Below are 1,048,495 nucleotides of genomic sequence, written 5' to 3'. Positions count from 1 at the left end.
CCTAATTAGAGACTTCTAGCACGTCAGCATAATTCTCTACACGTGATCAAAAAAGTCAAAAACAGGGTTTTTTGAGACTTTGAGTCCATTTTGCTCAAAATCTCGATGTGATGGACACTTTTGGAGGTCATATTCGTGTTCAGCGATGAAAATCCTATAAGAATATCATTGTCTGATCTTTGTATCAGAGAAAAAGTTACTTTTTGTCGACCTGTGTAATTTACACATCCAATTTGTTGAGGGATTAAGAGTTCTCTCTCTCTGGATTTGTCAATAACTGTGCAAACTTTAAATGTTTACAAATATCATAAACTTTTATCGCAAATATATAAATAATAATAGTTTACACATCCAATTTGTTGAGGGATTAAGAGTTCTCTCTCTCTCTCTCTCTCTCTGGATTTGTCAATAACTGTGCAAACTTTAAATGTTTACAAATATCATTAACTTTTATCGTAAATATATTGACTTAGCCCTTTTTGTTTATTCACTCAGTACTGTAAGTGCCAAATTATTTTTTATTTATATAAATAATACACTATAAAGGCTATATAAGATGCTTTTAAGCTCTATAATTCATATTTCACTGTGTTTTCGATATTTTCAAAAGATTGTTCTCGCTGTAGAACTGGGTTGTGACCACAGTAGTTCAAATTACTATCATATATGTTAGTCTTAAAACAGGGAACATTATTGTTATTTTAAGCCTGTTATATTTCATGATTTTAATTTGTTTTCTAAGTATAATGAATCAAACAAGCACAACACTGGGTACTTAAATTTATGGCACTTTAACTACCAGGCACTACGAAATTTGTTCGCATTCAAGTAATAAAATGTACATAATTGTGGGCACAGGCTTTTTGTAAGTTTTATGTAAGCGTGTATAAAAGTAAGTGACTACTAAAAATAAAAAAATACGAAATATATAAGGAAAAAACGAGCCGAAACCTAAATGAAAAAAAAAACGGTTAGAGTAAAATTCTCGTTGCGGATTCCGGCACTCGATGAAGCCGCATATGCGCGCAGCTCAAGTACCCCTTAAGCAGGGCGCTCAAGAAGTTTACGCTTTAGTGAGAGCTTTTGCGACGTTTATATGTACGAGTATGTATTTTAAAGAACACAAGTGGCCATTAAAATAGTTATGAGGAAAACTCGATATATTTTGAAAGTTTTATTTGTCGTTTAATATGCGAAGCGCTTGGTTCGAGCTATTCTAATTTTGTTTTCGCTTAGTTATGCACAAAAATATTTTTATATTACAAACAACCAAATGTTTTTATTTACTTAGTCGTATATTGACTGTATACAGTATATTTATGTTATACAGTTATTCTTAATAATGATATTATGGTATAATCTACCCAGAGTTTAGAGTCCAATTACAATGTCTGGTATATGTTTTCTAATTCAACTCATAGAAGGAATAAAAGTTTTAAGATTATCTCCATTTACTTTATTATTTAATAATCGAACATGTATTTAATCATAATTAAATATCAATGTACCTATTTCACAGCCCTCATGTGTATGTACGCAATTATGAGTATCTCAAGGATATCCGCTACGACATGAATGCAACCGTTCAAGTGGTCACTTGGTAAGTTTTATTTTACAATATATGCATACGCCGGTATATGTAATTATGTTTGTGCAAATTATATATTAAGCACTAGTAAAGCAATATAAATAAAATCAGAACGCAGAAAAAAGTTCTGAAAAACACACATATGAAGATACGTAGATTCAAAGACACGATGTAAATAAAGCAAATTGCATAGTTTCTAAAATTTAAAAAATATATAACAAGATACAAATCAAACACAATTGGCATTAAAACCGAATTTTACTTAATCGTACATTTTTATTTATTTACATATATTATTTAATCAATAGCATAGTCATTTAATGTTGAAAAGTTCCACTGACCCATTAGCAAATTCGTAAGATCTCAATTTCAACTTGTTCAGCTCAAAACAATGCTTCATTAAAGTAAAAACTTAATGACAACTTGAATAGCGGTTGTCTATGCATCGCTTGTTTGATTATAGGGTAAGAAGGTATTAAATCATACCAATATACTATGTATTAGCTAAACCAAGAAGCAAACTCTGTGAGAACACACAAATACCCACCCAGACACAAACACTTGTGACATAGACCAACCTTTCGATTTCTCATTGTTTTGTGTCCAACAAAGTTTCTGTGCCAAAGTCGCTCTTCGTTACTGTTTTCGTTTTCGTTTTCATTGACTTCTTCTTCTTCTTATTATTGTCATTATACATGCATTTATATAGTTTTCCTATGCGTTTATCTCATGAACTTCTTTGCATACATCTATACATTATATATATTTGTGGCTGTACTCTATTTGGGTGATTCTTATATTAAATACCTTGAGTGTCATTCGAAAAGTTTATGGAACATTAGTGAAAAAAGTTTGTATACAAAGTTTTTACCTTAAATGCCTTTCCGCTCTAGATTATAAAAAAATTGACACGAATAAATGAGAAGAATAGAGAAAGAATATTTGTAAGTACAAACTTTTGTGCTATTAAATAGCGATTTTTCTTAAATCACCGAAGACTTCCGGTAAACAAATTGCTGTTCTCTATAACTGAAGCATCTTACCGAGGTTCCCTACATTTATTTCTACGAAATGTCTTTGTAAAAGCTAAACAATAAAGTCACGATTCATTGCTTTGCATACAATACTATATTTCAACATTTCAACATGAAGTTAAGTGGAACTTCCTGACCATTACATTGCATCCCAAATTAGGTGCCTCAGTCATATTTAACAAAGTAAACGCTGTAATAATTTTTGTTCTGATACTTGTCTTGTCAACTCAAGGCATTTGGCATCTTTTATTTTCTAACCTACATATTGAAAAGAGACATTTTTTATCAAGAACTTTTCAGAACATCAAACCTTTTGTGGCATTGGAGAAAAACACAACAATCAGATACTTAATCTACTATACTTACTGATTTGTAAAGTTAAATTCAAGTTCAACAAATGCTTATAAATGCATATAAGTAAATTTTCTTGCTTTGTAATAAGCTCATTACAGACCATGAGCCACAAATTAAATTTAATTACCCAATTTATTGTTGTTGTATTGTTCTTATCTTTAATGCAACAGCCAACAATAATTCAATCAAACAGCATTCAAGCTACAATAGAGTTCAATAGTGCCGCAATTGTGTGCGTTTTCTGAATAATAATTATCTACAAGTAATCGCTATGATAATGAGAGTTTTGTAAGAACCTTTCCACGTTGTTTAATATGTAAACCAATTGTTCAACTCCCCATTAAACCTTCTTCCTTCCAAATATCTGTTAGAATTCGATGACAGGTTTTTGTTATATTATATACTAAAAGATTCTATCTAAATTCTGAATTCTAAATCTCGTTAGATAAATAGATAATAAAAATAACCTTTTAGCATTCATCTATCTATTTATCTATGAGTTGTACTTTTACCTCTATGAAATGTCTTTAATGGAATTTTTTATTATCTACTAATATTAATTTTATACTTTAATACACTTAAATAAGTAATATATCATTAAATATTAAAATTAAATACATATGTTAAGTGAAAAAATAGGAAGTGCTATAACTAAGCCACAAATTCGGTACAGAGGATCACTTTAAGGAGGGACATCTATAAATAAAACGTTTTGAAGAAATATGATGTGTTCTCGTCCCCTAATAGACTTACTTAAATCGTCGTTCTCTGTAGACAATATCCACACGTGCACAGCTCATCCATCTCCGACACAGCGAAGTATTGTTAAGAAAGCTGCTTTAGCTTTTTGTTCAAGCTTTAGAACATTCATCATGCTCCTATTATGTCTGTATGCTTATTGGTATCATTAGCAGTGTTCATCTGACAAACAATTGCGACAGATTGCCATTGTACGAAATTACTTTTTTCCTTTCCGCTCAGACTCATTCTCATTATCATGCTGTTCGCGTTCGGTTCCTTACAACTGCACAAGGTAATCGTTAAGAATGTTCAACAACAGATTTAAATTAGTAAACTAATGTTTAAATGGCTTAAAATTTATACAGACATAATAAAAGAGAATTAAATGCAAGAAGGAATGCATAGAAACACCTTCAATTCAGTGCAAAGACCAGTGCTTAATGCAAAAAAAAAAATGAACCACGTTAACTAATGTAGAATATAGCGTAAAAATCGGATAAAATGTGATTCTAATAGATTTTGTGCAAACAATTTAGAAATGGATGATTTGAGAGTATAAGCTCAGATCAAACACAAAATATTACACAAACTACTCATTTTCAGCCATACAACTTTACAATAAGTAAAGACGGAAATCAGTTCACTGTATTTTTCCGTTGTTCTCCATTACTATATCTAAATTATCTTCATATACTATTCAAGTTTTATTTTAATCCTTTTTAATGGCTTCACTTATCATAAGAAAAAGACAAGTGAGAATGGACAGGGTAAATGTATATGACACCAAAAAGTGTTTACAAAATGAAATCACCAATATCCAGCACACAAATGGGAGTGCTGAGTTTTGTAAAGTAAAGGAAAAATACAAATTGAATTCACATCAAACCGGACCGCAAATATACTTTTTTTTTACATAAAATAACATTGACCTTGCTAAAGTGTATAAGATGCGTAAATATTTGACAATCTTATGTGGCTGTGGGAGCCGCCGCAACATTTCAAGTGATTTAATAATCTCAGTAAGCAAGGTAGTCCTGCCTGAAAACGCATTGATACATTGAAATGAGGAGTTTAACAAAAAAAGTACAGTGGGCAGTTGTACAGATATATGGCAACGATTCAAGTTTTTGAGTCATAAGCAAGTGGATTTAAAAAATATGCATGCTGAATTGCCAAAATTCACTCAAGGCCTGGGACGCTGATATTTTATTTAATGCAATAAGGCATCGAAACCTTAGTATATTTACTTCAAATTTCAATTAGAGTTCTAAAATAATATTTTCGAAATAATTTTTTTTCAAATTCGTTTTTTTATAAAATTTAATAATTTTTAATTAATGGCATTCATAGTTCAGACAAACTCAGTCAAAGTTGAACATTTCTTTCATTTTATTTTGGCAAATTTAAATACAGTCGAACTTCCATAACTCGAACTGCTCTAACTCGAAGTCCTCCATACTTCGAACTATTGAATTGGCATAGAAGTCAAAATTCATACAAATTGCATTCTGTAACTCGAAAGTCTCTCTAATTCGAAGTTTTTCTGTGGACTATGGTGATTCGAGTTAGAGAAGTTCCACTGTACATTTAAAATGAAACATCATCATTCAATTTATTTAAACCACCACTGTAAAATCAGCCATGCAGCCTGAAAGTATGCAATATATTGTAAAGCACACACGCTACAGTGGTGACCATTTAATTAGGCGGGAAACTACATATGTATGTAGGCATGAAATTAATATGCAATACAAGCGACAACATAACTTTGGAATTTTTGCACAATTACCTTTTGTATTAGCTTATTCCACAGATAATTGGTGATGTCTCATTCAAAATGTCATAATCAAGAGTGCAGTGACATGGGACAAAGCCAAACTGATTTTGGAAGTGACAAATAAATTATTGGCACGTAATTTTTTTATGACAAATGCAACTGTAGACAACAATAATATCAAGTTCATTGTAACGAAAGTTCCATATTTGCAAATACCAAAACAGAAAAGAAAGAATTTACGCCATAAATTTGCATATTTATAAACAATTTAAAGGATTTTTCAATCCAACACCACTTTTTCTTTAATGTTTATTTAAGTAGAGCTTATCTTGCGTGTCTTCTTCATGTGAAAATAATCGCATGTGTGTCACATGTAACTGATTTGTATAAAGGTCATTTGGCTTGGGCCCACCGCTTGAGCATTTATGAGTAGATATGCATGTACTCGGTTAGGGTTATTACTATTTCTGTGCATGCACAGGTAATTATGACAGCATTGCGGGCTGTGGCAGCGCGATGGAAGAAAGCGGCAAAAGGTAAGTGCCCTGCAACAACGAGTGACATTGAATTGCATGTGCACAACATTCCTCATAAAGACCGTCATTAACATTACTGTAGGACATAAATAAAAACACTAACTTATACCGTGAAGCGTGGTGCAATGAATTTCAGGGAAGTTATATTAAAATTCCAATTTTTTTCACAGATCTCATTACTCATTGAGTAATTTCAGTGCACTTATTTTCAATTGTACTGAAACTATTGCAAAATTATGTATACTATTCCTAAAAAAACGAAATATATTTGTATCCAGGTTAGGTTAGGTCAAGGTGTAGATCTCCGCAACTGTGGCACCCAAATACTCCTAACGGATCGCCAACAGCCTCATGATTCGACAAAACGCTTTGACTCTATTATGATACAAAGTACTTAAGTCGGCTAATATGGATTGCAGTCACTTCGCTGGTTCGCCGAAGCTATGCCTACCGAGGTGTTTTAACCTTTGGCTTGGGTGTGCTGGACATTGAAGAAGAAAGTGCTTAGATGATTTCTCTTCGCCTTCTTCCAAGCAGCTTTGGCAACAAGCGTGTGGCGTCACTACGACGCCAATGTTGATAGAGTACCCTCTCTTGCAAAATGGTCCGCTCTGCAGTTTCCAGCGATTCTGCTGTAACTGGGTACATATACAAGTCGGATAGTTCGAAGCTGCTAAGCGTGTGTTGTCATTGAATCCAAGGCGAGTGGTGCCACTTCGAACTGGGGATGAATACACACCTCTCTGAAGTAGGCCACACTTCGAAGCAGTATGTCTACTGATACCTTGTTGATAACCACAAATTCGGTAACTCTTAGCAGATTGTTTTTTAATTTTTTTAAGAAATGCTATCAAAGTACCACCACTAACGGTATAACGAATTTCGTACTTATAGTTATTATTTTAGTGTTTTGTTGACACCACTTCTTACAAACAGATATGTAGTTTTTGCTGCATACCATACACGCTTAATTATTATGGCATGAATTCTGAGAGGGAACTCCCATTCCACGGCTCTTTGTCTCGAATCAAGTTATTATGTATAATCTACTGTGCTGGTGTGAGTTCTTTTCATACATACACTTTGGAGGCAGAGACGATGTATTGAAGGTAGATTTGCGCGTATAAGTTAAGAATTACATCTGTTATTATTGTTGTTGTTGTGCTGCTGTAGACTATTATTATGAAAGCAGCTGTTGTTGTTCCTATTATGAGTAAAGATGTGCACAGTTATGCTATGCTATGTGCTGGGTGAAGGCTTTATTATCATTATATTTTTGCTTGCATTGGTATAAAAGTGGTTAGACAGCTATACTTAATGTCTAAATATATGTACATCGAGGTCCATAGGTTGTTACAACCATTCTTTGCTTGCTTTCAACATTTCTGTGCTCTACGCTTTCGGCTCTTCTGGCTTAATTCTAACTTGTTGGTAAACTCTGATGACAATACCAACACAAGCACATACATTTGTATGTATGTATGAGTATGTGTAAATTCTTGCTTGTTTGTGTTACCACACTGCAGCATACAAATTTGCTTTCTCTGCTCGCGCACTTTATTGCTTTTTCATTTTGGCTTTCTTCATTTCTTTCTTCTTCTGCTGCTGTCGTTCGCACACATAAGACATGGACACTTTTGCCTCAGCACTTCTGGCAACACAGCCTGGTTAAAACACCTTGGCCGACAGAGTTTGAGCTCATTTGTGGCCGAAACCGCGTGAAAGTTGTACGCTACCGCGAAGCTCCAACGACGCAGAAAAGCAAAAAGAACACAATAAAAATTAATAAAGTAAAAGAGTTCACGGTACAAAAAGTCAAATTAGAAGCGCCACTCCCGTGTCTGTGTGTGTTTCTTCACATAAATTTTAGCGTTCGATTAACTTAAAGAGCGCGCTTAAAGCATACTTATATATTCTTGGCTGTGCGTTACGGGTGAATTTTCAAGTCTTGACCTAATTTTCGTGCTGTTGGCATTCCAGTGATATTTTTTGTTGCTGTCGCTGTCTGTTGTCTGTTGGCCTTCGAAGTTCGAAGAAACGGCGCGTTTTCGTTGCTCAAAGTGAAATTGTTTGTTACTTAAATTCTGTTGGACGCACGTCAGTTACGTTTTATTGCACTTTCGCTGGCAGCGATCGCCACAGAGACCACAGTCACTCATACTAACTGTAAAGACGGTGTTAATTAGGATCAGTCTTTAGCAGGTGTTAACTATTTTGTGCGTGTGTGTTTCGTTTCTTTTCATAAAAGATCTAACACTTTTACTTTCCGCGCGTTGAAAATAAAATCAATAAATATGTTTAAACTCGGTTTGGTTGCGATTTTAACATTAATCAGTTGGATTTCCACAAACGCGCAGGACGATGTGCAACGTAAGTGTTAAACAAACGATTTCTAATCTATTTTCATGAAACTGAATAGTTTAAAGGATGAAATTTATTATTTTTATTTGCAGTATATTATAAAAATTAAAAATTAAATTTTTTTCGACACCTAAAAATTTCAGTACAGTGGAACTTACATAACTCGAAGTTCTCCATAACTTGAACTTTTGAGTAGGCAATAGCGCTTAGAAACCAATTTTCGCACAAATTTCCTTCCGTAACTCGAATTTCTTTAACCGAAGTTCCCCATAACTAGAACTCTTGAAGTGGCAATGTATGTGATTGGCGTTGCAACCGTTTAGCCGGTTATAGCCGAATCGACGATAGTGCGCCACCTTTCTCTCTCCTTCGCAGTTCGGCGCCAGTTGGTGATCCCAAGTGTAACCAGGTCGCTCTCCACCTGGTCCCTCCAACGGAGTGGAGGGCTTCCCCTTCCTCGGCTTCCTCCGGCGGGTACTGCATCGAACACTTTCAGGGCTGGAGCGTTTTCGTCCATTCGGACAACATGACCTAGCCAGCGTAGCCGCTGTCTTTTTATTCGCTGAACTATGTCAATGTCGTCGTATAACTCGTACAGCTCATCGTTCCATTGTCTGCGGTATTCGCCGTTGACAATGTTCTGAGGACCATAAATCTTGCGCAAAATTTTCCTCTCGAAAACTCCTAGTGTCGTCTCATCTGATGTTGACATTGTCCAAGCTTCTGCACCGTAAAGCAGGACGGGAATGATAAGCGACTTGTAGAGCTTGATTTTGGTTCGTGGCTGAAGTGGCAATAGAAGGCAAATTCCATACAAATTTCCTTCCATAAATCGAACTTTTCGACCAGAGCATGATACAAAATTTAAAATCTTTTTATCAACGTAGAATTTTAAAAGAGTTTCTATATGTCGTATGGAGACGAACAAAAAATATAATATTACACTTATGGATTGCATAAATCATGTAAAACAGGCATGGATACAGACGTCCGAAGCCAAATAATAGCAAACTGCAACCAACAAAATTACAGAATACGTGTTTTAACGTATGCACATAAAACTCTTTGCGATCTAAATAAATAAAACTGTGTATAAATCTATATTTTACAGCTTTTTGAAAAATTTATGTTTTAATGAAAATTCTGTAAATATTTTTTTTTTTTTTAGTTTTAATATAACAAATTTAATAAAATATATTGATGCACATAATACAAATTTTGAGTTTCGTAAGGTATTATGGTATAAAAACACTTGCTTGAAAAATTCAAATAATATAATCACGGTTAATATACGGTTATTTTTCACAATTATCGTTGCAATCACAACAAACGGATCAGTAAGAGAAAGTGAGGCACCACACTTCTGCACTGCAACACCTAATTACAGTTCATTTGCCTAGCACACCTATAACCTTCATGCACTTGTCAGTCATTATGTCTAATTGTAGAACTAAGAATATAGTTGTGTGGAAGGGCACGTGTTTTATTTCGAATACTTGTGTGACAAACACGTACAATAAATCTATAGCGAGACTGCACTCAAAGATTCAAGTTGTAGAAAAGGGCCTATACTTAAGAGCATTGTTTAAACCCAAATCCTCCTAATAATAACATAATATATGGTCCAAATAATAAATGGTTGTACCAATGGTCGCTGACCCTGTTTCATCAGTTAATTTCATTTTATGGCATAGACTAACTATGAAAAAAGAACTAAGCAATAACTCGTTAGAGCTTCTTTTGCAAGCAATTCTTTTTGTCACTTTACTTCATGTTATTTATACAAACACTTCAAGCATTTTGGAATTAGAACGCTCGATGAAGATAAGAACACTCTTAATACCTAAAACATCAATCGAAATGTATTAGATACATACATATATACATAAGAGGTGTGTAGATCTGCTCTCTAAATAGTTTAATATTTGTCAAGAAAGTAAATCTTCCAGAACACTTTTACAATATTTTCAAAGAACCCTTAATCGTAAAAACACAAAATTTTTAGTGAAATATTTCTATATAGACAATATATATTTATGATAATTCGCTTAACCCTTTCGATCCGAAAAGCCGTTGAAGTAAATAAAACTTATTTCGCATAATTAATCGAGCTGACAGGTATAGGAAAAACATATTTTCTGTTATATTTCAATGATTCAAAGGCGGATGGAGGGGTTGGGACAAATATGTCCCGTCAGTATTTTTTGATGGGACATATTTATTCCGATCAGTACTTAATGCTGAAATACGCGTCCAACCATTCGTTCTATTTTGGCAACGATAAAAATACCATGAATGTAAACGAATACCGTTAAGAATAGTATAAGCTACGAAAAGGTAATAATTCAAACTTTTTTAACCACTTATTTTCTACGCTAGGCATCTTTGAAAATACACCGGGACACATAGGACCCGTTCGGATTGAAAGGGTTAAATCTATATGTACTACTATTATAAAGAGGAAATATTTGTATGTATGTTTGTTATGAATAAACTCAAAAACTACTGCGCCGATTTCAAAAATTCATTCACTATTGGAAAGATACATTCACCCCGAGTAACATACGCTATATTTATTATTATAGAATATCAACTTTCTGGAAATAGTGCCCAGGTGAGGGTATCAAAATGACTCCGTGTTGGAGAATCTTAATCTGAAACTGAAAATCGTATTGCACGTCATTCCCTTCGCGTGCCAGGGAGTCAAGTAACAAGCGCTCGCATCTGCTTGTTGAACAAAATTTCAAAAGCGCTCAAGTAAGCGCTTGAGTATGGAGCGTATGCAGTGGCTTGAATAACAAAATATTAGATATATACAAGCTCGCACTAGGGAGTCGTACTCTGAGCGTTCCCAACGCCTTCATAAGACAAGGGATAAAGACAATGGATATCAAAGACTAGAGGTAGTAATCAGGTTTTAAATCATTACAAATAAAATATAATTTCACTAGCTTTTTACCCGCGGCTTCGCCCGCAGTGGAGGTATTAAATAAGTATGAGAGATAAAGGGTAAGGGTATAATAATAGAAATGAGTCAATATGATAACTAAATTTGATTGTTTGGCTGAGATCAACAATTTTTAAAAATTACTACAGACAGAAGTTTCAACACTTTAATATATGCTTAGTTTCAATTTAAGTTTATGTGACGGTACACCCGATAGTTCAAGTGAATTTAAAAACTCCACAGGATATGAACTACTTAGTTCCGTATCCATAATTGTATCCATTGACAAATATTCCTTCATTTCTCCCTGAACCTCCTTTAAAATGTCAGTGTTGATCCTATTAACGATTTCATTTCTTGGTGCTAATATTGCTCTTGCACACAACCACTGATCACTATACAAATGTTGTTGCTAAAAGCTTGCATTCTCGCAGCACTCTACCTCGTGAACTATTTTTACTAAAATTACAAATGGGCGAATCTTCCTATGCCAAATTCAATGGTAATTTTAAAACGGAATGTGCCGAACGACCGCCGTTTAATAGCATCACGGCAATACCTGACGAAGCTACGGCAACTGCTACTTTTTGGTCTTTTCTGACGGACATTAATAATAAGTTAAGTAAAAACGTTTTTCCAGTTACTCCTGGTGCATCGAGAAAGAAGAGTCCACCACTACCGATTGTTCTGGTGTTTCTATCGCTCTTCTAGTTGTCTGCAGTGCAGCTTGTCTTTCTAAACGAACTCGTGCCTGAAGAGGCGTTTCAGCTGACCTCAAAACTCTTTGTCGCTCTGCTTGTTGTTGTCTTCTCAGCTCTGCGTGAGCCGAAGTTTCTTGATTTGAATGAATTTTTGGATAGACCAGATTTCCGCTTTCGAGGCATTTAAAAAAAGCAGAGTAAAAATTAACATCAGCGAGTAAGATCTAAAATAATAAAGTAACAGCTAACCACAAAAATTACGGATAACCTCAAAAATTGGAATAGTTTTATACTACATGTAACGACAGAAGAAAGTCACAATAAATATAGAAATATTATAAACAGTTGAAACTATATTCAATTAAATTAGATATTTTCGTTACCGCCATACAATGGGACGGTATTACAGTATTCAGGGTTGAAACTTCATGACTGTAAAACTTCATTACTGAAGTAGCTACATTTGACCAAAGTGTATTCAACAAAGTGAACTAAGTATTTAACATACCCGCTTTTGACAATAAAATAGTAAACAATACATGTATTTGTTTACATTAACCCGCCTTTTTTAACTTTAACAATATAATATATATTGATAAAATTGTTTTCAATTTGTCAGTTGGAGCACAAAACCTTAGTAAATTGCTTCCATGAGTTGTTTTGCCTAAGCAGAAAGTATTCGGCATTTTCTTTTATTCATTTAAAAATATTTTTTTTTGGTTTGAAATTTGTTTACTTTTGAATTTCGAAATTTGAATTTTTGAATAAATGTATGGGTTAAATCAATGGCAACAAACATGTCACATTCGGGTAAAAAATTGTGATATGTCATATACCTGGTGCACTTTGTTGAATACACTTTGCATTTGACGATTTTTTGAGAAACAATTGTTTTACTTTTCGTAAATTTTTTTTTTAATATAAAGTACCCTATGTTGCTTCTAGTACCTTCAAGAGTATATGTACAAAGTTTCATGATGATCGGTTTAGTAGTTTTTGCGTGAAAGCGTAACTGAATAATAGGGTGCATAGCCTCTCACTAGTTTTGGACGCACTCTGTTAATATCCATATATGTACATATGTCCGAAAAACAATGAAAGACGTATATTGTGCTAATACAATTTATAATATTTGTCTTTATTCGATTTTATATGGTTTAGCTAATTTTATATTTTAAATGTTAGTTTTATACAAAGGTTGTCGATTTAATCAACTGCTTGCTGCGGATGGATGGTGAAAAACGAATGAAGATACGTGAATCGGAACGCAGGTCGAAAAAGAAGAAATCGCGGGTATCATTGACGATCCTTTCTATTCCCTTTTGTGTGGTGTACGGTGTTGTTATGTGTGTGGGTGTGTTGATGTGACAGTTTTCTTCTGTTCTGTGGTGAGTGTGGTGAATGTTATGTATCAGTGGTGTGGATTTGGATAAATGTTGTGTGCCAGTGTGGTATGTTGATGCTTAGTGAGTGTGGATGAATGTTACAGTTGGGGGTTGAGCCAGACTCATTTAAACATCCCGGCCCCCCTAGGCGAATGTTTTAGCCTAGCAGTCGCTGTAGTTGTTATAGCGTACCTACAAGGCTACTAAGGCTTGTGTTGCGCCAAGACTGTGATCCGAATTGGTCGTCAAGTTGATCGACAATATATGGTAATTTTTGTGTTAGTTTGAATGGATTATTCGTTACGGACTTATTCGACTGTCCTTGTGTATGCACTAATGTATGTTGTTGCGCGTATGAGAGCTCGTGATAGAGATCAATGGCTTTTTTACATTGCATTATTACTTTTGGATTACTTATTATGGACTTATTCGACTGTCCTTGTGTATGCACTAATGTATGTTGTTGCGCGTATGAGAGCTCGTGATAGAGATCAATGGCTTTTTTACATATGTGTGCATGTATGTGCATATATTTAAGAAAATATAATATGGTTTGTGCAATCCGGCTTGTTTTTCATTAAACATGTTTAAAAATGTTTGTAGGGTGTTGAGGAATAGACAGATTATATGTAGTATAAATGTTAGTATGTTTGCGCGATAAGAAGAGCGTGAAAACGGATTAGGTAATATGCGGTTATTTTATCCACTGCACCTTTTCATTACTTATTGGTTACTATGCAGCTTACTGCTTTCAGAAGCTGAAGGCGTATCGCCGGAACATATTGCAAGTGTCCATGTGCATATTTATATACTTGAATATGTTTTTTATATGTGTTATGTATATTTATATACAAATGTAAGCGCATTGGCAATTTGTGGTGTATATATGTATGTAAGTTTGTATATATTTTGTAAGTCGTGTATCTCTTTTTTATATCGGTATTTTGATTTTTACCGTCAATTATAATCATAAATTATAGCCGTTTAAATGGTTTTTGGTTACAGATGTTATTTTATCTAAGCCGAATTTTTGCATATAAATAAATAAAATCTGGAATCGATACAACTCAATTTATACCGCTTAAAGAGGTATGGGAATGTGTATAGATTGTGAGTTTATATTGCGTTTTCCGATCCAATTTATTTGCTCCTATTCTACAGGCTGCCAGCTGTTCTGTTGCTCGCTGTGCTTTGTTTCTGTTATAATGCAGCTGGAGGTGTGTATATTGTTGTTGTTATTTTCGAGCCCGTTTTTGTTACATTCACATTATGTTGATTATGTTATGTTAATGTTTAGTGCTTAGTTTACCGCCCGTTTGTTTTTGTATTTATGTTTGTTTTTTATTTATTTTTCTTCTGGACGAGTGATACTTATATTGCATACTTGTTTTGCACTGTTTCTTTCTTTTTGTTATAAGTTTGTATACTTATATGATTGTGTATATTTATACTCTCGCAACAAAAGTTGTTGTTTTATTTAAATATTTTGCGCAGTTGTATATTTTATTATTGTGTTAGTCACTGCACATTTATTTTATAAGAATATATATTCCGTTCACTGCAATTATTTTTTACTTTTCTTTTTGTATTTCCGAATTTTTGTCACCGCATTTTATGATTTTAATGTGTATGTATTTTATTTGATTTTTTGGTAGTATCACCAATAGTGCCTTTCAGTAAGGCTCGAAGGACCATGAATAATAGGGTGCATAGCCTCTCACTAGTTTTGGACGCACTCTGTTAATATCCATATATGTACATATGTCCGAAAAACAATGAAAGACGTATATTGTGCTAATACAATTTATAATATTTGTCTTTATTCGATTTTATATGGTTTAGCTAATTTTATATTTTAAATGTTAGTTTTATACAAAGGTTGTCGATTTAATCAACTGCTTGCTGCGGATGGATGGTGAAAAACGAATGAAGATACGTGAATCGGAACGCAGGTCGAAAAAGAAGAAATCGCGGGTATCATTGACGATCCTTTCTATTCCCTTTTGTGTGGTGTACGGTGTTGTTATGTGTGTGGGTGTGTTGATGTGACAGTTTTCTTCTGTTCTGTGGTGAGTGTGGTGAATGTTATGTATCAGTGGTGTGGATTTGGATAAATGTTGTGTGCCAGTGTGGTATGTTGATGCTTAGTGAGTGTGGATGAATGTTACAGTTGGGGGTTGAGCCAGACTCATTTAAACAGTAACAAACAAACTTACATTCGCATTTATAATATTAGTAGGGATGTTCGAATTTTCCTCATTTTACTTTTTTTATATGAACCCACGCAAGAAACGGGAAAGTACATACATATGTTTGAGAGAGTGTGTATAAGAGTATAAAAACGTATAGCTTTTGAAATGTTTGTTTAAACATGCGAAGCCGGAACGGTCTGCTACTTTCCAATAACTGCCAAAGCAGTTTGATATATTTTCAATGAAATTTTAGACAATTTTAGACAGCATTAAAAACTATATGTAAATGGTTTTTAAAAGTATTAATAGAACTGCGAGTCGTCAGTTGTTTAGTTGCAGGAAAACGTTGTGTCATTATTCGGAATAAAAAATACTATTACATACGAATGAAGTAATAAAACTGGTAACTCTCAACTATGTAATAAACCTGCAGAAAATTGCCAGAATAAAACTGAAAAGCTCATTCACTGCACACAAATTGCTTAATTGAAAGAAAACGCTTACTTGCTTAAAAAACAACGTAAAAAGCGAATCATGTTATGAGGTGCTTAACATTTGTAGGCACTTCGTATTTATTGCTTTTGATTTTAATCGTTTTTCAATTAAGTGCATATATGATTTTCTATTGCTACTAATATGGTATAGCACATCTTTTTGTTGTTGTTATCGCATGTATTTGTATATTTCTGCGAATGCAAATGTATTTCGTGTTTGCATTTTAGTGCACATAACAGTTATTTTGCATCGTCAAAACATCAATTAAACGGTGCTGCACTTTGCTATATTATTTCATCAATTGGTTTTTATTAGAACTTTGTTTTTTGTTTTTCTCCGCTTTCAGCCTATTTCCTACAACAATGCCCGCGCGATGAGGAATACGTTAATGAATGCTTGCGCGACAGTGGCAATAAATTGGTGCACTACTTGCGGCAGGGCGTACCAGAGCTGGATATCTATGATGTGAGTAACGGGATGTTATAGGCACGAAAGCATTGTTGTTTTATGTATGTCCTTATGTACTCCTAGATCGAACCAGTTGTCATTGATGAGATTGGTATTGTGCTTGGCAGCGGACCGGATGGTTATCGTGCGCTATTCCGTAATATACAAGCATATGGTGTTAGTAATATAACGGTAACCAATGTGCGGTGAGTAAAAAAGAAACACTGAAACCAAATTTAGAAAATATAAGTATCTTTAATTGTATTTCTCATTTCTAACTTGAAATTTTAAATTTTTATTCCGTTCATTGACTAACTCGGTTCCCTTTAACCATGAAGGAATAACACCGGTCAACACGATTTTCGGATCTGACATCTACATATTAAATTTTAGTTTCTCCTATGACGAAAATAAGGAAATTTTTTTTTTCCGGTTAAAGTTTGCTTTCGTAGAAATTAAAGCGATTTTTAATCAAAAATTACTGATTTTTATATTTTTTCTACAATTTCACTATAGATTATTTTGATTACTGACTTTTAGGTTAAAATAGGCTTCATAGACTTCGCAAAGTTTCAAATTTGTTGATAAAGCAATTTTTATACTCTCGCAACAAAGTTGCTACGAGAGTATTATAGTTTTGTCCACATAACGGTTGGTTGTAAGTCCTAAAACTAGACGAGTTAGATGTAGGGTTATATATATCAAAATAATCAGGGTGACGAGAAAAGTTCAAATCCGGATGTCCGTCCGTCCGTGCAAGCTGTAACTTGAGTAAAAATTGAGATATCTTAATGAAACTTGGAACACGTGTTCCTTGGCACCATAAGAAGGTTAAGTTCGAAAATCAGCAAAATCGGACCACTGCCACGCCCACAAAATGGCGAAAACCGAAAACACATAAAGTGCCATAACTAAGCCATAAATAAAGCTATGGAAATAAAATTTGGTATGAAGGATCTCACTATGAAGAGGCATATTTGGATATAATTTTTTTGGGGAAGTGGGCGTGGCCCCGCCCCCTACTAAGTTTTTGGTATATATCTCGCAAACCAATAGAGCTATATAAACCAGACTTTCTACAGTCTTTTTTCAGCCATTTCCTTATACAGTCCAGAAATGACAGAAATCGGATAATAACCACGCCCCCCTCCCATACAAAGGTTAGGCTGAAAATTACTAAAAGTGGGTTAGTTCACTAACCAAAAACGTCAGAAACACTAAATTACACATAGGAAATGGCAGATAGAAGCCACACTCAGATTTTTTTACAAAATGGAAAGTGGGCGTGGCGTCGCCCACTTATGGGTCAAAAACCATATCTCAGGAACTACTCGACCGATTTCAATGAAACTTGGTTTGTAATAGTTTCCTTACATCCCAATGATATGTTGTGAAAATAGGCCAAATCGCTTCACAATCACGCCTACTTCCTATATACCAGAACTTTGAAGACGATCTGAATCGTTAACTTTACAATGTATAAAGTAAGCACTAGTGAAAATATTGGTGCAGAACTTTGCTGAAATACTACGTTTATAGTGTGGCAGCCCCATTCTAAAAATCACCGAAATCGGACCATAGGTTGTCAAGGCCCCATATAGCGAACATGGGGACCTCGGTACTTCTAACCTAATATTAGGGTTTCTAACTTTCAATGGACTCTATACAATATATATGACGAATATGTGGGTCAAATTGTGTATTATATAATATAAATAAAGTTAAATAAATAAATTGCGAGAGTATAAAATGTTCGGTTACACCCGAACTTAGCCCTTCCTTACTTGTTTTACTTCTAATTTTAATAAATTCACCGCAAATAAAACAGAATGAATCAACATCATTTTTACACTGAGTTGATGCCATTTTTTAACTGTGTAATACACTAATATTGTTGTTACAGCTATAATAAACAGGTTAACATTCACTACTGTGCCTCTTACAAATAATAATACTGTTTACTTTCGGGTTAATCAAAGTGCTGCCATCTTTGATTTATGAACTAAATTAAAATATACTTATCGAAGTATATCAGCCCAAAGCAAACTTAAAGAACTAAAGATTAATATTTAAGTGTTTTTCAATGTCTAGAATCAGAATCCAAGCATGAGAACAGAAACCAAAAAAAATATTTTTTTTTTTGTTGACCGGTGTAATTGATATTATTTCTTTACATATTAGGTGTGTCGCATATTGGTTTCTTTTTAAAAAATACCCAAACGACCTAACTTGTTTTCTGTCAAATTTTGCATCACTAAGGCTGTCACCGTCGAAATAAAAAAATAAAAAAAATCCGATTTGAACAACCCTAACTTTTAGCCCTACCGAAAGGCATTTAGTATAATGTTTTGTTACTACTCACAGTCTAAACGTAATGTTGTTTCCACTCACTTTATTTTTAATTCATTTTTTTATTTGTAAGTGCAATTTAATTTTCGCTTAACTTGTCACCAACAATTAGTAATTACGTGTTTCACTTGCATTAATTAACATTTAATTTCTGACCAGGCATAATATTTATTTGGTTCTGCATTTTGTGCTAAAGGCGATTAGCCAGTGTTTCGAATGTTTTACAAAATTCATTTTGATTTTGCGTGTTCTCAAGCGGTAAACATATAATTTTCAAAAGATTATATAGGGAAAATCAACTAGCATTGCATAAAGAGGAAGTTGCGTAATCGATTTCAAATTGTAGGGAAACCGGGGTTACAAATATACATGCATATTAAAGTTTTTTATTTAATTTATTATTAAGTGGACATCGGGAATTTAATTAAATATCTAATAAATTAAATATGCAATAAACTTTAAGCAACAGAGAATTCAACAAAGCACTTGAAACTATTAGTCACAAGATTTTTTTTTTAGTACTGCTATCAACTATAAATAATACTGTTTTAATAATACAAATTGAGATAACGCTAATGTAAATATTACGTAATGAAATTAAAGGGCTTAATTTGGTGGCAAAAAATATTCATTAACAACCTACTTGCTAATCATAGAATTATTTGATTACACACATCACAATTCTATTACGGCCAAAATCTATCTATTATTGAACAAATTATGCGCGCTATCGCTGGAAGTTGAAACTATAAATGTCGTTAGATTACCGTGACAACTTAAGTAGAACGCAAAATTTCGGAGAAATTATAAATCGTGTTTATTTTAGTGTCATACAACATTTGTGCACTTTAATTTGTTTAGGTTATTAAATTTATAATTAAATGAGCACATAAGCTATCAGTCATAAACCCAGTGGCAAATCAATTATAACGACTTTAAGTTGCCATAAGTTTTGTGTCAAATGTGTAGCTACGAGTAGATATACATACATAGCCCTTATCGGTATGGTATCATATCATTTTACGATTATTGTATTTAATTGAGTATTTTAATTACATATACAGAGTACTTATGGCAACCAATAATTGTTAGATAAATTCGAAATTTAAGCTTTTTAGTTTGTTAAGCTACATATATGTAAGTGTTTGTTCAGGAATGAGAACTCAACCTTAGCTTTTTATATCACTCAACTACGCTCGGTTCGATAAATGTCTACAGTACATATGGGGGCCATCCGTTCATATAATCAAAACAACAACGGTTTCATAACTTGGAAAATGAAACTCTGAGCCAGAGTCTCGAATTTTGAGAGTCACTTTTATGCATAACTACATTTTGACACAATATAACTTTAAACTATGTTTCCCTCTAACCTCTCTATAATAAGCTTAAAGCTTAACCGCATACTGGGTCACTGTTCTGACTACACCAATAAACTATGCGTTTTCCTTATTGCCAGTTTACATAGCAATCATACTGCATATATACATATACATACTATATAGATATGCTTAAATATTGGTAAACATTTACATACAATACTCATAAGTATATACATAATGTTTATCATACGCCATCGCTAACCGTAGTTCGGTGGCCAGATTTTATATGCTGCGCCTGCTGCCATTAACGACCGTCGCGTGTAGTAAATTAGACATTAAAATGATTTGTGAGCACAAACCAGTACACACATTTGCACACGTTCGCATGCGTGCTATAAAACTGGCAACACATACATACACATATACTCATCTGTGTGTGTGAGCTGCTAAAGACGTTGCTTGCAAATTACATAAATGCTGCTTGCCAATTCGTGTGGACTTTGTGTAAAAACACAGAAATTAAATCGCAAAATAAAAACAAAAAAAAAACAAGTAAGGAAGGGTTAAGTTCGGGTGTAACCGAACATTTTATACTCTCGCAATTTATTTATTTAACTTTATTTATATAATATAATACACAATTTGACCCACATATTCGTCATATATATTGTATAAAGTCCATTGAAAGTTGGAAACCCTAATATTAGGTTAGAAGCACCGAGGTCCTCATGTTCGATATATGGGGCCTTGAAAACCTATGGTCCGATTTCGGCGACTTTTAGAAATGGGCTGTCACACTATAAATACAGTATTTGTGCAAAGTTTTGCAACGATATCTTCACTAGTGCTTACTTTATATATTGTAAAGTAAACGATTTAGATCGTCTCCAAAGTTCTGGTATATAGGAAGTAGGTGTGGTTGTGAAGCGATTTGGGCTATTTTCACAACATATTACAAACCAAGTTTCATTGAAATCGGTCGAGTAGTTCCTGAGATATGGTTTTTGACCCATAAGTGGCCGACGCCACTCCCATTTTCCATTTTGTAAAAAAATCTGAGTGCAGCTTCCATCTGCCACTTCTTATGTGAAATTTAGTGTTTCTGACGTTTCTTTAGTGAGTTAACCCACTTTTAGTAATTTTCAACCTAACCTTTGTATGGGAGGTGGGCGTGGATATTATCCGATTTCTTTCATTTTTGGACTGTATTAAGAAGTGGATAAAAAAACGACTGCAGAAAGTTTGGTTTATATAGCTTCATTGGTTTGCGAGATATATACAAATAACCGCTTTTTTGGGGGCGGGACCACGCCCACTTCCCCAAAAAAATTACATCCAAATATGCCCCTTCCTGGTGCGATCCTTTATTCCAAATTTTACTATTATAACTTTATTTATGGCTTAGTTATGACACTTTATGTGTTTTTGGTTTTCGCCATTTTGTGGGCGTGGCAGTGGACCGATTTTGCCCACCCTCTCACGGTCCTAAGGAACATGTGTTCCAAGTTTCATTAAGATATCTAAATTTTTGCTCAAGTTACAGCTTGCACGGACGGATAGACGGACAGACGGACGGACAGGCATCCGGATTTCAACTCCACTCGTCATCGTGATCATTTATATATATATAACCCCATATCTAACTCTTTTATTTCTTGGTGACACAAACAACCGTTATGTGAACAAAACTATAATACTCTGTGCAACAGGTTGCGAGAGTATAAAAAAACATGTGAATAGGAACACCAAAAACACAACAACAAGCAGCTGAAAAACCAACCAACAAATAGCAGCAACAAAAACACTTGCAACGCCGGTGTTTCTGCTGCCGCCGTCAAGGTTAGAACCGTCAAGTGTTTAGTTTAACTCGTTTGCGCCTTTAGTTTCAACGTCGACGGCAGCCAATTGAGAAATTTGCTAAATTGTCATTTGCTTAGCACTTTTTGGTGCGACTTGCGAGGTTGCATGCAACCGTTTCGACCGCCATGTGTTGTGAGTTGGTATGGCAAATGTTTACATAGCGCTTATGTGAAGAAACGGCTATTTTGCCAATTTGTATCAAGGTGAAGAGTACAGTGCCGACAATTTTGGACACCTCTCGGTCTCTTCTTTTGCTTGCGTACGTGTATATATGTTCGGTTGCATAAACATTGAATTGAGTATGCTGTGGTGTGCGGCTGCCGCTATTCACTAGGCCAAGTCAATGTGACTTAGGTCATGGTATAATGTGAAGCTCAAGTCATTCCAACTGCACTTGAATATAGTGCTAATAGCTTGGATTTTATTTTTCTAGCCCTGACCTGATCTTTTGTCAAGAGATTAATGATGCTATTGGTTTATTATTGGCAATTTTTAGGCACTCAAGTCACTAAATCGATACAGCAAAAAGATAAGTAAAGTTATATAAAGAGGAATTAGTTTCAAAAGGTATTTCAACACCGATCTAGCCTATGTTCCATCTTGGAGCTATAGGAAAATATATATACATTTTTTCAAAAACAACGCTAGAGCTAGAGAGCTAGTCTTATAAGTATCGCCAGATTTGGGGCGGCTGATCACTGCTTAATTATTAAGGGGTTATATACAGTTAGGAGGTCGAAAAAAAGGCATTTTTCAAGAATTTTTTCTAAGTAAACTATTTGGTTTATTGATTTGAAACTTGGCAGGTATATTATGACAACATTAAACTATATTCACATATTTTTTATTGCCAAAAATAATTATCGGGAACGTTGATATTGCCAATTTTGCAGAGGTCCGCAAAAAAAGGTCGCTTGCGGTGAGCACGATATCTCTGGACTGGATCATCTAAAACGCAAAAACCAAATAAATTTCATTAATATAATAAATAATCTAGTGATTGATCGAAGGAAGGAAGGAAAAATTGTTTTTTTGACAAAATGGCGGCTACTAAAAGCAAAAGGTTCGATTTTCGACCAAAATTCGGGTCTTTAATTGTTTAAAAAAATAAGATCAGATGGGGAAATCCTTCGATTAATTACTAAAAAATATAGTTAAGAAGCTTGTGTAAAAATTTCAGACCGATCGGTTCAGCCGTTTCTGAGAAATCTTGCTCACCGACTTTGAAAACACCGTTTCGAGAAAAACGAGTTTAAAGTTTTGAAAGCTTTCAGTCGCCAGCAGTCGGCGCGCCTTCACTAAAGTGTCTATAACTTCGAAAATATTCGTCGGATCAACTTGAAATTTTTTTGAAAATCCCAACTGTATATAACCCTATAAAAAAGACGGGTTCGAAATTATCTCTTATAACGGGTGATTTTTTTGAGGTTAGGATTTTCATGCATTAGTATTTGACAGATCACGTGGGATTTCAGACATGGTGTCAAAGAGAAAGATGCTCAGTATGCTTTGACATTTCATCATGAATAGACTTACTAACGAGCAACGCTTGCAAATCATTGAATTTTATTACCAAAATCAGTGTTCGGTTCGAAATGTGAAATCCGCTTTTTTATCGACAAATTTTGTTCAGCGATGAGGCTCATTTCTGGTTGAATGGCTACGTAAATAAGCAAAATTGCCGCATTTGGGGTGAAGAGCAACCAGAAGCCGTTCAAGAACTGCCCATGCATCCCGAAAAATGCACTGTTTGGTGTGGTTTGTACGCTGGTGGAATCATTGGACCGTATTTTTTCAAAGATGCTGTTGGACGCAACGTTACGGTGAATGGCGATCGCTATCGTTCGATGCTAACAAACTTTTTGTTGCCAAAAATGGAAGAACTGAACTTGGTTGACATGTGGTTTCAACAAGATGGCGCTACATGCCACACAGCTCGCGATTCTATGGCCATTTTGAGGGAAAACTTCGGAGAACAATTCATCTCAAGAAATGGACCCGTAAGTTGGCCACCAAGATCATGCGATTTAACGCCTTTAGACTATTTTTTGTGGGGCTACGTCAAGTCTAAAGTCTACAGAAATAAGCCAGCAACTATTCCAGCTTTGGAAGACAACATTTCCGAAGAAATTCGGGCTATTCCGGCCGAAATGCTCGAAAAAGTTGCCCAAAATTGGACTTTCCGAATGGACCACATAAGACGCAGCCGCGGTCAACATTTAAATGAAATTATCTTCAAAAAGTAAATGTCATGAACCAATCTAACGTTTCAAATAAAGAACCGATGAGATTTTGCAAATTTTATGCGTTTTTTTTTTTAAAAAAGTTATCAAGCTCTTAAAAAATCACCCTGTAGATCGAAATGGTACATTATGAATAATATCTTAGTTATTAAGAAAAATAACTGTATTTTTTTGTAAAAAGGACGTCTAACAGAATTCTACAAAAGGATATCTGTCTATTACACGAAAACATAACCATAGTTCAGTCAATGTTCATTTGAAATTCTGTGACTATTCCCGAAACTAAAATAGCCGACAGAGGGAATCCAATATGAGTCGACTGGGCTCATAAAAAATCACTAAAGAAATGAAAAAACTGGATTAGAGTATGTAACTTTAACATTAGCAATTAGATGCAAATATAATACTATTTTCAATCAGTTTTATAATTATTTCTAAATATTACGCCATTCTCTCTTCCACTTTTACAGTTCCGATTTGGAGACACTACAATTCCAGTTGACTTGCGAAATTCCACACATTAAAGTACGTTCGCAATACCGCTCGACCGGCGTCTTGATTTTGGTGAAAGCCTCAGGTGCCGGTGATTATTGGGGCGAATATGGTGAGTGTCACGTTTTATACAAATATACTTTATAATTATAGTATATCGACTATTTCATAAATATTTAAAAATATATCTATTAATTTACGATATTGAATTTCACCATAGATGGCGTCAAAGCAAAAATTTACTTCAAAGCCATTCCGAATTTGGCTGACGATGGACGCACATACCTAACAGCCGATCAGGTTAAAATGGATTTCAATGTAAAAGAAATAAAAATGGGTGTGGATAATATTGCTAATGGCAACACAGTGATACGTGAGTATACTCCAAGTCTAGATGTGAGGTTGGGTGTATGAAATTTTTGTAAACACAAAATAAAATTTAAAAAATTTATTTTTTTTTTTCTATCTAACATAAGTATTTGATTACAGTAACAAAAAAACTGATTACCTAATTTCTCTTTACAGAGGCTGCATTGAATCTCTTCATCAATTCCAATGCACAAGAGCTGTTGAAGGAAATGAAGCCCGCGCTACGTACCAAACTCACGCTGGTTATACGCAACTTCATGGATCGGTTATTTGCGAAAATACCGCTCGACCAATGGGTCAATCTTAATTAGTAGTGGCCCACAACAGGCCAAGTTCTCTTTAATTAAAAGTAAACATACAACACTTACTGGTTAATTAGCTTAGCTGTAATTTAATGTATGCTTAAATTAGCAATTAGTCATAATTATTTATTTAAATAAAGTATTTGAGATATTGAAAGGTAATCATTTAGTTCGAAAATTATTAATGTGCGACAAATTTAAATAATCGATTTACAATTTCACAAATAAATGTAATTTATTACTTATGAATTAAATACACGTGCTGGAGCTAAGTAATTTATTTAGAAAAAAAAAACGGTAAGCGCGTTCAATTGCACGAGAATAGAATTTTTCAAGAATTCATGAATATGTGGTAAGGAAAATTAAATAGATTTCACAATTTCTTTGCAGCAAGTTATATAAGTTTAGCTATAGCAGTTGAATGCAGATATAATATATTCAAATTAATAGCCCCATAACGAATTAGATTTATCATTACTGAGAAGTGGCTACTTACATATATTATAAAGGTGAAACAAAGAATAAAAAAAAATTATATAGAGACCTTTGGACATGAACTGATCCACTCAAATATAATGTAGACTTATGCCATTTTACATATACATATGTGATCTGAACAGAAATTAGCATAATTTGTTGTCAACTGACTACGCGTAGACAATAAAATTCGTGTAAACATTAAATTTTGCAAATAAAAATGAACATTGCAATGGCATGAAGGCATTACGGAATATAACGAAGAACGTTCTTCGATTGCGGCGCGAACAACCACACACACAGTACGCACGTTAAAAGATCTGTGGAAAAATCATTAAGTCGTTATGTTAGACTTTTTATATTCTCGCAACAAAGTATTAAAGAGATTATTATAGTTTTGTTCACATAACGGTTGTTTGTGTCACCAAGAAATAAAAATTGAAATCCAGATGTCTGTCCGTCCGTCTGTCCGTGCAAGCGATAACTTGAGTAAAAATTGAGTTATCTTAATGAAACATGTTCCTTGGGACCGTGAGGAGGTTTGTTTTCGAAAATGGGCAAAATCGGATCATTGCAACGTCCACAAAATGGCGAAAACCAAAAACACATAACAGTAAAAAAGGATCGCACTAGGAAGGGGCATATTTGGATTTATTTTTCAAACTTTCACCCACCACACACCAAGAAAATAGTTGAAATTGCCCACCTCCCATACAAAGGTTAAGTTGAAAATTACTAAAAGTGAGTTAACTCACCAACGAAAAACGTCAGAAACACTAAATTTTACAGAAGAAGTGCACTCAGATTTTTTTTTACAAAATGGAAAATGGTCGTGGCATCGCCAACTTATGGGTCAAAAACCATATATCAGGAACTACTGGACAGATTTCAATGAAATTCGGTATATAATATTTTCTTGACACCCAGATAACACGGACAAAAAATGGGCGAAATCGGTTCACAACAACGACTACTTTCTTTATAACTCAATTTTGAATTCCATCTGATTCCTTCACTTTATAATATATACAATGAAGATAGCTGAATAAAACTTTACACAAATATATAAATATATCAACTTTGGCTTCACTTGGGAAAAATTTGTCGAAAACGGACTATAACTTTTCAAGGCCCCAGATATCGAAAATATGGGTAAATCTCTTAGATAATTTAATGTAATTCAGAGAAAATTGTTTTCTTCAAATAGTGTTCTGTTCCAAAAATGATTAAAATCGGGTCACAACATCTCCTAGCACCCATATACCTAATTATAGGTTTTTCAAAAATACGGTGGGCTTTATTCCGCATATATGTATTTGTTAATATGTGAGATATCTTAGCAAAATTAAGTGAGGGTATAGTCTTGGGTATAGTGCACCTTGCTGGTGAAAATTAATGAAATCGGTTCAGGAATTACCTCAGCCCTCATATACTATATATGACGACTTTCGTTATTCTATTAAACTTTATGCCGAATTTATGGGTAAATTTGTATATTATGTAAATAAAATTTCTTCAATAAATTGCGAGAGTATAAAATGTTCAGATACAGCCGAACTTAGCACTTCCTTACTTGTTTATTTTATTCTTAATGGTCCATTAAGATTTTTTATTTTCTCACTCACTATTCTATAAGAAATTAGTGGTGTAAAGAGCTCGTTATCGAGCAATGAGTTTCTTCAACTTTTACTTACTTTTCCATTAACATCGTTTCTTGAGATTGATTCTTACAAAAGTAGATTACTATTTTTTTTAATAATTGTCTTATATTACTGATTTAGTTTTACCTAAAAAAGATATTCGCTGTTATTTTCGGTACTATCGGCTACTTCAAACGAAACGATTTAAGATCTGTTATAAGTTCACGTATTTCATAATTGCTACATCGAATGGCGAATATTTTATGGTGCAGAAGAGTGGACGGTGTCAACATCCGATGAGACGGCACTAGGAGTTTTCGAGAGAAAGGGTTTGCGGAAGATTTATGATCCCTTAAACATTGGCAACGGCGAATACCGCAGAAGATGGAATGATGAGCTGTATGTGTTGTTCGACGACATAGACATAGTCCAGCGAATAAAAAGACAGCGGCTACGCTGGCTAGGTCATGTTGTCCGAATGGACGAAAACACTCCAGCCCTGAAAGTGTTCGATGCAGTACCCGCTGGTGGAAGCCGAGGAAGAGGGAAACCTCCACTCCGATGGAAGGACCAGGTGGAAAAAGACCTGTCTTTCTTCACTTTGTATTACCAATTACCAATATCAAAGTTAGATAACTTATTTATTGTAAGACATCAAGTGTTTCGATTTACATATTTTTATTGCAGCTATTTATATAATAACTAGCTGATATTTGAAGTTATTCAATTTAATATTTGATTGCGCTTAAAAGCGATATATTTTTGTTGTTTTGTTGTATTATGCAACAACATTTAATATCGTACTTAATTATTCGTAGAAGTTCTGAAATAGCAGTATTTAATATGAGTGTTGACAAGCAAATAATAGCGGTAATCGTGCGCGGCACTAAATACCTTTTCATCAATTCCAGCATAGCTATGGCAAATGAAACACGCAATTCACATAATTGCATGAAAACCTAGTTTCAGGAAATGAAGGTATGAAAATAGAATTTCATTTCACACTAAAAATGCATGCTGAGCTTGCGTTCAATTGGATTATGTTGAGTTGAGTTTTTGTACCGTACTGTTATAAAGAAAATCATAACATTACCACGAACGAAATATTCGCAGAATTCAGAATTATTTTCAGTCCGAATTCAATTTAAATGCAAGCAAATGAATGTTACTCATACGCCCTAAACACCCACAATTGCAGGCATTATATACCTAAAATGTGTGTCTGAAGTAGGGCTCTTAAAATTTTTCGATTAACCTGAAAACCAGATTATTCGAATATTCGGTTTCTAACCGCTCGTACGAATATTAACCGGTTAGCACTATTCGATTAGTCGCAATGTTACGACTATTCGAATAGTCGTTCTACTGTGGTTATTCGAATAGTTATACTGTCACTATTCGAATAAATGAAAATTGTTTGAAATCCAAGCAGCTTTTGATTTTTGTTTGTTTTTACTTGTGAAAATGTCAATTGTGCGCATTTTTCCTGTGTTTCACATTTTTCAATAAAAGTAGAAATTTAATGAACTTACACTATTCGAATATTCGACAACGAACGGTTAACCGAATAGTCCGACGTGAGCGGTTAATCGAATAGTCGATGACTGACGACTATCCGAATAGTGCAAACCGAATATTATTATTTGAATAATGCCCTATTCGGTTAATTCGGTTAATCGATTAGTCGAATATCAAGAGCTCTAGTCTGAAGTAATAAACATAACATTTACATTTCACATATCAACAATAACCGTTAAGAAATAGTAAAAAAAAAATTTAATAAAATCTATTCTGAAAATCAAAAACTCCAGCTATCTTGACTTGATAAAACATGAATGAAATGCTTTAGAGCTTGATTATAGACTCCAAAGCAATGATTTATCTGTGTTGATATTTTCGTTTTCAATACTTCAAATATCAAACATGAATAAAAATTGCGAGTTTAGCAGTTGAAACTGCTAGCATACGGGTAATTATTTGCACACAAGTGCATTTTGCATGCACATGCACCTGATTACATATGTATGTATGTATGTATGTATGTATGTGCACGCTGTGGGTGGGGTCTGACCGACTCGCAAAACTTCCGTTCCAAACTAAGTATCAAAACGGCGAAAATTAGCTAACGCAAATCAATTTGTCAACTGTGTTGACAGTTCTAGGCACATGCATAAGCTGATGAGCGCAGTGGAGCGTCGAATGCGTTGGCTTTTTCTGTTATATAATATAGGAGGCTGCAAATATTTTGTAGTTATTTCGCTACATACATACATACTTGATAAATAATTACAATTTACTTTAGTTTAGTTGTGCACTACATACATATGTATACAAACATTGGTGTTAGGTACTTTAATTTTGGCTACCGTTGCGGTTGTTAGATATTTGCACTGCCTCCTCCATTGTCTGTCATCGCCCGCAATCGTAACAACTTGTTCTCTACTGCTGTTACGTACTATGTACGTCCGTAATACAGTTTGTTTGTAGGTATATATGTATTGCATCTAAACACAATTATATATATATATGTGTGTGTAGTGTTTTCGTCTCCAGCCGCCGTGTCATATACAGTACTACACGTTAGCTGATAGTGTGGCCGACGTGCGCGCCAGCCCACTATGACGCGCAGCGCTTAGAACTTCTATAAAAATGCAAAATCACAGAGTTGTTTCGTTTCAGTTCGTTGCTGCGTTCTTTAAGGCGCGTTCTCCTCGAGTAAAGCTCGCGCTCAATGCGGCTTATATACTACTACATTTAGTTCTTTCGCGGTTTCGAGTTTTTCGTACAAACTTTTAAATTATATTTACAGTAATTTAGCTGAAAGCAAATACAGTCACTATCCAAAAAAGGTCGCAAAGTAATTTCGCATTTAACATACTAATTTAAACAAAAAATTCAAAAAGTGAGTGATAAACAAAGATATAGAAAAGTACCTGAAATGTGATAAATGCATTTTTAGAATGAAGGATTTATAATTACGTTTGGATAGTGTTTTCGCGTCCTATTGGAAGTAAAATTTTAAATTATGGCCGATTTTTTAAAAAAACAATAAACTATTTTTTTTTTATTATTAAATTATTATTCAATATTTCGAAACGATGTGTGAGCACACATACTTTAATGTACGCAATATTATTTTATCGCATATATATTATATTAGACACTAAATAACTCAGAAGAAATCTCATAACTAGTGTCGCTTGATTGTGTGGTGTAAAAACAATGTAGTGAAGCAGACAATATTTAAAATAGTAATGTAATAACAATAGAAACTATGAAAACTAACCTTAATAGAAGAACAGCTTCTCGTAAAATCTACATTAGTCAATCGAAGATCAGACTTTTCTTAATTATTATCCATCTCAAAGTTATGTTAGATATAATATTATTTTTTTTGTTAGGTTATAAAAAATAAAAATCGGAAATTTATTTACTTTTTTAATATTTTACATGTACAAAAAAAAAACACTTTTTATGAATAATTTGTCTTATATCAGTTACCACTAATTGGAACACAAAATCCCAAGTGGTATAAAATTGAAAAAATACAAATAAATTTTAGAAATCTATAAATAAACATAGGGTAAATTTTTTGTTTCGATTTCAAACTTATAACCGAAAACCGTCAGTCTCTATAATATAGATGTAAACAAGTAATTTTGTTTTGCACCAATTGCAATAATCTCAAAATGGACACGATGACTAAAGTATTCAGAAATAATGTCTCGATCTAACGGTTTCATGTTCCATGTCTACAATATCAGTTAAGGCAAAGAAATTTTAAAACACTTATTGTTAATATACAGCATGCATACAAGCAGTCTCGAAGAGGAATACAACAACAAGAGGAACACAAAAACAATTTACAACTTCTAATGGGTTTCGTCCATTTTTTAGCGGATCAGACAGTCGTTTTCCTGCATGATATTTCAAACTATTAGAATATTAAACAAAGTATGAAAAGAAACACACATAATAAAATAATTGGAAATAATATACTTATAATTAGATTACAGACTTGATACACCGACAGTAGCGATATTCGGCTCAAAAAATGACATTTTCAGTTGAGAATAAGTTTGTGATGCAAACAGATCTCTACACATACATATTTTGCTGGGTTAATGTTGGCACAAATGCTCAAGATCGATATAAAATGATTTAATCGGTTTAATCGACCAGTGCTTGACCCTAGCGACATTCCGGCAAATTTCGAAAATTCGGCTCAAAAATGACATTTTCAGTTTAGAATAAGTTTGTGATGCAAACAGATCTCTACACACATTTTGTTGGGTTAATGTTGCCACAAATGACCAAGATCGATATAAAAAAAATTCGATTTAATCGACCAGTGCTTGACCCTAGAGACATCTATTCGAAAACCGCGGAAGAAAATTGGACCGAATGGTGACTACAAACTATTCCCGATTACAGCTGAAGACACATAAAAAATTTCACTCAAATCGGTCCAGCCGTTTAGGAGGAGTTCAGTGAGATACATTGTCTGAAAGATATACAGTATACTCTCGAAAAGTAAATTCTCAGAAACTAAATAATCGCGGAAAAGTTAATCACCTTTAAGATTACACATGCACCTCGAAAAAGTAAATTTTTTAATTTTTTAATTTACTTTTCAGAGAGTGTGATAAAAAATTCGAAACGAAGCAAGCAGCGTTTTTTACGATGTTGCAAAAACACTTACTCTCTTGTTTATCGCGTCTTTTTAGTAAATAAACTCTCCTATTTGATCCACTGGTTTAAAAATGAAATGAAAGGTGTCAGACTTTTTGAATTGTCGTACAAAAATGGCCAGAAAATATATTTAAAAAGAAAAAACAAAAGAGTATTCAAGATGTTTTCTCTTCATAGTTAATACATATGTATGTATGTAAATGTAAATATGTTTTTCATGTAAATCCATATGTTTTATTGAAGCAAATAAATGAATTAATTTTTTAAGTTTAATATTATAAAAACAGATAATTTATGTATATATTTGGAAAAGCAAATTATTCGAAAAAGTAAATTACGCAAAATACCAATCGATTTACTTTTCGAGAGTATACTGTACTATTCATTCAATGAGGCATTACTGAAATTGTTTAAGAGAAATATTAAAATCGTCTAACTAAAAACTGGAACGCCTAACTTGTTCATATTTATCTCCAAACTTTCTCGGAAGTTTCAACGCAATATTATAGAGATTTTGTACAATTTGAAAAGATAATAGTATAAATCGATTTTTTTTAAAACATGAAACTCATTAAAATTAACATTTCAGAACAGAAACTACAACAATGGAACCAAAAAACTCACTATTGACTATTGCGCTTATTGTCGCGTTTGCTTGCACCACGTTTGCAGCAAAAATGCGTAAGTGTGTTTTTCGTGTATAATCCTTAGAACTTGAAAACAAATACCTTTCATTCCACAGCTGATTACATACAGATATGCCACCGTAATGATCCAAAGATAGCTGAATGTGTTAAGAATTCAGTACACTCTATACGACCACATTTGGCAGATGGTATTAAGGAGTTGAATGTGCCCGCCATGGAACCACTTGATATTGGCGATCTAAATATATTGGAAGGTGGCGCCAATGGAATTAACGTTAAAGTGAAGAAGCTCAATGTTTGGGGTTCATCGAATTTCGAAATCAAAAAAATTAGGTAAACATAATTTTTATTTTTTTATATACATATGTATGTATAAAAATTTTTCGTGTATTACTTTAGAGCCTCAGACGATGCAAAACGTTTTGATTTTGAACTGATATTGCCATATTTACATGGTGAAGGCAATTATAATATCAATGGACAGATTTTGGGTTTAACATTACGCGGTAGCGGACCTTTCACTGGAAATTTCAGTAAGTTGCAGAAACAATACTCATACAAATATCATTTTTTAACGTTTTCGCTATGCTAATTATGTTCACATTTTTCCAGCTAACTTTTATGCTTTCGTAAAGGTTGTTTTCGATGTAAAACCCATTAACGATGTTGAAATGATTAGCCTTAAAGAGTTGGTTGTGAAAATTCGCACTGGCAGCGGAAGTGTGCACTTGCAGAATCTATTCGGAAATGATAAAACGCTTGGTGATATTATAAATGAAACGATTAATCAAAACTTCGAACTTTTCACCAATGAAGTGATTCAACCCATCGAACGCGCTTTGGAGAAGAGATTCAGCAGTGTGGCAAGTCAAATCCTCGATAGTTTCACCTATAATGAGCTATTTCCACTTTAAATGAACGAGCTCTATATATTAAGTATGAATAGAATGTTTGTCCAGTTTGTAAAATACATCATATACATACATATATATCGCTAGTTTAATTAATATATTTGAATTTTTTAAATGGTCAAAGTGTGAACTTACAATAAGTAACTGAAATTATTAGTGACACACATATGTTATAAATGTACATACATTAGAAAAATTATGAATATTATGTGATATTTAATAATCTGTTTATATCAATTTATAATAAGAAATAAAAACCATCATTGTATTAGCAAACTCACAATGTACATTATTATTCCAATACGGTTCAAATGCGATAATCACAAAACACTAGCTCCCCGCATCAATGCAAAAATTCTCAGAAATAACTTTAGTAAGTTTCAGCGTAATATATTAAGCTTCTGTAATATTCGACTATTCAGTTTGAGCGCTCTAGGAAGTCCTCAATAACGTTAACTACCGGATTCACCAAAATCTCATAATTTATTTTTGAAGTTTGGATTGTTTTCTTCTTTTCCTTTTCTACATGTTTTCTCATCCCAAATGTCTCAAGTGTAGCAAAAAATCCACCAAATACATTGAGAATTACCACAAATCACTGTTTTTTTCAAAAAATAAAAATATAACATTTCTATCATTCTTTTATTAATATAATAAATAAAATTAAAAATAAAAAAGTTTAAATTTATTTTTTAGCAAAATTTTTGTTCGCATATTGTATTTATGAAAATGCAACGTATAGAAATTATAATTTATCTACGAACTGGCATGCTGGTAACTCTGTTCCTTATCGTATGCTTATTCTGTTTTGATTTCAATTTCTTTTTTGACATTTGTTCGTTTCTTTTCGATTCTCGGCATTTCATTTAAAAGCAAGTATTTGTTATTTTTCTACAAATTCGTTTTAGATGTGGAGTGATACGGAAGTGAAATTGTTGGGCTCTTTATTTACCGTCATACGTGCTGGGTGCTCAGTGAACGTTTTTTAAAACATAAACAAAGTGTCTTGAGTGTGAAGAATTATTGCAAAAAGAATATAATGAATAATTATTCTTTGGGTTCTTTTGGGAAATGGCAGCATAAACGTCAGCTGGGTGTCGGTGGCTTCGGGAATGTGGATCATTGGCGGAATGTTGAAACCGGTCAAGAGATTGGTACGTACATTGCGTCGTATTAATTATATATATATATATACTATATCTACATATGTATGTAATATGTATGTAATAATGTATCTATTTTTATTAAATATCCCAACTTATTAAGTTTTAAATTAAGAAAAAGTTATTTGAATGAGTTCTCTTTTCCTAAATGTTTAAAATGTGTATGTGTATACATTTATATATAGAAAAAACAAAAGCAACAAAACGCGTGCATTAGTCAGCGTATCAATTCTGAGAATTCAGTGTTGTACTATTGGTGTTTACGGCGGGGGATCGGTGTGGTGTTTTGTGTTTTGTGTTATAAACTTTTGACGTATGTATATTTGTAAAGCATTTGTAAAACATACCGTCGTGTGTGTTTGTGCTTCAATTTTAAGCCACTTGGAACGTGATATGCTTTATATTTATTATTTTAAAAATTATTGATTGCACTTTAAGAAGTATTCATAAAAAGTGGGTATTTTAAGTTTGTGGTAATGCGACACATTCTCTATTCGATCAGTGCATTATGCTATTGTTGCTAACTTTGTTAAATGAAAAATTATGTTTTGGCAATTTGCCAATTGGACTAAAATACATAGTTCTTATACTTAACAAGCAGAATATACAATATTAAGAGCAAACATTCCCATAGGCTGGGTTAATATCGCCGCCGCTTACTTTTTGGTTAGCATCCGCGCGTTAAGTACATTTATATAAATCAGGTGCAAACGCAGGGCGGGGGAGGAGGGGTTTTGGGGTGTTAAAAAAAAAGTAATTGAATTTTTAAATAATAGAATAGAAGCAATCTTTCTGCCGACGATGCATGAATATGTAAAATAAATGAATACATTAGACACTAACAGCGTTGCCGTTTTGATACATTTGTATCTTTTTTGATACTTTTTTTGTTCACAAACGGCCTATTTTGATACTTTTCTGCTGATAGAATTTAATTGTTTGAAACTATGAAAATGTTAAACTAAAAACAATCCTATTGTGTCTGGATAGTATTAAAAAGTTGTGGGAATGTAGGCCAATTTGTTTAATTTTCTTCAAAGTAATGAGTTTGCCTTATAACTCTGTGGCTGCTGAACTGGATTTTTTTAGATTTAAGGGGAATTGTGAGTCGAAAATGGACTTCTTTTGAAAATTAGTTCTGAACTGAGAAGTCACCAATAAGGTTTCTATTATTTTTTTTAGAGTTTAATGTTAATCATAATACAGGAAAACTAAAAACTCATTCATTATGACTTTCAGTTTTCGTTCCATGAGCAAACTGTTGTGAAATAAATTTAAATTAAAAAAAAATTATGCTATTTGCAAAAACATACTTGAGTGCCTTAACTAAAATGTCTATATTTTTAATAAAAACAACCAGAAAAAACTGGTCTGAATTAGATACACAACTTTACTTATTATTTGTTTTTCAAATGAAAATTTTCAAAACAGTGCATCGTTTTTTAAAGATTGGAGCAACAATCCTTATATCTGTCGCTTCAAGTGAACGCTCGTTTTCCTCACTTAGCAGTCTTAAAACATATTTAAGAAATAAAACTGGAGAAACACGCCTGAACGGAATGGCTCTCTTGAATATCCATAGAGATATAGCCGTGACGGAGGAAGAGATTTTAAATGTTATGGCCCAAATTCAATTTGTGAATAAAATAATGAAACATTGTCTTTTTACCTAAACCCCCCTCCCCCCCCCCCAAAATTTTTTCCTGCGTTCGCCACTGATATAAATAAATTTATAGATACACATGCATTTGAATGCATTCTTTCTTTCTTTCATATGTTTGTTTGTATCAACAAATTTACTTAACAAATTTTAGAGGTAGTATTCAGTAAAGGTTATTTCAGGTAGTAAAGCTTATGATGATAAGAAAGTATACTCGTATTATAAATATAACTTTTCCGGGAAAAATGTTCACATGCAATTGTAGATTAAAGTTGTTGTGATAACATTCATTGCCCGGCCTTTACAAGTCCAAGAATTTGCTTTCAAGTTGCAATACACTCAAACTTTTTTACTACCACTCTCACTTTTCGAATTTGACGGCTGTATTGCTTTAAAAATTTTCAGACAAGAAACTTTTCAAGTTGATGATCAAGAAATGATCAGCTGAGTATAGAGTTCTCCAAATATCGAATAAGAATTTGCAAAATTTTAAAATTAACGATGAACAAAGTTGAAAAAAGTGATAATTCCCTTTTATAGAATTGTACGAACATGAATATTCTGACATATCTAAAGTATGATTTTAGAATTAGGACGATAGATGTAAGTTGTTTTCTTGACGATGTATAATTTTTTTTTTTATTAATAAAATTTGTCGTCAAACAATAAGTAAATTGAATTGACTATTGTAATTATATTGGTGCCTTAAGTGCAATTTGGCCTTAAATTATGGTGTTAATATATCTAAGTTTAGTATTATAATTATTTCATTAAATACTATGTTTAGAAAATTCTTACGATCTAAACGGCAGGTCTAGAGAATGAAATCTTTGCAGTCTTCTTGTGTCTTCGCTATTGTCTAATAAGTTTACAGCGTGTGTATTGGGATGATAATTTAATCTTGATATGTACCTTGAGCTATATATTTTTATTTCATCAGTCACCATAGGTATTCTAAGATCCTTGTGGAGATATATATTTTTTATAAACCACTTTGCATTAGCAATTAGTCTAAGTGTTTTTGACTGATATCTTTGAATCACATCTACGTTGGATTTACTTGCTGTACCCCAGATTTGAATGCCATAAGACCATACTGGTTTCAATATAGGTGTTGCAAGCTAAGTTTCGACTTTGGACCAAGCAGCCAATACATTTTTCTAGTTTTAATTTTTAGTTGCGTTCTCTTGGCTCTGATATGTTCAAAACGTAATCCGAGGTATTTTACGCTATCGGATTTTGGAATTATGACTCTATTAAGACTAACACTGGGGAACTCTTCTTTTCTTAGTGTATGTATAATTGAATATCAATTTTCGTCATAACTTTAAATTTTTGTAAATTTCAACAATTAGTGTATTTAACAAAATGAACATATGACATTTAATTTTTCTTTACGTTTATTTCATATGTATGCTGTAAATAAAAAAAAATTTAAATTCAAAAATAAACAAATTTCAAACAAAACAAAATTATTTTTAAATAAATAAAAGAAAATGCCGAATACTTTCTGCTTATGCAAAAGAACTCTTGGAAACTACTTACCACTGTTTTCTGCTCCAACTCAGAAATCACAATAAATATATGTATATACGTATTCAAGTGGCTCCATATTGTTCTAGAAAAAAACAAGACGGGCTAATGTAAACAAATCCATGAATTGTTTACAATTTTATTGTCAAATAAGCGTAAGTCAAATACTTAGTTCACTTTGTTGAATACATTTATTGCTCGTGTAACGCTAACGTTATATTAATTTGTTCAATAACAAAAAATTACATATGTATGTATGTTTACGGTTGTATATAAACATTTCGTTTTAAGTGATTGGTGGACATTTCGCTTTGGTGCATATAGTGATGTGTTTAATTAATAATAATGAGAAAAATAACCTCTTAAACAAGCACAACCATGATAGACAATTATGTTAATACTTGACAATGGTCGAAAAATATATTATCAAACTACCATCACACATAGTAATAGCACTATGGTGCAATTCAGGTAGCAGTTGTGGATGGTTTGTTCATGCGGCCAATCAATCAGTGCTTAGAGTTTTCAGTGGCAGATTGCGCTAAACCATATAATAATAATTTGGTTAACTATGTGTAGAGCAAAAGTTATGCGGTGCTGAGTTACGAACAAATACACTTTTTTTACACCTTGTGAATGAAATTGCTTATTATTTTATTATACTCTCGCAACAAAGTTGCTAGAGAGTATTATAGTTTTGTTCATATAACGGTTGTTTGTAACACCCAAAACTAAACGAGTTAGATATAGGGTTATATATACATAAATGATCAGGATGACGAGTGGATTTGAAATCGGAATGTCTGTGGGTCCGTCCGTCCGTCCGTCTGTGCAAGCTGTAACTTGAGTAAAAATTAAGATATCTTAATCAAACTTGGCAAACTTGGCACTATAGGAAGGTTGTTTTCGAAAATGAGCAAAATCGGACCACTGCCAAGCCTACAAAATGGCGAAAACCGAAAACACATAAAGTGCCATAACTCATACTGGACCGTTTTCAATGAAACTTTGTTTGTATTAGATTCCTTACATCCCAATGATATGTTGTGAAAATAGGCCAAATCGCTTCACAACCACGCCTACTTCCTACATACCAGAACTTTGAAGACGATCTGAATCGTTTACTTTACAATATATAAAGTAAGCACTAGTGAAGATATCGGTGCAGAACTTTGCACAAATACTATGTTTATAGTGTGGCAGCCCCATTCTAAAAATCGCCGAAATCGGACCATAGGTTTTTAAGGCCCCATATATCGAACACGAGGACCTCGGTGCTTCTAACCTAATATTATGGTTTCCAACTTTCAATGGACTTTATACAATATGTGGGTTAAATTGTGTATTATATAATATAAAATGTTCGGTTACACCCGAACTTAGCCCTTCCTTACTTGTTTTTAATATTATTAAATGTTTAGAAAATAGGCGCGATTATTGGCTAATAGTGACGCTTGCTCTTTTTATTAAAATTTGTGTATGTCCATGTTATCAATGTTATCACTCATTTCTAACATTTATCGGCAGACATATTATTCTTGGAATAATTCAAGTATGTACATACATATGTACTAGGGATCTTAAAATTATTCGATTAACCTGAAAACCGATTATTCGAATATCCGGTTTGTAACCGTTGGTAGGAATATTAACCGGTTAGTACTATTCGATTAGTTGCGTCGCAATGTTACGACTATTCGAATAGTCGTTCTACTATGATTATTCGTATAGTTGTTCTGCTGCCCCTATTCGAATAGTTGCTCCGCTGCGAGCATTTGAATAAATGAAAATTGTTTGAAATCCTTTGATTTTTGTTTGTTTTTATTTGTGAAAATTATCAATTGTGGGCATTTTTCATGAGTCTCACATTTTACAATTAACATAGAAATTTAATGAACTTTCACTATTCGAATAGTCGACAACGAATAGTCAGAAAAGAGCGGTTAATCGAATAGTCGGCAACTTACGCCTATCCGAATAGTGCAAACCAAATATTATTATTCGAATAATGCCCTATTCGGTTAATTCGGTTAGTCGATTAGTCGAATACATTTAAGCATAAATACATACATACATACTTATCTCAAATTTAAGTCAAAAGTTGTGATATAGTAAACATCAATATACGCTTTGGTGTTAAATTAACGCACAGCAGTTGACTTTATCGAGAAAACTGCAAAACTCTGTATCGGCAAAAATTTAAAAATTCTCACAAGTCTGACTTTATGCTCAATTAATCTTCTACGTAAAAACCCATAAAACTAATAATAATAATAATATCATATAAACAAAGCTCTCTTAACAAAGACCTCTTTAGAATTTTTGAAGCTGAGTGTAGCAGATATTTTTTATATCGGCACGCAGCAATAAAAGTGAATCATATATTTCATATGTATGCCTATGAAATGCTATAATTTATGCAAACACAAAGTGTGCCTGCACGAAAAGTCAATAGCGAAATTAAAATGCACAATGCACAATTTATGAATGTATCTATGTATGTATGTACCCTATGGGATTATATTGAGCTACTACAACCAGAAACTCAGTAAAACTTTTTAATAATAGCAATCAATAACACTTAAGGAAAAGTAGAAAGTCCTTGACAATAGCTGTCATCGATTGGCTAACTGCTATAGACAACCCAATCGAACAAACTTTCCAAATTTCCATACAAACTGGCAGCACTGAAATCGAATTGACTATACTTGGTCGCACTCAACTCTTCTACCACCGTCAATGTCTTACGTTTTCTGCAACAAATTTAATTTTTATTAAAGTTTTTCTTTCAATAAATTCAATACAAAAATACCTACGATTTATCTTCGCCTGCCATTTTAAATTTCAAATTTGTGTATAACAATTTTTATTATTTTGACAGTAATTTGTCCTTTGAGCCGTTCACAATAGGAAAATGGTTCTAAAATGTGTAAAACAAAACTTGGTAGCACTCAGCAAGCGGCGATAGAATTTTTAATGAGGTATTCGCATACTCTCCTGCACGAATTCAACTAGATAACTTTGTTGTTGCTTTCACATGTAAAATTTTTGACAGGCGAGCAGCGACCAAAGATAGCGAGCAGAGAAGTGACCAATCGATGGCAGCTAATGTAACATAAAATACTCGCAAAATAGTCGGACGATATACTGACTTGTAGACATGTCTTCTCCCATTTCCATCAGGGACATAACATACAGTGGGTATGTATGTATGTATGTACATACGAATATTTACCCCTGGGAAATAAATGTTTAGATAAGTTTGTCAGATCAACAAACAGCTACTCAGCTGTCTCAGTGCTGCGTTCCACTGATCCTAAATTTTCACAGCTCAAATGAGTTTGCGACCATCACTGGTTTGCTTTGTTATGAAAATGACGCACAAAAAACTTTCGATAACTTCAGCTCAAGTTAGCAACAATAAGAAGTAAAAAGTTTTCATTTTTTTTGTAATGAATTAGCATTGGGAGAGAATTGATTTCAATATAACTCTTAATATTAAATGTTAATATAAAATGATATTTAATTATAATAAAAAAAGTATGATTTTGTCTGAGCCGGTAACATTGCTAATTATTATAAATTTACTCATTTTGAGCCGCTTTCACACTGGAATAACTTTATTATTTCCGGTAATAATGATTGCAAGTACGTGTGAAACACACACATACTCAGACTGCGCTCAGACTGTGCTAGGCAGGCAATGGGTTGCTTAAAAAGATATAAAAATAGAAAAAATGTTTTCTGATAAACGAAAATATGCAAAACATATTTTTGTGCGCTTTAAAATATGATTAAATGTAATTACAAGCATATGTACATGTATATATATGAAAATGAATGGATTAATGTACATACATATGAGGCATTCTCTGGGAAAAAAGCCACTTGAAAAAAAAGTTCTTTATTTTCTCTGGCAATGATATATCTTATGTATGTATGTATGTGATTGGCGTTGCAACCGTTTAGCCGGTTATAGCCGAATCGACGATAGTGCGCCACCTGTCTCTCTCCTTCGCAGTTCGGCGCCAGTTGGAGATCCCAAGTGTAACCAGGTCGCTCTCCACCTGGTCCCTCCAACGGAGTGGAGGCCTTCCCCTTCCTCGGCTTCCTCCGGCGGGTACTGCATCGAATACTTTCAGGGCTGGAGTGTTTTCGTCCATTCGGACAACATGACCTAGCCAGCGTAGCCGCTGTCTTTTTATTCGCTGAACTATGTCAATGTCGTCGTATAACTCGTACAGCTCATCGTTCCATCGTCTGCGGTATTCGCCGTTGCCAATGTTCTGAGGACCATAAATCTTGCGCAAAATTTTCCTCTCGAAACTCCTAGTGTCGTCTCATCTGATGTTGACATCGTCCAAGCTTCTGCACCGTAAAGCAGGACGGGAATGATAAGCGACTTGTAGAGCTTGATTTTGGTTCGTCGAGAGAGGACTTTACTGTTCAATTGCCTACTCAGTCCAAAGTAGCACCTGTTGGCAAGAGTTATTCTGCGCTGGATTTCGAGGCTGACATTGTTCGTGTTGTTGATGCTGGTTCCCAGGTATACGAAATTATCTACGACCTCGAAGTTATGACTGTCAACAGTGACGTGGGAGCCAAGACGCGAATGCGCCGACTGTTTGTTTGATGACAGGATTTAATTTTTTGCTATGAAATATTAATTTTAAAATTTTTTACGATACACAGTTTTAAAGTTTGAGAAATTCTGTACAAAAAAGTCACATGGTGTTTTAAAATCTGTTCATTAGTTTTAAAGTTATGGCGGTTCGAAAATTTTTTTACAAAAAACTTTGGCCCCTTACAGTATGGCAACCCCGCGTTACACAGACCTAACACCATATGTTTTATTTTAGGTTTTATATATACTAATTTATAATATATATCATTATTATTTATAAGATATATCATTGCCAAAGAAAATAAAGAACTTTTTTTTTCAAGTGGCTTTTTTTCCAGAGAATGCCTCAAATGTAAATATATAGATGGATCTACCGCTTTATAGAAAAGAAAGGTACAGTTGATCTCCTTTTTGCACGGTTAACTGGGACAGTAAATTACTCGTGTAAAATAAAACCGTGCAAAAAAATCAAATTTTTATATAAAACTCACTATTGGGACCAATTTAAGAAAAAATCGTGCAAAAAATAGCAAACGTGTAAAAAAGATCTAATTTTACATGAAATTTTATCTATTCGTACAATGACAATTTTCACTGTTGTTGTTGTTATAGACTTTTCTGGTATTATATGTATGTCCATATTACTGTTAGAAGGAACAAACAACAACTATTCTGGGAATGGTAAAAAAATAATAATTTTCAAAGTTCCGTCATTAATCGCTGTGTCTTCTTTTTTCTTACTCTTCATACAGCTTCATTTATTTGTTTACGTATTGAAATTGTTGCAACCTTTTCACTGGCTTTCGAATCTAAGATTTGTATTTTTTAGTTTAATTTTAAATTAATTTTAATTTAGAATTTATTAAATTCTATTAACAGCAATGGATTTGTGACGTATTGACGGATGGATTTTTGATTTTATTGCAAAAAAGTATACAATTAAAATAAAAAATCCGTGTAAAAAAAATAAAACCGTGTAAAAATGGTAACTGGGAAGTGTTCAAAAACACCGTGTAAAAAGGAGATCAACTGTACTTAGTTAGCAACTCTTAATATACATGTTAATTATATTATAGCCCAGTTAATGATTTCACCGCTTATTCAAATCACATGAATAATTAGTTCAGTCGAACCCATCATCGGAGAGGATATATATCATTTATTAATTGTTATGATTAATTTATAACTAAATCCTAGAATACAGAACTTTGTTGTCTGTTTAATTATGTTTGTATAAATATACGTAAGCAGTGAATAATTTGTGTATATTTAATATATATTGTGCGATTTTAATATACATAGTACTAAGCTTTAAAACAGAACCATGAACTATTTCTTATCAATGTCGAGGTTGAGTAATCGCAATACGTATGTACATTGTATACTTTAAAAATTTGTATATTTTTATTCGTTCTTATATAGCAACAAAAAGCTTAAAGGAGAATCATAATCTCAGCGGAGATGAAATCGCCAAACTGAAACAACGTTGGCGACAAGAGAGCGAATGGATGAATCAACTGCAGACACCTTACATAGTGCAAGGTCTAAATGAAAAAATCGACAGGCCATTTTTGGAATATCTAATACAGAAACACGCATGGCTATCGCTACAGCCCATCGTTATGGAGTATTGCAATGAGGGTGATTTGCGTTCGCAGTTATTACTAGCGGAAAACACAAACGGCTTAATAGAATACGAGGTACGCGAAATCTTACTAGCGCTTCGTCATGCAATTGAGTTTTTACACACGCAATGTCGCATCGAACACCGAGATTTGAAACCGGACAATATAGTCATACATCGCACTGGCGGTAGGCGGTTGTATAAGGTATTTACTAAATATCTACATAACAAAAAATTCCCGAAACAAGACTAATTAATATGTATGTATGTCTTCCCTCACAGCTTACGGATTTCGGTTTTGCTCGTAGTACTAGTGAGAACACGATGTTAAAAAGTATTGTCGGTACGAGAAACTATGTCGCACCGGAAGTTTTAGATACGGCTGAATATAAAAATACCGTTGACTACTGGTCAATGGGTATAATTGCATTCGAATTGATCTGTGGCAATCTACCTTTCATTCCACATCAGCAATTATACAATATAATAATCAATATACGAAAGAAAAATGAGAAATGTATTGCTATCACAGAGGATTTCAATGAGAATAAATTTGAATTCTGTGAGAATATACCATTTGAAAATCGTATGAGTTCTGTATTCTTAAAATACATACAAGAATGGTTAACAACAGCATTGGATAAAAACTACAGTACGCGTGGCACACGCATATCTCCCGTGACTAAGGAACGCGTTGTAACATTTTATACCGAGCTGGACTCGATTTTGTCACAAAAAGTGTTGAAAGTATTTTATTTGCCAACATTAACATTTTACTCATACGTAGTCACACCTGAGATGACTCTGCGAGACTTTAGAGATGTTATTAAGAGAGACATTGGTACAGATCAATTTTTTTGCATCTTTCCAACCGGTCATCCACGGAATCAGCTTTCACCTACCTACAAGGCAATTGATTTCTTTGTGGAGGATTGGCAAGATACGGGCGATGACAATAATCCTCCGGCAATGCTGTATATTGCGCAGCTCGAATCGGAATACAGTGTACCCACACCTCATATACCTGCATATTTAAAAAAATATATGAATTCGAAATCTGAATTGCCTGATAGTTTGTTGAAGATAATCGAACAAAGCACACACTATTTGCTCCATAATGAACAACTTCATTTAGAGGCTTTTGTCTGTGGCTTAAAAGAACAAGCACTTACGGCTGAACACGAACTATTCCAGTACAATACAGACGCAAACAAATTAGAGCACTACTTTCATGCGCTTACAGAAATGCACGGTCGTGTAGAACAGTTTGGCATGGGCATTGAAGCGGCGAGACAAACGTGTACCGTACAGGTAATTGCACTGTGAACACCGTTAAAGTATTTTTATTATACTCTCGCAACAAAGTTGCTAGAGATTATTATAGTTTTATTCACATAACGGTTGTTTGTAACACTCAAAACTAAACGAGTTAGATATAGGGTTATATATACCAAAGTGATCAGGGTGAAGAGTGGAGTTCAAATCCGAATGTCTGTCTGTCCGTCCGTCCGTCCGTCTGTGCAAGCTGTAACTTGAGTAAAAATTAAGTTATCTTAATGAAACTTGGCACACTTATTCCTTGGCACCATAGGAAGGTTGCTTTCGAAATGAGCAAAATCGGACCACTGCCACGCCCAAAAAATGGCGAAAACCGAAAACACATAAAGTGCCATAACTAAGCCATAAATAAAGCTATGGAAATAAAAGTTGGTATGAAGGATTGCACTATGAAGGGGCATATTTGGATGTAATTTTTTTGGGGAGGTGGGCGTGGCCCCGCCCCCAAATAGGGTTTTTGTACATATCTCGGAAACCAATAGAGCTATATAAACTAAACTTTCTGCAATCGTTTTTTTAGCCATTTCTTAATACAGTCCAAAAATGAAAGAAATCGAATAATAATCACGCCCACCTCCCATATAATGGTTAGGTTGAAAATTACTAAAAGTGGGTTAACTCACTAACGAAAAACGTCAGAAACACTAAATTTCGCTTAAGAAATGGCAGATGGAAGCTGCACTCAGATTTTTTTACAAAATGGAAAATGGGCGTGTCGTCGCCCACTTATGGGTCAAAAACCATATCTCAGGAACTACTCAACCGATTTCAATGAAACTTGGTTTGTATTAGTTTCCTTACATCCCAATGATATGTTGTGAAAATAGGCCAAATCGCTTCAAAACCACGCCTACTTCCTACATACCAGAACTTTGAAGGCGATCTGAATCGTTTACTTTACAATATATAATGTAAGCACTAGTGAAGATATCGATGCAGAATTTTGCACAAATACTATGTTTATAGTGTGGCAGCCCCATTCTAAAAATCGCCGAAATCGGACCATAGATTTTTAAGGCCCCATATATCGAACACGATTACCTCGGTGCTTCTAACCTAATATTATGGTTTCCAACTTTCAATGGACTTTATACATTATATATGACGAATATGTGGGTCAAATTGTGTATTATATAATATTAATAAAGTTAAATAAATAAATTTCGAGAGTATAAAATGTTCGGTTACACCCGAACTTAGCCCTTCCTTACTTTTTTAATTATTGTTTTAGGGCAAACGACGCGACATATTCTTTAACGAGTGGTTTGCTAAGGCGAATAAGTTTAAAGCAGTTATGGTTGAATTAGAGGGACTAAAAGTCAAAGTTAGCAAATATTATAGATCCGAGTTGCGGCGCGCCAAAGAAATGGCGGTCAATAAAATTTTCGATGAGCTTAAGCAAAAGGATGTCTACAAACTGTAAGTTCTCAAGCTTGGTTTTGTATTTCAATATTTAATTTGCCTTATTCGTTGCATAGCTTGGAGTTTAGGAGGCATCTTGATACTGTATCGAATGAACGCTTGGAAGTTTGCAGAACTGCCGTGTACAATTGTCTAGGGCAGAGGGAGAAAGTATTCTTGAACGAGCATTTGAAATATGCATATTCCACCATAAATTCGATGCAAATTGAATTTAAGAAATTACAGAGTATCGTCGATAACAATTTAAATCAGTTGCATCAAATGCAAAATGCTGTATCACAAAGCACAATCGAATTTCATAAAGCTTTAATTGAAATATATGTAAATGGTAATGGGCACAGTACCTACCTGTCGCAAGATGGAGATTCGTCAATAATTGTTAATGGCACTTCTGACTTAGCAAGCAGCATTAACGAACTCTTCCAGTACCCAGTGCAATCGCTGATCGACGAAGCTACAGAGCGGATGTTGCAGTAAGTTTTTGTACAAAAAAATAATGCATACTCATTGTTTCGATTTCCAATTTGCTATTTGTTATTAATTTGTTTATTATTATTGTCATTTTCAGAATGGATATTGATGACGACATAAATAAGCATAATGATCTCCCAGCTACCATAGCAGATTAATTGTTAACTGTAAAATGTTAACATTCGCTATTAATATCTTCGGGTTTTTTCAAAACGATTGTTCAGAAAATATTAATAGCGTTAGTTTGTAATTGTAGTTTTTAATATGACTGATTGTGATAACAAACTTATTTGTGCCACATACCGACAAGTTTTTGTAAAAAACTTTGAAGTATATAAATTGTGTGTAAGAACACAGCTGCCATGCAGTTAAAACCAAATTACAAAGTTTATTTAAGTTTGCAATTTTAGTTTGTCACAAAATGATTAGCGTATAAGCACTCACGCAAAGCATTCTTTGCAAATATTAAGATTTTATAATATCTCTATATATAAGATACACACCATCATGCATGTATGTATGTCGATATGTAACATAACTTAAAAACTCGATCGCCTTTTTATATCAGTGATACTTTTACATAAGTGAATGTCTTTTATTTTTTTTTTTTTTTTTTGTATTTTTGAATACTATATAAAAATGTGACAACTGTCGAGCAAATCAAGCGCTATAGCGTTAATTTCGGCAACAATGTTTGCCTTGAACACATCACTTTTCCGAGCATCGCTTTCCAAATAACATCACAAGAAAAAGTAAAATCTGTAGCTCTGAGTGGCTAATCAATGTCATGCATCTCGAATTGAGTTTCTCCTCCCCAAATATGTTAATTTTGCATAAAACGTCGCTAGTGAAATCGATTTGAGGTTATATACGGGTATACTGAACGGCTATTTCTACTGTAAATGCGACTATTACCGGCTGTGAGAGGCGATTTATAGTTTTAATAGTGCTGTATCAATGTTTACATAACGACAACTACATATATGCACATACATTTTTATGCTTTAAATTTAAGACATTTGTCATAGTGAGCAATTTACATGTACATTGTATTATTATATTATGTAAATATGTCTAATCATTTAAATTCGTTACATATTGTTCATATATATATATATATATATAAGTATCATGTTAAATATAAAGCGCATTTATGTTTTTATGAAAAAGTGTAAATAAAGTCTGAAATTTCAGAAAGACAAGACAAATTGATTTCCGCAACTCTTTATGTACGCCTGAGCAAGCGATATTTTGAATCACAATTGAGATATGTATGTATATAATTTCCTCTTCCTTTAAGGGGTTACATGGGTTTTGTCGCGTCAAAAATGGCCTATTTTCAATATTTGATTTTTCATGTAAAAAACGATTTATTTTATTCAAACTTTTTTTTGATATTTGAAGAATAATTTCTGAAATTAAAAAAAAAGTAAAACTCCTCCATTGCGACGTCATTTCCGGTGACCTCTCGGAAAAAGGGTGCGTCCACGTTGTCAGCATAACTCCTGACAGGATTATAGGATTATCCAAAATGAAAAAACAAAAATATGTGTTTTAGGTAAGACCATAATCTCGTGCTTGAACGAAGGAAAGACAAAAAAGTTAAAATTGGAATTTTGGCAGACATTTTTCCAAAACAATAAAAATTGTTTGACATTTTTTTTTTTTTTTTTTTTTATAGTTGTAATTGAAAAAAAAACATTTTGTTTTTTTGTAAATAGTTGTAATTGAAAAAAATAAAACCTTCGTTCAAGCACGAGTAAATGGTATCTCGAACACCTTTTCAAAATTTCATCAAGTCCGTTGAGTGGTTATCGAGAAAATTTGACAACCGACTTTGAAAACACGGTTCCGAGAAAAACTCGTTTAAAGTTTTGAGTAACAATAGTACTTGACTTGGCGCACACTTTCCAAAGGCTGTAACTCCGAAACTATTATTCGGATCGAAATTTAGGACAATATTCTTGAGATGTTGTAGAAATTAATAAGTTAAAAAACAAAAAATCGATTTTTTGAATCCACGAAACCCATTTAAAACTCTTAAGCACTGAGGAAGTTAATGCACAGCATCACAGCATGTATACAATATAAATGGAATCGGCACATACGAAACGGACAACAAGTAATACATATTATTTTGTCTTTAAATAATTTTTGAACGCATTTCATAGTACCCCTTTTCATGTCATATACTTGGAAACTCCGTTTTATCTTCTAGAGGGCAGTTATTTTAGTGTAATGTATTATATTCATTCAGTTAAGACGATCTCAATATTTATGATCATAAAATATGAATGCAGGGCATACATCTACATATGCATTTGCAATGAGCGTGTAAATTTTCAAGCTTCACTTCTCTTCACCAACTGTAAATAAACAATTGTAAAGTGCATATTCAGCAATGTCAACGGTTGACCTGTGCGAAATTCGTCTTTTACCTTGAGACATGCAGATCAGCAATTTCAGCCAATTATATAAAGAGATATTTATATGCTATAAATAGTTCACAAATTTCTGAATGGTGTAGGCGTAAAGTACTATACGAAAAATCACAATTAACATAAAATGTATATTTGCACAATTTTAACGTTGTTAACCGCTTTTAGTGGTGTCGTATTGACTGGATCCATCGTAGAGCAGGAGCGCACTCAATTACGTATGTTAATGGTATTATATAATATTTATTGACATTTATTGACTTATATAATATTTATTGACATTTCATTAACCACATCGTATGGCACTGCATATAGCTTCTTTTGTGAAAATCTGTCGACGCAGTGACCCAAATTTAGATATGTGTGCGCGTAATTCCTTGCTCGCTATGAAGGATCTACTACATTATGGCATACCGGAGCTGTTTATACCACCCATCACGCCATTGGTGGTGCCCGAAATTAAAATGGATCAAGATTCGGGCGCCATTTATCTGCATTCCACTTTCAAGAATATAACCGTAAACGGTTTGGGCGACTTCACACTGAACGAGCTGCACATAAATCCACAGAAAATGCGTTTGACACTGATGATGAGTGTGCCGAATGTAACAATGCATGCAAAGTATGTGATGAAGGGCAAAATTATGATGATGCCACTAATGGGGGAGGGCGATTTCAAGGCGAATTTCTGTAAGTTGTCTACCTACCGCAAATGTATAGTTTTATATAGTTTTTTTTCAATTTTTTTTAGCCAATGTAGAGTTGAACACGGTGATTACGGCCGAGCAATACAACAAAAATGGCAGTACTTACGCCAAAGTAAAGGATGTCAAGGTGAAGTATACACTTGGTAAAGCCGAGTTGCATTTAAGCAATCTGTTTAATGGTGATCAAGCATTGGGCGATCGTATGAATACATTCGTGAATGAAAATTGGGACTCACTGTCGAATGAGCTGCGCCCTTTGATGGAGACTTCAATATCGGATATAGTGCGCGCCTCGACGGAGAAGATATTCGATACTTATAGCTTTGATGACTTGCTGCCCGAGTAGATGTGATGAAGCATGAATGCTTTGCAAACTAATATTTGCACTGTAATAAGCTTTGCGATGATAGATAGTGTTAGTTACTACAAAACGAACCGTTTAAGAATGACTCTTTAATTTATATCTAAATAAATACAACTTTAACAAAACTTATAAAAGCAATAAAGAACATTTCAAATAATAAGAAAATCACAGCAACCACAATTTGAGTGGCATTTTCGAGAACACATTATTCCATAAACCATGGAAAATATCCGCTAAACCCAACTCCAGATCAGGGCGCAATTCAGCAATCACCTCTTTTGCATTTTCGTTGAGGAAATTGTTGATGGATGCGGCCAATATCTCATTGCCATTGAACAGGTCACTTAGATGTATACGCATTGCGCCCACATGGAATGTAACCTTCATTTCATCAATGCGTATGACTTCCTGTAGATTATGTAAAGTTTATTTTTATATTATTTGTGTATAAAAAGCTGTACATACCTCCGGTTCATTGCTTAAATGTATTTTGGTGTATACGGCGGTTTTTACATCCTTCAAAGCCATGCGCACATCACCGTTACCAACCAGCGGTAACAGTAATATATTGCCCTTCAAGTTGTATTTGGCGCGTATACGCAGTAACGGTATGTCCAGCTCAAAATTTAATAACTTCTTGTCGAGATCCAGACTAATTGGTTGATTAAAGAAAATTATTAAATATGATATTATATATTTGATGTAACAACACTCACTTGGCGCGACGCACGGTTGCATTTGAGGGTCCACGTATGATTAGATTTTGAAAACCACCCGAAAGTACTAAGTTCCCGCTACCCTTTGATACCGAAACCTGGTCTATGTGTAGTGGTTCGAAACTTTTTATACCGATCTCCGGTATTCCGGCCGCAAAAGCGGGGAAACAACCCTCAAATAAGCGTCGAAAACACTTGTCTTCGTTGGGATTAGCACGTTTGCAGGTCTGCAGCCAATTTGCTGTTTTTTGGGGGGGAGGAGAGAGAAAAGTTTATACTATATTTGAGGATTTAGTTAAGATCATTAATGAAGGAACAACACTTCAACACCAGCCTACGAATTAATAAGTTCTAAGTTCCAAGAAGTAGTACGCGATGTAATGAGATAAGAAACATGATTGACATTGATTTTCATTTTAAGAACATTGTTTGTTTTGTTTCAAAATTGAGGTCCTTGATGAGTACACAACTTAATGTTTATGAGTTGAAAAATTAAATTGTATTGCAAGTTATTTCAAAAAACAAAAGGAAAATGGTTTATGACATAGTCAAATTATTGACGCTCAATTTTGTAACATTAACAACAAGATTCGTGCATCAGCTTCTTTGCGAAATATGGTCGGAAGAAAACATGCCCGACGATTGGAATTGTGCTCTGCCCAATCCACAAAAAGGGAGACCACACAATCTGCGCCAACTATCGTGGGATAAGCCTCCTAAATATCGCCTATACGGTTCTATCGAGCGTACTGTGTGAAAGACTAAAGCCCACCGTCAACAAACTGATTGGACCTTATCAGTGTGGCTTTAGACCTGGAAAATCAACAACTGACCAGATATTCACCATGCGCCAAATCTTGGAGAAGACCCGTGAAAAGAGGATCGACACACACCATCTATTTGTCGACTTTAAAGCTGCTTTCGACAGCACGAAAAGGAGCTGCCTTTATGCCGCGATGTCTGAATTTGGTATCCCCGCAAAACTAATACGCCTGTGTAAGTTGACGTTGAGCAACACCAAAAGCTCCGTCAGGATCGGGAAGGACCTCTCCGAGCCGTTCGATACCAAACGAGGTTTCAGACAAGGTGACTCGCTATCGTGTGACTTCTTTAACCTGATGCTGGAAAAAATAGTTCGAGCCGCAGAGCTAAACAGAGAAGGTACAATTTTTTATAAAAGTGTACAGCTACGGGCGTACGCCGATGATATCGATATCGATATAATTAGAAACAACACCCACGCCGTTAGTTCTGCTTTTTCCCGCCTGGATAAGGAAGCGAAGCGAATGGGTCTGGTGTTGAATATCTCCTGTCATCAAACAAACAGTCAGCGCATTCGCGTCTTGGCTCCTACGTCACTGGTGACAGTCATAACTTTGAAGTTGTAGATAGTTTCGTATACCTAAGAACCAGCATTAACACCGAAAATAATGTCAGCCTTGAAATCCAACGCAGAATCACTCTTGCCAACAGGTGCTACTATGGACGGTGTCAACATCCGATGAGACGGCACTAGGAGTTTTCGAGAGAAGGGTTTTGCGGAAGATTTATGGTCCCTTAAACATTGGCAACTGCGAATACCGCAGAAGATGGAATGATGAGCTGTATGTGTTGTTCGACGACATAGACATAGTCCAGCGAATAAAAAGACAGCGGCTACGCTGGCTAGGTCATGTTATTCGAATGGACGAAAGTGCCCCAGCTCTGAAAGTTTTCGATGCAGTACCTGCTGGTGGAAGCCGAGGAAGAGGAAGACCTCCACTCCGATGGAAGGACAAGGTGGAGAAGGACCTGTCTTCACTTGGTATTACCAATTGACGCCAAACTGCCAAAAGTAGAGATGCGTGGCGCGCTGTTGTGGACTCGACTATAACCGCGTAAGCGGTATCTACGCCAGTCAAGAAGAAGAAGAACAACAACATCACATGAAGATGTGATTATTTTATTGAAATGAATGCTTCGGGGTTGGAGTGAAGAACTGATTTTTTTTAAATGTAATAGAAAGTTTTATCCATGTGTCACTGGACATATCTTGGACCAACATTTGTCCTTAAATTTTTGTTTACGCACGTATTTTATTCTGTGTAACTGTAATTTTCACAGTAGTTTTTAGCCACGCATTTCACTGTATTTTACACAATTCACCACAAATTTGAAAATTTCAACAAAATATAATTATGCTTACGTCGTTCTTGTAACTGTGGCGCATTATTGATGATTTCGCGTGTGTAGACGGCAGCTGCCTGCGCCAGGCAGATGGCACTGAAAATGTATAAACTGTATTGCATTTTCCAACTAACGGTTTGTCGTGACATTTTGTCTTAACGGTTTTGTAATCTATACAGTTAGCACTTGAAATTAATTTTTATACTGCTGTTGTGCACCGTTATATTTAAAACACTTTGTATTTAATAGGATATCGTCCTTTTTTTGGCCACCACTGTCGAGGTATGTGAATATTTGAACGCCTTAAAGTGGAGTTTATCGCATCTGCTTGTCTATTTGAAACCGCACATAACCGTTAAGCCCGACGACTCGCATTGAATTGCGACGCTGCAATATTGAACCACTCACTACAAGTCTGCGTCGCAGCCAGCAAAAACGACTTGTCGAAGAAGTTGATAAATATTCGATTTTTGTGTTTATTTTTTACCACGGCCTAGACTGTGACTGCAGCTAAATAGCAGTTTATAATATCACGGCTGCAAGTGATCCATGCAATTTCTGCCACTCATTCATTTCCACGCCGCACTGATCGCATCGCGTCGGACAAAAACAAGTCTTTGAGTATCCGGTATTATGTATGTATGTATGTGGTGCTGTTTAACCACTTTCGGCCTTTACAAATGTTGCAGTTATTCGGTCTTTAAGTTGAGGATTTTGTTTCTTGTTTGCACTTGCACAAACATTTCCTTGGATTGCCTATATACATACATACTTTACTGGGATATTTCTGGTTATACAAATTGTTGGGAAAGTTAAAATTGTGTAATGTGAATGTAACTGGAATGTCATACTGCCCCAAAACTGCTTTGCCATATATATATAGGCATGCAGTAATTTTACAATAAAACCTAAATGTCAGTTTTAATCATGGAACGGACATTAGAGAACATTCTTGATATGAATGAATTTAATTTTGTTTTTTTTTGCTCGAAAATTAAATGTTTTCGCTATCTGCATTTCTTCACCCTTGATTATCAGAAAAACCATAATTAGTTGAGAGTGACGTCATTGGTCTGTTTTATTTGGAAATATTGCTGGAAGCGCCATTGAGGTCAATGGTGAATATTGTACTATAGAGGTGTAATAATTCAGTTTTTCAAGTCGTTTCCATTATCAGCCGTGTTATTGGAGCACTTTATAGATGCGATTGGCACCCATATACAATTTTAGTGAAATATATATTGTATTGACTCCGTACTGGCCTCAAGCTTATTATTGGCCTGGAAAATATAGAAAAATTTATTTAATTTCTCAAAACTGGTTTTCAAAAAAATCAGTTCTCAAGAGTTTTCGAGAACTAAAGGCTTCGAGTTACAATTTCCATGGATATTACGGCAATTAAAAACATGCCTCTGAAAAATTTATTTTCGTAAAAACCTCTGTCAAAATCCGATTATCATTTTTCTCTCCGTCCTAAGTTCCTTTAATAAAATCTTTGCGTATTTCTATACTATTATACGTATTATAGTTTTGTTCTCATAACGGTTGTTTGTAAGTCATAAAACTATATATATAGGGTTATACATATATATCAAAAGGTCCGTCAGTCCGTCCGTGCAACGGATGACTTGAGTAAAAACTGAGATATCTTGATGAAACTTGGCACACATGTTCATTGGGACCGTGAGAGGGTTGCTCGAAAATGGGCTAAATCGGACCACTGCCAAGCGCACAAAATGGCGAAAACCGAAAACACATAAAGTGTCATAACTAAGCCATAAATAAATTTATAAAAGTAAAATTTGGAATAAAGGATCACACTAGTAAGGGGTATATTTGAATGTAATTTTTTTGGGTAAGTGGGCGTGGCCCCGCCTTAAATCGGTTATTTGTATATATCTAGCAAACCAATAAAGCTATATAAATCAAACTTTCTGCAGTCGTCTCTTTTAGCCACTTCTTAATACAGTCCAAAAATGAAAGAAATCGGATAATAACCACGCCCACCTCCCATACAAAGGTTAGGTTGAAAATTACTAAAAGTGCGTTAACTCACCAACGAAAAACGTCAGAAAACTAAATTTTACAGAAGAAATAGCAGAAAGAAGCTGCACTCAGATTTTTTTACAAAATGGAAAATGGGTGTGGCATTACCATTACCGATTATTCCCGTGGACTCGCCGTGGAAATACCGTCACCATCTCAGTTTTTAATATTTTTCTTGAAAAATATTCCCTCGTTAAATTTGTATCTTTAAGATAATAAAAAGTTTGAAATAAATACTTAAGTTTTTATTAAAAAAAGAAAAAATCGAAAATCGGCCTTTTTCCCGGGCTTTAAACAACATAGCTGGGTTGTTTCTGTAGTTGTAATGTTGTAACCGATTTAACATACGAGTTTACAAAATAAGCTGATTGATCTCTTGGCTCACACACGCATTCAAATTATGCAATGCGAAACCACAAATCTTTGTTATTTAGTGTTTTGTATTTCAGAGACTAAGCGCATAATTTTACATATTTTGAAGAAACCTGTTACGCCGCCTTTGCACAAACTACTTTAAATTTTTATTAACTAATTAATAGTTAGTCATATTTCATATGCCTGGCAAAGTATGGGATATCTCTATTAATATTTAAGTTCATTAAACAAAAAAAAAAAAAACACCAACAACAACAATCGGTTTAATTGATGGGACAAACCACTACTGAATGCAAATAGTTTACACGCAATGAAATTGCTAACCACAATAACAACTACAATGCGACAGTTAGATGCGCAACTACAACTACAAATAACTAGTACATATGTTTAGTGTTTTTGTATATTCGCATGTAAATGTCTCACCGGTATAAGGCCAGTGTAAATCGCTCGTGTGTTATGCATAATAAAACCGGCAGGTTTTCCGCTATCTTTGTTGTTGCTGCTGCTGCAGTCGGCAAGATATTATGCAATTTTCTTCTTGTTTTTGCTGGCAAAACTAATGCAGCTGTTTTTGAGGCGAACATATCCGACCGGTTTGAATTTATGTTCAACTTGCCATTTCTTTTGCTTCTTTCGATCTTTGTTTCGAATTCCAAGTCATGTTTAACGCCTCTATTTACAGTCGTCTAATACCATGGTCTATTACCCACAACACAAGTGTATAGCTCATGCTTTTGTTGTATTTACATGCGTGCACTTATTCAAGTAGAGATTCCAATAATGTTGTTTTTATACTCTCGCAACATGTTGCACAGAGTATTATAGTTTTGTTCACATAACGGTTGTTTGTGCCACCAAGAAAGAAAAGAGTTAGATATGAGGTTATATATATATAAATGATCAGGATGACGAGTGGAGTTGAAATCCGGATGACTGTCCGTCCATCTGTCCGTCCGTCCGTCTGTCCGTCCGTGCAAGCTGTAACTTAAGTAAAAAATGAGATATATTAATGAAACTTGGAACATATGTTCCTTGGGATCGTGAGAGGGTTGCTTTCGAAAATGAGCAAAATCGGTCAACTGCCACGCCCACAAAATGGCGAAAATCAAAAATACATAAAGTGTCATAACTAAGCCAAAAATAAAGATATAATAGTAAAATTTGGAATAAAGGATCGCACTAGGAAGGGTCATATTTGGATGTAATTTTTTTGGGGAAGTAGGCGTGGCCCCGCCCCCAAATCGGTTATTTGTATATATCTCGCAAACCAATGATGGTATATAAACCAAACTTCCTGCAGTCGATTCTCTTACGTACCTCACCACACACCATGAAAATAGTTAAAATCGGATAATAACCACGCCCACCTCCCATACAAAGGTTAGGTTGAAAATTACTAAAAGTGGGTTAACTCACTAACGAAAAACGTCAGAAACACTAAATTTCACATAAGAAATGGCAGATGGAAGCTGCACTCAGATTTTTTTACAAAATGGAAAATGGGCGTGGCGTCGCCCACTTATGGGTCAAAAACCATATCACAGGAACTACTCGACCGATTTCAATGAAACTTGGTTTGTAATAGTTTCCTTACATCTCAATGATATGTTGTGAAAATAGCCCAAATCGCCTCACAACCACGCCTACTTCCTATATACCAGAACTTTGAAGACGATCTGATTCATTTACTTTACAATATATAAAGTAAGCACTAGTGAAGATATCGGTGTAGAACTTTGCACAAATACTACGTTTACATTGTGGCAGTCCCATTCTAAAAATCGCCAAAATCGGAAAATAGGTTTTCAAGGCCCCATATATCGAACGTGAGGACCTCGGTGCTTCTAACCTAATATTAGGGTTTCCAACTTTCAATGGACTTTATACAATATATATGACGAATATGAGGGTCAAATTGTGTATTATATAATATAAATAAAGTTAAATAAATAAATTGCGAGAGTATAAAATGTTCGGTTACACCCGAACTTAGCCCTTCCTTACTTGTTTATAATTTTTTTTGGATTATTTTTTTTAAGAGTTGCATTATTTTGCTAATTGCGCAAGCGCCTTGACATCTGCGCGATATCAACGGTGTTTTGTATTGCTTGGAATGTCGTACGCCAACGAAATATTTGCTTGCAGTTTAAAAAATTAATAAATGTACAGCGTTAAGATTTTCTAGGTTGCATGCAACAACAATGCAACAAACATATATCGAAACAGGCATTAATGACAGTAACAGTTTGTTGGTGATTAGCGCGTGTATTGCAATTCATGCTGCGGAAGTGGCAAATTTTCCACGGAAATCGTTTAAGCACAGCGTAAATGTGGAAAAATATCTGCATATGTGAATGTATTTATATATTTATATATGTATTTGTGTACCTCCGACATGCTTATAAACAAATACAACAAATTCGAATATTATATTCGAGATTTCCTTAGTGTAGACCGTAGAAATACCCTTGCTGGCTAACGCATGATGAAACGATTTTTACAACAAGTGTAGGGATGGCAAAAAAATTTTTTTAATCGATTAAATAATCAAATGATTAATTGCAAGATATAAAAAAATAATTGCAATTAATGTAAAAAAATCGATTAATCGATTAATTCCAATGTTTGCAACTTTGCGTAAAAATAAAACCAATAAAATATAGGAGACTATATTCTTATTTCAGACATTCAAATTGTGTTCGTATATACACAAAAACAAAAACGGAAATAAAATTAAAATATCGTATTAAAAATTCATTTGTCTTAGCATAAAGGAAAATATATTCATTGAAGTCAAGCAATTTAGAAGTCTGTTCAACCAAGTTTGAAGAAAAAGCAATTTCGATAAACGTTTTGTTGTCAAACGATTGCGTTTTTCGGTCGCAGTTGTACCCGCTTTTGAGAAAAGCCGCTCAGCTGGTACTGAGGTACCAAGTAGATGACAATACTTTTTTGAAAGTCCGTACAGTTTGGGTAAACGGTTTTCATTTCTTCCCAAGCCTAAATAGTGTTTCGACTTAGTTCTAATACCTGACAATTCAAATAAAAGCTCAATTCATCTTGTGAATTTGTAAAATCGTTGTCCTTCCTCCTTCTTTTGTGCACAAAATGGTGTCAGTGTCATCATCACTTAGGGAAACATTGTATTTACTCCTAGATTGCAGAGTCTAATTTGTACACATATATTTATATATTTATAACTAGAAGAAATTTAAAATGTAATACCGATTGCACCAACTTACCACCAATTTGCAGGCTACAGTTGCATGCTTTAATTTTAAATGCTGCAACATATTTGATGTGTTATTAGAAAATTTTAAATTTGACATTTAACGTAGTTATTGCTTATTTTATTAAAAAAATGTCCACACTTCGCTTTTAACTGGCGCCATTGCTCTTCAAACAACTGAACGTAAAATGCGTTTGACTTAACTGTAAATGCAGTGTTACCAGACATTCATTTGTTGATATTCAACTACGTTGACATATTAGAATTTAACTATGTTTACACCGTTTGCAATTTCGACCCTTGTAGCTAACTTAGATGAACATAAAATGTATTAAATTTCAAAATGCTGTTTGCGATTATTTTGCAATTACTCGAGTAATAGTCGAGTAATTAGAAAAGGTGTTTCGATGCAATTAAATCGTAAATTGAATGAAAATAATCGATTAATTTAATCAAATGATTAATCGTTGCCATCCCTAAACAAGTGGAGACCGCCTATTAGGTTTGAGAGTAGATGTTTTAACTTTTAAATATTTTAATTGAAAATTACTTTTTGTATTTCAATAACAATTTTTCGTTTTTGCTGGTTTGCTTTTCAATAGAATAATTCTTTCAGGCGATATGTGGTACTAGTCAATGTTTACATATCATATATATGTTCGTATGTATATTAATTAATTTGCCGCCGACCAACTACTTAAATTTCAACTAACGGTATTTGAAAACTGTCTTGAATATGTAATGTCTTGAGTTTCGTTTGATTAATTTAATGTATTTTCACGTACTACTGCGTTCCATAGCATTGACCCTTTAAACTAAATTTGTAAAATAACAAGTAAGGAAGGGCTAAGTTCGGGTGTAACCGAACATTTTATACTCTGGCAATTTATTTATTCTAGTGGTTTTCCTTACTGAATTAAAACATTTTTAGTAGTTTTCAAACGGACAAACAGACATCCGGATTTGAACTTTACTCGTCACTCTGATCACGTTGGTATATATAGTATAACCTTATGTCTAACTCGATTACCTTTTGGCCTTACAAACAACCGTTATGTGAACAAAACTATTATACCCTCTTTGTTGCGAGACAATAAAAAAGGATTTTGCCTGGACCTTCTTCGACGAATATTATCTAACTTGTAACAGGGAGTGCAAAAAGAAGATTATCAAAAGGACCATTCGTTTCCAAATTTGTGAGGTTATAATTCGATAAAGCGGTCAGTTCGAATTGAAAACAATCTACAATACAAACAAGCCATTTTGAAGAGAATAATGTTAACACAACAATCCAACAAATGCTTAAATATTGAAGAGCTCAATGACATAATAGCGGAGAGGAAGATTAAATTAGATGATGGGTGCAGAGCACGCGTCAATGCAACCTGTTTTGTTTACAGTTAAATGAAATGAAATCACTATCAATGCTGTCAAAGAATTGATTAAAATTTATTGCAGTAATAATTTAACTGTAAACAAAACAATAAATTTTGGGGTATATGTTCCATAAATATGCCGCGAATACAGAAACCGTGAATATGGGATGGTAATTTATATGGGATTATTGGGGATATGTTCCTAGGTGAAAAAAAAAACAAATCTATAATATAAAAATGAATTGCAAAATGTGTTGCTAAGCGCATAACTCGAGAACCGCTGAACCGATTTCGCAAGTTCTTTGTTTAGAATGTTTTTAGAGGTACCGGGATGGTTTTTACGGAGAGAAAAATTAGAAAAATTGCCTGAAAAAGTCTTAAATCCACAATTTTCTAATACCCCATACAAACAATTTGTGTCGTTAGTCTCGAAAAAATTCGAGAAGGGCCAAACCGATCTGGCTAATTTTAGTTTTGACATATTTATGGAAGGCAAGGGAAGGATTAGAAAGTAAGTATATATCGAAAAATTGTGAGGAAGATAACAAGAAGATGATTTTATTTGAATTGACAAGAAAATTTGAAAAAAAAATACAAAACAAAAAAATAATAATATTTTGAAAGTTGTCATTGTTGCTCTGTTAAAATATTTTTATCATTGTTCAATTGTATAAGGCTGTGTCGATAGCCCAAAACAATTTGAAACAAGTAGGGAAAGGCAACAGAACATTTTATACCCTCGCAATTCATTGATGTAATTTTATTACACACAATTTGAAATAAAGTCCAATAGAATGACGAAAATCAGCATATATAGTACATGAGGGTTGAGGTAATTCCTGAACCGATTTCACTCATTTTCAACGCCCAGTTATAATGGGAATAGGGGCAACTTGGCACCTGTTAGTAGGCAGACAAACGGCAATTCGGCCTTGAAATTACTCCTAAATTGCAAATCAACGAAACACAAGTCTGCAAAATCGCCAAAAAAAAGAGCATAAAGAAGATTTTCCAGATATTCAAGTCGCTGGAGGTACTGCACAGGACTTTAAAAGATTTACGCGACAACGAAAATATTTTTGGTGAAGTCATGATTCTGTTGGCAGGTGATTTTCGCCAGACTATTCCTGGATCAACTGTTGCTGACGAACTAATCACATTCCTAAAATCATCTAATTTGTGGCGACACATAAAGAATCGCCAATTAACAAATAAAATACGAGTGTTTTTCCAAAAATATCATACTGCGATTGTAGAAATAGTTGAAAATGGTAGCGACGCAGTTGACACCTCGATGGATTAATAACATTTTTAACGGGTTTCTGTCACTTCATTGCCTCGAAAGTGGAGCTTATTCATCGTGTTTTTCCTGACATGAAACGATAATATATAAGCATAAATGGCTGATTGAATTACCTATATTGGTGGTAAAAAAAACAAGGATCTCTTTGATCTTAATGCGACCATTTAGAATTTCGTTAAAGGAGAGTTGACACAGCTACAAACCAGGATGACGTATTCAATTAGCCCACAGACTAATTTAATTTAACTATGAAATTTGGTAATTTGTTACATTCTCCAATATACGATTAAAAAAATCAAAGTTTTACAAATTATGATGATTTACGCTTAACACAGATCAACAATAATGTCTATCAATCATTTTAAAATTGATCGGCTTTAACGTTTTCGTCTTTATGCGTAAGAATTTTTTCTCTGCATTGAAATTTTCGGTGAAAAGTTACCATAAGGCAATGAGTTCTTCACATTCGATATCCGGGGCTTTGGAAAGTTATAGTCCGATTTCGATAAATTTTTCACAAGTGATGCCACAGATCATATACAGTATTTGTGTAAAGTTTTATTTTGCTATCTTCGTATGTTCCTTATGTATATATTATAAAGTGAAGGAATAAGATGGAATTCAAAAATGAGTTATATGGGAAGTTGTCGTGGTTGTGAACCGATTTCGTCCATTTTCCACACGTGTCATTGGGGTGCCAAGAAAATATTATACACCGAATTTCAATGAAATCTGTCGAATACTTCCTGAGATATGCTTTTTGACCCATAAGTGGGCTATGCCACGCCCATTTTCCATTTTCTAAAAAAATTGCAGTGCAGTTAGTGAGTTAACCCGCTTTTAGTAATTTTCAACCTAACCATTGTATGGGAGGTGGGCGTGGTTATTATCCGATTTCAACCATTTTCATGGTGTGTGGTGGGGTACGTAGGAGAACCGACTGCAGAAAGTTTGGTTTATATAGCTTTATTGGTTTGCGAGATACATACAAATAACCGATTAGGGGGCGGGGCCACGCCCACTTCCCCAAAAAAATTACTTCCTAGTGCGATCCTCTATTCCAAATTTTACTTTTATAACTTTATTTATGGCTTAGTTATGCCACTTTATAGGTTTTTGGTTTTCGCCATTTTGTGGGCGTGGCAATGGGCCGATTTTGCCTATTTTCGAAAGCAACCTCCTCAGGGTGCTATGGAATACGTGTTCCAAGTTTCGTTAAGATATCTCAATTTTTACTCAAGTTATCCGTTGCACCGACAGACGGACGGACGGACGGACAGACAAACATTCGGATTTTGACTCGTCTCGTCACCCTGATCATTTTGATATATATAACCTTATATCTAACTCGTTTAGTTTTATGACTTACAAACAACCGTTATGTGAACAAAACTATAATACTCTCTTAGCGATTTTTGTTGCGAGAGTATAAAAATACAAAAAAACTTCGAGGTAGAGAGACTTCGAGTTATAGAATTTTATTATTAACCCAAACGATTACCCTCCTCCCGCCCAACCGACGCGTGGGGCGCAGTCCGCATACGAGCGGAATTTGCCGAGTCTAGAAAGGCAAGAGATTTTTAAGCGTCCGGTTCTCAAACTGCTCAGCTACAGAAAGAAACATTTCAACAGCTGAGATTTAAAAATATATAAAAACAATAAGTTAAAAATTTCTGAATATAATTTATTAAGAGAAGACAAAATAGTTTTTTTGATGCTAAATATTGAGTCAGATGGATCAAATGTGCTGGAATGCGAATTAAAATCATGACATATTCGGCAGAATGGTTCATTTAACTCAAAATTTGTTCTAGAAGATTTTAGAAATAATGGTCTAAACTGCCTGGATGAACGCAATGGGACATTAAACTTAATATCAGACAAAAGGAATGAACTACAAACTAAACCATTCAGAAGTTTTACTAGAAAAATTATACCTAGCATTTCTCTGCGACTAGTGAGTGTGGGAAGATTTATAAGATTTAAACGACTAGTATACGGGGGAAGATTCAATCTTGAATCCCAATGTAAGTGGCCTAAAGCAAAAAGTAAAAATTGTTTTTGAACGGACTCAAGCTTATCAGAATGGGATTGATAGCTAGGATTCCATACCACAGAACCATACTCCAATATAGGCCTTACCAATGTTGTAAAAAGAATTTTAGTAATATACGGATCACTAAATTCTTTAGACCAACGTTTAACAAAGCTAAGAGCACCTTTAGCTTTTAAGACAATTGAATTTACATGAGAATTAAAATTTAGTTTAGGGTCCATATTAACTCCTAAATCAACAAAGCTAAAAACTTGCTCTAAACTGAAGTTATTTATTACATAGGGGGAAAGATCAACAGTTCTACGGGAAAAGCACATCGTTTTACATTTTTTAAGATTCAGTGGCATATCATTTTTGTGACACCACGCAACTAAATTATTTAAATCCGATTGCAACTCAGTCCTTTCGTTATGAGAAGTATATGATTTAAAAAGTTTTACATCATCCGCATATAATAAAATTTCTGAAAACTTAATTACTGAAGGTATATCATTGATGAACAACAAGAACAGAATCGGGCCGAGATGACTACCCTGTGGAACCCCTGAAGTGACACTAATTGAATCGGATAATGTATTATTAAATAAAACTTGTTGTTTTCTGTTAGTAAGATATGAGGATACCCATTCAAGAAGTCCTGGTTGAAAACCAAGAAGATTCAGTTTTTGCAAAAGAATTGAGTGGTTTACTCTATCGAATGCTTTACTAAAGTCTGTATATATAACATCAGTATTCTTATTATCCCTAAAACCCATTGACACATGGTTTACAAATTCAAGCAAGTTAGTTACTGTAGATTTCCCTTTACAAAATCCATGCTGAGAGAATGAAATTAAAGGAGAGATTAAGAAAGTTATTTCATTAAAACATATTTTTTTCAAATAGCTGTAAAATATAGATTTATACACTGTTTTATTTATATACTTCCCAAAAGTTTTTATGGGCATACGTTAAAAGATTGTTTTCTGTAACTTTGTTTGTTACATTTTGCTCTTGATGTCTATATCCCATGCCTTTCTTACATGATTTACGCAATCCATAAGTGTAATATCAAATTTTTTGTTCGCCTCCATATGGCATAGAGGGACTCTTTTAAAATTATGTCTCGATAGTAAAATTTTAAATTTTGTATTATGCCTGACTAAAAAGTTCGATTTATGGAAGGAAATTTGTATGAAATTTGCATTCTTCAAGAGTTCGAGTTATGGAGAACTTCGAGTTATGGAAATTCGAGTTAGGGAAGGAAATTTGTATGAAATTTGGCTTCTAAACGCTATTGCCAATTTAAGTGCTCGAGTTATGGAGATCTTCGAGTTATAGAAGTTCGAGTTATGTATACCGAATATAAGGTGGAATATGTGAACAAAGTGTTTTGGATACCAGCTATCGTCTACATCATCGGTTAATTAATAGTGAGCGCTACCAGATATTTCTGTTAAAAAAGGAAGAATCCAATTTCAGCTTTTCTGAGTCTTTTAATATACTTTACAATTTTTTAATGCCCTCACTAAAAGCAACCGGTAAAAATTTGGTAAGTGGCGTATCTGACTTCGATTCAGCTCTTATAGGAAGCGTAAAAGAATGAAAGTAATTTTTACCTTGATATCACTATTACTCATTTATTTGATTACGGAACTACAAATGCTTAATTAAACAATATTCTTACTGCAGTATATACACAGAGTAAACCAACTAATATATAGTTGAAGATACAGGGACGGAGAGAAAGTGCTCCGCTCGCCCTAGGAATTCTACGACTTTCTATGACGCTCGTATAAAATGCTGCTGATTTCTTGGGAATGCGCTCTTTGTTAACACTTGTCATATTTGTATAATAGAGACCAAACTTCTCACTGCAACGAAATTTAATTAATTGTTTTTAGAGTGTCTATCATCGTTTCAGTTGTAACACTTACGTGTATCCCTTACTCCATTCGAAATTATCCATTGCACTCCAATGAGTAAAGTGTGTGATATTACATCCATCATTTATTGCGTTGAGAACGGCTTGCAAATGAGACTGTGAAGTTCATAAGGACCATAATTAATAATTAGTTAATATGGATAAGGTTAGGAATTATATTTGCATTACCCTAAGATAGTCGATACGTTCAAGGTCGTCTAATTGTCCATCGTCGCTCCAACCGGTCTCTGTTAATAATACTTCAATGTTGTTGTATTTATCACGAATCCACCTTAGTTCAAAGAGAGAGAGATAATAAAGGTTTCTTCACTGAATTAAAACCGAATACACACTTCAATAGATCTTCAAGTCCCTGCGGTACGCAGGTTAGCCATTCAGATTTGGCACGCCTCCATTTATCATCATCTGAAATCTTTATTTTTGAATCGTACTCTCTAGATGGTATCTCACCTTCGGGAGGCGTGGCTATTTCAACATAATGAGAAGCGTAATAATTAAATGCTAGAAAATCACCAGATCCTTTGATAATTTTGGACCAGGTACTGTTTATGACAGGCAGACGTGACTCTGCTAACCCCTCTATTTTACTATTTTCTTCGATGTCTTGTATCATGACAGCTGGATAATTTCCAGTGTTATAAATTGGATCACCCAACCAACCAAGCTATTAACAATGAACACATTTAGTGGTAAACGAATAACAATCCGAGATTTTTATATGAAATATTTACCTCATACTGCATTGCACGGTCCACGGCCTCTTCAGAAGATTGGCCTTCTTTTCTATAGAAAAATCGTACATGAATGGTAATACCAACTTTGCCCTTTTGAGAACTGTAATATTTCTCTTTATAGGTACGATAAGCCCGTGCATGTGATCGCAGTATATTATCCATGCAAATATAGTCCCCAACACCCGGATTGTGCTCCATAGGAGGATACACGCCAGACCCATATCCTCTTCCACAAAATACATAGGGTTCGTTAAAGGTAACCCACAATTTGACACGATCACCAAAAGTTTCAAACAGGAAAGAAGCGTATGCCTCGAAATAATCAATAACTGAGCTATTTGTAAAGCCGCCGAACTTATTAATAGATTCCGGCATATCGTTATGGAACATTGTCACCATTGGCTGGATATTGTTCTGCAGGAGCTTATCGATGACCATGTTATAGTAATCGATTCCTTTTTGATTTTTCACTGAGGTATCTCCGTTGGGCAGCATCCTGGACCATGTAATAGAAAAGCGATAGAAGTTCACCTTAAGCTCCTTCAATAATGCCAAATCTTGATCGAAACGATGGTAAGATTCTGTAGTATTATCTGCTGTAGAATGATCTCGAATTCTTTCGGGGTGTTCATGAGTATATGTATCCCAGATGGTAGGTGTTTTGCCATCCTCATTCCATGCACCTTCGATTTGATAAGCCGCGGTTGACACGCCGAACGAAAAATCCTTCGGAAACTCAATATTTTCACCTTTATGAGCCAATTCACATGGCTTTGCGCTATTCTCGCTGTCGAAATCTGCAAATGTTCCACAGAGGAAACATGTCCTGAAACAGTTATAAGATGTATTGAGTTAGTTGATAGATCGATGATACGAATATTGTGTCCTTATTTTAGCCGCTACACTTACCAGAGGAGAACAAAGGTTTGAGCTTTCATTGTGTGAACTCTTTATCTGCCCCAACTAGAAAGGCAATAACTGCGGTATTGCAGCAATCTGGTTTAGCCGAATCTGGTTATGCCGTAGAGAGGCCAGTGCTAGTCTTTATATATCATTTTGTACCGTTATTTTCTTAGTAATTATAAGATAATTATTTAATTATCACTTCAGAATTAAGTATTAATTATCGGAAGGTACATCCACTTAGTTAAAGCACTTTCTTGTTTCCATGCAGTTCGTAACGGCTGCAATTGTAGATAAGGTTTATTTGTAAACTTTACATAAACAGGTATCCGATTACAAGTATTTATGTGTCTTATCGTCGACAAATACGAATATATTCTTAGTTATTTAATTAGAAGATGATGCTTGTCTTTTTTTCCGCAAAATATCAATATCTGTCAACACTTGTTCATTTCGGTCATATTGAACATCTATTGTAATATTAATATCATATATTTAAGCAATGTCGATATTTACAGCAAATTAGAAATAATATATGTATATGTATGTACGTGAATAATTAGTATAAATAAATTAGCTTTGGTCAACTAGACTAATAGGATTTCAACCATCTAGGTATGGTGAGCCTCCGTTTTTAACACGCGAGGGAATCGTTCATATTATTAGAAGAAAACGATTCTCACTGAATTTCTATAGAATATATGAATAATTGCCGATATTTCTGTTAAAAAAATAGCCACATTCACTGAGGTCCTTATTTCGGTATATGAGACCTTGAAAAGTTATAGTCCAATTTCGACAATTGTTATAAGAGCGGTCCACACATCTTCAATCTAGCATTTGTGCAAAGTTTTATGCCGATATATATACATATAATATATATATACATATATATTGCAAAACGATATAACGAATCAGAATTATTTTTATGTTTATTATGTTACACAATTTTACAAAAAATAGCTTAGAATATTGGTATATCCTGCTAAATAAACAAACAAACAGCAATGGTTGGTATAAAAGACCATGATGGATAAGTTATAAAGGCAGGCCTTTATTAGATAGGGGGTCCTAAGATCACCTCATAACCAAATAACTCTATAATAAATTAAAACTCCCCTCGGAGATAGAGTCTATGACATTTGCAGGAGTTGGACAAAACGGGACCAATATATGAAATGAAAGGATAAATCTTTATTGAAAGCAATAATACTTTCGCAACGTATTTAGATACAGTAGTGGTACAATAGATCACATGATAATATTAATTTATGTACTGGTGCGATGGTGATATGAACCTTTGCGAGCTACACTCTCAAAACAGTTACGTACATCACATCAGCTGCACCCTGTTGAGCAGTTAAATATTTCTGGAAAATTGCAGCAAAGAAACAAATGATTATCTAATGACAAGAGGGGAAAATTTAGATGATGTAAAGTTAATCCGGGACAATGTCAAATTAATTTAAAAATATATAAGGATTCAGACTTAGAAAGTGGTGTTCTAATTACATCGAACTTAAAGATAGGAAATTAAACTATATTAGAACAAGTAAGAAAGGAGTAAGTTCGGGTATAACCTAACATTTTATACTCTCGCAATTTATTTATTTAATTTAATTAATATAACACACAATTTGACTCACATATTCGGCATATATATGGTATAAAGCCCATTGTAGGAGTGGTTGTGAGTCTATTTTCATATCATATCATTGGGAAGCCAAGAAAATATTATGAACCGAATTTCATTGAAATTGGTCGAGTAGTTTCGGAGATATGGTTTTTGACCAATAAGTGGGCGGAACCACGCCCATTTAAAATTTTGTATACTATTTTGAGTGCAGTTCTTCTGTACCATCCATAAGGTTTCTAGTGGTTTTCCTTACTGAATTAAAACATTTTTTGTAGTTTTCAACCTTTGTATGGGAGGTGGGCGTGGTTATAATCCCATTTCCTCCATTTTTGGTCTATATGAGGAAATGCCTGAAGAAAATGATTCCTGAGAGTTTGGTTGATATAGCTTTAATAGTTTACGAGATATGTACAAAAAACTTAGTAGGGGCCGGGGCCACACCCACTTTACGAAAAAATTACATAAAATATGCCCCTTCCTAGTGTGATCCTTCGTACCAAATTTCACTTTCATAGCTTAATATATGGCTTAATTATAGTTAATAATATCTTTTTTCATTTATTTCATAAATATAGTGCAAGAATGATGGTTGCATATAAATGTGTTGTTTATAAGTGACGACATTTATAAACAAAAAATTAACATTAACTTTCATAAAAATGTAGACTTCTTTAAAAATCCATATAAGCAGATAATACATAATCAACAATCACTTACAGCGCCATCTACTTGTGATATTTCTTCATCAAGCATTGGTTGATGCCTTGCCTATGCATCAATGGGTGTACGTCGGTTAATGAGAAATTATTATGTACACTGTAAAAATTTAAACAACAAACTCGTTTAATCGGCATTTTAATTAATTAAATGTTAATTATTAAACGCACATTTATTATTGTATTTTCCAAATAACTTTTTGCCATGACATTTTGTCTTAATGGGGTGACCAGGGTGACATTTCCAAAAAATAGATATTTTTATTTTCTGTTTATTCGATAGCTTATATGTACTTTCAAAAATATTCTGTGAAAGCGGTAGGGTCGTTTCATGAATAGTTTTTGAATAGCAGTGTTCTGAAGAGCGACCGCTCGCAGGTATAAGCCGCTATAGTCGAAACTTTATACGCGTTTTTCTCGAAACGGCATTTCTCAAAATTGCTGATATTGCATCGCAACTCAACGAGAAATTGACTTACCGACTTCAAATTTAAACTGAGTATTCTTGAATATATTAATGTATGTATACATAATAACCTATATTTTTGATTTGTTGAAAATTGTCAATTTGGCATTAAAAATTTAGCATTTTTTTACCAAAAAAAAAAAAACATAATTTTCATTTTTTTTCAAACTACGCCATTTTGTTAATTTTTGATATTTTTCCAAAATCGTGGGTCATATAGGAAATACCTAAAACTTAAATAACCTTTTGGATTTTTTTATATATGATTATTATTATAGTTTAGTTTAGTATTATAGTTTTGTCCACATAACGGTTGGTTGTAAGTCCTAAAACTAAACGAGTTAGATATAGGGTTATATATATCAAAATGATCAGGGTGACGAGAAAAGTTCAAATCCGGATGTCTGTCAGTCCGTCCGTCCGTGCAAGCTGTAACTTGTGAAAAATTTAGATATCTTGATGAAACTTGGAACCATAAGAAGGTTAAGTTCGAAAATGGGCGTAATCGGACCACTGCCACGCCCACAAAATGGCGAAAACCGAAAACACTTAAAGTGCCATAACTAAGCTATAAATAAAGCTATGGAAGTAAAATTTGGTATGAGGGATCGCACTATGAAGGGGCATATGTGGATGTAATTTTTTTGGGGAAGTGGGCGTGGCCCCGCCCCTACTAAGTTTTTTGTACATATCTCGCAAACTACTAAAGGTATATTAAGGAAACTTTCTAGACTTGTTTCTTTTAGGTACTACCTTATACAGTTTAAAAATGGAGGAAATCGGATTCTAACCACGCCCACCTCCCATACAAAGGTTATGTATGTTATGTCAATAACGAAAAACGCCAGAAACACTAAATTTCACATAAGGAATGGCATATTGAAGCTGCACTCAGATGTTTTTACAAAATGGAAAATGGACGTGGCATCGCCCACTTATGGGTCAAAAACCATATCTCAGGAACTACTCGACCGATTTCAATGAAACTTGGTTTGTAATATGTTGTGAAAATAGGCCAAATCGCTTCACAACCACACCTACTTCCTATATACCAGAACTTTGGAGGCGATCTAAATCGTTTACTTTACAATATATAAAGTAAGCACTAGTAAAGATATCGATGGAGAACTTTGCACAAATACTACGTTTATAGTGTGGCAGCGCCATTCTAAAAATCACCGAAATTGGACCATAGGTTGTCAAGGCCCTTCTAACCTAACATTAGGGTTTCCAACTTTCAATGGACTTTATACAATATATATGACGAATATGTGGGTCAAATTGTGTATTGTATAATATTAATAAAGTTAAATAAATAAATTGCGAGAGTAAAAAATGTTCGGTTACACCCGAACTTAGCCCTTCCTTACTTGTTTTTCATTATTTTTGTAAAAACGTCTAAGAATATAGATAAAAGTAACCGTTATCAAAAAAACTTTTCGTTAAAAAAAAATCACGAAAATCGCCTAATTTTTCATGGGTTACACAGGAATAGCCCCTTAACGGTTTTTTTGTATACTACACAACACTTGCACTTAAATTTTATACTACTGTTGTACAACGTTATGTTACTTGTACTCTGTATTTAATTGGATATCGTCCTTTTCGTCTCCACTATCTAGTTTTGTGAATGGTACTATCGACTTTAAGAAGAGTTTATCGATTTATCTATCTTATCTATTTCAATAAAATTTGATAGAGAAATGAATACCGTTATGTATTGATACAAACTTTTAACTCTTTTTTTTGCAATACTTTTTACAAGAAATAAAACCTAAAGTTACAGTTAATTATATACACATATATATTGTGTTTTTATATTTTTTTATTATAGTTCTTTTCTTTATATTGCACTTATGCTATTTATAATACAATTCGATATTATTCAGTGAACATATTGGCATTTAATATAAATTTCATTTAATACTACTTACAAACACATTTATCTGTATGTAAAGTCTATAAGACTGCTAATTGTAATGCATATAATTTGATTACAGATCTAATTCACATTCACATTACTAAACTACACATTAGAGAAACGATCAACAGATTGCAACATTCTGTTAAGCGCTAAACTTAACTATTACAGGGAAATTTTGATTATGGGAATTCTAACAAATTAAATATATATAATTTTTAATAATATTTGTACAATATAATTGAGATAACACTAAAATCGCAGTTGCATACAATACAATTTGATGAAAGTTCATAGATATTTTACTGAAAGCACTTAAAGTCTCTGTCTCTCTCTTGAGAAACCATTCACACTAACATATGTATGTACTTTTACGATGTGGCCATCAACTTGGCCGCCTGTATGACATTGTGCTGATGATGATGGTAGCTGGCTAGTTCGCCCGTTGAGCCGTGCATGCCATGCATACCAACACCCATACCCACGCCCATACCCATGCCCATGCTCATGCCGCCACCGGCAGCAGACGCCGCTGTGGAGGCGCTCAGTGGCGGAAACGAACCTCCAAAGTAGCAATTACTCACATAATCGTAGTTGGTGGCATTGGCCTCCGATTTGACGCTATAACCGCCAACACCCGCATTGCCATCACCCGAACTGAGGTGCGAGCTGCCGCTATGCTGACCCAACGCGGCTGCCGAGTGATGTGTACCAGCATGATGCGACGCTGCATGATGCGCGGCCGTCGCGGTTGGATGATGATGATGATGGTGATGATGCAGATGTGCCGCCGCCGCAGCTGAATGATGGTAATTCGGGCTGGGCGTGCTGGTGGCGATACCGTTGGAGAGCGAGACAGCGCTAGTGGATGAGTTGTTGAGATTGCCAATGTTGCTGCTGACACCACCGCCACCACCACCGCTGCCGCTGGTGGAAAGCAGGTGCTCGTACTTGGAGATGACATGTGAACCGAAACTCGAGGTGGACAGTTGAGCACCGCTCGCGTTGCTTTGAGGCGAATACATGTTGGAGCTTAGTGATGAGGCTGTGCTGGCTGAGTGCACGGTGGGTGTATTGCTGGTGGAGGCCAACGAGTGTGAATGTGTGTGCGAAATTGTCGAGTGGCGGGATTGTTGTGCGGCTGCGGAGGGTAAATGCATATGATGGCTCAGCGGATTGTGTAATGAACCGCTGGAGGAAGGCGAAGTATTCATAGCATTCAGACCGATGTTATGCAACGAATTGCTACTGTTCATGCTACTAAGTGTGTTGTTGAGACTGCTGTTTCCTTTGAGTGCCATATCCGACTGCAGTTTGGCAGAGAGTGCGATAGATGAAGGCAGACTGTGGCGCTCTAAAGCAAGCGATGTTTTCAAATCTGTAAATAATGAGAGCTTATGAAATTGCCAGTTCACTTGTATTACAGTGTCGATGTTACCCACCATCATCTTTGCCATCTTTCGAGGCATCCGTCGAGCCGTTTGACTTTTTCGGTTTGCGCTTGCGTGTCTGTATACCATCCTTTCGCATGGCTAGCGGTCGATTGACGCCATGCAGCTTGAAATAAAGCCCACACGCATTACACACGGGCTCGCCTTCATTGTTGCGACGCCAAAGCGTTGTGGTGCGTGTGCCACAATTGGTGCAGCACAAGCCCAGCCTTCGTGTTGCCGTCTGCAAGGATAAAATCTAGTTTAAAAAAATACGCATGCAACGGCAAAAGTAAAAGAGAAGAAACAAAATAGAAAGTAAGTTTTAGAAAATTATAAGCAAACACTCACTGCACTCACCAGTCGCTTGCTCGGCTTGATGAGCGGCCTATTCATGCCGTTCATTTTGTGGTAGAGACCGCAAGCGTTGCACAGATAATGACCGGTACCGTCGCGTCGCCATAACGGAGTGCTTATCGCACCGCAATTCACACATTCGCGACCTTCACCAAACTGGAAATCAATCGCATTCTCATAGGGCGACGAGCGCTGAAAGCCGGTAGGATCATAGGCGGCACGCCAAGAGCCCATCGTATAGAATTGTGCTGGCAGTTGTGCATGCGCCGTGCCAAAACTGTCTGTCGTCCAGGCGTTTTGTGCAGCGGCAGTGCCGAAATGTGTAGCCACGTGATTGTACTGACTCTGGGTGAGTGCGCGATTCGAGGGTACATAGACGGGCGCATTCATAGCCGTTTGGTGGTGGTAGCCGCCATTGCCGGCCGCACCACCCGTCAGATCCGGGTATCCCGCACTGGAGTGATACATTTTTGTGGGGAGTTGTTGTGGTTGCGACGCAGTTGACTGACCAAACGGCAGGTGACTGCTGTAAGCTTGTCGTGACAATTGACTATGAAATTGCGTTTGCAGGGAATGATGCTCACTGGGCGACGTTTGAGGCGTTGTAGGAGAGGTCTGCAAAAAAAAAAAAAAATAGAATCAAGTTAAAATAAGCAATAATAATATATATATTAATAATACAATATATTTTAAAATAAGTGTTTAAAACTAAACAACATAAAATATAACAAAAACTAATCATTAAGTTAAAAGTTTATATTTTTATTGTTTTTTTTTAAGTATTTTACTTAATTATTAAAGAACTTTAGTTAAATAGTCTTGTCAGTGCATTGCTGTCTGCAGTTTTCAAGTGAAAACAAATGGAACCGAAATGCTTGGCTCTGATTGGCTGTAGCGCCGCAAAGCCACAGGAACCACCCCATCAAACAAATCAATACAAGACATCGCCACCATTTTTATAGTTTTTCCTTTCTCTTGTGCACGTTAATCTCAATTCCATTTTATAGGAGATTGAGAGCGCTTTTGTGTGAGAGTGCGTATGAGAGTGAGTGTGTGTATATTAGTTGCTTACGCATTCTTTCACTTATTCTTCGTATGCATTCATATATATAGACGCTGCACCAGAATATATATAAGAATACATAAGACAAAAGAAATATGTGGTGCCGCAATGGCACTTGACTTCTACACTTAATGCCCTAAATTGGTGTGTGTTAACTCTGCGGCAAAGCGGAGGTTGAAAAGTTACACTTAGCACTTAGTTCAGAACTCGTTAGATAATTTGTACAGTATGTATTGAATTACATAAGGTATATGCTATGTAATATTAATTAAATTATTGAATAATAATTCTTCTGTTTCCAGTATTTATTTACTTAAACTAAACAAATTAAAAAAATGTGGAGTCCAACGTTTTAAAATATATTAACTAAAAATTAGCAACTAAATATTGTCGAATTGTAATGCAAAGTTTTAAGTGTATGAATTTACAACCATTCATATTTTACAATTGTACAATACTACTCTTGTATACATATATAATCAAATCGCTCAGCGATCTCAAGTATCAAGATGTGTTCATATAAATGTTCTTACGTATGTAAAAATATATATACATATGTATGTATAGAGACATATACAATTGTCGACATTACTTGGCAACTCAATAAATTGTAAATCGAAAATCGACAAAAAGGCAAAATGCTTTTATCTTATCCAAAATAAATAACGATGATGTATGAAAACTGAAGAACGAACAGTTGAAATGTATTTAAATAAGAGCCAAGGCAGAAAACAGATGCCCCGCTGACCAGGCGAAGTGTGCAAATGGGTTTGAAACATTTTTATTTTTCAAGTTTAAGAGTCGGGCTACTTTTACTTTGAAATTATGTCGAAAATGGTTTTCAAAAGAAAAGACTTATGCGTTTTGACTAAAATCTACACATGTGCATATATTCACCGATTAAATACAATATAAATTCAATTTTTTTATAAAAATTTATTTAATATTTTGAATATTCTAAAATGTATGTATTTGCAGACGTTCAATATATAATGTTTTTAATAAAACGTAAGAAAAGACTTGTTTAATCATGAATTACATATACATATATATAGATTAATTTGTATTCAAGCAATAATTTTAAAAGTTGATTAGGTTGGTATATTAATCAAGGATCCACCAAGTACTAAATTGCATTTGATTATGTTAGCCACCGATGACCGAATACAGTTAACACAACACACTTATCGACTTTAGAACTGCAGAGCATAGAATGCGTTTTCAAAAATATTAAAAAATTTTGGAACTCACATATGTAAGTGTCAATAGTATTTTCAACAGAATTACAAAATTACTTAAAATCACAAAATTGTAAATTATACAACAATATTTTATACGCGCTTACAGAAAACGCATTAAAAAGTGTAAAACTTAGTTATTCAGCGGTATTTTGATATTACCTACATACATACAAACATATTTGGGAAAATTAAATAATTTCTGTCATGAAAACTGCCGTCCTGTTGCTATTTTTAATAATTACAACAACAGCGTTTGGCAAAAAAGAAACTCCACGTATTGGCGTTGCTAAAGGACCAACAAATCTGAAATGCAATGACTACGCCGATTTGCTATCACCCACACGTTTGATTTTATTGGGCTTGGCCATGATATTGTTGGGCTTAAAGCAATCACCATTGATGCGTATGGGTTCAAAAGATGCTGGTAGGTGTAACTCATATTCTTGAAAACTCAATGAGAACAGTTATACTATATTTCTATTTCTATTAATTTAGCAAACAAATGGAGATGGATGAGTCATCGACAAATTGAAGTGAAATCTTGAAGATATTACAAAATTGAAAATATATACGAGAATATTAAAATAATAACGCATAATTATGCTTGCAAATATATTTTTTAATAATTTTTTTTTAATTGTGCTCAATCTAACTAAATTTTAGGTACTACTAATATATTGGTTCTAAAAATTTTCAAAAAAAAATCAGATATGTACAATGAGAAAATTGTTCATGGAACATTATTCAAAAAATATTAATTTTTTTTTGTTAATATATATTTTGAGGTCACCTCTAAAAAGACTCCTTCAAGAAAAAAATATTTCCAACTTCTGATAAGTAAATTTGTAATGTTCTTAAATGGTTTCCGTGTGCAAAGAGTTTCTGTAATCAAATTGTGGCACTGACATTCCGACGGCAAAATGATTTTTCAGTAACCAGTTTTAACTACAAGAGTATACTAGTATGTATGTACTACGTGTTGCGGTAATTAGAAGAGGGATCGACACATTCAACACCTTTCCCAGCTGATATTAATCATGATTTTATTAAAAACGGCGGCGAGAACGTTTGATCCATCATTATGTGGGAAAAACGGTAACAAGTATAAAAGCGAAGTAGAGGCAAAGTAGAAATCATAAATGCATATTGACAGCATATCACCGTTTATATCATTTCACACATAATTATGAAAATAATCAAATATTTAGTATTTAACAGTAAGTAATTTAATTTGTGTTTTTTAAAATTAAGACGGCTCTATTAGGCAATATGTCAACCCACCAACAAAAACAAATATAAAGACACATAGTGACCACGCGTGGATAATGACGCCAGCCACCAGGCACCGGCCGCCAGCGCGATCAGTTGATCAAAGCGAGCGCTCAACCTGCCTACAAGGCGCAAGATCAGTGGCGGCCACTTCAAAACCCAAAAGTGCCGGATGGCGCAGCGCGTACACGAAAGTAAATGGAATGTGGAGCGAGGAGCAGGGAATCAGTGGAGACGAACTTACGAATTGTCAACAAGCAAAGGTGAAAGAAGAGGAGCGAAAAAAATAATGTTTCACTAAAAACGGACCAACAACAAAACCACACAGCACACACAAATTAATATAATGAAGAAGGAAAATGAAATAAAACAAATGAGAGGAATTAAAAATGAAAAGGAACAATGTAGATTGAATGTATTAAGCCAACAGCAATAAAATTTCCATAAAAAAGGGACTAAAGTGGTGCCGGAGCCGGTGCCAGTGGTGATCGTTAATAATTTGTCACTCAAGTGATGCAAATAAAAACAAACAAAGGAACATCACTTGGAACTGGAGTGAAGTGGCTGGCTTTCAGGCAGGACCCAGTAAGTGATCTTCAGTGCGATCGCAGTGCGGGTGCATAAGCGGTGCGAAGTGTGTGTTTTCGTGCACGATAATGATGAGGAAGCTGATGAGGGTGCCATTGCAGACGGGCGGTTGAAAAATCACAGCGCCGGAATACCCGAACTCTAATAATGACGAAAACAAATGTTAAGTGTTGCATGTTTCAAAAGGTAGAAAGAAGCATTCGGACGTTTAAAGCAATGCTGATATGAGGTGCGTGAGTGTGGCGAGGTGCGCAGATCGTTATCTAGCAGAACTTAATTGTGATAATGAAGTTTGTGAACATTAAGCGTACTTATACAGATAGATCAGAGATTTACATAAGTGTTAGAGAGAAATTATTATTAGTGTGTTATTGTAAATAATAGTTTCGAGATACTAACTAAGTTGTTTACAATAATGTATGTATGAATTTAAAATTTATATACATATATGAATGTATGTATGTATATATAAACTATCTAGATTATTATGAAGATCATTACGATATATATTTTTTTGTACTACAACCACAACGACAACACCTTTCAGCTTTTCTTGCGAACAAAGAAGCCGCCGTCCATTACATGGCACTCTGAGCCGATGGAGCCGCCGCGGTTGCTGTCGACAAGAAGTGCTACAACTTAGTCCCTCTGCTGTGCTGCACTAGCGCTTGGCGCTTGCTGCGCTAACTCGCGTCTCTCTTACTTAGCGCAGCAAATCGGGCGAGTGGCAAAGGGTGCGGAACTTGTTGGCGGAATTTCGCTTTGAAAGCGCTCTTAATGCATTTTCGAGTGGATCAATTTGTCTGATGGCGGGTCGTTTGCGTTTGCATTTGCATTTGCATTGCGATGGAATTTTATTTATTGCCATCACCGCAGATGAGGTGGTGCTGCTAATACTTTTTGCCAAGGATCGGGCTCTGGGCAAGAGTATGTACATATGTATGTATGTACATGCGAGATGTTGAGTTGGCTTGTGTGCGTGAGAGTCAGCTACTCAGCAAAACAGAATTGAAAGCCTGCGAAGGAAGTGCAGCTAGTTGGGTGATCTTGTTAAAGGATGTGTTCAATGTTTGTTATTGCTGTTGTTGTTGTTCCACTGTGCATGCAACCGGATGACTAATAAGCATGTGCTTCGCTGAATTTTAAGTAGATTTAGCTTACACGCTTGCTTGGTTGCGATTATAAAATGTTTAGTGGCAGACAATGAAGCGATTCGCTTATACATATGTATATATATAAACATGATATCGGAAAAAATAATTAATAATACGAGAAAATATTTTTTAAATCAATTTCAATTTATGATACTTTCTTGACGATTTTTCGTTTCGGAAAAATTGAACTGCATTTTTTTATTGTTATAAGCTTAAATCATTGAATATGTTTCTAAGACTAAATAAAAGTTATAACGTTCCTCTTATTTCTGCGAAACATTCTCACGAATCTAATGTATATTGAATATTTCTAATATTTACTAATAAGCTAAATAAAATAAATCCACAATGTTACGATGGCTCCTGTGGTAATGATGTATAGTAAGCAATGTTGAACCAAAGTAGACTGAAAACTAAATTACTTCTCGGTAATTTCCTCGGTCAAAATTCATATTTTATAACAATATTTTTCCTAATAACACACAACGCTTAAGCTGTAAGTGTAGGGTGTGGTTTACAACTACTTCGTTCACATCCGCTTAGGTCGAGTTATTAATGATATTTGCGAAATTACGTTTTTAAGTACTACTTAAATTTTTTTAACATTTTTTTCACAATAACATAGTCATGTTGTATCTCTTAAATATGTTACTATTTAGAAGTACAAACCCAACTACATTATTTCAATTGAATTAGGCAAATAAATTGTTATATTATTAAACTTGACTGTAGAAATAAAAATCTGTCTTTGCTTTATGATTTCTATAAACTGAGTTTAGCTGTAACGCTACAGGCTTGGGAAGTAGCATTATTTTATTAGATCAACAACTTTGCTTCCGCCGTTTTCCAATAGATGTCTCTAGGGTCAAGCACTGGTCGATTAAATCTATTAAATCGTTTTATATCGATCTTGGATATTTGTGACAACATTAACCCAACAAAATATTTCTGGAGATCTGTTTGCATCCCAAACTTATTCTCAACTGAAAATGTCACTTTTTGAGCCGAATTCTCGACATTTGCGGGAAATTTTGCTTTTCTTTTTTAATTCCAAGAAAAGTGCGGCTAAGGCTCATCGACATTTGTAACCGTTTTTATAAAAAAAAACTTAAATTTACAAAAAAAAAACGGCGGAAGCCGGTAGGAATTATTCGAGTTAGGAAAGTTCAACTGTATTATTTTTGCCTCGGAATTATATTATAATATAGCATGGTAATAGTTAACTTAATTTTTTAGCTGTAGTAAGTGCCCCCACACTATGCACGATTTAGATGTCATATTTTCTACCCTTTTATAAATATTACATATTATACGAATTTGCTTCAATTTATTTGTTTCACTTACATTGTTGTCATTTGCAATCATTAATATGCCCATTGTCGAATGCGTTTAATTTTTAAATGGTTTGCGGTATTTACTATGTATATATTTTCAGCTTTTTTACCACTTCTTTTATGCCACAAATTGTACGTAATTTTTTAGTAATTATTCACTTTTATCAAATGCGGTTGCACTATACACATGTTTATTTATAAATATTCACCGATGAGTGGTGTTAAAAAGACGATAATATTTTTTATAGAAATGACTTTATAACCACAATAAAACCCCAAATTATTTATTTTACACTCATATGTACATTATCTACATATATGTATGTATGTGTTTGACTTCGAATGTGCACAGTAGAAGTTCGAAAATCACTGCAGCCGCTGAAACTGCATAATTACAAATTGAGGCAATTAAAATCAAATCGCTACATTAAAACCGTTTTTCGAAACAAAGACTCAGCAGTTAATTGCAGGCGCACCAATCGAATTAAATAAGAAACTGCGAACTGGACGAAAAGCGAACTGATTGCCTTGAGGTGTGCAAACAAACTAAAAAACCCCTTAAAGTAAACAAAAACTTAATCCGAAAATCCAGTCCGGAAGAGACTAGCAGCCACAGCGACTCACACACAAATGGACAACGGACAGACAGACGAACACAGGGACGAACGAACTGACAAACGTAGTCTTTTGCTCTTTTGCTAGCGTAAAAGTCAATATAAAAAGTCAATTTCATCAATGGTCCCAGTGAATGTGCAGCAGAGCGTAAGCAGTCGCAGCTCTGACGTCAACCGCGGAGCTCAAGTATTGGAGACAACGTACAACCTGCTCTATCTTACGCACCAACGAAATGCCGCGCAACGCACTTGGGAGCAAATGAGACACAAATATACTGTGCCTGTGTACTTTCTTTTAGTGTCCAACTATCGAATCGAACAGGTAAATGCACACACACACAAATTTATGCAGTTGACGGCGCAGTGTTATAGGTGCGCTACAACGCCGGGAAACAGTCAGAAAAGGATCGGATTGAGTGTCGCCTGCGGTGCTGCCTTCGTACGGCGTATGACAATAACAGCGCACGGCGCTTACACAAAATTGGGCAATCACACTTAGGACACTACGGAATGTCAGACAGCGGACGGACACTCAGACAATCATACACACACTTGAATATGAGTAAGTGCTGCGGCTTCGAAGTATATGTATGTATGTATGTATGTACAAGCGTATGACTGGAACTAATGCTATTTGAAATCGGAACAGGTTCTTTTCTTCGTCGTCTTTGTTTGGTCACATTTATGAACGAGGCGAAATTCAATGGAAGTCACAAGTTGTAACAAAGACCAAAAAGATTTCAAGTCGAAAGTGGCGTCAAGGTTCAACCACTTCCCAGTGCGTACATATAAATAGCTATGTATACATATACAATTAGGATATGAGAACATTACACACAGGCACTTAAGGACACTTATATAAGGAGTGCATATTTGGAATGAACAAGCCTTCAACGGTAGCTAAGCGGAGTGTTTTCGTAAGAGGATAAAATCTGAAGTCAAAAGGTATGAAAGTAGGCTGGTACTTACAAATAATTAAGGAATCGCCCCTTTTTAATGCATTGTCTAATATTATTTGTAACTAGAAATTATTACTCATCCGTCCCCGAAGCGCAGAATATGGGAAATTGATATTTGAACTGATAAGTTGATGTTGTTAGTGTAGTGCGCAATTCATAATTGTAATTGTTGGGTAATATGCACACATATTATGTATTAATTTTTAATTTTAATATTAATTAAAAAAACAAATCGTTGAAATTAGATTTTTATATTTTCAATTAAGGTTTGAGACCTGTGGCAAGTTCATCTGCTTCACAGTTACCTAGAATATCACTGTGTCCTGGCACCCATTGCAGATTTATCGTAAAATATGTAGGAAGTTAGTTCTACTAACAGCTCAAGGCAATCCTTCACTAAATTTGAAGAAAACTTTAGAGACTTTAGTGTTTTTAAAGCTGCTTGACTGCCTGTGAACATACAGTGGAACTTTCATAACTCGAAGATCTCTTTAACTCGAACTTTTGAATTGGCAATAGAAGTCAAATTTCATAAAAATTTTCTTCCATAAATCGAAATTTTCGACCAGGGCATAATACAAAATTAAAAAATTTATTATCGAGTCAAAATTTTAAAACAGTCTCTCTATATCGTATGGAGGCGAACAAAGCATATGATATTACACTTATGGATTACATAAATCATGTAACAAAGGCATGTGATACAGATGTTAAGAGCAAAAACTTTTTGCCAAGTAAATAAATAAAATTGGGTATAAATCTATGTTTTACAGCTTTTTGAAAAATTGTATGTTTTAATGAAAATTCTATAACTCGAAGTCTCTCTAACTCGAAGTTTTTTTGTGGATTATATTGATTACAGTTAGAGAAGTTCCACTATATTAACGTAAATATATTCCTGGTTGTAAGAACCTTCTTTGTCCGAACAAGAGGATCTTCTTTAACCTTCGCTGGAAAACTTTTGAGTGATCTGGTAGTCGTCGGAAGGTGATTCTGGTATCTAGCTTTGCTGGAAAACACCTTCTCCCACTCGTTTATCCAGTTTGGATCCGTCCGTATAGATGCTTACCACTGTGTCTTTATCTACCTCGCACCTATCCCACTCCTCTCTGGAGTGGAGGGCCATATTGAGACTGAATTAAAATTTAATTCCACTGGATTACGAAAATTCGTATTATTAGTTATGAACGGTAATGCTAGAATATCGCTTATAACAGGTAAGTGTTAGGGAAGACTCCTTCACTCTAAGTGCCGAGCAGAAGGCAGTGAGTAAAGAAAAATTTGATAACCAAAATGTTTCAGAAATTTGAAGCAGACACGGCGGGATAAAACTATGACGTAATTTTTGGAGATTCTATAGCATAATCTGTTTATTGATGACAATTATAAAGCCTTGTCCAAATTATTGGCAAAATAATAACAATTCCTTCAGTTTGTACAACGATTTTAAGTCATTATCATGGAGTAATAAAAAATTTAAATTAATTTTGAAAAAAAGGTTTGCTATAATTTTTAATATATGTACATATTGCCAAAAATAAATCGTTTGTTTAAGATTCATGTAATAAAGGAGTTTTGGAAGCCTCGAAAGCTCTTAAATAGTATATGTGAGCATTAGTGATTCTTCATTACGAATATACAAGTATATACTTTCCGAAATAAAAAAAATAATATTTTTATTGCCAGTTCACACTGTTGAATTGTCAGTGTGCAAGTCGAAAACTTAATATAATCTCAATAAAATTGCAATAAAAACCCAATAAAATGCTCTCATGCACTTTACGCCCTCAATCAATAAAATACAAACACACACATATATACAAATGTGAATCAATGCGTTTTAAGGCAATTTAAGTGTATCATGATTGGGTCACAGAATCCACTTAAAATCATCACAAAAATCAAATCAATTTTGTTTTTGTAGTTGCCGACAAACCGTTCGCAGCATCGCCGCACATTTCCACTATGCAACCATTGGAGATTAACTAATTCGTGGATACAAATCAAGATCGGCAGCCGGTAGTATAGAATGCAGCGGGCAGACAAGAGCGCAGATTAAGAGGTGCCAATGTGATTGCAGTCTGGCGTTGAGACTGAGCCGAATTTCTCGTACTGCTGTTTACAATTTCTTTGGCCTTTACTTGCAGTTCTCGTTTCACCATTTGCCGCTTGACGTAATGAACCGATCGCATTATCCACCTACTTAGTTGGCGCAGAGCGGTAATGAAGTGCATTATGTATGCGTGCATACTTAAACACAAATAAGCAGCTACATTTTTGGTGGAGGAAAGCCGAAAGGCGCCGCAAAGGTAATGTTCGATGCTGCACGTGAATGAAAAATTAAGAGCAATTGCAGGCTTGAGTGAGTTTTAAGGGGAGCATAATACGGGTATACATACTTTCATATGAGGCGCTACGGCGGGCAGTATGTCACTTGTGGAACTGAGTACACAAAAAACAACAACACATATGTAGTATGTATATCGCGCTATAGCATCCCAATTATGGCTCTTAAAATTATTCGATTAAACTGAAAACCGATTATTCGAATATCCGGTTTGTAACCGTTCGTACGAATATTAACCGGTTAGCACTATTCGGTTAGTCAAATAGTTATACTGTCACTATTCGAATAAATGAAAATTGTTTGCAGTCTAAAAGCCTTTGATTTTCCAGATATATGTCCGTATTTTCCAGATATATTCAATGTGCGGTATAAATCGGTTGAGAAGTGTTCGGGCAGAAGGGCACGAGCAAAACCGACTACTGACCAACCCAAAAAAACCGGTTCTTCACAGAAAACCGACTACCCACTCGTCGAAGTTTTTTGTTAGTTTTAATGTTTCACTTTTTTTCAATAAAAATAAGAAAATTAATGAACTTGCACTATTCGAATAGTCGACAACGAACGGTTAACCGAATAGTCGAAAATGAGCGGTTAATCGAATAGTCGATGACTGACGACTAATGCCCTATTCAGTTAATTCGGTTAGTCGAATACCAAGAGCTCTAATCCCAATCCACTTGTCAACGAAATAGATTGGAAATTATAAGCGCCATCACTAAACCAACAACAACGCTTGAGACAATCGCGTAACCACAAACCTTTTGAAAGCCGACGGCCAGCCGCAAGACACACTTCAACAAACCCACAAAGTCAACTAGCTAAAAGACACTGCACAAACGTACACACACATATATATGAATGTGCTGTTGTGTGTCTGTGCAGTTGTTTATGTAAGTATTGAATGATCATGAGTGGAGTGGCACTCCGATTGTGTTCTTATTGTAACGACAAACCCTCCTCTTAACGCGCTCTCGCTTTAGGATTAATTGAAATTAGTTGTGGCATGACGTTTGTTTGTTTTTTAACTAATTGTTTGTGCCGCCCTTTGTTACTTTTGTCGTCGTCGTCGTCGTTGTCGTTCACTCCATTGTCTATAACTAATTTTCTCTAGCTCCATTCAATGGTTGTGTGGAAGGGAAATTAATAGAAAAAAATATTGGAGCCAAAGCAATTATCGATTGTCTGACAGTGAATTGTGTGCGGTGCGCGTAGATGCTGCGACCGATATGCGGCACATGGCATGGGAGTGGGTACATGTCTCCAGCCCAGCGCTTGCTAGATATGTATGTCTTCCAGCTTGCTGTATATTTGGTGAGAACAGTTGATCGATAATACTACAAAGTCTATTGACAATTTATTGAAATTATGATTTTTGTGATTGTGAAAGTATTCAAACTCACCAGTGGCTACTATGTATGAAATATGAAATATTATGTATGACACAAAAAATATGATTTTATTAAGAATTTTTATAATCTTATATACGAGCAGATGGAGCAAATGTTGACAACTAATTTATATGATAATTAAATTTAAATCAATTAACCACATTTATATGCAAAAATAAAATCAAAATAATTGATTAAATGCTTAAAAATAACTACGATGAATAAAATATTATTTTTAAATAAGCATAATCTTTAATAAACAGTGTGAGGTTTTAAAAACTCGAGGAAGAGAAAAAATAAGTTAAAAAAAACACATTGTGGTTATTACAAAAGCGTTCGCTTTAAAGTTATTACATCGCTTGTATGAATTGAATAAAATAACTATATCTATTTAAATATAGTATAAATATTTTTTTTTAATAAATAAAAATAAAGACATACATATAAGAAAAATAACAACATTTCGATATTAATATTCTAATTGCAATACTAAATTATAATAAATTAATTGCAGCTCTCAATTAGCATTCAACACTTTATTATGAGTAATATTAATTAATACTCGCATCCCGCCCGCTGTGCTAATAGGTGTTAATATCATTTTTAATGCATCTAGAAATTGATGGAATAAAATATATTCGATTGTGTGTGTGTGTGTGGGTATGTTGTGAAATGTGATCCGCCACTTAAAGCATCGATCGGCGTGTGCGCGCGCACAGCGATAAACAGTCGCCACAGGTGAGCAATCAAACTCAAAATCATGCACACATACACGAAGTGTTTATTTATACGATACGTGGCAGTGAAAACGCCTGCGGCACGCGTCTTCTAGGAAGGCGTGGACAAGAAGATTTTATCAAATCTTATGTGTACAGTAGCTGTATTGTATTGTGAAACAAATTAATAGATTTATGAATTTTATTCGTTACGTGCTTTGTACGAAAGGGATAAGTAAATGGGTTTACTACGGCATTATATATATATTATACTTTCTCCATTTTAGATTTTATAAAGTATGTGCAGGTCCAATCAGCATTCACCATTAGAATTCTTTATTGTAGCAGTTATTCCAACGCCGATAACATTACACAAAGGAGTGAATTTTCAGGCAAATAGAGATCGTATTTCAGTGGCATATATTACGGGACTATAGCCCAATCAATAATAGCGCACCATTCGTATATCCATTTTTGACTCCAATTGGGAATACAAACCGAGACCAGGTCCCTCTCCACCTAATCTTTGCAACCGAGAGGAGGTCTTTATCCCCCTCAGCTTCCACCGGCGGAGACTGTCGTACCAGACTGGACTATGTCAATGTCGTTCACCGTTGCCAATGTTCAAAGGGCCATAAATCTTCTCTTCGAAAACTCTTAGTGCCGTCGCATTGGATATCGACATCGCCCACGCTGCTGCACCATAAATCAGGTCGGGAGTAAGGAACGTCTTGTAAAGTTTGGTTTTAGTTCTTCAAGTGAATGGCATGTATATCAAGATAATAAAAAAACATATTGGCTATTGAACTCACCAAACCCGTAAAATTTTAAATTTTACAATTCCCGTTATTTTTTGAACACACCTGGTACACGCCCAATCCAGACGTGTATATAACAGATTGGCTGATCTATATATCCGTCCAGTAGTTTACCGCACACGGCACTAAAAAGAAGTGTCAGGACTGAAACGATAAATCGCTGGCCAAAACGCTGGGAATACAACGGAAACCGGCGTTGGACATTTCATTTGATCCCCAACATTGAACCATGGTTAAATAGAACGCATGGTGAAGTGGATTTCTACCCAACACAAATCCTCACAGGACATGGCTGCTTCAAAGCATACGAAATATAACCATGAGAGGCAACATCTCAAAAATTCGCTTGATATAGACCCTACTCCTGATAACCTTGTAAACCAAATGGTCGAATCAGTAGAGAATTGGAAAGCAGTTTGCGAAGCTGCTGCCAGAATTATGAAATCACAACGAGACAGCGAACAGCGGCGGAGAATGAGCTGTTAAATACAACGAACAACTACGACTTGAACACACAAACTTTGGCGTGACGGGAAGGGTTGGCGACGAACAATGAACCAGGCGGGGTAATAGACCAACAGAGGTGGGGCAATAGACCAACAGAGGTGGGGCCAAGTAAATGCAACTTTTGACTGAATGCATTTTGACCACCACGTATGCATGAGTGTAACTCAACCATCCTCCCGACGTAATACTTGACGATGGTACCGGGGGGAACGGTACAGGACGGTAGGAGGTTTAGTTTGAATTCGGATTCCACACTGACCTCCTCGTAAAAACAAAAAAAAATGTAATAGGGATGTTCATGTTTCACAATGTGCGCGATCTTGTTTGCGAGAGTCTAGTATTACAACAAGAACTATATTTCAAGAGGCATGAAATAATCCAACGCATAATTATATGTTTGAATATACATAAAATGCAACGAAATTTGCATTTGTAATAATTACTCGATATACTCGCAATTATTGTGGCGAATAGTAACCTGCATTCCCGTATGTTTGTACAACTTGAAATTAAATTTGCAGTATTTATATACACAGTACCTATATATGAGATACATTTGTATATATAGTGGGAACCAAGCGATATCGCAATAGTAAAACTTGCACAACCAAGTGATAAGAACATACATATGCAATTGTAAGTATATTGTAATCGCTTGAAAAGCACACAAGTGGAGTACATAGTAATAATATTATATTTCGTGGTGATATGGATTGATGGATATGAACTACTGGTTGTCGTTGCTGATAATATGACGCGTAACTCGTAAAAATGTAAATAAACTTGTGAAGTGAGAAAATGTAAAAACAACTTAAAACTACAAGTGAAATGATACGTGGCAGTGCACATAGAGGCATGTACACATGTAAAACGAAATAGAGCACACTTACTAGATTATATAGTTGTTGAAGTCGCGCTGTTGACTGATTGCTGACAAGTCGTACGTTGACTCACTAATTCATTATCATAAAAGCGGTTATCGACCAGCACTGAAGTCGACAAGAAGTATAGAAAGAAAAAATAACACAGAAATTTAAATAAACGACGGGTGGTCGCTATGGTGGCAGCTTAATACGCAAGTCAAGTGTGTTATAAACAAATATGCGACAGTTTAGCTGATAAGTTTATTTTCAGTTGATTTGAATAGAAAAAAGAACGAGTTACCTATGAATTTTTAGAATTTGGCTAGGCATAAATTGCCTATATACATATGCACATATGTATATCGAATGTGTAAGAGAAATACTCCAAGCACAATATAACACACACACAATAATACATATGTATACTTATATATCTCATGTGTGCGTGTAATTTTTCGTTTTTCTTGATGATGGCGGAAATTGTACGTTATGCGCATGCGCCGGTATGCTTTGTCTCATTACCATTGCCATTATGAGTGACATTAAAAATTTTATTATCTACACAATTTCGTTTTGGTAGTTAATTAATTTGCCGTAATCGGCCGGTGCAAGTTGGTGATTAATATAAATATACATAAACTTTTTCAATATAAATGCATGCGTATGTGTGTACTTTTTTGCTGTCTTATTTCGATTTTACAAAATTCAAGTATTGACAATTATCATTGAAAAATTGTACGGGTTAAACACTCCGATAACACAAGCGCTATCTTTGTATTGTACATAGACAAAAGACTCTAGCGACGAACTCGATTTATCAGCTCAACTATAATAGACATTGATATGCTATTGGCCGCACTTACTGGATATAAATTATGTGACGATATTCAAAGAATAAATTGATTTACCAATATTCTCTACAATTCAGAAATTCTAATAGCCGCTACAATTTGTCAAAGTTCAAAGCTTTTCTTTCTAAATTAACATTTTCCTTGCCGCTAATACAATTTGTCACCCAAAATCGAAAATCAAATATATGTATATACATATGTAGTTGTAAGCACTTATTTACTTGCCGCGCTTGCCACAAAAACTGACTGGCGTCTGTTGTGGCGCTTTGATCTTGACCGCGAGCACCTTTGTTTTTTTGTTTTTAATTTTTTTTCTGCTTTTACTTTACTTTTTATTTGTATTAAAAGCGTGGGGAAAATTACCAAAAAAAAAAAAGAACAAAAACAGATAGCAGAATGTGACTATACAGAAAAAATGCAACAATAAAAATGTGATCACACTGTTGTGACAACATTTCGGCACGCGGGTATACAAATTTCATCGCCTTGCCCCACACACACACACAGCGCGTCCCGTGCCGCGACAGTGGTCACACGGGACGCATGGCAGTATTTATAGGCGCTGTCTCAGCACAGTCGCTGTCACTAATGTAGTTGCACTGCATATACATTTGTCCGGTGCCGCGCTAATTCCTACAAGCGCCGAGTTTCGACAGCCAGCACGAAATGGGCATAGCAAAGCTTTTAAAAGTTTTTTTCGCCGCCCTACTTATGCCTCGCACTTTTCTCATTTAACTGTCCATAATATGCGGTTTTTTGCCTGACATTCGCTTGTACAGTTGTACATTAGTGCCATTAATGGGGGTAAAAATTATGTTAAATTCTACATATGGAATTCACTCATTCTGAATAAAAACTTTTATGTATATACATATATGTATATATATATATATCATGAGTTTAGCAATATACTAGCTGACGTGGTTAGTCGTAGTTTCATACCTTGTATGGGTGCATTTACTTAGCTACTCGATTGCAAGCCCAATAAAGGTGTTGTTGGCATGTAAGTATACATTATAGTATTATTTATAGCTTACGCTTAATTTTCGCTACTGGAATTAGAAAGAAAGTTAGCCGTTTAATTATATACTTAATTAATAAGCAATTTCTTCATTTAATTATGATTTTACACTCATCAGCAATTAAGTGTAGCAATTTTTACAATTTACTGGCTTCCAACAGACACGATTCCGCATTGAAACATTTAGAATTTTATTCATTGAGCGCATGTTTGTAGTAAAGTGAAGTCTCCATAAATTATTTCATATATTGTATTTATACATACATATATATATTATAATATATATATATGCATATATGTAAGAATTTATCATGCGCGCGATTACATGCTTTTAGTACGCACTTTCAATTGTAGCCAACCATACTATGTAAGCGATGACAAATTACGAAAAAATATTTCTTCGAAAATGGATAAGAGATTATTATATGTATCATGTATTTTCCCGAGAAATCAAGTGTTTATGAACATTAAAAATTAAATTGTGAGTAAGTACTGTATAACTTTGCATAAAATATGTGTATGTTAAGCGATAAATAAGAAAATCAAAGTGAGTAATGCTTATTTTTGCATAACTTTGTTATAATCGTCAATTGATTATTTAAAAAAAAAATTTCAAAAATTTAATATTTTCCATATTTTTTCATTTTTAATTTCACTGATCAGTTATAATACCAATAACGTTGGTACGTTGCTGGTACTTGACATTGAGGGTATTAGTACTTGGAAAGCATACAAACGCTGTTAATAGTTTTACAAAACAAGGACAATTTAAGCCTTGCTAAATAACAACAAGACAACACAGTGATTAAGAGAAAGTGAAACTGAAATTGAAGTTGCAAAGTGCAGGCAGGTCAGAACGGAGTTTTGTACTTGAAATTAACTACTGAGCTACACACGCATGCTGGGCACGGTAGGTGTCCTTCAATATAAGAAACAACAATTTGTCTGCACTTAAGCAGCTCAATTCTTATTGGTTCTTTGGGCAACTAGTTATACGCCGTGTTCAAGCGCCTTTGATTTATAGCAATTTTATGCCACACTAAAAGTCAACCGAAATGGTAAAATTCACAACAAAATTTTAGACCAAATAAAATATAGCAATTATATTGTAATTTCTAGAGTAAACGGAAATAACTGCGGTTTATGTTGCGCAATTACGCTGATAATGCTTAGTGTACAGTAAAAATATAAATCTTTAAATTACATACATTTTAATAGCAAAAAAATTACTGTTTAGGAATGGGACTTATAGTTTTCATAAATGAGTGTAATTAATTTTTAAATCAACATGTTTCCAGTTTCTATGATAACGAATATTTCCTTACGCTCTTACGTTTTTTCTACAAAGGTAAAATACAAAAGTACATTTTGATCTACTTTCCTTAGAATTGGCCAAAATAAAACATGAATTAAACTAAATTGGAATCAGATATGTTTTCTTCTGGATACCGGCGGCATATATTTGCAACCTGCATCTAAGAGTATCAACCGAACTGATTGCTGTTCTAAATTCCATAAAAAGCATTTGTAGGCCCTATTTTTATACTCTCGCAACAAAAGTTGCTAAGAGAGTATTATAGTTTTGTTCACATAACGGTTGTTTGTAACACCTAAAACTAAAAGAGTGAGATATAGAGTCATATATACCAAAGTGATCAGGGTGACGAGTAGATTTGAAATCCGGAAGTCTGCCCGTCCGTCCGTCTGTCGTCTGTCCGTCGGTCCGTCTGTGCAAGCTGTAACTTGAGTAAACATTAAGATATCTTGACGAAACTTGGCACAAGTAGTCCTTGGGACTGTGAGAGGGTTGCTTTCGAAAATGGCCGGAATCGCACCATTGCCACGCCCACAAAATGGCGAAAACCAAAAACACATAAAGTGTCATAACTAAGCACTAAAGTTATAAAAGTAAAATTTGGAATAAAGGATTTGGAATAAAGGATCGTAGCCCCGCCCACAAATCTGTTATTTGTATTTAACTCGCAAACCAATAAAGCTATATAAACCCAACTTTCTGCAGTCGGTTCATTTACGTACACCACCACACACTATAAAAATTACCACGCCCACCTCCCATACAAAGGTTAGGTTGAAAATGACTAAAAGTGGGTTAACTCACAAACGAAAAACGTCAGAAACATTAAATTTTACAAAAGAAATAGCAGAAGGAAACTGCATTCAAAATTTGTTTACAAAATTTAAAATGGGCGTGGCATCGCCAACTTATGGGTCAAAAACCATATCTCAGGAACTACTCGACAGATTTCAATGAAATTCGGTATATAATATTTTCTTGACATCCTTGTTCACAACCACGACTACATTCCTTATAACTCAATTTTAAATTCCGTCTTATTCCTTCACTTCATAATATAAACATAAGGAACCAATGAAGAAAGCGGAATAAAACTTTACACAAATAGTGCATATCATCTCTGGCTTCACTTGTGAAAAAAGTGTCGAAAACGGTCAATAACTTTTCAACATGTTGAACTCAGCACCTAAGGATAAATTTTTACCGAAAATATGGGTAAATCTCCCAGATAATTTAATGTAATTCAGAGGAAAATGTTTTCTTCTAAAAGTGTGTCTCTGTTCCAAAAATTATTTAAATCGGGTCATAACATATCCTAGCTCCCATATATCTAATTATAGGTTTTTCAAAAATGTCTTCTCCTAGCTCCCATATACCTAATTATAGGTTTTTCAAAAATACGGTGGGTTTTATTCCGAATATACATATGTATTGGTTAATATGTGAAATATTTTAGCCAAATTAATTGAGCGTATAGGATATAGTGTTGGTGAAAATGAATGAAATCGGTTCAGGAATTACCTCATATATGACGATTTTCGTTATTCTATTCAACTTTATGCCGAATTTATTGGTTAATTTGTATGTTATCTTAATAAAATTTCTTCAATGAATTGCGAGAGTATAAAATGTTCGGTTGCACCTTTCTGAAATAAATTACTTAATATTTCCTTCAACATGTTCGATGGAATTCAGGTCGGAGTATTGAGCTGGTCACTATCTTTCGAAGGAATTCTATACACATACTTCTTATAATCTTTTAGTCATTCCCCTTTTTGAAAGGCCCATTTTTGGAAGTTGGTCCTTAATATCTGGAATAATATACATATATCCGCAATGTCAAATATATTTCTGGATACAAAGAGAAGCTCGATGTCTGGGTGTCTCACAAGTTACCGCTTCTTCGAATCGCTGCTGAAACGCAACAAACTCGATCCATTTCTGAAGCGGATGGTTTGGTATTACAAGGTAAACGGTCGTGGTCGAATAGCGGTGAGTCGTATCAAACGGTGACCAAGTCAGGATTGACTGATGATTTTGCTATATGTGTTGGAATTGGCAGAAGCGGTCAACTTTGACTAATGGGAGGAGAATTGTGTTCAGGACAATGCCAGGCTGAACACACGGATAGTGATTCGATAGAAGTTTTGAAAGTTTGGAGGTTCTTATGCATCCACCTTTTAGATCGGACTGGGCACAAAGTGATTACTACCTGTTCCAATCTATGTAAATCGATTTTGTGAAAAATTCGCCTCAAGATTAGCTTGTGAAAATCAAATGATCCAGTTTTTTGCCAATATGGACGAGAGTACTCATGAGAGTGGCATTTTGAAATTACCTCGTTAAAAACAACTACTTTTCATTTACACTCATCAATAAAAATTCCCGCTTCTCACCAGCAAATGAGAAGAGTATTTAGTGTGATTTTCTTCTCAACGCGAAATTGCTGCTACACTTGTCATAAATAATTGTGCACGCATGCATAGCACAAGCAGAACTGAGGTCAAAAATATGTATGTATGTATATGCATTAATTCCAATTGTCACGTGGCGAATTATGAGTGCCGGCGCTGCGTGTAGCAATAACTTCGTAAGCCATATGCCCAGTCGTAACCTCTGACCGCCACCAATGCTTGACCGCATTGACCTCATGTCGTGTGCGACAAGGCAATTGCATGTTCAGGTGACGAAGAAGTAGCCAAAACTGTATGCACATAAATATGTATGTGTGCGTTTTAAGCCTAGTTGCTAGCGACTTTAATATTTTATGCCACTTTGACCTACCTAATGGACGTATAGAACACATATAGTATACTCATAATATATTAGTATGAAGTAAGCAAACTATGGCAGCTGAGTGCACACGACAGGTCGCAATTTGAGCTGGAAAATTGTTCTAATGCACTGCACCGCCATAGAACTACCATTCGTCAGACCGTCTCATGCGTGCTTGGCGACACTGTTCCGGTCACTTGCTGAGTTCTTACTATGCATTCCACGCATTCCACGCGGTAATGCGTATTTTCACAAAAAGGTGCAAAAGCAATTTCATTTTTTTCTACTTATTTTTTATTGCTTTTAAGTAAAATTTAAACTGGCTTGCAAAATAACTTCTGCATATAGTTTTGAAAATGTTGCGCAGCACGCTAGTTAGATTTTAGAAATTTAAAATGTTTTAGTTGTTTTTATGAGATTTTAGCGGATGTTGTTTTTCAGCGTTAAATAACAAACATAATTTCACCAGTTCTTCCTACTTGACTCATATCGTACAATTATGGTATTTTATCGCGGTTTTTTATATCAATCATATATTTATCGCTTAAAGCGGATGTCAAGCCAGAGAAATCTTTTCAATTACAGAAAACCCTTTGTAGGGGGACTTAAGTGTATCGGAATGTGTGTTGATGTTGATGTTAGCAAAATATGGTAATCGAAAAATCTATATTGAATATAATGTAGCGTGGTAGCAAAAATAGTTGAAATTGGTCTAAGAATTACACCAGCTGCCATATACTACATATAATGATTTTAGTTATTCCAGTGGACTTTATGCCGACCAGTGTATTTTCTCAATAAAATTACATAAATAAATTTCGATAGTATAAAATGTTCGGTTGCACCCGAATATAGCCCTTCCTTTCTTGTTTTGTTTCAATCTTTATACTGAGACATTGTTAATATTCACTTTAATATTACGGAATTTCTAATAATAATGGCTTACGTCCTGTCATTCAGCACAGCTCGTGACAAGAAATAAGAATATTTCTTAGAGCTAATAGGTACCCTAAATGCCAATCAAAGTCACGCTACAACTGCTGCATGACCCAAGCAAGGCGCAGGCACTAGCCTCCCTTATAAACAATTATCGTATAGCAGTACCACTGCGAATACAACGGTTGTCATAAATACATTAACACTTCAATTAGTCAGCGATGATAGACTGCTACGCCGTGGCAGTATAAATGTTGAATATAAATAGCTGCAACTTAGTCTCAGAGCAAGTATGTATGTCTGGAGCTGTGAAAGCGGTCAAATATTAATGCGAATTATGAACTCGCCACTTGCAGCGAGTGCTAATTCAAACTGGGAGGGAAAGTGACAGCCAGAGTTTCGCATGAGGTGTATGTACACAGATGCATAAATATGTAAATGCATATGTAAAGTAGCAGTTGTATATGCATAAATATGTTTGAATTAAAAATTGCATTTACCGGATTACGCAGTGAATTTATTAAATTATGACGACTCACCGCTAGATGCAACAATCATAAATTTTCCAGCTGCACGCGTTCTTATTATGCCGGTTGTCATTTTGTGCCGGTTTTCAAACTTGATTCTTGTTTTTTCACAGTTTTTTGCTCTGCTTATATTTGCTATATATGTATGTATGTGTATTTCTAAACAAATTGTGCAGAAACAAGTTTGCGGTCTATGTCTTTGGATTAACAACAATGAATATGTACATATGTACATATCTTGTTGTTAAATATGTACGAGTATGCAAGCGTTTTCATGTTAACGCTGCAAAGAAAAGCTTACTACGCCAACAGCTGGCCTTTCGAAGCAGACAAAGGAAAATGTATACTCTTGAGGCATTATATGTATGTGTGTACGATAGCATGATGATTATATGAATAATGTTTTTACTTGTAAAACGCAAAATTTATGAGCGAAAAGTGAAAATTATTATTATTTATTGTCCAGCATATGCACACGCGTTTACACATTGTCTTGTTCTTACCTTCGCACGAATATGCTGATTACCGTTCAGTTCACTTGCAGACTTATACGCACCGACTACGATTAAATAGATTATAAGACGCACGAAAACAAGTGAGAACGATTAAAATTCATGAGCTGAAAGCATTCTCGCATTGTTTGTTTAAAAATCATTACGCAATAAATAAGATGTACATATAAAGGTAAAAAAAAAAATTACAAAAAATCTAAATAAAATATACATTAAGTAACATCTGGCCACTGTTGGCTGGTATTGCACGCTTTGGCATTTTCGCAGTTCGCATGCTCGCCATTTCGCTTGTCAATGCAAAACATATGCAAATTAGTTGTTATTATTATTGTTTCCTACTCGCCACTTTTTTCAGTTCCTACTAATTCGTTTATATTTCTTTTTCTTTTGCAGTGATAAAATATGTAATTAAAATGACATTGCACCAATAAAACCGATTAGACAGTGATTTGTCGTGTTTACGCTTGTTTATTATCTATATTGCCGATTAGATGCATAACCGCACTATAAACGCTGTGGTGAGATTTATTATGATTTGTAAGCAAGCTAATATTGGCAAAATGTTTAAAATTTCTATATTTTCAATATTTTAGTGAGATAAAAAAATGAATGTGCTTGTATTTATTTATTAAATGCAGAGATAGTAAATATATCTATATCTATTTCTATATCATATTATCTGTTCTTCCAGTAAAAGTATATACCATTTTACCAGTTTTTATAGTTATAGATTAAAAAAAAAAAAACAAAAATATCTACAATATTATTTGATTAATTCACATTAATTGCAAACTCAAATCAAGAAATATCAAATTGGTGGTTGGGGAGCGAAATGATTTAAAATACCAATCACTCTACTTTTATTATTCATATATTAGTTACAGACCGAGATAAGCGATAAAAAATTATGAGCTCCGGCAAACATGACTTGAATTTCGCAGCGTATAGTAATTCTAAAAATAAAAATGTTAATTTTCCAAAATTCGCATGTTCATATTTTTTAAAGAAGTATTTTTTAATTTCTTGTATTTTCGAATAATTTTGGTATTTTTGATTTTCAATTCAAGCGAGTAGTTTTGTGAATATTAACAAAAATAACTATAATTATTTTTAACAAAATTTTAGTAATTGTGTAGATTAATTGTAAATCTAATGAAATTAATAATTATGGCCGCAGTTCCGAACTGCCCGAGTAAGATGATTCACAAGTCTTTAGAATAAGTATTTAAAATAAATAAATAATTTTATTTTTTCTCTAAATTCAACTCGAAAACACCCTATTTCCTATTTCTGAAGGTAAATACAATATTAAAGACCGTCGTTTTACAAGCATACGAGAAATCGCTGAAAGAACCAAAGACTATCTCAAAAATCGAGTTTGAGAAGTGTTTCGACGCTTGGAAGAAGCGCTGGCATACTATAAGTGCACATTATCGAATGGGTATGATATTAATGGGAGGTTGGAGTCACGTAAGTGAGGAAAGTTCCTGACCGCCATTCACTTGGGAGTGGCCAGGAACGATGCTTTTGCACGTGGCTCAAGCAGCTCACCACTTCCGGCCTTAAACCAAGTATCCTCTGGTGTAGCCAACAGACAACCGTTTGAAGGCGAGCTAAAGTGAAAAGGCGAATTCCGCTTCTACGCTTCTTCCACCACATAAAAAAACCTCTCCAATGAACTGCAAACAACAGCCTCGGATGAGAGACTCCAATTTTGATGACAATCACCGGAAACGTATTAAATACAACGATTTAAGAGTATGCACCTGGAATGCCCGGTCTCTTAATTTGGAAGCTGCCTCTGCCCAGCTGTTTGATGTCCTCGTAAGAGTAAAGGCTGACATCACCGCCATCCAAGAAATGCGATGGCCGGGACGAGGACGGAAGAAGGTGGGTTCTTGTGACATCTACTACATTCGGGATTCGTGGTGGGAGAGAGACTCCTGAATGAAAAAATATTTTTTTTTTCAAAAAACTGGAATTCCCATTATGTTTTGAACATACCTCGTATACTCAGTATTGAGTTGTTTACTTAACACCTTTGTGTCATCTATTTATCACGAAAGCAGTTTTATGTATACATATTTTTATGCAGTTATGAAAATAATTTTTCTTGCCTATATAAGACATGTATTATTTAAAAAGGATTAATTTGTATTTTAGTTCGATCTTATTAACACTAACGATGAATAAACCGTCGGTAAAACTACACACACACACCACCTTTTTGTCGATTTTAAAGCTGCTTTCGACAGCACGAAAAGGATCTGCCTTTATGCCGCGATGTCTGAATTTGGTATCCCCGCAAAACTGATACGGCTCTGTAAGTTGACGTTGAGCAACACCAAAAGCTCCGTCATGATTGGGAAGGACCTCTCCGAGCCGTTCGATACCAGACGAGGTTTCAGACAAGGTGACTCACTCTCGTGTGATTTATTTAACCTGATGCTGGAGAAAATAATACGAGCTGCAGAGCTAAATAGAGAGGGTACAATCTTCTACAAGAGTGTACAGCTCCTGGCGTATGCCGATGATATTGATATCATCGGAAGCAACAACCGCGCCGTTTGTTCTGCGTTTTCCAGACTGGATAAGGAAGCGAAGCGTATGGGTCTGGTGGTGAATGAGGACAAGACGAAATATCTCCTGTCATCAAACAAACAGTCAGTCAGGAACCAGCATTAACAACACCAACAATGTCAGCCTTGAAATCCAACGCAGAATCACTCTAGCCAACAGGTGCTACTTTGAACTGAGTAGGCAATTGAAAAGTAAAGTCCTCTCTCGACGAACCAAAATCAAACTCTATAAGTCGTTCATTATTCCCGTCCTGATGTATGGCGCTGAAGCGTGTTGTCGATGACAACATCCGATGAAACGACTCTTGGGGTTTTCGAGAGAAAGGTTTTGCGCAAAATTTATGGTCCTCTAAACATTGGCAACGGCGAATACCGCAGACGATGGAACGATGAGCTGTACGATTTATACGACGACATTGACATAGTTCATCGAATAAAAAGACAGCGGCTACGCTGGCTAGGTCATGTTGTACGGATGGAAGAAAACACTCCAGCTCTGAAAGTATTCGATGCAGTACCCGCTGGAGAAAGCCGAGGAAGAGGGAGACCTCCACTCCGATGGAAGGACCAAGTGCAAAGGGACCTGGCTTCACCTGGTGTTTCCAGTTGGCGCCAAAAAGCAAAAAAGGAGGAATGAGTGGCGCGCTCTGGTGGATTCGGCTATAATCGCTTAAAGCGGTTCCTACGCAAAATATGTTTTTATGTGCCACCATAGGCGGAAATGTTTAAGTTTATTTAATTAAATTATTAAGAACTTTTTGTATATTCGATACAATGCTGAGAAATTGGTTAGTGGTTCAGTAAACCAAAATTTTCCCTATAATTTCTTGTAAATTAATGTATGAATGAATTCCGCAGTACTAGCATATTTCCTAATAAATGACAAAAATTAAAAGCGAAAGTCTACTTATTTATAGTATATGTATGTAAATGGTTTTACATTGTGTTATGAAACTTACCGATACTGATTCCCGTCACAATGTATATATATATGTATATTTATTTTTCAAACAAATATTTCGCACGCACAAAAAGTTTTTTTTTTACATACTGCTTATTACGCACTTTTTAAAAATTCAGTTTACTTTACGTACAACAACTAATTAATTTCACTGTAATATTTCATGAATTATTCAATAAATGCAAGTGTATTTTTACATTTTTTTATATAAAAAGGTTTTTTGACCTTGTTTGCGTTTGAATTACACACATTTATTTTTAAATAAACACCATTGTTCGAATTCACTTTGATTTATGTTATTAACGAAACTGAAACATGACTTTGCATTATTATTTTAATGAAATTAAAACGCTTAAATGAGAAATTGATTAAGTTATTATAATTAAATGTTAATAAATATTTAAAGTAGAAACTTTGCACTACTGTAATTACTACTGCAAAACTGTATTTATTTTGTGTGTAAAATTGCACTTGCTTACAGCGCTACAGGCAAGGCATTTAAATTAAAAATTATACTCTGCATACATGGATGTATGTATTTATATATATACACATAGTATAACCGATTATCAACTAACGCCAATGGGCTAACAGGCAGAGTTCACTAACATTGTTCACCAGTAAGTGCAATTAATCAATTTCACGAGAGATCTAAACAGCAGCAATCAATAAATTTAAAAATAACTAAACAAATTACGATGAACTGTGGTATTGAACAACAACTACAATTACAATGCGTATAGGAAAGAAGATAGGCGCGAGCTACTAGAGTATGTATGTATGTATGTATGCATGTAGGAGTATGAATATTGCTTTGCTTTGCTTTGTGCGTAATTGCAAAGGAATTGTTGTTGGATGCAGATTGTGATGGCGGACAGCTCACTGCTGTGACTGCGTAAGTCAGCTAATGTTGTAACGTTAAGTTTGACGTTGATGATGATTAATTGCACACAGACGCTGACAGTGTGAAGAACTTATACACAAACACACACACGCACACATGGTTATGCATTTACATACATGCATTGTATATTGTGATATATTAACGCGGGTGGAAAATCATTTAAGATAAGGCAGTTGCGATGTGATTTTTTCTCGGTGATATTTAATACAATGTACTGTGGTTGATAAGTTTACATTGTGTGTGCTTGAACGTGTTTTGGCGTTGGTGTGGCGACATTTAAATCGCAACCGACAATCAGTTGTGGTTATTACTTCGGTTTTAGCACTTTTGTATGATATGCTTTAAAAATATATAATTACGTATATTTAAATACATGCAGTGTTGGTGGTTTTAAACGAAACCGTATATACATATTAAAAAAAATAAGTGTGCATAGAAACTGGCGAAATATTTAAGGAAGTAAATTTGACATACATACATGTACATATAAAAAAACCAAATCAGCTTTATAATTAAAAACGTTAAAATTGTTTCCTAAAAATTGAAAATATATTTAAATTTGTTAAATTTTGTTGTATAACCATTATTTAAAATAATATTGCCTAGCATTTTTGTTAAACTTTCAACTAAATTACAGCATATTTGCATAGATTGGTGCTCTCACAACTGTTACGTCCAATAAATTCATCATTCTTTCGTGGATTTTTATCGCTACAGTTGCCTGTAGTTTCAATGTGATTGAGAGCAAGATATTGCACACACTATACCAAAGCATAAATAATTCATTCCAATAGTTTTGTATTTACTAAACTTAAAGTGTGTAGAATATTTGCATACATAATTAACTGACAAGTGCTTTTATATTGAAATTTGTATATTATTCCATATATTAATACAGTTGCGCCTACACCACGCCAGGAGAATATACCCCTGACCATGAAAGATGCCCTCACATAAGTCTAATTTTGTATCAGTTTGGAAAAAAATTAAGTAAGACATGTAACTACAAGAAACTATACATTATATGTAAAACATATATACATTATAAAGCGTATTTTTTCTGCTGGTTCCACACATAGCCATGTTGCAGTGGTCTTTCGTAGTCTGGGGTTTTAAAATGTTTTCTGCAATTATGTTTGTGTCACTTTCTTGATAACAACAAGATATTTTTAAAGAACTTAGTAATAAACTATGAGTTTCTAAACATATGGTGCGAATATCTGCAAAATCTTTGTTCAAGTAAACACAGTATATTTACATTTTTTGACTAGAAAGCACTCTGCTTCATAAATAATGGTCCCGATTATATACAAGTTTTATATTACACATATGTTTGATTTTATTATTTTATATATTTTTTTTTTGGAAAACATTTACAAAAACTTTATCGGTTGTGATGAAGAGATGTTTAAATTGTTGATAACTTTTGTGGAAGAGTAGTTTACCTTTTTTTGTAACTATAATAAAATTTATTATTATATTATATATGTGTTATTTTTAGAGGCAGTTTTATGTTTATTTGCACATATTTTTTATTTCATAGCTTCAATAGATATTTGTATATTTTTTGTTTATTGAATTCACTTCAAACCAGTATACTATTCATAATTTTTATTTCGACACACAGTGTTGCACGTATTTATTTTAGTTAACTCCCGCACTAGTTTAAAATATTCGTTAAAAAATTCAATTTCAAAATTTTATAATTGAAAAAATAAAATAAGATTATTATTATATGTTTGTATTTATTATCTTTGTATGTATGCATATGCTTGACGTGCTATTAAAACTTAAACACTGTTTAAAATCATACCAATTAATAAAAAATATTTTTATTGTTTTACACATACACATATACTATGCTTTTAAATTCGCGTCGGCTAATTGTTTATTTAATCAAGCGCGCGGCTCCTCCGCATTCTGTTATCGACAAACTCGAACTCGGACTGTTTTCACTGCTACCGGTAGCTTGATGTTGGTTGGCGCACCAGTTGGCGGCGTGCATTAAGCAGAAAACGCACAACTATACGAAAAAACATGCACACAAACACATACGAACATTCACTCGAGCATACATACACACAAACATGAATAGAGAGTAACGTGCTGAAGATATGTGTAACACACGATTTCATACTTTATGCTAAAAGCACACACACCGAAAGCCATACACACCAATTCTGCAAAACTACAATAAAAGAGGTAACGAAAGCAAAACGTTTAAAAACCCAACCCACATGCAATTTGGGGAACGAGTTTCCAGCGAAACTCCAACGCAATCCCAACAAACAACTTCTGTTTTCGCTATCCAAGATGGAGATTGTTCAGAGTACAAGAAATATACATATATACGAACAGTATAAAAAGTTGTTGTGAAATAATTAAACCAAAAACAAATATAACAACAACTATTTCATACAACCTGAGTCGGTCGCTCTTATTAGAATACTGAAAGCTTGCGGCCCTTTTGGTTGGTCCAATATCATATCCGATAACCCCTGCGTTAGTGTTGGTGGCAAACTCGTTCGCGCTCATGAAATTCACAACAAATACAAATGAGAAAATGAAAGACATGAATGAACACAAGCGCACATAAAACATGTACAATCGGCTATACACATATGCATGTGTGTAGGCAGCAAGCTGAAGTGGGCGTTCTCCAACGTTTTGATTGGTTCTCATTTAATGTGTGTGTGCATACGAAGTTTATTCTTCTCTTCGATTAATTTAGTGAGACACATTCAACGCGACTTTCGTTTTGATATGATTAACCATTGAGTAACATTTGTATAAGTTTGTGTATGCCGAGTGAGCAGACTCTCAGAGAGTGTTAATTCATGTAAGCTATTGAGTATAATTCATAGGGCAAAGGTATAAAAAGTGGTTATAAGTTCATTATATTATTATACTTAAAGTTAATACTTTATGTGATATATACTTATGTGAAGGCATAGCGATCTAACCGATTACCATAATTCTTGTGCTGTTCATGGCGTGATCTTACAAAGAATAGAGGTAACTGACTGGTAAGTTTTGTGTTCTCGGACCAGAGCGACCCACAGTTGTAGTGCCAATAAGAATAAGAGGAAGATGTACTAAATTTTATTTAAAACTTATTTACTTCAGATCTCTGGATAAGTTGTACCCTCTAACAATGAATCTTCATTACAAGCCATTGCGGAATATTATGTTATTTAAAATCTGAGGACTCTCAGAAGAAATGTTTATTTTTCGAGAACACATGTTTTAAATATTTAATAACAACATCGATATTAAAGTTCAAGGTCAATGATTGCGCTGATAGCGTGGTTCTGATAAACTCGTCTGTGGGTAGAAAATCAAATGATATCAAGAGCGACGTCTTAAATGAGTGAAGCAACTTGACCAATTAGGAACATAATCACACACTTAGAATACTGTTGAACTTCCATAACTCGGAGTTCTCCATAACTCGAACTCTTTAATTGACAATAGAAGTCAAATTTCATTCAAATTACCTTATATAACTCGAAGTTTTTTTGTGGATTATGGTGATCGAAGTTCAACTGTATTTCCAAAATCAAGTATTGACTTTTAATGCTGTCAATATGAAATGAGGTAAATGATTAAACAATTTTGAAGATCAAAATTACTCTTAATTATAATAAAACATATTTTTTAAAAATTCGCAAGACGGCATTTCCATATTACTATTTATGAAATATGCTTTAATATGTTTAGAGGGTAATTTTATCAATATTTAGAGCAATGGTTTTGACTTTTAATTACCAGATTTATGTACGTGTATAAATGTACATATCTGTGAGCTACATTTAATTAAACGCATTTCAATTTATCCTAACAATAAAATCTGACAAAATGAAAAACAAAATTAAGAAATTAAATGCGTAATACGCATAGGTCTCTGTAACACCAAAGTCACCATTTGAACATGACACGCAATAAAATTTATGTGCCGCTGCTCGAACGTGGCAGTTGGCTTATGGTGGCAGCCATCGCCCAACTTCATTAAAAAGCCCTTAAAAGGCTGCAACAAAAAGGAATTCATGAACTAAACAAACCATAAAAACGGAAAATAAAATTTATGTCGTAGAAATCTTTAAAACTACCAAGTCCGCCAATCAGCGTTCGTTATTGTTAACTCCACCTTTTAAATGCCACAGAAATCAATATAACAACGTGGATTGCCATGCAACATGAAACGAGTTTTGTGGCAACATGTCGCGTTCAACATGCACCACACACCACACACTACACTACCACTAACAACCACCAGTAAATGCTTTTCGCTTTTTGGTTAGCGAGAAATGCATTCATTACCCACTGCATGCCGGTGGAACGTACGAATTAGCTATCATGATAGACCCATACGGACAGATGCCATGCGATTGCAGGATCGATAAATAAATATTTATACGAATGTAAATTATTGTAGATGTATATGTATATATATTTAATTATATACTCAATATATGATATAGTAGCTCTCATGTGAAATTGGCTTATGTGTTTGCTTTTTTAAGGTTCTCGAGTGACATTTGTTGGCATAAATTGTCACAATCGAGATGACAGTTAAATTTCTGTTTCCATTTCTCGTTTTTTAGTGATTTATTTTGAAAGTGTTGCATTGAGCTGCAAATTAGAAAAATCCCTAAATTTTTTCTATTTATACTACATTGATGCACACGCATTGGGCGATATTTGTATGTATGTATGTATGTTATTGGCGTTCAACCGTTTAGCCGGTTATAGCCAAAGCGATGAGAGCGCGCCACTCTTCTCTTTCCTTCGCAGTTCGGCGCCAGTTGGAGATTCCAAGTGTAACCAGGTCGCTCTCCACCTGATCTCTCCAACGGAGTGGAGTCCTTCCCCTTCCTCGGCTTCCTCCGGCGGGTACTGCATCGAACACTTTCAGAGCTGGAGTGTTTTCGTCCATTCGGACAACATGACCTAGCCAGCGTAGCCGCTGTCTTTTTATTCACTGAACTATGTATGTCAATGTCGTCGTATAACTCGTACAGCTCATCGTTCCATCGTCTGCGGTATTCGCCGTTGCCAATGTTTAGAGGACCATAAATTTTGCTCAAAATTTTCCTCTCGAAAACTCCTAGTGTCGTCTCACCTGATGTTGACATCGTCCAAGCTTCTGCACCATAAAGCAGGACGGGAATGATAAGCGACTTGTAGAGTTTGATTTTGGTTCGTCGAGAGAGGACTTTACTGTTCACTTGCATATTCAGTCCAAAGTAGCACCTGTTGGCAAGAGTGATTCTGCGCTGGATTTCGAGGCTGACATTGTTGGTGTTGTTGATACTGGTTCCCAGGTATACGAAATTATCTACGACTTCGAAGTTATGACTGTCAACAGTGACGTGGGAGCCAAGACGCGAGTGCGCTGACTGTTTGCTTGATGACAGGAGATATTTCGTCTTGTCCTCATTCACCTCCAGACCCATTCGCTTCGCCTCCTTATCCATGCGGGAAAAAGCAGAACAAACAGCGCGGTTGTTGCTTCCGATGATATCAATATCATCGGCGTACCCCAGCAGCTGTACACTCTTGTAGAAGATTGTACCTTGTCTATTTAGTTCTGCAGATCGTATTATTTTTTCCAACATCAAGTTAAAGAAGTCGCACGATAGTGAGTCACCTTGTGCTGTCAAAGCAGCTTTAAAATCGACAAAAAGGTGGTGTGTGTCGATCCTATTTTCACGGGTCTTTTCCAAGATTTGGCGCATGGTGAATATCTGGTCGGTTGTTGATTTTCCAGGTCTAAAGCCACACTGATAAGGTCCAATCAGTTTGTTGACGGTGGGCTTAAGTCTTTCACACAGTACGCTCGATAGAACCTTATAGGCGATATTTAGGAGACTTATCCCACGGTACAATCTGGCAATATTTAAATTTAAAAAATCTTAATTAATTTTTTTTTTCGCATGACTTTAATTCCGACGGCGGCTGATTGTGCCGAACGAATGTTCATAAATTTAAACCACTGCAATCTGACATTTCTAAAATGAATATCCATCAAAAACTAAAAAAATCTCATGCACGAAGTCTCACACACCACAGGGCGGACACTTGATCTATGTAAACATATGTGTACTTGCATACTTACTTATCCACTTACTTACGTATGCGCTTGAAACGGCAGAAGAAAAGCGTAAAAAAATCCTGTAACCAAAAATGGCATAATCAAAGCTGCTGCTGCAGTTCATTAGCCATATCGCTGGTATAAATTTTACCCAAACAACAGTCAAGAAAACCGTGCAACATTGCAAATCCAGTGGAACTCCAGCAGCCGGCGCATTTGCAATTGGGCACATAAACTGCAGAAAGGCTACACAAATACAATGCAGCGACATTAACATGTTCGCTTACGCTCGAGTTAGTGCCCATGCATCTTTGGGGCATATGCATACATGCATACATATGCGCACATGCTGCGAGCACCAGTAAGTAAGTAATTTGCGCAACGACCATCTCCCAATCGTTGCCTCTAATTAATAGCTTTTACATTCTTAATAGATTCCAGCAACATTTATGTACGTAGCGCTAGTGTTACTGCTAAAACATGCATTTGTATATGCTATATGCATTTGTATTGCTTCATGTGTCCATTCGAAAATTTCGATAGATAAATGACATTATCGCCATTTTGTATGGCAGTTAAGGTTTACAAAATCCAATGGGCCCATAAAATTAGTTAAAATTGAGAAATTGCAATGTTAATAGGAAGGAAAAAGTTCGATTTTACGTTGAAATGTATAAAAAAATGTGTACTCTATACAAGCTGTAGTGAAAGCACTTAGAACTAAATAATTGATAGTTAAAAAATATTAATGAAAATTCAATATTTATAAATAAATTTTTTGTCAAAAAGTATATGTGTATACTTCCTTTCCTTTAACTTCTGTTAGAGTGTGATCCAAAACAAAGGTATTCTGATTATTTCACAAAGATTTTACATTATTCAAGTTGGTTGTTGTTGTTCTCCCTCTGGCGGCTCGGCTTCTCAACAGGAACTACTTGAAGAGCATTTCATTCTGCTTCTCAAAAGGAAACAGTCGAACCTCGTTGTGTAAGTGACAGCCGGCTCTGCGATTTTAGAATTGACTCGGCCAAGGGCTGCCATTTCGGCGATCTGAGCCTGTTTGGATCTGTAAGTTATAAGTTATTCCAGTTAGTGTTGTCATACGTCGCTAGGTGATTTTCGCAGGTTTTCGACCCTTGCGAGTACTTCTTCAAATTCCGTTAACATCCCTTCGTAGGATAGTGATCAATCCAGACAATACGCCTTCCCTCGATCGTTTATCAACTTAAGCTGGTCTTGCCCTGTAATGATGAGGCGCCACCAAATTTTCATAATTCTGCGGAGGCATGAGTTGACACAAGTTTGAAGTTTCCGAGTAAGCGCTAATGTTAGTGATCAAGATTTACAGCCATATAAGGAGTTTGGTTTTGTTTGACAACAATTTGACATCCATATGTCGTACAATTAGGCGTTCAAATTATTTATACGAGTTGCAATATCTTCGGATGCAATATCTTGTTGTAATTACGACTAGAATTACGTTTTTAGTTTAATAAATTTCCCATAGATAATGAAATAAGGGGAGTCACCATCCGCACTGCTTTATATAAATTCAGCGACATTTGGTCCAAATTGGACTGCAAGTCCGATCTCTTGATACATAACAGAGCGATATTATTCGCGTAAACTATTTTGTAGAGATTCCTTAAGACAGCCCAGCTTTACACCAGTTTTCGGGTAACTGTTTGTTGGGCAGGACTTTGCATTCAAAACATTTGTAGCGTTCTTTGATGATGTCAATAAGGATTTCTGATTTTCTCCTCATCTATTATATGACGAAAACTTCGGAGCAAATTATTAGAGCATCATATTTTACGGGATTCAGACTTTCCAGTTCTACCAATATTCGACGAGAAAGTGAGATCTTCTCTAAGAAATATAGGCTCAGTGGAGGGGAGATTCGAAACAAAGATCCATATCCTGCTTTTGTAAGTTCGGTCTATATCGGCAAGGCTGTTATAGAAGAAGAATACTCCGCGTTTGCCGTGGGTAATGTCCGAAAGGATGTACATTATATATATATTATGTATAATGTGGTAAGGCATTTTGTAGAGAACTTTTGTGGGCAACAATGTTGAAAGCATGGAAATACTCAAGATGAACTTTCAATATTTCAAATAAGTTAGAATTATCATTACAATAACCTTTGTATGAGTCTCTACCAGTATATAGAGTAATAGTAGCATAAATAATTTAGTGAATTATTGCGATACTTTCGATAAGTAGAAGGGTATGAAATCATTAAGCAAGAAAGAAATACTGCAAATCCGGCGTCTGATTAAAGAATAAACTTATGTATGTACATATGTATATAAAAAGAATTCCATATATACATGTGCACAACATACATGACTTTATGCTGAGTGCCTTTTCTTGCCAATGGGACGCAGCATTTTTCCCATCGTCTCATTAGCATGGACAAGGCGTGAGGCGCCGTCTAAATTACCGTCATCATCACCATCGCCAGATTATTGGTCTGATGTGTTGTCGTTTCTGCGGCAATTACCAACAACCATATCTTCCCCGCCTCTTCCATTTCATTCTGCTTGTCCTAGTTATTAATACTACTCCACACACACAATTCCTTTTACTCCCCCTGCCCCGGTGTTGTTGCATTTTGCTACCACCTTGATAGTGGCGCCACAAATCTTACCTTTCAGCTGCACCAGCTCTCTGAAGTATATAAGCACAGGCACACAAACAGATGTATATATTTTTATATGCATGTGTGTATGTATATGTGTACATTCCTCAAGCTAAACTGATAGTGCGTCAGATGGCAATTCCTTTCCACGTCTGCGGCTGAAGCCATCCATTTTGTTGCCCGACTCAATTGAAAATGTGCTTGCCGCCTAAAGCAAATGGAAGAATAAAGCAGAGAATAACAATAAATACAATAGAAAAAATTAAAACTTCTACGATAAGCGGCGCTGAAAAGGCAACAACAACTCTCCATACGCCATCGAGTTCAGCTGTGACAGCGTCGCGCTTGAACTCTTTCACCGTTCCGTTTCTTTGGCATCGAATCTTTTCTTTTATTTACGCCGAAGATAAGCGCCGCATCTTCAATCTTCGCTGATGCCTCTGCTGCATATAGGAGGCTTGTGTACGGGTTGCATAGTTGTTTGGTGGCTCATGAATTTATCCATTATTCGCTTATGCAACAGTATACGAAGTAGCGACAACAACAACGACAACGAAAGAACGCAACTATCACTGGAGCAAGCGAATCGCCGAAACTGAGGCCGAAGCAACGGACTGATAATGGAAATTGGTGGAGACACAGAAATAACATCGTGCCGGCCATTGATAACGAAGCGTCTCTTGGCTAGGGAATACCCAATAATGCACACGTTCACATGTACATGAGTGAGCATAAGACGGTTGTTACCTGGCATAGCAGAGCATTTCGTTTAATTCTTGGAATTTTAGTGATTTTTCCTAGAATTTCGTTGAAATTTCTCGGAATTAAAAGGGCAGATAATTTACGCGGTTGACAGTAAGTGAGCGTTGAAACTGAATTTGTAGTTGACTGTGACGCTGACGCCAATATCGACGCAGTTGACTGTCGTCGATAATGATAATGAAGTTGATGATAATTATAATTATTTTTGTATGTATGTAGGTATACAGGAGAGCTAGTAGTACTGGTGTTACGTGGTTTTATTGAACTATCAATTGGATTGATAGATAGAATTAAAACTCATACATACTTTCTACAAATATTATTAGAAAAATAATGTTAAGTCAAGCTAACATAAATTATATAATTTATATATATATATAGGATACTTTTTCAAAAAATAATGGGAATTGTTTAAAATCCCGATTGTAAACTTTTTTTATTTGTAAATTTTCAGCTGAATTCCTTGCTTTGTCTATTGCCGCTAAGTTTACACGTGTTTTAACTTAACTGAACTTAACGATTTTCGTTTGCTAAACGCTCACACATCGTTGCTTTTTCGATAATTCTACGCCAAAAGCAGTACTGTAACGAAGCCGCAGCAGCAAAGAACCTTAACAGGCCGTCGTTTGGACATACCTCGTGTATATGATTAATGTCCATTTCCTAATATTTATCCTATTTACTTTTTAACTAAAATGTTCAAACTTTTGGAAGCATTTAATTATTATTTTCCCTCTCTCATGCAGTGGTGCTACACAGCAATAGTGAGACCAATTCTGCTGTATGGTGCTATTTTGTGGTCGACAGGCATAAAGAAATCAACTCACCGAAAGCCAATGGAAATGGTTCAGGGACTCGCAGCACTATGTATAACGGGAGTTCTAAGAACCACCCCTACGGCAAAACCTATGCGGCAAAATCGGCGGGGCGACTACTAGCGGGAGGAACATTTACGTAAATAACTTTTGGGCATATCTCGGTGGGTAGGGGCGGTTTGGCAAGTACCGACTACTTGACCCCACTTATGAACTGGGAAAGAATATTCCGAGTGAACCTGGAAAAACACGGCTGGCGTAAGGGAATGATAACCTCACGCAGCACATTGAATATCTACACGGATGGTTCGAAAATGGAAGACGGGTTACATGTGGGAATATACTGTCCGGAGTTAGGTGTAAGGCAACCTTTTAAATTTCTGAACCACTGCAGTATTTTTCAAGCGGAGGTGTTTGCTATTGGGAAAGCCGCAGAGCTAGCCCTTAATACAGCAGTCGGCTACTCCAAAATCAATATCTACGTAGGCAGTCAAGCAGCAATCAAGGCAACTACCTCGGTTTGCATTTCGGCCAAAAGTGTTTTCGATACCAGGATGGCGGTGGAGAGAGTTGTTAGGAACACGTGCCTTCACTTCTAATGGGTGCCAGGACATAAAGGCATTGAAGGCAACGAGATTGTTGACGAAATTGCCAAGAACGGTGAAAAACTGTCATCCGGAAACGCGACCGACATTGGCAAACCCATGCACTGTCTATACGATGATCTGGATAGGGGCATGACAAGAAAACTCCTAACACGTTGGACAAATATACCGGGGTGTAAATCCGCTAAAGCCATGTGTAAAGCGGTAGACCAGAAGTACGGTGGGTACACTCACTGTTAACTGTCTGGTGGCGGCACATGCCTACAAAATGGGACTTACGGATCGAGATGTCTGCAGGAAATGTGAGGAGCAAGGTGCAATAGAAACAATGAAGCATCTCCTGTGCACTTGGCCTGCATTGTCAAGGCAACAACTTCGCTACTTGGAGGCCTCACAATATGAGAATCTGAAAGCGGTATCGAAAGTGAAGCCACAAAAACTTTTAAAATTCGCGTCAAGCGCAGGCATCCTAAAGGATGACTACTCCTCGTGGACAACGTGACGGCACTCCATCTGGTATCGCAAAGGACCAAAACTGGTCTATGTGTGGCGTATTGGCCAGTATAACCTAACTTAACCAAATTATTATTATTTTTTTTTTTAAGCATCCAATTATTTTTTTGTTAATCAAGTAATATGCAGTGAGTCTCGTGCTAACAATGCCATTGCCGTCGATCATTTTAATTAATATGCCTAAATAAGTATCACTTCAAAATTATCAATTCTTTCCTTCATGCAAACTTGAAAATATTCTAACTTTGCCAGCATTTACCGAACCTCATCCACTCTTTAATCTTATCCCTGCAATGAATACAATTAGTTTTGAATACTAGAATTGAGGTAACAGCCATTTTAAAGACATTTCCTTTGAGTATGCACTAGAGAGTCTTCGCATATGCGGCTAGTGCATATTTTGTTTAGAAATATATGTAAGCGTCTATGCATTGGAATCGCAATGGTTTACTTGCCACTTATTATAATTGCTATTTTCCAAAGGCCAATCGTCATAAAAAGTTGCAACTTTATCACAAATTATGACAAGTTGCTTTGGGTTAACACGCTACGTCACGCCATGCTATGACAGGCCACGCCGCGTTTGGCCAAGACGGTAGTGCGATGTTAGCAAACAGTCGTGCGAATTTCGGACTGCCACGAGTGTATTTGCACGCTTTTACTCACTCAACAGCGCGGCCTAATCAGTTCAATTGACGCACTTCATACTCTCGCTCATTGCCTACTGTGCACGGCAACGTGTGGCGCTACACCGTAACGGTTGAATTGAATTGTCGCCACAGCGACTTTTAACTTAATTGCATTTGAGTCTAGATGTGCGCACTGACCGCGAGACGCTTGTCACAAGTAGTTGTAGTCGCTACGGATGCCTTAACTTCGCTCGGCGGGCACTTTGCCACAACAGCAATTAATTGCCGTGGAGGAGTGTGACCGATTAAATGCTTTGTGCGGTGCCTCCACACTTAACCGCAGTATTAATTTGCATGCTGAGGCATACATACATAGTGTATATATGTATATGCATATAAATAGTGAAGCGCTAAAGTGCATTATAACTATTAAAAAGCGTTGTAAAGAGTATGAACTGTCAGCGATGTTGCATTTCATTAAACTTTTAAGTGACCACCACGAAGCTACATAATACACATACAAGCACACATATATATATTAGGTCAAGTTGTTGTGTGTTCACTCTCTTACTTTTGTTTTGGGTTTACTTTCTTTACCCTTTCCGCAGTCAGCAAGACAATTCACTGCTCTTTTACTGGCTCCTTCGTCGGGTTTTAGCGTCGACAGACGCACACTTAAAAGCTGAGTCCCAATTCGCCGCCTGACACACTGACGCAACGACCTCAACCGCACTTAGGCGCCACTTAAGCAACTTAAGAGATTAAACGACAAAGTCTGTAGTTGTTAGCACAAGTTTCGTTGGCATTGATTCCATCAAGAATTTACTTACAGACAAACGACAAGAAAATGTGCTTTAAATCCTTCACACAGCTTAGATAAAACTTTAAAAGATCAACTAACCGAATCAATCAGATATGCTTCGGTGCATCGAAATGAGCATACACGATCGGTAGCATATTACTATTATTAACAAAAATATTTATCGCGCAACTTCTTTAAACTGTATCTCCAAAACTATTGCTCGGATCGACTTGAAACCTAAGGACTCTATTCTAGAGATGTTGAGATGACTTGATTAAGAATGTTGTTGCAATAAAAAAATAGATTTTTTGAAGTCGTGTAACCCATGTAAGCCCTAAAAGTTAAGTGGGGCAAACCCTAGAGAGTGGCAAGCCAATTAAAAACAAGTAAGGAAAGGCTAAGTTCGGGTGCAACCGAACATTTTATACTCTCGCAATGTATTTAGAGATTTACCTATATTTTCGGTGAAAAATTACCCTTAGGCACTGAGTTTTTCATGTTTGATATCAGGGGCCTTGAAAAGTCATGGTCCGATTTTGACAATTTTTCCACAAGTGATGTCACAGCTCAAATACAGTATTTGTGTAAAGTTTTATTTCGCTATCTTCATTGGTTCCTTATGTATATCTTATAAAGTGAAGGAATCAGATGAAATTCAAAATTGAGTTATATGGGAAGTAGGCGTAGTTGTGAACTGATTTCGCCCATATTCCACCAGTGTCATCAGGGTGTCAAGAAAGTGTTATATACCGAATTTCATTGAAATCTGTCGAGTAGTTCTTAAGATATGGTTTTTGACCCATAAGTGGGCGACGCCACGTCCATTTTCAATTTTGTAAAAAATCTCAGTGCAGCTTCCTTCTGCCATTTCTTATGTAACACTTGGTGTTTCTGACGTTTCTCGTTAGTGAGTTAACGCACTTTTAGTCATTTTCAACCTAACCTTTGAATGGGAGGTGGGCGTGGTTATTATCCGATTTCTTTCATTTTTGCACTGTATAAGGAAATGGCTAAAAGAAACGAATTCAGAAAGTTTGGTTTATATAGGTTTATATATATACAAAAAAACCTATTTAGGGGCGGGGTCACGCCCACTTTTCCAAAAAAATTACATCCAAATGTGCCCCTTCCTAATGCGATCCTATGTTCCAAATTTTATTATCATTACTTTATTTATGGCTTAGTTATAGCTCTTTATGTGTTTTTGGTTATCGCCATTTTGTGGGCGTGGCAGTGGTCCGATTCCGCCCATTTTCGAACTTAACCTTCTTATGGTGCCAAGGAATACGTGTTCCAAGTTTCATTAAGATATCTCAATTTTTACTCAAGTTGCACGGACGGGCAGACGGACGGACAGACATCCGGATTTGAACTTTACTCGTCACCCTGATGACTTTGGTATATATAACCCTATATCTAACTCGTTTAGTTTTAGGACTTACAAACAACCGTTATGTGGACAAAACTATAATACTCTCTTTAGCAACTTTTGTTGCGAGAGTATAAATATGCCAAATACAATGGTATAGATGAGTATATAGGTAGAGTTGAATGATAATAACTACTTACCACTTTGATGAGGCACCCACATACCCATATATATTCAATTGGGTAGCTAAGTTTTTGCCTTCTCAAGTACATTACGGCAGATAGTAGAACAAGCAAAGCGAGCGTAAATGATGAATGGAAGACAACAGCACCAACATTAATATCAATACAACTAATTAAATAAATCCAAGTCGAACATCCAGTTAAGCTCTTTCATATATGCAAGTATGAGCGAATTAACAAAAAAATGTTTATTTAAATATACATTATACATTTCTCGTAGCTCATAGCCCACATTCCATTCCACACCGTCAGCAAACAGAACGCGTTTGTGATTGTTAACGCGGTAAATGGAGCGTCGTGAGCGACCGCTACGCTGTCAGACCGAGCGATCGTTAAAATGATCGTAAAACAAGTTTACCTAATTGATCGCGCGTACGCCACCGCACCATGGCGTTAAGCATACTTTCCGCATTTTTGTTTTGCAATCGTCCTGCAATTCACACCCTTCGCATACCTTAGCTTAAGCAGAGAGCTCGTTTCACCCCCCCTACACCACCATTTCCTTTTCCTCACCATGCCGTGGTCATTGTGCCAATAATTGCGGCATCAAAGTCGGCAAAATGTCAACGGCAATGTTGGTGGTGTCCACAGTTGATTTCATGTCATTGGCGTTGGTGGCGTTATGACGAACACATACATACATATGTATGTATATACAATATATGTGAGCAAACGAATTCTCCAAATGAAGAAGAGTGGAAAGGTATGATTTGTTTGTCTGAGCGGTCGTCCTCTTGCCGTTATGTCGCTTTTACATCACGACCAGTCAGGCTTTTAAGCGTCTACACCGAATCGCTATTTAGGATTTCTGTTTTTTATTACCCACAGCTCGTTCACTTGGACTTCACTAAAGCGCACTATATTGTTGTTGTAATTGCTCTTTGTCTCGACCTTCTTGAATGTTTGATTCTTATGTTTTTTAGGTATATGGATATTTGTATGTGTGTGTATCTCTGCTGACCCTTTTTGTTGTGGTCATTAAAATTAATGTGGTTCAATTTGGTTGCTGCCAAATTGTTGACAATGAAATACGAGTATACATATACATATGTAGGTATATCCGTAGAGGACTCAAGTTTGGTGGCTGCTGACAGTCGAGCGCCGCATACTGCGCCTGGGAATTAATAAATTATGTCATTAACGATAATTTGGCTTATAACTCATTTATTTTTATATGCCAAATAAGGTGTCTACAGAATATTTTACTGCCAAGTGGATTCGCACATCACAAAGAAAGGATAACTTGTGATCTTAAGAGAATGCGACGTAAGAAAAACAAATAGAGGTGGCAGATAATTCAAATATCACAGATGGATACAATAAATATAATTTTTAAAATTTTCTCAAAATTTGTTATCATCGCAACTTGATTTCTTTATTCAACAAATGTCTTATAACCATAAATGTTGATTTTCTATTTCATAAACAAATCCCTAAAATACATAGGCTAGCTGAGATAAGCTTTTGTTCCCCAATTAAAACAAGATATGGACTTGAGCTGTTAGGATTCAAATTCAAATAATGTAATAGTGAAAACACCTCACTTTGTCTTAACTAGATTTTTGTTGTGGTTCAAAAGCGTGAGGAAATTAAGTCAAGAAAAAAACAAAGATTTGCGTACTAGTTTCAAAAAGTGATCCTGGTAACACCGTTCAGTTGATCTATGTATTTTTTCGATAAATGATTTGAAGATGAATATTACAAACTTTTAGATTTGTCAAATCGAATGAAAACTAGTTCGAACATTATGATGAAACACAACATTAAAAATTGTATTGTTTTTATTATTATTGGCTTATAATTTATTATTAATTATCTTTTACGATCAGGTAAAGAATATTTCAAAATGCAAATTTAAAGCAAATATTTTAGCATTTATTATTAATATTTGAGTTCTTAATGATTTATTGTGAAAATTTACAGTTTCTGTTACTTTTTTCTCGCTAGAGCTCTGTATGTTACTTTGTTTCCACTTCATTATTTTTTAAAATATTAAAAAAAAATATCTAAAATAATAATAGAAAAATGCACTTCTTTCAAATGAATTAATTTACAAAATTTATTTAATTAATTAATTAATTATGCATAAGTACTTACGCACAAAGGGAATTTAATTTTTTATTCTATATATATTTTTTATATTACTGGGAATATATAAATCCTCTTTTATTTGTAATCAATTAGAAATTTTTGGCACTTAAATATATTTACATGTTTGAGCTAATAGTAGTTAAAAACTAAAGGGGTTAATTTCCACGAAAGTGAACATATTTTTTTTTGAGCAACACAAATAATAGTATTAAAATTAAAATGTTTCATATTTTATAAAAACAAACTATTCAGACATCAGTTAGATACACACACGTACTTAAGTACAATAGAAGCTTTGGTCTAATTATTATTGGCAAATTCAGGAATTTCGAATGCGTGAATGCGCAATGATCAATTATTCGAGGAACGTTCGGGTAGTCCAGTGCGCGTTATGACGCCCGTCGGTATTTCACCATTCGTTGGACGTGTAGCTTCGATAGGTTGCACACTAAATGAAGTAAGCAAAAAAAAAATTTATAAAAAAAATATAAAATAGCATGTCACTTGTCTGCCACCCACCTTTGTGCTATTGGCTGTCGATTGAGCGGCGATGGATTGGATAAGTGCGGCGATTGACTTTGTGATGGTGGATTGCTGTATGGTGAGTGACTGTCGCCAGTTACATGTTGTACAATCGATACGTTACGTGGTCCGGTGCCGGTTACCGAGCTACCCGCGCCACTCGCCACCACAACGGTGGCACCAGCACCACCAACTGACATTGAGCCAGCGCCTGCACTGCTGCCATTGCCACCATTTACGGACATATCGCGTATTTCACTCGCCAACGATTGCGGGCCACCACCAATGATACCTGGACCAACACCACCACCATTCATTGGTAAACTTAAAGCAGATACTTGTGAAGGGTATATCGTACCGTTAGGTGTCATCAGCGTCACATTCTGTGGCATTCCCGGTAGCGCTGTGTGTGAATAATCATTTACTTTGAGTGGGTGAGCGAGTCAGTTATGCAGAGATGGATTTTCAACAAATATAGCGTTACTTACATGGTAGAGGTTTCATCGTTGTCATGCCACCGTTATTCTTTGGCTTACGCTTACGTTTCTGTATGCCATCCTTCTTCATGGATTGCGGCCGATTGGTGTTGTGCAGTTTGAAGTACAGACCGCAAGCGTTGCACACAGGATTGCCTTCGTTGTTGCGACGCCAAAGCGTTGTCGTCGTGGTGTTGCAATTGGCGCACGTGACGCCAGTGCGTCGGTTGTTGGCATTGGCGGGCATTTTCGGTTTCGCTTGACGAGCTGGTATGCGCACATGTGTCGGTCGCAGTTGATTACAGCCGGTGGGACAATAGAAATCGTTGCCTTTCCGTATGTAGAGGGCGCCACAGTTCTCACACTTGGGAGACTCGTAGACAGTCGGCACGAGCGATGACTCATAAGCAGTGATTGGACCCGCGCCTGACCAATGCGCGGTGGTCATATTGCCGGAACCGTAGTCATCCACTACCTGATGATGATATGTATTCTATAAATTTTCCGTATGTGTGGGAGCAAAAGAAGATGAAGAATTTTGGTTTTAGATGAATAACAGTGCCACATGAATCGTGCCAATATTGTATGTGCGTGCCTTTGTCCAAAGAAATAAGGACACAGATACTTTTATACATATACAAGTAGTACTACTTACATATCCAGAGAATTCCACTGCTGATGGTGCCCACATCGACTGCTCTTGTACGCCGGATTCCATTAAAGACTGAAATTGTCCCGGCTGTCGCATGGCACCTAAGTTCGGATCCGATTTGCAAATCAACTGCGTCGAACCCGAAACACTATAGAGCCCATTATTGGGCGGTGGCAGTGCGTATGTGGGGGGGCTCGAATAGTATTCTGTATTACCAAGATCTGTAAACGTTTTTGCTTCACTGGGGTGTGCGGTTGAATCGACCACTGAGGGATTATAGTAAATAGTTTGTACATTGCCATTGTCCTGTAGCACATTGCTGTAACGTTCATCGGGATCGAATCGTAGTTGTGCACCCGGATGTCCGCCATGTGTGGATGCGTTGATGACGCCGTGTGGATTTTGATGTTGATGCAATGCTGAGGCGGAGACAACAATTGTATCACCGTATCCACTGCTCGGTGGTGTACAAAGTTGTTGCTGTTGTTGTTGCAGCTGTTGCTGATGATGTTGTTGTGCGTCCGCACCAGCCTGTTGATCCTTTTCGATATCTTCGAGTTTGATGGCTGCACCAGTTTCGGTGCAAATAATTTGTTGACCATTCTCCGTAGTTGTGTACGTGTAGACGGCGGTGCCGGGCGGTGGATGCTCATCATTGCGCGGTGCCATTACCACATAATCGGCGGGGGACTGATGATGATGATACTCAGACTGTGAGTCGGGCTGTTCCGTGTCACGATTATCGTTCTCCTCACTACAGACGAGTTGAGATAGAAAGAAATTGGAGGTTATAAATAATGACATAGAAAATTAATATTAATTTTAATTCTTTTTTAACATTTAAAGTGCACAAACTAATCGGTTTCACTCACAAGGTGCCCGCGGTGGTCAGTATTCGTCGCTGTTGAGTGTTGCGTGCCAGTGGAATGCTGTATTCCGCATTCGATTGTGGTTGAGCGCCGGTAATCGAAGCAACCGATGTTGCCACGCTTGTAGGTGGTTGTTGTAACTGTGGTTTTTGCTCTTGTGGTTGATTAGGCGTGTGCGGTTTTGATTGACTAGATAACTGTTGTTGCTGTTGCTGTACGGATTGTGTTTGTTTCAAGTCCTGTCCGACTTGCTGCTGTTCTTCTGCGGCAGCATTTACGGTTTTTTGTGCCTGCAGTGTTGTTGTTGTGCCAGCGGTCAATTGAGAATCGCCACTATTTACTTCCGTTTTGATGTTCGACAATAAATGTTGCTGTTGCTGCGCCTGCTGCTGCTGTTTGGCAAGTACCTGTTGCTGTTGCTGCAATTGTTGCTGTGCCTGTGCTTCCATCTGCAACAAAGTTCAAAATCGAAATGAAACTATGCTCAATCTTTGTCAAAAGTGTGATTTTCGATTTTCGTATTGTACTTGTAACAAGTGGTGGGTGAGGCAACGTTGCCGTCATTGTCACTACCTTTCATTCGTCATCTCTGTGTTGTGTCAGTGTCATTGTTTGCATAGCATTGGTGTTTTGTTACTGTCATCGTCGGCCAAGTTTGTTTTCGCTTATTCGAAAGCGTGACCCAAGTTCCGGTCATAAAGCAGTCAGTCAGCTTGTAACTCAAACAAACGGAAAGTAAGCAAAAGTATGTAAGAAAACAAATTGGCAAGTGCTAAACCTCACGATTGCCTGAAATCCCGAATGCCGATTCAGAGCGACTCAAATGCGGAGAATCCAATTATTGACACTTTACTTCCGTTAAACGAAACGCCCATAAACGTGCGTCAATGTCAGCTGTATACCTTCGACAACAGTATTATTTTTTTTAACGATACTAAAACATAAATCGGGAATGAAATGTACAAAGTTTTTCAAGTTTGTACTTTTATGTATATTTATACATATACATACATACGTATGTACATATACATGTATGAAGTATGTTCTCCAAAACTTGCGGTAAACTACAAAAAAATGTCTATGAGTTGGCGGCAAATGAATGTTATTTGTCACCTGCAATAAAATTTATGTCATTATTGCCGCATGGGCCTCCTCTAAATAGGTGTATGTGGAAACATAGTTTTGTGGTTATGCTCATACGTTACTATTAATTTGTATCAACAACATTTTTCACTTTTCATTTTCTGGAGCAAGCAAAGGAAAGGAAATCGTTGTTAAGAATTTCAAGCCCGAATTTCAAACACACATAACCATACATATGTAGGTATCTATAAAGCTACATACCTCTAGGCATGCTTATGAAGTAATTTGTACGAAGCGCGCTCAATTCTTGCTTTTACCAAGTACTGATGCCGACATTGAATGCGTTGATGAGTCGTTGACATAACAAAAACCAACAACAACAATATAACATGAACAACGGAAAAGTGACTGAGTTATTGGTAATATTTGTGTTGAGTATTGGTAACAACATTCGCACCTACCGACATGCGGAACATTTTCATTTAAGTACAAAAGACTGACTATATCGTAAGTGCGTTGTTTATTCAAGTCATCGGATGTCGATCGGAAATCAAAGTTAACAAATGTACCGTTATGAAACAAAAGGTGACGAAGAATAACAAATTTCTACAAAGAAAAGAAATATTGAGAACGGAAAGGCAGAAAAATTTGGAATTGACAAAAGAAAGTGAAAGCGAAAAAATTGCCACAAAAAGTTCGTCGATATTTCGAAAAAGTTACAACTTGAAATAACTGTATCAAAATTAATACAAATTTATAATTATTAGAAAAAAGCTGAAGAATTCAAGAGAGTTGCAACAAAATACAAAACTATTAAATATAAATATCTAATAAACTTTTTAAGCATAAACCTAAAAGTATTTGAACTGTCTTAAATTAAATAAATTGACACTCTATAATGAATCACATCCTATATACCTTAACCCAAACCAATGGTATTCCCCTCAAAGTATCATAAAAACACTGCAACCCGTCATCGAATATTTTCATTAAATCAATATTTATTTACTAATGACTTCATTTGGTACGTAATTAAAGTAAGTACATATACATATTTAGTAATTGAACGTACACAACAAGTTCGAAAATGATTGAAAGTATTTGGCAAACAGCGACAACACCCTAATTTGTCATGGAAATTTAAATACAAAAAATATTAAAATTAACCTAATACTTTGAGATTCCACGCAAAAATTTACTTACGTATTTTATTTAATTTACTTTGCTATTTACCGTAAATTTATCTAACACTTGGATAACTAAGATATCTTATGGGTTATATTCGGGGTCAAAGCGCTTGAATGTCAATATGCCATATCTGTGTTTGTTTTAAAATATTACATCTACTTTATATGTATGTATGTATATCTTTTACATTTAGCGCTCACAACCCATTCCGGCGTTTATCACAGCCAAGTCAAGGTCGTTGCTATCAGCTGCTGATTTAAATAACAGATATGCTACTGATATCTTTAATGTTTGTAGACAAGAAGTTATTTAATAACTTACTTTATCATCTGAATGAGCGATATTAACTGATATTAATTAATTCATCCAAAGATGCGCCGTGTTGCTGAAGACGCCATAAACACTTTGTAAGTAAAAAATACTAAGTCATTAGTCATAAGCGTATGCCAAATTTTCAATTCTTTCAAACAAGAAAATTAAATTCTACTTCTTACATATCTATGATGTTAATCTATACTAATATTATAAAGCTGAAGAGTTTGTTTGTTTGTTTGAACGCGCTAATCTCCGAAACTAATGGTTCGAATCGAATAATTCTTTTTGTGTTGAATAGTTCATTTATCGAGGAAGGCTATAGGCTATATAGCGTCATGAGCGAAGAAACAGTGGTAAATGTATAAAAAACGGGGGAAATTATTTATCTTTGAGGGCTTCCGTTCCTTGCGCTGCGAAAGCGGTTCAAGATTAGATACGCTAAGAATCGAGAACGGTTGGACCATTCTTGATGAAATGTTCAGAGGTTGTTCGTTGTGGATCTTGGAAGGTTTGGTCGGAAAATTGTAAAATTCCAAAAAGTGACTTTTTTCCATACATTTCGGAAAAGTCGGAAATTGGCAAGTGGCAACAGAGAATTCAGAATTGCAAATGAACGGTGACATCTACAATGAAGCATTGGAATTCATATGCCATCACCAAAACGTCAAATTAGAGATGTTCTGAATCGTACATACGACAGAATAACCTTTAACAACAAGTATAAAGAAATGTTCCATTATTTAATTAGCAGCAAAAGATAACCTATGATGAATTGATTAAGGCTGTCCATGATGGAAATGGTGGACTTTTATTTCTTGATACGCACGGTGGAACTGGGAATCCTGATTGATTCTGATATCATTGATTTTGGCAATAATACGTTCTCAAAATGGCATTACGTTGGCTCTCGCATCTACTGGAATTGCAGCAACGCTACTTGAAGTTGGAAGAACGGCACATTCGACATTGTAGCTTCAGTTAAACATGCAAATCTATGAAACATCTATGAGAAGAGCGCAATTTTCGAGAAGCACTTGACAGAACAATGAAAGATCTGTGGAATAATAATCGTCGCTTTGGTGGCGTAATGATACTGTTATTGACAAACACATTCTGTTATTTCGAAATCAACAGCGGCGGAGGAATTGAACACATGTCTCAAGTCATCGTACTTGTGGCGGCACGCGAAAACCATATGATTGACCATGAATATGCGGGTGTTCCTGCAACAGGAAAGCACCGCAGAAAATTTGCAAAGAACTGGGCAAATTCTGGTTAATACTTCTAATGGTTTGATATCAATCCGAACAGTAGCCAAATTTATCGTAACTACGATTGTTTGAGTGCACGCAGATTTTTAACTGCCAGAAATACCGAAATTATGTTGAAAATGAAGACGAAGCTGTGAATTATCCAGTGAAATTTCTAAATTCTTTGTCATTATAATGCTTTGTCATTTATTATGCTTCGCAACCTTCAAGCAGCTATCGAATAATGTAATAGTTGCAAGATTTTTTTAAAGGGACTTACAAAGGGGCAGAATGCTTGATTCCGCGAATTTCTTTGAGTTCCAACGATTTGCCATTTCAGTTCAAACGTATTCAGTTTCCAATGAAACTTGCATTTGGGATGACAATCAACAGGTCTCAAAGACAGTCGCTGGAGGTGTGTGGCATAAATTTTATTTACGAGTTGAAAAACCATCTTCTCTCTACATTTACGCACCGGAACAGAAAACAAAAAATATTGTTTATTAAGCTGAGTTACATTGAAAAAAAATTTAGAAAAATCGCAAATAAATGTTTTCCAAAACTATACAAATTCAACTTTGTTTTCAAAACAAATAATTTCACGCAGTGCAACGACTGCGGAGTCAGCTAGTAATCTGTAAAGTCTGCTTCTGAATTAAGATCAGCATGCGTGCAATATAATTTTTATAGAATTATTAAAGCATTCGGTGTTCGGAATTGAAAAAAATAACAGTTTCCATCCATATATCTGACACTCAAACATGTTCAAATATGTTAAATTCTTAATTAAGATATGCCTATAGCCTTTGCTATGTCTCTCACGGTTCTCACGAGCCTCAGGGAATAATTTATTTAACTCAAATCATTGCGTACGTGTTGAAGGATACTGCCTAAACACTTTTGTCACAAGTCGTTTCTAATTCGATTACTTTCATCAGTTAGTCAATATCAAGACAAGGCCAACTTGTTTAGTTGGAAGCAAATGGCTTTTAATTACACACTTTTTGCCATTCCTCTCTGATACTTTCACACGAATGTGAAAAGCGGCTGTACTATCTACTATGTTCCGATGAAGAAGCAAATTATATTGATTTAAAAATTGTAAAAATCGTTAACTATTTGTTATTTAACTGAAAAACTCAAATATAACTGAAAATTGAATATGATTTTTTAATTTAAATAAAGAGAGCGAACGAGTTTAGAGAGTTATAAGCCAAAAATTCGAGAACAATTATTTTATGCATAAATCCATTTTATCGCAAAGATTACACATTTTTTACAATTTTTAATTTTTTTTTACATTTTAGTCGCGTGCTGTAATAACGTTTACACCTGTTGTTAGAAAACAGTTACTCAAATATGTATATGTTTATATTTATATTTACATGCTTGCATAGATATGGCTGGAAATAAACTTAAGTGGCATACGTTAATTTTGTAGCTTTGGCATATATCGATTTCATTATTTAAATACTGATAAGATATCAAAAAAGCAACGAAACGTACTAATCAGCTACCCACAAAATGCGTATCTACAAATACATCCATGTACATATAAATACTTATTTATAAGTTAACTTCTTTATCAAATCAAATTATCGCAAGATATGCGTTAGTATGAATATAAATATCTATGTATGTATTAGTAAATCATTCAAATATATTGAGTGTTGTACAAATACGCGTGTGTGCGCACTCAAGTTGGTCAAATGCTTATCATTCAGTCAGAAACGACACTTCACTCCTCACACAGCAGTTTAATGATTAACATCATCATCAGCAGCAGCAGCAGCAGCAGCAGTAATGCCATCGTTGTTTCTAGCACATCAACAAACATTAGCAACAACAACACAACAACCTCAACCTGACATACCGTTTGCTACACCACGCACCAACGTGAACGCTAAAACTTATCTGCATAATAACAACAGTAACCGTTGTTGTTAACAATTTTGATTGGACGCTGATAGTGGTTGGTGGTTAGACATTTGAACGTGTGAAATAAACTTTTAATTTTATACACATACATACATACATACATACATACAAATATACTTAATAATACATACATATGTAGATACGTTGACACATACAGACATATGTATATATGTAAATATGTATGTTGAAACTGTTTTACGAGCATTACTCGCTTGAATTATGGCTTCATAAAAGTTGCTCAAAGTATTTAGGAAGCCATAAAACATTGAGCGCTTCATCTAAATGCGGGCTGGCAAAACTATTTTATATTCAACAATAAATTGTGCGGACTAACGAGTTTTATTGAAAACCTCTATTGCATAAATATGGTGCAGACTAAAGCCAAGATATGGCTTAGGACTTAAAAAACGTGTTTAAGTATTAGTATTTAAGATAATATTATTTGTATTTAAGAATCGCGCTGACAAATCCCCTTAGTAGCCAAATAACAGAGAGCTAGGAGATCTATGAGATCTGTGAATGTATATTTACTCAGCTCATTTTCTCTAAAATTTCTAAATAATTTTTGGCATTTCTTAACTTATTGTACTCGGATAATAAGCTGTATTACTTTCTACCTCAAAGAATGAATCTTTCAACTTCATATTTCACAGTATTAAATATTATAAGAGTTGTTTGCGTTTGGCCATTTCTCTGCTCATTATCATTGGGCGCGCTTGCTTGTCAAAAATTATACATATAAATCCAGATTTAATGATAATTTATCCAGAATTCGTACAAAAGAGTATGAGAATACCTCATGAAACATTCTATCGCCGCTTGTGTCAGTGGTGCCAAGTTTTGTTTTACACATTTAGACCTTTAAGAAAAGTAAAACTTACTAAAAAACAAGTAAGGAAGGGCTAAGTTCGGGTGTAATCGAACATTTTATACTCTCGCAATTTATTTATTTAACTTTATTTATGTTATATAATACACAATTTGACCCACATATTCGTTATATATATTGTATAAAGTCCATTGAAAGTTGGAAACCATAATATTAGGTTAGAAGCACCGAAGTCCTCATGTTCGATATAAGGGGCATTAAAAACCTATGGTCCGATTTCGGCGATTTTTAGAATGGGGCTGCCACACTATTAACATAGAATTTGTGCAAAGTTCTGCACCGATATCTTCACTAGTACTAACTTTATATATTGTAAAGTAAACGATTCAGATTGTCTTCAAAGTTCTGGTATATAGGAAGTAGGCGTGGTTGTGAAGCGATTTGGCCTATTTTCACAACATATCATTTGGATGTAAGGAAACTATTACAAACCAAGTTTCATTGAAATCGGTCGAGTAGTTCCTGAGATATGGTTTTTGACCCATAAGTGGGCGACGCCACGCCCATTTTCTATTTTGTAAAAAAATCTGAGTGCAGCTTTCATCTGACATTTCTTATGTGAAATTTAGTGTTTCTGACGTTTTCCGTTAATGAGTTAACCCACTTTTAGTAATTTTCAACCTAACTTTTGTATGGGAGGTGGGCGTGGTTATGATCCGATTTCTTTCATTTGTGGACTGTATTAGGAAGTGGCTAAAAAAACGACTGCAGAAAGTTTGGTTTATATAGCTCTATTGGTTTGCGAGATATGTACAAAAAACTTAGTAGGGGGCGGGACCACGCCCACTTCCCCAAAAAAATTCCATCCAAATATGCCCCTTCATAGTACGATCCTTCATACCAAATTTTATTTCCATAGCTTTATTTAAGGCTTAGTTATGGCACTTTATGTGTTTTCGGTTTTCGCCATTTTGTGGGCGTGGCGGTAGTCCGATTTTGCTCATTTTCGAAAGCAACCTTCCTATGGTGCCAAGAAATAAGTGTGCCAAGTTTCATCAAGATATCTTAATTTTTACTCAAGTTACAGCTTGCACAGACGGACGGACGGACGGACGGACAGACAGACATTCGGATTTGAACTCCACTCTTCACCCTGATCACTTTGGTATATATAACCCTATATCTAACTCGTTTAGTTTTGGGTGTTACAAACAACCGTTATGTGAACAAAACTATAATACTCTCTTTAGCAACATTTGTTGCGAGAGTATAAAAACAAATTATTATAAAAAGAACAATACCAATAGGTTTTGGTTTGTAAGGCACAGCCGCAGCTCAAAACTTTGAGGATAAAAATGTTTCATTGCAGAGCTTAAGGGGACCCCCCATTCTCGATTTAAAATTTTGACGATTTTCAATCGGCTGGTAAATGAACATAAAATATTTTTTAGGGTTGTAACTTTGCTTACATTTATTTGAAGAAACGAAGAAAAAAAGAAACATAATTTTTTATTGTTGTTGTGTTTTGTGATCACACAAAAGCCCTTCTTTTCAGTGGCGCATGTGATTTCCGCTCACTGGAACTTGTTTAAAGTTTAGACTATATCGGCTTATACCTGCGATGGGTCGCTGCCATTCAAAAGCTATTCAAGATATGACCTTTCACAGGATATTTTTGAAAGTATTGACTATCGAATAAATAAAAAAAATCGATTTTTTGAAAATGTCACACTGGTATAGCCTCTTAAAGTATTCCTCCTACAAAGAAAATAGAGCACCACAAGTGCTGCCCATTTATTTCTAAATTTTTTTCAATATCTGGTTCTGGAAATTCTTCGATTGGCTTCTCTCCAGAGCTTGGCGAAACGAAGATAGTTAATATAATATTTATAGCAATAATAATGTTGTAGTAGCAATTAAGAAGCTTTCAAATGAAAAATAAATTTTGTAAGTAAAGATGCAATTTAATATTTATTAATACTATTAATGACATTATTAAGATAATTAACTTTCTTCTCCAATTTTACATTAAAAGTATTTAATGTATATATTTGTGGTACGAAACATTTGGCGTCTGTTAACCGACAAAAAAAGAGTAATTTCCTGTAATGCTCTATATTAGTCATCAATGGGCAGGCGCCAAACATTTAAGCAACTACAATGAGACTCACTGAAGCGGCTAATAAATGAAACACAAAAAAAAAACTCAGAAAAAATTTACTTCGTGTGACACTTTTCCCTTCGGTTGCTCAGTTTCACAGCATTATATCCGCTGCCCATTAAAACTGGAAAGATCCATTATCTTTATGAGCAATTAAATTTGTGCCGCTGGCGTCAAAATTCCCTTTTCTTCATGTGCTCCAAAAATGCAGCAACCAAAAAAATACGTGCCTGCTAGAAAAAACAGTCGCACTGAGTGCTGAAAAGACACACCAAGAATGTACGAAAACTCAAACTAATAAAACTTCCAATAAAAACAATTCAATATATTGTCGCAACAAATTTTATTTCATTATTGTACCGACTCAATTGCAGGTAAACATTTGATTTCACTGTGCGCCGACGCAATTCATTCATAAATTGAACGGCGCAAAGCGGTCAAGCAAAACACATATTGCCGAAGAGCAAAGACACATTGAATAAGGATACACGGCAATAGAAATTGTGTAATGGGAATATTATGTCAACGCTATCACCTCAAAGCGGTTAAAAGGGGAAAAGGATAGCAATCGAACGTATCAAAGGTTGATAGGCGAATCTAACACGTAAACGAGATGTGTGCATTAAGGATACAAAAAGTGTACATGTACAAATGTGTGCGTTTGATTGAGTTATTTAATGAATGAACTGATGCTCTCGGCTAGTGTCGTGTGTGACATTTGTTGGCAGGAAGTGCATCAGCCGCACACTTGGCCAATCGCAATCGAGCAATTTAACAGTTGGCCAGAGGACTTGGTTTCCCATCTACTGATATTCTTTATAGATAAATACATTAGACACGCGCGACGCAATTTGACTACGATACGCACTGCTGCCAAAGGATATGCGAGTATGTATGTAAGTGTGTTTTGTGTATATCCATATCCATCTGCTATGAAGTTATTAAGGATATAATTTTGATAAGCCAATGACAGTGGCGCCCGCGACATTAGCGCGGCTGTAATGCTTTAAGTAGGCACTTAGCTCAGTTATATTATGTACATATACATATATACTGGCCACACTTAAGTACAGACTGTAGATGGGTGCTTATAGTGAAATTTGGACTATAGCCAGAAGTTAAAGCTGTTTCGAGTCATAAAAATTGCATTCAATTACTGTGAGTACAGTATGTTTTAAACACATATAAATGCTGTTGCATTTATTACAACTGACAGCACAAATGAGTATTACCTACTATTTAACTGGTTATTTATGGCCTTATAACATGAGAATTTTCTATAATAAAATTACTTTTAATTACTGAGTCACTTGATTAGTTTGAAATTAAATGTCTCTGTTATTTTTAAAAACGAGGCTGATGATAAGACGTAAAGAACATTTGACATTTGTGCCGTAAAGAGGTTACAGTAAACGTACTCTTCGAAAGTACATAAGCGATGTAACAAGCTTCCTGTGATCTCAGCTGCAGTTACTTAATCGTTTCGAGGATATTCAGATATTGTGATTGGTAAAATATCTATGAAATTGAAATATTCATAAAGTTGTATGGTTAGATTTCAGTGTGTATTTTTCTTCCAAACGTTTCGGTTCGAAAATAGCAGAATGTGTAAAAAATACGACAAAAAAATTAATTATAATTAATTAATTTCACCACCTTTCAAATCTTTATTATTCTATGTTGGGGATTACTGATAGCCAAAATGGCCACCGAAAATGTCGACAAACGAAAAAATAATTATTTTTATTATCTATTTAAAATTTCACTAACAGGATTTTTATCTATACTACTATTATAAAGAGATAAGATTTGTATGTATGTTTGTATTGAATAAACTCGAAAACTACTGTGCCGATTTCAAAAACACTTTCACCATTGGAAAGCTACATTACCCCGAGTAACATAGGCTATATTTATTGCTAGCATCTCAACTTTCTGGAAATAGTTCCCAGGTGAGGATATCAAAAAGATTCCGTGATGGAGAATCTTAATCTGAAACTGAAAATCGCTAAATCAAGCTTTTCACATCGCAATCGCGTGCCAGAGAGTCGAGTAACAAGCGCTCGCAGCTGCTTGCTGAACAAAATTTCAAAACCTCCCAAGTATGCGCTTGAGGGTCGAGTTTGGGGCGTGTGCAGCGGCTTGAAGAACATAATACTTGAAATATACAAGCTCGCTCTTGGGAATCGAACTCTGAACGTTCCCAACGTTTTCATAATCATAGAGAAAGACAACGAACATCAAAGACTAGAGGTATTTCATGTTCGAATTTTCCTCATTTTACTTTTTTTATATGAACCCACGCAAGAAACGGGAAAGTACATACATATGTATGGGAGAGTGTATCATTGTGTAAAAACTTATAACTTTTAAAATGTTTGTTTAAACCCGTGCGAAGCCGGAGCAGCCTGCTAGTGTTTATATAAATTAATTCTCATCGAACTAATTAAAAATCTTAAATTTAAGAGTTCACATCTCCCTCAATTCAATACCTAACCTGAAATTATTTGAAATTCACTAAAACCTAATAATATAATTTTAATGTAAGTTATGGCAATATTGACTATAAACGGGAATTCTCTACTTTATTCAAAATCAGTGCATTTTATATAGAAGTTGCGAATGGATTATTCGCCGAAATAAAACTAAAATAAACTAGTAATAGTTAGGACCCTAAGTGCCGCTAAAGTCCTCTATAACTATATAGCAGTTGATGAGGCTGCAGAATTTACTTTTAAATAAAATTAGTAAATTTCCTAAATTATTTAATATCAGTAGGCATAACCCGTCGGTATTTTAGAGAAATACGAATAATAGTTCATCACGTTATTCAAAACAATCTTTCCCGTGCTATGCTGCACTTACAATGAGTTCAAATATTATCCGTGAATTTATTTTTTATGTTTCATTCAAATCAGTATAAGAAACAGTTAATTAATTTTTCAAAACTTACTCACTTTTTATACTATATTCACAGAGTAAAATAGTTCATTTCAAAATTTCTAATAAACAAAAGCACAGATTATTTTTGTTTGAAAACTCTTTTGATTTGATGTTCATGCACTGCTATCAGGTCCACAATTAGATAACTTTTCCCGCCTAATTCACATTTTGGCCAGATAAAAAAGTGGCGTTTCACCAAAGATAGTGGCGATAAAGGTGTAAGTATATAAATAAGTGTAAAAAAAACTTTGTGCTGATATGACTCCATGCTCATACATACCTTGAGTTGCATTTTGGTTGCTACGGTTTTCACCTGTTTTCATAACACACTAAACACTAAGAAGATACAAGAAAAATATCTTCACAAATGAAAATTCGTAATGCAATTTTTGATTTCCACCGGCACTAAATCAATTGCAAAATGAGTTATGGTAGTATTTAGCACAAATTTGCACTGTCACCTTCTCTGATAATCACTTATTTTTCTGTCACTTATTGATTTTTCATTAGAGGAGCTATAGACAACCCGCCAACTTTCTTCTTCGCTTTAATAACGGTAATGTGAAGTTTGGTTGATGGAACACACTTCCTCGGGCGGACACATCTATGTTAATGACAACCCGACGCAGTGCGCGTTTAACACCTTTTCGTTCCAATTAATTTCGTCGAGCGGTACCCAAACCTACAAAACCTCCTCTATGACACAGCTTACAAATACATACACACACATATATATATTTGTATATAGTCGCATGTTCACACAAATACTAGTGCAATTTTGATATTTGCCTGAATATTTACCTCTTAGAACCTCCGGACACGTTGCAAAGGCGCTGGTGCCATATTGCGGTCGAGTAGCGGGAAGCCGCATATTTCTGTGTTTCTCTGTTAAACCACATATTTATTCACGTATGTATGTGTGTACGCTGCCAGTGTGTTGGTGAATGTACGCTGTGCATGTGTGAATTATGATTTATTTGCGAGCACTCCACTCAACTCCAGGTGAGCTGGCGTGTATGTGTGAGTTCTCCTTATCTTATCGCTTGATAGACGTCGTCGCCGCCACCGTCGCTGATATCGCAGTTGGTTGTTGGTAAACTTTGTTGTCGCATCGGTGCGATAAGCGTTGGTGTAACGCGTCTACACATGTTTGCGCGTGCGTGTGTGTGCGCGGGTGTACAAGTGTCGGTGCATATGTAGATGTATGCATTGCGCATGCGCGTTCAGTTTGTTGGTTTTTACTCATACGTCAATTGTTTTTGTTTATTTACACGTATGTACTGGTATATATTTTTTTCACAAGCGCATACATTGTTTTTGTGAACCTCATTATTCCTTCTGCACAAGAAGAAACTGTTCGACCTGTTCAAGTCTAAATGCTTCATAACTACAGAAATGTGGAGCTGAAAGCAGAAAAGAAATGCCACAATGACAAGCAATGTTTTTTATTCAACTTATAGATATACATGTATGTACATACATATGTATGCAACTTAGAAAAATTAGTTTCTAATATTGAAATAATTGTAGTTTATTTAATTTATTTCCTATCATACAAAAGCTTGCACGATTTTATAACACTTCATAAAATATACTAAATATGTGTGTGTAAAAGCGCGAATTAACTCGTAAGCTGGTCCTCAAACAGTTTTGTAAAATAAAATTGTTACTTTTTAAGCGCTTACATATATACCGATCGATCAACAGAATGTACTACTGATCACTTGTAAAATGTTGCACAGAGTATAATAGGGTTTTGTTGCGAACTACTAAAGCTATACAAACTAGAATTATTAGATGCATTTTCCTTCAGAACCCCATCACGAACAATCAAAATGGGTGATATTTGATGATAACCATGCTCTAGGGGATGGGTTATGTTGAAACCCGCTAAAATTGCATTAACCCACTAAGGAAAAACATCTAAACATTGAATTATTTAGAAAAGAAGATACTCAGACTGGTATATAAAATTAAAATGGGCTTGGCGTCCCCCATTTTTGGTTCAAAAACTATATCTGAAGAACTACTCGATCAATTTCAAATTTGGTAGATACCCTTTTTTGATACCCTGATGTTACGGTTGGAAAATGGGTGTAATCGGTTAACAACCACGTCTACTTCCCATATAACACAATTTTAAATATCTTCTTATTGGTTCACTTTACAATTAATAAATACAAATATAAAAAGTGAAGAAATGCCAAGTTCAGGACAACCGAACATTTTATACTCTCGCAATTTATTGAAGAAACTTACAAACATACAAAATTTACCCATAAATTCGGCATAAAGTTTAATAGAATAACGAAAATCTTAATATATACTATATGAGGGCTGAGATAATTCTTTCATTTTCACAAGCAGGGTACACTATATCCAAGACTATACGCTCACTTAATTTTGCTAAGATATCTCACATATTAACCAATACATATATGCGGAATAAAGCCCACCGTATTTTTGAAAAACCTATAATTAGGTATATGGGAGCTAGGAGATGTTATGACCCAATTTTAATAATTTTTTTAACAGAACACTATTAGAAGAAAACAATTTCCTCTGAATTACATTAAATTATCTGAGAGATTTACCCAAATTTTCGGTTAAAATTTACCCCTAGGCGCTGAGTTCAACATTTTCGATATCTGGGGCCTTGAAAATTTATAGTTCGTTTTCGACAATTTTTTCGCAAGTGAAGTCAGAGATGATATGTACTATTTGTGTAAAGTTTTATACCACTATCTTCATTGGTTCCTTATGTATACATGATAAAGTGAAGGAATCAGATGGAATTCAAATTTGAGTTATAAGGAAAGTAGTCGTGGTTGTGAACCGATTTCGCCCATTTTTTATCCGTGTTATCAAGGTGTAAAGAAAATATTATATACCAAATTTCATTGAAATCTGTCGAGTAGTTCCTGAGTTATGGTTTTTGACCCATAAGTGGGCGATGCCACGCTCATTTTTTATTTTGTGAAAAAATCTGAATGCAGCTTCCTTCTACAATTATTTCTGTGAAATTTAGTGTTTCTATCGTTTTTCGTTAGTGAGTTAACCCACTTTTAGTAACCTGATCACTTTGGTATATATGACTCTATATCTAACTCGTCTAGTTTTAGGTGTTACAAACAACCGTTATGCGAACAAAACTATTATACTCTCGTAGCAACTTTGTTGCGAGAGTATAAAAAAATATATATATAATTCAAGAACCAATGACGAGATCGGAATAAAACTTTGCTCAAATACTGCATTAGCGGTGTGTCATCGCTCATACAATAATTATCGAAATCGGACTATAACTTTTCAAGGCCCCAGTGCCAATGAATAGTTTTTTTTACCGTTATTTTATAGAAATTCAGAGGGAATATTTTTCTTTTGTGTCTCTGTGCCAATAAGTACAATCGAGTCAAAGCTTCCATCTGCTTCCAAACTTCAAAACTTCCGGTGGACATTTCGGAATATTTCATACATGATACAAATCAAAAATGATCTCAAAATTCAATTCACTTAATTTTAAAATAGTGTATTTGTAATACCGTTTAGTTGATGGGTTTATCCACATATATTTGGCATAAGCCAAACTATATATTCTACCATGTTGTAAGCGTTTTAAATCTCTGACAGAATTCAAAGTAGTAATGTTGAAGTCATGTTACGCCATTTGTAAAATGTCAAAATCGCAATCTGACGCACGCAAAGCACGTAGCATGAAGAACAAAGCGAAGGGATGGCATGCTTTATACATATTTACCGGTTATTTTAAGAAGGCAAAGTCAACAAGGCCATGACGTTTTGCGATAATTGATGAGCGCAGCCATTGCAAGAGACACATATGACTGATGATGGGTCGCGCCAAATGCCTGGACTTGCAAACATGCAACAACCTACGAACATACAGGTGGCAAAGGATGGACGAACAGACATACATCTGTATGTATTGCTGGTGGAGCGAGCAATGAATTCCTATTTATGTTAAAATTATTTTTTACTTAATATTCCTTTTGTTTATTTAATCGATGAGCAAGTAAGGCGCACCAACCACGTTCCTCCGGTAAATATCTCAAATGCCACAAATGTGCTTAGATAGATTGGTTGCCACCACCATGACTATAAGCGGCTCACGGCATGGATATAACAAAGCGATTGTCTAATAGCGCATTTCGATTGCTGCGCTTTGATGCACGGCGCACCAAATGGAGCTCTCTAGCGAAATCACTAACCGAAGTAAAGTCCGCCCAAAAGCTGCGCTGCTGCAAATATGTTTGCCGCCAACAAAATAAATGCGCTTAGACAGCGATAATTTACTAGCGCACGTTTGTTTATTCTCGTAAGTACATACATGTTTGTACTTAGATGTGTGCTTGAGTATTTATTCTTCACTGAGTGCTTTTACTTCACCCATTCAAAATGCAACGAGTCATTCGTTTTGTCATTTCCGCAATCTCAGTAATAAAATTTAATTTGGTAATGCAGTTGCAGTTGTCTTTGGCGGTCTTTGCTATTATTGTTGTCTCTTTTGTTGTAAGTTAAACTGTGTTGGTAACTAATAGTGGTGCTGGCGTTTGACGAAGCATTGTTATTGTTATCCAGCCACAATGATTTATGCTCGCCATAATGGGCAATTTACATTATCGCAAAATAAACGCTTCCTCAGCGAAAGCTAGTCAGTTGGTGGCATGGTTGCGTGAATATGCTCATCTTTAGAATAGTTTATTTTAATAAATTTATGCAGTAGCTCGTATTATATTTGTGGGAAGGAGTATGTATTTGCTTCTCGTGGGCAATGAATATTCATTGAAATGATAATACTACTTGAAACGGTAGCAAAATCATATTAACACTTCTCCCAATCGAAAGACCTTAGCAAGTTCTCACTCATGTACTACGTCTAAAAAACATTATTTACACTATTATAAAGAGGAAAGATTTGTATGTATATTTGTATTGAATAAACTCGAAAAGTACTGTGCCGATTTCAAAAATTCTTTCACCATTGGAAAGCTACATTCACCCCGAGTAACATAGGCTGTATTTATTGCTAGGATCTCAACTTTCTGGAAATAGTTCCCAGGTTAGGGTATCAAGAAGACTCTGTGATGGAAAATCTTAATCAGAATTCTCTTCGCATCGCAATCGCGTGCCAGAGAGTCGAGTAACGTGCGCTCGCAGCTGCTTGCTGAAGAAAATTTCAATACTTCCCAAGTAAGCGCTTGAGAATCGAGTACGGAGCGTGTGCAGCGGCTTGAAGAACAAAATATTAGAAATATACAAGCTCGCACTAGGGAGTCGAACTCTGAGCGTCCACAACGCCTTTATAATCAGATAGAAAGACAACGGACACAAAAGACTAGAGGTCGTAATAAAGTTTTAGTTTGCAAATAAAATATAATTTAATGTTCGAATTTTCCTAATTTTATAATACTTTTTTTAATTGAACCCACAATATGTATGGGAGAGTGTGTAAAAAACTTATAACTTTTGAAATGTTAGTTTAAACCCGTGCGAAGCCGAAGTGTTCTGCTAGTCGTCTTATAAATCGTGGCAGATATAACTCTTAGGATTCGTCATTATACACTAATGAAAATGAAAAAAAAATACTATGGTTGTGAGCACACAACAATTTTTTTAACAAGTGTAAAAGTTCAAAACTTTATGAATCTGCGACACTTTACGACAACTTTTGAGTACCCTATATGTATTTAAATGCAATATATTCATAATTCCATAATTGTATTATAGTTTAGAATATCTCTGAAGCATTGACGGAATTTAAAAAAATAGTTTTATGTCAGAGGCACACTCAGAGATTCTAATTTGTTCACAGAGTGGCAACTACTATTAAAATAATGTTAGTCTTTAATTTTAAGAAGCGTTGCATACATATATATATACCGCATATATCATAACTTATTTTTTTTGTTAGCCTTATGTCCTTCCTTTGGATCTATAATATCGTTCGTCTGAAAAAACATGCAAAAATTATTAAAATTAATTTTCTTGTCCTCCCTAAAGAATCTTTAGCATTTAGAATCTGTCTTATTGTTCAGTGAATGTCATCGATGAAGAAAAACTAACCAGCCATACGTACTAAGGAATCAGCAGTACAACAACAATCAACATTTTAGAAAATTTCAATTCATATTTTGATAGGGATCTACATTAGTTTGTTGAGGACATCAATATAAAGAAATCAAATGCTATAGATATCGGTTAGTACCCAAAAAAGCGATTGCTAAGTACACTTCATAGAGTACTTGATGGAAAAATTTAGACTTTAGCACATAAACAATATGTTACTATTTATAATATAAAAAATTATCTCATTCCTATTTTAAATCAAAATAATATATTTATTAAGAAACATCTTATGAGAATTGATAGCACAAATGCTGATATCGATCATATTATGTTGTTCGCATATATTCATATTTTTTTTTTTTTATAAACATAGTATGGATATATGTATGTATGTGTACGTATATTTTCGATCGCAAATAGCGCCACTGTCAACCATTGATTTGAATAGCGAGTGCACGAACAAGTACCTTTGTACATAATTAACTTCATATAAATACTTACGTACAAACATATTTACCCTTTTTGTTGTGAAACTTTTGTTTTCATTAAAGCGCGTTCAAAACAAAAAGTGAACAAAATTCCCCGGCCAAACCTTATCGGGTACTTCATACGCCCCGTGTTATCGAGTGCCTACGTTGAAGTTGAGTAATAAATTCATCAATATTAAATTTTGTGGCTGGTTAGATATTTACCATATAGATTCATTTTGTGATTACCTTTTTTACTGTTATTCTCTTAGAAAATAAATTCGATTCTTTTTGTTCGATGTGTGCCTCATACTGATAAACCTAACTTTTGCCGCCTATTTTTATATTTTTGGTTCGGTTTTATGAAAAAGGAAAGTAAATACGGAATAGAAAGGTATACAAAGGTACATAATATAGTATGTATTAAATAAGAGTAATTCCATTAGCCCAAGCGCATTGTAAAAAATAAGAAACATTGTTATATATGAACATATGAACTTAATTATGGTTCAATGCAATATTGAAAACTGTGAATTTCATTAGTTTTTTTTTTTACTTTTCCTTTCATAATAATACAACAAAACATAAAACGTACAAACACGAATACGCCATAAACAAACAAACAACTATGGCCCAAACCATGAACACACCCATAATATTGCACCCTTCCCCTTCCATATATATTTATTTTGTTTGTATGCATTAATATACTTTTTATGAAGTTCCTCGCTTGCAAACGAATTAAGGGTGATTTCTAACATTTAACAAAAGCAAAAAGCATTACCTGAAAACAGGCATCATCAGTGAAATTCGGCCATTATTGTGGCTGTCGATACTACATACAATTAAAAAGCAAATGATATAATAGAAAACTATACAAAAGCAATTACGTTTTGTGCAAGCAAATGGAGTTCAACTGTAATTATTAACCTTATTGATTTGAACATACAAGCATGCATACATTTATATGTGAGTGTGCACGAAGCTCTGCGATCGATTTGGAGTTCATAATAATTTGTTTAGAAAGAGGAGTGGAGACATGAAAGCTGGTAATTCACAGGGATCGAGGTTAATTGAGGCATGTACAGTGGTGTTGTGGCAAATGAAAGTAGGGCTTCCATTTACTTAAGTATACATATAAGGTTGGCAAATGTCTGCCTTCCGCCTTTTTGTCTTTTGAATTTCGCGGCTATTTATAAAGCGCCACAGAGCTCGTATCTGGCAATATTATACATCTTTGAAAGGTCTTGGCATTGCGTTCAAGAGCTATAGACGTGTAAACATTGAGTTCACTAACTCCGATATTCGCGCTATTTTCAAGTTTTCCTTCGTTAAAGGCAAATCCAAAAAACTTCTGGACCGAATCAATGCCTGCGATATGCTGCTGAAACGGAACGAACTCGACCCATTTTTGAAGCGGATGGTGACTGGTGACGAAAAATGGATCACATACGACAATATCATGCGTAAACGGTTGTGGTCGAAGGCCAGTCCCAAACAGTGACCAAGCTGGGATTGACGGCCAGGAAGATTTTGCTATGCGTTTGGTGGGACTGGAAGGGAATCATTAACTATGAGCTGCTTCCATATGGCCAGGCGCTTAATTCTACCATCTACTGCGAACAACTGAACCGCTTGAAGCAGGCTATCGACTAGAAGCGTCCATATAGCCCGGGTATAGTGCCAAGTGATTACCACCTGTTCCTGTCCATGGCGAACGCCCTTGGTGGTGTAAACTTGAACTCAAAAGAGGCTTGTGAAAAGTGGCTGTCCGAGTTCTTCGCAAATAAGGAGGGGAACTTCTACGAAGGGATATTATGAAGTTGCCGTCTAGATGGAAACATATTATCGAACGAAATGGCGCATATTTGAACTAAATCCGATCACTATAACACTTTTGATAAAGCATTGAATAAAGAGCAAAAAAGCGGAAGGGAGATATTTACATAATATAAATTCATATGCCCAATTATATGCGCTCTGACGTCGGTTCGGCGAATAGCAGCGATGATAGAATATGATCCTATGATTTATACTTCATTAAGTAGAAAACAAATCAGTAGAGTCGTCGATGTGGGCCACTGAGTGCTATCAGACGACCAGAAAAAAATTAAAATTATATACCTACATATTTCAAGCTATCTTTGACTTCAGAAAATTCCTATATATTATTAATCCAAATATCAGGAAAAGCAGGTTAAACCTAATACGCTCACTGTAAAAGCCGAGGTACCACCATATGCATATGCATATGTATGTATTCAAAAATCATATATAGCAAATATCAAATCAACGGTCTTTTGCTCTGAATTTACTGTAATGAATCATTTCTTATGTCTCACATTGCAAATGATAGATGAAACCGACATTATTGTTGGCGCCATATCATCATTGCTACCAATAAATGACTAATCGGTCTGTGGCAACGAATGCCTATCAATGTCAAAGCGATCAAACGCTTGGAGAAAAGTTCTCAGCAGAAAAAGTCCAATGAAAAATGTATATTTAAATTATTAAATTTGATAAATAAGGTTAATCGTAAATGTTTATTAAACTAAATAATTAATGCATTTAAGAGGCATTTTTTAAATTAATAAGTAGTTTAGTAAATATTTTTATGTAACCGATTTTCAAAAAATATTTTCTAAGAAAAAAATTAGAACTTACATTTTAAGCTGCCTCCCACAGCATTATTAATTTTTGAGAGCACAACTATCAGAATGAAGCTCATCTGATATAATATATATGTCACATATTTAATGTTAATATATTTATTGTATTTTTTTTTCTCTTTAACCAACTGATAACAAAGTGAATGTGAAATAATTAAATAAATAATATATAATATATACAGCACTCGACATGTGATCAACGGTGATTGAAAGCACAATGATTAGATATTTCAATGTTGTCATTAATTTAACACTTTACTTCAAATATTCGATCTTCACAAAAAAAATTTACGGAATTATGATTAGAGCCAACGTCATTCAGTGTAAAGTAAATTAAAAAGATCAATTGTTTCACATACATGTATATTTATTTTTATTTACGCCAAGCAGAGGCAGCCATTTCAATACAATTTGACACTAAACACTTCAGTATGGAATATCATGTGATTACGATCGCATAGCACGATCGATATTGAGCTGAGAGCATACTCGTACATATTTATATACCTTAAGCAATGAATATTAAAAACACTGAAACTACGAATCACTGCTGAGCTTCACTTCCATTCGTTAAAATTTCGAACTTTCTTAAGAATCACCACTTCCTTGTTATATATTTCTCAATTACTTTTGGTAATTATATGCCAGATATATGGTTTACATTAAATTTCGGGCTACCGCGTATCAAATAATGTTTAAATGAAATTTTCCACATTTTCAAATGCAACATTTTGAAACGAGTACTATGAACAGTCGAGTAGAAATTGTACTAAGCTTTATATCACATTTCAAGCTGATATATTTCCTATCAACAAATGATTTTTTCCTATCGTATTTTCAGAATATCTCAAAATAGATAGTGGCATTAGATAAGTTAACGTATCATTTTAGAGATTTTGACTCCAAGCAAAACCCGTCAGCACTCCTATGAAATTCCGCTAACAATCAGCTGAGCAAGCAATTAGGCTATAAGCGGGCTATAGTGTACTCTAACATATTAAGTCAGCGCATATATGTATTTTTAAGGGAGAAACAAGGAGAATTATTAGTTCAATAGTTTTCTCAGCAAAGTTTTTACTTTACTTTCATATCTCTTCTTTATCATTATCTCTTTTAGTTTTGATAAAATTATTGCTTTTTTTTCTTATCGAGCTGATATTATTGAAGTTGCAGTATTGAAGGTTAAATTTGATCTGAACTCCCTTAATTTGAACTGCATCTTACTTTTACTCAGCAGTTAAGCATCCCATTTCCAAATGTTTTATGATACTTTTCGATTTTGTTTTACGATTTTTTAGAAAATACACAAATCGAGCTTAGATCTCTAATACAGTATATAGTCCTTGAATCCTGGAAACAATTTGAAAGTAATATTTCTGGCACTAAAAACATTATTTTTTAAATATATAAATCAAATACATTAAATTTTTACTTAATTTCTACACCTTGCTTTGCTTTCTCCTTTCTCCATTCTCCATATTTATTGCTTATAGTAATTGTAAAAAAATAATTCTCTGCGTTGTAAATAGTTGTATTTTTTTATCAAATATGTCATAATTTTAGAGTACTGAAGAGCCTAAACGCCACTTATTTTGATATGCCCATATCAACGGAACGGTCTCAGATAATACGATTTGTTTATCGATAGCTTCCTGATTAAACGAAAGTAATCTCTGTCGTATGTTTGCCTTCTTATCCCTATCTATCGACTTGATGACGTTTTAAGTTTAAATAAGTTATTTCGGGAGGGGCTGAGACTACAAAGCGTTGTACTTCTTTAGCGTGCCTCCTCGTCTTATATAATCAGTGAACCAACACAAGTGCAACGGACTTTTGTAATCATATATGTACTTACACAGATATAGAAGATATAGATATAGTCCGGCGATAGATATGTATGCATGTATGTGTGTATGTGTTTAACGTACGGATTCGGTAGACTGTATGCCCAACTGACCCAGCTAGATAAAAGTATCTAATCTTCGTTTTTTAGCAATATTTATAAGATAATGAAGATTTGCTATCAATTCCGTTTCCATTCATTCAGTTCAGTTGGTTGGATAGGATATCAGTGGGTATCTGTAACATAACTGTATTCCAGTATCAGTAAGTATGGTATGTTTGAACTGATAATGTACCGAGATAATAAGCGATAATAATTTGAATTTGAATTTTTCATTTGCTCCTTTAACTTTGGGCCCATTTCGCTGGTGAATCTAATCACAGTTTGTGAGTGTAATTGGTGTTTTTAACACACAAAAAACAGGAAGCAACAGATATTCGTTTTACGACGCGTCGTCGATGGAATAGAAAGTACCGAAGTACGGATTGTGGGAATTTTCATAAAAATTAATATTTTTCGCAAACGATTTGTTTTATAAAATTATGGAAGATAAAAAATATTATTAAGCAATTAATTAAAGTACGATTATAATGAATTATAACGATTATAATGAATTATAATCGTGTGAAAATGAAGAGACACAACCCATATTGTTGCCATAAGTAATACAAAAATATAATAAATAATTCAGTGGTGTTACATAAAATAACGGAACAAATGTCAAAATATAAAACTGAGAAAAAACTAACTTAAATTCTACTCTGGGAAACTTTATTTAACAAAACAAAATCATAAATTCTGCAGTACTTAGATACGCCGTTACAAGTCTCTACGAAAGTTAAATGTTTAAGTTGAGTGTAATTTACAATTGAATATGTCTTTGCAGCCATAAATATTTGAAAATGTTTTTGTATATACATATATTATGTGTTAGTCATAATACTTCTCGCAACTTCAAAAAAAGTTACGCAAATCGACGTACCTATACGTTTATGGGTGAAAATGTATCATTCGAAAATTCTACAAATAGACACATGATATATAACCTCAAGCGCACCTCATAATTCGCAAGAGACTCCAACGGAAATTTCCAATAATGTCAAATTTGCATGTTTGTTTTTGTTATAAGTAATTTTTAGATTGTTTTATTCGAAAATTTCAAAAAAATTCTAAGAAAATTTAATGCCGTTAAGTGGTGGAACGATATAAAATCAGCAATGAATTCCATCGGTCTACGGAGCGTCGCATACATAATGCTAGTTGTTTGAAAATTTACTGCCTTAGCTGAAAGTCAATGAAAAAAGAAATAAGTCAAGAAATACAAGGTATTTTAGATAAGAGTGTAATAAAGAAATAAAGTGAACAACTGTTTTTTTTTTTTTGAGAAATACACATGGGTACTCAAAGAGAGAGGGGGGGAGGCTTGAATTTCATACTACTCTATTACAAGTGAAGTGCAAGTACTTAGTTCAACGCTAGAAGGCAGCTGCTTTAAGGGTTAAGTGCCGAATTGATCAAGGATTCAGTTAAATTAATGAAATGAGCATGAAATGAAATGCTGAAATGTAACCGCATATACATACATACATATATAAATATAAGAAAATCACCTTAAGGGAGGGGCATACTCACATGTTACTAAATGGCAGTATTACGAAATGATATGCGTATGTAAGGAGAAAACATGTAAATATAGACATACGACACAGCTTCACAACTTAACAACCAGATAATTGATAACCTTTCACAACGCCCTGCCAAAATTAGGGATGAAATTTAATTTTATTCTCCCTTATTTCTTATTCAAAAAGGTGTCTTAGAACTCACAAATAGCCAGCTTGGCATGTTGCACTTGCATTTTTGCGTCATTATCTGCTTGCTTGTCTTACATGTAGATACGATTACGATTGTGTACATATGTACATACCAATATGTGGTATGTGGGTGTATGCGTAGTTACGTTTTGTGAGAAAAGTCGACCAGAAATACGGTAAATAACTTTATCAAACATATTATCTTATTTATAAGCATTATCGTGCCGTGTGTTCTTTTACTTGATTATTTTATTTTTAAAGGTTTCCCTCTCCCTATCTATGAAAATTTTACTTAACACACGACAGCAACATCAGAAACACAGAAAAATTTCCATTAAAATTTAAGATATCATGCAGTTGTGGTTTTAGTAGAGAAAGTGTAGGAATTGCACAAGGTGCTGAGGAAGGAAGGTGCTTAAAGTGGCTCAACTCAACAATTTTTTGCGCATACAATAAAAAGGTGAAACCAAATTTAAATCAAATGTCGCTTGACAGACATAATATTAAGCAAACATTTCAAACAACTAAATAAAGAGTGAAATTACACACGGACATAGGTGAATGTGTATATGTGAATAAATATGTTTGGCAACTTCAGAGTTGCTTGCAAATCTCATACTAAGAAGACAAATTTCAAAAAATTGTGCGGTGTTTTGAAAAAATTTACAGTTTCATGCTGAAAAGTTCTGAAAATAATTTAAAACTATTTTTATTAAAAAAAACAATCGTGATATAAAATTATGTGAATATGTGCATAATATATGTGAAGAAAAACAATTTAAGGCTTTGTAGTAAAAAAAAATAATATATAACAACACTATTTTTATAAAATAACAACCAAAAATATTTCTTTTTAAATAAATTTAAAAAAAGTGCTGAAAATCTGCTGAAATATCATTAAAATCTACCAGCTACTTCAATGCTAGCTGACGTTCGCGCTATCGCAAGGCATTCGACGTTCGACTCCATTTTGAAAAATAAAACAAAGATGGTTGCGATAAGGTAGAATAAATAATAATGACAAATAAAAATCAAAAAACTAAACCTAAGTAATATAAAACCAATAAAATACACGGGCATAGCATACGAGTATGAGTATAATAACAACGGCTGAAGCAAACGATGAAAGCCACGAAACGAAAAATTGTATATGAAATCAAATAAAAAATGAAATATTGTGACTACTGTTGGCGCAATCGCTTTCGTACTTGACGGCCACCTTTGCTTTGCGCCATAGCAGTTCAAGTGACAGCTCGTTAACGATGACAACAACACGAGAATAACGTCCTACCGCGCCTAACCAACGCCCTACATACAGCCGACTATCGACACAAACACACACACTCTCTCTCCCATTGAGCTGCGTATTTTTATATGCACAGCAAGCAGCACTTCAAACGGCAACCAACCCCAAATGCGTGGCTGCCAATGTAAGCTCTGCAAATACCTGCTTGGTAGATGGCATGGTCGTATGGTTGTGCCGTTGGTAGGCGTTTACGTACGAATATATTGTCGACTGTTCCCCTCATCCTTCGCGCCACTTTGCTTGAGTGCGGCAATAATTGAAAGAGTTTATGGCTGTCACAAAGCACTAACGGACTTATTACATTATGGCATTATGACATTTCTGTTATAAATAGTTAAAAAAAAGACTTCACCAAATGGAATTTCCTTAATAATTATTGCGGAAATTATATGAAGTACCTTGGCGTTGGGGTGCGATTACCTAAATTCTAGTGAAGGTAAGTGAAACTATTATAAATTAAAGAATATTTGTATGTATGTACATGTATATACATAAATAATGACGAAAAATTGGAAAAATGTTGATAAGTACAGTTACCACCCCCGCATTTAGAATCTATTATTGAACACTGCAAACAGGCCCAGTGATAATAATACCAACCGAACAAAATGCTTTATGTTCTCTGTTTAGGACTCTATTCTCTATTTAGGAATTTATATTTTGATCTTTAGGACGAAAGAAGCCGGTATAGATAATCACAATATAGACTAACTGGATTAGTTGGTTGTTAAGAATTACTCATAGTAGCCGGCACCAGAAGACCTCCTGTGCAACATTCCCTGTCATATTATCAATTTATATCAAGCCTGCGATTATTTCTGTCTGCTAAAGGTCACATCGTTTTAGTTATCTCATATATTAATTTATCTTTGGTACAAGATAGCTTATTGGTGGAAATTCGCTCCGATATCTCAGCATTTACCACTATTGAACTTATGATCAGATCACGTTTTTGTGGCTAAGGTATACATTAAATTAGTAAATCTTTCAATGAAGAGAAAAAATTCTACGCATAAAGACGAAAACGTTATAGCCGATAAATTTTAAAATGATTGATAGACATTATTGTAGATCTGTATTAAGCGTAAATTATCATAATTTGTAAAACTTTGATTTTTTCTTTATGTTTAGAAAGTAACAAATGACCAAATTTCATAGTTGGCTTTATCTTGGCTTTGGTGACGACATTGATTACCTTCTTCACAGCCAGTCTTGTTCTTTTGCAAAGTTTGATATTGATTTATGTTACGCAGCATGATGACAACTCACACTACTTTTAATTGCAAGTGAGTGGGGATAGCCCAGCAATTTAAAATAGTCTGTGGGATAATTGAATACGTCATCCTGGTTTGTAGCTGAGTCAACTCTCCTTTAACGAAATTCTAAATTGTCGCATTAAGATCAAAGAGATCCTTGTTTTTTTACCATCAATATAGGTCATTCAATCAGCCATTTATGTTTATGACAGAAACCCGTTAAAAATGTTATTAATCCATCGAGATGTCAACTGCGACCCTACCATTTCCAACTGCTTCTACAATCGCAGTATGATATTGTTGGAAAAACACTCGTATGTTATTTGTTAATTGGCGATTCTTTATGTGTCGCCACAAATTAGATGATTTTAGGAATGTGATTAATTCGTCAGCAACAGTTGATCCAGGAATAGTCTGGCGAAAATCACCTGCCAACAGAATCATGGCTTCACCAAAAATATTTTCGTTGTCGCGTAAGTCTTTTAAAGTCCTCCAGCGACTTGAATATCTGGAAAATCTTCTTTATAGCTCTTTTTTTTTGGCGATTTTGCAGACTGGTGTTTCGTTGATTTGCAATTTAGGAGTAATTTCAAGGCCGAATTGCCGTTTGTCTGCCCACTAACAGGTGCCAAGTTGCCCCTGTTCCCATTATAACTGGGCGTTGAAAATGAGTGAAATCGGTTCAGGAATTACCTCAACCCTCATGTACAATATATGCTGATTTTCGTTATTCTATTGGACTTTATTTCAAATTGTGTGTAACAAAATGACATCAATAAATTGCGAGGGTATAAAATGTTCTGTTGCCTTTCCCTACTTGTTACAAATTGTTTTGGGCTATCGACACAGCCTTATACAATTGAACAATGATAAAAATATTTTAACAAAACAACAATGACAACTTTCAAAATATTATTATTTTTTTTATAATTTTGTTGTCAATTCAAATAAAATCATCTTCTTGTTATCTTCCTTACAATTTTTCGATATATACTTACTTTCTAATCCTTCCATAAATATTTCAAAACTAAAATTAGCCAGATCGGTTTGGCCCTTCTCGACTTTTTTCGAAACTAACGACACAAATTGTTTGTATGGGTGATTAGAAAATTGTGGATTTAAGACTTTTTCAGGCAATTTTTCTAATTTTCTCTCCGTAAGAACCATCCATGTAACTCTAAAAACATTCTAAACAAAGAATTTGCGAAATCGGTTCAGCGGTTCTCGAGTTATGCGCTTAGCAACACATTTTGCGATTCATTTTTATATTATAGAGATGAAATCTGCTGGATCTTTTGTCGATGATTCTATTAAGCATTTTCAATGCATGGTTACTGCAAAAGTATCTATTATATTTGTACATTAAGATCTGGTAATTAATATTTTTACTTACTCTCAACCTTCATTAGAGTCTTAACTTTTTTTGCTAAATAAAGAATGTAGGGGAAAATTTTATTATATATAAAAAATAATCTTTATGAACGGCTCCGTTTCAGTAAAATAATTATTAATCCAACAAACATGTTTCTACATGTTACATATGACGCTTTTTGGATTTTCATACTTCAATTTCTTTCTTGTTGCGCAATGTTTCATTTAAATTTGATTGGTAATACATATAAGAATTAATCTTTGTCAGAATTTCTGTATAATTTCCGGTCAAAATTTGTGAATTCAACATTTCTGCAAAAACGGCACTTATCAGTTTTAGTGAGAAATAAGTAACGAATATTATAAGTTGAATTCAACAAATTTCTAATTTGTAAAAAATTTAAATTTATCAAGAATTTCGTATTCTGTGTCCAAAATAAAAAGCTTTTTTCTTGATAAGTTGTTAAGAAGTAAAATGTTCTTGACAAATAAAATATCTCGTTGTGGATAGTTGTGAAAATTAATTTGTTGTAAAGGAGATATTTTACTTTTGTCATTATTTTTATACAAAGAGGAAAAATATGAACATGTTGATGGCTCGCGTTATTGAGCCGTTTTTATATTGAGAAGTTTATTTTTCCATTTTTCGAATAAAAAAATGAAGATAATGAGGCTAACTTTGACGAAATTGTTTTCTATATGTACATACCATTGCTGTGGATAATGTATATTTGATAAATTGAAATTATTTAACTACTTTCCATTTTCTCAATCAGCTTTAGTGGTTTACGATAATTATACCAAAACTCTCTCTTGGGTTTTTTCGTACCTATTTCGTGTGTTCCGAATTTTATAATTCAAATTGTAGCTTTGTTATATTCCTTTTTGTTTAACTATAATTCTTTAGTCGTTGCAGAAGTCCGATTTTGGCCATCAAGAATTCCAACCTTCTCATAGTAACACAATGCTTAAGTTTGAGCTAAGTTATATTCGGATATCCAGATCAAATTATTGCTTGACCAAATGACCGACCGGATAGACGGATGTTGAGTTGTGACTACGTCCCTTTTTCGTAAAAATGTGTAAATCCTATTGTCCTTCGGTCTTGTGAATATCTGTTGCAAAAGTCTTAATTTATTTTTTTTTTTTTTTTTTGCATTTGTCCGATTTTGCCTATCTACAATACAATCTCATATTGCTAACTGTAACGTATACGAAAGATTTCATTTCAATTCAAATTAGGTACTAGTTTAGGCGCCAATCCCGGACAAACAACGCGACATGAAATTTTTATATACATATGGATATAGATATTGCTCCGCGGATGAGCAAAAGACTCCGGGGGATGTGGGATCGAAAAGTGAAGTGCCCCTGCTATCCGATTATCAACCTCATCTACGCGGCACCCTCTGTATGGTTAGCAAACGAGGTTCTGGCGACCGAGTAAAGGCCGTATAACCTTCTCATCGGTATAAAAACCGGATAGATAAACTGATAACAGGTCAATCAAAATAAATAAAAAATTAAAAATTAATCCAGATTCAGAGTATTTAATATTTGCGCATTCTCAGAATCTTCACATCTAGCCAAAGAGCAAAGGGCTTACTGTGAAATTAATGTTAAATTATTAACTATTTTATAACAAATATTGGAATGCATTTGAAAACCAACGTAATAAAATAATTCAATTCAATTCGAATATAATTGGACAGAAATCAGCTGTTTCTGTTTACATTATTTTTTCCCCACATGTCTTTATCTTTCTTTTTTCTTTTATCTGAGTTTTCCATGTGCTAATCGTTAAATGCTCATGATGATCAAAATATGCAAATACCTAACCTTAATTCTAATTAACTTAACCAATTAAATTAATTAATTATATATATATATATATATATATATATATGATATATATATATATTTATATATATGATATATATATATATATATATATATATATGTACAAATAAAATTCATAAAAAATCACTGGTTTGAAGTTGTCCTACAACCCATTACATTGGATAATCTTAAACTTTAAAGTACTTTACTTTATCTTAAACTGTAAAGTAAAAAAAATAAAAAGTCCTACTTCGTTTCGAAATTGTCTACGAAAATCAAGAAATCAAGTGGTTTTCAAATTGAGTCGAGTAATAATTAAGTATCAACAACACCAACAATGTCAGCCTCGAAATCCAGCGACAGATCACTCTTGCCAACAGGTCCTACTTTGGACTGAGCAGGCAATTGAAAAGTAAAGACCTCTCTCTCGACGAACCAAACGCAAACTGTACAAGTAGCTTATTATTCCCGTCCGACTTTATGGTGCAGAAACGTGTACGATGTCAACATCCGATGAGACGACACAGGGAGTTTTCGAGAGAAACATTTTGCACAAGATTTATGGTTCTCAGAACATTGGCAACGGCGAATACTGCAGACGGTGGAACGATGAGCTGTACGAGTTATACGACGACATTGACGTAGTTCAGCGAATAAAAAGATAGTGTCAACGCTGGATAGGTCATGTTGTCTGAAGGAACGAAAACACTCCAGCTTGGAAAGTGTTTAATGCAGTACCGTCCAATGGTAGCAGAGGAAGAGGAAGGCCTCCACTCCGTTGGAAAGACCAGGTGGAGAGCGACCTGGTTACACTTGAGATTTCCAACTTGCGCAGAATTTTGAGGGAAAGAGTAGAATCTCGCGCAATTAGCGATTCGACTATAACTGGATAATACAGTTCTGTGCCAATTACATACATACATACATGCAATATTTAAATAATCTGTCGATTGTTTTCGAAATTATTGCACACTTTCTTATTTAAGGGGAGAGAACACAAAAGAAACCTTTCCAAAAATCGATTGCCGTGTTTGCTCTATTTTGTTAATAATTTTCTTTTTTGCAACAGAATATGTTAATTACCAATGACCTCTCTTCTATTTGATGTCTTTCACAATTTCTGTAGAACTGTCATGGTTTTTATCACTGAACTGCTTTGATGGAAAAGAGCATATTGTACATGCAAAGATACATATGTATGTAAGTATATATAAAAGTCTTTACATATTGTACATTGTAAAGTGTTCTAATATTTTTTATGATATGAGAATAAAACTTGCCTGTTACTTACTTGACGTACTTATAGTTTTATGGCCACAAAGTAAATACCAACGAATGCTCATGTTTAGGCCGAATAAAACGCAACACACACAAGCCATGGATACGTGATTGTACAAATTAATACACGCAGTGTTTGTTGATATACACACGCAATTACATGCATACAGCAATTCATATGGAGTTTTTATACATTTTCGCCCGACAAAATGCACCTTAATAAACTATTGTGCCATTGGAAAAATAAACAAACAGCAAACACATACGACTCAATAAAGCAGTGTTTCTTATCTTATCAAAGAAACCGTTTGTTGATTGCGTAAATATTATACAGTAAATAGAACCCTAAAATATACGCTGAGAACACAAATGCATGCTTGCCAACATACATATGCATGTACATATATAGAAATATATGTCTGAATTTGTGTAAAAAGCATATGCCGGTGCATATGGGTGTGTGTGTCCAAATGTCCCATTTGCATTGGAAGGAGCGCTCTACTTTTGTACGAAATTAATTCATTCTCTAAACGTTCATAATAAGCGGTGCTCGTGTTGTACATCTGTATGTGTGACATGTGCATGAGATTGCTAAACAAAAAGTGAAATAATCCAAAAAAGTTATAAAATTTTTATGGTTAGCAAAAATACAGTTTTCACACTCCCCACATCATGTTAATTCAATAAAAGTTGGCTATCGGAGTTTAAAGATAATTTCACGCATGTCATGTTGAGGAAACACTAGTAACCGTTGCGGAAGCCAACCAAACTTTTAAAATAATCATTAAATCAATATCATTTTTAAAACGATTTCTAAAATTAAACGAAAACCTTTTTTCACTCTTTTGCACTTAAAAATGTCAGAATATTTGATATTGATTTTGCCATATTAAAATTCTTACAATTTTCACAATTAATTTTTTAAACGTATTCAACAGCATTTTATTGTTTTACCAATGTCATGCATTAACTGCTCACTTCCTTTCTCACAGCGTGAGTCATATAATTAAAAACTAAAATACTGGCAAAAAGTGCATTGGCTTAGTTCATGCAGAAACCTTTGCACATTTGTAAATTGCATACTGGGAACAAGTTTATTACAACCGGGTGTTAAAGGAACGAAATTATATTTTTCATGGTTCCTGACTTGGCTAATTTATATATCTTTATATCGTAGATCGCTAAAATACAAAACGTACGTTATTTATTGCAAGTAGAGAACGTAAAAAACGTTCATGTCTGATTGCAAATATATTTTAGCTGCGACATAAACCGCAGAAATTTCTCCAAAAATTACATTTGAGCAAAGCACGTATAAAGTGTATTTACGTTCTCAGATTAGGTGTAATTGGTGGAGAGTGTGTAGAAACCAACTTTGTCAGTTTCAAAGGATTTTCGTTTATATTTTCAGTATGAATTAATAGAGAAAGTATTGAAAGTGCATTTATATACAGTAAAAGCTCTTTATTCGCGGGGTATATGTTCCATAAATATGCCGCGAATACAGAAACCGTGAATACGGGATGGTAATTTATATGTCATTATAGGGGATATGTTCCTAGGTGACAAAAAAAAAACAAATATATATATATATATATTTGGCGTAGGAACCGCTTTAAGCGATTATAGCCGAATCCACCAGAGCGCGCCACTCATTCCTCCTTTTTGCTTTTTGGCGCCAACTGGAAACACCAAGTGAAGCCAGGTCACTTTGCACTTGGTCTTTCCACCGGAGTGGAGGTCGTCCTCTTCCGCGGCTTCCTCCAGCGGGTACTGCATCGAATACTTTCAGAACTAGAGTGTTTTCTTCCATCCGTACAACATGACCTAGCCAGCGTAGCCGCTGTCTTTTTATTCGCTGAACCATGTCAATGTCGTCGTATAAATCGTACAGCTCATCGTTCCATCGTCTGCAGTATTCGCCGTTGCCAATGTTTAGAGGACCATAAATCTTGCGCAAAACCTTTCTCTCGAAAACCCCAAGAGTCGTCTCATCGGATGTTGTCATCGTCCACGCTTCAGCGCCATACATCAGGACGGGAATAATGAGCGACTTACAGAGTTTGATTTTGGTTCGTCGAGAGAGGACTTTACTTTTCAATTGCCTACTCAGTCCATAGTAGCACCTGTTGGCAAGAGTGATTCTGCGTTGGATTTCAAGGCTGACATTGTTGGTGTTGTTAATGCTGGTTCCCAGATAATCAAAATTATCTACAACTTCAAAGTTATGACTGTCAACAGTGACGTGGGAGCCAAGACACGAGTGCGCTGACTGTTTGTTTGATGACAGGAGATATTTCATCTTTCGTCTTGTCCTCATTCACCACCAGACCCATACGCTTCGCTTCTTTATCTAGTCTGGAAAACGCAGAACAAACGGCGCGGTTGTTGCTTCCGATGATATCAATATCATCGGCATACGCCAGGAGCTGTACACTCTTGTAGAAGATTGTACCCTCTCTATTTAGTTCTGCAGCTCGTATTATTTTTTCCAGCAATAGATTGAAGAAGTCGCACGATAGTGAGTCACCCTGTCTGAAGCCTCGTTTGGTATCGAACGGCTCGGAGAGGTCCTTCCCGATCCTGACGGAGCTTTTGGTGTTGCTCAACGTCAGCTTACATAGCCGTATTAGTTTTGCAGGGATACCAAATTCAGACATCGCGGCATAAAGGCAGCTCCTTTTCGTGCTATCGAAGGCAGCTTTAAAATCGATAAAAAGATGGTGAGTATCGATTCTTCTCTCTCGGGTCTTTTCCAAGATTTGGCGCATTGTAAATATCTGGTCCATTGTAGATTTTCCAGGTCTAAAGCCACACTGATAAGGTCCAATCAGTTCGTTAACGGTGGGCTTTAGTCTTTCACACAATACGCTCGACAAAACCTTATATGCGATATGCAGATAGTGGGGTCTCCCTTCTTGTGGATTGGGCAAAGCACACTAAGATTCCAATCTTCAGGCATGCTTTCTTCCGACCATATTCTACAAAGAAGCTGATGCATGCACCTTATCAGTTCTTCGCCGCCGTATTTGAATAGCTCGGCCGGTAATCCATCGGCCCCCGCCACTTTGTTGTTCTTCAAGCGGGTAATTGCTATTCGAATTTCTTCATGGTCGGGTAATGGAACATCTATTCCATCGTCATCGATTGGGGAATCGGGTTCGCCATCTCCTGGTGTTGTATTTTCACTGCCATTGAGCAGGTCGGAGAAGTGTTCCCTCCATAATCCCAATGTGCTCTGGACATCCGTTACCAGATTACCTCCTCGGTCCCTACATGATAATGCTCCGGTCTTGAAACCTTCTGTAAATCGCCTCATCTTTTCATAAATTTTTCGAGCATTACCCATGTCGGCCAGCTTTTCAAGCTTTTCATACTCACGCATTTCGGCTTCTTTCTTTTTACGTCTGCAAATGCGAATACAAATAGGTAAATAGGTATATAAAAAAATGACTTAATTGAAGTTTTAGAACATTTTAATTAATTATCTTAAGGCTTAGGCAATGGTTTGAAGAATTTTGTAATTTTTTTAGCAGTAAAAAAAAAAATTGGGTCTAATTTTTTTAATCCGCGAATAGTGAAAACGCGAATAAAGGAAGCGCGAATAAAGAGCGTTTACTGTTTTAAGTATATGATTTTAATTTTGAACGAATAAAAATATTTCTTAAGAATTTTTTTATTTAACTACTCTTATTTATACCAGCCCATTTTGACTGGAATGCGTTGCTCAACAAAAATTAATCTGGGTTGTACGAATTGAAATATGATTTTATTAAGCATAACAATTTTGTGCGAGATGAATTTTGGTTATGTTTATTTTTGGGATAAAGCAGGTTATTATAAGGACAACGGTTCCTCTGAATATCTTTATAACATCTAATGGGGTTAACCATATTTTCGGTAAAAAATAAGTCACAAGTCCAGAGGTCCTCATTTTCGATATCTGGGGCTTTGAAAAATTATAGTCCGATTTCTAAAATTTTTAGATGAGTGATGTCGAAACTTTTATTCCGATATCTTCATTGATTTATATATTGCAAAATGAATGAATCAGACTACGGCGTGGTTGTTAACCCGTTTCGTCAATTTTCTGTCCGTAACATCAGAATTTCAAAAATATAAAATCAACCAACTGTTGATATCGGACGAGGAGTTCCGGAGAAATGGTTTTTGACCCATAAGTGACGCTCGTCCTCTAATTAAGTAAGTCTGCTTTAGAAGCCGAAAAAAGCGTTTTTTTAGCAATTTTTTTTAAAGGGAAGGAAATGGAAAACGGAATTTTAAGACGATAGTATACTATATTTAAGGCTTAAAAAACAATATTTTCTGTCCGTAACATCAGAATTTCAAAAATATATAATCAACCAACTGTTGATATCGGACGAGGAGTTCCGGAGAAATGGTTTTTGACCCATAAGTGACGCTCGTCCTCTAATTAAGTAAGTCTGCTTTAGAAGCCGAAAAAAGCGTTTTTTTAGCAATTTTTTTTAAAGGGAAGGAAATGGAAAACGGAATTTTAAGACGATAGTATACTATATTTAAGGCTTAAAAACAATATTTAATATTAAAAAATATTGGAATTTTTTCAAAGTTGTAAGTATTTTTCTGGAGCGCCTGGAGTCTGCACTTGTAAATCGATGCCGGTGATGGAGGTCGTGCGATGCATCTGAAACAGTCGAACCAGTTTTTTTTTTTTTAATTTTTTCTTTTCTTTATGAACTAAAAAAATACCGAAGAAGTTATAAAATTCCAAATTTTTTCGAAGTTTGAAAATTCACTCTTTTAAGAAAAAAAAATGTACTTTAAGTTGCAAAACAAGTAGTTTTTTACTTTTTACTTTTGTCCAACTTTTTTAGTTCAAATAGAAGATAATTTAATACTGAATCTAGATCACTTTGGTTTTTTTCGATCGGACATATATTCTTTTTCTATCGCCGGCACCGTTTTCTAACACTTGTGAAAATGAAAACTCGAGAAAACGCGCTTTAAAGTCTGCCTGAGCATTCGCACCTGCTCGACGCTCGGCCACTAAAACTGCTCTAGCTTTGAAAATATGTCTAATTGGCCTCTGGAATTTTAAAGACATATTCTTGGATAGTTTTGGAAGAGATTTAAAACAAAACAAAAAAATCGATTTTTTGAAGCCTGTAAAACAATGCCTTAATGCCTTATTTGAGTACAGTCTTTTTGAAGCATTTTGGGTTAGTCAATTGACACACTTTAAGTTTTTTTCTTATCAGGTTTTGGTCTGGGTATTATGAGGACCACTCCCTTACATTATTCCACTGGATATATAATTTTAGGACCTTTTCCGTTTGCTTCCGGTCGTTGTCTTGTTGCAAGACCCACTTAAGTAATATTTCTCATTCAGCATGCGGCAACATAACGGATTAAATAATGTCTCTGTAAACGTACTGATTTGCCGAACGGGAAACAGAAAAGCAACCCCAGACCATGGAATAGACACTGTGTTTGACTGTTTTAAGACAATGTACATGTTTATGGCGTTTGTTTCGTGGTATTTTTACTGTATGTACTTTCTTAAAAGGTATTCAATGCATTTTTACTGCAGAATTATCATTTCTATTGAGCTCTTGTCTGAATTTCACAATCCGATTTTTAAATTAAATCAAAACAAGCATTTAACAAAATAATTAAAAAATATTTATTTGTATACATTTGTTTTAAAATATAAGTATTGATTCTAAGGGTAAATGAGATTTCTTTGCAAAAATTAGAAAATAATGAAAATTGATTTTACAAAATTACGAATCGAATATACATACATACATATAGGTTACTTATTCTTAACTAAAATATAGATTATTAATATTAATATTTTTTTACAAATAGAATGTCAAGAGTGTATACAAATATTTTTTTGTCTTTTTAAATAAATCTCAAAGCGATTTTGCGAAAGGAGCTTACAACTAGAAATTCGTATAATTATGTTTTGGTATGCTAGAAAGATTTGTATTTTTGTTATTATTATTATTTTTTTTAATATACATATTTTTCTTAAATACAACTTACATTTAATATCGATTTAAAATTTTTTTGGAATATTTAATATGCTTTTCGTCAGACTTTAGATGAAATCCAATTTGTGTTAGCTTACGTATCTATATCTCTTAATGTTTATAAATATTTGTTTTTATTTTATTTTTTTTTTTTCAAATTATTTCTATTTTCCATAAATTGCCACAAACTTTAGTTTTTGTTTTAATAAATATATGCAATGAAATGCATTGAAAAATTATGAATATTGTACCGTTTTAGTTATAGATTTGCTTTGGAGAATTGTGCTTCATGAGGACTTATTTAAAACATTTGCACTTGCTTTACACATAATTTACTTATTACATATGTACATACATACAATTAGCTGGTAAGCCTTATTGCACACAGACACATCCACACATATACACGCCTATACATATATAAATGAAGCACACACATTTGTTAAAATTCCACTCTTTGGTTTCTCTTTGATGCTCATTCTCTATTTACAGCTCGTTCACTCCGTCTTCACCACAGCTTCGCGTTCGTATTTTCGTTCGTATTCATGCAAATCGAAGAGGTTTTGCTGATGCTGCAGATGCAAGGCCATCGATTGTGCGTTGGCATGTTGCTGGTGATGATGGTGCAGCTCAATCATCAATTCGTCATCTTCCATTGATGGACTGCGACTGAGCGCCACATCTTGTGCCAGCAAATGGGAGTTGTGCGAGTGTTGGTGGTGGTGTTGTTGTTGTTGTTGAATACGAATATCCTCATCGTGGAGCGGCACCAATTCACCGAAAGTCGAATGCGCCGGCGACACTGAACCAGCTGGACTATGCGGTTCAATTGATTGTTGTTGATGTTGTTGATGTTGTTGCTGCTGCTGCTGAAGGTAATGTTGATGATATTGTAGCGGACTGCACATATTGTTCAAATGCTGTTGTTGGTCATATTGCAGCTGATGTTTGTGCATCAATTGTTGAAATATTTGTTGTCTTTGCTGTTGCTCCTGCAGTGGTGATAATTGCTGATGTAATGGCAGCTGTTGTTGTTGCTGATGATGCGTTGGCGTCGTCGGTGTGGTCGGCGTAGTCGGCGTTGGTGGCATCGATACCGTTGTGGAGGGAGACGAATGTGGTGGCATCAGATGCATAAGTTGTTGTGTCATTAATTGTTGCTGTTGCTGTTGCTGTTGCTGCTGTTGTTGATGGCGCGGAGAATGTGCTGTATGATGTTGTTGCTGCTGTTGGATGTTCTGTAATTGTTGTGATTGGTGAGTCTGCAGTTGTTTCTGCATAAGATTTAACGTATTGTTGTTATTATTGTTATTGTTGTTGTTATATGAAGTGCTATTGTTATTCAAATGCCCGTTATGTGGCGGCGATGTATATGAAAACATTATCGGTGAGTTGGCATGTGTCATTGGTGACATTTTCTGATTGTATGATTGTTGTAGCTGTTGTTGCTCTTGTTTGAGTTGTTGTTCTTGCATTGGACTAACATTCTCCATTTTTGTTAGCGGTGATGCTGGTGGCAATAGTGCCATAAGTGGTGATTTGGTGTCTGTCGGTGAGACACTGCCATCATTTGTTGTTGGCGACATCAGTGCCGTATGCGTTAAGACAGTGTTGTTGCTTTGTGACTCTTGCTTCAATTGCATTTGTTGGATGAGTTGCGGCTGCTGCGATTGCTGTTGCTGTTTTTGTTGTTGTTGCAAGTTAGTTGTTAATTGTTTTAGTTCTGATTATTGAGTTAATTTAGTTGATGAATACAGTTCATTTGATGAGTACAACCACCGTTAGCGAATGCAACACACACATAGATACATGGAAAGAGAGCGTTAGGAACGATGATCGATGGGCGATGGACGATGGACGATGTACAAACGATGAGGCGCACATGTGAAAGAGAGGAAGAAGCAAAGGAGACAAAACAAAACAATTAATTTCGCATGCTTCAGCCAAATAAACCAATTCTATACAAATAAATTAAATTATTTCGGAACACTTACCGTTATTGGTATCAGCGGATTGGTTGGCATTCGGATTTGCTTTACTGTTTTTGCTGGCCTTGTCACTCTTGGTACCCTTTGCCTTGCGCTTGCGTGTCTGAAATGGAATTTTGAAAGAAATATTAGAATTTTTTTGCAATGAAACTTCTAAACTAGTTTTTTAAATTTCATTATATTTTAAAATTCAACTTTTATTATTGGTTTTCTTGCAGAATACCATGACGAAGGCGAGTTGTAATCATTACCTGTATTGTGTCCTTCTTCATGTTCAAGGGACGTTTCACGCTGTGCAATTTGAAGTAGAGTCCGCAGGCATTGCAAACGGGCTCACCGCTGGGATTGCGACGCCAGAGAGAGGTGTGTGTGGTGAGGCAATTCGAGCAGGAAAGACCGACACGACGGGATGCACTCTAAATATGATAAACACAATTAGTATATTAAATTTGAAGAGTTAAGCGTATAAGAGTTACTTCCAACATTGCAGATATTAAACATTTGCAAATTTATTAAAAAATACATTATATACGAAATTGATTGACTTTAATTTTCAAAAAAAAAAAATATTTATTTTAAAAATTGCAATTTGTTTTAATTTTTTTATTTACGAATTTTCTTTTTTGTGTAATAATGTAATTTGTATGTATGTAAGTATGTTAGTTTGTGTCACCTACCATCCGGCGCGAACTTGAACGACTGTTCGAATGTTCCTCGGCAGACGCTGTTGCCGTCCGACTCGGCACATTATACGGAAAGCCCTTATAGAAATCCGCGCTTGACTCTGCGGCCACTGCAATAATTATGAATTTATTATGAGAAGTCAAAAAATTAGTTTTGCATATTTTTTTCTTTCTTTCTTTCTTTCTTTTTCTTTATTATTATTCATACGCAAACTACAGTAACGCAATCAAATTGTACGAATGCAGCGAAACAAGTCAAACCTAAATCGCTTATGCATTCCTATGTAAAGCGTGCATTACTTCTATATTTACATTTCGCTTTTCGCATTTACAATACTTTCTATATACTAAATTGCACGAATGCGTGGCATAAAATATTTGTATTTAGCTTGCTTTTTTCGAAACGGATTTCATCAACAAAGGAAGCGAGAACGTTTACATAACAACAACGAGGATGTATGTTTGTAAGTACTATGTACAACGGCAATGATGGTGATGGTGAATGGCTTTAAAGGCAAAGGCGTAGGCGGATTTCTATAAGGTTCACTTGAATTTTTTTCTTTTATTTTTACTTTTTAAATAAAATAATATTTAAAGCACATCCGTTACACAGATGTAAGGATATTTTCATAAATTCTGTGTGGCACAACAAACACTCTGTGTAGGTATTGTTTAAGTGGTGGAGATATATATATTTTTTAACTTGTGACAATATTGTTTGCTTTGTTTAATATGTGTAATGACTGAGTAAAGTGTAAAAAGTATAACTGTGTACACTTGTTACACCTTAATTTCTGTGTTTTTTTTATTCATTTTACCAATCGTCTAGGCTGTTTTATTAAGGGGCGATTCATGCCGTTCGTTTTATTATAAAGACCGCACGCATTGCACAGATAATGTCCGGTATTATCACGGCGCCACAATGGAGTTGAAACCGCACCACAATTGACACATTCTCGCCCGTCGGTGATAAAATCGGCATCGTAAAATGCTTTAATAAATTCATATGTTAATTTAAAATTTATTATATATAAATTAATTTAATGCATTTAAAACAATTTTGTAGCGTTTGCATGAAGTATGAAGTATGAGCGTAGTTATATATAATAATTAAGACTATCACCATTGGGTATAAGCTAAAATAACGAAATCATATTTTTCAGTGTACTTAATAGTTTAGTGATAAAAAATTTCAATACGATTACTTATATGTTAGAGGTACTTAGCATAAAATAAAATAAATGCAATATAAATATAATAAAGTCAGTTTTAACTAAAATTTTAGAAACAATAAAAAAATTCAAAATATATTTATATGTACATATATGTATATGCATATGCAAGCATCTGCTTCATTTCTGCCAAATTTATGGTGGAAATCACACTACTGCTGGAATTTCAAGCAGCTTCCGCAAATATATATTTAATTGTATTTACATACATGCGTGTATACGTATGGAATGCTGTGCAAAATGGCCACAATCACATAACACATTAAGCAGTACATGAAAACATACACACTCGGGTAAATATCGCAAGTACATATGAATATGTACATATTTATGTTAACATGAATGTCTGAAGGTACATAGTATGCGAGCAGCTATCAAAATACAAGCATACAGCGTTCTAACCAAACTACAGCGAGCTAATAAGTGCCAAACTAAATTGTTATAATAATATATATATATACGTATATACTACATATATACTTTTTAGGAGTTTTTGAAATTATAAAAAAAAATCAAATTATCTTAAAATAAATTCTAGTGAGTATTTGCATATTTAGAAATAAACACCATCAACTACCTTTAAACTTTAGTATTAATTATCGAAAGTAATATACTAATGTACAAATACAATAGTTCTAATAATTGAATGTGTTAGTAAGCAATACTTTACACTTACATACTTATATATTGTTAGCCCGTTAACTTTCAACGGAGCTATCGACTACTAATTTTTTATTTTTCCGTTTTTTTTCACTACTTACTGGCTGTCAACGAGGCGGATGCAGTCAAATGTGCCGCAGCAGCCGCCAAATTGGCTGATGTGGAGCCGTCCACACCAACGCCAACCACCCCAACGCCGGGGCCCGTGCGTCCATTGCAGCTGCGTATGACATTCGTATTGCCAACTAGGCCGGCTGCGCTCGTTACGACCGAAGTGGGCGCGTAACCAATTGCCTCATAATGACCTGGCCATGTGTCGTTCTACAACAAAAAGAAAACAGAAAAAAAAACAAAACGAAATTTAGAATTTGTTATATTAGTGCATATTTATATACAAACATATATGTATGTAGGTGTATGTGAAGAATAGTTGCAAAGATGAGAGCTTTACTAGTCACAATACACAAACAAATACATTTGTTTAGTGCATCGCATATGCATTTACAAACGAATATTTTTGTGCATATGTAAGTAAGCACACTGTATTTACACTTGTAAACTCGCCTCAATTTATGTTTGAATGTACTCATATGTATATAGGTCGTACTTACTGTGCGATAATTTGTCAACGATGTGTAACGATCGGCGCCGCCACCACCGACGCTGACATTCGCCACAGCAGCACCGACTCCGACAGCTGCACCGCCCGCACCACCAACACCACCACCATAACTGGAGATGCGTTGAAATGCAGGCAAACGTCCACTGCCACCAGCAATGGTATTGTTGTTGGTCGCGCCACAACCAGCAGCACCATTACTACTAGTGTTGCTTTTCGGCGAGCCGTAGTCATCGTTGGTGATGGAGTTTGAACCCGAACCCGTGTTGCCCGCTACTACGACGGAGTTGGTTGTGTGTGCGCCCGGCGTGGAAGCGGCCGAATGTGCTGGCTGATGGGTAGGCGAGGCGGATGAAACGGCGGTGACTGCACCATACTGTGGCATGCCATTGGTGGCCGATGTCAACAGTGATCCGGGATAACTGCATCCAAGTCAATATGTCGTTGCATTAATTTGGATTTTGGCATGTAAAAGACGACGATTGATCATCAATAGGGCGTACAAAATGCATATGCATAACGAGCGAACAAATAAGTTGTGGAAGAAACAAAGAAAATACTTGATTAGTTAATGATATCAAAAGGCGAAATATGTATATGTGCTTATGGATTAAGTAAATTATAGCAACTTATATATATGTAAGTGTGCACAATGAATACAACAGTGTCCTATTAACTATTTATCACCGCAAAGAATTTAAGCAATCAATATTTTTTATATCACGACTTACGTATGTATGGTATATATGTATATAGTAGTTCAATCTTTGGAATTATATTAATACTTAAACTATTTCAACTGATCTTAAATAATTTAAAATTATTTAATAGAGGATTATATTATTAAGTTGGATGTTATTTGTACATGTGTTTGTTGCGTCTTTATATATATATATATATATAAATATATATGCATATAATATATATACATATATTTATGTATCCGTAAGTCTTTTAATAATATTTACCTATAACAATAGCTCTTGAAATACATATTGTTGTAGTTCGGGAAAAACATTTTCGCTAATTATTTTTGCAGCACTCAAGTTTTGTAATAAATTAATTCATTTATAATATCAGTTCATTTCTGCGCACTTTTATATTTTTTTTCTATACTCTAATATTTAATGATGTATTTCTAATGCTGTATTATTAGTTGAATTATACAAATACATTACTCGCATGTCAAATATATTTTTTATTTTTTTATTATTATTGTGTATTTGCAAATATTTACCACAATATTATTTTATTAATCATTATTTATTTGAATTATTAATTATTTTCAACATACATTTCATCATATAAAATATCTGTTCCATAGAAATCAAGTCCAGTATACGTGCTAATGTACATATATTCCATTAAAAATATGCCTAATGTATGTATGTATATTTGGTGCATATAATATTCTTGTGAATACCTCAAAATTCAATGGAACTTTGCAGATTTTCATAAAACCTTCCAACTCCTGACCTATTTCAATTATTATACATACATATACATATGGTACGAATGCACTCGTCAGTGTGCTCATAAAACCAAAACTCAGGGATATTGTTTATATGAGTTGTGTTTTCATAACTCCAGCATCTGAATATGACACTAACTTGTGGATCAGACCACCCACATACAAATACAAAGTCAAGTAAACACCAACAACAACTCTAGAGTTGCAAAACAACGTCACGCGACTAAGAACGGTGTGTGGAGACACATTTGTTATACAAAGAGGAGGAGAGAAAATAATCTGTTTCAAAATCATATATTAATTAAAATAAATGTTAAAAAATTAATAGAATTGTGTTTAATATTCAAATATTTGCAAATCTTTATTTGTTGCTGGCCAAAACATTTGCTATAAAAATTACATATGCACATACATAACATAGTTGCAATATGCCTGAAATGTTTAAGCGCACTGTCGAACCCTGAAAATATAATAACCGACAGTCATTCAAACAATTTTGCTTACGTCTGTTCGTCGATCATTGATCGACCGTTATACATATATGTAAATCAGTAGCTCAATGGATATTTGTTGTTTTGTTTATACAAGCATTTATGAGCGTCATCTCGAATTGAATGAAAAGACTGGTAGTCAAATCCTATATTTTTCTATGGACAAACAACTCAAAAAACAACAGACACTGCGACGTTGAAAATCAATACTCTGGCATTGGAGTAAATATGTACATATGTATATTTAAAAGTCCATTACTGCTCACTCATGAAATGAACTGTTCCAATGGCACTCTGTGCAAATACAGAAAGTTTCTTTGAGAGTCTGCTGGAAGTCACTGAAATACTTTGCGGTGTTGTTGTTTCTTGTGGCTTTTCTTGCGGGCTCGTTGAGGTTATGCAAGTCCATACGTATGTAGATATATTATATATGTATGCATCTATATGTTAAATAATTTATAATTATTATTCGGAAATATTTCTTCCTAGATTTTTAATCGTCAAAAGTTATTTTTAATGTACTTTGAATTTCTCCAATTTTTTTTTATTTAAATAAAAGACTTATTTATAACAACCGATGACGTTTTTTTTTATAATTTTGTGGTTTATAATTATTAAATATTTTGTTTTTATAATGCTCATACTGTCCGGTATATGTTTGTAATTATTGAAATTAAAAAAAAAATTATCAAATATTTTTAAATTATTTTTGTATTATTTTAAAGTATTTAAAAAAATTATTTAAACATATAAAAAAATTATTTTGTTTTTTTACTTTTCGGTTCATTAATTTTTTTTATTAATTTCATATGTTTTTCAACTTTTTCCCCACTATTCGCTTTCTTCTATAAAATTATATTTAAATGAAATTAACTTCATAAGCACTTCATGTTCATGTAACTGTTGCTGTTCAATTGAGTAAACACTATGGCGAATGCTCGCGGCGCGCCACAAATTTAGCGCAAACACGTTTCACTTCAATGGGAAAATTAACACTACTGTTAACTAAACACCGTCGTTTAGTTTCAACTTTAAAGTATTAACAATGACAAGCATAAAATGACTTAGTAGAGCACTAACAAACAATAAAAGAATAACCAAAACAACAACAATGAAAAAGTCAAAGCGGAACGTCTGATGCGCGGCACGCGTCTTTGCATAATGAAGCTGCAAATGCGGAAAAGCAAAAATCTTATACCATACTAACCACAAGCAAAACAAAGCTGTGCAAAAGTATTCAATAGCCAAAACAACAACAATAAATACAACTGGGCAGTCAAAACTGAAATGCGTGGCAAACGACATAAGAACGGCGAAAATAGTGTCTTTGACACTCGAGCGTGGAGCTACTCGAACGCGCCAATATGCAGAATTTCTGCGCCATGCCAAACCACAGTTAGATACTATCGAATATCCAAATCTAAGTGGTCGACAAAGTGTCACATCGGGTGCATGCCAGTGCAGCGTCTTCGCTTGATAAGCAGGTGGGGCTGGCGCTATTCTTATGGTCAGTAGCTAGTGTCGCCGCTGCTGCAATGCTGCAATTGTTGGACACTTGAACGTGCGCTGGCAATTATCTCAACTTTGGCGCAGTGTGAGCGTGTGTGCCTTCTGCACTTTGCTGCACGAAAATTGCAGGTTTTTTCTCGAGTTTAAACAATTTACGTATCTCAAGAAATAGTATTGCAGTATAGATATATACATGTCTATATATAATATATATGTGTTTGGTTCTTTATGTACTATACCCGTACGCGCTGCTTTTTACCCTGCAGTATATAGGAAGTTATGAAGAGGTAGTAATATAGATATATTGTTGTTGTTGTTTCAGTGTTTTATTTTTATCATATTTATAATACGTATATTATTGTTTTGCGAATTCGCGCAAGTGCAGCACAGAAAAGAAATACATACTATAAAGTTGTGAAAATAAATGCGAATATTTGATTAAATACTAAAATTTAAAATTAAATTATCTGTAACATTGTCTTGTTAAAAATATGACTTTCAAGAAATTATTTTAGACTGTATGAGCACACATTTAAAATCAACAGCTCATTACCTCACCCTTTAACGAAAAAATAATTGCCTCGAAAAACAAAACCGCACACAGTATGTATTTGCCTCTGAAATTCGACGACGAAAACTATAAACGATTATTCACTATGCAAAACACGTTTCTAATTAAAATTACTCGTACCGGGTAAATGTAAAAGCCCCAACAAAACCGTAAATATTTAGAACACAGCGAACAAAACTATAAGTACATATGTATGTATGAATTTAAGTGAGCATTGCAGGGAAAATAGTTAAAAGTACAAATGCAAAGTAGACACACACATGCAACACAAGCATGTGTATACGCATAGTCGTTGGAACGTAAAATAAAAATGAAAATGTCTCAAGTTTGCACAAATTGTGTGAACTACTGTTTGGCAGTGACAAATTTTCGTCATAAAGCTGCGGGCTCACTCATTACACCAAACCGTAAAAAACACGGTTTCACCCACATTAATACACACAAAGGTACTTTAGCGCACATACTCATATACATATGTATACGTAGTTATATGCATACGAATAGGAAGGTAATTTAGACATATTAGATGCCTGTATGTAAGCCTATAGTAAGTATACTAGATGTGTGTGAATGTATGTCGCCGCGTTTACAGCTGCGCTCGCGAAAATCGCAAGCATTTAGAGTCTTACTTACAGTTTTGAGCCTAGCTGCACATATACTACTTTTACTAGTGCATAAGTTATTACTAGAGTAACGATCCTTAGTTCTACACAATAGATATATCCAAGGTGTTCTATTCCTTCAAGTGTTTTCGAACAAAAAAAAAGGTATGGAAACTACCATTCTACATTTTTAATGTCCTAACAAACTCATTTACCACTTTTCAGCTTCATCAGCCGGAAGTTGGTCACACTTCAGCGCCGTGGCACGTGCAACACGTGTGCACCATGTCCCGCTCTTACTATCTGATCTTATATCTATACGAGGAATAATTTGTTAATTGGCTGCTAGCCCGCAGTAACCAATAGACCAGTTAATTTCTTAAGAAAATGCAGTTCGTTTTTTTTTTCAAATTTTGTTGCACATCTGTGGCAAACAGTTTTAAGAAGGGAGATCACAATAAAACTGTTGGAGCTGAATTAATTTGAAACGATCTAAATTTCATTGTTGTTTTAAAAAATTGCAGTTTTGTATTTAAATGCAGAATCAGACTAGATAACTTATATTATTATTGTTTGCATCGTCTACCCAGTCTTACTTAGCCGTGTGTTTATTGTTTGGATTGAGAATTTGAGTAAATTGTTTTGTTTTAAATATTAATATATTTATAGTCTGTCTAATTATAAAAAAATACTGAATTTCATGAAAATACAGTGAGGGAAATTTGAAAAAATAATAACTTTTTCCTTCTTTGTCTTTCAGCTAACGGTAAAACAAATAATATTTTCATTCAACATTTGTAGTTTTTAATGACTACCCAAAGTGTTCTAAAAAAATTATCCATTCACACTCAACTAATATATATACAGTTGAATTTCTATAATTCGAACTTTTATTACTCGAAGTTCTCCATAAATTGGCAATAGAAGTCAAATTTCATACAAATTATATTTCATACAAATAACTCGAAGTCTTTCTAACTCGAAGTTTGTTTGTGGATTATGGTGATTCGAGTTAGGAAAGTTTAACTCTAGATTAAAAAGTATAGATAAAACATAAAACCGTACAGAAAATTCAGTCTTGAACCAATTTTTACTCAACAACAATATCCATGTATAGTATCCGCGAAATTAACAAAAATCACATTTTTTCTATATAATTTTCATAAAAACCGAGATAAAATAGACGAAAATTCTAAAAAATTTGCCGCTGCCTGGAGACAGCATTGCTATGAGTCGCATTCGCAACGTTAAGCCGCCAAAGCCACGTAAAGGCGAAGCCAGCAAAGACAGCAGCAGGTGTTTATTGCAAGGCTGGGAGGTGGCAAGTGTATGCGGTGGCACAGAAAACACATGAGTTGGCATGTTTGCATAGAAAATGATGCATGTTTTGTGCCACTCGGCTTTTTTATTTTCCTACGTAGTCGTCATACCTTGTCCATACCATGCACATGCACCCACACATCTATCTACACATGAGTGAAGTTGTATAGCTGTACATATGTATATGTATGCGGCTGTATACTACTGTATTTTTACACCTCACTTTTCAGCTAACTGGCTTATTGTTGTTATGACATTATTATATTATTTAATGGTAACACGATACGCACGCGGTAATAATGAAAATGTTTATATGAAGACGGCAAACAACCACATATACATAGTTATTTATATATGTAAGCTGGCTTGTCTGTTGAATGAAGGCAAAGCGACAACAAAACAGGAGCATTGAATTGTGTACACCGTTGGTGTAAGGGAAGGCAACACTGCAAAAAGTCTACGTATTCATAAGTACTGCACTAAATATTTATATTCATAATATATATGTATGTATGTACTTAGAAGTGTATGTATCTACATGTATAAAAGAGCTTCTTTTATATTATTTTATGTTATTGTGTTGTTTTTTTGTATAAAACTTAAAAATTACAAATCAATCGGCGATCATAATAGCATTAGTCATCATCATCACGCGTCCATATGTATGTATGTAGGAGTAATTTGCGAGCACACAGGTGAATGTGAGTCGTGAAACATTTACGCTGGCACTGACTTGTCACTTGTCTTGCAAGCGAAAACAATCAAATTACTGGCCGTTGGGTGAAATAAGCAAAAAAGCACGTGCGTGCGTTTTGCGGGCAAATCGAAGAAAGAAGAAAAAAGCAGCCACACTAGCTTTACATGTCATTTATGTGCATATGTTTGTATTTATATACAATTCAATTACTTGCACTATTTTAAAGTTTATTTTTTCGCTTTCGTTTCCTTTCATCACCTGTACATTTCAAAGTGCAAAGATTTAATGATTTCATCAATCACTCGTGTAAGGCTCATACACAAGCTTACGTACAAGCGTGATTTCAGTGAGCTCTCAGGAAATTCGAAATTGTCATTTTTTCACTAAAATTAGTGTATGAAAATCTGTTTTGCACTTTATTTTCATATGTGGGTATGTATATGTAAAGGTTTCTAACTAAATTTAACAATGGCGCGAGTCAGTCACCGAAAACCGATTTGCTTGACTGTAGCCTCTTTATATCGCACTAAATTTTTCTGAATAATTAGTAACGAAGTCAGCAACAGTCATGTAACAGTAAATAATATAAAAAATAGTATATACGAATGTCTAAGGCAAGCCGAAATTGGCTTTCATATCTAGGATGGATTCACATTTTACTGGCTTTATTGTTGCTTTTGATCAATGATATTCTTTCAAATACAACAAAAGCAATAAGCCAATAATAGTCAAAGATCTATTTTAAAAAATTGAATTGATAAATGCACACTACTCCACTTAAAATATCGAAAAAAACAAATCTATTGACTCACCTCGTTAGAACTGGACTCAGCGAGGACGGAAAGAGTGGTATAACAGTGGGATCGGTGGCAAAACTGCCATACAGGTCCCGGTAGGTGGTCGCGTTGGTAAGTTGCGTAAAGTTGGACACTTCGCCTGCAGCACCACCGTGCGAGAGTGCAGTGGGCGAGGGTGAGCCACCACCCGAACTCACCGAATTGTTGTGTTGTTGTGTGTTCACATGCAGCTGATGCAGCTGAGTGGGTGTCAGCACTTGTTGCTCCGCTGGACTCAGCATGTGCGAATGTGCATGATATGGGTCCTTGAGATCTGCCACGGTGGTTAATGCGCAGTAGGTGACACCCGCTTGATGCTCCTCGAGGCACTCATCCTTTAGTGTGTCTTGTATGACCTCGTCGATGTTGCTGGGTGCAGCGCCGGTGCTTGAGTGATGGTGCAGATGTTCGTGGGGGTTGCCACCATAGGTGTATAGACTGAAATTGTTACGCATATTGTCGTCTATGAATTGTGGGTGATGTGCGTGATGCGGGTGTAAATGCGGCGGTGGTGAGTGTACGTAGGGGGACGACGCCGTTGTCAGATGTTGAGTAAATAGTAAATGTGAGGGATGTAAGGCAATTAAATCGGATTTATCGAGCACCTCTTTGGAAAACTGTTGCTGGTGTAATTGTTGTTGTTGATCAAGTTGCAATAACTGTTGCTGATGATGTCGCGACAAATCGTATGCACAGTTGTTGTAAGGGGTGAAGAAATGTTGGTGATGCTGTTGCTGCTGCAATTCAGTGGCGACGGCCAAATTTAAATTGGGATCAGCACCGTTGAGTATATTAGATGTGAGTTGCAGCAATTGCTGTTGTTGTTGCTGGTGATGTTGTTGCACTTCACTTGTGCTATCCTGCGACAATTGTTGAGCGTACCGCAAATATGGCGACTCAACGGCCAATTGTTGCTCACCTGCTAATAGTTGCTGATCATGCAGTGTCGTCGCTGATGCCGTTGCCTGTTGCTCCTCTTGTATGTAGTGCGACGTGTTGTTGTTGTTGTTACTGCTATTACTATTAACGTTAGCTATAATAACAGAATTATTTACACCGCGATAGTTTAATGGCAATAAATCGTTTTGTTGTTGCTCTACAGATATTTGCTCTTGTTGTTGTTTATCACTTTGTTTCGAATTTTTTGTTTCACTTGAATTTGTATTGTTTACACTAACACTTAGTTTACTACTATTATTATTGTTATTACTGTTGATAACTGATATTTGTGCGACATTTGTGGTTACAACCGGCGGCACGGCAGCGGTCGGTATTACTGTTTTTGTTTTTGTTAACGCCGTAGACGTTGTTATCGCACTTCTAAACTTATCAACGTTTTTGGCATTTTTATCTCGCGACGCTAACTGTTGTTGTTGTATTTGTGGGTGATCCGTGTTGACGGCACTATCTCTATCAACAACGTCACTACTTTGTTGTTGTTGCTGTTGCGGATTCTCCGTTTCGTCGATTTGGTTATTCTCTAATTTCACTTCAAAATAAGCATCCGTCGCTGCAAGTGTTGTGGGTGTTTTTGTTTTTGTATCAATAGTTTGCTCTAAAGCGTTCACTGTGGCAGATTTTGGTGTTGATGTTGTTCGGGCTTCACCGATCGTACGTAACACCGTTTGGTTTGATGTTTCGTTGACAACTGATATGAGTTTTGGTGTTGCGGACCTTATTGGCGACGCGGACACGATCGCTGCCGCTACAGAAGACGATGACGGCAGCGAAGCAGCAGGCAGTGCAAGCAACGAAGCCAAATGAGAAGACGAAGACGAAGGCATAGCGGTCGAAGACGACGATGACAGTGACGCAGGAGATTTCTGTTGTTGTTGTTCAGCTTGTAAATGTGTTGGTTTTGTGTGCGCTTGTGGTGGTGGTGACAGTGGTGTTACCGATCCATTGTGTGAGTGTGAGTTTATAAAAGTAAGCGGTGTTGTTGTATGTACGCTCGTGTTTCTCGCCTGTGCACAATTCTCTTCTGTCTCTGCCCTTTGTTGTTGTTGCTGTGACGACTGTATTGAATATTCTGCTGCGTCAACTTTGGGCGCAGTCAATTCCTTTGTTGTAGGTTTTCCTACGATCCTTGCATGCTCGTTCAGCATTGGCTGCGGTGAAGTGCTTTGCTCTTCCTTTAATATACCTCCGTTCCCTGTCACTCTTGTGTCGTTCGGCATCGCATTGAAGTGTTCGCGCTGTTCAGCTGCTTTTTCTGTTGTTTTTGCCACATAAGCTTGCATATCTTCTACCAATAGCCGATCCTGCTGCCCCAAATATTGTAATTGTTGTTGTATGTGTTGAAACTTCATTTCTCTTGTATTCAAATCACCACACTCACTACTAGCGCTCTGTGTTGATGGAAAGAGTTTATTCAATGTTTCTAATCCTTTCGCTTCTTGAGAAACTTGAAAGCTTGATAAATGTGGCATTCTGTTATTCTCATTCATTAGTTCACACATATTGTTATTAAAAGTATTTGCAGTTGTACTCGACATGGTCACCGTGGCTAAGCTTTTATTGGCATTCGTGGAGTTGGGCAATTTGGCGGCATTACATTTTGTAATTTTCATTTTCACTGCATTGGCTAACAGACTGGGCATGCGTCGATCCTTTCCAGTGTCCTTACTTGTATCCTTATGCACATTAGCGTATTTTGATGCGCGCATGCCACTACTACCGCCAGCGTTATGCGCTGTAGCTATTATTGGAGAGCTTTTGCTATTATTACGTGAAGGGAATTTCATTATTTTCCACTGTAAGTTTTCATTTGAACACGTCTTTATTAAAGCCGATCGCAATTTAACCGATTTTATAAAAAAAAATTATGAGCACTTGTGTACGATTAATTCTTAAAGGCGTCCTTTAATTGTAATTCACCAACATTGAAACAATTATGTATATTTGTATATTTATATGTACATATGTATGCATCTAATGTAATGAAAAAAAGTTTGATTTGATTTTCTATTAGAACACTTTGCTGCGCACTTTCCGTCAATTCACGCGTCTCGTCTAGCGTTATGTACGAGTTTTTTATTTAAACTGTTGCTAATGAAAATCTGTCGCACATTCAAATGAAAAATCTCAAATCAATGTGTTTTACCAAAAGAAATAAATAAAATACGAATATAAAACCGAAAGCAGCGCAAAGCGAAAGAGCGTTGAAAATCTCAAAAACAAGAACATAAAATTTATAGAGCACATGCAGCTTCCAGCACAATACACCACACCAACGTACAATAAGGAGAGCGCATACAGACAAACGAGCTATACAAATATAATACAAATATATATCTCCTACACGCTGAGGAGTCAGCTTTAGCAAACCACAGATCTACAAAATGCAAACATTCACACAATCACAAACATTCGTTCTATGCACTCAAATTCAGCAAACCGCTAGAGCGAAGCTTGGTCATATACTCACACAAACTTTTATTTTATTAACCATGCTCTCTCTCACTCTCTCTTAGTATCTACGCTCAACGCCTGAGTACCCTTGTTGATTATACGGAATTGAAATATTGCTTGTTGTTGTTAAGGCGGCACTTGTTAATCCACCTCAGCCATTTCTACAACCGCAATATTGTTTGTGTGAAACTCACCACCACTCAGATTTATTGATGGCTACTGTTTCCGTTATTCGCATTGAAAGCGCTATCTCGCTTCTACAAATGACAATGGCTGGCACGAATTTTACGCTACGCCCCCTTAATTGTCGCTATTTAAAACGATTGACTTAAATTAAATCAAGAAAGTCTAAAAAAATAGTACAACTGTGAATATTATGTATGTGTGTATAGGCATATAAAGATTCAATGAATAATATAAATAAAAAAATATTTAAAAAAGTTTAGAATATATATTATATTTTTGTTCCTGAATCACAGTCGTTATTTCATTAATTTATATTCTTTTTAATTGTTTGCCCAATATTTGATTACATCGATATCGATTTATGTTAAAATTATGTTTAATATACATACGACCATCAATACCATCATAAATACAAAAAAAAATGTTTACTGTCAGCGTAAGAATTACAGTTACATTCGCCTAATCTATAAGATACGGAAGCAATAGTCCAAGAAATTGCTTTTTGATACAGAAATTTAAGCAAGGAGCGTATTAGATCCACCTCATATGCTTGATTGATATCATAGCAAGGGGTTGCGAGATCATAAAGCATTTTGCTTATAAATTCTATAAATTCATAACATTTTGCTTATAGCTCTCTAGGGAAATATCGTAATCTAACGCGGATGATAGCATTTGACATCATAATATTTCTTATATTTTTCATATATTTTTATTTTATTAATTAATATTCTTCATGAGTCTAAAGTAATCTGAAGACACATGACATTATTATGAATCGTGAAATAGTGTAGCATTCTTCCTTATTTTCCTTCGCTATTCGTACATACATACATATACATATGTAGGTGAATGTAAATACCTTAACCCGTATGTCTGCCATTTGTTGTTTGTTCCTTACAATATGTCGAGAACGACAAACAAACATTAAGCAAATATAAAAGGATCGAAACGAAAAATATTTTGGCAACACTTCAAAAGCCGCAAATGCATAGGTAACTGTGTACGTATAATAAGAATACTGCATATTACATACGAGTGTATTTCTACCTTTCTTTGTACTTTACGCGGCTAAGCAAACAGCGCTGTACACACATACATATGTACATATTTTCATGAAACATCCTGCAAGGCACGTGTTGACGGGATCATCATCGGTACGTACGAAAATATTTGTTGTTTACCACGACGTACTCGTTTGTTTACTTCGTTAAATGTTGAAAAAATAAATAACAATGCAGTAAATGCATATTACGTAAATTTAGTATGGTTTTTGTTTTTCTAAGTCATATGGAAACAAAATTAATTAGTATGCAAATACACAATGTTATTGCAATAATTTTCAAGTAAAATTGCTAGGTTTTGCGGTTTTTACATGCATATGTAGTACGAAGAAAAAATCGGCAAACACGGTTTGGTGTTGATCTTATAAGCACACTTAGGTTATTATTATTGGGAAGTTGGAATCGATTTTTAGTCTGCTCATTTAAGCATTTTCGCTAGAGAGTGTTCGGATGTTCATTAATTTAATACAAAAAGATAAAAGATTTATACAGAAAGATTCTATAACTATATCAATTGAGAGCTTTTCATTCAAGACCGATTTCGCCCAATTTCGATCTCAATCTGCATTATATCCAAGATTATACAATCGTTTAATTTTGCTAGTATAACCCACATATAAACCGATTAATAGATATAAAGCGCACTGGAAGTTTAAAGTATTCCTTATACTAGGAATATGACAGTCGACTTACCCATTTTTGGCACAGCGGCGCAATATTGAAAGCAAAATATTACCTCTGAATTTCTGTAAAGTGTCTGTGAGAGTTAGATTTTTGATTTAGAGATTTTAGATATTTTCGGTAAAAAAATATAGAAAGGCGTTTGTTTATGTGGTCTAGATAGGTTGTAGTCCATCCAGTCAAACCATACCTCATAGCAGTATTTGTACAACAATTTTTCCCGATAATTTCTTAGATGGAATTGAAAATTGTGAGCAGTAGGCTTGGTTGTAAAACATTTTCACCCATTATCGAACTGTAATATCTGAATATCACCAAATCTGAATGTTATTGGTTGATTAATTCCTGATATATAGATTTTGTCCCAAAAGTAGGCGGTGTCACACCCATTGTCTCATTGGATTCCCGTTGATTTAGTCTTTTTTGTAATTCTTCTGTAGATCATAGTATCAACACCCATTTTTAAAATCTCAGCTATTTATGAACTGTACTGCAGACAATCATTATTTTATTAAAATGGATCAATACAGATATTTTTCTGGCTATCAGTTTATATTTTTGTGAATTACAAATTCAAAATACATGAGGATTATTCAGTAACTAAAGTTAGATTAAATTAAATGAAATGTCAAAAATAATACATGAAGCCTTATGACGTCTGTTTTCATAACTGTATTTTTAGGCTCAAAAATATAATTTCGAATCTTTCAATTAACATATACATAATATGTATATAGAAATTCATATTATATATTAACACATTTCACATAAATTAAATGAGTGTCAATGGCGTCAGCTTGCGGACATGTTAAAGAATTAAATATAAACAAACAATGTTTTAAAATGAAATAAATTACGGGTTTGTATAAGTAAGAACCAATTGAAGCATCATATGATCTGACAATCCGTATTTGCCGCTTTAAAAAGATCAGCGCTAGCGTTATTGCGTACACTAATTGAGCTTGGCAAAGCGAAAGCTAGAGCAGCTTATCAATAAAATTTTGAACTAAATTTGTAGAGTACTGACAAAGGTCAAGTCATTCAAAAGCTAAATGTACATACACGTGCGATTGAGTTTAAGAATTGTGGTTTATATTTTTGTCATTATTTTGAAAAATGTCTGCCTTCGAAAATTCAGCAGAGCCTTTATTAGCTGGTAAGCAAATAGTATATGCGGTATAAAGTCTAAGCACTGATTTCGAACCACGCCTCTTGCTTAAGCTACTCTCTAATAAGCTACAATATTTACGTTCAGGCAGAGAATTCATTTCATGTCTCCGAAAAAGACACTTTCGCATAGACATATAGAGCATTAAAATGCTATAAAAACTCCGTCTGTGCAATCTAATACTGGATTTTGTTTTATGCCAACAACTACAGATACATATTGACATGCTAGCTGCCGTTTGTATATATGTAGTAAATATATATAATTTATAACTTTCGATTTTACGACTTTTCTGCATGTTTATATGAAAATATGGTTTTACGTAACTTGACCACTTGAGCTGTTTTCATGGCCTAGTGACGCCACCAATGGGCATGTCAGACAGAGAGTTAAAACTTTTTACGACTTTTCACCAAGAAAGTGGTGCGCTCACATACACCTCTCAGCAATTGACTGGCAAGTGCACCCACATGATTTCAATACATTAATATATGAGTAGAAGCGCAGATTAAGGTACCCACTTATACAATATGTAAAGCCTACCATATCCAAGCGCACAATTTTCGCCTATTAACTATAGAAATTTCTTTCTCACACTTTTTATGGATTTTTGGTGACTTTTCGTCGAGCGCCTTGATTTCGCTAGCCTTTCTCTGGTTTAAACTCGCGCTACGCTTGAAAATCCTTGACGTAGCGGTCGCGCTGCCTGCCCACTGTTGGCGACTTAGAAACCCTGTAATTCAATGCCTCATAATATTTTATGAGTTTTTGATGAGCGTAAGAATTTTACGAAGCGAAAGTGAGCGTTCATATGCAAAGGAATGCAAGTATAACGTGAGCACAAGGGTTTTCAATTTTTTTGTGTATTTATGTATTTGTGTTTTTCAATTTTCATACTTAATTTTGTGCTACTTATTGCGTGTTTTAAAAATGTCGATTTCCACCGTTTGCATTACTTATATGGAGGCGTGTAATAGTGCATAATGGCTGTAGCAAATTTTAAACAAATTGCAGTAGTTTTGCTTCAAAGTTAATTAATTGGTTTGTTTCACATAACCATACACAATTTTTTATTTAAATTTGAATAAAAATTCACGAATTACTTGAATTATTCAAAATATATGTAAATTAATGAACAACATTATTTATTTCTATTATTTCTGTAGTCAACATTACTTGCTCTGGACCACAATTAATAAAATAATCATTGAACAAGTTAGGAAATGCTAAGTTCGGGTGTAACAAGAGTATATTTTATACTCTTGCAATTTGTTTGTTGCACCCACATTATTATTAGGAAAATATTATATCGGAACATCTATAGAATAGAAAAGAGAGAGAGAGATCGCTGTATTTGTTAAAGCTTTATTCCAATATATGCACGGGTTCTTAATTTATGCATATGTATGTGTATGTATTGAAACGTGGACGAATCTGATGGAATTCAAAATTGTGTTATATGCAAAATAGGTGTGTTTGTGAACCGATTTCGTCTATTTTCAATCTGAAATATCATAATTTTAAGGTAGTTAGGTGTAGTGGATTTGGATTTGGACATCTGGACTGGATTCCCTCACACTACCACGGCCTCTCTAAACCACTCTTGTTAAAATTAATCATATCACAAAGTTTTATCTGTACAACTTCCGAGACATCGTCTATAGTTTCCATGTTTTCCTACAAACGCATCAGCAAAGAAGATTCTTCTTTTACTTTTTGCCTAATCTGGCAAGTTCATCTGCTTCACAGTGATGTCAATGTAATAACATATATAAATTTGTTTGAAATTAGTCGAATAGTTCCTTAGATATCGTTTTTGATCCAAAAGTTAAAGCCAATCTGCAATACCATGAGTGCCATGGAACATGTGTACCAAATTTCATCAAGATATCTGGATTTTTACTTAAATTATCACTTACACGGATGGACGGACAGACAGACAACGGATTTTAATTTGTCTCATCATCCTGATTAATTTGATATAAATAACTCTATATCTAGCATGTTTATTATGTTACAAACAATCTTTAGGTGAACAAAACTGTTATACTACGTTATACTCCAACATGTTGCTAGCTTAGGACACAAATTTCAGCAAACTAAGATGAACAAGAAAGGAAGGGCTAAGTTCGGGTGTAACCGAACATTTTATACTCTCGCAATTTATTGATGTAATTTTATAAAGATAACATAATTCGACCCATATATTCGGTATAAAGTTCAATAGAATAACGAAAATCATCATAAATAGTATATGGGGACTGAGTTAATTCTTAAGGAAGTTATGACCAGATTTTTACCATTTCAGGTACAGAGAGAAACTGTTATAAGAAAAAAATTCAGAGGGAATGAATTACATAAAAATATCTGAGGGATTTACCTATATTTTCGGTGATAAATTAACCTTAAGCACTGAGTTCTTCATGTTCGATATCAGGGGCCTTGAAAAGTCATGGTTCGATTTTGAAAATTTTTCCACAAGTGATGTCCCAGCTCAAATACAGTATTTGTGTAATGTTTTATTCCGCTATCTTCATTTGGTCCTAATGTATATATGTATTATAAAGTGAACGAATCAAAAGAATTCAAAATTGAGTTATATGGGAAGTAGACGTAGCTGTAAACCGATTTCGCCCATATTCCACCCGTGTTATCAGGGTGTCAAGAAAGTGTTATATACCGAATTTCATTGAAATCTGTCGAGTAGTTCTTGAGATATGGTTTTTGACCCATAAGTGGGCGACGCCACGCCCATTTTCCATTTTGTAAAAAAATCTCAGTGCAGCTTCCTTCTGCCATTTCTTACGTAAAATTTGGTGTTTCTGACGTTTTTCGTTAGTGAGTTAACGCACTTTTAGTAATTTTCAACCTAACCTTTGTATGGGAGGTGGGCGTGGTTATTATCCGATTTCTTTCATTTTTGGACTGTATAAGGAAATGGCTAAAATAAACGACTGCAGAAAGTTTGCTTTATATAGCTTTATTGGCTTGCGAATTATATACAAAAAACCTATTTGGGGGCGGGGTCACGCCCCCTTAAAAAAAATTACATCCAAATGTGCCCCTCCCTAATGCGATCCTATGTTTTCATAACTTTATTTATGGCTTAGTTATGACACTGTATAGATTTTCGGTTTTCGCCATTTTGTGGGCTTGGCAGTGGACCGATTTTGTCCATTTTTGAAAGCAACCTCCTCAGGGTGCCAAGGAATGTGTGTTCCAAGTTTCATTAAGATATCTTCATTTTTACTCAAGTTATCGCTTGCACGGACAGACGGACAGACGGACGGGCAGACGGACAGACGGACGGACAGACATCCGGATTTCAAATCCACTCGTCAACCTGATCATTTATATATATATAAGCCGATATCTAACAAACAACCGTTATGTGAACAAAACTATAATACTCTGTGCAACAGGTTGCGAGAGTATAAAAATAACCGTAAAAGTATATAGGAAGTTTGTTTCATGTATACAAAAGAAATATCTCTTTAGAAGCACTTTATATATCATATACTTGGAGGAAATCCACTTGTCCTGTCAAAACAATAATTGTTTGCACTTCAGATGAATGAATGCGAGAGAAAATTGTTTTATCAAAAATCTGTAAGCAGTAGAGAAGTAATTGGTTAATTTACTACTTGATAACGATGCTGATAATAGTATTTATGACTATTTACATTAAATCAACTCGGCTATTAGTAAGGCGACGAACCGCAGACCCTTGAGCTGAGAGTTGCACTTAAATGCATATGGATTAACTACATAGTTGCAGCATATCAATGTTGAATGAAAGGGATTTGCTGGAGTACTTTAAGTGTTGCTAAGTATACTTGAACGTGAATTGATAAGGAAATGTTAAGGCTCGTGTATACAGGCACTCACTTACAGATATGCAAATCTATAATTATAAATTGAATCGGTCATATACTATATAATATGTGCCGCCAGGCATAATCGGTTATGAACATAAATAAATTCATACAATATGTGATTCATTTGCTAAACATGTATATACTTTCATATATGTATGTATGTATTTGATAAATTTCGGTTATACAATTTCTAAAGTCAAAATTTCATGTTAGCAGATATTCAGATACTGTTGCCTGCCAAGGCGATTCAGCATAATTTCTGCTGTTTCAAGGCGGAACGCAATGAAGCTCGTATGCGACTTAATGCAAAGCTCATACCATTTTTCTCTAATACACAATTCCTAAGTACCGTTTCGAAAGTAATATTTATTAAATTCCATAAAAAGTCACACAAAAAAATGTAACCGCATTTTTGAGTATGAACTTAACATATACACTTGTACACTAAGTCGTTTGGAAACCACAGGTTTTCAGTTCTTTATCAATTCTCGCTTCTTTCAACCATAATTTAAGTTTCGTTTGAAAAACCTCAATATAAAATTTTTAGCTCATCATAAACTAAGTAAGTACAAGTATTTATTTGAGGCTCCATTTTTATTTTACTGGCGTTTACAATTGCAATATAAAACCAAAATTCGAAAATCTACTAAATACAATCACTGGAAAACGCATAAATACGTCAGCGTGACATGAGATATGAGCAAACGTTTAAAAGTATCCACCAACGACATTTTACAACTCGTCCTCATAATCCAAAGGAGCTGACGCTGCCCGCAAGTGCTTAAGTACTTTAGTGCACACAAGTGCATTTATATTATGCAATCATGTAAACGTGGAGACTTCAGGGTGATGCGAAAGTTATTTGGTTTACAAATGCTAGGAAGAGTAGTTCCAACAAGAGTGGAGTGTCGTGGACACAAACTCTATTCGAAAAGAGAGTTTTCGAAAAACCACTTCAGCAGTTTTATATGAAAGAAAAAAATATATTCTGAGATGATCTGTATATTCTCTGGCTGCACAAAAAGGCAGACCCTAATGTGCGGACAAATGAATATCGAAATAAAGTTCTTAAGCACTTATAAATATATGTGTGTACATATATGTATGTAATTGTTGGTATATATGTTCTTGCGCTCATCAAGTGTCTTTCCACGAGGCGTTAACGCCTGGGTTCAGTCATAAATATGTCAAAACATATATCCTCTTACTGAATTTCAGTACGTTTTTTCTGTAAGCATGAGTTAAAAAATCACAATTCATATGTGAATACATATAACACGTATGCATGTCTTATAAATGTGGCACACTCTGGGGACATATAAAGATTTGAAGTTGTTGTAAAAAGGATTCATAAAAACAAAACGATTTGTATTACATAATTAAAGCAGAATCGTTAAAAAATTAGTGAAAAAAATCAATTCTCATTTGAAACAATTCCAAACAGATACTAACATGCAAATTACCTATTGCGGCTACACACATCTGTATTTGCATATAGTACTTCGTGGTCTATATTTTCCCCAAATTCCCAGTTCATATGTGTATATTTCTCATAGGACACACATGTCTGTTGTATGTATGTATGTACATCGAATATATGTATATATATAAATATAAATATTCCAACGTGTGACCACTTCCATGCTTCAACGCTAATCTCAGCTCAAGTGTGAATTTCGACAATTAACATAACCAAACAAACAACTAATCCAACGACAACAAATACACAACAAACAACCAGCAGCAGCATATTATCCTTTCGTATAATAAATCAAACGATTGACTTAAGAACATGCACGAATGCAACGCACCTCTCGAGAGAGTAATCATCTATACTCGGCGCAGACGCATTTGCTGCATATGATACATATACATTTACATGCACACATAGAACTGTTTTTGGGTATTCGAATCAAGTATCATCCCGTTGCCAGTTGACACTTTAACATGCGTCATTGATGATTTATTGATCACGCTACAAAACATATTATTTTTACTATACACACTTGTTCTACAAAATAAGCGACTAGTAATTAAAAAACTATAAAAATGTTTTTCATAAGTTTTTTATTTTAATTTTTTCAAAATATTTAGAAGTGCATACCACTTTTGGTACGATAAACTTTCACAAAGTACAACCACAATAAAGCCACACGAAATACACATGACCACATGCATACAAGTGACTTTTTTTCAATAAAAACAAATTAGCGAATACGGTAAAGGTCATTTACCGTTTTGACTACGTTCTCATTACATAAATAAACATGTGTACTATATACTAACTCCATGCAAGCTGATAAAGTTCTATACGCATTCAAAGCGCACAAATAAACACATAAATACATATACAAATACATATGTATGTAACCTGTCAGCTTTCACATTACGCATGCACGCTTATCTGCCTAGAAGTAGGCAAGCATGAAGAGCTTGAAGCAACGCATTCACTGTAAACATTTAAAAAGGCGCGTCCCAATGCCTTAAAAATACTCGGTAAGTCGATTACTTCCGACAGGTATTGTCTCAGTCAAGCATTGCGGGAACTTTACATGCATTTGAGTAATTGAAGTCATGGCTGTTGAACAAAACGGCTCACCGTTGGGTGGCACCACATAATGGTGAGAAAACTATATAATATACAGACTGCGTACTTATATAGTAATAACAACTTAATTATGCTGGTCTGAATGTATATGCATGTCTGGCTGGGGGTCAGCTAAAATTAGTGTATGTGCTTAGTTAACTTAATTACAAGCTTGTAAATTTAAAATTTTTCTATCTATTAGAACATACTGTTGATATATGTACATATGTATGTATATTGATCAGAATGCTCACTTTAAACTTCTCAGGTCTTTGTGTTTTGCGGTAAAGTACTAAAATTATTTTTCATTATAATTTATTTGCCACAAACCACAAAACGCTTCATGTGAGACCACATAGTATTAAATAAATTTATTTTAAAATCCCAATAAAAAATTTTATTTATAATGTTCGGTCAGTGATGGTATGGAAAACTTCTAAAATAATAACTTCATCACAATTCATTAACCACACACAGGACATACGATTATAGTACTCGCTTTTATATACATGCAATATGTTTGTTATACTCCCGCAACAAGTTCCGCAGAGTATAATAGTTTTGTTCACATAACGGTTGTTTGTAAGGCCTAAAATTAAACGGTTTAAATATAGGGTGTTGTATGTATGTCAACTTGATATCTTGATGAAACTTAGTACACATATTCCTTGACCCCATGCGATTAATGGTGGCAGATGGGCGAAATCGGAACATAGCCACGCCTACAAATTTTGTGCAGGGAGTTACATTAGGGAGACCATATTTGGATGTAATATTACTTTTCAAAGCCCCAAATATCGAATATGAAGACCTCAGTGCCTATGGATAATTTTCTACCGAAAATAACGGTAAATATCACAGATATTTTTAAGAAATTCAGTAGGAATATATTTATACTCTCGCAACAAAAGTTGCTAAGAGAGTATTATAGTTTTGTTCACATAACGGTTGTTTGTGTCACCAAGAAATAAAAGAGTTAGATATGGGGTTATATACATATATATAAATGATCAGGATGACGTGTGGAGTTAAAATCCGGATAACTTGAGTAAACATTGAGATATCTTAATGAAACTTGGAACACATGTTCCTTGGGACCGTGAGAGGTTGCTTTCGAAAATGGGCACAATCGGACCATTGCCACGCCCACAAAATGGCGAAAACCAAAATCATATAAAGTGTCATAACTAAGCCATAAATAAAGTTATAACAGTACAATTTTGAATAAAGGATCGCACTAGGAAGGGGCATATTTGGAAGTAACTTTTTTGGGGAAGTGGGCGTGGCCCCGCCCCCAAATCTGTTATTTGTATATATCTCGCAAACCAATGAAGCTATATAAACCCAACTTTCTGCACTCCATTTTCTTACGTTCCCCACCACATACCATGAAAATAGTTGAAATCGGATAATAACCAGGCCAACCTCCCAAACAAAGGTTAGGTTGAAAATTACTAAAAGTGAGTTAACTCACTAACGAAAAACGTCAGAAACACTAAATTTTACAGAAGAAATAGAAGGAGGAAGCTGCACTCAGATCTTTTTACAAAATGGAAAATGGGCGTGGCATCGCCCACTTATGGTTCAAAAACCATATCTCAGGAACTACTCGACAGATTTCAATGAAATTCGGTATATAATATTTTCTTGACACCCTGATAATACGGACAAATGGGCGAAATCGGTTCACAACCACGACTACTTTCTTTATAACTCAATTTTGAATTCCGTCTTATTCCTTCACTTTATAATATATACATAATAAACCAATGATGATAGCGGAATAAAACTTTACACAAATAATGTATATCATCACTGGCTTCATTTGTGAAAAAATTGTCGAAAACCGACTATAACTCTTCAAGGCCCCACATATCGAACATGTTGAACTCAGTGCCTAAGGGTAAATTTTAACCGAAAATATGGGTAAATCTCTCAGATAATTTGATGTAATTCAGCGGAAATTGTTTTCTTCTAATAGTGTGCCTCTGTTCCAAAAATTATGAAAATCGGGTCATAACATCTCCCATATACCTAATTATAGGTTTTTCAAAAATAAGGTGGGCTTTATTCCGCATATATGTATTGGTTAATATGTGAGATATCTTAGCAAAATTAAGTGAGCGTATAGTCTTGGATATCGTGCACCTTGCTGGTGAAAATGAATGAAATCGGTTCAGGAATTACCTCAGCCCTCATATACTATATATGACGATTTTCGTTATTCTAATAAACTTTATGCCAAAGTTATGGGTAAATTTGTGTGTTATGTACTACAAATAAAATTTCTTCAATAAATTACGAGAGTATAAAATGTTCGGTTACATCCGAACTTAGCCCTTTCTTGTTTTTTTCTAATAATGTAGCTTCTAATTTATTCCGCATATATCGGCTAATATGTGAGATATCTTAGCAAAATTTAGTCAGTGTATAGTCTTGGATATAATACAGCTTGATGGTGAAAATGGTTGAACTCGGTTCAGAAATTACCGGTTACAACCGAACTTGCTTTTACATAAGCTTGTTCAATCCTTTCAAATGTCAGTAGATAGCAACGAGTCAAACGAATGTCCCATCAGATGATAGTGCTATATATGATATAGAAATCTGTAATGCAATGATTGAAAATTCCACCACTGAATCGTTTTTGAGCTCTCTATAGATCATACAGAGCATTTTAGTTCTAAGCTTATGAATTTATATACATAATACATATTGGATATGTTCTTTTTAACCAGATTGCTAATTAAAAAATAAAAAATTAAGCTAATTTAATAAAAATAATCCGAAGAAATTTTATTTCAAAATATTTTTTACAAATACAAATTCGACAAATTGATATACATAAATGAAACAAACAAAATGTATAACATTTGGACCTTTCGGCTGCGTCACTGCCACCGATGGAGTCGCCCATTTACTTATGTATATAACAACACTACATATGTACATATGTATGAAAACATATGTATGTACGTATGTAGATAATTTCAATATGTATGAGCATTGCTGGTCGCAAGTTTCAGCTTATCACCGCAATGTGTATAAATACAATATTTTTAAAGAATCAAAGCAGCACAGGCTTCAGTGAAGCTCGAGTGATTCGCCTTTGGTTTGGTTTGAGCTCGGAAAACAAAAGAAATTGTAACATCGTACTTGTTACTATTGCAGTAAATATTGTACCCACATATAACACATACATACTTATATACATACATATATACGTAATGTACTTGCTTTTGTATTTGACTTATTTGTCCGACGATTTCCTGTCAAAGTTCAACAAAAACAATTGCATTTAAATACACATACAAGCAAAATTACATGAAAAATATATTAATTTATAATAAATATAAATATGTGTTTTATATTTATTTCATTTTAATACTCCCATTTAGTTGCTTTCAGCGTCGCTTGAAATGAACTGTAAGCGTTTTAATAAGCTGAGCTGGGCAGAGACAGGCTGTTGCAAAACAAAGTGATTTATAATATAGCATTTTTCAGCGCAAATAAGTATTCCTTTCAATTACTGACTTGAAATGTTTTTCAATAACGAATGTGTGTATATACATATGTATGTGCATATATCATATATAATGTTTTTTAATTGGAATGTGGATTAAAATGGCGACGCTATAATACATACAAAATGGAGTGGAATTCTGAATAACTTGTATATGTGTTTATATATGTACATATGTGTTTATATACTGAAACGAAAATTATATTTTTCAACAATAACCAGCAAAAAATGTAGATTTTTAATTATTTATTTCGAAAATATGCAAATATATAAAAAAAACATTAAATGAAAACTACGACTACGGATTATCTTAAAGTAATATATTGAAAAAGTAAAAATAAATTTCGTTTATCTTCTTGTATGCATCCATTTCTAAATATTTGTATTTAGTACCTTTTTCAAGCTTGGAAACAAAAGCAAGTCGCATGGGTTCTAATGTGGAAACACAGAACTCTCCGGACGAAGTCTACTGTTTCTTTGATGTACTCTTTCGGATTGCGATTAAACATCGTCAAATATGGTGATCTCTCAAAGAGTCAACCAGATCGGCAAACACAGCATCGAGAGCTTTCTTGTGCAAAATATTTAATGCAGAACTCACGTGATCTTCGGGCATGCCTACTATCTCAGCTATCTTGCACACCTTCGATCGGCGGTCTGCCTATATGAGACCGTAGACTTTTGTCACATTATCCGCCAGATATCCATTTTCGGGTCACCTAGACGCTGCCTATTAAACCAATGGTCACCATTGATATAGAAGAGAATACAGAATTTAGGCGCTTTCTGATTGCACTATGCGACTTTCCAAAAACCAAGAACATGTCTGCTCCAGGCACCAGGCCAAGACATAACCACGACACTGAATCACATGAAATTTAGATAATAGCCGTCTATGAGAATGCATCCTTCTATAGTAAATTTCTAAATGTGAGAGTGGCGATATGGGGCGGTGAGACGTAGTACTAATTGGACTGTCTTCGGTTTTCTTTGTATCAACACAACTTTATTTTATTGAATTCCTTTATCCAATATCGTCATAGATGGAATATCGCGGTTGCAAAGTCAAACAAATGTAAATTGTATATAAGAATATATAAAAAGCTCTACAATTTCTTAAACGCGTTCGTTTTTCATGAAACCAAACATACATACATATGTATATACAAATGCATGTTCCTACATATACCAATTTACAAATTGTTAGGTATTACTCTTGGAAATCGGAACTCACAAATTTGGGGCAATAATTGCCATTAGCATAAGTAAATACGATTTTTCAAGTCACAGACTGCTTCCGGTTCCAAAAAGCAATGACTTCTGTGGCAAATCCTTTATAATTAACAGCAATTTGGTGTTCTAATAGCTACTGACTTTTGAACGAGATAAAATAGCAGGTAGGTCGTAGAATTCCGCCAAGCCATCACCACTTAATTTTTGCAGTTTATTATACACTTCCCTCATGCGTACAGGTCTTTGACACACAAACTAAAAAGGACAATATTATTGTTGTTTTATTTGAGTAATAACAACAAACAGTCACATTGCAAGACAGTGTCTGAAAGACACAAGCCTAAATTAACTATGACGGGGCGAGCGTTTAGTCAACAAACCGAGTGCCGGACAGACAAATAGATAGGCACAAGTGAAGGAGGACAAACGAAATGGAAAGCGAACCTGACACATCCTGCCAAATAAACGATAAATATGGTTAATGAGCACAGGTAGAGGCGACACGTGCAGGGCGTCATACTCATGGACATACTGAGCACCAATGCGCAGGCGTACGTGAGCACTTTATGTGTTAATTATTGTGGTCGTTGGTGTAGACATAAGTATACTTATGGTTAGATGAGTAGTGGGAGCGGCAGGTTAGTTTAGTAAAATTAAAAATTTAAAATTCTTCATTAAAATGTCTATAAATACTCTGTTGAACATATGACACGGGATGAGGACATGAGATATGACATGAGCAGTGTGTGCGCTCAGAGAAGGAATATATACGAAACTAGTAAGCATACACAATCATACATATATGCACATACATACATTCATGCATGCACATAACATGCGCCTGAGCATGTTCCTTCTTTTGTTGCACTTCGCTTACAATTAATTCGCTTATTTGTTTTGGTTTACTCTTGTTTGGTCTGGTGTTGTTATATTTGTTGCATTTTACTTTTTCTTGGACGTGTGTGTGTGTGTTTATGTCTCATGTTGTGATTCACTAATTTACTTTTACTCCGATGTTTGTATGCTGTTTTTCGGCTTTATTTTCAGTTTTATTCAAACATTCTTGTATTTGTGGTTTACGTTTTGGTTTTTGTTGTATTGTTGTATATGTACATATATGGTATGTACAATATTTTCACATATTTTATTTTCATTTGCGGCCGAGAACGCTTTTGTTTTATGTTTTCGTTCAGTCACTATTGTCCTTCAAATTTGTTGTTTTATTTTCATGCCAGCTTGTTTGTTGCGGTGTCGTTTTTGTTCTTTCCATTATATTACACTATACGTAAATAAAATGCTTTTCTGTAAAACTACATATATAATTCCGCTGTTGGGTAAAGTCGCTCTAAAAAGAGTCCTACATACATATGTATGTACATACAACAAAAGTCATTCTATTTCAATTGGTTCTGACAATGCAGGAAGACAACTTAAAACCCAAAACCCTATATTTGTTGAATAATACTTCGTAAACAAGTAAAGAAGCTTAGAAAGACATGCAGTCCGTAATTCTTGAAATTACTGGAAATCATCTTGCCGTCGATTTTAGAGTAACTTTTTCAAGTATTCCTAACAATGGTAACTATTTGAAAAAAAATCAAGGCTTTTGTGAGAAACTCCCCTCTGGCCTATCATTTAATACCCACTTTCATCGGTCTTATTCATTTTCATTCATTTCATCAATATAAATTTAATCAATATAAATTGTAAGCTTTGTCCTGTTATGAAATGGAAAATTCAAACGTAGGTTTCTTGCTTAAACTTAAAAAATATCAAAACCACATCGCAAACTCGCATTAAATTTACAAGTTTAAATACGCTTGAAATAATATTTACACCCACCAATATGCATAAATTCTTACATTCATATGTATATGTTTGAATGTGTATATGTCTACACAAAATCAAAACATTTATACAGAATTCGCCGTTTTTCATAATAATTGGGGGCGTCTGTGGGTCATTTTGCGGCTTGAACGTCGCCACATGTGAACACATTAATACCGAAGTAATTGCATTTTAGTGGGCATCTGGATACACAGCTCAGAAAACCGAAAGAATATGGTATAAACTAACGCAGAAACCAAAATAGCCACATACATTTCGAACGCTTCTAAATATCCATATATACCCACATATACTCGTATTTTCATTTTTATGTACTCGCATTTAGAAGGCGTACACAGTGTTTATTGGCAATAATTGTCAACTGACTTCTCCACGCTTCGTCAAATTATGCAGCTCGTCAGTCGTGTTGGCATTTCCCTACAGCTGTGTTGGTACAACCTAGCTGCGTGAACGTGTGCCTCAGGAAGGGTTAGTACACTAAGTGAGAGTCCTCATAGAATTCCTATACACCGTTCTACCTGCGTCTCACAACGAAATATAACTTCGCACAGATACAACTTTATACGATTGCTCTCATGCCCATACACATAGGTACGAATGTAAGCGCTCGCACCATGCTATGTGTATGGATATCGGCAAGCAGAAATATATTCGCATTGATATGCAAACGTGAGCACAAAGGCGTTTTCCATGTTACACCCACAAATTAGGTTCGGTTTTACAGCATCACGCCCAATCAGCAACATCCACACCCCGGTGTGCTCGATAATCATGCGGCTAACCGGGATTAAATACACACGGAATTCCACTCGAAACCCGAAACACATATGCCGACCGCACGAGGATGTGTGAATAAGGAAGTAAAATACACAAAACCAAAAAACATTGTTATATTATATAAAAATGTATGATCACACACGCGATTCTGCTCGACACACGAGTATAACATACGAGTACATTCGTATAGGAGTCGATGTAAAATTATTGGTAGTACGGCGCGACGGTACCCACTTTGTTAACTGTGCGCCAACGACTAACAGCCAACGCTTATGACCGCCTACCACCCGGGAAAAGAATCTATAAAAAAAAACAAAGCCCGTTTTCATTTTTATCATCCACACAACTAAATAAATTACGACAGAGCGCACACAACACAATTCCAACGAATTGAAATGAAATAACTAATACAAATTCAAAAGCTAAAACCGCAATATTCAATTTCTGATTAAAACTTATCACAAAAGTTCATATCACCTTTAAAATGTATATAAGCAAGTATTTCAACAAAAATACATGCATACATATATACATGGTACAACAATAACAATCTAACATTGGCTGATATTCCATAGTCATACCATCCGTTCGACCGATAGTCGTTAGCCTATTGACCAATCGGCCGCTGGAAGATATCAGTTGCCGGAAGCCCTATGTCGGCTCATCGTCATCGTCATGATATGTGTGCGTGCCCAGACAAGTCGTCTAGGCAAAGCGCAGCGATAAAGCCTTTAGATGACTCTGGGAATGCACTAATTCCAACCGACAACCGACATATCAACACAAAAACACTAAACCATATGTTTTGTAGGCGACTTTGTTCGTCGTTATTTTCCGATGTCGTATCAATTGACTTCGCGACTATCCCTATCTTCACGGTATCCTTATCAGAGCAATGGCGCTCACATTGGCTACACTCACACACACACACACACTATGCGCTTGCAATCAAATTGTGACTCAAGTTGGAGGTATGGTACGTAATAATTGGCGCCAAACCTGATTGCCACTATCAGAACTTGTTTACGTCGACACTATGTGCTGGACTCAGTCTTAATTAATAGCCTAACTTTTAGTATTGAGTATAATCATTAATGTGAACATTACTACAAAACGATTTCGGTGGTAATTATAGGAAAAGTTTGCCGAATTTAGCTTTAAACGTAAAAGGCTTACGTGTTGCCTAGCCGTTGCTTAAATGACCTTTTACTACTTACTAGATATAATAGGATACAATTACATTTCATGTTTTCAAAACGAAAAATTATATTTATTGCTTCTTATCGATGATATGACGAAAGCCATAATATTTTTTTTTTTTTCAAAAATTTTTAAATTATTTTTGAGTAGCCTAGTTTTGTAAAATTTCACGGAAGGGAGGAACGAAACATTTTTGAGTTTTGAATGAAATTTAATATTTATTTAAAGACTAATATTGGGGTTCAACAGTGCTGAGCCTTTTCTCTCATGATCCATAAATGGAACAAATTATTATTCAGAGAAAGGTCAATGATATAATTTTCTATCAATTCTATTTCATTCATAGAAAATATTTAATTTAATTTAATTCCATGAAAATAGAAATTGTAACATGTTTAAATTTTCATAATTATTTCATCATCGTATTAAAACATAGACCCGAAAACATAACTAAAACCTAATTGAAGAAGGAACATCTAAAAAAATTAGTTATATTAATTATAAACATTATACACATATATATGGCGGATATGTATACTGGCGTATATATTCATCATAATATTTTTATGGCTTCACATGAACGAAATTTTTTATACCATAAAATAGCGGCTGTTTTTATACATAAAAACAATAAATTTATATATTTTTATATTTTTTTTTTTTGCTTTTGCTGTTTTTATTTGGGGCGTTGGTGTCAAGCTTCAAATAACAACGCAGAAATATGAGCACAGTTTCTGAATTTAGAATAAAAAACGCACAAAGAGAATACAGCCAGCACAAACAAAGCCAACAAAAATGATTCAAAGAATATTAAATATTAACATAGTTTGCCAGATCCGGATTTTTATTAAACTGTTATATAATTTCTTTATTTAGAAACAAGTAAGGAAGGGATAAGTTCGGGTGTAACCGAACATTTTATACTCTCGCAATTTATTTATTTAACTTTATTAATATTATAAAATACACAATTTGACCCACATATTCGTGATATATATTGTATAAAGTCCATTGAAAGTTGGAAACCATAATATTAGGTTAGAAGCAACGAGGTCCTCATGTTCGATATATGGGGCCTTGAAAACCTATGGTCCGATTTCAGCGATTTTTAGAAATGGGCTGCCACACTATAAACGTAGTATTTGTGCAAAGTTCTGCATCGATATCTTCACTAGTGCTTACTTTATATATTGTTATGTAAACGATTCAGATCGTCTTCAAAGTTCTGGTATATAGGAAGTAGGCGTGGTTGTGAAGCGATTTCGCCAATTTTCACAACATATCATTGGGATGTAAGGAAACTATTAAAAACCAAGTTTCATTGAAATCGGTCGAGTAGTTCCTGAGATATGGTTTTTGACCCATAAGTGGGCGACGCCACGCCCATTTTCCATTTTGTAAAAAAATCTGAGTGTAGCTTCTATCTGCCATTTTCTATGTGAAATTTAGTGTTTCTGACGTTTTTGGTTAGTGAGCTACCCACTTTTAGTAATTTTCAACCTAACCTTTGTATGGGAGGGGGGCGTGGTTATTATCCGATTTCTGTAATTTTTGGACTGTATAAGGAAGTGGCTAAAAAAACGACTGCAGAAAGTTTGGTTTATATAGCTCTATTGGTTTGCGAGATATATACAAAAAACTTAATAGGGGGCGGGGCCACGCCCACTTCCCCAAAAAAATTACATCCAAATATGCCCCCTCCTAGTGCGATCCTTTATTCCAAATTCTAATTTTATATCTTCATTTATGGCTTAGTTATGACACTTTATGTGTTTTTGGTTTTCGCCATTTTGTGGGCGTGGCAATGGTCCGATTTTGCTGATTTTCGAACTTAACCTTCTTATGGTGCCAAGGAACACGTGTTCCAAGTTTCATTAAGATATCTCAATTTTTACTCAAGTTACAGCTTGCACGGACGGACGGACAGACGGACGGACAGACAGACATCCGGATTTGAACTTTTCTCGTCATCCTGATCATTTTGATATATATAACCCTATATCTAACTCGTTTAGTTTTAGGACTTACAACCAACCGTTATGTGGACAAAACTATAATACTCTCGTAGCAACTTTGTTGCGAGAGTAAAAAAAAAAAGAGTGTCTGCTTAGTAAAAAATTTAAGCATATTTATTTTTCTTAAATTGAATGGTTCCAAATCAATGCACGTAGACTTTACTTAAAAAAAACATCATACCATTCCATTTATAAAAAAAGGTGTGAGTTTGATTTAAAATTTGCTAAGTTTTACCATCTAGTCAGTAGGAGATCCACGCTTTCAATCGAAGTTGTTTATATGTAATCAAGTACTAAAGCCAATTTGAGCCTATGGTGCTCAACTATGGGGTTGCTCAAGTCAAAACTGCATTCAGCGCTCCCAAAATAAGGTTCTAAGAAGTATAGTTAATGCTCCTTGGTATGTTAGATCTGCTGACCTTCACCGTGAACTTGGTGTGAATTCAGTAGTAAATGAAATAACCAAACTTGCAAAGACTCACGAAATGAGGCTTATACAGCATGTATGTAAATGAAGAGGCATCCTGACTAATCGGTACTGCTGAACGAGAAAACCGACTAAAACGTAAGAGGCCTTCAGACTTAGTAAGGCAACTGTAGCAGCAAATGAATTTCTCTAATATTTAGCTTTTTATTATTATTTTTAACTTATTGGAATTGAATTGTTGTTAGTATTGCATTGCATTCTAGGTACAATTGTAATATATAAAAACAAAAACAAAAATATTTTCTCACGCTATATGCGCTAAGACCGTTCATACGATTTTGATAAAATTTTCCAACTTGCAAATCGCACTCAGCTGAACCGAATATAGAAATAATTAGGAACTTTAGGAAAATTAGGACGGTTGTTTGCCGTTCATAACGGTGCGTTAATCAAATTTTAAAACATAAATTTTATTCCCATAATACAGAGGTAGTCAAAATTATTTATACATAGTAAGTTTTTTTACAAGTTGCACACGAAAATCTTTCGTTTTTTGTTGTTGTTGTCGCAGAGTAACAAAATGCTATGTTGTTGTAAACCTTGATCTAGTCCTGAGCGAATGAAGTCAGTTTGGCTAGAATTACTAGAACTATGGCGGAGAAAAAAGCAAATGAACTGAAGACTCGGAGTAGTCAAAAGAATTTGCACACCGCGATTTAGCCTTTAGCCTTGGACTTGGTTTAAGCAAGAGTATTGATTGGCTTTTGCATTCATAACTAACTAACAAATACTTAAAATATAAAATTTGGTAAATAAAATGCCGAGGCCAGTGGAATTAAGGACTATAACTAGATTGGAGACTGTTACTAAGTTTAAGTCTCGGGTTTCGGCTTCGGAGTTAGTTAAAATTTATAGAATTTGATGGAATACTGTTTATAATGTTATTAAAAAGAAGGACACGAACAATTGTAAGGATACTTTAAAGAGCACTGGGCGGAAACCTGTGATAACTCAAAGAGAATGCAGAAGGATAGTAGGAACTGTCATACAAATGAACAGTCAATGATGCTACACTGTTAAGGACATTTAAAAATAGTAACATAAATACTTACGCATAAAGTTGACCACTTCCGAAACCAAAAAAGCGATATGCCTCTCATTTGCCTTAAAATGCATCCTAAAACCTGTCGTGGGCAGATAAGGCTGAATTTTAGTTTCAGGGCTTCTTTAGTAAACGCTTTATGCAATTACCACGTGAGAAGGAGACGCAGTTTAGACGCTAAATAGAGTCGGGAGTGACATTTTTTGATTCTTTGATTATTTGGGGAAATTTTCCTTACTTCTGTTTTGGAAATTTGGTACTAATTTAGGGACCCTAAATTATTCGGATATATCAGAATTCACATGACCATGCCATTGTAGTGGTCCCGCGGCCTTTTCCAACTATTGACTACATTTTACAACAGGATAATGCTCCATTTCATAAAGGATCTTAACCTACAAAAGTTTTAAATGAAGCAAATCAAGTTGACCTCCGCACAATCATGACCAAAACGTTAGTCAAAATGTTTGGTCTTTCGTTAAAAATCAGACGACAATTGATATAATAACCTAAAACGCCGAAATTACCGACATTTAGTCTAAATTAACTGTTAACTTAGCGCACAATTGGGTTGAATTAATTCGGACCATAAAGCAGGCTCTTATTGATGCCAATGGTAATGCAACCAATTATTAATTTATCGCCTTAGAATAGGAATTTATACTGAACATTAAAATTTTATAGTTATCATTAAATAAGAACAGGATAATAGAGTTCAAGTTGTGTATAAATACTTTTGACTACTGCGAGTCTTCAGTTCATTTGCTTATTTCTCCGCCATAGTTCTAGTAATTCTAGCCGAACTGACTTCATTCGCTCAGGAATAGATCAAGGTTTACAACAACATAGCATTTTGTTACTCTGCGACAACAACAACAACAAACGAAAGATTTTCGTGTGAAACTTGTAAAAAAACGTCCGATGTGTAAATAATTTTGACTACCTCTGTACATTGATTATGACCTGTTTGTGCGAAAACAAAGTCATTAATTTTTTCGGTGTTTTGTTCTAAATAAAAGCTTTGTATCCCTATATAAAAAATACCATAGACAATAAGATATTAGTAATTCTAAACATGATACCTATTTGCATTTCCGACACCAACATATATAAGTATGTATGTGTGTACATCGACTGGCTTTTAGATAACAGCAGCAGCACACAACAAAACCAAACAGACACAACACCAACAATTCTCCAAAACATAAGCAATCACCGGTAGGAATCCCCCGTCGTCATCACAAACAAAAGCCGTTACTGATCAGATATCAGTGACGACCTTCAGTCACTGATAAAAAGTATCAGAGTCACATACTAGTACATATTTACAACAAACGTTCATTCACTCATACATACATATGGTTTCTCTCGTTTTTTTTTTCAAACCTTTTTCATTCACAAAAAGTGCCAATATGTCTGTTATGGAGTGCAAATGTGCCTGCAAAAAATTTACAAAAACAAAAATAAATATTGTACTTCATGGAATAACAACTGTAACACACTAAAACAATAATAAAAAAGTGAAACAAAAATATAAAAAATAAAGAAAATACAAGCCGGTATGATAACCATAATAATAAAAGGCGATAAACTTGTCTAATCTACATGCGATGTGTTGTGTTGTTGTTGGGGCGACAAGCCTTATTGTTCCTTCATTTATCGCTTCAGTTTACTTAATGAAATTCCGTCTACTATCAACGGTTGTCACACTTTTGCTGCACACATACATACATACATATACATAGATGTCAGTGTGTGCATGAATGAGCGATTATTTGTGACGTCATGCGGCGAGATAAAGTGCAATCGTTTGATAAAAATATTAAAAAAACAACTAGAATGAAATTGTTGCGGTTGTAATGAAAGCTTAGGTACCCTACAGCGAGAACGTTCAGTGGATGTGGTAGTGATGAAGGTGGTTAATGCAGAAGTACATATGTGTTAATGCAGCATCCCTTAAAAATAATGAAGGGTTAACGCCTAATTAAACCAATTCTCAATGAGCCAATCCCAGTATACAAATATACATATCTGTAAGTCTATATGTATTTATCTCTTGAAAAATGAAAATATCTTCAATCTACTTAAGACAATATGACAATTGTGGTTATGAGGGCCAACTTATTCGAGACTCGATATTTGGGAATATACTATAGTTATTCATAAAGCGTTCAATTAAGTTGTCTCACCGAAAAAAGTTACCAGCTACCGAAAAGAATAAAAGCAAGTGTTGATCGAACTTCCGTTGGAGGCAGAAATATACTTAATGGATTTAAAAAATAATTATTTTCTATAATCTAACATTTTACACATTTCACAGGCATGTAGTCAATGTCCTGATAATATTCGTGCCCGGTTTCTGCGGCCGATTTCATTATGCATTATGGGTAGAGTTTAACATTCTTAAAGCAAGATACATGCGCGAGCATTCATCTGCTCAGACTCTACAATTGACTGAACAGTGCTAGACGGCAAAAAAATATTCAATTAACAACAAAGGATTAAGGACCATACTTATCTATAGAAAGTTTGTGCTATCAGTGCACACGCCTTCAGCTAGAAAAAAAGAGTGGCCTCAGCAGCATAACAAACAGAAGTCAAAAGCAATCAACCGATGTGACATTGCACATTGAATTATATGTATCTATGTAAGTAAGTATGCATTGCATTCGAGTCAGTCCAAACAGTCAGCGATAACACATTTCCATATGCATAAATATGATATTGTATACCCATATCTACGTATATGCAAGAGCTCTCCACAACAACCATAAATAAAAGGGTCGAAATTAAAAAAAGAAATCTTTAAGATAAACTACATCCATTTTCCGGTGAGTACCGACTGCAGAAAGAAACTGCGTTGGTCCAGAAGGAGGAGTAGGAGTAGGCGCTTGTAAGAAAGCATACAGCAACAGGCGATTGATAGTGGAATGGCTTTATGAGGGAATTACTGCCATTGTTGCAGTCGTTGTACCGTTACTTGAACTGTACATACAAGCCACCAAGTATAGTCATCGTCGTCGTCCATTATATGTTGCCGTTATCAGTGAAACTTTTTTTGTTTGCATGTGCGGCGGGTGACTGGTGGCCTGTGGCTTGCATTCGTTGGACTGGCGCGACATACAAATAAGTAACACTCTGACCAGGCGTTCAAGTGATAACATTAAATAATATAAATAGGCGTTTAATGTGTGCACATGCAGTACAAAAAAAAAGTATATTGAAAAATAAAATAAGTATAAAATTATGAAAAAATATGTTTATAATTATGAATCCAGCGCACAACGAACTAAAATAAAATAAAAGCAGAAAAAATTATGGAGCGGAGAACAGTACATACATACATGCATATGAAATATTAAAAGTAATAATAAGCACAGAAATTGATAAGCGAATATCGAAAGTCACACTGCAACCACTGACTGCTGCATGCTTAACGGCATATATGGAAAGACCGCTCGCATCAAGTGCAACAACATACTGATGTACATATATAAATAAATTTGTAAGAGTACGTTACATGCAATTATTTTAATAAGGTTTAATAACACGGTTTTATGGCACAAAATAGCAAAAAGTAAATAGAATATACGAATACAATATTGCATCCATTTTGTTTCATAAATAAAAATTTTGAAATAAAAAAAATATTTTTTCAATTTTTATTAAAAATTAATTAATTAAAATTAATAAAAATTAAAATAAATTAATAAAAATTAAAATAATAAAAATTTTTATTAAAAATTGAAACAAATAATAAAAATTAATTATTAAAAGTTTATTTATTATTTTATTAAAAATTACAAAAAAAAAAAAAATATTTTTTTACAAAAAAAATATTTTATATATTTTTTTACAAAAAAAAATATTTTTTTACAAAAAAAATATTTTATATATTTTTTTACAAAAAAAAATATTTTTTTACAGATTTACACTATTTACTTCTTATTAAAATAAATATTAAAAAAATAATAATATTTTTTTACAGATTTACATCATTAAATTCTTATTATACACAATTTTAAAATCCAACAACTTATTTGACTTAAGATTTGAATGAAGTTTGAATAAGAAATAAATAAATTCATATATGATCCAAAGTATAACCGATATTATGTCACATAACTGAGGATCGACAAAAAAACAACCACAACAACGATTTGTTGGACGAGTTAGACAACAAAATTTTGCTGCAATTTCTGATCCTTCAGCAATATCACACATATTTGCTTATAATATGTGTATATGTATAATGTATGTATGTATGTATGGAGTCAACAGTCAGCACGTCAACAACGGAGCAGTGAATTATAGAGATAAGGCAAGAACATTTTAACGGCATTAAATGGAAAATTATGTTATTTCTCAGCTATTTTAAATGCTTTGTACAAGTCATTGGCACATGCATCTACACATAAATATAAATATGTATGTAAATCAATATATATATATATGTATATATGTGTTTGTATGTCGTGTTTAATGCTCTTATTATTGACAGTGAGACATAAATGTTCTGTCATAAAAAAAAACCAAAACAAAAAAAATGAAATAACTTGGCACGCTGGTGAAAAGGTCACTTATGTTTACCGACAGTCAACCAACGAGTACGCGGTTGATGTGATAAGCAACAGAATGTACTCAATGTCTACATAAAATATCATATATGTATACATACACTCTAACTTATATTTTTATTTGGTTATTTAGTTATAACGCAACCCTATTACACCTCTGCTTACGTCTTTGGTGGTAGCGATAAGAAAATGAGCATACATACATACATACATATAAATATTTAATTCACTTCGCTTCAGTTAGAGATTTAATTTTCATTCCACCAAATTTGATTTATGCTGCCATAATGACTTAGTTAAAATAACAAATCTATAATGAAAACTATCCACACACATAACGGTACATTTTATGTATGAGTACACATTTAGATGAGCTGATACTGCAATTTAATGAATAACACAGTTTTTAATAACACACATGTTTTTTGAAAATTATTTAACTCCAACTAAAAACTCATATTTTTGAGTTAGCCACTTTTGTGTTTTGATTCCTAAAATTGCAAAAAAAAATATAGCCTTAAACTTGGCAACTCTGGATGATAATATGTCAATCTAAATAAATAATTCTGATAAGAGTACCTTTAGAAAATCTCGACGTGATCAATTAGCAAAATTAAGCGATATTTTTAAAGCCAAACTAATAACATCATTATTTAATAAGAAAAAGCGATGGCAACTAAGCCAATATTCACATTTAGACGTGCGGAAATTAATGATATCCCCGCTGTACGTGAAATGATACAGGTGAGTGTTGAAAGAATAATTCGTTGAAAGATAATCTAATTGAATATGATGCGTCTCTGTTGCCATTAGGAATTGGCTGATTTCGAAAATATGAGCGATGGTCCGAAGCTGACAGAGAAAGGTAAACAAAGCTACAAATATACAATTATATGTATACATTTAAGCAAATGTATATTTCCCTTGGATTAACTATATATTCTCTAGATTTAATACGCGATGCTGGACTTGACGGTGGCCAAGAGCTTTGTCATATATTTGTGCTTGAACTCCAAAGTGAAGAACAGCCCACGGCGTAAGTAATACACAGAGAAGTCTTATTTTACAGTGCCTTAACGGAAATACATATGTATATGAATTTGTCATCAAGTCCTACATTAATTATTCATATATAGCTGTTATATTCATATAATTGAAATGTCTATAAGCGAACAGGTATTGGAGTTCGAGACCCCTGTGTTCTCACTTCAAATAACGCAAAATATATGTAGAGACATGCATACATATATATACATGCTTACAATGTTTACACATGAGAATCCATCAAAAAGGTTGACATAGACAAATACACGTTGACATAGTCCACCTTAAATATTTGCCATTACACACCGATAAGCGCAGACAAAATGTATCAATTGTAAAAAGTAAATCGCCCACACATGAATATAAATATATTTGTGCATTTGTGCATAATTTTCTACATTTACCTCAGTTGACCGTATGATAAGCACTGCATACATTGCAACGATTCTCAACAATTCTCAAAACATAACATTAACGTACAACAATACCCATTACAATTGGAAATACTCTCTCATCATACCTTTAAAAACAAATTATTTAACTTTTCATTCTTATGCTTCATAAACAGCGTCACTATAGGCTATAGTGTTTGCTTCTACTCCTACTCAACATGGCAAGGGAAATCATATTTTCTCGAAGATATTTATGTACGGCCCGCATATCGTAGGTTGGGCGCGGGCACCTATTTGTTCCGTTCTGTTGCGGCAAAAGCGAAGGAATACGGTTGTCTACGTTTGGATTTCCATGTGCTTGGCTGGAATCCAGCGCGTAAATTCTATAACCGAATGGGTGCAGTGGATATGACGGAGAGTGAGGAGTGGCTTTACTATCGATTGAATGCTGAACAAATTGAGAAATTGGCAAATGAATTATAGTGATTTTACAATTAATGCGAGTTTTTATAGAAAAAGTAAATAATAAGTTTTGTACAGACCACTTAATGAAATACATTAAAAATTACGCAAAATCACATTTTGTTGGGAAATGTATGTATGTATGTTTTATTATTAATAATATTATATTAAATTGTATAAGCTCTCAACTCTACACTCTACACTGAAATATAGAAAGTTCCCAAATAAAAGTCCACTATGAAATCAATGTAGCTACTATTACATAAGTTGTGAACTCAATTCAGACATTTAAACAGAAACATGTTTTAGAAACATATAAAAAATGTATACAAGTGTCTTGGTGAACTTTCTACATTACAGTAGTAATATGCAATTTCAGTACATCAGTAAGTTTAGCGAAAAATACAACAATGCATGAGTAGTTAGCATTTTCTTACAAGTATATTCTACTAAACAAACTCTTTTTTGTATGAACACGAACACTATTTTTTCCAAAATATTGCAACAATAATACTTTCACAGATTGCCTTTGAATAAAATAACTATAGTTATTAGTAAATATTGATTATTTTTTCATTTAAATCTATTGTTCACCATTGCTGCTGGCTATAACGTGTATCTGCATACTCTTGGTGCTGTTGTAGACTTGTCCTTGCGGAAATGGGGTCACCTTGGAATGTGTGTCAGTTTTGGTTTTGCCACCAGCGGTATAACGTGACAAACGTATATTTGGCATGGGTAGGAAACCTGTGCTCAATGGCATCACATCCAAGGAAATCGAATGACTATTCACATCTTTCATCGAAACGACTCCTGTAACGGTCAAAATATATAACATATGTATGTAACAATGAATGAGACTGAATGATGACTGAAAATTATATTTTTTTGGTGTTTTCTATATAAAACTAAAAGCTTACTTACCGCATACTATTCGTAAAAGTTAAATTAAAATAAAGAAAAGTGGTTACTAGACATTAAGAATATAAAGAACTTAATGTATACACATACATATATAAAATGAAAAAGTAAAGGATTTGCTGACTTATGCTACGCATCCACGTTAATCGCTCAATCGGATTTATGCGAAACGAAATATTTATCACAAAAATTAGCTTACTTGTCTCAATCACTTTTTTTTTAAATATGCAAATTAATTTTATGTCAAACCTAATTCCTTTACTTTTACCATTTAAACTGAATACTAACCTGCGGAACGTCCACAAACAGCCCATAAATTCTGATCACTCAGCACTTCATACATGAGATCCAAATAGGGATTTTCATGGACTTTGGTAATTTTTAAATTCAAATTACACACTGAACGTAAACGACACAGTTCGTTCGGCTCAAGTTGTGTCTGCACTTTGAAAAGTGTTGTATAATCGACCAAATCGAAAGCGCAGCCGTAGTTGCGTAATAATTGAGGATTTTCTACAGTTGAGTATTTCGTTATAAAATGCACTTTGATGACCGCAGGTAGCTCGATCTCCGCTTTTAACGGCTCCACTTGTATTTCATACAGATAAGAAACAGTCAGACCTTTATAGATTTGCTACAAAAAGAAAAAAGTATTAATTTCATGTAATACACTATCCAAATGGAACATAAGTAAGCTACATACAACACGTGACTGCGACGGTGGATTCAAATCAATTAGACGTACGCCCGCCACATCACACTTAACCTTTGCTTCTGTTAGATACAAATTTGCCTCTAGGCCCTTCATAACGACATGTAAAAACTTTTGAGTTCCACAAGTGTGCAGTCGACATTGAGCCTCCAGCGCAGGTTGAAAATCAATCGCAATCTGCAGTTCATTTCGCGACCAAGGACATGTCAGTGTAACGTAATGCTCCAAATGTTTAGATATTTTGCGGCCGGGCAGATCGGTTAGCACTTCTAAGGGTATTTCGCGTTCCTCAAAGGACTTGAAATTGGGTAATGGCACTTGCAGCACACTGTCAAATGTAGAATCATCTTGCACAGTAGGATTAATTATTGAGTCCGTGTTGTTTTCCTGGAGAGCATCGTCTTTGCTAGTAATTAGCTGGCTCTTTTCCTTTGTATGCGCCATGCGTATGCGCAGATTTTTTGAGCATTTTAATGTTATTTTAGCGTCAGTTGGAAAAATGAAGCTGCCGCCAGAAACGGTCAAGTGAACCGGTTGCTCAATGCCTGCTATTAAGTTCTTGAAGTTGAGCACCGCAGCAGCCGGCTTAGTAGTGATCACAAACGGTGGTGCTCTGAAAGGAAGGTGATCGGAGAAGAATTCCAATTGTGATATAGAGATGCGCATCTAAAACAAACACAAACAATTTATTTCCTCGACACACTTCAATAACACTTAGTAATTTGCAAACCTGCTTGAAATCCCAAGTGCCCACCCGAGTTGCTTTCGATTTCAGTTCAATTAGATTAGAGCCAGGTTGTAGAGCGATGTTTTCCGTTGCTACGAAATTTGTAAAATCTGACTGGACACTGGGAGAAAGCTTGCGTTTGGTGCTACTCGTACGACGCACCGGTTGTTTGACTTTGGGCAAGTCACATGCTACCGACGCACAATCCAGCGTGTTATCTTGTTTGTAGTCTAAACGTAGTGACATTTTCAGACGCGGTTCTTTGTGTGGTGATGATGTTGGGGTTTTGTTGAGTTTTCCGTCTTTGGTGCCACTAACCACCAGCAACGAAGGTGGTGGCGTGACCTCACCAGTAAGTGGTGCGACATGCATTTCAAAGGATAATTGTATGCTTTCAGCCACTACCTCGCGAGGATACAAGCTTTCCAGCTTTAATTGCACCAACACTATGTCATCCTGTATGATGGGTTCAGCATTCAGTACATTTATATCGCAAATTCGAAAATGATCTTCCAGCACACAGAAATTGGCATTCTCCATTGAAGGTTGTGCAGATAAAGTGGTGGTCATTGTCTTCACCGATTTGAGAAACTCATCGAAATAAAATGAACGCACTAGCATTTCCAACTCTTGGCAGCAAGAAATAGAACTGCATGTTTTCGTATAAGCCAACGAGTCACCCATTTTGCGATAGCAGTTAGCTAGTTCCAACAATGTTTGAGAGCTTAAGGCGTGCCAATTTTCAGCCTTTAATTCGCGCAGTAAATCGGTAAAGAAACCAACCGCTTTATGCGGCTCATTGAGTGCACAATAGAAGTTGCCCAGGTCTAAGCCCACCAGTCGCGCCGAACGAGTTCGTGCGACGTGTTTGTAAGTGCTAATAGCTAATTCCGCCAGTTCTAAATAAAGTTTTTGAAATGCTTGATTGGACCCCAAAGCTTCCTTTAATTGATCTGTCGCTGATTTCTTCGGCCGACGATTAGGGGAGCGGTCTCGCTTCTGCTCGGGAATCTGTGGTGTGGGATTCAAGAAGTGCGACTGCTCCAGCGGCGAATCGCCAATACCCGCTGATAACTGCACGACAATATGCAACTGTTCGGAAGTAGGCGTAAAGCCTGGTAGCAGACCACACAATTTTCCCAATTCATACAATTTATCTTTCGCTAGATTCCAAATAGGCGCGCAATGTTGAAAGCAAACAACCTCATTCGGTTCCATGGCCTGCTCACATGTTTGCAGAACTTCCAAAGCACAAACGAACTCCCAGCATGATAGAGCACCTTCGGGAGTATCTAATTTGACAAGTTCTATTTCACGTAAAGTAGAAAATAAGAAATTTAACAGTCTTCTAGCGATTTCAGGTGTTTCATTATTTTGCTGCAAAAGATGCGCTTGTCTTTCGAAAAGGTAATTGCGAAACTCCAATATAGATACGGGGCTATCTTTAATTTTCTTGCGAATTTCAAATTTATCTCGTCGATTGAAGCAAATACCGTGAAAAGAACTGAGTGGTTGCTTAAAGTATTCCAACCATTTTTGTTTTTCCCCAAAACCAGAGTTAGTTATAAACTGTGAAAACATTGCGTCCAACTCGTCATATTGTATGAGTGCTTCAGTGTGTAATTCAAGTTTTTCAAATATAAGTGCTAAATCTTCTTGCATAAAGAAATACTGCCGAAAGTCCCAGCCATCATGATTTCGTTTTTCTCGCCTACTTCGTATGAGTTCCTCATATTTAGCAATATTACGGTTGTAACTAGCGAGCATTAAGAATCTGTAGATAAAAAAATGATAAAGCCAATTTAAAATGTATAAACAATTTCATTTACCTGATGCGCTGTACTAAACAACGGAAGGATTCAGCAGATTTTTGTTCAAATTTTGCAGGATTTAGCACTGAGATACATCGATCATCATTTTTCGTAGCAAAATCTTGTCTTATTTTATCCAAAACTGTGGTACGAGGTAACAAGTTTTTTGCTTTACGAACATCCAAAGTCTCCACTAATAATATCATCCAATCAGAAATACCAAATGCTGTCAACTGCTTTAACCAGTTTTTAATTTCTTCATGCGCGTTTGACTTATAGGTGTCCAAATCCTGTAAAATTACAGAAATTTCTTATAAGGAAGGATCTAAAACTGATTGTTTTCTATATACATTGCACTCTGTGACGAATATATGTAAAATTGGGTGCTCGAGTATACTCCATTCTCCCTTTTTATATTTTTCCAAAACGTTTACGTTGAAAGGCTGTGCTTGTGCTTCTAAACGCACTTGCTTGGTGGGACGATGAAATGTACGCCTCCATTCGCAAGTATCTAATGGTATAGCATTAAGAATTTGTGCTTCCAATGAACGAAATAATGGCCCAGCTCCCGAATCTTTAATAAGCAACAATTTTAGCAGTCATATTAAAAGTTAGTATATTTGCCAACTTACATGTAATTATTGGTTTGACATTCATTTCTATGCACACTTTTATTTTATAATCCAATATAAAATGTATTAATTATAAAAAGTTGTCTACCCATTCAATTTATTTGTAAACGCAGACAAAAATTTCTCTTTTCGCCATCAGCTGTGTTTGACAACAGATAAATAAATAAACAGAGAGCGCGACTCGTATATTTATAGACAATTTTGAAATCACTGGAGTGTTTCATGCTCTGTTGGAAATTTATTTTATTTTACATTCTCTGGTTGGAGTGTGATAATTTTATTTTAAAAGACAAATAAAAGTGTTCAAATATAAAATATTTGGAAATTTTACATTCTCTGGCTAATATGAAGGATTAGTATGTGTATGAACGAGAAAGTTTCAAGGTTCCCAAAAAATTATTGACAATTCTCTCAAGTAAAAACTTAATATTTAAAAGATTATTTTCCAACACTGTTTACCAATTAAACTCATATCAACAAAAGCACCCACAAGTGTCAAAAAATAAGTCCAGCTAATTATAGAGAAAAGTGAAATCATTATATTTGCAAAATATTCATCAAAAATTGGTAAAATTAAAAGAATAATCAATTATTTAGTTTAATAGCGCCAAAGCGAGGCTTAAATAAAAACCTATGGACAGTTTTTTCGGTCGAGGCCACGATGGTTATGTTGGACGCGATGAACATATTGTAAGTAATTTTCAGCACTCTCGCTCACATACATATACAATGTTGTTTATCATATCTCTATGTTTTATCTAAAATATAAAATGAAACGTCTGCAGAAAAAGTTGCAGGCAAACAGTTCGGAAGACGACAACCTGGATGAACTGCCACCGATGATGGAAGAGCTTTGTGTGGTAGATGGCTTGCGACCAAGTCCTGGTGGTCCTTTCTCTGCCCTGACACCATCAATGTGGCCACAAGAGATTTTAGCGAAGCTGGGTCAACCAGAGGCTGAGCCTACTGGTCCAAACGATCAACCAGATTATCGTTTTGACGAATTTGGTTTCCGAGTGGAAGAGGAAGATGGTCCAGAACAAAGTTCTAACAAACTGCTCTCACAGCCATTCGTGGAAGATGCCCAGCATCGGCTACAATGGATCGCACACCTAGAGTTTTCACACAACAAAGAGGCCACTGAATTAACTTGGGAAAATGTGGATGTTATGCTACCACGTACTGAAAAACTGCGAAGTATGGTACGTGAAGGTATACCACACTCATTGCGTGCACAAATGTGGATGCGATTATCTGGTGCATTGGTCAAGAAGAAGAAAAGCGAAACAAGTTATCACGATATTGTTAAAGGTGCCAAATCGCATAAATGAAAGAAAACTTTTGTGATTATTTGGTTAACGATTTTTTTATATTTTAATTAGCCTCAGGGAATGATCAACTTATGACCTCAAAACAAATAGAAAAAGATCTGTTGCGTATATTACCAACAAATGCATGCTTCAGCAACCAGCATGGCACAGGAATACCACGTCTGCGCCGCATACTTCGTGGCATTGCTTGGCTTTTTCCAGATATTGGTTATTGTCAAGGTACCGGTGTAATAGCTGCTTGCTTGCTGCTTTTCATGGAGGAAGAAAATGCTTTCTGGACAATGGCGACTATTGTGGAAGATTTGTTACCCGCTTCGTACTATTCCTCAACTTTATTGGGCATACAAGCCGATCAACGTGTGATGCAAACATTGATCGCTAATTATCTAACATCGGTAGACGAATCACTGAAGAAACATGACATCGAATTATCACTTATAACCTTACATTGGTTCTTGACACTATTCGCCAATGTGGTGCACATGAAAATATTGGTGCGCATTTGGGATTGGTTTTTTTATGACGGTAGTATTGTTCTCTTTCAACTCACATTGGGTATGCTAAAGTTGAAAGAAAAAGATTTGCAAAATCTTGAGAACTCGGCTCAAATATTCAATTCATTATCTGACATACCTGGCGAAGTGGATGACGTTCAGGTTAGTTTGCCAATTCGTAAATTAATTTTACAATGTTTAAATTTGAACATAATTACAGATACTGTTTCAACAAGCCCTTGAGGTAGGTGGCTCTTTAAGTCAAACTGTCATTGATACACATCGCCGGCGACACCTGGCCTACCTTATGGCAGACCAAGGAGGACTTGTTGGTAATCCCGAGGCGGCCTCAAATCTACCCAAGCAACAATTAGCTCGCCGGCAAGTGCGAAAAAGCAAATCTATATTAGAAACTCTTCTCTTTCGTGGCGACCCAGACACTGTAGAGCTGAAAAATAAGAATATAAGACAGACAGAGATTCTGGTTGATTTGCGAGAAGCAATATTAAAGGTAGCGCGCCACTTTATTACCATTGAGCCGAAATTGGCTGCACACATACAATTGACAGCGAATTATAGTACGGATTCGCATGCGAAGGATCATGAAAATTTCATTAATGTGGCGCGTCGACGGAAAAGAAGGGCCAAGGCGTTACACGACTTCGAACGACACGATGATGATGAGTTGGGCTTCCGTAAAAACGACATCATCACTATAATTAGTCAAAAAGATGAACACTGTTGGGTGGGTGAACTAAATGGCCTCCGCGGTTGGTTCCCAGCCAAATTTGTGGAGTTGCTAGACGAACGCAGTAAGCTCTACACTTCTGCTGGCGACGACGCAATTTCCGAAACCGTAACAGATTTAGTGCGTGGAACTTTAGCGCCATCGATCAAAGCTTTTCTTGAACATGGCATGAAGCGACCCTCGTTTCTAGGCGGTTCAATACATCCATGGCTTTTCATTGAAGAGGCCGCGACACGTGAAGTTGAGAAAGATTTCGAATCGGTTTACAGTCGCTTGGTGCTATGTAAGACGTATCGCTTGGATGAAGATGGCAAAGTATTGACGCCAGAAGAGCTTTTGTTTCGCTGCGTGCAGGCAGTAAATCAGTCACACGATGAGGTGCATGCGCAAATGGATGTCAAATTACGCTCACTTATATGCCTTGGATTGAACGAACAGGTGCTGCATTTGTGGCTGGAAGTGTTGTGTTCGTGTCAGGAAGTAGTACAAAAGTGGTATTACCCGTGGAGTTACATGGATTCGCCTGGCTGGGTGCAAGTAAAATGTGAGCTTCGGATACTTTCCCAATTCGCTTTCAATTTGAATCCAGACTGGGAAATACCACCGAAAAGAGGCAAGGAGTCGCAACCGCTTAAAGATGGAGTCCGTGACATGCTAGTAAAGCATCATTTATTCTCGTGGGATTTGTGAGTCGTATAGGCAGCAACGATCGAATGGCATCTAACGCATTTGTTTATGATTTTAATTTAATTTAGTAAAATGTAATATTACATAATTTAATATTAAGCGTAATAGTTAGTTTCTTGTTAAGTTTTAAAGTTTTTTTTTTTTTCAAGTATTGTTCAAATGTTGGTGGAAAAGTATGAATGATTTTGCATTTAAATTTAGATATAAAATTAACTATTTGTTTTTGCATTAAGAGTTTCATAGCCGCTGTACCCGAACAGATTTATCGCTTGCGTAGGTTTAATTGAACCTTTTAAATAACTATGTACTTAAAATAGCGTAATTCATAAACAAATAATTTGTTTGCTTTCAATGAAGTAACTCGAAAATTGTAATAAATGTTTCTTAGCCAAATGTAAACATTCGAAGTTTATACTTTATACACCTTTATATGTATATATATAAAAATCGTATATTATTCCTTTCACATTACGCTATTAAGCTTCAGATTTATGCCAACTCTTTTGATTTGCAGACACATTAAAATTTTTGGAAATTCATATTTAACTTATATGTATGTGATGTATATTAAAAAACGAATTGCAATATTAAAATATAAATATGTATTTAAACAGCATATTTTGTTTAAATTCAATTAAAGTTACATTTTGTCCATACAAATGCATATTTGCTTACTAATTATTGACAAGTTAAACAGATTCGTAAAATACGTATGACTTGATTCTTACACGCAACAAATTAACTGCACACTAAACCTAAATAATCGTCCATAAGTGTACCGATTGCGAACTGTAAATAAAACAATTACAAAATAATTGATGATAAAAATTATTCATTTGCTACTTACAATGCCAGTAGCATCCACACGTGTACCAACAATCTTTAAACGTATTTTATCTTCACCGGAAATAACCACATCTTCGTCTTTCGATTTGTAGCACGGCGGATTGCCATTCGGACAAAATTGCATATCAGCTGGAATGGACTGCAATAGAGATACTAATACATTTCCGCCATTCAATGAATAGTTATTTAGCACTTACATGGTGTGAAATGAAACAAGAGAGTGGTCCAATTTCCGCGAACATGCCAACCTACATAAAAGCGGAATAATTCATAATTATTATCATTGCCCACGATTACCAATTAAATAAAATTACTTTGTTTATTTGTTTTACAACTGCATCCAGTACTTCTCCTTTGAACGGCCGAAAGACTATTGCCTTATATTTGACAGGATAAACGACAAAACCCTGACCGGGCTGTATAACACCGGAACCAATTTGATCGATTGTGGTAACAGCTATCACAAAACCATACTTTCCCGTACAGGTACCTTCAACTTCTGTGTACAGTTTTTGCTTTACAGTCTCCAACAATTGAGGGCCAAAATAGCGCGGATGCAAAAGAATTTCATGCTCAAGTGAGATCTTGCAAATAAACAAAACTCATTTAATCAATAATATTTTCACAATAATGCAGTTTACTTACATGGTAAAACATTTTGTTATTTGTGATATTACTTTTATGTTTATGAATAGTCAAAATTTTATTCAATCAACTTTAGCAAATGATAATATGCCGGAAAATTGTTTATTACAGCAAACAATTGTAAACAGCGTTGACTTCAGTGAAATGTCAAAAGTGACAGTTGCAGTACGAGGGCTAACAGAGTTGCATTCTCGAGTGAGCGGAAATGAATTTATAAAAAAAAAATTTTAAATAATTTGGCTTAAGTATATTTATTTATTTATTATTAATGTGGCCGCATGTAAGTAAAGTGAAACTTGTTTCGCATAATTCCTTACCGTGCACTGAAGATATATATAATTTGAAGTCCCCAATCACATTTTTGCTGTTTTGTTCTTATACCAATAAAAATGCTACTATTGAATATTTGGGTTAACGAAATGTAACAAAAATTTTGATGGCTATGTATATGCATTTATATACCTATATATACTCGTATGTCTAAACCGGCTGGAACATTTATTATTATGAGTTTAATTTATGACTTTATAAAAATAAAAAGAGATGGCCTTTAAATATTTTCAAATTCTACGTTAAGTGTACATTAAAATTCAGAAACAGTTTTTTTCACTGGCAGAGCGGAGAGAAAAAAGAAAGACCAGTTGAGAATTAAAAAAAACTGACGTTGAAAAAAAGCTCATAAATATTGTGCACTTCTCAGATAAAAAGTAAAGCAGTAGCTTCTATTCTAACTAACTTACTTAACAGCTCATACATTGATGGTTTTTCAATGCAAATAAGATTGCTTTGGACCAATGTTTGTTTACATGTCTGTGTGTCTACATATTTATAAGGTAGAAACTTGAACCAGTAAAACAAAACACGAAAACAAAAAACGATATTTTGAAATTAAATCAAGAAAGTGGTTGTCGGAGCCTTAGCTGGAGTTGACAGATTAAGAGCCAAACCGGCAAGAACTGAGAATGTATGCATAATTACACTGTACAATAATTTAAAAACCACTACAAGCTCAATTGGAAATAACGGCGAATGGTATTCAAATACAATATTATTGGCATATAATATGAAACCACTGATTTTTAATCTCTTTTTTTCATTATAAACATATTTTGAATCTTTGTGATAGAACTGATATGCCTTCAATATATAGACTCCTCTGCATTGCTTACGTGAAGCAAGTCAACTATCAATTTAATCATACTTTATTAACCATAGAGCCGTACTAGAGATTCTCATAGGCTAAAAGGTTCTATAAGTGTCTTAAGTTAAGTGAGTTGACAAAACTATCTGAAATAATCTCTCGTTCATCACTTTCTTACTCGAAGGTTTAAAGGGTTGAAATGTATGGATGTATTAGTTTCTATACAATTTTTAACAATACAAAGTATTCATAACACCAAACATTTCAAAACACAATATACAATCCTGTATTTTCTCAATAGTAGCACAGTGTGAGAATACTGGGTGATCGCTAAATATTGTGGTATATTCGGTGTAAAACTTTAAACTTTCCCGCCAATAAGTGAATAAATACGCATTCTCATCAATTTATCACCCTATTGAATGTACAATGTATATAGATTCAAGTTCAAGAAACACGTTTTAAACGATCTACTCATTAGAGCGAATTGAGGAAGATAATACGAATCGCAAGTAGCCTGCGACTGAGATTATTGTAAACATGTTTGCATGTACATATATAGACAGATAGCTGATGAGAGGTGTTGATTTTTAAACTTCCGAAATGTACGCAAAGAATTGAAATCAGTTTGATTTTAGCCGCGGAGTCGTTGAGTGCGCCTAGGGACTGTTAATAATAAAAGGAGCATTACTGATATATATACTAAGCGTATACTAATACAGGTATGATAAAATTTGCATAACAACTAATATAACTTAATATCTGGTATTATAGAGTTACTTATCAGAATGTGCGTCAATTCGGTAATACGCCGCTACTGTTAAATAAAATTCACAAAATTTTTCAAAAATAAAAAAAACTTAAAATTTGTTAATCGAACGACCAAAAGAGTTAACAAAGCATTACTTCGTCTAAAGTTAAAATATGTTGAGTTTTTTTAACAATATCGTGACTACTATAAATTAAGTAATTATTCGGAGCTCTTTCAAATCGGTGCAAATAAACTATTAACAGTTATATTGGAAAAACCCCCCAACTCCGATGACGTCGTGTGGCGCATCACTTGTTCACCCGCATACAATGAAGAGACCTTCATACCTATACATTTCGGCATTAGTACTGGCTTGAGATGCGTTTGTGTGAGACTGAGTTTATTGTAGATACTTTCGTATAGCTACAATTGCGCTCATCGCGGTTTTCAAGTTTTTGAAACCAATATCTATGGATGTGTGTTACATATTAACTTGTATACATGCAAATACTTGTACTATAAGCGCTATAAAGGCATGATTAAGATCATAATCAGATTCACAAATGCGTCAGCCAAATTGTGCCTTTTCAGTGGGTTTTTCGATTTTAATTGCATTATTTTGATTGCTAAATAATTATTTTGGCATAACGAGTAATCTCCCAGCCTGTTTAATCTTCACGCAGCCAAGGTTTCAACACTTGACACTGTCATTGATGAAATATTTGTGTTTTTGAAGACAATTTACTCAGTTTTGACTATTTAATTACATACATACATATAAACATAACATAAAATTAGGTCAATAGCTATTTGTTTTAGTGATAACCCCTAAAGAGGTTGAAATTATTTTCGAAGTTCCCGTGATATGGAACGCACTATTAGTGTATAATATGGAACACAAGATTGAATGGGTTTGACATTTAAGAATCAAAAGTAAGATTACATACAAGATTCTTACACATGTAACATCTATTTCTTAATGACGCAATTCAAATATTCATAGCTACTAATTTTTGCCTTGATCCCTAACCATACTTCGAAATTTTCATTATTTACTTCGCAGATATGTTTCGCTGGCCATTTGTGTTGAGCATAGTTGCGACGGTGTTGTTGCATACACACGCCAAGCCACAACAACCAAATCCTGACTTGGATAAAACCATTAAGGATATTTTTGCACAAAATCCCTCTGCGCCCGTACAAGGCACCGGCACCGGATTTGGCAAAATTGTGACCCCCGAACCAGGTATGCAACCGCAAATGGAATTCAGCTCGACAAGTGGCAAGGCACCATGTAACTGCGTACCTTATCATATGTGTGATCCAACAACGGGCTCGGAAACTACACCAGTGGAGGATGGTGAATTTGACGGTTTCGGTTTGATTGACTTGCGCTTCAACGACGACGATCCCGTCTGTGAACACTTCCTCGACGTATGTTGTGGTACTCAAAACCAGCATCGCGGCAGTCTCACACCCAAGCCGCAAGAAGAACGTCCTAATCGTCCTAAAGGATGCGGCATACGCAACGTTGGTGGCATTGATTTCAACATTACCGGAGCTGTCGATAATGAAGCCGGTTTTGGCGAATTCCCTTGGACTGTTGCCTTGCTACATGCCAGCAATTACAGTTACTTCTGCGGTGGTTCCCTCATTCATCCTCAAGTTGTACTAACGGCAGTGCATTGTGTAGTTGGTCGCGCCGAATCAAGCTTCCTCGTACGTGCTGGTGAGTGGGACTCGCAAACCATGAAAGAACGTCTGCCATATCAGGAACGTAACGTGCAACGTATTGTTACACATCCCAAATTTAATTCTCGCAATGTTGCCAATAATTTCGCGTTGGTTGTGCTTACTCAAGCCTTTGTATTGGCCGATCACATTAATGTCGTTTGCTTACCACAACAAAACGCAGCGCCACTGGCCAAGGCACAATGCTTCGCCAATGGTTGGGGTAAGGATGTCTTCGGTGAGGCTGGTCGTTTTAGTGCCATCATGAAACGTGTACCACTGCCTATCGTAGATTTCGGCAGCTGTCAAACACGTCTCCGTAGTACTCGTTTGGGACCGAAATTCGTCTTGGATCGCTCGTTCCTTTGTGCTGGTGGTGTGCGTGGTGTAGACACATGTCAAGGTGATGGTGGTGCCCCACTTGTGTGTCCAATTGGTTTGCCAGCGGAGAATCGTTACGAACAGGATGGTATTGTGTCTTGGGGTATTGGCTGTAATGATGATGTACCCGCAGCGTACGCGAGTGTGGCGACAGCGCGTGACTGGATTGATCAGCAAATGCTCTCATTAGGTTTCGGCACTACATCGTATTCTGTGGCTTAAACAGTACTTTAAAATAAAACTAAAATTCCTGAGATTAAAAAACTTTCTAAAATATTTGCAAAAAACTACTTGTTTCGTAATTATGTTGGATGCTTATTTTTTAAGAAGTAAAAACAGCTAACTATGTGATGTTTTGGTAGAAAAGTTTCAAAAATGTCTTATTTATGGTAAAGTACTAAGGTAATGAAATGAATATGAAAATTAAATGTTTATTACACACTCCAATTTTCATTTAGTATTAAATTTAATCCGCTTTCAGATGAAACTCGAACTCCTTGTCTCCGCCATCCTTTGTAAAGATACGAACGTAAGAGTTTTTGAAACCATGTTTCCAGATCGCAATGTACGGCAAATAATAAAATATGAGTTCGTTCAACCAGACACGAATGTTCAGATACCAACGAACAATGCTATATTTGTGTAAGTAAGTCACTATAAAGAGGCCATATGTGACGAGGAAACGATCATACCAGCCCAAATCGTAGTAATAAAGCTTCTGTTTCGGATCTATGATCTCATTAGGAAGATGGTCAAAGCTATAGTATTCATATCCTTTTATATAAGTCAGTCGCTTGGTGAAAAATAATACTGATCCCGTGGTCAATGTTGTATTTAATGGCCACAATCCTTCAACCAAAGCTTTTGTCATTTTCTCAAAGTCCTCGTTTGTATTCTCCAAAGCCGGCTTATATACACGTCGCATCACAATATCGAGACGGAGCTTGGTCTCAGCCCAATTGCGACCACAAATGTTATATTCATCCTTGATGCCAAGCAGATAACCGAGTACGCGCCACATATGCGTTGTACTTTCCAAATACTCCTCGTCGTATAGTTGTACGCGGTGTGCGCCTAAAGTGGCATAACCGATAAAACCGAACTGTGTCAATGCCAGATCCTTTTGGGTGATTTGTCCAGCGCCCAGTTTACTGCATGCACGACTTGATTTCGAGTGTGCTTTGCGTACAGCGCGTAAACTGGTCCAAAATTTTGAATTCGCTGACACTGGATGATCGTACCATGCGTTCGTGTGCAAAATAGTACGTATATAGCGGCGAAAGGCGGTTACACAAGTGGACGATTGACGGGTGCACATGAGCACACGCAGTATAGACGGAATCGCAAGAACGGACACCAGACCGTAAAGCATGCCAGCGGTGATGAGGAAACGGTACTTATTCATGAACAATTGACCCCTGTAAAAGAAAGAAACTTGTTGTAGAAAGAGTTGAATGTGTTTTTTAGTTAAAATATTCTTATTCCTTTAGAATAATAATGTGGAAAGACCAAAGAATCATTTAGTGTAACTAAAAAGAGCTGATTTGAAATCGTTTTACTTTTCAGAAGCAGAATAGGATATACTCTATTGTATAAAAGCTTTTCTTGAGATATTTCAAATTAAGCTAAGTAAGACTAAATACGTTAGAATGATACCAGAATCGTTAAGATACATAATGTTGTTCAAAAGATTTTTTCTCTAAATTTGTATAAAAAACGTACAACTTGAAACAAACAAACATATTTGTATGAATGTAAAGGGTGATCTATTTTGAGGTTCCCTACTTTTGAAAAGAACAAAAACACAGAAAATTAATATTTAATGGGGAATGTTTATCATCAGATGAAAGAACATCTTATGGCATTTATTTTTAAAATATTATCTCTTTCAAATGTTGGCTGCTTCAGATAGTCCTTGCGTTGAGTCCAAATTTCGAAGAATCGTTCGAGCATCTCGGCTGGTAACTGGGGAATGACGCCTTGCTTCAAGGCCCGAACCGAAGCGGGATAGACTACAAACCTCAGATATTCTCTCTAACGGTGTTATATCACACGATCTTGGTGGTCAATCGACCGGCCAAAAACTTGAAATTCCGAAGTGTTCTCTCAATAATTCCATTGATTGAACCAAATGTCGCCAAGATCATGAGGATCAGGAATCAAATAGTCGGTTTTCATGGCGCGACTATTCGCAACATCATCATCCATCTTGAAACCCAGCATTCATTAGAGACCATAAGTTGAGTGAAGCGCATTAGAACGTGAAATTTCGTAATAAAGTCGAAAGATTTGTAAACCTTGTTCAGGCGTAAGTCTTTCCATGAAGAAATGCCAAACAATACTGAACAAAAATAACATGACAGCTTGGTACGCCTTACACGTGATCTGTCAAAAAACGGCTATTGAAAAAAGTACCTATACTTGTATCACCAGTTTTACAAATTGTAGAGTTTAGGAAATTTAGTTTAAAATCCCAGTTATGATCCCGTAACGGCGCGACAGAATTTCGGCATCTGCATCACTAGCTGTGCTAATGCAATGCAATGTTAAATTACACGCAAATTGCTTTATCACGCTGGATCACAATTGAATAACTACTCGGTGTCGTTTTCAATTAGTAGTATGAATGATTCGCTCACCTACACATAAAAAGTAATAGAAATATGTAATTACAGTTCAAAAGGTTACCCAACTATTCGAATCTCGAGATAATCATGAGCCCATAATATAAGCATTTTGAGATCGCGGTTGTCTTTCAAGCCAAATAAAATTTTAATATGAAACAAGTAATGAAAGGCTAAGTTCAGGTGCAACCGAACATTTTCTTAAGATAACACAATTTGACCCATACATATATTCGGCATTAAGTCCAATAGAATAACGAAATCATCATAAATAGTATATGAGGGATTCCTGAACCGATTTCACTTATTTTCACCACCAAGATCAACTATATCCAAGACTATATGCTCACTTAATTTTGTTAAGATATATCACATATTAACCGGTATATACGGAATAAAGCCCACCGCATTTTTGAAACACCTATTATGTGAGCTAGGGGAAGTCATGACCCAATTTTAACCATTTTTTAGTACAGAGACACACTATTAGAAGAAAACAATTCCCTCTGACTTACATTAGAATATCTGAAAGATTTACCGATATTTTCGGTGAAATGAAATGAAATTACCTTTAGGCACTGAATTCTTCATGTTCGATATCAGGGACGTTGAAAAGTTATAGTCCGAGTATTTGTGTAAAGTTTTATTCCGGCATTTTCATTGGTTCCTAATGTATATATTATAAAGTAAAGAAATAAGATGGAGTGCAAAATTGAGTTACATGGGAAGTTGTCGTGGTTGTGAACCGATTTTATCCATTTTAAACACGTGTCATCAGGGTGTCAAGAAAATATTATATACCGAATTTTATTGGAATCCGTCGAGTAGTTCCTGAGATATAGTTTTTGACTCATAAGTGGGCGTGTCACGCCCATTTTCAATTTCTGAGTGTAGTTTCCTTCTGTCATTTTTTCTGTAAAATTTGGTGTTTCTGGTGTTTTCTGTCAGTAAGTTAACGAAATTTTAGTAATTTTCAACATAACCTTTGCTTGGGAGGTAGTTTGGTTTATATAGCTTTATTGATATAACGGGTGATTTTTTTGAGGTTAGGATTTTCATGCATTAGTATTTGACAGATCACGTGGGATTTCAGACATGGTGTCAAAGAGAAAGATGCTCAGTATGCTTTGACATTTCATCATGAATGATGAAACGATCTGCCACAACGTCGAATTTTCAGTGAATGGGCCCTAGAAAAGTTGGCAGAAAATCCGCTTTTTTATCGACAAATTTTGTTCAGCGATGAGGCTCATTTCTGGTTGAATGGCTACGTAAATAAGCAAAATTGCCGCATTTGGGGTGAAGAGCAACCAGAAGCCGTTCAAGAACTGCCCATGCATCCCGAAAAATGCACTGTTTGGTGTGGTTTGTACGCTGGTGGAATCATTGGACCGTATTTTTTCAAAGATGCTGTTGGACGCAACGTTACGGTGAATGGCGATCGCTATCGTTCGATGCTAACAAACTTTTTGTTGCCAAAAATGGAAGAACTGAACTTGGTTGACATGTGGTTTCAACAAGATGGCGCTACATGCCACACAGCTCGCGATTCTATGGCCATTTTGAGGGAAAACTTCGGAGAACAATTCATCTCAAGAAATGGACCCGTAAGTTGGCCACCAAGATCATGCGATTTAACGCCTTTAGACTATTTTTTGTGGGGCTACGTCAAGTCTAAAGTCTACAGAAATAAGCCAGCAACTATTCCAGCTTTGGAAGACAACATTTCCGAAGAAATTCGGGCTATTCCGGCCGAAATGCTCGAAAAAGTTGCCCAAAATTGGACTTTCCGAATGGACCACCTAAGAAGCAGCCGCGGTCAACATTTAAATGAAATTATCTTCAAAAAGTAAATGTCATGAACCAATCTAACGTTTCAAATAAATAATTTTTTAAAAAAGTTATCAAGCTCTTAAAAAATCACCCTTTATATATACAAAACTCCTATTTTCGGTTTTCGCCATTTTGTGGCCGTGGCAGTGGTCCGATTGCCCATCTGCAATACCAACCGTCTCATGGTGCCAAGGAATATATGTACCAAGTTTCATTAAGATATCTCCATTTTTACTCAAGTTATCGCTTGCAAAAGCAGACGAACAGACAGACGGATTTCAAATCTATTCATCAACCTTATCTCTTTAGTATATATTTATGTGAACCAAACTATTATACACTCTTAGCAACTTTGTTGCGAAGGCATAAAAAGTGCGCACAAAAGAACCCTCGTAATCTTTCTGATCGTTCGAACATCGAACAAAAAGTGCAAACTATTATGGCATAAATAGTACATAAGTATGTATGTATGTAGGCAGAAATATTTGCGAAGTTGCATATGTACAATTTACTTACGAAAAGGCGTTAACAATTTTTTTTTATATAAAAATGTGATGTGTCATGGTCCGATTAGCAAAGTTTGATTTTGCACGTACAATATCTATTCTCAATACGCTTTAAAGTACTCATGTTGGTTACAATAAACAATAAAAGCACGAATCCAAACTGCAATTATTTTAAAGCTTTCAAAAATCAGCAATATCATATTATTCAAAAACTATCAGCCGAATCTGCTTATTTAAAAATGAAGTCAAGCGCGAAAATGTTTACGGTGAAATCATCAATCTGCGCGCACAGTTATTTAGACATACACATAAATTCAAACACAAATCACGTATCACTTGTTGGCTTTAAACTACAACTACGACAATAAGAAGCAGGAACATTTTATGTTTTCTTCAATTTCGATGCATTCATTAATTTACTGATTATTCAATCATTTAATTACATAAAAATGCAATTTCAAGCACAAAATATGTTAATTTTAGTTTAATTGCCGCAGCAAAATTTACACTTTTGAGTTATGAAGTTTTCGTGTCACCAAAAAATCGAAACTCGCACAAATAATATATAAATCTGTTTTTATATAGTCTTAACTACTTACTTTCTGAATAGAGCCTCATCATACCACGATGGCATTTCCATTGGCGCGCCACTATCTCCTTCGAGCGCACCATCTTGCAGCAAATGATCTAGATATGCTTGAGCTTCAGGATCCTCCGTTTCACTACTTGCAGCTTTATCAGCACTACTAACAGATTCACTAAATTTATCGACGCTAGCACGAATCATTGCTTCCACTTTGCCTATTAAAATCAAAATGAAATATTTGAAATGTTCACATCAAAACTCATTCGTAGTCACACGATAAGCATGCATTCATGTGTTGAGTGTGGAATTATGCCGTTCGCCAAGCGAACATGTTAATTGCAATAAAAAACAACAACAAGAACGTGTAAAAATTTTGACTGTAAACAAAAGTACTCTTGCCGGCAAATGTGTGACCATGAAGTGACAAAGCACTAGTCTTAAGTATGTATGTACATATTTAAGTATAAAATATTGATAAAAGCGCAAATTCACATATTTCCTCAAATCAGCTGCACGAATTCTCTTGGAGAAAGTGTTACGGCACTCAGCTGTTGGCAAACAAATATACATACACACATACTCACATCAGCCCGCCCGGTCTTCGGCAAATCGATGGTACTTTTTTTTTGTATATTCACAGTCGCAACAATTTTCTTGAATTTTCAGGAAACTTGTTTGGTTAAAACACTTTTTAAGGTCATAAAACTAGTTCAATGAACTCTTAGCTTTGCACTTTGTTAATAGAAAAATTTTGTTTTAGTCATGTAATGAGCTTTGCACATTTGTCAAAAAAAAACAACTTAAATAGTAAATTATACAATTATATTAAAGCAACATGTTCGCTGTCAGAGCATTGACTATATTTACTGATTGAAGGCGCTTCATACATCTTGAGTTCTTTGCTCACACGCTCACATTGTTGTGGCAGTGAAACTACTCGAATTTATCTCGAAAACTAAATATACCCATTACATACATATAAATGTTTGTGCCAATATGCAGAGTACACATGTAGATACTAGCATAAATACTTTCTCCAACGCTCACTGACCATGCGTTTGAGCTTTTGTCAGAGAAAAATCAGATTTGCCTCTCGCTTTTGCCACTATTTACAAAATACGACTCATTGTTACACGCTCTCTGTTTTCAATAAACACCTGATATGCATTCTTCTGTTTGAGTGACAGAAAAACACTACAGTGCCGTTGAAAATGTAAGCAATCGTATTTTACTCTATTGTGGAGGTTGACTTTTATATAGTTACTGGTCTGCTTGAATTGGCTATTGTAACAAGATTTTGTTTTTGACCGCAGTATACTACAAAATGCAGGTAAGAACTCTTGCGCTAGCAGCGTTACCTAATAATGGTGTTGGATTCGTATTTTTGAATAACTGATAACCGCATTACTATAATAAAATGAAATATCTCTTGTCATTATGAGTGCTAATAATAGGGAATTAGCATAAAAGTGAATAAGTATCTGATAAGATATATATAAGATAATATATGCCTGCGCTTGACGCGAATTTTAAAAGAATAGTACTAGGAAAAGAAGGACAAGAAAAACAAGGTAATCAACAACAAAGAACAAATTGACATTCGGTTTGTTCAGTGTGTAATCTTTTCTTCTTACGTTGAGCTAGTTGACATACTAGCTTGACCTATACATACTACTACTGAAATATGAATAATTTAAATCACTTGAAATATTCATTAAAGCCAACTTCTGCATAAAAAATACAAAATTATAAAATTTCTACGAAAGTTAAACGAATTCTATAAAACAATACATTATCGGGTAAGATCACTTACGTTGAAAATTTGAATTACAATTTATTCGAATTTACCCGGAAATGAACCATATAATAAACAATTGTGATAACAACAATTACACATGAGTTGTTTGTTTACTAGAAGTGTCTTAATTCGAAAAATTAAACGCTGCACTAACACATCTTCCTCTTTTGTACTGCTTTGTACTGCTTGCAAGTCTCTTACAATATACAAATGAAGAAATGAAAATCAGCGTAGACTAAGCACAAAACGTATTGGATGAAATTATTTGTTAGTTTTATTTAACTTTTATTAATTTCATATTGTGTGTCACACATATTTATTATTTGATTTATTTACTATAAATATTTTGCTACATTTAATAGTACATATATATTATAAGCTCTTATTTAAATAATTTATCAATGCTGTACTGTATGGCAGACTATTTATATGGATACAATTCCGATTACATTAATTTTGGATTTTTTTTGCATTATACTTATGTGGCTAAAAGCAAAATATAAAATACTAGAAAAATACGCAGTAATATAAATTTAAAATTGTTTTTATTTTTTTTTTTAATTAAATGCTAACTATTTTAAATAATTACAAATAAAAAAACGTCAACGCAATCGCAGTAATAAAATAAATTAAAATATCATAATTTCAGTAGAGTTTTCGATTGTACGGAGTTTCAAATATAATTATAGAATTTTATAAACATTTATTGATTAAATATACATTTATTTTAAAATAACAATTATGGCTGGCATACTAATTTTTTATTCTTTCCTATTTCAATTATATATATATTTTATGACAGCATGATATTGCAATGATTAAAGAAGTTCATATCGTTTATGATTTTTATTATGTAAATATTGGATAAGTTTTCAATTCAAGTTTTTTATACTTTCCAATTTAAAATTGGAAAAATAATTTCAAATTTTCAATATTTTGCATAAACATTTTATATTATTGAATATTAATAATTGTTGACATTAAAAAAAATAATAATATATTTTGAGGAAACGTCAACAAATATTTTTCCAGCAAGTGAAGCAATTTATTCTGAAGAGCGTTAGGAAAAAAATAACTCTCTTATTACTATTTTAGCTTACAAAAATTAATAATAGGTAAATGCAAATCAGAAATATTTATATATAAATATGTATATAAGTATGTACAATATATAGCTGTTAGCTAACAATTTCTTGAATGCATTTGTTTGTAATGCTGTAACTTTCAAAATCGTTATAATGATTTAATAAGTTACGTGCTCAAATCGGATTACCTTCTTTGAGTATTTGCAGCAAATGCTGAAGCTATGTGTCGAATGAGCGGCTTAATGCGCATAAGCTTATGCTTTTGAACATACTCGTTAGCTTTTAGTTTACATTTTTTGGTAAATTGGTTGCGCCTTCTTATTTATTTTTAATTTGAAATAATTATATATTTACTCTTTTTAACAATATCAATACCTTTAGTCAATGCCTACAGCCAGCCAGTCATATACGTACATATGTATTTATGCAATTAATATACAATTAGTTTAGTTTGTGGCAATATCTGTTGCTTAATTATAATGTTAATCTACTAAAACAGTCTTATTAAAAACAAAACTAAAATTTATACACTTGCAGATATATAGATATATAATATATATATATTAGTATTTATTTGTATGCTTGCTTGAACTTTTTCATATTTACTTAACATCACTTGCATTTTATTTTTTGTTTTTTTGCATTGCTATTCGAAAATAAATATTTCGAAAGCCTTTTTAAAAGCCCGATATGAGTTTCATATTGTTATTATTTAAATATTTTTATATCTACATACATCTATGAATTTACATAGTTTTTGTTATTCAATTGTTTAAATATAAATTAAACACTGGGTACAAAAAAAAACAGCGAATGTTGTAATTAGCTTAATGATATATGCATAATACACATTTTCAGCATCCATGGCGTATTTGAATCTCTCTAATTTTGACTGCGTCTGCAAATACAAGTCATCACATCCTTATATGAATATGTATGTATGTGTGGCAACACGATTTCAGTAATAAGTACTGTACAGAAGTTCAGTTCATAGCCGTGAGCATTGTTTGGTTAAGATAGAGCAGACAAGATAGGACGTTAGAAAAATTGCGAACATAACATAAGTGAACAGTTTCATTTACTTTCGAGCGTATAAATTAAATATGCCAATAAAATAATAAACATTCGTGTATGTTATTTAAGGATATGCGAAAGATATGCTTCCATGCTATATAAGTATTTGCTTCCATAATTTATATTGCTGCTGTGAGTATGGATGCTGCTGTTGCTGTTGTCGCTGCCGTTGTTGTTGTTGTTGTTGTTGTTGATGACACTTTAGTATCATTTGCATCTACAACTTTCGTAAAAGTTTGCTCTTCCCCCAACTCTGTGCTGGCCAATGTTGTTGCTTTTTGGTTTGTAATCAATTTTCGCTCCAAGTCATCACTTTTGTTGATATTACTTGGTAAACTCTTTTCATCTTGTTCTTGTTGCTGTTGTCGTTGTTGTTGCATAGATGTGCTATTTGGTTCTTGATGAAAACGATTATGTCGCAAAGTTTTCGCTTGCTCCATTGCATGAAGATCCGTGCTCCTGCCACCAGCTACTTGTACTTCACCTGCAGCATTACTGCTATATTGTCGCAGATGTTGTTGTCGATAGTAGAGCTCATGTTGCTGTGGCTGATGATAATGATGTTGTTGTTTCCATGGTTTACGTTTCAAGTTTGTATGCGAAGACCACCTGTTTCCGAAGTAAATATTATTTCATTCCATTCCATTTCTTTTCATTTGCATTAATATGTAATTGCGCTACTCACTTTGATAGTTTTCTTCGTTTGGCCAGTGGCTCATCATAGTCTAGGCGACTGGAAATAAACGAACCGACACCTGAGGTGCTTTGCGCAAGACCTGCAATAGAAATGTATATGAGTAGAGCTAGACTATACTTTCAATTTACGAGACAAATTAAAAAAATGGAAAATGATATCGGTCGGATGGGATTATTGAATTAATTAAAGCTATAAACATGGTTTCACCTTGTTTTCGTTTGGTGCCTCTTTGCATCGAGCGTACCGCACTTTCGTTTTGTTGTTGATGATGCTGAGTCTGATGCCGTTTGATTGTACAGCTTCGTCCTCGGCAGCCCTTCAGCTTTTCCAAAACATCGTGCATGTACGATTTCTCTTCGCTTGTTAGGATGGAGGCTCGATTTTGTGTTTCAAAGGGATCTAAAATGTAGAGAAATGAAAACAAACATTTCGTTAGATTCAATAATGGATCTAGAGAGTTCCATAAACATGTTTATTATTAAGTAGATCTTCCGACAAAATTAAAGTTAGGTGACACCTCAAGTTCTATTTCATTACATAAATGGTATAACATTTAGAACTCACCAATTTTCAAATTGTAAAATGTTATCAGGCCAGTCGTGAATTCACAGTATAAATAATTATGTGTGGCATTTATAGTGCGCACACATGAATACGTATTGTTGTTGGCATTCATACAAAAACAGAATGGACTATCATTCCAAAGTGGCGCAGTACGCCAATGCATATTATCATGTGAGAAACAGTTCATTTTCTCAGAAAGACATTCCTTCTCCAGACGTGCCTTCTTAATACGCTTTCGTTCTTTTTTGCGCTGACGCTCTTCCTTCAGTTTGCGACGTGCCTCACGTGCAATTTCCTTTGAATCCGCATAACTGAAATGTGAATTTGATTTATTATAAAGAGAAGATTTTTATGTAAATACACTAATAACAGGAGTAAACGTACCTTTCTGTATCCGGCTCACAATAGCATTCAGCTGGTTGTCCCTTTTGTTGCTGAAATGGGTCGGCATTGTGTGCGCTGCCCAAACCCGTGAAGATTTCCTTTTGGCCAACATTGCTGAGTGCCTCTTCGTCTCCGTGTGGATCGCTTGTGGTAGCTACAAAAGTAAATTAGCAATCATCAGAAGACTAGTCAAAGGAATCAAGGCAAATGAAATGAATTACCATCACTGCTACTGGAAGTGACATTGACATTTGATGGTGAACTTGTTGTGGACCATTGCAAGCGTGTCATTGTTGTGGCTGCTGTTGTCGCTGCGTCATTTATGGTTGCTTTGGAATTAGTTGTTGCAGTGTTCATAATTGAATCTTTGTTTGTCGACATCCGAGTGGTGGTTGTTGTCGTACGCATGCCATTCACAGTCCTCATTGTTGTTGGTCGTGTTGTCGACGATGATGTTGAAAATGCTGGCGTCATCATCGTGTGTACCGTGACGTTTGGCGTTTGTGGACGACGTCGTCGCTGTGTTTGAGTCTGCCCACCGTTTTGACTGCCGTTGCGGCCCTGAAAGCGATTTTTGCCAAACGTATTCTTACCACCATAACCATTTGTGCCGGCACCACTTCCATTATCATTGTTAATATCATTACTGTAAGTGTTGGTCACACCAATGTGTTCTTGTGTAAAATAATTCATATCGAATTCACGTCCCTCCAACGGTTTATCAAAGCGTCGTCGACCACTGCCTACAGGCAAATGTTGCCGTTGGTATGAACGGTGATTGTAGTTGTGGTGATTGAAGCCACCACGTTGGTAGAAATTGTTATTGTGAACACCACCACCACCACCACCAACACCGCTACCATTGCGGCGGCGTGGTTTCTGCCTTCGACCCAAGTAATCCGAAATATTGTAAGGCAGCTCCTCGTCATTCTCATGGTCTTCTGCTCTATGTCTGCTCACACTACCAGCACTACTTGTGCGTGGCACATAGTCTCTATCCCAATACCTTCCTGAATTGTAATGCAATTGTTGCTGTTGGCTCTGTTGTTGTTGCTGTTTGTTCTCGCGCATCTGCTTCTTAATATCCTTGAGATGCGTTATTTTATCCTTGAGCACTTTGATTAGCATATCAATTTGATTGCGTGACTTACGCCACGTCTTTTCATCGTCATAAATAACGTCGGAGCAGTTCACCTTTCCCGTTTGCGACTCAATGTAACAGCGTGTACCAACACGACCGCCCACCTTGGGAAACTTACCACTGCGCACGAAGCCAGATGCCGACATGGTGGTCGTCGAATTGGGCTGATGTGAGTCATTCGGCGTGATAAATTTCAATTCGAGCGTTTCAAGAGTATTTTGTATTTCCTGTATAACTTTGGAGATTGCGTCGTTCGATGAATTCTGACCTACTTTACCGCTTTCTGCTGCATTCGCTGTGCCCGATGTTGAAGAGCCTGTTTCAAAGAAGCTAGACATTAACTCCCGTTTAATACGATTCGGCTTCGTCAAATGTTCCTCCACAGTCGAAAGTGTATCTTGTAAATCGAGTAATTCTTCCATCTCATATGGCAGCTCTGTGTGGAATACTTCATTCAAATCGGTGTGTTCATCTAATGAGCGTTTATTACGGCGCGAAAACCGCGATTGATTTTGAGTTCTGTGTACAGATAAGAAATAAAATAATATCATTCAAAATTTCAACTGGGAAATATAATTTCGTTAATAAACAAGCTAGTCCAAATTCAGTCCCATTCAGTTCATTTTTGAAAGAAAACGATACTAATTCAGTTAGTTTATATCAGGAATGGATCTGACTTTTGATGTACCAAAGGATAATTACCTTTTTCGAATACGATCGCCTTCGAAATGATTACGATTCGTTTTGATTTTCGTATAAACAACGCCCTCTGGAGTAAAGCAAGCACAATTTCGTTTAGTGTCCTTCTTTGAAAATTTAGATACCTCTTCGAGATGATGTTGAAGCTGCAACTAAATTATGAAAAATCAGTTCATAATAATAAAATATTTCAAATAAATTATAAAATTGTTAGATAACCAAATTAACAAAAAATTATGTGGGCAGTTTTTCCATAAAGTAAAATCGAAGGCAACTCACATGAAATTTACACTTGTGTTTACGCCACCGACCATCCTCATTCACACATTTCCACTTTTGTCCTGGACGACAATTTTCCAACAATGCCGGGTCAGAGCATTCGGAATTCAAACGCATCATTTTCGTCATATACGGTGCCATTGGTAGATTATTATCGAATTGATCTTGCTGTTCCTGCTCCAAGCCTTCCTCCTGCGCTATTTCCTCATCTACATCATCTTCGATATCTTCATCTACAACACCCGAAGAAACATCATCGTCAGTATTCGTGTCCAGATCATCCTCAGCATCATCTTCTACTTCAGTTCCCATTCTGCCTTCTGTGCAATAAACGAAAATTTACAAAAAATCTAAAATATGGTATTTCTAATTACCTTTTTCGGCTTCCGAATCCAAGTCTTCATCGATTTCGGTCTCTTCACGGGATTCCAAGTTGATGAGGTCTAGTAACGAACTAGCTGTTGTACTTTCATTGAATGGTGACTCGTTTATAAATGTGCTATTGGCGAGTCTCATATTCTGTCGATCGGCTTGCAGCCGTAAACGAGCTTCTGCGATTTGCTCGGGTGTCTCGCGTCGCCCAGAACTCTCAATTAAAAACGTATCTGGCCACTGCTCACGTACACTACGTTGTCGACTGAATAGCAATGGTAAAATGCTGCGTCCATCCATGTGCTGTGGCGTTGAAACGCCAGCAATATCTAAGAAAGTGGGCGCTAAATCGACATTTAACACAATTTCGTCCACACTACGAGTACACATTTGATTAGTATATGACTAAACGCAAGTTTATTATTTAGTACTTACACTCTGGCTGGCTGTATACCTGGTCCACGTATGAGGAAGGGAACACGCACATCAAACTCAAATGGAAAACTTTTACCCTTTATCAATCCGAACTGGCCCAAATGATAGCCATGGTCGGATGTGTAGATAATGTATGTATTATCAAGTTCGCCTAAAGCTTTAAGCTCATTGCAGACACGTTCAACAGCAACATCCACACTTTGTAAGGTTTGCAGTCGCTTTGTCATCAATAGATTCGTGAAACGTTTATGCACTGGTTCCATCGGTTGAGTAACGCGCAGGATCCACTGTTTGTCTGGATTGGGCGCGTGGTCATAGGATGGTGTGCTATTTATATAAAGAGAATGAATTACTTTCAAAAATAAAAACATTTAACGAAGATAAGTGAACTCACTGGTGCGTCGTTACATTGAAGAAGAGATGGCTATATTGTGGCGCTGAATCTTCGGGTCCATGCGGTGCCGGAAAACTCATTGTCAACATCACAGGTTTTCTTTGGTTTTGTTGTTTTGATGAGCGCAAAAATGCGATTGAGTCATTCGCTATCAAATCTGGATAATAGTCCTGTGAGGATCGATAAAGAATAAAATCATATAAAATTTTCGAAGTCGACAGAAATTCGATAGCCTACTAAGTAAAGTCTCAGTCGAAGTTAAAAGTAATTGATTAGTTATATAATAATGCAACCATACCTTTGCGTACTCGAATCCGTGCTTGATCTTCTGGCCGTTCATATTGATGCTGTAATTGTAATATTTTGAGTTCATAATGAGACCACCCCATTCTCGCCAACCAGGCGGTATGTACGATCCGTTGTACTTGTTCAGGTACTTGCCAAAATAGCCCGTGCGATAGCCGGCATTCGAAAGATATGTGGCGAAGGAGCGAGTTTCGTGCGTGGCCTGCCATTGTGGACTCGAGCAATTGTCATTATTGGTGAAGACCATGTGATTGTGCACGTACATGCCAGTCAGCAGCGATGAGCGCGCCGGACAACACATTGGGGTGGTGGTGTAGGCGTGACGGAATTCAGTGCCGCCATCTCGTAACCAACGCAGAGTGCGTGGCATGAAATTCAATGAACCCAACTCGACATCCTGGTCATCGGTGAGTATTAAAATAATGTTTGGCTTGCGTTCACGTGCCGGAAATGCCGACGAGTCACGTGAGTAGCGTTTATAGTATGCAGACGATGATGCAGGATAACTACCGCTGCCGCTGAGATAACTTGCAGCGTATCCACCAACAGCGGGATTCTGTGTGTGACCGCGATGCTGACGAGATTGACGCGAGTGCTGCTGTCGTTGATGATGATGTTGCGCATGCTGTTGGTGCTGATGTTGATGTGTGCGATGTTGATGCGCTCTGTCTGGTCCATCATACATCTGATCTACCTGTCGCCCTTCACGCTTTTCGCGTTCGTGCAGCTCATGTCGACGATGATGTTGCTGCTGTTGATGGTGCTGATGTTTCCTATTTTGCTGGCTATGTTGTTCTTGTGTTTTATATTCATCTTGCAAATCCTCATTTGCGTATAAACTCGTGGTTGGTATATTCTCTTTGGCCGCTGCTGTCGTCAGCAACAAATTGAGCATAAATATCAGGGATATGGAGGCAATAACTGCAATTTGTTGTTTACGTCCCGACTGCATTTTGTTGCTGTTGTTAGTTGCAATTACAGTCTCAAGTCTATTTTATTACCACTATCACAGTCTCATTCGGGCAATTTTCTATTGCGGATATTTGGAGTCGATCCAAATTGACTTAATTTTACGGTTATTTATCGGGCACTCAGTGCTACGTCATGCTGACAGCTTTATTGAAATTTCATTAGCTTGAGCCAGTAATAACGGTGTAACGAATGTGAGTAGTACACCTAGTAGAATTTGTATGGGTTGCTCTCATAGTATTGTTCAAACTGCAAAGATATATTGGAAAATATATCAATTCAATTAATGGATTGTGTAAATTTTCTTAAATCAGGGTGTAATGGAATTATTGAAAAAAAAAAATAAATAAAAAGGTAAATAATATCGTTTTGCGTCCCAAAATATGTATGTTCAGTAATGACCGGGAATAATGAAAATTAACTTGAAAAGAGTGGCAATAAACGCTCAAAAAGCATCGTCAGGCATTATGCACTTGTATTTAGAACTAAAAAACCAATCACACCTAGTGACCGTAAAGCATGTACGAACTATCAATTACTCCATTCACCATAAAGGCATAAAACCAAACGATGATGAAGGGGCTATAGGCAATTCAAGCCTTTTAGTAGCTTTTCGCATACAAACAACACAATAAATAAAACTTTATTGCAATAGCCCATTTTATGTACGTCGTTGAGTCCTTTCAAATCACTAAATCAATTTCAAAAAAATTGCAAATCTCCGTCAATTGACATTGACACTTACGTCGGGCTAATAACACCCGAAATGGCGTCATTGAAAATACTTTTGCGTATGCTTTTTATTCGCCTCTCACGTTCTACATTTCACTTTCAATTTCATGAATTCTGTGCCAAATTGTGTTCACTCCTTTATCATGAATATTAAGTGTCGGCATGTGACCTTGATACCATCTACATACACATACAAATGTACATAAGGCCGTGGAGGAATGTTGCTGTTCATTAAATATTTTCACATTGGCAAGCGTACGAGCGCTTAAGCCAAAAGCTCCAGCGGCATTGTACTTGCACAATAGAATAAACGTTCAAATGTAACCCGACGCCGCATGGCACTTCATTCAAGTATGAAATTACGTTAACGTAAGTGTGCAAGTGTTTATATAAGAGCACCTACAGTTGCTGAGGAATGACATATGTATAAACAGTAAGGTTCTACGAATATCTAAACGCCTCAACACTTGCCATGCTTTTGCTTCAACCAATCCTTTATAGAACTGAAACTTGTCCTTTCAAAAATTATACACCCTCATTCACTTCGCTCGAAGTAGTAGTATTATCCTGCTCCCAATATAGTCGGGTCTACGCAATCAGAACCGATCAGTATATATGTAAACAACCAATATCTATCACGACGAAAGTAAAACTAATTTTAACATTGAGAGTAATAACCAACTAAGCACATCGTTCCCATTTCAATGAACACCAACTGTATATAGCACTCTTCGCATATTATAAATTTCATTTCATTTTGGTCCAGCACGAACTTTTACTTTTATTATTACATAACATTGCTTTTGTGGGCCAATCTGAAGTGTGGAAATGCTTTCCAAGAGTGTCCTCCCTCATTGTCGTTTCCTGCTGTCAAGCCTTTACTTGCGGTTGTTACTGTCGACTTATATACTACAATACTGGCGACAGTGCTGCAGATATTGTTGTTGTTGCTACTGCTGCTACTTACTATAGAGTCATTCTACTGCACGGTGACATGCGTTATGGCGGAGGCGTTGCAGTGTCAAGCAATTCACATTCATTTCCCGCCTTTTACACTAACAAAAACACGCATGCGACATTAAACAGGAAATATTACAAATGTGCGCTCATATAATGCAGTATGCACTTTCATAAAACCGTCGTACCCAGTAATACAATTTGGTTTCTTTGAGCACGTGAAGGATGCAAAAGTGCTTGCTTAACGGTATTGAAAAGCATGTAGGATCTTTACAACCAGAAACAAATTATTACGCATTTCCAACTTTTATTTAAAGTACTCGAAAGGTCTGATATGCAACTAGTTTTCTTAAGAGGACCTGCTTATTACCACTATAGGTTATGTGCCAAGCGTAGTATTACATTGAATATAAAAAATTGCCAAGTTTGTGCGAGTTCTTAAATCATAAAACCTGCACTTTTCTATACAAATAACTGTGTATTCCAGCAAATTTGTTTGTTGGAAAGGAGCGTCTTTTGTTATGATTTATTGAGTGCGACAAGCTAGCAATTTGTCTAGAGAATTATTGTCATTTTATTGTAGTAATGAAAATATAAAAGATTCAGTCGTTCTTTTTTGTACAGGAGTGAATGTTTCTTGAAGTCTTCTTTACGTGGTATAATAAAATACACTACATTGCTTTAAAATTTTTGATAAAAAATCACGGCAGAATCGATTTCAATAATTGAACCACCAATTGGAAAAAGGGAATTATTACAAAAAGTTCGAACTGAGATAATTCGAAAACGCTGATTTACTCACAACGTATAGATCAAATACCCATGATATCTTAAAATGAAATGTAGTAAACATTGTTGCCGATAATATGCTGTAAAAAAAATATTTTATGTAAGGAAAATCAAAAGTTAGGGTAGTTTGAAATTCTTGGAATTATTCCCTTTCCAATAAGACACAAATATTAAAGAATATTAGCATTTATTATATTAATAACATAGAAAAGATATTGTATTAATCCTCATCTATATCAGCACCATCCAATGTGGTTGTAGGCCAAGTCAAAATCAAATCATAAAACGTCTTATACTCTTCAGGAATATATGGTATGATTTTTCGCACATCATTCATATTTTTTTCGTTTATGGGTAGTTTTGACCGGTATGCTTTTTCGTCAGGAATTTTAGGAATAGTCTTGATTTTCGGAGCAAAAAAGATGTCTTTACAAATCCGTCAATGAATTTGGAACAGGTTAAGTAACCTTTATTACCACTATTGTACTCAAAATGTTTATATTTTAATATTTTAAAAGTTGTACTTTTATCTATTGACTTGCAGGTTTTCTTGTAGAACGGCTGCCATGTTGTTTTAAAATTCAATATGTTCTCTTTACTAATGGCTTCAACCAAAAATCCCTTACTTTTAGCTTCTGAAATCAAGTTGTTGTACTGAGCTTGTGCTTGTATACGATTGACCCAATTGACGGTGTGTTTTTTGTATTTTCCTTTTATAAAGGTGAAAATTACGTACCCGTCTTTTCTTCTTTATTGGAATGTTAATCTCATCATCTCATCAGCATGTAAGCTGACGTTGAGCAACACCAAAAGCTCCGTCAGGATCGGGAAGGACCTCTCCGAGCCGTTCGATACCAAACGAGGCTTCAGACAGGGTGATCGTGCCGTATGGGTCTGGTGGTGAATGAGGACAAGACGAAATATCTCCTGTCATCAAACAAACAGTCAGCGCACTCGCGTCTTGGCTCCCACGCCACTGTTGACAGTCATAACTTTGAAGTTGTAGATAATTTCGTTTATCTGGGAACCAGCATCAACAACACGAACAATGTCAGCCTTGAAATCCAACGCAGAATCACTCTTGCCAACAGGTGCTACTTTGGACTGAGTAGGCAATTGAAAAGTAAAGTCCTCTCTCGACGAACCAAAATCAAACTCTATAAGTCGCTCATTATTCCCGTCCTGATGTATGGCGCTGAAGCGTGGACGATGACAACATCCGATGAGGCGACTCTTGGGGTTTTCGAGAGAAAGGTTTAGCGCAAGATTTATGGTCCTCTAAACATTGACAACGGCGAATACCGCAGACGATGGAACGATGAGCTGTACGATTTATACGACGACATTGACATAGTTCAGCGAATAAAAAGACAGCGGCTACGCTGGCTAGGTCATGTTGTACGGATGGAAGAAAACACTCCAGCTCTGAAAGTATTCGATGCAGTACCCGCTGGAGGAAGCCGCGGAAGAGGACGACCTCCACTCCGGTGGAAAGACCAATTGCAAAGTGACCTGGCTTCACTTGGTGTTTCCAGTTGGCGCCAAAAAGCAAAAAGGAGGAATGAGTGGCGCGCTCTGGTGGATTCGGCTATAATCGCTTAAAGCGGTTCCTACGCCAAATATATATATATATATAATCTCATCATCAGATGATTGGTTCTCAGTTTTAAATAATCACAACAACGCGCACCACAAACGTTTGTATTCAAGGTCAAGTGTCAACTAAATAACTGGTAAACAAAACAAAAACGCGATGATCTAAGCAGCCGGCTAACCAGCCAATCAAATTCAGTTATTACTAACGGTTTAAGTGAATAAAAATGTCAAATTAAAATGACCTTTAATTGTATGACAAAAGGTTTTTAGTTGGAAGAAAGAAATAAATCCAAGATTTATTCCCTTCTTCCAACTTACATTTTTTTGGCCGCTAATATTACAATGGCGTTTTACCTTTTTATTTCTTTTTTCAACCTGACTTTTATTCCCTTCTTCCAATTGATGGTTCAATTGTCTAGAACTCAGAGTCAACATGAAACTTTCAATGAATTCGAACTACATTTATTAAGTCAATTAGTAATTAAATAAGGCATAGGCTCCAAGTAGATCGGAAAAAAAGTTAAAAAGAACTTGAAAAAAACGGAAGAACTTCATAAAAGAAATTGGTAGATATGTAGAATGACAAAAAAGCTGATGGATTTAATATGCAAATGCGCTCAATGTGTTCTGCATATCCTTAATATGCTTGACGCAAGAAGCGAATTTCAATTGAGCACTTGCAAAAAAACAAACTAAATACAACCAGACACACTCGAGTCAAAAACGAGTTTTCAGTTCTTTATAGTTCCGCAAGGACTTTTCGTACAAATGTGCACCGAGAGCGTGGAAAACAAGTTTGAAGCAACTCTAAGAGCAGAAAATAAAATTGTGCTCAGTAAAATGTTTTTATTCCATTTTTCCTTACATGTTCGGAAGTAGTTTAGTAAAAAAGTAAAATGAAAGGAATTGTAGAAGAAAAAATTGGCTACAAAAAAAAAAATAAAAATAAAAATCCAAATCCAGACTGGAGCCTGTATAAAGCAGTGCTGGCAAGAGGCATAGGTGCGCATGCGAACGAAAGGCAGCCGATAATATATTATATACTTATGTATGTTTGTATATATGTACTGAAACCTGAATGTAGTATAGAAAACAGCATCAACAAATAACGAGCGAAACCAGATTTGGCGAACTAACCGCAAATTCGAGTTTGCAAAGGCTGGAAGATCTGAACGACAGAATGGTGAACAGACATGTCTAGCATACATATGTATGTGCCTTCATTGTATGTTTGTATATTGATAGTGTAGACGCGTCGCGTCACCGCCGCCTATACTCCGACCACTTCTTTCTGACCACGAAGGCAAGTTGTCATTTCTGGAGATGGTCGGCAATGGCTTTACCAAAAAAAAACGTCTAAATCTTCGAATATTTCCTGATTTCATTCATAAGTTTTTTCTATACAGTTTTTTTTTCATGAGCCAAAACTACATATCCTTTTTGCTTGCATCAGTATATGCCTGTCTACTTCGCTGATTGTAGCCACAGCTTTCGACGGTGAGTACTTATGTATGTATAAATATGAAGAGGCACGCACCTTAGTAGTTCGCTTACGAATGCGTTGTTAGATTTGCAGGAATTCTATAAAAATTTATCGATGTTCGTGATTTGTGGCGACTGTCATTTTCAGTTGTTTGCTCTGTGTGTTTGTATTTGCTCTTTGTGATCCGAAGTTCTCACTATTTTATATTTTCTTTATGGCCAGACAACTGCTCAAGTTTTAGAAGGCGTCGTTCGATTGTTACTAAGGGCACTCTAATTTTTTTCTCACTTTGGTGTCATTTGGTGTAGCACAAGACATTAAATCTAATAATGACCATTGAAAATAAATGAAGAAGAAAAAGACATTAGAAAACTCACTCGAAAAATAGTTCAATTATCATGGAGCTGTCAAAGCTTCATCTGTAATCTGGGAAAAGTTTAAAGTAGAGCATTACAACTTCAGTCCTCATATAATTAAAAACATTAATTTTCTATTTAATTACAGAGTGAAAACCATTTTTTTTCTGCTATTTTCCAGTTTAAGGTCATCTAAATATTTATATAAACATAGTATGTGTGCGGATAATCGATGCACGCGGCAGCAACTATTTCCTAATAGTCTGCGAATACAAAAACAAAAAACAGGAAAACCAACACACCGCCAAAGGTCACAGAAGTTCATGGTTTTGCGTGCGTCAAACTTGAACTAAATTGTTGTTAATCAATAGTTTGGGCACCCACGACTATTTACAGGCATAAAGCAGTGCTAGCAATAGCGAGAGCGCGAATTAAATAAATGTGTGTAAGTAGCGTCGTCCTTGCAATACTTGTGAAGAAATTTTCACAACGCTTTTTTTCGTCAAGGTTAAAATAAATATAGATATGGACTTTATATAGTACAAAAAATAAATAATTAACGCATATTTTTCGTTTGTAGTCTAATTTGTTGTTGTGTGACGTATAAGTTGAAGTTGACAAAGTTCACAGCGTAGATGGAATACTGCTGTTATATAATTGTTTATATTGTGGTGGCATAAAACGTGCTCAAACAAATAAGGAAGGGCTAAGTTCGGGTGTAACCGAACATTTTATACTCTCGCAATTTATTTATTTAACTTTATTTATTTTATATCATACACAATTTGACCCACATATTCGTCATATATATTGTATAAAGTCCATTGAAAGTTGGACACCCTAATATTAGGTTAGAAGCACCCTAATATTAGGTTAAAAACCTATGGTCCGATTACGACGATTTTTAGAATGGGGCTGCCACACTATTAACATCGTATTTGTGCAAAGTTCTGCACCGATATCTTCACTAGTGCTTACTTTATATATTGTAAAGTAAACGATTCAGATCGTCTACAAAGTTGTGGTATATAGGAAGTAGGCGTGGTTGTGAAGCGATTTGGCCTATTTTCACAACATATCATTGGGATGTAAGGAAACTATTACAAACCAAGTTTCATTGAAATCGGTCGAGTAGTTCCTGAGATATGGTTTTTGACCCATAAGTGGGCGACGCTACGCCCATTTTCCATTTTGTAAAAAAATCTGAGTGCAGCTTCCATTTGCCATTTCTTATGTGAAATTTAGTGTTTTTGACGTTTTTCGTTAGTGAGTTAACCCTTTTAGTAATTTTCAACCTAACCTTTGTATGGGAGGTGAGCGTGGTTATGAAAAACTAAAAAAAACGTGGCTAAAAAAACGACTGCAGAAAGTTTGGTTTATATCTCGCTCTATTGGTTTGCGAGATATGTACAAAAAACTTAGTAGGGAGCGGGGCCACGCCCACTTCCCCAAAAAATTACATCCAAATATGGCCCTTCGTAGTGTGATCCTTCATATCAAATTTTATTTCCATAGCTTTATTTATGGCTTAGTTATGGCACTTTATGTATTTTCGGTTTTCGCCATTTTGTGGGCGTGGCAGTGGTCCGATTTTGCTCATTTTCGAAAGCAATCTATGGTGCCAAATTTCATCAAGATATCTTAATTTTTACTCAAGTTACAGCTTGCACAGACGGACGGACAGATAGACATTCGGATTTGAACTCCACTCTTCACCCTGATCACTTTGGTATATATAACCCTATATCTAACTCGTTTAGTTTTGGGTGTTACCGTTATGTGAACAAAACTATAATACTCTCTTTAGCAACATTTGTTGCGAGAGTATAAAAATGTTTGTATTCTCCTCAACTCAAAAAACACTTAGCCGAATTAACAAAATAAAAATATTTTATTTTGAAATAATCCTTTTCTCTTTCTTTTCATTGTGCTCATCTGCCCAATTTGGTGCCAAGTTATTGGAGTTTTTGACCATTTTGTAGACATATTACCCCAAAGACCCCACATACTAGTGATTGTCCAAACTTCCTTATTTCTTTTTTCGAGCTCTTAAATTGAGCTTTGCTAAAAGATGAGAGATTTTGAAGCAACTGAGCTGAGAATATGTTAATAACTCTCCATAAACTACATTACATACACCAAAATACGAATGTTCAAATGCCACGAAGCAAGAAAACAAATTTAACATTTTGTGCCGAATCGAAATAAGTTCATGCTAAATTCAAGACGTTGTAAAACTGTTCACGTACGCCGTTGGCGCAAACAGTGAAGCATATTTATTTTCAGTGACAGCAAATAGAATGACAGCTTCGCTTTAAATTAGATTGCCGATAACACCTGTAATTGTCAATTAGAGCAAAGCAAAAAAGTGACCACTTTTAATTATTGCCGAGGTGTCAAAACAGGCAGCTAATAAATACGCTTTGCAAACGCCAACTGCATACAAAGTATTTCCACAGATTACAATCGACATAAGAGATTAACAAACTACTTTTAATCACTTGCCAACGACAGCCTCGGCCTGACGTCGAACTTAACTTTTGAACGACCGCTGTTGGAAAGCTTGCGCTAGTGAACAATACCATTACACGTTTTATTCCTTCGAAGATTACTCGACAATTTACCGCTTTTAACTTTTTATCTCATTTTTCTTTTCTTCTTATATTTGCATTCAGTTTATTCTTTGCATTTCACAATTTCAATTCAATTACGTTTAGTGTGTAGGTTGCAAAGGTGATAATGCCTTAAGAAGCAACTTTTGAACACAGTCAACAAAAAAATTGCATTCATAGCTACCTCAAAATTCAAACGAGAGACTATACTGAAGACACTTGACTGACACATAGTCAGTTTAGAGCACTAGCTGATTGCCAAGGATTATTATTAGAATTCCCTTCTTTTAATAAATATATAAAATGATATTTGTATAGTATTATAACTGCAGATTAGATCCAAATAAACTTTTGAAGTAAGCACGAACCAGCTGTCCATTCAAATATAAATACGCTCTTGAACCACACTGTATTATAATTTTAAGTTGACTGGGCAGTAGTTGTCCTTCTTTAGACATTATTAGCATTAAGCAGAAAATGGTCATTCGTGTCATTTGCAACATTTCCCAGCAACCAATGCTTATCTCAATCGTCGGCGGGGTCTCCTTTCTGGCTCTGGCTCATTGATAACATCGGCACAGACGCAAACAAATATTCAAGTAAGTTGGTATATTTTATAACTCAAATAAAGAAGCTTACTGCATTTGAATGTGGTGTGCGTGGCACAGGAAGCCGTGGGATGTGTCTGCGTTTGTCCTGACTCGTTTAGCGTAGAGCGAGAAGAAGGGATATTAACGTTCACAGCATACATTTCATTAACTTTCTCAATTGCGCAATGACTTTGCAAGCGGTCACAGTGGGCCGTTGGAAATCATTATAGAATTTGTAAAAACACGCATTTGTATTTGTAAGCGTTCTTTTGTTTGTAGAGATGCTGTGTGCTGTGCTGTGTGCCACGCGCTTAGGAAGCATATTTGAACTAGATACACTGAGCATCTTACTGCAATTAAACGTTTATCTCAACGATTCACGCCTCAACATCTTAGATTACAATTTCAATAAGCAATTAAAATCAAATGTTGCAGTATACCCCAACACACTTCCAAACACATTACACCAGCTTTTAAAGCCGTAAATTATTTCTAAACCAACCTACAACAAAAGAAATCACAATTTGCCACTGAAATTCTATCACACATATCTTTACTGCTCTGTGGTATGTTGTTAATCAAGTGAGAATTTTTAATTTATGCCACTTTAAGTGCTTTTGGAATTCTCTACAACTTTTAACACTTCAACTCATCCTTTCACTTCTAATTTACATACATACATATATGTAAGTTCATGCATTAACCGGAGTGTCCATATTAATTATGCAAATAGTTGGCAATGCATTGCACTCAGTTGCAAGCAGTGCATGGGCGAGTATGTGGGTAGTGTTGCAAGTTATTATACTGTCATCAGCAATTTAGATTGTCTCGAATATTTGTAACAACAAATGCAAAAAGAAAATAATGTTGTTGTGCTGTATGCACAGTGGGTATGATTGCGGAAAAAGCATTAAAGGATTTCGAAGTCGTAATAGAAAAGGAAAATAATATAATTATTTTTATTGAAATATCTTAAATCTTGCCAATTGACATGATATTTAAGTGATACATAAAATTACTTTCTTAACGATTTATGAAGAAAATTCAAATGCAAATATTTCGATTTTTGAGGCTAATTTCGAAAATCGGAGAATACACGTTTTTTAGTTGCGACTCAACCTCCCGGAAAAAATAAGTTTGGTTCAATACCCAGCCGAGTGTTGTACAGTGTCATAATTCACCGCGATTTGAGTTCAATATTTTCTGAATATTTCATTCAAAAATTATACTTAAGAATCGATGAAGCACAAAATTCTAAATGATCTCTCACTCTTACATTTTTGTTGCCTTTACCACAAAGTACTTTTCATATTTAATATGCAATATTTGACAATTTTAGTTAGACTGAATTAAGTGTAATATTTTTGGTTTTGTTTTCTTTGAAATATGTTTACATAAAAAACTACTTACGATTTTTTAGAACATCTGCTTTCCTCACGCCCATATGTATGTATGTCTTAAATTCAACAACAAATATTCGTGCTTTCAAAATGTTTCTTTCAAAGACCACTCGAAATACAATTCCAAACTGTAAATAAAATCAAATAAAGTCAATCAGTGTCATTTGGTTAATTATTCTTAATGAACAAAATATATCAAAATATGCAAAAGAATACATATAAAATATCAAATACCCAATAGGAAAATATTTAGTTGGTCAAAGGACCAAATACCACAATCTACCACTCGTATGACTTTAATACTCGAAGTTCTTCTGTCCTTAGGTTTTTGAATTTCCCCACAGGTTGCCTCAGCAATTAGCATTTTAATTGATTTAAGAATCATGCCAATCCAAAATACGCAAGTTGGGGGTCCACACGATTTACCTTTGTTTTTATACTCTCGCAACATGTTGCATAGAGTATTATAGTTCACATAACGGTTGTTTGTGTCACCAAGAAATAAAAGAGTTAGATATGGGGTTATATATATAAATAAATGATCAGGATGACGAGTGGAGTTGAAATCCGGATGTCTGTCCGTCCGTGCAAGCGATATGTATGTATGTCATTGGCGTTCAACCGTTTAGCCAGTTATAGCCGAATCGATGAGAGCGCGTCACTCCTCTCTTTTATTATTATTATTATTAACCCAAACGATTACCCTCCTCCCGCCCAACCGACGCGTGGGGCGCAGTCCGCATACGAGCGGAATTTGCCGAGTCTAGAAAGGCAAGAGATTTTTAAGCGTCCGGTTCTCATACTGCTCAGCTACAGAAAGAAACATTTCAACAGCTGAGATTTAAAAATTTATAAAAACAAAAAGTTAAAAATTTCTGAATATTATTTATTAAGAGAAGACAAAATAGTTTTTTTGATGCTAAATATTGAGTCAGATGGATCAAATGTGCTGGAATGCGAATTAAAATCATGACATATTCGGCAGAATGGTTCATTTAACTCAAAATTTGTTCTAGAAGATTTTAGAAATAATGGTCTAAACTGCCTGGATGAACGCAATGGGACATTAAACTTAATATCAGACAAAAGGAATGAACTACAAACTAAACCATTCAGAAGTTTTACTAGAAAAATTATACCTAGCATTTCTCTGCGACTAGTGAGTGTGGGAAGATTTATAAGATTTAAACGACTAGTATACGGGGGAAGATTCAATCTTGAATCCCAATGTAAGTGGCCTAAAGCAAAAAGTAAAAATTGTTTTTGAACGGACTCAAGCTTATCAGAATGGGATTGATAGCTAGGATTCCATACCACAGAACCATACTCCAATATAGGCCTTACCAATGTTGTAAAAAGAATTTTAGTAATATACGGATCACTAAATTCTTTAGACCAACGTTTAACAAAGCTAAGAGCACCTTTAGCTTTTAAGACAATTGAATTTACATGAGAATTAAAATTTAGTTTAGGGTCCATATTAACTCCTAAATCAACAAAGCTAAAAACTTGCTCTAAACTGAAGTTATTTATTACATAGGGGGAAAGATCAACAGTTCTACGGGAAAAGCACATCGTTTTACATTTTTTAAGATTCAGTGGCATATCATTTTTGTGACACCACGCAACTAAATTATTTAAATCCGATTGCAACTCAGTCCTTTCGTTATGAGAAGTATATGATTTAAAAAGTTTTACATCATCCGCATATAATAAAATTTCTGAAAACTTAATTACTGAAGGTATATCATTGATGAACAACAAGAACAGAATCGGGCCGAGATGACTACCCTGTGGAACCCCTGAAGTGACACTAATTGAATCGGATAAAATATTATTAAATAAAACTTGTTGTTTTCTGTTAGTAAGATATGAGGATACCCATTCAAGAAGTCTTGGTTGAAAACCAAGAAGATTCAGTTTTTGCAAAAGAATTGAGTGGTTTACTCTATCGAATGCTTTACTAAAGTCTGTATATATAACATCAGTATTCTTATTATCCCTAAAACCCATTGACACATGGTTTACAAATTCAAGCAAGTTAGTTACTGTAGATTTCCCTTTACAAAATCCATGCTGAGAGAATGAAATTAAAGGAGAGATTAAGAAAGTTATTTGGTCAGTGACAATAGCTTCAAAAAGTTTGGGTATAGCTGACATTTTAGCTATCCCCCTATAGTTCTCAACAGATGATCTAACTCCACTTTTATGCAAAGGTAATATAAAAGAGTTTTTCCACATTGACGGAAAAATACCTTGTTTAAGAGATAGGTTAAAAAGCTTAGTTAAGGGCAGATAGATATATTTTGCGCAATTTTTAAGAAAGCTTGAGGGAATCATATCAGGGCCATATTTAAACGAATCTTTTAACGTAACTAAATAATTTAAGACATCTGTTTCAGAAATAATTGGTGTATTAATTACAGTACTCGGACATAACACTTGATGATATGGCACATTCATAGGGTAGTTTGAACAATAATTGGATTTGAAGAATTCTGCAAACATATTAGAAATAATATAATTGTCACATGACATTGTTGATTTATATTTCATCGCGGACGGAAAATTTGAAATCCTGCGTTTGGAGTTAACGAAACCATAAAACAATTTCGGATTACGAATAATATTATTTTTTACTTTGATTATGTAGTTTTTATAACATTTTTTGTTAAGTTCCTCAAACTGACGACGCAATTTAGAATATTTTAAATAGTCAACAAGAGCTCCAGTTCTTTTATAAAGTTTAAAAGCACGAGCTTTTTTATTTTTTAATTTACATAGCTCATTCGAATACCACAAATTTGAACTTTTTCTTTTGATAATAAAACATTTCGGAACAAATCTTTCAAAAATATTAAAAATTGTTTCATTAAAATGTGATACATTTAATTCAATATTACCACTATAATCAGGCCAAGTCAATTTAGAAAGTTCACAATTAATCTTTTTGAAGTTAGCTTTCGCAAAGTTGAACCGAGAACAAAGGTCCTGTTTGTTGCATACAAGTAATTCGTCTATGATTTCGATATTAATTTCCAAGGCAGGGTGATAAGAGTCCTCTGGCAAAACTAAAGGATCAGATCGGACCACAGAAACTGTTGAAGTATTATCAACATAGACCAAATCTAAGAATTTACCAAACTTGTTCGGTATTAAGTTAATTTGGTTAAGACCCATCCCAGACATTTCTTCCAAAAACTCATTAAAGCTTAAACGAGTGCAAAAAGGGGTAATGCAATCGTCAACAGATTTCCAAGATACACACGGTAAATTGAAATCGCCTAGAACAATTATGTAATCAGTATTCTTAGCAATTGAAAAAACATTATTTATTAAAGAAACATGCTGCGTATATACAGATACGTCCGATTGAGGCGGAATATAAGATAAAGTTAGATAAATAGAACATTTATTAATACAAATTCGTATGCACTTAAATTCAATAAAGTCCGCATGAGGAACTTCTACTTCTTCAGATGGAATTGAAGAATGCACAGCAAATAATACACCCCCCCCGACTCTGTTCAGTCGATCGCATCTAAAGATTTGAAATTCACTATTTAATATTTCGTTATCAAAGATATGAGGTTTAAGTCAAGTTTCAGTAAAAGCGATGACTTTAAAATTACAATTAGTGCTGTTCAAATACAATTCTTTTAATTTTGTATTTAAACCCCTTACATTTTGATAGTGAATTTGTAATGAATTTTTTATAATTAGTTTTTTGAATCCGCGGCATTTTTTGGAATATGAGCAATTACAGTTTGTTTTTGTTGCTTTTGCTCGAATTCGCGCACGAAAGCACCAGGTGGCCAAAATGATTCATCAAGTAGCAATTGAAAATTAACAGCTGAAACGCCAATCTTGAAAGAAGATATGTTTCTTTCGTATTTAAAGTTAAATTTTCTCACATCAATATCAATATCGTTAATTTTTAATTTCGACGAGATGTAAAACTTTATATCTTCGATTGTGGTATCCGAAGCGAATCTCGAAACGAAAATAGATTTTCGTTGAGGTATTACTACCAAATTTTTTGCCACAAACTCAGAGTTAATAGGAGGCGGATCCTGAATAGTTTTCCGCTTAAGGTTATCGTTAATTGTTTTCGGAGGATTAAGCACTTTTGAAGAGGAAGGCTTCTCTCCTTGAGGGCAAGGAGATGAGAGATTAATAAGGTCTAATTTCACCGGTGACATACTTTTCACGGACAAAGTGGCAGGTTCCTCATTAGACGGACGTTTACGTTTTGATGAAGGCTTAGCATTATCATCTTGATCATTTAGGCATTTAAATGATTGAAACAACACTTCATAATGCTTAAATTTTTCTGTAAGGTTTTGAAGTTCTCGACCGATTTCTTTAAAATTATTGCGCGCCTGTTTAAAAACTTTAAATAATTCAATATCTGTCGGTCTACACTTTAAGCACGACCAGCGCAGACCCTTTCCATCGAGAATAGAATCTAAGATTCTACCTGTCAATCCAGCACATTTAAGATGGGCAAGCCCGTCACAAAGCCAACAAGAAACAAAACGATCAGAATCGCCTTTAATAGTACAATTCGGAAAATTGCAAGTCATTATGAAAAAAAAAAAAATTAAATTGAAGGAAAAAACAGAATAGTAAATAATAATAAAAATTAAAATATGATATAATAGTAAATAGAAAAACAATAATAGTTATACTGAATTAGCCGAGATCACAACCAATATAATAGTGAGCAGTTTGAGAAGCACTGAGCCACTTAAAAATAACACGCAAACAGCTGTGAGCAAAAATGAAAGAAAAAAAGACGAATCAAAAGAAAAAGAGCAAATTAAAACAAAAACAATATGCAATCGCACAAACAATTGCAAAGTAGGAAATAAAATTGATAATTGATAACAACAACAAATGATTTAAAAGACTCGGCACCAGAATTTAAGAAAATAGTTAAAATACAATTAAAATTTAAATATAACACAAAAGCAAATTAGCACAAATACTTAGCTTTAGATTACACTTATTAAAAGTAAACTTTCTTTAATTATATTAATAAATTTAAGCACAAATTCAAGAACCGAGAAAAAATTAAACTTCACAGTTTGACGTGTTGCCAGATCCTTCCTTCACAGTTTGGCGCCAGTTGGTAGTGTAACCAGGTCGCCCTCCACCTGGTCTCTCCAAAGGAGTGGAGGCCTTCCCCTTCCTCGGCTTCCTCCGGCGGGTCCTGCATCGAACACTTTCAGAGCTGGAGTGTTTTCGTCCATTCAGACAACATGACCTAGCCAGCGTAGCCGCTGTCTTTTTATTCGCTGAACCATGTCAATGTCGTCGTATAACTCGTATAGCTCATCGTTCCATCGTCTGCAGTATTCGCCGTTGCCAATATTCTGAGGACCATAAATCTTGCGCAAAATTTTCCTCTCGAAAACTCCTAGTGTCGTCTCACCTGATGTTGACATCGTCCAAGCTTCTGCACCATAAAGCAGGACGGGAATGATAAGCGACTTGTAGAGTTTGATTTTGGTTCGTCGAGAGAGGACTTTACTGTTCAATTGCCTACTCAGTCCAAAGTAGCACCTGTTGGCAAGAGTGATTCTGCGCTGGATTTCGAGGCTGACATTGTTGGTGTTGTTGATACTGGTTTCCAGGTATACGAAATTATCTACAACTTCGAAGTTATGACTGTCAACAGTGACGTGGGAGCTAAGACGCGAGTGCGCCGACAGATTGCTTGATGACAGGAGATATTTCGTATTGACCTCATTCACCTCCAGACCCATTCGCTTCGCCTCCTTATCCATGCGGGAAAAAGCAGAACAAACGGGGCGGTTGTTGCTTCCGATGATATCAATATCATCGGCGTACGCCAGCAGCTGTACACTCTTGTAGAAGATTGTACCTTCTCCATTTAGCTCTGCAGCTCGTATTATTTTTTCCAACATCAAGTTAAAGAAGTCGCACGATAGTCAGTCACCTTGCCTGAAACCTCGTTTGGTATCGAACGGCTCGGAGAGGTCCTTCCCAATCATGACGGTGCTTTTGGTGTTGGTCAACGTCAACTTACACAGCCGTATTAGTTTTGCGGGGATACCAAATTCAGACATCGCGGCATAAAGGCAGCTCCTCTTCGTGCTGTCGAAAACAGCTTTAAAATCGACAAAAAGGTGGTGTGTGTCGATCCTCTTTTCACGGGTCTTCTCCAAGATTTGGCGCATGGTGAATATCTGGTCAGTTGTCGATTTTCCAGGTCTAAAGCCACACTGATAAGGTCCAATCAGTTTGTTGACGGTGGACTTAATTGCAAGCGATAACTTGAGTAAAAATTGAGATATCTTAATGAAAATTGGAACACATGTTCCTTGGGACCATGAGAGGGTTGCTTTCGAAAATGGGCAAAATCTGTCCACTGCAAACAAACATAAAGTGTCATAACTAAGCCATAAATAAAGTTATAATAGTAAAATTTGGAATAAAGGATCGCACTAGGAAGGGGCATATTTAGATGTAATTTTTTTGAGGAAGTGGGCGTGGCCCCGCCCCCAAATCGGTTATTTGTAACGGGTGATTTTTTTGAGGTTAGGATTTTCATGCATTAGTATTTGACAGATCACGTGGGATTTCAGACATGGTGTCAAAGAGAAAGATGCTCAGTATGCTTTGACATTTCATCATGAATAGACTTACTAACGAGCAACGCTTGCAAATCATTGAATTTTATTACCAAAATCAGTGTTCGGTTCGACAAATCGAAAAATCGACAAATCGACAAATTTTGTTCAGCGATGAGGCTCATTTCTGGTTGAATGGCTACGTAAATAAGCAAAATTGCCGCATTTGGGGTGAAGAGCAACCAGAAGCCGTTCAAGAACTGCCCATGCATCCCGAAAAATGCACTGTTTGGTGTGGTTTGTACGCTGGTGGAATCATTGGACCGTATTTTTTCAAAGATGCTGTTGGACGCAACGTTACGGTGAATGGCGATCGCTATCGTTCGATGCTAACAAACTTTTTGTTGCCAAAAATGGAAGAACTGAACTTGGTTGACATGTGGTTTCAACAAGATGGCGCTACATGCCACATAGCTCGCGATTCTATGGCCATTTTGAGGGAAAACTTCGGAGAACAATTCATCTCAAGAAATGGACCCGTAAGTTGGCCACCAAGATCATGCGATTTAACGCCTTTAGACTATTTTTTGTGGGGCTACGTCAAGTCTAAAGTCTACAGAAATAAGCCAGCAACTATTCCAGCTTTGGAAGACAACATTTCCGAAGAAATTCGGGCTATTCCGGCCGAAATGCTCGAAAAAGTTGCCCAAAATTGGACTTTCCGAATGGACCACCTAAGACGCAGCCGCGGTCAACATTTAAATGAAATTATCTTCAAAAAGTAAATGTCATGAACCAATCTAACGTTTCAAATAAAGAACCGATGAGATTTATGCGTTTTTTTTTTAAAAAAAGTTATCAAGCTCTTAAAAAATCACCCTTTATATATCTCGCAAACCAATGAAGCTATATAAACCAAACTTTCTACAGTCGATTCTCTTACGTACCCCACCACACACCATGAAAATAGTTGAAATCGGATAATAACCACGCCCACCTCCCATACAAAGTTTAGGTTGAAAATTACTACGGTAACTAGTGGGTTAACTCACTAGCAAAAAACGTCAGAAACACTAAATTTCACATAAGAAATGGCAGATGGACTCAGATTTTTTTACAAAATTGAAAATGAGCGTGGCTTCGCCTACTTATGGGTCAAAAACCATATCTCAGGAACTACTCGACCGATTTCAATGAAACTTGGTTTGTAATAGTTTCTTTACATCCCAATGATATATTGTGAAAATAGGCCAAATCACTTCACAACCACGCCTACTTCCTATATACCAGAACTTTGAAGATGATCTGTATCGTTTACTTTACAATATATAAAGTAAGCACTGGTGAATATATCGGTGCAGAACTTTGCACAAATACTATGTTAATAGTGTGGCATCCCCATTCTAAAAATCGCCGAAATCGGACCATAGGTTTTCAAGGCCCCTTATATCGAACACAAGGACCTCGGTGCTTCTAACCTAATATTATGGTTTCCAACTTTCAATGGACTTTATACAATATATATGACAAATATGTGGGTCAAATTGTGTATTATATAATATTAATTAAGTTAAATAAATAAATTGCGAGAGTATAAAATGTTCGGTTACACCCGAACTTAGCCCTTCCTTACTTGTTTTTATTTTTGCTTTTTTTTTAATTTTCTTGTATGCCTCACTAATGCCAATTTATTTGACTGAAACATTAAATCTTTTATGCGCACTAAATTTAAAATAGCATAAAACGACCGCACCCAAAGGAAACACACAAGAATCTTTAACTAGACGGCGAGACAAATAAAATAAAAAAAAAATATGTGAAAACTACACACCGTCCGCTTTGTTGCCGCAAAATGTGTCAAAATAAACTCAAAAGCAATTAAGGCACAAATCATTATTAATCCGTCAAATTACGACACATTCACATTCAACTGGTGTCTTGATTGTCGCGTCTCAAGTAGTACACAAGTCCACACGAAGTGAGTGAATTTGTGCATACAAAGTGGCAACCACAAAACACCGCAAATTTGGCCACAATAGAAAAGCGCTGCCGACATGCCGGTGAATGGTGCCGTTACCGTGCGACAGCGTAGCGTAGGCAACTTTATTAGAATTAATCATGACATGAAACTTAAATGATTTTCCAACAATTCAAATATGAAGGGGAAGTGAGGCATGCAGACGGTGCGGATATTTGGCGATTCCGAGCAGGGAAAATAAATCAGAGCGCCCCAAAAGACAGCGACAACAGCAGCCACTGGCGCTGACTTTGAATTATGTGCGACAAGTTACAACAACAAAACACAGGCAAAATCTTAGAACAACAACAAAGCAAAGGTTTGTTTGCCGTTGCGTACATGTTTACTTATATACACACATACATCCATACGCACATGAATACAAATGTCGAATTTTAACAAATTTTCGTGCTAAAATAATTGAGTGGCCACCGCAAGCGAAAACGGCAGCGCTATTGGCAGCAGCAATAACAAACATTCACAGCAACAACACAAGTGTGTGTGTGTACAAATAACTAAAACGTGAAGAATAAGAAATAAACAAAAACAAAATGAATTGCCTAAATAAAGTAAACGGCTACAAAGTGATTCCAATATGCATGCCATAAATCTCCATGCGGCAAGTGGAGCGTGTGAAGGCGCAGGCGGTACGACGTGGTGCGCGCGAGTGTTTTCGCGTGTTCTTTGCGAATATCCAAATGAGTCGGCTGCTTGCTATGTTTTATTACCGCCAAATGGCGCGTGGTGTGGCCCGCAGAATTGGCCGAAAACTACTCACAACAATGAGGTGCAGGCTTTAAACGGTTGTACATTTGTATGGAAATTAAAGAGGAAGTTAGGTTACGCGGGTGAACGAGCAGCGGCGCAGTCAGTTGATACTCGCACAAGCCTGAACAGTAAGTAAGCGATTAGGCGCACCTGAAGTTAAATCAGCTAAATGCCAAGCTGTCGCCGTATGGTGCTGAGCGTGTGAAGTGTGGCGTGGCATCGCATGTGGGTAGCGATGGCGTACGCGTGCTGCGCTGTGCACAGACAGACGAATAACAACGCCAACACTCAAATCATAAAAATACAAAATAAACATTTATTTGCGTACTTCAGTAATTTTGGGTGAAAAATTAAGTTTTTCGCACTTCACGCGAATTTACTTCCGAATAAAATGAATTGAAAAAAAAAACAAATAAAAATATGAAGGTGCCAATTAAAACAACGGTCTTCTCATTCACACTAATGATCTCTCAATAATCCACCTGGATTCCAAGTACTTATTTTTTTATTATTTATTTTATGAAATGAAATACACAAATGTATCAAATTCATATTTAGATTTTTAAAACATTTCTTTAAGGGGTTATATACAGTTAGACGGCCGAAAAAAAGTGAATTTTCCAGATTTTTTTCTGAGAAAACTTTTGAATTTATTGATCCAAAAATTTATACACATATTATGGTATCTTTTAACTGTATTTTAAGACTTAGTACTAGTAAAAATATTTATTTGAAAAAGAGCTACAGCTGATCTCCAGGAGCTCCTCTCAAAAAAGACGTTTTGCGGTGACCACTATATCTCGGAACTGGATCATCCGAAATTAAAAAACCAAACAGATTTCGTTAAAATAATGGTAAATCTAGTAATTAATCGAAGGAATAAGCAAAATAAAATTTTTTGACAAAATGGCGGTTTCTCAAAAAAAAAATCGATTCTTCACCGAAAATTCGGCCTTAAATTGTTTATAAAAAAAAAATATTTATCGGAGAGAAAAAATCTACGATTAATTACTAAAAAATATATTTAAGAAGGTCGTGTTAAAATTTAAGACTAATCGGTCTAGCCGTTTTCGAGTAATGTTGGTCACCGACTTTGAAAACACCATTTTGAGAAAAACGCGTTTAAAGTTTGGACCTTGTACTTAAAAGCACTCTGAAACGCTTTTTCAAATTTTTCATTTGCTTGTAACTTTGAAAATATTCACCGGAACGATATGAAATTTTCTGTGTGTATTCTTAAATATATGTACATTAAGAAAATGAAATAAAAAAATCGATTTTTTTGAAAATTCTAACTGTATATAACCCCTTAAACTTTCATAAAATTAATACAGCAAAATGTAAAATATAATATTTTAATTACACTTTAATTTCACTATTTTGGAAGTAATGGATTTCTCTGCACGATTTTTACGCACTTTAAGTACTGTGACACTGACAGCTAAACCTTGACATGTGTCACTCATCCACTCATTTGATAAGAATCATTTTATTCATATGACCTTGGTTTTCGAGTGGTGTTGAATAATTTACTTTATTACTCCTATTGTGAGATGCATTTAGATTTATGTGGTAAATTTTGCAAATTAAAAGCGGGATTATCAGTAAATTTAATATGCTTTTGACAGTCGTTTGAGTTTAATTTTCACCGCATAAAGTTTCTGACAATGTTGTGTACAAAATTATCTTAAATTCTCATGTTTAGTTTCATTAAACAAAATTATACACACGTCTATTATGTTTCACAAATATATGTATGTTCATTATACATACACTTGGAATTATCGAACTATCCAAGTAAATGGAAAGGTATCCCCATTATCTGGGTACCCGGTCATATAGGTATTGAAGGAAATGAAAAGGCAGATGAGTTGGCTCGCTCAGGTGCAGCTGGGAATACAGTTCCCTTAAACTGCCCCAGACCTTTCAGTTCTCTAAAGCGCTGCCTAAAGCAATGGATGCTAGGGGAACAGCTCAGGTCCTGGAACATGTGCAACACAAGTCGCACCACAAAGCTACTATGGGGCAGTGTTGACACTGGACAGACCAAAAAACTTCTTACTTTAAGTAAAAGAGAACTAAGCTGTATCACAGGGGTCATCACGGGGCACCTGCTTCTAAGAGGCCACCTGCAGAGACTTGGCATAGTAGAATCGGCGGAATGCAGGGCGTGCGAGGAAGATGATGAGACACTAGAGCATTATCTCTGCGAATGCCCGGCCTTCTGTCGTTTAAGAAGAGATACCTTCTATGGCTCCCATTACTCTAATCTAAGAGAAATTGGGCAGCAGGGATGAAATTAAATCAGAAACTTCGTTAAATTGACCGAATTGTTCAGGTGACGCTTATCAGGGTACCTTCGGGGAGCACAATGGGCCTAATAATGGCCTAAGTGCGGCCGCTTGCGGTCAGGCTCTCTTCGCCTCCCTTTTCAACCAACCAACCAACCATCCCCATTAAAAAATCACTCATACGCACTGTCGACCATTCTCTTTATTTGCAGTCCAGTTACAAGATCTATTCAAATTATTCTGGACACATTACATTTGCATATTGTTTAATTGAGTTTATTCAAAATTTCGCTAAGAACACTCTGAGATTTATTTGGTTTTAAATACAGTATGAGAAAAATCGAAATGTAAAGATATACTAATCCCAAGATCCTTCAAAAATAAAATTTCTCTGAAATTGCAAAAGCAAAAAACATTGTATAGGGAACGTTAGCACAAGATCTAGACCTTTTTGAACTATTTTTCAAAGTAAGCAAATATGGGGTAAGTCATTAACCGACCTACCTCATGTCTTAACTTGAACTCGACCAAAATGTAAGCAAACCCCTGTCAAAGGTCATTGAACTCGCTATAGGTTTGTTTACATTTTGGTAGAAGTCAATGACCTTTAGCCGGGGTTTGTTTACAGTTTGGCCAAGGTCATTAACCTCTGACAGGATTTTGTTTACATTTTCGGCCGAGGTCAAAGGCCTTTGGCGGGGGGTGGTTTACATTTTGTCCAAGGTCATTAACTTTTGACAGGAGTTTGTTTACATTTTGGCCGAGATTTGTTTGACTTTCGTGCAGCGTTTCTTTACTTTGTGAGGAGTCACGTAAAGATAAGTTCATTGAATTTTGAGGGGTCTTGAGATGTCAGGTTTATTTAGATTCTGAGGGGTTTAGATTTGTTGACTTTTGGAAGGATCATATGGATTCAATTGTATGAACTCACTTGATTTCAAAATGGTTTAAATATCCTGGATAATTTAAGAGGTCACGTAAGGTCCGATTTGTTTATGATTTGAGAGGTCAGGTGGAGAAAGTTTTTCTTAAATTTATGATGTTCACGTACAGTCAGGTTTGTTAATATAATGAAGGATCAAGTGAGGTCAGGTTTGTTTACATAGTGAGGGTTCACACAATGCCAGGTTCGCTTATCTTTTGAAGAAAGGAAAAATAAAATGTTGCTTTAATTGCGACTTTTGAAATTCTAAAACACAGGCAGGTTATTTGCATTTTAAACAATTCTACGAAATTTTCTATACACCGCTTTTCTTATATGTATACATATGAGTTTGTGTGTATATGAGTACCTACCTGTCAGTAAATTTTTTACATTTTTATACAAGACACCCATGCAAATGCACGCTGAAACATGACTATCAGAAGCTGACCAACCAAGCAACAAGGTGATAAATGCAAACAATTTTGCGGTGTTTCTGAGCAAAACACGGCAGGAATGTGAGAACGGTGTTACAGCCACCGCAACAAATAGTGACATTGAACCAAAAAGCATAAATATGTGTGCGTTTATGAAGGTATGACAGCAACATAAGCCACTCTGAGCTCAATCTAAAACCACAATCCTTTTAGATATTGTAAGAAATCGAGGTAATCGTGGACACAAATACCTAAATATCAGATAAATGTCAACTGATATTTTATCGTGTAACTAATCTGGCTTCCGTTTTACGCAACACAAATTCCTTTTTTTATAAAGCAGTTGGAAGCGCAGCCAAAACCGGCTAGCTGGAGCGAGAGAAAATGCGAAACTACAACTCGTATACCCTTCATGGAATAAAATGTTATTACTTATAATTATAATTGAACGAAAACATGCTTTAAAATAAAAATCTACTTCAATTATCAGGGATTTCAATTAATATGTATAACAAATTTAAAACATATGTTTTATATCCGCCGAATACAATATTATATAGAAATCTTCTCAGTTTTTGAATTACTGCTAAATCTATTAAAAGTGAACTTAAGCCTTGCCAAACTGCTGAATGAATTTGTGTATGTCTCATATAAGACCCACACAACTCACATATAAATGTGAAAGAATAAAGCGTCAGCAGCATTTATTCCCGTCCGGTAATTTGAAGCGGTCCAAATAAGCAAATATTTTTTGTCCGTTTTTTGTATTTTCTTTTTTCGAAGTATCACATGCATACTCGTATCACTGGCTTACCGTTTTTATACAAGTTTAAGCTTCACCTTTAGCTCTTCGCATTAATCCGATTTCAGCTGCCCAAAGTGCAGATTCACCAAGAGTTTGATGAATCGGCGATTTATCTACAGGTACCGCAAAATTTTACAAAAACAGGGTCCGCAAAGGTGTTACCATATAATAACAGTACTTATAAGTATAAGTTATGAATAAATTCTAAAAAGGGAGTTTTATAACTGTAACTAATAGTTTCCAATGATATTGATATTCGAAATTTTTCGGAAAGGATAAAACATTTCCGTTAAATATTAACAGATTTTTCGAATCAGTGTCTTCCATCACTTCGAGTGTTCAAGTAATATTTGCACATATTGAAAGACCCTATATTTTAAAAATCATATTATTCTTCTTGTCGCTGTTGTTGTGGAAGCTTCTTTTATTACTCAAAATTCTGCCGAATTTAAAGCTCACATTTATCTCTCTATCCGTCTGTCTGCAGCTGTTTTTTTTATGAGCACTCCTCCCATTTAAATTGTTTCTTTTCTTCTTGTTGCGGAATTATTTGTATTTATTTCACAAATCTTTGCCATTTCTTCAGCACTTTGCCGCCATTTAAGCGCACGCTCATCTTTTGTTTACTTATCATTTAATGGAACAGTGAACATGTGCCACATTTTTAAGTGCAAAGAGAGAATAAAAACGTAGAATGTAAGAATTAACGAAAACTGAAAAAAATTAATTAAAAGTGTTGATGAAAAGCACAACATCAGCAGTCTCTCGCAATCTCATATAATAATTCCATGCATTCAACGCTACCATTTACACCCAGGTGGTTCTGTAGCACTCGCTAGCTACCCTGCAGGAAAATACTGTGATGAAAATGAAAAATGCAAATGCTTTCGCAGCCTTTCTGTGAATAGTTTTTTTTTTATTGTGTCCCTATGTTGTAGTTGCAACGGAACAAATTGCTTGTAAAATATTTTCATAAAACATGCTTTCCTACAGGGTACGTGTGCCATGTACTTATGCATGCGCAAAAAGTTAAAATTTAGTCCAAGGTGAGCGACTTTTGTTGCGGCCGGTCATGTAGCTGAGGACGGACGCGCGGTTCGCATCAACCAAGCATCAGTTCAATGCAACAACGATCAGAAACGCATACTAGAAGAAGATTGCAAGGCATACCCGTACGTAAGCACGACGATAAGCAGCAGCACCGCATTGTGGAAACACTTGCGGCACGCATGCGGCTACGTGGTGAACATTTCGAAAAGTGCAAGCTGAAGATGCCACACCAAGGCGCGAAGAACCAACGATAAAAATAAGCAAAAAATACGCAGAATATAATAAAACGAGTGTGTGTTCTCCTTGTGTTTGTAGTTCTTAACCCGTGATAATTCTCCTTTAAGTGATAAACGTTTTTAAGGCAATCTAAATTAAATTTCAGCGATGAAGCTCAGGAAAACCAGTTTTTAAGGCCTTAGAGTTCAATGTTTAAGTTTTTTGAAGCGAATGTGGAAATTATAGCAATATTTGAGTTATCACCACTGAAGGCCTCTCGCACTCAAAATTGTTTAGAATTGCAATTCTCCAGAAGCTAAATAATATATACGATAGAAGACGGTTGAGAAATATTAACAAATCAGTAGCTATTCGCAATGTTACTCCACTACCTCAAAGGGTTAACATTTAGAATCAATAGCCGAATCGACCCGAACAAAAAGCGTTTAGCCTCACAAGCATCCACTTTAATAATACCAGCCAGCTGCTTTTATGTTGGCAACGTTTTCTGCTCTTAAATCTCACTTTTCGTATAGTTTTTTATAGGCAACCACTGACACTTGGCTTATTTATTTCGAGCTGGGTTGCTAAGGCTTCCAATTTTGTTGAGGATTTGGAGAAATTCAACGAACTTGACCTTTTATTGCAGCTGCCTGCCAGCCAACGGATTGCAGCCGGCAATTTTTTCGGCAACTGAGTGAATTGTGAAAAAAGTGCAAAAAGTTTTATGGAGACTTTCATGAGGCTCCCATATGAATTTGCTTCAATTAAAAGTGTAATCAATAGCCGATGGATGTATTTTTTTTAACAATAACTCTGGAACAAATGGCGAAAATAAAGATTTCAGCGAACTCTGGCGCAGTGCCAAAAATTGCACACATCTCTTGTGCAGTTTTTGTATGTTTCTATTTTAAATATTTGTATTGCATTTTCGGTTGCTACTTTACACGCTTCCATAGACTTATGTCTATATTTATTTTTTGTTGAGAGGCGCGTAGTTGCGGTCCGATGATTATTGAGTAGTCGAAACTATTTTCGTTTATTTTTTTTCCATTGATCACCGGAAACAGAAACAGAAACAAACAAAACGCAAAAAAAAGCAAGTAATTCAATTAAAAACTGCTAAAACTTGCAAAGCGGAAAATTGAAATAGTGCAATGCGAAGAATTCCCGTATTTTCGACAAAAAAAATAGAGTAACTATAAAAAATCACATTGATTGAGCTAAGCGCTTTAAAACAGAGTTTCACATGCGTATGTAGAAATATTTTTGAGGAAGGGATTTTATAACTGTAATCAGTTAAAAAATAGAATAAAGTCTGTTTTGATGTTTCTGATTTTTTATAGGAAGGAAGTTCCATGTGTGCAAATAATTCTGTTATTAAAATAGTAAAATTTTACGGATGTCACTGTTTTGAAACAGTCAAATCGTATAACTGTCGGACGAATATTTTTCTAGGAACTTTTGAGTTTTCTCGCTGAAATATTGAATTGGTGACACATGTGCACATTCAAATTTAATCATAATGCGCTTTTGCTTTTTACACGCTAGCCGGAGCTTGTCGATCCCACCCGCAGCGTGCAGTGTATGCCAAGTTGGATGAGATGCCAGATTCACTTAGCACGAAAACAGCAGCGGCAACAGCTGCAGCTGCTGGTTTTATTGCATTTGACTGTGATTGCGGTTGCGGAGAACTGTGTACATGAATATACATACACACTTGGTATATTTTTTGTTGTTTTACCAAAAATTGCAACACACAATCAAATTTTAGAAAAAATAACAATAAAGAAGCACAAAGCAACAGAGACAAAAATGTGTACGATTTCTAATATTCGTGCAAATATGTTTCAGTTCGTTTTTTGCTGCTGTTCTTGCAACATGCAACTGCTACATACTCTTATACCGTAACATGGTGTGTTGGACACACCTTTGACGTTCCCTAACAAATCTCTAGCCGCATATGGCTAAGTACCCTATTTCCCGCTTACAAATTGCCCTCAATTAGTTGGGGTGTGCGCGAAGAGCACGTGACTCACGGTGCCTGAGCGCAGTCTGAAAGCAGACCATGACTCTTTAATAGGCTTGTGTTAAACTAGAGAAAGGAAAGTTGGTTCGGTTGGGGTGGTAGGACTATTGCATGAGCAAAATGTAAATATTTCAATATTTCCTTTTGTAGGTTAATTGTTAATTGCGCCATTGTGTATTTATGTACGTACCTAAGTATACTTATGTGTAGTATGTATGTATGTTTGTGGTGGTACTGCAGAGCAATATTTCGCCGCTTTTACCAAAGGTAAGCAGAAGTTCAACGTTCTTTAGTATCACCTTTGCATAAATATAAAAGCGAGTACAAACATAGAGAGCATGTAAACATGGAATGAAAGAGGAAAACGCGAATAATTTAGTGGCGCTTTTAGAGTGGCACAAATTTTGTGTCGCCAAATGACATAGAAATTATGTCAACAGTAAAAGTCAACAAAACGGCTTAAATTTATCGCATTTTAAAATTTAATGTGTGGCATTTACAAATGTCCTTAATTAGACGCTCTATTTGCATTTACCTATTTGCACGAACTTTCAACTTTAGTTGGTTATACTAACTGTATTTACTAGGCAGGCACAAGTTGATTCGACTTAGACTCGGGTGTGTAGGAGATAGAAAAAAACATCCACAGTCATTATACCTCGATTAGCGGCCTGCTTTCTTAGACCCAAATTCTTTACCCTCGAAACGTGTATATAAAATAGATCTGCTTGAGAGACTCTAGAATAATCGGAATCGGTGTTGGAATTCAACCTACTGTTTATTTGTCAAAGGATGATTGGATCTTTCTCCAATAACATAATTTCATTTTTATTAAACTAAAACTAAAGTTGCCACGAAGATCCCTTTTTGGAGTTTCTCAGAACTCATGTTAAATTTGTGTATATGTAGAGACTTTGTTGGAGTATTTTAAAGCGAAATCATTCCATCGGTTTTGATCTTCTCATTTGTGGCAAATTGCATCTGCTGAGTGAAATTTCTATTTTGACTAAGTACAATACAGTTGATCTCCTTTTTGCACGGTTAACTGCGACAATAAATTACTCGTGTAAAAAAAACCGTGCAAAAAAAATCAAATTTTTATATAAAACTCAATATTGGGACCAATTTAAGAAAAAAATCGTGTAAAAAGGAGATCAACTGTACTGTCTATGTAAGATATCTTGATTAAAAATTCAGATTTCAAGCAACAATTTTTCGTTATTGCCATGCTATGCAAATTAAAGTCCAACTTTGTTCCAGGACATGCATTCATCCTCCGATGGAATTCTTATTCACAATTCCAACAACCATCAATCGTTTTGAAATTCTAAACTACTAACACCTACACCTACATACATACATTTTTGCACACATGGCAGCCCGACGAGTGACAAATGAGAACGAGAAAAGTTAACTGGTTTAACTGGTAGTAGAATGTCTCTTTGTTGTGGTAGTTAGAGGAGTTCTGTCATTGTATACTTGTGTGTGAAACTTTTTGCTGCTGTCAAGCGTTGACCCAGAAACAGGAGCAAACACGGCACTGCTGTTTCAACTGACACTGTCATACTTTTTCCGACACTCAATGTCTCATATGTACATTTTACAAATCGCATTTTGATGGAGGACATTGCTGTTCTGCTATTTGGCATTGGGACATGCAACAAATATCCTGAAAGCAACTACAAATTTAGCACACTCACTGTATCCTTCCGCTGCCATGTGCATTACTTAAAAATTCTATTGTCGATATGGCTAGCGGAGTAAGGTGGGTTCCATACCTATGCTCGTATATTGTCAACGCGCTGTGGTGCTGCGTACGTCATGTCTAGTGGGACTAAGTGCCAAAAATCAACAATACAACATAAAGGCACATTGCATAAGTCAGTGGTAGAAACTGGAGGTGATGACAAGTTGAAAATGAAATTAGCATAGTACACGCATTCGGATGTCCGTATGCAATTGTGCTGGTTGAAAAGTGACTTTTATTGTCTCGTAACGAAATTCTTACTACGTACGGTATAACACATATACTTTGCATATGACAAAGTATTTGTGGAATATTTAGAGGTGTGTGTAATGTGGTAATTGCATTTACGAAGACCTAATATTGAAGTAAATATTGGAATTTTTACATCAATAATTTACAATTTTTTCATCCTATTCTTATAATGTCAACCAGTTTATAGAAAAGCTTTTTGCATTACATAGTATCTACTCAATTTAGCGCATTACAACTTAATCCACTTAAAGGTGAATAAAGTGAGGTTAAACGTTCATTAAGTGTTTGAAATGCCAATGAAATCACATTTAATAATGTGTTGGGGTGTCGAAACGAATCAATAATTTGGAAATAGAACAGTAAAAGTAATGGTAATATTAAAATTTTAAACTTAACTGCAAATATTGAAAAAAGTACTTCACGACAAGACAAGAACGTCAGAGTAAGAGATGGTTTTATTGTAAACTAACTATGTAAACGCAACACAATCAAGTACTATTTGATTCTTGGATACGAGTAAACTGCCCATTAGAGGATTACACTTACACAAGAATCCCTCGAGCATTTGGTTGTAATTATCATAACTTTAAAGACCAATTAAGAAAGTTAATTAAGCCCGCGTTGAAAAACGCACAGTGTACATAAATAACAGTACATCTGTGTATACACATTATACATATTGTGAGAATTGTTCGATCTGGCAGCACAGTAAAAGAAAAAGACGACGTTGAGTAGTACCAGTTGAAGACGACGAGCGTGAGTAAGACGTATACGACGTGCAGCAGCCGGTTTTCTTAATCAATAATTCGTTTTAAATCGTATTCAAATCATTTAAAGTATTTTAATACATTAACATTCAAATATAAATCATTTGTATTTATCATCATTTAAACCATTATAATCAATTTCAATAATTAAAATAAAGTGAAATACATCATTCCACAATATTAATATGTATACCGATTTTTATACTGTCGCAACAAAAGTTGCTAAGAGAGTATTATAGTTTTGTTCACATAACGGTTGTTTGTAAGTCATAAAACTAAACGAGTTAGATGTAGGGTTATGTACATATATCAAAAGGGTGACGAGACGAGTCAAAATCCGAATGTCTGTGTGTCCGTCCGTCCGTGCAACGGATAACTTTAATAAAAATTGAGATATCTTGACGAAACACATGTTCCTTGCGAAGGTGAGAGGGTTGCTTTCGAAGATGGGCAAAATCGGACCACACCCACGCCCACAAAATGGCGAAAACCGATAACTAAGCCATAAATAAAGTTATAAAAGTAAAATGTGGTACAAAGGATCGCCCTAGTAAGGGGTTATTAGGATGCAATTTTTTTGGGGAAGTGGGCCTCTGTACCAAAAATGATTCAAATCGGTTAACTTCCCCCAGTTCCCATATACCGAATTATCAGTTTTTCAAAACTACGATGGGCTTAATACCTTATAAATCGGTTAACATGTGTAATATCTTAGCCAAATTAAGTGAGCAAATAAACTTAGATATAATCTATGTTGGTGGTGAAAATGAGTGAAATCGGTTCAGGAATTACCTCAGCCTATGTAATATATAGGAGAATTTTCGTTATTATATTGGATTTTGTGCCGAATATATAGGTCAAATTGTGTGTTATCTTAAGTTGTTAGCCTTACTTGTTCCTTACTTGTTTTAATTGCAAATAAATTTTATAATTAGGTGCAAACTGCTAGAAAAAGTACATACAGATGTACATATACATTAGGGTGGGTCAATTTTTTTCTTGACAAAGCTGTTATCAAAATCGTAAACTACGATGAATTCTAAGAAAATTTGCCCAAGAAACCATGGGTCTAAAATAAAAATCGAGCTTCCGGTTTTTAACGAGAAACTTTCGTATTTTGTATTTTGTAAAAAAAAATCCAATTCCTATTCCACTGTCGATTGTTTGCTTGTTTTGTAGATATCGAAGCTAATTTGCTCAAATTTGGTATGTGATGTTGTATTTAAGCAGAACCCCACTTATGAGTTCATATGTATATCTCTGGAACCATCTCACCGATTTTTTTCAAATACTGTATCTGTATTACATTATGCCCATGTAAGCGATATTTGGAAAATTATCAAAAGCGGACAAAAACCACGCCCACCTGCCATATAACGGTAATTTTTGAAAACACTAAAGATCAGAACTTTTAAAAACTGTTGAAGGGAAACATCTTGAGTTTGGTATTCGATGTTGCATTGCAGCCAGAAATCCGACTATATGAAAATTTTTACATGTCACCGCCCACTTTTGAGTGCATATGTAAAATATGTAAATCTCTGGAACTAATTTATCGATTTCGTGTAAAATTGGTACACACGGTTTGGTTTTTTTTTTTTTGCACATTCTGAAAATGTTCTACTAACAATGCTTTTTGATGCCAGAAAGGAAGTGCGCCAGAGGGCTACAAAAAAAATTTGTACTATCGTGAAAAACTTTACGACCCAACAAAATTAAGAGCTTACAAAAAACCAACTATAAATTTTGACTGCACCGATTATGTTGAGATTATAAACTTAGATAACAATAGCATTTTGTCGGAGCCGCCTTTCACTGCAAACATACCCTATGACCATTTGCTCGAATACATAGAATTTGACAATCCTCCACTTCCGGATCCACAAATTCCTCCACATATTCAAGGAACCGAGCGGTTTGTGCAACTGCTGACTAGCGTTTCACGTCGAAATACAGAAAAAAATCGTGATGGTGTTATGGCAGTCATGGTTGCAAGTCGAAACGTAACATCTAGGGTGGACAGCAAACAAGACCTTAAAACTAATTAATTGTGAACTTTAGAAGTATATATTTGTATTTTGTTTGGCCCTTAACAGTTAAGTTTTTGCTTTATATATAGATATAAAATGAAATTGTTAACTGCAATACGATTTCGCGGAAGATTAAAGCTATTAAAGTTTGAAATTTTATTTATTATTATTTTAATTTTTATGGGTGGATAGGTAACTTATAAAAAAAAAATGAAAAGTTTCTCGTTAAAAACCGGAAGCTCCATTTCGATTTTAGACCCTTGGTTTCTTGGGAAAATTTTCTTAGAATTCATCGTAGTTTACGATTGATAACCGCTTGGTGCATTTTTTTTGCTCCATACAAACTGACCCACCCTAATATATATACATATATGTTTAGCTGCTGACGCCAACACACCTTAAATCCAACGTAATTCGTATATTCTGTACTCATTTAAAAGCACTTTATCCATTTAACGAGTTTCTTGAACTGTGTATATAATTGAATTATTCAAAATGCAAATTATACAAATGAACTAAGAAAAGATGAAAGCAAAGCGCAGTTGTGGGTGGTGAAGCGCAATTGAATTAGAAAAAAATTTGCTAAACAAGCAATTACGTTGGACAAAATGCTTTTATATGCGACGATTTGCGAGCTTAACAATATTAATTTAATTTTTGTGAAATGCTAGTGATTAAATAATAAGGGGCGAAAACACATTTGGCGCTTAAAGCTTTTTTGCTTTTGATTTTTTTGTTGTTGGATTGAGGGAGGGGTTCAGAACTTTTTATATTAGGATATTTGTCATACCCCCGCAAATTGTAAGATTTCAAGAGAACTGTGTAGTACTTAAAGATTTTTGCAAGAATTCATAAATGAGCGAACGTTTTCAGTAAAACTTGTAAACTGATTATGTTGGTTTATGCAAACAAGAATAACGGGTGATTTTTTTGAGGTTAGGATTTTCATGCATTAGTATTTGACAGATCACGTGGGATTTCAGACATGGTGTCAAAGAGAAAGATGCTCAGTATGCTTTGACATTTCATCATGAATAGACTTACTAACGAGCAACGCTTGCAAATCATTGAATTTTATTACCAAAATCAGTGTTCGGTTCGAAATGTGAAATCCGCTTTTTTATCGACAAATTTTGTTCAGCGATGAGGCTCATTTCTGGTTGAATGGCTACGTAAATAAGCAAAATTGCCGCATTTGGGGTGAAGAGCAACCAGAAGCCGTTCAAGAACTGCCCATGCATCCCGAAAAATGCACTGTTTGGTGTGGTTTGTACGCTGGTGGAATCATTGGACCGTATTTTTTCAAAGATGCTGTTGGACGCAACGTTACGGTGAATGGCGATCGCTATCGTTCGATGCTAACAAACTTTTTGTTGCCAAAAATGGAAGAACTGAACTTGGTTGACATGTGGTTTCAACAAGATGGCGCTACACGCCACACAGCTCGCGATTCTATGGCCATTTTGAGGGAAAACTTCGGAGAACAATTCATCTCAAGAAATGGACCCGTAAGTTGGCCACCAAGATCATGCGATTTAACGCCTTTAGACTATTTTTTGTGGGGCTAGGTCAAGTCTAAAGTCTACAGAAATAAGCCAGCAACTATTCCAGCTTTGGAAGACAACATTTCCGAAGAAATTCGGGCTATTCCGGCCGAAATGCTCGAAAAAGTTGCCCAAAATTGGACTTTCCGAATGGACCACCTAAGACGCAGCCGCGGTCAACATTTAAATGAAATTATCTTCAAAAAGTAAATGTCATGAACCAATCTAACGTTTCAAATAAAGAACCGATGAGATTTTATTTATTTTATGCGTTTTTTTTTTTTTTAAAGTTATCAAGCTCTTAAAAAATCACCCTTTAGAATAGAACCGGGCTAAGTTAAGTTAATGGCAAATTCCGTAAATTTTTGATACCAAATATGGCAAATATAACATAATCAGTCAACTGATGGTGGAACTCACATAAACGGTGAAAAGTGTGATGTGGAATCCATAACAAAAAAATCCAAAAAATTCAGCTATTTATAAGTTTTTTCTAAACATATACTAATTCCCACAGACATGTTTAATATGGAATAAAATACACAACAAAATTGTGTGTACAAGCAATGAAAATATTTTATAGTAGAACTACTTTCGGGGGATTAGTTAAAAAGCATTTTTAAATATTTCTCATCTGAAGCTGAAAATCTTCAATAAAAAGCTAAACATTGGAGGGGGGAATGTAGTTTATATGTTTATGCAGACTTAATGCAGACAATTAAGGCGATTTATAGTATAAGTTAATTCTTGTTGATTGTCTGGGTACGGCGGTTTTCTAAAGAAAAGCTAAATATATACATATATTTGTATATTCCGAACGTCACGCGCAGACTGCAATGAAATCAGACATCGGCGCGCAATTTGTGCGACAGCCGAAAGCGACGCAGTTGCATTTTTTGAATATTTTTTTTTTTTTTGGTATTTTGTGTGAAACGGGTGGGCTCGGAAGACCACAAAGAAAATAAAGGCCATAAACGCGCCACCATATGCGCCATTTATTTATGTATATGGATTTTATTTTTGATTTTCATAAACCAGAAAAATGAAAACAATTAAGTGCATCGGCATTCAGTCAGAAAGCAACAATTCTAAAATTAATGAACTACAAACTACTACAAAGCGGCGAAAGCGCACAAAGCACATTTGCTGCGGCAGGCAAAAGGAGGAAAATATTTAAGAATTAAAATTTCGACAAAACTAAATACATTTGTGTGCATATAGACACACACAAGCTTTCACACTTTTACACCCAAACTCACTAAGCATGGGCTGCATATAAATTTACTTATAATTACATGCCTCAATTATGGTTAAAGGCGACTGTTGGCTGGCTGGCAGGCGTTAGCAGACAGTTGTTGTGCGGTTTGTGTTGTCTTTTGGTGACGCGTGTGTTATACATGCATGTGTGAAAGCCACCATTCGGAGGCGCTGCATTTGTGAAAAATAGGAAATTTAAGTATGGAGAAAATATATAATTTGGGAATTACGCTTCGAAAAATATAGGCGAACAACAAGTGAAAGCTCACTTGCATTTGTACTTGTGTATGTACATATGTATGTCCGTAGAAGTCGAGACTATGTGTGAACATTTGAAATAAATTGCATGGCATTTAGCGTGTGCAGCAGCTTTCGTGATGACCAACTGGTGATGTAGAACAGCGCCATTAATTTGACTGAGTTATAGTAGATATGCTGAATTGTAAATACACATTTTTTTTTGGGTGTCATAGCAACAAATATCAATCTATGTTAGGCAAAGTGGTAATTGGACCTACAGAATGGTCTCCAGAAAACGCAGTTCAGTTGGTGAAATGCACGAAATTCAGTTCGAACAACTAAAGATACTGCTAATAAAGACTGAATATCTGTAATATAAAGATATATTTCATTTTAATAAAATATCGTTAAAATCCCTCTTTATGAGGCTACGTTTCATATCCACGAAACTGACTATCTTTTTCTAAACCAAGTCTCATTTAGCTTGACATTTACACTCCCCCCGACATCATAAAACCGTATAAAAAATAGGAATAATATGTATGTACACTTGCATGAAATTAAATTGGTGCCACTTCACACCAGCTAAATGCATTCAAGGTTATCGAAGTCAAGAAGTGATCTTATCTAATGGATAATCTTTTGACATAAAGTCTACAAATTATAAGAACAGTTTTAAGTGAGTATACAACTATTTTGTGTCAAAAATAGATTATTTTTTTTACTCTAAGCATTCTACTTATACATTATACGAATGGGGCTTAAGGTAGCATAATCTGTGCTACAACATCTAACTGTTGCGTTCGCAATTGTTTGTCGCTTGCGACTTCACTCTATGTGGTGCAGAGATAGATATATAATTAGTATGTGACATAAATCTTTTTAACCCGGCAGCGAGACTGTCACATCATAAACTGAATGTTGCTATTATTGTTGTTGTCACTTTGTCTGCTTGCACAAGAAGAACTCCACCAAGTGTTGTTAATGAGTTCTTGTGTCAAATGGCGTAAAAATAATGTCAACTTGAGTAATGGCAGCAGGCAGGCAGGCAGGCAGCAGCGCGCACTTGACGCCATAAAATATACGGAGCGAGAAAGTCAAATGGCGGAACCCGAGAGATCACAGCGCAATAGCAGCAACTTCATTATCAGAAGACATTTTTATCATTGGCGAGTGTGTGAGCTCGTAATTATCATTAACACTAAAAATACGCGACGTCTGCCAGATACACTGGTGTGTGTCGAAATCATTCATTGGCAGAACTTCTCTAGATTCTTAGATTATAAGTATAAAAATATTTGCCTCGTACGTACGAGGGATATTCTCCTATTTCTGACATTTTCCTCAATTCGTTTCTTTTGTATTCTTCTTTGATTATTATTTTTAACAATAAATGTAAGCTCGCCCGTCTGCGTACATGCCACACAGTGCACGTTGCTGTGTCAGACTGTTGCCACATCATTCTATCGCTTCTCTTTCATATTTTTAGTCACTTGACAGCCGGAATGAAGTTTAATTTGCGAAATTAGGCAGCGACTCGTATTTTAATAAAAATAATGCCTTATTTCAATTTAAAAATAAATGTTTGCAGTTGTTGCTGGCTCGTCAACGCTTTCAATTTGCAATGGTTGCTCTTCAAGCAGCCAAGAAAATCAGGAAGTCAACTTTAATGACAGTGTAAATGAAAATAAACTGCAGCTGTTATTATGCGACAGAGTAATATGAAATAAAAAAAATATTTTTAAGTTTTTTTCTTTACAAATAAAAAGTTCGCGAGGCAGGAAATAGCCCATCCCAATTAAGTATCCAGTAATGCAACTTCAAAAGACAATCAAAATTGGCTATCACTTCACATCAATATAAAGAGCATTGGATCTAACATTCATTTATAATTAGTCAAATATTTATGTAACAGAGTCAATGCGTTTTTTTAGAATCCACATCTTAGGTTAAAGGCCTGAGCCCTGTGCAACAGGTGATCCCACTTGAACAACTAGAGCCAGTCCTTTGCGATGCCGCAAATTCCTGAAATGGATGCCCAAGACACTGATGTGGCGACAAAGCGCTTTGATTTTTTGGGATTACTATATATTATAAATAATTTTTTTGAATTGGACCGGCTTTTGCCTTTCCAAAATTCATAAATTTTTGGATCGACTTGTATTGGATTCTATCAAGCATATACAACTATGAAGAATGATATGTACTTACCAAATTTCGATTCTGATTAATTAGGTATTATACAGATAATCTGCAAATAAAAACAAAAACAAAGTTAAAGAAGTTGTTAACGTCAAATAAAATAAAATAATTTAAGACCGAGCAAGAAATAAATTTGAATCAGCACGACGTTGTGGGAATTCTTGAACTTTTCTTAATAGCCAAAATGAATAACCGAGCACCCTTTTCCTCAATTTCATCATCTGGAAAATTACAAACTTCATCTTTACAGTTTCATTCGTTCAATACAAGACTCTACAAAACTAAATACATATTTATGGATATTATGAACCATAAATGCCTGTAAGTGTGAGCTATTAGAGATGAAAATTCATCCATCTGATACTCTGCATGCTTACCTCTCTCCAGGAGATAGCAATAGCACTTGAATCGAAGAATCCCCAAGAGACTTACATTAGCAAACGTATGTATTTACATACAACTAAGCAAGATGGAACTTAAATTATAAAAATTCTGTTGCCTAGACAACATTTTCAATGTCAAAGTACTGCGTCACTACGAAATATTATGGCAATGTCTTTAAAAGGATATTAACATAAAATGAACAGAAACCCATTAGCATTAGTTTACTTATATAGGTATGATGAAACTGTCTATATATAATATATTATATTGTAAAAACATAAATCGGCATTATGTATAAATATATGTATACCTAACATCGTGACAAAATGCATATTACTCACTAAATGCAATTGCTTGCAATGTAGGATAACATCGGAAATAATATACATAAACCCATTTAGAAGTAATTGCAATTCTAATTACTTTCAACTTTTCCAGCATCTCACAATCCAATAAGGCAAATGCGCTGCGGGACATACCATGTACAAGACGATTCGCAACTGCGACAGCAAGCCACCAAGCCACGAACCCAACGGTGCCGCCAGACATAAACAAACCGTAAATAGCGTGAGAAGTCAAACAAAACGAAAGCCAATCACAACAATTACTATATACAGAACTTGATCAAAGACAGTGCAACACAATTTACTAACAATCGTCTATGAAATGCAGCAGCAGAGTGCAGTGGCAACAAAAACTAAGATCAGAGTTATTTTGAATTTCAATTAAAATTGCAGAAAACTGCACAACTACCGAGCGCAGTTCGAATGAAATAATAATAAATAGCAGCCAACGACATCAAGTACAAGCACTTGAAAAGAAGGCAATCGCGGGCCACACAATGTGCGTGGAAAAGACGCCAAATGAAAGGCTGCAAAAACGCAACTACAACAACGATTGCAATGACAAACAGCAATGGCAACAACAACAGACACCTTCACAGCAACTCGATGGATAGGACCGCCAATTTGTTGCTGGCATTAAAACCAAATCTTCTGACAATCGAATAATCACACTGATAGCAGCAGCAGACTCAGCCACTTCCAACTAACCGAACGATACGCTGACTGCAAGGAAAGTAAAATGCATTATACAAGCAACGTTGGAGCGACAGATCTTGTAAATAATGGACGAAGCAATCCGTTTCGAGAGACGTCTCACAGCAGCTTACCAATTGCAACAGACTCACGTACAAACAAACAAACATACAAATCAAAAGTGGAAGTTGGAAAGAAATAGACAAGCTTTTTCATACTGCACTTCAGTGCATTTGGCGCCCTTTGGCACAGTTCGCCAAAGTGTAGACTACTTTCTGAATATTTCGCGTTTTCTTCTTCTAAAGCAATGCCGGAAGAATGGCTGTGTGCAAGACGGAAAAATGGTCCATTCGCCGTTTGGCGTGACGTCGGTCTGCTCAGCTATCCGCCTAGCTGACCGAATGAGATGGATGTGAAAATTTGCACGCGCCTCAAGCAACCCATTAAAATTCTGCTTAAGATTCCGCATTGTGCGGAATGCTCGAGTATTGCAAAATTACAGCATCCTTTGGTGAAAATTTACGATGCATCGACCGACACAAACATAAATAGTTGCACATTCTATAGGGTGTAAATGTGTACTAAGTTCATATTGTACATATGTATATACAAGCACACATCTTCTTTAATCTATGTATGTACAATCGCTCAAACGTGTTGCTGAAGTTTCTTTGTGAATTGTAAAAATATCTCTCGATTTTCAAGACAATTAAATTAACAAGTTCAGAGGTTAGTATTAACTTGGAATCCAATGAGAATTATCATGCAATTTATGTGAAGGAAAAATAGTATCAATTTGAATCAGTATTGGGAATGTAATCCGGTTTAGTCAACTGTTCACCTATTTTGAAACGAAGACTCCCACGATATGGATGACAGACTCAAGCAATTTATTTTAAAAACAAATTAGGGATGTAACCTTTTTGGGTTTAAATGTATGTCGGTGTCATGAAGCATCCAGTGAGAGTCGTGAGATCATACAAAACTTGCCGGTGTTATGTGAATCTGTACTCTCTATCCTCATATAATATATTTTTCAGTTCCGAACCGGCAGGAAGTCGGTATAATTTTCATAGTTTTGAAGTATTTAGAAATATGTTTTACTAGTTCATGCTGCCATCAGGATTATATTTGTACATATGTATGTACTTCTATTTTTCCATGCTTACATAATTAGCCTTATATGAATGTTACTGCATATATTATGTATAAACAAAGTTGCTGAAGCTTGTAATTACTTATACATAAGTATATAAGCTATGAATAGCAAATCAACTATTTCCAAAAAATACAGAGCTATTTTCACCATTTCTGCTTCCTGCTTCTCGTTCATGCTGGTAGCTGGTACATAGCACAATTGTGTAGAGCATGTAGTATGTAAAAAAGAATAATTTGTGTTTGTGGGTTTTTAGTTCAAACCAACTATGAAAAGAGTGCAATGAAAACTAGGCGAAGCACCCAAATCAAATAAAGTTTTTTCAGTGCATTAATAAATATTTAAATTTTCTCTTTTTTAGTTGCGATGCTTTAAACTTTATAAAACCAAGGGAGCGCGAAAATTCAGGCAACATACTTATTACGCAAATTTTAAGGCAGTAGTCTGCTTTACAGGCTTCAAAAAATCGATTTTTTTGTTTTGTTTTAAATCTCTTCCAAAACTATCCAAGAACATGTCTTTAAAATTCCAGAGGCCAATTCGACATATTTTCGAAGCTGGAGCAGTTTTAGTGGCCGATCGTCGAGCAGTTGTGAATGCTCAGGCAGACTTTAAAGCGCGTTTTCTCGAGTTTTCAATTTCACAAGTGTTAGAAAACGGTGCCGGCGATAGAAAAAGAATATATGTCCGATCGAAAAAAACCAAAGTGATCTAGCTTCAGTATTAAATTATCTTCTATTTGAACTAAAAAAGTTGGACAAAAGTAAAAATTAAAAACTACTTGTTTTGCAACTAAAGTATTTTTTTTCCTTAAAAAATTGATTTTTTTTTCAAACTTCGAAACAATTTGGAATTTTATAACTTCTTTGGTATTTTTTTAGTTCATAAAGAAAAGAAGCTTATAAAAATTAAAAAAAAAAATTGGTTTGACTGTTTCAGATGCATCGCACGACCTCCATCACCGGCACCGATTTACAAGTGCAGACTCAAGGCGCTCCAGAAAAATAAATACTTACAACTTTGAAAAAATTTCAAAATTTTTTAATAATAAATATTGTGTTTTAAGCCTTAAATATAGTACACTATCGTCTTAAAATTCGCTTTACTGCAATCATTTCCTTCCCTTTCAAAAAAAAAATAGCTAAAAAAGCGCTTTTTTTCGGCTTCTAAAGCAGACTACTGCATTAAAGCAATATTTTGTAAGGATTACAAGTTTTAAGCTCTAATTCACATATTTTAATATTTTATAAACCTTAGTATATGATAATAATTGCTTGCGTTGGTTCAAATTTAAGTTTCGATGGCAATTTTATTGCTTCAAACAAATTCAAATCAATATTTTCTACACTATTTCAAACAAATTGAGTGTAAAACCCGCTTTGACTGCTTGTTAGATCGAAAAATATTTGTTACAGCCTTGCTGCATGCTTCCACACATGCACACACGACACTTCGAGTTGCATAAGTTGCATGCAACGAGTACTTTTAGCTGTGCAACAATCTTTGTGCGAATAGTTTATGATTTGCTCAAGTCTGCTGTTAACTGCACTTCATCCAGAACAAGTTCCCAAACCCCAAAAGACGCGCCTCCGTTGTTTGAGCAAACTTTTCAAGCTCTGCGTTGCACATTTCAATGGATGTTGGATGTTGAAGTGCAGAGCACTTTTGTGCAGCATAGCGCACTTTTCGGAAAAAGAGTAGAAAACGAATGGAACGGCTTGTAGAAGTGGCTGTGCAACTGCAATTTGCACTTGAAAAAGTTTCGCATTCTACCCAAACGCCACTCGCCTTCGCATTAGGCATTGCAATCTGGCAGCATCACTGCGCATAACGATGTGAATTGGCGACTTGTTATGCGCGCGATGGGAAGTTTGGGCAATTAAAGGTACGTGCCAACATTCATCTGTGTTATAGCCAAATGGCATTCGGAATTCATTACTTTCACCCGCAATGCGTCACACACACGCCTTACCACCTACAATACTCAATAAAGTGTGTTTGTATGTATTTTTTGCGCAATTGAACTTCCTTCGTTTCGTTCTATTTTACTTCATCACTGTTAAGGTTGCACTTGAATGGCTTAAAGTTTGTTTCGAACTCACAGGAAAAATGTTCTAAATTCTTACTTTGTTATTTTGTCTTTATATATTTTTTAATTGTTAATGTTTCGAGTATGCTTACTGAACTTTTAAATCCGCTTTGTAAGTAGCTACTCAAGCAGGGCGAGCAATGTTGACGTCTGGCTGTGCTCTTTTCAATTCAAATTTGTGATTTTCGCTTAACATAAGCTTAAGAGCATTCCCCCATCATTGTAAATGTTTAAGGAATGCTATAAAAGCAAGTAGAGAGGAAAGTATAAATATTTATGATCGTTGACTGGTAAATGGAATCGTTGGTGAGCCAAAATTTCAGTTCACCTCACCACTTGCATTATCCTTGCGTGGGAGAGAAAGAGACAGTTAATACCACGTCATATCTATTTTCAATACTTCGAAGTTTATACATATATCTAGAACGTAAACATAAGGATCACAAATTCCTACAGAATGTAATGGACTTGGACAGCATGGTACTGTACCCTACAGAAAAATATTTTATTTTTTAAGGCATCTGAGGAATACTATAAAAATCGGTGGAAAGTGAAAGAAAAACTGTTAGTTGAACATTCAAAAATGTTTCCATCGATATTTTCGCATTTGGGCTATGACACCCTTGCTGCAAACGTACTATATGACCTCTCTTCCAAGTGTAATGTATTTAGGCCATTACAGACCTCTAAACTATTTAGCACGACATTACAACGCTCGCTCATAAAATTTAATGTCGCTTTGAGTGTATGAGTATCATCACCGTTCGGCGACGCATTGCAGTCAAATGCTATTACACAACCGGTGGGTGCATTTCTAATGCCCATAACCATAATAGTGGCAATAATGCATAATAATGGGTGTAGTAGCACACAACTACCAACGTGGTGGCGAGTAAACAACAACAACGCCGAACAAACCGAATTGTTTGTTCAATAAAAGCAAAAACGAAACCTCTAGTCTTGTAAAACAAAACCTAAAATAGCAACAAGAATGCACAAACAATTAATTAAGCACAAAGGTAACACAAAAGCAAAATAAAGACAAACATTAACAATTGCACTAAAACAGAAGAAGAAACAACAAAAACAGCACGCGTGGCAAATAAACAAAAGCACAAACTTACAAATGCACATAGATATGCCTGTAAAAATCCGCATTAAATAGTGAATACACGATGTTGCCACAATTTTATGGCGCACCGCAGCCAACTTAAACACACCCGTTTTGAACAGGCTGGCACAGTGGGTGTTTTGGGTAGCAAGGCAATGAACAAAATAAATCAAAATATTTTTAAATATTTAAAAAAAAAATCTCAAGTAATCAATGAGCTTATGGTATATTTTTTGGTTTCAGTAATCTTATAAAAATCTGCACTCAATCTAACATACTCTTAACAGTGGTGGCGAGCAGTAAACGATTTCGATTTAAAAATAAATTGTAAAAAAACGATATTTTTTGCATGGTGATTGAAGAAAAAACGGCCCACTGTGCGCACCCGCTGCTAACAGCTAACAAAATGAACCAAAACAAAAGCAACAATCATCAAAAAAAGCAGAAAACCAATTACAGAAAGGTGAGGTAGCTTTTGTAAACGATGTTGTTGTTTACGTATTTTACATTGTTTTTGTTATTGTTTACAGGTTAACGCTTTGTAATCACCCAACTGGATTTTAGCAACGAACTTTTCAACACAAATACAAGTCCCCGCGGTGTTACAGTGTGGTTGTCATATAAATATGTATGTGGTATGTATGTCTAATAGATGTTGTTGCGACAGAGTCATCAACGTTTAACTACTAGTGGCACAAAGCGGTAATTCGACCGACACAACGCACCTGCCACCATTTGTTGCATAGCCGGTGTAGCAAACCAGAAAACGAAAGCGCGCACAGCCGCTCCCGCACTCATATCGTCTATATATATATGTACATACATTTGTATGTATGTATGTTGGAAACAAACAATGCTTCAAACGTCCGAGTGACATTAACGGAATGTCGCAAAATGGCAGCAACGGTAAATCACATTTCCTTCATTTCCGCTGACGGACGGTAGAGCTCACGCTAACGGCGCTATTAAGGTGCCACAGTGGCATAACCCTAAAACAAAACAAAGTTAAATTTATCATTTTATAAAATGGATTGCGCGCCTTTTTGCCTCGCACCACTACACACCACACTTGTATTTGCCAGTTTTTGGCTAAAAGCACATTCCTCCGTGGTCTTTGTATGTTGAACGCAAAACGAGTCTGTCAAGCAGATCGTCAGTCACTCGCCACCATTTGTGTAACACCAACCGTCATACCGGCGCACCGTTCACACGCCCATACCACTGGCACTTGGCTGCGCTTCAGTCACTTTAACGAGCTGTCAACCAGCATAGCACATTAAAAATCTATAAAATGCCAAAGGCTACAAGTACTCGTACATACATACAGACACACAAACCACGCTCGTCTAACGATAGCTTGCGGGTCGGTTAGCCGTTTGCTAAATACTCTAGATGTGCATGTATGTATCTATGTGCGAAACAATTCACTGGAAAAATCAGTCACTCAGTCAGCTAGTCACGATGACTTTTTGGAGATGTGGCACTCGACTTTTTGATGCTAGATTTCTAGTGACTTTTTATTTGGGTTTATACATGTATTTGTTGTGGTTATTGCATAGCTATACCCTTTCACTTTTCTGGCAAAACACTTAACTTTAGTATTTTTAGTATTCATGTTAACCTCATAGTATATGCACATATTAACTTCGTTAGTGTTCGTTTAGCATTTTAAATTGTCAATCAGGTATATATGTACATTAAATGGCACTTTTTGCTTGATAATATTAAATAATTTATTTAACGGTCACCTCATGACGTGTATGCTTCATTTTGCAGTTTCATTCAATCGTTCAATCTACGCTAATTAATAACTCTTGACAAGTAAAGTTTGAGAATGATTAGTAACATTTTTATTTCATTGAGATGAGTATTTATGTAATGAAAGTAATATATAAAATGGGTAATTCAATGCATAATTTACAAGGGTCTTAAATAAAAAATATAAATGAATAAAAATTAATGATTTTGCATTTCAAATATATACTTTTAGATCCAATATTGGCTAGTGGAATACATAAGAAATAAACAACAATAAATTAAAAGATTTTTTTTAAATCAAATATATAATATTCATGGCATCAATTAAATAAATAAATTAAAAAATTGGGCTTAACTCTTTGACTGACTAATTGAGCAACCAAAATAAATGTCTTCTTAAATAAAAATAATGTTTTTAGCATTAAATGGATTTATCTGTATAATTTTTTAATGCTAAAAATCTCTGATTTTATACAGAAAATAAACAAAGCGATTCGGAAGCTAACATTAATAATTGCCACAGTTTGGTTGAACACCTAGAGACGAAATTTATTGAGGCCAAAAAACGTGGGAGCAACTGTTGTTATTGCAGCGTTGGTACAGCACAATCTACATACACATATATATGCATACATATGCGTGTATGATTGTAAAAACACACTCGTGAATAATTCACAGCAACAAGAAATGTTCTTAATTAAATAAAATCGTATGTAAACCATATTTCAGCTTATGGGCATAAATTCTTGTGATTTTGTGAGCATTTCAAAGTCAAGCAATTAATTGCACAAATATTATTGCTGCATATTTATTTTAGCATTTATGATTTTACATAGAAATTTAAACAATGACTGCATGCCAATTTACAAAACGAATTTTTAAAAGTTTTTAGTAAACAAAGAGCAAATATTTTTAGTTAGAATTACATTCTACTGAAAACAGGTTTATAAATCTATTAGTAATTCAATGCCGTGAAATATTTTTATTTTCACATATTTATTATTACTTTTTCATTTATAAAACATATTTTATTATAAATATTTTTTTATTTTATTACTGTTTTTTTATTGATAACTATTTTTTTTTTATTTCGAAGTACTTTACTTCTGTCGGTCGTAAAATGAAATCTACAGTTTTCGATAAAAATTTACATAATCAAACAAATTTCCGCAAACTAATTGCGTGAAATATAAATAACTTCTTTAACCATTTTTCATTTCAAAATTAATAATAATAATTTCTCTAACCATTTTTCATTTCAATCACATTTCAAACATTTGTACATATGTATGTATGTAGTATTATAATTTTCCCACGTCAATCGCAGCCAGCACGGCATAAAACCACACGTGCGCAGCTGCTTTCTAATCACACAATTGTAATCATTTGAACAGTCAGCACACTTAAAACCACAACACCGAGAATACCCGCACGCATTAAAATAAACATACACACCACGAACAAGCCGCAATGACAAAAGCTTCTAGACATACATACATAATTGTATACATATTTTTATGTATATATGTATGTATATATATGCCTCGTGTGGATGTAGATAGATGGCTTTTGACACCGTCAGCACATGCTTAAACGTCTGTAACTGCGCAATCATCAGCAGTCTCAATGGCATTGTTTATGCTGCTGATCCACACACAAACACACACAAATGCAAATACAAACACATGCGTGCAGTTAAGCTTTACACTTCATTTAACTAATATTGAGACCCTTCTGCCTCACACTGAGTGCTGTTGCGCTTTGAGGTGGATTAGTGAACGCGTGCCAAGGCTTCATAAATAAATAAACATCAATAAAAATTAATCTTAATCTCGCCCTCTCGTCACTAATGTTGTTAAACTGTGAAACTCAATTGGGTGGAAAGTCTCAGACGAGATGACAGAGAAAGTAAGTTTTACTAAATGTTAGCATTAGTGAGGATTATAAATGCTCTCTCTTAGGTGTTCAAAGTTGCTAATTTAAATACAATAAAGGCTTTTTTAAACAATTTAGATAGGAAACATAAACATTTAGATAATTTGTGGGTCGAAGAAGGTATAGAATCCTCTAGAATAGCGAAAATCATTATTTATAGTATACGGAAGCTGGCATAATACCTGGACCGATTTCAACTAAGTTTGCCACCAAGTTGTATTTAAGAGTTTACGTTTACTTAATTTTGCTAATATATCTCATCTAAGTCCACAGGAAGTTTGAAAATCCGAATATGAGGTATATGGGGGCTAGAGGAAATATTGGCCTGATTTTGTCCATTTTTGGCACAGACGCATACATAAAATTGGCACCAAAAATAGCTGAAAATATGTGTGCCATTTGCGCCAAAAACGTTTTTGATCAAGACACAGCCAACTGGCTTAAATGGGAAAAATGAGACAGCAATGTACTCAGGTATTATGGTCCGCACAGTTATTTTTAGCTTTTTCACAGCAATTAAAAACTTATTGAAAACTGAGCAACTTTTTTAATTCAATAAGATCAGCAGGGACCGGACCAATGTATGGACGATTTGGCCTAACAATAATGCATTACTAGTTTTTAAACAAAACCTCTAGAGAGTTTATACGAAATAAGCGCTGCAATTGCTAATAATGAATAACCCACATTGCACAATCATTGCAACAGAACTAATTCTTTGTTTTTCTTCATAAAAAAATTTATACCAACATGCAACGCGCTTTTCAGAGAGCATTATTGATGAAGTAAAATGGATTCCAAACATATACACAACGGTTCTACGCTTGATCGCTTCCATTCGCACTGCACCCCAGTGGACTGTACTCGGTTCCACAGTTTGAATTACCATTCAAAGTTACGCTTCAATGAATCGCACTTATTTGGGCCTACAAAGCGTGCATGAAGTGGAAAAAATGCCGACTGAGAGCGGAGCAAATAAGTTTACGTGGATCGTCGTGTGGCGCGTTGCAAATACGTAGTAATAAGTAAAGTAAATATACACAAGTCTTCGCGCTGTTTATTGTTTGTCAATTGAGTTGGACAGTGGCTCATCATTACTCAAATGAAGAGTCCATCGGCGCAATGAGTTTGCACCGCACCGAGGCAAGGCGTAAAGACAAGTCAGCTGATTGACAGACAGACAAATAAACAACAAATGGCAAATGAATGCCTGCCACTTGATTTGCGGAATTACATCGGTTTTTTATTTCATTCGACGTATTTTGCATTGCGTTACTTATCAATTGATTCATTGTATTTGAATGGCGTTGAGGCACACATAGTTTGGTATTAATACAAGTTGTAATAGATCTGTATAGACACTTGTTGAAAGTCTTGCTATCATATATATACACAAATATAAATATGTGAGGAATTTATTATTATACATTCCGAAGAGCTATAAATTAAGAAAAAATTTCGTTCATACTGAACAGATCAACTCCAATATCTCATAGTATGGCCCGTATCTCTTTCTTTTCAATACAAATTTCCATATTCGAAAAATAAAACATATTCGAATGGATAACTGAAATGTTACACATACCTTATAACCGAAATACTGGATAGGAGATTATGTATCGAATTTGAGTTCGCACATCTTTAGTTCCCAAAGTGTTGTCTTGGTACTTTTATCAGAGAGAATGAACTCCAGTGGAAGTGAAGTGATGTGTTTTGTTTACTAATGTTCTTTCTAATTATTACTTCACTAAAGGATGGGATCATGTGTAGAAGTTCACGCAAGTGAGGAAAGTTTTTGATTGTCACTCACTTGGGAGTGGCCAGAAACGATTCTTCTCCACATGGTTCAAGCAGCTCACGACTTCCGGTTTTAGACCAAGTATCCTCTGGGTAGCCAACAGACATCCGTTTGAAGGCGAGCTAAAGTGAGAAGGCGAAGCCCGCTTATGCGGTTGTGCGTAGGGTTTGGGACCCACCACATAAAAACACCCCCCAATGAAAAATCTACGAAAGCCTCGGATGAGACACCCCCCTTTTGATGACGACCCCTGCAAACGTTTTAAGGATAATGATATAAGGGCATGCACCTGGAATGTCCGGACCCTTAATTGGGAAGGTGCCTCTGCCCAGCTGGTTGATGTCCTCATACGACTTAAGGCTGACATCACCGCCATCCAAGAAGTGCGATGGACGGGACAAGGACGGAAGAAGGTGGGTCCTTGTGACATCTACTACAGCGGCCATATAAAGGAGCGCAAATTTGGTGTTGGATTTGTGGTGGGAGAGAGACTCCGTCGCAGAGTCCTGGCATTCACCCCGGTGGATGAACGTCTAGCCACAATCCGCATCAAAGCGAGGTTCTTCAACATATCGCTGATTTGCGCCCACGCCCCAACGGAAGAGAAGGACGATGTGACCAAAGATGCTTTCTATGAGCGCCTAGAACGCACCTATGAGCGCTGCCCCCGCCACGATGTAAAAGTCGTGCTTGGTGATTTTAACGCCAGGGTGGGTAAAGAAGGTGTCTTTGGCACAACAGTCGGAAAATTCAGCCTCCATAACGAAACATCGCCAAACGGCCTGAGGCTGATCGACTTCGCTGGGGCCCGAAATATGGTCGTCTGTAGTACCAGATTCCAGCATAAGAAAATACATCAAGCTACTTGGCTGTCTCCTGATCGAAACACGCGGAACCAAATCGATCACGTTGTGATAGACGGAAGACATGTCTCCTGTGTTTTAGACGTGCGTACGCTCCGAGGACCAAATATAGACTCGGACCATTATCTGGTCGCAGCGAAGATACGCACCCGCCTCTGTGCAGCAAAGAATGCCCGTCAACAAACACAAGGAAGGTTCGACGTCGAAAAGCTGCAATCGCAACAGACAGCCACGAAATACTCTACTCGACTTGCACTCCTGCTCTCTGAGAGCACTCATCAGCATCTCGGTATAAGGGAACTGTGGAACGGCATCTCAAACTCACTGCGTACTGCTGCAGCCGAAACAATTGGTTTTCGGCAACGACAAAAAACAAGCTGGTACGATGAGGAGTGCCGTCTCGCAGCGGAGAGAAAACAGACTGCCTACCTCGCAACATTGCAAACGACCACAACACGTGCGGGATGGGATAGATACCGAGAGCTGAAGAGGGAAGCGAGACGCATTTGCAGACAAAAAAAGAAAGAGGCCGAAATGCGTGAGTACGAAGAGCTTGAGAAGCTGGCAGACAGAGGGAATGCTCGAAAATTTTATGAAAAAATGAAGCGACTTAACGAAGGTTTCAAGACCGGAGCATCCTCATGTAGAGACCAAGATGGTAATCTGGTAACCGATGTCCAGGGCATACTGGGATTATGGAGGGAACACTTCTCCGACCTGCTGAATGGCAGTGAGAGTACAACAACAGGAGATGGCGAATCCGATCCCCCAATCGATGACGATGGAACAGATGTTCCATTACCCGACCATGAAGAAATTCGAATAGCAATTACCCGCTTAAAGAACAACAAAGCAGCGGGGGCCGATAGATTACCGGCAGAACTATTCAAATACGGCGGCGAAGAACTGATAAGGTGCATGCATCAGCTTCTTTGCAGAATATGGTCGGAAGAAAGCATGCCTGACGATTGGAATCTCAGTGTGCTCTGCCCAATCCATAAAAAGGGAGATCCCACAATCTGCGTTAATTACCGTGGGATCAGCCTCCTAAATATCGCATACAAGGTTCTATCGAGCGTATTATGTGAAAGACTAAAGCCCACCGTCAACAAACTGATTGGACCTTATCAGTGTGGCTTTAGACCTGGAAAATCGACAACTGACCAGATATTCACCATGCGCCAAATCTTGGAAAAGACCCGAGAAAAGAGGATCGACACACACCACCTTTTTGTCGATTTTAAAGCTGCTTTCGACAGCACGAAAAGGAGTTGCCTTTACGCCGCGATGTCTGAATTTGGTATCCCCGCAAAACTAATACGGCTGTGTAAATTGACGTTGAGCAACACCAAAAGCTCCGTCATGATTGGGAAGGACCTCTCCGAGCCGTTCGATACCAAACGAGGTTTCAGACAAGGTGACTCACTATCGTGCGACTTCTTTAACCTGATGCTGGAAAAAATTATAAGAGCTGCAGAGCTAAACCGAGAAGGTACAATCTTCTACAAGAGTGTACAGCTCCTGGCGTACGCCGATGATATTGATATCATCGGAAGCAACAACCGCGCCGTTTGTTCTGCTTTTTCCCGCATGGAAAAGGAGGCGAAGCGAATGGGTCTGGAGGTGAATGAGGACAAGACGAAATATCTCCTGTCATCAAACAAACAGTCGGCGCATTCGCGTCTTGGCTCCCACGTCACTGTTGACAGTCATAACTTCGAGGTCGTAGATAATTTCGTATACCTGGGAACCAGCATCAACAACACGAACAATGTCAGCCTCGAAATCCAGCGCAGAATAACTCTTGCCAACAGGTGCTACTTTGGACTGAGTAGGCAATTGAACAGTAAAGTCCTCTCTCGACGAACCAAAATCAAGCTCTACAAGTCGCTTATCATTCCCGTCCTGCTTTACGGTGCAGAAGCTTGGACGATGTCAACATCAGATGAGACGACACTAAGAGTTTTCGAGAGGAAAATTTTGCGCAAGATTTATGGTCCTCAGAACATTGGCAACGGCGAATACCGCAGCCGATGGAACGATGAGCTGTACGAGTTGTACGACGACATTGACATAGTTCAGCGAATAAAAAGACAGCGGCTACGCTGGCTAGGTCATGTTGTCCGAATGGACGAAAACACTCCAGCCCTGAAAGTGTTCGATGCAGTACCCGCCGGAGGAAGCCGAGGAAGGGGAAGGCCTCCACTCCGTTGGAGGGACCAGGTGGAGAGCGACCTGGTTACACTTGGGATCTCCAACTGGCGCCGAACTGCGAAGGAGAGAGACAGGTGGCGCACTATCGTCGATTCGGCTATAACCGGCTAAACGGTTGCAACGCCAATCACAAATACACTTTAATTAAGCACTCTTCCAAATCAAAGTAAAGAAGATCTCTGTTTAATTCAAAGCATATTATAAAAATTAAAAAAAAAATGTTATCTGAAACAAGTAAGGAAGGGCTAAGTTCGGGTGTAACCGAACATTTTATACTCTCGCAATTTATTGATGTAATTTTATAAAGACAACACAATTCGACCCATATATTCGGCATAAAGTTCAATAGAATAACGAAAATCATCATAAATAGTATATAGGGACTGAGGTAATTCCTAAACCGATTTCACTCGTTTTCACCACCAAGATACAACGTATCGAAGACTATACGCTCACTTAATTTAATATTACTTATAATTAGGTATATGGGATCTGGGGGAAGTTATGACCCAATTTTTACCATTTCAGGTACAGAGAGAAACTGTTATAAAAAAAAAATTCAGAGGGAATGAATTACATTAAAATATCTGAGGGATTTACCTATATTTTCGGTGAAAAATTAACCTTAGGCACTGAGTTCTTCATGTTTGATATCAGGGGCCTTGAAAAGTCATGGTTCGATTTTGACAATTTTTCCACAAGTGATGTCACAGCTCAAATACAGTATTTGTGTAAAGTTTTATTCCGCTAGCTTCATTGGTTCCTTATGAATACATTATAAAGTGAACGAATCAGATGGAATTCAAAATTGGGTTATATGGGAAGTAGACGTAGTTGTGAACCGATTTCGCCCATATTCCACCCGTGTCATCAGGGTGTCAAGAAAGTGTTATGTACCGAATTTCATTGAAATCGGTCGAATAGTTCTTGAGATATGGTTTTTGACCCATAAGTGGGCGACGCCACGCCCATTTTCCATTTTGTAAAAAAATCTCAGTGCAGCTTTCTTCTGCCTTTTCTTATGTAAAATTTGGTGTTTCTGACGTTTTTCGTTAGGGAGTTAACCCACTTTTAGTAATTTTCAACCTAACCTTTGTATGGGAGGTGGGCGTGGTTATTATCCGATTTCTTTCATTTTTAGACTGTATAAGGAAATGGCTAAAAGAAACGACTGCAGAAAGTTTGGCTTATATAGCTTTATTGGTTTGCGAGTTATATACAAAAAACCTATTTGGGGGCGGGGTCACGCCCACTTTTCCAAAAAAATTACATCCAAATGTGCCCCTCCCTAATGGGATCCTATGTTCCAAATTTCATTTTCATAACTTAATTTATGGCTTAGTTATGACACTGTATAGGTTTTCGGTTTCCTCCATTTTGTGGGCGTGGCAGTGGACCGATTTTGCCCATTTTCGAAAGCAACCTCCTCAGGGTGCCAAGGAACATGTGTTCCAAGTTTCATTAAGATATCTTAATTTTTACTCAAGTTATCGCTTGCACGGGCAGACGGACAGACGGACAGACGGACGGACAGACATCCGGATTTCAATTCTACTCGTCATCCTGATCATTTATGTATATATAACTCCATATCTAACTCTTATATTTCTTGGTGACACAAACAACCGTTATGTGAACAAAACTATGATACTCTGTGCAACAGGTTGCGAGAGTATAAAAACGAAACACGCTATAAGCCAATTAAATACTACCAAACAAACAGGTTGGACAACAGCTTATTGATAATGAAAAACGGAAATGTAACGGAAAATCATGAAACATCAAGAAACTATGTACGTCAAGTAATAAAACACTCCGCTAACACCCGTAGTGGTAAAAGATAAGTCAAAAGTGAACCTGCAAAGTAGTAAAAATGAAAATAAGCTGAATACATAGAAACGGCGGGTTTACTTTACTAAGCCACTGATCACTAAATAGCAATAGTATTTATACTGTTTCAATAATCACACACAAATAACATATGTACTTATAATATAATATATAAATTACGAACATAAGCAAACAGTGATAAAGGCGCCTCATCAACGATCATGGGATCCATAGAGATATGCTAATATTTGTACGAGTATGCAAATTGCATAGTTGCGTGCATTAAATAGGCATATGGTGCTTGGGAAAATAAGAACCTTATTTCTTCCTTGAATTTCATTTTATATTAAAGAATTTGTAGTGTAATATGAAAGATTTCAGACATCCATTACTTTTAATACTGTTTAATCATTTCAACTTGTAAAAAATTATTTAAATATTCAGCGTGCTTTAAAAGTTTTCTATAGTATCATTTGAGAGATGAATTGATATAGGTACATAATACCTGTGTTGGTGAACGAATTCTTAAATCTGTAATTATAATCTATATTAGTACTATAGTTTGTTCTTTGAGACATTTTTACCATTGTGAATTTTCTAAAAAGTGTAGCAATGACTGTAGGCGGTAAATCAATTTAATGAGGTAACCGCATACTCTTTTGTATGAATTCAACGGGATACCTTTGTTGTTGCTTTAACGAAAACTTAACGGTTTTTTTTTGCACGATGAAAATGCAGCTCTATATTCTATATATGCTCTATATTTCAACGTTATACCCATGCAGCATTACCTCTTTGAAAATTTTCCATTTTTTTTTACATGATAAAAGAACAAAAAAGGTCTCCCTATTATGCTGGTCAACTTTCACTCACAATTTGAAAACCCGAGTACAGGGCAGAATAAATGAAACATTTGTTGAGAAAAGAAAACGCCATTAATTTATTATCATAGATTCAAATTCGTTTCAAATGTCGATTTTGTTTCAGATGTCGATATCACTGCATTTTTTCAGCGCGCCACTGTTTATACTGTATTCACACCAGAGGCGCTACTTTACAGTTAACATTTGCATGTAACCACTCAATAATAATAATATACATATATATGCATATATTGCGTTATGGATAATAGAAATTAATTGTCAAGTTGACAGCTTGATTGCCAATCAAAATGCGGCGAAACAAGTGTAAGCCGCAAACAAATGGGAGCCCACATATGTATGTATATTATATAGTCATGTACACATGTACATATTCATTATTCGACTTGGACAATGAAAAATTGTCATTTGATTGTCAGTGAATGCGTCCTAAATTTATGTTGTCATTAAGTCATACTTCAGAGATACTCTTCTATGTAATAAGAGTAAGAGCACAGCAATTTCATTAACACTTGTAAACATGTGAAGATGATCTGTTGACGCCTAACAATTGATACAAGCTAGCTGCTAGACTGCGGTAAAGTGCAGATTACTTAACATTTGGCACTTGAGATTTTTAAGCATAATAGTATGTGCATATGTATATGACTGTGACTACAAATGAAGCACAAAGTGCGCGCGCATCCATAAAAATATTTATATTTGCTCGTAATTTATGTCCACAACCACTTATAATTTTATAATTTACAATTAGTTGATTTTCCGCCGCTTCATGTTCGTTAAGCTGAGCTCGCTGCTGGCCGACACTAGCGCCAAATGACGTCCTAAGCGGGTCATACATAAATATAAAAGAATTCATGTTAATGTCTATACAACTACTTTATGCGTTTTTCTGCCATAATTGTAATTTATGTGCTAATAGTAGACACATTTTACTACGAAATCCGTTACATATCTATAGTATGTACATATGTACTTGTATGGGTGTCTGCACATGGCTCAACTCACATACCAACAAGTGCCGCCCGCACCAATTATTGTCTAACGTTCGTTGGCGGTTCTACTGCGCTTTTATTGTAACACAATTATTATACGTTGTTGTTTCTGCATTTTTGCTATTTTTCAATGTTTTCTTTCAATTGTTATTACTACTGCTGGTGGAATATTATGGTAATTTGCTTTGAATAGCTTCGGGCGCTAAACTTTTGATTTATGTGGCATGTACACATGTGTAGAAATGTCTGTACGATAATGTGTGTGTGTGAGCGCAAATTTATGCAGGCGTTGAAGTCATTTACGAGAATAACCAACAAGATGTGAAAATAACGCCATTGGAGTATCATATTATAGGCGAACTATATGAGGAAATGCATAGCAATTAATTGTTTTATGATTATTGGGTTTCGCCTTGTACTCGTACATTGTGTTGCCGAACAAGTTGAAAATTGCATAAATCAAAGTATAATAATTCATTGACTTTTTAAGTCAAGGCATTTGTATAGCGAAGACAGTTGGAATTTCATAATTTATGAAGATATTCAGTTTACAACAAAGTTTTATTGCTTGATTAGCTCCGTGAATATGGTAGTCAGAGAAAAGTACTATTTTTAATTTTTCAAACAATGAAGTGTTAAATTACACAGCCCGACAAAATTAAAAAAAAATTGCTTCTTTGAATTTATCAAATTCAAATTGAGTGTTGGCCTGTGTTATCTATTATCAGCCAGTTAAAGCAAGCGAACGAGTCTCAATAAAATTAAGTTCATAAAATTCGAAATAAATATAGACCATCATTTTCATTTCTAGAGAGGTAAAAGAGAGAAAGTAAGAAATCACATTTGGTAATTTCAAAGTTTAAATTGTATGTCATCTCCTATTGAAAGACTATTGACATTGCCCGATAAATCTTACGAGAGACCACTAAGACTATAGTAGAGAACCTATTGGAGTTATAGGTTCGTGATTTTTTATACTCTCGCAACAAATGTTGCTAAAGAGAGTATTATAGTTTTGTTCACATAACGGTTGTTTGTAACACCCAAAACTAAACGAGTTAGATATAGGGTTATATATACCAAAGTAATCAGGGTGAAGAGTGGAGTTCAAATCCGTATGTCTGTCTGTCCGTCCGTCTGTGCAAGCTGTAACTTGAGTAAAAATTAAAATTTAAAATTTAAAAAAGATATCTTGATGAAACTTGGCACACTTATTTCTTGGCACCATAGGAAGGTTGCTTTCGAAAATGAGCAAAATCGGACCACTGCCACGCCCACAAAATGGCGAAAACCGAAAACACATAAAGTGCCATAACTAAGCCATAAATAAAGCTATGGAAATAAAATTTGGTATGAAGGATCGTACTATTAAGAGGCATATCTGGATGTAATTTTTTTGGAGAAGTGGGCGTGGCCCCGCCCCCTGCTAAGTTTTTTGTACGTATCTCGCAAACCAATAGAGCTATATAAACCAAACTTTCTGTAGTCGTTTTTTTTAGCCACTTCCTAATACAGTCCAAAAATGAAAGAAATTGGATCATAACCACGCCCACCTCCCATACAAAAGTTAGGTTGAAAATTACTAAAAGTGGGTTAATTCACTAACGAAAAACGTCAGAAACACTAAATTTCACATAAGAAATGGCAAATGGAAGCTGCACTCAGATTTTTTACAAAATGGAAAATGGGCGTGGCGTCGCCCACTTATGGGTCAAAAACCATATCTCAGGAACTACTCGACAGATTTCAATGAAACTTGGTTTGTAATAGTTTCCTTACATCCCAATAATATGTTGTGAAAATAGGCCAAATCGCTTCACAACCACGCCTACTTCCTATATACCAGAACTTTGAAGACAATCTGAATCGTTTACTTTACAATATATAAAGTAAGTACTAGTGAAGATATCGGTGCAGAATATAGTGTGGCAGCCTCATTCTAAAAATCGCCGAAATCGGACCATAGGTTTTTAAGGCCCCATATATCGAACACGAGGACCTCGGTGCTTCTAACCTAATATTATGGTTTCCAACTTTCAATGGACTTTATACAATATATATGACGAATATGTGGGTCAAATTGTGTATTAAAGGGTGATTTTTTAAGAGCTTGATAACTTTTTTTAAAAAAAAACGCATAAAATTCTCATCGGTTCTTTATTTGAAACGTTAGATTGGTTCATGACATTTACTTTTTGAAGATAATTTCATTTAAATGTTGACCGCGGCTGCGTCTTAGGTGGTCCATTCGGAAAGTCCAATTTTGGGCAACTTTTTCGAGCATTTCGGCCGGAATAGCCCGAATTTCTTCGGAAATGTTGTCTTCCAAAGCTGGAATAGTTGCTGGCTTATTTCTGTAGACTTTAGACTTGACGTAGCCCCACAAAAAATAGTCTAAAGGCGTTAAATCGCATGATCTTGGTGGCCAACTTACGGGTCCATTTCTTGAGATGAATTGTTCTCCGAAGTTTTCCCTCAAAATGGCCATAGAATCGCGAGCTGTGTGGCATGTAGCGCCATCTTGTTGAAACCACATGTCAACCAAGTTCAGTTCTTCCATTTTTGGCAACAAAAAGTTTGTTAGCATCGAACGATAGCGATCGCCATTCACCGTAACGTTGCGTCCAACAGCATCTTTGAAAAAATACGGTCCAATGATTCCACCAGCGTACAAACCACACCAAACAGTGCATTTTTCGGGATGCATGGGCAGTTCTTGAACGGCTTCTGGTTGCTCTTCACCCCAAATGCGGCAATTTTGCTTATTTACGTAGCCATTCAACCAGAAATGAGCCTCATCGCTGAACAAAATTTGTCGATAAAAAAGCGGATTTTCTGCCAACTTTTCTAGGGCCCATTCACTGAAAATTCGACGTTGAGGCAGATCGTTCGGCTTCAGTTCTTGAAATGTCAAAGCATACTGAGCATCTTTCTCTTTGACACCATGTCTGAAATCCCACGTGATCTGTCAAATACTAATGCATGAAAATCCTAACCTCAAAAAAATCACCCGTTATATAATATAAATAAAGTTAAATAAATAAATTGCGAGAGTATAAAATGTTCGGTTACACCCGAACTTAGCCCTTCCTTACTTGTTTTATTTTTTAACTGTTCAGTACGTTGCAATGCTCAACGCATCGATATAAAAGGGTACTGACTCAAAAATTATTTAAATATTATTTCGTGCATTGTGCAAATATTTGAAGTATTTTGTTTAAAATCGTTAAAAAAATAAGGCTTAGCCCATAAATCTTAAGATTTAACAACTTACTTTATGCGAGATAGCGTGCTTCAAGTCGGAAAGATTACCTGCAAAATAAAAAAGAAGAATACATACAACCTTTATAAATAATTTTCTACAAAAATAGTTTTGAAATAAACAAGTCAATAAATATATTTCGAGAATTTCATTAAAGGGGTATTTAAGACATATTTTAAAGCGAAAACTATATGTACAAGTATTATAGTACAAATCAGAAATTTTAACTTTATGACACTCTTTAAATCTACCTAAATATCTTTCCTCAAATTAAAATGCAAACAGAGCAACTAAGAAAATCACACTTCTTTCTATTATTTATTCACTGTCCTCATTCGGTTTCATCTTGACAGCCGCTCAAACCAACGCACAATTTAGCAAATTGGTCAATGTACACAAACAAGAACACACACACACCTGCACACATTTAGAAGGAAATATCCTTTTCCAATCTGCTTTTCGCACATGAACTACAAATATTGTTCTTGGCACACTGACACACAATGCCATTTCTATGAACCCAAGGCCGATGGAAAAGTGCAAAGTGAAATAGAACGAACAAAAGCAATAAAAGTGTGCAATCACACAGATTTGACGCACAAAGGACTTCCTTGTGTATGTGAAGTGTAGGATGGAGATCGTTAAAAATATAATTGAAACTTGGATTGCTTGAAATGAGGAAGTGGTAGATACAAATTTAAGGCAGCAGCAGGTGAAAATGTTTATAAATGCACAAAGTTGCCATCCCTAAGCTAGATGCTGTGCAAACAGTCCATTCAGACAAACCATTCGTGTGATAGTGTCACCGAGGACTAGGAAACCTGAATTGACAGTATGCGGGCAGTCTCAGGGTGCCACAAGAATGAAATCGATTTCACTAAAATTAACATTGTTTGCTTTTATAAACGAAAAACTCAGTTCTTTTGAATTTTAAGGAGGCTGAGAGTAGTTGATGAACCACCACTTTTGGTTGAATCGTCATCAATGAAAATTTAGAATAGTACATTGTTGTTACTCGCCCAAAAGGTCCGAAACCAATTTTGGAAAATCTTGTCATTCATTCTTAAATAAAATTAAGAAAAAATGTACCGCAACCTGAATAAATACTGTAGCGGATTCAGTTCAGCTTACAATACAAGAATTACAAACTGCATAAAAAAGAAACAAAAGTATAGAATCTTTTGTTCGTGTGTTGCCTCGAATTCGACACTACAAGCAGGTAAATCAGTATTTAGTTTCACGCATCTGTCTATGCTTATATGTATTTGTATATAATGTACAAACGCGCATCATGGACCAAGGTAAATGCAAGTACACACATATTTGTGGTTTTGGCACTGCGCAACAATGGAAAATCAAACACCGCTATAATACTCATTTCAAGCCGCACAAAAGACGAAGATGCTGCACGAAACAAGAGGCCTTTCATCGACTTATTGTGGGCATGTTTGTAAAGGGTATGTGTGATGCTTTCACTGGTAATGATGCCTATTTGTATACGCCAGACTATCATTTGTGCATATAACAGCTAAAATTTCCAGATTGGAAATGAACTAATCCATAAAATACTAGCTCTGGTCTAAACTGAGAACAATTTACTGACGTTGTGGTACTTCCAGTTGATAGTAGCACTAAGCAACAAAATGTTTACATTTTCAAGTTAAATAGTTTTCTTCAATATTCCTTGTCATTGCCGTTATTAATGCATACTTTCATTGATGCTTTCAAACCAATTTTCAATTTAACGGAATTTTAATTAATACTTTAATGAACAGTGACCAGCGCGTTTATTATAACAGATTTCTCTACAAGATATTTATTTATACTATATATCTATATATTTTACATTTACCTAAAGGTAGTCATCTGCCTTTGACAGATTTACATGAGATTCAAATAAGTTGATTTCGCAATAATCAAAGGAAACAGATGCAATGTACATATACATACATACAAATAGTTTATATGTAACTTTACATTTATATAACTTTTTATTTTTATAGACATACAAAAGCAAAACACATTGGCAGAATTCCAATTACTCAGCGATATGTATACTCATACTTAAATTGGAGAATTCAATTGCGATATGCAAATAGCATACATACATACATATGTATGTAAGATATTGCATGCGCGTGAAATTCAAATTCCTCCGGAATGATATGCGAATAATTGAGGTTGCATTCAAAGATTTGCTAAGCACATCAATACGACTCTATGTGCAAGGTATAAAATTCCACTTATTAATAGAGTAAGGGAAATATTAAAATATAATTGATTTCAGACAGTAATTATAAAATATAAAAAAATGAGTGTGTAAATTCAACAAAAACCACATCGAAACTTACACAGCTAATCTTTCCTCTACCTTTTTTCGACTATTTATGTCTATGCAAAACAAAGATAAAACAAGTAAGGAAGGGCTAAGTTCGGGTGTAACCGAACATTTTATACTCTCGCAATTTATTTATTTAACTTTATTAATATTATATAATACACAATTTGACCCACATATTCGTCATATATTGTATAAAGTCCATTGAAAGTTGGAAACCCTAATATTAGGTTAGAAGCACCGAGGTCCTCATGTTCGACGTATGGGGCCTTGGAAATCCTATGGTCCGATTTTGGCGATTTTTAGAATGGGGCTGCCACAATGTAAACGTAGTATTTGTGCAAAGTTCTGCACCGATATTTTCACTAGTGCTTACTTTATACATATATTGTAAAGTAAACGAATCAGATCGTCTTCAAAGTTCTGATATATAGGAAGTAGGCGTGGTTGTGAAGCGATTTGGCCTATTTTCACAACATATCATTGAGATGTAAGGAAACTATTACAAACCAAGTTTCACTGAAAGCGGTCGAGTAGTTCCTGAGATATGGTTTTTGACCCATAAGTGGGCGACGCTACGCCTATTCTCTTTTTTGTAAGAAAACCTGAATGCAGCTTCCATCTGCCATTTCTTATGTGAAATTTAGTGTTTCTGACGTTTTTTGTTAGTGAGTTAACTCACTTTTAGTAATTTTCAACCTAATGTTAATGGTTATTATCCGATTTTAACTATTTTCATGGTGTGTGGTGGGGTACGTAAAAGAATCGACTGCAGGAAGTTTGGTTTATATAGCTCTATTGGTTTGCGAGATATATACAAATAACCGATTTGGGGGCGGGGCCACGCCCACATCCCCAAAAAAATTACATCCAAATATGACCCTTCCTAGTGCGATCCTTTATTCCAAATTTTACTATTATATCTTTATTTATGGCTTAGTTATGACAGTTTATGTGTTTTTGGTTTTCACCATTTTGTGGGCGTGGCAGTGGACCGATTTTGCTCATTTTCGAAAGCAACCCTCTCACGGTCCCAAGGAACATGTGTTCCAAGTTTCATTAAGATATCTCAAGTTACAGCTTGCACGGACGGACGGACAGATTGCGAGAGTATAAATATTTTGTTACTTTCATCATCCGTTTTTTCCAATTTCTCTCTACTTGCCAGCAGGCTTAAATGTAAGCATTCACAAACCCCTGAAGCGTTGTGTAAATGTGTTATAAGCACTATTTTAATACCTCAAGAATGATAGCAAAAGACATACTCACAGGATTATAGGACCGTGAGCCGTGATTTAGAGCAGCATGGCATTCGTTGGAAAAGGATTAATGTGAGCAAAAAATGGCAACCAAGCGTTGGTGGCAATGCGACTAAGAGAAAGTGTGCTATACTGCGCCCTGTGGCGCACTTTTGGGACGTACTACGGTTGGGCAATCAGTAGGCAGCAAAGCCGAAAACCCAAACGACAAAAAAGAAGGAAAAAACAACGTGTGAAAATCCCAAATAACGAAAACGATATTGTATGCTATCTACAAACACAACAACTGCATCGTCGCTTTTCTTTTCTTTTTTGTGTGTGTTTGCTTCTCAATCTCTCCCCCATAAAGCGACTACACCTTTAGCGCGCACAAATTGGCCTTGAACCGCAAACCTAACCCCTTCCACAATTGCTGTGTTATGCGTTTTTCCGCATATAAAAAAATGGAAATTTGACGCAAAATATAACCAGGAAAGGGGTTGATGTAGTTTGTACTTGCTGCAACTTTCACTAAATTCCGGTTAGGCCGCCGGAAGAGGGTTATGAAAGCATTGTTAGCAAGCTTAGACACAGCGTGCAATATATACGAGTTCATAGTTGTAAGAATCCGCAGAGAGTTATGAGTCGAACAGCTGTGAATAAATAATTCAATTGTTTTTTTTTTTTTTTTCATTTTGCTAGAGAGTGTACTATATCTTTATCGCTTCTTTTATAGGCATACATAAAGTACTCAGCCTTCGGCTTGCATTTTGTGTATTACATTAACATTTTATGAGTGTCTTCAGGAAGATAACAGAAAGAAAATGAAAGAGAAAACCAAAAGGAATCCACTACCCTTTATAATACCCTATTAATTGGAGGACATTTCTCTTAAAACTGTGCTGTTAGATTATTAAGTCCGGTTTAACAAAAATCAGTGCAGTTGGCAGCCTTAATATGCACATATAAAGTGACATTTTAACAATTCCTTTTTTTCATTTACAAAATTTACAAATCCGTTGGTGATTTATTTCGCTTGACGCTGCGCTTGGCACAGTTGTCGTGGAAAAAGGTTTATGGCTTCCGGCGTGCTCACACCGTGAGTAATTTGCAATGAAAACCGCATGCAATCGGAAAACGTCAACGAGATGTCAAAATATTATTTGGTTGAATTTACCAACGCGAAATAAACTTAAGGGGTTATATACAGTTAGACGGCCGAAAAAAAGTGAATTTTCCAGAATTTTTTCTGAGAAAACTTTTTAATTTATTGATCCAAAAATGGTATCTTTTAACTGTATTTTAAGACTTAGTACTAGTAAAAATATTTATTTGAAAAAGAGCTACAGCTGATCTCCAGGAGCTCCTCTCAAAAAAGACGCTTTGCGGTGACCACTATATCTCGGAACTGGATCATCCGAAATTAAAAAACCAAACAGATTTCGTTAAAATAATGTTAAATCTAGTAATTAATCGAAGGAATAAGAAAAATAAAATTTTTTGACAAAATGGCGGTTTCTCAAACAAAAAAATCGATTTTTCACCGAAATTTCGGCCTTAAATTGTTTATAAAAAAAAATATTTATCGGAGAGAAAAAATCTACGATTAATTACTAAAAAATATATTTAAGAAGGTCGTGTTAAAATTTGAGACTAATCGGTCTAGCCGTTTTCGAGTAATGTTGGTCACCGACTTTGAAAACACCATTTTGAGAAAAACGCGTTTAAAGTTTGGACCTTGTACTTCCAAGCACTCTGAAACGCCTTTTCAAATTTTTCATTTGCTTGTAAATATTCACCGGAACGATATAAAATTTTCTGTGTGTATTCTTAAATATATGTACATGAAGAAAATGAAATAAAAAAAATCGATTTTTTGAAAATTCTAACTGTATATAACCCCTTAATTTGAGAGTTGAGGTTGGGATGTCGGTATCTTTAATATACAAGAATGATGTCTAAAAAGGGTACCAATGGAAATTATACTATTTACTTAAAACTTAAAAAATAATAATTTATATTCTAGAGATAAAGCGCTTGAGTTTGCGTACACATCATTCTGCCTTGCGAGGACTCGTTTTACTCGCATCTACCCATAAACTTTCCAATGGTAATGTTTTACGAAATTGTCGCGCGCAGAAAATGGCTCAGACTATTCGTTTATTTTAAACTAATTTTCTTTTTATATTCACTTTTTGTTGCTGCGTGCAACTTCTTCTCCAAACGGTTTCTCTTTCATCCATTATATATGCGCAGCGCAAGTGCAAAATATTGCAATCAATATAAACTTTCGATGCATTTTTATGCGTGTTCCCCGACCACCCATCCTCTCTCGTGCGCGTGAAATTGATAATGTTAGCAACGAAGGATGTGGATTATTATATTATCGCGCTGCGTGGCGGTTGAGCCAAGAGTTGTGGCAAAGTGAAACGACGTTTTGAGACGAAGCGCAGCAAAAAGCAGACACTAAACACACGAGCGCTTCAAATGCTGCTGGCTTGTGGCGCATTTGTTGGTGGTGGTGATGGTGGTGGTGGCTGTTCCACCAGCTCAATACAAATTTGTGCGCTCGACTATGTGGCGATTACCTTACTGCCAGTTTTGTGCTCGCATGCGTTTTGGTTACCCAAACTTTATTCTATTTTTTGGAGTTTTTTTTGTAATGCCATAGCAGAAAGGCAGCATAATTTCATTATTTATTTTCTTCCGTTCGCCGTTGTCCAAATGTTGTCAGACAGGATTTTCTGCTTTTCTGCCACCACCCATATCCCACCACCAGCACACGCCATTCATGCAGCCCGCCACACATAGCGTCGCGTATTCAGCTGCAGCCGCATAGCCTTCATTGTGTGGCGCAGTTGAGTCACGAATACTTTTTTGAATGCAGTCAAAAGCGTCTCCGCTGCAAAGACATCCACACATTGGCCGCCCCCGACCCCTCTCACTTAACCGATTGACCAGTTTTCTGGCTGCCTTGTTCGTTGGGTAGAGTGGCCACATATAATGCACTTTTATTGTATTGCAGCCTGCTTGACCGCGGTGTGGCTTGGCAGTCACTTGATGCAGCTGCACATGGATGACAGCTTTCACAAGATGTTTATTTCATAATTAGCCGCACAAAGCCAAAATGATCCGATCCGCTGTGCCATGGTCTGTCTGTCTGTCTGACTACATGCTGTTGTTGCTGTTTTTGTCTGCTTTTCATTTTTATCGTTGTTGGTTGTTTACGCTTTTCGCCCGCAAATCGGTATTATGCCTCATGATAGACACGGCGCTTGCGCTTTAACTGCTTTGTTATCAAATTGAGTGCGACAATGGAAATGGAAATGCAATTCTCTTGTAAATTGCCTGTTAGCCGTTGTCCAGTGGTGAGCCATTCAAAATTGCGATTACTATTATTCGTGTGACGTGGTAATTCATGTGCGCATCCTTCGGATAACGTTAGGATTACACTCCAACAAAGTAATTTGAAACGTAACTTTGTGATATTTATATTTTCGAGGAAATAATCCGAAGCAACGGAATAAATGTGATTTATTGTAACTTCCGTGTAGCGGTTGTTTCGTTATTATTCTGATTGAATTTGAAACTCGGTAATTACAGGAGACAAGAGAAGAGACAAGCTTTCTTGGATCCCATTAACTCTCATCATCTACAGAATTTTTCACACTAAACAATGTCACTTTGGATCTTTGAACTTCCTATAGAGTTATTGAGAACTGCAGCGATTCGGTAAATTTAGGTCCCCAAACAAGGCAAATGATTTTTCGGTACGCACGATTGATTAATATGTATTGTAATGTGGACTTATAACCATTATTTTATCCATCGTACTCAATTTCCATTTCATTTATATAATATAAATTAATAATAAATTATTCTTTGACACTAATTATTTTTCCGCTATTTTAATACCATTTAATTGCTGCACTACACAATTTTAAATCCCATTAATTAAGACTTGCGTATGTCAACTCAAGCGCGGCACTTTGTAGCTGCATTTCACTTCGCGGTATAAAAAGTTGGTATGCAGAGTTCTCGGTTTTCACTTCAGGTGTGTTTCATTTGTGAAACACACGAATGCACTTACTCATTATCACTTCAGCCATTTCAAGGTTGACAGATTAATTAAAACTTTTACTTTCGGATTTGCGCAAACAGATATGCGAGACTTCATTCAAATTATGAAATTATGAAACAAATATGGGTGTGGCTGATATGGATGGGTGTGTTAAAAAATCGCATATGCGCAAAATCAAAATGTTTTCATGATTAATTGTTTTAAAGGAGTTGATGCAAAGATTGGAAATACGAGGTGTGTTCAAAAAATAAAGAGAATTTTTACTTTTTTTAATAGTTTTTGATTCGTTTGTATACTCTCGCAACAAAGTTTCTAGAGAGTATTATAGTTTTGTTCACATAACGGTTGTTTGTAACACCCAAAACTATACGAGTTAGATATAGGGTTATATATACCAAAGTGATCAGGGTGAAGAGTGGAGTTCAAATCCGAATGTCTGTCTGTCCGTCAGTCCGTCTGTGCAAGCTGTAACTTGAGTAAAAATTGAGATATCTTAATGAAACTTGGCACCCTTATTTCTTGGCACCAAAAAATCGGACCACTGTTACGTCCACAAAATGGCGAAAACCGAAAACACATACAGCGCCATAACTAAGCCATAAAAAAAGCTATGGAAATAAAATTTGGTATGAAGGATCGCATGAAGGGGCATATTTGGATGTAATTTTTTTGGGGAGGTGGGCGTGGCCCGCCCCCAAATAGGTTTTTTGTACATAGAGCTATATAAACCAAACTTTCTGCAGTCGTTTTTTTAGCCACTTCTTAATACAGTCCAAAAATGAAAGAAATCGGATAATAACCACGTCCACCTCCCATACAAAGGTTAGGTTGCAAATTACTAAAAGTCAGTTAGATCACTAACGAAAAACGTCAGAAACACTAAATTTCACGTAAGAAATGGCAGATGGAAGCTGCACTCAGATTTTTTTACAAAATGGAAAATGGGCATGGCGTCGTCCACTTAGGGGTCAAAAACCATATCTCAGTAATTCGACCGATATCAATGAAACTTGGTTTGTAATAGTTTCCTTACATCCCAATGAAATGTTGTGAAAATAGGCCAAATCGCTTCACAACCACGCCTACTTCCTATATACCAAAACTTTGATGACGATCTGACAATATATAAAGTAAGCACTAGTGAAGATATCGATGCAGAACTTTGCACAAATACTATGTTTATAGTGTGGCAGCCCCATTCTAAAAATCGCCGAAATCGGACCATAGGTTTTCAAGGCCCCATATATCGAACATGAGGACCTCGGTGCTTCTAACCTAATATTAGGGTTTCCAACTTTCAATGGACTTTATACAATATATATGACGAATATGTGGGTCAAATTGTGTATTATATAATATTAATAAAGTTAAATAAATAAATTGCGAGAGTATAAAATGTTCGGTTACACCCGAACCTTACCCTTCCTTACTTGTTTTTATTGTTTTTTGACTATTGGACATTTTAAAATTGCCGTTATTTTTTGAACACATCTCGTATCTGTTAAAATAAATATGTGAGAGCAAAATTAATGTTCCACCATTCTGCTAATATATGGTTGAATTTAGCAAATAACTGTCTGGAATGCTTTTAAATGTTTTTGTGGTCATTTTTATTTAATATAATTTTCAATTATATGAATACCATTTGAACGTATTTAATTGCCTTTCAGTTTTTTTTATAACTAGAATTTATCACTTTTTAATTGAGCCATTTTTATTTAGTTATATAACTGTCTACATTCAAGCACAAGATTCACCCGGTATCGAGATTTTTACTGGTTTTATAATAATGGCACAAATGAATTTTGCTCTTTTTTACAGCTGAAGCAATTAGTATTTTACGATAGGCGCCAGCTAAGCGCCAAAATCAATTTGCAAGCGATAGTTTTATAATTTTAAAATGCTACCATTACCGGTTTTACAACATAATTTAATTGCGCATAAAATCAAAACAGAAGCGGCGGGATCGTCTTTGAATTTTTGCTTTGTGATAGCAATTGTGATACAGAGATATGGATGGTCTGGTATGTGCATTTGAATGGTGATAGCATCTTATAAAAATATAATTGTTTTTTTTTTCTAACTGCTATCTCTAGCATTAATCGAAGCATCACAAATGGCGTAGTAAAATGTGACACCTTCTGTGACATAAACAGCAGCGAGAACAGCTGCGGCTTGCTGCTAACAGTATTAGTTTTTTGACTTCACTCTCAACAATTAGCATATTCTTAATTAATTTATGTATAGTTTATATGTTTGTATTGATTATTCGATATTGAGAGTTAAAACAAGGCGTTTAATCTCAACTTGTAATTAGCTGTGACCATCAGCACTGCTACCTTTGAATGTTGTTATAAATAACTCTTTGTGTGTAGCATGTGATTTGCATAGAAATTTACTCACTAATATATGTATGTATGTTTCATTTTTTTGTTTATTAATTTTAAATTAGTTTATATAGGATTTATTAACTTAATTAGCCGCATATTGATGGTTGAATTTTTAATTGGAATCAAATAACAGAGAAGCGAAATATTAGCGCATGTTTCACATTTGAGGGCGAATAAAACTGGCTTGTCATCTGATAATTCATTATTCACAATTTATCGAATATTAATGTGCCCAAAAATAACTGGTGAATCATATTTGGAATATCTTTGTTAAGTATTCCAATAATCATATTATTAATGACAGTAATTTATGGATTAGGATATCAGTAACTGAGATTTTTATTTTGATAAATTCTTAAAACAACTCATTGCTTTGGAAAATTTTCAGCAAATAATTATGATAGCGCAAATAAAACACTCACGGCATATTTATATGGCAGAACATCGATTGTTCGTCGGGGCGTATGAGTGACATTTTTTGTGAAGAATTTGTAATAGCCAAATAAGTATTATATTTTGACACATATGAACTCTCTGGTTATTTTAATTGACGCCCTATGTTCCATCTAGAAACTATGGGAAATATATATTTTTATATTTTAATTTCAAAATAAAATAATTTTTATTTTATTCTTTTATTTTGTTTGTGCAATACAAACTGTCCTGGCCAATGCCAAGAGAACGCTCACACTTCATTTTAGGAATTTTGAATAATTTTCTCATTTATCTTAAAGCAACACTAGGCAAAATAACATATAAGCGTCCGAAATATTGTCATTGTCAGTTTATATGACCACTACTAATTGCTTATTTTTCCATGTAGTAAGAGAAAAAAATAATTAAAAATATGAAATAGTGGTTGTGTATGCAAAATTGTTGCATTATTTATGTTGCCACGCGCCTGTGTACATATACGTACATATGCACACAATTTACGATATTTTGAAAATTCAGTTTTAGAAACTTGTGGGATTTAGAAGCAATTTATGTCTACATAAATGCATATATCGAGGCAAATATTATTTACATAATTATCAAGAGTATAGTTTTTGTGTCATGTAGAGTAATGAGTCAATGCTTATCAAACATATTTAATATATACCACATATATTATTTGTAGTTAATAATATTTTTCAATTTATTAAGATTACTTTGATTAGAAAGGCGCGCTATTATTTTGTAGTATCTATGTACATTCGATTCTGGTTCCGCCAACAAAAAAACAGTTGTTCCAATTCCAATCGCCACTTTACGTACAACAACAAACTTCCGATTATTTTTTCTCCCATGGAAATATTTCTCTCAGTAAATGCCGTTTTATAAATTTCAGTTTTTAGCTTCCAGTTTTTTCTAACTAGGTTCTGATTAAACAATATTTAGGATACCTTAATCGGCATATAAATCTGTCTTTGTAAATACAGTGGAACTTCCATAACTCGAACTTCTATAAGAAGAAGATCTCCATAACTCGAACTTTTGAATTGGCAATTGCGTTTAGAAATCAAATTTCCTTCCATAACTCGAAGTTCTCCATAACTCGAACTCTTTAGGCAGTAGTCTGCTTTACAGGCTTCAAAAAATCGATTTTTTTGTTTTAAATCTCTTCCAAAACTATCCAAGAATATGTCTTTAAAATTCCAAAGGCCAATTCGACATATTTTCAAAGCTAGAGCTGTTTTAATGGCCAAGCGTCGAGCAGGTGCGAATGCTCAGGCAGACTTTAAAGCGCGTTTTCTCGAGTTTTCAATTTCACAAGTGTTAGAAAACGGTTCCGGCGATAGCAAAATGAATATATGTATGTTCGATCGAAAAAAACCAACGTGATCCAGCTTCTGTATTTAATTATCTTCTATTTGAACTAAAAAAGTTGGACAAAAGTATTATTTAAACTACTTGTTTTGCAACTTAAAGTAAACTTCGAATAAATTAGGAATTTTATAAATTCTTCTTTTATAACTTCTTCGGTATTTTTTTAGTTCATAAAGAAATAAGTTTCTTTTTTCTAAATTCTAAAAATTAAAAAAAAAAAATTGGTTTGACTGTTTCAGATGCATCGCACGACCTCCATCACCGGCACCGATTTACAAGTGGAGACTCCAGGCGCTTCAGAAAAATACTTACAACTTTGAAAAAATTTCAATATCTTTTAATAATAAATATTGTTTTTTAAGCCTTAAATATAGTACACTAACGTCTTAAAATTCCATTTACCGCAATCATTTCCTTCCCTTTCAAAAAAATTGCTAAAAAACGCTTTTTTTCGGCTTCTAAAGCAGACTACCGCCTTAAATTGGCAATAGAAGTCAAATTTCCTTTCATAAATCGAACTTTTATACCAGGGAGTAATATAACATTTAAAATTTTACTATCGAGACAGAATTTTAAAGGAGTCCATATATTCGAAAAAGAAAAAAATCAATTAATGCATGCAAGAACATCTCAAAATGCATACAGTGGAACTTCTCTAACTCGAATCACCATAATGCGCAAAAAAACTTCGAGTTAGAGAGATTCGAGTTATAGAAATTTTCATTAAAACACCAATTTTTCAAAAAGCTGTGAAATATAGATTTACCCACAGTTTTAGTTATTTACTTCGCAAAAAGTTTTATTTAAATACATTAAAACATGTGTTCTGTAATTTTGTTTGTTGCAGTTTGCTATTGTTTGGCTCTTGACGTCTGTATGCAATGATTACAAGAACTAAAACATTCAACTTTTCGAAGTCATTACTTTTCAAATGTGACAATCAATTTTTCATCATCTCAAGGTCATATCTAATCTACACCCGCGATATTACTATAACTTCGTAGGATATTACTATGACATGTAGGACATATATACATAGGTATATTTGCCGGCAGAAAGCCGCTGCCAAAACTAAAATCGATTTTATTAGCACCTATACATATACACGCTTATGTAACAAATGACAAAACTGAACAGCTATTTTTAGTTGCCGGAACGCACAAAACTACCACATAAAATAAACTAATAATATAAATAAAATAATAGCAAACCAAATTTATTACAAAAGTAACTTTGTTATGAGACAGCCCTTTTGGAGCAACAGCAAAGGTTGTACTACACACTCCAATCTCTAGTCTAGTATCACTCCATCAATGTCAATCACATTGCAACCTTACAACGGAATGCCAAATTGTATGTACATAAATAGCACAAGTCTAGCACTGTGTGTGTGTGTATGTATGTATGCTTGTAAGCGAAGGTATGCCTCAATAAATTGCCATTCTGACAGCGGCACAGCGACACGCAATTGACAATGACAGTAACAAACAAACAAACGAGCAAATAACACACTCAATAGCAACAAATAAAATAAAGCACTGACAACAAACAGAGAATAATGGGAGCAAGCGAGTAGTAGCATCGAGTATTAAGGAATGAATTACAAATGCAAGCGGGCTACGTACGCTGTTTGATATCTGTCGCTCAACGCTACGAGTATAATAAAGAAATGGCTATAACACATATGTCAGGTAAAAACACAGGGTTAGACACATACATGTGTATAACCAAAGCAAAAGTCCATGTGCGTGTGTGTGTTATTGGTAATCCAGCTTTGTGGAGTATTTATGCAGATACCCGTTAATAGTGAAGACCAGTAAGCATTTAAGGGTTTTAGTGAAAGCTTAATAGCGATTTAGTTTCGATTACAGCTTGTAAAGCTGTATTTAAATGTAATTATATGCAATTTTAGCTTTCACTATCGCAATGTGCAGCCAACTCAAAATCGGAAGGAAGTCTTAATGTATCTATTTTTATTTAGTGGCGGTGCTTGTTGAGAAATTGGCATCTGTTAATATTTTAGTAGTTTTTAGTAATTAAAAATTTCAATTAGCAGCTGCCAGACTTGTTTGATATATATTGATTAATGTACTTGTATAAGCACTTCAATTTATCATTTCATCCAAGAAGCACTCATTTCGTTGAAGCACCTAATCTGTTAAATACAGTTGTTTTACTACATAGTTTTGAGGTAAATGGCTGTGATAACCTCAAGTCTTAAGGGACTATACCAGTGTAACCCATGAAAAATTAGTCGTTTTTCGTGAATTTTTATAAGGTACATTTTCAGCTATATTTTAAGATTTTTGCAAAATAAATGAAAAATAACGGAGTTATGTGCTGTCTTGGGAGGTACCAAAAAAAAAAAGTTCCCCAACTACTGACATGATTCCGGCCGAATGAGTAGCTGAAACAAAAAAAATCAAAGAGGGTATTAAAGTTGAAGATATTTCCTATACAATGACCTAAGATTTAAAAAAAATATCAAAAATTAGAAAAAAGGCATAGTTTTGAAAAGAAATTTCGTTTTTTAGGTAAAAAAATGGTAGTTGTATTAAAGACAAATTGACAATTTTCAACCAATCAAAAAAATCGTAGGTCATTGTATAGTAAATATACTCAAGAAGACTCAGTTTAAATTTGAAGCCGATCGGTTAATTTCTCGTTGAGTTATGATGTCAGCAGTTTTGAGAAATGCCGTTCCGAAAAAACGCGTTTAAAGTTTGGACAATGGCGGCTTATGCCTGCGAGCGGTCACTCTTTAGAACACTGCCATCCAAAAACTATTCAAGATACGACTTTCCCGCTTTCACAGGATATTTTTAAAGTATTAACTATCGAATAAGCAAAAAATAAAACAAATCCAGTTTTTGAAAATGTCACACTTGTATAGCCCCTTAAGTATCCGTTTCCACGGCAGTCAGATCTATAAGAGAAAAACAAAAACCTAAATTCATAACCGCCTTAAGAGTGCATCTCGTCAGCTTTCATAAAATTATTTTCCGCAACAACAACAACAACCACAAGACAGTTGTTAAGTTATGTGAAATTATGGAAGCCTTGATTTTTTTCGTCAAATAGTGGTCGGTCCTCACTATGCAATGTCATTCAACTTACAAAATCTACAAAAGGAAATACTATTTAAATTTTATACAGTTCATTAAAATAGCTACTCATTTTACGGTCAATTATAATAAAATTGGTTAACGTAGCATTTTCCTTACATACACGTGGCCTCATGTCATTCCAACTGTTGTTTACTAAAAATAGTAAATTTTCCGCTCAGTTATAAAATAAAAATTTAATTCAAGAATTTTTATGCACACACGCGTACAACTCAAACTCACAGGATTCAGCGCTGACCTCCCTTCTATCAATTTATTTATTGCACCGACATGTGTTATTATTTGAACCGAAAATTCAAGCTAACTGACATGTGCACCTTTTCGAATCCGAATTCCGTTATATGTTTTTTCGGTGCCATTAACATTTTTTTATACATACATACATAGTATATAAACATAGAATGTGTAGGATGGATAATGCTATCACTATTACATAATTTATTAGTATGACATATTTGTAAGACATGTGGGTCTTTCACGCATACCAGGCTATACTTAAGTGCAATTAAATTGAATAATTATGTTTATGAAGGTAGAATTTAGTAATGCCGGTAACTACGAGCTGTTTACAACTGAAATATGACCGACAATAAAGCGAAAAAAGAATTTTGCTAGAAACTAGAAATTATTGACTTAAAAAAAACAACAAATCCCACACTGAATTTGGTCAACACTTTAATACCAACTCATAATTCCATATTTTCCCATAATAAAACCCCTAACAAAAGCATGCCTTTGATTTCAATATTTGAAACAATAAGAAGCATATTTCTATTAACTAAATGGATATGGCACAATTGCACCATTTCAACTGAGCTCAACACAATACAATTGTTATTATTATTATGATCTTCTTGCAAAATTATGCCACTTGTCAGTTGTTACCGACACTTGTGTGTCCTTATTGCAGAATCAAGCATTTAAATGTGGACGCCAAAAACGTTCATACTAATGGACGCATTTACCAATTAGTCGCTATTTCACACTTTCTTACAAGACTTTAGAGCTTCTTCTCTTTTTTTATACCCTGAACAGACAGAGTATGTTAAGTTTGTCACGATGTTTGTAACACCCAGAAGGAAGCGTCGGAGACCCTATAAAGTATATATATAAATGATCAGTATGTTGAGCTGAGTCGATTTAGCCATGTCCGTCTGTCTGTCCGTCTGTATATATACGAATTAGTCCTTCAGTTTTTAAGATATCGTTTTGAAATTTTGCAGATGTTATTTTCTCTTCAAGAAGCTGCTCATTTGCCGGAACAGATAGCGGACCACTATATCATCTAGCTGCCATACAAACTTAACGATCGAAATCAAGAAAAAACTTCCGCATTTTACTAGATATCTTCACGAAAGTTGGTGTGTGTTATTGTTCATAGAAATAATTTAATCTCCGAAAAAATTGTTCAGATCGGTTCACTATAGCATATAGCTGCCATACAAACCGAACGATCGGAATCAATGGCTTGTATGGAAAACTTCCGCATTTTACTACATATCTTCACGAAATTTGGTGTGAGTTATTTTTCATAGAAATGATTTAATCTCCGAAGAAATTGTCCAGATCGGTTAACTATATAACCTTAATGTTTCTAGCAAACAACCTGGCTAAAAAGTATTAGTAAAATGTTTTCTTATTTTTACTTACTTTTTCTTACGTCTTTAGATTTGTTTAAACACATAGTTACTAAAAGAAATGTACCTGTGAAGGGTATATTAGCTTCGGTACAGCCGAAGTTAACGTTTTTTCTTGTTTCTTTTTCTTTTTTTTCAATAATTTTTGAATTAATTTCTAAAAAGCTTTTATACTAAACATAATATCAAATGCTATAAAAATTAGCTTATGACTTACTCATATAAGGGTGGTGAACAAACCCATACCGAACATGGAGGTCTCTGAGCCTTTTGAAATGTATCATTTATGTAATATAATAATTTTTCCGCAGCGTGTGTTAATTGCGGCTTATGTTACATGTGTAACAGTTATTTCTTGTATTTTGTATATGTATGTACATATATGCTTCCACAGTGATGACACTGTTACGTATGCAAGGCGTCACCAGTCACTTCGGCGAGTCCTTGTGACTCTTGTGTCGCAGTAAGTCAAACAGCAAAATGGCACACTGAGCACGAAGGTCTCACTACGCCACAGCTGTTACATGTATCAGTAGGAGTAATCGGTGTACTGGTACAAGGTTGCCACTAGGCTGCTGCTACGCAAACGCACATGTTGTCAAGTGGCAGGCAGACAGGTGAAGAGTCGAAAGGCACGCAAGTCAAGACAAAGGCAGCAGTGTCCCAAACCAGCTGCCTACTGTGTGGTGTGTAGATGTACATAAATTGGCTTGTAAATGCAATAGTTACTAAGCCAACAACAACAACCACCACAAGCCGATTGACACATTGTAACATTATACGCATAAGCCAAAGCAGCACGACAAACAAACACAACAACACGTCTGCCAGACACCAACACGGCAAAAGGCAAGCCACCACAGAGTTGCGAAATGAAAAAAAAGAGATACCACACACACACACCAACCAGTCAGCGACACACGACAACAATACAAAACACAAAGACCTACAGCAAAAGTAAAACATCGTTTCGCTTGCCTCACATTGTCGCGTTTTGATGAGCCACTTTTGGCTTGTTGCCGCATGCCACACACTTCAGGTACACAAGTGGCATTTAAGAGTGCATAAATAAGTGAATAAGTAGTACAGAAGTATGCCGCAGCGCCGTTGCAGTCAGCGGCAGGGGATATCGCCGTCACTGCTTGGGAGGCTGCAATCATCGCTGTCAGGGATGCACGTCTTCTTTTATGCTGGCAAATTTTTCGTTCCTCTTTTTTCATTGGTCTCACATTACCGTTTGTAACTGAGCCTTCGAGGCGACACGTTCACTGCATCGCTCTGCACACTTTGCTGCAGCCAACGGCCGCCAACTGGTGTGCTGCCACCACTGGCGGTGATGCAGATCTCAGCTTAACCCACTAAAACGCAGTCGCAAACACATATCCAACATGTTGTGTGTAAAATTTTAAACGCTGATTCTGAAGGCTTTTTTAACTTTGTAGTTTGCACACAGACACACCTATGTTGTACATGCAAAGCTTTAAGGGCCAAGGTTCTCTTTAAGCGTCGGGTTCAAGAATGGTCTCATTTCGTTCAAGCGTTACAAATAGAATGCATATTAGTATCAATTCCAGCAAAGTTTGAGCCATTTGACAAATGACCGTAGGAAGTAGAAGAAAAGTTAAACTGTCGACATCAAAAAAACAGCAGACGATCAACGACCTAGGGAAAACGCAAATCTATGTCCCTCTATATTAAGGTCTTAGAGCCCAAATCCCATCAGAATACTAACATTTCAGCTGTGTGAGACCCGCTTGCATTGACAAAGCGTTGCGCAGACAGCAGACGTTCCCTCGCCGCGTGCGACAAGCGGAGATTGAAAGCGTTATGCCGCTGTGAAAAAGTGATGGCATGCATTTAAATTAATTGGTAATGTCAGGCGTAAAATACTGGAAGTAAGCACCGTATTACGCCTTTGCCGCATAACGTAAACGTAATTATAAGCGTTAAACCACATACCGTACATACGCGCATTAATTGCTTGAGAATGTTGCTGGAAACAAGGGTGGTAACTGTCTGCCTTTTACTGGGAGATGCCTTTTACTGTGACATTGTGAGCAAACGATCATGCTGGGAATTCCGACAAAAATATTTTTGTATGTGACCACATAATCCTTTATGTAAGAAGGTTTCGACAAATGCTTTACTCCGCGAAAACACAATTGCGGTCAGAAAAATTTATAGAGTTCTCGTATTCGACCCGGTGTTGCGATTTCTGTTAAGTTTTTGCATGGCTGAAATCTACTCATCAGTTATCTACTTAGGAAAATAGAATAGAAAATAGATACTATTTTATACTCTCAAATCAATTTTATCCCTCAAATCAAAAACCAACGATTTCCGTAGCTGTGATTGATGTTATAAGTCAGCAATAACGCTAACGCTGAAAACTAAAAAATAATTAAATTCTAGTTGTAAGAGATGTTCGCACTACAAAAACACCTGATAAGCCAGTGTCAAGTTGAACGGCTTTGGTCATACTCGCTAAAAATAATCGAGTGATTTAACCACATTTCTATTTAATACTGTGTACTCATTCAACTGAGAACTAATTAACACAACAGTTACACGAGCTGTTAACAACAAATATGCTTGGGAAAAACAGATGTAATTGTTGATTTATGTGTGCAGTAGGGTGTATCTTAAAAAAGAATTGAACAAATTATTAATCTCAATCCCTAATGTGAATACGGAACGATGACAAGGCTACGATTTTCGATTTCTCCAAGGAGATTATTACAACAATCTATAATCTACTCCCATAAGAATACCGTTTTTAGGCATGAGATGAATCTTAAATTGTTGAGTGATATCTCGAGATGTGTTTTTAACATTTAAGGACCACCCTTATTAGATATAAATTTATTATTTGTATATGGTGTATTTTTAAAGGTGACTACAACTTGAAAATACAAACTAATTTTCAACAAATATATGTAAATATTTATAATATAAAATAACTATCTGTATATGTATATGTATATATGTATGTGCAGTATGTGGTATATATATGTATATGTATGTTTGTGGGTGCACATTAATCACATCAACACTCACCGCAAGATTGATGACTGATGTTATTGTTGAGATTAGTTTAGTATAGTAGAAGGTCAGCAATGCCAATATTTATTCACTTCATTAGTTGAGTCGATCGTATTTGCATATTATATATATTTTAATTAAATGTTTTATTAATATTTTTCAAGTAATTCTCGTATGTAAACTTTTTAATTGTGTCATTAATTTTTACATATTTGTAAGTATGTATGTTTGACACATATTTTAAATATTAAACACTGACATAAATCACCTCTTGCTCTCTATTGAACAAGACAATCCCACACAGATTAATTTAAAATTTTTTTTTGGATTTTTATTTGTAGAACACACTCACATACACTCATTAGTTGATGCTAATGATTTTACAAAAAGTTTGTATTTATTCTAACAGTATGGCAACACCTGTTGATCATTGAGTTTTTAAGTTTTTAATTATGTGCCTGGAAGTATTAAACAATTATTTTTTATCATATCATTTTATAGTTAAAACACATTTTAATTTACTGACTTCTTTCAAGATTTATGTGAATGAAAATTTGTATTTCGAAAACCTGTTTTTTAACAATTTAATATGTTGATGAAATGCTTGGTGCAACTTTTTTATAGTTTTACAGAATATTTCCATTATGTCCGAAAAAATATTTTGCGATTTGAGAATGTAAAAACGTCATAAATTTGGCCTAGTTTTATTGCTGAAGAAGGTTAGCCTTTTAGATGAAGGTAGACCTCCGGGAAAAGTAATGCAACTCTGTGGATCCGGCCTTATTCGCCTAGCGTTCAACATTAAAAAGAAGTTTGGGGCGTCTGTATATTTAAAATTTTGAAATACGTTCAGTGAATAAAGTAGAAGCAATTCATGTCAAAACTATGCTTGTGGACTGAAGCCATAAAAACGCGAAAAATTTACTACATACATACATACAAACTAATGCACATTGCAAACACAATAATGGCAATTTCATATTCGCATTCTCTATTTTATGTGGACTTTCAACAAAATTGAAATCATTGCGAATAATGCAATAACAATTAAAGCTAAATGATACGTGAATTTTATGATTCAAGAATCGAAGCATAAAGCTGCCGAGTGAAATGCGTCGCGAATTGGGAGTTTTAAGTGCTTGGTCTACCGAGTTGATGGCACTGAGCACCAGTACTAAAGGCACTTACTAAATGCAATAAGACACGTGCGCATGCGTTTTGTAAGATTTATATCTTTACGCACATTAAAATATTTCAGTTAATGACATTAAATCCACACAAGATGAAAGGTGGTGGTTTATGTTGCACGTCCTATGCACGAGTATGTCGCCAGCGATGTGCAACACCTTTGAAATTGTTGTTGTGGAAACTTTACAATGTCATTTGCGCTGATAATGAAATGATAATTTTCAAATCAATCAACGATATAAATATAGCGCATGACTATATCGTCCATAGCCGCTATCACAGTGATATTAGCTGACTCAGGCGGTAATGACTTTGAAATCGTGCCGAATATACACATACATAACACATACATATGTATAAGTATGTCTGTTGTATCTGTATGTGTGTTCATCGACATAAAACTGAATTTATTTATCCAACCGGATTTTTTTTTCTACTCATAATGGTGCCTAATGTTATCCTGCCCATCGGCGTGTTGGCGTGCGGTATATCAAAAACGCGCAATAAACGTTAAGAAACACACTAGAAGAGTAACGAAAAAATGAATTATTATGCGAACAAAATAGAAAAGCAAGCCGGCTACAATCACAACAAATGTATACGCACACTGCAGCGCGTCAGTGTGGCAGCCAACGCTTTCGACGCAGCACCAACATTCTTATCAGGTTTGCCTTTTTATATGTATAAAAAAAAAGTTTCATTATTTACGCACATTTGCTTCATCTGTATGTTTTTTTCTTTTATTTTTTTTAATGCCGCGCTCACACAACAATTAACGCGTTGCTGCTTTCAAACAGTCAGCGGCAAACGGCCGGCGCAATCGAATTTCCACCCGCCAAACACAACAACGAAATTGGAACAATTGAACGCGCATCTAATTTGCCGGCAGCAGAAGCAACACAACACCAAACAATCAAATTAACAATGCGTTACCGTAGCACAAGCGTTACGTTAAAGCGGCAATGTAATGTAAATTTAATTATGATTACTCTTACAGCTCTTACGCTACACAATTCAAAGTCACTTTACACGCGCTCTATTTAACACCTTACTGAAATATCGGAGCGTCGGACACAACCGATGAAATTCAACAGCGAAAGACGACTGAACATTGAGTTGCTGCAGGCTGTAGCAGAAAGTGAACTACAGAGGCCGCCAACCGTTGAAATGAAGTTGAGAATATACATATATGTGCTGTCACCAACACATAAATGTACACGGAGACCAGCTGGTCGCTCTTAAAACCCTATACATTTGCAGACTCGTATCTGTGTAATACAACATTCTTGTTTCGCAAAGAGCGGCCGGAATGACGAGCATACATACATATACGGAGCTTCTCATGGATACAACATAACCCAGCAGATGCTATGAGAGTTACTAAATATTGGTATTAAGCAGTACAAGTTGGTCTGTCGATTCAACGCAATATTTATGCATAATTATAAGGATATTAATAGTTATAGTTCCACAATGGTTTTTACTATTAACTTGAAAGAATATTAGGACGGAAGATAAACCCCGAAATCGTTTTTAAATAGCATTAAATATAACTAAATAACATTTTAAACAAAAACAAGCAGGTTGGAACTCTATCCTTAAATTTCACTTAATATTTTGATAAGAAAAGTGTCAATACCTTTTAAAAATTTTGACTCTCATCAACTTTAACAACACCTCAAACACAAGGACACAAATACATACATAATATGAAATTTTTATCATTAGAACAGTTCTTAGGGCATTCGAATGGACCGAAAACATCGCCTCAAGTCGCTAGCCGGTAGCACTTGGGGAAAAGACAAAGAAACGTTGCTGGCCACTTACAAGGCTATCGACCGGCCGGTCGTAAATTACGCAGCACCGGTATGGTCGCCTGGATGCAGTGACACGCAGCAGAGGAAGCTACAGACGTGCCAGAACACTGCACTCCGAACAGCAACAGGATATCTCTTGATGTCACCAATGACACACCTTCATAGTAAGGCCATTATGCTGCTAATTAAGGAGCATAATGAACTGCTTACCAAACAGTTTCTACTTATGTGTTTTCGTAGAAATCACCCATGTAGTCACTTGCTGGAAGCAGAATCGCCCCTTAGGTGCATCAAGAGATCAATCCTACCACACGTCGACGAACTAAACCCTTATACCGACCAAACTGCGGACGCAAACAGTTTTAGACACGCTCTAAACGCCATTCACAGTGGAGCTATCAACATCTTCATTGACTCCCTTCCAGTGAATGGCGTCCTTGGAACCAAACCACCACCTATAGCAGACGAAGAGCTCGAGTTGCCACGTGAAACCAGAGTGACCCTTGCGCAACTTCGATCTGGATATTGTAGCAGGTTAAACTCCTACTTATCCAGACTGAACCCCGACATACAAAATACATCTCCCGCATGCAACGAGTCCCCGCATGCAACAAGTCCCCGCATGACTCTAACCACCTCTTTGTATGCCCTATGAACCCTACTCATCTAACACCCCTTTCCCTTTGGTCCAACCCTGTCGAAACAGCACGTTTCCTGGGCCTCCCGTTAGATGATTTCGACGACAACTAGACTTATGCTCTTCCTTTCAGGCAGGGATAGATAACCGCTACAACAACAACAACCGAAAATATCGCAATCATATGTAATTCCTTTCACATAAATTAGTACCAGTTCAGTTCAAAAATCAAATCAGTACACAAATTGGTTGAAATGTTAGAAATTTCTCACCTGGGTTGTCTAATTTCGTACTCTCACTTACTTGCTGGATACTCTTACGCATACATGCACACCAAAGCATCACTAATACAATGTGGCAATACGCCGGCAAACGGATTTGATTTTTGTTGTTATTGTTGTAAAAGTAAAGTGTTCATATCCTTCCGTTTTACTGCAAATTCGATTTCTACTTTAATAAATTATACAGTTTAATCAAACGCAAATAATTACAAAAAAGTTGATTGCCAGACAAAGTCTTAGAATTTCAATTCCGTTAGTAAATTCCATATTTCAAAATTGGTTCGCAGCAAACGTCTATAATAATGTTGAACTTTGGCTTAAGAACCCCTTGGCTATTGATGTTTACGAATAAAATAGCCAAAACAAAACAATTTAAAATTATATCAAAAAACAGTGGTTTCGTAAATTTTATGTAATTAAGCATATTTAATCACTTTACATAGACTTAGTAATGTCATATTACATTTGTTTAAACAATGCATATTTGTATGCATCTGTAACTTCCATGCGTTGCCAACTTCTTGCGAGAACTGAACTGAACTACCGCAGAGGGTTGCCAAATGCGTTTTTTGCAAAGCAAAATATAATAAAATGTGTATAATGTAAAACTTTAGGTAAGTTTGAGTTTTTAATCAATACAAATTGAATAAAAGATTGCTGGAAAACTGTGTTTCAACTTTCAAACTTCATTCAAACAGCCCAGAAAAACGCTACTACCCAAAAACCCAATATACACATTTTAATAATTTTCAAGTGAGTTGTTTTTCCAAACGTAACCTCAAGAAACTAATAAAAACATTAAAAGAAATCGCTATTAGTTATTTTCTGATAATTAACGTATGCCTACTTGACTCTTTGCTTATGATTTGTGGCAATATTATGAACCCTTAGGGTCTTAAACTTTAGAAAATTCTGATATGAAAACAGAAATTGAAACATGTCGATTATACGCTTTGCAACAAAAACTTATTAAATATTCATCAAGTATTCTGAATTTTGAACATTATAAATTGCAGTCAAATGGTTTTCCTAACTAAAAAAGTTTTAAAAATTGGAGAAATATATTTGGTCTATATCTATATCTATCCAAAATATTTAGAACAGCATGGAATGACTATAGACAACATACTTGAGACACGTTATCTTATTTCCAGTACAATATTTGTGTAATTGAAAATCGCTTAAAGAATACGCAAGAGAAATTTGAAACCCTATCGGACGAGTTTTAAGAATAAAATTTATATATACATAGGTGACCAACTCGTTAAACAAAGTTATGGCAGTCATTCATAAGAAATAACAACTAAAAAATTAGTCCATTGTGGAAACATAAATTTTATCAAATTTTCCAAAGAAAAGTATTTTTTATTAATTATATTATACTTAAACTTATCGCCATTTATCTAAAATACATATGTATATCAAAGTTATGAATTAAATTGGTATTTACCGTTGTATTCCAGATGAAATGTCTTGATGAATTTCTTACTAAATAATCTCAATCAAGAATAGATGTAGATATATTAAAGTCCAGAAAACTTGGAGGTGTCCTTAAAATTGAATATGGTTGGTACTCCGGAAGAGTTGAAATACTGTGTGTGTCAAAATAATCTAAACATCCTCCTGGACTTTCTGCACATTTTTTAAACGACCAAATGTTTCCTCCAAATATCAAATTAAAAATGCGAGGCATTTCAAATTCAAATATGCTTGAATAATGAAGTTATAGTAAATTCCCTGTCCGGCTAAATTTTTTTATTTGTATGTCTCGCGTATATTGTCCTATTTCCCCACTTAATTTGCTTTCGTCCGTATTGCCATTTATATTTATATATCCTTTCCTATATATCTCAATCGTAATCCTTTTAAAATGGCCATTTATAATCCAAAAATCCATGAAATCCTGATTTCATCCAAATTAATATCCATTAATAATCCCATAACTCCATTCCATTCCATCCATTCCAATTAACGTGAATAGAGGGGAGAAAATTATATTATTTGATTAGTACAGATACAATTTTTTTTTATTAAGTTTACTTCAGTTTAATGTATGGAAAATTACAGTAAGTTGCATCTTCTTTAGTCTCAAAATTACTTTTAATCAAAGCAGATGCAAATTAAATTCAATAAATTTTACTGAATTTAGTTTAGAAAATTTAAAAGTAGTATTCTAAATGTTTAAATTAGTTAAAATAGAATGTCTTTTATCAAGTCATGCTTGCCTCAAAATATGTAAAAATCCATAGTAGGTAAGCTTATGTATGCGGCAATATATATTTCTCTGAGTATACTTAGGACAAACCATATATTCGATGAATGGTATCGTAATCCGATTTGTTCACTCTTTGTAATTTTCGAATGCAGTTTATAAGTTCGAACGGGAACGAGATCTTGATCTTGAATATGAACGCCGGACGGGAGAATAAGTTGGAGAACCACGGCGACGACCACGTGGTGAAAAAGAGCGGGAACTACATGTAAGTAAAGAGTAAAACTTTTTTTATCCATAAATATTTCTAAATAAAAGGTTTCAAATACATACCGGTCTCCTCGCTGCCCTCGACCGCCACGATCTCCTTCACCGGAATCTTCACGCACTCGTATGTATGAGACCTCTCCCTTTAAAAAAGAGTAATTCATTTATCAAAGGATAGCAGAGCTTAAAATGACCTATCGCTTACTATTCGACTATTTACACTATTAATAAATTTGGAAAAATATGTATATATAAAAAATATAAAATATATATATAAGATATATCTATCTTTTACTTTCGACTGATGTTTTACTTTACACAATATTTGGTATGTGGGATTTTTTGCTTAGTTACCTCGTGAGATCTAAAGCGAGAGTCGTCCAGTTTTTTTATAGCATATTTCATATCTTCATGCCGCAAGAACTCTACGACACCAGTTCCATCTTTATATGCGTCAGCAAAACACACATCACCTGCTTCTCGCATATGATCTTTTAAATCTTGCCATGAGCCAGAAGATGGTAGGCCTGTTACCATGACTCGATATTGTGAACGCTTAGTTGGCGGCCCTCGTCCACCACCGCCACCACCTCCACCTCGGCCTCCATCATTTCGGCTCCGGTCATTGCGATTTCCACGGAAACTACCTGGTCCCCCTCCTCGAGGAAATTCGACACGCAATCTGTAACCGTCATAGTCATAACCATCTCGAGCTTTTACAGCATCCTCCGCATCCCGAGCATCCTCAAACTCCACAAAAGCAAATGGCGGACCACGCCTGTTTTTTAAGTCGACAAATGTTACTTTTCCAAATTTATGAAACAAATCCTGGATATCCTTTGTACGGATATCTGGAGGCAAGTTCCCAATGTAAATACGACTTTCAGTACGAGACATTTTTATATTTTCAAGTAAGTTTTCTTCTCCTTAGTTTTCTAAAGTACAAATATTTACTTGTATTTTCCTAGACAAGAGATAACACCACACTTTATTCAAGTCGTTTCCAAAGAATGGCGCACTTCAGCAAATATATACACAACACGCAAAGTTCAGTATCACGCATAAAATGGTACAACACAAGGCGACGTGAAGAAAGATTTTATTTCGATAATTTTCACAAATTAATTTCCTATGTGGAACATATTTTTGTTTAAACACACACCGATTTATAACCGATATATGTATTGATATTTTCCAACATGGTCATTATAGATATGCGTTATTAAGTTTTATAATCGATTTTCCTTCGTTTATAATAGTTGTTTTCAAATGTCAATCTATATAACCACATATATAATGATTTATAAAACATTTATGTGTTCATGTGAAATTAAGCGTGATTACTGGAACATAGATCGACGTAGAATTATAAGAGTATTCGATATGATAATATCAATTCCAAGAAAATATTTATATGTATAAATATTATTAGCTAAATAATTATCTGATCATTTTTGAATTCAATAATGTGTGCCTGTACCGTTTCATAGTGGTTTCATTTCCCTTCGTTCCTGCCTTTTCGAAAAAATTAAATGTATAATGAAATGTCCGCCATTATTGCAAAGTTGATTGTGGTAATTGAGTGATTTAAAGAACTTCGCGGAGATTTAGTCGTGATAAAATATAAATAATCTGTTGAGTTAATATCAACTTAATTTTATTTGTTCAAATTAAAAACTTTTAAAGCATGTCTCGCAGTGAAAGTCGCATTTATGTTGGGAATTTACCACCAGATATCCGAACAAAGGATATACAAGATCTTTTCCACAAATTTGGTAAAGTATCATTCGTAGATTTGAAAAATAGGCGTGGTCCGCCATTTGCTTTCGTGGAGTTTGATGATGCACGCGATGCAGAAGACGCAGTAAAAGCTCGTGATGGCTACGATTACGATGGGTACAGATTGCGAGTGGAATTTCCTCGTGGTGGTGGACCAGGTAGTTTCCGTGGAAATCGCAATGACCGGAGCCGAAATGATGGTGGCCGAGGTGGAGGTGGTGGCGGTGGTGGACGCGGGCCGCCAACTAAGCGTTCACAATATCGAGTCATGGTAACAGGCTTACCATCTTCTGGCTCATGGCAAGATTTAAAAGACCATATGCGAGAAGCAGGTGATGTGTGCTTTGCTGATGCTTACAAAGATGGTACAGGTGTTGTGGAATTTTTACGACATGAAGATATGAGATACGCCATCAAAAAATTAGATGATTCACGCTTTAGGTCGCATGAGGTTAGTAGTTTTTAAATTCCGTATACTTTTATTGATAAGTGTATGGATGCAAAAATTTGTAAACAAATATAATTCAGAATTAAGTATAAATAATATATATTTTATTATCGAACAACTCATTATTTTCCATAGGGTGAGGTATCATATATACGTGTTCGAGAAGATACCGCTGAAGGCGATCGTGGTGGGCGTGATAATCGCGATAGGTAAGTGTAACTAATAATCAAAATGCATTTATATTATAAATTACTTAATTCCATAGGTCCAGATCATACTCTCCACGTGCACGCCGCCGAGGTACTCCTACTTATTCTCCTCTACGCCGTTCATATTCCAGGTCAAGATCTCGTTCACGTTCAAATTTTTAATTTAATATTACAAGTTTTTAAAAATCATTCAAACAAACACGGCCAAATATAATACTTTGAAGAGTGACAGCTGAAAATTGATGATTGATGTACCAATGGTTATATACAATTATCCTTTATATCCCTCAAACATTTTCAATCCAAACTGAATATTAAGTTGAACCGAATTTTTAAAGAATTTATTAGGTGTTCAGAACCTTACATTCGATCTTAACATAGATACACTTAATAAATTTGCTTTTTTTGAGAACAAATTTCAATACTTAATATGAATTAATTTTTCTATAAAACTAATAAGAATTTATGAGGTATTTAAAAAAAAATTAAAATTACACATCATTACACATTATGAAAAAATACTAATAATTATATCTTTATGATTTTGTTAGATTTTTTTAAGTAATAAAATACAGCATTTGAATTATGTTATAATATTAATATATTTTTCTTCTTTCCGCTCTATTCACGAAATATGTAATGGATGGAATGGAAATATGGATTATTGGGAGTAACTATAATGAAAATATGGATAACAGGATTGTGAGGATTTGGATTTTTATATAAGGAAATGAATATATCACTGCTGAGCATCTACCATAAGTGGTATTTTCGCGCGAGATTTCGTTTCTTCTTTCAATTCAACGTACCGGATTGCTGCTATATTTCTTTCTGCTGTAAGAGAATACTCTCGTGAATGTAGCAGCTTCCTGCGTTACATTCATTTGTCTATCCCACTATTTTCGCTTCGATTTTGTTTAATATAATTCGAAGGAGAAGGAACATAAAATTGGTACTACATGTTGTATAGGACAATTTATAGGACTGCGAGGGAGGATTATTCATTCAACCTTAAAAATTAGGTTTCAACCAAACAGTAAAGTTTACCATAATGTTTTGAAACGCTTGAGGGAAAATTCGGATTAAACCCGAGGAAATTTAATATGTGCTCATGCGTATTGCGATTGGAATTCATTAGTATTATAACCCATATTACTAGGAAGGAGTAAATTCAAAGTTAAAGAGCCCGAAATTTGAATGAACAGTACCTTGGAATTGGTATGGGCTTTTTTGTTTCGACAATTCATTACATTGGACATCGTTAGGAAACACATCTAGCTATAAAGGATTCAAATATAACTTGAAAAGTCCCTATCTAGCTTAACATCAATCCACTACGTCATTTGGATTTCACCATTAACTCCGACGTTAAATGAATTTTTGAAGGAAAGGAAAGATCAAGGTATTTTATTTTTGTGTCATCATACACACGCTAGGTTTAAAATTCTTTGAACATAAAATTTCTTAGGACTTTGGAAGTGTGTGACCGGTAAATATGTTGTCCAACTATTTAACCCATACTTTTTTGATTTTTGTTCGTATCCATTATATTAATGCTGATTTTTATAAGCAAAAAAATTAGTAATTTCTACACCCCACACATTAACCTGAAGCATATATGCGAATAATACCTAATAATCTCTATTGTGATACTGCGTCCTATTACATTCTTTTTAAAAATTCGCAACCTCATGTGTCGAGAAAACCCCTATTCGTCTCCTACATAAATTTGACATTCTATGAGTTTTTATTATAGATTTTATTTCGTTGAGAACAGCTTGGCGCAAACCTTTAATGCAAATGCAAAAAGTACAATAATTTTCAATTACGTACCACGCAAAATAATATTTATCTCATACAATTGCCAAATATCATAGTTTAAATATATTTTTAAATCATTTCATAAATAAAACACTTAACCACAGCAACAAATTACGCCTTTTACTGTTTCATAGATGATACTTGGTACTAAATAGCAATAAACGAATGTGTAAATTAGCAGAACAGCAAAAAACTTAACGACTCGTCTAACTGAAAAATATTCATCTATTGGAAGAAAATATGAAAATTATATTTATATTTTCAGTAAGTGGTTTCACCTTTATCTCTTGCCATTTTATCCATTGGCCGAAGTAAGAAACATAAGTAGAAACATCTGTAAATTAAATCTGTATACTTTGTTGTACAAGTATAAATAGGCAAATCACAAAAATATTTTACGCGAAAGTTGTTCTAATTCTATTAGGCAATTTAGGAATTATCATTAATGACAGAATTGATGGAACCATAAATAATTCACATATGTCAAGTAAATTCGCGCAATCCAACTTACAAACACTTAGAAAGTGTCCACTGTTCGTAATTTGATTGCAAAATTGATTTATACACATTGGGCCTAATCATTGAATCCGTTTCGATCGAAAAATGGTTCGATACCCACATAAAACATAAATTAGTCCGTAATGAGTAATTGTTTACATAAAACTTCCAAATGGTTTATTTCTTTTACATCTCCGCAACTCATTCACCAACGGATAGATTTCGACCAAAATTTTCGATTTTGCGGATTCAATGATTTCGTAATTAGCGACATCTATTAGTCGCGGAATGTATTTTTACGAGTCGGTAAGTGAGTTCAATGTGATCGTAAATTTTATTTTCGATACGGATTCAATGATTCCGACGTAAAATTTTTCGATCGAATCGAACCATTTTTCGATCGAAACGGATTCAATGATTAGGCCCAATGATTGCATGAACATTTTCGATCGAAAATCTTTATCGTATCGAAATCGAATTCGCTGCGGATTCAATGATTAGGCCCATTAATAACTTGGTGAAATCTACACAGTGGGAATTTTGAAATTTTTCGCAGTCACGACACATACATAAAATTCGGGGTTCTATAACCACATGCTGAGGTAATAAAGGGAGACATCTAAAGCCTCGATCAATTATCATCTTAAAAATTGCGTCAAAGGAAAAACCGTAGTAATAGCAGCAGAAGAAACTCGAGGCCTTGAAAACTATGTTATCGCGCTCTAGATAGAGCAGATTGCTAAATGTTCACTTATTTAAATATAACGTATCTGCTGCTTGCAACGGACCCTTCACGATCCTAACCAACTCTGATTCAGTTCAAGATGCAAAGGCCACACATACACATCCTAAATAATAATCATTTAAGTATATTGAAAAATATTTTTATTGTGATACGTATTTCAACCAAACATGGCTGTATGCTTGGTCTTGGATTTTTACAGAAAATATATCGCAAGAGAAATAATGTACAAAATAATATGTATGAATTAAGGAAATAATATGCTGGCTCTCGAAGTATAATCGTATACATTACAAGTGTTTTCAACGCATTCTTATGTTTTCTTTTCTCAAAATATCGACTAATTATATTAACTATTCCATAATGGTTTTTTAGCATAAGGTTTTTACTTCTTTTTCGAATAAATTATTTACATAAGCATGTATGTATATATATATATATATTACTAGATGTTGCTTTGCCATTTCTATAAAAATCCTTATTTTCGCAATACGAATAATCTAGTGTATAAACATCTACAAAATGGTTGCGTTAAGGAAATATGGTATACAAAAAATAATATTTTTTCTTACAAATATCTACAATTACATATCTACAACTTAATTAATCTTTTTTTGCTTACTACGTACTAATCATAATTTTGTAAATTTGCCAATCTTAATGGTATATTAATGTACTATTTCGACTTAGTGCTAGCGTAGTTATTATTATACAAGTAGTTGATTAGATTTGGTTCGATTTCTAACTTTTGCTTTAGTATCGAACTCATCACAAACTCTGTCGAAACAATTGGACACTTCGGTATGCCCTGACGCGTCAAGTCCACACATAAATGCATATCATTGGGGCACGTTACAATTATATACGACTCTGGCGATTGAGCATGCGTATCAGCGATTGCCTGCGATGTGCGTCGTTTTGCCTCCACTTTGCCACCGGATGACTCAATCATGCGGACGATTTCAGTGCGTGAGGGGAAAACATCGGGTGTTACAAAGAAGTGTTTACCAGCAAATAGCGTATTTCGCACATTTGATTGAAGCACGGTATCGAGATGGAATTTCAAATTCTCATCGACCGGTATGTATTGTATCTTATATGGATCAGGTGAAAGAAAGCGGCCCGCTTTCGCGCTATCCACCAACCAATTTGATTTTAATACATAATCCACATGGCAAACGGCTTGGATTAGTTTACAGGTGCGGCTTTCGCGTGTCATAACCAAGAAAGTGGCGTCTTCTGGATTGTCCACAACAATACCGCCAAGCGAACTGCAATTTTTTAAATCAATTTGTAATTAATTTCATACTAATCGATTACTAAATTTTATACAACTTACAGCACAGCTTTTTTCAGCGATTCTGGGTCGACAACCTGCGAAAATATCACCTTCGGTGGCTTGTCATTTTGTGGATATTCAATGCAAACTATGTTTTCGGGTATTTCTTCCTGATATGGTGAGATCTTTTGACGTTTTGCCTTTTGCTCGAAAAATGGATCGGCCAATGAACGTTTCACACGTTCATGCGCGTCCTGTGTCAGATTTATAGGTGCCTTCCAAGCAGCTAATAATTAAATAATTAAAAAACACAAATAAAATAATGTAAATTGTAAGCACGTGTAAACAACAACCGACTGATATAATGACATATTTGCATATATTCAGTGTGATTCTTACTCACCCATTAATTGTGGTACCAGCGGATAGTCGATTCTGAAGGGCGCCACCAGCGAATATTGCTGATACTTTTGATTTTCGTACTGAGACATTCCACTTAGATTACCAATGCAAATATCTGCTAGCCAAATAGAGTTTACAATAGGTATATTCCATTCCTTAGCAGCGATGTATTTGTCGCCTTCTGGTTTCTTACAAATCAACACGGTGTTGTGTTTCGACAAATATGACGTGTATATGGCACCACACTCCTCCACCATTTGCTTAATGCGGAAACTCTCCTCCCCTTCGAAACCGTACGTCGAAATAATATGCCTTTCCAGCGGCTTTTGATAACCGAATTGGCTGGGGAAAGGTAGATGCAGTGCCTGCCATGGCGGTAGCAACTGCTTCTTAAAGCAGATATCGCTTAGCCAGTAAGCGGTTATGCAGCGCTTGGCGTCACGCAAGGCTTGCATAACAACGCCATGACGTTGCGTGCGACAGAGTACGTGTGTGACGCGTTGGCAGTAGACGCGCTCAATGTCGCCGCCGAACTGACGTATGGTCTCCATCCAGATGGGTAGTTCATCGGCATCGGTTTCGTCATATTCTACAATATAAAATGTGCAACCGACAAGGAAGAGGTCAGGCGGCAACTTCAGATTTGGATTATGTCCGTAAAATTGCGGTCGTGCTGGCGGCGGCATATTAGGGCGGCCCTGTATAAATCCAGCTGGTGTCATCACGCCTTGAGGTGTCTGTACCGGCTGAGTTTGTGGAATTTGTGCTACCGCAATTTGTTGCTGTACCCCGCCGGCAATACCCAACTGCTGTGGATGTTGTTGAGGGCCTGCCACAACAATTTGTTGTTGGGCGACACCGGGAGTCACATGACCACTCGCCGAAAGCTGAGTCTGCAAAACCGCACCGGAGCGACGTAATTGCAATTGCTGTTGCTGTTGTTGCTGCAGCATCATTAACTCTTGCTGTGTGCGTGGCTGGGCTGCACCAACCACACCCTGCAATAGTTGCGTACCTGGAGGTACGCCTGGTTGTTGCAATGCTGCATTATGTTGCTGTGTCATCAGTCGCAACCGGCCCGCAGCAGTGTCCTGCTGTTCCAATACAACACCGCCTGGTCCAATTTGCTGTTGCGGTGAGTGCTGAGGTTGTTGCTGTTGCAACATGACGCCTGTTTGCGACGCGTTGCCAGCGACTACCACCTGATGCTGTATTATTTGTTGAGGGTGTTGTTGGAGCGATTGATCTGTAACGGGGGCACCACTCGCCGCAACAACCATTGTTTGTTGTTGAATAGCGCCACCGTTGATATTGCTCAGGCGACTATTCAACATGTTCGCTAAAGCAGTCTTTGTTTTCATATTCATTTGTTGTTGTTGCGTCTGTTGCATAACCTGCTGCTGCTGTTGCTGTGGATTTCCCCCCACCTGTTGCTGTGTTTCGGCGGTGCCCATAACCATTGGCCTCGAAGTAAGCGTGTTCATGATATTGCTGCCAGGCGTTGTTGGTGTATTAGGTGCAGTCGGCTGTTGATCGACCATTGTAGACTGTGTTCCGGCGACCACTTGAATACCGGGTTGCTGTTGTGGTGGTTGTTTTTGTGGTGTCAATTGTTGGTGCTGTTGTTGTAATTGTACTTGTTGCACTCGTAGTTGACGCTGAAGCAACATTTGCTGATTGGGATCGTTGGTATTGAATTGGGTGGTATTCACCGTCTGAGCCTGCTGCTGTGTCTGCTGACCACCAACGACAATTTGTTGCTGTTGCTGCGATATTGGACTTAAACCGGGTGCTGCACCAGGACGTACAACAACTTGCCGCGCGCCTTGCTGTTGCAGCCATTGCACTTGTTGCTGCTGCGTGAGACCTGCAGGCATTTGACTTTGCACAATTATATGAGTACCGGGTGTGGGGGCACCCGGTGGTCGTTGCAATGCGGTGCCCAGTGTAGTGGACACAACATTTGGCGCACCTGGACGCACTTGATATGGCACTTGCGGGCGAAACAACAGACGCTTTTGATTTTGCTGCTGCAACTTGGCGATATATTCCATTTTCTTTACAGGGTCCAGGGTCATAAGATGTGCATGCGTCTTGTCATCAACTTGTATGACTTGCCGCTGAGGTTGACCCTGCAATGTGGGAGTGCCAGGAGGTATGCCCGGTTGTTGCCATTGCCCGGGGCGTACGGCACGAATGAATTGTTGAGAGCCTTGTAAGTTTCCCAGGGAGGAGTTCGTCGCAATCACTTGTGGGCCACTAACCACTACTGGAGACTGTGTTGGTTGTTGTTGCATTCCAGCGGGACTCGGCTGTGGTTGCTGCTGTGGCGACCAATGCGGTTGTTGCTGCTGTGGTGAATTCTGCTGGATAATCAATTGTTGATGTTGTTGTTGCGTTTGTTGTTGGTGTTGTGGCGATTGACCAGCAGCAATTAATTGTTGCTGTGATAACTGTTGCTGCTGAATAACAACCGTCTGCTGTATCGGCGGCTGTTGTAGTATAATTTGTTGTTGCTGCTGTTGTTGTTGTTGGGGCGGTGTTGCCTCCACTGAATGTTGTTGTTGTAATGTTGGCTTTTGATGCTGCAATATTATTTGATTTTGTATATTACCGTTAGGTGGTATTGCCATCATTTGTTGCTGTGGTGACTGTTGAGGGTGTTGTTGTTGTAGCTGTGAAACTTGCGTTGGTATAGTTTGTTGCTGTATGATAATCTGTTGTTGAGCTGATGGTTGCTGCAATTGTTGTTGTCCGACAATTATTGCATTTTGTTGTTGTTTACGTTGTTGTAGGTGTATTTGTTGTTGATGTTGTTGTATGTACTGCAAACGTTGAGGATTATTAATCACTTGTTGATTTATTACAATTTGTTGTGGTTGCTGAGGCATATTGCCCTGTTGCTGTTGTTGTTGTTGTAGTTGAATACGCTGCTGTTGTGGATTAAGTAAGACTTGGGTTTGAGTTATCATTTGGGGCGATTGTTGTGCATGTTGGATCTGTTGTTGTTGTTGTTGTTGCTGCATACTATTAGAGCCATCTGTCGCTTCCACGGATTGTTGACGATGCGTATAGATTGGAGGAGGCTGTTGCGGATTTTTCAGAACTTGAGTTGGACTTTGTGGGATTTGTTGCAATTGCTGCTGCTGATGTTGATGCTGAGGGGACTGTTGCATCTGGATTGTTTGTTGCTGTTGTTGTGGCGATTGCTGCAAAGGATGCTGTATGATTTGTTGAACAATTTGCGGTTGCCCTTGCGTTTGTTGCTGTTGTTGTTGTTGTTGTTGCTGAGCTGTCAAATTTGTCTGATTCACTATGACGACGTTCTGATTCTGTTGATTTTGTTGCAATATCTGTTGTTGCTGTTGCGGACTAAGCTTTTCAAACTGTTGTTGACTTATTATAATCTTTGACTTGTTTGAAACCGTTATTTGCGTAGGGTTGCCGCCAATACCAATTTGTTGCTGTTGCTGATGTTGTGGGGCTTGTGGTGGAATTTGAATTTGTTGACTCATTACTTGATGCTGCTGATGTTGTTGCTGCTGTTGTGTGTTAGATTGCTGTATGTTCGGACTCATAATTTGTTGTTGATAATTTGTTGAAATGCCAGTTGCCTGCTGTTGTTGAATTATTTGCTGTTGCTGTTGTTGTTGTGGTGGCAAAGTTTGTTGTATGATACACACTTGACCCCCTGACATGGTCATTTGTTGTGGTTGACTAAATTGCATTGATCCCGACTGTTGCTGTTGTGGTTGAGGCTGTTGCAATTGCTGCGACTGTTGTTGTTGTTGCTGAACAATTAACTGTTGTTGTTGCTGCTGCTGTATATTTATCAAGTGTTGTTGTTTATTTTGTGTTTGTTGCTGTTGTTGTTGCTGCTGCTGATGTTGTATACTCATCATATGACTTTGTATTAGCTGTTGACCCTGCACTGTAGATGTGTTGATGACTTGTCGTTGAGCAATAATTTGATGCTGCTGATTGTTGGGATTGACGACAATCTGTTGTTGTACCTGAGGTTGCTGCAAAGGCGATTGTCTAGCAGATTGTGTCTGTTGTTGCTGAATTTGCATATTTTGCTGTTGCTGCTGCTGCTGTTGTTGCAATACTTGCTGTTGCTGTTGTAATGCCTGCTGTTGCTGTAATGCTTGCTGTTTCAAATTCTGTTGTCGCATTATTAACGATTCGTGATTTGGGCTTGATCGACTAAGCACTTGCGCAACTTGAACGGGATCGGTTGGATCGATTGGTTTCATTTGTTGTATCATCTGCTGTTTTGTTTGTTGCGTTGCTGGTGCTGTCTGCTGGTTTTGTGGCGACTGCGGAGCAGAAATATGTTGTGGACTTTGTTGTAGCTGTGCTAGAGATATACGCTGGGGTTGTTGAAAAGGTTGTAGAGTTTGTTGTTGTTGTTGCTGTTGTGGCGACATCAATGACTGATGTTGGGGTGAACCCATCGCCCCACCTAAACATTGTTGTTGACGCTGCTGGTGTTGTTGCTGTTGTCGGTTTTGCATTTGCTGCCGCATTTGTTGTTGTTGCTGCGGTTGAGGTGAGTGTGGTGGGGGCGTCATTTGAAGAGCTGGAGATTGTCGTGGCGATTGTGGTGGCATCATACTACCACCGCCAGGGCCATGATGTTGTTGTTGTTGTAACGAAGGTGATTGCGATTGAGGATTTTGGTTTAATCGGGGAGATTGTTGCATTTGTTGTTGTTGTTGTTGTTGCTGATGCTGTTGAAATTTCTGTTGTTGTTGTGTTAATTGTTGTTGTTGATGTTGTATTTGACGCTGTAAAGCCTGTTGCTGGGGTGTCAAACTCTGACCATTTTGTATATGCTGCTGAAGCTGTTGCTGTTGTTGCTGAAGTATATGTTGCTGGTTTACTATGTGTTGGTGTAACATTTGCGGCGACATTTGCACTGTTTGTTGTTGCTGAGGTTGCTGTGATTGTGGCGACATCGGTATAGTGACAGCATGTTGGGGAGACTGATTGGGTGGTTGAGGAGTCGTGCAGGGTGTTCTAGATGCCGGAGTTTGTCTACCACTCGGAGTTTGGGGTGTCCGCGGTTGTGATGTGTTCACACCAAGACCAGTTGGTGTCGGAGTTGGAGTACGTGGATCTGGCAGTGGTGGTGGACCACTTGAAGTGGGTGTCGAAGGAGCTGTACGTGGTTGAGGCGGAAGATTAGGATGACTTGGTGGTTGCGGTTGGGGAGTACGTGGGGTTTGTGGCAGTTGCTGATGCTGTATTATTTGAATGTGATGTTGTGGACTCTTCAGATTTCTCTGTTGTTGCAAAACATTTCCTGAGCCTAATTTAGTTTGAACCTGCGGTTGCATTTGAATTTGCTGCTGAGCCACAACATTTGGTACTATTTTTTGTTGAACAATTATTTGTTGAGGTTGTAATGCTGGCTGTTGTGGTCCACCTAAAATCAATTGTTGTTGTTGTTGTTGAATATTACGAGGACGCACAAACACAATTTGCTGTTGTGGATGTGATTGGCTTTGTAATTGAGTATGTTGTTGAGATTGATGCAGCACTTGTTGTTGTTGTATTGGGGGAGCAACAGGAACACTGTTTAATAAAACTTCGGGCAATTGATTTGTCTCATTACATGTCATATTGGCCGTTAATTGGGTTGTTGGAGGTTTGCATGAATTGTTCCCTGTATTTGTACTTGGAGATGGGATCGGTGGAGCAGGTGGTAAGGGTGGTAAAGAAGCCTGCAACTGCGATTTAATATTGGCAATACTTTCCGCAGCATCAGCATCATCTACACTACCACCGATTGTGTTGTCAATGCTGCTCACAATGCCACCCATATCATCATCATCAAAACCTAATATTGTCGATAGTGTCTGCTCAACAGAGTCAACCATATTGCAATCTGAGGTATTCGTAGTTGTAGTTGGCGCAACAGGAACTGAAGTTGGAATTTGTGGTATTGGTTTTGTTGTAGAAGCGTGATTATATGAAGCAGCGATGTTTGTCAGTTTATGTACAGTTTTGGGTTTGTCGACAACTTTCAGTAAACGAGGGTGGTATCCTTCGCAACCCAGAATTCTTCCTTGTTTTAAACAATCTAATACCCAGTCAGGACTAATAATATTTACAGATTTTTTTATTGCTCGATTGTAATTACATCCTCCTACACTACCGCATATTAAATGTGTTGTGTTCGCGTCGGGCACGGTAGTAACTTGAGCCCCATGAAATGTGAGAATGGCGTACAAATATTTGAAGTCTTCATTTGATAAATTTGTTATTGCGAATTTAAGAGATTTGAATAGCCGTTGTGTGCTTGGGTCAAATGCTTTTGTAGACGCTAGTCGCCCCAATTTTGCACTGTGTACAATCCATTGATCTGTAACTGGTATAACATTGTACAGATCCAAGTTCATTGCCAATTCTTCTTCAGTGTAGTTAGGCGCACACACCAGATGTGTAACCACATCCGATAAAAAGCGTTTCGATTGTGCCCCACCATTCTTAAGCAATTTTTCAACCTGTAATATTCATAATTAAATACGTTTTTATATTAGGCATACCGCTTACCGCATAATCATAACAAAATATTGGAAACACCCTGTAATTAGTTGGCGCTCCAAATGAAAAACTACATGTAACTCACTGACCAACAAAGAGCAAAGCTATTATATAGCACACATGCATTTACCTACCTCTTCATCTAAATTTCCATCAACGAAATATCGTATATTCGCAAATAAATTTTCACTTATTTTCAAATTTTCCATATTTTCAAATACATTTCACACGAGTTATGTCTTCGCTTTTCTTTTGTTTTCCTCTTAGCACGTCTTCGTGCGTGCAGTCGAATTTTAATAACGACCTGGTCATTCACAGTTTCACCAACTTGTAATTACTACCATTAAGCTCTTATTTCCACTTTGTGCACTGAAGGACCGAGTTCTAGTTCAGATAAATTTCTTAACTAAAATCAAAACATATAATGTAATATTTGAATATCAGTTTTAGTCCATAAAAACATAGTAATATGAAAAGAAAGAACGCCACTTGACCGATTGAAGAGAAAAACTACGATATTTCACAGGAAGTTAGCTGCGGTTAAATGAACCAATAGAGTTGCCGTACCTATTCAATATTTATCCCAATTAGGACTTATATATTATTTAGGGATATATTTTATATATATGTTTGTACAAAATTTAATGCTGGTATAACAGGCATTTATTTTTATTTAACTTAATATTTTCTTAAAAATCATCTCCTCAAAAGGTTGTTCAGAATACTTGCTATACTACAAGAAGATTTATAAACAATGTGGCATCGTTTATATTGATTTTCGAAATTCACTACTTTTAAAACGTCAAATAAATTCGTACGGCAACAACAAAGTATACAACAAAAGTTTCCAAAAATTTCAGCGTCTTCAATTCAAAGCTAAATATTTGTGTTTGCTGTCAAGTGCATATGTATTAACAAAACTTGTCTAAATTAATTTCATAAATCTGATTGATGAAGAAGTTAATTGTGATACGCATATTTAACACTAATTTTGACATATATATGTTTCAAAAATATCCTTTAAATGTTGTCGAACGCATGCAATCGTGAAAATATCTTACAATTATGCTTGGAATGACTTAAGTTGATATAATAATCAGTATCAGTCTGATTCGAAATACATATATAGGGTTTTTTAAAGGAACATTCGATATCAAGCTTAGTTTAAGACATACAAAATTGTTCAAAATGTCAACTTTCCGTGGTGTAAATTTTCATGACTTGTGTAGGGTCTGTACATCTCATTCAGAGCAACGTATCAGTATATTTTCGGCTGATGGAAAGAGCAAAAATCTTTGCGCTAAAATAGCTGACAGTCTGTCATTGATGGTAAGTTTTTACGAATTATATGAAAAGTGAAATATACAATTTACTTCAATATTATTTCAGGTTGACGAAAAAGATCGTCTCCCAAAGGTTGTATGTGTAACTTGTTTGGAACAGATAGAGGAATTTTATAGATTTCGAAATATTTGCAAAAATTCGCAAAATATGTTAAGCGTCTGTTTGAAGCAAGCTACACAACATAGTACCGGGAAAGACATAAAAGATGTTATAGCAGCGAATACTGGCAAAAGCCTTAGTGTTATGTGCAACAACGCTTCAAATATTCGGTTGAATGGTTGCGCTCAATCCTCAGTAGACGTAAACAACACCACACAATATCCTGCAATAACACCTCAGCAAAATTTTTCTAACTTAGGAACAATTTCGAATAACAGTAGTGACATCCTTAACTCGATTATGCAGTCGATTGGATTACCAGTAAGTTTTATTTGTTTTTCAGTAAATATCTAACTGTACTGTGGTAACTATTAAAAATTTATTTCCAATTTTAGCAAACTACGGTCGCTAATCCAGTGGATAAGCCTATCATACAAGAATACACATTTACAGTAGATAGTAAAGGAGCATTGAAGACTGAACCTTTTCAGTATAAATCAGATACTTCGTCTGTGGTTACTACATTGCAGAACCCACAACCTGTTCAACAACAAAAACCCAGTATCACTTTAGACTCTGATCACAAGTATATAAAAAATTAAAAATATTAACTGTAACTTATTAAAATTTTATTATTTTCAGAACATTAACTGAATTTCTTAAATTGAAACCAAACATAAAAGTAACTCCTTTAGGAAAAAATAACAGTAAAAAAATAGACGAGCAACAACAATCTGCACAATTGCAACTCCAGCCAACACAAATTATCCAGCAACAAGAGCAGAACAACAACAGTAACAACAGCCAGCATATGCATATTCAACAGCAGCAACCTTTATCGCAAACCACAACAGCTGCTGCTAGTCTGCAATTGCAACAACTTCAACAGCAATTGCAACAATTTCAATTACAACAACAGTTGCAGCAACAAATACAACAAATAACATCTCAACTGCAACCACAGTCTACAATCACTCTTGGTGCTCCATCTTCTACGGGCGAGGAGACAAGTCCAAGCAAAAGCAAAAAACCAAAACTAAATTTCGTATTAACTTCACCAACTTCACAGACAATTACGGCCTCGTTACCTCAACTAGCTATGAATGCTGGAACACAGCCTCCACAAATTCAATTACAATTTCAAGCTCCTCAGACACAGTCTCAGGCTACTGCGGCGACACTGCTGTCAAACTTGGCACCATTTTTGCAACAACAATCACCACAAACGCACAATTCAGCGAGCATACTACAAACTCCAACGTCATCAACAACACCAGCAACACTAATGACTTCACCGAATAAATGCTATCTTCCTATTACAATCAAGGATGAAAATTCGGATCAACAAATTGTGGCCCATATAGATGCGAAAAACTTTATGCTTCCTACAACATATCAATTACAAATGAAATTACAACCACAGATCGCTACAGTAGACGGACAGCCAATTGTACAATTGACACCTACATCTATACCTGCAACCCTGCAGCTGGCGTCGTCGGCTTTGAATAACCAATCTTTCCAAACGATAACAGGTAATATGATGCAAACAATTCCTTCGACTATACAATCGCCACCGCAACAACAGCCACCGGCACAGCAACTTTCAATGAAGCAGACATCACTGCTGAAACAAGCGGCGCAAGTAACCTCTCAACAAATAATACAGCCGGCAACACAATTCACCAATGACGTTGCTACTTCGACGAATGATCAAATAGACGACTTTGTGCCGAATAAAATTGACAACAAACAATTTCCAAAGGAGGTTGACAAAGTAATAAAACAACAAAAATACAGACTTTCACAGCAGGCTGGCGGTGGTGCAATTGAAATAACACCAGCAACACAACAAATTATGCAACAAGTGCAAAAACAGCAACAAACCCAGCAAAAACCATGCCAGCAGCAGCAAAAGCAGCATCAGTCGCAACAGCCGCTGAAAGAAGAACAACAACTACAAACACAAAAGCAAATACAGGATGTGGTAACGTCATTAAGGACACAGTCACACAACGGCGTAACGGTGCACCGCGTAACTAACAAATCAACAATCAAATCACAACAACAAAAACAAGTGTTGCAACAACCGCAATCGAACGCGCCAATGCAAACTAAAATCCCAATGCTGCAGAAAAAGGATGTGACAATCAGCCGAATAAGCAATACCGCACAAACTCAACAGCAACAACAACAGCAGCAACAAGCATTACTGAAGCTTTTGCCTACATCCAAAGTGGATGTAAGAACAAAAGGCACCAGCCCCACAGGTGCGCAAATACAGCAAAGACAACCTCAAATGCATTTGCAATCAAAACAGCAGGATACTCAATCGCAACAAATTCAAACGATGAACGGCCCATCCCTCCAAAAAAATGCGCGAAAGCCGGAAAAGACCTTATCAATGCAGCCTCAGGCGCAACCACAACAACTCTTGAATACAGTGGGTGATACAGCAATAACTGCAGAACTTTCTCATCAACAGCAATGTGCTGCGAATTCCAGCGAAGCTGACGATGCAGTGAAAGTGAAAACTGATGGTGTAGTTGCGCACGGTATTGGTCCAAATGGGCTGGAATGTAGCCAGTGTGGACGCGTTTTCAAGAAGAAAGAGCACCTAACACAACACGTTAAACTGCACGCTGGCTTACGGCCCTTCAAGTGCAAGGAGGAGCAATGCGGAAAGGCATTCAGTCGGAAGGAGCACCTCATGCGTCATGAAATCTCACATTCAGGTCGAAAACTATTCAGTTGCGATGTTTGCCATAAACCATTCTCACGCAAAGACAACCTCAACAAGCACAGAAGGTGGGTAAAATTGCATACGTTTAAATTTCATTTAGAAATAATTTAAATAATTTTATACAGAATTCACACTACTGGCACAAGTATTTACAATTGTGAAATATGCAACAAACAATTTGCTGTCAAAGCATACTACGAAGAGCATAAGCAGATGCATGAAAATGAGTCTGAGTCCGCGGTTGTGGAGAATACAAATCAAAAGGTGCATACATACATATATTGCAATTTTTTAGCAATTTAAATTAATTTTCATTTCTTTTTTTTCCAAAAGGATGAGAAAACAACAAATGGGCCAAACACCATCAATACAAATCTGACTGTGCAAAATTCACAAGATGCCAATAGACAGCAACAACAACCATCGCAAATGTTGCAATCAGCTCAGCAACAACAAACGCAATTGTTACAACCTACGCAGCAACAACAAACACAATTGTTCACACAGCAGTCACAACAACATCAACAACAAACGCATTTGCTGCAACATTCTCAACAACAACAACAACATGCTTTGACAGCTATACCGCCGTCCTTAATGTCTACAAATCAACCAACCCAAACACAACAAATACAAATAGTTCAACATCAAGCGGGCAACACACAATTTCAGCAGCAGCAACAACACATAATGCAACTACAATTGCCGGCAGTTGTAGGCACACAGGATTTGGCAGGCAACACTATTACCATAACGCAATCCCATGATCCAACACTGAAAGCCACAATCGGTAGTCATGATGCGACGGTGCTAAATCTGCCTTCATCACTGGCAAACCTTATGCATCTCAGCCATGCACAGTTTGTGAACCCAGCCACCGGGCAAATAATGGGTCATATAAAAATTGAGAAATGATTAAAATTACAAGAATTTTAAAAGTCATAGTTATAAAAATTATAAATTATTTTAATGAATTATTTGCTACTTACATCACATTGAAAATGTGCCTACATGAAATACTTAAAACCATATATATATTGTACAAACCGAAGCATATGTCCCTAGTGTTCAATTAGGAAAACACATTATTTTTTTGTTAATTAATTAGTTATAATTTATTCAATTGTTGAAAACATTTGTGAATTATCTGCGTTGTAATTTATTAAGACACATTTTTAATTCATACTTTTTCAAATGTTTAATTATTATTTTATTATCAATTGAATATATGTATGTATATTATTAATTGATTGTGAAATTGCTACCGCTCAAATATTATGTTAAATTTTTTCCATTTCGCTAGTCATATGAATATTATTTTATCGGCACAAATGCAATTTGAGTATTTATCTTCGCTAGTAAGGATTAAGCATTAATGAAACTCTTTTAAACAATATTTTTATATAAATGATACAGCAATGGAATGAACTGAATTTAATGAATACTATAAAATAACAGATACTCATAATTATATACATACAACAAATGTATAAATTTCATAAACACTTTTTTTACAATTGTATATGTAACTAAATACATCTATTCATGGTCATAGCTTATTTTATAGATACCTAGAAATGAAATGCCATAACATATTTTAGTATTTAAGATAACACATTTAAAATGATTAATTTTGTAAATCTCTATCATATTCTTACATATGTATGTATATAAATAAATTCATATACATATATATGTATGTGCAAATAAATAATTATTTGGAAAATACTTGGTAATCTCCATTTTTTATTATAGTTACAATGGGCCTCCAAAAGGCCTAGGTACGTCGTTTTGACCACCAACCTAACATAACCTACAGACAGCAAAATAATTAATATTTCTTCGTAGCTTAATTGTGATGAGCTCCATGCCAAATGTTTTTAAATATTTTATGCAAGAATATATTTTTTACTTTTTCGACAGTTTTGCCAAGTTGTTATGCCATTGTATTATATTATACCCATAGCTATAGTCTACTGTTTTTTCTGCTATTACCTACCGTGCACAGAGCTGTTGAGGTTTTATTGGTATACAATTCAGTTCAACTTTCAAAGCCGCTCAAAGTTTTAAGTGAAACCAGATCGTGAATTTTTCTTAGTATTTGCAACGATATGATTTATACAGTTCTGAGCAAAAGTACATCCTAAATTGAAAGAAGTTTCAAGTCTACAGTGTTGTTAATCGTTTGAGTCAATTGAGGCTTGATTTTGGGAATAGTCTGCACTTAAATATATATGTTATTGTTGTACGTAGTAAATGGAAATTATTGGCGCATTAATTATATTAGCTGCTATAACTAAGAGTAACAAAAATTATACCACCGAGCTGACAGTTCTTGGCCGGATAAAAATTCGTTTCCGTCCTGGTAACGTAATCGCGAGTGCTTTTTTGTTCAGATATCTTAGGCTAAAAGTCAGGAGCTTAGGGCCATATAAATATGTATGTGATTCGGCAGTTAAATTCGAAAACTTAGTTATAATTTATTTTTGTGTGCAATAAACAAAAGTTTACCTACATATGTATGTGTTAATTCTTACCTTCATCCATGTATGTTTATGTGTTTAGATGTACATTGTATGTACAAACATCTGTATGTTTATTACTCGGAATTTCTGCAACGTGGAATGCTAATATTTTAGGAAATGCTATAAACAAAACCTTGCAGACATGTGTATAGGTGCATTTGTGTGTATGTAGATTTGTATGCGGCAGCTTGACTAAGAATTTATTGATTCCATTTGGCGTTAAAAATGGAGTATAAACATCATTTACTCTGCTGTAAACAATTTAAGATTTAAAGCAGACAATTTCTTATAGATATATACGGATGTATGTATGTTTCTATTAAATGTTAAATTTTTGATCGTTTTAGGGTAATATAATGAAAATTCATTTAAAATGTATAATTCTATTGAGGAATTTGTAAGAAAGTTCAAAGAAAATTAAAAAATAAAAATAAACTATAATATAATCTATAATGTATTTCGCAGTTAGAACAATGCTTTTATTTAGCTAATTTTTTAATTTTGTGTTAGCGATAGGAAAATAAGTACGAATGATAGGAAGGGTGCAAATATTCGTAAATAACATTTGATTAAAAGTTATGTGTGGTGATACGCTACCTCCATGGATTATATTATGGACCCCAATAATATAATACAAACCGTTTTTGAAACATACATTTGCATGTATATGTATATTCACACAAAATAAAATCAAAACAAGCCAAATTTCATTTGCGAAATGGCGTTTCTAAGGCAAGTTTTATTTTCAACTTTTCAATTACATATTAATTATTTTGTTAACAATACATTTCATATAGTTTTGGACATATTACAATTTACGATTATATAAAAACATGTAGCTGGTTAAATAGTTATACAATTAATAAACAGCATGTAATGAAAGGCACTTGCTTAAATTAACGAATAGATAATATTATGTTATTATGTATATTATTATACAAAATTTATGAATTTAAAGTTTTATTTTCAACTTTTCAATTACATATTAATTATTTTGTTAACAATACATTTCATATAGTTTTGGACATATTACAATTTACGATTATATAAAAACATGTAGCTGGTTAAATAGTTATACAATTAATAAACAGCATGTAATGAAAGGCACTTGCTTAAATTAACGAATAGATAATATTATGTTATTATGTATATTATTATACAAAATTTATGAATTTAAATGCATGTCGACTTTAATGACCACTTTATATTATATTTTGTGTTTTAAATCATCAATGAGTGAGTTAAAAATGTTTGAGCGCAGTTACAGATATTATCAGTTTTCGTTTTTTAACATTTATACAAGTAAATATAATGTAAAATTTATAAATATAATATTTTTGCACTTTTTTATTTCTAAATCATATGAAATATTTTTTATGAATATAATAATTTCTATGCGTTTAATGGCTTCTTATGAATGCATGGTGGAAATGGCGAATTCGGATTATGCGACTATTTTCAAATTACAATTATACGACTATCTTTAAATCATTTTATAAAATTGTTTTCAAAACTATTATCGAATTTGGAAGAAAGTTATAGCAATAGCCGTATACAATAATTTAGATAAGTTTTGAGTGAAGATTTTATTGATCCTTCTTTGAAACACTAATTTTAATAATTTATTAACAACAAACAATTAAAGGAAAGCAAAGGGAGTTTATAAGTTTTAGTGACGTTCATCTTTTAATTAATGAAATACAGTAGTTGGTTTCGCTCAATTCAATATTTAAAAATGTTTTATACATATACATATAGATGAAGAGTTATATTTTAGATATTGCTTTAACTGTTTACTCTTTCACTTTTATTGTTTATAAACAATTACAAGGCATCAACGGCATTTTTATAAAATCGCAAAGTTTTACATTTCATAATTTTTTCATTTTTAAATATTTGTGTATATCAATACACTATCATAATTTTTTTCTTACATCTTATCTTTGGTAATTATGGTAAACACATTCAATTATAAAGTGTTAGCAAGGTTATAGGACAATTTAAATAAAATACTTGTGGTTCATGCTTAGCGCTAACTTAATCAATATTTAAGAACTTAGATTGCAGCGAGGGTTAATGCGAGCGATCATGCAAGAGTTATGGACGAGTATATCAACCTCTGCTGTATGTAAACGGGTATGAGGAGTGGAAGGCATGGACCCAATACATGTATACATGCATATACATACATACATAAATATGTAAGCGTGTATTTTGTGCATATTTTGGACTCAAACAAACTTCTTAATGCAGAGAGAGTGGTTGCGGGGGCGGTGTAACTTGACTTGCCACGAGAGATTTTGTAATGCCAGGAATTCGTGCCATAAAACAAGCTGCACGCTGCACCTAAGGTTAAGGTAAATAAGTACTCATGTTTAATACTTTTCGTTTCATTATTACTAGAAAAATCTCAGCAAATGAGCAACTAAAACTACTAAATTAGTTACCGTAAGGAGATTCGTTAATAAATAAATTTAAGTAAAATAATTGAAATTCAAAAGTGAAAGCGAACAAAATAATTCATAATACTTTTCGTTTCTACATGAGTTCAAGCATAAATAAGGAAATTAATAATACCAATTAAATGAAAACTACTCTTACTAGCATTTTCTCCGACCGAGAGTAGATCAAGAAGTGTTCCCTTGCAGTTGCCACATTGTTGGTGGTACAACCGCAACAACAACACGGACAAATGTATTTTTTTTTTGCAGATTTGCATTTGTGAATATGGTAATTGGTGTCTATTTGTAAGAGAATGATAACAGTGTGATTTTTTCCACATCGCCCCACACTTGTACCGATTCAATTAATTGAAAATCGCTCACAGGTTGAAAATGTGTGATAAGATTTCGGCCATCTTCGCGGGCCAAGTACACATAGATGCCATCATCTAGGAATGCGAATTCTAGGGCGAATTCCTGCCCTAAAAGAGAATACGAATGCGAAAATGTGTCAGTAGTGTCTACAATTGTGTTATTGTCGATAAAGCGATTGCTTATACTATTGTTAATAGCTTCATTCTTGAACCGACCATCAAATGCATCAAATGGCGTTTCTTTGCTGTTTATCCATTCGTTATCCTCCATATAGTCCTCAATAAGCATTTCATTAGCTATGTCCCATTTGAAGTGATAGGCGATCGATTGTGGATCCTCGTTGACCTCATTCGCAAAGTTTATGGAAAATCTAAAATATTAGAGACAATCGAGTATTAAAACATCAAAAAACAATACGTAGTTATTTTTAATTATTTTATAGGTGGTGCTTAGAGTGACTAAAAGCCATAGTATTTAAACAATTTAAAAAATATAAATAAATATAGAAGGTATAAAAGACGATTGACGTCGGGCAACAGCTGACTTGCGTTGACTGAATATGCGAAACATTAAAAAAATGTATAAATAGCTGAAATACTTAAATGCATAAATATATGTGTATCGACGAAAGAAAAATATTAGCATTGAATGTACATATATTAGTTTCAATTAAATTATGTTTCACAGCAAAGGAATTTCATAATGTCTTCAACGCTTTAACTTTTTATTATTCCATATATCAAAAATCACATATCTCCACGTAATAATCACATTAAGCTTACAGTGGACTCGAACATATTTAAGTTTATCGGAAATTTAAGCGTACATCACTAGAAAAACTCCCAAATTTCTGAATTTTTCGGCTGCGATTTTTACGATTGGGCCATTATCTTTATTATATATGTAAATATATTGCTATAAACACGACTACAATTGTATTACAAATACATACATGCATACATATGTACATGCACCCACAGACTGTAGAGTCGAGACAAGTTATTTAAGCGCGTTGTGGTTTTTAATGTTTTTGTGGACGCTTTACCGGCACGTGCTGGTCAACTATTTATACATTTGCATACACATACATATATTTATGTACATTCGTAAGATAAAATTTATTAAACCAATTATAGCGATTCCGTTTAATAATTTGACCGAGATTTGCTTAAATAAATTAAGAAATTATTACAGCCCATTCATAATTTTAAGTTAAATAGCTAAAATACGTGCCGAATATCTAAATGTTTAAAAAATCAGCCATTTAGACACTATAGTCTCAATTTTCAACGATTCTTGATTAATTTATTTTACTAACGAGAACTAATTTGTGGGCGCACGCACATTTTTTCGCAATAACTCAAATCATAAAAAAATAATGAAAGTGTCGAATATTTTTTACACATTCAGACGCCGTCAAAATAGTGGGAATTTACGTGCTTATTTTCTTATTATGAAACGATTAGTTATTCCGACGAAGTACTAAGAAGCGCAGCAATTTTTTTTTTTTACTTTCATTTCGTGAAAAAAATGGAACAAACTCAAAATGTACCTATTGACGTTTTATACCCATGACATCATTGCCGAAATAAACATATCAAACACTCACCAATGATGTGTTGATATTCTCAAGTTTTTAATTTTGATTTTTTTTTTTTGCCTATGGGTAATGAAATCACAGCTTAGATTCGATTAATTCGGCAGAGCAAAGACCATCTTAAAGACTTTGTTCATCAGCAGCTGTTGAATGCTTTGCTGAGAAAACGAAATCACGCATATTATATACAGACATACATACATATGTACATTTTTATATATGTAGCTTTGTATATATGTACGTATAACGACTTTAACAAATGGCCAAGTGTTTAACCAATGACCATTCATACCTTTCATTCATCAAGTCAATAGAAATTTTAATCTGTTACGTGTGTGCTTTCGTCATGCTTTGGAGTTATACATTTCGTTGAATTTTTAGAATTTCTGTATGTAGGTGTGGACTTCATTTAGAGACAACTTGGAATGACAATAAGAAGTCATATGTATATGTGGAAATAAAAATATTTTATAGTAATGTATCAGTGTCAATAGTTGAAAATGACTATCAAATCAGTGCGATAAGAGTGTCTTATCAGAATGAATAATATATACATACATGTGGATGTATGATTCACAAAATTTCTAATTAGTATTTCGTGTCTTCATTGCCCTACCTGCCGAATATTCAGATTGCATTACACATACAATTTATTTTGTTGCAATAAGAAACTCTGTCACAGTTTAATGCGCTCAAAATTTTGTATCATATTCATACATATGTATGTCTGCAGACAAAAGGGGTATAATTTCAACTTGAATTTTGCGTCGCATTCTTGAAGCTGGAATTTCGAAGAGCGAATTGAGCTACAATATTTGTTATTGTTTTTGTTGTAACGGCTATCTAAACCCTATTTGAAATGTGAAGGTAAGTTATTTGTCATCGAGATCTGTTTCGGCAGGGTTGGACCAAAGGGTGGAGCAAGTTAGATATGTGGATTTGTTAGGACTGGTCTGTATTGTCGATGCATATACAATATATAAGAGGTACATATGTATTTAGCTACAATATTTAGATAATCAAAAACACAAGAAACCGTCAGCAGCCAAATGATGAAAGGGCAGATCAGTTAAAGTGGAGGAAAAGCAATATGCTTTAGGCGTACATATAGATGATATATGTATGTATGTATGTATAAGGTTCTTATACGTATCGTAAGAGCAATACTTGGCATACACACCTGTACAAGCATGCATGCTAATTATCTAAAGATAGTCTATAATACATTCTGTCTGACACAATTCATTATTATTTTAGTGACATTTGTGCTTTCATACAGCCATTAACATTCATCATTTATTATTTTGATTTTTCAGTTAATTTTGTATCGGTGGATGTTTTTTAAGGGGGTATTCTGGTCTAGGATTTTTAAAAAATCGTTTTTTTGCATATTTTGAAAGTTTAGGCTTTCAAAAATATGACATTGGAAGGATTTTTCAAAATTCGACTTATTTTCTGAGATACAGCCGATTTTGTGACGTGGCGTCCGAGCGGCTAAACGCGTTTTACTCGAAACTACTTTATTTAAGGTGGTTGACATGATATCACAAGTTCTACTGAATCGATTCCTTTGAAATTTGATATATATCTTCTTTATAGAATGCTCTATCGTGTCTGCTTTGGATTTCCAAAAAATTTGATTTGAAGTATTTTTAAAAAAATCAAAAAGGGCGAAAAAATCGGATCAAAAAATTTTTTTTTCAAATCGACGTCATTTTGTTATTTTTTTTTTTTTTTGAAAATGGTCAACCCGATAACGAAATCCTTACTAATGAAGAATCTTCTTGCTTTTTGTGTTTTAGATCTCTACATCTCTTGAAATCACGTCAACCAGGACGCACCGTTTTTTTTTTTTTGAAGCCACCACTCCACCGGCCCGTTTCTCGACGAATTTTGTTTTTTTTTTTCTTGCAATTTTTTTTATATTATTAAAATGTCAATAAATAACATATAAAAAAATGGATAGTAAAAATGTTTTTAATTTTTTTATTATCTTAGTTTAAAAAATGCCTAAAATTCATGCGTCTACCCCGGAATACCCCCTTTTTTTCGAAATATAAAATTTAAATTCTCTAAACTAAAACATGCAATTGTTTCTTAATCTATAGAACGTAAATTAATGCATTTTCTAAGCAAACAAATCACTTTTTATTTAAAAAATTAAGATTTATTTATAAAAAATTTAAGGAATGTAAAAATATTAAAATTATTTTGTGGATTTGAAGATTTGAATCACTGATAATAAATATTAAAAAAACGGAAACAGTGCAAATAACTCCGTACATACATCCATTCATATATATTTATATATCCAGTATGTAAATATGCAAATAAACTGGAATCGATATCAAAACATACTGGAACAACAAAAGATAACTGCATTCTTCATTCAAATTTTAAAAGTTAGCACACAGTTTGTGTGACATATCTTTAAATATAAATTATTTTCTGTCGCATATTTTAATTTATTCTTAAAAAAACTTCTTAAAAAAAGTTTTTGTTTCCGGATATGAATTTATGAAATTTTATTAAATTTGTTTTAAATTACAACTTATGCTCTACTTACTCTTTGGCATTGTTAGAAATTTGTCCACGGATTTGAATTTTATCACCTGACTGTGTAGGTTGAGGCAGAATAGCAATGAACTTCGTTGTAGACATATCGATTTTGGTTTATTGCTCTTTCAAATACCGTACAGCTTGTAATCAATATTATTGCAATTTCCTTTAAACAATATTAATCAAAACGCGCTTTGGCTACTTTAAAATTATTAGAATATCACGTTTCGTCACCTCTTTCGTCGCGATTGTTAAATAAAGCGTAATTAATTAATAACAATTTGCTGTTTATTGGTCTTTGTTGTGGTCTGCTGCGTTGCTATGTTTAATCCGTACGACAATTAATGACGTTGATAATATGGCACACTTCGCGAAAATTACACTTTTATTACGCGCGGTAGCAGATAATTTGTCTACGTCGTGAACTTGGGCACTTGGGCGAGTAAATGTTGCGAGTGGAAACTGACCATTCACTTCGACTGGCAAACGAACACTGGAAAACTTCACTATGAAAACCGGCTTTTAAAACATTAAACAAATTTTGATTTCCTTAACAAACACTGAAATCTAGAATCATTACGTCACAGTGGAAGAATATAACGATTTGTTGAGTGATGTATCTACATGTACGTTTCGGTCTCGTTGTCTCGTGTACTCTGGTATCCGCCTTCGTTGTTTTTCCCACAACGCGTGCAAGATTTCCGCCTAGCAGTAGAATATCGCTTTTAACTTGACACGCTCGAATTTAGTTAAGTACTGAGAAACCAAATTTGGCTACCGAGTGCGGCATCCACCAGCAATGCTCGCAAATGTTGAGGTACAAATGTGCTCTTGACTCTCTTATCAAATAATCAAGTAGAGCAAAGTCGATTTATTCGAATCAGCTGAATTTTTGTGAACGCATAAATGTTTCATACGGAATTAAAGAAATATATATTACATCAATTGAGATTTACAATAATATGATTTCTATTACTGAGCTGCAAATCTAACAGATCCCATTCGATCCACTGGTACGAAATACAAAAGGTTGTGAATAGGTAAAGGTTCTCCTTAAAATTGCATATTAATAAATAAGAAAACATTCGCATACCACACAGCTTACTTGACTTATATACATATATATTCGTTATTCCGATGCGACAATTTTATTCAAGTGGTTTTCCAAGAATTATAGTCAAATATTTGGCTCTCTAAAATAAATAATTTTAATTCTTTCACAAGTTGAGAACTCATCATCCGGCATATTTGGTGGAGCAGAGCACAGAGAAATCAAAAGCAGAACGTTAAGGTGAATGTCATTCACTCTCCTTTTGACACTAATTAATTAACAATTTAAGAATGTTATTTTCAATATACATACACATGCTTATTGTGTGTATGTACATTCTCATGTAAACTCAACGACTGACCTATGTCAATAAGCCATATATTCTCATATACATAGACATTTGCACATATTATATTATGAATAAATATTTTAGTGATGACTTGCACCACAATCTTCAATATTTAAACATGTTTAATTTTAGAACAAAACTAAAAATAGTTTTCAAATACCAAGTGCGTCTAACAATAGTCGTCATGAATGGTTTGTCATAGTTAAAACAAATTTGAAAGGCGCAAACACAGTTTATGAATTTTTATACCTTTTAACCGTGCGGCAATTAATGAATATGAAAATAAATATTTTCTGTGACTAAGCGCAAAGTCTTTAGGAAATGCAATAACGGCACACACTGTGGAAATTAAAAGTTCGTTCCAATTTGATCCAGTCTCTCCCGTCTCCAGCTTCAAATAAGGGTTAATACATATTATCACGTTTTTCTGATAATTGCCCCTTGAGCTTTTTGAAGTTGTGGTATGTTCAATTATTTTACTCCTAAAAGTGATATTAAGCTTTCTTCATCGGAAAGGAATATTGATGTAGGCATCGAATTATATTTCCGGTTCTCTATTTTGTTTAATTTTTCATTTTTTACCACATTCACACAAAATACTTATGTAAAAATTAGATTTATTTTCAAATTGTTTTTTAATTCTATTTTAATAAACTCATTACTTAAAGATCTTTGAATATAGCCAAAATTCACATTCACCTTCAAATAAATACATAATATACAAGCAAATAGCAAATATATTAAAATAAACATTAGTAGTCTTTCATACTAAATTTTAAAATCTAAATAATTGTAGTAATTTATTTTTTAACTACATTCTACTGTGAATAAATAGGTTTACAGTGCCATCTAGCGGCATTTATTTTGAGCTTTTCTCCGAAACTACAATGGCCGCCAATTTGACATGTGTCAAACTTTTTGACGAATCTGGCAACACTGTCGCGCCTAACCTTCCTTTCTACATTAATTTCTTTGCGGTGTACACGTGTTTTCCAAGATGGCACCCGTCGAAAATGCAAAAAAATCCGCGAAAACGGGCAAAAAGAACCATAAACACCCGGTGAACAAATATCTGAGTGGAGGAATTCTTCGTTACTCCAAGAGCCAGGTAAAATTTGTGAAAATGTGTTTGAGAAAAGGAAATCAAAAGTTTTAGCTCCTCGCTTGTGGCAGGGGATGTCTGAATTGTGCATCTGTGCTATAGAACGCCATTGGTAGATTTCTAATTGGAATATTTGTTCTAGTGAACCTTCTTCCAGTCGTTGCATATTTTAAGACTTTTGGCATTTTAACTTTTATTTTTGAAAATTCTTGAAAGAAGTGCTCACGTTGTTAAATGGAGGAATATCTATTGTGAAAAATGTGTAGCTTGTTTGCCAACATGTGTACCAACATACCTTAGAAATATAAATAAACTTTTTATGGAGATACAAAGTATTTCAACATTATTTTTTAATTTTTACAGATGTACAAGCGTCGTGCTCTCTATCGTTTGAAGAATGTGAAGCAGCCAATTGTTCCCAAAACCAAACAGCCCATTACCAAGGTGAAGAAGATCAATGGTCCTAAAAACGGTGGTGAACGTACCGTATACCTGAAGAAACCCAAGGCTAACTACCCAACTAAACGTTTCGTGAAGAAGCGTTCTGCTAAGGCTTTGTTCAGCAACCACAAGCGCAACATTCGTCGCAACCTCACCCCCGGACGTGTGTTGATTTTGTTGGCTGGTCGTCACCAAGGCAAACGCGTTGTGTTGTTGAAGGTGTTGAGCTCTGGACTGTTGTTAGTAACTGGTCCATTTGCATTGAACTCCTGCCCACTGCGTCGCATTTCGCAGCGTTTTGTTATTGGCACTTCATCTAAGGTCAATTTGGGTGACTTGAAAGTACCAGAACACTTGGATGATGCCTATTTCCGTCGCTTGAAAATCAAGAAGGACAAGAAATCTGGTGAGGGAGATATCTTCGCTGTCAAGAAGGAACGTTTCGTTCCCAACGAACAACGCAAGAAGGATCAGAAGGAAGTTGATGCTGCCGTGTTGAAGGCCATCAAGGCACACCCAGAAGGCAAATTCTTCAAGAAATATCTGCAAAATATGTTCGCTTTGCACTCTTCGCAATACCCTCATCGCCTGCGATTCTAAAAAACGCATTAGGGTAAAGTGTATGAATGTGGAACAACATTCAGGTTTTCTTTAGGATTTCCGTTTTTTAATTTTTATGTCAACACAAACTAAAAGATAAAAAATACACAATTTTTAAAAATTGGAAAACAAGGTGTTATGAATTTTTTGGGAATAAATTATGTAGAGGTGAAGTCAGGAAATAATATTTTGTTTTCAACGATAATCTATTGGAAAGAATTTTAACTGTGAATCTATAAATTCAGCGCTCTACCCTAGAAAGTGTCTACAAATGCAGAGATTTCAAATTTTTATAAAGGAATCATATCTTGGGCCAAGGATATGCTCTCAGATTCAGATTAGTTCTTGGGTATATTTGCAAGCAGAATCATCATTCTTCTGTCGTGTTGTTGTAGCGGCAGAACACATTTCCTAAATAATTTTGAGGAATGTTGCCGAAGTTCTTAGCCAGATAAAAATTCGGGTCGCCTGTATTCTAATGGCGATGGTCTAATGACTAATATACGACAGTCAACACATAAATGAAACGTAAACAAATTAAATTCAATTAATTTATTGCACTTTACAATTCGTAACGGTTTGTACGCGCCGTACATACGCATTAATAAACATACAAATAATAAAAAGCTTCTAATATCATAAATGAGTAAATTATGTTTAGGTAAAAATAAAAAAAAGCATTATAACAGTCAAAAATATAAATAAACAAGCATTCTTAAATAAATATCGTGCTCAGCATCTTTATGGATATTCTATTGATTTGTTAAATAATTTATTCCAATCCTAGGGCATATTTAAACTTGCGTCGGCCCTGAATGTACCACATAGTTTCGTGATAGGATCGTGGTAGTATTTCATGTACAGAGTCGTTAGCTTTATAAGTACTATAGAATAAATTTGTAGTAACTTGACCGCCACTTGTGTCCAAGACATCAGCAATTGTCATTATTTGTACATAATTCATTTCGGTATATACAACGTAAGAGGTCAATTTTATAAATGATGTAACCGGTACTGGTTTCTCAAAGCTTATGTCGCAAATATGTGTTAGTTTGGGGCGTGAACCCGAGTAGAGGCAAGCAGCGGTCCAACTGTTTTCTAAAGCTAAACGCATTAGAAAACCACCAAACACCGTATTATGCGCATTACGGTTGTCTGGGAACGACGGTATTGTTGTAACTGTACTCCATTCAGACATCCATCGCGCATTAGATGGCAACCAACGTTTGTTCAACTCCATGGTGTTAGTGTGGGTTGTTCGCTTATAGATATCATACATTAAACTTTGTTCGAAGTCATTCGGTTCCACTTTAAAGATGGATTGTGCTTGTAACAATTGACGGCGTTTCTTGCGCGCCTCTCCACCAGAAAGTATTTGTTTTTCCTCCTCCGTAGCTGGAACAATGGGATTGACTGGTGCTGCTCCTGTATTAGTAGCATTGCGTGCAGCCATGAGAAAGAGGGCTCGTGTTATCTTTTTATATACGCCTTGGTACTTTTGTTCCAACCAAACAACAATTTCCATTGAACTTCGTCCTACCCAAGATACATGGCCGGAAATACGTATGTCTTCCTTGACATCCGTTGCCAAATTGCTGAATGTAATCTTGTCGACCAGAATGGTAACGAAAGTGTATGGTAGATTTACATTCTCGGGTAAGGTGGGCACTTTAACGTGCTGATGGCAGACCCAAACTGAAAATTATAATAATTAACCGTAAGTTCCTTCTTTATAATTAATTAATTATTTGTTAAAGAATAAATTTTAACATTTCGACAAAAATACACATTTGCAAAGTTGCATTTAAATACTATCATGTGAACTTTGTACCTGCAAAAGCGTCTAAATCTTCCATTAAACGGCCCATACGTACGTTACCCAAATGAGAGACATAATTATCCTGCAGTTGCAAATCAGTGCTTAGTGGTAGTACAGCTGAGGTGAATGAATCCTGCATTGAGCGCGCTGGCAAATCCTCTGGTTTTGGAGTATACTTTAGTAAATGTTCCCGACTCTTTGGTATTGGATGGTAGCCTCTTTCTAAACCCAAATGCTGTATAATCTCGCTCCTCACTGTAATTGTTATACATATAGGAATAATGTAAGCATAAATAGTTGAAGTATTATTGTGTTTTAACCTTGATCCATTGTATATTTGGGATCGGATGCATCTACCCCTTTTAATGCCGTTGCGAAATTTGCCGAACTAAACGCAAATATATTTTAAGGTCATATCAGTATTTTATGCACTTGTAAACATATTAAATAGTACTATTTTGTAACACTTACAGTAGAACAGGTCTTGGCATTGATTGCTGACGCATTAGGATACGCGAACCAAGTTGCAAAGTCCGAAACATTTTTTATTTAAAATATTACTAAGAAGTCTAATATAATGATCTTGACTTTGCCAAGTCTGATTGCTATTTGTTTACGAATTTTGTCTATCAGCAAAAAGCCAAACTCTCAGCAAATTTCGCACTAATCAATTGTGGTTGTGTAATACCCCAGTTAGTCTAACCAGCAACGTAATGCCGTAAATGCACAGCACGTCCGTAACACTATGATTTTTATTTGTACACTATATTTTATAATTTTTAGTGCACAATCCCGCAAATTCTTCAAGAATTTATAAAATCAGCAAATTACATTCAATTTGTTTATTGAACTTTTATTTTCGTACATTACAATGAATAAACATAAAATAATAAACAGCTTCTAATATGATAACGGTAAAAATATAACAAGTAAGGAAAGGCTAAGTTCGGTTGGAACCGAACATTTTATACTCTCGCAATTTATTGAAGAAATTTTATTAAGATAAAACACAAATTTACCCATAAATTCGGCATAAAGTCCAATAGAATTACGAAAATCATCATGTATAGTATATGAGGGCTGAGGTAATTCCTGAACCGATTTCACTCATTTTCACCACCAAGATACACTATATCCAAGACTATTTGCTCACTTAATTTTGCTAAGATATGATGCCCACGCGAAGTTTGATAATCCGAATATAAGGTATATGGGAACTAGGGGAAGTTATGACCCGATTTTAACAATTTTTGGTAGAGAGGCACACTATTAGATGAAAAAAAAGAGATAGAATTCAAAATATTGTTATATAATAGTATGAGAAGTAAGCGTAGTTGTGAACCGATTTCCAATTTTTCTTCCGTCAAGAAAATATTATATACCGAATTTCATTGAAATTGGTCGAGTAGTTCCTGAGATATGGTTTTTGATAAGTTGCCGACCCCACGTCCATTATCCATTTTTTTTTAATCCAGCTTCCCTCTGCCATTTCTTCTGTAAAATTTAGTGTTTCATTAGTGAGTTAACGCACTTTTAATAATTTTCAACATAAGCTTTGTATGGGAGGTGGGCGTGGTTATTATCTGATTTCAACTATTTTATGGTGTGTGATGGGGCACGTAATGAAACGACTGTCGAAAAGGGTGTGGCGGTGGTCCAATTCTCCCATTTTCAACCGCCTCATGGTGCCAAGGAATATGTGTACCAAGTTTCATTAAGATCGCTTGCAGAAACGGACGGACGGATATTACCCTATATCTAACTCCTGTAGTTTTAGGTGTTACAAACAACAGTTATGTGAACAAGCTAAACGCATTAGAAAACCACCAAACACCGTATTATGCGCATTACGGTTGTCTGGGAACGACGGTATTGTTGTAACTGTACTCCATTCAGACATCCATCGCGCATTAGATGGCAACCAACGTTTGTTCAACTCCATGGTGTTAGTGTGGGTTGTTCGCTTATAGATATCATACATTAAACTTTGTTCGAAGTCATTCGGTTCCACTTTAAAGATGGATTGTGCTTGTAACAATTGACGGCGTTTTTTACGCGCCTTCCCACCAGAAAGTATTTGTTTTTCCTCCTCCGTAGCTGGAACAATGGGATTGACTGGCGCTGCTCCTGTATTAGTAGCATTGCGTGCAGCCATGAGAAAGAGGGCCCGTGTTATCATTTTATATACGCCTTGGTACTTTTGTTCCAACCAAACAACAACTTCCATTGAACTTCGTCCTACCCAAGATACATGGCCGGAAATATGTATGTCTTCCTTGACATCTGTCGTCAAGTTGCATATTGTAATCTTGTCGACCAGTATGGTAGCGAAAGTGTAAGGTAGACTTACATCCTCCGGTAAGGTGGGCACTTTAACGTGCAGATGGCAGACCCAAACTGAAAACAAGTTAGAAAGTGCTAAGTTCGGGTGTAACCGAACATTATATACTCTTGCAATTTATTTATTTAATTTTATTAATATAACACACAATTTGACCCACAAATTCGGCATAAAGTCCATTAGGAAACAAAAACCAGTATATATAGTATAAGAGGGATTGATAATTCATGGACCGATTCCAACTATTTTTGCCACCTAGCTACATTCTATCCAAGGTTATATGCACACTAAATTTTGCTGATACATCTCAAATATTAACCGATATATATGGTAAAAAGTCCAGTGGAAGTTTGAATTAGATATATGGGAGCTAGGGGAAGTTATTTTGCACTCATTTTTGGCACGGATGAATATTATTAGAAAAAAATATTCCCTTTGAATTTTCTCAAAATATCTAAAGGACTTAAATTACGTCCAAGTGCGATCCTTTGTACCAAATTTTACTTTTATCACTTTATTTGTAGCTTAGTTAGTGTGGCACTCTATATGTTTTCGGTTTTCGTCATTTTGTGGGAGTGGCAATGGTCCGATTTCACTTAACCACCTCCTCTGGGTGCTAAGGAATATGTGTACCAAGTTTCATCAAGATAATCTCAAGTTATTTGCAAGCGCAGACGGACGGACGGATTTCAAATCTACTCGTTACCCTAATCATTTATATATATATAGCCCCATATCTAACTCTTTTATTTCTGGGTGACACAAACAACCGTTATGTGAACAAAACTATAATACCCTTTAGCAACTTTGTTTCGAGAGTATAATTATAATAATTTAAACACATTGCTTTTTAGTTGCAGAGTAATTCTTAAATTCAGTGAAAAAATGCACACTTGTAAAGTTACGGTTAAATACTATTATATGAACTTTGTACCTGCAAAAGCGTCTATATCTTCCATTAAACGGCTCATGCGTACGTTACCCAAATGAGAGACATAATTATCCTGCAGTTGCAAATCAGTGCTTAGTGGTAGTACTGCTGTTGAGAATGAATCCCGCATTGAACACGGTGGCAAATCCTCTGCTTTTGGAGTATACTTTAGTAAATGTTCCCGACTCTTTGGTATTGGATGGTAGCCTCTTTCTAAACCCAAATGCTGTATAATCTCGCTCCTCACTGTAATTGTTATACATATAGGAATAATGTAAGTATAAATAGTTGAAGTATTGGTTTTTAACCTTGATCCATTGTATATTTGGGATCGGATGCATCTACCCCTTTTAATGCCGTTGCGAAATTTGCCGAACTAAACGCAAATATATTTTAAGGTCATATCATACGTGAATAATAACGCGTCAAGATACGCGAACCAACTTGCAAAGTCCGAAACATTTTTTATTTAAAATATTACTAAGAAGTCTAATATAATGAACTTGACTTGGCCAAGTCCGATTGCTATTTGTTTATGAATTTGTGTGAATTCTTAAATATCCATTGGTTTTCATACGTTTATTGCTGCCGAACGAACGATAAAATCTTCGTTCGCACTGTCGGCATATCAACAAAGTGCACACTTGATTTTATCTGCTTGCAATTGGATGTATGTATATATATATATTATATATATATTTGCTTGGTAAATATAGATGTTTGTAAAGTATAAACTATAGTTTTATTATTTGTTAAATTAAGAATGTAGAATGAAGAATATGGTTTTATAACAATAGAAAAAGAACAAAGGACAGATAAGTAATTGGAAGGGACTTTGATTTTTACACATTTCAATGTTCAATTAGCAACTTTCGCTCGAAGAAAACTCGCCCAAAGAGCTTTAATTGTTGTATATGTTTTTTGAATACGAGAAAATGAAAATCTGATAGTTTTGTTAAAAAAATTTTAAGTTTGAGTCTCACGTAGAGTTTGAGTCTCAAGTTGAAATTAATTCATGTTTTCGACTTTGATAACGAGATTCATTTTTGGGTTTCGAAAGCGGTGCTAAGCAATCGAGATATAGAAATTTTGGGTACATAATAGTTCCCTTAACAAAACATATTTTTTGAAGTTATACTTCTTATACGACTTCGGAAAAGGTTGCGATAATTGTTTAACGTCCAATAGCGTTGAACAATTAACGCGAGAGAGGGAGAGAGACAGTGAATGAGAGTAAAGCAGATAACTTAAAGCACTGCCATGCTTATGCTATTTGAGCAATTCTTGTTTTTGTAGAACAATGTTTAAATTGTTGTTTGGTGACATATTCACATGTGTACGCACATGTATGATTGTATGCTTGCGCATTATTTTTCTTTCGTTTCTGTTTCATTTCTGCGAATTCTCAACTATTTTGTGCGACTTTTGGTTGAAATACTCTGCGTTAGCCGTTGAAAAGTTAAGACTTCACAGGATCATTTCTATAGACAGTGTTTATTTACTAATTAAATCGTGTTCTATATAATATATATTGACGTACTATTTGTAGTTCAGCGAATAAAAAGACAGCGGCTACGCTGGCTAGGTCATGTTCTCCGAATGGACGAAAACACTCCAGCCCTGAAAGTGTTCGATGCAGTACCCGCCGGAGGAAGCCGAGGAAGGGGAAGGCCTCCACTCCGTTGGAGGGACCAGGTGGAGAGCGACCTGGTTACACTTGGAATCTTCAACTGGCGCCGAACTGCGAAGGAAAGAGAGGAGTGGCGCGCTCTCATCGATTCGGCTATAACTGGCTAAACGGTTGAACGCCAATCACATACATAGATACTATTTGTAGTATTAGTACACAGTGAATAGTGATTCAAATAATTTAAACCGTTGTCAACTGCAGGTTTGTATAGCGAACAAACGGTACTTCTTGCGGGAGATTTCAATGTAAATTTCTCATTGCCAGATGCTGAACCATTACTGGCATTCCTCAGAGAAAAATTTTCAATAGCAATGATCAATGGAAGAAATGATCCTACGACAAACGGAGGTACGATTATTTATGCGGTATTCGCGAGAAATATAGATAACATAGATGTAAGACATTTCATATCGTATTTTAGTTATCATAATCCAATTGTAAATATTATAGATATCAATCCGTCAGAACCCAGAAATGATAATTGATTTGGACTTTTCTTTATAAAATGTGCATAATAAATTTATAAAATGTCAATTTAGGAAAGTGTTGGCCATTTCACCATATTTTTATCCTTTTCCTCTCGCTAGTTTTCTTTCATACAAAGTGATATGCATTTCTTGGAATATCACTAAGAAGTATAACTTCTTCCGCGCGTAGGCACTCCACGCACCTTTTTTTAAGAAAGACTTTTTACGATAATTGTGAATAATTTGCTCGAAATATTTTAAAACCCTGAAATAAAAAAAATGTCAATAATAATGTACGAAAATTGTCTTCAAGCGATTTACTTTTATTTGGCACTAAGTCAGAAATGTACACATACATATGTATTATATTTATTATTTATTATCACAATTAATATATACTTTTAAAATTCATTACAGTTTAATACAGTTTTTGATAACAACTTCTTTAAGCTGATAAAATGTATTATAAATGAATTATTACATTAGATATACATATGAAAATTATAAATGAATCCATGTGAGTGTTCTTACGTTTTCTGAATATTCTAAATAAACGGTGTCCAAGGCAAAGTGGTTGTAACAAATAAAATATATGAGAATTTCACATAGAGCTCTGTGCGCTCATTAACTTAATCCTCATCTATAGAAGTATTTATATTATATATAATACATATTACCTTTAACAAACATACATACATATTTATGTATAGAATACGTACACACAATAGATTTAATGAACTTGCTTTGGCAAATCGATTTGAATAAAATTCTCTACTTCCGTTCATAAACACTACAACAATATCTACATAATCTACATATTCTCATATTTTGTGTTTACAGTTATTCGTACATACATATATTTATTTATTAATTGTTATTACTTATTTATTCTAGAGATTTAAGTTAAAACAACAAATCATACATTGTCTGTATGTATGCATATGCGCCACAGCAGATGACAGCTTAGAGATATTCATAAAATATGATCCAATAAATGGAGTTGAGACCGGCGAAGAGTGCCGGGAAGAGTACCCTCGATGTGCGATCAATATAAATGGCTCTCTTCAGGCGCTCTTGCTGTGGCGTAAGCTTTGGCTTGGGCGGCTCGGGTTCTGGCGGTGGCGGCGGTGGTGCGGGTGCAATGGTTGGGGTCAGTATGATGCGCGACTCCTGACGCGGTATCCAAGGACCGTCGGCGTCGAGTGGCGGGCGGACAACACGACGTGTGTGCACAACCTGAAAGCAATTTATAAACGAAAAATTGTAATGAATTGAATATATATATGTATCAGTATTTTAATATAAATTAATAGATCTAGCCTAGACTATATGCTTATTTCCTCTGTTAAAATAAAACATAGACTTGGTATACTTTTGCACTCACCCGCTTATTTTTGGTCATCTCATCGAATATTTTCTCAATCTTCTCAATCTTTTCGTCCGGCACCACTTTGGCGGGTGTGATCGCCGGTGCGGGTGTTGGAGCTGTTGCTGGCGGTTTTTCTGGTTCCTTTTTCGCACCTTCCGGCACAGGCTTCGGCGGATAGGCCATTGGTTTCGGTATCGGCGTGTCGCTCAACACAATATTTATCAGGCAATATTCCATTAGCGCCATAAACACAAACACCGTACAAACGGACATGAACGCGTCGACCGCCTTTAAGTAGGAAACTGGCGGCAGAGATGATTGCGACTTCGCATGTTGCGTGGACAAGGTCAACAGCGAGGTGACGCCCAAGGTAACACGCGCTGGCGCTGCTTCGGGCTTGATCCAAAATGAGACCCAAGACATTATGACAATCATACAGGTCGGTATGTAAGTGTTGAAAACATAGTAGACCAGACGGCGTTTCAGCGTAAAAACGACCTCGAGGCAGGTGAAGTTGCCCGTCGAATATACTTGTGTGCAATCTGTGGGAATAATGGAGAAATTATACTAGAATTGTTATGCATTGTTTACGTTTGTGTGCTTGCCTGCTGTTTCATTTCGTATCAGCGCCACCTGTGGCAATTCAATATTTTCATCAACCACTAAAGGTGTTGTAGGATCCCACTGGAAGATCATGTCGTCTGTTGTGTGTGACACTATGTGAAAAATGGCAGCGTGAGTAATTATAAAAATTAATTAGAAATTCGCTTGCCTTAGTCATACTTACAACTTTCCATCTGCAGTTTGCATTCTTGCGTATCATGCGGATAAATGGCGAAATTCATGATGCATGACAGTTTCAATGTCAGCTTCACCATATAGAGTATGGTCTTATCCTTGTACAACCACATGTAATGATTAGGAATTGTCATCGTTTGAAAAGTTACTGATTTGGCATTTTTGAAGAAAGAGTCTGGTCGCCACATATTCTTCAACCAATCGACCTCCAGTAATCTGTACTCTTGTGTCATGTTCTCGGGCAGTCGTAAACGGTGATCTTTCCATGTTTGCGCGAAAAACACATCCGCGACATATGTCATCGAGTTCTCGTCAATCGAATCAAGACCCATTACGGTGACGTGAAAATAAACAATTGTTGGTTGCCCATCCTTTTTGGGTGGACGCATTTTGTCATATCGCTTTATGTCCTCGGGCAAAATATCTGTTATCGCCAAGCTTTGCCTTTCATGCGAATTGTGAGGAAGAGTGATGATGATTAGATCATGAAATTGAAAAGTATTAGTAACAGTGGCAACTTACTGGTATTCGCCCGTTGTGAATTTCTCTAAACATATTGAAAATATCACCAAGAGAAATATTTGATACTCCATTACTGCAAGAGAAGAAAATAATTCGTTAAAATATTACAAAAATTAAAAATTCAAGTTTTTTTATATTAATGTTTAATTGTATGGAAACAATTATATTCCACGCAAATTAGAATTTCTATCCCGTCATTTCGATACGTGCAATATTGTAATGAACTATTAAGCATAAGCCAAATACTAGGTCGAGATTCTTCAGAGTTGGTTGGGGTGAAAGAGTTGTTGAATCATCAAGCTGATTCTGAATAAGATTTGGTATCACATAGTGCAAGGACTGGCAACTGACGTATCTAAGAAATTTGAGAGCCCCTGATCTACATGTATTCGTCTAAAGGTTGTAAATTTGCATTTTGCATATATGTATGTATATTTAGATAACAGATTTTAAAATAAAGTGATGTCTTTCACATAGTACGCTCGATAGAACCTTATAAGCGATGTTAAGGAGGCTTATCCCACGATAGTTGGCGCAGATTGTGGGGTCTCCCTTTTTGTGGATTGGGCAGAGTACAGTGAGATTCCAATCGTCGGGCATGTTTTCTTCCGACCATATTTCGCATGGAAGCTGATGCATGCACCTTATCAGCTCTTCGCCGCCGTATTTGAATAGCTCGGCCGGTAATCCATCGGACCCCGCCGCCTTGTTGTTCTTCAAGCGGGTAATTGCTATTCTTCATGGTCGGGTAATGGAATATCTATTCCATCGTCATCGATTGGGGAATCGGGTTCGCCATCTCCTGGTGTTGGTGTTTCACTGCCATTCAGCAGGCTGGATAAGTGTTCCCTCCACAAACACAGTATATTCTGGTCATCAACAACTAGATCACCTCTGGGGGTCCTACAAGAGTGTGCTCCGGTCTTGAAACCTTCAGTTAGTCGCCGGATCTTTTCGTCAAATTTTCGAGCATTACCCCTGTAGGCCAGGTTGTCAAGCTCTTCATACTCACGCACTTCGGCCTCTTTCTTCTTTGTCTTTTGCGTCTCGCTTCCCTCTTTAGCTGTCGGTATCTTTCCCATCCCGCCCGTGTTGCGGTCGATCGCAACATTGCGAGGTAGGCAGTCTGTTTTCTCTCTACTGCGAGACGACAATCCTCATCATACCAGCTGTTTTTTTGACTTTTCCGAAATCCAATGGTTTTCTTATGCTGGAATCTAGTACTACAGACACAGACGACCATATTTCGGGCCCCGACAAAGTCGATCAGCCTTAGACCGTTTGGCGATTTTTCATCATGGAGGCTGAATTTTCCGACTGTTCTGCCAAAGACACCTTCTTTAACCACCCTTGCGTTGAAATCGCCAAGCACGATTTTGACATCGTGGCGAGGGCAGCGCTCATAGGTACGTTCTAGGCGCTCATAGAAGGTATCTTTGATCACTTCGTCCTTCTCTTCCGGCGGGACATGGGCGCAAATCAGCGATATGTTGAATAACCTCGCCTTGATGCGGATTGTGGCTAGATGTTCATCCAACGGAGTGAATGCCAGGACTCGACGACGCAGTCTCTCTCCCACCACGAATTTGCGCTCCTTTATATGACCGCTGTAGTAGATGTCACAAGGACGCACATTCTTCCGTCCTTGTCACGCGCAAAGTCTTGAAAAAAGATCAGAGAGAAAAGAATCGATACACATCACCTTTTCATCGATTTTAAAGCTTCCTTCGATAGCAGGCACAGGAGCTGGTTCTATGTCTGAATCTGGTAAGCCTGCAAAGCTTATACGGCTATGTAAACTGACGTTAGATTATACCAGAAGCGCAGTTAGAAGTCTCCAGGCTAGACAAAGCAGCGAAGCGAATAGGTCGAGTGGTGAATGGGCACATGACGGAAATATCGAGTCATCAAACAAACAGTCAGCGCTTCTAGAAGTTTTCGAGAGAAAGTGTTTGCGGAAGTTTGGGTACGGCGAATACTGCAGACGATGGAACAATGAGGTATGATGTATACGACGTCATTGCCATAGTTCAGCGAAAAAAGACAGCGGCTATGTTGGCTAGATCATGTTGTCCGTATGGACGAAAACACTCCAGTTATGAAAGTGTTTGATGAAGTACCCGCTGATGGAAGCAGAGGAAGACCTTCATTCCGTTCGAAATATCAGGTGGATAACGACCTAGTTTCGCTTGGTTACATACACACCACAAAGCATGCTCCCACTCCTCGTAAGTGCTAATTTATTTGAAATTCTAAGCACTCAGCTAAAATTTTACTATTAGCATTCACTATTCTCTCTTTAAAGACAATGTTTTGTAAAATTATTATCCTGAAAATCATGGCCTTTATTATTTCTATTTATTTCCTAGCCTTGCATTGGACACTGTCAAGGTAAAGTCGGGCAAAAAAAAAGAGAAATAAAAAAATTTAAATCGGTAACCTCAAAGTGTGATGTACCCTTGAAGCAATGCCTAAGACGGCGCCAATAATTCCGCAATCCTGTCAAACAATGTCATTGGCAATGACAATCGAATTGAAAGCGGAAATAACAAAATATTCATTAACAATGAGGAATTACCTTGGCGGTAGCGTAATTCCTTGGATCGTTCGACACACATCCAGAAATAGCATCAAAAGCATGCGAAGATTTTCAATCACACACGAGTACAACGATACGATACCTACATACAAGAATACATTATGACACACTCACACACACATATATATGCATAAGTGTAAAATATTGAGGAAAATATTCAAATAAGTACAATTGCAAAAAACAACAACAACAACAAATCATAATAAAAGTCAACTGCGCATATTTCCTCACCGCCAAAGGCTGGAAGACAGCAAGGTTTGCGGCTTGCACTAGACCTTCTTGTAGCTGTGCGGCGGTCACAATAGCGACTTAATTCACAATTAAAACCACTTGACTGAAGTGGCCGCCACAAGTAGATGTGTGCGCTTTTATGGCGCATTGTCATGGCATGAAATGGGGTGATGGTGATGCTCATATCGCCGTTGTCTCGGAGGTCGGCTTGTGTATGTGTTGGGGTCGTTGTCTAGCGTCAACGATGCCAGCAGCGCCGATGAGGTATTTGAGTGAAAAAAGTAGCAGAAAATCGACATTCAAAAACGTAAGCAAACCGCAAGGACACTTGGAATAAGAAATTATTGGCGAAAATATGAGCGCTGCATGAGCGTAGGCAAAAACGCCATATTTAAAGAAATTTGAATAATAAGTACACCGTGACGTATGCGTAACTTACATTCTACGGCGTATACGTTTTGAGACTCTCTGGAAAATTCAATGAGCAAGAGCTGAATATTAGACTTGCCATGTTATAGGAGTGCAAAGATAAACGGAGAAAAGTTCTTGCATTTTTAATGATAATATTTTCACCTTTACTTTTCTTGGACCTAGAAATATTCTTTGGGATGTACACATGTATGTTTGCTTCTGCTTTATAAATTAGAAGGATCACAGGTAAAAAAAGCTTTCCCGCTTATTTACATTATAGCGGTAAATTTGAGGTATTCATTATTGACTGACAGACAGTATTCCTGCGTTGCAGCATAGAGCTTCAAGTCTACAAATAACTGTTTAGTTATAGCTTAGTGAAGTTTTTATTTAAAAATTCCAAAAACTCAGTACCTCATCTCCCTTGACGTCTTCAAAAAAATGCCGTGGACAGCATAACTCATTATTGGTTCATCTAAAATCTAAAATCCAAATATATTTCGGTAGTACCTAGATAAATCTCGTTATAGAAGGCAAAAAAATAGATTAAATTTTGAATTTTTGACAGAATTTTAAAACTTAAAATTAACTTAACATAAAAAACTTACTTTTTTGGTGAAATTTTCGCCATATTGGCTCAAAAAAATTAGTTATAATAGAGAAAAATTCTTTGTCCAATTTGAATAAAATCGCTTCACAACTTTTCTTGATCGTGTACACCAAATTTTTTTTGAGTTTAAGTTTTGAGATAAACGCGTTTAGAGTTTTAAACTGAAACTAACGTGGACTGATGGAGAGAACATCAAAAATTCTATCTCTTAGATTTTTACTCGGATTCATTTTGAAAGTACAATATAAACATATTAACATACATTTTTTCAAATCTTAATATTTTCAAACCCATCTAACCCCTTATGGAGTTAGGGATATCTCGAGCTTCAAAAAAGGCATATTTTTGACAATTTATGTTGGTCCTTAGGAAATAGTAATACAATTTTTTTGACCTATTATATGTATATGTTGTTATGATTAAGAGAACCAAGGCGATGGCAATTTTAAGAACTCGTGCTATTGTTACAAAATAAACAAGTAAGGAAGGGCTAAGTTCGGGTGTCACGGAACAACCGCTTTAAGCGATAATAGCCGAATCCACCAGAACGCGCCATTCATTCCTCCTTTTTGCTTTTTGGCGCCAACTGGAAACACCAAGTGAAGCCAGGTCCCTTTGCACTTGGTCTTTCCACCGGAGTGGAGGTCGTCCTCTTCCGCGGCTTCCTCCAGCGGGTACTGCATCGAATACTTTCAGAGCTGGAGTGTTTTCTTCCATCCGTACAACATGACCTAGCCAGCGTAGCCGCTGTCTTTTTATTCGCTGAACTATGTCAATGTCGTCGTATAAATCGTACAGCTCATCGTTCCATCGTCTGCGGTATTCGCCGTTGCCAATGTTTAGAGGACCATAAATCTTGCGCAAAACCTTTCTCTCGAAAACCCCAACAGTCGTCTCATCGGATGTTGTCATCGTCCACGCTTCAGCGCCATACATCAGGACGGGAATAATGAGCGACTTATAGAGTTTGATTTTGGTTCGTCGAGAGAGGACTTTACTTTTCAATTGCCTACTCAGTCCAAAGTAGCACCTGTTGGCAAGAGTGATTCTGCGTTGGATTTCAAGGCTGACATTGTTGGTGTTGTTAATGCTGGTTCCCAGATAAACGAAATTATCTACAACTTCAAAGTTATGACTGTCAACAGTGGCGTGGGAGCCAAGACGCGAGTGCGCTGACTGTTTGTTTGATGACAGGAGATATTTCGTCTTGTCCTCATTCACCACCAGACCCATACGCTTCGCTTCTTTATCCAGTCTGGAAAACGCAGAACAAACGGCGCGGTTGTTGCTTCCGATGATATCAATATCATCGGCATACGCCAGGAGCTGTACACTCTTGTAGAAGATTGTACCCTCTCTATTTAGTTCTGCAGCTCGTATTATTTTTTCCAGCAATAGATTGAAGAAGTCGCACGATAGTGAGTCACCCTGTCTGAAGCCTCGTTTGGTATCGAACGGCTCGGAGAGGCCCTTCCCGATCCTGACGGAGCTTTTGGTGTTGCTCAACGTCAGCTTACATAGCCGTATTAGTTTTGCAGGGATACCAAATTCAGACATCGCGGCATAAAGGCAGCTCCTTTTCGTGCTATCGAAGGCAGCTTTAAAATCGATAAAAAGATGGTGAGTATCGATTCTTCTCTCTCGGGTCTTTTCCAAGATTTGGCGCATGGTGAATATCTGGTCCATTGTCGATTTTCCAGGTCTAAAGCCACACTGATAAGGTCCAATCAGTTCGCTGACGGTGAGCTTTAGTCTTTCACACAATACGCTCGACAAAACCTTATATGCGATATTGAGGAGACTTATACCACGGTAGTTGGCGCAGATTGTGGGGTCTCCCTTCTTATGGATTGGGCAGAGCACACTAAGATTCCAATCGTCAGGCATGCTTTCTTCCGACCATATTCTACAAAGAAGCTGATGCATGCACCTTATCAGTTCTTCGCCGCCGTGATATACTCCCGCAATTTATTATTTTAATTTTTTAATACAAAAAACAATTTGACCCACATATTCGGCATATATACGGTATAAAGTCCATTGAAAGTTGGAAACCCTAATTTTAGATACATGAGATCTAGGTGAAGTTATAACCCAATTTCGCCCATTTTTGGCAGGGAGACATATTATTAGAAGAAAAATATTCCCTCTGAATTTAAAAATATCTTCTCTAGTGCTTACTGTATATATTGTAAAGTAAAGGATTCAGAGGGACTTCAAAGCTCTGGTATATAGGTAGTAGGGGTGGTTGTGAACCGATTTGATCTATTTTCACAACATATCATTGGGATGCCAGGAAAATATTATAAACCGAATTTCATTTGAATTGGTCGAGCAGTTTCGTACCAATTTGAGTTTAGCTATTCTGTACCTTCTTTATAATGAAGTTAAACGTTTTTAGTGTTTTTCCATACTGAATTAAGGCATTTTTAGTAGTTTTCAGTAGTTATATAAGGAAGTTGATAAAAGAAACGACTCTAGAGAGTTTGGTTGATATATCTTTGGTAGTTTACAAGATATGTACAAAAAACTTAATCGTAGGCGGGGTCACGCTCACTTTAACGAAAAACTTACATCCAAATATGCCCTTTCCTAGTGCGATCCTTTGTAGTCCAATTTTCACTCAAGTTATCGCTTGCACAGACGGTCAGACGGACGGACAGACAAACATCCTGATTTTAAATCTACTTGTCACCCTGATGATTTTGGTATATACAACATACCATACCTAACTTGATTAGTTTTAGGTGTTACAAACAACCGTTAGGTGAACAAAACTATTATACTCTCTTAGCAACTTTGTTGCGCGAGTATAAAAACGATACATTTTTACAAAAAGTTAAAGGACTAAAATAACTGTAAATTGTTTATTTAAACAAGTAAAAACCAAAAATAATAGAATCGCAAAAGTAATCGATTTTTTCTAATCTAAAGCCAAGGGGTAATCTATTAAAATTTTTTTCTGTATTAGGCAGGGAGGTGAAAATTCTTGAAAACTATGTTTTGAGGGATTTCTTAATATATTACAAAATTCATAAAAAATAGCAAAAATATATTAAATTTTAAATTTTATAAAATACTTAAACGAAATTGTTCGAATTTTTGGCCAAATATGTAAAGTTACTCATACGCACCGTACCAACTTATTGGAGGTGACTTCGAATGCCATATTTTTTAGCCGGAATTAAACATTTTCAAACTCAAATTTCATACTCAAATTGCATTAACCTTTGCATATTCGCGAATTTTAAAAATCTTCAGGGGGAAAGAAAGAGGCAACAGATTTATTATTTTATATTGATGAACTTAAATTGTGTTATGAGCAGGGACCGGAAATAAGAGTTATTTTACAATTTTTAATAAAAAAAATCATACATAAAGGAACATCGTAGAAAAGTTTTGATTACACCATCATGATTTTTAGGTGAACTATATGCGAAATATTGTATGATTTTTAAATTTTGATTTTTATAAATTTATATCAAAAATAAAAGTTATTTTTGATTTTTATTTTTTTAGATCAAAAAATAAGAATTATTTTTGATTTTTATATTTTTAAATCCATAATAAAATAAATCCAATTCAAAATTGTTGACATATAAAAATTGGAATGATGCAGCATATTGTAATACAGACGGCATAAATAGATAAATAAAAATTTTGAATTGATTTTTATTATTGATTTAAAAATATAAAAATCAAAAATAATTCTTATTTTTTGATCTAAAAAAATAAAAATCAAAAATAATTCTTATTTTTTGATCTAAAAAAATAAAAATCAAAAATAACTTTTATTTTTGATCTAAATATATAAAAATCAAAAATAACTCTTATTTTTTGATTTTTTTGATAAAAGTCATAACAGTTACGGTCCCTGGTTATGAGATAGAAGATGAGTATGAGACAGAATGGCGTTACTGAAATGTTTTTTATTAAATTTGAAGTTTTTTATAAAAAAAAATTAAAATCTTTTGAAGGTTGACATTCTTAAAACTGATTCTACATCAGGTGTGTATTTAAAAATTTAGAATTAATGTAGATTGGATAAGAAATCGGTAATTTTTTTACCATACAAAAAAAATAACCTATATGCTTGGATTTTTCTTTAAGAATAATATTTTTTTAGAAATGCGGTTTTTATTTTTTTTTTAATTCTTATAGTTTTAGTAAACTTAGGTTTTCCGAATAAATAAATTAATATATCTGAAAAACCGCAAAAGTGATTTGATGGTTAAGGGGTTATATACAGTTAGGATTTTCAAAAAATTGATTTTTTTTTGCGTTTTCTTAATATATATATATGTATATATATATCTGAGTAAACACAAATAAAATTTTGAAGTCGATCCGACGAATATTTTCGAAGTTATAGACACATTAGTGAAGTCGCGCCGACTACATGTAAAATGCTTTCAAAACTTTAAACTAGGTTTTCTCGAAACGGGGTTTTAAAAGTCGGTGAGCAAGATTTCTTAGAAACGGCTGAACCGATCGGTCTGAAATTTTTACACAAGCTTCTTAACTATATTTTTTAGTGATTAATCGAAGGATTTTCCCATCCCATGAAAATTTCTTATTTTTATAAACAATTGAAGACCCGAATTTTGGTCGAAAATCGAACTTTTTGCTTTGAGTAGCCGCCATTTTGTCAAAAAATTTTTTTTTGCTAATTCCTTCGATCAATCACTAGATTTTTTATTATATCAATGAAATTTATTTGGTTTTTGCATTTTAGATGATCCAGTCCAGAGATATCGTGCTCACCGCAAGAGGTCTTTTTTTGCGGATCTCTGCAAAATTGGCAATATCAACGTTCGCGATAATTATTTTTGGCAATAAAAAATATGTGAATATAGTTTCAAGTTGTCATAATATACCTGCCAAGTTTCAAATCAATAAACCAAATAGTTTGCTTAGAAAAAATTCTTGAAAAATGCCTTTTTTCGACCTCATAACTGTATACAGCCCTTTAAAACATTTCCTAAAGCTAGGAACTGTATTTAAATTAATTTAAACTCAAATCTCTAAAAATTTTAAAAATAATTTTGCACGTAACTAGAAACTTTCAGGTTTTCTATATTTTTCCCCAGAAGAAATATAACTAATAATTCCAATTGGTAAAACTTGTAAAGCTGTTTCAAATATTAATATTATTTTGAAATCTCATAACCTCTTTTTTTAATTTTTTGTAATTTTGTTATTATTTGTCTTAAACTTTTCACATTACTTTTTTAACTTACCGAAGTGTATATTTTATATAATTATGAAGATTTTTTTGTGCGATTTTTTTTTGCCAATTTTCAAATTCACAAACACATCAATGGCTCTTATAATATTTTCATTATTCCTTCATAAGCAGAAGCTTCTGGAAAACACTTCAATTTTTTTCACTCAGAAACTTATGTAACACCGTTTAGGTTTTGATTGCTTTCACATAATATAAGCGCTTTTAGGCTTTAAAACGCGTATATATAGCAACCATTTTCGAAATCATTTAATTCCCATGAAACACAAATGCAATTTAAACAAAAATTAAAATTTCGCTATTTAAATAATATTCTAGAATATTTTTTATATCACTTTCTCTGATTGCCTTAATCGCTTTGAAGTTGCTTTCACTTTTCGCTTTGCACGTCTAATTGCGCTGAACATCCGCCGTTGACTGGCAGTTACAATGCTGAGATTTGAATTTAAACCCAGTAAATTCAGGAGCTGAGACAAAAGCGCCCGCAGCACATGCATCAGAGCTCAAGCAATGCAACGCCCGCTGCTAAGCAATAAGCAGCTAATACACAGACATCGCAGTGCTCATAGAATACTGCTGGAGCGCTGAAGCTTATTGGCAGCTGCGTGCGCTTCGGTGGTGGGCACTTGACGGATGCGGATGAGATAGTACGGCTGCAGTTGTTGTTGCCATTCCTCATTGCTGAGTTGGAAAATTCTTTTAATCTCAGAAATTTCCTTGCACTTTCCTTCCGTTCATATATGTGCGTTAGCGATGTGTGTGTGTGTATGCTTTTGTTGGTGTTGTTAATATGTGTAAGCTGCTGAAAGCGAAAGTCAAGCACTCAGCGAGGATGTCGAACGCTCGCCTGCATTGACGCAAACGGATTTTGCGCAATGGCGCAATCTCATTACCGTTTTCGATATTCAATTTATATATAAATAGCTGCATTATTTATCACACATACATATTCAAACACAATAAATAATATCAAATTCCTCCAAATGAGATGCACAAGGCATTAGGAACCTAATTTACCTGTGCTAAGTGCGATCGAAAATTCGTTTGTGTTCGATCAAAGTGCGTAGAAAAAATCTTCTTAGGAGTCTAATTATATCTCTCAACTATAATTACTGCATTCAAATGTGCTTATATACACTATCACATATATACAAGTATATATACATATGCATGTATTGTGGCATATGATTTCGCTGCTGCAGCGCAGGCACTTAACATAAATTCCACGAGTACTTTGACATTGCCTAATCCTGTCGTCATTATTCCTTGTAGTGGCACTTAAGCAGCCAGCTGCTGCTGCAGCAATGCTTAACGATAGTACATATTACTGTGGTTGTTGTACAAATGCGTTTGTTGTTGTTTTCGGTACTTGTTTGACGCTTTCAATGTTAAAATGATTCGCTTCGACATAAATTATCGATTGATTACTCAAGTGCTGCTTCAAGCTAAGTTTAATCGTTTTATTTTAAACCAACACACACAGAGTATTAAACCCTGTTCAGTATATGTATGGCGCCAAGTCATCACTGTTGTTGCTTTAATTATGGCAAACAAAAAACAGCTGTGCACGCCAAAGTAGCCGAGAGCGGATAAAGGCACATATATATATACAAACATCCCAAAGGCGTGTGTGTGTGTTTGCTGGGCCTTTAGTAAAGGTAAAGGGGCTTCTTTGGTGCATATGCACCTAGATTGGTGTCAATCCGTTAATGCTGATATCAGTTTGTTGAATTTGTAATTAGTGTTGTAATTGATACTTTGAATTTAAACACCATAGAGCTAAAAATAAGAACCAACATTCTACATATCCGACATTAAAACGCATGTACTTAACAAAATTTCCCCAGGACTTCTGACTTCTGTCTTAAATAGAAACTCTTTTAGAAAATTCGCATAAATATTTTATTATTATTCATACATTTATTATATGCTTCTGCTTAAATATCCTACCCTATATATTTGACAATGAGCATAAGAAAGTCTACAATCTAAATCCGAATAAAATATAATTAAAATAGTACTTTAACTAGTTTAAGAGACTTCCTTGTTTTATTCTCTTCCATTATCAAAAGTGTATCTTCTGAGGTTAGGTTAGGTTACTCTGGTAGGCTAAAACGCCACACATAGACCAGTTTTGGTCCTTTGCGATACCAGATGGAGTGCCGTCACTTAGTTAATGAGGAGTAATCATCTTTTTGGATGCGAGCGCTTGTTGCGAATTTCAAAAGGCTTTGTGGCTTCACCAACGAACTTCACTTAACGTAATGTGTAGCCCCCAAATGCTGAAGCCGTTGTCTTCATAATGCAGGACATTTACACAAGAAGTGCTCCATTGTTTATCTGGTGCCTTGCTTTTGACATTTCCTGCAGTCTTCACGATCTATCAGCCCCATCTTGTAGGCGTGCGCCGCCAGAAGACAGTGACCGGTGAGTATGCCGACCATATTCCTACATTTGTTTTTATCGAGCGCCAATAGAAATTTCGTGTACTTCTTATCTACCGCCTTGCACATAACTTTTGCGGTTTTGCATCCCGGTATATTCTTCCAGCGTGCTTTGAACTTTTTTACCAAGTTTTTGTCTAGATCATCATATAGACAGTGTATAGGTCTATCTACGTTCTTCATGTTTTCGGATGACAGTTTTACGCCTCGTTTGGCAATCTCGTCCACTATCTCGTTACCTTTTATGCCCTTGTGGCCTGGCACCCAGTAGAATTGAAGTCGCCTATTTCTATTTCATGTCCTACCACTTAAGACACTTTTGGCCGATATGCCGAAGGAGGATATTGCCTTGATTGCCGCCTGACTGTCTACGTATATGTTTACTTTAGAGTATCCTGTTGGTGCGCTTAAGGATAGCTCAGCGGCTTTTCCAATTGCAAACACCTACACTTGAAATATACTGCAGTGGTCCGGTAGTTTGAATGGTTGCATTATGCCTAACTTCGGGCAGTATATCCCCGCGCCTACTCCGTCCTCCATTTTTGAGTTATCCGTAAATATGTTTAAATTGCTGCGTGCAGGTGCTATGCCCTTACGCCATCCATCTCTTTCTAGGTTTACTTTGAACCTTCTTTCCCATTTGAAAGATGGGGTCAGTTAGTCGGTGTCCGCCAAACTGCCATTACCCACTGAGCTATGCCCAAAGGTTCTATACATAAATTCTCCAGCTGCCATAAGGCGCTCCGCCGATTTTGCCGCGCTGTTTTCAGCGAAGAAATCTATAGGCGGCAGGTTTAGTATTATTTCAAGAGCCGCCGTTGGGGTGGTTCTTAGTGCTCCCGTTATGCAAAAAGCCATTAGCCATTGGCTTTCTATACGTTGATTTCCGTGCGCCTGTCCACTACACTAAAGCACCGTAGAGCAGAATCGGTCTTACCACTGCTGCGTAATACCAAGCTGGCCTTTCTTACTCTCTCCTCTACATTGTACTTCCACAGCAGTTTGCTGTCCAAGACTACCCCCAGGTACTTGGTACGGTCCTTGAGAGGGAGTTCTGTCCCATTTAGCGAAGGGTGTCTACATGTGGGAATTTTGTACTTCCTCGTAAAAACAAGCAAGTCAGTTTTCTCCGCATTCAACTCCAAGCCTGCATGAGTTGCCCAGTTCAGTACAGTACTGAGATTGGTTGTCATAATGTTGCTAATAGTGTATAGACACCAGCACGTTATTAAGATGACAATGTCGTCCGCATATGCTACTATCTTAGGGGTTTTGCCGTCCAACTTCATTAATAGTTTATTCACCACTAATGTCCATAGGAGCGGAGATAACACCTCACCTTGTTGAGTATCTCTGCGGACCTCCTAGGTCATGCATATGCAACATTTTTTTTACTTATATTGACTTTGCCACTGATTGTTGAGAGAATTGTCAAATGACTGCCAATAAATTGGCTCATTAGAACTGAAATTGTACAAGCAATCGCTGAGTGCCTGCAGTGAAATGCTGCACAAACTTTTGTCTCAAGTGAATAAAGGAAATTTGCGACATTTCTCTAACGTTTGAAATTTTACAAGTAAGCAAAATGATGGGAGAGAGAGTGCGTGATTTTTATTGGGATGGAACGTTACTAGGGAGAAATGAAGATAAATATATGTATCTTTAAATAAAAACGGTGATAATTTTGTTGGTGAAAGTAGTGTTCAAAATACGTAAATTTAATATAATGGTTTTCGCACATCAAATTGATTCCTACCTCTTATCCAAAAACAAACTTGATCTCACGTGAGTCAAAATATCGACATTATTGCACTCGATAAATCCAATAAGGGTACGAGAGGTCAGATTTGTTTACATCTTAAAGGGCCACGTGAAGTCAGGTTTGATTAAATATTTTGGATTCAAATGAGAGCAAGATAGGCATAATTGGAGCATAAATAGGCCAAGTTGAAGGTAGGGTACTCGGTCCGTGAATTGTCCTAGGTTCATAGGCAATATAATTTGTGCTAGAAAATTTGTGAAGTAGGAAATGTGGTAAATGACGATAGAGAAATAAATACAGTGGAACTTCCATAACTCGAACTTCTATAACTCGAAGATCTCCATAACTCGAACTATTGTATTGGCAATAGCGTTTAGAAATCAAATTTTCTTCCATAACTCAAATTTCTCTAATTCGAACTCTTGAATTGGCAGTAGAAATAAAATTTCATATAAATCTCCTTCCATAAATCGAACTGTTCGACTAGGGCATAATACAAAATTTGAAATTTTACTACGAGGGCTGCTATATATATTTCTGGCCTAATAATGAAAATAGGAATATTTATCAATGAAAATGGTGTTATTGTTTTTCAAAATATTCTCCATCAAGATTTATACACTTCTGCATGCGCTCAAACCAATTTTCGAAGCACTTTTCTGAGCCTTTTTTGAGCGATTGTCAAATTGTGCAGGATCCAACGAGAATAAACCTTTTTTACTGCCAGGTGTTCATGCAATATCGAATGCCTCTATCTGAATGTATGTTACATGACGGTCTTGCATTATCAGTTCACGTACGGCATTGATGTTTTCTGGCACAACGTCTTTGAGCGAGCGTCGGCCACGATTGAATTCGTTGTACCAGTTTTTCACAGTGCTATAGGATGGTGCTTCATACCAATACAAAGATTTTAGTTCATCGATGCACTCTTGTCGCGATAATCCACTTCGAAAGTTGTGAAAAATGATCGCACGAAAATGTTCACGAGTTAATTCCATTTTTTGGCCGAGATGAATTTTTAATTCCCTGTAAATAAAACAATTCACGATTAAATGACAAAACGTTCTGAGTGATGCTATGCTAAAAAATGTCAAACTTTCCAATGGAAATGTCAGATTGCACCTGGCAACACTTAGTGTTGCCTAGGCCAGATATATATATAGCAGCCCTCGTATCGAGGCAGAATTTTAAAGGAGTACCTTTATATCGTATGGAGGAGAACAAAAAATATGATTACTCTTATGGATTTAATAAATCATGAAACAAAATCATGGGATACATTTTATTTTTGTATTTTTTTTTTGCTTTAAGGGGTTATATACAGTTAGAATTTTCAAAAAATCGATTTTTTTATTTCATTTCATTTTCTTAATGTACATATATTTAAGAATACACACAGAAGATTTCATATCGTTCCGGTGAATATTTTCAAAGTTACAAGCAAATGAAAAATTTGAAAAGGCGTTTCAGAGTGCTTTTAAGTACAAGGTCCAAACTGTTTTTCTCAAAATGGTGTTTTCAAAGTCGGTGACCAACATTACTCGAAAACGGCTAGACCGATTAGTCTCAAATTTTTACACGACCTTCTTAAATATATTTTTTAGTGATTAATCGAAGATTTTTTCTCTCCGATAAATATTTTTTTTTTTATAAACAATTTAAGGCCGAAATTTCGGTGAAAAATCGATTTTTTTGCCATTTTGTCAAAAAATTTTATTTTGCTTATTCCTTCGATTAATTACTAGATTTAACATTATTTTAACGAAATCTGTTTGGTTTTTTAATTTCGGATGGCCCAGTTCCGAGATATAGTGGTCACCGCAAAACCGTCTTTTTTGAGAGGAGCTCCTGGAGATCAGCTGTAGCTCTTTTTCAAATAAATATTTTTACTAGTACTAAGTTTTAAAATACAGTTAAAAGATACCATAATATGTGTATAAATTTTTGGATCAATAAATTAAAAAGTTTTCTCAGAAAAAATTCTGGAAAATTCACTTTTTTTCGGCCGTCTAACTGTATATAACCCCTTAATGAAAATTTCTATAACTCGAAGTCTCTCTAACTCGAAGTTTTTTTGTGGATTATGGTGATTCGAGTTAAAGAAGTTACTGTAATATTAGTTATTTGATACTAAGAAATATATTCAGTTAATGCTTTGCATATTGCATTCTTTTACTTACTGGTATGTAATAATATCTTATTATACAAAAAATATATAAATATGCACATTGCAGTGGATATACTTTTGAGCATAATAATTACTTCAAAAACTGTCAGCTACAGAGAGTATGTACTTTCTCTTCAAGTAATATTATTAGTTATGTTCAAATGTAGTTCTTAATCGTTTCAGTGTTATATAAATTACGTCTATATTTTTCAAGTCATTTATAATAGATATTATATATTTTTTAATATGATTGCACTTCTTTAGACCCAGTTGGTTGGGAATATTCATTTGTAAACATTAACCTTGCCAATGCCACGCACATACATACAGATATACTAATGTACTTATACACTTTATATTCCGCAAATATTTTTACTTTCAATTATAAAACATACATACAAACAAATGTATAAGTATTCTTATTTAAAATTAAAACTTCAAGGACACATGACACGACGCATTCAACCAAGTCTATTTGTTCTCAATAAATTTGCTTAAAATATCACTTTTCACTTACCTTGCTAAAACGGCCTTACAAAATTAAAATTTCCTTTATTTCTGTTTTTTTTTTTTATTTTTGTATGTGTGTAGTTTGCTGAAATGTAAAAAAATGTAGCCTACTTGCAGACGTTCTGGTACTTTCGCGAACGTTGCAGACGGTTACTTAGCAAGCAGCGTTTCAACGCTTACATATGTACATGTGTTTGTATGTGTAGCAACAGCAAGCATACAACATCATCACCATTATCGTTTTCATGATTGCCACTACAGTGGCTTTCTTGCAACACGAACGTAAGTCGCTCATGCAGCTGCCTCAGTCTGTGAACCCATTCGCTACTGTTCGACACATACAAACATACACTCGTATGAATTATAACACGGTGGCCTGCCGCACAGCGCATTTACGTCAAACACTTTTGTGGCAACTTTAAGACAACAAGTGCCGCACTTAACCTCATCTTATGAAATCAGCGCAATAAAAAAGATTGCAATAAAAATAAGTGATAATATGAAGAAAAAAGGGGAAAAATGTTGCCACAGCCTGACGCTGCTGTGAAGGGAAACATTTTGAAGATATTTTTGTATAGCCGCCAGCAGCACTCAAGCCAATGGCGACGCGCCCTGCCTCAAGTGAAAGTGTGTACTTTTCCTTCCGCGCCACCCGCGCCATTGGTATGCTGCCAGTGATTTCCTGCACAATTATTACTTTACATCACCTTCGTCTTTGCTGGCTTTAATTCTTTTTTATTTCATTTCATAAAAGAACTATTTGTATATTTCCTGTTTAATTTACTAACTTTCGTTCTCACTTAACTGACTCTGAATAGCCGCGTCGGTGGGGGACTGAGTGTGATGAGCGCGTTGTTTCATTTTCGAGATGCTTCCATTTTCACACTTTTCAATGCTTTAACAACAGCAACAACAACTAACAATAACGTAGCGGTAGTAGTATACAGTTCACACTGCCATCGTAGGGAAGGCGCATTGCATGTCGATTGAGCTTTCAAACAAGCTGCTGCTGGCCCCCTTGCCTTGATAGCTCATGTGTGAGATTATCGTAGCGCAACTTACAATGCAGATAATTTGATAATCGAGAAGAGGAAAAATAAAATTATATCGTGGCACGTTGTAAGTGGAATTGGTAAGTGTTGTCGTCATCGCTAAATTGAATAAGGACGGTGTGGTTGTGGTTGGTTGTTTTTTCTATTGACTTAAGGCGTCTGCATATATGTAAATACTAGTAATACTCCTGTGAATGTTAGTGCACTTATGGATCGAGAGTGGCTGTGGTTAATATATGTATATATGTTTAGTTTTTCACTTAAATATAATTTTACTATTTTATAATGAGCTTAGAAGAGCAAAATTCTAAAACTAATTATGCTCGTTTAATTATAGAAAACATGAGATGTAGTAATGTAAGCGATCGCAGTCATTTAACTATCTCCCTTACGCAATAGACAGAGCAAAGGAGAATAGGCTTTATTAGAACTTTAAAGACGATTGCTTTGAAATACCCAATGTTCATAATGGAAATACTAGGCTTTACTATCGTTAAGCAAATTTTTGTACTGTCGCAACATGTTACAAAGGGTGCACCTAACGCCTAACCACACCTAATCTCCACATTTAAACATGTTAGTTTTTCTATTGGATTTTATGCCTAATTTAGGGGTCTTAGTTATCTTATAAAAATTGGGTGTAGACCTTGGTCTAGACTTCTCCAATTACTGATTTTCACACATTTGAGTCAATCAAATGCCAAATGTATTAAAATTTGTTCATTTGGTTGGTATCCTCTCAAATGTTAAACCATCAATCTACAGAAACCAGATCTCAGGTGACCCCTTAAAATTTAAGCATATTAGAACTTATCTCACTCAGCAAATGCCAAAAAAAGCCTTTTAGGTGTCACGAGAGGTCAGGTTTGTTTACATTTTAAGGGGTCGTGAAGTGTGGTTTGATTAAATTTTTAGGGTTTAAGTGAGGGCAAGCAGGAGGTCAAGTTTGCTTACATTTTGTTGGCTCATGTGATGTCAAGCTACGGATCGTGCAAGATCAAGCTAAAGATCTTGAGAAATCAAGACAGGGGCATTGCGAGGATAAAGAGGCCAAGTATAGGTAGGGAAACTGGTCCGTGAATTGCCCAGAGTTCTTAAGCAAATTTTAATAATTAGTGCTAGCAATTTTTGAAAATCTCTAATTTCCATCTTCTAATGAATTTTGATTTTATATATAGAGAATTACACCGTTTCTTTATAGTTAGAGATTATTATGAAAAATTTCCTATTTTCATATATGACAGATACAGTGTTACGTAATATGTTTATTCATTCATATATTTATTTTCGATTATTTTATTAATATTATAATTCCGAAAACATTGGGAAGAAAGGGTTTCCATTTCTTTCCACATTTTTCATAGGCTACAAAATATTACTCGATTAGTTTCTTAATATCGAGGTATGCTTTACAAGACCAGCGTTCGATGCATGTTTCGACCAATATCACAAAGCCTTTGCCGTTAGGCGTGGGCTAAGAATAAAAGTGTACAGCTGCTGGCGTACGCCGATGATATTGATATCATCGGAAGCAACAACCACGCCGTTAGTTCTGCTTTTCCCGCCTGGATAAGAAAGCGAAGCGAATGGGTCTAGAGGTGAATCAGAATCACTTTTGCCAACAGGTGCTACTTTGGACTGAGTAGGCAATTGAGCAATTGAAAAGTAAAGTCCTCTCTCGACGAACCAAAATCAAACTCTTCAAGTCGCTTATCATTCCCGTCCTGCTTTATGGTGCAGAAGCTTGGACGATGTCAACATGACACTAGTTTTCGAGAGGAAAATTTTGCAAAAACCCGCAGACGTTGGAACGATGAGCTGTACGATTTATACGACGATATTGACATAGTTCAGCGAACAAAAAGACAGCGGCTACGCTGGCTAGGTCATGTTGTCCGAATGGACGAAAACACTCCAGCTGTGAAAGTGTTCGATGCAGTACCCACCGAAGGAAGCCGATGAAGGGGAAGCCCTCCACTCTGTTGGAGGGACCAAGTGGAGAGCGACCTGGTTACACTTGGGATATCCAACTGGCGCCGAACTGCGAAGGAGAGAGAAAAGTGGCGCACTATCGTCGATTCGGCTATAACCGGCTAAACAGTTGCAACGCCAATCACATATATACATACAATAAAAGAAAGCATAGCCAAAATGGAAGAAAAAGCTCAGATAGTCAAGTCTAAATTTCTCTGCTTGAGGAGCTTTAAATTGCAATTCTAACTCAATTATATAAAAAGTACTTATGTGCAAGTAGATATCATTAAGAATTTTACGCACACACACACACTGTCTATATTGTCCTTCACTGAACAAAAACATGCCTTACTGCTGCCGGCATGAATGCGCTTTTGTTTTGGAACAAAACATAACCCAGATTTACTTTGCGGAAGCTATGAATGAATAAACAAACCAAACTAAGAAGACTTCAATACGATTGCGAGAACGCTTTGCAAGATTCCCTCTCGTCTATATAGTGTGTGTGTGTGTGCGTGTGTGCGAAAGGGTATTCGAAATTAACAAAAAGCACATTACTAATAACATACGCGTATATATGTACAGATATATTTTATGTAACGATGGCAACAAAGCGTCAATTCATTCATAACCGAATGAGGACATTGAACTTCCGCATCAGAAGACTACTCATATACATATGTATGTATATGTGTACATAAGACACTATAAACTTGTTTATTACTGTGCAACCTGTACACATACAACAAAAACGTGCGTGTGTGTGTGCATGCCTTGGTATGAATGAAGAATTCGAATGCGTATTGGTCGTTAAGTGTGCAGAGCGCGGGTGATTTGCTACCACGGAGTATTCCCATATGGAGTAGAGTTTGTTGTAGTGTTCCTGTAAGTATTTGTTTTGCTCTATATACATATATTGTATGTATGTGTGTGTGTGTTTGTTGGAATGTATGCGTGTAAGTGAAAGGTATTTGAGCGCAACAGGCTGCTGTGTGGCGTGCCGGTGGAGATTTATGGCCAATAGTGAGTAAGACATACCACAGCCTGAAAGCGTTTAGCGGCTGTTGCTGCCACCCACGCGCCTTTGTTGACAAACAAAAGTGCAACACGTGCTGGCAACGACGGCAAATTGTTGCTGCAACTCGCTAACATTCAATGTATTTATTGTACATATACACAAAAGAACATTGGCTACGATGGAGGTGCAAGTGTGTGGGGCGCAGGCGTCAGATTCCTGTGAAGTCTGCGTTAACCAGCTGTCAAAAGTGACAGTGTCGCCGTTTGTATACTCACGTTTGTGTGTGTGTGTGCGTATTTTATAAGGGGAAAATATCGATTTTTACAAATCTCCATCACAGTTGGACACAAAATTGTTGAGAGCTTGAAGTGTAACAGGAAAAAATGGTAAAATATAGCGGTTTAACTATGTGTTAATGCATAAATAACAATTTTGCGTGCAAAACGTTAATTAAGAAACGTCAAAGGTGTACAAGTTGATATTCAATTCTGAGCCGTAGCAATAAATTGCATACTTCAGGGCGTGTGAGCAGCAAATGAACTCAGACTGAAGCACTTAAAATTAAACATTTTCAAAATTTGTTATTGTTTTACTAACAACAAACAAAGCAAACATTGCCGCTTTACGTGCGCTAATCAACGTCGCGCTGTTCAGTAATCAAGCGTCCAATTTAAAGATCCAACAATATGATTAAAATGCGACCATATGTGCCATCAAGCCGTATCGTCATACGTGACTCCATCGACGAGGAGATCAGTGACGATGTGGATGATGACGTCTTCATTAAGGATGCGCGCTCCGCCAAGGTAAGTATACACACCCCCTTTTTAAATAACTCCCACACACACACACTAACTATATATTCCCTTTTTTATCCACCAAACGACACAGTTGAGTGAGGAGAAGGGTCTGAAGCGCCCTCTAATGGCGCCGCGCCGTAAAAATGGTCGAATGCACAATTCGGTGCCGATTATGATGAAGCATCGTCGTTGTTGGCGTTGCTGTGAGCCTTTTTGCTATGGCCTTGCCGCACTGACTGTCCTTATTGCCTTGATAAGCCTCGCAGCGCTCATCCTTACTATGTTTCCCATACCATTGCAACGCTTTAAAGTGTGGCTAAAGCGCGAACCCACAGCGCCACCGGGCGCTGATTATGCCGGCGGTGGTCAAACGCTGGCATATGGCAGTAGTATGGGCACCGAGTTTGTGCCTTGCGCACAAGTCAGTGTGCAACGCTCGTGGTCGCGTATTTTTCCCCGCATGAACAGCGAGAGTCCAGTACGTAAGGCCGATTTAAATGGAGATGATATTGCAGATATAATTTTCGGATTCGGCGTTGGTGAGTTGCATGCATTGATAGCTAACCTGAATTGTATTCATCTTTTGCGGTTTCAGATGACAACATACAGTACGAGGGTTTTACGTTGCCCAAGTGTAAGTCCTCTCAAGGTGACGACGAAGTGCCTTGTGAAGGTGGCGTAATTGCCGTAAATGGTGCTACCGGCAGTTTACTTTGGCAGACATGGAGTGTGGCGAATGTTTTCTCGCTCCTATGTACATTGGATATTGATCTTGATGGCTATCCGGATTGTGTGGCCGCAGGCAGGCTGGGTGTAAGTTTGGTTTTGGCAGAAGTGTGAAATACTTCCATAATATCCATGGTATTAATTTGGTAATACTCTTCCACAGATGATATTCGCCATCAATGGCCGTAGCGGCAATAGCATTTGGGAGTTTCGTGAGGTGGAAGTGGAAACCAACTCGCCCATCGTAATGGATCTCTACACCATAAATGTCATACGTGATTTAGATGGCGACGAAATCGCTGATATACTTGCAGCGCATCTCGAGGAACGCGAAGAGTCCAAAGCGGGGCACATTAAGGTGATTTCTGGCAAGACGGGTAAAGTCATACGCACGATACCAACGCCGTTCAAAGAGGAAGTCTTTGTGCCTGTACAGGTGCTCACCAAAGAAGATGGCACCGAACTACTAATGATCATCACAGGCGGTCAAAATACACCGGGTGGTATCTATACAATACGCTTACTTTCCCTTATGCAATTTACAAGCGAAAAAGAGTTTACACCACTCTTTCAAAGCAAACACTCTGGCGTGATGGTGCCCGCTGTGATTACCGATATAACGGGAGATCACATAGCGGATATTGTTGCGGCATCATTCAATTCGTCAGTATTTGCCTTCGATGGGCGTAATTTCAGTATGTTGTGGAATTACACATTTCCGGCCAGTGAGAGCGTTAGCGCAATTGTACCAGGGCATTTCAATAATGATAATGTAACCGATTTCATGGTGAAATATAATACTGGACCGGGTTTCCCAGTATATTATTACTCGCAGACCACCATACTGGATGGCAAAACGGGCAAACCCCTGTTGGGTGCGATGATGACTGATTCCGGTGGTTCGAATAGCTTGTTGGGTGGTGTTTCGGTATCGCAGACTTTTGGTGGCGACTTCTTTTTGCACTGGCAAATGCAATGTAGGGATAAGTATAACGCGAAAGACGCTTATGAATTTATACCAGGTGAGAGCTTTGTAAAACCTGGATGGTGGGTACGCTTTTTTATTACATTTTGCAATCTCGTTTCAGACAGTGACATCATTTTACAATCACGTGCAGACACTTGCCGTTTACGTTACAACACTTCGACTGTGCTGAAACTTTACGCAATTGCGCGCCACATCGAACCACCAGGTGCTGTGATTTTTAGCACAGGTTAGTAAAGTGGAGTTTCATAAGAATATATTGTTTTGATATGTTTCCTTTTCATTCTTTATTAAGATGACATTGACGTACACCTCAATCGCACTCAACGCCCACAATATGCCAAACACAACTCGAAGTCTCCTTTAAAGCACCCTAAATTGCTGAAAAAACTGTTGGCCAATCGAGAGGAGCTGCTAAAGAAAATCGCTGCCAGCGCTGATTTAGAAAAGCTAGAGAAGGCGTCAAAGCATCAAAGTACGCCACACTACAAGGAGAATCCGCTGAGAAATCCGATATTAGATCAGGAGTTATTGCAAGAAATTCTACCAAATAACGAAATACCCGCCGATAACATGTACGACCCCGTTAAACAAAATAGCTATAGTAATTATTACGGAGCAGGTTATGCCGCCAATGGCAACGAACAATTACGTGAACCGGTAAATTTTTTTAAACATTTCCACTGCTTTCAATAAAAAAAACTTAATTTTTTTAGCAAAAAGACTACGAGTCCGCAGTTGGCTCGCATGTGCCCGAGGAATACGATACGCTCTACGCTGACAACGAAGTGCCGCAGCTGGTACCGCAGAATGAGCATCCTATACGGCTGCGCACGAAATATCCGGGAAATCGTGATGTGCGCAGTGACATTACATCCTTTGAGGATGAGCAGAATACTACACAAACCGTACCCACTGGTGGTGTGCCGCAAAATAACCTAGACAAACAGGAGCCACTTAGCTTATGGGATCTGGAAATGGAAAAGGAGGAGCGTGATGCTATTAAAGATTCACACAAATACGATTACTCGACAAACCAAGATGATACTAATAAAAAGAGTAAACGTAGTCGTCTAAGACGTGATGACATTACACAAACGAAAGTGACGGATGATACGGTCGCGACTTCTGCTAGTCCATCAACTAGCGATGAATCCGATGAATGGTTCCTATCCTCAATCTCATCGACGGGTGTGTTATTGAAGACGCTAAATGGTACACGTTCTTCGGTGGATTTTGCATTCGTGCTAAACATACGTGAGTCGGAAACGTATCCGCCACTCTTCTTGCCACAGGATCTGAATTGCGTTGAAGAGAAGATAAGCGCTTATAAAAGTATGGAACTAAACACGTTGGTTTCGATTAAATATCTAATATATTCATTTCCTTCTTAATTATCAAGGTTATACATTAGACAATATACGTATACTGCGAAAGCAATTCCTAAAGCAATGTCTAAGCGATCGTTTAGTGAACGTTTCACCGCATGTGCCGAAATATGAATCACAATTAATCGTCACACGAATCAGCATTTCGTGTACGTGTCATACGTTACAAAAGGGTCAGGTATGCTCTGAGCTGGATGACATACAGACGCAGCGTTGGACAGAGTACATGGGCAGTGATGGGCATGGTTATTATGCCAACTAAGTGTACGCGTAGATAAGTAATGAAAATTGGTGGGGGTGGAAGGAGAACGGTTTTATGCAAGCGCAAACTAACTCTAAATTTAATTAATTCTTTATTTTGGATTTTCAATTGCACAACAGTAATTTTAATATGTTATTTTAATTGATTTATACAAATATATACATACATATAATTTAAAGTTAAGGGGTGTTTACTATTCGTTGGAACGAAATATTAAGAAATTTGCAGATCGAAAGCGCGCTGGTGAAGATGAATTGCACCAAGCATTTGCCTTGTGCATGCTTTCTCTTTTAATTACTTTAATGCACTCTTTTAACTAAAATATTAGTATATAAAATAAAAATTAATTAAATCTGAAAGAATATTTAACTAAAATTTAAATAAAAAATATATATTTTTTTATGTCACCATAACAATAATTGTAGCCAAGAGAATATACTTTCAAATTGATTGAAATGAATTTAAGTTTTAATTTATATATACATATATGAAATTATTTTATGGTGAGAATTTAAATAATCTGATATTTATTGTGAATGTTTTTAAAGACCCATTCACAAATGTTTGACAGCTGTCGTAGCGCATATATGCTAGCCGACAGCAGCGACGTCGACTGAGGCAGTAGTAAGCGATTTATAAACCAGGCGACAGTGAAAAGTAAATTTCATTCAAAAAATAATAAATGTACTGCTAGTAATTACTATAATTGCAAATAAAATAGACGGCAGAGATGGGTATCTTGGATAAGATCTCAGAAATAGAGAAGGAAATTGCTCGTACTCAAAAAAACAAAGGTAAGCTGGTTAGCAGAATGTATGGTGTGGCCGCACTACACACTAGTCCGTGCTCCGCTGGCAAATTGTTGTTTTTATTGTCACAAACTCGCTTGTAGGTTAACTCTTGACGTAAAGTAAATAAAACCATTTTAAAAATTAAGTATGCTGATAATATTAATATCTTTAAATTATTTTTCATATACCAGCAACCGAATATCACTTGGGTCTTTTGAAAGCGAAGCTTGCCAAATATCGCTCTCAGTTATTGGAACCATCAAAAAAAGGTGAAAAGGGAGATGGTTTTGATGTTTTGAAAAGTGGTGATGCGCGAGTCGCGTTAATTGGTTTCCCTTCGGTTGGTAAGTCCACTTTGTTGTCTACGCTAACCAAGACTGAATCTGAAGCGGCCAACTATGAGTTCACCACGCTCACTTGTATCCCCGGTGTCATTGAGCACAAGGGTGCTAATATACAATTACTAGATTTGCCTGGAATTATAGAAGGTGCCGCTCAGGTAATTGTTTTTTTTTACAGAAATCACTTTTAACTAGTTTAATAACGAGTATTTTTTGATTTCCGCACAATTAAGGGTAAAGGTCGCGGTCGTCAGGTTATCGCCGTAGCGCGTACGGCCGATTTGGTCATCATGATGTTGGACGCTACCAAACCGAATGTACATCGTGATTTACTGGAACGTGAGTTGGAATCAGTGGGCATAAGACTCAACAAACGCAAACCAAACATTTACTTCAAGCAGAAGAAGGGTGGTGGCCTTAGCTTTAACTCCACATGTGCGCTGTCGCGTTGCAATGAGAAAATGGTACAAACTATTTTACACTCATTTAAAATTTTCAATGCGGAGGTACTGTTCCGCGAAGATTGTACTGAGGATGAATTTATCGATGTAGTGACGGCCAACCGTGTATATTTGCCCTGCTTGTACGTGTACAACAAAATCGATCAGATTTCAATTGAAGAGGTCGATCGTTTAGCGCGACAACCCAACTCGATAGTGGTCAGTTGCAACATGAAATTAAATTTGGACTACCTGTTAGAGGCCTTGTGGGATGCGTTGCAGCTAATAAGGGTTTATACAAAGAAACCAGGTGCACCACCAGATTTTGATGATGGTTTGATTTTGCGGAGGGTATGTTAAGTGAACACTTGTACTCGATAGAATTTTACATAAATGAAATTTCTGCATTTGTGTCTTTACAGGGTGTTACAGTTGAACATGTATGCCATGCTATACATCGTACACTAGCTGCTCAATTTAAATATGGACTTGTTTGGGGTACTTCCACAAAGTACTCGCCACAACGCGTTGGCATATCGCATATTATGGCCGATGAGGATGTCATACAAGTTGTTAAGAAATGATAAACACTGATGATATTTATTAAGAATATGCGTTGAGATTGTGTTGAACGTTGATTTTTCATTGGCGAATTATAGGCCTTCCAATAAACACTTTAATTACATTTATTATTACCTATTAAAAATATAAACATGTTCATAAAATCAGAGAGTAAAAAATAATTACTTTTGTATGTATTCCGGAAGAGTGTTGCGAAACATGCATAGAATAATGAACTATATCGCTTGCTAAATATAACAAATTGTTGCTGAGCAGTAGCTTAATACAAATTAATTTTATTACTATATACATATGAAGATGGGGAAGTTAATCAATCTTTTATTCGGGACAAATTGCAATATTTTAAGAAGCCAAATTTGTGTTTACTATTCAAAGAAATTATTTCAGAATTTTCAAAAAGTGCTTTCTTTTATTAAAAACGATTTGCAATAAAGTGTTAACGGTTATATCCAAACATTATCAGAGAAAACATTTCCTTAACAATATCATTCTCATTCACTCAATCATTTAGCACCAGCCGTCGCAGCGTTCCCAGTCCTTCCCGCCGCTGCTGCCGATGCGTTGTTAAAGCTCTTTCCAAATGCGCTCATTGCAGAAATATTGGAAAACGGTGTCGGTCCGCAGGTGATATTCGCTGTGTCGACCTTGCTTTCGGGATTGTCGATCTTGGCAAATACATTTGTAGTATCGCGCAGGCGATATTTTCGTAAGTTCAGGAATTGTTCTTTCTGCGTCTCCACTTTCTGGTGCAATTCGTGCAAACGTCCGGCGAGCGAAACGAAGCTCTCGTTTATTTGTCGGAAGCCACGTTTCAAATCGTCGGGGGATACTGTTTGCGGATTGGTTAGCGAGCGCATATGGTGCTCAGTTAACGCAATTTGCTGACGAAAGTTGATCAAATCCTGCTCATACTTGGCTACTAAACTGAGGAAGAATTGAAAGGGAGCTGTATTTTCAAATTGTAGCCCAGCTGGCGTATCCTGTGTACGCTGCGCCATTTCCACAGCCTGTATGGTTTTTGAGGTTTCCTTACGCAGCAGCTTTATTTGTTTGTAGTTGGTGTCCACCGAGTTGGAAATCTCCTGGAGTGCCCATTGGATATTGTTTATTTCGTTGGATACATTGGACAGTTTCGAAGTAGATGTGCGTCCAATATCTGAGGAAAGTGTTTTTTGTGCTTTTATGTGCGATTTAAGAGTGTCAACAGTTTTTGCGATCTCATCTGGCACAATAGTTTCTTTTATCTGCAAATAAAATCATTAAAAGACAATTCAATATGAAAAGCAACAAATTTACCTTGACGCTGTCTTGTTTTAGATCGCCCGCTTTTGGTTGCGTTGAACTTACATCAACACCACCCAGACCAACAAACGGTGTAGCAGTCGCCGTGGTTGAGGTGGCAGCTGGCTTCCACATTCCGCCTGTTGCAACTGAAGTTGTTGTTGTGCCGAAATTTAAACTAGCGGATGTCGTTGTGCCTGCGGGTTTACCAAACGACAAACCACCACCTAGACCACTGAAACCGAGCGTCGGTGCAGTTGATGTCGCCGTACTCGTAGCAGCCGTACCACCAAGTCCGCCAAAACCAAATGCTGGTGCTGCACTCGTTGGCGCATTCGCTGTTGTAGCTGTTCCCCCCAAACCACCAAAGTTAAAAGACGGTGCTGCGCTGCTGACGGCTGTTGCACCGAATGTGGGAGCCGCTGTACCAAAGGTGGGCGCTACAGCGGCAGTAGGTGGAGCCCCAAAAGCAGGTGCTGCAGTTGTAGCACTTGCACCAAATGGTGCTACGGTCGCTGTTGGATTTGCGGTTGCTCCAAATGCAGGCGCTTGTGCCGTCGTAGCTGCTCCAAATCCGGTTGCGCCAAAGCCGGTGGTGGCAGTTGCAGCATTCGCACCAAACGTAGGCGCTGCAGCAGCTCCAAATGCTGGCGTGCTAGCTGCGGCCGGTGCTGCAGAAGTGCCGAAACTAAAACCAGCCGCCTGTTGTTGTGACGGGTTTCCAAAAGAAAATCCAGACATGTTCACAGTTGCTTTGCTAATATCTCAACAATTAATTTATTTTCACGATTTTTTTTCTGAAAACACTTAATAATTTAATAAGTTTATGAAATACTCTTTAAATTTTTAGCGCGAGCATTTGAGCTAATTTGTTGCTGTTGACAGCTGCTTACAAAAGGATTGTCAGTAAACTATTGCGAGTGTAATCAATTCACAATAACTGGAAACCAGTAGTGGTATTTTTTAGACTAGTTTTTCAAATTTTATGAAACTATGAAGGAATATTTGAAATAAGATGAATAATGGCAAATATTTGAAAATAAGGAAGTAACAAAATATTAACAATTATTCATTAAAATTTTAAACATAATAAAAGTTATCTATTGAAAATGCAATAAGAGAAAAAATCTTTAAATAAATATTTAATAATTTATTATTATTGTAAATAGTGCAAGGAAATCTAAATGTGTTTTTATTAAATTTTTATTTATTGTCGTGCTTACTTATAATATATGAGTAAATATTATTATTATTTATATAATTTTGATTCCAAAGATGCTGCTTTGTAATTCTAATCAAATTTTTTACAATTCATTGGACTTGCTAAATTCCCTTGAAATCTACATATACACATATGTATGTATGTTTATACTTACATATGTATGTTATCAGTGTTTATTGGAGTTTTTTTTGCCTTCGAAGGAAATTAAATGCGTTCACAAGTATACTCATTGTATGTAGAGATGTTGATATAGGCATTAATATAATATATATCTAATAATTTTTCTTATCTATATATAATATATAAGGGAATACAGGCATAGGCTATACATATGCATAAATTCAAAATCAAGCTGAAGTCATGAGTAAAAGTGTTTGTGGCGGCGCGTCTACTTTCTTCCAAACAATTGTGCATCCGTAAGATGTCATGAAACGGAAGAGGAACTGCGTTTTTTACTTTCAGTAGCCTGACGCCATTATTTCAAAAGGCGATTGATAACACGAGCGGGGCAAATGTGTGCAACACAACCTTTCATCATGTTTGAGCAGCGTTTAACTCCTTCTGCTCAAAACTTCGCGTCAGTAAGCAAACGAAGTCCGCACCAGACACCGACAACGTAACCATACATGCTTGCCAACAAAAATAACGCGTCGCGTTTAAAACCCAGCCACAGCCAGCATTTTGACAAGGATATGAACGGTATTCTATTATGCGCGAGCATTTAAGCGCGAAAAACGCCCCATTAAGATATAACAAAGATTATTATATTGTAATACCATTTGTGAATTTCGCGCTTTGCTAAACGCCCAAAAGGCTGCAACAAAATTGAAAATTTTCATATGAAAATCTGCGAAGCTGGGGTTAAGCATGCCGAGATGGTTTCTTTCTTCCTGGAAGGGTAGAGACACATCATTAGAGCAGCTATTATCGTCAAATTAAGTGTTGAAGGGAGCGATAAACGTTGCTGGCTACGAAGTGGAGCGCAGAGAAGCGCACAACTTAAACAAATGCTTACTTTCGAAACGCGTATCTCCGCGCCGCGATAAGAGCTATGTGATGTGATGGGTGGGTGGGACTGTTATGCAGGTCGTTCTGCACTTTGAAAAAAATGTTACAAAGTTGACAGATGTACTTTTATAATAATCGAGTATTAAAATTCCTTACAATGTCGATTCTACTTTTTTTACCCACGCTCTTCGTCATTTTTTAGGATGGGTCCTAAAAGAGAACTTAACTTCTCTAGCGCCATCTGAGCGGAAAGTAATTCTCTCCGGTAAGAATTAGAAGATATGTCAACAGCAAATGGAAGTCATGGCTGAACTGTGCAGACTGCTTAATTGAAATTTGGAGATCATGTTATTCAACAACTAACCCATTAGGCTCGTTTCTTTTCCTATTCTAAAGATCAATGGATTGATTGATTGAATTGTTTACTTTAGTCTAAGTTTACGACTGAAGATGTTCACTACTTAAAAAATGTTGGACTTCATTCAGTGAATCGCCTGTTCTCTTCTTACGGAAATAAGCTTTGGTATTTATATCTTCGGTAAATTGTCAGACCCTTCATAGGAATTTACTAGCACTCTTTCTCCTTGCAAACATTTCAAGCTCTTCGCATATACGCATATTGGCCTCCATCTTTATTGCATGAAAATGCAGCTTCATTTCTTTGTAATTCTCGATAATCTCTTGGATTATTAAGCCGAAGATTAAATAACTTCCAGTTATAGCTGCATAAGCTGCTAGTTATTATGACTAAAAATGCTATTTGCTACAGTTCCCACACCTAAGTTGCCATATCCATTTGAAGCTTGACTATCTTAGCACAAATATGGTTATTGCTCATTAACCATGCGCCACCACCAACGGCAACGACAACGACAACGCATCGTTATCCGATCTTTTGTTTCATGCTCAGTCATCGGTTTTTAGTGGTTATTTTCGTTTAACGTTTCGTTGAACACAATAACCGTTAGGATTTTATTCGCGTTTCATTAACTGGTCATGGCTATTGGAACTATGGCCACCACGGAACATGCGTGTGTCCTTAAATAGATACGCCATAGGCGTATAGCGCGTAAACTGCCACGAAAATGACTGCCGTATGAAAGTTAATTAAATGCGAAATGGCAATCTGATAGCCAAATGAAGCCGGCGGTTCTTATCGCCGAGAAAATTGCCGCAAAAAATGCCGAACTACAAATGTTGCTTGTTTTGAATAGAAATGGAGCAGATGATATGAAAGATTTCCCAAATTTGTGGTCGAACGAATTACAGTTGCACATATGTTACCGTTTTTATTGAGCCACATTCCGGTTTTACTTTGCTCATTTATGCCATTATTTCATTATGCTTCTTGTATGTAAATTGATTCAAATTTCCAAATTTCGACGAAATGTACCATGAGACTATGTGAAGCCTTTACAATCGACGAAAAGAGAGAATCTACTACTTACACTTGAAATACATCCTTCGAGGTAAGCAGATTTTGAAGTACCTGTTGGGCAAGCTCCATTGATGACCCCTAATCTTCTTCTTCTTGACTGGTGTAGAAACCGCTTACGCGGTTATAGCCGAGTCCACAACAGCGCGCCACGCATCTTTTCTTTTGGCAGTTTGGCGCCAATTGGTAATATCAAGTGAAGACAGGTCCTTCTCCATCTGGTCCTTCCATCGGAGTGGAGGTCTCCCTCTTCCTCGGCTTCCACCAGCGGGTACTGCATCGAAAACTTTCTGAGCTGGGGCACTTTCGTCCATTCGAACAACATGACCCAGCCAGCGTAGCCGCTGTCTTTTTATTCGCTGGACTATGTCTATGTCGTCGAATAACACATACAGCTCATCATTCCATCTTCTGCGGTATTCGCCGTTGCCAATGTTTAAGGGACCATAAATCTTCCGCAAAACCTTTCTCTCGAAAACTCCTAGTGCCGTCTCATCGGATGTTGACACCGTCCACGCTTCTGCACCATAAATTAGGACGGGAATGATGAGGGACTTGTAGAGTTTAGTTTTTGTTCGCCGAGAGAGGACTTTACTTTTCAATTGCCTACTCAGTCCACAGTAGCACCTGTTGGCAAGAGTGATTATGCGTTGGATTTCAAGGCTGACATTATTATCGGTGTTAATGCTGGTTCCTAGGTATACGGAATTATCTACAACTTCAAAGTTATGACTGTCAACAGTGACGTGGGAGCCAAGACGCGAATGCGCTGACTGTTTGTTTGATGACAGGAGATATTTCGTCTTGTCCTCGTTCACCACCAGACCCATTCGCTTCGCTTCCTTATCCAGGCGGGAAAAAGCAGAACTAACGGCACGGGTGTTGTTTCCAATGACATCATCGGCGCACGCCAGTAGCTGTACACTTTTATAAAAAATTGTATCTTCTCTGTTTAGCTCTGCGGCTCGAACTATTTTTTCCAGCATCAAGTTAAAGAAGTCGCACGATAGTGAGTCACCTTGTCTGAAACCTCGTTTGGTATCGAAAGGCTCGGAGAGGTCCTTCCCGATCCTGACGGAGCTTTTGGTGTTGGTCAACGTCAGCTTACACAACCGTATTAATTTTGCGGGGATACCAAATTCAGACATCGCGGCATAAAGGATGGAGGATGGAGTCATATGTAGAAGTTCACGTAAGTGAGGAAAGTATCGGACTGTGATTCACTTGGGAGTGACCAGGAACAATTCTTTTGCATGTGGCTAAAGTAGCTCACGACTTCCGGTCTTAGACCAAGTATCCTCTGGGTAGCCAACAGATATCCGTCTGGAAGCGAGCTAAAGTGAGAAGGCGAATCCCGCTTATGCGGTTGTGCGTAGGGTTTGGGACCCAACACATAAAAACGAATAATCAATGAATAAGAAACAACACCCACGGATGACCCCTAATGGTCAAGAAATATTAAATGAAGCTCATGGGGACGTACAAAGAAGAAGGAAAACGGAATAGGTATAAGATACATTCTGCATTGAAAGGTTAATAAAATTGAAGGCGATCGCAATGATTTGTATTTAGAATATGAAACTTATTAGCAGTCTGATTAAGTGGCATAAGACTCACAGGATATGAACATAGCCGATCCTATGAGTTCATTACAGTGCCTTAAGTGAAGGGAAGCTTTTGAAAAATGAGAACGAAAAGACTACGATTAGACTGATGCCTAATAAATTCCAGCGACTGTGCAATCTAGTTTCTACTGCTCTAAAAATACGATCTCGACCAAAGGATTGATTCCTCTTGAGATTGGAAAATAAAAACTGAAAATTACTAAATAAATGACAATTTATCAAATGTGTATTTGTGCAACGTAATTGAGAGGTGAACAGCATACTGCGGCATGAAGAAGCACTAATGACCGACAGTTAACGCGTGAGTGAGTGGGCGGCGCAGTTCATTTGTGTTTCGTGTGGCACTGATTGACGCGATAAAACCGTTAATAGAACAGCAATTACAAGACAATTGTGCAAAAACTTTTCGAACAAGACAATCAGTGTACACTCAACACAAAATAAATAACAAATACAACACAGCGACAGAAGACACAAGACAGAAGTCATACAATTTTGTGAATTGTTGTGCGCCAATAATGAATGAAGCATAAATCTAAAATGAGCAACAATAATAAATCAAAGCCATAGAAGAAGCCACAAGCATATTGTGCGTCACTAATAAAAACTACAACAAAAATAATATAGAAACAAGGACTGGACAACACAATTTACATGCTGGGCAATGTTGATGAATTGAGTTGACAGACGGAGTGCGATGAAGGCAAAATGCCAACAGTGGAAGGCGCGCTGCGCAAAGCGTTAAAACAAAGTGTGTGTGTGTGTGGCTCTCTGCCGCGAAATTTACATAAGAAATTCATTAAATTAGCAGCGAAATGTCAAAAGCTTGACTAATTTAATTGTGAATTAAACGGTGATAAAGTGAACGGAAAGTGACTGGTGTAAACTTTAAGATTATCGCAATGTGGCAATTTGACAAATTTCATTTAAGGCAACGGGAAACGGAAGGCGACGACAAATCACCGACAGAAGTATAACATATCTACGTAACAGCAGTGTACAACAGTGAGTGTGGCTCTCAAACGGAAAGTGTAGTAATTGAACCGGCAAAGAAAAATTAACAAAAAATCGCTGAAAAAACGAAAATGATAAAGTGTGTGCAGAATTAATGACAGCAAGTGTCAGACGCAAACCTTTAAACATGCAATCAAAGTCAAAAACCGATACAGGCAGCTGATGGAGTGCGTCAAGTGCTGTGACAGTTGCAAGCGCCGTAGGGAAGTAAAAACTGAAGCGTAAAATATAAAGTGGAATCAGAAGAACATAAGTGCCAATGCGCTGTTGATTTAAGTGTTCTGTGTTTCGATTGTTGGATGATGGTGTGAGTTTAAGGACAATGACCAGATGCTGCAACGCGGTTAGTTGCGAACCAGAGCGCAGGGGTGTTTTGTTGTGTAAATAAAAAGTGATGGATACAAATAATGCAACTTCCGCTGGTGGAGCCAATGCCCGCAAGCGCTAACGATGTGTTGTATAAATAAGCAAATAATAATAATAACAAGCAAATATACTATGTCTTCAAGTAAAAATGGGAGCATAAACAATGTAATTGCCCCCAAAGCGTCGACGGTATCATCTTTGTGTGGCCACCCATCTTTTGAAACTGAGTCTGACTCTGACTCTGTAGGTGAGTGTCCTGGGGCTGTGTGGGTATACAGTGGGGATTTTTCGCCGTTTAACTGCTGATGCTATTAATCACACTCGAACAGTAGCTGTAGTGTCAATAAAACAACAACAACTAGCAACTTCATTGGTTGGTTGCAGTGCTTCCCCAACAACTGCATGACCATGAGTGATAAACTACAAGCGCTTTTGGCACTTACTGCTGCGAACTTTTTAGCCGCCGGTTAAATTGTCAAACAATGACAGATGTTGGTATTGGTCGCTGTCAAATGTGGAGTTCATCTAGCAACGGTCGGCGTTGGCTGTTCACGTTCTTGTATGCGCTCTGCCAAGGGCTCGTTTGCGCTCGTTCGTTTGGAAGTCTGCTGTACAAAGTGATGCTGCGCAAAGTTTTGTTTGTGATAACAGCGATGTGATTGTAACGTGGCACAGTGTTTTAAGCATGATGAAAACTCGAACATTTCTGCTCAAGTGAAGGCAAGTGAGTAAAAAATAAATGATAAATTATATTTTATCATAACTAAATTTTTATTTTATTGAAATCATATGTCTTTATTATTAATTTTTATTCTTATTTTTAATATTTAGTTAATATGAAAGTTTAATCTGCTTATTTCCGTTAAAATTTTAGTTGTCCTTCAGCTACATTAGCTTCCATTGATCACTGGAAATGTAAATTTATGTATACTTCCTTTAGGCAATGGCGAAAACAGTACCCCTATTTCTTTTTGCTAGCAGTAAAATTCCTCATGCTATGAATATATTGCTACTATTGTTATTATTGCCTAAGTTCATTATTATTGTTTGCATTCATCATTGCATTGCAATTTTCGCCATATATTCGAATCATCATCTGCTATTCAGCCATTTCATTCACTCCACCATATGTTGTGCATTAGCTGGCAGTTTACATCCCCTATCCCCTTCTTCAAACATATTCGTACATATCCACCCTAAACTCGTTCCGCTTTCAGCGATTTTGGCAATTGCTGGCATAAATCGAAGCCACCAATCGTTGGGCTGCTTAACTGTCAACGGCTTGAAATCATCCATACAAATATTGTCACAACCGCCATCGATAAAGTTGTTTTTGTTGTCGCTGTTATGGCTTGGAAGTGATAAAGTAGCTGTGAGTGAATAGTGTCGATTGATTTCATAAATTTTTGCCGGAAAACGAAACGGATGTGATACGTTTGCGGAAAGAACGAATGTGTGAGTGGTTCTTGACAATGAACCACGCGCAGTTTTTGAGGTGGTTTATGATGCTCTGATTATCATGTAAGATACATAAGATGGAATTCGGAATATAAGAATACACAGAACTGACTGATCTTTAAGTTTAAGATTTTTTGAAGATTTTTGTTGAGCCAGAAATGGGTCTCATCGCTGAACAGAATTTTGTTCGAAAAGGTAGGATGTTCTTGGAACTTTTTAAGAGCCCATAGAGCGAAGCGATGTCGTTTGGAGGTCTCTAGTCTTTTCATGATCAAATGCCAAACAATAGCATGACAACTTGACATGATTCACGCGTGATCTGACAAACAAAGGCTGTTGAAAAAGGATCTACTTGGAACACCCGATATTTTGAACTCCATCGAAAGGTTTCGTCAAAACTATGAAAAGTAGCCTTTGAAAGCCAGAAGTTTTGTCTATGATATTAAATTTTTATTTAAAAAAAAAAAACATCAATTTATGTTACAGATCCGGATGTTTAAAGTTTTGTAACTGTAGCAAAATGTGAAACTGTGTCCATTTCTATTTTATGTTAAGTGATGCGTTGATTTTATTTATATTTTTTGTCTTATTTTGAAGTAAGAGCTTCCTCAGTAATATGAAGGAATGTTGCAGCTGTTGTTTTACTAAACTTCCTTTGCAACTTTGGTAAACTCTATTAACACAACACCAGCATATTATGTGCCGAACCACTGAAAAGCAAACAAGTGATTAACTCAAAAGTAAAAGGCCACACAGAGTTCACTGGCAACCGGGCAGAATGGCAGCTCACTGAAAGTTCATCAACAAAAAAAGGTCCATTTTGGTTGCGGAAGTGACTCTTTTTTGCTTCAATCAACTCAGACTCAACTGCAGCATGGTTGCTTGGTGGACGGACATCAGTAGCTGCTCTTAGAAATGACAAATATTAAATACCAAATTAATGCTAAATATTTCAAGCTTTCCCTCATAAGACCCAACAGTCACTGCAAAATGGACAAAATTAAAAACACCAAACAAACTTCGTACAAATAAAGAGCGAGGTTGGTGTAGTGATAATAGCGCTAATATGCGCACATGCCAACCAAAGACCACAGTAGTGGCTGTGGAATGATGTGCAGAGTGAACGGACTATCACTGCTGGATGCCTATCTGTAGGAGCAGGCAGTTTACGGGGGAATTCGCGTTCGACGCGCGAAAATACAGTTACTCAAACTTCGATGAACGCAGTTATAGCCATGTTTTTGTTGTTGTTGCAGCAGCTTGAAATTCCGCGACTGCAAGTTTGTCGCAATGTTGTGGTGAAGCACTGCATGCTTGACTGGCTCCACCAAAATGCTGCCGCAGCCATGGTCATGTGTTTCGTGAATTCATAGTGCTGTGTAGCAGTTACTGGCCTTTGAGTTAGCAAATTTCTGGCCACACGATAATACAGAGTGCAACGATGATGATCCTTCCTACCACTTCCACTCGCCTCTTCAAATCGACCGCAAATTTGGCTGCTAACGGCGACTAGCTGTGCTAGTGATTTCTGCATGATTTCCTCGGCGCTAACATTGTTGTTGGTATTGTTGGCGCATGATATTATTGTTGTTGACATTTGTTAGTGCTGCTGGTGATGATGAAGTAGTTCCTTTTGTACACATGCATGCATGCCAACTCATTCGGGATTACATGCATACGAGCGCGAGTGTGAGTGTAGTTTGTTTGGCGACATTGCAACATGCCACCAAAGGCCACTGCATGCCATCATTATTTTGCACCGTCGTGATTGTTGCTGTCGTTGCATATGCACTGAGCCATATTTGTTTGTATTCACTTTGCGCGCCATCACTGCAGCAGCGCATCCTGCGAATGTCCTGCCTGATGTGGCAAGTGTTTGCCAACGGTTGGGATGAGCTCTCTTTGAGGGAGCACGTACTCATAAGGGCCGCTTGTGGTTGTAATCGTTACGTTAATGTTGTCCATGTTTGTCCACACTCTACTAGCATAGACATGCTCATGAACATATGCGCTTTATTGCGAAGTAAACTTGTCCATACATAGATGCATAGCTATGTGAGATTTGTGCTCTGTACATAATAACATCATGTATATCACATTAATTTAGCATGATTCGATGTTGGACTGTTTAGCAAAAAGAGTAGTTCTGAATTCCTTTGAATCCCAACTGCTTCATCACAATTATTATTAATTCTTGATGCAAGCGTCTCCAGGTTTCGGTTCCGGATTCCTCAAGGGAACCTTTAGCTATGGACAACTCGGCTGGTTGTCATTCATTGTATGCCCAAAGTTGGGAAGCCACATGAGGTATATACTTGGTTCTGTGTATCAACTCTGCTTATGTTTCCTAAGGATTTGAAATTTAAATTATTTTTTCACAACGACTCTGATTGTCAAGTACATTATGAAGAAAACCGCTTTAACCGATTTTAATAAAGATGTATCCCCAATTTAATTTACCGAAATATTATTAATTCCTAAATTAGATTAGGATAATCTCCAAAAGAGGGGGCATGCTTAGACTTTATGAGTCGGTCCTTTGTGAAATCAACTCTGCACCTATCGAAATCTCTATAGTTGTTACTTATATTTTCGCTAATTCCCTAGTGTGTTCAAAAATGTGGGATACAATATATTGTAGTATCGATCTCGCAAAGGCGGTCCAATCTTCTTTCAAGCAACTGCTACAACTGCCGGCGTCCATTACAATTTTTAATATAACTGTGTGAAACCCCCAATGGGACAAAGGTTAGTTTCAATCCCTATAGCTAGGGGAAGTAGTACTGTACCTAGGGCGAAGAGCTCCCTATAGCTCAGAGGGATACGAATAGGAAGTTGCTAGTGGCTGATCAGCGCTTGCTAAGCTCAGCTGAGGCTGAGTTCCAGTAGTAAAGCACACGAAGACAGCAGTGCTCCTACTTGTTCTATTCCACCGTAGGTGAGACAGACTTGCCTAGAGTTTAATCTTGAAGTTACTTGATTTCATTGTTAGTAAATTTAGACATTCGTTTACCAGTTTCGAGCGCATAGTCAGTATGCTAGTAGCGCCGCCCTTCTATCAGAGTGGACCGTCACTTCTCACAAGTATGTAGGGCTTCGGAGCAGTACTTGTACTGTTGCCATTATGACAAAAATTTTCACAGTAATATTCGGGAACCCGAAAACTAGTTCTTCTAAATATTTATCCTGAAATTGACTTAAATTATTTTTTATTATTTTATTTATATTTTTTACTTGTGTCCATAAACTTGATACGGAAATACAATTCTTGCATCTACATATATTGATTTATGTGTTAAAATTTCGCATACACTTTGCCGCTGAGTTCTCTCGTTTATAACTTGTATTTTCAATAAATTCGTTAACCAATTGAAAGCCACTAACACTAGCAGACTCACACACTGACATGGTTATGTTGGGTACCAGCAGCGGGTTTATCACATCAAATACCACGGAATATGTTGCAAGATACCAGCAAATTTGGGCACTGCTTAAACTAGTGGAGGCAACAATGGCCGCAGGAGTTGCACCAACAGACAAACGCGGCCGCAGGCTAAGCGAAAATTTGGTGGCATTTTTGGCGGTCGACCGATTGCCAATAGCACCAACAACAACAACGAAGATGTGATGTGATGAGACTGCCGTCGCGACTGCTACTCCTGCTCCTGTCACACACGGCCAATACGAACAGCAGCGACCAAATCCAAATATGCAGTGTAGCAGCTGTGCGCTGCTGAGGCTATTGTGGCTGCAAGCGGATTGCGGATTTGCGGATTGCGGGCTGCGGCAGTCCATGGTTCGTTGAATTCACTTAAGCGAATAACTATAGCATATGTGTGTATGTACTCATATGTATTGGCATGGCTGCTAGTAGACAAAGTTGGTAGTTGGGGCTGGCGTTCAGTGCTGCTCCAACCCAAACAGCTGCGACATTGTGGGCTAAATGGTAAATAGCTGGCAAGTTGGTGGCCAGAGTTTGTTGGCGGTCACAGTTTTGTTGTTGGTTGTGTGGCGATGGTATCTTTTGGCGCGCGCATATAGCGGTAGACATGTTGGGGTCGCCAGCACACAGACATATACATGCACACAGTTGTATGAACATATGTATGTATAGTATGTGAAAACGCGTGCATTTGCCGCTTTATGGGTATTCGTAATATTTACTTTATTGTTATTACACAGTTTCCTTACGCTTCTTCTTGTTTTGTTTTTGTTCTTTTGCCACAAAAATTTGCCATTATTTGCCAAGCGACAGCTATTAAAAATTGTCCTTATGCCGTGACAGCGAACCCGTCTTCGCCTTGGCGCTTGACAACGGTTGATGGCCCTTGATCGGTGCTAATGATGCCGACGTTTATGAAGGCGGCGCACGTTTGTGCGATGTGCGAGCGGGTGTTGATGAAGTCGTCCGTTGACTGGCACACAGCGCTGGCTTATTGCCTGCTAGTTTTGACGACCGTTTGCGCTGATTATGATGCTGCTAGTTGTAAAATTGCTTTTATTGTTATTGTTGCTTTTTTCGTTTGGCAGTGCATGCTACATGTCATAACTGTCAACGGCGCGGCGTTATGGTGTACGCAGACCACGCCGTCAACGCTGAGGGCAGCAAAGTGCGCGCGCTCTCTTCCTTTGTTTGCCTGCGCCGTGACATGTGAATGCTGCGCCGTCAATTTGGCACACGTCCTTTATTGTTGTTGCTGTTGCTGCGCTCCTTTTGGTTGTTGACGCTGCCTGATTATGCCAGCGTTTTTGCTGCTCCCGTGCCGCTGTTGATGACACCAATGACAATGCAGCAGTAGCGCAAAGATAAACAACAATAGCAATAACAACAACGTTATGGCTATTAGAAAGGACAATTCAATGCACACACACACGCACACACACATCGACTTACGCAATTTCGTGAAAGGGCTGCGTCAACATACAAAACGCTTCCAGAACGAAATGAGCACCGTTAGTAAGACAAGCAACACATAACAAAAACAACAACGTTTTTTTTCAGCATGCAGCACTACACCTTTTTAAAATCACATTTCAAACGAAAACAAGTAGAAACAAACAACAACAACAACAACAATGGACGTTTGTGTTGTGCCACAAAGAATTTGCTGCTGCTGAAAGTTACTGCCGCTGTCATCGGCTCTGTTCTCGACCAAATTTTCACTTCATTTTCCCCACTCGCTCTTTTTTGTCTTTATTTTCTTTTTTCTTCGATTTGGACATATTTCGTATGCTATTTCTTTGCTTATTTGCCTTTGCCTTTGTGATTTGTTCTTGTTACACTGGATTGTATTCGTGTTTGTGCTGCTGGCATGTATGTGTGTGTGTGTGTGTTCGGTGGGTTTTGTGTCTCTTTTACTTTTATAATCTCCGTGTTTGTAGTATTATTCAACATTTATATTGTTGCTGTTGTTGTTCTTGCGTCGCTTGATTGTGGCTTTGCTGGTGTTTCGGATTTCGTTTGTTGGTATTGTTCTTGTTTCATACTACTCCTTGGTACATACTATCATGCTGGTTGATTTTTCTATTTGCACAAAGGAAAATGAATGCTTCGTTGATCACAAATCGCATATGGTGGCGTGTAAGAAAAACACACGGACATCTACAGTGGGCTCAACACCATAGCGAACTGAAATAGTCAATGGACCAAGTTACAGATGATCTATTGTCTAGAGGATATACTGAGAACTTGGTCGCACTGTTGATCTTTGATGGTAGAAATAATCTCAGAGCCCTGAAGTTGTCTTTAGCCTAAAAGTAATCGGTGCGATTGGAATATTACGTTTCGGATCAGCTTGTACAACATGAATCTTCAAGTTTAAAAGAGCTTAAGTGAAAAATGAACTTTATATGGCAATCCAAATGCTATCTTAATTACATAGATAATCTCATATTCTCAATCTCATCATCTCATTCGGCTATAACCGCGTAAGCGGTTTCTACGCCAGTTAAGAAGAAGAATCTCATATAACCACGCTCATGATAGTTAATATTCTTCAGAACCTTTATATTGCAGACCTTAGATATATTTATAAAAATATCCAATCTGTATCGAATAAATTAAAAAAACCATTATAGATACTTCACTTATTTTATTCTAAATATGTAATTGACTAGCAGACCGCTCCGGCTTCGCACGGGTTTAAGCAAACATTCAAAATTTTTTACACACTCTCCCATTCATACATATGTACGTACTTTCCCGTTTTTTGCGTGGGTTCATATAAAAAAAGTAAAATGAGGACAATTCGAATCTAGTCTTTGATGTCCATTGTCTTTCTCTTTGACTATGAAGGTGTTGGGAACGCTCAGAGTTCGACTCCCTAGTAGAGAAGAATGACTTGCAAGACGATTATCAGTTTCAGATTAAGATTCTCCATCACCGAGTTTTTTGTTACCCTCACCTGAGAACTTTTTCCAGAAAGTTGAGATTCTTGCAAAAAATATAGCCTATGTTACTCGGGGAAAATCGGTTTTTGAGATTATTCATTACAAACATACATACAAATCTTTCCTCTTTATAATAGTAGGATAGATTTAAAGTTCAAAAAATATTTTTTATATCATGGATTTTGTAGAAAGATTATTTACGTCTGGTATGATAGAAGGATTTTTAAATCTATCAGAATAAAAAAGTTGTTTCTTCGCAATATTTTCCTCAAATTAATGCCACCGTCTAAACATGCACAGTGGAGCAATGCTGAATGAGCAAACAAAGCGATGATTGCGGCGATCTGATATGGGAGAGCGTGCGCGCCTTTTTGTAGATACGAATGCCGAAGACGGTGCGGGCAGCAAGCAGTAACACGGCAGACAAGTAGGCACACATGTGGACAGTCAAACCGCATGGAATAAGAAGTGTGCGATGTGATGCGATGAATGGTGGTGCGATGCCACCATCCAAGCTGCGGCGCCATTACACGGTTGTCGCAGTCGACACAGCGACCGTTGCACATAACTAGATGCGGCGGCAGCAGCAGCAGCGAAAGGAGCAGCAAGCGCTAAGCAGCGACGGATTGGTACTAATGCTGGCGACAGTGTAATCGGCTGCAGAATTAGCAGCATCGGTAGTGTTAGCATCCACCAAAATATTCAACGGGTATTTTTGGCATTTCATTTGCCATTTATATTTCGTTTGTGAATTAACGCGGTGCAGAGCAGTTGACATATTACAGTTATAACAAAAATAACGGCAGTTTAATGTAGTACCTGTAATGTATTAAGACTAGGCAGTAACGACGGTAAAGTAATCGAGGCTTCTTATTAAGTCACGCATAGCAGCAGCAAGAGGAATTCCATTCATGCTTTTACGCACCTTCAAGTGTCTGAGGAAAGTGAGAGTTGACAACGAGGCGGGTCAGAACAGTTAATGGAGTGACTCTTAAGTCTCCGTGAGCACTAGTGTGTTTAATGTACGGCAAGTGCATGAGTGCGTTTTAGAAAGAGTGCAATTGTGAGTGTTGTTGTTGTTGTTATATTAAGTACCAAACCTCATCACCTGCAATCGCGGAGCTACACGTTTTTCACTGATCGTTCGAAAAAAAAAAACAAAAAAAAAACAAGAAAGTCAAAAGTCAGCTGTAAAACAATGCAATGAACGATTGTGGAACGTAAAAGCGGCGGGAAAGCGAGAGAGAGAGCCAAGGCAGTAATAATGCAATATCATTAAATGAGGGGCTCGCCTAACAACCACAGCGATAGATATATTTGAAAAAAAAAAAAAAACATTTTTGTTAAACCAAGAACAAAGTAGTTCTATTGACGTGGTGACTTTGAAGTAGTTTCTTGTTCTTATTTTAAATTGGGTAATATGGGATCAATATGTAAACAGAAGAAGTTTTAACAAAATCTAGATGTTTCATGAAAAATTCGATAATGTCTTTTCAAATTTGGTTTAATTCTAACAAACAAGAAATATTTGGTCTGGATTTTATTGCTTATCGTCGCTAATGCCCAAAGATGTATATATGTTTTGCTGAGATCTCTCTTTGAAGATTCCGAGAACAATTGTTTTAAATCTAAATACATTGTATATAAAGTGAAATCTTCCTCATTGGCCTTGAGGCAAATTTTCTCATGCATAGGCTGACGTCAATTCGATGTCAGGAATTAAGGCTGGCTCCTTTTTCAAACTAACGTTTTTTTCTTTTGAAACCAGTGGTTACATGGTTTCCGTCCGGTAAAAAACAGCATATTTTCAGTAATTTATGTTCTAATATAAATAATTAAATATTCAGTCGTATCTTTATTGTCATAAAGATACATATTTAATGTGATTACTAAAATTGTCGAAGAAAAATATTAAAAACTCTGCCATTGTGGCGTAATTTCCCTCTACCTTTCGGGATATAACTCCTTCCAGGATCATCTGAAATTAAAATAAAAACACGTGTTTAGTTAAAGCTTTAAACTAGAACTTGGACGAAGGAAAAGAAAGGAAAATAATTGGATTTTAGCAGAGCTTTCTAAAGAGAAAGGCTAACATTTTACGTATTTTCTTTTTTTAAATAGTTATAAATAATAGAATATTTCCTTCATACAAGTCCTTGTGAATTGTATCTCGAAGGCCTTTCCAAAATTTGATCCAGATCGGTTGAATAGTTCACAAGAAGTTTTGAAACCGACTTTGAAGACACTGTTTCAAGATAAATGCGTTTAAAGTTTTGAGTGACAATAAACCATACTGGAACAACACAATTTCTACAGACTGCATTTTCAAGACTATCTATCAGATCTACTTGAAATTTGTAGAAACAATTTCTATACATTTTTTATAAGATTTTTATAAAATCGATTTTTTGAAGTCATGGAGCGCATATAACCACTTAGCGAAATATTTTTTAGTACAATCGGGGATTGGTTTTGGAAGAGCAAAAAATATTGAAATATTTTCTTACTCAGTGATTTTCATTTGTTATTATACTTATTATATGACCAACATGTGCGCTTCGCAGTGATCATTAGAGATCATTGCTCAATATTTTTCATTTTATTTTATTTAGCCTTCCTCTTTCTCTTCTCACAAAAATATTTTTTCGTTCTTTTGCATAGAATTTTTATTATTCTATATATTTTTAAATAGTAGACTTTACACTTTGGGATGCATATCAACTGTGGATGTTTTTATCTTTGGCTATTCAGTATTTACGGAACTGTTGACGCCTGTACACCAGTACAGAGAAATACGCGCAATTTGTTAAATATAAAATTAAAAATTAACCAAAAACAATTAAGGAAGGGCTAAGTTCGGGTGTAACCGAACATTTTATACTCTCGCAATTTATTTATTTAACTTTATTAATATTATATAATACACAATTTGACACGCATATTCGTCATATATATTGTATAAAGTCCATTGAAAGTTGGAAACCATAATATTAGGTTAGAAGCACCGAGGTCCTCATGTTCGATATATGGGACCTTGAAAACCTATGGTCCGATTTCGGCGATTTTTAGAATGGGGCTGCCACACTATAAACGTAGTATTTGTGCAAAGTTCTGCACCGATATTTTCACTAGTACTTACTTTATATATTGTAAAGTAAACGATTCAGATCGTCTTCAAAGTTCTGGTATATAGGAAGTAGGCGTGGTTGTGAAGCGATTTGGCCTATTTTCATAACATATCATTGGGATGTAAGGAAACTATTACAAACCAAGTTTCATTGAAATCGGTCGAGTAGTTCCTGTGATATGGTTTTTGACCCATAAGTGGGCGACGCCAGGCCCATTTTCCATTTTGTAAAAAATCTGAATGCAGCTTCCATCTGCCATTTCTTATGTGAAATTTAGTGTTTCTGACCGTTTTCGTTAGTGAGATAACCCACTTTTAGTAATTTTCAACCTAACCTTTGTATGGGAGGTGGGCGTGGTTATTATCCGATTTTAACTATTTTCATGCTGTATGGTCGGGTGCGTAGGAGAACCGACTGCAGAAAGTTTGGTTTATATAGCTTAATTGGTTTGCGAGATATATACAAAAAAAACTTATTTGGGGGCGGGGCCACGCCCACTTCCCCAAAAAAATTACATCCAAATATGCCCCCCCCATACTGCAATCCTTCATACCAAATTTTATTTCCATAGCTTTATTTATGGCTTAGTTATGGCACTTTATGTGTTTTCGGTTTTCGCCATTTTGTGGGCGTGGCAGTGGTCCGATTACGCCCATTTTCGAACTTAACATATGGTGCCCAGAAATACGTCTTCCAAGTTTCATTAAGATATCTTAATTTTTACTCAAGTTACAGCTTGCACGGACGGGCGGACAGACGGACGGAGAGATAGACATCCGGATTTGAACTTTTCTCGTCACCCTGATCATTTTGATATATATAACCCTATATCTAACTCGTTTAGTTTTGGGTGTTACAACCAACCGTTATGTGGACAAAACTATAATACTCTCGTAGCAACTTTGTTGCGAGAGTATAATAAATAAATCGCGGTCTTAATTTTATTATTTATTTACTTACAGTTATACATATTATTCGTACAGCCAAAAGAAAAAAGTATATAAAATAAGAAAATAAAAGTGAGAGAAATTTGTTTTGGTTTGCCAAATTATTTCTATGAGACATACATACAAACATACAATATTGTGGCTAGTATATGTATGTATGTATGTATGCAAAACGTTTTAAAAATATATTTGCCTAGTCTTATGTGTAGTGACTGACGCCCGCTTGTTTGGTTTTGCGTTGAACGCATCGTAAATTGAAAAGTGTCACTTGTGATTGTCAAGAGCAGTCGCATTGTTGTTGTAGTATGTAGTGCCACCCACCACAGTGGGTACTGTTGTTGCTATACAACGATATTCTTCTTTAAATTTGTGTATATGTTTCGGTTTTTGTTTCTGCTGCGCTTTCGGCATTTAATGCGTGTTTTTGAATTATTGATAATTAATGCACCGCGCAATTGCGTGAACGCTATAAATTAACCACACACACACACACATAACATAAGTAGTGTGTTAGAAATATTGTGTGTAGAAGAAACGTCCAAGTGCAGATGTTTGAGCAAATGCAACATTGCGAACCGTTAGACTGCGTGGCGTGTGTACGAGTGCAAATGATTGCTTCGCAGTTGATATGCATGCAATTGGAAGCACTATTTTGTGGGCGTTCATCGTTGTTTGCATAATTGACCGCTTACAGCCGTGACATTGCCGAACGCCGGAAGTGATGGAATGGTCTGTTGGTCAATTTTGAAGTGGAAGTGAAATAGTCTGACTTATATCGTAGTTTTCGAATTTTAGGAATCTTATTTCAAACAAAATTACAGCATTGGTATTTTTATAAACTTCAGTCCATCTCTTTAATATTTTTTTTAATCACCTATATTTTTGCTTTCTTCTTTACACTGTGGCAATAGCATTTAAAATGAAAGAGTTATGCAGAAAACTCGATTTTCGATACTTCTAGAGCGTTTAGTGATAATTGATGAAAGTTGTTAGCACCAAATCACCTGTGTTTTCACCCTTCAAGCTACATTTGGTTCATTATGCTGGCTTCTAGAGAGTGAATACTTAATCAATCAAATTAGTCGAACTAATCGAATCATTTGCAATACCCTTGCATATTAGTTCCTCACATACAGATCAGATATGCTGCATGAACCGTTATCAGTGTCACAGTCAGTCACAGTATGCACACTCTCTGTCAATTAGTCAATGCATACCATAGTTCATTATCGAGTGAAATGCGCACTACTTGTACTGGTCGCCGATGTTGTGCCGGTTGTAGTTGTGTAGTTGTTGTGATCATCAGCACTTTTACAATTGGCCTCGCACATTTGCCAATCGCCAACTCACACGCATTCCCACTTTTTGTTCGTATGCGTGTGTAAATACCAACGCAAATACGCGCATATTATTGACCGATGCTAGCGACTAATCGAATTTAATTGATCATAATTGTGAGTCAAGTACTGGACAACTGATTGTCATTTATCATTTACAGGGATTCATGGTGGCACCGTTGGTGGATGCGAGAGTTTATTGTTTGTAGTTGGTTTTGCTTTATGCCCACTTACATACATACATATATTGTCACATGGATTTCGTCGGTATGTGTTCGCCTCCACCTCAACAGTTCATTTGCATTTACCCACAAGCACCAATGGCGTCGTGTCAAATATCTCTTGGTTTGTTTGTGCTCTGATTGCGTCTTTTGCAGTCGGACCTTTGTGTTTCTCCGTTTTGGCATCACAATTTTGTCCAGTACGAAATATGAATTTACAAATACTATCTAGTTAAATAATAGGAGTTAAATACTAGAGTTCGACAGTTTCGGAATATGAAACGCAGCGGAAAAAATGTTAAAAGTTCTCACAGTATCACGGTAGGCGTGTAACTGCGTGCTCATTCTGGTTTAAGGTGGATCGCAAGAGATCTTAATACGGTCATATTGGTGGGAGTCCTTACGGGACACTGTCCGATTAGGCTACATGCCGTGAGGCTAAATATCCTGTTGGATGCAAAATTCCAAAGCTGCATGGAAGAAAGTGTAATTGAGCATTCGAGACATTTTCTCTTTCATTATATTGCTTTCGCTAGACTACGGCTCAAACATTTTAGCACAACCGACTTTGGAGAACCAATTTAGCTGTTCAGAATACAATTAGTTGTCTTATTCGTAAAAAACTCAAAGCGCTTCGTCGTCACTTCAGGATCTCGGGCATCAAATTTTAGGTAATTTTTGGCATCACAACGGACTGGCGACTGTTGATGACCAAGTGAGATCTCCTGTGACTCTGAAATCCATACTTTAACTTAACTAGATCTACTACCACTACTCTACTCTATTTGATCGATATCGAGTTTACCAACGATGTCAACAAATCATCTCACAGTTTGTTTTGTATATTTAAATCCTATACATATTTCCTGAATATACGTACAAGTACTATTAGTTTTCACTGTAAATTCACTCACCTGACACCTGATTTATCAAGGGGGATTTCCAAAAGACTTGTGCAAAAAAAATACAATTTCTTTGACAAAGTCTTATCTTCGTTTTAAAAATCGGTCCTCGTTTCATGAGAGTCTTTCGTAAACACTGCTTTTAATTCTTTATTAAAATAATATATTTCTTGCAAACTAGTAAAACATATTATAATGTGCCAACCCTAACTGTTTCCTGTTGCAATGAATTTTCCGCACACAAATGACCTTTTCCAATCCAAATCTTTATGCATTAGAACGTATAGTGGATGCAAAAAAACTACATACGACCGACAAAGTAATTAACGCGCGTCTATTGATTAATTATTTAATAAGAAACAAATTAATTTTATATTTCTTAAGGAAACGTAAAGTCCACTCTCACACGCAGCTATATGAAAGCTAGACTTTTTATCAGTTTACGATATTACTTAAGCATAAACTATATATTAAACGTTTACAAAGAGAAACGCGCTACTCTTAAATGAGAGCATAAAACGGAGCATTTGCCGTCGATGCAACAAGAGATATTCCATATAAAATAATTGTTGCAAACACTATTTATTATTGTTGTTAAATTTTACAACCACGTGTAACTTATACAAAAACAATATTGCGCTATCACTCTGCGATCGTGAGAGTCTAATACTGTGCTAGTGAGCAGAGAAAGAGTTGCAAGAGTGTAAAACACAAATGTGCATTAGATTTGAATGGCCTAACTTTTGACTTTAGTGAGTGCCGCTCATTTATATATGGATTCGTGTGATAAAGCATGTTTGCTTGTGGGCTTGTGTTGGCCAACAGGTGAGCGTAAAGATCTTGACGTGTATTTTCTGCGATCACATGAAAACGACTGCTATACTCAACGTAGAGAAACTTATGGCAGAGCTTGTTGGTTGATGGGTCTGCCCGTCGTCGTATTGCTCACCGGGCCTGTTGCTTAGCCAAGCGATATTTGAAATTAAAATTTTTAGTCGTTTGTTGTGCGTCCTCGTGTCGAAATCGTTCGTATAGTAACGTGTTCCACGACGGTTTCTTCGGTTCGAGTGCGTAACGTGTGTTTTTCGTATTGGAATTTACAGTTCGGTGCGCATGAGAGTATAAAATCACATATAAAGAAAAGTTGAAGAAGAATCAAATATAATTGAGAGTATGATAAATCACATAAGTGTGAAAATAAAAATTTTATAATAAATAAATTATAATGTTTTAGTAATGTTGTTATTCTACATATAAATGCGATAAAGGCATGAAAAGTTGGTTTTAAAGTGTAAAATTTATTGTGTAAAACGGTTATAGCTTCTTTTACGCGCAACTACTCTGAAAAGTTTATTGACACATGCCGACACGTTTCTGAAACTGCGAAAAATAGTGCGCGCTTTTGCTTTCTTTTTCGTTAGATTCGTAATGAACGTGTTGTTTCTTTTTTCAAAGTGCTCGCGGTGTAACTGTTTACGATAAATAAGTCTCGTATATGAGTAATTAAAGAGTAGCACGCTACAGATTCGCTAAAATTATGTTTGCTAAAATGGTGCCACCAGCATTTTCGCGTCTTCTCTGTTTAAGCCAGTTAAGGCAGCCATTCTTTAATTGAACTAGTCCAAAAAGTGTTTTTATTTACATTTAATTTAATTTTTATTTTTTCATTTTGGTATTTATCACCAATTTTATTCAGTTTTATCATACTGTGCCACTTTACCCACATTCGTTGTGCGTTTACGGTTTTCATTCTGCCTTTTTTCAAATACATTTTAAGCATTTAATTATCTGTGTCTTTCAATTGTCGCTGTCTTTACGCCGTGAGACTGTTTTGACTTTACATTGGCTGACCGAAAATTTCGCTGAACTTGCTGCTCTGGCGTGTTAACTCGTTTTCGCTCGTCATGCGTCATATCCCCAATATGAATTTACGTATTTTCGTATTTTGTTTATCGGGTTTCACTGTTGCATTTTATCTGGCATTATTTATATTTTTTCGCCATTCATTTTTGCAATGGAATTCCAAATTTGTTGAGGGGTTTATTTTTAAGTTCCAAATATATGTAAATATGTTATTTATTATATTTGACGTACTCACTTCTTCTCAGACAAGTGAAAATCACTATAATCTTCTCAGAAAAATTTGATAAAGGCTCTGCTGGAAATTTCGTTAGTTTTATTAATCAAGAATTTATTTTATTAAAAATAAAATATAAAATTTTATTCTTGGCAATGACGACGCAATTGTATTTGGTTTTCGGTGATTAAATGATAAAACAAATAATACAAAATCGGTCGCTTCGTTTGCATAAACACGATGTCATAAAAGCGAAATAGAAAAATAATTAAAAAAAATAAAATATTTGGTTTTCAATGAAATAGTGCAATCATATAGAATAACAAGTGGAATAACGTGTAAAAGAGCAAAATTCTAAAAAGAGCTTTAATAATAAAAAAAAACAGAAAAAAATATATACTAATAAAAAAATATTACTACTTTTAGCTAAATAAATATTACTCGTATAAAAATAAAATCAAAAATTATAAGAAAATAAAAAAGAAAATAAAAATTGAAAGTAAAATTTTTATTCCAGAGTCAAATAGTGCCAACCTCAATATAAAAACATATTGAGTTTATATATACATAAATATAGTATAGTATATGGTTAATCAATTAAAATTCTTCTCAACAAAAGAAAAATCACCAAAATTAAGTGAATTCAAGTGAAAATAATTATTTAAAGTACAGACTAAAAGACATTTTCTAATCCGCATCGTTCACATACAATGGCAACACTGTCTTCCACTACAGCCTCGAACGCTAGCGAACCGCCGAAAATTAACAAATTTTTCAGTAGCAGCTGCAACTATCAGAGTAAAATCCAACAAGTGATCAGCTTCAGTTTTACCTCGTCAAATTTCATCTTTATCACATGTATACTCAGCATCAGTAAGCTGTGCACGGTTACCGCTGGCCCGGTACAAACTACCGCCGCTGCGAGTACAACGGACCCCACCAGCACCACAGCCGGTCCACCATACAGTGCACTCAATAGTGCTACCACTTTATTGGAGAAATTACAATCGTTTGCAACAACACTCGGCCCGCCGGTGAACGCCACGTCGGGGAAGGCAACGAAAAATAGCGCAGCTGTTGCGAATAGTGTCGCCGACGGCAGTGGTTCAATGTCATATTTCGGCAAAAATTTATTAAACATCGATTTTAAATTTTTAAATGTCTCCGGCAAAATTGGCACACCATTCAGCATTGGTGAGTAAACAAATTTTAATGTGAATAATTAAGATTATGTTATTGACTAAAAGTTCTTATTTACCGCTGCTCCGAGAGAAACTCACTTTTCTTTTGACTTAGATCAATAGTAGAGTAGACAATATGGGATATAGTTAGGAGTTAGTTTTATATATATATATATTTGGCGTAGAAACCGCTTAAGCGATTATAGCCGAATCCACCAGAGCGCGCCACTCGTTCCCCCTTTTTGCTTTTTGGCGCCAAGTGAAGCCAGGTCACTTTGCACTTGGTCTTTCCACCGGAGTGGAGGTCGTCCTCTTCCGCGGCTTCGTCCAGCGGCTACTGCATCGAACACTTACAGGGCTGGAGTGTTTTCATTCATTCGTACAACATGATCTAGCCAGCGTAGCCGCTGTCTTTTTATTCGCTGAACTATGTCAATGTCGTCGTATAAATCGCACAGCTCATCGTTCCATCGTCTGCGGTATTCGCCGTTGCCAATGTTCAGAGGACCATAAATCTTACGCAAAACCTTTCTTTCGAAAATCCCAAAAGTCGTCTCATCGGATGTTGTCAACGTCCACGCTTCGGTGCCATACATTAGGAGGGGAATAATGAGCGACTTGTAGAGTTTGATTTTTGTTCGTCGAGAGAGGACTTTACTTTGCAATTGCCTACTCAGTCCAAAGTAACACCTGTTGGCAAGAGTCTGCGTTGGATTTCAAGGCTGACATTGTTGGTGTTGTTAATGCTGGTTCCCAAGTAGACGAAACTATCTACTACTTCAAAGGTATGACTGTCAACAGTGACGTGGAAGCCAAGACGTGAGTGTGGCGTAGGGTTTGGGACCCACCACATAAAAAAACCTCCCCAATGAAAAAACAATCAGAGCCTCGGAAGAGAAGCCCCCCTTTTGATGATGACCCCTGTAAACGTACTTGATCTTGCTTACCGACATATAAATTATGTTTATCAAAAATCGATATAGTTTTACCAAGATATCTAAAATATAGTTTCAAATGTCGCATATTATGAACTGAGCGCTGAGAATTAGCCTGTCGTTTTATGGTAAATAGGTGCTTTCATGAAAAGTTTTCGTTCATTTTTTGGCAACAATCATATTTACAGCTTTTTTTATTTACAGCTTTTTCCATCTTTGCAAGACTGAGATTGAAACATCTCGGTAGCCATACCTTTGGTCAACCAGACGAATTGGTTGGCATCGAATTTAGTTGCCTTAACAAAGTGGCTTCGTCGCTAGGAGCTTTTGACATCATAAAGTACTGGCGCTCTGAGACCAATTGGTTCTTTAATCACTCTTGTCGCGCGCATCTGTTAAATTAGACGGATTTCGAAATAAAATACATTATCTCCGATTTAAGTCTGAACATGACATAAGCTTTTCTTTGGAATTAGGAATTTAACTTGTTCCAAAGTTTGGACGTTTTTCTGAATCTGTCCAATTACTACCGTTATATTTTGTGTTATGCGGAGTAAACCAGTAAACTTCGAATTTTAGATCATACTACAATATTTTTTTTTTATATCTCCATTAAATTTCTCCATATCAAAAAATGTTCCAACATCCAACGTACTCTTTGATACCGGTCTAATTAAGCAGAAAGTTGGCTATGTTTTCACTGGTCACTCTTACAAATAATATTTATTGTATAATATTTTGTTTAATACCTTCTTGCACATCACTAACATTTTCCATATTTACCAAACTTGCGTCGCCCGGTTTTTCATGTGTTTGCGGGCACTTGGTCCATTACGTATAAACAAAATGTGTACGTCTGTATGTACGAATTTTAAAATCTATTTTTGTTAGACGTGCATAAAAATAGCCAACACGCAGCCATTGCACTCTCAACACACATATCTACTCACCGTTTGTTTACACACATACAAACATCTTCGTATGTACCCAGCCAACGCCGACATAGTGGCTGCGCCAAAACTGCCGCGACCACTGGCTGCACACGAGTTGCCAAAGCTGTTGCCACTAACGCGCTCCATGGCAGGTTTTTGTTATTGTTGTTTCTTATGATTTGCAGTCAATTCATTTTTTATTTGTCTTTTTTATTGCTTTTGCATTTGCTGCCACACAAGCAAGCGCGCTGCACCGCTGGCGCTTGGTAATTGCCAAGCGTCTGCATTCTTCAAAGTCAACTCGTGTCTACTGGTGTGTCTGCTGAGTTGTTTTGTGCATTTTTTCGCTGCTTATATGTATATATACCTACTTAGACTGCTTAATGCTTCCACGTTGCCGCTTTTGCTGCGCGCCGCCGTATTTGCCAACAAAACTACGTCATGCTTCCACTGTCTGTCGCTTGGCTGACTTCACTGAGTAAGCGAGACTTGCGCATTTCGCTTTTGAGTTTTCTACTATTTTAGCGAAGCTTTTTACTCCATTCACTTGTGCACTTATATACGTACATGTGTATGTATGTAAGTAATCGAAAATACCGGCCGGCATTGAAATAGCGTGCCATATTTGCTTTGTACGTGTGTGTGTTGCCTAGCGCCGAGTACACATTCAAAAGTCAATAACACTCTTCAACAAGCAACAGAGAGTCCAATGGTAGGCACACATTGCAATTGTCGAATAGTGAGTATGGACTGGAGCGTAAGTCAGCAGAGTTGGCGAGAGTGCGCCGCAGCTGTTGAATGTGCAGCGGAGCAACAAGTGGCAGCAGTTGCTCAAGCATTGAGTTGGTGCATAGTTGGAGTCGCATGCATAAGTTTATATTTGCGGCATACTACATGCTTATATAATTATTTATTATAAATATATATGAATATATGTATGTATGTATGTATATGGCGGCTTTTGTATAGCCTGTGGCGGCACTGTGTGATGAAGAGCAGAAATTAGTACTGAGTGAAATAACAATTAAGTTTATGAGGTTAAAAGTTCGAAGGTGTTAAATAGTTTTACTTAGCGCTAAAATATGAAAATGAATAAAAACTTCAAAGTTTTAATTTGAATTTCGTTGTTTCTAGTGTGGCGCTCATAAAATTTAAATATACAATTAAATTAGATTATTGTTGTTGTGTTGAATATTAGGCTTGAAAAAGCCTGGAGTTGTATTAATACTAAAATGAATATTTATTTATTCATTACTAGCAGATCGCTCCGGCTTCGCACGGGTTTAAACAAACATTTCAAAAATTATAATTTTTTACAACGGCGAGCTTGTATATTTCCAATATTTTGTTCTTCCAGCCACTGCACGACTCTCTGGCATGCGATTGCGATGCGAATAGAATGGCTTGCGAGACGATTTTCAGTTTCAAATTAAGATTCTCCATCGCGGAGTCTTTTTGATACCCTCACCTGCGAACTATTTCCAGAAAGTTGAGATTCTAGCAATAATTATAGCCTATGTGAATGTAGCTGTCCAATGGTGAAAGGGTTTTTGAAATCGGCACAGTAGTTTTTGAGTTTATTTATTACAAATATACATACAAATCTATCCTCTTTATAATAGTAGTATAGATATCGAATTTGTTCGTTTTCGAGTTTATAAGTTGTATTTTTTGTGTGTTTTCCTCTATGTATTCGTATCTTATATGAAAGCGATTTTAAGATTTCATAACGTAATTGCTGAAATCTCAATTTCCACGAATTTTGCGGCAGTTAGTCAAATTTACCACAAATACCATCAAATTCGACTTCAATTCGCCTATGTCACATGTCGAATTTTGGTTTGCAAGTGGTTAGTTATAGTCGGTTTTTCATTGATTTCACTCCCTACCGCCATTTTGAAACCTTTTTCAAGTGTAAGTCTTTGTATGTTAATTTGGCAATGCAAAAGGCAGGGAGGGAACACTTCTCCAGCCTGCTGAATGGCAGTGAAAGTACAACACCAGAAGATGGCGAACCCGATTCCCCAATCGACGACGATGGGGCAGATGTTCCATTGCCCGACCGTGAAGAAATTCGAATAGCAATTACCCGCTTGATGAACAATAAGGCGGCGGGGGCCGATGGATTACCGGCCGAGCTATTCAAATATGGCGGCGATGAGCTGATAAGGCGCATGCATCAGCTTCTTTGCAGAATATGGTCGGAAGAAAGCATGCCTGACGATTGGAATCTCAGTGTACTCTGCCCAATACACAAAAAGGGGGGCCCCACAATTTGCGCCAATTACCGTGGGATAAGCCTCCTCAACATCTCGTATAAGGTTCTGTCGAGCGTATTGTGTGAAAGACTAAAGCCCACCAACAAACTGATTGGACCTTATATGTGTGGCTTTAGACCTGGAAAATCAACAACAGACCAGATATTCACCATGCGCCAAATTTTGGAGAAGACCCGTGAAAATAGGATCGATACACACCATCTCTTTGTCGACTTTAAAGCTGCTTTCACCAGCACGAAAAAGAGCTGCCTTTATGCCGCAAAACTAATACGGCTGTGTAAGCTGACGTTGAGCAACACCAAAAGCTCCGTCAGGATCGGGAAGGACCTCTCCGAGCCGTTCGATACCAGACGAGGTTTCAGACAAGGTGACTCACTCTCGTGTGATTTCTTTAACCTGATGCTGGAGAAAATAATACGAGCTGCAGAGCTAAATAGAGAAGGTACAATCTTCTATAAGAGTGTACAGCTACTGGCGTACGCCGATGATATCGATATCATTGGAAACAACACCCGCGCCGTTAGTTCTGCTTTTTCCAGACTGGATAAGGAAGCGAAGCGTATGGGTCTGGTGGTGAACGAGGGCAAGACGAAATATCTCCTGTCATCAAACAAACAGTCAGCGCATTCGCGTCTTGGCTCCCACGTCACTGTTGACAGTCATAACTTTGAGGTTGTAGATAGTTTCAGACAGACACAGAGAGATGTGTTCAATTGACAGCTCTCACTCCAAGAACTTTTACCCAATAAAAACTCTAGATTTGTCTACACTTACGGTATTTTTAGTACTTCAAAAACTCAGAATTCCAAATTTCTTTTAGCTAGACGAACGCCCACTGACTAGTGAGGCAATATTGAGCATACAGTAATACAAATTAGATTCATGATCGCATAACCGATAAGAGAAATATAAAAATTTACAGTGTAGATAATAAATGTCTGGACAAACCCAAACATAAACTTAAAAATGTTACCACTTCAAGGCTTGTACTAAAATAAGAAACACGTGCGCGCCACTAAGTCATTTTGTTCTTTTTGCTTCTATCTTTCGATTGCAGCACTTGTCTTTAAATCCGCAACAGTTGAGAGCAATCAGCCGAAGGCAAAAAAAGCGCAAAGCAGCAGCACAACCGTAACTTTCTTACCTTCCTTTTTACCGCCTTTTTTGCACTGTTGAGTTGGTTGCACTTGGCAAGTGTGAAGAGCAGCTTACATTCTTTTTGAGTGCGAAATGCAGAAGCATAAAGGAGGCTAAATAAGAATAGTAAGGCAGTGTGTTTCTGCCATCTCACTTATGTTTGTTTGTTGACATGTGTTGAACTGGAAATAACAAGTATAGCCATTGCGAAATTTCATTTCCAAATTAGAAATTGCATAATTTATGTTTAATACAAGGCATTGATTACAGTGCAACGCGTATGCTCATACGAAATCAAGTAAGCTCTACTTGGCCAAGTCTGTTCGCCGGTGTACATATAAATATTTATTTAAACAGGATCACATAATACGCTTCCCAGCAAAGCAAACATACAAACAAACATATATATTTATATACTAAAAGCAGACATATACATACATATAGACAACTGCAACGCCTCCATGCACGTTGCGCCAATTATGGTGACGGAATGTCTGATGCAGCAGGTTGTTGCCTTGTTTGGTTAAAAATGCACAGCCAACGACTTGTGTGGTTGGTTGCATGATTGATTTAGCCTTGAACTGTTTGAAGTATGTGTGCGCATCCCTGTTTATGGTTGCAAGTATTTCAGTGGGTTAATAAAAAGCGAAAGTAAAATGCTCAATGGTATGTGAAATATTTTTTGCCACACAGCAGCCAGGAAAATTAATTAATGCAGAATGTTTTAAAGGATTTATTTAAGAATTATATATTTTCTTGGAATATATGGATATATAGTATTGATTTAAGATAATATGTGGATGTTACTACGCTTGAGTCGCTATACATCATCATCATACATCAGTCATTAGCGATACCACTGCCAAAACACGACTAATGTCATGGTCAGGCGTAGAAATAATAATTTTCTATTTTTATTTTCAAAGTCCACATACTAACTGCCTTCATAGTTGCAAACAAAAAAACTATTTACTCTCTGTAAATAAATAATTTAATTAAAGCTCTAACCAATAAAAATAAAAGAAGATTCTTGGAAAAAGAAAATCCTATAATACAAATATTATATATGGACGTAAGTACATAATACAAATGTGAATTAAAAGTTAGTTCTCTTAACAACACAGCTATGCAAATTTTTGTATACATATATGTATGTATATACATATATATTTTAAAAATATTTCATTCCACACATGCCATTTTACCGCTTTTACATTATACACTTTTAAATAATCCGCTTAAACTTGTACTTTTTATAGCTACTGTTGATGTTCAATTTTTTCACCATAATTCTAGTAAATGTAGTACAACATTTATAAACTTTTTTTCAATTTTTTTTTGTATTTTTTTTATATATATGTATGTATGTGCTACCATATGCAAGCAAACATTTATTCAGATGTCATATGTCAATATGACATGTCAAAGGTCAACATGAGCAGATGTCGCAGAGCAGCTGACTAAGCTTTTTTAAGCTAATGATACATGTTCGTTGTGTATAAAAATGTGCAATTAAGCTTTGGCGTATTTATACTTAATTGTTTAAGAGAGAATTTGATGAAAATGCAGATTTTTTATTAGGTCTACAACTTTGCTTCCGCCTTTTTTTTTGCAAATTTAAGTTTTTTTTGTATGAAAACGGTTACAAATGTCGATGTTACAAATATCGATGAGCCTCAGTCGCATTTTTCTTGGAATTAAAAAAGAAAAGCAAAATTTCTCGCAAATGTCGAGAATTCGGCTCAAAAAGTGACATTTTCAGATGAGAATAAGTTTGGGATGCAAACAGATCTCTACAAATGTTTTGTTGGGTTAATGTTGACACAAATGTCCAAGATCGATATAAAAACAAGTAAGGAAGGGCTAAATTCGTGTGTAACCGAACATTTTATACTCTCGCAATTTATTTATTTAACTTTATTTATATTATATAATACACAATTGACCCACATATTCGTCATATATATTGTATAAAGTCCATTGAAAGTTGGAAACCCTAATATTAGGTATATGGAAGTTAGGTGTAGTTATGACCCGTATTTTAGGCACGGAGACATATTATTAAAAGAAAGATATGCAATCCGAATTTCTTCAAAATATCCGAGAGACTTACCTATATTTCGGTAACAAAAAGAATTAGAAGCCCTGAGGTCCTCACGTTCGATACATGGGGCCTAGAAAATTTATGGTCCGATTTCGACGATTTTTCGAAGGGCGATGACACATTATAAATGTAGTATTTGTGCAAAGTTCTGTTCCTATATTTTCACTAGTGCTTACTTTATATATTGTAAAGTAAACGGTTCAGATCGACTTCAAAGTTCTGGTATATGGGAAGTAGGCGTGGTTGTAAATCGATTTGGCCTATTTTCACAAATTATAATTGAGATGCAAGGGAAATATTACAAACCGGATTTCATTGAAATTGGTCGAGTAGTTCCTGAGATATGGTTTTTGACCCATAAGTGGGCGGAACCACGCTCATTTAAAATTTTGTATACCATTTTGAGTGCAGCTCTTCTGTACCTTCTTTCTAATGAAATTTAAGGTTTCTATTGGTTTTTCTTACTGAATTAAAGCAATTTTAGTAGTTTTTAACGTAATCTTTGTATGGGAGGTGGGCGTGGTTATAATTCGATTTCCTCCATTTTTGGACTATATAAGGAAATGTCTGAAAAAAATCGACTCCTGAATTTCGTTGATGTAGCTTTAGTAGTTTGTGAGATATGTACAAAACACTTAGTAGGAGGGGGGGTCCACGTCAAAGTTGTAGACCTAATATAGAACTAGTGATTGTTCCAACACCGACGTATGTTAGTAAACATTTACTAGCTGTTAATAATCCATTGCATAACCATACAAACAGTGTAATAACGCTTTAACTCTTTTAGAAAAAAAAAAATACTTTGCACTCAACTATGTCTATAATCTATACTAAATTACTTTATGGGCAGTCTCAGCTTCCATTACTTACCACTACCGTTCAGAGTATAAAAGTTTTGATGTATACATTCGCCTCAAAATAAAAAAGAAAATTGCGCTGAAATCCATTTTACTAACACCAAACTTTTCACACCGCTTTATCATTTTCACCTGCAGGCGGGATTAGTGGACGCTCACATACAAATGCAATTGCCATTACGCGTGCATGGCTTAAGCCTATTTCAAAAACTTCATATGAGCAGCACACGCTTCTGTGTGTATTTATAGTTCGCCATTGTTGTTGTGCTCGCCAACACGCTGTCGCTGTCGGTGTTTGCTTTGGCAAAGCTTAAGCTCAACTTAGGTGTTGCTTGTGAATCAGGCGCTTTTGTTTGCGTGTTGCAGACTTATTTGCGCTCTCTCAACTCCCACGGTATGCGTCACTTTAACCGTTGTTCAGCAAATGGTGTCCTTCTGTTACGCTAAGCGCGCTCACATAAACAGCATGGCATTTTGACTCTCTCATTTTTAAACTTTGATAAGAACTTTCAACAACTTCATTGAGCTATTAAGTTGCAAGCGTTGCATTTTGCCACACTTTCTGCGACACTGCACACACACTCGCGTGTATTGTTTTGTACACTTTTCATCACGTGTCACGTGAAATCGTGCAGCCAAACTCACGTAACACTTTTGATATTAATCAGCGTTGCACTCTTGCCTCTCCGCTTCCGTTCTGCACCACTAACACACTATGTCGAAATTTCGTCTACATAATTTCCTATGTTAATTCGGCTCTTTAAAAGTTTCGACTTTGGCTTCATTCTGTTCTTTCCGCTTTCTTGCAATAAATTGTCAACTTTTGTGGCTTTTCATAGTTTTCTCCGTCTCCTATTAGGTTTCACAGACGCTCTCCACCCTCTCTGCCTCACTTTGAGGTTATAAATACTCTTATATGGTACATACATACAAACACACAGCTGCAAGGGCATGGCCATGCACCTTCTGCGTAGTTAATCAAGTTGCTGAAAGTTGCGTAATACTCTTGGTTTTGTAAGTATTCAAAAAGTGATAAAAGTAGATATTGGAAAAGTAAATGTTGCGGGAAGTAACTGGCTCTATGTACACGTGTTTGCGTAGTTTACATAAGTTAAAGTGGGGATACTGATGAGCGTTGCAGTGCAATTACGTTTGCTGCAGAGTTTTCAATCAGAAACAGATTACTTAAATTTACCTGGAAACTGCTTTAATAAAAAATTAAATATGTTAATGCATGGGTTATAGGCATACATTGAGGCGCTCTGAAGCTAAATCCGTCGACAAGGCGAGTCAATTAATTTAATGTTATTAATCATTGCATACTCGTAAGAGCCTCTCCTTACTAGACTCGGATATGCATATTTCGAATACAACTTCTTATGTATAGCCAATATTCAAGGGTTGAAAAGTACTGAAAGTACACATTTTTGGAATAACTTTCGTTCGTGTCTATTTGTCAACTCTATGAGTTCTTGGAATAAAATAATTTTTGAACTCCTCTTTTCGGATTAAAAAAAAAAACCGGAACATGAGTTTTTTTCCGGATTTTAGGGCTGATCTTGGATTGTACCATTGATCAATTTTACATTTTTGGAATTTCGTCATGAAAAATAAAATTGCGTTATTCCGGATTTTCTGGCAGAACGTGAATATGCATGTTTGAATTTATGAAATGCGATGTTGTTCCATGGATAATTTTTGCATACTCGAAATTTCGGGATCCTGAGGATTTCGGGATTTTCCTGCTAAATTAGAAAAAGATGAATTGACTTTTTTTATTAAGAGGACTTAAAACTCTACACATTTTGAAAAAAATTACGCTGACACCAAAAATATATAAATAGTTTTTCACTAGATCAGCTGTGCCTAGTTTCTTCGAAATGTGATAATTGAGCTCTTGATTGAGCAATTTTTCGAATGAAATTGCAAAACAACGGATTTTATATTAAACTAATTCTGGTTATTATATATAATTATTCTTAATAATAAAAAAATTATTTAAATTGGGATTGAGTATACCGGGACTCGGCGTCTTCGCTACTAGTCTACTTCAAAACATTTCGTTTATATATTCAGTATATACAATTTTTGACATGTCATCAAAATATGTGTGTGTGTAGTTGATGTTCATGTCTTAAGAAAAAGAAGAAGGCGATGAAGAGCGCTTTTACATACATATTTACACAAATAAGCACTACTTTGAACTCCAAATCATAACATATGCATATAAATAATAAATGTGTATGGATTATTATCAGCGCCGGAAACATTTGTAGCAATAAAAATTTCATAAATTTACAAAACTTTTAGTAATATTGACATTTGAAGTGTGAAAGGATAAGCCGAAACAAATGAAAAAAAAATAAATCTAAGTAAAAGTGCAAAAGTGTGAAAATATAATGAGATTACGTCAAAAGTGTTGATGGCACTGACACAACGCTGGGGAAAATATGACACAACTGCAAAAGGCACCCAAGCAACCCTGAAGATAGATATTAAGATAACAGTAAATATCAATAGAAAGTGTCACATTGCAACCGAAGTGAAAGGTGGGATGGCTGCAGACACATAATGCATTTGTAATCATAAATATTTGTTCATATGCATGTAGTTATTTATGTGTGAGTGTGCAGTTGTGCATTGCGCAGCATCTGTATATAAACGCTTGCGCCGGTCGCGCCAGCACGCGTCAACGCTTAGATCAAATAAACCGCACATAACGAGAGCAAAGATTAATGGAAACAAAATATTGCATTTGGCATTTGCACGGTCAACGGTCGTCATCGTTACATCGTTCACACCGCACATAAGCATATTTTGTTGCAACAACAACAATGCGTTACACAAATGCTGCTCAATGTACTGCAAATAATGTTTTACCTTTACCCCCGCATTGTATGCTGCTGGAGGGTTGCCAATAAAGTCCTTGATTTATTTGGATTTTCGAGTGCCATCACACACACATGCATGCACACATACTAAGGCACATTGTGAATTTCCCACAGCCTCATATGCACAAATGTAGGGCTAATTTAAGAGTGGAATTGTGTCAAAGTGAGATTGAAAATGTCATTCAGCATTGCTGTTTGCACAAATGAGCTTGCGCAGTTTCGTCTATTGCTTGAGTACGTGTCGGATTGCTTCACATGCAGTTGTAAATTGCATTTGCTGTTTATCTATTTTTCTGTTGTTTTTGCTTTGGCTATCGTCGTGTGCTGTGTGTTATTGCCGCTTCATTTGTTGCATGGAATTTGTTTATTATGACTTTCATAGTTGACATGTAGGAAATTGAACTCATGAAGGGAAGGTAGCAATTTGTGTATTTATGATAATTATGATTGTAATTTTTTTTTTTTAATATTATATTTCAGTAGATATAAAGTGAGGTATACACGTAGTTGTAAGCACACAAAATGGATTTTTGGTAGAATCATCAAAAAATAATTGAAAAACACAATACTTCGTGCATGTCCTTATAAACTTTAGCTCGAAGGCCTGTCTAAAATGTCATCAAGATCGTCAGAGTAGTTCTCGAGTAATCTTGATAATCCGCTTTGAAATCATAGAACTCCTTTTAAGTTATGAGTGACAATATACAATCTTTAGACTGTATCTTCAAAAATATATTTTAGAGATGTGGGACATGATGGGTATAATCGAACATTTCATACTCTCGCAATTCGTTTATTTACTAGAGACTGACCGATTAATCGGCCTTGGTATCGGCCAAAAAATTTTAGCATCGGCATCGGTATCGGTATCGGTAGAAAGTAGATTCTTTCTACTTCTTTCGGATTACACTAAAATAAATTTTTTTTTTACCTTTTTGATTTCTTTAAAGCATAAAATTTGAATTCTTCTGTTTACCATATAAAAGACAGTGATTCAAATTTGACTAAACTAATAATTCATCACGATGATAATCTAAGCCTAGTAAAAAGAAACTCAAAAATTTTGCATTAAATTGAAGGTTTTATTTAGCACTGCTAGAAAGATTCGATTTATGTCAAATATTCACAGTTTTGTTTCACATGCTTTTTCTTCTTACGCGGTTATAGCCGAGTCCACAACAGCGCGCCACGGATCTCTCCTTTTGGCAGCTTGGCACCAATTTGCTTGGCACCGTTGCCAATGTTTAAGGGACCATAAATCTTCCGCAAAATCTTTCTCTCGAAAACTCCTAGGTCCGTCTCATCGGATGTTGACATTATTCAATCTTCTGCAACAGAAGCGTAGGACGGGAATGATGATTGAGTTGTAGAGTTTAGTTTTTGTTCGTCGAGAGAGGACTTTACTTTTCAATTGCCTACTCAGTCCAAAGTAGCACTTGTTGGCAAGAATGATTCTGTGTTGGATTTCAAGGCTGACATTGTTGTCGGTGTTGATGCTGGGTCCCAGATAAATGAAATTATCTACAACTTCAAAGTTATAACTGCCAACAGTGACGTGGGAGCCAAGAGTGAGAGTGCGCCGACTGTTTGTTTGGTGACAGGAGATATTTCGTCTTTATTTTTATTATTTTTACTAGACCTACTATTTTCGAATATTGGCCTTAATGCTCATATTTGTCTTTAAAGGAAAAAAACTATATTGCTGATTCACTTTGAGAAAACGCAAATAAGTTATTTGTTCTATCAACATACATATATCTTTTAAAAATAATGTATTTAGTTTTAAAAATTAATTAAATGAATAAACAATTTCATATTTATGAACTGAGTTATTTACTTATTTTGTAATGTTATTTGCTTTCTTTTTCTTTTGTTGCTATACTAATTTACTAAATGAAGTTGTTAATGAAAGAATCGGCATCGGCCGATTCTTTGCTAACATGCCGATTAATCACGAGCAATCTTCGGCATCGGCATCGGCCAAAAATTTGGTATCGGTCGGACACTATTATTTACTTTTATTAAGATAAGACAAACTTTGACCCATATATAGTCAAAAAATCCACTAGAATAATGAAAATCATTATATATAGCATATGGGGGCTGGGGTAATTCCTGAACAGATCTCACTCATTATCACAACCAAGGTACACTATATCCAAAACTATACGCTCACCTAATTTTGCTAAAATATATCACATGTTCACCGATAAATACGGTATAAAGCCCACTGGATGTTTGAAAATTTTAATATTGCGCATATGGGAACTGGGGGAAGATGTGAGAAGATTTCACCAATTTTTGGCACAGATATACACTATTAAATTGAAAGAATTACCCTGAATAAGATAAAATTATCTGAGAGATGTACCGATATTTTCGGTAAAAAATTTCCCTTAGGCACTGAGTTCGTCTTGTTCGATACCTGGGGCTTTGAAAATTGATAGTTCTATTTCGACAATTTTTAAATAAATGTGCCATACCTCAAATATAGTGTTTGCGTAAAGTTTAGTTCCGATTTCTTCCGATTTTCTTGAGGTATGAATTATAAAGTGAACGATTCAGAAGGACAACAGAATACTGTTATATGGAAAGTAGGCGTGGTTGTTAACTCATTTCAACTATATCGGTAATATCAGGATGTCGAGAAAATAATATGTACCAAATTTCATTGAAATCTGTCGAGTAGTTCCTGAAATATGTTTTTTTTACCTAAAAGAGAGCGACGCCACGTCCATGAAAATGAGTGAATGAAATGTGAAATTCAGTAGTAAATAGTAGTAGTAAAATTTCCTACAGAGCATATACGCACGTATATGGAAATATGCCGCTACTTTTGCACACATTGCACAACAACATGTTTGAGCGCATATTTGGGATTTCTGTTGATTTTTCGTGTTTTGCATTGCATACGAAGTGCTATCGTTGACATTGATAGGATTTGTAAAGGATAAACAAGCGATTAAGTGCCGTTTTAAATACGAATGCCTAAGTGTCACGCATGGCGCTGTGAGCGAGCACATACATACACAGCACGCACACGCAAACTAAAGTGGAATGAAAGCAACTGAAATAGTAAACCTGGCGGTGATGCTATCGATAGACACTTAACATCGGCCAGGCAGGGAGTGTGCAGAGTCAATTTATGTTATAGCCTGTGGTGGGTGCAGAAATACCAAAAAAAAAATCAATTTTACATATGTCGTAGTTAAGCAGTGTTGTTGTTGTTGCATGGATTGCAGCAGCTTTGAAATGATAACTGCTACTGATGGATTTGATTGATTGCGCGTTGATTGCACACGTAGGTGGTTCAATTAATGTTGTTGTTGTATTTATTGTTGTTGCCATTAGTGTCAGTTGAGTAGTGCGCTGAGCGTGGCAAAAACCCCTATTTATTATTGCACAAAAAATGCAGGGGAATCGAGGAAAAACATCAGCTAGTTAGCGGCGGCGCAAGTTTTGTTGACAACTTGTCTGTCAATATGCTGCTTGTCAACAGAGTCAACAAGCCACAACGTGCTGCAGCAACGCATGCCAATATTAAACAAAAACAACAACGCTCTCCATCAACACCACCGCGTAAGTGTGCGTATCATGTTGGCAGCTAATTTTTTGTGAAGTGCCTTTGAAAATTGAGAACTGCAAATATGCTTAATGCGACACTGACATGAATGAATCCATTGATTGGGGGTTGCATTTATAGTAGGGATTTCAATCAGACTTAATTTATGCGGAATTGATTAAAACTGATATTTATGAGCAATTTTTGCGTAATTATTGAAATGGAAAAAAGTTGGAAAAATATGTTTAGTGAATTTGAATCATATCCCTCGATACATGAGAGTTTGAGGTTAGGACAGATGTTGACTTCTTCGGCACCCGAACTTAATAAAAGCAGAAAAGCTTGTTTAGCTGCCATGTCCTAACTGTAGAGATTTCTAAGGAATTCTATTTTTGGTTCATACTTATTTTTAAGAATTTCGGCTGTATTTATCTATACAAGAAAGTTCCTAGATAGCAGGTATTGAATGAAGGAATAATAACAAGTAAGGATGGACTAAGTTCGGGTCTCACCGAACATTTTATACTCTCGTAATTTATTTATTTAATGTATTATATAACAAACAATTTGACCCACATATTCGACATATATACGGTATAAAGAATATTCCCTCTGAATTGCTACAAAATATCTGAGAGACTTACCTCTATTTTCGGTAAAAATTTGTTAGAAGCGATATATAGGGTCTTGAAAACTTATGGACCGATTTCGACGATTTTTAGAAAGGCGATTTCACTGTTTAAATGTAGTATTTATGCAAAGTAGGCATGGTTGTGAACCGATTTGGACTATTTTCACAACATATCATTGGGAATCATTATGATATATTATTTCATTGAAATTGGTCGAGTAGTTTTGGAGATACGGTTTTTGTCCTATAAGTGGGCGGAACCACGCCCATTTAAAATTTTGTATACCATTTTGAGTGCAGCTCTTCTGTACCTTCTTTATAATGAAATTTAAGGTTTCTGGTGGTTTTCCTTACTGAATTAAAGCATTTTTAGTACTTTTCAATATAACTTTTGTATGGGAGGTGGGCGTCGTTATAATCCGATTTCCTCCATTTTTGGACTGTGTAAGGTAGCACCTAACGACTCTAGAAAGTTTCCTTGATATACAAAAAACTTACTAAGGGGCGGGGTCACGACCACTTCTCCAAAAAAATTACATCCACATATGCCCCTTCATAGTGCGATCCTTCGTACCAAATTTTACATCAATAGCTTAATTTATGGCTTAGTTAAAGCTCTTTATATATTTTCGGTTATTGCCATTTTGTGGGCGTGGCAGTGGTCCGATTACGCCCATCTTCGAACTTAACCTTCTTATGGTGCCAAGAAATACGTCTTCCAAGTTTTTTTTCATATCAAGATATCTCAATTTTTACTCAAGTTACAGCTTGCACGGACGGACGGACAGACAGACGTCCGGATTTGAACTTTACTCGTCACCCTAATCATTTTGATATATATAACCATATATTTAACTCTCTTAGTTTTAGGACTTGCAACCAACCGTTATGTGAACAAAACTATAATACTCCCTTTAGCAACTTTGTTGCGAGAGTATACAAATTCTGATTTTTCAAAAATTTCGTCAATTTGAGAAAAAAATTCGCACCAAATTGTAAAAAAAGTAATCATATTTTAAAATCTTATTTCTTCTTTCAATGCCTGAGGAACTGATTTAAGAAAATTTTGTTAAAATTTTAGATCGATCGGTTGAGCCATTTTTGAGGAATCGTGCTCACCAACTTTGAAAATACAGTTTTGAGAACAGCAAAGTTATTCGTTTTGTAGTGGAGATTAATTGAAATTGACTATTATCAGTAATTTTTATAAACAGACCCTAAACTAAGACCCCAAACAATGCTAATATTTTCACGTCAAATTAAAATTCATAGTTTTGGAGTTATGTATGTTTTGCTGCCACGCCAGTCATTCACCGATTTATTGCAATGAGCAGCAGCTACAAAAATTGCTGATACACACAGACACACACACTGCAGAGTAATAAAAAAGGAGCAAACAAAAATTTTAGTTGCCACAAAATTGATTGCATTGCCCATAAAAATCGTACTAAATAAACGAACGAGTTGCATATAAAAAAGGGTCACAAATTTCGTTGCTGCATCATTGGCAATACAATTGGCACTGGTCATTCGAACACGCCCACTTTCCTTTTTTTCGACTTTTATGCGCACAAATAACGACGCTGCGCAGCTGGAAAACAAATGAATACATACACGACTTATGTAGTGCTTCGGCTACTACATATTGCAATGGCAATGCTACAGTTACTACTAAGTACTATTTTTTATTGCAATTGCTATTATTAACATTGTTATTGTTTTTATTAAAGCCACTCGTGTACAGTGTATTTGTCGTTGTTGTTCTTATTGTCATCGTGTTTGCTCATCAATATTGTTGCCATAGACTACATGTGGCGTGCGCTCTTCATGCCTTTCCGCTGCTCTCACAGCAACAACTTCACTCATTGTCAGTTGACGTTTTACTCCTTTTTCCGTTTGTTTTCACTTTTATAGCCGCAGCTGTTTTTCGTTCTTATTGCATTGGTTTTACTGTCGATTGCTTTTCCTTGCGGCTTTATTAGTACTTTAACATGGCCTCGTAAGCGTTACGTGCTTTGCATTTTCGATTTCATTTATTTCATTTCGTTGGTTCCAACCATTTTGTTTTTATTTCGTGCAGACACCAGGAGCATTCCAATTGATAGCAGGAAGACATTGGGTGGCCGTGTTGCAACTGCATTTGGTTAGAGGGCGTTCTATGTGTTCTTGTGTGGAATCAAATTTTATTAGAAACGAACAAAACTTACAACAACAATGCATTTTTCTTAACTGCAAAGCTAATTTATTGCGTTGTTTGTGTAATGAATGCTCGAATGCTTGGCGATGTTCGGCGATAAATTAGCGGTTAACGGTTGGGCGTTGAGGGCATATTCTAAATTTACTAATTGGCTTATTTCTCATTGAAAGAATATTAAATTTCAGAAAAATGCACATTTATAAAAGATTAATAGAATGCAAGTATGAAACTTACTACTAGACACTGTCAGCGAATTCCTGCTGGTTGAAAATTTACCAATGGTTCGAAGACATTATTCATAGCATAATTGAGTTCAGATAAGTATCTTAAATTAATCTTAGATAGATAGATACCAATCCGGAATATCGAAGATTGACTCAGACGAACTAATTTCGATCTTTAAAGCAACAAAATGGTTGCCATTAATGTATGTATGTATGTGATTGGCGTTGCAACCGTTTAGCCGGTTATAGCCGAATCGACGATAGTGCGCCACCTGTCTCTCTCCTTCGCAGCTCGGCGCCAGTTGGAGATCCCAAGTGTAACCAGGTCGCTCTCCACCTGGTCCCTCCAACGGAGTGGAGGCCTTCCCCTTCCTCGGCTTCCTCCGGCGGGTACTGCATCGAACAATTTCAGGGCTGGAGTGTTTTCGTCCATTCGGACAACATGACCTAGCCAGCGTAGCCGCTGTCTTTTTATTCGCTGAACTATGTCAATGTCGTCGTATAACTCGTACAGCTCATCGTTCCATCGTCTGCGGTATTCGCCGTTGCCAATGTTCTGAGGACCATAAATCTTGCGCAAAATTTTCCTCTCGAAAACCCCTAGTGTCGTCTCATCTGATGTTGACATCGTCCAAGCTTCTGCACCGTAAAGCAGGACGGGAATGATAAGCGACTTGTAGAGCTTGATTTTGGTTCGTCGAGAGAGGACTTTACTGTTCAATTGCCTACTCAGTCCAAAGTAGCACCTGTTGGCAAGAGTTATTCTGCGCTGGATTTCGAGGCTGACATTGTTCGTGTTGTTGATGCTGGTTCCCAGGTATACGAAATTATCTACGACCTCGAAGTTATGACTGTCAACAGTGACGTGGGAGCCAAGACGCGAATGCGCCGACTGTTTGTTTGATGACAGGAGATATTTCGTCTTGTCCTCATTCACCTCCAGACCCATTTGCTTCGCCTCCTTATCCATGCGGGAAAAAGCAGAACAAACGGCGCGGTTGTTGCTTCCGATGATATCAATATCATCGGCGTACGCCAGGAGCTGTACACTCTTGTAGAAGATTGTACCTTCTCGGTTTAGCTCTGCAGCTCTTATAATTTTTTCCAGCATCAGGTTAAAGAAGTCGCACGATAGTGAGTCACCTTGTCTGAAACCTCGTTTGGTATCGAACGGCTCGGAGAGGTCCTTCCCAATCATGACGGAGCTTTTGGTGTTGCTCAACGTCAATTTACACATCCGTATTAGTTTTGCGGGGATACCAAATTCAGACATCGCGGCGTAAAGGCAACTCCTTTTCGTGCTGTCGAAAGCAGCTTTAAAATCGACAAAAAGGTGGTGTGTGTCGATCCTCTTTTCTCGGGTCTTTTCCAAGATTTGGCGCATGGTGAATATCTGGTCAGTTGTCGATTTTCCAGGTCTAAAGCCACACTGATAAGGTCCAATCAGTTTGTTGACGGTGGGCTTTAGTCTTTCACACAATACGCTCGATAGAACCTTGTATGCGATATTTAGGAGGCTGATCCCACGGTAATTGGCGCAGATTGTGGGATCTCCCTTTTTATGGATTGGGCAGAGCACACTGAGATTCCAATCGTCAGGCATGCTTTCTTCCGACCACATTCTGCAAAGAAGCTGATGCATGCACCTTATCAGTTCTTCGCCGCCGTATTTGAATAGTTCTGCCGGTAATCTATCGGCCCCCGCTGCTTTGTTGTTCTTCAAGCGGGTAATTGCTATTCGAATTTCTTCATGGTCGGGTAATGGAACATCTGTTCCATCGTCATCGATTGGGGGATCGGGTTCGCCATCTCCTGTTGTTGTACTCTCACTGCCATTCAGCAGGTCGGAGAAGTGTTCCCTCCATAATCCCAGTATGCCCTGGACATCGGTTACCAGATTACCACCTTGGTCTCTACATGAGGATGCTCCGGTCTTGAAACCTTCGTTAAGTCGCTTCATTTTTTCATAAAATTTTCGAGCATTCCCTCTGTCTGCCAGCTTCTCAAGCTCTTCGTACTCACGCATTTCGGCCTCTTTCTTTTTTTGTCTGCAAATGCGTCTCGCTTCCCTCTTCAGCTCTCGGTATCTATCCCATCCCGCACGTGTTGTGGTCGTTTGCAATGTTGCGAGGTAGGCAGTCTGTTTTCTCTCCGCTGCGAGACGGCACTCCTCATCGTACCAGCTTGTTTTTTGTCGTTGCCGAAAACCAATTGTTTCGGCTGCAGCGGTACGCAGTGAGTTTGAGATGCCGTTCCACAGTTCCCTTATACCGAGATGCTGATGAGTGCTCTCAGAGAGCAGGAGTGCAAGTCGAGTAGAGTATTTCGTGGCTGTCTGTTGCGATTGCAGCTTTTCGACGTCGAACCTTCCTTGTGTTTGTTGACGGGCATTCTTTGCTGCACAGAGGCGGGTGCGTATCTTCGCTGCGACCAGATAATGGTCCGAGTCTATATTTGGTCCTCGGAGCGTACGCACGTCTAAAACACAGGAGACATGTCTTCCGTCTATCACAACGTGATCGATTTGGTTCCGCGTGTTTCGATCAGGAGACAGCCAAGTAGCTTGATGTATTTTCTTATGCTGGAATCTGGTACTACAGACGACCATATTTCGGGCCCCAGCGAAGTCGATCAGCCTCAGGCCGTTTGGCGATGTTTCGTCATGGAGGCTGAATTTTCCGACTGTTGTGCCAAAGACACCTTCTTTACCCACCCTGGCGTTAAAATCACCAAGCACGACTTTTACATCGTGGCGGGGGCAGCGCTCATAGGTGCGTTCTAGGCGCTCATAGAAAGCATCTTTGGTCACATCGTCCTTCTCTTCCGTTGGGGCGTGGGCGCAAATCAGCGATATGTTGAAGAACCTCGCTTTGATGCGGATTGTGGCTAGACGTTCATCCACCGGGGTGAATGCCAGGACTCTGCGACGGAGTCTCTCTCCCACCACAAATCCAACACCAAATTTGCGCTCCTTTATATGGCCGCTGTAGTAGATGTCACAAGGACCCACCTTCTTCCGTCCTTGTCCCGTCCATCGCACTTCTTGGATGGCGGTGATGTCAGCCTTAAGTCGTATGAGGACATCAACCAGCTGGGCAGAGGCACCTTCCCAATTAAGGGTCCGGACATTCCAGGTGCATGCCCTTATATCATTATCCTTAAAACGTTTGCAGGGGTCGTCATCAAAAGGGGGGTGTCTCATCCGAGGCTTTCGTAGATTTTTCATTGGGGGGTGTTTTTATGTGGTGGGTCCCAAACCCTACGCACAACCGCATAAGCGGGCTTCGCCTTCTCACTTTAGCTCGCCTTCAAACGGATGTCTGTTGGCTACCCAGAGGATACTTGGTCTAAAACCGGAAGTCGTGAGCTGCTTGAACCATGTGGAGAAGAATCGTTTCTGGCCACTCCCAAGTGAGTGACAATCAAAAACTTTCCTCACTTGCGTGAACTTCTACACATGATCCCATCCTCCCATTTGCCATTAATACGATCAATAAATAGGAGATCCCCGCAATATTTTACTGGGATTCGTTAACCGATCCTACTTAATTTTGATTCTAAAAATAAACTAGAGAAACCACAAAAAGCAATATAAGAAAAAGTGTGACACTTTCCAAAATTAATCCATTGAGTTCTTTGCAAATATTACACTAGTCTCATTGTAAAATAAAGAATTGTGTTATTTTTAAATTTAAATCTAAATCTCTCTTCTCTAAGTAAGCATAAAAGCGAGGTTTTCAGGAACTTGAATATGCTTTTTATGGTTTACGGATATTAAAAGATGATTTTATTATTTCTGATCTTCGGATTATCCATATCCATATTAAAAGACTATTAGAGATCACTAGGAGATAATTACATTGCGGATTGCAATTCTCTATTTGAGGTTAACGTCAACTTTTGTGTATTTTTTATATCACTCTACATACTTTTTATACTCTCGCAACAAAGTTGCTACGAGAGTATTATAGGTTGGTTGTAAGTCCTAGAACTAAACGAATTAGATATAGGGTTATATATATCAAAATGATCATTGTGACGAGTAAAGTTCAAATTCGGATGTCTGTCTGTCCGTTCATCCGTGCAAGCTGTAACTTGAGTGAAAATTGAGATATATTGATGAATAAAAATCGTCGAAATCGGTCCATAAGTTTTCAAGACCCTATATATCGAATATGAGGACCTCAGTACTTCTAACAAATTTTTTTCCGAAATTATAGTCAAGTCTCTCAGATTTTGAAGAAATTTTGAGGGAATATGTTTCTGCTAATAATATGTCTCCGTGCCAAAAATGAGTGAAATCGGGTCATAACTTCATCTATCTCCTATATACCTAATATTAGGGTTTTCAAACTTTCAATGGACTTTATACCATATAATATAATAATGTGAGTCAAATTGTTTGTTATATTAATAAATTTAAATAAATAAAATGCGAGAGTATAAAATGTTCGGTAACACCTGAACTTAGCCCTTCCTTACTTGTTCTCATATAAAATTAGTCAGTTAATAAAAAACAGTTAAAAACGAGTTTTTGTTTTTGTACTGACTTCATTTGCATGCCAAACACAAACTGTGAATATTTCCGAAAATTCAGCGAGAGACTCGAATTGCATGCTTTACGTATTTCTGAGAGATGTTTGCGGTTGGCGAACAAAACAAAAAGCAAAACTAAACTACTGTTATTTGAGAATTGCCATAAGCAGTATAAATAAAGGAAGACAGAAAAATGAAAACTGATGCAGAATATAATGAAACACAGTGGAATAAATTGAAACTTTCAAATTGGCCGGCTCTCTGCAGGGCGCCGCTAATGTGGTCAATGACGTTGAATGCCTTGCCTGGAAAGCCACATTTGCGCGTGTTTGGTAGTTAGTAAATGTTTGGAAAGCATGTTTAAGCCAGAAATGTAATATAAAACGTCGCTTTATATATTTAATTTTTTTTTATTTACGATTTTATTTCCTTTTTGCAATGTAAAAAAATCAGATTCTCACTTTGTCTCTCTCACTCGTAATCACTACCCTCTGCCAACTTATTATAGCTTATTATAAAATTAAAGTAAATGTAATTTATATTTCGAAATTCAGTCAATCACACACTTCAGAATAACTTATCATTTTCAACAACAGAGACGAGCCCCTTCAAACAGTGACGCTATCATAGCGCTCACGTAGCTTATGAAGATCAGGTTTATGCGCGCGTTCCAATGACAGATTTACGACTTTCAAATCGTCGCCATGGCAACTCGTCCAACAGGTTTTGCTAAAATATTTTGTTTTAATTTTGTTTTATCGGCTTCTTTTCCATAATGAAGAGATAATTTATGGAAAATTACCATTACCTTGAAATATTTACTTTCAATATATTGAAGCGGCTATTTTCGCAATGTAAAGGTGAGATCCAAGCAAGAGGCGTATTATGGACATATAAAAAATGTTTTAAGATATTTCGATGTTTTTATGTGATTTGGAAAACTTATGATAACTTAATACATAATACTTGTACATAGAGTAGAATTTAGAGATCCTTAAGAAAATTATCTTAGAACAAGTAAGGAAGGGCTAAGTTCGGGTGTAACCGAACATTTTATACTCTCGCAATTTATTTATTTAACTTTATTTAATACACAATTGACCCACATATTCGTCATATATATTGTATAAAGTCCATTGAAAGTTGGAAACCATAATATTAGGTTAGAAGCACCGAGGTCCTCGTGTTCGATATATGGGGCCTTAAAAACCTATGGTCCGATTTCGGCGATTTTTAGAATGGGGCTGCCACACTATTAACACAGTATTTATGCAAAGTTCTGCACCTATATCTTCACTAGTGCTTACTTTATATATTGTAAAGTAAACGATTCAGATAGTCTTCAAAGTTCTAGTATATAGGAAGTAGGCGTGGTTGTGAAGCGATTTGGCCTATTTTCACAACATATCATTGGGATGTAAAGAAACTATTACAAACCAAGTTTCATTGAAATCGGTGTAGTAGTTCCTGAGATATGGTTTTTGACCCATAAGTGGGCGACGCCATGCCTATTTTCCATTTTGTAAAAAAATCTGAGTGCAGCTTTCATCTGCCACTTCTTAAGTGAAATTTAGTGTTTCCGACGTTTCGTTAGTGAGTTAACCCACTTTTAGTAATTTTCAACCTAACTTTTGTATGGGAGGTGGGCGTGGTTATGATCCGATTTCTTTCATTTTTGGACTGTATTAGGAAGTGGCTAAAAAAAACGACTGCAGAATGTTTGGTTTATAAAGCTCTATTGGTTTGCGAGATATGTACAAAAAACTTCGTAGGGGGCGGGGCCACGCCCACTTCCCCAAAAAAATTACATCCAAATATGCCCCTTCATAGTGCAATCCTTTATACCAAATTTTATTTGCATAGCTTTATTTATGGCTTAGTTATGGCACTTTATGTGTTTTCGGTTTTCGCCATTTTGACAGACAGACAGACATTCGGATTTGTACTCCACTCTTCATCCTGATCACTTTGGTATATATAACCCTATATCTAACTCATTTAGTTTTGGGTGTTACAAACAACCGTTATGTGAACAAAACTATTATACTCTCTTAGCAACTTTTGTTGCGAGAGTATAAAAATTCTTGTCTAGTCCCTCAGAGCATTATACAGTAGTAATCTTGCGGCTGTTAGGAGTTGTCAACAAACTTCGCGAAGTACGACAGACAATTTACAATAAAAAATTTAATTATAGAAATTTGATGCAAATAAAAAATGGAATTTAATGCGAACGCTAAATAAAAAAGGCCTCAATTATACCGACAAAGGTTGCATAGAAATCGGTTTCATCTCAGCCAGTTTATTTATCTGTAAACGTTTGTTCGTATCTCTGTTTTTTTTTTGAAATTTACGCTCGTGTGCGTGTTTGAAATTTCCAATGCAACCGTGCTGACCTCTGCGCCTATAGGCATTCCTCAGCGCCCAAAGTGTTATCTGCTTTCTCTCGGTTTCTGCTGCACACACACACGCTTATACACATTTTACCATGTCCTTTGTGGAGGATCTTCTTGTTTAACTGATATTGGTGTTTACGCGTTTGAGGCTTGTTACTGGGTTTTGGTGGTCTGTGCCACTACGTGTTTTGTTCAAGGTGGGTGGTTGAGGCATTTTTTATTTGCCGTTAGTTTTCTCTTTTTTTCTTGCAATCTTTCGTTAAAAGGTTTCGTTTGCTATGCGTTACGCGTATTTTTTCCGTTTTTCACCGCCACTCACGATATCCATACGGGAATTTATTTTTGCATTGTCTGTGCCTGGAAAAAAATAGGGAAAAGGATTGCCCAAAAGATTTTATTTTACACAACTACAAATACGTAAACACACATAGTTTGAATTGTAAGCACATAAAGAGCGCAGAGATTTTCGTTTGAAAATTTGCTATCAGACAACATGTGATCTCTAGAAAGGTGTGTGGGAATGTTTGTTTTGCGAAAAATGTTCACAGCTCTTAAATGTATTGCGGCCTTTCCGAAAAATTATGGTAAGTTATTGTAAAGGATGCTCTTAGTTGGCTTTTGGCTTGGGAATGTTGGTGCGGTGAACTGAATTAATGTTGGGATGCTTTGGAATAAATACGGGATTTTAGAAAAGGTTGCAGTTGAATGGTTAAAAAATGTATTTTACTATAGGTGTACAACTTTGCTTCCACCGTTTTCCAATAGATGTCTCTAGGGTCAAGCACTGGTCGATTAAATCGATTTTTTTATATCGATCTTGGACATTTGTGTCAACATTAACCCATTCTCAACAGAAAATGTGACTTTTTGAGCCGAATTTTCGACATTTGCGGAAATGTCTCTAGGGTCAAGCACTGGTCGATTAAATCGATTAAATCGGATTGGACATTTGTGTCAACATTAACCCAACAAAATATTTGTAGAGATCTGCTTGCATCCCAAACTTATTCTCAATTGAAAATGTGACTTTTTGAGCCGAATTCTCGACATTTGCGGGAATGTCTCTAGGGTCAAACACTGGTAGATTAAATCGATTAAATCGTTTTATATCGATCTTGGACATTTGTGTCAACATTAACCCAACTGTAGAGATCTGTTTGCATCCCAAACTTATTCTCAACTGAAAATGTCACTTTTTGAGCCGAATTCTCGACATTTGCGGGAAATTTTTCTTTTTTTTTAATTCCAAGAAAAGTGCGGCTGAGGTTCATCGGATGCTTTCGGATACAAAGCGGAAGCAAAGTTGTAGACCAGTTGTAAATAACACATACCAACGCTACAGTATACGGTACTAGTACAAGTGAAACGTCTTCAAAGGCATTCTGTGATTAGACTTTCGTATTTGAACTTAAGGAGAGACATTTTGTTGTGGAAAAGGAGTTAATAACTTTGTAACACTTTATTAAAAGTACATTTTTGACAATATATTAGTAGAAATATGTTTAATGAACGATCCTTAGAGATAGCCAACTCATTGGATGTTCGGTTGAAATTTTTAAATGTCAATTTGAGTGGCACAACTGATAAAATTGGATATTGGTGTACGGGCAAACTTGACAGACAGTGTCTCATAGGCTTCAAGATATGAACATTTTAAGATTGCTTGTCAGATTTTATTGTCTCAATTCTCTAAGACACGGTAGTGGATTTTATTATTGCTGATCTTCGGATTATCCATAAAAAATTTTACATTATGTAGCTATTTTTTCCAACCTAGCCACTTCCCACTCCCCACTTCTTTTGAGATACCAACATCGACTTCGTATAGTAAAAAGTGTTTTATGCAAATTCTGAACTTTCTTCAAATTTACATAAGCTGCAAGTAATTGCTGCTAATTTTTATACATTCATACATACATACAACTAAAACAACACAGTGAACTGCAGAAATTTTCGTATGCAAATTAGGGCGTGAAATGATTCATGAATTGGACACTTCCCGCAATTAATATCGGCCATTAAACATAATTAGATCCACTCTATCAAGATAATTAGTATGCAGCACTTACACAGCCAGGCCTATACACGCTAATACTTAGTTACGCGCGTACCGACGACAGATTGCGTATCACAAAATTCGTTACAACAAAAAAATTAAAGTTAAGCATTAGAATAAATGCAAAAATAAATAAAATTGCGTAAAACAGAGCTTGAAGGCACTCGAGCACACCGCAACATTCAGATGGACATCAGCAATATTCGGTAGCGAATTTATGCTTATAAAACGTACACGTCCACCTTGCGGACAATTTATTTGTGGTGTCGCTCCTACTGCATACACACACCAAATAAATACAACAAAAATGGTAATAAAATACTTGCGAAGGAACAGGGCAACAAATGAAAACACCAAACAAACCACATGGAATTGCAGCAAAGCGGCAAAGAAAATCCCATAAAAATTTCCCTTTCTCTTGCCAGTAAATTATGGTCATTTCACAAGTAAATAAAAACTAAACGCCGGGGCCGAGTAAATAAAATTGGGAAAAATACGAACTCTATCACACACCTACCACAGCAGAATAAGTGCTAAAAACAACAGCAACAACTTGTGAAAGAAATGCAAGTGTTTGCCGAAAAGCGGGCGGCGAGAGAGCGGGCGTAAAACAAAAAAATAGAATGTATGGCTTGTGGTTTCAGATATATGAAGAATGTAGATATACATGGCAGAATGTTGCAGTGCAAAGCAACGGATATTTATTGAATTTTCCGCTTGATTTGTGTACTTACTTTTGTTGCAGAGCTTAGCTGTGTAGCTGCGGAAAGACGCTCTAGGATATTTTCACACTTCTCCGGCAATCTACAAACAAGTGTATATAAAGACAGTGGATGCAAAAAATATGAAATTACTTCGTCTCTATTATACATTTCGAAAAGCGTTAAGGCCGCGGCAGTGATAATTGAGTGCTTTTATTGCCTTCTTTTGTATGTATGTGATTGGCGTTGCAACCGTTTAGCCGGTTATAGCCGAATCGACGATAGTGCGCCACCTGTCTCTCTCCTTTGCAGTTCGGCGCCAGTTGGAGATCCCAAGTGTAACCAGGTCGCTCTCCACCTGGTCCCTCCAACGGAGTGGAGGCCTTCCCCTTCCTCGGCTTCCTCCGGCGGGTACTGCATCGAACACTTTCAGGGCTGGAGTGTTTTCGTCCATTCGGACAACATGACCTAGCCAGCGTAGCCGCTGTCTTTTTATTCGCTGAACTATGTCAATGTCGTCGTATAACTCGTACAGCTCATCGTTCCATCGTCTGCGGTATTCGCCGTTGCCAATGTTCTGAGGACCATAAATCTTGCGCAAAATTTTCCTCTCGAAAACTCCTAGTGTCGTCTCATCTGATGTTGCCTTCTTTTACTAACCTAATATTTAAGATTATAGAACCTTCCGAGTAATTGCGATTTAAACAACGTGCCTACATTGTGAGATCTCAAAACTTAAGATTTTCATCTCATTTAGGTTTCTTCCTTCTTTGTGCTTCTTTCGGAGCACTTATTTAATGCTGTAAGGCCTCAATATAAACTTTGGCTCTGACTTGATTGAATCTTTTTTAGGCGATAACTTTTCTTTTATACCGTTGTTTTCAACTGAGATGTACACGAGCTGCGATTGCTTTTACCCTTAAGTCTCCTCTATGGACTATTTCCAAGTTGAGATTGGGTAGGCTTGTTCCATGCAAATAATCTAAAAGATGGAGTGAGTTTTTCTGAGGTAGATCCAAATGAAAGATAATGAAAAACTGTAAAAAGTATTCGCTTTTACAATAAATCACTAAAGGTATTTCAAGTTAAGAGCGAAGCGAAAAGTAAGAGTTTTATGTGATGAAACACAGCGCATCAAAATTTATATCTAAAATTAAAAATACCGCGAGAGTACGGCAATGTATATTATCAGTAACCACTTGTTCTCAAGTAAGCATTTTTTTTTCAAACGCACTGTGCTTACATACACTCATATGTATTCGTAAGAACGTAATCATGTAAGTGTGAATCGATAAATAAATATTTACAGAAATATACGAAGAAACAATAAAATTCCATGGCCGTGGCAGTGAAAACGCGAGGCAAACTAAATTGAAAGAGCGTTAAGGGCAAGGCAAAGAGCGTACAGCTGTGCTAGAGAGACACAATTGCGCTTGAAATACTTTGCGATAGCTCAAGTGTTATTAGAATCCCGCAGAGGCACTACAACAGAGATAATAAGTACTGAACGTGCACACGCACACTAACTTAATGTTGTAGATTTAAATTATTATAGATAATCGATCAATTTAAGCTCTTGTAGCAAAATCAAGTACATTTGCTTTAATTTCCAGAATTAAGTGATCAAAGCCAAGTATTAATAAGCGACGCAATAAAAATAAATTGCAGTAAGTCTGCGCAAATTTTGAGCTTGTGGAAAACTTTTAAACGCCTTTTGAAATGCCTTGCTTATCGTACTCTTTTATTGTGAGCTTTTTATCGAGCACATCGTGAAAATACAATCAACTTCTGCTCATCATCAAAAAGTTATTTAACAACTTTGCCATCAATAAAAATGTACCATTGGTTAAATTTTCGTCTACTAAAATTCATGTCACATGCATACGATTGCCACACGTTCGCTTAACTGAAAATTGAAGATGCAAAAAGATAAGCAATAAAAGCACGAGCAGCAAATCAAGTCCATGGTAAAAGCCGGTAAGCAACAAACAAATTACAGCAACAAAGAGTAAGGTACTAGTGCATTACATGCACGTAACGTAAACAAATAAACGAAGGCGTAGCTAATCGAGCCAGCTGAAGTCAAAGCTGAATACTTAGACACGCAACGTTGTCTTACTAAGAACGAAATAAATGACTTTGAAGCGAAAGAAAGTGCACAGGCAACCAACGTATGTGCGCACAAAAATGCTGCTACAAAAGAGAAAACAAAAACAAAATACAACAGCTTAATATGCAAATAGCTCTTCGGCGCCTTGAAGTATGTTACTAATGACTTTGTGTTGTACACTGCGTAAAGAGATGCTTTTAAATTTTTCATTCGTTAAATGCCAGCTTGTGACTGTGTTATAAATGCAGGAAATATAAATGCTTAGCGCTGCTATTTATTTTTACGTTTTTTTTGCATTTTTTCGTATTGATAAAGTTGTCGCATGGCAATGAAATTGTCGCTGGTAATGTTGAAACTCCGGTTGCCTTGGTAATCTTTTTCCTTAATACCTGGCATTTGACATACTTGTATGTATGTGGAGCTATGCGTGTGCGCGTAAGCATCTTTATTTCACATTTAAATGCCTAACTTTTCTTTTATCTTACATTCGTTGCTTATCAAAGCTGCTTATCATGCGCGGCACGTTGTATCGATAAATTCTAGCTGCCGCAAATAATTTCAGGTAGCATACATTGAGGCGTTTAAACGCATTACATATGGTTGGTGCATAACTGGCTGCGGGAAAATATAGATAAACACTTATAAATTACTGCATGTGATAAAATATTATTGACAGTTCTTTTAGTGATAAGTTCCTCTTAAATTGCAGGAGTCTAAATTTTAGAAATTTATCAGAAATTATTCATAAAAAATTAAAATTTTCTAGAACAAATTCGTTCATATTTTTTAAGATTTAATATTAATTCATATTACTTTATCAAATCAACCTCAACTTGTGTAAAAGTAGCATTGGCGCTCGATTTCTTGCTCTCTATAAATCTCCGCATTTGTGCGCTCTGAAATGTAGGCAACATTTTTATACTCTCGCAACAAAAGTTGCTAAGAGAGTATTATAGTTTTGTCCATATAACGGTTGTTTGTAAGTCCTAAAACTAAACGAGTTAGATGTAGGGTTATATATACCAAAGTGATCAGGGTGACGAGTAAAGTTCAAATCCGAATGTCTGTCTGTCCGTCCGTCCGTCTGTCCGTCCATGCAAGCGATAACTTGAGTAAAAATTGAGATATCTTAATGAAAGACGGGCGGAAACGGACCACTGCCACGCCCACAAAATGGCTATAACCAAAAACACATAAAGAGCATAAATAAAGTTATGAAAATAAAATTTGGAACATAGGATCATTTGAATGTAATTTTTTTGGAAAAGTGGGCGTGACCCCGCCCCCAAATAGGTTTTTTGTATATATCTTGCAAACCAATAAAGCTATATTAAGCTATATTAAGATTCTATGAAGTCGTTTCTTTTAGCCGTTTCCTTATACAGTCCAAAAATGAAAGAAATCGGATAATAACCACGCCTACCTCCCATACAAAGGTTAGGTTGAAACTGACTAAAAGTGCGTTAACTCACTAACGAGAAACGTCAGAAACACGAAATTCTACATAAGAAATGGCAGAAGGAAGCTGCACTGAGATTTTTTTACAAAATGTAAAATGGGCGTGGCGACGCCTACATATGGGTCAAAAACCATATCTCAAGAACTACTCGACAGAAACTCAATTTTGAATCCTTCCGATTCGTTCACTTTATAATGTATACATAAGGAACCCATAAAGATAGCGAAATAAAACTTTACACAAATACTGTATTTGAGCTGTGACATCACTTGTGGAAAAATTGTCAAAATTGAACCATGACTTTTCAAGGCCCCTGATATCAAACATGAAGAACTCAGTGTCTAAGGGTAATTTTTCACCGAAAATGTAGGTAAATCCCTCAGATATTTTAATGTAATTCATTCCCTCTGAATTTTTTTCTTATAACAGTTTCTCTCTGTACCTGAAATGGTAAAAATCGGGTCATAATTTCCCCCAGATCCCATATACCTAATTATAAGTAATATTAAATTAAGTGAGCGTATAGTCTTCGATATATTGTATCTTGGTGGTGAAAACGAGTGAAATCGGTTTAGGAATTACCTCAGTCCCCATATACTATTTATGATGATTTTCGTTATTCTATTGAACTTTATACCAAATATGTGGGTCGACTTGTGTTATCTTTATAAAATTACATCAATAAATTGCGAGAGTATAAAATGTTCGGTTACACCCGAACTTAGCCCTTCCTTACTTGTTAAGATTTAATATTAACTCATATTACTTTATCAAATCAACCTCAACTTGTGTAAAAGTAGCATTGGCGCTCGATTTCTTGCTCTCTATAAATCTCCGCGCGCTCCGAAATGTAGGCAACATTTTTTAGGATATATTTCTTTGAGCCAAAAAGATTTTCGAACATTAATAAATAAATCGTTATCAGCGCTAGCATTAAAGTTAACACAACCAAATATGAAAATTTAATAAGAATATTAAAAATATATATATTTCTCGTAATTTTCGATTATCATTTTCATAAAAATTATTTCACTTTTCTTCCCTACATATTCTGTGCGGGTATTTATGATGAATTGTTTATTTATCGTTGACGACCATATACAACGGCCACACTGTTGCCACACTTTACTTATGGCTCTTCAAGCCCAAGTGCCGGCTGGAGTATCATGGCACTATAAATAAACGTTTTGCGTACCCTTTTCAGGCACTTTGCAGCCGCCTGTCAACAATTCGAGGACACTGGGTTTCCGAGTGGTTGGTCATATACAGTTGGTTATTGCACTTCATACGCCATGTCTCGGAATTCGAGGAAATTCGAGGCCGTTTTTATGACAGCTTCGTGGAAATTTACTCATTTCGGCACTTACACTTTCATTAACGGCTGTTACTGATTTCTCCACTTGAACATTTCCAGTTGATTTCTTTCTTTTTGTGGTTGTGCGCTGCTTCTTGTTCATACTTATGTCCTTGTTCAGCATTATGTATATCCTCGCATATTAACGGTATACTGAAAGTTAGACATACTTACTTACATATATAAACATGTGTGGTCTTGCCATTACTCTCCATATATCTATTACCCTTTCTTTGCGTGGATCTGTGATTTTATTGCTTTTTTATGCGAGTGTATGCCAAATTGTTGCTGTTTGTGGCCTTTAAGTGTGTTTGCTGTTTATATGTTTTCATTTTTTCTTGGGTTTTCCTTTCGCTATGTTTTGTTTATTGGAATTTGTGTTCAGCTTGCATATTTTTGATTTGATTTGCATTACTTTATTAGATTTGGTTTCAGCACAATCCCGCCCATCTCCACTCGGACATGTGGTTATTTACATTGGCTCCGTTGGTTATGAAAGTTTACAGTGGTCGGCTTATACGAAAAAACTTACTAATTTTTTCAAAATAAAAGAAATATCATAAAATAAATGTAGTCTTTGTGAGTCAACGTATACGAAATTTAAAGATTTTTGTACGTTTTTTTGTTAGTGAAAGTATTCTAAGGAAATATATGATTCTCTGGGCAATACAATTCGGCATTACTCAGGCTTTCTATTAACTCGTTATTATACATTTTCAGAGATAGGTCAATACCAATTCAAACTCGTCAAAAGTGTGTCCAGCAGTAATTGACTCCTTTTTTGGGAGCAAATGTCTTCAAACTAATCTCATATCGTTAGGGAAGTTTATGTATTAGAACTATAAGAAAATCAGCTTTAAGCTTAACTGAGCTTTTGAATGCTTGTCTACTGTGCCACACAGCTGGTGACGCCACACGTACATAATTCCCTTCACACGCTTCGCAACAATTTGTCTTGACTAGATGGCGCATGGGTCACCAATTCATTTTCCGATTGCGAAGCGTGATTTTTATTACATTTCATTTATGTGTGAATATTTGTATGGGTGTATGGGTGTATGTGGGTGTTTGTGCGTGACCAGCAGACTGTGTGACCTTTTCACGCCTATCTGTCTCACTTATTTCAAGTCAATTCGCACACATTCTGCCTTTCCTTTCACCAAGAAGACCAATTTTTGTCGGCTTTTCGCCAACGATTAGCAACTCTTTCCTTCCCGAACATGCCGTCGACCACCGAGTACTAGTGTGCTTGTGTGGCGACTGGAGCCTGGTTCGGGTGATTGATTAATACTTGGAGTGACAAACTGTCGTTGCGTGATGGTGTCGAAAAAATAATACCAGTTGAATGATAGCTGTTTGAAGTGTGGAAATTTGGGCAACGAAAAATAATTTTCTTGTCATTTTCACAACACATTTCATACACATTGCGTGCTCATCAATGGCATACCCAAAATATTTGTTATCTATTGTGAAAAAAACACATATTATCATATACACATTTATTAAATGTGTTGGGTCGACGCTTAAAATAGCCGAGAGTTCAGTTTAATGTATTAAGCAAAAGCACTTTTTTGGGTTTATACCAATACACTCGTACCCTAAAATTATTGTAATTTTTCACATTTTTATTGCAAAACTTTTATTAGCTATTCGAAAAGTGTCAAAAAGTAGGCTACTAAATATGAAAATGTTACCAAAGTGCCCTAAATGTTCGTTGTATGCACAATTGGAAGCTTTGTAAAGTTTCGGCTATGCAACATTCTCCACCGTTTTGCATTTTTTAAACATTTTCGAAAGGGCTACGAGCGTTTTGTATGTCACAATTCTTTTTACACATCTTTCCCGACATATTTTTATCCACACACACACAGATTTATTCAACCGCCGGTATGCTTATGCAACCACGAGTACCTAAAACAGTTAACAGTACTGTTTTATGCCCGAAGCGTCGGAAACCTGTTTTACCCTGTGTATTAATAAATGTCCAACCAACCCAAAACTATAAAATTTATACAAATATCCCAGTGCATTTGACCGCTGCTTGTGCCCTTACCTTGTCTTGTTGCCATAACTTGTGCATCACTTTATCCTTTACCATAAACGACTGACCTTTTGGCAACCGCAAATGCACCTTTTCATAGCCGCAGGCGACCCAAATGCAACCCATGTTAGACCTTTTCCCCAACGGGGTACCGCAACGGAGTACCTCAACGGGCTTTTATGTGGTGTATATTTTAGCGAAGAGATGGAGAGAGAGTGTGAGAGAGAAAAAGTTGATTGCAAAAATATACGGTTTGTCATTGATTATATTGAACCCAGTTGCTATAATGTGGGCCAGTATATATCTATATATGTAGAGTAGGGGAATTTGCAGCTCATCCAGTTACAGTAACATTTGATTATGAGCTTGATTTCATTATTTTTGAGTAAGGTCCTTTGCACATTCATAAATGCATTTGTGTGTATGTGTGTGAGTGATTTTAAGTGGTTTGACCGAATGAAAAGTATAATCTACATCATTGAAAGGTTCCTTAAAAGGTTCGCACAAAATAAATACTGTTGAAAGAGTGTTGATATGCTCCTAATCACAACAGCCTAAGTTTTAAACTTCGATTGAAACAGCGAATGTTGGCATTTAACAGTACACTCCCAAAATATAAAGATTTTATTTTTAAAATTCAAATTTTTTTATGATACAGAGTTTGAAAGCTTTCTCTTTCGCATGTTGGAGCCCGTTCGAAACACTACATGAATAACGGTACCTCTATAAGTTTAGAATAGCTCGCTGTATTAGAATAGCTCGCTTGGTATTTCATCCTCACCTGCAGCTTTCTTACTTTATAGTCGTGCCATTCGTGACTTCTTCATTGTCGGGTTGTGTGTTCGTATTGCTTCGTTTCGACTGTATCTGCAGTTGTTGCTTCTATATACTTCTATAAAGAACAGTCAAGATTAGTGTGTTCTCTATAATATAAATATGTTCTCTATTGCTATTACCAGCTCCCAGCCGTTTCTCACAACACACTTGAAACGTTTAGTTAGTTATCGAACAATTTTTATTCCTTTTCAACTTTCCCAAAGTTCCACTGAATTGCTTTTCATTGACAGCAGCAATTTAGGTTTCACTTTTTATAATTTTCAAAATATTTGCTTACATTTTCTTGCATTATTAAAAGGCATGCATCAAACTTCAACAAAATGGCTGTTTGACCGGGTCATTTCGCAAGCAAGCCATTTTAATAACCTTTTGAAACTTTCCGGTATTCAAAAGTTTTCGGCTTCCATTACTTCTCTCTCCCCTTTGCGCTTATTTTAATTTAATTTAACCCATAACTACCCCACAATTAACCCAATTCTGCATTGTTGCACTACTGCTTAGAGTAAAAGAAACGGAAGAATGGAAGAAGCAACAACAACACAACTGCTGTGGCAGTTAGTTAAGTGACCGAAACTTGATTTCTTGAATTCTTGACTTTTGTCCTTTTCCAATGGCCGAGTGCAGCTGTACACTCAGTCGGGGCGAACTTCATTGTCAAATCAGCTGGTGCGAATATTCATGGCAAACTATTTGACTTCGTTCACCACCAACCTCAATACTTACGCACTCACATACAAGTTTATTCTCTGCGGCGCTTACTGCAGCAGCAAGTGGCATGCGTACAACTTCGTTGCTTTACTCTACTCTCCAACATCGACTGCAACTCTGTTATCATCTTCGCAATTATTAGCAGCAACATCAACGCTTTGACCAACGTCAATTGGGGTCAATTGCATTATTTGCAGCAGTTGCAAATTGTTGGCAATTTCGCACGCATTGTCGTCGCCTGCAGCTGGCACTATGGTTGTAGTTATAGTTGTAGTTGTAGTTGTGTTTGCAATAGATTTTCGCCGCATTACCCCAACGCCACTAGCCGTTCGACCGCTAAGTAAAAGTAGTCGAAAAGTTGCATTGCCCAAGGGGTAAGAAAGCAGAAAGCACTGCTGCATTGCTTTGAAGAAGAAAGTACAACAAAAACTAAACAGCAATGCGCAAATTCAATTAAAAATTATTTTCCGACAATATTCATTTCATTTCTTGCTCACTACACTTTTAGTATGCTCTCACACTAATTTGCACTCAAGCAAGTTTGCAAAGTTTTTATGTAAATGTGCGTTTTTGTCGCATTTTATGGCAAATAATGGCATATACATATGTATGTATGTATGTATATTTGCTTGCTGACGTTTGTACTGTTTTTAATAATACTTACTTATATATGTACTTACATCCTATTCAACGGTAATAGTTTTTTGAAGCACATAAAATATATAGGAAAAAGTGGGGAATTTCTTGTGAAAAAGTATTTTCCGCTAAAAAGAGCATAAGGCATAAATATTTGGTTGAAAAGGCTTGTAAACGTATGTGGATTTGCGCGATTTTAATAAATTTCATATTGGAAATTTTAATCCAATATTTTGGATGGAATTTAATATCATTTGCGGTTATACATATATTTTATTGGTTTCGTTGCAATATAATATTTCCGCGTAAAAAGCAAGCTGTTTTGAGGTTTTTTTATAAGAGAATTTTAATTTAACGTTTAATATATTTTTAAATTGTTGTGCTATAGTATAGGTAAGGGATGCTTTTTTAGATATGTGGTTTTCAAGTCTAAATAAAAGGGATGTAATTCAATGTTACTCCATCGAATGTTTTTTTTGGACATAATTTTAATATTTGTAATAATTTATATATTTTAAATTTTTTTTACAAAAATATTGAAAAAGAACGGAGTTATGTGCTGTCTTCGGAGGTGCCAAAAGAAGTTCCCCAACTGCCAAATTCCGGTCGAACGAATGAGTAGCTGAAACAAAAAAATTCAAAAACTTTATTATAGTTGAAGGTATTTCCTATATAATGACCTAAGATTTTTGAAAAATATCAAAACTAAAAACAAAATGGCGTTGTTCTGAAAAATATTGTCGTTTTTTATGTAAAAAATAGTAGTTTTTTAATGGCAAATTAACCATTTTCAACCGATCAAAATGAAGTCGATGATGTCAGCAATTTTGATAAAAATCGTTTCGAGAAAAACGCGTTTAATGTATCAACTATAAAGATTTATACCTGCGAGCGGTCGCTCCTAAGAACGCTGCCATTCAAAAACTATTCAAGATACGACCTTACCGCTTTCATATGATAGTTTTGAAAATGTAAACTAACGAATAAGCAAATAAAAAAATCGATTTATCGAAATCGAAATTATAAAATTATAAAAATAAGGGTTTGCCATTATGTTTTCAAAATGATTTCGTTCAAGCAACCGTCGCTGCTGGCCCCAATTTTCTACCACTTCTTGCAGCAATAGGGTTTTGTATGTAAGTTCGTGCATTATGAAATGACAAACCAAACAGTATAAATCCAGTAACAGTTGACAAAAATACACCGAATAAAGTATTTCCTCACGTCTTAAAAACACCCGTTAAATATAATAGAAAAAAAATTATTTTGATTTGATTACTGCTACTCCTATTTGCTTATATTTCTATATAAATAATAATAATTATAATATAATAATAATGCTATATCCAAGCTTCTACAAGAGTGTTCAGCTCCTGGCGTATGCCGATGATATTGATATCATCGGAAGCAACAACCGCGCCGTTTGTTCTGCGTTTTCCAGACTAGATAAGGAAGCGAAGCGTATGGGTCTGGTGGTGAATGAGGACAAGACGAAATATCTCCTGTCATCAAACAAACAGTCAGCGCACTTGCGTCTTGGCTCCCACGTCACTGTTGACAGTCATAACTTTGAAGTTGTAGATAATTTCGTTTATCTGGGAACCAGCATTAGCAACACCAACAATGTCAATGTCATTGGCAACGGCGAATACCGCAGACGATGGAACGATGAGCTGTACGATTTATACGACGACATTGACATAGTTCAGCGAATAAAAAGACAGCGGCTACGCTGGCTAGGTCATGTTGTACGAATGGAAGAAAACACTCCAGCTCTGAAAGTATTCGATGCAGTACCCACAGGAGGAAGCCGCGGAAGAGGACGACCTCCACTTCGATGGAAAAACCAAGTGCAAAGTGACTTGGCTTCACTGGTGTTTCCAGTTGGCGCCAAAAAGCAAAACGGAGGAATGAGTGGCGCGCTCTGGTGGATTCGGCTATAATCGCTTAAAGCGGTTCCTACGCCAAATATATATATATATATATATATATATCCAAGCTTCACTGTTTTTTACGGCTTCGCCCCAGTTTTTCAGTCGGGGTTTGTTCCGAATTTCACTTAATTGGTCCTTTCTTCTTGATCTTGATCTTCCTCTTGCTTTGCCGATGAATGCTTTCGCGTCCATTACCTTCTTCTGAACTCTTGAATCATCCATTCTTGTAATATGTCCTAGCCATCTTATTCGTTGCGTTTTAATAAATCGCACCACATTTTCGCCTTGAATTAGTTGGTCAAGTTCGCTATTACATCTTATCATCCATCCTCATCAGGGCCAATTCTGACTGTATATAGTATTATAGTTTTGTTCACATAACGGTTGTTTGTAACACCCAAAACTAAACGAGTTAGATATAGGGTTATATATACCAAAGTGATCAGGGTGAAGAGTGGAGTTCAAATCCGAATGTCTGTCTGTCCGTTCGTCCGTCCGTCTGTGCTGTAACTTGAGTAAAAATTAAGATATCTTGATGAAACTTGGCACACTTATTTCTTGGCACCATAGGAAGGTTGACCAAAATCGGACCACTGCCACGCCCACAAAATGGCGAAAACCGAAAACACATAAAGTGCCATAACTAAGCCATAAATAAAGCTATGGAAATAAAATTTGGTATGAAGGATCGCACTATGAAGGGGCATATTTGGATGTAATTTTTTTGGGGAAGTGGGCGTGGCCCCGCCCCCAAATAGGTTTTTTGTATATATCTCGCAAACCAATAGAGCTATATAAACCAAACTTTCTGCAGTCGTTTTTTTTAGCCACGCCCCCCTCCCATACAAAGGTTAGGTTGAAAATTACTAAAAGTGGGTTAACTCACTAACCAAAAACGTCAGTAACACTAAATTTCACATAAGAATTGGCAGATGGAAGCTACACTCAGATTTTTTTACAAAATGGAAAACGGGCGTGGCGTCGCCCACTTATGGGTCAAAAACCATAGCTCAGGAACTACTCGACCGATTTCAATGAAACTTGGTTTGTAATAGTTTTCTTACATCCCAATGATATGTTGTGAAAATAGGCCAAATCGCTTCACAACCACGCCTACTTCCTATATACCAGAACTTTGAAGACGGTCTGAATCGTTTACTTTACAATATATAAAGTTAGTACTAGTGAAGATATCGGTGCAGAACTTTGCACAAATACTATGTTAATAGTGTGGCAGCCCCATTCTAAAAATCGCCGAAATCGGACCATAGGTTTTTAAGGCCCCATATATCGAACACGAGGGCCTCGGTGCTTCTAACCTAATATTATGGTTTCCAATTTTCAATGGACTTTATACAATATATATGACGAATATGTGGGTCAAATTGTGTATTATATAATATAAATAAAGTTAAATAAATAAATTGCGAGAGTATAAAATGTTCGGTTACACCCGAACTTAGCCCTTCCTTACTTGTTTTTAATAAAAATTTTGGTGAAATACATGTAAACCATAGTGGATTTTAAAGCAACAGACTATCGTCTTTAGAATATATGTATAGTAACAGTGGCCCTCTAACATTATGCTCTCAAATTTTGTAAGATGCGATTTTTTATGGTAAATGCAAGCAAAATTATATTTAAAATGAATAAACTTTAAATCACAATGACATTTACATGCGTACTATGGTACCGAAATAACATATGAGCTTGAGAAATTGAAGCCAAAGGCTTGCAAGAAAATGTGGTCCCGTGCAAGCAGTCGCCTGCATTGTCCTTCAAAGTCTAAAAGAGCAACGTACGCGAAATTTGTTGGCAACCAGCTGCTCCGACAATCAAACGCTTACCAACATCACCAATGTGTGCATACTTTTTTACCGTTATTTGCTTATTTGTGTGCTTGTTTACTTACTGCAAGCAATATGGTAACAACTAAATATCGCAGTGCAATGATGCAATCATTCGTAAAAAGGATATGCACTCCAGTGGCATTATTTGGCAGCAAATAAAAATTATGAAGCAAAGCATAAATAAATTGCAAAAAAAAACGAGTAAAACCCAAAACAATTCTCTATGCACACATGTGTGTGTGTGAGTGTGTATGTTTATACATATACAAGCATTTTTTGTTGTTGCTTGTTGTTTGTTGATATTTATTTGTGTACGCGCATTGCTTTCATTTGATATGTGCTCAGTGGCTTTCCTTTTGGCAAGCAATGTTGCGTGTTGCCGACTTTATTGAATTATGTGGCAGCCAGCGTTGCGTGCAATGTTATATGCCACAAAGCAATAAATAATTATTTTTGCAGCAGGAGCAATACGCATTGTGCTTCTGTATATATGTATATTATATACATGCATAGCGGTTATTTATTTGATAAGCGATAAGCATTTTCATTTCACATTTATCTGTGTGCACAAGTATAATATAATATAATTTATAATTTTTTTTTTATATTTTAATTACAGTTATTGAACTGGTCCTTTGTGCGATATTCTATATTTACACCATAAATATTTACCCATATGAAATAATTATTACTATATTTTTGATAATTTAACATTAACATTAATAAACTTAATATTTTTCATTTTATATTTTCAGGTATGTATCTACAATCTGCTGTACATTTTACATAAACATTGAATATTAGTAAGTTATTTATTTTAATTTTATTAAGAGAACATGTAATTTGACCCACATATTTGGCACTTATATAGTACAAAGTCCATTGAAAGTTTGAAAACCCTAATGAAAGGTATATGTGAGCTAGGGGAAGTTATGACACGATTTCACTAATTTTTGGCATGGATACATATTATTAGACGAAAAATATTTTCTGCATTTCTTTAAGATATTTGAGAAACTTACTTATATTTTCCTTAAAAAATGTATTAGAAGTAATGAGGTCCTCATGCTCGTTATATGGAGCCATGAAAACTTATGATTCAACTTCGGAGATTTTTAGAAGGGCGATGCCACACTATAAATGCAGTATTTGTGCAAAGTTCTGCACGACACATACGTGTGCCCCAACATACGAGTTTTTCGAGATACGAGCCGACGAGCAAGTGATTTTTTGCTTTTAGTTGCGAGTGAAATTCGAGATACGAGTCCGATTCGGTTCGGTAGTAACACGCAGTAGAGATAAAGGAGATCTTAGGAATGTGGGAGAAAGTTTCACAGTTCGTGGAAAAAAAACACCCAGAAAAAGTTGCAACAGGTCGGGCATATTACCTTTTTAATGACACTTGCCTAACTCATTTCCGGAACATTCTGAGAGGGAGGAAGAAACAAACCTCCTTGGACATGTTTTTTTCTAAACGGGCCTACAGGTGAAAAGGAGAAAAATGTAGCGAAAAAGGCAAAGACCAGTGAGAATATCTAATTGATTTATTTACATTCTCTTTTTTGTTTTTGTGTAAGAAATATTTGATATTATTGTAAAGTAAATGATTCAGATTGACTTCAAAATTCTGGTATATATGAAGTAGGTGTGGTTGTGAACCGATTTGGCCTATTTTCATAACATATTATTGGGTTGCCAGGAAAATATTACGGAACGAATTTCATTGGAAATGGTCGAGTAGTTTCTCAGACATGGGTTTTGACCCATAAGTGGGCGGAGCCACGCCCATTTAAAATTTTGTACACCAATTTTAGTGCAGTCCTTCTGTACCATCTTAATGATGAAATTAAAGTTTTCTGGTGTCTTTTCTTGCTGAATTGAAGCATTTTTAGTAGATTTCAACATAACTTTTAACAGTTTTTTTTTAACATTTTTAACATTTCCTCCATTTTGGAAAGGAGGTTGTACCTTAAAAAAAACTACAAAAGTTTCCTTGATATAACTCCCCCGAAAAATTACATCCACGTATGCCCTTCATAGTGCGATCCTTCATACCAAATTTTACTTCAATAGCTTAATTTATGGCTTAGTTATGGAACTTTATGTGTTTTCGGTTTTCGCCATTTTGTGGGCGTGGCACTGGTCCGATTTCATCAAGATAACTTAATTTTTACTCAAGTTACAGCTTGCACAGACGGACGGACAGACAGATATCCGGATTTGAACTCCACTCTTCACCCTGATCACTTTTGTATCTATAACCCTATATCTAAATCGTTTAGTTTTGGGTGTTACAAACAACCGGTATGTAAAGAAAACTATAATACTCCCTTAGCAACTTTGTTGCGAGAGTTTTAAAAGTTCGGTTGCACCCAAACTTAGCCTTTCCTTACGTGTTTTCTTATAAATTTTTGGGTGGAAATGAAACTTTCAATCTTCTCACATCTTGAAGTAAGTCTAATAATTAAAATAAAAAAGTTTGAGTTTTTCTTCGAATATTAATTTCGAATAGTAACAAAACACTTGAACTTACCATTCAACTAATGCGTCATAATTTCCAATTATCGCACGCATACACTGAAATATGGAAAATATTTATAGGCAAACAACCGCGACAATTACTTGAATATGCATAGGCAATTAGTCGCATTACACGCATGACAATTCGCGCATAAATAGTGCCATTTACATACATACATATATACGCACAATTTGTATATGAATAACGGTTTACATTCCATGGCTAATTTGTGGGCGCTTTTGTAGAAAGCAAACTACTGAAGTGGCGTTAATTACTTTAAGGTGTAATTAAAATACATTACTTTTGTAATAATGAAGTTGCCGCCGTCCACGTGCTTCGCATGCACGCAATGGGTGGCGTAAGAAAATGTGTCAATTCTGTTACAAATCATGTGTTGACGCATTATTATATAACTATATGCGAATAAATCTAGGTGAGAATTAATGCAAAAACCTTTTACTTACATATAAATCTATATATTGTAGTTAAGTACGTGGTTATGTGCGTCAGAGTCAGATACTGGTAGATAATGGCGGTGGGAAATAGTTCATGCAGTCACCTTCAAAACCGCTCGCATATGCAATCGGTCAACCACATCTTTCAAAACCCATGTTGCCTTGCATTGCGGTGTGTCTGATTGTGTGCGCATTTTGTTGCAGCCTGTGACATTTTACCATAACGTGACTGCGTAACGCTGACGACAACTAGCGCTTTGCCACAAATCAAATCAATTATATTTATGTAGGGAAGCGTTCAACTATTCTAACAGGCGAAACCGCTGCTTGCTATAATTCATTTAACGTGGTCAATCAACTGGCAGCCAGTCGCCGCAAATGTGTATTAGTTGGTCTGTATGTATCTTTGGTTGTCTAATGTTGATTTTTGATTCGATTTAAGAATGGTTATAATTGTAATAATAAGATGGACGATTTATTGTGACATGGCGTGTGAATCAGATCAAATAGGGTCGCTATAGTATAAATACATACATAATATAGCCTTTTCACACAGAAGCTAATTGATCAATTAACCGCACTCCGCTCGATTGCCATACAAAATAAAAATCTTCATTAATTTTTAATTGAACTTTAATCGACTTGAAAATGAAATGCGACTCTGCGACAAAGACCGTTTTTGTAATTATATATACGTTCTTCGCCTGCGAGTTGTTGTTCACGCTACACGACGGTAGATGTCGCTGCTAGATATAGCAATCAGCTGATAAAACTTAGCAACTTCTTATGAAAAGCAAGAACAAAAATGTATAACAGCTGATCGGTTATCGAGTAGCGTGCAATGTGAAGGACAAAAACTGGTTTCTCAAACAAAATTTTAATTGATCAATTAATTTGGCTGGTGTGAAAAAGCTATTACCCAGTAAAAAAATAAAAATGTTCAATTTAGGTGGCAACTCTGTAGAGAGTTATTTTTATTAATAAAGCATGATAATTGAAATGTAAACTTCTTTTATTTTTAAATTTCATTAAAAACATACAACAACAATTTTTCTTTTGTCATTATTCTAAGGTAAATAGACATAAGTACACCAAAAGAAATATTTCCAATCAAGGTCATCGTAAATCTGAATATTTTTATTTCAGCTTAGTACTATTAACATTTATAACGGGATATTGCTTTCTACTATTGATTAGTTATTTAGCTTATCGCTCGTTTTGCACTTAAATGTCCAACTGAATACCGTTAATCAGTGCAAAATGGCGAATCGTTGAATTTTGTATAATTTAATCGCCTCTCCTTCCGCTCCACTGCTTTCTACTTTGTCGTAGACTTAAATAAAAGTCATAAATTTGTCGTAGATTTAGCTTTAGTTATTTATTTAGCCGTCTTATGCCAATTGTTTTCAAATTTATTGTGCATCGCCTTGACTCAAGGCAGGATTATGGATTCGTTTGTTTGCCATCGCTTTATATCAGTACACATTTGTGAATTGAGGTAAATATAAATGTAATAAATATCTAGCATTAGCACATTGAACTTGTGATAAACGTAATGATTGTATTAAATACGTCAAACAATGTTTTTCCACCTGAAATTTATTTTATCCTTTCAACATTTTTTTTCTATTTTTTTTTATGAATTTGAAAAATACGAATTTTCATATAAAATTGTTAATTGCTTATAAAATTGGTTTAAGTACCTCAAAATAGGGTTCCAAAAAATAACATACTACAGTTATATTTTCAATATATTTCAATCTCATTCAATAATCCACAACGCTTTTAACTCGACATAAGCGCTTTTCACATTTTAACAGTGACTTTTCCACACTTAAGTAATGTTTATAATCGTTGCTTATAGTTTTTATAGCTGAAAGATAGTTGAAAGCGTTAAAGTTCACACACACTCACACACACACAAGTCATGGGCAATCAATTGTAACTAATTTTATGAGCCATAGAAATGGTTGGCTGCGATATTTGGCCGATTTTTATTGACCGAAACGGCGCAGTCGATCAGTTAGGCAACTGATTGGCATTATATGACAGACCAGCGGATTATCAGGCTGGCTAGTGTTTGTGTGTGTGTGCGGTGACTGTGCGCTTCTGCTTTGGCGCTTTAGTTGAGGCTTATCGCGCAGATTTTCCTTTTATTGCTGATTAAATTTTTGCTATTTTGATTTTTTTTTTTCTAAGAAATAAAGCGATTTTATGGTCTCATACAAGTTCCATTGCGTTTTATAAGAAATGCGGATTATCAATTGCTGTCATAGACATTGCTTTTATAACCACATTTATTTGCGCTGATATGCCTATCTATATTTATTTCTTGTTTCTTATTTATGCATTTATTTATTGTTTAGGATTTTCCAATTTTATCTGCTAAGTATTATTGCCGACAATCTAGCTATTTAAAACTCAAATCTTTGTGCGGATTCATGATTTTTAACACTGATAAGCTGATATGCGCAGGGAATAACACTTTCGAGTAGCTGATTATTTGGTCTTGCAAGATATATGTAAACAACGCATATTTATTGATTTTGAAATATTGTAGTAAAACAAATATTTTAGAAAGAAAAAAATTTGATGGAAGAATTATTTCGCAATTAAACTTATTTACATTTGCATATTCCCTTATTACGCTCATTAATTTTATTTTCTTAACTTTTTTTTTGTTCTTTTCAACATTTTTTTTTCTAAGAAATAAAGAAAATCTGTTTACACATGCGGTGAAGACAATTTCAATTTCAACTGTTTGGAATGTCACTCATACGCCCTGTTGATATACACCCTTCAATAAAATTCTTAAAAAATACTTACGGTAAACAAAAGCGTTCATTAGTGAATTAAAAAATTGTATCGCCACAATATTCAATGCAAATAACATGTTAATTAAATTACGCTCAAGCGTAAGTGTGAAGCACACACACAGAGATGTAGAAGCATTGTAAATGATGTGAGGAAAAACTTTGTAATTACAATTTGTGTAATAAGTGCGTTCTGTTGCTGCAGTGTGTGAGCAAAGGGGGTGCATTGCTGTTTACTTTTTATTAAATGAAATTTGTTGCAATTTGCATTATCTGGTATGTTTTTTTTTGATTTGCTGAAGGTTTTTGCAATTTACAAGTAAAAAAGTAATGAAATATGTTGGTTACAACGCGAAGAGGGAAGGGGGCTGTAAGCAATTATTGACATTTAATTAGATATTTAATTATACATTTAATTTTATTATGTTTATTTACCTATATCGCTCGAAAGCAACTGTCTAAATATTAAATATAAATGTTATTAACTAGCTTGCCTTAGTATTGCATAACTATGAGTTTATTGTGTTACCTAACGGTCTTATTTATTTTGTAATTTCCGTTAATGATATAATTAGTTTCATTTTGCATTAATTGCTGTGTTATCTGTCGCAACTGTTTAGATTGCATTGTGAATTGTAAGAGAGTTACGCTTCATTGAAAAAACTAAAATGATTAAAGGTTTTTACAAATATATAAGTTTCTCAGACCCTACAGACGTTGTCTGCGTGATATTTAAAGCTATTAGGATATAAAATAAAGTATGAAATGAAACACATAAAAAATTTCATGCAAATCAGTCCGGCCGTTTAGGAGGAGTTTAGTCACATACACACGTACAGAGGAATTTTATGTATAAAGATATGTAAAGCGTAATTCTCTAGGATGTAAAAAAAGGAAGAACTTGAATAATATTATCTTCACAAACTGATTTATACTTATGCATATATGTATGTCAAAATTGGGGTCTCTCATCCGAGGCTGTTTTTTCCTTTTCATTGGGGGGTGTTTTTATGTGGTGGGTCCAAAACCCTACGCACAACCGCATAAGCCAGTTTCGCCTTCTCACTTTAGCTCGCCTCCAAACGGATGTCTGTTGGCTACCCAGGTCTAAGACCGGAAGTCGTGAGCTGCTTGAGCCACATGTAATAGAATCGTTCCTGGCCACTCCCAAGAGAATGACAGTCAGAAACTTTCCTCACTTACGTGAACTTCTACATATGATTCCATCCTCCTCTACATATGACTCCATCCTCCTTTATGGAGTCCCTTAAACATTGGCAACGGCGAATACCGCAGACGATGGAACGATGAGCTGTATGTGGTATACGATGACATAGACATAATCCAGCGAATAAAAAGACAGCGGCTACGCTAGCTGGGTCATGTTGTTCGAATGGACGAAAGTGCCCCAGCTCTGAAAGTTTTCACCTCCACTCCGATGGAAGGACCAGGTGGAGAGCGACCTGGTTACACTTGGGATCTCCAACTGGCGCCAAACTGCCAGAAGGAGGGATACGTGGCGCTGTTTTGGACTCGGCTATAACCGCGTAAGCGGTGTCTACGCCAGTCAAGAAGAAGATATATGTATGTCTGTACTCACATCTATGTAATAGTAATTGCGCAATTAAAATTTTATTGGCGCTTTAACTAAAGACACTTATAGTTATTGATTATATTTGTGTTATCAAATCAGCTTAAAAGTAAGCCATATAAATATAAGCAGCAATTGAAATTATAAAAAAAATCAGAATTCAAACATTATTGTTGTTGTTATGCAGTTGCTGACGTCAAATTAAATATTATCTGTGGCAGCATAAACATTTTGAGATAAATCTCCAAATTATAACGCTTTAGTAATCTGATTTGACATTTTAGTTAGCTGTCCGCAATATAATCTATATCAAAAAAACCCAACAACAACGACTTTTAATATTTAGCAAAAGTCAAAAAGAGCATTAGAATAATTGAAATTTGATATTTAAATAAAAAAATGTTGAAAATATTTCATGTGTACGAGACTAGACCAGATTAAATAAATTACCATAAACCACTTGGTGACAATGCTTATATAAACACAATTAAATATTTTTGCGGAAAAAGTAAAAAATTTATTAATGTGTCTGTCACTTTGACTTTAGCAATAACAATTACGTGAAATACGTATGAACATTGGCGTAACTCTATTAAGCCAAACAACCTGGCCCAAGCAATAAACACGAATGTGACAACGAAAGTAATCTGGAATACGTCAGTAAACGCAGCATCGCGTCAATTAACAAAAGGGTAGAACGTTCTAAACTACAAAGGTTAAAATAGTACTTGTAAGACGTGTAATTAGCTGGAAAATTGTATAAAAGTTTTCCATCAAGTCAACGGAATTAGTTTAAATTTTGTCTAGTATGGGTCGTCATCTCACGATGACCAAGTTGAATATTCTGTCCTTAGAAAGGAATGATAGACATTGGCAGAACGTAATAACTCTTAAATTTAACTAAAAAAAACAATGTTTGGGTGATTTCTTATTCAGCGAATTTCAAGCATTTACTATATTCTAACTGTGAAATTCCAGCGAACATTCGCGTTCATTAGCATTTTTCAGGATTGAGTTTTCATTGCAAAATCCACTAAAATCCTTTATTTATATTATATTAATATTAATACTGTATCTCTCAGTATTGGTTGGAACCTAGAATGCCTATCGATGGCATCGTTATAATTTTCGGTTATCTTAGTCTGGGTTTCTGACCACAGCATAATTGCAGAAAATTTTAAGGCTGATGAGCTTGCAAGATCAGGAACGTTAGTCTCACTATTAGTAGCATGGAAACAGATGGACCTCGGCTAAGCTGGGCAGGCGCTGGTCAGTCACTACCACTGGCGCAATCGCCAGATTCTTCTGGCATAAGGTAAACCGCAGGAGGTCTACCGAGCTCTTCGCCTTCTGTGAAGTTAACCTCTCTTTAGTCGTAGGGGTTCTTACTGGCCATTGTCCCATGGGGTTCCACGCTGTAAAGTTAAAAATCTTACTGGATGCTAGCCGTAGAAGCTACATGGAGGAGGACGAGGTAGAATCATCTCATCACTTTCTTCTGGAATGTCTTGCCTTTGTGAGATCAAGAAAAATATTTACTAATTTCTCACTTTTTCGAACAAGCTCGTGAAATAGCGAATATAGAAGTCAAAAATCTCTGCAGATTTGTAGTGGGTTCTGGGCGCTTTATCGACTCTAATCTTGGGGGATCCAGGCTTCACAAAGGACTGTCTTTTATAGTCTTTGTGTGTTTCCCTTTGAAAAACAGCCTTACAACCAAACCTAGCCAAACCTAAGATAGGTCTACACAGGGTAGCACTACAAATGTTTGAACATTTGCATCCAACATCGGTTGGCTTCTTGAATTGTACATTTTTCGCTCTACAAAATCAAAGATCATTACTTTATTCAATAAAATGTATAAATATATGTATAACCGCGTTGCTATTGCAATAGACAGTGATTAGTTCTCACATGCATGCATATTATATACAGACAATTTATATGACTTGCATGCATAATTGTTGATTAATTAAAAGGAAACCAGTTTGTTTACTGTATATTTACTTCGTCATTTGACAAATTCATTAAACACACACAACCTATAACTACTCGCAGGCATAACGTAGCCCAATATATGTAGATATGTATGTGTGTTGGTAACTGCATGGGTCGAGGTGAAAACAATTTACGGCTGTCGGTGCAATTGTTATTAAAATATGCTATGCTGCTGAATGGGCGTCACTGCAATGCAACCACACGCACACGAACACATACATACGAGTAAACTGCATAACAAACATATATGTTTGTATCTATATATACTACTCTACATATATACTATGTGTGATCGCAAACACAGTGATATTTACTGACTCGTATGCACGTATGTATGCGCAAACAACAGAAACGTCAAACTGGTGAATAATAAAATGCATTTATTTACATATTTTCCATTTTTTCACAAAACAAAATGTTGCGCATTGACAGTGCGTGGCAGTGTGTATGAGTGCAGATGCATTTCAGCTGACTTTGTATAATACGAGTATAATATTTGTGTATGCATGTACATTATTATTACCTCGCTTTAAATAGAGCTCTTGTCATACATAGTTGAAGTTAAAAGCTTAATTAAAATGTGTAAACAAATCAATTGTAAGCGTTTCGTGACAGAAAATTATGATTGATGGAAAAACGGAAATTCGAACTAACTGCAGAGAGGGAAATATCTATATGGCAGGCATTTGATTTATTTATATATAACAATAAATATAATACTAAAGATTTACTAAAGGGAAAACACTAGTCGGTGTTCAATTTGAATTGAGAAATATACAGAATCTCTGTAAAGGCAAAATATTCTATAAGTTGTTTTTTAATCTTAATATATACAAATCCTGTCTTCGTGTGTATGTTCCGAATGAACTCAAAAACGAGTCAACTGATATTCATGATAGTTGGCATATACATGTCATTTGGTCCAACTTAGATGATAGGATAGTTATTATTCAAATTAATCGTCTTCATAACGTTACAGTTACATAAATATAATATAAAAATTAATTTCTGTTCGTTAGTCTCGCAAAATGTCGAAAACGGCCAAACCTATCTGGCTAATTTTAGTCTTGAAATATTCGTGGAAGGCCAGGAAAAGATTAGAGAGTGAGTGTGGAAAAATTGCGAGGAAGATAATAATAAGAGAATTTTATTCGAGTTGACAAGAAAAATATAAAAAGAGAAAACAAAAAAGTAATATATTGAAGGTTTTCATTGTTGCTTTGTTAAAATATTTTTGTTATTGTTCAACTGTATAAGGTTGTGTCGATAGCCCAAAACAATTTGTAACAAATAAGGAAAGGCTAAGTTCGGGTCCAACCGAACATTTTATACTCTCTCAATTTATTGATGTAATTTTATTAAGATAACACACAATTTGACCTAATATTCGGCATAAAGTCCAATAGAAATGAGGGCTGATGTAATTCTAGAACCAATTTCACTCATTTTCACCACCAAGGTTAACGGGAATGGGGGCAACTTGGCATCTGTTAGTAGGCAAACAAACGGCATATTCGGCCTTGAAATTACTACTACTAAATTGCAAATGAACGTAACACCAGTCGGCAAAATCGTCAAAAATAGCGCTATAACGAAGATTTTCCAAATATTCAAGAAGTCGCTGGAGGTACTGCACAGGACTTTAAAAGATCTTGATTGTCAATGAACATTTTTGGTGGAGCCAGGATTCTGTTAGCAGATGATTTACGCCAGACTCTTCCAATTATTCCTGGATCAACTGTTACTAACGGGCTAATCGCATGCCTAAAATCATTTAATTTGTGGAGACACATAAAGAATCACCAATTAACAACTAACATATGAGTGTTTTTGCAACAATATCAAATTGCGATTGTAGAAATAGTTGGCAGTTGACACCTCGATGGATTAATAGCATTTCCAACAGATTTCTTTCACTTCATTGGCTCGAAAGTGAAGTTTTCCTGACGTGAAACCTCAATATGATAACCATAAATGACTGATTGAAAGACCTATATTGGTGGTTAAAAAAAAAAAAAACAAAGATATCGATGATCTTAATGCGACAATTTAGAATTTCGGTCCAGGAGAGTTGACACAGCTACAAACCAGGATGACGTAATCAATTATCCCAAATTATTTAAAATTGCCTGTACTATCACCACTCACTTTGCAATTAAAAATAGTGTGAGTTGTCATCATGCTGCGTAACATAAATCGACCTCGAGTAATCAATATCGGCGCCGAAGCCAAGATTGGACCAACTTAATTTAATGTATACCTTAGCCACAACTGCTGGTATAACATAAATGTTTTACGAGTATGTATATGGTATACTAGAGGCAAGCAATCGCAAGTGTTTGTAAGTACATCAATATATGTATGTATAGAGTGCATTGCAATATACTGTCGTTGCTCTATTAAAAATCACTTGTTGATGCGCAATAATTCATCAGGATCAATTTATTTACCACCAATCAATGTGCATTGTATTTGCATTTCCATAGTATTTCGAGATTCCAATAGAAGTGCATATGCATGTTGCTGCATATTTTATAAATATTCCACAAACCAAGTTAAAATTGCGTGCACTTTGAAATTAACTACATTTCATATGAAATATGTGACCTAATTAGCGTTGCCATGTCCTCGGGCAGGACTAGTGTTTTACTTCAACACTGTTCAGCGGGTACTTATGCGGAGTGTTGAGGATTACTTTCACGTAACACAGAACGGTAAAAATGTACTCAGTTAAAATATTTAAAAAATAAATTTAATGTGCAAATTCGAATGAAAATTTCATGAGTGAGTTCTGCTTTTTTTACGGTTGTTTGTATTAATTTGCAATTCTTAAGGACTATCATCTGCTGTAAATGCAATATGGGGTTCAATAATTTCGACCAAGTATTTTTTCCATAGAAAATACTTTAAAAAAATTTAATGAAGCAAATTAACTGTGTTCATTATGTGAAATTTTTGGTTTTGACTCAAACACTCAATTGCAAAGACCTTTGCTGGGCGTGGAACAAAAGTGCATTTTTATGAATTATTTTCTGTAATTATTTAACAACTTTTCATTAATTTTACAGTTTGCCAGCCGTTGCATCAACCAAACCATCAACCACTGTTTGCAACACCTGATTTTCGCTCACCTCAGTTGATTTTATTGCAACACTGCTGTTGATTATTTAACATTGTGGTGTTTGAGTTGCTAAACGTGTACTTGCTGCCTTTTATATTTCGCCATGCTGCAGTAGTTGCTCTTGTGGGAAACCCTACAAATGTTGAAAGATGAGTTGTTGCTGCTAAACTTGCGTAATTACATGTGTAAATATATTGAAAGTACACGTCTGTAATATAATAATAATCTTTCAATGGAGCTTCGAGCCATTTACCAAGCAACACAGTGGTTTTCATTTAAGGCAGCGCAGTGTTGAAATGTTCAAAGTAGTGAAGAAACTCGTCAAATATTTATTATATATGTATATTGTTGGATATTGTGTGAGTACTGCACAATAATTGACCCAATTAACCCAGTTTTATATATTGACATAGCTTGTATTGCTTTATGAAGTCCGCTTATTTATCTAATATTGTAATGTTATTTTATTTTTTGAAAGTGGGATAAGAAAGTTATATCAATCTGAAATAATTTCTTTTTTACACCATATCATACAGACTGGAAATAGCCGAAATCGAATTATAACCACGCCCACCATTCATAATTTGATGGTAAAGCTGTTGCACTCAAGTTGGTAGAAAACATTTGGACCAAAAATCATATATCTGGAACTACTCGATCAATTTCACTGAAATTTAACATCTCTATGGCTTCCCTATAGTGGCGAAATTGGTTCACAACCACGCCTCCTTTCCTTATACCATAATATTGAAATACATCGGATCCATTCGGATTACAATATCCAAATCAAGCACCAATGAAGATACCGCAATAAAACTATGTACAAATACTGGTTTTAGCATTGGAATATAATTTTCAAGGCTCCAGATACCGAACATGAGAACCGCCCAATATAGCGATGAAATTGATCTAGATCTTGATATAGTCCATATAGCCGAATCGATGAGAGCGCGCCACTCTCTTTCCTTCGTAGTTCGGCGCCAGTTGGAGATCCTAAGTGTAACCAGGTCGCTCTCCACCTGGTCCCTCCAACGGAGTGGAGGCCTTCCCCTTCCTCGGCTTCCTCCAGCGGGTACTGCATAGAACACTTTCAGAACTGGAGTGTTTTCGTCCATTCGGACAACATGACTTAGCCAGCGTATCCGCTGTCTTTTTATTCGCTGAACTCATATCAATATCGTGATATCAATATCGTCGTATAGCTCGTACAGCTCATCGTTCCATTGTCTGCGGTATTCGCCCTTGCCAATGTTCTGAGGACCATAAATCTTGCGCAAAATTTTCCTCTCGAAAACTCCTAGTGTCGTCTCATCTGATGATGACATCGTCCAAGCTTCTGCACCATAAAGCAGGACGGGAATGATAAGCGACTTGTAGAGTTTTATTTTGGTTCGCCGAGAGAGGAGTAAAGTCCTTCATTCATTTCATTTGCCTACTCAGTCCAAAGTAGCACCTGTTGGCAAGAGTGATTCTGCGCTGGATTTCGAGGCTGACATTGTTGGTGTTGTTGATACTGGTTTTTAGGTATACGAAATTATCTACGACTTCGAAGTTATGACCGTCAACAGTGACGTATAGCCCCATACCCCTGTTATAATAAAGTTTCACCACTTTCTGAAAATGTTTCCACTCCAGACTTGCAAATTGCGAGAGTAGAAAATATTCGATTACACCCAAATTTAGCCCTTCCTTACTTGTTTAGTTCTTGAATTATATGGATTAAATTATTGAAAGTGTGAGTGTATTAGAGACACTCACTCGCTTTCTCAACAGCATTGCGAAAGTGTTTATTTCCAAACAGAAGCAAAATTTTATGTATTTCATGTTTTTATGTTGTCACTGCCTTTGGAAATTCGTAACTAAGCGCAACATTCACTGCATTCAAGCGAAGTGTGAAAACACAAAAAAAAAAAAAAAAAACAAAAACAAAAACTACTAAATGCAATAAATTAAATACAAATCGCGCAATATTGCCGCGAAACAGTGCATAAGGGAAATAGAACATTTTAATTTTGCAAGTGCTTTCTACACACAATATGTACATACAGACCAACAAAAAGCCAACTAAATGCAGTTTAGCAATATTTTATTATTGCCTTTTGTTTCTATGTAAATTTTGTTGAAATGGAAAAATAAAATGCAACCCTTTTGTCTGCAGCAATGCAAAGCATGCGATCCACATGTGCGCATTTTCCTGCATTTTTACTGCCCACAACAAATGAATGTCAATTTCAGCTGAAGGGCAAAATTTCAAATTCACATTTTTATTTTCCTCCAATTATTTTTATTTTTATTTTCTTTTTTATCTACTATATTGTTTGGCTTTTGCAATTAAGGCGAAGACATTTTTTTTTTTTAATTTTTTTTCTGAAAATTGGTTTGAAATTGCTGCGCTGTGTTGGCGTAAATGCACTTGAATTGTTGTCGTTTGGCATTTTTCGCAAATTGAATTTTAAAAATGACCAATATACATGGAAAGCAGTTGGGAAAACTGCAGCAGTGCTCAATTAAAGCCGAGTGTGCGCAGCGTGAAAAACAAGCTACTAAATGTTTTGCTAAAGTCAGCATTAGAACGGTTAAAATGTGGTATATTTTTTTTTTTTGGTAAAATGTTTATGTTTTTATAATAAATACACGAGCGAAGTTATAGTGCATCAAACAACAAAACAAAAACTTAAATAAAATTTTAAATTGTTAAACACAGTTTGAGCTGTATGCTGGCCTATGGATTGCAGTGATGAACTCCTAATGCGCTCTCTTAAATTACAATCTGGCGGAATAATGGCGTTCTGATCTCCTGAATATCTAAAATAACAGTAAATACTTATTTTCAAGGCATACCCACTATAAATATCATTTAAAAACAATTCCAATAAAAGTACAAAACGCGAGAGGGGCCGGTCTTGTAAACTTCTATAATCTTAACTATAACCTGTTTGACTACTTAATATGAAAAAGGCGCGGCGTGTAAATTAACATATGCTAGTTTAATTTAAGACGATTAACTTTAATTTTTCGCAAAAAAAAAAAATAATAATAATAGGCTTTCAGTTGGAATAGTCTCCAACAGTTTGGTTTAGATTAGTTTAGAATAAGGATGGCTTGAAAACAGAGTAGAGTAAGGTTAAATATGAACTTGAGAAACAGTTATTTACAAACTAAAGAATTTACTTGACGTTAGATTTGAGAATCATGAGATTCTAAATTCGAGTATGAGTATGAGTACTTACTATATGACATGCTTAAGGCTTGCTGAATAAGTGCCGGATATCGAAATAAGTTTAATAATTTTTTTCCGATCTGCTAGTCACTCGTAGTGCGCTCAGTTGGCTCAGTCGCCTTCAACATTTTTGCAATTTAAATATACATATTTAATGGCTGCGGGCCAAGAAAGATAAGTAAGAAAGTGAGTGAAAAAAATGTCACGTTGAAATGTAGTGCTGGCGGTTTTGTGTGGGAGAATAATATGGCTGAGTTAGAATATATACATTTTGATAAATATGGGTGTACAACTTGTATGTGCTTTAATTGAATGTCAATGACAGGCGTATAAGCATACTCCCTTTTATAATACTCCATTTGATAATAAATTTAAAGATAAAAGAAGACAGTTACAAAGGTAAACTATTTTAAGAAAAAACTACGAAAATTGCCGAAAAATATTAAATGATGTGCGAAAATTGTAAAATACAATATACAAAAATAAGAATTAAAAAAGTAAAAAGTTTAAAAATAAATAAAATAAATCCCAGAGTATAAGCAGCACGTTAATATCCATCAAAAGATCAAGAAAATATGCCACTACAAAAATAAGTGTATTTAGTGGGCGGGCCCGCTACCTCATTGGCATATGTACAAACATACAGATGTAGAGACAATAGAGGCTTATGTTAAGTTTCCCTTTAAGCAAAAATAAAATTTATTTTTATTTTTTTTGTCAACAAGCATTTTGTAAACATGTTTATTAGAATTGAATGCTGAACTGTACTTATATTATATACGAGTACATACATACATATATACACTCATAGCCATTTTTCTGCTCAAACTTAAGTTCGCAGCATGCAAAGTTAAGTTTAAATTGCAACAAGTGATATTGCAAAGAAAACAGCATATAAAAAAAAATAACAATTATTTCGAAAATTTGGTGGGTGCCTGTGCGCGGTGAGGCGAAAAAAATTTTAAATTAATTGGCAATCGACTGAAGCGTAGAATTACATGAAAAGAAGATAAAAAAACAATGAATAAGAAAAATATACAAAAGAATTGAAAAATTGAACCTTGAGTAAATAAATTGTTTTAAATGTCTCGAGCGGCGCGCCGGTTGCCAGCCGAAATTAGAAGTCAAGAACGCACAAAGTCACCGGACAATGTTACAAGTATAATTGAAGGCACTCTGGTAGTATATACGAAATATTTATATACATATATTGTATAGTATATATTATTTTTATATACGAGTGTATGCCAGCACTTAGAAGTCATAAACGCTTAAGTCAATTTAAGACATTCTTGCAATTTTATTGCTTTCTCTAATTCTTATGCTCTTTAGTTTGAACTGTGATATCTCCAAGATATCAATTAAGCAACATAAAGCTTAAGATGTCATATGAAAATGTGAATTCTGAATTTAGCTCAGTATTTCAACAAATTGAGTTTTGCTCTTTTATTGTGCAAACATCGCCTGCATATATCTGTATATATCTAATAGCTATTCTGTGCTTTATTGTCGCACAGTAAGTAATGTATGTGCATAGATTACAGAAATTTGTTTCGACAAATTTTATGCCGAAGCCTGAAACATTTGCATGTTTAAAAATAAAGTTCTCTTCCCATTGACGTGTCAAATGAACTTGAAATTTTTGTGTATTATTCACAATGATTTCGTATTACAGAAAATCTGTATCATATGAGACCAGTGGTGAAAGTTTGTGGGTGTGAGGGAGTCTGTTGGTGCTGCTAGATATATGCAGGTAACGGCAGGCCGGAGAGGTCGCTTTTTGATTAGCGGAAGTAATGTGGTATATGCTGCATAAAATTGAATATTTTCACATATGTATATGCATGTCTACAGCCTAAATGGATATTTGACCAAAAGGCCAATTTTAGATTTTGACTTGAATTTTTTCATTTTAAATTGTTAAAAAAAAAAACTAAAAAAAAATTAATTATTTCCGCCACTTTGCTACAATCTTTCGCAATGTAATATAAATTTTTAATAAATTATTTAATTATTATTCTCATTTAGAATTATGTGCATACCTTACGTATGTTCCCATACACGAGTTTGAACATATAGTGTATATAGTACATATTTAGACGCTTGATTGGATATGCAAATGTTAATCAATGCGAGTTTGGAAATTCATGTTTATTTTATATATACAAAAAAATGTTGCCGCCTTTCTCGCTTGCAATTACGGTAACTGGGGTGTGTACTCGTATGTGACAAATGCATACATATATGCTATGTGCATATAAATATATTTACATATTGACACAAATGTTGTTGTAGCTATGGGTATGTAGTGTGCCTTAGGCCGTTAGTTGCGGAAGTGCAAAAATAGTGCAAACAACTGACGAATCTACACTTAATTACTGTTTATTATATACCCTTCATATAGTTTCCTCCTCAATACGGTATTAGGTTTCGAAGTTAATAGTTTATAAATTCATATGCATCAATTAGCTTTCCAAATGGAAGAATTCAAGAAGATACCATATTTTTGTGCTTGAATTAATTAACTTCAAAGCTAGCGTTTCAAATGATCCGAATGAGATTTTGACTTCTTGTATGTATGTGATTGGCGTTGCAACCGTTTAGCCGGTTATAGCCGAATCGACGATAGTGCGCCACTTCTCTCTCTTCTTCGCAGTTCGGCGCCAGTTGGAGATCCCAAGTGTAACCAGGTCGCTCTCCACCTGGGCCCTCCAACGGAGTGGAGGCCTTCCCCTTCTTCGGCTTCCTCCGGCGGGTACTGCATCGAACACCTTCAGGGCTGGAGTGTTTTCGTCCATTCGGACAACATGACCTAGCCAGCGTAGCCGCTGTCTTTTTATTCGCTGAACTATGTCAATGTCGTCGTATAACTCGTACAGCTCATCGTTCCATCGTCTGCGGTATTCGCCGTTGCCAATGTTCTGAGGACCATAAATCTTGCGCAAAATTTTCCTCTCGAAAACTCCTAGTGTCGTCTCATCTGATGTTGACATCGTCCAAGCTTCTGCACCGTAGAGCAGGACGGGAATGATCAGCGACTTGTAGAGCTTGATTTTGGTTCGTCGAGAGAGGACTTTACTGTTCAATTGCCTACTCAGTCCAAAGTAGCACCTGTTGGCAAGAGTGATTCTGCGCTGGATTTCGAGGCTGACATTGTTCGAGTTGTTGATGCTGGTTCCCAGGTATACGAAATTATCTACGACCTCGAAGTTATGACTGTCAACAGTGACGTGGGAGCCAAGACGCGAATGCGCCGACTGTTTGATGGTGACAGGAGATATTTCGTCTTGTCCTCATTCACCTCCAGACCCATTCGCTTCGCCTCCTTATCCATGCGGGAAAAAGCAGAACAAACGGCGCGGTTGTTGCTTCCGATGATATCGATATCATCGGCGTACGCCAGAAGCTGTACACTCTTGTAGAAGATTGTACCTTCTCTGTTTAGCTCTGCAGCTCTTATAATTTTCTCCAGCATCAGGTTAAAGAAATCACACGATAGTGAGTCACCTTGTCTGAAACCTCGTTTGGTATCGAACGGCTCGGAGAGGTCCTTCCCAATCATGACGGAGCTTTTGGTGTTGCTCAGCGTCAATTTACACAGCCGTATTAGTTTTGCGGGGATACCAAATTCAGACATCGCGGCGTAAAGGCAGCTCCTTTTCGTGCTGTCGAAAGCAGCTTTAAAATCGATAACAAGGTGGTGTGTGTCGATCCTCTTTTCACGGGTCTTCTCCAAAATTTGGCGCATGGTGAATATCTGGTCAGTTGTCGATTTTCCAGGCCTAAAGCCACACTGATAAGGTCCAATCAGTTTGTTGACAGTGGGCTTTAGTCTTTCACACAGTACGCTCGATAGAACCTTGTATGCGATATTTAGGAGGCTGATCCCACGGTAATTGGCGCAGATTGTGGGATCTCCCTTTTTATGTATTGGGCAGAGCACACTGAGATTCCAATCGTCAGGCATGCTTTCTTCCGACCATATTCTGCAAAGAAGCTGATGCATGCACCTTATCAGTTCTTCGCCGCCGTATTTGAATAGTTCTGCCGGTAATCTATCGGCCCCCGCTGCTTTGTTGTTCTTCAAGCGGGTAATTGCTATTCGAATTTCTTCATGGTCGGGTAATGGAACATCTGTTCCATCGTCATCGATTGGGGGATCGGGTTCACCATCTCCTGGTGTTGTACTCTCACTGCCATTCAGCAGATCGGAGAAGTGTTCCCTCCATAATCCCAGTATGCCCTGGCCATCGGTTACCAGATTACCACCTTGGTCTCTACACAAGTTCTAACACTTCTTACAAGTTCTAAATTAGTCTTAGTCATCCATGTTCCAAGAGTAGATCGGGTTTCATTCTTCTAATGTAGAAGAAAGCAGGGATTATGTAACGTTAGGAGTCCGTAAAAGATCTTGGCCGTATTGTAAACTGTCAGTACCAAAACGCCTAGCCTTATGTGTAATGGAAAGCTCCTTAAGTTATGCGACTGACTCAATTACTATATTTACATACAAATAATAAAGATTTTAGTGATCCGAAAATCTTAACTTTAGATGAGCTCTTGAAAAAGCTTTCTTTAGTTAGTATAAATTCCACTAAATATTTCCTTATAAAAATTGAACCACGAACACTGTTTATCTCTCCTCTCTTCCGCTAAGTGTTTGGCAAGCCGCGAAGTATGAAATATTTTCGCTAGATTCTACTAGCATTTCCTTCCATATATCTGCGTATGTGACAAACATTTCTACACGCTCTTCCTCTAAGCCATTTAATGGCACTTTGTTTTTGACATGATTACGCAAATTTTTGGCAAATGTCAAATACGCAACATTACTCTTTTGGCTGTCAAGAAAATGTGTTGTCACTAAGTTGGCTAAATGGTTTTACTATTGCCATTTCGTTGAATTTGTTATAAATTTCTTTTCGGAACGCGTGAATAGTTTTTGCGGTCAACTACTACATGCATACATATGTGAATATGTACATATATACATATGTATGTGCGAATTATATGTGTAAATATGTATATTTAAATGCTAGTATTTGTGAATTTTTTGTTGTTGTTTTCATAGTAGGAAAATGGCACCAGCTGTTGTAAGGCTGCTGCAAGGCGAATTTAGGTCATTGCTTAGCTGGGAAGAAGAAAAACGAAGAAAAAACATTTTTGTTGCGTTTTTGGTGACAGAATTGGCACGCCATGTCACAGTGGACCAAAATGCAGTCACAGTTATGATTTTCATACGATCCTGTCATCACGAGGCCCACTCAATAGCAACTTCGAATGAACGATGAATTAACAAGTGTCATTTATTACAAACTGCCGGCCAAAGCTCACAAAGAGCTTTAGAGCCTAATAATGATGAATTTATATTAAAATACATCAACCCCGGCAGTTCAGCTCACACTCTCTTGTCATATGAAATTTGCTTCCATAGTTTAATTTTAGAATTTTCATAGTTGAGCTTTAAGCTCAATACTTTTATGGGAGAAACTTACGAAAAAGTTGAATTTTCTGAGGAAATTTTATTTAATAGTAAATTTAAAGTAAATTAGAATCAAGTAAATGCATTGTGAGAATAAATCATATAATTTACAATATTCTGCAAATTATAAATTTCAAAGCTTTCATAAAGTTTTTTTGTAAAAAGATCTTTCAAAGCTTTCACAAAGCTCCTTATAACAAATTATTGACTAATTGCAAACGCGAAAATCAAATTATTTTACATATGTACATATGTATGTATGTCAAGTCACTTATATGAAAGCCAAGAAGGCAAACATCTCTAACAGTACTAATAATGTGCTTTGTCACAATTCGCACATTTTCGACTCACTAATTGCATCTCGCATTGGTTTACGGTATTTCATCATTTATTTTATTTATAGCACTTTCCTTCGAAATTTCATTCACATGTAGCTACAAATATACACATTCATACAAATAAACGTGGTGGCGTGATTCTCGGCAAGTGACCCCAAAGGAATTTTTTGGCTACGAATTCACAATAGCATGCCTGTACGCCTGAATAACTTTGCCAAATGATGAACGTAGCAAATTGCTTGTAAACAATATTTTTACAATTTAGTTAAACAACAATAACAAATGAGTCAGCGATGATGTGTGCAAAGTGAGGCTCAATTCGCAAACTACGAACAACAAAAGCAATGAATAATTAAGCATTATTAATAGAAAGCAGCAGAGGGTAAAAAACAAAAGTTGCAATACTTAAATTTGCCATGACTATTTATGTATATACTCGTCAATTGCGTCGAGTTTAGGAAAAATAAATAATTGTCAGCCTACCATTCAGAAATCGTATAAAGCGCTGATTCATAGTAGCGATCAGGCCACATTTTTAAACAGAAATTATTGGCGCTCAGCTAATAATTCACTCCTACATTCAAAACGTGAATATTTCTCTTTTTTATCCATACAAACATGGGTATGCTCTACGTGTTAAAATATATTTTTTCTGCTAACGAGTTGCTTGTACGCGCATACCGTTTCACGCTCTGGCATTTGTGCGCGCCTTTGTTGCCTCAGTCACACTGTGCGCTCCACCAGCCAATAATAGTAAAATGAATTGGAAAGTAATTTAATAAAGAACGTAGTTGTTTTTGTTTATCAAGTGATTAATGAAATTTGTGACACGTAATAATTTGTAATTGGCGCAAGTGGCGCGTACTATCACCCATCCGCTTGTCTACTTTCCATGGTGGCCTCACTTTGAAGTGCCTTTTTTGTTGTGTTTTGTCGGCTTTCCTTTTTGATAAATATATTTTTTAATTTTTTTTTTTAACATATTCACAAATTTGTCTGTGGCCTTTATCGTTTGTTAGTTTTTGGCTTTGATCACTCTTTGAGCGATATTCTCTTAATTCGCTCTTTAAATGTCACACAAAATGTTAATTCTCTTTTTGATTGCGTGCAAGAGCGTTGAAATGAATAAATTTGTATGCTTGTGGTTTGCGGTAGGTTGTTTTTATGGCGTTGAAATAGTAATTAATTTATGATATTGCTGTAGGTCAAGAATTTGGGGTTTATTTTTTAATTGACCAAGAATGTGATCAATGCTCTGTTTTTTTAGTAAAACTGTTTCGGTTTCTTCGCGAATGTATTGTTTCACTTGGAAATAGAAATGACTTATATGCCATCTAGTGTCTTCTGGAATGTATGTTGCAACCAAAGTTTTATACAATTCAGTACTGATCATTCTACTATTTCTAAGTTAAATAGTGTACTGCATGCTAGATCAAGATTGTCAAAACTATGCCCTCTAAAATAATTTGAAGTAATTGAAGAGGTTTTCAGGTCTTTTATCAGAAATCTTAAGTCAGAGTTAACAAGACTGAATGAATACTCGACTAGAAGAGTGAACAGCCTCGGCTGTTCCTCGGCCCAATGAAATCGACGGCCTTGACAAGACTGAATGAATACTCGACTAGAAGAGTGAACAGCCTCGGCTGTTCCTCGGCCCAATGAAATCGACGGCCTTGCTTTTGTTATGGTTTCCAAATGAAAGCTTTTAATCCGAGTTTCAGTGACTTTGTGTGGATAAAAGTTGGATAAACCTGAGGTTTATTACAAAAATATTGCTCTGATTTTATCAACAGAGGACTTAGATAGACTTTCATGGGGGCCTCTCAAATGATACGGGATGTTGTTATTAAAATGTTTATTAAAATTACTCGCCAAATATTAGCAGCTACTCTAATTATCTCTCACACCATATAGTCATAAAAAAATAATATATGTTAATGCGCCATTGATAAAATTGAAACTAATATCGTAAAATAAATTTCGCATCAACTCGGATACATAACGAACAAACTTGTACTCACTTTGCTCTCATATTTTGCCTTTCAAACACACCCTCTTTATTTCTCTGATCGCTCTTTTGTCAACAAACAAGTTTTCATAAGATCACCAAGTTATTCGCTACTGCGGTATCATCAATTTTCTGTAAACAATTACATAATGACAAGTTAGCATAACTAAGTTAATATATCCACAAATGGAATAATAATATCCATACGAAATAATAGATTTTTTCTTTTTTTTTTCAATGAGAATTTGGCTCTCTTTCACCAACGCTTTTGTAATAATTATACATACATATCTCTATTTTAACAACAAAAATTGCCTTCTACACGGAAGTACGATACGATAAAAAAGACATTATCTAAAAGTAAACATGAGTCTATTGCAAATTGCGATAAGCACAGTTTGATAAATTGTGGAAAGCGTAAAGTATATTAGATAAATCGTGAAATGTAGAAAAAGAATAAAAGTAGCCAAAGGCAAATGTGTCATGTGCAAATTGCAAACGCATATGACTTTCGGAGTGCAAAAATGCACAGTACAACTTTGATGATTGGCAATCGGGCACATGAAACAAATTACGACTTTATGTTAGGACACGTGGTACATGTGAGGCGTTTAGCGATTCAGTCGTTATATGTACATATATATTTATCGGCAAAAAAACTTTGTCTTGAGCAACAGCACGCAATGCGATATGAATCACTTCCTCCAAACAGCAACGGCGTTTTTCCCACAAAAAATAGCAAAGTCAGCTGCAATGAGATAAGCACGTTTTATATATATTTATCGTTTATTTCAATTACATAGAAATACAAGCGGATGTGTGTGTTCCTAAATTTGTGCAAAATTAATTTTGTTGCTGCTTTCTCTAAAACGCAAATATTTAGATCTCCTCTCCAACATTTAGGCTACTATACACTGTTATCAGCTAATGGCTGGCACTTCACAATAAGAACACACACTTGCGTACAACCGTATCATGCTTTGTGCCTCTAAAATGGGCAATAAAAAAATATCTGTGATTTCACTGAAATTTTTGGCAATTGTTTAGTCAAACTTTTTTATGACTTCTTTTGAGTGCTTTATTGAAATTCCTAGGCCCCACTGATTCGGATTATTTTTGTACAAATTTTATGATTTGTATTTGATTGAACGATTTTTACCGCCGCCATAAAGACGATTACAATAACACTAGGTCGAACATAATTTGGCGGAATTTTAAATTAAAAACAAGTAAGGAAAGGCTAAGTTCGGGTGCAACCGAACATTTTATACTCTCCCAATTTATTGATGTAATTTTATAAAGATAACGCAATTCGACCCATATATTCGGCATAAAGTTCAATAGAATAACGAAAATCATCATAAATAGTATATGGGACTGAGGTATTACCTAAACCGATTTCACTCGTTTTCACCACCAAGATACAGATATCGAAGACTATACGCTCACTTGATTTTATATCACCTATAATTAGGTTTATGGGATCTGGGGGAAGTTATGACCCGATTTTAACCATTTTTCGTACAGAGACAAAATGTTATAAGAACCAAGTAAGGAAAGGCTATGTTCGGGTGTAACCGAATATTTTATACTCTCGCAATTTATTAAAGAAATTTTATTAAGCACACACACATATTTAAATAAATTTGGCATAAAGTTTAATAGAATAACGAAAATCGTCCTATATAGTGTGTGAGTGCTGAGGTAATTCCTGAACCGATTTCATTCATTTTCACCAGCAAGGTACACTATATCCAAGACTATACACTCACTTAATTTCGCTAAGATATCTCACATATTAACCAATACATATGTATATGCAGATATAAGCGCACCATATTTTTGAAAAACCAATTATTAGGTATATGGGAGATAGGAGATGTTATTATCCGATTTTAATAATTTTTGGAACAGAGACACACTATTATAAGAAAACAATTTCCTCTGAATTACAATAAATTATCAGTGAGATTTATCCATATTTTCGGTTAAAATTTACCCTTAGGCGCTGAGTTCAACATGTTCGATAACAGTGGCCTTGAAAAGTTATAGTCCGTTTTCGACAATTTTTTCTCAAGTGAATTAAAAATTGAGTTACATGGGAAGTAGTCGTGATTGTGAACCGACTTCGTCCATTTTCCACACGTGTCATCAGGGTGTCAAGAAAATATAATATATCGAATTTCATTGAAATCCGTCGAGTTCCTGAGATATGGTTTATGACCCATAAGTGGGCGATGCCACGCCCATTTTTCATTTTGTAAAAAATCTGAGTGCAGCTTCCTTCTGCTATTTCTTCTGTAAAATTTAGTGTTTCTGACGTTTCTCGTTAGTGAGTTAACCCACTTTTAGTCATTTTCAACCTAACCTTTGTATGGGAGGTAGGCGTGATTATTATCCGATTTCTTTAATCTTTTGGACTGTAAAGAAACGACTGCAGAAAGTTTGGTTTATATAGCTGTATTAGTTTGCGAGTTATATACAAAAAACCAATTTGAGAGCGGGGTCACGCCCACTTTTCCAAAAAAATTACATCCAAATGTGCCCCTTCATAGCTTTATTTATGGCTTAGTTATGGCACTTTATGTGTTTTCGGTTTTCGCCATTTTGTGCCCATGTGTGTGATTTTGCCCATCTCAAGTTATCGCTTGCACGGAGAGACCGACAGACGGATGGACAGACATCTGGATTTCAACTCCACTCGTCATCCAGATCATTTATATATATATAACCCCATATCTAACTCTTTTATTTCTTGGTGGCACAAACAACCGTTATGTGAACAAAACTATAATACTCTGTGCAACATGTTGCGAGAGTATAATTAATTAGTTAAAATTAGTTATAAATAGTAAGTATTGAAAAATATTATTTTTTGAAACATTGAGAACTAGTTGGCTCTTTGTCATTTTCATCGGCTAACTGCTCTGCCGAGTACTAAATTTCGGAAGAAAACTCATCACACTCAAGACCTATGACTCTGCGCTGCTATATAATACGACTGTTACTTGTTGTTAGAACATGAAAATGTTATCTGAGATATAAAGATCTTTTTACGGCTTTAGTTAAATAAAAAAAAAAAACTGTATTTACATTGAATCCTATGATCGTTATACCTAAATCGTATATGACATGATATGTTATATGACCTGTCGTTGTATTCTCAAAGTATTTCTTATGAAGACTTTTCTTATCGTTACTATTATTTCGGAGTTAAATTAGAAACTTTAAAGTATTCATTTGCAATATTTGCGAAATCAATGCACATCGGCACTTGCCAATCAAAATCAATATGTATAGTGACCCAGTGAGCAAATGAATCATAGCACTACTGCAGTGTCATCAATGGTTTCAAATGTTATGCACACAAAGAGTGTCTTATAAATACAAATAAACACATACAAATAGAGGTATAAGTATCAAACAATAATTGAAACTGTAGTACAAATATGTGTAGCTGAATATCATACTACATTTATTTAAATACATACAAACAAATAACTAGAAATGTCAACGATCTCGAAGAGTAGTTTAGTTTCGATTTGATTCAATATAAACTAAATATATACATACATATGTACGTGCTTATCGATTTGTTGGCAATATGTGCTGTTTATTGGTTTTCTAACCATCATTCAGCGCTTACTGTCAGCAAAATTGAATCGCAGAATTTTTTGTTTATTATTCTTTCTTTCGTTGTATTTAAACTCGACAGTCTTATGCTGCAAAGTTTACACGAACGTATGTATGTTGATTTGTATGGAAAAAATGAATGCAATTTTTATTAAATTAAATATTTTTTTATTTATTCGCCGCGTGTCTGGTGTGCTGTTGTTGTTGTTCGACGCTTGAAATTCAATGCCTTCGTGGATCAGTAACTGTGTATAAATGAATTTTCCGTGGTTGCCAGCAGAGCGCTGCAAACTTTTGTACATGACTGTGTGTGTGTGGCTTCTCAATTCCATTGAACTCTCTCGGTTAAAATAATAATTTATTATTTATTTATTAAAATTCATTTTTGGGTTGTGAACTCTTTGAAGGAATCAGCCTGTCTTTACTCTCATGAACTAAAAGTCAGAGGTGACATTGTTTGGTTTGTTGTCAATTGTGCTAAGAAATTGAGTTAATTTGAATGGCAACTCAACTCAACTCAAATAAATTCATTGAATTTAACTACACTCAACTCCGCCTTCTTAAATTTAATAACCCGCACAAAGAAGGAAAAAAATGCATAATTAATTGTAATCCCGACACATTTCAAAAATGAAGAAAAAAATGTAAAAATATTTATTAAAATTTGATCAGACCAATACCAGTAAAAATTATATGTGGGCGACATAAAATAAACATACATATATAGAAACATATGTACGAGAAAAGCAACACATGAGTTAAACTCCTTAATGTCCTTTCGTTTTATTCGAAGATTTAAGCATCTTAAGCCGCTTTCATATTTCGTCACACACATTCACCTACATACATATGCACAAATTATTACGCATATTAAAGATAATGAAACTGCAAAGCAGCCAAAACGCTGAAGGTTGAAGGCAGGGATTAAAGGCAAATAACATGCTTCAAGCAGCACCACACCTAAGTAAGCAGATATTGGCATACATAAATTCAAATTTGCATTGTCCCAAATGGCGTGCTTTCAGGCGCGCACGCATATTAAGTATTAATAACGAAGCAATGCATATCAGCATAAATTATATAAGGATTAATATGCTGCTCCTGCTGCTATAACGAATATGCTAAAGAATAAAGAAACTTTTTGAAAGCAAAAGAAAAAAGCACAACGCAACTCAAAAATGCTGCCGAAAGCGTTGAAAGAAAAGAAAGGCATATACATACCTACATATGTATGTAATCTCACCGGAATATTCGTGGAAAAGTTATTTTTTCCCTTTGGCATGCGCACACATAAATCAATTTCGCATAAATTACGCGACTCTTTGCACACAACAACAACATACACGAATTTATAGCGCAGCACCCAATGTACGCCGTTTGTGTAGATTTAGCGACCTTGAGAGTTCTTAGCGATACCAAAATCAAGGGCGCATCCGAAATTCATATTGCTTTTTCTTAGGAATTTGAAAGAAAATTTAAAATAAAAAGAAAACTCTTTCCAAAAAAGAGAAAATATGAAAATAAACAAATAATAAAGAAAACTTAATTTGAGTTCTTTAAGACTGAACTGGCTCTAATTTATTAAAAATTTAACATGAACTTTGTAGACAAATCACAAAAATACTAATAAATTACATTTATGCAGACCCAAACAGACTTGTAGTCTCCTGAAGGTCGGTGATTATTAAAAATCTTCTTCTTGAAGCTTAGGCGCGTCTCAAGTGAGTAACAAGTGAGTTGCATTTAAAAAATGCCATTAGAAACATTCATTAAAATAGCTTTTTATGAGTCTTTATCATTTATTCCAATTAATTTGCGTAAATACCAGAAACAATACAACAACTCCGCAAGCTTTCCATTTTCATTTGCGTGTGAGCATAATAATTGATTACAGTGTAAACTCCTTCCACGCTTTACATTAAGGCAACAGTCTATTTGTACTATGGCAACACTGCTGTTGCCAAGGGCGTATGATTAACGGCACCAGTGATGTGCACTGATTTGACTTTTTCATTTGACTGCATACATCGACAGTGTTGTGCCATCATTGATTTGTGTTGATCTATTGACATAGCACATGAGACTACATACGAACCAAAACAAAGAGAAAATTCGATGTTCACTGATAACTGATGAAGGCGTCAATTAGGCAGTCCGCAATGTCACATGATTATCAAATGCAGATTTATCATCATTAAATGGCGCACAGAGTGGGTCAAATATCTAGAACTGCCGCACTGTGCTTCACATTGCCGTTATTTTGGCATGGTTGGTATGTCTGTCTGAACGCCGATTCTAGGACGCGGCCACATGTTGCGCTGCTTAGTCGCTTCAACGCTTTGTCTGTTCATTGAACTGGCTGGACAGCAACACTACGTGGCGGCGATTTGGGTTTGAGCTGCGCTAATTGGTTGCTGACTGAAGCTGACCGAGCGGGTGTGCACGCCTCGACGCTCAAGCTGTCTGGACAAGCTTATTTGTTCTTTTTTTTATTATTTTCTAATGGGGGTGGGCAAGCTTTATTTTGATTTTGATTAATTTTGTCTAAATTCGATATTTAGTTAATGACTTGTCTCTTTATGTAATTTTATGCTTTGAAGATATTTTTGCCGATAATGATTGCATTAATTAAATTATTATTTTTTAATTTATTTTAGAAAAAAATCTTCACAGATATACATATAAATGTATATATTTCAGGATTTTTTTGGAAATAAAATTTTTTTATTACATACGAATATATTATATTTATTTATTCAATACAGTAATATATATTTATTTAATTACAATTTATATTTATTTTTTTATTTTTTTTTATTGGTTTCCTCAATATTTATTGTTATTTTAGTGCGCTTTATTTTGATCTTTTATATTATTACCGAAATATGTATTTCTGAAATAAATTGCATAATAAAGTAGTAAACTGGCCTGGCATATATGTATGATTGCATAAATATATGTACATATGTACATAGATCTCTCTGTTCTTGTTAACAAATCTAATTTAGAACGTTTAACACTTGTTGTCTGTCTCATTTTACCACCCACTGGTTGTCGTGTATGTCATTCGCAGCAAAACAAAAATAAACGAAAAAAACTCTCTTGCTTTATCTTATTACTCTTAGCGCAAGCAAGAGCAGCAAGAGAGAGTGGCGCTAATGAACACTCTCTTGCTCTTACTACAAGGTATATTTGCGCATTGCCAACAATAAATCAAGCGGTTCCATAGTGTAGCGGTTATCACGTCTGCTTTACACGCAGAAGGTCTCCAGTTCGATCCTGGATGGAACCAGTGCGATGATTTTTTTTTTTAATTATTTTTTTTTTATTTTTTATGAAAAATTTCCTAATGAATTAAATTATAGCAAAAGTTGTACTATTTTTATAACCTTTTCACACAGCCAAATTAATTGATCAATTAGAATTTTGATTGAGAAACCAGAAACCAACCCTTCACACTGGATAACCGATCAGCTATTATAAATTTTTATTTTTGTCTTTCACAAGAAGTTGGTAAGTTTAATTGATCAATTAGCTCCTGTGTGAAAAGGCTATTAAATTGAAGAAAAGACAATTTATGCAAACTAATGTGTTTAACTCGTCACAAATTCTAAAATCATCTTTTAATAATATAATACATAATAAGTTAGAAAAAATTTGATTTTATATTGAAAAAAAAAGAAATAATATTTAATAAACGAAAAATTACACAAAAACATGAGCATTATTCAACTGAAAAGAAATTTGTTATGCTCATTTGCTTTTGTGGGCGAGAAATTTTGAGATCCTGTGCCATTTGATGTAGGCTTTTCAATAAAAATATTTTTTCCTGTTCCACGTTGTTTTCTTCAGACCAAAGCAGTCGATGACATCAGTATGCTTTATTGGCGGCACAGCTACAACTGCAGCGGTATCACCTTCCTCCTCTTCCGAAATTTCTATAGCTAGTTCATTTTCAGTACTCGGGTTCTCTTCTACAAGTACATTGTCTACACTGTTCCATGCTTCCAAATCATCTGTGTTGAAGTTTGTCTAAAATTGTATTTGAAAATTAATTTAAATTATTTCTACAAATGCATAAGTTAAACCGTACCTGGGGAAACATTGTATGGATAAGAGAAAGTGTGCTCTCCATAACAGAAAGGTCTTCTCGGAATCGCAAATCTGCTAGAGGTATATTGTCCTCATCATCTTCATCGTCAGGTGTGGTTTTATTAATTGAAATGTTTTTCCAACACTTCTGAAGAACAACCCCTGAAACTTCTTCCCAAGCTGCAGCAATAAGTTGAACTGCATTGAAAAGGGTGAGGTCCTTTAACGCTGTATTTAAATTTTCTTTTTGCACTACACTGCTCAGTAAAGAATTTCGGTAAAATAATTTGGTGAGGCGAATCGCGTTCTGGTCCATAGGTTGAATTAGAGCCGTTCCATTCGGTGGCATAAACACTGTTCAAATTTTTCCATCTGGAGTCACTAAATCTTCTTCTGGTGGATGACTAGGAAGCAGCGTTATCCAGGAGTAATATTGGTAGACTTCGACTTTCAAGAGAATCTTCAACCTATAATTAAAAGTATTAGTAGAGTATGGAGTATTGAAGTGAAAATTGTTGTAGTATACAAACCTGAACCATAAAAAAATAAATAGAATTCTTAAAAAAAATAGCTCAATAATAACAAGAACCGACGGGTGTTTAACTGCCTGCATTGTTTTTTGTTGTAATACCACCAAAACCAAATACAAACACCACACATTCGTAATATCGAGTTCATCCAATTTCCAGCTTTCGTTATATAGAGTCATCAATGTATTGAAAAACAGCGTTCGTTATATCGGCGTTCGTTATACTGGAGCACCACTGTATATAGAATTGAACTTCCCTAACACGAATCACCATAATTGAGAGAGACTTCCTACTTACGGAAGGTAATTTGTATGAAATATGACTTCTATTGCAAGTTAAAGAGTTTGAGTTATTGAAGTTCAACTGTAATTGACTGATTTCATAGCATTGCACTTGCCAGTGTTGGAGCGTACCACGGCGTATACGTAACGTCTGCTATTCCTCTGAATATTTGTTGCGATTTTAAAAGTGAAATTGTGACTTTGAAAAGCCATTCTCACTATTAGCAGCAAATTTCTGCTCTCATTATTTTATACACAAGCGTTTGTATACCGATAAAAAACGCATAAAATTTGCAAAATCTCATCGGTTCTTTATTTGAAACGTTAGATTGGTTCATGACATTTACTTTTTGAAGATAATTTCATTTAAATGTTGACCGCGGCTGCGTCTTAGGTGGTCCATTCGGAAAGTCCAATTTTGGGCAACTTTTTCGAGCATTTCGGCCGGAATAGCCCGAATTTCTTCGGAAATGTTGTCTTCCAAAGCTGGAATAGTTGCTGGCTTATTTCTGTAGACTTTAGACTTGACGTAGCCCCACAAAAAATAGTCTAAAGGCGTTAAATCGCATGATCTTGGTGGCCAACTTACGGGTCCATTTCTTGAGATGAATTGTTCTCCGAAGTTTTCCCTCAAAATGGCCATAGAATCGCGAGCTGTGTGGCATGTAGCGCCATCTTGTTGAAACCACATGTCAACCAAGTTCAGTTCTTCCATTTTTGGCAACAAAAAGTTTGTTAGCATCGAACGATAGCGATCGCCATTCACCGTAACGTTGCGTCCAACAGCATCTTTGAAAAAATACGGTCCAATGATTCCACCAGCGTACAAACCACACCAAACAGTGCATTTTTCGGGATGCATGGGCAGTTCTTGAACGGCTTCTGGTTGCTCTTCACCCCAAATGCGGCAATTTTGCTTATTTACGTAGCCATTCAACCAGAAATGAGCCTCATCGCTGAACAAAATTTGTCGATAAAAAAGCGGATTTTCTGCCAACTTTTCTAGGGCCCATTCACTGAAAATTCGACGTTGTGGCAGATCGTTCGGCTTCAGTTCTTGCACGAGCTGTATTTTATACGGTTTTACACCAAGATCTTTGCGTAAAATCTTCCATGTGGTCGAATAACACAAACCCAATTGCTGCGAACGGCGACGAATCGACATTTCACGGTCTTCAGCCACACTCTCAGAAACAGACGCAATATTCTCTTCTGTACGCACTGTACGCATTCGTGTGGTTGGTTTAATGTCCAATAAAGTAAACTGAGTGCGAAACTTGGTCACAATCGCATTAATTGTTTGCTCACTTGGTCGATTATGTAGACCATAAATCGGACGTAAAGCGCGAAACACATTTCGAACCGAACACTGATTTTGGTAATAAAATTCAATGATTTGCAAGCGTTGCTCGTTAGTAAGTCTATTCATGATGAAATGTCAAAGCATACTGAGCATCTTTCTCTTTGACACCATGTCTGAAATCCCACGTGATCTGTCAAATACTAATGCATGAAAATCCTAACCTCAAAAAAATCACCCGTTATATAAGTGTACCTTCTCGTATATGCGTGTATGCCAGTGAATTTATATAATTAATAAGCTCGGTGTCAGACTAATGAGCATTATCTGCATCAGCATCAACACCTCGCGTAAATATTTGCTCTCAAACAGACGCACACACACACACATACATATGTATAAACGCATTGTTATTCGAAAGGTGACAGGTCTGTTAGTTTGGTGACACCTTTTAACCCATTGCCCGCTGAGGCGATAATGCGTACAAACTTTGACAATGGCGTTTGCGTTCACTGAACTTGTTTAACATGTGTTTGAATTACACATAAATGCATATGTGCATGTACGCAAATTAATTATGAGAGAATGTTGATATGATAGTGTTGTCATAGAAAACTCTTTGTCAAAGTCGGTTGCGTTGAAATGACGACGCATATAATTAATTAAAGTTCAACATAGTGACGGTAGAGTTGTGATTTTTCTTATGCTTCACAGGAGTCGAAAGCGTGCCGCAATATAATCAAAGTATGTGTATGAATACATACCTACATGCATAATTGTGACCATATACAGTATTGTAGAACGGACAACAGTTCATATATATTGAACACCACTGTAGAAGTTCACGCATCAAAGTGAAATTACTAAATGGTATTTATCAAATTACTGTTAACTCACAAACGTACAAATTAGTTCGTTCGAATCGTTGACTTCTTCACTAATTGACTTGCTGCTTGACTGAAGTGACAGTGGGAAAAGGTATCACACGCTTGCATATAGATATGCACGGTTTCTTTAGGGTTGTTGTAATTACATATGAGCACAAGCGATATTCGTAGCGTTCAGTGCTCAATTTTACAGATTCATGTATTAACGGAGTCACTATATATTTTTACATACAGCAACTCAAATATATATGTAAATGCTGTGCTCTTCGTGTGACCGCGTGCACAGAGTGCCAAATGTCAGCTGTGACATTTTGCCGTCAATTAAACATTGTTGTAAACATACAAACACATTTGTGGACTCAATTATGCGCGCGTTAACTTACACATGTATATTTCTATACGTACAGTTATATATGTACATACATATATGCATGCGTTTATATAAAGGTGTGTGTGGGTTTATTCCTGTGTGACAGCTGTGCCCTTTTGCTCAATTTCGCTGTGCCATTTCGGTTTTTTTGTTTACCGTTATGCGTACGAGCAACACCGGCATGGTTGCTGTAATTGTAGCAATTGTTGTAATTGTAATTGTTGCGTTGTGGTTGTTGAGGATACGCGTGATCGCTACAGTGCATGGGAATTTTACGCAATTTGCTTTTTAAGTGAGCCAATTAATATTGATTTTGATTTTTTTTCCAATCATTCTGCTTTTCCATTTTGCTCTTTCTATTCAATTGTCAATTTAATTGAATTAAATTCCTTTTTGTGTACAGCCTACCTACAGACATATTTATGAATTTATCATCGGACAGTATGGTATGTTGTATGCTTCTGAATAATCTGCCATTTTTTCGAAATTTAAATTTCTTTTATTTTAAGAAATAATTTACATTTTAAACTGCATAAAGCTAAATTTAATTTTTTATAATATTTAATTAATAATTCGTAAGCCATTTCAGTATAATTTTTCCTTAAATATTATTTTTTTAATATAAAATCGAAAATTGCAACGTTTTAACCTTGAACTATATTTTTAAAAATTTTAGTTTGAATTCTACAAACACCAAATCGACCCTAACTAAGTAAACATAAATTAACGAAGCATACTTCGTAGACAAACTAAACTATTAATTGCTTTTACTCAACACAAAAACCAAGCAAAGCGGCAACCCAAAAAGCCTGTTGAAAATTAGTTTCAGTTTCAGTTCCAGTTGCAGAGTTTGAGTGTTTGAGAGACAGCAAAAATGATGAACACTTAATGCGCATAATTGGTTAATTTTATAGGCAAACTTTTCACGAACATTTCATAACTAACAGTCGCTTAACTCGCTTTTAATCCACCGCTTGCGCCTACGCTCATCCGCTCATCCATTCGCCTCTTTCCTTTTTCCGGGAATGAACGACATAATGATGTAATAAATACTCCCTTTCTGGTAATTAAGCTGGGAAAGCCCAACCGTATTCGCCCACAAGGCAAACATAAAACTTTAAAGCTTTATTTTCTATAGACACAGCCATTATGGAGAAAGTAAGTTTCTTGTTTTTCGGTAGTCAAGTTTTTACTTTACAGACCACAAACAACAATTTGCAGGGGAAACAGCAGGAAAGTGTATGAGTGGCGACCTCATACTCGCAAGCGAATTGCATATTAGTGTAATAAAAGTATATTTATGTAAACATTTTAATCCGTTTTTAATGAAACGCAAACACTGACACTGGTGAATTTTCGACCTGGTAAACTAAGGAAATGGCTTAAAACAACAGTATGTGTGCGGAGAATAAAACGGAGCTAAGTTTAGCAAAAAGATGAGTTGTTGGAGCTGTAAGGAAGTTAAAAGTAATAAATATTTCCATAAAAATAAAAAGATATATGAAAATTCAAATTAAATACCTTAAAATAATAAAATAAAATAAAATAAAATAAAATAAAATAAAATAAAATAAAATAAAATAAAATAAAATAAAATAAAATAAAATAAAATAAAATAAAATAAAATAAAATAAAATAAAATAAAATAAAATAAAATAAAATAAAATAAAATAAAATAAAATAAAATAAAATAAAATAAAATAAAATAAAATAAAATAAAATAAAATAAAATAAAATAAAATAAAATAAAATAAAATAAAATAAAATAAAATAAATGAAATAAAATAAAATTAAGTAAAATAAAAAAAATAAAAAAAATAAAATAAAATAAAATAAAATAAAAAAAAAATAAAATAAAATAAAATAAAATAAAATAAAATAAAATAAAATAAAATAAAATAAAGTAAAATAAAATAAAATAAAATAAAATAAAATAAAATAAAATAAAATAAAATAAAATAAAATAAAATAAAATAAAATAAAATAAAATAAAATAAAATAAAATAAAATAAAATAAAATAAAATAAAATAAAATAAAATAAAATAAAATAAAATAAAATGAAATAAAATAAAATAAAATAAAATAAAATAAAATAAAATAAAATAAAATAAAATAAAATAAAATAAAATAAAATAAAATAAAATAAAATAAAAGAAATGAAATGAAATAAAATTAAGTAAAATAAAAATAAAATAAAATAAAATAAAATAAAATAAAATTTCTCTTTGAAAATCACGCTGAAAGCTTGAGAGGAGAATCAAGAATCTAAATGGAAAATCGAATTAAAATGTTATGAAACAAATAAAGTGGTAATGCAAAAATTTTGCGATGGGGATTTACATGCATAACCATACATGTGCTGAAAGGCGAAGTTTAGAATTTCCAACTACATAGAAAGGTCGGCCACAACTATACGGTTGCTGTTGTTAATGTGAGCAATATAATATAATACATATGTATAAAAGTTGACGAAAGGTCTGGAAATTAGTAATGAGATAGCAACATAGAAGATGACAAAAGTGAATCCCCAAAGCAACGAATGAGCAACCGCAGAACGCAAAACGCAAAACACAGAAGGTAGAGGACACCAAGGAAATGAAAAGTTATGTCATTTACAAAGCGAAACTTTTTCGAGAAGTATTTTCTGTGCACTTATTTACGCATGTTTATGCAGTAACAATTCGAGTCGGATCACTAGCGGTGCTCATATGTGAACTTTAAAATGACAGTTAAGCGCCAAGAGAAAATGTCAATGTCAAGTTGATATTCGAGGGCATAGCGAGTGAGTTGAAGACGCCGTGTGGCCACAGCGCGCCCAAGTGTGTGAGAATTTGTGGGCGGCAATGTACAGTCAACTGGGCTGGCTCAACTTTAGCGTTTCGGCTTGTCAATATGTGCAAAGTGAAGGGTTGCCGTTTCACTCAACTTCCGCATGTGACAGATTTAGACGTGACAAGTTGATTGGAAAACTTACGCGAGCTCAACTATCGACATGTGTACGCATATATTTTATGTACGTACATATACATATACGCTGCGAGGTCTATATGTTTGTTGGTTTGACGGTTTTTCGGCGCTACCATAACGGCGTCAAAGCGGAAGTGACGCTTCAACGCCAAACATTGTGCCAACAGACGCGTAAGCGTTTTGCCGTTATTAAAGAATTTACGACCTTCCATCAAATGTTGTTGTTATTGTTGTTTGGCTACATGTTATCGTCACTGTTGTTGCCGCCGTTCATCGAAACACATTGCAACAATCGCCTACAACTCACATTTTGTGGTGTTGGTTGTATCTTCGCATCGCCAAGTGTTGTTGACAGCGAAATAAAGCGTTTGGTGGACTGTTTAGCAATAACAGCAATAACAATACCTCATAAGCGGCATATGACAGCAAGGCAGTGTGGAAGGGAACCGCCGCTACATTGTTCAATGACGCGAGGTCATAGATGTCACATGTGTGTCAAAACTTTTGTTTGCGCGTAATTGGAAATGTGACAAAGTTGAAAAGCGGGAAAATGCAATTCACTTCAGCGCTGAAGGTCGCTTACGAAATGAGTGAAGGTGACAGTGAAAGCGTAAGCGAAGAGGGGCTGAGGTATAACTTGGTGCATGGAATCTTGTAAGAGGAAGGACTCTAGCGAACTAAATGAATTGAAATGTATCGATTGATAAATATAGAAACTAAATTTACTATGGTTTGTGTTTCTGATTCCGGTGAAGCCTATTTAGAGAGTCTTAGAAGTATATAAAGCTGCCTGGCGCTTGTATGGATATTAACCGATGTGCGTTGTAATAAAAGCTTGGAGCTCCTTTAAGAGACGCTCGCTAACAAAGTCACATTTTATGGGACCGTTTGGAGACAAAATAATTTTATAATATGGAAATAAAATTATCTTCAGATTTTCATATTATTTCTTTATTTTCTTTTGACTTATTTTTTTCATAAATTTATTTTCAATTTACTTCAGAGTCTTGTCTGAGTTCAGAAATTTTATTAATTTAAATTAAGTGCTCTGCCATCCCAACATGATTTGGGAGTGGCAAAAATGTAAATATATCAAAAGGTACCTTCAAAACCCGAATAAATAACTCCAATATGCTCAGACTGTCATAGATGCCGGAGTATGCCATTGCGTATGAGTAACAATTTATGCAGTCGATCTAAGCTTACGCAGACAACAGACACCAAAAGCAAGCAATATCCATTCATGAAAAGGAAAGGAATTGTTTGCTAAAATACGAGTATATGGCAACATGCGCCTCTGCTTGTGGGCTGTGAACCGAATGCGCTTTTGACACCCATAAATCTATCAGGCGTGAAAGTTCCAATAGGAGAAATACAAAAAAAAAAAACTTAAGAACTGACGAAATGACATGGAAAGGCAAGATAGAAAAAATAACGCCTCAAAAAATTGCATGAATGTCTATGTGTGTTTGTATGAATGTGTGTGCGGTATAATAATTGCTGCCCGAGGCGAGATTCGCCAGCGGTGGTGGGACGGAAGTGAAAACTTTTCAAATTTTCTAATCGAAACAAATTGAATTACATGTCGTCGTTGACTAGCTTGACTGGCTGGCTGCGCACATTTCCATTTACATATGCATGCATAGAAGGTCGATAAAAGCGAACAATCCGCATATTCTCATGGCTGCTACTTTTTACATTGAATGGCGGCTGACAGCTGTGACTCGCTGCTCGCCTGACTGGCTGCCCGACTGCCAATGAAAACCTAGAGTTGTAACTTCCAGCGCTGAATGCAAACAAGCTTACAGTCAACAGACACTACTTCACAAGAAGCGGAGGTGCGAAGGCGGGTGAGGATAAGCAGCATTGAAGCGTGTAAAAAGGACATTCAGCTTGAAAAGGCGCAAATGTGGCTACCATTGACGCAGGTTGGGATGAGCTAAATGAAAAAGAGTAGGCTTTATTGGAAGAAAAAATGAAAAAATTGAAAAAAATGGCAGGAAATAACGGAGTAAAGTGAACAAAAAATTTTGAAAAGTAGAAAAGTTGCAAGAGCCTGTCTGCAGCTGCTGGCAGGATAGAGCTATTACCAGTGTATCGGGGTGGATCTGTAAAGCGTCGAGTTGTAATAAGCTGGCATGTTTGACAAATAACGGCTGTTCAAGTGGCAATATCCTTTGACATAGCCGTCGTGACAAAGTTGTGGGTGGGAAAGCAAGCTTGCATACGCATGCAAACGCATTGAACTATAAAAACCCATAAGCTCAACAACAAACGCATTGAAAGTTGACAAAAGTCGGATCAGAAAGTAAATGACGCCTTGTGAAAACCAATACACACACACACACACGCACATTACACATACGTATTGAATGATTTGCCTACACAGGCCTACACATGTATTTATAACTGCCTGCGTAGCTCCTTATACATGTCAGGCAAGAGGTATGACGTTGCTGCAGCTCACGCACACAACCTTCTTGTGGCGTATACTCTGCTTGTGGGTATTCGAGCTGTCAAGCCAACCACTTGACTTGCTAATGTATGCCTTTAGAGGAAATCTTTGTCAGTAGTCGCATAAAATCTCTGTTGTGCTTTCTCAATCGGCTCCATATACAACAAACTCCAACTACTTGTGTACTAGTAAAGTTCTAGGTATTAGCGAACTACATACGTTTTTAATTAAAACTGTTTTAAAATGAATTGAAAAAAATATCGTTAACTCTTTCTATTTGCCTACTGGGTAACTGCTTCACAACTTCCACCATTTTCTATGACCTCTTATGCTAAGTGGGGCGCCAACACCTTCGTAGTTGAATGCGAATAAATTCCAAACGCTTTGACTGACATTACAGGGGCGATTGTAGTTCAAGGTGTGCTTGCTGCCTCAATTCTTTAACGCTTCCATGTCAGTCTGAGTTTTCAAAAAGAAAGTTTCCACAGCCAGTATGTTGGTTTTTGTAGGTGTCAGGTGTGTGTGTGTGTATTGTGGTGGGAACAAAAGGTGACAGCTGAAAGTAAAGTAAAATAGAAATGGGGTTATGGGGTATGCTAATAATGGTATATGGGGAAAACAGAAAAGGAAAATATTTTATGAAAAGGCTTTGTTGAGCTGCAATGCATAGGCTTTCTTCTGCTAATAGAGGCTGCAAAAACTTTAGGTTTACTAGAAACGGTTGTTGGATCTCACGAGAAGCTTTTTTTTTCTCAAAATTACGCTAAAAGGTTTAACACTCCCGTCTAAGATGTATAGAGTTACTCGCACCGAGCATTAATAAAGCAAACGAATTTTGAATTATATTAATTTTTCATACTTAAATTTACCTATTGATGTATTAAACTTAGTTAAATATCTTTGCGAACCTCTCACTCTATGATATCCAAAATATTATAGCTGATAATCAGTATTATACGATTGAGTTGTGACGTTAATTAGTTTTAGTGCGAATGTAAGAACGAAGGCGGAACTGACAAATTGTGTAGAATTTCACTGAAAATCTGTTATAATGAGTAATTCCACTAATTACCTTCCCACGTATGCCATATGTTATGTACTGCTACTCGTTGTGTGGCTAAACAGCTATGTAAGTAAAACTACGAAGAAATTAATTACCGCGCTGCTTAAATGTTATATAATTTTCAATTTCTTCCGTGTAACAGTAAAGCACCAGCGCAAAGGAGGTTTTAAAATTTATGAGTAGTAATCGCTTCAAATGACTGGTAGTCATGTGGGTGGAGTTGCCAATAGCGCCCGTTTAAGCTAAACGCTTCCGACACATACGAAGGTGAAACATTTGAGTGGCTGCAAATTTGTTCAAGTGTCGAAGGAGCAAATGAGAGATTGGCTGTAACTATGGTGAGTGTAAATACATATACATATGCGCGAGGAGACTACACGTTGTGAGGTTGGCAGAGATAAATGAGTGGGTGCTTAGCGTTTAAAGAGTTAATATGACGATACAAGCTAATAAGTCATAATGGGTATTAGTTGAAGAGTGAGGGAGCTTACGGAAGGAAATAAGTCATGTAGGAGTAATAGAAGTAAATTAAAAAAGAATAGAAAGTGATAGTGTAGGTTAGCGTATAAGCGAAGAGAGTTGAACAAGTTTTGTATGGAGATGAAATGCTGGATTAAGCTGCAGAGAGTAAGTAACTAAAAATATGAACAGGGGCTTAAAAAAAGTATAAGAGTGCTTTAGATTGCTGTATAAAAAATAATATATATATTTTTGATATACATATATAAATTTCTCAGCACTTTCAAACATCTCTAGTTTTCATTTGCCTTTTCAACGCACTAAAGTTATGCCGAGTCAATTTAAAACTTTCAATGTCCGCTGAAAATGAAATTCATTTTGTTGATATTTTATTGTTTTTTTGTCGCTTGTAGTTAAGATTTCCAAGATTGATTTCAAAAATTGTGCTGTGATAATGGCAGCTGTACAAAGTTCACCAGCGCATAAAATATGCTCTGCGCTTCCACAACATAGCACAAATATACACACGTACATATATACACATGTATATGTATGTATGTGTGCGCCTCTTGTTAGATTTTTTCGATATTACCCCAATGCAAAGGCCGTGAAGTAAATAATCGAAAAACTAGAACTTCCTTCCGTCAACTATTTTTTTTTTTTTTTATTTAACAAAAACTTTTTCGATTTGAGCAGCAGTGTTGTGGTGCCAACAAACACAAACGCGCTTGTATATGTAACAAAGCGTAAGGACCTTGGGGTAAAAAACACTGGCACAGTTATCACTTTTACTCGAAAAGAGCTGGAAGTGAAATAGAAAATTTATAGAAAAATTTGTATTGGTGTTGTAGCAGTGTGTACGTATGTAAACCAAATTGACTTTTGGCCTTTTTGTGCCAGTGGGAAAGTGTTGTCGATAGTGACAGGGTTTTCGCATATTAAACCAAAAGTATTATATTTCTAATAATAAATACGAGGGCTGCTATATATATATCTGGCCTAATAATGAAAATAGGAATATTTATGAACGAAAATGGTTTTATTGTTTTTCAAAATATTCTCCATCAAGATTTATACACTTTTTCATGCGCTCAAATCAATTTTCGAAGCACTTTTTTTGAGCCTTTTTTTGAGCGATTGTCAAATTGTGCGGGATCCAACGAGAACAAAACCTTTTTTACGGCCAGGTGTTCATGCAATATCGAATGTATGCTGGTGGGAGAAATGCATAGGCATGCCTGTCTCTGAAGGTATGTTACATGACGGTCTTGCATTATCAGTTCACGTACGGCATCGATGTTTTCTGGCACAACGGCTGTTTTTGGACGACCTTCACGGAATTCGTCTTTGAGCGAGCGTCGGCCACGATAGAATTCGTTGTACCAGTTTTTCACAGTGCTATAGGATGGTGCTTCATAGCCATACAAAGATTTTAGTTCATCGATGCACTCTTGTCGCGATAATCCACGTCGAAAGTTGTGAAAAATGATCGCACGAAAATGTTCACGAGTTAATTCCATTTTTTGGCCGAGATGAATTTTTTAATTCCCTGTAAATAAAACAATTTACGATTAAATGTGATGTTATGCTAAAAAATGTCAAACTTTCCAATGGAAATGTCAGACTGCACCTGACAACACTTAGTGTTGCCTAGGCCAGAAATATATATAGCAGCCCTCGTAATAATAAACTTAAGGCTCTTTCTATATCTACATCATGGTCATACTAAAAAATTACTAAAAAACAGGCCGTCACATGGGTTGAGCCCCTGAATAATAGATTGAAACTATAATATGCCATATATCAATAACAGTTGAACTTCCATAACTCGAACTTTTATAACTCGATGTTCTCCATAACTCGATTTTTTTTGTTGGTTATGGTAATTCGAGTTAGGGAAGTTGCACTGTATTTAATACAAACTTTTTTTATTTCCATAAGTTCCATATATAGTTTTAGTAATAGTTTTTTGTTTTCGAAACGACTCAGTGAGTTTCCAGATTATGGTGATATCTGTAACAACATACCACTTTGTTTCACATTGTTCTTGTTATTGTCAAGTTTGCTTTCGCAAAAACAATAAAAAGTGCAACTATGAAAATTGCCTTATAAAATATCGTTAAATGATTGCTGCTCACTCGTGCGAAAATGTATTTGCGAGCAGAGAATTGTTGATTGTTGCAAAATCGTCATTGTTGTTGTTGCATTTCATAAAAGGCTTTTGCCAATGCTTTCACAGTTAAATACCACTGTCATTTGTCTTAATAAGGAGTGCATGCTTGCATTTTTGTCGTTGCTGTGCGATGGGTTTTTACAACCTTGACTCATTGCGAAAGTTGTGGTCAAAACTCTTATAATTATGTTATTGAAAACACATAAAGTATGTACACCTTTATAAGTTTAATTTTGGAATTTTAAATTTCATAAGAGATGTGTTAAAAAAATAGTGGAAAATTTCGAGTTTTGAAAAAAATATTTATTCATAGTCCTCATTCGATATTATGAGTAAGCCAGGATTTCTTCCCGTCGCCGAAATACTTCTCAAACTCGACTTTTGGGATAGCCGTTATTTTTTGAACACACCCCGTATGAAATTTAAAATTCCAAAAATTGTCCTATTATATTTCCATACCCATAAAATAATACACATAATGCCTTCATAGCTTCATCTTACGGAGTAGATACGCTTGTAACAACCGCCAAGCTTATCTTAACAATATTATAAAATATATTTTATATAATTAAAAAATACATGAAGATAATTTTAATTGTTTCTGCTTTCCACCTTACAGCACAGAGCATTGTGAAAGTTTGCGAAGAGAAACAGTTTCAGTGCGACAACGGCGCCTGCATACCCATCCGCTACACTTGTGACGGCGAATCGGACTGCAGCGATCACAGCGATGAGCGCATTGCCAACTGCAAGTTTATAGGTGAGTGAGCAAAGTAATTCGAATAAAATAACAATGCAATAAAGTGTGTGCAATGAGCGGCAAAGTTGCCGTTGAGACGCCGGTGTATGTGCGATTTTATGATGTGCAAAACGGTACATGGTACATAACATTGGATTTACATGCATTCATATCTATATGTGTGGGTGTGGGTGATGAGTCAAGTGGCACTGTGTAGTGATGTGAGAAACACCACTGTGAACTTGTTGCATATTGAGTGCTCATCACTGTATGCAGCTCCTTCGAAGGCATTTTGCCATGGTTTTAAGCGGAGCGGCAGCAATGTAAAGTGGCTTTTAGTCAATTGAAGGCAAGCGTGTGCATAAGTGGCCTTGAATGCACTTTAGAAATTGTGGAGTAGAATTTCAATTCTACCACATCTCTTTTAAGTTTTCATAATTTCTCCAGAGTGACTGCAAGCATCTGGTTGAAGCATTTTTCTAAAAAAGAAGCAAAAAAACATAAAAGTGTATAGCCATAAATGCAACAATTATATATTTACCGCCTTTTGTGGCAAGGATTTCCCTCAATTAGAGGTATTTTCCATGTTGCCTTTAAAAAGAGTAATTTTCTCGCTCTTCACTGCAATTCAATGTTATGGCACATGGAAATTGTAGCAGTTGCACCAGTGTGCAATTCCGGCATTTAAGCAAATACAATGGCATTAAGCAATGTTGCCACGGTCGCATTCACATTCGCTTCGCCACAGAAACCACACAGCCACACAGGAGGATTTTCCATATATACATATATATATATTGTTGGTTGGGTTTTTCTAGATAAAAATGAAAAAAAAATTGCTTGTTGTGAATTATGCAACAAAATGCAATGTAAAATATTTGCAACTCCTATGTACTCTATTAACAAGCAACATGTGAGGTATTTACTTTAGAAAATCTGTATTTAAATTACTTCTAAGCTTTTTTTAGTTACTTCATTTTTAAAAAATCTGTTAAAAGCTTTAAAAAGCTTCAGCTTTTGTGATTCAAAAGTATACAAATGGCATATGTGAGCTTTCATACATGATGAGTATATGAAAGCTCCGAAGAAGTTCAAGTTTGCACACGAATTTCATTCATATGACAAATCAACTATTTATCTAGAGAATTCAGAATAAATGAGAATTGTGGTGTAGTAAATAGGAGAGATTTCATAAATAAATGAAATTATATAAAAAGCTGAACAAAAATTACTGTAATGTTCATGACCATGTGAAAGCAATAATATTCAAGGCGTCACTTATAAAATAATAGTATTATTGTTAAGGCTTCATTTTTTTCTCAACTTTTCAAATAATTACTACTATTATATTAAATAAAATAAGTTTTGATTTATTTAGTTGAAACAAGAAATCAACCGTTCGAAATTGCTTGAGTAACCTTATTTTGCCGAAATCCGCTCATTTAAGTTAGAAATTTAATATATGAATTTATACATATATAAGTGTATATCTTTATTGGTCAAAGTCACATAGAATATTACCCATATTTGCAATAGCAATGTCACAGTTGCAAAGCTTCACAGACGAATGCACAAACAGGCGAGAAGATGCAACCGCAACGCAAACAACGTTCACCGGATGTTGACATCTTCGCATGCAGCTGTGCAATGTTTATGTTATGGTGACACTGGCTGCTTTGTTTCTGTTGTACAAACTGGCAAATCCTAAGGATTACAATTTAATAAGAATTCCACAAACTTGGTATACATACAAATTAACACATACACAAAATGGAAATGTTTCTAAGACATAACAGCTTAAGTAAATTTAGGAGATAACTGAAAAATTGTGGTCAACACATCTCACTATAATTCAACTTTGATCTTATTTCTTATCTGGTCTCAACTGAACGATATTTCAAAAATAAGTGGTGTTATTAACTGGTGCTCACAAATATTTATTAAAAGCTCACTTTTCATAACTTCTCAAAATCGAGTTTGGCGCTTTCGTTTGTGTCCAAGTGCTACACTGGAATGCAAGTTTAGTACTTTGAAGCAGCTGTGTTAGAGTGTTGAGAAGCCAACGTTGAGTCTTCGAAGGTATTCCAAGTGTTGTTGCTGTTTATTATGCTCAGAGGGTGATTGACGAAATGCCATTTCACAGATCGTACATGTGTGTTCCTATCCTTCAGTATGCTGTTCGTATGAGCGTAGCTATATAGCTATGAACACAACTTTTCACCTAGCTGTGAACAGATTAGCACGTCGGAACGTTTAGACACATTCAAACACACAAATACACATACCAAATACGCACAAAAATTCAGGCATTTTGACCATAAACTGCAAACGAGCAAAGAATGTGTATGTGATTACCACTTGATTGTCACGCATCAACATTCAGTTGCAATGTTACAATGAGCGTTGCCACATGCTGCCGATTGGCGCAGTGCTGTGCTGTGTAGACTATTTTCATGAAAGTCGGAAGCATTACAGTCAGCATTTACTAGAATCATGACAGATTTCGTAGTTCTAATGGAATGGTTGAACACTCGTCTTCCAAAAAACAGTTTTTATACTCTCTCCATATTTTTGCACTCTCAATTTAGTCAACTTATTCTTTAATTGTTCTCGATTTACTACAATATGGTGTAATTAACTAGTTGTGAAATTAGCTTGATTAATTAGCTCCTGTTAAGCTATGAAGTGTGTTCTATGTGAAAAGAACAGCTTATGATACTAAGAAAATGAAAAATTTTCCGTAATGCCTAAGACAGACATATGGTTTCTGTACTACGATGTATACTACAATAAAAGCTCAAGAAACCATATACCAGCATAGTGGCACACATGAAGTATATTGTACTATGTTTACATTCATCAGCTGATACAAATAAATTCAAGCAAAATGTAATTATGAATAACAGGCAGGAAAATTGATCCTGACTTAGTTATAATTTCAAGCAATCTTAAAATATTATTGTCCATTATAATTATTACATATTACATATTTTTCACATAATTTTTTTTTTTCAAATTTTGTTTTTAGATTTCAATTAATTTTGAATTTAATTTATTTTCTGTATGTCAAAATGTCAGAAAACATATGATTATGGCAGAAGAGCTTAAAGCTTTCGGTGTGTTCAATGCAATCCATTATAGTACATTTCACAACACCACAAAATTTCAATGGTTTCTAGAACTCTATTGTAGTACGGAACACAATTTGCTTTCAAACAAAATTCGGAAAACCGGTGATACACATATGGTTTCTGAAGCATACTACATTGTATACTACATGTCTGTCTCAGGTATAACACTACATTACATTTCTGTTTCCCACACTGAGGTTTCCAAAAATAAAATATACACTAATTAATTTATACCTTAATTGCCTAAGCGAATTGACTGTTAATTAGCGAATATTTTAGTTTATTCTATACAGTTTTAGTGATTTTATATTTTGAAAGTTGAAAGCAATTCTATCTTCACTTCGTCTTCAATACATTGCTCGCAATGATTTCTCTTGACTTTACTTGAATAATACCCTTTTCGCACAGCCAAATTAATTGATACATTAAGATTTTAATTAGAAAACCGGTTTTTGCTCTTCGCACCGTTACTTGGCTGCCGGCTACTCGATAATCGATCAGCTGTTCTACATTTTTATTTTTGCTTCTCACAAGAAGTTGGTAAGTTTAGATAGCTGATTGCTATTTACTCAATACCCACAATAATTATATCCAGCAGCGACATCTACCGTCGATACCGAAATGCATTTCTCTTTCGACTCGATTAAAATTCATTAAAAATCAATGTAAAAAAAAATCAAATTTTTATTTTGTATGGTAAATCGATCTAAATCACGTCTTTAATCGAGCAAAGGCCGATTAATTGATTAATTAACTTCTGTGTGAAAAGGCGATAGAGGTTGTGACATAATTCTTACAACTCAAACTTCTGCATTGTAAACTCGTAAATTCTATATTGGATTTTAAAATTTTTTTCAGAGGCAGTTACTGGCTCAAAGCTACAAATTGCATTAAGTTATGACCATCAACATTCTCTCTCCTTCCCTAAATGTTTGTTACAACAAATCGACGCTCTGTTTCAGGCCTGTATATGATTTTCTCGGGAAGCTTCTAGCTTCGATTTATTTTGTGTTGGTTATATAGACTTTTGTAACTCAATTCCGTTATTGCTTGTGTGTTTTATATTGCTAAGAAATTATTTTTTATAGAATTCATTTCACGTGCGTTATTTGGACGAATATTAAAGTTAAAATTGCTTAAAAATTTATGTTCCCCCCTTTGTTGTATTCAAAATTCAATAGATATTCATAAATATGAAGTCTTTCTTGATATGATATTTGCTGAAGTTGTTGCTATATAAATACATATATACGGCATAAAGTTCTGTAATAAATTGTTTCGCTTATAAAATGTTACGATTGTCATTTGATTACACCCGTTGCCGTTTGATGTTTTCTGCGCACAAATGCTGCGCTATTCCGTACAATTTGAATTGCCAAGCTATCGAATCGATTGAATTCTGGCTTTGATTTGCGTCTTTTTCAAATGATATCCGCCTTCTTAAACTTCAAATCCACTTCTGCTACAACAAATTTCTCCGATTTTTGGTGGGGACTTAATCAAATCGCATGTGTGTGTGTGTGCTTATGTGGATTGAGCTGAGTACCAAATCGAATAAATTAAATCCCAATGCAGCAGCTTACTTTTCGCTTTTCGCTTTTTGTTTTTGTGACGGTTTTTATTGTTGTTACTGTCGTTTATTTGTTTGCCCGCCAAGGCAGTGGCGCATGAAGGATAAAACACAGACAGTTTCTATGCTATGAACGGCTTTGCGACATTGATTTTAAAACCTTCACGAAATAAAAAAAAAAAATACGCGAGATAAAATCAAAAAATCAGCGAAAATATTGCAAATACTCGTAACGGAATTGCATTGGTTTCAAGTGCTCACTGGCAACTATATATGCATATGTGTGTGTACAAGTGTCAGCTATTATCTGCGTATGTGACTGAAACTTTATTTTTATTGCTTTGGATACAATTTTAAAGGCAACATAGGAGGCGGGTTTAGGGGCGTTCGCTCTAATGCTTGTGTGCATTAAATTTGCTATTTTTCGAGTCTTCGCAGAACAACCAATTTTGTGTCGCTTTGCTGTGTTTGCATTTCGGAAATCGTTACGATTTATAGGCAGACAGACACATTAACGCTGGCAAACAAAAACAAATAGCTAGTAAGAAAATGGCTTAGCAGATATGCTCAAGCAACCGCACATTGACGAAGCCATTCAGGCATGCCACTCAGCAGTCACTCAGTCAAATAGTCGCTTAGACAAATAGTCGTTTGTATGTCGTAAAAAGCCGCATTACACATTTGTGGCAATAACGAAAATGTAAGAAGTCAGTTAACGGTTGGTACAGTTTTGGCTTGGAAAAAGTATTTGTAAGGATTTGTAGGGCACATGCCTGATTTTTACAAAAAAAAAAATTAAATTAAATGAAAATATTAATTATCTTTAACGATAGAAATTTTATATTTCATAGTTTAGGTATAGAATTCTACTTAAAAATACAGGTTTTGTATTAAATACTTCAACCTGCAACTTGAACTATTTTCCATAGAAAACTATGCCTGTATAGCTTTACATTCTAGCCAATAGTAAAAGTGTTGTGAGTGTGTCCGAAAGCAAATGACTGCAATTAAGTCCAAACACACTTTCATGCCAACGCACGAAAAAATATATATAAAGTGCGCCGAGGGCAAGCAAGGTGGCTGACAACGAGGTGTGATTTTAAGCCGAATTCTTAGTACGAATATCCAACCAAGAGAACACCCTTACACCTACATACATATCTATTCACACACAGGCATTAACAAATTATTTCCATTTTCTCTGTCATTGCTGTTTACTCTAATCTGTCCAGCGCTGCTCATTCGATGTGTGGGTAGAGTTATGTGACTATAGCATTGTGGTTCACCATGGCAATTGAGTGAGCAATCGCTTGTCAGCATGACATTACCTTGCTGTCTTCATTGTTGGTATTAATTTGCTACATATATCTTGTTGTTGTTGTTGTTGTTACTTTCCTGTTGCTCTCTTCGATTATATTTGCAATCTCCGCATACCTTATCTGCAACATCAATTTGCAGCACGAAATGTTGCTTTTTCTACGATGAGACCACAGCAATAACAATATCTACTCAATGCATGTACACCTGTGCGAGTGTGTAAATGATGTATGCATGTACGTATGAATACGTAGTATGCTTGCATGTGCGTGTGTTTTTCATTGGCGTAATTGAATTTTCATCGAATGAGCTGAACATTTTAACAATTCATTGCAACTTTGTCATGTCCTTTTGTGGTTGCTGCTGCTGTTATTGCATTTGTTGTTGTTGTTATAGTGTTGTTTTCGTTGTAATTTTCTTTAATATTCAATATGCTGTTTTTGTTGTTACATTTGGTGTTTGTCTGAAGCAGCTGTGGTCTACTAAAATTCATTATCAAAGCCTTTTTGAAAAGTCCATACTTGACATTACGTGTCATTGTGTATGTCAGTGTTTTTCAGCATGTAATTTCACATGAGAGTTAGTTTAAGGAAGATGTTTGTGGTTTTCTGAACTTCCAATGAATAATTATGTCAGTCCACATAATGAGTTCGGCTTAATTAGTTGAGGTGGGTTTATTATTATCAATGTGTCAAGGAAATGTTTGTTGTTGTTGATTAAGATGTGTAAATTGAAAGTGCATTTGTCAACCGCAGCAATTTGGTTGATATTAATTTAAAGGTTGAACTAGTTAAATTTTGAACTTAAATTTCAATTACATGACTTTCGATGGTTTCAGAGCTAATGCAGTGCTTCCCAAACTGTTGCAATTATTTTTATTTTCTTTTGAAATATTTTCTTACTCTTCAAAGTTCTTTCAAATTTCCAAAGTGTAGGTGAGCCAAATTTCAGAGAGAATCTCAACAAACATAATATTTACACCAAATGGAACCGTAAAATTCTGAAAGATAGGAATATTGCATAACAGTTATTCGCCTTGTGCCACTTACCCCGCCGCCATTTGACCTTGAGCGCACGTATAGCATAAAAGCCAAGTGCTTGACGACTTCACTTTGTTGCTGTTAAACGTTCCTTTTAGTTCCTAATTTTTTTTCTTTTGTTTGCCTTTGTTGTTATGTTGAAATCGCTTGTTGTCTGGGGCATTGATATGCTTTTCAGCTTCAATCCTTTTGTTCTATTTGCCAACGCGTTTTTCTCTGATAAATGCATTATCTCTACGCAAACAAGCAAATTTTCCATTTTCTCATACTGTCTGCACTTGTGTGCCCTATACACACACACAAAATGTTTGAACGTACATATGTGTGCAGGAGCTTTGTCTTAGTTTCGGTGTGCTTTCAAGTACCCGCAGCTTTGCAGTCCACCACGTGCGGGTGTGCGAGTGTGCTTGCGTGTAGCATACTCGGCTGTTTGTTGGATTTGGCATTCAGCTGAGCTGCTGCCTCCGCAGTCGAGCGTGGTCAAATCTCTTCGGTAACATTACAAGACCGGTGCATATATTCGCAAGCACAACAACAAATACTCTTGATGGTAATTGCGCGCCGGCATGTTGATATGTGTATGTAATGCATATGCGCTTGTTTGTTTATGGTATGGTGGTAATGTGTGCCTTGAACCGTTACGGTTCTGGCCGGCTAGTTGCGCAAGGATTCAATGTTACTCTGGGGTCTAATAGTTTTCAAATGGCCATTATCATTTCTGGCCCAAAAGCGTGCAAATCGTGTTTGAATTGAAGTTCCTCATTGGCGCATGCAAAAGGGGTACACACACACACACACAGGCGTATACAAACATCCAGGCATGCATACATACCATACATACATATACGCATACTTATGTGACATACCCTGTAGGGAGACTCGAATTACTGTAGAAATTTCGCCAGCAACTCTTCACTGGAAATGCTTAACAGATAAATATCTACTTCAGCGCTTTCCCGAATTTATGTGGGTTCATTATGCGCTCAAAACCATATCGGAGATGAAGGAAAAGCGTTGCCTTGTTCCCTATGCTGCTGAAAAGCTATGAGAATATGTCTTCTATGTCTATTCCGGTACGCAATTCGGTTTTATATTCAAGTACGAACATGGGCTACGATTGAAATGGAACTATGGCTGGTAGTACTGTCAAAGGCCAGAGAATAGAGCTTTCTCAAAAGAGAGCGAGTCCGTTGTAAGATATTATATATATTAAATTTATGCTATTGCTTTATTGTACTAACTTGCATGCCATACGATAGAATAAATAAGTGTGTGTATGGAAATATTTGAGCGCGGTACTCTTAGGAATTGTACACCAATACATACAAGTAAATTGATAAATGACAGCAATTCCATTGTGATCAGTTTATATTGTCAAATGCTAAGTCAAATATCGAATAAACTTAGCAGGATTGTGATGTTAAAATATGAGTCCATATACATGCGTATATACACTCGATGGGAAGTGTTCTGTAAACATATTTAATTACGAAACACATAAGCAGAAGTTAGATTTCAATATACTATACACACACATACACATGTATGATTATGTATATATGTTTCTATCTAAATCTATCACAAGTGATAGCAGCCTGCCAAGCATGCATAGAAACAACTCTGAATTTAAGTTTGCTTTCGCTCCTTCTGCCAATCCGTCGTGCTATCACTGTCAATTCCATTGGGATTTGCAGAGAAAGAGCTTAGGACATGCCGCTCAATCCAATTCGGCTTTAATGGATAACGTTCCAACGTCGAGATTTGGTTTAGTCATTGTCTGTCACAATATTTTGCCGTAAAACTGTAGTGGTTTATTTGCAGTTTAGTCGGTTTTTATGCTGAAGTATTTTTCCTCAGCTTAGCATTGTTGATTTTTAAACTAAAATTTTTATAGCGAAAAATATAAATTGAAATTGACACAGAAAAAATGTAAAAAAAAAAATATATTTTTCGGAAAGTTAAGGCAATACTGGCTTACCTGAAGATAATTGATTTATCTGTGGAAGCAGTGGCAACGAAAGTAAGATGTTACTTCGATTTACTAACTTTTAGTTTTGAATGTGAGTTGTGTGAGAGAAAATGTGCTATTATTAGCTAGAAGGAGTTAGAAACTACATAATCATTTTCAATATGTTTTTTTAATTAAAAACATGAATTATGTGAATAAAAAAGCAAAGATTTCTTAGTAAATTTATAATTGTTTAATTTCAAAGAAAAAATATTACATTTGCAGGTAGTTGCAACCTTTTAGTCTAAATAGCCGTCATTTATGCTTATTATCAACATTGTTATTGTGTTTGTAGTTGCCAATAAGTTTTACAAATTTTCAAGATTTTTGTGTGTCGTGTCGTATTACGCGCTAAACCCACACCTCTGCAACGCTGAATGCAAAAAAACTTTTATTTTGAATGTGAAGTGAGTTTTTGCGCCTAAAAGTTGACAAAGAAACTTTGCTGATGGTGAAAACCACACACGGACCGATGCGCAAAATTCCGACATATTCTATACGTAAATATTGATTTGTGGACGTATACATACACGCATGCATATGCATATATTTATACTTGTTATTGAGCATTTGTGGGGCGTTGCAAATATGTGGGTCCTTCCATTACAGCGGTTAGGCAGGACATCAAACATACTTGTGGTTACAGTTGTGGCGTAAGAGCATTTTTTCTACGTCACTCTTTGACTCACTTTGATATCATGCTACGGGTAACATATTTGCTCACATCCCCATTGCTATTTGCCGCTAGAATGCTCTTTTGTCGGTGGAAGAGTTGATACACTTCGTACGAAAACCACAGAGACGCTGGAATTTACAATGTAAGAATGTTCGTTGCACAAAAGTACAAGATAAAATAAGAAATGAACGGCTAATGAGAATTGTCGCATACAGTAAAAAAAAAAAGAAAAAAAAAAAAAAATCGGTTACGTATACGCAGTGGTGTACATTAACTATTGCGTGTGCATGCAACCAATGATGTAGAATAGACTTTGATTTCACTTGCTCGTACACGAAATTTTCACGAATTGCAGTTCGAATATAGCATATGCAAATTTGAAATGAAAAGTTATTCCCGCCGGTTTTGACGGTTTTATTATTCACATATAACTTGCTTGCTGAGGCCACAATCGCCGACTGTAGGGAGCTTACGGCTTTCTCCGAATTTCTTTGCATAGTAAATAGTTATGAACATATTCACACACACATTGTACATACAACTATGACTAGTCAGCTCTTTGCTGTTACCTATATTTCATGTATGTCTGTTGTTGGTAGTCGCACTCGCGTCGGCTTCTTTTATTAAATTTATATCTTTTCAACTCTCTGATTCCCAAGGCTGTCATTTTTCAGTGCTTGTATAAAATTTGCGTACTTTTTAACTCTTTTACGCCAATCCGCAAGGGTCCACTTCTTATACCGCCATGAAGTTTCGCGTTCATTTCACACTTTTGTTGCATACTTTTGCGCGCGTATCTTCCGCACACCTTTGCCACTTTGTGGCTGCTATGCAGAGTGCTTCTGGTGCACTAGTGAGTGCCATCGGCAAGTTTCTGAGCTTTAACTTATGGCAGAAATGTGAAAAGATCATGCGGCAGAAATTTTGAGTTTTTTGCGATTTTAATTGTTTTAAAGTTGACGGTAAAATGTCGAGATTTCGACTGTCATTCATGATTTTGTATTATAAAAATAAATTTTAAATAATTTTTGCAATTCTTCTCTTAAAGTAGATTAATTTCTATGTTCATATCATAATATTTCCTGCTACTAAATTGAAAAAAAAAATGTTTGAACAACTGCCAAGCTTCGTTACAAACCGTTTCACTTTTTTCCTTTAACCATCCAAATGTTACATAAAAAAATTATATTTAAACAATGTCAGCCTCCACTATGATGGATCTTTGTATGTTGCGAGTGTGACGGAAAATTGTTGCGTTACATATTTTCGTTGCATTCAAAAACATTTCCCTTTTAATTATTACAATTTCAATACGTAATTCTTTATTTGACTATTTCTCATTAAAATATTTGAAAGTAAATATATTCAGTATATGAATTTAGTTAGTAGAGACGTTTGGAAAAATATGAGTGCAAATGCAGACAAACATCACAATGTCACATCTGACCGGTGGAGCAAAAGTTGTTGTGACCTATAAATAGACTATGATATATTAAATACACAAACACTCACAAATAACTGTGCATATGTGCTAATGCTTTATTTATTTATTATTTATTTTCTGCTTCAGGCCGAATATTTCAAAATTTTAATAATGCATGAATATGCTTACACACCTCCGTGAATGGGTGAATATGCGGATTAGTTACATGCATACAGACACTGCATGGTAAATGTAAAATCATGGGCTTTTGTGCTTCAATAAATTAGAAAAAATGTGAAATAAAATGCTTTTGCATTTGATCCAAAGTGCTGAGGTTCAAAAATACTTTTAATAACTCAATTTAAAATTTACTTCTAAGAATTGACTATTGTTAATAATAAAGAAAAATATTCGAGCTTGGTCTAAACAACAACAGCAATGCGTGCAACTACCATAACTATATCCAAGTACTCTTCACATATTTGTTCTTCATCTATTGACAAAATAACAGTGTTAGAATTTAGTAAACGCATTTATTCGTAAGCTCACAATATATTTGGTTATTCTAGTTAGACTCCAGCAAATAAACTAGTCAACCAAATATAAGAATGCATATGCATGTGTATAGCTATTGTCATGCGCTACAATTTATTGGAATACAAAATTTATTTTCACACATAAATCCGTGCAGATGAAAGCAAAGCTGAACAAATTTACAGCATGAAAGTGAAATATATTGGCATATAAATACACACACCCACACGCACACATAAAGTTGCTGCAGCAACTATTTTACGACAATAGCAGTATTAAATGAACAAAAAACAAAAAATTCTCAACACTAAAGTCACAAATCCTTCGAAAATGCAAACATTTGCGCACCAACCCTCAAGCGTCTCTCAATCAAAAGTTAGTTAAGTCCTTTCATCAACTCGTAAACCTGCAACACTTGCTCACTAGTAGCTTAGCGCCATCTGACGTGCGTTGGCAGCTGCCTGACGCTCTTGAAGATATTTGAAATGCGGATTTTGAAGTGATTGCCTCAAGTGCTTTGCTTTTAAATTGCATTCAATTTATTTTTGTCTACTGCGAGGCTGCTGCGTAGCAAACTTCATTTTGCTGTCGTTGCATAAGCCTACATTTAGGCGCTTAAACCTAGTTAAGCTCCTTAATGGTATTATGAACCCAGCAGAAGACGGGCGTGCATACAAGTATAAATGTGAAAATTGAAAAGGTAAATACCATGTTAGTTTAAGGAGACAAAAGGTTGTCAATATTTGTTGGTTTTGTTTTTCCTTTACTCCAGCTGGAAGAAATGTGCACAAATAACTGTAACATAAATCCTGTAAGCGTAGTCTACTGCAGATATTTTCCAGCGAATTTACTTACCAACAACAACAGTATAAAATAGTTTTGAAGCTTTCTTGAATTCTTGAACTTCATGAGCCTGAGCCACTTAACAACTGTGTGACAAAAAATGTAGTGTTAATTGGCTAGTATTTCATATATACATATAAATATATGTGCATATATATGCAGAATATATTGTTTAATAATTTCAATTGCAGAATTGTCTTAAAATAGTCTCCGAATAAAAAATAAATAAAAAGAAAAAAAGAAAAAACTCGTCGCTTTCTCCATCACAATGCAACTCAGCTGTTTGTTTTTATACTCTCGCAACATGTTGCACAGAGTATTATAGTTTTGTTCACATAACGGTTGTTTGTGTCACCAAGAAATAAAAGAGTTAGATATAGGGTTATATATATACTAGCAGATCACTCCGGCTTCGCACGGGCTTAATCAAACATTTCAAAAGTTATAAGTTTTTACGCATACTCTCATACATACTCTCCGATACATATGTTTGTTCTTTGCAGTTTCATGCGTGGGTTAAAAAAATTAGGAAAATTCGAACATCAAATTATATTTTATTTGCAATGAGCTAAAATTTTAATATGACCTCTAGGCTTTGATGACCATTGTCTTTCTCTCTGATTTTGAAGGCGTTGGGAACGCACAGAGTTCGACTCCCTATTGTGAGCTTGTATATTTCTAATATTTTTTTTTTCAAGCCCCTGCACACGCAAGAAGCTGCGAGCACTCGTTACTCGACTCTCTGGTACGCGATTGCGAAACGAAGAGAATGACTTGCAAGACGATTTCACGTTTCAGGTTAAGATTCTCCATCACGGAGTCTTTTTGTTGCCCTCAAATGGGAACTATTTCCAGAAAGTTGAGATTCTAGCAATAAATATAGCCTATGTTACTCGGGGTGAATGTAGCTTTCCAATGGTGAATGAATTTTTGAAGTCGACACAGGAGTTTTTGATTACTATAAAATATATACAAAATGAATAAAATAAATATTATATTGTATGAAAGTCCTCGCAGAGGGTTCATCTTTTATCCCTGATACAGATTCTGTACACTTTTCAGGTACTGGGCGGCAGATAACAACAGGAATATAAAATATAAATTCTACCATTTTCACAATTATGCTTAGATTGGATAAAGATTAATATTATTATGTTAATACAACTCTAACAAATAATTTCGACCAAATTAGTTATCACATAAACGGTACTCACGGACTTTTTTTTAGATCATTAAAAGAGAAATGATGCTTTCATACATAACTTTTGTATATCTTGAACCGCTTTCGCAGCGCAAAGAACGGAATTTCTCCCGTTTTTTTACACATTTACCACTGTTTCTTCGCTTCTATTGGTCGCGTGCTATAGCCTATAGCCTTCCTCAATAAATGGACTATCCAACACAAAAAGAATTATTCAATTCGAACCAGTAGTTTCGGAGATTAGCGCGTTCAAACAAACAAACAAACTCTTCAGTTTTATAATATTAGTATAGATAAATGATCAGGATGACGAGCGGAGTTCAAATCCGGATGTCGGTCCGTCCGTCCGTGCAAGCGATAACTTGAGTAAAAATTGAGATATCTTAATGAAACTTGGAACACATGTTCCTTGGGACCGTGAGAGGGTTGCTTTCGAAATTAACCAAAAACCAAAAACCCATAAAGTGTCATAACAAAGCCACAAATAAGGTTATAACAGTAAAATTTGGAATAAAGGATCGCACTAGGAAGGGGCAAATTTGGATGTAATTTGTTTGGGGAAGTGGGCGTGGCCCGCCCCAAAAACATTTATTGAAGCTATATAAACCAAACTTTCTGCAGTCGATTCCCTTACGTACCCCACCACACACCATGAAAATAGTTGAAATCGGATAATAACCACGCCCACCTCCCATACAAAGCTTACGTTGAAAATTACTAAAAGTGGGTTAACTCACTAACGAAAAATGTCAGAAACACTAAATTTCACATAAGAAATGGCAGATGGAAGCTGCACTCAGATTTTTTTACAAAATGGAAAATGGGGGTGGCATCGCCCACTTGTGGGTCAAAAACCATATCTCAGGAACTACTCGACAGATTTCAATGAAATTTGGTTTGTAATAGTTTTCTTACCTCCCAATAATATTTTGTGAAAATAGGCCAAATCGCTTCACAAGCACGCCTACTTCCTATATACCAGAACTTTGAAGACGATCTGAATCGTTTACTTTACAATATATAAAGTATGCACTAGTGAAGATATCGGTGCAGAACTTTGCACAAATACTACGTTTATAGTGTGGCAGCCCCATTCTAAAAATCGCCGAAATCGGACCATAGGTTTTCAAGGCCCCATATATCGAACATGAGGACCTCGGTGCTTCTAGTCTAATATTTTGTTTCCAACTTTCAATGGACTTTATACAATATACATATATGACGAATATGTGGGTCAAATTGTGTATTATATAATATTAATAAAGTTAAATAAATAAATTGCGAGAGTATAAAATGTTCGGTTACACCCGAACTTAGCCCTTCCTTACTTGTTATATAAAGTTTTACAATAACTTCGCGCTTTTAAACAAATGCCATAAGTCACACACCCACATACAAAACTTTTGTGCTGCTCCTGAAGCAGTCTGCTTTTAATTTCACATTTCTTGTTATTTTCTGTTGTTTTTTGTTAATTAATTTCGCATGGCTGTCAGTGTGGCTCCACCTGCAACAACTTTGTGCCTGTCATCTGGTTTTCTTTCCACTCACTTTCAATTTTCTGCTACTTTGCATTTCTTTGTGACAAAGTGGCAGCCGGAGAACGGAGCCTGTGGCTTATGGTGTGTGGCGTGTGGCATTGGGCATGTGGCGTATGCTGCAAATGTTCCCTACTTTATCCTTCAGTGCTATGCGTTTATTTTTTGTGCAACTTCTCAGCGTGCTGCTCCAGTTTCCTGGCACAACCATGTCTACTCTATGTTGCCTACTAAGTCATATACACTGCCAGCAGCTGGCAAACAATGTTGCTGATGCTGTTGTTGTTGTTGTTGCTATGCGCAACTGATTAGTTCACCTTCGGTTGCATGCTTTTTCGGCCCGTTGGCGTTGCTGACCTCCACGCCATGCTTGTCTGTGGCGGCTTTTCTTTGAGCCGCTGCGTTACGCGAAGACTTTGCTGTGGCACATAAAGTTACATTCCATGTTGTTGCTGTTTTTTGTTGTTATCCTTTCTTTTGGATTTGCATCCATTGTGCGTGTTGCTTTGCATAGCGATGACTTCATTAGCATTTGCGGTTTCGTCGATCTTTTCATTTCGTAGCACAACAGCGAGTTGCTGCTAATTTCTTTTGCCGCGCATACTGCCTTCTACCTTTTGCGGTTATCCCAAGTTCTCTTGTTTTGTTACATTTCACGTTGCACCTGCTGGCTATCCTTTGTGTTGTTGACACACTCGTTCACCTCAGTTCGGTTAGCTTGCAGCTGTTTATTACTTCACTTTTTGTTCAGCCACAACTGTTGTTTACCACCTTTGCTTTCGCGCAGAGAGAGAGAGGGAGCTTGTTTTGTTAATCTTGGACTGAGTTTGTGTACGTTCTCCTGGGGGTGTATCGGCTCTCAATTATGACATTTCTATAGAATTTTAATATTTATATATAATTCGAGCACCAGTGAAGATGAAATAGAATACTGTATTAGAGATCATCTAAAAATTGATCAAATCGGTAGAAAACATTTCAAGGCCCCAGAAATCGTACATGAGGACCCCAGTGCACAGTGGTTGCGCCCATAGGACAAAATTCAAAAAATTCATAACAACAAAAATTTCCGAAAAGTTACCAAATGGTCTCTAAAATGTCCATGCTTCTTCATAGCAAACCGGTTTTTACTGCAAATCTAACGGGACATTCTAAAAATAGAATGCAAAGCGTAATTAACTGTTCAATTTTGTAGCGAAACTACGCTAAGTTAGCTTTTCGTGAAAACAAAATTGAATTTCAAAGTAGTCAAACGTTTGCTAGAGAGGTCCGATTTTGATTATTTAAAATGAATTTTATTGTTGCAGGTATTTACTTTAATAAATTCATATTGTGAAATTAATTTTATTGATTTATTATTTGTTGTGTATTTTTGATTGATTATACTTTTTTTGTGTATTTTTTAACGTAATTTTCATGTTTAAATAGACATTTAGTTATGATACCCCACGATACCCCCTTTATGAGTGTTATCAGTGTATTTGTCAACGTTCTAAGGTAATACAAATGTTAGCTGTAGCTGTCGATATTTGCCCATATATTTATATTCGTGAATAAACTTAAGCTGTCGTCTTACTGTTGCTCAAATTTGGTTTGGTAGAACAAAGCATTAAAACAAAGGCTACGCAGTAGATATGAGAAAACTTAACATTTGTATTGGTTACATTACATACAAAAAAATTATAGCTTATTGGACTAAATACAATCGTTGTAAGATTTCAATTGTTCAGTGGTTCCGCCGTAGGCCAAAAATCAAAAAATCCATCTCTCGATTTTTTGACAAAATGTAAACCGATGGCCTCTAAATTGTCCAAACTTCTTATTTTCAAACCGGGTTTTCCCAAAAATCTAACGGTACTTTCTAAAAATAGAGTTAAACGCATGAACAACTGTATTTTTTTAAAGCACATCAGACATTTTTTTAAAATTCGCAGCAACAACGCACTTCAAATTGTTCTGGTAATTGTTCTGGTAATTGTTCAGGTTAACGAATCAAGATTATTTTTAATGGCTTTTGAAGCTAAAGGTATTTATTTTAACTTGTGAAATTAATTAAGACTAACGTGATTTGTATTTTTTGTGAAATTAGTCTGCGTCTTCAATGTGTTTACATAAAGTTTTTGTTGTGTTCCCCCGCGATCCCCCGTTAGATTTATTTTACATTGTCTTTACCAGAGTTTTAAGGTAATAAAAGTGTTAAAGTTAGGTGCGGAAATTTGCATATGTAGAAGTAATCGTCAAAATAATAATGGCATTTGAATTAACTATTTTTAAGTTCAAATTCATTAGTTCAATCTATGTACGGTTTACTAGAGGATGCATTATAAGTTTTTGTTCTAATTATAATGGCTGTAGAATGGCAGTGAAAAAATGAACTGTATTAAATTGGTTGATAATTTGCTTTTTTCCTACATGATTTGTATATATGATATTATTCTTACAGGTTGAATGTGGGGGTTGGATGGGGGAAACTATAACGACAAATCATGTTCAGCTTGTTTATCGCTTTCTTAAATGTTTTTACAAAGCCTTACTGAAAGTTTTGACGCTCCGACCATGACCATGAGAAGTATTATTGCGCATGATTGCCATATAATGGCAATTACAGTTCTATGGGAGCTATAGGACCTAGTAGTCCTAGGGGCCAATTTTTTTACTATATATTTAAAATCATTTTCTAGATTTTTGGTGAAAATTTCAAAGCGATATCTCAACGGGAAGTATTTATGACCGCACCTTCATACAAGCCGAACCACTGTGCAGTGCCAGTGTCTAATTTTTTAACGAAAATATCGGTAAAGATTGTATACATATGTTATATAGAAATTCGAGGGAATATTTTCATTATAACAATATGCTGCTGAGCCAAAAATGGGAAAAAGCGGATCACTACTGTCCCTAGCTACCACATACCTAATTCTAAGATTTTCAAACTTCCACTGAGCTTTATTCCATATACATATATATATATCGGTTAATATGTGAGAAATACTCCAGGAATAACCATGGACACCATATATTATATATGTATATATGGACAAATTGTGTGTTATCTTAATGAAATTAAAGAAATATTAGTAAGAGTATGAACTTTTCGGTTACACCAGAACTTTGGCCTTCCTCGTGTAAGACTACCTTTTTTGATGTTCGATTCGCCACTCTCCAAAGTTTAGTGAGTGACAGATAGCCTGTACTTATTACAATTTTCAATAATTCCCATCCGCCCAATGATTTAGTTGAAACCCGAAAGTATGCTAGGATTAACCGACAGTTAAAGAAATTAAATAAAAGATATGTGAAGAAAATCGGCTATTAATTTCAGTAGAATAATTGCGGTGATCAGCGTGAGAAATGATTCAACTGTTGCATCGCTCTCGAGAAACTAAATAAAGATAAAAGTAAAAAATTAAAAAACAAGAACTAAAAAAAGCAAAAAATAAAAATAAAAAACAGTAAACGAATAAGCACTAATACAGGAGTAAGGCAAACGAACTGAATGTGAAGAATGTTATTACATATACACATACATATATACTCAGAGATATGCGCTGCCTGTGATAAACCTGAAAAGAAGCGCCACGTCAACAAGCAGGAGAAGCGTGGTCCGGGGAGGTACGAGCAAATAAATGGAAGGGTTTGAAATTTTTCATGAGACAAATCACAGCAGTGTTGTAATGAAATAATTTTGTGTTAAGCCACTGGTTGCGAGCGAGCAAAAAATGTGCAGTCCAAGAGGAAGAATAATGACAAAAGCACAACTTGTAAGCTGGGACTGCAAGAAATGCCAATTGTGTGCTTTAAGCGAATTTTTATTTAATTCCATTTTCCTACTTTTTCGAAAGCACACACAATACGAAACGAAGCAGTTGAACGCCGACAGGAAGAACTGCATGAGTAGTAGGTAGCCTTTGCTGGCTGCTGCGGCAAGTAGAGCTTGTGGGCGTACTCTATCCGCAGAGGCAACAGCGTGTAAGTAAGTAGTGAATAACTGCCAAGACATTGACAACGTCCGGCTGAGCGTTTCCGCTTTGCTTTAACGAAAACGTATTCATGCCTGTAATATGTAAGTCCACAATTGTTGTCCGACAAACGTTACACATTTCTGTAGCTCTTTTTTCCATTTTGTTGTTGTTGTTGTTGTTGTATTTTCACCGTAAAATTGCAATGCATTTCTGACTCAGCTGGTTGTGGCAGCTGCGAGTGTTGCATTCTGCGCGTATGTGTGAGATATGTATTGTTGTTTTGTGTGTGTTGGTGTATTTTCTACTTGCTAGCTTCCTTTCTGGGTTTCTATTGCAAACAATGTTACACAAAAGACTGAAGTACTTAATAGTACTTAGTGGATATCAGTGTGCGCAGTTGGCAGTAAGCAGCGTTTGCTCTGCTTCTGGTTCTTCCTCTTCTTCCGTTTCTTCCTCTTGTGTGCGAGAGCAGAAATGTAATTCATTTTTCTTCTGCTTCACTTTCCTATTTTATTTTATTTTATTTCAGATTTGCTTGTTGACATTTAGTGTAACGATTGTTGTTATTGTTGTTTTGCTGTTGTTGTTGCACACATAGCACAAATGACAATTGCTCATCATACTATGTAGTTGTGTGTGTGTGTGTTTGCGGTTATTCATTATAATCCGCACTTGTTGTTGGTATTAGTGTTGTTGTATTCTACTTGTCATGCAATGCGTCCGTTGTCTTCCATGCTGTTACATTCAAGTTTATGCATTGTATGTGTGTGCGTGTGCGCATGTTTCGCACAACTGTTGTCACTACAAATTTTATTCCTAATCAGATGGCATGCGCACGCCACTTTCTCTGCGCCACCAGCACCATCGTTTTAACGAGTATTTTTCCAACATTTTTTTTTACACTTTCTCACACTTTTTTTCGCAATTCTTGTCCATATTTACCAATACTTTTATACAAATAGTGTGTTCTTATGTCAGCACTCAGCTTACGCTTGTCACATATGCCATCAGCTGGCGCATATAATATTTATTATCGTTCCTATTGCACAGTTTTATTTACTGTTATGCAGCTGTTGCTGACGCTTGCAAGGTTGCACACCTCAGTGGCTGTTACGTGACTCAACTCAAACAACCGACAATGGTCGGCTGTACATAACTGCCATAAGTACTCGGAGTATATGCTCGGTCAGTCAGCAACGCTTTGATGTGTAAAAATACTTCTTTGAATTCGAAATTCATTGAAGCAGCGTGAAATTACAACTCTGTTAATGTATTTTTTGTATCACTTTATGTGAACGTGTCTGCTTGTCACAACTTACTTTGAGCATTAACTCATGGCTCACGGGGCGTATGAGTAATTTTTTAATTTTTATATAGTTGACATTAGTATATTAAATTATTGAATATTATGTGTTTCTACGGCTAAAATATAAGATGTTAGACTCATTGCGTTTACGCAGAGTGGTAGAGAAGTAAATGATAAGCGGAAATTTTATTTTTATTAGGTCTACAACTTTGCTTCCGATGTCGATGTTACAAATGTCGAACTGAGCCTCAGCCGCACTTTTCTTGGAATTAAAAAAGAAAAGCAAAATTTCCCGCAAATGTCGAGAATTCGGCTCAAAAAGTGAAATTTTCAGTTGAGAATAAGTTTGGGATGCAAACAGATCTCTACAAATATTTTGTTGGGTTAATGTTGACACAAATGTCCAAGATCGATATAAAACGATTTGATCGATTTAATCGACCAGTGATTGACCCTAGAGGCATCTATTGGAAAACGGCGAAAGCAAGGTTGTACACCTAATATTTCGGTGTATATCTTAATTAATAACTGATTATAAAATGCTATGTAGTTTGATTCCGTTTAAAGCTAAAACTAATTGAATTTTATTAATTCTTACTCATGCCTTGTACGCTTTACTTTATATTTTCAGGTATGTATGATACAATCAAAGTATTAAATTGTGAATTTGATAAGTTTGCCACACTGGCAGCAGTCTGGTAAGTCTAGCCACACAACAAGAAAGTAGATGCATGAAGATTCTGTATGCTTCTACTAATATAATATAAAAAAGCTCGTGGGTTAAAGTATCTTACGAATGAACGCAGTAACACACATACACGAATGTATGAAACATTTTGTTGTTTCTCGTTTTTAATAAAAGTTTATTTTTATTTGTGTTGTTATGTTCTCCGTATTTTTTTGTTGTTTTTTAATTGTTTGAAAAAGAGTAAAAAGAGAATTATGAAATCGAAACGTGCTCAAAAACCGCAATGTGTATTGCGTATGCAAATTGTACGGTAAATTACTCGGAAAGTTGTTGCTTCGCGGCTGTGAAAGTTAAAACTTTTATTGTAAAAGTAACGAGTAACATTGCAGACGAGTAACGAGTATTTTCTGTTTATTTATTTAAATATATTTCAAATTTTTATACTCTCGCAAGAAAAGTTGCTAAAGAGAGTATTATAGTTTTGTCCACATAACGGTTGTTTGTAGCACCCAAAACTAAACGAGTTAGATATAGGGTTATATATACCAAAGTGATCAGGGTGACGAGTAAAGTCCGTCCGTGCAAGCTGTAACTTGAGTAAAAATTGAGACATCTTAATGAAACTTGGAACACGTATTCCTTGGCACCATAAGAAGGTTAAGTTCGAAAATGGGCGGAATCGGACCACTGCCATGCCCACAAAATGGCGATAACCGAAAACACATAAAGAGCTATAACTAATCCATAAATTAAGCTATGAAAGCAAAATTTGGTACAAACGATTGTTCTAGGAAGGGGCATATTTAAATGTAATTTTTTTGAGAAAGTGGGCGTGGCCCCGCCCCCTACCAAATTTTTTGTACATATCTCGTAAACTACTAAAACTATATAAACGAAACTCTCAGGAGTGATTTTTCAGGTATTTCCTTATATCGACCAAAAATGGAGGAAATCGGATAGTAACCACGCAGACCTCCCATACAAAGGTAATGTTTAAAACTACTAAAAATGCTTTAATTCAGTAAGGAAAACCAACAGAAACCTTAAATTTCATTATAAAGAAGGTACAGAAGAGCTGCACTCAAAATGATAAATATATATATTTGGCGTAGGAACCGCTTTCAGCGATTATAGCCGAATCCACCAGAGCGCGCCACTCATTCCTCCTTTTTTGCTTTTTGGCGCCAACTGGAAACACCAAGTGAAGCCAGGTCACTTTGCACTTGGTCTTTCCACCGGTGTGGAGGTCGTCCTCTTCCGCGGCTTCCTCCAGCGGGTACTGCATCGAATACTTTCAGAGCTGGAGTGTTTTCTTCCATCCGTACAACATGACCTAGCCAGCGTAGCCGCTGTCTTTTTATTCGCTGAACTATGTCAATGTCGTCGTATAAATCGTACAGCTCATCGTTCCATCGTCTGCGGTATTCGCCGTTGCCAATGTTTAGAGGACCATAAATCTTGCGCAAAACCTTTCTCTCGAAAACCCAAGAGTCGTCTCATCGGATGTTGTCATTGTCCACGCTTCAGCGCCATACATCAGGACGGGAATAATGAGCGACTTATAGAGTTTGATTTTGGTTCGTCGAGAGAGGACTTTTCTTTTCAATTGCCTACTCAGTCCAAAGTAGCACCTGTTGGCAAGAGTGATTCTGCGTTGGATTTCAAGGCTGACATTGTTGGTGTTGTTAATGCTGGTTCCCAGATAAACGAAATTATCTACAACTTCAAAGTTATGACTGTCAACAGTGACGTGGGAGCCAAGAAGCGAGTGCGCTGACTGTTTGTTTGATGACAGGAGATATTTCGTCTTGTCCTCATTCACCACCAGACCCATACGCTTCGCTTCTTTATCTAGTCTGGAAAACGCAGAACAAACGGCGCGGTTGTTGCTTCCGATGATATCAATATCATCGGCATACGCATACTGTACACTCTTGTAGAAGATTGATATATAGAAGAAATGATATACAAAATTTTAAATGGGCGTGGTCCCGCCTACTTATGGGTCAAAAATCATATCTCCGAAACTACTTGATCAATTTCAATGAAATTCGGTTTGTAATATTTTCCTTGCATCCCAATAATAAGTTGTGAAAATAGGCCAAATCGGTTCACAACCACGCCTGCTTACTATACACCAGAACTTTGAAGACGATCTGAATCGTTTTCTTTACAATATGTAGGGTAAGCACTAGTGAAGAAATCGGAACAGAACTTTGCACAAATACTATATTTATAGTGCGGCATCGCCCTTCTAAAAATCGTCGAAATCGGACCATACATTTTCAAGGCCCCATATATCGAACAAGAGGACCTCAGGGGTTCTTGTTTTTTTTTATCGGAAATATAATTAAGTCTCTCAGATATTTTGAAGAAATTCGGAGGAAATATGTTTTTTTTTTAAATAATATGTCTCCGTGCCTAAAATACGTGAAATCGGTTTATAACTTCACCTAACTCCCACATACATAATATTAGGGTTTCCAACTTTCAATGGACTTTATGTGGGTCAAATTGTGTGTAATATTAATGAAATTAAATAAATAAATTTCGAGAGTATAAAATGTTCGGTTACACCCGAACTTAGTCCTTCCTTATTTGTTGATATTAAATTTATACATATTATATATCTAACAACAGATACAATATGACGGGTAAAAAAAATTAAATAAAATAATATTAGGGATTTCATTTAAATTATAACTTACAAGGATAAACAGTCGAGGAGGCCCTAAATATATTTTCGTTTTTTTTTAACAGAACAACATTTTTAGAAACTATGCAACGTATTTCCATGGGAACTGGTCACATTCTTCAATTTGATTTTTCTTTACAATCACATGCATTCTTTCATTGCTAGTGCATTTCATCTCCAACTAGTAACGATATAACGGCATATTTCAATACTACAAATATGCCATGAATAATGTTATATCATTGTGCATTCAAATCGCAGGCGCATGTGAAAGGCTTCGAGCATGCAATATCGGCGAGCAAACAGCTAACAAACGCCAACAATCTAGAGTAATCTACATCGCCGGCATATCATTCATATGCAACGTGCATTTCATGCATCAAAACTCCGTTACAGTTGCGAGAGTGCATAGCAAAAAGGGTAGTATGCAATCGTTTTCACCGCGTTCTACAATTCCACGCGCTGCTGCGTTTCCGTTGCATAGGCGCAGGCGTTTGCTATTTGTAAATGCCACTCATTCTTGCACGCCCGCCATAAATCGACTTACAAACTGGCGTATAAAAAGCGTTTTGCAATCTCGCAGCTAGCAAAAAACACAAATACCTTTGCAAATCAGCAATCGAAAACATGGCTGTTTGAATTCGTTTTGTTTTTTTGTTTTTGCGCAGCTTCCGCACTGGCTTCTGCAAGTTCGCCTCGTTTTGTCATGTTCGGCGTGCTGTGCAAATTCATAGAATGCACATATGTGCGCCGTAATGTATGCCATGAAACATGTGTTTCTGTCAGTGGATTTGCTTTCCGGCAAAAGTAGTATTTGCCAGGCGTGTATCTTCTTGTGTATGATAAATTTGCTATTCAATTAGAATGCTTTGTTTTGCAAAGCGTTCTTCCTCTACTCGCGCATAGCCTCACTGTTACTTTCGAAATTTCTGAATTCCCGGTTTTTGGTAGCAAATTTACGAGCGTCAAATAGTGAAAATACATAATATGTATTATACGCTTATTTACAGTTATGATATATGATATCCTTATATTTTGTACTATTCGTAACGAAATGCATTGAACGTCCATATACAGTGCTGGTCATATAAATTTTATTGAGTATAAGCAAAGAAAACCAGCTGCGAGAGTAAATTGTAGGCTAGGCGATTAAGTTAATTGTGATTTCGTGAGAGTGAAAGAGAGCGAGCTACTATGGGAGAAGCAATACAGTTGTTAAGATGCTTTTTGACGCACAAACAACCTAACAACTGTGCCTGCAGCCTTCCTAAGTGGCTTTAGAGCAACTTATTCGTAGAGAAAAAGAACATAGATGTACCACAGTCACCGAACATGCAATACAGCAACAGCACTATTATTGAGACAACTTCTCAACTGACTTTGTCGACTAACTGTGCACAAGAATAGCTTACATATAAGTGTAGATACAGTGCTTGCAAATAAATAAAAAGTAAGGTACACGTAGTGGTAAGCAAAATTTTACCTGAACGCTTCAAAAACATGTGGCTCACAACACAACGCACAACGGATTGTATTGTAAGAGGCTGTAGTTCAGCTCCATCAATTTACATATATACATATATGTCGTTGTGTACCAGTGCTGGCTTGGCAACTGCATTTTAGGCTTAAAAGAAATATAAAAACCAAAACTAAAACTGTATTTTTTAACGTCGCTCCCACATTTCTCCAATAAAAAAATAAGAATGTTGGCTCTTAAGTAAATTGGCTGTATGATTGAGTGGCTGCCGGTTCATGTTGTTATTTGTTGTTTGTTTGCTGCCGGAAGTGGCTAAAGTTTTAAGAGGATTACGCAGAACAATGTCATATTCATGCGAACTAATACTTTATAGGGACTTCATGATGGTGATGATGATGCAAAAAGCCTTCACTAATTGTTGTAAAGGAATTGACCGGAGCTAAATTTCCTTACGGTAGTTTTAAGTGATACTCGAATTTGTATTTTGTAAGTGGAAAAAACTGACGAGATGCAGTGTGATGTTTTTCACTATTAAGTACTTAGCAGTGAAGGTAACCGTTTTATGCCGATAATGCCAATATATCCGTCAATATGAACTGTGCTTGCTACAAAGCTTAAATATTTTTCCAGCTCTGTCACTTTATTACAGCCGTTTGTCATGAGCGAATTACTTGGCAGTCTGCATCTCACATGTCCAGCCAACAGACAAAAAGAAGAATATGTGACGCATACGCTTACTATTAATAAGAATAATATTTTGTTTTTGCAGAGGTGTACATATGTATTTGTATAAATATTTGCATGTCAACTTGAATTTTCGATTCTCACATTTATATACATATGTAAGTGGGGATCATGCGCTTGCTGGTTAAAACTGCGGGTGTTTTCTGTCACCTCTTTTCTTCTGTATGTTGTCGTAGTTGCTGTTGTTGTATGTACACATTGTCTGTCGCATTACTTTTGTGAAATTCCAATTCGATGGCACATGCGGCTTGTAGGCAGCTGTTTAATGCACGGCTGGAGTTATTGGCGGCCATTTATGCATCATTTCCGCTGTGCGCTCGATTTTTTGCTCCTCCTATTGTTTAAATGCCAACAACACTTGCAAGCGAATGTATGACTGTGGTCTGCTGTGTCTTCACGGTTGCACGTAAGCGGCTGATTGCAGCTGAGTTGTGGCGCACACACACATACATACATGCAAATGAATGGCCTGACACCGGCAGTTGCATATAATTCGCTCGCCTTTTTGCGCATATGTTTGCATGGCATGGCATAAATTATTCGCCATTCGCGGTTGCCGTGCGTGCTGTCGGTGCGAGTTGTTGTCTGCATGCGTTGCTACGTGTGCGTAAGCTCAAAAGCTCGAAAGCGGAAAGCTGACATTAACATATAACATAAAGTCTTTGTATCATATATATTTATATAAATGTGTTGATGCGCAGAATACTCAGCACGCAATTGTCAATATGTAAGCTGATGGCACAGCCGTAAACCGGCCGCTTATATGCGCGTGCGCTCGTATTGTCACGGAAATTTATGTTAATGCAGCGTAGATTTTATGGCCAACACCATTGGCCGCATTATCGTAAATAAAGTAGCACTTTTGTTGCTGTAATCTTATATTTACACGCAAGCTTACACGCAATTACATGTGAGCTTTCACCGGAAATGTGTGGGTGATAGTATTTTGGAGCAATTTTTGGAGCAATTGATGCCGTATATAATATGCAATAAATTCTGTACCGTTGTTAGTGTTTTCATTATGAAATGGCAAATCAAACTCAATATAAATCAAGTAACAGCTGTCAAAAAGACCAAATTCGAAAAAAGAAAACTGAAAATTCTTCTTCTTCTTGACTGGCGTAGACACCGCTTACGCGGTTATAGCCGAGTCCAAAACAGCGCGCCACGTATCCCTGCTTCTGGCAGTTTGGCGCCAATTGGTTATACCAAGCGAAGCCAGGTCCCTCTCCACCTGGTGCTTCCATCGGAGTGGAGGTCTCCCTCTTCCTCGGTTTCCACCAGCGGGTACTGCATCGAATACTTTCAGAGCTGGAGCACTTTCATCCATTCGAACAACATGACCTAGCCAGCGTAGCCGCTGTTTTTTTTATTCGCTGGACTATGTCTATGTCGTCGAATAACACATACAGCTCATCGTTCTATCGTATGCGGTATTCGCCGTTGCCAATGTTTAAGGGACCATAAATCTTCCGCAAAACCTTTCTCTCGAAAACTCCTAGTGCCGTCTCGTCGGATGTTGACATCGTCCACGCTTCTGCACCGTAAAGTAGGACGGGAATGATGAGAGACTTGTAGAGTTTGGTTTCTGTTCGTCGAAAGAGGACTTTACTTTTCAATTGCCTACTTAGTCCAAAGTAGCACCTGTTGGCAAGAGTGATTCTGCGTTGGATTTCCAGGCTGACATTGTTATTGCTGTTAATGCTGGTTCCCAGGTGGACGAAATTATCTACAACTTCAAAGTTATGACTGTCAACAGTGACATGGGAGCCAAGACGCGAATGCGCTGACTGTTTGTTTGACGACAGGAGATATTTCGTATTGTCCTCGTTCACCACCAGACCCATACGCTTCGCTTCCTTATCCAGTCTGGAAAAAGCAGAACTAACGGCGCGGGTGTTGTTTCCAATGATATCGATATCATCGGCGTACGCCAGGAGCTGTAAACTCTTATAGAAGATTGTACCTTCTCTATTTAGCCCTGCAGCTCGTATTATTTTCTCCAGCATCAGGTTAAAGAAATCACACGAGAGTGAGTCACCTTGTCTGAAACCTCGTCTGGTATCGAACGGCTCGGAGAGGTCCTTCCTGATCCTGACGGAGCTGAAAAAAACTGCACGTCGAAAAAAAGCAACCGTTAAAATCCTCAGGCAACTCAAAACTTCAGATCTTGTTCTGTTTCATAGTGAATATGTTTGATATCATATTAATTGTACTGTCTGATCAAATACAGTAGAACTTCCATTACTCAAACTTCAATAACTCGAAGTTCTCCATAACTCGAACTCTTAAATTGGCTATAGAGGTCAAGTTTCTTACAAATTTCCTTCCATAAATCTAACTTTTCGATCAGGACATAATACAAAATTTAAAATATGCCGATCAAGGAACAATTTTAAAGGAGTCCCTCCCCATATTCGTATGGAGGCGAACAAAAAATATGATATTACACTAATGGATTTCATAAATCCTGTAACAAAGACATGGGATACATACGTCAAGAGCTAAACAATAGCAAAGTGCAACAAACAAAATTACAGAATACATGCTATAATGTATTTAAATAAAACTATTTGCGAAGTCAATAACTAAAACTGTGGTTAATCTAAATATATTTTACAACTTTTTGAAAAATGTATATTTTAATTATTTAAATTTATATAACTCGAGGTCTCTCTAACTCGAAGATTTTTTGTTTGGATTAGGATGATTCGGGTTATATTATAATATGCATTATGGCAACTTTTTATAGAAATTTTATAGCAAAATTTAATAGAATTGCAATAAATTTTATTTTTCTTTAAAATGCAATATTTTAACTTTTTATAAAAAATTATAATTATTTTCTCGCTTCAAAGCATCTAAAATCGTCTATAGGTGCTAGGGAAAAAGTTTTTTCCTTTACAAGTAATTGCTTAATATGAGAACCAATAAATTTTTTGCACTATATACGCACACTATATCTTTTAATCTGAATCTCCATCAAATGAATAACATTTGTTCTCGTTCCTCAACGAGCAAACGGCTTGCTTTACAGCAAACGCCCACACAGTCCAATTTGCCCAAATTCGTTGAATTTTTGATTACGAATTTATAAACCGTTGCGCACAACAGTCAGCATCCAGAAAACCACTAGAAGATGTGAATGCACGCGAAATTTCATCGCTTCTTTCCGCTAGCGCTACGTCAAAAATATTCATACGCCTGGTCAAGCAGAAAGCCATTTTTTTATTTTTATTTTTTCTGGGTTGAGCACGAAAAAGTTAAAATTAAACAGATTTTCGCTTTAAAGTGTTGCAGGGCGAATGCAAAAAAATAGTGAAGCGGAAATAAAGAAATTATTCGAAAATGAAAATTGCCGCAGAATCATTAACAACGCATGCTCGATTGCTGACGCATTCACCGGCTGGGTTGTCACCTACAATATTTATAGCACTGTTACTATGGAATAATGTACATATGTATGTACTTACTAGCGCCGCAGCAGTGGCTGCCATGCCATGCTGACGTTTGAGCTTTTAATGGCACAGCAGCATTTTAAAGTCATTAGCATCATTTGATCATAAATTTAAAACGGATACTTTGCCACAGTGAAGCGTCAAATTTTAACGCTACAAACACATACATGCACATAGCATGAGTATTTGTGGTAGTAATGAAGGGAATTGTGTGCGTGAGTGCGACGTTGTGGCTGTCATGCAATGCATGCTCAACACCTTTTGCACCAAATTTGCGTGTGGCTGTGTATGTAAACTGCACTTTAATGCCGCCTAAAGGCATACTACATACCCGCGAACACTCGTTTTCAACTTTACCATTTTGTGTCACTACATACACACACACACACGAGTTGACGCCACAACGCGCTCTATTGCTTCGCATACCTGCCGCTCAATGAGCGGAAATCGCGACATTTTACAGAAAATGCAGTTAAAAAGTTTGCACAAAATGCTTTATATATAACCCCCGCTTACTATTTTTCCCCTACACACTGCACTGTCAGTGGGTTGTCTTCAACGTGGCTGTACGGCACTTGTGTGAGTTGGTATTTGCTTGTCGCATTCCGTTCGCTGCGTCGCTACAGCAGCTATGCAGGCGCGCTTGGTGCTCGTGAATCTTGCACTGAGAATTTCTTAGCATAACTTTAGGCGCCACTTTAAGCATTGACTCCAGCAGCAATTCACCTTAGCCTGCAATAGAACGACATCGCAATTACATATTCACCAAAACACATTTCCCCCAATATTCCAGTGAGAAATATAATATTTTATGAATTTTAAGAAAATCATTGCAAAATTACATTACAGTTAACTCGAGTTTATTATCAAACACAAAATCTCTGCTTTATTTTAACATTGAAAAAACTCTCATCAACATTTTTTATAAATGTAAGCAACATCTTTACAAAAAATTTTAGCCTCTAGCTCTCTGTAGCAACATTTGCAGAACGATAAGTCATACATGTTTATTTATGCCTACATTTTTTTTTTGCAATTCAGAGTAAAGTATTTCATCGTCATTTTACAGGAACTGACCAAATCTCCTATATAACCAATATATCGATACTAAAATTATTTAAGAAATATTTAAAGTGTTCACCATTTTTCCTGTTGGATGGACGAACTTTTCGCATAATCTAATTTCGCATAATGTACATATACAGCCTTGGCAAAAAGTATTAGGCACCCCATTAAAATACAAGTATTCTCAAATGTGGCTATCAAACTTTACCACTTCTTTTTGTAAATGTCTTACATGGGTGTTTAACTGTTGATTAAACGAATAACGAATTAAAACGAAACGAATAAAAAAAAAAAAAATTAAGCTAAAACTAAAAATTGTCCTTTTTAAGAAATTCATAAAATATTTTATAATATTTTTTTCTTATTTTTATTTTTTTTTTTAATGTTATTATCACTAATACATTGTATTTTCACTGTTTTACTAATAAAACTTCATTATTTCACTTGCTAAAACAAAAAATTCAGTAATTAATGGGGTGCCTAATACTTTTGGCCAAGGCTGTACATGTGTGTTCAAAAAATAACGGGAATTTTTGTGTTTTTCAAAAAATATTATTTCATTTTTCTACATTAATGTTGTCACCTTCACCCTATATTAAGCACTCCTGCTATCAACATTAAAAAAAATAAATAAAAATAAATTTATTAGCGGACTTTTGGAAGAATTCCCGCTATTTTTTGAACACACCTCGTATATATGTGTATTTAGTTTGCATTACGATAGCAACTGTTTTGCATATGTTCGGTGGTCTCTCCGCTCTCATGTATATGTTCGTGTAACGACAGCAGCGTTTTTTTCGTATACACATCTGCACTCATGTGCAGCAGAAATCCTATAATCCTGCGTTGAAATTATAATGAGTAAAGTTTCCACGCAAGCAAGTATTCGTATGCATAGTAACAGAATTTTTTTTTTTTTTTTTTCAAATAATTCCCGTATTTTGCTCACACTCAATTTCATTTGGCTTTTGCTGCCAGTTGCAGTTTAATGCAACTGCATGTAGTATCTACATACATTTAGTATGTTGTTAGTTTTGTTGTAATGAATATTATGGGAATTGCTTTTCAGCCTTGTTGTTGTAAGCAGATACTTTTGAGCACACACACTAAGCCAACTGCGACTGTTTGCCGCTCGGCGAACTTGTGCGTGTTTTCAAATATGTTTTCTAACGGATTTGCAGCGTAATTTAGGTTCGTAAAAGATGGCAGTGTTTTATTACTTCCGTATGTTGTTAAGAATTTTTCGAGATTACGCGTTTAGTTTGTCCTTAGAAATTTATTGAAACTTGAGTTTTCGTTATAACAATTAAAAAGCTTTGCAGCTTTAAGCTCTCTGCACTAGACTTATCTGATCTTTTGGCTTTCAACACATATTCAGCATATGAGAGTGATAGCTGAATAAAGCGCTGAATGCCAAGGCGATTGAAACGAAATTGTCAATAAATTAAGCCAGACTTTAGGAAATAGCTTTAAGAAAAAAACCTTATCTTTTACCTGTAATTAAAAACCGAAGTTTTAAAAATCATGACAATTCTAGAATGACTAATAGTTCGATGAGGGTTATGGATTGTCTGTTGTGCTACCTTAAGTCCTTCGTGTCACTTGATTCGTCGTGGCAAGTTAATGCTGTTGCATATGTTACGGCGCTAAGTTTAATGCCATTTCGTCCGCAATCATAAATACGTAAAGACATAATACGCAATCATACATACATACATAGATACGCATATTAACAAGAAACGGCAAAAGTGTCGAGCAGCACATCGATTTCTGCGCCGACAGCGACAGCAATCGCATAAAAAATCTGAGAAGCGCAAATAAAATTCTCGAGATATATGCTTTCCCTCGCATTTGATAACGGTTTATATGTATGTGTGTGTGTTTGTAAAAGCAATTTGTTGACGATGTAAATTTTTGAAAGTGTGTCATTTCCTTCGCCACCTTTTTCGCGTTGCAAGTACGCCACCATATTGCCGCACCGCACTCCGGAAAAGTTCTATTTGACTTGAGCTCATTCTCGCTTCATTTCTTTTCATATGCATATTCGCAATTTCAAATGTACCTTTGCATTTGCTTTTTATCTCATTGAACTTCACGATTCAGATTGATTTTCTCATCACCTTGCCATTTTCAGTCCTTACAGACGCATGCATATGTACATGTTGCTGCTGCAAGAAGTGCCTCCTCGTGTTGATGTTGATAATCTAATGAAATTTTGATTTCATTGCAAGCAAGCATATTTTGCAATGTAGAGATTCATACAAATCACCTTGAAAATTCATAGAATCCGAGCTACATATAAACATTGACATTCTTACATAATGAGGTCATAGGTCAATTATGAGGTTTGTGCAATGCAGTTAGATGATTTTTTGTTTTTGTAAAAGTAGGCCTTTTCGATACCCACTATAATGAAGTAATTTAGGGCTGATCAGATAGATAGTGAGTATAAAGGAACCATCCTTGTTGATTGTCTCATCTTTTCCATTGCCACAGCGACAGCATAGTTATAGCTAAATGAGAGGCAAGAATACTATGGCTTGAAATTAATTGTTTCATTGTAGATGTACTAAGGAGTTCAATTAACTGCTAAATTTGTTGTTAATATCCGGGGTTTACTTTGAGTGCCTGGTTACAATATCCAGCTTACATTTTCGATATTTTTAACCAGCTTTGTTTAAATTGGATTTTTGGAGATAAATAATCTCCTACCATTTGTGTTAATGCTCGTTTTTTCGCAATAAAATATACTCAGAGAATTTGTTATATTGTATTCTCAAAAAATCTACCCCCTTATTTCATTAATTTGTCCTTTGTTCGGCGTTGTGGTTTCTGAAAACACTGAACTGCATTCGAATTTCTCTTATTTGCCATTACTGGTCTCTGAATGCTGACTCCTCTACTTCATTCCGTGCGTATATTCATTTCTGTACTTTGATTTTCGGCATTGTAAGAATCTTCGATAAGTTATAGTTTCCTTTTCTTACTTGCAACATACGAGTCCTTTGTTGCTTGCTGTGTGATTGCGACTCTGCCAATGAGAGAATGCGAGTATTGCTGTCACAACACAATACATTTCATTCATTATACTAGTGTTCAGAGTGCTCTTATTGTTGTTAATAAATATCGTATTTTCCCTGCAACCACATACTCGCTACGAAATGACCTCATGTCCTGACACCGCACTCGACATAGCACGACAATTGTTGCATGGCATTCAATCAACTCGCATGGAAATCTGTTAATCATTGTTCTATTATACAATAGTACAGTTGCATTTCTGTTGAAAACCAGCTACTGGCAGAAGAAGCAGAATTCAAGAATGTGATAGTGGAGGAGAGTGAATAATATCTTCAGGTCATCTTTAAGTAAGAAAGCTTTACACTGACTAATTTACATGGTCTTGTAGAACATGATTTACGCATCTCTCGTAGCCTTAAGTACTGTATGTGTGTACAATATATTACAATTTTGACATTTCTCTAATAGTTTTCAACTTTGAAAATTCTCTACATTTCCCACAAATTGCTGCGCAAATATTTGCTTAGTTAAATTCGAGTGGACCATTGTGAAATTGAACAAAACGAGTTCAATTGTCCACTTTATTTGTTTTGTTCAAACAAATCTGTTGTAAAAATTTGCCAAAACTTAAATAAGTTTTTACTAAGTTCTCAAATGTCAATAGCAAGAAGACACAAGTCCAGTACTACACTACACTCTCACACACTCGAAATGCCGTAAGCAAAGAAAAGTTTGATCAACTGTCTCATAGGAATGTGGGTAATTTGAATAACTTTGCATGCTGGCCACTTGGTTTTTGTTGACATGAAGGGATATGCAACACTACAAAAATGCACATATGTGAGTTATGGTGTTTGTTATGTACAAATAAAACATATAATATATATAAATATATAATATATATTTTTTGGTGAATTAAATTTTTCATTATGCTTATAAATTATTCTCTTTCACAAAGATTTTTGTGTTCTATTTTGTAAAGTTTGATATACAGTGGAACTTCCATAACTCGAACTTTTGAAGAGGCATTAGAAGGCAACTTTCATACAAATTTCCTTCCATAAATCGAACTTTTCGACAAGGGCATAATACAAAACTAAAAATTTTTCTATCGAAGTAGAGTTTTAGAAGAGTCCCTCTATATCTTATGGAGGCGAACAAAAAGTATGATAGTATTACACTTCTGAATTGCATAAATCATGTCACAAAAGCATGGAATACAAACGTCAAGAGCCAAACAATTGCAAACTGCAACAAACAAAATTCAGAATACATGTTTTAACGTATGAACATAAAACTTTTTGCGAATTAATTAAATAAAACTGGGTATAAATCTATATTTTATTGCTTTTTGAAATATTATATTTTTTAATGAAAATTTCTATAACTCGAAGTCTCTCTAACTCGAAGATTTTTTGTGGATTATGGTGATTCGAGTTAGAGAAGTTCCACTGTAATTGGATGAAGTTGAGATTTCTCGTTTAAAAATAAAAATTTGTTATTTTTATTAAAAACTTTGGGGGAGATATCGTTAGTGAGGCCTCATAATCTTTTAAAATTCGCGTCAGGCGCTGGCAACATAACCGATCACTACTACTCAGGGAATACGTAAATACGTAGACCATTATAACTGGTCTATGCGGAGCCTTTTGGCCCACCAGGCAAACCTAACCTAACTTTATACAAGGCACTTCTGCAGTACTAGCGCACTAAAACTAAAAGTAATGTAATCTAAATAACAAAAACAATAAATTTTGACAAAAAAAAAAACCAAATTTATTGACAATTATTGGACTGAAACTTAAAAATGTAGTTGGAAACAATATTAGAAACCATCATTTCATTTCAAAGTGGCGGTCGGTATCCCCCATTTGTTACACCAAATAAAGCTAAAACCCACACAAAATTTTAAATATTAATATTAAAAAATAAAAAATAAATAAAGCTTCTAGAGTTTATTTTAAAGAAAAAATAAATCTGACTTTTAAATCCACATTTAAAACTCCTGATATTACACAGCAATTGTATTTTTAAATATTTGTTTAATTTCTAACTACCGTTTGCAGACAACTTTTATTCTGATTTTTTTTTTTTTGCTGAGCTCTTATAAGTTGGCTTTATATGTTTTAACCCTCTCATGCCCGAATTAAAATGAGCGGAGCCAACATTCTTTTTAGCACAGATATATATTAGTCTTAACTCAAATATGAAGTGATAAAAATTTCAAAGTCCTATGTATCATGGTTCATTAGTTACAGGATGTTGCTTATAGGCACAAATTAAATTATTATAAATAAACTAAACACTTTTCTCATGAAATTTATTTTTTAAATAAATCTCTTATCTTTACTTATTAATATAGTTCACTTAAGTTTTAAAATAAAATAATTATTTTTATGTTATTGAACATTTTTTGTATAACCACTTTGGTATAACTTTTTTCGCAAAACCGATTTTGACAATTCCACACTGCGGAGAACGACTACTGAATGAATACAACTCATACCAAAAAATGTAACTGTAAGCTTGCATAACACATAAGTCTACATAATTTAAAAAAAAAAAAACCGTTGGTAAAAAGATAAATTTAAATAACGAGAATTAGAAGCCGATAAGTACAATTTTGCCTATAGGCCACATTGGGCATGAAAGGGTTAAGTAAAATTGAGCTGCAATTGCAAGTATTTTATTTATCAACGTATATACATATATAAATATATGTATGTTGTGTCACATTTGCACAGTTCCAAGTAAATACACTAACATAAGCTATAAAGGAAACACTTGTCCATGCATGTGTGAAGACCATATTTATGAAGAGTAAATAAAGACTTGCAATTCTCCTTCTGAACTCTGCAAATAAAGCAGCAAAAGCATGTGAAAGGTGAAAATATTGAAAATGCTCGAAGCTACTAAGCGTCTTTGCTTGACACACAGTATATGTCTACAATGGTCAGTGTGGTGCGCAGGAGATTTTTATTGTATCACTCTCATGGAAAATGGCATATACATGCTTTTCAAAGGAAAACGTAAACTTGTTGTGATTCTAGGTAAAAATAGCGAATAAAGAGAGGTTAAATAAAAATCGAAGAATTGACAAAGAGACCAAGTTAAGAAGGATGACCAATGGCCATTGTTGCACTTGTCGACCGCTAAGAGCTATCAATACAAATAAATTACAAAAATTATATTTACAATACAAGATATATACTGTGCCCAAAAAATAAGGTGACATTTGAATTTAAACTGCGCGCTTCGGATTTGGAGAATTATTTTTTTTAGGTTGGTAGTCAGTCACATTTATGTCAAATTTCATGTCAAAATATTCATTAGAGTTTGAGATACGTGTCGTTTTGTGAGCTGCTAAAAGTGAGTTTTTCGTTTTTTGCGATGTCGAAATTTGTTGAGCAAAGAATTTGCATTAAATTTTGTTTACGGAATCATTTTTCTGCAGAAAGCCTTTGGTGATGAGGCTATGTCTAAAAAAATGTTTACAAGTAGTATAAAGAGTTCCAAGCCGGCCGTGAACGTGTCGAACACGAAGAGTGTCCAGGGCGACCATCAACCTCAACCAACGAAGCTCACGTTCAACAAATCAAAGATTTGGTGTTGAAAAATCGTCGATTAACAATTAGAGACCTTACTGATGAAGTTGGCATATCGAAAGGCTCAGCCAATACCATTTTGAAGGATTCGTAATTCGTAATCATTTCGCCAAAAACTCAACCCATATCGTTCCGCAACCACCGTATTCACCTCATCTGGCGCCGTGCGACTTCTGGCTGTACACCAAACTCAAAAGACCGCTCAGGGGACACCGTTTTTAAACGATAGAGGATATTTAAGCCGCAGCGAAGACGGAACTGAAGGCCATCCCGGAAAGTGACTACAATCAGTGTTTCGAAGATTGAAAAATCAATTGGCATAAGTGCATTACATCGGGAGGGGATTACTTTGAAGGGGATGAAATTGATTTGGAAGAATAAATAAAGAATTTTCAAAATAAATACAATGTCACCTTATTTTTTGGGCACAGTATAGATATCATCTGTGATTCAAGACCAAAACTGATTTTATAAGAAAAAAATTGCAACATCAACAACCCGACTCTGTGTGCCTTCTTCTCGCCTTGTGTGAGTTTGTGACACTATTTGTGATTTCGTTTGTTTTTGTTGCTTTTTCGCACTGCAACATAACGTTATTTCATTTTGTATGCAATACTCTCTTGTAAGTTGTCGTTATTATTATCCAGCTGTGTTGTTTGCTGCACACGCGTGAGCATTAGATTTCAACGCGCAACTGCTTTTTTGTTGTTTGTGTTTGCAATTGCAAACGTGTGTTTGTATGTATGAAATTGATAAACTTTCGCTTTGCTTCGTTAAAAATTCCGCTTGTAATCAGTTAATTTAGTTTGTAAGTTTGTTGCGAAAACAAAAACAATCACACGTTTACCTTTTGCCGTTTGCTACAAATAGCAATAGAAATAACAATAAATAATTAGATTACTTAAAAGTTGAGCAACAACACGCGCTCATACATATATACATACACACATGGCGGCGCACATTTCGCAGCATAACGGAAATTCTATGCTATTTACTTTGTTAATTCTCCGTGTGTCCTGTCACGACAGCAAACTTTTCGCTCGTTGTGCCACCTGCGCGCTCTGCTTACAAATAAACTTTATCGCCTTTGCTGTCATTGCCTTGCCCACCGTTGTTGTGTTTTGTGTTTGTGTGGCAAGCATGTGTGGCATAATTAGTTTATCCGGCGGATGGTGGGACAAGCGGAAAGCGTGTTGTCACTTTAAATGTACGCATTTCCCAGATACTATTTGATATTGCTTGGCACACATGCGGTTAGCATCACGATTACTTAGCATTATTTCAGTGTTAGTGAGTAGTTAAACTTGGAATTGTACTGTTCAAGCATGAATCGAATAAGTCAGGACTTATATAAGTTTTGCACTTACAGTTTTAACAATATTTTCTCACTTATAACGGTATTAAATTAGTGATTTCTCGTGTAATCAGTCGATCGATTAATCAGTTATAATCACTTAACCGGGTCAAAGTTTTTTATTATTATTATTTTTTTTCAAAAATGGTGTTTCTCTTGCAATCACTTTAGTTCCCAAGAAAGTATCTTGCATTCTAAAAATATTTTTATTCTTTTTTTTTAATAAAACTCAAAATAAAACATGTAAGGAAGGGCTAAGTTCGGGTGTAACCGAACATTTTATACTCTCGCAATTTATTGAAGAAATTTTATTAAGATAACACACAAATTTAACCATAAATTCGGCATAAAGTTTAATAGAATAACGAAAATCGTTATATAAAGATATGAGAGCTGAGGTAATTCCTGAACCGATTTCATTCAATTTCACCAGCAAGGTACACTATATCCAAGACTATACGCTCACTTAATTTTGCTAAGATATCTCACATATTAACCAATACATATATGCGGATTAAAGACCAACTAATTTTTGAAAAACCTATAATTATGTGTATGGGAGCTAGGAGAAGTTATGACCCGTTTTTAATAATTTTTGGAACAGAGACATACTATTGGAAGAAAACAATTTCCTTTGAATTACATTAAATTATCTGAGAGATTTACCCATATTTTCGGTTAAAATTTAACCTTAGGCCCTGAGTTCAACATGTTCGATATCTGGGGCCTTGAAAAGTTATAGTCAGTTTTCGAAAATTTTTTCACAAGTGATGCTACAGATCATATACAATATTTGTGTAAAGTTTTATTTCGCTATCTTCATTGGTTCCTAATGTATATATTATAAAGTGAAGGATTCAGATGGAATTCAAAATTGAGTTATAAGGAAAGTAGTCGTGGTTGTGTACCGATTTCGCTCATTTTTTAACCGTGTTGTCAGGGTGTCAAGAAAATATTATATATCGATTTTCTGAGATATGGTTTTTGACCCATAAGTGGGCGATGCCACGCCTATTTTTCATTTTGTAAAAAAATCTGAGTGCAGCTTTCTTCTGCTATTTCTTCTGTAAAATTTAGTGTATCTGACGTTTTGCGTTAATGAGTTAACCCACTTTTAGTCATTATCAACCTAACTTTCGTATGGGAGGTGGACGTTGTTATTATCCGATTTCTTTAATTTTTGGACTGTATAAGGGAATGGCTAAAAGAAACGACTACAGAAAGTTTGGTTTATATAGCTTTATTGGTTTGTACAAAAAATCTATTTGGGGGCGGGGTCTCGCGCACTTTTCAAAAACAATTACATCCAAATTTGCCCCTCCCTACTGCGATCCTATGTGCCAAATTTTATTTTCATAACTTTATTTATGGCTTAGTTATGACACTGTATAGGTTTTCGGTTTCCGCCTTTTTGTGGGCGTGGCGGTGGACCGATTTTGCCAATTTTCGAAAGCAACCTCCTCAGGGTGCCAAAGAATACGTGTTCCAAGTTTCATTAAGATATCTTAATTTTTACTCAAGTTATCGCTTGCACGGACAGACATCCGGATTTCAAATCCACTCGTCATCCTGATTCATCTTTTATTTCTCGGTGACACAAACAACCGTTATGTGAACAAAACTATAATACTCTGTGCAACATGTTGCGAGAGTATAAAAAAGTCTTTTAGCAAGCACCAGTTAGATAAACTGAAAATAATTGAAAATCATTCAAGGAACGCCCTACGCAATAACTGCTAAGCTTCAGTTGTGATTGAAATTTGTTTGCCATTTATGTATAATTAACTTCCAAGAAATGTAATTATAGCATACTATTCTAAGAGCTCACCAATTGTATGCGTTATGAAATACTTTACCTGGAGGTAATTAAAGTCAATTGCAAGACTTCTCTTTGTAAGCAAAAATTACCACAAATATTCACACTGTACTAATTACTATTATGAGGGGAGCAGCGGTATTGTTGCCACAACTACGGACAGTAGACTTTCAATTTATATACGCGATGAATGCCGGAAAAATGTCTTACAAAGTTAGGATTGGATGGATTAAATTTTCTATGCAGCACTACATTGTTGATTCTTAAAGGTTGGTTCTTGATATCAATGTTCCGAACGATCGACTATTTGACGATGACGAATAATTGACATAGAAAAGCTTTGCATTGAAATTTAATGTGGGTGGGGGAGTGAGGATAATATTACAGAGATTAGAGAAAAACTACAGAGTTGGCAAATGGTGACAAGTAGAAACGTTGGAAGTTTTCAAGCAGGGTTCGGAAGATACTGTGCGATTGTTACTGAGATCTATTCAAAAGGTATTTAAATCTGAACAATATTTTCTGAACCCTAGAAACATGTTATGTTGTCTTGGAAGTTACATCTAAAGTCAGTGGAGCAACAGAAAGTAAAAAAAATAATTAAAAAGAAATTCCTACATTTTTCTTTCAACTTTCCCTTGACCTTCCGAGTCCACTGTTTTTCGTTCATATTTCTTTAGATCCATCAGGTGTGCCACCTTACATAATAAATAATAGAAATATTTCACAAGGCAAATAATGAAGATACGAAAAAAATGCCAAAGCATGAAAAGAACGGGAGATACTGCTTTTAGCAGGCATTAGCTGAAAATGGATGATGAAGATGAATGAAATTTTGCAAACATGAATGACGACATTATCAGCAGCGCATGCAACCGTGTGGGTGCATACACACGCAGATAAACATGTTGTAACCGCAAAATTACCGCAAATGCAGTGGCTATTACTCATTTAGCGCGCGTCTATATAGTACTCGTATGTGAATGGTGGCGTTTCGCCAGCAGTTATGTGTTACAGCTCGTTTGTAGTTTTTGTTTTTGTTTTGAGTAGCGTGCAATGTGCTTTGCTTTGTTGCAACACCGACATGCAACTCTGACATTTTGTGCAGACAAGTGCAGAAAAGGCAAAAATAGAAGTGAAATGAAGTTGCGAAAATGAGTGAATGCTGCTTGCAGGCAGCGTGCCGAAAGCATAGAAACAGTGTTAAAGGAATTTTTACTCCTGTGAAATGGCATAAATACACACACGCACACACAAGGATCGCTTGCGCAACTCGAGCCATTCGGAATGGTGCATACGCGTATTGGCTCCATTATGGCAGTTGTAGGGATATAACTGTCTAAAATGGTGGTAATATACACATGCAAACACAGTAGTGTGGTTGTACTTCTTGAACATTTCATGCTTACAATTTTCGGTACTGGATTTTAGGAAAATGTGCTTCAGCATTCTGAAATGGAAGATGTATTAGAGCAAATTATTAACAAAGTATACTTATAGTATCTTGCGAATTTAATTAGCTTATACTTCTGCGGGAGTGTTAAAAAAAATCACGTAATAGCATAAGTGATTAGAAACCAGAATTGCTTCATACCATACGCCGTTCTAAGTATTCACTGCGTTAATCCACTATCCAACAAGTAAATGGCGTATAAATTGAAAAAATGCGGAAGCAAATGTAATAAAACACTTCTAAGAACTTATCTTTGTATTTATATACATATTTTTTTTTTACATATGCATATTACTTTGTTCTTTTTATCTTCCTTTGTTATAACAAAAACAAAAAAGAAACTTCAAACAAACCAACCGCTTTAATACTTACAATGTGCTTATATATTTTTTTTATTGAAATCTGATCTCTCTAATAATGTTATTTTTCGCTCTTTTGCAGGTATGTAAAAACTATGTGCTCAAACAAAAAAAAAACAATACTGGATTAGCATGGACGGCTACATATAATCGCAAAATATATAAGTTTGAAAGTAATAAGTGAGTTAAATATTTTATACAAACTTAAATATTATATCACATAATACTTTACTGAGCTGATTTTGAGATTCCTAAGAAATTTCAAGAAAAAAAAAATTATTAAAACTGTATTATGTGGGTTCCATAAGCATCCAAACAAAAGTACGATCAGAAAATTGTAAAATGGTTTAGATATGGTTAACACATATTTATTTCGAACATATATTATACTGCACATTATTAATTAAAGGATATAGTAACAGTAGAGATTCGATAAATGCCGGATAAATTTCATACGAACTTAGGATTCGATGGATTAAATTTTCTACGCTGCACTACATTGTTGATTCTTAAAGTTAGGTGCTTGATATCAATGTTCAGAACGAGCAAATATTTGACGATGGCGGACAATTGACATCGAAACAATGAAATTAAACGAGGGTGGTTGAGTGAGGATAATATTGCAGAGATAAGAGAGAGACTACAGAGTTGGCAAATGAGGAGTAGTATAAACGATGGAAGTTTTCAAGCAGGGTTCGAAAGATACTGTGCGATTGTTACAGAGATCTATTCAAAAGGTATTTAAATCTAGTAACTATGTATATCCTCTAATTAGTAATAATGCTTTTCCAATAAGCCTTTTTCGAATTTCGATGGTAAATATTTCGATTTTTGAGGCTAACTTCGAAAATCGAAGAATACACGATTTTTACTTATGACTCAATCTCCCGGAAAAACTAAGTTTGATCCAAAAACACAAAAAAAAAATCGATTTTGTCGTTTAGTGTTATTTGTCAAAGTTAAATTTAGAGAATTTTGGTGATAAACTTCCATCTTTTTTATTGTTGTTTACAATTTTAAATATTTTACATTTAAATTATTAAACATAGTTTTCATTTTACATATATTGGCAGAGGAATGTGACTAAAACTTATGTTATTATTAATTTTTTTCTCCCTCAATGCTGATAAGCCTTTAAGGTCAATGCTTCTTTGTTTGCCAGCGCGTATTTAGAAGTCAGACAAGCGGACTTTTGCAATTAAATGCGCGACTTGCGTCAGCCAAAGGCTGCTGATAGTGCAGCAACGTGATTTAACCAGCTGCATAAAGCCGTTTATGTTGCAAGCACTAAAGCAAGCGCCTATATGTGGAGTGCTTACAATTTTACTTACAAGTATTTACTGTTTGAGTAAATGTTTTTATTTTTTTTCCGACAACGTCAAGCGGCGATTAAATAACCGAGCAGCTTGTATAGTCCAGTTTTTGCGTCAGTTTTACAATTGATTTTGTTGTAATGACTAGTTTTCGCACATTTGTGCAACACACGGCCAAATAAAGAAGCTGCCATATGCTTCAGCGTTTATAGGTTTGCTTAAGTTTGCGCACAGTTTACATCAGCCAATTTTTGTTCTCCTTTTTGCTGATTTCAGTTTCACTCGTCATAATGCCAGTTCAATTGGCAATCCTGATGAATATTGTACAAAAGTGTTTTTAACTTATTACTTTTTAGTCAGAAGCATTGTAAAATCATTACTTGAAATGTTGTGCCTAAGGCTCTGTACTCTCAGGTATATTTACAACAAAAAGAGGAAGCAATTTTTACTCTTCGAAAATATATTTAAAGTTCCTTATTGATATCCAATATATGTATGTATGTATGAATGGCACAGTTCTTAAAGTTGAGACGAGACGTTACCATTACCGCAATCATTCATACAAATCGAAAGCAACGAGAGCTAAATTGTAGTTCTTTTACGACAATTCCTAATTTGCTTTTTATAGAACACTCAACTCGTTCAGCTGTGGTTTTATAGAAAAAAACGCAATTAATATACGCTGAGTTGAATGTTGTCCGTTACGAAATCCGTCTGCTGTCGCATGACCCAGACAAATTGCACTAAATCGCAAAATATAAAACAAAATATAATAAACAAAAGCAAAACATTAGTTGCGCTAATTTTACAACGCAAATTTATTTTTGCTAATCCAGCTGAGCTGACTAAGCATGAAATTGATTAAATAATTGAAAACGCATTTAAATTAATCTGGTGTATAAGCAAATATATGCAAAAGAGCCGCCGCAAATAGTTGCCTACAAATAAACTGAATGATGGTTAAATGCGTCAGAGATAATCAAACGGCGGAAGCTATATTACAAACACACACAATTACATATATATATATATATATATATATATATATATATATATATATATATATATATATATATTTAATAATAAATGTGAGTATTGCATTGATCATTATCGATGTTCACCAGTACACAGCAGGACTTTTGTCAATAAATTTGAAAATAATTCATTTAAATGCATAATACAGTGTTAACTGGATAAGTTTAACTAGAGTAATCACTAAGTGAATTTTTAGAAAATCGAATGTTTCTTCCTCTTATTTATGCATTTCAATTATGATTTTTAATATTTTGCCTCTAATTTAACTGAAAATTTGATACGCCACCAAATATTAATTTATAAACATTTTTCAATAACAAAACCATTTCGTGCTTTAGTTTTGTCGCACCAAAATTTTGGAATTTTTATACTCTCGCAACAAAAGTTGCTAAGTTTTGTTCACATAACGGTTGTTTGTAAGTCCTAAAACTAAACGAGTTAGATATAGGGTTATATATATCAAAATGATAAGGATGACGAGACGAAATCCGGATGTCTGTCTGTCCGTCCGTCTCTCCGTACAGCGGATAACTTGAGTAAAAATTGAGATATAAGATATATACGAAACTTGGAACACGTATTCTTTGGCACCCTGAGGAGGTGGCGAAAACCAAAAACCTATAAAGTGTCGTAACTAAGCCATAAAAAAGTTATAAAAGTAAAATTTGGAATAAAGGATCGCACTAGGAAGGGTCATATTTGGATGTAATTTTTTTGGGGAAGTGGGCGTTGTCCCGCCCCCAAATCGGTTATTTGTATATATCTCGCAAACCAATGAAGCTATATAAACTAAACTCTCTATAGTCGATTCTCTTACATACCCCCCCACACACCATGAAAATAGTTGAAATCGGATAATAACCACGCCCACCTCCCATACAAAGGTTAGGTTGAAAATTACTAAAAGTGAGTTAACTCACTTTGGCGTGGCATCGCCCACTTATGGGTCAAAAACCATATCTCAGGAACTACTCGACCGATTCGAATGTAATTCGGTATATAATATTTTCTTGACAACTTGATGACACGTGTAGAAAATGGACGAAATCGGTTCACAAACCACGACAACTTCCCATATAATTCATTTTTGAATTCCATCTTATTCCTTCACTTTATAATATATACATAAGGAACCAATGAAGATAGCGAAATAAAACTTTACACAAATACTGTATATGACCTGTGGCCATAACTTGTGAAAAAATTGTCGAAATCGAACTATAACTTTTCAATGCCCCAGATATCGAATATGAAGAACTCAGTGCCCCGAGGTAACTTTTCACCGAACATTTCGGTAAATCTCTCAGGTATCTTAATTTTATGCAGAGGAAATATTTTTCTTCTAATAGTGTATCTCTGTACCAGAAAAGGTTAAAATCGGGTCATAACTTCCCTTATATATGAATATACGAGAATACCTAATTATAGGATTTTCAAAAATACGATGAGCTTAATAGCTTAAAAATCGGTTAATATGTGAAATATATTTATGAAATATATATATGGGTAAAATTGTGTGTTTTCTTAATAAAGATATAGCAATAAATTGCGAGAGTATAGAATATTCGGTTGCACCCGAATTTAGCCTCTCCTTACTTGTTTCATATAAAAATTTTATCTTTTTTTTAATAAGTTAATTTGTTTAATGTTTACTAATTTAAAAAGAAGACTAATTGGCATAGAAAACAAAAGAAAATTAAATCATTCATTCATTTTTTATTCATATAAATACCGACAAGGTGAATTCCGTGCTTTAGTTTTGTCGCACACTGTATATTCCATTGTTATTCTGCTAAAATTCTCATTGCATGTTGCTTAACACCTGTTTAGTTTTGCTTACATCTTGCTTAATATAACATTAATTCGAAATTACGCTTTGTCAATCTTGTTTTTTAACATAAAAATGTTCACTTTTTCAGCTCATGGTATCTAGGGCTCACTATACTCACAATAGCGAGTTTACATATAAATGAAATTCGCATAAGAATCAATATTGTATTATAAAATAATCGCAGATATACTGACCTAGTCAGTATTATATATGTATAAGCAAACATAAATATAAACCATATATGTTTGTATACATATATATATATAGCATTGTAAGTAGATGAGTGACGTATCATTTGGATAAGAGAACCAGGAAAACTTAAAACGCGTATAAAATTGTAATTTTATATGATTAAATATAATCCGTTATATGTAATACGCATTTTATGCTAAAACGCCATTCTGCGTGTTATGTAAACGGCAGTAAAATACATATCAAATCTAATTATAGCTGCAATGTCGCTTAGTTGGCTTAGTTGGTCAGTGTCACACAGAAGAATATGCGTTTTATGCTGAAAACATGCAAGTGGGTAATTAGGTAAAGGGTAGCAGATTATTTGCGGATGCTGAGTTATGGGGCAAGTGTACTATTTTGTCATTAAAATGCTATGTGTGTATATTTCTATGTACTGCCTACTTACATGATTGTCAGCCTTATTTCAGTACCACTTATCTGCAATTTCCGTTGATTATTTTCAGCTCACCAATTCTAAATAAAACTATTTACGTTGAAAGGTCATAAGCTCGAGTTAGACATGACACGAATTTCTTAAAAATATTTTTCAATACGGCAATATACATATTAAAACATTTTTTTTGAAGACTGTAATACAAACATGATTCACAAATAAATAAAAAAATTTAATTATTTTTGATATATATTTTTTTTTTTAATTTTCGCTGGCTGTGTTTGCAGTGAATGCTCAATTTAAGCGAAAACCCCAAGCATGCTGATAAGCCACTTATTTATGAACCGTTCTACAAGTCCACTGCGAGATAGATTAGAACGCAAACTATCACAAAACACTTGCGCGGAACGGAACTCATTTAAAATGCTTAAAGAGCGATTTAATCAACTTCGTTCGGGGAACCCGGACTACAAAAAATAGCTACAAGTGCGGTAATCAGTCGAAAGTACAATTATTATAAACATTTGTATTTTGTTATTTGAATATTTCTAATGAAATACTTATCTCTAGTTGCACTTTAAGTTGTGAAGGGTCATTTAAAATAATATAGTATTTGAAAACATGTTTTATTCAATAAAAATAGTCAATTAGTTTTTACGTTTAAGGCGGCTTCTTTGATAATTGCTTCCTTATGAATTTGCTTTATTACAATTTCTACTGTAATGAACTATCAAATGAGAAGTATTTATATTTGTTACTTTTCAATCATATTGTATAATACCCAATAAAAAAAATTATAAACAGGAAATACATTTAAAGTGAAGGTATTTGAAATGAAGTGGGTGGTTTTAAGCAAAGACATTCACAAAGTGTTGTGCTGCTTATGGAAACATCATCAGTTCCAATATTAAACCAATAGCAAGTACACAGAATTATTCTACAATGCCGCTTGCACTCTTCTAAAGTATGTTTCATTAAAATTAGATCGCTCTTAAAAACCTTCCTTCAGGTTCTTTGAAACATTAAAAAGATAAAACTTGTCAGAACTTGACAATTAATATAAAAATCACAAAGTTCATTTATATAGGTTTAATTGTAGCATTTCTTTTTTAAACAATAACAACAAAGTATTTCCAAACAACTATTTATATCAAAAGAAAAAGGGAAACAAAAATGTTCAAAAATGCATCATTGCAGAATTGACATTTATATAGCGATGTGAATATATCTAATAAATTCACCAACCACATATACGCTTGATCAGCTGATATGTACTATATCAAAAGTATTAGTTGCTGGCTTCCGCATCTGTGCTCTCCTTCCTCCTATCGAAGCATGAGAAGTGGTACCAGCGTTGGTGGCGCGCAAACTCCTCGCCATCTTTCAAGGTCTGCGGCAGTTTCCTGAAAACATAACAAATATCCAATTCAAAAATAATAAAAATCAAAAGCATATTGTTACGTACTGGTTCATTGTCTCTGGTAGCGCCAAGCATAACATCGCACCCACGACCAATAAGATAGAGATACAAATGTAAGGCAGTGGTTTGTAAAAATAGCCCAAGTGTATCACATAGTTGCAGAGGATGGAGAAACCGAAACCGGCCACATGTATATTTGCCATGCCACGACCGCGTACCGAGGTAGGTATAAATTCTGAAGCGTATTGAGCCTCCGCCTCGTAGCTCACCACGACACCATAACGGCCGAGACCAACCATAATGGCAAGAATGGTCGGATGTTGCTCAGCGTCGAGCATGGCTATCAGAAATCCAGTAGTGGCAATGATCACTGCGCTCAGTAATAAGGTGCTGAAAGCAATTCCTTTACGACCGATACGATTCTGTAGCAGTATAATACTGAGCCCACCAAAAATATACACCACCGAAGTAGCTGAGAAGAGTATGAATGGGGAGGTGCCCATGCCTTCCATATTCCTACTGATGACATCAATCGCGAGCGATATGATCATACTTTTAGAAGAAAGGAGCAGAGGTAAAGGGATGTCGAATTATACATTTGATTCGTTACTTACTATTTAAGCACCATGATAATGGTGATTTTACGCAAACGTGGTGTACGGAACATGCCCCAGAAGGTGTCCTTGGTGGTCTGCAATTTTCGCTCATCACTTTCTTTCTTCTGATAATACGCAACGAACTCGTCGAATACTTCATCTTTCACTTCGCGCTTATTGATTTTGGCAACATGTTTCATACATTTGCAAATCAAAAATGGAAAAGCAAATGCGATCAGAGCAGGCGCGGAAGCGATGTACAGATAAGGAACCACGAACCGGTCCAGAGTGCAAACCAGGGTGTGAATACCAAGCCGGTGAAATAGAACAAGCCAGTTATCATATTCAGTCCGAGTGTGCGCTTCTTTGGACTCAAGTATTCAAACACTGTGTATGAAATTTTCGTAATGAACAATACACACACCGGCTTTAATATTAAATTACTTACCCATTATGTACATGAGATAGAACAAGGTGTCTGTGGATAAGCCGGCAATGAAGCGGAAGAATGCGAACGCCGCTAAACTGTTGACAAAACTTGTAAGAAAATCACCCAAAGCACCCGTTAAAGTCGTACAAATCATGGCAGGCAGACGTCCGACTTTGTCGGCTAAGAAACCGAAAAACACTGTTCCAATAACGGAGCCCATGAAGTATAGCGATTGACCCACAGCCGACTGGAAGGAGTTATCACACACCCAATTGAGCTGGAAGTATAGGCGTTAAGAAATTATTTTAAAATTAAAATCTATTAAATGTTTAAGTCTAAATTAATTAAGATCTTCACAAATATGATCATGAATAGTCGACTTTCAACCGACTCCGAGTAGAATCAAGTGAAATCTTAATGAAGTCTAAAGGAATTTATATTAGATTTTGACTACATGGTTTACTGGTTACCAATAATTAGTTCAATTAGGACCTGAGTTACACAGTGAGACTGTCACTCAGACACTTCACGATAAAACTTTTAACTTACGTCAGTGGTGATGGTTCTATATCCCATTTCATATTCATAGATCCATTGCTGACATTGACCCACTTCCGCAACTATGGGCTTGCCATCGACCACATCGTCGAGAAGTGTGCAGTGAGGACTCTCAGTTTGTGCATAAATCGCGCGAATTTCGTCAAAGCTGCTGTTGGCCAATTTCTCATGATAGCATCTGGTGGGAATTCAGAAGTATGAATTTAAATTAAACACAAAAAATGAGGTTACATGTATATTAAATTGAAATTGGAACACTTCTTGTGTATAAGTGATGTGTAGGCGAAAATAGTTTAAGGATTTATTATTATTGTTTAAGAATTAAGATTTTTCGAAACGCACATTTGCAATTTTAAAAGACACCACAAGCAACATTAACTCCCAAGATATTTTCAACAAAAAAAATCCTTCAGCAACTCACCAATGCTCCGGTGTGAAAGTGATCATCGTTTGCGTATAGTAATGCATCGACGAAAGGATATTCGTTGCTCCGAAACATAACAATATGATGAACTGAAAACGTCCGAAGTTGCCACACCTCTCCAAAAGAGCATCAAAATCCATTGGCGATGGCATCTTGCTTATATTTTTTTAATAACTGCTGTGACTTTTACTAGTTTAAGGTCTTTTTGAAGAAATTAGACCTTTTGCCCACGCTCGCTTTAACTATGCAGTACGGGGTCAAAATTAGCATCAGCTTTTATACGTTTATAGTACACCTATATGCCGGTTGGTTGCTTACAGTGGCTGTGTGAGCAATTATAAACAATGTTGCCGCCGCCGCACAGTGTTTCGTGCACAGGTGATTTCAGATCAGAACTAGGGTTGAAAATTTTATTTTTTTAATTGCTAGTTTCTTCTAGTGCTCTCAATATTTTATTTTACTTTGAATGTGATTTTTATTTATTAATTTTATAAATCAAATTATTTTTAATTTTAGAAAGATGAACTAAAGAGCGGTTGTGTATTATTTTATTTGTGGCAGAATCTTCTTCAAGGAAATCTGATTTCCACTTTGTTGGTTACTCTTAAACAAAACTCGATCGATTGAGTAGCAATAAGCGGTGGAACCTTCAATGCCTTATTATGTACAATATATTATACAATTTTTACTAAAAGATTGTAAATTTTAAAATATTCTAAAATTTAAAAATTGAAAATTTGGCAAGGACACATTGTCGTTGTCAAAATCGACACACTGTGCATATTCGCCAAAATTTATTGTTGTGTCTTTGTTGTAATACACTAAATACCAACATAAGCGCCAATTAAAACAAAAAGATAAATTAAAATAAAACCAACAACAAGACTTTTACTTTCACTAGCGTTTTTTATGCTTATCAATTATACAATTATGGTGTTCTTATTTAATATCTAACCTAATTGGTGCGTAGGTGTTCAAGTGAGTGTGGTTTAATCCTAATAGGTATCTTTGAACTGGATTTCTGCCATTCCGTGAACACTGCACTCATTCATACATGCATAAGATAGCTATCTAATTGAAGATAATTTGTTGTGAATTGTGTCTGCTAGGTGAGAAAATTGTAAGATAGTGATATCAAATGTGTGCCCATATATGGCAAGGTACTCAATAACGACAGAGCTAATTAAAAGAATCTCCCTTATGGAAATGTTCCGACTTGAGTTAAGTAGAACTTTGATATTGTTATCGCTATTAAGTTATAAATCTTGTGGTATAACGGATATAAAGATTTTGCAAGCCAAAGCAAAACGTTTTTTTACAATATCATTATTATTTGAACTACATCGTAGTACCCATACCTTATATGGGCAATACAACGGTTAGAGTCATTTATCTTAAAATCCACATTCATTCATTTGAATTTTATGTGTGATTGATGTGTCTGATGCGACGTAACTTATACATAAAGCATTGCCCCAAAATTACGTTACTATAATCTAAAATTATTTTTTTTTATCACAATTGACTTTTGGTTGATGCGTATTGATAAGCTCTTCAGTATCATCTATATACATAATTATTGTTTATAGATTTGGAAAGGAGCAAGCTTATTTTCTAAGTTATTCAAGGCTGTGCAATGTAGGAAATTATATAATTTTCTAAATAAAAGATATATACTGATAATCTGACAGAAAAAAAATATATATGATACATTTCAAATCGTTCTTTCATTCATCATCTTCTTTCACAGTTCACTAGTTCAATCTCTAGACTAGTCTGAAATCGTAAAACGCGTATATTTCTTATATTCACTTGTATTTGGCGCGTTCACATGTCGCCACACAATCCCCTTTATTTGTTCATGTTTGTTTTGATAACAAAAGATAAAAGCCGTTATCATAAGTAGGCAGATAATCCAAGTGTAACCCATGCAGCCAAATACTTCGCTGCAGCAAATATATTCCCGCAGCGTCAGTGAAAAACTTAACTTATACTTAACTTATATTGAATTTAAATAATCTTTGTATGATGTTAACTATAATCATATCGTATAATCACACACCATGAAATCGGATAATAACCACGCCCACCTCCCATATAAAGGTTAGGTTGAAAATTATTAAAAGTGGGTTAACTCATTGGGCGTGGCGTCGCTCACTTATGGGTCAAAAACCATATCTCAGGAACTACTCGACCGATTTCAATGAAACTTGGTTTGTAATAGTTTCCTTACACTCCAATGATATGTTGTGAAAATAGGCCAAATCGCATCACAACCACGCCTACTTCCTATATACCAGAACTTTGAAGACTATCTGAATCGCTTACTTTACAATATATAAAGTAAGCACTAGTGAAGATATCTCTGCAGAGCTTTGCACAAATGCTATGTTTATAGTGTGGCAGTATATTTCTAAAAATCGCCGAAATCGGACCATAGGTTTTCAAGGCCCTATATATCGAACATGAGGACCTCGGTGCTTCTAACCTAATATTATGGTTTCCAACTTTCAATGGACTTTATACAATATTTTTTTTTATTTTTTTTTTTTTTATTTTTTTTTTTATTTTATTAAAGCTTACATAATAAACAAATTATTAAATAAACTAAAGTACGCAGCGCTAGCATGATAGGCTTTCGGCTATATATATACATATATATATATATATTTATACAATATATATGACGAATATGTGGGTAAATTGTGTATTATATAATATAAATAAAGTTAAATAAATAAATTGTGAGAGTATAAAATGTTCGGTTACACCCGAACTTAGCCCTTCCTTACTTGTTTTAATTTTGTTTAGTAGTTGAGTGATAATAATAAATAGTATTTAAAGTAACCAAAAGACAGGAAAGACAGGAAAGTAAAGTAAATATGCAAGATTTGGTACCAAAATGGGTGAAACGACACAACCTACACGAATAAATAATTTCTATAAATTTTTTGATGTATTAGCCAAAGCTATCTGCTTTAACTTAAATTTTCACGTCTTCAATGTGACCTTCCATAGAATTATTTCATTTCAACTGCCCCGAAGAGCAATGCACCTACTATCCTTATGTATACTGAGTGAGTCCTTAAACGTATATGAGTGCATAACAAAGTAATAAATGCATAACAAAATGCAAATATGTATTGCAGATATGAACATGAACACATGAACACATTTTCTAGTTCACAACATTCGTTCCCACCTTCTACACTTCAGAAGCACACGCATTTACGTATGACTGTGTATTTAGAATTTCATAATGTTGCAAATAAAGCTGGCTGCAAGGCAAAGCAATATGCCGCTTCATTGCGCGCACTTGGCACTCAGCAACCAATGAACTTGACAAATTTTTGTAGCGCAGCGCATAACGGCATATGTGGGCAAATACATACACACCACCCATGTCCATACACACACATATGTATGCATGTATGTGGCGGATAAATTTAAGCGCCGAAAAGTAGGCTACCAACCGTGACATTTTAGAAAGCATATCCACATTTTCACATTTCACAAGCACAAGCAAACAAACTGTATATCTTTTACTGTTATATGTACGCTGCTCTTGCTTTTATCGTAGCTATGTGTGAGCGCTTGTTTGTTATGCCACCATCATAATGCTAAGTAAAGTTTAAGAAACGTAAGTGCATGTGTGCTCCGCATGACCTTCCACACAGCAACACAAATGCTTGGCATAACTTTGAAAGTGTTGTAGTTAGGTGTACATATGTATGTGTGTAAATAACTGAGGAGCAGTGTTGGCGTGCATTCAATGCGCAGTTTCAGCAACGTTTTTCCCGCCATTTCAACATTCTTTCTCCTTCAGCTTTCTCCTCGTACACCACTGTGTTGTTATTACTTTTTAGTTTAACGTTTTCTTAAACACTTAGTTGTAGTGTTTGTTTGCTTGCCTTCTTTGCACTTTGCTTTCTTAAATTTGTTTATAAATATGCGCACCTATGTACTCATACATTAATATTTAAGCTACATATTTACATAGAGCTGGGGTTAACTGATTGGTAGTCGGTGTACTTACTCACACTAGCATCACAAGCTAATGCAAAATAAATGCAAACATTTTGATTTAAGTCAGTCGGAGTGAGAAAAAACGGCATCCATCCCGCCGACAGTTTTTTGAGATGTCTACGCCTTGTTCGATTCGGCTGAAATAACAGTTGCTCTCTACAAGAATATACCATAGTAAATATACAAGAATATACCATAATATACGATAGTAAAATTCTATAGATAGTGAAGCCCGTCTAACTGTTTGCTCGTCAGTTCTAATCCAACTGGTTCACAATATTTTATAGTTTGTGATATCTGAATAAAATGTGAACAGCGCATAAGATTACGCCAGATCCATACTGCTTACTGAAAACTAAATTCCTAAACGCCTATATTCCCAGATAAAAGGATATTCATATTTTGGAAAGAATTTACCTAACCGGAAAATAATTCTCAAAATGAAGTTGAGGATTAATGTTTTCTTCCAATACAGTATTGAATTTGACCATGAAGTGGGTCTGTATTTCATAAAACCGAATCTTGGTAACATGGAGTCGCGGTCTTGGACTTCATGGATTCGTTAGAATTCCCCAAAATCCGTGATGAAATCTATAAACCGCTATAACAACAAAAGCAAGCAAATAGAGAGCAGAGCTAAATAGAGAGGGTACAATCTTCTACAAGAGTGTACAGCTCCGATGCCGATGATATTGATATCATCGGAAGCAACAACCGCGCCGTTTGTTCTGCGTTTTCCAGACTAGATAAAGAAGCGAAGCGTATGGGTCTGGTGGTGAATGAGGACAAGACGAAATATCTCCTGTCATCAAACAAACAGTCAGCGCACTCGCGTCTTGGCTCCCACGTCACTGTTGACAGTCATAACTTTGAAGTTGTAGATAATTTCGTATACCTGGGAACCAGTATCAACAACACCAACAATGTCAGCCTTGAAATCCAACGCAGAATCACTCTTGCCAACAGGTGCTACTTTGGACTGAGTAGGCAATTGAAAAGTAAAGTCCTCTCTCGACGAACCAAAATCAAACTCTATAAGTCGCTCATTATTCCCGTCCTGATGTATGGCGCTGAAGCATGGACGATGACAACATCCGATGAGACGACGGGTTTTCGAGAGAATGGTTTTGCGCAAGATTTATGGTCCTCTAAACATTGGCAACGGCGAATACCGCGGACGATGGAACGATGAGCTGTACGATTTATACGACGACAATAGTTCAGCGAATAAAAAGACAGCGGCTACGCTGGCTAGGTCATATTGTACGGATGAAAGAAAACACTCCAGCTCTGAAAGTATTCGATGCAGTACCCGCTGGAGGAAGCCGCGGAAGAGGACGACCTCCACTCCGGTGGAAAGACCAAGTGCAAAGTGACCTGGCTTCACTTGGTGTTTCCAGTTGGCGCCAAAAAGCAAAAAGGAGGAATGAGTGGCGCGCTCTGGTGGATTCGGTTATAATCGCTTAAAGCGGTTCCTACGCCAAATATATATATATATAAGCAAAATATTTCGAGGAACCCTTCCTAGAATTTCTCCTTCTTATATCACGCTATTTCTTCAAAGCTTCTGATCAATTCAACGCTTAGGCGCGGCTTGAAGAAAGTATAAGCAAATTTAAATTACACTAGAGCAAGAAAAGAACCTACGCTGGCTGGGTCATATTGTTCGAATGGACGAAAGTGCCCCAGCTCTGAAAGTTTTCGATGCAGTACCCGCTGGTGGAAGCCGAGGAAGAGGGAGACTTCCACTCCGATGGAAGGACCAGGTGGAGAAGGACCTGTCTTCACTTGGTATTACCAATTGGCGCCAAACTGCCAAAAGGAGAGATGCGTGGCGCGCTGTTGTGGACTCGGCTATAACCGCGTTAGCCGTTTTTACGCCAGTAAAGAAGAAGAAGAGAAGAACCAAAGACATGTTTCTTCAAAAGAGCACAGCACCTGTGCGGTTAGCGCAGTCTTTCTAATTGTCTTTAAATATTTATAATTTTTACTAGAAAAAATCACCATGTACTATATCTTAACATTTTTTATTAAACACTTATAAAGAAGTAAACCAAATTGCAATATACACGCTCAACAAGGCACACAATAATTAACATAAAATAAACACAATAAAATAGTGTATAATTTTAGTTTCAACAGTTCCTATAAATATATCATAGCACACATTTTTGACAGTCATCTTCGTCTGAACTGTGATGTAAAATTTAAATTTCATCTAATAAAATCCCAAATACACACGCACACTAGTTGAACCCTAGGTTCTATCGCTGATTTCAGCATCTTTGCACTCCTTCTTCCTATCGAAGCATGGGAAGTAGTACCAGCGTTGGTGTCGCGCAAACTCCTCGCCATCTTTCAAGGTCTCGGGCAATTTCCTGCAAACACAACAAATAGTTATCCGTTTGAAATATTATTAATAGTCAGACATTATTATATATTGTTACGTACTGGTTCATCGTTTCGGGTAGCGTCAAACATAAGATTGCACCCAAAAACAATATTATGGCGACAAAGATGGACGGCAGTGGTTTGTAGAAATAGCCCAAGTATATCACATATGAACTAAGGCTGGTGAAACCGAAACCGGCAACATGTATATTGGCCATGCCACGACCGCGTACTGAGGTCGGTATAAATTCGGAAGCGTATTGAGCCTCCGCCTCGTAACTTACTACAGCGCCATATCGGCCGAGACCAACCATAATGGCTAGAATAGTGGAATGCTGGTCGGTGTCGAGTATGGCTGTCAGAAAACCAGTAACCGCAACAATAATTGCGCTTAGAAGTAATGTGCTGAAAGCCATTCCTTTACGACCGATACGATTCTGTAGCAGTATAATACTAAAACCACCAATAATATACACCACCGAAGTAGCTGAGAAGAGTAGAAATGGTGAGGTACCCATGCCCTCCATATTCTTACTGACAACATCAACTGCGAGCGAGATGATCATGCTGTGGGAAGAAAGCATCCGAGGGAAGAGAAAATTGTTAAATAATTAATTTATTAACTGTGTCAACAGTTACTTACGATTTGATAACCATTATAATGGTGAATTTGCGCAAGCGTGGTGTGCGGAACATGCCCCAGAAGGTGTCCTTGGTGGTCTTCAATTTTCGCTCATCACTTTCCTTCTTCTGATAATACGCCAAGAACTCGTCGAATACTTCGTCTTTCACTTCGCGCTTATTGACTTTGGCAACATGTTTCAGACATTTGACGGTGCGATCATATCGGTGTGTTGCGATCAGCCACTGTGCGCTCTCACAAATCAGAAACGGGTAAACGATTGCAATCAAGGCGGGCACGGAAGCGATGTACAAATAATTACGCCACGAACCGGACCAAAGCGCATACCATGGTGAGAGTGCCAAACCGATGAAATAGAACACACCGGTTATCAGGTTCAAGCCGAGTGTACGCTTCTGTGGGCTCAAGTATTCAAACACTACAAACAAGATTATGAACAACACATTACAAACTCAGATTATTTTTCATACAACGTACCCATTATGTACATGAGATAGAACAAGGTGTCTGTGGATAAGCCGGATATGAAACGGAATAGCGCAAATGTTGGCAAATTATTAGCAAAACTTGTCAGAAAATCACCAAAAGCGCCAGTGAAAGTTGTGCAAAGCATTGCAGGCAGACGTCCAACTTTATCGGCTAAGAATCCAAAAAACACTGTTCCTGTAACGGAACCCACAAAGTACAGCGATTGACCGACAGCCGACTGAAAGGCGTCATCACACACCCAATTGAGCTGAAAGCGTATACGTAAACAGATTTCTTCACACATTTATCTAGATATAAACTCGACTAAATATTTACATCCGAGGTGACGCTTCTGTATCCACTCTCATATTCGTAGATCCATTGTCTGCATTGACCAACTTCCGCAACTATGGCCTTGCCATCGACTACATCGTCGAGAAGTGTACAGTGAGGACTCTCAGTTTGTGCGTAAACCGCGCGAATTTCGTCAAAGCTGACGTTGGCCAATTTCTCATGATAGCACCTGATATAAATTTAGAAAAATAAATTTAAATAAAAAAATGAAGTTACAGGTAAGTAGGCTTAATACTGGCAACAGATCCTGTGGTCCTGTGTGCGCTTATCTCACACTGGAATTTTCATTATCACAATTAATTTGAATTTTTAATGGATGAATTTTAACAATCTCGATTACTTAACATCTCACAGTTAATATTTAATTAAGATGTTCTGAAATTCACATTTCCAATTTATCACCATAAGTAACACTAATTGCAAGAAATATCCTTCACCAACTCACCAATGCTCCGGTGTAAAACTAATTATCGTCTGTGAAAAATAATGCATCGACGAAAGGATATTCGTCATCGCGAAACATAATAATATGAGGAACTGAAAGCGTCCGAAGTTGCCGCACTTCTCCAAAACCGCATCAAAATCCATTTGAGGCTGACCCATTTTGCTTTGATTTTATTACTAATACTTTACTAAATTAACGCCGTTTTGTAGAACTAAGAATTTTTGATTTTTACACCAGTCTCACACAGGCTCGTCTAACTGCTGTAGAACGCGGTCTGCTACGCTGTATATCCGAATGACACCCAAAACTTTCAAACATTAGTAGATCAGCAACAGTTTTTATACATTTACAGCCGACTTATGCCGTTTGTTAACAGCTGCTGCGTAAGCAAATATAAACAAAGATACCGCTGAAGCACAGTGTTTCGTGTACAGGAGATTAGTGGCCAGAGTGGCGTAAATATTTTTTTTTATATCTATCTATCTGGTATTTATGCCGACTGTCGGGTTATTATCTATGTGGAGTTCTAATATGCAATTGAACTTGTTTGATTATTGTACTTGTATTAAGCTTCTTCGTAATTATCGTATCTAATATTTGCTCAGTAATATTATAATTAATTTACATATCCTGTTGACAGTCATAACTTTGAAATCGTAGATAGTTTCCTCTACTTGGGTACCAGCGTTAACAACGCCAACAAGGTCAGCCTCAAAATACAACGCAGAATCACTCTTGCCAACAGGTGCTACTTATACTGAGTAGGCAATTGAAAAGAAAAAAATCAAACTCTACAAGTCGCTCATTATTCCCGTGGCGCTGAAGCGTGGACGATGACAACATCCGATGAGACGACTCTTAGGGTTTTCGAGAGAAAGGTTTTGCGCAAGATTTATAGTCCTCTAAACATTGGCAACGGCGAATACCGCAGACGATGGTACGATGAGCTGTGCGATTTATACGACGACATTGCTACGCTGCCTAGGTGAAAACACTCCAGCTCTGAAAGTGTTCGATGCAGTACCCGCTGGTGGAAACCGAGGAAGAGGGAGACTTCCACTCCGATGGAAGGACCAGGTGGAGAAGGACCTGGCTTCACTTGGCGCCAAACTGTCAAAAGTAGAAAAGAATGGCGCGCTGTTGTGGACTCGGCTATAATCGCTTAAAGCGGTTCCTGCACCAAATATATATGTGACATATGATTTTATATTTCGTTTTAAATATTTTGATCCTTTTTTTTTTAAATCACGTTCTTTGCCATAAACACCACACTGTGTGCTTTCGCCAAAATGCATGGTTCTACCACTGTTGTCATACAATAAAAGACAGCATAAGCAGTGGCTGAAACAAGAAAGATTAAATAAGCACACAACAACAACAATATGACTTTTACTTTCGCAAATGCTTTAAGACGCGACGTGAATAAAATTTTACTGCCTTTCTTACAATATCTAACCCAATGTGGGCGTGGGTGTGCGCGCGATTTTCCAAAAAGTTCCAGTATTTGTGTGTGTGTTTGGATTTCTATTTACTTGTCTTTGGATTTAATTCTTAATAATTTATTTACCTAACAATTATTCGCTGTGCAAAAGTGTTTCTTTTGTTCTTATTTGTTTAGCTGAGATCTGATCACATTTTCTAGGTCTAAACAAAAGTACAGTTATTCTGATGCTACTACGACTCCCAAGCAATTTATAAATAGCATGCGTAGTAGTTAAGTTGTATACTAATAATAGTTCGCTTTCAACCGGATTTTTGTCATTAAAGCAAATTTTTTGTGAATTCTTTCAGCTTGGTGAGTAAAATTGTGTGTAAAGTTGTATTATATGAAAAGACAACAATTAAGACTGACTAATCCGTAACATCTTCACATGGAAATGTACTGAATTAGTTCAAATGGGGCTTCTCCTATGTCTATTAAGCTGTAAATCTCATGATATTACGGATGTAAATAATTTTTGAAATCTAGCGCTAATTGTCGTACGGTGAATGGCATATTGTCAGAGCTAGATCGTTAATCCGGTAGCTGTGTCTCTGTGTCATCTATCGTGCAGTGTCATTTACCCTAAATGCAGACACTTTGATTTCACATTTGAATGGTTTCATATACATCAAAAGGGATGAGACGTGGATTGTGCACAGAAACGAATCAGTTCATCCTGTTGAAGCTTTGGCGAAAGGTTGTCACTCTTCATTATTTGTTTATTTAAAATGAATATTGGTTGATTTTATACACAAATCATTCAAGGATTTTGGAAAGTGACACTGATTTGTAAAACTGACTGTTCCATTTCTGACTGGCTGCTCCATTTCTTGCTGGTCAGAGAAGCCAATATCTGTATATAAGTAGAAAATAGCTGTCTTTGAATCATCAAGCCTTGGAAAGTAGTGAATCAAGCGAACAATACCAGATGTTCAAACGAACAGGGCAGCACTTCTGGTGCAACACTGTGCTGTGCTAATATATCTTCTGACGCACGCTCAATTGGCACCATAGGAAGGTTGCTAAATCAGACCACTGCCACGCTCACAAAATTGCGAAAATCGAAAACACAGAAAGCGCCATAACTAAGCCATAAATAAAGCAATGGAAATAAAATTTGGTATGAGGGATCTATGAAGGGGCATATTTGGATGTAATTTTTTTGGGGAAGTGGGCGTGGCCCGCCCCCTACTAAGTTTTCTGTACATATCTCGTAAACTACTAAAGCTATATCAACGAAACTTTCAGGAGTTTTTTTCAGGCATTTCCTTATACATTTCAAAAATGGAGAAAATCGGATTAAAACCACACCCACCTCCAATACAAAAGTTATGTTGAAAAATACTAAAAAAGCTTTAATTCAGTAAGTGAAAACACCAGGAACCTTAAATATCACTATAAAGGGCTATACCCAAATTGGTATACTAAATTTTAAATGGGTCAAAACCCCTATCTCCGAAACTACTCGACCGATTTCAATGAAATTCGGTATATAATATTTTCTTGACACACTGATGACACGTGTGGGAAATGAATGAAATCGATTCACGACCAAGCCTACTTCCTATATAGCGGAACTTTGAAGTCGATCGGAATAGTTTACTTTACAATATGTTAAGTAAGCACTAGTGAAGATATCGGAACAGAACTTTGCATAAATATTGCATTTATAGTGTGGCAGCCCCTTTCTAAAAATCGCCGAAATCGGACCATAGGACCTCGGTGCTTCTGACCTAATATTAGGGTTTCCAACTTTCAATGGACTTTATGCCATATATGTATATGTCGAATATGTAGGTCAAATTGTGTACTATATTAATAAATTAAATAAATAAATTGCGAGAGTATAAAATGTTCGGTCACAACCGAACTTAGTCCTTCCTTACTTGTTAATATATAAAAAAAGAAAAAAAAAGAAAATTTTATACTCATTATTTAAAAAAGTCACATGCGATATTTTTTCATGAAGAAAAAATTTATCGCAACCAAGAGAATATTGCAATTGCAGTTATTTATGTCATGAGATAAATGGGAATGCGGTGCTTTTGCGCAATATAATTTTTTTTGTGAAGCAGAGCATAAAGAAAGCGCGAGAGAGCTACCGATAAGGGAATTCGTGAGCAAGTGAGCATGAGTGCAGCACAACAAATCGACATGTGCGGATAAGCGAGTTTAGAACAAAACGAAAATACAAACAAAAAATACGACTCAAAAAAATCATCGTAACAGTTAAAACAATGACAACAATATGCGCAGCAGCCGCACAACAGCGATATGAGTAAAGCAATAAAAACAACACCAACAACAACAACTAGCCTCGCATCGACATTTAACTATCAACAAAACAATGCTGCGACGACAGTGACGCCGACACATTCGGCGACTTCTGCTCTTCAATTGATAAGAAGCGCACACACATACATACGCACGTACACGCTTGTGTTTTGATAGCAGTGTTGTTGTGATTATTTATTGTTTTTTTTTTTTTTAATTTTACTCACTCTCACACGACCACATCCGCTCAGCAAATCTTTCGTAACACGAACTCTGATACTGTTTGTGATGCTGTTATGCTGTGCTTATGCCCACACGCACACACACATGTGTGAATCTACCACCAACAGCGTTTGTAGACTTTTTTGGTGCTCAATTCTTGGTGCTGTTGTTGTTGTGACATCCTTATTTGCAGCGCTGCCTCTCTGACTATCTGCTGCTGCGTGGCTTTGTAGATTTGCTGGTCAGTTGGATGCTGCGATGCTGCTGTTGTTGTTTGATTTCGAGTAACATTTAGTTAACAGCGAACTTTTAATTGAAACGGACGTGCGAAGCGGGTGAACATTTTTCGCGATTCCTCAAAAATCGTGAATTAAGAAAATTTTAGGAAAACATTTTTTTTTCTTGTAATTTAATGAATTGTGTTCGATTTAAAAATAGTGTAATTTTTCATCTAACAAAACTAAATTAGTTGCTAATATACATACATTAGTTGAGGAAAAGGTATAAGTGTGTGTAAATTTGTAGAAAATATCCTCGTGTGAAAATCCAATAGTTTGGAAGTGCCAGCAAAGTCATTACCACGCAACGCATAGTGTTGTTGGGCAAGCGTATGCGCGTGTGTTTATGTCAACAAACAGAATATTAATACATTGGCAATATTTACTTGCTGCAGGATTTGTGTTGAAACTGAATTTGTGAATGTAAGAAACAGAGATTTCGCAGTTTTACTGAAGTTGTTGAAGTTCATTTCAAGAAATAAATAATTATTTAATACATTTAATATTTGCAGTATTTAATAAAAATTTAAAAATTTTAATGAAAAATAAATTCATAACACTATAAAAAAAAATTAAAAAAATTCACATAAAATAAAATTAATAAGAAAAAAAATGTAATATGAAAATGTTTATTAAAATATAAAAAGTTTATGTTATTAAATAAAAATTTTTTGGAAATATTGGCTCACAACTGCAAAATATTGTACAACATATTGTAATATAATTGCTTATTAAATAACATAATATTGATCTAAATTTTAAAACTGTGTTAACATTTTTAGAATAGTTTTCCAAACGTAAACATTGAGTTGAGAACTCCTGTGCAACTAGTAACACTAACGTTATGCAAATATGTGGTATCAAAAACAAAAATCTAACAAGTTTTTTAGGTATAAAACTGACTGTTTTTGTATTAATTCTAATTAAAGCTACAATAAATACAATACAATTACTATTTTTCTCAAATTTCGCATTGAACTTTGGCGGATTTTGCCAAAATTATATATATATTTTTTAAATACTGAATTAATTAACAAATTCGATGAAAACAAAATATTAATTTTTATTTTTAATTTTTTGAGAATGTACCATAACGCGGAAATATATTTTACTTAATATATTAAACCAAAAAAAAAAAGTAAATTTACAAAAATGCATTGAAGATCAACGTTCGTTAATGACACAAAAAACACATAAAAAATTAAATAAATCTAAAAATGAAGAAACTAAATAAGCAAAAAATTAGAATTTTTAATTCATTTTAATTTCTATAACAATCAAATTATAAAATAAAAAAGTTTTGCTAAACATGTTTAATATATTTCTGTGCATGCCACGTTTTTCCCAAGAATTTCACGCGAGTGCCGCGCCTTGCCGCCTGAATGTAGACAACACGCACTTTACGCTCTATTACTAGCTAACACGTACGTCGGTTGAAGCTGACGCTGCCATTGACTGTGTCGCCACCAAAAAAGGAAAACACAAAAATACAGTTATTGTGCATGCCAAATATGTGAGCATTTATCTGCTCAATAGCACACAGCATGCGTGCCAATGCTTGCTTTTAGGCGCACGCGCTTTTCAAACTGCTTATGCGTCAAATAAAGAGTACTCGCTCTCTGCTGTAAAACATAACGGCACGAAAAGTCTACACATTTTACGAGTTTATTTAATATGCACAGCCTCTGAGGCACCCCATCTCAAATAAATAAATACATACATCTATACATATATGTATACATATGTATATGTATGCTTATGCGACATATAGCTGCAAATGTGTGACTTATATGTTTGCTCAATGGCGTGTTATGTGCCGTCATTGCGTGACTGTTTTGCTAGTCTGTCCCTCTGTATGAGCAACTACAGCGTCTTTGTGTCCCTTTGGTTCAGCCTTAAGGTGACTCCTGCTTCCTGTCACCAATTCTTAGTTATCAGGGTAAATTCTCATTTTTTGGGGAGCTAAATTTTGTATTCATTAAAATAGTATAAAATTTTCTTTCATTCCTTCCATTTATCATTCACTTTCCTGCACAGTAATTCAAAATGATATTTATAGTGTTTCCCACTCTCGCCGACATCATCGAAAACCAATTTCCGTATTTGCTTTCTCCATCTTCGCTGTTTTCACTTCATTATTTATTTATTTTGCTGCTTTTTTGCGTTGCCAAACATAACTGTGGCGTTGTATTGACCTTTGCCAGCAATTGCACAAAGTTATCTGCCTCAATAGCTACATTATTATCAGCATTCGTTCCTTTCTACGCGCTGCCTCTTCAGTGCCAGTGTGCTTTTCCTCGTTATTTTTTATTATTCTTATGCCTTTCCTCGTCTTATTTACTCTCCAATCTTGCAGCTGCTCATTATTATTAATTGTAGCTGCCAAGTGAAAGTGATGTCGACACCAGATGATTTCCATAGCCATATCATATATATTTTACGCTCAGCCGAAGATCGACTTTTAGGCGCGCAAAATTGTAGGAAATTGCTAGAATACATACAAGTCGCTGAATGTAGAAGCATTTTGTTTATGTTTTACTTGATACCATATATATGTACATATTTGAACAAATATCGAATATAAGAAAGTATTACAACCATACATACCCACATATATGACGACAATTAACCAAATTAAGGGAATGTCTGAAACGTCTAATAAGAACTTTGGATTTAATTTTGGTGGAAAAGAATTTGTAAAAAAATACATTACCTTAATATATTTTAGTTAAATTGTCTTCTGGAACGAATTGCTCTTAAATCATACTTGTCGGTAGGTTCTCAGGTAATGCTCTTAGTAGTGAAAGGGAAACTCTTATTTTTTTAATTTTCGAAACCAATTTACCAAGTCTTTTTCATTTGTATGAGTGGCTTATATCTTAAGTTAAATTTTATATAATAAGAGAAAACTATTTCAATTTTTGCCACCATTTAACCGTCTGTATCAGTGCGTCAAAACATAAATATGTACATATATGGTTGATGACAAACCTTAATTGCTTCGGTATTTCCGTTGAAGTTAATTAAACACTCATTTCATAAATATTATACATAATTTGTACAATTATATAAATGTCACACAATAGCAAAAAACATATGCGTATGTGTGATGTTCTTCTATTTTTTGTTCACAGCTGCATTATTAGCTCACAACAAGTACATTGTTTAATTGCAAAAAAAATAATAATAATTAAAATTACTGAATTTCAACTTAACATAAGTCAATATATAATATATGCATTTATAAAAAATATTGAATTATAGTAAATGTGAAATATGCTTTAAATTTAATACAAAAAATGCTGAAAATATCTTCTTTTGTTTGCAGTTTTTATTAACTTTTTATAAATATTGCGTTAATTTAGTTGCATCATTTAATGACTGGTGACACGCACATATTTGTAATTAACGAAAAATTATAGTAATTCGGTCGGGGGTTATCTCGATGTCTCTCACATGAGTTAGTCAGATTTTCAAGCTATTGGTCCTCATCAACGCATAATTTTTTAAAATGCCTATCTTACATACATATTTTTCATATTAAACTGATTAATTATTATTAAACAGATTTTAAATGTATCAAAATTTGCAAAAAAAATGTATATAAAATATATGTAGGTTTTATCTAGACTTCAGGGTTTGCCCGAGAACACCTCTAATAAAATTTGTAGAATAGTAATTTAAAAAGTATAATTTTCATCGTATGATTTTGAGGGGTTTATTAAATGTATAAAAATTATGACAGCGGGAGCTAATAGGTTAAAATGTTTATAAAAAAAAATTAATTTGAAATACTCACAATTTTTCATTTCGCTCAAATATTTCAACTCTGAGTGGTTTGTTACCCAATAACTTCCGGACTTCTCTTTCTTTTCTGAAATTTATTCAGTTGTAGCCATTGATAGTGTATTTAGCGTACTATTAATAATATTTTAAACCAGTGGCGAACGCAGGAAAAAAAATTTGGGGGAGGTTTTAGGTAAAAAGACAATGTTTCATTATTTTATTTACAAATTGAAGTCTAATCTTCTTTTAATTTGGGCCATAACATTTTAAATCTCTTCCTCCGTCACGTCTATATCTCTATGGATATTCAAGAGAGCCATTCCGTTCAGGCGTGTTTCTCCAGTTGTATTTCTTAAATATGTTTTAAGCCTGCGAAGTGAGGAAAACGAGTGTTCAGATATAGGGATTGTTGCTCCAATCTTTAAAAAGCGATGCACTGTTTTGAAAATTTTCATTTAAAAAACAAATAATAAGTAAAGTTGTGTATCTAATTCAGACCAGTTTTTTCTGGTTGTTTTTTATTAAAAATATAGACATTTTAGTTAAGGCAAATTTTTTGCAAATAGCATAATTTTTTTAAATTTAAATTTATTTCACAACAGTTTGCTCATGGAACGAAAACTGAAAGTCATAATAAATGAGTTTTTAGTTTTCCTGTGTTATGATTAACAATAAACTCTAAAAAAAATAATAGAAATCTTATTGGTGACTTTTCAGTTCAGAACTAATTTTCAAAAGAAGTCCATTTTCGACTCACAATTCCCCTTTAAATCTAAAAAATCCAGTTCAGCAGCCACAGAGTTATAAGGCAAACTCATTACTTTGAAGCAAATTAAAAAAATGTCTATATTTTTCTGGGTTTTTTAATTGGCCTACATTCCCACAACTTTTTAATACTATCCAGATACAATAGTTTTGTTTTTAGTTTAACATTTTCTTAGTTTCAAAAAATTAAATTCTATCAGCAGAAAAGTATCAAAATAGGCCGTTTGTGAGCAAAAAAATTATCAAATCACAAAATTTAGAAAAAAAGTATCAAAAAAGATACAAATGTATCAAAACGGCAACGCCGTTAGTGACTAATGTATTCATTTATTTTACATATTCATACATCGTTGCCAGAAAGATTGCTTTGAAAACAACAAATTTCAATTTTTCAAATGACTATGTAGAATTAAATTCTATTATTTAAAAATTCAATTACTTTGGGGGGGTTTTAACACCCCAAAACCCCCCCCCCCTGCGTTCGCCCCTGTTTTAAACCATTAAATAAATGATATCATAATTTGCAGTGCGACTAGTTGCACGCGGGTATAAAATTATATAGTATATATACACATGCATAAAAATAAACCTAATTAAATTGAAATATTTGCATACTTTGTGGCGTAAAAAGTTTTACAATTCAAAAATCCTGTTCTTTATAAATTTTTATTTAATATAAAAAAAATTAATATAAAAGAAAAACATAAAACGAATGCAAGCAAACTCAATTGATGTGTAGTGTACACGAAAAAAATAGCAAAAAGGAAAATACAAAAACAACAAAACTACGCGAAAAATTACCTTAAAATATTGCATACGTGCAGGCGTATAAACAGCGAAATGCAGCTATATTGATGCTGCTGTAGCAAGTATTGATTAAAAAATACGCTTTCCGCACAATTCGACATTTCAGTTGCTTTAACTTTTTCAATTCTCATATAGTTACAATATTAATTACACTTAAGCCCGATGCTATAAACCACGCGGGCATCGAAACACAAGATCTCAACTATAGAAAAAAATAGCCTAACTTGTAAAGTCAACGCTGTCAACAGGCGCATTGGTTGTTTTTATTGCTTTATTTCGTTTGGCGCCACTCAGAGAGTTGTATCATGGGATTAATAAGCTGCCGCCTCTGGTGGCTGCTACTCATTAATGGACTGCTGCAGCAAACGACGCTACACGCAGCCACCTTTGTAGGCGCATCACCGATTGAGCCATCCACACGGACTAATGGTGAGCGCAAATACTTGTAGTTTAAAAAAATACTGATTATAATTGAAAATTATTTTAATTTTTTGCCGATATACCGAAATTACATTTTATTCTGTTAATTTAATCATTTTACAATTACGGCAATTACAGTAGAAAACAAAAAATACAAAAAAAAAACTTTCGGTAAAAAGTTATATGTAAGTTAAGTTATGTATATACATACAGTTAGTCATACAATGGTTTTAAAAAATACACCAACACACTTATGCACTGTGTTGCATACATTTTTTGCCGCCATAAATAGCACAAAAGAGTTTTCATTATATGTTGTTCAACATTGAAACGCGAATTATTTAATTCGTTTATGTTTTTTGTTGACTTTTAATTTATGCTTTTTATGCTTTTTATGTTTATTCACGCTATACAATTTTATCAGCAAAAATATTCCGTATTTTTTTCAAAGAGCACATGTAAAAAGTGTGCAATTTGAAGTTAAAAGCAGCGGACGTCGGATTTAATAAAAAATATTGCTTCAATGGATTTTTTTTAGGATGATACTTCAATAACTTAAAAATGCAGGACTTTGGAATATAAACTTTAAAGCCTCAGAAATAAATAAATTATACTTTGCGCAAATCCAATAGGTTGGCTGTTATAAAAGGTTATTGAAAGAAGTCAATTTGGACTATAACCACACGTTTATATGACAAGAATTCAAGTTGCTGGTTTGAAGCGAAAAAGTTCAATGCATGTCACTATCGAAAATGTTCATATTAGTAGCTCTGAAATTTTTCGAAAAACGTAATTTATCAAAACTAAAAAAATCAGTTTAAATAATTTTCAATGACGATATATGTACATATCGCTCATTTACTTGAATAGTGTCACAACTCAAAAAACACGATTTTTGAGTTGAGTATGCAGAAATGTGCGCAATTTCAGCGTCCATATTGTATAAAAATTTCATTCAGATGCGCAGGAAAATAAACCGTGAAATAAGAATGTGCCGTTATTATACTTGTTATGTTAGATTATTTTTTAACTACAATAACGACACTTCTCAGTTGTGACAGAATTAGTTATAATTTTGTTTACGAAATAACGACATATTTTGTGTTCCAACACATATTGCGAAAAAGTGAATTTGATTTTATTTTCAGAAAGAACGACACATTTTGTATTACAATAAAGTGATGAAAAATTAATTAAATTTAAAATAAATTAAAAGTAATTAAATTTTTCATATTGATTTTTTCAGCAAAAACGACACATTTGACTTATGACTGCGAAATTGAATTAAATTTTACACAAATAACGACATAATTCAAAGTGGGTCACATTTATGCCTAAGAAAAAGGATTAGTGCACTCTATTTGGTCCATTTATGCTCATCATTGTATTTAATATATTACAGACCACTAGATTTGTCAATAAACTGATGGCATTTTTCTATATTTGCTAAATTAGAGACAATTGACAACTTTAAATCGCTCTCCTGAAAAATCTATTTTTTTGAGTTGTGACACTATTCAAGTAAATGAGCGATATGTATGTAATTAAAAGAAATAATCTCGAATTTAGTGATCGCAATCGAGTAGCTGAGCATCCAAATGCCAATTAAACAGAATATAGTGAAAATTTATGCTCCACTTTTCACTGAAATTTAATGATTTAAGTTAATTACAATTAATTGCTGAACCAAATGATTCTTCACTCACCTACTTGCAGTCATGTTGAAATCATACCATATTAAAGTAATAAAATTACAATTAGTTGCGGTTGATTTTAATTGCATCACACAGATTTGAGGTATTTTCTATTAATTGCAAGCTGATTACTGATTACCTTCACTTGAATTTCAAATATTTGCAATTTTGTATTAATTTCATTTAGTAAATTGAATGGGCTTCATACCATTCAAAAATAATGGCGACTAAAACGCTTACGTTTGGCTGGAGCTCAGTCGTTTCAGGAATACGAGTAGAATAAAAGGTTTTCTGTTTTGATAACATGAAACGGGTTGTAATTAGCACTGAAACTCTCTATAGCTGTCATCGATTTTGAAATTTGACTATCATATGTTTTGTCATACACATGTGTTAATTTTTTGCTTTTCCCAGCACTGCTTATGAACTTGAATGCGAAACGTTTTTGCTTAATTTTTTTACTCTCCTTTAAAAGCACTGCTCAGATATGTGAAAAAATACATACATAAAACCACAAATAAAGAAATAAAATGTATAATAAAAATGAAAAAAAAAAAAAATTATTCATCACCGCAAAAAGCGCTCGAAGCAATCATTTGACGCCCTGTCAGATTTTCTTCGACAGCTGCAACGCCGCCAACGCCGATAATGAGTTCAACAGAGTTGCTGATATGCCTGTTATTGGCAGCTAACTTTTTTCATTATGACAGCTTCTTTTTTATTGTGATTTACTTTCGCTTACAACGTGCTTTTTTGCGCTCGCATTGCTTCGTGCTCATTTATGTATGTAGTTGTATTGCTAATGTGGCTTCATTATCATGGCAGTAACAGCAAGCGTTGCCGCCGCCCTTGCGAACAATGGCTAGGTGACATAATTTTTACAAAGTTTTTTTTTATTTACTTTCACCATCTTCTTTTCAACGGAATTTTTGCTAACATTCTTATTGTTTTGTTTTTTTTTTTTTTTTTGTTCTAGGTGATAACAATCTCATTTCCAGCACTCCGATCGTTCTATTTTTCTTGCTGTTATTTTTACTCTGCTTGTTGTGTTCGTCGCTAACATTAAAAATAAGATTATGTTTTCTTGGGAAAGTTGTACTTTTAGCTTACCCTCCACAGTGCTACTTCTTCTTTTCTGCCTTAACAACCAACTACAAATTATTCATAGTATAGTGTTTGAATTAAATTATAATTAAACTTTATTATGTTTTAATACCGAAACCATGGATATCTTAGTTGTTTTTCTTTACCTATTTTTCTATTTCTCTAAAGATTTCACTCGAAGATAAAAAAAATCAATTTCATTACAGTTTGTATAAAAGTATTTTATTTTATTGTTTTATTTAATGAAGACAAACCTTTTTTTCCAATTAAGCTCCATGCCTTTGTAAACAACTCAGTTTAATTTATCATTCACAGCTTCTTCATCCTTTTCGTTTAGCTAGAAGTTCAATTCATTTATTTGGATTCGCTTTCCTCAAGCTATCATCACTGAAACTCGTGTAATTTTCTCACCAATTGGTTGTGTTTTGTTGGCGTTGTAAACAAGAAAATCTCATTGACAATGTTGTCAATGTCACTAAACTCACGGCACTTTTACCACTCTTAATTAGTGAGTAATTTTTCAACACAACAGAGTTCACTCACACACCGCGTTATTGGTACTATAAATGGCAGCGTTGCTTCGTACTTATTTTTCATTTTTCTTTTCCTTTTGTTTGTTCGTCTTTGGCGGCACTCAATTTTGTAGGCTCCTTCCGTTGCGCTTCTTAATCTTCACTTTCACTAGCTTTTCACTTTTATAGCCGCGCATTTATCGCTTGACGCCCATCAATGATTGCCGCCTACACACAAAACCCAGCTAAATGTCCGATTCGTTTAGGGACAGACATTGAATTTGTTTTTCTTTTTCATTTGTGGCACGTTAAATTTTAATTATGTTGCCCATCGGCAACTGCGCCGGCAAATAGTCAAACAGTGCGGCCTCCATTTGTCATTGAATTCCATCAATCAGAGTGGAATATCTGCTGTTTTATCTTTTGCGCTCGACGCTGTACTTCAACGCCTACGAAAGCATTATTGTGTATTCTCTTTCATCTTCCATTTGCCAAAACAGCCTAATTTTTTGTTATTACACTTTAATTTTGTTACCAAAAACATTCGAATATCTTAATGCCATTCCATGAGTCTTTCATACACGCACACATACGTACAAATAAGTATTTATAATAGAAATTTTTTGGTGCCGCTGCTTCCGTCTTTTACCCTCTACAACAAATGTGGGCACATCCTTTTCTACTGTGCGTCTGTTCTTCATTGCTTATTCATGTTGTTCTTCTGCGCACAATCGCACACAAATACTCGTGCATACATATTTGCTTTTGATGTTTCTCGCCGTGATGCTACTTTTGATGGTCGCAATTTTGCTAAATTTCTTTGCTTTGTATCTGTGTTATACGATACCATTGAAGTGTAGGCCCTTTAACAGTTACAAACAGTAACCACGCTCTACTGTAGACTGCATACTTCAACTGCTCTTTAGACACGCGCCCAACTAACACAATTATGTCCGTTAATCACGCAAAAAGTATCCGTTGGCTTATTTGGTTATATCTCTGTTTTGCTCATCGTTTCCATGGAAGAGCGCTCGAATATATTCAAAGTGTTTGTACGCCTAAAAGTAGGCAAGCTATCTGCTGATGTGCCAAATGTGTTTTGTTCATCTCTATGACTCATGACTCTCTCTTTCGATGCCTTTAAATTCAATGAAGCTCATTATTATATTATCTACAAAGAAACTCCGTATGATTAAATTTTCAACACATATGTATAATATAATATACACGTATATAAATTATAGAGCACATCAAAGACAAATTAAATTACTCAATCACGCAAATTATTTGCAAATATTCAATTAATTCAAGGCGAGCGCGACTTATTCCATTGCTTGAAGAAAATTACTATATACTCCTATGTATGTATAGAATGCTTATGAATTCTTAAAATGCTAAATCTAAAATCTGTTTACACACCATCAGTTATATTTACTTGTCAGCATAGAATAATATATATGTTATATACATCTTTATTTAATTTTCACCAAAAATAAACTTCAATATTTGCTTATTTGAAAATGTTAAGTATTAGGCTTAGACATTTTTTTAACAAATTTTGTGTCGTTGGTTCAAATTCTGTGGCATAGTTTTGTGCGCCAAAACCTATTTTCGTGCATATGCAAATTTATGCGACATATTTTAAATATATTTTCGACAGCTTAACATTTGCGAAGTACCCTTCGCATAAATAGGATTAAGTAGAAAATAGTTGAATTCGTATTTGTGAAATTTAAATTTTTTTTTTTCACTTGAAAACATATAAAATCAATATATTCCAATGGCACCCTACTTAATATACAGAGGTAGTCAAAATTATTTACACATCGGACGTTTTTTTTACAAGTTTCATAGAAAAAGCTTTTGTTTGTTGTTGTTGTTATCGCAGGGTAACAAAATGCTATATTGTAAACCTTGATCTATTCCTGAGAGAATGAAGTCAGATTGGCAAGAATACCTAGAAATATGTTACACACAACTTGAACTCTATTCTCCTGTTCTTATTTAATGATAATTTTAAAATTTTAATGTTCAGTATAAGTTCCTATTTTAAGGCGATAAATTCATAATTGGTTACATTACCATTGGCATCAATAGCAGCCTGCTTTATGGTCCGAATTGACAAGCTCCAGGATCTAATTTAAGGCAAAAGACTGGCATATCGCTTTTTTATTTTCGAAAATATTGACCAATTTTTGCCAAACGTCAGGTATTTCTGTTAACTTTTTTAATGTCCTGAGCAGTGCAAAGTAGTGTAGCATCCTTGACTGTTCATGCACTATGCTGATTCGATGCTACTGCAATATTAACAGGACTAATGTGGGATTTTGTATGGCAGTTCCTACTAATCTTCTGTATTCTCTTTGGGTTATCACAGGTTTCCGCCCAGTTCTCTTTAAATTTTCCTTGTAATTGTTTGTGTCCTTCTTTTTAATAACATTATAAACAGTATTCCTTTAAATTCTACAAATTTTTACTAACTCCGAAGCCGAAACACCAGTCTTAAACTTAGTAACAGTCTCCGATCTAGTTATAGTCGATAATTCCTTTGTTTTCGACATTTTATTTACCAATTTTTATATTTTAAGGCTGAGTTAGATTGTTATGAATGCAATAGAATCCAATTACTACTCTTCCTCAAACCAAATCCAAGGATAAAGGCTAAATCGCCGTGTGTAAATACTTTTGACTACTAAGAGCCATCGGTTAATTTGCCCATTTCTCTGTTATATGTCCAGCTATTCTCACCAAACTAACTTCTTTCGCTTAGGAATAGATGAAGGTTTGCAACAACATATGATTTTGTTGCATGGTATCAACAACAACAACAATATAAAGCTTTTTGTGTGAAACTTGTAAAAAAAACGTTCGATGTGTAAATAATTTTGACTAACTCTGTAGTCTCGTGAAGCGAATAACTAAAAAGGGTATGAACAATACCCAATACCCAAAATGTGTTGGTCGCGGCTTTTGACAAATAAATTCATATTTTACAGAACCACCGTTGCAATGTATCTCTCAATTCCTTAATAAACTTAAAAGGCATTAAACATTTTTTGTTATACATTGTGTGCTATAAATTAAGTAGAAAATAGTTGTTGTAACGAAATTTATTTATGCCAATTAAGCAATGTACGAGTTCATTGTTAAATAGTGACACAGTTACCAATTAATTTTGGCAAAGCGATTACCAACAAAAAACATATTTTTTTTTGTTGTATGAACGTAACATCATACGTAATTGTTTTTTTTTTTTTTTGTATAATGTAAAAAGCTTTCAAACATATTACTTTTTAAATAGGCGTGTTTGATAAAAAAAGTGAATATTATTTTCTAATTATTATTCTCACGAGCTTTTTTATATATGCAGCTCACCGCTTCTTATGATATAATTTAAAACTTTTTCAAACGCCGCTGTACTTGAAAGCTTAATTGGCTCACATATTTAACATATTAAAATTGCTAAATGATATAATTAGTTGAAATCGTGTGCAACGAAAGTAGAATGCGATAAAGAGTTAATTAATTTCGTTAAATATTTGTGCACAAATTCAAAAAAAAAAAACAAACCATTCGAACAAAAAATATCTCACTTTTTATAAGTTTTTTAGTAATTCTGTGTAATATATGTTTAGGAGAGTAAATTGACAGCGCCTACCTACAATTAACTGTATATTCAACTGAAAAAATTCCACTAAATAATTGTTTGTATAAAATTCAGAAATTTCCAATATTCATCTGCCTCAGTTGTGTATTAAAAACACAACTTTTTTGATTTAAATATTTTTTGTATATTTGTGTGCGCATAATTGCTTCAGTTCCGTTTAATTGCATTTCCCGCAAACCAATATCCGCTTCTAATTATCAACAATCGACTGTTGATTCCATTTAGTTCATTTATTAGGGAAACAAACTCATGCACAAACCTTAATATATGGAGGCATGCTTATACATATATCCAGGAAGTATAATTCAATTTTAGACAGTTTGCGCAATATTTTAATTAAGTTTACCAAATTATTTATAAATTGTATTTTTTCCTGAAAATTTCATACACTGCTGTCCTGTTGTGATTTACTTATTATCACTTGTATAGTAAAAATTCTACAGGCTGCTCCATTAAACGTAATAAGATTAGTACACTATACAATATAACTCCTTTTTGTAATTTTTTCTTAAAAATTTTAAACATTTAATTCAAAATATATTTTACATGCACTAGAAAACATTTTTTTTTATACTCTCGCAACAAATGTTGCTAAAGAGAGTATTATAGTTTTGTTCACATAACGGTTGTTGGTAACACCCAAAACTAAACGAGTTAGATATATATACCAAAGTGATCAGGGTGAAGAGTGGAGTTCAAATCCGAGTGTCTGTCTGTCCGTCCGTCCGTCTGTGCAGGCTATAACTTGAGTAAAAATTAAGATATCTTGATGAAACTTGGCACACTTATTTCTTGGCACCATAAGAAGGTGCCGAAAATGAGCAAAATCGGACCACTGCCACGCCCACAAAATGGCGAAAACCGAAATAAAATTTGGTATGAAGGATCGCACTATGAAGGGGCATATTTGGATGTAATTTTTTTGGGGAAGTGGGCATGGCCCCGCCCCCTACTAAGCTTTTGTAAATATCTCGCAAACCAATAGAGCTATATAAACCAAACTTTCTGCAGTCGTTTTTTTTATCTACTTTCTAATACAGTTCAAAAACGAAAGAAATCAGATAATAACCACGCCCACCTCCCATACAAAAGTTAGGTTGAAAATTACTAAAAGTGGGTTAACTCACTAACGAAAAACGTCAGAAACACTAAATTTCACATAAGAAATGGCAGATGAAAGCTGCACTCAGATTTTTTTACAAAATGGAAAATGGGCGTGGCGTCGCCCACTTATGGGTCAAAAACCATATCTCAGGAACTACTCGACCGATTTCAATGAAACTTGGTTTGTAATAGTTTCCTTACATCCCAATGATATGTTGTGAAAATAGGCCAAATCGCTTCACAACCACGCTTACTTCTTATATACCAGAACTTTGAAGACAATCTGAATCGTTTATTTTACTATATATAAAGTATGCACTAGTGAAGATATCGGTGCAGAACTTTGCACAAATACTATATTAATAGTGTGGCAGCCCCATTCTAAAAATCGGACCATAGGTTTTTAAGGCCCCATGTATCGAACACGAGGACCTCGGTGCTTCTAACCTAATATTATGGTTTCCAACTTTCAATGGACTTTATACAATATATATGACGAATATGTGGGTCAAATTGTGTATTATATAATATAAATAAAGTTAAATAAATAAATTGCGAGAGTATAAAATGTTCGGTTACACCCGAACTTAGCCCTTCCTTACTTATTATTTTTATTTTATTTACATGTGCCTTCAATAAGCCAATTTCACACACCGTCCACACTCAGTATTGGTTTTTTGAAGTAAATTGCTTTTCTGCTGCCTGTGAAAGCTCAATTTAATTGCTAGTTGTAATGCGACGCTGTTTGAAATGACCCACTAAGGAAATCGTAAATAAATATTTACAAGTCATACAAACCATAAAGTCAATTTCACCAACACAGGCAATCCTATTCTATTTTCCAAAATAATTTTAAGCTTTCCTCCGAGCTTTAAGCATTTTAACATTGTATTAACTTGCGCCAACATTCGAATACCTATAGTACATTCAACACAGTACATATCATTTTGATGGCCAGACAATTACACATGATCACACTGACAGCGTAATCGCATTATTTGACATGAACAATTTGCGAATTTTCAGATTTTCGACATTTCTAAATTGCCTGCACGTCGTTGGTTGGTTCGCCGCTATCATTGGGCCTCCCTGTCAATTGGAAAATTACAATCGTTTCAGGCGCTTGACCTGTACATTGGTTTAATTTTCGTGTTGTTGCTGCGTCATGACGAAGCGTTTGCAGGAGCTTTAGTTTCGCGTTTGTTGGTAAAATTTCTGGTTGCAATTGTTGCGAAAATTGTCAAATGATACAAATTAAGACCAGCTGTAAGTGCTTGTTATGTTGGAGTTGAAGGGAGAGAACAACGAGACCTTCGAAAGTTATGGGAACTATTTGCAGATTTTACATTTACTGATAATGTTACTGAAATCCATAGATATTGTAATAAATACTAAAATAATGTATTATCCAAGAACATTAAAAAAAGCTTTTATGAATTAATGAAAGCTTGTAGTGTTTCAAATGTAATGCGATATTTTAATATAGATTCATTTTATTTTAATATATTCCGTTAAAATTAATTTACGGAGCTCAAGTTTAAAGGTTCTAACAGTTACAAAGCTTTAGTTTTATTTCAAATAAGCTTTGAGCTTTAATCTGTTATTCAATCGTTATAATGGTAATTGTTCACTTTTACTTTTTCTCCTTCTTACAAATTTCGTATATTAAGCGCTCTCATAAATGTGTAGTACATTTACCAATTCCTTAACCATTTCATCCAACTCCAAACAGTGCTTAGCCTTTTAAGGTTTTCATGAGCTTTCATTGTGAAATTATTTTCCAATTAAAATGAATACTAATTTTGTATCTTGGCTGCCTGATAGCTGCATTTACATACATACATATTATAAAATAAGTTTGTTCGGAGCTCTCTCCACCACGCCGAGCTAATTAACAGTCTCAATTTAAACTTTTACTTCCACTGCCCACTTTTCCTACATTTATTTCTTTTCCACTTTGTGGTCTTTGGAAAAAAACGAATCAAATATGTTTCAAGAAAGTTTTCCGTCAGATACTATAACTGTATACACCCACAAACAAGTTGATTTTAAACTATTTCTTCGTAGGAACCTTATGCTGGCACTTACAGGAAAAGTTGGAGAGCCGATAAAAGTGAAGTGAAATGTTGAAGAGCAGATGGCAACTTAAGTGGCAATGAAAAATGGGTGGAAAGGGGGTAAAAGATGCTTAATTACTTTTGGCGGCAAATGAGAATAGCAAATTCTAGCTGGTGGTAGCGAGATGGATCGAGAAAAAAGAGTCAGAGAAGATTGTAGTTGAGAAGTGAGCAGCGCAGGAATTTAATGGTCAAGATATTGTAGAAAACAATGCTTAGAGCTAAATTGCTTTAGTATGAGTGGCATATTTACTTTCATTTAATATTAAGTAAAAGGAAGCTAAATATTATTTTTTAATTGCTACATTTATTATGCAATTGATTGCAGATTCTCCGTTCATTTGTAAATAATAATGATATTAAGAATTAATTACACAGCTTCACAGAAAAAGAATGTTATAACCTGAGGGTCTTACTATGTGTACATTATGTTCTTTTTCGAATCTGAGGTCCATTTTACTCCATAAGATTAGCGATTAGAGAATCGCTTCAAACACGTTCTTCAGGGGTTTTCGGGGTCACGGATTACGAATCCGGTGCCGGTTTTTTTTATTCCAAATGGCGGATCCAATATGACAGAAAATTATCGGATTCGCTTGAAACCCGTTGCTCGTGGATTTTCGGAGTCCTTAATTAGAGTTCAAATATACTGAGAATTTGCAGTTAAAAATTATATTGTACTACCTGACTAACCAAGAATTCGAAACAATTTTTTTTTTTTAGCAAGATCGTATAATCAGAATTTGTCTCTTGTTCTCAGTCTATAAAGAAAGCATCGACTCTTTAGATATGCGAGAAAAATCTCCCACATGCCAATGTTACCATTTGCTATAGTCTCTGCACCCCGTAACGGTAGAGGAATAACTATTAAATAAATAATGCATAAGGGGTACAAGAAACTCGTAAAAACACACACCAAGGGATGCCACCAGAAATGAAAAGGAAATTGAAAGCAAATGTGGAGACGGCAGCAGAAAAAGTGGGTGAATGTCCGTAATGGAATTAGCAGTGGTTGGCCTTACAAAAAGTAAATAATGCAGACGACTACAAAGAGCAATGTTTACATACATACATACATACATATATATATGCTTAAAAGTTAGTGTGTGCAGAAGCACAAATACACATGATAAAAGACGTTATTGATTCACATGGTCCTAGCTACACAACTGGGAGTGTAGCTGCACACTATTCTTGTTTACAATAAATTTTCATTTTCCTACCACCAATTAAAGCCTAGCCAATCACTTATACTTCCCCGTTTCTTTCTACACACGCACACGAATTTATATGTATGTACGTGTATAAGTTTCGTATGTTCGCGTGCACTTAGACTTAAATTGGGTTAGTGGCGGCGCCAAAAGGCAGACAGTGAAAAACAGCAGCAGCTGTGGCAACCACAGAAACGGTAAAGGGGATGATGACACTGCTTCATTTACACACACACACACACACAAACCATAGCTAGTTGTATGGTCTTATGTGTGTGTGTGTTTGTGTAGGCAAACATATAAACAGGCGCAAAATTTTCAACCCAAAACTGAAGAAAATTACAAAGAAACGGCAGCACGTTTATAAAATGCGGTCAAATTTTAGGCGCAATACCGAAGGCGTACACACACACAGAGAAAGGCGAAGAAAAGGAAAGTGGTGGACCATTGTATGCCAGAGCGTAGCGTAGCATCGAGCTAATGCCGAATTGTCTGCTGTGGGTGGGGAACGCATACACAAGTGCAGACGAAAACAAAAGCCTAGAGAGAAGTGATTATGTACCGCAAATTAAAGAGGCTGTTGGCAGAAATCACAGAGAAAGTGAAATATGACTTGAAAAAAGGCAAACAAAAGTGTACTACTTGCGCGCGTAGAATGTGTTAAGTGTGTGTACATATATGTTTATGTGGCTAGTAGAAATAATTTCTGAAAACACCCATATAGTACATAACGAAATTAATATGTTTACATGCGTAAATATGAGTGAAAGCTTCACTGGCGTTGTATGGCTCCAAAGACGTGGGCTTCTTTGATTTCGTTTGTCTTATGCCTTATATGCGATTGCTTTCGTTTCCCGTGGTAACAAGCTGAAACAATTTTATGTTTGCAGAGTTGATTTGATTAACCGCTAAATAAATTAATGAAATAATAACATGAACGCCATATTTCATTTGGATGAAAAGTATTATGATTGCCAGCTGGTTTTAGGCGAAGGTGTGGCAGTTAATACTGCAGAAATTTTATTTTAAATACATGTCAAAAATTATAAAGGAAGCTCTGTAAAATTAATGAGGACGCCTTGAAAGTTGTACTCGTTTATTCACATAAATTATGTTTTATATTCAATAAATTTATCAAATTTCTAACAGATTAAACTTAACCTTAAAGTATCATACTAATCATTTTTTTTGTTCTCTTTTCAGGTATGTAAACTTTAGATTTGTCTAACGTTAAATTTATATGAGCGCAGATTAGCAAATATCAGTACACTTTAAGCGAGCGTATTTAAATCGGAAACTTCCCGTAAGTATGGAAAATATATTTTTTTTAGTAATATGTGTACCTTTCTTCAAGCAAGAAATTTAATATTCGTTTTTCCGTGATAACGCTATTTTTTTAAACTTAAAATGACATTTAAATAGTTAAATGTCACCAAATCGCACATAAATATAACCGACGCCTATGCGTATGCAATGGATAATTTTAAAAAATATTTTCAACAGTGGAAAATAATAAGAATTGCAGATTTAAATAAATTATAAATTCATTGTATGATTTAATCAGCAATTTTTGCATGTGTTTTTTTATTAAACTTGACCTTCAGCAGCTAACACAAAATTTTGCGCTGCCTTCGTTGATGTAAAATATGGTTTGTTGCACGTTTTCGCTCCTTTTCCTGTCCATCTCTGTAATTTGAATAAAAAACTGTGTGTGATTGGCCTTGCAACCGTTTAGCCGGTTATAGCCGAATCGACGATAGTGCGCCACCTCTCTCTCCTTCGCAGTTCGGCGCCAGTTGGAGATCCCAAGTGTAACCAGGTCACTCTCCACCTGGTCCCTCCAACGGAGTGGAGGCCTTCCCCTTCCTCGGCTTCCTCCGGCGGGTACTGCATCGAACACCTTCAGGGCTGGAGTGTTTTCGTCCATTCGGACAACATGACCTAGCCAGCGTAGCCGCTGTCTTTTTATTCGCTGAACTATGTCAATGTCGTCGTATAACTCGTACAGCTCATCGTTCCATCGTCTGAGGTATTCGCCGTTGCCAATGTTCTGAGGACCATAAATCTTGCGCAAAATTTTCCTCTCGAAAACTCCTAGCGTCGTCTCATCTGATGTTGACATCGTCCAAGCTTCTGCACCGTAAAGTAGGACGGGAATGATAAGCGACTTGTAGAGCTTGATTTTGGTTCGTCGAGAGAGGACTTTACTGTTCAATTGCCTACTCAGTCCAAAGTAGCACCTGTTGGCAAGAGTTATTCTGCGCTGGATTTCGAGGCTGACATTGTTCGTGTTGTTGATGCTGGTTCCCAGGTATACGAAATTATCTACGACCTCGAAGTTATGACTGTCAACAGTGACGTGGGAGCCAAGACGCGAATGCGCCGACTGTTTGCTTGATGACAGGAGATATTTCGTCTTGTCCTCATTCACCTCCAGACCCATTCGCTTCGCCTCATTATCCATGCGGGAAAAAGCAGAACAAACGGCGCGATTGTTGCTTCCGATGATATCGATATCATCGGCGTACGCCAGTAGCTGTACACTCTTGTAGAAGATTGTACCTTCTCTGTTTAGCTCTGCAGCTCGTATTATTTTTTCCAGCATTAGGTTAAAGAAGTCGCACGATAGTGAGTCACCTTGTCTGAAACCTCGTTTGGTATCGAACGGCTCGGAGAGGTCCTTCCCAATCATTACGGAGCTTTTGGTGTTGCTCAACGTCAATTTACACAGCCGTATTAGTTTTGCGGGGATACCAAATTCAGACATCGCGGCGTAAAGGCAGCTCCTTTTCGTGCTGTCGAAAGCAGCTTTAAAATCGACAAAAAGGTGGCGTGTGTCGATCCTCTTTTCACCGGTCTTCTCCAAAATTTGGCGCATCTTGAATATCTGGTCAGTTGTCGATTTTCCAGGTCGAAAGCCACACTGATAAGGTCCAATCAGTTTGTTGTTTGTTTGGTGGGCTTTAGTCTTTCACACAGTACGCTCGATAGAACCTTGTATGCGATATTTAGGAGGCTGATCCCACGGTAATTGGCGCAGATTGTGGGATCTCCCTTTTTATGGATTTTTATGGATAAAAAACCTGTACAGAATGATTTAAATGAAAGAGAACAACAAAAGAAACTTGAATTAAAAATATAATTTTATTTAACGCAATCCGCAGAATTAGCCCTTTGTATGTGTTCAGCAATAAATTACAATACAAAAAAGAAACTTTTTTAAGCAACAAATCGCCTTTCTCTTTAGCATTTGCGCCAGCGTCCTTCGTTTTGTGAAATGTAAAGCGGATTGTGCGTATATTCGGTGCTTTTTACAGTTACTAGCCGCAAATTATATTTGCTCGCCGTTAATTCGCAACGAACCTTTTTCAACATAAATACGTATGTACGTGTATATATACGTATGTATATGTGTAACCCCGCAAAAGAAACCAAATGGTGGACCATTAAATATGAGCTGCATATTTCATGCATAAGCGAATTTGATTTTTACCTTGCCTCCGTGGCGTCCTTGTTGCATTCACCATTGGCGCTTTTAGCGAGTACAAAATTTCATCAGCCGTTCAACCACATTCGTTGAGGGTCAAGTGGGCGGAAAGGTGGTCAAGTGCGGTCGTTTGACCTGGTTATGCCATTTATCCTATATGCTTTAATGTGAAACAGCGATTTTTTGCACGCGAATGTACATTTTTGGTGTTGCGACCAATTTGCTTGTGACCCGGCAAATTTTCATGCATTCTTTGTAGAATTTGCAGCGAAAAGAAAAGTTGAGTTATTTCATAAATTTTGTATTTTTTTTAAGATTTTGTTTTTAGTGGAATAAAAATATATTTTTTTATCTTTTCTTGAAATTAATTATTGTCATAATGACTATATTTTTTATTCAATAATTTGTTGTTGTTCCCGCAGTATCCTTTTTTTGGCCTCAACTGCTAGTATTCAAAGTGGAACTTACTATTTCCATTAAATCCAGTGTTATTTGCCCAGCATTTATTTGAGACTGTCATCCATTTCGTTCGTTATTTGAAACGCAATTTTAAAACTGCAATAACCAAACCGCCGTAAGTCACATGCCAAATTGTGACTTGTTTCAAAGAAAATAAAGTAAAATAAATATGTAAAAGTGCAAGTATTAATAAACGAACTGCATTTTCAGGGAGACAAGTTCAGCAGAAAATTTCGCATGTGCGTCGAGTGTGGCAAATATGCAAACAGCCAACTGAGCTGAGCGAAATGTCATAACAACTTTCAGCTTACTGATTGCAACACGTTTGCCACAGTTCAATAATGAATGAATATTTCAGTTGAGTTCTACAAAAAAAAAAACGAAAATTTCGCAACTTCAAATATGTACATACATTGGCAGTGCTGCCTTTGCCATAATGTTGCCAACTTATACACAAGCGGCAGGCAAACGATTTCATTTCATCAAGCTTCTTTGTAATAAAAAAAAAATAAAAATATGTGTCTGAATGATTTCGCTCACTGATTTTTCCATGTATTTTCCATTTCCTCTATATTTTTGAGAATTCTGTGCCATTAAATGTTTGCATATATGCACTTGTGCGAGTATATATGTATTTGTGTGTTCATAGCTGTTTCTGCCATAGGTGAGTTGCTGTGCTGGAAAGTCATTGGCATACAATTCAATAAGTCAACAAGTTGCATTTTGCAATTTCGCATGAAAGTCGGTAAATTGCATTTGTTATTGTTATAAAGGCACATTTGTGATTGTTGTCGCACATATACTGTTATTTACGGCACAATTGCAATGCATAAATGTGCCAAATGAGCATTAAATTTGCAAAGAGGAATAATTTGAAAAAAAATATGTTCAACACTTTATTGGTGATTTCAAAAATTTGATACAATGTTGCATGGAAAAATACTTGCAACAAAAATAAAATCATTGAATATTCTTTAACAAGAAGCTAACGAGCTTAACATAGTTTATTGTTATTTTATGCGGTTGAAAACCAGGTTGAAAAGAAGAGAAAGCGTAAGAAAAGAAGAAATTATTAAAAGTACAAAATTTAATTTAATATACTGAAAAAAAAATTAATTTAATTTTTATTTAGTTTAGCAGATTGAACAATATTTCCGAAAGTTCGGGAGGAGGTTTACACAATATTTCTATAACTTCTTTGATCAATTAGAAAATGTAAACATGAAAAAAAATAATTTTGACCATGTTTCCAAATCCAGAAATTATGTCACCAGATCACAAAATTGTTTCACATTTCTGTAGTGCCCTATATGGTATATATGTATATACAGTGGAACTTCCATAACTCGAAGATTTCCATAACTTCGAACTGTTGAATTGGTAATTGAAATAAAATTTAATACAAATTTTCTTCCATAAATCGAACTTTTAGACCAGAGTATAATACAAAATTAAAATTTTAGTATCGAGGCAGAGTCATAAAAGAGGCTCTCTATATCGCATGGAGGCGAACAAAAAATATTTTATTGCACTTAAGGATTGTATAAATCATGTAACAAAGGCATAGGATACAGAGGTCAAGAGCCCAAAAATACCAAACTGCAACAAAAAAATTACAGAATACGTGTTTTAACGTGTGTTCATAGAACTTTATGCGAAGTAAATAACTAAAACTGTGGGTAAATCTATATTTTACAGCTTTTTGAAAAATTGTACGTTTTAATAAAAATTCTATAATTCTAAGTCTCTAACTCGAAGTGTTTTTGTGGATTATGGTGATTTAAGTTAGAGAAGTTCCACTGTATATAAATAGAATACTTTCTTCATATGACTGCAAAAACAGTCGAGTATTCTCTTTTCTTTCATCTTTTCTTTTATAATAACAATAACAACTGATAGATTGAAAATGAAATGTCAAAAACTTTTGCAGCTACGTCACACATGTTGAAATTTACTGAATTGAATCAACTCTGTAATTTTCGTTTGGAAACTAAAGATAAAATTGCAACTTTACGGGAAAAACAAAGCAAAAACAAAAATAATAAAACTTCTCTGTTCACTGAAGAAACTTTTAGCAAGCGAACAGGGTGCAAGCGAAATCGGAAACACTGCTGCAATTTCGCAAGGCACGAACGGTTTTTTGGCAGCAGTTTAGTTCCAGTGCTTATATTTTTTTGTAAAATGTGTAGAGTGATATGATAATGTGGGTTTATAGATTATATATTATAGATTAGATTTAACATGCTGATTCTTTTGATTTTTAGTGTTTGTTTTTTAAATATTTTTTAATTATATAAATGTGTAGCATTTCCCTGCCGCTATGTGATTTATGTGTGATAGGCTTATATGGTCTATAATGAAATTAAACCAACATCATTTACTTTCCAAATGATTTCAAGACCAGTATGTATGTATATTTCCTACAGGGCACTTATAACTAACTCATAAAAACAGTTGCTGCAGCTGTTTGAGCTTTTCTTCATGGAGTCACGTCATTTTCCTATGGGCATATATTACATGTGTATAAAATATAGCTATCATGTTACCGTATAGAAAATTGTACACACATAAAGAAGCTCGAGTGTGGTCGAAGGATATATGTCTGAGCTAGTGTTTGCCTTGCACCTCCAGGAACAACAGCACTTCGCAAAATTTGCAGTTTCAGTTATATGTAGACCTGGCAAAGTCTGTAGACGAAATGTTTCACTTTGCATCAATTTCCCTTACAACATCTACCTCTAATATATTTAATGAAATCTCTGCGATAGCAAATGCGACAAAGTAACCACTCTTGAACCCACAGGCCTATGAAACATTTGACTTCGATTTATTTATTGTATTTACTTCTGATGGCTTTAGAATGAGATTTGCCGCAAGTTGCCTGTACTTTATTCTCTCGATCTTGCTGCTGTATGCCTACCTACTTATGTAAACAAATATATGTGATTTTATCTGGTGCGAAAGCGCGTGTGTGTCATTCAATCTTTTTATGGACGTCGAGCCATCGAACACACAAATAAATATACAAAAATGTATATATCATTTAATCCTATGCATGCGCTCTCCCACATAGAAGTACGCACAAAATATAGATAGATAGACTGGAGCACACACATAGTGGAATCGGAAAATTGGAAAAAAGCAATAAAAGTGCGAACAATAAAGCTAACGAAAGGCAAGATGAGTAAATATTACTTTGTGCGATAAATCGATAAATGAAAGATTTAACTGTTATTTTCATCCCCTTCTTATTGCTTATTGCTTATAGCTTTCTTTTATTTTTCTTATGTGTATATGTGAGCATGTATGTGTGTATGTGTGAGTTTGTGGATGCTATAAGAAAGTGCGTCCATGTTTGCTTATATACTAGAAAGTGTAGAGTAAGGCAGCAAAGTTTTATATATATACAGAAATATTAGGTGGAAAATATGTAGAAAATATTAGAAAATGTTTCGATGTTCCTCGGTGATAATGTTGTTTTCAACACTTGCCAGTTGATCTAGAATTCTATGGTGAGTGATTTACCGTCTTTAAGGAGACCTTGAAATTTGAGTTTTCTAGTTCGTTAATACTGAAACCAAATCGTTAAAAGTTTTGTGGACGATAGTTGATATACATTTTCCTGTTATATCTTTTAGTGCAGATACAAAGATTATGAAATGTGTCTATATTTCCTTCATCGCATATATTTCACAGATCTCAGATCAAATGTAAACGGCTAATGTAATAAAGCTGTTGAGAAATCAGAATTGTTAAATGTAATTCAAAATGCAAAACGAAAAGAAATATATTTGAATATATGTATACCCTATATGAGATTGTGCAAAACTTTCGCCATTCACAGTCACTTCCCTTGGTATTTAGTATACATTATATGTATTGTAGATGTCTTCGTCCACTCCGCCGCCATTACGTATAACAATTTATTGTATTACAATTTTCGCTTTTCGAACAAAAATGCAATTGGCGACCATAAATGGACGATTGTCGAGTGGCAACAAGGAAACTTTTACTGTATATATTGGTTATATATCTATCTATATGTATGTATGTGCAAGGGGGATAAATAACTTTTGTGCTGATGAAGTTGTGATTTTGTATTGCTCTCTTTCCAAAGTAGACAAGTTTTGCTAAACGAGTTTTCTTTACTTTTGTGATTTTCCTATTAAACAAAGTCCAACTCGCTGATAATTGTGATTATTTGTTTGTATATATGTATTACACAACAATCATATATATAAAGATATATGTATATTTTTTGCGTTGTATAGCTTAACTAGTTTCGGAAAAGTTTATTTTTAACTAGTAAATATTGGTTGGTCAAACGTTTTCTTATCGCCAGAGGAGCTAATAAATTTCACTCCTCAAATATAAACAAATAATCGTTGTGGCAAATATTTTTATTTTTACGAGTACATATAACTATTACATATCTACATATTTGGAAATTTGTTCACATGTTTTTCCTTGGTATTCGTTGTGAGTCCCAGCGAAAGTCAATGACACATAAAGAAGCACGAGTGTGATCGAAGGATATATGTATGTATGTACATTCATATTTCAATTTCAGACATCCATATAGCAAAACTTACACTGTAGTAGAAGCAAACTAGTTCTGCTATTTCGGTTTTTAACACAAGTTATGTTTTATTCAATTCTAGGAAAAAAAATATAAAAGTTTAATTTCACAAAAATATTTTTTTTTAATTTTTTTAATCTATTGGATTTTCTTTACTCACGTAAAATGTTATTTAAAAGTTGTTATATTTATTTTTGTCGACCACCAAACTTATACTCGTATAATGAAGACTGATCCTTGCAATGAATTTCACTCAAAAGTTTACTACATGACATATTTCACAGCACAACAAAAATAGCAAAAACACAACATTGAGGCATTTATGGGCATAAAAGTGGGTTTAGCGAGTGCAAGTGGCAGAAAAACTGACAGTCATTCACGGCAGCAGACAAATAGTGCATTCAGCATGTAGTCAAAACAGCTGAGTGGCTCAGACGCTAGAAGGCGCTGAGCGGCAGTTTTCCATGTTGTTTACTTTAAATGGAATCAGTTGGCTGGAAGTTGAGTTCTGAATGCTTTAAGAGCCCATTTTGGTTTGATTTGTAGCAAATTATTCATTCGTTGCTTATATAACTTTCAAAATAATGCTTGCTGTTAGACCATCTTTTGCCATTAAATATTGCTGAAAAGAATATCTGCTAGTTGAGTAAAATGAATAACTAAATTCTATTTATATATCACAAATGCTGCCACCTTTTTTAAGCTTACAGAAATCTTATTTCATTTTTATATTTTTTTCTTTATTCACTGACTTACACTGGCAGAACTAATCCCAATGCTAATTTCCCAAGAACCTCACACATACACACATACGTATATATTGTGCTATTTATATTTTGCCCACCGGAAAGTCTGCTTGTGTACTACTCTGCATCATCTGATTTTTGCTTTTATTTTTAGCTTCTGCGCAAAGAAATGCTGGCTTCCTTGCATTTTACTCGTACCTTGCTCACACAGTCTGTTTACTCACACTTGTGCACATACATATATATAGTCAATATTCTTCTGTCAGTTGAAACTGCATCCCTGCGAACTTTCCACAGCACTTTACACCACTAGAATATCTACTTTACTGCGGTTACACTTTAGTTCTGCTTGAGGAGTAGCACCTTTGGTGCCTTTTACATTTTTATTTTTTTTTCTAATTCCTGACTCTATTGAGAAATCAAAGCCATTGCCGTTATACTACTATTTCCCTTTTTTCCACATATTTTTCTTTTGGCCTGCATGTTCTTAGCAGATAGTGAAATGTGCTTGTAGCTTAAGCGATGAGCTTTTAATTTTATTGCGGATTTCGTCTAAACATGCAAATCGTATAAACCGTTTAGGCACTCATAGTTTCAAGTTGGTTAAGTGGATAATACTTAGATATATAAAATATATTTAAGCTGTTTAGGAGTGAAACACTTTATAGAAGTGTAATTTGTTAATATGAACGAGCTTTCTGAGTGGGATCGTACTTTATTGAAGCAGATAAAAGTCACTTCATATATGTATAGCATACACCTAAATTAGAAGTTTGTAGTTTAAATTATGTTTAAAGAGTTGCCAGCTGAGAAATGAAATGAAACTGTTCGAAATCCATCTTAATATATATACTTATGCACATATATAGAGCCATGATGTTTGAAACCCTTTCGGCTCACCTTTTCAATGGTATTAAACCCACTTAACTATTTACCAAAAAGGAACAGCGTGAAAAGCCGGTTGAAATCCTTGCGATAGACGATGCTGAAATTGAAATAACATTTCAATTTTTCATGACCATCACACAAAACGATAAAAAAAGAGCTCAGTAAGTTGGACAATGGAGAGTGAAAGAAAGCGCTCAATACTCAATACTGCAGGTATTATTTATTATTCGCCATGCAGTGCACGTGCCCGGTAACATGAATACACAGCGGAAGCGTGCCACATTCCACTTGTATATGTATCTGCCACTGCTTGATTCGCTTTTGCTTCCAGGCGCACATTGACGCCCTGTCTACCGTGCCCTGAGCAATCACTCGATGCCAAAATATTTTATGGCCGAAATTTTTATTACTTTTTCCCTCGAATCGTGCATAGTGGCCTTGTAAAATGGAAGTTATGCATTGTAAGAATCGATTTTTTGATTTTCTCAGCTGTCAATTTGTGAATTTGGATATTAGAAGGAAGTGCATCGATTATTTATAGTAGCGACGTCAGTGCCTTCGAGTGCGGAGAAGCTGAACTCGAAATGCATGGTAATACAAATCAGTTAAAGTCAAGTATTCATTTGTAGGCACATTTTCATATCTTCGAATACAACAGATGATTACATTCATTGAATGCTTTGCTGAGTATTCCTAACAAATGAACCTCTACCATAGTTCATCTCAAAGCACCTATTTAGCAAATATTTTGAAATATCCAACATTTTTAGTTGTAACTTGTCAAGCCTTAAGAAGAGCATCTACTTGTACAAAGCGAAAATCTCCAATCAACGTCAATCGCTGGTTCTTATCCTCGCATTTTATTGCGCTAATTAAATGCTCGACTTGCTACATCCAGCTCAACTACGGTTTAGAGTCAGCATTAGCCCAATCCTTGCGAATTCATTCATTCGATAGCAAATGGCAAACATTTTCCATTAAACAGCTACACGAAATTGGTGAATTCGTGACACGCGCGTTAACTTTGCTGTATTTACTACTCAATACACATTCAGCTTTTTTAATTTTTTATTTAACAATTTCCCTTTGGTTCGCGCATTCATACTTTGTGTGCTTGTAATTCAGCTCATCCTTTCGCTCACTTTTACTTTATTGGTTGCTCATGTCCGCTGCTTTACATTTTAAATACGCCATATTGAATGGACTTCAAATCGCACCAGACGCCGCGTCCCGTTGCTTGCGTTGTATTTACTCTGTCGCCCTTTTTCCGCTATTTAAGCTAACGGACAATTTAATTTCTTGCGCCCACCCACCCACACACCCACTTGACGCAACGCTCGTCATTGTGAGCGTCTTGCGATGTGCCGTTCGTGTGGCATTCCAACGCACCCGAACCGTACTCTTTAGTAAGTTACGCTGTTTTATGCGCGCCGTCAGACACGGTCGTACGTATCTTCATCTCTTATTATAGTATTTCCTGGTAAATATTTGTTATTTTTCTTTCCATTTTTCAACACGTGCGCCACTTGCACCAATGCTTACCCCTTCACCCGCAACAACTGGCTTTCTCTGATCTTCTACGCGTGTGCTTGCTTGTCCTATCCGCTCGCCTTTTTGCTACCTTTTAATTCTTCTTTATCTATTTATACTTTTATTTTCTTGTTTTGGTTCTTATTTGTTTGCCATTTTATCCTTTTCAGTCTGTAAACATTTTCGCTTTATAAATTTATTTGTTCCGTTATTTTAAAATTCATATATTTAATCCCTTTCTATCAGCGGCATGTCCTGTGCCTGCTGGCCCAACTAGTGTTTGGATCGACTATATTCTTGTTTGCAAATTCAATTATCTCTTCCTGTCCCTAGTTGGTTATGATTTTTAATAACCGTCGTTCATTGCTGCTCGCTTTGCCTCACCTCATTTTGTTGGCCTCCATGGTATTCATTTGTGCAACTTATTTCTTCACAATTGATTTGCTTGACTTTTTATCTATTGATTGATTATGCTCTATTTCCTTTTCACCTTTCACTATTTGTGGCGCTGAGGGTTATTTCATTACTTTTACGTTTTTCTGCTACCGCACTCGCTTTAGATTCTTGCCTTTCGTTCGTTTTTCACTAGGTCGTGTTGGACGATTACTTTGCCAACGTGTTAAATGTGAATCCGGACACCTCACGCCAAGATCAACTTGTAAGAAATCAAATATCTAATGCTCGTATATCTTATTGCTCCATGATTAAATACTACGTCGATATTTAGGACATTGATTCGATAATGTTATGAAAATGTACAAATAAAGCTTTTGGCATAATCATTATCAGAATACTTTCGACGTTTAACTTCGAACCCTCTATGAAATAATCTAAGAGACCTCGTGCGATTCAAAAGTATTCGCGATCTTTCAGTGATGCATTTTAACGAGCTCCAGTTCGAATCCACTAATAATGTTCGATTGTTTTCTCTCATAGTCATAAAATGTCCCAGTCATTTATATATCTTGCAACCCTGACAACTCAATCAAGTCTACATCAATTTCGTGAATATATATATTATTTAATGGAATTTTATTCGTGTATCCCACATGACGCATGTTTGAGTTATTTAAATTTTCCTTTTTAATGTCATTATAACATTTTATTTTCTCACCGCTGCGTATAACGCATTAATTAGTACTTTCGCGTAAATTTGGTGGGAGTGATAAACTTTAATTGCTCATATTTAGTTTACGAAGTGCCGACAAGTCAGGTTGTGGGCTGGTGAGCGGTCACAACTCAACTGATAGTAGGATGTAGACTTAAAGGCGATATACATTCAATTTTATTAATTATAAAAATCACTTTTTTATAAATTGAAAGACATTTGAAATTAAATTTTGAAAATAAATTGCTTACAATATTTAAAGATAAGTTCTAAAATATTTCTTTATGTGCGATAAATTGATTTCTGTCTGTCTTCGCAAAACAAGCAACACATAAGCTAAAAACTTTATAACTTAATTTGCAATTAAATGATTTTAAGTAATTAAATCAATATGCGTAGGGCTCATAATTGATTTATCGTTTTTGGTAGCAGATGTTTGTGGTTTATGTTTATTATAAATAAATTAATTCTCAAAACCACTAATGGGCAATTAAAACAAATTCGGTAATTTTATTAAAGCATTTAATTGCACTCATATTACTTTTAGGTGTATTTAATATGCTGCTGGGTAATTGCGCAAGTTTGTGCATAACATTTGCTTGATTTGACATATGTACTTCACAACTTGTGATTGACGTCCCTGTTGTTCAACTTGGTCAATCACTAACTGAGGTTCACTAAGCACTCGTCACATTTTGTTGCAGTTGCGGTTACTAAATATGTCCGTTATTATGTTGTTTGTTGCTTATTAATATTTCTCTCTACATTTGTTCTCGTATTTAATAACTTCTATGGTAATACATATTGCAATAGATAAGTTTAAATGAGAAATAAGAAAAGTTCAATTGAGAAACCTTCTGCTTTACTGCCAAAAATGAGAAATCCGTTTACAGAACAGTAATTCAACATTTTTTTGTAATATAAAATCGGATTTTGTGATAAGATATCGGTCTCAACATAGCGAGTAAATATGTGAGAAATCGTAGTCGGGTACTTTGAAAGGAGATTTACTTTTAAAGTTTTATGCTTGTACTTGTACTTGTACTTGTACTTGTACTTCTACTTCTACTTCTACTTCTACTTGTACTTGTACTTGAACTTCTACTTCTACTTGTACTTGTACTTGTACTTGTACTTATAACTATACTTATACTTATATTTATATTTATACTTAATACTTATAATAAAACATTTGTTATAGATAATATTTAAAAACTTAAGTGTAATATAATTTAATTTTCTTCTCTCTCTCTTTCTCTCTCTCCCTCGTTACAGGTAAGCACAAACACTTCGTTAGTTGTACTGCAATAACGTGAAGCGCTGGAGCTTAAATCTGCATTTTCGTATATTAATGTAATCAGTTTGGTAAAACATTAGTATTAGTAGTACGAAGCAGGTACTGTAATTTTTAGAATTAACGCTTTATTATGTTGGGGGAATTCATAAAATACATAGATAATCATGCCTATCAACGACAACAACCCAAATTTTTTGCAAAATGCTAGTTAATTATTGAGAATCTTAATATATTTATAAGATATATCCCAATGGGTAACTGCAAACATATAATTTTGTTTAAATGCATTTATTAGCTTATATTGGCATTTCAATGCCTTTCGGCTCGTTTTGAGCACCACATACACCTACCTGAAAAATAAGAAAATATTTCATCGAAATATTGTATACATGCTTGTGGACACACATGTGCACACTACTTGCACAATTTTCAATTACAATCGAGAATTGAAAATTACAAACGTTTCCTCTTTATTGAAGAAAGCAATTTTCTCCAAAAATTATGTTGGGAGTAATTTTCTCAGGCATTACGTGCGAGCCAAGTTAACTGACCATAGGTCTGCACTGGCAATTGCCAATACGAGCCAACATCAACAGATTATTTGGCAGCAATTTCGAGCAATTGCGGTAATTTCTACAATTCTTCTCGGCACTCGGTATGTCCAATCGAATACAGTGGCTACGATAATAAAATCACAAGGAAATTAGAAAACCACACTTCTATACACACATCTAAACTGAAATGCAAAGCTGCAAAGAAAGCAAATACTACGAAAATATTTTCACAAAATTCGGTCAAGCTGCGCGTAGAGCTCTCGAAGCACGTGTGTTGAATGCAACGTTCTGGTCTTCACAGTGTGGCTTTCACCTCCATTGCTGGCTCAACAAGCATACGCTTTTCATCTGCTTGTAATTTTCTCATTTGCGCATTCATTTCATTTCCCGTTGGCCATCAATTTCTGGTGCATTTGGAAGCTGAAACGTCGTTTGACTTTGTATGAGTGCGTATGTACAACTCGTGTATGTGAGCATCATGTGGTGTAGTAAATGTCGTGTTAAACATTATTTTGTCTGTTTATAGACACTGAACTGAAGCTACATAGTTGCACGTATATTGTATATCTATAATATTGTTCAAATTAACTTGATAGCAGTTCTAACGGAAGTTCTATACACCGAAATTCATACCTTTCAGTAATCCGATTCTAGATTCTACACACTGAAATTCATACCTTTTTGTAATCCGCTTCTGTAATAATAATGTCAAAAACTATACTTAGAGAACTTTCTGAAACATATCTGAGTTGTTGGGATCGGAAATTATCCTTCATTTTACCTTTGGGTTAGGTGAAATATTATCTTTTTTTATAAAAAATGGCATATCCACTTACCGATTCCACCATGCCGACGAATTCTGTAGCTCCAGAAAGAGTTTTTAATAACGTCAAATGGATTTTGCTCACTTTACTCGGCCAAAGTAGCAGCATATGTACTACAAATATACAAAATTTTCTTCCTTTCCATCCATTTTTCAACATTTCGAGACGCGCAACTACTTTATATTTCATTCATAACTGTTGTCCTGTGTGCGTGCAGCAACTGTCACTTCCATGTGATGCATTCGCTTGCTCGCAGCATAATTCGATTATGTACGCCCCCTGCCTGCTCACACAATAGGTGGCTAACAAGTGGCATGCAACAATCGCAAACGCACTCAAGTGATTGGCGGCAAGGATTCCCGCAGCAGCACTGTGAATGCAACAGCAATTGCCCGTAACACGCAAATGCAAATTAATATTATTACCTTGGTAAATACACACACACATGCACACTTATGTTACATACCTACAAGAGCATACAGCGTACAGTTAGCTTGTTATCTCTATGCTTGCCGCGTTACGCACTTGATGCCGGCGCTGCGGGCGCATACCGATCGTATAAGCGACCAAACGTACTAATAGCATGTCCTTGCATGCCCTACTGTTGGCGTCAGTTGTCGTTAATGGTGTTGCAGCTTTCGCTGTAGGTGTGTCGCTATAAATTTGATAATTTACAGTCTGCTAAGCAACATGCAATTGCAAGCAAATGCGCGTGGGTGCTCCCGGGGGTGTGTGCAATCGCACGCAATTGCGCGGATTTGGGTAGGGGGGATGAGGGAATGAGCGAGTTGTTATTTGTTGCAGCATGCGGTAAATTGCCTCCGTTGGACTCATAAATAAACCGTTTAGCCAGCCAATGTGAACCATCTTCATCACGTGACTTCAAGTACCGTTATTTGTGTGCATGTAAATTTGTAGCTCCGCTTGGTATTAAAACACAAGGTCTAGCCACATAGCCAACTTCAGTTACCGTTTTACGCTTGGAACTTTCCGTTAGCTGGCCCCTTGGCAATTTTAATCACTGCATGTAAGAAACTTGATTCCAAAATACCAAGTTAACCCGCAAGCATGTCTTAAAGTATGTAAGTGCGTTGAATGTTGAATATAAATTGCTACTTTTTATAACTGGAAGGACTATTTATAAATCAATATTATGTTGATGTAAAATTTTAGTTTTAGAACCAGTAAACCTAACTTCTAATTATTCATACTCAAAGTGTTTATCTTGAGTTTTTACCGTTAAAAAAAGGTTTTATCAACCGTATTACTAGATTTTTGGTGCTTTCAGATTTGTTGAAAGTTGGAAACCATAATATTAGGTTAGAAGCACCGAGGCACTTTCGACAGGCGTGTTCGATATATGGGGCCTTAAAAGCCTATGGTCCGATTTCGGCGATTTTTATAATGGGGCTGCCACACTATAAACATAGCATTTGTGCAAAGCTCTGCACCGATATCTTCACTAGTGCTTACTTAATATATTGTAAAGTAAGCGATTCAGATCGTCTTCAAAGTTCTGGTAAATAGGAAGTAGGCGAGGTTGTGAAGCGATTTGACCTATTTTCGCAACATATCATTGGGATGTAAGGAAACTATTACAAACCAAGTTTCATTGAAATCGGTCGAGTAGTTCCTGAGCTATGGTTTTTGACCAATAAGTGGGCGACGCCACGCCAATTTTCCATTTTGTAAAAAAATCTGAGCAGCTTCGTTTCTTATGTGAAATTTAGTGTTTCTGACGTTTTTGGTTAGTGACCTTTGTATGGGAGGGGGGCGTGGTTATAATCCGATTTCTGTCATTAGCTCTATTGGTTTGTGAGATATATACAAAAAAACCGATTTGGGGGCGGGGCCACGCCCACTTCCACAAAAAAATTACATCCAAATATGCCCATTTATAGTGTGATCCTTCATACCAAACATTATTTCCATAGCTTTATTTATGGCTTAGTTATGGCACTTTATGTGTTTTCGGTTTTCGCCATTTTGTGGGCGTGGCAATGGTCCGATTTTGCTCATTATCGAAAGCAACCTTCCTATGGTGCCAAGAAATAAGTGTGCCTAGTTTCATCAAAATATCTTAATTTTTACTCAAGTTACAACTTGCACAGACGGACGGACGGGCGGACGGACGGACGGACGGACAGACAGACATTCGGATTTGAACTCCACTCTTCACCCTGATCACTTTGGTATATATAACCCTATATCTAACACGTTTAGTTTTGGGTGTTACAAACAACCGTTATGTGAACAAAACTATAATACTCTCTTTAGCAACTTTTGTTGCGAGAGTATAAAAAAATTGGAATTTTTTCAAAGTTGTAAGTATTTTGAAGCGCCTGGAGTCTGCACTTGTAAATCGGAGCCGGTGATGGAGGCCGTGCGATGCATCTGAAACAGTTGAACCAAATTTTTTTTTAATTTTTATAAGTTTCTTTTTCAAATAAAATTCCAATTTTTTTCGAAGTTTGAAAAAGAAATTCACTTTTTTAAGAAAAAAAAAATTGACTTTAAGTTGAAAAACAAGTAGTTTAAATAATACTTTTATCCAACTTCAATTACTTTTGTCTAGTTCAAATAACAGATAATTTAATACTGAAGCTAGATCACTTTGGTCTTTTCGATCGGACATATCGCTAATTTACTTGAATAGTGTCACAACTCAAAAAACGCAATTTTTGATGTTCATTCCGATGTTAAACTTGTTATGTTGCATTATTTTTTAACCACAATAACGACACTTCTCAGTTGTGCCAGAATTAGTTATAATTTTTTTACGTACTAACGACATATGTTGCGTTCCAACACATATTGTGAAAAGGTGAATTTGATTTTCTTTTCAGAAAGAACGACACATTTTGTATTACAACAATAGTGATGAAAAATTAATTAAATTTAAAATAAATTAAAATTAATTAAATTTTTCATATTGATTTTTTCAGCAAAAACGACACATTTATGATTATATTTTTTTTTATGATTTATATTTTTCATAAATAACGACATAATTCAAAATGGGTCACATTTATGTCCAAGAAAAAGCATTTGGTCCATTTCTGCTCAACATTGTATTCTATATATTACAGGCCACTAGATTTGTCAATAAACTGATCGCATTTTTCTATATTTGCTAAATATGAGACAATTGAAAACTTTAAATCGCTATGCTAAAAAATCGACTTTTTTGAGTTGTGACACTATTCAAGTAAATGAGCGATATATAATTTTTGCTATCGCCGGCAACGTTTTCTATTCGCACTTGCTCGACGCTCGGCCACTAAAACTGCTTTAGCTTCGAAAATATGTCGAATTGGCCTATGGAATTTTCAAGACATATTCTTGGATAGTTTTGGAAGAGATTAAAAACAAAACAAAAAATCGTTTTTTTTTGAAGTCTGTAAAGCAGACTACTGCCTTAAACTATAACATTCTTCCTCGGCAGATGCACGAAGAGAACGGCATACGCCATCCGTTTGTTCACATAAGACATTTCATGATTTTAATACGCGAAAAAATGTTTTGTGAAGAGTCTACATTTTAGTACAATCAAAATTACAGACATCTGTAGTGACTTACTGTGAGTATGACTTTTCAGCACCATACTTTCGTCGTTATCATTCTTTTTCCACAATAATCTAGCGCATATATGTATATTTTCTACAATTCTTTTTCGCATTTTCACCTCTACCATAGCTACCAACATTCGCGAAAATATTCACATTTTTCTTATTTACATATTTATTGTCTCCATTACCTGCTGAAGCGCCGCCAGTCGAGTGTCTTCTTCTACGCAAATTGAAATTGGGCGCCAACAAGTTGCCAACTTTGATAGTCTCCACCAACAATGCAACAACAAAATGCATAACACTTGACTTATTCAAAATCGCGTATATTTAGTGAAAAGTTAAATTAAATTACATGGAAAAGACTTAAATAGAAAAAGACTGTTGTGTTGCGAGGCAAAAAATATCACTACTTGGTGCTGGTTTTTATGCATTTCTCCATTTCCTTGTTCCTTTTCACTGTCTTTTTTTTGGTTGCAAGCTGGCTTTTGTTCAAATGAAGTGTTGAAATTTCTAGTCTAGTTGTCAACACCTGCTGTTGCAAGCTTACTGCAGCAGTCGTCGCTTGCATAACTTTCCTCTCTCAAGCGGACACACGCACACATACTTCTATATAAAATCTCTCGTTTTTCTGCAATTTATTTTTCGCTTACCTCAATTTTTTCGCAGCACTTTTTTCCCAACTTGCAACGTTGACTCATGGCGCGGTGGCTTAAACTTGAAAGACTGCGCGGGGGGGATGGCTTTTGCATAAAATGTGTCAGCGCGCATTTTTTCCACGCAACCACGCCCATTTTGTGTTTGCATTGCGCATTTGTGCTTTTGTCTTTTCGAATTTGAGTTTCAGTTTTATTTTGTGTGTGTTTTGTCAACGCTCCACAATTCTTTCGGCAAACGCGCAAATGCATGTTGCAACATGCAACGCACCATTGTTGCATAACTGCACAGCTGCGCTTCGGTGGCATGAATAATGTAGCAGTGTGACTTGCATACACAGCCAAACATGCAAACCGTATGTATATAGTTAGTCAGCAACTTTTCTCAACCACAAAATGTTGCCTTCCACACACACACACACACCAGTCGCTAAACATTTCCCTGCCACACAGTCATGTTGCAATGTCTACAATTTCTAAAAGAAAACATTGCACGCCGTGTAGTTGACAAGCTGCTGCGCTGTCCCCGCAAGGCTGGCGAACGTGGCGCGGATTGATGTGGCTACACACAAACATTTTCGGTATCCTTCTCCTTTGAGACTCATAAATACCGTAGAATACTGGCATATATGTTATCTAGTAAATTCACATAAACTCTCTCTTTGCATTTGCGTGTGGGTGTGTGTGGGCCAATGTTGTTGCATCAGTTGGCAAGCTGCTTACTTTTCTTCACACTTGTTCATACGAAAATACATAAATTCACTCTCTAAATTAGCTTAGCTGCTTTCAGTTAGCATCCCAAGCCACAGCGCCTAAAAGTATGCTACCCACATATCCATCCATTGGCATCCCCACAACGAATTCGGTATGTGTATTTACGATTGCACACTGGGTACTACATTCGTGCAACATGTTGCTGCACAATTGTGCACTGTAAATTTAACGCTTACACGTTTTCTTATGCTCTTTTACAGCAGGATGCTTGCCTAATAGCAAATTATGGCCCCTGAAGCATAAGCATTTGGGTTATGTGTGCTATTTCATGTTGAAATTCGGTTATTTTTCGTTGGTGTATGCTTTAAAAGCATAACCAAAATTTAGAGTAGTCGCAAAATGACGGTTGATATATACATTTTTTTTTTTTTTGAATTATCTGCTATATTATAAATTTGTATATGTGAAATATATGCTGAAAAAGTTCGTTACCCAACGTAATTTATCATACGGGGTTGCTTGCTAATATGCGTTTATACGAAAATCTTACGAAAACAAAAATTTTCGGATTGTCACTTCTGATGTATTAAGACATTTTGCAAAATATGATTTTATTCCAATTCTCCTCCCTACTGGCAGGAAAAATTAGAGAAATACAATTTTGCTTCCATAACTCATAGTTTCTGCCTTCTCATAGTTTCTGCCTGGTAATTACTCCACTTAGGCTGTACACTTCAGCTTACTTTTTTGTAGTTACTCAATTTACATCTTTTTATAAACATTTTGTTTTTTTCTCCGTTAACTTAATTCCCTTTTACCGTCCATATCTTGTCGGCCTTACCTACCGTATACAAGCTTCCATAATTACTGCCTTCCGGTGTATGCACAACTCATGCGCATATAGTACAACCACCAGTTGTAAAATGAAGCGATCAGCGATATTTTTTTTCGTTTTTGCACTTTCAGTCAATTTGCGCTTGTTTTGTAATTATAACTCAATTAAAACGCATCGGCTTTCAGCATTAAGTTTCTTTAATAGCTTCTCGCTGCATGCGCATATTTTGTAATTGTATGCCTGTGAGTAGCTACACAGTATTGATAGGAGGCAAGTTACATGCGTATTGTCCACAGACTATCCCACTTCGATCAATTTATTGAAAGCTTGCTGTCCTTTAATTTATTTACGCACTTTATTACGCGGGTTGCCACATTTCCGAAAATTCGAAATGATACAATTTAATAAATTAAAAAAAATACCATAATTGAGAATCAAATTGTGTGGAGCCTTGAACACACAGCTTGCTATTAATTTTTTTCGAAAGAGTTGCCACATCAAGAACCATTTATGATATATTATTATTAAAATTATCGAAATATTTCTGCTTGCATATGGAATTAAAAATATTAAAAACAAGTAAGGAAGGTCTAAGTTCGGGTGTAACCGAACATTTTATACTCTCGCAATTTATTTATTTAACTTTATTTATATTATATAATACACAATTTCACCCACATATTCGTCATATATATTGTATAAAGTCCATTGGAAGTTGGAAACCCTAATATTAGGTTAGAAGCACCGAGGTCCTCGTGTTCGATATATGGAGCCTTAAAAACCTATGGTCCGATTTCGGCGACTTTTAGAATGGGGCTGCCACACTATAAATGCAGTATTTGTGCAAAGTTCTGCATCGATATCTTCACTAGTGCTTACTTTATATATTGTAAAGTAAACGATTCAGATCGTCTTCAAAGTTCTGGTATATAAGAAGTAGGCGTGGTTGTGAAGCGATTTGGCCTATTTTCGCAACATATCATTGGGAAAACTATTACAAACCAAGTTTCATTGAAATCGGTCGAGTAGTTCCTGAGATATGGCTTTTGACCCATAAGTGGGCGACACCACGCCCATTTTCCATTTTGTAAAAAAATCTGAGTGCAGCTTTCATCTGCCATTTCTTATGTGAAATTTAGTGTTTCTGACGTTTTTCGTTAGTGAGTTAACCTACTTTTAGTAATTTTCAACCTAACCTTTGTATGGGAGGTGGGCGAGGTTATTATCCGATTTCTTTCATTTTTGGACTGTATTAAGAAGTGCAACGACTGCAGAAAGTTTCGTTTATATAGCTCTATTGGTTTGCGAGATATATACCAAAAACTTAGTAGGGGGCGGGGCCACGCCCACTTCCCCAAAAAAATTACATCCAAATATGCCCCTTCATAGTGCGATCCTTCATACCAAATTTTATTTCCATAGCTTTATTTATTTATGGCTTAGTTATGGCACTTTATGTGTTTTCGGTTTTTGCCATTTTGTGGACGTGGCAGTGGTCCGATTTTGCTCATTTTCGAAAGCAACCTTCTTATGGTGCAAAGAAAAAAGTATGCCAAGTTTCATCGAGATATCTTAATTTTTACTCAAGTTACAGCTTGCACAGACGGACGGACAGACAGACATTCGGATTTGAACTCCACTCTTCACTCTGATCACTTTGGTATATATCCCCCTATATCTAACTCGTTTAGTTTTGGGTGTTACAAACAACCGTTATGTGAACAAAACTATAATACTCTCTAGCATCTTTGTTGCGAGAGTATAAATATAATTATATGTGTGGGTGTCAATTTAAACATTATATAATATTACTATATACAGTGTGTATATATCTATATATTATTTAAGTGGCTACAATTTAATCCCCTTTGTCCGATGCGAGTCCTGCAATGTTTGTTTTGCATTTCTAATTAAACGGAGTAAGCGGGGGAAACCGCAGCTTAACCGAATGACGCCTACCAAACTCATCAGTAATCACGGAAAACCCTCCGGAGACTAATGTCACCCCTGTTGGCAATCACAGTGTCGCCCCAAGCGGCATTTTTGCAGTCAGCGTCGTTTGGTATCAACGCAAATTTGATTAAAAACTTTAGCAAAAACTTTTCCACTTTTTGCGTGGCGAAACGGCAAACACTTTCAATTTAGCCGGTCGTTGTTCAAATACTTTTTGTAGCTATGTAGTCGGCACTTATTTCCTCTATGCTGCAATTTCATGGTACGCAAAATTTTCGCTCAACATTTTAACTGAACTGCAGCAGTGTATACTAAATTATACACTTTTTCAATTTGTTTTTTTCACCACCAAAAACATGAGAAAAATTCAAAATTAAAGCAAGTTTTTCACAAAAATGATAAACTGCTGCAACCCTTTTTTGGTATTTTTTTTCACCATTTGCTCTTCAACATTTTTCACAATTTTCGTAGTCACTCTCACAGTCTGGTCACCGCTGCGCGTAAATTTAATTTAACGCCACACTAATTAAGCGCAGAGGTAAGGTTAAAGCACACAGCATGAAGTTTGCTTTCCACTCGCTGCTGCAGCATTGCGCTTTCGGCAGGTTTCATGCTTCTACGATTATGAAAAGTTGCGAATGGAAGAGCACATTTAGTGGCTGATTTGTAGACTAAAGTTCGCACAAGTACGGAGTCGTTAATTTCCGAATAGCAAATAAAAAATGGCGCAGAAACTAGTGCAATTATTTGAATTGGACAGTCATAACTCTACTCGACAATTCAATTTTTTAACACCCTAATAATAACACCTTTGGGTTATGAGAAAATATGAACGACTTTGTAGTTGCCTACTTTTCAGCGTAGTGACTTAATTAAATACAAAGTCTTACTGAGTCCTGAGCATGGTTGCGGTCAATATGCTACGAATTTCTGCCATCAGTACCTATAAATATATGAGTTTTTATTTCAACCAACAAAAATACGTTATATGAGTACAACAATTGTAACCACAGGTACATAGGAGCACACATGTTCCAGCAGAACATGCACTGTCTGTGGTATACTCGTGCTCATATATAATCTTATATGGTGGGGTATTCACTATAGCGTGTCATTCAGCATTCGGTCACTCCGAACAGCTTTTGCTTCACTTCATGATTAGAAGAGAGCTCAGCTAATGCGCATCAGCAGTCTCTTCCGTATTTCTATGAACAATCTAAAAATTTGTGAATACCCCTATTTGGCTTTGCAAATGTAGCCCTCGCTCGTATGTTATAAACCACAGCCTTGCCAGCATCATGACACTGCCGCACTGGTACATTTGTGCAGCGTGAAATCGATAGCAGTTTTTGGTCACGGAAATCCTGTTGCGTTCACGATGCCAGCGGATGTCTAGTTCGACATAAGCGACATATGTATATATAGATATATATAAATGCAAATTTTATCAGCTCTTCGTGCTTGTATGTGCGTGCACACGCTGCACTCAGCTGTGTGACTCCAGAGTTGGGAAGATAGTGTGGTGCCGTAAAATCCATTATGTTCGTTACGATTGGCGGTTCAAATTGACTGTATGCAAATACTGTTTTCCACACGCACACACACACACACACACTATACATACATGGTACAAATATATGTATGTATATCGAATTTTTTGCCATGCAGGCATTGCACGCCTATGCATTTGTGCGGCAGCAGAAATGTGGCATTTACTGGCTTGTGGTGGCGCAAATGTACATATATATTTTTGTAGCAATGTCCTACGGACATGTCATACATCAGTGTACATGCAAGCCTTACTATATGTTGGAATTTTAGTGCTCTAAACTTTTACTTCGCCGATTACAAAATTTTAAAATAGATTCTGTCAACTAACCTGAGGATATGCAGTAACTTTAATTAACTTCAAATAAATATTTACATATGTAGATAGATATAAATGGATGAAAACTCTGAATCAGCAAAACTACGCAGAGCATTTTTTACATATAACATTTTATTAAAATTACATTTTTTGTATATATATGTATATATATTCATTCACTCAATTTATTAATTTAAAATATTTTGTAAAAAATTTGAATTTTTCAATTTAGTGCAATACTCTTTGTATTTCCTGTTGTAATTGCAACAATATTCAACCAAGTGCTGCAAAGCTGCCTCAAATGCCAACACCATACAAAGACAAAACACCTCCACTCAAGCCGCTTTGCATAAATTTGGGCGCAAAGTATGAGCGTTTGCCTTTGCTTTGCAAAGTTTAAGCACACTGAATTTTAAGCTATATTACTTAAGCCGCTTTACTTGCCTACAAATACTATAGAAGAAATTCTTGTTTGTCTCTACTTTGGCAAAAGTAAACCAGACAACTTGCACAATCTCCCAATTTACACAATTCAATGAGAAATCTGAAAAGTATGCAAGAATTTAGATTTCCGTTTTAAGTTTCACTGTGTAAGTATACATGTGGTTAAGGCCAAGCTGGTCTACGACTATTAAATTAAACTTTCAACTTGTTTTACCACACACTTTTCTATGTGGTCGGCATACCCTGGCACTTAGTCGATCTGCAGAATTGCTTACGCAAGCAGCGTGTGAGTGCAGGCAAAGTCGTTGCATACATTTAGGCGACATTTGGAAAGTTTGTGGCATACTTTTGCATAATTTACAATGCGATCGGTGTGGGAATCTGGTGTGCTGCTTCGCCTCACAAGTCTACTAATGGTAACAAGGAGTCACAATTTGACACGGAAATATAAAATAGGTAAATTATGCCAAAAGAAAAATGAAAAAATATGAAATGCGAAAACTAAGTTAGCAAAAAGGCAGAGGAATTTCAAATGTGCCGAATATTATATTACTAAGGTCTTCAGACAATAGCGCACATGTCTATATACATATGGGATATATTGTATTTTTGTATACACTTGTATTTGCCTTTTCATGGGGGCAACAATCAGTGCTAGTCGGTATACACATGTCGGTTTCCCATTGCGTATATTTGAATTTTTAATGCAGCTGCGTGCGGAAATGTGTGTTAACAAAACAAATTTATTCTGCCACAGGACTACATTCAGCAACTAAATACATATATTATGCATAATTTGTAAGCATAAACATGTATGTGCATGGTTAAAAGGACGTTGGGTCCAAATAAAAAAAACACTTGATTATTATCAAAATCACAAACATTTGGCGAAAAAAGAGTTCCCTTAGAAATCTGTATATATATAATCGATTTTCAAAAATCCAAATTCGAAATTGAACATTCACCATTCAAAATCCAAAATTTTTAAAAATCGAAATTCTAATTTCAAAATTCAAAACTCGACGCTGACCTCATCAGGCGCTTCAGCTGTTGGTGGCTTACAAAATTATCACATCTTTTTGCATTTGCATTTGCGTATTTGCACCATTTGCTTTGCATCTATTGTGCTATCGCTTCTATTTACTTCGTGCCAACAATGTGTTTCGCCACATTATTCATATAATATTTGCTAATTGTATTTGCAGATAGCGCACAAAGTAATGTTGTAGAGTTTTATGATCGGAATGCGGGTATGTAGATATATTTAAATATTTATTTTACCGCCGTTTAGCTGCTCATTTTTTACTAACGAAATTATATATAATAACAAACAAGCATTACCTCTTAGAGATAGCCGAAATGTGGGAAATATGCTTAAGGTTTATTTTAATACAAGTGAGAGTATTTGCAGGAACATTAATTATTTAAAGTAAAACCATAAAAAAGTTACGTATACGCCATAGTGCTTCATATGCGCTCAAAGCGTTTCAGGCTAAATGTGGGTTTTTTTCAATATCAATTAATTCAAAGATTTATGCGTTGATATACACATACTTAGTATAGCAGTAAGTGATTAAATTGCAAGCCACATTCATAAATATGAAATTTGATTTACAGACACGCGCAAAAGCAAAGAAATTATGTGTGGCTTATACACTAAATAATTAATACTCAACTTTGCATTCACCAAGTTGATTGGATAAACACAACAATTAGCCAAGCAATCATGAAAGAAAATTAAGTCTGGGGTCATAATTAAAATTTCTTATGGTTTCAGTGCGCAGACTGTCTTATTGCCGATATATTCTATCAATATATCGAAATTTCAAAGCTGCGCGCACTTAATTGCTTACATATATATATGTGTATATATTTCGCAGTAATTTGGTTCGACGATGACATATCAATATATGTGTCCGTGAATAATTGGAAATAGTCTTGCCATATCATTTGCGCAACATCAGCATAATAATGAATAATTTAAGCAGTGTACGCTGATATATATGTATATATGTTATGCACATAATTCGTGATTATCGTGCATGTCTGTGCAGAAATCAATATGTGCATAATAATGGCGCGTCAGTCGCCACAATTTAGTACTTGCCGTTTGTTAGGTGCGTGAGCGCACAGCGGGCTATTTGACAATGATTAAGTTAGCTACATGGGCATTTATTAGCCGTTTTATTTTGATTATTCTGATACGAAAAGCGTAATGGTCAACCGAAATCATAAGAAACGGAAGTGAAAGCATTAACCCACATCCGCTCTGTGATTATTTTGTCACAGTTCACCTTAAATGACTGCTGTTCAATTTAGGTATTTTTTTGCTTTCACTGTTCCATATCTTAAGCTTTAAAACTACACAATCCCTCCACTAACAGCTGTTTGAATATCATAACCTTTTTGTGCTTGAATGGATTTCGACGCAGCTTTGGCAAAATATTATAAAATTTACTTTTTTCGAATTACTTTATCAACTACTACTTGTCTTTTGTGTTGTTTATCATATTTGTTTTGCCAGCAAAGAAACTGTTACGGTTCAGTGAATGGTGAGGAGGCCTTAAATCCTTTGCATTAGCCTGTCGATGTGGAAATCCCTTTTAATGTACTCTTACTCAGTTCCGCTTTTCTTTAAATGGAAATTTGCATTAGAAGATTCATAATTCATAATTCATAATTCATAATTCATAATTAATAATTCATAATTCATAATTCATCATTCATAATTCATAATTCATAATTCATCATTCATAATTCATAATTCATAATTCATAATTCATAATTCATAATTCATAATTCATAATTCATAATTCATAATTCATTATTCATAATTCATAATTCATAATTCATAATTCATAATTCATAATTCATAATACATAATTCATAATTCATAATACATAATTCATAATTCATAATTCATAATTCATAATTCATAATTCATAATTCACAATTCATAATTTATAATTCATATTTCATAATTCATAATTCATAATTCATAATTCATAATTCATAATTCACAATTCACAATTCACAATTCACAATTCATAATTCATAATTCATAATTCATAATTCATAATTCGTAATACATAATTCATAATTCATAATTCATAATTCATAATTCATAATTCACAATTCATAATTTATAATTCATATTTCATAATTCATAATTCATAATTCATGATTCATAATTCATAATTCATAATTCATAATTCATAATTCACAATTCATAATTCATAATTCATAATTCATAATTCATAATTCATAATTCATAATTCATGATTCATAATTCATAATTCATAATTCATAATTCATAATTCATAATTCATAATTCATAATTCATAATTCATAATTCATAATTCACAATTCATAATTTATAATTCATAATTCATAATTCATAATTCATAATTTATAATTCATAATTCATAATTCATAATTTATAATTTATAATTCATAATTCATAATTCACAATTCATAATTCATAATTCATAATTCTTGTTAGAATTGTCTTTCGTTATTGCATCTTTTATTAATATTTTCTAATCTTCCAACCACTTGACTGCTCATTCCTATGCACCAAATCGCCACCGACTTCTGATTTCTTCTTTCAATTCAAGCTCTTAGATCTGCTTACACTAATCTCAATATACCATTCATATTTGCGCAATTCATCGTTTTGAATGTTAGCTCTTGTCTGCAGCAGAATTCAATAAGCTTTTCATTTCTTGCCGTCAAGTGAATGGCCAGACCATAATTGCCACTTGTGTTGCATGCACTCCGGCGCCTGGACTAACTTTCACTTATTTCTTCATATTCTGCTTTCTCTCACAACTCATTCATTCGTTCATTTGTACGTCGCTCGTTGTTTCCAATCAACTTTCTTTTTTGCCCTCAATTCAGCCTCTTCAGAGTTTGCTCGTTCTTTTTTCGTTTTGCCGCGCTTAACTTTCACTTTCTTTTAGATATTTTTCTGTAATATGAATAAAATTTAAATATATTTTTGTGGTCGTAGTTTTGCTACATTCTACTCACCGTCTTATTACCCTTCGGCAACCCTTTCACCGCAGCTGTTGGAGAAAGCGCGTCTGCCTGCAATGCTTTTAACTTAATGGATTCATTGCTTTGACTTGTTCAACCTTTTAGCATACGTTTTGTTGTACGCATACAACTTCTTGTCCATCATAGCAGCACTTCAGTTGGCCAAGTTACGACAATTGAAGAGCAATTAGCTGTTTCCTTTAAATTTTATGGCTTCTCTCTTCCGATAACAGTTTCTGTACTTGTGCGCTTTCGTAGTGTGTTTGCTGCTATGAAGTCTACCTTGACCCATTTTCCAAATACACTATGCACTAGCCGTAATGCCTTAAAAGTGCAACTACGAACTAAATTTTTGTTGACTTTACTTGGTCCTTCAGGTATTTTAAATCTCGTAACTTCCACAAAATAGCCTAGAGGCTTCTCTTTTCTTGTTGATCCAACTGCTCGGTAACTAAATTCGTCATCAGTGTGTCAGTAGTCAGTGTCTCAGCTAGTTGCTGTTCCCACTCACGTATGTATGTGGGTGACCAATAGCTGGCTGCTTGTCGGTTAAGCCAGTTAGCAGTTAGTGCACTAAGCATTTTATGGGCTGAACTAGTGGCGACCGGTGACCCCAAATCCTCCGCTCTACCGAGAGACAATTTCTTTGTTGTTTTCCCTTTTTCGAGTGGCACTTTTACGTAAAATGGGTGCAAAAAAATTCTGAGTAGCACAGCTGGACATAAATGCCCATCGGCATAGAAAACTTCAAGTGGCCAGTAAATGTGGACACACAAATTGCAGACACAAACACACCAACAACACAGAGCAGCAAAGAAAATCGGAGAAAAAATTTACACAAAATTACTTTTATGTCGAAGGAAAGTAATAATAATGAAATCACTGGCTCTATCAACGAACGAGCGACGAAAATCTCGAGAAATAAAACGAAAAGCGCAGAAATGAAATAAAAGTGTTTGCGCAAAATATCAAAAAAAGCAGCAGCGAGTGCCGCATGTCCTTCCGACATTGTGGGTGGGTGTGTGGCAGCCACTGACATAAAAATCTGTAAGTAGTTGAGCGCACAGCCTGCGGGCGGCGGCCAGAATTTTTAACATTTCTTTTTTTTTATTCAGACTTTTACACAATTTTCTATTTGCTTGGCTATTTTACCGTTACTTTTTTTTTTTTTTTTTTTGACATTGCTCTCTTGTATGCCCTTTGCAACACAAATTATGAGTATTTGCCATGGTTAAACATTTGTTCAGCCGAAATGTTACACAAAAGTGGGCATTTTATTCAATTTGAAAATTCGGTTGACGATGGCAACCTACTTTTCGCTAAGTCTATTGGTGAAACGCTATTGTGGGTCGCTTTTTTTGTTATTGTGTTGAGAATAATAGGATAATCTTTCTTTTTATAAAATGGCCTCGAGTAGATGAAGCTGTTATTGGTATTTATAATGTAGGATAGAAAATATTTTTAAACCAATAGTACGCATTAAGGGGTTATATACAGTTAGAATTTTCAAAAAATCAATTTTTTTTTTATTTCATTTTCTTAATGTACATATATTTAAGAATACACACAGAAAATTTCATATCGTTCCGGTGAATATTTTCAAAGTTACAAGCAAATGAAAAATTTGAAAAGGCGTTTCAGAGTGCTTTTAAGTACAAGGTCCAAACTTTAAACTCGTTTTTCTCAAAATGGTGTTTTCAAAGTCGGTGACCAACATTACTCGAAAACGGCTAGACCGATTAGTCTCAAATTTTAACACGACCTTCTTAAATATATTTTTTAGTAATTAATCGTAGATTTTTTCTCTCCGATAAATATTTTTTTTTTATAAACAATTTAAGGCCGAAATTTCGGTGAAAAATCGATTTTTTTTTTTGAGAAACCGCCATTTTGTCAAAAAATTTTATTTTGCTTATTCCTTCGATTAATTACTAGATTTAACATTATTTTAACGAAATCTGTTTGGTTTTTTAATTTCGGATGATCCAGTTCCGAGATATAGTGGTCACCGCAAAACGTCTTTTTTGAGAGGAGCTCCTGGAGATCAGCTGTAGCTCTGTTTCAAATAAATATTTTTACTAAAACTAAGTCTTAAAATACAGTTAAAAGATACCATAAAATGTGTATAAATTTTTGGATCAATAAATTAAAAAGTTTTCTCAGAAAAAAATCTGGAAAATTCACTTTTTTCGGCCGTCTAAAACTGAAAATTAAACTTAAACATAAACTTAAACTTAAACTGAAACTTAAACTTAAACTGAAACTTAAACTTAAACTTAAACTTAAACATAAACATAAACATAAACTTAAACTTACACTTAAACTTAAACTGAAACTTAAACTTAAACTTAAACTTAAACTTAAACTGAAACTGAAACTGAAGCTTAAACTTAAACTTAAACACAAACTTAAACTTAAACTTAAACTTAAACACAAACTTAAACTTAAACTTAAACTTAAACTTAAACTTAAACTTAAACTTAAACTTAAACTTAAACTTAAACTTAAACTTAAACAGTTCTAAGTTTTGCGACATTATACAATACGGCTTTCACATCCAAACATTATTTGCACAATATTTATCAAAAAATGTCAATATTTTGCTCAAATTAAGAGATCACAAGCAAATAGGTAAATAAACTCAACTCAACTCATTTCAATTCAACAATGGCACTATTGTTTAATTAAGCAGCAATTAATAAAGCAATGAAATATAAGGACATTGAAAATATTTATTGAAGCATGAAACATCAAGGCGGCATTGCAATTAAATAGTTGACAATCAATCTACTCAGCTTAATTACCTTTATTTACCAGCTGCGTGCATTTTTCACTCTTACTAGATTTTATGAAAGCAGACAAAGCAAATATTTTTTCATATGCGTTGCAATCAAACTACGAATTAACGGAACAATATAAAACTTGTATTTAGAATACAAATATCGCTAAGTATATGTAAATTTGTACCGAAAATAAAAATGTTTCTCATTTATATATAAATGTATGTCTCTCGGCACTTTCCTTTTCTTTAGTTTAGTTAATTACTATCATTTCTGTTGTGGTTGCGATTGTTTGCCTGGCAGGCAGCGCGCGCCACTAAAAAAAGTTGAAGAAAATGGAGAATTTAATTAAAATAACAACACACACAAACACTAAACACCCATCTACAAGCGCAAATACAAATGCAACTATGCAGGCAAGGTTGCGATGCGGAAAATTTAATTTGGTGTAAATTAAGCAAGCGGCCGTGGGCTTTTGTATTTACAAGCACACAATAATTTCCAAATAATTTAGCTCTTTCTAAACAGCATACAAATAATGAATGTAATTGTGCACTGAGCGGTTAAAATTTTTCTACTTCCGCTACTATGTTAACCCTTCGCTTTTAAAGAGTTCCAGCCTTAAATTAAAAAAAAAAAAAGATCTTTAATTTGGCATGTTTCAACTTGTAATTACGCACTTTTTTCTAGTTTAATTATTTTAATAAAACATAAATTACTACGTAATGCAGCTTTGGCAAGAAAACCAAACAAAACCAAATTGCCCAATGACCTAGCAAACAGCCGGTGCCGCTGCGATGGTTGACCGAAAAGGTGGAACACCAGTGGCTTGGTAGCCGAAAATGACTTCCCGTTATTTGAAAATTTATGCTAGAAAAATGCGCGTCACGTTCCACGCTGCGTTGTGGGTGGAGCTCAAAGTGTAAGCCATTTATGCAGACTTAATGTTACAAGTCAGGGAATTACAATGTCTTGCGCATAAAAAAACAAAAATGTTGGCTTTACAGGGTAACCTTTATGTGCAAGGGAGGCTGATTTCCTTTGTTCTATGCTCACTCCAACCAGCAGCACAGATTGAAAGGTATTTAAGGGCTTACAGCATAACTTAGCTTGTTTAAATACATATTTTGGTGGGTTGCGGTAGACTATGCTTACTAAAAATAGAATTTAGCAGGCGATAAAAAGTGTTTGCTGCTGTATTACTAGACTTTAAAGGTACTATCTAACACGTATGTATATACAGTAGAATCCGGATATAACGACCTTCAAGGGACCGGCGGTATTATGTCGTACTAACCGGATGACGTATAAAACGGATATTTACATATGTATGTAATTATGTATTATACGTGCGAAAGTTTGATTTTCCTATTTAGGTAAATAAAACATGTTGTAGGAATCAGTTACATATGCTTATTTTAATTATTCTTATATTTACACAAATAAGTAGTACATACCAAATTACAAACATAGGTACGTAATGTACTGTAATACTGTCACTAACGTAGGAAATCTGTTGTTTGGGTTTGTTTTTGACAGACTTTTGTTCGGTAGTAAGAACTTCGGACAGCATTATGAGTTCGTGACATCATTGTTTTCATATGGTCATCATCAAAGTTAGTCTGAACAAATACATTAAGCGTTTCCGCAGCCTTCAGAGCTTCAGACACACTCAAGATTGGATAAAACTCTGGTTCGTCATCATCACCGTCGCTATCTTTGCTATTCGCATCGTCGGCGATGATATTATCCACAATGTTTTCATCAGACAGCTCTTCACAAGTGGCGACAGCATCATCGACACGCGCGTATTGTTCAAAGTCCTCGTTTGTTATGGGTAACTGATGCTTATCAATAGCCTTCGCCCAAATGCTCAGCGGTACGTCGTCTTCTTCGTTAAAATCATCTGAAGTTATGGTACATTCTACATTGCTTTGGACAAAACCAGCATGTTTGTAACAGTTAAAAATTGTTCCTTGCTTGAGTTGAGTCCAGGCATCTTGAATCATTAGAATAGCGTCAAGAACAGTGATCTTCGTGCACTCAATACTACTGCATCCGCCATCTAGAAACTGGATCATTTTTAAAATAAGGTTTTTACGAAAATGTGCTTTCAAAGCTCGAATGATCCCTTGATCCATGGGTTGCAACACTGATGTCGTGTTTGGAGGCAGAAATACCAGAGTTATGCTTTTCAGGTCTGCAATATGGGGATGTGCAACACAGTTGTCAACTAACAGCAAGATTTTCTTGTTCTTTTTCATAAGTTCACGATCCCATGCGCGTGCCCATTTGGTAAAAATGTCACCAGTCATCCAGGTTTTTCGATTGCTCTCATAATCCACTGGCAAATGCCGTGCATTTTTAAAACATCTGGGATGTTGAGATTTCCCGATTACGAGAAGTTTTTTTAGCTGTGCCACTCATGTTGGCTGCCACCATCACTGTTATTCGCTCCTTTGATAATTTTCCTCCTGTACATTTTGCACCTTTAAATTTCAATGTCTTGTCTGGGATTAATTTATAAAACAACCCGGTCTCATCTGCATTAAAAATTTCATCATCACTAAATTGAGCACGTAGAGTAGGCCAAACTTTTTCTAACCAATCGTGTACATCACTCTGTTGTACTGACAAAGACTCGCCAACAATCTTTCCACTGACGATGTTGTGTCTTACTTTAAAACGGTTTATCCAACTCATGGAACATATGAAATTTTGCATGTCCAACTGTCTAGCAAAAAAATTAGCTTTCTCTTGTAGCAGAGGTCCATTAAGAGGTATTCCTCGGTCGCGCTGAAGCTTAAACCACTGTAACAATGCCTTATCCAATTGCTCATGAGTAGAAGTTCTTACACGTTTGCTTTTCAAAACATTGGCATTAAATAGCGGCTCGATCTTGTATTTATTCTTCTTTATTGTTGATATTGTAGAATGAGATACGCCAAATTCCTTTGCGAGGGTCGCGTTTGATTCACCAGCTTCTAATCTATGTAATATTGCACTCTTTTCTTCAATTGAAAAACACTTTCTCTTCAAAGAACTCATTGTATTTTATTTTTTGAACTTGTCATAACAAGTGACAAACACTAACTGTGATTTACGCGCGCCAATAAGGAGAATTGAACGGTGAAGCGCGTCGTTTTAAACGGACGAATTATCGTAAAAAGTGTCGCTATAAACGGTTTGTCGTTCAAACCGGAGTAGCACTAAACGGTTACAATTTCTCAGAATCTAACTATTAAACCAAACTTGAGTAAATAATATCGACGCTAAAAACGGTTAGTCGTTATAAATGAATTCTACTGTATATATATTTTTGTTCCAAAAAAGTTAATTAGTGACGCTTAGGGAACGCTCTGTGAATATATATATCCAATGAATATATATATATGCAATAAAATATATCTATTTTTTAACATTTTTTATTAACAGTATATTGTGTATAAACAAAACAAATGTATGAATGAGGTGCTTTACGAAACCGAATTGTCTCAAATTGCATTGACAATTTGTGGTTAGGTGCTTGTAATTAGAATCACTTGCCTAAAAGTATGCTGTGACAATAAACACAGACCGAAGATAAAATGCCTGCGCTATAACCTCTGATATTCCAACACTGTATACTTGCTGAGCAAATCGTATATCATGAATACGAATGTCAATTTGCAAGCGTTGAGCGTACTCCTTAATTAACTTGTAACACAGGCGAAAATATAACAGAAGATTTATATATGCGCTTCCCTTGGAAATATATTATATAAACGACGCTGATAACAACCGCCAGCATATATGCACGTATTCATATATACGAGTATGCATATACATATATATTTATAATAGACTTTTTGTTTCTACTATTCTTTTACCTTTTCGCCCACTTCCGCTTCCGCCTTCGCTTACAATTGTGCTTTTTCGCTTCTCTGCTAGTCCCGTTTTCAACCATTTTATGCGTGCTAATTTATTGCCTGTCATCATTGGGCAAATGAATCGCTGCAGGAAAGAAATGCACTCTAAGCGTCTAACCAAGAGTTAGTCCATAAAGAGTCCAATATTGTGGTGCTTGCTAGGCGTCTTCGGAGTGCCTCTATCTAATAAAGGTTCTTGTATACGTATATGTGTCAGTTGTACGGGATATAGCAGTAAATTTATAACGTCAAAATAGCGAAAATGTAAAAAAAAAATCGTAGAAACAGAAGCAATGATTTGCGCCTACCGGCAAACTCACGCCAACCCACACATTTCCTTTTGTCTATTAGAATCCTACGAAAGGATGCGGCAGCCACTGCTGGTTCACTGGCACTTCGGTATCACTTGCTATGCGTGTGTATGTGTGCAAGCATCATTTTACGCAGCCACAAAAGCGACAAAGGAGAGCCCGTGCAGTGGAGGCGAGCTGGAATGAATGACGTGAATTGTAATTTGTCCTGTGCGATTTAGGAGCACTACAGTGCGTATACGCAACACACTAAATCATCATGCAATGTGAGATTGAAGAGTTGGAGGAAATGAAAATGAAAGGCGGTGGGCGCTAAATGAGCAGCAATTTGCACGCTTTCGAATGAAATCGGTTGCGCCGTTTTCATACCAACGGGTTGATTAGAACGCCAGCGCTTTTGCAAGTTAAAGAGTTGGCAGATATTGAAATATTATGATTCATATTCACACAAACAGCAGAATAAAGAATTATACATGCGTACCATGGAATTTATTTTCGATAATTCTTCTATTTTGTATTATTCAGTAGGCTGTTTAATAACATGCAGCTTCGTCGAAAATTTATGTTATTTAATCCACGCACTGCACAAATAAATATATCATCACCGCATATTTTGTATGCTTTCATTTAAATTTAGCACTTTTACAACTCTATTTACCTTAACGCAACAAAAGTGCTGGTTCGTTAACACCATTCAGAATTTTATATGATTTTAAAAAGGCAATTTTTCTTAACAACTAAACCCACAACTCACAACAACAATATCAGCATCAGCATCATCATCATGATAGCCGTTGCCACTCGGCAAACATTCATAAAATTCTAAACGAATTTTCGCTTTTGCTCATAAATTTTTATATCAACGCCATCGTAAATATTGATGATTGTTATTGTTGTTATTGTGAATGTGTGTGTGTTCGTTACAACTGACTTTATCGCAACAGCGCCTATTGTTGTTGTTGTATTATGTAGTTCGTGTCGACCAAAGTGTCACATTTTACCGTTTCCAGTATATTTTACCAATTTTTAACGGTAGAATTTTGTATAATTTTATTTTTAAATACTCATATATATTTCTTACGAAATTTCCTATAAATAAATCATAATATGATAAAAATCGAAAAAAATGACGTCATAAATTTACAACGGTATATCAAATTAATCTTAAAAAAAAGAATAATTCAAACATTTTGTGTTGTTGCCTTTTTTAACGCGCCAAAAAAACCTAGCTGACGGAAATTGTGTGAATCGCTGCCGGAACGTGCAAATATTTTACAATTTTTTACATTACTTTATTATTTTGCATTTATTTTATTTCCTACCCACTCTAACGTGGCACTGCCTTTTGGGTCATAATTTATGCGAGCTTATTAAATTTTTATGGCTCCGAAAAATACGGCTGTCAGCGCTGGCGCATCTCCTGTACTTGCTGTTGTTGCTGCTCGATGACTCTGTTATTTATGCCTTGCTCCGTATTTCATCGTTTTACTCAATATCCCAATTCATTTTGTTTATATGCGATATTTCGCCAGCCTTTTCGCTGGCTTGTTGATTTAATGTTTACCCGCCATTTCACTCATTTGTCGGTTGCCACTCAATTGCTCTTTCGCAATATTCATTAAAAATGGTTTATTGGATTGCAATGGGCAGCAACAGTGATGAAAACCAATCATATTAATCATTTATTAATTGTTTGCAAATGATTACATAATTGTTGGAGCGTTGCGTAAATTTTTGAAGCAGAGCGCATTGTAAATTAGTGTTCTTTCAATATCTATTAGAATAATGAATTATAAGTAATGTGTATCGAAACATATAATGCGAGTGAAAAATACAGCAAACAAGTCTGATTCAGGAGGGGTGTTAAAGGGTGTAAAAAAAAAGTGAGTCCCTACGCGCGGAAGAATTTATACTTTTTAGTGATATTCCAAGAAATGTATATCATTTTGTATGAAAGAAAACTAGCGAGAGGGAAAGGATAAAAATATGGTGGAGTGACCAACACATTCTTAAATTCACATTTTATAAAGCAAACTCCAAATCAATTATCATTTCTTGGTTCTGACGGATTGATATCTATATTATATACAATTGGATTATGATAACAAAAATACGATATGAAATGTCTTACATCTATTTTATCTATATTTCTCGCGAATACCGCATCAATAGTCGTACCTCCTTTTGTCGTAGCATCATTTCTTCCATTGATCATATCTAATGAAAATTTCTCTCTGAGGAATGCCAGTAATGGTTCAGCTTCTGGCAATGAGCAATTTACATTGAAATCTCCCGCAAGGAGTACCGGTTGTTCGCTATACTCTACTGGTTCTCCGATAATATCTGCAAAAACTTGCGAACCTGCAGTTGGAAACGGCAATAAAGTCGTTTTATCCGTTGTAACCGAGCGATCATCGAAGAAACATCATTTCTAATATGCCACAAGACAAAATTAGAAATGATGTTCATAAACCTCACGCTGTCAGATAAAACGATATACCTCCTCATCGCGGGTGCTAATACTTTCGATTTGCAAAGAAAGTAAATGCAGACTGACTACAGAAATGATCCTGTGTAGTATAGTCTTAACTTTTCAACGGCCAACGCAGAGTATTTCAACCAAAAGTCACACAAAATAGTTGAGAATTCGCAGAAATGAAACAGAAACGAAAGAAAAACAAATAATGCGCAAGCATACAATCATACATGTTCGTACACATGTGAATATGTCACCAACCAAAAACAAGAATTGCTCAAATAGCATAAGCATGACAAGTGCTTTAAGTACTCTGCTTTACTCTCATTCACTCTCTCTCTCTCTCTCGCGTTAATTGTTCAACGCTATTCCCTCTCCACTGAAGCGTTAAACAATTATCGCAACCTTTTCCGAAGTCGTATAAGAAGAATAACTTCAAAAATAATTCAAACAAATATTTTGAGTTTTAAAACCAAAGTTGCGATGTGTCTTTTGATTGTTTATTTCATTTTAATTTTCAGCTGAAAATACTGCTTTCTATATATTTATAGTATTAACCTCACTTATTAAATTCAATTGTTAAACATTTCAATTAATTGCTTGAAATCCGTTTTATTTCGCCGCATACTTATTTAATTTGTTGATGTTTTATGCTTCTATTTCAGGTTCCACCTGCGGCACTGAACAATTCAGATGCAACAACGGTTTCTGTATACCCAAGAGATGGCGCTGCGATCAGGAGAGCGATTGCGCCGATGGTTCTGACGAAGCAACGTCGCTATGCAGTAAGTTTGTTGTTGTATTTTTGCTTTCAGTAAGAAAAATTATAAACAGACTACACACACACACATGGAAAAGGAACACAACAAAATTATTAGGAAATTACAAAAAAAAAAAATATGAGACATACTACCTTGTTAAAAAACATGTTGTTTTAGACTTGTACAACTTTTAGGTCAATACACGCAAGACACAGCTTATTACAACCTACTTAGTATATTAGTCATTTAAGCTGGAAAACATGCACTTTAATACATTATTACCTAATTCACAGTGAATTTCTGCACACCGACCGAGGTGAAGTGCAAGAATGGTGAACAGTGCATACCACGCTCTTGGGTATGCGATGGCAGCCCCGATTGCCGTGACCAATCCGATGAAGCTGATTGCAGTAAGCAATTACACATACATAACTACAATGCTAATATGAAAGAAATCTAACGAAATTTTACTAAACAAAAACTAACCAAAAAAAAAAAAAATATACAGCAGTAGACTAAGGGACGATTTTTTTTATTATTGCTAGAGCGCATGCTACTAATACGAAATATAAATGCATATACATTTATAAAAATGTAGAAAACATAAACATATTTATTTTTAAATAAGTAAGCATTTCACAATAATTTCAAATTAACATGGAAATTATTTAACCGAGTGTAACCCGCATGAAGCGCAACCACAGGATGCGCCCCACAGGATGCGCCCCACAAAGCGCGCAGCAGCAGCGAAGTGACGTCTCATGCTACTGTACTAAGCGAATAATCAGCCGACTTACCAATACTATAACAAAAAATAACAATAACCTAAGAAAGTAGGCTCCCAGAGAGTTCACTGGCATGCGCGCAGCTCGAGGCCTGTCGTCGTCTCACCACGTTGCACATGGCTGTCGGGTATTTATGCCACATCATGCCGCCTCACGCGCGCTAGCATAATGCATGCGTGCCTAATTCGTATTTATTGTTATGTAAAAGTGGCAGCGTTATAATATGATAGGCAACAGTAGCTGCTGCTCTAAGGCACACATCGCTACAAATGTGTTTGTGAAGGAGCCTTGTAATGAGTGCTGTGTAAAAAGCGGTTGCGCTTGGGTTGTGTGTGCGTATGCCGCCTTTTTGTTAGCTCATTTGCTCGTGGTTCCGCTGCGGTTTTGCGTTCAGGCTTTCTAACTTCTGCTTGTCATCTTCTATTAATACATACTTATCTGCTCTTGTTGTTGCCTTTTCTTCTAGTCACTTACAACTCGTTTGTTGTGGCGCACACAAGTAGCTCTCATTTTATCTTGTGCATTGGGAGGCATTTTCTTGCTCATGCAGAAGATTTAGTTGAAGTCAATATTAACCAAAATTTCTTAAGTTAAATTCAAAATAGAAACAGTGAATAAGTAATTACAATAAATGAATTTAAAAAAATAAAAGACTTAAATACATTTCTGGAATTTTTTGTTTGCGATCTAGTAGTCCTTTCCTAGTAGTCGCGATTTTGATTTTGATGTGGATTATTCTTAAAACTTCACTGAGTTTTTCTTAAGAAAAATGCCTGTAATTACTATCACGAAATATCTAAACCTTTCAATCAAGATTATTGATCACAGTAGAAGTTCATGGAAAATCATTATTCATTTATATTGTACATAAGTAGCTGTATGGTTGAAAAAATTTCTCTGACTCCCACCACTAAAGTACGTTTCGTTCTCAAAGTCCACCTCACGTTACCACCTCTCGCTCCGTACTCCCAACTAAATACGTGACGTAGTTTTTCCCAAAAGGAGCCACTCAAAATGCGCATATCATATGATGAGTAGCAAATTTTCTCCGAAAAGCCGAAGTCCGACCGCTTTTAGCACACATAATGCCGGAATAAGTATGATCATAAGCATGTGTGTGGCAAAGCGAATACAAAAGGAAAAGTAAAGAGCAGTGTATTAGCACAAAATACGCCAGCAGGTGTACGAGATAATACCAAATGTTATACAAAAGAAAGAATTTCAGCGCGCTGTTAGCTGAGATAATTGAGAATTATGTTAATCATAAGCATTTATGCGCCGAGTTTGTATAAAATTTTTTGTAATGGTGTGATAAAAGCAGACAAAGGTTAGATAAGTATACGCATATTTGATAGTAGAACAAAGAATACGTGAAAGAATACGGCAGCAATATGTAATGCTATGTAATTACTTGGCAATCCACCGGTTTGTTTTACAGCTAAACGGCAATTGACTTACTTTCGCATTTAACAGTAAATTGTATCACATTCAATTAATTGTTTCACATTCATTTTTATAAAATTCCATATATTCGTTTTAAAAATACTCTTTATAAAAACGTGTCAGTTAACGAAACATTTTGCAAACAACTTTTGCTTGTTAACTTTTAATTAATATGAAAAACAAAAAGTGATGGCAACTTGAAATCAACATTTTCGCATTTTCGCGTAATATTCATAGCATATAAATTAAATATGAATATACATAAATTATACATATGTATATACATCTCCACAGACATACATTATATGTATGTTGAAGAAGTGTATGAAAAAGTTACTCATACGTCACGTATGCCATATTTTCATCATTATATCATTTATTTTTACATTTAACCCTTGTTCTGTTCAATTTCAATGAAAATTATATTTTCTGTAAAATGGCACACTGGAAATTGTTGACATATCAAAAAATATTTTCGTTTATATTGTTCATTTATTTATTTCAAATTTCCTGGTTTTGCTTCTAATAACCTGTCTCGTTTGTAAATTTAATTAAGCTGGCCACACAGTTTGCTAAGCAGAGAGTTAAAACGGATTTCAACGGAAAAATATATTTGAAATTATTTAAAATGCTCAATTTCTTACCACACTTTTTATACTCTCGCAACAAAGTTGCTGAAGAGAATATTATACTTTTGTTCACATAACGCTTGCTTGAGTCACCAAGAAATAAAAGTGTTAGATATGGGGTTATGTATATGGTCTACAACTTTGCTTCCGCGTTTTTTTTTTAATTGAACGCTTTTTTTGTATGAAAGCGGTTACAAAAATGTTATTCAAAATATTGGCCGTCGCTAGCTATGCGTATTCTATGCAAATGTCGAGAATTCGGCTCAAAAAGTGACATTTTCAGTTGAGAATAAGTTTGGGATGCAAACAGATATCTACACATATTTTGTTGGGTTAATGTTGACACAAATGTCCAAAATCGATATAAAACGATTTAATCGATTTAACCGACCAGTGCTTGACCCTAGAGACATCTATTGGAAAACGATAACTTGAGTAAAAATTGAGATATCTTAATGAAACTTGGAACACATATTCCTTGGCACCTTGAGGAGGTTGATATTGAAATCGAAATCGGACCATTGCCACGCCTACGAAATGGCGAAAACCGAAAACCTATACAGTGTCATAACTAAGGCATAAGTAAAGTTATAAAAAAAAAATTTCGGACATAGGATCACATTAGTAAGGGGCACATTTGGATGCAATTTTTTTGGACAAGTGGGCGTAACCCCGCCCTCAAATAGGTTTTTTGTATATATCTTGCAAACCCAAAAAACTATATAAACCAAACTGCAGTCGTTTCTTTTAACCATTTCCTTATACAGTCCAAAAATGAAAGAAATCGGATAATAACCACGCCCACCTCCCATACAAAGCTTATGTGGAAAATGACTGAAAGTGCGTTAACTCACTAACGAAAAACGTCAGAAACACGTGTAGAAAATGGATGAAATCGGTTCACAACCACGACCACTTCCCAAATAACTCTATTTTGAATTCCATCGTATTCCTTCACTTTATAATATATACCAAAGGAACCAATGAAGATAGCGAAATAAAACTTTACACAAATACTGTATATGATCTGTGGCATCACTCGTGAAAAATGTTTCAATGCCCCGGATATCGAATATGAAGAACTCAGTGCCTTATGGTAATTTTTCACTGAAAATATCGGTAAATCTCTCAGATATTTTAATGTAATTCAGAGGGAATTTTTTTATTATAACATTTTGTCTCTGTACCAAAAATGCTTAAAATCGGGTCATAACTTCCCCTAGATCCCATTTACCTCATTATAGGTAATATACAATTAAGTGAGCGTATAGTCTTCGATATATTGTATCTTGGTGGTTAAATATAGTGAAATCGGTTCAGGAATTACCTCAGTCCCCATATACTATTTATGATGATTTTCGTTATTCTATTAAACTTTATGCCGAATTTATGGTTAAATTTGTGTGTTATCTTAATAAAATTTCTTCAATAAATTGCGAGAGTCTAAAATCTTCGGTTGCACCCGAACTTAGCCTTTCCTTACTTGTTTTATATTCCATTTTTCTTTTATAAATTTGGCAATACCCTTTCTCATAACAGAATTGCAGTTTGCTCCGTCTGGTTTTGAAGTGTGCGAAGCATTTTTATTGCCTTGCGAGATAAGCCCAATCGTCGCATAAATTCCGCCTCATAAACATTTCACTCGCATACACATTGCGGTTTTGCTTACAATTGTAATCGCCGTCGTCTGTTTATTGCCCATTGTAGGCTTCAAAAGCTTAAGTTTTACTTGCGTGGGTGTGTTTCTGCTTCATATTGCTGCCACACAGTCTTCTTACTTACACGTTAGGTTTGTGAGTGCAAGTTGTGTGACTTTTTAATCATGTCTAGACGTGCGCACAGTTAATTTCAAGGTTAAATTTGCTCTAACAACAACTAATAACAGCGACACAGCGTTTTGTCTGTCTCAGCAACATTCAAGTGACATTACGCTTTTCGCAGTGTTTTCACTTCAGCGGTACAACAGTGCGTATGAGTGTTGTCTGTGCCACCATATATGCGATAACTGTAATATTTCTATGAAAGGCATTTTTTCTGCAGCTCTTTTTTTTCAGTTCTTTTTTGTTTTGTCGACTGCTTAAAGTGTCAACTTTTTCCTCACGCTCAAGTCTTCGCACATGCCGCCTTCGTTAGTTAGTGGCGGTTTAGTGTTACACATTATGCGAGCTGGCAATCAAAGTTTTGTGTCAGCGCACACAAACGCACTACACTGCTGCTAATTAACTTGGAGCACGCTCACACGTGCGCTCCTACCTACACACAGATATAATTACATTAGCGAGCGCTTATATGCTTATACATATGTATATTGTTACACTTCATGCTCATATATTTTATACGCTTAGTGTTGGAAGAATCACTGCTCCACACTTGTGGCACACCATTTACTTTACTGACGCTCGAGTTGCGTGCACTTTGATTGGCTGTGTTTGCTGTAAACTTATCGTGTTCGCTTACAAAATATTAACGCAAACACACGCCCACACACTGTCCCACTGAGTGATGCTTGCCATGGCCTCAAGCACGTGTGGAGCATCATATATATATGCATACATACATATATGTTTGGTGATGTACTATACGCGGCGTCCCACGCAACTCAACTCGCTATTCATGTGATTTTTTTTTTTTGCTGGCAATTGACTGACGCATTTTTCCAACGTAATCCGAGTCGCGGCTGTGGCAATAACTGCTTGCCAAGCTTTTATAGTCAGCAGAGCTTCCTTCACCCAACACTTTGCTGTTTATTTTGTTAATAATTTTTTTTGCTGTTGGACTTTCTGCTTGCCATCTATTATTGTTTACAGTTAGGTGCTTTTCAGCTTAAACGTGGCGTAGATTTCAGTGTCAATGTTGGTATACGAGTTTTTGCTTGGTGATACTGCTATTGCTGTTGTTGTCGTTGTTTGCGCAATATACATTTATGCTATGAAGTTCAATGCTTTGATTTTAGCTTAAGTAAGAACAAGTTGTGGTTTCAGGCAATACTCAGTGTGTGATATAGACTATGTACAATTTTTTGTATTTTTTTTTTTAATAATTCAAAAATGTTTTTCTTAGCATTAAAATTCATAATCTAAGTACATAAAAACATAAAAAAAACTCTGGGTCACAAAGTGAGATAAGATTCAGAATTGCTTTGTATTGGATCAGAGAATTGCCATAGACACTTGGGGGATGTATCCAATTAGTATTATATTAAATACTTAAAGTATACAAAGAAACCAATTGCAAGATAGACCACAATCATGCACTTTAAAGTAATTTTCCTAAGAGAGAAGAGCCACTTATTGTCACGAAAACTTTAGATAGTCCTTCATTTTAGTAATGGAAACTTTAGAAAAAAGGCTAGATTTCATTAAGGAGACGATTAAAATGCAGGTCTGCTTAAAAAAAAAGTATTTTTATAGCAAAAGATGCAGTTGGGAATTAAAAATTTCAATCAAACTGCAGTCACATAATTTCTCTTCTAGCGTTAACTCAGTTATTTTAATTATAACATAAATTTTGATTATAATATTGTGGATAATTTATATGTTATTCTTAATTAAACAGCGATAAGATTTTATCAAAATATAACCTCTCGCATCACTTAAAGTTATGTAAATCCATTCTTTCTGACTTACTTATTCTTATTGATGTTCGAATACCAACTCAATATTGAAGATATCCTGTAGAAAGTGTAACAAATTTCACACATTAGAACTAATAAATCGTGCGACAAGGCCATACGCAATTACTTGCAAAAGCTATAAATACCAATGTCTATGAAATTCCACTCATCATTACAGTATAAGTAATATTGTTGCTATAAATGAACACACTCGTCCAACGCATAAGCTTTCTGCATTAATACAATTACAGCTTAACTAAGTAAACTTTTCAATAATTTATAGGCATTCAATGTAATTATAAACACACTCACATACATATAGGCATAAGCAGATTTCCATGCTTGTGTACAAGTGGCAAGATAGTGTGTAATATCAGCGTCAAGTGACTTGTAAAGGTCATGTGTATGGCAGTTAACTACAAAAGGCACTAGCACCTGCAAATATGCTTAACACTCAAGCGCTCATGGCTGTTTGGCCGTCAGCACTACATGGCGTATATGTAATTAATGTAAAATTTGCAATTTACTGTCATTTGAACTTTCATTCAGTTGGTAATTACTGCTACGTTCAGGCAGCTTGTGTACTACTTATGTGTATTTATGCATACACTTTCGTAGAAGCTTCAACATTTCCTCCTTCATCAAATATTAACTAGTGTATACACTTGACACTCAGATATTTTCATAGATGTTCCAGTATATTAGTTGATTAGTCGTTTGCCTTGTGGTTAATTAATGTAAATGCGTTTGCTGCTGAATAATACTACAACAAATCAATTATTAAATTGGCTATATATTTAATATACAAATATAACTATAGAAATATTTAGCTTTCTGCTACATTTACCCGACGTTATTTGTGTTCTCGCACACATTTAAAAGTTGGTAAATTGTAATACATGCAGTGTGTTGTAGTTGATTTTGTATGGATAGGCTGCTTCTTCAATTTGAAATAAATTATGAAAATATATTATTATATAAAATCATCTGGCACGCAGAATACCGGACATTTTTTGCAGACCCATGATAGATGTTTGGCAAAAGATCGTAACACAAAGTCCGCATTATATTCTTTTCAGCACATTATGTACGTTTATAGATTTCATAGTCTCGAACACACTAACATCCCATTCGGTATAAGCACTTTAGGTTGAAGAAGGCCTTCTAATAAATTCACTGAAGGATCTAATGACCCGTCGCGGTCGAGATTTGCAGTATTGGCAATTATAATAGTAATAAAATTAATAATAAAATACAAAATTTGGCAATGAAGGTCATATACATTAAAAAATTGCAAGCCACAAACTAATAACGAAATATTTAAAATCCTAATTTTTAATGTTCTCGCCACATTCACCCTCATTATAATGTAATAAGCTCTTTCGGTCGTCTAAATCTGTCGCTCAGACAATATAAGCACATGCAAACAGGCCATAGCTTACGCCCGGTGAGAAAAAGGTTATGCCACAGGTGGCCTATCACTTCTCATTTGCAATATTTTCCATTGTTAACCAAAGAAATCGTAATATCAAACTTTATTTCATTATTATATTTGTGTTCTGATCTCTGCTAAATGTATTTGTTTGCTGTGTAAGGTTTATATTTGGAGGCACCAAACATTTGTGCCACATAAGCTACAGCTGGTATAATGGTAGCATAATGGACTTATAGTGCTTGGTTAATAAACTAAATTCTTGAATGAAATGAAGAGCGCATACTAATAATAATATAGAACTCGTATATGTTGCCCCAGAGATGTGAGAGTTCAAAATAAATACACCCCAAAAAGGTTTACTCCGAATATTCTGCACCAAAATTATCATCGATCAGGTTAACAATAATCTTTTGCCACAAAAAAAATCAAAATATAAAAATTAGTTGTGCGCTATGGGCTCAAAACGAAAAGATTATTAATATATAACATTTACACATTTCCATTCCAACGCATTTGTATGTATACGAGTATATAATCCATCCTTGAACATGTGTCAGTTTGCCCACGCTGTGCCACAAATACATAAGCGCCGTAAATTTAACGCTGAATTTTGCCCTCTTTGCCCGCATATAATGTAGCTATTTAATTATGTTTTATTTGTCGTTGGTTAAACCTTTCAAATGAGTATTAAATAATGTTTTAAATGTTAATCCGCTTTTGCTGGCTAATTTAAATATTCAACTGAGTGAGCGAAATCTTTGCCCGGCACACAATATGTTAATTCAGTTAATGCACATATATTAATGCAGATTTTGTTGTTGTCTTTTATGACTTCCTTTTTATTTACACTGCTGGGAACAGTTACATTATAAAGAAATGATAGTATAAAGCAAAAATTATGGGTAAATTCAGTAAATGCTTTTGAAAAAAGCTACAAATTTACAGATGTATATATTCAGAAGCGTTCATTTGCACTTTTATCGCACAGTTATAAAATATTATTGCCAAATATCAAATTCGTTTCTAGGTGTAATATGTAATAAAGAATTGATGCGGAAACGAAATCTAAACATATTTACACAAACGACAATAGTCAACATTAATATGTAAATATAGAGTTGAAAAGCTTACAAAAAGTATCAGCACAAAAAAAAATCAAAAAGTAAAACTACTGCTGACATATGAAATAATTGAAAACACTAAATGGCTTTTACAGTAAAAAAGCACAAAATATATAAATTAAATATCGCACTGCCTCTGTCTCACTCACCGCCTCTCCCTTGCACATTCTCCCTGCCTCTCTCTCACTCATGAACATACACATCGTTGCTTGAGCAACACCATTCGAATGGAGATTTTAATTTTAGATGCCAATACATCACAAACAGACCGACAAAATAACCAAACGAATGCTGGCACTTAATTGAAAACACCATCCAAATGTTTCTATATGTATGTGTGTGTGTGAGTGTGCAAACAAAGTGTGCAGCACAATGTAACTGCGAGCGAAATGTAAATGCAGCAATAACAAAAATAAAAATAAATTTACATTTGAAATATTTGCGGGCATATTTGTATTTTATTATACTACAAATACAAGAATTTTATAAACAAACAAGTAAGGAAGGGCTAAGTTCGGGTGCAACCGAACATTATATACTCTCGCAATTTATTGCTATATTTTTATTAAGATAACACGCAATTTGACCCATATAATTGGCATAAAGTCCAATAGAAAAACGAAAATCATCATATATAGTATATAGACTAAGGTAATTTCTGAACCGATTTCATTCATTTTAACCACCAAAGTACACTATATCCAAGACTATACGCTCACTCAATTTTCCAAAGATATCTCACATATTAACCAATACATATATGCGGAATAAAGCCCACCGGTTTTTTTGAAAAACTTATAATTGCGTATATGGAGATGTTATGACCCGATTTTAGTAATTTTTGGAACAGAGACACACTATTAGAAGCAAACAATTTCCTCTGGATTACATCAAATTATCTGAGAGATTTACCCATTTTTTCGGTTAAATTTTATTCTTAGCCGCTAAGCTCAACATGTTCGATATCTGGGGCCTTGAAAAGTTATAGCCCGTTTCGACAATTTTTTCACAAGTGAAGCCAGAGATGATATGCACTATTTGTGTAAAGTTTTATTCCGCTATCTTCATTGGTTCCTTATGTGAAGTAATAAGATGGAATTCAAAATTGAGTTATAAAGAAAGTAGTCGTGGTTGTGAACCGATATCCGTGTTATCAGGGTGTCAAGAAAATATTATATACCGAATTTCATTGAAATCTGTCGAGTAATTCCTGAGATATGGTTTTTGACCCATAAGTGAGCGATGCCACTCCCATTTTCCATTTTGTAAAAAAATCTGAGTGCAGCTTCCTTCTGCTATTTCTTCTGTAAAATTTAATGTTTCTGACGTTTTTCGTTAGTGAGTTAACCCACTTTTAGTCATTTTCAACCTAACCTTTGTATGGGAGGTGGGCGTGGTTATTATCTGATTTCAACTATTTTCATGGTGTGTGGTGGGGTACGTAAGAGAACCGACTGCAGAAGGTTTGGTTTATATAGCTTTATTGGTTTGCGAGTTAAATAGAAATAACAGATTTGTGGGCGGGGCTACGACCACTTCCCCAAAGAAATTACACAAAAATATGCCCCTTGCGATTCTTTATTCAAAATTTTACTTTTATAACTTAATTTATGGATTAGTTATGACACTTTATGTGTTTTTGGTTTTCGTCATAGTGTGCAACCCTCTCACGGTCCCAAGGATTATTTGTGCCAAGTTTTGTCAAGATCTCTAATTTTTACTCAAGTTTTACAGCTTGCACAGGCGGACAGACATCCGGATTTCAAATCTACTCGTCACCCTGATCACTTTGGTATATATGACTCTATATCTAACTCGTCTAGTTTTAGGTGTTACAAACCACCGTTATGTGAACAAAACTATAATACTCTCTTAGCAACTTTTGTTGCGAGAGTATAAAAATACTGTATTTGCAAAATAAACTAAAAAATTAGAGTTTATTTGAATTTATATGATAGTAGAAAAAAAAATACTAAAATATAAATGCGTCGAGCGGAAAATAAAATCAGCACATTTGCTGTGCTGGCCGGAAATGAAAATTGCCAATACATTTTCAAGTTATAAGCATAAAAACTGCTTGCTGATAAATGGCGAACTGACACATCAATAAATGCAGCAGTAAGCTTACAAAAAATCAGGTGATATTGCATACAAACATTTTTGCAAACAATTGTTGGCAAGTTCAAGTAGACTTTGAAGAAGGTGTGCTTAAATGTTAATAATAACATAAAGCACCAACGTTATAAACGATCAGTATGGCAGAAGTGCAGCTAGAAGAAGTGCAGATATTTTTTAAAATATAATAAATAGGTCTAAGCTGTACCTGTCATCTTACATGCTTGTAACGTTCAATTGATAATAAAAGTAATATCGCTGGTGTTGGGTATGCTTTCATACTTTAACAAATTCAAGTTTTTTTTAACATATTTATATTTTTCTAATATCAGACGCAGCTGGTGTTTTGCCAAATATACATGATTTACAAATTCAAATTCAAACAATTTCCACTTAAGTGTCTGCAATAAATACATCAAAAGCATTTAGCGCACTGCAATTCTCATCAGTCTACTAATATTCGTTATTCATTTTACAAACACTCGATATTTATTGAATATAAACACATTGCTGATGGCAATAGAGAATAGGTGTAAAGATCTCACCTCATTTTCAAGATAAAAACTCAAATTTACAAAAGTAGATAAGAGGCTTATATTTCCGTTGACACCTAACAATAAATTGTTTACAAATACACAGCTTTGAAATTCAATTATTAATTATTACGTTACGGCTTGAAAATGCAAAATGTATGAACAAGGAAAACCTTAATACATCTGTTAAACCATTCAAAAGGAAACATAACTGTATTTATGCTACATGCATATTTAAAATTGCCTTCGTAATGTAGTAATTGCCAAAACGTACTTTATACACAAACTATTTTGCATTTTACAGCACATTTCATGTGAGTGCGTGTATGCTCTTGAATATTTTAGTTTTTATAATATGTTCTCTAGCACTTGTCTTCATTTATGGCAGCGTTTTGATTTGATTAATTTATTTAATTTGCTCTTAACACAGTTCTGCATATAAATGGAAATAAATATTAACTGTTTCAGTAATTATGCAGTTAATACATTCGCAGTGAAAGTTTTAATCGTTTGAATGGTATATTTTCGTACTCATATAAATGTGTGCATATGACTGGAATGTGTGTTTAAATCTCGAACTAATTGCCAGCATTTCACACATCGGGAGTTTGAAAAGTTTCGAACCTTTAATGTGATGTAATCCATTAAGCGTATAATATGCCTCTTTATTAATAGTTTTAGCCCTTTTATTTTAATATTTAATTTGTTTTTCATATTTTTAAGTTTGGCGCCAGAAAGTAGGCTACATTTAGCAATGATTGATTAACAAAACAACAAGTCAATTCAACAAATGAAAAAATATTGGAATTAATTCGCGCAATAAAATTTAATCGATATATATCGTAGTATATACATATTATACAAATAGCATTTTTATTCGAAAGCTATATGTACATAATAATTTACATCTCCTTATCTATTAAATATACATATACACTCACTCCTTTTTTTACGCGATCTCTTTTTACGCTATTTCACTTTAACGCGGTTATTTTTGCAGCGAAAATTCCTTTATTTACGCGAATTTTTCACTTTAACGCGATTGCTTTTTTTCATTTTTTGCTTGTTTACATATTTTTACGCGTAATAATTTTTGAATATAATACGAGGAAGTCCCAGCAAAAAAAATTTACTCTATGTGTATCAATTATTGCAAATCTAGTTGTAATGTATTTAGTTAGCGGCCGGTGCAGTTGTTTGGGTAAGACTTTAAAATATATCTATAATTTTATAATAAAAATAATTAAAAAAATTCATAAGGAATTTCAATTTTTGCTAGCTTTACAATGGAAGCTAATTCCGGAAAAATTAAAGAACGCAAAGGCATTTCTTTAGAAACAAAACTATAAGTTTTGGACTATCTAGAGCAGGGAGCTGGCCCTACAAATGTGGGGAAGAGGCTTGGACTCAGTGAATCTACAGTGCGGACAATAAAAAAAATGAAAATGTAATTAGAAAATCTGTAGTTTCCGACAAAAATGTAAATGCGAAGAAAACTTCATTCTCAAGAAATTTTTTTATTGAAGAAATGGAAAACCTATTAACAATTTGAATTGAGGATTTCAACCAGAAACGAATCCCAGTTGATACTACAAGAATAAAACGAAAAGCTCTATGTATTTTTAATCGATTAACATCGAACCAAGAAAACAAAAACGAATTTTCAGATAGTGGTGGATGGTTTTCGAAGTTTATTGAAAGACATAATTTTCATAATTTAAAAACTGAGGATGAAATTGCTTCAGTTGATAGTAAAGCGGCGCAGGACTATCCACCAAAGTTATTAAAAATTTTTCAAGAAGGTGGTTACACGCCAGACCAATTTTTTTGCGGACGAAACCGGCCTATTTTGGAACAGGTTACCAAAACCAACCCAAAATCTTTTGGTGGCTACAAAGCTGCAAAAGACCGTGTAACGTTTTTATTATGTAGCAATGCTTCTGGTGGCCGCATGATTAAACCGCTGTTAGTAAACAAAAGTGTCAGGCCGCGAGCACTAAAGGGCTCAGATTTAAAACATTAACGTGTTCACTAGATGGCCAATAAAAAAAGCCTAGGTAACTGGAAATATATTCCAAGAATGGTTTCCTAAATGCGGTTTTTTTCAATAAATCTACCTATTTTCTATTTTCGTCTCTTTTATATATGGTTTTTGTTTTGTATTTTTTATTTTGTTATGCATGAATAAATCATAAGTCTGAAATTTGAAACTTATTGTATTGTCTTTGAATATTTTTTGCGCGTATATTTTGTTATACGCGATATTTTTTATATTAGGAACCAATTCGTCAGTTAATATTGGAAAACTAACCATTTTTACGCGATTTTGAGGACTGAGTGTACAGTGGAACTTCTCAAACTCGAATCACCTTATTCCACAAAAAAACTTCGAGTTAGAGAGACTTCGAGTTATAGAATTTTCATTAAAACATATCAATTTTCAAAAGGCTGCAAAATATAGATTTATTAACTGTTTTATTTATTGACTTCGCATAAAGTTTTATGCACATGCCTTAAAACATGTATTCTGTAATTTTGTTTGTTGCAGTTTACTATTATTGGCTCTTGACGTCTATATTCCATGCCGTTGTTAGATGATTTATGCAATCCATACGTGTAATATATATTTTTTGTTTGCCTCCGTACAATATAGAGGGACTCTGTTAAAATTCTGCCTCGATAGTAAAAGTTTAAATTTTGTACTATGTCCTGACCAAAAAGTTCGATTTATGGAAGGAAATGAAAGTTGCTCTCTATTGCCTCTTCAAGAGTTCGAGTTATGGAGATCTGTTAATCTTACATGCAGTAAGCGAGGAAGATCCACTGTATATACATATTTTTTTTTCAAAAATGGTTTGCTTATAGCTCTACATACCCAAAAACGAGTTCATTCGTTAAAAAGGAAAAGTGTAAGTTGCTTAAGCTATATTTTCTGTCTCCTGAGCTTTCATAACAATCATAATTTCTGGTTTATTAAGCACACACACACACCTTTTCTCCATTATTTTCACTCACATACTTTAGGCATATTTGAAATTTATGTGCTCTACGCAAATTTATTACACTCATTAACGCACACAAGTGCATGCCAAGCGAGCTCACACGTAGTGGCAATAATTTTAAATTACAACCGCAAGCCAAGCTATGTAAATGTGCATGCCCTTTTGGGTAAGTCTGTAATATATGTACATACATTTTATGCCATGACAGGCTTGATTGTGCTTCTCCTTCCATATGTGGAATGTCCGCTGAATGTTATACGACAAATGGATTGTCTCGAAAATTTTAAGCCGCCTTTGAATGATTGATAGATTTGGTGCGACACATTTTCGTTCTACCTGCCAAGGTGCGACTGCTCTTAGAAAAAACTTTCTTAAAAACGATCGAAAAGTGCTATTCAAATTAAGTGCTTTCTAGTATTGATACGTACCGCTAACTATAATTGTCTTCATAACTTATAGTTCGAGTATTTTTATAATCAAATACTGTTTTGAAATATACATTTCATTTATGTTATTATATATTCCAGCAAACTGAACAGAGGTGATGCCCAAAAGGCTTTAATAGAACTCTGTAAGCCACCCACTGGTTTAGCTCTCGAAGTTTGTTTGAAAATACTTCTACTTAATTTGTTTTATTCACAAAGTGTTCATAAAAGTAATGTCTTAGTCACGTCGCACAAATGTAAGCACACATAGTTGTGCTCGGAACGCCATGGCGTATGAGTAATTTCAGGTACACAATTACATTAAATTCCTTTCGCCTTGCCATTTGCTGTAATAGTGTAGACAATAATAAAGACACCAACCGCATTACTTTCATTTTCACTCAGTCACATGCACATGCATGCAAGCCAACATGACATGCCTAGATAGACATAACGGAATGTGCAAAGACATTAGAGCTAAAAATACGGCAGCACACATTTCTATATGTACATATCTGCAAATGTGAGTATGTTTCAGTTATTTAGATATCATTTCATGGAGTATTGTTTTGACCATGGGATCTGCCAACGCTTATATAACTACATGCATATTTGCTGCAAAGTATGTGCCAGTCATGTTATCTAAAGGAGAATAACAAGAGAAAAAGGACACCCGCAAAAGCTATAAACATTTCATGACCACACACTGAGGTAGTTATGCCATTATGTGTTGGTATGTGGCTTCATTTCATTATCCGAATTCTGTGTGTACATACATATGTACATTTGTGGCTACTCTTCAGGCTCTTAGTGTACGCTCGCATATGAATATTCTTATATGTTCATGTGTTGCAAAGTGAGTGCTTTAGTATAATGCTGAGGTGCTATGTTTATTGCTTAGTTTTGTAGTTAAACGTTTGGTTTTGGCCCAACAACAACACTGTTACGGCATGCAAAAACAAAACGCCAATGAAGCGATAAACTTTTACTTTGATTGCGTTTAGGTGTACATTATTTGACTCAATATACTGTCCGTACATATAAGGGTGAGGGTGTGTTTTGTTATTTATATACATTTGTTGTTTAACTTTTTTGTCGTGACTATGCCACATTGGTGGTAACTGGCTCCTAATAGTTTATTTTCAGGCGAAAATTATGCATGTATGAGAATCTATTATTATTTCAAATGGAAATATGCACATGTCGGCAGAAATAGTTAATTTTTCTCAAGCCACTATTGTTCCATAGCCATCGATCAGCGGGCAACCAGAATAATATGCTATCACAGTTTTGGCTCACTAACTACTTTTGTACTCGCTTATACGTTCTATTGCAGGAATTTAATTCAATATATTCAATAATTTATAAATATAGACAATAATTTTAGAGGTACAACGTTGCGTATGAGCAATATCACTACTTTTAATCTGAATTTTAACCAGATTTATTACAATTACTCATTCTAACTGTAATTCCTACTTGTTTATAATCAAATCATTTGCTATTTTTTCTTTAAATTCATTTTTGCTTTCTCTGTAAAAGCTTCTATCAGAATAAGGTTAACAAAATTATAGTGCGAAACCCAAGAATATAATAGAGATTTTCAACGCCAGCAAGAAACGAACGTGAAAGTCAAATCCACTTTAAATTCGAAAACTTTTCCGCTACTTTCGGCTAATTTACCAGCTGATGCACTTTTAATGGCGGATTTTCTTGTGCTCGGAAACTTTGCATTTCGTATTAGAATGCAGTAGCAAGAAAATAACAAAGAATGAGAGCAACTTGAGCAACGCAAAATGTAAAAATATGTTTTTAACAAAACCTTTATATATACCTACATACATATATACGCCGGCATAAAAAAGAAAATTGAAGGAAAATATAAACATATATGAACAGCCAATTCTTTGTAAGTCGACCATCTGTCTGACAGTCTATGAAAAAAGAAATGCTATGAAATTCCATAAAATGTAGAAGGAAAAGAAAAATGAGAAGAAAATTGCTAAGACCCTTATAATATTAGTGCAACACATTTGCAAAGTCGTTTATTCATCAACAAAATGCCTCGAACAAAACAAATTCGCCACATACTTTCTTATACTCGGAATATGCAAATATGCTGAGTACTCTTGTATACTTTCACTCGTTAGCTGAGCTTTCGTCTTTCGTCTTTCGTCTTGACTTTTTTACTTTTTGCTTTTATTTTCTTATTTGTTGTTCTTTTCTGGCTGGCCAAGGCCACAGTAATGATATATACGACCCTAATCATTTGCTCATCACTTACCTTGATTACCTTGTCCGGCGGCGCAAACAATCTTCAGCTAACTTTTTCACACCGAAAGCAACAATAAAGCAATTTAAATCGTAAATCGTAGTCACTCAACTTAAGTGATTATGCTCAGCAAGCTAGTTTATTTATATGTGCATCTGAAGAATGATTTCTATGGAAATTGCTTGAATATTTATACGCCCGCAAATAATGCAGTCTGAAGCGTCTGAAATTGTTTTTTGTAAAAATTAGATTATGCGTCTATTGCTAGAAACTGTTTTTCTGCAAATTTCTGGAAAAAAACATCTAAGACTTTTACTTAAATGAAATTAATGAAGAATCATGCTTGTTGCCCTACTGAGGTCACACAACTGCCACAAATTATTCTACCGCTTCTACATTCATTGTTGAATGTCTTCCTTCATGCATATGCACGACACTCTCACATGTAGGCATATAGAAACCTTTACTTATTTCCCCGAGCTATACTAAATGCACCATCATTGAAGGTAAACCGAGAAGCTTTCACCGCTTATACCTTTAAAATTTAAAAGGCTGCCGTTTGCCTTGGAATTCTTCGACCACAACTTGCTGGAGCACACACACAACCAAAGCGCACTGCCACTGTGCCTGCCTATAAATCGTACGAGCGGGCAGCTTCATTGAAACGCTGCCACCATGTCTGCCACACCAATGAACGTGCCTACAATGTTGTTTGCCTTTCTTGTCTTTATTGATGCCCACAAATGCTTTTAAGTCTTTTGAATTTTTGTTGCGTTTCTTTAATGCTTGGCGTTCTTTCTTTTATTTTTCCCCTCCTTCCATTTCGGCCATTTGTTTTCGGGCTTTTGTCTGTGTGTGCCGCTATGCAGTGAAGCAGCTTTATCAGTGTTAAGTTGGCTCTGCTTTACCTTCCTGCGCTGGTCTCCTCAAAAAATTTAAACCAAGGTATTTGCGGCTTTCTTTTCATACTTTTGTAACTTTGCATAACAATTTCGGTGCATTTTATCGCTGTTCGCACATTTTTTGTTGCTCGTTGGCAGACGCAGACGAGCAGGCAGTTGAGATTTTATAAGTGATGGAAACGTATGAAAAATCGCACATGAATAAGGTGTATAGTACAGATGTATGTTTCCATTTTTTTTTTGTGTATATCTGCGCAGCTGCAGTTCTTAAGCACGTCTTGTGAGAGTTTTTACTTGTCTGCACTTGAGGTCGTTTCTCATTGTCTTATCGTAAAATTTCAAGGACTTGTTAGTGGCAACTGAAGATCTACTTCACTTTGAGTGATTGCTAGTGAAAAAGTCTTACCTACTATATTTCTGAAAAAAAAAATATTTATGTGTGTGTATGCTTGTATGTATATGTCTGAATATTCGCATATAAAACTTCATACGTTTTGTATATTGAACGCATTTCAATAGTTTAGCTTGAAGAATTTTATATAATAAATAGCTGTTTGTGGTATTGACTCAAATAACCATATAATAAATAGTTCTTTGTGGTATTGACTCAAATAACCATCCGAATAAAGCGATATTAATGAAGGAGAATTATTTTTAATTGAAATGTACAATTTTCTAAAGAATAGTGTATTTATTCTAATTTATTTGAAAAATTCTATTGCTTAGAAGAATTACTTCTAAAATTAGGTTTATTTCGACATTAAAAAATGTTATAAATTAAGTATTGCGTAGAGGAAATGATACCTGCGGCCATTAATATTCCATAAGAAACTTAAAAATATTTTATATTTAGAGTTTTTGGAAACAAAATCGTATTGAAAGTGCAAATTTTAATACTTAATTAAGTTGTTGATGCATCAAGCATAAGTAAACACTGTAGGCAAATAAATTTTAATATTGTTTTAAATAAATATTTTGCCTTAGTCGCGATTTCTCAATATCTACCGCCTTTTATGAAAAACTGTACATCAAAGCAATTCATTGGGACCTGTTTTCTCATTCGCGCATATAACAAAAATAAGTGCTCCTTCACGTGCTGCTCTATTTTTGTTTCTTTGCAATCAAACCAATAGCTGCTCTTCACTTTATTTGCATATTTCTCAAACGTCAAGGATACGTATGCAAACACTGATTATCAACAGTCGATAATGTCATAATTAAAAACTTTTCATTCCGCTTTGACGCATCTTCATCGCTGTTCGTCTGCCATTAGCGCCGGCGAGAGAGGAAGCGAAGCGTGTCAATGACGCTGTTTGTTTGCCTGACGCCGTTAACAGCGGTACCCTTACTCACAGACACACACACTCACCGCTTTCAAAGTCAGCGACGAGCATTAACCTTAGCTGCTTAGTCGGAATGAGGCCAACAGTGTGTGTGCTGGAAAACAGCGGTAGCTGTCGCAGACATACGAGTACACAGCAACAACAAAAAGAAAACACGTAATCATGGCAGGTGGCCAAAATCCACCACTACAGCAGCGCTCATTGCAGACAGTGTTTACGTTTTCGCATGCGACAGACAATTGGCGCATTGACGAACTAAGCAGAGACTTCGTTGTGCCATCGTATTTTGCAGTTAGTCGTATTTTGTTTATTTCGAAATTTTCTTTTATTGTGGCTGGAATGGTTGTTGTAATCTCAAAATGAGTTGTTGGCTTTGCGCGATTTACTTTCGTCTCTATCTGCGTTATATGAAAATTGTTATTGTCGAGTTAACTGTTATTTCGAGTGAGCGAAATACATCCATGGAGGGAGTGTGTATGAAGCTAAACACACACACACATACGCAAGCAACGTGCATTGGTGTGTGCAATGAAAAGTTGCCAGCCAAATATGACAGCGCACATTGAATATTTACCGAAAATTACGGCAAAAGTTAATTTGCTTAATGTAATGATTTGGAAAATTTGTTTAATTATTCAAAGAGCTTAGCGAAGCGCGGTGACTTGTCGATGCGGCCATACAGACAAATTTCGGATTGGTGTATATGTATGTTGGAAAATGGAAAATGAAAATGGCAAAGCAAGTCGTTATGCTTAGCAAAGTCCAAATCAACTATCATTTCTTGGTTCTGACGGATTGATATCTATAATATATACAATTGGATTACGATAACTAAAATATGATATGAAATGTCTTACATCTATTTTATCTATATTTCTCGCGAATACCGCATCAATAGTCGTACCTCCTTTTGTCGTAGCATTATTTCTTCCATTGATCATATCCAGGCATGGGCAAAGTCTTATCAGGTGCTAAAAGAGCGTAAGTGATCGTATACGTACACACACCGATTGTCACTAACACGCACAAGCGAAGAGCGTAAAACGAGCACCTACGATGGGACAATACGATAAATAAACGACGATAAAATCAGTCTGCAATCAGCAGTTGACTGTGCAGGTCGATGCGGACGAAGTTGTATATTTTACGTATGAAATGAAAACAATTTTTTCATTATAAAATAGCACTAAATCATTTTTTAAATTATTATATTACCCAATTTTACTATATTTTATATTAAATATAAATTATTGTTAATTTTTACATTCATTAGCACGTGCATATATTCGCATTGTGCAACCGTGCGGCATAGACCTGCTCGCTCAACCTCTGCAAGCAGACTGAATATTTTTGATTGCTGATTCGTTTGGTACCACAGTAAGCACACTAACACCATCTCATTTTGTGATGCTCGTTTGATTGTGGTGGTGCCCATCCCTGATCATATCTAATGAAAATTTCTCTCTGAGGAGAACCAGTAGTGGTTCCGCTTCTGGCATTGACAAATTTACATTGAAATCTCCCGCAAGGAGTACCGGTTGTTCGCTATACTCTACTGGTTCTCCGATAATATCTGCAAAAACTTGCGAACCTGCAGTTGGCAACGGTAATAAAGTCGTTTTATCCGTTGTAACCGAGCGCATCGAAGGAACATCATTTCTAATATGCCACAAGACAAAATTAGAAATGAAATTCATAAACCTCACGCTGTCAGATAAAACGATATACCTCCTCATCGCGGGGGCTAATACTTTCGATTTGCAAAGAAAGTAAATGAAGACTGACTACAGAAATGATCCTGTGAAGTATAGTCTTAGCTTTTCAACGGCCAACGCAGAGTATTTCAACCAAAAGTCACACAAAATAGTTGAGAATTCGCAGAAATGAAACAGAAACGAAAGAAAAATAATGCGCAAGCATACAATCATACATGTGCGTACACATGTGAATATGTCACCAACCAAAAATTTAAACATTGTTCTACAAAAACAAGAATTGCTCAAATAACATAAGCATGGCAAGTGCTTTAAGTACTCTGATTTACTCTCATTCACTCTCTCTCTCTCTCTCTCTCTCGCGCGTGTTAAACAGTTATCGCAACCTTTTCCGAAGTCGTATAAGAAATATAGCTTCAAAAATAACTGTTAATTCTTATAATAAATGACTTTTCAATCGAATCAATTATTATTAAGTTTTTGTATTTTCACATTTATGCTGATTGGTTGGTTTACGCCAAGGCGAAAAGCGCATAAACGCGTTCAATTATTTAATATTTTCCAGCTTAAATTCAGTTTAGTGCAGAAAAACGTGTTATTTAAATTATATTTCCACACAAACACATCCATTGCAAATAGTGATTTCAATCAAATGAATACTCAACTCACTGCAACCAAACATAGTCAACAACAAAATATACACAACCACGTTCACACTTATGTATATGTGCGGTAGCAGCTAGTAAATTTGAGCACTTTGCGCATATTCAATCATCGATATCTATTAGATTTTATTTTAATTTCATTTTAAAGGCTTTTAGCTACAGCAAATTGAGTGCATCAGCAAGTAAAGTAGCCAATAAATTGTCTCATGCAAGCTCTGGCGTCATATATTATTATTTGATAGTTATTAGTTATCAAAAAATAAATAAAATGGAAGTTCTTTGAAAAAAAAGTATTACTAAATTGCTCCTTAATTAACACTAAGCAAAAGCAATTTACTGCTTTTCATGGAATAAACGCTTAGATGCCGATCCACATATGAGTCATCCGTTGAGCTTTTATAAGCTTTCGTTCGCTGCTTTGCGCTTCTTTTTACTCATTTGAATTCATATTGTACATACTGGTATACACCGAAGAATATTTGCTCTTTTCCACTCATACTTTCGGTAACTCCATCAGCCACACAGAATCACAAATGGTAACACAAACGCTCCTCATTATTTTCGGCACATACTTTAACCTTTTGTATGAAAATTTCTTCGGAAATTCTTCGCTGCATGAACGAATATTTCGGAAATATTTTCTTCCTTGTGTTTTGTCTAAGGCTCACAAAGAATTCGCTGGCAAAACGTAGTTAATTACGGCATTCTTCAGAGAGAATTTCCTCAATGTCATATATTATTCATATGGCAAGCCGTCAAATTGTCAAGTTACTTAATTAACGGATGGGAGTAGTGGTAGTAGCGAAACGCTCTGTGGGCGTATACTTTGAATTTTTGCGTATTGCATATGGCGTTGGTTGAAATGATCAGTTGGAAATATTTGATAAATGAAATTTAATTAATTTCATCCAACCATCCAATGTGTTGACTTGATTATTGAAATAATGAAATCCTCAGTAAAAATATAAAAAAATATCATTTAGCACAAAGTCAACAATTTGTTTATCACAACTAAAATTTAAATTTGAGAAAAATGTGCGCTATTAGTCGAATTTGGAATTTTTTGCAATAAACGTAATTTGAAATGCGCCGAATACAGTATACGTACTGCATAATCAAATGTAATTATTCGCCCGTGTTTGGCGTATGGATAATTATACTCAGTAAACCCATACACACACACACACTCGTGGACACACGAAATTACAGCGCATGCAAATAATCGTGTGCAAATAGAGTATAATTACAAATGGAGTGGTGCACGTCCTTGTACAAACAGCATGGCATTGCCGCTAATGCATTTGTAAATTATTCGTGATCATCGCCATCTATTTAAAGCATAATTGATACGCTTTTGTGAATTAATAGGGGAAAAAATTTGCAAATACACTGTACTGTGATCGGTGAAATGGAAAATAAGCAAGCTTTTGAATAAATACAAATTTAAATTTAATTACATTAACTATTTTATTATCAAAATCGTTGTTATCTGTGAATTATTTATAAAGTATATTGACTAAAGGTAAAGAAAGCAAACTTCAATACACACAATCCACATAAATAATAAGCTATACACAAATAAACGATATTTTTTACACCTACACATACTCAATATGATAGAACGATTGCGCAAGCATACAATTTGAAAACAAGTTCCACAGCACCAGACATTCCACTTTCCAACAATGAGAAAAGCCTACTATTTAATGCATATTTATTTTTTTTTTTTTACAGAAACAAAAACATGTTCACCCGATGAGTATTCGTGTAAATCCGGCGAGGGTGAATGCATTCCATTAGCATGGATGTGCGATCAGAGTAAAGATTGCTCTGATGGTTCCGATGAGGCTTCATGCAGTAAGCAAAATCAATTCAAAATCATACAATTATCAAACTTTTTTGAAAACAACTTGTCTCCGACATGTACACTTTGTATAATCTTTTCTCTTTGTTTATAAGAGAAGCCACTCTTTATTTCGTTTAATATGACTTGATTGGTTTTTTGTGATTTTCTAAACTTTTGTAGACTCTTTGCTGGTGTTGGTTGTATTTTCTAATTTCTAGTTAATTTTATGTAAGATTGGCTTGACTTTAAGTTGGTTAAATGGTTCTTCTTCCCTTCACCTTTCTTGTTGTGTTTATAAGTAATTTATTTTATTTGAGAACATGTATGTACATAATATATATATGTACATATATATCTAACTAATCAGGCCGTTTAACTGCCAAATTTTAGTATTTTCTCGGTATTATTTTGGTAAATTTCAACTAAATTCGTTAAATATATATATTATTTTATATCTAGCTGTTATATATATTTTTTAGTTTCTAAAATCATTTACCTAATTTGGTTTTTTCCAACTTTTTAATACAGTAAAAGCTCTTTATTCACGGGGTATATGTTCCATAAATATACCGCGAATACAGAAACCGTGAATACGGGATGGTAATTTATATGGGATTATAGGGGATATGTTCCTAGGTGACAAACAAAAAAAAAACAAATAGGTATATAAAAAAAATGATTCAATTGAAGTTTTTGAACATTTTAATTAATTATCTTAAGGCTTAGGCAATGGTTTGAAGAATTTTGTAATTTTATCTTGCTTAGCAGTTTTCAAAAGCTGCTTCAATTCAGACTGATACACAGCACTCGCATTAGCCATTTGTCTGTTAAAAATTAGACTTCGTTCCACACACGGATCAATGTTCATAAAGAAATCGCAGAGGTCATTTGCCATTCTTAAACCTTCACTAAGATTTTTCAAATTGAATGTCACGTTTCCAGTGCTTGTTGAAGCCTCTTTTTCAATAGGTTGTGAATTTAACATTTCCTCCAAGTCGGTTTCAGTCAAATCTTCATCTTGCAATTAAAGCAATTCCTCAATGTTACTTGATTCTATCTGTTCGAACCCATTTCGTCCTATTCCATTCGCGATTTAAAAATAAGAAATAAGTATCGTGGTTGGCGAAAAAATTAAAATAAATTCGCAGGTGATCTAGTCGGGTGTGCTCATATAATTAAGCCAATGTAACGAAACCTTAGCAATCACGATCTGTGTAAAAAAATATTATTAAAAAAGTGAAGAGTTTATTGGTTTCAAAATCGATAAGAACAAGAGTTCAGTTCCATGTGAGCCCCTTCTATATGGAAATATTACCAAGAGTTCAAAAATATTGCGAAAATAGTTGAATATTTAACATTTTCTTGTAATAAGATCTATTTTACTTTTTTATTAGTCCATTTGACAAGAATATTGGGTTGGATACCTATTGGAATAATTTTATTATTATGTATGTACTTACTCGTATCAGATCCGCGAATAAAAAAATTTTTCGCGAATATAGAAATTGGGTGTCATTTTTTTAATCCGCGTATAGTGAAAACGCGAATAAAGGAAACGCAAATAAGGAGCTTTAACTGTTTTAAAAAAGTTGACTATATATATTATTATTACCATTGTTTCAATTATTAGAAATAATCTGATATAATTTCGGTGAAATTTCCGAAATATATATTTAAGAACTAGAATACATATTATTTAAATATATTTTCCAATACATACATAACAAAGTAGTTAAATTAGATCAAACATTTCATTAGTTTTGAATAAACATTACTAACTTCATAATACAAACATTTTTCCAAAAGAAACTGCACTTTTAACTACTGAAAATTACACCACAATTACTAATGACCACCACCTAATCTGACTACTAATGAATTAATAAATACCTCTAAGTATCACGAATGCGTTTTATATCACACTTATAACTTCGCTCAGCTCGTAACTACTGAGCACCAGCACTCACGCACATGTAGATATGCATCTGTCATATACTCTCGCTTAACTTACATACCGACTAATATAGTATATACTCGTAGCATACATTGATGTTAGTTGGGAAAATCCTCCTTTGTAATAATAATAATCACCGCAACAAAATTAATTATACTCTGCTAATGGCACATTTTCTTTTATACTCTTATTTCTCTCTACCACTCTGCGTTGCTCATATTGCTGCACTAACTGTACTGTGTTTATGCACACAGATGAGACCTGCCGCTCCGATGAGTTCACCTGCGGCAATGGACGTTGCATACAGAAACGTTGGGTCTGTGACCAGGACGACGACTGCGGTGATGGCAGCGATGAGCGCGACTGCCCGCCGAAAACATGCAATCCAAATACGGAGTTTGCTTGTCGCGATGGCGGTTGTGTCGCCAAACGTTGGGTGTGCGATGGTGAACCGGATTGTGTGGATGGCTCCGATGAGCAGGTAAGTCTTGCAACTAAAATTCATTTTATTTTTTTTAATATAAGGGGTGCTCATTGCATTTAATGCAGAAACACTTATTTGAGTTGAGCGAAGACACTCTTAATAGCATACAATGTATATTATTTGGTTATTTTGATTCTAGAATTATTTATATAAGTAATCTCCTATTGGGATCTGCATAACAATGTCTACAATGGATGGTAACAAAAGTTTTTTATTAGTTAAGATACTGCAAAAGATTCTCGGGATCCCTATTTTGCACGTATTATAATAAAAAAAAATTTTGTTTGGTACGGAATATCAAAAAAATAAATCCCTTATATACTCAATTCACCGAAATGCCACAAATTGGCTCATATTTTTTTTAGGTTTTGGAAATGCAATTAAATTTTGCAAAATTTCTTCAACCTAACCTCACAAACTAAAAATGTTCAAACACAAAAACCAAAAAAAATAACAAGTAAATTGGAAATTCTTTCTGATGCCACGAAATGAGTGCAAAAAGCAAGAAAATATATGCACATAGCATGTTGTGAAACTTAATTAAGTATAGCATACATACCTATACATATGTATGTATGTGAACGCGGAATGCGAGAACAGCAACAACAACAAACTTGGCAATTGTTTGCACTGCAAGTGAACAAGAAAAATGCATTTCTAACTCCACAGAGTCACTAGCCAGCGCTCGGTAGCAGTACCACAAGCACTTGTCACTAACGCGATACGATCGCTATAATCCTTGCCACATGCACCGCAACATTGACCCACGCATCTTACATACATACATATGTTTATATACAGTAGTATATATGTACAGATGTATTTGTGGTTCTCGTTAGTTTATTGCACATTTTTACGCCATTATTTACAGTTGCTCTTAGCGTTGCAAGCGCAATGTGTGTAACATGAATTTAATCACAATGAAAACAACAAAAACACAAAACAAAACCAAAAGAGAATAGCATAGTTTCAATGCTATGAACGTAATCACCACATGGCAGTTGTGAGGAAAGAAATTCTTAAAACCAGCCATTCGCATTCGCCTTGTGTACCGCCAAAGCAATAACAACGAAAAAGCGGTTTTACCGTTTGCTTGCAGGTTTCGTGCTAAATTTGAATGAGCTTTCCACCTGCTGCCAGTATTGCTCATCTAGCAGCAGATGCGTATTATTTCTGTGCGCTTCTCAACTCTGTGTTGACCAGCTATATCTAGTAGTTGGCCTTTCTGCTAACACCCACCCCTTGAGCGGTTTTCGCTTTGTTCTACGTTTGCATTCTTGTTGCGTGTTCGTTAAATTAAATTCTGTGGCAGCAACATCGAGTGGAAAGTACTTTGCTGTTGCAATTTCAATTTACTCACTCAACGCACAGACTTTTGCTCACCTTCGCTCGGTTGGTGTTGGCGCTTTTAGCCATGATTTTTACTTTGCTGTTTTTAATTATCTTGGTACTTCTGTGCATAGGGTTTCAGTGTTGCAGGGTTGCATGGTTGCATGGGAGAAATTCCTGCTAAAAAATTCGCACAGTTATTACACATTTCATTGGCTTAATGATGAATACCTTAGTATAATGGCTTGAGCAAGGGCAAGTATATATAAATTTCGTACTTAGCTAATTATCTCATTGTCATCTTTATTATAAAGAAGAACTAATATTAAGTCATGGGTATCAATATACCACCTTGCTGTTACCATTTCAAAGCTGTGGAAAATTTTGCGAATTTTCGAAAATTTTAGAGAATATTATTATAATTAGAATACATAATAGATGTACAAAATCAAGTATATAACAAGAAAAAACATTAACTTCGGCTGTACCGAAGCTAATATATCCTTCACAGGTGTATTTCTTTTAGTAACTAATGTAAGTAAATAAAAGAAAACATTTTACTAATTCTTTTTAGCCGGGTTGTTTGCTAGAATCATTACGGTTATATAGTTAACCGATCTAAACAATTTTTTCGGAGATTATATTATTACCTTAAGCAGTAATCCATGCCAAATTTCGTGATACCACGTCAAATGCGAAAATTTTCCATACAAGCCATTGATTCCGATCGTTCGGTTTGTGTGGCAGCGATATGCTATAGTGAGCCGATCTGAACAATTTTTTCGGAGATTAAATTATTTCTATGAACAATAACTCACACCAAATTTCGAAGATTTTTTTTTTGAAGATATGTAGTAAAATGCGGAAGTTTTCCATACAAGCCCTTGATTCCGATCGTTCAGTTTGTATGGCAGTTATATGCTATAGTGAACCGATATCGGCAGTTCCGACAAATAAGCAGCTTCTTGAAGAAACATCTGCAAAATTTCAAAACGATATCTTAAAAACTGAAGGACTAGTTCGTATATATACAGAGAGATGGACGGACGGACATGGCTAAATCGACTCAGTTCAACATACTGATCAATTATATATATACTTTATAGAGCCTCCGACGCTTCCTTCTGGGTGTTACAAACTTCGTGACAAACTTAATATACCCTGTTCAGGGTATAAAAATATGAAACAGATATTTAATCCAAGCAGGCTAAGGTAATATACCTTAATATCTAAGAAGCAATTTAATGGTGAATGCACTAAATTTTCCAATTAATAATATATATATATATATATATATATACTTCTTGCCGCATTTTACGAGTGTAATTAATTTATTGATTGAAATAACTACAAAAATTGCAGCTACCATACTCGTATATCAATGTCTCAATCGTTACAAATATCCCCGTTCGATAATTGTAAAAGTTTGCACAAACGAAAATTGTATACACATGAGCTCATTAAAACCCAATCGCAATCGGTTGCTTGCAACAAAAACAACAGCAACAATGTAAACATTTTTATATGGTCTCGTTGCTTGTTGCTTGTTGCTAAGTGTGTGTGAGCAAATATGTGCTGCGGTTCAATAAAATTTATTTCAAAGTACCACTGAGACACTATAAGTGTAGCTACAGCTGTGCGCAGACATGAATACATATATGAGTATCAACAAAGTTTTAATGCGCGAACATGTGAAAGTAAAAATATTTACAAATTTATACTTATTTCTTGAGAACTCTTACATTATCAGTGGTACGAAAACATGTAAGAAGAAGGTGGAGGTAAATGAAGTGAAATTTCGAGAGACTCTCGAAGTTGGTTTAGAATAATAACAAAGGTCTGACATTTTCGGAATACTAAAATAGATAATTTGTATATAGTTAATAGATTGGCTTAAAGCTTATTTGATTTGCAAAATCTTAAAACCAATTTAGCTACGAATTTCGCCAACGAAATGGTGTTAAGATATGATAGCAAATCCATATTGCTTCAAACATAAGTTATAGATCCGCACAAGGCTTCAACTAGATTTTTCTTTAGTAACCTATTAGTTGTCTCCTGAAAAAAAATCATTTTCCGAAAACTTTTTCGTCAAAGTTCAAATTTTATAAGAGTTTCAACATTACACAAACATTTATATGAGAAAATTCATTTTTGATCTCCCCACAAATCAACGAAGCTAGCTCAGGTATCACAACAGCCACCGTAAATTCGCAGTCTCTTCGCTCTCTACTCTGCGTTACTCGCCAATTAAACAGTAACAACAAAACAAAAGCGAAACACAAAAAATTGCAAATTTCAACTTTCATTTGACTTTTTACTTTGGAAAGTGTTGTGCTCAGACCGCAAATGAGTTGGTCGAGTTCCTCGTAGAGCATTACAACATTTGCCGTTATTGCTGGTTGTTGTTGCTATTGCTATTATTCATGTATACGGGCATTGTTAGGCACTTTGACTCTTTGCAAGCATGTAACTTTTACCAAAGCAAACAAAAAAAAAATGAAAAACAGCGTAAAACAAGCAATTAAAGGGTGGCTAAATTCGGTCGGATTCGAACATGGTAAAAATGTACTCATGGTTTTTGAAAATGTTCTTTTCCAATGACAATTGGGTATGATTCAATAATATTGTACAATATTGGAAATAATTTTCAAACTATTTGTTAGAAAAACACATTTCTCCAAGACTACTAACCAAGCTATTGCGCATACGTTCTGGAACAATAGCTCTAGATCCTTATAGAGTGCTGTTCATAGTTCGATGTTTCTATTAAAATGCTACTGAAAACTGTCTCAGTCTAGTGTTAGTGTTCAGTACAATTGCATGCATTCTCAGTCCTTTCGGCGATGACGATTTTACGCCGTTAAATCGATGTAGAGAAGCCGTTGAGCTCTTAAACAATACCGGAATATCGGGAAAGCTAACCGTGATCTTTTATCAGTCTTCTCTTAATTCCTCCTAGTAATATCTCAATATACTTTTGTATACCCCTTCACAATGATTGACGTGGCACCCTTGTTGCAACTATTTGCACACGAGTGTAATAGCCAAAAACAGTTAGTGCAACTATATTGCAATTTTGTGCTTTTAAAATAACACACAACGCAAAAGATTAAGCACCAAGCGCAGCAGTTGTAAATGTAGCGCCGTGGGCAGCAATGAGCTGGCTTAACTTTGGCGCTCCCTTTGGCCCACCACGCCGGCTGCGAACTTTTATTTATTGTGTGTAATTAATCTCCAGCGTATTTTCCAGCAATCAAGCGTACACAAACAAGCACAGCAAATTGAGCGGCAGGAGGTGGCCCAGCCCACACTGTTTGCCAGCTAGATGGGCAACTGGCCGCTCGGAGTATCCTTAGTGAGGACTATATCTATAAGTCTATGCATGTATGTATGTGTGCGTGTGTTTGTGTGTATTTTCGCAGCGGTTGAAGTAGTTTGCTGTTTTTAATGCCGCTACTGCTACTACCGCTGCTGTTGTTGTTGTTATTGTTACTCTTTTGGTAGTTTTGCTCACTGCGTCTTGTATACTTTTTGTTGCTTGCGGCCCCCTTTGCAAGCACAGTTAGTCATGTTGTGTGCAGGGTGGGTCGGTAGCGCGTTTAATATGCTTTCTTGTATTCACTCTGCAAAGTGCTGATAGCGCGGATTATTGGCGTATTTTGTTGGCATCGTTGCACCTTAATTTGGCCCGTCGCTCTGCCAATGGGTAATGGGTTAATTCTATGCTGGCGCAACATTCGATAGACACACTCATACGTATGTACACACAAGCATTGAACCTTCTTCTTTTTCCTCAGCTTTTGTGCGGCACTCAGGCGCTTTTACATCCCTACAACTCGGTGTAATGGGAAAAGTTTTCTGCACTTCGGCTGCTACGGATTTTCCACTTCTACGCTTTAGCGGCAATAAAAGCGTTTTCTTTTTAATTTTGCTACAACATCTGGTGTGTGGTTTTTGTTGTTTATTATTTTTCAGCTCTCATTTCTTTTGCGCTTGCAGTCTTACTCTTTTTGAACTCGTGCTTTCTTCTTCGATTTCGCATTTCGGCGTGCACGTGGTTTATCCAAAGGATCCCTTGATATTTACGCCGCTGCCGCTTTACAGTATGCTTAAAGCTTTCTCTATCTCCTACCGGTTTTCGTATACGTTTGTTCACTAATCCTGCAAACTTTCTTATTCTTCCCAAGAATTTTCACAATGTTTTGAATGTTTTCGCATTTTAGACGGCCCTTTAAAACACTTTGGCTTTGAAGCAACTGCTTTACATTGCATTCCCACGGCGTAGCAGCTGCGGTTCGCGCCATTAGTGTATATCTCATTTGAACTCCTTACAAGTATCAGCTTGTATGAGTGCAAAAACATGGCTTGGTCTCAGTTAACTGTCTGCAAAGTTTTACTTTAGCATCAGTGCTTTAAAATAATTTTGTACTGAAAAAGTAAAAAAAAAATCGAAATCTCAATTAATGCTTAATTTGTGGAAAACCAAAAAATATGGTTAGTATCTCAGTATTCAGGAATAGTAGTTTTTAACAGGGGCCTAATATGAGTATATCACATATTTATAGATGAAAGTAGGGAGTAGTGAATATCTTATAGATTCTTGTAGACTAGAATAAATAAGAGCTGATTAGACTAGAGGAGCTTATATTAGAGAAGACTAGACTAGACTAAAATAGGTTAATCTAGATTAGGGTAGACTAACATAGACTGGACTAGAATAGACTAGACTCGGGTAGACTAAAATAGCCTAGAATAGAATTGGGTAGACTAACATAGGCTAGACCAGAATGGACTAGACCAAAATAGACTAGACCAAAATTTGGCTAGATTAGAATAGGCTACCCTAGAATATCGTAGACTAAAATAGACTAAAATAGATTAGACTAGAAAAGGGTAAACTAAAATAGGCTAGACTAAAATAGGCTAGACTAAAATAGGCTAGACTAAAATAGACTAGAATAGGCTAGACTAGACTAGAATATGCTAATCTAGAATAGGGCAGACTAGGCTCTAAAGTTAACTTCACTATAATGGCTATAATAGACTAGACTAAAATGAACCAGACTAGAATTTATTTAACTAAAATGGAGTACGTAGACTAGGTTAGACTAGTCTGTAATATTAGACTATTTTACTGTGCAGTATAGTAAAATAGAGCAGAATAAACTTTGCATATATGGAGTAAAGTAGAGTCGGTCGATAAAGACAATACTTTCGTTCGGCTACTCAAGCAAACGTTATTTAGTAGTTGAGTTCCTTGTTAGAAAACAATCATCCAAATTATATATATTAAATTTTTTAGTCATATTATTGGCTTTCACCTCCACCTGCACCGGAACACATTTGCTTATCTGCACTGAAAATTGCTGTCTTCCATTGCATACTTTTGAGCACGCTGACAAGAAAGATATATGTACATGCACACGCGCTCATGCATCATTTGGTTATGCGTTCACAATGCTTTTAACGGATATTGTATCCTATTGTTGTTGCTCGTGCATAGTTGCAACGTTTAGAATATTTTGCGGTGCGCCACTACTCGACCACATGTGTCTGCCACAAGCTAACGTACATCGGTTGCACAAGCACAGGTTATCCTTAGGAAAATGGCATCTCTGCGGTGCTTGCTCTGCGCACTTTTCCTTCTCACATTCGGCTTTGTTAAGCACAGGCATTCGAAATATTCGCATAAATTTTTGTTTTCTAATTTTCAGAGCGTAACTCTTTTGTGCTTTCTCCCAAAAGCCTTTTAAGAGCATGTTTGTTATTGTTGTTGACTATATGTACATTTGCATTTGCATATTAGTGTGCAGTGGTGGAAAATCTTTCTATTACATTCTTTTCTTCGTCTTCAAACCGACAAAATGCTTAGCCGGAAATTGAGTCGTTGCTATGAGTATAAGCGTGACATACGAAAGAGTAGAAGCTAACTGGTATTTTTATACAAGCGCTGATATGTGCGAGTCTATGTACGCAATATTCGACAAAGTATTCTTTTCGCATTTCTCCATGCAGAATTTTCCGCCACAATAAAGCAAAATTTGCATTTTAGCTAAGTACAACAAATATCCGAGGAATTCTTTAAATTTACGGTTATTCACTTTGCTTCAGTTATAACGAGTTTATTTTCCAGAATATTAAGCTAATAGTTTGTGTTATATAATAATAGATGTAGGAGTCCTTTCGGACCCTCGAGCTAGGGGTTACTTAAACAAGATTTAATACCAAACTTTCATTTAGTTTTTGTACCCACGCACAGAACCATCATTGTCAAGACCTGCCCGAAAACAAACTATCACAGCGGAACCTAACTTAACCTAACCTTAACAATTTAAACATATTTGAGCTTTTATTTTCTTGATAGCTCTTCTTTTCCATAGCCCATATTTCCATAGTACGAAAGCCCACGACCAAAATTTTTGTCTCATAGCAATACGGCCAAAACCGCATCAAATCGATAGATACGATTATCTTGAACTCGAAAATACCAATATCAGACATTTTCCGCGTAGCATTTGATCTGACCGAATTTTCAAAATTGTCAAAGAATTTTACCGAACTGCATCATAGCAATATGTCTGATTTGCAGACTGTAGTTGAATGATAGTTCTGAGATACCGGAAACATATTTTTCAGACGTTAGTGGTGTAGCGCAAACCCGTAAAATAACTTACAAAAAAGTAAATTTTGGTTATTTGATGCGAACAAAACAATTTTCAGACGAAAATGTGAACGCATTAAATTTTGAGACCGTTTTGAAAATGTTAACAAATTTTACGGATCGGTATCATAGCAATATGTCTGAAAATTGTTGGACATGATAAAATAAGTTGTCCACATGTGCAAAAAATGTATATTAGACAAATTAAGTGTAGCACCTTCTCTATCAGACAACTTTTCGATACCCAGATATCATTTAAAAATCGTATTGAGTTACAAATCAATGAATACGTTGCGACTTTAAATTTATTAGATGATAATTAACAAAGAATTTACCCGAAACAGTAACATTGCAGTTAAAGGACTGAAATAACTAAATCGCACAAAAGGAAACTAGGATGAAGTTGAAGTAGTTTACTCTCTGTTTTTTACTCCGATATTCGGCCACTTCTTTGCACTTTTTCAGCGTCCCTTCAGTAAATATTTTCACTTTCTCATTCGTTGTTTCTTTACAAAACACACAACTCAGGTCCGACATTTTACACCATCACAACCGCACAACGTATGACAACTAAGTGAGCGTCATTCCAACGTTTGGAGCAGCTGGCGAGTGAGCTGTATAATAGAAAGAAAGGGACAGGAGCGTAATGGCCTGTTTTCACTTTGATTAGAATTTAGTGGGAGTGAGCGAGTGGAGAAGTAAAACAGTGTGTTCTATGATATCTGTAATCTGTCAAAGTACTTATAATAGACAAGGGAGATTCTTGAATATCTATGAAGGCTGTAAATTTAAAAAAACATTTAACAGAGGCGTCGGTCAGGCGACTCCGAAACGTTATTTTCGTTTTTGGGAGTATATGCTACACTTAAAGTGTCTGAAAACAGGTTTTTGGTAATCCTGGCAGCAATACGAAAAGTTGAAAAAAAAATTATCCGTATTGCTATGATACAGGTCGGCTAAATTTGTTGACATTTTCAAAAATGAGCCTGAGCGCAAAATGTCTGAAAACAAAATTTTACGTAATACAATTATAAAATCTATGTACATTTTCACTATCAGACGTATTGCTATAATACCGACTGTCTTTTTTTATTGACACAGCAGAAATGGCCTCCCACGCAGTTGCTACACTTTCGACCGTTACTACACGCCTAGTCGGGTTCAGAATCATACAATCTAACGATTTTATAGGGTTTTTGCCGTATTGCTATGAGACATGGTTTTGGTCGTGGGCTCTCGTACTACCAGTGTTATTAACGAAACTTCACAACACCAAAAATATTTTTGATTATTTGCTTCGAAAGAATTCTCTATTTATTTACCTGCTCGAATATGATGACTGTCATTACGAACTTTTTCAATAATCTGCTCATTTTCATTTGGTTGGTGTTTCAGCAATCGTGTGACAAGAACGCCACACACGTCATAACGCCGTGTCTGTCACACGAATTTCAATGCCGCGATCGTATTACGTGCCTACACCACAGCTGGCTGTGTGACGGCGAGAAGGACTGCCCAAATGGCGATGATGAGCTGCAGGAGAATTGCCGCAACACAACATGCCGCCCGGATCAGTTCCAGTGTGGCGATCGTTCCTGCATAGCGGGTCATTTGACGTGCAACGGCGAGGCCGATTGTGCGGATCGCAGTGATGAGCTGAAGTGCAGTAAGTTGGAAACGCATATGAAATAAATACATTGGAATTATTTCATTTATATTTTCCTTTAATAACTATTTTCTCTAATATATTTGCAGGCATTTCCAAAATCACCGAATGCAATGCTACTACACACTTCAATTGCGGTGGTGGGCAATGTATTCCGCTATCGAAGGTTTGCGATCGCAAGAAGGACTGCCCGGATGGAGAGGATGAGCCGGCGGGCAAGTGTTCGATAAATGAGTGTGCGGTGAATAACGGCGGTTGTATGCACAAATGCGTCGATGAACCGATTGGCTACCACTGTGAATGCAACTCTGGGTAAGTTCTAGATGCTTGTAATAAACTTATAGTTATAATAACCAAAATTATAATAGTTTGATGGGGAATAGACAAAGACTTAAAGACACATAATATGACCCATATGTTAGGCATAAACGCCACTACAATAACGTATATCATTATATATAGTATATACGGTGGGTCCTGAACCGATTTTAACTATAAACTCGACACCATTATATTCAATACAATCCCTTTACCTTAAATTATTTCACGAATTACTCGATATAAAGGCCGTCGGAAGTTTGGAAATACTAATTTTGGGTATACTTGTTTGGGAGTTAGGGGTAGTTATGACTCGATTTTACCAATTCTTGATAGAAAGACACATAGTAAAAATAAATGATCCCTCTGAATTTCGATAAAATATCAGAGAGATTTGACGAAGTTTTCAACCCAAACTTCGTTTGAGGAGTGGGCGTGGTTATAATCAAAAATAATCATGAAAAATGTTTTCAGCAAATTCAGTTCACGTAGCTTTATTAATATTTGAGATATGTACAAGAACCCTATTAAGAGGCATGGTAACGCCAACTTTCACCAAAAAAAAAATTCATCAGATAACCCGCAAATTTTATGAAAGACGAATATATAATATTCCTTCTGTTGGCACAGTGCATTTCCTTTCAGAAGCATTCGTTCTTACTCAACGCAATATCCATCCTAACAGCCATATTAAATCTTATGAAGAAGCGCATCAAGCACCGACCAATTTTTAATTAAACATTTCCGTTACTCAAAGCTGGCATATCGAAGGCTGCCAATACTCGTACACACACACTTCCATGCGTATAAACTGATGAACCAATATCCTTGATGTGTAAGCATACATCACTCCACTTAAGGCAACGATAATTTTCGCTTCCAATCTCATTGCCAACCGTATTTGCTCTAATCCTAAAAGGATGTGAATCAAGCGTACAGGACAATCGATGTAACTGTTCTTGTGCCTGGGAATGGGATAGTGTGCGTTTGCCGCAAGCAGGTTTAAATGACTTTGACTGCCAAGTGCGGCACTCATGTTGTCCGCTGAGCTGATTCAGACAGACTACGCACATCTCAGACCCTTTATATACCTAAGTATGTACATAGAAAGTGTGTTTGTGTGCATGTGGTTTAGTATGTGCTGGCAGCGATTGCTGTGCGCATTGATACCTCAAGTCAACCGTAAAGTAATCAATTTCGCAATTATTGCACGTCCCACCGTCTACCACCCCCCACCCCTTGCATGCATTTGTGCGCCATACAAAAGCGTCTATCGGGAAACTCAAACACTTGCAACCACTGCAGCAGTTGCCTACCGCATAAATATTGCCGTGCACACACCTGCACTCATAGCGATTATAAACTCATATGTATTCATATACGCTTCTTTTCGAATTCCTCTTGCAGCTACAAACTGACCGACAACAAGACCTGCGTAGACATTAATGAATGCGAAGATCCGGGTGCTTGCTCACAAATCTGCATCAACGAGGTTGGCGGCTTTAAATGCGAATGCGAAGCGGGCTATATGCGTGATCCACGCAATCATACGCGTTGCAAGGCGACCGAGGGACATGCATCGTTGTTGTTGGCGCGCCGTCATGACATCAGGAAAATCGCCTTGGACCACATGGAAATGACATCGATTGTGAATAGCACGAAATCGGCGACCGCATTGGATTTCGTCTTCCGCACCGGCATGATATTCTGGAGTGATGTGTCCACGCAAAGCATTTACAAGTGAGTACACCGCAAGTAGTAATGTTGAAGGGAGGGTTTTGTTTAAAAAATATATAACAACTAGCTTTTTACCCCCGGCTTCGCCCGCAGTGGAGGTATTAAATAAGTATGAGAGATAAAGGGTAAGGGTATAATAATAGAAATGAGTCAATATGATAACTAAATTTGATTGTTTGGCTGAGATCAACAATTTTTAAAAATTACTACAGACAGAAGTTTCAACACTTTAATATATGCTTAGTTTCAATTTAAATTTATGTGACGGTACACCCGATAGTTCAAGTGAATTTAAAAACTCCACAGGATATGAACTACTTAGTTCCGTATCCATAATTGTATCCATTGACAAATATTCCTTCATTTCTCCCTGAACCTCCTTTAAAATGTCAGTGTTGATCCTATTAACGATTTCATTTCTTGGTGCTAATATTGCTCTTGCACACAACCACTGATCACTATACAAATGTTGTTGCTAAAAGCTTGCATTCTCGCAGCACTCTACCTCGTGAACTATTTTTACTAAAATTACAAATGGGCGAATCTTCCTATGCCAAATTCAATGGTAATTTTAAAACGGAATGTGCCGAACGACCGCCGTTTAATAGCATCACGGCAATACCTGACGAAGTTACGGCAACTGCTACTTTTTGGTCTTTTCTGACGGACATTAATAATAAGTTAAGTAAAAACGTTTTTCCAGTTACTCCTGGTGCATCGAGAAAGAAGAGTCCACCACTACCGATTGTTCTGGTGTTTCTATCGCTCTTCTAGTTGTCTGCAGTGCAGCTTGTCTTTTTAAACGAACTCGTGCCTGAAGAGGCGTTTCAGCTGCTCTCAAAACTCTTTGTCGCTCTGCTTGTTGTTGTCTTCTCAGCTCTGCGTGAGCCGAAGTTTCTTGATTTGAATGAATTTTTGGATAGACCAGATTTCCGCTTTCGAGGCATTTAAAAAAAAAAGCAGAGTAAAAATTAACATCAGCGAGTAAGATCTAAAACAATAAAGTAACAGCTAACCACAAAAATTACGGATAACCTCAAAAATTGGAATAGTTTTATACTGCATGTAACGACAGAAGAAAGTCACAATAAATATAGAAATATTATAAACAGTTGAAACTATATTCAATTAAATTAGATATTTTCGTTACCGCCATACAATGGGACGGTATTACAGTATTCAGGGTTGAAACTTCATGACTGTAAAACTTCATTACTGAAGTAGCTACATTTGACCAAAGTGTATTCAACAAAGTGAACTAAGTATTTGACATACCAGCTTTTGACAATAAAATAGTAAACAATACATGTATTTGTTTACATTAACCCGCCTTTTTTAACTTTAACAATATAATATATATTGATAAAATTGTTTTCAATTTGTCAGTTGGAGCACAAAACCTTAGTAAATTGCTTCCATGAGTTGTTTTGCCTAAGCAGAAAGTATTCGGCATTTTCTTTTATTTATTTAAAAAATATTTTTTTTTGGTTTGAAATTTGTTTACTTTTGAATTTCGAAATTTGAATTTTTGAATAAATGTATGGGTTAAATCAATGGCAACAAACATGTCACATTCGGGTAAAAAATTGTGATATGTCATATACCTGGTTCACTTTGTTGAATACACTTTGCATATGACGATTTTTTGAGAAACAATTGTTTTACCTTTCGTAAATTTTTTTTTTTATATAAAGTACCCTATGTTGCTTCTAGTACCTTCAAGAGTATATGTACAAAATTTCATGATGATCGGTTTAGTAGTTTTTGCGTGAAAGCGTAACAAACAAACTTACATTCGCATTTATAATATTAGTAGGGATTTCGGTATACAATATGATTTTATGCATACATAATTTAGTCACGAAAATTAATCGAGAACATGCTAGGTTTGCTTTTCAAAGCTCAAAAACTCAATGATATTGCTTAAAATCTTTGGACATTTGTTGCATGCTTTGGAATGGAAATATTGTAATAACTAAATGCAACTGTCTGCCATAAGCGAATTGAAGCAATTTCCTACATTGCAGCTTATGTTATATTAACATCAAAGCTTGCACTGTCGAACGGATACGATCTTGAGGAAGAGACATGCATACATACACAGATGCAGTTGTTGAGTTTCAGTTACGCATCACTTAAGCTTACTAATGCTCTCTCGCAGTTGCATGCCTTCAAACAGAGCTAATCACGAGTACTTTCCCTCTATGACAAGGTACACGCATAGGTACTTAAATGGATGTGTAATAAGTAAACGTGTATGTGTGTAGTTGTTCAAATGCAATTTCGGTATTAAATGGACCCGAGTAAATTTGATTTCCAGCCGCTGTTATTAAATGTTTGACTTCCTTACCACCACCAATACTCAACTGACTGCTGTATATGCCTTTGCGGGTGAGTCCTTGTCGCTGCTGAGCAGTCGTCATACGGTATCTTCGTAATGAAATCGTTCTGCAATTATTGATGCAGCTTCCGATTACACATCTATTATTTAGGCTCTGACTTGGGCTGGCATTTGTTGATGTAACCACAATTTAATTGCACTTTGCTGGCAACCACAAAGTTTGATTGAATTCTGTGCAATGCGTGTGGTCGAAGGAAGCTACCAATCAATTGTTGCTCTCTGTCATTTAAACAAATGAATTCGTTGTATTCAATCAAGTGGAAAAATTGAGGAGGTCGAAATGCGTGAGTATGAAAAGCTTGAAAAGCTGGCCGACATGGGTAATGCTCGAATATTTTATGAAAAGATCAGGCGATTTACAGAAGGTTTCAAGACCGGAGCATCATGTAGGGACCGATTAGGTAATCTGGTAACGGATGTCCAGAGCATACTGGGATTATGGAGGGAACACTTCTCCGACCTGCTGAATGGCAGTGAAAGTACAACACCAGGAGATGGCGAACCCGATTCCCCAATCGATGACGATGGAATAGATATTCCATTACCCGACCATGAAGAAATTCGAATAGCAATTACCCGCTTGAAGAACAACAAAACGGCGGGGGCCGATGGACTACCGGCCGAGCTATTCAAATACGGCGGCGAAGAATTGATAAGGTGCATGCATCAGCTTCTTTGTAGAATATGGTCGGAAGAAAGCATGCCCGACGATTGGAATCTCAGTGTGCTCTGCCCAATCCATAAAAAGGGAGACCCCACAATCTGCGCCAATTACCGTGGGATAAGCCTCCTAAATATTGCATACAAGGTTCTATCGAGCGTACTGTGTGAAAGACTAAAGCCCACCGTCAACAAACTGATTGGACCTTATCAGTGTGGCTTTAGACCTGGAAAATCGACAATGGACCAGATATTCACCATGCGCCAAATCGTGGAAAAGACCCGAGAGAGAAGAATCGATACTCACCATCTTTTCATCGATTTTAAAGCTGCCTTCGATAGCACCAAAAGGAGCTGCCTTTATGCCGCGATGTCTGAATTTGGTATCCCTGCAAAACTAATACGGCTATGTAAACTGACGTTGAGCAACACCAAAAGCTCCGTCAGGATCGGGAAGGACCTCTCCGAGCCATTCGATACCAAACGAGGCTTCAGACAGGGTGACTCACTATCGTGTGACTTCTTCAATCTATTACTGGAAAAAATAATACGAGCTGCAGAGCTAAATAGAGAAGGTACAATCTTCTACAAGAGTGTACAGCTGCTGGCGTAGGCCGATGATATTGATATCATCGGAAGCAACAACCGCGCCGTTTGTTCTGTTTTTCCAGACTAGATAAAGAAGCGAAGCGTATGGGTCTGGTGGTGAATGAGGACAAGACGAAATATCTTCTGTCATCAAACAAACAGTCAGCGCACTCGCACCTTGGCTCCTACGTCACTGTTGACAGTCATACCTTTGAAGTAGTAGATAGTTTCGTCTACTTGGGAACCAGTGTTAACAACACCAACAAAGTCAGCCTTGAAATCCAACGCAGAATCACTCTTGCCAACAGGTGTTACATTGGACTAAGTAGGCAATTGCAAAGTAAAGTCCTCTCTCGACGAACAAAAATCAAACTCTACAAGTCGCTCATTATTCCCGTCCTGATGTATGGCGCCGAAGCATGGACGATGACAACATCCGATGAGACGACTCTTGGGGTTTTCGAGAGAAAGGTTTTGCGTAAGGTTGAAATCACTTTTGCACTAAAAAGCTTTCTATGCATATGCTTTGCATTGTATTATTTAAAATTTATTTAATTTTCAGAATTTATGATATAAATACCAACTACAAATTGGACTCCATATTAACACCTACCCCAATACTCTTTCCGAAATATTTATTATGAATTGCAATTTCATTGATGTTCAATTAAATTTTCATGCCGCTCCTTTTGTTTTCATTTTTCGCTGACATTCATTGAACCACCGTGCGTGGACGCAGAGCACCCATCGATGAGGGCAACGACAAGACCGTTGTGCTCAAGGACCACTCGGTGACATCAGATGGCTTGGCTGTTGATTGGATTTACAATCACGTCTACTACACAGACACACACAAATGCACCATCGAGTTGACCAACTTTGACGGCAACATGGGTAAGGTACTTATCGAGGACGGACTGGATATACCGCGCTCAATTGCACTGGATCCGATAGAGGGGTAAGTAGACAGAAACAACACTTAGAGTGGTGTGGATGGTGTGCGAGTGTGAAACATGTAATGTCAATGGAAATGTTGCAATAACTAAATCCAACTATCTGATAAAGAGCAATTTCTACATGTGTTGCATGCCACACACGTGTAATAGTGTAGATAAATCTCAAGTAACTCAACAATGTCAGGAGCTTAGTTGCGTGCAATGAAATCAACCATTTCTCTAATTCTACACTGTAAATGTGTGTTCTTCTTCTTCTACTACTACTTCCTTTAACGCCTCACACTTACGACTTTTCTCTCTGCTTTGTAACACGTTCTTCTAAATAGTTGGATGTATTGGTCTGATTGGGGCGCCTCACCACGCATCGAACGCGCCGGCATGGACGGTTCCCACCGCACCACCATAATCAAGTATGACGTGAAGTGGCCAAATGGCATTACATTGGATCTGGTACGTAAGCGCATCTACTGGGTGGATGGCAAATTGAATACCATCGCATCAGCGAATTATGATGGTTCGCAACGTCGTCAAATCTTATACTCAACGGAGCACCTGCGCCATCCCTTCTCCATAACCACATTTGAGGACAGCATCTATTGGTCCGATTGGGATAAACAGACCGTCTTCAAGGCGAACAAATTCAATGGCAAAGGAGTGGAGCCGATAACGGCGCTGCATCAGGTGGGTGGAAATAATCGTAATGTGAAATTAGTAATGACAGGCAAGCGATTAAGCTCATGCGTTGAAGTTTTCGTGAAAACGACAGGGACTTGAGCGCATTGCTTATGCGTTGAAGTGAACACGATGTGTGCAATAAGTATATCCAACAGCGTTACTCATTAGAAATAAGATTATCGAGGAAAATTTCTGTGCCGTAGCATCTAATACAACCTTTATCGCATCACGGCAGCAAGCTCCAGCAACGCGCTTTAAGGCATGAAAGAATTTGTCTTTGAAATTCACACGTGTTCCACGAAAATTTCTTCGTGAATTTTATTTCATATCTTTATGTTCCCTGCAATTTTTCTTGACTTACTTGGCAGCAGCCTGGCAAGAATTCCAAGCACACAAACTCAGACACATGTTGACCTACATTTAACGCTGCTGGATAGTGTCACAATTTCTTGGAGAAAATAAAAAATGAGCGCCAACTATAATAAATGTGGCATTGCCCGGCGGCTGCTGAACGAACAAACGAGTAAAAGCACACACACGCAAACACACATTTTATTTGTGTGGGTGCAAGCAGTTTCAAAGTGAGCTGGCTTACGGTTTCCTTTTGAATGCAAAGCATTGGCGTTCGGTTGTGACAACGGGTGAATTGGCAACAGAACGAATATACTTGTGTGGCTAACAGTTGCATACAACATTCAAGCACAACCATATACTAACTATGAACCCTGTAGGAAAAAGTTAACTGAAAATGTTTGTTATGCTCACTCTATAAGTGTGATTAATACACTCGAACAAACTCACGTGTCTTGTTCTTAGAAAATGCTTACGAACTATCTGAAAATCAATATTTACTACCGCACGCATTTCCCGTTGGGCTTTCAGCCTATACTTCTTAGTATATAGTGTTATAGTTGTAAAGCTGATATTTTTATACTCTCGCAACAAAGTGGCTAGAGAGTATTATAGTTTTGTTCACATAACGGTTGTTTGTAACACCCAAAACTAAACGAGTTAGATATAGGGTTATATATACCAAAGTGATCAGGTTGAAGAGTGGAGTTCAAATCCGAATGTCTGTCTGTCCGTCCGTCCGTCCATCCGTCTGTGCAAGCTGTAACTTGAGTAAAAATTAAGATATCTGAATGAAACTTGACACACTTATTTCTTGGCACCATAGGAAGGTTGCTTTCGAAAATAAGCAAAATCGGACCACTTCCACACCCACAAAATGGCGAAACCCGAAAACACATAAAGTGCCATAACTAAGCCATAAATAAAGCTATGGAAATAAAATTTGGTATGAAGGATCGCACTATGAAGGGGCATATTTGGATGTAATTTTTTGGGGAGGTGGGCGTGGCCCCGCCCACAAATAGGTTTTTTGTACATATCTCGGAAACCAATAGAGCTATATAAGCCAAACTTTCTGCAGTCGCTTTCTTTAGCCACTTCTTAATACAGTCCAAATGAAAGAAATCGGATCATAACCACGACCATTACTAAACGGACGTTAACTCACTAACGGAAATTGTCAGAAACACCAAATTTTACATAAGAAAAGGCAGATGGAAGATGCACTCAGATTTTTTTACAAAATGGAAAATGGGCGTGGCTTCGCCCACTTATGGGTCAAAAACCATATCGCAGGAACTACTCGACCGATTTCAATGAAACTTAGTTTTTATTAGTTTCCTTACATCCCAATGATATGTTGTGAAAATAGACCATATCACTGCACAACCACGCCAATTTCCTATATACCAGAACTTTGAAGACGATCTGAATTGTTTACTTTACAATATATAAAGTTAGCACTAGTGAAGATATCGGTGCAGAACTTTGCACAAATACTATTTTTATAGTGTGGCAGCCCCATTCTAAAAATCTCCGAAATCGGATCATAAGTTTTTAAGGCCCCATATATCGAACACGAGGACCTCGGTGCTTCTAACCTAATATTATAGTTTCCAACTTTCAATGGACTTTATACAATATATATGACGAATATGTGGGTCAAATTGTGTATTATATAATATAAATAAAGTTAAATAAATAAATTGCGGGAGTATAAAATGTTCGGTTACACCCGAACTTAGCACTTTTTTACTTGTTCCAACTATTTTTGCTTCTGCAAAATATTGCAACGAATTTTTTCATCGAATACATAGTATATAATACGTACTTGCAAATCCAATTCAATTTATACTAAATCCTATAAATAATGATGCCCTTGCAGCGAAGGCTAATGTGCTAGCATGTGGCAAGTGGAGTAGCATACAGACTGTCCTTGTATGTGTGTGCTTTTCTCCAAAAATGCCAAATAATATTAATTTGTGTCACCTGCAGACGGTCGCACGTGCGATTCACTTTGTACTCACGCCAGAAGCAAGTTAGCAGTTACAAGAAGCAAAGAAACGCAATAAATATACATACTAAGCGAGTGACTTTTAGCATGAGAATTTGGTAGCAAGTGTTCAGTTTGAAAGTTCGCTTGGAATATTGTACCGAAGGGTGATTAATATTATATTAAATTAGGTAACCATAAACGACATTGGCGGCCAATGAACTAGAAAGTAGTGTCCGACCGATACCAATTTTTTGGCCGATGCCGATTAATCGGCCAGTTGGCAAAGAATCGGCCAATGCCGATGCCGCTTCTTTCATCAATAACTTTATTTAGTAAATTAGCATAGTAACAAAAGAAAAACAAAGACAAATAGCATTACAAAATAAGTAAACAACTCAGTTCATATGTAAATATGAAGTTGTTTATTCATTTAATTAATAGTCAAAACTGAATAAATTATTATTATAATATATACATATGTTGATAGAAAAAATAAGTTATTCGCGTTTTTCACAGCGAATCAGCAATATAGCTTTTTTCCTTTAAGGGGTTACATGGGTTTCGGGATTTAAAAATTCTTTTTTTTTTGTTTTATTCTACAATATCGCAAGAATGTTATCTATCCTAAATTTTCAAGTCGATCCGAATAATAGTTTCGGAGTTATAGACTTTGGAAGGTGTGCGCTCCAAGTCAGTTATAATTGTTCCTCAAAACTTTAAACGCGTTTTTTCTCGGAATCATGTTTTCAAAGTCGGTTGTCAAATGTTCGCGAAAACTACTCAATCGATCTTGATGAAATTTTGCATAATGTGTTCGAGGTACAATTTACTCGTGCTTGAACGAAGGATTTTTTCTTTTTTCATTTACAACTATTTAAAAAAAAAAAATGTCAAGCAAATATGACCAAAATTTTTATTTTTTGGAAAAATTTCTGCCAAAATTCCAATTTTTAGTTTTTTGTCTTCCCTTCGTTCAAGCACGAGTTTATGGTCTTACCAAGAACACTTTTTTTATTTTGGGTGATCCTGTCAGGAGTTATGCTGACAACGCGGGCGCACCTTTTTTCCGAGGGTCACCGGAAATGATGTCTCAATGGAGGAGTTTTAATTTTTTTTTTTAATTTCAGAAATTATTCTTTAAATATGTATCCATAAAACAGAAAAAAGTTTGAATTATATAAATAATTGTTTACATAGAAAAAAAATTATTGAAAACAACCATTTAATTCCAATATTCGAAAATAAGGCCAATATTCGAAAATAGTAGGTCTAGTAAAAATAATCCGTTATTTTCAAAGAGATTACCTTTGTCATTTATATCTCGCATTGTGAAAGGCGTCACTTAGTAGTGACTCGATAGAAACTTTGGAAGCTTGTTTAGCAGGTTATTTTGCATGCACCTTATAGCCCGGGACAGTACCAAGTGATCCGGTCTATGGCGAACTTTTAAAAATAGACTCTCCTAGTTACGAATGCTTCTATAATAGTGGCTTTATGACATTATCTTCAAAATCTCAACAAGTTGATAAACAAAACTATGAATATTTGACATAAATCGAATCTTTCTAGCAGTGCTAAATAAAACCTTCAATTTAATGCAAACTTATTGAATTTCTTTATACTAGACTTAAATTATCATCGTGGTGATTTATTAGTTTAGTCAAATGTGAATCACTGTGTTTTATATGGTAAACAGAAGAATTCAAATTGTACGATTTAAAGAAATCAAAAAAGAAAAAAAATGTATTTTAGTGTAATCCGAAAGAAGTAGAAAGAATCGGCTAAGAATCGGCCAAATATGGCCGATACCGATGCTGAATTTTGTGGCCGATACTGGCCGATGCCGATACCTAGGCCGATTAATCGGTCGGTCTCTACTAGAAAGTGTATTTTATGCGGCCAGCTTCTGGGAAACTCTAAGGAATGCAACCTTATAGTTTTCATAGCAGAAAATATTTCAGATCTTATCGGAAGCTAAAAAGTATATTTGAGTATGAACATTTACTATATATGCATTCAAGTAAAGATTTATTTTTATAATTTTTTTTTACAAGCAAATACATATATATTTTGATAAATATTCGATAATCGCGTCAACAATGCGGCTTGTTCCACCAAGCAATTGATTAATGCATTTTTAATTTAATTGCAAAATTTCAACCAATCGATTAACAATTTGTTTTTTCCTCCCTCATTTTCATGTGACATTCGTCGGCTGACCGCAATCAATGGACACAACACGACCAACTATTATGTGCACCCTGCGTAACCTTGACAAATATGTGTGTGTGTGTGAGCAGCTGCAACATCCGATGACCGTACACGTCTATCATCCCTACCGCCAACCGGACGGCATCAATCACTGTCAAGCGGTGAATGGTCATTGCTCGCATTTATGCCTGCCAGCGCCGCGCATCAATGAACGCAGTCCGCGCATCGCCTGCGCCTGTCCCACCGGTCTTAAGCTGATGGAGGATCGACTAATGTGTGTCGAAGATTGTAAGTACCCCAAAGTGCATACATATATATATATGTACGTAACGTTAAATGTTTATATGTATATAAGTTTATTGATAAATTAAGCCAACACTTGAATAATGAAATAATTCACACTTTGTCACTATCGAATGGCAGTGAGGTGTTTGTGTGAACGTGTATTTGTATGTACCTTGGTTTTAAAAAGAGTTCCAATATTTTGTTAGTCAAATTGGTTTAAAGAGGTGATGCATTGAATTTAGCACAAATTATATAATATGCTCTTCTTAATAATAACTAAACCTTATTAGTGCTTCGTGCATTTAATTCAAATGTTAAATTGAATTTTAGAAAAATTTGTGTATTAAAACTTTATCAAAAAATAATGAAATTAGCTCACTCAATTAAGTAATTATTTATTAGTTTAAGTAATATTTTATTAGTTTTTTTTTCCAACTCTTCAATGTTACGTTTTTATTTATTTAATTCAGTCTATTTGTGATAAAATATTATTTCATAGTTATTTGCTGAGTTTTTCAATCAAGCAATATTTAATTTTTTGTCTATTGTTGATTGATATTACCATTAATTTATTTAATACTTTAAATCCATTAGTTTTATATATAAAATAGAATATAATATTATTTTTAGCTCTTCAAATGTATTTGCTCTTATTATTTGTATTCTTTTCTTTTTTTGTATTTTTATTTTTCTCCAACCTTGCCAACTGTGCGCATCAATACTTTTGCGTTTTATTATTTATCAACTGTACAAACAAACAACAACAAAAATATCCCGCAATTTTGCTAACTAATATCTATGTATATTCACATACATACATACATACCAAATAGTAAATACAAAGTCAGCGTCGCAAGCGCGCCGCAAAAACTTGCCAAAGATGTCTAAATTTACCACCGCCCGTATTTCTACCAACAGCAATAGCAACAATGCGACTGCTCAACAAGCAACATCCGCTCCAAATAAGGAAGAGGGTATGATTACAAAAACAATAATGAAAAAATAATAATTCATTGTAATAGAAATTGTTTTGTCACTTGTTGTTGTTAACCAAACAAAAACAAAAAACATAACATGCTCGCCCCCTTGCCGCAACAATTCGTACTCACAAACTATGTGTGTGTTTGTATTTGTAACCGCATAATCAATTCTTTATCAATTGTTGTTGCCGTCCATTCTGTTTATTTTAATAATTTTCATTTAGATTTTATATTAACTAACTTTAGCTTTAATGGGGCACATTATCTTCATGTGGTAGTGTGCTTCCAGTAATTTCTTGTTCCCTCTATTTTTATTAAGATTTTCTTTTGAACTCCATACTATTTGTTTTTGCTGCATTTCATTTGCATTGGTTTTGGTCATCTTGGTATTAATTTATAATTCTATTTATATTTATCTAGTTTACTCAACATCATTATCTATAATATTTGTCCCATTACAATTAGTTGTTATTTTAAATTAATCACAGTAATGCCATTTGTTTAAAATTACTTTTTTATCACAACTTTTAAAGCAAAAGGTAGGTATGCTATACAATTTGACATGTTATATAAGTATATAGACACATATATGTACTGAAATAGAGTCTCATGAAAGCAATTATTAGATGTAGTATATGTATTCCAATAATTATACATAAATCGTATAATTATAATTTTCCAATATTTAACGCGATGTTGTGTCTAAATCCATGCAAAAATTCTCTATCGAACAATGAAATCCATCAGAATTTCCACCAATATATTGTTAGTTCCACTTTCCACCTAGTATATGTATTTACAGTCATACATCAGGGTTAACATGGAAATCAAATTTCGCATGCATCATGCCAACGAATTATTGCTTTATGACCCAAACTGCACAACCCTTTACTCGCCTCTATTACCAGCAATATTAGCATATTATTCATTGCGAAAGCTCTCATTCCTGCCAGCAGCTAAGCCGGTATTTCACCTTCAAACCGGCATCCTGCATCCTACTGTGCCGCAGTAAATCAGTCAACCGCCAGTCAAATAGTAACACGTTCGTTACAACAAGGGAACCACAATGTACATACATATATGTATGAAAGTGTGTGAAAAGAGTTAAAATAGAGCAATTGCCTGAGCAGGGAGAGCGGCTACAGGTCGTTATATTATGAGTAATGTGGCTTTTTTTCACAATAGCGACAGCTACACAAGGTTGTTATTTTTGCTGCCAGTGTAGTAACGATTGTTGCTGCTCACTAAGAAAGGCACTTTAAATGATTACGAGCAACTTTGGCACACGGCTTTTTTTTTGGATTAATGAGCACAATTTGGACTGAAATAGCAAGCGAAAGCAATAAAAATCAGTAACTCTTAGTTTCAGTTAATAAAAGAGTCGAAAATACTATTTTTGAGAAAATTTATGTTTGTGTAATGCTGTAATAACGGGTGATTTTTTTGAGGTTAGGATTTTCATGCATTAGTATTTGACAGATCAGACATGGTGTCAAAGAGAAAGATGCTCAGTATGCTTTGACATTTCATCATGAATAGACTTACTAACGAGCAACGCTTGCAAATCATTGAATTTTATTACCAAAATCAGTGTTCGGTTCGAAATGTGTTTATCGACAAATTTTGTTCAGCGATGAGGCTCATTTCTGGTTGAATGGCTACGTAAATAAGCAAAATTGCCGCATTTGGGGTGAAGAGCAACCAGAAGCCGTTCAAGAACTGCCCATGCATCCCGAAAAATGCACTGTTTGGTGTGGTTTGTACGCTGGTGGAATCATTGGACCGTATTTTTTCAAAGATGCTGTTGGACGCAACGTTACGGTGAATGGCGATCGCTATCGTTCGATGCTAACAAACTTTTTGTTGCCAAAAATGGAAGAACTGAACTTGGTTGACATGTGGTTTCAACAAGATGGCGCTACATGCCACACAGCTCGCGATTCTATGGCCATTTTGAGGGAAAACTTCGGAGAACAATTCATCTCAAGAAATGGACCCGTAAGTTGGCCACCAAGATCATGCGATTTAACGCCTTTAGACTATTTTTTGTGGGGCTACGTCAAGTCTAAAGTCTACAGAAATAAGCCAGCAACTATTCCAGCTTTGGAAGACAACATTTCCGAAGAAATTCGGGCTATTCCGGCCGAAATGCTCGAAAAAGTTGCCCAAAATTGGACTTTCCGAATGGACCACCTAAGACGCAGCCGCGGTCAACATTTAAATGAAATTATCTTCAAAAAGTAAATGTCATGAACCAATCTAACGTTTCAAATAAAGAACCGATGAGATTTTGCAAATTTTATGCGTTTTTTTTTTTTAAAAGTTATCAAGCTCTTAAAAAATCACCCTTTACTTGATAAAATAACCTTTTAGTTATTCCGTTAGTTATGCTTAATAATAAATATTCCAATGAATTTATGCTTCAAAAATAGCTGATAACTTCTTAGAACATTTGTAACCAACGCAAACATACAGTTATAGTTATATGTAGAGGAATACCAAAGACAAAAGATCTATTTATAAATTACTACAAAAGCAGTGCGGTCATAGAGCAGAACACAATAACAAAAGCTTTGCATTTCGGGCTCTAAATGACAGTCGTAGATCACAAACTCCATAAAAATCAATCGCTCGAGATGAGAATGATGAATGAGCGAGAAAATGAGCAGAGTGAAAGATACGTAAGTTGATGTGTTGGCTACTAAAAGTCAGACAGCAGAAGAAGTAGTTATTGCGGAAATAATAAACTAGCAAAGAGTGATAACAATTAGGAAATTAAAAGCAGCAGCCGGTAATACAATGAACCCTTAGTGAAACAATCAAAAACAGAAGTAATAACAGAGAAAATGTAAAATAGTTGGAAGCGAAAGTGATTAAGTTAAAAAATTTTTTCGAAATTTATTAAAAAACACAATATCCGGTTCAAAAAAGTCTCTAGCAATGTAGTAGTAATGAAATAATAGGAGATAACTGAAGAAAATATCAGCAGAGTTATAGACCCAATCTGTAAACAGTGTAGAATATTTGAAATCGTAGACTAAAATGTATGCAGTCTCCAAAGACACACTCCGCTACAGTTCTTAAAATATCTATAAATTCTTTATCCCTGAGCTTTCTATAAAAACATGTTTTCACATTTAAATTCCACATACAACACATATCGACAAGATATTCAGTCTGCTTGACTAACACATTTATACAGCAATTGCTTGTCATGCTGACTTAATGTCAAATCTTGACGACGACAAAGTGACGACAAGTCGCGTCTCCATGTCGCCTTGGCAGATACAGACTTTTCATTGTTATTCAAAATGATTTCACAGGATTTTCACCACAACAATTTAATTGGTTTAACTGTCAGCGCTAAGGTTTATTCGTAAATACAATATAAAAATTGACAGCGCAGACATAAAGAAATAAATTGAAAGAAAAATATGGGAAATTGATATGTGGAGAAAAAAGTGAAAATTAAATGGTGTTAATAAGAGTTAAATTAAATATATATATTTCTTTATTTTTATTATTTACATTTCATATTTTGGCTTTTTTTCTCACAAAGCAAGAAAATAAATAAATTTTCTTTAAATTAAAAATATATTTTTAAGCATATTTAAGAGAACAACATTTTCTTCATGAACTATTCACTATGATATAGATCCAATCAAAGTCGCATGTCACAGTGAGTTGAACATTGAATAATAATTCGTTTTTATACTCTCGCAACAAAAGTTGCTAAAGAGAGTATTATAGTTTTGTTCGCACAACGGTTGTTTGTAACACCTAAAACTAAAAGACTTAGATATAGAGTCATATATACCAAAGTGATCAGGGTGACGAGTAGATTTGAAATCCGGATGTCTGTTCGTCCGTCCGTCTGTGCAAGCTGTAACTTGAGTAAAAATTAAGATATCTTGACGAAACTTGGCACAAATAGGCACCATAAGAAGATCAAGTTCGAAAATGGGCAGAATCGGACCATTGCCACGCCCACAAAATGGCGAAAACCAAAAACACATAAAGTGTCATAACTAAGCCATAAATGAAGATATAAAAATAAAATTTGGAATAAAGGATCGCACTAGGAGGGGGCATATTTGGATGTAATTTTTTTGGGGAAGTGGGCGTGGCCCGCCCACAAATCGGTTATTTGTATTTAACTCGCAAACTAATAAAGCTATATAAACCAAACTTTCTGCAGTCGGTTCTCTTACATACCCCACCACACACCATGAAAATAGTTGAAATCGGATAATAACCACGCCCACCTTCCATACAAAGGTTAGGTTGAAAATTACTAAAAGTGGGTTAACTAACTAACGAAAAACGTCAGAAACACTAAATTTTTCAGAAGAAATAGCAGAAGGGAGCTATACTCAGATTTTTATACAAAATGGAAAATGGGCGTGACATCGCCCACTTATGGGTCAAAAACCATATCTCAGGAACTACTCGACCGATTCGAATGAAATTCGGTATATAATATTTTCTTGACACCCTGATAACACAGACAAAAAATGGACGAAATCGGTTCACAACCACTACTACTTTCGTTATAACTCAATTTTGAAATCCATCTCATTCCTTCACTTTATAATGTAAACATAAGGAACCAATGAAGATAACGGAATAAAACTTTACACAATTAGATCATCTCTGGCATCACTTGTGAAAAAATTGTCGAAAACGGACCATAACTTTTCAAGGCCCCAGATATCGAACATGTTGAACTCAGCGCCCAAAGATAAATTTTAACCGAAAATATGGGTAAATCTCTCAGATATCTCAATTTAATTCAGAGGAAATTGTTTTCTTCTAATAGTGTGTCTCTGTTCCAAAAATTATTAAAATCGGGTCATAACATTTCCATATACCTCATTGTAGGTTTTTCAAAAGTATCTTCTCCTAGCTCCCATATACCTAATTATAGGTTTTTCAAAAATACGGTGAGCTTTATTCCGCATATATGAATTGGTTAAATTTCTTCAATAAATTGCGAGAGTATAAAGTGTTCGGTTGCACCCGAACTTAGCCTTTCCTTACTTGTTTTTTTTTTTATTAAAAATGCAAATTTAAATTTAAGTACGAATCTAATTTTGTTATCAAACTCATACAAAAATTTAAAATAGACTAGTATACAATTCTGTATAAAGTCAGTTGATTTTCACTCTGACATACATAATATGACTTTGTAGCAGGCAATTTCGGGTTTCCTTATACAAATGTTAGCTTTGAGATGTTTTCGTTTATTCATGCTTGCTGAAAGCTTTATTTTAACTTGCCAGTGCAAACAACAAATACATGAAAGTTATACAAAATTAAAGTGACGAAACACTTTCGCAAAATGACGCTCAAGTGGCATTAACAGCAATAACACCTTCACATACTTACATATACTCGTGCATATAAGTAAGCATTTGTGTACAGAAGTGTGCTATTATGAGTGAACGCACATGTCTGTTGAGAAAACAGGTGCGTTTACTCAAGTGTTTGCCTTTTTTCCCCCCACAACAACTGTGTCTCACAAGAGCAGCTGTGTGTGTGTGTGTACGCAATAATTTAAAGTGCAACAGCAACTCGAGTAAATGAAATCAAAACAGAAAAAGGCTGTTGAAATCAACTTGAGATAAAAAAGCAAAAGCCAAACAGCAATTTCGCACGAAGCGGTGGCACATGAGTGTGTGTGGCAACACCGTTAAAAAGAAAATGGTGCACAAGTGTCAACTTAAGTTGAGAAGTGTTGTCGACTTTGAAGGCGATCAACAATTCACGCCGTGCAATACATACGCATGTTCATCTATGCATATATGACATATGTATACATATATAGTATAGCACATAATTGTATGTGTTTCTTGCAACATAAGCTTTCCCGCCACACTTTCGAGCTCTTTCAAGGCATTAGTGTGCAAAAAAAGAAAGAAAGAAACCTCTCTGACGACAGTTTGTTTGACACTTTCTCTTTGGTATTTTCACTCAACAGCAGCGACTGCTTTCGCGAACCCTTTTAACAATAGAGAACAACAACAATCTAATCATTATAAGTAAAGCAACAACTTCGCGGGAGGAAAAAACTTACAGGAAAGACTTGAGTTGTTCTGCGCTAAAAATAGCATAAATGGCGTATCTGAAATCTTTTTATCGACTGTTGTTTGCATGCATCCAAACCTACCTACTTATGAGATATGTATGAGAGACCTTGTAGGAAAATCGACTAGTTCGGTACTGGCATTATAGCAGAAATATCCGATGAAATAAGTGAGAAGAGCTGCCAATCAAATTGCTTTAAGATGTCCTTCAAGCAAAACTAAGAAACTAAATATCTCACTTGAAATAATTTTCGCTTAAGAAAAAAAAAATTCAAAATTAATTTATATCAGTTTCTCAGCAGGGTCGGTATAGTCATATGTGTCGCATATATACATACATTTATATTTACTTAAATATATAGTATATATGTAAGTACACACGTATGTGGGCGTTCGTTTTCTCCCCTCAAATGAGGATATGCTCACTTTCATTGTTTGTTTGCCTCGGTGATATGCCAAGTGCCAGGTAAACAAAGTCAAATGTGAATTTAATGCGATTTCTATTGCCGAAAACCTGCTGACAAGGCATTTGCCGCCAAAACGTTGAAACAAACACACACACAAACGCGAGAAATAATGTCGGAATAAAAGTTAGCGCATAAGTGGTAGAATAGAAAAAACAAATATGCTAAGCGAAAATAAAAATAAACAAAAGATGTAGGAAAAAAGAAAAACTTAGCAAAGAAGCTTAGTGTGCAAGCAAATTGCCTGATTTCCTTAAACAAAATAGCATTCGAAGTGTGTGTATGCTTTGTGCATATAAAGTGTTGCTTTAGTTGTGAGTTCCAGCTTTGAGCTACTCGTTATTTCGATGCATATAAAATACGCTAAAAAATATTATTTCGTTCAATGCCTGTCTTTTGTATATTTTGTTTTCGAAAGGAAAATCATTGCAATTTTTAAAAGGTCTCTACGGAAGCAACAGCAAAACATAAATATTTTTCGAAATTTCAGGAAGTGTATTAGTAACTGTGTTTAATTTTAGTTTTTTTTTTTTTAATTTTATTAAATGCGTTCACAGCTTAAAAATTCTATAAGCATATACATATATATCACTTTCGCGCCATTACAATTCTCACCACTCCACTTCTATACTTTCGAATTGAGTTTATTTTTAGCGCTTTGTAGCACCAATGTCCAGATTCCAATTGTTCTCACTCAAATATTTGCAATGTCATTTAACGATTTTCAATTGAGTAAACGCCATTAAGGCATACTCGCAATACATTTATTGCAGCGCCTTCACAGATTATGTAAATATATATGTGTATTTGTATGTACACAGAAATAGAAAGTGACCGAAAATGGCATAAATCAAAATATGCTTAGGCGGATTTTTGTTGCCACTCGGCGGGAAAAAAGTGCAAATAAAGTCAACTTCTGCAAAGAAAGCGAAAACCGAAATATTCTTACGCAAGAGGCTCGGTATCTATTTGCTTATGCCGTTCTCAAGTAATCTATTTCAAGTGTTGGTGTTTTACTTTATTTATTTGGGATGGTTTTATCGGTGGTTTACATATTTAGCTAGCAACTGGCAGACAATTTTGCATGTATACACAAGAGCTGCCTCCACATCGTAGCTCACAGTCCAGATAATATCCATAGTAAGTTGAGCAATCCATCAATTATTATTATACCGACTATGTAGATACATATATGTATATGTATATATATGTACATGTGTGGATTATATATATATTGATGGCTGCACCTAAAGTACCTTTATTATGCTGACTTCAATCAATTTTCTAATAATAACAGCATATATCATTAAATCGCAGTTATAATTAGATTAAATAAATGAAGTTGTTTATTAAGTAGACAAAATCAATATTTAAATTATTATACCCTGAACAGGGTATATTAAGTTTGTCACGAAGCTTATAGCTTATATATATAAATGATCAAAATGTTGAACTGAGTCGATTTAGCCATGTCCTCTGGCGTCTGTCTGTCTGTATATATACGAACTAGTCCTTCAGTTTTTAAGATATCGTTTTGAAATGTTGAAGATGTTATTTTCACTTCAAGAAGCGGCACATTTGTCGGAACTGCCGATATCGGACCACTATATCATATAGCTGCCATACAAACTGAACGATCGGAATCAAGGGCTTCCGCATTTTACTACATATCTTCACGAAATTTGGTATGAGTTATTGTTCATAGAAATAATTTAATCTCAGAAAAAATTGTTCAGATCGGTTAGTAAAATGTTTTCTTTTTTTACTTACTTTGTCTTACGTCTTTATATTTGCTTAAACACATACAGTGTAATCCTGTTATAATGGACTCAACGGGACCATGTTAAATTGTCCATTATAACCGAGTGTCCATCTAATCAGAATATACAATTTTTCACTCAAAAAGTAAATTCAATGTGTTTTTTTATTAAAGCAATAAAGTTTATGAATAAAAATACAAAATTAAGAAAATAATAAGTTTAATTAGTCTTTTGAAAAAAGTCAGTGATTTTCTTTTGGGTGAATGCCTTATTGGCAAAATCTTTTTGTAGTTTGCTTTCGAGTTTATTGAGCAAATTGATCACCGGAGTCTTTTTCAAGCAGCTCATGCAGAAAGTCTTGAATTAAGTCATTGTCTGAGTGTTCTTCTGTGGCTATAATATTCTCGTCAATCCTTGAATATTCATCAAACTTGCTTAAAACCACTACGTTATTAATTTCGATAATTTTGCTTAAAGGTTCATCATCCTCCGGGTCGAAATCTAATCCATCAGGAATCATACCAGACCAGCATGTCGAAAACAGTTTCTTATGGTTTCCTTAGAGACACTTTCCCATGCAACACTTAACATATTGACAGCATCTAAAAGACTCACAGCTTTTGTCGGGTTTGCTTCTTCAGGAAGGTCCATAATTTTCATCAGAAGCTGCTTTCTATAAGATTGTTTCAAGCTATTAATGACGCCTTGATCCATAGGCTGAAGAACCGATGTAGTATTAGGCGGAAGAAAATGTAGTTTAATGTTGTGAAGATGAACTTGAGGATGAGCATGGCAATTATCTACTAATAGCAAAATTTTAGTCTTGGCTTTTATAAGTTCACAATCCCATTTCTTTAAATAGTCAGTAAAGGTCTGAGAAGTCATCCAGGATTTGTTGTTAGCACAATAATCTACCGGCAACGTTTTAACGTTTTTAAAGCATCTGAGGTTGTTATATTTTCCTGAAAGCAGACATTATTCAGAAACAGCGGATTGTATTAAATTGTATTTAAAACTTACCAATAACCAATAATTTCCGTTTTAACGTGCCCGATTCATTAGCACAAATCATGGCAGTTATTCTTTCTTTAGACATTTTTCCACCACTGCATGTTTCACCTTTGATCTTATGTGTTTTGTCAGGCAGCATCTTATAGAAAATTCCCGTTTCGTCCGCGTTAAAAATGTTGTCCATGGAATAATTGTTACTTATTGTAGGCCAGGTTTGTAATATCCAGTCATTTGTAACACTTTGGTCCACAGAAGCCGATTCACCACAAATTTTGCCGAAGCAAATATTATGCCTCTTTTTAAATCTGTCTAGCCATCCGCATCCGGAACTGCATTTTTTGAAAATTAGCACCCACAGCTTCTCCGAATTCATTGCCTTTCATCATTAGAATTGAATCACTTACTGGAAAATTATTGGCCCTTTTCTGCTGAAACCATTTAAACAGTAATTCATCAATTTGAGGATGTGTCGCCACTCTTATTTTTTTTCTCTTGTCGTTGACTTTCCAATCATTTTTAATTTTTTCCCGATAAATCCATATGTTCGAAACAGTCTGTTTTTTTAGGTTTTTATTCAAGCAAATGTCAGCTTGGGAAGTTCCTCCTTCAATTTCGCATATTATTGTATATTTTTCATGCAAAGTAAATGCTCGCTTTTTATTTTTTTCCGACATTTTTCTTAAAATTAACAACTCTCAATGAAAAGCCAACGAACGTCACTTTCAGCCCTCCGCAGAAGTTGTTTGCCTTCTTTGACTTATTTCCAAGAAAAAATGAACATTTTCTGCTGCAGAGACTGATTGTGTCTCTTGATCGAATTCGGGGAAGTACAAAATTTTGCTTATTGCCAACTGATTGCCAACTTTGTTTTGAAATTTGATTTTGAAAGCTTAGGTTATAATGGACAAAATCCGATTTTATTGTCTATTAGAACCGGAGTCCATTATAAACGAGTCTATTTTAACCGAGTTTTTTACATATGTTTGAACTGCGACTTGACAAAGAGGTACATAATAACAGAGTTTCCATCTTAAGCGAGTCCATTATAAATGGATTACACTGTAGTTACTAAAAGAAATGCACCTGTGAAAAGTATATTAGCTTCGGTACAGCCGAAGTTAACGTTTTTTCTTGTTTTTAGTTTAAAGCAATGCCATTCTTTGAAAATCGCTTCTCAAATATATAGCCATAGCCGAGTTCAAACCTTCGTATTTTTTGCCAGTTGGAAGAGTCGAAACCAAAATCCACAAGCTGTCTATCAGCAAAGCCACACTTTAAAATCGACAGCACACTACACTTCATATATGGTAGTTAAAAGGCGCTTCTATTTCTATGTACAAACGAGCCCTTTGTGCATTTTTTCAAACTATTTGTAGTCCACTCTTTCGCATTCAATTTTTAATTAAACACAATTGCTGGCATTTTTTCTAACAAATCTACTTTGTGTGCAGAGCAAGCCACTTGCGGTGGTGTGGCAACTTTTCGGCGGTTTTCATAGCGTTTTCATCACGGACTTTCAATTACACAACTTTACGGCGTTCGTCCACTTCTGAGCACATATATTTTCCAATTTACGCGCATTTTGCCGAAACAGAACTTTTCTCAGCCAATTTTGGTGCGCGAAGCTCTATATTTTATCAAGCATTTATCAGGTAGTTTACATATACAAACGTGTGTGTGTGCGAGCGCCAAACCACGAGCACCTCCTTTACCACTGCTGGCTGCTTTGTTGATGGGAAATGAGTTTTTGTTTTGTACACGTTTGTATGCTGTTATTTCGCTGAAAGTTATTACGAAAATAACAATTTGTGAAGTGAATTTCTAATTATGCGCACGTTTGCTTGGTCAGTTATGTGTATATGCATGTGTGTATGTGACTATTATGACAGCGTTACTCATACGTCACGGTGCACCGAAAAGTTATTTTAAATATTATACAAAATTCTTCTTTCCTGTTGAGCAAATTGTATAGTACGACAGCTTGAGCAAAAAAACAACAACAACTAATAAGTGGGTAAATGTTTAAAATTTCCAAATTGTATAAATAATGTAGTAAAGTTGAAATATGTAATAAAGTGCTAATTTACATTATATAATGGCGTGCGCAGCACTACAACAAATAACTACAAAAACACATATTTGCATATTACAGCGCACTTAGAAAATAAAATTATATTTCAGCAAAGCTTTAAAATAATAAGCGAACATGCACTGGCCACCAATAAATAACTTGATTATGATCTGCACACATTTTTATACTCTCGCAACAAAGTTGCTAAAGAGAGTATTATAGTTTTGTTCACATAACGGTTGTTTGTAACACCCAAAACTAAACGAGTTAGATATAGGGTTATATATACCAAAGTGATCAGGGTGAAGAGTGGAGTTCAAATCCTTGGCACACTTATTTCTTGGCACCACAGGAATGTTTCTTTCGAAAAAAAAAAAGAAAAAAAAAAAGAAAAGAGCAAAATCGGACCACTGCCACGCCCACAAAATGGCGAAAACCGAAAACACTTAAAGTGTCATAACTAAGCCATAAATTAAGCTATTGAAGTAAAATTTGGTATGAAGGATTGCACTATGATGAATATGTCGATCAAATTGTGTATTATATAATGTTAATTAAGTTAAATAAATAAATTGCGAGAGTATAAAATGTACGGTTACACACGAACTTAGCCCTTCCTTACTTGTTCTTGTTACAATTGTGTGGCACGCCTACAAAAAGTATGCAAAATCGAAAAGTTGCAACAACTAAATGCAAGAAAGTGGTTATACAAGCCACCGCTATCAGCCGTTTAATAAAATATGCAACATATGCTGCGCGTGCAACATGTCACCCAACATATTTACCGCCAACTCCACGCTGTCGCACCTACTTTACTATTGCCATAAGTGAGGCAATTAAAACTATTTCGCATTGTACATTTGCATTTGTGATTCGACGCCGCGTGTTTGCTGCAGTTGAAAAGTTAATGAAATACACATGTACAAGAGTCAACAACAACAACAATAACAGCAAACAAACATATGTTGCGACAACTGAGTTAAATGTTTTTTTTGTTTTTCGTTCGCGAGTGTATGAGTGTATGAGTGTGTGTACGATGTGTTTAAATTTCAAGTGAAATATATATATACAATATATACACACAGTCACTTGCCACTTGCATTTATAAAATTAGCATAAGAGCGTAGCACATGCGACGCATTCAAATGTGGTTCTGAAAACTTACGAGTATCACATTGACTGCTGGGTAATAATTGCAAGTCATTTTGTTTGGCGCGTAGGCGTATATGTCAAATAACTTTTCACTTTGAGCGCTCGCTGCCATGTCGCTATGTTGCATTAATTTGCTTTAATTTGCATACTTCGAATGAGTTCTACTAATGAATACTTGTCGAAGTGTTCGCATAGAAATTTGCTCCATTGTTCGAAGGTGGCAATGCAATTCGTTGCGTCAGTTTGTCGCTTACGCAGATTGTGAGCTCAAATAATTTACATTTGTAAGCGTAAATTGGCATTCGTGGAATGCCTGCTAATTAAAGTTGCAAACGCTCACTGTAGCTTTGTAAAATCACAGGCCGTTTCAGTTGGCCACCTAAAGTGGTGTGAAGGATTTTATTTGCAAAACGAGATAGCGACAAAATAGTATAACAAAAAAACAAAATATGTATATAGGTTTGTAATGAATAAACTCAAAAACTATTGTGCCGATTTCAAAAATTCTTTCACCATTGGATAGCTACATTCACCCCGAGTAACATAGCCTATATTTATTGCTAGAATCTCAACTTTCTGAAAACAGTTCCGAGGTGAGGGTATCAAAAAGACTCCGTGATGGAGAATATTAATCTGAAACTGAAAATCGTTTTGCAAGTCATTCTCTTCGCATTGCAATCGCGTGGAGGAGAATCAAGTAACGAGCGTTTGCAGCTGCGTGCTGAACAAAATTTGAAAACCTCTCAAGTACGCGCTCGAGAGCCGAATATAGAGCGTGTGCAGCGGCTTGAAGAACAAAATATTGGAAATATACAAGCTCGCACTAGGACGTCGAACTCTGTGCGTTCCCAACGCCTTCATAATCAGAGAGAAAGACAACGGACACCAAAGACTAGAGGTCGTAATCAAGTTTTAGCTCATTGCAAATAAAATACTATTTCATGTTCGAATATTCCTCATTTTACTTTTTTAAAATGAACCCAAGAAACGGGAAAGTAAAGGGTGATTTTTTAAGAGCTTGATAACTTTTTTTAAAAAAAAACGCATAAAATTTGCAAAATCTCATCGGTTCTTTATTTGAAACGTTAGATTGGTTCATGACATTTACTTTTTGAAGATAATTTCATTTAAATGTTGACCGCGGCTGCGTCTTAGGTGGTCCATTCGGAAAGTCCAATTTTGGGCAACTTTTTCGAGCATTTCGGCCGGAATAGCCCGAATTTCTTCGGAAATGTTGTCTTCCAAAGCTGGAATAGTTGCTGGCTTATTTCTGTAGACTTTAGACTTGACGTAGCCCCACAAAAAATAGTCTAAAGGCGTTAAATCGCATGATCTTGGTGGCCAACTTACGGGTCCATTTCTTGAGATGAATTGTTCTCCGAAGTTTTCCCTCAAAATGGCCATAGAATCGCGAGCTGTGTGGCATGTAGCGCCATCTTGTTGAAACCACATGTCAACCAAGTTCAGTTCTTCCATTTTTGGCAACAAAAAGTTTGTTAGCATCGAACGATAGCGATCGCCATTCACCGTAACGTTGCGTCCAACAGCATCTTTGAAAAAATACGGTCCAATGATTCCACCAGCGTACAAACCACACCAAACAGTGCATTTTTCGGGATGCATGGGCAGTTCTTGAACGGCTTCTGGTTGCTCTTCACCCCAAATGCGGCAATTTTGCTTATTTACGTAGCCATTCAACCAGAAATGAGCCTCATCGCTGAACAAAATTTGTCGATAAAAAAGCGGATTTTCTGCCAACTTTTCTAGGGCCCATTCACTGAAAATTCGACGTTGTGGCAGATCGTTCGGCTTCAGTTCTTGCACGAGCTGTATTTTATACGGTTTTACACCAAGATCTTTGCGTAAAATCTTCCATGTGGTCGAATAACACAAACCCAATTGCTGCGAACGGCGACGAATCGACATTTCACGGTCTTCAGCCACACTCTCAGAAACAGACGCAATATTCTCTTCTGTACGCACTGTACGCATTCGTGTGGTTGGTTTAATGTCCAATAAAGTAAACTGAGTGCGAAACTTGGTCACAATCGCATTAATTGTTTGCTCACTTGGTCGATTATGTAGACCATAAATCGGACGTAAAGCGCGAAACACATTTCGAACCGAACACTGATTTTGGTAATAAAATTCAATGATTTGCAAACGTTGCTCGTTAGTAAGTCTATTCATGATGAAATGTCAAAGCATACTGAGCATCTTTCTCTTTGACACCATGTCTGAAATCCCACGTGATCTGTCAAATACTAATGCATGAAAATCCTAACCTCAAAAAAATCACCCGTTACGTACATATGTATGGGAGAGCGTGTATATGTATGTAAAAACTTATAACTTTTTGAAATGTTTGTTTAAACCCGTGCGAAACCGGAGGGGTCTGCTAGTTTTTAATAATAGAAATTATTTTTTACACCAAAAACCCTATCATTTTCAGCGTTCAACTGTTTTCTATAAAATTTGCTAATTTTGAATATAAATAAAAATAATTGTAACCCAGGTCAACGCCAACAACTCAATAGCAATATGTTTGAAGGCCCCATCCATATGCCACACGCTTGACAACTACAAATCTGCTTGTAGCATTTATTTTCCACTTTAGCAACAAATGACTGGCCAAGCTTTAAATAATTGCCTCACTTACTTTAATTAAGCACAACAAATAACAGTTAAAAGCCCGCATAATTTTCAAATGAAAGTAATTACGGACAGTTTAATGCCGCACGATAGCTTGTAACCCAAAGCCAGGCAAACTCAGGAAGCAGTCGGCCTACGAACCGTGCGTGGATGAATGGCTACCAATTTTAGGCAAAGAGTAAATGTAATAAAAACAACAATAAACACATTTCTCCGCGCATCATTTGCTCTAACTTCGAACAACATATTTTTCCAAGCACCTAAAAGTGTGCTACAATAATTTGTAAGCGGTGCAGATGTTTGCCATATGAAAAAAAAGTACAACGAAACAAGCAAAAAAGAAAAAAAGACAACAGAGCGCCGAATACAGAAAACAGAACACAAAAGCAGAGGCTAAAGTTGCCGCATTTTATGACTAGCAATTTCGGCAGTTTCGTCACCCTAGAAGGCTGCCAGCTGCCAACAGCGCACAAAAGTCAGCTGTACAACCTCAAAACAAGCAAACTTTGAACGCTCAACTAAACAAGAATATCAAGGATATGCGCGCACACGTGTGTGTGTGTGTGTGTGTGAGCCCATGTACATCCATTGCACTAGGACTACAAAGTTCCGTTGGCTAAATTTATCAGTCGAAATTTTTTAACGCGCAGTCCAAATATTTGTACAACCAAACCAACCAAACTAAGCAGCTGGACAACTGCTTGCTGCCGGTGTATGGCGGCAGTGGTGCGGTTGGTGTTGCCAACAAAATTAATGAGTTAACTTTAAATTAAGTGCTGGATGCTGGAGTGTGAGAGAGCAGATAACAGATAACAGATAACGGGCACACACAACAAGGCAGCAGGACAACCCGAACTAAAAACGTAAACAAATTACTTTAAGAAAAATTCCTGAAATTCTTTAATACCAGCAACAGCAGGCACACACGGGACGCAAGCGTAAGCAAAAGGTCCAAAATAAAAGGAACACAGAAAACAAAGCAAACTGTGTGTCGTGTGTTTTAGTTGTTCCTTTTTGACTCTAGCAGTTGTTTCCTGTGTTGATATGTGGCTCTCTCAGTTGTACCAAATGTCCGCCAGCATTTTTGTGTCTCTAAACTTGGTCGAGGCATAGTTGTGTCCAGTCACTGCTGCCATTAAATAGTTCACTCTTTCTACATTAAAAGTTTAGGCTACTACGGGTGTGTTTATTAATATTTTTAATTTTCAGAAGCACACCTGCCAATTTTGGCCGGCCCTTGTCAATAATTTTTAGCCTCTTGATTTTCGTTTGCTCATATTTTTCGTTGCTTTCTTTCGCGAGAGCAACCATAGTCACGATATATTGCATATACAAATATAAAGTACTCGGATATAATATAAGTACTCGAATATAAGCATACACTGTCAATGGCAGCGATATGCACTCATGTGGCAACGCTACATTCCGCAAATGTTAATTAACAACATTAGCGCATTAACAACTTTTCCAGCTTCCATGGCTTTCGCCATGCACACGTTATACACTTTTCCAGTTTTTAATTTAGATTTCCTCGAAATTTTCGCTCTTCTGCTGCGTTCATACGTATTTCTTTACTTCTTTTATGAAAAACTCGCATAACATTTAATCCCTTTCGGCAAAGCTCACCCCTTCCCCGCCACAACGAACGCACCGCAAATTATTCGCTTCACATTTTCATTAGTGCGCAACCTCATATTTTTCATGCATAATTCATTAAACAAAAGTTGTATTTTATTCACTAATTCTGCACACCAAATGAGGCAGTCACGCGGTATTTGCATTATACGAGCATTAAGTAATTTGCGAAAATGAAAACGCTACATTTACAAAACGCACTGAAATAAATTTACAAAAAAAAAAAAGACGAAAAATGTGCACCAAAAGCAACCGCATTTTAGTGAAATATTATATTTGTAGCAGCAACTAAAAAATATTATGGCTTCTGAGGCAAAAAGTCCTTGCAACGGTTGATTAAATAGCAATGCATAATTTGTTGCCACAACTACCTCATTTCATTTCGCAGCTGCCCTCCATCTCGCAAATTTCACTCTCACCCTGCTAAAGGGTTGTGGTTGGTGGTGAAAGCTAAGCTTAAATTCGAAAATAAAAATTTAGAAATTTGATTTGAGACTAAAAATCGGATGTTACGAATAAGACAATGTTATATAACTAAAGATATATAACTGAAGTTAAAAAACGAAACCAAAAACGAAGGTAATAAATTGTAATTAAATCAGACAATGGCTCAATATCTATAAAAAAATATATAATCCAAAAGATCATTAAACTGGCCTACAATTAGGCGTAAATATCATAATACCGAAGACACAAACCTAACACAATAAATTGATAGATTCATCAATCTACAAAATATCCGGATATTAAAAACTGATTGAAGCTGTGTTTTGTGAGTTTCAATTACTGAAATATTAACAAAAATCAGAGTCCTAACTGAAATTAAGCGATTTGTCGTGCGTATGTGTGTGATTGGCGTTGCAACCGTTTAGCCGGTTATAGCCGAATCGACGATAGTGCGCCACCTCTTTCTCTCTTCTTCGCAGTTCGGCGCCAGTTGGAGATCCCAAGTGTAACCAGGTCGCTCCCCACCTGGCCCCTCCAACGGAGTGGAGGCCTTCCCCTTCTTCGGCTTCCTCCGGCGGGTACTGCATCGAACACCTTCAGGGCTGGAGTGTTTTCGTCCATTCGGACAACATGACCTAGCCAGCGTAGCCGCTGTCTTTTTATTCGCTGAACTATGTCAATGTCGTCTGCGGTATTCGCCGTTGCCAATGTTCTGAGGACCATAAATCTTGCGCAAAATTTTCCTCTCGAAAACTCCTAGTGTCGTCTCATCTGATGTTGACATCGTCCAAGCTTCTTCACCGTAGAGCAGGACGGGAATGATAAGCGACTTGTAGAGCTTGATTTTGGTTCGTCGAGAGAGGACTTTACTGTTCCATTGCCTACTCAGTCCAAAGTAGCACCTGTTGGCAAGAGTTATTCTGCGCTGGATTTCGAGGCTGACATTGTTCGAGTTGTTGATGCTGGTTCCCAGGTATACGAAATTATCTACGACCTCGAAGTTATGACTGTCAACAGTGACGTGGGAGCCAAGACGCGAATGCGCCGACTGTTTGCTTGATGACAGGAGATATTTCGTCCTGTCCTCATTCACCTCCAGACCCATTCGCTTCGCCTCCTTATCCATGCGGGAAAAAGCAGAACAAACGGCGCGGTTGTTGCTTCCGATGATATCAATATCATCGGCGTACGCCAGGAGCTGTACACTCTTGTAGAAGAATGTACCTTCTCGTTTTAGCTCTGCAGCTCTTATAATTTTTTCCAGCATCAGGTTAAGGAAGTCGCACGATAGTGAGTCACCTTGTCTGAAACCTCGTTTGGTATCGAACGGCTCGGAGAGGTCCTTCCCAATCATGACGGAGCTTTTGTTGTTGCTCAGCATCAATTTACACAGCCGTATTAGTTTTGCGGGGATACCAAATTCAGACATCGCGACGTAAAGGCAGCTTCTTTTCGTGCTGTCGAAAGCAGCTTTAAAATCGATAACAAGGTGGTGTGTGTCGATCCTCTTTTCACGGGTCTTCTCCAAAATTTGGCGCATGGTGAATATCTGGTCAGTTGTCGATTTTCCAGGTCTAAAGCCACACTGATAAGGTCCAATCAGTTTGTTGACGGTGGGCTTTAGTCTTTCACACAATACGCTCGATAGAACCTTGTATGCGATATTTAGGAGGCTGATCCCACGGTAATTGGCGCAGATTGTGGGATCTCCCTTTTTATGGATTGGGCAGAGCACACTGAGATTCCAATCGTCAGGCATGCTTTCTTCCGACCATATTCTGCAAAGAAGCTGATGCATGCACCTTATCAGTTCTTCGCCGCCGTATTTGAATAGTTCTGCCGGTAATCTATCGGTCCCCGCTGCTTTGTTGTTCTTGTACAACTTCGTGCGTGTACAACTTGATAAAGTTCATGAGGCAAACATTTTTGAAAGCAATTGTAAGGAACTTTTTTTGTAATATGAACATAATATATTATGACAACAAATATGGTCTTTGATTGCACTGAGCTTATATATAATGTATTTTCTAATTTGAATAATGTTCGCAAAATGGTTTTGTCAGATTTATTTATTTTTATTTTTTTGCTTCCTAGTATTCGAAAGCTTCATCGCCTAAATTTGTGTAAACCTCCACGTGCAACGTTTTGTGGCAGCGCTTGTTGTTGTTATATTATCAGTTTATCTTCCGGGTTTAATCTTTTTTTCCTGCTGCATCTGCTTAAATCCACCTCAAACCCACTAAACGCCATTTTATAAACATTTCCGGATTTCTTGTGAACATAAATTGGTCAAAGCAAACAGGCAGTGAAATGAGCCACCACCACAACAACAACAACGGTAACCGGAGTAAAACACAGCAATCAACGTTTCCTACACAAATTTATCTCCGCTCAGTTGTCGCTTAGCGGCCGGATATACCGCGGCGACCGGCGCGCCCTTCACCAACCCTCCAACCCCACCGCGCTTCACTGCCGAGGCGTTGGCAACCGGAGATGCGTTTAATGCTTAACAACTGTCAGTGCTGCCAACTTTAAATGAGAAATTATGAAAATGTGGCAAAGCAAACGCGCCAAGTTATAAATAAAGCAGAGCAGCGAGAAAGGCCAAAAAGGATGTTTGTAGAGAAGTAAAGCACAAAAAATTTGCGGAAATTTATGTGCCACAATATGTGTACAGTTGCTCACATTTTGTTGCTGTTGTTGCTAATATGAAATTATGATTACAACGAGCTGCTATTTAGCCAGCAGCACAGCAATGATCATACATATGAAACATTTGAGCAACAGCAGTGGCAAATTACCCAACAAGACAGCACGGCGCTAGGAGGGAAAGGGCGGGAAAATGCGTAGAGATTTAATATATGTGTTTATACAACTTTACATATATATGTATGTATGTATGTACGTATGCGTGTTGTACAACTGCCTTTGCTCTGTACAACCAGCTTTGCAACTGTTAGTGCCGCGGCAACATTCACGTTTCAACAACTCGTTGCCCTTTTGAGCGCACGAACATCACTTGCGCGCACATCCTAACGCTTTGTCTCGCGTTTCCTGCTATTTGTGCGCATCTTTATATTTATTTATTTATTTATTCACTGTGCAATTTACAATGTCTCAATACAAACCTCCAGCGGCGCCACCCGCTGCGTGCGCTCTGCCCACGGCAAAGTTGCTTGTCCCGGCGCGCTTGCGTTTCCTATTACTCACTTTCATGTGGAAAATATCGAATATGTTAAGAAAGCGTTTGCACGCGTAATGCGTCAGCTGTTTTAAATGGCAGCGGCGGCTGTACGAGTTATTTTTAAATTTTTGCTCTTTGCCGGTTAACGAATAACGCCAGCGACTTGTACTGCTGTTGTTGTTGTTGCTTGTTTGTGGATGTGCATAACATTAGTCGATTTAAAGTGTTTCTCAAAATTTATGACACCATTTTATTGCTTATGTAGCGCACAATTGTGCGAAATTTAGAGTGTCGCGAGCAGTTTCAAATTTTAATGGCTATCGCATTTGCTTGCTGTTTAGACGCCAATGAAAATAAAAGTGATAAAGTCGAAAAAAATTGTATGGTAATCGTTTTGGCCAAGACAAATTTACGGATTTAATTTTGCTTTATTTACTACTAAATTCATTGGGCAGGCGAGGGAAGGCAGTAGCTTAGTTGATCTGCCATTATCTTGCTAAAGGACTGGGTAAATATATTAGATTGGCAAATATCTCCGTTCCACGTTTTTATTCAATGCTTTATAAAAAATGTTACAGTGATCAGATTTAGTTCAAATATGCGACGTTTCCTTCGATAATCTGTTTCCATCTAGATGGCAATTTCATAATACACCTCATAGAAGCCCCACTCCTTATTTACGAAGCAATCGGACAGTTACTTTTCACAAGCCTCTTTTGAGCTCAACTTTACACGACCAATGGCGTTCGCCATGGACAGGAACAGGTGGTAATCACTTGGCGCTATGTCCGGGCTATGTGGTGGTTGCGATAAAACCTCACATCCAAGCTCCTGTAGCTTCTTACGAGTCATCAACGAAGTGTGTGGTCTGGCGTTGTGTTGGTGGAACACTACACCCTTCCTGTTGGCCAATTCTGAACGCTTCTGGTCGATCGCCTGCTGCAGGCGGTCCAGTTGTTCGCAGTAGATGGTAGAATTAAGCGTCTGACCATATGGGAGCAGCTCATAGTGGATGATTCCCTTCCAATCCCACCAAACACACTGCAAAACCTTCCTGGCCGTCAATCCCGGCTTGGCCACTGTTTGGGCCGATTCACCGGCCTTCGACCACGACCGTTTTCGCTCGATATTCTCGTATGTGATCCATTTTTCGTCGCCAGTCACCATCCGCTTCAAAAATGGGTCGAGTTCGTTCCGTTTCAGCACCATATAACAGGTGTTGATTCGATCCAGAAGGTTTTTTTTGCGTCAAATCATGCGGCACCCAAACATCAATCCAGCCTTTTGCAGATGGTTTAAAATGGTTTGGTAACTTACTTCCATCTCCTGGGCGATGTCACAAGATGCCACATGTCGGTCTAACTCGATGTTTTCCATGATTTGATCGGTATTCGTCGTCACAGGTCTTCCGCCGGCTGGCTTATGCATGGTGTCATTTTCACCCGCTCTGAATCGTCGAAAGCATTCCTCCGCAGTTCGAAATGATAGAGTACCGTCCCCCAAAAAAAAAATTTTGGAATTAGTGCACTCCATGTTGACACGTCTATAACTGTTGAACGCAATATCCAAACTAATCATGCATAGCGTTTTTCGTTCTTTTTAGGTTTCAAGACGTATAATATTGCCACATACGAGCTCTTCGCAATTATCATTCCTTCCTTGTGTATAATAATTGAAATAAAAAATAAAACTATATTTCGTGACTACAAATATGATTATATTAAATTCAACAGTTGCAGCACAACCAGAGAAAATTCACTTCTAACGCGCTTATCTCGCTACACATGATTATCTTGTAGCAAAAACATTACTCTTCATAATATTCGAAATTAGAAAAACATCTCACAATGCAAACTCTTGCTATTCTTTAATCCTCAAAATGCGTACAAAGTTTATGGCAAAACATCCAAGACTCATAAGTGTTTGTATTTTAAGCCTCTTATCCATTTTACTTATAAGGCCGTGGAAATAGCTTGTTAAGCTGCAACATTACCGTCGACTAAATCTGTACGCACATTTTCATTATTATGTGGAACTAGGACAGCAGAGAATTAAAAATTGTGCTAATTAAATGTAAAGTACCACTAGAAGCTTGTGCGTTTTCTTTCAAGCTACTTCTTTCATTTGATTCAGTACTTTTTTCGTTTTTTCGTTTTCGCATTGCAGCTGTCATTTGTTATATTCGATTCATTTGATGCCTATGTTGGCGGTATTAAACAACTCAGTGCGCTCGCAAATCAGCCATTGAAGCTTAAATGCACACGTGCTGTCACTCAAGCTTTTCCTCCACTTCTAACTTAGATACTTGGCTGGAAAATCACTGTGCGTGGGCGCGGCATACATTTGTTCTTAGGTACTTCTTATTCATACTTTTATCTTTTCGTTTTCGTTTTCATTTTCTTTTCGTTTTCTTTTTGCTTCATTTGGTTGCTTTCGTTATTAGTGAAGCAAATATCTGCACTTCAAAGCTTTCTTAAATTTCCTTTTATTTCTTTTGTGAGTGCCTCAATTTCGTTGGTAAGAATATATGTATGCTTATGTGATCGCCTTTGATGTTACACGGCCGATGTATCAAACGCAGCTACAAAACTGCAGAGATAGAGAGCGAAGCTTCATTGATTGACTTTTTTTGGATGGTGGGGGTTTAATTAAATATTCTAATATTGTCACTTACGCTACAAGCTGAAGACGACAGACATGGAATTCTATAAGCAACGAAGCAATCGGAGCCTAAGGCGCCGTCTGGAATTAATGAAAAGCTCAAAATGCACTATGGATGAAGTATAGATACATTATTTAAATTAATTATAACAAAGGATACAGTCCTGACCTCCGACTTGATTGGAAAGTATTTAAATTTCAATTTCTGCCTTCTGAAATTTTATAATTTCCAGCAAATAATGATGTGTGAAATAGTCTTGGAAAAAGTGCCATAATTATTTATAGTTGATCTTTGACAAAGCTTTCAAATCTGTACCACCGCCAACTTTAATGCACATGCATCGCTTAATTTTCTTGTAATTCCCTGATTGTCGCAGTAAGCTTTTTTTTTCCCACACACACTCGTATAATCACCCGAACATGGTACATACAAATGCACGTCAATATTCATATCTAAGAATGACGAATGTGTGTTAAGACAACATTATGTGAGTTTTCGTACCGCGCTGCTAGCGGTAACCTCAGAAGCAGCAAACAAGCAAAAGTAATTTGAAGAAGTACGAGAAACTCATCAGCGGCAGCAACGCTTTCTTAAATGTGTACATCTACAAATGTATGTACATATGAGTATCAAGCACATTAGTGGCGCAGCGACAGGAAGATGAGCAACAAGCGTTGCGAAAAGGCGGCAGAGCAATACATAACTGTAGCAACAACAACTTGAGTTGCAAACACATTAGCAGTAGCAACAACGACAGCAACAGTAGCAACACTGCATGTGTTGTGGACAATGATGAGCGACGAAGATGAAGATGAAGCGAAGTGTCAAGCCGCAACGAAGTAACGCTTGCCTTGCAAATAACGACAGTGGATGCTCGGGTGCCTGCGGTGGCAGCAAATTTGTCTTGATAACTCGCACACAGTTACGTTCAAAGCAATAGCAGCATGAAAATGTAGATCTAAGCTGTAGTGCTTTCTAATCTTAATACGGGCATCTTTCGATTTCTTCTTACTAACTTGATCGTGTAATAATTAGGTGGATTTACATTTAATTTCTGTAATATTACATTGGCACTACTCTGTAATTTTGATAAGAATTCCTCTTCGCTAGCTCTCACTTTAGCTCACGGAAGTTTATGGAACGTCCAAAACAAAATCTGAACCAAAGTAGAAATTTTCATACTAATAATTTTGATTTAAAAGACAAAATCTAGATATAATTTGGGCCCAACTGATGACAGTTGGAAAACAATTCCACGATAAATAAGCATTTTTCCAATAAACCATGGCGTGATAATTTGTCATGAACAAAGACGTCAAAGGCATTTGTTTACTTTGACAGCTCATTTGACAGCTTTCCTAAAGAACACCCTACATTAAATACGAAATTCAGACACTGCTCTCTTACAACGCGCAAGTGTACACACCCTCACTGCCATATTCACAGACACGCTTAAGGAAAAAGTAAATTAAGATTCTTCATTGCTGTGGAGATTTGCTTTTAATGCATCTACGCACATACATACATATTTGCTCGAATGCTGGTATTCCATCGGTGTATGTGATACATACACACCGTTATAAAAATGCATATAAATATAAGTAAAGCTTTTCTGCTGCGACTTGTGAAATCTGAAATCTTCTTCATTCATTATTTTTCATTTAAGCGTCGTGCCATGACTGACAGATTTATAATGTCGCATTAAAATGTTGCAACGAACAGCACTTCACCCCCTCACGCGCATTCTTTTCCAATACACAGGCACACACTTACACGCCGCCGTTGCAGAAATCCTTTGATGTGTATATTTAATTTTATACATATATTTACGTGATTGTGCACCGCAAATTAATTTATAAGACAACAAAAGCAACAAGACTTTGTAAATCATCTCGACATTCGCCTTTAATTACAACTTCGTTGGAACTTTTGCTATTTTGTTGCAAATTTTTCGTAGCTTAGCATTGAAGAGCATATAATGCAATTCAACTTAGCATGAGATAATAAATGTTGAGGGCTTAAGCTGAAAGCGTTTGCCATGAGTACGAAAATTGTAATGACTTCAAATTTAAATTAAATGGTAGCACACTCACTTTATTAATATTTTTTTTTACCACTCATTAGTATTAATTTTATTTCATATGCACCAGTTTAAGTGTTTGTAAAGAGAACATTAGAATATTGTCTACATTTACTCCGCTGACTGCATTAGTTCAGCACATTTAGAAAGAAAGCCTCCCGACAATCTGCGGGGCTTTGAACTTTTGGGTCAAAACCCTATTTCGACCTACTACTCGATCAATTTCAATTTCAAAATTCTGTAAATATGATTTTCCTAACATCCAGATGTTAAGGTTTGGAATTTGGGCGATATTAGCTTTCCATATATTTCAATTTCAATCTTCAACTGACCCCTACACTTTACAATATATAAATCAAGCATAAATGAAAACAACAGTATAAAACTTTGTATATATATTGCATTGATATAAAAATAGTCGAAATCGGACCATAATTAGTCCAGTCCCCAGATACCGAAATTCAGGCCTTCAGAACCTATGGCTGATATATGTTGTAAAAATTTCGAAGTATTTAAAAAGTAATCGGAACAAAGTAAAATCGGAACAGTACTTTCCCAACTCCCATATACCAAATATATCTTTCTGCCCTATTTCCGCCCCTATTAACGTTGTCGTTATCGTTTTAAAACGACTTAAGAACGCCTATTTGGCATTCCTGTTGGCGTTAACGACATTTATCGAAAATAAATTGAGATTCCACAATTTGAAACGACATAGAAACAGTCGTTTTTTGCCGTTGCTATAATTGTGAGCGACATAGAAACGACGCGGTTGTTTGAAGGAATATTTGAAGTGAAGATGAAAATTCCAAATCGGAAACAGTTTAAAAATTTTAATTTCTGAAATGGAAAAATATCCTGCATATGCCAAGGACTTTAGAAAAGGGATAAATCCTTTAAATTTCGATTTTTTGGGAGGGATTTTTTTTTCTAAAAAAAAAAAACGCTAAATCCATTCCACCGCCATCTCGCGTCGGAAATTGTTGGCAGTAATAAAATTGCATTTTTATATCTTAGAGTATATTTAAGATATGAAAGGTCTTAAAATTCAAAACGAAGAAAAACAAGTAAGGAAGGGCTAAGTTCGGGTGTAACCGACCATTTTATACTCTCGCAATTTATTTATTTAATTTTATTTATATTAATAAAACAAAATTTGACCCACATATTCGTCATATATATTGTATAAAGTCCATTGAAAGTTGGAAACCATAATATTAGGTTAGAAGCACCGAGGTCCTCGTGTTCGATATATGGGGCCTTAAAAACCTATGGTCCGATTTCGGCGTTTTTTAGAATGGGGCTGCCACACTATTAACATAGTATTTGTGCAAAGTTCTGCACCGATATCTTCACTAGTGCTTACTTTATATATTGTAAAGTAAACGATTCAGAACGTCTTCAAAGTTCTGGTATATAGGAAGTAGGCGTGGTTGTGAAGCGATTTGGCCTATTTTCACAACATATCATTGGGATGTAAGGAAACTATTACAAACCAAGTTTCATTGAAATCGGTTGAGTAGTTCCTGAGATATGGTTTTTGACCCATAAGTGGGCGACGCCACGCCCATTTTCCATTTTGTAAAAAAATCTGAGTGCAGCTTCCATCTGCCATTTCGTATGTGAAATTTAGTGTTTCTGACGTTTTTCGTTAGTGAGTTAACCCACTTTTAGTAATTTTCAACCTAACCTTTGTATGGGAGGGGGCGTGGTTATTATCCGATTTCTGTCATTTTTGGACTGTATAAGGAAAAAAAACGACTGCAGAAAGTTTGGTTTATATAGCCCTATTGGTTTGCGAGATATATACAAAAAACCGATTTGGGGGCGGGGCCCCACGCTCACTTCCCCAAAAAAATTTCATCCAAATATGCTCCTTCATAGTGCGATCCTTCATATCAAATTTATTTCCATAGCTTTATTTATGGCTTAGTTATGGCACTTTATGTGTTTTCATTTTGTGGGCGTGGCAGTGGTCCGATTTTGCTCATTTTCGAAAGCAACCGTCCTATGGTGCCAATGAATAAGTGTGCCAAGTTTCATCAAGATATCTTAATTATTACTCAGCTTGCACAGACGGACGAACGGACAGACAGACAATCGGATTTGAACTCCACTCTTCACCCTGATCACGTTGGTATATATAACCCTATATCTAACTCGTTTAGTTTTGGGTGTTACAAACAACCGTTATGTGAACAAAACTATAATACTCTCTTTAGCAACATTTGTTGCGAGAGTATAAAAATAGTACTCCAACAGGACGAGGAGTTAATAAACAGATACCCATATCTCCTTTGGCTGGACCACTAGGTAGAGTAGTCGGATTAGCCAGAAGCAAGGAGCATGAGACGCTGGAAGTATAGCACATTTTAGAAGAAAGTTTGGAGGATGTCACCAATACTTCTTTTAAAAAATCAAATAAAGATGGAAGACTAACATTGTTGTACGTAAGTACAATAATTACAGTGATAACGTTGTTTAGAGTCAATAGAGAATAGCATAAAATCCATTAAGGACTGCTTTAAAAATGTGTCTCGTTACATAAAGAAATGTTTATATGGGAAAAGAGCGCCTTAAAGTATACCATATAAAATATGTAGACAAATTTCGATAACTTTTCTTAGGCGTTACGATACACTTCAAGAATACCAATTTAGGAACAAAACGACGATAAGAACGACGACGACTTAGAAACGACTATTAAAACGACAACGACAACGGGAATAGGCCCGAGTGAAAACTACAAAAAACCATTTTTCAACTCAGGCTTTTTAAATTTAATATCTAAATATCTATGCTGTTGTTTCTAACCACAATTTATACGTCATTACACTAGTTATGTTCACAGAAAAATATTTAAACATTTTTCGCATATTTTACGACGCCTCATTCGCCACTCAAACAATTTGACAACAATTTTGACAACTTTTGTTTATAATTGTCACTGCAGTTTTTAAACCAGACATAAATAATAAATTTCACAACACAAAAATGTTTGCGCTGCCCACAAAAGTATGCCAAGCGTATATTTATTCATGTGGAAAATTGTCAAAATAGCATAAATTCACTAGCACGTGACTGCGCTGTTAAACTGCAAACTATACGTAGTTGCAACATGTGGGTGAGGCAAGGCTGACCAAGTTAAATGTATAGTTTGAAATATCTTCTTACATGCGAATGTTCATTGATATGAAAATAGATCACGAAAGCAGGCTTTTGGTTTATTATGCAATGGCAAAGAAAGTCTATCAACACATAGCACCTTATTGGTTAGCATAGAAGATAGTTGAGCGATTATACATATTTACGATTTATGTTGGAACACTTGCCGTAGCTACGCATTTTCTAAGCGCAAAAAACCACTGCATGACAGTTCAATGCTCTATTGGTTTCGCATCTTTGTATCTCCTGACGACTGCAGAATTCTACTCGTGCCTGCAAGGTTTTTCCAAAAACTGCAGCAAATTTTATATCTCGCTTCAATTTTGCGTAGAAAGCTGTGAAGTGTCTTCGTACTGTAGTCTCTTTAATGTATAGTCAGTCAAAATCGCTGGCTTATATGTGTATGAATGTATTAAGGCTCTTAAAATGATTCGATTAACCGGAAAACCGATTATTCGAATGTCCCGTTTGTAACATTGCAACTATTCGAATAGACTGTCCACTTCGATAATTCGAATAGTTGTACTGCTGCGAGTCGGAAAAGAGGTGTTACGACTATCCAGATACTGCAAACTAAATATTATTATTCGAATAATGTCCTATCCGATTAATTCGGTTAGTCTATTAATGGAATACCAATCTGGTATTTATGTGTGTGTACGATTAGTTCGCGCTGCCACGCGGCGAAAATGCCAGAAATCGCAGCAACTGCCAGTTGGCCTTTCACCTGACCCGGCCATGTGTATTCGTATGTCTGCGTGAGATATCCTTGAACGGCATTCATGTGGTTGTTCAGCAATTTTTCGCTTTGCTTCATGCGATTTTCTCTGTGCAAGTTATTCATTTTCTTTTTTTAATTTTATTTTATTTTATTTTTTTTTAATACTTCTTTTGTTTCAACGTTTTTTGTTTTTGCCTTTGCGGCTATTAAATTGGATTATTGTGGATTTTAAAATGCGCCACATCGAAAATTTACGAGCAGTTACCAAGTCTACTCTGTTGCAAAGAGCACACACTTGCATACACAAAGCGAGTAAAAGCAATGAATATTGCCACGAAATAATATTTATTCTGCGTGAGTGTATGTTGATATCATACATATTTACACAGTAGATTTATGATATTGGAGTGTGCATATATATGCACTAGCCACAGCTCTTGAAGTAATTTATTCGCATATCTTTTTATTATGAGCCACTTATCCGCGTGCTCTCGAAAGAATATTTCACTTCTGCTACCACTCCGCCGACACAGCTCATATTCATTAAGAGCGTGTTCATGCGTTTGCACTCGCCTTTCTTTCGATCGCTCAAATTGTAATAACATCTTTCTCTGCTTTTATTTACTCACATTGTTATTGTTGTTATTTAAATGCGTAAATTATGACGGCGTATAAAGATATTTTATTATGATCCCTCTCATTTGGCTTGCAATTTAATTAAATAAAAATAAATTTAATTTATTGTTAACAGTGGGCTATAATTCAGGGTTGTACTCGCTTAAGTAAAAAAATAACTAATAAATTTCAGCTTTTCTCTAATTATTCATAAAAAGTTTTTTTAAGCTTTTTTAAACATCTCCATTAAAGCTTACAAAACACCACACACACATACACATTTTGCCATGGAACAGTTACATAACTAATATACATATGTACATATGAAAAATAAAATTTCAAACTCATCTTCTTTGGTGTTTGTAATATTTTCGTTCACTTCAAATCATTAATTATTTCGGGTGTTGGTGTAGTATATTAACCGCAATTATTATGTCAGCGTAAAAGCTTTGAATATTCTTTTGTATTCTTCATTCGCAAAGTAATTTCATTTTTCACATTTTTTTCCATTTCTTCGTTCTTCACAGTGGATAATCATCAAGCTGGTAATGCGACAAATGCCGATGGCAGCATCATCTCACCGCAAACTGATTCCAGTTACTTAGCATTAACGATAATCGGTTCACTGGTCGGCTTCGGACTGGTGACAGGTGTGGTAAGTGCGAACAAGTAAATAAGCGCTGCGCTCACTTATGGATTTAATGCTGGCTTAGCCAACAACAACAGCAAGGTAATATTCAAGCTATGCCAAATTAACGCTGTCTCTCCCTCCTCTCCTCCGCTTTAGATACTTTGGGTCGTTTATCGTCATTGCAGCAGGCGTCCCACCTCAATGAACTTTGAAAATCCGGTGTACCGTAAAACCACCGAGGATCACTTTAGTTTGGAGAAAAATAATCTGCCGGCGCGCATGTATCCCAGCACGGTGGATGAAGAGGTAAGCGCGCCATGCATAAATAATTTCAATTACATGAAATTTTAAATTCAATTTGCGTCAGCAACATCTACAACTAACTAGCAACTACTAATGCAGTAAAATTAATTGAAAATATACAAAAAAAAAAAAAAACAAAAGATCTTAATTAATAATTTTAGAATAATTGAGAATCTAACCAAATTCAAAAGAAAAGCTTGCAAAGTTTGCAAGTATTTTTAAAGAAATTAAGTAATTAGCAATTAGTTTTAACATTTAGTCGTTAATCAATAGCAATAAAATAACAAACCTACACTATACACAAATACTTAGCGTTGTTTACGGTAAATTTAAGAAAATAAACTATGTATGAGTACTTAGCAGTAGCAGTGTACGAGCACAGCATGCTAATGGGCAAACTAAGATTTGATAATGAAAATTAGTTTAATGAAAATCTACATTTTCCTAATGTAAATACTTGTTACACACCACCCGACAGTCGCATAAGTTGTAATTAAACATTTTCTATTAGCAATTCATTTGAACTCGAACAACTCCACTCAAATATTTACTATCACAAGTTCCCAGAAAATGTAGCGCATAAGAGCGAAGCATCTCTATAATATGATTACCTGTGTAAATAGTTATTTGAAATGAATGCAACTGAAACATTAGCAACCACCACTAAAATCAACAACAATAACCAATAGCTAATTGACACCTACTGGATTTTTATCTATTTCTAGCTGCATTTTTCGCAGAGAAGACTGTTCGCGCAGTATTGAAAATTTTCCAAAATTGAGCGCCAAAAATGCACTGTGAAATGCGTTCAAGCGTAAAAGAGAGTTAATAAATTAATTGAAAATCGAACTAAAAATATTTTTAAATAAAACATAATTTTTTAATTTGGTTATTAATAATCATTATTATTATAAAATAAATAAATTATATTAAAGAAAAATAATAAATGAATACACTAAAGTATTAAATATGAAATTCAAATAAAATCGCTGATTAGTTTTTCATTACTTTCGAAATTTAAACTCAAATTAATAAGCATACATATATACAAATGTATATAGAGATATTGCCAGTTTGAATTTTTATTTAATTAAATAATTTTTAATTTAAGTAAAATTAATTTAAATAAATAAAAATATTTCTAAATATTTTTTAAATTAATTTTTTTAGTTCGTTTTTTTGTAAATTATTTTTTCAATTAAATTTTTTTTTAATTAATTTTTTACTTTAATATTTAATTTTTTTAAATAATCTTTTTTTATTTATTGAATTTTTACTTAATTAAATAGAGATATTTTTAAATATTTTTGAATTTTTTATTTAATTCGTTTTTTTTGTTTATTCAATTAATTTTTTTATTCAATTATTTTTTTAGTTTTCTAAATAATTTTTTAATTTTTCTTCCTAATTTTATTTTTGTAACAAGTTTACTTTTTTTACATTTGACATATTTTACGTTGCAATTAATAATTTTTTTTTCTATACTCTCAATTAAAGAATCACAGAACCCATATATAATATAAATTAGAAAAATATTTTAATTTAGTTTTAAATATAAAATTCATTTCCAAACATGAACATATAATGAAAATATAACGCTTTCGAAAATACAGTTTTCGAAAACAAAATGGTCAATAGCAAATTTTCTTTATTACATATTTAATTTTTATACTCTCGCAACATGTTGCACAGAGTATTATATTTTTGTTCACGTAACGGTTGTTTGTGTCACCCAGAAATAAAAGAGTTAGATATGAGGTTATATATATAAATGTTCAGGATGACGAGTGGATTTGATTTGAAATCCGGATGTCTGTCCGTCCGTCTGTCCGTCTGTCCGTGCAAGCGATAACTTGAGTAAAAATTAAGATATCTTAATGAAACTTGGAACACATATTCCTTGGCACCCTGAGGAGGCTGCTTCCGAAAATGGGCAAAATCGGTCCACTGCCACGCCCACAAAATGGCGGAAACCGAAAACCTTTACAGTGTCATAACTAAGCCATCAATAAAGTTATGAAAATAAAATTTGGAACATAGGATCGCATTAGGGAGGCATTTTTTTTTTTAAGTGGGCGTGATCCTGCCCCCAAATAGGTTTTTTGTATATATCTTGCAAGCCAAAAAAACTGTATAAACTTTCTACAGTCGTTTCTTTTAGCCATTTCCTTATACAGTCCAAAAATGAAAGAAATCGGATAATAACCACGCCCACCTCCCATACAAAGGTTATGTTGAAAATGACTAAAAGTGGGTTGACTAACTAACGAAAAACGTCAGAAACACGTCACATAAGAAATGGCAGATGGAAGCTGCACTCAGATTTTTTTACAAAATGGAAAATGGGCGTGGCGTCGCCCACTTATGGGACAAAACCATATCTCAAGAACTACTCGATCGATTTCAATGAAATTCGGTATATAACACTTTCTTGACACCCTAATGACACGGGTGGAATATGGGCGAAATCGGTTCACAACCACGCCTACTTCCCATATAACTCAATTTCGTTCACTTTATAATATAATATATACATTAAGAATATAATATATACCAGAGAACGGCATTTGCTGAATGAAAAACATTCGTACGCGCTCAACCGCCGAATAATCACACTGTTCGGATCAGCCGATCAAACTTGCCTGCGCTCACATTTTCGTTGTTGATTTTAAATTCACTCGTGTGTGTGCGATTTTTTGTTTCACTCCGAGTTTGTTCAGCTCGTGTTCATTATAATGATTTCGGGCGCTTGCTCATTCGGTTCAACAATCATTGTTTTGAACAAGAACAACACTCAACTCGCAAAAATCAACTCGTATGATTTTACTCATGCGCGCAGCAAGCGGCACTTTTTCTGCACAGATGAAATGTGAGAAGAAGAACAAGACAAGCTACAACAACAAACTGCATAGAAATTGTTGCGGTACATGCAGTCATAACGCTCACATCGTGTCGTCTTGTCGCTAATTGTTTACTCATAATCGATCAACTCAAATTGAACCGAATGATGCTTTCGTCAACACAGGCTCATTTTATTGAACGCTGACTTTTGTTCAGTGAGTTGAATTGAGTGAGAAATTTTGAACCGAGGACTCAAAATCCAAAGAATGATGTGTACGGCAAATTGAGTTGATTTTTACTCATCACTCTGTTTTTTTCAGTGAGTTGAGTTGAATGAAAAAGTTCGCGTATGAGTAAATCAAGAAAATAGTGATTTTTGCAGTTCTCTGATATATACATTAAGGAAAATTTGTCAAAATCGGACCTTGACTTTTCAAGGCCCCTGATATCGAACATGAAGAACCGAGGTGCCTAAGAATAATTTTTCACCGAAAATATAGGATTATGATGATTTTCGTTATTCTATTGAACTTTATTCAGAATATATGCGTCGAATTGCGATATCTTTATAAAATTACATCAATAAATTGCGAGAGTATAAAATGTTCGGTTGCACCCGAACTTAGCCTTTCTTTACATGTTTTAATTTCTATATATTTCTTTCATTTTGGTTTACCGTTTCAGAAGTTGTAGTCTAATATTTTTTTTCTTATTTTCAACTGAATAAATAAAATAGTGCTTTTTCCTAAAACTACATTATCTGATACAGACACCGCTCAGAGACTACTTTACGTTTCCCATCAACTACACAATAAACACTGCTTTATCCTGAATTTCGTTATCTCACCTTTCATTTAACACAAAGTCCGTTCTTTAAAAAGCTCACGTCAAAATATGAAAAAAAAATGAATGAAAACTACTTTATTTTACTGCAAACGAACCCTTTAATTAAATCAATTTATTTCGATATTAATTTTCATTATTATTTTGCCGATTTAATTAAATTCTAATTCAATTCAGTTAACTTAATATATTGAATGAATAGCAGATGAAAGTGTGAACTATATCGAAAAGACAGAGATGTATGGAAATACATACATATTTAATAATGAAAAAAAAGTGACAAAAAAGGCAAAATAAGAATATTAAATAAATATTATTGTACTGTTTAAAGACATTTAGTAGTAAAATTAAATCTTGATGTAAGTATTTAGTTAATAAGTATTTAAGCATTTTAATTGAACCGTGCAGTAAATAAAGAGTAAGATTTAACTAAATAAAGTAATATTTACATTTACTATGCATACATACATACATACATTTGGCATAAGTGCTGCAACACGCAACTACACGCACAACATACAACCAACAGCCACAACAACAAAACAAGGCAACTAACAACAAACAAAGAAACACGCGTAAAACAAACATTTAATGTACATACTCACTTACTAATTCTCTAATTTAAAGATTTTGGTATAAAAGTCTCCAGTTTATGCCAGCTTTTAGCCAAATTTATGATTTACACAATAATTTCTTTTGATTTCTTTTGATATTCTTCAACCAAAGTATTTCTGGTGCGTGAAAATATCAAAAAGCAAAATTAGCATAATTTTCGAAACGAAATATATACATACATAATTGCCAAGCATTCATTTCAACACCAACACATACAAATAAAGAATAAAGTAAATTCTGGGCGTTGGCGCACTTAACACGCCGGCACCAGCACGCATAAATATCCGCAATAAAAGGTTTTATGTCGCTTAATAAATTACATACATGTTAACATGAAAAGCCAACCAAGCGTTCACTCAACAACAACAACAACACCAGCAACATGTTTGCAATATTTATTGAGAAATACACATATCCTTAAAATACGCACACGCTCACGTGCAAGCCAATATTCGCATGCATAAAATTAATAAAAAAGTAACTGTAGAAAATGCTGACATTTAATGGATTGCTACAAGCAAGAATAAAATGAAAAAGTGCCAGTTATATATGCCACGCAGTCATTTGCTGCAAGTGCAAACATTGATACAAACCAAACCGCAAACATTATTTTTACACGAAAACACATTGCATGCATTCTGCAACGCCACAACCATAATACATGTGTACGTAGCGAGGCGAGCTACAGCATTTCTGTCACTCATACGCCCCGTCATACTCTGCAGCATTACATCTTCCTTATGTGTACTTACATGTGTAGCACATTTTATACTCAGTGAATTATTTAGGTAGTTTATATATTTATACGTTTTTAGTAGCAATGGAAAATGAGATGGAAATTTCATGAGTTTTTGAGTATACTAAGCGACCTAGTATATGTATGTTTCTTACAATATTTTGTCGCACAGAGATTATACTGAACAATTTAACTCATGTATTATCTGGATAATGATTGTCAGCAATTTTGACAGTAAACTAATTACTTTTCTTCGTGGAAGAACCCGAACGAAAGATTATTATAAAGCTTTGTAAAGCGCAATGATTTTATTTTTACTTTTTCGAAAAGCTCTTTCTGTACATATTTGAAGATATTTGGAGACATCTACCCGCGCTAATAGTATTTATTTTGACTAATTTCCTCGAGAATGTTTCTATTTAAATGACGCTGCTTTCTAGAAATATTAATTTCTCTCTGTTCACTCTCAGATCGCTCATACGCCCCGTACAACTTGGTGTTACACAGAGAGTTTACTCATACGCACTGTACCACCATTACAAAATTTATTAACACTCAATGCTATTTCCTCAGCACGCTTTCTACTTAACAAAACACGCATATGCCAGTCTTTGATTTATGTTCCCTGCCCTTGTACACCAATACAACCGCATTTGGCGTATGCATAATGTTGTGCCACTTTTGAGAAATTTTTGAGGTTTAATGCACATACGAGCATAAATCGTAGCATGAAATATCAAAAAAGTTGTAGATATTATTTCCATTTCAACTGAAACATACCCAATAACACACATTAACAGTTATACGCTGCCGACCCGTCCATAGCATACATAGCTCGTGGTTTGGAAAAGCAGCACGCATCTTATATTTTCGTTTTATTTTATTTTTTATTACCCGCACAAAATATAAATTCCTGTTGATTTATGCAAACATGAAACCATGAACCGCCACTGCAAATGAATGCATATATCAGCAGTAGCTACATGAGATAACAAGAAGCTTATATGTAACCACAACCACAACAATTTCACCACCATCAACTCAGCACATACAACACATGCAATTCATACTCGTGCACCCGTACCCGTACCCGTAAACCCAATTCTTTGTTGTTTGCATTTGAAAATTTGTCATTGCTCCACATTTGCCATTTGTTCGTTTTCTTTTCGCGTTGCATATTTCCTCTTCTCTCTTTCTCTCCCACTGAAACTATTATCATGCTGCGAGCGCGCTTGCAAGCCCATCGACAATGGGAGATAAGCATAAAGCCATTGCGCCAGCGAAAAATCACCATTTTACATTGTACTCACATATATGACACGAAATGCATTTGCCTTTGGAAGTAAGAGGCATAGCAAAATTTTGTAGTTAACGGGTCGAATAAGCAGCTTTTTCCCTTAGTGGTAAGTACTTGAAAGCAATTTTTTACAAAAATTAGTATGATCAACCCATTTTCTCACACACGCGAAAATGCGTATTTCAACACACAGAATTCGAGTATATATTTCTTTTTTTTTTCAATTTTGTTTTTTAACGATTTTGTTCTGAAATGCATTTCAACTAAATTACTACTTTTTCCGTTCACTATTGATTTTGGAAAACCTTTTGTGTTTTTTTTGGAAGAGTTGAAATTGAGAAAAGTTTGTAATAAGTTTATTTAAAAAATATGATGAAATCAAGGACACCCTTATTTGAATGCTTGAAATTAGTTTGTTCTCGTTTCAAGTATGTTCTTAATTAGTAGGTACTGAAAAAATGAGTTCTGATATATTATTAACATTTAAAAAGCTCTAATTTTTTTTCCTTCATTGTCACTTCTTTCGAAAGCAATTATTGTTGTTGCTTCTGGAATAGTAAGTTCACTTAAAATAAAATTAAAGTAATTCGACTTCTTACTTAGCAGAAAATGTTATGTTAACAGCGCTTAAGTTATCAAACAAGGTAACAAGTTTTGGAAAAAAATAATATATAGTGTTTGATATATGAGAGAAAACACAGAACTCAGCTAATTAGGTAACCTTATACCAGTTATGAGAATTAATTAATTTGCTGTTAACAGACTACAACGATGTTTCGCTTATATACAGACACAAGTTTTTTGCCGACTGAAAGTCAGTGACATAATGTAACTTTATGTTATCTGAAACTTTTGCTTTAATTAATAAAGTTTAATAAATTTTTCTTTTTTTGTTTGTTGTAAATAATTTTTATTTATAATATATTTTTGTTTGGCCGTTTGTTTTATTATTAAATATATGAAATTACCATAATTAAAATTTAATAACTTTAAACTTTGAGTCTATATGTGAATGTTAACTAGTATACTCGTATAAAAATGTTTTTTAGAAAATGTGCAATAACTTTTTTTTTCAACATAATATCGAACATGTCAACACACAAACAGTAGTCTAATAAAAAAAGTAAATTAAATATTAATTAACATTTAACCCTTCCACACTGACACATTGTAAATATATGCATACTTACATACGCATCTTCCCGTTCACGAGCTCTTACTGTATTGTGCATTGTTGTTATCCTTGTTGTTTGTTGGTTGGATTGTGTGTTTGTGTATGTGCGTTTTTTTAAACTCATGCATTCATCAAGTCTTATATACAGTATATAAGTATTTTATATCCATTATAAGTCTATAAATCTGTATGTATGCGATTTCAAGTATTTTAAGCTTTTGAACTTTATAAAACTTTTGTTATTATTTGTATATTTTTTATTAAAATTGTAAAAAAAACGGTTATGCAAATGACATACGTAAAATTGCAACGCTATACAAAGCGACTCACGATGAATTATTTCAATTTTTAATAATAATAATGTTTTTTTGTTGGTTTGCCATCATTATGAATTGTGAAAATTTTCGATGCATAATGAGATAGCAAATATTTTTAAATACAGTGAAAAAAAAGCCGAGTGCAAAAAAAAAAATACTGAATATGCGTAAAAAGAAATAAATCATTAGAGAAATGCACAAGCATGGCACTCAATTCAGTGAGCCGGCGCAGACCCATTAACCTAAAACTATAAAAAACTACAAATATGTACATATGTACACCTATTTATGGTGGCTGCGTTTAATCGGCGATACAGCTCAATTCATCTGAATGGTAGTTGACACATCAAAGGATTTTATTATAAAGCGTTTGTTTTCAAAATACAAAATATTGTTGGTGACAGAATTCCCTGACTATTTACTCATTTCATGTCCAATTTTCATGTCGTATTTGCCTGAGTATTTGTAAATATTGACTAGCCGCATTTTATGCATAACAGTATTCGTGGTGTTCAGTAAACATGAAGCTGTTATTTTTTTTGCCGCAATTAAATCACTGCTTTCCACGTTTCTCCAAAAAAAACAAACTGAAAAACAACGAAATTTGAAAAGAATTTCGGATTTAGAACTTTTCAGAATCGAATAACGCCAATTTTATGAAGCAATTTCACTACCGACATTCAGTGAAATCTTGACCTTCTCTTTTATAATTGATAGTGAGAGTTTAAATTGAACGACTTTTGACCAAAATTTGCTCTTCATTTTGTTTTCATATTTTGTTCCTAAATTCTTTAATTACTCCGTTATAACATAATTATGTTTACAAGCATTGGCCAAGTTGCCACCTAGTACATATTTTTTTCTTGTTTCCCTCATTAGTAAACACTTGTAAGCTTACCACAACTCACATTTATTGTTTCTCCAAGGAATTGCTGCTACACTCAAGGATTTAAAGACAACACAGCACTTCAATTAATAAGAAATACAACAATCACACCACAAATAACACCAAAAACCCTAAAGGCTTATGATAATCAAATATTAATTATTTATAGCAAACGAGAACGCAAAGAAACCAACTTTTACACAAAGCAATTGTAAAATGTAAATTAAATGAATTTAGAACGCGTAGTTTAATTGATTATAACACTAATTGAGTCAATTAGCAATTTTCAACCAATAGGCATTAATGCAAACAAATTACTAATTGAGTAAATTTGCGGTATATTATTAACAAATGCGTTCTATATATAATAATGCTTAAATGGAGCGACAAAATAAAAACAAGAGCACAAAATCAAAATTAGAAAACCATTAAATTATTCTTATATACATTAAACCCTTTATGTAAAGAATTTTAGACAATTAATTAAGTGTTAATTATATGTTTTAAAAATTAAATTCGCTTAATAAAAATTTTCCAATTCAATGGAAACTCCCACTTGCACACTTGCACAATGATTATGCAATTAATAATAAATTAATATCTAATATGCATAGAGAGACATTATATACACTAATTGTGCTTAAACCGCCTCGACATACAACAGTAAATTTCAAACCTTGCGCGTATTCTCTTCGTTTTATTTAATGTAAGTAACCTTGTCTTGCCATTTTAACTGCCTAACTAAATACACAAGCTTCTTTTTTTATGTATTTACAAAGAAGATCTCTAATTGCCCATTTCAGCTTTCTGTCTAATTATGCAAATTCCAAATAATATTTGAACATATTTCGCTTCCGATTATCATTTCAATGCCAATTAGCTTTCATGTGCGCAAATTCTAAAACTAAGCTAAATGATTTGTGAAGATATTTGCGCCATCAAATTTATATCTCTGCTTACAAAACTAATTAATCCATATTTTGTGATTTGTACAAAATTATATAAATAATAAGGTAAATTTAATGTAATTTGACTACTCACGTGGCGCGTAGGCTGCCAATAATCCAGTCAATCTGGAATTCAAATACGCACATATGTAGATACAATAACCATAGTGATTTGTGTTATATTTAAATAAACAAATATTTGTTCATTCTATATCCATACACCTTCTTTGCGATAGCACAGTGTAATAGCTGTCAAAATGTCTGAGTATTTCTTTGCAACTGTCAGCTTAACTGAGATCGCTCACGGCATTGTATTTAGATTGCATTTATGAAACGTAATGGATATTAGCAAATCAATTTCCCACAGACTTACCGTGTCAATCATAAATACGTAACTGTGAATACAATTGATCTAACTTAAACTACAGATATATTTCTAACCATATTATAAACAAACATAACTTTAAATAAAAAACTCCAGTTAGATCGGACTAGGTTAGCATTAAAAAAAATTTCGCCAACTAGTGCGTACTCTTTATTCCGATAAAGAATTTCACAAATTCACCGCGTTGCTGTAAATCAATAGGGCAAATCAGGTAGAGTGTCTGTCACACAATGCTGCAGCAAATTGTTGCGGTTATGGTTGCGTGGCACTGGTTTAACGGCTACGCGCTGCACCTCCTGCAGTTCGCTGCGGTTTAGCGACCACAAAAGCAGCATGTTGTCACATTTAATTTGAGTGTGGCAGTGGCGCCACGGGCATTAGACTGCTTGCTGACAAAATCAATGAACTCACAATAAGCGACAGCTTAGCGCTGAATATTGTTTGCTTGAAGTCAAGAAAATAAATGACTTGCAACGACTTGCGATTAAATTGATGATTTTGAAATTTAGAGAATGAAATGTGATTTCAGTACGAAAATTGTTGAAAAGTTTTCAATAGTATGGAAAGTAGTTGAAAAGGGTATAACTGAAAAACACATTTTTTTAATGCAGTTGAAATTGTAAAATATTTATATTAATATTTTGATGCGATTAGTTTCACTTATGTAAATATAATCATGCATGCGCATATTGGAGTAAGCATGAAATGTGGATTTATGGTTTGTGATTATATAAGTATATAAAGGGTGATTTTTTAAGAGCTTGATAACTTTTTAAAAAAAAAAAACGCATAAAATTATAGATTGGTTCATGACATTTACTTTTTGAAGATAATTTCATTTAAATGTTGACCGCGGCTGCGTCTTAGGTGGTCCATTCGGAAAGTCCAATTTTGGGCAACTTTTTCGAGCATTTCGGCCGGAATAGCCCGAATTTCTTCGGAAATGTTGTCTTCCAAAGCTGGAATAGTTGCTGGCTTATTTCTGTAGACTTTAGACTTGACGTAGCCCCACAAAAAATAGTCTAAAGGCGTTAAATCGCATGATCTTGGTGGCCAACTTACGGGTCCATTTCTTGAGATGAATTGTTCTCCGAAGTTTTCCCTCAAAATGGCCATAGAATCGCGAGCTGTGTGGCATGTAGCGCCATCTTGTTGAAACCACATGTCAACCAAGTTCAGTTCTTCCATTTTTGGCAACAAAAAGTTTGTTAGCATCGAACGATAGCGATCGCCATTCACCGTAACGTTGCGTCCAACAGCATCTTTGAAAAAATACGGTCCAATGATTCCACCAGCGTACAAACCACACCAAACAGTGCATTTTTCGGGATGCATGGGCAGTTCTTGAACGGCTTCTGGTTGCTCTTCACCCCAAATGCGGCAATTTTGCTTATTTACGTAGCCATTCAACCAGAAATGAGCCTCATCGCTGAACAAAATTTGTCGATAAAAAAGCGGATTTCACATTTCGAACCGAACACTGATTTTGGTAATAAAATTCAATGATTTGCAAGCGTTGCTCGTTAGTAAGTCTATTCATGATGAAATGTCAAAGCATACTGAGCATCTTTCTCTTTGACACCATGTCTGAAATCCCACGTGATCTGTCAAATACTAATGCATGAAAATCCTAACCTCAAAAAAATCACCCGTTATATTGCATGAATGCTGACTTAATGCCAAAATCAACAAAAATACAGTTATTTTCACACACACTTGATGAACACACATACACATCTACACAAATATTTTCACATTTTGGTTTGACATTTTTCAAGCTGACCGCATTTGCTACTAACTGATCATACTTATTTCCGATTATGTAAAACGTATATCACTCCGCACAAAATCAAACCAAACGCAAATTTATCTAAATTACTATTTATTAAACTAAATGTGCATTTCATTGCGACAAAGTGGTAGCCACAAAATGGTTTAAAATTGCTACATTAATACCACATTTGCTTATTTTCTAATGCAAAACACATTTCCATGTTGTTAGACATAGATACAAAATTTAAATATTTACCTTCGCGCGATTTAAGGTTTATACATATATACACAGATATATTTACTTACACAAACGAGCAATGACAGCGAAAATTTGTGAAATCGACCACAAAGCCGAACAAGTGTTGCCAACACCTTTCAATTATTAAAAAAAAAATTATACATACATTCATATAATTTTCAACGCAATGCTATTTAATTTATATATTTGACTGCAATTATGCTGATACATACATACATATATACAGTTCGTACAATTTGTCATTAAATTATGCAGTGCTTTTAATTGTAGCTTTAAAGTGTGTCTTAATTGCATGCAACTTTCACTAATCGTTAAATTTAATTTGTAGAAATCTCTTCAGTTTTCTCTTCAAGCTTTGATATTTTAATTTAATTTCATTAATCCAATATTCTAACTGAAATTAAGTTTGTAAAATATTATTTTTTATTATAATAATTAAAAAAAAAATGAAAATAATTAAAATTAATTTAAAAAAATAGTTTATTTTTAATTATAATAATTAAAATAATTATGTGAGGTCCACAATTGATTGTGTTATAGAAATTTGCATGACTGCATACTTGATGTGAGTGATGAAGTAAAGTATAATTAATTTTTATGTTTTTTTAAGTCGAACCTTTAATATATTTTATTTTAAGCATATCAAAAAAATATATAGTTAATTAATTTTAATTATTTTACTTAAGTAATTTAAAATTGATTTCACAACATTTAATTTATCTAATATTCAAGTTCTAAATTTTTATAAATTTTACTTATTTTTACTTATTATTAATAAGTTTAAAGGCTACTGAGAATTTATTTGCCAAAAAATTAAACACCTTCAACACTTACATAGTTCGATATTTAATTACAATAGCAAATTAATTCCTTTCTTCTTCTACACCATTTCTCTACTTGCAGTCCAAAGAGCCGCTGAACGCTGACACTGGCACGGAGTGTGTGTGAAAGGCTTACGCTATTAGGAGATTACTGTCATTACGCTCATAATTTTTCGTTTTTTTTTTTCAATATTTTGTTTTCGTTTTACTTATCACAAGTTCATGCATAACTCAATAGCACACCATATCGCTCATCCAAAATATCAAAAGACCAAACAAACATCGCACACCAACTCAAACAGAAGAAGCTACACAGAGAGACGACACCCCCCACTTCATATACGCTGCCAAAAATGCTACTCATTTTAACATATGCAAAAAGAAAATATGAAAAATCCAAAAACAAAGGAAAAAGCAAAAATAACGCAGAAAAAATTTGTAAAAGTCGAAGCATTTCAGAAACATTTGAAATCGTACGGCTTGTACATGTTTGAAACCAGAAAAAAATACTGAGCACGTGCCAGTATTGAAATTGAAATCGCCACGGTTGCAAATGTATTAGAACAAATGAAGACTATGGAAAGAGAAAGGCTAAAAAATACTATTTAAAACAATTTACTAATTAAAATCAGTTTAATCAATTGTTGCTTCATCAACAATAGCCAAAACATCGGAAAACAAAAAAAAAAAAAAAAAACAATAAACACAAAAGTAATTTTGGAAATAAACAAAGAAACTGCTTACTGAAATACGAACTACAACAACAAACGTGAACGGCGAACATACACACACTCGCACGCACCAAGGCGCCGGAGCAACCAAGAAACAGAGACGATAATGAGTTTTGAAGTCAATTAAACCCAAAATATACGCACATACACACACACGCAAACGCACTCAATGTCAAGCAGAAAAATGAAAAATGAATAAATTGGATTAATTTCCGTTAAAAGACTACACCCGCACTTTAATACATACATACGTGTATTTTATGGTGCGCCAATGCCTGGCAACACACACAGACACACACTCCCATGTAAATACAAATGCAAATCTTTGCTTTTAATTTGTTTAGAATTCTTTAATTGAATGAATTGAAAATTTTCCAAAAATAATACTTATGTAATTTTTAGACGCTTCAAAAGCAAATAACATGTATAAATTTTAAATTAATTTATTCTTAGCACAATGCAAAAGTAAAAAAGTAACAATTGTAATTGTAATTGAAATATATTTATACAACAAATTTGTATGAGAATGGAACTAATTTGAAATACAAAACAAAATTCTTTAAAATATTCATATATAAAAATACGCGCACACACTTACATAACCACTAACACTCGTACACAGTCAAAGCCTCAAACACAACAATAGCCATATTAACAGTTATAAATTATTGCAAACTCAATTGGAAAACAACTACTAAAACAAATTAACTCAATTTATAAATAGAAATAAAAAATAAGTAAATTGTAATGTGAGAAATAAATAATTGAATAAATAAAAGGAATGTAAATGTTTAAATTGCAAGTTGTACGTGTTCTTAATTCGAAGCAATTATTATTTAATTCCATTGCCTGCCTCTTTTACACATTGACAATTTCGGCAGAAATGCCGATTAAAGTCATGCTGTCTATTAAATCAATTTCCACACAAAAATAGAACTGCTAAGTTGAGAATCACGAAACTGACAGCTAATAATGTCCAAGTGCCAAAATCAATACAATTTCATTATGTGAAAGATGGAAAGGCACAGCGAAAACCTGTTTAACTGTTATTTTATTTATTGTTTATGGAACTATGTAGTTTTGTCCATCTTCTATTTGCTATATAGACACAAGTCACAGTAGGAAAGCGCTGTTGAAGCGTTAAAAGTCAGCCAGTAGACTAACTGCTGGTTTGATTTGTTGATAACTTATTATTTGTAGTTTCATGTCAAGGAAACACCAACTATTTAATTATTTAAAAAGCAACACTTAAGCAATTTGATAGCTGAAAACCATTTTGTGACAGCAGCGCCACCAATTGACTGAGTCGTAATTAAGGATTCAGGAAAATGTTTACTCTCATTCACAAAACCTTAGGCCTTTTCTGTAGCATTTTTGGTTAAAAGAAATTAGAAATTAAAATAATGATTTTTTAATTAATTATAAGGGAGCAGTTGAGTTCAAATATTATGCGGCCACATCAGAAGGGGTTCAGTAAAAGTGTATAATTATGCGAATACCCATCGGCAGGGAATGTATAGCCAACAATATTTTTCGGTGGATATTTGTAATGCTTAAAATGTTTACTTAGCTTTCGACTACACCCAATATTATTGATAAAAATACAGTATTGAAATTCCTTGGAGAGCATAAAAAACTCTTAACTATTATACGCAATAAGTACCATAATCTTAAGGGCCAAAGAGCGTTCAATATTTACCGTTATACTGCTTGATATATGTATGTACATAAAACGCTAGAATGAAAGTTAATCTCACTTACAAAAGCACAAATGATGAGTTTAGGTCGTGTGTAACCAGGAAACACCAAGTTGTTAAGCTGAAAAGTTCACCACAAGCAGCAACGCAGAGGAGAATCTATAACACTTGCACAAGCTAATCACGAAGTTAACGAGAACAAGTAAGGAAGGGCTAAGTTCGGGTGTAACCGAACATTTTATACTCTCGCAATTTATTTTTTTAACTTTATTAATATCATATAATACACAATTTGACCCACATATTCGTCATATATATTGTATAAAGTCCATTGAAAGTTGGAAACCATAATATTAGGTTAGAAGCACCGAGGTTCTCGTGTTCGACATATGGGGCCTTAAAAACCTATGGTCCGATTTCGGCGATTTTTAGAATGGGCCTGCCACACTATAAACGTAGTATTTGTGCAAAGTTCTGCACCGATATCTTCACTAGTGCTTACTTTATATATTGTAAAGTAAACGATTCAGATCGCCTTCAAAGTTCTGTTATATAGGAAGTAGGCGTGGTTGTGAAGCAATTTGGCCAATTTTCACAACATATTATTGAGAGGTAAGGAAACTATTACAATCCAAGTTTCATTGAAATCGGTCGAGTAGTTCCTGAGATATGGTTTTTGACCCATAAGTGGGCGACACAACGCCCATTTTCCATTTTGTGAAAAAATCTGAGTGCAGTTTCCATCTGCCATTTCTTATGTGAAATTTAGTGTTTCTGACGTTTTTCGTTAGTGAGTTAACTTTAAGTAATTTTCAACCTAACCTTTGTATGGGAGGTGGCCGTGGTTATTATCCGATTTCAACTATTTTCATGGTGTGTGGTGGGGTAGGTAAGAGAATCGACTGCAGAAAGTTTGGTTTATATAGCTTTATTGGTTTGCGAGTTATATACAAATAACCGATTTGGGGCCGGGGCCACGCCCACTTTACCAAAAAAATTACATCCAAATATGCCCCTTCCTAGTGCGATCCTTTATTCCAAATTTTACTTTTATAACTTTATTTATGGCTTAGTTATGACTCTTTATGTGTTTTCGATTTTCGCCATTTTGTGGGCGTGGCAGTGGTCCGATTTTGCCCATTTTCGAAAGCAACCCTCTCACGGTCCCAGGAAACGTGTGTTCCAAGTTTCATCAAGATATCTCAATTTTTACTCAAGTTATCCGTTGCACGGACGGACGGACGGACAGACAGACATTCGGATTTTGACTCGTCTCGTCACCCTGATCATTTTGATATATATAACCCTATATCTAACTCGTTTAGTTTTATGACTTACAAACAACCGTTATGTGAACAAAACTATAATACTCTCTTAGCAACTTTTGTTGCGAGAGTATAAAAATACTAAAGAAAAGAAGCAATCGCCGTCTATAACAGATTATCGTAGCTACTAAGTAACGGATATGAAGGATAATAAGGAAATCAATATTTAATAGACAACAACAATGCAGATTTATTTAACCGCATACAGATAATGAAGTTTGCGTTGCAAGTATAACGTAATAGTAAACCAACAACAACAACAAATAATAATAATACAAAGGAGAAGAATGAGAGCAAAGGATAGCAAACATAACTCAATAATCCGAGCATGTAAAAAGCGATAAAAATGTATAACTAACCAACAAGCAACAATGAGGATGACTAATATCTACCAAGAGAAGGTAGTCGCTCCTTAGTGGTAATGACACTTACATCTATTACATTATTTGGTTTCTTTTTTGTAACCATGCTTATAATTTTAGAAGAAGATTAGATACTTTAGTAACAGCTCATAATTTTTTTTGTCAATAAAAACAGAATTAATGTAAGTATGGAATTCGAGATGATATCAAAAAAATAATATTTCATATTTTTGTCTTCTTTTCTCACTCACTTTTTCATTTTCTTTGCATCATCCACTCTGGATCTTTAGCAGATTTATAAGCGAAATTATCAGTAATCAACGCAATTTTTCTCTTCGCCACTCCTCAACCTTGTCTGTTGCAACAATTTCTGCTTTCATGTAACCAATGTCTGCAATGGCCCAAGAGATATCATGTCGAGCTATGCCGTTGCTGCGGTAGCAGTTACTTTATTGCTGCTTCTATCGCTTCTATGTCCTCTTCTTCCTCGTAACCTTAGTCCCCGAATGAACTTATCTAGTTTATTGAGCAGCATAGCATAATTCACACGAGCATTGACCGGGCTCGATGTGGTGGAAAGTGAGAAAACTGATTAGTGGTCAATTTTTCAAATTAGTAGCAATCTGTTGGAAGTTGCTGAGCAAAGAATACAAGTATAAAGCATAAAGAGGATTCAGCTTATTTATAGAGAGCAGTTCACAAGGGAAATTTATCAATTTCAGCTACACATAAATTGAACTAATTAGACGTAGAAAATGTCACATACGGCATTTATTTCTTATTATTTCTTAATTAAGAATATTTAGAAACTAATAGAAATATAAGTGAATGCCAATACGAAAATGTTCAAACCAAAAGAAATTCATATGTAACGTCGATAAAAGCAAAATCTGAGTTTTATATATCATTGTATACAGTTAATTTTCCAATTAAGGTGAGAGCTGTAGTTGAACCTATCAATATATAAATTAGATAGTCATCAGTTAATTGATTCTTTGAGAGAAAGTGAATAGTTGTATATGAATTAAAGTGTTGAAAACTTGCTTTTATTTAAAAGATTACAATTGTTTTCAGATTTTTAATGTTTAACCATCTTTTAGAGTTCTTATAATATTTCAAAAATATTAAATTCCCGAGACTAACTGTATATAATATCAAAAGTTGCAGAAGATGTGCGTTGCACACAATGTAAGCGTCTGCCTCCCGCATAATAAAACACAAGTCATATATCGAACGCCACGTACCACCAAATATTGGCATTTAAGCGCATGGCTTTGACGCCTAAAAGCGTGCATAAGTATGGGTAAGTATCTTCAAATACGAAGTAAAAGCAATATAAATGAATTCATTCTCATTCTATGGAGAAGTGTTTAATTATAAATGACAGTGACTGTGCGGCACCGTTAACGTTCTAATTGCACCTAAATAATACCCAATGACTGTTTAATACTCCTCCACAAAACGTGGCGAGCTGACTTGTTCGCCCAGCAGCTCCACATAGTTAAGTAAGTGTGGCCACCCGCGGCTGTAACGCCAAAAGCTTCGCCCACACGGTGTCTATTAAAATCATAGCCAAAGAAATTGCCGTTTATGGTAGTTCGCCACTTTGCTGTTTTGATGTGCACCGGTAGTTGGTTCCTAATAGCCGCGAAATTTGTTACCATCATCAAGCTCCATTGGCGGCTGGTGTCTCAGACATGAGCGAGCAGTATGCCGTATGCCATAAAAGAGTGTAATAAAAATGAATTCATGCCCTGGAAAGCCTTAAATCCTTTTAATGTGCTCTTCGTGGCAAAGACTTGAACTTTCAATAGTTTGGCAATAAAAATTTAATTTTTCCTAATCCGTAGTTTGTGCATTCAGGGCACTCTAAGCGATTGCAAATGAAATGAGTATGGTTGAATTTTCGAGCACGAGACTTACGAGCACTACATTGCAAAAATTTTGTAATTCTAACTAGTAGTAGTTTTATATATTTAGCCGGTATTTCTTTCACTCTTATTTCATTGACAAATATGTATATATATTAGAGTTTGAGACGATAAAGTTTATATATATTTTATTGCCTTTAATATTAGCTCAGTGAAATCACATTAGATGGATGATGGACATTAATAGAAAATGTTATAACCTAGAGCACGTGGAGAATAATCTAAGACAAAGACATCCCAATTACCAAGAGAAGTTTGGCCAATCCAGCGTACATAGGCCAATACTTTCAGAGGGATATCAAAAATATTTTTCCCTAGGGTATTCAATTCAAAGCTCGGAAAATAGTTTCATGTTTCTAACTAAACAACGATTCCTATTCCTAGTGCTACAAACATTCCTATATCCAGAGAAGCAAATCAATGTAAGTACTTCAGTCAGCTAAGAAGACACTCCAACCCAGAGTATAAGCAACAAAACCGAATTTATTTTGTTTTTATATCGTCGACCTCACACACAAACAAATAAAACAACAACACAAAAATAACGGAAGAAGAAGAAGTGAGAGCATATAAATTCGAATGGCCGTCACAAAGAGATCGTCCCAAATGGGCCACCAGGGAGCAGCAGCGTCAACCACAATAGCAATATGTATATTGAGTGGTTCAAACTCGTTTCAACAAACCGCACTAAGAGCATTTTGAGTGTTTTGTAGTGCCCAATTTCGCACAAAACTATTACATCTATTGTGTAAAACTGAAGTGTGCACAATTTCGTTGTTCCATTTAATGTTCTATGCTTTCTATTTGTGTGCGTTCCACTTTTGTTTGGCCTTGTAAACGAAATGGGGCGCTTTAACTTGTCAGCATTAGCTGATACATTGCAGATATACATATCTATGTATACGTATAATAGTGTATAGGATAGTTTATACGAACAATGGCATTTCTGCTTGCCTTTTCGTTTCGCAAAATCTAACAGTGGTGTGTTTAGCTATAGCTATGCCGAATATGTCACATCGCTTCGTCTTCTTCTTCGCTGTCAAATTCGCAGTTAAGATAATTGGCTGCGACCAGCTGACGACGTCACTTTTTATAATACGAATAATAGATAATACTGTACTTACGTGTTGCCTTTATACGCAATATAAGGCGTATGCGAATCTTGTAACATTGTCAAAGTTTAGTGAATTAAATGGTGAAGTTGTTATGACAACCAAGTGATGACAAGAGAATATACTTAAGAATACACCTTCTTAGGTATGTGTAGTATTACTTCATTACATTAAGATGAATTGACATCGAGAGATGGATGAATCGATGCGTCCATACATCTTTCCGGTACCATCTGTTACTGATGGCAGGCTAATGGTAGGCTTGTTAATTATTGATGACCGACTGGTAATAAATTTCGAACAAAAACTCGACACAATTGGAAATTTAATTACTTAATTAAAAATAATTAGTTTTTCGTTCTTCTAATATCACAGAGATATAATACTAGCCATTTTCGACTGGATAGATATTATAATATCTCTATCGATTATTGCTCATGGAGGAGCCTCAGTTGATTAAGCTATTTTTTCTCTTCAATTAGCTGGTATCTCATCAATTTTAAGGGCCGTAAATTTCATTACAACAGTAATTCATATACGATCAACAGAAATTACATTTGATCGAATACCTTTATTCGTTTGAGCCGTAGTGCTTACAGCTCTCCTTTTACTTCAAATTATGCCCATCTATATAATTCACACCAGTTGTTTGTTCGATTCGCCACTTTTATAATTACGTGCAACCGCTAATATAGAGGTCTAAGTATTGTTTCAATTGCCAAGTAAAAGAGGGCTTGTATTCCATTAGAATAACACACATAGGGATAGCTTCTGGTATGGAGCCCGGGAGCTTAGTTGGAAGATTCTAATACATTCGCTTATAATCCGGACCGTGCACTACGCATTTCTGTCCATAACGATGATTTTGCTGTTGAAAAATGCCAGTATTTTACCAATAGGTACGAGGGAGTTTATGTGAGTGGCATTATGTGAGAATATTCGAAATGGCAACGAGTTACCGAAGAAAACGGTGCATATTTGATCTCAATTGGATCATTATAATTCTGATAATAATGCTTTCATTTTTACCAGATTATTATTGTTGTATAACTAAAACCATTTTCTTGACGTTGTTGTTGCAACCAGAGGAATATTTCATATTTTATCCTCACTTTCATTCTATGTTTGTTTAGAAATATAAAAATATATATATTATGTACATATATAATATATTTTCATATAACCTTCGTTCGTGGAATTTGCCACGCTAATTTCCTCTTATTTTTATATTTTGCATGTATGCAGCATTTATCTAAGTCCTTTTCATTTGCTGTAAGCTACAAAAACAAATTGAGTCACGTTTCTTACGAAAAACGTGCGGCTTTCGCATTGCTTCTTTTCATGCTCAAAAGCTTAACTCAACATTTTATTTTTCCTTACTTAAGACTCGCCATCATTTACTATTTTCATTTCCATGCGATCCACAATGCCACACTATGTTCCGAAATATTCAACGCTTTGTATTCATTCACTTTCAGCGGCGTTCCAATTCCTCTTTTTTTAGCACAAAACTGCTTTCTCTTCCCCATTTATTCATTGTCATTCATGGCTGTTGTTGTTGTTGCTCCACTGGCGCAAGTATTTGTTTGTTTAACATTTTCATTGCTCAACAAAATTCGCTCCTTATTTTATTTTAGTTATTTCATTGCTCGGCAACCATTTTAATACAATTGTATTTCCACAGCCACACTTTGTCCTCGTTTGCTTGGTTTGTTTTTGGAATTATTATATTTTCCCTTCGCTTTTTCCTTCTTTGTAAATTTGTGTTGTCATTGCGGTTGTTTGAATTCCATCGTTTTTATTAATATTAACGATGATTTTGTTCACTTCCTACTGATTCGTTTAGCGAAGGACGGAATTTAAGCTTTTTATATTTGGCGGTAATATTTCCCTATATTTGTCCTTTCCATTATAATATTTCAATTTAATTTCTTTGGCATTCATGGAAAATTAGAATTTGTGTAATGCATATTACAGCTCACGCACGCAACTCACAACGTGCTTCCAATTTGACCGATTTAGGCAAATAACAACACTATATTACAGTAGCAGAAGCTTTTTAAATCTGTGGACACTCTGCTTCGAAACCTTTTTCAGGCAAAGGCTTTCCGAAGTACATTCTGATAGGTATCCATATTGTTTGGTAGTGTTTCCTTTATTGGTAAATTCTATTTCGTTAAACTGGCTATATATAGTTCTTAATTATCTTCCGTTGAAATTTGTTTGCATTTGGAGGTACATTTGTTTCCGAACAGTAGTACTCTTGCGGCTCGACAAAGCAAATTATGATAAGTATAGAAAAATCTACTTGATACGTAGTTAGGTCTCAGCTTTTAATGCGTTGATAGCACTTTCCAAAGACACATACAGCAACACATTGGAGACATTGAAGCCGTTTCGGATCAAGCCAACGACTATCAACTGTTTATACCACTACAACAGCAGTGGTACTAAGTCAAATTTATATAAAAAAGTAAAATGTTTTTATCAATAAAAAGTCCGACCAGAAATTCAAACCCTAATAAAAAATATTACATATATTTCTTAAATTTCACTTAATTAAAATGAAGGGGCATCGAAATTGAAACTTACCATATGTACTCGTATTTCTATGAAGCTCTTCCAATTCATAACTCAACTTCAAAGGTTTAATTTTTTTTTTTGTCACTCACTTATAAAGTCGAATTATCAAATTCTCAGCAGAGTTTGAAAAACGCTTTCATAACCCTTCTTTTAACCAAGCAAGAGATAAATTATCACCTCTTAAAAGCCATTGAAATGTTACTTCGGAAATTCAAATTTGCACTGTGTTTGACACATTGAGCAAATGAACGAGATATTTGGCATACGTGCACTCCATAGATGCCTGAAAAAAATGCTAGCAAATTGAAAAAGAAACAGAAATGTCAGCCCAAAGCGAAAGCATAAAAACCATTTGTAGCGTGTTACACTCACACTGAAATCGTTAATGTCACAGACAGAGGTCACACTACTACTCATAGAGAAAGAGGTGCACGTGCATGGGAGACACTCTTTCTCGTTATTGAATGTCAATTTCGAGCATTCCGAACCGTTTGCTGCACACCGTATGCCATGGAGTAGTGCAGTAAACAGAAATTGGTGGGGGCAATGATAACAGAAATATCGAGAGAACATGTCAACCTCGCAAAGTCAGTCGAAGTTTCGCAAAAAAGTTTTTTTTTTTTTGTTTTTTTTTCTGAGAGCTGTCTCACTGCGTATTTAACACTTGGAATATGGGAGACAGCATTAATGTGATTGCATCGCTCGCTGTTGGCGTTGTCACCTGCGGTTGGTCAATTGAACGAAGTTTAAGGTGAGCATGAAATCGCACTGTTCTATCTTTGAGTGTATGTGTGTGCGTGTGTGTATGTGAATAATGACTGAGTGCGAAAAGTAGCACACAGGTGATTTACACCAGCTTATGAAAGTGTTTGCGCAGACTGGTGAAAGTGTGAAAGTTTCAAGCATATTTATATCGAGTGCTTTACTACTAAGAGTGAAAAGTTTATTCAATTTCAATTGATAAGTTCGATAGTTCCAAGTGGTATGCGATATACATACTTACTTACATCTGCACTTGCTACAATGAAATGAAGTAAAAGGTTTAAAACAATCAGAAGATAGAGTGTCAGCACTACAATACGAGATAAGTAGATAGCTTATACAACTTGTCCGTTTTTTTTCAAAAAGTAAAGTTAAATACAGATATCTATACCACTATTATAAAGAGAAACGGTTTGTATATATGTTTGTAATGAATCAAAAACTACTGTGCCGATTTCAAAAATTCTTTCACCATTGGAAAGCTACATTTACCCCTAGTTAAATAGGCTATATTTATTGCTAGAATCTCATTTTTTTTGAAAATGGTCCTCAGGTGAGGGTATCAAAACGACCCGTGATGGAGAATCTTAATCTGAAACTGAAAATCGTCTTGCAAGTCATTCTCTTCGCATCACAATTGCGTGCCAGAGAGTCGAGTAACAAGCGCTCGCAGCTGCCTGCTAAACAAAATTTCAAAACCTCCCAAGTACGCGCTTGAGGGTCGGAGAACGAACATCAAAGACTAGAATCAGGGTCGTAATCTAGTTTCAGCTCGTTAAAAATAAAATATAATTACATGTTTGAATTTTCCTCATTTTACTTTTTTAAAATTAACTTTTAAAATTTTCTTTTTTTCTTCTTATAATTCTGATGAGTACAAAACATAAAACTGTTCCGTTTTGATTATTCAACAGTTTTTTTATACATAATTCATTACCTCCTTTAAAAATGTTATACTTACAAAAAATAGCCACAGCACATGTACAATCATATCTTACCCAATGCTTTTTTGTTTAACGAAGCGACAAGTGAACATTTGAAGTTTTCACATGCGTTCATCAGTGTTGAAAAAGACAAGGACAGGGCAGCACAGTTGATAGTTAAACCGACTAAAATTTGAAGAGAAGCAATTGAATGCACATGTGTACCGTTTTACTTACATAGTAAGTAATATGTAAATATGCAAATGTGCAAATAACTGCTGCAGTCGTTTCTATATGCCACAGAGTGCATACCCAGTAGGAAAAACGCGAGCCAATGACAGAAACTTCAAGTTCAAAGTTGACCAATGAAGCTTTGATCATAGTTGTAGTTATGTCTCGTCGTTCATAAGTAAGTTCCCTAAAGACAAAAAAGAAACTAGCAAACCAAGTTAGATGCTCACAAAATTGTTGTACTGAGATTTGATTACTCATATATCTGTCTATTTATTTAAAAAGTATTGCGATATAGAGAGCAAAAGAAAAACTTAAAACGACCGCTGACTGAAAATATATTCGAAACAATTAAATAATAATTATAGTTTCGAATTTCCCGCACGGCATGCATTCGAACATAAATCCATATACTCACACTCTACATACTAATAGCCGCTTCTGCTGGTGCAACTTTCGCATGCATTCAAATGCAAATGGTCTAATGTCTCATTGTTGTTGATTTTCTACTTTGCTGAGTTTGAATTCACCGAATTTCAATGTCCTTTCAACTGCTTTCATTCCATGCCCTCATAAAAGCTTACAAAGTATTCCGGGCACGCGTTCACTTGACCGACGCTTTAACGCATCCTCAAATAGTTGGTTGGTATATACTCGTATTTTTCCGCTCTTTTGCGCAAAACTTTGACAACTCATTTGAACGAAGAAGCAATGTGGTGTAGGAATGGAGTCGGTCTTGTTCATTAAATACTTGATGATCAAAAGCGAACGGACGATTTTGATTGTAATGTGGCTGCTTTGTGGTTGTGGTCTTCGTTGTGCATATCTTTTGATTTTCAAAAGTCGAAGCGGTTTTTGCATTACAGAGGTCACGACGGTCTTTCAGCTTGTAAATTTTTCGCTGTACCATTAAGGCAGTAATCTGCTTTACAGGATTAAAAAAATCGAATTTTTTGTTTTGTTTTAAATCTCTTCCAAAACTATCCAAGAATATGTCTTTAAAGCGCGTTTCTCGAGTTTTCATTTTCACAAATGTTAGAAAACAGTGCCGGCGATAGCAAAAAGAATATATGTCCGAACGAAAAAAAACCACAGTGATCTAGCTTCAGTATTAAGGGGTTATATACAGTAAGACGGCCGAAAAAAATTTTCCAGAATTTTTTCTGAGAAAACTTTTTAATTTATTGATCCAAAAATGTATACACATATTATGGTATCTTTTAACTGTATTTTAAGATTTAGTACTAGTAAAAATATTTATTTGAAAAAGAGCTACAGCTGATCTCCAGGAGCTCCTCTCAAAAAAGACGTTTTGCGGTGACCACTATATCTCGGAACTGGATCATATGAAATTAAAAAACCAAACAGATTTCGTTAAAATAGTGTTAAATCTAGTAATTAATCGAAGGAATAAGCAAAATAAATTTTTTTGACAAAAAATCGTTTCTTCACCGAAATTTCGGCCTTAAATTGTAAATTGAGAAAAACGCGCTGCCGCTCGGACCTTGTACTTCCAAGCACTCTGAAACGCCTTTTCAAATTTGCTTACAACTTTGAAAATATTCACCGGAACGATATGAAATTTTCTGTGTGTATTCTTAAATATATGTACATTAAGAAAATGAAATAAAAAAAATCGATTTTTTTTTAATTCTAACTGTATATAACCCCTTAAATTATCTTCTATTTGAACTAAAAAAGTTGGACCAAAGCATTATTTAAACTACTTGTTTTGCAACTTAAAGTCAATTTTTTTTTTCTTAAAAAATTGAATTTTTTTTTCAAACTTCGAAAAAATTTGGAATTTTATAACTTCTTCGGTATTTTTTTGGTTCATAAAGAAAAGAAACTTATAAAAAATAAAAAAAAAATTGGTTCGACTGTTTCAGATGCATCGCATGACCTCCATCACCGGCACCGATTTACAAGTGCAGACTCCAGGCGCTCCAGAAAAATACTTACAACTTTGAAAAAATTTCAATATTTTTTAATAATAAATATTGTTTTTTAAACCTTAAATATAGTACACTATCGTCTTAAAATTCCATTTACCGCAATCATTTCCTTTCTTTTCAAAAAAATTGCAAAAAAAACCGCTTTTTTTCGGCTTCTAAAGCAGACTACTGCCTTAAAGGGATTTCATTGAATGAAGTCTTCCAGAATCATATGTAGTGTTAGCCGATTAATTGGAATCTTATATTTGGTATAACGCTCTTAGTATATTCTCCAAATTTTGGTATAACCACTTTGACAGCTAGCTTGACAGTTCGTCCCTCATTGATAACTCTAACGAAACATTCTATATATAAATATATATATCAAAAGTAGATTAGCTAAGCGTTATATATAATAAATATATGCTTCTCGATAACTGTGTTGCTTCTCATGTCATTTACGTCACTCAACTTTGACTTCAGTCTGCTGAATGTCCATGAAATCGAAAGTAGCCTCAAGTCAATTTCGGAACTATTTATATTTTTAGACTATTCATTACTATAAGGCTACTATGTACTAAATATATGTAAATATTAAACTCTACACTGCCAATCAGCGATCTCAAGCCAACTATGGGCTTTAATTTTGTCCTGTTCGTTTCTATAACCAAGATTTGCCTGTAACTTGTCTACTCTTCTTACTCTTTCTAATGTTAAATACTTTGAACCAGCACTGAATTCCACAATATCGAATTTCTATTTCCATTGAACACTTTGCATTCTTTGTTGCCTTAACCAATACATACCTACATAGAAAAGTCGTTTAGGTAAAATATTGTTTGCACATTGTTAAATATTGGAAATGTTGCCAGCAATATATTGTCAATATTTATAGCGTATACCAACAAGTGTATGAGTAAATACATAATAGAACTCTCATTGGCCTTTACCTAACACACAGTTCACATTCTCTATTTGCAATGGTCCGACTAGCTTCTTCGTATGAAATTTCATTTTCATTTTATTTTCAGTTTTTATTGAATGCATCACCATCCTTTACACCCTACAGCTCACATACCATACATATTTATGTAAATACGAAAATTATAAATATAAGTAATTCTTGAAAGCCAGAGTATACGCTAAACTGACTGAGCTGAATGCATGAATAGAGCTCGCAGAGTTTTGAGTTCGAATCAATATATTTACTTACACTACACTTAAGATGGTCCAGATCACATCCATATTTTGAAGGTTTACTTTGTATCACATATGTGTATATATACTTGGAGAAGAGTCTCCATTTTGCTTATATGAAAATTTGTTTATAAATCATTTGAAAGTATATCACCATTAAGTGTGTATTATGGCAATTTCATTTAAATTCTTCCCTTCTGATTATTGATGACTGTGTCTTAACTTATCAATAGTAATTAAAAGTATCATTAAAAAGGTTAATATTCATAGAATGTACTCAGCTACACTTATCAACTGCTTTGTATATAAATAATTGCAATTGAGGCTGACTTATATAAGTGAATATACATGTTGCTACTTAACTGTAAACATTTTTCTCGAGACATTAATGCTAACTATTGCGTTCTCCAACATGTAGCTCAATGTGAAACCTTGAAGAATGATTAAATATTCGGTCATATATATGAGTGTGAATGAATATGTGTGCTTAAGTGGTGCATGCGCTCGCTGCCTTGCTGCTTCCTTCTAGTTGCCTTTCTGTGTTACTGGCAAGGATTCATTGCATTTACAACACTCACACACTCTCACACTCTCAGCGTGTTGATGTATTGTGTCACATGGCAACCGAATGTTGTCAAAGTAATCCTTCTTGATTCACAATTCCTTCCTTCCTTCCTTCATTGTAGTTGCTGTCATCACGTCACTGTGCACTCTACACACAAACACACACATGCATAAAGTTGGATTGCTTGCGGTGCTGTTGGTGTAAACTTTACTCGTGAATGATTGAATTTTTATTGTTGCTATTGTTTTATGGTTATTCTTGTTGCATTTGCTGTTAGTGTTGCTGTCATTGCTACCGTTGACACCCTCATTGCGCTAATGGATTATGGTAATTTGCAGTTGAATGCAAATTTACTTTGAAAAGAAACTAAGAAAACACTGATTTTCACTGCATTTTAACTATGTATTTATATACCACGTACATAAAGCGAAGGTAGATAGATGCTAGTATCTTGAAGCTCAACAGAAATTAAAAATATTTTCCACTTGCACATAAATTCAAGTCGCAGAGATACTATAGATCATCAGAAATTTACTATAATTTTGCAACTTTGTCCCAGCTACACTAGGCTTATGCAGCTTACCTCTTTCTTCTGAGCATTTTAACCGTTATAAATCAAAAGTAACTCTGGAAAGTGTTAAAGACATTGAAAAGTTACAAACCCCAAATAAGTTTGTTCTAAATGCCTATAAAATCGTAATAAAAATAATTATTGTAGAATGTACACTCCCACCGCTTTTATGTTAAGCCTTACGAAACCAATAAATCACACTTTTTAATATTGTTAAACTTTTCCTATTAAGCTATAAAGAATGATGCAATTATTGTTTATGGAAAAGAGTTTAAGATTTATATAGTGTACCTATGGTATCCTACCGTTTTTATATGAAATAATTTACGGTTATCTACCGGTGCGATAGCGTTGTCGAAAAGAATAAAATATATAACTGAGAGTAAGGAAAAAATGATAACGAAAAGTAAAAGCAATTTAGATAAGAAGGTGATAAAGAAAGATATGTTAAAATGATAATTTAGGTTTTAATTACTCTTATATTAATACAACAAGATTACATTAATAATTCATGCTTTATATTTATCTTTACCGAAAAAAGTGGTCTGATATTTCGAAGATTATTTCGACAATATTTTCGGAATATATTTATTTAATAATTTTAATAAAATATTATACAAATATGAAGGCAAATATAAAAATTACATTTAAATTCTTTCAAATAAGATAGGAAATATATTTAAAAAATTTTCTATGAATATTAAAATATGAAATGAAAATGAATATGAAAAAAAAAAATTTACGAAAAATAAATTAAATAAAATTAACAAGTAAGGGAAGACTGAGTTCGGTTGCAACCGAACATTTTATACTCTCGCAATTTATTGCTATATTTTTATTAAGGTATCACATAATTTGTCCCATATATTCGGCATAAAGTCCAATAGAAAATTCCTCATAATATATAGTATATGTGCTGAGGTAATTCCTAAACCGATTTCACTCATTTTCATCACCAACATACATTATATCTAAGATTATATGCTCATTTAATTTGGCTAAGAAATTTCATATATTACCCGATTTATAAGATATTAAGCCCATCGTATTTTTGAAAATCCTATAATTAGCTATATGAGAGTTTGGGGAAGTTATGGCCCGATTTTAACCATTTTTGATACAGAGACACACTATTAGAAGAAAAAGATTAAGATATCTGAGAGATTTACCGATATTTTCGGTGAAAAATTACCATAAGGCACTGAGTTCTTCAAATTCGATATCCGAAGCCTTGAAAAGTTATCGTCCGATTTCGACATTTTTTTCACAAGAGATGCCACGATGATCATATACAGTATTTATGTAAACTATTATTTCGCTATCTTCATTTGTTCCTAATGTATATCTTATAAAGTAAAGGAATCAGATGGAATCCAACATTGAGTTATATGGGAAGTTGTTGTGGTTGTGAACCGATTTCATCCATATTCCGCACGTGTTATCAGGGTGTCAAGAAAATATTATGTACCGAATTTCATTGAAATCTGTTAAGTAGTTCCTGAGATATGGTTTTTGGCCCATAAGTGGGAGATGTCACGCCCATTTTCCATTTTGTAATAAAATCTTAGTGCAGCTTATTTGTGATATTTATTTTGTAAAATTTAATGTTTCTGGCGTGTTTCGTTAGTGAGTTAACGCACTTTTAGTAATTTTCAACCTAACCTTTGTATGGGAGGTGGGCGTGGTTATTATCCGATTTTTTTCATATTTGGACTGTATAAGGAAATGGTTAAAATGGTTAAAAAAAACGATTGCAGAAAGTTTGGTTTATATAGCTTTATTGGTTTGCGAGATATGTACAAAAAAACCTATTATGGGGCGAGGCCACACCCACCTCCCCAAATTACATCCAAATATGCCCCTTCATAATGCGATCCTTCATACCAAATTTTATTTCCATAGCTTTATTTATGGCTTAGTTATGGCACTTTATGTGTTTTCGGTTTTCGCCATTTAGTGGGCGTGGCAGGGGTCCGATTGTTCCTATTTTCGAAAGCAACCTTCCTATGATGGCAAGAAATAAGTGGGCCAAGTTTCATCAAGATATCTTAATTTTTACTCAAGTTACAGCTTGCACAGACGGACGGACGGACGGACAGACAGACATTCGGATTTTGACTCGCCTCGTCCCCCTGATCACTTTGCTATATCGTTTAGTTTTGGGTGTTACAAACAACCGTTATGTGAAAAAACTATAATACTCTCTTACCAACTTTGTTGCGAGAGTATAAAAATCTGAATTCATAACCAGATCGATTGAGAAAAAATGCAAAAAAAAAAACAAATATTACCAGATAATACTTATATAAATAGTTGGATTTGAAACTGTTGAACGCAAAATCTTCAAGTAACTATTTAAACACTGAATGGACCCACTTTACTGTAACTGTAAAGAAACTTTGATCAAAGCAATAGTTTATTTTATTTATTTGATACATATTAAAACTGCTACAGTAATCGACATAAATAAATATAAAAATAAGAAGTGCTAAAACTAACCAAGGAGAAAACAAAGGGATTGAAATAAAATCGTTGCGAAAGGAGAAATGAAGTGATTATAACAAGCAAACAAAGCAGGAAGCAGGATAAAAAGTAAATAAATAACAAACGCGAGGAAATAAAACCAAGTATGTAGTACAAACCAGTTGAGTTTCAAACTGAAATGAATTTAAATAGTATGAACAAATGGCGTAGCAAATTTGAGGCGAACTACGAACAAAACAAACTTGAAGTAAACAGCATAAAAGGAAACACCGTTTGAAATTCGAGTGATTACCGCAGTAAACTGGTATTGGTATCTCAATGCAGGGATAAACGTAGCCTTGTAGAGTGCTGCCAACTGGTGGGAGAGCGCGCTCAACCTACCAATTTAATTTGACTGTAACTAAAGTATCAATTTCCATTTTAATGAGCATTAAAATTTGCTCTGAATTCCGTTTGAATATCGCTTTTACGCAGCACGAAGTCGAGAAGGGGGCATTAAGTAAATTTCGCATTGAGTGTGGAAAGCACAGATCTGCTGAAGAGAAAAGGAACAAGCGAAAGACAGAGTCATTGAATCTATTGGTGTAATGAAGTTTGCGTTTCATGTATCAAACAAATGACAATTGCAAAAACAATTGAAATGGAGCTAAAGCGTACTTAATAAAATTTGCAAAAACAATAATATCAATAAAAAAATAGCGCACAACTGGCATCACCAATAAATTATGTCTTGCGTAACTGGTTGCTAAAGACAAATTGTCAACAATTCGCGCGCCTCGCTGCCAGCGGATGACGATGTCATTAACAACACCAGCATTTGGTAGTACACACACCTCCCCACACTTTGTTCGTAATGAAATTCACGTTCAAAGCGAACGGAAGTAAAATATTTAGCATCGAATTAAGTGGCAAGCATTGTGTTGTCGCCACTGTTGAAAGCTGCCGAAATCTGACTATAACCTGAAGCATAGAAATAATTCAAATCAACGGTGGCAATTGAGCGCAGATAGTACTTCAAAGTAGTACGGACAAATTTGTTTGTCAATTAAATTTGCTGGATTTAAAAAAAAAATAATTATTAGAAATTTGTTAAAAGGTAAATAGAAAAGTCAGAGAATCGTATTCAACTATTTTATTTCGTTAATTTTGGTTTTCGATTATTTTGATTGCCATACAATCAATTGTTCAACGAATTGCAGTTGTTATTTGGTTCCCGTCGATTCTTATTAGTGAAATGTCAGATGTCAGTTATAGCAGTAATACTAACAAAAACAAGTAAGGAAGGGCTAAGTTCGGGTGTAACCGAACATTTTATACTCTCGCAATTTATTGATGTAATTTTATAAAGATAACACAATTCGACGCATATATTCTGAATAAAGTTCAATAGAATAACGAAAATCATCATAAATAGTGTATGGGGACTGAGGTAATTCCTAAACCGATTTCACTCGTTTTCACCACCAAGATACAATGTATCGAAGACTATACGCTCACTTAATTTAATATTACTTATAATTAGGTATATGGGATCTGGGGGAAGTTATGACCCGATTTTTACCAGAGGAAATGAATTACATTAAAATATCTGAGGGATTTACCTATATTTTCGGTGAAAAATTACCCTTAGGCACTGAGTTCTTCATGTTCGATATCAGGGGCCTTGAAAAGTCATGGTTCGTTTTTGACAATTTTTCCACAAGTGATGTCACAGCTCAAATAAAGTATTTGTGTAATGTTTTATTCCGCTATCTTCATTTGTTCCTAATGTATATATGTATTATAAAGTGAACGAATCAACAGAATTCAAAATTGAGTTATATGGGAAGTAGACGTAGTTGTGAACCGATTTCGGCCATATTCCACCCGTGTCATCAGGGTGTCAAGAAAGTGTTATATACCGAATTTCATTGAAATCGATCGAATAGTTCTTGAGATATGGTTTTTGACCCATAAGTGGGCGACGCCACGCCCATTTTCCATTTTGTAAAAAAATCTCAGTGCAGCTTCCTTCTGCCATTTCTTATGTAAAATTTGGTGTCTCCGACGTTTTTCAACCTAACCTTTGTATGAGAGGTGGGCGTGGTTATTATCCGATTTCTTTCATTTTTGGACTGTATAAGGAAATGGCTAAAATAAACGACTGCAGAAAGTTCGGTTTATATAGCTTTATTGGTTTGCGAGTTATATACAAAAAACCTATTTGTGGGCGGGGCCACGCCCTCTTTTCCAAAAAAATTACATCTAAATGTGCCCCTTCCTAATGGGATCCTATGTTCCAAATTTCATTTTCATAACTTTATTTATGGCTTAGTTATGACACTGTATAGGTTTTCCGTTTCCGCCTTTTTGTGGGCGTGGCGGTGGACCGATTTTGCCCATTTTCGAAAGCAACCTCCTCAGGGTGCCAAGGAATATGTGTTCCAAGTTTCATTAAGATACCTTAATTTTTACTCAAGTTATCGCTTACACGGACAGACGGACAGACATCCGGATTTGAAATCCACTCGTCATCCTGATCATTTATGTATATATAACCCCATTTCTAACTCTTATATTTCTTGGTGACACAAACAACCGTTATGTGAACAAAACTATAATACTCTGTGTAACAGGTTGCGAGAGTATAACAAGTGCCAATCAAAACTGCCTGCCTAGTTGTATACATCGAACTTAAATCTCTTTTATTGGGCTGTTTGCATACGTGTTTGAGCGTTATTTATATGTATTGCAGCCGGTTACCATGTTCGTTGCGTCGGTGGTGTTGCCATTTTATTTCCCATTTATTTAGCGCCTAAGCGTATGCAATGCAATATAAATGCAAATACGGCTGATGATAGAACGGCAAATACGCTTTAAATCGCTCGCCACGCGGCATGCAACTCAAACAGTGCCGCAAAGTATCATATACTCGTAAATTAATGCATGAATTGATGGATGTGTGGATGCATGTAGGTGGGCGGGTGTTTATACCACACACACTCTTATGCACTATGTATTTATAAAATACATATTATATATGTATGTATATTACAAATATTACTTGTGTTTAACAACATTGTGTGAGAGTATGTGATAACAAATAAAATGTAATGAAATACAGGGTGAGTAAATTGTTTGCATATTGTTCACTAACTAAATTTCACACAACCAAATTAATTTAAAACATTAAGGTTATAATTGAGAAACCAGTGTTTACCGTTCGCACAGCCGGCCAATCGATTAACGATTAGCTGTTTTCATTTTGTTTTGTTGTTCATATGAAGTGGGAGAATTTCATCAGCTGATTGCTATTATATCAATAACCAAAACCAAATTTCCAGCGTGAACAACAACCCGCACACAGTTGCATTCCAGTTTCAACTCGATTTGTATTCGATTAGAAATTAATGTAGTAAAATAAGATTTTTTCCTTTGTATGTTAAATCGATCTACATTAGCGCTTTAATTGAGCAATTGTCGATTAATTGATCAATTAACTCCTGTGCAAAAAAGCTATAACATTTGCAAACTGGAATTGATAGCAAAATCTATAGTTGGTTCAAAAATAAAGATACGATTTTTGAAAAATTTTATAAACCAAATTTGAAGCTTTAAATATTGTAAAGATTACACGCAATCCATTTGCTTGGGATTACTATGTCGGTTTTGATGTCAGCATCAACATATCGAGTACGTTTTCGCCACAAATGAAATGATGAGCTCGAGTTGAGTACAAAATAAATCTGCAACAAATTAATCCCGTTGTGTGATTTATGAAAATCATCAGCAAGTAGCGAACAGCACAAACAATTAGGGCCTGAGGCGGCGGCGGCGGCGGCGGCGGCGTCAACGAAGTAAACACGTACTTCACCCAATGAAACCCGGCTTAATTGGATGACAAGCAATTCCACAAAACACGCCACACAGCAAAGCCACATACGCACGCATACATATATGTATGTATGTTTGTAAATAAATATATATGTATAAAACAGTAAATGTAGGCATTGTATATTTTGCAAAATATCAGCGACACGCGTCGCTCACAATATTCGACAGCGTTTGTAATCCGACGCTTAGCTAAAAACACACAAAATCAACGCTTAACGAACGGCGACGCCTAATGTTGGCCAACATTTTTATAATAGACTCGTATTAACGGTGATAAGGCCCTGTTTGTGGTGGTGCTTGTGTTGCGGTTGTTTTGCGCCCTTTCTGACATTTTGTATGTATTTGCAGCATTTCAGCGTATTTATGCCTGCACGCACACAGCCAAGCATTAGAAGCATTAAGCATGCATGTATGTGTGGCGGTGTGTGTGTTTGTGTTTGCGCTGTTGACTGCAATCTCTGCCTGTTGCCAACTGATAGTCGTGAGCGCGCATAAATGACATTTGGCTATAAAGCATGCGTGGTGCGTGTGTGTGCATTTATATGTTTAGTGTTGCATTTTCATAAATATTTATTTATTTTTTACGCCACTGTCACTGATATTTGCTTTTACTAAATTAACGTGTTTGTCTGCGTTTAGAGCGGGCGCGGAATAATTGTTCTACATTGATGCTAAATACTGAGAGCTTTATAACGGTAGTACGCTGATAGGCTTATTTTATTGCAATTTATTTTCTTTTATACGCGCGTATTCAGGCCAATAATAATAATATTTACATAAGCTGCGAGTTAGTGTATATATTTCCTAAAATACAGTTATTAATTAGCGTAAATAACGGATATCCAGCGAAAATGTATAATTTACACAATTTGCATGGAAATTATGTTGTCACTACACTTTTCACTGAGGATTAATGTAATGCTCTTATGAATTTGTATAAAAATAGAGAATGAAAATAATAATACTAATAATCTCTTTAATGTATGAATATAATTAAAAATTCAATATGAATTAATATGTCAAATTCAGCAATTTTCATGTGAAACTTTGGTTGAGTAATAATCGGATGTATCAAATTAAAACAAGTAAGGAAAGGCTAAGTTCGGGTGCAACCGAACATTTTATACTCTCGCAATTTATTGCTATATCTTTATTAAGAAAACACACAATTTGACCCATATATTCGGCATAAATATATTTCACATATTAACCGATTTATAAGCTATTAAGCTCATCGTATTTTTGAAAATCCTATAATTAGGTATTCTTATATATTCATATATAAGGGAAGTTATGACCCGATTTTAACCTTTTCTGGTACAGAGACACACTATTAGAAGAAAAATATGTCCTCTGAATTAAATTAAGATACCTGAGAGATTTACCGAAATTTTCGGTGAAAAGTTACCTTGGCGCACTGAGTTCTTCATATTCGATATCCGGGGCATTGAAAAATTATAGTCCGATTTCGACAATTTTTTCACAAGTGATGCCACATATCATATTCAGTATTTGTGTAAAGTTTTATTTCGCTATCTTCATTGGTTCCTTATATATATATTATAAAGTGAAGGAATAAGATGGAATTCAAAAATGAGTTATATTGGAAATTGTCGTGGTTGTGAACCGATTTCGTCCATTTTCCACATGTGTCATCAGGGTGTCAAGAAAATTTTATATACCGAATTTCATTCGAATCGGTCGAGTAGTTCCTATGATATGGTTTTTGACCCATAAGTGGGCGATGCCACGCCCATTTTCCATTTTGTAAAAAAATCTCAGTGCAGCTTCATTCTGCTATTAATGCTGTGAAATTTAGTGTTTCTGACGTTTTTCGTTAGTGAGTTAACTCACTTTTAGTAATTTTCAACCTAACCTTTGTATGGGAGGTGGGCGTGGTTATTATCCGATTTGAACTATTTTCATGGTAAGTGGTGGGGTACGTAGGAGAACCGATTGCAGAAGGCTTGGTTTGCGAGATATATACAAAACCGATTTGGAGGCGGAGCCACGCCCACTTCCCCAAAAAAATTCCAAATTTTACTTTAATAACTTTATTTATGGCTTAGTTATGACACTTTATAAGTTTTTGGTTTTCGCAATTTTGTGGCCGTGGCAATGGTCCGATTTTGCCTATTTTCGAAAGCAACCTCCTCAGGGTTTCGTTAAGATATCTCAATTTTTACTCAAGTTAACCGTTGCACGGACAGACGGACGGACGGACGGACAGACAGACATCCGGATTTCATCTCGTCTCGTCATCCTGATCATTTTGATATATATAACCCTATATGTAACTCGTTTAGTTTTATGACTTTCAAACAACCGTTATGTGAACAAAACTATAATACTCTCTTAGCAACTTTTGTTGCGAGAGTATAAAAAGATTATAAATGCTCTTTGATAAACGATTTTCACTACTTTTTAAGTCTGAAATCAGTGGTTTGGAGTTAGATATAATATGTAAGACCTATTTGCCTAGTACCCATTGCCATTCGGTGACACAATTGACGATGTCCACTGTAAAGCACTAGTGAATTTGGCAAACATTGCTTGAAGTTCCGATCGAGATATCCGCTACATAATCGTTAATTAAGCGGGATAGTTTTTTTTTTTATTTGGCATCTATATTAATATGATAACTTTCGAAATTGTTTTACGCACAATAGTAGAAAATAACTACGAAAGAAATAATTGAAACCTTTTCAGATGTTTTGGAATTTAGTTCAAATGGAAGTTTAAAAATTATTTTTTAACGGTAATTCCCAGTTTTTGTATTTTTTATTACAATTGTACCAAGTATGCAATGATCAAATACTAACAACAATTCAATTCTAATAAGTTAAAAATGATAATTAAAAGCTAAATGTTAGAGGAATTCATTTGTTGTTACAGTTGTCTTGCTAAGTCTGAAGGCCTCTTACGTTTCAGTCGGTTTTCTCGTTCAGCGGTACCGATGAGTCTGGATGCGTCTTCATTTACATGTTGTCTCAGCCTCATTTTGTGAGTCTTTGTAAGTTTGGTTATTTCGTTTACTACTGAATTCACACCAAGATCACTGTGAAGGCCAGCAAATCTAACATACCAAGGTGCATTAACTACACTTCTTAGTACCTTATTTTGGAAGCGCTGAAAGCAAGCAATGCAGCTTTGAGTTGAGCACCCCCATAGTTGAGCTCCATAGGCCCAAATTGGCTTTTGTACTTGATTATATATAAACAGCTTGTTTTCGATTGAAAGCGTGGATCTCCTACCGACTAGATGGTAAAACTTAGCAAATTTTAAATCAAGCTCACCCCCTTTTTTCTTGTCATGCTCTTTCCAGCGAAGCTTAGCATCTAGGGTGATTCCTAGGTACTTAGCATTATTGTGATGTGGTATAGGAGTACCGTTTATATAAATGGAATGGTATGATGTCTTTTTTTAAGTAAAGTCTACGTGAATTGACTACTGAGGTTGACTCTCCTGCTGCTATCATCCATGTCATGTCAAATGTCGCTGTCAAATAATTTGAGTCAGTGGGGATATCACTTGTAAAAAGCAAGTAAAGCATTGGCCCCAACACGCTTCCCTGGTGAACACCCGCTTCTATCGGTTGCAAGTTTGAGTATGCATCCTCTTGTTTTATGAGAAAGTATCTATCTTTTAGGTAGGAAGCAATTATTTCGCAATATTGTTTGGATAACATGCCTTTCAATTTCAGCAGTAGATTCGTGTCTGCCAAACTCTATCAAAAGCCTGAGACACGTCCAAGAATCGGCGGCCTTCAAACGTTCTTTTTATCCATAGCGTTTTCAACGAAATTAACGATTCAGTCCACCTGTTCAATTGTTGAATGGTGATCACGAAAGCCAAACTGATGTACTGGTATAAGGTGCTTTCGATCTATTACTGATTCGAGCCTCTTTATGAGAACATTCTAATCCCCATAATAATCCAATTCAAACACTTTACAACAACAACCACATAACATCGAAAACATATTTTCGATTTATGTATTAATTATATGTTCCATAAAGCGCCAAATGTCAAAAACTAAATTGTCTATATATAAAAAGAATAATATAAATAATTAAGCAATTTTAACAGTTCGCTTGCCTTTTTGAGTCGATAACTTTCACTAACACAGTGCATACTGCTGACACCTTCAATAATGAAATGCCGAATATCTCATTCATTATTCATTATTAAGCGCAATTCTAAGAGCTAAACATATGGTGGGAGCCAAAGCGAGCGCCTGCGTTAGTAAATGAAGAGACGCAACGCGCCTTGCGACAAAGTGGAAATTTATTGGATTGGTGTCATTAAGAAATCGTTGAGAATGAAAATAAAAATAATTTAGCATAATATGTAGTATGCAGTCCACGCAGTGCGCTCTAAGCGAAATAAGTAGCGTCGCAGCGGGATGAGAGCGGTTGCACGTGTTAAGGCTACACTCATATACTTAGCAACGGAATATAGAAAAGGTTAAATAAGTGTGTACTAACAATTATACGCTGAACTCAAGCGTTGGCGTCACTCATACGCCCCGGCATCCCCACTGCTACATACATACAGCAGCGCATTATTTACACATAAGCGCATGTCACGTACTCGCGTTAGTGTACGTATGTGTGCGTGATAATTGTTGTCATTAAAGTTGTGCATGTTTTCGGGCCAAATGCTGTATGTGTGTGTGTCTTTAGTAATGCCGCACAAGTGTGTCGAAAAGTGTATGCGTGTGTGTATGTGCGTTTCCTAATTTCCCGCGGGTACTGGCACTTTATCAAAATGCGTTTTTCAGCCACGACACGAACAGACACAACAATCGTGCGCACGATAAGCACAACGAACAAAAGCAACGCAACCAAGTAAAGAATTAACAAGTAATTCGAATATCGTCTTATTTGTGTGCGAGTGTATATGTGTGCATGTGTGCGCGCGTGGAAGCGTGTGTGTGTGCAACGTAGCCGCAAACCCCCAAAGTGGTTTTCATAGCAAAATATGTGAAGCGTAACATTTGTTTTGGGCGTTGAACAATGCCTTTACTCCTCCCCCATCCCCTTTAGTATCGCCGCCCTACATCGTTGCTTTTCACTCCTTTGCCGAGCACGCAACCCTCCGACGCACGCAAATCGTTATCTTTCGGTTGTATGTGGTACGTGCTCGTCATTACAGAGAAAGTATGCGTGGAAATTAAATTAGGTTTAAATTGTAATTAACGTTTAACATTTAATTTGACAACATATTTTATGGTGCTTAATGAGTGAGGTTAGAAGTGAAATGTTGCAAATATTTGCTCGAATTCCCGCTTTCCATATTTACATCAACGTATACATGTCTTTTGCTTATAGTTTGTACTGACATACAATTTTAATAATTTCATGTTGAACTTAAAAATTTTTAGGAAGATGCTCACTCAAAATTATGTTCATGCAGAAGCAACTAAACTGGATATGAAATTATGGAAATGAAAAACAATTTTCTTATAAAGATACAATAAGAGGTAACTTGTGCGGCAATCAGCTTAAAGTATTGTTTTCGTCCTTTATGTTGCTATTTTTTTAAATATATCACATCATATTAATGTAGTGTATTAAATAACATTACAATTTACTGCATAATTAAAACATTTTTTCTGGAATTCCTTACAAAGTCTAAAAAAAGTCTCTCCCCTGGCTTGTACCGTTGCTACTTTTTATTTAACTTTCGGACAATACATACATTTTTTGTATGAGATGCTAAACCAAAACTAAGTTCAATCGGAAGTAAAATAATTAAAATTAAGTATTGTTAAATAAAAAACAAAAATATTTTGTTTATTTCATATAATTTTTAAAATTAACTTTTGTCCCGATTTTTTTATGTGTCTACCCTGCCAAATTTTGTTCCGCTTGTACGGCATAAACTCAAAGACGACCGCATTGAAAAAAGTGCTCATGGGCTCATTTCAACCTGAAGTTAACAATACTAATCGCGAAATCCGTTTGAGCGCTGTAGTTTTTTGGTTATTGCGCCCCGATCGTGCGGTGTACTGGATTTGAAAATTGATTTTTTCTCTGCCCTGGCATTCATATAACGTATAGTATTATTTTAATTTTTTGCCTTTATTGTTCTAAATTACTAATACTGTGATAATTAAAGTGAAATAAATAATTAACCCAAAAAATAATTCAGCCGTATTTCCCCTGGCAAAATAACTGCCAGTGGAGAAAGTTAGAGACCAGGGGAGATACTATTCATCATGACACCCGGACCGGAAGTCGTGAGCTGCTTGAGTTTTGATACTTTCTTGCGTGAACTTCTTTCTGAACCAAAACCAAACTCTACAAGTCCCTTATCATCCCCGTTCTGCTTTATGGTGCAGAAACATCCGATGAGAATGACGAAAGCGCTTCAGCTTGGAAAGTGTTCGATGCAGTACCCGCTGGTGGAAGCAGAGGAACAGTAAGCCCTCCATTCCGTAGGAAAAGCCAGTGACCTGGTTTCTATTGGTATTTCCAATTGTCGCCAAACAACAAAAAGCAGTGATGACTAGCGCGTTCAAATAGATTCTCCTATAACACTGGTCTACAAAATGTAACGTTTTGTGTTCCTTTTAATTGAATACTTGATTTTTATATTGCTTTGAGGTTACTGAATAGGAAAACAAGAATATGTTTTTTGAATTAGCTCTAATTTTGGAAATATTAGGTATACAAAATTTGGCTTTTAGTAACAGGTTAAAGTACAAAACATTTTATGAAAAAAAAACTATAATAATTATTTACTATTATTTTTTTCTTTTCTTAAAATTGGAAATATTACAATTTAAAAAAAAATAACGTATTTTATTAAGATTTTCTCTTCTTTTTCGGTTGTCTTTTGTAATCACTGTTAGGGGTATCTCTTTTCAAATTCCAGCACTAGTCCGCTAACATCGGCCCTGGTATCTCTTTTCCATTGTCGAGATATCTTGGTGGAATCGTTCACCATGTTCGTCACTTACATCAAAGCAGTTAGAAGGGAAAAAATCAAAACAAAAAAGGCATCTAAAATTAATTTCATATTTTCGTATGTTTCTTTAGTATGCACAGCGTGGCATAACGGAATCGATGGTTGTGTGTTACCATTATGGAGAAGAACAGCTTTTAAACTTAATTTTGAGGAGTCTATGAACAGCCGCCATTCCTGTGGATGGTATTCAATGTTCAAAGCGTTCATCAAGCCATTTACGTTATTACAGAATGCAAGTTGGTTTTCGGATTTGAAATAGGGCATCAAGTTCTTCTGACGATATCTGTATAAACTGATTTTGACATCCGGTTGAAGCAAATTCCATTGCTTAATTCTCGATACTAGTAATTCCGCTTTATCTTTTGGCAAATTTAAATCTCGTATAATGTCGCTGAGTTCATCTTGCGAAATTCTATGAAGTTCGTCACCAAAAATATTGTCACCCACAAACTGTGGCGATTGTGAGGTTGTAGGCTCATTGTAGTCAACTTCCATTGAATTAATCGCTTCTTCAGAATCTTGCTGGTATTCTTCGGGAGGTCGAGGAACAGGTAAATCGATTCCATGTAGTACAGGTCGCGATACAGAGGCTACGTCAGGGTATATTAAGCTTCGTTTCTTTTTTCGTGATATACCGTGCTGGATGGGTGGAGTAAAAAGTAACAGTCATTCGCATGATTGGTAGGTTCCCTCCACATCATTGGTACACCAAAAGGCAATGAACGTTTCTTTTTGTTTAGCCACTTAATCAGATTTGTGGAGCAAGTTGTGCAACCAAAATGTGGTACCCACGATTTGTCTTGGTTTTTAATTTTAACCCTTTATAGCATCATGTGACAGATATGTTACAAACCCTTTTAGAGGAAACATAGGAAAATTAATTTTTCCCTTTTTAGTGTGATATAGCAGGACTGTCACACAACGTATTTTTCAATTTTAAAATTCTCTGGATTTTTATGTATTGGTATCACTTATAAAACGGTACTTTCTTTTTCGCTGTGGTAAAGTTAGTGAATGCACGTGCTTGCAATTACCGAAAAGATAAAAATAAAAAAATTGTCAGTGTTTTAATAAAATATTTAGTGGAAAAGTCCAGGTAAGTTCAATATTATGTTTAATTTCTATAAGATAATACGAAAAATGTTCACTAATACAATATATAGTGAAGTTTAGGTTTGTACCAATTCTGTAACATTGAGTAATAAGGGTCACTAAAAATTTGTTTGTGTTGATTTCTTATATACTTCACCAGAATGGCGTCTCGTAATTTATCTGCTGATAAAATTCTTGATGAGTTGATGAATTATGAAAGTAGTGAAGATGGGTTCGAAACTGACGATAATAGCGTTACAGATCCCGATTTTGATCCTGAGGGCGATATAAGTTCAGACTTTGAACTCGATTGTGAACAAAATTACGCTCTTTTGGAAAACGAAAGGGAAGATATTGACGTTCGCTTAGAGGAATCAGCCATGCCTACAAATGCCACTCAGAAAGGATCGTCACATCGCCCTAAACCAAAAATGAATGTAGTCTGGAAGAAAAAGAATATTGAACTAAACGAACATCAAATACGTTTCACTGGAAAGGAAGAACTACCAGCGTAGAATATGTTGGAAATGTGCGAGGAATAATATAGCCACCGTTGTCTGGAAAGACAACAAAAGTGTAACTCTTGCTTCTAATTTCGCTGGTGAGCTACCGAAGTCCACAGTACGCCGCTATGATAAGGCAAAAAAAAGGTACATAGATATTGTAGCCGAGTATAATCGGCACATGGGTGGGGTTGATCTCATTGACAGCATCATGGGACGCTATAAGATATTGCTAAGAAGCAAGCGATGGCATGTTCGTCTATTTTATCTCTTTTTAGACCTTGCAATGTCTAATGCTTGGCTCTTATACAAAAGAGCTCATAAAGAAAAAAATTAATGGGCAATCAGTTGTCATCTGCTGATTTTCGTTTAGATGTTGCCACGGTGTTGTGCAAATTGGATACAAAGTCCCCTATGAAACGAAGAGGAATAGAAGCGGAGATACAATATAAAAAGCATAAGGGCTCAGCCCTTCCTCCTATGGCAGTTAGGCAAGATCAAGTTAGACACTGGCCGGTATGGGCAGAAAAACGAATTCGTTGCAAGCGTCCAGGATGTGTTGGAGTATCACAAACGGTATGTGAAAAATGTGGTGTGGCTTTATGCTACAAGAAGCAAAACAACTGCTTCGAAGAATTTCACACTTCTTAAAAAACATTTAAATATTCACGAAATACAAATATTAATATTTAATGAGCTTAGAGACGTTGTTACATAACGTGACATATCTGTCACATACCCTTTTTTGTTGTTTTTCACCCAAATAAAAAAAAAATTTGTTTAAACTATAAAACACGTATTTTATTTCTATCCGAAATCTATTAGAAACGATACAGTTTTTCCGTTTTTACTTAGTTGAGTTATAAAGGGTTAATTCCAAAATAATGGAGGTAAGCAGTTTCTAAACGTTGTGTTATTGAGCATCTTTTTACCACAAATGTAGCAAAAATTGTCTGCACTATTAACACATAACAAACGCGACATAACGAAAACTGCAGATTTTTCACTAAAAATGGCAAAAAACGGTAACAATTCACGTTTTAACTGTTGAACAAAACACAGTCAACGTTAAACACAACAAACAAATGTGAAATAATAAAATTTCCGCGGGTAATCACTTAATATTTTGAGTTATCATCATTAATGTGATAAATCTGTTGCGCTACCCTCTATTATATTTATAAGGCATAAATGCACAATAAGAGCTAATTATGAATTTTAACTTGTATATTTATGTTCAACGAGTGAAATACAATCAATATAGTATATTTTCAGGTAGAAGGCAATTTTGATGTAGACCAGTGTAATCGCATAAACGGTGCATATGCCTAATATATATACATATATGTATGTATATATAAATAAGATCAGGTTGGCCAGACTCTCCCTATGCCAAAACTTCTTTGAAAAGGCAGAGGATATATTATGTCCTTAAAAAGTCAGAAATGTTTTTGAATGATCTTAAGATTTTTATTTAATATTTGTCTCGTTTATTTATGATAAAGAGTTAATTTAGTGATGTGTTATTTTAATTTTAGTGTTTATTCATCTAGGAAAAAGAGACCTTTAATTTGTAATACTATTTTAAATTAATTTTTTGCTTTTGGTAAAATAATTATCTACCATGAACTTTACATCTCTCCCCTGGCCAATGTATTTACCCTGGTCGTCGAAAAAGTAATAAAATACATACATATGTATTAAGTGACTTGCCCTTACGTGAGAAGATAAATAAAAGGGACAAAAATCATATTAAAGAGGTTTCATGAAAAAAATCCAAAGTTTTTCTTTGGCCGTTTTCTCTATGCAATTGAAACCTCTTATCGTAGAATCACCCATTTACCTTACTTATTACTTATAAGATAATAGTTTTCAGTTTTTTAAGATATTTTCTCTATAATAAATTATTTTTTAGAAATTTTTATACTCTCGCAACAAAGTTACTAGAGAGTATTATAGTTTTGTTCACATAACGGTTGTTTGTAACACCCAAAACTAAACGAGTTAGATATAGGGGGATATATGCCAAAGTGATCAGGGTGAAGAGTGGTGTTCAAATCCGAATGTCTGTCTGTCCGTCCGTCCGTCTGTGCAAGCTGTAACTTGAGGAAAAATTAAGATATCTTGATGAAACTTGGCACACTTATTTCTTGGCACCATAGGAAGGTTGCTTTCGAAAATGAGCAAAAGCGCCCACAAAATGGCGAAAACCGAAAACACATAAAGTGCCATAACTAAGCCATAAATAAAGCTATGGAAATAAAATATGGTATAAAAAATCGCCCCGCCCCCAAATAGGTTTTTTGTACATATCTCGGAAACTAATAGAGCTATATAAACCAAACTTTCTGCAGTCGTTTTTTTAGCCACTTCTTAATACAGTCCAAAAATGAAAGAAATCGGATAATAACCACGCCCACCTCCCATACAAAGGTTAGGTTGAAGATTACTAAAAGTGGGTTCACTCACTAACGAAAAACGTCAGAAACACTAAATTTCACATAAGAAATGGCAGATGGAAGCTGCACTCAGATGTTTTTACAAAATGTAAAATGGGCGTGGCGTCGCCCACTTATGGGTCAAAAACCATATCTCAGGAACTACTTGACCGATTTCAATGAAACTTGGTTTGTAATAGTTTCCTTACATCCCAATGATATGTTGTGAAAATAGGCCAAATCGCTTCACAACCACGCCTACTTTCTATATACCAGAACTTTGAAGACGATCTGAATCGTTTACATTACAATATATAAAGTAAGCACTAGTGACTTTGCACAAATACTAAGTTTACAGTGTGGCAGCCCCATTCTAAAAATCGCCGAAATCGGACCATAGGTTTTTAAGGACCCATATATCGAACACGAGGACCTCGGTTCTTCTAACCTAATATTATGGTTTCCAACTTTCAATGGACTTGATACAATATATATGACGAATATGTGGGTCAAATTGTGTATTATATAATATAAATAAAGTTAAATAAAAAAATTGCGAGAGTATAAAATGTTCGGTTACACCCGAACTTACCTCCTCCTTACTTGTTTTTAAATATTTTATATATCTATAACGTATTTTTTTTTAATATTTCTCTTAAGTTTTAATAACTCCATAAATAATTTTCAATATACTATGAAGATGGAATAATTGCCGCAAGCGCCAGGGAGCTAAGCAATATAATCATCCATAAATGAAAATTAATACTTTTCGCTGGTATTGATATAAATGCAAGAGCACACATGTGCTGGTAGCTATTTGACTTGCGCATAAATAATGGTTAGAATGTGTAGTCTAGCATAATTATGAATAATCGTCTATATGCACACGGCTTTGCATGCATATTTATGTGTGTTTGCAAATGGTGTAAGCATTTATAGGAAATTATGGCAATTTTCGCAATTTCACAGTGGAGGATTTACGATGTTGAGCCGGCATGGCAAATTTATATAATCTCTAATAAGTAACTTAATGAGTTTCATTTACTATTAAATCGAGTATTTTCCAATATTTCAAATTCTCATAAAGTTACATAATATATGTATATGTATTTGAAAGTATGTAAGCTTTTCACTGCTACATAATACGTTTTACATCCAATTTGTTGCGTAGGTAACCCAATAATGCTGTGCGTTTTAATCAGTCTTGTTTTCTTATAAATAAAGCAAATTTCAAGTGTCCAAGCGTTCTGACTAAGGCATTGTTGAGCTTGCTGTCTGTCTGAAACACCTGCAGTTCTCCCCATTGCGGCTGACTGCCTTTGTATGGGCTACTTTTATTATTTTCCCGTCAACTGAAGTGTCAGCAAAACAAAATTTATGTGCAAAATATTAAGCCTCAAAACAAATAATTTGTTATCTTCGTTTGCGTGCGTGTTTTAGGGCACCAGAGTGCTTTCACTATCCTTGCCTTTGTTAGAGTTCTCCTAGACTTCAATACTATGAAACACACACTCATGGGTACCTACTGATCAACTATGCTTTTATGCTTTATGTACTGGGCACTGCATTAGAGGTTAGGGAATAAAGTGTTTACTTTTGTGTGCTTGAGCCTGTCTATTTCAGCCATGGTACGTATTTTAGCTAGATAGCTTGTAACTGTTGTTGTTGTTGTGTTCTCGTTCTGGCAGTTGTTTACTTTGTTTTCCATTGTGGAGAGCCGGCTTATTTTGTTTATTCGTTATTTTTGGATGCAATTTCTTGAACTGGGCTTAAGTTATTTTTCTCTGTTATTTCTTTCAATTATTTATGTGCATTTTAATCCATTTAATCCTATTTATTGGACACACATTTTTTTAAGATATATAATCTGAATTTTCGTAAGATTTAGCCTTTGTAGACACATTTATACTATTTTAAGTAAATAATTTATTTATGTTCTCTTTTTGATGATTTACGATTCTTCTTCTTCATTTTACAAACTAATATTGCGCACATTTTGCGATTATGTCGTAAATACATATACGTACATATATGTATATTCAACTTCGCCTCTTTCCTCATTACACAAAGCACTCACATCTGTCTATTAATATTCCCACAAGTAATTAATATATTAAGCACTAAGTCATCCAATGCTAAGCTTTAGAAACGCGCCTAAAGCAGCGTCAATCTTTAATCGCCGAAATCGGCTCACAGTGACCGCTAGAATTTTGACACGCCACTAAGCCCACACACCAATGCCACGGGGCAGCTTGGAGCGCATATCATTAGCATTGAAAATTTGCCCTCCACTTAAACCTTAGCAATGCCACCGACCGACCTTAACTACCGGGAATTAATTTGCTCAAGGTGCTGCCGTCTATAATACCGTGAAGTAGGTTAGTGTGCGTCTTTGTTAGTATGTAGTTAATTTAAATTAGCTCAGGTATTAAGGCAGTTATTTTTAATTGAATTGAAGTTAGCACGGCCAAAGTCAGCAGTCGGTTAGTGTCAGTTTTAAGTGAAATTAATTTTAATTTTTCACAAAATTTTGTAGCTGGAAAATTTCCATCACGTTTTAAACTAAGCAGGAACGTAGGCGCCATACTTTTATTAACCGTTATGTAAATTTCCAACGGACATTCGCCACTTGCCGCGCTTAATTTAATTTTTTCCTTACATCATAATTGGCTTCATTCAGTGAATTACGTCAATTTCGTTTCTCAGCGAATTGACTTGACACCGTAGAGCGTCCTTGATGTTTTAATTGTTTTTGCTTTCATCCTGGCACGGCTGAAAAAATATATACTTCTATATTTTTTTGCGCTCATTTTGAGTTTTCACTTTTTATGCCTGGCACCTGTTGGCAGTGGAGCAGTGCACAAACACATTACAAGCATAAATGCTTAGCTTAGATTAGCTCAGCGCGCAGCTTCATTTGGGCACGTGCCTAATACAAGTCTTATCTGTGTGGGCGCAAGTGCCCCATGTACGTTAATTGGCAAGCAAATGCATTTGGCTGCAAATGTTTTGGTGTCACTGGGCTAATTGAGTTTTCGTGATTTTTGGCAATGATAATTTCAGAGTGCTAAGTGCTAATTTAGTTATAATTATACACTTGTATATATTGAGTGTTATGTTTTTTACATTTTTATTCGTTTAAACTTTATAAATAACCTGTTTACTTGGCGCCGCCGTATCGTTTGGACAGCGATGGCAGAAATTTAAAGATATTCAAGATCTTCTTGGTGTCAGCCAATTCACATACGAGGTGTGTTCAAGGAATAACGGAAATTTTCGTTTTTTGAAAAAATATTTATTCATTCATCTACATTAATGTTGTCGCCTTAAAAATAGGCCCCATTCGATATTATGCTCTTATGCCAGCACTTCTTCCAATCGTCGAAATATTATACAAGCTGGGTTTTTGGAATAGCCAGCGGCTCCTTCGATGATTTCTTGATTGCTTGATTGCTTGTACAACGACGGCCTTTCTCTTTATTATACTCTCGCAACAAAAGTTGCTAAGAGAGTATTATAGTTTTGTTCACATAACGGTTGTTTGTAAGTCCTAAAACTAAACGAGTTAGATATAAGGTTATGTATATCAAAATGATCAGGGTGAAGAGTGGAGTTCAAATCCGAATGTCTGTCCGTCCGTCCGTCTGTCCGTCCGAGATATTGAGATATCTTAATGAAACTTGGAACACGTGTTCCTTGGCACCATAAGAAGGTTAAGTTCTAAAATGGGCGGAATCGGACCACTGCCACGCCCACAAAATGGCGAAAACCGAAAACACATAAAATGCCATAACTAAGCCATAAATAAAGCTATGGAAATAAAATTTGGTATGAAGGACCGCACTATGAAGGGGCATATTTGGATGTAATTTTTTTGGGGAAGTGGGCGTGGCCCCGCCCCCTACTAAGTTTTTGGTATATATCTCGCAAACCAATAGAGCTATATAAACCAAACTTTCTACAGTCTTTTTTCAGCCATTTCCTTATACAGTCCAAAAATGACAGAAATCGGATAATAACCACACCCACCTCCCATACAAAGGTTAGGTTGAAAATTACTAAAAGTGGGTTAACTCACTAACCAAAAACGTCAGAAACACTAAATTTCACATAGGAAATGGCAGACGGAAGCTACACTCAGATTTTTTTACAAAATGGAAAATGGGCGTTGCGTCGCCCACTTATGGGTCAAAAAGCATATCTCAATGAGACTTGGTTTGTAACAGTTTCCTTACATCCCAATGATATGTTGTAAAAATAGGCCAAATCGCTTCACAACCACGCCTCGGTGCTTCTAACTTAATATTATGGTTTCCAACTTTCAATGGACTTTATGCACTATATATGACGAATATGTGGGTCAAAAATTGTGTATTATATAATATAAATAAAGTTGAATAAATAAAGTGCGAGAGTATAAAATGTTCGGTTACACCCGAACTTAGCCCTTCCTTACTTGTTTTTTATTGTCAACATAATAAAAAATAAAAATAAAAAAATTAGTTGGACTTTTGGACAAAAAAATCCGGTTATTTTTTTAGCACACCTCGTATTTTTCTGAACCACACCTGTTACTTGCTTTTAATTTTTATACTCTCGCAACCTGTTGCACAGAGTATCATAGTTTTGTTCACATAACGGTTGTTTGTGTCACCAAGAAATATAAGGGTTAGATATGGGGTTATATATACATAAATGATCAGGATGACGAGTAGATTTGAAATCCGGATGTCTGTCCGTCCGTCTGTCCGTCTGTCCGTGCAAGCGATAACTTGAGTAAAAATTAAGATATCTTAATGAAACTTGGAACACATGTTCCTTGGCACCCTGAGGACGTTGCTTTCGAAAATGGGCAAAATCGGTCCACTGCCACGCCCACAAAATGGAGGAAACCGAAAACCTATACAGTGTCATAACTAAGCCATAAATAAAGTTATGAAAATGAAATTTGGAACATAGGATCCCATTAGGGAGGGGCACATTTGGATGTATTTTTTTTGGAAAAGTGGGCGTGACCCCGCCCCCAAATAGGTTTTTTGTATATAACTCGCAAACCAATAAAGCTATATAAGCCAAACTTTCTGCAGTCGTTTCTTTTAGCCATTTCCTTATACAGTCCAAAAATGAAAGAAATCGGATAATAACCACGCCCACCTCCCATACAAAGGTTAGGTTGAAAATTACTAAAAGTGGGTTAACTCCCTAACGAAAAACGTCAGAAACACCAAATTTTACATAAGAAATGGCAGAAGAAAGCTGCACTGAGATTTTTTTACAAAATGGAAAATGGGCGTGGCGTCGCCCACTTATGGGTCAAAAACCATATCTCAAGAACTATTCGACCGATTTCAATGAAATTCGGTACATAACACTTTCTTGACACCCTGATGACACGGGTGGAATATGGTCGAAATCGGTTCACAACTACGTCTACTTCCCATATAACCCAATTTTGAATTCCATCTGATTCGTTCACTTTATAATGTATACATAAGGAACCCATAAAGATAGCGAAATAAAACTTTACACAAATACTGTATTTGAGCTGTGACATCACTTGTGGAAAAATTGTCAAAATCGAACCATGACTTTTCAAGGCCTCTGATATCAAACATGAAGAACTCAGTGCCTAAGGTTAATTTTTCACCGAAAATATAGGTAAATCCCTCAGATATTTTAATGTAATTCATTCCCTCTGAATTTTTTTCTTATAACAGTTTCTCTCTGTACCTGAAATGGTAAAAATTGGGTCATAACTTCCACCAGATCCCATATACCTAATTATAAGTAATATTAAATTAAGTGAGCGTATAGTCTTCGATACGTTGTATCTTGGTGGTGAAAACGAGTGAAATCGGTTTAGGAATTACCTCAGTCCCCATATACTATTTATGATGATTTTCGTTATTCTATTGAACTTTATGCCGAATATATGGGTCGAATTGTGTTGTCTTTATAAAATTACATCAATAAATTGTGAGAGTATAAAATGTTCGGTTACACCCGAACTTAGCCCTTCCTTAGTTGTTTTAAATTTTTTTTCTTTAGCAGTGATTCCGATACAAAGGTATTCGCTCGCTTAGAATGACGTTTAATCCCCCTTAACTTTGTTCTGAGTCATACTCATTCGCCTAGTGCGAATCGATCAGTATTAAAGGGTTATGTGGCGTAAAATATGGCCTATTTTCAATGTTTTTTTTTCATGTAAAAAATTATTTATTTAATTCAAACTTTTTTCTGTCTTATAGATACATATTTAAAGAATAATTTCTGAAATTTTCACAAAAAAAAAGAAAAACTCCTCCATTGCGACGTCATTTCCGGTGACCCCTCGGAAAAAAGATGCCTCCGCGTTGTCAGCATAACTCCTGATAGGATCATCCAAAAAGAAAAAACAAAAATAAATGTTTTAGGTAAGACCATAATCTCGTGCTTGAATGAAGGAGAGGCAAAAAAGTGAAAATTGGAATTTTGGCAGACATTTTTCCAAAAAATTAAAATTGCGTTCAAATTTGCTTGGCATTTTGATTTTTTAAAATAGTTGTAATTAAAAAAAAACAAAATAAAATCCTTCGAGTAAATAGTATCTCGAACACCTGTTCAAATTTCATCAAGATCGGTAGAGTAGTTTACGAGAAAATGTGACAACCGACTTTGAAAACACGGTTCCGAGAGAAACGCGTTTAAAGTTTTGAGTAACAATAGTACTTGACTTGGAGTGCACACCTTCCAAAGGCTATATCTCCGAAACTATAATAATAATATACTTGAGATGATGTAGAAATTAATAAACCAAAAAACAAAACATCGATATCCGAATCCACGAAACCCATGTAACCCCTTAAAGCCGTTATTTCAACGTGAGATTAATATGTTCCACAAATGAGCGTCTCGTACTTAATTTAGTAGTTAACCGTCTGAGCTCAAGTTTTATAGTGGATTCTTACTCTACATTCCAACTTTATTATCTCACCTGACACTACTCCAATGGAGAAATTATATTTGGTCTCTATATCATAATTAATTCATATTAATTCGTTTTTGTGTGGCAAATAATTTTATGGTTTGTAATACTACTAATTTGTATAAAATATTTATAGTCTACAAATAGCGTTTCAGGTTAAACGTAATAACATCAAAAGCAGATAAACAATAATTAATTAAATACAATTTCATTTGGCACAAATCACTGCTTGTCATAGAGGAGCTCCACCACTATCGGTTTTTGCTTAAGTCGCCTGCTACAAAGTTTTGATTTACAATTACATATTTCCAATAACTTGACATTAATTTCAACACAACCAATTATTTAGCATTCCCCATTATAATAAGGACTAAGGCTTAAAATTCAATAGACCATTTGTCACTCGAACATTTTAACAATTTTGGTAAATTATTTCCAAGCGTTAGCCAATGGAAGACCCGACGATAGACAAAACATAAACTGCAATCTCTTTGAATTGATTATTATTATTACGTTTATGGCTATTGCTTTTATTACAGTTATTAGGCATAGGTTTACAAGAGGACGAAGACTTTGAATGACACGTAGTGTGAGCCTTACAGCATTCCTAAAATAATCACTATACACTTATGGACGTAATTACAGCTGCTACACAAGTCGGAAGCCTTGCGTTGGTAAGCCATTCTCCACATATTTATTTAACTAGAAACAATTGTCAAGCTGCCACATTGACACATTGCCACGGTGAAGCCAGCAGCTGTTGCGCACATTCGAGCAATTGCTTTAACCATTGCAACAACATGTTGTGCGCATCCTTAAAATCCGGTAAATGGAATTTTATCCACATATGTGTATGGTATGTAATATGCATTGGACCTTGTGTTATCGTCCACTTATGCAGTGCAGCATTACAACATTGTTCACTTGGGTTATTAATGCAATTTTGATGCATGTCAGATGTGTATTTGTGTGTGTGCGTGTGGGTATTTGCAGGCAACACCACATGTTATCTATTTGTATGTATGTATATTTTGTTTGCTTTACATTAGTAAAAGTACACTTAGTTACCGTTAAGTAAATGCAATTACAATAACAAACACTGGTTGGCTTATGTACATACACATGCATAAGTGTTCAACCACAATATATAGATATAAGCAGAGGTGAATATTTCGATATGGTAATGTATTTGTAGTCCATTATATTCATGAAAATACATTTAACTCCCTGTTGGCAATTAGCTTATCAGCGGACAATACACATTAAGAATATATGTATGTACGAGGTCTGTTCAAAAAATAAAGGGAATTGTAATTTTTAAAATATCACAGGTTTGAAGAATCCAAGTTTCAAAAAAGTTTTGTTTATGTTGATATGTATTCCCCTGAACTACGATACAATTTTTTTTTTAGCTTTAAAGGTCTTTATGCCGCTTTATGTCCAATATGTAGAAGTTCACGCAAGTGAGGAAAGTTTCGGATTGCCATTCACTTGGGAGTGGCCAGGAACGATTCTTTTACATGTGGCTCAAGCAGCTCACAACTTCCGGTCTTAGACCAAGTATCCTCTGGGTAGCCAACAGACATCCGTCTGGAAGCGAGCTAAAGTGAGAAGGCGAATCCCGCTTATGCGGTTGTGCGTAGGGCTTGGGACCCACCACATAAAAACGAATAACCAGTGAATAAGAAACACAGGCCTCGGATGAGAAACCCCCCTTTTGATGACGACCACGGCAAACGTATAAAGGACTATGATTTAAGGGCATGCACCTGGAATGTCCGGACTCTTAATTGGGTAGGTGCCTCTGCCCAGCTGGTTGATGTCCTCATACAACTAAAGGCTGACATCACCGCCGTCCAAGAAGTGCGATGGACGGGACAAGGACGGAAGAAGGTGGGTCCTTGTGACATCTACTACAGCGGCCATATAAAGGAGCGCAAATTCGGTGTTGGATTTGTGGTGGGTGGGGGACTACGTCGCCGAGTCCTGGCATTCACCCCGGTGGATGAACATCTTGCCACAATCCGCATCAAAGCGAGGTTCTTCAACATATCGCTGATTTGCGCCCACGCCCTAACGGAAGAGAAGGACGATGTGACCAAAGATGCTTTCTATGAACGCCTAGAACGCACCTATGAGCGCTGCCCCCGCCACGATGTCAAAATCGTGCTTGGCGATTTTAACGCCAGGGTGGGTAAAGAAGGTGTCTTTGGCACAACAGTCGGAAAATTCAGCCTCCATGACGAAACATCGCCAAACGGCCTGAGGCTGATCGACTTCGCTGGGGCCCGAAATATGGTTGTCTGTAGTACCAGATTCCAGCATAAAAAAATTCATCAAGCAACGTGACTGTCCCCTGATCGAAACACGCGCAATCAAATCGATCACGTTGTGATAGACGGAAGACATGTCTCCAGTGTTTTAGACGTGAGTACGCTCCGAGGACCAAACATTGACTCGGACCATTATCTAGTAGCAGCAAAGATACGCACTCGCCTCTGTGCAGCAAAGAACGCCCGTCAACAAACACAAGGAAGGTTCGACGTCGAAAAGCTGCAATCACAACCGACAGCCGAACGATTTTCTACTCGACTTGCACTCCTGCTCTCTGAGAGCACACATCAGCATCTCGGTATAAGGGAGCTGTGGGACGGCATATCAAACTCCTTACGTACAGCTGCAACCGAAACCATTGGCTTTCGGAAAAGCCAAAAAAACAGCTGGTATGATGAGGATTGTCGTCTCGCAGTGGAGAGAAAACAGACTGCCCACCTCGCAATGTTGCGATCGACCGCAACACGAGCGGGATGGGAAAGATACCGAGAGCTGAAGAGGGAAGCGAGACGCATTTGCAGAAAAAGAAAGAAAGAGGCAGAAATGCGTGAGTATGAAGAGCTTGACAAGCTGGCCGACAGGGGTAATGCTCGAAAATTTTACGAAAAGATCCGGCGACTAACTGAAGGTTTCAAGACCGGAGCACACTCCTGTAGGACCCCCAGCGGTGATCTAGTGGTTGATGACCAGAGTATACTGTGTTTGTGGAGGGAACACTTCTCCAGCCTGCTGAATGGCAGTGAAAGTACAACACCAGGAGATGGCGAACCCGATTCCCCAATCGACGACAATGGAACAGATGTTCCATTGTCCGACCGTGAAGAAATTAGAATAGCAATTACCCGCTTGAAGAACAACAAGGCGGCGGGGGCCGATGGATTGCCGGCCGAGCTATTCAAATACGGCGGCGAAGAGCTGATAAGGTGCATGCATCAGCTTCTTTGCGAAATATGGTCGGAAGAAAGCATGCCCGACGATTGGAATCTCAGTGTACTCTGCCCAATCCACAAAAAGGGAGACCCCACAATCTGCGCCAACTATCGTGGGATAAGCCTCCTTAACATCGCTTATAAGGTTCTATCGAGAGTACTGTGTGAAAGACTAAAGCCCACCGTCAACAAACTGATTGGACCTTATCAGTGTGGCTTTAGACCTGGAAAATCCACAATGGACCAGATATTCACCATGCGCCAAATCTTGGAAAATACCCGAGAGAGAAGAATCGATACTCACCATCTTTTTATCGATTTTAAAGCTGCCTTCGATAGCACGAAAAGGAGCTGCCTTTATGCCGCGATGTCTGAATTTGGTATCCCTGCAAAACTAATACGGCTATGTAAGCTGACGTTGAGCAACACCAAAAGCTCCGTCAGGATCGGGAAGGACCTCTCCGAGCCGTTTGATACCAAACGAGGCTTCAGACAGGGTGACTCACTATCGTGCGACTTCTTCAATCTATTGCTGGAAAAAATAATACGAGCTGCAGAACTAAATAGAGAGGGTACAATCTTCTACAAGAGTGTACAGCTCCTGGCGTATGCCGATGATATTGATATCATCGGAAGCAACAACCGCGCCGTTTGTTCTGCGTTTTCCAGACTAGATAAAGAAGCGAAGCGTATGGGTCTGGTGGTGAATGAGGACAAGATGAAAAATCTCCTGTCATCAAACAAACAGTCAGCGCACTCGCGTCTTGGCTCCCACGTCACTGTTGACAGTCATAACTTTGAAGTTGTAGATAATTTCGTTTATCTGGGAACCAGCATTAACAACACCAACAATGTCAGCCTTGAAATCCAACGCAGAATCACTCTTGCCAAAAGGTGCTACTTTGGACTGAGTAGGCAATTGAAAAGTAAAGTCCTCTCTCGACGAACCAAAATCAAACTCTATAAGTCGCTCATTATTCCCGTCCTGATGTATGGCGCTGAAGCGTGGACGATGACAACATCCGATGAGACGACTCTTGGGGTTTTCGAGAGAAAGGTTTTGCGCAAGATTTATGGTCCTCTAAACATTGGCAACGGCGAATACCGCAGACGATGGAACGATGAGCTGTACGATTTATACGACGACATTGACATAGTTCAGCGAATAAAAAGACAGCGGCTACGCTGGCTAGGTCATGTTGTACGGATGGAAGAAAACACTCCAGCTCTGAAAGTATTCGATGCAGTACCCGCTGGAGGAAGCCGCGGAAGAGGACGACCTCCACTCCGGTGGAAAGACCAAGTGCAAAGTGACCTGGCTTCACTTGGTGTTTCCAGTTGGCGCCAAAAAGCAAAAAGGAGGAATGAGTGGCGCGCTCTGGTGGATTCGGCTATAATCGCTTAAAGCGGTTCCTACGCCAAATATATATATATATATGTCCAATTCTGACTCCACGTTCCTCCAAGGGCTCAACAAGAGTCCGATAATCTTCACAAACATATTTGTTTTGACAAAAGTTCCAATTTAGTCATATTTGAAGTTAGCGCATCATAAGCTAATAGCAAAGTTATAGATGTACATATTTTTCAAAACGGCTTTAAAACTTCAAAAAAAATTAAAAGATTTATCACCATGTTCCTTCTGCAAAAGCTGCTCAATTGTTCGCCTTAAAGCAACAACATCACATTGAGTCGTCGCGGTTTCGATCTCACCATGTCTCTCTGCGCATACATACTCGTACATATGTACAAATAGAGACACACTATTATCAAGGTCCCCACTTAAGCTATCAATGCCAGCGAGCACCATTTCGGATTTCAGTTTTCCTTATTTTTTATTTTTTTCTTTTTAACTGTGTATAAAAGTGCAAATTCTTTTGGGAAATTAACAGCAGGCAACTCAATGAATTTTCATTTTAATGCGCAAATTGCGATGGTGCCGTGGAAAAATAAAAAAAACAACCAAAGTAAAATGTGAAAATGGCAAGGCAAGCAGAAGAGTCGTATGTGTGTAGATAGGTAGGTCCATTGAAGCAAAGTGATAGTAATAAAAACGTAGCATAGCCAACAGGCGCACAGCAACTGACACTCTCGGTAGACAACGCGACTTCGATGGCAGCAGCTGCTATTACAAGTATGAAACTACTGTACATGCAACATATGCGCACACCTGTGCGACATCATTTCGTTTGTCCTAGGCATCACCACCTACCCACTTACCCACCTAAGGAAGCATTGGAGCTCCTTCTGCCTCTTTTTGCAAGTGTCAGCTCTGTCAACAGCCGTGCCGGAACGCAACCGATGTCAGTGCCAGCCTTTTTATTGAGCTGCGGGAGTGACAACAGCGAAAAGCGTGACTTTTTGCAACACACCAGCACACACACAGGTGGAAAATAATGGGCAGCTCGTTGCAATTCACTAAGGATATTAACTTGTGCCATGTACTGTACTATATAAATATATAAGCAGATATGGATGCATATATTTATGTGCACAACTGTGAGAATCATAAAAACCAGCACACGTATTTTCTTTTTACCATCGCAACTATTAAAATACTTGATGGTATGACATGAAGTAGACACTGGCAGCTGTTTTAAAATGTATAAACTACGAAATAAATAACTAATGTAAGTAACTGTATTCCAAGAAACGTTAGGTGGAAGAGAGTTTTAAAAGTGAGTTTATGTGCTTGCGTATTATTATTATTTTGTTGGTGTTTTGGCTGGATTCATCCCCATTTTATTGTAACCGTATTGAGACCAAACCTTACTTAAACTAAAAGAAGTAAAAAAATTTAAAAATTTAAAAGAAGATACCACAATGCTGTTCCATACTGGAGCAGCACTTCTTTATTGAATCTTCTTAATTTAATACGACCATTCGACCATTCTGGAGATTTCACGACATTGCAGTATTGAAAAGCAACTAAGTGTTTTTAAATATATGTGACAAATGCTGATGACCAACAGAGTTAGGGGAGAACAGCGTTTTTTAAACCATACGATATTACCTATCACTCATTTGGATTTGAACGAGGCTAGAACTTTGAAACTTCCTATGCTTGCTCTCCAGGATTCTACATAACTTCACGGATTTGTCAGCGTAAATGGATTTTTATACTCTCGCAACAAAGTTGCTAGACGGTATTATAGTTTTGTTCACATAACGGTTGTTTGTAACATCCAAAACTAAACGAGTTAGATATAGGGTTATATATACCAAAGTGATCAGGGTGAAGAGTGGAGTTCAAATCCGAATGTCTGTCTGCCTGTCCGTCCGTCTGTGCAAGCTGTAACTTGAGAAAAAATTACGATATCTTAATGAAACTTGGCACACTTATTTCTTGGCACCATAGGAAGGTTGCTTTCGAAAATGAGCAAAATCGGACCACTGCCACGCCTACAAAATGGCGAAAACCGAAAACACATAAAGTGCCATAACGAAGCCATACATATAATAAATGTAAAATTTAGAATAACGGATCGCACTAAGAAGAGGAATATTTAGATGCAATTTTTTTGGGGAGGTGGGCGTGGTCCCGCCCCCAAATAGGATTTTTGTACATATCTCGGAAACTAATAGAGCTATATAAACCAAACTTTCTGCACTCGTTTTTTTCTAGCCACTTCTTAATATAGTCCACAAATGAAAGAAATCGGATAATAACCACGCCCACCTCCTATACAAAGGTTAGCTTGAAAATTACTAAAAGTGGATTAACTCACTAACGAAAAACGTCAGAAACACTAAATTTCACATAAGAAATGGCAGCTGGAAGCTACATTCAGATTTTTTTACAAAATGGAAAAAAGGCGTGGCGTCGCCCACTTTTGGATCAAAAACCATATCTCAGGAACTACTCGACCGATTTCAATGAAACTTGGTTTGTAATAGTTTTCTTACATCCCAATGATATGTTGTGAAAATAGGCCAAATCGCTTCACAACCACGCCTACTTTGAAGACGATCTGAATCGTTTACTTTACAATATATAAAGTAAGCACTAGTGAAGATATCGGTACAGAACTTTGCCAAATACTATGTGAATAGTGTGGCAGCCCCATTCTAAAAATCGCCGAAATCAGACCTTAGGTTTTCAAGGCCCCATATATCGAACATGAGGACCTCGGTGCTTCTAACCTAATATTAGGGTTTCCAACTTTCAATGGACTTTATACAATATATATGACGAATATGTGGGTCAAATTGTCTATTATATAATATAAATAAAGTTAAATAAATAAATTGCGAGAGTATAAAATGTTCGGTTACACCCGAACTTAGTCCTTCCTTACTTGTTTAAATTCATTTCCTTATCATCTTTATAAATCGCTTCACCGACTTGACGTTACTTAGAGAGCGTTTCAATTATATATACATGTGTTCAAAAAATAACGGGAATTTTCAAATTTGGGTTTGGAGAGACCAATTGTCAAATTTTTTTTATATTTTCAAAAAATAAAGAGAACATTAAAGTGCCATCGTTTTACAAGCATAAATGACATTAAAGGCTAATTCCAAAAATCTAGTTTGAGAAGTGTTTCAACGATTGGAAGAAGCGCTGGCTTGAGTGCATGATATCGAATGAAGACTATTTTGCAACAACATTAATGTAGATGTATGAAAAAAAGCAAAAAACGAAAATTCCCGTTATTTTTTGAACACATATTTTTGAAATAAATGAAATTCAATGATTTTTTAGACATTAAATTTAGGTTTACAATATTTGAGTATCTTAACATATGTCTACAGAGCGTACGTTTATTCACTTTCACGCTTTATTTATTTACGCGTCGTTTCGCTGACGTCAGCTACTCAATGGATGAATCGAAAATTTCATTAAAGATTTCGCCAAATGTGCCACTTGGCTTGGTTGTCAATTTGCCTTTTCGCTGCCACAAAGTCATTTTCGGCGCGTTCAAATCACAGCAGCAGATGACAGTTGCATGACACTTAGCAATACTTGTATAGATCTACATATAGACAAATACAAATATACAAGTGCTTGATAGAAAATTGGAAGAATAAGACACGTTCCCTGTGAGAAAACACGTGAATAGTGAAGAGATTCATATTGAGTTCAAAGCGCTCAAAAAGCTTAAAGTGAACTATAGTACTGCAACCGAACCGGTACTGGATCCGGGCGAATTCACTTTAATTTTCTTTTACAGGCTTCTTACAGCGATGCCAACAACATAAAAACACCGTTATAAATGTACGTATGTGCGTTTTCTCGGCAGCCATTGTCATTAGGCGCCAACAACTTTACCTAAAAAATAACGCCTAAAAGTATGCAGCGGCTGAGTATTACTTGCTTGTTTGCCATACAAATGAAGAAAACAAACGCGCCCCACTTCCTGCTTGTGGCACTTTTGTGTGCGTGTGCATGAGCGCGTGCGAACGTGTGTATATAATACGCACGAGGGCGCCATATTGTTATTTAATAATATTTATTATTGTATTTATGTGTGTGCCGTCAGCGACAGACGCAGTTTCAACGCGTAATCTACAAACTATATATACAATGGTGCTATATAAATATTCGCACACTCGCTCACACACACACGGCGCTTCCAAAAAATCCGCTGTCAGCAGCCATCAACGAGGCGACACGGCGCAACGCTACGTCGGTGTCGGCACTTGGCGAGACAGTCACTGCATTGTTGCTGCAAACAAGTGAAAGCCAGTTGCGCCGTCATAACGGTGTATTGACAGCTTTTGTTTTCGTGCTGTTTAAGTGTTTTGTTTATTCGCACACAACAACAACACTCGTCTTATTGTGCGTATTGTATACTCGTAGTATACTTTTAGGCGTTGCAAGTGTCCATGTCACGCAGCGTACGCTTTTGTTAGCGCAACATGGAGAATTGGGTTGGAAATGAACTTGTGCATAAAAAAACAAAAATTTATATTTAACACACAACACACGCACACACTGGAGCGCTGCCAACTACACCGCTCGCTTCACACCCTGCTCTTCTTTATCTCTCCAGCATTATGCGAATCTTGTGTTTTCAATTATTCATTGACATGTCTGTTGCAGATTTTCGGGTGTTCAAGCGTAGTGTGCATTAAGTATTTAGTGTTGAAATATTTTGGCTGTTTATGGTATTGTTTACGAGGCGAACACACTTACACATACAATTATCATATTACCGTGTCGTTCTTTGTTTCTTAAGGTGCTAAAAGGTGTCTGCTTATGAATGCATATTTATAATCATAAAACCATAATGGTGTGTGAAATTCATTTGTGGGAAGGCGTTTATATGAAAAGGTGCGGCCTTAAATATCGATAATGTTGAGACTTTGTGGTTTGATGGTTTCGAATTATCTTTTGCATATTTTTAGGATCCAAATTTTTTTCCGCAATTAAAGTGAAAGCTTATCAGAAATTCTATAGTGTCTATGTCGAAATATATTCCTTTTCCACAATTTGACTGTCTCTGTGAAAAAATTAAAAAAAAATGTCAATTTGTTTTACGAGGGCTGCTATATATATTTCTGGCTTAGGCAACACTAAGTGTTGCCAGGTGCAATCTGACATTTCCATTGGAAAGTTTGACATTTTTTAGCATAACATCACTCAGAACGTTTTGTCATTTAATCGTGAATTGTTTGTTTTATTTACAGGGAATTAAAAAATTCATCTCGGCCAAAAAATGGAATTAACTCGTGAACATTTTCGTGCGAACATTTTTCACAACTATCGACGTGGATTATCGCGACAAGAGTGCATCGATGAACTAAAATCTTTGTATGGCTATGAAGCACCATCCTATAGCACTGTGAAAAACTGGTACAACGAATTCGTCGTCCAAAAACAGCCGTTGTGCCAGAAAACATCGATGCCGTACGTGAACTGATAATGCAAGACCGTCATGTAACATACCTTCAGATAGAGGCATGCCTATGCATTTCTCCCACCAACATACATTCGATGTTGCATGAACACCTGGCAGTAAAAAAGGTTTGTTCTCGTTGGATCCCGCACAATTTGACAATCGCTCAAAAAAAGGCTCAAAAAAGTGCTTCGAAAATTGGTTTGAGCGCATGCAAAAGTGTATAATAAATCTTGATGGAGAACAGTTTGAAAAACAATAAAACCATTTTCGTTGATAAATATTCTTAATTTCATTATTAGGCCAGAAATATATATAGCAGCCCTCGTATAACTTCTCTTTGATTGCTATAGAACACTCTGAGCCATTACACCTCAACGAATGCTGCACACATAAACTCAGTAACCTACTCGCACCTAGGTCTTCATAAGCTAAATTGATCCGCAGAAAAAGCTGTACTGATTGAATAAGACTTTTTTACTTCTCTTTAGAGCCTTAGAGCCAACTAGTTAGCCGAGAAAAACATTTTGCTTATTTCCTTACACATTTTCGCAGCAATTTGAATGCATTTTTCATGCTTTACCTAGACTCATATGTTCGTTTAGAAGAAAAACTACCGATCGACTGTAAAATTGTCTGATTTGTTATTTTTTGCGAAGATTTGGTTAACTTTACGAAATTTTTTTCTGAGCTATTGTAGACTTTGTAATAACCTTGCGGTACACTTTTTTTGTATTTTACTATGTATTCCTAACTGCCATTTTCAAGAACTTTGTTTTCACTGTATTCTACCGCCAGCTGAAATTCCTTGTGCTGCATACTTTTATGTAACACTGCAAATATGTATAACTATGAATGAGTGCAGGTGCCAACTGAGTTAATTGCTTTTTCGAATTATGCAACGCCATATAAATCATGAAGCGAGGCTAAGCTGCACCACAACCCAGCCCAGTCGCTGCTCAAGTGTCAGAAAGCCGAGGAGAGTGCTAGAAATTGGCTACTGTTGAACGGTGAAATGCAACAAAAATATATATGTATAAGTGCCGTGCAGTAAACAAAAGTGTACAACTTCATCGGTATGCGGCGCTAAAGGTGTAGCCAAGGAGTTTGAAAATGTGCGCTGGATATGAAAGCAGACCTTTAGCTGCAATATAGATCAACATTTCTGCAATTAGTCAAGTGCACTTGCAGCATACACTGTCAGCTTATGTGGGTGGGAGCAAGGCAAAGATCGGGAAGAAGCATATATGTATAAAATTATGAAAAATGTGGATGCCACACAAATTTTTTGAAAATTCTGATAAAAGATGAAAGGTCCGGAAGATGCCCGCTAGTTACCGTGGCTAATCAAAACTCAGGTAAATCTTCGCTAATCAACGCGCTTCCTCTAAGACAAAGAAAAGCTTCTTGTAGTGGAAGCTTAGCTAGTCTGGAGGACTCACTGTGTTACGATATTATTAATACCAAAAAATACGTGATAAAATTAAAAGAAAAAGTAAATCTTTGTAGGCTGTATTTTAACTTAGGATTTGTAGCTATATATTGGTATCTGTGTATTTGGTAATACATATGTAAATTGGAAAAGTCCAGCCATTTAAGCCTGTCAGATACACTTGACTCGCTAGTACGCTTTCGAACAACGCCAGATGCTGAACTTTGCTGAACCTTTTCTATTATAATACAAATACACACATATGCATATGATATGAATGATAGCTTCAGTCGTGTGAATCCTTCGTAGAATAGAATGAAAAATATGAAGAAGTTGTTGAAAAAAACATTGGAAACTTAACAGGCACGTAAAGGCAGGAGCTGTGAAATGTCTTGCACATGCGAATAAATTATTGAAATGTGTGAACAATTTTGAGAAATAACTTTTGAAAGGATTGAAGTGGTTTCAACTCACTCAACCAGTTCTCATATGGTAATATGAAATATTGCGCAATGTCTACTATAGAATACTAACGAAAACACAATTTGCAATTTTGCTGGAGCTCACTCAGCACCAGGTTGGCGTATTTTCACTTGAACACCCACATATGTAGTTAGTTGATAAATATTCGCAATCTAATTTAAGCACTTGTGACTTTTGCAAATTTCCGCTGGTGACATAGAAATTCAATAAAGGAAAATCATCAAACGTAAGCTGCCGGAAGAACGCAATAAAAAAGACTTCAATTGAATATTTTACAAACACGCTGGTTGTATGGATTGAAGCAAGAGATTCAACATGAAAAAGTAAAATGAAATATTCAAATTTGCTTTCACTTTGAACATAGCGAATAGCATGGAAAAACGGTATCTACATGAATCCAGTTGATTTGCGCTACGTTTAAACTCCAGCGAAACGCTTTGATCAGCGTGTGCAGCACTTAATGCTAATGGTGGAACACTCACTCCAAGTCGATTTTAAATTTTAATAACCGTTGAGAATTTGTCAATAAGAACGCTGCATTCACAATGTTTGGTTGGCGCACAAACTGACAAATGCTCGACATGAAAGCGAAAATAGCAGAGAAATTCATAGAACCAAACAACTCTATCTACAAGATGTGTATACATACATATGTATGTATGATGTGTGGCAGAGCATTATGATGAAGTGGAGTTGAATTATAAATGAGCCGCAAAGTGGCAAAACATCAAGCACGAAAACGACGCTCTTCCAATGCCGGCCAAAAACTGCTGGCCTGGCCTGGCAAAAACAATCAACAGTTGGGGAAACAAAGCAAGGAAGGACGAAAGGAAATAAGTCGACAAGTTGGAGTAGTTATTCCGGCAACAACACTAAATGCAAATCAACTGCAGACCGGAAGTGATGTTAGCACTTCAAAACACTCACGACTGCACAGACACTGCCACGCCGACCACTGCAGTACATTGGAACTCCGAGTAAACTACAAGTGTAAAAGTAGCTAGGAAAATACAACTATGAACTAGTATGTTTCTGCAACAGTGGCAGAGTTGGCAGCCAAATGTGTACTAAATGCAGCAACACTATCAACACTGCAGCACTTATTGTAGCTAAGTGGCAAGGAGGTTAAAACGGTAAAACGTTGTTGGGGGTATGCCGTGCCGGGCAGGCGTCCAAATTGTCTAGCTACAAAGTCGATGCGCACAAAAAGGCACGCTGCATGGAAATTATTATGCCAAAAGACGCGCAGACATTTGCTACTCTGGGAGACTAAGGAAACTTTAACAAATGCAATTCATAACAAATGCGCCACGCCTCGTCTTGCTAGGCATTCCATTCATTGTGACGTCAAGTGCGCGCAGCACAAGGTTGTTGTTAAATCTTCACGCGCTCTTCTTATTTGTCCTCCACATTCACTCTTCGCAGAATATACGGCACAAATGTTTCAGAGTTTATTCACTCGACCGAAAAGCAAGAAAATCGTATAGACAAACTTATTGTGGAAGTTTTAAAAGCGCTTAAGCATAAAGTTCTTATGCAATTTCGAATTTGTGATACATACAGTGGAACTTCCATAACTCGAACTTCAATAAGTCGAAGATCTCCATAACTCGAACTTTTGAATTGGCGATAGAAGTCAAATTTCATACAAATTGCCTTCCATAAATCGAACCAGGGCATAATACAAAATTGAAAATTTTCCTATCAAGGAACAATTTTAAAGGACACCCTATATTCGTATGGAGGCGAACAAAAATATGATATTACACTTATAGATTTCATAATCGTGTAACAAAAGCATGAGATACAGACACCAAGAGCCAAACAATAGCAAGTTGCAACAAAAAAATGACAGAATACATGTTTTAACGTACATATGTAAAATTGTATTTGTTTATGAAAAGTAAATAAATTAAACTGGGGATTAATCTATAGTTTACAGCTTTTTGAAAAATTTATGTTTTAATGAAAAATTCTATAACTCGAAGTCTCTCTAACTGCAAGTTTTTTTGTGGATTATGGTGATTCGAGTTAGAGAAGTCCCACTGTATGTATGTATGTATATATGCATGCATATTTAAGCTTAAAGCTCTAAGTGCTTGTTGTTAAAAACAATTTGAATTCCAAATGTTAGCATTAAAGGTAGTGATTACTGTTAATGTAGTTTCTCTGAACTATATCATCAGTCTTTATATCATGAGTTCAAAATCTGCAGACATACATACATTATAAGGCTTTCCATTCTTTTGAAAAAAAAAAATGTTGGCAAATATCACAAAAAACCAAAAAATGCGACAGGCTGAGGAGTCAACGCTAAGAACACAGCACAATAATACAAACAAAGAATTTGTGACTAACGGAAACAGAAGGAAATGCACTATTACTCGAAGGATTTTCATGTCACAGTAATGCGCCAAAATTGTTGAATAGAAATAAGAAATGTTGTCAAGCAAATAAGTGGATAATACTACACTTAAAGGCGCGAAGGCAAATGAAAAAATTGTGCTTAAATGTATCAACATACATATATCCCGACGAAACTAATATGAAAACATAACTGTAATTGTATAGTATACAGTAATCTTCGCTTAAGTGTCACTACTAAAAATATTACACTTTGAGGCACTAAAGCGGGAAAGTCACTTAACCGGTGAGGCACTAACACAGGGAACACTGTTAGTTATGTACATATTTCACATGCATGTATTTGCAACAGCCAGCAACCAAACAGCCTCCACACAGATTAATTCTTCATTTAAAATATATTAAATAGCACGCCCGCCAAATGATAGTCACAGCACTTGCTTATTTATTCATATCCATTCTTGCACGCGGCCAGTGAATCACCACAAACAAGCACGCCGCGCAACAGCCGCAAAACACCAAATGCGCCGCACGCCACAATAACCAATGCAACCAACGCACGCCCTGTACCACCATGCGTTCAAACAACCGCTTGGCGCGCCCCCTCGATATACTACTAACAATGAGAACAAATTGAGGTCATGACTTATGACGGCAGCGAAACGAACAAACTATTGGAATATTCTTTTGACCCCCCACTTACCATTCACTGTTTCTTTGTATCATTTTATTTAGATTTTAACGGCTTGACTTTATGCTTCGTACTCGCATTACGTGTTACGTTGTTAATGTTATTTAACGTATGTATCGCACATGCAATTATAAAATGCATTCATTGAGCTTCCAAAATTTATTTATTTTTATTTCTTTAAAATATACTTGGTTTACCGCTATTCAGCGGAAACTTGAACGCTTGTCACATATGAATATTTGACAATTATGCCGATTTCACAAAAAGCTATCATAGCTATGAGTAAATATATTTGAACAGTTTGAAAGTCACTGTAATTATTCGTTTGGTTTTATACAACAATTGTCTTTAAAGACTTGAAATCAAAATAAAATCTGATACTGGCAGTTTAGAAAAACGTTATAACAACTACAAAAAATAATATGGAAAGAGAGAGTACAGAAATAGCAGAATGCTTCTCCTTGCATAAAAACATTTGTTATAAATTTATTTTCATACGTTCATTTTACGTTTACACTGAATACTTTAATGTTGGCAATGCCGCAAAGTGCTGACAACTCGCTGAATGTTGTGACGTTCGTGAAACGTCAAGGCAATGTGGGAAATGTCAACCCGTTTCTCTTTCTCTATATCCGGTCAGCCATAAGACCTGTAAGTGGAATTTTGTGCTTTAAAAGATTTTTTATCGAAAAAATCATGTGAAATATTAAGAAATCGCAACAATTACACAAAATAAATAGTTAAATGAAACTTCAGAGAATGGTTTAGTGTAGTTATTGTAGCGCTTTACATTGATTTTAGCGCGAAAAAAGTGTGTTAAAGAATGTTGTAATTTTTCATAGACAATCGCAGAGTTCAGTGCAATATATAAAGTTTGGTTAAACAAAAATATTGTATAGCGGAGCTTCAATAAAATTGTGTGATTTCTATATTTCACTTGATCGTTTCGTTAATTTGTAAATCAATTTTGACTTGGAATTGTTTATAACGAATTCTTTTCTAAAATTTTCATAATCTTCGCATACGCATCTGCATCTTTAACTAATATAACAACCATATTACGTTGAATGTTTTGGACTGATACCAATAGCCGACAAGATGAGGAAAATTATGAAACAAGGTAAAATCGTAATCGTCCTTAGTGGACGTTACGCAGGTCGTAAAGCCATCATTGTAAAGACTTCGGATGACGGTACACCGGAGAAACCATTCGGACACGCACTCGTCGCTGGTATCGATCGGTATCCACGCAAGGTGACCAAGAAGATGGGCAAGAACAAGTTGAAGAAGAAGTCTAAGGTCAAGCCTTTCTTGAAGGTGTTGAACTACAATCATTTGATGCCCACCCGTTATGCCGTGCACGATATCTCTTTCGAGAAATTGTCGCCAAAGGATCTGAAAGACCCCGTTAAGAAGAAGACACACCGCTTCCAAACGCGCGTCAAGTTCGAATCCACCTACAAAGAGGGCAAGAACAAGTGGTTCTTCCAGAAGCTGCGTTTCTAAGCTAAAACACCATTGGATTACTTGATACGTAGATAAGCCCCTTAATTTTTATACATTTCAAAACATAATTTTATATGTTTTAATTGTGTGGAGAAGAGCAGAAAAGATGTAAGAGTGATACCAGGATGGTAGAATGTTGGAATGCAATCTACAGTCTAAAATAAAGTGGTTCTTAAAAATATGCTTTATAGTTTCTTTTTATTTCATTCCTCGTGCGATTATTTGGTGCATTTGTAATCGCACGTATTAACAATGGTTCTAGTGCGGCAATTTAATTATTTTTTTGTTTGAGAAATACGATTTTTTATTCATCGGAGTGCGTTGACATATGTTTATATGATTTGTTTACGGTTTCAACTCGAGAGATATTCCTTGGGTCTAGGAGTTGGTCATTGTATTAATTATGCTTTGCATACATTTGGGCTGGATTTCATTTGAGAAATGAAATTGTATTCAAAACAAACTCAAAATTTGTCTAAATTAGTAAAACGCATTTTAATACTTTTCTATAAGATCCATTTGTGGTTCCATATTGTAAGATTGTTTTATTAAAAATAGGAAAAGTGTTACGTTTGTGTTCCATTAGCGTTTACGTGACGTTAAATAGAATACTTGATTTATTGGGTTACGGCAGTTCCGATAAATAAATAAATACCTCTTCCTATTACCTTAACTTCTCTTGAATCATTAAGTAGTTTTTAATAATTTAATTTAATAATTATTTCACGACTGAATAACCAAGCAAATTAGTAGATATGGAAAATAATATTGTATACAGTTGCTTTATTGAAACGACCAAAGGTTTTCGCTCATATTTTTCCTCAAATACAATGGTTTAGATTACAATGACATTCTTAATCTTCGGTTTGTTTATAAATAAATAAATTTAAAAAATAAAAATATGTAAAACTTTATGCAATCACTTCACAATCGGCAATCGGTTGAGTAAAAGCAGTCAAAATTTGAAAATTCTAGTACAATTTAAAACTATAAGGAGATGTCACCAAATCAACTTGCATTATGAATAACGCTAAGTTATCTTGTAGGTACTTAATACATTTAAATATTTCGGAAAAGGCTAGTTAAACAAATATTGAGTCAAGCAAACGTTAAAACGCATCACAAAAGCTGCATTAAAATAAGTTTTTGTTTCGATTTGCGCGCCACACTCCAGGTTGCATTATTAAATCTGTAAAAGAATTGAGATTTGAGTTAGCTGCAATGTCTGCCGTGAAATATTAATAATATATAATTTGATGTAGCAATTACCTGCTGCTCCAATAACCTCATACGCTGACACGCAACACAAGAAGTAACAGAGGAGTTTGTGACACGGTTTATCATTAGTAGCGCACAAACGGACCAAGGATTGAACATCAAAGCGGGCACTTAATAAATCGCTTTAATAATATATTGGCAGCTATGCTCAGGCGTCGGATTATGCTTTATAATTTTGATTTAATACCAGGTTGTGGATTTTAATACCAATTGGCTTAGTTGCAGTGAGTTGAATGCTGGCGCCTAACTTTTTTTGTTTGTTTGTGTTAACATAAATATACATAATACATATCAGCAACGGTCACACAGCAACAATAAAAGACCGAGTTTTGTAATTTTTAAACGGCTTAAACTAAGGTACGCTAATTCTTTTCAAACTTAGTCGCAATATTGTCCTTGGGGCCTGTGGTGTGTAGCAGTGCATTGTGTGGGATCCCACAAAACCAGATTTTGTTATTGGTTGACAGTTAAACGGATATCGGATACATGGTGCGGGGCAGGCGGCGTGTAAGTAGATTAATTTTTTTTTGTGATAGAAATTGGCAAAATTAAAAAAAAATATGCATAAACAAGTATAATTTTGAAAATATGATCGAAATTGTATAAGATAAGCATCGGCAAGATGCTGAAAGTACGCTAAATGTATAGGCTGAAAACACAAGCTAGATAGAAAAGCTAAATCCATAGGTGTAATAGAGATACAAAGGCATAAACAATACTACAAATTACTTATCACAAGTGTGTGAGTGTGTGTAAAAATGTGTTTGTGTGTGTGTGTAAAGAGTCTGTTGCACTGGGGTTACTGGGGGGACGTGGTTTCCGGAAAAAGGAAATGTGTATTTGTGGATTCTAAGTGCAGATTCAGCCTACTAAAAATAAACTAAAGTATTAGAAGATAAACAATCCACACCATATAGAGCTGTAATAAGGACTAATTTACAAAAATAAAAAAAAAATTAAAAATATTCACTAATTATACAAGCGGGGTGTTAGTGGTAAATTACTGTTAGCGCTAGAAAAGTTAGATTATAATTAGTAGCAGTAAAATATTAATAAGCAAAGTAAAGTAAATAAATGTAATATGATAACAATAATATAAACAGTACGTAATAAAACAATACAAATAAGTATATAGTGAGCATACGCATAACATATAAGTAAATATATAACAAACATTAACGATTAACTATTCGATGCATATTTACTATTACAAATTAAAATTTATGTGACTTTTTGTTTAAAATATGTGCCTTGCACAATTAAATTAAATTTGCTGAATACAGCTACGTAGATAGTATTTTATATATGCATGCATTGAATAGCTAAACGAAATAAGTACATCGTTAAATAAGAAAATAACATTTCCACAGGCGGACTATACTAATGTACGTAGGTATTTGATAGAGGGTTTAACAGAGTGTATGATTCTTTGGGATGTATAATTGCTTTACCAATTCACGCGCTTCGTGGACAAAATTTTCAGGATATTTTCCACAACATCAGTACTGGAAGCGGTGCCACCCACATCTACATGTGTAAAAGAAAAAAAAAACATATTTGTTTAAATATTATTTGCAGAATTTTCTTAACAATCAAACCTGGTGTGCGAATGCCATCATTAACAAGAGTTTCATATGTTGCCTCATAAATAACACGCGCATGCTCTTTGTGTCCTAAATGATTCAACATAGCAGCGCTGGCTCTTATCATGGCCACTGGATTGGCAATATTTTTTCCAGCAATAGCTGTACCAGTATTACGGGTGCCAGGTTCAAATACAGCGAACTAAATTAGTATTTAAGAGACATTTAGTAATATAATTGCAGAGTTGTACGTTTTTCTATTCAATTTACGTGATCGCCATAGTTGGCACCAGAGAGCAGACCTGCGCCACCAATCAATCCGCAAATAACGTTGGAAACAATGGTGCCATACAAATTGGTCATGTTCATTACATCGAACTGTATGAAAGAAAAGCAGTATTAGTTTTTTCCAAGTCTACGAATGGCAGTGCTTACTTGATGTGGGTTAGACACCAACTGCATGCATGTGTTGTCGATAATCATGTTGTTATGCTCGATTTCAGGATATTCCTTGTGGACATTTTTGGCAACATCAAGGAAAAGACCATCGGACAATTTCATAATGTTGGCCTTGTGTATGGTGGTGACCTTCTTGCGATTGTTCTGGCGCGCATATTCAAATGCATAACGTGCTACACGCTCAGCATTCTCTACCGTAACTACCTTCATGCTCTCAACTACACCGCGCACGGATTCGTGCTCCAACATGGCATACTCACCGTCAGTGTTTTGACGTATCAATACTATATCGATGTTCTTGTGGCGCGAAGGAATACCGGGGTATGCGCGACAATGTACAACATTGACATATAAATCGAGTTCATTACGAATGGCAACATTACGTGAGACCTCATCCAAGCCCTGCGACTTCGTTTCAATATTACCCTTAATGGCGACACCATTACGTTTAATTGAAGTTATGGCATATTCCAAATCGTGATTGCCCTCAGTAGAAGGATCGATGTCTATCACTTCGAAGTCGATGGGTGCGCCGACGAAACTGAAGATCTCGCGAATATAGTGCATTAGTTCGGGACCAATACCACCTCCTGGCAGCATTGTGACCGCGTGACGACCTCCATATTGTGCAGATGGCTTATCAACACCCTAAACAGTCGGATAAACAGTGGTTAACCTCACTTTTTGTTTACATTTTTTATTGGGCAAAAATCAATGGGAAAATTGTCAAGTACTTACGGTCCATTTCTTTTGCAGAGCCGATTTCGTATGGGCCACATCTTCGCCTTTTTCCTTGGTCACCAGTAGGGGATAGCCCTAGAAAAATGTGTAGGGAAATAAAAATTGTTTCTTTGCTTGAAATTTCTTATGTAATTGTATTGTTCGACGTAGAAACCTAATAACCAATATTAGACGAACTTCCTGCCATACTTACACGAGCCAGAAACGGAACCTGATTTTGTAGTAAACGTTGAGTATAACGTAATGCCATTTTATAATTTTTACACTTTTTTCTTAATTACTACAAAAACCAAATAATTTTGCAAAAACTAACTTTGGCAAATCAGATTCGGCAACCGCACTGCTGCTTCAGTGTGAATGTGCTGTTCACAATTGTCAAAATGTGAATGTGTCTTTTATGCCGTTGACTCCAAACTTAATTAATTGGCTTAAGCTCTAAAATTAAATCCCTTATATTAGGATAAATGCATATTATTTTATCACTTTGATAATTAAATTTATGCAACGTTACCTATATAGAAAGAATCTGAATATATAACAAACAATAAAATAACAAAAAAAATTATTAATCCAATATACGAATGTCTATTTTTTGCTGAATTCAATGATTACCTTTTATAGAGCTTTCATATAAGAATTTTTGCCAATAAAGTAGAATTCCAGCGATCAATCAGGAACATGGTGAATCGAAGAAACATATTAAATAAAACCTTCACGTTTTTATTTGTTACTTCTGATGTTAATATTCCATTTAGATTTGTTTACGTTTCATAATAATTTTGGGTATTTTTCGATTTGGCTTGTCAACCCTTACAACCTGCTGTTTCTGTTTCAGTGCTTCGCAGAATCTGAATTTGTTTGGATGTGATTTTGTGCAAGATTCTGTGGTCGGGTTTCGGTTGAAAAAAAGTTTACTAATTGTGATACGTTCAAAGTAATGGTGTAATTGCAGGAGCTTGAATTGGTTTTCCAGCATATATCGTAATTTAAACAAATCAAAGTTCATATTAGAGAATTCAACGCAATGGGAAATCAAATTTTATGATGACCTGGCATAAATGACATATTTAGTACCAGCTATTTATTTGCAAGAATGCGTGCGTTTCAAATGATTATTGGCTAGCTATGTTGCCAAAAGTGCAAAATTATTTGTATAACAATTCTAATTTTAGAAACCGACGAGGAGGATGCAATTGGCAGAGATTCAAATACACCTGCCAAACATATACAAACATTGCAGACAGATGAATCGTACGAATTATACGCAACCAAGACAACCGCATCGCTGGAAACTCCACCAACTACGCCAGCTGAAAACAGCGAGGCCAGCTTAAACACCGATAATCATAATACGAGAGAAAACCGCAAGTTTCGCAACGATATCGACAATGACGATCATACGTCAGCATACTCACAATCGGAACCCGATGAAGATTCAAGCCTGGTTTTTTTCAGCGAAGGCGATCTACCGGCAGTCGCGTTTGAGCCACCGTACACAGCGCCTCTTGCACCATTGCTTACACCGAAAGAGTGGCGGAGAAAACAGAGTATTAAAGAAAAAGAGGGCAGTACGCGTAGGCCAAAAAACAATATAAAAAGTAAACGCCGATCGGCGGTAGTAGCTTCCAAAGAAAGATTTAAAAGTTACGATAGTCTCTGTGAGATGTTTTTACAGAATGAGCGATATGCAAGTGCATCTGGAGATGCAGGTAGTGAGCTAGGCATCGAAACGTATGATAAAGATAATGTGAATGGAAGAGGCAAATGCCATGGCAATGGTGATGATTTTGTTGTTGGTGAATGCTTTGAACTTGATGATACGCTACTACGGAGCAATGAAGGACGTGACTATACAAAAGCTGATAAAAGGTGAGACTACATTTGCAAAATTTTGCTCTCATGTACGTTTTGTTTATATGACAGCTCATTTTAAAGTATAAGCGCATAAATAAGATAATGCAAAACGCAACTTTTGGTGTTAGTTTGATGACGAATTCAAATATGCCTATAAGTATTTTTCTTATTAAATTGTTGATTGTACATTCATACATATACATATTTTTAGTAAAATACTCTTGAGACATAGAACCCATGTGGTTTTTAGTCGTCAATATTTGCAATGAGATGAGTAATTTATAAAAAAATACTTTCCAACAATTATTAGGAAATAACATTATGCTAAATAAATAGATATTATAAAAATATTATTCTAGATAAAATTAAACAGTAAACGTTTCTAAAACTTATTTATAGGTTGTTTTCAAACTCTTTTAGAAGAATGTCCATTGCGAACGGGAATGTTATAATACGAGTCTAGTAAACATACATATGTAAATAGGGCTTATCAGCACCATGTTATAATTAAAGTCATCCATAATAACGTAAACATATTTATCTTTCAAAATTAAGAATTTTTTGCATATAAAAGTATAAGATTACATTGGGAAAAGTTTAGTTATTTATATTACAACTGAATATTTTTAATTAATTCATTCGTTCTACTGTTTATTATACAGAATTGTTTTATGATAATGAATAAATATATATTTTTTATCATTTTAGTATTACATAGTCGTTGGTGGTATAAAATTATATAATTACGTATAGCCTAAATACAAATGGTAGAAAAGAAAAGAAACCGGAAAAATAATAAAATATATCTAAACTTCCTTTATATGTTTGTGTGTGTTTTGAAACACATAACAAAGAGCAGTTCACTAAATTTGCGTTCAGTCAGTCATTACTTGACAATATATTACTTACTTACCGGCGAGAGTAAATGGACAGACGTTGTGTTACCGTCTGTACTAACAGCTGTTTCTAAAGGCTAATGTTTCCATTAGCTTGACTCATAATTACTTATGTGCCTATAAGAATATGCCGACTTGCATATATTACTCATACATACATACATATTTTTAGATGCTTAAAAAGCGTGCGCGCTTCGCTCTTCCGCTGAGTGGGGTCGATTGAAGCTGTGCAGCGCTATTTGGCGTCCAGAGAATATATACATTTTATCAGTCTGCGGTGAAACGTCGTGTTTAACGGTGATATGTGTGAGATTACGATTTCTTTGTGAACGCAGCGCGAGTGTAAGCTTATCCCCTTATGTGTACATAATTAATTAACTAAATGAAATACGTCTAGATGTAATCATAGTTAGATAATTTTTTGATTTTTGAGGCAAAACTCTATGAAAATATTTCATCATATTTCATATCAACATACTTACATATATATATGAAATATTAATATATAAAAATCCCACTCATATCGCTAATTGCTGCTTACATAAATACGTTTATATACATATATGTATGTATGTATGTATGTATATGTAGTTATGCCTTCCGACTTATGTCCAACTCACAATTCACATTTACTGTATTAATCATCGACTCTCAGTGCCGTGAATGCTAATTAAAACAAAGTAAAAGTAATTGTAAGACGAAAGAGTACGTAAATGGAGCCTTGAGTTGCGGCTTTTTGTGTTTGCCAACAGTCGATATATTAAAATTTTTGTACGATTTAGCAGTTGAATAAATTTTGCACATTATGTAAATGTGTGCTATTTTTCCTGGTACTAAATATTTTCTTCGTTGTTATTTATTATTTATAGATTTTTGTTTTTGTTGTATCATCTGTGTCGGCTCAGTAGATGTGTGTTTATTTACTGTGTGTTAGCACGCCTCCGCGTTTACCCTCTTTGTTTTGTGTCAATTTTTATTTGAAGAGAAAGAAAACTATTCGAAAGATAAATTTATATTTCTTTGCTTATTTTTTGATAAATTGTATTTTTACGAATTTCATACAAGTCATTGCATATAAATATATTAATATAAATATTTTTTTTATGCATTAACGCAAGAATAAGCACTCCAATTACTTTATTGCATTATTTTTGCTTGGAACAAATATATACATATATGTATGTATACATTTATATATACGCAGCTTATCAATATGGAATTTAAATTTGAAAGCAATTAAATTTAAACATGATTAGCGTTATCTTATGTGAAGAAATAACGCTTAAGGACCATCATCGTTGTACACATTAAAGCGTATCCGTAAGAGCAATAAAACTATTTGAACTGTTTCGCACGTTGTGCTTGTGGTATGAACCTGTTGCATTCTTTGGGTTGTGTAGTACTCGTGGAGCATTTTTAGTATTGTGCCTGCCTTCTTTGCGAATATATGTAATACATATACATATTATGTATATATGTTTCATGACGAATATAGGTTATTGTATGCTTCGTGAAATGTGTTATTTGTGCATAAATATGTAACTTGGCAGACAGGCGTCCTACAGAATTAAAATATGTCATGGAAAGAACATTAATGGTATGTTAGTTAGGCATGGATAGTTTGACTGAACTCTTTGATACCTAAATAATATGTATGCTCAACACGCTAGTTGGGTTATTAAAAGCATGCGTGACAATTCTGTAAAAAAATATATAATTATATTATTAAATATATGTATGTATGTGCATTTGTTACATGGTGGGTATATAATAAACTAAATAAGGCTACACTATGGCCCAGTGAACATATTAAAATTGTTATCACAGTATGCTTCGATGTCTGGCGACACACCCTGGGTGTTAGAATTTAATGGCATATTGACACACTTCTGTATAAGCTTTAAATCCCATAGTAGAAATGTGTCGAAGGAAAGAGAGTGGAGTGTGTAGTTTGGTAATAGCATTTGAGAAATTTGCGAAAATTTTAATTTCATTGTTAGTTTATGTAGGCCTGTGGGTAGTCTGCACCCTAGACGGGCAATGTTTAGCATATCGTAAATCTATCGTTACTAGTAATAACTGTTTTTTTGCAGAAAACTTCAGCACACAACGAGTTTGACACTCGATGCAGAGACATCGCGCCATCAACGCAACAAATCAGCCAAAATTAATCGCCATTTCAGACGTAATATTAGTTCAAATAACAATAGCTCAAAGTATACAACACCGTTAGCGCCAATGACTGATGATATTTTAGAAAATAATTTTGTAAATGAAGAAGACTGCTGCCCGCCAATAAAATACAATGAAACACTTTTCTTTGCGGATGGTGGGCGTTCAATTGATTTTGTGCTTGCCTACAAAGTGGATCCGGAACCAAGCCAAGAGGCGATTAATGCACACAAGCGTTTTAAATACGAAGCCAATCTCTTGCAACATGGACTACAAATGGAAGTGGATTACAAGGAGCAGCAGCATATACATTTTGTGAAGGTAAACAAAGAAAAAAATATATTTATGTATATAATAGTTGCTAAATTAATTTGTTATTTGCTATAGATACATGCGCCATTGGACGTTTTACGTCGCTATGCTGAAATTCTAAAGCTGCGTATGCCTATGAAGGAGGTAAGACAAAGTTAGTGGTTTTTTATAGATATTGAAAAGAAATGTTATGTTTTTTGTTAGACAATACCTAATTACAAACATATGGGTATACAAACATATAAATATGAAAAAAGTACATTGCCGTGAAAATATTTTACTTAAATAATAGTTTTTTTTTCAACTGTGAGGTGCGCCTGGATGTTTTTGTTAGAAAATGTGTTCTACAGTCGCGTGCTCAACATAATGCTATAAAAAATATTATAATCGATTTGAAATATAATAATACTTTTAAATTTTGTTGTAAAATTGTATTAGTAAACTAAGCTTAAAATGTGGTATGAAATGTATATTTTAATACTTATAAATCAATATTTATATACATTTTATATGTAATTTGCTTACTTTTTAAATCTTCGTTCTTTTCATTTTCAGCAATTGTATGTAGAATTTATATATACTTATTGTGTAGGTAAAAGATAAAAAACAGTCGAATGGCTTGTTAATCCCAATGTAGTTTACCAATTTTAGAGACCACAAATATATTATGCAAGTCTTTAATACCGTTATTATTATACATGCTATAGTTAATAAGCATTTCATATATTTAAAAAAATTACTTCCTCATTTCACATAAAATTTAATTTATTTTTAATGCACTACTATTGCAGGATCTTTGTAGTACCACAGTTTACAGCAAATACAGTCGTTTGCTACATGCAGCGCAATATCTCTCACGAAAGGTCTGAATTACATACGTACATAGCAAAAAAATGCTGCATTAATTTCAAAAAGAACGCATCTAACTATTGGCTCTTACTTCCAAACCTTTCACTGGCTTCTGCTCACTTCGGTTATTCTGTATTTGTATATAAAAATGCGGCTTATAAGTTTTTATAACTGTTTTAAGAATACATATTTTTTTATTTTTAAAATTAATTTTTAAAATATTGTGGCTGGTCTTTGCTGCTTATTTAAACTTTGTTCTGCTCCACTAATCGCATACAGTTAGCCAAGTGGTCAATTAAATATTTATAATTATATTTATAGATACCCGGTATGTCTGCCGTGAATCGCTCAACTCGAAGCGCCTTCTCTAGTCTCAAAAGTGTTGTGCAATTCTTTCTGCGTCATATATTTGTGGATGAACGAGTTTTCCCGCGTCGTGCGTACCGCTTCACCGCCATCTACAGCCGTGATAAAGAGTATTTGTGAGTTAGAAATGATTTTTTTTATGTAATGATATTTTCATTATAATTTTTATATTTTCTAATACAGATTCGATATACATCATCGTTGTTTCTTCACAAATTCAGTGCGTTCGCGTATCGTGCAGTTTATATTGGATCGGCAATATTTCGATAATCACGAAAAGGATCCGCGTGCATTCGGCATTGATCGCTTGGTGGAGTCGAATGTTTATTGCGCTGCTTATCCGTTGCATGATGTGAGTTTTAATTAAAAAAAAAAAATATTATTCTATAATATTCATTTAATTGTAATTACACTTTCTTAATTTCAGGGCGAAATCACAGAAAAAGGTACAATGCGTGAAGCTCTCTATACACATTGGGCGTCAGTCAAGAAATGGTATCGCTACCAACCGCTTGATTATGTCAAGGAATATTTTGGCGTGAAAATCGGTATGTTTCTCATTTCTATTTCTATTCATTTCCAGTTACTAATTAAAGTTCATTAAAGGTCTGTACTTCGCTTGGTTGGGCTTCTACACTTACATGCTCTTGCTTGCCTCACTGATTGGCATCATTTGTTTTGTGTATTCATTGATAACATTGAAGGATTATGTGCCAGTGTATGTACACTTTTACCGTTACTAATCACAACAAACACTGTTGTAATACTATTTTTTCACATTTCCACACACAGCCAAGACGTTTGCTTCAATGAGCGCACTCATAACCTCACTATGTGTCCCCTTTGTGATCGTTGCGATTTTTGGTACCTCAAGGAGACATGTTTTTATGCCAAAATCACCTACCTCTTCGATAATCCCAGTACTGTGTTCTTTGCTGTCTTCATGTCCTTTTGGGCCACACTCTTTTTGGAGTTATGGAAACGTTATTCGGCGGAGATTACGCACCGTTGGGATTTAACTGGCTTCGATGTGCACGAGGAGCACCCACGTCCCGAGTATCTATCGCGTTTGGGTCATGTGAAAAACACACGTACGCGCATTGACTACGTCACGAATATACAAGAGCCAGTAGTGCCATTTTGGCGCATGAAATTTCCTGCCACTATTCTAAGCGTTTCGGTTGTTTTTCTCTTGATACTTTTGGCTTTCGTTGCGCTTGTTGCGGTGGTAGTGTATCGCATGTCCATGATGGGCACGTACAAATGGAATTCTAGCTCGATGACTACTTCGAGTGCCATCATGTTGACCACAGCTTCGGCAGCGTTCGTCAACTTGTGTCTGCTCTATTTGCTGAACTATGTAAGTTGTGAGATTCGAAAAATCTAACGATTAGCTAATATTGTTTCCTTATCAGGTGTACACACAACTCGCAGAGTACCTGACTGAGAAGGAAATGTGGCGCACACAAACACAATTCGACGATTCATTGACACTGAAGATTTATCTACTGCAGTTTGTAAATTATTATGCCTCCATATTTTACATTGCATTTTTCAAGGGTAAATTCGTAGGGCATCCGGGAAAATACAACATGATATTTGATTATCGACAAGAGGAGGTAATTTTTATACCAAATTTAATTATATTTCTGTTATACAACATCTTAAACGTTTTGCTCATTCTAGTGTTCCTCCGGCGGATGCTTAACAGAGCTCTGTATACAGCTGGCAATCATAATGATTGGAAAACAAGCTTTTAACACCATATTGGAGGTGATAATGCCAAAGGTATGGCGAAAAATCATGGCCATACAAGTTGGTCTATCGCGTTTGTTCAGCAGTAAGACTCAAGATATAAACAAGGAGAAGGTGGAACGTTATTTGCGTGATTTAAAATTACTCGATTGGGGTCCACGCAGCTTATTTCCGGAGTACTTGGAAATGAGTAAGTGTAACCGGTTTTCCTGTGCATGACTGTTTCAATAATACATAACCTAAAATTGTGTTTATACTTGTAGTTTTGCAGTATGGCTTCGTTACGCTGTTCGTGGCCGCTTTTCCTTTGGCGCCTTTTTTTGCGTTACTTAACAATATTTTCGAAATGCGCTTGGATGCGAAAAAGTTGCTGGCCAACCACAGGCGTCCTGTTTCACAACGTGTGCGTGATATTGGTGTTTGGTATCGCATATTGGACAGCATAGGCAAACTGAGCGTCATAAGCAATGTGAGTGAAAAATAAATGTTTATTTTCTTTTCTAATTCCTAATCGTTGACTTCTGCAGGGCTTCATCATTGCTTTTACATCCGACTTCATACCGCGTCTAGTTTATCGTGCTAGTTCCGAGGGTCATACGCTTGCTGGCTATTTGAATTCTACATTATCCGAATATAATATAACGGAATCGGATAATTTGCGTAGTTTAGCTGGTGATGGCTCGAATATAAAAACATGCTTGTAAGCTCTTTCAATTAACGTTTGATTTGCACTTGATCTACATTATTATGCTTTCTTAGTTATGCTGATTATCGAGAACCGCCGACATCGCCGCAAAAGTATACCTTAACAAGTAAATTTTATGTCATACTCGCCTGTCGTTTGGCTTTCGTTGTGGTATTTGAGGTGAGTTGAAAGAGAGTATGTATACAGATATCTAGAATACGTATATAAGATAGTATTTAAATGACTATATTTCTAACTATGTTTCCCAAGAGCACTGTTTTATTTATTTTGGCAGTTTTACATTTTTTATATTAAAGTTTTTCAATTTTTTTGCTAAATAAATGCATTTTTAAATGAACAACACGCCCATAACCAAAATTGTTGTTTCATCGTGCTAACAAACGCTGCAAATATTGCCGAAATTCGCGACGAATCTACGACAAATTTAAACTTTAACATGCTGATAGAGCCCAGCTGCTTCCACAATACTCTCCTGTAGTGTACGATTCTCATTGACCGTTGCCTTGAGCATTTTGTATAGTGCCGAGATGCCGAATAAAGAGAGCGCATTGAAAACTGTATAAAGTAATTGTTTAATATATGAGAATGCAAATGTTTGTGGAGACATTTTTGAATTTCGCTGATTTTACCCATAAATACGCCGAAAATCACACTGTGTACAATGCGTCGATCCAATGCAATTTCCTCTTCGAATTCATTCATTTTAATTTCCATGAATACAAATACGGCTATCTCAATACCAATCGAGATCGAGGTGTTAATCAGCCAGGGAGCAATGCAAACAAGACGTTGCTGCGAGAATTCAGGATCAAATGTCAAAATGTTTTCTGAAACGATTATGGTTTGTAGTAGTCTTACCTTTCTTATACCATCCATGAGTATGGAAGCAACAACTAAATTGATCAAGGATTTTATCCAAATTGTAACTGCCAATACCATATAGAAGGCGTTGGAGAAATTATGAACGAGTACATAGTCAACTGCAGAAAAGTAGAAATTCGTAAATTTTATTCTTTTATAAATTAAAATCATTTTGTCTTTGGTGCTCTTTGTACAAACAAAAAATAACGGTGATCGCCCTCAAAACTCACCAACTATTGCAATGAAATTACTTAACGGACTTAATATTTTGACTTCATCCTGCGGCCAATACGACACCTGCACGTAGTCGGTCCATAGGTAGTAGGAGCAAAGTGCCAGCGTGCATAAGCCCACGATGATATCAAAGCCGGCAACAACAATGCCAAATGAACGTAAGCTGAAACAATTGAAACGTTTCATGTTGGACGGACACTGTGGTGGCGCTGGTGTTGTTGCTGCTGCTGCTGCACTTTCGTCAAAGTCCGGCGCAAAAGTATACGAACGTATCTCACAAAGCGATTTGAGAAAATCCACTTTAATTGTTTTTTATAAAATTTAAATGTTATTCCATTCAAAAATATTTGAAAATATTTATTGCTTTTGACGCGTTGTTGACGCTTTGACGTTTCCGATTGCACTGAATTAAAGTATACCCATTGTATTTGCCACGACTTGAAGTGACATGACTCTGCTGCTGCAGACGGCTAATTTTATTTAGTTTAGTCCGCTTGCGGCATGCCACTTGTCGCCGTTGCATTGTTGAGTGATTAGCGCCTGTATGCGGCGGCAGAGGCTACGTAGATGCAGCGAAAGTGCTAAAGTTTAATGATCTGACACAGTTCCAAGCAGGGCCAATTAAGAGGCGTTGCCGCTGGGCGGGATTAAGTAAGGTGGTGTGTCGCTTGCAACATGCTGCAAAAACCATATTTAATACATGTGCTTTAGGATGGGATTTTAAAAGGTTTTGATTTTGAAATTTCAAGACATTTTTGAAACGAAATTTTTTTTTATATTTTTATATTTTTTACTTTTTGATATTTTTATTACAAGCTTAGTATTCGAAAATGGTAATTCTGAAAATTTTAATGAGTTCTTCTATACAATTTCGATTTATTTTCTTTTTGTTAAATTCTTGTTTATTAAATTTTTTTTGTGTTATTACATTTTTTTAGCATAATTCTACCCTCTTTAGTTGCAACTGTGCCCACTAGACAGTGGCCTTAATAACTGTTGAAGGCGAAATTAAAGCTGCTACCACAAAAACAATTTTAAGCTCAAGAAACTTATTTTTTTACTTAAACACACTTTTAGGCATTGTCTTGTGTCGAAATAAGTAATTGTCATATTATAAATTGATTTGTTTCGAAACCGTTAACAATCAATAACACCATCTCTCCAACCAACCTCTTTCCTTAATACATTTAAATGCACTTTTACGTCTTCATGCTTAGCACATGACCCCATTTTCCGCAATGAACACCGAAAACCAGGCTAAACATTTTGGTTTGAAGAGTACTTGCTTTGCAACATTGAATTTATATTATTTGAACAACAAAAATGCAATAAGAAACAAAAAAAAATAAAATTTAAAATTGTTAAATTTTAAATTATTATTATTTTCACTTATAATTATCTGGAAAATTTGTATTATTTTTTCATTTTATTATATTCAATTGTGTTATAGAATTTCGTTGCGCTTGTTATGATTTTGGTGCGCTGGTGTATACCCGATATGAGCGTTGAGTTGCGCGATCAGATACGACGTGAAGTTTATCTCACTAATGAAATAATTATTGCCAAGGAAGCGGAGCGTGCGCGTTTAGGTGAGTTTGTTTCTATAAAATATGTGGGAAGAATCTTGAATTTTTAATCAAATTCTTTCATTATTACAGGATTAGATAGACGCAGTTGCTCCGCCTGTGGACATGATTACCGTGCGGACACAATGTGAAGTGCACAAAAACAAAGAATCTTCCTCGCAGCGGCATCTCTTTATATTTAAGTAAAAAGTCACAAATATTACTCCGTGAAATAAAATATATTTTTTAAAAGAATATTGAACTGAAGAAAGAAAGAGATAAAGTTATGCCTGTCTTGCGTTTAGTAAATTTTAACTTTTTCAGAGAAAACTGTATATAGTATTTAGTAACGAAAAATCTCCAAAACTAAGAATCGGTGCTTTGAAAGTGCTTCAGATCTATGTTAAATCCTATGCCTTTACAATCTCATATAATTACACACATACATACGTATTTATTTAGACTGCAATTATAATACATTTTTATTTGCATCTAGTTCATTATCACGAAGCAATTTCGGAACAGATTTATATCTGCTCTAAGCTTTAAATTTTTTTTATCAGCTTACTCAGGTGCTTAAAAAATCTCAGTGTGCATGTATAAAGTTTAATTGGTAAAACACTCACTATTAGCATTATTTAAGCATACAACTAGGTTAAGTAGGCAAGATATGTCATTGTGTTTCCATACAATTTATTTGCTTGTCACTAGAAACAAAAACTATTTATCCTTAAATCTCAAAATATTTCTGTCATGAAAATAAAAAAGTTTTAAATATGTTCCTATTCTAGCTAAAATATACATTGCTATATATTTCTTAAAGATCCAACTCAATACTAACTGTAGTTGAATTCTTCGAACAATGAATGAACATTTAGTGGTTTTACAAATATTTAACTGAGACTGCTTTGAAATGAAAGTGCTTCATTGTACTATAAAATGTACGAAAAAAGCTGTAAAATATCAACATTTTCATTAATTACAGTAATATTACTGTACATTTGCTTAGTTAGTTTTGTATATTAATTAATTACTATGTAAAGTTGTTGAAAGTAAAATGTTTTCATTTTAATTTAAGGGTGAAAGTTTTGTTGAATATCTAATTCTATGATATTATTGACTTAATTATTTAACTTAAATATTATTAAAAAAAAGTTTAAATGTTTTGTGATAAATTAGATATTATTTATGTTGAAATAAATTTTCATTGAATAAAAATATTTAATTATTTCGTGTTATTATTTATATATGTATATGTAAATTTATTATGTATAAGCTATATAAGAATATATGATTTATTGGTACTTAAAAAAGTTAATTTATATAATTTAAGAAAAATATAATTTTTTTTACTTGGAGAAGAATTCAATAAGTTTTTATACACACTTAATATGTACTACGATTACTGTAAGTTCTATGAAATTTGACAGTTATCACTAAAATTGCATAGATTCCAAAAAATTTAGTAAAAGACAACTATTCAAACTAACTATTTTGCTTGTTGGGTAAATGCTTAAAGTTAAAAAAATACCGCTCTGCATATAATATGCCAACGGCGGAATTTTTGAGAGCAACAAGCATAAGTGACAGCTGCATTTCAGCACTTAGGAAATTACTCAAATGCCATTCCGTTAATTACACATACACGCACGTTTACACACATACATACACTTGCTAGAAGCGCCAGTAGAAATGCATAAATTCCTTATAAACAACGCTTTGTTGTTGTTTTTATTGTTGTTGATGACGCTATCGGGCTGCCGTAAGCCCCTTTACGTATACTATTGCATTTGAGTTCATTGCCGCCTTTGAAAAGGAAAATAAAAAAAAAGATACTCACTGTTGTTGTTGTTTACTGTTGGTAGTGCTAACGGCGAATTGACGCCATCATCTAGCACATGCTATGCCATATAATGACGTCAACAATTGTAGGCTGTCGTATTCTCTGTAGTGTTGTTGTAATGTTTGTCGCCAATGTTGAGAGTTCGCCGCGTTTGACTCGCTGTTGCCTCTTGTGCTTTAATGTGGTCGGTTTTTTTTTGTTTGGCGAATTTCGATGGCGTTGTTGATGAGTGCACGCTTTTCTATAATAATTTGTTGTCAGTTCTTTGGGGTTCAAAAAATTCTAAAGGCTATTCACACTCATACATACGATATGTACATAGATGGATTTGGAGTTTGGCCAATTCTTTGTTACATTCTATCATTTTAAATCTCTTATTAAGCGATCATTTTGGATACTAATAAACAACTCTTCCAATGCAAACCAGTGGTAATACATACATTTTGAGGGTCCAAGATTTTTCGGTTCTCAACTACACTCAAAAATCTTAGCAAAGGTTCAAGTATTTTTTCATTTTATCCCTCGAAAATTATTCAAAATGTCTTCAACGCATACTTTTAGGAGCTTATACCTATGAAATCATATGCAATTGAAATTTTCCTAGAGTGTTAGCTATCCTGACGCACGCAGACGCGCTACACACAGCAAATTCAAAACAAAAATTGTCTTGCAAGCAAGCACTAAATTAAGAATACTCAACAAAAACAAAATAACGAATTGCATTGCCGTCTGTTGACGCGTCAAAAGTTGGCACTCGAAACCGTTTAGAAACTGTTGACGGCATTGCCTTACCGCCTTCGCGGAAGTCTACGAGAACAACGAATCAGTTTAGTTTTGGGTTTTCTAGCGTAAACACTGAACAACGAACAATCAAATCGAAATATAATTAACAGAGGCAAATAGTTGAACAATGTAAACGTTTATGGGGAGTGATTTTCAGTTTCATTGTGCGGCATTTCGGAATGTATATAGAGAGTTGGGGATAACGGTTGTAAGAAAATGTAAAAATAGCTAACAAAAGCTACAAAAATATATCTAAAAAGTCTAAAGTTTCAAATAACGATTAATACTAACTCACGGCATCTTAAAGTAAAGGACTAACTGTGTACTAGTGAGCTTCATAAATATGTAAATATGAAACATACAATCCAAAAAGTGCAATTCATCGCCTGACATGCTATATAAAAATGCATCCAGACTTATATAAGTATACAAATGTGTGTGTTTGTATGTGTATGTGAATATGCCCATGATTTCACAGTATAATTAAACAAGTCATGCTGTGTGAGAATATTATGCTAATGCAAGGCTAAATTTACGTTGGCTATAGTAAAGTGTAAAAGCAAAAACAAAAACATAAACAAAATTTAAAAAAGCAAAAACAACAACAACAACAACAATACGAATAGAGTAGAGCAAACGACACATCAACGAAGGACCAGCGAAGAAGAGAATGCACGAACGAGAAATGTGTAAGTGAATGTGCCGCCGGTATATGCAACTGCCGGCTCCATAGCACGTGTCACATAGTGTAAGTGCTACCGCACATTTAGAAAACCGTGCCTCAAGCTTCGTGAAATTTTTGCCCGTGTTTGTATAGCGTAAACAAGAAATGGTAAAACAGCTGGCTCCTAAACTACATTACATGAAGGAGTCATTGGAAGCTTTAGTAAAATATATATTTTGTTTTATTGATTTTTAACATGCGAATGAATACACACGCATGCCAGACAATCAGCAAATTTGCCGTAAAATGAGGTTATTGTCTTCCTGCTGATTGTCCTAGCAATTGTTGTTGTAAAGCAAGGTTTGTTTTATCAATCATTTTTATTGCTTTTTACTGGCTTTTCTTCATGCTGCAGCACTTGCTCCGTCCATTAATTTCTCTTTTATTGCCATTGTGTTTGCCACTCTAGATTTGTTTATCTTTCGCACATTTAAAGTTTGATTAACGGTATTACTTTATTTATTCGACATTTTGGCGCACCCGCACGGCCTGTACGTAATGGTTGCGTATACGCAGTGGTGTTCATATTTCCTGCTTTAGAGCCTTTGTGCTATTTTGTTTATTTCCTTAGAAAAATTATTAGTTTTTGAAACATTTAAGTGATCAATAAAATATTTTAAAGGAAAACTTAAAAAATATTTTAAATTAATCGAGAGACAATGACACTAAAAATACCTAATGTATCTAAAACGTTATTAAACACTATACATAAATCAAATATTAGTCCTACTAGCTTTATCACTCCCTAATCACTTGATCAGAGTACTGAGTACTGTCTATGGAGCCCAAGTCAAGTGTATTATGTCAACTTTAAGTGGAAGAAGTCCGTACTATTTTCCTTTCAATCAGCTAAATCAGAGGCCAATCCCTTGCACTACTGGCTGTGAGTCTAAATATTTCTTAACTGTCTTAATTTCTTTTTGAGCCGTCACAGATCTGATCCGTCTTGTGATTTTTCTTCTCATTTTCGCTTAGTTTTTATTTTCCAGTTCAAATATCTCTTGATTACTATTTGTGGACTAACAGTAGTCTGACATCAGATTCATTCAGTGATAATCAGACTTTAACATTATTATCAGTACTCTGCTTACCGTATAAGCACCATAGCAAAGCATCGCGCAACGCTTACACAGGAACAACATTTTTCAACCATTATCCTTGTGCAGTGGGCAACGCAAACTTAAAAATACTCAGCGCCATACAATCCCAAGGCAATTAGTCTGTTGAAATGAAAAATCTTCAAAGTCTTCATTAAGTCCAACTAATTGGCGATTAGCGTACAGTTGGAAATTCGTAGAAGCGCAACAAGTTTATTCAAGTCTACACTACGCCCTCTAGTATATTCCCACTCGTTCCGTCATTAACGTTTAAAACTTTAAACCCAAATAACTAGCCAACCATATTGCTCATATCTTGGGCACTTGGCTTACTCATAATCAGCTTTTCAATGCTCATACTGTACTCAACTATTTAGTACAATTCCAGCTGTGATTCTCTTCTTATGCGTTTATGCACTGTGTGTGCTTGGCGCCAACCTTCAGTTGATGGTAAACGAGCAAGGACTCCAACGACAGCATATTTGAAATTAATAATTGAATACTCGTAGTAATCAACAACAACTATTCACACATACGCTCTCCAAGCTATTAACGTTTACTTAACAACTGAGTAGGAATACTGGAGCGACACCACGACATGCTGTGGGCACCGCACTGGATAGAGAACATTTTTTTAATTCACCGCAATAGTTTGAGCTTTTTGAGGAATTAGAACGGGATATATGCGTAGATGTGACTTAAACACAGAAGTTGTTGGAGCTTGGATCTTTTGGTTTCTTATTTCTTATGAACTATACAGTTAGCACTTTAAACCGCTTAAAAATATTGGTTGTGGTCGTTGAGATCTTCACAAAATCATTTCAGAGCAATTTATAAATAATAATTTGTTTCTACGAATACAAAAAATTTCGTGATTTTGAAATGAAGGTATTTCGAGACGATCCCATTTATATTCTTTAATACAAGTCGTTTGTTACTTCAAGTGCCCTTGTCACTCTGCCTCCTCTCATATCTTAATATGTTAGTTATTATTAGAAATCAGATAAAGGCAGGATACATACGCTGTTCTGGTCCTAAACCGGATTATTATTCGAAAATCGAGATACGAACCAAATCTTCAGAAAATATACGTCCTCCTTGAACTAATTTATTTTTATATTCGCTATACAGTAAAAGCTCCTTATTCGCGGGGTCCATAAATATGCCGTGAATACAAAAATCGTGAATACGGGATGGTAATTTATATGGGATTATAGGGGATACGTTCCTAGGTGACAAAAAAACAAAAATAAATAGGTATATAAAAAAATGATTTCATTGAAGTTTTTGAACATTTCAACTAATTATCTTAAGGCTTAGGCAATGGTTTGAAGAATTTTGTAATTTTTTCTTGCTTAGCAGTTTTCAAAAGCTCCTTCAATTCAGACTGATACATAGCAGTCGCATTAGCAATTTGTCTCTTAAAAATTGGACTTCGTTCCATAGACGGATCAATGTTCATAAAGAAATCGCAGAGCTCATTTGCCATTCTAAACCTTCACTAAGATTTTTCAAATTGAATGTCACGTTTCCAGTGCTTGTTGAAGCCTCTTCTTCAATAGGTTGTGTTCAGTTCCATGTGAGCCCCTTCTATATGGAAATATTACCAAAAGTTCAAAAATATTGCGAAAATAGTGGAATATTTAAAATTTTCTTGTAATAAGATCTATTTTATCTTTTTTATTAGTCCATTCGACAAGAACGTTGGGTTGGATACCTAATGGAATAATTTTGTTATTATGTATGTGCTTATTAGATCCGCGAATAATTTTAGTCACGAATATAGAAATTGGGTCTAATTTTTTTAATCCGCGAATAGTGAAAACGCGAATAAAGGAAGCGCGAATAAGGAGCTTTTACTGTATTCACTATATAGCGCAGACTGCTTAAGGCAGTGGTCTGCTTTAGAAGCCGAAAAAAAACGTTTTTTAGCAATTTTTTTTTAAAGGGAAGGAAATGATTGCGGTAAACGGAATTTTAAGACTATAGTGTACTATATTTTAGGTTTAAAAAACAATATTTATTATTGAAAAATATTGAAATTTTTTCAAAGTTGTAAGTATTTTTCTGGAGCGCCTGGAGTCTGCACTTGTAAATCGGTGCAGGTGATGGAGGTCGTGCGATGCATCTGAAACAGTCGAACCAAATTTTTTTTTAATTTTTATAAGTTTCTTTTCTTTATGAACTAAAAAAATACCGAAGAAGTTATAAAATTCCAAATTTTTTCGAAGTTTGAAAAAAAAAATTCACTTTTTTAAGAAAAAAAATTGACTTTAAGTTGCAAAACAAGTAGTTTAAATAATGCTTTTGTCCAACTTTTTTAGTTCAAATAGAAGATAATTTAATACTGAAGCTAAATCACTTTGGGTTTTTTCGATCGGTCATATATTCTTTTTGCTATCGCCGGCACCGTTTTCTAACACTTGTGAAAATGGTCTGCCTGAGCATTCGCACCTGCTCGACGCTCGGCCACTAAAACTGCTGTAGCTTCGGAAATATGTCGAATTGGCCTCTGGAATTTTAAAGACATATTCTTGGATAGTTTTGGAAGAGATTAAAAACAAAATCGGTTTTTTGAAGCCTGTGAAGCAGACTACTGCCTTAAATCGATGGGAATACTACTTGCCATTATCTTGACGTTAAGTGTGTCACAATCTAGCTTTTGTAAAAGAAATTCTCAAATAAGAGAATCTAATTATTTTGATAATGCATATTTTGAAAATCATTATTACAAAGTATAAAGTGCAAGTGATATTTTAAAGTGTCCATGCAAATCGTTAAAGGCCTTAAAAGGTGACTTCATTTCCATTGCCAATTGCAAGTTGAGTTGCTCTTTTCCACAATTTATGCAAAAAGTACTTTTTTTGTTATTACAATGAATTATGTCGCTTTCTTGTGTGCGTGCATTATACACGTACTTGACGCAAATTGTGTCCTTGTGTCTATTTTTACATGCTTTACGTTGAAATCAACAAAAATTACACATTTAAACTAAAAAAGGCATGTAAGCATGCAGGTTCGCAGCGAAACCATGACAACATACCAATGTAGAAAAGCGTGTATACTTACAAAAGAGAAACCCATTTTACTCATCATCTCAATCAGCTGTGGGAAAGACAATAAGGCGGTTTTCGCTACCATTCCAGTGCAATGGGTAAGCCATGCTTGCTGTATTGGGATAAAAAAAAAATATTCTTGGTATTTGTTATTTTAGTTACCTTTGATTGTAGATAGTTATTTTTAATTAATCCACCGCGCATGTAGCTCTTTCTGCCTTTCCATCAGATAAAGTTGATAAACGTGTTGTGTGTTTTATGGATTTCTTTTTTAGAAATTTCCTTTGAAACTGTTGTTACTTGTTGTCTTTTAGAATTGTTGCAAAGACAAAGGCCTTCCAAAATTCATTGAAAATAAAATATATAAAATTCTATTTCTGTTTACACAAATTTCTCTTCAAATATATTTTAGAAATTCGGAGAAATTTTCATATTTCATGACTAATAGCATCAATGTTTATATACGGACAAATGTGTATAGCAACCGAATTAAGGCAAATTAACGGTGTTGTGTGAAATCCGAAATCCAAAAATAAAAATACATATATTTAAATCAGAAATCACAGCTAATTAATGTACAAAAATGTTATAAAATACACACATGCACACACAAATACTCAGCAATAAAAGCAAATCAAGTCCGAAATTCGAAAATTTCACTTGAAAAGTGTGCGCTAAATTGTCGAAATAATGTTGACACAAACAATTATTAATTTATTCATATATTTACATAATTTATGTTAAGTTTATTTGTAGTATGTTATTGGCTTCGTGAACCAATCAAGCGGAAGTGTTGTTTTCGTGCTAATACAGACTCGAGCGGATGCGCGCTGGCGTATACGTTATCTCATATACATATGTACACATATAGTATATCAAATGCATATTTTGTACATGAGTGCATGTGTGTTGGTTGTTTACAATTATCTCTGCCATATATTAGTAATTAAATAGTGTATGGAAAACATTTCATGAGAATTGGAAAATTCACTTTTTCTGTTTTTATATTTATGTGAATTCGTTTCTTTCGAATTGAAAATTGTAATTTTCCAGTAGCAACTTTATGTATTTTTATACTCTCGCAACAAAAATTGCTAAGAGAGTATTAAAGTTTTGTTCACATAACGGTTGGTTGTAAGTCCTAAAACTAAACGAGTTAGATATAGGGTTATATATACCAATCAGGGTGACGAGTAAAGTTCAAATCCGGATGTCTGTCTGTCCGTCCGTCCGTGCAAGCTGTAACTTGAGTAAAAATTGAGATATATTGATGAAACTTGGAAGACATATTTCTTGGCACCATAGGAAGGTTGAATCGGACCACCGCCACGCCCACAAAATGGCGAAAACCAAAACACACAAAGTGTCATAACTAAGCCATAAATAAAGCTGTGGAAGTAAAATTTAACACAAAGGATCGCACTATGAAGGGGCATATTTGAATGTAATTTTTTTGGAGAAGTGGGCGTAGCCCCTACTAAGTTTTTTGTACATATTTTGTACTTTCTAGAGTCGTTTCTTTTCGGTACTACCTTATACAGTCCAAAAATGAAGGTAATCGGATAACCACGCCCACCTCCCATACAAAGGTTATGTTGAAAACTACTAAAAATGCTTTAATTCAAGTAAGGAAAACCACCAGAAACCATAAATTTCATTATGGTACAGAATAGCTGCACTCAAAATGGTTTACATAATTTTAAATGGGCGTGGTTCTACCCACTTCTGGTTCAAAAACCATATCTCTGGAACTACTCGACCAATTTCAATTAAATTCGGTTTATAACATCCTCCTAGCTTCCCAATAATACGTTGTGAAAATAGTCCAATGCGGATCACAACCATGCCTACTTCCCACATACCAGAACTTTGAAGCCGATCTGAATCGTGTACTTTACAATACATAAAGTACGCACTAGTGAAGATATCGGAACAGAACTTTGCAAACATACTGTATTTAAAGAAACTTCCTTACTTAAACTTAAAAATCGGTCCATAAGTTTTCAAGACCCTATATATCGAATATGAGTACCTCGGTGCTTCTAACACATTTTTTGCCGAAAATATAGGTAAGTCTTTCAGATATTTAGAAGAAATTCAGAGGGAATATGTTTCTTCTAATAATATGTCTCCCTGTGAAAAATGTGTGAAATCGGGTCATAACTCGCCCTATCTCCCATATATTTAAAATTAGGGTTTTCAAACTTTCAGTGGACTTTATATCATGTATATGACGAATATGTGTGTCAAATTGTTTGTTATATTAATAATATTGAATAAATAAAATGCGAGAGTATAAAATGTTCGGTGACACCCGAACTTAGCCCTTCCTTACTTGTTGTTCAATGTTTTCAATTTTTTTATAATTTAAATTTTTTTTCAGAAGATGACATTTGTTACTAGTTATAACATTTTCTATCACCCGTTATAACCTTTGAAACACTGTGAGATCCGTAGAACAAACTGAGATATGGGATCTCTCATTATTTATCTTTAAAGTAGAATAAACTCAAAATACTCATAGAAAACAAGTCCATCTAAAAATAACTTGAATCCACAAATATAACCTATATCGTGCAAGGCAGTGTCATTCACGCCATTCATCGTTATGTCGGTTACTAAGCTATTCACAATCACAATCAATTTAAGGTGTTAATTTACAAAAAGCTTTTATTAATCAAATGCCTCTAATATTAATTAATTAACGGTTAAAGGCGTAGCAATGAAACGGTGTTTTTGTGTCTTCACATGATTTTTATTTGTTTACAACTGCTCTTAGCTTTATATGGCATTATTATTCCGAACATTTTGCTTTTCAGATTTTTAATAGATTTTAATTGAATTGTGTACGCAATACGCTTGTCCAAAATTACTCAGATTTCGTTGTGGTATGGAAAATTTTGTTAGCGCTAAGGCGCACAATAATCAAAATTAATTTGTTTTGAACTCGTTGTCAGAAAGTTGCTGGGAATTCACAGCACTTACGCGAATTTATATGTATATGAGTATAAAACGTATATATACATACATTCTTATAGGATTCTGAGCCTCTTATATTTTAGGGTGTTCTACATTGATAGGGTCCTCTAGTGCTCACACTGACGAGTACTTCTTCTATACCAAACTTCACATAAATTGACTTAATTGATTCTGCTTCAATTATAAAATTAGCTGCAATACTCTATCACAGAACAAGTAAGGAAAGGTTCGGGTGCAACCGAACATATTATACTCTCGCAATTTATTGCTATATTTTTATTAAGATAACACACAATTTAAGCCATATATTCGGTATAAAGTCCAATAGAAAAACGAAAATCATCATATATGGTATATAGGCTGAGGTAATTCCTGAGCCGATTAAACTCATTTTCATCATCAACATACATTTCTTCTAAGTTTATATGCTCATTTAATTGGGCTAAGAAATTTCATATATTACCCGATTTATAAGCTATTAAGCCCATCGTATTTTTGAAAATCCTATAATTAGCTATATGAGAGCTAGGAAAAGTTATGACCTGATTTTAACCATTTTTGATACAGAGACACACTAAAAAGATTTCCCCTGAATTAAATTAAGATATCTGAGAAATTTACCGATATTTTCGGTGAAAAATTACCATAAGGCACTAAGTTCTTCAAATTCGTATCCGGGGCCTTGAAAAGTTATAGTCCAATTTCGACAATTTTTTCACAAGTGATGCCACGGATCATATACAGTATTTAGTACTTTACATAATAAAGTTTTATTTCGCTATCCTCATTGGTTCCTAATGTATATCTTATAAAGTGAAGGAATCAGATGGAATTCAAAATTGAGTTTTATGGGAAGTTGTCGTAGTTGTGAACAAATTTCATCCATTTTCCACACGTGTCATCAGGGTGTCAAGAAAATATTATATACCGAATTTGATTGAAATCTGTCGATTAGTTACTGAGATTTGGTTTTTGACCCATAAGTGGGAGATGCCACGCCCATTTTCCATTTTGTAAAAAAATCTGTGTGCAACTTCTTTCTGGTATTTATTCTGTAAAATTTTGTGTTTCTGACGTGTTTCGTTAGTGAGTTAGCGCACTTTTAGTAATTTTCAACCTAACCTTTGTATGGGTGCCGGGCGTGGATATTATCCGATTTCTTTCATTTTTGGACTGTATTAAGAAGTGACTAAATAAAACAACTGCAGAAAGTTTGGTTTATATAGATTTATTGGTTTGCGAGATATGTACAAAAATCCTATTTGGAGGCGGGGCCACGCCCACTTCCCCAAAAAATTTACATTCGAATGTGCCCCTCCCTAATACGATCCTATGTTCCAAATTTTATTTTCATAACTTTATTTATGGCTTAGTTATGACACTTTATAAGTTTTTGGTTTTCGCCATTTTGCGGGCGTGGCAATGGTCCATTTTCGAAAGCAACCTCCTCAGGGTGTCAAGGAATACGTGTTCCAAGTTTCGTTAAGATATCTCAATTTTTACTCAAGTTATCCGTTGCACGGACAGACGGACGGACGGACAGACAGACATTCGGATTTTGACTCGTCTCGTCACCCTGATCACTTTGGTATATATAACCCTATATCTAACTCGTTTAGTTTTATGACTTACAAACAACCGTTAGGTGAACAAAACTATAATACTCTCTTTAACAACATTTGTTGCGAGAGTATAAATATAAAACTGCTCTAATATTGCCGTTTTCTCATTCGAGGGTGTTTCGTTAGCTCAGAAATCATTGGTTGTCATTCAACTCTTAATTTCGTGATCAGAGCATGAAGATTGTTGTATATCATTCAGTAGCAGACATTTTGGTTTTATAAAAGAGATGCAACATAACGGCACATAATATAATATGACGCTCATACTACACAGCTTCTATGATTGTGATTTGCAGGCGACTGCTGTCAAAAAGACATATTTTCTCAAAATTCTACAAAAATTTGTCGGTAATCGCTCAACCAAATGACTTAGCTGAATTTTGAAAAACTAAAATATATCTGCATTCTCGTAAAAATATATCAACAAATGCTGCAATTAACTATTAAGTAAATAAATTTTAAGTGCAAATTAAATTGGATTTATTGCCTACTAATTTAAGCCATAATTTGTTCATCTTCAACACTCAGCTGTATGTGCATGCGCACTTGAAATTCTGGCAAATCATTTGCCAATTATTTAAATGTGTGTAGAAAATAGAAGAAATTTTATTTTTGGCATGAAGTGAGGAAAATAAATCGTATAAAACTAATATAATTCATTCTGACAAAAACTAAGAAACGTGCTCGACGGAATTTGCGAAGAGAACACTTTTCGAGAGCAATGAAATGTGCAATGTTGTGCAACATCCACACTAACTATATGTGTCTCAACGCCAATTTGTGGCAATTGGCTTTAGGCCATCGTTTTGCCATTTTGTCACTGAACTTTGCATTGATTTTAAAGAGCACATATTCTTTTCTATTTTTTGTTTGGAAATATGTACATATGTCTATATGTATTAGGGGCCAATAATAAATGTGGCTAGAAAGGCGTTGGTTGGCGCACTTATAGATATATTTAAGGTATATTTATTATATCTATATTGTAGCTCAGTATGTATATTGTGCGCCTATTAACCGTTGCATTGACACACGCCCAAATACATAGCTGTGCTGTGCGCGGGTACTTCAGTTCAGCTGTTTGCAAATATGCTATTTTCGCCGGTGGGTAATCCATTTCTGAAGGTCGTTGTCATTTGTTTGCTCAAATCTGGAAACACTTTTTGCGTCTTTGGCGAGTTTTGCTGCCACTTCAATAGAATATTTGTTTATTTGAAAGGAGGTGTGTCAGACTTTGTCTTTTTTTAAATCGAGAGGAATATACAAAAAATAAATTTTCATGAATTTTGGATAATAGTGTACTGTAAAAAGAACTTCATAAATTAGATTATTTCATGATGTTTTTAAAACGAATTATGCGTTTATAATAGCTGCCATCGATTGATCACTTCTCTGCTCGCTATCTTTGGGCGCTGCTCGCCTGTCAAAAATTTTACATGTGAAAGCAACAACAAAGATATCTAGTTGAATTCGTGCTGGAGAGTATGCGAATACCTCATTAAAATTGCAATCGTCGCTTGCTGTGTGCTACCAAGTTTTATTTTACTCATTTTAGAACCATTTTACTATTGTGTACGGCTCAAAGGACAAATTACTGTCAAAATAATAAAAATTGTTATACACAAATTTGAAATTGAAAAGGGCAGGCGAAGATAAATCGTCAGTATTTTTGAATTGAATTTATTGAATAAAAAACTTTAATAAAAATTAAATTTGTTGTAGAAAACGTTAGACATAGACGGTGGTTGAAGAGTTCAGTGCGACCAAGTATATACAATTCGATTTCAGTGCTGCCAGTTTGTATGGAAATTAGGAAAGTTTGTTCGATTGGCTTGTCTATAGCAGTTAGCCAATCGATGACAGCTAATATTGCACTAAAGTACTGTTTGACCTGCCTTAGAGTTTGCATTTCATTGTTTGCATTTTTTCGATCCACCCTAATGTTTATATAGCTACACATACACTAATATATATACTTATAAATCTTTGTACCATTTTCTGCTCAATTAGATCGCCTGCTGAGAAAATATAATGAGCGGAAATTTTATTCAAGTTTATGTAATAAAAGTAAATCCTGCGGTCGTTCGACAATGACACTGCATAAGAATAGGGGATTTATTTACATACATATTTGGTTTTGCCGTTTAAACAATGCGTTCTTACCTTTCTTTCTCAGCGCAACTCACTATTGCTCTATTGCTTTGTGAATCAGCTGTGCACAAAGAAAGGCGATGTCGATGAGGGCTAGAAGACAAAAAAGAGGTGTATAATCGCTCTTGTGTCTGCTGCATTTAGGGTCGGTTGTATGCGTTTTTGAGCGCAAAACAGAACATTTGTCGGGGATTTTCTTTCGCATTTTATGCGCTGCAACAATTTTCTTTGTTTGTTAATAAAGAAATTTTTATCTACGACTTATTTTATAAAAGATGCTGTGAAGTAATTATTCTGGTGCGGGGAATAGGTACTGCATTCAACAAAGGTGTTTTGTCATTTGCCTGAGTTGTAAGGCGAAACTGTTAAATGCGTAGATTTTGTTAATGCGTAAACTGGCTGAAAAGTATTCAGACACATTCATAGAAAACACTCAACCAAAATATAAAATTACAGTATCACTTAACAACCAATACAGACTATAATATTCACTAGAAAAAATCTTTTGTTTCCACTTTTACGCTCGCGTTCTTACCATTGTTTTGTCTTGGAAATTCGTAGACTCCTTGGATTCTCATATGTCTTGGTTAATAACCAAAATTATGTACATATATAAAACCACCCTTTATTGGATTATTTATGCTCAGGTTGGTATAAAAAATGAACAAGCAATTCTGTTGAATTATAAATAAAATAAATCTACAGCTTGCATAGAATATTGAGTGTTCTAACGACGAATAGTTCTAAATTTTTATGGAGTACTAAAACCAATAGCTCGACAGAAAAAACGAATTATATGGATAAAAAAATAAATATATTAAAATATATAAACCAACTGACTAAAATGAATGGGCAATAGCTTTTGTCTAGCGCTGATCTTGCAGGGTAAAAAAAAAACAATTTGGTAGGTATTTATTTCGCCTCTCTCCGATATGTAAGTATTTTTTGTTGGAATTAATTTTGGCGCTGAACCTGTACCTTCCACTGCAGCTATTGCATTGGTCGCTTAGTCGATCGTGCGCATTCAGCGCGAATGCAATAAATAATCGGCATACAGTGGTGTTATTTGTTCTGCATAATGAAATGAATTACGTCTTGTGATTACTAAAGTGCAGAGATAATTTGTGCATACCGTGTGTTAGAAAAAAGTTAAACCAATTCGGTTGCGGAAGTAATTAGTGTCTCGTCGACAGTACTGGGTTTGACAACTCAATTAGATTCTTTTGTTAACCTTATGATGCAATCTGAAATCTTTGTTACTCAAAATTACATCAAAGAGCAATATATGAGCAATAACAAAATACTTAAATACCTGTGTTCACATTATATACATAGATGTATAGCTATATAATATTCATGTATTGTAAACAAAAGTGAAGAAAATCAATTTTATCCACCACAACGCGGGTAGCGCAGGAGACGCGGAAGTGAGTGTGAGTGTCTTAAAGAGAACGCTCACCGCTAAGCATTGCTGATCGTGCCAATGTTTGTAAGTATGTAAATCATGCTTAAATTTGCAGATTTTATTTCTCTCTTCATCTACATACATATTTCTTTGTGTTGTGTTTTCGCTGATATTGGCAAATAATATGCTGATCCAACGTAAAAATTTCCATTAATTGTCTTGGGGCTCAGCGAGCACAAAGAAGGGGACAAAGTTAAAAAAACACTACTTAACAGTTCTAATTAATTGCCTTAAGTGAAAGATATTTCGATTATTCGTACCTCAGCGGAATTCGCTGAACACTGGAAAAACTTTTGTCTCCGTAAGTGTAAATCAAATTTTATTAGTAAGCGTTTTCCAAACTGCTGATCAATGCGTGGAAAAAGTAGAACTTTGATATGTACATTTATCGTAATTAAGCTCGGATGTAATCGGAATCAGCAAAATTTGCAACAAAACCCTTGAGTTGTTGATCAATTCTTCTTCCACTTTCTTAATTTCGAAATATACAGTTTTTATTTAATGTTCTCATTCATGTTACCTTCATGTTACTTTAGCTTTTGTTGACTTTAGAGCCACAGTTTTTAATTTAAACCCACTTCAAGCTAAATTTTTTATAGAGTTTCAGTGAATTTGTATAGGAAACTATATTTCTAGTTACTCGATTACTGTTGTTGACTTAAATCAGATATTTTTTATCTTAAACAAATGCATAACGTAAATTATAGGTAATTATAATACAAAATACAGTCAATAACAAATAACTATTGTTAGCTTAAACGTCTTCTAAGAGCAATAAGACGATCGACTTGGTGACTGCTTGATTAACTACCCTGCAGGAAATTCATTAGTTCATTACTGGTCCAGCGTTGAACTAGATTACGCTTATGATTTTTATGATTATAAGAAACTGTCGTATTTAAACCAACTATACGTTAAAACGCACAAAGGTCGTCTTGAAACAATAAATATTTCAAAGAAAATTTCAAAAAAATGATTTAGCTTAAATTGTCCATATCTTCAAACATTCATATTGTACATAAGCAACTCTACCATACGTACTTAGATATATGACATATACTGTATGTAGATTCTTGTTCGCATATAGCTTTAGTTTTAAGCAAACTCTGCTTTTACGATCGCTTATCGTTTAATGAATAACAATGATTGTTGTTGTATTCGTACGGCTTTACTTTGACTTTGCCTTACTCACGTTCTGTTCACGTTTTTCATGAATGCGCCGTGTGCTGGAGATTGACGTTGCTGCCTATACACTCACTCTGTCCCCAGAAGAAGCACGTTGTGGTGAATGTTCACTTTGTAAAATCATGTAATGCTATAAGCAAGTAAGAGTCACTCTTTCTTATCTGCATATCCTGTTCGAACTGAATTGCGCTAGTATAGAGCGGTGCCAATAGCTATGCACTGCGAGAAAATGCTGACAGACGTAAGATTATATATTTTCAATAAATTGCGCAGAGTGAGCAATTGTGAAGAAATCTAAAATCATAATGCCAATTTTTGCCAAACAAAATGAGAAGTATTGAATATCTGTATGTGTTTTTATACTCTCGCAACAAAATTGCTAAGAGAGTATTATAGTTTTGTTCACATAACGGTTGTTTGTAACACCCGAAACTAAACGAGTTATATATACCAAAGTGATCAGGGCGACGAGGCAAGTCAAAATGCGAATGTCTGTTTGTTCGTCCGTCCGTCTGTGCAAGCTGCAACTTGAGTAAAAATTACTTTCGAAAATGGGAAAAATCGCACCACTGCCACGCCCACAAAATGGCGAAAACCGAAAACACATAAAGTGCCATAACTAAGCCATAATAAAGCTAAAATTTGGTATGAAGGATCGCACTATGAAGGAGAATATTTGAATGTAATTTTTTTGGGGAAGTGGGCATGGCCCCGCCCCCAAATAGGTTTTTTGTACATATCTCGCAAACCTATAAAGCTATGTAAACCAAACTTTCGGCAGTCGTTTTTTTAGCCGTTTTCTTATACAGTCCAAAGATGAAAGAAATCGGATAATAACCACGCCCACGTCCCATACAAAGGTTAGGTTGAAAATTACTAAAAGTGGGTTAACTCACTGAAGAATAACGTCAACGAACGAAACACTAAATTTCACATAAGAAATGGCAGATGGAAGCTGCACACAGATTTTTTTACAAAATGGAAAATGGGCGTGACATCGCCCACTTATGGGTCAAAAACCATATCTCAGGAACTACTCGACAGATTTCAATCAAATTCGGTATATAATAATTTCTTGACACCCTGATGACACGAGTGGAAAATGGATGAACTCGGTTCACAACTACGACAACTTCCCATATAACTCAATTTTGAATTCCATCTGATTCCTTCACTTTATAAGATATACATTAGGAACCAATGAACATAGCGAAATAAAACTTATAAATACTGTATATGATCCGTGGCACCATGTGAAAAAATTGTCGAAATCGGACTATAACTTTTCAATAACCCGGATATCGAATTTGAAGAACTCAGTGCCTTACCGAAAATATCGGTAAATCTCTCAGATATCTTAATTTAATTCAGAGGAAATCTTTTTCTTCTAATAGTGTATCTCTGTATCGAAAATAGTTAAAATCAGGTCATAACATCCTCTAATCATAGGATTTTCAAAAATACGATGGGCCTAATAGCTTATAAATCGGGTAGTATATGAAATTTCTTAGCCAAATTAAATGAGCATATAAACTTAGATAAAATGTATGTTGGTGATGAAAATGAGTTTAATCGGCTCAGGAATTACCTCAGCCTATATACCATATGTGATGATTTTCGTTTTTCTATTAGACTTTATACCGAATATATGGGTCAAATTGTGTGTTATCTTAATTAAGCAATACATTGCGAGAGTATAAAATGTTCGGTTGCACCCGAACTTAGCCTTTCCTTACTTGTTTATATAAAAGTTGTTCTCATAAATCTTCAGCAGCCACCGCAAAACTGTTGCCAATAACTCATACAAAAATACAACTCTTTAAGCTCGACTTATAATCGGCAAATTTACTTTCATGCATTTACATTTCTTGATTTCTTTTATTGCTTATGTCATCAGTTCTCATATTTCTGGTAATTCCCTTCATTAATGGAATATTCCGTATTTAAACGGCAATGCTTTAATTGTTTTTGTTTTGTTTTTGCTTTTCAGCACATTCGACGATTTTTCTATTGTTTATTGCAATAGAAGTTAATGAACCATTTGTTTGTTTGTGTGAACGTTAAGTTTCTTTCCTCAATTGTTTGTTCCGAAGTTTATTTATCATTTTTATTTTAATAAACTTTCCACAGCGATCCACTTGCTTGATGATTCAGTGACACATAAACCTAAGAGTAAATCGATATACACATTATCTATAATAAAACAATTATTTAGGGCGTTACACTTTTGTAACTAAAATTTTTGTAATCTCAAAATTGTTCAGGTTGATGTTTCTCCGCAATTTGTACCAAAATATTACCCTGACTTCACCTTTAACAACTTTTGCCCAGACTCTACAAATATAGATACAGTCTTCAGCCAAACATATCTCACAAATTGTTTGTCGCCCCCAATTAAAGTCTTAAACAAGATAAATAAAATCTTCATGCACAAATTTTGTCAAAAATTTTGCCGTACAATAATTATATGTGTTGCCATGTCAATGCGTTACATATGGAAAAAATATTGATAAACAAATATGTATCTGAACATGTATGTATGTATGTATACCTATTGAACAAATGTTGACTTGTTGCGACACTCTGTATCATACATAGCAAACATGGTGTCAGGGAGTCTGAAGTACTTATCGAGGCTGTCGTCAATAGCACCCAATAACACGCTACCGAGCAGCAAATATCATACCACCATGGTTGCTATGTCGTTTTGAATTTATGGACATACAAGTCCATAGACATACATACTCTTACATTGTAATCGAATTTGCTCGAGTAAAATTATGAAATATTATGAAGTGGCCGTCATTTATAGGAGTACATACATATGTATATTGTATCTTATATTGTCAAACATTGTACATATGTATCTACATGTCTGGATAACAGTTTTTGTTTACTATCGTGTCGCTGATTTACAAGTAGAGCTTATTCTCCATATCCTCTTTGAATGTATGGTGGTTTCCGATTATATGACTCTTTTATTTTATTGTGAATAAGTAAACGCGGAACTAACTCAAATTTTTCGACGAGTTCAATTTACAATAATATATATGAACAATATATTGCACAGAGTAGTAGGGTGGTTATCTACTAAAACTTGTACTTATATGTGGGCCAAATTCTATGTTATTAAAAAAATAACGTGGAAGAAATTTCTTGAGTTTAGACTTTCTTCTAATCCCTTTTTATCTCTATACCCCTTATCATCAATAATCGGACCTCGGTCCCCATACCTTCATTTTAAAGCTTAACATTTTCCTTCAATTTCTCGCAGTAAAACATTTCACATTTTATATAAGGCTTTCGCTCAATGAAAAAATATCACAAGTTAGATAAGTAAAACCATTATATAGCGAACCTTCCCGCAATGTCTATACTGTTATTACCGCATTAACCGTTATATCCGACAAACAAACATCCAGAAAACTTTTATATTTAGCAACCCCTAACATGATTCAACGTTTAGTCTTAATTAATTAACTAACCTAGTCTTATTTCACGTGAATCCATAAAATATAAGCAAAACGGGACTCATGTGATTACTCAAGAAACCTCACCTCAAAATATAAACAAATCGGGTCTCACATTACCTCTCAAAACGTAAGAAAAAATTTACCTCAAATTACACCTATAATAATCAATAAACCTACCGTCATATTACTCTTCAAAAGATATGTATATAAACCTGGAACCTGGCGGGTTCTTTCTAAATGAAAACAAATCTGAAGCCTCAATACGTGAACAGGATTGAAATCACTTGACCACACAAACCTGACACCACGTGAATCAAATAGGTAAATGACTTCATGTGACCTTTAAAATGTATTCGTAGAATATACATAAAGCTAAAAGAAAGTGAGCCGATAAAATATAAAAAAAATTATTTCAAAGGACTTCTCTGAAGCAAACCAACTTGGACATGTCATGTCTATTACAAAGTAAAGTAAAATGCCGTTAAATTACCTCTTAAAATTATAGCAAACCTGAACCAATATAAACTGACTTGATCCTACATGAATCCATATAATATACCTAACCACACGAGACTCTTCAAAATACAAATAAACCTGACTTTAACCTGACCGTTAAATTTAAGTAAATTACATATCAGATATCCATTTAAAATGTAAACAAACCTGACATCAAGTAAACCTTAAAACTATAAAACACTGACCCAATGTGGACACTCAAAGGCAAAAATCCTAACTCATCTGGCTCTTCAAAGTATAAAGAAACTGACCTCACGTGACCGCTGTAAACGAGCTTGAATTCAGTGAGCGATATATATATATAAACAAACTTAGCTCCGACTTTTCAAAATGTTCACAGACCTTAACTGTAAACAAACCCAACATCACACGACCCTTCAAAATTTATTCAAGTGACCCTTCATAGAATAAACCTAGTTGCTTTCACGTAAACCCTGTCAAAATATGAAGAAACATCTCATGACTCCATCAAATGCAAGAAAATCCTGCCATATGTCAATGACCTTGGTAGGGGTTTGTTTACCTTTTCGCCAAGGCCAATGACCTTTAACAGGGGTTTGTTTACGTTTTGGGCTGAGGTCATTGACCTTTGGCGGGGATTTGTTTACATTTTGGGACGAGGTTAATGACCTTTGACAGAGGTTTGTTTACGTTTTGGTAAACGCGACGTTTGTTTACATGTTAAGAGCTCATATGAGAACAGGCGTGTTTTCATCTTTAGGGTACTCATGGAGTTATGTTTGATTTAATTTGGAAGGGTCATGTGGAAACAGGTTTTCTTGTATATTGAAGAATCACATGATGACAGGTTTGGTTGTATTTTTAGTTGTGGGTCAAGTAAAGTAATGTATGTTCACAAACGCAGGTTTGATATGAGGTCAAATTTGGTGTCACGTGATGTGTTTGTTTTTATATTATTTAAGGTTAAGTCAGGTTTATTTATGCACATTTGGAGGGTTCCGTGATTTCAAGTTTATTTACTAAAGTACTTATACTCTTTATTTAGGATATTTTTTTGCCGAATATATCGGTTATTGTGTGAGATATCTTAATAAAAATTATTTAACTTGTGATTACTCACAAATCGTGTGTCCCAACCTAATATACATGTTTTGAAAAGATAAGTCACGGTTTGAACATGAGGCAATTTGATTGAAAACATTTGCGAAAAGAATAAACTTTCGCATTGAACTTGACATCAAATCCGCATTGACTACAAGCCAGGCAGCTATTTTATATGTATACGACTATAATGCGCTTATTTCTATTGTAGTTGATGGTGACATACATACATATGTACATGATAATTTTTTTAAGAGTTTAAGCTACTTATTTTACTATTTTAAAGATAGAGGCTTTGGTATCTATTTATGATACTTCGTTTGCATGTGTGTATTTTGTCTATGCCAATTTAACTATTTCTCAGTTATTTAGCCTCTAAATTTACAACTCGTTTGATTTGTCCTTTGCCTTGTTTACTTATGGGATATTTACTATATATTTGCAAGCACGATTTGTTTGTAGTACATAAAACTTATCACGTTTTTGCCAGCTTATAATAACGTGCGTGGCATAAAATACATTTCGAATAAATATGTACGTATTCAAATATGTATGTGTTATGCATACAATATTTACTATAAACTTGACAGATTTAAGTATTACGTAAAGAGAAGAAAATGTTAGAGAATTTAGAGGAGAATTTAAAAATGTCCACATTTTAAAAGGAGACCTGGATATAATTGTAAATTTAAGTCTATATTAAGTTCTCATAATAAAAATTATTTTTTTTTTTATGATTTTCGATTATTCAGAATTTGAGTTTGTAGTGAAATGAAAATATCATAGAATTTTTTCAATTATTAATTCATTATTTTTAATTATTCCAATTTGAATAAATTCAAATATTTACCTTAATTTTTTATAATTATCCAAATAGCTACTTAAATATAACCTAATTATCTACTAATTAACTAAATTTGTATACACAAAGTAAATACATAAGTCACTGTCCACAAATTAAACGTTTAATAATACAATAGCGAAGAAAAAAATCAAAATATTCATAGACATATTAAAGCGTATCAACAACAAGCATAAATTCAGTATCACGTGAATTTCGAATGAACGTGTTTGCGGGCAGCAACAACAAGACTAATTGATAAATTTACAAAAACAAGCTTTTGTGACTATTTTCAACAAATGGGACAAGTGGGAAACGTGAAATCTCGATAGTGAGCAACACGTTTGATAAATTATTGTATAACTTGTTTGACGTAAATAAAAATTGTGGTGAAGATTTATCGGATATAAAGGAAACTGTTTTTTTATAAATGTAAAAAAGAAAAACTTTATGCTAATATTATTTACTAAAATAAAATGTGCGTGGAAGCGCACACGTGCATGTCTACAGCACATTAATCGGACATATGTATGTATGTAGGTAAACAACTTAAGCGTTTATGATTTGAAAGCGATGTGTATAAGAAAAGCATAAAGCGTAAAACTACTCACGTGTTGGAAATGTGTTTTTCTATGAGATTTGCATTTTTAAAGAATTTTAATATTTATTATTAGATTTCTTCATGCTTTTGAAAGAAAGATATTTATAAGATATTCGTCTAATTATTTGCTTATTATTTGGAATTCTTTTTATAAGTAAAAAATTCCATAAATTATTTTCTCACAAATTTATAATTTAATTTTAATGATTTTTAATAAAAATATTGAAATTTCACTGAAACAATGGTCAGATTGAAACTTTCTGAGAATTTTAACCTTTCAATTTTCACAAAAAAAGATAATGAGTGTTTAAGTTCTTATTATTGATTACAAATATCATTGCCTGAGATTTTTTATACTCTCGCAACAAATGTTGCTAAAGAGAGTATTATAATTTTGTTCATATAACGGTTGTTTGTAACACCCAAAACTAAACGAGTTAGATATAGGGTTATATATACCAAAGTGATCAGGGTGAAGAGTGGAGTTCAAATCCGAATGCCTGTTTGTCCGTCCGTCCGTCCGTCCGTCCGTCTGTGCAAGCTGTAACTTGAGTAAAAATTAAGATATCTTGATGAAACTTCGCACACTTATTTCTTGGCACCATAGGAAGGTTGCTTTCGAAAATGAGAAAAATCGGAGCACTGCCACGCCCACAAAATGGCGAAAACGAAAACACATAAAGTGCCATAACTAAGCCATAAATAAAGCTATGGAAATAAAATTTGGTATGAAGGATCGCCCTATGAAGGGGCATATGTGGATGTAATTTTTTTGGGGAAGTGGGCGTGGACCCGCCCCCTACTAAGTTTTTTGTACATATCTCGCAAACCAATAGAGCTATATAAACCAAACTTTCTGCAGTCGGAAAGAAATCGGATCAAAACCACGCCCACCTCCCATACAAAAGTTAAGTTGAAAATTACAAAAAGTTGGTTAACTCACTAACGAAAAAGTCAGAAACACTAAATTTCACATAAGAAATGGCAGATGAAAGCTGAACTCAGATTTTTTACAAAATGGAAAATGGGCGTGGCGTCGCCCACTTATGGGTCAAAAACCATATCTCAGGAACTACTTGACCGATTTCAATGAAACTTGGTTTGTAATAGTTTCCTTACATCCCAATGATATGTTGTGAAAATAGGCCAAATCGCTTCACAACCACGCCTACTTTCTATATACCAGAACTTTGAAGACGATCTGAATCATTTACTTTACAATATATAAAGTAAGCACTAGTGAAGATATCGGTGCATAACTTTGCACAAATACTATGTTTATAGTGTGGCAGCCCCATTCTAAAAACCACCGAAATCGGACCAAAGGTTTAAGGCCCCATATATCGAACACGAGGACCTCGGTGCTTTTAACCTAATATTATGGTTTCCAACTTTCAATAGACTTTATACAATATATATGATGAATATGTGGGTCAAATTGTGTATTATATAATATAAATAAAGTTAAATAAATAAATTGCGAGAGTATAAAATGTTCGGTTACACCCGAACTTAGCCCTTCCTTTCTTGTTACCTCCAAATTTGTTGCATAGTGTAATCAAATCGTATCCATTATATAAATCAGTTTTCTCATAGTCTGGCACGTGTACTGTTATATATTGTAAATATATTCAAAGCTTATACAAAGCGAGTGACAACTATGAGCCTCAGTTTTAATCTGTTAAGACAGGCATAGAATTGCATATTAAATGTTAAATTAAAACGGCATTATACTGTCTCGATGCTATAAATAATAAATAACTTTATGCAAATAAAATAGATTTTTGTAATTACTTTCGTTATGAATTAAAACTATGTGGATATAATGAATCTCGATACATCTCCTTGTACTATGATGATAAATTATAACCGATAGATCATCCCACCAAATCCCACCAAGCTGACTATGATACTTTGAATCCATCTCGATATGGCTCAGCTGTTCGGTGCTACTTAAAAATATTGTCGTATAAAAATTAAGTGACACATCAAAATTTAGAAGAGAAGTCTGCCAAGCAGCTAGTTGATGTGTAAGTGCCAATTAAATAGTATTCGAATAAGAATTGTGTAATTAATCAATGAGTAGAAGTGACGATTTTATCTATATTCTGCATGTATTTATGTATGTATGGCCGCTGCATCGCTATATGACTGTAAATTCTCAAAATAGATTAGAACTTTTAATGAAAACCACATATAAACATGCACTGAATCTGAATCGAAATCTTTATTATTTGTCCACACTTAGCTCTTCAATTGTCTTAATGATTGTCTATGTTTTTATTTGCAATTAATTGATGTGTGAGTGCAAGCACCCCAAACATTTCAATTAGAATTCAACAAATTCATTTTGTTTATTTTTGTCTCAAGGCTGGTGGAAGTAAACTACATATATAAATATAGTTGCGTTGACATTCTAATTTATTTGTAATTTATAAATTCATTTAACGCTTTCATACATAGAGACATACGTATGCAGGTATAGTTGCATGCCATTGCAGCGTTTGTTGCAATAGATGGGCGTACAATAGTTTGTTTATAAATAAATATATTGATGTGCGTAGAAACGTAAAATTTTTAACCATGACAGTTGGCGTATTCACGTGATGAATATGCATGTTTATGGTAAATGGAGCGGTTAACCTTCCGATTGAATGTGGAAAGTTACACATAACTTAAAGAAGGTTAGTTTATAGGAAACTTTCTCATAACAAATGCTGGAAACCATATAGGCGCTTGTTCAACTCAACTCGTAAGTTCACTGCCACGCTGGCCGCCATTAATTCATAGTAATTGCAATTATTTTCAATACTAGTACATACAGACGGGCATAAATTCGGCTCAACTATTTTTAAATAAAAAAAAAAATACCATTGAAGTAAAGTTGTTAAATTTTCGCGTAAAATTCCAGTTTTTGTTTCGGTATTAGTGAAAAACACGTTAGGAAATTATAAAGTGCATTTTAAAATATTTTGTACAAGGTTTTTTAAATTTTTTAGTTGCGGTTTGAAAATGAGTAAATAGTAAAATATTTTTTTTTTTTATATTATTTTAGTCAACTGTAATGCCTATGCAAGATAAAAATAAGAATCAATAAATGAAAAAACTGTAGAGTTACTTCATAACTTAAAAGCTTTCGGTTACTAGTTGCCTTGAACAAGCTGCTTTTGAGTATATTTTTTATTATTCGTATAAAATTCATGTCAAGAAAAGTATTTCTTATGAAAATTTTTATCAGTTAGTTAAAGTAAAAATAATAATAAATATTTACACTAAGCTGTATCCATTTGTATGAGTTACATAAAGCTGGGACTAATTTTTTACTTCTGTTATGTGGCAATAGTACAATATATTTCATTTCGTAATGTGATAAAATAAAAGTTTTTGATAATAATTTATGTTGTTTAGAGAACTTTGCTTTCATATCCGTTTATAGCTGTGTCAAATGGGAAATACCGTCCGATTAGAGAGAAATATATGTGCCATAAAAACATGTAATGTGCTTAAAATGCTATCGCACGAAGCTTGAGACGTGTGCAAATATTTGTACAAATATTTTAATGTAAAGCTGATTAGAGAAAGCTTAGAATAGATGTTCATAAAAAACTTCTCCAAAAAATTGCAAATTTTGCTATTCACATTTGTCTTTTAATCTGAAATAATATTAATTTTGGAACAACTAAAAGTTTAGGAATTTTTTACTAATTTTTTAGACCATAATGGGTTAAGGCATAATGGTCTGCTTTACAGGCTTCAAAAATCGATTTTTTGTTTTGTTTTAAATCTCTTCCAAAACTATCCAAGAATATGTCTTTAAAATGCCAGATGCCAATTCGACATATTTTCGAAGCTAGAGCAGTTTTAGTGGCCGAGCGTGGAGCAGGTGCGAATGCTCAGGAGACCTTTAAAGAGCGTTTTCTCGAGTTTTCATTTTCACAAGTGTTAGAAAACGGTGCCGGCGATAGCAAAAAGAATATATGTCCGATCGAAAAAAAAACACAGTGATCTAGCTTCAGTATTAAGGGGTTATATACAGTTAGACGGCCGAAAAAAATTTTCCAGAATTTTTTCTGAGAAAACTTTTTAATTTATTGATCCAAAAATGTATACACATATTATGGTATCTTTTAACTGTATTTTAAGACTTAGTACTAGTAAAAATATATATTTGAAAAAGAGCTACAGCTGATCTCCAGGAGCTCCTCTCAAAAAAGACGTTTTGCGGTGACCACTATATCTCGGAACTGGATCATATGAAATTAAACAACCAAACAGATTTCGTTAAAATAATGTTAAATCTAGTAATTAATCGAAGGAATAAGCAAAATAAATTTTTTTGACAAAAAATCGATTCTTCACCGAAATTTCGGCCTTAAATTGTAAATTGAGAAAAACGCGCTGCCGCTCGGACCTTGTACTTCCAAGCACTCTGAAACGCCTTTTCAAATTTGCTTACAACTTTGAAAATATTCACCGGAACGATATGAAATTTTCTGTGTGTATTCTTAAATATATGTACATTAAGAAAATGAAATAAAAAAAAATCGATTTTTTGAAAATTCTAACTGTATATAACCCCTTAAATTATCTTCTATTTGAACTAAAAAAGTTGGACCAAAACATTATTTAAACTACTTGTTTTGCAACTTAAAGCCAATTTTTTTTTCTTAAAAAACTTCGAAAAAATTTGGAATTTTATAACTTCTTCGGTATTTTTTTAGTTCATAAAGAAAAGAAACTTATAATAATAAAAAAAAAATTGGTTCGACTGTTTCAGATGCATCGCACGATCTCCATCACCGGCACCGATTTACAAGTGCAGACTCCAGGCGCTCCAGAAAAATACTTACAACTTTGAAAAAATTTCAATATTTTTTAATAATAAATATTGTTTTTTAAGCCTTAAATAAAGTACACTATCGTCTTAAAATTCCGTTTACCGCAATCATTTTCTTCCCTTTCAAAAAAATTGCTAAAAAACGCTTTTTTCGGCTTCTAAAGCAGACTACTGCCTTAATTATTGGCATTCAACGTCACCAGACTAACGAAACGCCCCTGCAATATGCATTTTACGCAAAAATATATAATAAACAGCATGTAAAAGTGACGTTACAATGTCAACGACTGCCGAGGCAGACGCGTCTGGCAACCATTACTGTTGTGTTTGTGGCATAAGATTTCGCAACATTTGTTAATGCCGCTGACTATGTTATCTGTGCATTTGTGTGTGTCTACAGTTTATTCTTATTTTCAAACCATTACGTACATATGTATACATATATACGTTGTAATGGGTACCGTAAAATTTTTAGATTTAGCCGGTTCACATCGGCGCTTAGCCGGTTCCGGCGATTCGCATGCATAACTATGGTAACTCTGGCGCACTTCTGCCTATACCTTTCACATTACAACATTCGAAAGCCTGGGTCTGCTAATCTCTCACTTTTGTAGATTCGCTCTTGCCGCTGCCGCTGAGCGCTGATAGTATTTTAAATTCTATTTAATTGTGGTTGTTGCTGTCATTAGTTATAGATGCAGCTACTTAGCATTTGTTGTTGTTTTTTTTTCATTTAATGATTTAATTGGAATGGTTACAGTTAATTTTGCTGTCAATTTCGTTTTTTATACATTTATGTAAACATTGACCTCTTTATTTGCAATAGAGATCTGGTTTCTAGACATCCATTATAATGGAGTTGTGAAATAATTTAATATAATATGATTCCATGATTAAAAATATATGAAACTAAGTTTTGATTTGAAAAGATCTGATTCTGTTAGAGCTGTTATGAAGTATGGAAAGTGGTGAATGCATCCTTACGGATGGAACCTATGAAGGGTCTCAGAAATCCTTCATTATAAATATTCCGAATGCGTTAGTAAAAGAAAGTATGTTAATCGGTGTATTCGTAATGCTTTCTTCTTCGATATATATGTCTTTTTAACCAAATTTATCAGACAAGTTTTTTTTTTTTTACAATTGTACCTAGTATACAAGGATTAAATACTAACAAGAATTCAATTCTAATAAGTTAAAAATAATAATTAAAAGCTAACTGTTAGAGAAATTCATTTGCTGCTACAGTTGTCTTGCTAAGTCTGAAGTCCTCTTACGTTTCAGTCGGTTTTCTCGTTCAGCAGTACCGATGAGTCTGGATGCCTCTTCATTTACATGCTGTATAAGCCTCATTTCGTGAGTCTTTGCAAGTTTGGTTATTTCGTTTACTACTGAATTCACACTAAGATCACGGTGGAGATCAGCAGATCTAACATACCAAGGAGCATTAACTATGCTTCTCAGTACCTTATTTTGGAAGCGCTGAATGCAAGCAATACAGTTTTGACTTGAGCAACCCCATAGTTGAGCTCCATAGGCCCAAATTGGCTTTAGTACTTGATTATATATAGACAGCTTGTTTGCGATTAAAAGCGTGGATCTCCTACCGACCAGATGATAAAACTTAACAAATTTTAAATCAAGCAGCAAAATTTAAAATTTCCAGCGAAGCTTAGCATCTAGGGTGATTCCTAGGTACTTAGCATCCCATTTATATAAATGGGATGGTATGATGGTAAAGTCTACATGCATTGATTTGGAATCGTTTAATTTAATGCGCCACTTGGAAGCCCATTTAGTAATTGCATTGACTGCTGTTTGCACTCGAAGGATAGATATTGAGGTTGACTCTCCTGTTGCTAACAGGGCTGTGTCATCCGCAAATGTCGCTGTCATATAACTTGAGTCATTGGGGATATCACTTGTAAAAAGCAAGTAAAGCATTGGCCCCAACACGCTTCCCTGGGGAACACGCGCTTCTATCGGTTGCAAGTGTGAGTATGCATCCTCTTGTTTTATGCGAAAGTATCTACCTTTTAGGTAGGAAGCAATTATTTCGCAATATTGTTTGGATAACATGACTTTCAATTTCAGCAGTAGATTCGTGTCTGCCAAACTCTATCAAAAGCCTGAGGCACGTCTAAGAAGGCAAGTGAAGATTTGGTATGAAAGATTTATTTAAAATGTTTAATCTTACAAATACTCATTTATGCATACATAGTCGTACGTATATATGTTACTAATTGCCAAAAATACAGTTAATACAATTGTTTGCAGATAGACTGGTGCTAGCCTAAAAGCGAAATCGCTTCAGTTTGCCTATCTTTTCACACGCTTTGTTGCTTGGTGATTTGTTTACGAAATCAATTGACAATACCAGGTTATTCGCCTTTTTATAAACCAACTAAAATATAACGCTGAATATGACTAAATTTGTTTATTACTTTGCATAATTTTTATATACTAACGATTTTTGCGCGGAAAACTTGCCGCTGATTAAGAAATGTTAGTACAAAATAATACACTTGGATACGTACTCAGCTGATTCATAAGTACTTTTGTTACTTTTTCCTTGAGCTGTTAGAAATTCTTCAATCATTTATTTTATTAAATTCAATAAAATTGTTTTCTATCGAATTTGTAATTGACCCAATCTAATTATTAACTAACTGCACCTCGTAAAAATGACTGTAAATTTATTATTCGTTGAATCAGCTCGAAATTATGTGTTTTTATTATTTATCGGTTGTAATTGAATGAAATTAGTTAGTCACCATATGAGCACGCTTTACATTCATGGCCTTGTACTCCGCATAAATATAGAGCGCATGCAGAAGGCTTAGAGTACAAAGGTCCATTTTCTGTTTTCCAACATTACAGAATTCTAATGAAATTTTTATTCCCAAGAAAATAAAAGACAAAACAACGTCAACTAGTTATGTTTGTTAAATATATTCTTCCGAGGAAATATTCTGTTTAATTTCTATCATAATTTTTTTAATACTTAAGTCTAGTCTTGGTTCTACTATCAACATGTTCCCCCCAGAAACTATGGTGAAATTTGTTCAATGTGCTGTATATGTTTTTTGAATATTATATATTATACACTCAGCAAAAAAACTGTTTTGTTCGTAGGTTACATTCTTGAAAATCGTATTTCCATCGGCTTCGATTAACTGAATATCAATCATTAATTACGTTTTGCACGCGGAATTTCAATTAACCACACGTTGCAAGCGACTAAGTCACTTGCTCCGCGCTAAACTGGCTTAATCGTTTGCTAGGCAAGCGACTGCGCGAGTAAACGTTGCAATGACAGCTAGAACAGTTGACTTGTCTTGAAAACTGGTTAACAGACAAAACAATTAGCTACGTACGTACATATACTAAATATGTGGTCAATTACCCAAGTTACATACAAGTGTATGATGTGGAGTTATTGACGTATCTTTTCACAGGTGTCGCATTCAGTGGCATTCCTTCATATTTATACATTTTATCCAAGGCTAGTAAAATTTGGTCTCACTTACTTTGATTGTACTCCAGTTACTCTTATGTATGTCTCTCTTTTAATTGCATTAGTATAAACGATGATTAAGCCAGTATATGAGTATTAACGGTACTGTACCTACAACTTTACAGGTATTAGAACTAACTCATCTCCCAAATCTCTGTATTAGCAAGAACACTCAGTTACAATACTCCGCGCATTGCTAGTTCTACTGGGTTCACGCATAAAAACTCGTCAGACATGACAAGACATAATTTTTGTTGGCTGTACTAGTACATACATACATTTGTTGTTGTGGGGAAACCAGCTGTTTTTTGAGTTCTGTATTTATTTACATAGACTTTTTTTGTGCAAACTCGTATCACTGCGCTCCATGACGAGCAATCATTAAATCGCTTTTCACTCTCTCACTCGCTACGCTCAATATACCTATATCATGATAACAAATGAATCTGTGTGTGGCTGTGGTTTGGACGCTATCTATTACTAGTAGTAGCGGTAGAGAGTCGCAATGCCACTTTGACGGCTATTGCAGTTATCCACCCTCTTTCCTTCGGCATGCTACCCCATGTTGGTCTGTCAGCTCGTTTTTCTCGCCACTCAAAAACTGTTGCTGCCGGATCTTCGAACTGTTGTTCACTTTGACTTTGTGCTGCTGTTGTTCAGTTTGTTTATATCGTTCGAAGGTGTTGCACGCGATATATTCCGCTTTCGGTTGCTTCTGAGCTTCTGAGCATTGTTTCGCATACGCGAGTGTGCGTATACTAGTCTCGTGTCTGAGTCTGTGCGTTATTCTGCATAAAAGATTTTCCTTTGTTTATTGGCGCGGTGAATTCTCAGAAGTTTTCCGTTTGGCAAATATAATTAAAGTTGTTTTGATTTCGAAACTTTTGCGTTGTCTGGTGCTATGAAAAGCCATTGAACTGTTATATTAAAAAAAAAACCAAGAATAATTGCTGCAGTATTAATTGTTGTCGGTACTCTGGTTGAATAAATTATGGAAATGGTGTGTATATAAACTATTTTTTATTGCCAGCAATAATTTATAAATATTTTTAAAATTATTTTAGTGGAAAGAGATTATTTAAATTTTTTTTTAATTTTTCAATTTAAAAGTGCTAAAAGTATTTCAAAAGTAACTTGCAGAGTACAGTTAAGTAAAAACATATCAGAAATAGAAATAAAGTATTCAGATTTTTGCAAATATTAGCTACAAATATAAGAGTTAAAGAAACCTTAAAACCTTTTGTTTAGAAACTTTGTTCTAAGAAACATACATTGAGAGAAAATATGGAAGTGTAAAAAAAAAATGTTTTTAATATAATTTAAAAAAATAAATCGGTACTTAAATAATATGATATATAGTTGAATAAATAAAAAAATCTTATTAAAGAAATTATAAACAAGTAAGGAAGGGCTAAGTTCGGGTGTAACCGAACATTTTATACTCTCGCAATTTATTTATTTAACTTTATTTATATTATATAATACACAATTTGACCCACATATTCGTCATATATATTGTATAAAGTCCATTGAAAGTTGGAAACCATAATATTAGGTTAGAAGCACCGAGGTCCTCGTGTTCGATATATGGGGCCTTAAAAACCTATGGTCGATTTCGGCAATTTTTAGAATGAGGCTACCACACTATAAACATATTATTTGTGCAAAGTTCTGCACCGATATCTTCACTAGTACTTACTTTATATATTGTAAAGTAAACGATTCAGATCATCTTCAAAGTTCTGGTATATAGGAAGTAGGCGTGGTTGTGAAGCGATTTGGCCTATTTTCACAACATATCATTGGGATGTAAGGAAACTATTACAAACCAAGTTTCATTGAAATCGGTCGAGTAGTTCCTGAGATATGGTTTTTGACCTATAAGTAAGCGACGCCACGCCCATTTTACATTTTGTAAAAAAATCTGAGCGCAGCTTCCATTTGCCATTTCTTATGATATCTTAATTTTTAGTCAAGTTACAGCTTGCACAGACGGACGGACGGACAGACAGACATTCGGATTTGAACTCCACTCTTCACCCTGATCACTTTGGTATATAACGGGTGATTTTTTTGAGGTTAGGATTTTCATGCATTAGTATTTGACAGATCACGTGGGATTTCAGACATGGTGTCAAAGAGAAAGATGCTCAGTATGCTTTGACATTTCATCATGAATAGACTTACTAACGAGCAACGCTTGCAAATCATTGAATTTTATTACCAAAATCAGTGTTCGGTTCGAAATGTGTTTATCGACAAATTTTGTTCAGCGATGAGGCTCATTTCTGGTTGAATGGCTACGTAAATAAGCAAAATTGCCGCATTTGGGGTGAAGAGCAACCAGAAGCCGTTCAAGAACTGCCCATGCATCCCGAAAAATGCACTGTTTGGTGTGGTTTGTACGCTGGTGGAATCATTGGACCGTATTTTTTCAAAGATGCTGTTGGACGCAACGTTACGGTGAATGGCGATCGCTATCGTTCGATGCTAACAAACTTTTTGTTGCCAAAAATGGAAGAACTGAACTTGGTTGACATGTGGTTTCAACAAGATGGCGCTACATGCCACACAGCTCGCGATTCTATGGCCATTTTGAGGGAAAACTTCGGAGAACAATTCATCTCAAGAAATGGACCCGTAAGTTGGCCACCAAGATCATGCGATTTAACGCCTTTAGACTATTTTTTGTGGGGCTACGTCAAGTCTAAAGTCTACAGAAATAAGCCAGCAACTATTCCAGCTTTGGAAGACAACATTTCCGAAGAAATTCGGGCTATTCCGGCCGAAATGCTCGAAAAAGTTGCCCAAAATTGGACTTTCCGAATGGACCACCTAAGACGCAGCCGCGGTCAACATTTAAATGAAATTATCTTCAAAAGGTAAATGTCATGAACCAATCTAACGTTTCAAATAAAGAACCGATGAGATTTTGCAAATTTTATGCGTTTTTTTTTTTTAAAAAGTTATCAAGCTCTTAAAAAATCACCCTTTATAACCCTATATCTAACTCGTTTAGTTTTGGGTGTTACAAACAACCGTTATGTGAACAAAACTATAATACTCTCTTTAGCAACTTTTGTTGCGAGAGTATAAAAATGAATAATTAAATGAATGATTTGTTCAATTATTGCATTTTTAAACTTTCTTATTTGTTGAAATTACTTCACATGAGACATAAAAGAAAATCAGCTTTAATTTAAATGAAAATAAATATTTTAATTATTAATTATAAATTCAGAAACTGTGGTTTAGTTGAGAATTTTTATGTCATTCTTATGGATTTAAACAGACAGAAAACTCAATAAATTTTGTTTCACATCAATCTTGATTGACCTTGTTGTTTTTGTTCAAGTTAAAAGTCTTATAATTGTTAGATTTTTATTAAACTATTAATAATTTGATTTTTGTATAAATATTAAAAAAAATGTATTTTATTTATATTTACTAGAATATATTAAAACCCTAAAAAGTTCTTTTTTAAAAACAATTCGAACATTTATTTTTATATATTTAAATATCTGTGATTTTCTAAGTTGAAGTTGAGTTGAAGTGAAATTATTTTATTGTTTCTCAAAATCTAATGATAGACACGTTTTACAAGATTACCATAAACTTACGCGGATTTCACAAACAATCATGCCCTCATTAAAGAGAAACCTTCAACCTGAAGTAAAATTAAATTTTGAATATATATTTAAATATTTTTTTGCTTCAAAAACAAAATATTAAAGAAGAAATATTAAAAAAAAACAAATTTCTTTCATGTTTGTTCAGCCGTTTGTAATTTTATTATTTTTTTTTTAATGTGAAGCATGTGAAAAATACATATATTTTGTAATTCTATGCAAACAGCAATTAGTGCATAAACTGACGCACGACCTACAACAACAAAATCTGTAGTAAACATGTGAATAATAAGTATCATTATGCCTTCCATCATGTAACTCCTTCAAAAACTGTACTGCCATCGTAGGCGTTGTGTGCGTCTACCTACATGGGCAATGAAAGACTTCCACGAACTGCCAAACAATTAGCAATCAACAAGTTGCTTTTATTTGCGGCTTGCCACAGACAATCCACCGGCCACAATTCGCAATCAATGAAATGATAAGGAAATTATTGTTTAAGTTCAAGGCGAGCTAGACTAGTGGGCAGCAGTTGGATGGCTAATAAGTATGATGCAGAACTCACGACAGTGTGAAAGCAAAGACTTCGGCCCCCAGCTGCTATCAGTTATTGCGCTTGTTGCTGCTTGTAACCACAAACACGTGTTTGTGTTGGTACTACGCACTTATCAGTTAACAACAAGTAGACATAAGTCATAAATACATATGTGAGTATGCATATGAATATGTCAGTATGTATTTTATCAGCTATCGGCGCCGTGAGCCATTACCAGCAAGTAATTGTGACAGTTGTAAAACCGCAAATGTAATCACTTTCATAATCCTTGTACCAGCATATGTAATTGTTGTAGCTATGTATGTATGTCTGACAGTTTTGTTGTTAATTACTTTTTGATTGTTGGTATTTTTATGTGGAAGCCAATAAAATTGCGCAATTAAATAAGTAATTCAAACAATAAAGGCATAAATTTGGCACAAAGGAAGTCAAATACTTGATTTATTGAGTTTTATTGGTGCAATAAGTTAGCTAAGCGACTAATTAACTTTTTTATGTTTCCTTGCTATTGTATTATATAACATAACGGATAAATATGAATAAATAAATATTTATTTTTATGGGCGTATGATTTAAGGGCAAGGGCTGTTTACTATGAAAAAAAACCATCTCATATAATAAAAAAAAAATATAAATATATTTTCTTTTATTTATTGCTGCTTTTAAAATTAATAATAAAAAAATACTCTTATCTGAAATGTTCCAATTTTGAAGTTTTTAATTATTATTTTATAGCTAAATGGACTCTTTAGTGCCAGTTTAGCACAAGCTATTTGTAAATACTTCAATAATAATAAATTACACATTTAAGTAAAGTATTCAAGGAAAAATGTACTTGACCTCATTCTGAAGGCGCTGAAAATTTCAAAAGCGTAAAAAGTAATTTCTCCGCAAATATGTATTAACACCATATGAAACAAATATTTGCTTTCATCTCGAAACGGATTGCAAAACAAATGCAGACGGTAAATATTTCAATATAAATTACAAAAAAAAAGTATCAATGGAATTATTTATGTTTTACATTTCGAAGACACAGCGATAACGAGGGCAAATACCTAAATCGATATCATTAACTCTTGAGGAAACTTCAAAAAAAAAAAAAATAATAATTTCAAGTAGCAGAAATCTGATGAAAAGAAGATGGCTAACAATGAGGTGAAACTGCTTTCTAATCTCGAATGGTTCTGATAGTTAATAGTTATACTTATAAGCATGTTGACAATTGCAAAAATTCGCTAGCTTTTATACATATAAGTAAACAAATTTATAATTAAACTTTTATGCTTCAGCTCTAAATAATACTTGTCTCATACTCGTCCTGCAATTATGTACTCTAAGATATCAGTCTGTTGCCGTGTCTTATAATCACATCACACCACTCGTATCAGTCATTTAATTATATGGCACTCATAAAGCAATTAAAAATCAGTTAATTTTCAAACAAATAAGACCGACATGCGTACACGCCTGATGCCAACCGCACTTCATGAGCGTAAGCGCGGCGACACTTCACGATAAGCTATCTTAATTGCTTATACTACTTAGGAACACGGAGTGTTTTTCTGCAAACGCATATTTCCATAGACATTAATTTGTGCTGTGCATTTTGCTTCCTTAAAGACAAACTAATTGTAAATACTAATTTGTACTAAATAATTAAAACACTACAGCTGTGCAAAATGCAATTAATTTAAAAGACAGAATTGAAGAGTTGTAATAAGTCCTCGCCAGCGTAAAGTGGTATGAACTTGCGTAGTTACTCATTATATAAGTATTAGAAAATTATTATTAATTTTAATAGAAAATATCACCTGGTTTTTACCAGTTTTCGAGTTTAATTTTGAAATGAGTAAAATGAGTGGTTTTTGAGAGAGAATAGTAATATAAGGCCTTGAAATTAGAACTGAAATCGAATTTTTAGGCAAAAACAAAAACATATATATATTTTTTTTAATTTTTGTCTTAAAAACGGCATATTCAACTCTCGTAAGACCATTCAAACAACCCATGTTAAGCCCTATAGGAACACACTCTGTATGACACGTGTGATATGTATGTTTCAGCGTTGTAAATACAACCGTGTGCAAATGTTAGTTCACCTTTAATTTATTGTGTGTCTTTATTGACTTGTTGTTATTTACTCTGATAATAATACTTATTAGCCACTTTACAGCCAAAGGTGTTAAAATCACTTCAACTGAAGTGTGCTTAGATTTATTTATTGGAGTACATTTAGGTAAATCCTTCAAACGATTAATTATAGTTCAATTTGTGTGTATATTACGAATATGCGGAAGTGATTTTATGAAAAACACTTCATTTTAATTAATGACCCAGGCAGAATTATTTTGATAATATGAGAAAGTTGAACAAACAAATGAAAACTACAAATCCAAGTGGAAAGTAAATCTTTTAACTATTTCATAGTTTTTTCTACTGAAGTAAATAATTTATAAAATTATTGTAAAACAAGGTGATCTTTAGCTTAAATGAATTTATGAACAACTTTTTAAAAGACTCGAAAATTATGCGAGGCACAAACATCTCATGAGACCCTTTATCTCTTTGGTATATAGTTCTCTCGTGGAACCGCTAATATTTTGTCTGAGACCATAACCGTAAAAAAACCATCGACCATAAAAAGGGTCATATTTTTACTTTGTTTCACTTCTAACTGAATCATTATTTTTGGTTGTGGAATGCTTTTTCAAACGATTTTTTCAATTATAATGTTCCACAAATTTGTTCCAATTTCTTCATTGCATGATGTTCAGTTATGTCATACAAAAAAATATTTACTTTATATTTTTCAAACAAATGTACGATTTTGTACAATAAGGGCAATAATTCTAGTCCTAAATTTGCATATTATGGCTCTTTGTAATTAAGTAATAAAAATTATACAAAGCTTTCGTTTCACAAAAAATACAATCTGTAATTCTATACAATTGCTTTGTGGGCCGCATAAAATAGGATTCTGTATGTACAATTTGTATTGTTTTTGAATGCTTTCTTTATAAGAAATATGTCATAAAATAAGTAAATACACAAGTTTATAGAGTTGTAGTGTAACCTAGTGGTTAAGAAATGAAAAATAGCAGACCGTTAGTGGCAACGGGTCTTTTTATACCCTGAACAGGGTATATTAAGTTTTTCACGAAGTTTGTAACACCCAGAAGGAAGCGTCGGAGGCCCCATAAAGTATATATATAAATGATCAGTATGTTGAACAGAGTCGATTTAGCCATGGCCGTCTATCTGTCTGTCCGTACGTCTGTCTGTCCGTCCGTCTGCCTGTATATATACGGACTAGTCCTCAAGTTTTTAAGATATCGTTTTGAAATTTTGCAGATGTTATTTTCTCTCCAAGAAGCTGCTCATTTGTCGGAACTGCCGATATCGGATCACAATATCATATAGCTGCCATACAAACTGAACGATCGGAATCAAGGGCTTGTATGGAAGACTTCCGCATTTTACTACATATCTTCACGAAATTTGGTGTGAGTTATTGCTCATAGAAATAATTTAATCTTCGGAAAAATTGTTCAGATCGGTTCACTATAGCATATAGCTGCCATACAAACTGAACGATCGGAATCAAGGGCTTGTATGGAAGACTTCCGCATTTTACTACATATCTTCACGAAATTTGGTGTGAGTTATTGTTCATAGAAATAATTTAATCTTCGGAAAAATGGTTCAGATCGGTTCACTATAGCATATAGATGCCATACAAACCGAACGATCGGAATCAATGGCTTGTATGGAAAATTTTCGCATTTGACGTGGTATCTTCACGAAATTTGGCATGGATTACTGCTTAAGGTAATAATATAATCTCCGAAGAAATTGTTCAGATCGTTTAACTATATAAGCTTAATGTTTCTAGCAAACAACCCGGCTAAAAAGAATTAGTAAAATGTTTTCTTTTCTTTTTACTTACTTTTTCTTACGTCTTTAGATCTGCTTAAACACATAGTTACTAAAAGAAATGCACCTGTGAAGTGTATATTAGCTTCGGTACAGCCGAAGTTATTTCTTGTTAAGCTTGAAGTTAAAAAATTCTTAAAAGGCTAAATTTACTATACAAATTAATTCCAATAAATATAAAAAATACAAAATAATATAGGTTTAGGATCAATATGACCCGACATACGAAGAAATACGAATACGAATAGAATTACGAAGTGTAAGATAGGTAATTGTTTTTAACTCATAGGACGTGTAGTATATTGAAATATCAAAACAACATTTTCAAGATTCCCGACAATAAATCATTATTTATATCGATTGAAGTACGTAAATGACTATAAAACTTGTTATTTCAACTAATAAATGCAAATTAAAAGCAAATGTCATAGCTAATAATGCCATTTCACATTTATTTATTTCTGTCTTTCTAATTACAGCAATAAAACACTAATTCTTGTTGAAAGTTACCACTTCCAAACGTACACATACAAATATGTACGTGTACAAACTGCGAAGATAAATAAAAAATATTTAAATAAAATTATAATGCAAAAACCGGAAATTTATTGAAGTGAAAACACAAAGTTAACACTTTGCTATAGTCACAATTTAAATTCTCATAAATAAAGTATTTATTTGTTACAACTAAATATTGATATAATCAAAACTAATAAAAAGTATTGTCGCTCAAACATAAAAAATCGGATAGCGAACGCGCAATCAAGCTTAGTTAGCATCTGGAAGAACACCGCCCACCGTACAGGAAAACAATACAAACAAATACACATAGCACAACACGTTAAGTGCAAGCGTCAGCAGTTTTGAGACTGCAACTTACACTAAGATACTAAGTACAAAGAATGTCAATGAAATTGCCACAGTGAACTCATTAATACTAAGCGTTCGTGTCGAATTCATTGCTGTCATCCTCAACGATTATCTATCACTCAGACAAACGTCAAATATTGGCTGCCACGCCCATTGCCCATTGACGAATAGTACAACCCCTTAGTGCTCCGTTTGTCCAGCATCTCACTGATCAGCAAATATGGATTTTGATCAGATACTCGCGCGTTGTGGCGATTTCAGCCGTTATCAGTTTTTGTTGTTGACATTGTTCGGTGTGATTAACTTCATTGTCTCATTACATTATTTTACCCAAACTGTGATAAGTTTTGTGCCCGATCATTGGTGCTACCATGAGAAATTAGTGAATAAGTCATTCGATGAGATTGCGGAGATTTATGCGAGATTTCCGAATCCATCTTGTACGCGCCTGCTGGACATCGATGGTGCGAATGTAACGGTGAGCCCGGAGAGTTGTACGCGTTGGATCTATAAATACGATTATGGTTATCGGAGCATGAACACAGAGGTGAGTGCGCAAAACTTTTCTTATTTAGAAAAAAAATGTTTTTTTTTTTTAAATTCCTATTTCATAACGTATTAATTTAGTGTTCTCTTTCACGTTTTTTTCATACTCGTACAGCTAAACTGGGTCTGTGATTCGGCGTATAAAGCGCGCATTGGACAATCGTTATTTTTTATTGGTTCCGTTGTGGGAACCCTCTTTTATGGTCTGCTTTCGGATAAGATTGGGCGTTTGCCTGCTCTGATACTTTCGAATTTTTCGGGCTTTATTGGCGACTTTTCGACGATATTCTCTCAAAGTGTCACAACATTTTCTCTCTGTCGATTCATATCGGGCATGGCGGCAGACACGAACTTTTATCTTATGTATATTATTGGTAAGTTAAATGGATACTTGCATATTTTCAAATTTATTGAACTGTCTACAAGGGCATTTTTAACAATTTTAGACGGACTTAATTACAAAGATTATTGTATTGAGTTCTAGAAATTATTTTTTATTATAATTTATTTTTATCCTCTACCTTTCATAGTACTTGAATACATCCGTCCATCTATGCGTACACTTGGTCTCAATTTGGCTGTCGGCGTCTTCTACACAATTGGTTTAGTCTTTACACCATGGTTGGCCGTACTTGTGGGCCATTGGCAACTTTACTTGGCTTGTACCTCACTGCCAATACTCTGCGTGGTTCTGTACTATTTTGTGGTGCAGGAGAGCGCTCAATGGTTGGTCACAAGAAACGATGTGGACGGTGCTATAAAGCGTTTGAAACGTGTTGCTCGCTTTAATAAACGTAAAGTGACACCATCGGAATTTGAAGAGTTCCGTAAACATTGCGAGAAGCAACGTCAGAAGATGGGCGGCGATGATCAGGTGCACTCAACACTGCTGGATATGTTTAAAACGCCACGCATGCGCAAACATACGCTCATTTTGTTTTTCAAATCGTAAGTATTTTATCTTTCATATATCCTATTAATTAATATTCATCACTATTTCCTCCATAGGATGGTCATCACGCTCTGTTACGATGCGGTCTCGCGTAATGTCGAGGGCATGGGCATCTCACCATTCGTTATGTTCTCTTTGAGCGCCATTGCCGTACTGCCATCAAGCATAATTGTGATCTTGCTGCAAGATCGTATTGGACGCAAAGGCATGGCGGCCGGCTCGCTACTCGTGGGCGGCTTATTCACCTCGTTAGCTGGCATAGCGATCGCCTATCAGCAACATAATCACAATGCCGTGCTACTCGCATGCCTAACCATAGCGGCGCGTTTCGGTGTCGCGATTTCATACGAATCCGGCTCACAATACGCCACCGAGTTGATACCGACATGTGTGCGCGGTCAAGGTGTGGCAGCTGTGCATGTAGCCGGTTTCGCAGCATCGTTTTTGGCGCCCTACATATTGTGGTTGGGCACCTACTTCAAGGCAGCGCCATCGATCATTTTGGGTGCACTGTTCTTTACAGGCTCCTTTGTGTGTCTGCTCCTGCCCGAGACGCTTAACAGGTGCGAAAGCTATTATCCTTACAAAATGTTTTGCTATATGTTCTAATACGAAATTTATATTATTGTAGAACACTTCCAAAGACCGTCGAAGAAGGTGAGGTCTTCGGCAAAGGCGAACGCATGTTCGATTTCCCTTGTCTCTCGAAGAAAGGCAAGCGTTCATGCGACTCTGAAGAGGACGCATACGAACGTAAACAATCGTTAACCAATTTCGATCGTGGCAACGACTCAGCCGATGAGAACCTCAACAGTGCGGCGTAAATGTTTGCGAATGCGATCGATCATTAGCTTCCGCAGGTGCTAAGTGGCAGTATAAGGGCAAAAACACAAAAAACGGTGAACAGTAATATTTTGCACAGAGGCGATAGCACACAAAATATAAACGTTTTTTTATTTCTTAATTTTATAGCATAGTCTATTTAGTAAATGTTCTTAGTTCGTAAGTACATACCAGTAATCGCTTAGGTATTAGGTGCTTAGTGATGGAAGGGCTGTAGAAATTTAGTAAAAATTTCGTCGGAAGTGCTTAGGGAAACAATGCGTGGATAAATCAGTTACATATATGTATATTGTTTTTGGTATATATGTATGTAAATGTGTTACTAATTAAAAGCATATTTATGTATTATATATGGAAAATAAGCGTTATGGTTATATAAGCCTGCACAATAACATTGTACTCGTACATACGTATATGTACTTCAAACTCTTAGTAATCACACTTAGCATTGGCACAATTTTACTTAAGCAGAGCTTTAAGCCAGTACTGATGTCTATGCATATTTACAACTTGAGAATGGAGATATTAAAATATTTTTTGTATAAATCTTCTTACATATATTGCAAATCTAATTATTGAATTTGAAAAGAAAAGCTGAAGTATGAGTATATGAAGAAGAATATAGATAAATGTCGTCAAATATATATGAAAAACTGTATATGTATATATGTAAAACAATTTAAAGTAAAGAAACATATATGCTTATATACCAAAATACATACAAGCACATTTGAAACAAAAAACTAAATCGAAGAAAGCACATTTAAGAATGAAAGTGGTGCCTCAAATCATTTTTTGTAATAGCCGCATTAAAAACCATTTAATCTAATGTGTTTGATTTGCTTTACAGCATGGCGGTACTAACTTATATGAATTTATAAATTTATAAAAGAAAATTCGAAATAGTTTAAACATAATATCTTCAGAGATAAAGATATATTTTCTTTAATTTCAGTTAGTTTCTTAAGCCATTTTAGTATGTACATTTATAGAAATTAAATACTTGTAAGTCTTCTTTAGTAAATCTAAAATATATATACATACACATTTACCCCTTTCCCTGCAATTAGTATACATATTTAGCAACATATATAATTAATGTGTAAATTAATGTTTGTAAAATAACTTTTTAAACAAAAACAAAATATATAAAAGAGAAAATCTCAATATAGTATTGCAAGCGCATTAACTTTTGTTAAACTGTCTTGTTTTCATTCACAACGCATGCGCGGCGTTTGCATAAGCGGCAAAGGGCAATGGAAAGGCAGCCAAAGCAACAATTTATATACTCAACCAACTCAAATATTATCATTTTTCAACACATGTCGTCAATGGTATTTTATTTGTAAATTGTATTTATGGAGTTATAACAATTCCCGCTATTTGTTGAACACAACTCGTATACTATATTCAAAGAAAACAAACAAAGTTATGAAGTATAAAAGCTTTGGAGCATGCACTTACATTTAATTTAATCAGTTAATATACAATGTCACAGTTTTCAAATTAAAAATTTAATTGAACTACACACGGCCAACAAATTTTCGGCATTAATCATAAAAAGTAAAAAAAAACACTAAATCTCTAAATCAATAACGTTCCTTGGCGACTTCATCATTCTTCTTGTTTAACGTCTTATCGAAACATACAAAATTATACCAGCGCTGATTGCGCGCAAAGTTCTCACCATCCAGCAAGGTTTCCGGTAGTTGTCTATGGTGATAGCGAGTCATGAGTAAAGTAAATATAGAATAAACATATATAATATTTATCGCTACTTACTGATTCATCGTCTCGGGTAGTGATAGGCACAACATTGCAGCTAAGAACATTAATAACGATGTGCAGATCGCTGGTAGGGGTTTGTAGAAATAACCTAAATATATCACATAGGAATGCAGACTGGTACAGGCGAAACCAGCAACATGTATATTGGCCATGCCACGCCCACGTACAGTGGTCGGCAGGAATTCCGAAGTGTATTGTGTATCTGCCTCATAGCTCACGACGACACCGTAACGTGCGAGACCCGTCATAATAGCGAAGAGTAACGAGTTTTGTTCGGTGTCAAGAAAAGCGATTAGAATACCGTTAACGCCGATAATGATGGCACTGGCTAAAAATGTGCTAAAGGCCATACCCTTGCGGCCTATATGATTTTGTAGTAAGATTATAGTGAGACCGCCCACAACGTAAACAACCGATGTGACGGAAAACAATTTGAATGGTGAGCTGCCCATACCCTCCATATTGCGACTGATCACATCGACCGAAAGCGCAAGAAACATGCTGCATTCAAAAGAGAGAAAACAAGAGAATTGGAAAACACTGTAGTTTGTAAATAAAAGGAATAAGAATTTTCACCTACTTCTTTATCAGCATCATAATGGTGAATTTGCGCAAACGTGGTGTACGGAACATGCCCCAAAAAGTGTCTTTATTTGTTTTCTTCGCGAGTTGCTCACTCGCTTTCTGTTTATAATACGCAACAAATTCATCAAATACTTCTTCTTTCACCTCGCGTTTATTGATTTTGGCAACATGCTTTAGACATTTAACCGCGCGATCATAGCGCTGTGTTGCCATCAGCCATAGTGCGCTCTCACAAATGAGGAAAGGGTATAACAGCACAATTACCGCCGGCACCGATGCGATGTATAGGTAGCTACGCCACGAACCGGACCACAATGCAAACCAGGGAGACAAAGCCAAACCGAGAAAATAGAATATGCCGGTGACCATATTTAGACCGAGTGTGCGTTTCCTCGGACTCAAGTATTCGAAGGCTGGAAAAATATATGTACAAAAAACTCGAGCTCAGAAAATCGAACTTTAATTAAATATCTTTCTAATATTTTGCTTACCCATTATGTACATCAGATAGTAAAATGTGTCTGTGGATAGACCCGAAAGGAAGCGAAAGATTGAATACAACGGCAAATTGGTGGAAAATGTTGTGAGAAAATCTCCTATAGCGCCAGTAAGTGTAGTGCAGATCAACGCAGGAAGTCGGCCGATTTTGTCTGCCAAATATCCAAAGAAAACAGTGCCGATGACAGACCCCACAAAGTATAGCGATTGTCCTATCGCAGATTGTATAGTATTCTCGCATACCCAGTTAAGCTAGTAAATAACGTAGGAGCCGTTTATGTCAAGTAACGCTAACTTCCAAAATTGTTTAATTATATGGATGAATATGCAGTTATGAGTGATATTTATGTAAGACTTCATTGATTTTGCAACTTTGATCTTGCTATTTATTGCTTTATCACCGACAATCAATTAAAAGTGACGCAATATTGTTTTTCTTAATTATTATTTTCTTTTTAATCTTTGTGTCTAAATAGAAGTGTTCGTAAGAAATCTATTTCGTATATCCAACTGTTGTTTAACTGCGCTTTATGACTAGCTCGATCATCAGCTGGTTGCTTTTAGCACAAATTATTATACAACATAACTGTAGCATACATTTGTGCGCTTTTATAAGAGGCACACAATTTGCGCGGCATTGATCATAATTAAGTTTATGATCATTTGAAAATAATTTAAGGGGCGATCAATTGTGATTTTTTTCTACAAATCTTTGTACTTACATCTGATGTTACGCTTCTGTAACCACTTTCATATTCATAGATCCACTTCCGGCAACCACCGACTTCAGCAACAATCGGCTTGCCATCGACTATGTCCTCTAATAAAGTACAATGTGGATTAATCGTTTGTGCGTAGACGGCGCGAATTTCATCGAAACTGGCATTCGACAGCTTATCATGATAACACCTGTTATTTAAACGAAAGAAAAATTTATTTTGTTTTCGAAACAGTGTTGTTCACCTAATCGTCGCAAGGTCATTAAATAATCGATAAAAAACCCAAAAATTGGTAGAAGAACTTGTTCGTCTGTCGGTTTATCTATTCGTATTTGTTTGTTGTTGTATTTTTTTTATTTTTTCAGCAAATGCCTATATAACTGACGCTGGTCCGAATTTGTTTTAATTCACGTTTCTCTACGATTGTTAACATTTAACTAAGAGCGAGCATCCGATTATTAGGGATACACTATTATTCGCTCGCTCAGAAAATATTATAAGCATAATTATGCTTCATCAATACATTCGCACATCACTTCTAAATGCTATATGTTGATAACACTTGATATACAACACCTCCGTTCACATGATTAATTCATTGATGCGCATTGATAGTTCAGTCAACTCTCTAATAATTTTTAATAGCGCTTCTCTTGTAACTTTTTCTCCCAATTGGCGACCACTTACCAGTGCTTCGGCGTAAAACTAATTATCGTTTGCGCAAAGTAATGCATCGATGAAAGTATATTGGTTATACTAAAGCATAACAGTACAAGAAATTGGAAGCGCCCGAAATTGCCACATTTCTTTAACACAGCATCGAAATCCATTTCATTGGTTTTTGATTTAATGTTTTTCAGCGAATATTTTCTTAAAAATTGTATTATATTATTTTACGTTTAACAATACTTTCGCTTATATGTAGGTATTTTTGCACCGAGCGTCACCCAACAAATGAATAGCTCTACATCGGCAACCGTTCTAGTAGATGCTCACAGAGTTTAAGCTGAAATTCGATATTATGCCGGCCAATAATGTTCCCGAGCTGTTGTTGTGCAATGCGAACGTCGTTGACGAAATATTTCACAAGAATAACTTAATGAGTATTCTTTCGACTACATTTAAGTTCTTGGAGCTCAGTGAGAGCTTACCAGCAGACATTGTGATCTCTCATGAATTTTTTTTAAATAAATTTAATTTTATAACCTTTTTAATTGTAATTATTATTCAGTAAACAATTGGATGTATGTATATGTTAGAAAAACGCTTTACGAAAAATTATTTTAAATTCCGGTTTTCTAAGGTATATATGTATGTATGTATGTATGATTGTTTTGAAACAAGTAAAATCGTGTGGATTTTGAGTAAAGAATCTTAATGCGCTCGCTCATTATAGTAATCATAAGAAGCTTGATTACTATTTTAGTTAATTTTCAAATGAACTAAAAAGATTTCAGAAAATCTTAAACATAGCATAGTGCGTCTGTTATCAGACCATTATTTAAACATTTTTTATAAATTAATCCCTAAAGTTTATACACCGTATGCCAAGCCTAATTAAAAAATCTGAACAGCTAGATTTTTTAAAAAAATTGATATGTGGACAACTTCTAAGGAAATTTAACCGATGAAGTTGGTACATAACCTTGACAAAAAAAGGCAGATATGTTTATAAAGTTTCTAACCCTAGGGACCATACATAAAGTTATTAGTATTCTAAAATCTTAATTATGTACCAAAGAAAGACTTCCTTGTATTACATAACATATATAATTTATATAATAGTTAAAGGAAGAAACATGTTCCATCAGCCAAATCGATTTCAAATTGCCGAAAACGTCAACTCAAAATATATTATTCATGACAACGAATTGTAATTTAACCTGCACTATGTAGCTCTTAAATAAGTATATGGATTTATTCAATTCTATATGCAGTTATATACAAATAATATCTGAGTTTTTTCACACGAAAGAGAATAATACAAATTAAGCGTTGGAAATGAAAATAAAAATATCATTACATTTAATAGCTAGTAATAAACAACCGATTGCAACGAAAAGCTCCACAAAACTGATTAAATTCACGCATTCATCCATTACTGACTCCAGTTTCTTTCGTGTCTTTCTTTCTATCGAAGCATACAAAATAATACCAGCGCTGATTTCGCGCAAAGTCCTCGCCATCCTTCAAGGTTTGCGGTAATTTTCTGTGGTGATAGCGAGTTATGAGTAAATTAAATATAGAATAAACATATATAATATATGCAGCTACTTACTGATTCATGGTCTCTGGCAGTGGTAGGCACAGGATTGCAGCTAAGAACATTACCAAAGATATACAGATCGAAGGAAGTGGTTTGTAGAAATAACCTAAATATATCACATAGGAATGCAGACTGGTAAAAGCGAAACCGGCAACATGTATATTGGCCATGCCACGTCCACGCACAGTAGTCGGCAGGAATTCAGAGGAGTACTGTGCTTCCGCCTCATAGCTCACCACGACACCGTAACGAGCGAGACCAGTCATAATAGCAAAGAGTAATGCATTTTGTTCGGTTTCAAGAAAAGCGATTAGAATACTGTTAGCGCCTATAATGATGGCGCTGACTAAGAACGTGCTAAAGGCCATACCCTTCCGGCCTATGTGGTTTTGTAGTAAGATGATAGTAAGACCGCCCACAACGTAAACAACCGATGTGACGGAAAACAGTTTGAATGGTGAGCTGCCCATACCCTCCATATTGCGGCTGATCACATCGAGCGAGAGCGCGAGAAACATGCTGCATTAAAAAGAGAGAGAGCGAGAGAGTATGAGAGAATTGTGAGACATAGTAATGTGTAAATAAAAGGTTATTTCACACCTACTTCTTCAACAACATCATAATGGCGAATTTGCGCAGACGTGGTGTACGAAACATGCCCCAAAAGGTATCTTTGTTTGTTTTCTTCGCGAGTTGTTCACTCGCTTTCTGTTTATAATACGCAACAAATTCATCAAACACTTCTTCTTTCACCTCGCGTTTATTGATCTTGGCAACATGTTTGAGACATTTAACCGCACGATCATAGCGCTGAGTCGCCATCAGCCATTGAGCGCTCTCACAAATGAGGAAAGGGTATAACAGCACAATTACCGCCGGCACCGATGCGATGTATAGGTAGCCGCGCCACGAACCCGACCATAGTGCAAACCAAGGTGCCAAAGCCAAACCAAGGAAATAGAATATGCCAGTGATCAAATTTAGACCGAGTGTACGTTTTCGTGGACTTAAGTACTCGAAGACTAAAAGATTAATATACATATGTGTATAATAGTCAATAAATTCCTTGCATACAAATTTACATTAACTCGCATTAAGACAAACGATATTTAAAGTTTACATTTTAAGCTTGACTCACCCATTATGTACATGAGGTAAAAAAATGTGTCTGTGGATAGACCCGAAATGAAGCGAAAGATGGAATACAGTGGCAAATTGGTTGAAAAAGTTGTGAGAAAGTCACCAGTGGCGCCAGTGAGTGTGGTGCAGATCAACGCAGGGAGTCGACCGATCTTGTCTGCCAAGTAACCAAAGAAAACAGTGCCAATGAATGATCCGACAAAGTACAAGGATTGCCCGATCGCAGATTGTATAGTGTCCTCGCATACCCAGTTAAGCTTTATAGATATACATAGGTAATAAAGAAAGGAGATGTTTAGAATTTTTTCTTTTTTTATTAAGCAGAATATGTGTATGTCATTTGCGACAAGACTCGATGAGTTGAAAAATTCTTAAACTGCGTATACATATTTATATGCAGTTATGAGTGTATACAGTTATGAATTTCATTAATTTCGTAATTACTATTTTGTTATTTATTGCCGTTTTAACGATCTCGTATAGCAATCGTTATGAATGAATAGTATATAACAACTGTTGTTCAACAGCACTCTGTCAATAGCTCCTAAGCAACATAAATGTGTCTTTTTTTTATCACAATTTATTATTATAAAAAACACAGCTTAAACGTAGCATACAATTGTGCGCATTTGTAAGAAGCACTCAATTTGCGCGGGCAGCGATCATAACTAACTTCATAATCACTTGTAGTTAATGATAAAATCTTAAAATGAAAATATGTTTGCATTGACATTGAAGATATGTTTCGCTACACACATCTACCGATCTTGGCTACAGGCAATATTGCACATGAAAGAGTTAATACTATTTAAGTGATGTTTCAAAATTCGAAATGAAAATAGCTATTGTACAAATGGTTGTACTTACTTCTGAGGTAATGCTTTTGTAACCACTTTCATATTCATAAATCCACTTCCGGCATCCACCCACTTCGGCAACAATCGGCTTGCCATCGACTATGTCCTCTAATAAAGTACAATGTGGATTAATCGTTTGTGCGTAGACGGCGCGAATTTCATCGAAACTGGCATTCGACAGCTTCTCATGGTAACACCTGATAATGAAATGATTTGAATAAAATATAATTTTCAATTTTGATTGCAAATAAACGTTAACTTATTTATTTTAAACACCTAATCGTTGTTGTAAAGTTATTAATTATTCAATAAAAAGTGTTAATGTTGTGTGAGCTTGTTAAGCTGTCAGTTTATCTATTCAACAATTAATATTTATGAAAGCGACTTGCATTAAAAAATGTAAGCACTATCTAAACCATGACGTCATAAAAATGTAGTCAACACTCTAAACAAGTGGTTGCAATTGATGCTTTCTAGTTGAACTTACGAGTGATTTTCGCACAGAAAAGAGTAAAAACACAATTATGCTGCCTTAGCACTTTCAAATATCACTTAATATACACTATATACATATATCTATATAATAACGATCACATGATTAATTCATTGTTTAATTGTGATTCTTGTGCAATTGTTTGTCGCATTAGCCACCACTTACCAATGCTTCGGTGTGAAACTAATTATCGTTTGCGCAAAGTAATGCATCGATGAGAGGATATTAGTCAGACTAAAGCATAACAGTACCAGAAACTGAAAACGCCCGAAATTACCACACTTTTTTAACACAGCATCGAAATCCATTTCATTGATTTTTGATTTATTATCCGAATATTTTGTAAAAATTGTATTATACTATTTTACTTTTAACACTACTTCCGCGTATAAAAATGTTTCTGTTTAGATTTTTGTGCGCAGTTATGCGCAAGCACGATTCGCCAGCACTTCCGAGTGTTATCCAACATATGAATAGCTCAACAACGGCTTTTATATAGCCGATCATCGTGCTTGCAACAGGCGCTTGCTAGCGTTAACAGCAGAAAACAGTTTATATGAGAACTTGGCAACGGCTAGCTTTATCTACATACTATATAAAGAGTCATTTAACGGAATGAGCGAAACCGTTCTAGTAGATGATCACAGAGCTTAAGCTGAAACACGATATTATGCCGGTCAATAATGTTCCCGAGCTGGTGTTGTGCAATGCGATCGTCGTTGGTAAAATATGCCACGAGATGGAATAACTTAATGTGTATACTTTCGACTACTTTTATGTTCTTAATCTCGACTCGAAGTTCAGCGAGAGCGCACCAGCAGGCGTTATCATCTCTCAAGAATGTTTTTGAATAAATTAAATCTTATAATCTTTATAATTGTAATTATTATTCAGTAAACAGATGGATATATGTAAATATTAGAAAAATGCTTTATGAAAAATTAATTTAAATTCTGGTTTTCTAAGGCTTATATATGCATGCATGTATATACAGAATTTTTCGAAACAAGTAAGACCGTGTGAATTTCGTGTAAAGAGTCTTAATGCTCTCGCTCATTATAGTGTTCTAAAAGTATATAGTATTTGATATAAAAGTGTTCGACTATAGTTCGTTGATCCACATAAGAAGCTTGATTACCATTTTAGTAATATTTTAAGTGAACTGAGAAGTACTCCATAAATCTTAAACCGAAATTTGCTCAGAGCTTTGTGCGTCAGACCATTATTCAATTTTTTTACAAAATTAATCCGTACAGTTTATGCCCTATACACTCCTTACGGAAGTTATTACTCCCACACTCGACAGGGAAATAATTTTATTTCGGCTCATCGTTCTGACTTTACATTTGCAACAAAGTTGTGCTTAGGTGTATGTATGATGAACTATGGATAGATTTACTAATTAAAATGCATTTTCAGTTATATGAAAATTACGTATATGCATTGTAATATTTCGAACAAGTTTTTTAAAAATGCAGTGAGAGTGCGCAATGACTACGGAGTGCAATAACCGGTTGCTATTCATTTGCTCATTTTTAACATTTATGGTATTGATATGCTTCTGATAAAATCGGAATTTAAATATAGTGACGAATAGATTAATATGCAGATAATCTATTGATTTACAGAAACAGCTTCTTGAACTAGATTTTAAAAAATAATGATAGGTGCATAACTTCTAAGAAACATTTCAAAGGAACATGAAATCCCAGCCTTCTCAATTAATGAAGGATAGAATAGAAGAAACGGCGGAAATCAACCCGATTTTAAAATAGCGAAAACGAGTACTCAAAATATAGTTATCATGACAAAGAATTGTAACTTGGCATGCAATATGTTGCTCACAAATAACTATACGAATTTATTTAATTCTATTCAAATAGTATCTCAGTTATTTCACACGAAAAGAGATTAATACAAATTAAGCGTTGAAAATGAAAACAAAAATAGCCCTGCATTTAATACATAATAATAAACAAGCAATTGCAATGGAAAGTTCCACAAAACTGATTAAATATACGCATTCATCCATTAGTGACTCCAGTTTCTTTATTGTCTTTCTTTCTATCGAAGCATACAAAATAGTACCAGCGCTGATGGCGTGCAAACTCCTCGCCATCCTTCAAAGTATGTGGTAGTTTTCTGTAAAGTCAAAATATAGTAATGAATACTGAGCTGATGGCTTATTATTACAATACATACTGATTCATGGTCTCAGGCAGTGCCAGGCATAAAAGTGCCCCAATTAACATTAAAGCTGATATGAAGATGGACGGTAGCGGTTTATAGTAGTATCCTAAATATATCACATATGAGTTTAGACTCGTAAAGGCGAAGCCGGCAACATGTATGTTGGCCATGCCACGTCCACGCACAGTGGTCGGTATGAATTCGGAAGAGTATTGTGCCTCCGCCTCATAACTCACGACGACGCCATAGCGACCGAGACCCACCATAATGGCAAGAAGTAAAGCGTTTTTCTCCGTATCGGTAAAGGCAATTAGAAAACCGGTAGCTGCGATGATTATTGAGCTTACGAAGAGCGTACTGAAAGCCATACCCTTGCGACCTATGCGATTTTGCAGCAAAATGATGGTTAAACTGCCCAATACGTAAACCACTGAAGTGGCTGAGAAAAGTATAAAAGGTGAGCTGCCCATGCCCTCCATATTGCGGCTGATCACATCGAGTGCGAGCGCGAGAAACATGCTGCATTAGAAAGAGAGAATACGGGAGAGGTGAGTTGAGACACAAAGTACTGTATAAGTAAACGACGACTTTTCACCTACTTCTTTATCAGCATCATAATGGTGAATTTGCGCAGACGTGGTGTGCGGAACATTCCCCAAAAAGTGTCTTTGTTTGTTGTCTTTACGAGTTGCTCACTCGTTTTCTGTTTATAGTACGCAATGAAGTCATCAAACTCTTCTTCTTTCACATCACGTTTATTGATCTTGGCAACATGTTTGAGACATTTAACCGCACGATCATAGCGCTGAGTCGCCATCAGCCATTGTGCGCTCTCACAAATGAGGAAAGGGTATAACAGCACAATTACCGCCGGCACCGATGCGATGTATAGGTAGCCGCGCCACGAACCAGACCATAGTGCAAACCACGGTGCTAAAGCCAAACCGAGGAAGTAGAATATGCCGGTGGCCATGTTCAAACCGAGTGTACGTTTTCTGGGACTCAAGTACTCGAAGACTAAAATAAATAAAACATTCTTAAGAAGCGCATATTAAGTGGAGAAGCGACAGTTATTTTACCCATTATGTACATGAGATAGTAAAATGTGTCTGTGGATAAACCCGAGATGAAGCGAAATAATGAGAAGAGTGGCAAATTGGTGGAAAATGTTGTGAGAAAGTCGCCTGCAGCGCCAGTAAGTGTAGTGCAGATCAACGCAGGGAGTCGACCGATCTTGTCTGCCAGGAATCCAAAGAATACCGTACCTATCACTGAACCAACAAAGAATAGTGACTGACCGATCGCAGATTGTATGGATTCATCACATACCCAGTTTAGCTGAAAATGTAATCACAATTATTTTTTTATTCTTCCTACAACTGAATAACTTATTAAAGTTATCATCTTAGTAAAATTTAGTTATTTCTCTTTTAGATCCTAAATTATTTTTTTATTTGATCAATTTAACAATAAAAGGCGCTTTATGAATTATATATATTTATAATATTATTATATCGCTTTCTTCTTACTGCTTTCTTACCGCCAAGTTGCTGAATCAACTCAAAAAATAATCATTGCATACATTTGGGCTAGAAGCGTGCAATTCGCGCGAACTCAATGATTACATTTCATTTAATTTTGATCTTTTAATGTAAATAAAAAGATAAACATTTGCATTGTCTTTGTGATAGATCGAATTTGGTGTTTCTAATTTTCTCTTAAGAAATCGTGTTTGGAAAACTAAGAGGCGATAATATCTATTTTATAAATTGTACTGTACTTACTTCTGAGGTAACGCTTTTATAACCACTTTCATATTCATAAATCCACTGCTGGCATTTACCCGTTACGGCAGCAATCGGTTTGCCATCGACTATATCGTCTAACAGGGTACAATGTGGATTGGAAGTTTGTGCGTAGACGGCGCGAATTTCATTGAAACTGGCATTCGACAGCTTTTCGTGGTAACACCTAGTTAGAAAACAATAAGTATTTATTTACGCAACTGTATTTAAAAAGTTTCCAAAGAAAGTTTTGTGAGGGCCCGTAGACTGCTGGAGATTTGTCAAGGGTTGTCTGTCGGTTTCTTTTCTTTTTTTTTGTAAATAATAGCATAACAACTTGAGTACACTAAAACAGATTAACTGCGGTAGACAATATCAAATACTCATTTACTTTTAGTTTTGTTTTAATGTTTTAACAGGTGAAGGTTTAATTGAAATCGGGCGAGAAACTTGTTAAATCTGAGATATTTTATGATATAACTATTATAATTTTTTTTTGGTTATTTTCATTTAATATTTTATTATTATAATGTGAAATAAGGTTGAAGACGTAGAAACACTTTTTAACAAATTTTTCGGGCATATTTTTGATGAAAAATTGCTTTGCTATTTACATACATTTTTTTACACTTTTCCTAAGGGTATTTATTGAATTTTTCATAAACCGTATTTTATTTGTTTATTTTAAATTAATGCAGAATAGCAGTTAATTTGAAAAAAATAAAAAAAAAAAAATTAGAAGAAATAACGAAAATTATAATAATTTCTTTATGTGCCCAACTTGAAGCTCCAATAGGCGTATATGATACATTTATACGCCACACTCGGAAATCACTTCTTGTGCGCCACTGATTTTCATTCGGCAATCACTTTAGCCTCATTGACTGCTTTCTTCACTTACCAGTGCTGCGGTGTAAAGCTGATTATCGTTTGTGCAAAATAATGCATGGAGGAGAGCAGATTTGTAAGCCCAAAGCACAGCATTATCAGAAATTGAAAACGTCCAAAGTTACCGCACTTCTTCAAAATCGCGTCGAAGTCCATTACCGGCAAACCCATTTTATTTATTTATATTTTTCAAATATGGTTTTTGTAATTTAAATAAAGTTGTTTTATTATTTTTTTTTTTTAACTTCCGACCGATTCCTTATAATCTCTTCGCTATATACACACACTATTACACTCAGTCATATACAGTTCAGTTCCTTGCCATTTCTGAAAATTACAACATTTTTCAAAACTTTTAGCTCTTATATACGAGCAGCTATGCCGGCTGCGATCGACTGCGGCGTACTCGCGCCCAGTCTTCGGCATATAAACAATGCTGCTGCCGTAATTAGTATGTTTCAGTACATTGTTGCTAGAGGAGAGTAAAAGAACATGGGTTTTCGCTTTGCTTTCGTTAGCGATTCTAAAGCTCTATATAAACAGTATTTACACTTTATATTGCCAAAAAAACGTTTGCATAATCCCACTTTTTATGGGCGAGTGCATTTATGCGCTTGTATGTGTGTGTGTATATAGCGGCGGTTACTATTTATCTTGATGATTATTCAATTTCCGAATCATTAAGAAAGAATCTAAGGAAGAAGTCTTTCACTATGATTTTTGTCAAGTTCAGTTGCACTTGTACGCTTATCACACCATCGTTATCAACGAACGCTACCGAAGTTTTATTTTTGGGCATGAATATAGTTACAAGTGTGAAGTGTATACAAACAAGGTTTAATCGGTTAAAAATATCTTTCACTAAGCTACCTTGGTTACTTCCAAAAATGTTGCTTATCTCCCCACTTGACACATTATAGAGATAGCGAGAGATGCTCGTAAGACTAATGCTTACACATGCAATGTGTCTAGGCCTTAATTTTGTCGTGAAATCTTCCCTTGTTTACTGATCTTGCAGGATCAAGAGGAATATATGAATGTTTAGCTTGTAGATATAGCAAAGAGCATCGAGACTTCATGAATAGGGGTCATAACATCGTGTTTACTCTCTGGTTAAGAACTACGTCCAGTGTATTAGCTTTTCTCTCGGATCTTCTTTCGTGAGGCACAATGGGTGTTTTTGACTCAGAATTTGTGGTTTTGCTCCTTCCTATGCATTCAAGGAAATTTTTCGAAAAATATGTGTAGTTAACTGATCTTGTGTTAATGTTTTGTTTACTTATAATAGAGTTCCCTGCATCTCAGTAAGTTCCATACATTTTTGAATTGGAAATGACATAAGTATGTATGCTCACCACGTTCCGGAATACTCTATGATTTAGGTATGTATATCACAATCAATTCGATTGAGTCAATTAATTTTAGCAAATAAACACAAGAAATTTGCATGTTCCCAAGTTGTTGGCTTTATTGAAAGGCAGTAGATCCCTTTCTATGCTAAAATTGAAATCAATTAAGAACTTGACGCCATTGGAAAGTGTTGTTGAAGAGATCTGAAGATGCTGATATGCAAAAGAAGACATTCAAGCAAGTGAGAAGTGCAAACATTTGAACTGATAGTAGTATATAGAAATAGAATAGTAATTTTAACGGATTTAGATTTTCGTTTGTTTTAGGAAGAGAGTTATCGAGTTATCTCGGTATTACTGGATTTCTTTTCGAAATCATTTTTACAGATTGAGCTTGCTATTCTTTGTAAGAATATATGTATATTATATCATATCACTTTGATGTTTCAAAATACCCGATCTGGATAAGAGTCGGTTCATACTCATGAAAATACTGGTGTATGAAGTAGATACATCAGCAATAACTTGGTAAATTCTAAGAGATTATGTATAGTTCTCATCCAGCTTTTTCGTTTTTCATGAAACACTAAGTTTATGAAGTATTGAATATATTCAGTTTCACTTTTCTAATACAAATCATAAGAATAGTCTATATGTACCTAATTAAAAGTTTGTTTGAAATTAGAAAAGTACAAAATATAAAACTTGTATAAAAAATAGAAAGTTTTTTTGGTATGTTCTTGACATTCATTTTATATAAAACATAGATAGCATCTAATGTGCTTCCTGTTTTTCGGCAACATCCGTTTTATCGTTTTGTGCTCGACTAAAGCAAGGGAAATAGTACCAGCGCTGGTGTCTGGCAAAGTCTTCGCCATCCTTAAGCGTTTCGGGTAGTTTTCTAAAATTTTAAATTTGAATATTATCTAAATATATAGTTTCGAAGTTTTCAATTACTTACTGATTAAGCGTCTCCGGCAGCGCTAGACAGAGTACTGCGCCACACAGCATAACCACCGAAATGACAATTGAGGGCAGTGGTTTAAAGTAGAGCCCCAAATAAATGACATATGAACTGAGCATAGCAAAACCATAGCCGATCACATGTATATTCGCCAAGCCACGCCCACGCACTGTCGTTGGTATGAATTCGGCGGCATATTGCGCTTCTGCATCATAGCTCACAATAACACCATAACGACCTAGAGTAACCATAATTGCTAGTAGCACAACATTCTTTTCGGGATCAAGTAAAGCGATCATGAAACCAGTTAAAGTGACTATGATTGCACTAACGAAGAGCGAGCCGAATGCCATGCCTTTGCGACCTATACGGTTTTGCAAGAAAATAATTGTCAGACCGCCTGGGATGTAAGCGAGTGAGGAGATTGAGAACAGCGTGAAGGGTGAGGTGCCCAAACCTTCCATATTACGGCTGATGACGTCAAATGAGATCGTGACGATCATGCTGTGTTGCAAAAATTTTGGTTTTGTTAAAAACACTATTTATTTTCTAAATTTATTGCTTTACTTACGACTTCAATAACAATATAATGGTGAATTTTCTTAATCTCGGCGTACGGAACATGCCCCAAAAGGTGTCTTCATTTCTATTGAACTTTTTATCCAATGCCATTTTCTCCTCATAGTAAGTGCGAAATTGCGTGAATACTTCCTCTTCTACTTTACGCTTGTTAAATTTCGCAACGCGCTTCAAGCAATTCACAGCGCGATCGTAACGTTCCGTTGCTATTAACCACTGCGCGCTCTCACAAATGAAGAGCGGATATAAGAGCACGATCAACGCAGGCAAGGAGGCAATGTAGAGATAATAACGCCATGAGCCAACCCAAATGGCATAGTAGGGTGATAAAATCAAGCCGAAGCAGTAGAAGAATGCGGTTATAACATTCAGACCGAATGTGCGCTTGTCGGGGCTCAAATACTCGAAAACTGCATAGTAATTAGCAAAACAAAATTTTCTTAAATTAAGTTTACATCATATTATATAGCAGATTTCTTCTGATACTCACCCATTATGTACATGAGATAGAATATGGTGTCATTTGACAGACCCGATACAAAACGGAACAATGCAAACGCGGGAAGTGATGTTACAAAGGAGGTCAAAAAGTCACCCAAAGCGCCGGTGAGCGTTGTACAGATCAGCGCTGGCAAGCGACCAATTTTATCAGCCAGAAAGCCGAAGAATATTGTGCCCATAATTGAGCCCAAAAAGAAGAGTGACTGACCCGTAGCAGCTTTGTATGCATCGTTGCAAACCCATTTTAGCTGGTAGTAAAATAAATATATAATAATATTTAATTGTAAACATTTTTTTAGGCTTATTAAACTTACATCTGTTGTTATGCTTCGGTAGCCACGATCATATGCGTAGATCCATTCTGTGCATTTACCGACAGTCGCAACTATCGGCTGATCGGCGATAATGTCTTCCAGCAGCGTGCACTGCGGATGTGCTGTTTGCTCATAAATGCTGCGTACATACGAAATGCTCGTATTGGCTAGCTTCTCATGATAGCACCTGAAATTATGATGCAAATATGATATTAATAATTATTTATAATTATTTTATGTTTTTTGGTATGTTCTTGACATTTGGTATGACATTAAAGAAGACAGTCGTTTTATGTGAGACTCTAGGGCAATTTAAACATACTCAATTCAGTAAGTGAATGTACATATCCCTCATATATATGGGTGTCAAGCATAATATTTTCTATACTATAAAGATTAGTATAAAGCACTTGTCACAGTTCTTCCGACTGCCGACTGTCTTCGGAAATTTAATATAGGACATTTTCGATTAACTTTCCACAGAAGACACTCCTGTTCTTAAACTCACCAGTGCTCAGGCGTAAAACTAATAATCGTTTGTGCAAAATAATGCAATGACGATAGAATATTTGTGCAACCGTACAGTAGCAACAAAACGATTTGATAACGCCCGAAATTGCCACATTTCGCCAACACTGCATCGAAATCCATTGCCACAGCTTTACACTTAAAATCCGCAGAATTTAATTTGTCAACTTAATAAACCTCAAACACTATTTTACAATATAATTTGGATGTGCAGGAGTGACGACTGTAACCTTTCCCATTGCCAAGTTGAAACTTTTTGATATCGTCGCCGGTTGCAGTTTTAAATGCCAAGCGAGATGCTCTCTGCCACTTTTTGTCACACTGACTGGATTTATTACCAAGATCTTGTGAATATCTTCAAATAAATACACTTTTATGGCAGCTGTAAACATTAGCGCGTCGCACGAATTTGTGTCAAGTGTTTGGGCCACGCTTCTCTTTGAGTTTTGTGGGGCGCATGTACAAATTGAACTCATACAGTAAGGTATCATCGCGAAAACTATATAGTTATCAGAAATGTTGTTGTTTTGTTAAGATTTTCAAAAAATTGTAGTTGTTCAAGTTTTCAGATCCCTAGTAAGTAACGAACTCCGTAGCAATTAAGTGAGAGTCGCACAAACAAACACACGTTAGGCGGTCGCAATGTGCTAAGTGATTTGCGTAAATGCTTTATTTGTCTTATATTTCTAAATAATCTAATTGCACTATTTATATGTTTTTAAAACACTTTGCCACGTTTTTTTAGATTCGGATGATGATTTGTTTACATAATCAATAAGTAAAAGATGGTTTGTTTTTATTAGATAGGGAATCATAAATTGCTGATAACAGAAGTTTGCGTTACAAATATTACAGGGTTTAGTGAAATTTACAAGAGAGATTGAGTTTGCAATGCCTCTACGATTGAAGAACGACTGCGAGTGTTCTTTTATGTTTGGTCTTAGTCTGGATAGGGGCCTCACCAGCACTAGCAACAGTGATATGTACAGGTGTGTTAAAACTTTCAGTGAGGAGTGTTGAAAGCATATAAGTATATGCTTTTACCTAAACTTACAAACAATGCAGGATCAATGATCGCAATGATCGAGCTAATATAGTCGATCATAACTCAGCGGCCGGCAGTTCAAAAAAATACAAATAAAATATTCCACAATTATTGTATCTTCAATATTATAAAAGACCAATTATCACAACAAATTATTTTGTGAAATATTTAACTTTTGCAAATTGGCATGAATACTCTTTATACTGTGTAGAGGTCTTCGTGAATACTATAAGCCTTTGGTATAAACACAGCTGATTTACAGCTTCAATTCAAAGAATCTGCAGTTAACACATACTAAATTAAACGGTTTGTATGATAGAGCTTTGTGGGGCAACAACCTCTCCAAAAAATCAGTTCAGTCACCTAACCTCTTTAGCCAAGGTTAAGTATTTTCTAAGTATTCAACAGCAATAAAGAGGTTGGTATCAAGATACTCATTTTATTGCAACCCACAGATATACATATATATGTATGTATGTATATAAAAGCATGTGTCTATAGGTATGCACATAAGAAATGCAGTATATTACAGTTAGCTAAAATTTAACTAAATACTTGCAATTTAGACTGTTTACACTGCTAGTGATAAGCGAGAACAAAGTGTGAAATACAAATAAGAGTTGTGTAATCTTATTTGTTTTTGTTTGCTTTCAAGAATCACATATGTACTTACGTATGTCCTTTAACCCTCGTCCAGTTATAATTTTATTAAGAATCACTATTCTACATTTTGCATATTCCTCATTCTCATTTTATACAGTGTCATCACTTTAATAGTTCTCTACGCTTGGAGCACTATTTTATATTAATAACGGATTTTTTCGAACTTGGTCTTTTTGACCGCTGTTACTTGCTTTATACTCACTTTGGTTTGTAATTTCACAAACAACAGACTTACTCCGGATCAACGTTTATTGCTGACATGCGCCTCCAAATTCGTAGAAAAAAAGCAGAATATCTGGCCACTCGCTTGGAATTTATTCGAGGCAGCCGCTGCGGTAATCATTTTTAAAACTTAATGGCAAACCTTTATCTTTATAAAACTAATTTCTTGGCCAGGAAATTAAATAAAATGTGTTTTACTTCTTCTTAAAAACTTCGAGATAAACATCCTTTACGGGATCAACGCAATTTAATGTTAAACACTTGTAATATTATGCTCGTCTATTGAAGTAATGGTTTTGAGCCCTACTTTCAAAGCAGGTTTTTGTAAAATACACTGCTGGGCTATGCAGCTATAATTCTACGAAACTTAACATACTTTTAGGGATACCTTGCTGCGATCGTGAGTCTACGATGTATATGGGGCATTTTCTGAAAAAAAAAGCCACTTGAAAAAAAAGTTCTTTATTTTTTTTGGCAATTATATATCTTATAGTACATGTAAAACCTAAACTAAAACATATGGTTTTAGGTCTGTGTAACGCGGGGTTGCCATGTTATAAGGGGCCAAAGTTTTTTGTAAAAAAATTTTCGAACCGCCATAACTTTAAAACTAATGAACAGATTTTAATACACCATGTGACTTTTTTGCACAGAATTTCTCAAACTTTGAAACTGTATATCGTAAAAATTTTTAAAATTAATATTTCATAGCAAAAAATGAAAAAAATTTTTTTTTTGGAATTTTTAACAATTTATGCCCCCTTCGATTTTTTTTCGAAAATATCTTAAAATGTTCCTTATTTCATCACCTTTTTACCCCCCAAAGGGAATTTTGGGACAGCAATATTTGTATGAGCTACAAATAAAAAACCAACTCAGAACATGATGAAAAATCATTGATTTATGCACTATTATTATCAGAATTCAGCGTAACCCAGGATTAACGACGTGGACGTAACAGACATTTAATCCATCTTTGTTTTTTTTTTATTTTTTACTATAGAAAATATAGAAAAATGCCATCAGTTTATTGACAAATATAGTGTAATATATTAAATACAATGTTGAGTATAAATGGACCAAATGAGTGTACTAATGCTTTTTCGTGGGCATAAATTTGACCCACTTTGAATTATGTCGTATTTTGTGTGTGTTTTTTGAGTTATGACACTATTCAAGTAAATGAGCGATATGTATATGTAATTGAAAGTCTTGAATACGGTTCATATGTTCTCCAAACTACTTTATCGTGAATTTCATGAATTCCGTTCATTCGATTAAATCTTTACCCTAAATGTCTGTCAAAACGTAAGTAGTGTTTAAGGCAGTAGTCTGCTTTAGAAGCCGAAAAAAAGCGTTTTTAGCAATTTTTTTTAAAGGGAAGGAAATGATTGCGATAAACGGAATTTTAAGGCGATAGTGTACTATATTTAAGGCTTAAAAAAACAATATTTATTATTAAAAAATACTGAAATTTTTTCCAAGTTGTAAGTATTTTTCTGGAGCGCCTGGAGTCTGCACTTCTAAATCGAAGCAGGTGATGGAGGTCGTGCGATGCAACTGAAACAGTTGAACCAAATTTTTTTTATTATTATTATAAGTTTCTTTTCTTTATGAACTAAAAAAAATACCGAAGAAGTTATAAAATTCCAAATTTTTTCGAAGTTAAAAAAAATTCACTTTTTTAAGAAAAAAATTGACTTTAAGTTGCAAAACAAGTAGTTTAAATAATACTTTTGTCCAACTTTTTTAGTTCAAATAGAAGATAATTTAATACTAAAGCTAGATCACTTTGGTTTTTTTCGATCGGTCATATATTCTTTCTGCTAGCGCCCGCACCGTTTTCTAACACTTGTGAAAATGAAAACTCGAGAAAACGCGCTTTAAAGCTCTGACTGAGCATTCGCGCCTGCTCGACGCTCGGCCACTAAAACTGCTCTAGCTTCGAAAATATGTCGAATTAGCCTCTGGAATTTTAAAGACATTTTCTTGGATAGTTTTGGAAGACATTTAAAACAAAATCGATTTTTTGAAGCCTGTGAAGCAGACTACTGCCTTAAAAATAATAGCATATTTCGTTTAACAAATGTACAAAAAATTCTGTCTTAGTTTTCTTTAATTTCCTTTCACCCAGTTGACATTACAATGGATTCCTCGGAAAATAAGATAAACTCAGTGAATATGAGCTTCCTTATCTTTAATATCTCTCTTATTCAATGTACATAATCCACATCAGTCGTATAAGGTGTGATAATAGAATGAAGACTGCTATATAAAGGTGAACTCATATACATACAATAAATGCTTTTTTCTTATTTGACTTATTACTTGAAGATTTCTGCATAATCAATGTAAATCAATATTTGCAATTTGTAATTTGCTCGCTCTGCACTATTGCCTACTAATTAGGCACTCAACTGAGCTTGGCTAATTAAATTTCATCACACACGTATGTAGGTGGTTAGGTGGGTGTGCATATGCGCTGCTGATGAATATGACGCGTGAGATGTGCGTTTCATATTCGCATGCAAAGCTAGGCACTGCATTGAGGCTAAAATTATAGGCCAGAAAGCAAGCGAATAGTCAAACAGACATACACTTGCTATAGTATTTCTCCGTCTCTGCGCGCAGTTGACAGTTATATGTAGAAAGTGCAATTTGAACAATTTGTATGCTTGCAAACGGAAAGATTTTCATATCAATCAAATATTGTGAAACCAAGCGTGGAAACACGCAAATTTTTTATATTTGCGGTTCGGACTTCGATAAAAAAATTTAATTTTTTCTTACAAATTCAACTATAACGCTCATAAACTCATTTAATTCCGTTTTTATGCTAACGGTGCATTTTATTACTAAACACCAAACAGCGTGATCTAAAGTTCATTCATAATTTCGAGCTCAAGTAATAACTATTACTCAACTGCTTTGCAATTGAATTAATGTTTAATTTTAATTGAGTACCTCTATACGAGTATCTTAAATCAATAAATTACTGTAATTTTAATTGTGCAACAAAGCTGACTTGATATTTATTTAGTTATACGAAAATTAAATTTGTTAATTATTGTTTATACAATTTCAATTTGTCGTAAATAGTTATTTTTGGAAATGTATGTAGCCCACAGCAGTGTTGAGCAAGCGTTATCTCTTGTTTTGAAAACAGTCCTATTAAATCATTCAGCTTTTCGGAGGAGGTTTTATATTTATACTCCTTCTTTTGACGATTAACAACATATTCATTTTATGTATGGCATCGTTCACACTTCATTCAGTCTCGGAGTGCTTGATTATTCACTTAAGTGGTTGATTATATAGAATTATAGAATGAGGATAAGATCATGTGTAGAAGTTCACGTAAGTGAGGAAAGTTTTTGATTGCCATTTACTTGGTAGTGGCCAGAAACGATTCTTCTCAACATGGTACAAATAGCTCACGACTTCCAGTTTTATACCAAGTATCCTCTCTCAGCCGTTTGAAGGCTAACGAAAGTGAGAAGGCGAACCCGGTTCTGTGGTTAGGGTTTGGGACTCACCACATATTTAGTTGGGAGTGGCCAAAAACGATTCTTCTCAACATGGTTCAAGTAGCTCACGACTTCCAATTTTATACCAAGTATCCTCTCTCAGCCGTTTGAAGGCTAACGAAAGTGAGAAGGCGAACCCGGTTCTGTGGTTAGAGTATCAATGACGACCCCTGCAAACGTTTTACGGATCATGATTTGAAGTCATGCACTTGGAATGTCCGGAGCCTTATTTGGGAATATCATACAACTAAAGGCGATGGACGTGACAAGAACGGAAGAAGGTGGGTCATTGTGACATCTACTACAGCATGGTTCGTCTCCTAAGAAACTATTTCACCTTGTCTCAGAAACCATAATATAGTTATCAAACTATGCTCTTGGGAACCTTCTTCCACTAGTTAAGGTGATCCCTTGATAAATCAAAAATCGCTTACTTACGCTCTACAAGACTTTATTAGTAAAGTTTGAAGTCCTTTTTCTCTGTAAATTTTCGCTAATCTGACGTCACAAAATTGAATCGATCGTTTAAATTATATTGCATATATAAGTATATGTTCGCAAATACTCATTTCTGACGTAAAAATCAGCGAAATTGCAATGCAAACAATGAATAATTGTCCAAGTCATGCAAACGTGCGGCGCAACGAAGAAAGATCAATAGCAAACAATAACAAATGAATATATAAATAAAGTAACGAAAGTTGGTAGAAAAGTAGTATGTAAGTGGTAATCACAAACAAATATGAGCCAATTGTCATACACAAGTACATACATATGTGTGTATATAATTTTGCGCGCCAAAATAACTGCATTTTCGAGATTGATAATTTTATAAATTATATACACGCGAATATGTGAGCGTTTGTGTATCTACAGTTGTAAGCGTTAAATCTGATAGCATGTTAACTGCAGCGCTCAGCGCCCTTACGTAGCATGAAGTTAAGAATTTCGATAAAATGCCGCCCACGACTATCATTGATTGTATATTTTCATATTTTTCTATTTACAGTTAGATAGGCCGATCAACTTAAATATTCGCTTTCGACGGAAGCAAACGAAATAAATTGTACAACAAAAACACGCCGAGCACGAAGAATACATTTGAACGTGCAAGCGAACGGAAGTCTAACGCGGCGCTCGATCTTCTTTCTGATACGCTGACGGCTACTCGGATAATTCAATTTTCAACGCGCGTCAACAAAAAGTGTTGGAAAATCTCTCGTTAAAACTTCGGTAGTCAATTGACGTAGTCGTTGAATTCACGTGTGACATCTCCTTTATCGCTATCGATATTGTTATTGTTGTTGTAATTCTATTTTCACTTTAAAGTATTGCACTTGTGCGCAGATTACGGAAATTCCGCGCCGCAGATGTTTTGTTTAGCCGCGCGCGGCACTAACCAATGCAGACTGCTCTGCGCACACCGCGCTCCTTGAGACGGTGTTGTAGTGCCAGTAGTTGCGCGCATGAAAATATGGTTTTCACCTACAATTCTATACATGTGCTACATTTTCTGCGTCGTTCCAAGAGCTTTACAGTTTTCACTTTGTGATAGTAGTGGTGGTGGTGGATGTGGGTGTGTGTGTGATGTGCGTAAGCGGAGCAAACGAATGTCTACAATCCCATGGGATGTGCGGCTAACTCAATCACAGTTTAGCGTTGCATTCGGTGAGCTCCGGTGGTTAGTCGCGGTCGTACGTGTAACGGTGTAGGCGTAGTGAACTCAAGTGATCCTGATCTTGAAGCTAAAATACAGAGGCGTACATGAATTCATTAGAAAATTACTGTTTATTTTTACTAATTAATATTAATTACTGCAATTAATCTCGACTTTAATTGTTGCGGTGCAAAACTTGTGACAAATAAGTGCATTTGTGCGACGAAATCAGTGCTCGTTTTAACTGCGTAAATTGTGTGAGTGAATTACAAGTGTCAAGTATGTCAGTATTATAAATTGTGCATCATTTTGGGGGCTATGACGTCACCAGCAACAATAGACCAATTCACTAAAAGGATCACTTCAAAAATTGTATAAATATATTTACATTTTATGTGTCGAAACTCGAGTTTGACTTTTGTGTTTAGTATTAAACAATACTCACAACTTAGCGTTTGTGTTGGAAATACAAATTCTACTAATTACTTAAAAAAATGTGATCTAAACTCAGAATTTCATAAACACAATATTCGAGTTTAAGAGAAAAAAATAAAATTGTGTTAATCTGCTTTATATCTACGATGTTAAGAGTGATAAATATTGTTTTTATTACATTTGAAATAGCGTCAGCAGTTAGTTTCTAAAGAGGGATCCTATACCACGTCTTGGTGATAATAAAAGTGGAAATATCCTCAAGCTCGTTTTTTATACTCTCGCAACATGTTGTACAGAATATAATAGTTTTGTTCACATAACGGTTGTTTGTGTATCCTAGAACTAAAATAGTTAGATATAGGGTTATATATGTATATCAAAATGATCAGGATGGTGAGTAGAGTTGAATTTCGAATGTCTGTCCATCCGTCCGTTTGTAAGAGCAAGCGATAAATTGAGTAAAAAGTAAAGTATTGCAGATGGGCGAAATTTGCCCATTGCCACGCCCACAAAATGGCTATAACCGAAAATTTGGTACAACGAATCGCCCTAGGAAGGGGCATAATTTTGTCTTAGAAATTATTTGACCACTTTCAACGAAATTTAGTTTGAATCATTTCCCTGCCAAAACAATGTAATAGTTTGAAAATGGGCGAAATCGATTCACAACTACGCCTACTTCCTATATACCACCATTTTGAACTTCAACTGATTCTTTTAATTTGCAATATAAGCACCAGTAAAGATATCGGAACGAAACTTTGGACAAATACTTTATTTCTAGTGTGGCGTAGCCCGTATAAAAATTACCAAAATCAGACTATAACTTTTCAGGGCCCTAGTTATCGAACATGAGGATCTCGAAGTTTGCGGCTAATTTTTTTATTGAAAATATCCAATATTTCCTTAAGCCTCCATATACCTCATATTCTGATTTTGAAACTACCGATAGACGTTATACTGTATATATTAGTATGTGATATATCTTAGCAAAATTAAGTAAACGTAAAATCTTAAATATAATATAGCTTGGTGGCAAACATAGTTGAAAGCGATTCAGGAATTACCCCAGCCCCCATATTTTTTTTATTTTCTAGTGGACTTTATTTCGAATATATGGGTCAAAACTGTGTGATGTTAAATAAGTAAATTGCGAGTGTATATAATGTTCGGTTACATCAAATTGGTCCAATTAAAGGAAAATCTTTTTCAAAAATAGAATTTTTGGCAAATTTTCGAATTTTTACAGTTTTTACACGTAGGTGCTAAGAAGCTCATAGTTTTCACATATTATGAATGAAAAAATTGTACACAAACTGCGCAAATGATTTTACGAGTATTATCGATAGTAATTCTAATATAATTAGTGAACAAGTGCAACTATAATTAAAAAGTCTGTTTTCTCTTAGAGAAGCCATGTGTAGACGTATGTCAGTAGCATGCAAGCATGGTTCAGTACTTATTCCTTAGGTGATATGAATTAGCATTTCTAAAACCTTCCTCAAAAGTTATAATACGTATAATAAACGTCACCGTTAACGAGTGTACAGCCGAGAGATCAGTATATAAAATACATCGGGTCTCCGGTAAGATGAAGATGAAAGCTCTTGATGTCCAAACTATTCGCACATAAATTTCATATATTTCAATGTGTTTTATCTAAATTGAATTGTAAAAGCGCAAAGCGGAAATGAATGATATTAATTTTCACATTCTTCATAGAGTGAAGTTTGCAGTGCATGAAGTTGGTGTTAAAAGCTTCATGAAATATTTCGGATATTTATAAAGCTGTATTGTGACCTTGTAGTGAGACGATCTTGAATCAGTAGAATATAAAACAATAATAATTTTATAAATTGAATTATATATAAATATGACAGTGGAAGTGAACAATGTGTTTTATGCCATTAAGAGTTCTTTGAACTCATAAGAAACCAAAAACTCAGTGCAAAACATTTTATAACAACAACAATAAAATCACAATTAGCAGAAATAATTGCTTTGTATTGCACACGAGAATCTGTTTTTCTCGCCGATTGATTGATAAGCGCGAACAGTTGCCGGCAACTTGCGCCAAGTACAGGTCGACAGTGAAATCTACAACGAAGATTGTTTGGTGCAATAACAGCTGTAGAGCGGGCGTCGAGGCTTTGTCAACACATAAACAGCACTGAAGCGGTGTAAGCGTTATCTAACGGCAATTGCCATTAACTGTCGTCACCATTAACAAAAATGTTGGAGCTGGATAAAATATTGGAGAAATGCGGTGATTGCCACCGCTTGCAGGCGATCATGCTGCTGCTGTTCTGCATCATCAATTTGCTTTCTGCACTGCACTACTACTCACAGACGATCATCAGCTTCGTGCCGAAATACTGGTGAGTCAAACGATGTGATTTAAGTCACAGCATTATTTGTTGTTGTTCAATTGATTTCATCGACAGGTGCATCGACGGTTATGCGAATCCGTTGGACGCTTATGCGGTTGCCAGCGAACAGCCAGGCTCATCATGTCTGCCACATCGTTTGGCAGCTGGTGATGATGCGGCATTCGCGAATGTCACCGCAAATGTGTCACACACGTGTCAGCAATTCGACTATGAGCTATATATGGGCTATCACAGTTTTACCAGCGAGCTGAATTGGATTTGTGATCGCGCCTGGCAGGCCACACTGGGGCAGTCGATGTTTTTCGTTGGTTCAGTAGTGGGCAGCCTACTGTTCGGTTTTCTAGCCGATAGTTTAGGTGACTTAATATTTTTTTTTGTTTTACGTGTTGAATTCTAACATATTTCTTTATTCTGTACGGCAGGTCGTCTTCCTATTTTGATTGTCGCCAATGTGGTGGCAATGGTTGGTAACACTTTGACAATTTTTGGCACAACGCTGCCCACATTCTCACTATTTCGCTTTCTGTCCGGTATGGCGACCGATAGCAACTTCGTCATGATGTATATTTTAGGTAAGTGATTAAGAGACAATTCAAAGATCTGCAGATCGTGTTATTCCTGTGTGTTATCATTGTCGTTAGCTTACTAAAACATTTCAGAAATCTTCACATTTGGTCTTTAAAAAAATTATTATGAAACCTATTTATAAGTATTATTTAAATTCTTAACCATTTCTTCACAGTTATGGAGTACCTGCGTCCTTCGCTCCGCACAGTTGGTCTGAGCATCTGCATTGGTTGCTTCTACTGTCTCGGTTCGATGGCTGCGCCGTGGATTGCTATTTTGTTGCATTCGTGGCGTGGTTTCCTTATCGCCACCTCAACACCCTTTGCTATTGTACCGTTATTCTACTTCATAGTGCCCGAGAGTGTACAATGGTTGATCTCGAAGCAAAAATACGACAAAGCCGTTGAGTGTTTAAAGCGTGTGGCGAAGATCAATGGACGTGCCGTGGAGGAATCCGTCTATACGGAATTCATAGATGAATGCAAACGCAGTCAATTGCATACGAAATCAGGTCCGAATCTCTTTGGGCTATTCGCAACGCCACGTTTGCGACGCAACACGCTGATCTTGTTCTTCAAGTCGTAAGTCTTATACAATCACCTTTTATGACATTGCATTGATTTATTTTCAATAATTTGATATTTGCGTTCATACGACTATCGTAGCATGGTCATCACTTTGTGTTACGACGCGGTGTCGCGCAATGTTCAAGGTCTCGGCATATCGCCATTTGTCATGTTCACATTGAGCGCCACAGCTATATTGCCGGCCTGCTTACTGTTGATCGTGCTGCAAGATCGCATCGGTCGCAAAGCGATGGCGTCCATGTCACTGCTGCTAAGTGGCATTTTTATATCGGTCACCGGTGCAATACTCTTCTGTACGGAGCGCAGTGGCGGCGAGAAGGGTGAGCGATTGTATGAAATAGTTGAAACACAATTTACTCACGAGTGTTTTGCATAATTTTACAGATGTCATATTGGTCGTGGTGCTGTCGGTTATTGGACGATTTGGTGTAACGGTCGCTTACAATTCTGGCGCACAGTATGCAACAGAGTTGATACCGACTTGCGTGCGTGGTCAAGGAATAGCGGTGGTACATGTCATGGGCTATGCATTCACCTTCTTCAGTTCGTACATTCTCTACACACGTTCGTTCTTTCAACCTATGCCGGAGATCATTTTGGGCATACTTTCGCTGTTGGGCGCCGGTTTATGTCTATTATTGCCTGAGACACTCAATAGGTGAGTGAAGTTATTCTTATTCTGATTTCTTATACTCAATATAACTTTTATTTACTTGAGTATATTTGAAACTCTACTGCCATAATCTTAAAGACCATGATGTTTTCAAAACTGTGCTTGCTTTTCATTAATATAATTCAATTTTTCTTTCCTTCTTTATCAGGACCCTACCCACTTCCTTGGAGGATGGAGAAAACTTTGGCAAAAACGAGCGCTGGTACAATTTCAGTTTCCTGGAGAAACGCACACAATCGGTGGATGTTTTGGCCGCGAATGCAGGGTCACAAAATATACGAGATAATACGGGGGCATATTTTTAAGACAAACCTATTGTTCTGTGACTAGATCCTAAGTGTTAAACTAATATTAAGCGTTACTGAGTTTTACTAGTAAACAGCATAATATTAAAAGTGCAATTATAGTCGTACATTTTGCTGAATATGGCAAGAAGGTAAGTGGTTTAGGTACAGGTACTTGCCTCTTTTTGTCATATCTGAGCGATACTAGTAGAACTAAAACTCTTTTATAAATATCCAAATATATCAGCTTCGGAATGTACTGTTAGCTCTGCTGTTAGTTGTGTATACGTCTCCCTCAATCGACCAAAATATGCAATGTATGACCATAAACTGATGCGAGCATGTAGACATCATCCATTTGCCTATATTAGGCGCCGTGATGGCCACTTATTGGCTGGGCTAGCTGCAAGAGCATGAAATTCGCAACGGACACATGAGAATGAAGCTCTTAGCGATTATTTGCTGGTTATAGTTATGCATTACCTACATTTTGCAACTTCTGGTTATACGCGAAAATTATGTTCGTGAGTAGTGTTGCCACCAGGCGGAAATATGTTTTATAAATTTGATTATCTTTGGACTTCATATACATACATATGTATATTATAGGGACTTGTTCTAATGATTCATATTTTAGAGTCTAAACTTCCGTTAATTTAAAAAAATAATATATCCTAACCTCGTATTATGATTTTCTAAAATGGATTCTGGATTTTTTACTAACGAAATCACGTTGGTCAATTGTAATGCATTTTGCATACATTTACTTGAACAGGGTATATTAAGTATGTCACGAAGTTTGTAACACCCAGAAGGAACGATCGGAATCAATGGCTTGTATGAAAAATTTTCGCATTTGAAGTGGTATCTTCACGAAATTTGGTGTGAGTTATTGTTCATAGAAATAATTTAATCTCCGAAAAAATTGTTCAGATCGGTTCACTATAGCATATAGCTGCAATACAAACCGAACGATCGGAATCAATGGCTTGTATGGAAAATTTTCGCATTTGATGTGGTATCTTCAAGAAATTTGACATGGATTACTGCTTAAGGTAATAATATAATCTCCGAAGAAATTGTTCAGATCGGTTAACTATATAACCTTAATGTTTCTAGCAAACAACCCGGCTCAAAAGAATTAGTAAAATGTTTTCTTTTTTTACTTACTTTTTCTTACGTCTTTAGATTTGCTTAAACACATAGTTACTAAAAGAAATGCACCTGTGAAGGGTATATTAGCTTAGGTACAGCCGAAGTTAACGTTTTTTTCTTGTTTATATTAAAAATAATATATTAATTTATTGTGGTAACCCTTCACGCGAACATCTTCGACAATTTAAAGCAAAACATTTTCTATAATTTTCCCAAAGAAATCACTGCTAATAAATTAAACTGCCAAAAAGTGAAGCTGCACAAAGATCAAGACAATGCAAAATAAAAACAAAAAACAACAAAAATAAATAATTTGCATTGTAAAATGATACGATGAGCCGGCGAGGCATTAGGTAATACCTGCCAAACAAATGCAGGCACTAATGTGCCAAAGAACTGATGTCCAACTAAAACTCACGTGTATGGACGCGGTGGCATGTACTTGAGATAACTGACACGCACATACACAGAGGTATGTAGACACATTGAAATATACATATATGATGCTGGTATAGGTTTGCATATTAGCTTGGGCATTCTCTGAGTGCGCGCTAAGTCAAGTTGGCCTTTAAAAGAAGAGCTCCCACTACTTGCCATGCGAGTTGCTGCGCCAGTTCGACAATGCCAGTGCCGGCCGCAACAAGTTTTCGATTTCATTTTTTTCACTTCTACTTCGTCTTCGCTGCTTGCGCCTTCCTCGGCTGGCACTTGTGCTCTTGTCAACTTTTGAGGAGTGTTACTGATCCGCCGTGGAGCTTGAGAAGCTGCAAGTGCTGCTGCTGCGTCTTTCATAGATCACTACAATGTGGCAGTGCATGGCAGAGTACCGCATAGCACCGCAGACAGTGCAGTGTAGTGTAGTTCAGCTCAGCTTAGTTTAGCTTGGTAACCGGTCGTATCGCAAATTCTGATTTCAAATTCATTTTGACCTTTTTGCACTGTGCTGCCATTTTAGCCAATTGCTTTTAAATAAATGAAGCTCGATGCATTGATTATTGCCATCATTGTGATAATGCGCATACACACATACACACGAATGGATTTATACACATCAATTTACATAAATTCGCATTTGTATCTTCTTCAAGCGCGCTCTTCGCCGCTATTCGCATTTAACCGTTACTTGTAGCGCCTCCGTGATGGATGTTATTGGTGCAACGGGCCAACAACGAGACGTCACCACAATCAACAGCAATAACCATAACGAAAAATGTTGTCTTAATTTTCCCTCGCTCTTTGCTTGCCGCGCGCCATTTTTTCCAGCGATTTTCAAGTACTTTTAATGTCTGCTTGCACAAGTGTAATAAGTATTTATTGTGGTGGCAGCTTATTTTTGTTGCTATTTTACATTGTTGTCATCTTGTTGCGGAGCCAATTTATTTGCATGTTAAGTATCCGTGCAACATATGTTAATCGGCGTGTGTGTATATGTATGCTTTAGCGGCATTTTATGTTATTACTGTATTATTTGTGTTTTTGTTGTTTTAACAAATTCTGTTCATTGTTTGTTATAGTTGATACTTTGTTGCTGTTGTTGTTGCCGCTTCATTTCTGCATACTCGTTTTTTTGTTTTTTTTTCATTTTTTGCGCTTGCTCATTGAATTATGCTTGGACTTAAATGCTGCCGCTTGCTCACATCGACTTCGCATTCGCAACATTGTGAAATCACTTTTTTGTCCACAAAACGCAATAAATTTTATTTGAAATCTACTTGGCACAAACAACACGACGAATTACCGTTGCTGAAACGTTTGCCGAAATTATACGTTCTTCTACTAGCATTTAGGTTTCTTTCATCGATCGATATGTGTGTCTGTTTATGTGAAGAATTGATGGCGACAGGTATTTCTAGTAGTTTTGAATTTAAAAATTTATGAATGCACTTAGAAATATATGGGTATAACAGTCCCAGGGGACTTTTGAACGAATATGGGCATGGATGTACAATTTCAAATATTTCATTATGTAAAAACCCGAAACTCTCTGGAAGTGATGAGCGTCAAGTACAGAATTCAAAAATATATTTGTTTTCCACACTAAGAACGTCACTAAGTCATCTGTGGTGGCTGATCGTGATCATATCTTTTGGGGTTCGCGAGAGAAGGTTCTCTCAGTTGTACACTTAAATATATTTATTGTACAAATTCTTAGTTCGACGATGTTTTCCAATAATTGCTCAATAGCAGTGGCGGATCCACGGGGGGGAGGCTTGGTGTTAAAACACCCCCAAAACTCAGAGAAAAATATATGTTTGTTGATATGGGTTTGGAATGAGGTTATTGATAAAAAAATCCCATCAAATTATAAGCAATTATAACAAGTTTAATAGTTATAAGATTTTTGTTATTATTCATATAATTCGAAGTTTCTATACATTTGTACAAGCAGTATCGCTGAAGCTCAGTGATTAATTGAGGATTACACGGGATCTCACATTCCATGTTATATTTTCCTTGGTTTTTGAAAGAATTCTTCTAGTATTTCATCAACTGACAGATCAATATCCCTATGAATATTCATTGATGCTAGACCATTAAGCCTATCTTGACCTGTCGTATTTCGTAAACAGGTTTTAACTCTCTTTAAACTTGAAAAACTTCTTTCCGGTGATGCTATTGAAACAGGCAATAACGTCAATATGCGTAAAATCTTGCAAACATTTCCAAAAAATGTTTTGTTAACTGCTTCTAAAGCTTCGAGAGCATTCTGAAAATGCTTGCCTGAAGTTCACTGTTTCCACATTTTCACCTCCGGAAGAAAGTTTTGTTCTGAACAGTTGATCACGCTTTCTAAAAAAGAAAATATTTCTCGAGCTTTTTTAGCGTCAAATTCGTACTTTGGGAAAAATACACCAAAAAAAAAACGTGTACTATAATAACTGAATTTTCGCGAGGGAACTACTATATTAAAAATACGTTGAGTAATAAAACTTTTCGTAAACCCCCCCCCCCCCAAAAAAAAATTTTTCTGGTTCCGCCACTGCTCAATAGAAATGGAAATGTTTTTCTTGTAGCTTCTAGTATCCTAACAATGGGGGAATCTATAACTCTACCGCGACCGGCTAATGGATTTATAAGAAACTTAGCAGCTCAATGATGAACTCAAGCGTTTCACAGTATTTGTCGAAAATGAGTAATCATTACATTCGTTGCAGTATATCCGTGTTAAAGTGAAAATTTTTGGATAAAACACCCATATAAATAGATATCTACATATATTGATGCATGTAGTCAACTCGAAAAAAAGAACATATCCAAAGCTAGATTCGCAAAAACCAAAAACGCTAAGCAACACCAAAGGGCTAGGCAAGCGTTGGCAGATGCGAAATGACACTCCGTAATCGGACAAACCGACAACAGCTGGGAACCCTTTAACTAGGTTCACGGAAAAGTAACCTCTGCAAAAAAAAGAATACTCGTATAAATAAAAACGTCAGGTACAAAAACTGAATGAAAAGCTACAAAAACACCCGCCAAAGCTTAATAAAAACATGCCAAAGAAATGAGATATGGGCTCACCGTGTCGTCACATGGCCGAATTGCTTGTGCGCTGACGCTTTAAGTGCCAAGGTGTGGGTGGGTGCGCAGGCGCTAGAGAATTTGCCGTGTCTGGCGATTCGTTTTGCTGCGCCAGATGCGGCAATTGCGATGCGGTGTGCTCACAGCACAGCATTACCACTAACCAACTGACATCGCGCCCCAGAGCAGGTCGTGGTGTGAGGCTTACATGGCTTTTGCTGATTCGGTTTACATCACTAATGCTGCGTTGCTATTGCTTTTGGTATTGTTGTTGTTATTGTTGTTGTTGAGGCATGATGCATGCGCAAAATTTGCCTAAATCGATTGTGTGATTTTCCAGCTTCTCAAGTGTCTTTTTTCGGTTCTTTTTGCTTCTTATTTTGACGTCTTCAACGCTTGGGTCCCTTAGCCGCACCTTACAAGCGAGCAAAAAAATATATGTATATACATTTATATGCAACTTGCTGTGGCTTTGACTATGCTCTTCCAATTATTTTCCACTTTTCCAAAAGCTGCCGCATTAAATTAGCGCATTGTTAGTATTGGACAATTTAACTTTGCTGCTGGCTAAGCCAACTTTATTGTTGTATTCAATGCATTTGTGTGCATGACATACATACGTACAATTATATACATATATTTGTGTGCGAAAATTTTGTAGTCCCCACTGATCTGCCGGCTGTATCTTTGGTTGTTGGCAGCAATCGTGGTGAGCCGCTTGAACCGTTCCAAGTCAAAGAAGTTGGATGCTACATAACACACTATTAATGCCACTATTATAGTAGTTGTTGTTGTTGTTGATGCTGTTAATATTGTTGTTGTCATTGTCAATGCTATTGTTGCTATAACTGCTTTTTTGCAAAGATTCGTGTTGTTGTTTTTTTGTTTATGTTGAGTTGCCGCGCATTGATATCTGCTGCTCCTCTGCCACCGCCACAGCACCCGCACCCAGAGCGCGTTAATATGTGCAGCGGCACTTGCAATATAAAAGTCAAGAACTATTTGCCTCGCTTCACAGTTATTGAATTTCAAGCGCCGCATCCATTTGCCACTTCGGTTGTTCGGGTTCGATTCGATTGGACATATGTAATTGATTAAATAATTTTTGTGGAAAATCAATACTCAGTTGTGTATGCAAATTAGCACGTCCTGCACGATAATATATCTAATTACTTAGACGCGTCTTAAGCGCGTTTTATCCACGATCTTGGAAAGGACTCGCCCACGAAAGAAGGACTCTTAAGAAACAGTGTTAGCAGGATGCTGATGTTAAAGGTGTGGTTAATTCAGAAATACATTTATTCAGTGTCCCTGAGTATGGAGTTTGAATCCAAAAATGCATAATAATCTGAAGGTGACGGTGCTTGCATGTGTTTTCATATGAACAAATTATTGTGAGAACTTGTTCTGTGCTTTGTTAATAAATGTGTAAAGGATTCTTTATAAAACCACGGAGAAGATACTTCATATGACTTAAACAAAATAAATCGATACTGGTCTTATCACTACATATTCTTGAACAGTTCTGCAATTGGTGTTACCTCAAGATTCTTTCATGGCTACATGTATATATGCTCTCACAATATCCCCGGGGTGCAAAACTTTTACATAAATCGCTTCCTTAATCCTCTAGGAATCAGAATTAACTTCTTGCAATTGGTGCTTTATGCATTTCTTGGACATCGAGCTTTCAAAAAATCAGATAGCATTGATGCCAAACAAGAGCCCTGCTCAAAATTAAACGATGCTAAAACCTAAGTGACCCTTTCGCTACATATTGTTATACCACAAGAGCTGGGCCTGACTGGATATTTGCTTGTGACTTTATCGGATTTCATTGCTTAATATGGATCCCCTATCCAAAACATGAATGGAAATATGCTCCAACATTGATGTCAACTCACCGTTTCTAATATTCTAAATTCTAGTTAATATTTGTCATGGGCTTCCAGGACCCGTTTAGCGTATACTTCCTTTACTCTAAGGTGTCCGCAGTCGTTTAACTTAATGCCGTTTATAGCAGCATTCCTGAATCTTTTGCGAGTTTTCTAATCGTCGTAGAGTTCAACTCACACAATTTCTTTAATTGTATTAATTTCACTAATTAAGTTTTTTGCCTTGCTCACTATCATTATCCGCAGATACTCTTTTTGACAACTGTGTTCGCATTATCCGAATGCGGTGTTATTGGACCATATGCCGCTCATTATGGACCACATGATGGTCCGGGTCCATTGCCCTATGCCGGCTATGCTGTACCACATGGAGGAGCTGCACTTCCAGTGCCATATGTAGCAGCGGGTAAGTTGGTACTTCCGCTTTGAAAGCCGTATTCTTGCTTGTGCCACATTATTTCCATTCTTTTTAGCACCGAAGCCAGCTGCTCCCGAACCATACGACCCAGCACCGAAATACTCCTTCGGCTATGACATACAAGATGGCTACACTGGTGATTTGAAGAGCCAACATGAAACGCGTCATGGCGATGTGGTAAAAGGCAGCTATTCTGTGGTTGATCCGGATGGCACGAAACGTACGGTCGATTACACCGCTGATCCGCATAACGGCTTTAATGCTGTGGTGCGCAAGGAACCCATTGCTTATAAGACCGCACCCATTGCACCGGCACCAATTGGCCCTGCAGTGCCGGTCAAAGCACCAGCACTTGCATATCCCTTGGCATTGGCTCCACTAGCGCACGGTCCAGCACCTGTACCGGTTCCCGCACCCGCTGCTGTACCCGCCTACCATGCAGCATATCCAGCTTTGGCACACAGTGCGGCCTACGCCACTTATCCACATGCCGCTGCTCCGCATCATGGAGCCTATTATCCACATTGAGGTTGACGAGCGTAAGAATTCTTGAGCTCAAGGCGACTACTTGGAGCTATAACTCAATTACTATGACTTGCACATTAACGATACATACATATATGAATATATTTCCCTGCTTGCATCTGTCAGCTACCTCTTACCTCTTTTTATTATATATATACACATATGCATAATCACAGAGTTAATTACTCAAACACCCATATACTATATATGAAGTTATAAATATTTGTATTTTTGCGCATCCGTTTTATTGCTTTTGATTGCTTCTATTTCGATTAATTTAGTCTTATTCTGGCACATTTAAAATATATTAAATAATCATACATATATATAATAGAGACGTAAATATAAATAACGGTTCATTCAGTAAACTACTTATAAATATACATATACATACTATTACACTGAGTATAGAAGGAAAGACGTACTTACATAGTTATGAGGATTAAATCACTTTAAACATTACTCTCTCACTCTCTTCATTTTGCTCTCTTATGTATTTTCAATTACAATGTTAGCATTATGATTACATTATAAGGATTAAATTCGTAACGTGTGTGTTGTTGTTTTCTAAGCATTAGATTCTAATTTTTTTACAAACTTGTTTTTTCTCAAACATATTTACATACATACATACATACATACAAATAAATATTACAGGTACAATATATATTTATATGTATAGGAAGGATATAACTGCGTTTCATTTCGGGGAGGGGTTTCAACACAGCAATGTTATAAAGTACATCAAATTTTCATGGATCACTTCAAAGGTGGCGATATAATATATACTTGCAACCGTCGAAACGTCGATTGTGCCAATCTTCTAACAATTTTCCAATACAACTTTAGAGATCGATGTGGGCACCAACTTTATTTTTGTCGGCAAGCCCTTAAATGGAAGGATCATGATTTTAAGCAAAACAAACCTACAAGTCAACTTTCTATTTGAAATTTGAAAGAAAAGGTAGATAGTATCGGTTATAATATAATATTAAAAACAAGTAAGGAAAGGCTAAGTTCGGGTGCAACCGAACATTTTATACTCTCGCAATTTATTTAGAGATTTACCTATATTTTCGGTGAAAATTTACCCTTAGGCACTGAGTTCTTCATGTTTGATATCAGGGGCCTTGAAAAGTCATGGTCCGATTTTGACAATTTTTCCACAAGTGATGTCACTGCCCATATACAGTATTTGTGTAAAGTTTTATTTCGCTATCTTTATCGGTTCCTTATATATACATTATAAAGTGAAAGAATCAGAAAGATTAAAAATTGAGTTATATGGGAAGTAGGCGTAGTTGTGAACCGATTTCGCCCATATTCCACCAGTGTCATCAGGGTGTCAAGAATGTGTTATATACCGAATTTCATTGAAATCGGTAGAGTAGTTCTTGAGATATGGTTTTTGACCCATAAGACGCCATGCCCATTTTCCATTTTGTAAAAAATCTCTGTGCAGCTTCCTTCTACCATTTCTTATGTAAAATTTGGTGTTTCTGACGTTTCTCGTTAGTGAGTTAACACACTTTTAGTCATTTTCAACCTAACCTTTGTATGGGAGGTGGGCGTGGTTATTATCCGATTTCTTTCATTTTTGGACTGTATAAGAAAACGGCTAAAAGAAACGACTGCAGAAAGTTTGGTTTATATAGCTTTATAGGTTTGCGAGTTATATACAAAAAACTTATTTGAGGGCGAGGTCACGCCCACTTTTCCAAAAAAAATTACATCCGAATGTGCCGCTCCCTAATACGATCCTATGTTCCAAATTTTATTTTTATAACTTTATTTATGGCTTAGTTATAGCTCTTTATGTGTTTTTGGTTATCGCCATTTTGTGGGCGTGGCAGTGGTCCGATTCCGCCCATCTTCGAAATTAATCTTCTTATGGTGCCAAGGAACACGTGTTCCAAGTTTCATTAAGATATCTCAATTTTTACTCAAGTTACAGCTTGCACGGACGGACAGACGGACAGACGGACGTACGGACAGACAGACATCCGGATTTGAACTTTACTCGTCACCCTGATCACTTTGGTATATATAACCATATATCTAACTCGTTTAGTTTTAGGACTTACAAACAACCGTTATGTGGACAAAACTATAATACTCTCTTTAGCAACATTTGTTGCGAGAGTATAATTAATCGATATCGCCACACAGCTTTAAACATGGAAGACTTCCATTTATATGGTAGTTAAATATGTATATAACATTTACCAAAATACTATACAATCTTCAAGTCGTTAAAAACTACTATCTGATTCACTTAAAATAAGCTACGACTATTATATTTTATGTTGCAAGATAGTTGTTGAACCGAACTGCATAGTTTTCCATTTGCCTCCACTCTAATAAAGCAGTTTGAATTCAACTTATTATGCATCTAGAAGATTTTCAACTTCTGCGCAGCATCGTTTAATGTATACGTAAATGCAGGGCACAGGGACACCCACATATCCAGCCGGCCGTTGGTTGCATAAATGACATGCATACGCACCTTCTGTCACATTGCCGGGTATTATTCTAGGTACAATATGGTGGTGCGGCGATTATGTATTCCATGCAGGTCAATTTTGTGCTTTGAAGATTTGCAACGAGTTAACAGTGTCTTTGGTTTAATTAAATGCACAGAATCTACGCATCGTTGAGCTTTTGAATTGGAAACTGTCAAGTTTTCCTTTATTCCTCAATAAAATAATTTTTTTTTTGTATTCTTGAAACATATTTACATGTAAGCTGGCCAAGTGATTTGCTGACCAGTTTCTGGGTATATAAGTTGGTGAGTACTAGTCAGCGTCCTTTTAGTCGTCGCCATTGCATGATAACGGTAGTGATATTTGCTAAAACGGTGCTCAGTGAGTTGAAGTTTTAGTGTTTTTGTTTACAAATTTATTCCGAAATTTTAACGTTCTGCCTGTGCTTCCATGAGCGCTACTGACAATAGATGAGAGTGGAAATGCCTTATAAATTGCATACTTATCTAATTTTTTTGTGTAAGTAATAAAATGTGTTTTTAAAAAAATGTTTTATAAGTTTATAAGTTTTAGTGTTATGTACTGCATTTTGCGTCGTAAGTCATTTAGAGACAATATATTATCAATATTCAGCTAAATGAAAGGATTGAAAAAGTTTACCAAGTTTAAGATAATGGAGTTGTCTCTGGTTTCCTTTATACATTCACTACTTCCTCTCAAAAGATGGATAGATGTATAGATGAAGAGAGAGATAGAGTTTAGTGTAATAATAAGACTGGAATAAGTTAAGTGTTGGTATGGAATTCGAGAGGCTTCTTGTTGAGATGAACAGAAACAAATAACTTTTAAATGTTCTAGAAAATGGAACCCTTTGTCATGATAGGTTATCTACATATATATACAAAAAGGAATATAAATATCTTTCTCAAAATTAAGTTGCTTATGAATCAAAAACATTCTTTTAGGCATACTCATTCTAAAATTGCACGAACCAATGACGACATGCGCCCTGCATACAAAATACTTCAACATACCGATGGAGGATCCGTTCTATGAACTGGAACCAAAAGGGCTTTTCGAAAACAAACGTTCGATGACCTGCGATTCGTGTGGCAATGAATGTACGAATGCTTGTGGTACGAAAAATTTTCGGTAAGCAGTCAATTTATTCGTACATATTCAAATATGCAGTGTTTAGAGCACGCATAGCATAATCTACACTACTTTTTAGTACCTGTTGCTTCAATTATTTGCGTAAACGAAACGATCCCAGCGCCATGAAATCGATCAGTAATAAGCGACTCATCGACTTCATACTTCTGCAAGGTCGCGCCGCTATGTATACCTTAGATGAGCATAATAACAGCGATGGCATAGGCATCGAAGGTAAAGGTAATGATGGTCATCGTGCAGACTTGGACTCAGATGAGAACACCTATGATGTCACTGGCAGTGGCAGGCGAATGGGCAGAGGCTCCAATTTTCCGAACAGAGTCGTGTAAAGTGGAGTCGACAAATTTTGAGATATTTCAGAAATATTTCTAGTTCAAAAAAAATCTGCTGCTTGAAATGTTGTTTTTATAGTGAATAAATAGCAATTGCTTTCTAAAAAGCGTGAAATATGAGGTATATTTTTTATATTGGATACATGTTAAATGCTAGTTAAGCTCCGCATTTTACTAAAAAATAGTTTTGCCCAATATTACGAGCTAGTTGAGAACAGAATTGTCAAGATATTCGAAGATCTGCTATCCAATATATCTAATTATATATTGTGAGATATGATATCCTATTTAGATTGACAAGTAATCTCGATATGTTTTTTTAACTCTAGATACATTAGTGACTATTCTTCTATGAAAGAAGATTCGATATGAAGTAATCTCGATATGTTTATTTAACTCTAGATACATTAGTGACTATTCTTATATGAGAGAAAATTCGTTAGGTTTTTGATTTTATATCAATTGCATAAGTTTTATTTTGCTTACAATTCTTTTTTTTTGTTTTTTTTAAGTTGCAGTTCCTTTAAATATTTCACTAAATATAATAAGCTACTCTGACAATCCGGAAACTCCGGAAAGACCAGAGACACCTAAAATTACAGTTAGAATAAATAAAACATTGAAGTGAGAGAGAGAGGAATTATTTGAGTACGTTTTAGCAGATAAAGAGTTGGACCAGGGATGAGAAATCTGACAACCAAAAACTAGCATTTCATGTATTTTTTCATGACTCATCCTTCTTTTCACTTTGCCACAAACCTCTTCTGCTAAACCGTTGCTTGTCGTTTTTCGATTTTTTTTTTGTTTTTTTTTATGTATTATTTTGTTTTCGTTTTTTCTCGTTGCAGGTCGACGTTTTATCATCCGCTTTGTTAATTATTGTTGATACAAGATGTTTAGCTAAATATTTACACACACTAGGTGCTCATATAGCCAAGCTTATTATATACAAGACCTAGAGCGTCATCTAAAACAGTATAAATATCATCAGAGTCATATTCCGTTTGTCGCATATTGCCATTTTTACGATTATTGTACTTTCGGTTCCGTAGCTGGGCCACATATTTATGCCGCCGATTCGCTGATCTCCGCCGTTGCTTGCGTACGCACTTCGGAGGCCATGTCGTCTTTGCCGCAGGCGAGACAGGGGATCTTCTCGCGCAGTACTTGCCGATATTTAGGGTGACTAACGGGAAGAAATTATGCATTAGCAATTGTATTAGAAGAAATGGCGTAAATGTATTTCATTTTGGAAGATTGCACAGCTCACCTGAGACCATAGACTATTGGATTGCAGACTGAATTGGCCTTCGCAAATACCGAACCACAAATTGTACTCAACGGTGAGAGATTCATCGAGCCGAAAATACCCGCATAATTGATTATCGTGTATGGGGTCCAGGCGAGGAACCACAGTGATATTGTCACCAACGCCACTTTGGCCAATTTAATTTCAATGGATTTGCCTTTATCCGCTTCGCTGTTGCGCAAAGAAGCGACGTTCATTTTCTTAGCTTGATCACGCATGGCTTTCTCGTGCGCCCAGACAGCCTGACGTGTGGGTGGAGAGAAAATTATTTGATTTAGAAGATTTTATCTGCTCTTAAGGATATTGTAAAAAAGTCAACTACGAAAGGTTTTGAGTACTTCTCGAGTTCTACTTCTTTACTTGCCATAAAGTTTTAAAACTTTGAAATAAATCACACAAACTTACCTTCATGATGTGGTAATATGAAAAGATAATGGTTGTCAATGGCGTAGCATACACCCACAATGAGTAAACAATAATGTACGAACGATTGAACCAGTCCTTGGCAAAGTAGTCGGTGCCGCATGCGGTCATATTACCCTCAGGTACATAACGATTCCAGCCGACCATCGGCAGTATGGCCCATATGCCGCAAATGCACCAGACAAAGATCAAACGTACAACAGCCACTGTCGTGGTGAGTGGTTTGCGCGACAAACCCTTCACGATCACACAATACCGATCATATGCGATCAACGTCATTGACCAAATGGACACACAACCGAAAAGCGAACCGGCCAGACCGTACAGCTCGCATAGGAAAGGTCCCATTATCCAAGTACCGTAGAAACCGTTTAATACCACTGGTGGAAACATGGTGAACATCATCATAAAATCGGAAAATGCCAAATTCACCACAAAAATATTTGATGGCGTACGTAGCGAACGTGTCGAAGTGAATATATACATGACAATGAAATTGCCCGATAGCGACATCACACCCAGAACGGTGATGATAAAGCCAATGATCTGAAACCAAATCTGTTCCATCGGTTGCCATTTGTACCAGTAGGGATCGACCATGTGGTAAATGTCGGCAGGAACACTATCGGCCAGACTAATGTTGCGTCCATCGCGTAGATATTGAAAGCCAGCCGGCTGTGGCAGCCCCAAAGCCTTCGTGAAATCCATAATTCCTCCTAGTTGTTAGAAATTGCTGGAGTTAGTGTATTCCGTTTAAGCTTGGACACTCGCTCGGTAGACTACAATCACACACGAAAGTGGCTGGGAAGCAGTGTTGGCTGATTGGTTGAACGGTTGGTTCGGAGAAGTTGGTTTTGAAAGAACGATTTTATAGGAATATTTTTGGTGCTCCCATAGCTCCGTAGCAACGTTTAGGTTGGCTGTTGGAAACGAGCAAACGCCTTCACACTTTTACTTGTCGCACTGCTCTGTGTTTAGTTCACGACGGTCTAAGGCTTTTATAACTGTGAGGCTTGACAATTGAGTGCCTAAAGTCATTGCGATGATCCAATTAGTATGCGTTCAATTTTCGGCGTTCGATTGCCAATGCGCAGTTCAAAAGTCGGATTAATGCACACACGCACATACACGCATGCAAGGAAGTGGTTTCTTCTAACTTAGTTCTAGCCGTGTTGGATGTGAGAAGGTCAAGTTCGTCAAAATAGTGTTAGTATGAAGTGCTTGTGTGTCTTTGTGACTTTAGTGCTTTCACTTAAGACAAGTAACTTAAAGCGATTGCTAGAAACTTGTGAAATTGGATTAAGACAATTGCTTTGTGCCGAATGTGAATAGCAAATTGCCAAGAATAAATAAAACTGATGGATTAATTGCTTATTCCTAAAAAATCAATTTATTTGTTTACATATATATTTTCGTTAGTAAAATGTTACATAATACGTAGGGAATTTGATTGATTTAAAGTTCATTTCCTTCCCGAAGTGGCATATACCGACGTATCTTATGTGTAAGCGCGTGTATGTAATTGCATCAAAAGACTTTAAGTTCATTAACCTCATTCTGAGTTCGATACTTAGAACATACATTTTTTCCAATCACTATTTAGAAAGCGACCTGATACTTCAATATCAAAAGTTATGAATTTGCAAACATCTTTTGATCGCAATTATCCCACACACTCTTACTATGAGTTTCTTTCTAGGAAGGAACCAAAGCTTTTGTGCACGATATGTATAATAAAGAGCTGTCTTTTCAGAAACCTAGTGGAAATAGCAATATGTAGTGGTATTGAATAACAGTTTTATTTGAGTTGAGCCTTTATTGGACTCATTAAGTAACACATAAGACTTTATCTGATATTAATTGAAGACGATATGAGGCTTATACAGAATTGCTTCTAGGATTATTTTTAGCGCTAAGTAATACTATGTTTACATATAACGAGATTATCTTCATTTACAAGCTTAACTCCATAATCTGTAATTATGAAACGAGATTTCCCATACAAAATTCCTCTCTGGATAATCCGAGATTATAAAATTATCTCGTTTTATACAACTAGATTTTGGGTGTTATTCCTAGGTTTATCGATAATTTTGCGAAGAAGAGGAGAAATTTCAAATGAAAATGTTAACAAAAATGGCCGACAGCGAGAGAAATATGTGTAATACAACAACAAATGCAACACATTTGACAATTGATAATCTCATTTTGCTATATGTAAACGGTTAGATTATTAAGCGAGCTTGGGACAAGATTATTTTCATATGTAAACATACTATAACCATCTAAATAATCCATCATCTGGATTTGGTCTCAAGGTCGACGTTCATCGATAAAAATTGGAAGCTAATTAACACATGGTTCAAATCTGTTTATTCTAATTTTTTAGGGAGTATATTCTCCGTTTTTCGAATTAGCCTGCAAAATCGAAACATTTTCCCTCGAATTTTGAATATAGACTTAGTGAAAAACATTATTATTAATTACTGTATATAGTTACTAAAAAAATCACTGATGCTAAAAGGGGTCAAAGTTGGATGTTTGAAAAGAAGTAAAACTTTTAATTTGAAAAATTACTGGATTTCGAATCTACTATATTTTTTTACATATAACTCAATCCTGAAAAAATGAGTTTGCTCCAAAACTTATTCAATAATAATAATTTTCTCTTATTTATTAATATTTAAGACGGAAGTAAAAATTACTTTTGACCTACTCGTACGTACATAAATACATAAAAATAGGCACACTTTCCAGTTCATCGACATCTGGTCACCCTATGGTAAAAGCTTTTACCAAAAGCTTCTTAAAGCTTTTTCATTGAACATACCGCACAAGTTTATTAATTTTGAAATAAATATGCAGCGCGGCAGTATGTGTGTGAATATAGTGGAAACCTTGCGTTAAATGAACATTTTAGTGTTCTCACCTCACACAAGGAACTGTTCCCAAAGCACGCTTGCCGGCATTTCATATCATTGTATTTGTGAAGAGTTAATGCTCGTATGTAAGTTGAAATGAAATATACGGTACAATATGCATTAACGACAAACGCAACTGAGTATAACTATATTGGTAGAGGTACCGTAGAATTTTCGGATTTTCATCCTAAAATTTCTCAATCTTTATTTTCGGATATACATATATATCAACCTGTATATAGCCTTTAGCTGCTATATATGGGAAAGCAATACATATCTACAAACTAATGTACATATTTACATACACCAAATTGAAGCGTTAGCAACCGAACCAAACAGCGCGTATGCCTCAATTCAAATAAAGATAAAAATTATTGTACGCAGATCTAATGTTTGCAAATTAAGTAAATTAGCGTTGATAAGATAGGACGATACGTTGTGGGACCTCTTATCGCTCGCACTTGGGCGAATGTGAAAACGAATGACATTGGCGGTGTGGGCAGGGGTACGCGTGCAAACATTACAGGTTACTCATTTTTTGGGCGGTGACAAGTTTCACTGTTTTCTTAGAGCAAAACACAATATTTGTTTGGGAGAAAATAATATTTAGTGGAAATTATTTGTCATGCTGATTCACTAAAGGCAAAGGAATTGTAGTTGACTAACTGAAAAAGCTAATACACAAACTACGTCAATTAAATTATAGTTTTTCTTAAACACTTCTCAAAATGGTCCGGGTATACTAAAGACTTATTAATTATTATTAAATTTGTATCTCAAAATTAAACAAGTAAGGAAAGGCTAAGTTCGGGTGTAACCGAACATTTTATACTCTCGCAATTTATTTATTTAACTTTATTAATATTATATAACACACAATTTGACCCACATATTCGTCATATATATTGTATAAAGTCCATTGAACGTTGGAAACCATAATTTTAGGTTAGAAGCACCGAGGTCCTCGTGTTCGATATATGGGGCCTTAAAAACCTATGGTCCGATTTCGGCAATTTTTAGCCCCATTCTAAACCACACTATAAAGGTAGTATTTGTGCAAAGTTCACTAGTCATCGATATCTTCACTAGTGCTTACTTTATATATTGAAAAGTAAACGATTCAGATCGTCTTCAAAGTTCTGGTATATAAGAAGTAGGCGTGGTTGTGAAGCGATTTGGGCTATTTTCACAAAATATCATTGGGATGTAAGGAAACTGTTACAAACCAAGTTTCATTAAAATCGGTCGAGTAGTTCTTGAGATATGTTTATTAACCCATAAGTGGGCGACACCACGCCCATTTTACATTTTGTAAAAAAATTTGAGTGCAGCTTCCATCTGCCATTTCTTATGTGAAATTTAGTGTTTTTGGCGTTTTTCGTTAGAGAGTTAACCCACTTTTAGTAATTTTCAACCTAACCTTCGTATGGTGTGTGGTGGAGTACTTAAGAGAACCGACTGCAGAAAGTTTGGTTTATATAGCTTTATTGGTTTGCGGGATATATACAAATAACCGATTTGGGGGCGGGGCCACGCCCACTTTCCCAAAAAAAATTACATCCAAATATGCCCCATCCTAGTGCGATCCTTTGTTCCAAATTTTACTTTTATAACTTTATTTATGGTATAGTTATGACACTTTCAAGCAACCTCCCTATAGTGCCAAGAAATAAGTGTGCCAAGTTTCATCAAGATATTTTGATACGGACGGGCGGACAGACAGACATTTAGATTTGAACTCCACTCTTCACCTTGATCACTTTGGTATATATAACCCTATATCTAACTCGTTTAGTTTTGGGTGTTACAAACAACCGTTATGTGAACAAAACTATAATACTCTCTTTAGCTACTTTGTTGCGAGAGTATAAAAATTAAGGTTAGAAAGGACGAAAGCTATTGAAGTCAAAGACATAGGACATCAAGCTATAGAAAACAGCCAGTAGCGGAAATGTAAATCTGATTAAAGTTTCTTAGAGCACTTGGGATACGTATGTTGTTATATCATACAAAAAGGTTACTCATTTGAGTACGGCTCTGTTAGCTATCATGAGCAAGATGAATAAACCATACATAAACCAGATAGTAGGTAGAAACATTTCAAGTTCGACAATGCCAACCGCTGTTAGATAACATCATCGTCCTTCAGTGGTCCCATGAGACACGCCCATTTTCATAAATTTTGACTACAAATTGTTTATTAAGAGGCATGTAAATTCGTGTATTTCCTGTTGAATCTGGCAACAGATATGGTACTAGCTGCTCAGCAACTTTACTTGATTAATTACCTCTCTCGCATGTAATTACATAGATTAAATTCGACTAAAAGAAAACAAAACTCAGTTCTGCCCACAAAAAGCTCACCGCCAGAGAGAAGTATTTACAATGTATAAGTGAAAATATAAATAAACAACAACAGTGTATGACAGTGAATATTGCAGCATTGCAACATGGCAGCACACGAAGTCAGGCAGGTCAGAATAGGGTTAGCAACAAAAGAACAAAAACAGGCACACCAATAAAAGTGGCCTATAGGAAAAACTGAAAAATTATATTTTCATCCTTATTTTAATAAATTAACGGCGAATTTATTATTATAATATTTTTCATTTCATTCGAAGTAAGTTTTTATGTAATTCTTGGAACTTTTCGGTTCTAAAAAAATAGTTTTTAAGGCAGTAGTCTGCTTTACAGGCTTCAAAAAAATCGATTTTTTTGTTTTGTTTTAAATCTCTTCCAAAACTATCCAAGAATATGTCTTTAAAATTCCAGAGGCCAATTCGACATATTGCCGAAGTTAGAGCAGTTTTAGTGTTAGAAAACGGTGATAGCAAAAAGAATATATGTCCGATCGAAACGCGCTTCAGAAAAATACTTACAACTTTGAAAGAATTTGAATAATTTTTAATAATAAATATTGTTTTTTAAGCCTTAAATATAGTACACTATCGTCTTAAAATTCCGTTTACCGCAATCATTTCCTTCCCTTAAAAAAAATGCTAAAAAAAACGTTTTTTTCGGTTTCTAAAGCAGACTACTGCCTTAAAATAAACAATATAGTTTACGGCAGACGAATTCTATAAATCTGTTCTAACTTCAATATGTAGATAAAATTTCATTCGGGGTTTTAAGAGTTGTATTAAAATATATTTTTAAGAATTCTCCAAATAGTAAATTTAAAGGAAGTTATGCTTACAAAATATGCTCAGGTCATGATTTAATTGAACTGCCTTAGAAATATTATGTTTTACTGTTAATAATAACCAACATCATGAACGATCTTTTGAGAGAAAATTAAGACCGTCATTAATCTCCCTTCTTCTTCTTGATTTTCCTACAAGGTCTTTCAATAGTCAGCGACATGCCAACAAGTGCTCACTTGAGTTGTGACTTAATATACAACATACTCGTATGTATGCTGTGTTGTAACAATAAGAACTTGTTTAGTAACGCAAATAGCATGCCTGTCTGTTGCTGTTGCAACTTATTAGTGAATGCAGCTGGCAGCTGTTCACCATTTATTTGTGATTTGTTGTTATTTTTGGCTCTTGTCGAGTCTTCAACGATTTGCTGTTCTTAAATAAGTAAATATTGAAAGCGGCGTTTGTGTTGTGTGTTGTCAAGGTAGACAAGCGTGTCTAAGAGAGCTTGAACTCGTTGAGGTGGGCGTCTGGAATGCATGCAGTACTATGTTGCCCTTATCGCCTTTCGCTGGGCCACCAGAAACTGTGGAATTTGGGACAAGGTATGCTGATCTTTTATTATATGTGGTTCTCAGTAATCCCAACAGTTGCGTCGTTTAAGATTTCTGTTTGCCACATTGTGTTTTGCTGAGACCTGACACTTGTGCCATACCACACAGGGCGGAGTCTTATGGCATGCCAATGTTGGTGGCATATTTCTCAAAATTTTTTGTTTTAATTCTCAGACTTACTTCGGTTTGTAAGAGTGGTCTTTATTTTTATTGTTGGTTTAGTGTCACTTAACTTGTGCCATTAATTCTTGTAGGTCATTTTCTCAGGAAATATTTTATAAATATGCAGAGCACGGAAGCTAAATAAAATATTTTCTTAAGAATATAGGGTTTCTAGAAGCTCCAAAGTGACTTTAACATACTATACTTCTAACTAATAAATATTCTAAAAAAAACCGCACAGTCTGAAAGTTTCGCGAATTTTTTTCACTCAACGGCATGTCAGCCAATAAAATTTGCGATCATAATTCATAGTCAATTTTATTAATTTAAATACGAAATTAATTAAACGAACTAAATGAAGAAAGATCAAAAAATTTAAGACTAACGAAAAATTTAATGAATAACAAGGAACTATTCAAAAGTAATTGCTTGTGGGGTCACACAAACGAACTATGTACATACATACATACATATGTATATCTACAAATATATATGTCCGGTCCCATTAAATGTTGTTGTTGCTGCATATTTGTCTGCACGAGAATGTCTGTATGTTAGTTGGTGTGTTGAAGGTGATGAGTCAACCGCAACATGCTCAACATTCGCCACGCTTGCCATCTTATCCAATTTGATTGAACACTCGCTTCGGTTTGTGTACGGGCGGCAGCAACCGCAAACCGCAACAGCAAAAGCAACAACAAATCGCTAATACAATTTCACGGGCTTTCAAATGGCTGTTTGTTGGCTTTTGAGCTTTCAATGTCGAAAACTATTGAAAATTACCATTCATTCAGTGTGGCCGATTTATTGGAGGTTTGCTGAAGAGAGACGCTCATTGGCTGGTATGCGGTTTTGTCTCCCCCGCAGCAATTCCGCATACAACTGGCGCGTGCGGCCAATCTGCAATGCTCTCCCCCTTCTAGGAAATTTCGCAGTCAACTTTAGCAGATTGTTTGCTTCCATTCCTGTTGTGTGTGCGCTTGTTTCTCTGACCATTGCGTGGGTACGAGTTCAATTGCTTTTGCTTCCAATTAAGCCCAGCAAACAACTATAAAATATTTTTCACATTTTTGTTGTTGCTGCGCCTTTTATGCCAGAGTGCAACATGTGGCACAGGGTAATATGATTTTTATACTCTCGCAACAAATGTTGCTAAAGAGAGTATTATAGTTTTGTTCACATAACGGTTGTTTGTAACACCCAAAACTAAACGAGTTAGATATAGGGTTATATATACCAAAGTGATCAGGGTGAAGAGTGGAGTTCAAATCCGAATGTCTGTCTGTCCGCTCGTCCGTGCAAGCTGTAACTTGAGTAAAAATTAAGATATCTTGATGGAACTTGGCATACTTATTTCTTGGCACCATAGGAAGGTTGCTTTCGAAAATGAGCAAAATCGGACCACTGCCACGCCCACAAAATGGCGAAAACCGAAAACACATAAAGTGCCATAACTAAGCCATAAATAAAGCTATGGAAATAAAATTTGGTATGAAGGATCGCACTATGAAGGGGCATATTTGGATGTAATTTTTTTGAGGAAGTGGGCGTGGCCCCGTCCTCTACTAAGTTTTTTGTACATATCTCGCAAACCAATAGAGCTATATAAATCAAACTTCCTGCAGTCGTATTTTTAGCCATTTCCTAATACAGTCAAAAAATGAAAGAAATCGGATCATAACCACGCCCACCTCCCATACAAAAGTTGGGTTGAAAATTAATAAAAGTGGGTTAACTCACTAACGAAAAACATCAGAAACACTAAATTTCACATAAGAAATGGCAGATAAAAGCTGCACTCAGATTTTTTTACAAAATGGAATATGGGCGTAGCGTCGCCCACTTATGGGTCAAAAACCATATCTCAGGAACTTCTCGTCCGATTTCATTGAAACTTGGCTTGTAATAGTTTCCTTACATCCCAATGATATGTTGTGAAAATAGGCCAAATCGCTTCACAACCACGCCTACTTCCTATATACCAGAACTTTGAAGACGATCTGAATCGTTTGCTTTACAATATATAAAGTAAGCACTAGTGAAGATATCGATATCACAAATACTACCTTTATAGTGTGGCAGCCCCATTCTAAAAATCGCCAAAATCGGACCAAAGGTTTTCAAGGCCCCATATATCGAACATGAGGACCTCGGTACTTCTAACCTAATATTAGGGTTTCCAACTTTCAATGGACTTTATACAATATATATGACGAATATGTGGGTCAAATTTTGTATTATATAATGTAAATAAAGTTAAATAAATAAATTGCGAGAGTATAAAATGTTCGGTTACACCCGAACTTAGCCCTTCCTTACTTGTTTTAACTAACAAACTCGAGCGCAACATTTTTTTTATTCTATCAAATACGGCTCAATCGGAGCATTTTGTTCATTAATAATCGGTTTGTTATGAAGCGTTGATATTATATTTAAATTTAAACTCATCGCTTAGTTTTATAGTTCGGGTCCTTAAGAGACCCTAAAAAGGGATCAAAAAGCTATATTGAACTTTAGAAACCAGCGAAGCTTGATGCACTCACTTCTAGACGTCCTTACTCGTGTATTTCTCATACGTTGTTTTTTCTTCTAATTTTCAGCACGTCTTGTAGTTGAGGGAGAATTCGTTTCGCCTGTCATTCTTTGTACATTTGACACTTTCGGTTAATTATGATTTGTTGCGCGTAGTTTTTGTTGCTTTTTTAGTGATTAAAATGTTTTTTTTTTTCAATGTTTTATAAGTTCTTCCATTTGTATGGAAATCATAGTGTTCATTCAGTCACGCTCATTTGTTGCTAACATTCCTTTTGCGCTATTCAGCGCGCATGCGTGTTGTTAAAGACTTTGTCGATATAATTACAGTGATTGACAGTGATTATAATCAATGAGAAGCCGTTGATTTGTGAAACGGCAAAGGAGTAGAAATTACTCATATCAATTATGGGATACGCGTTTTACACATAATTATGAGAGAAATGCTTGATCAAAGAGAATGAAATAATACGAATAACACTTGATTCTTCAAATTGGTAGTACGATGTTTGTATTACTCCCAAAAATCCGAGATATTCAAAGATCCGAGATATTCAAAGTTGAAAATGTTTATGTATTACTGGACTAAATCAACTCAATAGATTGTTCACATTCAAAACATTAACCAAATGCATTGTATCGGATCCATAAGTGATGTTTAGACCCATCGGATGACTCTCACTGATAACTTTTTTCCAAAAATTTCCTGACTTTCCTGATACCTTGAGGGTCTACCTAACTCCCAAAGAACTATGAATTAAATAAGTATTATAATTCACATTTGGTTATGTAAATTGTGGCACATTCAACTTTTAAGTCAGCTCTAAGTTACTCAACTCTCGGTTGACCATTTCCAGAAATGTAATTCTAAGCAAGTGACATTGATATGCATTTCATGTGTGCATTTATGTGTGTCAACATGTATGCGTTTGCATTCTAAAATACCTTTTCCCATTCAAATAAATTCATTACAAGCAAGCATAGAAAATTCTGCCACACACATACATACACATATGCACCGTAATGCAGATTGTCATTGCATATTAGAATTGTTGCTCACATGCATTCCATTGATTATTAGCAAGAAATAAATATGACAGGCTGTCAAGCTTGTTGGCTAAATTCATGATTCAAATCAAGCAATGATTAATTGAAAACGTAATCAAAACACAATCAAAACAACCGGCCAGAATCAAAATAAAGTGACGGCAAACAATTGGTGTAATTTAGTGCTGAGCCTAGCAAAAAAGCAGAAAAAAAATTAAAAATATAAAGCCATAACTGCACAATAAATTATATTGCATAAGCCCACACACATATATATATATATCTGAGTGTTTTATGCACTTTAGTTGCGACTTCTAAGCAATTTTGAAGACGACCAATATTTACATATATGTATCATGCTTGGACATAAGTAGCTAAGCACCTCTGTAACTAAATATCTGTATAATATAGGTATGTGCGTGTATGTATGCACATTGCACAATTTTTTGTTGGCATATAATATTTACACGCTCAAATTTATGAATATGCTTTGGGTTAGTCGAAGCCTTAAAGCCATCCATTGAACACTGGACATGCATTGACGGCGTGATTTATGGTTTGAAGCAAATTCGTACCGAGTGTGAATGTGTTGCTTATTTTGGTTTGTGTTACAAAGATATATGATGGCTCTTGTTTTTGTGGGAAGAAGAGCACAGTCCCTGACACCGCTGCTCCCTAAACGCTTCCCCTGTAAGGAAAGGAATTGTTTGAACTCTTTCTAAAACTTAATTGTTTAGCTTTTATTACTTTAGCGAACTGCTGCTTGGACTTTGGGCAGAAACTGCATAGAAGTCATCAAAAACTATATCTCTAAAGTTTCTTTTCTGCTTCTTCGTCTATATAGAACCTATACCTATGCATTTAATCCTATTAATTATTAATTTCTATTTATTTATTTGGCTAGCCCAATTTAGAGCTGGTAAACTTTCATAAAATCTGGTCGAACAATACGAAGAAAATCGCCAAATGGCAGATGTTGCATGCCGGAAATAAATGTTTAAAAACTGCGCGTCATACATATGTATGTTAGCATTTTTTATTGCAAGCGTTTTTTGTATAAATTATATGCACACAGATTTATTAATATGAAGCATTTAAGTCAAAAAAAGTTATCATAAAAATGTTTACATTTTTAAAGGAAATGCTGCATTCGTGTTTTTGTTTGTTGATACAAAACCATACGGTGCTTGCGTTGGGCGAATAGATTGAGAGCGGGACTAAGAATTGGTTCTTAGGAAAAGTAAAAAGTGTACAATGAATTATGAAGCTTCTTCTTTTAATAAAAATGTAATCACTAATGGAAGATTCGGCCAAATATATAACAAAAGCTTTAAGCATTAATTAAGCTAATACGAGGGCTGCTATATATATTTCTGGCCTAATAATGAAAATAGGAATATTTATCAACGAAAATGGTTTTATTGTTTCTCAAAATATTTTCCATCAAGATTTATACACTTTTGCATGCGCTCAAAACAATTTTCGAAGCACTTTTTTGGAGCCGTTTTTGAGCGATTGTCAAATTGTGCGGGATCCAACGAGAACAAACCTTTTTTACGGCCAGGTGTTCATGCAATATCGAATGTATGTTGGTGGGAGAAATGCATAGGCATGCCTCTATCTGAAGGTATGTTACATGACGGTCTTGCATTATCGGTTCACGTACGGCATCGATGTTTTCTGGCACAACGGCTGTTTTTGGACGACCTTCACGGAATTCGTCTTTGAGCGACCGTCGGCCACGATTGAATTCGTTGTACCAGTTTTTCACAGTGCTATGGGATGGTGCTTCATAGCCATACAAAGATTTTAGTTCATTGTGAAAAATGATCGCACGAAAATGTTCACGAGTTAATTCCATTTTTTGGCCGAGATGAATTTTTTAATTCCCTGTAAATAAAACAATTCACGATTAAATGACAAAACGTTCTGAGTGATGTTATGCTAAAAAATGTCAAACTTTCCAATGGAAATGTAAGATTGCACCTGGCAACACTTAGTGTTGCCTAGGTCAGAAATATATATAGCAGCCCTCGTATACCTATATGGATATAGCAGTTAACTTCATTATATCCAACGTTAAGGTAAGTGATGTCACGCGTTTAAATCACCAGACCATTTTATGGACGTAAAATTTTTACCAGGGTCCAAATGGCTGATGAAACTAAGATCCTTTTGAAATACAATCAAACTTTGTTGACTGTGGAGCTTGCTTTTAGACACATTTTTTGGAATCCCAATGTAATGACTCTGAAAGGATTCAAAAATGTGCATACGGAGTTATGAGTTTATATACTTTAAGGCAGTAGTCTGCTTTACAGGCTTCAAAAAATCGATTTTTTTGTTTTGTTTTAAATCTCTTCCAAAACTATTTAAGAATAAGTCTTTAAAATTCCAGAGGCCAATTCGACATATTTTCGAAGCTAGAGCAGTTTTAGTGGTCGAGCATCGAGCATTTTATATATATGTATATTTTTTGGAACCGAAAACTTTAAAGCGCGTTTTCTCGAGATTTCATTTTCACAAGTGTTAGAAAACGGTGCCGGCGATAGCAAAAAAATATATGTCCGATCGAAAAAAACCGAAGTGATTTAGCTTCAGTATTAAATTATCGTCTATTTGAACTAAAAAAGTTGGACAAAAGAATTATTTAAACTACTTGTTTTGCAACTTAAAGTCAATTTTTTTTTCTTAAAAAAGTGATTTTTTTTTCAAACTTCGAAAAAATTTGGAATTTTATAACTTCTTCGGTATTTTTATAGTTCATAAAGAAAAGAAACCTCTAAAAATAAAAAAAAAAATGGTTCGACTGTTTCAGATGCATCGCACGACCTCCATCACCGGCACCGATTTACAAGTGAAGACTCCAGGCGCTCCAGAAAAATACTTACAACTTTGAAAAAATTTCAATATTTTTTAATAATAAATATTGTTTTTTAAGCCTTAAATATAGTACACTATCGTCTTAAAATTCCATTTCCCTTTCAAAAATAGTTGCTAAAAAAACGCTTTTTTCGGCTCCTAAAGCGGACTACTGGCTTAACTTACAGAATCATTCAACAGGAAATTTTCACATTCGTTTTCAAATTCAAGCTCATGTACCAAATCTAATTATCAATACTATCAACTCTCAGATGAACAAGCGCCGTATAACACCGTTGGGTAACTAATCTGCTCTGGCACATTGAATGTTGTTTTTTTTTGCAATTAACCGCTTTTGCTTTGTCTATTAATTAAATGAATTTTAGTGGATCCCAACTAATTCGAACGTTGCAACTAAGCTGTAGCAGCGACAGCTAGACACGTTGTATGAGCTGAGCGGAGCCATGGTCACTCTTGGACAACACTATAAACGAGCTAAGCAGAAAAACACATAAAATAATAATAATAATGCTGTATGTGGACATGTGCTGCTTGGCGAGCATTTCATATTTGTACGCTGCCACTTGTGTGGCATACGCAATACTATCGGTATGCGTGGCTGCAATTTGTTAATTGATGATTTACGCGCGCACGCCAGCGGCACTCCTCTCCACCGACGGAGCGTCGCCCAATAGCATTAGTGCCTTGACGCGTCCGAAAGTCATAAACTAATTTCATGGATAGAGAGCCGCACATATGAACAAGGGTGCATGTATTCGTATGTGTGTGTTTGTGTATTCAACTAAATTAAATAAATATTTATAGCCTCGCCGTAAGTAGTTGCTTTGTGGGTTGTTGTAGTTGTGTTGTATTGGTTATATTTGCTATTCTTGAATCAGACAACTGGGCGTTAGTGACTGTGTGTGGCATTTAGCAATGATCGCTGGTCAGCCGGTTTGGCTGTTCAATTATTTGCAAATCAAATATGGTTTGCTAACGCTGTCCGGCGAGTCTATGTTCGCGGCACTGAAGGCACTCAGCATTAAATATACTATATAGTGAGTGTGCCACTTGGCTTTCAGTTTTTATGCTGCAACATTGTAGATATCAGCATAGTATTAACTCTTTAATATCGATTAACGCCCAAACATTACAAATTCAGTTACTCGTAAAATGTTGCGTTAATTTTTATCGCATGCTACTTTTGCGTTACGCATACGCACTCGCCCACCAAACTATAATTTTTTATTAATTGGCTGCCACTCATTGTTTACACGCATGTTTGGTTTTCTTCACTTTTTATTAACTAAAATCGATTTCATTGCGTGTAGATATATATACATTTGTTGTTACTTGAACGCTGGCTTTTGCACACTTGAGCCTCAAGTTGCTGGCAGATTCGCATTCAATGATTTCATTGCGTAAAGTTAAATTTAAATATACGCACACACACACATCATTATTTACAAATAAACCATTTCGAACTGAACGATATCATTTCCATCTTAATTCATGCATTATTTGTATACATCTCAATTGTGCAGCTGTGCTTTTCCTCTCGATTCCTTGTGCTTGGCTTGTACTTGTTGGCAAATGTGCGCTGTTGGCTGTCAGTTGCCGGCTGTTGTGGCTATTCGCTTATTGTTCATCGGCGCGTGCCAATTGCTTGCCACCGCACACTCAACTCAATCGCATTCCAAGTAATAGCAAAGCACAAATCACATGCATACCCAGGCACTTGTCTGTTTGTGGTCAAAGCGCTGGAAGCTGTATATATAGTGAGCCCGCGGTAACTTAAAGTCGGCTTACTTCCGGTATCATCACCGTTTACAGGCAAATCACAGAAGAAGTCAGAACGATATGTACTGATATTACCTCTGTTTCCAAGTAGGCTAAAATCACTACACTTTTGGTCCGCCTCTATCGGAAGGAATTGGTACTGTGTAATCTACGCTAGACATAATTTAGTAACTAACTTTTCGATGGTTCCAATTGAACGTTTTATGAAACCGTTACCAATATTACTAATCTCCAGATAACTACCCCAATAAGAGATATCGCTCATAATGTGTTTTCAAGTGAACGATTACGCCAGACACTGTCCAAGTAGATTTGCTAGTTTTGGAGAGGTATGTTTAAACGCCTCTGAACACATCTGATGTTTGCTTATAGAGTAAAAAATTTTCACTCTTTAGTTGGTCGTCCAGTAGCGCAATCTTTTCGCCATCACTAGTCTGTACACGAACACGATTTATTAACTCGCCAGTTTTCAAGTGTTAGGTGCGTGCGGCAATATTTTCTTCACACACGTTCCACTGCGCTCAATTGTTCTTGGCCGCTTTTCCTTAGATCTCCTTTGCGATTGGTTTCTAAAATTTCACTTATTCTGTATCTGTTCAGTGTTTATTTACTCAATGCCGTCTTATGTAAGCGAAATGATTTTGGATGATTTCAATGAAATGCGGGGAATTCGCAAGCAACGCATTGCAGAATTTATTAAGAGAAATCAAAAATCAAGCAATTACCGAATTTTGGCCAAATGTAATTCAATTGAACTGCACTTATTATACACGGCATATACGTATGTATGTATGCGTATGTGCATGTGTGTATGGATGATTTCAAGAATAATCACAACAAACAAATATTACGATTAATAAACGAAATGCAAAACGTTTGTAAACTCGGTCAATACCGTTTTATAATTAATGCACAACTCGAAGAATATGTTTATCTAATTTCATAGAACATCATAGGCAAAATTTAATGATTTTAATATTTTTATTGTATATTTTACAAGTGCTCTCGTTTATGGACATGTAACGATATTTGTGGTGATCTTCTAAATTTTATTTTTATTGGTCTACATCTACTTATATATAATTCATTAGAAGAGAAAACGTTAGATCGGCAACGATCAGCAGCTCATGTGTGCGGATGTGAAAAAGAAGCCGAGATTTTGAAACATTTTTATACTCTCGCAACAAAAGTTGCTAAGAGAGTATTATAGTTTTGTTCACATAACGATTGTTTGTAATTCATAAAACTAAACGAGTTAGATATAGGGTTATATATATCAAAATGATTAGGATGACGAGTTGAAATGTGGATGTCTGTCTGTCCGTCCGTCCGTCCGTCTGCCCGTGCAACGGATAACTTGAGTAAAAATTGAGATATCGAACGAAACTTGGAACACGTATTCCTTGGCACCCGTGAAGGTTATTTTCGAAAATGGGCAAAATCGGACCAATGCCACGCCCACAAAATTACGAAAACCAAAACAAAAAGTGTCATAACTAAGCCATAAATGAAGTTATAAAAATAAAATGGAAATTGGAATAAAGGATCGCACTAGGGAGGAGCAAGTGGGCGTGGCCCTGTACCCAAATCGCTTATTTGTATATATCTCGCAAACCAATGAAACTATATAAACGAAACTTTTTGCAGTCGGTTTTCATACGTACCCCTCCACACACCATGAAAATAGTTGAAATCGGATAATAACCACGCCCACCTCCCATACAAAGGTTAGGTTGAAAATTACTAAAAGTGCGTTAACTCATTAACGAAAAACGTCAGAAACACTAAATTTTACAGAAGAAATAGCAGAAGGAAGCTGCACTCAGATTTGTTTACAAAATGGAAAATGGGCGTAACATCGCCCACTTATGGGTCAAAAACCATATCTCAGGAACTACTCGACCGATTCAAATGAAATTCGGTATATAATATTTTCTTGACACCCAGATAACACGGACAAAAAATGGACGAAATCGGTTCACAACCACGACTACTTGCCTTATAACTCAATTTTTAATTCCATCTGATTCCCGCACTTTATAATATATACATAAGGAACCAATGAAGATAGCGGAATAAAACTTTACACAAATAGTGTATATCATCTCTGGCTTCACTTGTGAAAAAATTGTCGAAAACGGGCTATAACTTTTCAAGGCCCCAGATATCGAACATGTTGAACTCAGCGCCTAAGGGTAAATTTTAACCGAATATAGGGTAAATCTCTCAGATAATTTAATGTAATTAAGAGGAAATTGTTTTCTTCTAATAGTGTGTCTCTGTTCCAAAAATTATTAAAATCGGGTCATAACATCTCCTAGCTCCCATATGCCTAATTATAGGTTTTTCAAAAGTACGGTGGGCTTTATTCCGCATATATGTATGTATTGGTTAATATGTGAGTTATCTTAGCAAAATAAGTGAGCGTATAATCTTGGATATAGTATACCTTGCTGATGAAAATGAATGAAATCGGTTCAGGAATTACCTCAGCCCTCATATACTATATATAACGATTTTCGTTATTCTATTAAACTTTATACCGAATTTATGGGTAAATTTGTGTGTTATCTTAATAAAATTTCTTCAATAAATTTCGAGGGTATATAATGTTTGGTTGCACCCGAAGTTAGCCCTTCCTTACTTGTTTAGGTTGAAACACTCAAGATTGAAACAGTCTTTATTAAAAAAATTATTTCCGGTCCTGTTTAATGTGCTCTATTATCTTTCGAGGAATCTGCGAACTACTCCAACCTGGTAATAAATCTGAAACATAAAATGCAACCGAGAATCAAATTCAACTATTATTCCTTAAAAACTGCTGCTTTTAGCTGAAGGTTTATTATAAGAAACTATTTCGCAGAAAAAATAAAAGGTGACCCACATAAATTCTAATATTTTTGCAATACCTTATTTATATGTATGCAATAAAAGCTTTAAATGAAGCCATTATGGTAGTTGAAGGTGCGAAAAACTGCAAATTTTATGCAACTAAAGCAATGCGAAAAAATCGAAAATATACTTTCGAAACGCTTTGATCTATTATCTTCACTAAAATACTTAGAAAAAAATTCGTTTATTATAATTCTTAAATTTTTGCTAAAAATACTACTCAAAACGCTTATCAACACATCTGCGGCAATACAAAAACAACAGCGTAGCAACCGCAACAAATGCGGCAAACAACGGCATCACTCAAATGGACCAACTGAGTGATGGACAGACGTACACGAGCTTCACTTTACTTTTTAGTCAGACCCAGATTTTGTTAAAAAAATCAATCTTACGTACATCCACATATGCTTCTTGTTTGCCATGGACCATTTCGAGGAAGCAAACCCATAAATTACCACCACATGCAGCGATATAAATATTGTAAGTTTTTTCATTTGATTTCAGCACAATGGAAAGTGAAGAAAACGGATGCGACGAGCGAAACAAAATCATTCAACCTACAAAGGACGGCGCTTGGGGAGATAAGGAATCTATATATGCACGAATAAAATTATAGTAATATGTTTGTATGTATGTATGTATGTATGTGTGCGCAAGTGTGCAAAACTTATCTTTATGTTCGTACATTTGTTGGTTTGTCTGTTGGCGTAGGTAAGTGGAAGTAAACAGAGCTAAGGGTTAAGCGTTGAGGCAAATTTGATTGAGGTAAGGAAGTGGTCAACTACGGGCAGAGCAGATTTTTATAAAGCCAAAATGTTTTTAAGCCCTAATAATAATTTTAATATATGGAAATTGGGTTAGCGCCTGTATAACTTTGCAAATTTTTCAAGAATTCCGGAATGAAACCGGAAGCGAGTTCAGAAATATAGGAATTTAGTCATGTTGGTCTCAATAACATATTAAAATTTTATAATAAATACAATATGAATAATAAGAAGTATGTACAGTAAGCACAGTTATTCGGAGAAAATTAATCAACCTACTTTTTAATGAAAGACCTTCCACAGAAAATATAGTTTAGATACTGTATAAGAAACCCAATAAATTTAATGAATAAGCCATGTTGAGATTACTCTAAGCATTACTTGTTGTGTTGAAAGTTGTTTAAAATTAGCTCGTGCACTCAAACAAACATCAACTAAAAGCCAATGCCCTGGAGTAACAACCAACACTGGCATAAAAAAATGTATATAATCGTATGTATGAAAATCGTAGATAGTTACACACGCACCTAACACTTCAACTAAACTTACTGAGCAGAGTGATAAGCTGAAATCTATGCTTTCAGCTAGTATGATTATGACTCTACAAAATCGTTGATACACGCGCACACATGAACCCGGTATAAAGTTATAAAAGAATATGCCTGTAGCACATGGAAGCAGCCAGATATAACATGTTATTTTTTATAGAACTTATACAACAGATTTCACACGAGAGTAGCCTAAAAGTTGAAATATAATATTTAAAAAAAATTTTCTTTGAATATTCGTGAAGTGATAAATGATGATATCGAGCTTCATTAACAACACCTACTTTATACGCAAAGTCATCAAACAAAGCCAAAGCAAACTGTAATAATAGTAACAATACGAGCAGATACAATCTGTAATGAAAACAATACAATACAATGAAAACAATTAAGAAAACAAAAGCCTACTACAAAATACTACACGACACGCGAAGGCTTGCTTAATAAAAAAAAAAATTTAAAAAACAATTTTCGACAATAAAATGAAAGGATTATGGTTTTGAGAAAAAAGGAAAATGCTTTAACGCCCAGCATAAAAGAAAAGTTGTGATGCGAACGCGCTTGCATCAAGCACTACAATACGATTTACGCACGAGCACACACGAAAACCTACAGATGTTTGTCTCTAATTTACTATCTACAAAAAACACGAAACGCGTTCCGTGTTGGACCAAAATCAAAATACAGAAAATAAAAAAAGTTCAAAGTATTTATGCTGAAAATATGTCGTTGGGGAATGCGGAGAACACCGTTTGAAAGCCAAGCCGATTAAGCGCGGCTTAAAGCAAGAAAGTAGGTGCGAACGCAGAGCAGCGCAGCGTTCATTAAAGAGAGCCATTTCACGCACGCTCAGAGCTTAGAGACACACACACACACTTGGCCGATCGCTTAGAAATATTCGCGAACAAATTTTGTTTGAATAAACCTTTGCTAATTTTTTCATACTGCAAATGCTCTCCAATTTACAGACATAAAGCTATGATGCTCTCACGGCTCTCACACGTGTTTCAGCTCAAATAACAGCAAACTCATGTGGTGTGATATGTGCATGTATGTGTGTGTATTTGAAGTCTGGTTTATGAGCTGGTGAATATCTGCTGACTTGCCAGTACGAAAAGAACGTGGTCTTGGAATTGGTATATGTAGTTATGTATGTATTATATGAGCATATTATCAGCCGATGTCTGGGTGAAATATTTTGTCGTACTAAGCTTGAAAAAAGAATTGAGAAATACTGGCTAGTTTTAACCCTTTGTTGGAAAATTAAAATAAATTTGAATTACAGGTATAATATTCTTGGGATGCAAATATCCAGTAGATCGGGTTTGAGAGCGTCAAAAAAAAAAAAATTTAGAAACATAAGTACACGTATGCGAATTTAAAATAAAATACTTAACACTCAGGTTTATATTAATTAACCTCTGGTATTGTCATAGGGTTAAATATTTTAAAAATTTAAACAAATTTATTTCAAACTAAAGTCATTGACAGATTGCATATCTTTTATCCATTCATTTATGTTAGTTCCATTTTGGCTTAGAACGTATATCAAAACTTCAATACTTCAATTGCTTTATCGAATGACCTTGGCAAGGCCGCATATCTGCTATTGCCCCATCGGTTAAGGGTTAAGAAATCTTCTTATGTCAGACAAACTATGCAGATGCACAAGATTGCTCGAATTAATTTTCATCAGAAAAATTGGGCGAATTCTCTTGACTAATCGAAAAAATTACACAAACACAAAAGCTGTCTAACGTAAGACAAAAAAAAAGTAAGGAAGCGCTAAAATCGAACGGAACCGTATATTTTATACACAGCGCACATGAGAAGCGGCGGTTATAAATATTTGTTAGAGGTTTACTATTGAGTATTTTCGGCGTCTGATAAGTGGTCTCAAGTCAAATGTATGACATATATGAGTCAAGTCCAGATCCATTTCCCAACAGTTGGTATGAAAGCTGAAGTAGCGTTATATTGAATGTCAGGTCTACAAATTCGCTTTCGTCGTTTTTCAATAGATGTCCCTAGGGTCAAGCACTGGTCGATTAAATCGATTTTTTTTTATATCGATCTTGGGCATTTGTGTCAACATTAACCCAGCAAAATATTTGTAGAGATATGTTTGCATCTCAAACTTATTCTCAACTGAAAATGTCACCTTTTGAGCCGAATTCTCGACATTTGCGGGGATGTCTCTAGGGTCAAGCACTGGTCGATTAAATCGATTAAATCCTTTTATATCGATCTTGGACATTTGTGTCAACATTAACCCAACAAAATATTTGTAGAGATCTGTTTGCATCCCAAACTTATTCTCAACTGAAAATATCACTTTTTGAGCCGAATTTTCGACATTTGCGGAAAAATTTGCTTTTCTTTTTTAATTCCAAGAAAAGTGTGACTGAGGCTCATCGACATGTGTAACCGTTTTTATACAAAAAAAAAAAAACTTCAATTTACAAAAAAACGGCGGAAACAAAGTTGTAGACCAATATATAGAATCATAACAGTGAAGAACTTAAAATTTCTATGCCCACGCTATATTGGATATCTAATGTTAAAATTGATTTATCTCTTTGTAAGCTGAATAGTTCGAGGAGGGCCTAAGATAACCCCCGCTGAAAATCAGTTCTTCTTACGATTTTACATTAATACCAAGATTATTTAAAACCCTTACAAATATTTCTTGGGCGATTAAAATTAAACCACTTTTGTGCTGCTGCTGTGCGCGTGTGTAAAAAGATGAAAATGAAATTAGAATCCCATGTCATACCCCCCACGGCATTGCACGAGTACAAAACATTTGCCTACACCCATACATGTGCACCGTAAAATTTATACATTAAAGGCTACAAAGCGTTGTGACGGGTCCATTAGCTTGGCCAGAAAAATTTTAGCTAAGCAATCGGCGGCCAGCAGCTAACGGCCAGCTGGCTGAAGCGTATGCGTCCCAAAGCACTTTGCTTGAATTTCATGCCAAACAAAATAGACCATTAAAACAGCAACCGCGAGAAATAATATTTCGAAAATTTGGATGTTCGTTTCGATCACTCGGTGTTGGCACTGCGGCTCTTTCGCTTTTGCCGTGAACGCCAAAGCATGTATGTAGTACATACGCCTACCATTGCCTCTATTTTATGCTGTTGCTGTTGTTGGTTGCTGAGCAGCATAGTAAATTACATAGAAGTCAACCGCGTTGGCTGCTGTAGACTCCGCTGCAGCGACAATGCTGATGAGAGTGAGCGGCCGGCAAACGCCTTGCTTGCCTAGCGGCGCGGCGCTGCGCGACTCTGCTTTGGCGACGTTCGACAACGCTATATGTCTGTTTTGTCTGTCTGCCAGAGAGTTTTAAAAGTTGACTTTTTGCGCGGCGCGCCTCAGAGACTACGGTGTACTGGTTTTAGATGGTTAGCGTTCGCTGTGGCGGTAACGAGTGCGTCTTCAACGTTTTTTCGCCTCTATTTCAATTAAATATTTATTTAGCAGTTTTTATTGAAATATCGAAAACGTTATTTTTATTTCATTAAAATTTTGTTAAAATTTTTTATAAACGCGTATAATTTTATAAGTGTGTGTGTGTGTGTGTGAAAGTGTATGCGTGCGTATGCAAAACAGAAAACATATTCGTTCGACTGGCAATCGCTTCCTATTGGATTAGCGTTGAATTAGAAGTTGAGTTTAAACGAAAGCGCACAGAAATCACGAATTGTTATACAATGAAATATTAGAATTATACTCAGAGCAATGTGTTTGTATGCGAAATAATAAAATAAAGTGTTTATTGTGCAAAATATTGAATGCGTGTGAATCGAGCGTTGTGGAAGTGCAATACAAATGAAATAAAACGAATATATTTGAATGAAATATTTATTTTGGATATACACAGTGCAATAAATATGGCTACTGTTTTTGAATAAAAACAAATTTTTTTGTGAAAAATGTTTTTTTTTCAGCTTTGAGTGTGTGTACTACATCGCTTTAAACTGTTGCCGACCGCTTGACTCTTGTGCTGTGAATTGCTGCCGTTGCTTGCTTTTATTGCTGCACAGTGTTCATAAATTGATGTATAAATACATAGTTTCGAAAGGAAATAAAATATGAATATATAAAAAAATTAATATAAATTATTTTTACACATTTTAAATACTCTAAAAACTGAAAAAGTGATATTTCTTTAACTAACAAGAATATACAAAACCCAAGCCAAAACAAAAACAGGAAATTCGAGTAGTGGTTTCCTATATTTCACTACATTTAATATTCAAACTTTCAATTAATTTTTTTATATTTTTAGTGTCTGAAATTGGTTTTGATAATTTTAAAGCTAGTGTGTAAAAAATAATATATATAAGAATTTTCAACATTTCTTATCAGGCGCCAGGGGTACACAATTTTTTTAGAATTTCGGTTATGAAAAAGTTTAAAATTGATTGTATTCGGAAATTTTTTGCCTACAAAATATTAAATTATTATTAAACATTTTAACAGAAAATAATTACAAAATACAAAAAAATTATTTGAAATCTTAAACTGATACTTAAAATAAAAATATTATAATATAAAAGTAATAATTATGATAGCTAATTAGTTAATTAAAGGGCAATTATTACTGCATAACTGAAAAAACAGCTAAATATAGATTTTAAATAAATTAACAAAATCTATTAGAATACAGGCTTGCCAACTATATTTCTGATTAACCAAACTCAACATCATATTTGAACCAACATTGGAATGCTTATTTTTTAAAAGTACTCTTCACTTTAATTCGAAGTAATTCTTGTCTTAAATACAATAATTTTTAGTAAACTTTGCAGTTCATTTAACGTAAAATGTGGTGTGTAAAAATTTGCTGACATTGATTCTTTTTTCGGTTGCTCAATTTTGAGGTTGTAACTACACATGTTGTTGTTGTTGTCTTACGCGTTGTTGTGTCTGGTCATGTGCTTGAAGTTGCATGTTTTCTGCTTTCGATGGTCAATTTCAAGCACCCTACAGCAAAAAAAATTGGCACATTTTCGTCGAGAGTTACAGTCTGCAAGAATATATTACAAAGACTATACGTGGACTAGTGTAAAAAAGGCCGAAATATGTATTTAAAATACATTTCAAGTCAGTAAAGAAAACAGGGAACTCAATATTGGCTAGAGAAAGCTGAAGCTTAGAGAGAGTACAGTTGTATTTATAGATTCCAACTGTGATTACTGTTAGCATCGGTCATCTAACAGCAGATCCTAAAGCAATTGTTGTTGTAAGAAGATTTTAATTAAGCACATGATCAAATGGAAATTTCGAAAGTTTATAAGTTTTTATATGCAAAAATAAACACAATTAAGTAGTAGATGTAGCGATCTCACTATCTCTCCGTCGAGTCGAGTGCGTATGTAGCAAGTTCAACTGTATTATCAGTAGATTAAACATTGCAAATTATGTTGATTCAAAGTCATTGTCGCAGAACAAAAAAGTTTAAATATAAAACAAACATTAAGTACAATGAGCGAAAATAAAAAGAACAACGAACGTAAATAACAAATATAAAAAATACAAAAAAAAAAAGAAACTATTAAACGAACCGTGTGTAGCAAAAGCGCTAACAAACAGCTGAGAACTGAGAACTGTGAAAAAACGGATGATAAAATAAAAAATAAATAAAATTAAAAACGCGCCAAAGTAACGGAAAGCGATGATAAATGATGGCGTAAAGCATCTCACGCCTTGTGTTGAGGAAGCGCAAAGATTCTAAATCGCACACACACACCAACCACAACAACAATAAGCGCGTGTTTTAGTTAGTATGCAAATACTCATACACTATCTGTGTTATCCCGCAAGCAATCTACAGCCGTGTGATAACTGCGGACGAACTGTAATCAAGCGAAATGTGTGCGAAAACATTAAAAGCATACAAATATTAAGCTGGGTAAACAGCAACTTGCGCTGCTGCTCGCTTATCGTCGCCGCCGATATTGCATGTTCGTATATTTGCGAATTTAACGCCGCAGTCACACGGCAATGACTCCGCAACAGTCACGAAAATCGAAAATGCTGATGAAAAACAAGTGGTAACTAAGAGTCACTCAAACAAGCCGACCAACAACAAACACATGTGTAAACAATCTTACTTGTAGGAGCTTACAGGAGCAAAGCAGTTGTAGCGCTTGTGATAACGGTTCTAAGAGGGGATGGGTGCGATTTGCGTTGAGGTATAAAGTGTGTTTAATGGTGGCCTGAGTTCTATGCGCTGTATGTGTGTGCTGTTCAGTGCAAAAGAGTTAGGTAAAAAATTCGCAAGCACAGCAAATGCAGAGCAGCGGTAGTAAGCGCAAACGAAGACGAAAATTCGCAAAGAGCCAAGCGGCAAGCTCAAACAAAGTTAGCTAACAGCAATAAAATATTGTACAACAACTACAGCTATAATTTCGGCGGAACGTGACATTGCGAACGCATATAAACGCGAAGCGCGGCGGAACGTAACGATCCGCGCTGCCGCGCGCTCCGCTACGAAAACGCCACAATAACGCGCGCGACCACCCGATTTCAATTGAGCGTCCAGCGAAACAAACATTTCTTTTTACTATTTTTTTTTGGTTGAATATTCATTGTGTTTTAAATTTAAGCAATTTTTTTTCATCGCAGCATTGCCTTTCCTCTGAATTTCACATTTAGCGCAAAGGCTAGAGTTTTGCCAAAAAGAAAAATACTCGAATTTATGTTAAATTCGATTCGAATAAATTCAATTAAAAGCGTATACCCGCTGCATGTAGGAAGCTGAATTTCGCAAGCCACTTTAGTTGAGTAAATTGAGCGTTCGCCGAAAATGGGCATGATGACTGTTAACAACAATAACAACAATAACAACAATAATATTAGTAATAATAATAATAATAACGATAGTGATAATAACAACAACAATGGGTGTGGCGCGTCCGCAACGACAACAACACCGCCCGTCCGGCGCGTCGCTGCTACAGCCGAGACCTCACCTCCAGCGCCCATTCACTCGACACAGAGTGTCACCAAGGAGGCGTTGCCAGTCTGCATGGCGACTGAAAATATACGAAGCAAGCAAAGCGCTAATGACTGGCATGACGCTGATGGCGACATCGCTGCCATCGCGGCAGTTGCTGCAGAGTGTGAGCGCTTGCTCGCAGCTGCAACAGCTGATGCAGACGCTTGTGATAGCAAAGTGAACACTGCCGATGAAAACAATGAAACTGCCAACGCTTGCTGTAATGCAAGGTACAACAAAAACAACGACAGTGGAGTCAGCGCTGCGGGGCAATGCATGTGCGAAACAGTTGAGGGCGGCATTTATGATGACAATGACACTGACTACGCTGACTATGACTGGGATAGCGCCGATGTGGAGGTTTTGTATAGCAACACTGCAGCAGCGCCGCGTTCGCAACTCGACTACACCACTTCATTTGCCTCCTACGATAGTCATGCACATCAGTTGAATCGTAGCCAGCGTTGTAATTCGCACGCGACATTAAAGCTGCTGCGACAGCAGCGTCAACGGCACCAACAACAACAACAACAGCAGCAACAACAGCGTTACAGCGCCCAGCTAAATTCGAGCTCTTTGAAGCTCAGCGCCTCTAATGCGTCCATTTGCTCGTCAACGACCTCAACGTGTCCAGCGTACAGCATCGGTGAACCGTTGTATCAGTCTGTTGCGTTCACGGATTATGGCACTGCGGGAGGTTGTACAGTGGAGACGCTCACCACGGGCGAGTCTGCCGATGAAAGTGTATTGCGGTATTCCTTTAAGGGCTATCCACCAGAGCTATATTCACCGCGCAAGGAGTTCATCTACACACGTCCACTGGTTGAGAAACAGGTAAGATCATATTTTTTATTTCTATTAGTACTATTTAAAAATTAGTGATCGACAATTATGGTATTTAAAATAATTATAAACAATACAATAAGTGGAGAGTACTTATGAACAGCTTGTATCGACATTTGAAAATCCGTTTAATTTTCCAAAAAAAAAAAACCGGGTACTTTCGTTGGAGTAACCGCTTTTCCGTTTCTGAATATTATTGGTTATATTTTGTTATGGATCAATTTCAGTGCAAGTAACGAATTATAAATAATAACGAGTACCGAGTACCAAAATATTTTTTGCGCCACTTATAGTACAGTGTTTTTTGCAATGTTTCAGTGTCTATTTTAATCGCTCACTGCGGCTTAAATTATATTCAATACTACCATTTTTTATCGTTTTTGTTTTTTTTTTTTGTGCTTTTGTTTTGTCTTAATTGTTTTTGGACACATGCGAGGTATTGGCTAAAAAATCCATTTAATTTGATTCGATTAGTTTTTGCGATTTTTTTATTTATTCTCTTAAGTATAGACACACATATATGGTTGCATTTGCGAATTTTTATACCCATCATATCACACAACAACGGTATACCAACCTTCTTCGTTTCACCACATTCCTTCGCTCGTTATTTTTGTGCTCTTGCCAAAAACTTAAATATGAACCAAAAACTTTGTCTGTTCAAGTTGAATTAAATTCGGAAAAAATCTCCTTAAATAATTGTTAAGGTGAAACCATTTTTTTTTCCAACTTCAACTTGTATGACAGTCTCATTGATTTATTCCACTTGCTTTTCGTTTCACCACTCTTCACATTTTGGCGACTCGTGTGCTTATATCTTTATATAGTGTTGACAACTATCATAAATTACAACCTTAAATGTCTCATGCTCTCCAGCTTGAAAATGTCAATTTCGAAACCAAATTTCAAACTCAAAAATACTGTTACAATGTGCGTTGGGTCCGGTTGCGCTCTACACTGACTTCCTTATTTGAATTTCTTTGTTTTAAAATGCTTTATTTTCAACTGTTTTACGCTTTTATTTCCATTTTATGCACGCGGTTGTATCGAAATACCCATAAATCTGAATATGCTTCAGTGCGCGCGAAATAAACGAATTATAGAGCGTTTCTGCACATGTTCGAATATTGGCATATTTTTGTGTATATATACATAAATATATGAGTATATATATGTATGTGCATTTAAGGTGTAGAGTAGCCGACTGCGGTAGCGTAGCTCGAGTGTATGGCGCGACGAATTGACCCCAAGTGTGAGGGCACTGAAACTCTTAACCCGTTGAGTGTTTGAGTTGTACTAATGGACACATAAGGAACTGTAACCAGTACATTTTTTTTTTGAAGTATTGCAAATTATTATTTGGATTATAATACAACACCAAATCGATGATAGGAGATGCTTGTAGAAACTTTGGTGGCAATTGGTAGGTTTGAGGTAACAAGCCTCAATCGATATCAAAATTTGTCTGTACTGCCGCCGTATCACCAATTTTGAAGGTTCTTAAAGCAAAAATTTTTTTGGATATTTTAGTTTTACGAATCACCCTAGTGCTCACTCACACATAAATATTTATCGATTCCGCTCGTTTTTTTTGTTTTTTTTTTTGTGAAAATCAATTCGATAAATAAAAATAAAATTGAAAACAAAAAGAATAAAAAAAATCTGAAATTGAACTAGCCAAGCAGTGTTAAGGCGAAAAGTGCACATGACTCAAATTCTCGAACGCTGTTGGAACTGTTGCTTAGCGCGGTTGTAGTTGCTGTTGTGCCTGCTGCTACTTGCTGCTGCCGCGCATAGCGAGCGATTAGCATTACAATTGCTGTCTGTTGCTTTATTTTCATTGTTTGTTAGTTTAGTTAGTTTGGCAAATGTTATTGCCGCCGCCGCTGCCGGCAATTCATTTTATATATGTTTTTGTATTCATACACATACACATCGATGCAAATACACAATTTTATTGCATGCCTTAATGTGTTTCTAAGTTTTTGTTTTGCTTTTCACTTTTTGTTCTACACACACTTGCACAAGTTGATTTGCTTTATTTTGCATTTTTTTTGCACACTTGTCGTGTTGATTGTTGCTGTTTTTGTACTTTTTTTCATTGTTGTTGACTTAACTGTTACTGTATTTAAAAGGTTTTCATTATGCAAAAATATACGAGATAGCATGCATAATCGTTTTTTACGACTGTGGCGTGGTTGTTGTGTTTTTTTTTTTTGGCTTATGTTTGTTGTTTGCTGGTAATTGCAGCAAATATTGAATTTTGCTTGAGCTAAAAATGGATTCGACGAGTCTGTTTTTAGAATTAAATATCGAACACTTCGACACAACTTTTATGAAAGCAAAATTTATGAAAAATTAAAAGATAGAATTTAATTGCTTTTATGCTTTGTAGGAAATTAAAATATAAGAAGCATTCTTCTTCTTCTTGACTGGCGTAGACATCGCTTACGCGGTTATAGCCGAGTCCACAACAGCGCGCCACGCATATCTCCTTTTGGCAGTTTGGCGCCAATTGGTAATACCAAGTGAAGACAGGTCCTTCTCCACCTGGTCCTTCCATCGGAGTGGAGGTCTCCCTCTTCCTCGGCTTCTACCAGCGGGTACTGCATCGAAACCTTCAGAGCTGGGGCACCTTCGTCCATTCGAACAACATGACCCAGCCAGCGTAGCCGCTGTGTTTTATTCGCTGGACTATGTCTATGTCGTCGAACAACACATACAGCTCATCATTCCATCTTCTGCGGTATTCGCCGTTGCCAATGTTTAAGGGACCATAAATCTTCCGCAAAACCTTTCTCTCGAAAACTCCTAGTGCCGTCTCATCGGATGTTGACATCGTCCACGCTTCTGCACCATAAAGTAGGACGGGAATGATGAAGGACTTGTAGAGTTTAGTTTTTGTTCGTCGAGAGAGGACTTTGCTTTTCAATTGCCTACTCAGTCCATAGTAGCACCTGTTGGCAAGAGTGATTCTGCGTTGGATTTCAAGGCTGAAGCATCAGCGTTAAAAAATAAAATTACCGTTCTTAAGTTCCAATCTTAATATTTAGACATAATCATTATTAATAACGGGTGATTTTTTTGAGGTTAGGATTTTCATGCATTAGTATTTGACAGATCACGTGGGATTTCAGACATGGTGTCAAAGAGAAAGATGCTCAGTATGCTTTGACATTTCATCATGAATAGACTTACTAACGAGCAACGCTTGCAAATCATTGAATTTTATTACCAAAATCAGTGTTCGGTTCGAAATGTGTTTATCGACAAATTTTGTTCAGCGATGAGGCTCATTTCTGGTTGAATGGCTACGTAAATAAGCAAAATTGCCGCATTTGGGGTGAAGAGCAACCAGAAGCCGTTCAAGAACTGCCCATGCATCCCGAAAAATGCACTGTTTGGTGTGGTTTGTACGCTGGTGGAATCATTGGACCGTATTTTTTCAAAGATGCTGTTGGACGCAACGTTACGGTGAATGGCGATCGCTATCGTTCGATGCTAACAAACTTTTTGTTGCCAAAAATGGAAGAACTGAACTTGGTTGACATGTGGTTTCAACAAGATGGCGCTACATGCCACACAGCTCGCGATTCTATGGCCATTTTGAGGGAAAACTTCGGAGAACAATTCATCTCAAGAAATGGACCCGTAAGTTGGCCACCAAGATCATGCGATTTAACGCCTTTAGACTATTTTTTGTGGGGCTACGTCAAGTCTAAAGTCTACAGAAATAAGCCAGCAACTATTCCAGCTTTGGAAGACAACATTTCCGAAGAAATTCAAGCTATTCCGGCCGAAATGCTCGAAAAAGTTGCCCAAAATTGGACTTTCCGAATGGACCACCTAAGACGCAGCCGCGGTCAACATTTAAATGAAATTATCTTCAAAAAGTAAATGTCATGAACCAATCTAACGTTTCAAATAAAGAACCGATGAGATTTTGCAAATTTTATGCGTTTTTTTTTTTTTAAAAGTTATCAAGCTCTTAAAAAATCACCCTTTATATTTTATTCCATCACCTTTGCGCGTGGGTGCCGGTCCTAATCCATCCACTATCATTGAAACTCATAAATATTCATGCAAACGCGCACTTGGAAAGACAACATTTGAATGCGCATCAGCGTTGGCGTCACCAAAGTGGTTGCCATCTGTGCCGCCATCGTCGCCAGTTTGTTGTTGCGCATGCGCCTCACTTTGTTCGGCACTTAATTAAATGTAAGTCGCCGCTAATGATTTTTCGCCATAAACATTTACATGCATGCTGTTTTCGGGAATTTATATGTGCATTTTGAATTTATTATTTTGAGATTTCCGTAAAAAAAAACTAAAAAATACAGACACATAAATTCGCATTCAAAATTGGAGTTTGTGTTTCCGTATAAGTATAACACATAACTGTTTTTTGTTGCATTTCGCGATTTTATTTTTTTTTCCAATTTGGTTAGAAAACATCTAAATATAATAGTTTTAGTAAGACTTTAACTATTATGAACGCGTTTTCAGTTGTGGTTGAATTTGGGTGCGAAAATATAAATCGTTAATAAGTTCAGTTCTTAAGCATTAAAAAATTTACCAAACATTTGTCTAGTTCAGGCCCACTGTGCAGTTCATTAGGAGGCTGGAACACTAATTTATATAGTTGTCTTAATATTTTTTGGCATTGAAATTGAATTTATTTTAATTCTATATTATTTATAACCAAACTGTTGCTTTATTTATGATACTTAATTTGCATGAAGCCGTTTAGCTTTATTTGTATTTGTACATACTCATTGTGTATAATGGGTTGCCTAAAGTGGCAATCATCTCTGTGGGTGGTTTCACGTTGAAATCCATAAATTTGCACTAACGGCATTGCGTGAAACTTTTCCGAAGAAGAATAAAAATATATTGCGGTAATGAGAAAGCGTTTGTCTTAATTATATGCTTCCACGTGCTCAATTTCATAAATCATAATACAACTAAGAACAGTTAATTGTTGGCTGCCATCAAAATTAAAGGCGAACTTATATCCAAATAGCCACCTCATAGTAAAGGCTTTAATTTTATAAATACTTTTATAAAAAGTTTTTTTTTTAAATAATCATAAACTCTTTTATAGCTAAGTTGGAAAAATCACTATTTGAACGTGCGCCGACTATTAAGAACTTTACCAAAAAATACTAAGCGAACTAAAATTCTTATCGAATAAGTTTTACTGTACAAACTCACATGTAAGCACAAGCACATATACCACCCTACCTCTATTCCCCCTGAGCAGAAAAAAAACGCATTAAGCATTTTGCCAAACATTTAAGTATGATGACAACATGATTTGCAAATTTTTATTACCAAACGTTTATGGTTAAAATGAATACATTAAATGGTCACAAAAAGCAAGCATAATTTTTCAATTTATTTATTATAATTTTCAACAAGCTTGCGGCCTTACCTTAAAGTACATACATGTGTGTCTGTTTGCCAGTTGAGTGTTTAAGTTATGCTAAGCACGTTGTAAGCGCACATTCTAGTGTCGCCGTCGTTGCTACGCAGACGCGTCCGCATTGTGGACACACCCTGTCGTATACGTATCAATTACATATAAATATTCTGCTAATAATTAAAGATCTCCTCGGTATTCAGCTAACCTTTGGCATACACATGTGATGATCTGCAATCGCCTTGAAGCTCTGTAACTAATCTAACAGCGTAAACAAGCCAATATAGACACTTGTGTTGTTGCTTATGTAAATTTGTACGAAATTCTTATCTCTATTCCCAATTTATATATTTTTTTCATGTGACCTTGTTGTTTGCAATTTTCGGGCGTTGTTCTGTGTCTTTTGATAATTTTGCGTCAATTTTTTTAAAGCATACATCCGTTCGGCGCGACACAAGCTGTTTTAGTTCTGAAGTGTTGTGTGCCATTTAAAGAAAGTATAAAATAGAACGAAAAATTATTTTCTAATATGAATTCTAATTGCTTAGCGGCGCATTTGGAACTTAATTTCTGATAGAGTACCCCTAAAATGGCTGTTCTAATTATTTGGAATTTTAATTTATTTAAAATTGCATATTTCGACTAAAGTACATTGAGCGCAAAATAAGTGGAACTTTGTTCAATAATATATCTGCTTTTGGACCCGAGATATGATATCTAGTTGATCCATCGCATCTAATATTGATTTGGATGCTCGTCATCCATCTCAGTGTGCTACTACTGCACTATGATTTACATTACTCTTAATTGATCTCTAATATTGGCTCACCTAACTTGTATATCCCTTACAACAATTAAAAATTCTTATCAGGGTATCTGTACTAAATCTAGCCGGGGAAATTTTCTGAATTATATGTACATACATAACGGTATATCTTCATATTTATATATGCCGTCTGACAGCCTTCACGTCAGCTGTTTAACTACAACTCAGTTCGCCTCACTGTCAGTCGCACAGTGTTGCCAAATAAAAAAACAAATGAAAAAAGAAAAAAGAGCAACCGCGTGACCACACTTACACACAGTAAATCCGTCTGTCAGTCATTCAACCAGACGCTTACTCATTCTGGCCCTCATTGTCGTTTACTTGCCCTTTTGTTTTTGTACACACACACATTTGCTTTGTTTTCATTCCATTTTTGTATTTTTCTTTAAATTTCTACTTCAATTTTGAAAATTTATTTAAATTTATTGTTGTTTTTGTTGTTGTTGCTCTTGCTGTATGTGTACTCTTTTGCTTACGTCTTTGTCTTCTGCGCTGACGTCTGCTGTCATCTGGAATGCGTAACAATGTACATAGAGCTGTTGAATTGTATATATTTACATGTGTCAACTTAAAGTTTACTTGCAGCACAAGCAGGCACGTACTTTAAGACTTATATACATCTGCTACCTTTAGGTTTATATTTAATGCTTGAAGCTCTTGAATAAATTGAAGCCTTTCTGCAATTTAAATTGTCTTGCAGATATTCTATGGAGTAAAGGTCATGGTAAAATTATAGGAAGCCTTGGTTTCCGTCTTTATTCCTTTTAAGTTCCTTACCAGTGTTCTATTTCAATAATTATTCGACGAGAATGCTTCATGTACAAATATTTTCATTTCAAATTAAAACCAAATGAGACTGGTTATCAGGGTATTATTACACCAAACATATACAAAGCGTTGGAAAGCGTATAGAACTTCATCGTCAGTCAAATGCTCAGGTACTTTAGTTTCTTCAAAGCATATATATACCTATTTCTGCAATCTTTAGACTGCCTTTCTGCTGACCACAATTTCATAAAAGTATGATTCATACGTTGCAAATTTCAAAACATTTTTTTACCGCACACCAGGGATTCTAACGCCAATTCTTCACAACTGACAACAAGGCAATATCTCAGTTTTGAAAATCAGTGCAAGCACATAAATTTAATTGACTAATCCACTTCGGTTGTAGGAATTTTTATTTACTCGCCATTATTTTGAGTGATAATTAAGTGAAAATGGAAATTTTTTCAAAAAGAAATTATTTGCTCTGCAACATTTTTGAATGACCATAAAAAATGTAGGCAAATGTTAAAAAATAAGATTTAATAAGAATAAAAAATTCGCATATTTTTTTTTCTTATTAAACGAAAAAGATTGATGACTTTGGCTTATTTTTATGAAAGTGTAAAAAAATATTTTGGCATGCAGCAAATCAACGTGAGATTAATTTTCATTTAAGTAGATTTATGCCAAAAGAACAAATGGAAAGAAAAGAAAAGAGTTTGAGGCACAAAAGAGAATTTTAAAGCAATAATACAAAAGCACTTTTTAATAGCAGTTGAGCAGACACAATAAAATTTTTGGCACTGTGCAAAATACATACGCTACTCTGTGATTATATAATCGGTTTGTGTACCATACACATATATATTTAGCACACTGAAAGCAAAAATTGCAACAAATATTTGGTTTCACTCAGCTGGTTTGTCTTCATATGTAGCGCTGCTGCGAGAGGCTATGAAATGTGCAAGAGTAAGAAAGTAATTAATTAATTTTTATGCGGCTTTTAACACCTACAAATAAATACGCGATTTTTAATTACTGTTGTTTCAAAAAAATTATATTTATTCTTGAAACAAAAAGTAAAAGAAAAGGAGGCTGTTGCAAAAATAAGAACTGTTTGGCATGGCAAAGCGGTAGCCAAGAAACAGCGGAAAGCTATCACCTGCCGTTTTTATTATCGCCGCCGCCATGGCTGGATGAGTAACCCAGAGCATACGAAGCTTTTTGCTCTAAGATGTTTAGAAGTTAAAAAAAACTCAGCTTTGCTTCATATTAATTACGATTAATATGGTAATTGGACGCGTCCCTCACAAGTGGCTTAATAAAATAAGGTTTAAGAGCAATATTAGCACAATTATTGACTTCTTCACAGATATAATATTTCTGCAGTGAAATACCAAACTCCGGTCCGGAATATAGTTGTTTAAAACTAAACATGTCTGATCGAAACCGAAATAATCCGAGTCAACAGATTTAAAGCAGTTCTTCGAAGAGCAATTCCAACAGAGCGCTGCTTCACCAGAATATAGAATGAACTAGACATTTATGTATCTATTTCAAATATTAAGATACTGGTATACTTCTTACCGAAATTTTACAAATGATTACTTTAACCCTCTCATGCCCGAATTAAAATGAGCGGAGCTAACAGTTTTTTTTAGGACAGATATATATTAGTCTTAACTGAAATATGATGTGATAAAAAGTCCTATGTTACCTGTTCCATTAGCTATAGGATGTTGCATATTGGCACTAATTAAATTATTAAAAATAAATTAAACATTTTTCTCATGAATTTTTTTTAAGTAACTCTCTTATCCTTACTTATTTATATAGTTCACTTTGTTTTAAAATAAAACAATTATTTTTATGTTTTTGAACCATTTTTTGTGTAACAACTTTTGTATAATTTTTTTCGCGAAAAGAAGTGGTCTGTAACTAGTGTACTTTGAGTATTTGTATGTATGTTTGTATATTTACTTAATACCTACCTAGGTATACACATAGTCTTATTTAAATTTGCATTAGTACAGCAGTAAATATTTACTTGATTCATTTATTAAACGCGCCTCGATTTTTATGTTGTAAATTAATTTGCATTAATACACACTTATTTGATGGGATGTTTTATTGCTCATTATTAACTAATAAAAGTTGTTTAAATAAATAACCATACAAGTGTTATGAGCTATGCAAAGCAAAGCGGAAAACTAGTATGATTTTTGTGTCTGTGTTTGAGAAGCTTCTGCCATACACGAAGACCCGCTTGCTCTTAAGCTGGCTGCTATTGCTGCTGACATGATGAGTATGCGTTTGTGTGAGTCTTCAAGGAAAACATGCAATTTGAATTGAGTTGTTGTGTATAATACATTTATTGAGCTGTTGAAGAAGTTATGTTTAGACAATAGAAAACACGAGAAAAAATATAATATCTTCACATTTATTGCATAATTAATTGATTTACCATATATTAAATGAAATTATTTTAAGCAACAGTTAAGAATATTTCACAAGTGTTAACTGCTCATAGGAATAATATATTCACATAATTAACTATCACAAAAATATTCTATTCTACTTATGTAACTATGTTATTCTATCAAACCTGTTAAAGCAACATTCTTTACAAATCACCACCTGTAATGGTTACGATGTTCAAAGTCATTTAATTAAAATTCACTGGACCTCGCCCAAGTGGTGTCACTGCCAAATATTCTTTTCTATATTTAGCTATTTACAACATATTCGGGCGTCTTTGATCTTCAAAACTGGCCAACATAAAGTTGAACAAAAGCCTGAATAAAAGTAAAACTCGAACATTTATGGTATTTGCATACAAATTTCGTGTATTAATTCATATTAAAATGTCATAAAAATGTTAAATTATGCTAAGTAAGCCAAAGGTGTGAGGAGCAGAAAAACGTTAAACACTTTAGTTATCTCTTTCATATGATAATTTTAGGCCGATTTTTGGTGGTAACAGGTACACAAAAATTGTAGAACTATTAAAGTCGAAATTATGAGTTGGATAAATAAAAATAGTTTAATAAAAAGAATTGCATTGCATCTTTCGATTATTTGGCAGAAGCGATCAGAGCGGTAGTCAGTTATATTAGATCTAATTATATAGTGTGAATGTAGTAAAGTAGTATTATAGTCAGGGAAGCCAGGGTAAGCTTACTTATGGCTTTTAATCTGCTTTCACTACTACAGGCTTTCAGCCGTAATAACCCGCAAAATATCATTTTGACTATATCATTGAGCTTTGTCAACAATACTTATTTTCTCTTTATATATAAAAATATTTATCTCAATATATGTTATCGTTAAACATGTTGCACTCGCGTCTAATTCATTGCAGTAAATTCCGTTTTTTGAACGAAATTCCATTATAAAAATGTTTGTGAGAAAATAGTAAAAACGTCGTTCAAAAGACATTACAACAATCAAAAAATCAAGCAAAAAGCAACAATGAACGAATCCAAACACACAGGCGTGAGCAACAACTTGACTATAATAACATTGTTAATAACATAATATGGTGGATATTAAATAATAATAACAATAATAATTAGGCAGTAGTAGTGTTTAGTAGCACGCTTGTTCAGTTGTTGGAGGCAAACAACATGAAAAGCGACAAAGAGGAGTGGCACTGTGTGTGAAGATCGTCAGACACGCTCACAGTTCCAACCGAACAAAATGAATGACACTCAATAAATTAGCGTACGATTCATTAACAAAAGGTTTAAGTAACTTATTATTAGTTGTTGTTGTTAATTTAGCATTTTGTCGGTCACAAGTTTTATGAACGGTTTGCTGTTGGTTTCACTTTTATTTTATTTTCAAGATTACTTTATTTGTTTGTTGTACTTGGTTGTTTTTGTATCGAACGCGGTTATCTGCAGTTCGTGCACGATTCTTTACCATAAATACATTTCAAAGCTGAACTTGTTGGTGGCGAAACATTTCAAGTGGCTGGAAGATGTGCTTTGGATGCTGCCAGCGTGGTGGCTACCAAAGGCCAAGAAACGACAATGATGGGCAAAGAAAAAAATATAGTATTTAAAAAATATATTTAAAAATTAAAACTAATGAATTGAAAAAGCCAAAAAGAGAATAAAAACATATTAAGATTAGAGCTGAGAAAAAAATATTAATAATAAAAAGATTTTATAGTTTTTTTTTGTTTTTTTTTCTAAAAGCGGCAGGGGTAATGAATACAAAAGCGCTGCAAATATGGAAGTGTGTTGTTTTGGCGTTGAAAGGCAACCGCTTTGGCCAAATACGACAGCAAGAAATCATAAAGCCTTAATGCTATGCAAGCAGAACAAGTTTGCAACAACAACAAAAACAATAGAAACAACAACAAAAGTGTGAACGTACTTTTTGGTAAACTGAAAAAAACACCAACAAGCGAAAATAATTCATTCAAAATCTGTTTTTTTTTTGTTCACGAACTTCACCTTAAGTTTTCGTGTATTTTTTCCATGCGACAAGTGCCACGCTCCGCACACTTATACCCAATACATATACATATGGCCACTTGTTGTTGTTGTTGTATCGCTTTTTTACATTGTTTCATATTTAAGTATTCATAAGCGATAAAAGATATTTCTTTAAGCCAACAGCGTTTATAAATATGTATATATCTCTAAGCGAGTCGCTCATTTATATTCCGAAAATATTTGCTGCATATTTATGAGTTTTGTGCTAAATATATTCACTGCGGTATTTTTTTTTTTTTAGATGAAGTTGGTCACCTTTGCGGTGTTTTGGCTTTTGATGATTGCACATAAATCACAAGTGCTTTGCATACGACCTTTACTGTCTGTCTGTCTGTCTGTAAACACATGCAAACATATGTTACATGAAGTGATTTAGTTGTCGCAGACAGGTGCTCCATGGCGTATAAGCGATATTTTTCTTTTTGAATTTATTTCCCAAAATAAAGTTTCTTTAAAACTGCCAGAAAGAAAGCTGAACTCTACGCCATGCGCTACACAAATGAATGTCAGAGTGACATTTGTTATTTATATATATTCCCGCTGACCCATCAGATCATTTTATTGTCGAAAATTATTTTTGTACAATTCTAAAAAAATATTATCTTAATGACTTTTTCCATGAATAATAACGTGATAAGCCGCTCATCAGTTTAATTATTCCTATTAAATAATTTCTATGCGACTTTAGGTGACAAATATTTTTGCATCAGTGACGCTGTGATTTTTGCAATTATTTTGGTAATAAAATTTGCGAAACACAAATGCTTACCGCATACGCCTTCGTTATGAAATAGGCAGTTGAATATGAAAGTAACAAAAATATTGATGACAAATACGACTGCCTGCCTTAAAATAGAAACATTTAATTTACACTAAAAATGCACAGACAGACTGCACATAAAAGTGTCGTTAAAATGTATTGAATTTATTTTTAATTAATTCAGGGAATTCAATGGCGCTATCAGTCCGTAACATTTAAAAATCAAAAGCGAATGTAAAAGTCATTATTGAGTGAGTAAGCGCTTAATCATCAGCAAGAACTAATGAGCTATGCAGCAGATCACTAAGGGACATATTTGTTATTCGAGGTTTTTCCCGTCGAATAAAATAAGCTATAACAGCATAATCTAGAAATTATTCATCGATAAAAGTATTCGAAGTGTTGTATGAAAAATATGCAAAAAAAAATATTTCCATAGTTTTTATGAAAATTTCAATTGACTTTAATGAATAAAAGAAATAATGAAAAAAACACAAAAATTCAATCCCACTTTCATCACCTGCCACATTTTATTGAAATCCAGGTTACTCATACCACACGTGCGCCCGTAGGCAAGCGTTCGTTTAATGTTTACAGTTGCAAAAATGGTGGAAAATCCATATATGACTGCAATCGCACTTGAAATTATCAATAACCCAGCTTCCCAAAGTACCATATATTTTTGTTAAAATATACAAATGTCGAGACGCTGATATTTAAAGCTTTCTGTTGGCTAAATAACAGCTCATTACAGTTTCATGTCAAAATATTTACATTTATCTGAACCTACACAGGGCCACACTCTTAAATCTCAATTTATTTACTTTATTGTCGTGCACTTATTAATAGCTTAGATTTGCGGTCATTCACCTCAAGTCGATTGCGCATATGCCTCACTCTCGAAAATGTAGCACATCTGTACAATTTTCTTTGGAAAATTCTTTTCAAAAATATAGTAATTTGAATTTTTCAATTTTTTTTTTTGCAAAATATCAGAGCATGTCCGTACGCCAGGCGTTTTGAGTGATGGCTGACGCGTGCAATAAATATCCACGCGCCTATTGATCTGTGTTGTACCGAATTAGATTGCCTTGCTACTTATGTGAGCAATTTTGTTCAAGTCTTCAACGCACAGGCGCATGGAATGCTCGATTGAATTGTAGTTGGCTAATAGAAAATTAAAAAAAAATTAAATTCAGTAAAAAAGAATAGATTTCTACACAAAAATATTTTAATTATAATTTTCATTTAAGAAAGTGCTCAGAAATTTGATTGATTTGTTGGGTACACAATGAGCGATTTTGTGTATCTCCAAATGTATTAAAATTTCATTAAATAAGCATATAGAGAGACTTACTATATATGTATATAGAATATATTTACATAGTTACTATATTATGTGAAGGCATGTGTTTACTGCTACAAATATGCCTGGGAACTCATTGTTTATTTATTGTGTTTTACTGTGGTATTTACCTTTGAAGTGGCATCCACCACAAACGGGCGCTCACTGACCGCAGAACTGTTTGCGCGCTTCCTTAGTATAAACAATACTTATGAGCAACTTATATTTAGCATAAACATTTGCTTGCCTTTTCAGTTTTATGCCTTAGTTAGTCGCGCTGTGGAAAATAAACAAACACAACAATTGCGCCAATGGCATGCCCATAAATCTGTTGGAATACTCACAATTTTTGTTTCAAACAACTCTCTTGTGTTCGCTAGGTTTCTCATTATTTTCCACTACAACTAATTTCTTTCCAAGAATGCAATGATATTTGTCATTTGTGGTATGAAGCGCTTCGAAGGTCCAAACCAATACATTAAGCCCGTCAGCATTGTTAGAGTTCTATAAGTCTGAGTGACTAATTCAGTTCAAATAAAAATCATTTGTTACATTTATTCTGGTTAAATTTTAAATGTGGCTTTCAAACAGTTGTAATGCTTGTTCTTAAGAAACCAAAATTATGTAAAACCATACAGTTATGACTGATGTGGCTGGTCACTTTAGTGTGACTAAGACAAAAAAAGCATTACATTTTAATGAACTTAGCATTAAACGGTTATTCGAGTGAACTTTACCATTTTCCAAAGAATCATCTCATACTGTGTAATGGCTATGATCAATACGCACTGAACTATGTGTTAGATACTCTTAGCTAGAATGACGTCATAAACAGCGTTTCTAATGTCATTTGCTGAAAAATGGCCGCAATCATTTACTTTATCTTCATATTTATGTTGGCAATCAATAGATCTCATCATTTAATATCCCTTCTTCCCATATTTTCACAAAGTTATATTAATCAGTTTGTGTAAAGAGATCGTCGACTTAGTTCTTATAAATAAAATATATAAAAATATGAAAATTTGCAAATTGTTGATATAAATATCCCTTCAATGGTTATTTTTATACAAATCTCTTGCGCGTATAAAATCCATTAATTGCACTTTATTTCAATAAGTACTATATTTACCTCCATATTTATGGAGTATGTAAGATCACATGTTTACACTTAATAAATATATTTCTTATTGCTTTTGTTATTGTTATTATTGCATACGCATATACACACATATTACCCACACTAATATAAATTTTCGCGGTCAATTAATTAAACTAACATTATAAAATTATTTGCATTTTTTCTTTTTGCTTGAAAATTATTGACAATTATTATTAACCAGCTCTTTCAAGTAGCAGCTACACGTTTGTCCAGCTTCACACCTTACCCGCGCACGCTTTAGCGCGCTAACAGATGTTTATCATAGTGTGTAATTGCCAATAAATAGTAGTTCAATGCACATAAGCATATTCAGGTGTGTGTGTGTGTTCGTCCATTTCAGTTGCTGTTTCTGTTTCTTGTCTCTGCAGCCTCCATAAAGATTGCCCACTCGTCGCCGCTTGTTATACTGACCCGCAACAACGTCGCTGTTATTGGTGTAATTATAGCATAGCAATTTGTTGTTTTTGTTGTTGTTGTATTCGCATTATTCATACATCTATACTGAAATATTCGCAATAAGTCTTTAGGCATTAGATGCTAATAAATGTGGGTCATTACCAGCCTTAAGATTTCATAACGACACGTGCGAAACGCATTGACATGCACAAATGTGTGTTTGTATCGATATAAATAGATATTATGATATTAAAGTATAATTGGCAACCCCGTGAGAAATATTGGTTTTTTTGCGCTAGATGTCTTTTCAAAAGCAACTTTGGCAAACCACAGTGGAAAGTATTCTTACCAGAGTTATACCTGAAAAGATCATCCAGAGGCAGTTTAATCGTAATTTACATTTGATCTGGGTACTATTGATCCGATGTTTGTTAATTCGAAACTAGAGTGGATAAGCGAATAATTTTTAAATTATTGCTATGACAGGCGGGGAAAAAATGTGAAAATTTGGCAAATTGGCAGGAAGATTGTAAATATTTTATGAAAAATATTATTTAAACATTAGTTCCTCTGCATTCTAGTGATGAGCGATATTTCACTACCGGTGATTTTTTCACTGTGATTGAAAAATCACATATAGCAACTGTGATCAATTTTTGTAAATATCAGTGATTTACAATCGCAGTTCAGTAATTAGAGTTCGATCACAGTAGCTATAGAGAAGTTTTTTTCCGTTTTTTGTTCGATCACAGTACATATACGAGTACAGTAATTCCAATTCGATCACTGTAACAGTAGCAGTTCAGTTATTCTAATTCGATCACTGTAGCAATAGCAGTTCGAAAAGTAACAATCACTGTTCAGTACCAATATCAGTACGAAAAGTAACAATCACTATTCAGTACCAATATCAGTACGAAAGTAGCAATCACTGTTTAGTAACAATATCAGTTCGAAAGTAGCAATCACTGTTCAGTGATCACAGTAGAAATTTTAGTTGTGATTTTTATAATTTTGGGTATGGTGATTACAAAAGCAGTTAAATGTACCGAAATTTTTTTAATTAATTAATTGTGATTACAAAAGCAGGTAAATGTTGGATATTGTTAAAATTAATAAAAGAAATATGATAAAAAAAATGTGGAGTATAAATTCTCATAAATTCGTTTTTTTTTTGTTGTGATCGCAATAGCAATATAAAATCAAAGTGATTTAAAAATAGCAATCACTGAAATCACAGTGATTCAAAAATAGCAATATCGCTCATCACTACTGCATTCGCATCGTAATATGACTCTTATAATTTATTTACATTTTCTTTTGGTAGAATTTCTAAATATAATACACATATAGTGAAGGCTTAATAAATGTACAACCATAAATTATTTCGCTGGTATGCTAGAGTGCATGAGCCACTTAATGCTACTCGGTTTAAGATGTTTAGGCAATTAGTATGGTAAATTAAGGAATTCCTGAATAGCAAACACACACAGATATATACATATATTTGTAGGTGAAAATTTAGTTGCACACAAAGTTGCCAAGCTGACTAAGCGGCGGCGGCAAAAACAACATAGCCGCTGAAAAGTATAGCACTAGGCAGGCACTTAAAATGGTTAATTTATGGTTGAATAAAGTCCAAAATGAAAGTGTGTCGAAAAAAAGATGAAGAAAAAACCGATGAGCCGAATGAAAACAAACAAATTTAGAAGAATTCCAACTTATTGCATAATTAGTTTAATTTATAAACAAATCAGTGGAATTCAAGTAATTTATATAAACAAAATTTTACACACGCCAAAATTGTACGTGCGCGAATTTATATATATGCTTTCGATATACAAATATTTGCATAAATGTAAATCTAGTGGAAATGAACTTTTGCGAAAAGCAAGGTCAAAACACTATTTTAAGAGAGTGCGAATATTTATTTCATATTTCTTAACACTATTTAAATTCTGTGGAAATGTATATTTTTAGTACAAATGTACATATCTCTAAGGTATAATATTAATTTCCAATATTTTTTTTTCGATTTTCTTGCAGGTTTGTATTTCACTTTTTTAGAATGTATGTTGTACCCACATTTTCGCGCACACTGTAAGTATTGTCATTCCTTAATTACATGCCAAAAAAAAAACGGAAAAAATATATATCAGCTCGTGTGACAGAAATTGGGTCAAATTCGATACAGCTATAAAACTAGTTTCTAACCAGAATCAACGCCAATGACGTTGCATGAAAACCTCTTAAGTAAAGCAGTCAAATCCACCCACTCCACGTCTTGTCTGAATTTGTTTATTTTTTTCAATTTCGGTCATAACAACTACCATTTTTTACTCAACTTCGCTTCATTCACAATTTAATATAATATGACAAAAAGTTAAGAATAATAGTAGTCACAGGTATGTGGCCGAGCTTTTGCTGTAGTTTTGGGTGGACGGCTTAAACTTAGACTACACAAAGTGAAAGTTTTATTGATAAAAGCTTGATTTCCGCGATATTCGAGTCTAAAAAGTTGGAACGGGTTATGATTTATCTGGCTAAAGAGTGTCAACTCAGCGGCATTCTAATAAAATACTTACAACACAACAAATGTTACAAGCTACAAATCACAAAGTGATTTTATTAAGACAGATTTATTTCTTAAATGTTAATGTTTATTGAACTTTCAAGCTATTGATTACTGGTCGCGCACCAAACATACCGCTCAACACCGCTCAGTACTCCAAGTTGACGTGTGTACTTAAGATTTACTTATTTCTACTGCTGTTGCTCCAGGCCTCGAGGCAAATACAATAAACAACAACAATAATGAAATAATGGTAATAAAATAAACACGCGATCTTATAAATAATAGTACTTTCAACGAATATTTGAATGAAACGACAGCATTATTGGTCAAATGGTGGGAATGTGGGAAATGATTCGAAATCATGCGATAAAATGTACACGCTTAGCAAGTGACGCAGCAAAATTTTAACAGCTGATTGACATTTTTGCTTTTTATTTTCATTATTTTCGATTTGTGGGTGTTGTTGCAATTATGTGGTACAATTTTACTCACGTAGTGCCTAGTGAAACAAGTTAAAGCTTGAAAGCAGCAAGTTTTCATAGCTTTCTATTGCTGTGAAGAAAATATTTGAATCTAAAAATTACATAAGATCTTACTATATATATATGTAAGTGGATATATGTTGATCAGTGTCTATTATAACATGCGTGAATCTATTTAAAGTTTGATTTTAAAAAACTTTAGATGTATAACTCAACAAATGATCGCACACACACATCACATCGCATGACATCACATCACACTTGAATGTATTGTTTCAAAACATATGAAAAATCTTCACTCCTTGAAATAAATGAATATAATTTTAAATAAATGCATATAAACATATGCACAAATTAAAAGAAAAAACTTAATAATGATGTTGTAAGGCTGACATCATATCAGATATTATGATATCAGATCTCGTAACTATTAACATCAGTAATATTTTGCCACATCACATCTCATCATATTCAATCAAAACGAGCATAAAACTACATTTTATAAATATATACATACATACTTAGATGTTTCTACAATATTCTCTTATAACAGCATTAGAACATACTTCGATCATATCAGATCACATCACCTCATATCACATAATATTATATTAAATCATATGATCATTTATTGTCGTATATAAATTTTTTTTTTAATTTTCTCATGTATAGTGAATATTGAATTTTAAATATAGGACGTGTTTGATTTATATTTCTAAATCATTGAAAATTGTTGTTAAATTTCTTTAGAGCGACGTTGAAGCTATGATAAAATCTATAAGAACGGTACCTTGTGAGTACTAAGTAATTAGTTTGTGCTACATTTGCGCGCTCTAAACTAACTTCAAAGTACGATTAGTAATCCAATAAAATATTTAAAATATAGCAAAACGATGAATTTTACATATTGCCCTAGTATATACCATATATCTGCTGTAGTGGCTGCTTCAAAGTCAAGGAAGCTATAAACCTGCATAAAAAACTTGAAAAGAAACTAAAAATAATCAGCGGCACACTTACTAAAAAAGATGGGAAACATCTGTGCAAAAATAGAATAAAATGAAATTTTTAAAATCATAATTGAATTCGAAAATAAGTGAAAATATTTGGATTTATAGGGCAGCAGTGTGTAAACAAAGCATGTAAGAGCACGATGTTTCATGTCAAATGTAAATATAGTAAATGAACGAGTCCGAAGATGCTGACGAAATGTTTATAGCGAAAAAAAAATTAAAATAATACAATATGTAAAAAATAAACAGCGAGAATTGTGAATAAAAAACGAAAAGTCAAAAAATTGGTAGAAGGGAGCAACAAAGTAAGGACTGACGGCGTAATGTAATTCAAAAACAAAGGCTGCATTATTTAAGTGCTTACATACATATAGTATGTTCAAATTAAAGCTTTCTGATCCGTTCCGACGCCATGCGGAGCGGTTCGCTCCATCGCGATGTGATGTCTGGTAATTTATGTTGATGTGATGCGATTTGACGTTGGGCTGGTGCGCATTGTACTAACAAATGCCGTTGGGCAGTGCTGTTGATCGTTTCCGGCAGCTGCTGTGGCTCTTCTGCAACCAATTTACAAGGTTACAAAAAAGAAGAAGAAGAAACAAATGCGTAATGAAAAAATAACAAAAAACATAAATGAATTTTAAAGCAAATAAGACGCACATACAATTAGCCATAGGCCTACTTACAATGACAGTGGATTATGCGGCTGAAAACATGGTTGTGATCTACGAAATTGAAAACGCATGGCTGAACGCTTCACTGGCCAGCTGATTGACTGAGTGACATCTATACACATGCATACACGCACGCATTTACGAATATGAGTGATTTAGTGCAGGCGATCGGCGATCAGCGGTCAGACAGGCCGTTAAAAAGGCTTACTGGGAACGTTGATGAAGTTGTACAGCAAAAAAAAAAAAAAAAAAACAATTGAGAATCAAAAGAAAAACATTTTAATAAATAAGAGAAAAAAATGTTTTGCGTTTTACAATGGCATTTACCATAAGCAGGCAACACATGTCAATTCTTTATGTTGAAGGTTTCGAAGTTGTACGCTTTGAAAGCAAAAAAGTGTCAACGCAAGGGACCTACATAAGCAAACAAAAGTAATTGAAGCAAACAAACAGCTTAACTAATCAAAAATATAGTTGGTTTAATTAACATATAATACAACAAGAACAAATTATACGAAATAATTGAAATCACCATATTTACATATATATATATATATGTATGTATATATTGTTCAAATATGACTTTATTTACCAAGCACAGAACTTCCTTCACTTCACCAAAACATGGCCACTAATAACAGTAATTGCCTTTTACAACGGTTTCACGCATTAGTGGCAATCAAAATTGCCTATGAAATACAAATTTGCTTCATTAAATACACTTGAGGCACGTCAGCGTAATTAGTATAACATTAATTGGTAATGGGCTCGTGTTGTCCATAATCATAGCGGGAATTACATAGAGGCACATGAATTTACATAACAATTAGTTTCATTACCGAGCGCCTAGTCCATATGTGGCGTTTACAGCACTTGTTGTAATGTAAAAAGCAATTGCAATAATAACTGAAGGAGCAAGCAACAGTGACTGCTTGAACATGCTACAGTCTCCAACTAATTTAGATATTATGATATAGAATATATCATTTTTAATGATGCCTCTATGCTGATTGTAGCGCCAGCACAGCGCTAGAACAGTTCATCCAGCACGAGTAATTACAAAACCGTCTGCGGCAATATCAATACTTTCTTTCGTTCGCATGAATAATGAGGTCATGAAATCAGGCGTACCAGAAATTCATAATTCATTGCTTTTGAAAAATGGTTTCGCTGGAAAAATGTGGTATACGAATTAAAATTTCGAACCGAATTTCGAATTAAAATGAAGCGTACAAAAATTGTCATAATTATAAATAAATTCTGGGAGCTGTATTGGGCTTGGCGATAAAGCGCTGATAATCAATTCCAATGCATACACTTAGTGCTTGCACTATGTATGTGTATTAGGGTTGTTCTTAAAAAACACACAAATAAATTATTATATTAAGTCTACAGCACTAAATGCGTTAGCTCATTTACGCATTAATTGAGATTAAATTTTTTGTCGATTTGAGGACTTAAAGCATATTACTTATATGAAGTCTTAAACTAAAAGTAATTTTAATATTCAAATAATAGCCTAATATTAATGCTATTTAATAACCAAAATTATAACTTATAACGGGTGATTTTTTTGAGGTTAGGATTTTCATGCATTAGTATTTGACAGATCACGTGGGATTTCAGACATGGTGTCAAAGAGAAAGATGCTCAGTATGTTTTGACATTTCATCATGAATAGACTTACTAACGAGCAACGCTTGCAAATCATTGAATTTTATTACCAAAATCAGTGTTCGGTTCGAAATGTGAAATCCGCTTTTTTATCGACAAATTTTGTTCAGCGATGAGGCTCATTTCTGGTTGAATGGCTACGTAAATAAGCAAAATTGCCGCATTTGGGGTGAAGAGCAACCAGAAGCCGTTCAAGAACTGCCCATGCATCCCGAAAAATGCACTGTTTGGTGTGGTTTGTACGCTGGTGGAATCATTGGACCGTATTTTTTCAAAGATGCTGTTGGACGCAACGTTACGGTGAATGGCGATCGCTATCGTTCGATGCTAACAAACTTTTTGTTGCCAAAAATGGAAGAACTGAACTTGGTTGACATGTGGTTTCAACAAGATGGCGCTACATGCCACACAGCTCGCGATTCTATGGCCATTTTGAGGGAAAACTTCGGAGAACAATTCATCTCAAGAAATGGACCCGTAAGTTGGCCACCAAGATCATGCGATTTAACGCCTTTAGACTATTTTTTGTGGGGCTACGTCAAGTCTAAAGTCTACAGAAATAAGCCAGCAACTATTCCAGCTTTGGAAGACAACATTTCCGAAGAAATTCGGGCTATTCCGGCCGAAATGCTTGAAAAAGTTGCCCAAAATTGGACTTTCCGAATGGACCACCTAAGACGCAGCCGCGGTCAACATTTAAATGAAATTATCTTCAAAAAGTAAATGTCATGAACCAATCTAACGTTTCAAATAAAGAACCGATGAGATTTTGCGTTTTATGCGTTTTTTTTTTTTAAAAAGTTATCAAGCTCTTAAAAAATCACCCTTTATCTTTTATGCTATAATAGAGATTATATAGACTTCGATTTTGTTTGTGATATCTGACGTAAACATTTCACTGTGTATTTCGAGAACACCCTAATGCGCATACATTTTGCCGGAGAGCGATAAATGCAATTGTGTGCAGCTAACATTAATTATAATAATTTTGAAACAATAACAATGAGAACACGAATTTTGTTTTTAATAGCAATTAATTACCGCATCATTGTGACTACGTCACAGGCAACATCGCCGTCGACGTCATCGATGAAGACGTTTTATGAGTTTTCCATATGTTCCATGAATAAGCGTTCTGTATGGCAAACTTGAGCCACACTCACATATACTCACTAGTGTGTATGCATATGTGCTTTGTGTTGTGGTTCATTCGGGCGCTTTACCACAGCTGTTGCTGCTCCCATTGATCTTATTCTTATTTATGCTTTTTATTTTATTCTACGCTCGGATGTTGTTGTATTGTTGTTGAAACATTTATATATGTTCAACACTTCTTAGGCAAGCTTTCATTATTGCTGAAGTGTTATTTCCGTGCCGCCAGCGAACTTGTGCGGTCGTCCAGTGCGTGGTTGATCGGTCCAGCAGCAGTCCTTTTGTGCACAAATTGTCGCACCATCAGTCACTCACTCGTTTCACACACAGTGAACCCGCAATTTGAGATCGCGTTGACATAAAGTATTGTCGAATTTCAGTGCTGTCAAGTGTTGCCTGTTATTGTTCAATCAAAGTCAGTGGCGCATAGATCACTATCGATCGCATATTCACTGCTCCAGTGTATATCAGTTGGGTGCTTCTTTCTATAACGGTAATTTTTTTAGTGAAGTGAAGTGTTGAGCAATAATTAATAAAATAAATGTTGAAGCATTGTTAAGTTGGTTGAAAGTGCCGCGCTGCGCCGTGCGCCAATCACGATCATCGATCAGCTGCAAGCCATAATATCCCAATAGCCACCATTCATCACGTTTCCCAGCGCAACAAAAAGCGTTAGCAAAACGTGCGAATGTATAAATATAAATAAACGCTTGCCCAGCCGCCAGCTGCTATCGGTCAATCAACTACTTACGCTTTCGCAACAAGATTTGTCGCTGCGGCTAGTGTCACTCATTGTGTCGGCTGAGCTTTCATGTGTGCACAATTTCACCGAGCGTTAATTCGCCTGCTGGCTAAAAGCAAGCAAACAAAAATAAATACATAACTAAATAAAAATAAATAGCGTAATTAGCGCAGACATTGGCGATTTAAATTAAGCAACCGCCCACACTCGTTTATCACACGCGAAACCATAAATTCTAGCTAGCATCAAGTTCAACTTGTTTTGACCTCCGCTGCTTTGGCTGCCGTGCAATTGCCAAATTATCACTCAATTAGTGTTTAAATAATTGCAATTAATATTATTAATTATTCAACTGAGAGTGAGTGCAATTAATTGCGTTCGTGTGTAATTATGGTGCTCAAAGTGTTGCCGTTGAAGCGTCGCACTACGATTTATGCGCCAGCCGAGAAGGTGCATGTGGCCAGCGGTGCTCAGCAGGACGCCAAGGTAAGCGATTCATTTCACTATTTATTTAACCATGATTAGTTTTCTGTTTTCATTAGTGTGAGAAAGGAAAGAAAAAAGAAAATAAGCGCCTCAGAAATTTTATTTTCAAAATCCTTCGTGCAATTATTTATTGATGTTTATGAAAGTTTATTTTAAGATACCCAAGTTTATTTTAGAAAGTAGTTCATTCTTTAAGTAATAATTCATTTGAATAATTATAATTTAAGAAATTATGTTAATATTCATTTATGGTTTTCTGAATAAAGAGACCTCCCAGCTTTGGGAATAACACATACAACTCATATGAGATAAAGAGATGATAAATACTTTCTTCTTTGGAGACGTGTTATTTGGTATTCAAGAGTGAAAATGTTATGTGTAGATTTCTTTAGAGCGAAATCTCTTCTAATTCTTGTCTAAAAACGAAAAAAGTAACGGTTCTAATTATAGTATTAAACACTTATGATGCTTTGAAGATATTCTCTAATAAGCTTAAAAAACGAGCAAACAAAAAAATTCAGGAGCAGAGAACTACAGTGGAACTTCCATAACTCGAACTTCTATAAGTCGAAGTTCGCCATAACTCGAACTTTTTAATTGGCAATAGCGTTTAGAAATCAAATTACATACAAATTTCCTTCCATAACTCGAACTTCTATAACTCGAACTCATGAAATGGCAATAGAAGTAAAATTTCATACAAAATTCATTCCGTGAATCGAACTCTCCGACCAGGGGATAATACAAAATTTAAAATTTTACTAACGAGGCATTATTTAAGAAGAGTTTCTCTATATCGTACGGAGACTAACAAAAAACATGATATTACACTTATGGATTGCATAAATCATGTAACAAAGGCATAGGATACAGACGTCAAGAGCCAAACAGTAGCAAACGCAACAAACAGAATTAGAGAATACAAGTTTTAAGTAAACATAAAACTTTATCCGAAGTAAATAACTAAAACTGTGTATAAATCCATATTTTACAGTTTTTTGAAAAATTGTATGTTTTAATGAAAATTCTATAACTCAAAGCCTCTCTAACTCGAAGTTTTTTGGTAGATTATGGTGATTCGAGTTAGAGAAGTTCCACTGTACATAATTCCATAAAAAATGTCCTTTGTATAGACAATGCTATTTAGAATTGTACTATGAGATGCCTTAATGGAAGTTTTTGATGTATTTAAAGACTAGTAACACTCCAAATATATATTTTACACAACCTTCTTCCTTCCGGCAACATCGTTATGGTGACAAGGTCATCGTAGAATCACATACACATTTGTATCCTACGTTTCCGTCTATGTAAAGACGCTAGTTGGTTATGACGGTGTTTCTTCTGCAAGTCTTTAGAATCCAGAATAAATCAACGCAAATGTGTACTGGACAAAGAATATCGAAATCGTTTCTTATACCTTTAATAGAAACAAGTTATAGGAGCAGTTGGTAAATCGTTAATTAGTAATAATGACTGCAGTCTCTGCTAAGAACATTCTGCAGACATATCTTTCAAAGGTGGAAATATGTACACATAAATTCGCAAAATAACTAAAAATCATCATAATACCAAAAAAGAGTGTCGCATTTAATAAAAAAACACTTTATTTGGGCGTGTTCTCAAAACTCTTAATCAAATAAAATGGACAAAATATGCTAATTTCTACGGCACATCCTCACATTTAGCACCTCATGCTTTTGGGTAGGCCAAGAAACGACCTTGTCACCTGGTTCTATACTTTTTCTATTATTCAAGATTAATAACAAACACACATACATATGTATGTATATAGATAGCTACGGGGTTCTGTTAGCGTGCGATGAGCCACACGCATTAGAATAAAAAAATATTTGAACATGAGCTCGTATGTTTGTACATTTATTTAGAAATAGCGTCGGAAGATGAATGAAGTTGAAAACGAAAATTTTGCAAATTTTTTTTATAAACTCGCCTTAATTAGCATATTTCGCACAGCATGTACCGCAGTACATTGAACCAGTTTGCGGCTTAAGAGTTAGCAAGCTCTGTGGGTTTCTTCCGCATTATGACGCGAGAGATACACTATGCAACACACATTTTGTTGCAAATAGTTGTGTTGTTGTACTAAGCGCCGCACAGCGCTCAGCAAACAAAGCAAGCGAATGCCAAGCGATCATTAACGAGAAGCAGTGAAAATGTTTTGGGGAAAGATTTATGGCACGGTTTCCAGGAAGCGCACGGGTGTGCGCACGCGTTCACAAGGTCATTGTAGTGATTTCTGGGACATTCAAAAGTTGAGAACCGAAAAATCGTTTGTCGCGGCGCATGCGCTCAGCGCGCTTATTATTTTGCGCGACGATTCTATTTAGCGATAAAAGTAGCAGTACTGCGAGCAGAATTTTTATAACGGCATAAATAATGTTGCAAAAAAAAAACAATTAACTTAATATCAGTGCGTTATAAATTTAGAGATTCTCTTGAAATTGTTGCGAATAGTGATGATGACAAGTGCGTTGGAATGTATGTGCTTAATTGTTCTATTTTTTATTGCATGCCGAGCAAAGCACTCTTGTTTGATGCGCACACACACTCATACGACTATCGCCGCTGGGTGGTGCCGTGCGGCGTTTGATTAATGCTATATGTCCTAACGAGATATTCGTGGAAAGTTAACGCCTCAGATGGCCAACAGCTTTGATAAGTAATTAATTATTAGCCAAGCGGATTTCGGAAAGATTGCAGCGAAAATCGACAGTGAGTTCAGCAATCAAACGCTATTTGGTGCGCAGACGGGATTCGTTAATAAAATGTATTTTTAAAACTTCGCCGTCAGACTTTTATTGGAGCCGTCAGACTATCAAAACCTAAGTATTTATTAATAAATATATTGATTAATTTTGAAATTTGGAGTGGAGAATATTATAAAATTATCCGACAGAACGCTTGATATATTTACGGAGGCACCAAAGAATAAGATATAAAGCTTAAAAGGTTCCAAGGAGGTCAAAATTTATGCCTACTTATGTCTGTTATGACTACTTAAATTTCCTTCTACTATTTTTGTGAGCATTGAGTACAACAAAACGGGCAAACGCTTGTGCAACATGTTGTGTAGGGGTCTAAAAAATGGACAATAATAAACTCAAATAAACGGTTTCGCTCCAAAAAAATGAGCTACAAGGCGAAGCGCAGAATTAACATAAATTCAGTTTTGTGCTATTTTAGACGAATTTACTACGGCAATAAATTTGGGTGATAAATTTTTCGCAAGCATTAATAGATGCGAATGAAACGCGAACGGTCACAGAGACGCGCATATACATACAACAACATAGGCAACATGCAAGTACATTGAACAACAGCGGTGCCCAAAAGTGGAGTTATTCGACAATAAACAAATTGTTTCAGTGGAAATGACACACAGACACGCATTGCGCAGTGTAGATATGTATGTATTACTAATATATTTCCACGCCGTTGCAAAGTATTTATTTGGCTTTATACAGTGATGGCAGCGCAACAAGGGCGCGACTCTGGTATGCTGCCGTCATAATCGCTTTGTGTGGTATCAACAGCGGCATTTCGAACAGCTGTGCGGCTGTCAACAGCGCACCGTTGGCCAGTCGACAATGGCAATATTTTAGCACACAACATTGTAAATGAGCCGCGAACAAGCGCATGTCCAATAGTTAATTCACAGCACTCTGACAAATGCTTCCTTACATTTGGATCCCAGCAAACTGTGATCACTTTTAGTGCAAAGAAAGAGTACAAAGACGCTTGCAAAAACTATCAGCAAGCTAGTTTCGTCTTAATGGGCTGAGATATGATTTTGCACGCATGTGATTTCGATAGAACAGTTGAATATAATGTAGACTTCTTCTTCAAGTATTCGAAATTTATAAATTGTAAACGGCTCTTGTGGCTTTTGTTCAAGCGAAATATATGGAGAAGAAGGGAAACAAATTTAAAAATGTACTATATATTATTAGTCTAGTACAACTACAGCGCGAGATTACAACAACTGTTTCTCCAAGTGTGGCTATAATGTCTGCTACTGTGCGTACTTCTGTCAGCGGCACGTCTTTTTGCAGTTTCGCTGGCTGGTATGCGTAATGACAAGCTTATGGCATTAATTTAGAGACTTGAACTATTAATAAACAAAATATTTTAAACAATGACAAAAAAAAATTAAAAGAAAAACACAACAAAAACATGGAATTTAAGAATTTTCATTTTTATATTGTTGTATTTGTTGTACGCAATTGTGTTTGGTGGGTGGGTGCATGTAATTCGCGCCACTTCAAGTGCACTCATTGCCGCCATCCAATTGTCTGCTCTGCGCTGTTTGTTGTCGGCATAAAAAGTACAATAAACAAGTGATTTAGCTGTGCGTGATTGCACAATATTATTGCCACTATTAGCGCGTACATTTGCTCTTGTGCATATTCTGTAAATAATTTACTTCATTTGGTTTACTTAGAAGGTTAATATTTGCGATTTTTGTGGCGCTTCCAACATTGAGAATTTGGGTCGCCGATTTTGTTGAAAAATGTGTAAAAAGTAAAAATTAATTTATGAAAAATTGTATTATAAAGACAACAGACTCTACACTAATTGTGCATCCAAGGGGTTAGGTGAGTTTCTGTATTTTGTGAAATTTTTTTTAAGAATTTCAGAAATAAAATGTTCTGGCCAAACAATATTTTTTCGTAAAAGTTTCGTTAATTAGTTAGTTATAATAAAAAATATAAATCCTTCGTCTAGTAACTAGATAATGTTAGTTAAAATTTTATGCAAAATCTGAACAAAATCGCTTCTTAACTTTTCGAGAAATCGTGTTCATCGGCTTAAAAAATTGAGTTTCGAGAAAAGGGCGGTCAGAGTTTTGAAATTTAAACTAACTTCCAAAGGTCCTATTAGGTTAGGTTAGGTTACTCTGGCAGGCTAAAAAGCCACACATAGACCAGTTTTGGTCCTTTGTGATACCAGGTGGAGTGCCGTCACTTAGTTAATGAGGAGTAATCAACCCTTAGAATGCCAGCGCTTGTTGCGCATTTCAAAAGGCTTTGTGGCTTCACCAAAGAAATGTCTTCCAGACTAACGTAATGTGTAGCTCGCAAATGCTGAAGCCCTTGTCTAGATAATGCAGGACATTCACAGAAGAGGTGCTCCATTGTTTCTCTAGTGCCTTGCTCTTGACATTTCGTGCAGTCTTCACGATCTATCAGCCCCATCTTGTAGGCGTGCGCCGCCACAAGACAGTGGCCAGTGAGTATGCCGACCATATTCCTACTTTTGCTTCTATCGCGCGCCAATAGAAATTTCGTGTACTTCTTATCTACCGCCTTGCACATAACTTTTGCGATTTTGCATCCCGGTATATTCTTCCAGCGCGCTTTGAACTTTTTTACCAAGTTTCTGTCTAGATCATCATATAGACAGTGTATAGGTCTATCTACGTTCATCATATTTTCGGATGACAGTTTTACGCCTCATTTGGCAATCTCGTCCACTATCTCGTTACCTTCTATGCCCTTGTGGCCTGGCACCCAGTAGAATTGAAGTCGCCTATTTCTGGCGACATCATCCACTGCTGTCCTACCACTTAAGACACATTTGCCCGATATGCTGAAGGAGGATACTGAAAAGGGCCTTTTAAATAGATGAAAGAAAATGAATACACACTGAATATACATGCACATGCGTAGCAGAGCATTTTTTCATGCTTTATTTAATTTCAGACCAATTTTTTAACGGCTAAAATGTTTTACATGTATTTAAACAAAATAATTGTTTTCATTCAAAATTGGTATATTTTTATGCTTTAGCTATTGTTGTGTGTTTTTGTTGTTATTTTAAGTTCTAAACCAAAGTAATTTTATTGCTTTTCAATGTTTATATTTATTTGTATTTATTTTTCTTTTTGTTATACTTGTTATTGTTCTAAATATGTACATATGCACTCGTATATCGCGCACACGCGCCACAAATCACAAATACATGCACAATTGCTCTTAAATTTTCAAACATACAGAGCGAAAATCGCTAATATTTTTGGCTACTTTTTGGCTTCTGAAAATTTCATAATACAATAGCGGTGGTTTTTTTTGCCGTTATTAAGTGAAGTGAAAATAAAACGAAACGAAAACTGCCAAAAATATAAATTAAATAAAAATGCGCTAGCAAGTAAATTGCTCCGCCACCCACTCAGTCAGCACTGTACAGACACACACATAGCATAGCATAACATATTCAATGTATATTCAATGTATGTATGTATGTATGCGAACATCTAGTGTGTGTGTGTATATCACGTATACGCCCCAGCACTTGCGTGGCGCGCAGCTCTATGCTGCCGAACGAACGCCGGCAGCACGTTTGTTTACAATTGCACGAACGTGCCAGCAGTGGGTCGGTCGGTCAGTGAGCTCCTTGGGTGTGCATAAAATGCAGACTCCTTCAGCACATACACACAGCTAAGCAACTATTTGCTCTAACATACATACATACACACACACATACATTCATACAACTATATACATATACATACATACGCTGAAGTGTGTATATGTATACAAATATATATTTTTCATGCCGGTCCAAAGATTTTACTGCGGCGCTGCTGTATGCTGCCTCGCTGCTGCTGCCGCCACCAACGAGCGCGCGCTAATTTGGCTAACACTCTTGCCACCGGGGCAGCAGCCAGCGCGATCTATCTCAGCCTCAGCTAGGCAGCCGGGCAACCGAAAAACTCGCACTCGCCAAACACTTTGCGAATCTGCGAATTTTCAGTCTTATTTCGATTTTCTCTCAGGCTCGGCGGCGCCGCGGCATTTCGGGGAAAAACTAAAAATTTTCGCACACAAATTGTACGCGTAGCAAATCCAGTTAATTATTTGATCGAAAACTTACGTGCAAAAGTCACAGAAAACTACGAACCGAGATACATACATACAAGCAAGTCAGACTTCAATATTTTTGTGAAGATAATTTCGGTAGAAGCGCGATACGAACGTTTTCAAGTCAAGTGATTTTTAATCGAGGTGTGCAATAAAATCTGCCTTAAAATCTAAATAAAGTAACAATTTGTGTTCGTTACAGAAATAAAAATGCCCAATTTGTGAGGCATTAGTGATGTGTAATAATTAAGTGTATAGAAAAATATTAGAATAAATTTGAAAAACTTGCGCAGCAGTGCGAAAATTTATTAGGAAAAACTTGAAATTCCGTGAAAGTCGTGCGTATCGTCCGTGCCTGCGTTTGGAAAATTGAATTGAGTCAGCTCAAATGTGCAATTTTGCGAGAAAATCAATTGAAGAAAATTGTGAAGCTCAAAGTGTGCAAATATATTTTTGATGCCCACGGATCCGCGAAGTTTTTATAAATGTTTAAAAACTAAAATTAATTAGTTTAAAAGAAAAATATAGTTTTTTGAAAACTTATTATTTACACAACGAAACGAATTTGAGCGCAACTAATTGTTGTTAAGGTGCAAAGCGATTGCTTTTAAGGAGTGACGGCAGAATATTTTGTGAGGTGACTATTTGCTAGAATTAGTTGTAGCTGCAAAACAAATGCTTAAGATAAAATATCATTAACTGTTACATGCGATTTTGTGCGAGAATTATGATTTCCAGTTAGCTTAATCAGATCTTGTCGGTATTTAACCGTAGCTCCTAATATGTATGCATATGCTAATATGGCTCTGATAATCACTTAAGGATTAAAATTATTTTAGTTTACCAAATTTAATTTTTATATATGCGCCACTTGTTTCATTAAATCGACACTTTGGAGGAACAGAGAATTTATTTTTTCTATAAAAAAGAGGTTTTTTTTCGAAAAACTTTCTTTTTCAATAATTTTAAATTAATAAGCAGGTCGCAAGACTGGTTTAAAGCTCTCATTTGCAATTTATAAAGGTTAATGCTTGGATTGGCATCTATATACTTATAGATCGAATCTTTCGACGGAGAAGCTTCTATCGAATTTGATTAAACTTAAAAAACAGTCCGGTATGTTCGTGTGTATGTGAAACAATGTTATATACTCGTGTGTCTTCTTAAAAGCTACACAAAAAATATCATATACTCGTATACTATATAGCAAAGTAACGAGAAATATCCAAACAGAAAATACGTATTTAATATATGAGTGGGAATAAGAAAGTTTGTGTGTATGAAACGTACACGTGCGTCTGCTCTTAAGATTTCCTTATACTACATAAAGTACATATATACATACATATATAAAACATAGCTATTTTTATTGTCTTTTAATGATCGCATAAAATTGTACATCGATGTTTTTCATTAGTTTTCCAATATTATGGCAGCGGCTTTTTGGCTTATGGCTTTCGGAAAATCATACATACAGAAAAATAAATAAAGAGCTTCAATATGCATATTTGTTTGTGAAGTGTTTTCTTTAGTGATCCTTTGTACGTTTTTTTTCTTTTTGTTTGGGTTGAAAGCATAATTAAAGGATTGGCAAGAGAGTGAAATGCTCTATGAAAAATTCATTCTAAAAATTCATTTACCGTTATTAGGAGTTGCAATTAAATCATAGTTTCTAATAAGGAGATTTTTTTATTAATATTAGGTCTACAACTTTGGTTCCGCCGTTTTCCAATAGATGTCTCTAGGGTCAAGCACTGGTCGATTAAATCGATTAAATCATTTTATACCGATCTTGGACATTTGTGTGAACATTAATCCAACAAAATATTTGTAGAGATCTGTTTGCATCCCAAACTTATTCTCAACTGAAAATGTCACTTTTTCAGCCGAATTCTCGACATTTGCGGAAATTTCTCTAGGGTCAACATATTACATATATACATAGTACATATTAAAAAATATTTTATTTTTTCAAATATACATAAATAATTATAATTTATTTTCTTAGTGAAGGTATACTCGTATTGTCGAAGGCTTATATTGAAATATTTTAATCGAAATTATTTTTGAGTACGAAAGCCTTCTGAGAAAAATATTGGATGGCTGTTCACTTAACATTCGGCCTCTTTATAAGCAACAGTAAAGCTTTCTTGTTTCAAGCGCACTATTCAATATGTACATACAATTATATATGGAAGTGTACACACCTTTCAGTATATACTATGTGTGTGTATAAAAGTTTAGAGAAAATAAAACAATACTAAATTGCTAAATAAATAAAATATGTTTAATATAAAAATGCTACAACTAGTGTATTTTATTTATAAGTTTTACAATGATATATCAAATATATAAAACGAGGTACAGTTATATGCATGCTTGCTTGCGCCCACTTGCCACAAAACGCACAACTTGTATATGCATACGTGCAACAACAACAATAAACGCTGCAATGTGATGTGAAATACGAAATGTAATTTTTGCAAAAATTGTTTTCGTTTTTATATCAAATGTTTATGTAGTCATGCATTTTTCCACCAAAGCTGATCGGATTTTCATTTAAATTGCAGCTATTTTTGACAGTATTTCTCTCTCCAAAATAATAAAAGCGAATTAGAATTAACTGTGCATACAATTTGAAGTAACAGCAAATGTGAATAAATTCGAATGGCAAGTTTTTCGCGCATTGTTTAATCAAATGAACACGCACAACCGATTCGTTATGAAATTTTGGCATTTGAATTTCAATGTTTTCTGTAATTATTTTGTGTTTTTTTTTTGTTTTTGAAATTTTTAATTTAGCGAATTGCTCAAAGTGCTTACATGTGTACTATTATAAATATTGCATCTGTAAATTTATATGCTGGGCATGTGTATTCTAGTCGCTGGAAGGCACACCCTGCGCTAAAAATAATCTGCATAAATATTTAGCGAATACATATTGAATTTGTAGTGGCAAATAATTGAAAAACAAATAGTAAAAATTTAATTATTTATACATATTTATTTTATTCGTCAATAATCGGACGGAAATAGTTTTCACATCAAACGCCGATTTTACATTTTATTCTCTGCGACATTGAGCTGCCATTCGCTTTAGTCATAGATTATCGACACAAATTTATGAGAATTTGAAATTGTCAAAGAATGAAATAAATATAAGAAATTGGCAATTTAAAATTAGAAAACAGCAAAACTAAATTCCTGCTATAACAAAAACAAAACGTCAATAAAAAATTAAAAAATAAAATAAAAAGTTTCAACATAAAAGTGAAATTTCGCTGATAATTTATTACTCCCCAATGAGTCTGAGTATGAGGGAGGAAATACAAAAATGCGACAGAAATATGCGTATCTATATAAAAATATTTATATAATATATTCAGAATTTCAGCTGATAGATGGAAAATAATTAAAATTTTTAGAAAGATCATTTCAACGAAATCACTTCCAAGATTTCGTAGGTGGGCATCCCTACATAGCTTATATTGAGATCACAACATTCTTCGTAACGATTTTAATTCAATCACAAATTTTATTAATAAATATATAGATACACATATAATATAAAACAATTTCTAGTCACAACAAGAGGGTTTCATTTCAAAAATATTTCCGTTAAATTCGCTTGAGTTCGCCAGAGGTTACGCTTAGTGGTGTTGCTTGATCTCAACGTAGCTGCCAGCATGACCATGATCATAACCATAAGCGCCATGGTGGTAGGCCTGAGGATGGTGGGCATGACCGATCTTCTTGACAACAGCGTTGAAGCCATTATGATCATCGGCGGTGTATTCAACAACGCGAGTTGTGCCATCAGCTTCCTCCACGGTATATCCGCCTAGCGTTCGGAACAAAATAGTGAGATTTGTTTGAAATTGTTTTTAATAATATCAACTTACCCTTGACATGATCGCCATCACGTTGCTCCCATTGGCTCTTGTGATCACCGGTATGTGTGTCCTTTACACCGTAATCGAAGGCGTATTTGGGGTAGTGGTGAGGTTCATGATGTTCGTAGTGGTGATCGTGCAGATCGTGGTGAGCATAACCATGTCCAGCATATGCCAAGTAGTTGTCGTGGCTGCCATAGCCGTGGTGGCCATCAGTGTGCTGTACATGCGAGGCGTAACTGGTAGCGTGTCCATGTGGAATATATCCTGCGGAGGCGACACCAAAGAGTGCGGCAGCGGTGAGGGCGATACACGAGATGATTTGCATTTTGAATTTAAAATTTAAAGTTTATTTGCAAAAGCTGAAATATTACTGTTTAGTAACACTGTTTGAAGCCAATGGCTAACTGATACCAAACAGCTGAGTGCAGTGCCTATTTATACCAAATTCTTTTCCTTAATTACAAGTATATTTTCAATCGCGTTCTTAGTGCGTGTGTTTTAAATTATTAATTGCTAAAATACAAAAAAATTGAAAGTCCATAAAGCATTAACACCAATCGATTGGTGGATTGAAGGCAATCACTTACTCCTTGCAAGGTCGCTTTGCAAATTCCAGAGCCACCCAAGCGCACAAGTTGTTCAACGGTGACTAAGAGGCCGACCCACCGACCAACCCAGTTCATGACAGTAACTAACAACAACGCTTTATTATTATTAGTTCAACACCTTTGTGCTATATTTATTAGTTAGCTGCACGTTATACTACCTGAATCCGTTCACGCTTCAATTAAGCGATCAACACATGCGAGCGCTTTGTTGGTTCTATTATTGTTTCACTTTCGGCTATTAAAGCGCTCAACGAAAATAGTCAAAGTGAACGAAACAAATATGTTTAACATATCAGTATTTTAGTTGAGACAATCAAAATACTTATTATGAAGTTTTGTATTCAAATTAAGTATTTGAAAGTTGAAGCAATTAGTGGAGTAAGGGCTGCGAAAAAGCCATTCTAACACATTCAATAATAATTATTTTATACTGAAATTCAACTTTGCATATCTCGTTAAGAGACTAATTCGGTCTCTTTAGTGAAACAATTTGCGATTGAAACCTTCAGAATCAAGTAGGTAATATACAAATTTTTACTAATAAGTTCGAATATAAATAGCAACTCAAAACTGCAATTCGATATCAGTCAACCACTGCATTCACACAGAGTTAGTGAGCACTCACAATCCAGCAACCGAGTTTTAAATTCAATATATCCATCCAAATCAACAAAATGCAAATCATCTCGTGTATCGCCCTCACCGCTGCCGCACTCTTTGGTGTCGCCTCCGCAGGATATATTCCACATGGACACGCCTCCAGTTACGCTTCACTTGTACAGCACACCGATGGTCACCACGGCTATGGCAGCCACGACAACTACCTGGCATATGCTGGACATGGTTATGCTCACCATGATCTGCACGATCACCACTACGAACACCATGAACCTCACCACTACCCCAAATACGCCTTCGATTACGGTGTAAAGGACACACATACCGGTGATCACAAGAGCCAATGGGAGCAACGTGATGGCGATCATGTCAAGGGTAAGTTGATATTATTAAAAATAATTTCAAACAAATCTCACTATTTTATTCCGAACGCTAGGCGGATATACCGTGGAGGAAGCTGATGGCACAACTCGCGTTGTCGAATACACTGCCGACGATCATAATGGATTCAACGCTGTTGTCAAGAAGATCGGTCATGCCCATCATCCTCAGGCCTACCACCATGGCGCTTATGGCAGCCACTTCTAAAGCAATTGATAGCACTAACGGAAAGCCCCAACGAATTCAGACTGGATTAAAGAGATCTTATTACCAATAATTGTTATGGATATAATTAGCTACTAAATAAATTTGTAATAAAAGTTGAATGTTATGAAAAGCATTTAATTGTACGATTTCGCTAGCATTTAAAGGTTTTAGGAGTTTCTCTTAATACTGCAATCGTCTTCATCCACTCTAAACAAAAACAAACCTTGAATATTGTCTGAATTATATTTGTATAGTTTTGCACAAGTTAAGCCCAAAGACCTCGCTGACATCACTGCACATCTTAGTTATGCCTCAACGAGTCCACTAAATTATGGTCGGTATAAATATAGATTTGTAGCGCAGAAATTCCATTTAATAAAAAGTGTGTGGAAAAATCATCGCATAGCAGATAAAAAAGGCTCAAGTCAGCAGAGTTGAGCAGACGCACTACACTTGACATAGATACTTATAAAAATCCCAAAATATTTATTATTTTGTTATACATATGTACGTATTAAACTATTAGTGGCAATATATTGCACATAAATAAATATTTATAAAGGCTTTTCACGAAGAACCACAAGTTAAATAATCTCATATAAGTATCCATATAATTTCAGAAACAAATGCATGCTTATATATTCGTTTGGTTATATAGATATATATATAACGATACTAAGGTATTTATATGAAACAGTCTTCTCTTGATGAGTGCCAATTTTGCTATCTCAACCGAGCAGACTAAATGTCTTACGCGAGTATTTTAGTTTTTATGCTCTTACTTTTTCACATTTCCTCTAATCAAGTGCTGACGTATACACTAGTGACGATCTGAGAAATATTCATGTCTGTCTGTCGGTATACAAATCCGGATATAATTTATATGCGCTCCCATGAGTTGGCATGTGGGATGCATGATTTGTTTGATTTTTCATATAAGCATGTGGCCTTTTAATTTGAATCGAGCAATTAGTGGTAGGTTTGGTGGCCTCCGAGACATTTTCACACAAATATTATTCACCAAAAGAATTTATGACTTAAAACAGTCTTCCACGGAGGGCAAGAATTGAATTCCAACATTTCTAGAATTTTGATATAATTAATTGAATAAGTACATGAGCAATTCGCTGTTCTATAAACTTTGGCTCTCTGTAGCAGGTTTCTACACACTCACTGTCATTAAAGTTTTATTTTTAATTTTCCTTAATTTTACAAAAATTTTCTTTTCGCTTTTCTTTGGCCGACGAGACTGTGATTTTTTATTTCATTTTATTTTCTGTCTCGTTGGTTACAGCTAGAATACAGATACATAAAGCATATGTGTAAGTAGAATGGATATTATGGGGCGCTGCTTGCCAACAATATTTATAGCACGTGTTTGAAAAAATATATATGTTAATATTTAAGGAAATATTTTAGCTTAGAATAAAATATTATTTGTGGAATTTTCAAATAAAGAAAAGCTTTTAAGTGTGCTTTAACTAGTTCTGTGACTTCTAACGAATCTATAATCAGTTTTTTGTTTCTCCTTTAAAGCTCATAATCAAAAATTCCATACATTTTTAGCAGGTTCCTTTTCTCGAATATTCTTGGAGTCTGGTCAATGACTCTCTATTCGTAGTTATTCGCGTTCTTCGGCTCTTCCTAACTTTGTGGATTATGGAGAATACGATTTTTTTGAAAATCTTCCACTTTCGCATACGAGTTCTCCATTAATTAAGATTGTAGTTTCGTAAATCGTACTTAATAATCAGACAGTCGCTAATCAATCATGGCGAATGTATTATTTACACAGTTCATTAAATTTATTTGCATTTCATTTAAATGGATTACTTTGACAATTCACCAAATTGAAAGTCCCAAAACCAACCACTTAAGTGCACATATCGCATTTCACATACCACAGACTCACTCAAGCGGCGACGGCGCGCAACTTCAAACAGCATGGCAACGCCAAAAGCGGCCTTCCGTCAAAGCCAGCGATTACGAAATGCGCGCTCATTTAAACACGTTGATGGATGGTATTCAAAATGGTTAATCGCCGGCTGTGCGGCACGGCAGGGAAAGACAGCAAAAGAACATAAAGAAATTTTGTTAATCGCCACAGCATCAACGCGCCAGCCTTTCCTTGTGCTCACTGCTGACTTCTTATTAAATTTATTAATTGTTGTGCTCGGCTACTCATGCATGGGCATATTACGAGTGCAGCGACGTTTGTCATAAGGCGACAACCTCGGCGCCAATTCCATAAACGATCACCGTCTGTTGCAAGCCAAATTGTATAGATAGAGAGTGTGGTGAGGAAGCGACGCGCTCGTGAGAAGACGCGGGGGCCATTGCGATGCGGCGCCACATCAATCAGCAAGATAATTAAATATATGCACACAAATGTATTAAATGTGGGAAAAATGTTACAGTTGTGTTGATGCTCATAAGAGTCTTCTTCGCGTGAGTGTGTGTGTTTGTATGTTTGGTTGTAAAAGTTTTATGTTATAAATAGTTTATAGCTTGTAAGCGCTTAGTATATACACAAGCATGCTTGTTTCAAATTTGTTTTAATTATTCTTATTCTACACAATCCTACTTAATTTCGTGCAAAGGCCATTTGAATTACGCTATCTACTGTAGTTGAGAGCAAATCTTTGCAAGTTTTTGTATAAAAATATTGCTTCATTTGTAAGTGGCCAATGAAATTTTAATTTTAATTTTTATTTTAATTTTTTTTTTTTGCAAGAATTTAGAATATTTAAATATATTTATTTAATAAGTCTTTTTGGATAATAGAAAAGACTTTTTATACGTTTTCATAGAATAATCAGGAAGTTGATAAATATGACTCGTATGGGTTTCATATTTCAGCTATTATTTTTCTAACTTTTAATTAATAAAATTTTATTAACAATTTTGACACCTGTGAACACATTGCAAGCACATTATAGCCTTAAATAAATTTATAATTTATTCGAGCTTATCAAATACATAAATCACCATAAAAAGTATGCATTTCACTTCTCTGCCAGCAGCCAGCAGCCAACGCATTCCACTTGTCAAGCCGTGCGTGAAACAAGTAAACTGCTTATTTATAAATGCAAATGTACGTACACACAGAAATGCATATTTTTCAATATTTTGGCACACATGCGAACTACTGAGAAAATTAAATTTAAAATTCCTTTAATTCGAAAATTTATGACCTGTTTTATGTGTAATTTGAGCTGCCATGCAACTCTGCATATGTGTGCGTATGTATAGTGTTCATAGTTTGCAGCTTACACCACCCGAGGCGGCCTATAAATCGATTTTAACTGCCACATAAATTAACAGTGCTAAGCTCATATACATTTTTTTGCTGTTGTTGTTGTGCTCTTTTCGAGGTTTTTAATTTCCACTATCACCAACTCCAATTAAAAATGACAGTCACAACTGGCTAATCTCTCTCGATTACTTTCAATTTCCGCCGAAATTGCTGCTGACGCAAAAACCAATTGAGGCGCTGACGGCGGGCGTGAACGACAACAACAACAACGACTGGTAAAGCTTATAAAAATTCACAAATGTTGCCACTACATTTTTATGTGTACGAATTTGCGTTCGCTTAACATTTTATTTTTTATTTTTCCTATTTAAATTTCTTTGCTGTGCACACACTACTTTTTTGCGCTCTGTTATGCCTTCATCGACTTTAACGTCTACATCGTTTGAGTGCATTGACCGTTACGCACGCGCCGCGCTCCGCCTTTGCCTTCGCCACTGCCGTTGACGCATCGCATACATTTTTGGCAGTATCACATGTCATACATATGAACATTTGTGTGTACGCGATCATGTAATAGTATTTGGTTGTACGCAGTTGAGACTTACAGTCGACACTCCCACCCAGAGTAGTGGCTTTAATTCGACGCGCTGCATAAATCGCCACACCCACCCTACTTAGTTTCGATTCATTTCATTTTATTTCGTGTGGAGTTTTTTTTTTAATTCAAAAATTAATAAAAAAAAGTAACAACTTCTATAATTTGTTAGTATGGCAGTTTTCTCAAAGCATTGCTAATTGAATGCCAAAACTCGTTTTACGCATGCTTTACAATTATTGTGCAACATTTGGTGGCAATAAATTTTATTGATGACGATACGCTTGTGCTCACCAATGAGTATACTTTTAACACGCACTGTTGAACGCGCCTGTAAGCAATAAATTCATTTAATTGTTTTTGTTGATTTAAAAATGAGAATGTATGATACTCTAATTAAATACAAAAGTTATAGGGTTCAAACAACTATTAGTGGATGGCAACATCACTATATCATAATTTAGTACAAAAAGCGATACATTTTTTATATTTTTTTATATAATTATAATACATAAGACTTTGTGAAGCTCGCTACATGAACTCAATTGATATGCAATCTTCAACTTTAACGGTTAGGTTTGCCTTTTTAAATATTTCAGTTCTGACGAATTCTTCTTATTTCCTACTAGACTAACATTTAAATATATAAATACATTTGTAATATTTTCTTTGCATGATAAATTCTTTCAAAATTGCTTAATTTAATGCTAAAGGCGGCCGTCAGTGCTGTGATTCTTTAACTGCTGGTTGAAAGCATCATATGTTGGCTCGTTCGCCAACTTTCGATTATCTAACATTTACTTTTAATTTTACCAAATTTATACATTTGTATATATATAAGAATGTGTAATTTATTTTTATTATTTGCCCTGTACATGTGTGTGTGTTTGTGCGCTGCTTCAAAGTCAAAGCAAAAATGTCTTTGGTCGCACCCAAGTGGGTGGAATGTGATTTGTTGCCAAAAGCCAAAAGTCAACTAGTGAAAGAGAAGACTTATGTATATAAGTATTAACACCTGATCTATTTCCTTCATATTGTATTAGTGTGTATGTGTGTAAAATGTAAATTTCAATGCAGCTGTTAATAACTTTCAGTTCTTCAGGTGGTCTTGCAGTTGTTGATTTAATTTGTGAAATAAATAATTTTCACTCAAAAACATTTATGACATATATTTTATACCTCACAAAATATACAAAAACTAGTTCAAAGAAATTTAAATAATATAATCGTAAAATTCAGTTTACATCCTTCACTTTCAACTCCTCACTCTATTATCAATGGTACTTTTATTTGCGAAAAATAAAAAATTAAATGATATGAAATGTGATACACCGATTAAGCCGACAATTAATATTTGGAATAAATCGGTCTTGGTCGAATGTAGCATAAAACAAGTAAGGAAGGGCTAAGTTCGGGTGTAACCGAACATTTTATACTCTCGCAATTTATTGATGTAATTTTATAAAGACAACACAATTCGACCCATATATTCGGCATAAAGTTCAATAGAATAACGAAAACCATTATAAATAGTATATGGGGACTGAGGTAATTCCTAAACCGATTTCACTCGTTTTCACCACCAAGATACAATGTATCGAAGACTATACGATCACTTAATTTAATATTACTTATAATTAGGTGTATAGGATCTGGGGGAAATTATGTCCCGATTTTTACCATTTCAGGTACAGAGAGAAACTGTTATAAGACAAAAATTCAGAGGGAATGAATTACATTAAAATATCTGAGGGATTTACCTATATTTTCGGTGAAAAATTAACCTTAGGCACTGAGTTCTTCATGCTTGATATCAGGGGCCTTGAAAAGTCATGGTCCGATTTTGACAATTTTTCCTCAAGTGATGTCACAGCTCAAATACAGTATTTGTGTAAAGTTTTATTCCTCTAGCTTCATTGGTTCCTTATGAATACATTATAAAGTGAACGAATCAGATGGAATTCAAAATTGGGTTATATGGGAAGTAGACGTAGTTGTGAACCGATTTCGCCCATATTCCACCCGTGTCATCAGGGTGTCAAGAAAGTGTTATATACCGAATTTCATTCCAATAGTTCATAGTTCTTGAGATATGGTTTTTGACCCATAAGTGGGCGACGCCAAGCCCGGCAGTGGACCGATTTTGCCCATTTTCGAAAGCAACCTCCTCAGGATGCCAAGGAACATGTGTTCCAACTTTCATTAAGATATCTTAATTTTTACTCAAGTTATCGCTTGCACGGACAGACGGACAGACGGACGGACAGACATCCGGATTTCAAATCTACTCGTCATCCTGATCATTTATGTATATATATCCCCATATCTAACTCTTATATTTCTTGGTGACACAAACAACCGTTATGTGAACAAAACTATGATACTCTATGCAACAGGTTGCGAGAGTATAAATATGAAAGTGTTTTGCATTCCTCCATGTTTGTATGTAAATGCTGTCAAGTAATGAAATATTTTAATGACATAAATCCGTCACAGCAGATAAGCGTCAACGTATGCATTGCAAATTTAATAATTCATTAATGGTTTTAAATCATGTTTATTATCAATTAAATTTTAATAAATGACAGCACATAAATTCGTAAATTGAGGTGTCTTATGTGAATATATGTGGAGGTAATTGGAAATATTTTAAAATAAACATAAAGATACTGATATTCAATTAGGTCAGCCAGTGAATGCTGGAGAGTATGTTAATTTACAGCGATTTACCAACAAAATATAATGAATGCGAAAATGAAATGACCAAAAAATCTTGAAATGTGATTTTTAATGAGATCTCGAAATATTTTACTATCATGATATATTAGCTTCCAATATTATAAGTATATTCATCTTACATAAATTCTTACTGAAAATGTTTCTTCTTCTTCTTTCAGGTTTGTACATCTGAATTTTTGCTAATGCCTTACATTTTCTAATACATGCGTGAGTAAACATAAACAATATTTTCTTATGTTTTAAAGTAAAACGAATTTCAACAAATTTTCTAAAGAAAATGTCTCTTATAATTGATTAGCAATACATTCGTCACCAGGATTTCCAAGAAAATATGTTTGTATTAGGTCTACAACGTTTGCTTTTTTGTAAATTTAAGGGATTTTTTTGTATAAAAACGGTTACAAATGTCGATGAGCCTCAGCCGTACTTTTCTTGGAATTGAAAAAGAAAAGCAAAATTTCCCGCAAATGTCGAGAATTCGGCTCAAAAAGTGACATTTTCAGTTGAGAATAAGTTTGGGATGCAAACAGAATACAAATATTTTGTTGGGTTAATGTTGACACAAATGTCCAAGATCGATATAAAACGATTTAACCGACCAGTGCTTGACCCCAGACATCTATTGGAAATTTGCGGAAGCAAAGTTGTAGACCTAATATTATAAATATTTTAAAAGAAAATTTTAAATAAAGAAGAAAATTGAATTACTAGTTCTAGGTAAGACTTGATTACTAAAAATAGGATTGAATTTATGACTTCGAGCTTTCAAATATCCACTTATTATAATATAGCTTAAGCTACTTAGGAGTAGAATGGGGTTTCATGCTGATTATGATTACACTTCTTCCCACAAATTATAAAATCAAAATATTTTGAATTTGTTTTAAAAACCCGGAGTGTTCTCAGGAATTGTGCTAAGCGGTTTGAGTCTGCAATTTTAAGCGCGCTAAGAGTTAATTGAAAATACATTGTTACTATAGAAGATTAATATATATGTATATGCTTGATGAGAAATGCCATAGAAAAAAGTATAATTGCCAAAGTAAACTATTACAATGTAATTTATGACTAACGGGAATGGAAGAATGAAAAACAAAAAATATAATTTTAAAATTAAACCTCGCATAAATAAAAGCCAAATAAGAAAAGAATAAACTTGAAGCGATTTAAAAGCAATAATTCACTTTATCAAGAAGACAAAAGTGACAGGCGATGAATGAAAAAATTACAATAAAAATCGAATAAGGTGGGTGGGGTATAGGCGGTACAAAACTAATTGACAGCCGCGTCAAATACTGGCAAAGGCAAACACAAAGGCCCAACTACTTGTATGACTAAGTTGAGCTGTGAAGAGGTGCGGCGTTGTAGGCGGGCAAGCTGCCACGCATTGAATGACTGTTATATTAATGAAGAATAGTTTTGAACTAAGAAAAAAAACCGAATACGAATAGCAATTAAAAAGAAATGTAATGGGTATGAGATAATGGACAACAGACGGCCGGCATTATGAATGGGTTTTGTTTCGTAACGCGCATTGACTTTGACTTTGTAGCGGCTTGCCTTTACGAGTCGGCCGCGTCAGCCACAAGTTATGGCAAACTAAATTATATGGCTAACAACGATTACGCGCTTAATGAGGGATAATGGGCGCATAAACGGCATGACTTGAGTGATTGAAACACATTATAGATACTAGATACATATCCATATATACCATACTATATTTATTAATAACCTTCTATAGCGCGAAAAGCATATAGCAAGGCATATGTGCTATATAAGTATAATGGCTTCTACACGTGGGTAGCTCCACATATTTCAAGCCTTTCATATTCGCATATCGTAGAAACGTATTAGTCTTTATGTCGTCGAAAGAATATATCACTGTCGGCAATTGCGAATTTACTCACGCGAAATCCAATTTTAGCCAATTTCCTTTTTGTTGCCTTTGTCGCTTTGCCTTTCGCAATAATGACACATAAATCAAAATGTTCGAATTCATGCGGAAGGAAATGTATTTTTAATATTGTCTTAAAATAATGTACGAAAAACGAAAAAAGGAAAGAGTAATTTACCCAAAAATTGCAATGGCAGGCCAATGAGCCACACAAGTTTGACAAACGCATAAATCATTGACTCGCAAAGGGGCAACGGCAAGCGCCAAAGCATAAGAGGCGAATTGAATGAAATTTGCGTATGCGCAATGGTTTGCCTGGAGTCAATGACTTGGCGACCCCACGGCAGGGCTTTGCATGCAGAAATTCGAAAGACAAAAACTCAAACAACTCAAAATTTGTCAATTAGACGGTGGCACTGTGGAGCATTTCGGTATGCCAACGAAAGTGGGGGACATTTTTATGCAAAGTCTTCCTTCACCTGATGCATTGTGTTCGTGTAGGTATGAAACGAAGTTTTGTATTTTCTGAGTTAATTAAAATGCCTTTCGCACATTCTATTTTCATTCGCCCACAATTATGTAATAAATTTATAATTTACTATGAAAAATTCGAAACAAAACTTTAAAAAGTCGAAGCTCGTAATCCGACGTATATCTTTGTTTCTAAATGGACTTTTCCATAAAAAATACTTTGCTTACATTTGTAAATACTTTTACATTTGTGTATATATTTTTCTCAATTGAAATGTATTTTTGATCAATCCGCACAGCCATCATCGCTGCCGGCTCTTAGCAACCAATACATTTAGCCTTTCTACCTGTACCAAACACTTCTAAGCACACACTTTCACTAGCCGCTCGGGTCTTCTGGTCTTCTGTATACGCCGACGACTCCCCTCAATTTCGTTGTGCATGAGTCGACGGCCTGTGAATCAGCAGACTCACCGGTAGCGTAATCTTTTTATCTTTTTTGTTTGCTTTCTACTTAATTTCTGATTTTTTCACACCTCAGCTAGTTTACATACTGAGGTAGATTGCCACGCCTTTTTGCTTTTAGTTAGTTCTAAAAATAAAAATAAATGAGATAATTTTGCTTTTCATGTGTCTTGCTTTCAACAGAGGCTCTTACAGTTTTTAAAGAGAAAATGTGCGAAAAAGTGAAACGATTTGTATGCCTATAATCTAGTTGTAATAAACTAAAGAATTTCGACAGGTGAGGCGAGAGAATTAGAATACTCTGTGTGTCAGCATTTCTATGTCGGCTGTGTAAGGGGTTTTTGGGTCCATGAAATTACAAAAATAGCTTTGTGTACAAATATAAAATTTTAGTACAGTAATGATTCGCTTAGTCGAACTAATGAGTTTGAAAAGTAGTGTACTCTTCTTGGAATCTTCTGTTGAATAAAATAGAGATTATATAGTTTATTATTCTCTTGCCACTGTGAAGTCCAATCCCTTCTAGTCTTTAGTCACTGTTTATGGTTGAAAAACCATTGAATGTTCAATCTAGAGTTGAATGACAATAAATTCTCAAACAGTTTATGAAATAAAAAAAAAATTGAGAGTATCTTAACTTTTGCTTATAATAATTTTGGAATCAAAGTATCCTCAATTTCCTTACTTACCCAAAATTGCAACGATTCTCTCTGTATTATGTATATCTCTGCACACCTAAAATCTCATATTTTTTGTAAATATTCCTTAAAGCCGGAACTACCAGTTGACTTGGTATATAGCATGAAAGAATTAAAGCGGTTTGTATTAAATCTTTTCTTTTCAAGTAGACAACAATTAGCCGTTTTTAGATTGAAGTCAGTAGCGACTTACTTGACAGCAATGACTGTCTTGTCACATTAGTAATGAAAACATTGCAAACTGCAAGTCAGATAATAATTAAAATAGAACAAAAAACGGTTTCATTAATTATACCAATAGCAACAACAGCAACAACAACAACAACAGGAAACCGGCAGTTTGCATTGTATTCTAGTAGTCATGGTGCTACAGCAACTTCAGCATGTTATTTGCCAAGCAACTAATTTATTATAAATTTATAAGGCGATATAAATCAAATGCATTCAGCGTTTTTGCATATCTTTTCATCTAACTGTATATAAATATTAAATATATATGTACATATGCGCACAAGTATCCGCTAGACGTGACTTTTGAATTCTCATCATAAATTATTTATCTGTGCATTGCTCATGTCACTGTTGGTTTTACTACGTAAATATTTTAAGCATGAAAAAACATAACAACAACAACAATAATAAGAAAAAAAATCAGCAATAAACAATGGTTTAGCAAAAGTATTTCATGTAGAAAAAATATGTAAAAACTATAAAAGGCAAAAACGAGTTCGTGTGCCAGTGGCTCTGTCTTCATCATTTAATAATAAAAAAAAATGATTTTTTCCGCTGCAATTGATTGACAACACAAGATGTCAATATCCTTTTGCGAACAATACCCATTTATGGCTGAAGGCACTTGTACTCGTTTGTACTCACGTCGACGCTGCAGCTGCGCGATTGGATTGACAAATGCAAATTTACTATACATATATTGAGACTTGGAATAAAAAATAAGAAATAAATATTGAAAAATAACTGAAATATTGGTTTGTTATGGAAATACTGTGAGATGGATGGCAGTGAGATTCTTTTGTGCATAGCTGAAGAGTAATTCATTCTCGGATCGCAACACGCCACAGGCACAGTAATCCATACTTGACAGAGAGCGCTTTTTCAGCACATACAAAGAACATTTTAGAGCGGTGAATGCAATTTTGAGTTCAAACTATTTTAAATATTTGAATTCAACTAAAAACATAAGTCGATTTTAAGAATTTCTGAAGTGTGAGTATTAAGACAATAACTTTTTATTTAAAAAAAAATTTATATTTCCTATGCCTCTATATTATTCCGCAACAAATCGAAACACGCTGAAATACCAAATTCGAAACACAGAACAAATTTAACGCATACAATCTGAACCCAGCTTAACCATGCATAGACTCAACTAACCGTACACACAATGCCTGCCTTTTGAATTGAAAGCCATCTATTCCGTTGTTTTTTCAACAGCTTTTCAAAGTTAATTTGCTATTTTAGACTTGTTGACAAGCTGCATACTCATAATTACTACATATGTAGTTGTACTCTCCAGTTTTGTTAAGGAAATTATGACTTAATTAAAATGTCAGTCGCTGCAGCTTTACAAAGTCATAATCAATTAAAACAAATGACAATGAACGCGACAATTCTCAAGCCAAATCTAGGCAATGTCTGTTGAAGCGCAACGCAGGCGCAGTCAAAGTCAGTGTTGTTGATATATTCTTTTTCTCGCTTATACCGTTTTTTTTTATTTATAATTTACGATTCAACGCGTTCATTCTAGACATGAATAGCTTACGCACAACAGCAAATATAACAAAAATATATTTATAAATAAACTGTTGTATGTACGTAGTGCTATAATAGACTGTCATGGTCATTCCTAGACAGCTGTCTGACGCTCGGACTGTGCGTCTCGCTTTGGCCAGCGCATGGGTGACGGCGTGTCACTGAAGGGAAATGGAAAAAGCATGTTGACACATTCCGAAGGCCCAGAGTCCCATACGGGTACCCAGTCGTTATTGGTGTTAGTGTATGGCTGCGCATAATACTTGCACAAGAGTAAATTGCGGAATTTTGAAATTTCCTGTGAATTATTGGTATGAAATTGTGTTCACATGTGCCATGTGTAAATAACCACAATTTGAGGTTGGTCTGGAATTAAGTTGAAAGTGTCGGTAATGTTCCTTAAAAATGTAGTTTTCGTCAGAAGATTCTTAAACCTCCATTGTGTCAGATCGCGTTAAATTTCTGGTTTTGTTGATATGGGAACCAAAATTAAAAATAAACTATCCCTCACTAAATGGAAGCCTCGATCTGTGCAGTCATAGGCTTAAATCACGACTGCAACAAAAAATACCTTTAGAAAGGCTTCTCGAACTCAAATTCGCATGTACTACTTATATAAATAGTCTTCTGTAAATCTTGGCAAACTAAAGTACACCCCACTTCAGTTGGCCTATAATAGGTTAACCGTTACTTATACTAACTATGCTGACCAACACTTCGCGACTGTCTGCACGAGCGCGCTAAAAATCGCTGATTGACAGGCAACTTAGAAACAGCTAAATATATACAAAATAAATATAAAGCATAACACACAAACCGCAAATGCAACGCGCTATAAATATAGCTTCAAACGCAAACTAAAAATGCACTTTGTAAGCGCCACACATTCAGTGCATATGCTGCATGCCACATGCCACAAGACGCAGACACTGTCAATAGGAATGCACTTGAAGTGCTCGAGCGCAAAAATACTAACGAATGCAGTTTATAGACATACATACATACTAAAGTGTAAATAAATACATATGAATGCTATGTTTCACATGCAGTTGTAACTACCTCTGTATGTATGCTTGTAGCTTTGTGAAGTGTGTATTTTTTCACAACTCGGCCAGACAAATGTCTGGCAGCTAATAAAAATTCTTGCTTTACTGACTTGCTCTTGATTGTTGTTATGTGTCTTTAACGCTCTTGTATTTTATTTTATTGTATTTGTTTTGGTTTTTTATTTTTTATTTTCTGTGTGTTTTTTATCATATCACTCAGCAATGCATTCATTGTCGCCTGTTCAATTATTGTTCTTTGTTTTTGTTATTATTTTTACTTTACGCTTTGCGCGACTTCTTTTCTTGTTCTTGTTTTTTTTTGTATAATGTTGCAGCATGTTGCTGGATAATTGCGCACTGACCTCTGCCACACATTGGCTGCTCTACTAATTTAAGTGGCTTGTTTGGGTAACAACTACACACCAGTATACCAGCATACAAATATATAGTTTAATCTGAAGGTTAAGCTCAATCTCATCACCGCCTTCTTATTGCTTACTTCGTCCGTCCGAATGACCTTCTCCCTCGACTGTGTTTGCCCTTGTCACTCCTATGGCAAGCCAGTGTCCGCGTGGCAGAAAGAAGGCTAATGGCCTGGCATGCCTCTTTAAGCGTTCCGATCGTACGCGTGCGTTTAAGATAAACACAGACGCTCGAGATTTGTCTTGCCTTATACAATGTCTGCTTATGTACATATCTACATATCTGCTTTGAACTTAAAATAATAAACGCTTTGGCGTTCGATGGCTTCATTGCTTCATTTTGTGCCCATTTACTTGTTGTTATTGTTGTTGTTTGTAAGAGTGCTGCGGTCGTGGTGCCACCGCTGTTGGGCATGTGTTGCCAATTTATTTGTACATCTCTGTCCGTTTGTGTGCAACTCACTTTTCATGAGAAATTCTGTGGCGTTCACAATGCGAGTGGCATGGCGCACATGTTGCAGATTTCAAGTTGAATGACTGCGAATTGTTTGGCATTTTATTTTTAGTTTCTGCTCATATAGAATATTTTTTCCTGTTGCTCTGTAAATAATTATTTCCTTTTTTTAAGTGGAATATTGATATTGTCTTGCCTGCTTTACTTTTAACTCTTTACTGCGGCTGTGAATTGACGGATATTGACTGCGTGTGTGCTGGCACCGCAGAGAAGACACATCGCTTCTTTTCAGCCATACATAATGTACTGATCAGTTTAACATAAGTCATTTTTAATAAATATGAAATGAATTCCATTATGACAGCTGTCAAAATGTATTACAAACAATAATGTAGTTCTTTGATTTCTACAAACTTGGAGTCAAAACTAAAATCGCTTGCTCTATTTTTTCGATTATCAAAAGAGTAAGAGTAAGAGGAAGCCTGCAATGCCGTAGTCAAAAGTCTGGCCTCAAGAAATCTACTTCGAATAATTTCAGTAGAACCTTGTAAAGATTTCATAATTTTGAACACACGATCTATTGATTGCTGGTCATGAACTTGGATAGTGAAACCAAGCTGAAACCGAGTCACTAAGAATCCGATCAAGCCTTTTAAATAGCATTTCAGACACTATTCAAGTAGCTAATATAATCACTCGAGCTTTAATTAGCCAGCACTAATATACAATAAATAATTAAAGGCACACATTTCAACACACACACAAACACTATTTGTACAGTACAAGCATACCCACTGATTGGAAAAATATATAAAATAACGCGCAATCTGATAACAAAGACACTCACTTGAAAGACTTGTACGCTGCCGTAAATTAAAAAAATTATTAATTGTATAAAAATTGTGTATAAAAAGCGATTAATAAAACGCTAACACACTGCACGACACAACAAAGAAGAAATAATAAAATTACTACAACTACAACAGACAAATGCATGCATCAAACAAAGAGGTTAAAGCGAAATGGAACTGTCTCAACAACAACAGCAACAACGTTTGCGCGTCATTGTTGTCCTTCCAGCTGCGTGTCACTCAGCCCCACTCCGCGCTGCACTCTTTCTCCATCAACCATCTTCTGTTTCTGCCTTATTACTGACCGTGCAATGTACAGTAAGCAGCACGTTTGCTTGCGTTTCACAGCTGCCTGATGCCTGGCGCTGTTGATGCTCTGAAAAATGCTGTTATGATCTGCTTTCATTTCTTCCCGGTTCAAGTGGCTCCAAAGCTACAAACACACACACACACAACAACTAAGCAAATATGCACTGTGTATATGTATATGCATACATACTCGTATTTACATATCGTTGCATACAGGCACTAACGATCATTTTATGTGTTGTTGTTGGCGTGCGTTTTTTGCAAAAACTGCAACCCACTATCTATCTAACGGGTGATTTTTTTGAGGTTAGGATTTTCATGCATTAGTATTTGACAGATCACGTGGGATTTCAGACATGGTGTCAAAGAGAAAGATGCTCAGTATGCTTTGACATTTCATCATGAATAGACTTACTAACGAGCAACGCTTGCAAATCATTGAATTTTATTACCAAAATCAGTGTTCGGTTCGAAATGTGTTTCGCGCTTTACGTCCGATTTATGGTCTACATAATCGACCAAGTGAGCAAACAATTAATGCGATTGTGACCAAGTTTCGCACTCAGTTTACTTTATTGGACATTAAACCAACCACACGAATGCGTACAGTGCGTACAGAAGAGAATATTGCGTCTGTTTCTGAGAGTGTGGCTGAAGACCGTGAAATGTCGATTCGTCGCCGTTCGCAGCAATTGGGTTTGTGTTATTCGACCACATGGAAGATTTTACGCAAAGATCTTGGTGTAAAACCGTATAAAATACAGCTCGTGCAAGAACTGAAGCCGAACGATCTGCCACAACGTCGAATTTTCAGTGAATGGGCCCTAGAAAAGTTGGCAGAAAATCCGCTTTTTTATCGACAAATTTTGTTCAGCGATGAGGCTCATTTCTGGTTGAATGGCTACGTAAATAAGCAAAATTGCCGCATTTGGGGTGAAGAGCAACCAGAAGCCGTTCAAGAACTGCCCATGCATCCCGAAAAATGCACTGTTTGGTGTGGTTTGTACGCTGGTGGAATCATTGGACCGTATTTTTTCAAAGATGCTGTTGGACGCAACGTTACGGTGAATGGCGATCGCTATCGTTCGATGCTAACAAACTTTTTGTTGCCAAAAATGGAAGAACTGAACTTGGTTGACATGTGGTTTCAACAAGATGGCGCTACATGCCACACAGCTCGCGATTCTATGGCCATTTTGAGGGAAAACTTCGGAGAACAATTCATCTCAAGAAATGGACCCGTAAGTTGGCCACCAAGATCATGCGATTTAACGCCTTTAGACTATTTTTTGTGGGGCTACGTCAAGTCTAAAGTCTACAGAAATAAGCCAGCAACTATTCCAGCTTTGGAAGACAACATTTCCGAAGAAATTCGGGCTATTCCGGCCGAAATGCTCGAAAAAGTTGCCCAAAATTGGACTTTCCGAATGGACCACCTAAGACGCAGCCGCGGTCAACATTTAAATGAAATTATCTTCAAAAAGTAAATGTCATGAACCAATCTAACGTTTCAAATAAAGAACCGATGAGATTTTGCAAATTTTATGCGTTTTTTTTTTTTAAAAGTTATCAAGCTCTTAAAAAATCACCCTTTACATACATGCAAAATTGGCTTTTTTTGTTTGCCTTCCCGTCTGACTGACTGTCTGTCATGCGTCTGGCGTTTATTTACTCGAAGACAAGTCGTTCATCTTTCATCGCTGTGTGCTTTACATACATACAGACAGACATACATATGCACATAAATATTTGTAGAGTAAGCGCACATTCAATAAGCGCCTACAAACATGCAAACACGTGCAGAGAGATGCAAATTGCAGCTTCTCCATGCATATGAGTAGGCGGCGCTGAGGGTTCGTTGAGGTGAACGTGGTTAATTTATTGGTTTGTGTGGGTTGCTACTTTATTAAACTCAAAGGGTTGAACTTTTTTATGCTTCCTTGATTGCGTTTTAATGGTGAATATCTGGGAATATGGGCTTGTCCCATATATATATAAATATATATAATTTTTATTCTAAGTGTGCCTGTTCTCTCCATCTCTTTAAGTCGACTTCATTTGGCTGCATTTCTCGTTTACCATAATATTTATTCAAATTAGTTTGGATTTCCCAAGAATTCCATTCTAATTTGTTGAGGTGAGTAATATGACAATCTGAATGTTGTTTCACCAAAAATATATCTGGTAATCCCCGAGTATTCTTGTTCACCATTAATATATGTATGATTCATTGATGGTTTTCAATTGAATTCACTTGCGCATTTCTCTTGTAATATAAAGCGATTATTCGTTAGAAAGAAATTTTTAATTGATTCCTAAAATATATAGTGAGTGTAAATCCAGTTATAATTTAGTCAACAGTGATTGTAATTACAACAGTTAATCGGAATGACAATTGTATTGCCACCAGCTGCGAAGAATAATTATTTTAATATTTTATTTCTAACATGATTCCAGGAACTGCTTGCGACTATATGTAGACGAAAAGAAATGTGATAAGGTGTACCTCGATGATTTCAATAAACACCCATTTGCAACTTCCTACATCCAACACATCTTTTCACAACCGACGCGAATATTGTAAGAATCTATATAAACTCCTTAAAAATAAAAAGATACTTACATTTATCACCTCTACAATGCTCCCATTGCCCTAAGGTTCAACTCGATATCACTAAAACGATTCTGAAACTGTCTCTTTGCATACTTTCTCCTCCACTGAAGCAGTAAACGATGCTGCAGCGGTATGTGGGTACAATTCTCACTCCTTTGTCTGCGTCTAGTGGCAATACCGTAGGTATTTACGGTAAATGTTGTCAAACTCAACCCACATTCTACTACGTCGCAGCAGCGCTCATCAACGCTGCTTTGATACTATGTTACTTTTTCTTTTGCTTACCAGACACTAAATTGCGTTGAGGAAGATCCACTGGTTCTGAGCTGCCTGTTGGCCCGTTTGTATTTGCAGCTGAATTGACTCGTTCGTTCTTTTGCCGCTTGTTCGGTTTTGTTAGTTGGTTGGTAGCTTGTGCTTCGTTGCTTCGTCTGGGCCCTGGAGAACAGCGCATGCCAGCCAGCCTGCCAGCTCAACTGTAAGCCTTCGTTTGCAACAGCAACGATGCCATTCTTTGTTGTTTGCGTTGTTGTCGTGTATTCGTGCGAACATTTCTTCCCATCGAGTTGGATCACTGTGCCATTACTTTGTTCGCATTTCAGTGTCAATGACAACAACTGTAAGCACAACAACGGGGCAGACAGCCTATGTACCAGTAACAAAGAATTTAATATCAGGCCAAGAATATACAAGTACAACAACGGCAATTGTGTTCGAGTGTGTGGCAGTGCAGTGCTGCGACTGCGTTGACTGTCGCAACCAGCTAAAGTCAGTTGTCAGTTGCTGGTCGACAGTTTGCATTCGCCAATCCACCAGTCCAGTCAACAGTCCACCACCAGCAATCATTTTCTGCTGTTGTTTCACGCTCATGCACACACACACTTGCGTCACAACATATGTTGACGTGTGTTGAGTCGCCAACAGTTGTGGCTGACACTTTCAGTCGTTGAGGAATCTCGGCGCTGCGCAGGCGTATCCACAACAGCTCCGTCCGCGTGTGTACACTCTATGTTTTACCTTCGCCTCGGTGTGTGTTTGGCTTGTAGTATACGAGCTGCGCATGCGTGTTGACGTCTTCAACGCTGTTGTGTTATCGCTGTCGAGTTGTTTGTCGCTGGTTAAACGGTTGGTGTTTGTGCGTGTTGTGAATTATAGTGTACATGTTGTGGCACTTTGTGGTTTCGTAGTGTTTTTACGGCATAACAATTACCGTTAATAATTCTTAACGCTTTCTCTTGCACACACGAAGGAGTGTTTCGACAGTGCATGGTGTTTACGATCTTAAAAAGTATGGTGCTTAAGTGCAAGCGCTTCCTGAATGACCTCGTCGCGACGTGTGGTTTAGGGCTACTTGCGGAACAGTGTTTGCTACGTGAAAGTTTTGTGCTAAACGGTCGTTGAAGTAAAGTGCTTAATAAGTGTCTACTGGTGTGACAAATATATTTCTTCCATAAATCAGTTGAAAGATAAAAGTACAAATTAAAGAATACTTCATTAATAATTTTAACGTGCATTTATGCAACTCTGTTTTGAGTGCATTTCAAAGTGTTTTTACCTCTTAAAGCAGCATTTATTTCAATTTTTTCAAAATTTAAATTTTATTTTATCAAAAATAATTAATGAACTGTGTCTAAAAAATCCATTTTAAAAACACAAAATACTTAAACTTTATTGCTTATCAAATATATGCCCACGCTTTGAATTCAGCTCGTATGCAAGCGAAATAAAAAACCATAAAAATAATGCATAATAAACCAAACCACCAAATATCAAAGCAACAAACAAATTCTAAAAATGGTGGTACATATATTGCCAATAAATTTCAAAAATATGATGTATGGAAATTTTAATGAAAGCAAACGAGTCGTTGAACGTTTCAAGTGGAATTTCAATATCAAAATTCCATTGTTTCGCTTTATAGGTGTATAAAGTGATGTTCTTGTTGTTGCTGATTTTATTCTTGTTTTTATTGTGCATATTGCATTGTTCAAGCATGTCTATGAGTGCATTAAGAAATTTATCTTGTTTTTCATAGCGCAGGTCAACAAGTGTCAGTGATCATAGATTAAAAAAAAATCAGTTATATAAATATAATTTAATATATAAATAATGTATAATAAAACATATTTTTGCAAACAATTATTATGCTTATAATCCATAAAGTGCTTCTTAAAGTTTTTCAATTATTAAATAATTTTTGGAGTTTACAAAATTATTTTCGTAGCGTATAAAGCAGGTACTAATTATTAATTTTTTTCTTGACTGATTTAACAAATTTTCAATAATTGAAAATAAATAGTTAAAAAAATTAGTAATTAATATGAGCAGGGTTACCAGCTGCTACTTAAGTAAGCAAAACAAAATAATCTTCTCATTCGTATTCGGCGGAAGTGTTTATTCTGACATGCGTTAAGAAAAAAAAGTTAGTCAATGCAATAACAATAATAATTAATAAAATTAAATATTAAATAAATTAATAATAAGAAAATATAAAATCACCAATATTATCATAGAGAAATTTGCAATTTACTGCATAATGTCGAAATTTTTTGTATGTGTTTTATTTTTTTTATAAAAACAATCCACAACGTGCCACATTATGAATCTGCGTAAACCAAAGAATAAATCAAAAATTTAATTTTGTGTATTTTATTTAATTTCTTTGAAACCCAATTTAGTGTGTTTTGCTCTTATAAGATAAATCAGTGATAGTTTTTAAATTTGCCACACATTGAGTGAGTGATTATTTGATTGACTGTTGGCATATATAATAAATTTTCGAAAATTAATTAATTCAACAAAATGGTTATCTGCAACCTCATCGAACGCACAAAAACGGTAAGAAATAATTCATATCCTAACTAAATTTTTTTAGTTGATTATTTATTAAGTATTTTATTCCCCTTTATATAAAATCTGATTTTAAGCAATTAAATTTAGATAATTTACTGCTATATTTTGTTAGTAAACTACTTCAGGTCATATATTAGGTCAACAACTTTGCTTCCGCCGTTTTTTGTAAATTTAAGGCTTTTTTGTATAAAAACGGTTACAAAAAAGTTATTCAAAATATTGGCCGTCGCTAGCTACAACTTTTGACCATCTTTCTGGCAGCATGTGTATTCCGTGCAAATGTCGAGAATCAGGCTCAAAAAGTGACATTTTCAGTTGAGAATAAGTTTGGGATGCAAACAGATCTCTACAAATATTGTGTTGGATTCATGTTGACACAAATGTCCAAGATCTATATAAAACGATTTAATCGATTTAATCGCTTGACCCTAGAGACATCTATTGGAAAACGGAAACGGAAGCAAAGTTGTAGACCAATATGTAAATCGACTATGTTTAGTTATATAAAGCCGTGAGACACATTACACAAAACTTTTAAACGGTTACAAAAAATGCTACACCGAAATATATAAAACTATTTTTAGAAAATCGTCTTAATCACCCGCTATTATATAATTTAGTTGTGACAACCCTATAAACGTGCTGAAGGCGTTCATAAGAACTTCGATCATTCGACCACTACAAATCCCTTGCCCAAAATTCAACCAAAATTTTTTACGAAAAGCTATGTAAAATTTCTAAATAATTTTAGTTCACTTTTGATTTAAAAAAATGTTAATTTTTTAATACTGAGGTGAAACAAATATTTGCCATAATTCGCTGTACACCTTACCAACAAACTATTTAAAAGTATTGGAATTTGGTATTTGAATTTTTCGGAATTTTTATATTTCAGTACCGACACCTCGTGCATATTTACATGAAATGTTCTTTCAAGCAACGAACCATAAATCTGTCCATCAAATATCAATAGGTGGCATATTAAATATTTCAACAACCATGCTAATGGGCTTAAGAAACCAGCAAATACCAAATGCATATTAAAGCAAAATAAATGTGCTTAATATACACACTTGCTGCTCTCTGTTTTATTAACTCAAGCTAAAAATAATTTTGTTTCATAATCTTTTGCTGGACGGCAGACTTTACATAGATGAAAGGCATGTGGATCAAACCATATTTCCACTAGAACATTTGCCTTAAAGTGCTTTAAGGTTTTCTTGTAAATAATAAAACGAAAAATTTACTAAAAATATCAAGTCCTAGTGCTAACAAGAACGTAACTAACTATTATTGCACCTTATACCTCTTACACCTGCTAAACAGCGGAGTAATCACAACTCGTTTGACTTTTCACGCTACAATTTCATTTATGTGCTAGGAACTATAATTTTACTTTCTTGCACTTGGCAATTAAGCACAGATTGAAATGCTCGTTTAAAATGCTAAAAAAATTAAAAAAAAAAGTTCAAAAGCTAACAAATGCGCCACACAACTGTTGATTGCAGCAAAGCATAATTATACCAATTTTTTAGCCACGAGCTAGCAAATTCACACACACACACACACACACATATAGATGAACATACATACAAACGTGTTCAATTAGTAAGGAGTCATGCTCTTGGCCTCCAGCAAATTATACGCTTAATGATAGCCGAGCGTAATTTCACTGCGCAGCCACAGGCAGTACCGGTATGAGCGTGTAAACAAAGTGGCTCTTATGACTGACAGCGTTTAGCGCGCAGCATGCCTTGCCAATACATACAAACGTTGCGTGTGTGTGCGGCCGGTGGAATTGAATTTGAACTGGTCAAAGTATTTCGCATAACATACAATTAGCAGCAAATTAGTAGGTGTTACAGTTAAGCACAGTCGAAGCGTGAATTTGCCAACAAAACGATGCACGATACATATTTAATCGCCAAAAACTATTTAAGAGCGTTTAAGGTATTTTTGTAGGCGCACATGTGTGCGTAAAGTAATTCTTCCGTTATAGTTTACCATAAAAATCACTTTCAAGTGCACGGCAAGAACATTTAACATTATTTAATTTTGTTTATATAATTAACTCGTCTGTGAATAATTTACGTGAACTTGATATTGAATTTTGCTACAAAAACAATGCAATAGAAAAAAAAACCGAATTTCTGCGAAAACGTGCCGGAAAACTGCGAAAAAAGAACTAAATAAATATTCATAAAAAATCTTTAAACGCTTTTTGCACTGTTTTCCTTAGATAACTAAATAGTAGACATGGCATAGAGCTAAAAAATAACACACATAAACAATTTTGGCATAAACAATTCGCTTTTTTATGCTAATTTATTGACTAAATGCCGATGCAGTCAGATAAATTAGTGCAGAAATAGATTGAATTGTGGCATTTTTTGGAGGATGGCATGATTATTGAATTTAACGATTTTATATTATATACAACCGATATTAAAGCACGCGCCATATGAATAAAAGTGATGCAATCTGGCAACACAAAGGACCAGCATTTCTAAAGGCCCAAGTGAGATTCGCCGCGACCTTAAATGCAAGCATCAGTCTCCTAACCTAACCTTCCTTGACCTAGCGGATCGTGAAAAATGGATCGCCTAAGTATAGATATGCTCAAAAATTTCTCTTAGAACCGAATCCTTGCCTCAAAATCGCAGAGATTAATAATAGCATGTTTACATAATTTTAGAGTTATGAATTACCATTACCATTAGATTAAATTCTTATTTACTCCGACTCTGACAGTGTTTTTGTACCGATTGCGAGTGATTACCGCCCAGAAAAAAAAACGAAAAAAATTCGCCACATCTAAAGTTTTATTTTTTATTTCGACACAAGTTTATTTTTCACAATTTTAATGACTCACATCTGCTCGAACGCAATTATTATAGTTTGTTTACTAAATTCAAAAAAAGGAAAATGAAACTGAAAATACTCAGACAGAAATTGAATCGTGCCTTGTGCATACGAGGTGAAGGCGTACAATTTCATTAAATTAAAAATTTTATCGTCGATCATTTGGCTACATTTCAAGGTTAGGCAAGCGCACGCACAAACGCACTCATGCAAACACACACACACAAATGCCAACAAATGTGGGCAGCAGAGCGCAGCGAGCACGCACTTTTGTCGTAACTATTTCACTAACATTTATATCAACAACAAGTACTGACAACAATAATAACGGCATTAGATACTGGCAATGCAGTCGTAGTGGCAAGTTGCACGCAATATGGTGTCAGCAAGGCAAAATTTAGAAAGAATAATAAAATAACAATAAGTAGTATTACAGTAGATGTTCAAAAATAAGAGGCAATCACTTGAAAGAAGTTGAATGTATGGAAATAACCCATATTTTTTTAATATTTTGCGTTAAAAACCCTTTGTGAGGTTAAGTGAGACTGCAGTTTAAAACCCACATTTTTCGGTGCTCACTTTCTCTTCAGGCTTTTTCGAACCATTGGGCAACCATGTACTCCTTTACTGTGCAACTACTAATAGTAGATACAGTCATATAGACAATTTACCGCTATAGTACGCACATGTCTAATACTACTAATAACTAATACGCTCACACACAGACACTCTCTAACGCTAAACAAACAAATGAACTCTTCAAACTGCATCGATTTTAATTGCAGGCATAACACTCCACACACCCACTCACAGCCACTTCGCTGTACAAGCGCAACAGATTGCTGGCAATTAATGCTTATTGTTTTTGCACTGAGGCATGCCACAAATGCATAAACAGAACAGAACGCATAAAATATGAGCCACGCAGCTCTCGGTACGAACTGTATCACTTCGGCGAAGGCAAACGCATTAATTTGGATCTGGCCAGTAGTGAAGCAAGAAGTGTGTGAATCGTAAAATTCTAATTTAAACTATATTTATCAAAGGCAAAACTGAAAAAGTAAAAAACAATTGCATACAAAAATCGCAATAAAAGCGCGTGAGTTGCAATTCGAACCGCTTGCCGCCACGCACTTTTCACTTCTCGCACACTGCACGCCTGTGGTAAAGCAATTCACTCTGTGTTTGTTGTTGTGGCAATTAAAAAAATCGTTTTTATTTATTTTTGTGCACTTTTTATGAGCGATTTTTCCTCTGTTTGTGCTGACTTTTCATTGTATTATTTCGCGCATTTGAAAAATACTTGTGATTTTTAGCCAGCTGCATACATATCTAGTTCTGTACACTAACAACAACAAACATCTGATTGCATATAAAAATAATTATTGCTTTCTGTATTTAAGAAATAAAAATATTTTTAACAAAGAAAAAATATTTTAAACAAGGAAAGGCCAAGTTCGGGTGCAACCGAACATTTTATACTCTCGCAATTTATTGATATATTTTTATTAAGATAACACACAATTTGACCCAATTTGAAAATTATAAAATTAGGTATAAATTATAATTAGTTATATGAGAGCTAGTGGAAGTTACACAATTAGAAGAAAAATATTTTCTCTGAATTAAATTCAAATATCTGAGAGATTTACTGAAATTTTCGGTGAAAAATTTCAATGGGGCACTGAATTTTTCAAATTCGATATCCGGGACATTGCAAAGTCATAGACCGATTTCGACAATTTTTTCACTAGTGATGCCACAGATCATATACAGTATTTATATAAAGTTTTATTTCGCTGTCTTCATTGGTTCCTTATGTATATATTATAAAGTGAAGGAATAAGATGGTGTTCAAAATTGAGTGACATAGGAAGTTGTCGTGGTTGTGAACCGAAAAATGGATGAAATTACTACACGTGTCATCAGGGTGTCAAGAAAATATTATATACCGAATTTCATTTGAATCAGTCGAGTAGTTCCTGAGATAAGGTTTTTGACCCATAAGTGGGCGATGCCACGCCCATTTTTCATTTTGTAAAAATATCTGAGTGCAGCTTCCATCTGCAATTTCTTCTGTAAAATTTACTTTTAGTAATTTTCAACATAACCTTTGTATGGGAGGTTTGCGAGATATATACAAATAACCGATTTGGAGGCGGGACCACGCCCACTTCTCCAAAAAAAATTACATCCAAATATGCCACTTCTTAGTGCGATCCTTTATTCCAAATTTTACCTCCGTAACTCTATTTATGGCTAAGTTATGACACTTTATGTGTTTTCGGTTTTCGCCATTTTGTGGGCGTGGCAGTGGTCCGATTTTGCTCATTTTCGAAAGCAACCGTCTCACGGTCCAAGAACATGTGTTCCAAGTTTCATTAAGAATATTATATAAATATAATTTTTACTCAAGTTATCCGTTGCACGGACGGACAGACAATCATTCGGATTTTGACTCGTCTCGTCACCCTGAACATTTTGATATATATAACTCGTTTATATCTAACTTGTTTAGTTTTATGACTTACAAACAACCGTAATGTGAACAAAACTATAATACTCTCTTAGCAACTTTTGTTGCGAGAGTATAAAAATGTTTAAGAAGAGGGATAATTTCATTTTTCAAGTAAAATTTCATTTCCATTTTTTATGCACATTATTCTGCAAATTATTCTGAATACATTTTATATATTTAAATGTTTTTAAGTCGAACTATAGATTTCTAAAATATTAAAAATATTAAAATATTAAATATTAAAAATTAAATAAAAATATTTTCTTTCTTAAAAACTTAAATGTTTTAGTGCCAAAAAGGAGAAATTTTAACCAATTTTATTTAAACACAGATTTCTCACTAAATTACTCAGCAAGCATTTTTGCGAAAACAATTATGATTTCCCAATTCCGATTACCTTATAAGTACTTCTCATCTGTCCTGGGATACCGCTTATTTCTCTCTTCTAATTATTTGCCTTGTTTAAATTGTTTATTATTTTGACTGCTGATTCCGTTTGGAAACCTAAACAAACAGTACGCTATTTTATTACAACGCTAACACTGAACTTGACAGACCGACATCCACAATTTCCCCATATTTACACATATTTTGTGTAGAAACCTACACATTCAGGCGTCCCTCGTGGAAAAGCACGACTCAAGCCAGATATATAGGATGAAATATAAAGCACATTAAATTTCTCAACGGAATAAAGTTTAATTCACATTCTTCCTTCATGTACTATTGAACTTCTTAAACCTTTTTGTATTTGCACGTCTTCCAAGTGTTAAAAGCCTTTTGTATAATTTTCTTACAGGGTAGATTTACTAGAATTACTCAAATGTTTACAAATACAAATACGACTATATAGTCGTCTACACCACCCACAGACCAATGTTCAGGCGCGTGGAGGCGTCTCCTGAAGAATCGTATAATTGTGCTATTCGCAGAATTTCTAGCGTGTTTCTTGCAAGCTAATATCCCAAACAAAAAATCGAATTTTGCAAATATTTACAAATAACCGTAATTTATTGTGATGATTGTCCAACTTTACTGCTAGCTAACCGAACAATCGAATTTCTGGGGATTTTGTTGTGGACAACATTGTGCGGTTTTGGGGAAATCATTTTGATTTTATTTCATTCCACTTATTGTTGATTTAGCGTAAGTTTTTGTTGCACATTGTGCCAATTTCTTCTGCATGAGTGTTTCCTAACCGGCTAAATTGCGTAATTTTGTTTTTCCTTTTTGATGTTTGGGATTCACATTGGCTTTCGAAAACAATTTTGTTTTTGCAAAACTTGAAATATGCAAATTTGCCCAAACAACATGGTAATGTTTTGCTAAAACATAATGCTACTCTGATTTCTCAAGATTTCGCACTCGAAGCATTTAAAATGTGCGGCGCTAAATAAAGTGAGCACAGTTTGCGTATTCACATTGGCGCGTAACGAATAAGTTTTTGGAAATTGTGAATACAAAAATTCTTAGCGGTTTTTTCAAATGGTGATTAATATCTAAGCCGATTTGTACGCGAGATTTGTAAAAAAAAGATAATTATAAATAAAAAGTAGGTCCAAGAGAATGATAGGTAATAACGCAACTCCACATATCACTGTTGCACTCTGCCTACCATTTATTCAATGCATTTTCATATTACACTATTACAACGGTATTTGTAGTGAAAGTGTCGCATAAGAAGTCGGTCGCTAGGTTAACGACCATAATTAAGTGACCGCGCGGGCGTATGAGTGACATTATTGGCGACGGTGCAAATAAACGCGGAAAGTCTTTTATTCAGCTTGTTGAGTATGCGGTTGCGTGAACGAGATTATCACTAATTGCGTGTACACACGAGACGTGGGTGTTAATGCAATTTTTACTCTACACACTTTCCGAGACAAACTTGCACACCGTGAGCCACCTCCCTGCCCACTGCATTTTCCTCTTATCCTATAACAAGCCAAGGCATTTCATGCGTTCTATGGAAGTTTTCGCTATTTCGTTTGTTTACGATCTTTTCCAATATTTTTATGAAGCCAATAAAAGCTGGAAATGCAGTAAACTCTTCTTACGTTACACGCACACTCACACACACACGAAGCATAACGCAGTTAAAATGCAGGCGTACGCACAACTTGGATACACACACACACACACACAAATATTTTAATGCTGGATGCTTGTTTATATCTTTCGAAAGTTGCTTCAAGTAATCTCTTCGCCTTTGATAAACAAATGCATAGTTTCTTATGCAGAAATAGACAAATGCATTTGTAGGTGTGTATTTATATCTCGCTGCAAACATTAATTTTTGCGGATAAGCCAATAAAATAGTTTTTATGCACTTTAAACCGTTACGTTTCGTTGGATTTGTTTTCATGCTTTGCATTCACTGCTTTTCACCGCACTCAAGTTTTTTTTTAATGATTTTAACAGATATTTGAGTTTTTGCCCCATTGGCCCACTTGGCGTATGAGTGACACGGTTTCTCCTTTGCTCAAGTGCTCGTTAAATGCAAGCCTCTGTTTGTTAGTGTGTATGAGTGCATGTGCAATCATGTATTATTGTAGAATCGCTTGAATAGCGCGTGTAGATGGCGATACTATATATAGTTCCTGTTACTCCTGCAAGGAGCATAGGGCCACTGTAACACACTTCCAACCATTTCTGTCACATGCCATACGCTTTATTTCGCCCCAACTTTTTCCTGTAGGTCTGAGGTCAGCCTCCAACTGTCTTCTCCACGTATGAGCAGGTCTGCCAACTCGCCTCTGTCCAGGCGGGTTCCAATCAATAGCATTTCTTGCTATATCGTTTACAGGTTTGCGCAAAGTGTGCCCGATCCACGCCCACTTACGTTAGAGAATTTCGAAACGCAGTGGGGTTTGTTGCGTGTCTCCATAGCGTTTCATTGGAGATTATATCCGGCCAGTAAATGCATAGTATTCTTCGAAGGCAAGGTTGACGAAGGTTTGTAGTCGTTGTGAATCCCTGGTGATGACAATCCAAGTCTCACAGCCATACTGCAAAACAGATTTTATGTTGGAGTCAAACAACCGCACTTTAGTTCGAATGGATAACTGTTGAGACTTCCAAATATTTTTAAGCATTCCAAATGCTTGTTTTGCTTTTCCTATTCGATTACTTATATCCTCAGAGGAACCTCCAGAAGCGGTTATCGGTCAGCCAAGAATGATTCAACATCTTCTACGTATTCTCCAAGTATATGCAGTGGACTCTTATTGCTGGTGTTCAAACGCATAATTTTTGTTTTTTTTTTTTAGATTAATTTTAAGACCTGCGTTTGTGGATGATTCGGCTATATCGTCGAGTTTAGCTTGCATATCTGTGTGGCTATGCGATAAAACGCATATGTCATCCGCATAATCTAAGTCTTCAAGCCGATCAAACAATCCCCACCTTATACCTCTCTCTTCACCCTTATACCTCTACCTCCTCATCACAACATTCAGAACTGTGTTAAAAAGTAAAGGCGACAAAACACACCCTTGTCGCACGCCTCTTTCGACAGGAATGCAACTACCAAGTTGGCTATCGTGCAACACGCGGCAACTGTCCCCAGAGTACAAGCCCTTTATAAGTGTAATGAGGGTGTCCGGGACTCCTTTACATTCCAGAGCGCTCCAAATTGCACGATGACATAGCGTGTCGAACGCTTTCTCGAAATCTATGAAAGCTACATATAGTGAGGAGCGCCACTCCGCCGACTGTTCAACGATTATTCGCAATGTGTTTACATGATCAACACACGACCTTCTGGGACGAAAACCGGCCTGTTCCTTTCTGAATCCTTCGTCTAGTTCCGTAGCTAGTCTAAGTCTTATAATTTCAGCTATGACTTTATTGAGAAAACTTAATAGCGTTATACCCCTCCAGTTATTGCCCAATGTGAGGTCACCCTTTTTCGGAAGATTAATGATGATACAGGATCAGAGAGGCACTCGTCACTGGATCTGCTTTCATCAGTTTTTTTTTTTAATTATTTAATAGCGAATTTAAAGCGTTTATCAGTAGCAAGAAAATGTATTATTTTCTATAATTCTTAAATACTTAAAATTTTACTTTTTAAGAATAATGAAATTTATTACAAATAAATTTAAAAAAAAATATGTATAAGTTTACCTTTATTATTGAGTTATGTATATGCAATTATATATATTCAATCTTAAAAGTCTCATGTAAGCAGCGTTTATTTTTTAACGCCATTACTCCGAAAAGCTATATGTATTCTAACCATTCACAACGCAGGTTAGAGTTCTGTGCAAGCATTTCAAGCATTTACAATTTTTTTTTTCAGAACTCGTGTTCGGCTCACAGACTGCATGTCGTCGCTTTTGGCTGCTATTATACGTTTTTTTTTCAATTTTATTTTCTTTTTTTCTCTGTTTGTATGCAAAACAATTTGTATAGAAAAAAATTTGTAAAAAATAATAAATAAACAAATGTGCCGCAAAGCCAGCGCTTGCATGTTGCAAAAAAAAAAATACATAAATAAATAAATAAACTCATAAACGTGCTAAAATAGCGCTAGAATAGATTTGATGACTATGTATGCGCGTGTGTATGTCCAACAAACAGGTTTCCAGTTATTTCGAATTGGTCTTGTTTCTTGTATATTTTATAACCAAGCGCAAAAACAAATTCAAATTAATAAAATTAGCAAAACAATAAAAAGCAGAAAAAATCTTTAAAGCTGCTACAATAAAATTCTCAATAATAACGGCGAACAAAAACGAAATATTTTTAGCAAAGAATTGCTTCACCTAATCAAATTGAAATTTATCGACAAAAAGCAACAACAAATGTGTAGTAAACCAAGCACCACTGCAAACCGTTAGCAAAGGCCGCTCAAGGTAGTTTAGTACCACTCGTTAACTACTTTAAATACATATATGTATACTCTTGTGACTCGACTAGCTTCAGCAGTTGGAAAGATTCGATGTCTCTACGACTCTCTGCTGCCTGCCAATTTTGTACATTGAACTCCTTAGTTAGCATCAAGCTGCTTTTTGGTGTGCTACTCCGCTTTCCGTTTGTTTTGTTGTTTGGTAGACTGCCTCTGACTACTTGAATTTGGCAGCTGTAATCTGAGCCTGCGCAACGCGTGCGTTGTTTCGCGCAAACCTGTTGCGCCCGTGGAATGTTCCATAAATTTCAATCAAATTTTCAAATTTAATCAGATTCTCAGTTTTTTCTCGCATCTCATCTGCATTATCTAACTAGATAAGTAGCCGATAAACAGCCGTTAAGTGGTTATTATGAATAGGTTCGGCAATCAGCACAGTGGGCTGACGACCGCACAAATATCCTTCCATAACTCGAAGTTCTCCATAACTAGAACTGTTGAATTGGCAATAGAAGTCAAATTTCATACAAATCTCCATCCATAAATCGAACTTTTCGATCAGGGCATAATACAAAACTTAAAACTTTACTATCGAGGCACAATTGTAAAAAAGTTTAAAGTCCCTTTATATCGCATGGAGGAGAATATAAAATATGATATTACTCTAATGGATTTCATAAATCATGAAACAATAGAAAAGTACAACAAACAATATTAAAGAATATATGTTTTAATGTATTTCAATAAAACGTCATGCGAAGTAAATAAGTAAAACTGCGTATTAATTTATATTTTACAGGTTAAAAAGAAAAAAATATTTTTATATGAAAAATCCTATAAGTCCAAAATCCAAATCCAAAGTCTCTCTAACTCGAAGCTTTTTTTATGGATTATGGTGATTCGAGTTAGAGAAGTTCCACGGTATTATATTTTACACTTTGAAAAGTAATTAATTATTCTTCCTGCGGTGGTGGTTCTTGATAGCGAAAAATATATTTATTAGAAATTATCTTATTTTAATTTTCTTAGTTCCATGTATCATATATATTATTAAACACATATTCAAAGTAAATACTGCCTTTCAAATCTTTTGTAGAAGAAGTGTGTGATTTTTTATAGTTTTGTCCCACTGTCAATTGAACACACTTGGCCTAATAAGATGCGCCATTAATTTTTAACTCGATTAAAAATCGCTTAATTAAAATCGTTAAAAGCAACAAAAAACATGCGAAGATTGCTTGGTCTGACAGATATAGTAAATTACTAGAACGAAATCGAAACAAAGCAAAAAATAAATTCTTAGTAATTAGAGCAACACAAAGAAAATAATTTTAATAATAATAAAATTAGTTTGTTCTCTAGAAAAACCCACGTATTTCATTTTACTCAAATATATATGTATGCGAGTATAAAGAATATTGCCGCCAATCAAATGGCGCGTCTCTTCAACATTCTTTAGCGTTTAGTTTGTTTGCGCGTGCGCGCCTTCGAAACGTGTCAAGTTCTAGACAATTCACATTTTGTGCTTGAAAGAACACATTGGGCTGCGCTCTAAATGAAGGTATGTCTATAAAAAACAATACTTTAAAGGGCCAAGAGGAAGGTAGCAATTTGTAGGAGCTCACGTACCCGTGTACATATGTCTACAACTATATTTATTTACTTATAACCGTAAAGCTGTATAGCTTCAAAATTTTGTTTTCAAGCGTCGGTTCGAGATTCGTGTGAGGCTACACGTTTGCTAGACACTTAATTGCGGATATGAGAGCCCTTATGTGCACGCCTCCGCTGGGCGCAGTAAGCACGTTCTGACACTTCCAACTGTTTATGCAATAAATATTTATCATCTTCAATTTGAAAAGCGAAAAGGGAAAAGGAAGTAAAAAACAATATATTTTATTAAAAAAATCCAAGTTGGACGCTTAAGTATGTGAGACTACATTAACCTAAAAATAAGTGATGTATTGAGAGCGTAAAAAGCAGGGCAGGGCAGTGAAAATTTTAAATTACTATTTTTTTTCTTTGGAGTGCCTTTTCATTTGTTTACTGTCACAGCGCAGTTGACACCACAATATTCTGCACTAATTTTAATCACTTTTTACTTGCCAAATCTCTTTGCAGCTGGTCATTAAGAAGACTTGCGAGTGGTGGTTTTACAAAAATAAATGCCGCAATATGTCTACGCATTGGAAACAGAATGCATTTCTCATATGCTGCGTGATACTATTCGGCCTTTTGCTGGGCTTGATCATTTGGTGTCAGCCGGGGAGCAGTAGCAGCAGCAGCAGTAGCAGTAGGAAGGGTGCTCACATAACCGCAGGTGTTTCAAACAAATCAAATACGTGGACGAGTAGTACAGGATATCCACCGATTGTGGACTCGCCAGACATCCAAACGATATTTGTAAATCATTCATTTATTGGCGATGAACAATGGACCGAAGATGGTGAGTGTAAACCATTCAAATATAGACCAAAAAAATGAAAGAATTTTAAATAATGCAGATGATAAACAATTTAAAACACATTTCTTTTTGGCTCTTGCAGAAGATATTAAAGATGATATTGGCGATATAAACAACAGCATTCCGGACGATTTCACCAGTGATTTTGTGACGCCGCGAAAGGTGTACAATTCCAAACTAAGCGAAGATGATCTGCTCTATGAGTCGAATCGTAATAAAAGCAGCGTAACGAATGGTAAGCAAAAGTTTTACTAAATCAAACAAGCAAATATGAAGGCATTTATGAAAACAAAATTATTAAAAGAATATATAATATAATAGTTGAACTTCCCTAACTCCAACACCATAATCCACAAAAAAAAACTTCGAGTTAGATAGACTTCGAGTTGTGGAAGGTTTGCATGATATATGACTTCTATTGGCAAGTCAATTATTATTTTATTTTATTTTATTTTATTTTATTTCATTTTATTTTATTTTTTTTTCTTATTTTATTTTATTTTATTTTATTTTATTTTATTTTATTTTATTGTATTTTATTTAATTTTATTTATTTTTTTTTATTTTATTTTATGTTTTTTTTTATTTTAATTTATTTTATTTATTTTTTATTTTATTTTATTTTATTGTATTTAATTGTATTTAATTTAATTTAATTTAATTTTATTTTATTTTATTTTGTTTTATTTTATTTTATTTTATTTTATTTTATTTTATTTTATTTTATTTTATTTTATTTTATTTTATTTTATTTTATTTTTTTATTTTTTTTTATTTTTTTTATTTTATTTTATTGTATTTAATTGTATTTAATTTAATTTCATTTTATTTTATTTTATTTTATTTTATTTTTTTATTTTTTTTTATTTTTTTTATTTTATTTTATTGTATTTAATTGTATTTAATTTAATTTCATTTTATTTTATTTTATTTTATTTTTTTATTTATTTTTTATTTTTGTTTATTTTATTTTATTGTATTTAATTGTATTTAATTTTATTTTATTTTATTTTATTTTATTTTATTTTATTTTATTTTATTTTATTTTATTTTATTTTATTTTATTTTATTTTATTTTATTTTATTTTATTTTATTTTATTTTATTTTATTTTATTTTATTTTATTTTATTTTATTTTATTTTATTTTATTTTATTTTATTTTATTTTATTTTATTTTATTTTATTTTATTTTATTTTATTTTATTTTATTTTATTTTATTTTATTTTATTTTATTTTATTTTATTTTATTTATTGTATGTATAAATTATTTCGTTATGTATTTCGTGTTTTATATTGTTTTATTTTATTTCAATTAATTTCAGGTTATTATTCAGCGTTCGATGAAACGGGTACATTTCGTAGTAAATCTAGTCAAATTTGGGATCCACATCCCGAATATATAATAAATGCTTTTGGGCATAAATTGCATTTGGTTCTACATCAGGACACATCATTCATACCACCGCAAACATTTAGTGTAAGAAAAAAATTAAAATTAAACTACAACAACTACATAAATATTTGAAGAAACGTGGAAAAATTTTATATTGTTCCTACACAATTCAAGACCATTAAAACTTACTAAATTCCCAAAACAGGGTTCCATTTCTCATCCAATTCATACTTTAATTTCGCTTGCAGGTAATTCGTATACTTAACAATAGAACCGAGGAAGAAGAGGAGGAAGATGAAGCCAATGGTCATTACTTGGGCTGCTACTACAAGGGCGTGGTACAAGGCGACGACCAATCGACAGTATCGGTGTCGCTCTGCAATGGCATGGTAAGTTACGCCTTTAACAAACGATTAATTGACGATCAAGCTCTTCTTTAAACAAACCAAACCGAGAAACGGGTCGTAAGACCACTGTACAACGTGTCGCAATTCACATGGCGAGCATACTACAGCCCACACAGCAGGCAGCAATTACAAGCATAATTACAAAGCACAATTTTTTATTGTCTAAACTATTCAAAGCCTCATTTTTTCATTTGTATGTATCGCTTGCTTTTTCAATTCAGAGCTGTCTGTGTGGAGAAACGCGCCTGCGGCGTCCTGTACGGTAGCATCCGATTGCCATAAATTCATTCATTAGAAGTATTTGCAATTTGCAATAAATCAAGTTTATGTATTTGCATTCAACCGTGGCCTGCCGTATGAGAAGTAATCGCTTGTATATTTGTGTGTCTAAATGTATAGTATTTGTATATAAAATACATATTTATGTATGCCACACCTAAGATCATGCCAACTAGTCGAACGACGCATGCCTTAAGGCAAGAACACGGCCATAAATAGACACAATAGACCCGTATATACATATGTACATATATTAATATTTATGTATATACAATTCGAATATACATATATGCTTAGTCCCATACAATAAAGTATTTAAAATATTTCCTCACCTCTTCTTAATGAGCACCATTATTACCTTCACAGCATCGCTTCTATTATCATTAGCACGTCCATTTATTTGTTAATGTTTATTTAGCATTTTACATTTTTTTTGGTTTATTTACATATTCGTTTTGCTCGTTACTGCTCGCCGCTCAGACTGGTTACATTAAAACAAGTTTCGGCTCGCTGCTCATACAACCGGTCAATCAGACCGGCGATGGCGATTCGGAGGTGTTGCACAAAGTGTGGCGTCATTCGCGTCGCAATGCCAGACACGCCGTCGCCAACTCATTCGATATGGACTTGAAAGAACTCGAAGAGAGTCTATTCACGCGGTTGCATCGCAAGAAGCGTAACTATGTGGATCGGCATGTTTTCACGATGGAAGTGCTGGTGGCGGTCGATAAAACGATGAGTGAATTCCATGGCAACGATCTGAAGTCGTACATATTGACATTGATATCGATCGTTTCGAACATATACGCGGACGCCAGTATTGGCAATTCCATTTATATAACGGTGGCGAATATTTTGATTTTACGCGACGAGCGCAGGAAAGGTGAGTGTTCGGAAGAGACTAAAACAATTTTTGTGTTTGAAACTAAGGCGGGGACTCAACTGTGCTAAATTGTTTATATTTCTATTTTCACTTCTTAGCCACATCGGCATCTGCTATGCTAAAGGACTTTTGTGGCGTCGTCTCAAAGCAAGGATACCATTATGATACCGCTATGCTTATTACACGGTGAGTTTGAGCATAGTTATAAGAAATAATTTAGAAATGATAAATAATAATAATGAAAACAAAGACCGTAAATATTTACTGTGGAAATGTATTTTTATATTTAAAATTTATTTGGCGAATATTTCTTTCACAGCGATCAAATTTGTCGCAACGAAGGTGAGCCATGCGACACTCTGGGTTTGGCTGAACTGGGCACTGTCTGCAAACGACGATCGTGCGCCATAGTACAAGATAACGGACTGCCAGCCGCGTTTACAATCGCACACGAACTGGGTCATGTGTAAGTTGAATTTAATTGTAGATATATTTTTAGACTTTCGGGCATTTATTGGTTTATAAAAATTATTAATTTTAACTTAAATAAATTTCTTTTATACAGCTTAAATATGCCACATGATGACGATGACCTCTGCAAGCCCTTCAGCCGACCGGGCACGAAGAATAAAATGCACATAATGTCGAGTATAATGGGCAGTGATATACATCCGTGGTCGTGGTCCGATTGTTCGCGCAATTATGTCTCAGAATTTTTAGAGTAAGTAGTTGCAGATTGTGTGCGCAATTTCTACCCACCTCACTTTATTCTACGGGCTATTGCTCTTTAACACTCAGTAAATGTTACATATCTCAATTCGCTCTCTCAAACACTGCAAATCATCTCACGCATTTTGCTGTGATTATTACATATTTTGCCTCCTTCTCTATTTCATTTCTCTAACACAATGCAGAAAAGAAGACAAATCCTGCCTCGAAGACACGCCCACATATTTCATAAAGAATATGAACACCAAATTGCCCGGTGAGATTTACTCACTCAACCATCAATGCCAACTCATACATGGCAATCAATCGCGCTACTGTCGCATCGACAGCGAGTGTAAGCGATTGTGGTGCAAGACGGACAGCAGCAGTAGCGACTGTCGCAGCAGCAATCTGCCGTGGGCCGATGGCACGCCGTGCAACAACGAGCGCCACTGGTGTCAGAAGGGTGAGTGTGTGCCCCGCGAAGGCAAGTCATTGCTGCCGGTGCAGGGCGGTTGGGGTCCATGGAGTGATTTCACGCCATGCAGTCTGACGTGTGGCGGCGGCGTACAGGAGTCACAGCGCGAATGCAATAATCCACTGCCGAAGAATGGTGGCAAGTACTGTGCGGGCAGCCGCAAGAAATATCGTTCGTGCAACACACACACCTGCCCGCCGGGTACCTTGGATTCGCGTGAGCAGCAGTGTTACGAAATGAATGGCAGGAATTTCTCCAGCAAAGGCATAGCACGCTCGGCGAAGTGGATACCGAAGTATGGTTGTAAGTATACAGATGGATAATGTTTATACTTGGATTATTAAGTGTGTAATATATATAATTATATATTGTCAAAATTGCAAAAATAAAAGTTAAACAACAATCACATCGCAGATAAAATTCATAAGAAAATACAGTACAGAGCAATAAAAATGCAACCAATACCAAATGCCCGTATTTATAGAATTGCCCAAAAGCTTTTCATTAAACTGTCTAGATTAACGTACACAGTTTTGACTAATTTCCTCTCATTATTTTATTTGTTGTTTATTATTTTTTTTTGTTTTCCTCCCCATTTTCTAGTGTCCTCGTCCGAAAAATGCAAACTGTTTTGCCGTCTGGAAGATAACAGCGCGTACTTTAAACTCGCGGACAAGGTGAAAGACGGCACCACATGCTCATTGGACAGCTTCGACAAGTGTGTCAATGGCATTTGCCGGCCGGCAGGTTGTGACAATGAATTAAATTCGCTGGCGAAAATAGGTAATTTGCAAAAATAAACAAAACCCACACAAATAGAAACACAACAAATGACTTGTATAAACTAAAAAGAGAAGGGTAGTCGGCAGTCGGTCTGTTTATATAAAGAAAAACTATATATATATACAGCATGGTGGCACGTCAAAATCTGTCTGTATGCAAACGCAGAGTGAACACATAAATAAATCGAGCATTGCGCGTGGAACCGCAACAGCTGGACCTTCACCGGCGAGGCATAGTGCTGACGGACAGTCAAGGTGATGTGGCAATGGATGACAGGTCCCTGAACGCAGAAAATAGCGCAACATGAGTCAATCAGCTTTCACACGCTGACATGCGGAGTCGTAAAAAAATATTTTTATGAAACATTAAAATCAAATAGTCACCGGCAATAATTTATCAAAAACATGCTATGAGCTAGCATACTAACATCAACACACTAAATATTTAATGATATTTAACATGTTTGCCATTTTTATTAAATCACAGCATTTTTAATCTCCTTACAGATAGATGTGGCGTTTGTGAAGGTCACAACGAAACCTGCCAGGAGTACACCGGCAACTTCTATGTATCCGATTTGTTTAAGACCAAGTCCGAGTTGTATTATTATTATGTGACAACCATACCAAAAGGTAATTAATTATGTCGTGTGATTTTTTATTATATGTGCCTCTTCTAATTCTGAAAAGAAAAATCGCTCAACTGACTAATAGCAATTTTGGCATGTTCAAGTGTCAAATAAATTTATTTCACCTGTGTGCTTTCCTCACATGAGTCATATCATATATGTATGTACATATGTATGAAAGTCACGAAAATATTTTGCAGATATTTAATATGCAATAAAAATTAAAAAATATATATATGTATATGTTGCAGCATGGCATTGAACAAATTGATTTGGAACTCAACTGCTGACTAATACTTTTAATTTGATTAGAGAAAAAATATTTTATATAGAAATTCCTTTAAAATAAATTTTTTGTCGTATTAATTAATATATTGCACAACAATTTTCATACATAAATATTTTTCCAAAAATTTTCTATAAATCACACTTTGCAACCAAATGGTTATACTAGTCGTATACTCAACATTTACCGCGCAATCACAACGCCAACTAATTGCAGCCAATTTCCTCGCACACTTGTGCATAATATATTTAATGGAATGGATTCAGTACATGCCATTTCTCACCCGGTCTAATGGTCAATTAGCGCGTTTTTCTTAATTGCACTTGTTGTTTTTGCTGTAGCGTTTGTGCTAACGTTGTTGTTGTTAAAATTTGTTGTAATTATTTTTTATATGCGGAAATACACATTGTCACTTTAATTAACTGCATATGCGAACGCTAATACAAGTAATCAAATTCATTACGAGAGTGCTGTGCAAGTGGTTACAATTGGACTAGTTGGTCACTACACCACTTACACTGCTTTTTTAGATTTTTATGGAAAAATTTCTAAACAATATAAATTGTTTTAAAGAAAAGTTGGAAATTGAACGTTTTTCTTTTCAAAAGCTGTATTAAAGTAAGGTTTGGGAGTCGTATTTTCGAGAAAAGCTATTATTTAAATATTTTAGTTAGAAATTCTATAATAATAATATATTTTATATTAAATATGTTTGAGTTAAAAATTCTAGAGTAAAAACAACGTCTGGAAACGCAGAAAGTACATTCATCATTAATTTAATTTTTGAAAATGCGAGCATTATATACTGTTAGCTTACTGGGTATAAATGATAGTAAATTATGTATGTGCTTATATTTCTAAACTAATTTAGTCGCGTTATTTTTGGAAACTTTATTACTACTCAGCGCGCTCCGTTAATGGCTTTATTCAGTGAAATCTTTACACAAATATAGAACACATTTACGCAAATTCATTTGTGAGTATGTACAGGTTCAGTAAATGGAAATCGTTCGTTGACAGCAATTCACTTAAAAAAAAAAGTTAATGAAATGTAACAAATTGCACCACTGATAAGTTTCACACCTCCGAATAACAGTATTTTTTATTTATTTCAAGTATTTATTTGAATATTTGAATATTTATTACACCTAAAAGTACGGCAGCGTGTGTGTAAAGCAAATATGAGCCATAGAAAAGTTCAAGTTCAAGGTTATAGAGTTATCAAACAGGCGCACATGGCGCCAAGTGGCTGTCTGTATGCCCAGCGCGCCGAAGCATGAGGCGATTTAATGAGCAATAAATGATTTTCTATCACAGCACACACATACATACATACATACACACGTATGGTATATGCCTATATTTGTATGATTTATTGGTACGTTCACCTCAATATGTGTGTATGTTTGCTTGTACGAGTGCAAATGCATTTGTGCATTCACTTGATTATTCAATGGCAATTAGAAGACTGATAAAGCCAAAAGCACATACATACACTTGTAAATATGTAATTGCGCGCCAACAGCTACAATAAATGTGATGCATACAAATTGATTATCATCACATTTAATACTTGTTTGCATATTCAAACACAATTCCATTTGAAATACACACACACTCTTGTATACACTAGTGTAATAAATAATGTACTATAAGCATGTTCTACGTGCTTAATAATAAATAATAATTTCATGCGCGGGAAATCAGACAGCTTTGTTAGCGCCAGTTTTAAAAATAGCTGCTGAATAACTGAACTCTTGATGAATTATGTATTATCAATTATCAGCACATCATACGCACACGCATTGGTGTGAAATTAAAAAAAAAAATAAAAGAATTTTTTTGTTTTTGAAATACGCTTGCCAGAGCAGCAAATTGAATAGATGGGAGTGAAATGTCAATCAAATTGTCTATTGCGATTGACAGTTGGAAAAAATCATGACGCGTGCACGCGTTGAGCACAATTTTAATAAGCACCAAGTGTGAACTGTACGTTGGACGGAATGGCAGCATGATTTTTTTCAATTGGCTTTATTAGTTGTATCGTAAGGCTCTTGAAGTAATTCCATTTTTGTGTCCATATTAATCCATCTATTACATCTACTCTCAAAGCCGTTTCAGCTCAGTTTCCATCTATTATTAAACTCCAATTTAAGAACAGTTTCTCTATGCAATTCTTAATTTAAGCTCAAAATGTCGACAAAAAAATCCTGCATGATCAGATGCCGCGACCCGTTATATAGAAATAACAATTCTTTAAACAAATTTACTTTATTTTTCATTTAATTTCTACATACTTTCAACTCACTATTTATTTTATACCTACACTTTTTTATTTACATCCATAGGCGCCTCTAATATAGTCATTACACAACCCAGCTATCACGCTGAGAATTACATTGCGCTGCGCGACGATGAGGGCAATTACATACTCAACGGCAAGAATGTCATCACCAGTTTTCGTAATATAAAATTCTATGCAGGCGTAACACTGGAATACAATGGCGCCGAAAATTTAGTGGAGCGTGTAAACACCACTGTGGCACGTAAAATGAAACGTGATTTGGTTGTGGAGGTGAGCTTTCAAAGGAGTGGCTTATGAGCAACGTTTGCCAATATTTAATTCGCTTCACTTGCCTTACAGATAATTTCCTTAAGCAAAAGTGCGCCGAAGGATAACGACTCATTGCTGCTCAGCTACACGTATACCATGGATAAGCCGCTCTATCAAATGCCCGAAGTGGAAGTCGAAATCTATAATTGGGAAATGCAAGCGTGGAGCACTTGTGATGCACTCTGTCATGGCAATTCACATCGTTTGCCGGTTTGTGTGAGCACCACCAAGGCGTTGAAGGTGGCGCCACAATTGTGCGATGAGACGGCTAAGCCGCCAACTGAGTATCGTCAATGCAACATGGATTGTGTGCTCTCGCTGAATGTGGCAAATATTTCGGAATGCTCGGCGTCGTGTGGCATGTTGGGCACGCGTGAGAAAACCTACTATTGCATACAAACATTCCCACATATCAGCCGTTCCAATATCGTGGACTTATCATATTGCCTGTCGAAGTTCGAGTTTAGTCCGCATGAGTCGTGTCGTGAGGGCTGTTGGGATTATACCGAGTGGTCGGCGGTAAGTTGTTTAATAAGATACCCTAAGTTGTTGAATCATACTACTAAATATTGTTTATTTTATTTTGTAGTGCTCCAAATCTTGTGGTACTGGCACGCAGACGCGTGGTGTCGCTTGCATGTTAAATGGTACGCGTGAGAGCGATAGTTTGTGTGATCAACGTAAGCGTGACTCTTACCGCGATACGATAAGAGCTTGTAAAACGGACCCGTGTTATTCATACGAAGATAATTTGGTAAGTGCACCTTGTGCAAAACTATGTCACGCCATTAATATCTAATTTGACCTCTACTCTATACGTAGGCTACACCACGCTCGTTCGCCAATTATTGGGTCGCCGATGAGTGGGGAGAATGCGGCGATAATTGTGAAAAGAATCGTACGGTTACCTGCCGAAATCCGTTGGGCTATGGTTGTCCAAAGGATCGACGCCCCTTATCGAAGCGTAAATGTTGCAACATCAAATATGTGTCTAATTGGTCGAATGTAAGTTGTGCGCACCACCTAATCACCTACAAAACTTATGTGTTTCTGCTTTATTTCGTTCAGTGCTCTGTAGAATGTGGTAACGGCGTGCGCCAGAAAGAGATCCATTGCGCGCGTGTCTATAAACCAGAGATAAAGGGCACACCACGTCGACGCGTCATCATTGACCCTTACCACTGTCGTCATTTACGCAAGCCCACGCCGAAGCGTATGCACAAACCCTGCAAGATCAGCTGCAAGTGGTCCGCTTCCGATTGGACGCAGTGTCCCGCCGACTGCCATGAAGAGTATCAATCGCGTTCCGTTTATTGTGAGTCAGTGCTGGGTAATCCAATTGCTTATCGCTATTGTGATGCAATGAAGAAGCCACCCTCCAAGAAGATCTGCAACAATTGTGTACGAAAGGAATCGAAAATTATAACTCCGGTAAGTGTATGTCAATGTAGCATTAGATACATATATATTGACACCTCTCTTTTTCTCCACTCATAATCCACAGTGCAATTGTGATGGCTTCCGACGTCGTCGCATCATTTGCTACGATTCGACGGGCCGACGAATTGTCTGTCCCACAAAAGAGCGTCTGATTAAGGAAAAATGTCAACCACCGCGTGAATGTATGCCACAATCTTGTGATGACCTACGCCGTCTACATCGCTACTATCAAGATCGTGAATACACCATATATGTGCGTTCGCGCCCGCGTAAAGTTTACTGCCATAATATGAGTACTTCGCCGAAAGAATATATAACCGTTAATCCACTTGAAAACTATTCCATATACTATGATTATAAAACTTCCGATCCGGACAGATGTCCGCCCGATTCTAGAAAACGTGAGTTCCGTGATAACAGCACCAGTTCGGGACGTACGCAATTCCGTAAGATACGTATAAGTCTGCCAGATTTGCGTGTTATCGAAAATGACTTTACGTTTGCGGAAACAGTCGGCAACGCACAACTGTATGGTTCTGCGGGCGATTGCTACAATCGCAATATGGAATGTCCGCAAGGTGATTTCTCGATTAACTTGGAAAATACCGGTTTCCACATAAGACCTGGCGCGCGTTGGGACACTTTTGGTCACAGCGTCGTAATGAAGGTATCTAAACCGGTAAGTGAATGTCGAAAAAACGAAGATGTGCGTGAAGGCAAAATGCTGAAGATTATGTAGTTATACAATCTCATCATATTTACACTCCAACATACAAGCAAAACCTTAAATGTTCTTCCAAATTTCAGTTCGACACCTCTACCGCTTCCCGGCGTGCTTTCTGTGGTGGCTATTGTGGACGTTGCCAACTTTCGCATACTGGCTTATACCTAAACGTATGATCACACACCGGCTGAAACAACCTGAGTGTGGATACAAATTTTTGTTGGGTAAAAACTATACATTCACATGCCTTTTAGCATACTAATGCTTTCTCTCATTCTACACAATAACCCTACCCGCTAATAGGCTCACAAAACCGTTTGGTTAGTGGTCTTGACACAACCAGTTGTGGGCGTGGCGTCGGTAGATATGGTCGTAGGCGTGACGTGAGCATGCAGACTGGCAATGGATAAGCAAAATTTTATGTGCCATACAATGACGCGACGATGTCATTGCCCACCCATAAACCAACACAAAACCAAGCAGCGACTACAACGAAGAAGGCAATAGATCAAACTTATAGAACCATGCAGATGAAATAAACACTATATACCTATGTATACACCAAGTCACAATGTAGCAAGCCGACTGTGTAGCAGAGAATCAACGAATCCAACTAATAATGATAACCCCAACAACCGAGTTTTGAGAACGAAAGCAGAATGTAAAGCGCTCAAAATAGCGGTTTTGTTCGAATATTTACACTTCAATGGTGCACAGCTCATACAGCCAACAACAAATACACACAAAATATTAGCAATAGAAACGATAACTGAATATTTTATTCGAAAACCCAAAAACTCGTTGCAAATCGCAGTCAAAAAAATTTAAAAAAAAAATTAAAAATAGCATACAAAATATTGAACTTAAGTTAAGTGCAAAGTTGAATTTTCTCAGCTTTAACCAATTGTGGTATATATATATATGTATATGCGAGCGTAATGTATGTGTATGTAATATTGTTAATTTTTTCAGTGTATTTTCGTACAAAAACTTATTTGGAAAAAACTGTTATCCGTTTAGCAAAAGTATTAATTAACAAATCAGAAAAATAGTAACAAATTTTAAAATAATATATTTTAATATATTCGTAGATATTTATGTTTATGTAGTACATATATCGTGTTGAAAGTTCGAAAAGAATAAGAATTTACTACTTTACGAAAGTAACTTCCATTAAATGTATCACCATATTGAAAATTGAAACGAATGTATGTGTGCATAGTAGGTAAATAAATATGTACGTATATACTTTAACAGTATATGTAAATATTTTATATATATAGTAGCTTTTTAACAGAGTTGTGAGTGAACGAAAAAGAAAAAGTATTTATTTTGAAAAGAAAAATAGTTTTAAGTAAAAGCTGAATGCTGAATTTTATAAGCTTCAACTGCCCAATGTGTGAGTGAGATTGAAAACGAAAATCATTCAAAATATCGCCATATTTCGTAATTAAAAATCGCAAAAGCTTTTAAAAGCTATTCATGAAATTTTTACTAAGTTCGATTTTTTCCCCCGATTTTTTTTATTATTAACTTTTCTTATTTATTCCTGCATATTTCTCGAGTATATTAAATAGTGCGAAATTATAGTAGCCTTTATTTCGCTTTCGGCAAAAGCTTTGGAAAAAAAGAATGACACGCCAAAGCTGCATAAAAGCTTTTTAAGCTTAATACATAAATAGCTTATATAAACTCTAAATAAAATATGCAAATTGAAAAATTTAACTCACACATTGGCACATAAAAAAAATAAAAATAAAATTAACAAATTGCAAAAAAATTAAAAAAAAATGTGAGAAATTAATATAAAAAAATTTAATTTAACAAAAACTCTAATGAAATTAATATTTTACAAGCAAAGCAAAACAAATAATTAAGGATTTTTTAACAAAATGCTTTAAAAAATTCAAAAAAAAATTAGTTGTAATATATATGTATGTGTATACTATATCCATGTAGGTATATAACACGATGAGCCATATCTTTCATATATCATTTGCATTTAGTTGCTGCTTGCGTTGGAGTTGGGAAACTGTTGCAAGTAATTTAAATAAAAATCAACAAAAAATTATAAACAATTAAATTAAAAAACAGCACTTCAACATTTTCGCAGTAATGACTTGTTTTTTTTAATAATTTCTACTTACATTTCAAATAAAATTCATTTTCAAACTCCACCCAAGCAGCTGCTTTAATGAACTAAAATCATTTGACTCGAATATAAATGTAGTTTAGCACTAAGTCGCAACTGTGGCAATTTAAGTTTTGATTGTAATTTTAAAGAAATACGTAAAGATGGTGCTTATAATTATACAAACATTTTACTTCCAAAAAAAAAAAACAAAAAAAAAACAAAAAAAAACAAAGCAATCAATTAATAGAACACAGAGTTCTAAAATAATTATAAAGTATATATGTATGTATACACTTATGTGCGAACGCTATTTTCTGTGAAAGTAGACGTGCGTACGCGATGATAGGGGCCAGTATATGCAAATCAAATATATATATATATAACTTATATACAATACTGCCATGCTTATGTATAAATATTTAGAAAATCAAGCATATACTTTACACACACAAACTTTTTGGCATTTCTAGAATTAAAAAAAAAAAAAGTTTTCTAAATATTCTCAATAAGTGCCCATTCATACCAAAATTTCATGCATCATGCAGTAATCAATAATGTTCATTGTACTATGTATTTTAGAAGTAAACAAAAATACTCATAAACTCAATTTAAATGGGTTATCAAACGCAAAACGATTAAATTTAAATAAAGAGTCGGCCATAATAAAAAATAATTGAAAAAAAAGAAATTAAAAAATTAAATTTTGGATTGTAATTATTTTTGTCGAATTATTATAAAAAAATGTCGGTGGTAAAAATTTGTTGCGGCCGCCCAATGCATTGGTCGCAGGTTCGATACAATGACTCTAACTATTTAAATGCCAACAACAACAAACTGGTTAATAAAAGATCGCGACATTAGTGTCTAGCAACGCCTGTGGCGTGCTAAGCAACTAAAAACAAATTGAAAATAAACTAAAATTTTGTTGTCATAATTAAGTATTTTCTTTAACAAACATTAAACATTTTATACACAAAAAACCCTATATCAATAATTGGAAGTAATTGCAATTTTATTCACTGCAACATAAACAATTATGAAGTGAATAAAACAAACAAATTAATTTTTATTATAACCTACAGCCATATAACGGTGCGCTGTCATTTTATTTGTTACATCTGCGCTCACTGCCAACTACAAGCATACATACATACAGACATGCTGTCATACAACTCATCCATTTACTCTTTGTGCCAAGTAAGTCTTTACAACTTGCTAATTATCGCTGAATAACCACAAAACACAAACTATCAGGCAGTGTTGCCAATAAAGTGAGGGCGTACCGTTTATATATACTATATACTATATAGAAGTGTATATATAATTACTTTCATGAATTTTATTAATATTATGTGTATATGTATTTGTATAAATAAGTGTACGTGTTAATTAAGAAACCTCTATGCAGTTAGGGAACACTTAAAATTTAGGAATAAATAAATATACACTGAAAAATATTAAAAAGAAAATGAAAGCACTAAAAAGTTTGTTTTATTCTAGATAATTTAAATTAAAAACGCAATCGAAAAGGTTCGACAAAACAACATATAAATCTCTTGCCAAAATATATTCCAAACCTTAAAAACATGAAAGGCTTCTTCAGAGAAGAAATTCATAAAGAAAGTTATTTCACTCCATCTATGACAGAACATAAAAATTCTTCAACGAATATACCTGACCAAAATTGAATTTTACTATAGATGATGTAAAAACGAACGTATTAGGTTGAATACTTAGCAAAAGCCAGAACTAAACCAAAGAATCGTCTGAATGAATCTAATGAAGTGGTTGTGGAAACAAAGAATTTAAATATTCAGAATATTTCTAATAGCCGGTTTCACGAAAGCGAGATCATTTAAAAAAAATTTAAGTCAAATGGTGAAACTGAAATAGATAATTTTTCACTCAAATTTGTTTCGTGAAACCGGCTGTAAGAAATGCTGGTTTAAACTACGAGCTACCAGAATAATATCGGGTGATCCAAGTGGCCGTATTTTGTTCCTTTTTTTGGACATATCACATATGAGTCGTGTCAAGCTGTCAGGTTATTTTTGTTCAGTATTGTTTGGCGTTTCGTTATGGAATGACTTACGCCTGAACAACGTTTACAAATTGTTCAACTTTATTACGAAGATTTACCTTATGTAGAGAATGTGTTTGGTGCGATTCGCTAAACTTATTCGCTTACTGAGCATACTATTCACAACACCATCACCCATCTTGAGACCCAACATTCATTATCGGATAATATTCGAATAGATCAGTAAAACCGCTTGACCTTCCCAAGCGACATCACTTCCCATTTTCACGTTCCGTTTCGGGCCGGTCGATTGGCCACCTATATCGTGTGATATTACACCGTTAGACTTTACGATTCAGTCCTTGGAGCAAAACATTACGCGTGTCATTCGCCAGTTACCAGTCGCAATGCTCGAACGAGTCATCGAAAATTGGACTCAACGGATGTACCAACTGAGGTTAAATTTGATTTTTTTTTGCGTTTTTTCTTTAAAAAAGTAGAGTACCTCGAAATGGATCACCCTTTATAAGCAATTGATTACTATGCTATTTTCTTCGATTTTTTCTTTCCTAAATAAGGTACGGAATAAGGTATCTAAAGGTCTATTTTTCAACAGTTCTGAATATAGTTGGCGTGACACTACTTAAATCACAGTTGCCTTTCACAAATTCTACATTATGCATGGAAGCATCTAAAGACTTGTAGTGCTATCCATTTAGAGGTGCTATTAATAAAATATCCAAACGTTATCTATGTTTGTAGCGCTCAATATTTCCTCGGTTCCACTAGAGAATAAATTCGATTGCAAAACAACCGAAAAGTAATAAAATTTACCATTTGAAGTGCCATTCCTTTCGCGCTGAAAACTGCAATTGTTGGCTTCTCATTTATTTCAAAATGAATTTCAAATAATTAACTTAAAGATTTTGTTGTTCATTTAATTAAGTTTAATATAATTTTAAAAAGATGAAATAGAAAAGCACTTTGGTTATTATAATAAATTTTTTTTTTTTTTTTTTTGGTTTTGTTCTTTTTATAGTGTTATTTGTCCTCAGTTAGATGCTTGTTAATTTTGCGTTTGCGCTACTTTTAATGTTTTATACCTGGGTTAGTCAATGGAAACATGTTTTTCTTTAATTATGTATAAATAATTATTTACTTGTTCATTTCTAGATTTTAGTAGTTTTAGTTTCATATTTTTTAGTTTTACAATTAATTTTTGCGAATTGGCATTTTTGTGAGCACATTTAAAGAGTTAAAATAAAAATTTCAGCTTTGCACGCATTTTGTTGTAAAAATCCGGAAATGGAAATTTATTTCAAGTTTCACGTGCGAACACAACGTAATGCAAAGTAATTTCCAATAGATGGCGCACATGTGCACCGCCGTATGATTTCCGTTATTTGCGCTCTTCTTCTTACTATGGTGTTTAATGTCGGTATATTTGGCGCTATTTACTTTTGCTTTCATTGTGTTCTTCTTGATTTGCTTAAAATTACTGTTGTTGCTTTCGCTAGATAATTGTAGCGATCTTTCCTTTGTTGTTGTCCCTAATGCATTTTGTATTGTTGTAATTGAAATTCTAGATCGCGCCTTGTTGTTGGTTTTTGTTGTTATATTCGCCTTCAGCATGATGTACCGCTGGCAGTCGTGTTGTTTAAATATAGAGATGTTCTTATTGTTATTGTTGTTGCACTTGTCTTTTTTGTATAACTGCGCTAAAGCATTCCGCAATCTTTCATAAGCGAAAGATTTAGAAGCATTTGCGGTGCACAATGCCGGGACCGGATTCATCATATTCCTGCTTGGAGATCCACATCTGTTGGAAAGTGGACAATGAAGCCAAGATAGAACCACCAATCCAGACGGAGTACTTTCTCTCAGGTGGCGCAATGATCTTGATCTTGATGGTGGATGGCGCAAGGGCAGTGATTTCCTTTTGCATACGATCGGCAATACCTGTGAGATCAAACAAAATGTCAGTAAATCGCTTTCAATTCACTCTCTGGCTCTCACGAGCAAACCTTTCACTTACCTGGGTACATGGTGGTGCCGCCAGACAAGACCGAGTTGGCATACAGATCCTTACGGATATCAACATCGCACTTCATGATCGAATTGTAGACAGTCTCGTGAATGCCGCACGATTCCATGCCCAAGAATGAGGGCTGGAACAGCGCCTCTGGGCAACGGAAACGCTCATTGCCAATGGTGATCACTTGACCATCAGGCAATTCATATGACTTCTCCAAAGAGGTGGATGCGGCGGCAGTGGCCATTTCCTGCTCAAAGTCCAAAGCAACATAGCACAATTTCTCCTTAATATCACGCACAATTTCACGCTCGGCAGTGGTGGTGAATGAATAACCACGCTCGGTGAGGATCTTCATCAAATAGTCGGTCAAATCGCGACCGGCCAAATCGAGACGCAGAATAGCGTGTGGCAAGGCGAAACCTTCATAGATAGGTACAGTGTGCGAAACACCATCGCCAGAGTCCAATACGATACCGGTGGTACGACCGGAAGCGTACAGAGAGAGCACAGCCTGAATGGCCACATACATGGCGGGCGAGTTGAATGTCTCGAACATGATTTGGGTCATCTTTTCACGATTGGCTTTCGGGTTGAGTGGCGCTTCGGTCAATAATACTGGATGCTCTTCGGGTGCGACACGCAATTCATTGTAGAAGGTATGATGCCAAATCTTCTCCATATCATCCCAATTTGTAATGATGCCATGCTCAATGGGATATTTCAACGTGAGTATACCTCTTTTGCTTTGCGCCTCATCACCCACATAGGAGTCTTTCTGACCCATACCCACCATCACACCCTGATGGCGTGGTCGGCCAACAATCGAGGGGAATACAGCACGGGGCGCATCATCGCCGGCGAAGCCTGCCTTGCACATACCAGAGCCGTTGTCAATGACCAGGGCACCCGCATCATCGTCACACATTTTGGCAGTTAGTTAAGTGGGTTCTGCAAACGAATTATGCAAATTATCAAATCTAATTTCGTCAACACTTTTTCATGTAGTTAGGCGAAATCCGAAATTTACTTTAGTTACAAAATTTATAAGAGAATATAAGAAATTTAGTATATCATTTTAATTAAAAATTTCACGCGTTTTCGAATTTTGAATATTTGAAATGAATGATTTTTTTTTTGTTATGTTTCCATTTGAGAAAATTTTTGATTTTGCAAGCAAAGGTGCCAGATGTGATTTTTAATTTTCTGTACTCTTTTCTTAAAATTTTAAAAATTATTTGTGACGTAATGTTTCTTACTATTCTTTTGAGGGTTTTTTAAGAAATTGTTATTTTTAATTTAATTAAAATATATTAAATAGTAAAGCTGCTTTGAAATTAATGAAATTTATTATTATTTTAATTCCGAATTTCTTGTCGATTTGATAAAAATACGATTCTCATGTTTGCTTTAGCATTACGATTTTTTATAATATAAAAATTAAAATTTATCAATTAAGCATTTTCATTAATTTTCTATCCCCATCTCAGTTACTAAGGCAAAAAAAAGGACGTATACAAATTCCTATAACATATTTTTTAAATTATTCTAATTTTTTTTCTAATTATAGTGATAAGAAACTACATTTTTGTAATTTTTTCTTAAATTCTTCATTTTGAAAAATAAATTTTTTTACAGTTTCTCTTCTGTTTTCCGACCAAAATTAAATAATTAATGAAAAATTTTAAGCGTTGTTAGTTATTTATACTAAGATTGTATGTTGTCTTCCCTAATTGGCGAATTCTATTTATTGGGCCCTTTCACTTTCCCTTCAAACTCAATTTCATTGACCCAACTGAATGTTCGGCACTAAAAATAAGCTCGAGTGAACGTATTTCGATCGGTAGCTATTTTTATATATTTCAAACCGATTGCGTAAGAATTCATTGCGTATTGTGACATAGAGTTAACCACGCCCTGACTCGTTACATAACCACCAACGAAGAGGCGAGAGAATGCTTCGCTCAGAATTGATTTGAATGAACCTACAGAGGCTTTTTTTGTCGAAATAAGAAACGGAAAATAGTAATTTGGTGAAAGAATGTATAAGATTGTCAAAAATCTGACACTTCGAAAACGAATTCGAAATTACGAATCATCTATTTCGAAATTGTTTTCGGAAATTCTTTAAAATTGCCCTAAAAACGAAATTAGAATACCACACAGAAAAGAAAAGCTTAGACTCGTTTCACTTGTGGTTAATAAAACTATACAATTTGATTTAAATATCCTCTAATTTTTTTAATAAAAATTATTTCAAATATCGACACGTAAAGACTTCGTACTTGAACACTCTTTGGAACATACGAACATGGTTGTAATATGATACTTAAAGAAGCCAAGCCTTTTTTTATAATTCTTTCTAAAACTCCACTTTTGAGTTGTTTACTTATATTCGCAAATTCCTTCCAAGGATTTTCTCATTTTGAACTAAACCACATCCTTAGCACTTTTTTCTGTTTATCTTTCCAACTATTTTTTAACTATTTTTTTCTGCTCAAATTTCACTTCCTCACTGCCTTCTCTCTTCCTTTTTCACCAAAGCAACTTCTTTACTTAAACCCGATTTTTCGAAATTTCTTCAAGTAATTATTTCCTATTTTCGTTGGTATTTTAAATCAGCAGTACGCTCGAACCACCGTATTACCTTGCGGCCAACAAACGAATGTAAATCGAACTTTGTGTTATGTGTGAACTCGATTTTTGTATAGAGTCTGCTCGTGTGGGTCCTCGTTGGCGCCCTAACTCAACAACAAATGGAATGAAGATCCCGGCGCAGCGCCTTTATATCACCACTGCTGCTGTTGATTGCGAAAAAACTTGCATGGCAATTTAAGGCAAAAATTCTTGCATTCTTCGCGGCAGTGGAACGGCTGGCAACGAAACGCAGCCACCATGATAGAAATTCTAAAATAATCAAAATGAATTAACTAACACAGAGGCATGCGCACATTCACACAAAGGGTATACTAGCACACGGCGCCCTGTTAAATTATTATGCCAAACACACACACACAAACAAACGGCGAGTTTTTCGGCAAAATGCAATTGTAACTGAATCAACGAAAGGTCTGCGCTTGTGTTGGTGAGTTGATCACTGTGGTTGGACATCAAATCTCTGCTAGTATGAGTGTATTCGAAGTGGAAGTGCAGTGCTTTTCAGTGGTCCATCGCTCATTCCATATAAGCCGTGTGTGTTTTTTGGTGCAGCCAGTGGTTACTCATACGACCTGTGGCCTTTTCAGTTGTGCTAAATTTAAAGTGTCATGAATTCATTTTATTTTGGGATGAACAATCATACTCTGAATTATTATTAGCTTTGGCTTAATCTCTAATTATTCAGATCACCAACGGAGCTCATTTGAAACTGTTTTTTTCTCTCGACTAGAGATCTCTCCACCAAACCTAGTTTCAAAGGGAGTTAAGTACCATAGAGGTCTAGAGAGATTTAGAAATTATTAATTTTGATTAGAATGAATTTAGATTTAGCTTCGGGTCAGCTCACTTTTCATGTGCACGAATCTAGTTAGAGATTGCTTAACTATACTACCTTTGCTTGAGCTATTTATGAATCTAGACTAATATGGGTTCCTGGTCATAGTGGATTTATGGGAACTATAAACAATCTTCTATAAGAGTGTACAGCTCCTGGCGTACGCCGATGATATTGATATCATCGGAAGCAACAACCGCGCCGTTTGTTCTGCTTTTTCCCGCATGGATAAAGAGGCGAACCGAATGGGTCTGGAGGTGAATGAGGACAAGACGAAATATCTACCTGGGAACCAGCATCAACAACACGAAAAATGTCAGCCTCGAAATCCAGCGCAGAATCACTCTTGCCAAGAGGTGCTACTTTGGCGCTACTTTGGCAACTGAAAAGAAAAGTCCTCTCTCGACGAACCAAAATCATACTCTACAAGTCGCTTATCATTCCCGTCCTGCTTTATGGTGCAGAAGCTTGGACGATGTCAATATCAGTATTCGAGAGGAAAATTTTGCGCAAGATTTATGGTCCTCAGAACATTGGCAACGGCGAATACCGCAGACGATGGAACGATGAGCTGTACGAGTTATACGACGACATTGACATAGTTCAGCGAATAAAAAGACAGCGGCTACGCTGGCTAGGTCATGTTGTCCGAATGGACGAAAACACACCAGTTCTGAAAGTGTTCAATGCAGTACCCGCCGGAGGAAGCCGAGGAAGGGGAAGGCCTCTACTCCGTTGGAGGGACCAGGTGGAGAGCGACCTGGTTACACTGGGAGTCTCCAACTGGCGGCGAACAGCGAAGGAAAGAGAGGAGCGGCGCGCTCTCATCAATTCGGCTATAACCTACTAAACGGTTCAACGCCAATTACATACATACATAAACTTGGTGAGTCCACGACTTTATTGCGGGCTTTGTTCTGCAGGTACTTCTTCACAGGTTTGAATACTATGTATTCTAATTAACTTCTTGCTATTTACGGATATTTTATGAATTTCTGAGAATTCGTCGATATATTTGGAGACTTAATCAATCTTCCGGAATTTGTTATCATCACAATCAACATGACATGAACATAATTTGAATAACCGATCGTGAATAAGCCAAAAACAACCTATAAAGCATTTATCAAACAAAGCTCAAGAATATTTGCTCCGTTCTCCGCTCACCAAAATAAAAAGAAAAGCTCGTAATCTGAAGGATCGTCTCTAGTGTACATGCATATACACATGTGTTTGAAAGAGTTTAAATATGTCTGCTAGTATTGCATTGGAAGTATTAGAATTAGTATTAAAATGGCTTTACTTCAAAAAATAAGTTGCTAAGCCAATTATATCTGTTCTCTGTAAAGGTCAAGAGAAAAATAAATAAATTAAGAGAAATCGATATGTCAATGACCATCGGAAATTCAAAGTATTCACATAAAAGAGTCCACTCGTATGCTCTGCATACAACTAGTTCCATCTGTGAAAGCAGTGTGTGAGTGTGCGTAATACAGACACAGACGCAGGAATATTGAGGACGATTTTCACTTTAGTTCGATGGGCAATCAACAGCATCAATATCAGCTGAGTGAGCGTAATCACGCAAATGGAAATGGAACTGCCGCCACAGACTCGGCGAAAGCGAAATACTTAAGCGATTTTTCAACGAACGCCAAACACTTCCGACAGCATTTGTCTAATCGATAAGATCGTCAGACTATTAAAAAGTCGAAGAATAGTGAGGAAAACAACAACAATAAGTACTCAGCGTCCAATTAGCGCATGTAACAACAAAAACAACACTAAATTACATGCAACAAATAGGAAAGCAGAGTGTTTTGTATTCGGGGAAAATGCGTTCAATGCAACATCTCAACGCCAGCAGCGATTGCCTGCGCATACTTGCCATTGTTGGGATCAGTGCTATTAAGTACTGCAGCAAATGAAATCGCCAAAAGCGCAGCGATTAACTATACGTAGCTGCTTCGCTTATTCTATTAATTCAATTTAAATGCTTTTGTTTTTTATTTAGTCGCCGTCCGAAGAGCGTGTGACGCTCTGTTGCGCAGTGTATGGCTTTTTAAATAGAAACGAACCGTAGAAGGACTGATGCTGGCTGGCTGATGGGAATTCGCATGCTCACTCGGATGAAGCATTTTCCTTCATCTGCTGCCACTGCACTTTTTGTTTTGCTCAGCTTTTTACACATTATTGTGTACTTGTGTGTGTGTGTGTGCGCTTGTAGCTGGTGACAGCAATTAAATGATCAGCCATCGCCGACACGGCAACAACAACGCCAATAAATCAACATCAAGGTTGGCGGCCTCAGCGACGCAAACTGCGTGCCATAGACAGCCAAATTTCATTTGCAACATTGCAACATTTGGCTAAATAGGAAGCGCGCTCAGAAGACACACACACACACAAATGCAAATATAAGCAGATAATTGTTGCTGTGGATAGTTGTTGTAATTTGCATACATTTTTGCCATTGCTGTGACGCGTCCATTTGTCTTCGACTACCTGCTGCTGCTGCTGTTGAGATGCTAAGAAGGCCATTGTGACTATTGTTGCACTTGTTGTTAAGACGATATGTATGCATATGTGTGTGTCTGCCACTTTGTATTGTCAACCACATTTGTATTTGTGTTATTATGTTCTCATTTGAGTACTTCTCTAGTGTCTGTTCACTCCTCCCCACTTAATTTGCTTTGTAGTTTTAGTAGCACCCTATTGGTGACAAGAATTATTCATTCTTCTACTTTCATTGGATACAGATTGTTGCCATTTTTAGCAATTGATTGATACATAGAGAGCACCAACTATATTTAGAGATTTGTTTACGCTCAGCGATTTCATCAAACCCCTGAGTCCTCCGTTGCGTTTAGTAAACAAAATTCATTCAATCGCTTTTATCGACCATCGGTTTATATTTAGCTCGGCCAATTCAAAAATACTCTACGATTAATTCATAATTTTAATTTAGAACTATTGGAACGCTTTTCCGTTTTAATTTGTTTTCAGCAAGCCGATAGAAAACTATGCTTTTTTTAAATGTGGCAAATTTATTGAAATGTGAGCTTCAATATAGCATTAGCATTTTGCGATTCGAAAATAAATAAAAATAAAATAAAACTTCACCAGCCTTAAGTAAACGAAACTGATAAAGGAGCATCTTGTGATCAAAGAAAGAAGGACTCTGCTGCTATCATTCAGCCTTAATCCCATTTGGAAATACTTCAATCGCTACAGATTTTATAATTTCAACACCCATTTGAAAAATAGGAAAAATAGGAAAATATTTTGTTGCAACATAGAGTCTTAAGCTCGCTGTTTCTTTTCAAGTCAATATATAACAAATACTAGCAGACCGCTCCGGCTTCGCACGGGTTGAAACAAATATTTCAAAAGTTATAAGTTTTTACACACTTACACACACTCTCCCATATATATGTATGTATTTAATTCCCCGTTTCTTGTGTGGGTCCATTTAAAAAAGTACAATGAGGAAAATTCGAATATGAAATTATATTTTATTTGCAATGAGCTAAAACTTGATTACGACCTCTAGTCTTTGGTGTCCATTGTCTTTCACTCAGATTATGAAGGCGTTGAGAACCCTCAGTGCCCTAGTGCAAGCTTATATATTTCTAAGATTTTGTTCTTCAAGCCGCTGCACATGCTCCGTTCTTGACTCTCAAGCGAGTACTTGGGAGGTTTTGAAATTTATTCGACTCTCTGGCATGCGATTGCGATGCGAAGAGAATCACTTGCAAGACGATTTTCAGTTTCAGATTAAGACTCTCCATCACGGAGTCTTTTTGATACCCTCACCTCGGATCTATTTCCAGAAAGTTGAGATTCTAGCAATAAGTATAGCCTATGTCACTCGGGGTGAATCTAGCTTTCCAATGGAGAAATAATTTTTGAAATCGGCACAGTAGTTTTTCAGTTTATTCATTACAAACATACATACAAATATTTCCTCTTTATAATAGTAGTATAGATTTATGAAATCTTGCTGTAAAAAATAATTTTATAATCAAAAAAATTTAATATAAAAAGCATTTGTATCAATTATTTCCATTCGCGCAACATTGTTGCATTGCTATTGGCATGCTAGCAACATGTTGCCATTAAAAGTACACGGCCTAAAAGTATGCAATGTAGAAATTTTGTTTTTTTTTTTAATATTTGTTGTTTACATTTCAACATACATACGTACAAAAGATACATCCATATACATATACTATAGAGAGAATTTATTACCGCTACATATATGAATTCCACATAGTATCGATGATATATCATCGAACTGAAAAGGAACTATTTCAAAAGCACTAAATCTTTTAACACGATTTAGACGATGGAACGATGAGCTGTATAAGTTATTCGACGACATTGACATACATAGTTCGGATAATAAAAAGACAGCGGCTACGCTGGCTTGGTCATGTTGTCCGTATGGACGAAAACACTCCAGTTTTGAAAGTATTCGATGCAGTACTCGCTGGTGAAAGCCGAGGAAGAGAGAAACCTCCACTCCGTTAGAAGGACCAAGTGGAAAAGGACCTGGCTTCACTTGGTATTTCGAACTGGCGCGAAATTGCCAAAAGGAGGAGCGAATGGCACGCTGTTGTAAACTCGGATATAACAGCGTAAGCAGTTCCTACGTCAATCAAGAAGAAGATAAATTTAAATAGAAATTTAATAATAACTTATTTTTCTTTTTGAGAGGTTTATGTGATACTGGTATATTAAATTAAATTATATTCCGAAATTAATAGATAATTCATAGGTATATTTCGAAGTAGTTTGAGACTAGTCGGTTATATACGATTAATATATTTCTAACTAAAATGTGATGATTGGCTTCTTATTGTACTTCACCGTATAAAAATTACCAGTCAGCTACCATATATTTACTAGTTGTAAGGAAGTTCTCACTGCATGGTGGTCAGCCACATCACACCACATCAAAAGCCCTACCGGATTGTCTATGATATGACTGATTAATATTCTATGAATTTATCAAATTTTTATGGATGATGAAGATGGTTTATGGATTAAGTAGTCTACTTGATAAAATAATATAATATATCGCCATACAAATTTTTAACTTATTTTTATGATTTCATGAATTTAAGAAATCTCCATAATTTTATTTCACCACTTCAGAACATATCATCCGTCCATTTGCTGATTCAACTGAAGCCATAAACTATTTTCACGCAATGATTTCATAATCTTTACTCACTCATTTGTATCGTTTCGCAGTGATTCTTTACGACCTACTTCAGTGTCTTTCCATAAATACACATACAAATAAATACAACAATCAACATTCAGTTCTTACGACAGTGAAAGTAATGCGAACTCTTAAACCATAATCTGCAGCGCTCTTAAGTGGGTCAAAAGAGTAGTCCGATTTGCCAAAAACTAATCTAAATTTAGCACTAATTATATACTAATTAATTATTTGTATGTATAAGTTTCTATTTTATATAATTAGAAGTTATATGCCAAGCATTATTAATTTGCTCATAGGCTTATTTGGCGTTGAGTATACGTAGAAGATGTAAGAGCAGGAACAACAACACAAAACTGTCTAATCTGCGCAAATTAGTTGCCCGAAAGTGAGTAGAAGTACGAATTGTTTGTATGTATGTGACCTACATAAAAAGTAACGGTAGTGATGGCATCACTCTGCATCAGCACCAAAACTAAAAACCATTTATAATAACAACAACAAATAGGAATGCATGAAAATTCACTGTTAAGTTAAGCATCTATGTGCTGCTATATTGGTGCACTCAAAGCTTAACAAAGAACCTCTGTCTACCGCTGTGTGCCCTTACCATGCGACCCCTGTAGTATGTACCAAATTTAGGCTTCAAATCTTAATGGGCATCATGAGAAAGGCTTTCACTACCATTTGGGCATGATGGTAGATCAGCTTTTACGTTTATTCATAATTTATATACATATATAGATGTATGATACATAAGATTCTTATTTCTGGTATCTAGCAGGTACATTTTAAGCAATTTAGTAATTTCAAGTACAGGGTGGTCATTTTAAAGGTATTTAATAAAAGTAAATAACATAAAATTTGATCTAATCGATCTACTATCCCAGCGTTTATACCTAATTTCTAATGATAACATTCATTCGAAATAAAAAAGTATTCCAATTTTTTTTTAGTTTTTAATATTTCGCACGCTGTTATTTCTGTGTTCGTGAAATATATTTTTATAAATGTAAACATTTTCCATAAAAAAACATTCTGAAAATCAAAATGGACCACGTAGTGTTGCCGTAGTGAATTTATAAGGAGTTTTATTGGTATTGGTGAATGTGAATGATTTATTGTCTTGAATGAAAAATTCAGTTATGTTATGTGTTTTGCTAGAAACATTAGCATTGTTTAAACATTATTTTGAAAATAAGCAACTACTTTAAGGGGTTACATGGGTTTTGTGGCGTAAAAAATTGCCTATTTTCAATATTTTTTTTTCCTGTAAGAAATTATTTATTTAATTCAAACTTTTTTCTGTCTTACAGATACATATTTAAAGAATAATTTCTGAAATTAAAAAAAAAAGTAAAACTTCTCCATTGCGACGTCATTTCCGGTGACACCTCGGAAAAAATGTACGTCCGCGTTGTCAGCATAACTACTGACAGGATCATCCAAAATGAAAAAAAAAAACAAAAATAAGTATTTTCGGTAAAACCATAATCTCGTGCTTGAACAAAGGAAAGACAAAAAAAGTGAAAATTGGAATTTTGGCAGACATTTAAAAAAAAATAAAAATTTCGGTCAAATTTGCTTGACATTTTGTTTTTTCTTTCAATAGTTGTAATTGAAAAAAAAAATAAAATCCTTCGTTCAAGCACGAGTAAATTGTATCTCGAACACATGTTCAAGATCGTTTGAGTAGTTTTCGAGAAAATTTGACAACCGTCTTTGAAAACACGGTTCCGAGAAAAACGCGATTAAAGTTTTGAATAACAAAATAGTACTTGACTTGGAGCGCACACCTTAAAAAGGCTGTATCTACGAAACTATTATTCGGATCGGCTTGAAAATTTAGGATATATTCTTGAGATGTTGTAGAAATTAATAAGCCAAAAAACAAAAAAATCGATTTTTTGAATCCACGAAACCCATGCACAGTGATTCCGCCATAGGCCAAAAATCAAAAAATCCATCTCACGATTTTTCGACAAAATGTATACCGATGGCCTTTAAATTGTACACACTTCATATTTGCAAACCGGGTTTTCCTAAAAATCTAACGGTACTTTCTAAAAATAGAGTTAAATGCATGAACAACCGGATTTTTTTTAAAGCACATCAGAATTTTTTTTTTAATTTCGCAGAAACAAAGGACTTCCACTTATTCTGGTAATTGTTCAGGTTAACGAATGAAGATTATTTTTAATGGATTTTGAAGCTAAAGGTATTTACTTTAACTTGTGAAATTAATTAAGACTAACGTGATTTGTATTATTTGTGAAATTAGTGATTTATATCATCTATTTTTTTTTGGATCTTTTTTCTGCGTCTTCAATGTGTTTACATAAAGTTTTAATTGTCTTCCCCCGCGATCCCCCTTTAATTGTATTTTATGTAGTATTTAGCAGAGTCTTAAGGTAATAAAAGTGCTAAAGTTGGGTGCGGAAAGTTGCAGATGTATTTGCAATCGTCAAAATAATAATGGCGTTTGAATTAACTATTTTTAAATTCAAACTCATCATAATTGGGCTAAGGAAGCTTGGAAAGAAGGATAAATCGTCTTTATTTCAATCTGTGTACGGTTTACTAGAGGATACATCATAAGTTTTTGCTCTAATTGTAATGGCTGTTGAATGGCAGTGAAAAAATTAACTGTACTAACTTGGTTGATAATTTGCTTTTTCCCTACATTAATTTTTTATATGATATTATTCTTATAGGTGGAATATGGGGGTTGGATGAGGGAAACTATAACGAAAAATCATGTTCAGCTTTTTTCTCGCTTTCTTAACTTTTTTTCCAAAGCCTTACTAAAAGTTTTGCCGCTCCAACCATGGCTATGAGAAATATTTTGGCTCATCGCCATATAATAGCAATTACTGTTCTATGGGAGCTGTAGGACCTAGTAGTCCGATGGGGCCAATTCTTTTAACATATATTTAAAATATTTTTCTAGATTTTTGGTAAAAATTTCATAGCGATATCTCAACGGGAAGTATTTATGACCGCGCCTTCATACAAGCTGAACCACTGTGCAATGTAGGGGTTAAGTAAGAATTTCAATAAAAAAATTTTAATTTAGTGTTAAAGTAAATTTTTTGAACGAAGCTGGTTCCCGACAAAATAGTAAAAATCAATTTATGTGGAAAATAATTCAAAATATATCAGTTTTGTACAAAAAAAGTATAATTTGCGAGTAAATTAAAACTATGACACATCAAATAAATAGTGATTTATGCATACTAATATATTTATACATATATATTTGGACCCGAAATAGGCCAGGCAATTAGAATAGTATAAATAATACAGAAAATGCAACGCACACAAATATACAAAAATTAAGAAGAAACAATAGTCAGGCACCTAACTTTTTATATTCTTTTTCGCTTACTTATTTTTACTTATATGTGTATTTCTTAGCAAGCGAAGAAAGTGGCCGCTTCTTTGTTAAAAATCACCGGTAATAGCAACGCCAACGCAAAGGTCTTAAAGCACCAAAAAACGGCAGCAGCTTAGTCGAGGTCTAACAAAGAGGCAGGCAAACTGAAAGTTAACAGCAGAACATACAATATATGAACATATATGAATAGCCAGATATGTAACTTATATGTGTGTTTGTAATTAACTTCTTCCTACAGTTGTCTTGTATACCTGCATAACGCCACAAACCACAAACGGCGGCTTAGGCCTACAACGGTCTCGGGACTGTAAAAATCATAACAATGCTATACGAATAAAATCAAGCTCTAAAAAAAGCGGAGAATCTCAACAAAGAAAGCAAGAAAGCCTACCAGCCAGCCATACAGTAAGAAAGAAAGAAAGAGTGAAAGAAGCACAACAACAACACAACGCTGAGAATTAATATAACTAACGATGACGATGACGACGACGGGCCCCAACAACGACGTGATCAACTACGTCAACAAAGCAACAGCAATAACAAGTGTGTTAAACGAGTTGGCGTACGCATAAGCCAAAGCGAGTCACAACACGACTACGTTTGCGCCACTACCTACGTCTTCGTCATGACACGAACGAACAGCGAACGCTTCATTCTCACACACATACACACGCCTCGCTCCACTCCACCATCGCGACGTACACTTCTATGTTTTGGAAAAAGAAAGTGCAAGTGGACGGATGCTTAAGTATTCCATTGTGGTCGACTTTTTAGAAACGAGCTTGAGACCACAACCGTTGACCTAGTTTCAGGCGCGCGAGCGCACAACCACGCATACTCACACACACACAATCACAAGCGATATTCACACATACACAACTGTGTGTGTATTCGTTTATAAAGCTGTATGTATTTTTTTTTTTTTTTTTTTTTTGGAGGCAAGTCATACAATCAGAATGTTTCATGACTCGATCTTTTTGGGCTTTAAGTTTTCGCTGTTGCTGTTGCTGTCGCCGTTTCTGTTTCTCTTTTATTTGTTTTTTTCTTAATATTATTTTTCACGTATGTTTTAATTTATTCTTTTTCCAAATGCCTTCAATTTGCTCAGCTTTCTTGCATTGATTTATATTTGTATTGTTGTTGTTGTGATTTTACTATCTTCTGGTTCTTCTTTTGGCTCCTTCGTCACCGTCGCAACGACTTACGTGATTGCCGATTGCTGGCTGCGCGCTCGCCGTTTTGGTGAACGTACTAAATGCGAAGACGTGCTTGGGTTTGTTAAGAAAGTACACACACACACACACGCAGACGCACCGAAACTTTTATTTGCAAAGGCCTGTAGTTTGCATTTGCTTCATCTGTTACTTTCGACTGATCGCTTTCATGTCTGCTTCTTGTTGCTGTTTTTATTGTTACATACACGTTCGTGTTGTTATTGTTTGTTTGTTGTTACTTTGTACATTTATTTGTTAGGCCTAAAAGAACAGCAACACAAATTTCAATCATGACTTTCGAATTGTTTTTGTATTTATTTGTGGCATTTCTTCTTATACATATGTGTATTTATTTTTTTATTTAGTTCACAGGTAAGTTATGTCTGTGAGCGTAACTACTTTTCAAGTACTTCATCATTAACACTGTACAGTACATATAGGCGTATGTAAATAAATAGTTTTATTTGTACGAACATTTGAGCCGATTCTCACACTAATAAATCCATAAACTTTCGAAATTCTTTGGTTGTCTTTCTTTTAAATTTTGAATGCGAAAATTTAAATAATGTTTGGTTAGAAACAGAAATCATATTTTCTAAGTAAAATTGTGCGTTATATGTAATATTTCTTACTAGTTTTAAGTACGATATTTTTACTTTACGTATATCTTCCTTAATGCTGTTGAAAAAAAAAATATTTTTTAATAAATTTTATTTAGGGCTCAAAAACACTATACTATCGGTAGATTAAAAATTAAAAAAAAAAAATTACAAAAATGCGAGTTCCTAGAACCACCATCGGCAGTAAAGACTTTCTGAAAAAGGTGATTTGAAAATTGGTTCAGAAAATGGCATTTTACGTATGGCATACGAATTTAAATATAAAACAAGTAAGGAAGGCTAAGTTCGGTTGTGACCGAACATTTTATACACTCGCAATTTATTTGCTAAATTTTATTAATATTAATTACACAATTTGACCCTTATTCGTCATATATATATTATAAAGTCCATTGAAAGTTGGAAACCATAATATTAGGTTAGAAGCACCGAGGTCCTCGTGTTCGATATATGGGGCCTTAAAAACCTATGGTGCGCTTTCGGCGATTTTTAGAATGGGGCTGCCACACTATTAACATAGTATTTGTGCAAAGTTCTGCACCGATATCTTCACTAGTGCTTACTTTATATATTGAAAAGTAAACGATTCAGATTGTCTTCAAAGTTCTGGTATATAGGAAGTAGGCGTGGTTGTGAAGCGATTTGGCCTATTTTCACAACATATCATTGGGATGTAAGGAAACTATTACAAACCAAGTTTCATTGAAATCGGTCGAGTAGTTCCTGAGATATGGTTTTTGACCCATAAATGGGCGACGCCACGCCTATTTTCCATTTTGTAAAAAAATCTGAGTGCAGCTTTCATCTGCCATGTCTTATGTGAAATTTAGTGTTTCTGACGTTTTTCGTTAATAAGTTAACCCACTTTTAGTAATTTTCAACCTAACTTTTATATGGGAGGTGGGCGGGGTTATGATCCAATTTCTTTCATTTTTGGACTGCATTAGGAAGTAGCTAAAAAAACGACTGCAGAAAGTTTGGTTTATATAGCTCTATTGGTTTGCGATTATGTACAAAAAACTTAGTAGGGGGCGGGGCTACGCCCACTTCCCCAAAAAAATTACATCCAAATATGCCCCTTCATGGTGCGATCCTTCATACCAAATGTTATTTCTATACCTTTATTTATGGCTTAGTTATAGCACTTTATGTGTTTTCGGTTTTCGCCATTTTGTAGGCGTGGCAGTGGTCCGATTTTGCCCATCTTCGAAAGCAACCTTCCTATGGTGCCAAGTTTCATAAAGATATCTTAATTTTTACTCAAGTTACAGCTTGCACAGACGGGCGGACAGACATCCGAATTTTAAGTCCTATATCTAACTCGTTTAGTTTTGGGTGTTACAAACAACCGTTATGTGAACAAAACTATAATACTCTCTTAGCAACTTTGTTGTCTCTAGACTTACCTAATTTTACTTCTTTAACTTTATTGTTTATAGTAGCAACAACTCAAATAAATAAATAAATCAGAGATGTTTAGCTAGTTACAGTACGAGGATTGGTTTTATATGTGGCAACCCTAGTGTAGCAACACTGACAACTCATAAATTTATCATAGAGTTTGACATTTTTGATATTTTTTACTTATTGATACTCAGAACGTTTTGACATACGAGCGCTATATGTATTGTTTACAGTAACTTAAAATATTAAACTCGGCCATAAAATGGAATTAAATATTGAACAACCTTCCTACAACCTTCGACGTGGATGACTGGGCAACAGTGCATACTCGTATGGTGAATTCAATTGAGATCGTAGATGGTTCCAAGAAGATTTTCATGAAGGTCATCCAAAATATTTGTTGTTCCAGAAACTATTGACACTGTGCGCAACCTGATATGGTAAGATCGTCATGTAAACTATAGTTGGATTGAGACAACTATATGCATTAGTGGACCAGCATACAAGCAATATTTCATAAACATTTACGCGGATTTACGCGTATGAGTCCGAAAGTAAACTACAGTCGACTGTATGGGTGTTTCAAGATGAACCGAATCCAGCAAAAGTAGTTCAAGACCAAATCACTTCAAAGCAAATGGTTGCATGTTTTTTTGTTTTTTTTTTTTTTGAAAAACCTGGACTTTACGCAGCGATACCACTAGAACAACGCAAAACAGTAGATTCTAAATGCTAGTTGTCTTTCAAGAAATCTGGAAAACCAACTGCCAAAGACGGATAACTCTTCACTACGTCAATGCGAGCTCTCATACATCGACTGAAACAACTGCATTTTTGAGCACTCAAAACATCGATTTGATAAGTCATCCAGCGTATAATGCTGACTTGGCACCGAGTGACTTCTTTTTATTCCCGTCAAGAAACAAAGAGCACAACGTATGCATGCTTTTAAATACCATAAATGAGTATTCTTATAAAATAATAATTAGACTCAGAAATCTAATTTGCGATTAGGTATAGATTAATTTTTGAATTTCATCTATTTTTGTAGTAAACTTGTTAAGAAAGTCTCTTATGAAATATGTAAACATGGGCCACTATTTCTCACCCCAAAGCTACACTGTCGCCAAGAGAAATAAAGCATTCCTCAAACTTATTTACGATTTTGGTTTGAACATAGGGTATGATAAATAAATGCAAATTTTCAAAATCGTTTTCTACTTTACCTACAAATAAAATACATAAAAAACATACAATTTTTCAAAATCAAGCTTCGACTTTTTAGCCTTGGCGCAATGAGGGTTATCTGATCTGCTGGTTGATTGCGCGCTGATTTGTAATCAGATGACGAGTCCTGATATACACCACAATCCGCAAGCAAATCACACAAAACACAAAAGACGCCGCGAGCGCTGCAGTTAACAGTTAAAGAGAGAACCGACGCAGCGCTTGTCCCTCACCCAACAACACGAAGATCCAAAATGCCAAAAACTCGCAATAAAGGCAATAAAATCAAAAAGAAGCGTGAAAACTTTCGATTGTCTGCACATAACTGTTTCTTTCTATACATTTTAATTTTATTTTATTTCGATTGTGTATGCACACACAATTTGCCATTATTTGATTTGTTTTACCTGCTTTTCGTCCAACGAATTTATTTTATTTTCATTCTGCAGCTTTGCGTGCGTGATTTTTAGCTTCGGCGTTTGTGTCAAGCTTGTCCAACTTATTCGGTTATTTATGTGCTTTAAGCGCTGGCCTTTATGTTTCTTTGCATCTATGTATGTATGTATGAATGTATGTAAATGAAACACCCGCTGCTTGCTGCTGTTGCTGCCAGCTTCGCTTTCATTGGCGTTCTCCGTTGCTGGCTTTAGTCACATCTTCGCTTTACTTTGTGTTTTATTTTTATTTGTGCGAGTGTGTGTGTACGTGTGCGCCCGCTGTTCTTCATTCTTTCGACTTTTTTCGGTAAATATGTAATTGGGTCAACGCGGGAAATTCTTTCTCCAAAAATTCGTGCTGCACTCACACACTCATACACACAAATGTGCTGCCAGCTGCGAACACACCTACCAAACTTAAGTTTTTATTTACATTTAATTCGTCAATCGCAGTTCCTCTCACCTTGGCGTTCCTCTGCTTGCTTGTCTTATTCGGATTTTTTTTTTTTAGAATACGACCTAATTTGGCTGTGACTTTGGAGCATGGCTTGTGTTGGGTATGCTTTCTTTTCGTGTACACTTTTCTTGTGCTACTTCTTGGCTCTACAGAGATTCTTCTTCTGCAGAACACCTTTTGAATCACCTTTCTTTGGAACTATTTCAGGTAATTTCAAGAAATCATGAAGCAGCAACCACTTTTCGGCTGCTCAGCTGGGTATTCGTTATACGGTAAATGTATGCGTAAGCTTCTTATTCAAGAGATATCTTTCTGCCATCGTCGTCATTTACGCTTTGCCCGCGCACCTTTCTTCGCAGTAATAATTTTTTTTTAATCTTTAACTTTTCACCCTTTTTCTTGCATTCAACGACAAAGATCACGCGTGTTGTAGCATTTCTCAGTTTCTTACCTTTCTTCCATTGTCAGCATTTCTTTTTCTCTATTTCGGTTGCTTTAAAAATTATTTAAAAAGTGAAAACGCTTACGTACACATGTTTCTATACACGTGTGTTTGTATGTGGGCTTCGTTGTACGAGTAGTTTGATTTGATTTCAGTTCCGTCTTGGTAACCGAAACACCGTATGCATTAACTGGCATTTTGTATGCGTTAAGTTTGTTTCTTAAGTCTTTCGTTTCAGCACAATCATTAATTTCAAGCGGTAAATTATGGTGAAATGTATGTTGCTGTAATTGAAAAATAGAAAAAAAAACCGTAATTTTTGAGACTCATTAAAATGTAAGCGTTGGCTTACATATACCCGCATTTTTACTATTATATATTTAGCTTACATAGAGGTAGATATGTACATCATTGTGTGAGCGAATCAAATGCAATGAATGCATAAGTGGTCTGCGCCAATGGTTCTCTTCCATGAGTTTGGAGCAGGCCGAGCACAAAACAGAGGTATTGCTCATAAGCACTAGAAAAATTGAAGAAAAAATAACCCTCACTATAGGGGAGTGTGAGATTACCTCACAGCCACAGCTGACGTACCTAGGGGTAATATTGGATTCCAAACTAAAATTCAAACAGCACCTATCGTACACTTCAAGTAAACCAAACAAGATGTACAACTTCTTATCGAGAATGATGGCAAATGGAGTCTGCGTTCGTTCCAGTCAGAGATTGTTAATTGCAAAGGCGATGAGCTCCATAATCATGTATGCGGTGGCAATATGGATCCAGGCGCTAGACATAAAAGCGTATGCCAGGCCGATATATACAATACGTAGACTCACAGCTATAAGAGTAATAAGTGCTTTCCGAAATGTATCTATCGACATCCAGGGAAGTGAATTTGCGCGACTGCATGAATTACCAGCGCCTCATATAAATACAGAAAAGCTTGAGCAGAGAAAAGTGAGCTTCACAATGTGGCAGCAACGGTGGGAAACCTCGACCAAAGGACCCACAGACTGATACCTGACATCCATTCGTGGATATATAGAAAGCATGGGGACCTTGATTTCCACCTGACCCAAATATTAAGTGGTCACGGTTGCTTTAGAAGTTACCTATACAAATTCCGTCATGACGTTAGTCCGTATTGTCCGGTGTGTGCAGAGTCCGTAGAAGACGCTGAGCACGTATTATTCTACTGCCCTCGCTTCTTAGATATAAGGAAAAATTACGGTGGAAAATTTGACTGCACTTATGTGTCAGTCCTCCGAGTATTGGAAAGCTGTTAGCGAAGCGGCAGCTTTCATTATGACAGAACTGAGACATTTGCGTCAGTCAGTCCGTGCTATAGAAAAGACGTAAAAGTCTAGTCACTCCCACGAAGTAATACTTAATTCGGTGGTTCCGTGGAGAGTCCTGTGTTGGGATTGGTTTGGGTTACCGGATTAAAGTTCCGCACTCCGGCTTTCGATGCTTCCCCCTACTATAAACAAATAAATAAATAAAAAAAATCATTGTGTAAGCGATACGAAAACGCATAATTAATACTAAAATTGGTTGCTATATGGAGGAACCCAAATAGGAGTGTATATAATAAATATTAGGATATGCTTGTTCTACTTAATCCTTTTTCATAAATCACCGTAATAAATATGTTTGCTGAAGCATATTTGAAAAGCCAATTTTATAAGTATTTTCATTTTCAGAAGTTAAAGATCCGCCTGCTGGTTGAGCTTTACCTACCTGCTCTGGGACAAAACAATCAATTCAAGGTGAAGAAAGATCTTTAATCAGTAAAATTTTCGACTTCTACAGTTTTGTGTGAAGATTCTCTTGAAGATATAGCCTGAAATACTAGAAAGAAGGAATATTTATTTAATGAAAATAAGAATAGCTGTGAAAAAACGAACTTGTGTGGCATTATGAAACAACAACAATGTAAACATGAGAAAATTACTTTATAGCAGTACTCATACAGACAATGGACCAAAGAAAAGCGAAAGAGCACAACAACAAACTTAGCACCCAGCAACAGAAATTAAATTTTATGTTCTACATTTATTTGTTGTTGTTGTTTTTTTATATAGCTACAAATCTACGCGCAATTAGAAAGTTTTCGACAATAATATTTCATCAAAACCAACAAAAGGGAGAAATGTGTATCAAACAATTAGACGGACATAAAAATTAACTGTAAAGACGAGCCAGCCGCAACTAGACTAGAACAACAGCAACAACAATATTTTACGCTTTGATATTTCAGCAACAAACTTGCAATTATTGAATAATGAGGAATAAAAGTAAAAGCTTCAACAAGAATACAACAATAAAATAAGAAATAAAATATGAATAATTGCAACAAAAAAATTAATTTTAATTTGGTAGTGTTTTTTTTTTTAATTCTATCTAATTTCTGAAATTAACCTACAATCAATATAAACAAATTAAATGGAAAGTAAGTGTCAAGATCATAATAGCTTCTTTTCGCTGATTTAAGACTCTTGCACATGAGTTCAGCGAGCGACAATTCACATCCACAATTTCCTTCAACAGGAAGAGGAGATATAAAAAAAAACCAGCAAGCTTGAGTAAAGTACGTAGGAAGTGTAAGAAGAGAAAATAACGGAAGCATGTTTATAAAAATATGAAAAGAAAGAAATGTGGCGCACTAACCGTTAGATACATGAAAAGTAAAACTTCCTAAATAATTGTTTAACGAAATCGACAGAGCAGAATGAAAGATACATTTTGAATGGGCCCTCAAAATGTATCTTTCATTCTGCTCTGTCGATTTCGTTAAACAATTATGGAGGAAGATAGAAAGCTAATCACTAAGAGACCAAACACTTTCAATTATATAATTGTAGATATCTCAAAGCAACTTGCAGAAGACACGCAAGTGCTCAAGAAGTGGTGGTGACAAAAATAGCTGTAATTCGCTCGTCATCAAGCTTACAACAAACACGACAGTAGATGCATGAACAACAAACATTACAAAAATATAAATTATGTGTAGATTTTGCTCTTGCTTGGCAGCATAAAGTGCGGAACATAAAAGAAAGAGCAGTAAAATGATGCAAAAGCGAGAGTGAGAAAAAGAAATGTGTGAGAATGAACAATAGAAGATGAAATTTTTAAATTACAACAAAATTGTTACTAAAGTAGAAACTTGTTTAACTAATTGACTATGCAACAACCTGCTGAGTAACACAATATATGTACAAGCATTCAAAAATTATAATAATATGGAGAGAAGTTTAAGTGGATATTTTTTAATAATTTAAGCAGAATATAAATAATTTAAATTAATTTTTTAGGATCTTTTACTAAATAATAGATATATCACATAAAACATTATATGAACTGAATTATATATAACAAGTAAGGAAAGGCTAAGTTCGGATGCAACCGAACATTTTATACTCTCGCAATTTATTGAAGAAACTTACAAACATACAAATGGGTAAATTTTCGGCATAAAGTTTAATAGAATAACGAAAATCGTAATATACATATACTACATATATGAGGGCTGAGGAAATTATTTCATTTTCACCAGCAGGGTACACTATATCCAAGACTATGCGCTTACTTAATTTTGCTAAGATATCTCACATATTAACAAATACATATATGCGGAATAAAGTCCACCGTATTTTTGAAAAACCTATAATTAGGTATATGGGAGTTAGGATATGTTATGACCCGATTTTAATAATTTTTGGAACAGAGACACACTTTTAGAAGAAAACATTTTCCTCTGAATTACATTAAATTATCGGGGAGGTTTACCCATATTTTCGGTTAAAATGTATCCTTAGGCGCTGAGTTCAACATGTTCGATATCTGGGGCCTTGAAAAGTTATAGTCCGTTTTCTACAATTTTTTCACAAGTGAAGTCAGAGATGATTTGTGTATAGTTTTATTCCACTATCTTCATTGGTTAATTATGTATACATGATAAAGTGAAGGAATCAGATGGAGTTCAAATTTGAGTTACAAGGAAAGTAGTCGTGGTTGTAAACCGATTACGCCTATTTTTTATCCGTGTTATCAGGGTGTAAAGAAAATATTATATAACGACTTTCATTAAAATCTGTCGAGTAGTTCCTGAGATATGGGTTTTGACCCATAAGTGGGCGATGCCACTCCCATTTTTCATTTTGTAAAAAAATCTGAGTGCAGCTTCCTTCCACTATTATTTCTGTGAAATTTAGTGTTTCTGTCGTTTTTCGTTAGTGAATTAACCCACTTTTAGTAATTTTGAGCCTAACCTTTGTATGGGAGGTGGGCGTGATTATTATCCGATTTTAACTATTTTCATGGTGTGTGGTGGGGTACGTAAGAGAACCGACTGCAGAAAGTTTGGTTTATATAGCTTTATTGGTTCGCGACTTATATTTATATAACCGATTTGTGGGCGGTGCCACGCCCACTTCCCCAAAAAAAATTACATCCAAATATGCCCCTTCCTAGTGCGATCCCTTATTCCAAATTTTATAACTTTATTTATGGCTTAGTTATGACACTTTTTGTGTTTTTGCTTTTCGCCATTTTGTGGGCGTGGCAATTGTCCGATTTCGCCCATTTTCGAAAGCAACCCTCTCACTGCCCCAAGGAACATGTGTTCCAAGTTTCATTAAGATATCTTAATTTTTAATCAAGTTAAAGATTGCACAGTCGGACAGACGGACGGACGGACAGACATCCGGATTTCAAATCTACTCGTCACCCTGATCACTTTGGTATATATGACTCTATATCTAACTCGTCTAGTTTTAGGTGTTACAAACAACCGTTATGTGAACAAAACTATTATACTCTCGTAGCAACTTTGTTGCGACAGTATTGCGCAGTTTCATAAAAGTTATAACGCATTCAAAATGAAATATATCTAGTAATTGAGAAGTTAAAAATGTCTAAAATCCCTTAAGACACCAACTACAAAACTGCTTGCCGCAGGATAGTATTTTGAATGGCAGAAGCTTTCTACGGAAAGTCTTCATCTCCAGCTCTTTCCATACAAATGTTAAAATTTCAATTCAATATTGTTCCGCACACAATTCTACACAAGCACAGCTTAAAAAACACATATACAAGCATAGTACATTTACAAGAATTGTGATAGAGGCGAGACAAAGCCAATTTTATGCTAACAAACACAAACATACACACTTAAATATTGTGCTTTCTCACATACACGCTCACATGTAGGGCTGATATGACTACGATTTGAATGTTAACTCATCGCACAAAGCAGCAAGAAACTTTCTTCTTAGACTGCAGAGCAAGCAACAGACCAAGAAGCAATACAATTAAACAACAACAACTTCTATTAAATGTCGTAGGAACTAATTCAGTAAAAGAGTAAAGGAAAAGATTAAATATTAAAGATTAAAGGATTCAAATGTAGATATTTAATCTCTTATCTCATATTATGAGAATTCAATTTAATATGCAGAGTTGAACGCTACTATTCGATAATATTTTTCATTATTAATTGATCCAGATTAGCTCAAGGTACCTTCATCTCAGATAACCCTCTGGATTTACCAAAGACCCTGCTTCATGTTATATTCGGCACAAAAACATTAACAACATAAAATTCCACTTTTCCTTCGAGTTTTAGGTAACCAAGAAGATTAACGATGGAGAGATAAATTATGTAACAATTATCAATTTAGAGAACTAAACTTCTTATCCTTATGAATATAACCAAACATTAATACCCTCGCAATTTATTGATGTAATTGTATTAATAAAATACACAATTCTGCCCACATATTTAGGATAAAGTCCTCTATAATAGCGAATTTATCATTTATCTATAGTGCAAGGGCTGCTATATATATTTCTGGCCTAGGCAACACTAAGTGTTGCCAGGTGTAATCTGACATTTCCATTGGAAAGTTTGACATTTTTTAGCATAACATCACTCAGAACGTTTTGTCATTAAATCGTGAATTGTTTTTATTTACAGGGAATTAAAAAAATCATCCCGGCCAAAAAATGGAATTAACTCGTGAACATTTTCGTGCGAACATTTTTCACAACTTTCGACGTGGATTATCGCGACAAGAGTGCATCGATGAACTAAAATCTTTGTATGGCTATGAAGCACCATCCTATAGCACTGTGAAAAACTGGTACAACGAATTCAATCGTGCCCGACGCTCGCTCAAAGACGAATTCCGTGAAGGTCGTCCAAAAACAGCCGTTGTGTCAGAAAACATCGATGCCGTACGTGAACTGATAATGCAAGGCCTATGCATTTCTCCCACCAACATACATTCGATATTGCATGAACACCTGGCCGTAAAAAGGGTTTGTTCTCGTTGGATCCCGCACAATTTGACAATCGCTCAAAAAATGGCTCAAAAAAAGTGCTTCGAAAATTGGTTTGAGCGCATGCAAAGTGTACAAATCTTGATGGAGAATATTTTGAAAAACAATAAAACCATTTTCGTTGATAAATATTCCTATTTTCATTATTAGGCCAGAAATATATGTAGCAGCCCTCGTATATGGAAGCTGCGCTAATTCCTGGACCGATTTCAACTATTTTTGCCACCAAGCTATATTATATGAAATATTTTACGTTCACTTTATTTTGCTACGATGTCTCACATATTAACCGATATATACGGTATAAAATCCAGCGGAAGTTTGAAAGCCGTATATGAGGTATTTGGAATAAGAATAGAATAAATATTGACCTGATTTTGTTCATTTTTGGCACAGAGACACACTAATATAAGTAACATATCTCCTTTGAATTTCTGTTTAATATTTGAGAGATTTACCGTTATTTTCAACAAAAAATCAGCCGCAAGCTTTGAAGTCCTCATGTTCGATATCTGGGGCTTGAAAAGTTATAGTCTGATTTCGGCGATTTTTATACGGACTATGCCACACCAGCATTGGGATGCCAAAGAAATGTTACGAACCGAATTTCGTTGATATTGGTCGAGAATTTTCTGATATACGGTTACGGATACCCATAAATGAGCAGCGACACGCCCATTTCACATTTTTTATAGCCCATTCTATACCATCTTTACCATGAAATTTAAGGTTTCTAGTGTTTTTCCTTACTGAAGTAGTAGTAGTTTTCAACACAACTGTGTATGGAAGGTAGGCGTGGTTATAACCGATTTCCTTCATTTTTAGATTGCATAAGGAAGTGGCTGAAGGAAATGACCCTAGAAAGTTTGGTTGATATAGCTTTAGTAGTTTACAAGATATGTACAAAAAAGTTAGTAGGAAACCGCTTCGTCAAAATGAAGATAACCAGTTCTGGATGAGTTGGGAAAAAATTACATATATTAACTCCAGACCTCATTATGAAAGTTTTTTTTTTTTAATAAATTATCAAAAGAACACACCTTAACAATGATACTTGAAGAAACCACCCAATGCTCAACTGAACATCAACGGCTAAAACTATATTTCACAAATAAATGTTTAAATATATAACCAGAAATTGTTAAAGAATTATTTATAAAAAGTGTTTAGATACTATTAGACTTTACTAGAATACGAGTTATTTCGATTTTCAAATAGGAATTATATTCCCAATAATGCTAACCCTTCAGATTTCATACATCTGCGCACAGATTTCCAAGCAAAAGTGATCCGCCGAACAGCAACAACAAAAAAATAAACAAAACCCCAAAAATTAACGAAAACTCAGTCAGACTACAAAGAAATAGAAGCAATAACGAAACGAAACGGCATGGAAATGGAACAATGGTAAACTCTGAGCGCAACACTGAGAGCGACACCGTGTGTAGAAGGCAAGAGACCAAGAAGTTGTTTAGACAGCAGTTAAGAAGACTGGCTGCATACAAGCGCGATCGCGAAAGCCAGCTGAGCGTATGTGTGTGCGAACACGCGTGAAAGCATTTCCACGACCAAGACGAGTACTCACTCCGACCTAAGCGACGAGCAAGCGAAAGCCAACAACACAAGCATACGCAGTTGGAAAAGCAACAACAATGCGGCGGGTAGAAGCTTGCTGCTGGCAGCAAGTTCGGTAGAAGCAGCAACAGCAGCAAGTCGAAAATAAGAAGCAGCAATGGTAACAGCAAGAGCACCAACAACAGCAACGGCAAGCAGCCAGCAACGACAACAGAAATAGAAACAGCGAAATGGGAAAAAGTTTTGCGGCTTAGCGGTTTGGGGGATAAGCGTTGGTTTCACTTCAGCACGCCGCACAGACGTTCCCAGTTGCTCGACGTAGACGTTACGTTTTTTCGAAAGACGCGGAGAACGTTCGATTCTTAAGAGTTTCGCAGATTGGTGTTGCCTGCTACAATTTTGTGCATAAATACGTCCCTTATTACATTGGCCGGATCAACAGTGGAGTACAATTGAAAGTGAGCATGAATTAAGAATTAGAAAAAAACAACAATATAGAACCTGGCAGGAAGCAACTGCGTTTGGATAACAGTTCAGTACTTAGATTGGTGGAGTGTTTAACTCAAAATGCAAAAACTGTGAACAATTCGATATTGAACAGGTGTGAAACGATAATTAGAAACTGTGAAACGGCAAGTTGTGAGCAGGACGTGTTATAATTAAAAAAAATTAAACGTAAAAAATTAAAGAAAAATATTTAAAACTTTTACAATCTCTAAGAGTGTGAATAAATAAAAAAAAAACTGTGCTGAAAATTAATTTAAACAAAAATTGTACACTTTCCTGAGAAAAAATAAAAAAATGTCGCTGACTTGAGCTTCGCTGGCGTTACGCGCCGCCACTAGTGTGCTTTAACGTAAAGTAAAAATACTGAAGAGCTTATAGAAATCGTACTCAATACTTTTACATGCGTGCGTGTGTGTGTATTCGTCTTACAAATACTAGTAAATGTTGTGTGAGCGCTTACAGCAACAAACATTGCCACCTTCAAACCCATACCAGCACCAAGCCAATACCAATATAATGACAACAACAGCAACAGCAGCAAGTAAACGAAAAGTGAAAGTGTGAATTCTGTTGTGTGCTGAAAATTTCCAACTTTCAAAACGTTAAAGAGTATATATTAATACATATATATGAATATATTCAGACAAAAAATAAAAAATAATAAGAACTGTGTGCTATGAAATTTGGTTACTTCGTTAATAAAAACTCTGACGCTGCAACAACAAAAAAAACTAAAATAAAAATATTAAAATTGGAAAATATTAATTCAAGGATTTTTCATTAAAAAAAAAAAAACAATCAGCAGCTCAACAGCCTCCCAACTACTTGTGGATTAACTGCGCAACAAATACTTACGTACATAAAAACAAAGAAACTCATTGACTTACTCGCTGTTTTCTTTTCGCTAGCAATCATTGCACCAAAATTCAAAGCAAACAGCATCCATGGATATGGCCGCCAATGAAATCATGGCCGCCAATGAGATTATGGCGCCCAATGTCAATGCCAATTGCCAATATTCGACACGATACTGCTGTAAGTAGACACATACCTTATGCATGCATATATTTGTGGTAAAGGAAATAAAAGGACGAAAAGTTGAAAATTTTAATTTTTAACTATATTCGAAATATAAATAATTATAAAAAAACTAATAATAAAAAAATTAAAAAATATAAAATTAAATATAAATATTAAATAAATGTAAATTGTAAAAAAATTTTCAAGGACAATTCCGGCTATTATATGTATTTATATATTTATATAAGTGCTATAATTTATATTATTTACGCGAAAGTACGAGAATTTCTTAGCGCTTATCTCAATGATTATTTGAAAAAAAAAAATTTCGTCGAAAATATAAAATTTTTAATAGTCCAGATTTATTAAAAAAAATATTTGACTAAAAAATAGAAAAATGTATTTCCAAAATTAAAATGAATTTTATTAATTTGACAGTTTAATTGACTTTACAAAACAATACTAATTTTATAAAAGCGTAATGGACCTAATAATGGCCTAAGTGCGGCCGCTTGCGGTCAGGCTCTCTTCGCCTCCCTTTTCAACCAACCAACCAATTTTATAAAACTGAATTGTCCTTGTATGTTCTAAGGCCAAGTACATTTTTTGTTGGTTATTTAAATGATGAATATAATTAAAATGGATACAACTACGTTATACGTCAGTTTTTTAAGAAAAGATAACGGCAAGTAAAAACCCTTTACGATCCACCACTAAGTATATTTAAAGTATTTTCGCAAAAGATTTTCAGAAGTTTCAAAATGTTTCGCTCTTAATTTCGCTATGTGATCTGGCAGTTATAGTGAAACTACAGTAAAATCATATAAAATACGACCGTTATCCCTCGTGCATCACACGATTATACCAAATTATATATACATACATTTACGAAAATTTTCGCAGAAGACTCTTGAAACACACACCAGTCTATGCAACGAGAAATGAAAGCCAACCAACGAGTCTAGCTCAGCAACCGCTTGCATCCAGCAGACAGTCCGCCGCAGCGTCCAACCAGCTAAGTTGTACTCGTATAGCCACCCTGCACTTGCCATGACTTTCGAGAAAAGTTTGCGCGTTGTCATTTATCTTATAGGTGCAATAACGACAACAACAAAATTAGTGTACATGCAATTGCAGGTACTAACTGTATGTCTGTGTATGCACATGTATAAGTGCTTATGTTTAAGCTGCCACAAGTCGAGTTGGCAGGCGTTTTCACTTCGCAGCAGCCAAAGAAGCCAACAAACCAAGAAGTTAATGTAGCGAAAGCAGCTGGTAGGCTACTAAAAGCTCATACACACAAACGTAGAAACAGAAAAAAAACATAAGAGCAACATTAGCATTGACTAAATTCGGTGGAAACTAACCTCCGTTGCAAGTTTTTCATTTATTTGCTATTTTTTTATTTATTTTGTATTTCGAAACTTGTTTTTAGTTTTGGAAAATTTCACTGTTCATAGTTTGAGCGTAGCTAAGCGCTTGCTCAGATGGAGTAGATGCGGCTTGCAAATGACAAGTGGTTTTCCTACTCAACGGCTGCCTTGACAGAGGTTAGAAAATTCGGTGACAGTTGAAACATTGACAATATTTTTCCTATGACCTTGCCTTTTATGTCTGCATTTTATTTATTTTTTTTTTTTTTTTCAAACCAAAATTGACAATCAATTTTGGAGTTATCATAGTAATACTCTGCCAGAAAATGTAATTTCTTCGAACCCTTTATGGAAAACAAATTTTAAGAGAGAATAGAAAAGAGCGTTATAGCCAATGTATAGTATTTGATGTACTTGATGCTATTGAAGCGAAACAGAAGCGAAGAAAGTAAGAAAAGCTCTTACCAAGCTGGCAACTTGTAATGTCGTCTTTCATTGACTACTTCTTTTCCATCTAAGTGATGTTGTTAGTACAATGCGCATACGCAGCAGTAAAAGCCTCCACTTCACAACTTCATTATGTATATACACTTATATATATGTATGTATTTGTTGTACTTTTACTTCACGCATACACACACACTGAGTGTATGATTTAACTCATAGATGATAGTATGTGCGTCTACGAGGGAGCGTGCGGTTCTGATGCGTCTAAAAGCAATAGTTACCTCATTATGACCACCAAATTCAAGTAAATTAATGAAAAAAACTCTACATGTACCTAAAGACAAGATTTGTCAAAATTGGTTATCATTTCAAGACAAAAATAAAGATAGTATAAAAGAGAGTGAAAAAACAGAACCTGTGGCAACTTATCTAAAGGCAAAAACATAAACTCTCCTTTACAATTACATGAAGATCTCATAGATAATCTCTCCCACTGAGAAGCCTTAAGCTAAATCGCTTTAGGTTCCGCTATTACTTGTATACACACACACACATGTATGTATGTATGTATGTATCAGTGTACTTATACTCGTTTTTTTTTTTAATTTTATTCATTTCACTTCTACGTTTTCTTCAACTCTTTCAGTTTCTTTCTATGCTTCTGCATAAGCAATGAACGACACGAATATTAATAGGTGAAAGTTGTTGCCAACTAAGGCAGCGCTGCTGCTGTAAGTGTGCTTATTGTTGTTGTTGTTCCATGTTCTTTGTATGCTTTATGTAAGCAACAAACTGTTTGCTGGTGCGCTTTCTGCTCCAAAACACATGTTTTAACGTCTCTAAAAGGGTGCTGGCGTTGCAGTCCATGCTTTTACCAAAAGAAATGTTTGCATATGTATATGTGTGTGTGTGTATATGTTTTACATTTTTATAACTTTTAATATCGAATAGGCAGTCAATTAGTGGACTTCAGGTTTTTCAAAAAATCTAACCAAATATCTAGTAACTTAATTTACTATCTCCCAAAATTATATATATTATTTTGATTTTGGGGTGAATTTGCATTTAAAGAATGAAAAATGCTCACTTTCTACCAAGAGCAATTTCTTTGTATAATAATTAATATTTTTAAAAGTATTATTGGTGATATTGGTGCTAATATAAAGATCCACATCCCTAATGCGAGTGTCGACTGGCAGTAGATAATTGACTACTGAGAGATTATCGACTACCGTTGCTATTGTGAGTGTCGATCAGTAGCTCAACCATCGACCGTGAATGCTTTTAAATCGCTTATTTGTCGATATAAAAAATTTTCAATCGTTAGAAATTTTTGAATTTTGTAGATCAAGTTACACAATAGCAAATTAAAATATAATCGACTCAATTGACTGGAGTCTATTCTACTGACAGTCGACACTCGCAATCGGGGGATCAATTAAAATACAAGTTACAAACTAAAGATTCCGAATTGATCTTCAGTCTCTCTAGTTGAAAACACTACTAATAATTAGTGAAATTTCAAGTGGATTCCACTTTTTAGAAATAAAATATTAATTTACTATGCATTTTTTATTTACCCCATTTTGCAAAGATCTTTCTTAGACTTTTTTGTTTTCACAAGATGACAACTCTATTAAAAATATTAAGGGGTTAGATGGGTTTCTGTGGCTCAAAAAAGGGTATTTTTACTATTTTTATTTTGAATATATACAATCTCATATTTTATTTAAAAAAATCAGTATATCGAAGATACATATTTAAACAGTATTATGTGAAATTTTTATTAAAAAATTCCGAAAACTAACTCACCTCTTAACATAGTAGCCATTTTGCGTAAGATTTTCTCACACTTTATTTGGAAATGGCTAATTTAGTTCTCCAAGAACTATATTTATTTATATTTACCGGGATGTAGGTATATCTCTGGAACATATGCGATACCAAAAGTAACCATAGGTATAAATTAATGGTTGAAAAAAATTATCTATGATCGAGCACTTTCATGCATATTAAAGGAAGTCCAATAATTTATATTACTATTACATCCTGAAGCAATATGATTTCCTACCGGGTATTTCAAATTCATGGCAAAATGCGTGCATAAGCTATACACAAACTTACAAGTTATTTGTCCATTCATTGGTTGATTGAAGCACGAAAATATTTATTTTTATTGCTATTACAAAATCTCGAATATACTTCTGCACATACATACATATATACAGATAAACATATAACTCATTTGTGATGAGTCATCGCTGTTAATTAAAATGTGTACTATTGAAATTGCAATTTTATTCGCTTGCGCTCTAAAGATTGCACAGTGATAGTTCCAGTGAATTTTCGCATTATTTTCTGCGCATATTCGCACTTACATACATATGTACATGCAGACAAACAGACAATGTTGGCGATGAAGCTGCGATAAGTGAGCACAATTAATATCACTAGGTTTCGAGTGTATGTATGGGTATATACATATATGTGTGTGTGTTTCAAATATTTAAGGTACCGTTCGGCTGCATAATTTGTGAATGAACTGTTTGATGGACAACTTGAGTGCACCAGAAGGATCTGGATTTTACCGCTATAGCTTCAAGGCGCTAAGCAATCAATGTACGCAAAAACTGCAATTATCTATATAGTTAACAAATATTTCTTAATTATTTATTTTTTTAATGCCGCCGTTGAGTTGTTAAAAGCTACAGCAGTCAATGCTTTGAAGCTTTTATGCGCAGCTTTCTTTGTGGGATTAACTTGCTTGCATGTTTAGCCGCATACACAGGTCTATATGTGTGTGCAGTTCATTGCATTGGTATTAGTAAAGCCAAGTATGTGAGCATAGATGTGTGTGTGTGTTTGTCGGTTTGTAGTGAAAAACGCTGGCGAAAAAGGCATTGAACTTTCAAGGCCTGGCGCACGGACACCGAAATGAGATGAACAACAACTAACTATTACAGCAACCGCATCGACAACAACAGCAACAATAATAGAGCAAAGCACAACGGTATTAAAAACGCTTACAAAAATCTGATACAATAGCAACAACAACGCGTATGGTGGTTATGCAATCACCCTTGTAGCGATATATGAATAGTTCAGCGTCTGTTTGTGGCTTCGGCCGCATCGCTGCGCCCTCGTTCGGTTTTATTTAAGGGAAATACCCAAAAACAAAAATCATAAAGGCAAATGTTGATTATATATGTGTTTGGATGTATATATCAAGTACACCAGCAAAATAAAATGCATAGAGAATGCCTGCAATGGATGCGTAAATTTTTTGTAGATATTAAGAAGCAGCATATAAGGAAAAAAAAAACAAAAAAAATGCAAAAGTGACAACAAAGTGCTGATTATAAATTATTTGTTTGCGTACAGGGCCAATAGATGTTTCTGCATTTTTGTTTTCCTCTTATTCCTTAACTCATTCGCCAGTTTCTTGCGCGATTACGCAACGTCGAGTGTACTGAATTCGGTTATATTTCGCTTTCGGTTTCGCTGAACGTCGTTGCGTAACGCTGTGCGGAAAGTGCGCCGCCGCAGCCAAATTTTATAGGTAATGCCAACTGAAGAGGGTCTACACACAAACGAACGAGTATAGTTCATGCATGTACATCCAAGTGATTTGCAAAGCATTTGATTAGCTGAGAATTCGTGCGTACATTTGTTTTCGCATTCACCAAATTCGCTTGGATTCTCTCTGCGTTTGAAAGTTGCTGCGTTTTCATTTTACTTATTCACTATAACAATAACAACAACAACAACAAATTTCGGCATACCAAAAGTTGTCAAAAACAAGTGATGCAATTACGCTCGCTTATGTAACGGTACAAGGTGAAATAATTGTAAACAAATGATGAATGAAAAGAGACGCGCAAAACACGAATATGCTGGAACAACACAACGCTGACTAACCTGATCTAAATGCATACAGAGCAACATACATACATACATAAATAGTATTCTGTGTCTATGTAATAAAACAAAAACAAAAACATAAATGAAATATACGCAAGCGTTCATCGCTATTGCATAATACATACAGACGAAGCTTATTTGTTTACATTTTTGGCATACTTTTTTTTTTGACATAAAAGCCCTGCTAGAAACTGGGTCAATACAATCAATTCAGAATGTAGGTGTGCGTGTTACATCATCGATTAAAATTAATCACCTGAGTGCGGTGTACTACCTTTAGTTTATCCAGGGATTGCTTTGTAATTTATGATAAGAGGAGATGATACACCAATCATTCGTGCTTCAAGTGTTCATGTGAACTCATCTTAAGGATCTGTTGCCTAAGAGAGACTCTTCTTTGTACCTTTAAAGCAACACATTGACACTTAGTCATAAATAATTTAAACTGTTCTCCGCCACGGAATACCATTTCGAGCGTTTTTGACTTGAATTGTCTTGGCGTATTTGTACATGCTCACTAGCGTTCTTTAACATTTTCACTTATTCCCTGTAAGATTCATCTCATAGTAGATACTTACTGTAGACTAAAAAATTTATTCAAAGTGATATGGAATATCCTTCTTCATAGTTTGCTAACCATTCTTTTCCATTATGTGTATTATTTTTTTGTCTCTTACTATAACAACAACAATATATTAATAGTATACTATAATGAATAAAATGTAAAATGAAATATTTGAAAATAATTTAGGAAGCACTCAGAAAGCCATTTTCTCCTTATAACTAGCAACTTCATCTCAATCGGCTTTCATACTGTGTACGATTATCTTTTTTGACTTATTTTTTCACAAAAATTTTGAAAATTTATAAATTTTGAAACCATCTACTCATATTTTAACACAAAAGGCTCTAGCTCTGACTAAAAAAGATTTTACTGCAGCCATGCGCTATGTGAGGTAAATTCAAACCCACAAGTACATAGAAAATATATGTAAAAACTCTGCGCACTTGAAAGCATAGCTACAACGAAATGTGGGCGATGCGAAGAAACAGCCACAAGAAAATTCCCATATAAATCTCCACATATGTACTCGTCAGTATGTATATACAAGCATAAATATATACATATGTATGTATGTATTATATGATTATATGCAGCAATCAGAAATTATTGTAAACGCTGATGTGTGTAAGTGTATTTGTCTTCAAGCACAGAAAAAGCCGCAATTAAGCGCACTCACTTGCGAGCCTGCATTTCTATATACTCGTACACTTACTTACATACATACATAAACGGTAAATTTTATATATGTATATATATGCAGGTCTGCTTATGACTCTGCGCTGTGTATTATTAAAGTGAAAGTTATGGTGGCTACACGTCGCACACAAATAGCAACAAACAACAACAACAAACATTCAAGAAAACGAGCTTAAATATTTTTTTGTTTTTGTTTTTTTGTTTATTCGCTTTTTTACTTTGCTCTGCTCGTCTGTTTTTGGTTGCGTTCGCATGCGTTGATAAGAATTTTAATTCCGTTTTAACGGTGTGCGCACAGGTTCGTAGCTTAAGTCTTTCGTTTGCAGCCATAACTAGCTCTGTATGTATGTATGTATCTTCATGTGTGTGTGTGTGTATGTAAACGGCCGAGTGGCATGATTGTTGGTGAAAAATGCAAGTGCGTGTTGTTGGCTGGTGGTTTCGTTGGCGACTGGTCTTCCTCATATTTCTGCATGTGCTGCTGTCGTCGCTGCTGTTCAAATTTTTTGGTAGTCGTTTTTATTGCGTTGGCTTTAATGAGTCTTATTCTGTTTGTATGCGTGTGTGTTGGTATGTGTTTTCATTGTTCGCAAATAAAAGTGAGCGTGATTTGCTGGCTCATTCCCGTTGGCTTACTTGGCTACTTGGCTACTTTTTCTTTTTGACAACACTAACAAAAACAGCAACAACAAGAATGACAGCAGCATTAATTACCAACTTGACTTATTACACTCGTAATTTCTTTGCTGTTCACTTAGTTTCAATATGCAATTATAGTTGTTGTTTGCCATTGGTGTGATATTCTCTCTGACTTTTAATTAAAATAAATTTTATTTAAATATTTTATTACACCACACCCTAACCTCTTATAAAACAACCTCGTACTTTAAATGTACTATTTAGATTTAAGCAGTGAATTCACACACAAACGTATACAATGTATTTGGACAACTATATATACATATGTGACCTTTAAGCTTAATTATTTTGTATTTTTTTTATAATTTTTATTTCTTTAAGTATTGTTTTAAATTCATTCAAAATTATAAGCATGCATCCAATGTTTCGTTCTTTTGAGTGGCCATAAGAATGTCGCGGTTGTCGTTAACGATTTCATTAATATTAAGAATGTCATGCTTGTCAACAGGTTGCTCACATCATTTAACAGCTAATACTGATTGCTAATAATGTTTACAAAGCAAAATCAAATACAATTAAACTGATTCGCTATGCTCTTGCATTAAAAAATATTTACATGATTTGAACACAGTTTTCTTGAAGTCCGAATTGCTTACATTCTTCAGTTGAAATAATTATATAATTAATTATTTAAAATGTTGAAAATGTTTAAATAACTCCATTAAATGTTGAAAATTATTTGTTACTCGTCTTTAATGAACGTTTAAATATATTGATAATTTATTTATTGAAGGAAAAAATATAAAATTTCCAGCCATTAAGCCTTCTGAAGGGGTTAGGGGGTAGTCAGGATTTTCAAAAAATCAATTTTTTTTTTTTGCATTTTTGTTAAGTGTAATATCTTAAAAATATACTCTGAATATTTGTAGTTGATCCGATAATAACTTTTCGAGTTATTCGACAAATAACAAAGATCGCTCGGGCGCTCCAAAACGCTCGGGAGCAACTTTAAATTCGTTTATCTCAAAACTATGTTTTTTGAACTAGTGACAACTGTAACTCGATAACCGCTCAGTAGACTTTAATGAAATTCATACAGCATGCCATTCATTTAGAATACTGTATTCATTTAGAATACATAATAAACTCAGGCCTGTTCGAAGAATTTTTTTTTTCAAAATTTCGATTTTTTAAGACCAATTAACTGTTTATTTTTTCTCGAAATTCTAGAAAAATATTTCCTGAGGCCGCCATTTTGTTAAGTTTTGAAAAAAAAATAAATCTTTGATCAGGCCCAGGATTATCTATTTATAAAACTAATTTTTTTTTATACGATTGATTTTAGATGAATCTCCAAGGACTTATGATGGTCACCGTAAGGACCTTTTTTTGTAACTGGGTCAACACAGACAGCTATAGCTTTGGAAATTATAATTTTTTTTTTTCAAATTTTCGTGACTTCAACTTTTGTAAATTAACATGATTTAATAGAAAAAATTACTGAAAACTCTCATTTTTCGCGTCTCTGACTACCCGTAACCCCTTAAACGTGTAAAGATCCTAAGGCTTATTTATTAATATTTTTTAACTAAATTCATTTTTTAAACATATCAAACATTTTTTTTATTTTATTTTTATTTTATTTTATTTTTACTTTTATTTTATTTTTCTTTTTATTTTATTTTATTTTTTTATTTTATTTTTTATTTTATTTTTTTTATTTATTTTTTATTTTATTTTTTTTATTTTATTTTTTTTTATTTTATTTTTTTTATTTTATTTCATTCTTTATTTTATTTTATTTTCTTTTTTTTATTTTTTTTCTGTTTAATTTTAATCTTGCAGCCTAGTACTTTTCACAGTTATTTTTACCACATTATAGTTTCCCCTAAAACCAAACCATTATTCATTTCTAGCTCTTTAGTCAATCAACTCAAATGGTCAGTTAGACATTTACCATTCAAACAAATCAACCACTAATAACTACACATGTACTCTTATGCATATATATATATATACATAGAAATGTGTTGTGGCATGTGCTTCTTATGCTTATGCTAGTGTTAGTATTAGTGCATACATGTGTGTTGAAGTGAACGACTTTCGTTGGTTATGTAAAAGTGCGTTGCTCTTTGAAGCTGCGGTTGCGAAGTTAGCTGAACTACGACGAAACCTTTTTAATTGCACATCATAAAATATAAACTCACTTTAACTTTTAATTTTCGACTCGGTGTGAGGTTTGTAGAAACTTTTTCCGTTTTGTTTTACAATTTGCGGGCAATCAGCGATTTGTTGCTTTTCTTACTGAAGCCAATATATATTTATGTTTAACTTGATTGAGGATTGTTTTTTATGCATTGATAAACAATCTGTATTCATTTTTGAATTACACGTTGATTTCTACTAGCGATTTGTTTGGTTGTTCAATATTAAGTTAATTGAAATTACTCATACGCCAAGGTGTTTCAATACAAAATGGCTTTGCTTATATCGATATCTGTTTAAGCAAAGTTTTCGCTGAAATTAAATATTAAAAACGTGTTGCCATGCCTTTTAATAGCATTATTGTGCTGCTTGCTTTTCTTATACTTTTCAATAAAGCTTTAATTTTAATCAAACTCAGTGAGTTACTCATACGCCATGTCCAACTTCAATTGTTTAATATTTTGTAGTTGCGGTTTATAAAACAAACTAAGCATATTATGCTACAATAAAGATAGACTGTGCAATAATATTATTAAATATACGCTGTAGCAAAGGACATTGAAGAAACTTTTTCTTAAATAAACCTTTTTCTTTAGGGAAATTAAACTATTTTTATTATATATTATTATTTAACCAAAGACAAAGCTTTGGTGAAAATACAAGAAAGGCATTCAAGGTTACCATACGAGGAGATGCATTCGTTTTACAAGGCACATTTATCCAGTATGCTTCATAAAATTGGTTTTGAAAAAATACTTTGAAACAAATTAAAATAAATAGTACAAATTAAATTATTATTGCAATAAAAACTAAAAGAAATGAATACCTTGAAATTTGAAACACTCTTGCCGAGAAAAGAAATCAAGACAAATAAATTAAAGGAAAAAAACACACAAAGTAAACTTGAGTCGACGAGAGCAAGCCTAGTGCAACGAAGCAGCAAACGAATTGCTAAGAGTTCATGAACCTCAAGTAAAAAAACTGACACCACAACAACAACAACTACACGAATGCACTCAAACACAGCAATAAACCACAAAAAATTATAAATTCCAGTGAAAAACTAATCGAAAACACTTCTCGACAACAACAAGTTGGCGTAAAACCCGCTTGAGTATGAGTAATTGCACTGGCAACACAGACAAAATCAAAATAAAAACACAAACAAAAATCAGTGTAAATAAACTAAGCGGCTGTTAGGCTGACAGACGCAGAGGCGAACGCTTACAACCAATGACAGTTCGCCCGAAATGGCACTAACAGACATACAACCAGCGCTTTTCGTACTTTTTTCATTTTCAGACAAGTTCACCAATAGCAATGCAAGACAAAGTGCAGAGCAGCTGCAACAACAACAACAACAATAGCAACACCGACAACAAGCGAAGTCTATCATCTAGCAAACAATCATAGTCAAGCGGTAAATGCACTCGCAGATGCAATGACTGCGACGGCGACGGCGACTGCGATGAATAAAAATATATGTGAAATGCTTATTTGCTGTGAAAAAAAACAACAAAAACACAAACACAAAATTAGAAAAACCAACATATAAAATTAATAGAAAAACTGGTATGCAGCATTGTAAAAGCTCAATGCTTTTCCATGACGTTGAATGCACTTTACGAAGCTGCGGTTGTTTGTACAAGTAGTTGTTGTTGTTGCTGCTAGTTTCTTCTTGAAATTATTATCCAAATGTTTGTGTTGCCGGGGGAATTTCCATGCAGCAGCAACATGACGACTTCAAGTCGTACATTCAACTGCCTGAGCTACAGCTAAAAAGGCCAGAAATTATAAAAACATTTCAATAAAAAAACAACAAATACATATGCATGTTATAAAGTGGTGAAATGGCAGAAATGATTTTAGAAACGCATCTGCACAAAGTCTTGAGTATCCACTAGTATACTCACTAACAGCTGAGTAACCCCAAAGGAAAGCCTGCGCTGCGTAAGACGCGCTGCCGCCATTGCTTGCTAGACTCATGCTGACTACGCTATAATACAACTGCGTGCATCCACTTCAACCGATACTACTTACTTTTATTTAACTGCTGCCTCTATACCTACTAGTGAAATAGTAGACTTTTCGCCGACCATTTCACTTTGCGCAGCCGATGGGCTTTTCTCTCTGGCGTTGCTGGCATTTATTTACTTTCGTAGCAATATCAAGTTTCTTACGGAATTTCTTTTCTACGCTATGCGCGTTGCTCGAAACTGGCTGCCTCGTTGTTGTAGTCGATAACATCTTTTCCCCGATGCTTGGCGCTACAAGTTTCTAAACGAGGATGTCGGCTTGATCGGCAAGTAGAAATTCGACGCGCTCGCTGTCAATACACTCGTACGTTCATAACTTCTTTTGCTGCGGTTATTATTACTTCTGTCGCTGTCAACTATTGTTGCTGGTGTTGTTTGTGTTGCTGCTGCTGCGAGTATTGCCGTTCATAATGCTTATATATAGTCTTGCTTTAGCCATGTGTATTACCACTTCTGTAGCAGTATTATGAGTGGAGATTAAATATATATAAATAACAAAAACAAGCAAAAATCAGCTTTTACTACTTTTACTACAACAACTAAGTCTGTGAAAAGCAGCCAAGCAGTCAAGCAATCTAATACTAGCTCTAATGCATAGCCGCATAGCATTGGGAGAAAGTAAAAACAAGAATGTGCTTGCGAACATTGGTGGGACTTGAACTGTTAAGCGTACTTACTAGCTCCAATATGACTTTTCAACACCACTGAGTCGCAAAAGGCTGAAATTATAGTATTATAAGTAAGGATAACCACTCTAAGTAAAAATATAAAAAAAAATCGAAACTTTTTTCGACCAAGTAATTATATATTGTAAATGGTATAAGTAAATGGACTTCACTTTTTTTTACTGATGAATACAATAACACCTATTTACACCAGCATAACCTCACTTTATATTATATTAAGGCTGACTTTTAAAAATTGTTTGTCTTCTAAAATTTAAATTGTCTAAAACAATTTCTTTTCACATCAATGTCGCATATATGTATCATCAAATTCTTTCCTCAAATAAGTTACTCCAAATATTCCACCTAGCAGGTTTTAAAAATTATAAAATTTAGCTACAATACAGAGACTTCATTCAATGGTTTTGACAATTTTATTCACTCAGCCAAGAAAACAACTAGTAAATATTTTTATTTTCCAACCAAAAAATGCGTTCAAAAAATAACGGGAATTTTAAATTTTCCAATTGTTCATAGCAAATGTTTGACGACCGCACAACGGTATTCGTAAATAGTTTGTTTATTAGAGTTTTAAGTCAACTCGTCAACTATTTACACGCCAAACTCAAAAGAATTCCAAAAACACCTTTGAGAGTATTTTGGTAATTTAAATGTCTCATTCAAAACACATTAAAATTTCATTTACTGTCGATGGTAAAAAGACAATTTGCTGTTGCGGCAAATAATTCAGCGTACAATGACTTCGGTGGCAAAAAATATGGAGATATTTTGTGCTTGTACGAAGCGAAAAGTGCCGGAATTTGCACCGAAAGCAAATACTCACCAATCATGTTGATCTGGCGGCAATGATAGATAGAAATTAATAAGAGCGTCGATTTTTGTATTTTTTTTTTTAGATGTTTAAAAGAAAATAAAAATCAAAAATTAGACAAAAATATGTATGCAAAATTTGGTTAAATGTAGAATACTATTGCTGCAATCGTATGAAACATTTCACCAACATGTCAACATTTCCACCATGCTCCATTAACACTTCTGTACCGTTTTATAGACATACATACTTACATATGTACCTACACATATGAAACTGCAAGCGCTTAAACACCAGTCCGCTACGCCCAACAGATTAATGAGTTATTAACCTACTTTTATAATCTACTGTACAAAAGATAGCCAAAGTAAAAGTCAGTGGCAGCATGCAGCATTTGATGTGATTGTCAATAGATGCAGTTATTCGAGCAGGTAGCCGAAAAGAACCAAAGCAACAGAGTCCAAAGACAATAGAAATACCACTTTTGGTACTTAGTATGTGTGTATACAGGGAGAAATGGAAAAGCTAAGTGATTAGTGAAGCGAAAAGGCGAAACATGTTAAAGGCGATAGTATAAGCTAGTGCAGCCGAATAAAGAATGCGGGATGGTTATTTTCAAGCTCATATGGCTGCAGCTTTAAGAATTTCTTATTCAATTTCACTTAAAAAATTCACCTATTACTCAAATCTCTTCAGCCATACTTTTTTAGTTTTCATGTACTACTTCCTCTTTCTCCTAGTCTCCTAAAAAGAGCTATGTAATCCTCAGTGACCTAATTATCTTAGAAAAATTAACTGCTGCTGCTCTGGAAAAATTAAGGTATATAAAACAATAGCCGCAGTTGAACTAATTTGTTATACTTTATGTGAGAGACATCAAGCCAATCGTACAAATATAAATTCTCAATAATTCTGACCATTTCTATTACAAAGCACCATAACTCAAACACCATTTTAATTACTTCAAAAATAGAAAGGCGCCAAAGTATGCTAAAAAGCAAGTCAGGCGAATTCCGAAAGCACGTTTTTACTGTGGCATAAGACAAAAGCCAAGCTGAACGTGCACCAAGCTTATGGGTGTGTGTGAATGAAGATTTAAAAATATACAAAAACAAGTTGCAGCACGTTACAAAAACAACAATAGCAAGCAATATAACAGCAAGCGAAGAAAGTAATTACAAAAACAATGATGCAGCAGAAATGTAAACAAAGCCGCACGAGAATACAAAAACTTGTACAACAACAACTAAATGCTGCAAAGAACAAAAGCGAATCTCACAAGGTGCGACTATCGCAGCACTACGCTAACCAACCGTCATGAAATGAAGAGTGAGCGCCATGCAAAACAAAAGACTTAAGCCCCGAACTTCGCCAACACAACGCTGAACTGAGCAGTGAGAACATTGGTTGAAAAAAAAATTGTACCCAAGAAGAGTACTACTTTCAGTGCTTGCCATGCAGTGAGTGAGCGCACAATAACAACAACAAAACACAAACACAAGCAAGTAAAAGCATCTACAACAACAACAGCATACGGGTTTGTGAATGCACAGCAGCGTGGAGATAGCGTTTGCGGCGAGATCGGCGACAGTGACGTTGTAGAATGTAGCTGGCAAATGTAGGTCAAAAGAGAAACTAACGGCGCTGACTGCACGCATGAATGCCGGCGATTGTGCTGACTGGCTGGCGAGCTAGCTAGCTGACTTAGAGGCACGGGTGCGCAGGCAGACTTGTTAGCCGCTTGAAAGTGTTGACTTTTGTTATTGCTTTTAGACAAGATTGCCGTTGACATTTACTGGTGTGTGTTAGGCTGAGTAAATGTTGAGCTTTGCTGATGTTGCGGAAAACCAGAATGAATGTTGATGCGTTTAAGAGAAAGGTATAAAATTTAGATGAAAAGGCGTTGATAGTGTATTAGTGTGAAATAAAATCGAAAATAGCTTGAATATTCTCACTGCTCCAATTTAAATTCACTTGAGAATCTTACTGATATGACGAAATGTCAAAAAAATATATGTAAAATATCATAAAAAAATAGATCATTTCAATAATGATCTAATAATTAGCCAACTAAATGTCTACATTCATACTCCAATCTCACTACTAATTTACACTTACACAGAATTTATTATTTTAAAGTTCGTCCAGACCGAATTGATATTTTTTAAAGCTTTTCTTTGAATAATTCCTTTAATTATAGACGGTATATATTTCAAGAAAAGTTTTATATGAATAATTTTAAGTAAGTTATAAAATATGGTTAAAATAATACCTCAGTACCTCTCTGAACACGTTCCACAGCTTTAAAAATACGAATATAATATTTGTTATAACAACTGCTTTGACATCTATCCCTTTAGCGATTTCTTTACCTCTTAAAATAGTCTCTCATATTAGATAATTTTGTTATTGTCTGCTTTCAGCACACCGATTTCTCTCAAATATATTACTTTAGTGCATTCAGCGCAAACTCGATACCCTTGAGACCACGAAATGCATTAAGTAGTGTAATGACCTCCAGCAGTTAGATGATACGCTAAGTCAATGACTAACACTAACATATTCACATCTGCATACAAAGCATGACTAGCATATTGCAATGATGCACCGATAATACACCAAACGTTACATAGCAACAATGCGGTGCATCATCGCATAGTTTTCAATTGAGTTACACTCACCACAATTCCGTTAAGTTCACTTCACTTCGCTCGCAATTCGGTTCGATCGTCCATTTTACGCTTTCTACCGTTTAGGCAGATTTGCGCGTCTAACCAACAGCATGCAGCAATCAACTTACAGAAACACCAAAAACATATGTCTATCACTTATTTACCGCAAACTTACTTCTACTGTTATTTCTTAAGCAATTCCATTATACTCACCTGATTTTTGATTGTTTGCTATTCTCTTCGTATTTATTTTATGCTTTCTTAATTTTCAAATTCAACCAGCTTGTAATTTACTGCAATTCACTTTTTGTTTTTAACTGAAAGAAAAGAAACGGAAAAAAATACAAGCTTTTGTATAGATCCGGTATTGCGAAACGAATTCAATTGGTTATTTTAAATTCCTTGGCGGTCTCGGCAGTGCAAAGCGTTCAAATACAAGCTTCTGCCGAAAGTTGCATGCATGTGTGTATGTATTTCTATATTCATATTATAGTAAATAAACGAGCTTGCATCTACTTACATATATACTCATATATATATTCATAAATAAGCTTGTCTTTACGAAATATATGTGTGTCTTAAGCAACCAATACAAAGGTGGCATGCTGTTTTCTATATACAAAATGCCTACATACATACGTGAGAGTGAAACATACAAAGAATTCAGAAATTCCACACACAAACAGAGCGACAGCAAATTAACTCTTACTTACAAGCATACATACCTTTACCCAAACAAACGCATTACTTTTCACATGCGCACGCCATTTGTGGAAGCTTACTTAACATGTGTATGAGGAAGAAATGTATATATGTACACGCCCCGTAGAAAGGCAGGTAGCATACGCAGTGTTAAACAGGTAAGAAAGCTGCGAGCAAGCAAGCAAGTAAGAAACACACGCATACACTACAGAGAAAGATATGGTGTGTATGTATGTGTGCACAGAAAAATTTCCAACGTCATGAGCGAAAGTGAAATCTGCTAATGAATTCTTCAACGTTGAATAGTTTTCGGTAATTACCACGGACCAGTCCAATCAACAACACAAGTCGTCGTTAAGTTCAAGACAAATTGAATGTGAATGCAAACCATACGCTTATATACACAAACATTCAAGCCAACGATTTGTAATGAATAATACAAGTAAGCCAGGCTTATATAGAAATTTAAAATTATTGTTGTTGTAGTTACAAATGAAATTTCTTAAAACAAGTAGTCAGCTAAAAAAAGAAGTTTCGTTACGACAAAAAAGCATAGTAAATGCGTGTGTGTATGTATGGTACGCAGTGCTAAAGATCCACCGAGCAACTATCACTTTCTTTAGATTACTTGTTGAGTGTGGAATGAAAGTTTCCATATACTCAAATATGTAAGAGTATACTTATGCATATCTTACTTACAATTTGCCTAGCTGTAACTTAAAATAATAAAGTTGTACCAGCGAAACCCCCGGAGATTTCAGCATTAAGGCGTTGGTTCTTATGTTCTACTAGTTTACGGACTTCACATACGATATTATCTATTTTGCTATAAAACTATTTAAGCCAAATAGAATAGTCAATGTAGGTATTCATCATCTCAATTGTAATTCCTATTTTAATGAGACAACCTCCAAATACCCCTTAATAGCATAATGATCGTATTGCTATTCCGGATTCAAGTAAAATTATTGGCAGAATATCATCACTGAATAATTAAATAAGTCACAAACCGTTAAATCAGGACTGTGACTCGAATAATATTTTTTTTTTTTTTTTTTTTTTTTATAGTAGGGGGAAGCATCGAAAGCCGGAGTGCGGAACTTTAATCCGCTAAACCTAACCTACTCCCAACTCAAGACGCTCCCACGGAACCACCAAATTAAGTATTACTTCGTGGGAGTGACAAGACATTCTTAAGTCTCCTCTATGGCACGGACTGACTGACGCCTAACCTGTTGTACCTGTCTCAGTTCTATCATAATTGAGGCTGTCGCTTCGCTAACTGCTTTCCACTTATTAGGGGACTGACACATAAGTGCAGTCAAGTTTTCCACCGAAAAACTACCACCAAGTGCAGTTTCCAACCTGTCCCTTACGTTCAAAAATCGAGGGCAGTGAAAAAATACGTGTTCAGAGTCTTCTATGGACTCCGTACACACCGGACAATACGGACTATCGTCGTGATGGAATTTATGGAGATAGCTTCTAAAGCACCCATGTCCACTCAATATTTGTGTCAGATGGAAATTCAGGTCCCCATGCTGTCTATTTATCCATGAATGGATGTCAGGAATAAGTCTGTGTGTCCACCGTCCTTTGGTTGAGGTTTGCCACCGCTTTTGCCACATTGTTGTGCTCTCTTTCTCTCTTTCTTATTTCTGTTGGTTCTGATAATTCGCTTAATCTTGCGAATTCGTCACCCTGGATGTCTATGGGCGGCATACTTGCCAATACTTCAGCTGCTTCGCTGGATATAGTTCGGAAAGCACTTATTACTCTTATCGCTGAGAGTCGATATACAGCAATTATTGGTTTCGCATACGCTTTAATGTCTAGCGCCTGGACCCATATTGGGGCCGCATACAATATTACCGAGCTCATAGCTTTAGCAATTAGAAAGCGTCGGCTGGAACGTACGCAGCCTCTGTTTGCCATCATTCTTGATAAGGCGTTATATATCTTATTTGCCTTATTTGACGTGTAAGCCAAGTGCTCCTTGAATTTAAGCTTAGAGTCTAATATTACCCCTAAATACTTCAGCTGTGGCTGTGAAATAATCGCACATTCCCCGATAGTTATAGTAATTTTCTCCTCAATTTTCCTGGTACTTATGAGCAATACTTCTGTTTTGTGCTCAGCCAATTCCAAACTCATGGAAGAGAACCATTGGCGCAGACCATTTATACATTCATTACATTTGTTCTGAAGGTCATCAAGCTGCTTAGCTACTGCTACCACTACAAGGTCATCCGCGTAAGCGACTAATTTTACGTTATTTGGTTGTGGTTTTCTCAGCACCCCATCATACACGAGATTCCATAGAAGAGGGCCTAAAACAGAGCCTTGTGGAACTCCACTAGAAATAGAGTAGCTCTTAATTCCTTCGTCGGTGTCAAATATCAACTTTCTGTTTTCAAAATAACTCATAATAATATTTGTAAGGTATTTAGGGGCGCTTATTTCATATAATGCTTTGAATATATTTGTCCATTTTGCAGAGTTGAACGCATTCTTTACATCCAGGGTGATCAGCGCACAATATTCTTTTGTACCACCTTTCCATCTTTTGCCACTTACTGCACATTTTGCGGTGTCAACGACTTCTTTTAGAGCGTCGATAGTGGATCTCTTTTTTATGAAGCCGTATTGTCTCTCTGACAATCCGCCAACTTCCTGGATTGCAAGCTCCAAGCGATTTCTTATTATGTTTTCGTACACTTTACCCATTGTGTCGAGCATACACAGAGGTCGGTACGATGATGGTTCTTCCGGTGGTTTCTTTGGTTTTGGTAGTAAAACCAGACGCTGAACTTTCCAGGCGTCGGGGAATACCCCTTCTTTTATACATGCGTTGTACATTTTGGCAAACAGTTTGGGTTTCAAAGTTATGGCTACCTTTAGAGCTCTGTTGGGTATGCCATCTAATCCAGGCGCTTTGTTGTTTTTAATTTTTTTTTCGCTATATCCAGAAGTTCTTCTTCCGTAACTAAAAGGGGTGACTCTGAAATTTCATTTCGCTCAGCAATGTTAATTGCTTCGTGCGTCGGAAATAATGCCTCGACGACTTTCTTCATGAACGGAGCGCTTTTAGGTTGTTGCGACTTATTTTTGAACTTCGACATACAGATTTTGTATGCAGTTCCCCAGGGATCAATATTTGCTTCTTCGCAGAGCTTTTCAAAACAGGATCTTTTGCTGCGAGTGATGGCTGACTTCAGGAGCTTCTTATGTCTTTTAAACGTTTCTTTAAGAATATCTTCGTTTTCTCTACCCTGGTTGCGCTGTAAACGACGTCTTGATGAATGACAGAGCTTCCTCAGCGTGGCAATTTCATCGTTCCACCAATATACTGGACGTCGTTTGTTGTGATGTTTTGACCTTCGCATTGTTGCGTCGCATGCTGCGAACAGCTCTTTTCGCAATGCGGATACTAAGTGGGCCGCGTCTTCGCCTGGTGCCTTTGCTGCACTCCAGACTATCTCAAAAACATCAGTATCGAATTCGTTTTGCTTCCAGCTTCGTTTCTGAGCAGTGTTCCCTCTCGGGGGTTCCGTTTCTCGGGACACTGAAACTTCAGCAACGATAGCCATGTGATCACTATATGTAAACATGTCTGACACCTCCCACTTAATCCGCATGCTAAATGCGTCATTTGCAAACATTAGGTCTATTATTGAACCTTTATTTCCTTTTTGATATGTGTTTTTGGTACCGCTATTTATTAAAGTAAGGTTTGTTTGACTCAGGAATTCTAGTATTAAGCGCCCACGATGGTTTGTACTTCTGCTTCCCCAAGCAGTAGACCATGCATTAAAATCGCCTGCTATTATTATCGGCGATTTGCCTCTAGTTTCTAGAGATAGCTCAAGGAGAAAGTTTTCAAATTCCGAGATTGATGCGCTGGGGCGGGCATAGCAACTTACAAAATATATACCATGTATATTAGCCCATGTGAAACCAGTTTGAGCTGCTCTGGAGCATGACGTGAAAGGTTTTCCTTTGCAGGACCATATTGCCGCCTTGCCACTTATGTCTGAGATCCAAGTGCTTTCCGAGCGCTGAATATATTGCTCGCTCAATAAGGCAATATCGATATTATTCTCTAACAGCGTCTGTTTTAGCAGTTCTTGTGCTGCAGCGCAATGATTTAAATTTAACTGCAATATTTTCATTTACGCAGTGATTTTGACATTTCTAAGTACTTGGGGCAAGTGGTGCTCATGACTGAGTGATCTCCTTTGCAAAGCATACAGCTTGGAGCGTTGGTACATAACTTTGCAACGTGTCCCCCGGTTCCACAACGTGTGCAGAGGGAAGACCTGTCAATCGGGTTACAGCATGTTCGTGCCATGTGACCTAGTTGAAAACACCTAAAACAACGAGGTATAGGGGCATATTCCCTGAGGCGACAAATCGACCATCCGATCTTTATTTTGCCACGCTTAAGTGCCGCTTTGGCATCTTGGGCGCGAAGACACAACAGAGCTATCTGTGTGCCGCTACGTGTTTTTCGCATATTTTTAATATTCGATTTCCCTAAGTTCTGGAATCCGCACTCCTTTTGCAATGCGTCGCAAATTTCTTCAGGAGTGGTTATTTCATCTAAATCCTTACATACTATTGTAACATTGTGGCTTTTTGGCTGTATTATAGCCATCTCTCCGACCACTTCCTCTAGGGCATTCTGAAAAGTTTCGGCTTTCTTGTCCATTTGATTTTTCAGTTCCAGTAAAAGATCTCCTTTAAGAGTTTTTCTAATATATGTCACATTCGATCCCAAATCTTCGAGCTCACTGTTGCTTTTTATTTTACGCAATATATCAGCATAAGAAGCGCCGTCTTTTTTGGTTAAAATAATAGCGTCTGGTTTCAATCTGATTTTTTTCTCTATTGGCCTCTTCTTCTTTACCACATCCACCCATTTTTCACCTGCGCTGGGTTTGCGAATAATATGGTGTGTAAGCCTAATTGTAGGCAACAGTTTTTGACGTTCCCGTATATTGTTTATGTTAAGATTAAAATTTGAATGATTTTAAAAATATTAGCCATTTCTAATTATATTTAATAATTCTCTGTTGCAGGGGAAGCAGAAAAGGTCAAAACATTAATCAGATTACGTGCGGAGCTCTCACCGCTATTCACAGGCAAACGTAATGCTTCCAAATATGCTTGGGCGTAAGTAAAAAAAAATATATCCACAATAAAATATTCAAAAAATAGTATTATATTATATAAGAAATTAACAAAAATATTAACAAAAATTTTGACATAAGATTTACAAATATTTTCTTTAGAAACATAGTAAAATTTCAATACTTAAGTGTTAGAATATCAGCTTTTTGGCAGTTTATGCGTCATTACTTAAATTACATTTTCAATTATTTATTTGATTTTCAGTACTACTTTTAATTCCATAAAATAATTATAATTACAGTACAAGCATTTTTTAAGTATTTTTTCATTACTCAAAAGAATTTATATAATCCCTTACTCATGCTATACTTTCTACACTTTCTCTCTTCTTCTCATAACCAATTCAACTTCCTAACACGCTCTTCCTCCACCTATTCTACTCCACATGTTGTGCTCTCATTGACACCCACCTTTACTCCAAACCCCATACATCCATTTGTAGTGTCGTCGAGCGCAAACTCAATGTCCCACTGCCACTTTCGAAGATCATCAAAAAATGGAACAATCTACTGCAGGAATACAAAGTGAGTACCAGCTCCAATTGGCAGAGAATTTCTCACAAACACATGAACTTATACACCATATTTTCCCTATTCCCTTTCCACATTCACCACAATTCAGGCCATCAAAATGTCCGAGGAGCCAAAGCGCCGTGAATGGCCTTTCTTCACACTAATGGATGTCTACTTCAGCGACCAGGTCAACGATCCATCGTTGCGTCTATTTTCCTCGACCAAAACGCTACGCGAAACCATCGACGACAGCGTCTTCGAAGAGGACCCCATTATTGTATCCGCCATAGAGGCAGCCACTTCGGGCGCTTACATGGACATTGATGAGCTGATACGCCGTCAAAAAGAACGCGCCGAGAAGAAATATGCATTGGGTGGCGGCAGCATTGCCGATTACAAATACGACATCAAACCGATGTTGCAGAATAGTAAATTCAACAGTAATGATACGTTGAAGCTATCGAAGAGCGTCGACGACCTGAGCATGCAACAGTACAAAATCAAGGACGAACTCATGCGCCAGCACGAACAGGAGCAGCAGGAGAATATACTCAAGATCAAGCAGCATGCACGTCAGCAGCAGCAACAGGCCCAACAACAGGCACAGCGTGAGCGTGAACGTGAACGCGAGCGTGAGCAACAAGCTGCGCAACAACAACAGCGTTACCTACATGCTGCAGCCGGACAACCACAATTGCCGCCACCACCGTCACCGCATGCAGTGCATCGCCTGTCACAACAACCGACACCACCACCGGGCCTGCAACATGCCCTGCAACAGCAACATCAACATTTGTTGCATCAACACCAACAGCAACAACAACAACAGCACCATCTTCTCCAACAACAACAGCAGCAACGTCAACAACAATTGCAGCAGCAACAGCAACAACATCAACAACAACAACAACAGCAGCAGCAGCCACAGCAACTGTCGCCATCGATTGTACTACCACCGCCGCCCACACCGCCCACCACAGCACAACAGATACACATACAGACGGCCCAACATCAGGCCACTCAACAGCAGTTGCACTTGCAACAGCAACAACAACAGCAGCAACACAACCCCCAACATCCACAACAGCAACAACCAGGGTACACCGATCCCAACACGATCGACCAGTATCTGTTGTCGTGGAACAACTTCCATGGCAATATGTGTCGCGGCTTCCACACGCTGCAGAAGGACGAGAAGATGGTGGACGTGACGATTGCCGCCGGCGGAAAAATATTCAAAGCACACAAACTCGTAAGCATGCTCATGAACTGACACTCGATCCTTGGTGGCAACACGAAGGTCAAGTACACTTTTTAGACATATTCAGTGCTTCTATTACTTTAGTATCATGCTACCGTCTCACTTTGAAACCCCACAAACCTCTCTATCCACAATTTTCATTTCAAATCATCATGATTTTTTTCCTCTTATCGCCATTTTTTGTGTCTTCTCAGGTACTATCCGTTTGCAGTCCATACTTTCAACAAATATTCCTCGAGAATCCCTCCAGTCACCCCATACTTTTAATGGCTGATGTAGAAGCGCCTCATATGGCTGGTTTATTGGACTTTATGTACAGTGGACAGGTAAGTTTTAATAAATTATGTTTTTGTAGTACTTTTTTGCATCTTAGAAAATTAAGACTTTTTCAAAAAAATATTCCATTTATTTATGTGTTATTATTTACAAATATTTTTCACGGTTTACTTGTAGGTTAATGTAAAATACGAGGACTTACCGGTATTCCTGAAAGTAGCTGAAGCAATGAAGATCAAAGGCCTACACACCGAGGTAAGTTCAGTCCAACATATATTTCAACATAAAAAGGATCCAGTTGCTATATGGTTCAAATTTTATAGCTTCCTTAGATGAAATGTATTTTAGTACAATTTGAATAAATTGACAGCCATTTTCTAAAACAATATCCTTTCAATCACTTAACTTCACGTCCCCTTTCAACTATTTTCATTTAGAAAAACATGAACGATGACAAGGAAAATGGCTCTTCACAAGATGGCGACTCTCTGGCAACACCAACCGGTTCTGGCACTCAATGTCACTTTGACCGTGCCACACACAGCGTTAACATAACCGGCCACCCATATGGACAACCACCAATTCAACCGCAGCAACCACCCCAACAGCCATCGGCACCACCCCCACCACAGTCAGCCGCTCAGGCGGCGCTTGAGCATAGCATGAACGGCACCGGCGGTCCACTTTCGCCTTCGCCCGGTTTTGCCAGCTTCCGTGATCACATCAAATCCAAGGCCAGCTTCGCGGAAGCTTTCATGAAGAATCTCAGTCGCAATAACAACAATAACAGCAGCATTAATAACTACAATAATTTGGGCAACTCGTTGCCAGAGTCGACAGCGATTACACGAAAGTCGGATAATTTCGCCATTTTACAAGCGAACAGCAAAAAGATCTTAGACACATCAAGGAAGCCACATAAATATCTCGCTAAACGAAAAATACTGATGCATTACCATGAGGAGCTAAATGAGAAACGTAGAAAAGAGATGGATTGCTACAGCAATGAGCCAGATGTGAATAGTAATTTGGATGTCACTCTCGTGGAAGCAAACAGCACAACTTCGGAGAACCTAGGTCTAACATCGGCAGTATCGGTCAGCGCTATAAGCAACAGCAGCAGCAATAACTACAAAATACGACTCATGGAGAAGCATCAGAATGATACGGCTGCCCAAGCAGCAGCCGCCGCCTCCGCTGTCGTCGCCGCAACCACTACAAAACATAACAACAATGAAGACGCAATCAATAATAAGGAATCACATGCTACTAAGGAAAGCACACCGTTGGAAGAGGAAGTCACAGAAGCATTGAATCTCGTACAAACCAGCAGCACCACCAGCAACTCAAAGACCACAAATGACGCGAGCGAGAAAACAAGCAACAAGGAAACAACGACATCTACCACCGCCATTAACCCACTGGTGCCGTTAATTAGCATCAAAGTGGAGCAACCCGACTTGAGCTACAATATGGGCAACAACATTAGCAGTGGTCTCAGCAGTGGAGCTAGTAGCAGCGGCTACAGCATTGGCGAACGCAGCAGTACGAGCACTTCCGATGAGGATGAGCTGGAACGCGAGCGTGAACGTGAACGAGAACTGGAACGGGCATTAGGACGAGAGCGGGAACATGAAAATGAGCGAGAACGTGAGCGAGAGCGCACACTTGAACGTGAACGAGAGAGAGATCGCAATCAATATCACGCTGATTACAATAAAGACGAAATGGAAACGGATTCCAATAATAACAACAGCAAGGACACGGCAAACTTGAATAAGAATGTCGCACTCATACACGCCATCACACGTAATTTGGAACCTCCTAAGAGCGACAATAACAACAATCACACGGAACTAGATTTAAGCAATACGCATTTAGGCAGTTTAGGATTAGTCGCCGGTATTACCGACAATGAGACAGTCAAGAACATAGCGACAGCTGAGATTTTGTGCGGCCTGAAGAGTAAAGTCTTCAAAATGGAGAAACTAGATGAGGAACGTGAGCGTGAGCGTGAACGTGAGAATTGTCGCAGCTTGAGTGAGATAAAAAATGCGGGCGATTGACAATTGAATGCGTTGATACGCAAAGCGCATTAAGGGGTGGGGTATGGCTGCCGTGTGAAAGCACAAGAGTATAAAAAAGAAGAATCGCAAAGCGGCAGTTAAGCAGACATATAGAAGATATACATCATATATTTATGGGGTAAGCAGTTTTAGAGAACCTTCGTTTAGTTGATATGTTGAAGTGCATTTGTTTATTCTTCTTATTAATTTTGTTAATTGATAGTTATTTATTTTTTACACATTCGTACATATTTATGTAAACATACATACATTATTTTATTTGCTCCATCAATAGAATATAGATAGACTAAGAAATAATTAATTGAACAAGTTTACGTTTAATATGTGGAATAGATTGAACTTAGATTTAAGCAAGAGAAATGTTGGTAAATAAAAATATTTTGAAAGTTAGAGATAAGAGAAAGCGCAGAATTGACAAAAGAAAAAAAATATATAGAAAGAAATTTAAAAACAATCTTACTAGAAAAAAACACAAGAAGTAACAATTTTCTTTTGGCACTAAAAATTTATCAAAAAAATATCGACAATCTCCTTTAAATTTGGAGAAAACACACTATTCTACAAATATTTTTGGTTATATCGAATATTGACTTCGTGAGATTGTTACAAATTTTTCTTGAATATCATGTCTAAAAGCAAAATTTATAGTGAGTAAAAATGAAACAAAAAAATTAATTTAAAATATTAATATTTTACTTTACCTGATCTACTCGTAAATAATGTAAAAAAAAATATTAAATTAAATATTTTATATATTAATTTGCTGTAGCTTAACTTGCCAGCTCTATTTTTCTTCCTTTTAGAAAAACTTTTTATGTTAATACCAGGGAAAAAAATAAATTATTTAAAAATTGTAGAAATATTAAAGCATAACTAACCTACAAAATCCTCAATATATAAACATTTTATCATTTATTTTATTGAAATAAAACACTAATAACTTATTTTATCACTTAAGTACACTAAAACCAATACAACTGGTTAGAGAAAGGTTAAAGAAAGAAATTCTTTGCTTATTACGCAGAAAACTAAATTCAAATTTTAAAAACATATTTTTTCTTTTTCATATTGTTTACAATGAAAAACACGGTTATTTGGTAGATACTCATTATAAAGATTAAATTTTATTATTTCGGTAAATATTAAAAAAAAATTTATTTCATAATTTTTGATATTCACGCGCATGTACCACATATTTACATTCGAATTTTCGCACATTAAAAACAAAATTTCATCATTTAATGCAAGCAAATATGCAATTAAGTATTTATTTATAACCTTCCATATTTATGTATTTCTATGAGAGCACAATTCAAACATAAGTATATACATCCGTTGAGGTTTCTTGATTCGTGCAAATACACCACACTCAATAAGCAGCTGTAAAGTAAATGTAAACTTCCGTTAGTGTATTGTGTGCAACACAGTGCCTCTGAAACTACAGTGACGCTCAAGCCTCTAGTATAGCATGGCAATTTAGTGTTGGAAAATACAGCCAACGGTTCTTAATTCTTGTGGCTTTGTAGTTACTTATTTATTTAATTTCCTTGTCATTTTAACGGTTACACAATTCTTCATATTTATTTATTATTTACTATATTCAAGCATGCATACATATTAACAAATAATATAAAATAAAATAAACAATTCATTCATACATATAAGCATTTATATGTTTTCTTAATAAGTTTAACATACATACATACATTGTACAACATTTGCATTATTTTGTTGTAATCGTATTAAATAAATTACGAACAAGTTTAATGCAATCAAATACATACAATAAGTCTACAATTGTTAAATAAATATAATGTATAAGTTGATTTTTATAAAAATTAAAATTTATAAACAAATAAAGTAGAAATCTTGTTTTATTTCAACGAGTTGAACAAAGATATTGTAAGAAAACAGAGAGGCCAGAGAGTTACAAGATTTACCAACTGAAAGGTAGTTTCGTAAGAAGTTTCTACTTGATATTACCTTAACAATAATTTATTCCAACTTTAACAATTTATCCCAAAAATCAATTGAATCAGCTGTTGATAGCTTTAGCAAAGTGCTGTTTAGGGCTCAAAAAAAATTAGCGTCATCTATTGTGGAGTCCTGCCTTTACTTACTTAACCGAAGACCACTACCAATGGCGAAAATATTGTCGAAATTTTTTAATATTACACCACGACCTTTACACCAACAACCTACAATGGACTGCCGAGGTGTAAACACTTCAACATAACTGATGGCACGTACAGCAACGCGGCAACAACAAACAACAACGTTCATGCTACAATGGTATATAGAAGAACAGGGTGTGTTTGCATACTTTATACCTGTGTGTGTGAATACGGACATGAACTTGTTGGTGTTGGTGCCTTTATAGAGGCTAACAAGCGAACATTTGACGGGTCAACAGCAGCAGGATAACAGCTAGAGTATTCACCACAACAAATACACTCGAGCAGGACATGCGCATACGCCGACCTATTGGACGACTGCTTGGTATATGTTTGTATCACTCAAATGCCAAGTTCGCTGCCTGGTAGGCGATTAGTTGCTTGACTTTTCGTTGTGTTTCGCATTTAGTTTCAATGTGTCGAACACACATTTCGTATACAAAACGAAAAACTATAATAATGAACGAAAGGCACAAGCAGCACGAAGGTGAAAACGACGTTGAAATCGCAGCCCAAAAAAAAAAACACAATAGAATAATAAAACAGAAAGCAAATGAAACGAGCCGTCATAGTGAAAAATCGAAACACACACATGCATTTTGAGAGCGGAGAGCAATGAGAAAAGGCGAAGAACTCGTAGCAGTCGTGAAAAAACCGGTTAATAAATAAGACTCGCATTTAAGAAAAATAAAATTTTGTGTTTACAACAGAGAATTTAACAAATAAAATTAAAAAATAAATTATAAACGTTTGCGCAAAGATGCCAGTAAAAGTGTGCAATGCATAAGATTGTGGTACAGTGTGATCCTGTGGAAAAAATGTGTACATTAAAAATCAACACCCGGACCAAAAGCGTATTTTTTTTTGTAGTTTTCTTTTATGTACCTATTTATGTGTGTACATAAATTGTGAAATGCTACATGGCTGGAGCTAACTTGTACAAAGAACAACGCACAAAAATATAAAATGTGCATGAACAAGCTTCGAAAATTAGAAATTAATAAAAACTAGCGTTTTCATAAGTCAACTAAGTTACAGTAAAAATGTAACAAAGTGGAATTGCGCAAATTGCCATTGAAGGGCAATTGTGTATCCAAACAGGAATTCAAAGGAACAGCAACGACATTCGACACTCTTACACACAGAGAGCTGTAATTACGAACGGGAATACTTGGCAGCTGCACCTCAAAGTGCCTACACACATAAAACAAGCGTACGAACATACACATGCATATACATTTAAATATATATTTATATATGTATGTATATGTGGCATAAGCGAAGGCGCACAACACTACACAACGGCTTGGTGGCCCTACTATCCCGGATGCCAAACTACAAACATACATAGATACACAAAAATTAAACCGTATGTGTAAGTCAGCGAATGCGTATGTATGTCTGTATGTATGCATTTACAGAAAATGTCTTGTAAGTATATCGCGCCAGGGATACAGAAAGAAGGCGCTATTTGCGCGCGCGTGAGTTTGAGGGAAACATTTAGGGAGCGGCAGTTCAAACAGTACTGCTGCCAAATTCAGTAACAGGATATTATTTGTGTGCAGTCAAACTAAAACTGACAAACGGAATAGATATTATGAAAATATAAAATTGTTGTTGTGATGAAACGAAATGGTAAATGCATTTGAAAAGTGACAGAGTGACATTTTAAAAATCAAATAAATTGAACTGCAGCAGAGTGAATGAGTATTTATGTTCCCTAGTGCGTAGTGCATAGTATGCCATGGCGTTGTATGCAGAAAGGCGCTACTTCTCCTGTAGTCTAAACAGACAAAACGCCATCACAATGGGTGTCGAACCCGGCCGCAATCGCTGGAGCTGCTGGGTCTTACTTCTTTCTTTCATTTCCTGCTGCAGCTGAGCAAAACAACCCCAACCAACATGGTCGTAAACAAAATTTATACAACAATAATAAGTTAAAACAACAAAAAACGCAAAGTAATAAGGCAAACAGTAACGGAAAGTATGTATATTGGGTGCAATGAGTGCGAGAGCATGTGTGAGAGAGAGAGGAAGAGAGAGCGCAGGCATGAGTGTTGCCACAGAAAGGCCACTTATAAATAAAATAAGTACAAATATTTAATATTAAAATGAAAGAAAATATATTATATAAAAATGTATTATTAAAGTAAAAACTGTACTGTACCCATTAGACAAAGATCGGCTTCAAGAGAAATATAGAGATTTTAAGTTAAGTATCATGACAGTCTTATAAAAAGTTACTGATTTGTTCAATTCTCTACTGATTGATAATTTTGTAAGTTTTTCCAACATTTATGTTCAATATTTCAGATAATTTCTGTTGCCCACAAGTTAATATTTTTTTATTATTAACACTATTAATTTTTGTTAATTAATTAATTAGCAAATTATCTTATTAATCATTTCGACTTGAATGCTATTCAAATTGCTTATCACCTTGGCAACTCTATATAACTGCGCTCTCATACGCCATTTCTACTGACAGGTGGCATACGTGCTCTCCCGTAATTACAATGCTACCATACAAGAGTAGGTTTTCTTAAGGGTGTCGACGTATCGTAGAAGAACGACAGTGTAGATAAAATAAAATTTGATAGAAAGTATCTTCGAATTTACTACCCTCGCAGAAATTAAAATGTGAATTATATGAAAACAAAACAAGTAGTAAGAAAATAAGAAAACTAAACTACAACAGAGAGAGAGAGCAATGCGCACCGAGTAGGGATTTTTGAGTGGCGGCATAATTGGTGTGGGTTGTAAGGAAGCAGGTTATTGAAAGAGCTAAAGTTAAACGTCAACTGTTTGCTGTTTATTACCTGCCTGCTGATTGCTGCTTGCAGCGCTGCCACGGCTGTGGTCTTTTTACGCGCAATACGCGCAGCTCTTGAGGGGTAGACGAGTCATTCATCCCCCATTTGACGTTTGTTTGTTTTTTATTTTTGCTATAATTCTTTATGTATTTTTTTTCGTGCGCTCTTGCAGTTTAGTATTATACACATTTCTGAAATGGCAAGCAATCGTAGTGGGGGCAGTGTACCAGCAAATGAATGAAGTATGAGGGGTGGTCACCACTGCCGCCAAAACAAACCAAAAGTGTGTTAGAGAAGCGCCGAGGATAGAACCGCGCGAATGTAAGAAAGGAAAAGGAAAGACGAAAAAAACAATAAGAAAAGCAAACACACACCCACATATGTACATACGTGTCGAAAGAACAAACTGAACTAATAAATCAGCAATGGGTCGATGGTTTCGGTTGGGTGGAGGTCAAACATAAATCGCAAAAGTACAACTGAACGGAAAATTACGCACACACACACCTTTCTCCATACATACATACATACAAACACTTGTACAGCTATCGCGGTTGTGCTGTTAGTTAGCACATCGTATTAGTTGAGTGCAGGAAGGTAAAGGCATACATACATACATACATATGTATATACATAACTGAAGTTGTTTATTTTTGTAGTGTGAAGCTAAAAGCGAAAAATATTTTTGTATAATTTGTAAATTTTTTTTATTAGAAAAAAACACAAGTGTTATATGCAAGAAGTTAATATATTTATCTCGTTTGTATATGTATATTTTTTGTATACAAGTAACACCTAACCTCATTTTTTTAATCGAGAAATTAGTATTATACACCAATGTCACTGCAGCAAAGCCTCCTTAAGAAAACTATTTATGAATGAACCCTTGGCCTCCAAAAGTTGTTTAGGGTAATATTTCAGTGTTTCCTTTTAGTAGGTTCCCATTATGCTCCCTTATTTCTCTGAAAGAACAAGAAAACAATATTAATGTTTCTATATTTTAGTCATTGATTAAAATAATTTGATAGTTCCTGCTTTAAATAAATTGTTAATAAAATTATATTAATTTTGAATTTCTCTCGCCTGTCGAGTGATTTCAATCGTACGATCTGCAATGGAAAGGCACTCAATGTATAATTTTAGTGGCCACATTTCCATTCACTTTCATTGTTGGTTCTGAAAGTACATATGGCAATAATGTTGAATATCTTTCTTCAGCAGTACTTGTAATGTTCAATTTCAATAAAACTGTATTCAAACATTGTATTAAGTTAAATAATACTAACGAATTACAGTTAGTTCTTTAGTTGCTTCCATAAAATCTATTATATTAAAAATATGTATGTGTGTTTGTAATTATTCGCACATCTATGTACGTATGTATGTATGTATGTGTTACTAAAAATGTATGCACTTCATTTACCAGCTTTTGCGCCAAAGCGTATGCTACATTTCGTGTATACAAATATCATATATCGCAGCAAATCTCTCCCTCTCTCTCTCTTGATCTGCAGTTATACAAGTGTACATACATATTTCAATGTCCCTATACTCCCACATTTTTACTGCAATTGAGAGAATTTTTTTTTTTGTATTTGCGCTCTCGCGCCTTTCGCCCAATTACTTTGTCAGTCTCCTCAGTAGGCACACACACACACATGCACATTGTACGCTTTAGACTTTTTGAACCCACTGTGGCTTTTACTGTTGCTCCAGCCAACACCAGCCGTTGTTGTTGTTGCACGTTGTAATATTTTTTTTTGTTTTTTGCTTTTATTTCACTTGATGCCGCCGGTCGAGGGCGGTGGTCGTTTCAGAACAAGAGGAAGCATCAATAATTGTACACAGCAAAGCAAAAGAGCTGCAACAGAATGCAAGCAAACGCCTAAAAAGCTCCAACCAACCAAAGTAGAAACAAGAACGCACTGGTGTTATTTGAGATACAGTTTTGTTTGTGACTTCAGTAAATTCGAAAAAAATCATTAAACGCAAATTTAAGAAACCGTTTAACGCTTTGTGAGCCCCGAAAAGCACACAGTGAGTGTTTTTGTTTTTGTTGTAATTTTTGTATTTTATTTATTTCAAGCTCAGTATATTTATATATGTATGTATGCAATTAAACGACACGCCTTTGCCATGGCCTCGTCTGGAGAGTCAAAAGAATCAACGAAGTGCTTTATGGGTGCTTTATACAAAGAACACTTTATTTAAAGTATTGTAACTAAAGTATAAAGAAACTGATTTAGCTTCGTTGAAACTATGGAAATTTTTCTTTTTAGCACAACAATTTCGTGGGCAAATAAGTACATTTGAGACCATTTTACGCGTACCCGAAAAGTATGCAACACCAAATAACTAATATGCGCAGCATTAAAAGTTGACTTAAACGCCCAAAAGTATGCCACAGCGCAAGTTTTAGCTTATAAAAATGTACAATGTATAACACAAAAATGTTTGAAAATCTTTAAAATTATATATGTATATAAATATCATACAACCGCGAAAAGTGTTCGATACATTTTAAATGTATTTTGAAAGTAATTTGTATGTGTGTGCTGGCACTTTCAATGTCATCAAAAAGGGCTGTTGTAGATATTCAGTAAACGAGAAGTATCACAGCCAGCTTTGATGAGCATTGCAATTAAACCGCATAAGAAACACAAAAGCAATAAAGCGCGCACAAATAAATAAACAGTTTCACAGCAAAAGTAAAGTGCAAAGTAATGAAATAGATGCCAAAAAAAATATTTGAAAATATAAGAGAATTGTGAGAACATGAAACGCGAAACGCGAAAAAACGCCAATCAACGCCTGGAAGTATGCTAAACAGGAGGATGCAAAAACAGGAGCACTCTGTGCATACATTTGCATATTTGCACACAACCGCAAGCAAGCGACTGTCCGGCCACTGCTTTGCATACCGCACACACACACACACATACACGCATACGCAGCCCCAACTCTTACTATTTTTTTTTTACTTTTTTTCTGCTTTTTTCCGTACTGTTGTTGTTGTTGTTTTTTGCGCACGGCATCCGGTATCAGATTCGCCATCGCTGTTGTTTTTATGCGTTGCATTCATTTCATTACTGCAACAGATTCAAACAAGTTGTTTGCAACACACACGCGCACATACAAACAACAACAACAAATGCATGTAGAATTGCAGCGCCACAAAATCAATACAGACACATTTGCGTGTGTATGCGTGCTCAAGCCCATCTGCGTATGCATATGAATGGACTGCGCGGGGCTCATACTTACATATACATATGTACATATAAACACACAAATACATATGTGAGTGTGAGTGCGTTTCTAAGGAAATAACTGAGTTTCATTCAGAAAGTATATTTGAGCCGATATGCAAATACACACCTGAGCTGCAAACGCGAATACATGTATACATACGAGTATGTATATGTGCAGTTGTTGCATGCCACTTTCTAGTTCTATGATAGATTTTTTTCCATTCAAATGCAACACAAGAAATATGAAAACAGTTATCATAGCATTACTTATTAAAAATACAATAAATCATAAAAAATATTTTTACCAAGAAAAATTTAACGCTAATAAAACCAAAACACTACAAATAAGAAGCTTAATCGAACAGCTCCTGTTGAAGTAGGCATTATCCTCACATAATTGCTGCAAAGGAAACTTGCTGCACTGTAACAGATTCTTGCGCAACTCTTCAAGATGTTGTGAAATGTTTTCCAAGTAATTCTATTCATATCACAGCCATTTTGATGAGTTTCGTTTGAATTATAGCGACAACAATAAAGCAAGCAAGCTAGTATGAGTACACGAGTTAAAATCGAATAATATTTGAAAAAAAAAAAACAAATAATAGCATTATTAAATCATAAAAATACATAAGAAGGAGAATACAAAAACTGTGAAAATAAAACTGTTAGTTTTGCCGAAAACAAACTGAAACTTAAAATTTTTATATAAATTAATAATTACACAGCGGATTCTATGAACCTAATATACGCGAACTAGTGTAGAAATAAAGTCAAAATATTTATAATACTAAAAAAGAAAAAGCTTTGTTCAAACAGTTAAATTAGTTTTAATGTCATGTGAACACTATTTGATGGCTAACAGTAAAAATAAGTGTCGCGGTTGTTGAGCTTTGTCGCCACGCCATTTCGTTAAAATGTTTGTGTTTATGTCGCCATTTGCCAATTCATATCACAGCCATTTTGACGAGTTTGGGTGAAGAAAATGCAGCTCAATTAAAATGAATAATGATCACATATACATACATATATTATTTATAAATAAATTCCAGTATTCATTTTTTTTCTTTTCAGCGCATATAACAGTAACAACAACAATATAAATATGTATATACAACTTTCTGTCAATTTCGCCATTTTCAGGGCCCTTAGCATTTTGAGCAACTTTCAAAGCGCAACAACAAACGAATTTCGCATGCAACAACAGCAAATGCAAGCCATTAAATTATGAAAAAAATGCAATAAAAAATGTTAGAACTGTAAAAAAATTTGAAGCAAATTTGCGACTAAGCAGAGAAAAGTGTACTTACTATATGTTTATAAAAAATAAAAAATAAAAAAATTAATTGTAAAAATGTTTTTTTTTCGATCAGTATGTATTCAGATTCTAATTATTTTTCTACCAGGTAATCTTCTATGACGGTTGGAGAGAAAACAATTTCGATATAACGTCAGCACTGAAGAGTTTGTAAGAGGCACTGATATTGAAAATAAACCCTGAATTTTCTCAAGCGATAAATTCTTATTAGTTGTCATGAACCAGTAACATTAGAGTGGAAAGTCGAGTTCTTTCATGAATCCTATGCTTGCAGCAGCAAGTTCGGCAGTGGAACCCTGTAATAAAAAAAAAAGTTAACTTCGGCTGTACCGAAACTAATATACCCTTCACAGGTGCATTTCTTTTCAGAAAGATCTAAAGACGTAAGAAAAAGTAAGTAAAAAAAAAAGAAAACATTTTACTAATACTTTTTAGCCGGGTTGTTTGCTAGAAACATTAAGGTTATATAGTTAACCGATCTGAACAATTTCTTCGGAGATCATATTATTACCTTAAGCAGTAATCCATGTCAAATTTCGTGAAGATATCACGTCAAATGCGAAAATTTTCCATACAAGCCATTGATTCCGATCGGTTCGGTTTGTATGGCAGCTATATGCTATAGTGAACCGATCTGAACAATTTTTTCGGAGATTAAATTATTTCTGTGAGCAATAACCCACACCAAATTTCGTGAAGATACCACGTCAAATGCGAAAATTTTCCATACAAGCCATTGATTCCGATCGGTTCGGTTTGTATGGCAGCTATATGCTATAGTGAACCGATCTGAACAATTTTTTCGGAGATTAAATTATTTCTATGAGCAATAACGCACACCAAATTTCGTGAAGATATGTAGTAAAATGCGGAAGTTTTCCATACAAGCCCTTGATTCCGATCGTTCAGTTTGTATGGCAGCTATATGCTATAGTGAACCGATCTGAACAATTTTTTTGGAGATTAAATTATTTCTGTGAGCAATAACCCACACCAAATTTCGTGAAGATATGTAAATAGTAAAATGCGGAAGTTTTCCATACAAGCCCTTGATTCCAAACGTTCAGTTTGTATGGCAGCTATGGCAGCTATATGATATAGTGGTCCGATATCGGCAGTTTCGGCAAATGAGCAGCTTCTTGAAGAGAAAATAACATCTGCCAAATTTCAAAACGATACCTTAAAAACTGAAGGACTAGTTCGTATAGATACAGACAGACAGACAGACGGACGGACGGACAGACAGACGAACGGACGGACAGACGGACAGACAGACGGACATGGCAAAATCAACTCAGTTCAACATACTGATCATTTATATATATACTTTATAGGGCCTCCGACGCTTCCTTCTGGGTGTTACAAACTTCGTGACAAACTTAATATACCCTGTTCAGGATATAAAAATACTAACTCAAGAAACCAGCATGTTAAAGGAACATATGTCGAAACTGCTATATTTCTGGATCCAACACCATATTATCTCGACATATTTATAGTATGAAGTTATTTTTTTTATGGCCAGGCTTTTTATGTGGTCTTCAAAGCACAGAAAGCAATTCTAGCGGTAAAGTTCATGCACCGACACTACAATAGTTATATATCCAACTGATATTGAATTTAATTATGAGTATAAATATTGCTTAACGCTCTTATTTCAAATTTATTGTTCCACCATCTTATGCCAGTAGCCTTCCCGCCCTTTGCTAACCCACGCAAAGTCCTTGATTAAAATAAACTGCATTTTCTTTTAAGTTTTTGTGTGTTTTTTTTTCTTTGCTCATTTTTATTTACACATTTTTTTTTTAGTTTTTTTTTATTATTTTATTTTAATCGCACGCATATTTAAGTTTTCTTATATTTTATTTATTTAAGTATATCATTCATTTATTTATTTGCTCGTACGTTCAGTGTTCCGGGGAAATAGCTTGGTAAGAGTACAAAAAATAGGGAGAAAACTTAACAAAAACGCATATTTTTTACTTTCATACTTTTCTTTTTCAATTTGCAATTGTTTTTTATTTTTTTTTTTTTTTTTGTTTCCTTTAAACATACAACTTCATAAGGGACCAGAACATATTACTCATTGCATTCCTCTATCATCAATTTTTTTTACTACATTATAATTAATAGAAAACGAAGCGTAAAACAAAACAAAAAGACAAGGAGTACAAATGAAAAATGTGAACTTCCAAAAAAAGAAAGAAAAGCTGAGTATGCGCTAAAATTCAACTGAGCAAAATAAATGCATACAATAAACGCGAATTTAATGACATAACGTGAGTACAACACGGATATTTGACTAGTCAGTCAGTTATACTTTTAGTTATGTTTTCGCTTTTGTTTACGTTCTGAATTATTTAAAAAAGTCTCATCTAAGTTTTATTAAGCACTTGCTTCACGTTGATTACTTTATTGAAATATGCGCAATAATAGAAATTCACGACATGAAAATGCTTAACGAGGGGCTTAGAAAATAAAGTGAGGGCTTCTATAGGACTTGTCTTCACTACGCGTAAAAACATGCCAGAAGCGTATGCAATGCCTTGCAGTCGACCTCAGCTAGGCACAAAGCAGCTAATATTATTTGAAGAGTTTATTTTAAATGTTGCATATTCAGTTGTGGCTTAAATGAAAACAACAAAATATTTACCTGCTTTAACTTACTCGTAACAGAATTATTTTTAAATACATAGTCAAGTTGACTTCGAGTCCGTTAAGGCAGCGTTTATATTATTACTACGAATGCGCACCGTTTAAAGCAAATCATCTTTATGTTTTTCATTATAAAATACTTCCTTTCGAACACTACAAAAACTATACGCGCTCAAACGTTTGCACCGCGTTCAAATGGTGTTTTTCTTTATATTGAAATGGAATGATTCACAAAGTATTTCAGTAGAAAAAACGCAATATTGTTCTTTGAACATTTACCCATTTCCTTTTCAATTTAATGTGAAAATGCAGCAATCAAAAAGTGGACCAAAGACGATTATGACGATTTCAACAGATGCCTAAACAAAAATTCTACATATACAATCGTTTACATGGAACCGGATTCTAAAAAAATCAAAAGGCAAACGATAAGTCTCGTGGCGAGTTGAAAACAAGCATCATACGTGCATTAGTTTATATATATAGTATGTATATATATAAATATATGAGAAAAAAGATGTATGAACGTGTAATGGATCTGCGGATCTGAATTGTGTTAGATGCAAATAATTCGCTGGTACTCGACCCACAAACTCGGCGTTTGAAGCGATTTCGGATAACTCTCAACTTTTCAACATTTCTAATCGCGTAATGGTTTTTGCATTTCATTTGTTTTATTTTTATACGTTCAAATTATAGAAATTTCTTTGTTTGGTGTTTAATTTTAATGTTTTCTTCTTTTCGCTTTTTTTTAACGTCCGCTTATGCAATGCAACAACATCAATGTCAGCAACAACAACAATATTAAGAACATATGCATTTTACTTTTCAACACTATTGGCGCCAATAGTTTTCAATTGTTAATTACAGCAAAATTGTCACAAATATTTGCTGGCTAAGTATTGTGAACAATTATTCTCGTTCTATTTAATATTTCTCCAATATTTCAGTTTCAAGTAGGCAAGGAAGGGCATTTAATTCAATTACATAAAATATTCTAATTTGCATTAAAGCCAAATTAAGTTTTTTGACACCTCGCTAAGACTCAAGTTTTCAACAAATTTCACAAAACTGCTTGTAACTTGTAGACACACACACACACATATTTTACCCATTGACACATCTCTAATATTATTATTATTCTCATTTATTTATTTGTATATCTTTTATTCTTGTGGTTATATTGTTATTATTGTTGGCTGATGTTGCTGTGCGGCACTTACAACATAAATAATTCGCGTCTATATTCTTGATATACTTTTGTATAGTATTTAATATGATTGCTCATAATCGGCATAATTTCTTCTTCATCTAACTCCCTCCCTCCCGTTTTCCATTTTCTTTCAGTGCTTCTTCCTTTTATCCACCGCATGACTTCGCTGTTTTTATGATAAATATTATGTATTTTAGTTGGTGTTGTTGTTATTTTCTGTAAACTTTTTTTACTGCGCTGGATGCTGTTGCATCAGTATTTGAAACGGCTGTGTTTGTTGTGGATGCTGTGGCGTCGTCGAATAGTAGTGATTCGGCATGATCTGTGAATGTAATACGGGATATACGACAGGGTACATGGGCTGTGTTTGTGGCGCGAATGTCGGCTGTGGGCCACCGCCAGCAGGGGAAGGCTGTGGTGGTGGATGGAACGCCTGATGTGGCTGTCCGGGGGACGGTGTGGTTGATGGTGGTGTTTGCGTAATGAACTGCAACTGCTGTGGTGGCGGCTCATACATGCGCACCTGCGATACGAGAATTTCGAAATTATTAATAAACTTCTTGCATTCTGCTTAAATATAAAATATTGGAAATACAAAATTGCTTAAATACTTACATTAACATATGGCTGCGATTGGAAATGTGGCGCATGTGGTGGTTGTTGGTAATGTATAAACTGTTGTATGGGTGCGGCTGCGAGCAAAGGCTGTCCGGTAGCTGTTGTGGCTGAAACGTGTGTTTGCGACGCCGCCATTGGACCTGTTTTGATGAAATCGATAAATAGATTATAACAAATATTATATTAAATACGCAATACAAGCAATGCTTGTAAAAAAGTTAATTTGGTTGCACTCACCATAGTTGCCCCTACGCATGCGTGGTTGTTGACCTGTCTGTGGGTGCGTTGGCGCTTGGAATGCTGGCTGCTGTTGCATCACATACATGGGCGTTTGGCTACCAGCCTGCACATGCGTTGCAGTCGTGTAGATGTTTTGCATCGGCACTGGTGTTTGCGGGGTGTGCGGACGTGATGGATTCGGGGTGCTGGGGCTTCGTGGTGTGAACGGTTTGGCCGATGGATTTAATACGTGTGTCTTTTTTACGGTCGTGGTTCCGGGCGCAGTAACACTGCTGCTCGCTGTGGACGATACAGCCGGCCCAGGAGGCGTAGTAACTTTTTCGGTTGAACTGTTTGGTGACGTGTTGCTCACCGGTGTAACTGTTGTTACTGGCGACGTATCTATCTTATTCGCTTGTTGTGCCGAATGCTGTTGCTGATGCTGCTGTGGTGGTGTGTCTGCCACCGGCGGTGAATTCTGTTGTATTTGTGACTGTTGTGCCGGTTGCTGCTGTGGCTGCGACACATGATACATGCCCTGTTGTGGAGCTTGGTGCTGTGGTGGCTCCTGCGGCAGAGGCGTAGCTGGTTGAGCCGGAGGCTGTTGCTGATGGTGATGCTGCTGGATAGAGGGAGGTGGCTGTTGCTGCTGTTGTTGCGGCTGTTGTTGTTGCGGTTGATGCAAATGCCCTTTCTGCTGCTGCTGCACATGTGGGGGTGGTCCATGCTGTTGTTGCTGCACTTGTTGTGGCTGCTGCTGTTGCTGCGCCAAATGTGACGGCACGTAATGCTGCTGCTGCTGCGTTATATGTGCCTGTTGCGTTTGCTGTGGCGGCGACGTATGATGTTGACCGTGATGTTGCTGTTGTTGTTGTACATGTTGCATATTTATATGAGCTTGCGTTTGCTGTTGCTGTACAATTACTTGTTGTGGCTGTTGTGGCGGCGAAACCGATGGTTGTGGTTGGTGACCCGCTCCTTTACCCACATTCATATGTTGCTGTTGTTGTTGCTGCTGTAGTACTGATTGTGTTTGCTGTGACTGTTGAGGTGGCGACGTTGATGTACTATTCGCCAACTGGAAATCTTGCGCAAACTGTCTTAAGTCTTGCATTTGGTTGCGCATTTGTCGCTGCGGCTGTGGGGGCGGTTGATTAGGTGGTCCTGCCATGACTAATCCACCACTTTGAGACTGCGTGTGATTATGTGGACCACCGCCGGTTTGTAAGGGCGGTGAAGTACTATTGTTTACGCCCATGGGAGCACCTAACTGTTGTTGTCCGTGTGGAGGACCA

The 1,048,495-nt window shown here is 35.4% G+C and overlaps 49 protein-coding genes, 9 long non-coding RNA genes, 3 other non-coding genes and 1 pseudogene across 129 annotated transcripts in view; 27 read left to right on the top strand and 35 right to left on the bottom strand.

Moving 5' to 3' along the window:
* Positions 1-7,683: 7,683 nt before the first annotated feature.
* LOC105218380 (protein takeout) lies at positions 7,684-25,753 on the top strand. The gene is made up of 6 exons (XM_011193929.3): positions 7,684-8,400; positions 16,458-16,576; positions 16,643-16,764; positions 24,803-24,936; positions 25,045-25,197; positions 25,350-25,753. The coding sequence occupies exons 1-6, from the start codon at positions 8,325-8,327 to the stop codon at positions 25,502-25,504; spliced, it is 759 nt and encodes a 252-aa protein (XP_011192231.2). The 5' UTR covers positions 7,684-8,324; the 3' UTR covers positions 25,505-25,753.
* Positions 14,112-15,347, top strand: LOC128920141 (uncharacterized). The gene is made up of 2 exons (XR_008470261.1): positions 14,112-14,316; positions 14,430-15,347. It is a non-coding gene; the product is annotated as an uncharacterized LOC128920141 (long non-coding RNA).
* A 4,514-nt stretch (positions 25,754-30,267) lies between the features above and the next one.
* On the top strand, positions 30,268-34,145 carry LOC105218384 (protein takeout). Of its 4 annotated transcripts, none has more exons than XM_011193933.3 (5): positions 30,268-30,514; positions 32,894-32,985; positions 33,047-33,284; positions 33,351-33,484; positions 33,564-34,145. In XM_011193933.3, exons 2-5 carry the CDS (start codon positions 32,910-32,912, stop codon positions 33,863-33,865), a joined length of 750 nt encoding a protein of 249 aa, XP_011192235.1. In that variant the 5' UTR covers positions 30,268-30,514; positions 32,894-32,909; the 3' UTR covers positions 33,866-34,145. The 4 variants fall into 4 exon arrangements, with proteins under 4 accessions (XP_011192235.1, XP_054082636.1, XP_054082627.1 ...); XM_054226661.1 differs by having other exon boundaries at positions 30,280-30,461; positions 32,899-32,985; XM_054226652.1 differs by having other exon boundaries at positions 30,280-30,461.
* Positions 34,146-34,287: 142 nt separating this feature from the next.
* On the bottom strand, positions 34,288-38,317 carry LOC128920136 (uncharacterized). The gene is made up of 3 exons (XR_008470260.1): positions 38,231-38,317; positions 37,598-38,101; positions 34,288-34,460 (listed from the first exon to the last, which is right to left on the bottom strand). It is a non-coding gene; the product is annotated as an uncharacterized LOC128920136 (long non-coding RNA).
* Positions 34,748-48,504, top strand: LOC105218383 (inhibitor of nuclear factor kappa-B kinase subunit beta). Its single transcript, XM_011193932.3, has 6 exons — positions 34,748-35,016; positions 44,265-44,671; positions 44,749-45,777; positions 47,036-47,223; positions 47,283-47,699; positions 47,795-48,504. Exons 1-6 carry the CDS (start codon positions 34,902-34,904, stop codon positions 47,853-47,855), a joined length of 2,217 nt encoding a protein of 738 aa, XP_011192234.1. The 5' UTR covers positions 34,748-34,901; the 3' UTR covers positions 47,856-48,504.
* Positions 48,505-49,494: 990 nt separating this feature from the next.
* On the top strand, positions 49,495-51,371 carry LOC105218382 (protein takeout). The gene is made up of 3 exons (XM_011193931.3): positions 49,495-50,353; positions 50,451-50,825; positions 50,887-51,371. The coding sequence occupies exons 1-3, from the start codon at positions 50,263-50,265 to the stop codon at positions 51,186-51,188; spliced, it is 768 nt and encodes a 255-aa protein (XP_011192233.2). The 5' UTR covers positions 49,495-50,262; the 3' UTR covers positions 51,189-51,371.
* On the bottom strand, positions 51,276-54,448 carry LOC105218381 (protein takeout). The gene is made up of 4 exons (XM_011193930.3): positions 54,108-54,448; positions 51,923-52,163; positions 51,672-51,858; positions 51,276-51,614 (listed from the first exon to the last, which is right to left on the bottom strand). Exons 1-4 carry the CDS (start codon positions 54,235-54,237, stop codon positions 51,372-51,374), a joined length of 801 nt encoding a protein of 266 aa, XP_011192232.2. The 5' UTR covers positions 54,238-54,448; the 3' UTR covers positions 51,276-51,371.
* An 11,616-nt stretch (positions 54,449-66,064) lies between these two features.
* On the bottom strand, positions 66,065-68,202 carry LOC105218386 (myrosinase 1). The gene is made up of 6 exons (XM_011193937.3): positions 68,044-68,202; positions 67,132-67,960; positions 66,733-67,064; positions 66,569-66,671; positions 66,393-66,496; positions 66,065-66,329 (listed from the first exon to the last, which is right to left on the bottom strand). The coding sequence occupies exons 1-6, from the start codon at positions 68,070-68,072 to the stop codon at positions 66,122-66,124; spliced, it is 1,605 nt and encodes a 534-aa protein (XP_011192239.2). The 5' UTR covers positions 68,073-68,202; the 3' UTR covers positions 66,065-66,121.
* A 4,480-nt stretch (positions 68,203-72,682) lies between these two features.
* LOC105218387 (GATA-binding factor A) lies at positions 72,683-104,179 on the bottom strand. 9 transcript variants are annotated; one of them, XM_054234242.1, is made up of 5 exons: positions 102,847-104,178; positions 100,900-101,209; positions 74,567-75,178; positions 74,219-74,465; positions 72,684-74,154 (listed from the first exon to the last, which is right to left on the bottom strand). In XM_054234242.1, the coding sequence occupies exons 3-5, from the start codon at positions 75,029-75,031 to the stop codon at positions 73,148-73,150; spliced, it is 1,719 nt and encodes a 572-aa protein (XP_054090217.1). In that variant the 5' UTR covers positions 75,032-75,178; positions 100,900-101,209; positions 102,847-104,178; the 3' UTR covers positions 72,684-73,147. The 9 variants fall into 9 exon arrangements, with proteins under 9 accessions (XP_011192242.2, XP_054090217.1, XP_054090232.1 ...); XM_054234257.1 differs by having other exon boundaries at positions 103,619-104,178; XM_054234245.1 differs by having other exon boundaries at positions 100,900-101,252; positions 103,656-104,178.
* Positions 104,180-118,384: 14,205 nt separating this feature from the next.
* Positions 118,385-141,956, bottom strand: LOC105218388 (box A-binding factor). Of its 5 annotated transcripts, XM_011193947.3 has the most exons (7): positions 141,816-141,956; positions 133,399-134,000; positions 120,894-121,339; positions 120,025-120,775; positions 119,382-119,862; positions 118,891-119,317; positions 118,385-118,819 (listed from the first exon to the last, which is right to left on the bottom strand). In XM_011193947.3, exons 3-7 carry the CDS (start codon positions 121,337-121,339, stop codon positions 118,723-118,725), a joined length of 2,202 nt encoding a protein of 733 aa, XP_011192249.2. In that variant the 5' UTR covers positions 133,399-134,000; positions 141,816-141,956; the 3' UTR covers positions 118,385-118,722. The 5 variants fall into 5 exon arrangements, with proteins under 5 accessions (XP_011192249.2, XP_054087816.1, XP_011192252.2 ...); XM_054231841.1 differs by lacking the exon at positions 133,399-134,000 and having other exon boundaries at positions 141,816-141,940; XM_011193946.3 differs by lacking the exons at positions 133,399-134,000; positions 141,816-141,956 and adding an exon at positions 132,878-133,277 and having other exon boundaries at positions 118,387-118,819.
* A 1,864-nt stretch (positions 141,957-143,820) lies between these two features.
* Positions 143,821-161,126, top strand: LOC105218389 (uncharacterized). Of its 7 annotated transcripts, none has more exons than XR_008472853.1 (5): positions 143,821-143,935; positions 144,047-144,141; positions 144,550-147,219; positions 159,040-159,803; positions 160,754-161,126. It is a non-coding gene; the product is annotated as an uncharacterized LOC105218389 (long non-coding RNA). The 7 variants fall into 7 exon arrangements; XR_008472863.1 differs by having other exon boundaries at positions 143,861-143,935; positions 145,739-147,219; XR_008472871.1 differs by having other exon boundaries at positions 143,872-143,935; positions 146,147-147,219.
* LOC105221510 (box A-binding factor) lies at positions 158,169-191,898 on the bottom strand. Of its 5 annotated transcripts, none has more exons than XM_029037721.2 (8): positions 191,509-191,898; positions 171,203-174,157; positions 163,722-164,151; positions 163,212-163,431; positions 162,037-162,209; positions 160,787-160,951; positions 160,542-160,638; positions 158,169-160,270 (listed from the first exon to the last, which is right to left on the bottom strand). In XM_029037721.2, exons 2-8 carry the CDS (start codon positions 173,968-173,970, stop codon positions 159,045-159,047), a joined length of 5,079 nt encoding a protein of 1,692 aa, XP_028893554.2. In that variant the 5' UTR covers positions 173,971-174,157; positions 191,509-191,898; the 3' UTR covers positions 158,169-159,044. The 5 variants fall into 5 exon arrangements, with proteins under 5 accessions (XP_028893554.2, XP_054091906.1, XP_011196842.2 ...); XM_054235931.1 differs by lacking the exon at positions 191,509-191,898 and adding an exon at positions 189,835-190,662; XM_011198540.3 differs by lacking the exon at positions 191,509-191,898 and having other exon boundaries at positions 171,203-174,388.
* Positions 191,899-201,441: 9,543 nt separating this feature from the next.
* On the top strand, positions 201,442-202,917 carry LOC105221511 (thialysine N-epsilon-acetyltransferase). Its single transcript, XM_011198543.3, has 4 exons — positions 201,442-201,647; positions 201,717-201,768; positions 201,852-201,939; positions 202,516-202,917. The coding sequence occupies exons 1-4, from the start codon at positions 201,573-201,575 to the stop codon at positions 202,820-202,822; spliced, it is 522 nt and encodes a 173-aa protein (XP_011196845.1). The 5' UTR covers positions 201,442-201,572; the 3' UTR covers positions 202,823-202,917.
* LOC105221512 (trafficking protein particle complex subunit 10) lies at positions 202,728-207,766 on the bottom strand. Its single transcript, XM_011198544.3, has 7 exons — positions 207,605-207,766; positions 207,323-207,546; positions 206,991-207,262; positions 205,165-206,935; positions 204,426-205,100; positions 204,011-204,356; positions 202,728-203,614 (listed from the first exon to the last, which is right to left on the bottom strand). Exons 1-7 carry the CDS (start codon positions 207,627-207,629, stop codon positions 203,385-203,387), a joined length of 3,543 nt encoding a protein of 1,180 aa, XP_011196846.2. The 5' UTR covers positions 207,630-207,766; the 3' UTR covers positions 202,728-203,384.
* Positions 207,767-208,064: 298 nt separating this feature from the next.
* Positions 208,065-212,202, top strand: LOC105221513 (small G protein signaling modulator 3 homolog). 2 transcript variants are annotated; one of them, XM_011198546.3, is made up of 4 exons: positions 208,065-208,294; positions 208,396-208,915; positions 208,987-209,591; positions 209,650-212,202. In XM_011198546.3, exons 1-4 carry the CDS (start codon positions 208,238-208,240, stop codon positions 210,865-210,867), a joined length of 2,400 nt encoding a protein of 799 aa, XP_011196848.2. In that variant the 5' UTR covers positions 208,065-208,237; the 3' UTR covers positions 210,868-212,202. The 2 variants fall into 2 exon arrangements, with proteins under 2 accessions (XP_011196848.2, XP_011196847.2); XM_011198545.3 differs by having other exon boundaries at positions 208,390-208,915.
* On the bottom strand, positions 211,444-212,516 carry LOC105221514 (DNA-directed RNA polymerase II subunit RPB7). Its single transcript, XM_011198548.3, has 5 exons — positions 212,356-212,516; positions 212,025-212,294; positions 211,908-211,958; positions 211,712-211,849; positions 211,444-211,653 (listed from the first exon to the last, which is right to left on the bottom strand). The coding sequence occupies exons 1-5, from the start codon at positions 212,365-212,367 to the stop codon at positions 211,603-211,605; spliced, it is 522 nt and encodes a 173-aa protein (XP_011196850.1). The 5' UTR covers positions 212,368-212,516; the 3' UTR covers positions 211,444-211,602.
* A 1,544-nt stretch (positions 212,517-214,060) lies between these two features.
* Positions 214,061-216,806, top strand: LOC105221516 (phenoloxidase-activating factor 2). The gene is made up of 2 exons (XM_011198550.3): positions 214,061-214,218; positions 215,311-216,806. The coding sequence occupies exon 2, from the start codon at positions 215,313-215,315 to the stop codon at positions 216,579-216,581; it is 1,269 nt and encodes a 422-aa protein (XP_011196852.2). The 5' UTR covers positions 214,061-214,218; positions 215,311-215,312; the 3' UTR covers positions 216,582-216,806.
* Sb_3 (uncharacterized) lies at positions 216,708-222,769 on the bottom strand. 2 transcript variants are annotated; one of them, XM_011198549.3, is made up of 3 exons: positions 222,493-222,769; positions 221,922-222,123; positions 216,708-217,777 (listed from the first exon to the last, which is right to left on the bottom strand). In XM_011198549.3, exons 2-3 carry the CDS (start codon positions 222,107-222,109, stop codon positions 216,826-216,828), a joined length of 1,140 nt encoding a protein of 379 aa, XP_011196851.1. In that variant the 5' UTR covers positions 222,110-222,123; positions 222,493-222,769; the 3' UTR covers positions 216,708-216,825. The 2 variants fall into 2 exon arrangements, with proteins under 2 accessions (XP_011196851.1, XP_054088305.1); XM_054232330.1 differs by lacking the exons at positions 221,922-222,123; positions 222,493-222,769 and adding an exon at positions 221,333-221,488.
* Positions 222,770-223,065: 296 nt separating this feature from the next.
* On the top strand, positions 223,066-276,334 carry LOC128922324 (uncharacterized). 2 transcript variants are annotated; one of them, XR_008471549.1, is made up of 4 exons: positions 223,066-223,238; positions 238,200-238,463; positions 275,858-276,033; positions 276,101-276,334. It is a non-coding gene; the product is annotated as an uncharacterized LOC128922324 (long non-coding RNA). The 2 variants fall into 2 exon arrangements; XR_008471548.1 differs by having other exon boundaries at positions 223,066-223,707.
* Positions 225,413-318,230, bottom strand: LOC105221517 (extracellular sulfatase SULF-1 homolog). Of its 8 annotated transcripts, none has more exons than XM_011198551.3 (17): positions 312,888-313,227; positions 310,782-311,224; positions 291,119-291,156; positions 269,803-269,842; positions 242,631-242,748; positions 231,129-232,354; positions 230,831-231,000; positions 230,437-230,763; positions 230,004-230,377; positions 229,630-229,949; positions 229,354-229,502; positions 227,732-229,170; positions 227,511-227,664; positions 227,127-227,437; positions 226,770-226,961; positions 226,551-226,641; positions 225,413-226,474 (listed from the first exon to the last, which is right to left on the bottom strand). In XM_011198551.3, exons 6-17 carry the CDS (start codon positions 232,086-232,088, stop codon positions 225,985-225,987), a joined length of 4,977 nt encoding a protein of 1,658 aa, XP_011196853.2. In that variant the 5' UTR covers positions 232,089-232,354; positions 242,631-242,748; positions 269,803-269,842; positions 291,119-291,156; positions 310,782-311,224; positions 312,888-313,227; the 3' UTR covers positions 225,413-225,984. The 8 variants fall into 8 exon arrangements, 7 of the variants coding, with proteins under 7 accessions (XP_011196853.2, XP_011196854.2, XP_011196857.2 ...); XM_011198552.3 differs by having other exon boundaries at positions 312,950-313,227; XM_011198555.3 differs by having other exon boundaries at positions 312,959-313,067.
* A 473-nt stretch (positions 318,231-318,703) lies between these two features.
* Positions 318,704-320,658, top strand: LOC105221520 (probable splicing factor, arginine/serine-rich 3). The gene is made up of 3 exons (XM_011198566.3): positions 318,704-319,398; positions 319,531-319,604; positions 319,661-320,658. Exons 1-3 carry the CDS (start codon positions 318,856-318,858, stop codon positions 319,764-319,766), a joined length of 723 nt encoding a protein of 240 aa, XP_011196868.1. The 5' UTR covers positions 318,704-318,855; the 3' UTR covers positions 319,767-320,658.
* Positions 320,659-322,791: 2,133 nt separating this feature from the next.
* Positions 322,792-331,420, bottom strand: LOC105221519 (PAX-interacting protein 1). Its single transcript, XM_054232278.1, has 4 exons — positions 331,033-331,420; positions 324,348-330,858; positions 324,005-324,230; positions 322,792-323,936 (listed from the first exon to the last, which is right to left on the bottom strand). The coding sequence occupies exons 1-4, from the start codon at positions 331,105-331,107 to the stop codon at positions 323,342-323,344; spliced, it is 7,407 nt and encodes a 2,468-aa protein (XP_054088253.1). The 5' UTR covers positions 331,108-331,420; the 3' UTR covers positions 322,792-323,341.
* Positions 331,421-331,704: 284 nt separating this feature from the next.
* On the top strand, positions 331,705-336,683 carry LOC105221518 (uncharacterized). Its single transcript, XM_011198560.3, has 6 exons — positions 331,705-332,227; positions 332,288-332,662; positions 332,737-332,927; positions 332,984-335,149; positions 335,210-335,348; positions 335,418-336,683. The coding sequence occupies exons 1-6, from the start codon at positions 332,087-332,089 to the stop codon at positions 335,997-335,999; spliced, it is 3,594 nt and encodes a 1,197-aa protein (XP_011196862.2). The 5' UTR covers positions 331,705-332,086; the 3' UTR covers positions 336,000-336,683.
* Positions 336,684-339,178: 2,495 nt separating this feature from the next.
* On the bottom strand, positions 339,179-345,356 carry Lgals7_3 (Galectin-7). Of its 4 annotated transcripts, none has more exons than XR_003752028.2 (3): positions 344,589-345,355; positions 340,211-340,795; positions 339,179-339,955 (listed from the first exon to the last, which is right to left on the bottom strand). XR_003752028.2 is itself a non-coding variant. In XM_054232353.1 (3 exons), exons 2-3 carry the CDS (start codon positions 344,681-344,683, stop codon positions 340,351-340,353), a joined length of 540 nt encoding a protein of 179 aa, XP_054088328.1. In that variant the 5' UTR covers positions 344,684-344,747; positions 344,816-345,356; the 3' UTR covers positions 339,179-340,350. The 4 variants fall into 4 exon arrangements, 3 of the variants coding, with proteins under 3 accessions (XP_054088328.1, XP_054088330.1, XP_011196872.2); XM_054232353.1 differs by having other exon boundaries at positions 339,179-340,795; positions 344,589-344,747; positions 344,816-345,356; XM_054232355.1 differs by having other exon boundaries at positions 339,179-340,532; positions 340,641-340,795; positions 344,589-345,349.
* Positions 345,357-346,913: 1,557 nt separating this feature from the next.
* LOC105221523 (60S ribosomal protein L6) lies at positions 346,914-348,256 on the top strand. Its single transcript, XM_011198572.3, has 2 exons — positions 346,914-347,089; positions 347,447-348,256. Exons 1-2 carry the CDS (start codon positions 346,979-346,981, stop codon positions 348,122-348,124), a joined length of 789 nt encoding a protein of 262 aa, XP_011196874.1. The 5' UTR covers positions 346,914-346,978; the 3' UTR covers positions 348,125-348,256.
* Acot9_1 (acyl-coenzyme A thioesterase 9, mitochondrial) lies at positions 348,064-350,631 on the bottom strand. Its single transcript, XM_011198573.3, has 4 exons — positions 350,415-350,631; positions 350,264-350,331; positions 349,956-350,198; positions 348,064-349,819 (listed from the first exon to the last, which is right to left on the bottom strand). The coding sequence occupies exons 1-4, from the start codon at positions 350,483-350,485 to the stop codon at positions 348,897-348,899; spliced, it is 1,305 nt and encodes a 434-aa protein (XP_011196875.2). The 5' UTR covers positions 350,486-350,631; the 3' UTR covers positions 348,064-348,896.
* A 764-nt stretch (positions 350,632-351,395) lies between these two features.
* Positions 351,396-353,732, bottom strand: LOC114803532 (acyl-coenzyme A thioesterase 9, mitochondrial-like). The gene is made up of 3 exons (XM_054232335.1): positions 353,524-353,732; positions 353,219-353,461; positions 351,396-352,340 (listed from the first exon to the last, which is right to left on the bottom strand). Exons 1-3 carry the CDS (start codon positions 353,531-353,533, stop codon positions 351,724-351,726), a joined length of 870 nt encoding a protein of 289 aa, XP_054088310.1. The 5' UTR covers positions 353,534-353,732; the 3' UTR covers positions 351,396-351,723.
* Positions 353,733-355,923: 2,191 nt separating this feature from the next.
* On the bottom strand, positions 355,924-367,899 carry LOC105221525 (glycine receptor subunit alpha-4). The gene is made up of 6 exons (XM_011198574.3): positions 367,153-367,899; positions 358,062-358,134; positions 357,529-357,983; positions 357,347-357,457; positions 356,757-357,283; positions 355,924-356,608 (listed from the first exon to the last, which is right to left on the bottom strand). Exons 2-6 carry the CDS (start codon positions 358,130-358,132, stop codon positions 356,336-356,338), a joined length of 1,437 nt encoding a protein of 478 aa, XP_011196876.1. The 5' UTR covers positions 358,133-358,134; positions 367,153-367,899; the 3' UTR covers positions 355,924-356,335.
* A 10,487-nt stretch (positions 367,900-378,386) lies between these two features.
* LOC105221527 (uncharacterized) lies at positions 378,387-382,443 on the top strand. Its single transcript, XM_011198575.3, has 8 exons — positions 378,387-378,893; positions 378,979-379,426; positions 379,483-379,700; positions 379,777-380,635; positions 380,702-380,827; positions 380,894-381,258; positions 381,315-381,933; positions 382,001-382,443. The coding sequence occupies exons 1-8, from the start codon at positions 378,774-378,776 to the stop codon at positions 382,246-382,248; spliced, it is 3,003 nt and encodes a 1,000-aa protein (XP_011196877.2). The 5' UTR covers positions 378,387-378,773; the 3' UTR covers positions 382,249-382,443.
* A 389-nt stretch (positions 382,444-382,832) lies between these two features.
* Positions 382,833-384,665, top strand: Nup58 (developmentally-regulated GTP-binding protein 2). Its single transcript, XM_011198576.3, has 4 exons — positions 382,833-383,042; positions 383,231-383,538; positions 383,614-384,171; positions 384,243-384,665. Exons 1-4 carry the CDS (start codon positions 382,979-382,981, stop codon positions 384,402-384,404), a joined length of 1,092 nt encoding a protein of 363 aa, XP_011196878.1. The 5' UTR covers positions 382,833-382,978; the 3' UTR covers positions 384,405-384,665.
* A 115-nt stretch (positions 384,666-384,780) lies between these two features.
* LOC105221529 (nuclear pore complex protein Nup58) lies at positions 384,781-386,614 on the bottom strand. The gene is made up of 2 exons (XM_011198577.3): positions 385,699-386,614; positions 384,781-385,646 (listed from the first exon to the last, which is right to left on the bottom strand). Exons 1-2 carry the CDS (start codon positions 386,422-386,424, stop codon positions 384,906-384,908), a joined length of 1,467 nt encoding a protein of 488 aa, XP_011196879.1. The 5' UTR covers positions 386,425-386,614; the 3' UTR covers positions 384,781-384,905.
* A 21,086-nt stretch (positions 386,615-407,700) lies between these two features.
* On the top strand, positions 407,701-709,088 carry LOC105208449 (low-density lipoprotein receptor). Of its 18 annotated transcripts, none has more exons than XM_054227532.1 (18): positions 407,701-407,843; positions 409,331-410,007; positions 494,736-494,876; positions 601,855-601,899; positions 614,828-614,947; positions 615,217-615,333; positions 638,656-638,778; positions 640,976-641,202; positions 650,594-650,864; positions 650,954-651,176; positions 652,590-652,922; positions 657,308-657,526; positions 657,851-658,205; positions 662,847-663,045; positions 663,876-664,016; positions 694,255-694,382; positions 694,515-694,664; positions 707,638-709,088. In XM_054227532.1, the coding sequence occupies exons 2-18, from the start codon at positions 409,524-409,526 to the stop codon at positions 707,680-707,682; spliced, it is 3,321 nt and encodes a 1,106-aa protein (XP_054083507.1). In that variant the 5' UTR covers positions 407,701-407,843; positions 409,331-409,523; the 3' UTR covers positions 707,683-709,088. The 18 variants fall into 18 exon arrangements, with proteins under 18 accessions (XP_054083507.1, XP_054083519.1, XP_054083502.1 ...); XM_054227527.1 differs by having other exon boundaries at positions 407,727-407,907; XM_054227544.1 differs by lacking the exon at positions 663,876-664,016 and having other exon boundaries at positions 407,726-407,907.
* Positions 480,419-486,516, bottom strand: LOC105220549 (uncharacterized). The gene is made up of 2 exons (XM_011196991.3): positions 481,632-486,516; positions 480,419-481,570 (listed from the first exon to the last, which is right to left on the bottom strand). Exon 1 carries the CDS (start codon positions 483,868-483,870, stop codon positions 482,785-482,787), a length of 1,086 nt encoding a protein of 361 aa, XP_011195293.3. The 5' UTR covers positions 483,871-486,516; the 3' UTR covers positions 480,419-481,570; positions 481,632-482,784.
* On the top strand, positions 480,758-480,830 carry Trnav-uac (transfer RNA valine (anticodon UAC)). The gene has a single exon. It is a non-coding gene; the product is annotated as a tRNA-Val (tRNA).
* Positions 494,876-542,429, bottom strand: LOC128920414 (uncharacterized). The gene is made up of 3 exons (XR_008470471.1): positions 541,956-542,429; positions 495,397-495,669; positions 494,876-495,334 (listed from the first exon to the last, which is right to left on the bottom strand). It is a non-coding gene; the product is annotated as an uncharacterized LOC128920414 (long non-coding RNA).
* LOC128920411 (uncharacterized) lies at positions 516,104-532,189 on the top strand. The gene is made up of 2 exons (XR_008470462.1): positions 516,104-531,918; positions 532,004-532,189. It is a non-coding gene; the product is annotated as an uncharacterized LOC128920411 (long non-coding RNA).
* LOC105208447 (organic cation transporter-like protein) lies at positions 543,217-545,580 on the bottom strand (annotated as a pseudogene).
* Positions 551,406-554,022, bottom strand: Orct2_4 (organic cation transporter-like protein). The gene is made up of 6 exons (XM_011198579.3): positions 553,699-554,022; positions 553,236-553,422; positions 552,909-553,167; positions 552,432-552,849; positions 551,849-552,355; positions 551,406-551,775 (listed from the first exon to the last, which is right to left on the bottom strand). The coding sequence occupies exons 1-6, from the start codon at positions 553,854-553,856 to the stop codon at positions 551,655-551,657; spliced, it is 1,650 nt and encodes a 549-aa protein (XP_011196881.2). The 5' UTR covers positions 553,857-554,022; the 3' UTR covers positions 551,406-551,654.
* LOC128920029 (small nucleolar RNA U3) lies at positions 614,060-614,273 on the bottom strand. The gene has a single exon (XR_008470153.1). It is a non-coding gene; the product is annotated as a small nucleolar RNA U3 (small nucleolar RNA).
* LOC114803543 (small nucleolar RNA U3) lies at positions 636,144-636,356 on the bottom strand. The gene has a single exon (XR_003752032.1). It is a non-coding gene; the product is annotated as a small nucleolar RNA U3 (small nucleolar RNA).
* Positions 698,496-763,281, bottom strand: LOC128920415 (uncharacterized). Its single transcript, XR_008470472.1, has 2 exons — positions 762,896-763,281; positions 698,496-699,076 (listed from the first exon to the last, which is right to left on the bottom strand). It is a non-coding gene; the product is annotated as an uncharacterized LOC128920415 (long non-coding RNA).
* A 114-nt stretch (positions 763,282-763,395) lies between these two features.
* Positions 763,396-764,570, top strand: LOC105221532 (60S ribosomal protein L27). Its single transcript, XM_011198580.3, has 2 exons — positions 763,396-763,534; positions 763,974-764,570. Exon 2 carries the CDS (start codon positions 763,982-763,984, stop codon positions 764,387-764,389), a length of 408 nt encoding a protein of 135 aa, XP_011196882.1. The 5' UTR covers positions 763,396-763,534; positions 763,974-763,981; the 3' UTR covers positions 764,390-764,570.
* Positions 764,571-765,152: 582 nt separating this feature from the next.
* LOC105221533 (isocitrate dehydrogenase [NAD] subunit gamma, mitochondrial) lies at positions 765,153-768,832 on the bottom strand. 2 transcript variants are annotated; one of them, XM_011198581.3, is made up of 8 exons: positions 768,644-768,832; positions 768,448-768,525; positions 767,686-768,357; positions 767,521-767,628; positions 767,266-767,452; positions 767,119-767,194; positions 765,659-766,070; positions 765,153-765,578 (listed from the first exon to the last, which is right to left on the bottom strand). In XM_011198581.3, the coding sequence occupies exons 1-7, from the start codon at positions 768,698-768,700 to the stop codon at positions 766,046-766,048; spliced, it is 1,203 nt and encodes a 400-aa protein (XP_011196883.2). In that variant the 5' UTR covers positions 768,701-768,832; the 3' UTR covers positions 765,153-765,578; positions 765,659-766,045. The 2 variants fall into 2 exon arrangements, with proteins under 2 accessions (XP_011196883.2, XP_011196884.2); XM_011198582.3 differs by lacking the exon at positions 765,659-766,070.
* Positions 768,833-769,273: 441 nt separating this feature from the next.
* On the top strand, positions 769,274-780,981 carry LOC105221535 (anoctamin-1). Of its 3 annotated transcripts, XM_011198584.3 has the most exons (17): positions 769,274-769,547; positions 769,623-770,319; positions 773,294-773,693; positions 773,760-773,828; positions 774,476-774,547; positions 774,855-775,015; positions 775,083-775,251; positions 775,327-775,447; positions 775,506-775,617; positions 775,692-776,259; positions 776,315-776,518; positions 776,586-776,844; positions 776,918-777,123; positions 777,182-777,354; positions 777,414-777,519; positions 779,906-780,044; positions 780,114-780,981. In XM_011198584.3, the coding sequence occupies exons 1-17, from the start codon at positions 769,544-769,546 to the stop codon at positions 780,170-780,172; spliced, it is 3,519 nt and encodes a 1,172-aa protein (XP_011196886.2). In that variant the 5' UTR covers positions 769,274-769,543; the 3' UTR covers positions 780,173-780,981. The 3 variants fall into 3 exon arrangements, with proteins under 3 accessions (XP_011196886.2, XP_011196888.2, XP_011196889.2); XM_011198586.3 differs by lacking the exon at positions 774,476-774,547; XM_011198587.3 differs by lacking the exons at positions 769,274-769,547; positions 769,623-770,319 and adding an exon at positions 771,385-771,542.
* On the bottom strand, positions 777,589-779,204 carry LOC105221534 (uncharacterized). Its single transcript, XM_011198583.3, has 4 exons — positions 778,452-779,204; positions 778,219-778,340; positions 777,990-778,152; positions 777,589-777,915 (listed from the first exon to the last, which is right to left on the bottom strand). Exons 1-4 carry the CDS (start codon positions 778,639-778,641, stop codon positions 777,785-777,787), a joined length of 606 nt encoding a protein of 201 aa, XP_011196885.1. The 5' UTR covers positions 778,642-779,204; the 3' UTR covers positions 777,589-777,784.
* Positions 780,982-782,886: 1,905 nt separating the features above from the next.
* Orct_17 (organic cation transporter protein) lies at positions 782,887-825,149 on the top strand. Of its 4 annotated transcripts, none has more exons than XM_054235923.1 (7): positions 782,887-783,335; positions 820,373-821,310; positions 821,425-821,683; positions 821,840-822,257; positions 822,318-822,824; positions 822,893-824,844; positions 824,907-825,149. In XM_054235923.1, the coding sequence occupies exons 2-6, from the start codon at positions 820,984-820,986 to the stop codon at positions 823,083-823,085; spliced, it is 1,704 nt and encodes a 567-aa protein (XP_054091898.1). In that variant the 5' UTR covers positions 782,887-783,335; positions 820,373-820,983; the 3' UTR covers positions 823,086-824,844; positions 824,907-825,149. The 4 variants fall into 4 exon arrangements, with proteins under 4 accessions (XP_054091898.1, XP_011196891.1, XP_011196890.1 ...); XM_011198589.3 differs by lacking the exon at positions 782,887-783,335 and adding an exon at positions 795,294-795,764; XM_011198588.3 differs by lacking the exon at positions 782,887-783,335 and adding an exon at positions 812,417-812,772.
* Positions 798,751-799,602, bottom strand: LOC128924123 (uncharacterized). The gene is made up of 2 exons (XR_008472805.1): positions 799,149-799,602; positions 798,751-799,091 (listed from the first exon to the last, which is right to left on the bottom strand). It is a non-coding gene; the product is annotated as an uncharacterized LOC128924123 (long non-coding RNA).
* On the bottom strand, positions 823,767-827,647 carry LOC105221541 (organic cation transporter protein-like). The gene is made up of 6 exons (XM_011198594.3): positions 827,382-827,647; positions 826,698-826,884; positions 825,969-826,227; positions 825,473-825,890; positions 824,887-825,393; positions 823,767-824,817 (listed from the first exon to the last, which is right to left on the bottom strand). Exons 1-6 carry the CDS (start codon positions 827,522-827,524, stop codon positions 824,694-824,696), a joined length of 1,638 nt encoding a protein of 545 aa, XP_011196896.1. The 5' UTR covers positions 827,525-827,647; the 3' UTR covers positions 823,767-824,693.
* A 940-nt stretch (positions 827,648-828,587) lies between these two features.
* On the bottom strand, positions 828,588-831,992 carry Orct_4 (organic cation transporter protein). The gene is made up of 6 exons (XM_011198593.3): positions 831,616-831,992; positions 830,968-831,154; positions 830,099-830,357; positions 829,565-829,982; positions 828,973-829,479; positions 828,588-828,903 (listed from the first exon to the last, which is right to left on the bottom strand). The coding sequence occupies exons 1-6, from the start codon at positions 831,756-831,758 to the stop codon at positions 828,786-828,788; spliced, it is 1,632 nt and encodes a 543-aa protein (XP_011196895.1). The 5' UTR covers positions 831,759-831,992; the 3' UTR covers positions 828,588-828,785.
* Positions 831,993-833,285: 1,293 nt separating this feature from the next.
* Positions 833,286-838,210, bottom strand: LOC105221538 (organic cation transporter protein-like). The gene is made up of 6 exons (XM_011198592.3): positions 836,326-838,210; positions 835,425-835,611; positions 834,720-834,978; positions 834,240-834,657; positions 833,653-834,159; positions 833,286-833,592 (listed from the first exon to the last, which is right to left on the bottom strand). Exons 1-6 carry the CDS (start codon positions 836,481-836,483, stop codon positions 833,475-833,477), a joined length of 1,647 nt encoding a protein of 548 aa, XP_011196894.1. The 5' UTR covers positions 836,484-838,210; the 3' UTR covers positions 833,286-833,474.
* Positions 838,211-838,360: 150 nt separating this feature from the next.
* On the bottom strand, positions 838,361-840,814 carry Orct2_5 (organic cation transporter-like protein). The gene is made up of 6 exons (XM_011198591.3): positions 840,528-840,814; positions 840,020-840,206; positions 839,695-839,953; positions 839,197-839,614; positions 838,623-839,129; positions 838,361-838,562 (listed from the first exon to the last, which is right to left on the bottom strand). The coding sequence occupies exons 1-6, from the start codon at positions 840,668-840,670 to the stop codon at positions 838,436-838,438; spliced, it is 1,641 nt and encodes a 546-aa protein (XP_011196893.1). The 5' UTR covers positions 840,671-840,814; the 3' UTR covers positions 838,361-838,435.
* A 6,830-nt stretch (positions 840,815-847,644) lies between these two features.
* Orct2_0 (organic cation transporter protein) lies at positions 847,645-852,733 on the top strand. Of its 2 annotated transcripts, none has more exons than XM_029037891.2 (8): positions 847,645-847,918; positions 849,904-850,474; positions 850,541-850,842; positions 850,909-851,058; positions 851,229-851,634; positions 851,719-851,960; positions 852,025-852,298; positions 852,462-852,733. In XM_029037891.2, the coding sequence occupies exons 2-8, from the start codon at positions 850,329-850,331 to the stop codon at positions 852,616-852,618; spliced, it is 1,677 nt and encodes a 558-aa protein (XP_028893724.1). In that variant the 5' UTR covers positions 847,645-847,918; positions 849,904-850,328; the 3' UTR covers positions 852,619-852,733. The 2 variants fall into 2 exon arrangements, with proteins under 2 accessions (XP_028893724.1, XP_011196897.1); XM_011198595.3 differs by having other exon boundaries at positions 849,819-850,474.
* Positions 852,734-858,270: 5,537 nt separating this feature from the next.
* LOC105221543 (larval cuticle protein A3A) lies at positions 858,271-860,424 on the top strand. The gene is made up of 3 exons (XM_011198602.3): positions 858,271-858,546; positions 859,413-859,572; positions 859,640-860,424. The coding sequence occupies exons 1-3, from the start codon at positions 858,532-858,534 to the stop codon at positions 860,110-860,112; spliced, it is 648 nt and encodes a 215-aa protein (XP_011196904.1). The 5' UTR covers positions 858,271-858,531; the 3' UTR covers positions 860,113-860,424.
* A 1,458-nt stretch (positions 860,425-861,882) lies between these two features.
* LOC105221544 (uncharacterized) lies at positions 861,883-865,022 on the top strand. Its single transcript, XM_011198603.3, has 3 exons — positions 861,883-863,111; positions 863,558-863,744; positions 863,824-865,022. Exons 1-3 carry the CDS (start codon positions 863,063-863,065, stop codon positions 864,092-864,094), a joined length of 507 nt encoding a protein of 168 aa, XP_011196905.1. The 5' UTR covers positions 861,883-863,062; the 3' UTR covers positions 864,095-865,022.
* Rh6 (opsin Rh6) lies at positions 864,877-866,817 on the bottom strand. Its single transcript, XM_011198604.3, has 3 exons — positions 865,812-866,817; positions 865,368-865,648; positions 864,877-865,283 (listed from the first exon to the last, which is right to left on the bottom strand). The coding sequence occupies exons 1-3, from the start codon at positions 866,535-866,537 to the stop codon at positions 865,163-865,165; spliced, it is 1,128 nt and encodes a 375-aa protein (XP_011196906.1). The 5' UTR covers positions 866,538-866,817; the 3' UTR covers positions 864,877-865,162.
* Positions 866,818-888,422: 21,605 nt separating this feature from the next.
* LOC105221546 (A disintegrin and metalloproteinase with thrombospondin motifs gon-1) lies at positions 888,423-975,672 on the top strand. Of its 6 annotated transcripts, none has more exons than XM_011198605.2 (21): positions 888,423-888,550; positions 891,754-892,960; positions 962,339-962,663; positions 962,764-962,916; positions 964,006-964,160; positions 964,325-964,465; positions 965,243-965,645; positions 965,744-965,831; positions 965,965-966,111; positions 966,211-966,366; positions 966,560-967,134; positions 967,435-967,614; positions 968,121-968,246; positions 970,877-971,103; positions 971,173-971,661; positions 971,732-971,896; positions 971,965-972,147; positions 972,211-972,573; positions 972,647-973,261; positions 973,390-973,530; positions 973,610-975,672. In XM_011198605.2, the coding sequence occupies exons 2-20, from the start codon at positions 891,935-891,937 to the stop codon at positions 973,480-973,482; spliced, it is 5,610 nt and encodes a 1,869-aa protein (XP_011196907.2). In that variant the 5' UTR covers positions 888,423-888,550; positions 891,754-891,934; the 3' UTR covers positions 973,483-973,530; positions 973,610-975,672. The 6 variants fall into 6 exon arrangements, with proteins under 6 accessions (XP_011196907.2, XP_011196912.2, XP_054091895.1 ...); XM_054235920.1 differs by lacking the exons at positions 888,423-888,550; positions 891,754-892,960 and adding exons at positions 947,929-948,257; positions 949,830-949,970; XM_011198607.3 differs by lacking the exons at positions 888,423-888,550; positions 891,754-892,960 and adding exons at positions 947,929-948,257; positions 949,811-949,970.
* Positions 912,677-947,490, bottom strand: LOC105221550 (uncharacterized). Of its 2 annotated transcripts, XR_008472804.1 has the most exons (4): positions 947,142-947,490; positions 915,613-916,208; positions 912,910-913,104; positions 912,677-912,780 (listed from the first exon to the last, which is right to left on the bottom strand). It is a non-coding gene; the product is annotated as an uncharacterized LOC105221550 (long non-coding RNA). The 2 variants fall into 2 exon arrangements; XR_852403.2 differs by lacking the exon at positions 947,142-947,490 and having other exon boundaries at positions 915,613-922,743.
* Positions 927,389-928,169, bottom strand: LOC105221549 (adult-specific cuticular protein ACP-20-like). The gene is made up of 2 exons (XM_011198614.3): positions 927,738-928,169; positions 927,389-927,676 (listed from the first exon to the last, which is right to left on the bottom strand). Exons 1-2 carry the CDS (start codon positions 928,054-928,056, stop codon positions 927,486-927,488), a joined length of 510 nt encoding a protein of 169 aa, XP_011196916.1. The 5' UTR covers positions 928,057-928,169; the 3' UTR covers positions 927,389-927,485.
* LOC128924122 (cuticle protein 8-like) lies at positions 928,913-929,599 on the top strand. The gene is made up of 2 exons (XM_054235924.1): positions 928,913-929,332; positions 929,394-929,599. The coding sequence occupies exons 1-2, from the start codon at positions 929,014-929,016 to the stop codon at positions 929,543-929,545; spliced, it is 471 nt and encodes a 156-aa protein (XP_054091899.1). The 5' UTR covers positions 928,913-929,013; the 3' UTR covers positions 929,546-929,599.
* Positions 975,673-978,744: 3,072 nt separating the features above from the next.
* Positions 978,745-982,304, bottom strand: LOC105221551 (actin, indirect flight muscle). The gene is made up of 3 exons (XM_011198615.3): positions 982,140-982,304; positions 979,496-980,443; positions 978,745-979,419 (listed from the first exon to the last, which is right to left on the bottom strand). Exons 2-3 carry the CDS (start codon positions 980,418-980,420, stop codon positions 979,214-979,216), a joined length of 1,131 nt encoding a protein of 376 aa, XP_011196917.1. The 5' UTR covers positions 980,421-980,443; positions 982,140-982,304; the 3' UTR covers positions 978,745-979,213.
* A 23,067-nt stretch (positions 982,305-1,005,371) lies between these two features.
* Positions 1,005,372-1,034,721, top strand: LOC105221552 (bromodomain-containing protein DDB_G0280777). The gene is made up of 8 exons (XM_011198616.3): positions 1,005,372-1,005,791; positions 1,006,749-1,006,875; positions 1,028,695-1,028,788; positions 1,029,249-1,029,330; positions 1,029,428-1,030,570; positions 1,030,774-1,030,905; positions 1,031,033-1,031,110; positions 1,031,293-1,034,721. Exons 2-8 carry the CDS (start codon positions 1,006,785-1,006,787, stop codon positions 1,032,919-1,032,921), a joined length of 3,249 nt encoding a protein of 1,082 aa, XP_011196918.2. The 5' UTR covers positions 1,005,372-1,005,791; positions 1,006,749-1,006,784; the 3' UTR covers positions 1,032,922-1,034,721.
* A 10,181-nt stretch (positions 1,034,722-1,044,902) lies between these two features.
* The window catches only part of Atx2_1 (ataxin-2 homolog), a 7,396-nt gene continuing 3,803 nt past the window's right edge, over positions 1,044,903-1,048,495 (bottom strand). The window contains exons 5-7 of the mRNA XM_011198617.3: positions 1,047,219-1,048,495; positions 1,046,979-1,047,121; positions 1,044,903-1,046,886 (exon numbers count right to left, since the gene is read on the bottom strand). The exon at positions 1,047,219-1,048,495 is cut by the window's right edge and continues 20 nt beyond it. Coding sequence (XP_011196919.1) covers positions 1,046,593-1,046,886; positions 1,046,979-1,047,121; positions 1,047,219-1,048,495 — 1,714 coding nt within the window. The 3' untranslated portion in view covers positions 1,044,903-1,046,592. The remainder of the gene's footprint in view (positions 1,046,887-1,046,978; positions 1,047,122-1,047,218) is intronic.

Source organism: Zeugodacus cucurbitae, chromosome 2 (genome assembly GCF_028554725.1).
Source record: "Zeugodacus cucurbitae isolate PBARC_wt_2022May chromosome 2, idZeuCucr1.2, whole genome shotgun sequence".
NCBI lineage: Eukaryota > Metazoa > Arthropoda > Insecta > Diptera > Tephritidae > Zeugodacus > Zeugodacus cucurbitae.
The sequence above is the reverse complement of the archived record's forward strand: the minus strand, read 5'-3'. Positions and strand labels throughout refer to the sequence as shown.

What these genes read in the sequence shown, in the direction of transcription:
- Orct_17 (XM_054235923.1), top strand. Translation starts at nt 820,984, where the DNA reads ATGGATTTTGATCAGATACTCGCGCGTTGTGGCGATTTCAGCCGTTAT. An exon ending in TTATCTTATGTATATTATTG is followed by an intron (nt 821,684 to 821,839) that starts GTAAGTTAAATG and finishes TACCTTTCATAG; the next exon opens with TACTTGAATACATCCGTCCA. An exon ending in CTCATTTTGTTTTTCAAATC is followed by an intron (nt 822,258 to 822,317) that starts GTAAGTATTTTA and finishes TTTCCTCCATAG; the next exon opens with GATGGTCATCACGCTCTGTT.
- LOC105221512 (XM_011198544.3), bottom strand. Translation starts at nt 207,629, where the DNA reads ATGAATGTCAAACCAATAATTACAT. An exon ending in TGTCAAACCAATAATTACAT is followed by an intron (nt 207,547 to 207,604) that starts GTAAGTTGGCAA and finishes TGCTTATTAAAG; the next exon opens with ATTCGGGAGCTGGGCCATTA. An exon ending in TGTTTGTGGACGTTCCGCAG is followed by an intron (nt 203,615 to 204,010) that starts GTTAGTATTCAG and finishes TGACCGTTACAG; the next exon opens with GAGTCGTTTCGATGAAAGAT.
- LOC105221538 (XM_011198592.3), bottom strand. Translation starts at nt 836,483, where the DNA reads ATGGGTTTGCCGGTAATGGACTTCGACGCGATTTTGAAGAAGTGCGGT. An exon ending in ATAAAAGCGTTACCTCAGAA is followed by an intron (nt 834,979 to 835,424) that starts GTAAGTACAGTA and finishes TTACATTTTCAG; the next exon opens with CTAAACTGGGTATGTGATGA. An exon ending in CTATCTCATGTACATAATGG is followed by an intron (nt 834,658 to 834,719) that starts GTAAAATAACTG and finishes TATTTATTTTAG; the next exon opens with TCTTCGAGTACTTGAGTCCC.
- LOC105218387 (XM_011193940.3), bottom strand. Translation starts at nt 81,255, where the DNA reads ATGGGCATATTAATGATTGCAAATGACAACAAT. An exon ending in TGATTGCAAATGACAACAAT is followed by an intron (nt 75,179 to 81,222) that starts GTAAGTGAAACA and finishes TTTTTTTTGCAG; the next exon opens with ACCTCTCCTACAACGCCTCA. An exon ending in TCAAGCCGAGCAAGCGACTG is followed by an intron (nt 74,466 to 74,566) that starts GTGAGTGCAGTG and finishes TTTTTAAACTAG; the next exon opens with ATTTTATCCTTGCAGACGGC.
- LOC105208449 (XM_054227532.1), top strand. Translation starts at nt 409,524, where the DNA reads ATGGCAACACTGTCTTCCACTACAGCCTCGAACGCTAGCGAACCGCCG. An exon ending in TGGCACACCATTCAGCATTG is followed by an intron (nt 410,008 to 494,735) that starts GTGAGTAAACAA and finishes TCCACCTTACAG; the next exon opens with CACAGAGCATTGTGAAAGTT. An exon ending in ACTAATGTGTGTCGAAGATT is followed by an intron (nt 663,046 to 663,875) that starts GTAAGTACCCCA and finishes CATACCAAATAG; the next exon opens with TAAATACAAAGTCAGCGTCG.
- Rh6 (XM_011198604.3), bottom strand. Translation starts at nt 866,537, where the DNA reads ATGGATTTCACGAAGGCTTTGGGGCTGCCACAGCCGGCTGGCTTTCAA. An exon ending in CATATTACCACATCATGAAG is followed by an intron (nt 865,649 to 865,811) that starts GTAAGTTTGTGT and finishes CCCACACGTCAG; the next exon opens with GCTGTCTGGGCGCACGAGAA. An exon ending in CCAATAGTCTATGGTCTCAG is followed by an intron (nt 865,284 to 865,367) that starts GTGAGCTGTGCA and finishes TCTTCCCGTTAG; the next exon opens with TCACCCTAAATATCGGCAAG.
- LOC105221517 (XM_054232298.1), bottom strand. Translation starts at nt 232,088, where the DNA reads ATGCAGTCGGGACGTAAACAACAAATTGCAGTTATTGCCTCCATATCC. An exon ending in AACACAAGTGTAAATTTCAT is followed by an intron (nt 229,503 to 229,629) that starts GTGAGTTGCCTT and finishes TTCATAATTTAG; the next exon opens with TTGCAGCTTCAACATCATCT. An exon ending in AAACGAAGAAAACTATCAAA is followed by an intron (nt 226,475 to 226,550) that starts GTGAGTAGCGCA and finishes CTTCGGAAACAG; the next exon opens with GTGGTCTTCGCATACAAACT.
- LOC105221546 (XM_011198605.2), top strand. Translation starts at nt 891,935, where the DNA reads ATGGGCATGATGACTGTTAACAACAATAACAACAATAACAACAATAAT. An exon ending in GTCCACTGGTTGAGAAACAG is followed by an intron (nt 892,961 to 962,338) that starts GTAAGATCATAT and finishes ATCTCTTTGCAG; the next exon opens with CTGGTCATTAAGAAGACTTG. An exon ending in ATGTGTCTAATTGGTCGAAT is followed by an intron (nt 972,148 to 972,210) that starts GTAAGTTGTGCG and finishes TATTTCGTTCAG; the next exon opens with TGCTCTGTAGAATGTGGTAA.
- LOC105221529 (XM_011198577.3), bottom strand. Translation starts at nt 386,424, where the DNA reads ATGTCTGGATTTTCTTTTGGAAACCCGTCACAACAACAGGCGGCTGGT. An exon ending in TAAAACAAGACAGCGTCAAG is followed by an intron (nt 385,647 to 385,698) that starts GTAAATTTGTTG and finishes TTTTATTTGCAG; the next exon opens with ATAAAAGAAACTATTGTGCC.
- Lgals7_3 (XM_054232353.1), bottom strand. Translation starts at nt 344,683, where the DNA reads ATGTCTACAACGAAGTTCATTGCTATTCTGCCTCAACCTACACAGTCA. An exon ending in ATTTCTAACAATGCCAAAGA is followed by an intron (nt 340,796 to 344,588) that starts GTAAGTAGAGCA and finishes CTAATATTTTAG; the next exon opens with ATTTTCCATAAACTTTGCGA.
- LOC105218383 (XM_011193932.3), top strand. Translation starts at nt 34,902, where the DNA reads ATGAATAATTATTCTTTGGGTTCTTTTGGGAAATGGCAGCATAAACGT. An exon ending in GCGGTAGGCGGTTGTATAAG is followed by an intron (nt 44,672 to 44,748) that starts GTATTTACTAAA and finishes CTTCCCTCACAG; the next exon opens with CTTACGGATTTCGGTTTTGC. An exon ending in CAAAAGGATGTCTACAAACT is followed by an intron (nt 47,224 to 47,282) that starts GTAAGTTCTCAA and finishes TTCGTTGCATAG; the next exon opens with CTTGGAGTTTAGGAGGCATC.
- Orct2_0 (XM_029037891.2), top strand. Translation starts at nt 850,329, where the DNA reads ATGTTGGAGCTGGATAAAATATTGGAGAAATGCGGTGATTGCCACCGC. An exon ending in CGTCATGATGTATATTTTAG is followed by an intron (nt 851,059 to 851,228) that starts GTAAGTGATTAA and finishes ATTTCTTCACAG; the next exon opens with TTATGGAGTACCTGCGTCCT. An exon ending in GCGCAGTGGCGGCGAGAAGG is followed by an intron (nt 851,961 to 852,024) that starts GTGAGCGATTGT and finishes ATAATTTTACAG; the next exon opens with ATGTCATATTGGTCGTGGTG.
- LOC105221549 (XM_011198614.3), bottom strand. Translation starts at nt 928,056, where the DNA reads ATGCAAATCATCTCGTGTATCGCCCTCACCGCTGCCGCACTCTTTGGT. An exon ending in TGATGGCGATCATGTCAAGG is followed by an intron (nt 927,677 to 927,737) that starts GTAAGTTGATAT and finishes TCCGAACGCTAG; the next exon opens with GCGGATATACCGTGGAGGAA.
- Orct_4 (XM_011198593.3), bottom strand. Translation starts at nt 831,758, where the DNA reads ATGGATTTCGATGCTGTGTTAAAAAAGTGTGGTAATTTCGGGCGTTTT. An exon ending in AGTTTCACACCGAAGCATTG is followed by an intron (nt 831,155 to 831,615) that starts GTAAGTGGTGGC and finishes TTTCATTATCAG; the next exon opens with GTGTTACCATGAGAAGCTGT. An exon ending in ACAAAAGCATTACCTCAGAA is followed by an intron (nt 830,358 to 830,967) that starts GTAAGTACAACC and finishes ATATCTATAAAG; the next exon opens with CTTAACTGGGTATGCGAGGA.
- LOC105221511 (XM_011198543.3), top strand. Translation starts at nt 201,573, where the DNA reads ATGGCAACTAAGCCAATATTCACATTTAGACGTGCGGAAATTAATGAT. An exon ending in CTGTACGTGAAATGATACAG is followed by an intron (nt 201,648 to 201,716) that starts GTGAGTGTTGAA and finishes TGTTGCCATTAG; the next exon opens with GAATTGGCTGATTTCGAAAA. An exon ending in AGTGAAGAACAGCCCACGGC is followed by an intron (nt 201,940 to 202,515) that starts GTAAGTAATACA and finishes CTTCATAAACAG; the next exon opens with CGTCACTATAGGCTATAGTG.
- Sb_3 (XM_011198549.3), bottom strand. Translation starts at nt 222,109, where the DNA reads ATGATTCGTGCTAGCGTCGATAAATTTAGTGAATCTGTTAGTAGTGCT. An exon ending in GATGAGGCTCTATTCAGAAA is followed by an intron (nt 217,778 to 221,921) that starts GTAAGTAGTTAA and finishes TTTCTTTTACAG; the next exon opens with GGGTCAATTGTTCATGAATA.
- LOC105221527 (XM_011198575.3), top strand. Translation starts at nt 378,774, where the DNA reads ATGATTAAAATGCGACCATATGTGCCATCAAGCCGTATCGTCATACGT. An exon ending in AATTTTCGGATTCGGCGTTG is followed by an intron (nt 379,427 to 379,482) that starts GTGAGTTGCATG and finishes TTGCGGTTTCAG; the next exon opens with ATGACAACATACAGTACGAG. An exon ending in ACGAACAATTACGTGAACCG is followed by an intron (nt 381,259 to 381,314) that starts GTAAATTTTTTT and finishes TAATTTTTTTAG; the next exon opens with CAAAAAGACTACGAGTCCGC.
- LOC105221533 (XM_011198581.3), bottom strand. Translation starts at nt 768,700, where the DNA reads ATGGCATTACGTTATACTCAACGTTTACTACAAAATCAGGTTCCGTTT. An exon ending in GTGCCAACTATGGCGATCAC is followed by an intron (nt 767,453 to 767,520) that starts GTAAATTGAATA and finishes ATACTAATTTAG; the next exon opens with TTCGCTGTATTTGAACCTGG. An exon ending in TCCACGAAGCGCGTGAATTG is followed by an intron (nt 766,071 to 767,118) that starts GTAAAGCAATTA and finishes TACACACCACAG; the next exon opens with GCCCCAAGGACAATATTGCG.
- Nup58 (XM_011198576.3), top strand. Translation starts at nt 382,979, where the DNA reads ATGGGTATCTTGGATAAGATCTCAGAAATAGAGAAGGAAATTGCTCGT. An exon ending in TCGTACTCAAAAAAACAAAG is followed by an intron (nt 383,043 to 383,230) that starts GTAAGCTGGTTA and finishes TTCATATACCAG; the next exon opens with CAACCGAATATCACTTGGGT. An exon ending in TTATAGAAGGTGCCGCTCAG is followed by an intron (nt 383,539 to 383,613) that starts GTAATTGTTTTT and finishes CGCACAATTAAG; the next exon opens with GGTAAAGGTCGCGGTCGTCA.
- LOC105218386 (XM_011193937.3), bottom strand. Translation starts at nt 68,072, where the DNA reads ATGAAAGCTCAAACCTTTGTTCTCCTCTG. An exon ending in ACCGTGCAATGCAGTATGAG is followed by an intron (nt 67,065 to 67,131) that starts GTAAATATTTCA and finishes CATTGTTAATAG; the next exon opens with CTTGGTTGGTTGGGTGATCC. An exon ending in AACGTATCGACTATCTTAGG is followed by an intron (nt 66,497 to 66,568) that starts GTAATGCAAATA and finishes TGAACTTCACAG; the next exon opens with TCTCATTTGCAAGCCGTTCT.
- LOC105221520 (XM_011198566.3), top strand. Translation starts at nt 318,856, where the DNA reads ATGTCTCGCAGTGAAAGTCGCATTTATGTTGGGAATTTACCACCAGAT. An exon ending in CACGCTTTAGGTCGCATGAG is followed by an intron (nt 319,399 to 319,530) that starts GTTAGTAGTTTT and finishes TATTTTCCATAG; the next exon opens with GGTGAGGTATCATATATACG. An exon ending in GGGCGTGATAATCGCGATAG is followed by an intron (nt 319,605 to 319,660) that starts GTAAGTGTAACT and finishes TTAATTCCATAG; the next exon opens with GTCCAGATCATACTCTCCAC.
- LOC105220549 (XM_011196991.3), bottom strand. Translation starts at nt 483,870, where the DNA reads ATGAATAGACTTACTAACGAGCAACGCTTGCAAATCATTGAATTTTAT.
- LOC105221518 (XM_011198560.3), top strand. Translation starts at nt 332,087, where the DNA reads ATGTCAACTTTCCGTGGTGTAAATTTTCATGACTTGTGTAGGGTCTGT. An exon ending in TGCAGTCGATTGGATTACCA is followed by an intron (nt 332,663 to 332,736) that starts GTAAGTTTTATT and finishes TTCCAATTTTAG; the next exon opens with CAAACTACGGTCGCTAATCC. An exon ending in ACTTTAGACTCTGATCACAA is followed by an intron (nt 332,928 to 332,983) that starts GTATATAAAAAA and finishes TATTATTTTCAG; the next exon opens with AACATTAACTGAATTTCTTA.
- Orct2_4 (XM_011198579.3), bottom strand. Translation starts at nt 553,856, where the DNA reads ATGGGTCAGCCTCAAATGGATTTTGATGCGGTTTTGGAGAAGTGCGGC. An exon ending in ATTATAATGGTTATCAAATC is followed by an intron (nt 552,356 to 552,431) that starts GTAAGTAACTGT and finishes TTCTTCCCACAG; the next exon opens with CATGATCATCTCGCTCGCAG. An exon ending in CTACCCGAAACGATGAACCA is followed by an intron (nt 551,776 to 551,848) that starts GTACGTAACAAT and finishes TTGTGTTTGCAG; the next exon opens with GAAATTGCCCGAGACCTTGA.
- LOC105218384 (XM_011193933.3), top strand. Translation starts at nt 32,910, where the DNA reads ATGGAACCAAAAAACTCACTATTGACTATTGCGCTTATTGTCGCGTTT. An exon ending in TTCGAAATCAAAAAAATTAG is followed by an intron (nt 33,285 to 33,350) that starts GTAAACATAATT and finishes GTATTACTTTAG; the next exon opens with AGCCTCAGACGATGCAAAAC. An exon ending in ACCTTTCACTGGAAATTTCA is followed by an intron (nt 33,485 to 33,563) that starts GTAAGTTGCAGA and finishes ACATTTTTCCAG; the next exon opens with CTAACTTTTATGCTTTCGTA.
- LOC105221519 (XM_054232278.1), bottom strand. Translation starts at nt 331,107, where the DNA reads ATGGAAAATTTGAAAATAAGTGAAAATTTATTTGCGAATATACGATAT. An exon ending in ATGGAAATTTAGATGAAGAG is followed by an intron (nt 330,859 to 331,032) that starts GTAGGTAAATGC and finishes TGAATATTACAG; the next exon opens with GTTGAAAAATTGCTTAAGAA. An exon ending in TCGCTGAAAAAAGCTGTGCT is followed by an intron (nt 323,937 to 324,004) that starts GTAAGTTGTATA and finishes AAAAAATTGCAG; the next exon opens with TTCGCTTGGCGGTATTGTTG.
- LOC105221514 (XM_011198548.3), bottom strand. An exon ending in TTGTAAAACAAATAAACAAA is followed by an intron (nt 211,959 to 212,024) that starts GTAATTTTATTT and finishes GCTTTTATGTAG; the next exon opens with GTTGGCATGTTCGCGGAAAT. An exon ending in GTGTGGATGCTACTGGCATT is followed by an intron (nt 211,654 to 211,711) that starts GTAAGTAGCAAA and finishes TTTTATTTACAG; the next exon opens with TTCGCAATCGGTACACTTAT.
- LOC105221510 (XM_029037721.2), bottom strand. Translation starts at nt 173,970, where the DNA reads ATGAAATTCCCTTCACGTAATAATAGCAAAAGCTCTCCAATAATAGCT. An exon ending in ATCCGCCTCGTTGACAGCCA is followed by an intron (nt 162,210 to 163,211) that starts GTAAGTAGTGAA and finishes AATTTATTAAAG; the next exon opens with CATTTTACGATGCCGATTTT. An exon ending in ATCCGCTGATACCAATAACG is followed by an intron (nt 160,271 to 160,541) that starts GTAAGTGTTCCG and finishes CTCAATAATCAG; the next exon opens with AACTAAAACAATTAACAACT.
- Orct2_5 (XM_011198591.3), bottom strand. Translation starts at nt 840,670, where the DNA reads ATGGATTTCGATGCAGTGTTGGCGAAATGTGGCAATTTCGGGCGTTAT. An exon ending in ACCGAAGCATAACAACAGAT is followed by an intron (nt 839,954 to 840,019) that starts GTAAGTTTAATA and finishes TTTTACTACCAG; the next exon opens with CTAAAATGGGTTTGCAACGA. An exon ending in CTATCTCATGTACATAATGG is followed by an intron (nt 839,615 to 839,694) that starts GTGAGTATCAGA and finishes ATTACTATGCAG; the next exon opens with TTTTCGAGTATTTGAGCCCC.
- LOC105221535 (XM_011198584.3), top strand. An exon ending in AGCATATACATTTTGTGAAG is followed by an intron (nt 773,694 to 773,759) that starts GTAAACAAAGAA and finishes TATTTGCTATAG; the next exon opens with ATACATGCGCCATTGGACGT. An exon ending in TGCGTATGCCTATGAAGGAG is followed by an intron (nt 773,829 to 774,475) that starts GTAAGACAAAGT and finishes CTACTATTGCAG; the next exon opens with GATCTTTGTAGTACCACAGT.
- LOC105218380 (XM_011193929.3), top strand. Translation starts at nt 8,325, where the DNA reads ATGTTTAAACTCGGTTTGGTTGCGATTTTAACATTAATCAGTTGGATT. An exon ending in CAGAGCTGGATATCTATGAT is followed by an intron (nt 16,577 to 16,642) that starts GTGAGTAACGGG and finishes ATGTACTCCTAG; the next exon opens with ATCGAACCAGTTGTCATTGA. An exon ending in TAATGGCAACACAGTGATAC is followed by an intron (nt 25,198 to 25,349) that starts GTGAGTATACTC and finishes TTCTCTTTACAG; the next exon opens with AGGCTGCATTGAATCTCTTC.
- LOC105221541 (XM_011198594.3), bottom strand. Translation starts at nt 827,524, where the DNA reads ATGGATTTCGATGCTGTGTTAAAGAAATGTGGCAATTTCGGGCGCTTC. An exon ending in ACAGAAGCGTAACATCAGAT is followed by an intron (nt 826,228 to 826,697) that starts GTAAGTACAAAG and finishes GTTATTTACTAG; the next exon opens with CTTAACTGGGTATGCGAGAA. An exon ending in CTACCCGAGACGATGAATCA is followed by an intron (nt 824,818 to 824,886) that starts GTAAGTAGCGAT and finishes CTATCACCATAG; the next exon opens with ACAACTACCGGAAACCTTGC.
- LOC105221523 (XM_011198572.3), top strand. Translation starts at nt 346,979, where the DNA reads ATGGCACCCGTCGAAAATGCAAAAAAATCCGCGAAAACGGGCAAAAAG. An exon ending in TTCGTTACTCCAAGAGCCAG is followed by an intron (nt 347,090 to 347,446) that starts GTAAAATTTGTG and finishes TAATTTTTACAG; the next exon opens with ATGTACAAGCGTCGTGCTCT.
- LOC105218388 (XM_011193946.3), bottom strand. An exon ending in CAGTGGAATTCTCTGGATAT is followed by an intron (nt 119,863 to 120,024) that starts GTAAGTAGTACT and finishes GAAAATTTATAG; the next exon opens with AATACATATCATCATCAGGT. An exon ending in CGACAGCCAATAGCACAAAG is followed by an intron (nt 118,820 to 118,890) that starts GTGGGTGGCAGA and finishes TACTTCATTTAG; the next exon opens with TGTGCAACCTATCGAAGCTA.
- LOC105221513 (XM_011198545.3), top strand. Translation starts at nt 208,238, where the DNA reads ATGGACAGTTTTTTCGGTCGAGGCCACGATGGTTATGTTGGACGCGAT. An exon ending in TTGGACGCGATGAACATATT is followed by an intron (nt 208,295 to 208,389) that starts GTAAGTAATTTT and finishes AAACGTCTGCAG; the next exon opens with AAAAAGTTGCAGGCAAACAG. An exon ending in TTATCACGATATTGTTAAAG is followed by an intron (nt 208,916 to 208,986) that starts GTGCCAAATCGC and finishes TATTTTAATTAG; the next exon opens with CCTCAGGGAATGATCAACTT.
- LOC128924122 (XM_054235924.1), top strand. Translation starts at nt 929,014, where the DNA reads ATGCAAATCATCTCGTGTATCGCCCTCACCGCTGCCGCACTCTTTGGT. An exon ending in TGATGGCGATCATGTCAAGG is followed by an intron (nt 929,333 to 929,393) that starts GTAAGTTGATAT and finishes TCCGAACGCTAG; the next exon opens with GCGGATATACCGTGGAGGAA.
- LOC105221534 (XM_011198583.3), bottom strand. Translation starts at nt 778,641, where the DNA reads ATGAAACGTTTCAATTGTTTCAGCTTACGTTCATTTGGCATTGTTGTT. An exon ending in TAATTTCATTGCAATAGTTG is followed by an intron (nt 778,341 to 778,451) that starts GTGAGTTTTGAG and finishes ACTTTTCTGCAG; the next exon opens with TTGACTATGTACTCGTTCAT. An exon ending in TCATGGATGGTATAAGAAAG is followed by an intron (nt 778,153 to 778,218) that starts GTAAGACTACTA and finishes GAATTCTCGCAG; the next exon opens with CAACGTCTTGTTTGCATTGC.
- LOC105221551 (XM_011198615.3), bottom strand. Translation starts at nt 980,420, where the DNA reads ATGTGTGACGATGATGCGGGTGCCCTGGTCATTGACAACGGCTCTGGT. An exon ending in CGGCACCACCATGTACCCAG is followed by an intron (nt 979,420 to 979,495) that starts GTAAGTGAAAGG and finishes TTGATCTCACAG; the next exon opens with GTATTGCCGATCGTATGCAA.
- LOC105221544 (XM_011198603.3), top strand. Translation starts at nt 863,063, where the DNA reads ATGAGAGTGGAAATGCCTTATAAATTGCATACTTATCTAATTTTTTTG. An exon ending in TACTTATCTAATTTTTTTGT is followed by an intron (nt 863,112 to 863,557) that starts GTAAGTAATAAA and finishes ACATTCTTTTAG; the next exon opens with GCATACTCATTCTAAAATTG. An exon ending in TGTGGTACGAAAAATTTTCG is followed by an intron (nt 863,745 to 863,823) that starts GTAAGCAGTCAA and finishes ACTACTTTTTAG; the next exon opens with TACCTGTTGCTTCAATTATT.
- Acot9_1 (XM_011198573.3), bottom strand. Translation starts at nt 350,485, where the DNA reads ATGTTTCGGACTTTGCAACTTGGTTCGCGTATCCTAATGCGTCAGCAA. An exon ending in ATGCCAAGACCTGTTCTACT is followed by an intron (nt 350,332 to 350,414) that starts GTAAGTGTTACA and finishes ATTTGCGTTTAG; the next exon opens with TTCGGCAAATTTCGCAACGG. An exon ending in AGATTTAGACGCTTTTGCAG is followed by an intron (nt 349,820 to 349,955) that starts GTACAAAGTTCA and finishes TATAATTTTCAG; the next exon opens with TTTGGGTCTGCCATCAGCAC.
- LOC105221516 (XM_011198550.3), top strand. Translation starts at nt 215,313, where the DNA reads ATGTTTCGCTGGCCATTTGTGTTGAGCATAGTTGCGACGGTGTTGTTG.
- LOC105221525 (XM_011198574.3), bottom strand. Translation starts at nt 358,132, where the DNA reads ATGGAGTATCAAATATTTCTCTTGGTGATATTTTCAATATGTTTAGAG. An exon ending in CAAACTGCAGATGGAAAGTT is followed by an intron (nt 357,458 to 357,528) that starts GTAAGTATGACT and finishes TTTTTCACATAG; the next exon opens with TGTCACACACAACAGACGAC. An exon ending in AGATGACCAAAAATAAGCGG is followed by an intron (nt 356,609 to 356,756) that starts GTGAGTGCAAAA and finishes AATTGCTTTCAG; the next exon opens with GTTGTGCACACACGTCGTGT.
- LOC105218382 (XM_011193931.3), top strand. Translation starts at nt 50,263, where the DNA reads ATGTATATTTGCACAATTTTAACGTTGTTAACCGCTTTTAGTGGTGTC. An exon ending in GCAGGAGCGCACTCAATTAC is followed by an intron (nt 50,354 to 50,450) that starts GTATGTTAATGG and finishes CACTGCATATAG; the next exon opens with CTTCTTTTGTGAAAATCTGT. An exon ending in CGATTTCAAGGCGAATTTCT is followed by an intron (nt 50,826 to 50,886) that starts GTAAGTTGTCTA and finishes AATTTTTTTTAG; the next exon opens with CCAATGTAGAGTTGAACACG.
- LOC105218381 (XM_011193930.3), bottom strand. Translation starts at nt 54,237, where the DNA reads ATGTCACGACAAACCGTTAGTTGGAAAATGCAATACAGTTTATACATT. An exon ending in GCCACAGTTACAAGAACGAC is followed by an intron (nt 52,164 to 54,107) that starts GTAAGCATAATT and finishes CCCAAAAAACAG; the next exon opens with CAAATTGGCTGCAGACCTGC. An exon ending in GCAACCGTGCGTCGCGCCAA is followed by an intron (nt 51,859 to 51,922) that starts GTGAGTGTTGTT and finishes TCAACCAATTAG; the next exon opens with TCTGGATCTCGACAAGAAGT.
- LOC105221552 (XM_011198616.3), top strand. Translation starts at nt 1,006,785, where the DNA reads ATGGATATGGCCGCCAATGAAATCATGGCCGCCAATGAGATTATGGCG. An exon ending in TATTCAAAGCACACAAACTC is followed by an intron (nt 1,030,571 to 1,030,773) that starts GTAAGCATGCTC and finishes GTGTCTTCTCAG; the next exon opens with GTACTATCCGTTTGCAGTCC. An exon ending in ACTTTATGTACAGTGGACAG is followed by an intron (nt 1,030,906 to 1,031,032) that starts GTAAGTTTTAAT and finishes GTTTACTTGTAG; the next exon opens with GTTAATGTAAAATACGAGGA.
- LOC105221543 (XM_011198602.3), top strand. An exon ending in AGTGCCATATGTAGCAGCGG is followed by an intron (nt 859,573 to 859,639) that starts GTAAGTTGGTAC and finishes CATTCTTTTTAG; the next exon opens with CACCGAAGCCAGCTGCTCCC.
- LOC114803532 (XM_054232335.1), bottom strand. An exon ending in AGATATAGACGCTTTTGCAG is followed by an intron (nt 352,341 to 353,218) that starts GTACAAAGTTCA and finishes ACTTGTTTTCAG; the next exon opens with TTTGGGTCTGCCATCTGCAC.
- LOC105221532 (XM_011198580.3), top strand. Translation starts at nt 763,982, where the DNA reads ATGAGGAAAATTATGAAACAAGGTAAAATCGTAATCGTCCTTAGTGGA.